Source organism: Crocodylus siamensis, chromosome 1, assembly GCF_052110815.1.
Source record: "Crocodylus siamensis isolate JL-2025a chromosome 1, ASM5211081v1, whole genome shotgun sequence".
NCBI classification, from domain to species: Eukaryota; Metazoa; Chordata; order Crocodylia; family Crocodylidae; genus Crocodylus; species Crocodylus siamensis.
In genome coordinates, this window is record NC_143395.1 from 308,905,848 (window position 1) to 310,059,280 (window position 1,153,433).

General features: G+C 43.1%; 4 protein-coding genes and 1 pseudogene across 9 annotated transcripts; 2 read left to right on the plus strand and 3 right to left on the minus strand.

The window, feature by feature from the left end:
• Positions 1-234,936: 234,936 nt before the first annotated feature.
• Positions 234,937-780,514, minus strand: MYO16 (myosin XVI). Its single transcript, XM_090022346.1, has 35 exons — positions 780,217-780,514; positions 734,202-734,465; positions 700,347-700,417; positions 696,966-697,109; positions 639,362-639,470; positions 615,570-615,694; positions 610,058-610,183; positions 584,080-584,155; positions 579,999-580,152; positions 568,610-568,760; positions 554,568-554,678; positions 548,599-548,664; positions 543,506-543,633; positions 517,914-518,019; positions 504,187-504,304; positions 486,324-486,471; positions 442,274-442,385; positions 437,477-437,594; positions 433,177-433,248; positions 431,984-432,125; positions 420,172-420,244; positions 411,719-411,871; positions 407,165-407,365; positions 390,056-390,131; positions 385,428-385,603; positions 382,945-383,025; positions 382,510-382,715; positions 355,426-355,528; positions 336,488-336,584; positions 324,939-325,185; positions 322,065-322,372; positions 319,253-320,452; positions 275,380-275,538; positions 264,998-265,089; positions 234,937-241,706 (listed from the first exon to the last, which is right to left on the minus strand). Exons 1-35 carry the CDS (start codon positions 780,242-780,244, stop codon positions 241,473-241,475), a joined length of 5,775 nt encoding a protein of 1,924 aa, XP_089878472.1. The 5' UTR covers positions 780,245-780,514; the 3' UTR covers positions 234,937-241,472.
• A 195,517-nt stretch (positions 780,515-976,031) lies between these two features.
• On the plus strand, positions 976,032-976,161 carry LOC149874760 (U2 spliceosomal RNA; annotated as a pseudogene).
• A 27,659-nt stretch (positions 976,162-1,003,820) lies between these two features.
• On the minus strand, positions 1,003,821-1,037,885 carry TNFSF13B (TNF superfamily member 13b). 4 transcript variants are annotated; one of them, XM_090031693.1, is made up of 7 exons: positions 1,037,800-1,037,885; positions 1,032,353-1,032,824; positions 1,032,143-1,032,248; positions 1,020,671-1,020,727; positions 1,019,256-1,019,368; positions 1,019,019-1,019,169; positions 1,003,821-1,004,202 (listed from the first exon to the last, which is right to left on the minus strand). In XM_090031693.1, exons 2-7 carry the CDS (start codon positions 1,032,806-1,032,808, stop codon positions 1,004,174-1,004,176), a joined length of 912 nt encoding a protein of 303 aa, XP_089887819.1. In that variant the 5' UTR covers positions 1,032,809-1,032,824; positions 1,037,800-1,037,885; the 3' UTR covers positions 1,003,821-1,004,173. The 4 variants fall into 4 exon arrangements, with proteins under 4 accessions (XP_089887819.1, XP_089887820.1, XP_089887817.1 ...); XM_090031694.1 differs by lacking the exon at positions 1,003,821-1,004,202 and adding an exon at positions 1,013,473-1,013,799; XM_090031691.1 differs by lacking the exon at positions 1,003,821-1,004,202 and adding an exon at positions 1,017,460-1,017,657.
• A 4,045-nt stretch (positions 1,037,886-1,041,930) lies between these two features.
• ABHD13 (abhydrolase domain containing 13) lies at positions 1,041,931-1,054,992 on the minus strand. The gene is made up of 2 exons (XM_090022388.1): positions 1,054,853-1,054,992; positions 1,041,931-1,047,662 (listed from the first exon to the last, which is right to left on the minus strand). The coding sequence occupies exon 2, from the start codon at positions 1,047,625-1,047,627 to the stop codon at positions 1,046,614-1,046,616; it is 1,014 nt and encodes a 337-aa protein (XP_089878514.1). The 5' UTR covers positions 1,047,628-1,047,662; positions 1,054,853-1,054,992; the 3' UTR covers positions 1,041,931-1,046,613.
• Positions 1,054,993-1,055,032: 40 nt separating this feature from the next.
• Positions 1,055,033-1,060,388, plus strand: LIG4 (DNA ligase 4). Of its 3 annotated transcripts, none has more exons than XM_090022360.1 (2): positions 1,055,033-1,055,108; positions 1,056,645-1,060,388. In XM_090022360.1, exons 1-2 carry the CDS (start codon positions 1,055,048-1,055,050, stop codon positions 1,059,407-1,059,409), a joined length of 2,826 nt encoding a protein of 941 aa, XP_089878486.1. In that variant the 5' UTR covers positions 1,055,033-1,055,047; the 3' UTR covers positions 1,059,410-1,060,388. The 3 variants fall into 3 exon arrangements, with proteins under 3 accessions (XP_089878486.1, XP_089878494.1, XP_089878502.1); XM_090022368.1 differs by lacking the exon at positions 1,055,033-1,055,108 and adding an exon at positions 1,055,303-1,055,370; XM_090022376.1 differs by lacking the exon at positions 1,055,033-1,055,108 and adding an exon at positions 1,055,388-1,055,409.
• Positions 1,060,389-1,153,433: the final 93,045 nt, after the last annotated feature.

Sequence of the window (1,153,433 nt, forward strand, 5' to 3'; positions counted from 1 at the left end):
TCTCCTCCATTACCATACATGTGCCTTTGCTGACAGCTCCTGGATCAAGCCAACCCCATTCCCATTGCCTCCTTAGTTTCTCTTGTCTTCCCTTTTATAGCTTTGATGCAAAAAGCGGTTCGTTTCTTTGGAGGCTCGCAAACAAATCTCAGGCACACACTATTAGCAGCACAAAAGATATATTTGCAAATAGGGTCGGAGCAGAGTCAGAGGACATCAACTCACTCCGCCCCTGAGGAAATTCTTAGCTGGCTTTTTATCTCTTCCCTCCTGGGCATGTGTGCAGAAACAGGAACTCTCACAACTCATTTCCGGTTCATACAAACATATATGTGATCACATCACTTCATCCGTCGCATGTATATTATAATTAACTACTTAAGTATGCGGGGCGGATAGGCAAATATGCATCAGCTAATTGCGCACACTCAGAAAGCTCTCTAGGTCACCAACAGTTGAAATCCCCCCCCCCCCTTTCAAGGACACAGTCAGTTGAATTCCAGCTTCTGTAATCTGCGTGTGAAAGTCAGGGGGAGGCCGAGAGAGTGTGGGAGGGGGTGTGATTTAGCATAAGAAAGAACTAACGAGGCTAGCTAAGAAAGAAAGGTCCTTGGCAGTGTTCTTTTTCTTATCAGGTACGAGATGCAAACTGTGCAGTTCTAACAACACTCCATTTCTAATCATATTCTAACAATACTCCATTTACTGTGCATTTCTAACAGCTTCTTGGTCTTTTTTCTTGACCCCCCCCCTTCCCCATATTTTCCCTTTTCTTGCCTCCAGTTTCTCAGTTGCTGAGATACCCTCTCCACCCTAAACATCTCCTCTTCTGTACTCTCCCCCTTAAACTCTTAAATCCACCATTGTAACCTCAGTGGATAATGCTAGTAAGTGTAAATTGCAGGTGCTGACTTTGGAAGGCAAGAAAAGTATCAAAGTTTTAGTGTTCCTGGCAGCTATTTTTACCCCACTGATTTAGGATACCTCCAGAGCCTCTTCCCAGGAGGGTTACAAGATGGATTGCTGTTCTGCTGCATTTCACTTAACATTAGGGAAACTGTATGAAGCTTTAAGACCAGATATCTAATTGACTGCATATTTGGTATACAGGAGGAAAAAGGTGCATGTGCATGTGCGAGAGACAGAGAGAGAGAGAGAGAGAGAGAAAGAGTGTACAAGCTTTTTGGTGATGAGACTGGGACAGTGGTTGTATTCATACTTCTGCAGGCAGTCCTATTATTGGAGGATGTTTTCAGGATCTATGTGGCAAAACAAAAAACTACTCATTTATGAAGGCCAAGGGGAATCCAGCAAGATATGCATTGCTGTTATTCCCCTGATGTTTTGTATGCCTGGAGGGCATGGCCATTTTATTCAGGAACCAGGGGAAAGACAGTTCTGTCTTGAAATGTTAGAGACCTGCTATAGCACTTTTATATCTAAAATTCCATTTTGTATTGCCTGGGGATGTGCTTTAGGTTCTCTGTAGCACTGATGCTGTTTTAGCATTAAGTGGCATTTGAAGGGTGGGGTAATTTCGTTTGTATCTTGCAAACTGCACTGTGCGACCTGGTACCAACTTATGCTTTGCATGTTCCTGCAATACAGTTTATAGGAAATTTGCAAATTGTATTGGTAAGGTTCTTTTATCAGTAAAATCTTTAGTCAGTAAAATGACTCATTACGATTTGCACTAATAAAGCTTGAATTGCTTGAATTGCAACAATAAGCTTGAGTTGATTTAAAGAAATTGCCTATTTGATCAAAATGCAGCATGCAATAGAATGATACATTTCTATGGTAAGGTAGTCTCTCTCTCTCGCGCTCTCTTTTTTTGATTGGGTGTAGTCAGAAGATGAACACATGCGATATTGGGCCAAACAAGTAAGAAGCCAAATATTGAGACAAGAAAGGCAATAGGCTAAGAATCTGACTGCAGTGTGGTCAGAGCATTCAGCATGTAGTAGGTAAAGAAGCTGACACTCTCATGTAGATGGAAGAGGGTACTGAGAAAGATGGGTGAAAAGCTATGGCAGGCAGGCAAGCAAGTCCAAGTAAAGCAAGCAAGATAATTGTTTTAGTCTCACCAACCTCAAATAACCATTTTGAGCATGTGGAAAGAGGTTGCAACTTGGAGGTTTGGAGAGCAGACTCCTGGAAACTAGCTCATATCTGCCTAAGAAGATGGCATTCAGGAGTGGGAATAAAATCAATGCTAATTTACCTCTCAACATGAAATGCAAATTGATTTAAAAAAAGGCAAAAGAAATAACACTTACCTCTCTCTTCTGAGGTTGCTGATAACACAGCAGTGTTTTCAAGCACCAGATGATGGCTGATGGTGCAGCTTTGGTCTAGCGTATCCCTGAGGGGTTGTCAGATTCCTTGCCCTCTCATACATCCCTCTGATCCCTCTCTCCTGAGGTCCTTAGGCTTTTGGCCCACATTTACTTAATGGCACAGTGGTGTCTCTTCCCCAGTCCCAGCAATTGCACCTCCTGCCAAGCCTCACATTCATGATAGGAGGTGCGATTTTGGGGTTTGGGAACTGGATCCAAATCATGTCATTATTGCTTGCTAGTATTCTCCAACAAGTAGAAAGCTGGTTGCCCAGGGAACAAGTGTGATGCTGGGTCTGGGACTAGTAATTAGCTGATTCAGCCCTGGGACTTTATGAGAGTCAGTTGAAGACTCCAGTATGGTCCTGGGACCACAACCAACAATCACCCAATTGTCAGTCCCAGCCCTGGACCATAACTGGGGCTTGCTGCAGAGCTCCGCCATGCAGTCGGCATCAGGCTACATGGTAAGGATCCTGACACAGAATTTCAGGTGCAATGAAAACCAACCACAAAATTATTACACACATCTTGTGGAATCATTTTGTGGCTAATTTCCTATTTTATTATGCCATTAATTGCCTGAATTTGTGGCAGGGTTACTATTTCAGACACTATTAACTGGTTAATCATGTCTTAAGCATAAGGTCTGCCAGGGGCCTTAGTTTAGCTGACATAGAATGTGAAGAATAGAATACCAGAAACCTGTGCCAAAAACCTGGAGGATTTCTAATTATATTTTAACCCTTTCCCAGACTGTCTTTAAATCATTTAGTCTTTATGCAATACTATATGCCATGTTGCTTATCCAACTGTGTGGCCATTGCTGAGACAATGCCCTCAAGTGTTATAATTTCTGTGCATGGACATGGGGGCTTCCTGCACTTTTTCCTCTCCCCAGAGAAAAACGAAATTTCCAGGACCTCCACAGTAGTCCAAATGGAAGTGTGGTGAGAAGACATTTTACAAGCTAGCTGCAAAATACGTAGGTGCATTTGTTAAGTATATTCACTCCTCAAGTGCGAGAGAATTAAAGACAGAATGTGGCTGGATGCCAGCTTTTGAATAGGGTGGTGATGGATATTGTCTGTTGTCTGCCCCATGGCCCCACAGCAGTAGATCCACAGAGAGAAGCAGAAGGTATGTCTGTACCACTTTCTCTGCTCACCAGAGACTGCTGGTGAGATGCATGGCTCTGCACACACTCCTGCACTGCACAGTGACAAACTTAGATGTAAGCCAATAGCAGCATGCCGACAGTGCTTTCTGTCTCTCAAGCAGCCTGTCCCTTGTATGGTTGAATGGTGGCAGGGGAAACTTTGCCACTTCATTTCTGGGTTTGGGATTGGGAGCAGGTGGGCTGTGCATGCATTGCTGAGAGTGGCTGGCTGTGACAGGGCCCATACTTTTGGAGCACAGACATACCTGCACAAGCATTACTACATTGCTACTTGTCCTGATGTAGAATCACTCTTGTTCCCAGCAGAATTAAAATCTCTAGATTTGACTAGATCACTGTAAGGAATTAAATTGTGGGGTGAAGTACACGCTCTGGACGGTAGGGAATGATTGCAGGCAGACCTGGACAGGTTAGAAAAGTGGGCAGTACACAATAGGATGCGGTACAAGGACAAGTGCAGAGTGCTGCACCTAGAGTGCAAAAATATCCAGCACACCTACTGGCTGGGAAATGACCCTCTTGGCAGCACGGAAGTAGAAAGGGATCTCAGAGTTGTAGTGGACTCCAAGATGAACGTGAGTCGTCCATGTGACGAAATCATCAGTAAAGCTAACAGCACTTTATCATGAGTCAGCAGATGCATGACAAATAGATCCAAGGAGGTGATACTTCTCCTCTATGCAGCACTGGCCAGACCACAGTTGGAGTACTGCGTCCAGTTTTGGGCACTGTACTTCAAGAAGGATGTTGATAGACTCAAGAGGGTCCAGAGGAGGGCCACTGGTGTGGTTAGGGGCTTACAGGAGAGAGTGAGGGACCTGGACCTCTTCAGCCTCGACAAGAGAAGGCTGAGAGATGATCTTGTGGCTGCCTACGAATTCATTAGGGGGATGCAGCAAGGGATCAGAGAAGCTCCGCTCACCAGGGCGCCTCTTGGGGTAATAAGGAATAATGATCACAAACTGACAGAGAGCAGATTTAGGCTAGGTATCAGGAAAAACTTCTTCATGGTAAGAGTGGCCAAAATTTGGAACGGGCTTCCAAGGGAGGTGGTGCTCTCCCCTACCTTGGGGGGCTTGAAAAGAAGGCTGAATAGGCATCTGGCTGAGGTCATCTGACCCCAGTGCTCTTTCCTGCTCAGGGGAGGGGTTGGACTCGATGATCTGTTGAGGTCCCTTCCAACCCTAGCACCTATGTATCTATGAATTGCATCATCAACATCATGCAGTGCAGATCTCCTTACATTGGCACACCTGAGCTCATACTTAAGAAAACTACACACATCATCAAGCCCTCAGTTAAACCTGTGCCCTGAAATTGGTCCGATATGCTCGAGGAACACCACCCTGTTAGCACACTATCTATTATTTCCTGGGCTTGTATGACTGTATAGTTTGTAGGACCATGACTAAAAACAAACCAGCAGATGGAGAAAAGCTGCAGTTGGTTATTTGGTTTGTATATTATTTATATTTCAACAGTGTCTAGGATGGACTACAAACCTATTATTCTAGGCACTAGGCGAGCAGAGCACAAAGAATTTTGTACTTTTGCTATTTAATTTTCCTTCCACTCAGAGGGCAGCACACACAGAGTAATACTGAAATATTACAAATAGGCAGCTATGGTCATTATGCTTGCAGCATGATTTACTTTTGGAAAAGCAGAACAAATCTCAATGGACTTCACAAGAAAGAATAGCTATTAGACTTACATCCACATAGAAAAGAACCCATATATATCCTCTCTTATATCAAATGACAAAGTGTAGTGAAGTTTGAACTGTTAAACTGATAAAGTGTGGGAGCAGACTACCACCAGGGATAATGAATATGCCTAAAATGATTTGAGGAACATCTTCATAAATGGAATAAAGTACATACAAGAAAGGGGAAAAATAGGATGAAAGGGACAAAGAATATAAGTAAAAGCTGGGTAACGGAGTCAAATGATTTGCAAAATACTCCCAGCATTCATCCCTAAACTTGATAAATGTTGTGTTGCTTGATCTGTTCTTGTCAGGTGGAGTGAAAGAAGTTAATAATGGCATAATCTGATGCAGTTTGGTTTGCTCACACCACTGTTCTCTTTAAATTTATAGTCATATTTATTATTCCTGAATATGCCACTTGTAGGTTTAGTCTATTGTGAGAGGTTGTGGCCACTAAGATCATTTAAAATAAGAATAAGCACGTAGAAGTTTTGAGAGCTCCTATGTTGCTCTTATCATACCATAAGAAAGGTGAACATCCAGACTTGAGATGGCATTCACTGATGCTACTTCTAGAAATGACATACACCTACAGGCACATTCGTATTTAAAGGTTGACAGCAGGTATACTCAAGCATCTTGTATTATCCTAATTCCAGCTCAAGCGTTTCCACTGGATTCACCTAAAAGTAAGAAGAGGTTGTCCATCAAAAAATGCTAAGCCTAATTCTTTGTTGCCTGCATTTTGTGTTTAGCTCCTATTCAGATGTATCTGCATGTGTACAAAAAGCTGACATGATTAGGCTCAATTAAAGTAAGGTGCATGCGCAAACTCGGTGAGTCCTGGGGTTTTGCAGTTCCATAGTAGTTTCATAGCAGCTAGGATCAGGCGGGACCTGAACAGATCATCTAGCCTGACCCCCTGCCAGAGGCAGGAATGAATGCTGGGTTCACAAGACCCCAGACAGGTGATCATCTAACCTCTTTTTGAATTTGCCCTAGGTAGGGGCGAGGGCCCTTCCCTAGGAAGTTGGTTCCAGATTCTGGCCACCCTAACTATAAAATATTGCCTCCTGATCTAATCTAAACCTTTTCTCTGTCAGCTTATTACCATTGTTCCTTGTCACCCCAGGTGGTGCTGGGGAGAAAAGGGCTCTACCTATTTGCTGTTGATCTCCCCTGATGAGTTTGTAGACAGCCACCAGGTTCCCCCTTAGTCTCCTCTTGCCGAGGCTGAACAGGTTCAGGTCCCTCAGTCTTTCCTCGTAGGGCCTCTCCCGCTGCCCTCTCACCAAGCGGGTGGCCCTCCTCTGAACCCTCTCCAGGCTGGCCACATCCTTTTTAAAGTGTGGCACCCAGTACTGGATGCAGTACTCCAATTGCAGCCTGACCAAAGTCACATAGAGGGGGAGTATCACCTCTCTGGACCGGCTTGAGATGCATCTTTGGATGCATGACAAGGTATGGCTGGCCTTGCGCGCTGCGGTCTGGCATTGGTGGCTCATATTCATCTTGGAGTCAATAATGACTCGAAGATCCCTTTCTGCCTCTGTGCTTTCAAGAGGAGAACTCCCCAGCCTGTATGTATGCTGTGGATTCCTTCTCCCAAGGTGTAGCACCCTGCATTTATTTACATTGAACCCTGTCCTATTCTCATTTGCCCACTTTTGTAGTCTGTCTAAATCTAATTGCAGCCTCTCTCTCCTTTCAAGTGTGTCTGCCTCACCCCATATCTCTACTGTCATCAGCAAACTTGGACAGTGTACTTTCCACCCCCTTGTCCAAGTCGCTGATGAAGATCCCTATGCACTATAAATGTATGGGCGCACAAACAAGTTACCAGAATTAGCAACATCACACACCAATATGTGGAAGATGAATGGAGGGAGACATGTCTGGTATATGGGAGTCTGTGTGTCTGTGAGGACTTGGAAGGGAGCAAGAAGGGAAGCAATAGCTTACACCTCATGGTAGCTTATATCTCCATGAAACTAGGCTAAGCTGTATCTCATACCCTGGGACAAATGTGAAAAATGTCTATACAGGCAGTTACAGCAGAGCTGTGGATACACTGCAAATTCATGCTCTAGCTTACTTCACAGCAAGGGCAGATCTAGGATTTTGAAAAGGGGGGTGCGAATGATGTGGTGCATCATTTCATATAATACAATATATTTTTTTTTCAATAAAAAGAAACTAAAAGCCTGACTAATATACTAAGGGCCTAAGGCTCTATTATTCAGTTTAAGATCATAACAAAACAGATATGACTTTATGGAAATATGCCTTAATTTGCTATATCATACATTTTGTATTAAAAATAAAACAAACTAAGCAAACATAATAAAAAGTATTGTTTCATTAGTCCTGTAGCAATAGAATTAAATGTACATTTCTTTCAGATTCACTGAAAGTTATTTCCATACCTGAGTTAATGTTCACCTGAGATCATGTTTCTATGCCTGAATTTGTTTTCTAGCTAGGGTTAAAAGCAGTATACAGGGCTGTGAAATAGGAGGAACTAAGACAAAGCAGAATTGCTGGGGAAAGAACAGCTTGATTAGTGGAAGATTAATACCATTAAAAAAGAGAGAGGGTCATTAACACTTGTAGATTGAAGAGTTTTGAAGGAATCGGGGAAATTTTAATGAGCCAGTAAGGCAAGTGACAGGCCCTGCAACCTGAGTAGAAATGCTGCTGCCACTGGATGAAGCAGGAGCAATGTGGGGTGCAACTGCAGGTGTCTCCCTCCCCTCCCTGCCACCTTCCTCCACTGAGAAGAAATGCTGTTGCCACTGTCTCACAGTAACATATATTTTAAAACAGTGATTGGCAACATTTTCCAGCAGCAGATTGGAAGGACCTAGCTTAGGTCTGAGGTAAACCAACACTAGGACCTGGCAGCTTCTGCTACCACTTCTCCTTACTGCTCAGCAGCCTGACCATGGCATGGTGCAGTGCAGCACAGTGCTGATGAAGCCTCCTGTTGGTGAATGGCACCAAAATCCCAGTTCTCAGGTCAAATCCAATGGTTCTGTGCGCTGTAGGTTGATGGCCCCTGCCCTAAAACATCTAGCCTCCTCCCAATCTCTAACTAGCTCTATCGTACAACATCTACTGGAGTTAAGGGTCTGAATGTGGACCTCCTGATTAAGAATCTGCATAGTAGTTGTTGGCACTGGATTACCCAGTCCTGATGCCCTGCTCTGGGCTTCAGATTGACCACAACTCCCCTGCCTGATAATAGGCAAATTTTATTGATACACAGTGGATGCATCTACACGTGCACCATTATTGCAGAATAACTTAGATTACTGCACAGTAACCCAAAATTACTACACAGTATGGGTGCACGTCTATGCGTCTATGGGTGCACACTATGGGTGCACTGTTACTGCACTGTAATGCCTGCATGTGTAGATGCCAACGTAAAAGCTGTTTACTGTGCAGTAAATGCACATGTAGACACGATCAGTGAAAGGAAATGCGAGTAATACAGGCCAAGCAAGCAAGATGATTACAAAATACATTACCCAAAATCCCCAGTGCCCAGAACACACACAAGGTGAATGGTGTGGCTGGCCAGAACATAAATGCCACCTTGAGGTTCTTTGTTTGAATATCCCACTTCAGCAGCCTTGGAGGTTGGGAGCCAAAGCCAACTCCTTCTTTTGCATTCTTTCTCTTCTGGTGACTCTTTATTTCTGGGTACAGTTGATTGGTTTTCTTGTGGCCATCATGCTGTCCACATTCTGTTTTGTCAGCCAAAATCCTATCTTCATAAACCCACCACATGCACATCTTAATTTCATGTCTTTCCAAATGAGAAATCCTAAAGGTTTTTGCTTAACTGTCCATTGTAACCCTGGAGCCTCTATTAAGAAAATAAAAGTTTGGATGTTTTTAGTTTCCCAGGATGTGTATGCCCATTGGCCTCAGATACCCTGTCTGCCTTGAAGGCTGTGAAACTGTGAAAAACATGCTTTAGAAATCAATTAACCCTGCCATTCCGCTGGACCATTGTTCTAATGCAATATTTACTTTACCTATAAGCCAATTCCTAAAAGCAATCTCTAAATATCATTTTCTAGCCATGTATTTTGGGGATATGGTTCTCCAATATTTGGAGCTAAAAAGCAGAAATTTATCTCAGTATATGATTGTTGTGTATGTGGCTATGAACTTCCAACTTATTTAGATATAAAATTGAAATTCAGCCAGGGATTCAGCAACTGGACTCTCAAATTTGGTAGATCTGTTATAAAACTCTTTAAAAGGAAAAAAAATCACATATACCAAGAAGTTAATTGCTATGTAGTAAATAGCAACTCAGAGTGACAGCTCAGGTGATAGTTGCACTGTGGACATGTGTTCACTGGGAAGCTGGCTGAGCATCCTGACCTGTTTCATGAAACACGCTTGAACAACATTGCATTCACACTCCATTCACCTGGGCTAGATATGACCAGGCATCCAGAAGGAAAAAGACTTTGACTTGTTCCTAATATTATAAGCCATCCAGTCTGCTAAGGGCCTGAAGAGAGTTGTCGCTTTAGTGCCAAGCACAACCTGTTTACCATTTTACAAGGAGCCAGATTTTCTCATGCACACACTTTGACTTACAGCTGCTGTGTAACCCTTCTAAATGAATCTGCTTTCAGACTAATGAGCAGGGGGATAACTCTGGAGAGCACTCAAAAGGATCAGTGCCTGGGATAAAATGGGAAAACGTGCATGCCTGCAAGATCAGCCACATAGGAACAGGTACACTTTATGCAAAACAAGCTGGCGAGCAACAATAGTGGGAACAGAAACCAGTGGGCAAAAAAATCCCCTTAAACTGGAGCATGCTACAGCACAGCACAGTCTGTTATAATTGGCAAATCTAAAACTTTTGTAGTTCTAGTCGTTCAGTTCCTTCTTCACCATGAGCCCCCCGACTATTCATGAGTAATCCTTTTCTTCCTAGTAGTCAATGCCTTTTCACGCTCCTTGTGGTGGGTACTGGTGACTCAGTGCCTGCTTTGGAACACTGATTCCCTTCTTGTTCCCTTCCAACTCCTCACAAACACACAGACTCCCACACACCAGCCATGTCTCGCTTCATTCATTTTGCACAGATTGGACTGTGATGCTGCTAGGCTTTTTCTTTTGAATATTGAGAAGGCAAAAAAACTCTATGGACCAGAAGATATGTAACCCACCTTCCCTCTCAGTCATCTGCTGCCTGAAACCCTTTAGTTTCCATCTGACTTGTTTTCTTTTTCATCAAAATCTTGTCTGGCCTTACCTAACTGTACAAAAGCATATACTTTACTGAGCCCCTAACTCTCTTTCTGAGGGGCATTTGCCCCTGCTTCTCTTTTCTGTACCAAATGCTTGATCTCCATCAATTTTTCCTCGTAATGCTCAAAATGCTGCTAATATTCTCAAGGAATATAAACCCTACACATATACCCCCTGTCCTTATTTGTTCTAGATATGGATGTGATGAAACTTATACTGCTGAACTCTTGGTTTTGACCTGAATTCTAAACCCTTTTTATAGCATCTTCTAAAACAACAGGGGCTGACCTTTTTGACAGGCGTGCCACAAATTAAGTCCCATGGTCTTCCCAAGTACCACTCCAGTCCTCTTCCCAAGGTCAATCTGCAGCTCTGCATTCTACATCCTAACCTATCTGCTACTGTACTGCCTGCCCATCCCCTGTTTTCCATGGGCCGCACACAGAGGCTGCCTATGCCACTTGTGGGAGTTATGCCACAGGTTGGGCACCCCTGTTCTACGAAAACAGGAAGTGTGATTGTGGGATCAAGCATCAGATACCAGCATACCTTATGACTGGTGCAGGGGGAACCTGGGATCAGATGACAGGGCTCCCAGCCATGGGGTTGCATCTGGCCATATGTTCAATTAATGGTGTGATAGTAACCAGCCACAAAATGATTCTACAAAAAGTGTGTAATAATTTTGGCATTAATTGCTTTAATGTGTGGCTGGGTTACAACTTAAAATGCGATTAACCAGTTAATCACGTCTTAAGTGTAACATGTGGCAGAAGCCTCAGAATAGGACCTAAAATAATAATCAAAGGGAGCACACAGAAGTGCAACTGCTTAGTCCAGCTCATGGCGATTCATAGAAATTGCCATGAGTTAGATGGATCCCTTGGATTCAAAAGACATGAACTATTGGATCAGGAGGGTGGAGGATATTGGAACTGATCCAGGGAGAGGCTGCATTCTCCTGGCTCTATCCCCCTCTGTCTCTGGATGCGGGGCGGGGGGAAGAGGAGACCTTCCTGGGGTTTTATCAGCCCTGCTGGAATAGGAGGGGGGAAACAGTAGATTGGAACTGCCCCAAGGTAAAGGGCTCCAATATATCACCCCCCACTCCAATGGGGCTGAGAACCCCAGAAGGGACCACCCTCTCCTGCCTTTTCCCCTTCCCACCCAGAGGCAGCAGCTGCAGCTCACTGTGCTGAAGCTGGAGCAGACAGAAAGTAAGTTGCTCTACTTAAAAGTTGCTTCATTTGAACCGTCATACACTGAGAATTAACTTGTCTCACAATCAGACAGCACTACAGCTATGATTTTCTGTTTGGGCATGGCTTTAGAGTGATTTCAAGGGGCCAGTGGACCCACAAACTTCCTTTCTGTCTGTGCTCAAACAGAGCAAGGAGCCACTTAATGCTACCATGTTCCCTGGACAGTCACCCAGAGCTATATAATGAGGAAACACTGAGGGGGGGTGGGTACATTCTAAACTAGTGGTTCTCAAACTTTTTAAACTTAAGACACCCCTCAGAAAATGCCAGCTCTTAGATTTCACTTATTTTTTGATTACAGAAAAATAATAGATCATTTCTTCTATTGAAAAGAACTCAGGTCTCAAAAGGTCAGAATGTTTTTGACACTATGGATTCATATTTGAAATCTCTGGGTTTGTCTTGTGAATCATAAGTAGGTATTTGCACACCTAACCGTGCTAATATTGAGTAACACCCTGCAGCACCCTTAAATGGATATCATAGTGGTAGAGCAGGGGTGGGTGAAATCTGGCTTGCCAGGTAATTTCATCTGGCCTGTGAGTGCCCACCATCTAATTGTATCTCACCCAGCCCACGTACCTTGCTTCCACCCTCGTGTGCAGAAGGGTCTGGCCCAGCCAGCATGCCGCTTCCTGGCGGGGCTGCTGCTGCCACTGCTGCAGTTGCTGGGGGACCTACTTGGCTTTCCTGGTGTCCAGTGTTTCCTCCTCATTGCCCTGCTGCAGCGCTTGCTCTGGACAGCAGGTAGGGAAGTAGCGGGGATGGTGGGAGGGGGGGCTGCAGTTGGGTGGGAGTTTGGAGCTCAGGTGGGCAGGGTGTGGGTGTGAGGGAGGGTGGGGGGGGTGTGGGGACCCCCCCACATCCCTGCCTATGGAGCACAGCAGGAGGTAGATGCTTGGGGCTCTCATGGCCCATTCAGGTTCTGCTGCCCAGCGGCATATGCCAAGGAGTTCATCTAGGCTGGCCCATCTCTATTGCATATAGTTCCCTGCAGTGCTCATGCAGCTCTTGGCACTTGTGTGCCATGAGGGGAAGCCCTGTGCAATGGAGCCGGCTGTTTTACCCACCTCCTGCCGTGCAGATCCTGGGACTCCACATCCCCACAACCCCCGTCACATATACACCCCCCCACACACAACCCCCCTCACATACATACTCCCCATACATACACCTCCCCCCCCACACTCAATATATGAGAGTAAGACTTTATTTTTGGTTATCATCAGGGATCTTGGTTTTTCCTGATTAAAAAAAAATCTCCAATTGTTGGATTAAAAAAGTAACCCAAAATCCACATTTTTCCATGATTAAAATAAAACATTTTGATCACAGGAAAATGTAGATTTTGGGTTACTTTTTAAAATAAAAATATTACCAGAGAAAACCAGGAGCCCTGCTTATCATGCAGTCACCTCTATATACAGTACACAAATGCAAATCATGACAAAATATATTTGTAATAAAATTTGAATATGTTACAGTAGGTGTTTGACTTTTAGTATCTGATTCATTTTTTTCTGGCTCTAAGATGGCAGGCCTCTCCTCCCAAAAGGAGTATATATGAGGGCAAGGGGAGGGACTTCTGGCAGCAAAGGTCAGGTGTTATGGATGGGACTTCTGGTCCCAAGATGGTGGCCAGGGGCAGGGCACCTGTCAAGGGATGGGACCACCCTTGTGGCCCTTGACAGCTCACCAAAGCTCATTAAGCTGCCTTCCAGTCAAAATTATTACCCCCCACCCCCTCTGTTTCAGGGTGCCCCTGGCAACCTTCATTTTGAATCCTGCCTCTCTCAAGAGCTGAGATTCAGTCCAAAGCCCAGAATCTGCTCCTGAAAATGAGCACCTATGACCTTTATTTTCTAAAACTGAGCTGAGGTCACTTTTTTAAAATGAGGACAGTGCCACTGCTCTCCTGCTATTTATTAATCTCTGATTGGGTTTTATTAACCAGCCATTGGATAAACAGCCTTTGAAGCAAAGATCCACAACCAGATCTCACTGCCCTGCCTCAGCTGACCAGCCTTACATTTATTTTGATGCTCCCGCATCAAATTCAAACTCACAAGTCTTTGAAAACTGGGTTTTGTTCATTCACAATCTGTGCAATATACTTTTAACACTTTGGCCAATATTTGGAGCTATAGTTTATGATGAGTGAATTTGAGGCAATTTCCTCAAAAGTCCTCTTGGACCTAGCCCTTCCTTTAAAAGAACCCATGTTTTCTAGTTCGTTTTTGGAATAAGGTAACCTTAAAAAAAGTTTTGTTTTCCAGGCTTCTAATTCATTGTTTCATCTCCTGGCATATCTATTACAAATCTTGCTGCTATGCTACTGCTAATAACAAAAAGAAACATGTCATAGCTTTGAGACTGTATTGTTAAATGGATTTTTAAGTGTGGCTCAGTTTGTGTGTGAATTCTTTTACCAAAGATTAATACTAACTTGAGTTTGGTCACTTTAAGGTTTTGAACCATAAGAAAGATTGTTGTTACCTTTCAGTATCAGACAGAAAAGGATCAGAAAGTTGTCTCAGATGATCAAGTTGACCTCCCAACAAATGCTGGGTTTAGTGAAACTGGGAAGCAATTAGTTACTGATGTGGTCCAACCACTTTGATCAATGTTTTTTGTAAAAGTAGTGACTGTTCTAGAAGAGCTTCAAAAGGAACTGCTTCAATCCCCTGAAATCACTGTGAGCTCTTTTACATTTTAAGAATTATCACCTAACTAAATATTTCCCTAAGAGATTGGCCACCTACTGTGTTTCATGTAAATCTGTGTTTTGATTATAGCACATCTAGGAGAATTTGCCATCATTGAACTAGGTAATAAAATGCTCTTCAACATTTTCTTCTCTCCCATAGCGATTTGTAAATACCTTCTACAGTACTTGTGTAGAACAGAAAAGTTTCTAAGCAATGCCCCTCCCAGGGATTGTACACATCCAGCAAGTCAGGTTGTTCTTCCTGTGATTGGATTATGTAGTTATTCATTATAAATTGGCTTGATTAAGCATGTGTAGACTGATTGTCAGAGGACTGTTTCAGGTTTACCCCAGTATTCAGCTGCCTGGAGATTAATAATGTTCTTGATAAGCTAGTAAAAACTCCCAATGAATGAATAATTAGCTGGTCTAATAAAAGGTATCACATCTACCCAAAGAACCTTATGTGCTTATGTCCTTAGACCAACATGGCTACAACCAACAACCCTAATGTGTGAAAATATGTATCCTGTTTTAGGATAATGAACAGAGGTAAAGCATACTTTTCATTTTCCTCACACAGAATATCTGTCCTTGTACTCAAAAGCAGAAAAATCTAATTAATTTTCTTTGTCTAGCCAATGGATCTTACAGGCTTGTGTCATGAATGATGTTAGTATAGCTCACATAAGCCAATGGGTTTTGTTATTAGCAGTAGCATAGCAGCAAGATTTGTAATAGATATGCCAGGAGGTGAAACAATGAATTAGAAGGCCAGGGTAGGAGAAGAATTTTAGAGATGGACAAAATAAAGTTTTAGGGGTTTGAAAGTTTGGTTCATAAGGTGCATGTAGATGTGTGAGGATGCTGCTCTGATGCAAGGTAGTTACATCACATTGGTGCAGACTCGATTAACTGAGTCTGCTGGAGCAAGTTAATTAGCACACTCCAGCAGCCTCTGTGTTTTGTGTATTCAGTGTTCCCACACTTCAAAATGGCAGTGGGGGTGTTTCAACTAAAAGACATCAAACGAGCTGGAGTTAAAGTGCCTGCATCGCCATTTTGAAGTGCAGAATGCTGAATATACAGATGCTATGGGTACTTTAATTACAGCAACTCTCATGGCTGCTCTAATTAAAGCACCCCCCCCCACACACACACACATGCTCCTGGAACACCTGTAGAGACATCGATAGTGCCTAACATTGTGCTGAGGTACTGTGATACCTAACCTTTAAGACCCTGGCTGTTGGAGTGGATTTCATAACTTATACTAGAGTCACAGACTCCCTCCAATATGCTTGGTGACTTTAGAATAGGATCCAAAAGACCAATGTACTGAGCAGGGCTTTGCCTAAAGTCGGCATCCTTTGTAACTCAGTCTGGAGTTAGCTGACAAAGTATAAGGACAGGGGTGAGTCCTAAATCCTGCTCCTCATGCACCTCTGGCCAATCAGTATACAAGTCCTATATGTTCTCCTGCCCTTTCTTCAAAGAACTGAAGCAACATTCATTCTTTTCTATTGGCACACTTGGAGGAAGAGATGGTGTTACCACATTTTGTGTGCCAACAGACATGACTGTTTGTCAGGCAGTTAGCCACTGGAAGCGCTCTACAGGCATGAACTGACAGAAATGCATGGCTGTAGAGCACTTCAAAATGCCCAATCGTGTGACAATCTGAACCCTCATTGCATGTAATGATACCAGGAGCAGCCCAGCTCTGCTCCAGGTGCTGTCTTCAGAATGAGAGGGGGAGAAGGGAGGGGAGTGAGTTTGGTCTGGGGGTTGCCCAGCCAGTGCTTGAGGGTGGGGTGAGGGACTCCAAGCCATCCACTCAAGAGCAGGCTGATCAAACCCCAGAATGGATCTCCTTCCACTGCCTTCCCCACTTCCACCCTGAGAGAGCATGGGAGCTTGGAGGGGGGCAGGGCTAGAGGATGGATGCTGCAGACACACAGCCTCTCTCCCCAGATCAGCTCCAAAGTGGAGCTTAATTATCCACTCACCCTCCTGATTCAACAGCAAATGTCTGTTGGATCAGGAGGGTCAGTCTAACTCATGGCACTTTCTTTAAAGCATCATGAATTAGACAGGGGAGCTGCACATCTGTCAGTGCCTGTGAAGCCTAGGACAATTCACATGAACAGACACATATCTAAGCAGGTGAGGAAATTTAATGCAAGTAGAAACTTATGGGGGTTTTCAGGATCACAATTTTGGCTATAAGTTTCTGAATTCTACCTAAGTCCAATGAAGACTGGATATATACTGCATAGATGGAAGGCAAGTAAATTTGAACCTGACAGACTATTTGTTGTGTGTGTGTGTGTGTGTGTGTGTGCGTGTGTAGGTGTGTAGCACAAGTTTTCATAGGCTTCATTAGATGCTGTATACTGAAGAGACACCTGAGTAAGTTTGGAAGTTGGAAACATGCAGCATGTCTACAAAAGCTAATTTACCCTACTTTTTGGCTGTTTGGCATGCTACAGTAACCAGTGCTGAGCCCAGTGCTTCTGTGGCTGTAGTGATACCAGCATCCAAATTTGCTAATTTAAAATTAGCTTAATATCTCTACACTGTGCTTTAATCTGTGCTGTACACATACACTTAGGTGTCACTTATAATGATACCAGACAACAAGTGATCAGACAAGTGTGTAAATACAGGACTTGAAATTACAATGCCTTTTAAGATATAATACTCAAAGGAAGCGTGAAATTTTCATATGTGTCCTTAGCTTCTTCATTTCTAATTTTTGAACACTTAGCCAGGCAATTTGAATGTTCCTTTAATATAGAGTTTTCTTGCACTACCAGGTGGCTTGTTATGCTACTCTCGAAACATTTAAGCAAATTGATTGTGCTTGAACTGTTGTATTATTTTATGTTTATACTAATTTTTAGCTTTGTATGTATTTTTTTTACACAGCAGGTATAAGAAAGTTAGTGTTTAGTCCTCTACTTGGACGTTGTACAATTGTATGGAAAAAGTAATAGCCCCTATTTCCAGAATTAACTAGAAAAGACTCAGACTCACAGTTATGGCCTGAATACAGAATTTCCTCAAATTTGGCAATATTTCAACTCTGGGGGTTTTATTTTGTATTTTGAGGGAAGGTGGAGGTTGGTGTTCAGTTTTTATTTAAAAGATATAAACTAGTTGCAATTTTAAAATTTGGAGCCAAATTATACAAACATTCTGGAAAGTTCAGATGTAGGAGTTCAGTCTGGCTTCATCTCTAGATTTAATGGGGTTTTTTTCTTAGTTCACGCATGTTGTTTATATGTAGTGGGATATCATTTTAGCACAGTGGACCTGACTTACCTATTCTCCTATCCACGTGCATACAGTAAATGGAAGAAAATATTTAATCAGGCAACAGGAAATACTGCAGGGAGTATATGCCCCTTTCTGCAGTATTTCCTGTTGCCTAATTAATTATTTTAATTCTTCTTTCTCTCTATAGTTTAGCTATCCTACAGGGACCTGTACTTATATTTAACAGTGCTGACCCCTTTCAAAAAGAGTGGTCCCGTCATCTTCACATTTTAGCTAATAGAATGGTAGTTTGAGCACTCAAAATTTGGGAGACCTGGGTTTGATTTTCTTCTTTTCCTGAAGGAATTTAAATCTTCATTCCCCACTTGCCCAGAGGGTGCTTTACTGACTAGGCTATAGGCTGTTATGGAGTAAGGATACACTCAATCTCTTGTGTTGAAGCCATTTCACCTTTTCATGCTGTACAGATTAACTGGATCAAAGAGAATAAAGACAGTATTATTCTGTAGCCTAGAGTTAGGGCATTTAACTGGAAGAGGGGGGATCTGGGTTCCAGTTCCTGGATAAAATACTGAAACAGCCATTAGAACAGGAGCTACAACACAGCTCTTCCTCGTCCCAGGAAACAGTCATCTTCATTCCTGTTCTCTCTTTCTGAAACCAAAACTTTTTAATTATACAGTGCAAAGTAGAACAGCTTTAAGAGATGGGATTGAGAGAGCACCAGCCCAGAATACTGTCAGGTTGGTGACTAGAGCATTCACATAAAAGATTCAACTTCAGATCTCAGACAAAGGAGGAAATTTCATTCAGATTTTCCATATTTTAGATGCGTGCTAACTACTGAACAACTGTATAAACAAAGGGGAAGTAGCTTCTTCTCCAGCTGTGTTCTGTGTGAAACTTAATTTCTGACAGCCTAATGGATCTGATTGGCATGGTCTGAGAACATATAAATAGGCATTCCTTCACCTAAATTTGTGGATCCCAGTGGGGCTTAGGCACGTAGCTGCTCAGTCCTGTTTGTAGTTGAGATGCCTAAAATAAGATCTTTAGGAACCTGGGAAACTGGTGAAAATCTGATGGTGACTATTTAGGTACCTAGAGATGTTAGGCATCCTTATGGTCAGGTAGCAGGGGTTTTGAGGCTCTAAATTTAGATCTAAAGTGACCGGTGGTAGTAGACACAATGTCTTGTTGTGGATCAAATCTAAGGAAACTATTTGTTAAAGATTAGAAAAGGGGGATTACAGTATCTGTCTAACCACAGATAAGTTACTTATCTCATCACGGAACTATATTTAACCACTGACAAGTTAGCAGCAATTTATCAGTGGCTAGATTTAGTTTTGTGATGAAACACTTGTAAGGATTAGTTTCAGACTAGCTTCCCAATATTGTGAGGTTGGACAAGAATTCAGGAATTTAATGAGGTCATAATTTCTCCTTTTGAACATTCTGCACCCTCAGTACATAAGTGTTTCAGCTCCTGTTCTAAGCTCCTTTTGCTCCATGTACAAACAGGCTTTCTTTAGTTACACAAATACTATATCATTATTACATTTGTCAGATCAATTATTTGGCGCATGAAAATAAAATTCACGAAAATGCTAAACCTGGCCAGAAAGGACATTTGGGGAAAGAGGAAGCCATTTAGAGGTTGAACGAAAAGGTAAGCATAAGTGTGAGACTCTTTCCGGGTTGTAATCACTTAACAAATAGAATAGTAAACTGCCAAAGGAGCAAAGGAATTACCTTTGGAAACTATGATATATATCCATTTTGGTGGATTTAGAAAGAGATTCAGCTCTTATATGTGGTTTATACCTGCAGACTCCCTCAATAGCATTATCGTCTTAATTCCTAGCTACTTGTCATTGACATATATTGATTGCAGGGGATTATCCACATCGGATTTTATCAGCATGTTCTTCAGTTAAAATTTGATTCCGAATCATAGGCTTTTTTCTCGCTTCCTTCACATCAAATGAGCTGTATGCTCTCACTCTTCTTTCCCCTCTTCAAATTTTACAACATTCCCATAGTAGATGTTGCAAAGAATTGCTTACAATAATGACCTGCTATGACATGACTGTGTTTCCCCGGCTGCGGCTCACTGGCAACATGTTATCTGTGAGACTCTTCATTGCTGCTGGTGGCTATGACCCTTTTTAAAAAGTAAGACTAAGTTTACTATGGACCGCATAATGTAATACTACCTATAGTTCATTATTTGTTCTGTATGAGTCTAAAACAGTTTGGGGACCATACACTGGGTGTTGATAACCTTCCCAGAAGATCCTTGTATCCTTGAGAGAAAAAAAAATCCAAAACTTGAATTTTTCTGTGGTATTACAGTGGTTTTAATTCCATGGAAAGGAGCTGATTTTGGTCATGATGTCAGGGATGACTGTGTAGATAACTGTATTGGTTACCTAGTAAAAAAAGACATCCCCTATTATTTTAAATAATGAAATGGAGTCATTTGACAACTTCTGCTTATTTGCTCAGACCCTTGCAAAGGTTTGAAACATGGAAACAAATAGACATCTACTCTGTGTGGTTTCCAAAAATCCTGGAAATAGCACAAAAAGCTGTTACCCACAACATTCACATTTCAGATATGCCTATGTTCATCAATTCACAGAACAGTGGAGCAAATATAATCAATACTTGTTATTTTAAAGAAGCCGTTTTTGATCCCCACTATTTATTGTCATGATCATGAACTTGAAGATATTGCAAAATTGTGCAAACGGCTGTTACACACTGGTGTGTTATAGGTGTTGTTTGTTTTGAACATCTACCTTCTGTAGCCTGTAGGTATCTCTTTACCTCAGTGCAAGAATGTGAAATAAATACCCAGAAGGACTTTAATAATTAAAGCAGGAGCAGTGTTATTGAGGTTGACTTTTGTAGTACCACAGACACCATGGAAACCTGTCTTACAGGAATTGCTTAAAAAATCTTGTTTGATTTTATGTTCCTTTTATCTTCATAAAGGAAAGTTACTGTGGGCATGAAGTGTAATGTAATCGGTGCCCATGGAATCCTCTTAAAAATCCAAATAATCTTAAAATAAGAATACATAAACAAGAAGCCAACATTTCTGATAAAATTAGTTACAGCTATACTGAATATGGGTCAGATCTTAAGATGAGACAAATTAGTTTGGACTATCATGCTAAGCCAATTTACATTAGTTGGTGATACTAATTTCCAACACTTTCAGAAAACCATGATAGCCTCAAAAGGATCTGATTTTTCAGTGTGCTACAGCCTGGCTCCTTAGAACAAATCACTGGGAGCCAAGTCCCTTGAAAAAATAGGTCCTGAATGTTTTTTCTTCCCAGTGGCATCAAGCATACCCAGTACCGTGAAAAACTGCATAATTATAAGCTAATATTAGAAAGATTTCTCTATTAGAAATTAGAAACATTTCTTTTCTTCATCAGAAGATTCACCTGGGCAATACAAAGGACTTAATTAAAGCTGATTTTTAGGTCAGTTTAAGAATATGATAGCAGAGAAGTGAAGGTCACTTGGGGTTGTTTGGACTGGGGAGGCCAAGATGGTTGAATGTGATGTGAGCTCACCTGTGCTTTCGGCTCTTGAAATTAATGTGCTTTAATCACACCTTTAAATGGGTCTCAGGGCTCCTAGTGCCCCTTTGATATCATCTGTTCAGACTGTGAAGGAGGGAGCTGTGCGGAGAGTTATGAAGTGGAGCAACAATGTTGAAATAACCCGACAATGCATTTGCTGGTATTTTCATAGCTTATGGACTGTAGTATACTTCCAGCACTTTGGGCAATGTTTGGAGCTATAGCTTAAGACAAGTGAATTTGTGGCAATTTCTTCAACAGTCTTCTTGGATCCCTGATAAACCCTCTCTTTAAAAGAACCCATGCTTTCTGTGTATTTTTGGAATAAAGATAATCTTTAAAAAAGTTTTATTTTCCAGGCTTCTAATTCATTATTTAGCCTCCTGGCATAGCTATTACAAACCCTGCTCCTATGCTACTGCTGATGACAAAAAAGAAATATGTCATAGTTTGAAACTGCATTGTCAAATGGGGTTTCAAACATGGCTTATCTTGGGTATGAATTCTTTTACCAAAGATGAATTCTTAATTTAGTAGCTTTCAGGTCTTTCACCAAAAGAGAGATTGTTTTTACCTTTTAGTATCAGACAGGACAGGGCCAGAAAGATATCTCAGATAATCAAGTTTACCTCTTAACAAATGCTGGATTTAGTGGAAGCTAGAAAGCTATTAGTTGTGGTCTAATCACTTTGATAAATAGCTTTTGTAAATCAAGTTTACCTCCCAACAAATGCCAAGCTATCTTTGCTCTTAATACTAGAATATGTTCCAGAAATATACAGCTAAGGCCACTACTTCATCTCTCTCATTTTACTAAGATGCTTTAAAAAACTGGCCAACTCAAATGGCTGAGGAGCACCAGGGTAAAACTGATGTGTATTAACAACAAAAATAAGATACCTGAAAAATATTGTATAAAAATATAGACAAGATTAAGTTTCCTTCCTTTCCTCCACTTTTATTTTTTATTATTATTTGTTAATTTTTGATTCACTTTTTTTTTGTTAAAAGCCCTCTTTTAGTTGTTAATTTTTGGGTCAGGATTGGTGTGTTCTTGTGTATGCATGTACACTTGTGTATGATGTGTGTAGGTAGGGTTGTTACTATGCAGTGACTGCTCCTGGGATTCAAATTATAATGGGCCCCTCTAAAACAGTGCAATTCTTTTGACTTGGACTGGCAACAACAATTTACCTCAGCTGAAGAGCTGACCTGACATTTTTATGTGCAAAAATCCCAGCTCTGTATTCCATTCTTTATATTCAAGCTTTGTACAAACTAGTAGCTGGCATCAACTAGAGTTCTGCTTGGATTGATTGAATAATATGCAGTAGATATTTAGTGCAGATCTCAAAGGCAACATTTTTCTATTAGTCTAATTGCATCTGTCCTTAAAATTACATGGTTTTGATTTTGCAAACTGCACAGACATCCCTAGTGTATTGCAAACACTGGTAATAAGGACTAGATCTTCAAAGGTAGTTGGTGCTGAATTGCTCAGGGTTGCAACACCTAATTCTATTGTCCCCTCTACTAGAAACCTCAGTACTACTTTACGTGCTTAGGATACCTGTATAATGCATGGGGGGGAGGGTTAATCTCTTAAGGAAGGAAACCTCAGAAACTAGCTGAGTGAGCATCCAATTAAGCTAGTTAGAAGTGAAATTTAGAGGCGAGTAGCAGGGCTTAGGGGCCAAAGAAACAAAGTTGGTTATGCCTAGAACTCTCTTGTGGAAGTTCCTTAAGACTAGTTTTACTTTCTCTGAAAGTAAAAAAAAGGAGGTTTTCTAAAATAGCACCCCCCAAAAATATATATCTAGAATGTTGGAGGCATTAGTTGAAATTTATGCTCTGCCTGATTCAAGAGTGGGGGCTTGAGCCGTTTGGGTATTCTGGAGTCCTGCATGCACTTTCTCTCTCTCTCTCTCTCTCTCTCTCTCTCTCTCTCTCTCTCTCTCTCTCTCTCTCTCTCTCTCTCCTGTTCACTCTGTAAATAGAATTAAATATTCACTGGATAACAGATGGACAGATTCTACAGCCCTATTGTCAGAGCCTCTGCCTGGTAAGCAGGAGTCTGAAGTTTAACTCCCTGCTTCTGCACAGAAAGAGCACGGACTTGAACCAGGTTCTGACATTCCCTGTAAGAGCACTCCTGTAGCGTGAGGGTTGCAACTGTCTTAGGAGGTCTCAGAGCACTGTCGGGCCCTGCTGGTGAGATTCTTTCCCCTGCTTGATTTCAGAAGCCTGCTTTGGGGCTTCTGGGGCTTGGGCTTGCTCTATAGGGATCTGAGTAATTAAGATAAGGTGGCATCAGTGATTAGTAAACTTTGTAAAAGCCAATCAGCAAAAATGTAGATGCCTATAGGTGGGTGCGCAGCAGTAGTATTGAAGATAAAAGTGGCACCTATTTGTTGGAGATAAATTTCTGAAGAGTCAGTGAGATCCCTTTGAGGATCTGGTCTATCTCCTTCTCTTGTTGAGTTCATTTTCACAATTGAAAGAATATGGCATTTTTCCATGAATTTTTATTGGCCAGCTCTTTGTTGAAAATTCATCACTGATTAATTTATTGCGATTATAAATAATTTTGTCTGCAAACACCACGCAGGTAGAAGGACATCATAAAAATCACATATATCCTAATAAATATACAGGGCCAGTGCCGGTTTCTGTTCGTGGATTTGGATTGTCCATTGGTCATGTAACTGAAATGCAGTCAATCCTTCAAAACACAGCAAAACAACTTCAGTAAAATTCAGATTGACGGCATGAAAAGAAAGTTGGCAGAACACAAGATCCTGTTGCTAAGCAATACTTGGCAATACAATGTATTCACATTATGGTACTTGTGATGACACTGTGATGAGAGATGTTTTCAATTTAATGAAAGTCCATACTTTTAAGGAAGAAAAATAAAGGTCATGGAGAGAAGCAGTAACAAACAGAGGGAGGATGAATGGGATGTGTATGTGGGGCCAAATTCCATTATTGGCAACACCAACATTAATCTAGAGCAGTGGTCTCCAATCTTTTTAAGTAGGAGATCATCTTTGGCATTTACAAGCAACCCATGATCTACCGTGCACCGCTGCTCCCCCTGCCTGCCCCAGCAGGTAAGTCTTTGGGGAGGGAGCGGAGGACAGATCGAGGCAGAAGGAGAAAAATTTTGCGGGGGGGGAACGTACTTTCCCAGCAGGTAAGTCCCACCTGACCGGGATCCCATTCAACTTGTCCCTTCTCCTGCCTATGCCTCTGTGGCACTGTCCCTCACCGCAGGGGCCTCAGTCTAGCCTCCGCCCCTTCCCTGTCCCATGAACTGACCTGCTGGGCTGGGGTGTGTGCATGCATGCACATGGACACTCAACCCCCAACCACAGCCTCAGATCAATTCCAAGAGGCTCCGAGATCTACCAGTGGTTCAAGATCCACTGGTTGGTGATGACTGATCTGGAATAACTCTATCTGTTTAGCTGCAGTGATTCCAGACTCATGGTGGTGTGATGCATGCTCAAATCTTCCAGCTGCTTCTGGGAAATCTCTGTGAAGATTTGGTGGGGGACAGAATCTTACACGACTTCCATCAGGTTTTTAACCCACTTCTTTACTATTTCCATTCCACTGGAAAGGCAAAGGGATAAGACTGGCCCTAACAGAAGAAATTACCCCTGGGTAATAAGTCTATTCAGCTTGTAGACCTGCTCTCTTTTTCTTTAAGTGTCTAGAAAGGACTGATTTTTAGTTTTAATGAAGACCACTCTGGCCATGATCAACTAAGTTTGTAAGTGATGTACTTTGTAGCTGTGTTGGTCTGAGACAAGAAGACATACAAAAAACTAGAACTTTTGGTTTGAAAATGATACCTTTTATTAGACCAACAGGAAATCACAAGAAAATTGTCCTTTTCTGCAAGCTTTTGGGATCAAAGTCCCTTCGTCAGGCTCTGGGAAAAATACAGATGGTGCAGGATGGTAAAAAGTCCCCATAGGTAGGAAATAAACTTTATTTTTGCACAGAGGGAACTGAAGATGGAAGGCTGTCCCTCTGGGAACATGATAGTGTATGTGCTGTGTTGAGTAGCTCTTTGATGTGTATATCAGGTAGAATTCCTTCCCTGGAGGTGTCAGATGGCAGGCAGGGAGGTAAAAGATCTTTCTTGTTGTTCTGCAATGAAGTTTAAAATCCCAAATCGGCTAAAATTTGGAATCTTCCATATTTCAGAGGTGTGGTTGGTAGCCATGTTTCATAGATTTCATAGATTTCATAGACATCAGGGCTGGAAGGGACCTCGGGAGATCATCAAGTCCAGCCCCCTGCCCAAAGGGCAGGAAGTCAGCTGGTGTCATAGGATCCCAGCAAGATAAGCATCCAATTTACTCTTGAAGGTGTTCAATGTAGGTGCTTGAACCACCTCCGATGGCAGACTGTTCCAGACATATGTTGGTCTAAGACAAGAAAACATACACAAAACTAGAACTCTTGGTTTCAAAATGATAACTTCATTTTGCAAAAGACACTGTCATGGTGGTTAAAGATGTCTCTCTATATAAGGCATAGTATATAGCTCACTCCTTCTCAGTTTCTTTCTCTCACAATTTATTATCAACAGCAGAATAATCAAATGAACTTTATAGCCAATGAGCCTACCAGGTACACCTCTAAATGTTACTGATACAGATCAGCTCAGACCCTAGAGAGCCATTCTTCTACCATGAAATAGATTTTAAAAGTAGGTTGAATCAAATTTTTCGCTGATCAGCTTGAATAGATACAAAGTCTGAAAATAATGTATATATTTTATATTTGCTTGAGAGTCATGGTAGTGATTCTTGAGTCAAGAGTCAAGTTAGAAAAAGTACTTTACTTCTTTTACAGACAGTGCCAGGCAAAGAAACTTTTATTTGTGTGTGCCATTTCTCAAGAATATCACCAAAAAAACCCAAACCCCAGAGCAACCTTCCTCCCCAGACATTGTGCCCCTTGTATAGAGAGAAATGAAGAAGTTAAGCATTATCCAGTCCCCTCTCCATCTCTGCTTTTGAAGCTGAGCTAATGCATCTTGCACTTAACAGGCATTGGATAAAAGGATGGTGAACAGTGCAGTGGGGAAGTTTCTATCCCATGAGGAGCAAGGAGGTAGAACCAGCACGTGCTCAGCCATGCATCCTCCAATTCGTTACCTGCCACTGCTTCCCACACATCTCCCTCTCTTCGTTACCAAGGGGAGCAACTTCAAAAGGATTACCGGAGCAGGCTCTGAGTAATGCCTGACCTGCACTATGTCCTAGGCAAGTGTCCCACCTCTCAGCTATTAGTGCCAGAATGTAGGAGAGTTGTCCTCCAATGTCTAATTTCTATTACTTATGCTTTTTTTGCAGGGAAGGGTCGGGGTCTGGCTATTTTTTCCCTAACTTACATGCACATATGCAGCCAATATAGCAGCACACGCTCAGTCTATGTGAAAGTGATTCTGAGTCCACTGTGCAGAGGAAATAGAATCACAGCCTTTTGGCAACTGCCACAGACACCATTTATTCAGCCAGAAAACTGCCATTTAGACACAGAGAAGGTAACATAATTTTGCCTTATGTTTCTTTAGCATCCAGGATAGAATGATTAAAACAAATTATAACTTCATGCTGGTTACCGTAAGGCCTAGGTTAGTAGTTAATGTTCACAGGTAGTGAGTTCAAGTTTGGTTAGATTCACTTTGTATTTTGTTCTTTCAGAGGCAAATATGCTATTTTCCTGTAGCCACTTTCCTCCTCTCTCTCTTGCCACTATATCACTCTTTTTACTCCCTTCTGCTACAACCGTCATACTGACTTCTTCCATGTTTCTTGCTATCTCTGTAACTCTTTTCTCATTCTACTAAACCAGGTGCTTTCTTTTCACATCATTCCCTTCCGAATTTTTTTTTCATTTGCTGGAATGAAAATGTTAGGTGTTGTTTAAAACAAAACCAAAATGAGGAAAGAGAGATTCACCCTCTAACAACAGGTCTCCCAGGTTGATTTGTGTGTATAGTCCAGTTGTAAACAGTTTGAGGTTGTCTCTGCCGCCTTTTTTTCTTTTTTTTTCCTGTACAGTGCTGAACATATTGTCAGGACTAACCAAATAATAAGTAAAAAATGCTTATGCTCTGGTCTGAGACAAATTACCTGGAAAAAAAGGTTTTAAGGTTTTGTAGTTTCTTTCCATTTCCTTTATCTTTCTGGAGAGCAGATTCATGAGAGACTTAAAGTGAAATGTATTCCCCAAAAGTCCAAGTTTCATGAAAAATCTTGTTTGTAAGATGTATGCTACATACTGAAGTGGCTCTGTTATTTCTGGAAGCTAGTTTTTGATATGGAAGGAAAATACTAGTTTAAGGCAGTGAAAATTCCTGTGCTGGGTTTAAACTGGGGAAGGCATAAGGTGGTGCAATAAGTAGAATAGTATCCTATAGTATTGTGAGAGCTATTGGGAATATAGTTTTGTCCATGTGGTAAGTACATGCTGTATATTTTAGGGTCTGACATAACAGAGGTGGTTTATTTTTTGCTGAATGACTCGATTTACTGTTTCTGTCTATATTACACTTACTGATAAATGTGTTACCCATCTGACTCATCCCTCAGGCTGTCCAAATACTTGTCCTCATTCGCTGCCTTTGTAGGAAAAGGCTTTTTAGTGGGGATTCACTGTTGTATCATTTCTGGCTCTTTGTCCATTTTCTAAGGCACAGGTTCTCAGCTGTGTAGAGATGCCTTCTCAAGATGCTTAAGTTTACCCACTTCTGTATTTCCCATCTATCTGAATTTTTCTTGCATATTCTGTTGTTTTTTCCCCCTCTTTCAGATCATCACTACTATTTAAGAATTCATAATATTTTCTTATCTTACCCTGGATGGCACTCAGATGTCACAGCTATGGACACAATATATGAACGTGAACCAAATAGCATGGCTGATATGGTGATAGCACCGCATGCCCTAGTCAGGAGCTGAGCTTCATTGTGTTAAGCTCAGTGCACACATGTAGGAAAAAGCCCCCCAAAGATTTAACAGTTTTGGGGCGGCGTTTAACACCTGCCTTCTTAAGCTAAGTACAGCCATTCAAAAAGCCTGAGGTAGAATTGATCTAAATTACACAGTTTTCTTTAAACAGCGTAGTTTAGATCGGTAGTGATTTGTGGTTTTCCATAAGCACTGTAGTTTAGATTGGTAGCGAACAGAACATAAGTTTGCCTTTTGGTGGAGGTGCAAATCTTAGACAAGGTTCTGCCATTTTTAAACCAGTCTGTGTGCTGAATTTCCGTTCTATTATAGACCAGTTTCTGATCACTTATACTGGTAAAAATGTAATGTCTATACCTGGCCTTAGTTTTACATTTTGCATTTGGATAATATGGTGATTAGCATATTACAATTATGCCAAATGAGAGAGAAAGTGTGAGCAAACAGGAGAGAGATCTTTTGAGCTATATCAGAATATACTGAGGAGTTCTCAGTGCTCCATCTTTTTTTTAACAGATGCAGCAAGAGCAGTAGCTCCAGGTGTGGAGGTGCTAGGACTTACTAAGAAATCAGCAACAACTGAGGTAAAGGAACAATATACATTTTAATTAATTTTTTTGCTCATTAAGATCATCTCAGTTACCTGCAGTGGTTCTCAGTCTTTCAGGTGGGTATCCATGTATGTATCTTTCATCTATATCTGCCCCTTCAAAGTGTATGTAGGAGGTTCACCTTCTCAGTATTTATTTATGCTCAAGCTCCTTTTCTTTCTAGTCTTCCCTCCTCTGTATCCTTTTCTCCCTCTCTATTTTCTTTTGCATTTTAAAGGTAGTTTTTCAATGCTGATTTCTGTTGATTCTTTTCTTACCTCCCCATTATTTTCCTTGCCTATTTATCTCAGCCACTGTGATGCCTTTCACTTCTAAACAGCTCCCTTTGTCTGCTTTCTGTCTCTCTCTGTAATAGGTCCTTCTCTAGACTCCTAAGCCTGATCTCTGCCGATGTCACCAGCTATTGCACCTGCCCCCCTCACTCTCGCTCTCTTTTTCTGGATCCTGCCCCATATTTTCTTCCTCTGTCCCCTTCCTTGTCTCTTACTTTGCCTTGTGTGCATAGCTAGCAATATGCAGAAGTTTGCCTAGGGCAAGTCTTAAAATAACTGGTAGGTCTGAGGCCACTAGATGATGACAAGTTATGTGGGTGAATGTTAGATTATTTCCTTAGAAGACAAAAAGAAGGAAAGCGGGGGGAGGGGGAAAATCCACAATTCACTAGAAAATCCTTAACATCTGTAACCTTTCCTGACTTGGGAAGAATACTGTACAAATAGTTTTGTATATTACAGTAGAAATGCTGCTGTTCCCCTTTTAACTCTCATAACTCTCCTTATTATATTTGCCCTACAGAATGTTTGCAGTATTTACAGACTTAAAATCATAGACTCACAGAAAATTAGGGTTGGAAGGGGACTCAGGAGGTCATCTAATCCAACTTTCTGCTCAAAGCAGGACCATCCCCAAGTACATCATCCCAGCCAAGGCAGGACTTAAAAACATCCAAGGATGGAGATTCCACAGTAGATTCTGGGTAACCTGTTCCAGTGCCTTATTACCATCCTAGCGAGAGAGTTCTTTCCTAATATCTAACTTAAACATGCCTCACTGCAACTTGAGAACATTGCTCCTTGTTCTGTCATCTGCTACCACTGAGACCAATTGCTCCAAGAGCTCCATCCTCTTTGGAACCACCCTTCAGGTGGCTGAAGGTTGCTACTAAATCCCTACTCAGTCTTCTCTTTTCCATGCTAAATAAGCCCAGTTCCCTCAGCCTTTCCTCAGAAGTCATGTGCCCCAGCCCCCTAAGCATCTTTATTGCCCTCCACTGAACACTCCAATTTGTCCACATCCTTTCCCTCCTACTCCAGATGTGGACTCACCAGTGGTAAATTGGGGCGGGGGGGATAATTACTTCTCTTGATCTGCTGGCAACACTCCTACTAATGCAGCCCAGTATGTCATTAGCCTTCAAAACAAAGACACACTATTGGCTCATATTTAGCTTTGTGTCCACTGTAACCTCCAGGTCCTTTTCTGCACAGCTGCTGCTTATCCAGTCAGTCCCTAGGCTGTACCAGTGCATCCACAGAGCCAGTCATCTCATCATAGGAAGCAATCAGGTTGGTCAGGTATGACTTGCCCTTGGTAAATCCATGCGGACTATTCCCGATTACTTTTTTCTCCTCCATGTGCTTAGAAATGGATTCCTTAAGAACCTGCTCCATGATTTTTCCAGTGACTGAAGTGAGGATGACTGCTCTGTAGCTTCCTGAATCCTCCTTTTTCCCTTTCTTAAAGATGGGTAATATATTTGCCCTTTTTCAATCATCCAGGACCTCTCCCAGCTCACTTTCCTAAACAGTCCCTAACCTGTTCCTTCACCACTGTTGGCTGCTCACCTCCCCAAACTGTGCTGCCTGGTGCTGTAGTCTGGGAGTTAACCTTGCCTGTGAGGACTAAGCATCTTATCCCATGATTTGCCATCTCCTGTGCTGACTGATTCATTAGACATTTGGCAGTTGTAGACACTGCCAGGAAGCTGTCAAAGGAGGTGTCAGAGGCAGTTAGGTCAAAACTGTTTTGGTGCAGCATGTTCTGTTGCTCATTCAGGATTTGTGGGGAGAAAAAACAGACCTCCAAAAGCTGTGTACAGAGGCACAGAGATGCAGTTCCTAGCTGGTTTAGGGTGGGGAGAAATAATACTGGAGGTGGTCTTAAAAAAATCAGCCCCCCGACAACTTCTGTGGTCTGTATGTCATGATGGCTCTGGTCTGGCCTATTTTAATTCATGTAAAGTGTAACGTTACCTCTCTTTGTTGCTCATTATCTCTTTCCCTTACTTCCTGTTGCTGCATCTTTTTAATTCCTCCCTTTGATTCTCAGATCTTTTCCAGCTGTAGCTGGAGCACAACTTTAATAGATGGCTACTAGTTGGCAGAAACAGAACCAGCTGTCCTGCAGCTGGATAAAGGTGCTGGCAATAAGTAGAGGGGAGGGTCCTTGTGCAATTGTCTGCCACAATCCAGGGGCATTGACTAGGGCATCAGCTCCTTGGGATGTGTTCAAAATCTTGACCAGTCCCAGCTAAACAGGAACTATCAACAGAAATTTGGTGACTTCACTTTGTTGCCTTCATACTTATTAGGTGTATTAATGCAAAAGGAGCAGATTGTTATAGAAGAATATTTTGGTGACTCTTCCATAACCTTTGTTCTCCTGTGACACAAAGAACAGGCAACTTCTTGAAGAAAAGCTTGGCTAATGTCACCAGTTGCCCTAAGCTCTCTAGCTTTAAGCTCCATCTTGTCTTTTGCTCCTCTCTTCCAATCCCTCTTGGCCTCTCCATTTTGCACTTTCTCCTCCAGCCTAATAGGAATCAGTCAGAGATGACCATAAAGACCAGGCAGACCTTGGATCACAGACTTAAGATTTTTTTCAATCATAGCACTGTAAGCTGAATGTTGTTATGTACAAATTGAAATACCATGTGCAGACTTGAGAGATTATGTGCCCTTCTGGGAACCACTACTGAACTGTGTGTAGAGCTGTGGAAAATAAACCAAGGCCCCCAATAGCTTATTGGACTATCTGACTGCGTGGTTTATTTGTACAAGTTATGTATTTGTGTAGCTTGTTTGCTGCCTATAGCCAACTAAGAGTCATCAGTATTTAACAACAAATAACAAATGGATTTACAACATAAGTGGTTTCAGGGGTGGATCCATACAAACAATACTTAATAGTTCAGAACTATAGTAAAAACAATCACAATCATGGCTGTGACCTTGGATGAAAAGGGAACAGAAACAAGCTGTAATGAAGTGTGAAAGCAAACATACCCAATGAAAGACAGACAGGCAGTCAATAAAACTGCAAAACTCAGAAGCCAATTGTCAATTAAAACCTCTCTGAATCACTTATGAATTTTAGATCAATTTTAAATGGAGTCCTATTTCCAAGATCATGGTTAGGGAAAGCTGTAAACTTCTCTAGGCCAGCAGTCTTCAGAAATCTTGTATGCCATCCACTGAGAAATTGGGATATAGGCTCTCTAGTCAACTGATTTAGATGGCTAATGAGTTTAGCCTGAGGCATGTGGGCTGTAAATCAGGACTCTGTCAAAATAAGAAAACTGAGCCTTTCAAATGCATATAACACCAGAAATGTTCTGGACCCAAAAGAGCACCTGCACTAAGAAGGTATGATTTTTTAGACAAGACTACCACATGGGGTACAAATGCCATAGCTTTGGTAGGATTCTTTAGGGCAAACTGAATTAATTTATTCTTTAACATTAAACGTGAAAATGACAATGGAGCCAGCAGTGTAAGTGTAAGCACTATTAGCTCTTCTCCACAACTTACCCCTACCATTTACTGTGGGTCTTTATCCTCTTACACTTAATTGGATGAAAAGTCTAATAATGCCTGTTTAGGTCCATTTCCCATCAGAGTAACTAGCCAGCAGAAATTACACATATTTCAGATCCTTAATAAGGGAAAACTTTCTCAGTCTTGTTTAAGGAAAACAAGCTCTGCCTGTTTATGGAAAGTTAAAATACTGTGTTGCATGTTGCAGGAGAGTGTTCAGTTCCAAACTAAAAGTTCTCAGGAGGTCAAGGTGACAGAGTCTTCTCTCCTTGAACAGATAATGAATGTAAAAAATGCCACACTCCATCCACTTCTTATAGTATTTATCAGTTTAAAAGAAGTGATTGAGGCTTGGTTTTATCTGGGAGAAAAGGGCCTAGATTCCCTTCTGGATCAACAAATGAAGGTGATGTGAGAACACTTTAGCACAGAGCAATATAGTTGAAGGGAAAGACAGAAATATTGCTCATTAATAATAGTGAGATCACACTCAAAATCTTAACCAACTTCTAGCTAAGTGAGCAAATCACAAGGCCATCTTGAAGAAACTGGTAAATTGAACCGCAGCATCAATTTCTGTAGTTTTCCAGAGTGACAGCATATTCAGTGTAGCTCAGAGTTGAGGCAGGTGAAATTCTCCAAGAGGTTCCCATTTCTGCTTCTAGTATAATACCAGAAACAATATAGAGCTGCCAAAAGAATGTACAAGAGGTTATTAATTGTGTTTATGTGACAGCATACAGTCGAGATGTGCAGCAATCTAATCTTCGGAATAATGATCATATTTTTCATTTCTAATCTTGGTTCCTTTTAATTCCACAATTATTTACAGGTGCAGTATGTCTGTTCACCAGATGTGGCCATGCAGTCATGCAACTAAATATCTGAAACTTCACTTTAAAACCTCTGATTCTGAAACAGGGGATAGATAAATCCAGGCTAAAAATCAGACCCAAATATAATTTGATTTTATGAAGGGGAAAGGTAAAAACTAAATGAAAGTTCTAACTTGCTCATCATGCAACACCTTGTCTCGTAAGAACATTAGGTTGTATAAAAACTCACAGCAGAGGTCCGCTCCTTTCACTAGCTTCTGGTGACCATTCAAATTCATTTCAGCATGTTGGTTCGTAACCTTATTGTGTTTTTACTGTATCACCCCCCATAAGGCAGCTGTGATTAACAAGGATTTTGGTGATGATGAAGTTGTGACAACACGCTCTCTGGGACCAAGGGCAGAACACTCTTAACCATGGACCTCCCTAAAGGCATGAACAGATGAGCAATTATACTGATTTAAAAAGGAGGGGTATGTTCCACTTGTGAGCATGAATCAGCTGTTCTGTTGTAACTCTTTTGGTCTGTTCCTGTCCTGCAATAGATGAAGCTAAGCCACAGTTATTTATCTCTGAGTGAAATAGGTATAAATGATTTCAGTTTATCTTGTATTATAAATACCTTCCTGAATTAGATTAGCTAGGCGGATGGTCTTTGGTTGCAGCGAGTCCAAAACTTTCTACCCATGTCCCACTTTAACCAGAAAAGTTTGTATTGAAAAGCTTGAGTTCTTTTCTGTCTTCCTTAACTGAACAACATTCAAGAAGAGAGGATAAATATAGTGTTTTGCTATGTCTGGATTTGTACAGATGCTTCATGGGAGGGATGTGCACCATCAGGTTAGTCAGTTTGGAATGAATCATGAAGGTAGTATCTCTACAAATTACCGGAGTGTGAGGAGAACTCAGAAGGCAGACTGAGAAAAATCCTTTAATATATATTTCCTGTGCTCTAACAAAACCCTTTGTTGCTAGCAGGGAAGGATTAAAATTCTGGGTTAGTGAAAGTGGAGTGGAATTTGGAAGGAATAAACAAAAATAATCCTGGGCATGTTTCCAAGAGAGTTCATAAGGAGACTGCCACAGAAATAAGCACCTGTCAGAAGATAAGAGCCTAAAAACAAATTGATTCAGCTGTAGGTGCCAGAAGGGCTTGAATATAAAGTCTCTGTCTCCCTGAACAAAGCTACTGCCAAAGGTCAAGAACAGTGACTGAAGCCTTCAAAGAAGCTAACTCCTTGGTAGCCACAAAGGGGAGAACATACTTCTAGTTAGAAAGTGTTTTCTACCTCAGGATAAGTAAAAATATGTATATTGAATTCCCTTTCCAATAAGAAACTGAAGTCAGGCAGAGGTGAAAGCTTGCTTATAGAAATTAAAAAAAAATCCCAAGTATGCAAATTTAATATATAATTTAAGTCTAAAAAGGGAACATTAAAAAAATGTAAAATGATGACCCAAGGGAAAATGATTCTGTAGAACTGACAAGAAACTGGAAGGGAGGTCCTTATGCATTTAAAATAGCTACCCCTTGCTTTCAGGATTTGAAGTAGCACTAAGGACCTTACTGACCCAGCCTCGGGAAAATCTCATGTTCCTTTTGCACAGAGATGAGTTTCCTGTTAGCCCAAACAGCATGCAAGTCATTAGAACTGGACAAAAGTAAATACAGTATGAACTTACCTTTACTGGAGATTCAACAACCATTGAAATAAAAAGTGAAGCCTGGCAGATATGCTAGCAATTAGCAGACATTTCAGTATCTGAGATCTGATCCAAAGCTCACAGCGAAAAGACTGTCCTGACTTCAGTAGACATTTGATCAGGCCCCAAATATTGGCAGGGCACATAAGATTTTTTTTTTCCTCAGCATCTCCAAGGCATACTGATACCCAACACCTCAACAAAGGGGTGTTTGTTAAGCTGACATGTTTCTTATTCCATGTAATAATGGTACCCGTAAAAATGGCAGAAAAACAACAAAACCAGACATTTAAAAAAAGCCTGTAAGGTAAGCTTAAACTACAAAGGATCTCTGAAATGGCCTGTCACCCTTCTTATGATTCTGAACAATGACATGTGTACAACCTGAAGGACTTAAGAATCAATATGCGGTGAAGTAAAAGGAAGAAAAACTAAATTCTTCAGTAGATTTTGTATAACATGATTTCTATTGAAGTTATTTGACATGATGGTGTAAACTACTCTCTGTCTCAGCTTATCCAGTTTTAATCTGAGGAAAGTAACAATTTCCTACCTCATAGCGGTTTCAGGAAGCTTAACACCTACATGTCCTGAGATGGAAAGAGTTGTCTCTAAGGAGGGCCAGTGCACCAGCCTCACACCTGGGTTCAATGTATCATTTCAACCTAGACTTCCCCTGTAACCTTGGGCAAGTCACTTACTCAGTCTGTGATCCAGTTGACCATATATGAAGTGGGGGTGATAATACTTTTCAGAGCAGTGGCGTAGGGACAAAATACATTAGGTTTATGAGGCACCCTAATTCTGTGGTCATGGGGAACAGATGAAGTTATTAAATACCTTGGTAATTGGGTTAGTCTGTTGGAAGGTGTGAGTTTGAGTCCTTCAAGCATAGGAGAGTCTAGAACTGAGGCCTCTTGCTTCTTGAACATGTTAGCTGAACTAACATGTTCGGCTATTCTGTAAAAAGGCAAGCATTTCTCTCATTTGCAGTTTTGGGTAGTGGACTTTATCTTGCTCTCAGTGTTGTCAGTGTGAATGCCTAACAGGTTGGGTATGCTGTGTGAATGCCTAACAGTTTAGGGACCTAGGTGGATTTTAGTTGCCTTCCGGCACTGACCTGGACTGCAGCGGAGCTTTGGTGGGACCTTGCTGCTTTTGTTCTTGATCTGTCTTTTTTCCCCCTAAGCAGGCTCAGAAGCCTGATTCAGGCTGAAGTGTGGAGGCATCCAATCATTCTAGGTTTCTAAGGGGACTTGCCACTGCTGGAGTGGGGCTGATTTGGATACCTTTCTATGTTGCAGGTGCCTAAATGCTGCCTAGCTTTCACTTAGGTACCTATGAGAAAGATATGGATGTAGCTCTGAAGTATTATAAACTGAAGAAACAAATAGCAACACATCTTGTTTAACGACAACTAATGTTCAAAGGAAAGAAGCGTGAGTACCCTAATGCAAGCAGCTGGTTAGATGTGACAGAGGTGATGGAAAAATCAATACACTTACAAATTCCCTTCCAATTTAATGGGATCTCCTCTTTACTAATAATTGTTCTTGCATAGTGGCAAAAGAATAAGATGTAGAACGTACAGAATTTAAAAATGTTATGAAAGCAGAAGATCAATTCATTGCCAATATGAGATCTGAAAACCTTTCTTGAAAGAGTTCAAGCTTAACTTTGTATATCAGAGAAAGCAGGAACAGCTCTAGGATTTTACAAATGGGGTGTGGGACCAGTGGCTTCACCTTCCCCCCTCCCAGCCTCCTTTCCCTCCTTACTGTGGAGGGAGGAGGGCAGGCAGACCATGCCACAGAAGTGGCAGCCACAGACTTTTTAAATACCAAAGGTAAGAATTCCTCCCCACTTCCCTACATTTCCTCTTTGCTCAGAGGCACATCCCCTCCCCTCCCATTTTCCACTGAGCCACCTCCTGCTGTTGCTATCTCTGCTGTCCCGTGGGTGAGGGAAGCTTATGTCCTGTGCAGCAGTTGGGCTTAGGGCAGTGTTAGCAGGAGTGGGCCGGTTCCTTCTCTGCTTGTTCCCCTCAGGTGTTTCTAGCTCCTGGAGGGAGAACTCATCTTTCTTCAGCCACCCGCACTGTCCTAGATGGATCTCAGCCACCACATGGCCTGGCTGGAGCAGGATGTGAGCTCTTCTCATCCACAGGACAGTGGGGACACTGGCAGGAGCAGGTGGGGGAGAGGTGATGGGAGTTCTGCTGCCACTGCTCCTACCACATGATCAGAAAGGGGGGTGCATTTATACCACTGCACCTACTCTTGATCTGCCTTTGAAAAAAAGCATCAAGTGTAATCCATGCCCACCAGTCCAGTCCTGGTGGTAGCTAGACCATCTAGGAACTGATGGACCTTCTAGTTTTGCCTGGGAAAACTTGATTTTTTAACTGAGGAAGAACTGGTTTATACATTTATATTCAGGGTCCCAGGTGTGATCCCTGCTGCTGACAACCCAAACTGGTGTTTCTTATGTATACATGTCAGAGTAAAAGAGCATTATAGTGTTGTCTTATAAATAATGTCCATATGCCTAAAAGCAAACTTACTGTAGAATATTACTTGCACCAGAGTTGAGCTTTATCACCAACGCATGTGATTTGTCATCTGTATCTAGAGAGTGGGTTGCTGCAGCTCAGTAAGCCTAATCTTTTTTTGTTTGTATTTTGTCAAAAATTTTGTAAGAGCCAAAATGCAAAGAACTCCTTTTCATTAGTTTCTTCCATTGCTTCCCTGGGGTTAACAGTGATCTGTACATAGTACCTGTTTCTTCAATTTTCCTTTTTCTTGGTTTTGAAAGAATAATATCCTCCACTACTATCTCTAACTATAGACTTCATTGGAATCCATCCTATCAAACCTTTTTGCTATTCTGTCAGCACTTCACGTGTGTAATCCTCTTCATCACCAGTAAGCAGAGCCTGTCAACTTAAGGGTTAAAAAACAGGCCTTGATTTGTTCTGTTCCCATATTTGTAGCACCTGTGCTCCCTTCAGTAAGTGTACTGAACTTTACAGTTTGGGATTTCTTAAAAGTGCCTATGTGAGATTCCGGGTACCTTGTTTAGTGATTTTGATCAAAACATGTTTTGGACCATTAAGTGCTGTGAAAAGTGATTGTGAGTGAACTCTCAGTAACTGTAATAAAAATAGCATTAATAGGCACCAGTGGCATTAATGAACCAGTACTTTTTAAAAAACAGCCCCTTACACATTTCACATTTTTAATCATTTCCCTATGACTTTCTCTCCTGCCTGATCACAATTTCTGAGACGATAGTATGAACCAATACAAATATTATTTTATAAGAAGCTGTTTCCAAAGACAACCATAAACATTTTTAGTGGCATTATGATTGCTCCATGGGTAAAAATTTGGAATGCTATCAAGCCAGTATGTCTGTCTGGGTGAAGTCCATTCCTGTAGCAGACTAGTGAGAAACTAAGCTTATTCTTTCCTCTCTCTTCCTCTCCCCCTCTTTCTCTCATATATACTAACACATACCAGCCTAAGCTGGGGTAGGAGACTTTATAAATAAGGGGAGGCTAGGGGGGGTGGGGAAATGTAGTATTTAACTCCGCAAAACATCTTGTGATTCAATTTATATGAGGACGCTGTACAAAGTATTGTACCATATCATATCTAACTCCATTTGCCAATTACTCTATGCAATGGAACTCTTTTTACAATAAGCCTATAAATTGTGTGTGAGAGGGAGGGGGAGAGAGATATAACTACTCTGAATCTATTCATAGCTGGAAAATGAAATGTATGTTTAATAGGATAGCTCAGTGATTCTTAACAATGGTGCTACAGCACCCTCAGGTCCCTTGAAATCCTTTTAAGGGTGATGTACACTGTTAGCACTATTAGGTGTGAAAACACCTGCACACAATTCCCAAAGATTATTTTGAAACACATAGTGTCAAAAACATTTTGACCTGTTATGGTATTTCTGCATTCTTTGCAAAGAGGTATTGCTCTATTATTTTCTGTAGACAAGAAATGGTTAAACCTAAGAGCTGGCATTTTCTGAAGAGTACATTGAGCTTAAAAAGGGGTGCTTTGAATTCAAAAAAGTTTGAGAACCACTAGTATAGCCTGTCCATAATGGTTTTGATAACCGTTTCAGTTTAAGTCTAGAGATCTAAATGATAAACAGTACTGAAGGCTTCAACATACTGTGTAATAATCCTGTAAATTAAATAGTCATTTGTAAAGATGCATAAGGAAATTATTATGTTAAATAGACTGAATTTATGCTTAAATAAAACCAGCAATATTAAGAGCAACCACCTACTGTTTCAGAGTCAAGGCACATAAAAGCATCCTGTCAGCTTACTAAGGCAGATTCATCCCAGACATGAAATATAAATATCAAAGGGCCAGACTGTGAACTTCTTACTCATGCTGGCAAGCAATACTCACTGAAAATGATTCACTGAAGTTAGTTATATTACTTTGTTGAATAACTGCTCATCAATAAAAATAAAGTGTTCACAACTAGCCCAAAGGTGTTGATTAGCAAACTCTTCCTATAATTAAAGAAGGACTGAAGCTTTTTTTGGGACAGATTTCAATACAGTTGCTTAATTTATGCCATGACACATTCTGTGTTTTTTGGAAATTAATACATCCGTCTTCAATAAAAAATGTTTGTTTATATAATAAGTTTTACACAGTTAAAGATTTCTGCTCTGAGATTATTGCCTTATTAAAGGTACACAAAGAGTATTTTTGTATGACTAGACCCAAATACAATAGAGACTATCAGTGTTGACTGCCTGAGATGTAAAGAAGGTGTGACTGCTTGTTGCACTGCAGCTCCTCTGATACATTTTGGAAGACCTAGGAATGCCAATCTTATTGCTCAAATCAAACTCCACATTGGAATTATCTGTGTGGATTCAGTTCAAATTCTCTGTGCTTTCCTGTCCTAAACTGCTGTGTTGAGTTGTTGTGTACAGATTTATAACTTCCAAACTCACCTCAATGGGTATGGAACTTTAGTACTGGATGAACTTATTTTTTTATGTACACAGATTCAGCTGAATCCTGAGGCTTTCTTTCAGGGTCAAATCATAACCCCAATATCCCATGTCTGTGTATGGGAAGGTTCCCCCCCATGAAGATACCATCTCACCTGCAGAGAAAGAGAGGCCAATAATACCATGTCCCTTTCCCCATATTCCACATAGAGTCCTCACTTGTGGACGGACTGTTATAAAGGAGAAATTACGGATGCCTGATGGGCTATAGAAAGAAAGTATGAGCCCTCCAGTAGGGGCTTTGGGTAGAACCAAATAGTTTTCATAGACACTGCTACTTAGGCATTGCAACACTTACAAATTAGAAACATTAGAACATTACAAATTCCACCTGAGCTAAGTACAGTCAGTCAAAAAACCGGTTTATCAAAGATGCAGAGATTGAACTGAGAAACAACTGAACAGACACTCACTTTTGATTCAAGAAATGCAGCCACAGTGGATCAGGGCAGAAGCCAGGGGGCACTAAAACATGGCTGTTTGGCATGTAGCCAGCATGAACTGTGTGTCCACTTCCTCTTCCTGTTTCTCCCAAGGTCTCTGGGATTTGCAGTCCAGAAGCACAGTAGCAGTACTCTGCAGGGTTGCTCATCACTTTCTCTTCCTGCTTTCATAGACTAGATTTTTAGCCCATAGTTGTAGCCAGCTTTTAGCAAGGCCGAACAGATCTGGAAGGGAAGTTTAACTACACTTCCAGCCCAGCCCAACCCAGGGCTGGAAAGCAAGCTGGGATGCTGGGGTACTGTTGTTTAATCTGAAATAGGAAGGGGTCTGGGATGGAAGTTTCATAAACCAATTTGACCCAAATCAGTTAAGTCTGATACTATATTCAATCAGGGTTATTTTAAACCAGTTTCAGCCATTTTGAAATTGGTTTACATGCACTGAGCTTCTGTTCTGTTACAGGTTTGAACAAGTTTCCGATGACTTAAACCAGTTTATGCATAACTTCCATCCCTAGCCCTGGGGAATAAATGTCTTGCATCCTTATACAGGCAATGGCAAGGAAAAATTGCCTCCTAAGTGTAACAAAATGCCATCACAGTATCTCCCCAAACTCTGCTATCAGGTTTATCACTTTTCTGTCAATTTGACTGCCATTGTCACTGCGGGGTGTCAGAGCAAAATTTTTGATTAAATGCTGACAACACAGAAGAGCTGAAACTGACATGTGCATTTGACTCTGTGAGTGGAAAGTTCCAAGGCTCACCCAGCCCTTGCTCCCTGGGTGACCTGCGGACCTGTCAATCATTGCTGACCTACTTTCCCCACAGATGCATGCTCAGACTGTGTCAGCTTCTGACTGAGAGCATGCTCAGTCAGAACCTGACATGAGGTAATGTGACTAGAAATTTCTCTGCGGAGAGCGTTCTGATTGGCCACTAAATTCAGATAAAAGTTCAGTGAGCCCCACCCTCAGGAGGAGAAAGACAAGGGGGAGACAGGGAGAGACCAGACCCAGTGTGAGTACAGAGACTGCTCTCAGCAGAGACTCTCTCACAACTGGGGGAGATCGCGCTAGCTGGAAACAGAGGCTGGTATTCCAGGGACTGTCTCTCAGTCAGGCTTTGGGGCCTATTGATCTCCTCCCTCGCTCGGTGTTTCATGTCACTTGTTGCTGGTGTATTGTGGCTTCTGCTTACCTGGCTTTGAACTGACCTCAGCATTCCATATCGACTACGATCCGGCTCATTCCTACATACCTGATCTCTGCTGCATCACGTTCCGGCTCTCGACCTCAGCTTCATATACGACTACTGGTGTCACGACACGTTACAGTCATCTTTTGTATATTAATCCCTTACATGAGCTGTTGACCACCCCTGGGACTAGCAGTGGGCAGCCGCACCTATCCCTCAGGGGTAGAAAGCAAGGGCTCACTGTGAACCCCGTGGGCCAACAGACTTCTCTGTTGTTGATTGTTTTCTGGTTCTGTAAATGTAACTGAAGAAAGAACTGTGCCTCCACTTCAAAGTGTGAGTAAATAAACCTATCTAATTTTGAAACCAATATGCTTCCCGTGCTGCTCAGACTCCACCACCGCTGATCCCACCTGTTCTGTGATCCAATCGCCACCCCGGCCTACCGTGACCTTGGGGCCCAATTCATTCGGTTCGGCTTGCCCCGACAAGGGGGAGCAGGCAGCCCTCCCCCCATCTGTCTTGTATAACCTTGAATTATAATCTGAGTTGGAAACATTTGTGAGGGAGGGGGATCCTGCTCCTGGGGACATGAGAAGCTACAGATAGCCAAGGAGAAACTCCACCTCAATGACTTCATGGCATAGAGTAGGGGCTTGACTCCTATAGGTGACCAGTGTTGCTTTTTTAAACGGATTGGTTGACATCAGAAAACATCTGCCTGATTGGACCTGGAAGATGAGGTCACTTAAAAGCACCAGGCATTAGCCAATGGTACCTTTTCCCTGGAAAGGGCAGAGCTATGATGGAGAGAGCCATGCTGGAAAGCAGGGAGAGAGCTTCCGTGCTGGAACCCTAGAGCTCCTGAGGAGAGAGGAAGAGCATCTGAAAGCTGCAGCCCTCTCCCTCTCTCTGTTTTGAAACTGGAAACATAAGAAACTGCCTGCTTCCAGAGGATAGCAATCAGCCTCTGGATGATACTTGTGAGTAAGTTACTTGAGATCTATAGCTTGCAGTACAGCAGTTGCATAATCAATGGCTACCAGGCCACACTGTTTGCTCTAGGGTTATTCTTTGATATTGCTCTATCTTGTAGCCTAACCCAAGCCTCCCTTCTGTACCAATAAAGTTCTCCTCTAAGCATAGTGTGGGAAACTTATTGGGGCAGGGTCTGGATTATGCCTTGGTGCTCCCTTGGTCTGGATAACTAAGGGAGGCTCCTATTTGGGCTTCAGGCTAGGAGATGCACCCCAAGTTCTTGCAGTGGTTTGAGCACCCTCAAGATTTACAAGGCCTGTGTATCCCAGGAGGGAACAAGACCACAGACAAATAAAGACTCCTGGGTGGTGGCAGCAGTGACCCCAGGCTTGTGGGTGTGCTTTGGGAAGGGGGGTGGCCATATGTGAGGCACCCCAGGGAGACACTCAGAGCCTGGTAGGTGGTTGGGCACAATGAAGTGGGTGGCTTACTGCAGGAGCACCCCCTGCTGGCCTGCCACACAAAAAACAACCCAGAGTACTTAGGCACTCAGCAGGGGGAGGGGGATGGAGGAGGGTCCTAAGATAAGCCAATAACAAATGCTGGACAGAGGGATGTTCTGAACTCCCACCCATCCTTGAAGGTTAGTCATTTATCTCAGGGGTGCATGCAAGCCACCTCCACCATCTGGGGGTTAAGAGGATCCAGAAGGCAGGCATCTAACTGATACAGACAGCTGCGGTCAGATGACTGCAAAATGTGGTCTCCACCATGACTTTCAGCCTCAGACTGTGGTGGTAGTAGTGCTCTACTTTTAAACAATAATCTAGCAGTTGTAATGCTTACCTAGAAAGTGGGAAGCTTGGGTTCTGGGTCCTACTCAGTTTGAAGGAAATCAAATACATATTTCCTACTGTCTAAAAAAGTGCCATACCACAAGACTAAAGAATACTTTCAATACTTTGATGATGTGGATTGTGATGAAACAGAAGTAAGAGTTAGGTACCTAAAATGCTTGATTGGGTTCATTTCTAAGCACGCTCAGAAACACAAGTCTAGCAGTCTAGAGAACTTTTTAGGCCCAAATGGAGATATCTAATGAGTCTAGATGCCTTAGTCATTTTGCATGTTTGATCTGGATCTGCTTTTGCTTCTAAGTTCTGCCTAAATTCTGTTCAGGTGCTGATGATAATGGCTAGCATCTAGCAATTTGCTCTTTACTGGCACCATGACAATAAGAGCAAAAAGAAAATATAGTCCAGGGTAAAACTTCACAGGAGGGTTACCAAGGTTGTCTGCAGTGTGAGGTAGTTTATTCCAGTGTCAGTGAGACACAAGCCCAGTTTGTGTCTTGTTTACCAGGGGAGACACCAAACCAAAGGACCTCCTGGTCAATCTCCTCATGGCTCTGGCCAATCTGGTCATTTATAACACTGGGAAAGAGGATTTGGCCAGGGGAACCCAGGTGGGTGTGGGGCTGTTTTTCTGTCACTCCTCTGGTCACATCTCCAAGCCATTTCACTGGCTGGTATGCACAGGCTCCCTCAGCTGATTCAGGGAGCAGTAAGCACTGGCCAATGTGCTCTGCTTAATGTCCCCTTCCAGAGCCCTTATTTTGAAACTGTGACCTTACTCCCTTCCCAGTTTTCTGGGCCTTTGGTTCTTTGGGCCTCAGGAAGATGTGATTCTTTCTCTGACAGTTCTGGGAGAGTGTCATGAGGAGAGAGAGCTGGCGATGGCCCGAACTGAAAACGGGCAAGAACCAGCAAAGGAATAGAGGGAGCTGTGTTTCTAGAGCAGCTGCTCAATGAAGCTAGAGTGGCCCCAGAAGGAGAGTGAGTAGGGGAGAGACCCGGATAAAAACAGGGAGAGGTGTGGTACGTCAGAATGAGAGGAGACCTGATTGGGATGTCGGGAGTGAAGAGAAGTTGGATGTCAGCTGGCTGGAGAAGATAGAGAACATTGCAAGCCAGGAGATATCGACTGAAGAATCATTGCCAGGAATGCCATCCAGGAACTGGCACAACTTCGGGAAACAGAGGGTAAGCAGGAAAGAGACAGCTAAGCCTTACAGTGACAAGTAAAACTTTTCTTTTTTTTATTATTACAAGGTCGAGCCAGGCTGGAGCACCAGGGTAAAGAACAAACATAAATACAGTAAGCCCAACGCTATTTAGCGTGCTTAAATGGAAAGGCACCCTTTTTGTTGGGCTTATACCCTTGGAAAAAAAACAAAAAAAAGAAACAGGAAATCAGACTTGTCAAGCCCAAACTCATCTTTGTTTATTATACCTGAGTTTATTTTGGGATGCTTAGAGAGGGCTCTTGGATGTAATACTTGCCTCCACTAGAGAAAACGTTGAACAATAGCTTGGGGAACAGGCGTCTGTTATTTCTATTAGCCCAGGATGTGGTGATACTTAAGGTTCTTTTATTAGGTATCTCTCTAACTTTTTTCCATCGTTTTCTTTTGCTTCTTATCATAAAGAACGCACTGTGAGTTTTCATTTTTTATGGTCAAATATTGTTTTATGAGAAAGTTCAAAACCTCAGGGGAATTGATCAGTACCTCAATTAGCCAGTGGTGTTTAAGTTGCACCCTCCCAGTATAAACCCTTTAACATCACAGCGTGGTAGATGAGATACAAGGTCACCGCTGAGAAAAAGAAACAGGTGTAACCCTGGCGGTACTCCAAGAGGTACCCGCTCTCCAGTTGAAGGGATCAAAGCAGGTGCACAAGCGCTGTGGGAAGTGTAGGGACTCTCCTCCCCCTACAGAGCAGAGCTAGACCACCAATGGGGACTTAACCATATACCTTTTAATACTGGGAACATAACAGGCATAAATCAGAGGGTATAGTGGATGCCACAATGCCGCAAGGGGGCAGGATTCAACAAAGGTTAGACACTTACTATCACTGACAAAAAACAGGGTTAACAAGATATAAAACTCAAACAGCAGAACAAACAATTTGGGTTGGTGAAATATACAAAGGCCGTCAAATGACAAGGAAACATAGGGACTTGGTACCTGGAGGAAGAGAAAGGGGGGAAAACACAATGGCCCCTTTTCACTGCAAGAAGATTTGCTCCTTATTATCTCACTCACCCCAAGTCACCTCAGCTGGGACTTGAATTTAGGTCTCCCATGGGATGGGCAGAAACACTGCCACACAACCACCACTGGTCACACTGCTCTAGCCTGCTAGGGGTCTTAACCTTCCCAGAGCCCGGCCTCACATTGAGCTGCCTGGCCTCCGACTGGAGGAGCTGGAAGCAGAGCTGAGAACCTCTCAGGTCGCTGCTCAGATCCTTCCTGGAGCAGGGGGAGCCTCTCCTGCTGGCTGCAGCCTCTCGTAGGGGATCCTGGAGCCCAGCGGGGATCCTCTTCTGCCGGCTGCACACTGCGCTGCTGAGGGTCCCACTGCTGCCTGCAGGTCCTGCTCTTTCAGGCTTTTCCAGGGCACTGCTCCTACCCCTCTGGCTCAGCTCTTGCCAGCTCTTTGAAGCTCCTTCCTTGTTGTCCCTTGCTGGTCTCTCCCCTGAGTCAGCCCACGCTGCCCCTTTCATCCCCCTTCAGGTGACCCAAGGGGCCAATTGGGACATGGGGTGGGGGTGAGTCTCTGGGGCCTGATTGGTGCGGAAAGGGAATCCCAAGTCCTCCAATCATCTTTTACCCCTTCAAAAGCCCTAGGCCAGGTCACTGCCAGCCAGCCTGTCACACAGGAAATAATCTGGTAATTTGAGACCTAATCTGGGTGACTATGATTTACATACACCAATAGACTAGACAGAATACATCACTGAGAGCTTTCTAAAAATAGAAGCAAAATGTAGGAAGGAATTGGAGGACAATAGAGGCTTGAATGAGTTAGCTTACACCCTCACTACAAAGTGGATAGTTTTCTATCCTAGGTGAAAGTAGCACCTGAACTCTATACCCAAGAAACTTGTGTTTAAAATACCATCAGACTCAGGTGAGAGGTTTGGGACAACACCTGAGGAGGAGCCTGAATTAATCTGGTAGAAAAGATATATGTGCCTTGGTGAGTGTTCAGTTTCTCTTTCTTTTTTCAAAATCTAGTTAATCAGAAAATAGATTTCTTTGAGCAGCTAGAGCCGATAAGCATACGTGTATCCTTTTTGGGGGGTAAAGGATGAATTGGTTTGCTTGTCTTTGCAGAAGCCTCCAAATTTTGACAGTGACTTGGCCTGAGGGATGTCGCATGAATCTTTATATCGCAGTTGTCCCATCTGTTAACCCTAAATATGATATATTTACCTATTTTACAAGGCTGATAATGTAGGAACAACTGCAGCTAGAAGCTACAATATCAATGGCCCTCCTCTTCTAGAGTTTGCAATCAATAGTCAGTGTGTTCAGTGTTACAATTTATGCTTGCCCAGGGGAGGCATGTATGGAGCTCAGTCATAGTGCAGCTTACTCTGCATGCTCAGTGCCATATCAATGTTTACTAATCCATACTGCACATGGAGTAGGATCACAAACTGTGTATAAGTGCCAAAAAAGGCAGCTGTACAGATGAATAACTGCCATTTAGATGTGTAAACTGAAACAGTGGACTACCCTTAGTTGCTTAAATCTTTTGCTTTTGAAAGTTTGTGCATTTCCAATTCACTTAGCCTAGAAGGTGCAACTCTACCCTGCCTCAGACTAACACAGCTAACTGTCTTTCTTTGCTTAGTTTTAGTCTCTTAAATGGAAAATGTAGCTGCTATTGTTGAATACTGACAACTAGCTTTTGTTGGGTTAATGTGTCACATCTCTTCTTTTCCTCACTGAAAAAGTCAAGTACATAGAACTACATATTCATGTTAATAACCAATAAAAGTGGATAATATTTAATTTTATTAGTAACTAACTTAGCATAAGTTACATCCAGCATGTAAGAAAAAGCTTAGAAGTTGCAATTCTTGTATCTTTTTAAGCATAAGGAACTGTGAGTTGATTACACAGATCACTGTCACATCACTATTGTATATTTTACCCTAGGCACAAACTAAGTTAATATTTTATTAGGTGTTCATCAGTATGCAGAAAAGTAATGGCTTAGGCAAAGTGAGGGAACTGTCATTTGTGCTCCTTTGAGAATCTTAAAAGTAAATAAAGTTGCTTTAAAAAGGTAAGAGTGGGGCTCTATGTTCCTGGAATTATTCCCAAGCTGCTCTATCCACCGAAGCACATGCTGTTATTAGTTAACTGTAATAGATGTGTACCTCTTGTACAGCAACTGGTAGATCCTTTCATAGAATAGAAAAGTGTACCTTTCATCTGGTCATAAAGAGAGGAATTTAGGAGAAAGCTGTTAAAATCATTGCCTCTGAACACATTTAAAGTGAAATTTATGTAATTAGTGAGCTGAAGTAGATACTATAATTGAAAGAAGTTTCCTTATGTTGAAGGTACTTAAAATGCACATTAAAAATATTCGGAGTTCTAAGCATTTGAGGAAGATATAAGACCTTACATGGCAGATTTCCTTAAATTAATATTAGATAAAAAACGACATCCAATTCCTGTTGCAGGGTAGTTGAAAAAGAAGCATCTTGGCAATGTTACCTGTCCTTAACTTTGAATATTGGGAGTAAGTCAATTTAAATCTTGATTTAAACGCATTCTATTTGAAATTCGTGTGATTTCTGGTCGTACCTTACTTAGCTTGAAAGACACATTTTGCTTTCACAGTTTCTGTTTTAATTTCTCATCTATCCCGCATGTTTCATTGCCTTCAATATACAACGCTTAATTTTCCATTATAGCTACTCTGATGTTAATATGCCTTGGAGGCAAGAAACATGCATGTTGTTGCAACTGTGGTACAGGATCTAGACTGACTGCTGCATAGTGACACAGAACCTGAACTAAGCATTTGTTTTAGCTAAACAGCCTTGGCAACTTCAAATTAATCTTTTTTAAAATCAAAAATAGCAACAGCAGTTTTGAATTTACTGGATAAGGCAAATGACAAAAAATGCAGGCAAATGGGCTAGACAGGAAGAAGACAGGAACCTGACATTTGCTAATGAAGAAAGAATATCAGATTAAACTGAGCTGTAAGAAGCTGCCTGACTAATTGTACAATGTAACAAACACATTCTGGCTGTAGCACTTTGTGAAGAATTTATACAATGTGTAGATGCTTTAAAGAACTGGGGAGTTCCTGGTGAGTTTAGCACCAGAGTGATACTTTCACCCTAAAACATCAATTGCATAACTGCTATGCCTCTGCATTTGAAGGTGAAAGAAAAGAAATTCAAAGGAAAAATAAAATAAAGGATTTTTGTTGCGATTTGCCAGCTGAAGCAATATCAGTTTTCATGTTAAATAGCAAGGCAAGTTTTAGATTTAAAACAATTCAGGTGCCAGCTACAAATTAGCTGGGTGGTAGAAACTGACCCCCACCTTTGTATCTTTTGGCCCCACTGTTACTTCCACAAGCAGTCTGATTCAGAGCAAGCAGTTTGATTTCTAATGCTAAGACAACAAGAGAAGTCTGTTGCTCAATGACTAGGTTTCTGTTTGTTTATTTTCCTCTGCATCCTGTGATGACACTGGCATCAATTATCTTGACACCCTTCATGGCCTTGGCCTGGATTTGGTATGTGAAGTGGAATTGCTGGAAGGATTGTGTTGATAATTATGATTCATTCATGACCTAAATTGCCACCATTTTATCCTTCCATTTCAGGCACCGTATGCTTTAGAGAATAGCAACTATCCTCTGATGCCAATTTTTACTGTAAAACTGCTTTCTGACTATAAAATTCCAGTAACTGGTTCTAAATAGACAAAAGAAAGGACCAAGCCTAATTTATTCATTGCACAACCTAGCTCTCCATTGAACCTTAAACGCATCTCAAAAACTCATACACAATTTAGATGTGAACCAACATGAAGACAGAAAGGGGATGAGTAGATTTAACATCTTGTTTTTCTCTGTCTTCACAAGTTTAGATGCTCTGTAATTTCAGCTTTGAATTTATCTCACAAGGCCTTACTGGAATCTAAACCAAACCCTAATACCATTATAAATTAGAAGTGCAGGCCATATTTATGGTTATTGTGAGCTCTTCAGTTAAGGCTGTGTCAACAGTTCATTTAAAAAACTAACACATTACAAGTTTATAAATTTGCCATAAAGCTTTACTCCAGACTCAAAGTTGGTAGCAGAGTGCAGCCTTGGTGAGTGTTCAGTTTCTCTTTCTTTTTTCAAAATACAGACTAATTGATGTGGCTATTTTTAAAAGATACAACAAAATACATAGTGGTTTCTGGTTCCTCTCTTATACAATCTTGATCAAGAGTTTTTACTAGATTTAAAATTTGCAGGCAGTTAACGCATAACATGATTGTGTGATTTCAAATGATTTACAGAGACCAAATTATTTCATTTGCAAAAGACAAGGGTTTGTATGATAGATATTTTTATTGGACCAACAGCATGGTAGAGATAAAGTCAGAGATACTTTCAAATGGAAGACATTCTTCATCTGGTCATTTGCAAAAGGAATTTCTGCCTTCATGGAGTACCTGCCTTGGAGAAAGGCTTTATGAGGATTGTTAAGATTCTTTGGGGGTGTGTCTACATAAGACATTTATTGCACAGTTGCCTAATTAACTGCAGTAAACATCTCACCATCTACACATTAGGGCACACAAAACTAATAAATTCCATGGCAGGATAAGACTTCTAAATACAAATCCTACTTGCTGCAGAGTATTTTTGTGCACAGTAGCACATTGGTAGATGCTGACTGGCTGGCTGGGGCACAAGGGTGCTTCAGTGCTGTGGCTGCCTGAGAGCTAGTTCAGCTCTGAATTTCCCTTGTGCCCCAGCCAGCCCCTCCATAGCACATTGAGCTTGGTCACAGCAGCCCACTAGGCTCTGTGCCAGCCAGGGCTGCTGCAACATGGCTCAACATGCTTCAGTTCGGGTGCACATTCAGACATAGGACCAGGAGCTTCCCCAGGAGCAAAAATCTGCAGAGCAAAAAGCTGCGCAGTTTATTGCTGCCCCCAATGGCACATGTAGATGTGCCCCGTTGTGGACAAACTTTTCCTCTTTAGTCTGCATTGTATACATCTTTGTTGAATTTACATATCCTCTCTCCTTTCGGCATTAAATCTTCCACCCATCTGAAAAAAAAATTCCAAGTTAAACATGGTTAGACTATGCAACAGATGTTTTCAGTCTGGATTGGATAGGAGCATTTTGACCTAAGTTCATCAGGTGCTTGGTTAATTTGACAGTGGCTCAGTTTAATAATTTAAGTTGGGTTTTTAGGATATATACACTTTGTTCACTTGTATTATTGCGAACTTTGTACATTGTAATAATTGGGCATGTTTATTTTTCTTTTAGATATTCTTTGTGAAATGTTTATTCTTTTTTTCTTTTCTTTTTTTGGCAAGTCTTTTTCCATGGTGGCCTTTCTTCAAGTGAGAGCTTCCTTTCAAGTCTACTCCTGTAGACTGCCTTCTGCTTCCAAAGACTTGTATCTGCCAACTCCAGAAAACTTTAAAGCATATTTGAGAGGAAAAAAAATGTCTTTTTATGTTGTTGGAAAAACTCTGGACTGTAACAATTTTTGGAGAAGCAGATTACAAATGTAATTTGTACTAGTTTTGTCTTTTACCAGAATCTGTTGTCATTGCAATATACTGTCTGTATTCTGAATGTTTACAGGAGACATTAAAAAAAGCTTTTTGGCCTCTTAAATGGACAGATTGGTTGTGGAAGGCATAGTAGGTGACCACTCAAACTGCCCAGAGGTGTAGTCAGGGAGACCACTAATCATGGTCAGAGCATCCTCATGTTTCTTGATTTGAGTTAATGCTGGGCCTGTTCTCTATTATCCTACACCTTGTACAATCATTCACACCAGAGCAATATAAGTACAAAGGTATGTGAAGCAGTATTAATTTATATTTGCCTTGTGTGGTGGTAGATGGTTATATACTATGTATGGCAAGAAGAATAACGTTTCCAGCATCTGTTTAATTTTGTGTATGTGACAGTAGCTTGTAACGTACATTAGCATGTCAAGGCAGAAACTGTGCTAATGTTCAGAAGAATTCATCTACTGCACATTGTCACAAAAAAAATTTGCCTTTGCTACTGCACATGCTTTTATGTAGTACCTCATATTGCAGGTACTAAATTTTATGTGCAGTAGCAATGGTCCATTAGTGGACATGTAGATGGTCCATTAATGGATATGTAGATGTGCCCATTATGTATCAAGCCAGAGGGAAAGCTTCTGCTTCAAATGTTATCTAACAGAGCATTGTTTAGGAATAATTAGTGTCTTTATGTTGTATAAAGATACAGAAGAGCAGTGCCACAGAAAGGGTATTGAGAGTTATTCTGCCTCAGAGGCATGGGGTCTCAGAATTTCTCAGCTGCATGAGGATGCCAGTAACTTGTTACAGTCCTTTAACGGATGCTGTATACTACTTGTATGCATGCTGCATATGGCTCTACCTACCAACTACATCTCTTCATCTCTTTTCTAGTGGGTTCCTCCACAAGAAAAGCAACTCTTTAGTCACCTTTGTGTTCTCTTGAACATATTCGCTCTCTAGTCTTGTCCTCTTTTATGCTGGCTATGCATGTAAGGCAGAGAGAGAGCTCTTCAGAATTGTGACCTCATAGGGTTGGAAGGGACCTCAAGAGTCATGTAGTCTGTACAAATTCACTCCAAATTTATGGCTCCTAAACAACTCCAGACAGGTGATTTACCACCCTTCACTTGAAAAACTGAAAAGATGCTAAGGAGCTGGACATGTATAAATCAGCAGGCCCGGATGCTCTTCATCCGAGGGTACTGAGAGAATTGGCAGAGGTCATAACATCTTTATTAGTGACTTAGAGGTCGGTGTGGAAAGCATGCTGTCCAAATTCACTGATGACACAAAGATGTGGGGAGAAGTGGGCACACTGGAGGGGAGGGACAGAATTCAGCTAGATCTAGACAGGTTACAGAGCTGGGCGGATAAGACTAGAATGGACTTCAATGCAGACAAGTGCAAGGTGCTGCATCCAGGGAGAAGGAACCTGCAACATACCTATAGGCTGGGGAACACCCTTCTCAACAACACAGTGGCTGAAAGGGATCTTGGAGTCATTGTTGGCTTTAGGATGGACATGAGTTGCCAATGCGAAGAAGTGGTCAGTAAGGCGAACAGTACCTTGTTGTGCATCTGCAGATGCATCACAAGCAGGTCCAGGGAGGTGATCCTTCCCCTCTATGGGCGCTGCACTTCAAGAGGGATGTGGCTAACCTTGAGAGGGTCCAGAGGAGGGACACTCACATGGTCAGGGGCAGCAGGGCAGGCCCTACAAGGGTACACTAAAGGGCCTGAAACTATTCAGCCTCTACAAGAGAAGATTGAGAGGGGATCTGGTGGCCATCTATAAACTCCCCAGGAGGGACCACCAGAAAATAGGTGAGGCTCTGTTCCCTCGAGCACCACCTGGGATAACAAGGAATAACGGCCACAAATTGATTGAGAGCAGGTTCAGACTAGATATCAGGAGGCATTACTTTATGGTTAGGGCTGCCAGGCTCTGGAATGGGCTCCCAAGGGAGGTGGTGCTCTCCCCTACCTTGGGAGTCTTCAAGAGGAGGTTGGATATCTGGCTAGGGTATTATGATCCCAGTACTCGTTCCTGCCTGGGGCAGGGGGTGGGACTTGATGATCTGTTCAGGTCCCTTCCGACCCTAGAAACTATGAAACTATGCTACTTCTGTATTTAATTAGGGTAGCCACTTCAGTGAGGCACTGTAGGCAAGCTAATTACTTCTCCTGGGAAGCCATGCTAACTTATCCATGCATGGTTATGCTGCTTTTAGTGCAGGTTGCATCTACCTCCTAAATTGGCAGCAGCATAGTCATAGTCATATAGCAGCTGGCATTGTTGTGCTTTGTCCTCTCAGCAGCAGGACATTACCTGGTACTGCAGGAATGATTGTGGGGAGGGGCAAAGGGTCAGGTGAGCTGGAGTTCAAATTCAGGACAAAAGTCCTCCTTCAGTGACTCTTTGAGGAAATTGGAACTGGCCCTCAACTTAGGTACTATCCTGAAAGATTTGGGACAGTTACTTCAATGGTAAGGGAAAACTATTATTCCTCTGTCTTCTTTATGGCAACGTTCATATATTTTTATAATTAATATCATATATCCTTTAATCTCTCTTTCATTAAACTACACATACCTATGTACTTTAGCCTTTCCTCATACAGCTTGATTTCCATGTCCTTTATTTTTTGTCACTCTGTTCTGGACCCTCTCCTATTTATCTACATCCTTCTGAAAATGCAGTGCTTTAAATGCGGTGAACTGAGGACTAAGCATTACCAAGGTGAATGGTATTATCATCTTCCATCTCTTCTGGACAAGGCTTTTGTTAATGCAATTCATATTGGGAATTTTTTACATGGCAGGCAGCATTCTATTACTGGCTCTGAGTTTGTGATCCACCATCACCTACAGATCCTTCTTAGCAATGGTTCAACTTAGGCAGTTATTCACGATTCTATATCTGTGCATTTGGTTTTGCTTCTCTATCAGACTTGCATTTGTCTTCACTGAGACTTACATTTGCCTTCTATACCAAATTCTTTCATTTATCAAGGCCTCATTGAATTTTAATCCTATTCTCAACAGTGTTTGTAACCCCTTCCTGTGTTCTGTCATCTGCAGATTTGACCAGTATACTCTCTATTATGCACTGAAGTCGTTATACTAAAAATGTTAAAAAGCTCAAAAGCTCTTACCCCTCCACTATCCAGCCACATACAGCATGGACAGACACTAGTGCTCAGTGTATTTCTGCAAAAAGATATTTCCATTTAAACTGAAGCATAGTTGATCATCATCTAAACGCAAGGCAGACTTGCTCAAGGCCATGAGAGGTCAAATTTTTCCTGGCAACTAAAACCAAAACAATAGTAAAAACTCAACCAGCATTGAAGCTCTGGTCACTAAAAATACCTGTGGGAAAGTACACTAACTGCAGAAAGATTGTGTTTCAAAAAAATGCAATGCAACTTATACCGTCTAAGAACTGCTTTTGATTTTATCCATGTATTTACATAAAGTTGGTGGCACTGGATGAGCATAAAGAGAAGGTGAGAATATGGAATATCCTTGCCAAACATCCAGAGCATTGAGCAGGAAGTGAAATTTTCCTCTGACTGTGTCTAAGAGTGTTTTTTATTGGCAACACATTCCTGTGCATTGACTCATGATTTTTTACTTTCAAAGGGCTCATAATTTACACATCTTATTTTTCTCACTTTTTATGACACCAAGCTCAGTCCATTTTTTGCTTTATATGAGCTGAAGATTGTTTCACTGAAAGTCTTGGATTGGGAGGACCTCCCGAATTCATTTAGTCCAGAGATTCCCAACCACTGGGCGATGGCCTGGTTGGTTGCTGAGTTGTGGCACGAGCCCCTGCTTGGACCCCATCTGTCCACCCCAGCGAGCAGCTTCCACTGCCAGAAGTTGTATGTGGGGTTAAAGCTGGGCGGCGGGGCAGTCCCAGGAAGGAGGTAGTCAGTTCCTTGCACCCTGTCCTGTTTCCGTGCTGGCCTGCAGTATAGAAAAGGTTGGGAACCACTGATTTAGTCCAACCACCTGCCTGATGCAGGAGAATCACTATCCAAATAATTCCAAGCAAACCCTTGCCTACCCTGTTACTAAAACTACACAGGCAACCTTGTCACACAGCCACAAAGCATAGCACCCAAACCTGCTATAGCTAAAGCAGGCATCCAATGTCTTGCTGCTGCAAAGGTTGTTAAAATATTTCTAAGAGATTCAAGGAAGAGGACCATCCTGGCAATACCCTTGAGCCAGGAACCTCCCAAGTTAAGTCCCAGCAGGAGTGCTGGTATACCTCAAAATCCCCAGCCTTAGCTACAGCCAACACTCAGTGCTTCTGAGAAAGAAGAACCCTCCACTCCTGACATGTCTGACAGGGTGGGGGGTGGGGGACAAAATCCTTCCTGGCCCTGTGTGGTAACCACCAAAGCCCAGAGGCACAGGAAATATCCATAGTAGAACATAGGCATTACTACTCCTGGATCTTCCTTGACCAATAGTTGTCCAAACTTTTCTTAAAATATTTCAAATGGAGATGCTACAACTTCCCCAGGCAGTCTATTCTACTCTTTTAACAGTGAAGAAGCCTTTCCAAACCTACTTTGTTGCAAGTTCAAGCTGTTGGTCCATGTCCTGCTCTCTGCAGCAAGAGAGAAAACAAGTTTTCCCTCATCCTTATGGCAACCCTTCAGATATTTGAAGACTGCTTGTAATTTTCTTTCTTCAGAACCTTTTCTGCAAGCTGAACATGTCTATTTCCTTCACCCTCTCCTCATAAGTCTTGCTGCCCAAACCCTTTATTATATTTGTCACCCACCTTTGACTCTCTCTCACTTGTCCATTCTGAAATGTGAGCCCAAAATGGCGCACACTACTCTAGATGAAGCCTAACCAGTGCTGAGTAGGGAACCGCTATTCTCTCTAGCGTCTTTCACCTAAAGCTTCTGTTGATTCATCCTAAAACTGTATTTGCCTTCTGTACAGCTGCCTCACGCGGCAGACTCCACTGAGTCTGTGATCTCCCAAGATTCCAAGACCCTTCTCCATAGTGCTGCCATCCAGGTAGGTGGCACCTATTTTGTAATTGTATTGTTGGTTATTCTTCCTTGGGTATAGCACCGTGCATTTGTCAGCATTGACTTTCATCCTCTTTAGCATCAGCTAAGATTTCAAATCTGCCAAATTCCTTCTGAATTACACTGCTGTCTTCCAGCATGTTCACAGTCCTTCCCAGTTTCATGTCATCTGCAAATTTGCTCAAGAGGCTCTCAATTACAGCATCCAAATCATTAAAAAACATGTTGAACAGCACTGAGCCCAGGATTAGACCTCTGTTTTATTTCTGACATTTAAAATAAAATGATGAATGCTGTCATTACTTTTACAGACAAAAAATTGAGTGAAGAGTTCTCCGTTAGCTATCTAGCCTTTGTGTTCCTGGACCTTTTTTTACCATTTGATTAAAATTTACCATTATGAGTACAAATACCATTATTTCTTTCTAAAAAGATTATTGTTGTACCTATTCTTCATCTACGTTGACCTTGTCCTTTAAATGTGAGAGTGACTTCATTCATATATAATAACACCAAGATATGGAAGTGGCCAGTTAAATTAGGACCCTGACAAAGAGAAATGCTTGTGACTTAATTTAATATATATATATATAGCAGCTTAATTTGAAGTTGTTTTTCCTTCCCTAATTAATACAACATAATGAGGTGACAGGCTGACTAACTGCTGACTCCCTGCTGGAAATCTGGAGAAAAAAAACGTCTGGTGGGAAAGCTAGTATTTGTAGCAGTGGGTCTGAGTTTCCCACTGTTAATATTTGTTTCTGGTCTACAAGCAGTAGAAAGTTATTTGCTCCACATAAAAGTTAATTTTGTGCTAATTGAGAGTTCTCATTTCTGCAGAAAGAGACACCCCCATGTATGAATTAAGGCTCTTTCTTATCAGATAAATAAGCAAGTCTAAATACCTCCTCTTCAGTGAACTGTTTTGCTTTTCCCTTCTCCATTTCTCCATGGCTTGAAACAATACAAGAGCACAGCAGAATGAAATGATGTAATGAAACTGGAATCTTACCTGCTGAAACTTTACAACAGTTTATAGCACAGTTTTATTGAGAAAGCTGCTGCTGCAGCTTTGACTTTCCACGTTCAGTGTCAGTTTATCAATGGAAAAGTTTCTCAGCTGTTCTCATTATTGTTGAAAAGTGCATACATACTTCTCCTGCTAACTTATAACCTAGGTTTCATAGCTATGCAAAGTATGAATCACACATACTGAAATGTTAAGAAGCAAAGATCTTCTCCAGATATTTTCATTTTAAAATGGACTTTTTTTTACTAGAGATCTGCAAGAGTCTAAACCATTTAGACTCCATTTTCAATAGAAATTCAATACTTCTTTTTTCTTTCAAAATAGATTTAAAAAAAGAAGACATTTGAAATTAATACGCACACTAATTACTGTTTTTGACCAGTGGAAAAGCCACAGGAGGCAGTGGTACATTCCCTACCTCCTAGTCTGAAAAATGCAGGGAGGCTCAGAGGCCTCCCCCACCAAACATTTCACTTCTGTCATGTTTAAGAGTCCCATGACTTTATAATGCTATAAAAAGTGCTCTAAATTACAGTGTTGTAAAACATGCATGGAGCACTTCTGTACATACATTTAGGCTTCCACATAAAAATGGAACATTATAAAGACTGTCCAACTTTGCTAGATGCTTGTATAATGATAAATAGTTGACTTTCAATGGGTATCTTTGGCATAGGAATCATATATAGACTTCCTAAAATGATGTTTTTTATCTATTGCCTTTTGTTGTTTAAATGTTATCTTTAGAATTTTGTTCTAAAGAAAATGAGGTATGGAGAAGAGAAGAGGTCAGGTCCTGGTTTCTGGCCCCTGTTCCTGCTCCAGTGGTATGTCTGCATTTTATATTTAATGGCCACTAGATCAAATGGATAAACAGTGATGAGATAGTTTCTAGGGCAAAAGCCAGAACCTAGGGTCCTGTCCCTTGCCTTTCAGAGTTTTGCCCACAGGGTCAGGTTACCTATGCCTAGCTCTACTTCTGGCTCCACATATCTTCTCCTCTTGGCTTCCCAGTGGACTGGTTTCAACACAAGGGAACTTTTGGTCCTCCATAAGGTTACCATGGCACTGTGCAATGTAGGATTTGCGCCAAGAACCCAACCCAAATAGAGAAAAGCTTTAAAATATTTGTTGTATTAAAAAAAACCCCAAACCTCTTGCTGATAAAAAGTGTCAAGTGCATCAGATGTGTTAGCATATGAAAACAAATATGTATCCAGCTCAATTCTGATATCTCACACCAGAACTGCACTTTTCTAATTTCATTGATACAATAGAGTTAGTCTTACTAAAAGGTCAAAATCATCCATCACAGAATCCACCCCATGCATAAAGAGAACTGTTTTAGCCATCAAGAAACATGCAGTGAAGTTATACTCCATGGTTTCCCTCAATGGGTGCATCTACATGAAATGTTTACCGTGGAGTTGCCTAATTAGCTCTACAGTAAATGTCTTGACGTCTACAAATGTGGCCCTCTTAGACCACAGGAAATGAACAAACTCCACAGCAGGGTAATATTTGTAAGTACAAGTACTACCCTGCTGCAGAACTTTTTACAGCAATGCACGTATGTCTAAATGCTGATGGGACTGGTTGGGGCACAAGGTGCTTCAGTGCAACGGGTGCCTGCCAGCTTCCGGGCAGGGGCCCCAGCCAGCCCTTCTGCAGCACATTGAGCTCAGAGCAGCCCCAAGCTGTCAGGCTGACCCCCCAGGCCCACTGCCAGCCCGGGCTGCTCTGATCTAGCTCTGCATGCTCCAATCCTGTGTGTACATTCAAATGGTATGCCCAGGAACAATAAACTCAAGTGCGATAAGCACTGCAGTTTATTGCTGTGAATCAGCTGCACACATAGACATACCCAATAACTAGAATAACATCATGGTATAATGTCCAGTTAAACCAGTACAACATACACTAGTTTAACCAAGAGTAGAATGACCTTTTTTGTATAAAATATATCAAAATGTTGTTAAATAATGCATAAATATCAACTAGACTTCATCTGGAATTCAAATTTTCAATCTACAATATGAGGCCTGTGCTTGTTTCTTTTCCCCTTTACACAAATGTGAATGAAGAACATTTCTTTATAAGCAATGACATTACACAAATGCGAAACTAGGATATCAGAATTTGGGAAATCCCTCTATGCACAATTTATAATTCAGTTAATTTTGTGAAATTGTGAAATTTCATTATTCTGAGTCACCGACAGCCACAGTGGATATGAAATAAGCCATATTCAGTCAAGGCTGTGTTCTGTATGTCCCAGGCCAGGGACAATGGAGGGCTGTTAAAACTCAATGGCTCCAGTTCAAAAGATAGCACTTTAGGGGAATATAGTAGTCACATCTCAACTGGAGACAGCATTCTTCAGTTTCTCTGCAGGGGGCTATGGTTCGGAAAGGAGAAAATATTTAAAAACAGGAGAACAAAAGAAGCCAGAAATTAACATGGAGGTCTTAAAAACTGTAGAGTCTGAAATGAAATAAGGAAAAAGCTCAGGGCAAAGACTTACAGATACTATGGAAACTTGGGCTGGGGGGACACAGAGAGCATATGTTCATAGCCAAAGGTTCTTTTTGCATGTAGAAACAGCTCAGAGAAAAAATAGTTTAGAAAGTGTGAGAGACTCCAAAATTTAGAAGGGAATTAATTTCCTAAGAGGACTTTTGAACCCAAAGCTCAAGAACGGTGAGAAAATGGAATGAGGGAAATTAATATAGGTCGGTGATTCTTAACCAGGGTTTCACAGCACCTGAAGTGCCTGGAGAACCTTTCAGGGTGCCACATAACGTTACCATTGGTAGGGGTGCAAACATGATTCACAAGATACGCTCAGATTTCAAGTAGGAATTTATATTATTAAAAATTCTGACTTGTTATTTTAGGAATTCTTTGCAACAAAAAAATGTATCTATTATTTTTCTGTAGTAAAAAAAACAAGTGAAAACTGGAAGCTGGGGTTTTCTTAGGGGTGCTTTGAGTCTAAAATGGTTGAGAACCACAGATATAGGCATTCATTATTTAGTCTAGATTTGTATGTCTTGTATTAGTAAAAGAAATTGTGATTACCCCTAATAAAGCCTGTGTATCTATTTGCTTCAACTGTCCCTGAAGAGATTAACTGGAAACCTAGAATGGCCACCAGGTTGTTACTCTACGAAAGGAAATGTGTTTAAACTACTAAAGAGTCTGGGGCCTCAGTACTCCTCCTGGAGACCTTAGGCAGTTTGACCACAAGTTCTCCTGTCTGAAAAAACTTTCAAGAAGTATTCCAGACATCCAAGGAAAAAGACAGTATCACAGCCTATTCAGACTGAAGGAAGCTTCAAAGCACATGTTTTTAGCATGGCAGTACCTAAGCACAGCAGCCTGGTGAGAATATAGCTGGAGGGGAAGCTTTACTAGTGCTAAATAAATAATACTCGTATTAATATTCAGTGCTTCCTAAACAGATCTCTCTTTCAATCAGATATTTGAATGCTTACCTTGTATGTACAAATGTAAACCTGGGTATCCTCATTTTATCTGTGGGGAGAATTAAGTCACTGAGGTGAAGTGGAAGGAGCACTAGCCTTTCAGTCATATGAAAGATAATGCTGTGAAGTTGATTTTTTCACTGCTTTGCAGCTTGTATAATAAGTTATTACACTGATTAGTGCAAACACAGTATCACGTTAATGCTACCAACTCTGAATAATAACATTTCTCACTTAGTTTACCGGTATTAATGATGGGCACCTCTAAAAAAAAGGTTTGAATTTTCAGAGGTCCAAGATCAAAGAGTTTTGTATTGGTGTTGCTAGAGTTACTGAAATGTGGCAACCCCAGTACAAGCTTGCACCCTGCCTCTTTACTCTTTGCTCAAAAAGCATTAGAGTTATCACAGCGAAGCACAATATTTCTCACGGATTATTTCTAGTTATACTGAGAGAGTGAATGACTTGAATAGTTTGGTACTTTCCATAGACCTATTTATTCTAGCTCTAACTCTGATGGCCTTGGGCTAAATTACAGTCCCCTTACTCACTCTGCACAGTATCTTGTATCATGAGTAACCTCATTGCCTTCCCTTTGAGCAAGGCATTCACAATCTATCCATTATCATTTAACTATAGATAGTGTTATGAACAGTGATATGGAAATATTTGCTTTATTATTTAAGCCCAAAGTTTATGGTTCTTCTACTTCAGACCAAGTTTTCTTCCTTTCATTGGCCCTCCTAAAGACTGTAAACTATTACATTAATTTTAATGTATTAAATAAACCATTATTAGAAAAAGAAGCAGCAGCTGAAGTGAGGAATTACCTCATTCTTGGAAGAATCCAGAAGTTAATTCAAATGGCTGATTTACAATGTCTGTGTTGGAAATTAAATATAGTACATTGTTTATGAATATTAGCAGTAAAGTGTTTAGCAATTGCATCCTGTCATTTTACAGTAAAACATTTTAACCTGTATTACAATAGCTCTCATTATGTTAGCTGAATGCCCTCCATAACACAAAGAATGCTGCCCGGGCTATTCTCTTTACAAACATTATATGGCAAAACATTAATCTACAAAAAGCAGCTATTATCTGGTGAAGGCTAGGAAGAGGTGGTTTATTCCCATCCCTCCCCACCCCCACTTTGAAGCTTTTGGTACTGTGCACTGGCGTCCACAGGAAACAAGACTAGAAGGACCTTTGGAACCAGAAGAACCAGTCTCCTAATTCTCTGTTCCTCTTTGATATTTTAAATTTCACTTGTCCCTTCAACCTTATGTGATTTTTACAAGTCAGTTCCTTGTGAATCTCATTCCATTTGTTTTGTGGCAAGGGCTATTTCTGCTATACTGTTAATGCGTTTGTGCATGATATATAGCAGCAGCAGATAACATAAAACCGGATAATAAAAACACATACTCTTCCCACATATTTTCCTCTCTGTAAAAGCTATTTTCAGCTTTAGCACATTACTCTTACTCACATTGCTCTTCACAGTAATAGCAAATTACTAGCTATTGCTGTGGTCCTCAAACTGTTTCTGGTTGTAGCCCCACTTCCAGTCGCAAACCCCACTCCTGTGAGGCTCACAAACTCAAATACAAGTGTAACACCCCACCACAGGGTGCTAACTGCTGCCGGTGGCAATTTGTGGAACTCTTGGGCATCAGCTAGACCTGTCCTTTTGGTTCCTTTGGGTTAACGAGAAACCACAGGATCCCAGTACAGAGATACCTCCTGTAACAGCACTCTGACAGAACAGGTAACTATTTACAATATTTATTATTTACAGTATATATATAGATACATGTTAATTTATATTTAGATATTTACATACATTTATATTTGTATATATACATTGCTATCTATTCTAAAGTTTAATTCATAACACAATTAACTTATAGAATAGTACTAACAAACTCAATGCTTACAAATATATATAACTTTGTAATAACATATGTACACATATAGGTAGATGATCACATCCCTTGTAGAGCAACGGTGGGTCTATTTCTCATACAGTAAGGCAACCTTATATGCATCCAAAATCTGATAGAAACAGAACAGGGACATCCCCTCTTTTGTAAAACTGATACAGTCCCAGTAGGTCAGTTGTAGACACTCAGAATAATGGTCTTTCTTTGATTTACTGTTGTCTTGAAGTCACCTTAATTCAGGCAAATGTAATCAGTCAGGTGTGGGTACAATGGGAGCTCCCTCGATGGCCCCAGGGCTCTACTCCTGATGGTGGCTGGTGCCCTTGCTCAGCCTCCTGTAATACATAAGCAACTTCCTCCCCACGAAACCCCTTTCTGCCTCTCAGACAGGGCTGGCAGGTCTACTTTCCTACTATGGGCCTCTGATACTCAGAGTTAGGGCTTCTGTAGCGGGGCCTCTCCTCCTGTTGTCCTCAGTTGTACTCTTGCTAGCTGAGGCTGGTCTCCTCTTAAAGCCCTCCCCCGTACAAGGGTCCATTGCAAGGGGAGAGGGTTATGCCCACTCACCAACTCCCAGACCCAGATGCTTCCCCTTTAATCAGACCCTGGACTCACCTCTGGGCTCTGATCACTTCCCTCACTCACGTGACAGAAAATGATTCTGGCACACATCCAGGAGGGGCCAGCAGGGGACTGCATACTTAGGGGCAACCAGCACGGGTTCATCAGTGGCAGGTCCTGTCAGACCAACCTGGTGGCCTTTTACGATCAGATCATCAGATCATTAGACGCAGGTGTAGCAGTGGATATAGTCTTCCTGGACTTCCGGAAGGCTTCTGACACTGTCTCTCACCCTGTTCTCATTAAGAAACTGGAGGGCTATCTGACTGTGTAGACACCCACACAGTCAGATGGGTCGCCAACTGGCTGGAGGGCCGCACCCAGAGGGTGGTAGCGGATGGGTCCTTCTCAACCTGGAAGGACGTGGGCAGTGGGGTTCCGCAGGGCTCGGTCCTCGGGCCCGCACTGTTCAACATCTTCATCAGCGATTTGGATGAGGGGGTAAAAAGCACCCTGTTCAAATTTGCTGATGACACTAAGATGTGGGGGGACGTGGGCACACTGGAAGGATGCAGCAGGCTACAATCAGACCTAGACAGGTTACAAGGGTGGGCGGATGAGAATAGGATGGGATTCAACACAGACAAGTGTTGCTTAATTAGCTCTACATTATAGTCTTGGTGTCTACACATGCCTTAATAGGGCACAGTAAACTAATAACTGCTGCCACAGGTTAGTACTCGTAAATTTAAGTAGTATCCTGTGGTGGTGTTAGTTACTGAACCACAGCAAATGTATAGATGCTGACAGGGCTGGCTAGAGCATGAGGATCCTTCAGTGCAGGGGCTGCCTGCTGACTAGTCCCTCACTGAAGTATCCTCATCCCCCAGCCAGCCCCTCCACAGGACATTGAGCCAAGTCAGAGCAGCCCTGGGCTGACAGGCTGAACCCCTGGATCCCCTGCCAGCCAGGGCTGTTCCAGCTCAGCTCAATGTGCTGAGGTCCCTGGCCTAGAGCAATTATTGCTGTGCATTAATAGCATGTGTAGATGTTCCCAGTGACAATAAAATGATAGTGTTCAAGATCCTAAGGGGAAGAAGGAAGAACAACAGCAGAATAAGGACACTGGACTTCAGAAAAGCAGACTTGACCAAACTCAAGGGCAGGATCCCCTGGGAGACTGAAGGAAAAGAAGTCAAGGAGAGCTGGTTGTACCTGAAGAAGCCCCTTTTAAGAGCCCAAGAGCAAACTATGCAATGGAAGAATGGGAAATACAATAGGACATCAGCCTGGCTAGACAGCAATCTCTTCAATGAATTGAAATTCAAAAATAAATGCTATGAAAAGCCTACACTTGGTCACATTTCTGTGGAAGAGTATAAGAGTACTTCATGGGGTAAGAAGACTAAGGATAGGCAACAGGATCTTCCAGCATCTTTTAGGCCAATCTAAAGGCACCTAATGATTTGAAGTACTTAAGAGTTTTTGCAGATGCTACAGTCAATTTGGACTGCTTTTGTAATTTGGGCATAGGATTGTTGTCTAAATCCTGTTTAGGTGCCCACAGGAATAATTTGGATATAGCCCTTAGTGACTTGCTGGGTGGTCAAATGGGAAGCCTATGACACAGCAATTAAACTTTGTTTCCCTCCTTTTGTGCATTAGAACCAGGACTTTGAATTCTCTTCTGACTATGAGTTTCCTAGTAGTCATACCAGGCTTACTCACTTCTGCAGCGGCATAGGAAGCTTAGCTCATAAATGCTCTTTTAAATCATCAGGCAGCAGAAGAGCTTGAAGAGTATAATGGAAATTACTTGTTTTCTAATAATAGTCAATTAGATCTACTCCTTTGCAATTCTATTTGGAAATCTAATGTAAGAGACTGCCCGTGCTGGGAAAAGTTAATTTGTCTTCATTTTCATATGATTTCTAAAAATAGAGTTAAATGTCATGTACCTTTGGAATGTGTATGTTTGGTAACTAACAAACTCACTTTGTCACTGTTTATAATCTCAGAATTCTTTCCATGGAAACTATTATAAGGTCACTATTATCATCAAGCAGCAGTGAAGTCCAGTTCCGGAGAGTCATTATCTTAATATTGTTGCACTGTGATAATTAAATCATTTTAGAGAGTCACTGGGAAGGACAATTCTACTTGCCCTTCTGGAAAGGAGCATATACTATTACATATATGTGTATTGCAGTATATATTATATAACATTATTATTATGTGCTGTGTATACACAACTATGCAGAGAACTTACAGAAACTACGTTGCTTTCAGTGCAATTTATCATACACTGATATAGGACAGGTAAGATTGCTTTAAAACTCCTGCACTGTAAATTCATTGATGGTACTTAGTACCTGATGATATTTAAACCAACAATGACAACCCTGCAAACTCTCCATTAAAGCTAATGGATGCTCTTTATCTTGCAGGTTTGGACCTTTTGGGTAATTAAATCTGAAGATGAATTATCATTTTTTCCAAGGCCTCTTTACATCTTTCTGGAAATTTAAAGGCAACTTAAAGCAAGAGTAATTGTAATTTACTCTAATATTACTCTTTTTACTACCATGGTGGTTTGAAGACAAATCAAGCTTCAATTATCAATATAAAATTCTGTTCAAAGCTCTGATATTTACTTCTATGCAAATGGGAGAATATAGTGATGTTCTATTTTTTTCAGTGTATTGGATTCCATTCCTTATCTCTGTATGTGTCATAGTATTTGGTACTACTTTAACGTATTTGCTGCATAATATATCATTGCTATATGTGGAGCCCCAAGGTTGCAAAAGCTGGTAATTTAAAAATTAAAAAAAAAAACTTTATCACATAGACATGATTGTGTGTCTGGTTATATGGCTTTGACATAGAATGCTGCTGGAGACTTGCATAGACTGATTGATTGGGAAGCAAAGGAAAAAAGATAGCCTATAGAGTCTGTTATGATGTCATACTTAGCACCAAAGGGAAGAACTTTCCAATCTCAAGGAGTTTGTTCACATTTTACCACAATGGGCTTAGAGTTTTAGGGGTTTAGGATCAATGGGATTAGGATCAAAACTTTGTGGTCTGTTGCTAATGAAAATTAGTGAAATTCTTGTTGGAGAAATGTGGCCAGCTGATGATGGGAAAAGGCTTTCCTTGCTACTCATCTGAGGAGTTGTCTAGACCGCTAATGATGGACTGTTTGGCCATGTGCACAGAAGTGTGGACATTTGGTTCCCTGGGGACAACTAGTGGCAGTGCATCTTTTGCTGCTGCTAGCTGTCCCTGTGGAACACCTATGCCACGCACCCTTTGGCGTGTAGCAAGTTACCCTGGGTAGGGTGGGGGAGGCTGGGCCCAGCACTGGGCTGGCCTAAACACCTTACCTGAGATTGTGGGGATAGCAGTGGAGAACCTGCCACTTGGAGCCTGGCCAGCAGCTGAAGTGTGGCTCCGGCTGGCCTGGGTCCGATTTTGAGTGGCACATGTTGTCCCCATGTGCGCCACTCTGCTTTTTTTTCCCATGGGTTTTTATGACCCCTGGATATCCTGCTCCCTTGCAGTGTGGAGAACACCTGAACATGTGGTATGTGGCTGGCACCACATACCACATGGCCACGCTCATCGGGATGTGGCTAATGAAAAATCTGGCAGGATTCTGAGACTTTACACTATTTTGATGATTTTTTAGTGAAAAGTCACTAAAGAGATTATTTAATTGAAAGCTTCTCCAAAATATTTTCCTTTGCCTACCAGCATTGCACTTCTTTTGTCAGGGCAAAGCATGAACCAATTGCTTTTTAAGCTCTTTATCCTTTTATTATTTTTTCCCCAAGCTCTAGAACTTCTTGGGGATAGAAGGAAGTATATCTATTAAGGAGGTAGAGATGGCACATCAGCAGAACTTCTTCACAGAAGTCAAAAGTTTAAGAAATAAAATGGTATTGTGCCTTCCTGGACAATGTGTGACCATGGGAAAGGAGGATCAGGGGCTTCTCACTCCTGTGTGAGACCTGCCTGTTGGGAATAAATAATACACTTGGCTGCTGCCTTATTCACTCCAGCAATAACTGGTCATCATTGAAGCAGTACCTATAGAGTTGATCATAAATGTTTTAGCAATATTGACATTGAAGTTTGTTTTATGTGTAAGAAAATAAAAATATTGCCCATCATTACCAGCAGAGTGGTGTTAGGGCCTGGAATTTTACTGGGAAAGATGCAGTTTGTTTTTTGGAGATAGACACTGAGCTTTTTTAGAAAGAAACATTGGAAATGGGGCAGAAAGTGATTAGGTCTTTTATATTAAGTGAGGTGTTCCTTCACATTGTTTGGACTACTGCAATCTTTAGAAAATTTGTTATTTAGTGCCTCTTTTATAAAGAGAATTATTTATTATATTAAAAGATAAATATTCTTTAGGAAGCAGAAAAAGAAAGTGTCCATTTCACAGGTAGCATGCTAATTATTCCTTTGAATCCCATACTTCAATGTATTACATAGTACTAGGAGAGAAATCATGGGGGCCATAGAGAGAAAACACCTAACTAGAGCTGTTCAGAATTTTTTCCATTTGAATGGTCACCTAAGAAATACAGTTTTGCTAAGATGAAAACACGTTATTGTCAGAGCAACATTTTGTATGTGTGCTGATAACACAGAGAGTTAGATCTGAACATGCGCAGACAAACCTAGCAAGCGGAAAATTCCACTGCATGCCCAGCATGTGCCCCCTGCTCGACCCCAAGGCTTGTCAATCAAGACTGCCATAATGCGCATACTCAGTTTACTCAGAGTATGAGGTAATCTGATCTAACACACATGCTCAGTTCACTGACTGGATGATGTAATTGGACTAGAAATTTCTATGAAGCGAGCAGCCTGATTGGCCACTAAATTCATATAAAAGGCTTGTGAACACCCCCCCGGGAGGTGAGGTGGTGTGTGTGTGTTTTTGGAGGAGAGACTGTGCTTGATCCTGTGAGCAGAAGCTAGGGACTGTTTCACAGAGAGAGAACGATCCTTAGAGTAGGGGCTGCGGCTGCAGGGGCTACTCCTAAGGAGGGCTTCTAGCCCACTGGTCTCTTCCTCACTGCGATTTTGGCTATTCGATTCCTCTTTGTTTCCTGTCTTGATCTTTTGGCTACCGGACTGATTCTGGCACCGACCCTGACCACGATTTCAATCAACCCGACTTACTGAGATCACGGCTTTACCTCATCGTACCCGGCACTGACCTCAGCATCGTTCTCCATCAACTCCGGCATTGATTCCACTTTGGACTGGCGTCACAACGTGTTACAGTTTTGTTGTTCGTATCCCTTTAATGAGCTGTTGACCAGCCCTGGGACTAGCGAGTGGGCAGCCGCACCTATCCTTCGGGGTAGAAAGCAAGGGCTCACTCGGGAACCCCGTGGGCCAACAGACCCCTCTGTTGTTTGTTTTGGTAGCACTGTAACTGAAGCAAACTTCCTACCTACGCTACAGAAGTGTAAGTAAATAAAATTCAACTATTTTTGAAACTGCGCGATTCCATGTACCGTTCAGACTCCTCGCCGCTAATCCCGCCTGTTCCGTATACGAACCCTCGGCCCACCGTGACCTTGGGGCCTTTATTCCCCGACAGTTATGTGAAAAATTGGTTCTGAAGTTATTTTCAATAAGATAGTGTCAAAATGAATTTTTTCACTTTTCTCTTTTAGGTTTGATGGTGTCGCAATGTTTCATTTTGCTGAAGTAAAATACGTTTTATTTTGGCTTTACTATTTTCTGTCGTATTTCCTTTGATTGTTATGTTATAATAATGCTATACATTATATATACTATCAGTTATACTGTCTTATAGGCTGGACACAGGGCAAGTACATAGTAAACAAAACCACATGACCAAAGTATGCTCTCCCTGTGCATCTACTTTCAGTTTCCTTATCACTCTAAAGTATTCTTTGGGCCTTAGGCGATGAGTGGGGGGGCATGTGCCCCCCTAAAATTGGCCCTTGATGCCCTTCCCCATCAGCAATCAGCCACTGGGGGACCCTCCTCCCCAGTTGGCAATTGGCCGCAAGCATCGCTGGCACTTCTGGTTTGCTGCCAGCACTTCCACCGGTGGTGGCAATTGGCATCTGGGGGACCACCCTCACCCATCAGCAATCGGCAGCTGGTGCGCCCTCAGAGCCAGAAGGCACTAGTTGCTCAAGCTTGGGCTTAAGCCAGAGTCTTCTGGCTTATCCAGATCTTGTTCTTGCCTATAACTGAGACTTTCTTAACTTCTCTGTTTTGTACAGGTCAGCTTCCTTTAACTTTGGCTGCCCCAGACAGGTCTAGTCTATTTAACAATGTCCTGCCAGCAGAACTCAAATTCTACTGGCAAAACTTTGAGTTACACCATCTTTAGTGAAGACAAGAAGGCTTCTGGTGCTGCCTGGAAGCTGGCAGAAGATATATTTGCCTCTGCCTCCCCCCACCCCACTCCCACCTGTTGTTGGCTTTAAGGATTCCTTCAACAGCTGGTGCTTTCCCAGAAAGTGTTTTGTACTCTGCCAGTAGAACAGCTGCAGTGGAGCCATGCAAGGTCCCCAGAGGTATACAGATGTGGTCAATTGGTAATGGCAGCTGCTGTGTGAGACAGAGTGTCCACCAACAGATTCAGGTAAGTGTAAATGAGGCCCCAGAAACAGCTCCTCTGCTACAAAAGCACCTCCTTTTTATTCCTCCTTCTTGCCCACTGTCTTATATAAGACCCTCAGGATCCCCCACTGAGTCTTCCAGGATCTTTGGTTTTTAAGACCCACTTAGGGTCATGTTTTTAATATCTGATATTTATTGTTTGACTGTTTAGGCATTTTTCAGTCTCCAAATTCTTGCCATTTCAGATTACCTTGTTTGGACTAAGGTACTTAGGCTTCAACCATCCAGACCCTCTCCAGAGATAGGGATGTTGGAAATGGTGGTACAAGGGGAACTTTCCATTTATATTCACTACTTTATTTTCAGGTTTGACACGTGCACAGCAGGAATGGGTGGGGATGTGCTCCCCTGGTGAACAGAGCCAGAAGCACCAGAGAAGCAATGGAATCACCTCCTTAAAGCCAGTCTTGTAGATAGCAGAAGGTGCTTTAGGCAGGACAGCATTAAAAGGCACATGAAATAAGAGCATAGATAATTCAAACATCAAACTGAAATTCATAGTTTGTACTTAGGCAGATTCCTCAAATTGGCCCAACTACCATTATTTCTTTATTAAGTAAGGCTATCAATGTCTACCTGAAAGAGAATAAGATACTGATTGCCTACAAATGAGCAGGCAGATCATCAAATCATAGAAAATAGGGCTGGGAGGGACCTTGAAAAATCATCCAAGTTCTCTATCTCAAGGCAGGATCAACTATACCATTCTTGATAAACATTTATCTAATCACTTATTAAAAACCTTCAGTGAAAGAGATTCCATAACCTCCCTAGGTAATCCATTCCAGTGCTTAATTATTTTTACAGCTTAAAAGTTTTTTTCCAAATGTCTAGCATAAATCTCCCTTGCTACAATTTGAGCCCATTACTTCTTGTGCTGTCACCAATGGATAGGATGAACAACTTACTGCATTCATTTTTGTAACCTTTTATGTATTTGAAGGTTATTTTCATGTCTTTTTTTAGTCTTCTCTTTTCTAAATGAAGCAAATACAATTATTTCTATCTTTCTGTTTTGGTTATGATTTTTTTTGACCTCTGATCATTCTGTTGCTGTCCTCTGGGTTCTTTCCAATTGGTCCACATTGTTCTTGAAGTACGCTGACCAAAACTAAATACAGCCTTACTAAGGTTGGGTATGTTTCCAAGCTAACTTTAGCAGCAAAAATTGTATCTACCACCTGTGGTAATGTCTTTTCTGTGATACAGACTTCTTTCTCCATGTCTTCATCATTGCTCATGGTTTTCAGAAATTGTTACAGTATTCTAAATCCTATAGAAACCTGAGAGGCTTACCCTCAAAAAATATGAATGCCAATATATATTCATGAGTCATGGACAAATATAGCACCAAGGCTTTCATTACTGATGGATTGAAGAGAACAAAAGAAGACCAATTGAAAGAGACAAATATAGATTTCAAAATGTCTTATGATCTGTACCAGTGGTAGTCAACCTTTTTGAATGGCAGGCTGGATGGACAGTTCTTGATCTCTCCACAGCTGGATCTGGCATGGCCCTATCCCCCACCATCGTGGGGGCAGCTGTAAGGGAGTGAAGAGGGGCTCCAGCCCAGATGGCCCCGACAGCGGTGCAACCCGGCTCGACTTCCAGGTTGCGGCTGGTGGCAGAGGACAGGAACTTCCTCTTTACAGGAACCCTGACGTAGCCGGCATGGGAGCAACCCAGGGCAGTATAAGAAGCATGCCGGAGACGCAGAGGAGGGGGGATCCAGAAGTGGCAGCAGCGGCAGCTGACAGCAGCAGGAGCATGCTCCGGTGGGTCCCAGCTGAGCAGAGGGGGGATCCAGAAGCGGTGGCAGCGGCGGTTGATGGCGGCAGGAGCATGGTCCGGCGGGTCCTAGCTGAGCAGAAGGGGGATCCAGAAGCAGTGGCAGCGGCAGCTGACAGGTGGCAGGAGCATGCTCCGGCAGATCCCTGCCGGGCAGAGAAGCAGACGGACCTTTTGGAGTCGGCCGTACCCCAGCAAGGCACGTCGCCAAGGGGAGCCAGCTTGACAGGGCCACAGAGACCCACACCGGGTGGAATAAGTGGGATCCAGCCCAGACCATGCCGGAGGTAGACAACGGCAGGAAGGACCTCCGGGGAGCAAAGGAGTTGACGGTACCCATTTTGGTTTGTAGAGTTTCTTTTCTTAGTTAACCGAGAGAGACGAGGGTGGAGCAGCCCCGTCGGACGGTGCTAGACTGAGGGTGGGAGGAATACCACACCTCGCGGCAGGGGAGGAGTCCAGGGATTGAACACCAAGTGTTAAGGCCGACGACCACCCAAGGGACTTCAGCCGCAACGTTCTTTACGTTTTGATACTGTACTTTATTTCGGGTGCACCTTGAGCTGTACAATTGGAGAACTGATCCAGAGGAGCGGGCACTCCGGTGGCTTGGGCGAAGGTGTAGGGGCGGAGGAGCCCTCAGGACCCTGGGATGCGGAAGAAGACTAGAGTCTCACTTTTGGACTGCACGCGTCATACCATCTGAACCAATAAAGAGTGACAACAAAGTCGTGGCAGGATAGATGACGCGAGGGTCCGTCGAGACTGGTGAGTCTACCCATTCATATTCCCCGAAGGGTCCCGGGAAGAGGAGGCAGCCCAGTGATAGCTGGAACTGGACTGAAGGTCTTCTTCACAGCAGCCCAACCGTGATCCATCTACGTAGTGGAAAGGGGCTTGGTCCAGTCCCAACCTGGCCCCATCAAGGGGAGAGGGCATGTCTTCCCCCCTTCCAGCCAGACAGAGGTAAGGGGGCATGGGCTGATAATTATTGGGTGGGGGGGAAGGGGCATGGCTCAGCCAGGCCCTGAACCAGCTGCTCAGGGGGAGACAGCTTGGTCTGGACCCATGGGAGGAATGAGGCATGCCCTTTTCCAGCCTGGCCAGACAGAGGGAAGGGAGTGTGGTCCAGCCTTGCCCCAAACCTAGCCACACAGAGGGAAGGGGGGGGAACTTGACCTGGCTCTGATCTGGCTGTGTGGGGGGAGGGTCCTGGCTGAGCTCCATCCCAACCCTTTGAGGCTTGGAATTTTGGCAGCATGGAGGGGTGGCAGACAGGATTGCCACTGCTTTGCAACATTTCCTGACACATCAGGAATCTTGCAGGCCAGATTTAAAGGCTATGTTAGCACTGGATTTATGACCCAAATATATTATTCTGGGTGAACCAAAGCCCTCAGACTGACCACGACTTCTTCCATTCAATAATAGGCAAATGTTATTGATACACAGTAATAGCAGATACAAATAATGCAAACAAAATATGCCCCCCCACCAGTTATACTTATCTACCAGCCCTAAGGCTGTCATAGGGAGAACAGTACACCTGGCCAGTATGTGAACACTACCTTGTGGTTTTTGCATGTTTGAGCCACTTTGGGATCTGTGTCACATACAATGCAGGTCCCAAATCAGGTACAGCAGCTGCTGGATCAGGGATGCTGGGAGAGGGGAAGGGAGAACATTAAATGGGAGAGGATCTGTGGGCAATCTGGCCCATGGACCAGCTCCATGCTGTGCTGCATATTGGTCTGATTAAACCCAGGGGCAGCACTGGAGTCCAGGTGGCAGGGCTCCACCAGCTGGATTCAGCCTAAAAGTGATTGTATTTGACACCCCTGATCTAGAGGGCAGCAAGCCTGCTGACTTTTGTGAATTCTGTGAATCCTGTTGGGGTTTAGGAATTAAATAGTGTCAAGCAGCTTGGCATCTATCAGGATTTGGGTGGTTGTGCTCAAGTGTGGTAAGGTAATTAACAGCATAAATTTAGGCACCTGGGGATTTTAGAAATCTATTAGATTAGGTGGAACTTAGGCAGGGATTTTGGAATGTCACTGGAACCAAAAGTTCATATTTACATGTCATGTGGCCAATGACACATTTGGGCACCTACATTTCCTTTCCCGATTGTCTCCATTGTTGCTAGTTTTAGTGGGGAGGAAACTATCCAAGAGGAATAGACAAAAACACCAACTGACTTTCATATTCATTAATAAAAACAGTTTTGCCATTGTTGCCAACTTATTTTCTTTTTCTCTTAAAAAGATACAAAGCAATTGAAAAGGTCAAGCCTTCTGATCTTGCCATTTTTTTCTGAAAGGTAGGATCCTTTAATGACCTTGATTGGCATATTTAGGATATACACAGCTTTGAAACTCTTTCCTAATTGCCACACTCATTAACTGTGGAAACACTGAAGACCTGCTCTTACCTTTATTTATTTATTACTTTGTTGTTTTCTCTCCTGTAAAGCTGAGAGAACATTCATGAAATTATCTCATGGGATTATCTACTGAGAATTGCTTTCCTCACTCAGGAAAGAAAATGCTGTACCAGACACTGGATTTACTAACTTCATTAGGAAATGCATCACATGTTTGGGTGTTTTTGTTTTAAGGGGTACCTGTAAGGGGTACCTTGAGTGAAACTAATAAAAAAATAACTACCAACCTTTGAAAATGTTTTGTTTTAAATATTTTATTTGAGTTCAGTGTGGTTAGTTCAATACATAATAATAGGCTGTCCTGACAACAAAAGGCTGAATCGACATAGAACATGACTGGAATTATGCATGTCAATTATAATGAAACTCATTATGCAACAAGGAAGTCTAATTCTATTGTGAAGGCCTGTAGTTTGCAATCTCAGTACTATTCAGTACTGATGTCAGTGCTGAACAATAACCCCCCTCCTTCACGTCATAGTCATAAATAACAAATATAAAACTCATTTTTGTAGCTTCTAAATATGCAAATGTCCTAGGGGCAAGGGGCAAAAAGAGGGGGTTTTTTTAATTAAAAATAGACAACTACTCTGGTCTTTCAATAGTCCATCATATCTGTGGCTTCTTTAGCCTTAATATTTTGCCTCCCTTAAGAGAACCAAGTAAGGTTAATAAATCATTTCCATATATCCAAAGAAAAGCATGGATGGCAACTCTCTGTAACTCACCATGTGTTGTATTTATCAACAGAAAGCATACTTAATTGTACCTATTAGGCTGTAATTTTCATCAAGGAGGCTCTGGTAACCCCTTGATGGATTTAAATTGTAGTTGGCATATATTATTCTGTATATCACAAGAGTATGGCTGTTTTTACTACTATTATTGCAAGTATTTTAACACTTCCAGTTGAAAAGGCTAGTTGTAGAAGCTTATTATACAACCATAAATGTAAAGGGAACTTTCCTTTTATAAAAACACATTCTGAATGCTGTTTGAGCTATTAAATACTATTTCATAATTCAGCATTTAAAGAGTTGGTATCTGGCTGGGAGCAGCTTTTTTATTTGCAAAAATAAAGCACTGGTGTGTCAATGTTTTATAGATATTTTATGCTAGATTGGCGGGTATACCAGTGAATAGGAATCACAGATGATTCAAGATTTAAGGAGATTCAGACAGGCATATAGCTGAGATGGTGAGCACATGAAGGTGAGGAAACAATGTCTCTAGACAAAGAAACTAAGCACATGACCATCAACCAAGATTTATTCCAGTTCTTTGTGAAATACAAAAGTAGCAGTTAGCTACTTGCACCATCGGGTACCTTCAATAGCCCCCAAAAATTTCAAGAGCTGACCCCAGGATTTTTAGGTATTCATAAATTCCATTGAAGTAAATGGCATTTTTGCATGCAAAAGAACTGCAGAACCTGATTTATGATACTGAATGGAAATCCAAGGCTTGGTCAACATGAACTTATATTGACATGATTGTTTCTATTTAGCAGGCCCATAACTATTAGCATATACAGGCATTCATTCTCCCAGGAGGAACTCTCTTGGAAATGATTTAATCCTGGTTGTTCCCAACTTATTTTTCTCCTGGAGTGGCCATTTTTACTCTGGGAGAAAAAAACCTTGAGATCTGTACACTTGTGGCTTCTCCTGAGAGGGCAGCAACTCCCCCAAGAGAAGCTGAATGTCTGTGTGAGGCCTATGACATTGATACATAAGGGCAGACTGCATGACAAGATGGGAAGTTGTTCTTACCTTTAGGAGTTCATCTATTGAGTGCCAAATGCAGTCTGTGTCAGTTTACCATGTTAGGACCCTAGGGGCATCTGTGATGCCCCACAGTGGCTCTGCAACTGTACATCACTCTGCCTCTAAGGCACCTTCCTGCTTCGCTGCCACACCTTGATGGCATTTATAATATATAGGGAGGCTGCCCACAGGCCTTCGCTAGGCTTCAATCTCACTGGTCCCAGGCCCTTGGCTAGGCCTCTGTAATCAACTGTGTTTCGCAGGTCGTCCAAAGCTTTGAGGGCTAATTGCATAGCTCCAAATCCTCCCTTTTATCATGCCCCATGCCTCATGGGTGTGACAGGTATGTTGTCCCTCTGTTGGCGCTTTGGCCTCCTTTACCTCTGCCCCTTTGATCTCGCTAGACCTTCTAACCTAGGCCTACTGAAAATTGGGCTTGGCTTTGAGACACTAGCTTCATTTGTCCTTTCTGTCACTGGGCCTATGGCCCCTGTGTGGCTGCACCCTCTCTGGCACCACTCTTAGTTCAATAAGGGCTCAATCCCTGAGCCTGACCCTGGCAAAGCTCAAGACAGTTGAGTACCCCCTCGGCACTAACGAGGCCTCTGCCTCCCGTTATAGCCTCATTCCAATCCACTGGTAGAAACAGTAACATAACATAAGCCCCTGGGCTATATAACATAAACCAAACAATAAAAGCCCTCTGCCCCTTTAAGAAGGCAAACCTTTTTTCATTCTTGGGCCAGCACACCTCTCAGCCTGGGTCCTTGTGAGATCCTTGGGCCTAAATGTCCCTGTGAGCAGCAAAGCAGTCTGAACACTGTCCTTGGTGCTTCTTCTGGGCAGGAGCTCCTAACCCTGCAGCAAGCAGAATGTCATGGAATGGGGTCCCCAAGGATGGCCATGATACCCCTAGGGCTCCTTGACTGTGTCAATCCTGCCCAATGGGCACCCTCTTTCTCTCCTGCCATGTCTTGCTGTAACTGTAATAGATAGGGAGGCTGCCCATGAGTATATATTTTGGACACGGTCCTGATGGACCCCACTGAACCCTGTGGGTTCTCGGACCCCTTTTGGGTCCTGCTTCAAAATGGATGCCTCATGGGACACCTTCAGCCTTATGGGCTAAATGTGTGGCTCCAAAACTGCCCCTTTATCATGCCCCAAGCTTCACAAATTGTATTCACACATTGTCTCTCTGAGGCCCTAGACTAGTTAGGCCTCTGGTCATTGCTGGGCTCTCCGCAGCCCTGTCTCCGTGCCCACATTGGCACTGGCCTCCCCGCAGCTCTTCTCTGGCACTGGGGTCTGCTCACCCTCTTGTCGCTGCACCCTTCTCTGGTGCTGGGGTTCCCACATCATAGTAGGTCCCCAATGAAGCCTCTTCCTTCCCCCATAGCCTCAGCCTGATCCACCAGTGTTTATAAACAGCAAGTAAAATATGAGCCCCTGGGCTATAACATAATATAAGTGGTCCAGGGTGTGCTCTGTCCCTTTAAAAAGTCAAACTTTCCCCAGCACTAAGTGCCTTGTAGGCTAGGGTACCTGTTGAGCTCCTGGAGCCCCATTAGCTCTGTATGCAGCATATGAGGAAGCCCCTGTATCCCTGGGCAATTCTTCCCTGGAGGTTCCTTCCCCTTGGCTGCTGCCAGAGAACTAATCCCTACTAGTCCCTGGGGCTTATATGTGCCTAAGGCCCTGCCGCCTTCTGGTCAGGTGCAGGTGCAGGTTAATTCCCTCATTCGCCTGCTGCCATAGTAACCTGCGCCTGTGGGGCTTCTGTTTGGCTCCTAGGGCCCTTTCCCTAGGCAGTTTCTGCTCTTAAAGGAGCAGGCACCTTAGTGCCCTGTGACACAGAGCTCCACTGCTTACCATCTCAAGCCCCAGGTTTATATGCACCCAGGGCCCTGCCTACCTCTGGTCAGCTGACTGTTTGCAGGTGCTTACTAATTAGCCAGTAGCCTGTTGCCCTGGCAACCTGAGGCCGGCGCCCTGGCTAGGCTGCTTCTCCTCTTAAAGTAAAAGAGCTTTGAGAAAAGGAAGTTATAATAACATAACTATCAAATTAAAAAAATCCAGTAGTATTATTGAACAAATAAGAAACTGAAATGATAAAACTAGATGTATGGAGGAATTATTCTTCACATAACCTCCCTATGTTCTGTATTACCTTCTGAAGCAAATGACTAATGGAATAAATGACTTGGTTGAATTTCTTTATAAAATGGACAACTATTTTGAAAACTATCTGCAATGCTATTCACACAAGTACAAGTCACTGTCTGTTTTCTTCTTATAAAAACCTATTTCTTCTATTTGAAATGATGGAAAAAAGCATTCTGATCTTGTAAAGGAAAATAGAGTTGACAATAGTGCTGTATTCCAAAGAAAGAGCAGGCATCCTAACCAGTGCCAGCCTAAGCTAAGGATCCCATATTCTGTAAAGAAGAGGTGTTTTGGATAACTAAAGCATTTAGTGAATTCGTCAATAGGTGCTGGATAATTAGCAATCTGAACTTCTTGTTTATCACTTTATCTAACTGAAACTTTTCTGTTGAGTGTAGAATCAGAGAAAATAGGGTAGAAATAGACCTCAGGAGGTCATCTAGTCCAATCTGCCACCATTATCCATATCTAAACCATTCAAGACAAGATCTTAAAGACCTGTTCTTGAAAGCTTCCAAGGCTAGAGATTTTTCCTAAATTATCTGTTCCAATTAACCACCATCATAGTGAGGAAATTCTTTCTAATATCCTACTTAAATTCCCCTTGTGGCAATTTAGAATCATTACTTCTTGTCCTGTCCTCTGATACCAAAAAGAATAATTTATCACCATTCTCTATAACCACCCTTCCTGTATTTGAAAACTGTTATCAAATTTCCCAACAATCTTCTTTCTCTAGATTAAATAATCCCAATTCTTCTAAGCTTTCCCTAACCTCTATTCATTGTTATTTCTCTCTGATGGATTCTTTCCAATTTGTCCATATCTTTCTTAAAGTGCTATGCCAAAAACTGGACACAGTGTTCCAAGCAAGGACTCATCAGTGCTGAATAAGGTGAAAGAATCACTTTCAAAGACCTAGTGATGACACCATGTATACAGCCATGCGTTGATTTCTGTGATGCATCTGCTTTTTCCTCTGCTTTCACCCTTGATCAGAAAAAGTTATAATACAACCTAAATCCCTTGTACCCAGAACTCTGTAGTCACTTTTGATCTGCTCAGGGTCATCTGTGGAAAGGCCATTAGTGCCCACATAGTTGAGCAGGATGGGGCAGTAACCTGGGGGATGGATTAAGTTTAGCAACCCTTCTGTAATGTCTCAGATTCCTGGCAAGTAGCAGATCACCTGAGATAACTGGTCTGGTCAGCAAATGGATGTCTCCATCCCCATAGAAGGGAGTTGCCAAACACTAAATCTCTCACTTGCTTTTGGTGGCTGAGCTTTCAAGCCTCCCAGCCTTTAGCATGGCCTATTTTGTCAGTGGCGTAGGCTTCTTCTCTAATATTAGAGCTTTATATCTGTTCTTCACGTCAGTGGTCAGGGTTCAGAGGTGACTAGCAGCCAGCTTCCATCTGCCTGAGTGGCCATGATTTCCTTAATTCAAAGAAGACCAGTTGTTTTTCCCTGGATGGCTCTCTTCCAGAATCCTGGAGGTCTTTTTTGTGCATCAGGTCAATGAAGTCCTTAAATTCAGGCTTTTTCTCTTAGGTACTGCTTCTTGCAGCTTCATCACTTGGTTTCTAAGGGAATCTACCAGGAGGTATTTTGAACACTGGAAGTACTCCCCACCCGAATGACTTTGGCAAGGACATGTAGGCCACATTCCCCACAAAATCAGAACATAATCTAATTTGTTCCCCCAGCCTTGGAAGTCAAAGGCACTCTTCACTCCCCAGCCAGAGTCCACATAGGCAGGGGAAGAACTAAGACTGGTGATGGCTTTGAGATTATCACATCTTTTATCAGTTTTACTGATTCTTCTTTCAGTAATCCTAGAAATTCTTTTTTCCTCTCTTACCCAGCCAGTGCTTAGCAACCTTACAGGAAAAAAGTGATAAAGTGCAGATTAGAAAACTTCTACTCAAAAGTCCCCATTAGTTGGCCCTCTGTCTGGGTATTTGTGTCACTGAGACTCTGGCTAGTTTAGCTTTTCTCTCTAGGAAAACCCTTCCTCTTCATTTACACCTGCTATCAACCGTTAGCCCCAGCAGCTGAGATCTGCTTACTGTCTTAAACAATCCTACAAAATGGCAACAGAACTGAACCCTGACCATAAAGCCTAAACCCAGCTAATATAGGTATTCATGAGTACTCACAAACACTCCTTCAAAGCAACCAAAGCTTCCTTCTTCAGTTTTAATGTGCCTCTCTGTTTAGTGTAAGTATACCTCTGTATTAGGTTCATCTCTGTGTTTAGATAAGCTAGATTCATTCAGCAGGTTGTATGCATTTTCTTCCTTTACACCTCCAAATAATGTTTATAGGCAATCATTGTTTGTTATTCACAAATAAGCAGGGAAAAAATCTGGCCACCACTAATATTTGAGGTTGCATGGAGAATATAAACTTCCAACTCCTTGAGCATTGAGTTATTAGATCTTGCGATCAGCATGGTGCACAACAGCTGGGGATTAGGATCCTGTTGGTCACGTCAGGAATTATGCCTATGGTGTTCCTGCTTCAGTTTATTATTGTGGTTTTTAAGTATCGTTATAAACCTCAGAGAGACTGCCCACATGCAGTTCAGAGGTCATAAGAATCAGTAATAGTTTGGGTTTACTGTAGGTTTATGGTGGGAAAGAGGCCATTATGTCCCTGCTGGAGCTACAGCAGTGATGCCTCTGTAGATGTCATTTACATGGGCATTTTTGTACATACTTTCTCCTCTAAACTCTACCTAATCTTTCAACTCTTTTCCTGTGGAGGACATTTTATCCCTGTGTCCTGCCTGCCTGATCTAAATTTTACTGTACCTGCTCAGTGTCCCGCTTGCCAAGTTGAAAAACGTAGAGCCACTCAATTTCCTGGTAATCTGATTAGTAGATATGTGGAGCGGAGTGGGCAAGGCATTTCACCTTCCAACTGACACAATGTGTGAATCAATCAGATCTCTGACAATACATGAGTGAGTTCACAGAGGGTCAGTTTCAGAGGAGAAAAAGTAAAGAGAGGAGGTCAATACCAATGTCAATCATTTCTCTCTCTTTCACTCCATATCTACAATACACAAAAGAAAAATTATGAAGATGGTTGCCAAACTATTCTCACTCATAGGACCAAGGTTATTTCTTTTTTTTTTTTCACACTGCAAAGCTGTTGAATTAACTGAAATAAACCTTGATATTATGTGACAGCTTGAGTTGTAATAATTAGCTTTGAAATATGAAAGGTTACTATCTTTTATAGTAATACTTTCTTTGAGACACTGGAACATGCACTTGATGACATATGTGCTCTTCTCAAAGATAAAGTTCTGATACACTATCACAATTGGCAATTATTACAATTGCTACTCAGTTTTCATTGAATCAGAGTGTAGTTAAGCAGGTTAACATGATTCAACTGTGTATGTTGGCTGTCAGTTACTGTACACTTACGGTGCAGACAAAAGTGTCACTTTTTGCCCCATCTGGCCACAGAAAGCAGTTTATAGACATGACCAAACACAAGTGCATGGCTGCAGACAGATTAAAAAGTGACTGATTGGGTGAAAATAAGACCCCACATTGCATGAGGGGTCAAATGAAGGCACTTCAAAACAGAGTGTCTTCTGTGACTTCTGTCTGCGTTGCCTGCCAACCTCATTTTCAGAATGGAGGGAATTCCATCTGGGAGTTTTTCAGCCCCTGCTGAAGGGTGGGGTGGGTGAATTGGAGCCCCCCTAAAGTCAGGGTAGGGGCTCCAATTCACCCACCCCACTTTCCAGAACTGGCTGGGGAGCCCATAGAACAAGCTCCCTCTGCTTCCTTTTGACTCTCCCATTCTGTAATAGGGATGGGCTGGGAGAGAGGAGGGGCCATTTCTAGGGGAAACTTGCTGGAGGCTCCAGCCAGCAGCTAGATACATGCCCCTCCCTCTCCCCTACCCCCACACCTGCAGAATCAACAGTGAACTTCTGTTTATTCCAGGAAATCATTGTAACTCAGAACACTTCCTGCAAAGCATTCTCAATTACTGCAGGGAGCTACACTGCTGTCTGCATGCTTAGATCATGGTAGTCTCCCTATACCTTTATTCAGCCTTCTACATTTTTATACCTATACTCACATGCACAGATGTGCACATACTGTCTCTTACTTACTCCAAAGCATGAAACTAAACCAGCAGGTCTCCTTCCCAGCTAACCCTCCCTTCTCTAGTTCAGTAAGGTCTCAGTTTCTAATAAACTGTCAATTAATTGCAGTTAACGTGCGTGATTAATGCATTTCTTGTTTTTGTGTTAATTTTTTTAATGCGTGTTAATCACTGCAGGTGCTTGAGGAAAAGTGGCCCCTCCCCCTCTCTGCTGCATGCCTGCCTGTGCTGCTAGGGGAAAAGTGGCCCCTCTCCCCTTGGTGCTGTGTGCTTGCCTGTACTGCTGGAAGTAAAGCAGCCTCTCCCCCCTCGGAGCTGCTCTCACACACACACACACACACACACACACACATCCTGAGAGCAGCTGGATGCAGGTAAGTGTATGGGGGGAGGGGAGGCAGGGGTTGGAGGACCTGGTCTTGGGAACTGTCTAGGGTTTATGTACATGTGTGTACATCCAAAATATGTATACTGAATTGGGATTCTATTATTGTTTAACTTTACAATAAAAAATGTGATTAATCTCAACTATTTTGTTTATCATTGAAATTCATTTTTTTTAACTCATTCAACAGCCCTAGTTGCTAGTCCTTCCTGAAAGGTGACCAGGCTTGGTTGGACTCCCAAAAATACAGTAAGTAGGAAGTTTCAAGGCCCTTGCAGATTGGATCTAAGAATTATTAAACTAAATACTGCATCTTCCCAAAAAAATTAAGGGAGGGGTTAAAAAAAGGTTCAACCATAAGACAACAGCTAATTTGTATGCATGCCACAGTAATAAAATGGGGTATACCTGCATGGGTATCTGGTATCTGTGTGGTAGCAAATGACTGCTTTTCCTATACATTAATTAAACTTAATTATTTTCTATATTTATTCAATATGTAACAAAGGTATAAAAATGCAACTGTTCTATCACACTGTAAATTTATCAACCCCAGTGTACTTCCCCTCTTCCTGCTGGTCTAATTAGCCAGTTAACAATTTTTAAAGGCTTTCTCATTATACTCGCCATGTCCTTTCTTTAAGCTTAATAAATACTATGTGCAGCTAACTAAAAACAAAGCCAAGCAGTGCAAGGTTGCAGTCCAGCCAACCCAGCCACTCACAAGGAAAAAGGATTCAGGGGATGCTTTATGTGTTTAAAGGGAGGGTAGCTGTCAAAGAGTAGTGAGGCTCCATGAATCGGACCCCTGGTCTGAATGCAGGTGGCTGAGGAGTGGGTTTATTTACCGGAGTGGGGCCCAGCTAGAAAAGCTTTCTACAGGCAAGAGTGGGGCAGAGAGGGAAAAATTCTGTTGTGGTTGATAACTAAGAGCAGACCAGTCTAGGATGTCCCAACAGCCTCATTTTGGAGTTATAAATGGTAAGGGGGTTGGACTGTGCTTTATTTATGTTTGAGAGTAAACTTGGCTAAGAGCCTGAAATGAGAATAGACTACCACTGACCCTCATTGCCAAACTGGTAGATTAGAGGCCCCCTGCTCTCCACTCCAGACAAGCAGCCCTGCCTGCACTGGTGTAAGAGCCTTTATATTGGTGGTGTAAATTAAAGCAGATATCCTCACAGGAAGAATGATTTCCTACTGCTAGGTCACACCTGGCATTTGGGTCCCAAAGTCATAAGGCTTCAGACAACCTCAGCAATTCAGTGCTAAGCCAGCTTGATTCTTTGCTTTATAGGTCATTTTCTATATGACTTGGGCCAATCACGTAGACCTAGACAGATCCTTAAATATATTTAGACCAAGGTAAAAGATCCTTGAGAGCCTAGCAGCCTATGTACCTAGCATGCATAAGGCACACCAATTTCTGCAGCCAGTGGCACTAAAGAGACTGATATGGTTAGAATCATGTTCCACTACCTTTTTGACTTACATATGGGGGCTCACACTCATGTCTAGAGGCACAGCAAATAAAAATGTAAAAAAACCAAACATAAGCAGCCTATTACTGAACCCCCTTTTATGGGCTTAGCTCCCTTGGAAATCAAGCCCTGGTTTGCTTGCTAGGCTGCCTGCCCAGAGCTGGGACCCTAGGAGTCCTGGCTTCCCAGCAGTTGCAGGTAGAAAAGCCAGGGCCAGGCAGCTGAGAGGCAGGGAACTCTCACTACCTGAAGGAACAGAGTTTTAACAGGCTTTAAAAAATGTGTTCACATGCAAAAATGAGGATAAGAAAAATATTTGTTTTTATGACTTCTCCCTTTGTTTATAGTGAGCAAACTAGGTTTATCAGTCATTTTTTTCTTTTAGGCACATGTGGTGCACTGCCTTGCATCTCAGAAATGCTTATTACTGTTATTACAGTATATACACATACACACTAGGAGATACTTCTGCATGCAGTGATCTTTTTCATTTTAATAAATAGCAACACAAGAATTATTTGGTCTTTGGTTTTTAATCTGTAAGATGCAGTTGTCAGAAGTGCTTATCACAGGATTTTATTTTTAGTTTTAGGGAGATTTGATTATAAGCAAATAAAGAATGGCACATTACTTCAAATATATATGTTTGGTATTTATGGGGATGAAGGACTTTAATTCAAGGAAATAATCTTCTTTGCTAACAACAAATAAGTTTATCATTCTGATTTAAGTGAAGCATCAGTGTTCCTAAAAATGGAGCTTAAACTAAAGCATTAGACCTTGTCTTATATAGGAGGAAATGCTTAAAAAATAATGAGCAATGAAATACTTATGTAGTGTTGGGGTTAGCACTACAGATGAAAGGGACTTGGGGGTCATGGTTGACCACAAGATGAACATAAGCCTTCAGTGTGATGCTGTGGCTAGTAAAGCAAACAAAACGCTGGCTTGCATCCATAGATGCTTCTCAAGCAGAACCCGGGACATCATTCTCCCCTTGTACTCGGCCTTGGTGAGGCCGCCGCTGGAGTACTGCATCCAGTTTTGGGCTCCACAATTCAAAAAGGATGTGGAGAAGTTTGAGAGGGTGGGGAGGAGAGCCACACGCATGACCAGAGGTCAGGAAAACAGACTTTATGATGAAAGGCCGAGAGCAATGGAGCTATTTAGTCTGGAAAAGTGTAGGCTCAGGGGTGATCTGATGGCCACCTATAAGTTTATCGAGGTGCTTATCAGGATCTGGGGGAACGACCAGATCCCCCCAAGGAATGACAAAATCGAACGGTGACAAACTCCACTGTGACCGGTTCAGGCTGGACATAAGAAAGGACTTCTTCACTGTCTGAGCCCCCAAGGTTTGGAACAGACTGCCACCTGAGGTGGTTCAAGCACCCACTTTGAACACCTTTAAAACACATTTGGATGCTTATCTTGCTGGGTTCCTATGATTCCTGCTGACTTCCTGCCCCTGGGGCAGGGGGCTGGACTCGATGATCCTCTGGGGGGTCCCTTCCAGCCCAAATGTCTATGAAATCTATTAAATGTCTATAAAATCTATGAAATCACTTAACCTCAGGTTCTGTATCATGCCTATCATGAGACAGAACCAAGCCCCCATTTCTGAACTGCTTTGAGATCCAAATTTCCAGAATTTGGGGAAAGTTTGGATCCTGGTTTCATATCTACAAACTACATCTGATGCTTATTTTTTATAAATAAACTTCTTGATAAATAAACATCTTTCTTGTAAACACATTAACTCATAAAACAAGGACCAAAAATTGAATGGGAGAACCATTATAAAACTGTACAGAAGAATGCCCTTGACCGAACAGAAAGCAGATGAATAAGCTGGTGGCTTGCATGGTTAAAAGAATAATGCGCACATCCAATATATGAATAATTAGAGTTTCTGACAGCTGTGCTGCAAATAGTTTCGTGAAGCCACCGTCTAAACTAGCAGTGATTTTAAATAAAGCAGTTACTGATTTTTTCTGCCTACAATTGATAGCTTAAGTTACAATTTGCAGGCAAACAGCCCCTTCTTTTAAGATAACTGATGTGGCCTGAGGAAGAACATTTATTTTCAGACTGCAGTACAATATATGAAGAGAAAAATCCCCACAGAACTGGTGAGTGAACATGAAGCTATTGAATGATGATTTACCCCTAGAATAATCACTGCCACGAGCCCTTTTGGAGTATGCAGCTGGAATTAGAATTCTTGAGGAGGAATGCTAAGTGAAGGGCTTCAGCAAGGTCTTTTTTCTTTCCTTTTCTTTTTTTTTTCCTAGAGAACAAAACCCCCCAGTCTCTCCCTGTCTGGACAGAATGGTACTGTCCCAGACAGAAAGGTCCCCATAGGCCAACCTATTCATGTAGCACTACACTGCTGAGAGTTCCAAGCTATGACAGTGATAGGGAGCAAAACAAGGAAACAACTGCAGTGCCCGCATGACAATTAGCACAATACGGATTGGCTTTGCTTGCCGGTACTGCAGAAAGAGAGAAAGGAAATAAGAATTAGAGCTGCACCACACAGTATCTGAAGAGTTTTAAATGAAACACAGACACATAAAGCAAGACAGAAAATAATTCTCACACCAAGTTTTTTCTTAAAGTGAAAGAAATAGCAGTGTGCATTATTTTGCCTTAGAGGATTTTGAGGACCATTTACTCAGTAAATCTGGGAATAAATTCATTGACTATATGCAAAGTTCTCTGACTAGTTGTCCCTTTACTTCTCTCTCCCCTTTTAGGCCTTGTGTCTTTTTGTCAAGATTATTTATGAAGACTACAATGCTCTATTCAAAATTGCAGTGCTTTGCACTAAATGTGCAAAATGTATTAATTTTAATGGGATGGTTCTTATCTAAAAATCTCTTGCAGTAAGGATTATACCAAATGATAACAGATACTGGTGAATTCAGCATGTTCTCTGATTCACCAGTATTAGGAACATTTTTCAGGGCATCATCTCAATGTGATATAGGAAGGTTTATCTGCCTCGTTGATAGTAAAATTAGCAGGAATAATCTGTACATACACACACACACCCCTCTGTGCACTGGGATGAGAATAGTACACTTCAGTATTCAACCTGATATACAGAGGTCCATTTTTTTCACTGAAGGGAAGATTGTTTTTTATTATAATGAAAAATATTTATTTTGGGAGCGAAATATTTAGTTTGCAGTGATGACTTAATTCTAATTGGGGTTTCAGTTTGGTGAATTTCAGAGTCTGGAAAACAAAATATAATAGTTTTTCCTTAGCTGTTTATGAATTTTCTGACATGCGGCCATTTAAACATGAACTATGTTTTGTGTTTTCCTATCCATCTTTCTTTTTAAATATGTAACCCTTGGTATAATAGATATATAATGTAACAATTTAAGAAAAAAATTGGTTTCTGTGATCAACAACAGTTGAAAACAGCTCTCAAACATGGATTTCTCATTCTCTAAAAACTCTGTCTTCAGTATGCAAAAGACTCATTGAGTATTGTGGCACACATTAGATAGCTCATCTATACACAGAAAGCAATCCTGCTATATGTGTGGTGCTGTAAGCAGCTCGGTGAAGTTGCTGAATGAATCATTTCAAGTAATAAGCACCCCAATATACCATTGGCTTCACTGGGACTTGAGGGCATTCTACAGTTTTCATGACCCAGATGCCAAATTATATCTCTGACAGCTCACTTATCCTATTGCTCCATCCACAAAGAGGATGTACTGGTACTGTAGATTTATCTAAGACGACAGTATAAGGGCATGAATAGTTGAAGTTTTAAAAAATGTAGTACTTTTTAGATGATCTACTATAACTGTTTCATTGGTCCCCTCCATTCTGCTCTCATTGAAAGCTAAACTACTGGACCTTTAAGCTTGTTTCATTCAGGTTTGAAGTTATTGCAGTTGAGCTTCACTATCATAGTATAGGATTACATAGATTAAATAGTTATTTTGGTTTAGCTGAGGTATGCTCCTGAAAAGTACATTTCTCTCTCCCACTTAGATCCTTTTAGAATGGTTTAGTGATACATCTGCCTACAGCCTAAGCATAGTATATCATTTGCATACAGCTTTCCTTTAACTGATTTTGATACTTCCGTAAAACTTTTCAGATCAGAAGATCTGAGGGCTGAGAAGACAAATAAACCCACACTTAAGTATCTCCAGGAGTTGTGTGTTTTCAATGATGCTACACCTTATTTCAGTCTGAACTGATCTAACTGTAATTTCCAGCAGCTGATTCTTGTTTTGGACCTTCATAAGACCTCAAATCTAGTGGAGTACAAGTTTCTTTGCAGTTCAGGTAAGGAACCCCTTCCTGTTTAAAGGTTCTAAAATATTCTCACTTACATGGATGGCTCTTAAATTTGGTGCATTTGGGAAAAACAGGTACTTTTAAATTAATTTTCCTTTTGTGAATCTGAATGGCGGTTTTCTAGCTGTCTATTTCTGGCTCTCACTTTAAAGGCTTTCTGGCTACAGCTAAGTGCTTACCTACCTGGGCATAAGCCCCAGAGAAATGACTGAGGGACAGGAAAGAGGAGGATACTCCTCTGTTTTATGCTCAGTACTTGAACACTGGAGACCTCAGGTTCTAGGCCTCCCATACCTAGGGAGGTTTTAAACTCATAGCTCTCTGATTCCTCAGCGTAACATGCTAATCCCTATGCCACTTTAGCCAGGATAGGCTTATAGCACTTCTTTTGAACCTGAGCTACTGTTTTTTGCATTTAGTAATCACTGGATAAAATGAATGGAGGGCTGTGAGCGAAATTCTACTCCATTGGAAATAAGAGTTTTAGCCAGAAGTGTCCAAAGTACTGAACATTTCACTGAGTCATGTGCGTCCAACTTAGTCTCTTCCTCCTGGCTCCACATCTCCCTCTCTTGATGGGCTGGGAGCAATTTTGAAAGGGATCACCTAAAAGGGGTCTGAGTAATGCTTAAACTGTGGTGTAGTGTGATATTTAAACCAGTATGCTCAACAGTCAAACAGATATAGAGCCTCTAGGGAATAAGGCCTAGAATCAGGTCTCCAGCTTCCTGGACACATGGCTCAGCTGTTGGATGGTACTCCTCCTCTAGAGTTGGATTTATGGGAACCTGCACTGTTGGGTCTTTGATACAGGTACACATTCCAGAATGGGCTCACATATGTAGCTGTGTGTGGGCCTAGTCTGTGTGCAGCCTACTGTGAGTGCTCAGATTATGTGCCACATTTACATGTTACAGTGCAGGGGAAGTAGAACCTTTGCATAATTGCCAAAATGTCACTTACATGGCTAGAAAGTTGCCATTATGACATGCAAAAAAAATAGAACTTCACCATTAGTATTCCAAATCTGGGAATATTTGGCCAAGGTATTCCCAACATCCACTCCTCCTCCCCAGAAATGTATTTCTTAAGGTTGACAGACTCTACCAATATTTTTTCCTGACATATGGGGATCAAACTGTAGGTCTGATGGTACCCTAAATGTCCTGATTCATTCAACCTTTATCTCTGGTGCCCTTAACCCATGTAAGTAGGCAATATTTTTCAAAAACAAGTTTTGTGCTAATAGTGGCAGGAGCCTAATGCCCATGGGCCAAAAGGCACATATGCAGAGGGAGGAGTTGACAGAGATTCTAACCTGCCATTTTTCACATGATCTGGGGAAGCTCCAGTTAACATTCAGTAACGGTTCACCCTGCTCTAGGTTCAGCTGGTGTCAGGCTGAAGCCAACCTTTGAAAGAAGTGTGTAAAGGCCTCTTGTTACAGTCTCCCTCAGTCAAAGAGTTTATTTTATTTTGGGAACTGACATCTAAAAAGAGCTGATAATCTGGAATGCACTAAAACTATTTTTGCAAAGAAAAGAAATTGCATGTGTGATGATGAGCTGGGAAAGGAAGGAGTTTTGGAGAGGGAGAGAGAGGTGTAGGACTATGGCAAGGAGACAGAAATTGAGAGAGATAAATGGGAATCGATGGTAAGGGAGTAAAGAGGCCTTGGGGTTTCAGGTCAGAGGGAAACAGTGAAACTAGAGAGAGTAGGAAGGGTGACATAGAACTGGGTGCAGAGCACAGATTTTGGGCAGATCCTCTTGTCAGCCCCACATTCTCCTCTGCCATATATATGCCAGGACCTATTTGGTGAGATTGGCCATGGGGGATCCCTTCCCTGGTCGCTGACTGGTCACTGGGGGCACCAGTCACCCGTGCTTCACTCCTTCTCCCCACTGTGCAAACTGGGATCTGGGAAGCTGCGTCTGATTCCCTTTCTTAATTTCCATCATGTTTGCCAGAATCTAGGGGATACCTGCTGTTCTGGGAGTGCATGTCTCCTCTCCATGCTCCCCTATAGCAGCTGAAATCTGGGAGGGAGCAGGGCTTGCCTTTCTAGGGGATAGGAGTCCCTAACCTTGACACATATCAGAGAGCCAAGATTGTAGGAGAGGTTGCCATTCTGCCAGGTCTGAGCTATTCATCTACCTCCTGTACATGTGCTGGGGTCTCAGGAACTCTCTGTGGGTGTCTGAACCCCTTTTTCTGCATCCATAGAAGCTGACATCTGGGGATTCACTATTCTTTTATGAGGGGAGCTGAAATTAGGCATGTTAGAAATGCATACAAACCATGTAGTGTTGAGAATGAGATGAGGGGTGGAGAATCAGTGTGCTTAACTCAGTTGCTGGTTCTTAAGCACTAGAAGAAGAAAGAGAGGGTGAAAACATGACACTGTAAACGTCTCAATCCTATAGTTGCAGTCTGTATTAACCTTCTTTATATTTCCAATCAGCCAAAACACATCATGATATTTCTCTGACTGCCCCTCTCTGTTTAAAGGTGCAGTGCTCGCAATACCTGCTCAGATGACCCTTGAATGAAAGGTTCCCACAAAATAAAACATATTTCTTCAGGTTAAAGATTACATCAATGTTTTAGAGCATTTCTGGGCAAACACAACTTGACTCCCCAAAGTATCTTAGCCCCTCAAAATTTATCCCAGATAGTTCACAGCACCCACCATCCCTCTGAAAAAAATTATTGACCTGTACAAATAGGCATAAGCCTAGTGCTCAGTGCGTCCCTGAACTCCCAGGTGTATCTGAACCCCGCCACCTGTTCTCATATGTTGACTGGACTGTGGGGGCCCTTTCCCTCTACAGAGGTCCAAGCCACACTCCCTGCCTCCCTCATGTAGCAGTCAGCCCTGAATTTCTTGGGGCATCTTAGTCCCTCTCCCTGCCTGTTATGTATGTATAGGAATTCAGAAAGGCCTCATCTATGTGAATATGAGGATACTCTTTTTCCTAGGTAAGTCAGAACTGGGGGAAGAGCTACTGAAGATAAACCAAATAGGAATTAGTGAAAAACAGGGAATACAAAATTAAAGTACACACGACCCTTATATGTTGTAAAAGAACTGTCTGGAAGTAGGAGGATAGTATGGCATGTGAGACAACTAGGTGAAGCAATATCAAAGCTGGGAAGGCTGGACTGAAGTATGTATGAGGAGCCGAGCTGCATGAGAGGCATAGTATACTTGCAAGGCATTGTTCAGTGGACTGCTGGGGTTAACATAATCATGGAAGTATGATACCCTCTATGAGGACACTGAAGCAAGTACCAAATGGTAAGGCACAACCATTTATGTGCTAATGACTAAAGATACTCATGGCTTAATAGAGATGATAGAAATAGGTGACCTAGAAATGGGTGCAGGCAACTAGATGTTAAGGATAACAGTGAAGCAGAGGTTGGGGAGGAAATTAAACATCACACTCCTTTCTCACTTGCTTACAATTGCTGTACCCACCATATAGTAAAACAATCAAGATCCTGGGACATGTCTGTGATTTCTTTCATTGTTTCTGTCAGACCACACACACCCAGTTTTTCAGTGCATGAACTTATTCCACTGCAACAAATTGTACCTGAGTAAGAAGGAGGAATAAAAGAACATCTTTTCCTTTATATAACCCTAGGTGCTTACAGACCTTAAAAAACTGCCAAAAGGGTTGCTTTACCTTAAACTCAACACATTCCCATGCCAAGCCCTGCAAATACCCAGAAGAGGCAGAGTGTTACTTCGACATGGCTAGACCAAGGTCTATAAAAATCAAGTGCTTTAGTGGGTTTTTTTTAGTGCTTTTATTTAATAGCTGATTGAATCAGCTTTAGCTACAAGTAACAAAAAGCCCACAGAAGCACCCAATCTTTACAGACGTTGCACCAATCAAACCTGTATGATAACTATGACTTCCTAAAAATGATCATTTAAAAAAAAATAAAGTTAGGACATACAATGAAATGACATTTAGTTAAAACCAAGGTTGCGGGGTGATATTGCAAACCTTTTCAGAATTTTAAATCTAGCAAAACTTTAACTTCTGGAAACCAGGAAATGAAGAGTTAACTTCTATGCCCACACACCTTGACCCTTTCCTCCTCAGTGATGAGTGTGCAGTGCTCATGACACACATACTTTCAACCAGCCTTAGAACTATATGGAACAGCAGCTATTTATACCTGCCAAAAAATATCCTACTCCACAGAAAGAACATCACACCTGCTGTATCTTACAACTCCTTCACCCCCTTTACAAGTCTTTTACCTTTAGGCACATGATACTATCTATACTACACTTTCCATCAGTGGCCATTAAGCTCACCAAACACGCATTTCTCACTTAAATACTTAAATGCTGACTCCCCCTATGGCAGAAAGATCCATATGTCTGCTATAGCCATCAGACTGCTATCCTAATCTCACCTTCTCTGCTCACAATCATTATTTCTGTACCATATCGTTTTTCCCCTTTCTTAACCCTTTAAGAAGCAGGCAGACCAGAACAGTACAAAGAAAGAGGCTAGTTTTAAAGGTTATGGGAAAAATATTCTGACGTGGTTCTCCTCTTTCAAATGACCTCTTTTCATTTTTTTATGAGCAATACAATATACAGGGTACAGCTACATGAGATGCTTTAAGATGCATTAGGTTAAATTTAAATTTGTATTAAGGGCATGCATGTGCAGATGCATGCCCTTAATGCAATTTAAAAACGGCAAATTTAGGCTATTTGTGCCTAAATGTAATACCTGCAAATGCAGCTATCAAATTTGGGCATGAATAATTAAAGCACATTAACAAATGTGCAGTCATGTTAAAGCACATTAATGCACTTTAATGCCTGCATGTGTAGATGCCTGCCTAAAGCGACTTAATACGCCTAAAGCAAATGCACATTAAATTTAAGTGCACATGTAGACATGACACAATAGATGAAACAGTTGAGTAGGCTTTTTATTACTCAAAATATCCCTAAGAGAAATGAAAAATGACTGTTTTGATTTGCTGTGGGAATAGAGTAAATCAGCACAACCTTATGCCACAACCTTATGCCACAACCTGGCATAGCAAACTTGCCTGAACTTGCTACCTAAGGACCTCCTCCTGTGGAGATGAGGTCAGAAGAAATTTGAACAGCTGCAGTCCCCCAGCCTTCTGTTGCAGAGGCTCTGCACCAAAGTTTATACTAATGGAAGTGAATCTGGCTCTGTGTCCATACTCTCCTGTTCTCTAACCTTTATGTATTATTTGTAAAGTGCAGTCAAAGGAATCTGAAAGACCAGAAGGCAATTTGTTGTGTACAGTAGTTGATTAAACTTATACACTTTCAATGCAATTTCATGGATGCTTGCTGAGTCGTGGTCATAAAACTGGCAAGCATCTACAAGTAAAGCTTTTACATAAAGGACAAGAATATCCAGAGTGCTGAAAGCAGAAAAGGAGCTTGACACTTTCATCTATATATATCTACCAGGTGACAGCCCTGCTTCAAAGCTACACGCCTAGAAATACCTCCTTTGAATTATGGCACAGGTCTCAAGTTCAGATTTGAGTCAGTATGTGGAATGCCATTCCTAGAGGCAGCATTGGTTGTAGCTGTGTTGGTCTAAGAACATAGGCAGACAGGGCTCTTTGAGTAAATGTGATATCTTTTATTAGAACAACTAAATAGTTGGAAAAATTCCTGGAGGCATCATTTACTAAAGAGACAAATTCTGAAAGGCGCATATGCATACTGGCAAATGATACAAATTGCCCCTGGAAAAATCCCTTTGGGAATAACATCACCTTGGTGAGGTCACATTTTTTATGGGGTTTCTCTGCTAGTTGGTCAAATAAGAGAAAAACTATTCCTGATGATTCCACCTGTCCCACATGTAACGTGGCAGAGTGGTAAAAAGCCCACAAGATGGGCTTTTGGCCTGTGATTCTAGACCGGAGCCCCAATTGCCTTGTATTGGGAGAGTACTGAATCATATTCTCTACCTTCCCTCAGCCTTTGTAGAAGATACTACAGCTGACTGGTCTAAAAATGCTTTTCCTTAGTGTTGCGGAAGTAGAGTACCTATTCCTGCCATCCTAGTTTAGCAATATCTAACTGACAGTCTGCAACCCGATTGCAGCCTATGAGGGGTTAAGCTGTGACTCCCAGGCTCCCACCTGGCTACAATGCTCCCTTTCACTTCTGCTGCACTCCGGGCTCCCTCTCCAACATCCAGCTCCCATATTCTGTGCCTGCTTCAGGAGGTGGTGTGGCACAGCACAGCATGGCTCAGATGCTCCAAGTGAGGCCAGGACTGCGTGGTGTACAGTGTGGCATTGAGGGGGAGTGTCCACATGAGGTTATTTCAATGGGTGTGCAGTGCTGGAATGCTGTGCAAATGGGGGTATGGCCATCTCTGTTGCAGCCCATAACATGTGAGGGCCCTGGCCACTTAGAAGTTGGACAACCCTGTCCTAGTCCATTCAAGTTGTATGCTTTTTCCAAAAATTTAACCTCTAGACTTTGTCAGACTGAGAACAAACTGATACCTGAAACATGCCAGGTCTGACTTCTCTTGGAAATTGAGAAGAGCATCTATTTAGTTTGATATTTTTTGCTTATTCCTAAAGGCCTGATCCTGCTTACCTTCCATTAACTTTAGAAGCAGAAAGCTCAGCCACTTAGTTTACAGTCTCCACAAAGTAAATATTTTAACACTTCTTATGTGAGACATTTAAAAAGCTAATACAAAAGTGCATGGAAAAATGGCTTTTGTTTATCTAAACTGTCAAAAATGACTTTCAAATAGGACAAAATATAAGACAAAAACATTTTGGAAACTGAATAACCATAAATAAAAATATTTTTTCCCATTTATACAGAATAGGCTCCCTTACAGTGTTATAGAAATGTATGGTTGCAGATGTTCAAAACAAAGGAAACATAATTATTGTGATCATAAACTACCAAACAATGAGTTAAAAAAATCTGAAATGCTTCTAATAAAAAATATCTATTTAATAACAAGGTAAACTGACAAACTGCTCTGCTGGAGTCCTCTTTCTACATCAACCATCTCAGCCCCATTGCAAATGTACTATTTATTCATTAAAGAATGTTACTATAGTTACAATAGCCATTACAAAAATATTCTAGTAACATGATAAAGTAGCTAAACAATACAAAAATAAATGGGACTTTTATGTTTCTAATGAAAACTTGGATCTTTAAGCATTTGTAGGAAAGTTAAAGAGTTAAAGTAATAGCTAATCCTCCCCTCCCCACCACCACAAAAAAAAAGTCCTTAATAGTCCTGGTCTGAAAAAAGAGCTCTGTAGGAACAGCAAATTCTTATTCAGCACATCTTTTCCTGTGCATATCCAGGGTCATATCTACTGACTTCAGTGACTGAAATAAGGGCTAGATTTTGCCCTGAATTTAACTTGTGAAATCCAGTGACTTCATGGTTCAAGGAGTTGCCCTACACTTTTATTATTTTTTATTTCTGTTTGTACTTTACACCTAGAACAGCTAGGAGTCAGCTAGATTCCATTTTTTTTTGTATATGAACAAGTTATTTACCATCATTTGTATCTATGCACTATGTCTGTACGTGTGTGTGTATATTTGTGTGCATGCGTGTATGTATCTGTGTGTGTGTGTGTGTATATATATTCTAATATAAGAGTCTTTGTCTGTTTGTATGCTTTATAGACACTCTGACTGGTTGTCTGACAATGACAGCGGGGATGGAGGCGATGGAGTGGGGGGATGAGGCTAGCGGTGCTGGCCTCGTCTCCCTGGCCCTGCTCCCTGGAGGTGGCGGTGAGGGAGCAGACAGAACAGGGGGTCGAGGCCCCAGACCCGAAGGGGGTGGGGGGAGCAGGCCCCAGCTCCGCCCCAGCCCTGAAGCAGCAAGGGACAGATTGGGGGGGCTGGGTCCAGCCCCTGCCAACGAAGCGGTGAGGGGAGAGGGGAGTAGGCCTGGCCCTGAAGCAGCAGGGGGAAGGGTGGGGGGGCCAGATACAGGCCCCTGTCCTTGCCCCATCATCATTCTTGACAGGCAATTTGCTAGTATGTGTGTGGATACATACATACATACATATACACACACACAGAGAAATATATATATACACTTCCATTACAGGTGCTTGAGATGAGGTGTTATGCAGGACCTGGATAAGAAAGAAAAAATCTAGTTTAGAGTTTCTAAACCCAGACTAAATCTGCCCAGTTATAAACAAAATCTTTTTACTTACAGACTGAGCGCAAATGGTGCAAAATCAGCAAACACCATTCAAATTGTAATTTCACACTGCCATTTTTGCAAAGGTATCTTTTAGCACTAAGCCACAATTACAGACAGACAGAGATAAATAGGCTGCCCACAGGACCACCTCTCTGTGTAGCTTCCTGTTCAGGAGGTTGTCCACATGAAGCAATGTGGCACATTTCAGGATGCTGCTGTCTGGTACCTTTGTATCATGTAGACCTGGCCTGCTTATTGTTTGAAATTCTATTCTAAAAAGATTATATGCAGTCTGGCTCAGAGACATGGTGATATCACACTATAATGCCATATGATAGGTTAAGTTTTAAAGCAACTGATGATATCACAAAGTCCCTGCCAACCCTAAACTTCTGTGAATCTGTGAACTGAGGTGCCTAATTCAAAGGCCAGAGCTGGGTAAATATGGTGAAGTGATGGACTTAGTCTTGGGAAAAGCAAGGACCTGAGAGATGAAAAGTGTCAGTCCTAATCCATACCTGATTGAATGATAAATGGACCATCACCAGTGGAAACCTTGAAGAAAGTCATATGTTTGACCCAAGAGTAAGTCCTAGGAGCACTATTCTTAGAAAGAGCAATTAGGAGAGGCATATTTATAGTAGGGGAGTAGGTTGTAGCTGTGTTGATCTAAGGACTAGGCAAACACGGTTCTTTGGGTGAATCTGATATCTTTTATTAGACCAGCTTAAATCGTTGGGAAAAAAATCCATCATAACTATAGCAGAGAATAAGCACTGATCAAAATGAAGGCTTGACCCTGAAATCAAGGTGACCTCTATACATTCTTTTGCCCTCCATTTCTCTAGGAGGAGGGGGTTTTCCAGCTTATAACCTAAATCACTTAGGCTTCCACTTGACACTACTGTTTTCATGTGGAAGATCAATGGCTAGTCATGTAAGCAGGGTAAAGAATACATTGATTGGACACTGGCCTTCTTATAGCTTTATATATAACACTGTCTTCAGACAAATGGGTATACTATAGCCCTTAAAATATACATCCTCCTTAGTCCATTGGAATTTAGAATTTCTTACATTTTTTGAAGCTTTATTAAGCATGCTGCTCTGAGTACATTACTCCTTGGAAACACAAGGAATCATCTTGGCTAGGCATAAATTAGATATTCTGTTTTCTATCTTATATAACCAGCTAGGCTTCACTGATGTTCCCTGATTATAAATAGCCCCTCCATAGGGGCAAAGACAGCTAGGGAACTTTTGAGCTATATCTGTGTTTGGTAGTGGTCAGTGAAGGAGTTGTAAATTCTTTGCAAAGGCTGTGCTAGACCTTAGATGCTCAGTTTCTGCCTCAGCCGCAGAAGTAAGTCCTGCTTAAGTGTTAATTAAATTTCAGTTATATCTAAGACACTTCAAGCTGCAACATTATTACTCTTCTTTATAGTCAGGGGCTGTGAGCTGAATTCTATAGTGCACTGCATTTCATTAACAAATACTGTATAGAGACCTGTGTCGTTATCGTCATGCCTCTGATTCAGACAAAAGATAAAAGGAGCTTTTCCTGGCATTCCCTCAGCTGTATGTGCTTTTCACATAGGTTCATTGTTATACAACTCTCCTTGATTCCTTTAGCAAATGTTTTTGATAGACTTAAAATGACCACAGATTCTTAAGTCCTGAAGGCAGCATTGCAGCTTTAAGACTACTTTGTTATTGTGATGAAAGTGCTGTACGTTCTCTGGAACACTGAGAAGATCAGAACTAAGACAGATTTAGAACAGACCAAAGATGTAAAAATCTATTAAAGTCTTTCTCTTTCTCTTTTTTCCTCAGAGTGAAAAATCAATAAAGTGGTAGAAGCCAGATAGCATGGAATATACAACTCCTAGACCTCCATTTATGCACAATGTGACCTTGACCTGTATACATCTATTCTGCAATTTCCTATCATTAATTTATTATGTACCTCTCCTGACCATATCACTACAAGCCACACAGAAAAACAACTCTCAATTGCTAGATTTTTTAAAGGGGCAGACTTACTAGAGAACAGAAAATCATATTGTTTACAACAAACTGAGAAAATATTTTTTTCCTTATTCATAATTGGAGTTACCCTGATTTCAGTCCCTAAAAGCTAGTCGTAGCATACACTTAAAATTGCTATGGCATTCCTTTCAGCAAGAATTTGTCATGATAGCATATTTCTGCCCTAGCCTTGTGATGTTTTTTCTTCTATTTTTATGAAAGCATGAGCATAGGGAAAGTATGAAAACCGATGAAGAAAAATATTTTTCCATCCCATTTAAAAAAAAACAACACCCTCATTACATAAATTTCATTAAAAGAACTGCCATCAGAAGTAGGTGGTATCACCCTTTTACAAATGAAATGAGAAAGAAAAATTAGCGACTTGACCGAGACCACACAGCAAGCCAACAGCGGAGTTGGAAACAAGAGCTAGCAGGTATTTTAGGTACTTTAGTGATGATGAGCAAAGTAGAAATACATATGGCATGTATAAACATTCATTCTCCCATGAGAAACTCCTGGGAGTTTATGCTACTACAACTACATTAAATCTCCTGAGAGTGAATGAACCCTGGTTGTTCCAGGTTACTTTTTCCTGGAGCAGCCATTTTTCCTTTAGGAGATAAAACTTAAATATCTGTATACTCATCATGAGTGACTAGAGAACAGTGACTCTCCAGGAGAAACTGACCATCTATATGAAGCTATTGGTAGAGAAACCTACTCCCAAAGCCTTGCTATCAGACAATGTTGTTTACCATTATCTCACAACATTCCCATTTTTTAAATGTTCTGATGATACATTTGTTACATGGATTCAACAATGTTAAAATTCAGGCCAGGTGAGCCACAAAAGTTCCTGAGAAATGGTTGGCTATTATAAAAGCAAGTCTAGGGTTGGCATTATTTGTATTTTTAATAAGTGCTAAATGTTTCATGATCTTAAGAGATATATAGTTCTTTTTAACACCAAAAGGTTTGGAGAAAGTCTGGATAAGATTCAAAATAGCACCCAAAGTTTTTAAATACTTTATTGAAATAAACTTCATAGGTTCACTCATGATTACTAAATCTATAGCATTAATTAGAATAGATGGCATCACCATCTACTGGGCTACTTTGCATCTCAGATTTCTAGGACTTCCTTACGATTCCCACAAACCCTGGGTAATGATATGCAGCTTGGTATCTGTACTACTTGAGCAAGCACTACTGACAAAACTCTGCTAACCCTGTTTTAAGACTCATTCCTGAACCATTAAAATCAACTGGCCTTTTGCCACTGACTTCTACAGGAGCAGAATCAAGCCCTTTTGGGGTCCTCTTGACAACTGCTCTGGACTGTGTGATGCCAAGTAAGTGCCTCCTGACCTGGTGCCATATCCCATCTATTTGACCCATCCACTGGCTTGTAGAGTAAACCTGGGATTTTTGCTTACAGGGTCAGTCTCTAATTCTTTATAAAAACCTGGTTAGGAACCTGGAGGGGGCACAACCCAAAATGTTACATCTTAATTTACAGATTTGCAGTTAAGATTCCACGGGTCTTTTTGTTCTTGATTTAATCTTGAGGGATTTATTCTTTTCCCAAGCTTTACTTTCTGGTATTGCTGCTACTCCCAGGGGCATGTCAGGATCTATTATGCATGCCTGCCTTTCACTTTTGATAGTAAAATGTAAACACGGTGTAAAAAGAAACTGCTTTCCTTGTTTGTCCTTAATAAGCACTTTCCTTGCCAGCTACATCTTCCGGCTAAAAAGACTGAAAGTTACAAGCTCGATCTCTTCGTGCAATGGCAGTGGTGCTAGGCTGAGAGTGGAAACAACAGGTATAAATATCCTCCTCTGCCCTGGAAAGTAAAGAGGGTGGAAAGGCAACATTTGCTTGGGCTGTTTTCTCCCCACCAGCCTATGAGCGCTGGGTATTTGCCTGCTCTGTTTATGCCGAAGAGCCAATAGAAGCAGAGGCAGATCACCCCGAGAAGGAGGTAAACAAGTTGTTTACAACTCCGCGGGGCCGTCGCGGATCCTCCTTGCGGGGCTGAAAGGCAATCTGAGCCTCGGTCAGGGGGTTGCTGATGGGAAAGCAACCCCGGAGCTGCCAAACTCTGGCTCCAGAAACGTCTGCGGGGCTTCAATAACAGGAAATCACGTGTGCTGTCATTATCAGCTGTGGAGAGAGACAGATGCACCCAGATCAATATCAGTGTCCAATATCAAAGCCCTATTGTGATGGCACCGAGCGTTTTGAACTAGGGAGAACAACACAACTATTTTAAATGATTAGGGCTGGCACAACCCCCCCCAACAAAACCCACAAGCCTTCCCCCCCCCACAAAACCCACAAGCCTTTTTTTTTCTTTTCTTTCTTCTTTTCTGTTTTTATTTTAATTTCCTGTTTATTTTCCTCCCCTTTTGAAAAGCGAGTGGATTCAGGCTCCGTAGTTATTGCAAGCGCTGAAGGTCCTTTCTGCCCCACGTTCCTTTGATCGTTATTGATCTTATTAAACTATGTTTGTTCAGGCTTGCAGAGGGAAAGGGCTGTAAATCAGAGCACGACAGCAGTAACCAGCCTGACCTTTCCGAACTGTAAAGGGATAGCTATTAGCACAGTTTGGGAAGGATCGTGTTTTCCAGTGTAATTGAACCCTCCCTCCCCGTCCCTTTCTGTGGTCTGCAGCAGTTTATGCGGCTTTTAAAAAGAGGAAGACACGGAAACAAAAGAACCCCATGTGGGTTGTGTTAACACAAGACCAGAGGGAAAGGGGCGGGGGGGGGGGTCATACAGCTGAATGTGCCCCCTGCTCTACGATCGCAGCTCGGAGAACCATTCCCAACCCCATCCGCCGAGGCGCCGGGAGCACTTCGGTAATGGGTGTTACCAGTTGTTCCGCCACCTCCCACTGGAGCCCAGCCCGTGTGCGTGCAACTCCAGTGCTGCTGCAGGACTGGCACAACCAGAATGTGCATTTGGTGTTTTTAATGGGCTCTTTTCTCCTACGACTTAGAGGGCGCGCGGCGGGGGGGGACCCAAATAAAACAACAGGATAAGTCATGGCAGGGTTTTGCAGAGAGCGCTGAAGGATGCAGCCCCGGGTTGCTTCTCTCTCGCTCCCTCTGTAGCGTACAGCTCAGCGCTGTAGTGAATTAGCAGAGAAGACGTCCTCGCCTTGCGCATGGGGCGGGGGGGGGGCAGAGAGACCCGCCCGCCGGGGACAGCGGGGCAGGGGGTGCCCGAGGTGCTCCCCACCCTGCCCCTCCTCTTCCCTTTCACCCCGTCAGAAGGGAGGGAGCGTGTTAGCTTTGCACACTACATTGTGGTGGACAGGCTGAGTGTGGCGGGTTAATGTGGGGGGGTGTCTGTGCGCCTGGGGATGAATGTGAGGGTGTTGGTGTGTGTGTGGGGGGGGGGAAGTGCGGGTGTGCGGGCGTGAGGGCGGTGTGTGTGGGTGGGCGGGGGGCTGTTCTCAGCACACGCACTCTGAATTCATTTTTCAAAGCTACTCAACCTGCAAATTATTTCGACAAACGCATTTAAAATAGAAATATAGTCAAGCCCATGATCCATCACAGTAGGAGTGTGTGTGTGTGTGGGGGGGGGGTTGTCGGTAGGTAGGGCGTGTGTGCGCGTGTGTTTTTATGTAGCCCTGTGTGAGTAGGCAGGGCTGCGTGGGTGTGAGTAGGTGAAGTGTGGGGGGTAGGTAGAGTTGTGTACGTAGTAGGGGGTGAGTGTAGGTGTGGTGCTTGGGTGTGTATAGGTAGGTGGGGGGTAGGTGTAGTCCTCAGCATGGGTAGGGTGTGTGTGTGTGGTTGGGGGGGAGCGGAGCCCTGCAGCTCCCCGCCGGTCCCCGGGGCCGAGCTGGCACCCGCCTCCTGTGCCGGCACCGCCGGGCGGGCTGGAGAGCCGCCCTGGGCTGATCCCCGCCGGCTCTCGGTCGTGACGACAGGTTTAAATCCTGCTTTGTGCAAAACCCTCCCCGCTTTCAAGCCGAGCGGATACTTCAGTGCTTGGATCATGGGCAAGCTCCCTCCCTCCCGCATGGAAAGCCGCGAGCGGGGAGAGTTCACGCGAGCTGCCCCCGGTGCCTGCGCCCGGCTGCCTGCCCGCTTCCCCGCGTCTCCCCGCTGCCTGGTTCAGGTGCCCGCCGGAGGAGCCCCTGGAGCATCAGCCTCGTCTCGCAGAGAAGACAGACGAGCCATTAACGTGACTCTCCAGGGCCCCAGAGGGAGCTCCCGCAAATGCTGAGGAATAAACAAGCCGAGGAAATAATGAATGGGAGCAAATCAGAAAGGCAACAAAGCATGGCAGTGCCTGCAAGCTGCTGTAAACAAGTGCACATGTGGCTCCTGCACCGCCCCTTTCACAGCCAGAGGAAAGCAGCAGCAGATCCTTCCCTTAGAAGAGAGGACAGCCTTGCCTGCCTTCCTGCCTTGCTCTTGCTCCAGTCCTGGAGGCCAAGGGGGCCACCCCACTGCTTGCATCTGCCTAACAGCCCTAGTTTCCTCTGGCTGATCCACTCTTAATGCTATTACCTAGCAGAGGAGAAAGGAACCAGAGCTGCTAAAATGACTGGGGCACAGAAGCGATGGAAGTTAGGCCATGCCATCTGTGCCCTACCAGTGAAGGGCTCCATCTCTATACCTCAGTTTTATATGTATTTATTAGACTTCCTACCCCACATGGACCTTGTCCAGTGTGACCTGGTTGTTTAGATCATCAATTATATCTGACTCAAGGTGCATGTATGTAACTGTCATACACATACACCTTCACCTTGAGTCAGATTCTCTGCCAGTATCAACTGACAACTTGATTAAGGATGCGTGTGAGATGACACCGGCTATATGTTTTTAACCCATTTTTCTTTCTTTGTCCATGTTTACAGCCCCAAACCTCTACAGATTATAGGAGGTGCGTCTACACAAGATGCTGACTACTCCGTAGCCAAATATTGCTGTGCAGTACTGCGTCACAACACTAACAGTGCTGATATGCTACTGCACAGTAGTATTAGGCTAGTGCGCAGTAGTATCACTTAAAAGATGATCGCCAGTGCTACTATACAGTAACTCTGGTTACTACACAGTTATTTTGTAGTTGCTTACAAAGTGTGAAATAACTGTGTAGTAACCACTGCACAGTAGCGCCTTGTGTAGACCTGGTCAGAGAGGGGTAGTAAGTTGGGCAGCAGGTAGAGGAAGATGGCACCTCAGAGAGTTATTCGAAAATACAAAGCATCTGATGAAGTAGGCTGCTGCCTATGAAAGTTTGTGCCTTTCTGAATGAGTTAAGCTCTAAAATGAGGCCCTGACCTGTTTTCTCTCTTTAGATTATAGAAATGGGCAGCAAGCTAATTTGTCCAAAATTGAATGAAACCACCTAAGTTATTTTCTCCTTCTCAAAAAATAAAATGAATATGTTTGAATTTTTTCCCCCCATCTGTAATAAATTAGGTAGGAATATTATAGCAGTCACTCTGATTCACAGGCTATGCAAGTGATGTACTTGGACTTTGCTCCTTCAAGGGCTTGATTCTTCACCACTGTAGTAGGGAATTTTATTATTGACTCCAGTGGGAGCAGAGTAGGCTTCAAAGACACAGGGTCTGTCATCTGAGATAAAGAGAATATCTTTTATTATTTGTATATTCACAATGCAAGATACACAGCTAAACAGTTCTGATGTACTTCAGCAGAGGGCACTAGTTCATATACATATTATATATCTGGTTTGTTATAACAGTTTATTCTTGAAACTATAATAGTTTTCAAACCTAGACAAAACCAATTTTGATCTGTTGGGCAAATGTAACAGACATTATCACCAACTAAATAATTTCATACACCGACCCTCGTGATTAAATAGAAAAGAAGTCTGATCAACACCAATAGCTAGCAAACATACAGCTTATGCTTATCAGTAATTATTTATAGATTACACTTGCAAGGTCAAGTTTCTCTGGCATACTCAGAAAAGGGAGGGAAGAGGTGAAATGGCCAGAGACACAGTAGTGATTTGGGAAAAGACAATAAAATGAAAACTTGGGGATGGCACTGTATAGATGGTGATGCTTACTGCGCAGTATTTTGCCATAACCTTGAGGTAAGCATCTCGTGTAGACACTCCCTATGAGTCCTACCTAACACCTTGGTCTCAGAAATCTGTAACTACCAAGGGACAGAAAGAAAAACTTTTCCATCTTTTAGCCCAATAACCTAGAAATTGGGGTACTTTAGCTGGAGATCCAGGCTCTCGGTCCAGACTCATTGATGATTTGAATGTATATCTCCTTCTTCTCAGAAATGTGCTCTAAAAACCAGGAACACTACCCAGAGTGTTCTTTAACCCCCTCCTGGAGATAGCCTTTAGTGGGTTTTGTGCATTAAGCATTCATTGGGTAAAATAGATGAACAGCAGTGGGACAGGCCCTGAGGGGAGCTAGCTATACCCTACCCCATTTAGAGTAGTGTCCCTACACTGAGTCACTTTCCCTTTAGCTTGAATGCTTCTTCCCATTTACTTGTGACAGATACAGAATTGTATTGAAATAGCATGGAAACAATCTGGCATTGAAAAAGAATCTAAAAGCCACATAAGTGCCAGCAATTACCAGGCTATATGCAGGTGCTACTTAGGCACATAAAGATGCAAGAGGATTTAGTGTATAGAATCTAACATTTGTAACCATCCAGTTGCTGGACTATATGGTGGGTGAAGGAAATGGTTTTATGTCTAAAGTAGACACATGGGAATAGAGGCACCCAAAATCACCAGCCACATTTAAAATGTTTGAACAATTTTTAAACAGTATTTTCAGTTTTCCATACCTACACAGTATAGGTACTCTGAACATATAAATTCAGAGTATCTTACCATGTTTAAACATCTATGTTTATTTAAATTACTGGGCTCTTCCAAGTTCTGCCTAATTAATCGCCATCATATTGCTCCACTTTGCTCATTAAAATATTTCATGTATACTGTAAATACACTTTATGGCAAGGCCCAAAACTTGGTTCCAATTTTATTTTTAAACATTTTCTGACTATAAATATAGTTGGGCACCTGAGTACAACCAGCAGATTAGAGAATAAGTCACAATTCTCATTCACAATGTTTTTCCCCCCACATTTTTCCCACTGGGTGATTTCATCTCCATTTCTATTTCTTATACATTTACCTGGTAATTTTTCACCACCTGTAAAGTGGAGATCACTATACTTTTTTCAAAAACAGTTTGTGAAAATGGCTTAGCATTAAGTAATGTTAAGTACCAAATCAATTTACTAACCAATTTAACCAAGTAATTTCTTAAACAATCCATACCAGTTTGCTAAGTACTACCAAATTTCTACTACTTAGAACTGGTACTGTTCTGGTTAAATGCACTTTCTTGGATACCTCACATAGCATTATTCTTCCAGAGCCCAGCGAGGTATCATCAGTGATGCCTCTGGACAATCCTCCACATCAAATAGGAAGGTCACTGCATCACTGCACAAATTCCAGTATCTTTGCTGAAGCCAGTGTAACCAGCAATGAGTTCGTGATCCTTAAGTACCAGCTTCACTGGGCTGGATATTGTGTGCAGGACTTCTGACTCCCAAGACGAGTGCTCTACTCCCAGCTTAAGTGTGGCCTGAGATCTTATGGCAGCCAGATGAAATGCCACAAGGACACATTGAAAACATAACTCAAGAAAACAGATGCTGACATCAAGAGCTGATAGGAGCTGGCTACTGACTGACTATAATGGCACTGCAATCTCAATCAAGCAGCTGCCTGCTACAAGGTAAAGGGTCTTGTCCTCAAAGCAGAGAAGACAGCACAGCAGAAGGAAAAGAGGAGAAATTCCAGCCTATGGCCTACTCTCCCCTGCTTAAAGACCTGCAATGTCTGCAGATAGATCTCTGGCTCAAGGACTGGACTCCTGAGTCACCTCAAGACCCATCATGAGTTGTGGTAAAGATCATTATCGAACTGAGGGATTGCTGCTGCTGATGACAACAACATGGTATAACATAGGACATAATCAAGGAGAGGGGCTGAAGTTCCAAGCAGCCCCATCCAGGACCAACAAACTAGAAGCATTAATTCTTATATGTGCACATCTTACTTTAGTATAAGAAAGAACTAAGTTGAAGTCATTCATATTCAGACCCGAACAGGATTAGCTCTGGATTTTAGTCCTTTAAAAAGCAGGGTTATAGAAAATGTCTTGATATAACCATAACTGTGGGAATACAGACAATTTTAAAATTAAAACACTCTGTGCTATGGAATACAGGCAGTCCTCAGACTTGACACAATCGGTTCCTGAAAACCGCATCTTAAGTTGAAACATTGTAATTCAGAACCAATTTTCTCATAAAAAACAATGTTATAAATAGGGGATTATAGATGAGTAATATAGATACATTAATGTATTTCTATTGTAAATAGCAATCATATTGATTTGGAAGGAGTTCTTTGAGGTGACTTTGCTGGATTTTTGAAAGGCTCTTGGTTGGACTTTTTGAAGGGTTCTTGGCTGGAGGTTTTTCTGGGGTCTTGTCTGCTTTCTTAAAGAAAGTGTCCAAGGAAGTTTGGACAGATGTTCTCTAGGGAGATGAGCAACGCAGGAAACTTGTTTGCTTGCATGGCATTGCACCGGATCAAGCATTGTAAAGTCGAAAATGAAGTCATAAAGTTGAAACAGGGTGTCAGTTTATAAATGTTGTAAGTGCAAAACGTTGTAACTCAAAATGTTGTAAGTCGAGGACTGCCTGTAGTATTCTCTTGGGCAGAATTTCTTGCTAATGGTTTATTTCTTTCTGGCACACATTTATTCATTCAGGGGGATTTGTGAGAAGCCACACTTGGGCTCATGGTCAGGTCAGGGCTGAAAAATTTTGCTGAGAAGGAAAAGATTTGAAGCTCTGTGTCATGCCCCCACATCTCCTGAGCTCACAGACTTCCCTCAGTGTAAACACCACAGGATTGGAACTCCATAGGAAAGAGATGGGAACTAGCTGGAAAGGGTAAGGAAAAAAGAAGCTGCTTCCTCCTGCTGTCATGCTGTCACCCAAACCTTATCTCTTTTGAAGCCCAGGTATCTTCTGTGGCTGGGGTGAAACTCCCAGCAACACTCTAAGACAGGACTTGAGAAGACTTTCTGCTAAGCTTTTCCTCAGGCTTATGGGTGCCTGTGGATTCCAGACTCACATATAATATATTAAGATGACATATGTGTTAACCCCTGTATGTACAGTGAGGAATGCAAACTCAAAACTCATATACAAAATCTCTAATTCCTACATTTTCAGGAGTTAGAGGTTCAAATGCATTACTAAATAAATAAAAATCTTCTTTAAAGTATATTATTAAAATTCATTTTAAAAGCATTATGGCTGAAATCCTCTCCCAGGTGAAGTCAGTTAGAGTTTTGCCCCTGGCTACAATGACACAAGGGATTCTCCTAGAGTTGAATATAAAAATTCATGTCTAAGTCATATATCATGATAGAAATGGATTGCAGTGACACTTCCTTGCTCAGTACATGTTAATACTAGAGCTGTTCATAGTTGTGTACTTTTTATGCTGGTGTTTACTAACAGATATGAATTTAAAATAATCTTTCAGGATTCGTGTCCATGAGGAAGATCTGGACAGTCATTCCATAAATCTAGTTAATAATTTCATCCTTATAGCCAATTTACCCCATTTAAAGATGTGCGTATTGTACAGTCACTTCCTTATACCAATCTGTAAAAAATGTCACCGTCTATTGAGATAAGATTAAGTTTTTGGCGGCTGCTTCACTGGGACTTTCTGCTGACTTACAGAAATGCAATCTTTATCCTGAATTTTTAAAAATTCTATCACATGTTGTTCTTTATTTAAACATTTTTAAAAGATAATATACATTCCAAATGCCAGAAAATTTAGCTTGGCATTAATTAAGTATTGTTTCCTGGGAGAATAATAAAAATGAGGCTACTAGACATACAGAATAATCTAAGAGAAGGAGATTTGGCTTAACTGCACCAGACTTCCACCTTTTTGTTACCAAACTTAATTTTTTGGTATCTGGAAATGCACCTAATTTCTAAGACTCCTGAACAATACAGAGTAACTGTCTTTAAATAACCACCCATCTTCATATCATTAGTTTCCTGTTCTGAAAACTGAAATGCCCTTTAATTATCCAGCTGTAAGAACACACAAGATGGTACTAAATTTTGCTTAAGTACAGACTATTGCCAAAAAGGAAGCCAAAATATATAATTATGTTGGCATTAACATTCTATAGCTGTGTGGTATCAAAGCTGAACAATGGCTGGAACATTCTGTGAAGGGCAACGCTGTCTGGGTAATGTAGCAGAAACAGTTATCTAATAGCATGCCCTCCTGTGCCCTCTGTCAGACTGCCAGCATATTAGCCCTATTATCAGCCCACAAATACTGTAGGCTTCCACATTACAAATGCTGCCAAGAGAAACAGTCTTCCCTGTTACAGGAGCAAAAGTCTGTACACATAAATGAAACTGAAGAGTAATGAGATTACAGTGTTTCAGACTGACCCCTGTGCAAGAAAATATTCAGGCTTACTAATATGCATTAATAAAGATCCCACTATTTTTACTGAATGCTGCATTTGGTTCATAGGTCATGCATTTTCCATAATACATTCTAAACAGGCTATTTCAGACAAACAAGGAAGAAATGCTGAGGTGACCTCTTCTAATATTATCTCTAAAACCAATACTTGATTTTTACTCTCACATTTTCCACTTTTCCACTTTATGTTATTATTTTAAAAAATCAGCTCACTGCTTTTCTGGGTACTTTCAACCAAATAGGTCAAACAGTAAAGTAAAAAAACATTCCCCCGTAAGTTACGGTTTTGTCCTTTTATTAGAAGCATGCTGAGATAGCTTGTTACTGTGTGACATACATGTAATGCATTTCCATCAATTAAAACAGAGGAGTTAGGTATTTGCATTGGATCTTTAAAACAATTCCAAAGCACTATTATTGAAGTAAATAATCAAATATAATTTTTCAGCAATGGATTTATCATTTGATTTATCAGTATTCCCACATACGTTATGCAATGAAAAGCAACTGTTTAATGGCGTCCATGGAGCTGAATTCATATTAGCTCATATAAGCAATCTATTTCTTATTAAAGCCCATTACATTTAAAATAAATCAACGGTCAGAAGAGACTGGAGCTGAGGAGTCTGAATTTTTTTGTGGATTTGTTTTAGATTTTGCATTTCTGGAATTCCATAATATTGTACTACAAACCAAAATAAAACTCTCGCTGTCATTTTTATAATCCTCAGGATTGCGCTGAAAAGTATTACAAAAGCTAAGATAAAGCATTAATTTTTTAATTCTTCTTTGTAATAAAGATGAAGAACATTTGTGTAATACATTTTTTCCAGTTCTTCAAACCTGCACTTACTGCTACATGGAATTGCTACTGGACTTATCTTAGCAATAAATAATTGCTCAAGTCAGTTTGTTCACTTTGTTGGGAAGTGGATGACATGGATGACATTAGTTTTACACATTGCTCAGCAGTACCAAATGACATGTACTTAGGCGAAAGGAAGCTTTTTAGATCTCTTGGTTGTTCCATTACAAGAGAACATATAGTAGGAGAGTTGGGCTCTAGTCCGTCCTCATACTAAAGCAGTTTGAACCCACATCACTTATAACCCAGTGAAGTGATCTAACTACCAGATCATGGAGTAGGCAAAGGTGAGGCTGCCCTCCATTCCTCCTGTTGGAGCTGACCAATTGGGTGCAAAGGCAAGCAGGAGTCATGAGATCAAGAGAATAAGCATAACTAGTCCAGTGAGGAGGATATTCTCCTAGGTGAAGGTGCTGGGTCCTGGCCCAATGCTGGTTACAAATTTTATCTAATACACAAATTGTATTGGGAGCAAGGGTCAGATCTCAGAGAACTCGCAGGAAAGTGTCATACTCAAGGTCCTTCAAGCATGTTTTGCCTTTGGCTCCAGGACCCTTATACTAAGTGACCCATCTACAATTGAATGGATAGAGGATATCATCAGTCCTGTGTGGCCCATAGCAAGGTGGTTAGGAATTAGAGATGTGGATTCAAATCCTCTCAGGTTGAGGCAAGTCTGGAACCAAAACTACCTACTTCCTGCTCAAATGCTTTGACTGATGGGGAAGAAGTAGTCTCTTAGCTCCACAGGATTTGGACTAATGATTTGGACATGACTGGAGCCCTTAATGTATGTATTAAGAACAAGTTGTGAATGCTGGAGAAATATTCATTTTCTTTCATTTTGAAACATATTGCTATTCAGCTCACAGGTAAGACTTAATAGGGTGTAGGGAAAGAAACAGAGACCAACATAGTGGGCACAATTCAATTTCAGCTAATGGATGGCTGAGATTGTCAACTAAAGTGTAGAAACAATTCTATTACCCATTTTTGGTGTGTAAGTGCCGCTACTTTAGGAATATGCACAGACTTTTCCCTATTGCTATAATGGAGCACTTACATGCCCAAATGAGATAACAGAATCATTTTTATACTTTAGGGTTGGGTCCATATGAGCAGGTGTGTGGCTTTAAAGCAGCATAAATAGTAGTGGCACAAATCTGTGCCTGAGTGCACACCCCTGCCCATGTGCTTTGCAATGGGACACATTTTCCTGCTACTCCATGTGCTGCAGGGAGGGTGGCTGGCTGGGGCACAGGGTGTCTCAGCAGGGGCTAGTCATCCCCTCCACTGAGGCACCCGGTGCCCTGGCCACCCAGGGAGCAGCACATGGAGGCAGCACACAGATGCCTGTTCCTCCATCGCCATACACTGCGGAGTCCCCCGTGCTGAGGCACCCTGCACCTCAACAAGCTGCTCCCTGCCTCGGTGCGCCACAGTGTGCCTTGAGATGGGGGAGCAGGCAGTCTGTGCCCCAGGCGGCCTCAAGGCACCCTGTGCCTCAACAAAGAGATGACATCAGTGATAAATGGCCCTGTGCTGCCTGCTACCCAGTCTCTGTGTTTGTCCCAGCGCTTGCAACTTTGGTGTAGTTTGTGCCACTTTTGTTCCAGGTTTTTTTGTTTTTTGCTACCGGGAAATCCCAGTAGCAAATTTGCCCAGGCTGAGCAGTGATTAATGTGGAACTCATGTGGTTTGTGGCACTGCAAGGAGGTTTGCAGCACCATAAAACACACATGCCTGCATGTCTGAATCCAGCCTAGTTGTGTAATTCAGAGTCATTTGCAACCTTTGTGTTGGTCATTCATGAGGTGAAATAGAAATTTTCCTCGTATGTTTACAACGAACCAGTAGTCTACAATCTGATGTACTGAAGAAAACTTTTCTTATGTGAACAATACATTTGACAAAGACATACATTCATTTACATTCAAATGCGGATGCACAGTTAGGTGTTCTGTGTGTTCTTCGTATTGATATTTTTAATGCCTGAGCATGTTATAAGTCCTTGTGACTGGGGTAAGTTAATCAGTGTCGGACACCTTAAAGTAAGGTCAGGCACCTAATTTTTAAAAGGTACCTAATTTTGCTTCCCTTGCAGAACAAAATGCCCCGAGGAATGTTGGATGAATTATCAGTTAAAACATTCCATCAGATTAGATCAGAGATTAGGGGAGAGAGGCACTGCACATGGGACTGCAATGGTACTGGTCAGGGTCTCAATTCAGCTCCCTTTTTGATACAGGCTTTCTGAGGAACATTTATTAAATCATTCCATCTCTCCATTTCTCATTTGAGGGCAAGGATACTTCCATTCATCCCTGGGAATAAACAAACACATTCATTGTCTTAAAATGCTCAAATATACGGTGATATATGACATAACAAGAGATATGGTGCTCACTATGTCTATATATGAGAGACGTAAGTGCAGAGAGAATAGGAACGATATAATAAGCAGAACTCTAGAACACAAGGCAGAAAACCTACGGGTACTAGCAATGATTTTATTATCAGCATCTTAAGTCGAATTGGGTTTAATAACTGGATAAGTCACACATATGTAATTAATGCAGACTGACTTATGCTTTTTCTTTTCTGAGACTATTGTGTAACCAGTTTTTATGCACACAACTGGAGAGGAGTTGTTATCCGTACAGATACAGGCATCCATCTATGAACACGAGCATTTATGCAAAACAGCTGCTGTCATACTTAGAGGTTTTTTCTGAATAACCTGTGCCTGCTGTTTTTATGCATTAAATAGTAGGAGATTTAGTGACAGGAGGAGAACTAGGGGAATGGATATGCTAGTAATTTTTAGACAAAGTTAAATATACCTGTGTGATCAGACCACATGATCAATAGTGATTAGGAGAGGTAGAGCGATATGAAGGGGAATGCTGAAAATTGAAAAAAATTCCCTCTCCCAGTGACACATTTTATGTATTCCAGCCCCTGAACCAAGTGCCAGATGTCTACTGTGTGGGAATAGACAGTAAGGCTGAGGATCAGCCTCTGAGTGTAACTCTATATACTGCTATCAGCACATTGTCTTACAGTAACACAGGGACTACTAGAACAAAGTCCAAGATTGCTCACCTATCACCAAGAATGAAGAGGTTTGGGGCCACAGCAGTATCTGGTTGAATGTGATGAAAAAAATTAAATTTAAATTGGTAAATTTGGCTTATATTTTTTTTCTGCTTCTCAGGCCATGGAAGGAATATTTACCTCTAGAATCCAAAGATACTGATGAAGATGGGGCTTCATTCTCATATTAGTTACAGTGATTTTCACCATTGTAATTCCTTTGGTATTAGTGAAATTATTCCCAAATTACACTGATGCAGAAAGTCAAAATACAATGGATTCCTGATGATCAATGCCAGCTGATGTGTTGATTCTCTATATGACCTTTATTCACAGCCTCACCATCTGCTCTGACAAAGGTAATAGGTTTGATGACCATTTTCTACACTTCTCCCATCATAATCTTTGTGTTTTTTTCCTGTATCACTCCAATGCATAAACCACCTACCCCTCAGCTGGCCCTGAAAGCCACTCTCATTTACTTATCTGCCAGAAAATTTTGGATGATAATACCTTGTATTTGGAATCAGATAAAAATGATATTCCCTTTATTTCATACTTAAAAAAAAATTTCTTTGTCATGCCGTGCAGTAATATTTGCTAAATTTTATTGCTGTTGCCCTTGTTCTTCATCCTCCTATTTCTAGTCCATTGTTTTGCATCTCCTTATTTGCATCCTGTCTGAAATTCATTCATAAGCTCCTGAGACTGGGAATTGTGTTTTACCCATGTGAAGAGTGGTATCCCCCATTTTGGTAAAATAAATATTCACAAATCTAATTTGTCAAACAATTACTAAAAGAGTCAATAATAATCATGAATAATGATAATTTTTAAGCAAAAAAAGGAGACAACTAGATAGTTTTTCCAGCTTTAATCTGTTTTGACTGGACTGGAAAACAAAGTTATTATTAGAGTCATAATATATCTATATATCTCATAAGGACTTGGAAATTGTATTCAAAAGATGTAACTAGACAAATTCAGACCAAAATTAAAGTACAAGTTTCTAATAGTATGGGTAACTAACCTCTGGAACTACTTACATCTTAACAACTAACCTGTGGAAAACTTAAAAGATTCTCCATCATTTGAAGTTTGGAATCAAGACTAGATCACTTTTTTGAAACATACTATAGCTCAAACAGAAGTTATGAACTCAATGAAGAAATTCCACAGGTGAGATTCTCTAATTAGTTTTATACTGACCCTTCTGGCCTTACAAATCTATGTATTTGATATTTATTCTTATTTTTGTGCAAGAGGCAGTGGGCTCTTGTCAAGCCTAACAGGAGTCAGCAGAGGTGTAGATGAAATTAAAGAATATTATCATCCTGTCACTAATCGGGGTCATGCTCCGTTACAAAAATATATTCTATGCCTGCTTCATTAATAAAAAGATGTTTCCAGCAAATGCTTTTGACAGCTCAATACTTAAAACATACTAAATAAATAGGTTGTATTTTTCCCCCATCGTTTCTGAAATATCATTGCCTGCTGGTCTGTGACTAAAAGCAATATCCTTCACTTTGTTGCACTGTGCTGATTGAGTCTTTTAAATGCACAATGCTCCCTCCCTAGCATTTGCCTAGACTGACTTTATCTTTAAGGTCATAATAACTGATTAGTGATAACCTTTTGATTTATATTTAATATAGGGTTTTATAAGACTTCATATACAAAGCACAGTGACGGGAATAAAGAAATTACATTCCACATTTCTATCAATTCATTTATAACACAGTAGCCATATTTGTATGAAGATTATATTGGAGTGAGCTAGCATAAGCTTTAAATACTCAAAAGAAAAAACAAAACTCAAATAATTCTTGTCTCAAATCTTTCAAAATTATTCAAGTTAACCACATAGATAAAACTGAGAAAGGTTGAAGAGTATCACCTCCAAGTCTGAAACATGCTGCATTTCTCCAAGAATTGTAGGCACTTATTTCTTCACATACATATGGTATGTAACATTTGTTTCTAAAAGAATTATATCTTCTGTAAATATTATTCTGCTCTAGTTGCATAGATTTGGAAGGGATATATTTATATAAATATGAAATGTGGGATATATAGAAGACATGTGGAATGTAATTTATTTTTATATAGCTATAGATATATCCCTTCCTACGGACACACACACACACACATACCCTGATATATAGATTCATGTACACACACATATACACACACACACAATCTCAGTCACTCTGTGTGTCATTATTAGAAGAGAGCGAAATAAACATGAGAAAACTGACAAGATTTGAAAATTTGGCAATTTTCAAGTTGGTGAAACTTATGGAATGGCAGCATTTTATTAAAAAAAATTAGTTACAAGAAAAAATAACTTGAATTTATATGAATTTATAAGATTCAGAACATCTTCCATGCAAGCAAAAAGCACCAGCATAGGCCTTCTTGATGATCTGAGCTTAAAACTTCTACCTATGTGTGGCAGGCTTGCCAGGCTTCACCCAGCTCTCCAGGCTTAGGAGACTGTGAATGTAATTTGTGGGACAAAACCCACTAATCAGAGACATGCAGGGGAAGAGCTAGGAGGAGAATCCACTCCCCCTCTACTCCAAAGTGGGGGAGGGGACAGGAGCAGACTTAATTGGGAACTGCAGTTTCATAGATTTTCATAGATTTCATAGACATTAGGGTTGGAAGGGACCTCAGAAGATCATCAAGTCCAGCCCCCCACCCAAAGGGCATGAGGTCAGCTGGGGTCACAGGATCCCACCAAGATAAGCATCCAAATTTCTCTTGAAGGTGTTCAATGTAGGTACTTGAACCACCTCCATTGGCAAGCTGTTTCAGACCTTGGGGGCTTGGACAGTAAGGAAATTCTTCCTTATGTCCAGCCTGAAATGGTCTTGTAGTAGTTTATGACCAGTCTATACCTCATCATCCCTTGGGGTGCTCTGGTGAACAAACGTTGCCCCAGATACTGGTGGTCACCCCTCATAAACTTATAGGTGGTCATCAGATCACCCCTGAGCCTGCGCTTTTCCAGGATAAAGAGCCTCATGGCTCTCAGCTTGTCATCGTGAGGTCTGTTTTCCTGACCTCTGATCATGCGTGTGGCTCTTCTCTGGACTCTCTCAAGCTTCTCCACATCCTTTTTGAATTGTGGAGCCCAAAACTGGATGCAATACTCTAGCTGTGGCCTCACCAAGGCCAAGTACAGGGGGAGAAGGACATGTTGGGATTTGCTTGAGAAGCATCTATGGGTGAAAGCCAGAATTTTGGTCACTTTACTAGCTGCAGCATCACATTGCAGGCTCATGTTCATCTTGTGGTCAATGATGACCCCCAAGTCTCTTCTTCTGTAGTGCTAACCAGAGTAGTACTGTTGAGCCAATAAGGATGCTGCAGGGTTTTTTTCCCAAGGTGGAGAACCTTGCATTTTTCGGTGTTAAACACCATTAGGTTCTTGTCTGCCCATTTTCTGAGCCTGTCCAGGTCAGCCTGGATCACTCGCCTGTCTTCTGGCGTGGATGCTTTGCCCCAAAGTTTGGTGTCATCGGCGAACTTGGCCAGTCCACTTCTGACTCCAATGTCCACATCATTAATGAAGATGTTGAACAGTATGGGTCCCAGGACAGAGCCTTGAGGGACCCCACTGGTCACAGGGCACCACGATGAGTGACTGCCATCAATTTCTACCCTCTGGGTCCGACCACAGAGCCAATTCCCCAGCCAGCGGATTATGGTGGACCCAAGGCCACAACTGGCCAGTTTCACCAAGAGGTGATCATGGGATAGCAGGTCGAAGGCTTTTTTGAAGTCAAGATATATGACTTCAATCTCTTCTCCCTTGTCCAGGTGATAGGTCACCTGGTCATAGAAGGAAATGAGATTGGTCAAGCAAGACCTACCCACAACAAACCCATGCTGGCTATCCCTTAGGATGTTGGCATCAGGCAGTCCATTAAGGATGGCCTCTTTAATACACTTTTCTAAGATCTTCCCCAGGATAGAAGTCAGGCTGATGGGCCTATAGTTAGCCGGATCCACTTTCCTTCCTTTCTTGAAGATCGGCACCACATTGGCCTTCTTCCAGTCTTCAGGCACTACACCAGAGCGCCAGGAGTTTTCAAAGATCCGTGCCAGGGGCTGGGCTATGATGTTCGTCAGCTCCCCTAATTGGTTCATTTGCAATCTGGGGGCGGAGCCCCAGAAGGGAATATAATCAGCTGCGTGTCAAGCACATGGACCAGTCAGCAAGGGATGATGAAGAAGGAAGAGGTTCCGGGGACAAGAATAGCTGGGAGAGCTGCCCAGAAGAGCACAAAAGGTTCCACAACTCCACCTAAGAAGGATTGAGCCACTGGGACACGTGAGCAAGTCATGCCACTCCTCTGAAGCCTGGACTGAGCCCTTCTTTGGAGAAACATTAGCCAGGCCAGAGACCTTATGAACACTACCCCACCCAGCTCCTTGGGACACATGGGTCAATGGGGCAACGGGTCTGCCACCGGGGAGTGACACTCAGAGAAGGTAGTCTCAGTGATAAAGCAGGAGGAAGGGATCCCCTAGAGGAGGGGAAACGCCAGAGAACTCTTGCATCTCATATTTTGGAGTGTTTATTGATTGTTTGATACACACTGTGCATTTTCAGAGTGTTTATTAACTGTTAACTGTATCCTTGTATTTTAGAGTGCCATTTATTGTTGTACTTACCTACTTATATCATTTGGGACCATTATGCTTACTTGTTTGTATTTGGGCGTGTATATAGTTATAGTTATATGTATTTATAACCTGTAAATACCCACTCTAGTTCACTACCTTTGTTATATATAGCTATATTAAATGTGTACCTGGTTAAGACATCGCTTTCTGTCCTTCCTCTATTGAGATATGATAGGCGATAGGAAACTGTGAGTGACTCCAGTTTTCACCCCAGCCTGTGTGCCCTGCTGGCTTTCCCCTTCTGTTGATGAGGGGTGACACTCATTTTGGGGATACCCATGTTACCTATGTTTTGTAAAAAGAGCATTTTCTGCTTAAGATGCTATTGCTCAATGAGATTTTTCACTGTTTTATCTTTGCTGTTTGCCCTACACATTTCAAGTGTATGGACAAAATAGCCACTTGTGTATTTGGTAAAGGAGTTTAAAGCTTTGCATTTCATTCTGAAAGGCCAAATCTATACAGTTTTGTAAACTCCTTAACCTGCATTTCTATAAATTAGGTTCTACTAATAGGACTACAACATTTATAACAGGGAAAGGGAGCATTTATTAAGCAAGTGAATTCCTACACTCACTGTAAGCACTAGGCCTTGTAGCAGATTTTTGTAGGATCAGTCCCTAATGTCCTATATCTACTGTCCTTATTAGTCCCACTGAAGACAGTAGGTTAAATCCTGAAGTCTTAACTAGGTGCTTACTCAGTCAATCAAATCCCTTGGGAAGTCAATGGGCATTTGCCTGAGAAATGACAGAGCACACATTTCTTAAAGATCTCAAAATTCAGTGCAAAAGGGCTTGCTGGATCTGGCCCCTAATTTAGAATGAACTGAAAATGCTGATGGAGAGTTGATCATTTAAAAAATATAGAAAGACTGAGCTGTGACTGGACACAACTCCAGGCCGTATCTGTCATGTCTCAGCATGTTATGCGAGTCATGTAACAAGAAGTGACTGATGTAGCTTGACAGAACACTTTAAAAATGACACATTGAGCTAGATTCAGTGAAGGGATAATGGACAGATGGTTTTCATTTTCAGAATTTTAATGGCTATTTGACATTCCTAGTCATTAGTTATCTTGTTTAAAACTGTATTGAATAAGGATAATTTTTGTTTTCTGTGTTTCAACAACATAATACTGTCATTACACTCCACAAGGCACTTCTATTATGCACCTCTGTTTTTCAGGGAGTTATAACCTTCTGCAAGAATGACTCCTGGGTTTGAATATTTTAATTTTTAGTCACAGTAAAAGAAGGTTTTATTTTATTTTACTTGATTTTATCTTAACCAGAAAATTGGGTTAAAATATATCGTACAGGCTATTTTTCAGACATGCATAAGAAAAATGGAATTCTCTTACTTATTAGATGTGGAGATTGAATAACTTAAAAATAGTCTCTTAAAATATACCATTGTATTGCCAACCACCAGGATCCCTTATTTAAAGAAAATGCTTTTGACATAGTAGAAGAAATGTTGTTTATAGACTTCTAGAAATGAGATAAAGTAGCATTAAAATATATTTAATACATAGAATATATTTAATAGCTCATTAAATAATAAATATAGTTATATTTAATTTCTTCTGCAGAAGAGGTTTTTTCTAAGCTGAAAAGGCTACTCAAAATTATGTAATTTGCTGTCTCTAATTTTAACATTACAATAAAATTCAGAGCTGCAGACAGAAGATATAGCGATAGATACAAAATTATAAAACTATGAAAGATGTGTATATCTGCATATTTGATTAAATGTTTATACTATATACTTCATGTATATGTATTTCTGGTAGTCTCTTACTTCTATATCATGCCATGCTATGTCATGCCTCTGATGTCTTCTGGAAGTATCAAAATATCAAAAAAAACCAAGCGATTGTGTAGAGAATTACTTACAACAACTAAAGTGCTGCTCATTTCACTTTCTTAGTGTCATAACATAATTTATATAAGGAGTAATGAGCTATTGTAGAGTCATAAGTTTGGATTTTGGTTTTTAACATCAGCACTAAGGAACTTGCATTTTAAAAATAATTAAATATAGCATAATGGCACGGGTTTATTCTGGTGTCATAATGTATACATGACTTTTATAGAGAATGTGTTACTTGAGAATGATGGCACATAATAAAATATTTGGAAAATCACTAGCTATCACAGCACAATTTGCTAATTAAGCAGTGTTGTTTTTCTATAAAACAGTCTAAGCACTTGAGTGGGCCCATCCCTGTAGTAGCTCATTGCTAGATAAAAGTAAAAATATATCTCCAGAACTATCAGATTCGAAATGAGACAACTAACAAATTGCCTTTTTTCATTAAAAAAGCAAAAGCCTATTATTCCTTTGATGAGCTGGGTACATCCACAGACATGAATTAAAATACAAAATTGCATCTGCTGGAAATAAGATGAAGTTATTTTTCATAACTTGATAAGTAATTTTATCCTCTTGGAAACCTGAACTGGAATTGCTTTCCATAATATTGTCACACTCTGCTTTGAAACTGCAGGACAGCTCATGAGCTCAGGATTTCTAGTACTAACTTATCTTTTATTAGGAAAAAGAAGTGTAGAATTTGTTCCAGAGGCTTAATCTAAGATTATAAAACAATCTTAATTATTCTTAGGTTTATAAGATTTACTGTTACCTGCAAATAGATACAAGAAATAAAAGGTAGGTCAAATGTATAGCCTACTAGTTTTCACAGTGTCCCCTTAAAGCATTGTTGTCTACAGATGAATTCCAGTTATGTCCATTTACATAACTACAGATAGCATACATTTTCTATCTTTCCTTCCTCCTTGAAATCCCAGATTTTCTCTGGGTTTCTGAATATTCAGAAAACTATAAGCTTTCACATTAATGTTCACATTCTCAGCTCCACTAAATATACTGAGGTGGAACAAAGACAGTGGAGAAACCCTCTCATGTCCTGTGGGGTGTATTTGGGCGACGTGGAAGAGCTCTAGTCAGTGTAAACCTAGCAGAGTTTGTTCTTAACCTTCCCTCCCTACCTTGCGGCAGAAGGACAGTGAGAGAGGATACAGGGAGATGGTTAGCGTTCCCTTGTAGAACTGGAAGGATTAAAGCCAGCTGGTGCAACTTTGAGCAATTCTGAGACTAATCTGCACCCAGGAGAGAGCCAGGGATCTAATACTGGCTCCCTGACTGCTCCTACTTTCTGCTGCATTCAAAACCATAAGATGAACATAGCAGAAAATCTGGTCCTGACAACAGAATGAAATGTATTTCATTGTGCAACCAATTCTGGCAAATTAACTATGCATTTTGGGGAAAGAGCAAGTTCCTCCTTAACAAGATACTCAAGTTGAATCCAGATTGTTTATAGTTATCTCAGTACGATATAATTTACACACAGGACAACTTGAACTGGTGTGGCAGCCTGAACATATTGTGTTGGCAGCTGTGAGAACCAGGTGCAGGACTGGACTCAGATCAACAGAGGCTTAGCATATTGTGGCAAGGATGTACTCATTCCCCTCAGAGGGATGGGGGTGGGTGGCAAGTGCCAGCTGTCCCTTTACTCTGTGCTGTCTCAATCATGGTGTGACATTGGTGTCACCTTTACTGAGAAGTTGGCATTGTCTCCTTCTCTTCTAGCAGTAAGTGTCAGTGGCAACACTGCAGACAGGCAGAAAGTTAAAAAAATGAAGAGAAAAATAATCCCTCCAGTTTTAGTTAGAAATATAAAAGTAATACTTGTTACCTAGGACTAGTGCTGGGTTTAAATTTGCCTTAGGCAAGCTGGAGAATATAGAAAAAGTGTTTTACCCTCACAAATAAAAATCAGTCACAACAGAGCCATTAGGCATTTTGCCACTTTAGGTAATCATCTGTCCTGCCTGTGTTGTTGAGGTAAGTTTGGAGGACCACCGTACCAAAGGTAACACTCTCATACCTTCAAGTAAGGAGGAAAACCAGAAAAAAAACCAACTGTTATCTTTTAGACTGTTTAAAAATTGTCCTATTTCCATTTGCTGGGTTAATTACCTGCAATTACAAAACAGAGCTGATGATTTGCTAATATTAGCTGTACTGATTTTGAGGGGAAAATGGAAATGTGCATACTGTGCTACTACTATCATATAGTCTGAATCTTTTAAATTAATACTGAATGGTATTAATTTACTTTTAAATAGATCTTGCATTAAATAATCACAAATCTTAATCCTGACCTGGATGGGCCACTACTACATCAGTCCGCTTACGTATTCACCATTGTCTCTGATGAGGCTAGTAAGTTGGGTGTCAAAGGAGTTGGTCATGTGTTGTTGACACATAACTATATTTCTGGTGAAGATATTTTGCTGTGACCACCAGCTCATCTCATATATACCACAGAAAGACCCTTTGAATTACTGAGGTGATGTGTATTAGAATAGTCAGTGACAGAATTTAAACACGCAACATGTATTAATCTAGTGGGGGACCGACTTTTTTGCCAGATAATTGCCACAAATTATCCCCCCCTCCCTCCCTGAGTGCTACCCCTACCACATCAGCTGCTCTGCTTCCTGCCCTGTGCTCCCTGCTCAATCTGCTGCTCTGTTTTCTGTTCCCTTCCTTATCTGCCACTGTGCTGTCTGTCCCCTTCCGTGAACATTTGAAGCGACAAGAGGCTGGGGTCTTACTTTGGTAGAAAATCATACTAACAGAATAAAACTTGCCAAAGGAACCTTATAAGCAATTTTTTTTGCACACAGATACACACATACACACTACTAGCTTGTATATTAAGGTTAAAGTTGAAGACCATGCCTCTGGCAATACATGTAATAAAAACTGTAATGAACCTTTACTACAGTAGCATCACCAGAGTTGCTGTTGTAGCATGGATATTCCCTTTTTTTGTTAGACTCACGATCGCTGATTATAGCAATGTCAAAAATATCAAGTTACGCATCAGATTAAAGCAGCAGGGATCATTTAAAAAAAAAGAATTAGGATAACAGAACCTAGATGCGTAGTGCAGGATTCTCCATCTTTTTTTAAAATAAGACACAGGCACGCATTTACATAAATTAGCAAATATTCATTGTAATCCTAAACCAAAAATAATTTCTTAAACTAGTTGATCCATAGAAAGTTGGCATTAATTCCTTTCTTCATAACATTTAAACAACAAAAAAACCCAACAAACTGTAAAATTATCCCATGCTTTTGAATAGGCAAATAGACATAGTAGATGAAAAACCCCACCTTAGTTTCCCATCTGCCTGTTTGCATAGCAGTCTCTAGAGCATGCTGCAGAATGGCTACACTACCATCAGTTGTTCAAATAGTCTGCTTCTGAAAAGCCTAGGGTAGTAGAAGCTTAAGAATGTCTATTTAACCCATGTCTAGCATCTCCAGTATATTTCTCACAGCAATGGACTTGAGACGACTGTCCAAGTTTTTTAGAGAAGGGAGAACATTCTCCTCTTGAACTCTGGTACATGAACTACAAAAAATGATTATTTACTTCAATTGAACCTGAATTCAAAACATCATGCCGTAATCTACTTATTTATAACATAGGCAACACGCAAGTGCTTTTCTAAATGAATTCTGTCAAGTCTTTAGCATAAATGTGAAAAACAATAAGATTACTTAGAGACAAAGCATTTTTTAAATAGCATCATACAGTCAGGAAGTAAAACAGATTATGAAATAAAGCAACTGATATTGATTTTATTCCTTCAGCATGGTCCAAATGCCCCAAATTAGATGAACCTTATAATAAAATCTTGTTTTACCTTTACATAGGTTTTGATTACCTATAGAGAGAAGGACATATCTGAATTTTCAAAGACTGAAACACTAAGAACAAAAATTAGCAGGGGCAGTAAGTGATACTCTGGAATCCAGTGATGGGACTCTGTCATCTTCAAATTGTACATTATGGGTGCATCCACACATGCAAGCACATGGTCCAGCTCCCTGAGGCTGGCACATTGCCAGCCCTGCATGGGCAGGCAGCACCAGGGCAAGGGCCAGCCATAGAGATGCTCTGGTAGCCAGCCCCCCCCAATGGCAGCCCTGCCCAGCCCCAGCCCCTGCCAGCCCCCTGATCCATAGAGGCAGGCAACATGCTGACTGGCTACCAAAGCATCTCTGTGGAGGACAGAGCCTCTGGTTGCATCAACTTTTGACCCAACTTTTTTCCCCTGAGATTTTTTTGATTCCTGGATATCCAGGGGTTTAATTTTGCCCCCATGCTGCAAATTTGCAGCACAGGAAACTTTTTTTCCCCTGCACATGCCTCTTGCAGTGTCTCAAAGGGCTTTGAGATGCTTCAAGACGCACATGCGTGCTCGTGTGGACGTGCCCTATGTGTTCATAGAAATACTGTATAAAACTGCTGTAAGTGGTTGATGTTGACACAGCCCAACTGGAAGCTGACTAGCAAGACATTATGTGAAGGAATCCAGATTCTGTAGGTGTTTGGCAAGCAGTCTCCAAGCAGCTTCCTTTGTATTTCTCCATCTGTAGTTTTTTGCACAATTTTGGAACATGCCCAGTAAGAAACAGCATTATTCTATGTTGCTTTTAGTAAGAGTAGCCATTTAATTTAAATCACTGGGGCTACTGCTTCTTGTTCTCTTTGGTAAACCTTTGGTTACAGCCACAGCATTGATGTGATTGATCTGTGTTGCCAATACTGCTGAATTAATGTGTTTGGCTCAGAATTAAAAAGATCTGAGTGATGACCATAAAAGTGTCAAAGCTACTTGTCTGCAGTATAATGTTACTACATGCGTTCTCTACACAGAAAGCATGAGTTCTCCTGCACAAGAACTCATTGCTTAAGATTTGGATGAATAAATGGCATAGTAGTTGTGATTTTCTTCCCCTGGAGCCTTGGTTATATTAGAGGAAACCACTGAACTTGAAAACATTAACCAACATTTTTAATAAGAACAAAGTTAAAATATATTTTACCCTTAGGTCAGGTACAGACATTATACTTTTATCGGGGTAAGTGCTTGGAAACCAGTCTAAACCTATAACAGTACAGAAGTTTGGTGCATATAGATTGATTTAAAAATGTCACAACCTAGTCTAACATAAACTTGGATCCGTGTACACTCAGACTTAAATTGATTTAGGTTAGATCGGGGAATCAAATTTCTGTAACAGATCCCATATTGATTCATGTTAGGTTGATGCCTGCCAGCATCCCAGGTACCTTTGTGATATCTCACCAGCCCTTCTGACAGGGAGGTGTGCTACCAAGTTGCCCTGTACTTGGCTGCTTTGGCCAGGGGGAGAAGCGTTAAAAGGGTGCTTGGCTATGCTCTAAAGCCCAGTCAGATTCCCTGGGGCTGTGCCTGCTCATAAGGGGTGTGGGGGTCCCAGGGTGGGTGTGCAGGGCCCACCCAGAGACCTCAATGCCCTCTACAAGTGGGTGCAGCCTCAGGGAGCACAACCAGGCTGCATGGGATGAGCAAGCAGGGGTGCCTCCAGTGCTTGACTGCAGCTGACCTGCCTATGACTAGTGATGACGGGGGAAGGAGGAGAGGCATGTTTCTCCATTCCCGGCCACCAATCAGGGCCACAGCTGCACTCAGGAGTCTCTGGCAGACTGTAGAGCCTGCTGGGAAATGTTCAGGAGTGTCCCCAACTTGCTGGCCTCTGCCAATGCAGGCAGCCTGCATACCTTCTATACCCCCTACCCCTCCCCACCCAATGGAAAACATATATTTTACAAAAAAACATGTATTTTGTTTGCTCCCGAACTAACGTATGCCACTTACAGAAACCTGCGTATGTTTGCTCGGTTCTGCCTTGGGCTTTTTGAACATCGGTATTTAGGTTTAATGGAAACTGTTCCTAAACCAGGATCTGTTGATACATTTTAAACACAGCTGTCCTCAGGTGTTAAAGCATATTCAACATCATATTAAGATGTGCTAAGTAATATTTGAACAACTATGGTGCTTTTCCCTACTGTGTTTATAAGCACAGTGGGTTTTTTTCTTCATTCATATAACAGAGCACATATTATCATCAGCAAGGAATTTCTGGGGCTAGGACAAAACAAGATGGAGAAAACAAGCCAAGGCACAAGACTGTCTGAAAAATATAAATCTCTCTTAAATTGTGCATATATACATTGGCCCATTGACAAGTACTGAAGGGATTTTAGTGCATGTTAGGTTTGTTAAATTCTAACCTATTTTATAACTTTAAACCTCTCCTTGCAACTAAAATTCCTTGCCAACTCTTTAACCATTTCCCACCTAATGATACCCATCCCCTTCTGCACTAATTTCATATTATTATGCTAAGTCAGTGATTCTCAGCTAGGGTACTTGGGCACATTGGGGTGCTGGGAGATCTTTTGTGAGGAGATAACCGGGATGAGGAGATAAGTGCAGGCTAAGGCTCCTTCCTGCCCTTGCCCTTGCCCTTGCCCTTGCCCTTGCCCTTGCCCTTGCCCTTGCCCTACCCTGTTGCTTCTTTGCCAGGAGGCAAGCATTGTCATAAATTTGTTTTGAGATGAGGTGGTGCTCAGTTCACAAGTGATGGAGAGATGGAGGGATGCATGGAGTCCAATGTCTCAGCTCACAATAAGTCAAATAAGGGTTGGACCGAGTCTAAAAAGGTTAAGAACTACTATGTTAAGGGTTGAGCAATATCACTGAAGCCACTAGGTTTCAGATTTGCCTTGCCTACAGGCCTAATGTGGGAATAATTAAATGTTCCTTTGTGTCACTGCCTTGGGATTACACCACACAATCCAAATATGATTATGAGGGTTTGATAAACCTGGAGACAGGGTTTTGATTGGACTGCAGCTATAGATCTGCATGTGGGTGAAAGAAGCATCAGTAATGTTTCAGAAGCTGAAGTAGTGAAAAGGTAAAGGGACAAACATAACAAGCATTGTAACAATGACTCAGAAAAAGCCTAGAAAGAATTATTTTGGGGTTGAATGCTAGTTCAAAAAAGAGACTTGCAACTGTGAACAGTTCCCCCAATTGATTTATACTGAATTCATAGTTTCATAGTTTCATAGTTTGTAGGGTCGGAAGGGACCTGAGCATCAAGTCCGACCCCCTGCCATGGCAGGAAAGAGTACTGCAGTCAAACAACCCCAGCAAGGTATTCATCTAACCTCCTCTTAAAGGCTCCCAGGGTAGGAGCCTGCACCACTTCTCTTGGAAGTAGGTTCCAGATCCTAGTTGCCCTGACCGTGCAGTAGTGCCTCCTGATGTCTAATCTGAATTTACCCGCTGCCAGCTTGTGACCATTATTTCTAGTCACTCCTGGCAGTGCTCGGGGGAACAGGGACTCCCCCAGTGCCTGCTGGTCCCCTCTGACTAGTTTGTAACAGGCCACTAGATCCCCCCTCAGCCTTCTCTTGTGGAAGCTGAACAGGTTCAGGTCCCGTAGTCTCTGTTTGTAGGCCTGCCCTGCTGCCCCCGATCATGTGAGTGGCCCTCCTCTGGGCCCTCCTCATGCTGTCCACATCCCTCCTAAAGTGTGGCACCTAGAACTGGATGCAGTACTCCAGCTGTGGCCTGACCAGTGCTGCATAGAGGGGGAGGATCACCTCCTTGGACTTGCTCCAGATGCATCTGTGGATGCATGACAAGACACGGCTGGCCTTCCTGACCGCATCCCCACGCTGCCGGCCTATGTTCATCTTGGCATCAATGATGACTCCAAGTTCCTTTTCTGCCTCTGCCCTGACAAGGGAGTTCCCCAGCCTGTAGGTATGGTGCTGGTTCTTCCTCCCCAGGTGCAGCACCATGCACTTGCCAGTGTTGAATCCCACCCTATTCTCATCCACTCACCCCTGTAGCCTGTCTAGGTCCAGTTGCAGCCTATTTCTCCCTTCTAGCATTCCCATATGTGTCATCAGCAAATTTGAACAGTGAGGTTTTACTGCGAGTTTTCTTTTTTAAGGGCCATCCAGCTTGCTTGTAATATCCATTTATTAAAGGTTTTTCTGGACAGGGGCCCTAATATTGTATCTAGTGCCCTTAAATCTGTGGCTGTCAAAGAGATGATAGTAATGGTGGCTTGGGAACCAGTGACTGGCCTCTCATCCTGTTCGTTAGGCACATGTCCTCTAGTTTCAGTGGTGGAACAGCTTTTCAATGCAGCTGCCACGGGCTGGTAGTTATCCCATGCATTGGCACTCTAATTGTATTCGATAGTCCTGGTTCCAAATCCGAGGTGTCTGTTGGGATGTCCCCAGTGGTAACAGCAGCAACCTGCCTGTTTGCAAATCCCAGTTTAAGTCTTGGATACTTCATTATGGCCTTGCACTGAGTGTGATTTGCCAGTCCTGTCCTTGCTTTATTTTTAATTTCTTTACCTTTCCTTGTAGGAATTGGACCTTGTGTTCTAGTTTTGCCTTTCTTAAGATTTTTATTTTCCAGCACAGTTTGATTTAAAACATTACGAAGCGTTTGCAGTTGTGAGTGTGTGCATCCTGCTGCTATTTTTAAAGTATTCAATTCGCGTGTAATCTGTGTGAGCTATTTCTCTCTCTGCTCGAGTGCCTCCTCACAGTTAGTCAGATAGAGGAAAAGATTTTTAGTAGCTTCTTATAAAAGCCACATAGCAGCAGCTTCCTAGTTCAGAACAGAAGTTTATGAAAGTTCTTTGTGAACAAACAAGATTGCACATAGTGGCGTTTCATTTTGATCAAGGAAAAAGGTGAGTTTTGGGTTACTTTGTTTAATCTGAAAATTGGGGATTTTTTTTTTAATCAGAGAAAACCAGGATCTTTGGTCATCTCCAACTACTGCACAAGTTTTAGCACAGTCTTTCTTGCCTTTTGCCAGTAATGTCAATCAAAATGTGTCTTTTAATTTTCAGCACAAATTCCCTGCATTTTCTCTGTGCTACTCTATTTGCCTCCTCCAGAACTAATGCAACATGTCATCATACTTTCTTTATTCAAATGCCTTTTAAAAATGCACTTTTCTCAGAAAGGTATAATGAGATGAACCAATTCTGTGTTAATTTTTAGGGGAAAAATTGAAGGAAGAAACACCACTGCTGCAGTATGCCATTCAGACATCCATTATAACTGTTGATGTGAATCGCCAAGCCAAGAATCAGACTTTTGGTTTAGAAAAGAGCAAGTTCTTTTTTTTCTGGATGTAATTAACCTCTAAAAGGTATATCTAACTTCGACCTGAGAGAGCTCGGGCACACAATTGAGAAAAAAGTCTCATGCATTCACACATAATCTGCCCGTATTCAGTCTCAACTCAGAATGAACAGGAGAGCCTAACTGTGATAATAGCAACCATCATTCTCCTGTCAGCAAATTTCTGGATCCATGGGGAGCCCAATAGGCCAGAAGACATAGGACGGCAGCTGGATATGGCCTGTGGACTGAGGGCTGAGCATCCCTGGTTTAGACATACCCTAAAGGCCATATATTTATTATGGATTTTAGGGCTTTTCTTTAATGGCATAAGGGACAAACAAGTTAATGCCAATTACATGGTTTGATGCTATATTTAAGAGTCACCTCATTACTGAGAGACCCCTCCATCATGCTATACCAGTTCAGCAATCTCCAGAAAAAAAAAATTCTGACTAGCAGGCATTTTAATGAATACATTAATAAGCTTGGTTTTAATTAGAAATGACCTTGTGCTGTCTATTTACTATGTGACACTTGATTTTAGCTCCAAGATTGTTTCATTTTAGTGCTGCCTATTCCTCTCCTGCCTCTCCTCCCATCTAAATTTTCTGCCAAAATGTCAGTTCTGAGATTCATTCGTGTGGCAAGTTATCTGAGTCACTGATCAAGAACTGCATTTCTTGCAGAGAGCAGTCGAGCATGCAAGGGTACGATAAGGGTTCTCTCTCCTACTTTATCAGTTTAGCTCATTCACAGACCAATGGCCGCATTGGAGTTTTCCAGTGCTACTTTTTTGTTAACATTTGGAAAGACCTAGGGCCAGGTCCTCCAACAGTATGAATTATGATTGCTCCATTGACTTCAGAAGAGTTGTGACATTTCACAGATTTCCTCTTTAAGACTTTTTAACATTAGAATTTTGACTCTATTTTCACAGAAGCTTTTGTGCATTGCTCACTCAGCTTTAAAACCAGCTTCAACCACTGTCAGAGGAAGCAATCAGAAGGAAAAGAATACTAAATAAGCCACTGAGATTATTCTATTTTCTGATTCCTTCTTATTAGAATGAATTATTTCACAGTTTAATCTATGCTATGATCATGGCAGCCACATCTTTAAACCTGTGACTGACTCCTCTCCCTAGACCCCTTTCCAGCTGTCTATAGTGTAGATCTTTAGTTTTGTCTTTAACTTTCACCAGACTTTCACTTCAAGACAAATATCCTCCTGCTTGAAGAGAAGCACATTCATCTGTCTCCACCTTACTTAGCTCCCATCTATGCCATCTTCAGCCTTAAGCCCTGCTTTATAAGAGATGGCAGACTCTGCAAACCCAACTAATGTTACTTCTCAAACATAGCCCACATCCATGACTATCTCTGGGCTGATTGCCGAGCCACTTATTCATGCCTGTCACACCATTTCTTGATTACTGAAACTATCATCCCAGGGCCCTGGCAGATGTTACATTTGTTCTGCTTTATATGCCATCAGTGCGACAAGATGTGAAAGGCCACACATTCACACTGTTTGCTGTGCTATAAAAATGGCCAGTCCACTACAGATCCACAACAGAGATCTGTCATATCAGGACAAATTTAATGTGTGGCCAGGTTTTAGATCCCCACTATACCACCCTGTCCTGCAGTCCCTGCCTCTTCCAACAGGGAGGGAAGGAGAGAGATCAGCTTTCTCCCTGATAGCTCTCTCACAAAGCTGCCATGTCCCTGTTGCTGCTGTGTAGTGTCACGGATACAGTAGTGGCAGGGGCTGACCATCTTTTCTCCTGCCCAATTAGCTCTTACCGTCCCAGCATACCTTGTAGGCAGTTCAACCAGCTCCTAAACATCAGGGGCACTTTAAAGCTCCCAGCTGCCCGACTGCTGCAGTGGCCTCAGCTGAGTAGCAGGCTCCCCGGGGAGGGCGGGGGGGATGTGTGGTGGGAGGGAAGGGAGCTAAGGAGCAATCCGTACAGGCCCATGATTGGAGAGTGTAACTTTGGGGCAACTTTGTCATGTCCCAGTTTGTAAACTAGCACTACAACAGTCTGCCAAGGCTGGCAATGACCTCTCGAATTGGCTAATATCTGGTCATATATCCTAGAAAGACCACAGTGGTCCTCATCAGCTTATGTATTCATGCTCTCCTTGTTCTTAAACCTGTCAAGGCCGCATTTTGTGTTTGCCCTTTCTCACTATATATCTTTGTACTCCCAGTCTGTCTGTTGATTTAGCCTGTTTTGGCCTCCCCTCCTTGCTTTCTTGGAAAAAAATACGGATGTGCGAATGGATTTACTCACATCGGTACAATCATTTGCTATGGTACAAGCAACAATTACCTAGCTCTAAACAACACCAGGAACCTTCCTCTTTCTGATCATGCTCTTGCACATGCATGTTTGCATATGCACGAAAGGAGTCACTGGCATGTCAGAGGCAAGGGGTGCAGCCACAGGGGAGATACAGTGGCATAGCTGCACCTCCTTTTTGGACTGAACCATGATGTAGAGGCTTGGCAACTTTTTTTCAGTCCTCAGAGCACTTCCCACTCTTCCCCTCCATACTCAAAAGCACACCGCCTCCTCTCCTTTCCCCCTCTCTAACTTGCTACTGCTGCTTTCCCCACTGGCCCAGCATTCGGGGAAGTTTCAAAGTCACTCCTGGCACACCCAGCAAGGCGGCTCTGTGGTGGGGTTCAGCTGGGAATAGCCAGTAGCAGCAGTGGGAATGGGTGGGCGGGTGGGTCCCCCTAACTTGCTCAGTCCCCCAGGAGCAGGTGGGGAAAGGGGGGACGCACCCACCTGTCCAAACCCAGTATTGCCGCTGTGGTTGTTCCCAACCCAACTGCTGCATGGCCTGACTGGAGCAGGCAGGAGTGCCTTTGAAGCTTCCTCTGCCCCTGTGACAGTGGGGAAAGTACCAGCAGCAGGCACAGAAGAGGGCAAGGATGAGCATGGAGGGAAGGGGAGATTCTTATATGTTTTGGGGTCTTTAAAAGTGTCCCCAGAGGTTTCTGCAACAGTCTGACTGCACCAGTGAGTGATGGGGTAGCAGAAAGGAGTGGAGGCTGGGAGTGGAGGTGCAGTCATCCTCTGAACATGGGTAGCTGCTCCGTCACCCCACTTTGCCAAATCTTTGATCTGTTTGACTGGGCACAGATTTGTTAGTTTGTGTCTGCTAAGAACTACTAAACAGATCCTGTTCCTTGAGTGGACGTCAACCCTTTGATTTTGCCTAGCTTTATGCATCAATCTTCTCACCTATTGCTACCTCAGTGGTCTTCCATCACTTCATATCTTGGTCAAAACTCTTCTGTGCTGCTCACAAACAGTAATTTTAAAGTTCATTCCATCCAGCATGGTCATAACTCAAAAGAAAAAAAAAGCAAGCAAAGCATAAAAACTTGTATCCCATGATGCTGTATGTAAAGATTTTCATATGGGAATAAGTAAGCTCAGAAATTAAAAACGTGCAAACGGCTATGATGCTACCTTTTAACCCTTGTATTACAAAAGAAGCTATTATACTCTAAGAATATACAAGACAATTCAAGACTTACGTTAATGTAAAACAATACTAGAAGCAGAAACATACCATTTCAAAAGCTTCTAAGTGCTTTGACGATACAAATCATGACAGTTTTTCCTGTAAACTCTGCAGGAAGAGGCTGGTACTGTTTTTGCTGATCAGGCACAGCAGAGCACTCTGCAGCAGTATATAGCGGCACATGATGTTCTAGGCTGTGGCTGTTTCTTGTCAAACATGTAAAGGTCAAATATATACTCCCAATAACTGCATTGAGATTACAGCGGTTTGAATCCTGCAGTTATGTTTCTAAGTGGTTAATTGTGCACATGCTCAGATAGCACAATGATGGGCAAAAGAGTATTCTGAAAGTGATTAGATTGGTATCATCCTATCCCATTAAATATTATATGCTGTATATTCACTAACAGAATAAGTCCACAACAAAGTAGTTTAGTTAGACACTACGTTTCCAATATTATTGTTTTATATTAGTGATTATGTATAAAACATAAGTATATTACTTTCATGCCCTTTTAATCTTGTCAGGTATACCACTAAATATTCTGGTTTCTGCTATTAGAACAAAAGGAATGATTCATTCTCTTGACAGTTTGCTGAAACAGAGTTTTACAGTATATGAAATCACCCATAGTTTGATTTAATTTACGACAGAGCAGATAATACATTACAGTATAGATATGAACAGCAAATACACCAGTTGGAACTTGAGTATATTAGCAGAGAAATGTAGTTAGCCATGTTATTCTGAAATCAGGCAGAAGGCAGGGTAGATTTCCACCCTATTTGCATTCTTTCCATTCTATACACTACTTTTGTGCACATACTGTCATAGCATCTACGTGATCTCCTGCTTACAAAAACCTATCCTACATATATCTCTTATTTAGTTAGTATATAATGTGCAAATCTACCATGCCTTCTACTTGAGAATATCAAAAATCTTGATATACGTTATGAAGAAGTCTGATGTTAAGTGCCCTAATGTCAACTATGCCATGAAAACTTTCTTCAGAGTGACTCGACTCTTGTATTCCTCTAGGTATTCTGTGAGATCTACCATCTTCTCGGGCATTAATCACCATCGTATCTAGACAAGAACAGAATTTGATAAAATCGCATAAAACTCATAGCTCTATATCCTTGACTCTTTTTGATGGACTAATTGGAAAAATTTAGTTTTCCTCAGGTTTTTATGTTGGGTCCTTCTTTAGGACAAAGATTTTACTAAAAAGTGAATCTTAAATTTCACTGCAAGATAGGTAATTCAGATACAGTATTTCCTGTGCATGTATGTTCAAAAAAAATCTGGAGAAAAAATAACTCTTACAACAAGTCATTTGATTTGCCTCTTTTCCACCATCCTCCTGAATAAACAACATGCAACAATAAAGGATGTATATTGTTGAATTAAAAAATGACATTACCACTACAACAGGGTTTTATTTAAAATATTTTGGGTTATTCAGGAATATTTGTTGAAATATTTTTCTAAAACATAAAAGCATCACAATTAAAATCACTCCCTTGCAGGGTTCTTAGTGTGTCTGTGGACCTGTAGTGTTATGTTAAAAAATGTAGAGGGAGAAAGGTTAAACTGTGGCCCCCTGGGCCATGGCTCAGCCATGATTCTCCCTATTGCTCTGGTTGCAGCAGGCTCTGGAGTCTGGACTTTCCTTCCCTTCTGTAACTTCCGCATTCTGCACTTACCCCCGGGAGAAGTGTGGCACAGTGCAGCATGGCACAGCATGGCATGAAGTGCTCAGGGTGAGGCTCAGGCTGTGCAGCACGTAGTGGAACCATGTGGAAGGTGCCCATGGGGACACACAGTGTAACCGGGGAAGAGGGGAGTATCCCTGTTTGGTCATTGCAGTGGGGTGGAGGCCATCACGTATGACAATGCAGGGGGGGCACCCGTACAGCATGTGGCCTAGCAGGTCTGTGACCCCCCACTGCAGTGCATGGGATATGTAGTCCCTGGCCACTTAAAACTTGGACAGTTTTAAGCTATGGGATTTAATCATATCAGTCATACAAAAGATATTCACATTTTTGTGGTAACTGAGGATGTTTATACACATGCTCCGGGAGGTGGAGTTAGGGGCATGCTTTAATTAGCACCTCTTTGAGAGCCATGCTAATTAAAAGCACCTGGAGCATCATGCGTATCAGCATTCCTGAGCTGAAAAATGGTGATGGGGCACTTTGAACTAAAGCTTATTCAACAAGCCCAGCCACCATTTTTCAGTGCAGGGACACTGATCCACGTGCAGTCTGCTGGAGCACGGTAACTAATTATCACACTCCAGCAGATTTGATTAATGGGGTCTGCTCTGATTTGCTGTGATTACAGTTACAATTACAATTACAGAGCAGCATCCCTGCACATGTATAGGAGCCCTGAAGGCCAAGTTTGGTTCCACCTATTAAGTGTCTAAGTAGAGTTAGGTGCCTAAGTGTGGTTCTGTTCCATCCTGCTCAATTTCCTGAAAATACATCAGTGCAGGTACTTTTGTAACATACAGTCATCTTACCCTTAGGGTTGAGTCACAGAAGAGCAGCAAGGCTTTTATATTAACTGTTTTTCAGGGACTGAGCAGGGTAAAGAGGAGCATACTTAGGCCCCTGATGAGTGAAATAAGATTTTAGGCACCAGTGCTTAAATCACCAGGCTCTGGGTTAGAAATTACTCAGTCCCTTCTCCAGTCTACCTCTTGAAGTTGAGGTTCTTCACCCTGCATGTAATAGTCACTGGATAAAGTAATACAGCAGGGAAGTTTGTGTCTCAGTGAAAATAACAGCTCAGGCTAGAACCTGGGGCCATTTCCCTTCAAGCAAGGCAACCATCTTGCTAAGTCACACCCTCTAGCTTGCTCTCTTCCTCCCATACTTGTCTGACCAGGGCCCCAGCTTCAAAAGGAGTTCTGGCAATAGCAGGGAGGTCAGAGCATGGTTGCTGCCTATATTTGTGACCTGGTAGTTTGTGAGCACTATGTTGAAAAGTAGTGACAGGTTCAAATCCTATTTATGTGAAAGGGGCCTAGAACATGCATTAATGTATTTCCAGAGACTTGAGCAGGGTGGAATAGAACCACACTTGGGTACCTAAATCCACTGACACCTAATGGGTATCAAGGCAAGTGCCCTAACCACTTAGGCCACTTACAGACATAGATAAAAACTTCCCCAAAACCAGCACTTTACTTTCAGTTTGGTGCACCCCCCGTGTCGAGTGCAGCGCATGCACAGAAGAAGCAGCGCATTAGTTTGACCCAGTTTGCTTAATGTCTGTATAGATCACACACTTCAGTGGGGCTTTTTGGTGCTATTATCTAATCAAATCAGCTCTAGATAAAAGCACCAAAAAGCCCCACTGAAGCATCTGATCTATTTGAAACACCACTAATATATAGATACAACTACAGAGTGGAATTTTATTTTAAATGTGGATTTTTGGGTTACTTTTTTCAATATGAAAATTGGGGATATTTTTAATCAGAGAAAACCAGGATCCCTGCTTATCATAGGTAAAAAAAGGGAGGGTCATCATTTTCCTCTAGAGTCTACCACTTGTTATGCATAGGTTTCTGCCCAGCTCCATTTCCATTTACACATATATAGCTGCATACCTGCTCAGCTAGTGCCTAGCTTACTGCTCATGTTCAGTCTCTGTTCATATGCGTATCCATCCACAGAACAAGAATAATAGAATTCTAGCCTGTGTACAAATGCCCAGAACACCATCCTGGGGCTAGAAAGCTGCCATTTGTACTGTCAGAAGAAAATCAAATTCTGCTCATGCTTACCTTAAGTACCAAATTAATTACCAAAGTAAATTAAGCATATGCTTACCAGTAAGCATATTAAACTGGGCCTAAGTCTTGCATTTTTGGGGCTTTAGGGTTCATAGATTTAATAGATTTTTAGGGTCAGAAGAGACCTTAGCAGATCATCAAGTCCCACCCCCTGCCCCGGGCAGGAAAGAACACTGGGATCAGAAGCCACCTTTGGAAGCCCATTCCAGATTTTGGCAACCCTCACCATAGAGAAATTTTTCCTAATGTCTAATCTAAGTAGGCGCTCTCTCAGTTTATGGCTGTTGTTTCTAGTAACCTCAAGGGGTACCCTGGTAAACAGAGTATTCCATATTCCTTGGGGTGGGGGGGATGAATTTGTAGATGGCCACAAGATCCCCTCTGAGCCTTCTTTTGTGGGGTCTGAAGAGATTCAGATCCCTCAGTCTCTCTCTGTAGGATCTTACCTGCAGGACCTTAACCATATGAGTAGCCATCCTCTGGACCCTCTCAAGGTTATCCACATCCCTCTGGAAGTGCGCTGCCCAGAACTGGATGCAGTACTCTAGCTGCTGTCTTACCAATGCCGCATAAAGTTTGGTTTAACATATAAAATCAAAAGACTTGCTCATGTGCCTGAGGACTACTTATGATATTCAGGTTGTGGGGAAAAGTTCTTTTGTAGATTTCATAGACATTAGGGCTGGAAGGGACCTTGGAAGATTATTGAGTCCAGCCCCCTGCCCCAGGGGTAGGAAATTAGCTAGGGTCAAAGGATCCCAGCAAGATAAGGGTCCAAATGTTTCTTAAGAGTCCAGAGTAGGTGCTTGCATCATCTTTGGAGGGAGTCTATTCCAGGCCTTGGGGGCTCAGACAGTAAAGACGTTTTTCCTTATGTCCAGCCTTAAACGGTCTTGGAGGAGTTTGTGACCATTTGACCTTGTCTTCTCTTGGGGTGTTCTGGTAAACAGGCATTCCCCCAGATCCTGATGTGCACCTCTTATATACTTACAGGCAGCCACCAGATCACCCCTGAGCCTGCACTTTTCTGGCTGAAGAGTCCCATGGCTCTCAGCCTGTCATCATAAGGCCTGTTTTCCTGCTCTCTGATCATGCGTGTGGCTCTCCTCTGGACTCTCTCAAGCTTTTCCACATCCTTTTTGAATTGTGGAGCCCAGAATTTGATGCAGTACTCCAGTTGTGGCCTCACCAAGGCCGAGTACAGGGGGAGGATGACATCCTGAGATTTGTTGAGAAGCACCTATGGATGCAAGCCAGCGTTTTGTTCACTTTACCAGATGCTACATCTCATTGGTGGCTTATGTTCATCTTATGATTAATCATGACCACCAAGTCCCTTTTGGCCATGGTGCTAGCAAGTGTACCACTGCCAAGCCTATAAGCATGATGTGGGGTGTTTTTTCCAAGGTGGAGTACCTTGCCTTTTTCCATATTGAATGTCATCATGTTTTTATCTGCCAACTTTCTAAGCATATCAAGGTCAGCCTGGATTATCAGCCTAGCCTCAGGTGTGGATGCTTTACCCCAAAGTTTGGTGTCAAGTTTGGTGTTAGCCAGTCCACTTCTGACACCGATGTCCATATCGTTAAAAAGAGTACAGGTCCAAGGATGGAGCCTTGGAGGAGACCACTGATCACAGAGCAGCATGATCATAGAATCATAGAATCACAGAAGTAGGATCGGAAGGGTCCTTATAGATCTTCAAATCCGACCCCCTGCCAGGGCAGGAGAAAAAACTGGACTCAAATGATCCCATCTAGGTAGGCATCAAGCCTCCTCTTTAAGGCTCCCAGGGTAGGAGCCAGCACCACTTCCCTTGGAAGTTGGTTCCAGATCCTAGCTGCCCTGACTGTGAAATAGTGTCTTCTAATATCCAATAACAACTGCTAGCTCCCTCAACACCCTGGAGTGGAGAGCATCTGGATCAGCTGATTTGAACATGTCCAGCCTCTCCAGAAGCTCTCTAACCTGGTCCTTCCCAACCTGAGGTCTGGAGGCGTTCCCCTCGAGTCCGTCTTGCATCACGGTGGGGAAGTCCTGGTCCCTGCCCAAGAAAACGGAGGTGAAGAATTGGTTAAAGAGGTCTGCTTTCTCCTCTGGCGCAACCACCAGATTGCCCAGAGGATCTTGCAGGGACCCCACATTACCCGGTGCTTTCTTCATCCTTCCCATATATTTGAAAAAGGACTTTTTGTTATCTTTGATTTTGGACACAAGTCCTAACTGTATGTCCGCCTTAGCTTTCCTGACAGCCCCCCTACAGGCCCGAGCAGAGGGAGTATACCCCTCTTTGGAAATAGCACCCCCCTTCCACCGGGTATACGCCACCTTTTTGGCAATCAGGCATTCCCAGACACCCTTGGTGAGCCAGGGGGGCTTTTGGGCACACCTGCCCCCCTTGCTTTTTGTTGGGATGGTCACCCCTTGGGTCCTGAGTATCGTCTCCTTAAGGAATGACCACTCATCTTGGGCACTGAGTTCCCCTGCCCTTGAGAACCCCAGCGCCTCTCCCTCTAATCTTCTCAACTCATTGAAGTTGGCCCTCCTGAAGTCTAGGGCTACTGCCTTGCTGCTGGCCCTTGATACCCTGTGCTGGATGGTAAACTCCAGCAAGCGATGATTGCTATCACGCAGGTGGTCAAGGACCCGGAGGCCCCTTACCAGGTCATTGCCTGTGGCCAGGAGCAGGCCCAACAGGGTATTTCCCTGGGTGGGATTGTGTATCTCCTGAATTAAGTGGAGGTCCTGTATCTCAGCCAGGAACCTTCTGGAATGGTCTGACCTGGCTGACTGTTCCTCCCAGCAGATGTCCAGGTAATTTAAGTCACCCCTGACAACTACATCCCTTGCCTTATGTGTCTCTGCGAAGCACTTAAGTGCCTCTGTGAAGCACTTAAGTGAATCTGATGATTCACTTCCATCAACTACCACTCTCTGGGTCCAACCTTAAAGCCAATTCCCCAGCCATCAGACTGTGATGTAGCCTAGGTCACAGCTGGCCAATTTTTCCATGAGATACCAGATCAAAGACATTTTGAAAGTCCAGATATATGATGTCAGTCTCCTCTCCCTTGTCCAGGTGATATGTCACCTGGTCACAGAAGGAAATGAGATTGGTCAGGCAAGACCTACCTAAAACAAACCCATGCCGGCTGTCCCTCAGGATGTTGCCATCAGCCAGTTTGTCAAAAATGGTTTCTTTGATCATTTTTTCCAAAATCTTTCCAGGGATTGAAGTCAAGCTGATTGGCCTGTAGTACCCCAGATCTACTTTCCTCCCTTTCTTGAAGATAGGCATCACATTGGCCTTCTTGCAATCTTTGGGTACTTCACCTGAGAGCCACGAGTTCTCAAAGATCCTTGCCAGTGGCTGGGCTATGATGCCTGCCAGCTCTTTAAGTACCTGGGTGCAAACTGTCAGGACCAGCTGACTTGAAGGTGTCCAGGCTCTCAAGGTGTTCCTTTACAAGATCTATAAATTCATCCTCACCCTGGCCATCCTGCATCATGTTAGGTAAGGCGATCCTTTTGGGCTGGTGAAAAACTGACACAAAATACTCATTAAGCAGGTTGGCTATTTCCTGGGTGTCAGTTGTCCCATTTAGTTTAGCAGGGGTCCAATGTTATCTTTGCTTATCTTCTGACTCCCCACATATCTGAAAAGGGCTTTTTATTGTCCTTGATACGTGTAGCCACTTGGAGTTTGGTTGCAGCCTTAGCTTTCCTGGTTCGATCCCTACAGGTCCAGACCAGTGCAGAATACTCCTCTGCAGTGGTGATTCCAGTCTTCCATCCTTTATAAGTCTCTCTTTTTAGACACAGGAGGTCCATGAGTTCCCTGCTGAGCCAAGGAAGTTGCTGTACCTTTTTGCTGCCTTTCCTCCAAGACGGGTTAGACATCCCTTGTGCTTTCAGGATCATTGCCTTAAGGAGCAACCTCTCATCCTGAAATCCCCTCACTGTTGAGTCATGGTCCCTTAGGGTCTCAACAACAAGCCTCCTGAGTTTATTAAAGTTAGCTTTTCTGAAGTCAAGGACTTCTGCATTGCTGACTGACTTGACAGCTTTGCAATAGATAGTAAAAGTGATTAGCTCTGGTCACTGTCTCCCAGCTTTCCTTCAATTCTTAGGTCACTAACTAAATCATCCCCTTGGGCCAGTACCAGGTCCAGCAGAGCTTTACCTCTTGTCCATTCATAGACTTCTTGAGTCAGATAGAGCTTATCCACATGTGTGAGGAAGCCTTGTGACCATTCAGATTTGGCCACATGCTTTTCCCATGAGATGTCCAGGTAGTTGCAGTCTTCCATGACAACTATGCACTGAGTGTGTGCAGCCTCAGCCAGGTCCCTAGCAAACTCCTGGTCAAGCTCTTGTTCCTGATTAGGAGGTCTGTAGTAGACTCTTACCATTGTGTCCCCTGTACCATATTCCCCACGCATTTCAATCCAGAGGGTCTCCAGTCATCCTCTTGGGGTGCCAATGTCAGCTTGCAGGGATGTGTAGCTTTCCTTGACATAGAGAGCTACACCCCACCCCTTCTTTTCTGTACAATCTCTCCTGTACAGGGTATAGCCGTCTATACCTGTGGCCCAGTCATAGGTGGAGTCTCACCAGGTCTCCATTATCCCTATGAGATTGTAGTCATTCTTGTTTAGCAGGAGGACCAGTTCCTCCAGTTTGTTCCCCAAACTCCTGGCATTGGTATACTGGCACGTAAGTGTCTCATTGGAGGCCTTATGCTTCCTTGCACTCCCAGGAGGACATGGTTCCAGGGCTGGGGTAGGAATAGATTCCCTTGAATGCCCTAACCTGCTGGTTTTGCAGAAGTTGCCTAGTGGGCTTCCTTTGGTTACCCATCCCCTTGCAGGCTTAGTTTAAAGCCTGGTCAAGCAGGTTAGCCATTCTGGCTGAAAAGAGCCTCCCCAGTGAAGTGAGGTAGAGGCCATCTCTTCCCTCTTGCTCTATAATAAGTCATTGCAACTGATTGTATTCCTTTCTTACACAATTAATCTTTTGCTCCCTTTTAAATATAACAATCAGTATTATTGCAGTAATTTATTTTTAATAGCAACTAAAATGATGGCACATTCTTTACTAAAAATTTTTATAAATACTTACTACAAACCTAACAGACCATGTCTTATATTTTGATTGGTAAAAAAAAAAGAAAGAAAAGAAAGAAAAAGAAAAAAAAAGAAAAGAAAATAAATTAGTCATTAACTCAGCAAAATTACTAATTTTCCAGCACAGCTGTTCAGACATGCTGGTGCTCTTATCATTTAAAAAAAAGGGAAAGAAAGAAAAAGATTGTTGCCATTATAAACCATTGATTATGCTTTATTACAAAAATAATTACTTTTAATCAATTATCATAGTTAACAAGTGATTTCTTGGGGAATATTATTACCTAATTATTATTAAAGATCTGAGTACAGATGGCATATGCAGTTCATTGTTTATTATTACTTTTACAAGCACAGATGGTATAGTACAATCACTAAAACTAACAGACAGTGATCTTTTGCTTAATATAATTATCAAATGAATGTGTCAAGTGATTTTTTCTAGCTTTGCTAAAGTGCTGCAGTACAAGTAATGGGGTTGGTCCTTCAGATCATATACACTCAAGTTCAATATCTGGAGATTGGCTGAAAAGGTCTGTTTTTAAAAATTCCTGTGCAATTTTGCAGACTTGAAGTATTTGGGCTCTAATGCTCATTTCAACATAGCCTAACCTGAACATACTCTCTCTGTATAAGCCAGTTTAACTTGAGCCCTGTAAACTCTGCTGGCAAAATTTCTGGAGACATAAAAAAAAATTAATTCCATGAACAAAACCAGGAAAAAAATAGCGTTCAATAGTTTTTTAAGACAGAGTGTTTAAGAGCAGTACTGTGCACTGCTTAAAATCCACAAGATACAAAAAGCCTACTTTAAAAAAAAGCCAAACATTTATATACTATGTAATCTACTAAGAGATGAATTCACCACAGTGAAAAGATCAAAGGTTTAGAGGCATAAAGAACATGCCACATTTGCTTTCCTGTCTTTTTTCCTCCCACTTTTGAACCTCATTTAACAGGTGGGACAATAACTGTATATTTTCACTCTTAGTTTAGTTAGATTAAACTGATCCATAGGATCATTATAAGCAAATGAAGATCCTTCTATTGGTAAGTAAGTGGAGTTTAATTCTATTGCCCAGGTTATACTTCAGGGTACCACGCATTTCTTCTTGCACTTACATTCCTTCTTACTTTTCTCTAGAGCACCCAGATGAATCACTCTTACATCTTTTACTACTGACCCTCCCAGTTCTTTTAAAAGGACAATATCTTACATTATCATTCAGTTGTATCTATGCATGATACATACTTAGGATTTTTAAGGGCAATAGTGCCGTAATCTACAGACAATACTCCTGATACTACTTCTATGGATTAGCTCCTATTGTCATTAGGATTCCCTTTAACAATTAGATGTAATTAGAATGTATCTTAGTCACTCATCTTTAAGTCACTGTTTTTACCAGCAATTGTCATCTACATCAATTAATAATAGCTTAATCATATCTCTCAAAAATTTTTACTATTCTAAGTATCATTTTGAAAGAAATGTTATTGGAAATCTTTTATTCCAAACATAACGTGGGAAAAAGATACAATACAGGCAACTCCCTTATAATGCTGTTTCGCTTAGTGCTATTTTGCGATAATGCTCATTTTAAATTGATACTTGATTTCACTTAGCGCTCAGCGAGTTTCATTATAACACTTATGGTCACCATTTTGGGTTATTAAAACACTTGCGGTCACCATCTTGGGTTGTCAAATACTTTTGGTTTTACTTAATACTCGTTTTGCTTAAAGCTCAGTTTTTCAGGAACCAATTAAGAGCACTAAGCAGGGTTCCCTCTAATTATATTCCACAAGATGAACATCCAATATCAGGTGATAGGGTCCATCTTGTGCAAAAATATAATCTTGGAATAGTGCTTTCAAGTAATTTAGCAATAAGTGGTAATTGTATTACTCATTGTCAGATATTATTTTCCATTGTACCCAAAGTAGAGTTTGCCATGGTGAAATGATCAACCTATATTTCCATGGATAAAATAAAAAAAAGGAATATAAATAACAAGATAAAAGGTAAATAGATAAATATAATACATTCCGAGAGAGAGCAGATGGTATTTTTTACAGAAGACAAATATAATTTAGAATGTCAAAACAAAAGAGAGGAAAGAAACATAATCCAGTAGCAAAACATCACTGTCTCATTTTGTCTTAAAAATATGTAGTGCATTGCCTTAAAATATGCAGTGACTGAATCTGTAATGCAAAGTTGAAAAACCCATTATATTCACTTAAATTCGTTACTAAATCCCTTGACAGGTGGATCCTCTACTGCCGGATGCTTCTGAAGCCTGATTCAGTACTTAATACAGTCATTTCAATACCTGGTTGGACCCCTGGTAAATACAATTGTATACGGCTAGCAGGATTGTCCAGCTTCTGGGAAGTCACTGGCCACATGCCAGGTGTAGTCCCCGGAGATGCATGAAGGTGGGCAATCCCCTTCCCTAGGATCCCTCCCCTCCTAGCCACACAACCACCTGCCATGAAGGCAGCTCAGCTCCTGAGCCTTTCTTGAACAGTGTGAGCAGCCCAGCCCCCTCTCACACTATAGGTACAGCACATGCAACCTGGTTCCCCACAGCTGTATGTACAATGTGGACACCCTAACCCCCTTCTATTGTAGTGCCCCTCTCCCAGGGACAAGGGCAGGAAGAAAGTGGAGCCTGAAGAACACAGCTGCCATAAAGAGTGGCATGGGGGCAGTGGCCATGGTTCCAACTGTCTGTAAATGTACAGATGGTCCTCAAAAAAACAGCTTAAAAGCTCCTCTCTATGGTGTCTGAGAGACAAATTAGGCTGTCCATAAAAAGCAAAGAAACCCTGAGCTCATGTCAAGATCTCTATCAGAATGAAGCTAAATGCAAGTGTTGATACTGGACTGTGCAGTACAACCTGGCATCTAAGCAGACATACTACACAGAGCCCTGCATTGAACTGTCAGTCAGAGCTTTCTGAACCACTGAAGAACTGGAGCTTCTTGTCCTCTCTCACCCTAGCAAATACTGCTGCTGAGTGTCCCAGATGTTACCTGTCTGTTCAGTGCTCACTGCAAAGGTAGGGTGAGGTGGGCAGGACAGGGACAGAGCTGTGGAGCTGGGAGGTGGTGGGTAGGTGTCCATGCCAGAATGGGGGAAGCAGGGCTGGTGGACTGGGTGGGACAGCATGTTGGTGGGTGCAGTCAGGGGTGTCAGGGTGTGGGGATGAGTAAGGAACTGTTCTGGTGGGGAAGGCAGGGTGCAAAATCATTGCTGTAGTCACACAGGGCTGCCAACCCAGGCATTTTTCTTTTCCTGACAGTAAAAACATTTGTGAGTAAAAAAAAGTTTGGCTGTCGTAAAACTTTGCAGATTGTTAATTAAAAAAAATATTCTTGGGTTGGCAAATTTGCCAGTGGCTGCTATGCTGGAGCCTGTGGAGCACAGCAACAGAATTGGGACCCTATATAATCGGTATACAACAGGAAGTTGCCTAATGAGCAGTAAAACTTCAGCATCTACACATGCAGTGCTATTAGGATGGCGTAAACTAATTAAGTCTACCGTAGGATATTACTGTGTGACACAGATACAATGGTACTGTGGAGTTATTTATTCCACCACAATGCATGTATAGATGCTCATGGGGCTAGCTGGGGCACAAGGATGCTTCACAAGGCTGCCTTCTGGCTAGCCCCACTGAAACACCCTCATACCCCAGCTAGCCCCTCCACAACATGTTGAGCTGAATTGGAGCAGCCCCAAGCTGGCAGGCTGACCTCTGGGGTCCCCTGCCAATTGGGGATGCTCTGCCTTGGCTCAACATGCTGCAGTCCTGGGTGCATGTGCAAATGGTGTGCCCAGGAGCAATAAACTCCAGTACAAACTGCACCGGAGTTTATTCAGGCATGTTAATTTCATGTGTAGATGCACCCAGTGGGCACATCTACACATTCATCAATGCACCTTAGATACTGCACATTTAGTTTAGTACTTGCTTAATAAAGTACTAACTAAATGCATAGCAACTAGAGTTACTGAGCAGTAGCACCAGCACATGATTATTTCGTGATACTTATTGTGCATTAGCCAAATAACACCGCATAGTAGGTTATTAGCACAGTTTTTAACTTCCACACTACTGTGCAGTGTTATTAGGCTAATATGCAGTAAGTGTCTCATGTAGATGTGCCCAGTGTGTCCCATTCTAATGTAGTTTTACTGTGCTGGACTGATTAATGAATCAAGGTTAATTATACAAACTGGTACGGTAGCTATACAACCAGGTATTATATATGCTCATATATTTACAAATTAAAAATGGAAAAAGTAGCCACATTATTTAGACTATTAAATATTTATATCTTAAAACTATAAATCCAAGAGGATTTCCTTCTCTACAATTGATTATTTGCCTTTATCCTCTAACCTTCTTGACTCAGAAGATTTTCAGTTCTCACATGTCAGAGAAAAGGCAGGCTTAATTTTTCATCCCAAATTCATATATCAGACATACAGAGATCAATGATTTTATAATCCTTATTTTAAATTTTCTTGTACCTTCCTCACTTAATCTTGTGTCAGACATCTTCCCTTGCCTTCTGGTCCTCTTTGTCATGTTTTGGAGTGAAGAGTAAGTTGTTCATTTTCAAAATCCTACTACACTTTCTGAGTAAAAAGTGAATACTTCTGAAGGCAAAACTCTTAAAAGGTGTGACTAGCTAGACTGCCCATCTCAGTTATTTTAAATCTATGCATGCTAGTTTAAGGGAGATTGTAAAGTGGACAGAAATAAATTTTCATTGTACATATTGCCTCTGTTTGGAAAAGTGCCTTATTTTTAGCTGCTTATAGTCTCAATCATTTAACACAAGGAGCACTGCATGGTGCTTTATAAACATAGCTTGGAGGTGGGGGGTGTGGAAACACTGTAGGGGTCACTACTATGCAGTCACCCACCTCACTGTACCAACCTCATGTCAGGAGTCTCCCCTGGGGTGCCTACCACTAGCTGTCCCACTTCCTGGAGAACACCCACAAGCCTGGGGTAGCCACCACCCGGGCACTAGTCTCTGTTAAGGCTCTGTGCAGCCTGGGGCACACAGACCCTGCAAGCCTTGGGGGTACTTTGACCATTAGTAATATTTTTGGGAGCCTCTTTTAGCCTGAAGCCTCCCAGGATAACCTCAGGTAGGACTGAGGGAACATAAACAGACAAGCTCTGCTAGCTAGGCCAGGAGCAAAAAGGCTTTCCTCTCCCCTCCACAGTGAAACAGCCAGGCATGCTGTAACCGTATATCTTTATTGATTAGGGGGAGAGAGGGAGATAGGAGAGAACAGGGAAATCAGAATACACTTTTAGCAAACATAATCAATCAGACTCTTACACAGTCCTGGACGTAGTAGTCCTTTTAAAACGTGTCTGCCTAGGCATAATTCCTAACTCCTGGATAATTTCCAGATTTTTACTTACAGAGCATCATCCAAGCTTCAGCCTGGAGGTACGTGCTTGTTGCTTTCAAAATGCCTGCTGGAGGAAGAGAGAGCACTCCCCCGCACTAGGAATTTTACCTGGCCCGGTCACTTGATTGACCAGCCAAAAGGAAATCCAGGAGATACAGGGGTCGTCTGATTTGTCTCAAATGAGTGGCAGAGAGAGGGTGATTTCTTCACAGGTGACTATTCGGGTTCCATGGCCTTTCCTTTACTTCTCTCCTCTTGTTATGCAGAGGCACAAGGTGGGATCATATGCTCTGTTAGGAGGACATAACTGTGCCTCACTGCTGTGTGAGAGATAAGGTTTCTTAGCATCCTTCCATTTACAGTACTACAAAATTTTATTTAGATCCTTGTGAATTATTTCTCACCATAGCTTTTGGCTAATCAGTTTAATCATGGGTCCAGTATCTCTACCTAAAGCCTCCTTACAGTCCATCCTGTTTGGACCGAGTATGCAAATATCTCCCCCAGTATGCAAAAGTTGTTAAATCTCTCCTTGTAGGTCCATGGCTTCTCTGATGAAAAATGTCTTGCATTTAAAAGCTTGTTTAACTGTATCCCAAATATAAAGTTGGTCCAATAAAAGTTATCACCCTAAGAAATCCTTGCCTCTCACATAATTTCTGGACCATCATGGCTACAATATCACTCTTATGCTACCATGTTTTCTCAAGCATTGTGAGTTCTAGTTTGGTACAAAACACCTTATCCCAGCCCTCTACATTTAAGACTAATTCTGCCTGTTAAGCCTAGAACATGACTAGGAGGTTCTGGAGGATTCTAGGCATTAGAATACAGAATATAAGTCCTATGGATATTTCTGTAGTGATTCCTTTATCTTTTTATCTATTATAAACTCCCATAGAAATGACTGCATTACATTTATGGTCACAACTATGCAGCCTTTATCAGTCCTTTTAGGGATAATATTTTCATCTTAGGTCAAATTTTGCAAAATATATTTTTTTCATGCCAGAAGGAATTTTACAGATGCTGTGACTCAGGGATAAACTCACCTTTATAATAATAATAAAGAAAAGACTATTGTCTGAAGAAAAATAATTGAAATTGTTTTGGATTTAGCTGAAGCTGGTCTTTATTGGAAAGCCAGAACTTCTTATCAGAGCTAAGATTTAAAGACTTCAATATTCAGATGTGATTAGATAAATAAGTTAACCATTTCCAATGGTGCAGGATTTCTGGAAAGGCCTCTCTGTCTCTCTGTGTGTTATAGCAACTTTCATTAATTGAAAATGAAACATCTAGCTACAAGTTTTTGGAACCTGAAGCCTAGCAAGCATTTAGAGCAATTAAATCTTCAAGAAAGTCCAACCATGGAAATTACAGAAGGATTGCCTTGCTGTCCCCCACAGGAAAGGTCGTTGTGAGAGTCCTCCTGAACCGTCTCCTTCTACTTGCTGAAAATCTCCTGCCAGAGTTTAGGGCATCAAGAGGCAAAACTGATATGATCTCCACAGCCCATCAGCTTCAGGGAAAATTCTGGGAACAAAATAAACCCCTCCACATGGCCTTCCTTGACCTCATGAAGGCCTCTGACTCTGTCAGCCAAGAAGTGATGTGGAGGATCCTTCTAAGGTACAGGTGCCCACTGAAATACATCACCATTCTTTGCCTGCTTCATGATGGTATGTGAGTAGTGGTTCTTAATAATGGATTTATCACAGACCTGCTTGAGGTTAAGATGGGAATTAGGCAAGGCTGCATCATCACTCCAACACATTTCTTGATATTCCTTACTGTGATGTTACCTATGACTACCAATGAGTTTCAAGTCAGAGTGGAGCTAAACTACCAAATGGATGGAAAGCTGTTTAATCTCAACCGACTCCAAGCCAAAACCAAGACCACCCTGACCTCAATCAGCAAGCTCCAGTATGCCGATGATGTTGCAGTTTGTGCTCACTTGGAATCAGACCTTCAGGCAATTGTCAACATCTTTAGACATACAAGATAATGGAATTCATGCTTAATATTCAGAAGACTAAGTTCCTCCATCAACAAACTCTTAATGAGCTGACCCCAGCTCCAGTAATTCAGATTCACAATGAGACTCAGGAAAACATTGAGTATTTTCCATACCTCAAAAGCCATCTGTCACAGAAGGTTCCTATTGACAAAGAAATCCAACATCACCTCAAATGTACAAGTTCAGCCTTTAGATGCCTGAAGAAATGGATGTTTGAAGATTGTGCTATCAGATCTGAACATGCTTTATCAAGTAGTTGTGATCCCCACCTTATTGTATGGAGCTGAGATGTGGACAACATGCAAGAGATGTTGTCAAGTCACTCGAGAGGTACCACCAACACTGCGTGCTGAAGATCCTTTGAACCCAGTGTGTAAACAGTCACGCCAACATTAATGTCCTCTCACAAGCAAACACCACAAGCATTAGGGTGATGATCAGCTGACATCAACTTCATTGAACTCGCCAAGTCATCTGACTCCAGACTCCCAAAGCAAGTTTTATTCTCCCAGCTCTGTCAAGGCATGCACTCAAGAGGGCACAGAAACTGCTTCAAGGATATCCTGAAGGCATAGGCAGATTAACGCAGAGGCCAGTTGGGCCCAGGCCCAAGAGCCTCTGCTAAACAGGGGCCCCTGGATTCCTGGAGGGCAAGCGTGGCAGGGAGGGGGAGGCAGCTCAGTGTGGATGAAACCAATGGCCAGACCGGGCCAGGCATGCATGACACACAGCAGGCTGTGGTTGCTGGGTACCAGGTGGGAAACAGGGCATGACCACACCAGAGCCCTGGAAGTGGCTAGAGCTGCCGGTAGCAGGAATTGGAGCCTGGCACCATGCACAGCCAGGATCTGATGTCTGTGGGGCAGCCCCAGTGCAGCGAGGTCCCAGCCGCTGAGTGATGTATGAGGTCCTATGTGACTGGCCCTGGGGTCCAGCTTTAGCATGGACCTGAGGGCGAGGGCAGCTGTGGCTCCTGCCCCAGGCCTGGTGGCAGCATGTCCTGCTCTGGCTGCTGCTCCCACTGCACAAGCCAGGGACAGAGCTAGGATGTAGGTCGAAGGGGTTGAAAGCCGGGGGGGGGGGGCAGGGGGGAGGAGGGACACAGGCCCAGGGCCCCAATGAATCTTAATCTGCCTCTGCCTAAAGTTCAATTTGAAAAAATGCAACATCAATATCAACTCATGGGAGACTGTCTCCTAAGATTTCCCCAAACAGAGGGAGAGTCTGTTGCAAGGATTTCAGTACTTTGAAACCTTACAACAGGAGATGGAAAAACAGGCACGACAGAAACAACATCGTAGACTGAACCAAGAAGTCAGGGCCATCCACTCCACACAGAAACATGTGCTCGAGCTGCAACAAAATCTGTTGATCCTGGATAAGCCTCATTGGCCATATTTGGACCCACAGATAAGACAATCATGGAAAACAATGATACTTGACTGTGAGGGATTGCTGTTGCTGCTGCTACAGATAATTAACGCCTCCCCCCCAAAACAAAAAAACAAACTCTTTCATGAGTAAAAGATATTTAATAGAATTCCTGTGACATGTATAAGTTTAACCAGCAATGTTAGAATGCATGCACATATATGTAAAGAGTAAAATACTACAAACAGTTTTATACGGATATTTGCTCAGCTTTTCTGCAATGAATTTGTGTCATCTGAGCTTATTCTCTTTTTGTGTTCACTTTCAAACAACGATCAATTGCACTCAAACATTCAGGGTGTAGTGATGCCAGATTAAGTATTAACAACAACAGCTTCACAGAAAGGAGTATTTGTTCACTCATCTTATCTGAAAACCGAAACAACACCATATGACTTGTCTGATCAGTTGCAATTAATCAACAAAATTGTATACACAAAGACATGAGCAATCACAAAAGCACTTACAATGGAACCATGATTTTTAATGGACAGTCCATGAGCAAAGGAAAAACAAAAAGAGATTTATGTCCATCACAAACATTATCCAGCACATTTGTAAAGATTAAATATTTCCCTCTATCTAAGGATCTGTTGCTGACTGAAATAAAATAAAAGATGCATGCATCCTAGGGATATTTGAACCAGAAAATATCTTATTTTTGCAGGTGCTGACATTCAGGTTTCAGCACACGATAAAAGAGGAAGCTAGCCTGAGGACAGTAGCTTTCAGATTATTCAGTGGGCAAGCTTCAAGAGTAGCTTTAGGCGTACTTGGCAATCAAAGCCCATAGCCTGATGTTGGAGGATGGGAGGTAGGAGATGTAGCTTAAAACTCCTTCCAAGTTAGTTGAGCCTAGAACCCAGGTCTCTTGCTGCCTGGGCAATTGGCCCACTCACAAAGACTACTGGGGCTAAGAGTGGAAGGGGTCTCTTCCCAGTGCTGAACACTTGCCAGTCATAGTTGTTGTGTAACTAAAGTTTTGAAACTTCCCTAATATTACACTGGGTGATTCTTTCTGCCTGGGAAGCTAGGCGGCCTACTGAGTGTTGTGTCTTATTGTATTCTCCTTGTACAGTCCCTTTATGGCCAAAGCCCTCATTTTCATCACTGCCATGTTCAGATTGCTTTGTGACAGTTTTGCAGCACTGATGACTCCTTGTTTGCTGCCATGAGGAGCCAGTGAGCATTTTGTTGGTTCTTCTCACTCACCAGGACTGAGCTGGGCCAAGGTCAGAGGCAGAGCGAGTAAAGGTTTTGCATATATATACAGAGGGCAGTTGTTTAAGATTCACCCTGGATATGATTCCAGAGAGTTATAATAATAAATAGCTGTTAGTTCAACACAGCAGTGTCCAGAGTGTTGTTGCTGAACTCACGACATATCACTGAGCATGCTCAGGAGGGAACATGCAGCTACTCAGAATCTAAACTGCGGGAGTGCCAAATTGTAATTACATGGCTAGGTAAGTGCCATTTTGATGCATGTAAGAGTGAAATAGGATTTAGCCCTGAGTACCTAATTCAGGCCTGCACATCAGACATTTCCATTCATTCAGGATCCAAAGCATCCAGAGAATAGACTCACAGAAGCATAAAAAATTACAGTTGGAAGGGACCTCAGGAAGTCATCTCATCCAACACCTTGCTCAAAGCATGGCCATCCCCAACTAGAGCATCCTAGCCAAGGCTTTGTCTACCCAAGTAGACCTTAAAAACCTTCAAGGATGAAGAGTCCACAACCTTTCTGGGTAAGCTGTTCCAGTGCTTTACTACCCTTGTGAGAAAGTTTTTTCCTAATATGTAACCTAAACCTCCTTTGCTGCAACTTAGATCATTGCTCCTTGTTCTGTCACCTGCCACCACTGAGAAGAGTCTAGCTCCATTCTTTTTTGAACCCTGCTTCAGGTGGTTGACTGCACAATCATCACTGTGTCATCATTTAGTACTTGTATATACAGTGTAGTGTAACCAGAGTTACTGCACAATCAAATCAAATCATGCCAGGAAACATCTTTTTCTAACTGCACAGTAGCTCATGACTATTTCACAGTAGCATTGTGTCATGCTGCCTGCCACACAACAGTACTGCACAGTAGTCACAGGCTACTACACAGTCACCATCTCATGTAGACAGTTATTAGAACTAGCTAATGCTTACTTTCTGTAAACCAGCTGATTTACCTGGCTGGCAGATGAGAAATGCACAGAGGTTCCATATTTAAAGTCATAGAAGGAGATGAGTTTGGTCAGGCAGGACCTGCCAGTCACAAAGCCATGTTGGTTGGCATTCAGAAGCTTGTCTTTCATTAGTCTGGCATTGATGCATCCCTTGACAATTTTTTCCAGGATTTTTCCAGGGACAGATGTCAGACTGATTGGTCTATAGTTCCCTGGGTCATCCCTCCTCCCTTTCTTGTAGATAGGGACCATGTTGGCTCTTTTCCAGTCATCTGGGACCTTGCCCAAGTGCCACGATTTTTCAAATATCCCTGCCAAGGGGGATGTGATGATATCTGCCAGCTCTTTCAAGACCCTCGGGTGCATTCTGTCTGGGCCTGCAGACTTGTGAGTATCCAGTTTCTCAAGGTGTTCCCTCACCTGATCCACATCGATTTTCGGCCTGTCATCTGCTCCCAAATTGATTTGTGCCCTTCCTGGCAGTGTGATCCTCCTGGAAGGGTGAAAAACCAATGCAAAAAAAAGTGCTCAGTTCTTGAGAAATGCTATATGTGTTGAGAACTTGAAGTCATGTAAAACAGAATTTATGAAGTGTCTGGAGAAAGAAAGACTTAAAAATATAGATGAGATTTACGTTTGGCTGCCTTTACATTTGTGTGAAGGTGTGCTGTATTTAACTCTTAACAGCTTATCAGTGATATTTTAACCAATTAATTTTGTTATGTAACTAGGTTCATCAGGAAATGGGGATGCAGATGACAGAGAGAATTTAGGATCAACAGACCATGAGCCATGCCCTGGAACAGCCTGCATAAGTACTAAGGGGCCCAATGGGCATCAGGACAGGGGGGTGCCAAGGCCACCCATCAGGGGGGCTCAAGGGTCTCTATACTAATGCTAGGAGCATGGGGAACAAGCAGGAGGAACTCACACTCCTGCTTGCAAACAAGAACTTCGACTTAGTTGGTCTAACTGAAACTTGGTGGGCCCTTACCCACAATTGGGCAGCAAGCATTAAGGGCTACAGGCTGCACAGATGTGATAGAGTAGGGAGAAAAGGAGGAGGAGGCGTTGCTCTCTATGTTAAGGAGCAATATACATCTTTCATAATCAAGATGGGACCAGAGGAGGGGCAAATTGAGATATTGTGGGTCAAAATGCAATGGGGTCGGGGGGGAAAGGGATTTGGTCATGGGGGGGTTTACTACAAGCCACCACATCAGGAGAGTGAGTTGGACCTGGAATTCTCCAGACAGCTCTCAGAGGCCATACGGTCAAGGGACATGATTGTCATAGGTGACATAAACTACCCTTACATCTGCTGGGAGAACCAACCATTCACATAGGTTCGTAATCTGCATACAGGACCTTCACCTAACACAGGAGGTATACAGTCCCACTAGGGGAAACATCTTACTGGACTTGGTCCTGGCTACAAGGGATGACTTGGTAAGGGATCTACTGACACAAGGTAACCTAGAGCACAGTGACCATCACTTGAATGAATTCACTATCTACTGTAGAGTGCAAAAGATAACTGGTAGGCTTATCTGCTAGACTTCAGAAAGGACAATTTCAGTGTGCTTAGGAGATTAGTTAGTGAGGCACTGAAGAACAAGAACATTGGTGAGATGGAAGGGTGGTCACTCCTAAAGGGAGCAACCCTACATTCGCAGAAGGAGACAATCCCATTGCACAGGAAAGGGGCCAAGAAACCCTCTTGGCTGAACAGGGAAATCCAGGCAAGCCTAGGGGCACAAAAAGAGGCATATAGGCTGCGGAAGCAGAGGCTAGCTACCAAGGTGGAGTGTACCTACTTGGCCTGCACTTGCAGGGAGGCAGTCAGAAAGGTCAAAGCAGAAATGGAACTTAGCCTGACAACAAAAATTTAAGACAACAAAAAGTCCTTCAGGTATATAGAGAGTAAAAAAAAAAGGTGCAGGGTAGCATAGGACCCCTACAGGATAAACTAGGGCAATTAGTGACAGATAAGGGGGGACAAGGCTGAGCTCTTCAATGAGTTTTTCGCCTCTGTATTCCTGAAAATGGATCAGGACAAATCTCCCAATTGGATCATAAACAGGCACAAAAGGGAAGCCAGCCCACCAACTCTTAGAGCCGACTTAGTGAAGGAACACTTGGAGGGGCTGGATTTGTTTAAATTGGCAGGCCTGGATGATCTTTATCCAAGGGTACTGAGGGAATTGGCCAGTGTCATAGCAGAGCCACTGGCATGGCTGTTTGAGCACTCTTGGTGCTCAGGTTAGATCCCAAAGGACTGGAGAAGGGCCAATGTAGTCCCTATTTTCATGCGGGGGAGAAAGGAGAATATAGGTAACTGTAGACTGTTTAGTCTCACCTCTATCCTTGGGAAAAACTTTGAAAAAATTATTAAGGATCACATCTGTCGGAGTCCAGTGGGGAAAACAATGCTGAAGGGCAACCAGCATGGATTCACAGCAGATAGATCCTGCCTGACTAATCTTGTTTCTTTTTATGAACAGGTCACAAAACGCTTTAACACAGGAATTGGGGTACATATTATCTACTTGGATTTCTAGAAGACCTTCAATACGGTATCTCATCCTATTCTCACAGATAAACTGAGAAGCTGTGACATAGATGATTAAATGGTCAGGTGGGTGGCAAATTAACTTAGAGATCGCACCCAGAGAATGGTGGTGGATGGGTCAGCATTGACCTGGAAAGATGTGGGCAGTGGAGTCCCACAAGGCTTGGTCTTTGGACCTGTGCTGTTCAATGTCTTCATCAGTGACTTGGATGAGGGCGTGGAAAGCAGTCTGTCCAAATTTGCAGATGATACCAAATTATGGGGTAAAGTTAACACACTAAAGGGTAGGGCATGAATCCAGGAAGATATGGGCAAGTTGGAAAAGTGGGTGGAACAGAATACGATGCAGTTCAAGAAGGATAAATGCAAGGTGCTGCAACTAGGGAGAAAGAATCACCAGAACACTTACAGGCTGGGGGAGGACCTCAGCAACACAGAAGTGTAAAGGGATCTCAGAGTCATTGTCAACACCAAGATGAACATAAGTCATCAATGTGACAAACCAATCAGTAAAGCTAACTGCACTTTATCATGCATTAGCAGGTGCATGACAAACAGATCCAGGGCAGTGATACTTCCCCTTTGTGCGGTATTGGTCAGGCCAGTTGGAATACTGCATCCAGTTTTGGTGCCACACTTCAAGAGGGATGTGGACAACCTCAAGAGGGTTCAGAGGAGGGACACTCATATGGTTAGGGGCCTGCAGGCAAAGCCCTACGAGGAGAGATTGAGGGCCCTGGATCTCTTCAGCCTCTTCAAGAGAAGGCTGAGAGGTGACCTTGTGGCCTCTTACAAATTAATCGGGGGGGGGGGGGGCGGGAAGCAGCAAGGAATAGGAGATGCTCTATTTGCCAGGGCACCCCTTGGACCCCTTGGAGTAATTAGGAACAACGGCCACAAACTGACAGAGAGCAGGTTTAAATTAGACATCAGGAAGAACTTCTTCATGGTAAGGGTTGCCAAAATCTGGAATGGACTTTCAAGGGAGGTGGTGCTCTCCCCCCCCCCCCCACCTTGGGGGTCTTTAAGAGGAGGCTAGACATGCACCTGGCTGGGGTCATCTGACCCCAGCGCTCTTTCCTGCCCAGAGCAGAGGGTTGGACTCAATGATCTGCTAAGGTCCTTTCTGACCCAAACATCTAGGAATCTAGGAATCTACTTTAATATGGATTGCCTTCATTGTTGGCTTTCCGAAAGTAATCCAGGCACTCATATTATAAATTTGGGTTGGATTCAGAAAGAAAGGCTGTTGGTGTAGAGTCCAGTAACCAAGGACTCTTGTTTGTCTTTAATAGGTAAAAAATGCTGAGTCAGTGGGATTTTGCTGTGTAGATCCGTTAGTAGTCCTGTCTCTTAGGTAGTACACTGTTATTTTACCTGTAGCCCTGTAAAATAAACTTACTGGCTACATTTATTCCTCAGTAAATTTATAAGAGTATTTAACTGGATTGTGATCAATATTTCTTTTTAATCCTTTTTTCAAAGATATCTGGGTAACATTTCTGTTCCTAAAGCATGCCATTGAAATTCTTGTGCATTGTTATAAGAGACTTCATTCAATCTCATTCTGTCTATACTTAATGAAGGTCTGACATGTTACTCTAGCCTCAGTAAGTTCAGAGAGCTTTCCAGTTCAGTGCACTTTATCCACAAAAGTGCTTCACATTATTATGTTGCAAAACCTGTCTTTACTCTACCAGCCTGCTTACTTATATGCTAACTAATTCCTTCTAGCATCAACACATTCAAAAGATTTGCCAGGTACAGCTTTTTTACATAAAGGCATTTAAAAAATCTACTCAGTTTCCCAGATCTTGGAAAGCATAAATAGACATGTTTCTTTCTTTCTTCCTTCCTGCCTTCCTTCCTGCCTTTTTTGAATAATGTTGATTGCTTCTTTCTTTTCCTTCAGTTTTCTATACAAGATAAATTTCAAGTATGTGTGCTAATCAGTGACGCATGTAAAAGCACTATTTTCTATGAGACGTATTGTCCTGATAGTGTATGTAAACCGTGTTCATTTTTCAGGATTGATCTGGATACATTGGTCTACATTGACATAAATAATATGAATTCTGGTGTCCTAGTGACACATATATATGCTTTACACACACATTAATTCTGAGAGTCATGACATTGCTATATTATTCTGCAGTAATGACTTAAAATGCCTCAGTGCTGCTGTGGTTTAGACCATTACCACAATACTTTTGGGAAGGAGTGAGGGTGTTCTTCACTGCAAGCAGCTAGAGGGCCATCTCATTTCAAATAAAATAACATGCTCAGGATAAAATGTCACATGCTCCACTTGTGTCTGCTGTATTAAATAAAAGGCCATGAAAAAGTAAAGACACCAGAAACCCCAACATAATCCACCCACAGATCCTTCCATTGGGACCTAGCAATTCAAAACTCTAGCTTTATTTTTGCCCAGGGCCTACTATCATTTTCATGTGTGTGTGGAAGGGACATGTACTAGCTATACAAACAAATCAGTAAAACTTACAAGTTTTGGTGTGCTGAGAACACTATTGAACATGATTTCTAATATTCTAGCAGTGCATCCCCATGGCTATAGTTCAGATTGCTAATTAATTTTTACGCACTATAAAAACCACATGCTTGCTCATATTAACCTGAAATAGTAGTTTACTTCCATCGTACCCTCATTCTTTCAGAGTTTATATTCATATACAATATGCTCTTTGCTTGGGAGCCTTTTACAATCATAGGATGATAGGTAAGTAGGGATAGAAGGACCCTCACATGGTCATTTAGTGCAGCACCATGTTCAAGGCAGGATTGTCCCTGACTAAACGATCCAGGCCAAGTGTCTGTTCAACCTGCATTTGGAAATTTCCAAAGATGGAGATTCTACAATTTGTCTAGGTAGCTCGTTCCAATGCTTGACCACCCTCATACTCAGAAAGAACCTCCTAATCTCCTCCTCTGCTGAAGTTTGAGGCCATTACTCCTAGTTACTAAGTGTGCACACAAACCCATCATCCAATTCAGTAATGAAGATGTTAACCAATACTGGGACCTGGACACACCCTGAGGGAACCCCACTTAATACCTCCTCCCAACTACACATTGAGCCATTGAAGACTACTTGTTGCACATAATCATCCAACCAGTTATGTATCCACCTTCCAGTACTTTTTTCAAATCTGTATTTCCTTAGCTTATTGATAAGAATGTTGTGGGAGACAGTGTCAAAAGTCTTGCTAAAGTTAAAGTTTATCATATCCACTGCTCTCCCTTCATCCACAAAGCTGTCACCTTTTCATAAAAGGAAACTGGGTTGCTCAAGCATGACCTGCTCTTGCTGAATCCATGCTGGCTGATCACCAGGGATCTTGTTTTTTTCTGCAATTTCCCATGTCCTCCTTCTTCTCTTTTTTAATGATGGGCACTACATTTTTCCTTTTCTAGTCATCTAGGACCTCACCCAATCTCCACAAGTTCTCTGAAGACAGCTAATGGCTCTGAAATTACTTTAGCTAGTTCCTTAGTACCCTAAGGTGTATCTCATCTGGCCCTGATAACTTGAAAGCATCTAGCTTCTCTAAGTGATCCATAATCTGTTCTTCCAAATTTGAGGCTATTTCTATCCTTTCCTATCTTTGGTGCCAACTGCACTTGTCATCTAATAGCTGCCCCGTTTGTGAAGACTGAAGTAAAAAAGGCATTAAATACTCCAGCCTTCTCTGCATCATCAGTAACTAGATTGCCTTCTGCATTCCTTAAGGCAGAGGTGTCAAACATACAGGCCAGATATGGTCTATGGAGTCCCTTATCCAGCCTTCAGTGCAGTCCCTGGGTCTGAATTGACCAAGACTGGCCCTGTGAGCAGGGCCTGGCTTACTTGCCACAAACAGCACTTGTTCTAAGAATGACACCACCCACAGCACCAGCCCCAGGTACTCCCAGGTTCAGTCTGATCAGCTGTGAGGAGCACCATGTGTGGCTTATAAGCCAGAGCAGCAAGAACAGGCACCACAGGTGGTGCAGTATGGCCAGGTTGGGCACCACTCTAGGGCTCCAGCCAGTTCTGACTCTGTGCTATATGGGATGCTTGACCATGATGAGATGCCACTGCACAGTAGTATTAGGCTACTGTGCAGTAGCATCACGGAAAAGATGCTCATTGGTGCTACTGCAGAGTAACGCAAGTTACTGTGCTGTAGCACCAATGAACATGCTTTTCATGATGCTACCACACCATAGCCTAATACTACTGTGCAGTGGTGTCGCATCAGGGTTGCTGCCACATGATGTTACTGAGCAGTAGAATCGGGGTACTGCACAGTCAGTGTCTCATATAGACTCACCCAGTATGCGCTGTTGAGCAGAAAGAATCATTTCTGTCCTCACTCTCTCTCATGGACAATAATATTATGGCACTCTTGCTTCTTGCTAAGACAGGAAGCAAAATATCAAGACCAGAAAGTATAATGGCTGATTCAAAAGTATTTGCAGTCAAAGGTTCCGTCAGTGGCACGTACTCATTAGATACATTTAAGGTGATTTGTCAGTGGCAGGATGTAGTGTTTCACCTTCAGCAGCACATCTGAAATCCCACATTTTAACACACAAAGAATCCAGCTAAACAATGTGTCATTTGACATTTACTGTGAGAAACTGGTATAACCTGGCTGCAGGTAAATTAGTATTCTACATGCCTTGACAACTAAAGCAATTTGAGGCCTTGTTGCTAATAATGTGTGATATCAAAATTGACTTTATAAAAAGCTAAACAGAAAAAAAAAATGTTTTACCTTGACTATAACTGTATTACTTAATTGCCTTAACAATGATGATTTATCTAAGTACCTTGAACTTTTCCTTAGAACTACGCAAAACATGCTTCTGTTAACATGGATTCTGTAAACAAAATACAGAGGGTCAGGTCCCTAGCAGTATAGTCCATTCTCATGCTTATGGATCTTTGTGTTCATACACAATCAACATTTTCAAGTGAACTATAAATGATCTAGGATTTTATGGTACTCACGGGGGTTGAATCCTATGGGTAGCCTGATGTGGACATTAGTACATTATTTTTGCAATTAGTAAAACAGCCTTTGTGAAAGACAGTTCTGATGTTACTGGAGGACATCAGAACGTATTGCTATGGATCACACTAAGCAGTTTGATTTTAAAGGAATGATTTTTTACTGGTGGTGGTGCAATTCTATTACTACTTAAGAAAGTAATCTTGGTATTATTCTGCCTAGTTCTCTGCAAACATCACCACAGTCCTCAATAGGAGTAAAAAAGGCAATTAGATGTTAGCAATTATTTAGAAAGTAATTGAAAATAAAACAGAAAATGTCATTATGCCACAATATAAATTAGGATGCTCAATCTCTGGCCCATGGGCCAAATCCAGCCTGAAAAGCCTTGAAATCTGGCCTGCAGGGCTCCCCACAGGTCAGGAAATGTAGTAGTGGGAGAGCTGTGGCAGTACTGCCACCCGTCCCTGCTGCCAAAATGTCTAGACCCATGGTGAAGGTGGAGCTTGGCCAGATCTCTTTCCCTCACACAGCCAGGTCACAGCCAGACTCCATCTCTTTTTCCCCATGAGGCTGGGCCACACCCTCTACCCCCTCCCTTTGGGGCTGGGCCATGCCCCCTTCCCTCTGTCTGGCCAGGCTGGAGCTGGGCCATGCCCCCTTCCATCCATGGCGCCGGACCACACCCGCTCCCCCTCCACAGCCAGTTTGGGGCTGGGCTGGGCTGAGCCATGCCCCCTCCCATGGTACTGGTCCACGACCCCTTTCTGCTACCCAGCCAGGTAGGATCAGGGCCAGACTATGGCCCCTCCCCTCCATGGGGCCAGGTTGGAACCAGACTAAGCCTTCTTTTACCATGTGGCTCGATTGGAGCTGGGATGTCCCCCCTGTCCCCTCTGTACAGTGGGATCTGGCTGGTGGAGGGATCAGGTACTGCCCATCTGGCCCACTGACCAAAAAGTTTGAGCACTATTGGTATAAATCAGTGGTATGTCCTCATGTTGTGCATGCAGTGCTTGTCCAAAAGGGTATGATAGACATGGAAAAAGTATGGCAAAAATCTACAATGATGGACAGGCTTCTGTATGAGGAGATACAAAATAGGCTAAGTTTCTTCTAATTTAGAGAAAAGATGACTGAGGCAGGAGTATAATGGATGTCTATAAAATAATGAGTTACGTAGGGAAACTAAATAAGAAGTTACTGTTTCCTATCTCATGTTATGAGAACTAAGGGGCAAACAATGAAATTATTACAAAGCAGATTTAAATAAGAAGTTCTTTTTCACAAAGAGTGTAGTTGTGGAACTCATTGCCACAACAGGCTGTTGAGGCTGACTATTTAATCAAGTTCAGAAGAAGATTGGCCAGATTCATGCAGGATAGATCTATTAGTTGGTATTAAATTTGATATGGCTCCAACCTCCAAATTTAGACTTCCTAAGCCTCTAATCTTTCCTGACCTGAGTTTTATTAAAATATTTGTATAAATCAAATCAATATATAAACAATCCTGTGTCTTTCCCTTGGTTTCTCCATGTTTCTAGTCTTGGATATGGCTTTGCTCAAAGAGTTTGAAGTCTCAGATGACTTTGAAATTTTTCTGAGTGGAGCAGAAGTTTTATAGCCTTAGGCCTAAATCCTGTGAACGCTTATTCATTTCAATTTCAAACACAGGCATGTAAAGATATAAAATATTATCGTTAGTGAGAGATGGGCAAGTCTATCAATTTTGATGGATTTACACATATGAGTCTGGATGAAACTCAATGAACAAATCCAGATAAAATACCTGTAGATGATATGTAAGAAAATAATAAAATTCATCTCATTTTTGCTGACTTAATTGGCTCTACAAGACTAACATGAATAAGATGCAGTAAAAACTTGTCAAAATATGATCCTAAGTAAACAGTGTGCACATCTGTCATTAGAAAAGGTGCTGTTCTAATGTTCATGGTAGAATTGAAATATCTTTAAATAATCCATTTAATATGCTTTGGAAAATTAAGTTAGACGTCATAGAATACACTGTACATTTTACCATATTTATCTAAGGAATAACTAGTAGGAATTTTATATTTGTAAAATATGAACAAATAGGTGGCACTCTATTCATTATACATCTTACTTGCAAAATATAACAAATAGTTCTAGGAATAATTACAAAATGTCTGTTTAGAGAGAAATCAATTAACTTAATATATTTCAAAATGTATTATTACCTCCACTACCTATGTGCCACATATAGAAATTTGGTAATCATCACTGTTCTCATTTGTCAAATTGAAAGCAAATTAAAAGAAAATAAAATGTCAAAAGCAAAAATATCTGCCCGTTACTCCTTCTAATGAATTTGGTCCCTTATTTGAGAGAGTGAAGTGCTGAATACAGGAACATCAATGGATAATGACAATCTGCTGTTTCTATGCAATTGCATGAAATAATGGTATTGAAAAGTTTCATATACCTACAAGCATGGAAATTTCTAGTACCCTTTTCTGCAGCAATAAAATGGATTTCCTCCATTTTCCTAGTACATGCATACTTAAATATATATATATATTCTAAGGTACAGACATTACTCTTTTACCCTTATAAGTGATCCGAAATTGGTCTATACCCATAACAGAACAGAAGTTCAGCATACAGAAACTGGTCTTTATCCATAACAGAATAGGTGTCCCTAAAAAATTGCTAATATAAAAAGTGGTTAGGTCCTCCTGTACCTTGCTGCTTTTTATCATTCAGTGTTAGTGACAAAACTTGAACCTGAGTTTTCTAGAATCCTGTGTACTTTTAACACTGGGCTCCTAACACTGTTCTACATAGTCTGTTTCTCTTTGTTTAATCATAAGCTCCACCTTGGAGCTGAGAAATTTTGCCAAATAATAATTAAGTGAAAGGAATACATTCTTCTGAAGCATTTCAGTTTGCACTAATTGGAATATTTCCACCAAGAAAACCCCAAAACAAACAAAAATATGTAATAGAAATTTCCTCAACCACCACAACCATCTAGTTAAAAAATGTAATGGAGGGGAGGGTTGCCATCTTGGAACCAGAAAAAAATCAAGTCATATACTGAAATTCAAACACCTGTGTCCCGGGAAGCAAAGCAGTAAACGGGACTTACCTGCAGCTGCAGACAAGACGCGCAGGAGGCAAAGGGGGGAGCCAGCATGGCTTGGTAGCCACCTTTTTATTCAATTACAACCAGCTGGTGACATCACGGATGGACGCCAGCTGGCAGTGATAAAAATGGCAGCTGCAACTGCAGAGGGGGCGGATAGCACAGGCAAGGAGCAGCAACTGGTACCAACAGCAAGAGGAGCAGTGACTGCAAGCAACACACAGCCAGGAGAGCCAGTGGAGGTGCGGATGGAGTGGGACCAGACCTCCCGGCTGGAGACTGCCCCAGACAACTTCGGAGCTAGAGACATGGCACCTGAGGATGTGGCGGGAAGGATACCAGCAAGTGAAGTGACCCACAGGTGGGGTGCCAGAAAGATGGGGTGTGGAGACAGCCTCGCCAGGGAGAAGAGACCCCGGGAGAGCCCCAAGGGGGTATAGTCGGGGCGGGCATTGCCGCCAGGCAAATAGAGTATTGAGCAGGAGGCGGGACCGTTGAAAGTGATTGGTCTGGGATGGGCCAGAAGGGAGCCAGGGAGGGCTCAGAGCAGACTGCTTAGCAGATAGGGTGATGCTGGGTGTGCCTGCAGATTGAGGCTGAAGGGAAGCCTCTGTGAGGCCTGAGTTTTCTTTGATTTTCTGTTCCCTGAAGGGAGAGGAGCAGATGAGGAGGGCTGTGGGGCTGCACTGGCCGGTGATCACCATGACCGGGAGTCATGGTCGCTTAGGGGCAGGCCAGGCGGTGTCACCCCACGGCTGGGGAACAAGACCAGCAGATGAGGGACGCACCAAAGGTGGCATGAGGCCAGGGTGTAGGGGTGGCAGAGCCCCGTGAAGTGACTGCCAAAGGATCCTGGGCCACAGAGAATCCTGCAAACCAACTCCTTGCACTGAGGAATATCAAGTCGTGGCGGGCGAGAATGGGGCTGGGGACAGGGAGAGAAGATAGCTACTCCGACACCAACAAGATCCCAACAGGTGTTTGATATCTACCTGCAAAGCAAAGACCACTCAGGAATGGTTAATTGAAGCCTGGTGGTCACAACCTGCTTTAACATACTTTAATTTTATTACAAAAAATATTTGTCATGATTTGTATTTGCATATTGTATATAGAGAGGGTTGCATAATAATTCAAAAAATAAAGTCTTATTTTTGTATATTGTTTGTGGGGGCTGTGGGGTGTGGGATCCTTTGACCCTAGCTGACTTCCTGCCCTTGGGGCAGGGAGCTGGACATGATCTTCAAGGTCCCTTCCAGCCCTAATGTCTAAGAAATATATATATATATATATATATATATACATATATATATACACACACACACACACTTGATGTCTAAACATCCTGTAATGAGGTTAGGTCTTTGCTGTTGTGCCATGCTCCTATGAAAAAAGAAGGGCAAACTTTTATTAACACTGAATACAATCATGAATGATGGTTTCTTTCTGGTATTATTTAGAAATGGAAGGAGAAAAATGAAAAACCTACATAGAAGTGCTTAGTTTGAATAGCTATCATATGCTATTCCTAATGGCCTTAAGTAGTCATTTGATGATAACATGCACCACACAATTAAAAGCTTAATTTCTATAAAGGAAAACAAACTTTTTAAAACTGTGGAAACTCAACTTGACAAACTCTTAAAGGTGTGCATAATTTGTTATTTTTCTTAGATTGACAATTCAATTAGGTAGGCAAAGTGCATACAGCTGTCCCATAAATATTTTGCTATGTCAAAATATTTGTCCTTTGGCTTTGGGACAAAATCTTGACCTTTTGAATTTTGGGACAAAATAAAACTCCTGCAAGCCCCAGTATAACCAGTAGTTTGTTGGAACAGACAAGCAGGATATGAATACCTGGTTGAATACCCATAGAAGTACTCTAACAATTAAAATATGTGTCTCTCTTTTTTTCACCCTCTCCACCCAACTTTCCTTCTTCCTAGAAATTCCACCTTCCATCTTAGAAACCTTTCTGATGAGCTGACTAAGTTTTATGAATACTGAAACATTCCCATGACAAATTCTGTTTGAAAAGAAATGGTCAAAAGGTCCTTGACAACCTCAAATAATGAGCTCCCTAATAGGCTTTCTGCCTGGGCTCCTCTAATCTGCATAGCAGGTCTCTTTAGTTCTATGGGATTCTGAAGGAATTAATTTGGTTCTGTGTACCCATTGGCTGCATCTATGCTAGCATGTACAAGTGCTCATTTTTCAATACCAATACATCACTATTATAGCAAGCATCACTACAAACTGTGGTATAAATAAGACCCAGATATCTGTTTGGCCTGATACAATCTGGCTCTGCTTTTATGGCACTGTGATAAAGATCCTGAACCCTGATTACACTAGCACAGTACCTTGAGCAGCTGCCTTTATGCATTAACACCGACGAAGCATTTACTTGTAAGGAGTCAAAAGAATGTATTAGTTACACAGATTTAGTGTTTGATCCAACACTGATTAAAATCCATGTTAACTTTACACCGGTCTCAATGGGCCTTTGTACACACCACACAATTGGCCTTAAAAGTGGCTTAAATGCCCTTTTGCACCACTTTCATGGCATTGCTATTTGCATGTTCATCGGCATATTCCACTTCAATGGCGTTGCTGTTAAAGTCCGCTTCAAATGACTTTGGTATGTAGAAAGATAAAACATGTCCGACGTGTTTTAGTTTGTTACCTAACAAAGTGCAACAGTGCATGGGATGCTGGAAGCCGATGTGCTTAGGGCATGGTGGGTCCCACACAGCTCAGGGGCTGTGGGACCTGGCAGCAGCCCATGCAGGCAGGCTCCACTGAAAAAAAAATGCGGTAAGCCTGATCTTTTTTTTTTCCTCCCTGGAGCCTGCCTGTCTGCCTGAGCTCTGTGGGGGTCTGGTGCTTCCCTCTGCATCTGTGGGGGGGCTGGTGCTTCTCTCCATGGCTGCAGCACCCCCCCGGGACTGCCCAGGTCAGATACTAGCAGACAAGTGCTTCCTGGGGAGCTCCACACAGCTCTGGGACCACTCAGCTTACCAGCAGCTTGAGTTCCCCTCCCTGCCGGCCACCAAAGAGGCAGGTAAGGATTGAGCCTCTACCCTTGTGTACATAGCATGGAGGTTAGTTTGGTTTAATTCTCCCTTAATTGAAGCAGTGTTTTTAAAAACCCACTGTTTCAATTTAGGGAGAACTAAACTGAATTAAACTCCCACGGCATGTAAAAACAGCCAATATTCATAGATTCATAGATGTTAAGGTCGGAAGGGACCTCAATAGATCATCAAGTCTGACCCCCTGCATAGGCAGGAAAGAGTGCTGGGTTCAGATGACCCCAGCCAGATGCCCATCCAACCTCCCCTTGAAGACACCTAGGGTAAGGGACAGTACCACCTCCCTTGGGAGCCCATTCCAGACCTTGGCCACTCTAACCATGAAGAAGTTCTTTCTAATGTCCTGTCGAAATCTGCTCTCGGCTATCTTATGGCCATTATTTCTTGTGACCCCCAGGGGTGCCTTGGTGAGTAGAGCCTCACCAATGCCCTTCTGCACCCCCATGATGAATTTATAGGCAGCCACAAGGTCGCTTCTCAACCTTCTCTTGCGGAGGCTGAAGAGGTCCAGGTGCCCTAGTTTTTCCTTGCAGGCCTGCAAGCCCTTAACCATACAACTGGCCCTCCTCTGGACCCTCTCCAGGTTATCCACATCCCTCTTGAATATGTTCTGGATTAGATCTTAAGCCACATATTGGCTCTTTTTAGGCAGTTTCTTCACTAGGGAAAAAGCTGTGGTCTTAATTTGAGTTACTGAACTAAAATCTAGCTAACTCCAGTTGAAGAGAGTCTGCAGTTTTCACACATATTTACAGATCCAGTTAAAGACCTAACTTGGTGAAACTAAAGACTCAGTGACTAAGGAGGATGTGGTCCAAAATCATTCATTCCAATATGCCCTGCAATTTGGATACTATAAGTATAGAATTATTAGCAGTACTAAAAAGTAACTCCTTGAGGCAATGATGAAGGCAAGAGCCCCATTAGGTAAGAGCTAATGCTAGCTGTTGTATATACATAGCACCTCGCTCTGAAATATTGACAATATAAAGGCTCAAACATACTCTCACTTAAAACAATACCAGAACTCCCACTGATGTCACAGGTAGAGGATCAGTCCTTTAATAGACAAGACTAGCAGACAAAATAGGCATACAGAAGTGAAAGTGATTTGCCCAGAGTCACAAAGCATGTCAGTGGCAGAGCTGAGAATGCATCCAAGTTCTCCTGATTTCCAGTCCATTAGGGAATTCTACCATTAAATAATCATTACAAGCTTTGTAGGAAACTATTTTAACCATGTGTTATTTTTTTACTGCAAAAAATAAGCTTATGGTAGGAACAAACTTGGTCCAAATATTATTTCACCTCCAAAGCACTGAAGTGTGATACTATCCCACCATGAAATTGGTTAGCACAGGGGGGCCCAACCTCTGGCCTACAGGCCAAATGCAGTCCAAAGAACCTTGGAATCTGGCCTGTGGGGTTTCCCATGGGTCAGGAAATGTGGAGGTGGTGGAGCAGTGACAATACTGCCACCCTTCCCAGCTGACATAATTCCAAGGCCTGTGGGGCAAGATGGAGCTTGGCCAGGACCCTCCCCCACCATGGCCAGAGTGGGGGCAGCCCATGCACCCCCTTCCCTCCACATGGCTGGATTTGGGCTGATCTGTGTCCCTTAATTCCCACAAGACTGGCCATGCCCCCTTCCTCTACCCTGTGAGGCCTGGCTGAGCCCCTTAATTCTGTCCAGCCGGGCTGGGGCTGGGCCATGCCCCCTTCTTCCCATGGGCCTGGTCCACAACCCCTCCCCCTGCATTGCTGGTTCAGGACTAGGCCAGGCAAGACCCCATCCTACCCTGTGTTACCAGCATATGCCCCCTTCCCTCTACCCAGCCAGGCTGGGGCTGGGCCATGACACTTGCCCTTTATGGGACCAGGTTGGGACCAATCTAAACCTCCTTCAGCCATGTGATGGGATCAGGGCTAGGCTGCCCCCTCTTCCTGTTCTGCATGGTGGGAGGGGGCCCTGCCAGATCCAGCCAATGGATGTATTGGGCAGTGCCTGTGTGGCCAGCTGGCCAAAAAGTTTGAGTATCCTGAGTTAACACAAAAGGTGCATACCTTCTTCTCCTCACTGCTTTTTGCGACACACTTAAGTTCTAAGGCTAGGAGGAAGACATTTTTCAAAAATTGATACACTACTGATTGTCAAGGGTTCAAGGAGGATGGACTAGGACTGCAGTTATGTGCCTCAGTATTTCTTGAGTGCTGTAGGTAAAATAGGATTTGGGCCTAAGCTTTTGACTTATCTCTCAGTTTAGCCCTTCGTCTCTTTGCAGCAATTCACTCATACCATATCTTTTCTCATCTTATGATATTCTCACTCTTTCCCAATAGCATAATAATCTGTGGGCAGGCACAAGCCCCAGGCATAAAGGGGTTACTGAAATGAAGCTAGGGGAACATTTGATCCTCCTGCCTCCTGCCCCTCTCTCCTCCAACATCCTGTACCTTTCTTGCTGGAAGTGGTTCTGGATCCAGCTCTGGCAGCATGGAGGGCAGAGAAGTGGCATGCAGTGAAGCAGTGGAGGTCAATAGTTCACTGCTGTAGGAGGGACTTTCCTTTTATCATCAGAAAATGGTGGGTTTTGGCTATTCACCACACATGTGGCAGCAAAACAAAGAAGACAATTTTTCCCTCAGCATCAGAGAACCTCTGACCTCCACTCCTTTGGTGTGTGCCACCACTATCCAGGGCACAGTACTGGCCAGTTATACCTCTTCTTTCCCCCTGCTATTTTGTAATTATTTGGTATAATGTTTGGGGATATGTTTTATTAAAGTTTCTGTACAAAACACAATTACATTGCATTTATTTAAATATACAAGAAAACACCTCTCATTAATGGTAACAGTGGTTAAGCATTTAATTCCCTCATGCATCAATATGAGAAAATCATATCACAAAGTATTCATCCCCCAAAATAGGTTGTAAGGAAAAAAGGATTATAGATTATTGTTTTGCTTTTATTTATTATTTTAATCTAGCTGGCTTGAAGCCCACAATGAAGCAAACTCTCTCCCAAAGGAATTTCTTAGAATGAGCAAACTGTTAATATTAAAACTCTATCTCATAACATCAGGTTTCAAGGTAATGAAATGACCATATTTTTTTCCTTCTGAAAACATTGTACTTATTGCTTCATAAACAATCAGCTAATGAACCGGCTGGCATTAAACAAAGACTAAATGCTGAAATACCAGAATTTAGCCAATTTGGGTATAACAGAGAGGGTTTTGGTTTTTTCTTGAAGAAACATAATTAAATTAAGAGATTAAGTATTGTAATTTTTAAAAGAGATAAAGGTATTAAAACACTTTTATGGGGATATAAATAAATAAATAAAGTTCTGAAACCAAATATGTCTCACTTTCATAGTTTCATAGTATCTAGGGTCGGAAGGGACCTGAGCAGATCATCTAGTCCGACCCCCTGCCATGGCAGGAAAGAATACTGGGGTCAAATGTCCCCAGCAAGATGTTCATCTAACCTCCTCTTAAACACCCCCAGGGTAGAAGCCTGCACCACTTCTCTTGGAAGCTGGTTCCAGACCCTAGCTGCCCTGACCGTGAAGTAGCGCCTCCTGATATCTAACCTAAACCTACCCTCTGCCAGCTTGTGACCGTTATTCCTGGTCACTCCTGGCGGTGCTCGGGGGAACAGTGACTCCCCCAATGCCTGCTGATCCCCCCGACTAGTTTATAACAGGCCACAAGATCCCCCCTCCATTTTGTCCACATCCCTCTTGAAGTGTGGCGCCCAGAACTGGACACAGTACTCCAACTGCGGCCTGACCAGTGCCGCATAGAGGGGGAGGATCACCTCTTTGGACCTGCTCGAGATGCATCTGTGGATGCATGTCAAGGTGCGGTTGGCCTTCCTGACTGCCTCTCCACACTGCCGGCCCATGTTCATCTTGGAGTCAATGATGACCCCAAGGTCCTTTTCCGCCTCCGTGCTGACAAGAGGGGAGTTCCCTAACCTATAGGTATGGTGCCCGTTGTTCCCCCCAAGGTGCATCACCTTGCACTTGTCTGTGTTGAAACCCATCCTGTTCTCGTCCGCCCACCCTTGTAACCTGTCTAGGTCTGATTGTAGCCTGTTGCATCCTTCCAGTGTGCCCATGCCCCCCACATCTTAGTGCCATCAGCAAATTTGAACAGGGTGCTTTTAACCCTCTCATCCAAATCACTGATGAAGATGTTGAACAGTGCGGGCCCGAGGACCGAGCCCTGTGGAACCCCACTGCCCACGTCCTTGTGTCAGTGAACCTCCTTTATTGGTCATCAGCTAACTAATAGGGTATTGGACATGTCAATCCTACACACTGGGTATGTCTACATGCACATTTACTCTGTCTTAAATTTTACTTAGTACATGTTCAGTAAATTACTGTGTGGTAGGCAGGAATAGGCTGGCGTCTACACCTGGAAAAACCTGGGACTAAATTTAGTCCCAGGTCAGAGCTGCCTGCTATGTGCTCCTATGGCCACAGGGAGAAGCTTCAGCCTCTGGTCACATAGCTGGGAAGAGCCAGAGCCAGCTGCCAGCCCTTAAGATTAACTTTAGTCCCAAATTGAAGCCAAAGCCAGCTGCCAGCACTTGGGACTAACTTTAGTCTTAAATTCAAGCCAGGAGAGGTGGCCAGCCAGGAGCCCTGGGGCTGGGCTACGGCTGGCCCTGTAGTGGCTGGGCAGACCCATCAAGGAGGCCCCCTGGGTTACTGCACACTACTGTGTTTACATGTGCGTTACTGCACAGTAACTAATCAGGCATAAATTTAATGCCTGCATGATGTAGATATTAAATTTATGCTCAAGTTGGCATAAGTTGCCATATTTACTGCACAATAAATGTGCATGTGTAGACATGTGCTCCTACTGCACAGTAATTTTAGTTGCTGTGCAGTAAATGCACACATGTAGACATGCCCACTGCAGTGTAGGTTGGAGATCATAAGATCATAGGAAAGTAGGACTAGAAGGAACTTAATGAGGGACCTTATGAGCAGGGATCCTGCTTTTTTCTGATTAAAATAAAATCTCAAATTTTCTGGCTTAAAAAAATAACCCCAAATCCACATTTTTCTGTGATTAAAATGAAACACTACTAGTGTGTGTGTGTGCATGCTTAGTGGTGTTTCATTTTAATCACAGAAAAATGTGGATTTGGGTTATTTTTTAAAGTCAGAAAATTTGGGATTTTTTTTGTCAGAGAAAACCAGAATCCCTGCTTGTGAGATCCTGTTCAAGGCAGGATTGTCCCTCACTACCCCATCCCAGCCAGGTATCTGTCCAACCTACTCTTGAAAATTTCCAGTGATAATAATTCCACAATTTCTCTAGGTAGCCTGTTCCAAAATTTGTCTAGGTAGCCTGTTCCAACAAAGCTAACTCTAAATGAGATAGCTGGATACTAAGAACAGTCTAGTGAATCCAACAACATTACCATGGTGCCCTAAGTAGATTAATCTCAGGGGAAAACTATCCCTCTCTAAGTATATGTCACTGGAACTAGTATTTAGAGGTACTTTATTTTTTGTTTATGTCTACCCTATGCTGTACATTGTAGTGTACACATAATTCATGAAAAAAATAGCATATTTACATGTACTTGAAGCTAGCTGTTTCCATCACACAGGACCTCTCCTCCACTGCCAAGCCCAGCTGGCTATATTTCTTTAGTTTAAGATTTGGAAAGGCCTGATACAGTAAACAGAATGTCATTCTCTTTATTCCCTGCTCTCAATAGGAAAAAAAAGGACCACTCCCTCTCTCGTGGGTATGATATCCATGAAGACATAGGTTACAATACTGTGACCTTTCTTTCCCAGTTCTTGTTCATTTCATGTAGTCCTCCCATTTTTTTACCACTCTGGATTGACATTTTGCCTTCTCTGTTCCTTTTACCCAACACAGCAAGAACACCGTGTTCAGCAAATGTCAAACAAATTTCCCAAACTATCTGGTTATCCCTCCTGTCTTCATTAACAATTTGCTTTAATAAAATTATTTAAAGGCATTGAATAATATTGCTGCTTTAAATTTCTGGTACTTCCTAGATTATCTGTGGCATTAGTTGGGCTGACTACACCCTTGCATTCAAAAGTGAAAAATCATTGTACATATATGCAGCCCATTGATTAAGGCATGGCAGTTTCTGTAGGCAACCGCACACAGAATAATGTGGTTACTAGCATTATGTCTAGTCACCTTTGACTCCCTAACCCAAAGGAACACATACTTATATAGAGCTGGGTCAATTGGGAGTGGCCTTCCATATGTGTCTGAAGTAAGGCTTAAACTCATATCTCTGGATCTGTAATGAGATACTTTCCTTTGTATTCCTCAGGACAACTCATAACAGGAATACGAATGGAAGAAACATGTTGGTGCCTAGAAACAAAAAAGTTCATGGTGTATACAGATCCAAAAAGATTTAAGCAGTAATCTGTGAGAAGAGTCAAGGAAGTACGGTCCAGATTTAAAAATACAAGAACATTTTCACTTTTGGATTCAAACCAAGACCTTTATGGCTAGGGACAGACATTCAAAAAGCTTGAGCCTGAATTGATTCAATCTTTGCAGGTTAGTTTAACTTGGCTAAGGTAAATCCATTTTGTAACCAGACAGACATCCCAGAAAGGCAGGTACATGCCTGCAGTCCCTCAGACTAGAAGCCCGGGGGGGGAGCTAGAGTAACCTCCCTTCCTTCCACAGCATGGAGCTGAGGGGGATGTGGCCAGGCTCTGACAAGAGCTCTAATTATCCCAGCAGGGAATTGATAACAGTGTTTATGACCCAATTAAGAAAACAACAGAGAGACATTACCAGCTACTTGTTGTTTCTGCCTGTTGATTCTATCTGTTGATTCAGCAGGAACCATAGCCAGCATGTGGTCTTCTAGCTAATACAAAGACACCTCCTCAGCAAGGCAGAGGTGCGTGGGGAATTCCTACTTAGCAGGGAGAGGTGAAGGGGTAGCGGGGAGCAGCCCACAGTCTCTGGAGCTCCAGACAGGGATTAGAGGGAAGGGGCCAGCCCTGATGTGGATCAGAGAGCCCCACCCAACTCAGAGAGCATGCCTGGATGCTGGGGGTGTCTGGTTTATCTTAAACCAGCAAGGGGTCTGGGGCAGACATTGCATAAACCGGTTGGAGCCAAATCAGCTCAGTCTGATACTACATTCAACCAGGTTTATCTCCAACTGGTTTTAGCCATTCTCAAACTGTTTTTTGTGCACTGAACATCTGTTTTGTTACAGGTTTAAACCAGTTTCTGATCACTTAAAATGATTTATGTGTAATGTCTGTCCATAGCCTAAGATATAAAACTGAATACAGAAATTGCTAAATGCTGCATCATCACTCCATTCTAATGAATATAGTTTCCAAAAGGATTGTTTCAAGGCTTGATGTCTTCCAGAAACATTCTATTTAATTTACTGAGCATCTGGATGAAGTGAAGTTAACTAGTGATAATCTTTTTATTGAGAGAAAAACTGATAATGATAAATACTTCAGCAAAAGAATGTATAATATCCTGTAGCATGTTAAAGAAAAGGATCTTACAATGAATAGAAATAAATGCCAAATGGGTCAAAAGGATACCTATTTAGTTACAAAGTAGTTTGACCAAAAATGTGTCAAACCCACAAGCAATGTGAAACTATGAACAGATTCATGAAGGTAGTAATACACTTCACAGAAAAGCTGTACTTAGTGGTCTACCTGCAGCACTGCAGTAACATGACTACACTATGTTCAGTTTTGAAACCAGCCTATACAGAGCTAGTACACTGTGCCTCAATCCAGTGTTGCCTTGCCCTGTGTCAGCATCCCTAAGTCAATGTAGGTGCTTTTTAAAAATTTTACAGTGTCTCACCCAGGGAAAAATTTGCTTAACTCCTTTGAATTGAAATTCCCTATTTAGCATGCTTCTTGACATAGGACGACAGTAAAGAATGGTTCTAACTGAATTCTTCCTGAAGCAACCTTGTATAACCCCTTAAATAAATGATTTGTAAAATAGAGAAGAGATTTGATAGCTGTTCTCCATGGTGCAATATGAAGCAAACCTCAATGTCTCATGCATATAGATATAAACGGTAGTTGGTAGAGGTGAAGCTACAGTATGGTTTCAGGGAAATAACATTTATTTATGAAATATTTTTTGACTAGGAGAACACGCAGTGAAATTCAGCTGCAATATGGAACACCTTACAAAATCTGGTGCATTTAACAGCTCTGATCCAGTATAAAATGTCTGGAGTTCTGTAGGTGTCTCTCTTTAGTTAAGTTGCAAATTCTGTTTTTCTGGTGTCATTTCATTTGAAGTTATATTTGAATCTTTACATATTTATGAGCAGACGTATGAGCAGGTTGTTTTTTTTCATTGCCAGTATTTTGATTAATACCCTTTACTATCTCTGTAATACCCACATATTACTCAGGAAGCTGTATGGTTTTGTATGGAATAAGAACTTAGCGTTCATGTATAGATTGGCTCCCTTCGAATAAGAATTTTAAATTAAGGAGAAAGTATTACAATAGGATTGTGAGAGTAAAATCATAGGGGGGACATTGACATTTCAAGAAGAGTGCACTTATGTAAAACGATTTGGATTCTCTCCATCTACCAAATCTTCCCATTCTTTGCCTTCATATAAGCACCGTCAAAGTGCTGTGTGCAAAGTGAAATCATTAATTAAACAGAAAGGCACCCTTGTCCATTTTTAATGCCAGGTATACTGCACCTTCTTTAATTGTCATAGGATGACAACCAAGCAATTTGGAATGCCTATGGCTTAGACACCACTTTCCATAAGACTTATTTTTAATTTTTTCTAGTAATTATTTATTGGTATTGGCCACTGTTTATTTGGCCAGTACTGTTTGTCCTAGGTATATACAAGTTGCATTTTGTTTATGTGAGAGCTGATAAAACAGGAAACCCAAGTAATTTTCTCTTTCTGTGTACAGAATGACTTTATATACTTGCATTTGTGGAATCAATCCTAATAATTGACAGTGAAAAGTCAAACTGATTTGCTATGTGTATTTTTTTCTACGACCTTTTGCTAACATGGTTAAAAATGTAAGACGGAACTCAAGGAATAATTCTTAAGAAAAAGAAATCTCAGATAATCAAACGTATTAAGAAGAATTCATCATGTACAAGCATGGCCTTTGTCATTAATAATTGTAGGAACTGAGGAAAAAATCCATGATAAAATACCTATTATATTAACAAAATATAGTGTCTACTGTAATCCTGTTCCCAAAACAGTCATTTTGCATTATGCAATTCAAGCAATTGCTTGTCTAAGTTCTGCTTAGTAATCATGAGAAAATAGAGGTCTGAATATTTGGTAACACTGGAACATTAAGTCTTAGACAGATAATGAAAATAATTAATCAAAGAATTATTAAATATGTGGTAAATTCATCAGGCAAATGACTCAAATATGATTGCACATAACACCATATGACAGTACATAGTCTGAAGGACAATAGCTTAATTTTCCATGTTCCATCATTTTTTTTGTCACATTTTTTCTGGAAGTAGATTATAATACCCAGAGCAGACAGACTATCATAAAAACACAACATCCACAATGTGTTATTATTCATGTTATTTATAAAAAGTGTATTAGATGGAAAATCTACTGAAGTAAATTGAAGTTTTTTCTATTGACTTTAATGGGATTTTGGATCAGGCCCCTAAAGTTCTTATTTTTAAGAATAGAGTTATGGGGCTCTCTTACATTGCATTTAAGAGGGTGTGTCTATATGAGATGCTTTATTGAGCAGTAGACTAATCTATTGTGCAGTACAGTCAGCCTCTACAGATGCACACCATTTACTGTCTAGCAAATTAGTCTACTGCGCAGTTAGCTACTATATGTAAATACAGGCAGTAAACTAACTGTGCAGTAGATACTGTTCAGAAGTGTATGTATAGACACCAACCAGGAGCAAATTTGCTCCCAGTCAGCCCCAACACTAGTGGGCTACAGGAGACAGGGAACTTCCCCAGTCCCCGCGCTACTCAGCTCCAGGATGCTGGGAGCCAAGCAGCACCCAGACAGGGTAGGTCTACTCACTCCCCCTTCCCTCACCCCATCATGGCGCTGCTTAGCTCCCCATAGTATTTTAGTGCGCAGTAAGCCTTTATAGTGTTGGTAGCATGTATAGACATACCCACAATATAGCTGTTGAAGACATTATGAAATGGTGTAAATGCATAAATAAATATCAACAGAGTTAATACTATATTCAGAAGTCAAATTTAGGTTGGTATTTTCAAAACACACTCAGGAATGTCAAGAATTCTTTACTTTTGACCTCAGTGGCACTATTAAAGGTAACACCAATACATTCCAACATAGACTTTTCCTTTCTTAAAAATATATGTACACTGATTTTGTCAAACATAGCACTCCTTTGTAGCATAGTGCAGAGTAATACATGGAGATCATATAATCTTACACATATATGTATATACCAGTATGTACATACACACACACACACGCGCACACACACACACACACACACACATCACACACATGCTTGCTACTTTCCCACTGAATATAGGGGAAAAAAAATTCCCGGAAGAATTATGTTTGCACATTAAAATCCTTCAGCAAAATTCAACTATTTTTGTGATGTTATGCTTTAATTTTGTTTTCTTTCTTGCATAATAATGTGTCTGTTCCCCTGACACAGTTTGCGGCACATATAAGGGAAAGCTTAATCTGGGATTTTTGCCTATTAAATGAATACTGCATTACATTTTACCTTTGAATGCCAAGTGATCCTTTGTTTTAGAGACTATTTCAGCAAGGAACAAAGATGCTCAAATTGTGATCTCCATGCTCTTTATCTGTGGTGATGAGATACATTTTACATCTATTCTAAGCCAAACGCACCACACAAGCATCCATCTGGTTACGTTGTATATACCTTTGGGTTTAAATTGCCAAAGGCTTTCACCTTCATTTCATACACTGGCAAAGTGAAAGGAAATTGCTACCTTATCAAATAGAAGTGTTTTTGCACATGGTGCACAAATGTAAAGGACTACTCAAGGTTCAAAAAAGTAGAAAATTAGACCCAAAATTATTTAAATTTATCCACTCCTCTAGCATTTTACTTGAAATTCATACTGCTTTTCCACATATGATTTAGCTGGGTGATCTTTTTATTAGGTGATCTTTCCATTAAACTAACTTCATTGGGATATATTTAACAGATATTGTAAATAGATCCATTTTTGAAAGAGTCTCCATTAAAGTATGTTCTGTTTCACTGTTCTTTTCAAAAGTCCTTTCAGCTGCCTTAGGTGAACTGAATCTTGACATGCTTTCTAGTTGGGTACTCTAAACAAAACTACTCATCAGTTACAGACCCAGTGTAGAAATTACATAGCAATCTCTGGGTGTGTGCAGACAAGTGTGGACATGTGGTATATGGTGCTGCAGACCCATCTGTGGTGGCACATACTGCTCATGAAAGTGTGCCCCATGCTGCTACTTTCCAGGGTGGTGTATATGGTGCATGTGGTGGCAAAAAAAAAAGTGGGGCAGAACACACGGCAGCAGTGAGCACTGCCCAAACCCAAAGCCTGGCTGGCTGGAGTCACACTACAGCTCAGGGGCAGATGATTATTTTGGGTGGAGAGCCACTTACTTAGTTCTGGCAAGCAGTCAAGGGCCACCTGGATAGCCCTGCCCCTTGAGAGGTATCCCAACCCTGGTTGCCATCTTGTGACTGGAAGTCCTGCCCCTTAACCCCTGACCTTTACCACCAAAAGTCCCTCTCCTTGCCCCCAGAAGTACTCCTTTCAGCAAGGGGTTTTGCCATTTTGAAACCAGAAAAATCCCAAATTATATTCTAAAAAGCAAACATGTACATCATTCATTAATTTGATTTCAATTTTTTTTTGTTTTGGTTTATATGTGTTTGTGTATTGTACATAGTGGTGATTGTATATAATAGCTTAAATGAAGTCTTACTCTTGTATATTGTGGCGGGAATGGGTATAGGTTTGTGGGGAGCTGTGGGTATATGGGTATGTGGGGTGTGGGTATGTCTGTGGGGGGTGGATAGGCGTGGGGTTGTGGGGTGAGGGAGCATGTGTGTGTTGGTATGTGGGGTGTGGGTGGGTATGAGTATTGAGGGGGCTTTGTGTGGGGGAGGTGGCTGAGGTGTTTGAGGGGGTGTGGGTGTGGGGGTCTGCATGTATGGCAATGGGATCGGGGGTATGGGTGTATGTGTATGGTGGGGTGTGCATGTACTCTGTGAACACACACACACACACACACACACACACACACACACACAGTAGTGGTGTCATGGTACTGGTGTGGACCCCATACTCCCCAGTCTGGTGATACAGCTGGGAGCCACATGGTGCTGGAGTACAGGGGCAGGAAGGCAGGGAAATGGCTGGGGATGGGGTAGGGTGGGGTGAGGCTGGGCTGCTGCATTCTGCTGCCAGCTCCCCCTGGGTCCTACTGCCCCTGGCTCCTCTCATCTTTGACAGGCAGGCAGGAGAAGATAAATATTATTTTTTAAAAAGTTTTTAGGAGTCTTGTGGGTTGGATAGAATGGCTGGCAGGCTGGATACAGCTCACAGACTGTATTTTTCCTGTCCCTGCTCCAGCTGCTGGCCAGGCTTCCTGCTGTAGAAGTGATACAGTTGCAATTCTCAATGGCCTCCAGGATCCCAGGTAAGGCTTCTGGGGCCAGCACAGTTGCTGGCCTCAGCCTCCCCTACCTCACCTGAGGTAATCTGCTACACTCCAGAGTGTGCATGGCGCAGGCATTCCCTGGGGACAAGTAGCAGTAGAACAAGGTGTGCCACTGCCACTTGTCCCCAGGGAAGCACACATTCCAGCTTGTCTGGATGCACCCCCCTGGGGTTTTTATTTGTTAGTGTTGGAGTATTCACTGTTCAAGTTCTGAAGTACCTCAGACCTTTGCAGTTTCACCTCTTTGTTTTAGTTTTGCCCGGGAAGGTAATTATTCATTCTTTCTGTGCTTTATCAACATTAATTTTGTGCACATGTGCAGTACTGTCAGGAGGATAGGATTATGGGATGTGCAAATTTATTTAGTCAGACGTGGGCCTAGGGATTCCTTTGTTCAGATTCCAAAACCCATAACAAAGCATTGCTCCTTGAGCAAAGAGCAGATGTGATTCCCTCTTCATAACCTTTTCATAAGGTTCTCTGGCACAGAGCATCAAATCCATACTTAAGTAACCCTACAGTATGTTCATGATTCCTCTGATACATGATACTTCAAATAACATGTCAAAAAATTACTTATCACCCCCATCTCTCCACTACATAGCTCTGATTACAAGTCTCTCTATTTTTTCTCTTAAAAAGAACCACTGAAACCACACTAGACTTATCTGTGGGCTCAACCTATAAGGGTCTCCTACACCCTTCATTTTGTGCTTGAAGCATATTTATACATGCAGTAAAATTACCAACTCAGAAATGGTTCCAGTGCAGTTTTCATTTTTGTATTTTTAATGCATTTAACTCATTGGGTCCTTTCTTGACTTATTTGATTCTTCTGTGGGGTTTAGTAAGGGCAAAAGCAGTTCAAGATCTTTATCTGTAGTTATTATTTTCTATTCCATTTTTCTTAAAGATGAACCTGAAAATGTGGGATTTACTTATAGTCAGTGTCAACTTATAATCTGTACAATATGGTATTCTCTTCCCCTCGTATCTTCAACTTGTTTATACTGCCATCAAAATTATTTACTATTATTATTTAGTCAGCATCAATCAACTCAGTTCTGCAAAAAAAAGTAGATTTAACTTACACTAGCACAAAGCTGACCATGCAATTGCATTTTGCAAATGCAGAGGCATTAGCTCATATAGAAAATTCAGACTAATTTTCAGTCCTGTACTTTTCTAGCCATTTATCAGAACTGAATTTCACTTGTTCGTGTTTAGTCCAGTCACTTAATATGTTTAAATCTGTGTGGAGATCCTCTCCATCTTTCATGAAACTAACACAATGCAATGGCGTCTGCTCCACAGGTGTTGTAAGGTACCATGGGAATGTCTACACATACAATTAATAAGCATTAATAAACTCCAGAGATTATTGCTCTGGAGTTTATTCACGTGCAGCACATTGAATTGGATAAGAGTAGTCCCAGTTGGCAGGGGTCTGGGGGTGGGATGTTCAGCTATCCTGGGGAGAGTTGGTGGAGATCCTTTGTCTTGGCAACGTTCAAGGACAGGCCAAGTGTCTTATGCAAAGCGTTGAAGAGATCCAAGGTCTCTTGCACATCCTGTGCAGAATGAGCCATCATGCAGCAATCATCCACAAGCTGAAGGTTGTGGATGAGTAGCTAGTCACCTGAGTAGCTAGTCAACTGCACATTGAATATCTTGTGTAGACACACCCCATACTACGATTGAGTTGCTAGTTTATGTGTGATGTTGCTATATTTCTTAAACTCAGTGTCCTTTCCCTCCAGTATAACATTAATATAGCAAATAACAATTTCTTCTAGAATTCCTTTTACCATCACATTGTTAACTTTTTCAATTACAGACAACCAGCTGTAAGAGCTACTACAGCAGAGTTTTGAAATTCATCACAGTTTTGAATCGGTTGCCTTGTTTCCAGTCTGGTTTTAAACTTCTGCATGGTACAGAGATATTTGGCTAATGGTGTCTTTTGAGTGAAGGATAAAGGTTGATGATTCATGGTGATTAACACAGGCCTATTTATTAACTTTGATGCATTTAATCAAGTCCTGTTAACTTGTCCATAGAAGATGAATATGTACATGGAATCATCTTTAATTTGATGTTTATTTTGAAGAAGAAGATCAGGCTTTGTTTCAGTCAGCTAAATAAAGCTTAAAAAGTATTTATTTTTCCATATAAGCAGGTTTCCTTAGGTCAGGGTTAAAAAACAGTTGTTAGCTAACCCCAATCTAACCTGCATTCTTTTTCTTACGTTGTCATACCTAGAAGAGATCTCAGTTAGGCAGATAAACCTCTGCTGGAGATGCTTTATATGGTTTTAAAATTTATATTAGAAGCATTATTAACTTGTAAGTTAAACTGCAAGAAATGCTGAAAAAGGACTTTTCTTCCAGCTTTTTACAAACAGACTGGATTAAATAGGTGTAAAAACAAAACCTTAGGGCCTTATTACACATTGATTTAGGCAGTTACTAGAGGTCTTAACCCCTAACTTGTCCACACATTAACACCTGAAACTAGTTTTAAGCATGCATTTGGCAGCTTAAAGTTATGCCACTCTAGGGCAGGTTTATCTCTGAACTGTGTTACCCAGCTTGTGTTCCATGAAAGTGTAGCCACTCTCCACAGATGAGCCAGATGTTAGTTCTCCATCATCCCAGGATGCAGTGTCCTCTCCCCCATCCTTCCATTCTGTGTGGACAAACTTTCCACCCCCTGAACTCTACTGCCCAGGGGGCAGTTCTGGCACTAATCCAACTTACCCTTCCACACTAGAATGCAATCCCAAGCAAACAGCCTGCAGAGCATGTGCCAGATAGTCAGGTCACAAGGCATGGACAAGTCTAGGAGTTGGGTCTATTAGGGAGGAGGTGAGAACAAAGTAGGGGGCCAAATGGGTCCCCATGAGCTGCAGGTTCCTTCCTGGGGCAGGGGCAGTAGCTCCCCAAAAAGCGCCTTCCCTCACTGCTTCCCTCCCTCAGGAAGCATGACCAGCACCCTCTCTACCCCAATCCCAAGGCACAATTTATTAAAACATGAGACCTGCTTTAATTTACTTTCTCTTTGTTTGTTTTTAATGTTTTTTACTTCTTTTTATTTTTTCCTTCAGTGGCTGACTTTTTTCATTTCACCACCCACCCTTCCATCCCCATTTCTTTTCCACCTCTCATTTCATTATCCACCTCCATCCCATTAACTCAATATCTCCCAGCTTCATGTTCCTCTCCTGCCCCACCACAATTTTTTCAACACCCCTTGCCCTGACTTAGAGCAGGGATAAATGCCTGTCCTAGTTCATCAATCCTATAGTGGCAAGCTGTAGCTCCTTGTCCACTGCTTATTAGCCTCCTAGTAGCAAGTCACAGCTGTGCAGCCCAGCAACAGTCAGAAAAGGTGTGTTTTAAGGTGTCTGTAACAAGGTGTATGGCTCAGGGGCTGAAGCCCAGCTTCACAGGGTTAGAGGGTAATAGCCTGCCTGCCTAGATGTGCTAGGCCAGCTGAAAGGTTTGACTGGCTGGCTGTGGACATACAAGATCATAGAATCAATGAGTCAGAAGGGACCTAGACAGATCATCTAGTCCGACCCCCTACCATAGGCAGGAAGGAGCACACCCCCAGTTCTGTCCAAGTTTGCTGATGACACTAAGATGTGGGGCGAGGCGGACATACTTGAAGGGAGAGAGAAGCTATAAATAGATTTAGACAGACTACAAAAGTGGGCAGGTAAGAATAGGATGGGGTTCAACACAGACAAATGCAAGGTGCTGCACCTTGGGAGAAGGAATCCACAGCATACATACAGGCTGGGAAGTTCCCCTTGTGAAAGCACAGAGGTGGAAAGGGATCTTGGAGTCATTATTGACTCCAAGATGAACATGAGTTGACAATGCCAGACTGCAGCCAGCAAGGGCAGCCATACCTTGTCATGCATCCAAAGGTGCATCTCAAGCCAGTCCAGAGAGGTGATCCTCCCCCTTTATGTGACTTTGGTCAGGCCACAATTGGAGTACTGCATCCAGTACTGGGTGCCACACTTTAAAAAGGATGTGGCCAGCCTGGAGAGGGTTCAGAGGAGGGCCACCTGCTTGGTGAGAGGACAGCAGGACACGCCCTATGAGAAGAGACTGAGGGACCTGAACCTGTTCAGCCTCAGCAAGAGGAGGCTGAGTGGGGACCTGGTGGCTGCCTCATCAGAGGAGATCAACGGCAAATAGGTAGAGCCCTTTTCTCCCCAGCACCACCTGGGGTGACGAGGAACAATGGTAATAAGCTGATGGAGAATAGGCTTAGGTTAGAGATCAGAAGGCAATATTTTACAGTTAGGGTGGCCAAAATCTGGAACTGAGTTCCCAGGGAAGTGGTTCTCGCCCCTACCTTGGGCAAATTCAAGAGGGGTTGGATAATCACCTGTCTGGGGTCTTGTAAACCCAGCATTCATTCCTGCCTGTGACAGAGGGTCAGGGTAGATGATGTGTTCAGTTCCCTCCTGACCCTAGCTACTATGAAACCACCACTGCCTCCAAGGAGCAAGGCGGGGTGGGGCAAGGCCAGCTCCATCATCATCATCTGCAGGGAGCAGGGCAGGGGGATCATGGCCAGTGCTGCTGGACTGACCCTCCCCCTGGTCCGTCATCTCTGTAGCTGCCACTTGCAGCGAGGAAGGTGGGGGGGCGGGGCCTGAGGCTTGAACAGCTGGCCTTGCTCTGCCTATCCAATGTGTCCCTGCCACCATGTCAGTGCTCCACCGCACCACCCCCTTCTGTCCCAACGCTGTATTCACACTCTGATTGGTTGTTTCAGTCAGCCAGTCAGAGTGTAAATAAAGCATTATGGACAGACAGACAGACAGAAAGTCAGATTAAGGCTTTTATAATTTAATAAAATAACTTCTAAATGACTATATACTTTGGTTTTGATTTTTTTTTTATCATGGAAAATCAGAGCTCCCCCTACCCCTTTTACTCACCAGGAAGTGGGTCCAGCTGCAGCTGTGCCCCCCCCCCCACTGCTTTGTTGTGCTGAACAAGCATGATATACCAGTGTTCTAGCCCCTGTTCTTGCCATGCCATTGCCTCCCACTCCTAACCCACAACTCCCTCTGCTCATCTTCACTCCTGGCCCACAGCCCCCACCCCTGAGGTGTCCCTCACTGCCAACCTGCATCCTCCCTGTCCCTGTTGGTGCAACTCATTCCCAACCCACAGCCCCTGCCACCCCAGCACTCCTGGAGTGAGGGAGGGGCACCTGGCAGGGCTATGGGACCAGGGCCAGGACCTGCAGTCCCCTACCTCCTCTCAGCAGTGCCTGGCTGCCACACATGGGAGGCAATACCTGATGCAGCCAAATCTAAGCACAGTTCCCAGCTCCCCCTTACCGCCCCTCCAAGCAGGAAGCAGAGCAAAGCAGGGACCATGGAAAATGGGGAGGATGTGGGCTACCCACTGTGGGGCTCAGGGCTCCCCACCCCACTGCCCTCCACCTGGGGGAGCCTGCAGCCCAGTGGGCAGGACACAGGGGTGGGGGACAGGGAGACTTAGTGCTGCCACCACTGGGACTGGCAGCAACAGTAGTGGTGGCACAGAGTTGTTTCCCCTGTTGCTGCCAAATGGGCAAGGGGTGGCTCACCATGACAGCATGGCTTATGCAGGGGTCCCACCAGCAGCAGCACTAAGCCTCCCCACCCTCCTACCCCAGGTCCTGCTTGCTGGGCTGTGGAGGCCCCTAGGGGGAGGACAGCAGGGCAGGGAGCCCCAAACCCACAGTGGGCATCCTGTATCTGCCCCCCATGGCTCCCTTTCTGGGAGTGCATGCAGCACTGGAGAGCCAGCGTCCCCACTGCAGATGATCTGGTCGGCCCAGTGGCGGCAAATTTCCACCTAGCCTGGGCCCTATGCACCACCCTGGTTGGGCAGCACCCCCAGCCCCAGCCACCAAGCCTACCCACTCCTTTCACCATGGGGGCCTTATTCTGCTGTCTCACACCCAAGTCTTTTCATGGTGAACAGATACCCAGACCACTGCTTATCATAAGCTTACCAGTTCCTAAAGGTTCAGAATACTTGTCTTAAAAAAAACAAACAAAAAACACAATTTTGGTTATTTTTAATTAAAAACAAAGGCCCAGATCCAGTCATTCCCCATTCATTTAAATTACTGGAACCAATAAATATACATATACCATCCAAATAGATTCTGTACAACATTAAGGACCTTTATTACCCAATAGATTAAGTGTTCCAACTCATCAGAGCCTGCAGGCTGGATGAGTAGTAGTGGGGTGGTCCTTAGGCTGGATCAGATCTACAGATTAGCCCTGTGATCTAGATCCAATTCATGGGGCCAGTTCAGTGCAGGCATTGTAGGCAATATGCACCAGACCATACTATAGTTCAGCAGCAGCATGGTGCTGCCAGCAGCATGAACTCCAAACTGGCCCCAAGAGCACTTATCAGCACGTGCCCTGGAGCAGCCAGCTGCAACATTCACTAGACCAGCCTTATGCTTCCTATGTGGTGTAGGTGAAAGCCAGGTGCCTACTCCTCAGCATGAACTAGTGCCATCCCACGGATGTGACGGACAATTAGCCAGTTTTTGGTCCTAGCCTCAGTACTGCATTGGAGTCAGCTTGAGACTCTTGGGTGGTCCCAGGGTTAGGACCACACTAGGCTTGTCCCAGAGCCCTTTGTAGCCAGAATCCAGTTATGGTTTAACCTCTCCCTGGATCCCCATGACTGTATGTGCCAAGCACCTTGCTCTGCAGTTCCTTGGGAGCTGTGGGGCAAGGCAAACAGCATGCTGGGTTACAGGGAGCTCCCCTTGATGTGGCATACTGAAAACAATAGGATGCAGTCCTATGCCCAATAGACAGTGGGACCACAGGCTGTCAGCCAGATGACATCAAGGAGCTGTCAACTAAGCCCTGCCATGCAGCTGATATTAGTCTGTATGGTGGGGCTCTCCTGCTACACATTAAAGTTAAGCACTGATTGAAACCAGCCACAAAAATGTTACATGCATTTTAAGGAAAAGTTTTTTGGCTCATTTCCCATTTTGTTGTAGGGCTTTGTGACAGTGTTACTCCTTAGAGCAAAGTTAACATGTTAATCATGTCTGCCAGAAGTCATAGATATAATCTGTCTTTAGCTCCCACGGCCTTTGAAAACTGACAGAATTGAGGACATGCATTATTTAGTCATCATAACTGGAGTGAATGCCTCTACAACTGAAGTATCACCCTCTTTTTCTAGGACTGTTTGGGGAAACACCATTTAAAAGAAGGGGATCACATTCTTCTAATCTCCATCCACTGTGATCTTGGCTGCCACACTGAAGAAATCTGGACATCCATTTCTCTATCAGAAGCCCCTAGAATATAATAAAAATAATGCATTAAGACACTAAGCGTGCCTATACGTGAGCACAGAGGCTGCTCCAATGCGCTGGAATTCCAGCACGTTGGAGCAGACTCAATTAATCGAGCGTGGCAATTACTACACTCCTGCAGTCTTCTGCATCTTGTGTATCTGCATCCCCATCCTTAAAAATGGTGGTGGGAGCACTTGAACTAAAGCTCATTGACCAGCTTTAGGTCAAGTGCCCCCACCTCCATTTTTAAGTGTGGGGACACTGATATGTGAGACATGGTGGTGCATTAAATGCTGTCCCTCCTCCCCCACCACCTCCCCAGGAGCATGTGTAAATGTGCCCTAAGAGCTTTGAGTCACTCCTCTCACGTAAATTCATATTCTACTTGGCATCCTGAAAAGATAAATATTTATCTTTCCTGACTGAACACTTTGCCTTCATTTCTCTTCCGCAACTCCATCCAGGGTTCTGATTTACTATACTGGGTAAATGCTTTCCTGCAAGTTTCTTTTGCCCTGACTCATAAGGCTTACTATAGATTCCCAAAACCAGCATTGGAGGTAGATGTTGCTTTTCCTCTTGCAAGATCCAGAACATAGTAGGCAATGAGATGCATTTTTGTTCTTTACCTACTTCTGTTAATTGGCTCTGAGTGTACGCTATGTCAGCTGGCCTATATGCTTTCAACAGCAACAACAGATGTTTCTAAGGTCACCAGGTACTTGGTGGTGTTTGTAGTGGAGAGCTGTATGTTGGGATAGGCATAAATGTTTTGTGCTTTAATCGATTTTTCTCCTATCTCTATGTTTGCTTTCCCCTAGAAGTGATTGCGTCTTTTTAGCAAGTGCAAGGGTGGGGTTTTTTTGGCTAATGTTAAGTGCTTTGATGCTTTCATTTTTTTTCAGTAGGCATGAATTGGAGAGAGTGGACTTTCCATTTCTTTTGTTCTCTGGTGGTTAGATTTTGCAGTGGAGGGAAATAGTTCAGTATTTAGGTAGCTAGATAGAGGGAAAATGAGATCTGGTTTGCCTTTCTGTGTTTTTTTCTCTGTGACTTTTAGATTTAAGTACATTTGCTATACAAGTGGAAAAAAAACATTTCATTGAGTATAAAGAAAATTGTATAAAAATTCAGATTAGAGTTTTCAGTTTTAATTAGACAAATTTAGAGCAGTTCTTATTTCTATTACCTCTTATAATTCCTTCATCAATTATTGTCCTGCATAACAGCTAGATGGATGCAGATACTGACCCAGCTCTGGCACATCTGGTTCCAGCCAGGTACATTGTGACCCTTTAACTTCACATAGAATGATATGTGGTGGTGAGAGTAACGTGTTTTTGTCATGCTTACAGAGCACAAGATGGTTTGGCAGGGAGATTAATTTATTCAGATATGTTGCGTTTCTTATAAGCAGAGGCAATACAACTGGTCCCGCTGTCATCAGATTACATAAAAAAAAATTCACAGCTGAGTTCTTTGATTTGCTCTGCTCATGAACTTTAACACAATGTGGCTTGCAAATCTGAATCAGCCTGAGATGCTGAAGGAGGACATAAGAAGGCTGTTATCAACTTGGAGGATGTGCTCCAGAGCAAGTGTGTGAAGATGAAATGTGTGTGTGTGTGATGTGTATACATATATTACACATACACATAATTCATCTGCATGCATTTGCTCTTCACTGCATCCTTCAAGTTGATAGCAGTCTTCTTATGTCTCCTTTCAACATCTTACATTGATTAATACATATATTCCTTAAGATGAGGATCTATCTAGGTCTATCAAGGGGTTGAGGGAATTTCCATGTGTTATATATATAATTTACATATTTGTAGAGTCTGATCTGAAAGTTTGGATTACCATTGTTGGGTGCCATCATCATTTTCTAAACTAGGAAAGTTAATAAAAAATGAAACCCCAAACAATATTCCAAAGCACCAATAAATATTAGCCTTTGGTGGACCTTTCCTCAAGGGTAGGTAAGCTTTGCAGTATCTCTTAAAGAACCTTTCAATTTAAAACCTAAGGTACTGGAGGAGAAAGAATGTCAAAGCCAAAAGTTCCTGTAAAGAATGCCTTGTCTATGCTTCAGACCAACAGGAATTCTACTTTGCACCCCTTTTTGCATGTGCAAAGGACTAGCTAATGATATCTCTTCAATTACATTTTTCACAAAAATTGGCCTGAGTTGACCAAGGTTCATCATCATCTTTTTTCACTTCACTTTGCTACAGGTACTAACTTGTGTACATCATCTACATGCATTTCAAGTGTTCCTCCAAATTGATACCAACATTATGTCCTCTTTCAGCATCTCAGACTCATTTTTCCATGTTGGACTTCCTCATAATCTTTGACTATGAGATTTTGCACTTTCCAGATGACATACCCACCTTTCATTGTCTCATAGATTCTCTTGCCAGCCTCATTATCTCATTTAATAATCCCTCAGCTTTTCTGTGATAGGAGCTACAAGCATAATGATTTGTATTGTTTAATTGCATAGTTTACCAACTCTTTTCTCACTCAGCATTCTGACCTTAGCACTCTCCTTTCAGCAGTACCAGACGTAGTTATTCTCTCTTCCTCATTGGTCAGTAGTCAGACACAGATGTCATAGCTGGCCCACTCATAGTCTTGCACACTTGATTCTTTTAATTTACTTAGCACATTGAAGACAGTTCTCATCTACTTGCACTGTGAGCTCTGTAAAAAACTCTTAACATCCATATCCATTTTTCCCTGAGGCCTCAATACTGAACCAAGGTATATGAATTACTGCACACACTTTAATTCTATGCCAGCCCATCTAACTGTCCTTCTCAGTGAAGCACTGCATGCATTCTGTCTTTTGTCAACTGATTGTAAATTATGCAGCCAGAAAGAACTAGATATACTCTGCTGCTCTTTCCTCCTCTAATCCTTTTTGTTTTCCCTCCTTTCTCCCTCCCTCCCCCAACCTTTTTTTATTAGAAGAGCATGGTTAAATAGCTTATTCATTGTTTTGGAACTTACAGGGTTCTGCTGTTCCCTAACTGTGCTTAAAAAATCAGTGCGATTGCTCACAACCCTTGTACAGCTGGAAAATTAGGGCTGCTGCAATGTGGCATACAAAAAGAGATCTAGGCTCAGTCTTATGAAGAAAAACATCTAAACATTATGTGATTACTAGGAACAGCATATTCCCCTGTACCCATGTGCTTCTGGATGCATTCCAAGATATTAATAGTAGGAGTGACAGAACTGTACATTATATTGTTATTTCCTACTTTGAGAGAACAGAATGTTAGACTGTGAGAATATGACATGGAAACTATGTGAGTTGGCTGCACTGTTCTATTTTATTTACTCCTTAGATCTTTCTGCTTTTGTGCTTTTACAATCAATTTAAAAGAGATTTGTTTTTAACTCAGCAAGAGAAACAGAGGAATTTCTACTCTGGATCAGATTGTGACCTATCTAATCCATGATGCTGCTTCTTTTCAGTGCTGGTGGCTAATAATGCATAGGAGGAAAGTTTTAATTTGGAATTATACAACCTTTTGTGTCTAGGTCCCATTCACATTTGCTTTTAATTAATAATTTATGCATTAAATTATTAGAGAAAGGATGTCAAAGGTTTTGAAGGACCTGATCTAAATATATGGGGGGCAGGGCAGTGGTGGGATGGAGTGTGGGGGATAGGGATGCCTTCTTTTCTTCTTGTTACAACCTGCCCAGTTTGTTGCAAGTGGGCCAAAACAACTAATCTCACATGTGTCCAAACCATCTAAATCTGGGGTGAGTCTTTACGGCTCCTAGCTCTGGATTTTAGGGCAAACTTCCAGGTGGAACTCTTCTAATATTTCCTTAGGATGTAGGACTGTAGACAGCATACTCCAGATGCTGGAATGAGTGCCTCATATTCTACTCTCATCAAACTGGTGCCTTCTTCTCTGAGCCAGAGTTAAAGGGTCTCTTGGCTACTTTTCTTGTGGCTTCATGGATTTTTCTTGGTTGTTCCTGGGTCAGCTTCAAGAGGAAGGAGTGGAAGGTCAAGTTTGCTCCATAGCTCCATAGCTTCGTGGATTCATAGCACTCTGCTAGAATACAGAATGGATGTCTTCAACTTTCTATGGCTGAGAGAGACCTAGAATCCATTTCTCCCACGTCCTGAGCAAGTGCTACATGTTCAGCACTATCCTCTGTAACATGCACAGCCCTGAGTTTCCAACAGAGGGCTCATGAGTAGAGGCATGACCAGGAGCTGAAAGTCTGCTCCATGCCTGCCTTGTTTTTCAGGTCTCTAGCAGCAATACCTCTCTCCCCCAGCATAGCACAAACATACCCTTAGCATGCATGCATACACACAGAGGCATGCACGCACACACACACACGAACACGTGCATGCATGCGCACATGCCGCACATGTGCGCACACCCCCCACACATGCACAGAGTAAGTGCATACCCACGCACACAGACAGCACATACAACCCCATCCCCCCAGACTTGCCCTTGGGGCAAACTTCCCTCCCCACTTACCGGTGGCTGCTTTGCTGTCCAGAAGAAGGGGGACAGGGCGGGGGAAATGGGTAGGAGGGGGACCTCAGAGTCCAGGAGGGCAGCTAGTCCACTTGAGAGTGGTGACTCCTGGGATATTGGAAGACTGAGAATTGACGGTTTGATTTCCCATTAACAATTAGAAGTTAGGGCTTTATTACAATTAATTTTAGGCGGCTCAGGGAGCTTTTAATCACTGGATTGTCCAGACATTAACACCTGGAACTAGTTTTAAGCACCCATTAGGCATCTTAAATTTACACTACTCTAGGGCAGGTTTATCTCTAATCTTTATTATGCAGCTCATGTTCTGCAAATGTATTGTCATTTCCCAGAGATAAACTGCATAAGTTTAAGTCCTCCAGTATCCAGGATGCAGTGTCCCCCATCCCACTTTTCTGTGTGGACAACTCACTTCTGTAACTCTTAGTCAGATCCCTGCTCAGCAGCCTTTTAGTCTTAAGTCACAGTTGTGCAGGTTGGCAGACAGTTGGAGGAAGGTTTTAGCTTATACCGTAACTAGTCTAAACTGAAACTAACACTAACACTAATCGACATTTAAGAATCTTAAAGTACAAGGTTATAACAATGCCCTTAGGCTAAATTGAGCTGGTTAGCACAGCTCAAAAATAACCTTACTTCAAACAGCATAACTTTAAGAGGCCTAATGAGCTACTGTGCAGCATCAATGCCACATGGTTAGTTCCCAGGAACACTATTGCATGGTAGCAATAAGCTACTGCGCAGTAGCATCTCACTTAGATGCAACCACTGGTGCTTATGCCGGTGAAAAATGTTGATGTATAAATGATGAATAGCATTGGGTATACTCCACATGTAAAGAAATCCTCACAAAGTGCCAAAAACCAATTTTTTTTTCCCAAGTGGCTATGGCAATGCCACCAGAAATCCTCACAATAGGTTAATAATATCACAAGGACAGATCAATACAAAAATCAATAAACTCCCTTTAACCAATTGTTTTTAATAGTCTTCTCTTCTTCCAAGAGAAATAGAAAGAAGTTTGGTCAAAATCCCTGTTTTCAAGACAACATGATCTAGCATATGTGTCCTATCTACTGAAAACAGATTGTTAAAGTCTAGACCAAGCAATAATAACTACTGCAAACAGGGGAAAAGAACCACAGAATATTGACAAATTACTGCTGTATAGTGCTGGGTGCTAAGTCAATGTTTCTATCCCAAACCAGATGATACCTCCTCTCATTTTTCAGATATAGGAAGATAGAGCAACATAAAAATCAATGCAGTCTGTGAATGTTAAGATTAGGTTGCATATGTAATTTTCTTATTGTCCCATATACCTATAAATTACAATATCATCTTAAATTACATGACCATTCAGGGCCAGATTCTACATAACCATAAACGGAAATAATGAGGATGCAAAAGGAATCTCCTCATCCATGTGCAGCCTGAGAAAGGCCAATCAAAACTGTAATACCTGAACAATATAGAATACTCATAGAATCATAGAATCAAGGGGTCGGAAGGGACTTAGACAGATCATCTAGTCCAACCCCCTGCCATGGGCAGGAAGGAGCACTGGGGGTGGCAGGAGTCATAAGACCCCAGCCAGGTGCCTATCCAGTCTCCTCTTGGAAGATTTCCAGGGAAGGTGAGAGCACCACCTCTCTGGAGCCTATTCCAGGCTCTGGCCACCCTTACAGTGAAGTAGTTCTTCCTAATATCTAGCCTAAACCTATCCTCCCTCAGCTTGTGGCCATTGCTCCTGGTGACTCCAAGGGGGGCCCTGGTGAACAGACTTTCCCCGAGTCCCTGCTGGTGGCCCCTGATAAGGTTGTAGGCAGCCACAAGATCCCCCCTCAGTCTGCTCTTGCGGAGACTGAAGAGATTCAGTTCCCTCAGCCTCTCCTCACAGGGCTGGCCATGGAGGCCCAGAAATGGACACAGTACTCCAGCTGCGGCCTGACCTGTTAGTGATGCCCCTGTTGATGCATGACAGGGTGCGGTTGGCTCTGCCTATTGCTTCATCACATTGGCGACTCATATTCATCCTGGAGTCAATCCTGACTCCAAGAACCCTCTCTGCCTCTGTGCTGCTGAGAGGGTCAGCCCCTAACCTATAACCATAATGCTGTTTCCCTCTCCCCAGGTGCAGCACCCTGCACTTGTCCTTCTCGAACCGCATCCTGTTCAGATCTGACCACTTCTCTAACCTATCCAGGTCTACCTGGATGCAGTCCCTGCCTGCTGGTATATTCACTTTACCCCACAGCTTGGTGTCATCAGTGAACTTGAACATGGTGCTCTCCACACCCTCGTCCAGGTTGCTAATGAACATATTGAACAGCACTGGCCCAAGGACCGAGCCCTGGGGGACTCCACTGCCCACACTCTCCCAGGTTGACATCAACCCATACACCACCACCCTCTGGGTGCTCCCCTGGAGCCAGTTTGCCACCCATGTGATTGTGCATTCATCAATGCCGCAGTCTCTCAGCTTGCCCACCAGAACTGGGTGGGACACTGTGTCGAAGGCCTTCTGGAAGTCCAAGAAGATGACATCAACTTCCTCCCTCCCATCTAAGCTCTTTGTTACCTGGTCATAGACCAGGTTAGTCAGGCAGGATCGGCCTTGCATGAACCCATATTGGTTACCTCTCAACATCACTTCCCCTGCAGGGCTCTCACAAATGTGGCCCTTGATAATTTTTTCAAAGACCTTCCCCAGGATAGAAGTGAGGCTGACTGGCCTGTAGTTGCCAGGCTCTTCCTTCCTCCCCTTCTTGAAAATAGGGACCACATTGGCCCTTTTCCAGTGCTTAGGGACTTGACCTGAGTACGAGGAGTCCTCGAACAGCCATGCCAATGGCTCTGCAATGACACCAGCCAATTCCCTCAGCACCTGTGAATGAAGGTCATCCGGGCCCGCTGACTTGGACACATCTAAGCCCTCCAGGTAATCCTTAACTAGGTCTGAACTAACAGTCAGGGGACTCACATCCTTCCTGGGCCTCTCTACACTATCACCCGAGGGCACCCTATTGTCAGCGGACAGGAACATGGAGGTAAAGAACTTGTTGAAGCGTTCTGCCTTCTCTCACGCGTCCATCACCAGCTGCCCTGCCCTGCCTTGTAGGGTCCAATGTTACCCCAAGACTTCTTCTTGCTACCTATATACTTGAAAATGGATTTTTTGTTATCCTTAATCCCAGAAGCTAATCTAAGCTCCAGTGCTGCTTTAGCCTTCCTTACCAAATCCCTACAAGCTCGGGTCAGGGAGGTGTACTCCTGCTTTGTCCCTGCCCCCTGCTTCCACCGCCAGTACGCTTTTTTCTTTGCCCTCAGGCCAGCCCGAATATCTGTAGTCAGCCATGAAGATTTCTTGGACCCTTTTCCCACCTTCCTGTGCAGAGGAATTGCGTCCTGCTTTGCTCCAAGGATAGCCTCCTTGAGGAAGGACCACCTTTCCTGGACCCCCATACTAGCTACACCCTGGGCTCCGAGTGCCTCCCTGACTACTGCCCTGAGCACATAGAAGTTGGCTTTCCTAAAGTCAAGCATTTGCCCTGTGCTAGTTACCCTCCCTACCTTTCTCTGAACAGCAAACTGGATCATTTCATGATCACTGTCCCCTAGCTTCCCTTGTACTAGCACCTCCCCCACCAGGTCATCTCCAGAGGCTGACACCAGATCCAGTATGGCATTTTCCCTAGTCGGGACAAGTACCTCCTGCATGAGGTGTAGGTCCTGTCTGCACGTCAGAAACCTTCGTGAGTGGCTAGACCTGGCTGACTGCTCCTCCCAGTTGATGTCAGGGTAATGCATATCCCCCATGACCACAACATCCTTTGCACGAACGGCCTCCTCCAGCTGCCTGGAGAATTCCAGATCCAGCTCTTCCTCCTGATGTGGTGGCCTGTAGTAAACCGCTACCACCAGATCCCTCTCCCCCCACCCTCCTTGAAGTTTGACCCACAGGGTCTCAGTTAAGCCTTCCTTTGGTCCCATTTGGAAGGTAGAACTGCTATACTGTTCCCTAATATAAAGCATAACCCCCCCACCTTTTTCCCCTTTCTATCTCTTCTAAACAACCTATAGCCCTCTATGTCTACTGCCCAGTCAAAAGTTTCATCCCACCATGACTCCACTAGGCCAACTAGGTCAATTTTACTACTTGCAAGCAGGAGAGCAAGCTCCTCCTGCTTATTCCCCATGCTTCTTGCATTAGTGAAGAGACACTTTAATCCCTCCAAGAGAGCCCTGGGCACCCCACTTCCTGAGAGACAACTGGTCCCTTGGTAGATACCTGAGCTCTTATCTCTTACTCTTATCTTTGCTTTCCATAGAATAAATAGCACAGGGTTCCTCACCCACCATATTTTATCAATGTTATAGCCCAGGGATGGCCTACCTGTGGAATACATGCCACAGGTGGTGTGGGGAATCTCTGTGTAGTACATGGCAGATTGGGCAGGAAGCTCAGGGCAGAGAGCAGAAAGTAAAGGAAGGGAATCAGAGTGATAATCAGGGGGTGAATCCCCACATGCAGGCACGTGCGCTTGCAGCAGCTCAAATAGGAGCAGCACAAATATAAACTGGGGATTTTTGCCTCTGTGCATATAACCACACAAGCACTTTGGTGTGGGGCAAGTTGTGCCACTTGGGGCAAAATTACCCTGCCCAGCTCCTCCCGGACCTGCAGCCAGAGGGGGCTAGAGGCTGGGGCTGCACCTGCATGATGTGGCAGAGGCAGTGCAGGTGCCAGGCAGCTGGTGCTGAGTTGTGCTGCCCTCCGCTGCCCCGCACTGCATGGGGAAGGCTGTGCCATGAGGTCCCGAGCACCCCAATCACTGCTGCTGCTGCCAGTGAGCTGCAGGGGGGCTGGGGCTGAGGCCATGTGGGAGGGGGAGATAGGGCCATGCAGGGGGTGAGTGGGAGACTCATCCCTCTTAAGCTGCCTCCCCCTGCATGGGCAGACAATGTGCTGTAGCATTGGGGCAACAGGCAGCCATAGAGATGCTCTGGCTGGCTTCCAAAGCATCTCAGTGGAGGACCTGAGCCTCTGGTTGCCTCAAGGCATGGTCTAGAATTGTGCCCTGCCCTGTCCTGCTTTTTTCCCTCAAGTTATTTTTTAATACTTGCATCTCCAGGTATCAAACTGGTTTGCTTATTGGATAAACCCGAGTCTAGGTAGTAACCTTTTATGATAATTTTTAACACCTTTCAATCCCATAGGGTAACAGCTATAGGGCAAGATTGTGAGTGGCTCTAAAGCCAACAGATTAGCATACGACTAGGTATAAAAAGTGCGTGTGTCAGGTAACCAGCAGGAAGGAGGGAACAGAAGGGTCATTGCTTTTCCAAGCCTGGACTCCAGACTCCCAGTGTGAGTGAGGATCAGATCCTGTTCAGGGGACCTTCCCCGGTAATCCCTCTGACAGCATCGATCGGGGATGCCTGATTTCCCTGAACCTGAATTACTTGGTGCGCACCTGGCATTGAGGGACTATTTATAAGTTGCTAACCCATACCTGTCTATCTGTTGTTTTGAACAGCCCAGTGGCTGATACCCTCACAGTGCCCATTTGGCCTGCACCAGATTAGTCCATCTATCTATTGTTATTCTCTGTTGTTATTATTTACTATTAGATCTTTAATACTGCATTATCTGCAGGCAAAAGCATTCACATGCCACAAAGAAGTATCTCCTGAGATGCCCGTTTTGAATAGAAAAAGAAGTGGAGGGAAGCTGTGAGATTAGCTTACTTTTGTACAGTGCAAAATGAAGCTCATCAAGTGTTTTGCAATGAAGTAATGGCTGTAGGACCTTAACAAGACTCTTCTCTAACTCTGTTAACTATGTCCTCAGAGAGTGTGCTATCTGCAGCAAAACCTAGAAGGAATTTGTCTGGTGATGTGTTCAATGCTGATAGTTTTGTTCCCACATTGCTGGTGACATCACATCCTGTGAGAATGTGAGCCTTAATAAGAACACTGCACAAAGTTGGTCCTAGCTTCTTTCCAAGCATGTGAAGAAGAATGAATTTACTTTAATCCAAAGTCTACTTTAATCCAAAATTCCAAAAGTCATTTTTCAGACTGTTGAAATAGATATTGAAGAAGCACAAAAGTATCTGTATCATTACTCATTAGACAGCACTATGACGTGTGAAACCAGATGAAACTGCATCAAATAAATGGATGACCAGCTGAGTATCTGCTTCTTCTAGAGCAGCAGGCAAATGATTGCATACCTGAATTCCATCATCTGTGATCATTATGGCCTCTCTTCTGTCACTTTCTCCTGTCATAGTTCTATTTAACACTGTAGTATGTATTCTACTCTCTTTTTCTTTTTCACAAGAGTATTTTTGGCTGACAGTTGTAATAACTCTTTGTTTGCTGAAGAAGGCCAAACCTTCTCCATCTGAACAGGTAAAGGAGTGTCAGGATCCAGTTTTACAAACTCTATTGATGTAACAGTCTTTCTTCTCTCTCATTCACCTTCTTTCAAAAACTTCTCCACATAACTGTCAAACATGATATCTTCCCTCTGAACCAGCTGGAATTGGATAGCTTTCCACCATATAATAAAGCTAAGGTAGACACAGAACTAGGGCTAAGCATCAAGGACAACAAAAAGCTCCTTTTTTAAATACATAGGGAGTATGAAGAAAGCACCGGGTAACGTGGGGCCCCTGTGGAATATGCTTGGCAATCTGGTGGTTGCACCAAAGGAAAAGGCAGACCTTTTTAACAATTTCTTTGCCTCCATTTTTTTGTGCAGGGACTGGGACCCCCCCAGTGAGATTCAGGATGGACGCAGGAGAGACTCTGCCAGGCCTAGGGTCAGGGAAGACTGAGTTAGGGAACTTCTGGAGGGGCTGGACATGTTCAAATCAGCAGGTCCAGAGGCTCTCCACCCCAGGGTTCTGAGGGAACTAGCAGGAGTTAGAGGGGCCCTGGCACGGCTTTACAAGCACTCATGGTACTCTGGCCAGGTGCCAGACGAATGGAGGGAAGTCAATGTGGTCCCCATTTTCAAAAAAGGGAGGAGGGAGGACCCGGGCAATTATAGGCCCATTAGTCTTACTTCGATCCTGGGGAAGCTCTTTGAGAAGGTTATCCAGGAGCACATCTGGGAAGGACCAGCAGGGGGGACAATGCTCAGGGGCAACCAGCATGGGTTCATTAGGGGCAGGTCCTGTCAGACCAACCTGATTGCCTTCTACAATCAGGTCACAAAATCATTGGATGCAGGTGTTGCAGTGGATGTAGTCTTTCTGGACTTCAGGAAGGCCTTTGACACCGTCTCCCACCCCATTCTCATTAAAAAGCTAGGTGACTGTGGCATTGATACCTACACAGTCAGATGGGTCAGGGGCACCCAGAGAGTGGTGGTGGAGGGGTCATATTCACCCTGGAGGGAGGGCAGTGGTGGATCGGGCTCGGTCCTCAGGCCCACTGTTTAATCTCTTTATTAGCAACTTGGACGAGGGGGTGAAAAGCACCCTGTTCAAATTTGCTGACGACACCAAGATTTGGGGTGAGGTGGGCACGCTAGAAGGGAGGGACAGGATACAGCTGGACCTGGACAGGTTACAGGGGTGGGAAAATGAGAATAGAATGGGATTCAATACTGACAAGTGCAGGGTACTGCACTTGGGCAGTAAGAATACCTATAGGCTGGGGAACTCCCTTCTCAAAAGCACAGTGGCAGAAAGAGATCTTGGAGTCATTATCGATTCCAAAATGAACATGGGCTGCCAATGTGAGGATGCAGTCAGTAAGGCCAACTGCACCTTGTCATGCATCCATAGATGCATCACAAGCAGGGCCAAGGAGGTGATCCTCCCCCTCTATGTGACACTGGTCAGGCCACAGTTGGAGTACTGCATCCAGTTCTGGGTGCCGCACTTTAGGAGGGATGTGACAAGCATCGAGAGGGTCCAGAGGAGGGCCACTCACATGATCTGGGGACAGCAGGGCAGACCCTATGAGGAGAGGCTACAGGACCTGAACCTGTTCAGCCTTCACAAGAGAAGGCTGAGAGGGAACCTGGTGGCCATCTACAAACTTACCAGAGGGGGACCAGCAGGGAATGGGAGAGACCCTGTTCACCCAAGCACCTCCCAGAGTAACAAGGAATAACAGCCATAAGTTGTTTGAGAGTAGGTTCAGGCTGGACATTAGAAGATACTATTTCACAGTCAGGGCAGCTAGGATCTGGAACCAACTTCCAAGGGAAGTGGTGCTGGCTCCTACCTTCTTGGGGGTCTTTAAGAGGAGGCTTGAGAATTACCTAGCTGGGGTCATATGAGCCCAGTATTCTCTCCTGCCCAGGGCAGGGGGTTGGACTTGATGATCTACTTAGGTCCCTTCCATGACCCTACATCTATGAATCTATGAATTTTATAGAGATCATTAATTATCAGTAAAAGGTTTTCATAGATGTAATGAAATGTCTTTGCATTCTTATCTGTGAGATATATCTTCAGTTTTTGTGCATTTTTGAGTACTGCAGAATATTTGTCAGCAGGAGAGATTTTCCAGAAGGTAACCCATTTCAGTTTCTGTATGACTTCTGGCAAGACGAGAAATCTCTTAAATGAACTCATGTACTGACTACCTTTCATAAAACAGTCTACAGCTTTAACACCAAATACACTGTGTTCCACCAAAGCATCTTGAGCACCACTCCCATGCAGGTACTTCCTAATGACAACTTTAGTGCAAAGATTTCATAGATTTCATAGACATTAGGGCTGGAAGGGACCTCGGGAGATCATCGAGTCCAGCTCCCTGCCCAAAGGGCAGGAAGTCAGCTGGGGTCATAGGATCCCAGCAAGATAAGCATCCAATTTACTCTTGAAGGTGTTCAATGTAGGTGCTTGAACCACCTCTGCTGGCAGACTGTTCCAGACCTTGGGGGCTCGGACAGTAAAGAAATTCTTCCTTATGTCCAGCCTGAAACGGTCTTGCAGGAGCTCGTGACCATTCGACCTCGTCATCCCTTGGGGCGCTCTGGTGAACAAACGTTCCCCCAGATCCTGGTGGTAACCCCTGATAAACTTAGAGGTGGCCATCAGATCACCCCTGAGCCTACACTTTTCCAGGCTAAAGAGTCCCATGTCTCTCAGCCTGTCATCATAAGATCTGTTTTCCTGACCTCTGATCATGCGCGTGGCTCTCCTCTGGACTCTCTCAAGCTTCTCCACATCCTTTTTGAATTGTGGAGCCCAAAACTGGATGCAGTACTCCAGCTGCAGCCTCACCAAGGCTGAGTACAAGGGGAGAATGACGTCCCGGGATTTGCTCGAGAAGCATCTATGGATGCAAGCCAGCGTTTTGGTCGCTTTACTAGCCGCAGCATCGCACTGCAGGCTCATGTTCATCCTGTGGTCAATGATGACCCACAAGTCTCTTTCTTCTGTAGTGCTATCCAACGTAGCACTGCCGAGCCTATAAAGAAGCTGCAGGTTTTTCCTCCCAAGGTAGAGAACCTTGCATTTTTCGGTGTTAAACACCATGAGGTTCTCGTCTGCCCATTTGCTGAGCTTGTCCAGGTCAGCCTGGATCACCCGCCTATCTTCTGGCGTGGATGCTTTGCCCCAAAGTTTGATGTCATCGGCGAACTTGGCCAGTCCACTCCTGACTCCAATGTCCACATCATTAATGAAGATGTTGAACAGTATGGGTCCCAGGACAGAGCCTTGAGGGACCCCACTGGTCACAGGGCACCACGATGAGTGACTGCCATCAATTACAACCCTCTGGGTCCAACCACGGAGCCAGTTTCCCAGCCAGCGGATCGTGGTGGAGCCAAAGCCACAACTGGCCAGTTTGGCCAAGAGGTGATCATGGGATACCAGATCAAAAGCTTTTTTGAAGTCAAGATATATGACATCAATCTCTTCTCCCTTGTCCAGGTGATAGGTCACCTGGTCATAGAAGGAAATGAGATTGGTACAACAAGACCTACCTGCAACAAACCCGTGCTGGCTATCCCTTAGAATGTTATCCTGGGCCAGTCCCTCAAGGATGGCCTCCTTAATAAACTTTTCTAAGATCTTCCCCGGGATAGAAGTCAGGCTAATGGGCCTGAAGTTAGCCGGATCCACTCTCCTCCCTTTCTTGAAGATCGGCACCACATTGGCCTTCTTCCAGTCTTCGGGCACTACACCAGAGTGCCAGGAGTTTTCAAAGATCCATGCCAGGGGCTAGGTTATGACGCTCGCCAGCTCCTTGAGTACCCTGGGGTGCAGATTGTCAGGGCCGGCTGACTTGAAGGTATCCAGCTTCTCAAGGTGTTCCTTCACGAGGTCAGCATTTATGGAGGGTCGGGGATCCCCATCACCCGGATCTCCCTGTCCCATAGCAGGCATGGGCGTCCCATGGGACTGATGAAGGACTGACTCAAAGTACCTATTTAATAGGTTGGCCTTTCCTGGGCGTCAGTTGTCAGTTACCCCATCTGGTTTAGCAGGGGTCCAACGTTGACCTTGCTTTTCCTCTGGCTCCACACATATCTGAAAAAGGACTTTTTGTTGTCCTTGATGCTTGAAGCTAGTTGGAGTTGAGTTCCAGCCTTGGCTTTCCTGGTTTTCTCCCTGCAGGACCGGACCAGTGCAGAATAATCCTCCTTGGAGGTGAATCCCGTCCTCCATCCTTTGTAGGCTTTCCTTTTTAGCCGCAGGAGGTCCGCTAGGTCCCTGGAGAGCCGGGGGGCTGCTGTGCCTTCTTGCTCCCTTTCCTCCATGGTGGAATAGATTTAGCTTGTGCATTGAGGATCGCTTCCTTGAGAAGCAACCACTCTTCTTGAACTCCCATCTCCCTGGGGTCATGGTCCCTGAGGGCCTGACCGACAAGCCTCTTGAGCTTGTCAAAGTCGGCTTTTCTGAAGTAAAGGACTTCTGTGCTGCTGACTGACTTGCCAGCTTTATGGCGGATGGTGAAGGTGATCAGCTCGTGGTCGCTGTCACCCAGCTTCCCATCGATCACTAGGTCACCGATTAGGTCATCCCCCATAGCCAGTACCAGGTCGAGCAGCGCTTTGCCTCTCATTGGCCCATAGACTTCTTGAGTCAGGTAGAGGTCATCCACGCACAAGAGAAAGCTTTGCAACCACTCGTATTTTGCTGAGTGATCTTCCCACGAGATGTCCGGGTAATTGAAGTCACCCATGACAACCAAGGTCCTGGAGCAAGCGGCCTCAGTCAGTTCCCGCGTGAAGTCCTGGTCAAGCTCAGGACTTTGAGTGGGAGGTCTGTAGTAGACTCCCACCGTTGTGTCCCCTGTGCCGTATTCCCCATGAATTTTTACCCAGAGGGTCTCTAGCTGTCCATGCTGGTTGCCAACATCAGCTTGCAGGGACATGTAGCTTTCCTTCACATAGAGAGCTACACCCCCGCCCCTTTTGTCAACAAGATCCCTCCTGTACAAGGTATAGCCCTCTATACCTGTGGTCCAGTCATGGGTGGAGTCCCATCAGGTCTCCGTTATCCCAATGATGTCATAATTCTTTGCACTGAGCAGGAGGACGAGCTCCTCCTGCTTGTTGCCCAGGCTCCTGGCATTAGTGTACAGGCAGGCAAGTGTCCCCTTGGGGGCTCTTGCCTTGCCCACAGATTGTGCCAGGGCTGAGGCAGGGGTGGGCTCCCTTGAGTGCCTTGGTCTGCTGGCTTTGTAAAGGTTGCTCAGCAGGCCAGTATTCCCCCCATCCCCCAGCGGGCTTAGTTTAAAGCCCGGTGGAACAGGTCAGCCAGCCTGGCTGAGAAGAGCCTCCTCCCCAGGGGAGAGAGGTGGAAGCCATCTCTTCCCAGCAGCTCGCTGCCTCTCTCGCCAAAGAGCGGGCTGTGGTCATGGAAGCCAAAGCCTTCCCAATGACACCAACTCCGCAGTCTTTGGTTCACTGCGTGGATCCTCCTCTCCCTCCTCAGCCCATAGCCCGAGACTGGGAGGATCGACAAAAACACCACCTGAGCTCCCAGACCCCTAAGCCCTGCTCCCAACTCCCTGTAGCATCTCATGACCTGGCTGGGGGTGCTCTGAGCCATGTCATTGGTGCCCACATGAATAAGGAGCATGGGGTAATGGTCTGTGGGCCGGAGGAGCTGCGGGATCCTCTCCGCAAAGTCTCGGATGTGGGCCCCCGGGAAGCAGCAGACTTCCCGGGCTAAGGGGTCGGGGCGGCAGATTGCCCCCTCAGTGCCCCACAGGATGGAGTCTCCCACAACAAACACCTTTCGCTTTGTCTTGGGGAGAGCGGGGGCAGTAGCTGTGGTTGAGCCTGGGTTGCCTGCGGGAGCTGGCAACTGAGCAGGCTCTGCTGGGGCTGCAAGAGGTGCGAACCTGTTGCTAAGCTCCGGCGAGGGAGGGGCCTTGGTGCGGCGGGCCTTAGGGCCCCTGACCACCTTGGTCCATGCCCCTGACTGGGCAGAGCGGGAGGTCCCAGAGTCCTCCTTAGTCGTGGAGGGAGACGGTGCTCTACCTGCGGCTCCCGGGGGAGAAGGGCCTGGTAGTAGGAGTCTATCTCCTGCTCACAGTCCCTGATGGCACGCAATCTCTGGACTGTGGCCTGGAGCTCCTCCAGCTGGTGCGTCAGAGACCCCAGTAGGAAGCAGACCCCACAAGGGGAGGTGGCCATGCTCCCGGGCCCCAGAGCCTGAAAAAGGGAGAGGCAGCCCCCGCAGCCAAGAGCCAGGGGCTCTGTCTGCGTGGAGCCCGGAACCATGGGCTCCGTCTGGGTGGCCGTCTTTGAGGTGCCCGATGGGGGAGCTGCAGAGCCCGAGGGGACCCTCAGGGTATGGCGCGTGCCCATCTGTGTCATGCCTCTGGTAGGCTGGCTACGGCTGGGGCTGACTACTCTGGGGGGGGGGGTCGTAGGCAGGGTCTTGAGCCTTCCCGTGCCCTCTCGTGTGTGAACTCCGTGCTAACTCAAGTGCCTGCTTATGCAGCCTGTTCGCGCAGCTCCGGTCACATGGCTCCCTGGGGGGCTGGGCCAAGTAGGGTGCTGGGTGGGGCCTTGACCCGGCCTGGCTGCAGGCAGCGGCCTCCTCCCAGGGATCGAGGAGTTAACCCCTTCCCACCACAAGCCGGCTTACCTCCGGCTGTGCTGGGGGTCAGCAGGGGGCTCTGCGGCTGTTGAGGGGGTGTCTGGGGGGCTTCGGGGCAGCGGGGGTGCAGCGGGCTTCACCCACGCGTCTCTCACCGCTCCGGAGCCTAACTGAGCTTTTTTTCCCTGTTTGGCGGACCCTTTTAAACTGTGCACATGCGCAATGGGCCTGCTGTCAGGGAACGCTGATTTCTCAGGCCAGGGGGGCCCTGCCCAGGATTTGGGGGGCCCTGCCCTACAGGAGGGGGACTGGTGAGTACCCCACTCCTTCTCTTCCCTCTCCCTTGGGGGCTGGCCAAGTACGGGCCTGGGCAGGGGCTTGACCCAGCCCAGCTCCAGGCAGCGGCCTCCTCCCAGGGAGCGAGGAGTTAACCCCTTCCCACCATGAGCCCGCTTACCTCCGGCTGTGCTGGGGGTCGGCAGGGGGCTCTGCGGCTGCTAAGGGGGTGTCTCGGGGGCTTCAGGGGAGCAGGGGCCGGCCCTGACAATCTGCACCCCAGGGTACTCAAGGAGCTGGTGAGCGTCATAGCCTAGCCCCTGGCATGGATCTTTGAAAACTCCTGGTGCTCTGGTGTAGTGCCCAAAGACTGGAAGAAGGCCAATTTGGTGCCGATCTTCAAGAAAGGGAGGAGAGTGGAAAAACCTGCAGCTTCTTTATAGGCTCGGCAGTGCTACGTTGGATAACACTACAGAAGAAAGAGACTTGTGGGTCATCATTGACCACAGGATGAACATGAGGCTGCAATGCGATGTTGCGGCTAGTAAAGCGACCAAAACGCTGGCTTGCATCCATAGATGCTTCTCGAGCAAATCCCAGGACGTCATTCTCCCCTTGTACTCCGCCTTGGTGAGGCTGCAGCTGGAGTACTGCATCCAGTTTTTTGGGCTCCACAATTCAAAAAGGATGTGGAGAAGCTTGAGAGAGTCCAGAGGAGAGCCACGCGCATGATCAGAGGTCAGGAAAACAGATCTTATGATGACAGGCTGAGAGACATGGGACTCTTTAGCCTGGAAAAGTGTAGGCTCAGGGGTGATCTGATGGCCACCTATAAGTTTATCAGGGGTGACCACCAGGATCTGGGGGAACGTTTGTTCACCAGAGCGCCCCAAGGGATGACTAGGTCGAATGGTCACAAACTCCTGCAAAACCGTTTCAGGCTGGACATAAGGAAGAATTTCTTTACTGTCCGAGCCCCCAAGGTCTGGAACAGTCTGCCAGCGGAGGTGGTTCAAGCACCTACATTGAACACCTTCAAGAGTAAATTGGATGCTTATCTTGCTGGGATCCTATGACCCCAGCTGACTTCCTGCCCTTTGGGCAGGGGGCTGGACTCGATGATCTCCCAAGGTCCCTTCCAGCCCTAATGTCTATGAAATCTATGAAACCCCCTGCCATGGCAGGAAAGAATACTGGGGTCAAACGACCCCAGCAAGATGTTCATCTAACCTCCTGTTAAAAACCCCCAGGGAAGCACCCCCCCGCTTTTGTGGAGGATATGATGGTGGCACAAGGAGGGGAACAGGGTCAGAGCCACCGTGGTGAGCAGGGGGAAAGGTGGAGGAGCCCAAACTGCAGGGGGGGAATGGGGTCAGGCCCAAAGTGAGGGGTAGGGCACAGGAACAGGGTCAGGACTGAACTGGGGGGGCAGGGCTTGACACAGGGCTGGAAACAGCTCTGTCCCCACCGGCTCCCCGGGTGGGGGTGGGAGGAGTGGCACCAAAGTGGTGGGGATGAGGGTGAGGGGAGCAAGCCTGACCCTGGGTCTCTGTCCCAAGCCCCCCTGTGGCAGGCCATGGAGTGGATGGGCCAGTGCCACTGGCCCTCGGCCCCTGGCCCTGCAGGTGGCGGCAATGGAGCAGATGGCAGGGTGGAGCCAGTAGATGGAAGCGGGGGGCGGACTGGCCCCAGCCCCGAAGCGATGGGAGGGAGAGAGAGGTTGGTGGCTGGCCCCAGCCCCAAAGCTCACAGCCCATTGTCCCTGGCCATCGCCCCCGTGCCATTTTTGACGGGCAATTGGCTAGTAGCTTTGATAAGCCTAAAGGACAAATGCACATTCAAGTCTGGCCTAATTCATAATCAGTTTTTTGGATTAGTACTTGTTGCAGCTGTTACTCCACTAGTATCTTTGCAATGAGCTCACTGGCAAGACTGAACCATTATGTCTTTGTTTATTTGCTGGAAAGTATAGTATAATGCTTATTCACTAAGTGCAATTAGATGTCCAAATCTCCAGCAAAATATCAAAAGATGTCTTAATGGAAACATTTTGCTGTAGTGTTTGGGTTTCTTTCTCTATTTAAATGTCTAAATATGTAGCAAAGAATAGTTTAAGTTCATTTTTAAATGGCAAGAGACTCACTAAGCCAATTCAATGCCATGTGGTGAAGACTTCTTTATTCATCACACTGCATACCAAGCCACGTGGGAATCTGCAAAAACTGAACCAAAAGCCACTGTGATTTTGTCCAAGTTGTAGCAGAAGAAATTATACCTGCATTTAGCAATCTTATTGATGTATGGATGCCTGTTTTATGATACAAAGGAGTTGAATAGCTGTCCTAGAGTGAACTCTCACTTTGAGCTCTATTAAGAAAATATGCTTCCCTGTGAGATTCAGTCTTCTAAATAGACACCAAAAATGACCAAATCTTTGAGCGCTTCAGTGTCTGAAAGACCACTTTAGGTTTGCTGCATTCATGCTAGACATAGGCTGAATTAGAACATTGTGTTTTCATCCTCTGACATTTTAGGATGGTTTCTAACTATATTTAAATCTTCAATTAATATTTTGCAAATTGCTTAATGGGAACAGGGCATCCAGATCACTTAGGCAGCTTTGCAAAACCACAGCCTTTGAATATCTCTGGCCAGTCTCTTTATACAAAACACCAGATATAAATCCTTTCACATGCTGGGAGAGTCCAATCTAACTTCATAGGCTGGCCCAGGTCTAAATCAAAGTACCAAATTATGTGTTTTATAATGTGTAAGGAACAGCCTTACAGAGAACATAAAAGTGCTGTTTTATCAAGTGAATCATGGGTAGAGACCCTTGGGGAGAATTCACAGTGGTAGTAAGTGTAGTTACAATAAAAGACTCAAATGAATGTTTCAGGAATAAGAATGGTCAAAATCTGTAATCTTATCCCATGCTTAAAAATGAGAATCTTTGGTTTTAAAGAGGAACTATAAAAGATTTGAATATTTAAAAGTTAATATCTGTAAACTCTCAGATCAAAGGCTCAGCTTTCTAAGGCTAGAGGGGGAAGCTCAACTGGGCATTTGCAAAAGTGAACATATGCCCACAGAAATATGTTCTATGCATAAACCTAGGTGTTTGCTCCCAAAGGCAGGTTCCTACAGTTGTAAGGGGTTTTTGTGAATCCCCTCACTTTAATGCTCCTTTCAAATTTTAATTCTAGTTGTTCTGACATAAAAGGCATTGCTTAAGTTTAAAAGAAAGTAATTTGTTCCTACTTTCCCTTTCTTATAATCAGATTGTTCTTTCAATAGTAACCTTTCTTAATGCTAGCACTTTTTGGTTCAACAGCCATCATCATTGTATTCTTTTCTTAAATTCGGCTAATTCTAATGCCATTTGTAAACATTTTTCCCCTATGGAATTTAGAGTTTTACCATACACTATTCATCAGAATTACTCACTAAGAGAAATAGATCCAAGGTTTTTTTCAGAGAGTGCGGTGTATATTGCATATTTAACATGCTGCAACAGTGTACGAAAAATGGTGACTGTTCTGCAGTGAGTGGTTTACTACATACATTTCTAGGAAAGACATTCATTATAACTGCATACCCCAATCATAAGAGCACAAAGACAGTAATTATTAAAAGCTCCTGTAACTTCTGCTTTAACTGAGTATTAGTGTTTATCCAGATGCCACTACTATTTCTGAGGGTTGACAACTGAAACTCTTTGCACCAGTTCTGCTTAGTGGTTCAGTCCCTGGCATAGATCCCCACAGAAAAATCAAAACTGGCTGTACTTAAGAAAACACATGTTAAAGGATAAAAAAAGCATTGTTAGACTTCACCATTCAGTGCATGGAACATGGGATGGCACCATCTTTGAACATTGGCAACAATTGCTTTTTGGTGACTGCTATCTCCTCTTCTACACATGGTACAAAGATAATCTTGATGTCTAATCCAGTGTTTTCAAGCAATTCAATAAAGATGTTTGCAATATCATAGTAACAAAAGAAAGTTGGTTCCCAAGCCTCACATCCATGTAATTGAAAAAAAAGGTACTATATATTAAAATAATTATTGAGTTTGTCATATGTGTGCATTTGCTACTGTCTTATTTTATTAAATAAACAAATAAATAAATAAGGTATTGAATTGCTCAATGTATTGTTTACTCTTTTATATACTTTGTATTATTTTAATGACTAGTTACTGTTACTGTATTAACTGTAGTTTAATGGGTTTAAAGTTTTTTGTTGAGTCATTATGTTTGCAGCCAAACTCACAAGTAATTATTTTTGTTTTCTGTTTTTCATATTGAAGTCTGATTGAAATACAATGTGACCATGGCAGATCATATCAGGAGCAGAACTGCAATGGGAAGTCACGAGGAGAATGTCATGTTCATTTAAGCAAGTGTCAGGCTGAAAATGCTCAGAAAACTACCACAACTTCAAATGGAAGAAAATGAATCATGGAAGCAACAGAGATTAAAAATGATATTGTCACAAAAAGACTGAGACAAGTGCCGACCAATACTGAATTTGTGTACCATGTAACTAACCAGTGTTATAAGCAATGTACATTGAAAAAAAGACTGGACTGAGCTTGGAAGAAGGAGGTGACTGTCAACCTACCAGTAGCTGTTCCTCTGAACAGGTGACACAATAAAGAGCTCATTCTTACATGGAACCAAGAGCACCTCTGTCCTCATAAATCATTGGCAAATCTTTGTTGTGTTATATGCAGCCAGCAAAGCCATGACAAAATAAGAGATACGTTCTGTATCTGTGAAACACAAAGGGCTTCCAAATTTGTGGCAGCTGTTCTACATCTCCAGGATGATGTCTTCTCTTGAGTTGCAGACCTGGAATCAGTATGTCTGGAAATGTGAAGGAATATGACAACATTTTTAAATGGTCTGTTACCCAGAAAACACCTTCTCTTAAGGACACAGTTTTTGAGAAAGCAAATCCAATTGTGGGACCTATGTTGAAAGATGGTTATGTTTTCACACTTTCTGAAGTAAGAGATCTTGTAAATGATTTGGCCGGTGGTGACATAATAAGGAATAATGAAGTGAAAATGCATTTACAAAAGGGCCATGGAGATGGGATATGTTTCAGGTATTTGGACTGCAAAAATAAGCCTATAATGGTGCTTTCTGCTGATCTAACACCAGATGAAATTGTTACGCACATCAGAAAATTAGATACCACTAAAACACCATCAAAGGACATATGGGAATCCCTTAAGAATGCAGATTTTGGACTAGAAGATAGATTCTGTGATTCTGAAGAACTAAGTAGACAACTCAATTGCCAAATAAACTTGTCACATTTTTCTCGGCACTACTTAATGCAAGTAAGGAAGTGTTAATATCCAATATGGTGTCAGAGGAACACTAGCATGATCATCTGTCAGAGAATAGTAATGATGAAAGTGAAGGTGAAGAGTCTGAGAAGGGGACATCTAAAAACTTTCATATCAAAGCAAATCAACCCTAAATGCTAGAGTATTGTTTCAGATCCTATATTATTCAGTTCATAATGGTTGGAACTCTCTCCCCCTCACTTTAGATCATGACTGGCTATGCAATACACAATAAATGCAAAAGCAAAGAATTGATTACTGCCACGATTAAGTCATTAGTGTCTATAAGTGCAGCATTTCAGAAGAAAACTGGTAGCATACACTGTTTCATATATTTCATAGATTTCATAGACATTAGGGCTGGAAGGGACCTCAAAAGATCATCGAGTCCAGCCCCCTGCCCAAAGCAGGAAGTCAGCTGGGGTCATAGGATCCCAGCAAGATAAGCATCCAATTTACTCTTGAAGGTGTTCAAGGTAGGTGCTTGAACCACCTCCGCTGGCAGACTGTTCCAGACCTTGGGGGCTCGGACAGTAAAGAAATTCTTCCTTATGTCCAGCCTGAAACGGTCTTGCAGGAGTTTGTGACCGTTCGACCTAGTCATCCCTTGGGGCGCTCTGGTGAACAAACGTTCCCCCAGATCCTGGTGGTCACCCTTGATAAACTTATAGGTGGCCATCAGATCACCCCTGAGCCTGCACTTTTCCAGGCTAAAGAGTCCAATGCCTCTCAGCCTGTCATCATAAGATCTGTTTTCCTGACCTCTGATCATGCGCGTGGCTCTCCTCTGGACTCTCTCAAGCTTCTCCACATCCTTTTTGAATTGTGGAGCCCAAAACTGGATGCAGTACTCCAGCTGCGGCCTCACCAAGGCTGAGTACAAGGGGAGAATGACATCCCGGGATTTGCTCGAGAAGCATCTATGGATGCAAGCCAGCATTTTGGTCGCTTTACTAGCCGCAGCATCGCATTGCAGGCTCATGTTCATCTTGTGGTCAATGATGACCCCCAAGTCTTTTTCTTCTGTAGTGCTATCCAACATAGCACTGCCGAGCCTATAAAGAAGCTGCAGGTTTTTCCTCCCAAGGTGGAGAACCTTGCATTTTTCGGTGTTAAACACCATGAGGTTCTCGTCTGCCCATTTGCTGAGCTTGTCCAGGTCAGCCTGGATCACCCGCCTATCTTCTGGCGTGGATGCTTTGCCCCAAAGTTTGGTGTCATCAGCGAACTTGGCCAGTCCACTCCTGACTCCAATGTCCACATCATTAATGAAGATGTTGAACAGTATGGGTCCCAGGACAGAACCTTGAGGGACCCCACTGGTCACAGGGCACCATGATGAGTGACTGCCATCAATCACAACCCTCTGGGTCCGACCACGAAGCCAATTTCCCAGCCAGTGGATCGTGGTGGAGCCAAAGCCACAACTGGCCAGTTTGGCCAAGAGGTGATCATGGGATACCAGATCAAAAGCTTTTTTGAAGTCAAGATATATGACATCAATCTCTTCTCCCTTGTCCAGGTGATAGGTCACCTGGTCATAGAAGGAAATGAGACTAGAGGGTTGGACTAGATGATCTGCTCAGGTCCCTTCCGACCCTAGAAACTATGGAACTATGGTGACAGACAGGGAGCACGGCAGTGGTGGCAGAGGCTGCAGTCACATGAGCCCCCGCAGACAGTGGTTGCCAGGCTCCAGGTCCACTGGCATCTCTAAGCTAGCCTAGGCAGCCGCAGGCATAATGAACTCATCCCGCACCTCCAGTCCAGTTGCCAAGGTCCCTGCCTGCAGTTGCAGTGGTGTAGCCTCCATGCCACTGCATAGCCAGCTGCCCCCCATGTGCACCAGGTTGAGCTGTCATGGAGCCATGGCCAGCTGGGCAGAGTCCTGCTCCCATAGCCCAACCCAAGCCAGCCTTTCCATGACCAATCTCAGCAGCACCTGCGGGCTGGCCTGCTCAACCCTCCAGGCCCAGCTTTAGCCACTAGCAGGGTGGGCAGATGGTGGGGCCATCCTGACTGGTTCTGGCCATTCCCCCTGTCATGTGAGTGGCCAGTGGGGAGGAAAGCCAGGCAGACCCTGGCTTGAAATAAGATCTATAATATTATCCCATGCTTAAAAATGGAAACATTTTGTTGTAGTGTGTGGGCTTCTTTCCCTATTTAACAGTTCAAAATGTGTAGCAAATAATGTTTTAAGTTCAAGGGGGGTGGAATGCTGGCCAGATCCTGGCTGGGGTTCCTGTGCTGGTGGGACAGAAGGGAGACAGGGGAATTTAATCCCCTCCCTAACCCTCTTTCACCTGAGATGCTGCCCAGACTGGCGTCTGGCCAGCCCCCCTCCTCTGCTTGGGAACAAACCTGGCAGGGGCTTCCCCCTCCCCCTCCAGGCACAACCCAGTTGGGGTCCTTGCAGGCCAGGGTTAGGGTTTAAACCCCTCCCCAATCATACTTAGTAGCCTGCTGGAGCTTGGTTATACACCCTTCCCCACCAGCTCATCGTCCCTCCAGCCTTGCAACTGTTGTGAAAGAGAAGAAAGAGCTTACTCTAGCACCTCCTGGCTTCTAGCCTGAGCCACTCAGGCATGTGGCTGCATTTCTAGAATTAAAAGTGAAAGTCTATTCACTTGCAAGTCAGTTCAATCTAGACAGGTTAGACTAACCTGAAAAAATTGAATCAATTCAGGCTCAAGCTTTTGAATGTCTGCACTTAGCCATAATGTGCAGGTCATGGTGACCAGAAACTGTCATAGGGGGTGGGTGCAGAAGGCTTAGTTTGTGTAACAGCAGGAAGAGGTAATCCTGTTACATTTTTTCCTCTTCTTGTCTTCCCCTTTCCTCATGTAAATTCTGGACTACTAAAAAAGGCAGCAGGCAAGTCTATCAGTAGGAGGAAAGCAGCACATTATGAAACTTAACAGTCAATGTAGCTGTTACAGTTTTTTACTTAACTAAGTCTGTAAGGAAAACAAACAAACAAAAATGGGTAGCACAGATGCTCAGCTGGTGCGTATTGGCATAACTCTGTCAAACTCACTGAAGAGAATCTTACCATATGCATTTAGAAAGAATAGTCAACATTAACTGAGAACTATTTTTCCTCCTGGTTCTTTTTTATATTAATGTAGTGTTCATAAGGCCTAGAATGGAAGGCCTGGAAACTGAAGTATCCTCTATCCATAAAACAGTGGCATAGACCTCATCAGGAGCAGAATCTAAGACTAGGTACAGACATTGCACTTTTACTAGTATAAGTGATTGGAAACTGGTCTATACCCATAACAGAAGAGAAGTTCAGCACATATAGAGTAGTTTAAAAATGGCAGAACCCTGTCTAAGATTTTCTACCTCCCCTTCCCCCACCAAAGGGTGAATGATAGGTGGTCATTACCTATCTAAACTACAGTGTTTATAGAAAACTGTGTAACTTAGATCAATTACACCTTGGGCTTTTTGAATGTCTGTACCTAGCCTAAGACTCCATTCCTCCCAGGGCACCTCCCTGGGCTACAAAGTTAAACTATATCTTGCATATTCTTTAGGCTCCATGACTCTTGTGTTCCTCTCTGAAGAGTGGCCCAGCTGCAACAGAAGGGATGAAAATGCACTTGTGGCAGGGCACCTTTGATGCCTGCCATTTTAAGGACAGAAAACAGGCAGCAGCCAGGTGCCTGATGAAGGGAGTCATTTTGGACCCAGGGATGTAAGCTATGCTGCAGTTTGCTGCAGGAGGAAGGAGGTAAGATCAAACTTAGAGGCTGCTGTGGCCATAGTCAGGAGGTAAGGCCACAGGCTATGGGGCAGAGGTGACTCCTTGTCCTGGGTAAGATGTAAAACTGTACCCTGCCAGGGACGAGTGGTCTCATGGGGCTCCTAGTGGCATGGGAGCTCCCAGGAAATGCCAACCCAGTTACTTCACCAATAAAAGGCAGGTTGGGGCACCTTATAACCCAAGCACCACCATCCCTAGTGGTGTTCTAACAAGCAAGGGGAAGCCCAGGGCTCATTAAGAAGCCCTGAGGCAGAGCTCTGGCTGGAGGAGGGACCTGGGACCATGCCCAGGTGGCAGGGGAAAGCCTGGGGGTGCGAGAGAGACCCTGAGAGAGGGGAAATGAGCAGAGCGGCCCCATGAGTTTGGGTGAGTGAGGAGGCCCAGTGGAGGCATAGTGGCTCAGCAAGGGGCCAGGAGCAAAATGAGCCTATAGTTGTAGAATCATTCAGTCAATGCTCAGGTGAAGGTAGAGGGAGACACCCAACAGACTGTGCCAGGGCTGAGGAGAGCTAAGCTTGAAGCTGGGGGAGGCTGGGCAGGATGTGTATGGCCTTGAGAGAGGGCAGTATGAAAGAAGCTGGGTGAGAGCAAGCCGAGTGGGACCCTACTGAGAGAGGGGCGGCATGTTAGTGTCCTTCCAGGGCTGTAGAGAAGAGCTACAACTGTGTGCCCAGTTTACTCCAGCCATAGGCAAGAGAAGTAACACACACAAAGTAATATCTGTGAGGCATGGGACCCATGGAGAAAAGGTTGGAGAGGGTATTAGGCCCTTGTCAGCAGGGCGAGTAATGGGTAGCTTCCCACCTTAGTAACAACTCTCATATTTTTCCATCAAGGCATGGCAGGCTAGTGAAGTAGGTGGTTACCTCAGGAGCAGGGCAGCCAGTGAAGACAATGAGGCCACCCTGTTACAGCCTTCAATGTGAACTTCATCACATAACACCGCTTAACCCTAGAGAGGTTACATCTACAAGGGGAAGGAAATATTAAAACTTCCTGTCCAGTCACCCCTATCTTTTCACAAAGACTATCACTGCCTATTGTTTTGGAGTTGGATTTCAAAGTGGAACATAGAAATAAATTCCCATGGAAGTGAGTTATTATAAAAGATTGTTGTTTGGTACATAAAATCAGAAAAATATTGCTGTCTGTGTTTACCTTGGCATGATTAAAAAAACCTGAGTGGACATGAACTGGGTGGGAGATTCCAAAAGTATGCAGGGAAAAAAGGGAAAACCTTAAGATTTAACATACACCAGGAGAAAAGAACTTTTCTAAACAAGGCTGAGAAATAAAACAGATACTGAGTCTGTTCAAATTTGCATTTCTTACTGCAGAGGGGGTAGCAAAGAAAATGTAGGCCTGACTTGGTAACATTTAGTTCCTATAACAATAATGTGACTGAAGACATTTCATATTTAGTTTTTGCCAAAGGCACATGACCATATATATGCATTATTTTTATATTGATCCAAAAGAAGTTATATAGTTTGATATAGGTATGTGTGTGTGCTCATGCACCTGTGTGTATAGTCATAAATATATAATTATAAACATTACTGAAATAATTGTGAAAATTCCTAACAGCAATACACAGAAAACCAAAGACATCAATGGAAAATAGATAAATTCTACTCTTCAAAGGGAAGTTTACCTGAGTAAGAAGGGCGGAGTCAGGCCTCAAATCTGCTCAGCTCTCTCATGCTCCGAACTCCCCACTTCAGGAGGACACTCAGGAGGTCTAGATAAGCAGCTTCTTATGGAGAATTCCTTTATCCTCAATCTCTACCTACCTACCACCTGTGAACTTTATTCTCTTTCTCACTCTCAGGAGTGAAACTACTTTTCCTCTTCCAAATCCATTTCAATGCATAAAATAAAAGATATTTCTATATTCCAGGCAGTATGCACATAGGGCCAGAGTCTCTATCCTGGTTATCTGAAATTTTCTGCTGACAGTTGTGAATCCTTGAGTAACACATTCAGCATGGCCTATCTGAATCTACACTACTGTTCCCTTGTCTCCTTTTGAATTGGCAAAGAGGAGGCACAATGAAGAGAATACAGCTTGCTAGCATTCCGCTCATGTAGCAAGGATTTCTGACAGGTCAGACCAAAGACGAGGGCATGGGGGACAGGAAAGTCAAAACCATCTACCCTCTCTTCCCAGCAGTGTAATGTAAACTCAGCATATGATAAATCATCTGTCCAGTGACTTTAGCTTATTCATTACATATCTTAATGATGACTAATTTAAAATATTTTGTCCTTTCTCTTTAATATTAACATTATAAGTGGTCAGAAATCTCCTTCCCATTCCATCAAGTATTGTGGCTTTTCAGGGAAAAGTCAAAACCTGTACTATGTGTCCAGATGAGTGAGTACATGCCTGTTGCCCTGCCTCAAACCCCTTTGAGGTGGGGCAACAGGCATGTGCAGAAACAAAAAAATGTTCCTCACACTACAAGTTTGCAGTGCGGGGAGAAAACTAGACCCCTGGATATCCAGGTGTCTAAAAAAACCAAAGTTTAAAAAAGCAGAGCAGGTCACAGTCCCAGGCTGTGCCCTGAGGCAATCGGAGGCTGGGTCATAGTTTCATAGTAGGTAGGGTCAAAAGGGACCTGAGCAGATCATCAAGTCCAACCCCCTGCCATGGCAGGAAAGAGGACTCGGGTCAAATCACCCCAGCAAGGTGATTTTCAAGCCATGTCTTAAAGACCCACAGGGTAGAAGCTAGCACAGCTTCACTTGGAAGTTGGTTCCAGATCCTAGCCACCCTGACAGTGAAGTAGCACCTCCTGATGTCTAATCTGAATTTACCCTCTGCCAGCTTGTGACCGTTATTTCTAGTCACTCCTGGTAGTGCTTGGGGAAACGGGGACTCCCCCAATGCCTGCTGGTCCCCTCTGACTAGTTTGTAACAGGCCACTAGATCCCCCGTCAGCCTTCTCTTAGGGAGGTTGAACAGGTTCAGGTCCCGTAGCCTCTCCTCATAGACCCTGCCCTGCTGCCTCCTGATCATGCGAGTGGCCCTCCTCTGGACCCCTCTCCATGTTGTCCACATCCCTCTTGAAGTGCGGTGCCCAGAACTGGATGCAGTACTCCAGCTGTGGCCTGACCAGTGCTGCATAGAGGGGGGAGGATCCCCCGCTGCTTGAGATGCATGACAAGGGGCAGCTGGCCTTCGTGACTGCATCCCCACACTGTCGGCCCATGTTCATTTTGGCATCAATGATGACTCCATGATCCTGTTCTGCCCCTACACTGACAAGAAGGGAGTTCCCCAGCCTGTAGGTCTGGTGCTGGTTCTTCTTCCCCAGGTGCATCACCTTGCACTTGTCAGTGTTGAAACCCATCCTATTCTTGTCCACCCACCCCTGTAACCTTTCTAGGTCTGATTGTAGCCTATTCCTTTCTTCTAATGTGCCCATATTGCCCCACATCTTACTGTCATCAGCAAATTTGAACAGGGTGCTTTTACCCCCTCGTCCAAGTCACTGATGAAGATGTTGAACAGTGCAGGCCCAAGGACTGAGCCCTGGGGGACCCCACTGCCCAAATCCCTCCAGGTCGAAAATGATTCATCCACTACCACTCTCTGGGTGCAGCCCTCCAGCCAGATGGTAACCCATTTGACTGTGTAGGTGTCGACACCACAGTCACCCAGTTTCTTAATGAGAACAGGGTGAGAGACAGTGTCGAAGGCCTTCCAAAAGTCCAAAAAGGCTATGTCTGCTGCTACCCCTGCATCTAAGGATTTGGTGACTTGGTCGTAGAAGACCACCAGGTGGATCTGACATTATCTGCCTCTAATGAACCCATGTTGGTTGCCCCTAAGCACTCTTCCCTGCTGGGCCCTCGTGGACATGTGCCAGGATAATTCTCTCAAAAAGCTTACCCAGAATCGAGGTAAGACTAACTGGCCTATAGTTCCCTGGGTCTTCCTTCCTCCCTTTTTTGAAGATGGGAACCACATTGGCCCTCTTCCAGTCCTCTGGCACCACACCAGAGCATCACGAGTGCAGTTGTGCCAGGGGTCCTGCAATGACCTCAGCTAATTCCCTCAGCACTCTGGGATGGAGATCATCCAGACCAGCTGATTTAAATACATCCAGTCTCTCCAGAAGTTCCATGACTAGATCCTCCCTGACCCAGGGCCTAGGTGCGCCTCCATGGAGACGCTCTGGCTGCAAAAGCATCTCTATGGTTGACCTCTCATCCTGGTGCTGAAATGGAGTTGGCTAGGCCATATGTTTCAGCACCAGGGCTCTGGTTCTGGTGAGTAAGGGGTCAGGGGGCTTGAGAATGGGGTAGGGGACTATGGGGGGACCCCTGACAGCCCCTCCCACTCCCCCAGCCCCCCAACCCCTGCCCTGGCTGGACCCTGCCTCCGCCAGTCTACCCCAAAGTCCCCTGACCCCTGCTGCAGCCAGCCTCTCCCACTGCCAGCCCCCTCTGAAGCCCCTGACCCCCGTCATGGCTGGCCCTTCCCCTTGCCATCCCCCCCGAGGCCCCCTCCCCCTGCCCTGGCTGGCCCCTCCCCCTACCAGCCTCTCCAAGGCCCCCAACCCCTGACATAGCCGTCCTTTCCTCCCCGCAAGCTTCCCTGAGGCCCCTGACCCCTGACATGGCCGCCCCCCCAAGCACCCCATCCCTGCCCCCCCACCCCATAGTTTAAGAAAACAAACAAAAAAAACCCTGGCACTTACCGGCAGCTCTAACTACCACCTGGCTGACTGGGGCCCCATCCGCACAGTGCAGGGCAGGGTGACAGCCCCAGCAGCCCCAGCCCAGGCCTTGCTGCCCCTCCACTGTCCTGTGCTGCCTGGGGGGCTCTGCCACTTGGACCTAGAGCCCCCCCCACCCCTGCTTCTAAGGTAAGCAGAGGTTTTTTCTTCCATTTTTTTTTCTTTTTCTGGGCAGGTAGCAAATTAACTGTCAGGTAGTTACTGAGCAGTAAGGCATGTGTCAATGGCTGACTAGGAGCAAATCTGCTCCTGGTCAGCCAGGCAGCAGGGGGTGGAAGATTTCTCCCTGCCCCTAGGAGCTGCTGACTGCCAGGGTGGGCTCCAGTGGCAGAGCAGAGCTGGGACAATGTCCCCCCTGCCCTGGCTCCACAGTTGCCAGCCCAGTGATTGCTAATTGCCTCACTGGCAGATTGGGTCAGGGGGCTAGGACCTATCCCTCCCGCAGAGCTCTTGTCAAGCCCCTTGCCCCTGATTGGGGAGCTGGCAGGACAGGTCATTGTCCTAGCCCAGACTTCACCACCGGAGCCTGTCCAGGCAGCAGGCAAGTCTTGAGAGCAGGGATCTATCTCCCAGCCTTCACCAAGAGACAGCTGTCTCTTGGCCTCATGCTTCCTGCCAGCCCCTGGGCTAGCACCCAGGGAGAGCCTGGAGCTCCCCCTCTGCTGCAGCAGGGTAGAGTAGAGTGGGAGCAGCCCTCTCCTGATTGCTCCTATTGGGAGTAAATCTGCTCCTATTGGGAGTAAATCTGTTCCCAAATACCTGCACATGGAGATGACTGTCCAGGGTGGATTTACTCTGCAGTAAATTACTGTGGAGTAAACCTAATCGTGAGCATTTGAACATGTAGACACACTCAATGTTTCCTAAAGGAAAGTGAATGTACATGCAACAATCCAAATACTCTTTTATTCTAATATGGCATAAATTTCTCCTTTATTTCTAATTTACATCTAGTTTAAGCACCTCTATGCTATAGGCTGTATAAGGAGAATCAGGCCTTATAAATTTAAGGCATTTTTGAAGTTGTACCAAACTTCACATAAAAACTCTACCCTGATATTGCATAGAACCATGTAGGAAGGCTGTGTTTCTACCTGTAGAACCTGGACACAGGTTTAAAAATATCAGGTACATGCTGGGGCTGCAATTTCAACTTTGACTATGGAGTTGCAATTGCCATTTCTTAGAAGAAATTAAAAGTGGGACATATTTACACATCAGCATGTCTGCACCATGCAATAATTCTGTGTTCTTACTATTTGGAATGTACATTACACATTTCAGAAATACCTGAATTATAAATGGCTAGTTATAAAAAGTAAAACTTCCACCTGCACTGAAATTAGGGGTTCTTCAAGAGGATACTTCAACATCAGAAAGAAATGGGAACAAGTGTTGTTAATCTTTCCCACAGCTTGTTGGGGTCAAGTGACTAGCTCTGGGAACTCATTATTGCTTCTAATGAAAGATCTTCTCTTGCTTCTAATGAACAGCTAACACATCACAGATTCCTCATTTACACTCATGTAAATGTAAAGCATCAAATCAAATCTATGACCTTATAGCTTATGGATATTTACAACTAGAATGTGTCACTTAGAAATGTGGAAGTTACTGCTTTTACCTAAATTATTGAGACTGACTAGGGTAAAGTATAGCCTGCATTTTGGTTATCTGTAGACATTTTTTTCCTTCTAAGTCTCTCCCCCACCCTCTACATTTTCTAGTCCTTTGGGAAAAAATGAGAAAAATCAGTGAAGACAAATCTTGCAAATCCAAATCTAGAGACTAAAACATAGTGAAAAATGAACTGCAAAAAGTTCAGAGTTCAGGTTCAGCACAGACAAAGCTCCACATTTGTACACTAATCAGGAACCACAAGCCTTTTCAAGAACTTGAGACAGATTGGATTTCCTAATGTAGCTCTGGAAATGTAATTAAATGTTCACGTTCAGTTTAGTTCTGATATATACAAAGCACATCCTTAGCAGCTGTTATCTTTATATAGTCATATTTGTTGATTTTAATGATGAAAATACACTGTGGCTTCTTTCTATCCCATTTGTCTTGTACAGCCTCAAAAACATGATGTGAATTCAGTTTTCTGATGTTTGTTATTCAGAATTGTTCCAATTCAATTAATGTACAGTCAATTCCATAATACCTTCTACAGTTGTAGACAATGACTGGATTATGTTCACTTGCAAAAGAACATAGGATGTGGAAAATCTCTCTCTCCTGAACTGGCTTTACTTTCACTAATTTTAACTGCATTTCAGGAAATAATTGACACAGGTGCTTAACTTTAAGCATCAGAGTACTCCAGGCCTGAACAGCATTAAAGCCTTATGTGTGTGCTCCTGAATTTTAAATCAGGGCCTAGTTCTAATTTAGCCTATATAAGGTCTAAATTCATTTTCTGTGGAAAGAAAATACTTAGCTACTGATTTGAGGTTTTCATGTAATAAATTAACTTCTAAAAGTGTTAGATTAGGTGGGTCCAGCTAGTTCAGGACCTCTGGAGAATATTAATTTCTTCTTTTGTTCCTTAAGCTAATAAATAAGCCCAATACATCCTGTCCCTTTCACTTTGTTGCTATCCCCAAAATACAACAGCCAGAAGAAAATTTCCAGACTTGTACTTCCCTTGTGCTGTTCATAATGATAAGGCAGATGATATTTTGAGCACAGTGGGAGGTTCAAGACCTTCCTGACAACAGTAGAAACAGCTGCAGTAGCAGTGGTTATTAGTCATTTAACAATCTGAGTGAACAGAGATGCAGTAAAATGTTAGAATGCATTATAGCCTGTTATAAAGCAATCTCCCTCAGGGCTATATTGACCATCCCGTGCTTCACCCAAATCATGGTTAGAAAGTGAGTATTTTCAGCACACCATTGTAACTATACCAGCACCCTTGTTTTGCTCTTTGGGTAAACAAAAGCAACAGAACAAACAGAAAAATAACACTGTGGTGTGTCAAAGGGAATTGAACACCATTGAACATAATGGAACAAAGGTAAAATATAATTAACCGAAACCAGTACTGACGTTTGTAAAAACTCACTGCTTTCCTCATTTCTTTTCTTTTTTTTCTTTTCTTTTCGTTTCTTGCTTCCTTCTGCCCTCTTAAAGAATTGTAAGCTCTTGGTATCATTAAAAAAATAAGGTAAAAGGCCTGTCTTGATCTCATTATTTGTGGCAAAGAAGAACCACACAATAAAGAACTATTTTCCATCTCTCATTTGAATTTGGTAGTTATTTACTGGAGGCTGTTTTGAAACACAGTGACCATCTGTCAGTGAGCACTGGAAACACTTAATCATGAGGGCTGTTATTGTTAAAATGCCACAATCAGAGACTGCTGCAAGGGATTCATTTTTTTTTTTCACTTAGAACAATTACATATGTAGAAGGCCAAATAACCTGTTATTGGCACTGGTATAAATCCAGAGTAACTCTACTGAAATCAAAGTATTATCCCTAGATTTATAGCAGCGTATCTAACACCGGACCATGCCCCAGATATTTTATGGTGTAAGAAGGCTGGGAAAGATTTTTTTTTTTAATAAATTATTTCCTTTATAATATCTAGGGGTCCAGATAGAAAATGTTATTTACATTGAATAAAAACAATTACAATAGACAATACAAAATATGTTTCTGTCTTACAAAGGAGTGGCTGCAAGGTGTCTCTGGTCCTAGGAGATGGAGTGGTAAATATTCTAATTACTACGCACTTGGTAGAAGTCCCCTTTATAGTTGCAGCTACTGATTTTTTTCTTCACACTATTGTCTCATGTTTCAGTGCATTTATTCGTGCTTCAGAAAAAGTACCCGTGTAACAAACCAAGTCACATGACTAAGCCCCAGAATTACATCTGGGTGTAATTCAAGTACAAACCTTCATAATTACACCCTCAAGGGTAAGTCTTGGATGAGATTAGTTTAATGCAGCCATGTGATTACAACTGCATACATTAACATTATTATTATTATTTTTTATAAAGGGAAGTGGTACCCTGGGGGTGGCAGAATAAGCAAGGAATGCTGCCTATACATTGAAGGTCATTTTCTATACTGGGTTGGGAAAACATTTCTAATTCAAAAAATCCCCTCTCCATATAATTTATTATGACCATGGGCAACAATTACATTGCCCATCAAATGCTGCAGTCAGTTAATGATTTAGTTAGTAAGTTCCAGACTTTGCAAGGGGGAGGGGATATGAAAGACAGAAAGAGAAAGTGACTGGGGGATCATGTCTCCAGAGAAGCTAAATGTCTCTGGTGAACAGCAGAGCACCCCAAAATCCCATTGGTTTGGCTGATATCAGAGAAGTTTGAGGATACTCAGCTTCTTACAAGAAGGCACAATGCAAATTATAGAGTGAGGGCAGGAAAAATTAAGTATAATAGGTCTGTTAATTTGAACAAGATTACACGCATGTGTGGTAATTTTATGTATGCACAGAAGCTAAGCCATTATTTTCTTCTTTGTGGCAGAATGCCGGGCTAGCGATTCCGGCACCGCTTGGGGAGCCGCGGGCTTTACGGAGCGGGTGAGTGTGCGGCTTGTGGGGCAGGATTGGAGGTAGCTTTATGACCGCCTTTGAGGTTCGCCGAGTTGGTGCAAGTAGACGACTTAGAGTAAGCTGTTAGTTTTCTATAATAAGTTTGTGGGATGATTGTTGGTTCATGGGGTTCCGGAGTAAGCCCTTGCATTCTAACCCGATGGGCTAGGTGCAGCTGCCGACTCCTTAAGTCCCAGAACTGGTCAACAGCTCATTGAGATAGGGTGTTAGTGGTAGAAGTTATTACGGAGTAGATATAAGGTAAAGTAAAAATTTGTTTTATTCACTCACCTGGCCTCACCGTCTTACGAATAAGAGGGGAGACCAGCTGGAACAAAGTTGCAGTAAATATAAGTATAAGAAGCGTAGATATGCTGTCTAAACTACAAAGAGAGGCAGTCAAGAGGTGAAGTCTCTGATCTTTCTTCAGTTACAGTATGCCGGATACAAAGGGGGTGTGTTGGCCCACAGGGTTCATTAGCGAGCCCTTGCTTTCCACCCCTTGCGGGATGGGTGCGGCTGCTCACTAGTTAGTCCTAGGGCTGGTCAACAGCTCATAAACAGGATGTTGGATACAAAACTGTAACACGGTGAATCGTTGTTGATTGTCGGATTTTCAAGGCCTTGGTTTTCACTGGGATACGCCCAGGCGGAGAGCTGAAGACTGGCTACAGGGTGATCAAGCCTGAAGGGTCGTCCAGTCGTCGTCTCTGCTACTTCCTGCCTCTTTACCTCTTTTATAGATGTTGGTTGGACTCCCTCTGTGACACTAACTATGATATAAGCTAAGCATACAGGGATAGGATCGTTTCTTTTACATAATAGTTACTAGGTAGATTTTCTACATAAGTTTCGTTTCTGCAGGAATGACACTTACAGATAAGAAATTAAACTTACAGAATACGCATGTGTAGCTTAATACAAGCGTGGAAAAGTACAAAGCTTTCATTTTGATTAGAAGCCAAAACTACAATGTCACATAAATGTGAGAGTGCCGCGTGGCAGTTATACAGAAATACAATAAGACATTTACATGCCCTCGGGCCATGGGGCAGTAGAACATTTTATGTAGTGGTTTCTTTTAGAAATGGGTTGATAGTGAACGGATCTTTTTCTTCGTTGAGTTCATTGGGAAGTTTGGTGTAGATGAAGGTACTTACAGAGTTTATACAATTTTGGATATACTTTACGATACAAGAACAAACACATAAAAAGATAATGATAGGTACGAATAATAAGAGGAGTGCTGAAAGTAAGTTAGATAGCCAAGATGAGATATTAAAGCCTAGCGCATTAAAGACTTGAGAAAGTAAACTGTTGCCAATGCCAGCAATGCCATTGACACAGGTGGCTATTTTGCGAATGCTATCGACTTGTTGGTTAAGTGGAATGGAAACTTTGGGAACTGCAATACAACATAGATCATTAGATAGGTTGAGGTATTGACATAGGCCACCATGTTGAAGTAATAAGGCATCTAACGCAAGGCGGTTTTGAATAGTCATTTGGGAGGTAGCCTGTAACTGTTGGTTAAAGAAAGAAAGGCTGTCAGCTGTGTGGTTCGCTAATAATTCTATCTCTTCAGCTAATTGGGCTAGGGCAATGTGGGTTTTTGTCATACCGACTCCCCAAACAAATAGGCCTTCGGTGGCCCAACTAAGAGCTTGGGTTACCTTCTCTCCATGAGTTACGGAACTCCATACTGGTGCATGTGATCTAGTTTGCCTAAGTTTTGTATGAAAACTCGGTGGGTAAACAGTAGATGCTTTTAAAGGTGGGCAGAATAAAAGTGATGCTAGAAAACATTGTACGGCACTGAGGGTGGCAGGTAAGGCTGTATATACTTTTCCATTAGAACAGGCCCAGGCTAGGCCTACTGGTGCTGGGGTGGATAATTCTGAGCACCGTCCAGGAAAAGGAAAAGCGTGTCTCGTTCGCTCTGGGGGACTGGGCTTCCTTATCGGAAGTGTGATGCCATGGCAGGCAGCGTTTAACAATATTGCTTGTAATGTGGGATAATAAAATCTAAACCAGGAATCATTTCCGAAGGGACCTGGTTGAGTTAAATTTACAGCTAGAGAATTATTTCATTTTACTAAGGGTGTCGGCTGAATAAGAGGGGATAAAGTGACTACAGATACAGTAGCTTGACCATGTGGCGTAAGGTCGAGGTACCATGGTGGAGTAACTAAGTGAGGGTTCCATGAGACAGACTGGTCTGGTCGGGACCAATCATTACCATTATGGTGTATTCCCCAGGGGATAGCTGAACAAGCATATGGGGTTCCGTTAAAAGAGCACTTTGTTTCAGTGGGTTCAGAGGACAGGCTAACAAGTGTAAAATTTTGTGGCCAAGAATAGTTAATAGAACCGAAAGTTTCACTTAAGAATACATCTGTGGAAGGGAAGTTTTTGGGCTTAGTGAGATTTGGGAGAACCAATCGGATAGATTAAATGGTTCAGGGTAAAGAGTGAGGACTGGGTCTTGGAGAGACATGGGAATTTTTAAACAGGTGGTTAATCCTTGTCCTTTTTCTTCTTCTCCAGTTGCATTGGCCCATAGGGATAAAAGTTGAAGTACAGTGTTAGGTGAAGAAAAGGGGATAGGGACAGGTATGGTAACTGGGAAAAGGATAACGAGGACTGTCGGCAATGATAGATATAACATGACGGGTGTTAGTTCGTACTTGTGGTTCGTTGTAGGTGTTCTTTAGGTGGTAGATGGTTTAGTGCAGCAGTCATGATGGTTACACATGGGGACAGTGCTGGTAGAGCGATGAACAGGCTCGCCGAAGTATCGCGTTGCCAGAGAATACAGCCACTTTTTCGGATAGGTTGACCTTGTGGATTCAAGGCGCGTATACAAGGTGGGCCAGGTGCTTTTCCCGAACGGCTGTCCCATGTAACACAACTGTAGCAGAAATGAGTTAGTTAAAAAAAATATAAAGGCTATATACAGTAAAATGGCTAGTCTCTTGTCTCAGAGCGATGACTCAGCCAATTGTGATGGGCTAGTAATGTCTTGTTGGGTACGTCAGTTTTAACTTGGTAGGTGTTCGGATATGTTCCTGCAGATTGTCCTTGGTATAGTTGTTTCTTTTCAACAGGTCCTGGTATGGCTACCCAGACGAGTTCTCCCGGCTAGAATCAGGGCTTCCATGGTTCTGGTGTTTCTTGCTTTCTGTAATGACTTGTTGAGTGTTAGCTTTGGTGCGTAGTTGCTGATGTAGACATGCAATGACTTCTAGACAACTTGTTGGAACATGAGCTCTATGCCGGTTTAGTTGGCCCAGAAGTTGTTGAATTTCTTTTCTCGTTGGGGTAGTACCTTTGACCCAGGGGATGGTTGGAGTTGTGTGCGTTGTCGCTTTGCGAGTTTCATGATCGAATACTTCACCAAGGAAGGAGATGTGTGGCTTTGCTGTGAGTTGAGATTTTTGCATGTTTACAGTCCATCCGTGGGCTTGTAAGTGATGTATTAGTTTTTCTGTAGTTTGGGTTACTGTTTCTGGAGTCCTGCCCATGATGGCGATGTCGTCTACATAACTCCAGATTTGGACGTCACCAGGTGTAGTGAAGGCCTCAAGGGTGCTGTTGATGGCTGCTGTGGCTACCGCTGGTGAATTGCAGTAACCTTGGGGGCAGACATTCCATTTGAACATTTGTCCATTTACACACATGTTGAGTATTCCGACGTCATCAATGATGGGGATGAAAAAGAACATGTTTTTGAGATCTAGGGTACTTCCAAACCAGGGAGTCGCCTGATAGGCTATCATTTCATTTAGAGTCTGTGGTAGTGTCTTGGGGCTAGGCTGCGATAGAGGTTCTACTTGCTTGTTGGCGCGGCAGTAGTCGACTACGAGTCGGGCTTGATTTGGGTCTCCAGGTTTTGCAATACCCCACGCGGGTGACAAAAACTTAGCATGTGAAATTTTAGAAATGCGGCCTGCTGCTTGTAATTCATCGAGAAGTTTTTGAAGTGGATTTTGGAGATGCGGTTTCATAGGGATAGGTGTGTAACACCACGACAGGTGATTGATGATCTTATGCTTGTGAGGTGCAATGCTTGGTGCTTTGCTAATTGGAAATGCTTGTAAGAGCGTGAGTTTGAGGTCGAATTTGAGAATTTCAGGAACACCAAGTAAATTAACATCTCCCATTGTGGCGGTGAACGATTTTCCTGTTAAATGATGTACACAACGGGCTGTGGAGACGTTGGTGGTGGAGTTTAGGCCTTGTACGTGAATTTTGCCGTTGAGTAGAATATGGGGTGTAGACGGTCGAATGACAGAAATTTGTGCACCTGTATCTAGTAAGAACTTGATTTCTTTTGCTTCAGTGGGTGAAGACGGGTCTCTGATAGGTAAGGTGACGTAGGGACGCGGGTCCCGGAATTGCTGAGGGTCACCACCGAAGCTTAGTGCCTCGGCGGCTGCTACTCATTTTTTGGCTTCGGTTGGCGGTTGGGGTCCCATCCAAGCTTGATGGCAAGGGTTAACTGTTCCTCTTCTGAGAGTTTCCATAGGGTGGCCTTGTCGAGTCCAGATCGTCCTAATAAAAATCCAAATCTTGCTCGCTCTAGAGGCGTTCGGGTGGGTGGCCCTTGGGCCTGTAGTGGCTGTTGTGCGTCAGGTGGTGTCCATTGTTTTTGGGTCATAAAGACTTGAGAGTTTGCATTTGTGGGAGGAACTTTGACTGGGAACATTTGACAATTGGACTCCTGATATGATGGGGATCCAAATTGCCTTTGTAGGCTTAACACGGTACTACATGGTTTTCCCACTGAGGCAAGCATGACGAGGCGTGCTGCTTGTCCGAATACCATTCCATTCATTTGGTATGCTTCTTCTACTCCCCTAAGAGTGATGGGTACTTTGCCAGGATCTAGTAAATGTTTATGTGGCCAGTTATCATCTTCTTTTTTGAGTTTGACTCCATCTATGGGATTCTTCTTTGGAGTCCATTGTAAGAATGAGCACCCAACCATTGCATAAACGAGCTGTAGTGCTCGTGGCCTTCTAAGGTTGCTTGCATCTCCTTCATGTGCTCTATAAGCACAATGTAAAATTCCTCCTGCAGCTAGTGAGGCAGGGGACAACAGGGTAGTTCATCTTGATTGTCGATTAGAGTTGTGTCGACGCATGTTCCCCCACTCCATGTTGACTGTCGTATTAGGTAGTGCGCTTCCGCTTTATCAAGAGTCTCTGCCCCATGATCTAGGACTAAACGGCCAAGCCAAGTAATGGGTGTCTCGCCTGATCGTATACGAGTGTCAACATAAAGTTCTCTAAGCTCACTGCGGTTTCGTGTCCGGAAGACGACAACAGTTTTCTCAATTTTTTCAATTGTTTTCTCATCGTTTTGTCCTTCCCCCTCTTGCTCTTCTGTAGTGATTTTGTGGGTGGTGACAGGTAAAACATTTGGCGGCGGAGTTGCTGGTGGCAATAATGGATAAACTGCTGATGGCGGTGTGGTGACGACAGCTGGAGGGTTGGGCTCTGAATAAGGGGGTGGTTCTTTTTCTTTGCACTTGGTGGGTGAGTATTCCGGAGCAGTTGGGAGGCAGCATGAATGTGGCTCCGCCTCCTTTAAGTACTCAGGGCTCTCTTCCGGGTTGGTTCGTATGCCAGATGCCTTCGCTGCTGCTAGTTCTGTGGCATTGTGGCATGCTGTGTGGAGCTGCGACTCTAAGTTTCCTATAGCTCCTACAGTACTTGTGAAATGCTGCAACAAAACTTCTACCGCTTTACCGGGTGTAAGTTCTGCTTTACTAAAGGGTCTTTTCTTAGTTCCCATCTCGGCCTCTAGTTCGCGGCAGCAGCAGACTAGACTATCATAAGCTTTCCCAGTTTCAGATATTTGTTGGGGATTGATTTGGCCGGAGGGGTGTCTTCCTATGGCATTATGAAGGATCCCTAAGATGGAGGCCTGTTCATCACTGGCCGGCGACGCGTCTCCTTTAGAAGGAAGAATGCCTGCAAGGGCTCCGTTTCCCCCTGTGTTTACTGGGGAGAACATGACTTTGGGGGCGGCCATTACACACCCCAGGGCAGCAGCAGCTAGTGAGCATGTCCAGATTTTACTCTCTGGCCCGTTCACCCAAATGTGACCAGAGATGTGTGTTTCAGGGTCGCTACTGCCTGCTGCATGGTAGGCGAGATGATTCCAGAGATCATCAGAGGTCTGTGGGGGCAAACGGTGTCCCAGTCACCAGGGACACATGCAGAGTAGCATGGCCTGGTCGTCTACTTGTGATCCTGTTCGTGACGCCATGTGGTGGAATGCCGGGCTAGCGATTCCAGCACCGGTTCACCGATTTGGCGCAAGTAGACAACTTAGAGTAAGCTGTTAGTTTTCTATAATAAGTTTGTAGGATGTCTGTTGGTTCATGGGGTTCTGGAGTAAGCCCTTGCATTCTAACCCGATGGGCTAGGTGCGGTCGCCGACTCCTTAAGTCCCAGAACTGGTCAACAGCTCATTGAGATAGGGTGTTAGTGGTAGAAGTTATTACGGAGTAGATATAAGGTAAAGTAAAAATTTGTTTTATTCACTCACCTGGTCTCCCCTCTTATTCGTAAAGCACAAAAGAGTTTTGGGCCACCGGATGATGGCTGCCAGGGAACAACTGAGGTTATGGAAGGAAACGTTATGTGCAATCAGGTGCTCTGAAATAGACCTGGAACCTCAGAAGGACCTTCCCAGAGGGGCCGATCTAGACTGGCCAACATGGCAATGTCTAAATCGCTGGCACATGCAAACTAGAAGATCAAAAATGTGATCAAGTGGAGCTACTCTAATGACACAAATACATGCAAGTGCAGTGAAGTGCAGACTATGGAGCACCTGATTATCTGCCAACTCCTTGGTGAGACCTGTACAAAGGAGGACCTCACTGAAGCAATGGAAAGAGCCATTACTTGTGCACAATTCTGGAAAAAACATCTAGTTTATGACAAGGACAGGAGAAGAAGTTCTTCACCTGCATGACCTATGCTTAATATACAGAAGCATGCTGGACTGAGTCACTAGTCTTTGAAACTCATGAGTTACAGGGGTACAGGGAATGTGTTGGAGTGAGTAATAGCCAAGTCATATAGAAGGCTGAGATAGTTGTATGGGGGATCTATTACAAATGCTTTTTGCTTTCACCTCATAACATCAGGGGTTAGTAAGTCCTTGGTGTGTATGTATTTCTGATGACTGAAGATGATGGAATTATAATTTTAATCACCAATCACAGCCAAATGAAAATAGTGCTTTGGAAATATATCCCTATTTAACTACTAATAAGCTAATTTGCATACATTTTTTAAACTGTTTCTATTCTCAAAAATTATGTAGACAAGATAGTTGCTGAGGATATTGTTACATGATACCTCATCTGCAAGCTGAGGCACTGAATAAGGCATCTCTGTAGTTTAACTGTACACTGTATGACATTTCACTTTTGTCACATGGTGATGTAATGTAACATGACCTGAGCATATGCCATGAAACAAAGGTCAAAAAAACTTTAAAAGAAATGCTTCCTTTTGGCTTGGCTACTCACTACCAGCAGGTATCTAATCTGTTGCAGTTTTTTGATCAAGAAGATTGCAGACCATTGCTAGCAATTACATTAACATACTCACAATGTCTTAAGTGTTAAAATGAAAAAAAGTCTTTATTTTTAATTTAACTGATTAAACATAGATTCATATCCTCAGAAAGAACATAGGAATTGCGACTGAGTTAGCTCCAAAATTCATCTAGCCTGCTATCCAATCTCCAACAGTGGCACGTAGCAGAGTCATTAAAGTAGTGGTTCTCAGCTTTCTTAGATTCAAGGCACAGCTTCCTGTGTTGTGATCTCTTGCCTTGTATGTTTCCTCATGTGCCACCTCGTTTCTCGCATTATGAGTCATAACAAACAAGAGTTCTCTATTCACCTTTTTCACAACATTAATATTTTTTAGATATTTCTATTAAACTCAGTTGTCTCTTTTCTAAACGGAAGAGTCCCAGGCTTTCCAGGTCTTCTTCATATAGATTGTGTTCCATACTTCTGATTAGAGCTGTGCAAAACAGCACTGTTCCATTATGACTTCAGTTTCAAGGTCTGGTCGGAACAGTGTTTTGTATCAAATATAATTTCGAGTCAAAACAATCTCACTGTTTCTCTTTGCCAAAATAGTGAGGCTGTTTTGACTCTGTTTTGACAGTTTCATTGGATCATAAGGCTGGGGAAAGGAACACAGCTCAGCTGGGCTGAGTTCTTAACCCCAGACAGGGGCGGGAAGTCTGCCCAGCTGGGTTTCTCCGCCATCCCCACACTAGATAGCTGGGGGAGGGGCGGGAAAGCAGCCCAGCTGAGCTGCCTCACCATCTCCCACACTATATCTAGTGCAGGGGATGGAGAGGCAGCCCAACTGGGCTGTTTCCCTGCCCCCCCACAATCTAGCGTGGGGGATGAAGCGGCAGAGTGTATTAGTTACTTTGGCTGAATATCCCTGCATGTGTAGACAATGATACATTACTGCAGAGATAATTCATCTACTGTGCATTAAACATCTTATGTAGACATGCCCAGTGTGAGCAGGGTTCAGCTGAAAGGATATTTGCGCCTGCAGTCAGAAGAGGGCTCTAATGAAGGCTGAAAGACAGCATTTAAGTCTCACACCTGTCTTTAGTGTATTCCTATTGGCTAGCTCTATATAGAGTGGAACATGCTGATTTTGCGTACCTATTTGGTCAGTGTACTGGCTGCTGTCAATTCAATTTGGGGTTCATATCTCTTCTTTTGCCCTGAAGGGAGGCCAAAATGGCTAACGTGAGGTCCATGCACCTAGACTACTTCACTTCAGACTCAGGTATGTAGCTTTTAGGTTTTATTGGCTTTGCTTATTTTTCCTTTCATACAGGGTGAAGCATAACTGGTTGCTAAAACAAGACCTAGATATGTGCATAGAACTGAGTTTTTCATTGGAACTTTCAGCTGGAGCCAGATACTGATATAAATTGAAGCTTTGCTAGAACAAGATCTTAAGAGCTTTAAGCCTCATGTTTTCCAGCTGTGAACCAATGAATACATACATTTATAGGGAGTCATAATTTCTTAGTATGCTATGGTAAGCACACCTACATTAGACACCTGGTGTAAGTAGTGACCTCAGAATTCTCATGCCTCAGCTGACCTAAATGGAAATGGTTTTCATACTCCTCAGCAGCTGTTCACAAGGTGATGTTGTAATCTCAAGCAGAAGGAGATTGCTTGTTTTTCTAGGTGCCTGGTGAGTGACCATGGCAACTGCTGAGACCTGGAAAAGGAGATGGAATCATGCAGAAAGGAAAGAGAGGCAATAAAAAGAGCCATTGGACCTTATTTTAAAAGCAAATACTTGGGTCCCTGTCAAATGGCTATGTTTTTGGTGACATTGGTCCTTATTAATAATTGATTACATGTGGGAGAAGCAGCTCGCATGAAGCTTTAAATATATGGATTCTCTGATTTTAATGGTTTGCTGTAAAAAAAAGTTTGAAGCCTCTATTAGGGGCAAAAAGGACCATTTCTGAAAACCGTTCTACATAAGTAAGTTTATTCTCTGATTATGTCAACTGTGCGCATGTTTTTTGGTTGACTTTTTTTCCTCAATTGACAGCATAATCAATGAAAAATATAGTTCTGGGAGAACCAGAATGATTGTGACTTCAGCAGATAGTTTCAGCTACAAAATGGTAGAAAAAATGGTTGACATTTTCCTCATGGTGAACTTTTTTATATAAACTGTTTCATAAACTGTTACCACAGCATTTCATTTTGACATATCTGAAAAGGTAGGGTTCTTTCCATTTAAAAATGACCTAAATTAAGAAAAAAGGAACAAAAAGTTAAAGGGCAAGGGGGGAGGGAGTAAATAACCACATACGCCACATCCAGACGAGCAAGCATGTTCCTGTTGCAGCAACTCAAATCAGTTTGAAATGCCTTATGAGGCATGCTGGGATGAAAAAATGTTTCTGTGCAGACTCTAAATTTATTACTAGGAAATCCTGGTATAAAAAAAAATGCACTGAAAAAAGGTAGTGCCAGACACACTCCTGGAGCAGCCGGAGACTGGATCCTTGATAGGGACACTGTAGCACCTGCCAGAGTGTCTGTATGGCTGCCTTACACCCCTGCTACTCCAGCATGCTGCCACAGTGTGCTAGAGCATATATGAGTGGGGCAAGGCTTCAGAGCTGTATTGTCCCAGGTGAGTAGGGAAATGGGGATGGAGGGCCTGTTTGGTTTCTGGGGTGGGGGGGCTGTGGGTATGGGGTGCACGGGGGGATGTGGAGTGTTGAGGATATGGGAGGTTTGTGGGGGGCTTGTGGGTGTGGGTTTTGTGGGTGGGGCTTGAGGGGGTAACAACATGTCCACCCCCTCTTCACTCACTCCCTGTGGTGCACAGGCCCTGGCACTGGCAGCAGCAGCCAGCCAGGCCATTGGGGTGCTCATGGCCCACTGCAGGCACAACCCCATGGAGGTGTGGCACTGCCTGCCCTAGCATCTGCACATGATGAACAGAGTCAGCCTGACCTGACGCACCCTGCTTGTGTATGCCTTTGAACAGGAGCTGCAGGTGGTGGCAGGAGCTGTCTTGGTCCTGTTCAAAGGCATGCCCTGGTGGGGTGGGCCAGGCTGGATTGGGCCAGCTCCATTCTCCATGAGCAGTCCCCAGGTTGGGTGGTGCCATGCCTCTGTTTGGCTGTGCTTTCAGTGGGCCATGAGTGCCTTGACAGGCCACATGTCTACTGCTGCCAGCACTGGGGGATGTGTGCTATGAGGGGGCAGCTGGCATATGGTAGACCCCCCTAAGTCCTCCCACAACCCCCAACCCAACTTCCCCCACAAACCCCATACACCCACCCCCAAACCCCACACCCTCATCCACCCATACCCATACCTCCACACACCCATCTTTGTACCCCCACCCCCACACACAAACACTACATCTCCTCATACCCATCCCCACACTTATCTACAAACCCCCCATGCCCCTGAAGAACCCTAACTCTGCCTACACCCCTTCTCAGTCTGCTGTTGCAAAACCCATCCCCCCCACATCTCACACCCTGCTTGCCCAGCTGCCAGAGAGGATGGGATCTGCTGGTGGGAACTGTAGTTGCAGGGGAAGATGTCCTCACATCCTGGTTAGCAAACAGGTCAGGGGGATTTCTGATTTTTCTACCAAAAGCAAACACCAAAGCACATAGATATTTAGAAGTTATTTTATTATGATGATAGAGGCACTGGTAAGCTTCTAAATCACTTTAAAATTGTAAATATATAATAAAACATTGTCCAACTGATCTCTCTCTCTCTCTCTCTCTAATTATATATATATATATATAGAGAGAGAGAGAGAGAGGTGTTTCATTTTAATTGTGGAAGAACACAGATTTTTAGGTATTTTAAATAATGAATTTGGGGTTTTTTATCAGAGAATTTGCAATTTTTAAACAGGGAACACCAAGATCTCTGCTGACTAGGCAAATGGTGAGACCCAGGCTAGGTGAGGAGCCTGCCTAGGGCTGGCACCAGGGACTGAGCTGGAGGGCAAACAAGGTAGCTGATTTCCTGGCCATTTGGGGCCAGGAGGACACAGTTTGACAGCTCAAAGCAGGCCACCACAATGAACACATCTTCCAGGTGATTGCTGACCAGATGGCAGGGCGGGGCACATATAGCAGCAGTGCTGCAGAAAGGCCAACTATGCAGCCATGGCCCACTGGCAGCTGGCCCAGAGATGCAGACAGCTCTGCTATAGTACCCATGCCACAGCCTAGGTGGCCATACAGTCCCTGTCCGGGTCTGGCAGGTGTGCAGACATTGGGCTGCAGGTCCAAAGGGGCAGATGCTATTGCAGGTGGCAGCAGGTCACGGCCAGGCAGCAGCCTCTGCTGCAGTGGGTAGAGGGTGCAGGGGCCACTCTAGGTCAGGGCTGTTGCAGCAGACCAACTGGCACAGGGGGCTAGTTTCTCCATCTATCAACCGTCCAGGCCTCAGAAGCTTCTGAGAGCAAGTAGCCTGAGCTGCTCACGAGGGCAGCTTTTTATACTGCAGCAGTCCCAGCCCCAGCCTTCAGCTCACTCTGGCTGCACATCCAGGAGAAACTGGGTAGGGTCAGTTTGCCCCACACCAAAATGTATGTGTGCTGAGGCACTAATTTGTACTGCTGCTATTTGAGCTGCTACAAGTGTACATGCCTGCACGTATAGAAGCACCTGTAATGCATTTTCCACTTAGCACTAACAATTCATTAAACTACTAATGTCTATAAAAGACTGAACAACATATGGAATGAAAGACAAATGCTAATGACCTAATCTTCACAATCACAATATATACCAGCATAAGGATTTTTTTTATTTCTTCTGAAGAACAGCAAAAATGAAAGGAAAGCATTTTTTCAAACATCCTTGTGTTTTGTTCAGATATTGAAAAATATTTAAATTCAGGTGATGTTTGCCTTTAAAAATTATATATAATACAAAGCAATGAATGTAATACTGTTCTGGAAAACTGATGGGTAGGTACAGAGTGTCATTACAGGGCATTAAGAGCTAACAAGCAAATGGCAAACCTTATTTTAGGTTTCTCAGAGCATTTCAGATATTAGCAAGCTTTCTGGAAATAAGAATAAGATGATTATTGAGAACCACATACTGTATAAAGTAGAATTAAAACTACAATGAATCTGGCTATTACTAGGACTTCAGTATTACACAACACTCTGGTACTCTTTTTTAGAAAGTTGATTGAATTATTTTTCCTATACACAGAAGACCTGCAATATAATAATAAACTTAGTCAACCTCTTAGAAGGAATGAAAGTTGTTGACAAAGAAGGGAAAATTTAATTCACTTATTCAACAATCATGTTATTAATTTTGAAACAACACAAAGTTTTAAAAGGCTTATCACACCACCCTATCCACAGCTTCTTTGTAAAATATTGGTGCATGTATGTCTCTGAACATCTAAGTCCAATTTCAAAAAGTGGAAACAAGGTATTGCTTTTAATCTTCACTAGGACTGTAGCTACAGCAACTAAACAAACACTAAATGCTATTTCAGGAAAAAAGAGGAAAGGCTTATAAGCTTTAAAAATCTCTCATGCCAATAGGTTTTTTTTTTTAATTAGTTTTATTTTTTGGAATTTATTAGCATTGACTTAAGACCAGTGATGTGAACTTCATAAGCTGCAAAATGTGTTATTCTCAGCTTTATATACTGTAATAATGATCAATTTGCAAAGTATTTGTTTCACAAGTGAAACATTTGAGCAATAAGGCACAATATGGAAATGTGGTTATCAGATGATAACCCCAGCTTCCTGAAATTGCTTTATTGCAATATAAAATGGATTTCAAATAGTTCATTGGATACAAAGGGCCTCAGAATGATCATACAGTTCAATCTATCCCATTAGAATTTTGAACTCACAATGTGTCTTTTGTCTAAACTATTTTATAATATACAAGAGAGAACTTCATACACTTAAGAACCGTTCTAATTGGCTGGTGCGTATTCCACTGGGGAGATTAATTTACAAGCACTATCCAGTTCTGCCAAAACTGCCTCTCAACATTTCAAAATGTTAATAGTATATTTTCCCAGCCCTGTAAACACATTTTGATCCACGATATAAACTTTAATAGTATTTTTATGACACCTCTGGGGGTGTGGTTATTCAAGCAATAAGACACGGTAGGGTGTGAATTATGGTATAATAATTCCCCACCAACTGCATTGTTAGGCACTGGGCCAAAGGCCAAAGGATCACTGAACACACTAGGTGTGAATTATTACATCATAACTCATACTCTGGAGAGTCTTAATGCAATAAGAGAAATGTTTTATACATGTTTTTAAAATGCAAATACATTTTATAAATGATTATATTTTAACTACATATCCTCATAGTCGTCCAACATGATAAGTTGTTTATTGCAGATATCTGGTCTATATCCCTATATTTTTTTATGTTTATCTTGCAGTTTTGGTCTGTGATTAAATACTTTAAAAGAGGAGTCCACAAACTTATATTTGTTACTCAGATTCATGAAAAAAAAATCAAAAGCACTCTGTGCCCAGAGATATATAGCAACATGCTATTGTTTCTCTGTACAGTTTCAGAATGCCTTACATCAAATTTGTATCCATGTTTCCAGTGTAACTATATCAGTGAAACACCTTATAAAGCTTTGCTAGCTTGTTTTTTCATATTTCACTTCATTAAGCTATATTAGCACGTAACATAACTTTTGAAGGCTTTGTAAAGACAGTTGTTTAAAACCCATCTCTTTCCCACAGCAGATGTTAAAATTTTAGGCAAAGTGGTATAGTATAGGCATGAACTTTGGATCTTCACTTTAAACTGCCTTCAATAAGTGTTTACAAGTCTCTTGGTAGGTATACACTGTGATCATAGCAATGGCTGCAGTATAGTCTTAAGGTACCTAAGCTAGTTTTAAATAAATTAGTTTTAAACGAGTAGCAGTCTGGCTATTGCAGCATGGAACTCAGTGTAACCTAAGGACGTGTCTGGAAGTCTAAGCACATACTCCCACAGTGCTCCTGAAAGTCACAGACACAGAGCTCAAAAGCAGCAATGACGGGCTTTCCTTAGGATGGTTTCACTGCCTCATTTCCAAATCGGGTGCATGTGGGGTAGGAGTGGGTGACCACGGTGTACTTCTCAACAAGACTCTCAAGAGCACCACATAACTAGTATACACACCTTGTACGCCACGCTGCCCCCCAAATCTGTTTTTTTTAGCTTTTTCAGACCTTCATGCTATTACAGCTAGACTGAACCCACCAATTTAAAACTACTACTGGTACTTGGGTTTGCTACTGAGACTGTTTTGGCACTGAAGGTTATGAGACACAGCTTTTGTCAGGCCTAGTAGACAGCAAATGAGTGTCCGTTATCTGGCTGGAAGCCACAAATTCCTGAGTTCTCATCATAGCTTGTGGTTACAAGCCAATTTTATTTACTTTGTCAGTCGACTACATCCTCAGCTGGTGAAGTGGAACTAGTAGTTTAAGTCAATGGGTGGCCCCATTTACACCTGCTGAAGATATAACCCAATATCTCAGATTCCTGTGTGGAAATGAGAGTGATGGCTATACACATGGCTTTGTGAGCTAATTCCTCCTCCCCCAGCACTTCATTAATATAAAGAGCTCTGGCTGTAGTAAGTAGAGTGGCAGTCTAATCAGCACACAGTTAGTTTTAAAGATAATCAGAATGAAGGCAACCAGCTATGCTGAATTTTCCTGGATGGTTCCTAATTTTGTAGGGGGTTGAGGGCACAGGTATACTGTGTATGGTTTAGGAAGGGACCACTGGCTACCTTCTGAGGTGAAAGCAGTATAGAGATGTTTCTGAGGCTGCATACCTGAACTAAGTGGCTGTATCTCCCAGCCTGGCTAATTTCTACAGATTCAGCACTGTGTAGATATTAGCCCACCCCCAGCACCGTGCCAAGTCATTAACCAGAGCCAGAAGTGGTTGGGGCAGATCCAGGGGGAGTGCAGCGCTGCAGTCATACCCCCATTCGATTTCTGGTCTACCAAAGTTTAAAACAAACTGTCTGTCAGTGCAACAGCATTTCTAGTCAGGCAACAGTGAGGGAGTCACTTGACCTCATGGCTCATTATAATCTACCTGATTCCTTTAAAAATTTAAAGGAGGGTGTTAAAATTACCCTCTCTCCTTTTAAACAGTATTAATATTCCACTAATCAAGCTATTCTTTCCTCTGAAATTCTGCTGTCTCTTAGTTCCTCCTAGTAATGTATCTCCCATTTCACAGCCCTGCAGGTTATTTTTTTACTCTAGCTAAAAACACAACTATCAGTGACATTTTGGATGTACTGTCAAGATGCTCAAGAAGGCTTGATTTTATGAATCTGAAAGAGATGTACATTTTATAAGGACTACATGATTAAATAAACACTTCTTTCATTATTTTTGCCTAGTTTGTTCTGTTTTCTAATACAAAATGCATGATATAGAAAATGCATATTCCAAATTAAATTATGTATTTTTTGCTTTGATCTTAAGGTGGATAATGCAGCTTTAGGCCCCTAGCATATTAGTGAAGCTTCTAGTATATTTTTCCAGGAGAAAAATATGTATTGTGTTATATACAATGATGCACCACACTATCTGCACCCCCGCTTTTCAAAATCCTAGATCTACCCATAGAAGATGTATTCTTGTTCCAGAGGTTTGTGGGGAATCTGGGACTGTCTGTTGAATGGACTGTATCCTAGATTTTGTTCCCTAAAAGGTGGTTGCTTTAACCATAGTCTCTACCTTTCTTTGTTTATCTTGAATGTTTGAATCCCTAGTAATAGAGCAGATTTAATTCTGCAGAGTGAACAAGGCAGTTTGACCACTGTCTGAGGCCCAAGTTTGAGAGAGCTTTTTTCTTAAACAAACACAACTGAAATGGTATTTTGCTTCTCAGCTGGTTTGAAACTTCCTTCAAGTTGAAAGAAAACATTTTTCTTTCTTCAGCTAAATCTAAAGAGTTTTTCAAACAACTTCCAGCTAGAAATGAGTTTTATAACAGCATATGTTTTTAACTGCTAGCTAAAAATACATTGTAAAAAATACAATGTACTGGTTCCCTGATGGAATGAAAGGCAGACTAGCAGGCAGAGTGCCTCAACTAGCGCTAGATGCCACAAAGTCTTAAAAACGAGCAGCCCCTGACAAAATATCTTTATATATATGTGTGTGTATATAAATTATACCTTTTTATTGGCAAAGTAATATTTCAGAGACTGCTGTACAGTCACTAACACATTTCTAGCAGCATGCTATTCACATACATTAATATCATTGCTCAGAACTTATGGCCTCCAACCAGAATGCTCCACTTTCTGAAACCATTTCATTACATGAAATCTAAGGTATAAATGAATCATGCACTGTATTAGTATAGGGACATAATCCTTTGATATACCCATCTCCATGAGGCCTTGTGGCTTATATTAGTAAATCACAGTAGTACTTTCATACCTCGTTACTATTATGTATCTTTCCACTGACACCAGACCTTATGAATAATCAGCCATGAATTTTAAATTGGTCTTACCATCTAAATGAATACCTCATTATTTCACACAATCCTGAATGAAATAAGATTTGATATGAAATTAAAAGAATTCACAGGACTCTCATTCGGAAAGAGAGCTGTAGTCAAAAAATGGTCTTCTCTACTTCTTAAACATGAACAGCATTAAGCAGCACCTGCAAATGCAAGTTTTATACGGATTTCAAAATCTGACTTTAAGATCAACATCGCCAGCTGTAGAATTGCAATACTAAATTGACAGCGTTGGGTACATTATTAAAGATAAACTGTGAAAAAATACCAGTACTGTATTTATTACCTGTATTCTGAAGAAAGAACAACAGCACCAATTGCATAAAGTTATAAAATACCAGTAATAAACATGTAAATAATAATTGTGTTTGCAATTCCAATAAAACACAGACATCTACAAAGAAATATCATATATGTATACATGTAATATAATAAAACCAATCATTGAGATACAAGAAACATCATATTATTATACTATATAAAACAGCTGTACAGTTACACAGAAATGCACTTGATCTCTCCAAAACTCTCTCCCAGTCCTCACTTACCTAACATAGAATTTGTTCATTGTTCATGGGAGAGCAGTAACAATCACGTATTTTAAGCTATGTGCTTATAGTGCAGTTTGTCTCCATATATATATATTTATATCTATATATATATAAAGAAAAGAAGGAGCACACATATACACACCCAACCACCCACCCACACACACACACACACACACACACACACACAACAGATTTATGTAGCTCTTGCTTCCTGTGTTCCCAAATACACACTTGTAGAAAACCCTGCACACACTGCAGAAAGGGAAACTTGCTGATTCAAATTGTTGGATAGTTTTATTTTTTACAGTCCACAGACAAATGCATCTGAATTACATTGTGGTATCCCATATCCCCGAAGACAGTCTATTGCAGGAGGTATCTTCTGTCTTCTTCAGCAGGGTTGGTTTTTTACAAGGGGGTGGGGGAGGGGCTGTGATTCTTTGCTCTGTGTTGTGCAGAATATTTTGCCAGTCCCCTTTCTCTTCACATAGTTTTCGCCTCCAGTCCAGGAGTTCCTGCAGAGCAGCACTCTCATTGTTTGAAAGCCTGAGATGCTGGATAACCTGTAAGTGAGAAGGAAAAAAAAAAGGAAGACTATATATAAAGTTAACTTTCTCAAAGATGTAAAACTAATGCTTATATAGCAAAATTTTAAGTGCAGGAAACTCCATCTTCTTCTGCCCACATTAGGTTTACACATAGATTGTCAAAATCACCCATCCCCCCTGGGCCAAATCTAGACCATGGAGGCTCCTCATGGGTCAGATCCAGGCCCACCTCAGACAGTGGGGTGTGATGGCAGAAATAGAGCAAGTGTAGACTGGGCAAGTGGTGTCAGGGAACTGTGGGGGTTAATTCAGCCTTTGCTCACTCTCCTACCACTGACATGTATCCCCAATGGCCTCTCTAGGAGCCACTCTCGCTGGATCAGGCCATCTGTTTGACACCTTTGGTTTACACGAATGTGGCTACTGATTTTATTTTAGTTCCTCCCCATCACGTAGATCTGAGACAAATGGAAACACACACCCCAGGTTTTTCCTTAAAGCACTCATGCATATATCATATTGTACATATAATAGTAACTTCACAAAAATACTCACATATTGAACTCCTGATTGTATTTTAATACCGAATGATCGCTCCTCCAATGCAAGTGTTCCCTACTTAACCAAGTCCATCTATTTTTTGTACCATAAACTGGTGAAGATTGAAATCTTACAAACTACTACAGCTTCTGGGTTTTGCTGGTTGCCCTTTCACATATATTTCTGCTATGTGTGTTAGGGTGTTTTTAAGTCTTCCTCAGAGGTATTAGGTGTTGGCTTCAGGCAAGGCTGGGGACTTTGACAGGGGTGTACCAATACTCCTGGAACTTAAAGCCAGAGGTTCCTGCCTAGAGGGTCTCGCCCCTCCACTTAGGGTCACCCTGATTGCCGTACTTGGGGTAAGGAAGAAGATTCACCCTATGATCAGATTCATGTAGATGCTGGAGGTTTTTGCCATCCTCCGTAGCAGGGGCATGGCCTTCTAGTTGGGATCTCTTGAGTGTTTGCTACAACCTTTTATAGAAGCAGAACATTGACTGCCATGGTTCCCCTGGCTTACCTGTGGCAGGTTAGAGTGCTGTGTATTGTGTTATGTTAGGGTTGATGGTTGTTTTATGAAGAATTTAGTTTATGGATTTATACAGGATGGTTTGGATAGGGATGATCCAGGCAGGGGGCTTGACTAGATGGCCTCTGAAGGGCATTCCAGCCCTACTTTGTACGATTCTGTGATTCTACTAGCCAATCGCCCTTCAAGAATGACAGGGGTGGAGGGAGGGGCTGGGATGGAGTGCTGCCACCTAACACCCCATGCTGCTGCCGTTCTGCCTCTTGCATGGAGTGGAGTGGGGGAGCCGACACCAGCAATGGTACCTTCAATGGTGAATAGTTGGTGACTGCTCTTATTTCATTATATCCAACCAACCAGACAGACGATATGGGGAATCTGAGGTATCTAAGGCCAACAGCCTTCAGGGGTCTTGATGGAAGGACAACAAGAGAGTCCCTTGTCAACAGTGTTAAACAAAGTATTACTTCAAATGTATAGCTTTTTTTAAGCTTGTAGAACCTAGATGAAACCATTCCCAATGATACATTTTGGTTAGTAGCATTCTTCTCATCAGCTATTTTACACCTTTGAGATGTTGTTTATCAGCCCTGTTAAAATGAATTAATCCTACATTATTTGACTTAGATTCAAGTAATAATCTAGGTAAGTGACTAGCATCTCATATTATCATGAAGCTATAGATAGATAATTATGAGAGACAATTAGTGGCTCTCCCTTTTAGAAATTAGAAAGTATATCATCTTGTGAAATAATTTAGGTGATGGTATACCTATTCTCTACTATATTTGAAATAGCAAACAACATTAGAGTCGCTATTATCTGTGATGAGCAAATGCTGGTCCCAAGAATACCCCTCCTACTCAGAAATTTACGGAAAATTTTAGGAAACAAGAATTTATGGAAAATAACAAATTTATATTTGAAATAAATAGAAGAAAATCAAATGCGATTTAATATAGGCACAGATATCTTCCTTTCAACGGTATCAAATCTGAGAGTTATGGACCTCAAGACTTGCAACAGCAAAACACTTAACTTACAAGGAATACTGTTATACAGCCAAAAGCAAGTGCACGGAATGAGTTGTAGTCTTTAGACCTCATCTTTAGGACGTTATCAGGGAATGCAGCTGTGCTTTCAGCAGTACTGTCTTAGGCATGGTACTCTGCAGCTGCAAGGGAGCAGGATTTGCCCCTAAACATACATACCTCAATAGCTATATATAATTGCCTTAGTTAGCTATCATTAGAGATATGCTAGAGATAAGTACTAAACATATAATAAGAGCCAAGTGATTTCTTCCCCCCTCCCTCCCCACCATGAATACATGATTTTCAGAAGTATAGTTTTGGTAATTCATGTTGAATTGCCTAAATAGTTTTAGTGCTAGATTCACAAAACCACCAAGGAAGAGATGATCTTTTACCTGTTCCATTCTTTTAAAAGTGCCTAAATAATCCTTATGGTGTGTACATTGATGGTAGGCTTGGGAGTCATTCTCACTGGCTAAATGGATATTTAAACATTTTATATAAAGTAGAACAGCATTGGCAGGAGGGGCTCAACGCATTTCACCCTGCAGCATGGTGATTAGGGCATTATTCTGTGCAATGAGTGATATGGAGTTAAATCTCTTTGGGCAAAGGGGACCCAGCATCTTACACATGCTGGGTGAGTAGTTTCCATGCAAAAAACTAAAGTGGCCCTTGTAGCTCCATCTTTTCTCTAGAGAAGTGACTAAAACAGGATTTCTGCCATCGGCATCACCTTTTATTTTTACTGGAGGGGCACTAAGATTATGGATGTAGGGAAAGTTTTACACACTTCAGATGACAGCACTCTTCCTGATGGGGGCCAGGGCCCTTGGACCCCCGTGTACTATGCTCTTCTGAAGACTGTGCACAAGTTTTACAACTCTGCCCAGAAGCCTTGTGTGTTAGCACCCTGAATCACTGCTACTGGGACAGAAAGGATTTGCCTTTAAATCAGCTGCTTGGAGATCTATGGGCAATCTGCTTCATTCCTGCATGACTGATAACTTGTCATTCTCATGCATTAGTGCTATAACACAGGTACAACACCAACTACAACTCAGTTCTTGTTCATAGCATCATTAATTCAACACTTCTTTTACAAATTTACTAGAGGAATTTTTGGTTTCTTTGCAAACAGAATATGCCAATAAACATGTCTCAATTTTTTTCCCATAAAATTTTTCCTCTCTCCCTCTCATGTAAGGTGCAGGAAACTAGCAAAATTCTGAGTTCAGATGACTTACTGGAAAACAAAATGCTCATCATACATTGTTAAAGGGATACTGCCAAACTTTTGGGCTATCCAAATTTACCTTTTCTAATTCAGCAGGGGTGGAAAAAAACAGATTTGGAATTGAAGCAAGTACTACAAATAGAGGCAGGAATTGGCATCCCTCTGTATCACAGGTGTTGAGTTTGGGAGCAATATGCACATATGGGTTGATTCCAATTGATTCCAATGGACTTTGGATCAGGGCCATAACTCTATTGCCAATACAGGATTTCTTTTATTTTATTCATTGTTCACATCTCTGGAAACAATAGCCAGCAGTTATACTGCACCCAGGGATCCTAGTTTTCTCTGATAAAAAAATCCCTAATTATAAAATACCACTATATATACATCTATGTATTAGAGGTGGTTCATTTTAACCATGGAAAAATGTGGATTTTGGGTTACTTTTTTAACCACAAAATTGGGGATTTTTTAAATCAGAGAAAACCAGGATCCCTGTGCAGCATCACATTAAGGCCTCCTTAAGGAGTGAAGAAGACAGGGTAAACTAGGGCTTTAGGGGTAAGTATAGAGAAAGATGGTGCACACTGAATGTCAGCTCAAAAGATTTCAGAAAAAAGCTTAACAAATAAATAAGTAAATATGTACCTAAATGAGTGAGCGGTAAATGTATTTAATATCAAAATGGATGGCTTACCACTTCTAAGGTCGTGTTAGGTCTGTTAAAATGATGGAAGTTTGATGGCATTGTTGGAATGAAGCACTAAGGAATTTCAGTCTTTGAAAGATACATGAAAATGGCTGAATCGAAATGGCTTTGCTGCTATTCTGAGAATCATAAAGGCACCCAGGTGCAGGGTGAAAAGTGAATACAATTTGACTGCACAAGGAAATTGACAAATGTGTCCTATTTATAGCATATAGACACTTAGGAAGCTTTATTATACCGACACAGTTTTTGCGTGCTGTAGTTAACGTTGTGTCAGCACTTCCATTATACTGCCTATTTTTCAGTTTGTAATGGATAAAATTTTGGTCCAAACTGCAAACAGACATAAATCTTTTTTATTTTATTTTAAATAAAGTTTAGGTAAAAAAACACTGTCTGTTTGACCACATAAAAATCATACAAGTATATACCTCACATCTTTAACCATTAGGAGACTGAAAATATATATGCATGCACTTCTAAGCAGCAATTTGGCTAGTAGGTTGGAAAATACTAGTATTTTAACTTGTATGAACAAACATGAAATGAAACAAGAACTGAAGAATACATAAAAGAGACTTTAAGGCCCAAAGCCAAATCCCCTCTAGGTAGATAATTAGAACATATGTGGTTAGTTGTTTAAGTAGCATTTTGGGATGCTTATGCAGATTTTAAATCTTTGCAACTTGCCCTGAAAGTACATATATTCCATGCAAATCCCTGGAAAGTTAATCACAAAAAACTGTCAAATATTTGACAGAGGAGAAGGCACTCCTTATAACTCAACGGCCTAGTGGCTAGGCACCTCTCAGGAAGGTAGGAGGTCCAGTTTCTATACCTTTCCCCACACGCAGAGAAGGCTTGAATGTACATCTCCCACTTCCCAACAAAAATTCCCTAACTACCAAGTTATGGACTAGGCATTGAAAAGGGCACCCTTCAGCCAAGGCATCACTGGCTTTATGTCATAGAAGACATAAAGTTCAGTGAGCTGGAAAGAAAGGGGCCTGATTCCTTACTGCCACTCAGAATCAATCCCACTGATGTCTATCCATTTTAGTCAATGACTGTTACATACAGAAACATCATTACTGGCAGGAGTAGGGACCAGTGATGCCTCCTCCTTTCCAAGGCAATGTTCATTTTACAGTCATATACCCTCTTTTTTTTTTCTTCTGTCCCACATCTCTTCATCTGCTTGGCTGCCTTGTGGGCCAGCTTTAACAGGTTGGTCTGGGAGGGAGTCTTTTAGTTCTGTCTACTCCATGACCGAGAAGATAAAGAATTTTGCTAGGAAGTGGGAAATATAGGTTCAATCCTCCTCTGAGTGAGCAGGGCTTAGCAATTTCTAACGGTTGAACAAATGTTTTAAAGATTGGATTATTTGGATAAAAGACACGAGGATCCTTCTCCTCAATCTTTTGTGACTTACATGGAATTACATGTCTTCCTGAAAGGAATAGAATCCAAAATCCACAGAGCTGGCCAAAAATGCTGCTTATGCAGCCTAAATCTTATCAATGGGTTAATTAGTATAATTAGAACTGAGTAGACATAACAAAGAAAAGAAAGCTAAAGGATGACTTTTTTCTCTTTTATGCTCATGATTTGGTTTATAGACAGGTTATGGTTTTCTTATGTTTATTCATTATATGACAGTGTGTTGAAGAAGTTCTGTCCATGTGCACTTTTACACATGCTCCAAGGTTAAAGGGGAGATGGGTGGCACTTTAATTAGAGTGACTCTGAGAGTCTCTCTAATTAAAGTGCAACAGCATCTTTTGCACCAGTATCCCCTAGCTTGAAAATGTCAGTGGGATTGTTTAAACTAAAGCTCGTCCATCAACCTTGAGTTCAAGCACCCCTGCCAACATTTTTAAGTGCTGGGACGCTGATACACAACACGCAGCAGGTTACTGGAGTGCAGAAATTGCCATGCTCCAGCACACTCGATTAATCAAGTCTGCTCCAATGCGCTATAATTATAGCGTGTCGGAGCAACCTCCATGCTCGTGTACATGCATCCCATGATTCTTTATCTCTAACACAATATGGAAATGACATGTTACATCTCCTAATTATAACTGAATACAGACAAATCCAGAAGATTGTGAGAGCACAGGCTTAGGAGAAGACCTTATTATTATACAAATGTAGGTCTTCTAATAGAAATTAAACCAACAAAGTTTGGCCTATCTACTAGACAGGGATGACAGTAAGGGTAGACTGGTATTTTAAAAGGTTCTAAGGAGTTAGGACAGGCTCAGTATGTACCTAAACTTGTACATTGCAATGGTTAAGGATTAGGGCCCAGATTCAAAAAAGGATTTATATGTACTAGTTATTTTTCAGTCAAAATTTGCATCTCTTCTCAACATGCAATTCAGGAAAGTCCTGCCTAAATGTTTAGAACCATGTGAAGTCCTAGAGGCTTCAGCACAGATGTATGCATCCTGTGCTTAGCTAAGAACAGAGCTAGGCACTGGAAAATATATGCTCAGTATAGCCACCATTTTGAATCAGATATGTATGTTATTATGTGAATCTTGCCTTAGGAATTAATTATTCATTCCAGCACCTAAGTACCCTAAGGGGAACCTTATCTATTGTGCATAATTAGAGGATTCTCATGGGGGATACAATCTAGTTTGGCTAGTGGTTAGGGCATTTAAGAAGTAAAAGACAAGGGCTCTAGGCCCACCTCACATAGTGAAGTTTTGAAACTACATGTATGTTTCCCACTATTTCAAAAAGTCCCCTAGTTGTGAAGGCTGGGCAAGGTTGACTACATTCTTAAACCTTCCTGTTGACCTGGAGGACCTGGCAGCCAAAAATTCAAGATTCATAAGGACAGAAGGAGAGGAAACAAGGGAATGCATGTCCCTCTAGCTCAGGGAAACAAGTGCTACCTTTGGAGGAGGGGAGCCCTGGGTTTTATCTTATGCAGTGACTATATCATTTCAATTCTAAGTAATTTATAGATTTGCTTGCAAATTCTCAGAAAATTCATTCCGCATTCAAAAATCAAGTAGTATAATTTGAGAGAGGATATTATCAAAGTACAGTGTTTTCGCCTGATCATTCTCTCTTTTGGAAGAATTTAGTTTTAATTACATAACTAATACAGTATGCAAAGTAGTTTGCTGGTCATTTGTCATTGTATTGATTTTTCTGTTGAGTATTCACCCAAAGGTGAAAAGAAGCATTTAATGAAATTTATAGAAGGTAAAACAGACAAATAATCCTACATGCCCAAATAATAGTTCAGTACCCTTAAATTCAAGCTTTAAGTTTTTTTTTTGGATGGAAATTCAAGTTTTAAGTTGTTTTTTTGGATAGAGTTAGTAAAATCCAATTAATAAACATACATAACCAATGTAGAAACTGGCCATCTATCACAGAACAGTTCCTAGGGTAATAATAGGATGTTCTGCAGACTTTTGCACAGACTATATTCTGCTTTTGGAAAAATATTACCAATTGTATTCTTTGAATGGATTTAACAGCAAAAGTAACCATCAGCAGATTCTGACAATTACCATACTATTATTCTTCCTTCATCAAGATTTTACATGATTAATAACATCTAAATTACATTACAGAAGCTGCAAGGGAGATTTAGTTGTGGAAATATGTAAGAGTTTTCCCCCCGCCTCCTCAAAATTCTATTAATTTTTACATTTTTTCACAAAACATATTTAAAATGTTTTCTAATTATAATTTATTTTTACAAAAGAGAACTATCCTGATATTCTTTTGCTGAGACAGAGGCATAACCAAGCAGCTCTATGCCCTGGGCAGAAACAATGCATGGGGCAGTGGCAGCTGCCATGCTGCTGACAATGGCAGCCTGGCCAGCTGCAGCAGCAACTATATTTAGGGCCTTCCATTCCTTTCCCTCAAAAGGCAGTGCCCAATGCTGCTCCCCCAATTTCCCTCCCCACCCCCATTACACTACTGTTCAGAGTTTTAATGTCAAATGTTTCATGATTTTAAAGCCAGAAGAAATTCCTATGATGAATGATGATGTAATGTCCCGTCCTGTGTAAAATATAGGCCACAGAATTCCAACTAGAAATCCCTGATTGAATTATTTTTCCTATGATGCAAAAATTACTAGTGAGTCAATAAGTATTGGTTTAATCTTGCACGTCATGTCACTATTTAACAAGTATCTAATTTCATTTCTTTCTCTGTACCTTAACCCTTCTCTGATTCTTCTCCTTCTTCACCATTAAAACTGCTGGCAAACCTCTATGTGTGTCCTGATCTGCCTATACCTGTACTGTAGAACCTCTTTTCAATTGCTTGTAGCTCTTGGTTTTGATTTTCTTTCTTCTTATTCAAGAACTGCCTCAGAACACTGCATAAGAGGTGTTCTGATTTCTTTCTCAGAAACATTTCTTTAAGCCTTTTCATATGGACAAATCTCTCTAAATTCTTCTTTTCTAACTGACGACAACTCTCAAAAATATTTACTCCCAGTCACACAGTTTTGCACCTTTTCCCTTGCTACTAAAACAAGACTAAGTCTTGCACTCCTTGGTATGGCTAACCTGGGAAAATAGATAGCCATCTGTAGATTAAATTATTCATTTAAAAGTACAGAAGAGAGAATCTCTCTCTTTCTCTCCCTCTCTCTCTCACTCACTCAGTCACATTGAAACAAGGATATTTAAAAAACCCAGTTAAGCATTCAGTGTTAATCAAATCAATGTTAATTTGTATTTGATTGGGAAACTCACATTGGTCACTTAAGACCCCAGCTGGAAGCAGAGATCAGCTATGATAAATGAGTTTACATGCTTCAAAATTTCAATTTAAAATTTTCTAATACAAAAAGCACCACTGGGACGCAAGTTGATTCATCCAATTCTCTTGTGAATTTTGCAACATGCATTTTTGGAAACAGTCCCATTGGACAACATAATTCGATATTTGCTTTGTAATGGGGAAACTATCTTAGTTAATATGATTCATATACATGTGATGGCCAAAACCAAAGAAATTAATAAGCAATAAATATGTGCTTCTTGGAGACATTTGGAACTTTTGTCTAATATGAAGCTTGTATTTTTGTAACCTGCAAATGTAACTTGTAACTGTTTATGGAACTGACTAGGCTTCAAAGTTTAATTTGAACCACAATATTGTAGGAATGATTATTCAGTGCATATTCTTCAGTGAGGCTGCTCCATAAAATGAATATCCCTTCTTACCACAGCCCCTGTACTTTGGTCAACTGAAAGAAAACATTGCTATTGCCAATGCTGTGTTCCTAAATGACTGAAATGTGGGCATCCCCCTCTCTAGCTTGCTGAATGCAGCAATACTTGTCTTTTTGTCTGTAGCTGAGGTTTTATGGGGCCGTTTTCTATAGTCTATTGCTATACAATGGGTGGGACCAAAACCCTTGATTCAAACACAACATTTTGTTGGTGTTTGTCTTCCAGGTCTTGACTGAATTTTAAAGTTGTGCCTGTGTCTGGATATAGAATGAGATTTTGGTTAGCACAATATGAATGTCAAGGAGAGGGGACAAGGAGTCCTCAATCTCTTCATCACAGCAAAAACACAATTTCCACTCTTTTATTTAGTGAATATGAGGATCAAAAGAGTTTGCCACTGAGAACTGCAAGAAAAATAGGGCTGTGATTTCTCTCTCTCTCTCTCTCTTTCTCGCTCTCTCCAGCAATTCAAGTTGCTTGCTCTGTGGTTATTTTGGCCCATAGGCTCACACTTTCTTTGTAAAGGATGTTGCACTAGTTGCTTCTAGGAACTCCTGCTAGTGAGAATTTCTTTGACATTCTGTCCTCTCAAAAACCCAACTCTTTCTGTGGGTTAGCTGTCATGATATTGGCCCATGACATGTGTACTCAGTTGATGAATTTATACAGAGTCATACATTATCTTCTATTATTTACTTACTTTTAGCCAAATTTTAAAGTTGTATTATGTATGTGTTATACCTCGTCATTTTTGTCTGTGTATGAGATTACAAAAAAAATGATACTATTGACAAAACAAACAAAAAGAAAACAGAAACAAAAACCCTTGAAAGCAATTTACTGGCATTTCTGTATTCAGAACAACGATATAGATAGACTAATAATATTTCATATCTTGGATGTTACATGTCTATGAAAGAGTTAATGTTTTTATTGTTGTAGACTAAGCTTGCTTGATTGCCAGATTTTTCTGCAAGGATGATCAAAAATTTCTTCTGGCTAATAGTTGAACATGGCAGACATTAATAATTTTTAGAGGCCTCTATTTAAATAGTAATAGCAGGATTACAGTAACAACTCACAGCAGTATCCAGGATTAATATTTTTTAACTTCTGAACATTCAACAGAAAAGTGATTGGTAACACATATTAAATCAAGTGGGAACAAACAGGGCCCTTGAAACTATAATTAATATGAAGTTCTTTCTGAGGAGATAGACTGCTGAAAACAGTAAGATTTCACAAAAGAAGACCTATGGCTTAAGCTATAATGAAACAATAAATATATTCTTCACAAATTTGAAAAGACATTTCTCATTTTTCATTGTCAAATACTTGCTGCTACATTACCGTAATATGCCAAACAGTACTATGAGATTTGAACAAAATAGCAGAGGGAAGAGTTCAGATTCTCTAATGAAACTCTGTGAAAAAATAAGTATTATCTTTGGCTTTACTACCTTCAGTGCCTGTGACAGAAGAACATGACATTTCAGAAATGTGTAACCAAAAACTCATATGCCAGGGTGTATGAGTGTTACTCTGTTTAGCAGAATGGTAATTTGCCAATGGTTGGTTTGTCCAGTGTCTTGTTATAGAACACGCATGTAAGGCATTAAGTACTGAACACACACTGATATCACTGGTCACAAAATGCTTAGATGCAGGAGCAGAGGTGGATGTTGTTTTCTTAGATTTTAGCAAGGCCTTCGATACAGTATCTCATCCCATTCTCATAGATAAATTAAGAGGCTGTGACATAGACCGTCCGGTGGGTGGCAAATTGGCTTAGCAGTCGCACTTAGAGAGTGGTAGCAGATGGGTCGATACTGACCTGGAAGGATGTGGGTAGTGGGGTCCTGCAGAGTTTGGTCCTTGGACTTGTACTTTTCAATAATTTCATCAGTAACTTGGATGTCGGTGTGAAGTGTACTCTGTCCAAGTTTGTGGATGATACTAAATTGTGCGGAGAAGTGCACACTCCAGAGGGTAGGGAACAACTGAAGGCAGACCTGGACAAGTTAGAAAAGTGGGCAGAACACAATAGGATGCAATACAAGGAAAGTGCAGAGTGCTGCACCTAGGGTGCAAAAATATCCAGCACGCCTACTGGCTGGGAAGTGACCATCTCAGCTACACGGAAGTGGAAAGGGATATCAGAGTCATAGCGGACTCCAAGATGAACATGAGTCATCAGTGTGATGAAATCATCAGCAAAACTAACTGCACTTTATCATGTATCAGCAGATGCATGACAAATAGATCCAAGGAGGTGATACTTCCCCTCTATGTGGGATTGGTCAGACCGCAGTTGGAGTACCGCATCCGGTTTTGGGCGCCGTACTTCAAGAAGGATGTTGATAGACTCAAGAGGGTCCAGAGGAGGGCCACTCTTATGGTTAGGGGCTCGCAGGACAAGCCCTGTGAGGAGAGACTGAGGAACCTGGACCTCTTTGGCCTTTACAAGAGAAGGCTGACAGATGATCTTGTGGCTGCCTACAAATGCATTAGCAGGATGGAGCAAGGGATCGGAGAGGCTCTGTTCACCAGGGCACCTCTTGGGGTCAAGGAACAATGACCACAAACTGACAGAGAGTAGATTTAGGCTAGATAGCAGGAAAAACTTCTTCATGGTAAGGGTGCCCAAAATTTGGAATGGGCTTCCAAGGGAGGTGGTGCTCTCCCCTACCTTGGAGGTCTTTAAGAGTAGGCTGGATAGGCATCTTGCTGGGGTCATCTGACCCCAGCGCTCTTTCCTGCCAAAGCAGAGGGTCAGACTCGATGATCTGTTGAGGTCCCTTCTGACCCTGGCATCAATGAATCTATGAATCAAATGAATTAAGCCTTTGGGCTTAAAAATAAATCCCCAGGAAGATGTTTCACAGCTCCCGTCAAGATTTTTTCTTTTCCCTCCCATGATAGCAGAGTACCCAGACTTGCATGCAAATTTCTAGCAGCCCAAGGGTTGCAACCCAATTTGCATTTTAAGTTAGAAGGCTAATGTGTGCATACTGGGCACATTACAAACTTATTGTGACTCCCACTTTTCTTCTAGGGAAATGTAACAAAAATAAAAGGATGTAAATGAATACAATGCTGCTTGCATGTGTTAGAGGTGGAATACCATGCTTGTTTTCAATTTTATTATTCCTTCATCTGTCTCTCTCAGTTTCCTTTATTCTTTATCTCTATTTTTCTCTTTTTGGTTAGTTTTTCTCCCCACCATTTATTTACCTTCTCTGCTCTCTATTTTCTTTATTTTCTCTTTCTTTTCCCTTCTTTCCTAACACCCCATGGCTCCCTCCCAATGGCATTTTCCTTCATGCTCAGTTTTTTGGCCCTTATACCAAAGATATTTCTAAATCATCTGGGCTCCCATTTTAGTCTTGTCATTTATCTCCCATTTGCGTTTAAACTTTCTACCTTACCCATTGCCTTCTCCATCTTCATTACTAACCTCATCCATTTTATATATTGTCAAAGCTGCTTTTGGCTGCTCACACAAGTCATGTTATGGCCAGCTTGCTCCTTCCTCTGCACAATCTCTCCCCTGCCTTTCTCTCTCTTCATCTCCCAAGTCAGAGACTAAGAAAGCAAACAGTAAAATAACAACTGTGACTATTTTTTACAGAAAAATTAAGTGCTGGTTAACAGTTTAATAACTGTGCTGGAGAAATCAGGAAGGCAAGGCTCCTGTAATTCAATCCTCTTGCTGACTCCACTTTGTCTTGCTGCTGTTCCTGGCAGACAGCTTATTATTTCCCAGCTGTGTTTATGCTCATATATATTAAACATATGGAATGCAAAGAAAGGCAAAGGAGCTAGCAAGTGAGGAGGTCATAAAGTCCCTTTGAAGCTTCAGTGCTTGCATTGCTGGCAGTAAACAACAGATATTGGGTCCAGTGCACAGAGGTGGGATGGAAAAATCCCTGGGAGAAAGGAAAGGGAAACATAAAAATAATATTTCCTGAAGTGCTTTGCTTCTATGGTGTCTATTTCTTCAATCAAGATGCTAATATTCAAGTAGTCCCACCTATGCATTGGGACCACTTCCTGGAGCACTGACTAAACTGAAAAGAATGCAGGTCAAGAGTGTGCAGAAGTAGCTTAATGCTTACCTTGGCAGATGGATCATGCTGCTGCTCTGCAGCCGCATCTACACAAGATGCTGACTGTGCAGCTGTTACTGCGCAGTCATTTAGTACTTGCATACACAAGTACTAAATGACTGCACAGTAACCAGAGTTACTCTGCAGCAGTGTCCTTGAACTACTTTTTGGTGACAATGACTGCAGTAGCTTGTTACTGCTGCACAGTAGCGTCGCATCATGCTTCGTCCATGCCACATTACTGCACAGTAGTAACGAGCTACTGCGCAGTCAGCATCTTGTGTAGATGCAGCCTGTGTGAGGCTGATCCCATATGTAAGGTTAAAGCAGAATAAGCAAAATGTCCCACCTACGCAAAACTGTAGGTAAGCAAGCAGAAGAGGCATCCTCCTGATTTCTCCTCCATTTTGGAAGGAGCCTGCCAGCTTGAAAAGCAGTTTAAGATGAGAGTTATATACTGTGAAACCAGGTATACCTGGAAGGTGCCAAACCTTTAATAAAAATTCTTTTAAGATGAGGAAAGTGTAAGATGAAGAAATGTTGAGTTGAATCTCATATGAAGAGGAGCTTCTAATGCTCTTTGTATCACAATGGTAGGGGTCTGGAGTTTGTATGATGAAGGTGCCAAAAATCAGAACAAATTAGGATTTTTTGCCAGAAGGGTGTAACAGACCTTCTTTCAGGAACTGATAGGCATGTGCCTGCTTCTTGAAGGGGCTAGATAGAAGAAAAGTTTTTGGCATTTCAGCCATGGATATTAGGGGGGAATTTTTTTTTTGTCTTAAACTTTATTTACTGTCATTTTTTCTGAAGGTTGTCTTTGCTAAGAAAATGGACTGGATTTTTTTTTTGGTTAAACCTTAAAATACTGGGACTCTGGAATCCTCTCAAGAAAAGAACTCACATTGTGCGTTCCTCTCAAGAAATGAACCCCAGGTCCTCTCAATCCTTTCAAGAAATGAACTCCCATTCATTAATAAATTATTTGTTTAAGTTCTGGAGCCCAAGCAGATTCAGCTACATGGAACCTGTCTCAACCACTGATCCAGAGACCCATGACCCTCAGATCCAGCCAGTTGTTTATCTTTTAAAATACTGGCTGGGGTGGAAGGCATGGGGTTAATGCTACCACATCACATCTAGTACACACTGATGTGACAGAGGTCACCTACTTGGTATGTATATAGTGTGTTGAACTTGGAAACCTATGCCCACACAGCAACAGAAGAGTAATAATGGAAGAAAGAGTTTGTATTGGCTGAAAAAGGTAAAAATGTTTTGTGATTCTTTTCAAATGGCAGAGCTTTCATTTCTTTTGATTAAAATTCTTGACAAAAATACTCAATATAAAAATTGTCTTTGAAATTAGTTTTAATTTGGTGAAAAAAGTGCCATACCATTATTTTTAAATTGCCTCCCCCTGTGAGAGAAGACAGTATTTTAAAATAAGTATTTTATGGAAACTTTCACTTGGAAATTTCAACACAAATCACAATGAGATGAAAAGAAAATGGTCTGAAAAATATCATTGTTGTCAAAGTCCCATTTGAGTGAATATCTTTAATTAAAATTGACAATCAGATTTCAATCTTTAATTGAAATTGACAATTGAATCAGACAATGTTAACAAGCTTGGGGTAATCAGTAGAGTATCTAATATCATGGCTGCAGAATATTTTGTGCTAAGTTAGAATTATCTGAAGACTTCACTTAGAAGAAAGAGAGATACTGCTGCTACTACTCAAGATGTGCTCCACTGAATGCACTTAAAGACACTTGCTTGTTAATGTGTGCATGTATTTCAGTGTACGGTGTAGGATTTAACATTCAGTGGTGCATCCCATGATGGGAAAGAAGGTGGTACCAGGAAGCACATTACCTTAACTTCATTTGGATATATATGAGCCATACGATTTTGTGACAAAAATTAAATTAACTCTTGTCACCTCAGTAATGAGTTCTCAGTGAGATATGAAAAAGCCATTAATATTAAAAGTCTCTGCAGGTTAATGAACTGGTGTCCTTTTGCTTAGGTGACAGAGCATCTCCTAAAGAATCCAAAGATTCAGTTTCAGTCCCATTTATGCCAATCCATATACAGTAATTAGTCAACAAGTATCTTCACAGATCTGTGAAACAGTCAATGTCTCATTACATTTATTTGTAAAAATTTTTTCCACATGAGATTACAAGAGTGAAGCATGATAAAGAGTTTTACAGGAGGCTTGTATCACCAGCAGTATGCCAAGAAATGCCAGTTATAATTAAAACAACTTATTTTCAAATACTCTCCATAGTTTACATATAGTGAAGAATGATTTTCATTATGTGAATTTTCACACCTGTGAGCACAGATTTCAAGAGTTTTTTTTCATGGTAGCAAAAACCATAGCAACATTATTAGATGCATGTTCATTAAAACAGACAGTATTGGGAAAGCTTAAATGCAAGCCGACTTTCTAAAGTATGCATAAGCTTTTCTCCTGGGCAACAGACCGACACAGGTTTTTTGATAGGATGCTCCCCTGTGGGGAGGAACTTACTGAATTGAATTTAAGGTTGTGGCTGTTACTACGATTCTGAGGACAGAAATTGTTTTTGGGCAAGGCTTCTGTAAGTACAGCTGGGTGGTACATTTCTTTCTGAAGAATAAAGAATATTATTATAATATATATGAAGAATAAATTATTTGCCAAAATTGCAGTTCCAGCTTAGCTAAATCTCTTTTGGAAATTTGGAACAACTACCAACTAGCTCAGTAGACAGGACACTCAAAAGAAACTGAAAGATCTCATAGATTTCATAGACATTAGGGCTGGAAGGGACCTCGGGAGATCATCGAGTCCAGCCCCCTGCCCAAAGGGCAGGAAGTCAGCTGGGGTCATAGGATCCCAGCAAGATAAGCATCCAATTTACTCTTGAAGGTGTTCAAGGTAGGTGCTTGAACCACCTCCAGTGGCAGGCTATTCCAGACCTTGGGGGCTCGGACAGTAAAGAAATTCTTCCTTATGTCCAGCCTGAAACGGTCTTGCAGGAGTTTGTGACCGTTCAACCTCGTCATCCCTTGGGGCGCTCTGGTGAACAAACGTTCCCCCAGATCCTGGTGGTCACCCCAATAAACTTATAGGTGGCCATCAGATCACCCCTGAGCCTACGCTTTTCCAGGCTAAAGAGTCCCATGGCTCTCAGCCTGTCATCGTAAGATCTGTTTTCCTGACCTCTGATCATGCACGTGGTTCTCCCCTGGACTCTCTCAAGCTTCTCCACATCCTTTTTGAATTGTGGAGCCCAAAACTGGACACAGTACTCCAGCTGCGGCCTCATCAAGGCCGAGTACAAGGGGAGAATGACGTCCCGGGATTTGCTCGAGAAGCATCTATGGATGCAAGCCAGCGTTTTGGTCACTTTACTAGCTGCAGCATCGCACTGCAGGCTCATGTTCATCCTGTGGTCAATGATGACCCACAAGTCTCTTTCTTCTGTAGTGCTATCCAACGTAGCACTGCCGAGCCTATAAGGAAGCTGCAGGTTTTTCCTCCTAAGGTGGAGAACCTTGCATTTTTCGGTGTTAAACACCATCAGGTTCTCGTCTGCCCATTTGCTGAGCTTGTCCAGGTCAGCCTGGATCACCCGCCTATCTTCTGGCGTGGATGCTTTGCCCCAAGGTTTGATGTCATCGGCAAACTTGGCCAGTCTACTCCTGACTCCAATGTCCACATCATAAATGAAGATGTTGAACAGTATGGGTCCCAGGACAGAGCCCTGAGGGACCCCACTGGTCACAGGGCACCACGATGAGTGACTGCCATCAGTTACAACCCTCTGGGTCCGACCACGAAGCCAATTTCCCAGCCAGTGGATCATGGTGGAGCCAAGGCTGCAACTGGGCAGTTTGGCCAAGAGGTGATCATGGGATACCAGATCAAAAGCTTTTTTGAAGTCAAGATATATGACATCAATCTCTTCTCCCTTGTCCAGGTGATAGGTCACCTGGTCATAGAAGGAAATGAGATTGGTCAAACAAGACCTACCCACAACAAACCCGTGCTGGCTATCCCTTAGGATGTTAGCCTGGGCCAGTCCCTCAAGGATGGCCTCCTTAATAAACTTTTCTAAGATCTTCCCCGGGATAGAAGTCAGGCTAATGGGCCTGTAGTTAGCTGGATCCCCTCTCCTCCCTTTCTTGAAGATCGGCACCACATTGGCCTTCTTCCAGTCTTCGGGCACTACACCAGAGCGCCAGGAGTTTTCAAAGATCCGTGCCAGGGGCTGGGCTATGACGCTTGCCAGCTCCTTGAGTACCCTGGGGTGCAGATTGTCAGGGCTGGCTGACTTGAAGGTATCCAGCTTCTCAAGGTGTTCCTTCAGAAGGTCAGCATTTATGGAGGTTAGGGGATTCTCATCACCTGGATCTCCCTGTCCCATAGCAGGCATGGGCATCCTATGGGACTGATGAAAGACTGACGCAAAGTACCTATTTAATAGTTTGGCTTTTTCCTGGGCGTCAGTTGTCAGTTGCCAATTCTGGTTTAGCAGGGGTCCAACATTGCCCTTACTTTTCCTCTGGCTCCCCACATATCTGAAAAAGGACTTTATGTTGTCCTTGATGCTTGAAGCTAGTTGGAGTTCAGTTGCAGCCTTGGCTTTCCTGGTTTGCTCCCTGCAGGACCGGACCAGTGCAGAATAATCCTCCTTGGGTTCATACTCTCTCTTCTGACTAGTTTGAGGCAGAAATTTGAATGCAAGCTTCTTGCGTCTCCAGTAAGTCATCTACCCCCTGGCTTTAGGAAATTTTGGGACATGTTGAAACATTATAAAAACAATGAATATTTTGTTCATTGGAGCAGTGAATACCCGAGTGCTTGCTCTAAAACAAATAGAGAGGGGGTTTTAATGCAAATATTTCATACCACAAACACATATCCTAAACCAGAGGGCTGCAGGATGGATATTTTCTACACTTCCAGCTTGTGAATGGATTGAAGTCCTTTGGTGAATCTGCCCCATTTTCAAATGCTCTTTATTTATATAAAATTGCTTAAAAAAAGGGCTAAAAATTTCCAAAATCAAAACAAAACACATGGTAGAAAATAGAATATTTAGTCTACCTGAACTGAAATTTCATAAACATCTAGAAAAAAAAGCCTGAAAAGTTTTGCTTTTGAGTTGTCCCTAGCTTCATTTTTGGGGTTTTTTTTTTTTTTTTTTAAGAATGCAATAGAACTGAGCTGAAAAATCAGCAATTTCTGCAGATTCAACTGTCATTGTTTGGGTGGCAAAGTATTTGAATTGTCATACATTATATATTGACTTCATATGAAGTAGTGTAAATTGAAGAACAATTTCAAAGTAGTAAAGTGTAACAGGTCTGGAGTTCCAGGGGTGGCCATGACACCTCCTGGTGGCTCCATAACTGTGCCCACTAAGCCCCTAGGGCACCTTCCCACCTTTCCTGCCATGTCTTGATAGAAACATAGTGATAAATAGGAAGGCTGCCCACGGGCCTTTGCATGACCCCAGTTCCACTGAACTCCTGCTAGGGTTTCCTGGTCCCCTCCTGGTCCCCTGGCCTCTCGCTGGGCCTCGCTAGTCCTCAGACTCCTCACTGGGACTCAGTCTGTAGTCAGCTATACCTGGGAGGGCATGGCTCCAAATCTTTCCATACATTATGCCCCATGCCTCGCAGGTGTACAATAACACTGTTCCCTCTGTTGGGGCTTCGGCCTCCTTGGCCCCTTTACTATAGGGCCTTCTAGCCTAGGACTACTGTATCAGACCTGGCTTTGAGACCCTAGCTCTCATTTGTCCCTGCCATTCACCGGGCCCCAGGCCCCTGTTTGCCAGGCCCTAGGGCCTTGTGTGGCTAAACCCCTTTCTGGCACCAGGACCCTGGCCCCTGTCTCTATGCCTTGCACTACACCCACTCGGGGCTCAATATTCATAACAGCCTTGAGCCTTGTGTGCCCTTGGGCACTAATGGGATCTACGTAACTGCTCCCCTACAGTCTCAACCCAAACCACCGATGTAGACACAGCATAAATACAAGCTCCCGGGTTATAACATAAATAATAACAGTGGAAGCAGGCCTTTGCCCCTTTAAGAGGGCACACCTTCCTTCACCCCTTGTGCTGGTGTACCTCCCAGCATGGGCTCCTTTTGAGCTTCCAAAGTCACAGTGTTCATGCAGGCAGCAGAGCAATCTATCTAGCATCCATGGGTTGCTGGGGCTCCTGGGCAGGAGGTCCTAACCCTGTGGCTGGCAGGGCTAGACTGGCTTGCCAGCCCAAACCCCAGGTGTATATGTACCCAGGGCCCTCTTCTGGTCAGCTGACTGCCTGCAAGTATCTGCTAGTTGCCCAATATCCTGTTGTCCCAACACCCTGCAGCTACTGTGCTCTGCCTATCCTGCAGAGCCCCCTGGGTAGGCTGCTTTTATCTTAAAGTAACAGGGAGCCCCAGGCTTTCTGTTACATAAGGTTACTCATTCACTCTCATTTACTGCTTACAGCGACTTCAGAACTTCTACTTGAACTAATATAGCAATGGTTTTACTGGGGTTTTCATTAAGTTCTCCCAGTCTTCATGATACCCTATCAATCTTTGCTACAAATGGGAGAGAGATTAATACAATCTGGAGTAGCCAATCAAGAATTTCCCTCCTGTGCCAGCTCTGTGCATATGATCTACTCTCCTGTAGCAAGAAAGATCACTCCTTATTTTTTAAAGAAAAAACCCCCACTGTTATCTCTCTTTGGGCTGGCTGATGCCTGTATGGCATGGCTTTGGGTCATGGGCCACATGAAGAAATCACCATATTCAGGAGGCTTTCTGAAAGATCTTCATCCCTCAAGCAGATACAAAGCAGAGAGTAATTCTGTGGACTGGGAATGCTGACTATTAGAGGTGCAAGGTTTATAGTCACCCATACCAAGGCTATTTGGCTGGTAAGAGCTGAGGATGATATGATTGCAACAATATTTTTGGACAGACTGCTGTTGCTGTGTGTTGACCTTTACACTTTAAAAAAAGGCCTTGTAATTGTGTAGGCCTTTTCACAGGAGAATGGAAAAGAAAAGAGCAAGATCTTTGTCCCTCTCCTGCTTGTGTGGGGCCAAGTGTAGCTGATTGCTTTGCAAGATTAGATTAAGGCTGAACGTGATGGTTAAGTTCCTGTCCCACTGAAGTCAATGGCAGAATTCCTATTTACCTTACCGATGCCAGGATTTTACCTTAATTGTTTTGAATTGTCAAAAACAAAACAAAACAAAACAAAATGAATCAACAAACAAATAGACAAAATCCCTTTGGCTATCTTATACATGTTAATAAAGCACACTCCTTACTTTCTGATAAAATATTTCGAAAACTGTAATATTGATTAATCAGACTTTCCTGTCAAGTAAATTCCTTTCAGCTCTAACATATTTTCCCATTGGACTTCCCTTGGCAGTTACTGTAAGACTTTTACATTCTCAAATAAAATCATGGCTCATGACTCTATTTTCTTTAAAAAGAAGATGAAAGATATCAAGACTACAGAAGAAAATACTATTTCTATCCAATAAGTGAAGGAAAAAAACAGTTACCTGGAGTGTGGAAAGAAGTAACTTTTGGAGTGGAATGCACTTGGAAATTTTTCAAAAAGGGAACTGTGTCAGCCAGGGGACATACGTACAGCCCCTGTGGCATTCCCCAAAACATTGCAGCCTCCTCTAGCACTTGCCAGAAAGAGCAAGAAAAAGCCGTGATAACCAGGAATACTGGTTTTCTCTGATAAAAAAATACAACCCAATTTTTGGTTTTAAAAAAGTAACCCAAAATCCACATTTTTCTGTGATTAAAATGAAACACCACTTAGTGTTTCCAGTTAATCTTGAAAAAATGTGGATTTGGGGTTACTTTTTTAAAACCAAAAGCTAGGGATTTTTTTAAAATCAGAGACAACCAGGATCCCTGGTGATAACTGAGGCTCTACTCCTGCCTTCCACGCTTCCAGACAGGAAGGGTGCATACAGGGGAAAGGTAGAGGACAGTGGGGAGCACTGGACTGGAGAGGTAAGCAGAAGGAATGGGAGCCAGTGGGGGCTTCACAATACAGGGATCCTATTTCCCCAGTCCCAAGTTCCCTGCACCTTTCCTTTTCCCTTCTCATCAAAGCAGAGAGGGGATTGAATCTGGAAGGCCTAGCTCCAGTGGCAACTCCAGGAGATAACAGCAAGGAGTAAGCTAGTTTTGGCTCCTGCAGTGGGGTAGGCGAGATGCAGGGGTCCCATTGGATAGGTGGCAGCACCCTGGGACTCCTAAGTGGGACCTAGTGGTTGGACAGCTGGCAGGCTATCCCCCTGTGAATAAGTAATAAAAAGCGAAGCACTCAAACACAGTACTTAATTTCAAAATGTACTCTTTTGGAGCACTCACTTCAAGACTTCTGGTGCATTTCAAAGGGCATGTATGTACCTTTGTACAGCTGGCCCTTTGAGACATTTCAGTTGTTGCTTCCATCTACACTTTTGGACTGCTGTCAGACCTTCACTTAAGGGTATGATGGGATCTGATCAGCAGTTCCAATGATCATGCCTCCTGCCATGCCACATGAGTATGGCAAGACATTTGATTTTGAGATTGGGGATTAGATCCCTATCATGCCTTACTTGCCAGTGCAGAGAAAGCCTAGGACGTCTCTCCCTGCACCTGCAAGTTGAAAGTAGGTGTCCACAATCAGTTGATAGTCACCTAGGGCAGGGGACTGAACAAAGGTCTGGAACTGGCACCAGTGTGATCCCCCATCCCCAGCTAACAATCAGCTGATTGTCCAAGCCCAGCTGGGGACTAGAGAGAGACTCTTTGATCCCGGGGTCCCTGGGCACCAGGGATGTCAGAAAACCATCTGTACAGCCCAGCTACAGATGGTTTTGAAATATCTGGGGAACAGTGAGCCTGAGATTGGGGAGATGCTCCCTGAACGGGCTCACTACCCACCCCCCATCTGCCTCTGGGGGTAGGTGAGGGCAAAAGGCTCAGGCTCTAGTTCTGCCCCCAGTCCAGTTAGGTAAGGCACAACGTGTCCTGAACCCTGGAGTGTCAGGGTCTGTCATAGGGCATCCCCAACTGACCGCACATTCACTTTAACGTGTGTTAAACTCAAGCCACAGAGTTGTTAAACATTGCATGTGGAATAACTTTGTGGCCCATTTACTTAATTAGCCTACCTTAATTTTGCTTGAATATGTGACTAGGATACCATTTAAGGATGATTAGCAGGTTAATCATGTTTTAAATGTATTGTGTATCAAGGGCCTTGGATTCTTACCATTTGAATTAAGTATCTGAAATGCAAAATGTTGCAGGTTGCATAAAAAAATTAAAGAAAAAAATGAAGAAAATTAATTCTTTCCAGTTCTATTTCACCACTTTTGTTTTATTTAATGGATTTCAGAGTTACTCTCAGGTCTGGTAATACTTTGCATGTAGTGAAATTTATCCACAATTTCAAAGTAATCAAGGTGCAAAATTTACTCTCATGTACCTGTACTTATTTTTAGTGAATTCAGAAATTTTTATGAAGGTACTATTTTTGGCTTAACAGTACAGAACATCTTGAGGAATATTGGGGTCTTATTTCCATGAGGTTAAGGAGTCAAAGTTCCTGCCTGAAGATTAGGTCCTCATAACCTGCCATTTTAAATGTTATAAACTTTGAATTGTAACATTAAATACCATCATAATGAAAGTTTCCCAGTGACAAAACTGAAAAGAAAAAAAATGTCTTTGACTTAATACAAATAGAATAAACTTAAGGCAAGTCATATTTTTTAAATCAATGCACAAATGTGAATAGGGAATAATGTCAATAAGCATGCTGTAAGCATTCTTACTTATTCAGCAGATTATATTAGACCATCTGTGAAATATTCACCTGACTAGTGTGGGTCTCTCTATGCCTTTGAATTGATGAACTTGCTGTATTGCTGGCTGACAGTCTTGAATATTCATTTTCCTCTGGTAAACCTAAAAGAGAATAATATTAATTTATAATCTGAAATGTATATGGTACAGTACATTAAAGAGTGCCCGATACCTTTTACTAAATAAGGAAAACATTATAAATTTGGTTATATATTGCTATCCTCAAGACTTATTGAAATTTTCTCAAGGATATTATTGCTATTACTCTTCAACTATAAATAGATGCATAGGCATATCAACCGCTTACCAGGAAGAACAAAGACACAGGAAGAATTTGACATATACTATATATATACTTTGCACCAGTCTGGGATTCCTCCTTTAGCAGAGGTATCCCTACTTCCTCTTTCAGAATGACTCCCAATACTTTTTTTGCCATGGAAGTATTTCCACAGGTATAGAGAAAAGGGCCATGATTTTGACATAAATAACTTTCTAAATCACACAGGATGTCCATTATTGATTGAGGAAATGTACATTGATCTCATGAGTCTGGTTTTCTTTGTACAACTTACACTATTTTTGCATTGTATATATTGTTCAAAAAGTCTTTAGAAAAATAATAAAAGGTTCAAAGCTTAATCTGAAAAAAAGGAACCTGTATTGCATTGAGAGGTTTGTCTATGAAACTGGTATGGGAGCAGGCGCTAATAAATACTGCAGACTAACAAACTTCTCCTTACTAGCAGTGATTGCTAGGGGTGATTTTGTGAAAGAGTAACAGCTATTTTATATCTGAATATTCATTTTTGTGATAAAATATCTGGATAATAAAAAAAATAGAACTAATTGTCTGTCTGGTTTGATCTCAAGGTAATTTTATACTGGTAGGTCTTCACTGATTTAAATGACTCCTAATTAGGAGTGAGCCATTTTTTTTCAATTTTTTTGTCCTTGATCCAAAACAATTCAATGATTTGGGGCAGTATTGTCTGATGGCAGGAAATTTGGCACTGAGACACCACTAGCAGAATCAGTGAAGGAGGCTCTCTGTGGCAGAGCATCTTCAGTGCCTGCTACTTTAAGGGCTTAGAGCAGGCAGGAGTACAGTCAGCAGGTGTGGACCAGCCCTGATGATGTGGTCACATGACTGCAGAAGGGCACTGTGATAGGAGGAAGGGGCTGAGCAGCCTCCATTTTAACTCAGGCCCTCAGGGAAGAGTTTTCTGGCTACAGCTGTAGAAAGAATGTCTCCCAGCTGGAGCCGCTGCTCACAACATCTTGAAGGTAAGGGCAGGAGCTATGGGGATAGCAGGAGGCTCTTGGTCCTGGGGAATGACCAAAAACTACACCCTGCTGGGGTAGGATGGTCTGGTGGGTCCACCTGTAGTGGGTTGGTCCCCAGGAAATGCCAACCCAGTTGCCTTCCCAGTGAAAGGTAAGGGGTGTCTTAAAGCCCCAGCCTCCATTATCTGGTGGGATAGGGACAGTAATAGGGACAAGCACAGGGGCCAGGCATGTCTACAGACCTGAGCCCAATGGGGCGTAAGACTCCAGAGGCCTCAAAGTGAGGGCAGAGAGAGAGAGAGCAATCCCAGTAAGGGGGCAAAAGTATGTGGGAAGGCCTAAACAGAGTAGGGTGCATGATGGCAGCCTGAAGGGCTGTGCATGATGGGGTGTAGAGAAGGGTCTACTCGGGTTGGTCTGGCTGCACCAGGGGTGTGCTGAGTAGGGTTGCTGGGACAGCCTGAAGATAGCACATGGCCAACCGCCACAAGAGTGCTGACATAAGACAGTGTCCTGGAGTGGCCATGTAGAACAGGATCTGTGTGAGGGCAGTCTGAAGGGCTATGTGTGGACTGGCCAAAGTATGAGTAGGAAAGCCTGAAGGGCTGTGTAGAGTAGGGCCCAAGGGGGACCTGAAAGGGCTGTGTGGAGTAGGGTGGGTTGAGAGTGGCTCAGTGAGGGGCAGTATGAATGAGACCCAGAGTGGGCAGTGTGTTTGAGGCCCTGTAAAGGGCAGAGTGCTATAGGACCAGCAAGGGGCAGAGTTTGGCCCAGCCATGGGCTGGAGCTATTATCAGTTTATGATGCCATCTGCAAGGCATGGGGCATGGTATAGGGGAGGTCAGAACCGTGCATAATGGTCTTGGCATCAGGGCATGTAATGTGTAGCTTCCTGCATTTTACACCAGTTATTTATTCACCAAGTTGTGGTAGGGGAGATAGGGTAGCCCACCCCTAGACAGGTGGGCAGGCAGAAGGTGAGACTTGTCTTGGGATGTCACACTCTCCATATAGCTTAGTGATTTACAGGGATCTGGGTTTTCCATTTTCCAAGGGAAAATGGAGAAAAATGTAAATTTCCCTGTTTACCCTAGAAAAATGTGGATTTCTCATTTTAACAGAAAAACATACAGATTTTGCCCTTTTGCAAAAAAACTCTTTGCAGGCTGGCAGAGTTCCAGCCTGCAAGGGACTAGGGGGAGTGGGAGGAGGGCAGTCAGGCAGGGGCTGCCATATGCAGGTATATTCACATGGCTGCCAGGCAACCTGGAGAGCAGGTCCTGCAGATAATTCTGGTGTGTGTGTGTGTTGGGGGGGGGGGGGTTGAGGCACCCGTCAGGAGAGAGGAAGGGAGGGAGTTGAGCAGGGCTGGTGCTTGGGCTACTGTTCAGCTGGGCAGTGAATGAGGCTTGGGGCTGAAACTTTTAGCTGCAAGGCCATGGCGGAGAGTGAAATAGGGATGCATCCAGGGTGCGGAGGTGGGGGGGTCAGCTTTCCAGAGCTGCATGCACTCATGGGGAGGGAGGACCTGTGCCCCCCACTCCTAATTTGTGCATGAAGAAGAGGCAGGCTGCCTGCTGTGGACTTGGGCTCCCCACCCTGCTTCCCTCCCCTGGGATGTCTATATTCCAGGAGGTGGGACCCAGTGCAGCAGGACAGAACTGGGCTGGCCAAGGAAGCTCCTTATTCATAGATTTATCGACTGTAAGACTTGAAGGGACCTTGGAAGATCATCGTGTCCAGACCCCTACACCAGGCAGGAAAAATGATAGGTGGGGTCAGGTGATCCCAGCAAGACAACTATCCATTCTCCTCTTGAAGATTTCCAGGGTAGGTGATTGTATCACCTCTGAAGGGAGGTTATTCCACAGTCCGGACACCCGAACTGTGAAGAAGTTTTTCCTAATGTTGAGCCCAAAACAGTCTTCCTGGAGTTTGTGGCCATTACTACTGGTTTTCCCCAAGTGCACCCTGGTGAACAGTTGTTCACCAAGCCCTTGATGTACACCCCTGATGTAGCAGTAAGCCACTATCAAGTCTCCTCTCAGCCTTCTCTTTTTCAGGCTGAAGAGTCTCAAGTCCCTCAGCCTTTCCTCATATGGCTTGCCGTGCAAGTCTTTGATCATGCAAGTTGCCCGTCTCTGGACTCTCTTAAGCTTTACCACGTACTTGTTGAAGTGAGGCGCCCAGTACTGAACGCAGTACTCCAACTGGTCTCACCAATGCTGAGTAGAGTGGAAGAATTACTTCCCTGATTTTGCTTAACATGCGTTGATTGATGCATGCCAGAGTATTATTTGCCCTGCTGGCAACAGAGTCATGCTCCCAGCTCATATTCATGTTCTGGTCTATTAGTACCCCCAGGTCTCTTTCATTAGTAATGCTGGTCAGGTTGCCATTGTCAAACCTGTAGTTGTGTAGGGGATTGTTTATCCCCAGGTGAAGCACTCCATGCCCTTGCAAGCCCTACACCACCCTGGTGAGGCATCAGCTGTACATGCAGCAGTAGTGGGGTCAGCTGCACGGGGTTGTGCCTTTTGGTACTCTGGGGTGGGCCGGGGGCATGTCACCAGGGCAGTGCAGGGCAGCCCTGCTCTGCCTTGCTGCACTGGGTCCCACCCACTGTGCTGCGAAGACCCTGGGGGAGGGCAGCAGGGCAGGGAGCCCAAGCCCATAGTTGGCAATCAGCACTCACTCCCAACCCTACACACTGATCAGGAGGGCATGGGTCCCCCCAGACCTCCTGGGAGTGTGCACAGCAGCAGGGAGCCTGCCCCACCCTGCCTGAGCCCAGAGTAGGCCACCTGTACCACCCTGACACAGGGGCTACTCTGGCCATGCTGCCTATAGGGGAGGGGGAGCCAGGCTCTGTGCTCTGCTATGCTGCTCTGCTATGCAGCAGGACTGAGGGGCTGTGGATGGGGAGTGAGAAGCACCAGTAAGGCCAGGGGGTTGGTCTTTCATTTTAATCACAGATTTTGCGGGTTTTATCAGAGAACTAACAATATTTATCAGAGCATTTGTGATTTTGTTTTTATCAGAGTAAATCAGAATCCCTGGTGATTTAGACACGCTCTCCTTAGAGGGCGCATCTACACGTGCACCTGACTCATGTACTTAACTGCGCAGCTGCTGCACAATATAGCATGTAGTATATGACTGCACAGTAACTGCCGTTACTGCACAGTCCTGGCAGTGCATGTGTCGTTTCCAGCTCTACTGTACAGCAGAACTACTGCACAGTAGCTCATTGCTACTGCACAGCAGCATTGGTGTGACAGTTTGTGCCTACTGATGCTATGTCCCCATAGTGACAAGTTGTATGTCACTGTAGCTGATCGCTATGATGATGGAGCATGATGTGTAGACGCGCACTGTAAGTAGCATAAACACTAGGCTTGCTTGGTAGGGCTAGCACTGTGCCTCATAATCTGTGTTTGTTTCCTGAGTCGATCTCTTACCTTTGATTAAAAATGCCCCCAAATAAAACCATTCATTCTAGGTTGAATGTAATCATAAAGGAGATGTTGCTGCTTTTTCAATATGAAATGAATATTTTTGAATAATGCAAAAATATCAGTTTTGTCACTATGAAACCATTTTTTCTATTAATTTTGTTGATTCAACCACTGAACTGAAAAATCAATTATTTGTACGGCCCTATTCCTGACTAATGTAACATAATAATGAATACAAGTGATAAAAGGGTCATCCACATTCTCTTAATTTATAATGATATTTTAAGTGGATGTTATTCATGTGTTTGATACAGATAAAACAGAACATTAATGTGAATCAAGAGTACCACAAAATGAACTAAAAGTATTTTCTTAGGCCACTAATGTTTTGTTTTGGTGTTTTTCTTTTTTAAAAAAGATACCACCTTTGCAAGACAGCCATACACTTTAGGACACACATTGAAGGATAGCCTTTATCTGAGCCCAGGGCATCAGTGCTTCATTTGTTTATTTCTTTAGATAAGATGCCTTATCAAATATGTAAAGTTTCCATGTACACTTAAGTTCAAAAAGTGCGTCAGCATAGCAACAGCAGTCAGTGAGCTGATGGAGTTTGGAAAGACAAATGGAGATGTTGATTATATTCTGAAAAGTTTCCTTTGCATACACTTGAGTAAATATTAGAGCACCACAGCTGTGCACTGAATAAGATCATTGATTAATCCAGCACTAAGTTAGAAACATTAATTTAGCAGAGACAGTGGCAGAACCACCAGAGTGAAAGTTCAGTAGAGGCTTTAGCTTGAACAGAAATCATTCTTTGGCTTAGGTTTTATTGAAGGGCTTCTGGTTTATCCTAAATTGTCATTAATGTGGAAAAGCATCTAATCACAAAACAACACCTAACACTCTATTACTAAATCAGGATCCTAAGTACCAAAATAACCATGGGCCCCAAAATATCAACAATGTGCCATAGGAAGAGAGAAGAGTGAAGACATCAGTAATTTACCAGTTTTTCCCCACTTCTTTTTCCATTGGTTCTCCCCCCGCCCCCCCCCCCCCCTTAAATTTCTAATCTGGAACTTTTGCTTTAAGCCATAAAACAATAGAAAGAATTTTTGCACATTATGGGAGTATTGGATAAGAAATGGTGAAGTGTCTCTGAAGAACTCAGCACTGGAGGGGGTGTTTTAAGGAATATCACAAACATTGTACAGTGCTGTAGAAAAGCTGTTTCTGCTAACAATGGAGACCAACAAAATGAAACTTTGGAATGATATGAAAATATTAATTCCAAACAAACAGCAGTGCCAGAAAGTAAACTTAGCTTCTGAATGCAACCTAGCATTAAACTGTCTGGAAGCTGTGCCAACCAGCTTTTTAGCTGCTTAGTAAAGGTTTTCTAAAAAAATCATCAGATTCCTTTATAAGTAAGATTAAAATCTTGGTAAAAATGGTTGTGAGTATTGTGAGTACAATAACTTTACAATTTTTTCAAGTATATTATATATTTTGGAGGGGTGGTACTTCTCTTTGTGACAGCAAAAAACAACTCTTCTTTAAGAAATTATTCTGTATTTTCTATTTACTTCTAATGGTAAAAAATCGTGTGACAATCTTAGTACTTTCTTGTGTTGTAATCTAAATAGCTCATATTTAATATGGTATTTCATGCTTCATATTCCAGCAAGAAAGTAGAGTTTGAGGAGCAGTAAAAGGGTTATATTTTAAATAGAAAAAAAATCTTACAGCCATGTTCTCAAGAGTCATAATTGTCGAGCTGTATCCCAGAAAAAAAAGTTTTCATATCATTAGGTTTTCTTTCTGATTTTTCCTTCCTATAACATCTTTGGAATCATGGATTCTTTTAATCAAAACACTCCAAAGATTCTCGGGGGGGGGGGGGTTGGAGTTCTTTTTTTTGGGTGGGGGGGAGCATTTATCCAAGTTAAAAATAATTCAATTTAGCAAAAATTGCTGCTACTTTTGCATTTTGGGTTTTCTTATTTATCACAACAAAAACATAATCCCATTTCCAACAGCATGGTGATCAGAGCACTCAAGTGGAAAATGGATATTCCTGACTCAAAGCAGGGGTAAAAGCTAAAAGAACAAGGATTTAAACAACCTGGGACTGGCACATCCCAACTAAGCATCTTAACCCTGGGGCAGCTGTCTACCCTAAATATAAAATGCTCAGTCTCAAAACTCTCTCCTATACCTATGTGATGAAAGTTTAATCAAAATTTTCCTTGAGGGGGAAAAAATGCTTTGTTCAGAAGTTCCTGAATATCTCCCTTTTGATCACACTTTCCAACAATGGTCTGTTTACAGATAGTTTAAAAACATTTTGTTAATGAGTAACAGATGATATAAGCAGGTTACAAACAGGAAGAGGATGGGTTACCAAAGGTTAAAGCATATCAGGAGAAAATACTTTATGCAAATAATCATAAACAGCCTATTTACCCACTGATTGACAACTCATGTAAAAAAAAAAAACCCCCCCCCACAAAAACATAATAATATATTAACCCTGTAGAGATAATGTATAAATGGAAGCTTAATACAAAGTGTATGTTCATTTCTAAGTGACTACATTAAGCAGAGGTGTAGCTGGTTATTTTTATTAGGCCTGTGCGAAGTGGCTAGTTATTCACTTCAGATTAGGATTTGGCCGATTTGGAGGAAAATGATTCGATTCAGCTTATCCCCAAGTCCTTCTCTGTAGTACTGCAACCAAGACAGTCATTCCCAGTGTGCATCTGTGCATGAAGTATTCCATCCCAAGTATAGGACTTTGCACTTGTCCTTGATGAATCTTATCTGACTGATTGCGGACCATTTTTTCTAGTCTATCTAAATCATTCTGGATCCTAGCCCTGTTCTGAAGAGTCTGCAACTCTGCCCAGTCTGGTGTCATCTGCAATTTAGCTAAGCATGCACTCAGTCTCATCTTCCAAATCATTAATGAAGTTATTGAACAATATTGGGCCCAGGATGACCCTTGGGGAACCCCACTTGATAGCTCCTCCCAACTAGACATTGAACTGTTGATTACTATGATTATCCAACTACTTATCTATCCACCTTATAGTACTTTGATCTAGTCTGTATTTCCTTAGCTTGTTAATGAGGATGTCATAGGGGACAGCATCAAAAAAGTTTTGCTAAATTAAGGATATATCACATACACTGCTCTCCCCCTATCCACAGAGCCTGTCACTTTATCATAGAAGGAAACCAGATTGCCCAGGCAGTGGCGATGAGTAGAGGGTGCTGAGAGTGCTGGTGTACTCCCTGACAGGCTGCGCTCCCTGCTTACGCAAGGGGCAGAGGTGGGCAGGCAGGAGCACTGGTGTCCCCCTTGGGAGCGCCAGCCAGGGAGTGGTGGCACCAGGTAAAGTGCCACTGGCATTTCCAGGAGTGTCGTGGCCACTTCCAAGAGTGCTGCAGCCACTTCTCAGTCGGCACAATCAGCCACAGGGGAACCCTCTCCCCCCACAGCACAGTTGGTGACTGGTCACTGTGGGGTCATGTGCCCCCCTGACTCAGGTGGCACTAATCGTCCATGTGGCCAGGCATGACTTGCTCTTAGTGAATCCATGCTGACTGTTCCTAATAACCTTCTTCTCCTCTAGGAGATTCACAATTGATTCCTTGAGGACTTGCTTCATGTTCTTTCTGAGTATAGAGGTGAGGTTCACTGGTCCTCAGACTTTCCTTCTTTCCTTTCTTAAAGATGGGCAGGGCAGTGTATGTTCCCTTTTCCAGTCACCTAGGACTTTGCCGGACCTCTAAGTTCTCAAATATGACAGTCAATGGCCCCCAAAATTACTGCAACCAATTCCTTCAGTACCCTTGGATACATCCTGTCTGGCCCTTAAGATAAGATAGGAGCTTAAGACATGGTTTACCCACAGATTTGGGGCCAATTTACCCATTTTGGTTAGAATTATGTTTTATCTACTAAAACAGTGATACTGGCATGGGTACCATTATGACTGCTATTGGTAGCGGGCATTCTCTATTTTCAGTATGAGAATGAGCTGTATTCAATATAAGCAGCTACATGCTAGTATAACAGTGTCCACAGTCACTGGAGTTAACTGTTAGATAGAGCTGAGTAAATATTTCTATTTTTTGGCAAGTAATAAGCAGATGTTGAAGAATAATTTCAGTTTTAAAAATGGGGTTATGGGAGAGAGAATTGAGCATTTTCAAAATGAAGTAGTTTAACTTTTTATTTCAACATGAAACCAGGATTCCCTAATCCCAGTGCTGTGCCATAATCATCGGGCTACCAAGCTGTATTGTGCCTTGCTTGCTCCTCCCATCTTTCCTTTTTTCCTATATAATGGCCCAGCTTCAGCAGAAGTAGTATAAAGTGCCCCTTTCCTAGCTTATAATCTGGTAATCGTTCTACTCTGTGATGTCAATTAAGGAGACTCAAATGACCAAACCTACCTCTTCTCAAGCTAGTACTCTAACCTCTTGACAATTATGTAGAAGGTAAGACTCAGGATCAGCACTACCAGCTATGTATTGAAAGAAAAGGGTAAACTGGGTTGCCATAGTGTTATCCACACTAGGGGCTATACCAGTATAACTGTTTCAGTAGATATAATTCAAAACCAAATGGTTAAACTAGCCCAAAATCTGTGAGTAAACCAAACTTTAAACTCTTATCTATCTAGGATTTTAATAATTTGTCCTACTGCACTAATAGATGCTGTGGGATATCACCATTTTGTAGGACTGACCATTTTCAAATCTCTAAGTAGGACCTAAGTCTAGGAATTGCTTTCAGATTGGGAATTCCAGGTTGGTTAAGTATGCAACTCAAAGTTGCAGGCAAGTGACTCATCTCCTCTTTCTTACTAGCTAATTTAAAGCATTGCTGCCTTTTGTTATTCCCATTTCCAGGCACCTCACTCTCTCTGTGCACCATATAAGAAGTTCAGGGTTTGGCCACTCTGGTCACATCTATACAAGACACTGACTGTGTGCAGAAGTTCATTCCTACTGTGTAGTCAGTGTCACTAAAAAGATGTTCCAGGACACTGCTGCACAGAAATGCTGGTTACTGCACAGTCATTTAGTACTTGTGTATGCAAGTACTAAATGACCGTGCAGGAACAACTGTGCAATCAGTGTCTTGTATAGATGTGGCCTCTGTAGATATGGCTCCTGTATCTTGTAGAACCTAGTCTTCATGGCCCATGATCCTATGAATTTGGATTGTTTCATCAGTGCCACTTGCAATAATAAATTATGCAGCTTTTGACACCAGGAAAAACAACCCTGTAGCAAGACCAGGATTTGTTTTATTTTCTATCCAGCTTATATTGATTTTAGGATCAGAAATCTCAGCTCTCAGTCACCTGAACCCCAGGCTACTTGTGTATTTAATGCTGAGCTAATTACAAATTCCTCACAAAAGGCAATTCTATTGCCTTCAAACTCAGCTGTTATTGGAGAAAAACTTGCCATCTCATAAATACCAAGTTAAGCCAGTTTATGAGTAAGATTAATATTTCACAACTTAAAAGATTCTAGTTTGACGAAGTCTTAAAAATCTCATTAAAAAAACCCACTTTAGCCATTTTACATTAGAACCACTTAGGGATTAAGAGCTGCTTACCATTTGAGACTGAATTTCCATTTTCAGCAGTTACAGAACAGGACAGTGGATTAGATGGTTGAGTTCCATGGTTGTTTGCATTTTTATCTTGGGCTTCCAACCCAGTTTCTGATGCAAGGGGATCTTCCCTGCTTGCTAAGTTCAGATTTGTTTCAACACCTGAGACAAGAGAGAAAACAAATTGTCAGATTTTTGGTTAGTGGTCTATTTTATGTGTCCTTCTAAGTCCAGACTGGTCCCTAGTAGAAAAATATCCTCTTACTTTGAATGTAAGTGTTAATTAAATACTTAGTCCAATAGACAACTGATAAATGAGATGCATTCAATGTACTGATAAGCCAGGGAGGACCAATAATTAATTTCTTTTAATATGATGCTTTGCTAATGCTGAGGCTGCATTACTCTATGATGCATTCTTCTGCATTCCTCTGTGATGGAGATCTATAACCTGGTTTTCGGTTGCATTATTTCTTTTCATAAAAATATCAGTTTACAAAATGAAAAAGAAACTATGCTCTTCAAAAATTGCACCGCTTGCATATGCAGATGTGATAACTATATGCAGGAGTAGATCCAGGGAGATACGGCAGTGCAGGTACAGTCTCTTCCACCACTGTCCCTGACTTATCCAAATGCAGGAGGAACACCAGAGCAGCTTCTGCCTCAGTCTAGCTGCAGGCTATGGCTACGTGGGGAGGTCGGCTAAACAGGAGACAGTGGTGGTGGCAGTGCACAGGTTTCTCCTTCCACTACCTGCTCCCTGCCCACCTCTCCCCTGCAGCTGTTCCCCACCAGCTGGGCACAGGGGCTGGAAGGGGAAAACTCTGTGCCTCTGCAACTGACCCTGGCCAAGCCTAGCTCCTCACACAGCTGCTCCCCACAGCCCCTTGCTGAAGCAAGGCAGGAGCAGCTCTGCTTCTCCTATGCACCCAGGTCATACAGGGACTGTAGCAGTGGTGTTGGTTGGGGGGGGACAAGAAGCTCCCTGCCCTTCATGTGCCTGCTCCCTGCCCTTTGTACGCCCACTTTCTGCCCAACTCCCTGTCAACTTGGGAGCCCCAGCCACACCTCATGCCTATCCCCCAGAGTCTGAGGGGCAGTGTGCTGCACTACCTTTAGTAAATCCTGCATCCACTCATGACTATATTATGTAGATTTTAGATTGTATTCTTATGTGCATATAGTAACCTCATCGCTGTAGGCTACGCTAAGGGCATAAGTTACATGAGTGATGGCCGCAGTATAGAAAAAAACAATGAACATCATCTCCAAGGCAGAGAAATTAAATCATCTTTCCTATAAAACCAGATCTGCCAGGATGTGTGTCTGTAGTGACCCGTGGTGGCCATGATGTGGCACTGCTTTCCTTGCCTTTCCATAGTCTTTTATGGGTTACTTGCCATTTCTTATGTGGTCCAGGGTTTGGTGCCTTAGCATTCTAGTTCTATTCCTTCCAGGACATTGATATCCCCAAACAAGGATCTCTTACTTCTATGTCCCTGGAAGGAAGCTCAGTTAGTCAGTAGGCTGTTTCATAGTCCTTTCTGTTCAAAGAAAGAAGCAAAGCTCCTCTTTCTTGCTCAGACTTGACCACACTAAGCACTCTCTTTTTACCTTCCATATCTATGCCTCTTGGATGTTCATGCCTGACACTTACACTAAGTGAGTGAGTCAGGGTTGATTTGGCTCAGTGGCCCTCATTAACTCCATCCTAGCAAATATGCCAGGTTTGCACATCCCAACACACGCTTTCCTGGGCAGGATTGTGTTGAGGATTTTAGCATTCCCTGTCTCCCATCATGACAGAAAAAATGGGATTAGAGTAAAAGCACTCATGGGGACAGGAACCACAGACTGAACTGGGGGCTGGTGTTACTTATTGTACTCAGCCACTAGTGAAGGCTCTGATCTCTGGGTACAGGATATTCCTGAGAAGGTAAATTCAAAGCCCTTTCATTGACCATTTCAATATCAAGCCTTCTTTTTCCATAACTCTGTCACGGAGAAATAATTTCCAGGTGTGGTAGAGGGTGGTGTGTTCTTATTTATTGTAGTCCTGATTCAAGACAAGATTCAAACTGGTTATTCACTAATGTATACCATAGGTACATTACTTTTTTCATCTGTTGCATTTTGCAAGGCATGCTGTAAATTTGGCTTCTTCAAGGGACTCAGGGTCAGCAGCCAACTGATGAAGTGTTCATTTCTGGTTATGAATAGCTGCATCATTCATGTAAATCAGAGCATATTGGCCGTAAGAGTAGAACACCATTAGCCATGAAAATCTGCAGGGTCCCCAGGGAGGTCAAATGGTGGTTTGAAACTGAATTGTCATATAGTGCAACAAAAACTATTTCTTTCTGGGACTCCTAAGTGAGAGGGATGTGTCAGGACCTGTTTTTTAGATGTAACGACACAACATGGTAGAGATGGCCCAACAGAACCAGTAATTCATCCACTAAAGGCATGGGAAATGATTTAAATTTTGTGATGCCACTGATCTTTGTGAAGTCATTACAGAATAGGGAGGGGGAGAAACCATCCTACTCGGTTACTAATATGATAGGGCTTCTCAGGTTACAATGCAATCCTTTAATAACACCAAGATCCAGCAAGAAGTAGAGTTCCTGCTTTACAATCTACCTCATCATATTAGGAAGAGGTTCAAACAGTCCCCTGCTTCACTCTCCTACAGATTTTTGACAAATGTTACTATTCACCAGACTTTGCTCTTAGCCCACCACTTGCTATCGCTGATTTGGCTGAGTAGTCATGGCTTAAAAGAGTCTGGCTTGAAAAATACATAAAATACAACACTGAGAGTGTGGAGCAAATGTTTAACTTAGTCTTTATAATATCAGGTTGACTGCAAAGTATGAAACATATGATACGTGATATTAATTTGCCTTAAATAGAATTGTCACAGATATTTAGATGTTAACATTCAATGTTCTTGCCCAAATATTATGATTCACCTACATAATTGCTGTGCCATCTTTTATATAAAAATAATCTTGGAGAAAAAGTCTGTGGATCCCTTTTTTTGATATCCTGAAAATTTAGATTGCCCCAGAGGCTCCTGTTTACTTTAAAGGAGAAGCAGCAGCAGGGATCTCCACAGGTTGGGGAAGACTATGGGCTAGCTACAAGGGAGTAGGCAGAGACCGAAGTGCCCACTGGCAGCTACCTAGCTAGCAGTAGAAGAGTAGGGCAGGTCCCTGGTTAGGCAGCAAGAGTGTTAGCAGTTAAGCTGCCCTGGAGGCTCAGGGGCATACCTATGGCTAGTTAGGGGAGAACATGACCAGAAGGGGAGGAGCCAGGAGATATAAGCATGGGCTCCTGAGGCAGCAGGCCAGTGCAGCCCTGAACTCAGCTGGGACAGGATATCCTGCCACCTCAGGCAGGTGGGAAATGAGAGCTATAAGCTATGTCAGATACTCATCAGGCTGAGAATAGGCAAAGGGCTTGACAGTAGTATGATGACCGAGAAAGGGAGTGTTTGAGTTTGAACTGGTTGCTTGGATGTTTTTGGGTTTTTTTTCCTAGTTTATACCAGAGTATGAAAATTGGCTGATAGGAGTAGATTGGAGGCCACAGGGGTGCTGCAGGGGCAACCGGAATACAGCCCTTCCATGCTCAGGGTTGCCAGGGGAGCTGAGCCAAACCAAGAGCAGCCTTGCTCTGTGTTGGGGAGGCCAGAGGGCTAAGCTGAACTGAGAGTAGTCTTTCCCTTAGTCACATACCCCAGAGGACTGAGCCAAACTGAAAACAGCCTAGCCCTGGATCAGGGATGCTAGAGGGGTTGAGCTGAAAGGGAGAGCAGCCTCACCCTAGGTCAGGGACACCAGGGAAGCTGAGACAAGGCAGAAGACTGGGCCAAGGGGCACAGAGATCAGAGACACAATGAGGGCTGAGGCCAAGAGAGCTGGGCTTGAATCAGTGGGCCAGGAATGGAAGCCTGCAGCCAGAGTCAAAGGGGGCTAAAGCCAAGAGGGCTGAGGCCTGTACAACAGAACTAAACCGTGGACACAGCAACATCTGTAAATCATGGCCATGAAGACACTTTAAGAAGACTGGTGCCCTGAAGTGCTCATGGGTCCAAGAGTGACTGAAGGCTTGAAAAACAGGACTGGGGGGTCAGCCAGGTGCAGGAGAGACCCACTGACTTAAAGCAGGCTAGGGCTCACTCAGGGACCATGGGGCAGCCTCTCAAAGTAAAATAATTCCATCAAGGTGTGGCAGGTGAGAGAAAAAGGGAGGGCACACCAGGGAGCCAGAGGAGGGCAGGAGCTGTGTGGCCACCAGGCGGCATCACAGTTGCCCCTGTGGCCTGTTTCTGTTACACCCCAACATCACAAGCAAATGGAAAAATATTTTTTGTGTACCCATTTTGAACTTTTTTTTTTTCAGTTACAGAAACCCTCCTTAGCAATAATGGAGTGCACCTGGAAAAGGGAAATTTTTTTGTTGTCTATTTGAAATGCCACAAAATATTATGTATAGTTACTCTCCAGCTAAGATATCATTAGTAACTAAGAAAAATAAGCAATGGATAGATATGTAGTTTGTCGTTTGGGACAAGCACCCTTATGCAGATTATTAACTGTCTCATTTTTCTCCATTCTATTACTGTGGCAATAAATATCTTAGATGCTAACTGCTGTACTAATAAAGGGAAAAGTAGGGTTACAAACCACAACCCCATAGGTGTCCCTATACATTTGTTACATACCCTAAAAATGAGGGGTTTGCCCCGAAGGAGCAATTCAGTACAACAAGGTTAGCCCTCTACAATTCACAAACAATTTGTGGAGAAAGTTAAGGGTCTCTCAAGGGCAATTCAGAGCTCCTAAGCACTTGAAGATCTACAAGGTCCCTTCCGACCCTACTTCTATGATTCTATGATAACAGGGAAATACCTAGAGGTCACCAATAGTATGTTTGAACTCCTCACTCCTTTGGAGCTCAGACACTTAATTTAGGACTGCATATGAGGCACTGTTTCTTCAAAATCTAGCTCTCCAAAAGGGAGACACCTGGCAGCTGCATACTGACAGCTTCAATGAGTTCAGGGGCATCTCATTCAGTAACACAGCCAGAAGCAGGATCTATGTTTGCTTAACTGGCTAGAGAACTTGCCCATGAAGTAGGAGGCTGTAAGTCTAGAACTCTTCAACTCCCTATCTCTCTGCTATTAGGAGAGTGCTCTAATCACCAAGCTTATAAAATGGGTTGGGTAAGGTGTTGTTGAACTGGGGCCATGGAGACTTCAGGAATGCAAGTTTCAAGGCACAAGGAGGCACAACAAGGAGGACAAGGATTCTGTAGCCCAGGGAGAAGGACACTTGTATGGGACGGTGGAGTCTTGGTTTTTGGTCACTGACCCCAGCTCTGTTTCTGTATTTAACATTAGATAGCTATTGGGTGAGTGAGCACCCTTGCCACTGACCTGCTATGTTTGGTACTGAATTCAGCACTACAAGTGTCAGTTAGGCATTTTACATGCTCTTTTGAGGCTTTATGGATGAAGATCTTGAGTGCCAATTCAGCTTGCAGAAGAACTCAGGAAGGCCTTATGTGCTGGATCTGGATCCATTCTGGGCATGCTCAGAGATCTATGTCTAGGCATTTAGCTATCTCTTCAGGGTAGCAGTACTCAACTTTTTGGCCACATAGGCCAGATGAGTGGTATGAGGTCCTACATATCAGGATAGGGCTCCATGAGGCCTCAGTTGGTCCCCATATGCTGGAATTGAGGCCTGGCGTCCACACTGTCCCTGTCCAGCCCCACACACAAGGACTGGGTCCCTCAATGTCTCCAGTGGTAATGCGTGCCAGGATTGGGTCTTATGTGCTGGGATCAGGCCCTAGGGCTCCATGCTATCTCCACTCAGCCCCACATGCAGAAATGGAGCCCTGCACCCTGGGATGGCGCCCTGGGGCCCAACTCTGTATGTCAAGATCAGGCACTGCAGCTCCATCCAAAAGCAACCCTGCCCAGCCTCACATGCCAGAATTGGGCCCTCCCCCTAACAGACCCCATGTGTCGCCATCAGGTTCTACATGCCAGGATCAGGCTCTGGGCCTACACACCACTCCTGCCCGGCGCCACACGCTGTCTCGCTGCCTCCCTCCCTCACTCTCATATGCTTACATCTAGTTTGGGGGCCTTGTCCCACTCCTGCCCAGACCCTTGCATTGGAAACAGGCCCCATGCCATCCTGACTGCCTAACCTAGGATTCAGGGCCACATCATCTGGCTAATACATTTTAGGGGTCCAGAAACTTGGCAACAGGGGAGCAGCGGATTTGGCCATTGTCAAATTTTTGGACCCCAGGGGAGCTCCATGGTCTAGACAGCATGACACTGGTAGCCCAATCTGGCCTACATGCTGGGAGTTGAGCACTATTGTCCCAGCAACATATAGATGAGTAAATTTAGGCATATAAGGGATTTTGTGATTGCTGCCATGGAGTTGATCTGAATTTATTTTTGTTATTAAATGGGACACCTTAAGTCCCATTTAAGTGCCTATAAGAACAATTGGGATCTGACCTACAATTCGTAGTGTAAGTCAAATTGCTATTTGAAATAATTCTTTCTTCCCTACTATATGCAGAGAAATAGGCTATAGCTCAGACAGAGTTGAGTTACTATTGTTATAGGTAGGGATATGGTTTTCTCTGATTAAAAAAAAAAATCCTAAATTTTTGGATTTAAAAAAAGTAACCCAAAATCCACATTTTTTCATGATTAAAATGAATGTGGATATATATATAGAGAGAGAGAGTGGAATTTCATTTTAATTATGGAAAAATGTGGATTTTGGGTTACTTTTTTTAATCCAGAAATTGGGGATAATATTTTATCAAAGAAAACCAGGACCCCTGGTTATAACTAACATTTTTGTGCTAATTTTATGTATTTAGGGCATTTCCATTTCCCAGTAGAACTAGAGTCTAGTAATCTAACAGGAAACTCCAGAACAAACATTAGCTAATTGTTAATAACTCTAGAGTACATTGTATCAAACATATGTTGTTAAACCTTAAACTTTGTAAATTTTCAATGACGTCAATGAGATTGAATGAGCTGTAACTTAGGGCACACTTTTCCCCTTTACTACAGTATAGCTGAAAGCCAGAAGCAATATTATGGACCAATTTAATACTCTATCCAGTGTGTGGCAGTTTTCACAGTTCCTCAAAACTGAATTGTTTTTTCCCTTCACAGAACTTGGTTAGACTTTCTACATGGATAAACCCTTGACTACATCAAAAATACTCTAAAAAATGCAATGATATGGTATATAATGGAGTTCTGACTTCCTTGTTATTTTCAAAGTTCACAGAAGAGATGGATGTTATCACTTATGGCAAAATCTCAAGGCAGTGTGTATAATAAAGAAAATCTCTTATACTGGAAAGAAAAGTTAGAATATGCCAATCATAGACATGATTATGTCCTGTTGCTTTTTTTTATGTAACTGTCAATACTCCACAAGAGTCAAAGAAGAATTTTTCCTATTTTAGTCAAACTGTGAATTTCAAATATTTTATTATAAATGCAGAATCTTTGTCTGCATATTGATATGAATTTTCAAACACTATATGAATAGGAATGCAGCTAAGTTAATATGACTACTAGCAAATTAGAAAAAAAAAAAAAAAGGAATAAATGGATCCATAGACCTAAGGGCCCAATTCTATTTACAAATACCAGTTCAAGATTGACACATATTGGGCAAATAGTGGAAAAAAAGAAGCGTATAGCTACTTTCCTATGTAAAATCAAAGACTATAGATTCATGGTTGATGTCTGTACTTAAAGGGATCTTCACAGAATGAACATGAAGCAATATAACAAGATTCACTTAACTCTTTCAGCCAACCAGACTGTTTTTCTTTTGTAAAATCCTCCTCCCTAAATGTCTGTCTATTCTCTCTACTTCTCATGGTTTAAAATCATACCAGCCCTTTTTCTCGTAAGTGAATAATACTCTTTCATGTTTTTTCTTTCCATGGTGGTGGCGCTTTTGGTTGGAGCCCATTTACAACCTGATCTAAAGCCTGCTGAAAACAACAGAAGGCTCCCACTTGCTTCAATGGTTTTTGAGCCAGGTTTATACTTTCCCTAGATGTACTGCCAAAGCACAGTGGGAACTATAATATGGGCCATGGAGACCATTTAACTCTTATCAGCACCTACTGCCAAAACTCAGAAAGGAAAAAAAAATCTGCCTCTAAGTGGCAAAAGTCAATGTCAAACTTGTTTAAGAAAAAAGAGAAAAATGAAACTGAAATCAGTAACAAAGAGTTTCTCTTTCCTCTATTTTTAACAGTCTTCATAAACTGGAATTATGTTGAAAACAGTTTCTCTTTACATGGAATCAATTACATCCAAGGCTAACAATACTTTCAGTCTGTGGTCTTTGTTACTATAGCCCAAAGTTATTCTTCTTTAGCAATCTGTCAAGTGAAACCTTGCAACTCAGTCCACAAGTGTGTGTATGTTCTGGTATATATAGTAACCTGATGCTTGGGGAACATTATTGCATTTTGTTTCAAGGTCATCACAGTTTACTGACTCAGTTGTAAAGGAATGAATGATCTTGTTATTTTTATCAGAATATCAATATATTAACAAAGTAATCTGGAAGAAAAGCTGAAGGATAAGCATGGCTAATGTTGAGCTACAGAAAACTCACGGAGAATATAAAACATATAATCACAGAAATCAGAAATATAATCACTTAATTATTCTCCTATTGGGTGCATGTAGACGAAACAGAGGCCCTAAATTGAAGTGGCGGGTTTTAAAAAAAGACTTTCAATTTAGGGCTGATTAAACCCCTGTGTCATGCACACACCCCGCTGACTTACCTGCCTCTCCAGCATGGAGGGGAGGGAGAGCTGCCAAGGTGGTTGCTGGGGAGGAGCTGGTGTTTCCCTCTGCAGCAGTGGTGGCCCCTGCAGGCACCTGGCTTGGGTGGTCCAGGGGGGGCACCGCAGCCATGGAGGGAAGCACCAGGCCCCCACACAGCTCAGGCAGGCAGTTTCCAGGGGGCAAAAGAAAAAAAAAGATCAGAGGCTCTTTGCTTTTCTTGGGCAGAGCTGCTTTCCCAGGCTGCCGTCGGGCTGTCTGCAGGGCTTCCTGCAGAGCTGTGGAGCTGCATGCAGCCCAGTGCTTTGCTCTGCAGCTGTAGGGGCAGCAAACTAAAACTCCTCAAAGGAGTTTGCTGTGCCCAAGACATTTAAGGCACATTACACCACTGAATTTCCTATAGCAGCTGAAATGAATGTGCAATATGCCACTGAGGCTCGCAAACACCGACACCATTAAAGCGGTGCAAAAGCATTTAGCCCACTTTAAAGTGCTGTGCACACATGTCTCTCGTTTCATCTACACACAGCCATTGTGGCTGACTCGCCTTCCTGCTCTACACTGAAGTAAAATTTGAATGGTGTCCCCAGGTTCATAAGAGAGAATGGCTGGAAGGGACCTGGTAAGTTGAAACCCTTGATCAAGGCAGGATCACCCCTGGTTAAACCATCTCAATAAGGTGTTGGTCTATTCTGCCTTAAAAAGTTCCAAGGATAGATCCCACAACATCTCTGGGTAGCCTTTTCCAATGCTTAACTTCCCATGTAGTGAGGAAGTTCTTTCTAATATACAGCCTAAATTTCCAGTGCTGCAATTTAATACCTTTTCTCCTTGTCCTGTTCCCGCAGATGTAGAACATTGTTTCTCTCTCTCGGATTTACCCCTTGAACTGAGTTGCCTTTGGGGCTCTCCATGTGGCATGCATGGATATTCTCCCAAATCAGATTTACTTCTATGGTGTTTAGTCTCTATTTGTAGCTAGGATGAACCTGGGTCCAGTTTTGTCATTTTTTATATTTGATATACATGTATTTTTATAATTCCATTATGTAAGTGGAAGATAATTAAATGAGGTACTTTTCACACACCCAAGGCATTGTTTCTCTGAAATGGGGGCAACAAACCCCTCTACAGAAAAAGCATCTGAGAGAAATGGCCCTCTAGCCAAGGAAATTACAGGTAACCCAAGGTGACCAGAACTTTTTCAAGGATTTGATGACTCATGAACAATTAGAATAAAGTTGAGGTAGGGGGGAGGAAGTGCTGACCTTGGAGGCTTTTAAAGACTAGCTGGGATATAATGAATGTTTTTTGGATCCTAGGCTTTGGGGGTTCAATGACCCCAGCAGCCAAAACCATCAGAATCAGCAGGAAAGCTGAATTCTGCAGATACTGGAAGGAGTTTCAGGAGAATTAAGGTGTAGCTATAGGAAAGAGTAAGAAATTTTTCTTGTGTTTTTATTTATGTCTCCAAACCTATAGTCAGTTTTGCTCATCTAATTCTTATCATCTATTGAATAAGTTCCTTTGCTGTTTTTTCTCCTTACCTGTGGAAAAAGTGATTATTGTGTGATTCACATTCCAGGCTAGCCCTTTCTACAGAAGGGTGGCTATAACATTTCTTTTACAACCAGATATAGTGGCCACCTGAGGCTGGAAGAGATTCCCTTACTGCAGCTTCATGGTCTAGTATAAAGGTAGTGGAGCTGAGGCTTGCTGGGGTAAGGAGTCATCCCAGGGCAACCTTGGCCTGTTCTTTATGGCACATGGCAGGACCGTGGGGAGAAACCTGGAGTGTAAGGGTCCCTTGTGGAAGAGTTCATGATAATCCTCTTCCTCTTTCAGGTAACAATTCCCCACTCAGTCTTCCCTTTTTCAGATTCAGTAATCCCAGTTCTTTCAGTTTTTGTTGACTTACCCTGTACTTTTTCTAGCCTGTGCACACCTTTCTTGATGTGTGGTACCCAAAACTGGACACAGTACTCCAGACTAGTCCTCACCAATGCTGAATAGAGTAGGAGCAGCACTTCCCTTGATTTACAAGTCATGCTTCTATTAAAACAACACAGATGCTGAGATTCAAGAACAGATCAGAAGTTTTGGAGATGAAGAAAGACTTTTGTTTCCTCTGGGTAATATTTAAATGGAAGTTCAGTTTAGAGAGAGAGCCTAACCTTCAGCACATTCACCCTCTCTTTCTTGCTCAGGCAAAAGATATAGCTTGTACCTTTTACAACTGTATTGTCTCTTTTTATCTGAGCAGGAAATGGAAGGTGTGTGAACTAAAGATTAAGCTATGTTCCTAGTCAGCTGTGAAAGGGTTAAACATGTGTAGTTGCTGCTACTGCACTCTGCTCCTCCTCCCATTCCACCATTCCTCCAAAAGTAAGTAATTCCACACCTTCCATTTTGCCAGAAGAAAGCTCATGAGGTTCAACAAGGACGAGTGCAAAGTCCCGCACTTAGGACGGAACAATCCCATGCACCAGTACAGGCTGGGGACTGACTAGCTAGGCAGCAGCTCTGCAGAAAAGGGCCTGGGGGTTATATAGTGAACAGTAAGCTGAGTATGAGCCAGCAGTGTGCTCTTGTTGCCAAGAAGGCTAATGGCATACTGGGCTGTATTGGTAGGTATACTGCCAGTAGATCAAGGGAAGTGATTATTCCCCTCTCTTCAGCACTGATGAGGCCACATCTGGAGTACTGTGTTCAGTTCTGGACCACCCACTACAGAACAGATGTGGACAAATTGGAGACAGTCCAGCAGAGGGCAACAAAAATGGTGAGGGGACTGGGGGACGTGTCTTCTGGGGAAAGGCAGAGGGAACTGGTCTTATTTAGTCTACAGAAGAGAAGACTGAGGTGGGATTTAAAGCAGCCTTCAACTATCTGAAGGGGGGTTCAACAGAGGATGGAGCTAGACTGTTCTCAGTGGTGTCAGATGATAGAACATGGGGCAACAGTCTCAACTTGCAGCAAGGGAAGTTTAGGTTAGATATTAGGAACAGTTTTCTCGCTAGAAGGATAGTAAAACACTAGAACAGGTTACCCAGAGAGGTGGTGAAAGCTCCATTTTCAGAGGCTTTCAAAACGCAGCTAGGCAAAACTTTGGCTGGGATGATCTTGTTGGGGATGGTCCTACTTTGACCAGGGGGTTAGACTAGATGACCTCCTGAGGTCCCTTGCAACCCTAACTTTCTATGATTCTATAATTCACTGTGGGTAGGGGCATGGTGGAGAGAACAAAAAAGAAGCAGCAACCATCTTACAATGTCTCTATACTTCGATTCCAGGCAGTAAATCAGCTTCCTTGCTTAACACACCTCTCCTCCCCCAATTTTGGAGGACTCATTTGGGGGGAAATGGTATGTAGGTATGCAAGTAAATGCAGTAATGAGGAGGATGGGCAGGCAACTAAAACGTATAAGTCCATAAGTGAAGCTCATGCTTCACTGCAACCTGTAGTCAGTATTCAATGTGCTGAGAAACTTAAAAAAAGCCAGCTCCAAAAGATGTACAAGAGTAAGGAATCCAGGAGATGTTACTGTCTTGTCTATAAGCAGGAAGACCTTGAGGTTTTCGCTTCATGTTCATGGACTGAAACCAGCTATAGAGTTGTGACACATTTTCAAGCACTAATTTTTACAGCAGGTTAGTTTTTTTATAGCTGGTCTGGCATGGGCATCTAGGTGCATGGTTAATACCACAAAAGATACAAGTTTGAGGCAGAAGCACTGTCAGATTCCAATGAATCTGCAAATTTTGCTAATTACCTTGTTACATATGGACATGTAAAAAGGAAAAAGTGATTTTTATCTTGTGAGAATTACTTTGCACCTGTGCCTGGTCTAAATAAATGGTGTAATTAACCAGTTAACTGTGTAGTATATGTAATGTGTAATGAAGACTAAGGGGCCTTAATCTTCATAAAATGAGGTAACTTCTAATGGGTATCCCTGTTCTTCCTTACTGAAGAAGTGACACCAGAAATTACCTGAATTCTAAGGATTAGTGGGGATAGACCCTGAATATTTGGTATGTTTAGAAAAAAAACCCAACAATTTTTATTTGGACTTTGCTGATTATTCAAAATGGAAATGTTCCATGAAGACCGATTTTGACCAAAGTTGTTGAAGGAAATCTGGAGAGAAGAAAGTAAGAATGTCTTGCATCAAAAGCTTGTCTAACTCCATCCCAGATACATAGCTACATAGTTGGTTCAATAAAAGATATCACCCTAAGAAATCCTTGCCTCTCAGATAAAATATAACCCCATTTTTTTTCCTTTAATCTTTTTGTTCCAGCTTTAGCACATCATTCTGAGATTCCCATTTTGTCTGGACCTGGAGTTAAAAAAATTCCATTTCAGCAATAGAGCATCACTCTTGTCATCCTTCCTTGTCTGGCTTTGCATGGGATGAGTGTCCATTGTGCTTCAGTTTATCCACATGAAGTCATAGTGTGACCTGCTGCATCATTGACTGAGTGTTTACTTTGCTTGCTTGATGCAAGAGATAGACTGAGGCATTTTATTCTTGGCTGAACAATATGTAGTAGGCTGAAGTCTGTCAAGGCAGGATTCCCCTCACCTATTATCATGTACTGCCTGTCTCACCTCATAGCTGAGCTGCTGGCTTGACACTGCTGTGTGAGGCACAGTAATTATTTATTGATTTATTTCACCTCACAAAGCCTGCCTTTACAGCAGCAGTTGTCTGAGGGGACAAAAAACAGTGTTCTGATGCTGCTCCTAGGACAAGCAGCGATGAACTTGCATCATTGCCCCCAGAGCCCCCCTTGCAGAGCTGTGAAAGTGGAACTACTAAATGTAATGTGAAGCTGATTGGAAAGCAATCTTCCACTGAGCAATTTAGCACGTAGAAAAAGGAAGACTATTTCTGGTTTGTTGGGGGAAGAGCTTGTTGTGAAAGCTCTGTAGCATCAATACCAGAGAAAGAAGGGAGGGCAGCCAGGCCACAAGGAACAGGAGTCAACAGAATCCCAGCAGGGGAAAAAAAAGATCAGGTTCATTACTTTTTTTTTTTTCGATGAAGTCTGCCTTCCCGGGGCTGCCTGTGTGGGTTTCCTGCACAACTTCTGAGCCATGCAGAGCCCAGTGCTTCTCTCTGTGGCCGTAGGGCAGCAAACTAAAACTCCTCCGAGGGGTTTTAGTTTGTTGAGCCCCAAAGTCATTTAAGGCACATTACGCTGCCGAATGTCCTACAGCAGCTGGAATTAATGTACAATATGCCACGGACGTGTGCAAACACCAACGTCACTGAAGTGGTGCAAAAGCATTTAACCCACTTCAAAGTGTCATGCACACATGCCTCTCACTTCATCTACACACACCCTGTGTTTACAAGTACTAACCTATAGCAAAGTTAATTAGTTTACTGTGGCCTAATTGGGCTGCTCATGTAGATGCTGAGACTTTACTGTGGAGCTAATTAGGCAGCTCTGCAGTAAATGTCTCATGTAGATGCATCCCATGATGGCTAACATACACCACCTACTACTACTAAAAGGTTATCCTATGACATAACATTACAGGTAAAACAGTCTATTATTTTGATTAAGAGTAATTGCTACTTCGTACTGATTGAAACATCTTTTCTTTGTCAGTGTCCTGTATCTGTATTGTAATGAAATGATTTGAACTCCTGCACAAAGTGTCAGGAAGCCCTTCAATCACTATAGCTGGTTCTGTGTGGCACACTGCCTGTTTAGAGACCTGCAGGAGTTGCAGAAAAGGCCAGGCTATTAGACAAGTGATTCTTGAACTTTTTAGACACCTCTCTGTAACATTTCTGAATTTAGTGGTACCGCATTCAAAAATTAATTAACTTTGTTTTTGAGTACAGAAAAATAATAGAGCAATTTTTCTGTTGCAAAGAATTCAGGAAGACGACAGCAGGCCAGAATGTTTTTAGGCACTCTGACTGAGAATCCCTCTGTAAGATGAAGGTGGTGGCACTGTAGTTTGCACAGGTCTGTATCTCAGTGGATATCTGAAAAGCAGAACATCTTAGCTTAGGCAAAGTGCTGCATTAACATTGTTATATTGAAAACCTTTCTCTGCATCCTTCTTCAGCTTGTAATGTGGACTTACCCTGTATGATCAGAGAAGCAGTGGTAGGAAAACAAGGATAGGCACAGACAGACAAAAAACCCAGGATAGGCAAAGACAGCAGTCTCAAAATTATACCTGTTCCATCTCTCCTCATGAATATACTAACTGATACCATACAGAACTTTGATCAGTTCACAAAGCTGGTAAATGCAGTGGTTATGGGAATCAGCCAAGTAATTTCCTTGATGTGCTTCCTGGGGCTAAAACTCACACTGAAACAAGTGAATCTTTTCTTTCAGGAACCAAGGGTAGAAACAGAAGCCATGGATATATCCTGCCATAGCAGACCTGCTTTGTTGGGCAACACACATTGCCCCATATCTCACATCAGGCTCTTTGACCAATGCAGGACAAGGGGCAATATGTTCCTCTTATCCAGGTATTCCCTAGGTCCTTTGCTGCCCTGCGCTGTGTTCTTGATCTACACCTCATGTGGAAGTATGGGTTAGCATGGGTCCCAGCAAGGAGGTGCAGGTCTACACAGGATCCAGGGAATTCCTGGTGCCCTATGCCAAAGGCATGCATCAGTGTGAATCCTGCCATGGAGGCATGTAGTTCTTGGAACTCCCCAGTCCTCTGCTGCCCCATACCTTGCCAAGGCCTGCACTGATGTGTGTTTCACATGGCAGCATGGGGAGCACAGATTCTAGCATGGGGCATAAGGAGCTGTGTGGAAGCCAAGGAATCTCCAGCACTCCCTGCCTTCATGGTGGTCAGAATGGGTCCTGGCCAGAAAAGAAGGACCAAGAAAGCTGTGAGTCCTCTGTTAACAAGCCAGGGGGAACTCCTAACTGAAGATACAAAAAAGACAGAGGTACTCAGCAACTACAAAAAATTAAGCTGACAGACACCAGGTATCTGTTCAATTATCTAGATAAAGGAGGGAGGAGATAACAGAAAAGATGGTCAAAGAGCTTTTGTTGGGTCCGAATGGATTCAGGCTAGCAGGGCCTGATGAGCTTCAACCCAAGGTTCTGAAGGAACTGGCAGAGGAGATCTTTGAGCTCTTGGCAATGATCTTCATGAAGTCATGGGAGAAAGGCCAGGTACCAGAGGACTGGAAAAGGGCCAGTGTTGTGCCCCTCTTTAAAAAGGCAAGAAGGAGGACCTGGAGAACTACAGACCAATTAGCCTGACCTCAATACCTGGGAAGTTAGTACAGCATACCCTAAAGAAGGCCATTTGCAAGCATCTGGAGGAAGAAAGGCTAATCATGAGCAGCCAGCATAGATTTATGAAAAACAAATAATGTCAAACAAGTTTAATCTTCTTCTTTGACAAAGTAAGTATTTGGTTGGGTGAAGGGAAAGCTGTGGTATAGCTTTGGACCTCAGCAAGGGTTTTAACAAGGTCCTGCATGACCTTCTCATAAACCAATTGGAGAAATGTGGGCTGGATAAAACTACTACGAGGTGGATAGATAACTGGCTCAATAGTTATAAGTAAAGGGTCCATGTCAGACTAGCATGAGGTTTTATATAGGGATCTGTCCAGGGCCTGGTCCTGTTCAACATGTTTATTAAAGACTTAGATGCTAGAACAGAAAGTTTCTTGAGCAAGTTTGCAGATGACATGAAACTGGGGAGTTTGTGAACACATTGGACTATGCAAGCACAATTTAGAAGGACCTTGATAGACTGGAAAGTTGGACTAGAGCTAACAGGATGAAGTTTAATGCAGACAAATGCAACGTATTGCACCTCGGGAGGAATAAACAAAAACACAAATACAAAATGGGGGATACCTGGCTGGATGGCAGCTCTGTGGAAAAGGACTTGGGAGTCTTGGTAGACCACAGACTCAATATGAGTGTGTAGTGTGATGTATACACATAAAACACAAATGCAATTTTGGACTGCATTAACAGAAGCATTAGGTACAAAACACAGGAAATGATAGTGCCTCTCTACTTGGTACTCATTAGGCAGTGTGTGCAGTTCTGGACTCCGCATATTAAAAAGAATGTAGAGAAGTTAGAGATGGTCCAGAGGCAATAAAAGTGATCAAGGGCTTAGAAGGCAAGTCATATGAGGAGAGGCTGAGGGAGCTAGGCATGTTCAGTTTGTGGGAAAGGTGCTTAAGCGGGGACATGATAGCAGTCTTCAAATATCTGAAAGGCTGCCATAAAGAAGAGGCAAAGCACCTTTTCTCTCTTGCTACAGAAAGAGACATGGAACAATGGCTTGAATTTGCAGCAAAGTAAATTTAGATTGGAAGAACTTTACAATTAGAATAGTGAGGCAGTGGAAAAGACTGCCTAGGGAAGTTGTGGACTCTTCATCAATACAGGTGTTCAAGAAGAGTCTGTCACTGGATGGGGATGATCTAGGCATAGCTATGGATATTTCCAATGCTTCTGGGCTCTGTTGGTTACTCCTGCTGCCACCCCCGCCCCCCGGGATTTTCCTGCTATATATGTCAGGGTATTTTTAAGCCTCCCCAGAGGCACTGGGTGTTGGCTATAGCTAAGGCTAGGGACTTCAACTGGGGTGTGTCGATTTTCCTGCTAGGAGTGAAGTTGGAGGTTCTTGGCTAGAAGTTCTTGCCCTTCTACTCAGGGTCAGACCAATCACCCTATTTGGGGTCAGGAAGGAATTTTACCCCTTAGTCCGACTGGTATGGACTATGGGGGGGGACACTGCCTTCCTTTGTAGCAGGGGGTGTGGCCCTCTATCACCTTTCGAACATATATTGACAACATTTTATAAATACAGATTTGCTGCCCTGGTTCCCTGGCTTTACCTATGGCAGGTTAGGGTGTTATGTTGCATCAGGGTTGAGGGTAGTCTTATGTAGAGTTTAAATTATGGTCATATGTCATGTTTTGGATAGGGGTGATCCTGCCTCAAACAGGGGGTTGGACTAGATGACATCCAGAGATCCCTTCCAGCCGTACTTTTCTATGACTATGACTCCTTTAACCTGCCTCCCCCCCCCCACTGCCTACAACCCTGTGCTGGGATGCATGCTGACTTGTGCAAGGATCTTGTGTGGGAATTCCCGGGGTATTCAGGACTGAGCCCCTCAAGCCATGGGAGAACATATTGCCCAATGTCTGACAGCATCAATGGCTGGGATGATGTGTGTTTTGCCCAATGAAGCAGATCAGCTGTGCTAAGACACATCCTAACACAGCGGGCTTTCTTCTTTTGGCAATATTTGTTTATAACCTGAGAGACGCTGTGGTTGAAGTAATTGCTTCAGTAGTTGCTCTCACTCCTGGGAGGCAACATTACTGCAGATGCTCCAAGCAACAGCAAGATGCTGTCACAGTTCAGAGGGAAAACTGTCTTTTGACGTAGTGTAGAAGACTTTGGATTGGCTTGTGTTGACTCTTCTCACCTTCAAGGGATGTGCATTCCTGCTGCTGCACGCAGGATGATGGACAGATGCTTAGAAGATACAAGTTATAAGCTACTTGCAAATGCAAATGCTTTTCATTCCTAACATCTGAAGATGATTATGTAGCCACCACTACATTTGCTGACTGTCACCCACTTTTCATACCCACCATCAAGACCATACTTAGAGCTTCTGTTTAGTTAAGAGAGAGTGCTATATAGACTCTAGTAGACAAAGACGCCTTTCAGAAAGAACTAGAGATTGTCTGTTTACTTGGATAAACCAAGTATTCCCTCCTTCTAAACAGAGGAGAAAGGCAAAATTGCTGAAGGGAATTTCATGAATCAGGGCCTCTTTGTGAGAGTGAATAGAGTTCTGAAAGAAAACACACTTCCACTCCTGTTCCTACTTTAATGATGTTTGATTTAAAAAAATGGAAACTGCAACTTTCATTTTTTCCCTCTTTAACAGTTTTGTTTGCTGTCCTGTTCTGCTCTATTTTGTGCTGTTTGCTGCTCACAGAACATACAGTCCTGGTGTTGTTGTTAATAAAGGATTAATAAATGGCTCATGTATTGAGGGAGGAGGGAGTGCCTTGCTGGGAACCATGTCTTTCTGCTCACAGAATTGTTTTCTTTTAACTAATGTGGAAAGTGTGACTGACTTTTAAACATTGATACACTTAGGCTTGTTTGCTTTATTCTGTTGTATAACAGATTTAAAATTACTCCTTGATGTTGGAAAGAACTGTGTGAGGTTACATATGTTCTCTACTCTCCCTGTAGCTTAGCTCCAAACAAAGAAATCACAATGACCATTGCCAACAAAAAATAACCAGGAGTTTGTTAAATCCAATTTAGTATCACTGACTTTTCTTTTTGTGAGTGCATCTACATGTGCTATTAGTGTGATGCTATAAACTCCGGTATTGTCTGTGATGGATTTTATTGCTCCTGGGTACTATATTTACATGTGTGCCAGGGACCACAGCACATTGAGCCAGGTTGGAGCATCCCGGTCTGGCAGGGGACTTCAGAGGTCAGCCTGCCAGTCCAGGACTGCTCTGATCCAGCTCAGCTTGATGTGGAAGGGCTAGCTGGTTCATGAGGGTGCTTCAGTGCTGCCCATCACTGAAGCATCCATGTGCCCCAGCCAGCCCCAATAGCATCTACACATGCATTGTGGTGCACTATATAACACCACCAGAAGAATAGTACTTGTTTACTTGTATTAACCTATGGTGGTGTTTATTAGTTTAGTGTGCCCTAATAGGGGTGCACATGTAGATGTTGAGACTTTACTGAGGAGCTAAGTAGTCAATTCTGCAGTAAACATCTAATGTAGACAACTGAGTCTTTCGTTCTAATCGATTTTATAGAGATTTTTCAGAATGTTTCCTCTACATGTTGTGGCACTGGTCTCAGTGTAGAAGTCATAGAATACATGGCTGGAATAAATGGATGAGGGATTTGGATAGAGTACTGGGAAGAATGTCAAGTATCTTTACTGCAACTATAACCTATACAGGCATGAGCCATTGTTATGGATAAAGATTTCCCATTAAGTTTGGAGAACAATTTAATAAATCAATGATTATTGAAAAGGAATACTTGATTCTAGAACACTTGCTTTAGATTACCTTTAGGTGTCTACTAACAGATTTGATGAAATCCAGGCAGGTGGAGATGGAGATCCTGAGCAAACCACAGTTGTAGTGCTCTGGGTGTTTATACTATATACTGCATGTAAGTGCATAGCATATATAGATTCATTCTGTATTCACATTAATGTTGGTGTCAGAGAAATTGCAGGCTACAGCCAAACTGGTGGAATCCACCATGAGCGTATTTCCTCCATGGGTCCCACAAAAAGAGACTACATGACTTGCTCAGGATGTCAGCAGCAAGGCAGAGAATGGAACCTGGGTCTTCCAAGTTGCAGACCAACATCCAGAGGGTAACGGGTGAGTTCTGTGCCCTGGGCAGTGGCAGCACATGCTGGAGGTTGATGCTGCCTCCTTTTTTTCCTGCCAACCAGTACATTGGTCATTTTAGCACCAATTTTTGGTGGCAAAAGTAGCAATAGGGTTAATTTTTTTTTTTAAACACTTCCATGCTTCCCCACACAGCTTCTGGCAGCCACTGCACCATCACTGCTCCTCACTGCTGGAGCTGCAGCTGCAGCACAGCATAGAAGGTGCATAGCACAAGGGTTGGGGGTGGCAATGGTGGAAGGGAAGATGGGAGGAGCCCCTCTGTTTCCCTTCCAGTGTCTCCCCCTAGGCAATGCTCAGGTCATGTGCCCCACTCTCCCACTTACTGTTATACTACTGCTAGCTCCTTTACTGGTGAGCCAACATTCTCCCCATACACTCATAAAAGTGTAGTAGGTGTTACGTAGGCCATAGTCCTCAAGTACCCACAGAAATAGAATTAGGAGGAACAACAAATAATGAGATTTATCTGTTGTGGAAACTTTTCTTTTTGGGTTATGTTTTTATCCTTCAGGATATACCACACCAACCTGAAACATAAGCAGAAAGCCCTGGAAGAGAATAAAGTCCCTTTAAGGCAGGAGCAGGCAAAGACCAGACCATGGGCCGGATCCAGTTGGCAGTAAACTCTATTTCCCAGCAGCCCCTGTCCAGGTGGCTGGGGCTGGTTTCCATGGCAGCAGCCACACTGTGATAACGCAGGGCAAGGGTTTCTGTGGAGACCGGCCCCAGCAGCAGCAGCAGCAGGCAGCAGCAGTGCCAGCCTCTTCCTGGTGGGGGCCTGAGCAGGGAGTGGGCTGTGCTGCATGTGGGAGTGAGGTGGGCTCAGCTGCTGCCATGTGTGGTGGGCAGCAGTGGAGGTGGTGCTGCTGGAAGCAGTGACTATGGGGGCCCACAGGGAATTTTGGGGTGGCTATATCCCCCCCCAATTCCCCATCTCCAGTGCCACCCCTGATGGCAGGGTGTGTGGTAGGGTGCAGAGCTACTCTGGAGCCCACCTGGGAACTTGTGGCGGTGACCATGTGATCCAGAGCTAGGGCAGAGCCATGATCTGCAGCCTGCATTTCCCAGGCAGGGGTGTGCAGGTAGAAGATCGTGGCTCTGGACCACACTGTCACCGCTGCAAGGAGTTGGGGCAGAGCTGCCTGGGGCATGCGGGTTATAGATCGTGGCTCTGCCCTAGCTCTGGATCATGCTGTCACTGTCACAGTATCCCAGCCCAGCTGTGAAGCCAGTCTCCACAGAAACTCTGACCTTGCACTATCACAGCTGTTGCTGGGGTCTCCATGGAAATCAGCCCCAGCCACACAAGTAGGGGCTGCTGGGAAATGGAGTCCAGCCACCAGCTGGATCTTCCCTTTTGCCCACCCCTGCTTTAAAGATTATTCTTTCTTGGTTGGGAAGGTGGGGGATTGGGATTAAAGGATACAGCCTATCCAAATGATTGGTTTGCAGTCTAAGCCCTAAGTTTCATGAGCTTCTTCCACTTATCTATTGAAATGCAATCTTCAGCCACCATCACTGGGTTTTCATATGCTCCCTCTTCTGCATCACTTTTTCCCAAGTCTCAGCTCCTGCCTCTGGTGCCCCACAATGAACAACCCCCAAATGGCTTGCTTCTTTGTATTCTCAGCATAGTTATGACCAGTCCCAGCAGGCTAGGTGTTGCAGACTGCCCCTTGAGGTGTAAATGTATAAAGACTGGGTTCTGGCAATGTGGTAGCCTGGACTGTAAACTCCAGAATGGGGGTCTTGGGGCATTTAGGGAGGCTTCTGCTCTTTAGGAGGGAGTAGAGGACACTGGTCCCCAACTTACTTCCTCTAAGGAAGTGTCAGAGAGGGGGAGAAGGAAGAAGTGAAATGTGTCTTCACAGTGGTGGCAGGCAGAAACAGTTGGCAGCAAATACCATACTAACAATGACACCTGTAGCAGCTTTCTCTTCCTCCTCCATTCCAGTGATTTTTTTAAAATATATTTTTGAAATCAGTGTCCTATTCCTACCTCTACACTGAAACCCAAGCATATGATAGCAGCTCATAATAGGCATACTTGAACTATAGGCAATAGCACAGATGTCAGCTTGGGCTTCACAAGGACTCTTGGTTGGTATTTAGTGCCTGATGTTCATGGTGTTGCACCTACACTGGTAGTATTATCTAACCCAGTTCATTCAAACTGACCTCAGGTAGGACTACTTGAGCTGTCAGCACGGCTTTGGGCTGGTGTCCAAACATACCTTAAACTAGGAGTGGACAATTATTTTGGCTGAAGGGACACTAGGAATTTTGGCAAGCTGTTATGGGGGTGAAGGGGAGTGCTGAACCTGCCCTGGCTTGCTAAGCAGGAGGATACTGACCTGGCTCAGTGTGGGAGGGCAGCGGGGCTGTAGTTACTGCGCATTGTTTAGTACTTCTATAACCAAGTATTATATAAATGCACAGTAACTGGTGCTACCGCATATTACTGCACAGTAGTGTATTAGCAGTTTTTGCCCTGCATACTACTACACAGTAGAATTAAGCTACTGTGTAGTTAGTGTCTCATGTAGATGAGCCCATCATGTAGCATGAGACCATTTAACAGTGTCTGGAATCCAATTCAGTCCTCAGTACTTCCTGGGATAGGCCGCTTACTTTCCCTATCCCTAAAACATATAAAAGTTTTGGCCTTACACTTTAAATCTATTTAAATCTAAAACATGCACTCATGTAAAATGATTCAGCAAGCAGGGATTGTGTGTAAACTGCAGAAATAAGGTTGCATCATTTCTGTTGCTAAATAACTGCAACTTGCACACACCTGTGACAGAACTTTCTGTTGCAGGAAATGACTGTTCATGTCAGTTCACTTTTCTTGTTCTCGCCTCGCTTGTTTTGCTGGGAGTTTATTTCAGTGCTGCCATTATAATTAGTAAAGTACATGACCTCCGAACAATGCCTTCACTAGCCCTGCACCCCCACTGTTTACATGTTAAAAATTACAATCTGGACCAGACTGTTCAGTTACCAGGTGACTCTCAGGACCCTTCAACATGTGCAGGTAGTGTGATGGGATCTAACACACGATTCATACAATTGTGCTCCTGCCCTGCCACACATACAAGGCAGGATGTGTGGTTGTGAGTTTCAGCATCAGATCCTATCACACTTTATTGCTGGTACAAGGGGGAGCCCAATATTAGGGGTGTGCAAATCTTCATTCGCTGATTTGATTTGGCAAAGATTCAGCCTGATTCAGTGGTCGAATCTCCAAATCTGAATTTAATCATGAGACCCTTTAATCTCTTCAAATTGAACTGGAACCCTCCGAAGCAATTCAAAGAGATTCGGAAAGATTTGATGATTCGGACATAGACACAACTTTAAATGTTTTTTCTAGATACCTCAAGGTACCCGGTGGCTCATGAATGTTGAGATGGTGGGGCGCATGGAGCATCCCACAGAAGCATGTGGGGGTCCCCAGTGTGCTTGGCAGCAGACCCAGAACTGGACTGGAAGCACTTTGGGTCCACTTCCAGGTCCATCAGGGAGTGCACTGGGGGGCCCTCCTGCACCTCTCTGGCTTGGCGACTGGTGCCTCCTGGGTCTGAGGGAGCATCTGAGATCCCCCTGCAGCCAACTGCCAAGCCAAAGAGGTGCAGGGGGGCCCCCAATGTTCTCAGTATTGGAACTGGAAGTGGACCGGAAGTAATTCTGGGTTTTCCACCAAGCACACAAGGGAGCATCCCTGCACTCCTGTGGGACAGTCCATCTGCCCCAGTGTTGCAGCATTCACGAGCTGCACCTGGTACCTTGAGGTATGTAGAAAAAACATTTAAAATTGTGTCTATAGCTGAATTGCTGATTCTCTAAATCAGCACTGAATCTTCAGATTTGGATTTAGCTGAATTGAAGCGGGGACAGTGATCTGAATCAACAAATTGAATCAATGTCCCCAATTTGGGCTGAATGTGAATCCAAATCAAATATGGCCTGTTCTGCACACCCCTACCCAACAGTGCCATCCCAGGCTTCCCCTGCACTAGCAAACAGCAAGCTCCTACATCCACACATGCTGCAGCTGGTAGATTTGTGGTCCTGACGGTGCCCCACAGCTGCCTAGGCTAAGAGTCCTGCAGCTGGCAGGATTATCAGCCCTGGCTGCACCCCAGGGCTGCCAGGGCTAAGAGTCCCATCAGCTGATAGGACTCTCAGGCCCAGCAGCAGTGGTGTGCCCCTGTGGCTCGGAGATCACAGCAGCTGCTGTCTCTCAGCTGTGGGGGCACAGGTTACACATGCAATTTAAAGCTGGATAGCAACCAGCTATAAGGTTATTACCAGGGATCCTGGTTTTCTCTGATAAGAAAGATCCCCAATGTTTGGATTAAAAAAAGGAACCCATAATCCACATTTTCCCATGATTAAAATAAACTGCCATTTATATATATTTGTGTTGATTTCCCATGCCACACGTTTGTCACTCCTGGAACAAAGGATTTAATGAGTAGAAAAGTCTGTGCTTAACTTCTATAGTAATTATGTGAAATACCTATAGCCCCAATCCTGCAGGAAGTTATTCCTATGCTCACCTTTAGTCACTACGGTTTAAGGGGAATATTCATATTGGCCAACTTCATGAATCTCTCCTTGAATGAATAAGGAGAGATAACATTGAAGTATTTCTGGAAATGTAAAAAATAAACCAATTGGTGCATTTTTAATAAACATGTGATAAAAAGATGCTTCTATTCATGGGCGACTGGTGCCTCCTGAGTCGGGGGGGGGGGGGAGGGCACAATTTGTGGGTGGGCCAAAAGCCTCATTTCCACTCCTATACTTCTGTGACAATAAACTGAGTAACAACAAAAAAAGCTCTCTCAGGGACCAGACAGGCCTGGCTCTACATGCCACGGCTTAGTGCCCCTCCTGTTGGTGTCACTGGGCATAACCCTGAGTAACTCAGAGGGATGGAAGACCATGAGTGTTGAGGAAGTCCTTCTGCTCCAGGCTCAGAAGAGCCAAAAAACCCCCTTGCCCAACCTTTGTAACCCTTTCTTTGGCGCCTGCAATCTCCTGTCCTTCTGAAAAGCAGGCGAGCTAAAACTGTTATCTGTGGAATGCAAGGGCACCACTCAGAGAGAGCAAGGAGGAGGGAAAGGGGAGAAAAAGGGGGGCCAGCTGGTGGGAAATCACTGACAGTGAAACTGACCGGGGTATAAAGATCCCTCTGTTGCAGGGTTAGGTGTGCAGGATTTGAGACCATACAGTCTCCCTGTGCCTTTTACTTGAGCTCAAAAAAACTCTGTCTGCTTCTCCCCCAGTATGTTTATTTTGTGCAATGCACACTGCGCAATGAACCCAATTGTTGCCTCCCTCAGGCACCTTGTGCCGGCAACAGTTTTGGTGCCCAACATGGGGCTCGAGGCTAACATTTTGCCTTGCCCGGATCCCTCCTGTGGTTGACAACTTGTGGCAACAACCGACGCCCAGCGCGCACCGGTGGTTTCATTGGGGGCCTTGGCAGAGACGTGGTTTGATCGACCCCGGAGGGCACAACGGTGCAAAGCGCTCTAATAGTGGAGAAGCGATCATGGGCGACGGTGTGAAACCGGTCCCTCGGATAAGGTAGGATAAGCTCAGAGCATTGTCTGTTAAGACCTGGGGATGCCCAGTTTCTCCCTGTAGGACCTGGGGACGCCCAGTGTCTCCCTGGAGTATGGGGCAGGGACAGAGTACGGTTGGCAGGGCATGGTGTACACCCTTAGAATGCATTCTGACTAATTGGAAACTGTTTAAGTCAGATGTAATGACTAAAAATGATCTTAAAAGGTTCTGTACAGTGGAATGGCCTCAATATCAACTGAAGGATCAGGAAAGGTGGCCTCCGGAAGGGTCAATTAACTACAATACAATTCTCCAATTAGTCCTGTTTTGTCAGTGGACGGGTAAGTGGAATGAACATTTGTATGCACAATTGTTTATGGCTTTATGGAACAAGACAGATATTTTGCAGAAGTGTAATTTGACTCCGACAGGATCAGTAGTTGTTAGTGTTGAGTCTCAGCATTCCCCCACCATTACTGTAATGCCAGAGTCGGCGTCCCCTTCGGCTTTAACACCTCCACCATATAAAGGTCAGATGCCCCCAGTCCCAGAGATCCCTCCCTCAGTGGGATTTTATCCTTTACTTACTGAAACTGTAATAGCCCGGCCTGGGGCAGATGGCTGTGCAGCCCAGACCATGCAAGTATACACCCATGTACCTTTTAACCCGGTGGACCTGGCGGCTTTTAAAGCACAGGCTGGAGAATTTTCAACTAGCCCGAGTAAGTTTATCTCTGTCTTTGAGGGATGTTTAGCTAGTCACAAGCCTGATTGGGACGATTGTAATATCCTTATGCGAACCTTATTATCTGAAGTAGAGTGGAACCAAGTTATTTCCAAAGCCAGGGAGGAAGCACAGCGGAGGCATGAAAGGGATCCTGTCAATGTTCCTGTTCCGGCAGATGTGGTTACCCTAGCAGACCCTAGATGGGACCCTAACAATCCTGTGGATCATACCCGTCTTACCTCTTACAAAGAACTACTTATGCATGGGCTCAGGCACTCGGCTGTCCGACATAATAACTGGGCAAAGCCGTATGAAATAGTACAGGAGCCGAAGGAAAGTCCCATTGCATTCCTACAGCGCATCCGGGACGCCATTCGGCAAAATACCAATGCAGACCCTGATGATCAGGTGATGGAGACAATTATAAAGGATATTTTTACCAGCCGTGCAGCCCCTGATATAAAGAGGAAGTTACAAAAGAAGGAAGACTTAATGGGTATGTCTGTAGCACAAATCCTGGAAACTGCAAACAGGGCGTATACTCTCAGAGAAGGAGAAAAGGACAAGAGACAAGTTAGAATGCTAGTAGCAGCAGTACAGGCTGGAGTCAGAGAAAGGCCACAAGAAGAGGCAGAGGTATAAGGGGTCATGGGCGCGGGCACCTTGGCCCACAAGAAAGATGCCTGGGACAGAACCAGTGTGCCTTATGCTGGCAAGGGGGACACTGGAAGAATGAATGCCCAGAGAAAGGGAGAGACTGCACTCCTGTAATGGCAGCGGAAGGACAGGAGTAGGGATGTCAGGGGAAACGGACCACACCACCCCCGGAACCCCGAGTAAAAATGTGGGTAGGGAATTCAGAAATTGATTTTTTGATAGACTCCGGGGCAGCACGGACCGCTGTAAATCAACCTCTTCAACTTCCCGTAGCAGACTCTCTCACCATGGTGAGTGCCACGGGAAAAAAGACTCGGTGCCCAGTGTATGCTCCTGCAGAATGTGCTCTGGGAGACCGGGCTCTCTCTCACAAATTGGTCTACCTTCCAGATTGCCCAACACCCCTGCTAAGACGAGACCTGTTTTGTCGATTAGGTGCATCACTGCATTTTACCCAGGATGAAATAACCCTCACATTGCCCCCTGAAAATGCATGGATAATGACCCTCGCGGTTGAACCCTGGGCTATGAATGCTCCCCCGGAGTGGAACCAGTGGGAAGACCAGGTATACCCTTTGGTATGGGCAGAGGGGGTCCCTGGAAAGGCTGCACATCAAACCCCCATTAATATCCAACTACTGCCAGGAAAAGGTCCAGTACAAATCAAGCAGTACCCAATCAAAAGGGAAGCCAGAGAGGGACTGCAGGAGACTATAGACCGTTTCCTAAAGTATGGCATACTGCGAGAGTGTCAGTCGGCCTGGAACACTCCTATCTTGCCTGTACTAAAGCCTGATGGCACATATCGACTGGTGCAGGACCTAAGGGTGGTTAATGAATGGATTAAAACTATTCATCCCCTCATCCCAAACCCGTATACCTTGCTGGCCTCCGTAGGGGGGCAGTATAGTCATTTCTCAGTTCTTGATTTGAAAGACGCTTTCTTTACAATTCCAGTTGACCCCCCCCTCTCAGGAGATATTCTCTTTTGAATGGGAGGACAAAAAAAGGGTTAAGAAACAACTTTGTTGGACAGTATTAGCCCAGGGATTTAAGAACTCTCCTACCCTTTTCGGCCAGTCCTTAGCTAAAGACTTGGAGGAGTGGAATAATGAGCATGAAGTTCTCTTGTTACAATATGTGGATGATTTATTAATTGCTGCCATAGATTTAAACTCTTGCCTTAACGCCACGGTAAGCCTCCTAAACTTTATTGGACTTCGAGGATATCGGGTGACTCGAAATAAAGCTCAAAGTGCTCCCTGAAGTACGATACCTGGGATTTCACGTAAGACAGGGGGAGCGCCAGCTTTCAAACGAGCGAAAGGAGGCTATATGCCAGGTTCCCATCCCAAGCAACCATAAGCGGCTCAGGGCATTTCTTGGCATGGCAGGTTTTTGCAGAATATGGATCCCTGAATTTGGACTATGGGCAAAACCACTATATGACTATGTGAAAGGGGCAGACCATGACCACTTTTATTGGACTCCAGAAGCCAACAAGGCATTTAAGATACTAAAAAGGAAACTAATGGAAGCCCCCGCCCTGGGGTTACTGGACCTTTCTAAACCTTTCCAATTGTATGTGCATGAACGAAAAGGGATGGCTCTGGAAGTGCTTACTCAATTGCTGGGGGCGTGGAAACATCCCGTTGCTTATTTCTCCAGCTTGATCCAGTTGCCAAGGGAAGACCAGCGTGTTTACGAGCAGTTGCGGCAACTGCTCTAATACTGGAGGAAGCTGAAAAGTTAACGCTGGGAGGAGTCATGCAGGTGTATACCTCTCATATGGTCCAGGCTCTGCTAGACGCGAAGGGGGGTCTCTGGCTCACCCAGGCTCGGGCGGCTCGGTACCAAGCTAAGTTGTTGGAGAACCCTGAAGTGATTCTGCAGCCCTGTCCCTCCCTCAACCCGGCTACTCTCTTACCTGAAACGGAAGAACAAGAGCATGATTGTTTAGACATCATAGATGCACAGTACTCCAGCCGTGCAGACCTACAGGATCAGCCACTTCTGAATGCTGATTTTGAGTGGTACACTGATGGCAGTAGCATTGTTGTAGAAGGGCAAAGGAGGGCAGGTTATGCTGTTGTGACCCTCTATGATGTTGTTGAGGCCAAGGGTTTGCCCACCGGAACATCTGCTCAACTTGCTGAACTGGTGGCCCTGACCTGGGTGCTAGAACTGTCAAAAGGGAAATGGGTCAACATCTATACCGACTCTAGGTATGCTTTTGGAGTACTGCATGCCCATGCTGGCTTATGGAAACAAAGGGGACTGCTGACAGCTCAAGGCTCCCCAGTGAAATATGGACCCCAAATTTTCCGACTCCTGGAAGCTGTTCAACTTCCCTCGGCAGTGGCAGTAATGCACTGTAAGGCGCATCAGAAAGAGGATCAAGATGTAGCCAGGGGTAATGCCCGGGCAGACAGAGAAGCTAAAATTGCTGCCACCCTGAGGACGCCGAGACCTGCTGACATCCCTATGCATGCTCTCATTCCATCAGTGGGGGATCTCCCGGATCCCCAGTACTCATATGAAGAAAAAGAACTAGCCGACAAGCTTGGTCTCCAAGAAAAGAAGGGATGGCTCTGCTCCACGGACGGGAGGATCCTCCTACCAAAGAGCCTGACCCAGCCGGTGTTGCAACGGCTACATCAAACTACTCACGCTGGAAGAGAAGCTCTCACTCAGTTGGTGAACAAATATTTTCTAACCTCTGGACTTCGACCTCTGGCCTCCCAGATACAGGCCAGCTGTTCAATTTGTCAAAAGAATAACCCTCGACCCGGTCTCTCAGCACCTCCAGCCACTTTGGAACCTACTCCAGGCCCAGGACTGGTTTGGCAAATAGACTTTACTGAGTTCCCCCGAACTCAAGGATTTAAGTACTTCCTTGTTATAGTAGATAGATTTAGCGGATGGCCTGAAGCCTTTCCATGTCGCAATTGTACAGCCAAGACTGTAGCTCTAAAATTCGTCCGGGAAGTTATTCCCCGCTTCGGACTTCCCCAGTGGATGGAATCTGAAAATGGAACACATTTCACTTCAAAGATCATCCAAAACATCTCAGATGCCTTACAGATCCCCTGGAAACTCCATACTCCATGGCGACCACAAGCTAGTGGTGTAGTAGAATGTACAAATCAGACCCTCAAGCGTCATCTATCAAAGATCTGCCAGGAGGCCCCTCTGCGATGGCCCGATGCTTTGCCCCTTGCTCTGCTTCGTATCCGTGCCCTCCCCAAGGGAAGATTAGGGCTCAGCCCCTTTGAGATTATGTTTGGAAGGGCATGGCCTATGAACAGGATGCTGGTTCTAGCAGGGGAGTGGGAAATAGGATGTAGTATTTTGACACGGTATATGTGCTCTCTGTCTGCTGTTCTTTCTTCTCTCCATAGGTATACTAAAGACTTGCAGCCTCTTCCGCTGGATGCTCCAGTCCACTCATTACAACCAGGAGATTCTGTGCTCATTCGTACCTGGAAGAATGAGCCCCTCCAAGAGAAGTGGAAAGGACCTCACGCTGTTCTACTAGTTTCCCACACAGCAGCAAAGGTCGGCAGACACAAGAACTGGATTCATCACTCTCGTCTGAAACCGGTGCCTACTCCACCCGAGGAACAGTGGACCATCCAGCCCACTGACGACCTGGGACTAAAGTTGCTATTTAAAAGGGAAAAAGTTTAGAATTGACGGTATGAATTCTAGTTTAAGTTTCAAGACTACTGTAGCATTTTCCCTTTCCATTGTAAGCTTTCTTTTCCTGCTACCTTCTGCTGCATTCTCTTTACATGCAGGATGGGGAGGGGACCCAGCAGACTTCATTACAAACACCTACGAAGCATTGAAGGTTACTTTTGCCAGTGAGTTTAACCTATCTAACTGTTGGATATGTTCCCACATCCCTTATCACGCTGCAGGACTCCCATGGCGAGCCATTCCTAGTAACTGGTCAGATATCTCCCAGGAAGAAATAGCCATTAATATTACAAAATATCATGACTCTATCTTTAACCCCTCAGTGTACCCCTCCATACCTGGACTCGCTCCTGGGCGACCACACTTAGCTAGCAACTGTACCAAAGAGGCTCCTTTCAGTCTCTCTAATTCCTCATGGAAGCCAGAGTGGAATGACTCCTATATCCCCCAGCCTATCCACTTACGTTTAGTTCCCCCTGGGCTGCTTTGTTATACTCAAAATGAAACCACGAACCATACTTGATTCGCCGGCAATAGTTCATGCCAATATTATCTCTCTCCTGATCAAAACATATCCATGCCTTTGTATAATAGCTCTGTTTGTGACACCAGCAAAGGCTTGTTTTTCTTTACTCCAGATCAATCCAGTCGAATGCAAGAAGGGCTTAATGGAATGGTGGGAAATGGGGAAACTTTCTGGATTTGCGGTACCTCGGCCTACAAATGGCTACCTGATGGCTGGTATGGAAGTTGCTACATAGGGTTTCTTGCCCCTCCTCTTTGAGTTTTAACCCATCCCCCCCCCGGCCGCCCAAGACACCAGAGATCCCTCTATGCAACTCCGCCACCTCTTAGTGAGGGAGACCGATTTGGCATGATCCTTCTCCCGGCATATGGAGTAGGCCGGTTAGCCAAGCTGTATCGTCAATTTTCTGCGTTCCTTACAAAATTTGCTAATGACACTTTAGCTATTGAAAAGAGCCTTAACTCTGAGATTTATCAACTTCATTTATTATCTCTTCAAAACCGTCAGGCTCTAGATTATGTTTTAGCATCTCAGGGTGGAGTATGTGCTCTAATTGGGAACGAATGTTGTACTTATGTCCCAGAAAATTCCCAAGGTATTAACAAACACATTTTGTCAGCTGAACAGGCTTTTGAGCTGTGGAAAAGTCAGGAACGTGAACCCCCTGTCTTTGATTCTCTCTGGAGCTGGTTGCCCAACCTCAGAGGCCTAGGAGCGGGCATCCTTCACCTCCTGATCACCAGTGTTGTGTTGTGTTTAATTATTCTCCTCTTATTTGCGTGCTGTAACGCCCTCCTGCACAAAGTCTGTGCATCCCCCTCCCCGAGCGCTTCACTATACCCCTGCATTGAAGATCCCAATCCTCAAACACTCAATCAGTTTTTATCTTCAGAATATGAGAAAACTCAGCCAAAACTTTGTTGAGTATTCTCAAAGGGGGGAGCTGTTGGTGTCACTGGGCATAACCCTGGGTAACTCAGAGGGATGGAAGACCACGAGTGTTGAGGAAGTCCTTCTGCTCCAGGCTCAGAAGAGCCAAACCCCCCCCTTGCCCAACCTTTGTAACCCTTTCTTTGGCGCCTGCAATCTCCTGTCCTTCTGAAAAGCAGGCGAGCTAAAACTGTTATCTGTGGAATGCAAGGGCACCGCTCGGAGAGAGCAAGGAGGAGGGAAAAGGGAGAAAGAGGGGGGCCAGCTGGTGGGAAATCACTGACAGTGAAACTGACCGGGGTATAAAGATCCCTCTGTTGCAGGGTTAGGTGTGCAGGATTTGAGACCATACAGTCTCCCTGTGCCTTTTACTTGAGCTCAAATAAACTCTGTCTGCTTCTCCCCCAGTGTGTTTATTTTGCGCGACGCACACCGTGCAATGAACCCAATTGTTGCCTCCCTCGGGCACCTTGTGCCGGCAACACTCCCCACCACACAACATGCCATCAGCCCACGTGGCAAAAAACTGCTTCAGGGTTGGGCAGGGGGAAGAGAGGGGCACAGCACACCACTAACCCCCACCCCTCCCTGGGCTGCCCCCACCCCCCTGGGCTTATCTTTCTCCCAGAATCAGGGGGATTGGAGCATGCTCTTTACAGGTAGAGAGATGGAGAGAGAGGTTGCATGGGGGAGGGAGGTGGGACAGCTCTCTGGTTGGCCAGAGCACACTCTGATGATCTGGGCTCCAGAGCAGTCAGGGAAGACGGGGCTGGGTAGAGAAGCTGAGTGTGGTACCCAGCCATACAGTTGGGGTGGCGAGGATCTGCTCCGTGTCTGAACCCATCCTGTGCAGTGCCGAATTGGGGGTGCATCAATGGGCCTCCCAGTACTTTTGGGGGCCAATCTCAGAGGGGGCATGTGCCCCCCCATGCCCTCCCTACCAGTCACCTGTGTTTTTATTATGTTAAGTCATTTTGTTTAAAGTTTATTTACCATGTCACAACACAAAGCAAACCTCGATTTTGGATTACTTGCTTTTAATCCTGAAGAACAAACACTGAAAGCAACTGTATGAGGTACTTTTGCTTTGCAATTAATCAGGTGGGTCAGTATTACACTTGAGTAATGGGAGTGAAACAGAAATCAAATGTTGCAGATCTAAATAATTCCACCCTTCTACTAAGAGCAAAGTGTGAGCTGATCACCATATTTCTCTTCTCCAGTAGTTTCACAAATCATGGAGCTGGCCTTGGAAAACATAGGTAGTTTTTTCAATGACAAATAGGTTAGTGAAATTACACATCATGAAAGCAGGTGATAAACAGAGCTCTAAGATTTTCAGTAGTTTTGAATTAAATAGTATTGGATACAAACTGGTTACCTAAAATAACAAGTATTCTTCACAGGAAATTATGCTACTTTGCAGAGATTGTGAAACAGAAAGTTAGGGCATTCCAGATCTCTTATTTCAGGAGACCTGCAGGCCATTTCCACAGTAATTTTCCAGATGAGGAAGGACTTACACACACCAAGAAACCAAATAGAATGAAATGGACAAAACTTAAGTTCAGCCAAGATCTATGTACACACTTCTACGCACTTATTTCTTTTTAAGCAATGATCTCAGAAATTAACTATTTTATCTTTGATGGACATTTCTTGACCTATCAGATATTCAAATTGTTCACTCTAAATGCATTGCCAGAATAGGCCCTGGCAGAGAGAGAATTAAGTCTGTTGAAGAGTGTGCATGGCTCCAAAAAGAAAAAAAAGAAAAAAAAAACCCAGTTTCTAAATTTCCCAAATCACAGTTTTCTGCTACTTTTCTCTAGTTGCTTCTCAAAGTTGTCCTGGAGAATAAAACTGATATACAGAAAGGTCAGGTAACAACACAATACTGTGGATCTCAAGGCTCAAGACATTACACATAAACCAGTTTAAGTGATCAGAAACCAGTTGAAACCTGTAACAGAACAGGTGTTCAGTGTACATAAACCAGTTTGAAAATGGCTTTAAACCAGTTTGAGATAAACTTGGTTGAATGTAGTATCAGACTGACCTGATTTGGCTCTAACTGGTTTATACAATCTCTGTCCCAGACCCCTTGCTGGTTTAAGATAAACCAGACACCCCCAACATCCTGGCATGCTCTTGGGCTGGGCAAGACTCTCTGCTCCACAGCAGGGCTGGCCCCTGCCCGCTGCTCCTCGGCTACAGCTCCTGCAGTCTCTGCAGGCATCTGCCTGGATTCTGCTCCCCTCCCTTCCCCATTCTCTGTAAGCAGGCATTCCGGGTCCCTCACAGACACCTTATCATTAGGTAGCAGACCACATGCTGGATACCTCCAAGCTGTGGCCTATGGAACAAAGGCAGAATCAACAGATAGCTGGTAATGTCCCTCTGTTGTTTTCTTAATGGGCCAATAAACACCAAGTTAGGCATGATAGACATTCCCTGCTGGGATGGTCAGGAGCAGGGGAACCCCTTCCTAATCATAGCGTCCTGCTGGAGCCTGGTCATGCCCCCCCAGCCATATGGAAGCGAAGGGAGGGCTGCTCTAGTACCCCCATCTTCTAGCCTGAGCCACTGCAGGCATGTGCCTGCATTTCTGGAATGAAAAGGGAATGTCTATCCATCTCCAAATCAGTTCAAGCTTTGCAGGTTAGATTAACCTGTAAAAATTGAATCAATTCAGGCTTAGGCTTTTTGAATATCTGCCCTAGCCTATCTGATTGTTACAGCCATCCACAGCTCCTATTTTAAGTGAGTGTAAAATACTTAGAGCAAGCTACTCATGATAAAGCTATGGAAAATAAATGCCTGAAAATTAAATGAGCAAATTGGGCAAGTGTTTGGGCTATTCCTCAGGCTCAATCAAAAAAAAAACAAAACATCATGATGCCTATTCTTCATTATAGTCTTAGGTTTGTATGTTGTATTCCTGTCTCACAGATCTATCTATGGTCTGTAACCTTTGAATGCAAGACTGTCTTGTATGTGTTTTTTTCTGACTTGTTTGTTTAGTACATAGTACAATGCAGTGTCACTGCCATAGGCAGCCTTTAGCCTAGGACAATATAATTGTTTACTGTCACTAATAAAAATTAAATTAAACAACATTTCTGAAATGATAAAAATGTTCATAGATATTCAGTGAGCAGAAAACCTGGCACCTCACTGCTCACTCCTCTTTATTCCCTCTGTGCTGCTATGGTAACATAAAGGCATGACTGCTTCCTAGCAAAGGAAGTCCCCTTGCAGTTGGAGATCTCCAGCAAAGGCCCTCTGATGCTAGAACATGCTGTTTCTCTATTTTCCTTTGCATAGGGTTTCCATAGATGGCCTGTGTTGTTCTAGCATCACAGAATTACTGGCAGTCCTCTGGGTTTTCCTCACTCTGCTATGCCTGGAGGAAACACAGCAAATCAGACACCATACTAAATTTGTAAATTATCCAGTGTAAATTACCTTTTTTCTATTTACGCACCTAATCTGAAAATTAGTCATAGAAAATGTTTGAGGCAACTGAAATGTTCCCAGGTAATTAAGCAGGCTGTAATGTTTTGAGTGCTTTGAGATCTGCAAATGAAAGGTACCACAAAAGTGCAACACATATTATCGTTCTTTCAGCATGCCCTGGTAAAAGAGATTCAGTATAGCTTTCTATATTACTCACATTTTTTAAGTTCTTGCCTTTTGCCACAGTGGAATTAAAGCTATTATATTACATTATATTATATTATTATAATGTAAGAATAATGAGATGCAGATATGAATATTATCTTTATTAAGTTGCTTAAGAGGAAAGGCTTAGAGGATAAAGGACTGGGATTTCATCTTGGAAACTCTGGTGGGAATTTAATTTGCAGTTCAATAGCAAGATATGTTAGCTACACAATAGTAGCTTACATTAATCTGCTGGTAGAAGGGAATTATTTACTAGCTATCAAAGAAATGCCCTCCTCTTACAGGACAGAGTTCCTTTTCAGAGACAAGTTTAAACCTGTTATTATTCAAAGGTTTTCTAACACCGTAAATATAAATACCATTTGTTTGCCAAGCTTTGGCTGAAACTAAGGATGCCATAATACCTCTACCACCTGTGTGGTATTAGTGGCTGTTTGACTGCCACTACTTAAATTGAATTGTTGGGAACAGCTCGCTTACTTAAGAAATTACTTAATTGGGAAACATCTGTCTCACCGAGTGGGTGTTGCCTATATCCAGAATAGTTAATAGATGTCAAAGATGAGGCAATGCCTGTGACATGTTATGAATTTTGCATATTTGCATGTTTGTTAGATTGTCATTGTGTTAATTGGTATAAGGGATTATTTCAGGCATGTCCTGATCTACACACACAGAGGAAATCACACTCACACTTCTGATAGCCCCCATTGACCTCATTTATTGATAATTAAAGGACAGTGAGCAGAACCAATTACTTGGAAATGCATCCTCTATCCCTTCCTGATGGGCTGTATAAATTAGTTTAATCAGGTTTGAGAGGCGGGGGAGACAAAGGGCAATATTCAGATTGGTCCCTGAAGGCCACTCTTGGGAAATAGGACACATAGATTCATTTCTTCTCAGGCTGAGCAGGACCTAGGAACCAAGTCCCCTAATTCCTGAGCTAGGACTCGTACCACTTGCCCACTGTGCAAAAGATATGCACTACCAACACTGTGCTCATTACGAAAAGATTAGTCCCCTCTAATGAGGTTGACAGAGTTTAGGAAATTCCCTGCCTTGTTTCTGGATTGTAGTGGAATTTAGGTAGGAGTTAGGTGTCAGATTAAAAAAAGTAACCACCGATCTTTCCGCCATTAAATCCACCGTTCTTCCATGATTAAAATGAATCACCACTATATGTACATCTCTATATATTAATGGTGTTTCAGTCTGGGATGCTTCTGAGCATGTAAAGACCTGTGTTTAGCTCTGTATGAACCTTTAGGCTAGGGATAGACATTCAAAAAGCCTGAGCCTGAATTAATTCAATCTTTGCAAGTTAGTCTAACCTGCAAAGCTTGAACTGATTTGGATGTGGATAGACATTCCCTTTTCATTCCAGAAATACAGGCACATGTCTGCAGTGGTTTCGGCTAGAAGCCAAGGGGGCACTAGAGCTTGCTTCACAGTGGTGCTCTGAGGGGCGCATAGCCAGCCCCCTGCAGAACGCTTTGATTATTTCCCCTCCTTCCAAGCTGCCCAGCAGGGAAGGTTTATCAACCCTAACTCAGTGTTTATCAACCCATTAAGAAAACAAAGTCCCCCTCCAAGCTCTTCTTAAACAGCTTTTCCAAAGGACATTACCAGCTACCTATTGATTAGCTCCAAAAAAGCCTGTCTGCCTCTGTAGTATCCCACAGTATGGGCTGTAGCCAGCATGTGGTCTGCTAGCTAATACTGTGTGTCTGTGTAAGGCAGAGGGATGTAGAAAACAATGCCTGTTTAGCAGAGAGAAGCCAGGCAAACTCTTTGTATCTGCAAGTCTCTGCCAGAGCTGCAGCCAAGGAGCAGAGGGGAAGGGCCAGCCCTGCTGTGGAACAGAGAGCCCCGCCCAGCCGAGGCCAGAGTGCATGCTGAGATCCTAGGAGAGTCTAGTTTATCTTAAACCAGCAAGGGGTCTGGGCAGATATTCCATAAACTGGTTTGAGTCAAATCAGTTCAGTCTGATACTACATTTAACCACATTTATCTCAAACTGGTTTTAGCCATTTTCGAACTGGTTTATCTGCACTGAAAACCTGTTCTATTATAGGTTTAAACCAGTTTCTGATCAAAAACTGGTTTATGTGTAATGTCTGTCTCTAGCCCTACAGTCCAAAATGAAGATGCCAAAAAACAAACAAACAAAATTATCATGGTGCTTTGGATTTTTTTCCCCCAGAGATCTAGAATCTAATTAGGAACTGTATTAAACAACTAACCTTTTACTCCCTCTTAATCTCTCTATGCTCCATCTTCCCACCATTTGTTTTGTCTCTGAAATTATTTAGGTGAGGAGCTTTTTTATGTACAGCATTTAAGGAAATAATTACTGCAATAGGAACCTGATCATAGTTACGAGCTCTGCATATTACCATTAAAGAAATAAATAAAATATTAACACAAGTCCATACCAGGCCAATAGGTACTGAAAGATGTTATCATTAGATTGGGGTTTAGTGGTCTGTCTGAAAGGAACCATAGTGATTTCAATTTGGTTAATTCTAGACAAGTGTTCAGATCATAAAGGACATGTCTGCATGTGCAGTTAATGTGACTGAATACACTCTGATGTAATTTGAGCCAAAGTAAACTAATCTGGACGTCACCATCTACATGTGCATTTATTTAAGCACAGTAATTTACTCTGCCATTGGATAGTACTTGCATCTGATAGCACTATCTGACAATACAGTAAATTAGTGTACACTGACCTAATTTTCATGCATGTGTAGAGAGTGACACTTTACTGTGCAGTAAATTAGTCTACTGCACAGTAAAGTACAAGTGTAGACAAGCCCAGAATGATTAATTTACATTCTAGTTTAATCCAAGAGGTCAAGAAGTAAATGAGCATGAGAAACCTTCCGTCTCCTTGTAATTATTCTTCCAGGTTAATACTAACTTGGTCTTAACCTGCCCGTCAGATCTGCTTACACCGTTTATATTTGCATTTTTCTGATAAGCAGATGACGTTGGTCTCTCAGGCTGCTAATCTGGTTCCCCTCACAAGCATTCAGTTATTTTTGTAAATTTTTTGTTTGTTTTTTTACAAAATTACTGCTAAAAAGAACCTGATTGAAGTCAATAGCAAAATTTGCTTTTGACTTCAGGAGGACTTACATTTTCACCTATTTTGAAGTAAGGGCATTGCATAATTCTGGAAGTGAACAGAATTTCACAGTAGTCAACTAAAGAGCATTGTTTTGAGCAGAACCTTTTGATTTTTAAAGCTGTGCCCATGCAGAAAATAGGCAATAAATCAAAAGATAAGCAAGCATACGTCTAATTCTTTTTTTTAATCTAGGAAATCAGACAGATAAACTGCTACAAATTATTTGGGGGAAGAGAGGAAAGGCAGGAACCCTCCAAAATCTTAATGTAAAGTATGCAGAATGAGAAAAAAATAATAGAGAAGCTATAATTTAGGCATTCTTCAATATGATGCCTCTAGTTTTGCAAAAGCAGTCTACTTCTATATGTTGCTATCTTATTAAAATGTACCAGAGATTAAATGAAATTGAATGTTTATACCAACTGTTACAAGAGAAATGAATTGAAGGTATGCAGTAAACAAAGATGAGAAGTACAAACACATCCTGTATATTTGTCTGTATTTCCTTGACTCTACAGATGGCTCTTCTCCTGCTTGAACGATTTATATGTAACTGCATTTCATTTCATACAGTAGCTTTTTCTCTTATAAAATATTGATTTAAAATGTTATCACATACCTTTCTTGAACTTTGATCTTTCATACTTAGTGTTGCCTTGTTAAAATATTTAGAAGTACAATATTTTCCATGTGAACAGTAAATTTAGAACTGCCCTATGGTAAGCTTGGTTAATATACTATCCTCAGATCACAGGAGACATAGATTATACTTCATCTTTCTAGTGAAACGAATTTGTAGCAATTCCCAAACTCTAGGCAACATTTTGTGTGTACGGTAAAAACTACTTTGCTGTCTCTGCTGCCTCTACCATCCTTACATGTGCTTAGGTGAACTAACAAAAGCCTCAAAAGAGACCTCTAATGACTGGAAATGCTTTAAAATATGGCATCTTCTTCTAAGCAGTGTAATTAAAGGAGTGATTAATCAATTCAATTTGTTGTCCTTGTAGGGGAAGAAAATATTTTCTATTTACTTTGCCAAACATACAGAATGCCTCTTCACAATATTAATATAGAACTGACCTGTCATCATTAATATGAACGTACAAAATTTTAAAAAATGACAAATAATGTACAATATTAAGTAAATATAGACAAATAATGACAAATCATGTAAAATATTAAGTAAATATTAATATTAATTAAATATACGTGCTTAAGTCTGTCCTATTATACTTGCACAAATTGGGATTAATCTCAGTGGGGTCAATGGAGTTGTGCCTATTAGAAAATATACTTTAAATGGAAGAATCATGAAATTGTGGTATGCTGCTTTTCATTCATTAGGTTTTAAAAAGGAAATCCACTCCAATTGGAATATGTTTCAAATATTGTACATATGAGGCTAATTGTTGGAGCAGATACACATCCAGAGGTGAAGAAAGCAGTTGATATAGTTAATCATCCAGCAGAATTTAATTTACACTTCATAGCACAAATAATCTACTAACTAATATTGACCTGGACGTTAACTTAACCATGCTAGCTTTTCACAGGGAGAGATTGCTATATACACTGTCTAGTTTTTTTTTCCTGTGGTTTTTTCCCCTGTATTAAAAATGTAACTCAGATTCAAATTACTGTTGAATTAGTCATTTTGGACACCTATACATGTGATGAATCTCTGCTAAGCAGCACATGTTGGATCAGACTCCATTAATCAAGTTGGCTGCGAGTCTGCTGGAGGGTGCTAATTATTGCACTCCAGCAGCCTCCATGTCACTCAGTGTCCCTACACTTCAAAGTGGTGGCCAGGGTGCTTTAACTAAAGCTTGTGAAACGAGCTTTAGTTAAAGCACCCCCACCACCATTTTGAAGCATGAGATACGTATAGACAGAAGTTACATATAAACCACTACAAGTGATCAGAAACCAGTTGAAATCTGTAACACAACAGAAGTTTGGCACACATAAACTGCTTTCAGAATGACTAAAACCAGTTTGAGATGAACCTGGATGGATGTAGTATTAGACTGAACTGATTTAGTTTAAATCAGTTTAAACATTTGCCCCAGATCCCCTTCAAATTCAAGTTAACTCACAGGCCTCCAGCAACCCAGCATGCTTTGCACTGCAAACTCCCCCTCGAAGGGTGGACAAGCTAACCTTGGCTCAAGCTGTCTGCTCCAGTCAAGCAGGGAGGTGTGCTTACCTTACTGCAGGCATGTGGCTGCATTTCCAGAATTGAAAGAGAATGTCTGTTCACTTGCTTAATGATTCAATCTACACAGTTTAGACTAACCGGCAAAAATTGAATTGATTCAGCTTCAGCTACATTTGAGTGACTATACTTAGCCAAGCAGACTAGCAATGGCATTATTAATTATAACTTAAGTGATCTGCTGACATTAGGATCATAGAATCATAGAAATGTAGAGCTGGAAGGGATAGAAGATCATCTAGTCCAAAGTTCTACTCAAGGCAGGATCATCTCTATCCAAACCATCACTTACAATATTTGTCTAAAATATTCCTAAAGTTACACAAACAACCCTATTGTTCAACCACAAGACATATTACCTGAAAACACAAAAACTATCTTGACTTGCCACAGGTAAAAGACTGTCCTCCTGCTACAAGGTTCATTGATATATACTTTAGAGATCTAAGGACTCTTAAGAATTCATAGTGTCCACATATGCCAATATAGGAATGCACCATTTTGTACGATTATAAGAAACTGAAGAACAAACAAGACATTTTTTTGTTCCTTGCACAAGGTAAATGATTAACAACCTGAATAAGTTTCAAATCTCAAAAATCTGTATGCAAAGTGGCAAGGTTCAGATTCAGCTGAACAAGATGAATAAGACTTTATTCTGCAATCAGAAAGTTTAGATGTCAAGTAACCATTTTATATTGTGAAATAAAAGACTCAAGAAGAACAGCTGGGAAACTTGTTGCAATGCCTCCTATATCAAGTACATCCAAAATAAGAAACATGTTTTCATTATCGTGAATGCATGAAAATACAATAATGAAACACTGAAGTATAATCCTCAGATTAAAGTACACGCTATGTACCACAGAGCTAACCAATTGACAGCTTTTAAGTGAAGATATGCCATTCTGGTAATACTGTAATTCATTTTCCATTACACAACAGCTATGCTAATTTTAGGAAGATTATTGGGATATGAACAAACAAAAAATAAATTTCTATTGTGCAGATTTGCTGATAGAGAAGCTGACATGTATAATCTATTTCTATTTATTTTACATATTTTTATTTCCTCATTCCTTACAACTACATGAGTATTTTAGTAAGAGCAGGGCATCTGTTTCTAACGTATCAGCTTCTGGCAGGGAATATCTTTTATAGGCCAGATTTTCTGTGACACTAGTGTGGTAAGTCAATGCACATAAAAATAAAACTTTTTGTCATCTCAAGTTAAGATTCAGTACTAAGAAGCGTTAACTCTAGAGTATGTTGCTGAAGAACAGGGAACACATATCCACACTGCCACACCTACACAACTGTAGGTTAAGATTCAGTACTAAGAAGCATCAACTCTAGAGTATGTTGCTGAAGAACAGGGAACACATATCCACACTGCCACACCTACACAACTGTAGAAGTTTCCATTCTGTACATGCATGTTAGTCTGGCTGTTAGCTAAACATCTGACAAGTACATGCTAGAATTCCAAAAACATACTGAAGTACAGGCAGCACCACTACGTAAGTAATTGATTGTTCTATGATTTTTACTTTAAATGCAATCATAATTTAAATTTATATATATGTGTGTATAATATACATATATATATCTTTATATAATAGGGTCCCCCGTTTATAATGGCTATCAACACCGTGGTAATATAGGCTTTTAATAACACTACATTTAAAAGAACCCTTTATGTTCAGTAGTGGAATACACACACACACACACACACACACACACACACACACAGAGACGTGTGTGTGTGTGTGTATTCCACTACTGAACATAAAGAGTTCTTTTAAATTTAGTATTATTAAAAGCCTATATTACCACGGTGTCGATAGCCATTATAAACAGGGGACCCTATTATATAAAGAGCTACAAAAACTGTACCTGAAAGAGTTTTGCAGTTGAAAAGGAAAAGGCATATTAACAGTGGGGGAGAGAGAAACACAAAATGAAACACAATGTCAATGGCTCTGTGAATGAATGAAAAAGGATCAGACATCCCAGACTGTCCCAAAGTCAGAATTAATTGCCTATCTCACTGAGCTTAGCCACCGCTGGATGCCTGACGTCATATAAGTGGCAACAGAGGTTCCTGCACAGGGATCTGACAGAAGAAAGAATGTGCTCTTTGTACAGTTTATTGTGACAGTTTGAGAGGTATGTATTGCAAGTGGACACTGGAGGCTGGCATTACACGTAAAACTAGGGTGAAGGATAATGTGATAAAAGACATGTATTTATAGAAGTTTTTCAGATCAGAACCAAATTTAACACCACAACCAAAATAAATGACCACTGAAGACTAGACAGAAAGATCAAGCATTCCAGTAAGCTTACCTTCAGGCTCTCTAATCTTTCTTCCCACTGCAGACTTTCGAAGCACGCTCCGTCCTGAGCTGAACAAGCTAGTTAACTCGTCAAGAGGACTGGTTAAAGGTCTTGAGCTTGTAGGACTGTATGGAAGTGGAGATGATGAATTGGAGTTTGATTTCCTGTGGTCAGCTCTTGCTACCTTCACTGGGGAGTACGGCAGCTTAGAGAACGGGGAAGTTGAACCTCCAGCTTGAACAGGATTTGGTCTCTGAGGTACTTTCGACAGATCTGAGTTTGTTCCTGTCTTCCCTGTATTAACCAGAAATGTAGCACAAGTCTCTGGGGGGAAAGCAAAATGTGTGGAAGCCCGATAAGAAACAGATGGAGGCATAGGAGGAGGTGGTGGAGGGAGAGGAGGAGGAGGAGTTGAAGGAGGAGACACCTTGCTGGAAACATTAAATACAGCCAAACCAGGGGATGCTGGCCTTTCATTCTCCCCTTTCTGGTTTTTGGAATATTGTGGGGATAGCGGACTTGAGCCCTCTGATTGTACAGGGTATTTTAGATTAGTTTCTAGGACGGGAAGCTTTTTCACTTCTAGAGGAGTTAGAGGTGATTCATCAGAAGCAGGAGAACATGTTACAGGGGTTGGAGGGAAAACAAGTAGTGGTGGCCTATGTGGAAGCAAATTTGGGAAGGGGGCTGGAATGTCACAAGGGTCTTTATAGCTTGAGGCAGCTTGGCTGTTTGCATCAAGTTCTTCAGTTGTTCCAGGTTTTTTGCTCTCAAACAACAGTGGAGGAGATCCAGTTACTATGGGAATGGTTCCGTTACCATTGCTACTTTCTTCTGGTAAAAAATATTTCATTTCTTCATAAACAGATTCGCCTTGGTCTGGGCTTTCTGCTTCAGTGGAATTATTTTTCATAGCATTTCCTACCATTTCAATATATACTGGCTCATTTTCCTCCTCTTCCTGTGACATATATAAGCTCAACATGCTGTGACGGGGCCCATCAGCAGAGGCTGCTCTTTGTATTGTCACAATGTCATGACCACCTGTTTTAGTTACTGGGCTGGATTGTTTCATATCCCCAGGCTTTTGGCCAGATATCTCTTCATAAGAGCCACTCAGTTTTGTATTGGGACTTCTTTTTGGTTTCCTGGGAGGAATCTTTTTCATAGTGCTATAGTCATCACTGTGTGGTCTTGGTCTCATCAATACTAGGAGAGGGGGGGAAAAAGCATGCATTAGTAACAAGCCAAGGTCCATTACTTCTGCAAAATGAGGTCTTACACATGCTTGTATTTAAATCTTACAAGGCCACATCTAGGGAATTCTCAGTGGGGATGGGGGGAGTATTCACCAGATGAATACTGAATTGGCATAACTAGGTTTGAGCTACTTGCCTGAATACAGGTGTAGGTGTCGGAGAAAGGAGCAGATAACTCACCCCACTTGGTGACTGGTCTCTTTGGACCATGGTTATCTGGTAAACATTACAGCAGTCTCAAAGCTCAAGGTTGGAACACGCTATCAGAGAGCTATATGTTGTTTCTGACAGTCCCCTAATCTGTCATGCACATCGGACACAAACAAGTGCAGAGAATCTGATCAAGTAACTTCACATTTATTTAGCACTGAGCACCTGGAAGGACCCAAAGTGCTTTAGAAATGAGTGTGTGTATATTAGTATAATATGTATTAGCATTTATATATAAAGACATGTATATCTATAACTATATCTATAGCTATATATATAAACATTATGCATATATGGTATATGTAAAAATTGTCAGTATTCAAATATCTACCCTCTCTCTATGCTGGGCAGATTCAGTGGAACCAGCTACAATTTCACTGGGTGGGGATGATGGCTTCAAATGAGCCATATTGGACTCAAGACTCCCATATCTCTCCATCTCATATACACTTTTCTCTCTTCAGGGGAGCACAAAAGGTGGCCTTTGGGGCGGGGGGGGGGGGAGGGCTGGGGGAAGAGAAGAGGGATAAGAAAGATGAAGTTCTCTCTGAAGATGTGACAATATCAGTCATCATACAAAGGTGATCTTCTGAAGCCTCCAGCCACTGTCTGAGTGGCTGCAGAATCATCGTACATGATTTTACATCCTGCCTGCAGTGAAGGGATAATAATTCCCAATAACTTTAGCGGATATTCTGTGCAAAACCTGATTATTCAGGGTTAGCAGAACATATGAAAAGCTTTCCACCACTGTTCCTTGTAATATGAAGGGTGGAAAGGACGTAGGATTTTTTTTTAATCAAAACTGCAGTGCACTGAAACATATTTGAGACTTTCATTCTACTTCAGCCTGAGTGGAGGAGAACTCACTATAAGTGAGTTCTAACATTATATATAAATCCTGGCTCTAATATAGCTACCTCCAGAATATTCATTTCTGTATATTCATATTTATGTGGAGAGAAATAGTGGGTAATTTAAAGCTAGCCTGGTAAAATTCAACATTCAAAATTTTCTACTTGAGATGCCAAGGGAATTATACTACACTGTTTAAAAGGTGAAATAAAACAGTTAGTAAGGCAGATTGGTAAAGCTGATGGAGCTTATTTATCTCCAGAGGGAATTCTGTAAATAGGTTTTTGTTGTTGACAAACTAGGAAATTAGGACAAATGAGCAGTTATTTACTGATTTAGGACCTACGGATAAATCAACCGATTTTCTTTACTACTACTGAAAGTATTCTAAGGAAACAAGACTTTTTCAAGGCACCTGAAAATGTTTTAAAGGATCAAAGTAAAGAAATCAATATCCTAAGGCAATATATGTATGGGTTTCTCCCATTATGCCTAACCTTCATTAGCAGTTTCCTTAGAAGCTGCCGACAAGCAAGCACTAACAGCCTCATACGAAGCACTCAGTCGTGTGTTGGGGTCCCTCTTTGGTTTGGGAGGAGGCTGTTTCCTTGGTGATGGCAGGCTATTACTATCATCCATGCTGAACACAGAGTGCAGGGAGGGGGATCTGATGGATGATCCAGCCACAGAATGTACCAAGCCATCCACTGCCATGGGGATAGGCACGGAGCTGGAATGAAAATGCTTAGGCGTTCGACAGCCAACAAATTTGTCCTCAGAGACCTTCCCACCCCTGTCTTCAACTCTGAAAACATAGAAAAGATGCTCAGATGCATTACTCAAATGACAACAAGGAACCTGGTCATGCAAACATAACAACAGCTTTTCGGTAAACAATCTCCCAACATCCCTTCTGTGCCTAGGGGATATGTGTAGTAATCTTCTGACAAACAAATCCAGATCAAGCTGCTAGCATTTCCCATTTCATGATAAATCAGGACACTGAACTTACTTTACACAAATGTAGCTTTTTCTTAAGCAGTTTCATATTGTTGATTAGGCATTCACTGAATGAACTGTTCACACTTTGATTGTTAAGCACAATCAAAAGCTAGGTTTTCAATCTGAATGATAATTTCTGGGAAATCCATTTTAATAGAAAGTTACTGAGGCAGCAAATACTGAGCCTTTATCACCCTTTTCTAAAAAGACAACTATAAATTCTACTTATGAAATCCAAATCTCTAAAATATTAGGTTACCTTTCAACTGATGAATTTGGCTTCCTATTCTATTATACCAATATACTTATGAATGTGTTCCTGTTTAACTCCTGTTTGTCATTTCAGTCACAGTAGCAAAATTATGACTGTGCGCTTGTTGCAGTGATTGCACTTAATATTTTTAGTGTTTCCAATGCACACTAGAAAATAACGTTGCTAATTCCATCTTATTAAAGTAGTGAAAACTTAAAAATCAAGAATTCCTTAAAAGAAAATCACAACACCTTCTAGACATTTAAGAACAGTCTTATAATTTAGAGTAGCAATGCACTGTCTAGGAGATGTCAGAACAATTATTTACAAAAAATACCTCAGAATTTGTTTTGGTTTTTTAATTGTATTTCTGCCTGGCAGATCACCAGCAGAGCTGGAATTCAAATACAGGATCTAGCCAGCTGCCCAAGTAGTCAATGAAAGAAGCTAAAGATGAAAGCTTGGTGTTCGGTGGATAATTTGTTTTCACTGTAATGTTTAATTACAGTCTTTCCTACAAAGGCTTTTCCTTCAATATGTAATCAAGGGGATATTTGAAGTTAATTAAACAGACACATTGTCATTTTTACTTTAATAAAAATCACTGAAACTGGCAACGAAGACGTAGGAGAGCTGTTTTTGAGACGATGCTGTGAGCTGCAATTACATTCCTATGGAAGAATAAACATCCCTAGGACCAGTGACTTACAGGCACAGATAATAAAGTTTTTGTTATCACTGCATATTGGTGCTTGTATTGAACCTATAGAGAAAGAGGCTATAATATTTACTGGAACTCGTAGAAATTATAGAGAAGTAGGGCTGGAAGGGACATCCACAGGTCATCTAGTTCAACCGCCTGCTTGAGGCAGGATCATCCCTTTCCAAACCATCCTATATAAATCCATAATCTAAACTCTTTTGTGACCCTACAGTCAACCCCAATGCAGCACAAGACATAACACAGTAACTAACCTGCCACAGATAAAGCAGGGAACCCATGGCAGCCAATGTCCTGCTTCTGTAAAAGGTTGTTAATATACATTCACGAGATCCCAGGTATAGGGCCACAACCCTTGCCATACAGGAAGGCAAGCTCCTACCCTCCCCCCACTCCCCTCCCGCCACCTTGCACGCATACACAGTCCATATCAGTCTGATAAAGGCATAAAATTCCTTCCTGACCCAAAATATGGCAACCAGTCTGACCCTGTGTGGAGGGGCAAGACCCTCTAGTCAGGAATATCCAGCTTTAAATCTCAGCAGAAGCACTGGCACACCCAGTCAAAATCCCCACCCAACCTTGGCTGCAGCCAGCATCCAGTGCGTCTGTGGAAAGCTTAAAAAGACCCCCCTGACACATGTTGTAGCAACTAGCTCTGAAAATGCCAAGCAAGGCTAAATTTTCATCCATTTTAAAGTAAGAAGAAAGGATCATCTTTGTAATCTGCCTTTTCCAATATAAGGTGCTTTTATGACTCTGGACTTTTTATTAATTTCTAGCTTGTCTCTATTAGCTTGGCATATGTATCTAGAAATTTAAGTTAGAAGTTTCTTTTAGATTAAAGCTCTATGTAAGATCTATTTCTTTTAAGATTAAAAACTATTTATTCATAGATAATAAATGCTTTAGAGACTTAATTGTGCAAGCAACTACATATGAGAGTATTGATTGAATCAGATATATCATGAATGTTGTTGTTTTACATACCTAAAATGAATTACCTGATATGGCTTCACAAATTAGGAGGAGTGCCTAACGCAAACTGGCAAGTCAGTAAAACAGACATTTAAAGAAGATACAGTCAAATTTACATAGGCAGAATGCAGGGTCGATTTGTGCCTTATAGATTAACTAAACCAGAGATGCTTTTATAAAAAGCAGCTTACTTCATCAGATGCTATAAGCTGCATCTCTGATTTAGTTAGTCTATAAGTGCAAACTGACCCTGCCTTCTTCATAGCTCTAGACTCACATGACTAATTACCTCTCCCTGCTTAAGTTTCCTGAGAATTATCATTATTGCCATGACTACCTCAGTGTAGAATGGACTGCACCAATAACTATAGGAGCACTTGGATTCCTGAAGTTAGAGAAACTACTTTCTCCCCTTACCTTTTGGGGGCTTCCTCCTGCCTTTTACTAGTCTCTAACTTTTCCCTATTGTAAGCAGAATTCATTTCATTACGAAGCCGGTCATTTTCCCGAGCAATATCAGAAGCGTTCTGAATGACCAAAGCATCGTACACTTTCAGTCCCATATCCTCTGCATTTTGCAGGAAGCTTTTGACTGAGGTGACCTCTTGCTGTTTGACGCTCATCTTCTGCACCAAGCGCTGGCGGGCTAGAAATCCTCTTACAACTGCCATAATGGAACAAAAAATATGGACCAATAAGACATATAATTTAACAGTAAATAATGTAACATTATTGTGCATTCAGCTGTAAATTGCATAGTTCAATCAATACTCTCTACAAAAAGGAAAAGAAACACTATTCCCTCTCTACTAAAATAGATGATAAACATTTTTTTGCTCCCTGTTTCACAGTTCTCCCCCTACATATGTTACTACTTTGGCATATCCTAGGAAGTGTAAAGGTTAAGATTATTACGAGGATTTAAAAGATCATTTGTCTCATGAGTAAATCTATGGACATAACTCATTTTTTGGATTGACTGTAAATATAAAAACTAAAGAATGTCAACTTGAAACAATTTTTTTGTTCAGTGAGAAAAAAATAAAAGAAAAAATTTCAGGTAAGATGAAACATTTCCTAATGAAAAAAGATTTTACACCATTTTAAAAGTTTTTAAAACACTTTTGAATGAAAATGAACTACAATATAATACGAAAAATGTAAATGTTTCATTTAAGAAATGTAAGGATATAACATTTAAAATTTTTCAGGTTTTTTGTTTCTTTTCAGGTAAAACAATTACATAGATTTGACACAAACCTGTAAAACGTTTCTGACAACTTCACACTTCATTTTTTAGGAAAAAAAATTGACCAAAATATTCTTTCAGGTCTACTCTCTGTCAAAGAAAGAATTATAGTATATTTTCCTCTTTCTATACTGAGAAAGAATTATGGTATATTTTCCACTGTAACCATGGTGATAGCCAGTGTTTATATTTTGCCTATGCATCTCTTCTTGTTATAATAAAAATATATTATTTGTCTATCTGTGGATAGCAGTCTAGTTAAGGACAATCTAGAGAAGGATGAAGTATTTAATGCATTTTTTTACTTCAGTCTTTAGAAACAGTGGCAACTACCAAGTGAGGAATACAGTTGGCAGCAAAGATAGGGAAAGAGACAAACAGCAGTGAGTAGTGGAAGAACAGGTTACTGAAGCTAGATGCTTTCAAGTCAGCAAGTTAGACATGATGCACCCTAGAGTACTACAGGAATTGGCTGAGGTAATTTTAGTAATTTGAATCCTGTCTGAGAACTCCCAGAGGTCAAGCTGGTCCCAGCTGATTGGAAAAGGGCAAATGTAGTGTGCATCTTTGTGAAAGGGAAGAAGAAGGATCTAGGAAATTACAGATCAGTCAGTCTGACCTCAATACCTGGCAAGATCATGGATCAGGTCCTCAAGGAATCTACTGTGAAGCACCTAGAGGAGAACAAGGTGATGAGGAACAGCTAGCATGGATTTACCAAGACTAAGTCATGCCTGGCCAGCCTGATTTCTTTCTATAATATCATAGAAAGACTGGCTCTGTGAATAGTGGGAGATCAGTGGATGTGAAATACCTGAACTTTAGCAAGCATGTTGACACTCTCTCTCACAACATTCTCATCAACAAGCTAAGAAAATATAGACAAGATGAAAGTACTTTAAGGTGGATATCTAACTGTTTGGATCATAGTGATTAAGGAATAGTCATGAACAATGGATGAACCAGGGATCCTGGTTTTCTCTGGCAAAAAAATCCCTTTTTTTCAGATATAAAAAGTAACCCAAAATCCACTTTTTTCCATGATTAAAATGAAATACATATGGCATTTCATTTTAAGCACGGAAAAATGTCAATTTGGGGTTACTTTTTATATCTGAAAAATGGGGATTTTGTGGAAAAAAAATCTTATGAAGAAAGACTGAAAGAACCAGGTTTATTTAGTCTAAAAAAGAAAAGACTGAGAGGGGATTTGATAACAGTCTATAAATACTTGAAGGGTGATTACAGAAAGGATAGAGATGGGCATTTTTCTGTGGCTGCCAGGGACAGGACTAGGAGCAATGGTTTCAAACTGCAGCAGGGGAAATTCAGGTTGGAGATTAGGAGGAACTTTCTGACTATGCGCACTGGAACAGGTGAGAGATGTAAGAATCTCCATCCATGGAAATTTCCAAAAACTGGCTGGGCAGAAAGTTTGCTGAAATGGGTTAATCAGGAGAATCCTACCTTGAACAGGGGCAGGGGGTTGGACTAGAGGACCTTGAGAGGATCTAACCTTACTCTCCTATGATCCTAAAAAAGATTACTGAAAACTTCAAAGTAGTTCCCAATTCAGGTTGTACTGTATCTTTCTTTATTTAATAATATCAATAATATAATTTTTTGATTTCTGATATATTTAAGCCTGCACAGATTTATTTTATGTTTAACATGAGTATATAAGAGTGTGTGTGGTTTCCTTTTGGGAGAAGAGTGTATGGATACACATACATTTGAAGCTCTTTCAAAAGGAGACTATTTCTAATAGGATAAAGGCTATAACATCCTAATTGTTGCATATGGAAAAGTCAGAAATAATACATATGTAGCAAAACTACTCCTTCATACAGTGTTAAAATTGGAACAATTTTGCTACATTTGTATCGTTCCCAGTTTGTCCGAAGTAGCAATTAGAATGTTATAGCCTGTGCCGTTTTTGAAATATTGCCTTTCTGGCTCCAAATGTATGTGTGTTCATACCTTTTAATGCAAACAAACACACTGTACAGGCAACAGATAGTCTAGTATGGTATAAAGATTTTATCAGCATATGGTTGGAATGGTCACATTTCTTATAAGCAGGGATCCTCGTTTTGTCTGATTTTAAAAAATCCCCAATTTTCAATTAAAAAAGTGAACCCAAATCCACAGTTTTCCATGATTAAAATGAAACACACATACACACACACACACATATAAGCACACACAAATGTTAAAGCGTTAAAACATTGTCATGTATATTTTCTACATGTATTATCATTTTCATTCTCCTCCAAAACCCCCCCATACAAACTGATTTTTAAAATGTTTCAGAAAATTATTCTTAAGACCATTTCTTCCATCCATCTACAAAAACAGTTGCTGCACAACTGTACATAACTCAGAGAGAAACTAAAATTGATGCATCTAAATGTCATGTCCCCCAAACTTTAAAAAAAGTCATTTTCTTTGCATAAAAAATCCCAGTTTTAATATTATATATATTATTGCCATCCATTGTGCTTCCCACTGGATATCCAGGGTTTTAGGATTATTTAAGTGCCAAAAATATTTCTGTGATTTTAGTACTTTGACTTCCATCTAGTAAAAACAAATATAAAAAAGTTTTCATCTCATTCCTATGCTTCAAACCGGTAAAACCACTGACAAGGGTGCCAACCTTTTTACAGATAACCACACTTTTTTTACTGACACATGTTTTTATTGACATATATTTTACATAATGTAAATGCAACCCTTCTGTCAGTCCCTGGATGGCAGTGATATGGCAGCCCTGGATGGCAGTGATATGGCAGGATTCAAATGAAGAGGTTTAACACAAACCACGGTAAAAAGTTACTGTCAGTAAAAAGTTTCTGAGTAAAACACATTTTCTTGGATTAGCAACCCTGTTTGATTGCAGCAATGGTTTAGAAGCATGCTGCTCTCCCCCTGGAGTCTCCTTCTCAGCCCCACATGCTGACATCCCTAACCTACCACAATGCTGCCCGCACCATACCTGACCACTTAGTCTTACCCTTGTTGGCCCTATTTTTCCTATCCCAACATGGAACTCTACACACCACCTTTTCTCCTCCTGTCTTGCAGCTCTGTCCCCCTCCCTGCAACTTTGAGATGGCAGCTGCTAGAGCCAGGGGGCTGTTAAAGGGACAGAGTGGCAGTACATGGCTGGGCAAGGGAAAGTGGCTGGGCAAGGGGCAGTACATGGCTCTGTCAGGCTCCCAAGAGCCTCACAGAGCTCCCTGCAGGGTGCTGCACTCCCTATTAGACACCAGGTGGCTCTACTGTGCTCTGTCCATCAGTCTTATTGTTTCTGAGTTCTATATGAATGGCTCCAGGTTTTTACAGACTTTATGGACAGGATTTTTGTGGGGTTTTTTTGCATTTTTATAGGCTGCACATAAATTTATGGACAGTTGGCAACCCTGCCCCTTGACTAGCGGGAAATAATCTCATGTGTAAAGGAAGCAGGCTGGCCTATATTTGGGGTTGTTTTCATTTTAGGGTGAAGGAAAAAAATAACAAAAATGTTGACAAAATACTTTGAAGTGAGGATAAATCAAAATCTACAATGCATAAGACTATATTTTTAATAACATAATTGAATGTTTAGCTCTTATGAGTGCAGTAGTATAAAATTAAACAAACTGTCATGCTGAACTAATCTGAAGGAAAAATGTAAACAAAGGCAGAATTAGCCTTCTATGAATACTAAATGTTCCTGAATAAAATAAGAACATTGAAGCAAAGAGCAACATAAGATATTTGCTTTACCTTCTTTTTCTTTATACATTTTAAATGACATTTTCTAGGGGTATAAGGTTTGGTTTTTTGAAACACAGGAAAGGATATTATATTATACCATTATTGTTCATGTCCAAAAAGTGCTGGGTTTGGTTACTTTTTTTAAACCAAAAATGAGGATTTTTTTAAATCAGAGAAACCAGGGTCCCTGCTCATAAAGCTGTCAAAAGAAATATGCACTATTATTTTCCTTTTGAATGGAATTAGATTAGTGCATTTATGTTTTGATATTAAAGAGATCAACCTGTATACTAAAATGGAACTAGACAGCTTGTATGTCTCACAATTGGCTATAATAATGGAAATGTAAACTGTCAAAGTCTGCCATTATAAACAAGCTCAAAATAGATGGGCCTTGTGAATCCAAACCCATCATTAACAATATTGGTATACTATCCTTTCCTGTGTTTCAAAAAATCAAACGCTGGTACCCCCTAGAAAATGTCATTTAAAATATATAAAGAAAAAGAAGTTTACTCATGGAAAACTGTGGATTTTGGGTTACTTTTTTATACTGAAAATTGGGGATTTTTTTTAATCAAAGAAAACCAGGATCCATATTTATGCGAGACTTCTTACTGATGTACACTTTACTGGGTTTGAACCCGTAACATTTTCTTGGGAAGGTAATAAATACATATTTAGAGCATGCTCTCTCAAAATCCACTGCTCATAAATATAAAAAATGGAAGAGTTTAATGACATACAGTTGTTTCTCCCCATGTTCCATTTTATTTAAAAATATTTTCAATTAAGACATTTGCTTAACCATAACCTATTTTTAGTCAATAAGTCTTTGAAGGAAATAGTGTAAATTAGAAAACATTAAGGTATTTTTATTATATATCAAATGCACAAATACTGAATGGGAGATAACTGGCTCTGAAGTAGCACTGCTGAGAAGGATCTGGAGGTTATGTTGGTTCATAGACTCAACAAGTCAGCAATGTTCCTAGAAACAACGGCTACAAATTGATGGAGAGATTTAGGCTAGACATTAGGAAGAACTTCTTCACAGTAAGGGTTGCCAGAATCTGGAATGGGCTTCAAGGGAGGTGGTGCTCTCCCACCCTGGGGGTCTTCAAAAGGAGACTGGACAAGCACCTGGCTGGGATCATCTGACCCTAGCACTCTTTCCTGCCCAGGGCAGGGGGTTGGACTCGATGACCTACTGAGGTCCCTTCCAACCCTAATATCTATGAATCTATGAATGTGACACAGTTTCAAAGAAAGCAAATACAATTCGGAGCTCCATCCACAGGAATATTAGGTATAAGTGTATGCATCTACACGAGATGTTTACTGTGCAGTTGACTAATGAGCTCTGCAGTAAAGAATCACCATCTACACATGCAGTGCTGTTAGGACAGAGTAAACTAATTAACTCCACTGTAGGATAGTACTGCCAGACAAAAGTACTATCCTAAGACAGAGTTATGTACTCCTCTGCAATGCCTATGTAGACATTAACAGAGCTGGCTGGGGCACAAGGTTGCCTCAGTGGAGGGGCTACTTGCTGGCTAGCCCTGCACTGAAGCACCCTCGTGCCCAAGCTAAGCCCTCTGCAGCATGCTGACCCGGGGAAACAGCTCCAGGATGGCAGGCTGATCCCCAGGGTCCTGTGCCATCCAGGGCTATTCCACTCTGGCTCAGTGTGCTGTGGTTCTGATCACACATACAGAAGTGGCATCAAGAAGCAATAAATGTTGGTGCAAATTGTGCCAAAGTTTAGTCAGCCACATTAATTTCATGTGCAGATCCACTCAGTATTGCTTTACTTTGTACTAGTTAAACTTCATCTAGATTTAAAACATAAGAAAGAGGTGGAGAAGTTGGAGACAGTTCAGAGATGGGCAACAGAAATGATAAAGGGGTCGGAAGGCAAGCTGTACAAGGAAGAGTTAAGAGAGTTATGTATATTTAGCTTGGAAAAAGGTGATCAAAGGTACATAATAGCAGTTGAAAGGCTGCCACAAAGAAAAGAGAGAACAACTGCTCTCCTTTTCTGCAGTGAGTAGGACACATAGGAATGGTTTTACATTACAGGCAAAGTCGTTTTAGATTAGTCTTAAGAAGAAACACTCTTACAGTTAGAAGGGTAAGGCAGTTTGATAGGCTGCCCAGGGAAGTTATGGAATCTTCTGTATTGGAGCTTGCAAGACGAAGCTAGATAAACATTTTGACAGGAATAATTTCAGAGTAGCATTTCTGCATTCATGCACCAGATGACCCTTAAAGTCCCTTCAAATTCTGTGTTTTGGAGGGGGTTTGTGTTAGAAAGGGAAAAGTGACAACCACACCAATAGATCTATCGCGGGGGTTAAGAAAAGAACTAGTGCTGGCTATATCTCCAAAAAGACCATTAAGAGAATAGGCCCAGAATAGGTATTGGAATGATCAATTTAGATGTTATTTATTAGATCTGGGCATAACATTTTGACAAAATGAAATGCCATGAAAATAGGCTGTTTCTGAAGTTAAAATATTTTGTAGACATCTTTGTCAATTTTTTTGCCAAAGAGAAATTTGGAGAGAGAAATTTTCTCACCCTGTCACACATACTTCTTAACGTGTAAAGCTCAGATTTTAAATAGAAAACGACCCTTTTCATATGATTTAATTTTTATGGTATTTGAAAAGTTTTTCAACCCAGTGCAAAAGGAAAACAACTTTTTAAACCTCAAGACCTGCTGTGCAACATGATCACCAACCTATAGCCAATTTTACTGTTCATAATGCTATGCCTTGCTGCACTATCTCCCCACTTATATTGCTCCCTAAAATATCTGAGCCCTTGCACCCCTTGCAGCTTGCACTGGACTGGGATCCGTTTGGAATCAGACTTGAAGAAATTATGGCAGATTGTGCAGAACAATGATGGAAGACCTTCAATTAAGTGAATACTTCCAATGTTACTAACAGTTTTCTAGATGATTTAGGGCAATCAAATCGTCTAGAGGTAGTTTTTGTACCCATGCATGCATAGACTACTTTTGAAGTTTTGATCATCTGAAATGCACATGATTACAGCTCTCCTGTTTAAATAGGAAAGGTTTGGTAGGCCATTTTTAGGGATTTCTTTAATTTAATTTCCTTCTTTCCCTAGGCTTGTCCTTTCAAATGTGAGCAAAGACTTGAAGGGAGAAAACACTGAGAGGACAACTGGAAAGATTTAGATATGCAACAATGTCTGGGGTTGATATCGTTTTGGATGAGGTCTGTTTTTTTGTTTTATAGATGTTTGAGGTTAGTACTTGTACGTGTGCCCTGTATTAATATTTTTTAATTATGTTCATTTTACATGTATTATATATAATATATAGTGGGGAACTTGAGACATACACATTGTATTAATTTGACCAAAAATATTACATTTCACTTTTATTCGTTTCAAGACTAGATTATCTATTCAAGAATGTTCTGCTGTACAGATGTGGGTTGTCCTTAGTGACCTAAATTGCTTTGTAGTCATGATGTAGTATTTGACACATTGCATTTTGTCTGTAACAAATCAAGAAAAAGACATATATTCAGCACCAAAGGGTCTTTGGCATGGAGGGAACACAGGACTAATACCCATCAGTCTCAGCATATGCTCTTGTGTGTGTTGATGTCAGTAGACTCTGTGTTTTGGCCACAGAACTAAGTAATGACGTAGAGATGCCTCATGGTGAATCATGGCCAGGTCTCTCACAGCTTTTGGGCATGCTGATGCTGCATGGTCACTCCCACACCTATTCGTGAAATGCAGCTTGTTCTGCAGAGTGAAGCAGGGATTCAGTCTGTTTGGCTCTTAATCAGGCCATAGACTGTTGGGAAGGATTCTTACTCCCTCAGTTTTTCCTAGAGTGCACTCTTATGTAAAGACATGCAAAATTTGCCCTATAATTGATGAGAGCTTTATATACAGTTCCTGGGAAAGCACATTTTTAATGTTCATCAAACTTGGGGACTGGAAGCAGAAGCCAAAAAGCTGAGATCAATGGTGAGATAAAAGTTTTCCCCCTTAAGAGTGGGTTTTGCAAAGGTATGTTCTCTCAGCTTTGCACACATTTTCCTTATCCACCTGAGGAAACTTTATTTTGCAGGGAAGTGGTACATTAATGCTTATTGTGCGTAAATTAGGTTCAGTAAAGTGTAGGTTTTAAACTTTCCTGGTAGTCAGCATGTGAGGGAAAGCAGGATGAATCAATATTGCTTCTCTAATGCAAATAAATATGTGCAGTCAGTGGGGCTGCTTGCTCAAGTACCTTGCTGAATTGGGTTCTGCATTAGGTACCACCCTCTAAAAGCTACTTATTCCTGAATTGCTATGATTTCCACAGAGATGACTCTGCTCCCTTTGTTTCAGCTGTTCTCTTCATTCCCCTTTTCAACCCAAAAATCTTGCTTAAGCAAAAGAGTAAAACATTAAAATGACAAAGAGTTTATTTCTTGAACATCTAGGATATTTTGTAGGCAATTATGTGACAATTGTAAAAAGCAAGGAAAAGTTCTGTATATCAGTTTTACTTTAAAAGTGCTAATAGGAAGAGTTGCTGCTATAGTCACACAAATAAACAAATAAATAAATAAAGCCTGGTGTGAAAGAAGCTCTTCATACAAAGCAATATTTGTATTGCTTTGTGGTCATTTGAGATTTTGATGGGAAATAGAACATTAACTATAGGAAATCAAGACAGAGTGGATAGTATCTCTTTTAGCAAGCGTGCAAAATAATGTCAGAATGATGTAAGTAAAGAAACCAATATAAAGTCAAAGAAAAAAAATAAAAATAAGTCTCTGCAAAATATGAAAGGCATAGTAAGTGGGAACAAAACAAAGACTAACTGGGCACATCTACACAAGATGATTTACTGCACGGTAGCCTAGTTTACTGCATAGTAAGCACGTGTGTCTACACATGTGCATACTTACCGCATGTTAAAATTCTTAATCGTGTTTAAATTTTAGTTACTGAACAGTAACGAATATGTAGACATGATCTGGGAGCAAGTTTGCAAATTGGGTCAGCCCAACCACTAGGGCCAACCTGAGGCTAGCCACAGGGCTCTGCGCTGGGATATTGTCTTGCCCCAGGGCTGAGATGCTTCTAGGGCAGCCCCTGTCTTAGGCTTTAAAAATCTGAAGACATTTTAGTCCTGCAGCACACAGACAGGGAGTCTGAGGGCACTCCAGGCTCTGTGTCCCCCTGGACAGGCCACAGCTTACCTGTTCAGCCTGCCTGTACCCCAGCACAGCTACTGTGCATCTGGCAGAAACACCCTCTCCTGTGGCTCAGGGTGCTGTAGGGTGCAGCAGGCTACTCCAGTCTCTGATCAGGGCTGTCAGCCCCCAGAGCCAGCTGCAGGCATCTTCTGGCTGGCAGAGCGAGCTCCACATGGCCCACTGATAGGGCCAGCTCCATCATACGTACCTCCAGCAGCCTGCCCAAACCCTAGGAGTGCTGTGGGACATTGCCTCCTCCCCATCCACGGATATGCCCATGGCCATACCCACCACCTTGGGCTCCAAATGGACCAAGGAGAAGACCGGCGACCTCGTGGTGCTGCAGGGGGAGGCAGACGTGCAGCATCAGTTTGAGTGGGGCAGATGGCCTCTCCAGCAGTGGCCTTGCCCACACCAAACAGGTGTCCAACATACTGGTGGCTGGCAGGTGTGGCCATTTTCAGCAGGATGAGGGCCAGCTGGGTGTCTGCAGGGAGGACTGGGTGCATGCCATTGTGCAGCCACTCCAGATGGGGCTGGAGCTCCTGGAGGAGGTCCTGGAAAGTGACCCAGGTCAGTTGGAACGTGGCCAGCCACTGCTTGTTTTTCCAGGTGTGTTGGGCAACATGCAGCCACCAGTCCTGACTGGCATGGCATGCCCATAAGTGGCAGTCCTGGAGGCCCAAGAGGGTGATGACAGTCCTGGTGGTGGTGTCCAGATGCCCTTTGTCAGTGTCCCTGCTGGTGGCACCTGCACAGCAGTGTTGGTGGCCCTGGGACACAATGGGCAGGCAGGCAGTTGCTGGGAGTGGAGGAGTCAGGCAGGGCAAGACAACTGTGGGTCAGGCACGGTCAGCCTAGCAGGCCAGCAAGGCAAGCACGGCGGGCAACAGGAGCCCAGGGCACTGGTCACTGCTGCCAGGGCCAGGGGCTGGAGCAGCCATAGCACGGGGTGGCAGAGTGGGCAAGGAGAGAGCTGCCCCTGCGCTGGGCACAGTGCTCTTTGGCAGGGAAGTGGCTGGCCAAGGAGCAGAGAGTGGGGCTAGCTTCTGAAGAGGATTTCCAGCTGGTGGCAGCTAAGCCCATAACAGCTTTCTGTCAAACTGGGTTTGAGAAAGGAAAAAATGCAATTGTAAATCATCTTAGGCCATGTACCAACATTCCCAGGATCCAATTTACATGTACATGTGCTCTCCAGTGCTGGGAGTCATGCCAGGAACTCTATTGACATATGTTAGGTTGCGTGGGGAAGTGGGGGGAGGTTAGTGGGTCCATGGGGGGGTTAATGGGTCTTCGGTGGGGCTGATGTGTCCATGGGGGGGAGGGGTTGTCCATCTGGGGCTGCATTCGTACACATGTTCAGATTTGATTGGGCATCAGGTTAGCCTGATCTACACAGTGCACCTCCTAGGTGAACTAAAATTAAATCAGGCAACCATTTCTTGCTGGATTTAACCTTCTGAACTAAGTTCAGCACATAGGTCGGTTTAACACTAGTTAGACTGATTTAAGTGTAATGTCTATACATAGCTTTAGTTTGGTCTTCTAAAATCTGCATAATCAGCCACTTGGGATTGGAACTGTATATAAATATGTAAAATATAATAACTACTCAAGGAGGAGAGAATCCCCTTATCATAAGATGTTTTTTTCACTCAAGTGTACACAAATTATAGTTCGGAAATATTTGTTTAGTAATAGTTACCTTTTTGGCAGGTTATAATTTTCCTCTGCAGCTGAAGGCACAAATCATTGAGATGGTCAGCTTGCCAATATTTTAGAAACACTTTTCGGACTCCTATCTATAAAAAAAAAACAGCAGGGAAACTTTCACTGTCCACAGAAGGGGCTAAAATGAAGTTGGGTAAATAACAATAGTACATAAATCATTTAGCAAAGACTCAATACTAGTTCAGCAACCTAAAGTATGGTAGAATACCAATAATACATATTCTGTCTTGTGGTATTCCCTCCTTTCATTGAACAATATTGCTAACAAGGTTATAAGAAAACACCTTAGTTTTGGCACTTTCTGAACACATACAAATAATCAGATATCCTTAAAAGTTTGCTTATGTACAACTTTCAAAGTTTCCTTTCTAGCAGCCTTTACAAAATGCCTTCTTAAAAGCAGCGGATAATTTGAAAATGCAGGTAATAAGTACGGTCCATGCAACACATGCAAGTAAAGACGCTATTGGATCTAAAGTATGATCCACACAATTATGTCTCTTGCTACACCACACACTCACAGCAGGAAGCATGATTGTGTATTAGATCCAACTGCACCTTATTGCTGGTGTAGAGGGAGCCTGATCCTGGGCTCCTACTGCATTGGCAAGAAGCATGCACCCATGGCTGGTAGCCCCCTTTTTCTGAGAGGGCTCCCAGACACAGGTGCCATGCACAGCCATGACCAAGAGTCCCACAGCTGATAGGGCACTGGGTCCCAGCCGTGCCTCATGAGATGGGCCCCAGAGCTCCATGTGGGCCGGGGGATTCACATACCCCTGAGCCTTGGGAAACACAGCAGCCACAATCCCCATGGCTCAGGGGTTGCACCTTTTGGCTGGGAACCCTGTTAGCTGATGGGGGACTCAGCTGCAGGGGAGACCTTATTACACCTGCAAATTAAAGATCAGTAGCAACCAGCTATAAAGTTAGTACACATTTTTGTGGTCTAACTTTATAGCTGGTTAGTTTTTTTATGATAGTTACTTTGTATGTGTAGCTGGTCTCAAGATAATTGTGCAATTAACCAGTTAATTACACAATACCTGTAATGTGTAGAGGAGGCCTAAGTAACAGTTATCCTTATCAAGCTTTTCTTCTTAGGATCTTTATAGAAAAAAATATTCTATTGTTCCTTAGCAACGTAAAAGGCAAGCACCAAATGAGCTAACATATAGTGAAGAATATAGTTCCTTTTACTCCTGGACCTGCTATTCATCTTCTATGCTTAATAGCTGGTGCACATGCAGCTAAAATTGCACAGAACTCTTCCAAACCTTGTATTCTTATAATCTACAGGCCAGCTCCTGTTCTCAGATATATTAGCCCAACTCACTGAAAACACTTATTGTGGAGTTTCACCCATATAACTGGCAGATAAAATAGAAATTATAACATTTGTACAAATAATAAAAATTATCTCCAAAACCTATACACGGAGAAAATTCACAAGATATTGCAATTTATGTCGCATGTTCTTTAATCTACCCCAGATACACAGGTGAGAATATAGGACTAATATAGGTCTGTAGGGTAGTTTCAGAATTGTCTTTAAAATGTATGTTTTATCCTTATTTCAGCCAAGTCTATAGCCAGTTCATATACGCATATGTAAAACTGACTACATAGTTGAAACTATAACGTTGTTCTAGTCATAGCTATAACAATGGTATGAAATGGTACAAAAATGATTAAACAAATCTACAATTTCAGAGCTTCCATTTACTATACACCTCTTTAACAATGGATATAAGAAAAACAGTACTATAAACTTACATTTATATTGCATTTCACATCCTCAAGCACTTTCCAAAAACAAAGAATTTTAGCTATGCATGTCAAATTAATGGACTAGCAAAATCTGTCACACAAAGCTCTTTTGAACATGGTATCAGGCTGTCTTCTCTTTAGGCCTTCCTAGGATGTGACAGTACAAATGACAGCTCTCTCTGCAAGAAGCTTCCGTTATTGCTGGACTGATGGTAAATTAGGCCAAGATTGCTAATATAGGTGCAGTTGAAGGGGCTGGATTCAAAATCTATTAAAGTAAACTGAAGAACCCTATTTTCCTTGAATGAGATTGGGATTACATCTTCAGTGTCTGCCTACCTAAAAGATGCATATATTGCTTATACTTTTATCTTATCTTTGCATTTTTGGAAAAAATGGTAAAGGCTTCTGCTACTTAAATATATAGGGTCATTCATATCATCCTGTCTGATATTCTAATTCTCCTCTGGATTGAAGATGCAGCCTCAACTTTTGTCATCAGCAGGAATCCTGGTTTTCTCTGGTAAAATGCCCTCCCTACCCTTCAATTTCCATGATTAAAATGAAACACTGCTATAGATAGATAGATATCAGAAAAAACCATGATCCCTGGTCATCAGTGATTTTCACTAGCACCACTTATTTTTATGTCATTAGCTTTCATTAGTAAGGGCAAGAAGTTTTCACCTTCTTCCTGTCTTCCCAGAATCCCAATACTTCCAACAAGGTGCAATTTCAAGAGTTGTATGACTTCCATCTAGACATCCAACACTATAGTTGGACATAAAATGTAGACATGAAGGTTTACTAGTAGGATCTAGTATGGCAGGTCCCATTACAATTTTTTTGTAATTGACAATGCGTGTAATTCATGAAAAATCCAAAACTGGCAAGCTTTGCACTATACGTGCCAGTGGAGATTTGTTGCATCCATATAATGAATCAGTGAGTGGCTTCCCAGCTTCTATTTCACTTAATTTATTATCTTTCTCTTTTGAAACTGCTGACTTCTTTTGGCACAAAATTAGGACAGTTTGTACAATATCCACTCACTGTAATATAAATCTGAGAGGCAGTTACTAGCAAGGAAACTTGCATACTTTTGTCAATTAACTATTTTTTGTTTGACTACTCCTGTTAGACATGTAATGAACTATGTTAGATTTGGGAATATAAACCAAGCCTGGATTCCAAGACTTAAATCCAGAAATGGTTTGGGCTACTCTTCTGTTCCTCTTCATGACAATTGATATTTTTGAACTAACAGTTGACCCAGGGCCTCAACTAATTTGAGACCTAAAGTTTGTCCTTGAAAATGAAATTTAATTTGTCTAAACTATGATTTGAAGATGCAACTGTCAATCTGTTGTTTAATTTCACCAGTGGCGAATATAAACTACTCATCAATTTTAGAACGTTTCCTAAAAATCCTCTCTTTTCTCTTATCCAATCAGCATAGTAAATTAAAACTTTTAAGTGTTATTATAAACTATATGAAAAAAGCATAATAGGGCATGAGAGAGACATTTTACCATCCATGTGCTTATAAAACCTAAATATTGAGAAATGTAGGTTATCTCTAGATATGAAAATTAACTGACTTCCTTATTCTAGGATAACTACTCTGCTGTAGCTCATACGATCTAGATAGTCCAAATATTTCACACAAACACTTTATTCTGGATAAAAAGTATTTTTTCCCAGCAATAATTGCTCTTTTTGCAAAATGGGGCTAATTATTCCTTCGGAGTTAATTACTTTAAATTAGTAATGGAGGAATTAGTAATTAGTAGCTGATAATGGGCAAACAGAGGGGCTTCCCTATTGGGGATTGGCAGGGTGTCACCTACAACTGGTCAATAGGAAATGCTAGGCACACACCTGTTTAAACTACCATCCCTATCTGGAGCTAGCTGAGAACTGTATATTAGGTAACTCCACCAACTTGGCATCCAGACTAGCCAGAAAAGAGACACCTGCCTAACTCAAGCTCCTTAAACAAGTCCTTTAAACATATTTCTTCAATACATCTTGAAAAGGCCATTCACCATTCATCTTTTAAAATATGTATAATTAAAATTAAGCTAACACTGTTTTATTAAACTAAAGAAGAAATATGTTGAACAACCACCATAATGACCTATTCTATGTGAGCAAAATATGCTTCCCTAGAAAGTAAGATTATTATGGCACTCTGATCCTAATACTTCCCTAAAAAGCATCCTTTTGTATAATAATTCTTCCCAATGACTTTTCAAATTAAGTTAATTTTTTTTTGCTCTCACCCTTCCATACTTTCTAACTACAGTCCTGTATTTATTTTAATGCAACTGAAAGCTAAGCAGAGAAGATGCATTTTAATGATCCCTAAGGACACCTATACAAGAACAGGGAGGCTGCTCTGACACACTGGAATTTGTATGTTGGAGCAGACTCAATTAATTGAGCCTGCTGGAGTGTGACAATTGCTGCACTCCAGCAGCCTCCTGCGTCTTGTGTATCAGTGTCCCCATCAGTGCTTAAAAATGGTGGCAGGGGCGCTTGAACTAGAGCTCATTGAACAAGTTTTTTTTCAAGCATCCCTACAGTCATTTTTAAGTGTTGGGATGCTGATACAGGAGCTGTTGTGATTAAAGTGCTGCCCCCCTAACCCCAGAGCATGTGTAAAAGTATCCAACAGTTCCAATAACAGGATGGATAGATATCTGGCTGGGGTATCATAATCCCAGCACTCATTCCTGCCCAGGGCAGGGGGGCAGACTTGATGATCTGTTCAGGTCCCTTCCAACTCTAGAAACGATGAAACACTTACAGGACTCTTATTAACAAAAGAATAAAAATGATAAAGTAGAAAACAGATCCCTTTTGTGTTTAGTAATTTAACTTCAGCATATATATTCTTGTTTAAATTATGACTATTTCTAACAGCTTGTGCTAAATGGATTACTCAATGAATTTATCCTTTTTTCTCAGGCAAATGTATGACTGAATGGGCAGAGGGGCTCCATGTAGTGTATTTATTACTTGAGTTTATTCAGTACATTTTTGCAGTTTTTCCTTTACCTTAGAATTGAAGATAGAAAAATACCATGAGAATTCACTCTTTACCTGATGATTAAATGTATTAGCTGTACATTATTGTAATGTCATTGCATCTATTTCAAACTGGATGAGTTTATTATCAGGAGACACAATCAAAGAAGCTTATGGAGGTCTGTATATGAACAAAAAAATGGACATAAGCTTGATCCAGGTATATCCACTTTCATATTTAGAAAAACACACTTGCAATTTTTGCAATGTGATACATCTACTGACTGTAGGCATTTAAATGGCATTAACTGTTAGAGAAGTTGGCCTGAGAGATTTCATTAGTTTAGTACCGCTGAAGCTTTTCATAGGTCTATCTTTGAACTTATCTTCTACTTTTGAAAAGAGTCTTCTGCAGCTGACCTAGAATATCTTGTTCACTATGTTTCATACAGTGTCAATTCTCACTAACGGTACTCATACTGAAAATGTTAGCATTTTGTTCGTCATCTGGCAAGTGTATGGCAGTGTGCTGTCTGATATCAAAACAATTTTTGACATTGCAGCTTTTCTTCATTGTGGCCCTCGCTGTAATCACAGAATGTTTCCTCCTTGTCAAGGGAAAAAATGGTTAAAATGTTCTCCTGCTAAACCATTCACACTTCAGTACTTTCTGGACTAGAAAGTACTCTCATCTGAGACTGAAATGATAATGTCATTCAGACTCCTGTAAAAGTAAACCATCTGTGGAGTACAGTCAGAGTTATTTTAATTAGAAAAGCATTAGGTTTTTATATGTTTTTTTTTTCTCCCAAATGACAGATTTTTAAAGATTAAGTAAAATTGTCATTGATGACTACCAAACCTTCAATTCCTGGCACAGGCTTTTTTTTCCTTTATGAAGTGGAGAGAGGTTTGTTCCTCCTTTCTTTTTTTTAAATGGAAAAGATGTAGGATGTCAAAGTACAGACATTCATAACTATGCAATGGATGCTGAGATGGAATGTAGGTGGCATGGAGGCAGTATTAACTCATACTTAATAGGTGTCAAGGGAATCTGTGAAGCTGTTCTTTAGTTTTAAAAAGGCAATTTGTGGGAGTGCTGTGTATTTCTGGCAGTACTTTCAAAATAGCTACCTACAAAAGACAGAGAACTATAATCTAATGGTATTTTATACAATGACACACATTTTCACAGTGCATTAATGAAACGTGAAAAAACCCTTAGACTATTGTAAAATTTGTCTTTTTGTGGTATGCATATCTATAAAAACATCATAATGACAAACAAAGTTACAGGGCACAGCTATTTTATAAGATCTGCAATATCATTTATAAAAGCATTAACCTCCTGTTTTATTTGTGAGCTTTTTCTGGAACATTTTTAAGGTGAGGTTTTGGCTGTGGCATACCACTGACCTCTGAATCTGGCCTGAATTGAATAAAACTTTATACATGTGCTGAATTTGAGGAGAGAGAGTAGTTCTTTTGAGTAGACAGTACTCTTGTGAGAAACATTAAGCTTGTGAAAGTGGTTCTCAGGACTAGGGCTTTAGTGAGCATGATCATGTGGTTCTCTCTTAAAGGACTTGAGAATGGTATTCACCTTACCACAAAACAGTGTGGCTCTTAAAGATCTTTTCAAGCAGAGTTGAATAAATACTGGGGTGAGGAAAGGTAATTTACATGAGATATAGAATTAGCCACTTTCCTATCTCAAAAGAATTGGGGCTATACTTCCCCGGTGTGAGTTAAATTGATGAACGTGTTATCTATCCATAACTTATCCTAAGACAGGGCTATCGAACTGGCAGCCTGAGGGCAGCATGCAGCCCACGAAGTGTCAGTTTGTGGCCCCCAGGCTTCCTCCCAGCTGCCATTCCCCACAGTGCTCTGTGTGCAACCACAGTGAATGTCTCTGGCTTTCCATCTCTCTTTCCATTTCTTATCCCAAAACCAAGGGGTAGGGCAGTACAACACAGCACTGCCCACTGTGCTAGAGGAGCGCACAGCCTGGGGTCACTTGGGAGCCAAGAGTAAAGCTGGCTCCCTGTGTGGTATACAGCACAGGTCACTTCAGCAGAGGCAGAATATAAACACGTTCAAACACTGAGGTTGAAGTGAAAGACACACTCTATGGAGATATCTCAATTGAAAGAGTCTATAACAAGCATTTTTGGTTTACATTTATTTAGTTCACAAAATGCATTTAATTTTTCAGTCAGGAATACAAGGCTACAGTTCACTCCTTGGGTTCTCTGTCTAGGACTTGGAAGTCTACTGGGAAAGAAGGGATGCCTCCTTCAGGATTCCTGGAGTTGGTTTGCACAGGCAAGACTATCCATAGTGATGGTTAGGTACTAGGGCTGTCAGTTAATCAGAGTTAACTTACGTAATTAAAGCAAAAACATAACAATGTGTTGATTTTTTTAATTGCATTAATTGTACACATCATTTTGACAGGTAGAATAGATCAGCTCTGGACCAGCCAAAACCTGTGTGCACAGCCCTGACCCCACACCTGCTTCAGACTGACCTGCCCACACTGAGCAGTGGCAGTGACAGCAGCAGCTGGACAGAAGCTGCTACTTGTTATGGGGGAAAAACGTCCCATCACCTTCACCGCTGCCAGGCTTATTCTTGCTGCAGCTGCCCAGAGCTTGTGCCTGGGCTACCCTGCAACTCCTCTCCGGTGCTGTCACCACTACTTCTGGGCTGCTAAGTGAGGCAGCAGTGGCAGTGTAGAGAAGCCACAGGGCAGGCCAGTCATGGGCTCTGGGCAGAGGCAGCAAGAAGTGCCCAGCAGCAGTGAGGGGGAGGGCCACTTTTCCTCTGCGCTGAGTAGCAGCTTCTGCCTGGCCACTTCCACTGCTCAGTGTGGGCAGGTCAGTTTGGAGGAGGTGCAGGGTGGACCTGGGTTGAGGCTGCTTATATAGGTTCTGGCTGGTCTGCTCTGACTGGGGTGAGTCCAGAGTGGACACAGGGCAGGCCGGGGTCAGGGCTGGGGCTTGTGTACTGTTGGTAGTGGCAGGGAGGAGCCTCAGGGTACATGGAGTTGAGGCTGTTGGGTGGGGCAGTGTTGACTATTGTTTAAATGTGAGATTAAAATTGCAATTAATTGTGACTTTTTTTTAATCTCACAATTAATTGTGATTTTTTAAATAATTTCTCAGCTCTATTAGGTGCAAAGACGGCTTCTATTGCCGACACGTTTTTTCCAATAGAGAGACCTCCTGCTTACAGGATAAATTTTTGCTGATATACTCTTCACACAAGGAATTCAAATCTACAAGGGAATATAAATGCTGGTGTTTATCCCTATTAACTCCTTTAATTTTATTGTCCATAAGCACGTCCCTCCCATTTATATATTCTTCTAAAAAGATATCCTAATTTCAAACTGCCTAAAATAAAATGGACAATGTTTAAAAATAAGGCATTAGAAAACCCATTGGCTGGATCCAGATGTGCAGGCATGTGCAGTTTGTGGTGTCACAAACAGTGTGCATTTCACATTAAATCATGTGTAGAACCATTAATTTGCAATGGTGGGACAAAATATGATTTTCCACCAGGATTTCCTAGTAGAAAAAAACCCACCCGTGAATAAAAAAGCAGTGCTCCCTGGCTGGCTGTGCACAGTGTGCCATGAGACAGGGGAGTAGGGAGCCCTGGGCTGCTGGGGCAGCCATCACCACAGGCAGCCCCTTCCCACCACATTACCGCATGATGCTTTCTGGTCGGCTGGAGCACAGGATGCCTCAGTGTGGGCACTGCCTGCCAACTAGCCACACACTGGGGCAACCTGTGCCCCAGCCACACCCCCCTGCAGCACATTGAGCAGTGGGATAATGGGTTCCACTGCAAAGCATATGGGCAGGGGTGTACACTGTGACACAAAGTAGCAAGAAAAATCTGTACTGCTGCAAATGCACATTCCTGCTCATGTGGACACAGCTACTGGATGCATCTACACAAGCTATTAAGGTGAAAAAATAAACTTTGGTGCAAACTGTGCTGGAGTCAGGTGCTCTTGGGTGCAACATCTACACATGTGCCTGGGACCATAGTGGTTTAAGCAGGGATGGAAAAGCCCTAGGCTGGCAGGGGGCACTGAGGGTCAGCCCTGGGCTCTGGGTGGCAGCATTGGGCAGCATAGGAACTGGCTGGGGCACAAGGGTGCTAAAGTTCAGGGCTGGCCAGCAGGCAGCCCCTGCATTTTAGTACCCTTGTACCCCAGGCAGCCCCTGACACAACCTACATGTTTCACTGCACTTAATTACTTAAATATTACAGTACTATTTTACAGCAAAGTTAATTAATTTCCTGCAACTAAATACCACTGCACATGTAGACAGGGATGGTTTACTGTGAAGATAATTAGTTAACATTAGAAATGATTTAAATATTGATATCATAACCAAGATAAAATATTAAACATTCATGGGTTGTTCTGCTGAAACAATCTATTTTTTTTGCATTTATTAAGAATCGGTGAACAGATACCACATCATCCTAAATTCTCCTTTTATCACTTTTGTCACTTAATGTTGCTAGAAAAGGACAATGGGGGATTCATCTTATATGATAAGTTGTTTACTTGTCCTTGGACCACAACCTTGTCATGGTGGAGAGGCTTGTGTGTTCCTGCAAACCCCAAGGGCTGTATTGTTTGGAGTCTTGTATTCCTGGTAGGGTGTCTTCTGGTGAACAGATCTGAGATAAGGTCCTAGACTAAGCATGATCCAAACTCCTGAAGACCCCAGTAACAGAACAGGAATGCTTAAGGATCTGCTGGTTCTCTGTGACTGTCAAGGTGGATGAGGGCTGCAGCAGGATGGAGGTCTCCAGGTGTCTTGGATATTCTTGCCACTGGGTTCAAGGCTCCTTCCTGTCAAGGTCATGTCGTTGTTACTTGCATACTGGCTTCCCCATGTTAAAAGATGTTATACGCAGGCTCCTGCCAGGAATGTTAGCATCTCCCATAAATCAAGTCCCATGGCGATGGACAATTGGTGGTACGGATAGGAACAGTGATTTCTGGGAGTCCCTAGTCACAAATCTATATTTAGGTGTGGTCGTGTGATGGTCATTTTCAGGGGTCCTGGTTTTTTTCTGATTTTAAAAAAATCTTCAATTTTGAGTTAAAAAAAAAAGTAACCCAAAATACACATTTTTCCATGATTAAACGGAAACACCACTAATATGTATAGATAGATACAAAGTGGTGTTTCATTTTAATCATAGAGAAATGTGGATTTGGATTTATTTTTTTTTAAACAAAAATTGGGGATTTGTTTTATCACAGAAAACTAGGATGCCTGGTTTTGCACTTACTGAGACAGAAGTGCAATTCAGCAGCTGCAGCTATGACTGAGCCATCCTCTTTGGGATCCCCTTTGCTCACCCTGAATGGGGAAGGGGTAGAAAAGGCGTCCTAAATATTGACTGTACCAATGCTCCCCTGCCCCCTGGCTTGATTGCTGCATCCAGTGGGATCACTGTACTTGCAGCTAAAACCAACAAAATAAAGTACTGAAGTTAACCACAACGGATGTCCGCACTCTCATGGACTCCCCAAACAGCAAGCATTCTGAAAGAAGAACAGCCACAGTAGCTAGAGAACTTGTGTGATATGATATAGATATTGCTGCCCCAAGTGAGGCCGGCTGGGCAGATGAAGACCAGCTGAAAGAAGGAGGTGGCTACATGTTTTTTGGAAAGAAAAGTCACCTGAAGAGAAGCACATTCACAGGGTTGGCAGTGCCATCAAGAACAAGATTGTCAACCAGCTTTCAGAACTCCCTGTGGGCATTAACAAACACCTTATAACTCTCCACCTCGATCTCAGTAACAACCAGTGTGATAAAGTCATCAGTGCGTACATCCCCACTTGATGATAAAGAAGTCAACAAGGAACAGATCTACTGTGCTGTTGACACAGTCCTGACTTCCACTGCCAAGGAAGACAAGTTCATCCTCATGGGTGACTTCAGGGAAAGAGTTGTGCAACACTCTAAACTCTGGAGTGGCACCACTGGGAAAAAGGAGGTCAGGAAAGTCAACTCCAATGGTATCCTCCTCCTCAGCAAATGTGCAGAGCATGACTTGCTCATCACAAATACCATCTTCAAACAGAGTGACAAATATAAGACCACTTGAAAACATCCACGATCCAAACACCGGCACCTTCTTGACTATTATTGTCAGGGCTCATGATCATACTGATGTCTGTATCATCCGAGTCCTGAGAAATGCAGATGACTGCTGGATGGATCACCATTTCATCAGCTTAATCAAGGACATGCAGCTTTCACCACAACATTGTAAACAGCCAAAAGGAATGCGGAAGGTACTCCAAGACCAAGCTAGATTGGAGGCTCTTCAACAATGCCTTAGTGAGAGACTCTTTGATCTACGTGATGATATTAAGGACATTACGGCACACTGGGAGGAGCTTAACAATGTTATTCACAAGGCAAGCACTGAACCACTTGAATACTCCACTTACTGTCACCAAGACTGGCTTGATGAGAACAATGAGGGAAATCCTAGCATTTATTCATCAGAAGAGAATCATGTTCTGCCATTGGCAAAATGTATACTCCAACTAGAAAAACTAAGAGGCTTACCACCAGCCCAAAACTGTGGTTCAGAGGAGGCTACAGGACATCAAGAACCAGTGGTGGTAAGCAAAGGCTTTGGAGATCTAGAGTTGTGCTGACCAACATAACATGAAAAGCTTCTTTCAAACAATAAAAGCCATCCATGGGCCATGTTCCAATGGCCCAAACCTTGTGCAATCCCAGGATGGTTCCACACTTCTCACATACAACCTATCCATCAAGCAATGCTGGAAGGAGTACTTCAAGACTCTATGCAACCATGAATCTGAGGTGCCACGATCAAGTCCATCCCTCACCACCCACTAATAGAACCTCTTGCTGATCCCACATCCTTCAAGGAAGTCTGGCATGCCATCACTCAGACCAAGAACAATAAGGCACCAGACCCAGATGGCATCCTCACACCCACCCAGATGGTCTTCAAAGCTGGTGGAACAGCACTAGTACAAAAATTTCACCAACTTCTCATCAAAATATGGGTTAATGAGGAAGTTCCACCTGACTTACAGAATGCCAACATTGTGACCATCTTCAAGAAAGGGGACACAAGTTAGTGTGTGGGGACTACCAAGGAGTTTCCTTCCTCTCTGTTTCTGGGAAGATTCTTACTTGCATCCTTTTGAATTGCCTCCTCCCTCTTGCCAAAGATGTCCTTCCAGAATTCCAGTGTCACTTTAGACCATCTTGGGGTACCACTGACATAATATTTGTTGCACAACAGATCCAGGAGAAGTGTAACATCAGGAGCTGCTTATGTAATTAATTGACCTAACCAAAACCTTTGACTCCATCAGTCATGAAGTCTTATGGAAGGTGCTGGGTAGGTTTGGTTGTTCATTAGTGTCTTCAAGCTACTCCATGATGGAATGACTGCCACTCCATGATGGAATGAATACCACAGTCCTCTGCAGTGGATCAGAGACAGACCCATTTACCAACTGTACTAGTGTCAAGCAGGCCAGCATCATCACCCCAACCTTTTTCTCCATCTATCTTACTGTGAGTTTGATTCTCATCCATGACTGCTTTCCTCCTGGAATTGGGGTATCAAATGGATAGTAAGCTTTTCAACCTGTGGCATCTTCACAGCAAAATGAAAGTTACCAAGTCTGGCATTGCTGACCTTAAGTACACTGATGAAAGTGTTATCCTTGTGCACACCGAGACTGATCTGCAGTCCACTACTGACCTTTTCTCAGGTGCCTATTATAGCCTGGGTTTCTCCCTTAACACTAGGAAAACCAAGGTGCTCCATCAGCCTGCTCCAGCACAAGCACAACTCCTTCTCCCACAAATTACCATTGATTGAGAACCTCCGGAAAACGCTTAGCATTTCCTTTATGTTGGCAGTCACCTCTCCAAGTTACTCAGTCTTGATGTAGTAATCAAACATAGGATTCGCTCTGCCAGCATATCCTCTGGAAAGCTGCTTCACCATGTCTTTGCCAGCTGAAATCTGCAGATGGAAACTGAGATCCTGGTCTACAATGCAGTGGTTATCCCCATGCTTCTCTACAGGTGTGAAACATGGGTGACATATCAAAGCCATCTTAAGCAGCTGGAATGGTTCCATCAGCATTGCCTCAGAAAGATCCTTCACATTAGATGGGAAGACCACTGCACCAATGCCAGAATCCTCTCTGCAGCTAACATAACCAGCACTGAGGCAAAGATCATGAAACACTAACTCCAATGGGCTGGCCACTGTGTGCGGATGCCTGACACTCATCTCCCAAAGCAAGTTCTCTTCTCTCAACTTAGGCATGGTAAGAGAACCCATGGAGGGCAGAGGAAGTGCTACAAGGATACCATAAAAGCATATTTTATGAAGGGTATCAACTCTATAAACTGGGAAGTGCTGGCTGGTAACAGGTCTCAGTGGTGCTGAATCATACATCAAGCTACAGCCCACTTTGAAGACAACTGTCTTGCTCATTAACCTGAGAAATGGCAGAGGAGGAAGGAAAGCACACAACATCCTGGCCAACCGTTGTACCCCCTCCAAGACACCACTTATCATATTTGTGAAAAATCTTGCTGCAGAGCATGGACTGGACTCCTCAACCACCTTAAAACTCGCCAGTAATTCCCCCACTGGCAGACATTATCCTCATATTGGACAGCCAATCATGAAATTGTTTTTAAAAATCCATATTTTTTAATATCTTAATATTTGAAGGTTTTCCATTCTGAAGACCAGAGCTGTCCAATGGGTGGCCCATAGGTTGCAAGGAGTTTACATGAGGCCTCTGGACTCCTCCCTGTCTCCTGTACCCCTTATTACTCCTACTGCTTCAGTGGCCAATGTCTCTGAGGCAGGGTAGCATGGCAGGAGAGGCCCTGTGAGCCCGCTGCCCATGTGGTAGGGAAGTGTATGCTTGGCTGCCTGTGATGGAAGTGAGGGCTAGAGCTGCTTGTGTGACAGGGATGGGGGTGTGAATTGAAGGGGCTCATGATGCCCAAAAAGGGGCAGGGGGACAGGGGAGTGTTTTCAGAGGGACAGATGGCAGTGGAGAGACTTATACTGCCTGCATGGTGGTGACAGTAGTGGGGGGTTCATGCTGCCAGCATGGTGAGTTTTGAGAAGGGACATAGGGCATGTAGCCCCTGTGGCATGCAGTCCACATGGTGGTCAGCCTGGGGTCCATGACTGGTATTTTGTGTGGCCCCCAGGAACTCTGAAATTGGACAGCTCTGCTGGAAAGGATTGAACTAGGAACATTATGAGCTATAACCTCATTACTAGTCATTTTTGTGAGTGTACTAGCATAATCTTCAGCCACACAGACTATCAGAGAACATGGTTGGGCAGTATTAACTCTCAGAGAACTAGTGAATTATCAGTACTATTTCCCTCAGAACGTATTGTTCTTTTGAGCCTTCTCACTCAACTAAAAACCTTGTCCCACTCTTCTCTGTTTGTAAGATCTGACTAATTCAGGTGTTATGATCAGCCCAGATCACTGAGGGCTCAGTAGATGAGCTAGAAGTCACTCCAAAAGTTAAAGTAAATATTAAAACAAGACTTTTAAATATCTATAAAATATTTGAGATTCCTGTTTCTAACTCAATGTAGCATTTCTAGTATTCAAAAATTGAAAGAGCCACTCTAATTAAGTCTTAACGCATTTCAAGCTAACTTTCGATAGCTGCATAAACAGCCAAGAGTTTTTTTTTTCCTTCTGGGATAATTTTAAAACAAAAAATTCACAAATAATGCTTTCAATGTGAGAAGAAGGCTAACTTTACACTGTTGACTTTCCCAGTCATAATTTAAAGTTTTAACAAGGAAGCTCAATGAACTATTGTGCTAATTCTATCCTCATTGAATTCATATTTGCAAGTTCAACAGTGTGAGGAATGACAGTCCAAAAGATGAAAGATTCCTTCTGTCAGTATGAATAGCCAAGGACTGTTTGTGCCACGTATTTGTCCCAAACTATGTTAATATTTGCAAAGCTGGACTTCTTAGGAAGAGTTCACTTTGCTTAGTGAACACATTATTGCACGGTAAAAAAATGAAAATGGCAATGACTTGGCGAGTTTCTTACCACAAAGTGATTATATAACATGCAGAGACTAGTAGATACTTCTCCAGTAAATTGATAGCTTAATAGTCATTTAATACATGTGCTGAATTTGACCCACAAGTTAGGATCCTGATTTTGCTCATATCAATGGCAAAACTTCTATTAAATTCAGATTAAAAAAATCTATTGGATCAGGCTGATTTTATTTTCAAAATTGATGGACTATGACTTCTGTACTTGGATTTAGAGATTTGATTTTCTATTTTACATAGCAGTATGCTAATAGTTTTCTTTGTAGCAAGCAGCTACAGCTGGTTATATGGCTGTACACCAGTTGAATCAATATTTAATTGAAAAGAAAGCTCTATTTAGCAACAGAAATGATTAAAGCATGTCTTTCATTAATAAGACTATGATTTTTTACAACTCACACTGCAGTAGTTAAACTAAGTGCATCTGTAGAAGCTCTGTTACATGCCAGCTTCAATAATAGCTCCTTTTTGTCTTGTGAGAGTCATCTTTGGTTCAGCTAATAACAAACTTTCATAAAACTACTAATGCTTTTCTAATAGTTTCTTTTCAACACGGAAGCTATGAAGCCAGCACTGTCATGGTCAGCTGAGGGTGTTTCCTCTTTCATTCTATAAACCACTAGAAAATAATGCATGAATAGAGTCGGTCTCTGGATTTTGCTTACTATCCTCTATATTTTTTCTCATCATCTCTCTAGTATTTGAAGGCAGGGGCAGATAAGGGAACTTGTTCAGTAAGTAAGCTATGGGGATATTGTTATTGATGGTCGGTAATTAAAAGCTCTTCAGACTAATTAGTTAAGTTAAAAAGCTGGAGAAAAAAATGCCAAGTTAAACCAAATGTGAAAATGTGCATTTTTTTTCATTTCTTGGAGCTGACCTGGGCACAAAGGTTCTTTTTTTTTTTTTTGGCAGTATCACACAACATGTGAGAAGCACCAAAATTCTAGTGACAAGGTTAAACAACTTAGCACCCAGTCTCATTCTGCTATAGAAAAAGTAGTCCAGAATGTGCTTATTTCTCCTCCATCTCTGAATTTACTGGCAACCAGGAGCACAACGAGGGTCAACTGAGAGGGGCACCTGCCCAAAGTGCCTTATCAAGAGGTGTGCTTCCCCAATCCACGCAGATTTTGCACTCCATCAGCACTGCAAAGTGGGGACTCCAAAATAGTTCCCAGGAAACTTTAAGACTAATGGCTGGGGCAGGCAGAGCACGCATGGCGGCAGCAGCCAGAACTGTTTTGAAATTCTTGCATGGCAGTGCTGCTAGGGCACACACTCTGTGGGGATTGGGGGTGATGGTGGCACTGCTCTACAGTAGCCTACTCTAGCATTTGAGATTGCTGCTCATTGGCATTGGTAAGGCCGTTGTCCTCTGCCCTCAGAACCCATGCGTCTCCAGCTCCCCCAGAACTTGTGCCCTACTGCCACCCGAAAGCTTCCACCCCCCTCTCCAACTTCTGGCAGGGTTTGTCCCAGGCACCAACTCAGCTTTTTACACCATGGCTGGCAGTCACTTCCTTTGATGTCACAGAAAGAGGGGGACTTATTTTAGAGTTCCATCACTTTCTCCTAAACTTCAGACTTCGTTGAGATTTTATATGCATCAGTCAGCCAGCTATTGTTCTTTGGGGAGTAACAAGTGAAAGTGCCAAGGAAGACACTGCCTTGACTTATTCACGATCCCCTACATCAGGTAAATTTCCTATGCTAACAGTGATTCATTTGAAATAATTACTGGTGGCACCAGGGCTGACTAAACTGGTTATACACACCCCTACATCCTATGTAATTCTTAGTGATGCAGTACACGATGACTCCTTTTCTCTAGCTTTGTTAGCTGACATCATCCTGTGTTACTAACTCCTCTTCTCCTTTTCTTTCTCTCCCTCCTTTTAATAATGCCTCTGCTGTTGCAGCATAGAGGAGGGCATCCATGACAACTAGTGATTGTGTAAGTTTCCTTATTTAGACTCTTGTTTAAAGTTCAACTTTCATGATTAGTCAAACAAGTCAAAAAAGATAATGAAAAAGAAGGATTGTGTGACAAACATTACTCACTGATGTTGGAAATCTGGATGCTTTTTTTTGGCACGTAATGTGCTGATGTCAGTCTTGTATTCACTGGACATCTATCTACAGTGAACCCTTAAAATTCAAACCCTTAAAATGCTTCTATTTTCTTCTCATCATCTTAGTTCTGTTCTTAAGTCATGATCACTTTTTTTCCCACTCCTCATAGAACTCCATTGTTTGGGGCATGTGTGTGGGGAGAAAGGTCAGTCACTTGTCAGGTAATTTTCCTTTCATGTTCTTCTTAATCCTTGATCCTTTATTCAAAACTTTTCATTTCTATTTAATTTACTGCATGAATCTCTCAGGTGTTTTCTGATTTTAAGGACTCTGTATTATATCAAAACAAATAAATAGGATCTAGGTATGCCTGAGCTGGGGTGCTCCAACAGTCTTATTTGGTTAAGACAGCACATTCTGTAACCAACAACACCTAAGGGAGTGATGTGGTTAGCATCATATATAGCCATCTTGACTCCTTAGCCTGAATGAGCAGGTACAAGTTTAACCACTCTGACACCCTCTTCCTCACTGGATTAGGGAATAAACAAATATATTACAATGAGTTAGGGATTGCTGAGTTACAGAACATCAGCCGCTCGATGGTATTTGTCCACGTACATGCTCTCACCCTGGTTTTACTTGGAAGTTAACCAATCATAGCTTAGCCCTCAAAACATGGATAAGTTACTGTAATTTAGCTTTCACTTATTGTGGGGCAAAAACCACCACATAGACAATTTCTGTAGAGCAGCTGAAATTCAGTAAATCCCCACTTCCCCTATTAAGATATTGTAATTTATTTCTTTGTTCATATCTGCTGTATTTACTTTTACTTTTGACTGATTACATTACCTTGCACTTGGAGCCTACAAAATAATTTGAGATGGTAAACTTCAATCTTTGTGCAGCAGGGATGCTATTTTATCATGCCCATTTTACATTCATATCTTTCAAGGTTTCAGGTTTGTTATCAAATACAAGTCTTGAATTGAAGATATTTACTGCTGGCCAAAAGCTTTTATATTCTTCGGCTGTAGCATTATTTCTGACTCCTGTAGAGCTGAACTTGACAGGCATCATGCAGAGCACTTCCCATTTGGATCACAATATATAATTACAGTTCCTTAGCATTTTCCCACCTTGATGTTTGTAGCCCTAAATGAAGTTCTGAGATTAGTGACATTTTCAATTTTGCCTACTTGGAAGCTAAAATATCATATCTTTATATCAGAATGTGTTTTAACAGGAATATTTTTGTACGGAGTACAGAATATAGCCCTGGAATTCAGGCTGAAGCTGAGTTAAGAAATCTGCATGGAGAGTATGACACTATTTTATTATTTTTATCTTTTGTCATGCTTATAAGTTTTGGCCTGAGTTACAGGAGAAGTCAGACTAGAAGATCATAATGATCCATCCCCACCTGCCTTAAATCTATGACTCTAGAGCACATGCTTTCCTTCATTAGCTGGCCTGATGGGAAAACGTAGATGTTGTTATGCATTTGGAAAATCTGTAAGACATAGACTTAGGGACTTCAATGCATTTAAAAATATGGGCCTAAATCAAAATATGTATGTATGTATGTATAATTAATTGCACTTCCTTGCTCCCAACAAGAATGCTTCTTGATTTTGCTGTATATATTAATGAACCTAGCTAGGGATGAGCTACTAAGCTCAATATATTGGATTGACTCTATTCCAAAGGATACACTTAAAGTCTTAACTACACCAAGAAATCAAGCAATATGCAAAGAATGTGGTGGCTTCCCATAATGGACCTGATTCAGCTTGCTTGTTTAAAGATCTAAGATGATATTTAGTTGTTTTGTAGGTCACAAACCTGCCAGCCTTGTAATTTGCACTGCTGAAGAACAAGACGACATTTCTCCTTGGCAGGCAGCTTTTTCTTCTCTCCCACTGCTGTATCAGCCAAGTCCTTATACCTGAAAAATATCAGAAGAGGAATATTTGTTCAACTGGGTAATACAAAAGCATATCCCAAACCTGGAGGGTATATCTGTCAAAGCTGTTAGTTGCCATCTCAGTTCTACATGATTTAATAGTCTAAACACCACAGTTCTAGTGCTGGCACAGTCACTGTCTCAAATCTTCGTAAATTCCTCTGTGGATTTGTACCATATCTCTGCAAAGATACCTACCTTGAAAACTCAGCAGTTATTCTAAGTGTGGTGACAACAGACAGACATTATGTGTATGAAGTTTATGCTGTTAGGATGCTTCCCAACATCCTGTAATGAAATGTATTAAGAGTATGACATACACCCTGAAAATTATTTTGCAATCCATCTACATCAAAGGGGTTAACAATTTTGGCAGAAGTCCAACAGATTAGTCCTGCATCCTCCCTGAGTGCCACTTTGTTACCTTTCCTTACCCTATCTGTGTTCAGCCTTCTGCTCCCTGTCCTGGGCTCCATAACCACCTGTTTTCTCCTCCCTGCCCTATCTGCTGTTTGTGGTCTGTCCCCTCCCCAGTCTGGCAGGTGCAGAGCCAGATTAACCCTTTAGTGGGTCCTAGACAAACAAGCTCGTGAGTCTCAGACTGGTTGAGACCCCCCTCCCTATCCCAGTGCTGTCTCCTGCAGGGAGCAGGGCTCAGAGCCACCCCTAGCAAGCAGCCACTGAAGCAGCAAGGCTGGCAGAGGGGAAGGAAAGGGAGGGGGGCAGAGCCATTCACACCACCACCACAAGAGGGAAGGACCGGGACCCACCGTAGCTCAGGGACCTAGGCATGTGCCTAGTCTGCCTATGTATTAATCTGGGCCTGGGCATGTATAATACCCAGAGGCTGCCCCTGCCACTGTGTAACTGTGCTGCAAGCTGGCTGTGTCTGGTCTACACTGTGGCAAGAGCGTGGGTTGGCAAGGGTCCAATCCCAACCACCCAAATCCTAAAAACACAGAAAAATGCCACTGAAATTACTCTGAAGGGAGTGGCAGGGGGTGTTACTCCCAGTAACAGCCACTCTCACATACACTAGAGACTGAAGCTATATCCTATTCCACTCTGCATGCATAAAAGGCATGTATGTAGCTGTGTAATTGCATTTTTTGGCACTTATACATAGTTTTTGTTCAGCATAGCCCATGCTGGCCTATGGGAATAAAACTGGCCAGCTACGTGAGGCCAGCTATGTGAGCAAGGCTGGAGACATCTTAAAATTTTTGTTGGTGGGAGCGAAGAGAGCCCACCCATCTTACCAGGCCAATAACTTAATGCTTAGGGCATTTGTACAGGGATCAGGAGGCCCAGATTATATGCTCCCTTTAACCAGAAGGGGCTTGAACCTGCATTTCCTGCTTCCTAGCAAAGTGCTCTGACCCCAAAGACTAGGCACACTCCTGAGCTCTCCTTCTGAAGGTGGCATCCTGAATATTAAGGAGGAATTCATTTGTAAGTGATGTGGTTAGACTGTGTTGAGAAAGGTTTCTACCAATTTAAAATTAGTATTTTTTCAACCGTTTGAGGGCTTTAAAATGCCTTACAGTAAGAGATTTATGAAACTTAATCTGTTTAGTTTATCAAAAGGAAGATCAAGACAATGCTTGTTTATAATGTAATGCGCAAGTACTTCACAGAAGGAAAATACTGTGTCATAATGAGATCTTTGATGTACCAGAAAAAAAGATTTTGCAAGGAACAATGACTGGAAATTTAAGGCACCAAAATCAAAACAAGAATAAGGTACACATTTTAAGAGTGAGGATGACTAAAAAAAAACTACTGAAAAAAGTGGTAGATTCTTTGTTTTGTAATCTTTAAAGCAAGACTTGATGCAATTCTCCATTAGAGTATTAATTTCAATTACCTGAAAGGAAAGCATTTTGGAGACATGTCACATTTGATGATTCTTCCAATGGAGCACAGACAGGTTTTGAAATTTGCCTACAATACTTGTTTTATCCTGGGCAGCCAGCTATGAACCATATTCCATGGCAGTCCCAGCATGTGGAACTAGGGACCATAGGACTTCTGTGTTAGCAGTTGGATAGATGCATAATAGAACTGCCACAGAGCCTCCAGAGTCTGTACTTCTGGAGTAGATCCATCCTGCAGACTGTTTGGTGATGGAGGACCACATTGCTGCCAGACAATCAAGCTAGCTGGCTTCCTGAACAATCCAACTCTTGCAGCTGGGAAGCCAGCTGGCCCAGGACTCTAGCAGTTCCAGCAGCTGCTGACTAAAATTGACATGAATATTGTCAGTTTCACTGGTGCTCATCACTTAATAGCAGCACTGAAACTGACCCAACTAAAATTGACCCTTTGCCCAGGTCCCAGTAAGCATATTTAATCTCAGAAAAATATTTTAGAAACAGCCCATATTTGCCCCACAAACCTGAAATTTTGAGTTTTGATCAGACCTACTTTAGACACCCACAAGTTACTGAACTGCATATGAGCATAAATGGATAAAATTCTACTGCCTATCTGATACAGGAAGTCAGACTAGATGCTCTGCTGGTCCTTTCTGTTCTCAAAAGTCTATGATAGTATGAAAATGTATTTACTCATTGATTAGAGTTTAGGACCCCTTTCTATTAATTAAAATGAACTCTTAGATGAAAAGGGAGGACTTTAAGCTACGGCACTACTGGAGGAGAAGGAACACTCCAAAATCTAGATTCATTTCCTGGGTCTGCCACAGACTTTCTTTTACATTGGACAAAGGGGTTAGTTTCTCTGTGCCTCAACTGCTTATCTGTAAAATGTAAATAAAAGTATTTCATTATCTCACTGTTACATTACAAGGTTAAGTATATCAAAGACTTGGAGTTTTCAAAAGTTATAGTAATGGATATGTAAGTATTTAAAATACACAAATACTTTTGTTCCTGATACTGTCATATCACTTATCTCCAAAATGAATGTCATGTCTTTTGAATTTTTTAACTATTTTTCAGACTTTAATTCTATCAAATTTTTATTTAGGGAGAAGCCAGCTGTGTGGCTTGGACTTATTAGCTTTATTTCACATATGCCATGGCATTTTGAAAGCTCCAAATACCCCTAAGGCCAAATATATCAACTTAAATAAGGACTATGCACATTACTAATAAAATATCATTATTATAGCAGATGCTGTAATTCCCATTGTCTAACACATATTGTAGTAACCTTGGTGTCCTCTACAAATTAGTCATTTGAATTGAATAGCAAAAAATAATACCTTTATCTGTTGCCAGTCATTACATAATAGCAGATAATACTGCACACATTCTGAATTTGTAGCACAGATTTGTATAATTCAATTTCAATTTACATGCAATCTTCCAGATGCATCAATTTTTAACTCTATGTAAATGTAATCTTGGTAGTGCTGGCAGCTTGAGACATCCACCCCTTCTAAAAGGAGAGTCTTTCCCTTCAAAATTGTGGCCTAATGCAGCCTTGTACGGACACAGAAATCTGGCCTCTTCCCAAGGGCAGAGTTGTATATTCTGCCCAACATGATTAATGTACAGTATAGCTTGCAGACTTGTGAGCCTGCCCAGTGCTCCTGTGACATCCTAACTTGTGGGGAGGAATACGAGATAAAATCACGAAAAAGTGCTGTATGGAATAAAGAGAGTAAATCTCCGATTAACAGCTCCAAAACAAAAGCTTTAAGTCTGACAAACATAAGAGATCCGTTGGACCAAAGCCGCAAGCCTATGGCAAGACCTCCTTCAGCTGCAATCACCTTTCCTGCTACTGCTAGTGGTTATGCCAATGGGCAGTAAGTAGGTTAGATAATTGGTAGCAGGGTCACTTTCTTTATTCCCTCTGTCCTCCCCACATTGAAAAATAGCGGTGAGAGAAGGCCATTTTCCCTAACTAAATACTTTGTTGCTCAGCAGGTATATCAGCAATCTACCCAGCCTGACCTTCACATTGCACAGACAATTTGGGGCAGTGTATTTTGTGCCTTGTGAAGCAGGCTGACATACAGATTGGACAGTTTGGCTTAGTTATATACCATTTGTGGTCAATTGTGGATAGTGCCCCCCTCAACCTAAGGCTACCATATTTCCAGAATCAAATAAGAGGACACCTTTTTTGGTGGAGGGAAGGGGGTTGGGGGGGGGAGCATTGATATAGCTGTACCCTGCCTCTACCCCTCACTCCTAAACTCCCTTCCCTGCCCAGCCCTGCCAGTGCCCTTTACTCCCAACCCTCATCCCCCTGCTCTGCAGCCCTGTTGCCCATGCAGCTCCTGTATGAACACACACACACACACACACACACACACATACATACATACATACATACATACATACATACATACATACATAGTCTCTTACCCGGGAGCAGCTTGCTGGGGCCTGTGCGCAGAGCATGATACCCCCAACAACCAATCACCTTGCCTGCTTCTCTCAGCCCCAAACAGCCAAGCTGTTAACCCCCAGGAAAGCAGAGGCAGAGCAAAAAACTGGACATTTGCTCGCATTTTAAAAACCTGCCCAGACACAAGGATGGGGGCCAAAAAAAGGGACATCTTCGGAAAAACCCAACATGTTGTGGTAACCCTGATTAAAGAAAACCTCCAATTTTCAGATTAAAGTAGTAACCCAAAATCCACATTTTTCCATGATTAAAATGAAATTCCACTAATATATAGATATATAATATAGTGGTGTTTCATTTTAATCATGGAAAAATGTGAATTTTGGGTTACTTTTTTAAATCCAAAAATTGGGGATTTTTTTTTTATTGGAGAAAACCAGGATCCCTGTTTATGATGAGTGTTTTTTTCTTTAGGGAGCTTGGGCCTGGGGGTGGTAGAGGAAGTGCGGGGAATCATTTTGGTTTTTTGAGTTTTGTTCTTTTGGTGGAGGGGGTAGCTTGACACTAATATAACCACTTCATATAGCTTGTAAATACGGAATACTGAATCCGTCACTTCCTTAAACCCACAGATGACAAGAACAGGTCAGCTGCTTTTTGCTGAGATGGAATATTCCTAGGTTCAGGTAATAGCACATAACCTTAAGTAATATTCTCAAGATCAACAAAATTCTATTTATGTATATGAATTTGCATATATGGGCTGTGTCTGTACTTGCAGTTCTGTACACACACAAAATCTTTAGTCATTAGAACAAACACTGCAGGCTTGATTCCAGTGAGACTACTTGCAATGTAAAGTACCATTTGATTATGAGCAAAAAAGGCAGAATCTGACCCATGACACTGAAACAGGAAAAACACACAAAACAGAGTACAAGCAGCACAAAAGAGAGGGTTTAGCAGCTCAAACACATCAATTTGGCTTGAACTAAATCCACAAAGATTTAATATTCTTCATAGCGGGACTATTGTTTGTGCAACTTTTCTCAACACTTCCACACTTTTATAGATAAGAAAGGAGGGATTGAAGTCTGATTCAACTATCAGAAATGACCCTTTTGTTTCAGTGATAACACTCCATGTAATACCAACACACAAATCTTGTTACAAAATAACTTGGTATCTGTCTGGCTTTTTTTCTTTTTGCTATTTAAATAATGAAACTTTAGCATGGCAAGTAGTTGCCATTGGCATGGAAATGGTATTTAAAGGTCTGTTTTTGCGGGAATTGGCTTATAGGTATAGATATATGCATTATAAGGGTTCAAGATGGGCAGCAGGGTTTAACTGATTTCTAAGAGCTTGGGTCTAACACACACAAAGTATCTCAGGCCTGAAAGCAGACAGGCTTTCTAGCATGACAAGGCCAATGGATGGACACAGCCTGAGAACTGAGGGGGGCATGCCATAACACAAGATCACAGCCTTCAAGGCAAACAGGTTGTCTAACACAACAAGGACACAAAGCCTGGGAACCAAGGAAGTATGCACCATACTGTCCCATAAAATGAGATAAGTGACACCAGCTACAAGGCCCCAGAGCAGCAGGGGGGCCTGAGACTGGTTTTGGGGGAACAGACGAAATTAGGAGAAAGCCCAGAAGGCTATGTGAATGTGTGACCACAGAGAGACGGCCAACCAGAGACAGCCACAGATGAAGAGACATCAGGAGTCATCAAGGGGGAAAGAGAATACAAAAGCAGAGACTTGAGATTAACAAAGGGTCCCTCCCAGTTCCTTCTCATCCCTCTTTCTCTTCCTCCCTGTCCCTTCCCATCTTGTTCCCTAAGAGGGGTCCCCATCCCCATCCCTGTTTCCTGGGAAGGGTCCATAAAGCCACCATGGATCGAGGGCATTCCAGCAGCCTGTCTCATGCACCCTGCTGGAGGGGGCCTGTGGGCCTCAGCATCCCACCTCCAGACTGCTGACACCTACGAGAGAGAGCCTCAGAGTGGAAAGGTTGTGGCTGGTCTGAGGGTTGGAGTCCAAATCCAGTGTCAACAGTTGCTTCCTGGTAGCAATGTTAAGTAATGTATTTCTAAATAACCAATGATGGCTGAAGGGATGGGGAATAACTCAATCCTGCTACTGCAGTTTTATAAGCTGCAGATTCATTTTCTCTTTTTTTAAATCATATTATTTTTTCCAACTAAAAATGACATTATTCTAACCATAGTAGTCAAAAGATAAGGCATTAAGAAAAATAAAAAATAATCAATTTTTTTTCTGTTTTTAGTTCCATTAAATGAAAATTAGCATCACAAAGAATTATAAACAGGTACTCTAAAATTGCTGAACTCTAAAATTCCTGTTCCAGAGCAAATCTCTTTTTTTTCCACAGCCAGGAAGATTGATGTATCACATGCTTAGATTACTTTTTTAGTTTGTTCATTTAACTGGCACTTTTTTCACAGACAACAAACTGCCTGTCTATCAAATATGAGAGAGAGACAGACTTTATTTGTAAAACCTGTCAATGTGCATTCATATCTCAGGCCTTTGTGGTTTGGATTTTGGTAGAGGGTGGGGGGCAGGGATAAGACAAGGTTTGTATTAGAAAAGGTATGGTATGAAAGCCAGAAGATATCAATGACCTCTCTACAAAGAAAAATTCTTTGCCTTTTAAGGAAATCATAGATGTTTGAAAAAATGAGAGGTAAAAGAAACCTTGTGAGAACAGCTACCAAAACAGTAGAAAATGTTGGTGAAATATTACAGATATGTGCTCACACATGCGCATGTCTGCACACATACAAACTCAACACTAGTTATCTTTTAACATTCAAGAATTATTCTTGGGGGTTAAAGGAATTAGCTGATTACTTTTTGAAAACTTATGGAGAACTGGGGAAGGTCCAGAAAGTCAGGGGATAAAGCAAATGCAGTATACAAGTTTCCAATTATTGCATTGTAAATCTAACATGAACCCCTAACTAATGGGACAAATCTTAAAATAAATGTAATCAAAATCTTGGGCGTACCATCTAATGTAAAAGCATAATGAACTCATAAAAAATGAATACTAGGCAAATCTGATTGCATGTGGGTTTTTTAGATAGGATTAAATAATTATTAGATGAAAGGAATACAAATGTTGAAATACATTTCATTTTAGGACTAATTCATGAAAGCTTTCAGGAATAATTCAGGTTTGTTTGGAGGTACACATACATACATTTTAATCTCCCTCATGGCTGGAAACAAAGAAAAATACAAATGACAGTGTATCAAAGCTCTGAAGCAGGTGCCTCAGCACTGCTTCAAGATTTTTAATATCCTAATTATTACCTTAGATCTGCATGGAATAGTACAGCATTAAAGGACAAATTTATGAAAAAATTAAAATTAAGCACAAAAATTAAAATTAAGTTCAGCCTGGAAAAAAAGTAGATTATTTACTTTCTCTGTGTTAATCTGACAGAGAATATAATGGGCAGAAGAAATTTAGAAAACAGTAATTCCTGAAATATACTTTTAGGCAAATTAACCAGCTCTCCAAGTTTTGCCATGATAAAATTTCTTATGATGTCACAGTGTCCCAGAAGCTTATTTTACAATGTTCACTTTTTCCACATTATCAATCAATATATTTTTAACTACAAAATGGTGAGAAGATATTTCATCATACTGAGCCAATGTTCAAAGACCTCCAATGATAGACAACAAATAGGCATTAACAGAGTATAGCTGAGATAAGGCAACAAAAGTGTAGACAATATTAAAAATAAAAATAAACACATAAATTACCAGGCGAAACATCTTGACTGTTAATGTGATTTCACAATAACCTTCACATGGCCACTTCCTAAAGCAATATGGAACCCATAATGTGACTGTGCAATTTGTAAGACTGGAATAGTTTAAAAAATGTAGTCAATTAGCACACTTTAACCCAGAATGCCTAGAAAAGTAAGGAAATATTGAATTGCTGGTGAGGATAGAATAATGTCCTAAGATTTTTCCATGTCTAATATTCATTATTTTATGTTAGGCCACACAATCCTCAACTTTCTCAAGACATCTGCATTTCAAACTCTGGCAACAAAAAATAACTAAAATATGTGTGTCTTAATCCTAGAATATTTATTCATGCACTTCATGCAATTAAGCAGGGGTTTCCTCATCTCAGATAATGTGGCAGCAGAATAAGAAATAGAATACTAAATTATAGTTCAGCTCTTGGGATTACTTGATTCAGCTATGCAAATAAAAATGAATTCACAACATCTGCTAAAAATTTGCATTACAATACTTTCACGTTTCCTTACTTAAAGCTGATATTCCCAGTTCATCTTGCTAATGCAATATAAAAATACATTTATTTTAAGAAACTGACAAAAATGAGACATCACGACCAGCTAGTTCTACAACACAAATATGTACCTGGAACTCTCCAAATGTTTATATTAACCTCAGATGAACAGGTGTTTCCTCTACCAACCCCTCTCCCTTCCAGATATGCATCAACAAAGCAATAGTATAATGCTTCACTATTACAAAAAAATATGGATTACAGAATGTATTTTGTCTTCTTTGTCAATCTACCAGACTTAATACCATTCCAGTATCAGCTGTCTTGCCACTGGGACCCATGAGTGAGCTTCTGAGGGGGAGTAACCTATCTTACAGATTATGTGCACTGAAGACTTATTTATCCCATTCTACAAGGTCACATCAATGGATCACTGGCACTGCTGACTGGAATGGAAGGAGAGGCACACTACAGGAAGCAAGGAAATGGATTATGAGAGCCAATGTTTGGATCTGTTGGCACAATATTGTACCCTAGGTTCACAGGAAGTTCAGAAGTAGACTTCACCAGTGAGGTGAGCCTGAGATGACAGTGTACCACCTTGGACCACCTAATGTCCTTCTTTCATTCTGTGGCAGCCAAGAAACAGGTACATCTTACTGAAAATGATTTGGGATTTTAGGAATTAATTTAGTCCTCACCAGGGATCCTGGTTTTCTCTGATAAAAAAATTCTCAACTTTTGAAGTTAAAAAAAGTAACCCAAAATCCACATTTTTATATATATATATATATAGAGAGAGAGAGAGAGAGAGAGAGAGAGAGAAATCTATATTAGTGGTGTGTATATTATCTAGCTATCTATATTTCTATATTAGTCGAGTTTCAGTTTAATCATGGAAAAATGTGGTCATCACTCATCAAGTACAGGGAAATGAAGAGAGATTGGAGACTTTTTCTGAGGATAACTGCAAACTGGTCTAAAATGCTGCAGGAGAAGCTACTAGCAGGAAGCCTCATATGTTGGTAAAGCAAGAAGAAGCACACATTCTTCAGAACAGGAAGTGTCAATAACTTCCCACCAAACATGTTGTAGCTGGTACCTGGGATATTCAGGAACAATTGGGTATACTTCTCTTCCAGGATAGAGGATACATTTTGCTGAAGTTAGGGAGAGAATTATTAACTCTCTCAGAACCTGTACAGGGAGGAAGTTGAGCTAACTGTTGGTGACTCTTCCTGGCAGGGCTCCAGTGCATGTACAGCAAAAGCTGTGTTATCTGACATCCAGGGGGAATGGGGAGTGCCAGTTAATCAAATATGCCGGTTATATGAGAGGCGTCTGTTCGGGGCACCGCCCGTTCGGGGCACCGGCCCTTCCACCATGTCCAGTGTGCTAGGGCTTTCACTCCCTGGCATCAGTGTGCCAGGAGACAGGGAGAGGGGCCCCACACAGGCTGCTCTGCCCTGGGCAGTGGGACTTGGCGAAATTGGAAGTGCCACGGTGGGACTTCTGGTTCTGGTTTTGCTTTTGCCGCGTTGATTGGCATGCTGGTTAATAGAGTGTGCCGGTTAATAAAGTGCCAGATAGCACAGCTGTACTCTGCAACGCAGTGGGGCTGTAGTCATTTTATGGTTCTGGTTTAACACAGAACTGGAAGTGGACTTAAAAGAAATTTATTTCTTAAATAATGTGTGGGAAGAGATTGGTGTTGTACTGCAGGGCTACTGCGAGGAAGTAATATCCTGACCCTATTCCCAAGAGTTTCTCAGATTTTGGTCCTCTCTGCAGGTTGCCTATGAAAGCAGTTTACCAAAATTATAGGAAGCTAGGACATGTTAATTAACTTCTCAGTAGAGTTCATTAGCTTGCTTGCAACACTACACTAAAGCAGCTATTTCTGATTCTGGATACACAGCTTCTGGTTCCAGACATCTGTTGAGCAAGCCTCAGATTTGTGGAACATCACATAATTCAGAAGCTGTTCACCCTACATATAGCATAAAATGTGAATCACTGAAGGAAAGTAAGTAACACTACACGTGAGGCTATGATATACAATATGCATTTTCCTGGACATGTGGAAAAAAAGATAAGATAAATAAAATAAAAATACATATTTAAATAGGCTGCATGTTTATTAAGTCAACTCAACTTGGATATAACTAACTATAACTAGTAGGACTCAACTCACAGATTTCATAGATGTTAGGGGCTGGAATCATCAAGTCCAGCCTCCCTGCCAGAAGTAGGAAGTCTGCAGGGATAAACAAGATAAACATCCAAATGCCTTTTGAATGAGTCCAGAGTAGATGCTTGCACCACCTCTGGGGGAGTCTGTTCCAGGCCTTGGACACTCGGATTATAAAGAAGTTTTTCCTTATATCAAGTGTGAATTGGCCTTCTAGAAGTTTGTGGCCATTAGACCTAGTTATCCCTTGGGGAGCCCTGGTGAACAGCTGTTCTCCCAGATCTTGATGCACCCCTCTTATATACTTATAGGCAACCACCAAGTCCCCCCAAGCCTTCTCTTCGCCAGGCTGAAGAGTCCCATGGTCCTCAGCCTCTCCTCATGAGGCTTGCTCTCTTGGGTAGCTCATGTGGGTAGCTCTCCTCTGGACTCTCTCAATCTTATCCATATCCCTCCCGAAGTGGGGGGCCCAAAACTGGACACAGTACTCCAGCTGCGGCCTCACTAAGGCTGAATAAAGCGGGAGGATGACGTCCCTGGTTTTGCTTGAGATGCATCGGTGGATGCATGCCAGAGTTTGGTTTGTTCTGCTGACCACGGCATTGCACTGGTGGCTTATGTTCATCTTGTGGTCAGCCAAGGCCCCCAAGTCTCTTTCGGTCACGATGCTAGTGAACGTAGGACCACCAAGCCTCTAGGTATGATGCTGTTTTTTTCTCCCAAGGTGTAGTATCCTGCACTTCTCTACATTGAATGCCATCAGGTTTTGGTCCACCCACTTTGCAAGAAATCTAGGTAAGCCTGTATCCCCAGCCAGTCCTCCAGCATTACTGCCTTCCCCCATAGTTTAGTATCATCCATGAACTTTGCCAGTCCACATCTGACACCTGAATCCACATCATTAATGAAGGTATTGAGGAGTACCAGCCTGAGCACTGAGCCCTGGGGGACTCCACTGGTAGCCTTGTGCCTTGTTGATTTGTTCCCATCGACTAGTGCACTTTGGGTCTGACCCTGGAGAGAGTTCCCCAGCTATTGGACCATGAGATGGTCAAGGCCACAGTTCCCCAGTTTGGTCATGAGGACACCATGGGAGACCAAGTCAAAGGCCTTCTTGAAATCCAGATAAATAACATCAACCTCATCTCCCTTGTCCAGGCAATGTGTCACTTGGTCATAGAAGGAGATGAGGTTGGTTAGCCAGGACCTTCCAGTAATAAAAACATGTTGTCTGGCATTCAGTAGGTTGCCTTCTGTCAGCCTGTTGCAGATGGATCCCTTGATAATTTTCTCCAAGATCTTTCCAGGGATGGACATCAGATTGATAGGTCTGTAGATCCCTGGATCGTCCTTCCTCCCTTTCTTGAAGATTGGGACCACATTGGCTCTTTTCCAGTCTTCCAGTACATCACCCAAGCACCCCAAGCTTTCAAATATCTTGGTCATAGGGCACGCTATGATGTCCGCCAGCTCTTTTAAGACTCATAGGTGCAATCCATCTGGGACCACAGACTTATGGATATCAAACCTCTCGAGGTGTTTTCACCTGATCTATGTCAATTGTGGGCCCATCTCCTGACCCCTGGATGCTGTGCATCCTCTCTGACAATGTGATTCTCTTGGGAGGGTGAAAAATTGATGCAAAGTAATTGTTTAGGGGATTGGCCTTTTCTTGGGTGTCCAACGTCAACTGCCCCATTTGATCTTGCAGGGAGCCAATGTTGCTTTTGATCTTTCTCCAATTTCCCACATATCTGAAGAATGACTTTTTGTTATGCTTGATTCTGGAGGCTAACCTGAGTTTGGTTATTCCCTTGGCTTTTCTGGACTGCTCCCTACAGGTACGGGCTAGTTCTGAGTAGTCCTCCTTGGTGATGATTCCAGTTTTCTATCTGGTATAGGTTTCTCTTTTTTGTTTCAGGAGATCCAGGAGTTCCCTGTTGACACTCCATGTGCTTTGAGAACCGAGTTCTTTAGGAACAACCATTCCTCATGGACTACCCTTCCTAGGAGGCCATGGTCCCTTAGTGTCTGACTCACCAGTCTGCTGAGTTTGTGGAAGTCAGCCTTCCCATAGTTGAGGATTTCTGTTTTCCTGAGGGATTTGCCCACCCTGCATTTGACAGAGAAAGTAATCAGATCATGGTCACTGTGACCAAGCTTGCCTTCAATCCTCAGATCACTTACCAGATAATCCCCTTTGGCCAGAACTAGATCAAACAGTGCGTCTCCCCTAGTTGGTCCATAGACCTCTTGCATCAGGCATAGGTCATCAGTGCAAGTGAGAAAGTTATGTGACTTGTCAGACATGGCCATGTGCTCTTCCTGTAAGATGTCAGGGAGGTTGAAGTCTCCCATGACAATCATACATCGGGAACATGCGGCCTCGGCCACTTACCTATTGAATTCAAGATCCAGTTCTTCTTCTTGGTTTGAAGGTCACTAATAGACTCCTATGAGTATATCCCCTTCCCCATGATCCCCCCATATTTTAACCCAGAGGGTCTCAAGATACTCTCCATGGTTAATGAACTCAGTTTGAAGGGAAGCGTATTGCACCTTGACATAGAGAGCTGCACTCCCACCCCTCTTCCTAACACAATCACTCCTATAGAGGGTATAGCCTTCTACACCTACTGACCAGTCATAGCAGGAGTCCTACCAGGTCTCTATTATCCCTACAAGGTCATAATCATTATTAGTCAAGAGAAGGGCCAGCTCCTCATCCTTGTTACCCAAACTCCTGGCATTTGTGTACAGGCAGTTGAGTCTGTCATGGGAAGCCCTAGGATTCCTTATGTGATGGGACATGATCTTTCCTTGGGCTGTTGTCAGAATAGTTTCCCTTGGGCTACCCAAGCTGTTGATCTTAGTTTAAAGCCCTGTCAAGGAAAGCTCTGGAAAGAAGAGCTTCTTACCTTATCAGGTCAGGTGGAGGCCATCCCTTCCCAGCAGTCCTCTACCTCTCTCACTGAAGTGCAGAGTGTGGTCGAAGAAGCCAAACCCCTCACAATGCTGGAGTCTTCTGTTCACCTCACTGATGCACCTATCCCTCCAGAGCATGTGACTCATGACTGGGAGGATAGAGGAAAAAACTACATGAGCCCCCAGACCCCTGAGCCAGCACCCAGAGCCCTGGGGATTGCTCCAAGCCATGTCATCATGACCCGACTGGGATTGCTCTAAGCCACATCATTTGTGCCCTCATGGATGAGTAGCATGGGATAGTGGTCCAAAAGCCAGATGAGTGTGGGGATCCTCTCAGTCACATCACGGACACAAGCCCCAGGGAGGCAGAAAACCTCATGAGCTATAGGGTCAGGGCAACAGATTGCACCCTCTATCCCCCTCAAGAGGAAATCGCCCACCACAGTTACTCTGCATCTGCATCTGCTTCTGGGCACTGTTGCTGGTGGCTGTCCTTCCTCACATGTTGGGGCTGGGAGTTCAACTGGCTCAGCTGGTGTGAGGGGTTCGAAATGGTTGTGCAGCTCTAGGGGAATGGTCTCCTTGGTGCAGTGCCTCCTAGGGCCAGAGACTACCTCCGTCCAGGCAACCCTTGGCTCCACCTCATGGCAGCTCTTTATTCCCACCAAGGCTTTGTCAGCCATCAGGTAAAGCATCTGGAAGTAGGTGTCCAGTTCCTGCTCTGCATCTGTAATGACTCACAGCCATTGCACCATTGCCTGGAGTTCCCTTATCTGGAACTCCAGGGCCTCCACTGTTGATCACATCACACAGGGGGAGGTGTTAGTGCTTTCAGACCCAGCTGCCTGCCTCTGTGGCAGGAAGCCTCCACAGGAAGCCAGGGGCTCTGTCTGAACGGAGGCTGGGCTGTGGGTCCTGCCCAGGTGGGGGCAGGGACTGCAGGCTCTGTTTCGGTAGAGGCTGGAACCATGGGCTCCATTTGGGTAGAGACCCCAGTGGTACCAGGGCAGGGGGGTCCAGGTGCAAGGGAGAGCTTTAGGGTGCAACACGTCCCTCCACCATGGTTCTCGTAGTAGTCTGGGCTACTACTGTACATACCCTTCCCTTCAAGCTCCCTGCCTAGGGCCTCACGCCCCTCATGCATGCCCTCCTGCGCAAACTCCTACACTAACTCATTCGCTGGGCTTAGAAGCATGCCTCTTTGAGCTCTTTGTTCATGAGACCCTGATTGCATGACCCCTGAGGGGCTGGGCCAAGTAGGGAGCTAGGGTGGGGGGCATGACCCTCCTCGGCTCCTCTCAGCTGCCCCGCAACTGTGCTACTTCCCTCCCACCATAGGCCCCACCTACCTCTCAGCTGCATTGGGGGTTGGGGTCCTCTGGGGTCCTCTTGGGGTTCTGGGGGTCCTGGGGCTACAAAGGGCTTCTGCCCATGCATCTTGGACCAGAGCTGGGGACAAATTGCAGCTTCTGCCATTGGCAGGCCATTTTAAAGTCTGTTCATGCACAGTAGGGCCCACCAACAGCGCAACACTGGTGTCGGGGCTTGTGGGGGGTGTCTCTGCCCCACCAGAAAAGGAGAAAGGTAAATGCCAGGTGGCACCAGTCGTGTGGCTCCCTGGTGGGCTGGGCCAAGTAGGAGATGGGGGAGGGCGTGACCCTCCTTGGCTCCTCTCAGACACCCCACAGCTGTGCTACTTCCCTCCCACCATGGGCCCCACCTACCTCCTGGCTGCACTGGGGGTCAGGGTCTTCTAGGGAATCTTGGGAGTCTGGGGGCCCTGGGGCTCATAGGAATGCAACGGGCTTCTGCCTGTGCATCTCATGCCAGAACCAGGGACAAATGGTGGCTTCTGCTGTTGATTGACCCTTTTAAAGTCTGTGCATGTGCAGTAGGGCCCGCTGACAGTGCTGCATCGTTCTCAGGGCTTGGGAGGTCCCTCCAGGATGTGCTGCGAGTTGGGGTTGGGGTCAGGGTCTTCTTGGGGTTCTGGGGGTCCCAGGGCTTCATGATTGCTTCCTTCATTGTTCCTGTTAGCTCCTCACTGTGTGCATATACATGTGCAATTAATGCACCTGAATTATCTGCACAGAAAATTCAGGTGGATTAAACTGAGGTCCCATATACTTCTGAATGTTTGTCCATTGGGACCGAATTTGCTGATAGCAGCAGTCCAATTTAAGGCTGCTCCTGTCCTGCTTCTCTCCTGTTATAGCAGACAAGAGGAGCTCCAGCCCTGGGCTGGCAGGGGTCACAGGGGCTGATCCCAATCTCTGTGGGGCAGAGGAGAGCTGTCCCAGCTGCCTCCCTGCCACATGAAGATTGGGACCCATCCCAATCTCCACATGGTTGGGAGAGTTATCCTGGCAGCAAAGTGTCCTGCTGAGCCAGGACAGCTCTCCCTGTCCCTTGTGGCCCCCTGCTGCCAAGGCTGACTGGGTGCAATTTGCTCCTAGTCAGAGTCTACACGTGTATTTACAGATACTAGAAAATGGTGCATTAGACTAATTTACTCTCTACAGGTAAACAGAGAACTGAGCGTTGCAGTGTTTCCCAAATATATCATGCTGTTTTTGGCTGATCAAGAACAGGAAACTGTCTTCTTTGAACATACATGCTCTTTTGCTATTGTAATTATAGAGATGACCAGGGATCTAGGTTTTGTCTGATTAAAAAAAAAAATCCCCAATTTCTGGATTTAAAAAAGTAACCCAAAATCCACATTTTTCTGTGATTAATATGAAAAGTCACTAATATACAGATAAATATATAGAGGTGTTTCATTTTAATCACAGAAAAAATGTGGATTTTGGGTTACTTTTTTTAATCCAAAAATTGGGGATTTTTTTTTAATCAGAGAAAACCAGGATCCATGGAGATGACAAGCCAGAGGCAGATCTTGGTACAGACATTCAAAAAGCCTGTGGTGGAATCAATCTAAATTACATGGCTTTTATAAGCAGCATAATTTAGATCAGTAGCGCACAGAACACATATTTGCCTGAGGGGGGAGATGGGGACGGGGAGCATGCAGGCTGTCTATCTTAGACTGAGGTCTGCCATTTTTAAGCCAGTCTGTATGTGCTGAGCTTCCGTTCTGTTACAGGTTTAGACTGTTTTTTTGAGCACTTACACTGGTAAAAGTGTAATATCTGTACCTGGCCTTTATCTGCAGGAATCACAGTAAGTTCCTGACGCCTGCATACCTCTGTAGCCAGAAGTAATATAGCTTGGACCAGAGGCAACACTGTATAACTGCCTCAGTGAGGGTTTGAGGGTACGGGGGGGAGGGGGTACTAATTAGCTCTGATGAAAGACATGTCTGCACAACAGTGAGAGAATACAGGTTTCTTGCCTATATCCACCAATGGACCTTTTTGTTCCTGCCTCTTATCTATAAACCCTAATTCTCCTACTAGCACCCACTTTATAGGAAGTGCTCACTGCCTTGGGGCTGGAGCAGGAGGCTAGAAGAGTGGCAATTTCTTCTTTAAAAAAAAGGCAGATATTTAAGCCACTGGAAAATAAGTTTAGTTATTATAGAGAAGCTGAGATGGTAATTGTTTATGGGTCCAAAATTAACAGAATAGGGGTTACCATAACCCAGCTGTGCCCCTCTGTAAAGGACAGCTAAACTGGAGAAACTTTGCCTGTTTTTACCTAGGAGCAAGCTGCCTTCTATAGGGTAAGAACGATTACATGGATCAGTACCATGGAACAACTTGCGCAGTAAATTCCCACCACCCATGTACTCATTACTGGTACATGAGTCAAAAGTTCTTGATCCATCAAAGTTACTGCTGTCTTCAGTGTGGGATTAACTGAGATTTAAATCATTGCTAAAGATACTAGTATTAAAAAAAAGAGTGGTTCCATACAGAAAGGGTATCACTGTCTTATATTCTTCCACAGAAGAACCTAGGGTTTGAACTGAGTTATCATACCCTCTTGACATTTTTCTGTTCACCTAATTAGCTCTTTTTTGTCCAACACAGCAAAATTCCCCAGCTCCTGGAGCACATGCTACCACAAACCATAGGTAGCTTTGATCTAACTAGTAGCAGGACTATCTACTAGGGAAGCACTTCACCTAACAGTTAATTGCTTGTCATAGATTACTTGCCAGGCAATTTGGAAGGCCAAGGGAAGCAACACCTAAAGGAAGACCTAGATTGGGAATTCATTAGGGAACTGGTTGAAGCCGCACGCTCCTGATGCTTGATCATCATGGGAGACTTCAACTTCCCTGACATCTCTTGGGATGACTGCATGGCCAAATCTGACAGGTCATGCCATTTTCTCATGTGCATCGATGACCTGTACCTAACCCAGGACATCTATGGGCCAACTAAAGGAGAGGCATTGCTGGATCTAGTTCTGACAAAAGGGGAGGACCTGGTGAGCAATCTGCAGATCGAGAAGAATCTTGGTGACAGTGACCATGAATTGGTCACCTTCTTAGTTCACCAAAGACCATGCAAACCCCTCAGTAAAATAGAAGTTCTTAACTCTGGCCAACTTCTGCAAAATGAGAGAACTGGTCAGTCAGGCAATCAGAAGCCATACCCTCCTCAGAAAAGGGAGTACATGAGGAATGGTCATCACTCAAAACCATAATCCTTGATGCCATCCCTTCTCACAAAAAATGCAGTCAATGGGCAAGGAAGCCCCTATGGATGAATAAGGAATTGTTGGACCTCATTAAGCTAAAAAAGAGTAGCCTACACCAGCTGAAAAACAGGAAGCATTACCAAAGGAGATTACTCTGCACTTGCCTGCACCTTCAGAAAGCAGTCGAGAAAAGCCAAGGCACAAACTGAACTTAGGCTTGCTACAGAGATCAAGGACAACAAAAAGTCCTTTTTTATAGTTTCATAGTTTCTAGGGTCGGAAGGGACCTGAGTAGATCATCTAGTCCAACCCTTGCCATGGCAGGAAAGAGTACTGGGGTCAAACGACCCCAGCAAGGTGTTCATCTAACCTCCTCTTAAAAACCCCCAGGGTAGAAGCCTGCACCACTTCTCTTTTTAGATATGTGGGAAGTAGGAAAAAGAACAAGGACTGTATTGGGTCCCTGAGAGATCCAACGGGGCAACTGACATCAGATGCCCAAGGAAGGGCCAATCTCCTAAATGACTTCTCCACATCAGGTTTTCATCCTCCCATGATGATCACACTGCCAGGAAAAGCACAAACCAATTTGGGAGTGGATGATGGGCCACCCACCCCCAAATTAGATGGTGGATTAGATGAGGGAAGACCTTGAGAAACTGGACATTCAGAAGTCCGCAGGCCAGGTGAAATGCATCCAAAGGTCTTGAAAGAGCTGGCAGACATCACTGCATCCCCGTTATCAGGGATATTTGAAAAATTGTGGTGCTCAGGTGAAGTCCCAGATGACTGGAAAAGAGCCAATGTGTCCCCTATCTACAAGAAAGGGAGCAGGGGTGAGCCAGGGAACTATAGATCAATCAGTCTGACGTCCATCCCTGGAAAAATTCTGGAGAAAATTGTCAAGGGATCCATTAACACCAGACTAATGGAAGGCAAGTTTATGAATGCCAGCCAACATGGCTTTGTGACTGGCAGGTCTTGCCTGACCAACCTCATCTCCTTCTATGACCAGGTAACATATGCCCTGGACAAAGGAGATGATGTGGACATCATTTATCTGGACTTCAAGAAGGCCTTTGACCTAGTTGCCCATGATTTCCTCATGGTTAAGCTGGGGAACTGTGGCCTAGATCATCATATGGTCCGATGGCTAGGCAACTGGTTACGGGGTCGGACCCAAAGAATACTAGTTGAAGGGAGCAAATCAACATGGTACAGTGTTACCAGTGGAATCCCTCAGGGCTCAGTACTCGGGCCAGCACTCTTTAACATTTTTATCAACAATCTAGGTTCAGGAGTCAGATGTGACCTGGCCAAGTTCACAGACAATACCAAATTATGGGGTAGGGCCATCACACCGCAGGACAGGTTGGGGATACAGGCTGACTTAGACACACTCTCAAGGTGGACCAACCAAAACCGGATGGCCTTTAATACAGAGAAGTGCAAGGTGCTGCACCTCAGAAGGAAGAATCCTCAGCATACTTACAGGCTCAGCAGTGCTACACTTGCTAGCACCATGACCGAAAGGGACTTGGGGGGGCTTGATTGATCACAAGATGAAGATGAGCCACCAATGTGATGCGGTGGTGGGCAAAGCTAACCAAATGCTGGCATTCATCCACCAATGCATCTCAAGCAAAAACAGAGAAGTCATCCTCTCGCTTTACTCGGTCCTGCTGAGACCACAGCTGGAGTACTGCATCCAGTATTGGGCCCCTCACTTCAGGAAGGATATGGAGAAGCTTGAGAGAGTCCAGAGGAGAGCCACTCATATGATCCAAGGCCTAGAGGGAAGGATGTAGGAGGAGAGGCTGAGGGACTTGGGACTTTTCAGTCTGGAGAAGAGAAGGCTCAGGGGAGACTTGGTGGCAGCCTACAACTTCATAAGAGAGGTACATCAGGATCTGGGAGAACACCTGTTCACCAGTAAAACCAGAGAGAAAGGGAGACCTCGACCTCATAATATGGTATCAAATGAAATAAATAGTTGTCTCCCCCCCTCAAATCCCAAACCTCACAATCTGTTTCACAGAAAAAGGCACTGCATTTAATCTGGTTTAAATCCCCCTTTCCTGTTTTATTCTCCACTGTTCAACCCAATCCTTCCCCCACCATCGCTGCCTCAATCTAAATGGTTCTTATTGCAGGCCTTCTTACCAACAGTCTATGAGAATAAAAACACTTAAACTTCCTCTAAAGCAATAAGTGGCTTAGGTAGCAAGGCATTTACAGTAATGGGGGAATCCTTTTTAGGCCATTCTTTGGTCTCACAAACAGAAAATCTCTGACTGTAGTCTGCCTATATCTTCTCAGTATATAACAGTCTGTATCATCTCAGGGCTCCTCAGAAGCCCTAGTCTGAGGGATATAAGGGTTGCTAGCATTCCAGCCCTTCCCTATCTGGAAAGCCAAAATAATTAGGTATGGTCAAATTTCCCTCCTCTCCTAGGTATAAACCAAGGTCTTGATACAGCCAAGAGCCACAGAACACATTTTTTGAGCTGTGCATGCCCCAGGATCAATGATCTGTGTACAGTGCCCCAAGTCAATAATCATCTGTTGTCAAATAACTTTCTTGAGGAGAATAACTCAAATGTTTACCTGCCTCTCTTACAATTACAGATAATTACTTGTGCATTATTTTTGTCTTTATATGCTGGCAGAAAATTATGTGATACTAAAGAACCATATTATCTTGATAGAAACCACAGTATTTTAAAATCATTTGAGTGTATTAGTTTTTTGGTTTTGATACATAGATCTGAGATAAGTTTTTAGGATATGGATCAAAAACTTTTGATTAATCTTTTGTCTGACTATTTGATGAGCTTTAGAAACTGAGCCAACACTGCAGGCAGGTGCAACTGAACCACTGCAGCTACTGTTGGCAAATCCTACTGTATTCACATTTATCATTTGACATTTATATCTGTGTTGTCTCTTTTTACAGCATTTAATAGCATCAGACCTTATTAATTCACATTTTTATTATATATCCACTGACAGTAACTGGCACTGATTTTACTTAGGAACCATAACTTCCAGAAGAATTCAGACCAGATCCATGATCCTCAATGACTGACTGATTCACCAGGTAGCTGATGGTAATTTAATTCTATAAGCCAGGAGCTGAAGCAATTAAGTGAAAAAGTAAAAGTATTAATGCTAATGATTAAAGTTTCATTGCTTAGGAAGCAGTGGATTTGTGCAGTATGGCCTCTCTTTCACTATTGTATTTTTTCAGTCAATGTTAATACAAAATGACTAAAACCCATGTCCTGAAGACCATTTATGTTCATTTCTAATTAGTTATTAAAAGAAACTAATCTAGACACAAGCTGCAAAAACATTTTCCTGCTAAGATGATATTCAGACTGCTCTGTTCCACCACCCCTTTTCTATACAAGCTACTATTTCAAATGAACAATCAGCCACTTCATCTGTTCTTGGAAGAAGCATTTAATTTTAAATTATTTATCCTGCCTATCACCTATATTAACGGGGAGTAAAAACATACTCCTCCCACTTCCCTCCCCAAAAAGGGAATGAAGCACTGACCTAACGGTTTAATAGTGACATGATTCAATATCACTTGGGACTCCATGTTGGAATCTTGGCGTCGAATTATTTCTCCTGTCATTACTTCTCTCCTAATCTTCAAATTATTTCTCCTTGGAATATTCCACTATTATACTTTACTACACCATTTGATAAAACCCGAGAAATGTGTAAACATAATGCATTCACCTCCTGGAAAGGAGATTCCCTTGCAATACTAACACAATATCTACTGCAGCTGAACATAGTGCTACATCTGTTGCATTTCTGCCAATCAAAGGAAAACTGGAAAGGGCTTTTTGCAAGTGTCATTGTCAACCCTTCAATTCCTAGTCTAGTATACCAATTTTTATCCTGTTGGTATTCTTTATGACTGTCTGTTTACGTTTGTTACCTGATAGCCTCCTTTTATTTGAGTCTTTAAAGTCAAAATCTAATTTCGACTGTAATGTCAAACAAGTAAATAGATTCATATATTCACAAAACAAATGAAGTATAACTATTTTCTCTCTCCACATAATTAATCTTCAGACACATTAATTACTCATTTCTCGAGTCTCTGGGTTTCATGGGCAAAACTGACAATCATAGTAGTTTTGAGACTGTGATTCTGTGAAGTGGCCACAACAACTCTTCAATGTTTCTCAAGCTTTTTTCTAGCCTATTATCTTTCTCCAGCACACATATGTTCACTAACCATCTGCCTGATTCAGTCCTCATCTAGAAGTGAAGAAGACTGGTTCCTGTATTTGCTAATACACAGGAACCAAAGTCACTGCATCGGTCACATTTCAGTTGTTTTAGTGTAACTCTGTATATGGATACTTATTTTTGATTGAGTACTCTAGTTAGAGGAGCACAAGAATCTCAGGATATGAATCGATGCCTCTCATTTCATATATATAGAATTAAAGGTCTAACTCAGGCTTTGTGTAAACAGCATCACCCCACAGACCAAAACAAATATTGACTTGCATGTCCCATAGTAAGTAGTAGAAGAGCCAGGACTAAGATGGAGAAGGAATTATTTTTCCTTGGACAGTGAAGATCTTATAACAGAGATTGGGCACAAATTCAAATCTAAGTTAGAGATATAAAATATCAGCTACATCAACATCATTTGACTGCTAATACAACTGACATTATTGTGCTTGATTGTAAACAGGTAAATTAGAGAAAGCTGTCATGGGGGAAACAAACAGGAAACAGCAATGATGAAGCAGTGATAAAGTTATTACAGTCCTAAAGAATGCCTTTGATCTTCTAGGGAAGAATGTGGGAGGTATAAAGTGGGGAATGCTCTTTCCAGGATCTAATCATATGATAGATGTCACCTTTGTATCTATTAAAATTCATGACGACATTTCCCATAATCATTTTTGTAGATATGTACCCCTAAAAATGTCCAGACTCGGGCAGAAGAGTCAGCAGTCAGTCACTTACCAACTCCAAATCAGATAATCCAACATCAGCATTTTATAGATTTAAAATATCTCCTCAAAACAATCAGTAAGACCACATTGAAGCAGACCAGTGGAAGATCTAGTAAGACTGTGAAGACAACTAATTATCTCTAGGTTCAATGAGTCATCTTGTCTTTCTTGCCTCTATCCTATTGGCTGAGAAATAAAAATAAAACTTAAGAGTTGGCATCATATCATTTCTGCAGTTCACAGCAATCCCTTAAACTTAGATATTTCAGTTGTTTTGACAGAACTCATCAGAACAAATCTATTGCTATTTGCCTGACATTATGCTGGACTCTTATCCTAAACAAGCTGCTTTACCACAATAAATTATAGGGAAATATAAAGATTTCTTGGTCATGGTAGGTATTAAGAAGGTTCACTTTCTGTCAGTCAAAATAATACAAGATTCAGCCTTGGTGACAGGAGGAGCTGTACGGAGTACAGTCATCAAATGGTGATAATATTTTTCACATATGATAGCCCAGGGACTTTAGCTGAACTGAACAGTTTAATGGGGCAAGATATAAATTAATCCCAAACTCAACCTTACAATACTACTAAGATCAGATTTCTACAAACACTTCTATAAGTAAATGGTCCTAGTTTGAATACCAGTCTCTTAGCAAACAGGCGTGGTAACCATGGGTCTGGCAACTGTTCATTACAGCAGGTTGGAAGGATTCACGCAAAGGTATAAAATAGAGAAGGTAGGGCTGGAGGTCCTGAAGGATCATAAGAAATTGATGAAAGCAGTAAGGGAGAGTACAGTGTGCTTGTGTGAAACTTCACAGATGGACAAGTGAAGAAGGTGTGGGGAAGAGTGATGCGTAAACAACTAAAAGGTAAATATGCTGACCTAGCGTGGATGGTCGTAAGAAATTATTTGCCAGTGACAGAAGTGCAATACAGACAAGCTCATCAAGGTGCACAAGGGAGAAGCGTGGGGAAGAAAAAGCAGTGGGATGTGTTTTGGGAACGGACATAGGCAAAGTGGGTGTGGGAAAGGGTCTGCCACTTTCCATGTCACCAAAAAAAATCTGCTGTCAGTGTTGGAGATGGTACTATGTCGACTTATGCCAAGGGGCCAAAGGAAACATTATTAAGGACTTCATTAATAGGTGTTAAAACTAATTTATAGAAAGTAAAAAGCCTCTGGGTGTTTCAGGGGTTGGCTTTCACTAAAAAAGAGTGCCTGAAGGTGGGGCTGCATGAACTGAAATAATACCTTGACTGGGACAAGGAAGAGATTGGAGAGTAAGAGACTGAGAAGAAATGGAGGAAAAAGGACTGAACATACTCGTTTCACTAAATGAACAGGGAGGACTGATGGGAGGGGCAGGGAGTTTCAGGTGGTAGCCTTTCTCATTGAGTTTTGTATGAAGAAAAAGATTTCTGTAAGGGTTTGTTTTGTGGGAAGTTGATGCATGTTATTTAAGGGTTTAATATATGTAGCAGTATGTTTTTGATATGTAGTTGTTTCTGTACTATGAAGTCTCAGTAAAACAAGGATGCTCAGTATGTGTATGCTTTGTGAGTGTAGGGTGCTAAGTGTGTTTTTAATAACATTTGTTTATTTTTTTAAAAAAAAGTTCCCATCAGCATTTTTGGCCCCAAGGGAGAGTGGTGGAACTTGCTCTGGCCTCTCTGAGTGCCAGCCTGGTGTTGTGGCTTTGTTCTCATTCCCTCATGGAGGAACAACTGCCTGTTTTTTTAAGAGCCTTATGCACAAAAATAAAGGTTCCCATCAGTATGTTTGCCCCATACGAGCCATGTACTTTATAGTCATGCTCAGTGCTGGCTGCATTTAATCAGGTTCATAGCTTGCTTCCATTATTGAGATCAGGGATGTAGGTTGTAGCTGCGTTGGTCTAAGGGCATAGGCAGATGAGGTTCTTTCAGATTTACAAGGGTGAATCTGATATCTTTCACAAGGGCAAATCTGATATCTTTTATTAGACCAACTTAAATAGCTGGAAAATTTTTCTTAGCAAGCTTTCAGGTTTAAAAACACTTTGTCAGGCTGAGGAAGCTCATGCTACTTTTAGCAGCAGCAGCAGTTCAAAGATAAGCAATGTATTTAACACAGTTTTCTTATATGCTTTTCTCCCATGCTCTTATATTCAAATAAATATGGCAGTTATTGCTATTATAATAGTCATTACAATTATTTTTCTAAATTCTTTTCTCTAATAAGAAATAGTATGCCTGTGCTTTCCTTGTATTTCTTCTAATTAGACAACGTACCTGTGGCGTTAAAACAAGCCCATGAAATGAATACACATGAACTTACTGGAGACTGGAAAGAGAAAAGGATGGTTTGCTCATAACAGTAGTGACAAATTTCTCCTCCCACCTCCCCTTTGTCACACCCAAAGGTGTAATGAGCAGGGTTTGTACCCAGGAAAACCCTGCAGGAGAGTAAAGGGTGGAGGTAGGGAGATGCCACTGAATGTTAGAGAGGTAGGGCTTCTCAGAGTGGAGGGGTGGGGGCAGTATACACAAGTCTTACCTATGCCAGCGACTCAGAAACAGCCCCTGGCTGCTGCTGCAGCAGCATGGTGTGCCTGCCCTGGTCTTGCTTTTACAGCAGCAACAAGGTGACTGTGAAGCAACTTGGCTGCTAGGGCTGCCAACCCTCCAGGTTTGCCCTGGAGTCACCAGGAATTAGATATAAATCTCCAGGAGACTATGAGACTCACCCAGCAGATAAATGAGAGGGCATTCGTTAAAATAAATATTAAATATTCAAATTTGATTTATATAGTAGTCCAATAGGTTTTGAAAATGTAATAGTAATGTGCATTTGCCTTCTTGACAAAGTCTATGCACCATAATCCATAACTGATATATATAAGCATGCAGGCACATTTGTGTTGTGTACTGTAGGCACACTGGCATTCTGGAAACCTCCCAGAATAGATTCAAACAGAGTTGGTAACCCTACTGGCTGCTGCTTCAAGAGCAATCCCATAGGGCTCCTTTTGTTGCTGGGAAATGGACTTCATGGGGGTGGGAGGTGATTCTGGTGCTCCTCGTTAAATTAGTGCCCAGAGCTAGTGCCCCTCTCACCTATCCTTAGTTATGCTACTGGCCAACACCTTTTCAGATGTTCCTTTTTTCTGACTACAGCAGTAAAAAGTGGAATTATAGCATACATTCTTAAAACCATTCACCACACACAACACAATATAAATCCCAGCAGTTGAAATAAAACACCAGACATCATGAGCACTTAATAATAAGCTAGAAAAATATCAATGGAAGAGATATGACCATTTCCTGTTCTATTTTTTTAATCACATGGCAGTAGTATACTAGCACTTTATATATCTGTGCCTCTAAGGTCTATCACTTATACTTGACCTATCAGGAAATATTTCATGATGTTCACAGTTCCTTCAGTTTAAAAACTGTGCTTTTTCCCAGCTCAAGTACTTTTTCTCTATAGAAAATCTGAAAGACTCATCAACAGAACAACTCTGCAAACACTTATGCAACTAGACAAAAGGCACTGCAGTACAGATAATAAAATGCTTTTATCAAGATCAGAAGGATTTACCTTGACAGGAAGTCAGTGAAAGAGAGTCGTACTGGATATCCATGGCGTATGATTTTCACCATCTCTAGGACACCAATATACTGCAGTTGAGCCGACACATAAAAATTATCAAAAGTATCTGGCAGCTTAGAATTATTGGGTTTGATACAATGAACAGAATGCGGCGTACAGTTCTGAAGCTTCCCAATAATATCTGCTAGTGATTTCTGTGGAGAGAAATAAAACCCAACAAGTTCTCAAATGGCCATTAGTTCCATAACATAACACAAATACATTTTTGCAAACTTCTTAACATAATTTTTTAAAAGGCTTGACCTGAAGGCACAAATTGCTTATTCAAGCAAATCATGCTTCTGCTGGCCTTTGTAAACAGTAGAGCCTCATTCTGTGCTTAAAACTCTCCTATAAAATTTTGTCCAGTAAATGTTCACTAACCCTGAGCTGTGTTGCCACAGTGATTGGGTCCCCTCGTTCCAGTCTCTGAAGAAATGTAGAAGTACCTTTCTTTTTCAACAACTGCGGGAAGAAAAGTATCAACATAGGCAAATATATATTTCCTTATTAAAGAAGGTCATTGATAAAGGAATTAAACACCTGAGTCAGCATCACACGACACAGGGACAAATGACATAAGTTTAGATTTTCAAAAATTGCCAGGGGAATGGCAAAATAACCAAAGAAATCTGCATAGGAATGGCTGGCAACAAAGTTTTGATTTTGGAAGCAGACGTACTATCGTATACACACATTTCATTTGAGTATGGCACATAAACGTAATCTTTGGTCAAATATGAGTAAAGTGTGCATATATACTCATTTTCATTTAGAGATAAGAAAAGTAACATGAACCTGGGGATATTACGCTATCAAGGACAAGATATTAAGCATAATATATCATTTCCATATTAATAGAATAAGATTACTTCCTTATGTAAGAAGGGCTGGGGTGTGAATGGTCATGCGTATCATTGATAATCCTCATAAATTATAACATTTTTAAATGTGATGCCCAGAGTTCATTCACTACTTCTTTGTCCTGTATAGATGAATATAATTTTTTACTCTAATATATATAATTAGCATGAGCAGTTATTTCTTATATAAGAACCAGTGCTAACTTCTCTCTCAATAAACATGGAAAAGCAAACATAGAAAACATTTTAACTTTTTTACTTTGTGTATTTGACAGACATCTTGTAAAGATTAGTTTTAGGAATAGCCTGAAGAAACTGGCTTCTTGTTGAGCTTTCTAAATTGAGGCTAGCAGAACCAATATATTTTAAAGTTTGGTCATGACCATAGAAGATTAAACAACTATTGGTTGAAGTAATCTAGAATTGTTGAGTCTCTTCAGTTGTGACACTCTTTCATTCGCTTTCTTCTTCTGTCCACTTGGCCGTAATTTATAAACCTCTATTCCACTCAGACTCAGTATGTTTTGGCCTAATTGTATCCTTTCAATTCACACCAAAAGATATGGGTATCTTCTCATCTGATCTCAACCAGACCCAACCTATTTAAAAGAAAAGAAATGCATTTCCCAGCAATTCCCTACTTGTGCTGGATGTGGGACCTGTTCTGCTTTCAAATTTCACTAGCCAGAACTGAACAAAACTTAAAAGGAAAACTCATTTCCATCCTAAAAAAGACTGGAAGTCTACTGGGTTTCACATTTCTTCATAATAACACTTCGTATTTACATAATGCTGGTCAACAACAGATCTCAAAAAAACCTTTAAAAGGTGGGTAGAACACTTGGAGCACGTACGCAAATCAAGGCCAATCAGTGGTAGAACCAGGAGCAGGACAGTAACCCAGTCAGTTGTAATATGCTGCAGATTGTACTTCTTCCCATGGAGAAAGGAATGGGTGGGACAGGGACAGTAAAGAGGAAAGAAACTAAGGAGATGGAAACAGAAGGTGAATTTAATTAAAACAACCACAAAAAAAGGAAGATTCTGGCTTTGATTCAGGAAGAAGGCTGCATCAAATCATGTCTTAATTCTCCACCTAACACTCTAAATCTCCTTTAAGCTCCTCACAGAAATCAAATATATCTTTGCCAAGGAAGTTTTATGCTTGAAAATCACATACCTCTACTAGATTTAAAGAGAAAGTATGCACATCTAGTTCTATCACTCCAGTATGAGAAGACCATCAATCTTTCTCTACTTCCACAACAAGTAGACCCCTATATTGAATACTTTCCAAAAGCCTTGCAATGGCTGCATTCATAGCCCACTAATCAAGAGAAACAGAAATTATTAGGAAAAGCAACAAGAAGAGTCAGAGGGAAAAGCTTTTACTGATAATTTGTGTTCACTTTTCTGATTTTTTCTGCAGAAACAGGCTTAGCCACACAAGGGGAAAGTTTATATCCTGAACAAGGCTAAAAAGTCTGGGAAGGGAAGATAATTAAGCTACAGGAGAGAGTGTAAGTCCATTTTTGAATTATGTGTCTCTTCCATTTTAGAGATCATACTGCCAGTAAATTATAATCTGCAATGTAATTTACATGCAGCTCTAATAGAAGGCTAGCATTCCACAAGTTGAGTTTATCCCTCTAGTTTTTTCTGTCCCTTAAATTTTCTTTTAATTTCAAAGGCAGTTAAACAGTTGAAGCAGAAAGTATTCCCCATGCAGCTAATAAAATTAGTAATATTGTATGCACTACTATATAGGATTGAGAAGAGTGGATTTCAGAGATCCTTTAATCAATAGTGCTATTGTATAGTTCCTTTAGCTGTGCTGCAATTAAAATAGTGTGATTGATTATTTCAACGTGCAAGTCAAAATTAAAGTACTGTACATGCTATAGAATATAAGAAGCATTCTGAAATGTTCAGATGTCTTTAACATTTTGGTAATTGAGAAAAGACTAATTCTTTAAGGGGAAAAAAAGAGTTCCAAATTCTTACCTTACTCAGCTCTGTGTATTTCTTTGCTTCTCCAGTTGTGTAGGTTATTGAAGGTTTCTTACTGAGCAAGGCTGCTTTGGACCCTCTAATTTTAAGTGAATGATATGGAGGGACAAGGGAGCCTGTCTGTGTCAGTTTGGACTGGAACAACTGATTGATGACTACATTTTCACTAGCTAGGAGAAAAAGAAAATGCATAGAGATAAAATACAGGTGGGAAAATTATACACACAGTGCTTGAAAGGAACAAGGCACACAGTGGGAGACAGCATTAAACAAGAGGCTTAAACTATTTCAGATGAACAGCCTATTACATTTTTCTTTTATGCATTGTTAGCTATTCTGTTGCAAGTCCAGTAGCATTCAATTATCCAACAATGGCAGCCATCAGCAACTTTTTAAAAAATTATTTACTCAAGTTAAAATGTACTTAAATTGCCCAGAATGGGGCAGTAAGCAATATAAATCAGATCCAGTGTTACAGGTCTGTGTAAACCTCAGAGCTTAGGTTATGATTACTTGTGCATATATATATTGATTCCAATATAGGGTGGAATAGAATTACCCAGGGCATGTCTACATGTGCTATTACCAAGCAGCAATAAACTCTTATGCTTATTATGTCAGAATTTATTGCTCCTAACACACCATGTGAATGTGCACCCGGGACTGCAGCATGTTGAGCTGGGTCAAACTAGCCCCAGCTGGCAGGGAGTCAGGAGGTCCATCTGCCAGCCTGAGGCTGCTCCTACCTGGCTCAGCGTGCTGTGAAGGGGCTGGCTGGGGTATAAGTTTGCTCCAGTGTGGGGCTAGCTGGCAGTCAACCCCCACACTAAAGCATCCTTGAGCCCCAGCCAGCCTCATCAGCGTCTACACATACTGTGGTGCCGAGTAAAAAATTGCTGCAGAATATATTAGTTTACTCCAGCCTTATAGCTGGGCACGTGTAGCCACCAAGACATTTACTGCAGAGCTAATTAGGTAGCTGCAGTAAATGTCTCATACAGATGCACCCCCAGGTACGTAAATAACTGCCTGAAGCAAAATGGAGGCCCTTCCAGAAGTTGCGACAGTTGCCCAGACTGTCCCAAGCTCCCTCATCCAGCAAGGGTTTGAACCTGCATCCCACCTTTCCAAGAAGGCGTGAAGACTACAAGGTCATGGGCTAAGCACTGCCCAGAGCATTTTATAGCCCTCTTCCAGCAGCTGACCCATGGGGTAGCCAAGAGACAAAGATATGAGGGGGAAAGAAGAGGCACTTAAGGCAGAGGGAGTACATGTCTGAGAGAGCCACTGCTTTAGAAGGGAAGCGGGCACTGGGATCTGTCCCTTGCCCCTAAGGCCTTTTCTGCATCTTGCATTTAAAATTCATTGCATAAAACAAACAGCAGTGGGGTAGTTTCTGCCACACTGCAGCCAGAATGCATGGCCCTTTCCCTTCAAAAAGGGCTATGCGGGTTGAAATCCCTGAGGCTGAGGAGGACCTAGAACTCAGGTGAACTGGGTGAATGTTCAGGCAGATCTAATATGAGAAAACAGAAAATGACTTTGTAACCAAATATTAAGGTAGTGTACGTGTTTCTGTAAGAGATACCTAGTTCAAGATTTTAGCATTACGAGCAAATACTTTACATTAACTTACGTTGTAGCTTGGAATTTCTCTACATACTCGCATACTAACGGGTACTGAGACTCCACATGAGACTCTTTACTACACAGTAGAGCTAATTACTGAACAGTAATTGTCTGCATCTACACGTGCAGACACTTACGGAGCAATCATTGGCTATCAATGCGAGTAAATTTGCTACGTTCAAATGCAAATAGCAAATTTACTGGAGACTACTTACTGTGGAGTAGCACATGTGTAGATGCCTGAGCAAATCGGCTCCCAGTCAGCTCGGCAGCAGGGGGTGGTAGACTGCTCCCTGCCCCAGGAGCTGCTTGCTGCCATGGCAGTCTTTGCCATTGGAGCCCAGACAGGCACAATGTCCCTCTGCCCCAGAAACATCCTTATCTCCCTGCCTGACTCCCATGGTCCTTCTCTCTCAGTACTGGTCCTGTAACCACAGAGCTGGCGCTGGAGGAGAAGGATCTCTTGGCCCAGGCCCCACGAACACAGAGCAGGGGCTGGGAGCTCCCTGCTGTTGGGGTAGAGGGTTGTTGGCCCCACTCAGGCTCTGGTGGCAGACCCCACCTCAGCAGCAGGGAGCTTCTACCATGCAGGGGAAGCCTAGAGCTCACCCTGGCTGCTGCAGGATCCTGTTGCAGGGCCACAGGGAATGGGACTAGTCTGCTGCTAGAAGCAGAAAATCTGTTCCCATGCCCCTGCACATCTAGACATATGCCCATTAGCATTTACTCTCAAGTACTTTACTCAAAAGTAAACTACTCCCACATTATTTGCACGTGTCGATGTGCCCACCAATTCCCTTCTTTGCTGTTTTTTATTTAAATGTATTTAAAATCTCCTTTTCAGATAGTATGGGAATAGTGATATATTTCCTATTATTATTATTGTTAGTGTTAATAACTACTACTACTACTTGTACTGAAGTAACACATTGGAAGTGTCAATGAAGATCAAGGGCCTACTGCAGTAAACACTATATAAACATATTTTAAACAAACAAATAATAAATTATCCAGGGCTTCACCTGGAATACTGTTTCCAGTTCTGAGCACTGCACTTAAAGATGTAGACATATTAGAAGGAGTCCAGAAAAGAGCAAAGGTAATGATCAGAAGTCTAGAAAACATGACATATGAGCAAAGGCTAGAAGTATAAGAATTACTTTGTTTGAAGAAAAGAAGGTTGATAGAGAATTTAATAACAGTCTTCAAATACAAAAGGATACCAGCCAGTTGTCCTCTGTGTCTCCTGGAGACAGAATAGCAGCCTTAACTTACAACAAGAAAGGTTTAGGTTAGATATAAGGCAGACTATTCTGAGCGTGGTAAAATTGGACAAATTACCTAGAGAGATTATAGAATTCCAAGAATTATATGTTTTTAACTACTGGTAAACAAACATTTGTTTGGGATGATTTAGATAGAAATGCTCCTATCTTGAGTAGGGGATTGGACTACATGACCTCCTGAGGTCCCTTCTATCCCTCACTTTCTAAGATTCTACAAAGATACATGTTTGAATCCTCTCAGTCTTAGGAAGACTAGCTTTAGATTTCACAACTAGAACATTCAGTCCAAGGTACTGCAGTTAATATTGAATTTAAGGCCGCTGTCTGTAAGGTAGGTACCTCCACTCTGGGAGCTCTGTATCCCAAGATGATGGAGTGTATGTATGTCCTCAGTCATTTTCCTAATCTGCTAACCCTGCTGAACTGTATCACTTCCTTAGGGCAAGGGGCTGAGGCACGGCAATGCCTAAAGAAGATGTCTACAATATTGATTTTAATTTCTCTCATAGGCTCCTAAGTCATATAAATGTTTTAGATTACACTTGGTCTTATTCAATTAATTATGTCTATTGCTATTTGACTTTTTAATTATACAAACAGTATTAGCATTCACATTCAACATTATGAAAGACCTTATATCATATTTCAAATCCCATTTTCCCTTTATAATGACTATGTACTTAATTCTGTAACACAGAAATGAAAAGCCAAGATGACAACATATAAAAAAGAAATAATACTTTTGGGAAAATACAGGATTGATATGACTGACACTGTGTAATAGATTATCATAAATAACTGGAAAGAATAGAAACATTATAATACACAAATAAGTTCAGACAAGTGAGAGCTAAACTATTTCTAAAACTATAATCAATAGGAATATATTCAAGATCTTTTTTTTATTTCATTCTTTATCCATAGTATTATAGTGTTTGCTTTTAAAATGCATCGATGATTTTACTGGGTAGTTTGGCTAATTTCACAGTAAAATTGCTAGAACGCCAATAAAATTGTAACAGCACTGCTGATTCTGAAGACAAATATGACCTCTGAAAGACCTCTATTTCTGTGGAAAGAAATATAAATATATAATATATATGATATATAAGTTAGAATAGTCTGCAGTGTTCAGGGGTGGGGGGAAACCTCTGTGGGAAGACAAACTATAATTTCCCTGAGGAAAGTATTTTTTTTGCTAAAAAGAGTAAATATAAGATCATATATTTTTTATTACCTGATTATGAATAATTAATAAACAAACAAGGATGAATACATAGTTATTTTTAGACATACAGCTGTAAGAAAGTACACTGAATCAAATTTATATGTTCCTTTACGTGCCCAGGATATTTGCAGCTATTTACAAAAGCACCCCCATAAAACTCCCATTTTTAGTAGCTGCACCTAAGTAATGAAATATATTCTGCTTTGAAACCCTTATTTTCATTAGTCTTTACAAAAGTGTAAGTATTTAATGTAAAAAATCTTAGTCAACAGCATTTAGAGGTATTTTATATTTATACACGTTAAACATTTTTTAGAATATGTTAATAAGATGGCAATGAGGGTTCTGGTGATGATGATTTCAGGCATTTAAAATAAATGCAGATTTCAGTTATTTCCATGAGTATGGTAATGATTACAAAATATAAGGCATAATGTGTTCTCCCCACAAAATATCCAAAAAACAAAACCACCACTTACTTTTCATTACAAATAGGAGATTTTGTGAAAGGGAATCTTTGTTTTTCACAATTGCTCCAGCAATTTCGTAAGTCACCTGCAATAAATAATAATAATAATATTAGTAAAAATTAAGACCTCTACATCAAGTATTTTAGCTACAAAATAAATGTTAAAGAGATTCTTTGTACACAAACCAAATTCCAACTGAATATATCCTTTGTCTAGCATTTTCCTAATACAATATTGACTAGGAAAGTATGCAGAAATGTAGTCAAACTGACTTCGAAAGTTAACATTTATTACTATTTCAAATTTTGGCATCAACCATTTCCTTGCTTCTCATTTGAGAAAACCAGATCAGTACTAGGGATGGCTGGAAAACTAGTTTTGTTTTTTAAAAAAATGCAGTGTCAATATTTGTCTCCATTAGGATATAGAATGAAAGTTAGACAAAAAAATGCCAACAAGCAATGCATTAAACCCCTTCTCCCAACACATGTAATGGCTTGGTGAGTAGGGTGTCAACTGTAGTGGGGGAAGACCAAATTCAAGCTCTTAGTCTGACTGATTTGCCTCATGAATCAAGTGAGTAGTCTGACCTCCAGACTAATGGGCCTTCTTGAGTGAAGTACTCTCAGTCCCTCCCATTGAAATTGGTCCATTGTGCACTAAATATTCAGCTGGCTAGTAAGTGTGTGGACTTGACTTTCTAACCCAGTAGTTAAGTAGTTGCCCACCTAAAATGTAGAAGATGTAGGTCTTCTATTCTGCGTCAAGATTTTTTTTTCATTTTTAATCAAAACAGCTTTGATAAATAGGCATGTTCTAAGCTTTAAAATCTTATAGAGAGATACAGAGTTATTCTGCAGACTCACCAGTTAGCCAGAGTAAGTTAGACTCACAGAACTAGTCTTAGTAGCCACATCAACTACTTTTAATATCTACTGAAGCTAGTGGGACAGACAAGAAGTTATTTAGGGAAAAACAATGGGCATTTTTACACATGCATGCACTGCATACAGCTGTATAAGCAGTGAAATGCACGTCAGCATGCAGAAAATGGCAGTGGTCCACTTTTGAACTAAAACACATTGACGGTATTTTAGTTCAAAAGCACATTGTTGCCATTTTCTCCACACTGACATGCATTTCACCACTTATACAACTGTACACATTGCAGTGTGGTGTGTGTCAGCTCATCTGTGGAGCAGACACGATTAATCGAGTCTGCTTTGACGCATCACATCCTTAGTGTGTCGCAGCGCGAAAAAGTTTGTGCATAAATGCCCAACGAGAATGCATAGGATGTGAGGAGAAACTTAGCCCAATATATACAAATAATTAATTGAAAAGTAAATTTTGTTTGTTGTGTTCTTCTTTACTTGTCAAAGAAAAAAACCTATGCTGCAAAATAAAAATGCTCACCAGAAAAAAAAAGAAATATTTTATCATGTCTGAACACTGCATGATGCGGAAGCATGACAGATCTCTAGTAGCATAGACATTTGTTACCTTCTAGCAGGACTACAGCAATGTATTCTACCCAGGCATGAAACTGTAATTCTTTAGAAAACTAGTTAGCATAAGAGTATTTTTCCTATACAACAGAAGTTACCGCAAACACTTTTCTTCTGCTCACAATATTGGCTCTCCATAGAACATCACATTTAAGAGCTTGGTTCTAAACTTCAAGGACCCTAATGGCTTAAGTCAAAGATCTTAAAAAACTCCACCTAAAACACTAAGATGGGGACTCCATTCAGCTCCATGCATTTGTCTGTTTTGAGGAGAAAAGTTTGTCTGTGCAAGAGACAAAGCCTTATTAGGACTTGTCCACAATGACAGGAAGAAATCCTGCAGGATCCATTCTGTCAGCAAAATGCACTTATTTGATGGAGACTTCAACAACTAATAATATCCAACACTTCCTCTTCCTCCCCCCTAAAGAAAAACAAAATACAAACTCAAAACACAGCAACATACAATTAAAAGCATAAGAAGTGCCATATTGGGTGAGACCAATGGCTTGTCTAGCCCAGTAATCTGTCCCTGACAGTGGCAGGGGTGGATGCTATAAAGGGAATTTATCCCCTGTTTAATACCCTTCTTGGCATCCACCATTTTAGTTTAGAGATGCCAGAGGAAACATCTCCTACTGTTCTGTTCAATAGCCATCAATAGATAGATCTATCGTCCATAAATGTATTTGTTCCCTTTTGGCGCGTCTACATGAGGTGTGTTCATGTGCATTAGCGTAGTTTAATGCTCATTAAAGGTGTGCATCTGCACAGTCACATCCTTCACGAGCATTAAAATGGGAAATATAGGCTAATTGTGCCAAAATGTATTACCTGCAAATGTATGATTTAAGTATGATTAGTTAAAGCACATTAGTGCACATGTAGATGTGACCCAGCACTAACTCCTTGCTAGCCACCTCTAATCCCCCAGGGTTGGGCAGTTCTCTGGCACCCCCCAGCTACAGCCTATAAAAGCCAGAAGACATTTTGTGCCTTGGGACACACATACCAAGAACCTGGACAAGGCTTACTCATCTGTGCAGGAGCCCAGCAGGCCCTGTGTGCCCTCCTGGAGAGGCAAGCTGTCTCTGCCTGGCCTGTCCCCTTCCAGAGCTGCTGCTTGGCCACAGGTAAGTGTTGTAAAGGGCTACAGCTTGCTGCACCCCTTGCCCAGCCCAGAGATCCCCGCAGCGCTGCTGCCTGGCTGTCTCTGACAATAAAGCCAGCACCTGCTCCCTGTTGCTGCTCACTCCCAGCTGTCTCCTGTGCTTGCAGGAATTGTGGTGAAGTGCCTCCATAGCATGGCTTCTAGTCCTTGGCCATGCCTCTGCTCTGGGCACTGCTGGCAGGGATAGCCATGCAGAGGCCCGGAGAGCTGGTGCAGGACAACCATGTTGTCGTCCTCCTCCCTGTCAAGCTCCGGCCCCACTCGCATGTGCATGCCCATGCCAACTACCAGAGCCCCCAACTGGACACAGGAGAAGGTGGGTGATTTTGTGGTGCTCTGGGTCCATGCCAATGTGCAGAAGCAGTTCACAGGGTGGAAGCTCAAAGGCCCACATTTATGAGGCCCTGTCAGGCAAGATGCAGGAGCGAGGGCACTCTCAGTCAGCACGGCATATAAACGTCAAAGTCTTGTGGGCACAGTGGATGGCTGTGACCAGTTTCAATCGTCGGTCTGGTCATGCCCAAAAGTCCATGCTCTTTATGTGGGAGCTGACCAGAATTTTGGTGCCCTGGGAGCCAGGCCACACCCCTGCAAGTGCCACCAGCAGGAGTTGCCTGCCCAAGCCCCTGCCCTGCCCTGACGCCTCCGGTGACACATGACCGGAGGAGGTGACCTCAGGCCTTCAACACCCTGCCCTATCCTCCTGCCTTGCTGCTGCATCCACTGACAATTGGAGAGACTGACTCAGTGACTGCCCCACCCTTGGCGCAGCCCCAGACACCAGCATGAGGAGTGGCCAGCCAGTACCAGCTCCTCCCTGGAGGGCACCCTGGCCAGGTGCCAGCCTGCTGCACACTGTGGGCCATAGATAATATGTTACATTAATTACACTGTGGGCCATATAATATCTTACATTAATTACATTTGACAATTACTGGACGTAGCCAGACACTGTCACCGATGCAGAGGCCCATGCCAAGCTGCCAGCCCTGCCAGCCCTGGACACATGGTAAGTCCTGCACTGGGGAAGGGGAAGGGCCCTCCCAGTTCTGCCCCTGCCCCCACTCCCTGTCTGGCCCACCTGCAGTCCCCTGGCCCTCGGTTTCCCCTCCCACAGCACGCAAACAGGAAAGACACACTTCAGAATTTTATTGAGCAACCCGTGTCCCCACAGCTGGGTGGACACAGGCCTCTCACATGCCAAGGAAGGCATCAATGCCAGCAGTGATGTCCTCCTTGGCAACTGGTGACAGCGACGTGTAACACTGTGACAGGTAGCCCTCCAGGTGGCAGTGGAGGTTATGGGGTATCTCAAGCTTGCCGCCCACACTGTTGTAGTACAGGGTCCCAAACCAGATATGCAAGTATGCCTGGGGCACCAGGAGGATCAGCCACAGCAGGGGATAGTGGCTTGGGCACCCCTCAACCTGCACAAACAGCTCATCGTGCATCTTGCAGGCCACGCATGGGAGGGGCATGCTTGGGATGCAGCAGTGGTTCAGAGAGGGTCCTGGCTCCAGGGTGCTTGTCTGGAGAGGCTCCCTGTGTGTAGGGTGGGGGTATTGGCAGCCCCTTGCCTCAATTGTCTGGGAGCCCCATGTGCCCCAAACCTGGGTGCCATGCCATGGGCTGCAGAGCTTTTGGTCTACAAAAGAGAGGAGCAAAAGAGTGGGGTTTGGAGCCATGGAAGACATTACAAGTGTGCAGGTGTTGCCAGCAGCCTGGTCTGTCCTGCCCTGAGAAGAGGGTGGGGGAGGCAGGCTGCCCTGATGGAAAATGTCCTGGTGGAAAATATGTAGGAGGAACCAAATAACAACTGTGTACCAGAGAGAAAGGACACTAAAAATCCATCAAAAACAAAAATATCCAACTGCCTGTGGCTGCCCACTTCTCACAAGACAATCACTCCCTCTCGGATCTTTCAGTTCTAATTCTCAAAGGAACTTACAAAACACCTCTCAAAGATGAGCCTATGAGCTTCACTTCATAAATCTACTGGATACAAAAAATCATGGACTTAATATAGACATTAAATTTATGACACATTACAACCTGCCTGACATCTGACACAACAGGTCACCTGCCCCAAGCTGACCACTTGCATTTCCCTCCCTCCACCCTCCCCTCCGATCTCTACCCATTGTCTTCCAAACTTCCACTTATTTGCATTTACCTTCTTTTCTACCTTGGTGAACTCATAACAGCAGCAGAGTCTCTCAGTGCCTGAAAAAGGGTGATTGTTCCTGACAGCTTGCAAAAATTATTTTTCAACTATTTAGTTGGTCTGATAAAAGATATCACATGTACCCAAGAACCTTGCATGCTAGCACATCATAGTGCAGGAGACAGTAATGCAAACACTAACTTCCCTTATTTATGAGTGAGTCTATCCTGAAGCCTCTCTCTCTTTGCCGGTGAGTAAATTGAGTCCAAAGTGGTAGTATTAGCATTGGTAGTAAATTCTTAACATATATATGTGTATTAAAATTTCCAGACATAATTCTGCATTGCTGTAAGACATTACAAGTGTATAGGAATGTTAAAAAAGATTATGATTAGATGCTACATCATGAATAAGGCTGGAACCAAGGCCCATATAAAAATATATATTCAGTACAAACAAGCAAAAAAATCTTGTGTAAATCACTCAAGACCTAAAATCTCAGTTTCAAACATGACCTTAATACTTACAACTCTAAAGATGATGGCAAATAAACAATGCCAACAAATGAAGCACAGATGTGCCTAGCTCTTAGGCACCCTACTCATGGAGCAGAATGCCTGTAGAACCTCATTGGGAGCCTACACTCCCTATCTAATGCCTGGAGAATTAGGTGGTTCAGAAAGATCCAAAACAGCTAGTACATGAGCAAGGAGCTGCCACTTAAACTTTGCTGAACCCAAGGTTGTGTCTTTGTGCCAAGGTACCAGATTCATGCCCTTTACTTGAAATTCATAGAACCTGAAATCAAGTGCTTACAACCATTCCTTCAGCCACTAAAGGAGGGTCACACTTAGCAGCTGGCAATGAGCAAACTTCAGTGTAGTGAAGGGACAGCCAAGATGGCTCAGATACCAGAAGTGATCTGGCTGCAGCAGCTGGCAGTGGTATGTTAGCTAATTTACTCTGTCATATAGACAGCTCTGTCATATAAAGTGCTGCTATCGCTATATTGCTACCAGTACTCTGACATAGAGTAAGTCCCCCTGGATACACAGAGTGTCCTTGAAGTGTGACTTCCCAGAAGACAGTCTGATGAGGCCAGCAGGCACTTCAGGTGGCAAAACAGGAACAGATTACGCACTGTTACCTCTTACTGTACATAGTTGCATGTAAGTTTATGTATGTAATAAAGAGTTGCTCCACACCACAAGCCTCCAGATATTACAGGTACAGAAGCTAACTTGGATTTCTGTACATTGGAATGTGCAGAGCAGAGACAGCAGCTAGATTCTAGACTCCCCCAGGAAGTGGGAGACCTAGGTGTATTTTTCTTCTTTAGCTGAAGTGAGGCTGATGAGGGTGCACATCTCCTACCTGTCAAAAGTGTTCTATCTGCCATGATATAAAGGTTGGAGAAACTCTCAATTCCTCCTGATGAAGCTGTGCCACTGTGTAGAAAAATATTTAAGATTCTTATATGTCATGGAATGGCTGTTTAATGCCACTGACAAAAACAGTCCTAGCAGGAAAGATAAGGACCTGGGACTCCCCTCTTACAGATGAGTGCTCTAGCTAGATTATTTCAAAGCAATGCTCTTTCTACACTCGTTCTCCAGCCACATTGAAATTTTAATTCATTGCTGCATAATGGCATAGCTTCAAAGGGAAGAATGGAAAATGTACCCTACCCACCTTCAAGCTAGAATAACTCAGTGGTTAATGTAGTCTTCTGTGAAAAGGCAGGAAATGTTTGACTTCTGTGGGGCTGAGAAGATAACTGAAACCAGACCTTTCAGCTCCTGGGCAAATACCTAACCACTAGATTATTATATCTGAGATTATAATATCCAACAATTGAAATCTTCCACTGCATTAAGGGAGCCTGACCTTGACAGTGTGTATTGGGTCCGCTCTAAAAATGACTATTGAATCTGATCCATTAGGGGACTTGGGCAGAGAAAAGCCTGCTCTTGGATGCTGATTGGCCTGAGGCATGACATAAGTGCTGAGCTATTCAGGTGGGGGCAGCTGTGGTCAAGTGCAGAAGTAGAACTCTAGGCACATAAATTTAAAGCCAAACAGAGGCGATTTTTAGCCTTCTCAAGAGTTAGGGAGCAGCTAAGCAGGGGCCTTCATAGGTTGGTACTTTGGACTCTGGCACCTGGATTCTGTATAAGTCCTGCTCTAGGCCTTTATTGAATCTACTCCCTATCTCCTTTAGGCACTTTTGAAAATTTTAGCCTTTGCCTAAGCACTTTTAATAATGCATTATGGCTGTAAACATATAATTAAGATTAGTAATACTAATCAGCATTAAACTGTTTCAGTAAGGCCATTTGACAATTACACAGGAAAAAAGATTAAATTACTTGAATCCATATAATATGTTACATTAATTACATCATTTGACAATTACTGCATATGACATCTGTCAGAAAAAAGTATGACAATTGAATAGATTTTTTTTTCCATGACAGATGCAATACTACGCAATTTTCTAATGGCATCTATTATGAACATGCAACATAGTAAACTCTTAGGATAATTTAAGTACACTATTAAGTACTTTAGTGCACTTAAAGTAAATGTTCTACCTTACTTTCCATAAAAGATAATTAACAGAACTTATTCTACAAAATCCATAACACCGATTCTTGATTGAGTGTCTTAGGCTTTAACTATTTTAGCTAAAAAAGAGCTACTATCAGTGGTTACAGTAGGTAAATATAGCATAAGGAGGGAATAAATTGTGAATAAGTGTCTACACTGAAGTAAAAAGACACAGGGAACCTGAGGTATGCTATAACTATTTTTATACATCTCAAATATCTGATAGAAAACACAAAATAGCTAATATAAAACCTGTTATGAAGGAATTATTTTTCTCCCTTATACCTCTCCTGTAGAATTGGTCAGTTAAGACATTGCTTGAAGACACCTGAAACATTATTGAGCAGAGATGAAATTTACTGTCTCAATCCACAAGTAACAAAAAGATGCTCTTCAGGTTGCCAGCCTTGTAAATTCAACCTTTCACACTGTCACTAATGCCACTCCTGAATGTTAATTTCTCCACTTCTCTCACACTTCTTGTGCACTTTCTTCCATGCCACACTCTACGCATGAGAAAGCAACCCTAATTTAAGCTCATTCCCATCTCTTCTTCTCTCTTTCTTCCTCAACCTCTGCTGCAATGCTTACAAGAAAATATTAAGCAGCAGCTAGGTGGGCTGATATTTAAGGATCATTGATATTTATTTTTAAAAATAACTGTAAATGATTCATAATGAAAACGTACACATAGTTAGCTTCTGTAATTGTATGGCCCTGTTATCTTAACATCTGCCTAACTTTCACATTTCCCTCTTATTAATTAAATTAATTTAGTGCATATTGGCTTAAATTCTTGTTCCTTGAAGAAAGGATTATTTATTACTACATAATTGTATGACACATATTCCAATGAGAATGAGATTGTAGTTGAAACCTTTAGGATTTACACAATATACTGTAAAATTAGCAATGAAATATGTACAGTACTGTATTATATATTACTTCAATAACAACAAAACAGACAACAAAAGTGGAATTTAATTTTGGTTTGAAAAATGCATTATATACAGAGGGGAGGATTTTTTCTTATTTTCTATAAACAGGTTAAACGTAAAAGTTTTCCTTACTTTAGTGCAACAGAATTAGTGATTGGTGCAAAAATGAATATGAAATCTAACTCGCTCACTAAAATTTTAGGGAATATATATTTCTGTACCCATGATTTTGGCCTCTAATGAATCTAACCATGAAACTCTTGAAACAGGATGAGAAGTATCACAATCTGAACTTAGATCTCGCTCATTTTTTTTTCAAAAATAATGCCTAATACTAAAATGGTATCAATAAATATATATTTGTGTTGTGTTATATTATGTTGTAATGGAATGTATGGTCTATTGATCTGATAGCATTATACTATTGTGACATGTTACCTATAGTTCATATAATTATTTCATATTATTTAATATTCAGTGTTTGTAGAATTTTCAGCAGCCATACATACAAGGTGATTGAGATTTAGACACATACCTTAATTCATTGTAAAAACAAACATTTTAATTAAATTATTGGTAAGAACATTTTTTTCAGTATATTTAATTAAAAAAATAATAATGAATCTACTCAGTGAAGATACTGGCACACTGGACCAGCAGCCATAGTTTATTACTTTTCTGCTAGGGGACAAAGGTATGTAGATTAACAGAAGCTATTCAGCTTTTGATGAACCAGCAATATCACTTAAAAGCTTGAACCTATTAATCAGTTTAGTTTTATTTTAAGAACAAAACCTTGTTATGTGACCATTACTCATATATTCTCATGAAGATTTATTCTAAGACTCTGGTAGAAGTAATAGACCATCAAAAAGTAAATGCAACTGGAAATAATATTTATTTAAGGAGGTTTGAACCCCCCTCTCTTCCATTTTACAGGAAGACCAGTAAATGAACCTCCAAAATCTGGTCTGATAAAAATCACACAACTAACTTTTGTATGTGAAAGAGAACATTATGGTCAAATAACCTTTAGTGGCTTGGCACAGCCTAGACTACACTGATTTGATTGTTATGTCTGGGGATTCAGCCTGGGGATAAAATAAAGAAAATGAAAGCTTCCCTATTGATTAATTCAACTCCTTTGTCTTTATATTTAAAGGTTCATTTTCAGAGTCTGCCAAACTGTAAGTTCTCTCACAGAAAGCTCCCATTGGTGAAGGTGAGTTGACAATTGAGATTGGTATTTTTGACACATGCATAGCTGGGAAATTGAACAGACATTGATCTGCACTTAAAAGGCATTATGTGCATAGCTTTAAAGCGTAAAGAAGTTGGTCATCCAGTCTGATTGGTTTATTATAGCACCATTGGTCAAAACAGTAGCGATGCATACAGTATTAAGGGTTCTATCTGATTTGTTAATGTGCTACCACATTTAGGCAGTATGGAACTTAATTTATGGTAACAAGTTTTTTAAGTAACAGGAACAACATGCAAAAAGAATTGCTCAAGAATTAGGAGAATGCTGACTGCCTTTGCTGGTTAAAGTTTTGACTATTCGGATAATATAAAAATGATACATTGAAAAAACTAGTAATCATCCCAACCACAACAAAAATACAATCTAAAGTCACCACATCTGCTCTGAAGAGAATACATAGGACACCCACATTTCTGACCTGAAATGTGCTTTTACAACGTATGGACACTGCAGCAGAAAAATAGATCATGTCTTTGAAGGAGACACCCAAATACTCTGCAGTAATTTGCTACAATAACAAAGAACCCTCACTTATGACCATTCAAAAGAACCATCAAACAATTACAGACTATACTTGATAAATATCAGACCTTGAAAGAATATTCACAGCCCTTTTGCTCCTGGGTTTTAAACAACCCCCTAACCTTGCCCAGCTCAACATCAGAAGAAAACTTTACACTGTTCAAGAGACATCAAATGGGACAAAGCCTTGCTTCAACAATAGATACAAAACCTGACAGTGTATCTCCACTGCTACAACAATCAACACACCCCAACAATGAGCCTATACACGCTCAAGCCAAAATGTAGTATATCTTATTCAGGGGACCAAATGCCCTCATGGAAGCTACATGGGTGAAACTAGACTAATGCTACACACCAACCTGAATGATCACAGGAAAAATTTTAAAAAGAAAGACACACAAACATGTGTAAGGGAACACTTTTCACAGAACAACTAATCACTTTCTGACCTCACTAGCCTTGTGTTTAAGGATAATTTAAATAATATATTCAAAAGGTAAGTCTGGAAACAAAAGATGGTTGAATACTTAGAACCAAAGATTGAACACTAATATTAACTTTGTGGCGTATTGTAATCTAAGTGACTCCAGATAACCTTTATTCATGCTACAGATAATAATGACCCCCTTTCTTTTCTAAAGGGTTTGATCCTCCACTAAGCAAGCTATTCTTTCTTCTATGATTTGCTTGTCTGCTACTCCCGAAAATTTCTCTCTTCTCTAGCTTCACAGACCTGAGAGATGTTTTTAAATCTTCCATTTTGCCTGCTTTTCCCTCAGACCTGAAGAAGAATGCATTGCATTTGAAAGCTTGTCTATGTCTATCACAACGATGCAGTTGATCTAATAAATGATATAACCCACAGCAATCTATAAGCATGATATGTTATATTACCTTATTGGTACTTTAAAAACCACAGTTAGGATAAAAGAGGTATTTTGAGCCCTGGAAAAGGTACACTGGTGGAATACCATTCTTCCTGCTCAAAAACTACTTTCATCAGTGAACTGACAGTTCAGAAATCTAATTCATGTAAAGTCCTGTGGTATATGGGTGCCAGTGCAGTGACAAGGGGAGGGAAGCAAGACGCCGTCCAAGGGTCTCATCCTTTCCTGGTGGAGCAGAGGGGGTGTGGCCAGGCACCAGCCATGGCTAGCAGACAGAATATGCCAGTGTGGGGAAAAAGTCCTCTCTCTGAAGCAAGGTATTGAACACAGCAATTTTCAAAGCATACAACAGGGAACTACCAAGAATCATACCTAAGCTAAGATACATCCCAGTAAAACAGCATACACAGCTTAGCCTAATTTAAAATGTAAACCAGAAAGACAAGAGTTAGTTTTACTAGTCCTAAGGGCAGAGTGTCTTCTTACAGTCAGATATGCAGAAAGGCTTTGTTTATATGTTTTGTTTTATAATGTAAATGTAGCTGTCTGCATTCTTTGGTGAGACTGTCTTCACCTTCCCTTTACATCTCCAGCATGTGTGATCACTGATGATTGTCAGGTCTTTACCAAAACTTCCCACCTCTCAGTCTGGTCCTGCAAATCTTAGCTCTGAAAATGCAGGGCTTGGATCTGCACACTGATCTGCTTGCCTCTTTCCCCAGCTCTGGGACATGCAGACAAACCAAACCACAGAGACTGCAGCCAGAGCCCTGGCAGTTCCAGGGGAGAGAGGGGTCCAGGGACAGAGGAAGCGATTAACTCTGTCCCTGCCTGTTTACAGGTAAGCTATGGAGGTATGGCTGGGGCTGGCAAACAGCAGCTGTGGTCCCCAGGGTTTGCCAGCAGAGGGCAGGATGGAGGTGGGGGAGAAGAGGGGACGGAGGGAGAAATTTACCTCAGGGGCTATGGCTGGCCAGTGTCTGCCCACACCCTGCCCCTGCTCTGGCTAGAGAGCAGAGGGGAAGGGCCAGCCCTGCTGTGAAGCAGTGAGTCCCACCCAGTCCAAGAGCATGCTGGATTAATTTTAAACCAGCAAGGGGTCTGGGAAAGACATTGCATAAATCGGTTTGGGCCATATCAAACATGGTCTCTCCACTAAGACTACCTCATAGTCTCACTAAAGCACCACATCTGGCTCTAGATCCCCTCATCAACACAGAGACACGTAATCACTAGACCAAACAATATGGATTATAATACCGGGGGTTCATTCATCTGCTTCTCTACAAATGCCATACATGCCATTACCTGCTTAGTGTGCTTCTACTCTCTACACTGGACAGACAGAACGATGCCTATGTGAAAGAATGAATGGATATTGATCTGACGTCAATTTGAGGAAGACACAAAAGTCTGTGACAGACCACTTGAATCCCATCACTGACCTCAGAGAAGCTGTTCTTAAACAACAAAACTTTAAAAACCAACTTGAACATGAAACTGCAAAACAAGAAATCATTTACACCTGAACTGTGATAAGCAGGGATCCTGGTTTTCTCTGATAAAAAAAAAATCCCCAATTTTCAGATAACAAAAAGTAACCCCAAATCCACATTTTTCCATGATTAAAATGAAAATGAAATGCCATTTCATTTGAATCATGGAAAAATGTGAATTTTAGATTACTTTCTCTGAAAATTGGGGATTTTTTTAATTAGAGAAAACCAGGATCCTTGGAGATACGTATTGTCTCAACAGAGACTCTGGATTCTTACCAGGCTATCACCAAGTCCTCATTTTTTAAATTTGGGATCTCCAAACTAATGTCAGTGATAGTTTTCTTTACATGTTACATACTTCAGGCTAATTGAAATAAGACAATAAAATGACTATGAAATTATACTGTTACTTTTCATAAGAAATTATTATTTTCAATTGCCAAAACACCTGATGTATTAAAAATATGATTTGCTAAAAGTTTACATAATGGAAATATCATAAATAATTTTAATAAAATCACTACCAAAATGTAAAATCACTACATCTAATATCTAGGTGCTAATGATATTGCAAAACTCCTATTCAGATTCCTAATACCTGTAAGAACCTAAGTTTCCAGTAGTCAAGTCCACTTAGTGGCTAAATTTCCATGACTGGGCATGACAGAAGTGCCTAAATGTAAATACTGGGCCAATTTCACGCCTAAATGTAAAGCTTAGCTGAATTCACAAATAAGGCACTTCTCTCCTTGTCTTGCCTGTAGAGACCAGTCTGGTAGATGGATTTTGAGTATACTTAATCCTGCAGAGAAGTCAGGAAGAATAAAGATATGGTGTTTCCCTTTTCCCAAGACTTCCTAGGGGTTAGACCAAGTTCAAGTTTCTTTTCCTCCTGTTTTAGAGCCAGGTCTAAAATCCAACTCTCCTAACTCTCAAGGGCTACTACTTACTACAAGGCTGCCAAGTATTTTGAACTCTCCTGTCCAAGCTTTCCACTTTATATGAAATGCTTGAATATTGTGTGGATGAGGGACTGAAGCTTGGGTCTCCTAGGTGAGTGTCCTTATCATTAGAATCAGTGTCAGTCTCTGCTGTTTCAGAGTAAATATTTAAGTAAAATTCTGGTGAATCTAAATCTCTATTTCTACAATACAACTCTCCAAGCCTAAGAGTGTTGTTACACTGAATATCATGGTGAAAGAATGTTGCTGTAACTACTTAGCATGGAGAAGAGCAGAGAGGCTATCATATTTCTTTTTAAAGGGCTGTGTTATAGACTGTAGATGAAAAGCTTCATTTCTTTTAGAATGTGTACAATATAATGTAACGTGACAAAATTTTCCCATTAGCCAAAATTTAATAATCCAATATTCCAATAATCTAAGACAAAGTCCAATGAGACAATTGTCCAAATATTCTGACCAGTGAGGCTCTGACCTGTTTTCATCCAACAGGCATCATCACTGGTCAAACTGTTTTTATCAATGTCACATTTCCTTTCTATCTAAAGAGGAATATAAAACCACCTGTTACTTTCACTAGTCCCATTACAAAAGTTGCAAACAGGAAGGTATACATCACATTCTGAAATTAAGATGGAAAAAGCAGATTAGATGTTGTATAAAATCATTTACTATTAATACAGATATACATTATACACTCTCTCACTCTCCCTGTGTATATGTGTTTGTGTATATGTACGTAAACACACACACACTATATATGTACACTCACTATATTTCCACATACATCCCACACATGCAATAGCAATAGTACAGGTGCACAGCTATCTTTAAACAGAGAGCCTTAACTTGTTGCATACTACAAAGTTGTTATGGGGGTTCTGTAAATAGATGATTTGCAGGATTAGTGGGCATAAAATGTTCATGTAGATATATATTATTTTGCTTTAAATAAAACAATTTAATCAAATTTGTGCATAAAATCGTGCACTAATTATTCCGTTTTTACATAATTTCAGCAGACTTTTGACTAAGTAATGACTGTAGAACTTAGTCTACCAACTGTAATTGTAATTTACTACATTTAGAGCACTAAGAAATACAAGCACACTAAAATAAATCCAGAGACATCTATTTCCCAGATTAACCGAAAGGGATTAATAAAGTGACCGTTTCACTCTTCAACAGGCATCTTTAAAAATATATATTTTTGTTTTGGAGAAAGACACAGAGTACCTTAATGGGAAAAGCAGGATGCAGGAAGCATTACCTGTCAGCTCTGTGTTCCTGAGGGAACCCTGGCACCCAGCTTGCTGGACTTACAAAGGACTTTTTTCCCTCCCACCCCATACCTCACCTAACCAGAACTAAGCAGAAGAAAAGTTTAATAGGCATCTCAGGCTGTACATTCCCCAGTCCCACTATGGGAGGCCTATTTAAACCTGTTTGACTAAAACTCAGTTGGCGGGTTAAGGAATGCTGAGGCAGGAGACCAAGTTAGAGGGGGCATGGACAACATTTGAACAATGGTTAAGGGTTCATCACAACGTCCAGCCCGTTGGAGCCTTGACCACAAACGCTCATACTTTTCCTGGGATGACTAGTGGAAATCCTCCCCACAAAGTTTATGAACACTCCAAGTAATCAATCCCCTTAAGTATGTTAAAAGATTACAGTAAGATCTGAAAGTCATGCTAAGCTGAGGCTTATTCACAACAGGTAAAATACAAAACACTGATGCTGACGTCACAGTGCAAGCACAGCTACACTATCTGAGAAGAAACAATGTGGTATCCCTTCCAGTTTATCTTCTATATTCATAAAAATTTCAAGCTGGTTCCTAGATGTCTGGTTATTCCTTAAACCTTTATGTTTTTCCTGGTTGTTAATCAGTTTCTTGAGATGTTCCAAACCAGATAACCCCTTGTCACTGAAAAAGGTAATTCATTTAAATTGAAACTATTATAACAGAATTTCCCCTTGCAATTATGGCTTGGGACCCTCTTGATTTACACAATTAAAAGAATGCTTTGAAGAGGCTGGACTAAGGGTATAAGAAAGCTGTAAAGCAGCAAACAGTATACTTCAAGAGGGAGAAATCTCTGTGACACCATCAGCTGTTGTTCTCAGGAAGTTGGGAGAAACAGATTGTCTCTTTCCATCGCCTGTTTAACCTTCAACCATCGTGCTAGGAACTTTTCCTGTCAACAAACCACTCAAGTGCCTTGGAACGGTGAGATACCAGCTGTCTCTCTCTCTCCTTCTTCCTAGGCATAGCTTTCTGAACCTGAATTTTATTAGTTAAGCTTGAGCTAGGTTTCCTCAAATACTCAATTAAACCAGGGTAATATTGTAATTGTTTTTGTTTGTTTTTCCTTGCATGTCTGTTATTACTAGTATCATCATAAATTTCATATACTTAACAATAATAACTTTTATAGTCAAACTGGTGGTAACTGCGTGGATTTTTTCTTCTTTGCTTCCCCTTCCCCACTTGATCTGCAGCAACACTTCTTTTACCCAAGTCAAAGATCCCTGCGAAGCCCCAAAATACTGTGGGATCCACTCATCAAGAGGCTACCATTACTAGGACAATTAGGGCAAAGATTAGGATGTGCTGAGTTTGAGATACATAAGTGGATTAACTTGTATAGGCTGATTGACCCAGTTTGGCTCAGACATGCCCTAATAAATTGAATGCTGGCCCATGAGGGTGTCAGCTGGACACCCAGCTGGATTAAGACATATTCTGTTCACCTGTGTGCTTGTGTCTGACTGCATTTTATTCTTACTTTAATGAACTGATTTCTAGCATATGAGGGTGTCAGCCTGTATATGCTGATCAACCCCGCTGGATCAGGCGTGTTGCGTTAATCTGTGTATGTATGTATTTGACTGATTTGGTGACAGGAAGAACGCAGCCCCATTGAAACTGAGTCCTACAAGATAGCTTCATTGGAGGTGAGGACTTTTAGAAGGGAGAGATACAGCTCCATATAGAAACACAAGTAACACAAGCAACACATTAATAGAATTACAAAGAGCCTAGAAACATGCCCCTAATAAATGAGTACGCCCCAAGGTGATAGGCAAATCTGGTAACAGAATGGAATGGCAAAAAATAGCAAAGTAGTAAGGGAGAAAGATATTTGATGAGGCAAATTACAGTTAGCCATTAATTTCTTAAATTTTCCTAATAATTTTATTCTAAGTAAAAAAAATAGGAAAACTTTTTAATGAAAATTTTCTCAAAAAGTCCTATTTTTCAACCATCTCTATGCAACACAGAAGAGTACAAATATTCCCAAGCCAAGAAATTCTCATCCTGATCCTGCTCATCATCACCCTGTTTTGTGGTTTACTAATATTCAATAAAAAAATAAAAGGTATAATCTATGTCATTTATATGGAAGCTATTGCTTTATAGACATGGCATTTTTACCTAGAAATATATTATTGGAACTTCAGTTGTTTAGAATGAACTCAGCTCTTCACATTAGCAGCTGAAGTTGCTAATGAGGAACCATTATTGTTCTTAATGTCTTTTTCGTTTAATCAACTAATCACTCATCCACTCTCACCTAACTTACCCTGCCAGCATAATGCATAATGGTGAAGTTGGAGCCTTGATCCTTTGGTGCAAGATTGCCATTTCCATCTTTTGTGGAGGAATATACAGCATTGGTGTCTGAAGTTTCCAAGTAAGACTGAAGGCGTTTAGAAAGACTCTGTTCCATGGACCAAATGGATTGGCTTTCTTCATCCAGCATTGACAGAAAACCAGATGGCTTCTAAAATGAAACATGTTTAGTCATTAGTGGCAGAATATCAGTTCTTCCCTGTACAGGTACCTATCTTCCTTTTGGTTATAAGTATGGATCCAAATTTAGAACAGAATATCAGCTTCTAGAGGAAATGCAAAGACCGACATTTGATATCCCCCCCCAAAATGGGATTTTTGCTAATTTGTAAGAAAAATGAAAAGGACTGCACTCAAGAAACAAGACCAGACAAAAGAAACCCCTATGCCACAACAGAAGGTTGGTGGACCAATATAAGCAGAGAACCCCTGATACACCCTCTCCTGTGCTGAACTGCTATGGATACTGCTGGTCTACAGGATGATTAGGGAAATCTCTCTCTTTGGGTCTATTTACAACCACTACCTTTCCTATAAATACTTAAACCAGAAAATAATGCCCTGCATTTTTATTAGCCTAACATCATCTGGGTCATATCCAGAAGAGGACTTATACATCCAAAACAGAACTAGATAGAATTTAGATGCCTAAATCCAATATAGGAGTCCAGAATCCCTACTAAACCCCTAGGTAGATATCTAAAATTTATTCCTGTTCAATCTGAATGTTTTCTGCACTTCTGCAGTTGCCTAGAACTTCTCCAGCCTAAGAACATAGGGGCCCCTGCCTAAGCTACCATGAGATCCAGATATGAAGGGTGAATACCCTTTAAGCCATGTGAATGTAGATCAGGAGAGATGCATACCGCTATTTGTTAGTGACAGGAGCCATGCAAGGAAATTGGTGTAAGTAACTCTGGTGCGGGATTGGGCAGGATCATAGCCAGGATTGTGTGGGGTTGACAGGACCGCAGGGATTGGTGGGTCTGTAGGGGGAAGGTAGCTTAGTCAGGGGAGGAGGTCTGGGGGCCTAAAAATAGCCAATCAGAGTTAAGGGGTGGGAACAGTGCAGCCCTGGGACTGGTGCCAGTGGCTGGGCTTTCCCAGCCCCACTGCTGCACTGTGAATGCATAAAGGTGTGTACAAGGTTGAGTTAATTTGGGCTCAATTTGAGTTAGTTCACATCTTCAGGTGAACTAACTGAGATTGGGTACACCATTTTTTGGATGATTTAAACCCACTGCACATCTGTATAATTGAAAATTTATTAGGACAGTGTGAAAATTTCGCCTGGTGTTTCATTTCAAAGCTGTTTCAGTATGGGTTGCGATCAAAACAGTGAAATTGAAATGAAACAAAAGGCTTCAAAACACCTTTGAAACAGAACAAAGGCACTTGAAATGGGCTTACTTGGCTTCAGCGCCAGTCTCAGGTGGCAGTGGCAGCCTCCTCTCATCCGGCATGCAAATCTGGGGGTTTGCACCCCTGGGGGAGTCTGGCACAGCCCAGCAGCCCTCCCGGGGGTACAGACCTCCAGATCTACATGCCAGATGAGAGGAGGCTGCCGCTGCCACCTGGGACCAGCAGCAGCATAAATCTTCCCTGGCATTCGGTGCGGGCTGTGTCCAGGGCTGGTCCCAGGTGGCAGCGGCAGCGTCCTCTCATCCGGCACACAGATCTGGGGTTTCACATACCCAGAAGGAGTCCAGCACAGATCAGCAGCTCTTCTGGGGGTACAGACCCCCAGATCTGCGTGCCGGATGAGAGGAGGCTGCTGCTGCTGGCAAGTGTCAGGAGTTTTGCTTTGAACAGTTTGAGGTGCAGCTTCCCAGAAGCCTGGATGCCTATCTCCTTGAAACTTGGCAGGCATCATGCCCTCAGAAGGGTCTATCATCCTTGCAATTTTCATCCAAATCAGGCAAGGTAAGACAAAGTTTTAGGCACTGTCATTGTTCCCCATTATAACCTATGGGCAAAACATCGAAACACATCGAAACAGGGAAGCAGTTTCGACAAAATGAAACAGAACAGTGATTTGAAACAAAATGAAATGATGAAATGAAGCACTGTCCCTTTGAAATGGTGAAATGGAAGTTGAAATGAATGGTGCTGTTTCACACAGCCCTAGCATTTATACATAAATGTGACTTCTGAATGTACCTTCAGTGGGGCAGGTCCTATATCTCCCGACAGACTCAGGCAAGTAGTTGTGCTCAGAGTATACCTATCATGTAATGAGACTGGGCATCTCATAAACTGCAGTTGCAGCAATTTCATTTTTAGAGTTTGGATGGAGGAGAAGTCCATCTTTTATGTAGTGTCTAATGGTTAAAGCACTCACCCAGAAATAAGAGACCATAGCTCTAAGTCTCTTCAGTCTGAGGGGGATATCTTAGTCCTCTGAAGACTGCCCTTTCAGAAGAGGGCTTCAAAACAGTCTAGATGAGGGCAATCTCCAACTTTTCTGCTGAAACTGTACCATGGTATAGTAAACAATACAAAATGCATAGGGCCAGGAAAAGGAAGAGAGAGCATAACTGTAGGCCAACAGTTAGGACGCTCAGTTGGAAGGGATGTCTCTGCTTCCAACACTGAATATGCATTTAAAGTAATTGATCATGACATAAAAAGCATAAGTAATCCTGGAACCTAAGACCTGAGGTTCCTCCATTCCAGTCAAGTGATTTGTTCATCAGGGATACTGTTTTTCTCTGATTAAAAAGAAAATCCCCAATTTTTGGATTAAAAAAAAGTAACCCCAAATCTACATTTTTCCATGATTAAAATTAAATGCCACTAATATATGGGTGTGTGTGCATCTATATATATATATATGTGTCTGCGTGAGTGCATAAGTGTGTGTGTGTGTGTGTGTGTGTGTGTGTGTGTGTGTGTGTGTGTGTGTATAGTGGTGTTTCATTTTAATCATGGAAAAATGTGGATTTGGGGTTACTTTATTTAATCTTAAAATTGGGGATTTTATTTTTATCAGAGAAAACTAGGATCCCAGCTGATCATAAGGGTCAATTTTCCTCTCTGTTTTCTCTTTCTTGCCTTATGAATCTTAGTTTGCTATCTGTAAAATGTCTTAGCTTCAACAAAAGAGTAGGAAGAGCCTCTACAACTGATGGCTAGAGCACTCTCCTGGTAGAAGTGAAATGGGGATTTGACACAGTCCCACAAGAAAGAGCAAGACCTAGAATCCAGGTTGCCTAATATCTGGGTAAGTGCTCTTACCACTAAGTTATATAACAGGTAGACATTAACATCTTAAAGCAAACCAGTGAGTTCTGCTCACTCACTCACATCATGTTTGGACCCTACATGCTGAGTAGACAGAGGTGCTTGTCTACAAGCTCTGATTCCTGGACCTAATCTCTGGGCATGAGTTCAGACTCCTATTGTACTTAGTGCTATTTACTAGGGCTGTGTGAAATTTCACCAGCTGTTTCATTTTGATGATGTTTTAACACATTTTTGAGCTCAAAACAGTGAAGTTGAAATGAAACGAAGGTCTTTGAAACGAAGGTCTTCAAAACAGCCTTGAAATGAAACAAGAGAAGTCGAAATGTTTCCAAAGTTTCAAAACATTTTGAGTTTCGAAGCTGAAGCTGGGCTTCCCTGCAGGGAAACAGAAATTAAGGAGAGGGATGGGGAAGAGGGTGGAAGGACACAGTGAGGGTGTACCTTAACACACATGCTGGAGAAGAAGCTCCTGCAGGAGAGGAAAGAAGAGCTCTGTCACACTTTGGCTGCCTAAGATGCTGCTGGTGCTACTGTACTGCTGCTCACTAAGTTTTTAGTTTACCTGCTGTTATTTAAAGTAGTGGACCATACTGAGGCTATAGGGGAAGAGGAGGCCTCATTGGGGCACACTACCATGTCATGTAGAGGCCCCAACACCAGTGAGGGCACACCTTAACACACACACACAGTCACACATCCTGATTTTTGCTTGTCAGCAGCTTGAGGTGCAGTTTCCCAGAAATGCCTACACCTATCTCCTTGAAATCTACCACGCTTCATGGCCTCAACAGGGGCTACAATGCCTGCTGTTTTCACCCCCGTGTGCCTTCACACTTACAACTGACATGAGTTTTGCTTTCAGGACTTTGAGGTGCAGTTTCCCAGAAATCCCTGCATCTATCTCCTTGAAAGTTTTTTTCCCAAGTTTTCATGGTCGCTGGTAAAAATGAGAAAGTTTTAGGCAGTTTTGTGCTTCCCCATTATAGCCTATGGGCGAAATGTCGAAACAGCATCAACACAGCAAAACAGTTTCAACAAAATGAAATGGAACAGTGCTTCAAAATTAAACGAAACTTGAAATGAAATACTGTCCTGGCAAAATGGAAGTAGAAATGAAATAGTGCTGTTTTGCACAGCCCTACTATTTACAGACTAGTTATAGGTAGCTCCCCACTCAACATGGAAATGCCAAAGTCTCTTCCTGGATTTTGTAAAATGTTATAAATTTCCATGGTATATAAATGGACTTGAAAACTACCTGAAAGAAAAAATCCAAGGCTGCTGTGTGGTTAGCAGGAGAGTACGTGGTTTCCATAGTAACTCCCTCTTGTACACATTCTGCTTGCTCTTGTAGAAAAAGTACATCATTGATATACTGGTGTATCTTCTCATTGGTCATGTTGACACACAGCTATTGTAAAATGGAGAAAAAATGAGTAGCAGAAATTTGCAGGATAATTCATCAGTACAACACTCTATGACAAATATCAATTTTATGAAATGTTTCTCTACAACATGTGATCTTTCAGTAAATCAGAGAAAGGCCTTGGGAAAATTTATACTGTAACAAATATTAGTTCTAAATTGAGGTGAAGGCATAATTTATACTGATCCTTGTGAGTTCTACCTAATACTACCAGTGCTCTAAGATATACCTGTGTAGATTTGGAATAATCCCATTGATTGAAGTGGCTCTGGTGCTTATCATAGCCTATTGCTGTTTACTTTTTACAAAACTAGACAAGCTCAAGTCTTTAAAAAAAATCTTATTGTTGGATTAGTGTCCTAAACTTGCTACAAATTCATAGATTTCATAGACACTAGGGCTGGAAGGGACCTTGGAAGATGGAGTCCAGCCCTCCACCCAAAGGGCAGGAAGTCAACTGGGGTCATAGGATCCCAGCAAGATAAGCATCCAGTTTGCTCTTGTAGGTGCTTGAACCACCTCCGATGGCAGGCTATTCCAGACCTTGGGGGCTTGGACAATAAAGAAAATCTTCCTTATGTCCAGCCTGAAATGGTCTTGCAGTAGTTCATAACCATTCGACCTCGTTATCTTTTGGGGCGCTCTGGTGAACAAATGTTCCCCCAGGTACCAGTGGTCACCCCTGATAAACTTATAGGTGGCCATCAGATCACTCCTGAGCCTGCACTTTTCCAGGCTAAAGAGCCCCATGGCCTGTCGTTGTAAGGTCTGTTTTCCTGACCTCTGATCATGCATGTGGCTCTTCTCTGGACTCTCTCAAGCTTCTCCACACCATTTTTGAATTGTGGAGCCCAAAACTGGATGCAGTACTCCAGCTACAGCTTCACCAAGGCTGAGTACAAGGGGAGAATGATGTCCTGGGATTTGCCTGAGAAGCATCTATGGATGCAAGCCAGCATTTTGGTCGCTTTATTAGCTGCAGCATCACATTGAAGGATCATATTCATCTTGTGGTCAATAATGAACTATTTTTCACACACTGACATGTGAACACTTCCATATTAAGAGTTCTTAATATAGTCCAAGGGTAATGTACAACAATAACCTATGGTGATACCCTCCCCTGCTTTCTGCCTGACCAGTCTAACATGGCTAACTACCTCTCTCTATTTGTGAATTCTACTGATCAATGAAGCATTCCATAGCAACAGGTCTCTTCCGAGTGATAAATATTAAAAGTAAACATGTGCCATTCAGATCTTTAGACCTGACTAGAACCAACAGGTTCTGCTTTAAAAATCAAAAAAGAAACAAGTTAAATTGGGTACATATCAAAAAAGCAAATGTAAATGACTAGAGATGCATTCAAGTGATAGAGATCAGAAGAGCAGAAAAAGTAAATATTGAATTGTTAGCTGATTCTGCTCAGAGGCTGCTTTAAACAAAACTGGCTTCTAATATCTCCTTTGGGGCCAAGAGGCTGTGACCTGTCCCATCCTAATATGCCAGTTAAAAAGGGGACAGGAAAGAAGATAATCTACAAGTTTAAAAATAAAAACTCAAGGCTAAAATTCAATTATACTAAACAAATTCTGCTAACCCAATATTTTTAAATGTGTTACATCAATACAGAATAAAATAAAATATTTCTACAAGCATATCTAAATAAACAGTACCACTCCACAAGTGCCACCCATATCCAGACTAATGTAGTAGGTAGAAAATGGATACACAGACCTCCAAGGACAATTAAGTAAGTATTAGTAATTATAGCTTCCTAAATTCTTGTTTTTCACATTGTACAGAACAACACAGTGCCAGAAACCTGGGAGAGTGCAAGAAGAAAACTTAATGACTGTCAATTAACCTTGGTAATACAGATGTAACACCCCCTGACAATCTCTTTCACATGTTTGGACATGCAATGAGATCAATCTTCTCTGCAAATGTAAGCATAGCAGGCTGAATACATTTTATGGCTGTCATGTCACCCGATCTATCAAGCTGTGTGCTAAAGGCCTAAATGATAAAGCTCTACTGCCAAGTCTGATTTGGAAAGAAGTGGTTAAGTAAACCTGAGATTGTGGAAGAGATGATCATCTTCTACTTATTCCAAAGGGATTAAGAAGCTATTTCCAACTATGATCCAGATAATCACCCTTTCCACTGAAATATCTTGGCTCCTTCCCCTCTTGTCCTGGCCACCCTCTTTCCTACATCACATTGTACTTACCAGTTACTATGGGGTAACTCATATTTTAAGTTATGTGCCTAAGGGTCATGCACACAACTCCAGGTTAGGCATGCTGAGTATGTGCTGGCTGGACAGCTATGGTGAAACAGAATTGATTAAGTATTCCCATAAACTTGGATAAGTCCATAAATTTTATTTGCCAAAAAACCATAACCTATAGGTCTTGAACAATGGAGGAAGACCCAGATGCTCCCACTTGTAGCCCAATAGTAAAGGCACTTGCTCAAGGAGTGTGAGATCCAAGTTAAGGTCCCTCTGTTCACCCAGAGGGGATTTCAACCTGCAACTCCCACTTCCCACTCCTTTGCACCCTGAAGCTTAGAGATATGGTCCAAGAGCAACCATCCATTATTGTTATTCTAATCTACTCCTTGGATTCATATATTCCAGAGAAAGACTGCACTGTAGTCCATTTCTCTTAGTCTCATAGTATACATTAGCATCTCACCCTCCCCAACCTCTGCATAAATCCTATTTATCTGCTTTCATGCAGGTGACATTTTGGAGCATACCACCTGATCCTCCTGATACTCCTCAGACTTCTTAGGAGCATTGTAAAAACCAAAAACTGGGAAAAAAATCTTTAGAATAAATGAATGAGTAAACCTTATTGACTACCTTTCTATTGTTTGTAACCTTCATTTTCTGTGCCTTCGCTTCAATTGCATCATGTGCTCTTCTGCTCAAGGAATCTGTCTGCTTAAGTATTTGTGAAGCTCCTAACACAAAGAAGCCTTGACCTGGACTGGAACATTTGGTGTTGCATAATAAAAGTCATACTTCACAAATTCACTAATATTAAACACTGCCAAAGCCAAAGGGAATTCCACAAATATTTAAAGGAGGACAAATGAAAATGTAATGGAACTTAAAAGGACAGAAGCTATAACAACTGAGAGAAAGATTCAATTCTCTTTAACCCCAAATCCAAGATTATTATTGCCAGATCATCACTACAGGCAAAGAGGCTGACATAACCATAAGCTAAAAGGGCATTAACACGGTTTTATAGAGGAAACTACTCCATGATTTTATTAGTTTTGAATTGGAACTGTAATCTTTATTTGGTGTGTCAACACGAGACACTTTACTGTGCAGTTGACTAATCGACCGGTCAGTAAAGTATCACCATCTAAACATGCAGATACTTTCCACACAGTCAATTAATCAACTGTGAGGTTAATTTGCTAGGTAGTGACTGCACAATAGCCCATGTGTAGATGGCTGGCTGGAAGCAAATTTGCTTCTGGTCAGCCAAGGCAGCAGGGGGCGGGAGAACTCCCTCCCTTGGGAACTGCCTGCTGCTGGGGTGGGATCTGAGTGTGGAGCCCAGGCTGGTACAACATCCTTCTGCCCTGGCAGCAGGCAGCTCCCAACCCCAGGTCCACAATCTTTGCTAGGGTTAGAAGCTGCCTGCTGGCAGGGCAGGGGGACATTGTCCCAGCCAGGCTCCAAGCTCAAAGAGTGCACTGGCAGCAGGCAGCTCCCAGGGGAAGAAAGCATTTTTACTGTACATTTTTACAAGTATTTACAAGTTTTTTTACTGTGCAGTAAGCTTACTTTGAATTAATAGCACATGTAGATGCACCTACTGAGCAGTAATGCTGTTAAGCCTGTGTCTTCTGGCAGTATTATATCACATGACATCGAATCTTGAAACTATGGTGCATTAGTTTTCTGCTAGAAACTCTGGACATTATTATTCCAGTTTATAAACTTTTGGGCTACTTTCACGCCAGAAAAAAAAAGACTTGGCTTGTTATTAAAAGATACTTAATTAAATTTTACATAGTGTAAAATGAAGGCCCATTGAAGCTAAATAAGTAATGCAGCATACCCAACCCTGATCTTAATTCTGATACCTTTTACTTTAATTGTAAACCTCATCTCCTAGTAAGTAGCAGTCACAATGGTCCTGCTTTCAGAAGTTATCAGGCTTTTGGTGTGAAGATAATTAACTCCAGCTTCCTGGCATCCATTATTCTGTTCACTGTTCATTAACTATCACTAGACTAATTCATTGCTTAGCTTTGGCATTTCAGCACTCTGAGCCTTATCACTCTTATGCACTCTGTGGAGTGAACATGTTATGTGACCTAAATTGTTAGGCACCCTTTTCCAGGGACATACAATGCTTCTTCAAACAGAATCCCTCTTTTAAATAATTGCATACATTTTGTATATTTCTTGTAGTAATATGTTGTTGCTTTCAGCTACTAGATTAAAAGGTCTAGCCTACTAACCTGATTTTAAGGATGAGAGAAAGTCAAAAGAATATATTTTGAATGTTCCCAATATTATAGATTTATACAAGGCTTTAATTTTTCATGAAAAAAAATGTACACATTTTCACAGACAGCTAGCAAGTACCTAACAAGGAGGTTGGATTTTCTTGATGTAATCTGAAGTAAAAGGTTACATTTTCCAAACTATATTTTGTACTGTTTTCAACTTAATGAAAATGCAAATTAAAGAGTGCTTATTTTTTATGACTGCTCAGTGGTTTGGCTGTAAGATCCATTTTGCCTCAATAGTTTGCAATCATAAGTCTGATGACCAGGGATCCTGGTTTTCTCTGATAAAAAAAATCCCCAATTTTGGATTTAAAAAAGGAGCCAAAATCCACATTTTTCCATGATTAAAATGAGACACCACTATTAGGCCTGTGCAAAGCAACTAGTATTTGCTTCAGATTCAGCTGATTTGGGGGGCAGTGATTCGATTCGGTGATTTGAATCACCGTCCCAAAGCAATTCGGCAGAATCTGATTCGGAGATTTGGCCGCTACCGAACTGGCTGAATCTCCGAATCAAACAGGTCTCTTCCCCTACTCGCTCTCCCAGCCCCATCAATGGCAGCCCTGCCTGGCCCCAGTCCCGACTCTTAAAAAAAAGGAAAAAAAAGAAAAGAAAAGCCCTGCACTCACTGGCTCCTGCCGGGTGGTGGGGGGCGATCCCCGCTGCCCCCCACTGCCCCAGGCTGTGTGGGGAGGTTCCACCACGAGCTCTCAGAAGTTCCAATGGCTGCTGCAGCATCTGATGAGTGCAGGGCTTTTTTTTTAAAATATAATAAAGAACAGGGAGCTGGGGCCAGGCAGGGCAGCCATTGACAAAGCTGGGAGAGTAGGCGGGGGATGGGGGCTCATGGCAGAGCCCCCCACACAGTGCAGGGCAGTGGGGGGCAGTGGGGATCACCACCCCCTTCTTCCCCCCGGCCTGGCAGGAGCCGTGAGTGTAGCGCTTTTCTTTTCTTTTTTTAAGACTGAATCAATAATCACGGAAAAATGTGGATTTTGTGGCATCTCATTTTAATCATGGAAAAATGTGGATTTTGGTTTTCTTTTTTTAATCTGAAAATTGGGGATTTTTTTTTTATCAGAGAAAACCAGGATCCCTGCTGATGACAGTGAAGGAGTGAGATGACATTGTCTTTTGGGGGTCAGATCAAAACACATTTTTGGAATGAGATCAAAATTTACTAAGCATGAGCATCCCACTCAGTCATTCAAGTATTTTATAATTCTACTGCAATACCTCAAACAAAGATAACCTGTGTAATTCCACATGTTCATCACTGTAACTCTCCTATTCTCTTTTTTAGGTATTCATAGTAGTTATTAACCCAAGACTAATTGTAGTCATTTTAGTAAACTATTCTCCTAACTTGTATGAGGTAAGTTACTGAAACTGATTTTGAATAATGGCAAAATAAAATAACAGTTAGAACCCTACCCTCACAGACCCTGCTACTAGGATATATTTAAAGTTTAAACTCAGAACTGCACTTAAAGAATTAAAACTACCTTGCCCTTATTAATTGGTAGATGGTTTTCTTTTTAAGTGTTTTAAGCCTGCAAGAAATATTTTATTTTTTAACATCCATTTGATTCCAGTATAAGTACTAGCTTTATGTTCTTCTTTGTGGGTATGTCTGCACAAGGCACTTTACCATGGAGCTAACTAATTAGCTTTGCACTAAAAGGTCACTGTCAATACAAGCAGTGCTATTAGGTCAGAGTAAAGTAATTAGTTCCACTGTAGGATAGTATTTCCCAACCTAAGTACTATCCTACGGCGGATATGGGTGTAGATGGTGGTGGGGCTGGAAGGACACGAGGGTGCTACAATGAAGAAGCTGCCTGCTGGCCTTGCATTGTAGCAACTTTGTGCTCCAATCATCCCCTCCACAGCACACTGAGCCAGGGCAGAGGAGCTCTGTGCTGGCAAGCTGACCACCTGGGCTCCCTGCTAACCAGGGCGATGCCGCCCCAGCTTAATGTGCTGTGGTCTCAGGTGCACATGTAAATACTGCACCTGGGAGTAACAGGCTCCTGTGTGAACTGCACCAGAGTTTATTATGTCGCATTAATTTCATGTGTAGACATGCCCTGTAGGTCCCAATTCAGCAAAATGCTTGTTTATAATGTTAACAAGTTGGGCAATTCTGTGGCACTCAGTGGGTGAGATGCTGTGTTTCTTAGACGTGCAGCATGGAGTTTGCAGCTCAGCAAATAGAAGGGTGAAACTTTGAGACACCTCCTCATTCTGAGCTTCACAGCAAGGGCCTGTTTTAAGTTTCAGCAGTCCTCTCTCGCTGCCACTGGGCTGCAGCACTGTATGTAATCTTCTTCTTGTTACAGGATGTGGCCCTATCCATATATCAGGGTCTAGAAGATAGTCCTCAAATGGCAAATCTGCTATTTTTCTATATTGCCTACATCAGCAGAATTAATCACCAGCCTGGCCTGAGAGCATTTTGGAGCATCTTTATGCTGCTTTAGCCCTTAGGAACTGTGTTAAGGGGCTGTTGTTCAGGTGAGCATTTAACCTACTGTGACTACCCACATGCAGAGAGTTGCCAGCATACATAAAGTGGTTTGTTGGATAGAATTAGATTTTATGAAGGATTGAAATAGGAGTGAGAGTATGAGGGAGGTAGAGAGAAGGGAGTAAATAGGCCTCCTCTCCTGCTCACTATATGGTACATCAAGGATCATTGGGTATTAGAGTCTAAACTAAGGAATAATCAGGAACTGCTCTTAAATAGCTCCTCAGAGCAGATGAAGGCTCAAAGATGTAGGAGGGAGAGATGGGAAGAGAACTGGGCCTCCCCATTCTAATCAGTAGAAAATGCTAGCTCTGTAGGGAGAAAAGCATAAGCTGCCCAAAAATCTGAACAAAAGAAATCAACGACACATGTGAAAAAAGGAAGCTGAGCCACCCATAAATTAAATAATTTACTAAGGAAAAGGAGCAACTTCTAGCTCTCCCGTGATTTCCAGCCATAACACATCCTCAAGCTCTTGTTGCTACTGATGCCATTTCCCTTCCTCCCACTGTTTTAATATTCCATTTGTACTGCATTACACAATGAACAATTGGACAGTAGCAGAGTCCCTTCTGCTTTGTAAAACACTTCATTTTGAAGATCTTTGTATTCCAAAATAATACAAAAAGGAGGGGGCAAAAGTTTGATTTTTAAATGGACTTTTAAGTATTCAGTGTGCTAAAGGTTAATTTATTTTTCTATGGTTGCAATTCAGCTTTTTTTAAAGTCACATGTTGTAATGTCACAGAGGTGAATCTGCCAATAACAGCACTTAGCATAATGTAGTATTTTCATCCTATTCTTTATCCAAGGCATATGAAGACCTTTTGATCTTATTTCTAATCCAGTTTATTGTCTTCCCACTCACTGACCTAGATGAAGTATCCCTTCCATAAGCATGAAGCCAGAAAACATTAAGCGCATTTCTCAGAATATCATTCAAAGTGCATACTACTGTTCTCTCAAGTGATTATGTTAGATGTTTACTAGATTTCTTTAAAATGATGAATAACTCTACAAAGCCTGGATTATAATTCAGAGCTATGCTGGCAGAATGTGAGGAATTTATTTTAAGAGTAACATTTCTTCCTTCCGTGTGAATTTGTTTTCATGAGGGTTAGATGCCTGCTTTGGCTCAGAAGAAAAATAAAAGCTTTAAAGAACATTTATACTGTAGTCAATCCAGCAAAATAAAGCAACCTACCTCTTCAAAAGTATTCTTTTGAAATTCCTCAAATCCAAAAATGTCCAATATTCCAATTTCAAGAACTTGATCACTGAAACAATAAGATATTGAAGTTAAAGATATTCATGCAGGTTAATTTATCCGCTGTCTTTGTCAATATTTTTTTTCTGTTCCAAGAGGAAAGCAGTCAGAATGCCCCAAAATACAGTATGAAATACACAAGTGTGCAACATACACAATACAGCTGGGTGATTAAACTGAAGACATATGTGACATACTGCTCTGACCTTGACTGGCTTACCCTCACCCTGCCTACTAATTTATTTTCTCCAGAGCCTACTAATGCTCAGGAATTCTAAGCTATTTAAGGAGCCACCATTTAAAATTTTAAGTAAAAATACAAGTAATAAAAATGCTCAGTTTCCTTCAGGTAAGACCAATTATCCAAAGCTCAGGTATTCCTCTAGTTAGTTAGATGAGAGATGGGTATGCCTCTCCATGAAAAATGGGGAGTGTCAAAATACGTGTCACATCCACATGGCTAGCATCTTTTTTTCAGAGAGATTTTCCATAACATTCATAACATTTTATAAGTGCTCAGAGCCAAGAGAAAACACAAAATACATATCAACACTCATAGCTCTTATGGCATTTGCATAAAGTAGGACCTGAGTGGCAAAATGCCAGACAAAAAGGTAGCAAAAGTAGGAACATGGGTACATACAACCATAGGCATTTGGACTACTGTGGGACATCTCTTCTGTCTGCATACTCTTATATAAAGCTAGTTGTCAGCAGTATACATCTTCACATTTCAGTAGATACATTTATCAGGTAATGGCCAAAAATTAAGGAATGAAGGGCTAATCCCTCAGTTGATTTAGTATTATTCCTTGGAAGTCAATGTAGTTTCATCAATTTACAATAAGTACATTTGGAAACATTACAACCAAAACAAAAACCTAATCCCTTAAATTCAATTAAAAGAAGAAGAAGAAAACAAAAATAGCAACAACATCCTGTTGACATTTGGCTGCTTGTGAACTTAGAAACAATCAAAAATACTTCCTCAAATAATCTGTTCTTCTTTTCTGAAATGCAGAAGTCAAGCATAAATGTTATGAGTGCTAAACCTAATCACTGCAAGACTGCATACATGTTCAAAGCACAGGGGCAGAAAGATGCATAATAAATCTAGATCCAATTCTAATCTAAATCTATTATATTAGAACTGGAAGCAGTGATGCATCTCTATGCTTCTTGGTGAAGAAATTCTTTTAACGTGTTAATAAATCCTCTCTAGAGCAACAAAGTTCTAGAGAAGATTTATTAACCTGTTAAGAGAATTTCTTCACCAAAAAGCATAGAGAAGCAGCACTGCTTCCAGTTCTAACAAGATATCAAATTTTAAATGTGAGTTAAAAATATGTTTCAGACTTTCACAATGCTGATTAGAACTCATTCATGATAATATTTTTAATGAAAATAAATGTTGCCATCAACACTGAAATATTTTGAAAACAAAGCCATTTTAACAAAAAATTAAAATTTATTTTGAAACACTTTGGAATTTTGTTTTGTAATGTGGGGATTTATTTTACAATATAAGCTTGCATCATTTTTATCTTTTTATAACATGTCTGTTATGCTATTATATAATGTGACACAATGGTTATTATTTTTAAATTTACTAAAGTAATACTTGATCTGAAAAAGAAAACTGTTTCCCCATTAGTTATGAAATAGTATGAATTTAGTATGAATAGTATGAACTTTTTGTTTCAATCTTAAATTGAATAATATAGCCCAAGGCCTCTAGTATATTAGTAAAGTTTCTAGTGTCCTTTTAATGAAAGAAAAATGTATGTTGTATTATATGTGATGATGCACCACACCATCTCCACCCACGTTTTCAAAATCCTAGGTTCACCCGTTACCATATGCTACTATAAAGGACCCTGAATTCTGTCATCACCCTGTAGAATCCATATAACAGTTTATAAATTCAGTAATTTCCTACATTAACCTTTTGTCCACGTTTTGGCAAGCTTAATTCTGATAGACAATGGAATTCCCAAGTAACACATTGATTTGGCTACAAGTCATGCTTAAGTCTCCATAGCGATTTCAACTTAGACACTCTCCTACAAAGTGGATGCATATCTTTCTTGCCCTGCTTACAATCATACTAATTCCAGGAAAATTACTTTTATTAATCACAGCAGAGATTTCCAAGGCCAAATAGAAGAATGTGCCACTAGAGATCTCAAGGAATCTGTAATAAAAAAGTGGATTTTTCTTCTTTGAGTCTTCATTTTACTTCATTAAAAATATATATATATATATCACGGATAGTTTAGTCTATAAAAAGGGTGTTTCTGATATATACTAAAGAAGGTAAAACTAGAACAAGACCATTGAAGACAGAGATGTCTTTTTTCCTGTACTACCATGACTAGTTTAATTAAGGTAAGAGGAACTGATGTTTGCATTTGGATTCTGGAGGGTGCAGAATCAATTAAAAGTGCTAACAATGCTTTTACACTACAGAAGTTAAATATTTACCACTCTTAAGACGAAAATGTTTTAGTACTTCCCAGTTTTTTCTTTTATGTTCTCTGACCACTAGAGAGCCTGTGGATTTGTTTCATTTTGGGATTGACAAAGTAATACCATAACTGATATTAATTTATAACATCTTTTTTTTTCCCTTTTTTAAAGAAGGAGGTATATGTGATTTTTTTAACAGCTAGAGAAACAACGTATTTTGTCCATGCAGATTACACAACTACAGTTAACTTTTTGCCAAACTCTAAGAGCAGCACATATATACCAGTCATCATGGCTGAGGATTTTATTTAAACTGACAATTTAGGGCCTTGTTACACCGTATGCTGTAAACTGAACAAATACAAATTGGCTTAGTGTTGTTTAGCTTAGTGGAGCAGTGACACCTTAAGGCAAAAAAACGTTTATGAGCGTCCTTCACCCATACAGCTGTGACTTGCCACTTGAGGCTTGGTGATCAGGGCAGCCAACTCGTCTGCTAGGATCTAGGGGCAGGACTAGCTTGCTGCTACCACTGGCCAGAGCAAACGCTGTAGACTTGGAGCTCCTGGCAGCTGTGGTGCCTCCCATAGCCGCCCATACTGGTTCTTTGCTTGAACTCTGAGGGGCCCAATCTTCTTTTTCCTCTGGAGCCTGACCCCCGCATTGGCCATGCCTGGGCTGCAGCCAGCTGGGTGCCATCTGAGCTCTGAAAAGTGTAGGATGCCTTGGAGCTCAGGCAGTGCCCAGCTGTCCAGCAGCCCAGCTGGCAGCAGTGCAGCAGAGTGAGCTCTGCAGAAAAAAAAATATTGGTTCCCTGGGACCCAGACACATACCCCAGCAGGCCCAGGCAGCTGGAGTAAGGCAGAGCTTGGCAGCTGTGGCACAGCAGCTTGAGGCCAGTTCCTGCTGACCCATCCAGTCTGGGGCTTCACACAGACGAGCTGGCTGTGCTGCTCCCAAGCTTGGCGGGGGTGGGAAGTCCCATCCCTGTTCCCTCCCTCCCGCCCCCCCATATATCCCCTGCTCTGTGGAGCCCCAGCTGGATGGCCAGTGACAAGCCCCAAGCTCCGTGCCTGGAGCTCCCTGGATGGTACAAGGGGTCAAGGGACCTCAGGCTCCTGACAACCATCCCTGCTGCTGCACGAGCCAGGTGTGGGGAAGTGGTGGCTGGACTGTGCATAGCCCAGCAAAGTGTGGGGTCAGGAGGAGTCAGCCTCAGGCTGCCATGCTTCAGCTGTTGAGCTCTACCTTGCTCCAGATGTCTGGCCCCACCAGGTCATGTGTCCTGGTCCTGGGGTCACAGGCACCAGGTGGTGGATGTGCTGTAGTGTGGTGCAAGGCTTGGCACAGGTTCAACCGTGAGTCAGCAGGAGGGGTAAACACCAGGCTACCGCCCCACTGAAGGCACCATGGCCTTGTCTGGTCAGAGCAGCAAGTTGGTCTGGGAGGCACTACAGCCACTCCTGCCTGGCAGGAGAAGCAGGACCAACACAGTGACTGGCCCTGCTGTGCCCCAGCATACCTGCCCTGACTCAGGAGGGACTACTGTATCTGGGGATGCTGGAAGACTTCATCTTGGGCAGAAAACTGGAACAGAAGCAAAATTAGGTCAACTAGAGAATCCTGCCCTACAGCAGAGTAACTTTAAGCCAAATAAGCTATTAAAAGGTGTTAACATGCAGTCAATCCAGGGTTAAGAGCTCCAGAAGTTTCCTAAAATTACTATGTAACAAGGCCCTTACATTTGATCATGAGGTATCACTGACCTATTTAAAGTTTCTGGCAGATCATACATATCTTTTTTTACAATGTCAATTCTTAGTGGGATATCTTTTACAGGACCAACTGCATAACTGGGATAGAGTTAGACAACCTTTTGAATGACAGACATTTTCTTTCACAACAAGGTTCTGCCCACTTATTTCAGAGGAAATAATAGGATAATATGAGGCTAATATACAATATAATATGACAACATGATAACAACAGTCAACTTTCCTTCTTTTTTTTTCATCTGGTCCATCTAATCCTTTCCCTAGTGTTCCAGCTTTGATAGTTAACATGATGGTCAAAATTTGATAAAGGTGTTTTGATTAATAGGGGCAAGTATTATGAGTTTGTGATAAAATCTGTACTTTCTTCTTCAAACAAAATTATCTGTTCTCAACTGTAAGATCTTCACAGACTCTTCACTGTTCCAAGACCCAGAGACGATACCTATTCCCAGAAAAAGAATTCTGTAAGGTGAAGGTCATGGGAAGCAGGCAGAGCACTCTTTCAGCAGATCTTTACCTTGGCTTATGACAGGCAGAAGGCAGGGTAAAAGTGCACTTAATAGACTAAATGAATCAGAAATGCACAAGTTTTCATGATCCACAGCCTACTTTATCAGATGGAACACATGAGTAAAATTTCCTGGGGATAACTTTGCTGTATTTCCGATTCTCGTACATATCCTGTTGAAATGCTGGTAAAGTCCTGACATCTCTGTTCTAATGCCCACCTTGTCTAGAACATATTTATCTAACATGGACCAACTTACTTCTTTGTTTAAAGCTATATGCCTTCTGTATTTTAAAATTCTATAGAATAATAGAAAATTAGGCTTGGAAGGAACCCCAGGAGGTCATGTAGTTCAACCCCAGGCTAAAATCAGAACCATCCCCAACTAGATCATTTCAGCCAGGGTTTTGGTAACCAAGGCCTTAAAAACATCCAAAGATGAAGATTCCACCACCTGTCTAGGGAACTTGTTCCAGTATTTCACCACCCCCTCAATGAGAAAGTTTTTATATCCAACCTAAAATTCCCTTGCTGCAACTTGAGACCATTGCTCCTTGTTCTGTTATCTGCCACCACTGAGAAAAGTCTAGCTCCATCCTTTTTGGAACCATCCTTCAGGTAGTTAAAGACTGCTATCAAATCCCCGTCACATCTCCCCAAGTCAAAAAGGCTGCTATCAAATCCCCTGTCATCCCAGTCTTTTCTTCTGCAGAATAAATAAGCCCAGTTCCCTCAGCCTCTCCACAGAACTTATGTGTTCCAGCCCCATAGCTACTTTCATTGCCCTCCACTGGACTCTTTCCAGCTTATCCACATCCTTTCTGTAATGGGGGGCCTAAAACTGAACACAGTACACAATGACCTCACCAGTACAGAACACAGGGGAATAATGACTTCCCTTGATCTGCTGGCAACTCTTTTACTAATGCAGCCCAATATGCTTCTTGGCAACAAGGGCACATTTTTGACTCATAGCTAGCTTATTGTCCACTGTAATCCCGAGGTCATTTTCTGCAGAGCTGCTGCTTAACCAGTTGCTCCCAAGCCTGTAGCAGTGCATGGGATTGTTCCATCCTAAGTGTAGGATGTTCTACTTGTCCTTGTTGAACCTTATGCTATTTCTTTTGGCCCAATCCTCTAACATGTCTAGGTCACTTTGAACCCTAGCCCTACCCCCAAGCCTATCTACTACACTCCCCAGCTTGGTGTCATGTACAAACTTGCTGAGGGTGTAATCCATCCCATCTCCTAGATCATTAATGAAGATATTGAACAAAACGGGCCCTAGGACCAACCTCTGGGACACTCCACTTGATATCGGCTGCCAACTAGATCTTGAGCCATTGATCACTACATGTTGAGTCCAACAATCCATCCACCTTTCTATCCACCTTACAGTCCATTCATCCAACCCATACTTCATCAGCTTGCTTACACTTGTGGTAGAAGTGATATCTTTTATTAGACCAACTGTTTTTTTGCAAAAAAATGAACTGTTCCAAACAGATTTTACCACACCTTCAACTGTCCTAAGAAACAGGAACTTCCATTTCTACCCAAGCGAACTATTATTCTTATACTTTTATTCTTACTAATAATTTATTCTTCTTTGCCTGATGAAGGGTGTTTGTGCCTGAAAGCTTGCAATTAAAGACTTTTTTTTTCAAAAATAGTTGGTCTAATAAAAGATATCACCTCTACCATGAGTCCTGATTTCTTTTGCTAAAGTCAAGGTAGTTTACATCCACTGCTTTCCCTACATCCACAGAGCCAGTTATTTAATCATAGAAGGTTAATCAGGTTGATTAGACATAATTTGCCCTTGGTGAATCCATGCTGACTGTTCCTTATCACTAGGGATCTTGGTTTTCTCTGATTTAAAAAAAATCCCCATTTTTTAGATTTAAAAAAGTAACCTGAAATCCACATTTTTCCCTGATTAAAATGAAACACCACTAATATATTAGTGAAAACCAGGATCCCTGCTAACCACCTTCTTCTCTTCCTCTAAGTGCTTAGAAATGAATTCCTTGAGGACCTGCTTCATGATTTTTCTAGGGACTCAGGTGAGGCTGACTGCTCTGTAGTTCCCCAGATCCTCCTTCTTCCCTCTCTTATAGATGGGCACTATATTTGCCCTTTTCCAATCATCCAGGACCTTCCCCAATCACCACAGGTTTTCAAAGATAATGGCTCTGCCATCACATCAATCAACTCCCTCAGCACCGTTGGATGCATGGCATCCAGTCCCATGGACTTGTACATGTCCAGCTTTTCTAAATAGTCCCTAACCTGTTCTCTTTCACCACAGTTGGCTGTTTACCACCTCCCAAACTGTGCTGCCTGGTGCAGTAGTCTGGGAGCTGATCTTGCCTGTGAAGACCAAAGCTAAAAAAGCATTGAGTACTTCAGCCTTTCCTCATCATCTGTTTCTAGGTTGCCTCCCCCATTCAGTAAGGATCAACACTTCCCCTGACCATCTTTTTGTTGCCAACATACTTCTAGAAACCTTTTTTGTTACTCTTCACATCCCTGGCTAGCTGCAACTCCAGTTGTGCTTTGGTTTTCCTGATTTTATACCTGCATGTCCAAGCAATATTCTTATACTCCTCCCTAATCATCTGTCCAACCTTCCACTTCCTGTAAACTTCCTTTTTGTGTTTAAGCTCACTGAAGAGTTCTCTGCTATGCCAAGCTGGTTGCCTGCTATACTGCAATTTTTCCTGCACATTGGGATAGTTTCTTCCTGTGGCCTCAGTAAGGTTTATTTAAAATACCACCAGTTTTCCTGGACTCTTTTCCCCTCAGACTGGCCTCACAGAGGATTCCCTGAGGGAGTCAAATTATTCTTTTCTGAAGTCCAGGGTCCATACCCTGCTGCTCGCCCTTTCTTCCTTTTGTCAGGATCCTGAACTCAATCATAGCATGGGCACTGCTGCCCATGTTATCATTTACATTCATTTACTACATTCCCCCCCAGTTCTTCCATGTTTGTGAGCAGCAGGTCAAGAAGAGCACGGCTCCTAGCTGGTCTCTCCAACACTTGCACCAGGAACTTGTCTCCAGCACTCTCCAAAATCTTCTTGGATTGCCTACGAACTGCTGTGTTGCCCTCCCAGCAGTTGTCAGGGTGACTGAAGTCCCCCATGAGAACCAGGGCCTGTGATTGGGAAACTTCCACTAGTTGTCTGAAGAAAGCTCCATGTACCTCATCCTCCTGATCTGGTAGTCTGCAGCAGACAGCCACCACGACATCTCTCTTGTTGCTCTATGTTTTCTCTTATTATGATTAAGTACGAAAGTATTAAAGTACTAAAACCAATTCAGACTGGGGAAGAACTCAGAATATGATACCATGCCCCACATTTCACTGGATGCTCCTCTTCCCCAGAAATAGAGGAGGGAGAAGCTGTTTTAAAGTTGTGGGTTTGTGTTTTGAATTGGAAGATTTGCCTGTCTGCCTCTAGTACCTGTTGCTGAACTTAGTGATAATGAATATACATTTTATTCAAGAATGAATCTAACTTCTTCTCATATGCTAATAACTGTATGCCTCAAAAATATCTTGCGTATGATCTTGCTGGAACACAAGTAATGCATAATACATGAAAATAAATTGTGAATGAGATACTTAACATTTTTTTTGCCAAAATAAATCTTGCCTCATCTAGATTCTGTCAATATTTGAAAATGCTCAACTACAAATAAGATTACACAGGAGGAAGACACACCTTCCTAAAATATATAGCTTTAGTAGTATGCTATATTTGAAAAGAAAATTTCCTATTGACTTGATGACATGGATAAAAAGCCTTAATAAAAAACTAACTTGATTTCTGTGTCTGCAATGCAGCATAAACTGGATTGACATGAGCCCCATCTTCAGGCTAGGAGACACCGAGACTTTTTCCTTTGCTAACAACTTAATATAAACATAATACACTCTACTTTGTAATAGACATACACAGCAAGGGAAGACAAAATATGTTTTCTAAAGCAAAAATACTCCATTTAATATACTTTTACTAGCTAGACAAGAAGAGTGTTGCATGAGCATTTATAGACATTGTTAAATCTTGTGAACATCTAGTCCTCCTACACTATGAGTCAGGGCTTCCTTGTGTCACTATAATAGTTTTTTATACATTGGTACTATTATCCGATTCTCAAGGCCTGTCACTACTATTTGAAATCAAATAACTTAAAATAGAGGTAACAATGACAACTATTCAAAATCCTATTGTTCACATCACTTTATTTGATGGAAATAAAATACTTTTAAAAAGATTATAAGAATGCAAACATTTTAGAAATAAAATGTCCTGAAAAAATCCTCATTATGATTTGTTAACTAGAGAAGTACAAAGAATGATAAAAATGTAGCACAGTTGAGGCTGAGTTAAAATATTATTTTTAATAATGATGAATAGTTAAGAATAGTTTTTCCCTAGCCCTATTACAAAACCCTAACCATTATAATTTTGGTTTCCTATCCCAGTGTTATTGAAAAACAATATCAGACAGAACCCACAAAGACATGTACAAGGAAATAGCTTGTAAACAATCTATATTAATGGCTATAATTATGTTAGTTAATATAAAAAAAATCCTGAAGATTTAATTAGACAAAATTGGGAATCACTCCTAGTGAAGAAGTCCAATTTTTCTGAAGATGAATTATATCCCTCTCCCTACATTATCATTAATACTGTTGTTGTATATTGATTTCGCTGCTATTATACTCTAATGTGTTTGTTGGATTTGGGCAATGCTTTTATCCACTTTACACCTAGATCATTAGATCTTTGAATATACCTCCTGATTTTTTCTTCCTTTAGCTCTAATGGCAATCTTCAGTGTTGTTTCACCTGCAAACCAGCATTTAGATGTTTCAGAGTAAGTGAAATGTTAATATTAATAACAAACAACTAGCAATTTCACAAAGTTAAACCTATATTGAGTAAAATGTAATTTGATTTAAATATATTGAGCCAAATGTTCCCAGCAACTGTACTATTATAAACTTTACTATTTATTAAGTACTACTAAAAAACATGAAATAGGCTTTGAGCCAATCTTGCTGCAGATTATATTGATTCAATGCCACTGATTCAAGGTTGTTGTGTTAGGACAGGTGAGGAAAAACTGGCCTATTAACTTCGGAAACATACGATAAATTGCATATTTCACATATCTTTGATAGTCGCTCTTCCCAGTTACTACAACCACTTCTAAATGTACATTTACCTGACACTGACTTAAAAAGAATGTGTACTCTTAAGTCAGACATTAGCTAACTCAAGTTAAAATAGTAATAAGGACTTTTTAACTCAGGTTATCAGGTCATATTCCAGACCACAGGGGACACTGGCAACCTTAAGAATGGAATGAGCCACTGCTAAAATACGGGAGCTGTTTGAGGATGCTCAGAAATTGGGACTCTTATGATTTATCTATGCTGCATAAAGCTGTGTACTTAATTCTAGTTGGCTAGCTGAAGTTATTTTAGTCAAGTTAGAATAGCAGTGAAGACAAGATTGTATAAATCATGTCCTTTTTCTTTGACAAAAGCCATTACAGTTGGATTCATGGCAACAAACTCTTCACGGGCTGAATTGATTCCTGTGCTGACTTGAGTTCAGCACAGGTTCAAAGAGGCAATGAGTTGGGGAAGAGTTAAATTGCTACATTGTGCCTTCCTGACAATGAACCTCTTCTAGGGAAGACGGAAATAGCTTGAGGTTCACTCTAATCTTTGCTCAGCTGCCTACAGCTCTAAGCAGGCACATCCGAGGCTAAGCCACCTTCCCTTTTGAAATGACTCCATTACATTCCCTGCACTGGGGGTTCTGCAGGAAGTAGTACTGACTCTACATTAGTCAGGAAAACTTTTTATATAGGGGAAATTTCTAGAGGCTCTGCTACAGCAGTTTTAAAATTACTTTGTCATAAGTCAGCATTTAGAGACATGAATTTGGCACATGGATATGACAAAAGGAAACCAAATTTTAAAAGAAAAAATAATAAATATATGGCTAATGCAGCCCATGCAATTGTGTGGTACAAAAAAAACCATTGATTCCTGTTATTTATGAGTCACTTACACCTTACCACTTGTGAATAATACCAAACGATCACATATGGTATATATAAAGAAGTCACAGTGTGCATGTGATGTTTTGAAACTCAGTTAATAAACACATATATTATAATCTAATTAGATCTTGGTTTTAGTTTTCTCCTCTGAATTCGGTGGAAATGTCTTTCTTTTTTTTTTAATTTCTAAACTTCCCTATTAATGTATATTAATTAACATCCAGGCTTTCTATGAAACCATATTGAACAGAAGTTTGTTTGAATTAGGAGATGATTACCCATGGAAAATTAGATTTTTTCCCCTAGAAGTGTCATTAATACACAAATGAAATTTAATAATGTATTTGAAGACTTCTGAACTGATTTTTTTAAATAGTCCATAATTATTGTGAATAATAACAGGTAAATTCTTCATCTAGTAAATAGCAAACTTTTACCTGGTGAGATCATGATTCACCCTGGAATATCAGCTTTTAAAATGTACTGGTCTTAACCATATATAGAGACTCCATTAAATTCTTATGACTTACATGAAATGTATGACATACTTTCTAACATGAAACACAGTCATATCAAAGCTGACTAACTTAGGTTAGCTTGATTTTGAACATAAATCATTTTCTAGCTACATAAATAGTAGATAGTAACTGGCCAGAAATAACCACAACCCTCTTCAGATTAAAATCTTTTTGCATATAAGCACACAACATACACTTTCCCAACAGTCTCCCAAGGATTTAATGTATTCCATGCAGGGTCATTAACATCACTCAGTAAAACTGGTATGCTATAATTAAATGCTTTAATTGTAGCAGTATTCGATTCTATATCTTTCAGAGGCTATATTTTAATAGGGCAGTGTGAGACAAGTGGTGGGATTAGCTAACAACTGAGCTCCTACCTGCTGGTCTCATCTTGATTCTGGAGGTAGTAGTTGATAGCATTCACTAAAAAACTAAATAAGCGACTGTACAGTGACTTTGCTAAAAGATCCCGGTAAAATTCTGCTATCTCTACAGTATATCGCCTCATGATCATATCTCCTAAGAAAGTAAGTAGGAAAAGGAGAGGAAAGTATAATTAGAAAACACATTAGTAACATTTTCACATAATATTTAACATAATATTTTAGATTTAACATAGCAACTTAATCCAGCCTTTTCACTTCCTCTTTTTGCCAATATCCATGTTGCAGGCTACTGGTATTTATGCAGGAAGAGCACAAGGCTTTTTCAACAACACACAAAAAAGACCTTAACCTCAGGAAAAGGGGTAAAAACACACATACACAGAGGGCCAGATTAATGCACAGACAAACTAGGCACATGCCTAGGGTCCTGAGCTGTGGGTGGCCCTGGTCCTTCCCCCTGCAGTGGCGGTGCAAATGGCCCCATCCCCTTCCTTTTGTCAGTCTCGTTGCTGTGGCGACTGCTTCCTAGTGGTGGCTCCAAACCCAGCTCCCTGTGGGCGGCAGCACTGGGGTGGGGAGGGTGGTTTTGACTGGCTGGAGGCCCATGAGTTTTTTTGCCTTGGGCCCACTAAAGTGTTAATCCAGCCCTGCACACACACGTGTGGCATGCTGGACTCCATCTTTTGCTAAAAAGAACCCATCTGAACAGAGGCACAACTTAAATTGTGGTGTCTTGGGTGACGTGGGGGTTGGAGAGAAGCACTTACTTCCTGACACAGGTTGTAGAGGCATGGCAAGCTGCTGTCTTGGCACAAACTCCCCCAACATGGGCTGTGATAGTGGCACAGGTTATCTTGCTATTCTTGACAACCGCCCCCCCTCCGTTCTTAGCACTACAGCCTAGTTTCTGATCTTGCTACACTTGTGTAAGGTTCAACACATTTCAGGTGTACTAACATTAGCCTCTCATCTTTGCTCAGGTTCACGTTACAGAGTTTACTAGACTTCTGTGGTCCAGCCTGCCATATTTAAGGGTAACAGCCCTAAGTATTCTTGACAGAGATTTTTTACTGGCTCATAATAACATGAAACAAAACATCAGCTATTTTGCCTTTGAAACTAAAACGATTAATAAATAGCTACCAAAATCTCACGTATATGAATGTGAACTTGGAACACAGTACCTTTGAAATACTGAACATCAGTTGTTAAGGCAGAAGCGAGTTCATCTGGTGAAACCTGCAACATTCCTGCCACTGAAATGAAAAGAATTGTTCTGAATATTTGTGTGCATTTATTTACTTAATTTTATTATATAAACAGACCTTCTTATTTAGATGCTATTTTTTTAACAACAACTTGAAGAAGAGATTCAGAAAACTCACACAAATGAGACCAATATAATACTTGGCAACTTCAGTGCAAGAGTTGGATTAAGAATTGGCCTGATACTCTGGGCAAACATGGAATTGGTCATAGCCAGCAAGTATTAGAACTTTGTGCAAGTCAAAATCTATGCATTACCAACACCTACTTCACTGGCAAAAGTCCCAAGGAAAACATTGTGGAAACATCCAAGATCAGGGCACTAGCACCAATTAGATCTAGTACTGACCTTGCATAACCACCTGAAAGAAATCTTGCAGAGATGCTATCACAGTGCTAACTTTAAGTCATTAATAGGCAAGTGAAGACACAGACAATGCTTCAGTTGGCTGTAAAGTCAAAATCAACGTCAAAAAGATCCACCATAGCAAAAACTACAATCCATTCTCAGAGAGACATCAGCCAAATTAAAAACATAGAAACTAAGGGTGTGTTAAGTGGGCAGTATTCAATTTGGATTTGGATTCTCCCTGATTCGAGGGACAGTGATTCAGTTTGCTGATTCAGATCACTGTCACAGTTTGATTCGGCTGAATCTGAAGATTTAATTCTGATTCAGAGAATCACTGATTCAGCCGTAAACACAGCTTTATATGTTTTTTCTAAATACCTTGAGGTACTAGGCGTGGCTTATGAATGCTGAAATGGTGGGGCAGATGGAGCATCCCACAGAAGCATGGTGGGGGGGGTCCCCCACACACTTGACAGCGGACCTGGAAGTCCACTTCTGGGTCCGCTGCCAAGCACACAGCGGACCCCCATCCCACACACTCCCAGCTCAGTGATCAGCTGCAAGGGGTCCCTAAGTGCCCCCCCCAGACCCAGGAAGCACCAGTCACCGAGCTGGGGGATGGGGAGGGGTCCCCCTCACACTCCGCAATGGACCCAGAAGTGGACCAGAACTACTTCTGGTCCATTTCAGGGTCCACCGCCAAGTGCACGGGGGAACCCCCTGCACTCCTGTGGGATGCTCCATTTGCCCCACCATCTCGGCATTCACAAGCCACGCCTGGTACCTCAAGGGACGTACAAAAAACATATAAAGCTCTGTCTATGTCCAAATTGGCAAATCTCTCTGAATCAATTTGGAGTCTTCCAACTTAATTTAGAGAGATTAATGGGTCTCCTGGTTCAATTTGGTTTTGGAGATTAGCCTGCCAAATCAAGCATCAAGTCAGTTATGAAAGCAAGTTTACCTAACAACACAGCCACTGAGGCTTGGGAACGATTAAAAACTAACATGTACAAAGCTGCTGTAACAGCACCACAGTCTTTGGCAAAAAAGTCAAGAAAGATGCAGACAGGTTTGAAGAGCACTCTGAAACCCTTCTACCACCACTGAGAACAGAAGGACAGTGCTAATCAACTATAAGAAATCTCCCAATGCCATAACCCTGGAACTTCTGAGAAAAGCTTGAAGAGAAATGCAAAAGAAGGCTAAGAGATATACCCAAGATTTTTGACTGAAACACTGTAATGATATTCCAAAAACATCTGACACACATGGTAGCGATGCAATACACAAAAGGATCAGATGAGCAGTTAGTTCAGTCAAAAAAAAAAACGGAGAAAGACTTAAACTGAAATGTCATTACTAATCAACAAAAACAACTCGAGTGTTGGATTGAACATATGGAATTCTATACTCCACTGAGACTGAAATCAAACACAAAGAGCTTGGAGGGTTACCACAGTTTGAAATTAGGATGGATTTGGACAAGAAGCTTACATCAGAAGATTTGCAGAAAGCCATTAAATTGATTTCTGGGAACAAGGCATCTGGTAACGACTTTTTGCCTGCTGAAATCTACAAATGTGCTGATGACAAATTAATTAAAAAACTATATGATGTTATACTGCTCTGTTGGAAAGAGGAAGCAGTATTGCAAAATTTCAAAGATGCTCAATTTCTACAATTATACAAAAACAAAGAGGATAGAAGCAACTGTGATATTTATAGAGGTATCTTCCTGTTGAACATCATCAGAAAAAGTGACACTCAGATCATGGTTTCTAGCCTGCAATCTCTTGGTGAAACAATATATCCTGAAAGTCAATCAGATTTTCATTCAGGATGAATACCACTGTATATAGTCTTCATCAATGTAATGACAGCTTTCAATACAGTGAACAGACGGGCCTTTTTACTTTTCTGAAGAAACCGGGTTGTCCCCACAAACTGAGGAACATCATTCACTCATTACAACAAGGTATGAAGGCAACTGTAGTGTATGAAAACAAAGAATCAAATGCCTTTGACATCAACAAAAGGGTGAAACAGGAATGTGTCTTAGCCATCCGTGCTTTTTAACATCTACTTTTCATTCCTGCTTGTTCATGCATTCAAGGACAGCAATGATGGCATTATCTTTAAAACAGACTAGATGGAGGCTTGTTCAACATTGCAAGGTTTAGAAGAAAACCAAGGTGAAAGAACTAGTACTGAGAGACTTCCTGTTGTGGATGATGCGGCTTTGGTTCCCCACAGTGGTTCTTCCCTCAAAAATCTCTCGGGCAGATTTTCTGAGTCATGCAAGAGTTCTGGGATGGCAATTAGTCTTAAGAGGACTGTGATCACGTACTAAGGAGTAGAAGAACCAATACCTGACATCACTCTGGAAGATAAATCTCTTTGTGTTGTTTATGGTTTTTGCTGCTTGGATTCTATAATCTACAGGAATCTTGACCTTCAGACTTAATTGACTAACAGAATTGGAAAATCAGCTAAGAATTTTGTGCTATTGCAGAAATATGCATGGAATAACAGCAAACGATCAACTAAGGTGAAAATTCAAATCTACAAGACTATTTACAGTCGTCCTTGCTTTGTGGTTCAGAAACATGGACTACATATGCCAGGCATATTAAGAGACTGAACAGCTTCCGCATGAGATGTCACCATGATCCTGAAAATAAAGTAGGAAGACAGAATATCGAAGATAGAGGTACTGAAGTGCACAGGACTGACACATTTAGAAACCACTATCAAGAATAGGAGTTTGCAATGGATTCATCATGTCATGAGAATGGGAGGAAACTGTATCCCCAAGAATATTTTGTACAGTGAGATTCAAAATGGCTTTAGAAAGCGGGGTCACCCTCTATGGCAGTACCATGATGTGTACAAAACTGATATGAAGTCTTTCAACATCAACATAGAAAGCTAGGAGGAGCAGGCAGAATCCTGTCTGATTTGGAGGGAACATCTGGCACTAGGTGCAGCTCAACATGAAGTGGCTCTGAGCCAGAGGACAGAAACAAAGCAAGAAAGAACAAAGCAGCATGCTGTAAATTTTGACTCCAACTTAGCCAACATATGGGTCTGTGAAACTTGTAACAAGCTGTGTTGCTCTCAAATTGGGCTCGTCACCACAAATGCATTCATCAGGCATCTGACTATACACTTCTTATGTATACACCACAATCCAGAGCATCAATGATTACCTACCATTTTTTTTAACGGGTGAAAGAACCTAAACATAAGAGGGAGCTGTCACAGTAGTAATCAAAATTAATGAACATGTAAAATCAGCTTACAATAATCAGGACTTTGTAAAGTTTGAATGCATCTGCGTACTTGATTACAGCTTTCTCCCTTCTTATGGATTATACAGGACTTTTCACAGGACTTGGCAAGTTCTTGCTAGTATTAGAGTTAAGGTATGCTATGTATTGGCAATCTGTATTCATAAGTCATTCTGAAGAGATTTGTAAGTGACCAAGAGGGCAACTTCAAAGCAATATAAGCTTTTAACGCAAAGATTTTTTAATGTAAGGAATAATGTTCAACGTAAATTGCTTGGCTGTTGATCAGCAACATAGGTATATTTAAAAAGAGTAAAGAGTACCCAAAGTACGCTGTATAACCTTTTGTACACTGTATAAGCAAATGTCAGGGTTAATAGAATTGTATTTATTCACTTAAAAATCTGTAATTTAGAAAATATCAAAGTCAATGAGATATTGTGTTTCCACACTAACTGAGGCTTCAGAGCAGATCTTTGTCAGCCTAGACAGTGTTTCCACCTATTGGTGAATCAGTGAAATTGCTCTGCTACAAGACAAAGGAGGCAACACTAGAAGCCATGTTCTACTAACCTTGTTCCAGTAGCTGCAGGTCTGACACAAATGCTGTCTCAGCGTCTGTCAGAGCAGTAAACCGAATGTCTCCAAGATGCAGAATTGCTGAGAGAATTACAAACAGGTTCTCCACCTCCTGCGCATATTTTATACACAATTAAAGATAAAGAAGAGTTCTGCTGGGCATACCAACGAAAAAAAGATGCTTTACAAAAATATATGCATTATTAATATATAGTAGTGGCATTTGCTAGACTAAAAGCTATTCATTTATAATGTATTAATAGGTAAGTACTTTAGGGTTTAGAAATCATACTGTGACCTATACAGTATATAAAACAATAAAAATTACCATTTTTACTATTTTATTCATGTAAATCAAATTAACTCATGTTCTGAGAAATGTATTTAGAATGTGGTGCAATAATAAAATACCTGTAATAGATATATTATTTCTGCAATAAATAAAAATGTCTTGCCTACTGACAATTACAAAGTGAGAAATTCTATACCTATGAATAGCAATATTTTTTCCCAGCTTATCACAATCAAAAGCAAATGGTATAGCTATAAATTCAGCAAGATCCCAGTGGCAAAAGCTATAATTAAAATTTTTAAAGTACATTATGATTTTTATATGCTTATAACTTTTTGAAACAATGTTTTTAGACTAATTTTATAGGCCTAATTTCTGCCCAAAAGCTTTTTTTCTTTTTCTTAATATAAAAATTAAGCAAAAATTGCTCCAGAAAAAATGAGTGAGAAAGGTAAGAATTAACTTGTGATTTATTTTGTGAAAAATTATTCTGAATCTTTGAAAAGAGGAGTTAAAAAAGAAAGAAAACTAAACAGCTGGGGTTTTTTGCATTTAAATTACATAGCAAGAAAATCCTCTCTCTATAAAGTGTTATTATGTATTATGGAACAGTGTCAACTGATAGTGAAGTTATCTGATACCTTGCATTTGAAAAGTACTGAAATCATTCTTACAGCCTGATTTATGACACATTTGTTTTGGTCCATGCAGGTCAAGTGGCTTAATTTATTAACTATTTGTTGCAGTATCGGATCTAAAATACTACAACTTGAAAAATACTATGTTACAAAATGAAATATTTAATCAAAGACTCTTTTCTTGTTTGCACTGCAAGAGACACAACCATAGCTTCTAAAGAAACTGTGGAGAACCTCGACCCTCTAAGGGTGTCCCAACACACCCTGCTCCAAAGCATGGAAATGCTCTAGTTAAGATGCTCCACGGGCATTCATTCGGGGCTGCTCTTGAGACCATGGTTTCTGGCTTTCTTGACAGCAGCCTCCAAAGATGTCCCTGAAGTGGCCCCATCAGCACATTTCCAGAACTGGAGTGTACAAGTTTGAGTGGGTAACTAGGAAATGCTTTGGAGCCATTCTAGCAGGTGCAAGGTGCTGAAAGAGGCCTTGCAAGAGATATAACATGAGAACAAAATGCTCTCACAAACTCTTATCCCCTAAATCAGATTATTTCTCAAGTGACTTTTCAACCTCTTGGAACTTAATAGGGAGTGTAAAAGGAGTAATAATACTTTCTTTTTTATCTTTCCTGTAGCCCTGACTCCTGCCTCTACAGCCCTGCATCCTACTTCTGCCCTGCAAAAATCCCATCACAAAGCAGCCAATGTTGCAAGAAGGCTAGCAGCATACTAGGCTGCATTAGTAAGAGCATTTGCAGCAGATCAAGGGAAGTGATTATTCCTCTCTATTCTGCACTGGTGAGGACACATCTGGAGTACTGTGTCCAGTTTTGGGCCCTCCCCACAATAACAACAAGTTGCAGAGAGTTCAGTGGATACCAATGAAACTGGTGAGGGGGCTGGGGCACATGACTTCTGAGGAGAGGCTGAGAGAACTGGGCTTATTTAATTTGGAGAAGAGAAGACTGAGATGGGATTTAATAGCAGACTTTAGCTATCAGAAATGTGTTTAGAAAGAGGATGGAGCTAGACTGTTTTCAGTGGTGGCAGAGGACAGAACAATGGGCAAAGGTCTCCAGTTGCAACAGGGGAGGTTTAGGTTGGATATTACAAAAAAAACCCTCTCTCACTAGAAGGGTGGTGATGCACTGGAACAGGTTACCTAGAGAGGTGGTACAATCTTTATCCTTGGAGGTTTTAGAGGCCCAGTTCGACAAAGTCCTGGCAAAGATCTAGTTGGGGATGGTCCTGCATTGAGCAGGAATTTGGACAGATGACCTCCTGAGGTCCCTTCCAACCCTCATTTTCTATGATTCTATACACACAGACCTGACACTGAGCCCAGGAGAACCCCTGTGAGCAGGCATAGCACCTCCTCTCCCTCTTCCCCTTTCCCTCCCATGTCACTGTCAGGTGCAGGCAAGCAGCGGAGGGTGGGAAGGAGGGGTGGGAAAGCTTGCCCGTGCCCAGCAGTCCAATCAGTCTCCATGGTGCTGCACATGCTCACGGGGGTTCTCCTGGGCTCAGTGTCAGGTCTGTGTGTGCAGCATGGGGTGCTTTGTGATGGGGTTTGTACAGAGTCACAGATGCCTCCTTTCTCTCCTGTACTGCGTGCCAGCAGCTAACAGATACCAGTAACTGACAGACAATGGAGCAGGGGGAGGAGAGCATCCCTGGCAGCCAATCATGGCTGGCCCAGGTGCTCAGCTGTTCTTATAGTTTCTGGCAGCCTGGGAAGATGTGGAGTCTGCTGAGAGGTGTGCAGGAGCACTCCCAACCTGCTGGCCTCGGCCAAAGCAGGCAGACTGCATGACCCCCTGCAAAAGACCAACGTGTGGTCCATTCATTCCTGATCTAACCTACGCTGCTTACAGAAAACCATGTAACTTTGATTGATTCCGCCTCGGGCTTTTTGAATGTCTGTACTTAGCCTCACTCTGATGAATGAACAGAATGCCTGTTATCTCAGCAGTGCTAATTACCCTGGGGGGAGCACTGTGCTAATGCACCTTTTGGCTAAGAACAAGATCCTTTACACTGAGCACATCATTGGCCATCGTCAGTATGAAGTGAGCCAGATAAGACCATGTATAGGCATTACATTTTTGCTAGAGCCTTTCTTCCAGCACAAAAGAATGTGTACAACTGTTCAAAATGTTCCTACAGAAGAACAGCTCTTCCACAAGAAACTTCTGCCTCATCAAACCAGGTCTCTCTCCTCACTCCTGCACTAACCTGAATAGCTGTACATTTCTCTCAGGTGTTGAGGGCCCTCAGTATCCCACAGTTATCGGTTCTTCCTTGCTCTCTCCAAAGGAGAGGAGGGCCATTTTTCTGATGCTTCTCACCATTTGAGAAGTAGACCCCACCTGGTGCACTCCTCCAGTTCAACCCAGAGGAGTGCAGTAGGAGCCAAGCAGGGGTAGACCAGAGAAGTCACATCCCCCATTTCCAACCACACTGCAGAACCAGCAGCCAGCGACTTTTTAAAGTCTCCAAAACATAAGAATCCACCCCCCTCCATCCTCCAGCTGATCTCAATTTTTTTGAGAATGGAAATCAAAAGATCAGGTTCTAGCCCAGGATCAGAGACTTACTTACTGTCTCCATATCCATACAATACTACTTAGCTATACCTAAATAGGGATATTAGTAAATATTAGCCTGCAGCAGTGAAGCATCAGTGAGGATTGGTTATGTATTGCTTACGTAGCTCTTCAAAAAGGTAAAGAACTTCAGTTAGGTAAATTACCTTCAGTTAGAAGAAAAGTAAATTTGGATCCCTCCACAGATCGCATAGTTCATTTAGGGGGCATGACCTACCCTATACTAACTCCCATATGTCCAGCACAGAAAACACATCAAGAGCTCTGAACTGATTTGCAGTTTGCTCAATGACTCTTTGGGGATTACTGCAGTCCAGTGAATATAGGGAAACCCTGAGATCACTCTAAGTTATTCCAAAGATTATTCTTTTCTTCTCTTCAACCTCTCAGCTGTTCCAAGCAAAAATAAAATGAAGCAAAGGATGTAGTAAAATTCTGAGACAAAACTCTATCAAAATTAATGTTGTCAAATTGTCTCTGCAGTTAAATTTAGGGGTTTAAACCCCTCTCCTTAAACAAAGGAAAAAGTTAATGAAAGAATTAGTGAAACATAATGTGTCTAGAATATGAGATGTTTCAGTAAACCCAATGCACTACTGGTCTGAAAAGGATTATATGACTTCTAGGAGTAATCACCTAGTGCCCAAACTCAAATACCTTGCATCTCTGCCATTCCCCTCAAGTGCTTTTTCAGCCTTCTTCCTTGATTCTTTCCTAAATCAGCTCCATCACGTACTTTATAGGGTTAAAATGGACTTCAAACCCTATTTTTCTTTTTTGTATTTGTGGGTTTAAGTCAGATATTTCATGTTTCTTGACTATAATTTTGTTTGCCTAATTATGCATATGCTTCTTTTCAGGTGCTGCCAGCAATCAGAAAGCATTTGGAATATGTTTCACAAAATTAAAGGGACGTGGAGATAATCAGAAAGAGGAAAGAGTCCCATGGGATTTATGAGATTTCTGTCATATGGGATTTGATTGTTTCTTGTTATCTGTGATTTAATTGTTCAGAGTATTATACCTTGCAGCTGTTTTGGAATCTTTAAGAATGAAATAGGTTGACATTGTTGATGCAGTATCTAATTAAAAGTGATTACACTCATTTCCCCGGAGTGAACTAGCACTTTGTTTCATTGGTATTTTTAAGAAAAACAAAAACAAACAAACAAAAAAACCCCAGGTCCTTTCTTCCTTACTTTTCATATAGGAGTTTCTTATGACCTGATTTAAGGAGACACACTTGCATAACTTACCAGGTTATTGAATCCCAAAGCACTCAGAGCTTGTTTTAGGATAGATAATTTGTCTCTGTTCTGAGTGCTCACTGTTACTGATGTCTCCTCAGATCCAGCTTGATTTAGATACCTGCACAAAGAAAAATGGCACACATTCTTTATACAGCAGGTTTATGAAGGTTGTGAAGTTAAAATTTATCCCTTTGCCTACAAATACCTGAAACACTTCTAAAGTATTTTGAGAAGACTGACCACAGTTCCTTGAGCTCAGTGAGGGAAAGGTAGCTGTGACAGAATGTGTTTACATTCCACATGTCCTTGGACTCTTGCTTCTTATCGCACGCAGATACTTCCTTGTGACACCTCTATATATTTGAAAGAACATGTGGAGTACATTTCTGCCATTCCTGAGGAGGCAGGTAAGATTGCTTAATTTTTGTCTGGCGGCTATTTTGAGCTCATAATCAGTATCTTCCAAATAAATATGCAAGGGGATTGATTCCCATCTATGGCAAACTACAGCTCAGGCACTCTGGGAAAAAAGAGCTTGACAAGGAGCTGATTGTGGTTCCTTCATTCTTAGCTTCACTGTAAGTTAAAACTGAAAGGTCGCTTTAACTTTAATCTGTGCCACTGAAACCTTTTGTCAGTTGGGAGTAGCAGTCTTGTTCCATCTTTCTCCTCTCCTCCCACGACAGATCTTCTTTCCCTGCCATTTTACCTGTCCGTCCTGCCCCTCTTGCACTCCCCTAATACCAAGGTCTTTAATTTCTACCTCTGCTAAGTTTGCAGTGCTGGTGATTCTCTGTACGAATATGTGTATTTGGGGGTGGGTGCCCTGAAAGATAAATCTCTGGCTACTTAAATTTCACTCTGTTGTACCCAGGAGCTGGAAGAAGTCAGGTCTCTTCAGCTTTATCCTAAGATAATTCAACTGAATAGCATAGTAAAAGGGAGACAACCAGGGAAGTAGCCCCAGGTAACAAACTGGGGTGTTGAGCTGCTGTGCTGGCAGTCTGGTTTCTGCTGCTAGCAGCACAGCCACTGATTCTACTGAGGGTGCAGAAATGCCCAGGTATGCCTCTAATTCAATTCACAAGCACATGAGTAGAAGAAGTATATACTCAGCACTTCTCAGGATCTGTCTTTATGCAGTAAGCATGGTTAATATACTGCCCTAAGATCCACAGTAAAAGACAATATGACCTGCAACAGGGATATCCTAACATATTATAAATATTCTTGAAAAAGTGTTCCGTCAAAAGAAACCCAAAACCTTCAGAAATGTAAAAAAGATTACAAAAAAATGAAAAAAAGCCAACATAAGGACACATCAAATGCATGAAAATATAGCATGTACATTAAGAACTGCAACCTAATTCATGTTCTTAGCTGTAACATATTGTGGGCTACTTATAACACCTGTGGTTAAAATAGTTAAGTGCCTAACATCCATTAAAATAAATAGGTGTTAAAGACTTAAACACTTAAAAAAATCCAGCCTTAATGACACCTAACTGGAAAAGGCAAAAAGGGGCAGCGTGTTTGCATCTTAGTGGTAGGTTCTCTCATAACCATAAAAAAAGCAGAACCAGGGTGGCTTGTACTATTGCAGTTCCTGATCATATTTACATTCCAGTTGGAGTGGACATGAACTTCACATAGTCCTCTTACTACTGCTAGGAGACTGATAATCCTGGTAGCTCAGAGTGGTGCTTCGTATGACCATATGCAGATTTTAGAAAGATTTACAAATTATTTGCTTTTTATGGTATTTTAGCAGTTATTGCCAGGGATTATGAGAGATAATGTTTAGGAAAGATCATGATACCATCAAACTTATTGCTGTAATACCTTTATTGCTTGGACAGAAACAGGTAACTTGCCTTAATGAGAGATCAAAAAAAAAGTAATGGGAGAAAATGTGTGCATGGATGTGTGGCACTTCCCACCAAAAGGGCAAACTTCTGAGGATATTCCTAATTAACACAATGCCATTTACTAGGACAGACAATCATTTCCAGCTGCAGGCCCAAATGATCCATCATGAGTCAGAGAAGGGTGGACAGATGGGTGCTGGGACCTAGCCACTGCCATCACTTTTCTCTATGAAGGCATGGAGAGAGTGTCCACAACCAGGGTTTGGTTCCCGGGACAACAGCTGAGGACCATGCTGCTGAATGTCACTGATTCAAGTTTGTGGGCCAGATCCAATTATTCTGTGGTCCAAATCCAGGCTATGAATTGTAGCTTGCCACCCCCTGACCTACAACATGAAGACTGGACTGCATTCTTATTGCCTACAATGTGGTTAAATCCCCAAATTGAAGGCAATAAGGGGATTAAACACCTATGAGGCACTCAATGTCTTGTAGATTTGGGCCCTTATGGCTAGATTTGAAAGTGTTTATCAGCTCCCACTGAGAGCTCAGTGAATGTTTTTTCTCTATTTTAGGCACAGTCTTTTTATGCCTATAACTTTAATATTTTGGAAGCTCAGTTAAAGCATATTCTATTTTAATGCTCTTAATGCATGAGTTTTCAAAAATATGTATTAAAACTGCCAACTCATAATAACTCAGGGTCCAGATTTAGAAGATGCAGAGTTTTTTTCCCCCCACTGACTTGTGTTCAGCACTTTCTGGAATCCCACTGGGTGCTTCTACACATGCAATTAATGCAAAGCAATAAACTCTGGAGCAGTCTGACCCAAAGTAAACTATTCCTGAGCACAGCATCTACATGTGCATCCAGGACAGCAGCAATTTGAGCTGGGGCATAGCAGACTTGAGCTGGAAAATGGATGCGGGGGGTGTCAGGCAGCAGAGGGGCTGGCTGGGGTATAAGGGTGCTGAAAGTGTGGAACTGTGTGGATAGGCAGAATGCAGGAGTCCGGCCCCCAGCTGGCTGGACTGACCATTTACAATTTATGCCCATGGGCTAGGAACAGACATTCAAAAAGCCTGAGCCTGAATTGATTCAATCTTTGCAAGTTAGTTTAACTTGCCTATGCTGAACCGATTTATAACCAGACAGACATTGTCTCTGGACTGAGGAAATTCAGGCACATGACTGCAGTGGCTCAGGCTAGAAGCTGGGGCATGCTAGAGCAGCCCTCCTTTCCATTATATAGTACTGAGCTGAAGGGGTGTGGCCAGGACTTGGCAGGACGTTCTGATTAGCTGACCTGTTGATTACCTCAAAAATGCCCTAAGCTGACACTGTTCTGTCTGCCTTTGTCCTGTCCCAGTGAAATTGAAGACATGCACACACAGACACCTCTCGACATTAGCTAGCATACCACATGCAAAGGGTCCATGGGGCTGGGGTCTGTGCTGTGGGGATGGGAGGGAGGGGGTGATTCCTGCTTAAGCAGTGAGAGCAGGTAGGCCAGAGGGAAGCCAGGCAGAACTAGTTGTACCTGCAGGGTCTCTGCTGGAGCTCCAGCCAGGAAGCAGAAGGGAGTGGCCAGCTCTGCTATAGAGCAGAGAGCCCCACCCAGCCCAGCCCAGCCCAGCCCAGCCCAGAGACCATACTGGGGGCTAAGAACAAGGAAGCTGGGGGTGTCTGGTTTATCTTAAACCATCAAAGGGTCTGGGACAGACATTACATAAACCTGTTTGACCCAAATCAGTTAAGTCTGATACTACCTTCAACAAGGTTTATCTCAAACTGGTTTCAGCCATTTTCAAATTGACTTATGTGCAGTGAACATCTGTTCTGTTACAGGTTTAAACCAGTTTCTGATCACTTAAACTGGTTTATGTGTAATGTCTGTCCCTAACCATGGTCAATATCTACACATATATTTAATCACAGTTAATTATTCTGCCATAAGGTAGTACTATTTTACAGTGGAGTTGATTAGTTTACTGTGGCCAATACCGCCTAATATGTGTAGACAGTGACACTTTACTGCACAGCAAATTAGTTTACTCTGCAGTAAAGTGTGCGTATAGATGCACCCACTTTGTGCAAAGAGTAAATGAAATTTTGAATTAGATTTCTCCAGAGTGAATAAAGTGTAGAAGTTTACTGAAGTCAAAACCAAAACTCATGGTAACTATGATGGGAGCAAAGTTAAGTCAATGATAAATGCTTTAAAATAGTATCATAAGCACTTGCTGGTTTAGTGGATTGTTCCTCTTAGTAAGGTTCACCCATCAGAAGAGGTATTTCATCCATCAATGCTGACCTCATGAAGGAACACCTTAAGAGGCTGCATACCTTCAAGTCAGCTGGCCCTGACAATCTGCACCCCAGGGTACGCAAGAAGCTGGTGAGCATCATAGCCCAGCCTCTGGCACAGATCTTTGAAAACTCCTGGCGCTCTGGTGTAGTGCCCGAAGACTGGAAGAAGGCCAATGTGGTGCCGAACTTCAAGAAAGGGTGGAAAGTGGGTCTGGCTAACTATAGACCCATCAGCCTGACTTCTATCCTGGGGAAAGTCTTAGAACAGTTTATTAAAAGAGGCCATCCTTAATGGACTGGCCGACACTAACATCCTGAGGGATAGTCAGCACGGGTTTGTTGCAGGTAGGCCTTGCTTGACCAATCTCATTTCCTTCTACGACCAGGTGACCTATCACCTGGACAAGGGAGAAGAGATTAATGTCATATATCCTGACTTCAAAAAAGCCTTCAGTCTGGTATCCCACAGCCACCTCTTGGCGAAACTGGCCGATTGTGGCCTTGGGTCCACCATGATCTGCTGGCTGGGAAATTGGCTCCGTGGTTGGACCCAGAGGGTGGTAATTGATGAAAGTCAATCATCATGGTGTCCTGTGACCAGTGGGGTCCCCCAAGGCTCTGTCATTAGATTCATATTGTTCAGCATCTTCATTAATGATGTGGACATTGGAGTCAGAAGCGGACTGGCCAAGTTTGCTGATAACACCAAACTCTGGGGCAAAGCATCCACACCAGAAGACAGGAGCATGATCCAGGCTGACCTGGACAGGCTCAGCAAATGGATGCATGAGAACCTGATGGTGTTTAACACTGAAAAATGCAAGGTTCTCCACCTTGGGAAGAAAAACCTGCAGCATCCTTATAGACTCGGCAGTGCTACGCTAGCTAGCACTACAGAAGAAAGAGACTTGGGGGTTATCATTGACCACAGGATGAACATGATCCTTCAATATGATGCCGCGGCTAGTAAAGCAACAAAAACACTGGCTTGCATCCATAGATGGTTCTCAAGCAAATCCCAGGACGTCATTCACCCGTTGTACTTGGCCTTGGTGAGGCTGCAGCTGGAACACTGCATCCAGTTTTGGGCCCCACAATTCAAAAAAGATGTGGAGAAGCTTGAGAGAGTCCAGAGAAGAGCCACGCACATGATCAGAGGTCAGAAAAACAGACCTTGCGATGACAGGCTGAGAGCCATGGGGCTCTTTAATCTGGAAAAGAGCAGGCTCAGGGGTGATCTGATGGCCACCTAGAAGTTTATCAGGGGTGACCACCAGGATCTGAGGGAACTTTTGTTCACCACAGTGCCCCAAGCGATGATGAGGTCCAACGGTCACGAACTCCTGCAAGACCGTTTCAGGCTGGACATAAGGAAGAATTTCTTTACTGTCCGAGCCCCCAAGGTCTGGAACAGTCTGCTATTGGAGGTGGTTCAAGCACCTACATTGAACACCTTCAAGAGTAAATTGGATGCTTATCTTATTGGGATCCTATGACCCCAACTGACTTCCTGCCCTTTGGGCAGGGGGCTGGACTCGATGATCTTCTGAGGTCCCTTCCAGCTCTAATGTCTATGAAATCTATGAAATCTTGGGCCCTGGAGTTGCAGACAGGGTATTTTCTAAGGTATACTTGATTTGGAACTGATTTCTCCAGCTTCATTGTGTGAAGTAGCTAAAATTTTCTTTCAGAACATGGTTTAAGGCACACCAATTTTCCAGAACATTGAAGAAATACTGAAGGAAGAGAATCACTGATAATTTGTTTTTTAACTATAAAAAAAATAGATTATTTACTTTTCAAATATCTAAAATGTTACTTTTATATAGCATTTATCATTTAGAGCAGTAAGCCTGATCATTTTTATTTGCCTAAACAGTCATATATCGTATTTTTTCTAATTCAACCTTTTCTACCTCAGAAACATAGCAGCAGGTTGAAAAACAGACATCTGCCCTGAATGACTATGTACCCCCATAGAAAAATGGAGCCGCAGAGATTACACTGAAGATACAAATGTTCTGAGACACTTTTCACACATTTCTAGGACATGATTAGACCTAGAAACAAATGCACCATTTCATTATACTAATTTAAGTGAATGTGAAATTCTAGCAAATAACTGGAGTGGAGAAAGAAGAAACCTCTTGTTTATTCACATCAGTCCACTGAGGAAGGAAGATTCATCTTAGTCCTTCTTGTTGAAGTTGTTTTACTCTGTGCAATTATTTATTTGGCCAGGGAAAGAAAACTGTCTGCCTCTATTATCCAGTAGTTCTGACAGTCCCCAGGGATGTAAAAAATGCAACTACAAATCTTGGTCTGAATCAGGCATTAAAATGACTTGAGCTTGGATCCAAGGAACAGCTTTAACCACTGGCTAATCCAGTTTTAGTTATATATCAAATGAAACTCTTTGAAAGAAATCTATTTCAATTTGGAACAGAAAAACATTTTGAAATCTCAAGCATTTCTATTAATAAGAAAACATGGAATGCCTGGCTAACTGGAATAGTTTTCTTTTTTTTCTTTTTTTTAAATAAGCCAGTTAAATTATAATATCCAGGAAAAACCTGGTTTGGCTTGCATTTTCAGAATTCTATGGGAAAATCTAATGTTGAATTTGTATTCTTGCTTGAAATAATTCTCGGGAAATATAACTATTATACACATGTGTCTGTATCTAGACAAGGCCCCAAACAATGTCAAGGCCAATATGACTAGAAACTCCTGATCTCTCTGTTGAGAAACTTCCTCCCCTTTTTGTTATTAAGAAGTTGTGCGAGGTTTAGGTAGAGGGAAATGTCAGAAAGGATGCTAGGTCAAAAATCATGTTCCATTATATTGTTTGATTTATGCTATAGTGAGCAAGTGCAAGGTGGAACTACTAACCAGAATTTCACTAGGCCTTAAGTCAAGTTTGTCGCATTCATCTTATATTGGTATAACAAACAGATGTAAATTTAAAGAGAGTCTTAATTTTGGCAGATTTGAACCTTTTAGCTTAAGGTGTCTGCTCAGACAAGTAATGTTTACATCTGTGATGAACCTGCGTGTGCAGTTCTAATAATTTCTTTCCACTGAATGTCTGACCATCTGTTTAAATGATAGCATGTCAGCATTTGTGCTGGACAAGCATTCACAGCAGGCAGCTTATCAGTGCACAAAACAAAATTTAACTATTACAAAAAGAAGAAATTCACTGATCCGCAAAATTGGGTTTATTTAAGAAGATACAATGATCAATAATTATAACATAGTAAAGACACTTTGAGCAAAATATGATGTTGCTTTAGATGGAGACTTGCTTGAAAACAAGAAACAACAAAAATATGTGAAGCTTTTTGTTGCTGCTCTTTCTTGTAGTACAATAGCTGTGCTTTGTAACAGTTTCAAATCTTTTTCCAGATTCCCAAAACAAAAGTTAAAATGTGCTCAAAACATTATACTATTTCAGAAATATTCAATGTTTCTACTTTACAAATGTTTCATAGTATCTTTCTAAAGTTATTTGAAGGAACTCAGATTCCTAAACCTTTATAAGTGGGTATGCTCCAGATACCCTCCCAAGAAGGAGCCAGGTGTTAATTAGCTCCCAACTCATGGAACTGGTTGTCTTTGTCATGATGAGGCCTGGGATGCTCCAAAAATATACATGCAGATGGGGTACAGAACAGCCTGGTCCAGCTTCACCTCTCATGGGTGGAGCTACACAAATCATATGCAACAGGTTGAGTGAGGGAGCAACAGTGGGTTTCTGGCTGAACATCTTCTTGGCCCTGTTTGGTGATGTTTGTCAGATATTTAAGGCTGATGAAGAAACAGGAATTATTGGGAATGGGTGGGAAAGGCACAGCTCAGCTGTGGAAGTGAAGAGAAAATCTAAATGTATGCAATGTAGTGGCTCACCATGACTTGAAAAAGAGTGGGCACTGAGAGAAACTGTGTTTAATGGATATAACATACATTTTATTCAGATGCACAAATCTATCCTGGTGGTAGGCTCCCATCACCATCTGAACTCCAAGGCCTCTGGGCTTGGGGCTGCCTGCCATGGATTTGGGGGGGCGGGGGTGTATCTGAAGCTTCAGACTGACGAGTCTGGGAGGTAGGATATGTATCAGTAGTAATGCTACACAGACTCAAATGATTGAGTTCTACTTAGTTGAAATTTGGAACTTAATTGAGAACTGATTTAGCCCTGGAAATTAAATTATATTAAAAACAAAAAAAACAGTATGCTTGCCCAGTGTAGGCCATACATGACCGTATGTTTTATAGTCATACTTAGCATTGGCTGCATTTAACCAGTTTCATGGTTTGTTTCCATCACTGACCACACTGCTTTTGGCAGCAGTTTAATGATAGCCATTGTATTTAATGAGGTTTCCTTTTATGCAAGGGGCTCCCTCCCATGCTAACTGGAGAAAAAAAATCTCATCTTGTATTCGACTAAATATGGTAATACATTTCTTATAGGAGAAGAGAGTTCTTGTACCTTGCATTCAGAAAATAATATTTGGTAAGCAGCTCAAAGATATTCCTTTTCACAGTACTTAGGTTAATAATTTATTAAAAACCAGGTTCAGGGAACATTTCTCTTTGGTTGTGAAATGGAAGAGTGGAAAATTGTTTTCACTTTTATAGAAAAGGATTTTTTTTTTCCTCTTTGAGTAATAGAATACCCAGAAGACACAGGATCTTCAGCATTTTCTTGATTAAATATATACTATTCTTCAGGCTACCACCAAAAGGGTAGGCATGCCTACCTACTCCCAGTTTTCACACTCCAAACCCAGAACTGACATGGTGAGCATACTCCGCAGTGTCATGCACTACTGATCTTAAGAGCAGAGGTGGGAAGTGGGTGCTCCTGTAATCTCATCACCACTGTATTTGTGGAGTGGAACATATAAGGTGGGAATTAATGACTGAGGCTTATTTTATGGTGGCATTGTTGCGACACTCTACACAGGACCAATGTAGATGTACCGTCAACAACTCATGCTTTTCATTAAACTCCTCAGTCTAACTCCAAATAAGATTAAAAAACAGATACACATTCTGCCTCAAAAATCTCAGAGGAAATATGCTTGAATATGTTTTTATTGGAAATGTCTGCCAGGTTTCCTTTTCCTGGAGCTCTTACTGACCTAGAAGCCTATTGATCTTTTGTTATTTAGATTTCTATAACTGGGTTCACTGCATTATGGAACTTGGGACTGAGATGGTGACTTGACATCTCCCGATTCAAAAGGAATAGGAAGGAGCAGTCATCACTGAGTGCATGAGAAGAGCCCATGAGAGTTTTCCGAAACACACCAGCAATTAAAGTAGCCAACAGAGATTTTCTCTGTGTGTGCGTGTGCGTGTGCAGGCCAGAGATCTTTAGTAATCCTACCTATCTAATGGGGACAGTCTACAACAGCAGTTCTCAATGAGGTGTCACAACACAGTGGGGTGCCATCTTGGGGTGTTGTAGGATGTCACACAAGATCAGCATGGTTATGTATGCAAACCATGGATAACTTTGAGAGGGTCCAGAGGAGAGCCACTCGTATGATTAGGGGCCTCCAGAATAGGTCCTATGAGGAGAGGTTGAGGGACCTGGATCTCTTCAGCCTCCATAAGAGAAGGCCGAGAGGGGATTTGGTGGCTGTCTACAAATTTGTTGGAGGGAGGGCAGCAAGGAATATGAGGTATTCAGTTTACCAGGGTGCCCCTTGGAGTAACTAGAAACAATGGCCACAAATTGACAGAAAGCAGATTTAGACTAGACATTAGGAAGAACTTATTTACAGTAAGGGTTACCAGAATCTGAAATGGGCTTCCAAGGGAGATGATGCTCTCCCCTATCTTGGGGTCTTTAAGAAGAGATTGGAACACATCTGGCTGGGTTCGTCCGACCCCAGCATTCTTTCCTACTCAGAGCAGGGAGTTGGACTCTATGATCTGCTGAGGTCCCTTCCAATCCTGAAAATCTATGAAATCTTTGAGTAGCTAGGTTTTGTGCCCAAGTAGCCCACTGCTAATTTTGCTGAGTAAAGTAAGTTATCTAAATGCAGCTACCCCTATTTACAAAGGGCCACTGTTACATGGGTAAAGCATTAGTTATGTCTTTTAATCATGCAGTGAGACAGTTTTGTTTGGTTTTGTTTTTATACTGAACAAATTTGACAATTCATTCTAAAAATCCCTGTCAGAATCTTTCTTGTAGGTCTCTAAATTCGCATATACAGAAATGAATTATGATAAATAAAGGTCATCATGCTCCTTCAATAATGTACATAGCTGTAAAATCTGAAACCCTGCTTTTTGTCATGTATTTATTCAAACTAGTAGATTTTCATTTGTTTTTTTCCATATCATGCTGTGATTACATGCAAGCTTCTATCACATGATAATTTTCCAAAAGTTCTTTGCACTCTCCTGTCAAAGCAATTCAGAAAACAAAATGAAGTAATGTTTTTTCAAAAGATCTTTATTATCCTAGATAAGGGTTCCTGTCCCAACTCAAAGAGTTGCCCAAATTCTTTTAAATTCCACTGACACAGAGTAAATAGAAAAATTGGTTCATTGCTTGTTTTTCATGACCTAGTTCATGAGCCCCTCAGTTTTGTAGGCCAATGGCAGGAAAGTATACCTGTAGTTCACAAAATCATCTTATTTCTATCCTAGAAAAGAGCATATCATTTTGACTGAATGGGTTCAGATAAATCTATATAAATTCTTTCAGACACTTGTGGGCTTGAAAAGGTTTTTATTATGACTTCACCTTAATTAAAATGGGTCAGTAACAAACATAAAGTTATCCTGCCTGCACTAATTTCTATGAAATTTTGTACCTAATTGCACTGAATGCTCTAAAAGTAAACACAATGTATGAGCAGTGGCATAACATAATACCCAGTGATTTCCATCACTGGGATAGCAATAGCCAAGACAATTTTTTGTATCAGATTTATAGTCAGTGTTAAGTAAGATAACATCTTTATGTGATTCAGGCCCTAGTTCAGCAAAACACATGGTATTGCCTTTAACCCATGCTTGACTGATTTTAGTTTCCCACTGGAATCAACAGAACCTAAACACAAGCTTAAGCTTATGTATGTTTGAGACCAATGTCAATAAAACAGGACTTCTGTTCCACAGTAATGACAGGACATTTACTTTGAAGCAGTATAAAGGTCTTGGAATTTAGGGTAGGAACAGATGTCACATTTGTGCTGCTATAACAGTTTTTATGGCAGCACAAATGGTGAAAAAATATATGTCTCTACTTTTTGCCATCCCACATCAGTGATGCAACAAAAGTTACTAATAAACTGTGCTGTTAGTCTGGAGCTGCCCACACTTGTGTGCCATCCTGGATCGGTGTGTCAAGGACTTGAAGGCCCGAATCCTGAACCACTGGGAGAGGATCAGGCGCCTGAAGCCCTTGGAGCAGCAGGCATCTGGTTTTTTCTGATTATAGAGATGCCTGGGTTGCATCTCTGTAAATGGGGAAAGTCAGGGTTCCCTACTTATGGAGACCAGCCCCAGGACCCCTAGGGGCACATCTCTGTAAGCAAGGAAAGCCTGCATAGGTCCTAGCATGGAGTAACAGGACTCAGAGAATCCCAGGCACCCTGTGCCTCTACACTAGGTCCCATGTCACCCTGGGCCTCTGTGCTGGGTCCACATTGGCCTGTGTCTCATGCAGAGGCACAGGTCAGCTCATGTCCTGGCACAGGGAAGTGTACAAGCTGGGTAATCCCCAGTTCCTCATGTCTCCATGCTGGGACACACTGACCCATGCCTCTGTGTGAAGCATGTGTCAGCCTGGGTCCAAGAGTGGTAGGCACTGGGCATTTCCCATCTCCCATGCCCCCTTGTGCCAGGACATGTGCTGACCTGTGCCTCCACTTGAAGCATGTGGGTTGATGCTGGTCCCAGCAAGTCATCACAGTTAATTTCTATTTCAATTGAAGGGAAAATGTCAATATCTCAGATATTGTTATGAGACAATTCTTGGCAACTTTTAATGGAGACCCTGTACAACCAGTATTTCCTCAAAGGAGGAAAATAAGGAAATAAAAGTATTCTTATTGTTTTAGACTATATTACTAACACTGCTGTATACCATTAAACACATGTCGAGTCTCTCTCTAAAACTGACCACATTTTAGCTACAAGTAAAATCATGCCTATGTATGCTTTTTGAAATCCTAATGACTTTAGTTAGTGAAAATGACCATGGATTCAAGAGTATTTTTGCCTGAGTAATGACAATGGAGAGACTTTTTTTAAGTGTTTTCAAAGATGTTGGGATTTAAGGTACATAAAAATGTATGATATTTAAAAAAAACAAACCACAATGCACAGGTCATCAATCCATACCACATTCACAGTCACAGCATAAGAGATTACAACAAATACTTTTATTTCTTCAGACCTATCATGTGAATCTGAGGGGACAATGTACTCTGTTTTGTGGGGGAAAGCTGCCTGCACTTAGTACTGTTTGATATGCAAACAGAAATGAGATAAGGGCAAAACAAAACAGTTAACATCAATAAAGGCAACGACATTTACAGAACATGATAATGAACAGCTTCTGGCTTCTTTCTTTCAGAGAAGGGGCCATATTTTTACTGTCTCTTTTCCTTTGTGCTGTCCTTTTCAACTCAACCTATGAACTAATTTTACATTCTTTAAATCTTGTAAACAGTGAGATGAAATTACTGCAAACTGTTCCGTAATACAAATCTCTACTAATGACCAGAATAATGTCACAAAAAGCTTATCTTAAAATATATATAGCCTTTTTAATGACAATCAGCAAAACACTAGCATAAAATTCATAAATTAAACACTGAAGACAGTGTCTGTGATGTCCATGGAATGGCTCTTGCTTTTATTATTCTAAACTGACAATGTTGCATGCAAAAAAAATCTGTTTTCTGTTCACATTAGTCACTACACTGTTCAGTCAATATGGCCCTGCCTTAATATGTTCACCAAATAGAATCCCCGATATCTCATTAAAAGAAGTGTTCCATGACTATGAATGTTACAATAAAAGATTACTGATTGGTGCTTAACTACACTTGTGCTTCTCATGTACTGTAACCAGATGTACCCGCACAGACTGAAGGAATTTAGTTTGATTTTTATTTTTCTATAAGATATCAAATATATGTTGTGGGTGAGGCCAAGTATGAGAGCTGTTTAACATTTATTTATTTACTCCTTTCAGAATGATTCAGAATCTGAAGCACCCTTTCTATCCCTAAATGTGACATTTTAAACATGATATCTCTAATTATATCTCTGGTGTCCATTTCAAGTAATTCTGTTACAAAATAAGTTTATAGCCATGTAAAAAAACGTAAGGAAAGGTAAAATCAACTATATCCACTGAGGCTCATAGGAATAATAATCATGGTATATCATATAGTTTTTCTTTCTGATTCACATATTTTTTCACCAAAATAGTTACATTTTAGCAGTGAAATGTATGAAACAATGTGTTGTGAAATGTTTTTAATATGAATATTGTATTTGTTCCAGTGGTATTGCTGGCTGCTTAAATAAAAGCCTGATATATCCTAAGAAATAAACAACAGTTTTCAATGAGTGCTGCCAAGCAGGTGCAGAAAACAGGTTAGAGCCTGTAAGGGCAAACAGGACCAATCCATGTTCAGCACAGTTTCAGAAACTGCTTGAACTTTGCTCCTTCGGCATGGAGTCATTTTGTAGTTTTTGTTTAGACTTGTTTTGACGTCAGGTTGCCAAGTAGGGATCATTAAGTTTAGTAGCCTCAAGGAGTTTTGCCACAAGAGCCCACTGCTTATTCAATATTTAGGATAGCAATTCTCAGATTAAGACCTACAAAACCACATCTAAGAATCAAAAAGTACTTGGGGTGCCCCCATTATACCTTTCATCAGTGCATAGTTATAACGGACTCTTTAAATCAAACTATTATTACAGCTAATTATGGTCCACATACCACAGTTTGAAATCAGTCAATTTACGAGAAATCCTCTTTTTTTTTGTTCATGTACAAGCACAAACACACTGAAAACAGGTACTCTGTAAAACATCAGACCTTTTCTAAGGTCATCCAAAAGTCATTTTAAACATCTTGGTCAAACTGTACATACTTGCACAAGAATGAGAGAATATGATGGACTTATTTAATAAAGAGCATTTGTAACAATAATCACATTCTTATAGGGCTCATAAATTACATTTCACACAAAATATATTTCCTTATTTTTGCTGTAAATGAATTACTTCAAGCACCAGTGCTAAATCAGTACTGAATCGAGGTCCCACCCTCTTTTCTATGCAACAAGGAAACGAATAATTAAGGTTATGTACCTTTTCTTACTACTTCAGGTGCTGGGAAGTTTTTTAACACATTTATCTTAACCTTCTATAATAATTTCTTTTAATGGAGAAAGGATGTGTGGCACTAACTCCCTCCCTCCAATTTACTTTTTTTCTTCCCCTTACTCCTTTTTTAAAGGGGAAAATATTGGAATTAATGAACTATTACAGAAGTAAGCCACCACAGGCAATGCAGTAGGATCTTGATACAGGAAAGCATTTACATGAATGCTTAATTTTAAACGTCTATATAACAGTGATTCACTTCAACTGATTTACATAGCAAAAAAACCGGGATTTCCTGAATCAAGGCCTGGTAATTTAACAGAATCCTCCTATGGTTTATGGACCTGAGTGGCACCAAAAGACTCTTTAAGGCATACCTTGTTGTGTCTAACTGCTATAATCTACACTGTGTTTATATACAAGGATTTGGATTTTGTGCAATTTAGTTTAGAACTGACTGCATTGTTTTCTTTTAAAAAAATAAATAAATAAAGGCTGCCAGAAAACGAAAGATGAGGGCAAAATAAATTATGCCTCAAAGCAGCCCTTTTTCTTTCAAATGTATGTGGGAAACTGAAGTGGAAAGAGGAGGGGGAATATTATAATTACATGTTTAGAAAATTGGCTTCACAATGAACTACACAGCAATGTAATTTGATAATGTGTTTCTTATTATTCCACCTTTTTCCTCATCACTGGCTTAAAGCTCAAGCTAATCCCATAATGTACTCTTTCAAATAAAAGTTCACTAGGGTACATTCTTTTGTTATACAAGTTCTCAGAGGTTTGCATTTATGTTACTATTCTTTCTGAATCTGGAAGACTGCTAAAATGGGATATTCAGAACTGGAAGTATGGCAAGTAGCTGGAAGTGAAAAAAGAGAAGTTGAAATCATGCTGTAAAGACAATCACAGAAGTGCAAACTGCATGAAGGCACACAGGCTAGTTGCACTGGAAGAGTATCAAAGAAATACTGAATTTTATTTATCCATTTGGCCTGAAACAATAGACAGCTGACATGAAAAACCAAACCAAACCAGCCTAAAATTATAAGAAGAGTGTGGTGTATTTTTTCTAGTAACAGAAGCTCTAAAGCAGCCCTTATGTCAAAGTGCAGGTAAAGGGATCAGAAACTGAAGCCCAAGATAATCATGAGTAAGATCCTCAAAGAACAAAATAGCTAAACATATGAAATATTGCTATAGAGATCCCTATGTGCTCATTTAGCATTAGAGAATTTTAAAGTCCATTCTCAAATTATTTACCAGTGTATTATTCTACTGTCTAGATAAATATTCCTATCAAAGGTATATTTTATCATTTGTTATTAATATGACAAGGCAAAACATATTTTTCAAGGCAAGTGGCACTATTTTCAGTCTTGAGAGTGCTTATCTTGCCCAAGCAAAACAAATCCCAAAACTGGCGTTGGTGTACTGGTGTCCAAGTAAACACTGCAATTACTCTGGAAGTTTGCTGCTAAGCTGTAACACCATGCTGGTATACTAGCATATATTCATTTAATTATTTGGTTATTTTAAAAAAATCCCCAAAGCTTTTAAAGCAGGCATTAAAAGGTGCCAGCACTTGCGATAAGCCATATATTATGTTTCTTTGTAATTGCTGTTGTAAATATTGTTTTCAAATCAAATTATATTTGAACAGTGTTTTAGTTCCTAGTTTTCTCCTTTTATTCAGTATAGGATATCCATTACATGTGGTGCCAGTAAATTTTGATTTTATGAAAATAACCTTAATTTACATAGTTCTTCAGGGAAATTAAAATATTTTTTCATCTTAGTTTCTTTCTCCATTACTTTTATATTTCATGTCCACATTGCCTGGTTTCAAGAAAAATTGAATCTTTAAATTGGGTGGGATGTTAATAGGCACAGATTGCACCAGATTTGCATTTTCCAAGACAGTCTGATGCCTTTCCACCTGATTCTCCCTCACTATACAGATCCCCAAGTAACCCATACCTACCTAGTAAAAGCCCTGGCTAGGTGATGGAAGGGAAGGAGAGACAGGGCCAACATATTTTAAGAATCTCAAGTCATTCTGCCTCTTCTTGCAAGTTGAAAGCAAGACTGTTCACTGTTGTTATCTACTACTGAGGGCCTTATTTTATGTGATTTACATTGCACTGAAATATGCTAAATTATTAAGTATGTAACCATCATATTGTGCTACACTCCTGTTAAGTTTCACAAGCTAAGGAAAGATGGCCAGGGTCTATTTTTATGATGGGGAGATCCAACAGACACCTAGTTGGTTGTGATTTAATACAAGACACTCTGGCCAGGTACAGATATTACACTTTTACCACTATAAGTGATTGGAAACTATACCCATAACAGAACAGAAGTTTGTCTGGTACACACAGACTGGTTAAAAATGGCGGAACCCAATATAAGATTTGCTTCCCCTACCAAAGGGTGAATGTGTGTTTTGTTCACTACCAATCTAAACTACACCACTTACAGAACTGCATATCTTAGACCAATTCTGCCTTTGGGTTTTTGAATGTCTGTACTTAGTTCCTGAGTCTTTATTGAACTGATGTCACAAAATAGTGTTAGAAAGCAAGATGGACAGAATTGCCATCTTTTAGAAGGTGTAGAAAACTGAGGTCATTTGTATTCCTTGACAAAATCCAAGTAGGGATGTGAACAAGCATTTGCCTCACCCAGGTGCATCTACATGAGACATTAACTTTGGATTTGACTAATTAGCTCTGCAAAAAATGTCATGCATCTCCATGTGTGCCTCTATTAGGGTGGAATAAACTAATTAACTTTGCAGTAGGATAGTACTTGTAAATGTAAGTCCTATCCTGCTGCAGAGTTTTTACGTCACAGCAGCACACATGTAGACCCTGTCCTGGCTGACTGGCACACAAGAATGCTTCAGTGCAGGGGCTGCCTGCTGGCTAGCCGCACACTGAAGTATGCTTGTGCCCTAGCCAGCCCCTCGGCAGCACACTGAGGCAGAGGGAGCAGCTCAAGGCTGGCAGCCTGCCCTCTGGAGCCTCCTGCCAGCTGGAGTTGTTCCGACTTGGTTCAACATGCTCCGGTACCAGGTGCACATGCAAACAGTGCACCTGAGACCAATAAACTCCAGAGTAATAAACTCCAGAGTTTATTGCTTCACATTAATTGTACATGTAGGCACACCCCCATTCTAGGTTTAGGCAGCTTACTTTCAGCCACCTAAGCCTAAGCCAGGAGCTGTGCATATAGCCATTCACTGCTGCCGCTGGGAGTGGCACAATCAGCCCCAGCTAAGTAACTCAGGATGTGGGGAGGAGCTGGTGGTAACAGCAGGGGCTGACAGGTGCGTGGGGAAGGCTGGCATGTCCAAGGGGGGTTGGTGGGTCCAGGGTGGGGTTGGCCTGGCTGTTTGGGGAGAATCGGGAGGGGCTAAAAGTAGCCCAGTCAGAGTCAGGAGGTAGGAGCTGCACAATCCTGGGGCTTGGGTAAGTGGCTGGGCTTTTCCAGCCCCAGGGCTATGCAAACCTGCAGATATTCAGTAGATTGGTTTAACCTATTCCTAGATCAGGTTAACCATTTCTCAATTTCAGTTAGTTCATCTCAGGAGGTGAGCTAACTTAGAATCGACTTGCCATTTATTGGCCAATTTAAACTCTCTGAATGCCTGCACAAGTGGGCATTTAAATTGACCTAACCCTGGTTAGGTCAAATCCAGATATAACCCTCATATGCATCTTTAGGTAATTATATTCTGGTGCTGTGATCAGGTGATTGACTTTACCAGCAGTGTAGGTTATAGCAATCTGAACAGTACTTTTATTATATAATCAAAAGGCCAAACTGTTCCCTGCAGTCCCAAGGATATGTTGAATACAAAGTAGGAGAGAGCTCCTCTCCTTCTGGGATATAACATTAAGTGGAGCTCAGCTCATCTCAACAGTTGGGGCCATGGTATGCTGATAAAAATGTTTTAAACCACCCATTCCTGATTGTAGGTTGAACTACAATAAATATATCATGACTATTTTAAGAGCACTATTCATAATATATATTGCAGAAATATATTGATGCTTCATATTTATATGATATAAAAATGTAAGTAGTTTAAGATGCTGAATCTGCACTTGAATCTACCTCACATGTGAGACAATTACCATTCTAGAATGAGTGTTGAAACAGATTTTGTATTTACACAAAGAACAGAATGAGCTCTTTAACCGTTTTTATAAATGAGCTAGCACATTCACTTTTACGTGAGGCTTTTGCAGAAATATTTGTCCTAGATGAAAAATAAATCTTACCATCTCTCTCACCTCAAATAATGCCTTTGGAACTGCATTAATTCTAAATTTGACTGATGACAAGAAATATCATTGTTGCATACCTCTCAGGGCATGTCCAGAAGAATGTGATTGTGTGGTATGTGGCACTACAAACACATTTCCAGTTCCACATACCCAACATTCTGCTGTTCTCCACACGGCAAGGGCGCACCGCCCAAGTGTGCACCGTGCTGGGTTGTTGGTTTTTTCGCATGGGTTTTTTTTTGACTCCTGGGGGAAAAAAATGGACCAATGCATGTCTGTGCTGCTGCTGAAAAGTGGAGTTGTCCTGCCCATAGCTGCACTCCGCTGCCAGCCAGGCTCTGCACAGCTTAATTGCCATAGCTGCAGCCTTGGGAGGACCCCAGGTAAGGCTGCTGGGGCCAGCACAGTGTTGGTCCTAGCCTCCCCTACCCCACGTGGGGTAACTTACCATGCACCAAGGCGCACGTGACATGGGCATTCCCTGGGGACAAGAAGCGGCAGTGCAAGGTGCACCGTTGTTACTTGTCCCCAGGGAACTAAACGTTCATGCATGTCTGGACGTGCCCTCTGTGTTTAAAGTCTTCAGCATCTAGGCCAAATTCGGTCCCATGGAGAAGTGGATATATATCCTATTCAGCTCAATGGACTACTTACTCTCTGATAAAGGAATCTGGCTTAAAGGCTTTAAGTTATAAGATACTGGGCACATCTCCATGTTCATTAATGCACCTTAGATACTGCACAATTAGTACTTTATTAAGGAAGTACATACTAAACTAACTAAATGTGCAGTACCTAGAGTTACTGCACAGTAGCACCAGTGAACAGTTATTTAGTGATGCTTACTGTGCATTACTGTGTTATTAGCCTAATAACACCATGAAGTCAGCTATTAGCATGGTTTTTGGCATGACACAATACTGCACAGTGGTATTAGGCTAATGCGCAGTAATGTAGACATGCCCATTGAAACACTCTTCAAACCAAATTCTAAAAGCATTTGGTTCATGTTATATTAATTTATTTTTCTGTTTTAATCAAACAGTTCCAAATTATACTTCATTATATGTTTAGTTTTCTGTTAAATCCATGTTCTGCCCTTGCTATCCATGCATCTACGTAAAACAGATTTTCTTTTTTTTTTTTTGCTTTCTAACTTAATCACCAAATTTCCATTCTCTTGGTTTAAATAGATTTCTTTCTTTTTAACATCCTTTTATTTATCATTTATGCCACTGCAAGATTATCCTTCTTTTATTTTCTGCACGTGTTTCTCATATCATGTTCATCCCAAGAGAGAAAGGAGAGAAACAAAGCCTCCCTCAATCAAAGAAACTGCAAATGATATCATGCCAAGTCAAATGAAGCAGCTGGCATGTGTGTGGACTGAAACTAAGCATGCTCAAGTAAAGGGAACAAACCTACAAAGTGACAGGAAAGCAATGTTAGCAGCAAATCTCATCATAAAAGCAAAATTTTGTATATGATTTAACACAGTTTTCCGGTTTCAAAGAGCAAAAAGTCACTAACAGAAGAGAAATCACAAGAGATTAATGGATATCCAAATTCTTTTTATACAGCATAAAAGTATAGAAGGGAAGAGAACATGCAGAGCTACACTGGTTTTGTGCTTCTGTGCCCTGCTTAACTGCATGGCTATATAAATACATTTTATTCCACAGAAAACAGTTCTCTTGTTCATTACATATAGTTCTACACTTTACATATATCAGAAATCTGAGACTGAGAAAAACACAATTGAAAGAGATAATAGAAAAAAATTATTTTCTGTGCATCTAAGAGTCCACCAGGGGAGTTTCATATGCACCACTGTCTCTTTTCTATCAATATGTATGAAGAATAATACAATGAAGAAAAGACTGTTAACCTAAGATGAAGGACCCTACCCAGGGAAATAAAAGTTTCAGATTTAGACTTTCAAATGTAATGGAATTTCTATCTACAGCATTTATTCTGAAAGCCAGACAAATAACAAGTCCAGTTGGGACCTAGTACAAAGACACCAAGCTGAGTCCCAGACTTATTTTCCTACCTTGACTTTGTTTAATAAAGATTGATCCCCAGCTTCAAATAAATTAATGATTGCCACCCAGCCTGCAGGTTATTATTTTGTTAAAGACTCCCTTCAAGCATAACATACTAATGATATACCATAATATAGTATCACAATGAGAATGTCTTTTTTTTTTAAGTGACCAAGAACCTAAGATATCTTAGCCTTAAACTGGTACAGAGCCATTCTGATCTTTTGACATATAGCATATATCAAGAAGAACCAGTGAATTAATATTTTCAGGGACACATTTTTAAGCTGTGTGAGTGCTTGCATGAACGTCCATGTGTACCAATGTAAATAACCTTAGAATCATAGACTAGTAGACATGGAAGGGACCCTCTACCTGAGGCAGGGCCATCCCTATTCAAGCTATCCTATACAAATCTATTGTCTAACCTCTTAGCAAAAGTACACAGTCAAAACTGACACAAGTAAAGCGGGGAAACAATGGCAGCCAATGTCCTGTTGCTGAAAAAGTTGTTAAAATATGCTTAAGAAATCCTAGGAAGGGGCCCATGTCTTCTCCCCACTCCACTTTAGGGGAAGGCAAAACCCCCATGTTTGGTACTAATCTGAAGATGGGGGAAAATTCCTTCCTGATCCAATTGGTCTGATCATAAGCAAAGGGGCAAGAACCTCTAGCCAGGAACCTATGGATTTAAGTGGGAGCATTGTCTCCCCTTCCTTCCTCCGCCCCAAGTCAAAATACCCAGTCTTGGCTGTAATCAACATTCAACATTCAATGCTTTTCAGAAAGGCTTTAAAAACACCCTGACATGTAGGATCAAGAGCATATAAATATCCCTCCTGGCCCCATGTGGCAACCAGGAAAGAATGGGAAATAGCCATAATAGAACATGGGAACAGCTACTCTTAAATAGTCCCTGATCAATGCCTGTCCAACTTCTTCTTGACCACCTCCAATGACCAAGAATCTATAACTTCTCCAGGCAGTTTATTTCACTGCCTTAGATTCTAACAGTGAAAAAAGTTTTTGCTGATATCCAATCTAAACCTACTTTACTACAACTTCAAACCATTGATCTATGCCTTAGTCTCTGCAGCAAGAGAGAAAAGGTGTTTTCTATGTTCTTGATGGCACCCATTCAGGACTTGAAAATTGCCATCATGTCCCCTCTTACATGCCTTTTCCACAAGCCAAACATGTCTATTTCCTCCATGCTGTCCCTGTATGACTTGCTTTCCAAATCCTTAATCATTTTTGTCACTGACCTCTGGACCCTCTCTGACTTCTCCACATCCTTTTTAAAGTGTGGAGTATTTTTTAAATTGCCCAGAATACTTTACATGGCCACGTCCAGATGAGCAAGCACATGCCTGTTGTGGCATCTCAAAGCAGTTTGAGATGCTGCAAGAGACATGCTAGGAATGAAAAAAATTCCTTGCACTGCATATTTGCAGCACAGACTCTAAATTTGATGCTGGGAAATCCAGGTATTAAAAAAAAAACACTTTGGAAAAAAGCAGCACAGGGCATGCTCCTGGTGCATACACAAAGGCAACGGGAGGCTGGGTCCTCCAAGGAGATGCTCTAGCATCTGGCCAGGATATTTCTACAACTGCCCCATGGCCCTGTTGCTCCAGCACACTGCCTCAGCATACTGGGGCAAATAACAGTGGGGTAGGGCTGCAGCGGTGGCTCGGGAAGGGTGGGTCCTCTGCCTGCCCCCCTGCACGGCACAAAGCCCCACTCCAACAACAGCAGTGGTCATCAGGGTGCTCATGGCTGCTGTTGGCAGAGACCCCCAGAGGTGGCACTGGCCTGGCTGCTGGTGTACACACTCAGGTAGGACCAGGCCACTCTTGCTTTCATTCATGGCTCCCAGCACCACAGGCAGAAGCTGTGAAAGAACCCTATCCCAGCCTCCTCACTTTTTGGGTTGTCTGTTCCCTTCTCTCTCAACCTGGTTGCCCCACATTACTGCACACATGACTGGCCTCAGGTAAGAGGGTGTGGATTTAACCTCTCCATTGTTTGGAGCTCTGACCTCACAACTTGGGGGCAGGGGCTTAAGCCCATGTCATTCCATTAGGTAACTGTGATTTTTTCAAATTGGCCGGTATCATATGACACTTGTCCCTGACTGGGTACAGGTGGTGAGGTCAGGAGGGCTATTTAAGCAGGTCCCTACAGAAAGAAAAGAGGTGAACATTTTAAAACACACAGAGAAACCTGGACCTCCACAGCTCTCTCTCATTTCCCAGATGTGGAAGTGAGTAACTTACTAGGAATTTAATTTAATGTACTCTGGTTGTGTATCAAAAGGCTACCAACCTGCTTCTGTTTGCTCAGGTTTATTCTTTTGCTACTTCTATGACTTGTACCCCTCCGCACACCTACCCTCTCAACCCAATGAAGCTATCCACTATAGCCAAGCTTGTTGAGAGGGATTGGGCAGGCCTTCTTGCTCCTTTTACTCAGCTGGCTAAGGGAGGCTACTTTCTATGCTTCAGGCTACAACAAGCACCCAGATATATCCTGATGGGGTTAAGCAACACCTACGTCTACAGGGTCTTTGTATCCCAGGTGGCAAAGGGCCCAGACAAAGACCTGAGTCCAAGTGGTGGCAGTGGTACCCCAGGCTTGCGAGTGTACTCCAAGAAGAGGGTTGGCCATAAGTGGGCATCCCTGGAGAGGCATCTGAAGCTTGGTCTTTGGCCAGATGCAGTGAAGTGGGTGGCTCAGTACAGGAGTGCCCCCTACTGGCCCACCATAGAAGCCACACATACTCAGGCTGGGCCAGGTCCTGCCTCCATGAAGCTGGCTGTGACAGGGGCAAGCTTTCATGCCCGGTGAAAGCACCAGCCTGCCCCCCTGTCTACGGGTCAGCCACCTGCCTCATCCTCCTGCCATGCCTTGATGTAATAACATTGATGTTATTATTAGGCAGGAGGCTGCCCATTATATACCCCAATATTGTGGGAGCTATCCATGGTTCTGTTCCACCCCTACACCGCAGCCCAAGCCTCACAGACAGTATCTCATGCAGCCAATTCAACCATCCCCTTCACCCATTCTCTCTGGTCCCTTCCCCAGGACCTTTGGTTTCCCTTCAAGCCCTGGCCCCATCTCAGGCCAGTCGGGACCCTGAGCTTCTCTACCCTGTATAGGTGTCCCTCATGGTGGCCCTGGCCCTTTGACACCTATCTGGGTCCTGGCCCCAGTACTGTCCAGTTGGGTTCCTTGGTCTAAGTTGCCCGCCTGCACTGGGGGATCAGGGTCCCCCATTCCTGGATCAGGTGCTTGACAAAGCATGCCTGGCCCTGCAGAATCACTCACCCCAGCAGGCTCAGACACTTCAAGAAGCTTACCTGGCCTTCCCTGGATTAGAAGGATCACATAACGCACCCGAAGGTGAGGGCTGGGGTTAAGGCGCCCCTACCCACCTTTCACCAGGGTGATAACTGGCCTGCCATTTTCCTGGGGTTCCCACACCACTGGGAGCCCCACCAGACTACCCATTCCCGGCAGGGTGCAGTTTTAAGTCATGCCCAGGACCAGAGTCTCCTGCTCCTACCTGTAAGATGTTTCCATTCAGGCAGGCAATGCTTCTTGCCTGCCTCCCAGCAGCTAACTGCTCTTGTTTATATAGGCAGCCAGAGTTAAAAAATGGCTGCAATAATCAAATACCTGCTGACTGCTTAATCTAGCCCTTAAAGTGGCAGGCACCACTGGTGCCCTGCCACACTGGCCTGGCCTTATGATGTGTGGAGCACATGGAGGCAGGACCCGGCCCGGCCTGAGGACACACAGCTTCTGTGTGTGGTGCCAGGAGCCACAGGTGACAGCAAGAACACTGTCACCTCCTATGTCTTGCAATTAGTCAATTCTGTAGTAAAGTGCATGTGTAGATACACTCTCTGTTGCAAAAGGGTTTTGTTCACCACCCCCTGTGGAACCTGGTTTAAAATTTCTTAATTCTTCATATGTGAACAAATACAGGTCACTTGCTTGTGCAAGTGGGTAGGTAAGGGCCTAACTGCTTACTGCATGGAGGCTTCTTTAAGAAAATTGAGCGTCTCTCCTCCCAAATTCATCCTTTTCATCAGAACAAACAACATGGAGCACCGTTTTGTACACTGGTCTTAGATGGAAATGGAAGTACTGAATTTCAGGTCCTACTTCCTATAGTGTTTATTCATTTTACATTAGGCAGCTTTTGAATAAAAAGCACAGTATGCACTGGAAACCAGGGCCCCCATCTTCCTAGGTGAGAGTGTTAACAACTGAGCTATGGGCATATATCCCTGCTTGTTTCCTTTTCTTCTGTACCAATGAATCTTGCATTTTTGCTAAACAAAGCTCTGCTTCAACTAAAGGGATAGAGAGCCTGCTTCCCCCTTCACCAGCCTAGCCAATGGATTATGGCTTCCTCAAGGTTGGTAACAGATGTAGGTTTGAACCGTTCAGACTGCTAAGGGTGCACAACCCAGCTTTTTAACTGTCTGGGAAAATCCCCCAATTACTATACTATTGTACAAATGGTGGGTTCCTTCTTCAGCTATGTTTTAAAAAGTCAGTCTTTAAAATAGAGCTGTCCAACCTGCAACACATGGCCCACAGGTGGCACATGCACCTGCTTTGTTTGGCTTATGGCAGATGTGGCACAAAAAGTAGAGCAGATAAATCAGTGTGGAGAGTACAGCAATGGAAGGAGAGAACAGAGCAACAGATAAGAAAGGGAAAAGAGAACAGAACAAAGGATCAAGTAGAGATTCAGGGAGAGATTGAAGCTTAACTTATGGCTCTGGCCAAAAAAGATTGGCACCCACTGCTTTAAAAGAATGCTTCTAGATACCTATACTCTAGGTCCATTCTGGGCTCTAGATACTAAACTGAGGGAGGCATTTTCCAAGCAGCCCTGTTTCAGGAACCTAAACTTCAGAGAGGGGCAAGAGCTCAAATACTGGGCTTACTGTTTCCTGTTGGTTGGTTCAGGGCATCTCCCTGCTGAGCACCCAGTTATTTGACATCACCATTCTGAGAGTCCTAAATGGCCCTGTTCCATCTCTAGAGGCTCTAAGCATGTCACTATGGACCTTGGATTCCACTCTAAGGCCAAATGCTTAATGGTTAGATAGTGTGGGGCCTAACTTAGAAGCTCCTAAGTTCTTTTTTTAGACCTAGCCCTATAATGGTCATTTGGATAATTGGGGTCTGAAAGAAATTGTTTTCAAAAGCATTAATATTAAGCGCAAAAAATCCCAGACTTTGTTAAAATTAAGTTATATTTTTAGATGTCAATGCATATCTAAAAATACTTCCTCTAAAATGTTCAGATTTCTGCCAAATGCAGATACAATTAGTATGGATCAATCAATAGTACTTTACCACATGAAGATATTTATTAATACAAAATACAATAGATTTTCAGTCGTACATCCTGAACAATGCCAAGTGAGTTACTAATGATTACTGCAATGCTGAATAACAAATAAATCATGTATAATAGCTATTTATTGCAATGAGGCATTGCTTTGTAATCTATACTTCTCTGAGGTTGATAGAGTTAGGAGAAACATGAACACCATCTTAGTTCCAGTGCCTTTTTCTACATATTGATTTTTCTGAAATTTTTTTTAATGCCTTTCCCCTTGTTTAAACAAGGTTAGATATAGTATTCACAAAGGCTAAGATCTTTTCTCAACAAGCATTTGAGGTGACTACTTTACAAAACTATAGTATAGCAAAGTTAGCTAAGGTATGCCAGTACAGGATCAATGAAGTAAGGGCAACTATTATGTACCAAAGACAGGAAATAAAAAGAAAAGGAAAGATGACAGAAAAGCCAGATACTTATTTTGAAATTAAATGGATTCCAGATTGCACTGATTTATTAATAAATGAAAGAAGAAGGAAGTTTGAGCTACCCAGTTTAGTCTGATACAGAACTTAGTGCAAAATGTATCTGCTTGTTTTCACCTCATTAGCTTACTTACAAGCACTTGCCATCTATTATTGGACCTCAGTGGAATCTATGCAAGCAGGACTTACTCCAAACAGTTTACAACAAATAGAAGAGTCTTAAATATTTGACATTATTTGGGATAGTACAGTATCAGTATGGCTTAATACTAAAGCTTTACAGTGAAGGTTTCCAAAAGACATCAGTAATATAGACCAGGTGTGTAATGGGGTCATAAACTGAGGATGACAAATTTAAAAACAAGAAAATAAAAAGACGTTTTTAAAAGCCACGTACTTTAAAAACACAACACTTAATTTTTACCTTTTATTTGGGGTCTAATCCCAGATATTTTTACTTGTCCAGGATCATTCATTGCCACTGAAATCAATTAATTTTTCTGAAGACATGAGAGGTTTAAGTTTAGCTATCTCAGGATTAGGTCATTTTTTGCATGTTACACAGCAGGAATAAAAGGTTGTTCAGCTCCACGGTAAATGTGAGTGGTTGTTAATCATCAAAAAAGGAGCTAGGTTAATCAATGAATACTTACAATTACAACTACAACCAGTGATTTTGTGTGCTTGACCTGAAATTCCTTATAGACACTATTTAAAATTAAAGTATCCATCCTTGCTGAAAATCAGAGCCCTTCAGGGTCCTTCAAGAGTCACACGGAAAAGTCAGGCATACAGAAATGACCAGTTTCATTTGAAAATTTAGGGCTACAAATTAAGTAACTTTATGTTGATGGTAGCACTAAGGTTGAAGCCATAGCTACCCCTGTGTAGAGAGTTCTGGAGAAAGAAACTGAATACATAAACTAAATTAGCAAATAAATTAACAATGTTTAATTCTCTTATATTCAATGGAAATGGAAGGTAATGTATATCTTCAGCGTAATTGAATAGCTCTAAGGAGGGACCTTATATAAAGAAAATCTCTAGCACTTCTCATATCAACAGAATGCCAAAAGTCAAGTTACCAAGTTACATCTGAATCACTATGATTACCTGCCAGGTATTTGGGAAATAGACCTGTCTAGTGTTTCCCAAATTGTTGATACCTGGGGCATGATTTTTTTTTGGTTTAAAAAAGCATTTCACTCACTGGTCCATATGCCAGATCTGGTCTGTGGGCCTGATTCTGCATGTGGTATTGGCCCAGGCAGAGCCTGGTTTCTCCATGTGTAGCCAGCACACCTGCACAGGGCCAGCAAGGGTAGAGCCCCTTCAGCCACGTGCAGCTAGCCTGGCCAGAGCCTAATTTCTCTGCTGAGGCCAGTGAGGCTGGCACTTCATCCAGGCTCATGGGACTGGCACAGCCAGGGCTCAATCCAGCCAATTCATAATTGACCATAAAATGAATATGTTCCACCACTGTGATGCTACAGTTAACAGAGCAAACAATATGCTGGCATACATCAACCGATGCATCTCAAGCAAAACTAAGGAAGTTATTCTTCTGCTCTACTCAGCATTGGTGAGGCCACAGCTAAAGTACTGCATCCACTTTTGGGTGCCTTACTTTAAGAAGGATGTGGAGAGGCTTGAGAGAGTCTAGAGAAGAGCCAATCATATGATTAGAGGCCTGAAGAGCAAGCCATATGAGGAAAGGCTGACAGATATGGGACTGTTCAGCCTAGATAGAGAAGACTTCAAGGGGATTTGGTAACAGCTTACATGTATCTAAGGGGAGAGCATCAGGGGCTAGGTGAACAACTATTCACTACAGCACCCCAGGGGAAAACCAAGAGCAACAGTAAAACTCCTAGAAGAAAGTTTTAGATTGGATATAAGGAAAAACTTCACAGTTTGTGTGACCAGACTCTGGAACAGACTCCCAGAGTGGGTGGTGCAGGCACCTTCCCTGGGGATCTTCAGAAGGAGACTAGATGCACACCTTGCTGTGTTTATTTCACCCCAGAAGTCTTTCCTGCTCAAAGCAGGAGGGGATGGACATTTCCAGCCATAAACTTCTGAGAATCTGTAAACAGTTAATAAAAGCATATCTTTAAGTCATGACTGATTTATACGAGACATGCACATGACAGCCAACATTTTCACAAGTGACAAGTGAATTCTGGACAGCCAATTTCAGAGCTTTTGGGTCTTATTTTTCCATGATGTTTACTCAATAATTTCTGAAAATGAGGAACTGAAAAACAAGCAACTAAAACAGCTAATCTTCATGGACAATTTAGGCCCAAAGTACTTCTTTCCTCCATCCCCCAAAACAGTCAGACTTGGAAAAACATTTATAGTTTCAGGCTGTATGTTGTGGGTAGCTTAATGCTGAGTGATAATGAATTCTGCTTGAAACACTGACTTTTGGGCAATTAGTGAACACCAAAATACCATTTAGAATGTTTACTTATCTGTCTAGAGAGAACACACTACTTAGCTGACTTAGCTTGAATACATGTAATTTACACATGCTAAAGTAGGGCATAATGTACTGCAAATATTAAAGATGATGTGAATGATATAAACAACTGAAATGAATTCAGTGTTCCTGCTTTTTTATTTCTTTAGTCAAATATACTGATTTCTTACTTTGGCTTCTGTGCACTCTCCATCTCTCCCCTTCTCCTCCTCCATTTAAACTTTCCTCAAGAAACTTTTACCTAGACCTATATCCCTTTCCTATATCATTCTGAATATAGATTCTTCTTTTTAAGGTTTCATATTAGTTATGGCTCTTCCTCATTTGGTCACATTTCTCTGACCAAAACATCAACTTTCATTCCAAACACAGAGGCAGACACCCTCCTCTTTGGGATTCTTGGTCATCTCTTCCAAGATGTCTCTCCTGTTTGAAGAAATTCTGTAACAAGTCTGCTACTAAGAAGATAGAAGCTACATTTTTCATGATTAGCCACTTGAAAGCACTCTACAGAAGTGCATGGCTGCAGAGTGCTTTAAAATTCCCCAATTGCACAACAAAGTAGCCCTTAGTATATGAGGGCTCAAATGAAGCTGTTCCAAACCAGACCACCTCCATTAACTTCTGCTTGCTAGGGCAAATGTAGCCCAGACCCACCCTCCATGCTGTTTGTGTTATGGGAGGGAGAGACAAGTGGGGGGAGGGAGGGAGGATTGGTGTTTGCCCAGCCTGTGCTACAGTGGGGACAGGTGGATTGGAGACCCCGCACTTACCCGTACTCCAGGGCAGGCTGGGCAAACCCCAGCATGAGCTCCCTCTCCTCCTTCTCCCCTTCTTCCATTGTGTAGCCAGCATCAGAGTTGGGGGCAAAGTGGAAGGTGGGGGAAGTGGCTAGGGGAGAGAAACTGCAGACATGCAGCTCCTTGGTTGCAAAGAACAACTTGATCCCCCACCCACCTGATCCAACAACAAATGTTGGGTCAAAAGGGTCAGTCTAATTCATGGCACTTTCTGTCAAGTGCCATGAGTTAGATGGGGAGTGGCATGTCTGTCAGCATCTTAAGTTTTCCAAATAGTGCAGTCTGGGCATCTATTTCAGCCCCAAACAAGTAAATAAATAATGGAAAACCTTAATTACTTTAGAACTACACCAATGATGCAGTATTTGTTAACATTATATTTGAGCCTCAGACACGTGTAGCATTAAGTAAATGCATTTAGATCAGAATTCTATTTCACTTCTAAGAGGTATAAGTATCATGCTCTGAAACTATTATTTAGGAGGGAATATTAAGCAGATGGACATTAAAGAAGTCTGCTCTGTGGCCCCCGGTACTGTTTATGCAATTTTTCCAATGACTCTCCATCAGACACCTTAACTACTAGGTTACTGAGCAAAAGGAGGCACCACTTCCTCCTCAGTTCAGTATCAAGCATTCACTAGTCATGGCTATTGGTCATCTAAAAAAGCAGAAGTTTAAACTGTACCATTGTGTATCCATTGCAAAGTAAGATCACAAAAGAGAATATACGGGCTTCGTTGCCTCTGGGCCATTATTAAATGCTTCTGAGCACGTGCAGTAGTAATAAACTTAGCCATATATGGCATTGAGCTGTGGAGAATAGTTACAGACCATTAGCCAGGATGAAACGGAATGCTGTTTGGTGATTTAGACATCTAAAACCTGCATGACACTTGCATGTCTTAACAGTGGAATACAATTCTGCCCTAAATGCATTATCTGAATGCTATATGTATCTAAGACTTATATATAAGTTTCATGAACACTGTATCATTGGTAAAGTTCTAAAGTGATTTAAAATGGCTAATTACATAAGAGATCAGATAAGAAGGAAGTGATAAATGGTGCTGGGATCAGAATTGTATATTATTACTTACAGCAAGCCATACAAAATGGAAGATGACATAAAACCAAGAGGACTGGTCAATAAAAAAAGAGTAAGAAAACATTTAAAAGAAAGATTTTGATAAAATGGAGGGCATTTTGATAAAAGGTGATAATTTGTGATGTATGTGATTTACGTAATTTAATTAAGGATGAAAATGTTTTTGCTTGCTTGTTTACTATATAAAAAGACACAGTTATAAAAAAGGTCTTCAGGGTGACAGACAAATTTAGAATTGTAACTCAGTAATTGGTACAGGAAGCGAAGACTTCATTAACAGTATTAATTAGGCATTTGTTTATAGAAAAAGTGAAGACATAATAATTATGCAAAAGAGGGTGATTAAGAAAACAAAAGGGAGTTGAAGTTTCTAGTCATAGTTTAATACAAAGAGAAACAAAGTATGTATTCATTAGCACAGCGTGAAATATCTGTAAGACTGTTTTAAGTTTCATGGAATTTTCCTTATTGTGGAAAATTCAAAATGCAACCTAAGCTTGCCGAAAATTCTTCCAGGTTTTGAGAACCACTTGGGTCTGATCCATTGAAATCACACTGGATATGACTGAGGACAAGGGAACGTACAGAAGTGCTGATAGCCAGAAGGGAAGGAAATTAAGATGATGTTAAGAGGACACAAAAACAGACTTAGACCAAATAAGTAGGAGAATACAAAAGCCAAACTCAGTCAAGACACAATCTACATCTTTGCCTTAGAGAGGTGAATTAGGGATGGGTAGGAAAAAGGATCCGAAAATACAGTGCCTTTTAGAAGACAGCATTAGTATGTCAGAGATGCAGTTATCCAAAATGTGGTAAAGTCTAAAATAATCACCACCGTTTCAGAGTGCTTTAGTACTCATTAGAAAAGAAGAGTGCTGGATGCATAAAAAAATTGAGCTGTGAAGCTGAGCACTTAAGGCCTTTGAAAAATGTCTATGATGCTCTTTTCCAAACCACTCACTTTCCTTCACTGCATTTTCTCTGTCCTTTTTGACAACTGAAGTTTATCATTTAAATTGGAGAAATGATATCTTCAGTGATCAAGCAGGGAGGTTCTAATCAATTCACATTTTAATGACTAATCCAATCACTTCAATGCAATAGCTGCTTTACCCTTGAAGTTAAAGGGGAGTTTTTATTCTTAGCAGCCAAAAAGAGTTCCTGCAGTAAAATACTGGTTAGACACATTCTGCACAGTGATATCCCCCTGCCCTGGCAGAAATGAACTTCATAGCTACTCATGTAAGTATATGTATAATTTTTCCCTCTTAGACCGTGTTTATTATTGCATATATAGTTCACACATAAGCAGAATAGCTAACTGTAAAAGATAAAGGGTGAGGAATGCTAACAGCAGAGGGGAGGACTATTCTAATAGGCACTCTAAAATCTTTCTAATAGGCACTCTAATAAGACTACCAGCTCACCTCACACAGGCTACCAAATTGGCATAAAACTATAATTAATTTGGACATTTCTGGCCTCCTTTTAGATAGAAGCTGGTGACCTAGTTTTGAAATGTTCCAAACTCATCATCAGTCAATTTTCTGTCCCTCAAACTATAGGTCTAACATACATCAATTTAATACAGTATTCTGTGAATCCAAATACATTTGATCATATAAAGGCTATTAGTTATAATATAGCAACTATACAGAATGAAGATAATACAGTTTTTACTCCAATAATGTTTAATGATGCCAGTTCATGCTGATACTTAATGCACAAGACTAGAGCCAGCTCTGACCCTGACCAAATTTCTGTGCATTTCCCATTACATCAATCTACAGCCCCTGGGTCACTTAACTGACTGCCATTTCTTCTCTTTCCACATGACCCACAGATCTCTCTTTAGTTTTCCAGAACATTCTTTCATTAGCAACCATCTATAAAATCCTTCTTCATCTTTTTGTATCTCTCGCCTAGCCTATGAAAATCTCCTCAAACCTAATCTCCTATCTCTCACATGATTACCCCAGTTTGTTCAGAACGTAAATGCAAAAAACATCTTCCTTGCTGACTGAGCTACCACCTTTATCAATCGATTCATTTCCATTTATCTATGCATTATTTCCACCATCAGAACCAATACATTTAAGGTGATAACACACAATTCCATTCCTAGCTAGAGGCAGCTCTGCTTCTTCTGACTTGTGTCTAATCCTATCTAGCAAAGCCTGGCTTCCTGCTTAACTTATCCCTTTCTTCCCATATCAGCTTTCATAGATTGTGAGGCTGGAAGGGACCTCAGAAGATCATCGGGTCAAGCCCCCTGCCCCAGGAAGGAAAGACAATTGGTGTCAGCTGACCCCAGCAAGATGACCGTTCAATCTTCTCTTGAAGATTTCCAGGGTAGGCGATTGCACCACCTCTGGAGGGAGCTTATTCCAGAGTCTGGACACCCTGGCTGTGAAGAAGGTTTTCCTAATGCTGAGCCTGAAACAGTCTTCCAGGAGTTTATGGCCATTACTCCTGGCTTTCCCCAAGGATACCCTGGTACACAGTTGTTCGCTGAGCCCTTGATATAAGCTCCCGATGTAGCAGTAAGCTGCTATCAAGTCCCTTCTTAGCCTTCTTTTTCAGGCTGAAGAGTCCCAGGTACCTCAGCCTTTCCTTCTATGGTTTGCCATGTAAGTCTCTGATTATAGGGGTGGCCCTTCTCTGGACTCTCTTGAGCTTTACTACGTCCTTGTTGAAATGTGATGCCCAGAACTGGATGCAGTACTCCAGCTGCAGTCTCACCAATGCCGAGTAGAGTGAAAGAATCACTTCCTTAGTTTTGCGGGAGATGCGTCGATTGATGCACGCTCATATTCATACTATGGTCTATTATTACCCCCAGGTCCTTTAATTCATGGTGCTGGTCAGTTTGGCATTGCCAAGCCTGTAGCTGTGTAGCAGGATTTTTGCCCCCAGATGGAGTACTTTACATTTCTTGATGTTGAATTTCATTTGATTCCAGCGCGCCTAACTTGCTAGCCTGTCTAGGTCTGCCTGTATCTTCAAACATGACCACACTTCCCCATAACTAGATGTCATCTGCGAACTTGGTCAGTGAGCTCTTCACCCCCACATCCAAGTCACTGATAAAGAACTTGAAAAGCACTGGACCAAGCACCGACCGCTGAGGGATACCACTGGCCACTTCTTGCCAAGCCGACACAGATCCATTCATTAGAATTCTCTAGGCCCTACCCCGCAACCAGCTCCCTACCCACCTGTCTCACCTAACCCACCTAACTCTGTGCCTTCTGACCTATAGACAGTTCAATGATCAATGTTCAAAGCTAGCCTCAAATATAGATCTTCCACAAAAACTTTCAGCCTTACCTGAAACAGTAAAAAGTATTTTTAAAGTATTTTGAAAAGATGGCACTCTGCATTTAGGTAAATTCTGGGCCATACCCAATGCCTTCCCAAGTGACTAGGGTGAAACCCTGGTTCCAGTGGGCACATCTACATGAGACATTTACTGCACAATTGATGAACTAATTTACTCTGCAGAAGGATAGTATTTGTAAATACAAGTATTGACCTGCTGTGGAGTAAGAAACTCTGTATCAGCACAAGTGTATTTGCTGCCTGGCTGGCTGGGACATAAGGGGGTTTCAGTGTGGGGGATGCCTGCCAGGTAGCCCCACACTGAAGCACCCTCATGCCCCATCTAGCCCCTCCACAGCATGCTGAACCAGGTGGGGGGGAACCCCAGACTGGAAGGCTGACCCCTGGGGCTGCCCGTCATCTGGGGTTGCTTCACCCCAGGCCCCATGTCCAGTGCCTGAATAAACTGTGGAGCTTATTGCTGCAAAGTTAATTGCTTCCGGGTGCTTATTCAAATGACACACCTGGGAGCAATTTACTCGGGAGCAATAAGCTCCACAATTTATTCAAGCAGAGTAACTGTACATGTAGATGCACTCAGTGAAGTCACCAGTAATTTTTCTTCCCCCATGTTCTATAGTCTGTTTGATTTATATTATAATTAATATTAGATTGTAAAGTCTTTGGACCAGTGTGTCATCTTTATGGACTACATAGCATCAGACTTTATCATTGTAATTTTTTTTTTGTTTCTTAAAGATGCTGATTTTCCTACTGAAAACCAGGCACATGTAAGAGTTATATCTTAGTCTGTTGTACACTATAACACTGTAAAACAAAATGCAAAAAAAAAGATGCAGCATTAATAACCTTGAGACCATTCAACCTTCAGTATAATGGCATAATATTAACCAACTTAGAGCATGGGTAGATGAAGAATTATACCGTTTTAAGGAAGATGGAATTTATCATGGTTCAGCTGAATCCATTGCAGTTGTTTTGTCTTTATGCTCCTATCTAGCAATAAGTGGAAGTTAGACCACTTAATGAAACAGGGGTTAAGTTACTGTGATTTCACTTCACTTCTTGTGGGATAAAAGACTGATGAACCAGTTATAATGGATTACCCAGCATGCATTTGTCAGCAGCAAGTACTTCCTCTCTCCCTTCCCATTGTAAAATGGTACAATTATTCATCCTTATAAAGAGGGACAGAAAAAAAATATCATTTTGGCCTTATGTATATACCAGCTGATCATGAAGCAAATACAGTATTGTTTCTTATTACATTTGTTATATTTGTGATTGTACCCCCATAAAGAAAACATTATGGAGTGAATTGTTGTTCTTACCAGAATGCTATTGTCTTATTAAAGCTTGACCAAGTCAGAAAGTAGGCCACATCCTATTTTGTTTACTCACATGCAAACTGTTTCACCCCCCATTGACCAATCCATTAACCAGCCTGAATCTGGCTAACTACTTTTGGTGAGCATAAAGAAAGCAAAGTTTGGGCTCCTTCTTAACAATGCTAGACATAATCAAGTGTATTATAACTAAAGCATTGCTTTAGTTATGAAGTAAGTTCATGTAAATTTTCAGATATAAAATGTTCCTTAACCTGGTGATATGGTATACAGACATTTATTTTTAAATATTTGGTTCTTCTTGGATACTTATCAGATAGTTCATGAGATGATAGCATTGTTTGTCTAAATTTAGTTATATAGGCTTTTGCCAAGTTCTTCCTGTTAGAATTCCTTGGAAAGTAACTTTAAATTGTTTCATTTTTCTGAACAAACTGAATAATTCCAAACAATTTTTGCTAAAGACTGAATGAATGAATGGTGTAGAGCTCAGTAACACAATCTTTTTGGTCTTCAAAATCTTCAAAGGCTTTGACATACAAAAATTTGGAGAAAAAAATAACTTTTTTTCTTTTGAAGTCACCTTTTTTGTGAAGCAAAGGAGTCTTAGGTTCGACTAAAAATGGATGCAGTAAGCCAATTCCATCTGAAACGGTGGCAATATATTGAAATATCAAGGATGAAGAATTTAAAATATTACAAACCATTCCTTTAAATATATGAGCTTCAAAAATATAAGAAGTGAAGATAAATGTTTTCTATCAGAAATGAAAATTATATCAGACTCTTTATACACCTGAAAACCAGGGACAGCTGTTTTATTTATATGCCAGTCACCATGGCCGATAGAACAAGCTAACTGAAGAATCCTTAAGGAAACATTTAAATACTGAAACAAAGTACCCATTTCTGATCATTTTAATTATCATTGTTTCAACTATCTAGCATAGTTTAAATACTAAATTAGAATATAAAATTGAATACTTTAATTATATATCATTAAACTTTAAGCACTTAAATAGCCAATTTAAGACAGAAAAATAACAATTACTTTAGAGTAACTGTAGTTCTTCAAGATCTGTTCTCCACATTAATTCCATTCACAGTGTGTATATGTGCTATGCAGGCAAGATACAATTTTTTGGGTCAGCATTGACTGCTGGAGCTGCATCTATACCATGTGTGTTCTCAGCCCCCTATACCAAATGGCATAAAAAGTGGGTCCACAACTCTTTCAATAATTTAGAACCCCAGAACAGCAGGCAAAGAGGGTACATAATGGAATGAGTAACAATCTCAAAGAACAGGTGCTGGAGCTAAGTAACCATCCTTTCTTCTTTGTGTGACTGTTTACCTGGATGAAATGGCAGACCATCATCTTTGTAAACCCATGGCAATCAGGAGAGGTCCCATATGATTGGAAAAGGGAAAACACAGTGTCGATGTTTAAGAAAGGGGAAAAGGAGGATACAGGGATCTATAGACCAGGCAGCCACACCTCAGTACCTGGAAAAATCATGGAGCAGATCTTCAAGGAATCCATTTCTAAGCACTTGAAAGAGAAGATGGTTATTAGGAAGAGTCAGCATGGATGCAGCATAGGCAAGTCATGCCTAACTGACCTGATTGCCTTCTAGGGCAAGATGACTGGCTCTGTAGACACAGGAAGACCAGTAGATGTGGTGTACCTTGATTTTAGCAAGGCTTTTGGTACAGTCTCCCACAACATTCTCACAGGTAAGCTTAGGAAGTACAGGCTGGATGAATGGACTGTAATGTGGCTAGAAAACTGGCTGGCACATCATGCTCAAGACGGTAGTAAACAATGGCTTCATGTCTAGTTGGCAGCTGGTATCAGGTGGAGTGCCTTAGGAGTCCTGTCCAAGGGCCTGTTTTGTTCAATGCCTTCATCTATGACCTGGAAGATGGCACAGAGTGCACCCTCAGCAAGTCCACAGATGACACCAAACTGGGGGGAAGAGGGGGTAGATAACGCTTGAGGGTAGGACTTGGATTCAAAGTGAATCGGAGGATTGGGCCAAAATGAATTTCATGAGGTTCAACAAGGACGAGTGCGAAGTCCTGCTCTTAGGACGGAACAATCCCATGCACCAGTACAGGCTGGGGCTGACTGGCTGGGCTGCAGCTCTGCAGAAAAGGACCTGAGGGTTACAGTGGACAAGGAGATGAATATGAGCCAACAGTGTGCCTTTGTTGCAAAGAAGGCTAATGGCATACTGGGATGCATTGGTAGGAGTGTTGCCACCAGGTCAAGGGAAGTAATTAATCCCCTCTTTTCAGCATTTGTGAGGCCACATCTAGAGTACTGTGTACAGTTTTGGGCTCCCCACTACAGAAAGGATGTGGACAAATTGGAGATAGTCCAGTCAAAGGCAACAAAAATGGTTTGGGGGCTGAGGCACATGACTTCTGAGGACAGGCTGAGGGAACTGGGCTTGTTTAATCTACAGCACAGAAGACTGGGAAGGGATTGAATAGCAGCTTTCAAATACTTGAAGGCAGGGTTCAAAAGAGGATGGAGCTAGACTGTTGTCAGTGGTGGCAGATAACAGATCAAGGAGCAACAGTCTCAAGTTGCTCAAGTTGCAGCAAGGGAAGTTTAGGTTAGATATTGGAAGGTTTTTTTTCACTAAGAGTGTAGTAAAGCACTGGAACCGGCTATCCAAAGAGGTTGTGGACTTTCCATCCTTGGAGGTTATAAAGACCTGGCTAGACAAAGCCTTGGATGGGATGATCTAGTTGGGGATGGTGCTGCTTTGAGCAGGGGTTTGAATTAGATGACCTTCTGAGGTCCCTTCCAACCTTTTCTATGATTCTACTCTCAGTCACTAACAATCAGTCATTTGTCCGCTTGCTGAAGGATACTAGTAGAGATTGAATTAGGGGGATGTGCCACTATGGTTGCACCCACTTCCACTGCTGCCACTGCTGTCCCCAGGTGATCTAGCTATGTGGAGAACCCCAGAAGTACCCCTGCCCTGCTCCAGTAATGGGCTGTGAGGAGCACCTGCATGGAGTGCCAGGCTCACCAGGAGCCAGCAGCAGCAATATATGGGTTTTCTCTTCCTGGACCTGCTCTTGCCAGCCCCAATTTCAATGTCCCCTGTTGGATGGGAGCAAGGCCTAGTAGGAGGAACCTGCTTCTTACCACCAACATTGCCCAGTTGATGCAGGCACTGGAGAACCCCCAGAGCTGCTCCTGCCTTGCTGTGGTCCAGGGCTGTGAGAAAAGGACACATGGAAACAGGCTTGGCCAGGGACAGTAGCAGAGGTGTCTGGGTTCCTCCTTCAAGCACCTGTTCCCAACTAGTGGGAAACGCTGGGTGGGGGGAAGGGAGTGGAAGGAGAAGCAGGGGTCACTTGCTAGAAGGAACTCACCCACTGCCACAACTGTCTTCTGCTAAGCCCAGCTCTCTGTACAGCACTCGGGCACACCAAGCCCCATCCCCCATAGTCTGAGGGGCAGTGTGTCACACCACCCTTTAGTAAATCCTAGGTCTGCTCATGGATACTAGAAATTCTATTCAACAACTCCCTACAGTGCAGTACTATCAAAATGTGAATCCAGTCAGGCCAACCAAAGAATAGTGACTCATAAATGCATGATCTGAGCTCTATGAGTTGCCTACATAATTGAAAAATAGGGATATTTGTGGTATGAGACACTTTAGTAGAGGCTGCTTAAACTTTAGTAGAACGATTTCTGTATAAGTAGGTAGATCTAATTTGACTAACTCACAATATGTTTTTAAATAGCTGGTGACCCATTTAAATAACCTCTGTGAGGGTATAGGCCAAACTGTGATCTTATTAGCAAAGACCATAAACAGTGTGGTGCTTTAGTAAATGATTTGGTCCTGTTTAGGTAATATGACAATGTCCTTTGTATGCCAAGTTTCATCGTTGAGTGAGATGAGGGAAAGAAAAGTACAGCATGAAGAAACTGGTTCACATGGACTTCTGAAAAACTGGCCAAAAGCTGGCAACGAGATATGACAGTCAACCTCTCACAGGGGATGCTGTTTAAAAGATGCCTGCCTTGAGTGCCTGAACACCCCAACCCCAAACTCTTTGAGGTGATGCAATGGCAGTTTTTATTAACAGGCAGTAGAAGGAGCAGGTTTGTTAACACCTGTTCTAAAGGCAGCATGCTATAGTTCTTTATAAAACTAATATGACATCCAGACTCTTTCAGAACTAATAAACAGTCCAATACTGCTTTGAGTCAATACAAATGTTGAGGTGGGTAGCTGGTGCTGCAATGCCCAAACACAAAATATCTTCAATTTAAAGTTATATATCATTATCATCACACAACAGTCTGGTCCACAGTTTCCTCTTTTGGTTTAGAATTTCAGTTGAATGCTTTCTCTCAGTGGATATCTGAAGGAAAACTGTTGGTATTTCTTGTTCTGATACTGAAAGGTATGCCTATTTGTGAAAGATGCTATGAAAGATAGAAGCTTTGATCATATATTTATAATTGTCTGAAACCTAGCTGCTGAGGTGATCTGCTAGTGAATTCTGAATGCGTGGAAGGTGCAGAGCCAGTAGTGTGATCTGGTGCCAGTATGGAGTTGACCTGTCTCTTGTCATCATACACAGCTGCCATATCGTCTAGCAGAACTTTGTGGATTCCTAAAGAGACAAAACACATGCCAGGACAGATTTCTATGAAGGGGACCATAACTTTGATGGTGACCTAGATAAGTCCTGAGTCAAGGCTTCTGTTACCAGAGTGTTGTAGGGTGAGGTGAAGAGGAGGGTAATTTCCATCAGAGGGTCTTCCCATGGGTTTAACAATTTAATGAACTCTTGCGGATGGCCTCTGGGTAAATGCTCCATATAGCTGTGGTTAGAATTAGTGTATGGTAGGTGTAGTCTGGCACTCCATCACAGAAATACATGAGGCTGGATGACCCCAAAGTCTAAGGCATATTGTTTAGGATGTTATGAGTGACCCTGGAGATTGTTAATGAACTCTAGCAGAGTTTGAAATCTTTCCTGTAGAAGACCAGCTGTCACTAACCTGGAATCTAATATGGCTCTAATAAGAAGAATTTTGATTTACGCTTTAAATTAATTTAAGAGTAGATCTTTCTTGCTGCCCTTGAGGCTTCTGTGGCAAAAAGCTCTATGGTTATTTGAGCTGCTATAACTAACAAGTATTTAATGAGCACCCTTACTGCTCTAGAAGACTGAAGGACAGGATTGCATTGGTAGCAAGATATTTCTGTAAGGAATATGAAGTATTTCCTGTGAGGTGCATGAAAAAAGACAACTTGGGTTAAGAGATGTGATCCTGAGGATCTGCAAGAAAAATGGAGCCCAGCAGCCATAGTTCCAGATCACAAAGAAAGACTTAAGAACCTAAAAGAGGACTTGGGTATGTATTAGGCAAATGAGTCCAAAACTCATTCCAAATCACACCCACTGCCTAGCCCTGAAGATCCCTAAAACTCACCAGCCACACCACTCTCTCTAATGCAAAAACTCCCTACATGCCTATAGCCGGATTTCTACTTCATGTCCAGAACTCTCTCAGCCTCAGCAGTTACGATTAGCTTAGACATGAGCTATGTTGGGATCCAGAAACGAAGTGGAGTGAGCTTTAGTTTTCTGAAGTGCCTGATAAGCAAGCACATTCTGGCCAAGTCTCTCACAAGTAGACAGGATTAGGTCTTGTACGAAATGCAGTTGCAACTGCTTTCCTTCTAAATCAAAACTACTGGAAGATTGTAGTAGTACCAACAACCATCTTTTCTATAATAGCCCAATGACTTAGGCACCCATGCAAGTTGTGGGAAACCTGAGTCCCCAGCCCTCCTCAGCCTGAGAGGGTTCAAAGACATATCTGCTGCTTTTCAGGAGAGTGACTTAAATCACCAGGGTATGGATTCAGCTGAGTATATGAATCTGTATGGGGGGTGGGGGAAGAGGAGCAGAGGGAGAAGGACTACTGAAGCTAGTACCATGAAGACTGTAAGATGCATGGGAACCAGAAAGAGAGATCATAAGAGGGAGCATTACTCTGTATTCTCGTAATTAGAGCACTTGCCTAGGATGGGAATGTCCTGGGTTCTGATCCAATCATCATTTTTATACCATATTTACTCAATTAGAAGATGATTTTTTTTTCCCCCTGCCCTTTAACATGGGGAAAGCCCCTTGCCTTACATTGAATATGAGGCAGTGAGGGGAAGGCAGCTGCTGCAGCTCCGGACCCAACCCAGGGCTGGGGCCAGAGCCAGAACCACAGCTGTAGCTGCAGCTCCAACCAGCTCCCCACTCCATCTGCATGCTCTGCCACTCCTCTGCTGCAACACTCAGTCTCTCCTCATTCCCCTTCAGCCTCTCCCCTCCCTCCCCCATAACACACTCCTCCTTACCTTTGGTCCATGATGGCAGGCTCTGTGCTTGCTGTAGTCTGGAGTATGAAGCATGGCATATGTGCTGCAGCCAAGCCCTGTAGAAACAGTGCCAGCTCCATGCTGCTGTTGCAGGGCTAGGCTGTAACCATGCTCCATGTCCCAGGCTATAGCACAGATGAAGCCTACCATCAGAGACCAAAGGTAAGTGGGTGAAGGGGTAGGTGGGATGGAGAGACTTTGTGGGGGAGATAAGAGAGAGAGTGGCGGGTGAAAACTGAAGCTGCATGGGGCACAAGAAGCATGGAAGGGGGAGGGCAGGCAGGGGAAGGGGGATTGGGGCAGGCTGAAGCTATGGGGAGGCAGGCACAATAGGAGTAAGTGGGGAGGGCAGGCAGCAGGTGGCAAGCTGTCTGTCTCTCACTGCCTTCTACAGCCTTCCCACTGCTTGCCCCCTAACTGCCTGTCCCGCACCACCCCTTACTGCTTGCCTCAATACTGTTCCCCAATGCCTGCCCTACCATGTTGCCCCCTGCTGCCTTCCCCACTAACTGACCCTTTACTGCCCCACCTCATTACCTCTACCCTACCACCTGCGGTAGTGGGGTGGGGGTGGGGGGGCAAACTTAAGATGATCCTCCAATGATTAGATTTCATAAATGGAAAATTATAATTAATTTTAAAACATTCCATGTATAGAATCTAGTGATTGTGGGGTTGTCTTAAAGTCAAGGTTGGCTTGTATTCGGGTAAATACAGTATTTTACATTAAACAACCTTGACAGAAGCAGCTGCACTCCAGAGAGGTGGTGAGCTTTTGAACACATTGATGCTCTTAGCTTTCCTATCAATTGGCTTCACATGGCTCTTTATTTAGTACACAGGTTTTTTAGATTGCCTTTCCAAAGCACCAAATTATTCTCAGGCACTGAGTATGGAGCCTAGCTGTGAATTCTGGATTCTATGCTGGTCATAAGGGAAAGGGGAGGAAGTGGCAAAAAGTTATGTGCTTCTAGTCTTTTACTGGGTCTAGCTCAGTTTCACCACCTTGAACTTGAAACCACAGTGAAGCTTTAGACACATGGATTGCCCAGGATGGAATTTTTTGGAACTGAGAAATATTAACTTCAGTGGTTGACCTCCCCAAGCTCAAAAAAGGATTCCATCTCTTGCTGTAACAATACTGCATGTGAAAGGTCCTTCAAGGTAGATGAAGAGGTTGTATGAAAAGTAGAAAGGCACACTCTCCAATTTGGATTTTTTTTTTCATTCCAAATCAGTGTTAAATTTTGAATTGTCTCAGGAAATAAATTTTTTGTTAAAACAAATTTTCAATAGACCCAAAATCTTGTTTCAGTAAAATTCAAGCATTCCATTTAATCTTCAACTATTCCATGTCATTTTTATAAGATGGAATAAAATAAATGTCAAAGTAGAATAACAGGAAGAGCAAGTAAAATCTATTTCAAAATGAAATTTCATCGGCATCAACAAATTCCTGCAGAAAGTTTCAAGTTCAGTGAAGCTGCAGTTGGACAGAAAGAACATTCCACTGGATTTTTTTTTTTAATCAGTTCTGTTGTAGATTAAAAGAAAAAAAAAGAAAAGAAAAGAAAAAATCTTCCTCCAGCCAGTGTTTCCAACAGGCAAAAGAATCTGTACACACATAAAGTGGAATCCATATGAACAAGTACTTGAAAAGAAACAAGAACTTTAGGCACCATTTCAAGAACAGGAAACCAAATTCATATCAATAAAAAGTTTCTTCTCCTCAGAGTCAGGCCCTTAAATAAATATATATGTACCGCTCCCTTACCTGTATGCAGACAAATTACTGAGGTGCAGGGTGTACTTTTCTTCAGCAGACAATCCATCCATCATCAGGTAGAAAACAAGAAAATTACTCTGGTTGACAGGTTGCGTAATGATACGGGACTTCTCCAGCATATATGTATAAATTCTAGCTGATTTAAAAAAAACAGAACAAATGAATCACTACAAATACTGTTTTAATTAGGCATGCAGTATCATTAGCCATCACAAAATTGAAATACAGACCATTTACTTCTTATAAAACAAACCGATAATGAAAGTTAAAAATAAATATAAATCTGATAAAAGAACACTATAAACACTTCTGCTAAAATCAGAGTGGTTATATACCCTATTACTCAAATAGAAGACGACCATGATTATGTTGCAAGATTAATGCCCCAATAATTAGATTCCATATATGGAAAATGTATCAATTAGTTATAGTTTTTCAGGTATAGAATCTAATTATTGGAAGTTTGCCTTGAATTTGTCCCACTCTCACTGCTACAGTAGGGAAAATAAACCTGGGGGGGACAGGTAGGCCCTTTGCCCTCTGCTTTCCCTTAACTTCTTTGCTTTATAGCCCCTTTCCCCCTCCTTATTGCTTTCCCTGAGCACACAGAAGTGAGAAGCAAATTTGAAAACAGTCTTGAAATTAAACATAGTTGTCACATTCTGCATACACTACCGATGCGCTTAGTTTATCTAGAATTGATGCATGTTACCTTTTCTTGAAACTGCTCCCTGTTTTAGCACAGATTCTCCATAAACACTTTTGACCAGCCCTTTGGCACTTACTTATATTTAGTATAAACTATGCATGATATTAAGCCAAAGGCTCGTGATGTACCACATAGTTGATGGTGCTGAGCCCCATGAGCGTCACCATTTCAAGCCACGGTGACCTCACAGCTCAGCTCAGCACTATTCCGTATGTGTGCGCTGCTGCTCAACACTGCTCAGATATCGCCCACAAAGGATGTGTGCTAATTAGCCCCCACTCAGGACTGTCACAAATCCTGAGATGCTCTGAAAATTTATATGTAGATGAGGCTCACAGCAACCTGGTCTGGCTCCACATCATGAAGGGTAGGGCTGCACTATGTGCCAGGCTGAGAGAGGGGCTGACATAGGGATTCTTGGTGAACTGTATGCAATGTCATAGAAAACCATCACTTGAAAAAGAGTCATCAATGAGGAGGAAAACACTTAATGATAGCTACACTATCTGCTACATGACTGTCATCATATAACTGGTCACTTTTTCGTCTTGCCAAATACAACAGCTGATTCCCCTAGCAGACAAATCCATTATGATCTTAACAACAGAGAGGTTTGCCATTGACTCAGAATTTATATCTCAAAATTGTCTTCTAAAGGTAAGCACCTATAATCTTTCAAAACCAGAGCAGTGGTCACTATTAAGGCACAACTGGAGGAGGAATCCTTTTAGACTATGATCTAATGGTTATAATGCTTACATATTACATCCAAAAAATGGTTATTTTTCCTTCTTTGCCTGTGGAAATTCGAATTCAGGCTTCCCACTGACTAAGAAAATACCCTAAGCACAAGTTATAGGTTCTTTTGAGTGGAGCCATTTTCCACACATTTCTGAAGCTGTGACAATATGTAGGAAAGAATTCAAGATTCACTAGGCCCTACAGCAAGTGAGAGGCTTAAAATGCTAACTTTTACCAGAACCAAAGCAATTTGGGCATAGAGGGTGTGTCTACATGTACTATTAATGCACTGTAAGCTTCCTGAGCAGTGAAATAAAGAGCAGCAAGCTTTCCTTGGAAGTGTGTTTGCATGTGCACCTGTTGGAAGTATTTCAGCGAGGGCTACTCCTGTCTTGCTCTGACCCCCTACAGCATCCAGGGGGAGCTCCAGGTTCCCTCAGGTGCCAGGCCCGGGTTGTCAGAGGGCACCAGGGTAAAGCCTGGGCTCCAGAGGGCAAGAGGAGATGTCCTACCTTCAGGGCAGCTGCCTCCCAGCTCCTCCCTCAAGCAGCTGCTTCCCAACCCCATGTCTTGATGGCCAGTCAGTGTCCCCTCCCTTGAGCAACTGCTTCACAGCCTGCACCCCAATCAGCCAATTGGGGCATGGGGCTGAAAAACTGTCTCCTTCCCAAGCAGCTGGTTCCCAGCCCATGTCCTGAATGGGGCACTAGGCAGGGAAACTGTTTTCTCCGTCGAGCAGGTGCTTCCCAGGCCATACCCTGACTGGTAAATTAGAGAGAAGGACAGGGAAACAGATGCCCATGGGCGAGGACAGTTTGCCCACCTCTTGTTGCCTGGGCTAATAAGGAGCAAATCGCTCTGAGTCAGCTGGCTACATATGTGCTACTGTGCAGTAGGTACTGCATAGTTAATCTGCTACCTGTATCTACAGTACACTAATTTACTGGGCAGCAAACGATGCACATAAGTACTATATTTCATGGTATATAGGTTGACACAGTGTATAGGTCAACCACCAGCTTTCCGATTTGAAAAGTAAGGACTTCCATAGGCATGGTATATAAGTCAGGGCCAGGCCCAATGCTTGGCTGGTGCAGCCCCATCCCCCAGTGCCGCTTACAGGGGATGAGGCTGTGCCAGCTGAGTGCCGAGCCTGGTCTCATCTCTGTCCCCTGTAAGCGGTGCATCCCCAGCTGAGCCAACCCTGTCCCCATTCCCTGTGAGCAGCACTGAGCCTAGCACTGCTTGCAGGGAACAGGGACGGTGACGGGGCTGGGCTCAGTGCTTGGCTAGCATGGCCCCATCCCCTGTGAGTGGTGCTGCCTGGGCTGCAGCAGCTCCACTCACAGGGAATGGAGCCTCACCAGCTGAGCACCAAGCCTGGCCCTGTCCTCATCCCTTGTAAGTGGCACCAGGCTCGCAGGGGGTGAGGGCGTGCCACTCGAGTCCTGAGCCTGGCCCTGTCTGCTGTGAGCAGTGATGCTGAATGTTAAGCCCAGGGCCACTTGCAAGAGATGGGGCTGGGCTTGGCACTCAGGTGATGCGGACCCATCCCCTGCAAGCCCGGCACCGCTCGCAGGGCATGGGGATGGGGATTGGAATAGGCTTGGTTCGGCTCAGCACTCAGCTGGTGCTGCCTCATCCCCAGCATGCAGTGCTGGTGCAGTCCAGGCACTGTCACTCAGGGGATGGGACTGCACCAGCCGAGTGCCAAGCCCAGCCCTGTGCCTGATTTTTTGATGTTGCATGGTGTATGAGTCAAGTTTGATTTTTAAAACCCCAAAATTGAGCTTCAAAATTCAACTTTTACACTGTGAAATATGGTAGATGGCGATGCTTTAGTGTAGATTAGTTTACTGCACAGTAAAGAGTTTCATGGAGAAACACCAAGACAGAAGTAGAACTTTTAAAAAACATTTTGTTACAAAAAACCCATTATTAGGGCTTTGTTTTCTAAGTAGAGATATCAGGACAGGTAGTATAGGGCTGTATGGTTCTTTTGTGGCACAGGACTAGTAATTTAGTCCTCAAGCCCTTTTAATCATCCCAGGAGAACTTCATCCAATAATTCTCAATTCACTAAAGAAAAGGTGATCTTCTAATGTCCAAGAACCGATAAAAAAACTCATATTGTTCATCTACCTTGCTGTCATTGTAGTAAAAGAAAGTGGACCCGTGTGGAAGAAAGGGGCTGTGCTTTTATGTTGCTTCTATGACTGTTGCTTCAAAATGGGCCCATCTACATGTACTAATTGTCATTAGTATTTTAGTGCAAAGTAAGACTTCCCTGGGGAGCACATCTACATGTGATCCCTGATGGGAGCAGATTTGCTCCCACCCTGCTCTATTCCCCCTGCAGCAGCCAGAGGCAGCTCTGCCCCCCTGCAGCAGCTGGTCCCTATGAACACAGGGTCAGAAGAGCTCTTCTGGCTGCAGCAACAGCTGTCTCCTGGCCCCATGCACATCAGGAGGGGGATCTGATATGCACTAGGCAGAGCTCTCCTGGTCATGGGCCCATTAAGACACACAGCTGCCAGTGAGCCCCCTGCTGAGTGGGGTTCCTCTGCACAGCAAGGGGTTCACTGGGAGCTGTCCTGGGTTTGGAGCAGATGCTGGCAAGCCATCTGCCAGGTGGATGAGGCATAGGGTTCACTGGCAGCTACCCTGTTTGGGATGGAGTTGGCCACTTCAGAGGGCAGTGGGGGATGGCAACCTAGCCCCCACAAGCAACCAGCTATAGGCCACACACAGCTGCTTTGGGGGTGGATGGAGACTGGGTTCTCAGACCCTGCCTGTCCCCCAGAAGAGTCAGCTCTGCACTGAGAGTTGGGAGCTGAGATAGGGGTTCCCCTTTCCCTGCACTGATTGGCTCCCAGTTCCTTGGAAGAGCTGGGAGGTAAGCAGTGCCCAGACTAGGGACAGAGGGCTCCCTATCCCTGTGGCCCCCTGCTGTCTAGGCTGACCAGGAGCAAATTTGATTCTGGTCAGTATCTACATGGGTTCTACTGCACAGTAACTACTGCTTAGTTAATCTAGTACCTAGCGGTATTAGCTAACTGCACAGTAGTCTAATTTACTGAGCATTAAATGCCCTGCATATGTAGACAGTGATGCTTCACTACACAGTAGATTAGTAAATTGTCTTGTGTGGATGTGCCCAACGTAACTTTCAGAAATTATACATTAATACAGTGCGGGGCAGGGGGGAAGGTAGAAGCTGCACCAGAATCAGAATCCTTTCATTATGTTTGTCCCATTACATCACATGTTAGTCCTCCATTGTGGTCTTTATTTCTCAACAAATCTAATCCTCCTGATAATTCACACAGAGGAACTATTTCTTTAGCCTTGTTTGTATCCAATGAAGTTCCCAAAATATAAGAAAATGCAATAGTCGTTATTTTTAAACATCACCTAAATACCCTAAGAACGAACAAGTGTGTTGGGGTAATCTTGATTAACAGATTTAACCTTAATGATGCACAACATATGTACATGCCAACACTATCAGTTAGTTCATCTCCAAAAATAGGAAGAATCATTAAGAGCTATCAAGCTCCTGATTAGCGTGAATAAAAAATATCAAGATCTTAATGGAGCTTAATGGAATTCAGAAACAAAACTAATACTGTCATGCTATTGTTCTAAACAGAGGACTGATACACTCTATAAATCTATGGAAAATAATACTGATACAGGTAAGGAGAGATAATAGAGTTCTAAAGCAAAGATTTGCTATGTTTATGTAAAAGATATAGGGGCTAAAGATGTGAGAAAATTTCTATTTAGATACTTGACCTAGGGAACAGCTACAACATTTGCAAGCAGATTTTGTATTGTAAGTGTGGATAGCAGCTCCTTCTTCAACAATACATCTTTGAAACTACATTTCCCTGTCTTTCAAAGACCTTGATGTTTTACATGGAACAGTTGCAAAAGAAAAAATTATGTTTGATAGCTTAGTGCTTTAGCACTGTATAAAAAACATCAGAGGGCTGTGTTGGCTCTAGCTTCTTTGTATAACAAAAAATTAGAAACATGGAGAATTGAAAGGGGTTTTTTTTTACTTTAATAACAATGTTTTTGACATTGCTTCCTGTGCTGTGCATTCAGGAGTAACTCAATTCTGCTTCATGGGATGGATCAAGTTGTATCCTTACATTTTATTACTATAGAGCCCACTCTCAGACAGTAGGGCTTTGTTTCTAAAAGAGAGGACTGGGAACAGGGTGGTATGAAACTCAGAGGAGAATAAGTCTGTTAAGACTTGATTTCCTCTGGGCTTAACTTAGACATTTTTTCAGATTCTGAAGGAGCTGAATGACATTCTTCTACTGCCTTACAACTAACAGGTCAGCTGTCAAAAGACCCAGGAACTTATATCCTTTTCCCACAAAATACTTTCATACCCATGATGCTTCTAAAATTTACATCATTATCTGGTGCCTCCATGTGACATAGATCTCTTATACAATATGAGTGCATGAAGCTTCATCCGCAAGGTTTGGAGATTTTGTTTTTTTGATGGACACTGAAGGTCAGACTGTTAGTTTCATGAGGCTACCAGGGAACTTTGGGACCTCACGACCCACAGGTTATGTGTTCTCCTGGATTCTTGCTGATGCTCAGTTCTTGCGCAGCATCTGTCAGTAGCATCTTTTTTACTGTCTCCAGCTGACAAAGAGACTGCCTGACATCCTGTTGGACAGGGACTTGGCTCTGGTTATACATACTCTCTTCACCTCCTGACTGCACTATAACAGTAAAATCTATATGGGCATGAAGCTCTTAAGTCCTTTAGGAAACTCCAGCTACCTCCAGCTAACTCTAGCTCCAGCATGTCTCTTCAGCAATACAACTATTAAAAATACATAAAACCCATCCTCTGGGGTTTTTTTGCTGGGTTTCTACTGAACCAAGTTCACGATCCTAGTCTTGACCTTTAGAGCTCTCTGGGTGCATCTACACATGTAATTAAGGTACAGTAATAAACTCCAGGGCAGTTTGCACTGGAGTCAGCTGCTCCTGGGTGTAATGTCTACATACATGCCCGGGACCACAGCATGTTGAGCTGGGGCAGAGCAGCCCTGGGCAGCAAGCTCCCACAGATAGCCCCGGGCGCTGGCACTGGACCGGTGGGGGGGCTGCCTGGGGCACGAGGGTGCCTAAGTGTGGAGCTGGGCAGCAGGCAGCCCCTGCACTTTAGCATCTTTGTGCCACAACCAGTCTCTGTCACCATCTACACATGCGTTTTGATGGAGAAAGTAACTGCACCAGCAGAATTAATTAATTTATTGTAATACTAGCACATGTGTAAAAAGTGATGCTTTACTGTGGAGCTAATTAGTCAACTCCATACTAAGATGCACATTTAAATGCACCCTTTATTGCCCAAAGCTCCCAGATGAAAACTGTGTTCAACCATTCTGCTCCTAGGTATAACAGGATTTTTTTTACTAAAAGAAGCACTTTGCCTGTATAAGGCATCAGAGATTTTTTTAGGGGTGGACCAATCAGAGATTGTAGAGCCATCTCGCATGGCAAAAAAGGATTGTTGCAAAATTTACTGACTTGTTTCAAATACAAGACACTGTTCTATGACCTTATTTTCTCCAACATAAATGCAGAAACGCTTAAGTGTGTACTATCTATGCTGACTTGTTTTGGCTTAGCTCTCATATATTGCTTTCATTAGTTTTTAAAACGTTATTTATTTTTTTTGCTGAAGGTGGTATCATGCCATTTGCAGTTATGTTTACAAACCAGGTGTATTTGGTCCTGTTTGCATAAATGATAGGTATAAAGTCACATCTCAACAGAATTTTATGCCTTTGATATTTACACTGTTCATTCATGTTTAAAATATACAAGACCAAGTAAATATTCCCGCCAATGATCTTCCATACAGACAAACAAACTCAGTGGGGTTTAAACTGTGAAGTTAAAAAATAACAATTCTGATTCTTGTCTTAGTTCCAGTGGTGTCAACTAGGCAAAATTTCACTTGAAGAAAATAGTGAAGGTAGCTTAATGAAGTGGGACTTCATTAATAATGGAATTACAGTAGGCTATGTATTTCAATTTGTGCATGCATACAACATGTTAACAATTTCTACTGCTACCCTCTGTCTTATAGATTTCATAGATTTTATAGACATTAGGGCTGGAAGGGACCTCGGGAGATCATCGAGTCCAGCCCCCTGCCCAAAGGGCAGGAAGTCAGCTGGGGTCCTAGGATCCCAACAAGATAAGCATCCAATTTACTCTTGAAGGTGTTCAATGTAGGTGCTTGAACCACCTCCGCTGGCAGACTGTTCCAGACCTTGGGGGCTCGGACAGTAAAGAAATTCTTCCTTATGTCCAGCCTGAAACGGTCTTCCAGGAGTTTGTGACCGTTCGACCTAGTCATCCCTTGGGTCGCTCTGGTGAAGAAACGTTCCCCCAGATTCTGGTGGTCACCCTTGATAAACTTATAGGTGGCCATCAGATCACCCCTGAGCCTACGCTTTTCCAGGATAAGAGTCCCATGGCTCTCAGCTTATCATCGTAAGATCTGTTTTCCTGACCTCTGATCATGCGCGTGGCTCTCCTCTGGACTCTCTCAAGCTTCTCCACATCCTTTTTGAATTGTGGAGTCCAAAACTGGATGCAGTACTCCAGCTGCAGCCTCACCAAGGCCGAGTACAAGGGGAGAATGACGTCCCAGGATTTGCTCGAGAAGCATCTATGGATGCAAACCAGCATTTTGGTCGCTTTACTAGCCGCAGCATCGCATTGCAGGCTCATGTTCATCTTGTGGTCAATGATGACCCCCAAGTATCTTTCTTCTGTAGTGCTATCCAACATAGCACTGCTGAGCCTATAAGGAAGCTGCAGGTTTTTCCTCCCAAGGTGGAGAACCTTGCATTTTTCGGTGTTAAACACCATCAGGTTCTCGTCTTCCCATTTGCTGAGCTTGTTCAGGTCAGCCTGGATCACCCTCCTATCTTATGGCGTGGATGTTTTGCCCCAAAGTTTGGTGTCATCGGCGAACTTGGCCAGTCCACTCCTGACTCCAATGTCCACATCATTAATGAAGATGTTGAACAGTATGGGTCCCAGGACAGAGCCTTGAGGGACCCCACTGGTCACAGGGCACCACGATGAGTGACTGCCATTGATTACAACACTCTGGGTCTGACCACGGAGCCAGTTTCCCAGCCAGCGGATCGTGGTGAAGCCAAGGCCACAACTGGCCAGTTTGGCCAAGAGGTGATCATGGGATACCAGATCAAAAGCTTTTATGAAGTCAAGATATATGACATCAATCTCTTCTCCCTTGTCCAGGTGATAGGTCACCTGGTCATAGAAGGAAATGAGATTGGTCAAACAAGACCTACCCGCAACAAACCCGTGCTGGCTGTCTCTTAGAATGTTAGCCTGGGCCAGTCCATCAAGGATGGCCTCCTTAATAAACTTTTCTAAGATCTTCCCCAGAATAGAAGTCAGGCTAATGGGCCTGAAGTTAGCCGGATCCACTCTCCTCCCTTTCTTGAAGATCGGCACCACATTGGCCTTCTTCCAGTCTTCGGGTACTACACCAGAGCGCCAGGAGTTTTCAAAGATCCGTGCCAGGGGCTAGGTTATGACACTCGCCAGCTCCTTGAGTACCCTGGGGTGCAGATTGTCAGGGCCGGCTGACTTGAAGGTATCCAGCTTCTCAAGGTGTTCCTTCAGAAGGTCAGCATTTATGGAGGGTAGGGGATCCCCATCACCCAGATCTCCCTGTCCCATAGCAGGCATGGGCGTCCCATAGGACTGATGAAAGACTGACGCAAAATACCTATTTAATAGGTTGGCTTTTTCCTGGGCGTCAGTTGTCAGTTGCCCCATCTGGTTTAGCAGGGGTCCAACATTGCCCTTGCTTTTCCTCCGGCTCCCCACATATCTGAAAAAGGACTTCACGTTGTCCTTGATGCTTGAAGCTAGTTGGAGTTCAGTTGCAGCCTTGGCTTTCCTGGTTTGCTCCCTGCAGGACCGGACCAGTGCAGAATAATCCTGCTTGGAGGTGAGTCCCGTCCTCCATCCTTTGTAGGCCTTTCTTTTTAGCCTTAGGAGGTCTGCTAGGTCCCTAGAGAGCCAGGAGGGCTGCTGTGCCTTCTTGCTGCCTTTCCTCCATGTTGGAATAGATTTAGCTTGTGCATTGAGGATCGCTTCTTTGAGAAGCAACCACTCTTCTTGAACTCCCATCTCCCTGGGGTCAGGGTCCCTGAGGGCCTGACCGAGAAGCCTCTTGAGCTTATCAAAGTCGGCTTTTCTGAAGTCAAGGACTTCTGTGTTGCTGACTGACTTGCCAGCTTTACGGCAGATGGTGAAGGTGATCAGCTCGTGGTCACTGTCACCCAGCTTCCCATTGATCACTAGGTCACCAATTAGGTCGTCCCCCATAGCCAGTACCAGGTCGAGCAGCGCTTTGCCTCTCGTTGGCCCATAGACTTCTTGAGTCAGGTAGAGGTCATCCATGCATGAGAGAAAGCTTTGCGACCACTCGGATTTTGCTGAGTGATCTTCCCAGGAGAAGTCCGGGTAATTGAAGTCCCCCATGACAACCAAGGTCCTGGAGGAAGCGGCCTCAGTCAGTTCCTGGGCGAACTCCTGGTCAAGCTCAGGACTTTGAGTGGGAGGTCTGTAATAGACTCCCACCGTTGTGTCCCCTGTGCCGTATTCCCACAAATTTTTATCCAGAGGGTCTCTAGTTGTCCATGCTGGTCACCAACATCAGCTCGCAGGGACATGTAGCTTTCCTTCACATAGAGAGCTACACCCCCACCCCTTTTGTCAACACGATCCCTCCTGTACAGGGTATAGCCCTCTATCCCCGTGGTCCAGTCATGGGTGGAGTCCCACCAGGTCTCCGTTACCCCAATGACGTCATAATTCTTTGCACTGAGCAGGAGGACGAGCTCATCCTGCTTGTTATGCAGGCTCCTGGCATTAGTGTACAGGCAGGCAAGTGTGCCCTTGGGGGCTCTTGCCTTGCCCACAGATTGTGCCAGGGCTGGGGCAGGGGTGGGCTCCCTTAAGTGCCTTGGTCTGCTGGCTTTGCAAAGGCTGCTCAGCAGGCCAGCAGTCCCCCCATCCCCCAGTGGGCTTAGTTTAAAGCCCGGTGGAGCAGGTCAGCCAGCCTGGCTTAGAAGAGCCTCCTCCCCAGTGGAGAGAGGTGGAAGCCATCTCTTCCCTCTTCTCTCCTTGACATGTAAATGATAGCCTGTTAGGCTGCATACACACATCCAAATGATCTGGGAGAGCTGCCCCAGGTTTGTTCTCCTGGTAGAAAAAAAACTTACCCAGAGATGCTGGAACAGATGTCTGAATGTTGACTCATGGAAAAACAGAGAAATTACAGTGCTGGCACTGCATAGCCAGGAGGCTCCTGTGCATACATCTCAGCCTGCTCTGCAGGCTCCCTCAGTCTGCCCAAAAACAGATGGCACCAATGCACAGGGCACCCCTGATTGACTGACACAGACTGGTTAGAGTCAGCCTGTGTCTTCCTGCAACACCATGTGGGATTGTGAAAGGGGCAAGTTCTCCTGGAACAGCAGGGTCCAGGAAGTGATTTTCTGCCTCCTTAGAGGAGGGCATTGGGGAGCAAAGCACCCTAGGATACTAGAGAATTTTGCTGGAGGACTGTGGTGTGGCTTAAAAGACTGCATGTTTTCAGACATTTGCCCCCCTAGAAGAAACTCTCCTGGGAGTGATTTAACTCTGGTTGTTCCTGAGTTATTTTTCTCCTGGATTGGCCCTTTTTGGACTGTGAGAAAAATCCTGAACATCTGTACACTTCAGGCTTCTCTTTCGGAGAGCTGAGACTCTCCTATGAGAAAATGCATGTCTCTTTGTGGCCTTAGACTACTTCATATTCAATGAAGAGTCACTGACACAAATTTAGAAATGATGTGCAAAGAAAGTGTTCATATTTATGCATTCAGCCTACGATACTCCAATTATACAACAGAACACCACTGAAATCAGTAGAATTACAAAGATGTGAAGCCTATGTAAAGGCGTGGTGAGGAAGAGCCTAGGACACTAGTTGATTCTTGGTTCACATGAGTATGGAAAAGTATATGATGTTAAATTAAAGCAAGTAAGAATGTTTTTAAAAATCTCTTTGAAAAAAATTAATTCAAATTAATTCCAGGCATCTCAAACCAGGGACCCAAAATTAGTGGAATTATTTAATCACAATCTCTCTTTGTCTCAGTACCCTATCTGCAAGAGAAAAACAACACTACTACCTTACAGAGATAGTATGAAAATAAAATCATTAGTATCTGTGAAGCAATACAAAAAGCCCACTGGGAAATTAGTAATTCTGCATTCAGAGCAGGGTATGTAATAAATAAGGCATTGAGCCACCCACTGAACAATGAAAATAAAATGAAGTATTGAATGGCTGCTCATTAAGTGAGCATAGTGAATTCTGTGCACTGAGTGAAACACAGGCCCTGCTTAAAAGAACAATATGCTGCCATGTAAGTAATAACGGTATCATAATACATATGTAAAAGATAGCTACATTAAGACTATACACACAATTTTTTATAATTTTGTAATTTTTGGCTGCCAGATTTGCATTATTAATATTTTTAATCTGTGTGTACATGTGCAAGAAGGAATTCTAGTGTAGTACTACTGACTTCTATTAAAGTTATATAAAACATTAAAAAAATCTTATAAAACCAAGTCTAAATGAGGTTCCAGATTGATATTTACATCATCTTCCTTCCTTATCCTTCAATAATTTATAAATAAAAATATCTTCCTCACACTTCATATTTTAAATTTAATTCATAGGGATCACATTTTTCTTTTAAAAGCCATTGGTTGCAGAAGCCATATTTTTCATAATGGTGGCCAAAGGAGAAACTTTCTAATTTTACTAGAGTGCACTGAAATTCCACAGAGAAAATGAACTGACACCTAATTCTGTGATATTATTCCAGAGAACATACTTAGATTTCTCTAAAACAATGGGCCAATTTAGAATTTTAACAATGAATTAGAAATGTTTTAGACATGTTAGGACAATTCAATCCAACATGCTCGAGGCAAATTTGTAGCTTTGCTACATAACTGTGCTACACTAGGAGCAGTACAGGGATGGAGTGTTGCCTTCAGGAGGCAGAGTTCTCCCCAAGCGTCCTCCTTTCTTTGAGTACGTAGTAATTTAGTGATGGTATATACTTACAACCCGGTTTTTCAAACCTTCCTCAGAGGCACTGGGTATTGGCTGAAGACAACGCTGCAGATTTTGCTGAGGTGTGCAATTGCTCCTTCTGGGACGTAAACCTGGAGGTTTCTTTTCTCAGGGTCAGACTGATCATCATGTTTGGGGTCAAGAAGGAACTTTACCCCATGGTCAGATTGGTGTGGACTAGAGGTGGGGGGTGGGGGGGAGTTGTTTTCCTGTTCGCAGAGGGCATGGCCCTTTTCCTGGGATTTCTTAAGTGGATATTAACAACCTTTACACCAGCAGGCCATTGGCCACCATGAACCCTCTGCTCTACCTGTAGCAGGTTGTGTTGTTCCTTATGGTGTGTTAGAGTTGAGTCTGTAGTTTTGCTAAGAGGTTATACAGTTCCTATGGAAGTCCCTTTCAGCCCTACTTCTCAATGATTCTATGAATAACTAGAAAGCCCCTATGACAGTCTGGCTGGTCTGTGCAATGTGTTCCAGGTGAGATAGAAGTAACTTCACACCCCATCATCCACACCAATGAGCTCTTGCTGGGGATTAGTAGGTTGCCATTTACTCCCAGACATCCAGATACAAAGTCCAGATACCCAATGGGAAGAGGTGAGGAAGCTTTTGCTTAAGACCGTTTTGTAGCCACACACTACAAGTCAAAAATCCAGTCCTTAATATTTGGTTTGCCATTTTTTCTTAAATCATTTTCAAGGTGGAAAATAAAGCGAATGTTTTCAAGTAACTTACTGGGATAACTTTGCCTGCAAAGCATGAATGCAGTTTCAAGCATCATCAGAAGCAGCTCTTTTATGTATTTGACACATGACCTTTTAAATTATATTGCAAACATTTAGCATTTTTCTGGTCTAAAAATAAGTCTTTAAGTTTTTAAAATGCTTTTAAAAGCATTTTGCTTTTTTCTGTATAAAAAGAAGCATTTAAGGATAAGTACCATTGTGACAATCTAGGTAAGGTATTTTTACCTTCAATTCTGTAGGTCAGTGGCACACAAGTGACTGCTTTGAGGCATACAAAAACATATAGGCTAGGTCTAGTGGTATAAACGTACTTGGTGCATCTATATATGCACCTTTCTGCACAGTAGACTCATTTGCTGCTCAGTAAAGTGTCACCATCTACATGTGCATGGAAATTAGGCTGTAGACTAATTTACTGCACAATCAGATAGCCCTGTCAGACACAAGTGTTATCTAATGGTGGAGTAAATTACTGCACTTCATAGTTTCATAGTTTCTTAGTTAGTAGAGTCGGAAGGGACCTGAGCAGATCATCAAGTCTGACCCCCTGCCATGGCAGGAAAGAGTACTGGGGTCAAACAACCCCAGCAAGGTGATTGTCTAGCCTTGTCTTAAAGACCCCCAGGGTAGGAGCCAGCACCGCTTCTCTTGGAAGTTGGTTCCAGATCCCAGCCACCCTGACAGTGAAGTAGCGCCTCCTGATGTCTAATCTGAATTTACTCTCTGCCAGCTTGTGACCGTTATTTCTAGTCTCTCCTGGTAGTGTTCAGGGAAACAGGGACCCCCCCAATGCCTGCTGGTCTCCTCTGACTAGTTTGTAACAGGCCACTAGATCCCCCCTCAGACTTCTCTTGTGGAGGCTGAACAGGTTCAGGTCCCCTAGCGTCTCCTCATAGGGCCTGCCCTGCTCCCCCCTGATCATGCAAGTGGCCCTCCTCTGGACCCGCTCCATGTTGTCCACATCCCTCTTGAAGTGCAACACTCAGAACTGGACGCAATACTCCAGTTGCAGCCTTTCCAGTGCCGCATAGAGGGGGTATCACCTCCCCGGACCTGCTTGAGAGGCAACTCTGGATGTATGACAAGGTGCAGCTGGCCTTCCTGACTGCATCCCCACACTGCCGGCCCATATTCATCTTGACATCAATGATGACTCCAAGATCCTTTTCTGCCTCTGCACTGACGAGAAGGGAGTTCCCCAGCTTGTAGGTATGGTGCTTGTTCTTCCTCCCCAGGAGTATCACCTTACACTTGCTGGTGTTGAATCGCATCCTATTCTCATCCGTCCACCCCTGTAACCTGTCTAGGTCTGATTGTAGCCTATTCCATCCTTCTAAGGTGCCCACATCCCCCCACACCTTAGTGTCATCAGCAAATTTGAATGGGTGCTTTTTACCCCCTCGTCCAAGTCACTGATGAAGATGCTCTCCCCTTCTTGAGAGCACGGAGGCAGAAAGGGATCTTGGAGTCATTATTGACTCAAAGATGAACATGGGCTGTCAATGAGGGGTCACGGTTGGAAGGGCTAACCGCACCTTGTCGTGCATCCATAGATGCATCTCTAGCAGGGACAAGGAGGTGATCCTCCCCCTCTATGCAACACTGGTCAGGCCACAGCTGGAGTACTGCGTCCAGTTCTGTGCACCCCACTTCAGGAGAGATGTGGATAACATTGAGAGGGTCCAGAGGAGGGGCACCCGCATGATCCAGGGACTACAGGGCAGACCCTACAATGAGAGACTGCGAGACCTGAACCGGTTCAGCCTTCACAAGAGAAGGCTGAGGGGGGACCTGGTGACAGTCTATAAACTCACTAGGGGGGACCAGAAGGGTTTGGGAGAGACCTTGTTTCCCCTAGTGCCCCCTGGCATAACAAGGAATAACGACTACAAGTTGTTGGAGAGGAGGTTTAGATTAGACATCCATAAGAATTACTTCACAGTTAGGGCGGCTAGGATCTGGAACCAACTTCCAAGGGAAGTGGTGCTGGGTCCTGCGCTGGGGGTCTTTAAGAGGAGGTTAGATGCCTACCTAGCTGGGATCATTTGAGCCCAGTTTTTTCTCCTGCCCTGGCAGGGGTTCACACTTGAAGATCAATAAGGTCCCTTCCAACACTTCTTCTATGATTCTGTGATTCTATGATGTTGAACAGTGCGGGCCTGAGGACCGAGCCCTGGGGGACCCTACTGCCCACATCCCTCCAGGTCGAAAATGACCCATCCACCACCACTCTCTGGGTGTGGCCCTCCAGCCAGCTGGTGACCCATTTGATTGTATAGGTGTTGACACCATGGTCCCCCAGTTTCTTAATGAGAACAGAGTGAGAGACAGTGTTGAAGGCCTTCCAAAAGTCCAGAAAGACTATGTCCCTGCATCTAAGGATTTGGTGACTTGGTCGCAGAAGGCCACCAGGGTGGTCTGACAGGACCTGCCTCTAATGAACCCGTGTTGGTTGCCCCTAAGCATAATCTCCCCTGCTGGCCCCTCACGGACATGTGCCAGCATAATTCTCTCAAAAAGCTTGCCCAGGATTGAGGTAAGACTAACTGGCCTATAGTTCCCTGGGTCTTCCTTCCTCCCTTTTTTGAAGATGGGAACCACACCGGCCCTCTTCCAGTCCTCTGGCACCACACCAGAGCACCATGAGTGCTCGTAAAGCCATGCCAGGGGTCCCTCAATGACCTCAGCTAATTTCCTCAGCACTCTGGGGTGGAGATTGTCCGGACCAGCTGATTTATATACATCCAGTCCCTCCAGAAGTTCCCTGACTAGATCCTCCCTGACCCTTGGCCTAGGTGTGCCTCCCCTGGGACCTGGGGGGGGGGCCCAGTGTGGGGGCTGATCCAGTCCCTGCTCAGGAAAATGGAGGCAAAGAAGTCATTAAATAAGTTAGCTTTGTCATCTGGTGTGACAACCAAATTTCCTAGCATGTCTTGCAGGGACTCTACGTTACCCAGTACCTTCCTTTTGCCCCCTTTGTATTTAAAAAAGGACTTCTTGTTATCCTTGATCCAGGAAGCTAGTCCCAGTTCCATCTCTGCCTTGGCCTCCCTGACTGCCCCCCTGCATCCCCAAGCAACCACAGTAAAATCCTCCCTGTTGATGGCCCCTCCCTTCCACTGGGTGTATGCCTCCCTTTTAGCTAGAAGACATTCCCGCATGCTTTTGGTGAGCCATGGGGGCTTTTGTGCCCTCCTGCTCCCTTTGATCCTTGTTGGGATTACCTCCTTTTGGCCTTGGAGGATCATCTCCATAAGGAGCAACCACTCTTCTTGGACACCTGGCTCCCCTCCCCTCTGGGACCTCTGTGCTTCCCCAACTATTCTCCTTAGCTCATTGAAGTCTGCCCTCCTGAAATCTAGGGCTGCTGCCTTGCTGCAGGCCTTTGCCACCTTATGCTGGATGGTGAATTCCAACAGGCAATGATCAATGTCACCCAGGTGGTCAAGCACCCGCAGCCCCCTCACCAGGTCCAACAAGGAGTCTTCCCTACTGGGGCTGTGCACCTCCTGGGTGAGATGGAGGTCCTGCATTTGAGCTAGGAACCTACATGAGCAGTCAGACCTGGATGACTGCTCTTCCAAGCAGATGTCTGGGAAGTTCAGGTCACCCATGATGACCATGTCCTTTGATCTAACTACCTCCGTGAGCTGACTTAAGAATTCCTGGTCTAGCTCTTCCCCTTGGTTGGGTGGTCTATAGTAGACCCCCACCATTAAGTCTCTTTCCCCTTGACTGCCTTGTATTCTAACCCAGAGCACTTCTGTGTGCCCCTCCTCCTACTCTGTGCTACCTGCACTTACACGCACGTGTAGATGGTAAAGTCCAGGTTAGTTTACTTTAGCTCAAATTGTGCTGGAGTTAATTCAGTTGCATTAATCACACATGTAGACGCACCCACTATGTCCACCAGTGGTTCCTTCAAAGATGCCATGTTGTTCTGTGGTTGCTGCCCCCACCTGGAAATATTTCAGCTCTGTTCAGGCAGCAGGGTCAGGCTCACTGGTGCAGACAGTACAGCACAGTTTGAAGGTTCTGCTGTTAAACACAGTAAGTCCTTGGTGTATATCTTAACTTTAGGTTCTTATGTAATGTAGAGGATACTTCAGCCAACATATTTAAGTTTTCCTTGTGTTTCTCTGCCACCTAGTGGTTAAATAGTATCCACCGCAGATTTTTAATTCCAGGCTTTTGATTGGCTAAATATATGCTGTTATTTTTGATACTGTATCTTTCCTGAACCTCCAGAACCCCTCAATTCTTTCCTTCACTTATTGCTTTTGACCTTCTGGAGTGTCAGTATAAAGGTCATCACTCCCTGTGTGCTGCCTTACACAATGTGGGTGCAGATCTGCTTGGTCTATAGACTCTAATGCAACAGAAGCAATCTTGCAATGTAAATGACACTTACCTCCAGCTAGTGTTTTTTTCTTCTCACAGAACTGCAGCTCAAAATATTTTATAAAACAGCTAGACAAATTATTCAGGGAAGTTTTAGCATGTCCAAAGCATTCCAAGATACAGTTTACCTGTAATTAAATAAAAAGGTGATATCAGTGATTCCCAAAGGATGTGAGGCAGCAAACCAGTGTGCCACAAGAGTGAGGGAAGTGTGCCATGCAATTCCTCTGTGTGAGGAGGTAATGCTCTGCTCCCCTGTCCGGCACCCTGCCCTGGGTACTGTAGCATCATCTGCAACTGGTCTGCGAGGGACTAATACCATTACTGTTTCCTTCCCCTGCCCTTCCCTGTCCTCAGCTATCCCCTGTGCTGGGAGTCCGTGGGAGTTCCCAGTAGCACTTTTGTTGTAAGCAGGTAGGTGGGCATGCACAGAGACAGAGCTGGGCTTTGCAGTCTGGTTTCCTCTATTCACTCCTCCCATGATCCCGGGCTGGCAGGAGTACCCATGGGAATGACTGGCAGTGCATGAAAGTCCTCAAGGGAAGCCTCAACATCAGGGGCTGCCCTTGATCCCTGAGGTACAGACCAGGGGTTGGCAAGGGGCAGACAGTAGAGCACAGCACAGCAGGGTGAGGTCCTATCCTGACAACCCTTAAGTGGCACCAGCTAGATCAGTGATTCTCAATTTTTTTTAACTTCAAGACTTCCCCCTCTCTCCTATCTTTTCTGAATTGAGATCTATAACAGTGGTTTTCAACTGAAGTGCTGTGAAATCCAGAAAAATTACAGAGGGGAGCCTTGAAGCTAAAAAGGCTGAGAACCATTGGTATAGGCTCATCATTGGTTTGCATCTCAGCATTAGTATACTTTCTTCTGGCAGGGAAATGAAATATATATTTGAAAAAAACAGAAAGATATATGTATGTGCATGTGCATACATCTTTTTGATTGAAGAGTAAAGTGTGCTGCCAATTTTAATTCAGAAAAAAGTGTGCCCCAGGTATCAAGTGTTTGGTAAACATTGGGCTGTAGGTACTAAAGAGACAATAAGCCAGGACATGAACAAGGTACAGCTTCAATAAGCTCAGTGGGAAATGTTGGGTGAACAAATACTTGAAAATCAGGCCCTCTCTTCAGGCACCCTAATATGAATTTAAGTTGTTACTATCACTTAAATTATTTGTTAATGTTGATAATGAAATGAAGATGGTGTCATAGGCCACTAAGATGCCCTGCTCCTTTAAAGAGCTGAAACTGCTAGGGGAAGAGCCCTAGCAGTGAGTTGGAAGCCCCACCTGCTGGTTACCAGGGCAGCCAGAATGAGCTAGTGGCCCACACCTGCCAGAGGTCAGCTGACTGGAAGGGGCAGGGCCTGGCTCATATATAAACCCCAGGGCTGGGACCAGGCAAGTCAGTTCCCTGTTGGCAGCCAGAGGTGAAGGACCTGCCAGTGCACATAATATGCTGCATCCAGGGTTAATGGGTCTCCGTAAACTCCACAGGTACCCTTGCTCACTAGAGACTTAGTGCTGGGATGAAGTTAGATGCTTTTAAAAGGGGCAGAGCACACCCTTGTCTTTTGTATTATGTTATAGCCCAGGGACTTGTGTTTTGTTTTTTGTTCCACAACACCGGTGGTTTGGATGGGCTATTAGGGGAAGGAGGAGGCCTCATAGGAGACCCACAGCAGTGTTGGGACCCCAGTGCCAGAGAGGGCACAGCATTTGGGGTGAGACGCTGAGCGATACAGGGCTGCGGAGAGCCCAGGGAGGACAAGGGGGGCAAATTGCAACAAGACCCAGACAGAACAATGTTGGTATCATCTGTGAGGCTTGGCGTGTGGTAAAGGGGTGTTTGGAGCCACACGTATAGCCCATAAGGCTAGAGTGCCCCGAAACACCTATCATAAAATGGGATCTATAAGGGGTCGAGAGCCCATGGGATCAGAGAGTCCAGCAAACTGTGTCCAAGAGGACTTAAAGGCAGCCTTCCTACTTTATATTTTCCATCAAAGACATGGTGGGCGAGAATTGAGAGTGCCCATTGGGCCAACTTGGCATGGTAAGGGGGTCTTGGGAAGATCATAGCCATCCTGCAGGACCCCGCCCCATGACCGATGGTTCAAAAGATAATGTCTTTTTTGACAGACTAGCAGAGTTAGGGAGACAAGGCACACCCTAGAAAGATGAAGTCAGAGATCTTGATTCTCTTCTACCTTAACCTATTTTACCACACCTACAATGCCTTTGGATAAGATTATTTGATAATATATAGTATTTCTGGGAGGCATCTTATTAATCCTTTAGTTAGTTTTATGCCAATTATGCATTAATTTAGACCTGCTGTATTAGTGTCACAAGGGGCATGGACAGCCTGTGTGTGGCACATAGGAGACTGGGAAGAGATCAGGCAGCACAGTGGTATATAGGTCAGGGAGCAGAAAACAGAGCATGAGAGCAGAGCAGCAGCCTGGTCAGAAAGCACAAAGCAGGGAACAGAAAGGAAAGGGGAAAGGGATCTGAATGGCTATGAGAGAGTGCAGGGATAATTTTTCAGATATCCAGGTTCTACGTGTATTGGTTTAGAGGAAAAAGCAGTTAGAACTTGTGGAAAGAGGTGATATCTTTTATTAGGACAACAAGATTTTTGGGGGCAAATGTCTTTAATTGCATGCTTCTGTACACAAAAAGTGTTGGAATAATTTGTGACATGCCTGCCAAAAAGTTTGTCCCCCACTAATTTAGCGCATCCCCACAGCTTCTCTAAAGAACAAGAGCAGGCCCATTCACCAAGGGGGGCTTGTGGAACATGCTATTTATGTCACCTCCTACCCCATATACGATCTCAACATTTGGACCTCAAGTAGTACCAAAACAGACCAGGTAGGCTAGCTATGGGATAGTTGGGACTGTCTTAGGCATAGGAATCTAGCAACTTTTTGGTCCTTTAGTATCAGTGTTGCAAAATGAAGGAGGGAGATGATTTTGATTACCAACTTCAGAGTTACTCATCATTTATACCATTTTAAGAGAGGAAAACCAAGTTCCTCATCTTTTTGGAATGTTTCTATATAAATGCACTTCTGTGATTCAACTTACCTGTCATCTTTTAAAAAATATATATTTGGAGATGAAAAACAAATTTCCAATTTCTCGTGTTCAAACAATCATTTCAGGAAATAATGGGAAAGGCAGCAAACTATCCATGTGCCCCTTCCAACACAGGAAAAAAAAAATCACACACCAAAAGCACATTTTCTCATTTGATTAAACGCAAATTTGTTGGACTTTTCATGAACTGGGATGACAACACACCATATAGTTTTCTTTTAAAGTAACCTCTTCGGTTCTAACTTGTGTAATCATTTATACCGTGGAAAACTCAGTGCCAAGTGCTATTCTGATAGGGAGCATTACACATCCATGTTTGAGACCTACAAATTACACTAGAGTATAAAGGGTTTATACACAACATGAATGTTTAATTCTACCTAAATTGAAGCAGTGTTTTTTTTTTTAGAGTGAAGCAAACCTCTGTGTCATGTACACCTGTGTCAAAGCCCGATCCTTAACTGCCTCTCCAGTGACAGGGAGGGGACAGCGAGCTGCTGGCAGGCAGAGTGGTCCCTGAGCTGCGGGTGGGGCTGGTGCTTCCCTCCACAGCAGTGGTGGTGCCACCCCTAGGTGGCACCTGCAGACACCCAGCTTGGGCAGTCCCAGGGGGCACTGCAGCTGCAGAGAGAAACACCGGGCCCCACACAGCTCAGGCAGGCAGGCAGGCAAGCAGGCTCCGGTGTGGAGGGGTTGGAGATCAGGCTCGGGGCTTTTTTTTTTCTTCCCTTCTGTGGAGCCTGCCTTCCTGGGCTGCTTGCACAGTCTGCCTGCACACCCCCTGAGCTGCACAGAGCCCAGTACTTCCCTCCATGGCTGTAAGGCAGAAAACTAAAATTCCTGAGAGGTGTTTTACTTTGCAGCATGTCATAGTCATTTAAGGCACATTACACCACCGAATGTGCTACAGCAGTTGGAATTAACGCGCAATACACCACCGTATGTGCAAACAGCAATGCCATTAAAGTGGTGCAAAAGGCATTTAACCTGCTTTAAACCAGCTCTAAAGTGTTGTTTACAAACACTCTAAGGCTATAGAAAAAATCAGGCTTCCAAAAATTAGAGTTTTAATTAGCTATTTCTCCAGCAGATGGCAGCACTAAATTGACTAATTCAGATCTGGCTTAACTTCAGTAGAAATGAAATAAAAATGCCTTAGATATGAGTGGTTGTGTTAACCAATTGTCTTGGTTTTAATAAAACTACACATGGTTGCAACAAGAATGGAGTTGGCCTACTGTGTTAGTAATATTTCCTAAAATGTAAACAATATAAATACTTCAGTTTATCCTTCTCTCACCATGTGCACTGAACTATTTGTTAAGAGCTTCCTAATTAATCTATAGTGGCTTCATGATGAACATGTACAGCAGTTTACCAAAGGTCAGCAAGCAAGTCAGTGGCTGAGTCAGGAATAGAACCTGAGTCTCCTCACTCCTCCTTTAGTTCCCTACCCATTGGATTATATTGTCTCACTATTACTCATAATTTATTAAAATATTTTCTTTTATTTATTCTTCAATTAATTTAGTTCTCCTTCCTCATTTTTTAATCTGAACTTTAGAAAAAGGCAGAAGTTAGAGAGGATTTGATCTGGAGTTTAAGATAATTACTGAATTCAAATGTGGATGTCAGATTTGTGGTAAAGCTATCCATCTATGTAGTAGCAGCACAAAGAGATACCATCTTTAGAACTGGTCTACTGCATTTAACATCACAGAATCAAAGAAAATTAGGGTTGGAAGGGACCTAAGCAGTAGCTCCATGCAAAGGAGCAAGTATTTGATTCAGATTTGGATTCGACTGATTCAGAGGATCAGTGATTTGATTCAGTGATTTAAGTCACTGTCCTTATTCGATTCAGCCAAATCAGATTCAGAGATCTGGTGCCGATTTGGTGATTAGGCCATAGATTATAATGGGGAATCACTAAAATACCTACAACTTTGTCATTTTCCTACCGGTTCAGATGAAAAGAGCAGGGATGGTAGCCCCTTCTGAGGGCATGAAGCCTGCCATATTTCAAGGAGATAGGTGCAGGGGTTTCTGTGGAAGTGCCCCTCAAACCGTTGAAAGCAAAACTCATATCACTTGTATGCGTTAAAAGGTGTAGCTTGTAGCATCATTGGTCTAAGGACATAGGTAGACAAGGTTCTTTGGGTAAATTTGATGTCTTTTATGAGACCAACTAAATAGTTGGAGAAATATATCTTAGCAAGGTTTTGAGTTTAAAAACCTTTCATCAGGCTGAGGAAGCATTGCAGTTGGTGTGTGTGCTTTTCCTGGATGGAATGAATAGTGAAGAAGCCAGAGGCTGGTATGCATGCAAGCCAGCCAGTCAGTGAAAATGTAAATTGAGGTGTCAGGGGTTGAGAATTAGTCTGGAAGTGGGGAGGATGGAGGGGGATCAGGTAAAAGTGGAGAAGTACCTGGGGAGTCAGATGTCTGGCAGGTTGTAGTGTGTCATATATCCAATATCTATATTGAGTCCATGAGTTTTTGTATCTAGGAGGTTGATGCAGTGCAGTTCATAGGCTTATCTGTGAAAAGTATTTTGTAAATTCAAACAAGCCTACTAACCTCATCACCAGAAGCAAACTTCCTACAGCCCAAAACACACCAAATGGATCCAGACCATGCAATAACAAGAAATGCAAAACTTGCCAACATATCTCCAATAATGGTGTGTAAAACGGGTTGCATTCCATTTGGATTTGGATTCAGCCTGAATCAGGGACAGTGATTCGATTAACTGATTCAGATCACTGTCCCCAGTCAATTCGGACAAATCCAAAGATTTGATGCTGATTCAGAGAATCAGCGATTCCGCCATAGACACAGCTTTCAATGTTTTTTTCTACATACCTCAAGGTACCAGGCATGGCTTGTGAATGTTATGATGCTGGGGCAGATAGAGCATCCCACAGAAGTGGGGGTGGGGAGGAAGGCATGTGCTCAGCAGTGAACCCGGAAGTGGATCAGAAGTACTTCTGGTCCACTTCTGGATCTACCGGGGAGTGTGCTGGGGGGCCACCTGGCTTGGCAATAGGCCATGGAGGGACCCCAGGTGCCCCCTCAGACCCAGGAGGCACCAGTTGCCAAGCCAGGAGGGCATAGGGGGGGCACGTATCCCTGCCCTTCTCAGCAGACTCAGAATTGGACTGGAAGTGCTTCTGGTCCACTTCCAGGTCTGCTGCTGAGTGCACTGGGGAGCCCCACACACTCCTGTGGGACACTGCATCTGCCCCACCATCACAGCATTCACAATCTGCCTTGTACCTTGAGGTATGTAGAAAAAACATTGAAAGCTGTGTCTATGTCTCAATCATTGAATCTTCCCAAAACAATTCGGAGGGTTCTAATTGGATTTGCAGAGATTAAAGGGTCTCCTGGTTTGATTTGGAATCAAAGATTCAGCCACCGAATCAGGCCAAATCTCTGAGGAATCCAATCGGGGAGCGAATCTTTGCACAGCCCTAATCTCCAGTACCCCCACAATTACTACATCCCACAACAGAACCATTACCATTCCTGGACCTTGCAGCTGCACCTCCATAAACATTATATATCTCATCCAGTGCACCAAATGCCCTGATAGGTAGGAGAGACCAAACAACAACTGAGCCAGAATTAATGCACACTGGAAATCTATTAAAGACAAGAATACCCAATTACCAGTGGGGGCACATTACTCACAAGAAAGCCACTCTCTCTCCAATCTCTCAGTCCTGATCCTGAAAGGGAATTTGCAAAACACTTTTCACAGACAAGCCTCTGAACGTCACTTCATCAACCTCCTAGATGCAAAATCTCATGGACTTCATATAGACATTGGATTTATGATGTACTATAACCTGCCTGACATCTGACTCCCCAGGTACCTCTCCACTTTTACCTGCTACATCCCCCTCCCCAGCCTCTCTCTCACTCCCTAATGCCTCAATTTACATTTTTACTGTCTGGCTTTCTTGCATGCATACCACCTTCTGGCTTCTTTACTATTCATTCCATCCAGGAAGAGCACACATAACAACTGCAGATGCTTCCTCAGCCTGAAGAAGGGGTTTTAAACCTGAAAGCTTGCTAAGATATATTTCTCCAATTATTCAGTTGGTCTAATAAAAGATATCAGATTGACCCAAAGAACCTTGTCTGCCTTGCATGTTAAGGCACAGCGGGATGAACGCAGCAGAGATGGTAGCCTGTAACAGGGGGCCCTCCCAGTGCCGGTTAGATCTTGGCCCGCCCACCTGTTTCTGGGCCAATTGCCCACCCCTCTTTCTTGTGCTATGCCTTGATGGAAAACTGATTCAGATGTTACTCAGGCAGGAGGTTACCCATTTAGGCCTCTGATGTCTAGGGGTGACATCCATTCCACAGCTCTGTACCCCCTCCATGCTGCAGCCCGTGCCTCTCAGTTTGCATCCTTCAGTTTGCATCTTTTACCCTGAGAATCCTGACCCTCCAACTCCCTCCTCTGAGTCCTGGCCCCAGCACAGACCAGTCGAGGGTAGCTCAGGTCAGATCTGAGCTGCCTGCCTGTTCTCACCCTCACAACTCCACTGCAACCAGGAAGCCTCAGGCCTCCCAAAGATGTTACAGATCTGGTCTTTCCCCAGCCAGGACTGTGCATGCATGTGGTGGCTGAAAGTTATTAGGTGCCCCCTACCTGCCTTTGATGAGGGAGGTTAGCAGTCCTGGCATTTCCTGAGGCTGCTGTACCACCAGCTGTCCCACCAGGCCTCCCTACCTTGGCAGGGTGCAGTTATAGGTCATGCCCAGGACCTGGGACCTCCTCCTTCCCCATAGCCCCAGCTCATACCTCCAAGTTCATCCTGTCATGGGAGCTCAGCAGTTGGATGTTCTTCCCCTGCTGGCTGGTGATGCAGTGAGTGCCACCTCCAGCTCTGAGAGCAGGGCATTAACTTGTTTTAAAACAAAAAGGAAATAGGTGCAGACAGAGTGAGGAGGCTAGCACTCACTCTGTCTACAGATGGAGATTGAGGAACCCCAGCAGTGGGAGATTCACCTTCAGGAACACCAGCTGCTCCACCAAACCAGGATCCAAGGAGGTATGGTGGGGTGTTACAACATCACCAGCAATACTGAAAACCCTCTCACTTGGAACACTGGTTGGTGGACAGGACAGGTGATTCCCAGACAACTGTGGCCAGATCGTGCCACACCTGGCTGTGGGTTGCCCAATAGGCCAAGGGGTTGCCATGCAGCGGCTCCATATCATCACTGAACTAGGTAGCCACTGAGGCCTCCATGCTACCTGCCTGATGGTGGGATCTGGTGCCTCTGTGTCCCAACATGGAAGCCATGCCCTTGGCCCACACTGGTAGCAGCTCTGGTGGAGGAGATTGGCTGGTGCTTGGAGTGCTGGCACAGAAAAATAGATCCCACTCTTCCATGTCCCCCTGACTCTGCCCTTCTGCCTCCCTGACTCTGTTCACCAGCACCTCCTTCCAGTGATTGAGGGTTTTGCTGCTGCAGATGCTCCCCTTCACCCTCGGGTCACACATGCCAGCCAGCATATGAGCTGTACTGGACCACAATGGATCCAGCTGTTTTTTGATACACTCCTTCAGCTGCTTCACCAGTGCCTGAACTTCTGGTGAAAGCGGCTTGCCCCAGCCAGGAACATTGATCCCCTGGAACTTCTCCATTTGATTCTCAAGCTCCTTCACTATGGGGTCACTTGGCTAAGGAGAGCATCAGCAGCACTGAGGCTCTCAGAAGGCTCAAGGCAAGGCTTGAGGACCATCAAGATCTGGGAGATGGTATCTCACTCTGTTTTGTTAAGGGGGCCACTGGTCCCAATTTCCCCGACCAAGGCCATCTCATAGATGGCCTTCTGTTGCTCAGCCAGACTTTTCCAACATCAGGTATGTGGAGTTCCACTGAGTCTCCACAACCTGTATGATTTTGTGCTGTGGGATGCTCAGCTCTGCCTGTTTGTACCGCAGCACCTTGCCTCCCTTGATGCTCCCGTGAAAGTAGCCTGCCACCTTCCTGCATTTTTAAATGAGCTGGCTGGTAGTGGTAGCGACGATGCCATCACTGGGAGTCCTGTCCCCCTCCAAGGCATCCCTAACTATGAGGTGGAACTTGTGTGCCACCCAGTGGATGCCAACACACCACCTTTACCGTATTGGCCCTGTTGTTGGTGACCATAACCCCATGGACCATAACCCCATCATCCTGCCCAACAAGCTACCCCTGCACCACGTGGTTCATGGCCACCATGATCTCCTTTGCCATGTGGGACTCATCCATCACCTCAGCTTGAAGAAGAGCCCACTGACACCCTGACTGATCACACCAGTGCCCTGTGAGGGAGTGGTAAGCATGATCTCCACCCTGGCTGCTCCAGATTTCCGAGGTGAAGTCTAAAGCTACCTGCGGCCCCACCTTGTGCAGCTCCTCCCTCAAGTATTCCCTGCCTGCCTCATATAGGGAGGATACCACTGTCCTGCTAAAGGTAGTGCATGCGGGCACTTGGTATGATGGGGCCATGAGCCACCTGAACCTTGAACACTCAACAAAAGAGAAGGGCTGGCCATTGAGAGCAAGCATCTCCCCAATGTCCTGGGTGACCTTGCTCACCTTGGGAGTAAACGCCACTTTGTCTCCACCTTTTTCCCACTGGTTCAGGGTGGCCTGCCTCTGCTTCCTGTGGACGGAGGCTTTGGAGCGAGAGGGGAATTTTGGGGGGGGCATACTCCTACTGATGCCAGGCTGAGGAGGAACAAGGGCAAGGGGGTGTTGCCTCCCGAGATGCAGCAGCATTGCTGTGGCGGTGAAATGTTTCATCCTTGCCCCAGCTGATCTGCTTTCAGCAGGTAGCATACCTGGGATCATCTGCCAACCCTAATGATCCCATACTACACTACCCATCTGCTTCTGGGTTCTGGGTGGGGTTCTTGCCTTATCGCCCTGCTCACCAGGCAGACAATAGGAGGAGCTGAGTCACCTGCCCCCACAACCTCCTCTGAAGTGCCTTCCAGAAGAGACCTGCCTCTAGGGGAATTTTGAGGGGTGTGCAACACAAACTCAGATTCCCCCTCCTTCCCCAGAATTTCCTTTGCTATGGCACTCAGCTCTGCTGCTTCCAGATCCAGCTCCTCTTCCGGCACTGAAAAACTCACACTGGAAACTGAAATTGGGGTGGAGACTGTCATGCTGCTGCTAGTGGTTATTGTTGGTGTTTTTGACGGCGGTGCAAGTGCAGATACTGCTCCCACCTCCTTGCTCCCACTAGCAGCAGACTTTTCTTTTGCTGCCAGGATAGATTTGTCTGGCGGGGGGGAGGGAAGGGAAGGGACTTGCAGCTCTCCCTCTGTCCCCTGTCCCTCCCCTGCCTGAAGATCTGGCACCTGCCTTTCCAGCACACTTCATAATGCTTAGTGTGCTGCAAAATGTATATGTGTCTGTAATATATGTTGTTCTTCCCTGCAGTGCACAGTGATGACACACTTTCAGGGAAAACACAGAAGGAGAGAGAGTAGCTAGCTAGGAGCTACCAAGATACTAGATAGCAAGCCAGAACCTTTCAGACACTGCTAGTCCAAGAGAGACAGCTCACAAGAGGCACAGATCACTTCACACACAGCCTTATATGTTGTTTCTACATCCTTCCTCCAGAACACTATGACTGGAAGAGAACTCAGGTAAAGATCATGGTCACTGGCCAGCTACAGATGTCAATATCAGAGCAGTCTTCCTCCCCCTCCCTCTTCTAGGTTTCTGTTTTCTGCATGTCTGCCTTCTGACAGAATATTTTCTGAATAAATTTGGAGGTTTCTGAATCAATTTGGACCTTTTAATAGGTCTCCTGATTTCATTCAGATTCGGGGATTCAGTTAGCGAATTGGGCTGAATCTCTTCTAAAGCTAATTGGCTACTGAAGCTTTTCACAGCCCTACTAACCAAGTCATCTAGTCCATCCCCCTGCTCAAAGCAGGACCATCTCCAACTAGATCATCCCAGCCAAGGCTTTATCTATCCAAGTCTTAGAATCCTTCAAGGAAGGAGATTCAATAAGCCCTCTGGGTAACCTGTTCCAATGCTTTATCATCCTTCCAGTGAGGAACCTTTTCTTAATATCTAACCTGAACTTCCCTTGCTGCAACTTGAAATAATTGCTCCTTATTCTGTCATCTGCCACTACTGAAATCAGTCTTGCTCCATCCTCTTTGTAACTGCCCTTCAAGTAGTTTAAGGCTGCTATTAAATCCCTCCTCAGTTTTCTCCCCTCCAGACTAAATAAACCCAGTTCCCTCAGCCTCTCCTCATAAATCAGGTGCCCCAGTCCTCTAACCATTTTTGTTACCCTCCACTGGACACTCTCCAATTTGTCCACATCCTTTCTGTAGTGGGGATGACATAATAATGAAATGAAGATGTGCTACTTGTAGACAAAAGTGTCAATACTTCATCAACTTAGAGAGCTTAAACCAAAATTGAAGTTCCCATGGTAAGCTTAACACACTTTCATTGCACTTGTATTAAAGTACATATTTTAAAAAAGTAGCATCAGTGATTCAGATTGCTTTGTACAATAATGTAAAGTAAGCATTGCTTTGGGAACTCTCCTATTTCAATTTTCATATTCTGACTAAAGTGAAGTGAAGCAAAGGCTTATTTCAATGTAATCAGACTTACTTTAAATAAAATGTAAATAGGAATACAGCTGTGTTTTCCAATATTCAAGCAGACGTCAGTCAGACTCTCAGTTCACTGTCAACATGTGCATACAAGATGCGCACTAACACATCTGGAGCCTTTCAACTCTCAATAATCACTGATTCATGCACTGTCTATTTAAATCAGCTGTACTTTGACAGCACTACTTTATCTAGAATGGAGAAACCTTTTATTTCAGGAAGAAAATAGAATGTTTTGAATAATGTCTTTTTCAAGTATTGGGGAAAAAAATCTTAAAAATTAACAGATCTCATTGTTCAATGGAAGGACAAGGGAAGCATCCCATGCACAAGGGAAGCTTGAGCTCTAAAACAAAGACAGTTTAAGCTTAGTTTAGAAGGGACTAAAGAGTTGGGGTTTTTTTAAAGCAGAAAATTCAGAATTCAAAAATGGCTATATTAAGTATTCCAACATTCTGCTCCACCCATGCGTGGAGATCAAGCATTAGATAGTTTAGTGCAAAAGGTGATTTTGAATGGGATTTAGAATGGTTATTATTGTTTGGGAATGTCATTCTGAACTACACTGCTAGTATGATTGCTATGGCAATTTAATGCATCAGTGAGTTGCAGTGTCCAGTCAAATGAGAACCTCCCCCCAATCCCTGAGTGTACTGTCATGGAGATAAATTCTGTATCCTAGACACACCGTCAGCTTCCTGACACACACTAGGAAGAATTTGGTTCAGATATGGAAAGGAGGTATGAAGCAAAGTTAAATTAATAAATTTTTGTCTGCATTATAAATGTGTTCCTTATTTTCAAAGAATGGGCCCTTATTTATCCTTATTTATTTTTTAGCAATTCCCTTTGGTATAATGGCAAAAACAAATTGGCTTAGAACATTTAATGATAATTGAGTTACACTGGTGTCTAAAAATAAAAAAATATGAATTTTTAAAAAGAAAATTCATGAGAAGTTTCTATTGGATGAGTAAAGCTATATTGATTTAGTTTAGTGGAGTTCTGACATATTGTCAAGATAATAACACTTAAATCATACTTTTGTAAATTAACACTTCAGTTAAAGCATGGTAATGATACTGCATATATCATCAATTTGCATCAAGTACCCTTAAACATCTTCCCACCTTCTCCCATATAATACTTTTCCTGATACTGTAGTAGTTGCTATACTTCGTTTCAATTGCCACACTGGACACCACCACAAAATAAAGAGTTACTTTAGTTACTGAAGGCAATTAGAATGGAGTAGAGTGGCAAGTATCTGACCTAATTCATAAAATCCAATTGTTTTGTTAATGAAATGTGCATTAAGTGAACATTCTCCACTGTACTAAAGCAAGTTGAGTAACAGATTCACCACCTTTGGTTAGCTTGTTGATTACTTTGTTTTCTTTTTAGTGGCTGAAACCTGTAGCATAACTGAGAGAAGGGGGTATCACCTGGGCACAACACGGCCACAACCACACCAGCAGCTGATTGTGTCACAGCAATAGGCAGTGCTGCCCTGGGCATCATGCAGCTACCCCACATGCAGAGCTCCCTGGCTATACCTTTGGTTGAAGCAGCTCTCTTTCTTCTAAGTTGCCAGTGCTTTAATTTGTACCACTCAGGTTGGCAACATGTCCTGCATTCAGATGCCTGGGTAAATGGTTTTGATAAATGGTTTTCAGATAATTGACACTCGACTGTATTTAATGAGAAGCATTGTGATGTTATGAAAGTCTTTCCATGAGTAGAGCAAGAAGGAAAATTAAAAGGACTAAAAAGCATGTCAGTTTAGTGTAGGTTTGATATACTTTCAATCCAGCCAGTCCCACAGTGACTTAAATAGCTTGGCGAAAAGTCCTATCTGAGCATCCCTAAAGAAAAATGTAAAATTAAAAAATGCCCCTGCTCATTCAAAGCATGTGTATGTGTCACATTCTAAGGCTGCTCAAAACACAACTTACATGTTTTATCTTTGAATCAAAGGTACACCTGCTGGAGCTGGATCTGCACGTTAGGTGCTTCACAATTTGTTTGCAGGCTTCAGTTTTCCCAGAACCACTTTCTCCACTGCAGGAAGATCAGGGGGGTTGGAGAGAGAGAGAGAGAGAGAGAGAAAATCCCACTGTTTAAACATCATGTCTGATATTTTATTCACAACCTCTGGTACCCCTAATTCCAGAAAAAGATCTGTTCATAATAATGGATGCTAATATGGATATTAAATAAGGATAATTATGCATGTTAAATCAAAATAAGCCAATATAAAAAGTGGCTTTTTACCAGCACCGACAGATAGAAACATGGCTTTCTCCTTGTCCCTCAGAACAGCACAATGCCAATCAAAAGCAAATGCTCTCAGCCCTTCTTTCGTGTCTCAATACCTTTATATTTTAGTAAGTCCAACAAAGTGGTCAAACCTACTCCAAGCTGTCTGAAACTAAATACAGATCATAATCTGTATCTGTTGCCTTTTAGTAAGCACTTCATAAGGTTTTCCACCAACCAGTGGGAATGGGGATAATGGGGACTACAGGTGATGTGTCTAAACCTGTTGAGATTTATTGAGATTTGAATAAAACTTCAACTGTTTGTGAAAACTGAAGTAAAAAAGGCATTAAACACTTCAGCTTTCTCTGAATCATTTGTAATACTTCAGTCTTATCTGAATTGTCTGTCAAATTTTTAAAAGGATACATGAAGGCCACTTAGAAGACTGAGACAATCTAAATCCCAACATTGCCATTTTTAGAAGAACCTGGCAGTCCCAAGCTTGCCATTTTGCAAAAAATACATACATACATTTGTTACTAGTTCAAAATACAGATCCTCTTTTTCACAGAGAAAAGCAATTAGGTTCAATGTTATGACCATACAGGTTATCAATCAGACTATGAACATTGGCTCTCCAGTCTTTTTAAATGGTGGAGGAAACTAGTGATTAGAAAGGTCTTCAGATGTTCTTTGAAGCCAAAGTCCAAGTCAAGTGAAGAAGAGTGGCATGTATTGACACTTCTGAGAATCAGACCCAGGTATCTTCCAAACTTTTCCCAAATCCTGTTTTAGGGTTTAATATCTGACAGCCAAATTTTCCCATGATAAAACAGATGTTTGAAAAAGCCCTAACATTAGAATGTGATAGTCTAATGGTTTTTATTTAGTTTTTTTTATTTAGTTTGCTTAACCCCACAGTTCATTTCCTTGTAGTGGTAAAGAATAACTTTCCAGCATCGTTGTTTTTTCTTTTTTTCCATCAAATCTTTGCTACAAATTGGAGAATTAGAACAAATGTTTGAGTGTAGCTAATACAAATTCTGGTTGTAACTTTCACTTTTTACAAAAGATCTATTAAAAGTCTCTAGGCCCATCTCAGAATTAACATAATGAAGACTTTCAAAGTATATAGATGTTTTACTTTTTGGGTCAAAACCTGATCAAAGAGTTACATCCTAAACTGTGTCCCAAAAGATGAACAAACCGAGGCTTCGATGAATTAACCAGCTGTTTCACTTCCATAAATGTATGAACAACAGGAAGCAGTGAGGGTAAGAAGGAATATTGGTCCTGGATTCTTTCTTGTCATGCAATAATCATGCCAGATATCAGTAAAGTAAAAGAAAGGAGTCTCTGTATTTCATTCTTTTTAGAAAATCATCCTTGGAAGGAGAGTAAGAGCGAGGACATGTAGATAGAGTAATGGAATATGGAAAAATTTACCCATATTTTACTCTGTAGCAAAGAGTAGACATATGACTAGCTCTCTTCAGCTTGTTGTCTATAATAGACACTACTATAGTGACTAACCACTACATAAGAATCATAAAAACATAAGAATTACCATTTACTGGGTCAGACCATTGGTCCATCTTGCCTAGTATCCTGTATCACATAGTGCCAGAGAGCAGATGCTGAAAAGGAGAGTAAACTGGGTATAACCAGGTTTTTTCCCCACTGTTCTTTTCTCACTTGTAGCCTCCAGCATTTAAGGTCTAGGAAGTTTTGATTCAGAGGCTGTATCCTTAACCCCCATGCTAACTAGCAACTGATGCCCTTTTCCTCTAAGAATCTGTCCAATCCATTTTTTAATGTGGCTAAACTCTCAGCTTCCACAACATCTGGTATCAACCAGTTTCACAGTTTAATCATACACTGTATGAAAAATAAATTCCTTTTGTTAGTTTTAAACTTACTCGTTGAATTTTGTGACCCCTAGTTCTTGTACTGTAAGAGACTGAAAATAATAGATCCCTACTTATTTTGCCCTTGCTGTTTAGTATTTTGTAAACCCTTATCATGTTCCCCCTCAATCATCTCTTTTTTAAACTGAATAGGCTTAGCCTCTTTAGTCTCTCTTCATATGGAAGCCCCTCCATACCACTAATCATCCTAGTTGCCCTTCTCTGTACCTTCTCTAGTTCCTCTATATCTTTTCTGAGGTGTGGGGGCCAGAGCTGGGCACAGTGTTCAATGTGTAGACACAGCATGGATTAATAAAGGAGCATAATGATACTTTCCAGTTTGTTTACATTTCTCCTCTTAATAATCCTTACCATTTGCTTTGCCTTTTGATGGCTGCTGAGGCCCCCACAGTAAGTGATGATACTTATATTCTTATGGTCGTATTGCTTTACTAATATCTGGTATGATTCTTGCATGAAAAGAAAGAATTCAGAACCAATATTCCTCACTTCTTCCTGCTGATTTATGGAAGTGAACGTACAATCGTATGAATGCTGACTTCTTTAGTGAACTGTTCACAATGACTCCCAGATCTTTTTCCTACATAGTGACAGCTGATGTAGAGCCCATCTTAGTGTAGGTATAATTTGGGTTATTTTGCCAATCTGCTTTGTGGTTACACATTACACTTAGACCATACTAAGGGCACTTAAAATGTGAGTGACCATTGCATTAACTTGTGCTAAGTGCCCACTAAGCATCTCAAAGATAAGCCCTTCAAATGAGCGTTAACTTTTGGCCATGCTACCTAGTCCATATTAGGGTAACTTTAGCAAATGAGTTATTATGTTAGTGTAACTTCAGTCCTTCAGCATCTGTGGATACACTGCTTACAATCCCCCCTTCCCACATCCCTTGCAAGCAGGGGTAGAGTCTAGGTGTCCTGGCTCCTGCTTGCTAGCCTTCTAGTGGGAAATCAGAGCTACACAGGCAAGAAATGGCATCAACTCTTAACGTGTAACTGCTCACAGCACCTTCTAACTTTAACATTGCTTAACTTTCTACAGATTTAGTATGGTCCAAGTGTAATGTGTATAACTTCATCCTTAATGTATGTAACGTCACACTTAAGTGGGAGGGTAGCCAACCTGCATTGGAGCAAATGGATAGACCGGAATGAAGGCAACTAGGATAGCAGACACAAAACCATCATCAGTTTGTGAGGAAGAGGAGTGGGATTTTTTTTTAATTAGGGAAAACCAGAATCCCTCCTAATCATCACCCCTCCATCAGACTATTTCTTGAATACTCCAGCACACATTATAACCTGCCTAACACCTGACTCTCCAGGTATCGCTCTACTATTTACAAGCTACATTCATTCCCCTGTTCCCCCACTCTTTCCCGTCTCTCACCCATTGACTACCACAATTTACATTTTCACTGGCTTTCTCACATGCATACCAGCCTCTGTTGTCTTTATTATTGCATCTAGGAAGAGCACAGATCAACTGCAGATGCTTCTTTAGCCTGACAAAGGGTACTTATACCTGAAAGCTCACAAAAAAGAATTTTTCCAAGTATCAGAGTTGGTCTAATAAAAGATATCGGATTTACCCAAATAACCAGTGGGTCCTTCTGTGCATGCACACAGTTTAAAAAGGGCCTGGCAATAGCAGAAGCCGCACTGTGGTCCTGGCTCCGGTACATGATGCACAGGTGAAAGCCCGTTGTACCCCCATGAGCCCAGGGACCCCTCAAGTGACCCCAGGACCCCTGACGAGCCCTGGCCTGCCTGCAGGTAAGCAGGGGCCTGTGGTGGGAGGGACATAGGCCAGCTGTGGGGAGGCAGCTGAGTGGAGCTGAGGAGGGGCAGGCCTCCCCCAGCTCCTACTTTGCCCAGCCCCCAAGGGAGCCACGTGACCAGAGCCTTGCAAACAGGACACACAAATTGGTACACTTCTGGGCCCAGCACATGAGTTTAGTGTGAGAGTTTGCACAGAAGAGTTTGCACAGAAGGGCCCAAGGCCCTGCCAGCGAGCCCCAAGGAAGGCAGTCCCATCAGTAGCTGGATTACCAGTGGCACGATGCAGATGGGCACATGCTGTACCCTGAGGGTCCCCTTTTAGTCTGTGGCCTCCCCCTCTGGCACCTCAGAGGCCTCCACCCAGATGGAACCCATGGTTCTAGGCTCCATGCAGACGGAGACTCTGGCTTTCAGCTGTGGGGGCTGCCTGGCACATTTCCAGGCTCATGGGACTGGGAGCATAGCCACCTCCCCTTGAGAGATTTTCTCCACTTTGGAGTCTCAGATAGAGGAGTTCCAAGCTGCAGTCCAGAAACTGTGTGCCATCAGGGATGGCGAGCAGGAGACAGACTCCTACTGCCAGTCCCTTCGCCCCCTGGAGGCAGAGAGTAGACCGAGGTCACCTTCCAGGATGAAGGAGGACAAGGGGAATCTCCCATACCGTCCAACCAGGGTGTTGGACCAAGGTGGTCAAGGGCCCTAAGGCCTGCCCACCACACCAAGGTCCCCTCCCCTCTGGGGCTTTGCAACAGGTATAAACCCCTTGCAGCCCCAGTAGAGTCTGCAGAGATACCAGCTCCTGCAGGCAAGAGAGGATCACCCATCCCTACTCTCCCTAAGACAAAATGCAGAGTGGTCATCATGGAAGACTCCCTCCTGAGGGGGCAATCTGCCGCCCCAACCCCTTAGTCTGGGAGGTCTCTTACTTCCTGGGGGCCTGCATTTGGGACATAGCAGAGAAGATCCCAAGGATTACCTGGCCTTCTGACCACTACCCTCTATGCTCCTTATCCATGTGGGCATGAACAACACGGCTCAGAGCAATCCCAGCCAGGTCACGAAAGACTGCAGGAATTAGGGGGTGGGGGGCACAGGTGGCCTTTTCCTTGCTCCTCCTGGTTGTGGGTCATGGGCTGAGGAGGGAGAGATGAATCAAGGTAGTCAACCAAAGACTGTGGTGCTGGTGTCACTGTGAAGGCTTCGGCTTCTATGATCACAGTCTGCTCCTTGGTGAGAGAGGCACTGGGCTGCTGGGAAGAGACAGCTTCCACCTCATTCCTCTGGGGAGGAGGCTTTTCTCAGCCAGACTATCTGACCTGCTCTACCAGGCTTTAAACTGAGCCTGCAAGGGGAAGGGGTGACTACCACCACTGCAAGCCCACTGGACAGCTTCTGTAAACCTAGCAGGCTAAGGCACTCAAAGGAACCCACCCCTACCCCAGCCCCAGAGTGACCTATAGGGAAGGCAAGGGTCCCCAATGAGACACTTACATGCCTGTACACCAGTGCCAGGAGCTTGGGGAACAAATAGGAGGAATTGGTCCTCCTGCTAAACAAAAAGGATTATGATCTCATAGGGGTAATGGAGACCTGGTGGGACTCTACCTACGACTGCTGGGTATACCTTGTACAGGAGAGATCATGCACACAAAAGGGGTGGGGGGTAGCTTTCTATATTAAGTAAAGCTATGTGTCCCTGCAAGCTGACATTGGCACCCAGGGTGGATGATTGGAGACTCTCTGGGTCAAAATCTGTGGCGAACAAGGCACAGAGGACACAATGGAGGGGGTCTACTACAGACCTTCTAGCTAGGATCACGAGCATGACCAGGAATTCACCAGGGAACTGACTGAGGCTGTGCACTCCCCATGGTTGTCATGGGAGATTTCAACTGCCTTGACACCTTGTGGGAAGAGCACTTGCCCACATCCAAACATCACAAAGCTTCCTCATGTGTGTGGATTTGCTCTTTCTGACTCAAGAACTCTACGGGCCAATGAGAGGCAAAGAGCTGCTTGACCTGGTACTGGCAATGTTGGATAACTTAATCAGTGACCTAACAATTGAAGGGAAGCTGGGAGACAGCAACCATGAGCTGATCACCTTCACCATCCACTATAAAGCTGGCAAGTCAGTCAGCAAAGCAGAAGTTCTCAACTTCAGGAAAAATTACTTTGACAAGCTCAGGAGGCCTGTTGGCGAGGCCCTAAGGGACCATGACCCAAAGGGGAGGGGAGTTCAGGAAGAGTGGTTGCTCCTCAAGGGAGTGATCCTGGAAGCTCAAGCAAGTCTATCCCCTTTCAGAGGAAAGGCAGCAAAAGGGCACAACAACCCCCTTGGCTATGCAGGGAACTAGTGGACCTCCTCCATCTAAAAGGAAAGACCTATAAAGCATGGAAGGCTGGATCCACCCCAAAGGAGGAGTACTCTGGACTGGTCCAGACCTGCAGGGAGCGAACCAGGAAAGCCAAGGCTGCGACTGAACTCCAACTGGCTACAAGTATCAAGGATAATAAAAAGTCCTTTTTTTAGATATGTGGGGAGCCAGAGGAAAAGCAAGGGTAATAATCAACCCCTGCTAAACCATATGGGTCAACTGACAATCAATGCCCAGGAAAAAGCCAACCTGCTTAACGGGTATTTTGCATCTGTTTTTCATCAGCCCCAAGGGACGGCCCTGGTCAATACAGTACGGGATGGCCAGGGTAAGGGAGAACTGTTACCCTTCAACAATGTTGACCAGGTGAAGGAACACCTTGAGAAACCAGACACCTTCAAGTCAGTTTCCCCAGACAGCTTACACCCTAGGGTACTTAAAGGAGCTGACAAGCATCATAGCTTAGCCACTGGCACGAATCTTTGAGAACTCGTGGTGCTCAGGTGAAGTGCCGAAAGATTGGAAGAAGGCCAATGTAGTGCCTATCTTCAAGAAAGGGAGGAAAGTAGATCCGGGGAAATACAGGCCCATCAGCTTGACCTCTATCCCAGGGAAGATCTTGGAAAAAATCATCAAAGAGACTATTCTTGATAAACTGGCTGAAGGCAACATCCTGAGGGATAGCCAGCATGAGTTTGTTGTGGGTGGGTCCTGCCTGACTAATCTCATCTCCTTCTATGACCAGGTGACCTATCACCTGGACAAGGGAGAAGAAATTGACATCATATATCTTGATTTTAAAAAAAGCTTTTGCTCTAGTATCCCATGATTATCTCATAGAAAAACTGGCCAGCTACAGCCTCAGCTACATCACAGTCCACTGGCTGGGGAAATGGCTCTGAGATCAGACCCAGAGAGTGGTAGTTAACGGAAGTCAATCATGGTGATATGCCATGACCAGTGGGGTCCCCCAAGACTCCCTCCTTGGGCCTATTCTTTTCAACATCTTCATTAATGATGTGGACATTGGTATCAGAAGTGGACCAGCCAAGTTTGCTGATGACACCAAACTTTGGGGTACAGCGTCCATACCTGAGGACAGGATAGTGATCGAGGCCTACCCTGACAGGCTCGGAAAATGGGCAGATGAAAATCTGATGGCTTTCAACACCAAAAAGTGCAAGGTACTCCACCTTGGAAAGAAAAACCTGCAGCATGCTTATAGGCTTGGCAGTGCTACGCTTGCTAGCACCATAGCCAAAAGGTATTTAGGGGTCATGATTGACCACAAGATGAATATGAGCCACCAATGTTATGTTGCACCTGCAAAGCAAGCAAAACTCTGGCTTGCATCCATAGATGCTTTTCTAGCAATTCAAAAAGGATGTGGAGAAGCTTAAAAGGGTGCAGAGGAGAGCCACACACATGATCAGAGGGCAGGAAAACAGGCCTTATGATGAGAGGCTGAGAGCTATGGGGCCCTTCAGCCTGGAAAAAACTCAGGCTCAGGGGGGACCTGGTGGCTGCCTATAAGTCTATAAGGGATGTACATCAGGATCTGGGGGAAAACCTGTTCACCAGAGTGTCTCGGGTGATGACAAGGTCAAACAGTCACAAACCATTTCAGGCTGGACATAAGGAAGAACTTTACTTTCCAAGCCCCCAAGGCCTCGAACAAACTGCCCCCAAAGGTGCTGCAAGCACCTACTCTGGACTCCTTTGAGAGTCAATTAGATGTGTATATTGCTGAGATCCTGTGACCCCAGCTGACTTCCTGCCCCTCGGGCGGGGGGGCTGGACTCGATGATCTTCCGAGGTCCCTTCCATCCCTAATGTCTATGAAATCTATGAAACCCTGGCTGCCATAACAATGGCACATTAATGTTCGTGTAGACATACCCAATGTCACATTAATGTAAATTCCTGGTGTCACATACTTGAAACTTTTCACAGAAGTGCTATGTTGCATCATAGGAGTCATAATTTAAATACTTTACGTGCTCTAACAATACTTCATCTCTCGGGCTGCACCATCCCCAGGAATTCTGGTAGAACCTATGGAAGTACTAGTTGGACCAGAATTTAGTCCAGAGAATTGAATAGGAATATAAGTGACCAACTCTAAGTTCCACCAAGCAATATATTTAACAGAACAATGCATCATAGGGCTATTTGAATAGAAATATTTATCTGTTGGAATAGTTTGTTTTTCAATATTAATTTAAAACTTAGTAAGAAGCCTTTTTTTTTCTTTTAACAAAACTTCACTTCTGTAAAAAAAAAAAAAAAATCTCTATGGACCCTCTCTCCTATTTCAAAACAGGCTCAATATAGGTAAAAAAAAAAAAAAAAAAAAAAGGGAAAGAAAATTTGTTGCACAATCAGTGTGTCAAATTCTAATATGTGAAATCACCGAGAGATAAAGTTATGAGGACTATATTCATGTACACTTGGTTTCTGTTCAATTATATGTCCACCATCTGCAAATAGAATAGCCCTTGTAACCAGAGCTACTTTTTTGGGAAACTTAACATGCAGAGAGAACGTCTCAAATTAGCTTGGCTTTTCCTTGTAAACTGACATAAATTTTACCCGATGTTCCTTTAACAGAACCTAAATATTTTGATATAGAGACAGCATGTGAAATATGTTGTGTATGTCAACTGCTGCTTTTAAAGGGCTTAAGAATTCTTACCTCCCACATTAAGGATCCTGTTCTGACTGTTTCTGAACTAACAAATAGCTACTTTTATTTATCAAAGCTCCTCTTCCAACTAGAGGTTTCATGAACATTGCCAAGTCCTTACAGACAAAGAATACCATTTTCACTGGCATTTTGCAAGTGCTTAAAATGGACAAAAACAAAGGAAGTCAATGAGCAGTGACAGCCATATAATTCAGTATCCAACTGTTTGTCAACATGTCAGGATGAAAAATGCTACACTCCCTGGAGTCTCTCTGGATATTTAAATGCATGAGATCTGCAAAGCACAATATAATTTTGAATTTTAATAGAACAATGACACCTCAAAGAAATTCCATATTATGTCTCGGTACAGTGAAGGAGCGTTTGAATTTCACTTTTGTCTAACTACTAAAATAAACTGGATATTTTTTTAAAATATGCTTTTAGATAAATTTTACTTTTTGGTTGTAGAAAGTACAATAGCCTGAACTGCAAACATATAATACAAAAAGATTATTTTTTCAATACTTGCAGAAGGGCTAGAAATCTAATAATAAAGCTTATTCATCTAAGACTTTCAAGCAACTTTGAAAGCTAAAGAGAATCAGATAAACCCAGAATACCGAGTAAATTTTTGGATACACACCTGAACTCAAAATGTTTCCAGATTTGACAGTTAGTAATCCAAATACTTATTTGGATATGCCTTAGAATCGAGGATTAAACAATGATACCGACTTTATGACATACAATAATCTACCTGATTTCTGAAAACCATTTTTCACATTACAAGTGATCATGACCCTCTTCCTTTCTGAAAGGTCTTGATCTCCCTGCAATCAAGCTATCTTTTCTTTTGTTTATTGTTTGTCTGCTACCCATGGGAATGTCCCTCTTTTCCAATTTCATGGCCCTCCAAACTTTTTCATCCTCCCTGTGCCTGCTTCTTCCTTCAGATACGATTAAAAATTATTTTCATTTGGAAGCTTATCTAGGTTTATCCCAACCATACAGCTGGTCCAATAAAAGATATCATCCACAAAAATCCTTGCCTCTTGGTTTATGTCAACAAAGTGATGTTTATACAAAATAGACAATAGAACAGGGGTGAGCAATTATTTGGGTCTTCGGGCCACATAGGGAGTTTTGGGGAGCTGTTGCAGCACAGGTCTGCACCTCCCCTCCCCATCTATAGAACAGCTCACCAAAACTTCCTAAGTAGCTCTGCTCTGAACTCAGCTGGGAAGTTGGGATGGGGCCATGAGTGGGTGGGGAACAGCATCTGGGAGCTGGACAGGTGTGTGGAGCCAGGGCTGGGAGTACAGGGTGATGACAGCATGGGGCCAAGACCTGGGGCACAGACATAATCTGCTGTCCTCACACTCTTGCAAAAAAGCACTGGTTCTGCAAGCAGGGGCACGTGGGGAGAGGTTTGTAGCTCTTCTCTGGGCCTCGGCCTGTGCTGTCACATCCCAAGGGATCCTGGGGTCTGCATGGAGACCAGCCGGGACCCAGGTGGGCAGAGTGTGTGGCCAGATGGGTGGGATGGGGCTGCAGGTGGGCAAGGAGCTGTGTCCAGTGGCAGGTCTGGGATCTTGGGGAGGTGACAGCACAGGGTCCTGGGGTCTGGGGCAGAACTGCAATCTGCTCCCCGCATGCCTCTGCCCGCAGAACCCAGACCCATCACAGAGGCATGTGGGCAGTGGATTGTGGCTTTGCCATGATCCCAAGCTGTCACTGCCCTGTTATCCCGTCCTGTGATCCTGGCCTTGCCCTCCTGTGCCACTCCCAAACTCTGTTCCCCCACTAGCCTAAGGCCCCAGCTGTGTGCCTTGTCTGCATGAGTCCTGCCCCTGCTGGTGCTTGCTGGGTGGATGAGTCAGGGTGCTTAGGCAGCAGGGCTGGGGCTGGGGCTGGCAGTGGAACTGCTGCCAATAGAACTGCCAGAAAGCTAGTCTGGCTGCCAATATTGCTGTGCACCTAGGGGCAGTTGTATCAGTCACATGCATGATGGCCTGGGCTGTCCCCTGCACCTGGGCAGGGTGGAACTGAAGGACTTGCTTTGGGCCGGGCAACATCCCTCAGCCAGCCAGATATGGCTTGTATGCTGTATTTTGCTCACCCCTGCACCTGAAGATAGGTTAATCAACTTTGCAACTAAAAACACCATATTTTTTAACCAGAGATTCTATATTAAATACCATGTCTATAATAATCAAGGATCCTGTTTTTTCTGATAAAAAGATCCCCATTTTTCAGATTAAAAAAACCCGCAAAATCCTAATTTTTCTGTGATTAAAATGAAACACCACTAATATATTAGTGGTGTTTTAGACATATATAGCAATATGTCAATATATATCAATATATTAGCGGTGTTTCATTTTAATCAAGGAAAGATGTGGATTTGGGGCTACTTTTCAGAAAAAACAGGTTCCCTGATAATAATAATGCAATACATGTTTTCCTTTTATTAGTTTATTAATTCAAGTAACTCAGATAGATGAGCTGATGATACAGTAATAAAGGGCTGTCAAGTCCTTATCACTACTAAAAGAAGAGATTTTTAATTTTTTTAAAAACTATGAATAGAAAGCCACTTGCCATTAAGATTGTGGTTCCTAAAATGCAAAATGGTTTAAAACAATTAATTTGATGCTTGCATTTTGATTTCTTTTATTTTTTAAATTGCCAAATAAGTAATCCCATAAACCATTAGCTAAATAGATCAGGATTGAGAGGTCTATGAAGTGTTCTATAGTTAGTTTTCAGGATAATTCTAGCACTTATCAGTACTTATTGCATTTCTCAGTCTGCATGCCTTGAGGGGAGGAAGACAATAACTGTAATAAGAAAATAATAGTGTTAGACAATAAACTAGAATGGTAAGACTAGAACCTGGTAGCTTTGCTGTCCAGGTATATAGTATACCACTATATTTCATTCAATATTTTTTTCATATGTATTTCATTCATATGGGCTAGGTTTTGGTAGGATGGGAGGGTATCATTTTTTATATGACATGATCGCTGATGGCATGGAATTAACAGAAAAAATACACTGAATGACAAATATAAAATAAGAAAAATGTTTTGACCAGGTGCCCCAAAGCATCATTGTCTTCTGAGTAGTTAAATCAAGGGGCATGTGGCCAATGGCACAGCTGAAGAGAGCATTTGATCTCACAATACCTATAACCAGAGTGGAGAAAATTAAGCGGCACTTGTGCATGAGAAGAGAGACATACTAACATAAAATATGACGTATAGAGGTTGATATACGTCACAGAGATATAAGCCATATCCTCTCAGGAGCTGTAAAAGGGTCACCTCTTTTGCTAAGTGTAGGGAAACTGTGTTAAAAGAGAGAAGGTAGCTGAGCAGTGGGATTAGCAACAGAGGAACACCACGTTCAGGTGATAAAGTATATCAATTATATTTTACAGATTAAGAATGTCACACTCAGAATCATAGAAACTTGGGGTTGGAAAGGACCTCTGACCCCTACCCAGAGCAGGACCATCCCCAGCTATAGCATCCCAGTCAAGGCTTTGTCTACCGAGGTCTTAAAAACCTTCAAGGATGGAGATCCCTCAACTTCTCTGGGTAACCTGTTTCCGCGCTTTACTACCCTCCTAGTAAGAAAGTTTTTCCTAATATTTAAGGTGAACTTCCCTTAATACAATTTGAGACTATTGGTCCTTGTTCTGTCATCTGCCACTTCTGAGAACAGTCTAGCTCCATCCTCTTTGGAACCCCACTTCAGGTGGTTGAAGGCTGCTATTAAATCTGCCCTCAGTTTTCTCTTTTACAGACTAAATAAGGCCAGTTCCCTCAGCCTACCCAGTATTCTATCTACCTTACAGCCCATTCAGTTCAAGCCACACTTCCTTAGCTTGCTTCCAAGAATGCTGTGGGAGACCATATCAAAGGCCTTGCTAAAGTCAAGGTATATTACGTCCATTGCTCTCCCCATATCCACAGAGCCAGTCAGCTCATAATAAGAGACAATCAAGTTGGCTAGGCATGACTTGCCCTTGGTGAATCCATGCTGACTTTTCCTAATCACCACCTTTTCCACCAAGTGCTTAACAATGGATTCCCTGAAGACCTGCTCCATGATTTTTCTGGGGACTGAGGTGAGGCTGACTGGTCTGTAGATCCCTATAGCCTCCTCCTTCCCTTTCTTAAAGATGGACTCGATATTTGCCCTTTTCAAATTGTCCAGGATGTCTCTCAGTTGCCAAGAGTGTTCAAAGATAATGGCGAGTGACTCTGCCATCACATTGGCCAATGCCCTTGGCAGCCTCAGGCGCATCACATCTGGCCCCATAGACTTACACACATCCAGCTTTTCTAAACAGTCCCTAAACTTTTCTTTTTACCACTGTTGGCTGCTTACCTCCTCCCCTAGCTGTGTTGCCTGGTACAATAGTCTGGGAGCTGACCTTGACTCTGAAGACTGAAGTGAAAAAGGCACTGAGTACTTCAGCCTTTTTTGCATCCTCTGTCACTAGGTTGCCCCTCGCATTCAGTAAGGGACCCACACTTTCCCTGATCCTCCTCTTGTTGCTGACATACTTATAGTAACTCTTCTTGTTACCCATCATGTATTTTGCTAGCAACTCCAGCTGCACTTTGGCCTTCCTGATTTCACTCCTGCATGCCCAAGCAATACTCTTACACTCCTCCCTAGTCCTTTGTTCAAGTTTCCACTTCTTAAAAGCTTCTTTCTTGTGGTTTAGCTCACTGAAGAGTTCCCTGCTAAGCCAAGTTGTTCTTCTGCCATACTTGCTAGTATTCCTACATATCAGGATGGTCCTTCCTGCCCCCTCAGTTTCTGTAAAATACAACCAGCTCTCCCGGACTCCTTTCACCCTCAGAAAGGCCTCCTAGGGGATCCTGTCCATAAGTTGCCTGAAAGAGTCACAGTCTTTTCTGAAGTCCAGGGTCCTTATTCTGTTACTGTCCTTCCCTCTTTTCCTCGGGATCCTGAACTCAATCATCTTGTGGTCACTGCTGCCCAAGCTGCTATCCACTACTACATTCCCACCAATTCTTCCCTGTTTGTGAGCAGCAGGTCAAGAAGAGCACGACCCCTATTCAGCCTCCCCAACACCTGCACCAGGAAGTTGTCCCCAACACTCTCCAAAAACTTCCTTGACTGCCTGTGCACTGCTGTATTGCTCTCCCAGCAGACGTCAGGGTGACTGAAGTCTTCCATGAGAACTAGGACTTGAAATTAGGAAACTTCTGCTAGCTGTGTGAAGAAAGCTTCATCCACCTCATCCTCCTGGTTTGGTGGTGTATAGCAGACCCCCACTGTGACATCACCCTTGTTGCTCCCCTCTGACCCTAACCCAGAGACTTTCAGTATCATACTGGAGCTCTGAGCAATTGTACAGTTCTTTTACATAAAGAGAAACTTCAACTCCTCTTCTCCCCTGTCCTTCCTGAATAGTTTATACCCATCCATAACAGTGCTCTAGTTATACAATCTATCCCACCAAGTTTCTGTTATTCCTCTCACATAAAAGTTTCTGTGACTGTGCAAGGACTTCCAATCCTTCCTGCTTGTTTCCCGGGCTTTGGTCATTCATGTCCAGCAAACCTAGTTTAAATCCTTCCTTCTGATTTTGAAACAATTCCAAAACTCATCATTAGAAGCAAACTCCATTGATCATCAAACATCAAATGGCTCACACATTGTGAAAACCACCAGTACAAAAACAGCCTGTGCATCTCTACCACCATCACAATCAACACCATCAAACAAAACTAGCAGGGTGTGGACACAAACTTGTGGAGTCCTTTCAGTTTCAAAAGAGAGCAGCTGGTATTTCTAATTGTTATGTTTGAGGGAGCTGAGTAATATTCAAATGTAGTAAAACAGCTCCATTTTTAACCCTGGATGAAGAAGCACATTATTAATGGGTACCTTAAACTCCTGAGGAAGATGACACTATTCTAAACTCACAGAGGTACTGGTGTAAATTGAAACCTCATTTGTTATTGTGTTTCATCTCCCATGATCCTAATGCTGGGGGGAAATAAAAATAATACGCAGTGAGTAGAAATTAGAATTTCCCTCTGATCCCAGCTGGGGACAGAGAGTGAAGCTTTAACTGTAAAATCTTCCTTGCCTCCTACACTTCAATGGTCTAGAGAATAAACGTATGTGACTTCATGGTCCTATAAAGTACAATACAGCCATTTTCCAACATATACAGTATTACTGAGTAAGTGGCTTCAGCCCCATCAGTGTGCTACAAATATATAATACAGAGGTTTTTCACAATCTCTTCTGAAAAACTTGCAGTGTAAGCATGGGACTAGAGATAACAAGTGGATACAGGGACAGGAGGAAGGAGGTAAAAATAAAGTGATTAAGGGCACATGTGATATGCAGTGATCACAGCTGCCTTTACTGTTGTTAAAATATATTAGCACTAATCTATACCTTTTTAGCTGTCAAAAGAAGTAGAATCTGCTTTTTCAGCTATAGCTTTCACAGCATTTTGGAGAAAGCCAGATCTAAAAGGAGTGTTTTAAACAGGTTCTGAGAACTTGATCAAATCCCCCAAGGTATGTAGGTGGAGAAACGTCTCATTCTGCAATTCTGGTCAGATTTAGGTAACTCTACTGAGCCCTGTCAATGCGGAGGCACTTGTGGGCCTGCACAGAATTAGAATTTCAGGCACCTAAAACACTTTAAGGGCAAAACCAGCAGTGCTTCTGGAGTTCAGGAGTTTCTAGAGTTAGGTCTCAGTTAAACTGGATTTTTCAGGAATGGACCTTTGGGTTTCAGTTGCTCAATTCCACTGACATCCTTATTTGGATTTGGTGCTTGGTCTTTATTATTATTTGGGTAAATATGGAAGAAAAAAAAAGTTCTATAAAACAGATAAGAATGGTACCATTAATAGTTATAGTGTATGCAGAATTCATTAGGTATGGTATGTATCCAAGAAGAGAGTAACTAATGACTCATTAGTAACGGCCAGTAAACCCATGGGAAATGCCTTATTGCAATTAAGCTTTGGGCAGCAAAAAAGTTGAAACTCAAGAACATTGTTAATAGAAAATAAACATTAACTTTACAAATTAAACAGGCTGACATGCTTGATGAGGATGATGAGAATCAACATGAAAGAGCATATTCTTGTGAGAGCATTTCCAGATTGCCTTAGTCTCTTCTAAAATGTAATAGGTTGCTTGATGTACTGAAAATGAAATAATTTCTATGGGGCTTTATTATTATTACTACAACTGTACAAGAGAGTCAGACTTTGTAGAAGAAACTTAAAATGACAGCTAACTTTGTGTCTTGTAAGCCTAATATGCTTAGGAAGCAAAACATAACTGCTAAATATTATTACATTTGGAAGCACGGATATTTACTTTATCTGTCTGTATATAACTTATAGACCAACATGGCAGCCTCTACACATTTCTTAGTAAAATTTATGCTAGTAAGACCTGTTAATAAACATAATTACTTTTATGAGCCGCATTACAAAATCCTGTGCTATTACTATAAAGAAGTGATTCTGGGGTGTTGCGAGATCCTCTGAAAGGTGTGCTGTGGTATGAGAAGATAAACAGTGAGGAGAAAAGGAGATAAGTGCAGCTTCAGGCTTGTCCTTTGCCTTCACTGCCTGGCCTCTATGCAAGGAGGTAAGCATTGTAATAAATACGTTAATTTTTGAATGGGGTACCACTCAATTCAGACAAGTTATGCAGGAGAGGTTTGCATCTAACAAAGGGTGCCTGGAGTCTAAAAAGGTTGAGAACCACTTTAATTATTTTCATACATAATTAAAAACTTGTCAAAACAAACAGACTGGCTCTTTTTCTTAATTATATTTTGTTTCACTTCCTTATTACTCTTCTGATTATGGAGCAGTGATTACATATGGAGACCTGCATGGAATGCCATTAAGGCCCTATCTACACATTACACTTACGATGTGAGTAACTAGATAATTACATCTGAAGTTGTAACACAGCCACACACTCAATTAATGGCATGATAAAACAAGGAATAAGCCCCCATATTACTCCATGGAAATCTGTACTAACTTTGTGGCTTGTTCTTATCATGACATTAACTGAACATGTGGCCAGGCACTCCCCTATGGCTGGGAGCCCCTTCAGCTGATGGGGCTCATACCCATGAGGATGCCTCATGCGCTTCAGCAGCTGGGAGTACCATTAGCTGATGGGGCTCACAGCTGCTGTAGAACATATGGCACTCCAACGGCTGCAAGGCCTATTAGCTGAGTGACTTGCAGCCATGGTAGTGCATTGGGTACTCCCCTGGCTGTGAGCCCCATCAGCTTTGCTCCCAGCCATAGGAATTAGCTACTTGCAGGTACAGGGCGAAACCAGGATTATGATCCTAGGCTCATCCTGCACCGGCAATGCAGCATGATTGAATCTGATCCTGGATCCCACTATAATGCCTCATGCTATCCATGTGTGGATTGGCAGGAGGCATAATTGTGTGGATTGTGCATCAGATCCTATCACACCTCTACCCGAGTGTCTGGAAGGGGCCTTCCAGGCATCATTGTGGCTACACATGGGGATAAGCATCTGCCCAGATGCATCACTTTGCAAGAGAATATAATGGAACTCTCCAGTTCGTACGTAACAGCAAGATTCTATTAACATGGCAATAAAAGCCAGACTAACTTATTCATTAAAACATTCATTAAAACACCAAAACAAACAGTGCCCTTCTCATTCTGAGATAACTACTTGAACCAATTCATTTGGGATAACTAGCCATTTATTATGTTCTTAGAAGAAACAGAACATTTTTCTGATCATAAATTATCCTCTAAGGAGAACCCACACACTCCAGATTTTCTCACCACTGCCGCCATCATTATCTCTGTTGCTTAGGATTATATATTAGAGATGGGTTTTTTTGTTTTGTTTTGTTTTGAATTTGGTTTTTAAGTAGAGAATAAGGCCATCCTCATTCCAGGACATGGATGTAAAAAGACTTACACCTCACCTTTCTCCTTAAAGACATTAAAACAAAATCCAGATGACTGTAAGTTTTTTTAACTCTTAAACAAGAACTACTCATTGGTATTGCATGATGATGTGATGTGGAATGAAACTAACACACTTCATGCACCTCTTCCTTCTGCTCCTTAGAAAAAAAATATGGGAAACTGCCCCAAATCCCTCCTCTGAGGTCAGTCTACCCCGAATCAGCAGCATCACAACCACACCATAACCCACTGGAGGAATAGCAAGAAAGTGCCATAGCATCTTTACAGGATGTAGTAGGAGGAAATAGAGAATCAGGTTCCTAGCACATGACCCTGGCAGTCTATTTACTGCCCTCCTTCCTCTGGAGGCTTTGTGTTGGGGGAAAAGAGTAGGATCTGCCCATATTCCAATCAGGGACAAACAGAGATGGATTAGAGGTGGATCCTCACTCATTCTTTGGATCAAAAGTATGAAACCAGGGGTCAGCTTTTTCTGGGAACAATACATGATTCAGGATCGTTCACAAATCCAACAGCAGAGAGATAGGGAGGTGGGCTTGACCCTCCACTAAGCATCATTTAGACCCAATCACTCAACCCTCATTCTAGTAAAGTAGACTTTTTCTGCTGCTAAATAACGCCAGTAGTCCACAGGCTACAAGCACCAACTTTTATTTCTGCTCGGGGGGTGCGGGGAATAAGATGATGGATATGTGAAAAGTTTTATACATTTCAGATGACAGCTTGAGGGGGTCCACACACTCAGCTCTTCTGCCTGAGGTTCAAGCCCATGCAGGAGCTGGCACTGATCAGAAAATGCAAATCCATTTCTGTAAAAATGGGTTCCAGAATTTTTTTCCAGCCAAAATCAGGCCAAGGGATCAAAAATGTAGTTTCCATGGTATGAGATTTCTAAAAAAATGCTATGTTGAGAAAGCCAAAATGGATTTTTTTTTTCAGTTGGCTGCCTGCTCAGCTGCCTGCTTTCTCATTACACTTTCTCCCTACAGACAGAGGCCTTCCAGGCAGTCTGCCAGAGTCTGAATGCTCCATCTGAGGCCTCCCCAACTCCCCACCTCCAACCTGGCTGCTGGAAGGCAACAAAACTGCAAAGCAAGCAGAGAGCTGAAGTATTCAGCTTCCTCTAAGCAAGTCACAGTGAAATTCAGTAGTGTAATTATATGTGGGCAACTTGAGCACCAGCACTAGGTGCTGACCTTAAGGGGACCCCCTAGATTCCCTTCACCTGCTGCAGCACAGCACATCCCTGCTTTATGCTCTCTCACTCTTGTGCAGCAGCAATAGATGGCAACAGGAACTGGCAATAATGGTAAACATACAAGTCACCTGTGGCTGCCCCTTCCCTCCCTGCTTTCTTTTGCTGTCTTGCACCCAGTCGTGCTTATTTTACATATATAACGATAGAGTGAAAAAAGTAGGGGCCCATGAGTTTGGTTGTGTAGGGCCCACTAGAGGGTTAATTCAGGCCTGCTTCCACTCTTATAGTATACCTGATGCTCCTCCAGCTGCCAAATTCATCAATTGCAGTGGTCAGTGGTGATGTATATTGGCAGTGAGAGCAAGGGCCAGCAGCTGTAGTAACAGGCCACCAGCAAGAGCAGACCAGCCTGGGATGCCAGGGGATTACAACTTAACTTGAGTCAGGAGGGGATCTGGTACAGAATTTCGATAAACCAGTCTGTGGCAGGGCACTGTTGGTGCCTGCCACTTTAAGGGCTGGAGCAGGCAGCAGCCAGGTGTTTGAGCATGGCAGCCATTTTGAGACCCAGGATATATATAGGGTGAAGCAGCGGTTTGCTGCTGGCAGTAGTGAGAGAGACATCAGCTGGCGGAGCTGAGACTCAGGAACAGCCTGGAGGTTTATGAGCTGGGGCTATGTGGATGGAGAAGGCTCCTGGTCCTGGGCATGACCTAAAACTGCGCCTTGCTGGGGATGGGTGGTGTGGTGGGGCTCCTGGTGGCACAGGAGCCCCCAGGAAATACCAGACCAGTTAACACACCAGTGAAAGGCAGGTCGGGGTAACTTAATAACCCTATAGTAGGGCCCGAGAAAGCGGACCCATGTAAGAGAGTGTGGGCTACTTGCTCAGAAGCCTGACTTGAGGCTCCCTCAACCGGTCAATGCTGGGGCCAGGAAAGGTCAAAAGGGCCAGGGGCCCACCACGAGGGATGCCCAGGGGTTCTGACTGGCCTCAAAGGTGAGGCCAGGGCCTGTGTGGCCAAAGGCCCTGGGGGGGCTACCACACCCAAAAAGGGGAAGAGTGCAGGGAGCTTGGCAACCCAGAATGAGGGCAGAGTAGGCTGCCTGATTAGGACGGATCTAGTTGGGGTCCAGACTGGAGGGTTATGGGGCCCAGTGTGGGGCCAGAGATGTTAAGAACTGAGATGCCATCTGTGAGGCATGGGCTGTGGTATAGGGAAGGTTCAGAGCCATAGATAATGCCCCCTGGCATCAGAGAAGGAAATGGGCAACATCCCACCTGGGTAATATCTTAATCACTGTCCATCAAGGTGTGGCAGGTGAGAGAGGCAGGTGGTTAGCCCAGAAACAGGTGGGCAGGCCAACTTCTAACCGGCCCCAGGGAGGCCCCCTCACCATTACACAGCCTAACCTAAGTCACTTAAGTCTGATAATACCGCCATCCAGGTCTATCTTAAACCAAGTCCCACCATTTTTAAACAGGTCTATGTGCAATGAACCTGTATACTGTTCTGGGTTGGTTTCAGTCACTTATACCAGTTTAATACCTGTACCTGGCCTATGTGGATAGCTAAGGAACTAACACCTGCAGTGGATTTTCTATTTTCTAGATAAAACTATGAAAACCTTTCAGTCAAACAGATATTATCCCAGAAAAAAAACAGTTCTGCAAAAAGGGCAAAGAACCCTGCTTTCCCTGCACTGTTCCAGGGGCAGCGATTAGAAAGTTATTCTGATTCCTAGTAAGCTAAAACTGCCACCCGGAATTAGCTGCAATAGTGAGGATTTAATCTTTAAATGTCATTCATTGTTAAGAAAGGGAATACATTTGTCTCATATAACAGAATCAAGATTATTTTCACACAGAAGTTAACTCCAGAATATCTCTTCAGGCCCTTCAGAGAATTCCCAGTTCCCTTCTGGCCTTTCAGTTATTACCAGAGGAAAAATAAAAGAGAATTTGACAAAGGAATGTAACTTTATCAGATTATCTAAACCTTACTTCTTTTACAGAGATAACAAATGCCTTCACTTGAGCATCTAGTCCCAGGCTGAACTGTGGATCCAATGATAATCCAGCTAAAAAATGCCAGAAATGTTCATATTTGTCAATGGCCTTGCTATAAAACACACTTACTATCCCTAATTTCTAATACCCTCAACAAAATATTCTATCATGTATACTACTAGAAAGAGGCAGGTTGGGCCTAAATACTCATCAACACTATACTCCCTTGCTACCTCGTTATCTAAACGCTATACTCCCTTGCTACCACCAACATCCACCTGCTCCCAATATTTGCTGTTTCTTCACACAAATCACTTAATGCATTAGTATATTAATTCTGAATTTTTTTTGAAGGGTAAGTACATTTTATTGAATGTTTCACACCACACACCCTTATTGTTAGCCTCACAAAAATATTAATCAACCAGTTATATTCCCAGTGGATAACAAGGGAGACTGCAGTTTCCATTGAGCAATTTGCTGAAAATGCTGACTGTATTGCCTTAGGAAATGTCTTATTTTTATCAAAAAGAATTATTTCAACTAAACAGAAGTCAATATCAATGGAAGATAATGTAAGCACAGGATGATTATCTGCTCTTACTTAAATGTCACTGCTCAACATACAATTAAATAATATCTCCATTCAAATTAGGTTATACAAAAGGTTTTTGGTTTGTTTCAGTCAACTGTAGTCTGTTTTACCAGAAGAGTACACCTTTATTTTAAAACTCACAAAGCATTTTTTCAAAAAACAGTAACTGCTAAATGGACAAAACATCTACTTATGAGATTCAGAGGATCTTAGAAAATATATAGTGCTTCTAGTGCTCAGAGAAATTGTTATCCATATTAGGGCACTCTAATCAATTGTTACATTATTTATGTCTATCCATTTATTTCAAATATTATAATCATACAGCAGCATGAATACCCAGATCTGTCTATATAACTTGTGCACTGGTAGGGTCATAGTAACTAAACATCTCACAAGTAGATTTAGCTGAAAAAATCCAAGGTTTTTGGCTGGAGGATAATTTCACTTTTAGGTTTCTGTTCAAATCAATCAAAAAATAGCCAATATTTTCTTTAAAACAGGGTATCAGCCTTGCAAGCAATAAAGCAGTGAAATTTATGGGAAATCTAAGTTTTATTGAGCAGCTGCAGTAGATTTCCAGTATCCACTGCTCTAGGACAGAGCAGCCAATGGACTGCCCTAGAAGCCCAGAACCCAGCACTTTCAGTGTAATGAAGCATATCAGGCTTGGCAAACCATCATTTTCCAATGAAACATGTCATCAGCTTCACTCACAATGTTTAAGAAATGTCTCATCACCAGGGATCTGAGTTTTCTATTTGCTGCATAAAAATGCAGATTTTCTCCTTTAAAAAAGAAAAAAAGCATGATTTTTTTCCTTTAGAGGAGAAAAATGTGGGAAACTGTGGGTTTCCCTTTGCATACTGGCAGAATTCCAGCCTGCAAGGGGCTGGGGGCAGCAGGAGGAAAGGGAACCTGTGCAGCATGTGCAAGGGCAGGAGGGGGTGCCATGTGGATGTGCATTGCACACACATGCATATGGCAGCTAGGCAGCATAATGGAGGGCAGCTCTTGCAGCTCCCCACAAGTAAGTCTATGGGGAAGCATAGGCTATGTTCCCCCGCCCCCCCCAATTTCTGCATCCACAGCAGAGCATCGTCAGACTGCTGGAGCAGTATGGGCAGGAGCCACCTCCACGGCCCAGTGGTCAGGACCCAACACAGGAGAAAAGAGCAGGGTGGCAAGACTTGTAGCTGCTGTCACTGCCATCACCACTGCCAACACCAGGACCCCTATGCCAGCCATACTGCCAGCAGTGTGAGGTGTAATGGACTGGGGGGAAGGAGGGGCAGGCTACCTTCATACTTCTACCAACAGCCACTCAAGCACTAGGCTATGGCTCTACCCTGGAGGGGAAGTCTGGTGGGGGGCAGTACAGGTGGCCTGAGCGGAACAGCAGCTGAAGTGGCATCCGGGCCATGGCAGCAGGGTAGAACTGTGACTTGGCATGCAAGAGGCTGCTGGTGGGAGAAGGTGAAGACAGCATGGCCCCCCTGGTTTGTTAGTGCTTGTGCTGTTGGCTGTGTGGTTGGTGTCAGGGTCCTGGTGGTGGCAACAAGTCTCGCCACCCCATTCCACCCTCCCAAGCTAGGTCCCACCCACTGAGCCATGGAGGGGGCTGAAGCCCCATGCTCTTCTGTGGACACACAAATCTGGGGGGCCCATGTTCTCCCAGCTCCCCAGACATTTTGCCTATGACAGAAGCAGGCAATTACTTTGGGCGGAACACCATTTATTGAGTTTTGACAAGTTATGGAGGGCTACATGGGTAGCCCCACCCCCTGACAGGTACCCCGTCCCCTCGTTGCCATCTTGTGACTGGAAGTCCTGCCCCCTGAACTTTGTCACCTGAAATCCGTTCCCTTGTCTCCAGAAGTACTCCTTTCAGCAAGGGGTTTTGCCATCTCAGAAGCAGAAAAATACCAAATTATAGTCTAAAAAGCACGCATCTACAACATTCATTAATCCAATTTCTAAAATATTTTTGTTCTGATTTACGTGTGTTTGTGTAGTGTACACAGATGTCAAAATGAAGTCTTACTCTTGTATATTGTGACGGGTGCATATAGTTTTGTGAAGGGCCTGTGGGATGTGGGGGGGAGGGTAGCTGGAATGTGTGAGTGGTGGAGGGGTCCACGTATATGGCAATGCGAGGGGCTGTGGGTGCATATTAATGCGGGGGGTGTGGGACTCACCCTATGAACACACACACAGGCCCTGCCTCTACACACACACACACACACACACTGCCGCTGCTTGCGCTGCCCCGCCTACAGACATGCACACATAGCCTCTGTTTACACACACACATAGACACATTGCCCCTGCCTACAGACATATGCACTGCCCCTGCCTACAGACACATGCACTGCCCCTGCCTGCATGCGTGCATGTCCATGCACGCACGCACACACATACCAGCGCAGCCCCGTGCTCCTCAGTCTGATGATGCAGCTGGCAGCCACATGGTCCTGGAGGAGGGTGGAGGCAGGAAGAGAGTGAAATGGCTGGGGGTGGGGCAGAACTGGGCTTCTCAGTCCCTCTGAGGGATCCCCCTGGGTCCTACTGCCCCTGGCTCCTGTCAGCTTTGACAAGCAGCCAGGAGCAAATAAATGTTAATTTACTAATTTTTTTTAAGGGGCCCCGTGGGCTGGATAGAATGGCCTGGTAGGCCAGATCCTGCCCGTGGGCCATATTTTGCCCACCCTGGCCTATGGCATCATTTATGTTTGGGCAACCCCCTGCCCCATACAACCTCAACCTGCCCCCCACACATGTCCCCTTGTCCTGCACACACATCCCACACTGAGGGGCTTGGGCCTCAGGGTGGTTGGGAGTGAGGGGCACCAGCAGGGCAGGGGGTGTGGGAAACAGTGGGTTGTAGGTCGAGAGTGAAGGACACCAGCATATCAGGGCTGCTCAGTGCCACAAAGCAGCTGGGTGGGTGGGGCAGTTGTAGCTACTTGTAAATATGGCAATAAAACTTTGTGTTCAACTGATACCACAAATGAGAGAGAGGTGTTTCATTTTAATAATGGAAAAATGCATATTTTGGGGTTTTTAATCAGAGAATTTGCCGTTTTTAAACAGAGAAAACCAGGATCCCTGATCATCGCAGTCTGTGAATTAAATGAAGTATTATTATGTTAATTTTACAGTTGAAGAGTTGAGTCAGAAACATTATCTTGGGGTTCAACAGTGAGCTTAGAGAAGTTCAGAAATTCTAAATGTGTTCCTAAGCCCTAAGCCTGAACTATTGGATTATCCTTCCTCTCTAGTTTATATTTTAGTTCAGATTCAGTTTAGATTTAATTCATTTCTGATGCAGTCTCTCTGAACCTTCCCAATAAGGCAGAATATAGATCTAATACATAACAAGCAAACAACGGAAGCAAACCAAACAGTCAGTTGTATATATTGGGCTAGCTTAGCTACTAAAGATGAAGTTGGATGAAGCTGTTATTTCCCCACCATAACTTCTAAATCGTAGATTTAATTCAATCTTTTTTTTCTTCTGATGCTGTTTGCTGCAATGCAGTGGACACAGCAAGAAAAAAAATAAGAAATCAGCTGAGAGGGGAAATAAAAATGAAACCTTAACACATGAATCACTGGGGACACATTTCAAATGCAAGAGTTATAAATCATTTAAACAAAAAATAAAACATCACCTCAGGATAAAGCATTGAGGACGTCGCTCCTGAAACACCATGTGGTATGCTCTTTCAGCACATGAAAATATATGTGGAGGAAGTGATGAACACAGTTTGCCAGAGTTGCTTAGGTAAAGTTGTGTGACCTGAAAAATAATTGGATTTTAACAGATGGAGAAAATTCTAAACCAAACTGCTTTGTGTGTTCAATAAATGTTTAACAGGTTGACTAGTCATTATAAACTGAACATTTGTGATTACAAAGCACTCTTTAAAGAAAATAGAAGTTTTATGACAAATATTGTAGTGGAGGCACAACTTTAATCTTCAACACTTAATTATAACCATGGTACATAATATTACAGATTGTTTTTAAGTTGACATATTAGGTTACATTATTTATATTTGTAATGGATAATCCTTCAATGTACAGTTTTAAGTTTTAAAAAACAAAAATATAACTATTCTTTGAATAATTAAAAAAGAATCAATGAATGCTGGTCACAAGTTGAGTAATTTGTTATATGACACAGCAGACACAAGTAATCTATTTACAGCATGGAAAAAAATCTCTGTAATACACAGAATTAATAGCATGCTCTGTACATGTTATTTACACGTTGCTAAAAATGTTATCCATTGTGAGCTTATGTTCTGAATGAATCTTGACATTTAAATTGTTTACTAATTAGAACTGTGGCCTTCGGTGAAATAATCTGCTATTTCTGTGGTCCAGCTCATTTCATAGTTTCATAGTTGTTAGGGGCTGGAAGGGACCAAATAATGCTGAACCTAAGTCAAATGATTTAATTATTCAGTTGCTGTTGATCTGTGGGCTAAAGCAACATTGTGGTATACAACTACCAGTGTAAAAATCTCAGAGATGGTTCTGATCTTCTATTCTGGTCTGAGAAACTCCAAATATCCCTCAACTTCTGCCCTGTATACAGTCTCTTCACCATAGTGAAATCCATACCTACCTGTCCTACTGTCTTCTCTCCTGCCTTGTCCCCTCAGCCCCTTTTCTTTCCATTAAGAAAATCCATTAAACAATTATAGGACTAACATAGCAATTGCTGCCAGGTTTATCACTTTTTTGTAACATATGTCTGTCTTGCCTGTTTAGATTTTAAACTCTTTGCCACAGGGACAAACTATTATACTATTTTTGACTAGCATAAGAAGGCTTCACTCCTTAGGCACAAGTGAATATTTCCATAGCTACCATACTTTGCCAATGAATACTTCAATGTAGTACAGAACACTGATAACAATCTTGCAAGAATTTATTTTTGTGTGTGCATGTATTCCCTGTGTATTAAATAAATGCTGCATATAAGTAACAAACTGGGATTCTATTCTGCCTCCAAAAAGGATTACTTATTTCCCAAATGACAGTGGGAAATAAGTAATCCTTAACAACTGGTAATGGACATCTGTGTTCTGATATACTACACACTGACAGTGGCACCAAAACAAAGCTTTGTAATGTGCTTTATATGAGTTCAGAGTAACAAGTTTCTCATAAAGTAATTTATTCATGTTTGAAAATTTATTAGTTATAGCTGTGGCAGCTACTTTACAGTCTGTTTTTAAAAGAGAAAGCTGTAAATAATGAGAAGAAATTAAAAAAGAAGCAATTTTTAAATGCTGCATTTATTAGATGAAGTGTGTGTTTAATCATTTCATTATGTTTCAATGATTTTAAGAAATACTATCATGCCCATCATTTCTTTCTATTCCTTCATTGAAAGTTAGCAAACTGGAAACCTGGAAAAAAGAAAAACCCCTGGTTCATCATCTTGCACATAATGCTGGCCTACGCAGTGATCTACAAATGTATGCAATTTATTTTCATTATGTTAATACGCAGCTTATCTACTACTGATGAGTTTTGTCAGAATAGAAGATAAGGAGCTGAAATACATAAAAACATTTTTGTAAACCATCAAGCCATCAGAATTTGCCATTAAAAATTTAACAGTAATATTAATGGGAAAATATTTACTTGACATTCTAGTTAAAAAGACACCCACATTTCTTGAATACTTTGACCATGCAAACTTTAAATTAATTACTTCATTATGGCTTCTTGCAGACAGTAAAAAACGTGCTTTACCAGAAGAAGTAGCGTGTTACTCCAACCCAGTTCTGCAGCATCACTATAGATTGGGCACTTCCACAGGGATTTTTGCTGTTTTTACCTAAAACTGAGTCAATGAATTTTCAGAAAAAAGTGCCAAAAGACCCCACTAAAGCACCCAATATATACAGTCATTGGGCGATCCATGTCCAACTAGCATGATGCCTCTTCTGGGCATGTGCTGGGCTCAGTGCGGGACTGCATCAAGTTTAAAGTATAGCACCTTTTCTTGTTAATGTCTGCAAGGAGTCTATACTATTATTGTGGTAATACTTAAAAGACCCCAGTTAGAGATTAAGGCCTCATCCTACTACAGGGAAGTACAAACCTGGACAAAAAAGGAAGTCACAACCTAAGTTGTTACTCACCTCAAGCTCACATATCATTTCAAACAGCTGCAATCTACAGTTTCCTAACTATGATTCTGAGCACAACAGAGTTTCAAGAAACATTATAAGCAAATTATTATGGGTTTGTACAATGTCTATACAATGGGACATTGATCTCAGTATAAAAATAATAATAGCAGGAGCAACAGCAAAATTCAATGCTTCAGACTAACCGCTGTTTCTAAGGCTAGGCACAGACATTCAAAAAGCCGTAGCCTGAACTGATTCAATCTTTACAGGTTAGTCTAACCTGCCTAGGTTGAACCAATTTGGACTGAGGAACTGTGGACTGAAGAAATGCAGGCACATGCCTGTAGCTGCTCAGGCCAGGAGCTGCGGGAAACTAGTGCATGTCCTCGACTACAAGGAAGTTGTGTTGGGGGTCGTGGCCAGCCCAGCCAGTAGCTTTGGCTGAACTGGCTAGAGAGGGGATTAATTCCCCTCTCCCTATCCTACCAGGACAGACCTGAAACAGGTCTGCTGGGGACTCCCCCATCTCTGTTGCAGTGGCAGGCCAGCACGGTCTCCTAAGGCAGATGGGTCAGGGAGGAGGGGTTATTCCCTCCTCTTCCCCTACTGTCCCTGGAGGACTGCAGCTAGGTAAGCCCACCTCAACCGCCACTGCTGCTGCTCATTTCCTGCATGGGGCAAGTGATGGAATAAGTCCCCTCTGCCGGATGCTGGAGGGAGACGAGTAACCTCTGTCCTTCCCTCTGCCTAAGGGGCCCTTCTGGCCAGCATCTGCCCACACTCCCGCCCAGCTGCTGCAGCAACAAGGGGGCAGGGCCCTCGATAAGGACAGCAGCCCCTGTCATAGTGTCTGGGAGCGTAAGCCCCTTCCTGGTGAGGGGGACCCTGCTGCAGTGTGGACAGAGCTGTGGCAGACTGTACATGGCAGCACTGGGTCTTGGAGACAGAGCCCCATACAGTGCTGCCACCATCATGATGGTACGCAGCAGCTTTCCTCACCCTGCAGCATGGCCCTGCTTCCAGGAAGGGGCTTGCGCCTGGGGAAACAGTGACAGTTATGGTCACTCCCCACTTGCTACTCCAGCAGCCAGGCAGAGACAGGGCCAGAGGCTGGCTGGCAGGGCCTCTTAGGCAGGGGGCAGAGGGCAGCAGGCAGGGAGTGAGATTATTCCCCCTTCTACCCCCAAGGCACTGCAGCGGGGTCTGCCTACCCCAGCTGCTACCACCACCACCACCATTCAGTCTGTGCCCGGGGCAGGCAGCAGAATAAGCTGCCTCCACCAGATGCCAGAGGGAGAGGCGCAGGAGGGGTCTTATTCTGCCACTTGCCTCAGGCACAGAGTGAGTGGTAGTGGCGACAACCAGGGTGGGCAGACCATATCACATTGCTCTGGGTCCGAGGGGGAATAACTCTGCTCCCTGCCCCCCACCTTTGGAAGGGGGGCAGGGATGGGGGTTATTCCCTCTCCCTCCAGCATCTGGCAGAGGGGACTTATTCCACCACTTACTCCAAGCAGGGAGTGAGTGGTGGTGGCAGTAGCAGTCCAGGTAGGCAGACCCGGCTGTGGTCCAGCTTAGGTAGGGTAGATGGGGGAATGCCAGCCTACCACTGCAGCAGCGGGGTGGGGGGGAGGAAATGCCTGGCAAACCCGGCTCAGATCCCTGCCGGTAGGATAGGGTGGCGGGGAATTAAACCCCCTTTGGCCAGACTCCTGTCCCTGATCCAGCTGGGGAGCAGAGGGGCGGGGCTAGCCTTGCTCTGCTAAAGCTAAGAACCAAGTCCAGGGAGCATGCCGGGATCCTAGTTAACTTAAACCAGGAAGGGTCTGGGACAGACGTTGTATAAACTGGTTTGAGCTCAATCAGTTAAATCTGATAACTACATTCAACCAAGTTTATCTCAACTTGGTTTTGGCCGTTTTGAAACTGGTTTGTGTGTACTGAATGTCTGTTCTGTTACAGGTTTAAACCAGTTTCCGATCACTTAAATTGGTTGATATGTACTGTCTATCCCTAGCCTAAATGTCTGGGCCAGGCTGAAACAAATCCCAGATAATGCGAGTTTATCTTATCCGCACACAGCAACAAAGTGTATTTAATTAGTACCTGTGTTTAGATACTGAAGTAATAGAAACCTTGAAAATAAGTAATTTGAAGCTGATAAAATAAGATTAGTGAGAAATAGACTGCCCAGTCCCAATCAAACTGTCACTTTTAGTTATCTTTTTTTTGTTACACAAATAATCTGCAGTGTTCTCTTGTTGTTTTCCCTAGGCTGACTGATATATATATATTTTTTACCAGCAGTGCTTAACAAGAACAAAATATATTATGGGAAGCACTTTAGAACAAAACAAAAAAGCCTGGAGGAGCCGTTCAGAAGGATGGCTGCTGCACGGTGATTGAGACACAGTGACAAGAACAGTGATGCCTTGGGCCATATTAACATATTGCTGCTAACGTATTCAATTCAGATGCTGCCACTATGAAAAGAGCATAGGTGCTATTTCTTATTTATTTAGCTGTAATGAACTGAGTGAACGTGCTGTAGCGATAAAAATGTACTGGTGTAGATCTAGATAAAAACAGTTTTGCAAGAGAATGCTTACCATAGTAGAATAAATTGGGAGTTCTTTAAAAGGGTTAACAAGCAGCAGTATATCCCCAATGTATGTCTGGAAAAAAAGATACAATTGATTTATTATGTGATAAATGAGTTCCTTCAGGAAGTTAATGATTTTCTTTCAGAAAAGACTTTTAGCCAAAGCATCTAAAATCAAACAAGCAACATACTAAATATAAATCTGTAACTCCACAATTTAGAAGCTTTTAAATTCCTGCCTTTAAGAACCAAGAGTATTACCAGGTGCGTCTACACATCACCCTATGTCGCTATAGTGATGTGCTACATCACAGAACGATGCACTATGGTGACATAGTGATCATGTAAGTTTACATGCGACTGGCAGTTACTTTGCTGTAGTGGCATGCTCCCCTGTTTTAACATACTGCTACAGCAAAGTAGTGGTTAAACCTAACAGTGCACCAGTTCACAGCACAGTAACAATGTCACCATAGGGTGATGGGTAGATACACCCACTAAGTCTGATGGTATTAACTGAATCTGTTGTAATAAAATTGAATGCTTGCTTCATAATTAAAATTGTTTAATAATCACAGGATCATAGAAAAGTAGGGCAGAAGGAACCTCTGTAGGTTGTCTGGTCTAACCCTCTGCCTGAGGCAGGATTGGCCCTACCCAAACTACTCCAAGCAAATCCTGTCAAACCTATTACTAAAACTACACAAGCAACCCTGTCACAAAGCCACAAAGTATAGCGACCTAACCTGCCACGGGTAAAGTGAGGGAACAATGATGGCCCATGCACCGCTACTGCAAGCGTTCTTAAAATACATTTGAGAGACCCAAGCAAAAGGGCCAAGATACTACTAAAGAGGAAGGCAAAAACCTTCACAGTCTTTTAGTCCAGTCATGTGCACTGGCACACCCCAGTCAAAATCCCTACTCTTGGCTGCAGAGAACAGCTAATACTTCTGAGGAAGGCAAAAAAATCCATAAAAAGAAAACTAAACAAAAAAAAAAAACTAAATAAAACAACTCTCCTCCCCACCCAAATACATAGCAACAGGAGGGGAACAAATCCTTCCTGTGACAACCAGCAAAGCCAAGAGGCAAAGAAATACTAATAGTATAGCACAGACATTGCTACTCCTAGATCAACCCTAATCAATGCTTATCCAAACTCTTCTTGAACATCTCCAGTGTTGGAGATTCCACACCTTCCCTAGGTGACCTGTTTCACTGCCTTACTGTTTTAACAGTGAAGTTTTTTTACCTGATATCCAACTAAACTTTCTTTGTTGTAACTTCAACCATTGGTCTGCATCCTGTTCTTTGCAGCTAGAAATAAAAAGCAACTCTCCCTCATCTTTACGCAGCCCTTCATATATTTAGACTGCTATCAAGTCTCTTCCATCAGCTGAACTTTCCTACTTCCTTCAACCTCTCCTACTATGGCTTGCCTTTTAACAACTTTATCATTTCTGTCACCTGTCTCTGGACCCTCTCTGACTTCTCCATGTCCTGTTAAAAATGTGAAGCCCCCAAAAATGTATACTCAGCCTAACCAGTGATGAGTAGAGAGACATTATCACCTCTTACACCTTGTGTCTAATGCTCCTACTCATGCGGCCCAAAACAGCATTAACTTTTTTGTGCCTGCATCACTCCGAAGACTCTTATTGAGTGAGTTTGTGATGGACCAAGACTCTTCAGGCATTTTTACATGTGCTCCCAACATGGCACCAGGCACTTCTAATCAGCGAGCAGTGCTAATTAAAAGCACCGCGTTGGAAACACATGCATCAGCAGCACAGCATGCCTCTGAAGTGAAAAAATGGTGGCAGTGCACTTTGAACTGAAGGACATTGACTGTGTTTTAGTACAAAGCACACTTCTGCCATTTTCTCATTGCAGAGGTGTGCTGCACCACTGATACATGTGACATGGCAGGCTGCCAGAGCACATCAATTTACATGCTGGATTTCCAGCGCATCTGAGCAGGCTCGTCACATGTGTGTAAATTCCCTGTGATTCTTTTCCTAGCGCTTCCATCCACTTAGGTGCCACCTATCTTACATGTGTGTTTTTGATTATTCTTCCCAAGGTGAAGCACCTTGCTTTTGCTAGTATTGAACTTCATCCTACTGACTCTAGCCCAACTTTCCAAACTGTCAGGGTCCTTCTTAATTGCACTCCTGTCCACCCGTGTGTTTACAATTCTTTCTTTTTCCATGTCAACTGCAAGAAGCAATCTATTTCAACATTGCATCCAAATAATTTAAAAAACGTTGAACAGCACAGAGCCCAGGACAGATCCTTTTGAGACTCCACTTGAAACCCCCTGCCATTTGTACATGGATACATTTATAATTACCTTTTGCTTGTAACTTTTGAGCCAATTGTCTATCCACCTTATAGAAGTTTTATCTAGCCCACATGTCTCCAATTTGCTTTTGAGACAGTCATGTGGGACTTTGTCAAAAGCCTTGCTAAAATCCAGATACAGTATAAATGCAGCATTCCTTTCATCCACCCAATTAGTTTTCTTGTCAAAGGAGATTAAGTTTGTTTGGCACAATTTGTTCATAGTAAATGAACATGAGCTTGCTGCTCATGATCGGCCTTCCCTTCTCTAGATGCTGGCCAATGGACCTCATTAGGATATTTTCCAGTAAATTCCTGTGTATAATTCCAGTGTGCAAGTCCCCAGGTCCCCCTTTTTGGCTTTTTAAAAGAGGGACACTATGTTGGCCATTTTCTAGTCCTCTGGTACCTTGCCCATCTCCCATGACTTATTAAATATTATTGGGAAGGGTTCTGAGATCTCCTCCGACACTCCCTTCAGTACCCTGGGATGAAGTTCATCAGGCCCTGCTGACTTGAATTAATTCAGACCCATCAAAAGCTCTCTGACTGTTTCTTTCATCTCATCCATTAGCTTGCCCCCTTCCTTATCCAAATGATCTGTATTAGTGGTCTCATTGCAGCCTAAGTTTTTTGTGAAGCTAAGCAAAGTAGTTATTGCCTTCTCTGCCTTCTTTGCATCTTCTGCTTTGCTATGCCTATTTACTAGTGCAACAGTGCATGTACAGCTTCCTTTGTCTTTCTTTTCTGGCCTTTATCGAACTCCCTCTTGTCAGTGGCATTAACAAATTAAGCAACTGTCCAGGGCAAACCCTGCAGAAGAGCAGGGGATGGGGCACATGGTTCAAGAATGGGAGGTACAGGGGGCACAGAGCACAGGATCAGAGAGCAGGGGGAGGGTGGGTCCAGGCAGGCATGGCTCTGAAAGCAAAGATGAATGGGAAGTTCTCAAGAATCTGGAAGATACAGGTGATGTTAGGCCACCTTTCCCATCAGTCCGGAAACCAGTCTTTCACCTAGCAAAGATAGGCCACAACAGAGAATACAGACTGCTGATTTCTCCCAGTTCCTATAATGGTAACTGATTTTCAGCCTTAATCATAACTGGGGACCCCTAAATAGTAGTTTCTAAAAATGATAACAAAAACAACTACCAGTAAGACAACTGACACATACAATACTCCACCTTCAGCTAATTTTAAAACTGTGTAGTACAGAAACATAAAAGAAAGAATTAAGCAACTGTTTGGTGGCAACTATTACTCTAAAACTAGAATAGATGATAACAGGCCTCATACTGAAATCAAAGTTCTATAAAACTAATCCCATATGGTGCTTTGCCAAACAAGTTATTATTGAACTAAAAGAAATACTTGATGAAGAAAAAGTAATGGCTCGTATTACTTTCAAATACTAAAAGTCACAAAATGGGAACTTTTGTTACTGTCTTTGCATTGTAACAGAACCACATATTGGGCTTTTCTAATATGTTCTTTCTTAACTATTTCAGGTATATTTCAGTTCTATTTTAAAATATTCTGGTCAGACACTGACCTCTTTAAAAAGTTTCACAAAACAACACAAAAAACCAACAAAAGTCCACAATACAGAATAGAAACTTAATGAACAGAAAAAAGAAATGAACAAACAATTCTATAGAAGAATTTTCCTGTACTGTCATTTTGTGTTCTCTATTTGTGGGTTGAAAGGAGCAGTTAAAATGTGTTAAGTATTTTGTAAAAACATTCACATATAATAGTTTCAGTTAACTGCCCTATTTAGGAATATATTTCCACAGTTTTATTCTTTGAGGGGGTGGGGATTCTGTTTGTTCAGTTTTCATAATATTTAGATCTCCCCAAATCAAAAAATTATCAACAATTTGTTAAATCTTGGTCCCATTTTTCTAGTGCGTAAGTGAACTGCCATGCAATAACCCTAATAGTAAGTGTTGCCTAAGGCTAACTTATACCAAGTCCACTGATCTTCCCACATGCACACAGACAGTCATCTTATCATAAAAGGCAATCAAGTTGGTCAGGCACGACTTGCTTTGGTGAATCCATGCTGACTGTTCCTAATTATCTTCTTTTTCTCCAAGTGCTTAGGAATGGATTCCTTGAGGACCGTGATTTTTCTGGTGACTGAGATGAGGCTGACTGGTCTGTAATTTCCCTGATCCTCCTTCCACTCTTTCTTAAAGATGGGCCTATATTTGCCCTTTTCCAATTGTCCAGCACCTCTCCCAGTTGCCAAGAGTGTTCAAAGATAATCGCCAGCATCTCTGCAATCACATAGGCTAACTCCCTTACCCTCAGATGCACTGCATCTAGCCTCATAGACTTACACACATCCTGCTTTTCTAAATAGGAACTATGCCAGCCCACAAGGGGAAATGTGCTGTTTCCTGCATTTTTATCCTTAAAAAGAGAACATCCATGTTTTTCTGCATTTCCATAGCAAACAGAAAACCTGGATCCCTGTTGATCAGGATACTACTGCCTTTAAGTTCATCAGTGTATTCTTATACAAGAGACAAATTTAAATATTCAAGAAGATAACAAATAGGACCCTAAGATTTTCTTTAGGTTCAGTCTTTGATAGCCATATTTCAAGAGAAAAATCAAATGCTTGTCCCTGATTTTCACTGCTGCTTAACACCTATAGCTTCCACTGATATGAGAGTTATATGTGCCTGGGACCTCTGAACATGAGAGAAAAGGAAATACACCAGAAAAGGATGAGAGTAGTCATAGTCTTACCATCCTGCATTTTTTTATCAGTAAAGGAGTTCTCAGCACCTATGACTAACTTCTGTATTAATTTCCAATGCATTTACAACAAGATGTGGTGTGTGACATTCCAGATCCCTGTATTTTTCTGGCTTGAGAACATTTTTGATTTATTAGATTAAAAACAGAATTACATGTTTCACATTTACATGCAAATCACCCAATCAGCTGTTCAATAAGCTAGAAAAGGGAAAGTAGCTACAAAGAGGGATGCCAAAAATGTGCATATGCAGATTTTACTATCTAGACCTGATTGGATTCTCCTTTTTAATATGCCAAGATCCTCAAAAATCTGCAGCATATAAATATTCTTGTAATTACTTTACTCAATATATAAGTCATTAACATAATCACATCAAGGTAATGATTTGTGTGATAGGAAAAGATAATGGGGAATCAAGTCCTTCATACTGGTTCCTGAGGGGTTTTTTAAACTCAAACCTTTTTTAAATCCCCAGGAATAATAGGCTTGCATAAAAAATATGTAAAAACTATATAAATAATAACTGTATCTTGAAAGATTAAGAGAAAAGGGTACAAATGTTTCATTGCATTTTGCCAACACACCTTCTTGAGTAAATGAACATGCAGACTCACCGAGGCACACACATTATATCCTTTATTCATTTCATACTTTAGACTTTTCCAGATGCATGTAAATAGCTGAAGATTTTTACATACCCATTCCTCATCTATTTTACTTGCAAATGTACATGTCTGGTAATTATGTTCGGATTACTAATAGACCAATCCTATTTTCATTAATTGCTCTTCACAGAAAGTTGGCTGTAGGTAAGTGAATAAAAATGCTATCATGAGTAGTTTCAAAGCCACTCACATATATTTGGTTGTTACTGAAACGCTTCTGAATCTCATAGAGCAGGCTGCTGTCTGTTAGCTCACTCAGAGTCGCCAGGTCATCATTTGGTGCTGGAGGCATTAACTTGACCTGCAAAATACAAATACTATGTTCAAATAATCTGACTTCATATCCACTTACTCTACATTATAACGTCCTTCTTACATTACACATCCTAATGAATAAATACATAGCAATTACAGAAATTGCTACAGTGCAGTAGGAAACCAGGAAGTTTTTTGCCCCCCACCCACACCATAAATAATTACCAATTCATAATTAACAGAAAAAAGTAAAATAGAAATTAAGTGGTACATTTTGCATACACAGAACTGTATACGAGTGCCATTTGCAAGTTCAAATCCTGCCAAGATTCCCAGTTCAAGTGGAGCACTCCTGCTCTCCTCATTAACCTCTTCTGATGATGACAATCAAGAGTTCAATAGTTAAAGCAAACCACACATAGCTGCCAGAAGCATACCTAGCCAGTACTGTGGCTGGAGGTTCACTACTGCTAAGGTGGAGGAAGAGAGGGAGGGAAAAATATGTCACTTTTCTTTGTCAACAAATTTCAGCAGCAAAAAAGAGATGACATCTTCCTTCCCCCAGCCAAAACAGCAGGAAACCTCTGGCCTCTGACCCTACTTCATGCAACATTGCTGCTAGAGTCAGAGTCAGCACCACAGCAGGGAAGGTGCAGGGTGTCCAGTGGTGATAAGTCACCCCTCAACTCCATTCCATCCCCCTTTAGCCAGCTCCTGAGGCTTGTGCCCTGATCACTCATCCACTCCTGTTGGCTGCCATTAAACTGAGCTCTTATGACTGCAGTTTCATTCTCGTCAGTATATAAGTTAATATGTGATTGCATTTCACTGCTAAATAAGACAGGATTTCAGGGAAGGTAAGAATTAAGTTGTCAGTGGGCACAGAAGATGCTCAATTTCTGAGTCAAACCAGCATCCTGTATTTAGTACCTTGCAAATATAGGAGAGGATAAAATACAAGTCCTGAAGTGCTCACATTCTAAATAGCATAAAACCAAAAGCTGTCAAAACAAGGAGGAAATGACTTAAATATAGCAGAGGTCAGCTGTAAGAAATGATTTAAAAATAAGATAAATATTAATACTCTGTGCAGTGAAGCTTATGAAACTCATGCTTCATGCAGAGGCTGCAGCCTTGTCTGTCAGTTACCTGGATTAGTCTTTGTGTATGCAAACAGGAAGGATAAAAGTCACTTGAAAGAAGTATGGTTAAAAAAAGGACATGAAAAAATTTGCATTTTAAATTACGTATAAAATGGCATTCACAATGTTATTTCATTAATATCTACCAATGGGATTAGTGGAGGATATTGGTGTGCTGACCTCCTACTGTTGAAGTCAATAGTTGTTTTTTCCATTGACTTACAAAGGTTCAGGATTTCCTTGTTACACCATACACCGAGAGCCACACAAACGTTCAGTATTAGTGTTAGCTCGAGTTTAGTGCAGTCACACTTCAGGCCAGCAGGGGCCAGGAGAACGGAAAGATAAGAATCACACCACCTTCCCATTTTGGGTTTCCCCCTGCCCACACCTCAGGGTCCCCCTGCCCCTCCTTCCCCCTCTTACTTGTGCCTGTCTGTGCTGTTGTCCCAGAGCAGGCAGCGAAGGGTTAAACTGCTCTACCACTGCCACACTACTGCTCTTCTCCAGGCTGTGCCCACCCAGAGACCAGCAGCAGCAGCTAGACAGCTGCAATAGGCAAGGGCAACAGCAACTTCCAGCTGCCTCCATGCTGTCAGCACAATGGGACAGCTGTGGCAGCAATGTATTTTTTTTCCATCACACTCCTCAAGCTTGTGCTCGGGGCAGCTGCCTTGGTTACCCTACCTTCGTTATGCTCTGCCTCTCTCAATCCCATTCTGCTGATACAGACACTGATGTACAAATATTAGTTATCTGTCTCTGTATGCAAAGGGTTTTGAGATTTTTTTCAGTGAAAAACACACTGAATTATATATACAGAAACACAAAAATATCAGAGTTTTAATTTTAGGCAAGGATAACTAGTTACCTCTTAAACAATAGGATGAATAGAATATGGTTTTATAAAATTTCTCAGTTTTGAATCTTTCTGACAAACAAAATTCTTACCAAAACCTTCCCCCCAGGCAACAAGAAAAAAGAATGTTTCTTAACATGTGTGTTGGTCTGTGTGTCTTAACCTTCACTTTTGTGCTAAGCAAAATGAAACAAAAAATAAGAAAACAAAACCCACCGTTCCATTGTAAAATGAGAAACCATCAAATCCTGTTGATCTTCATTGTATAAATATTTCATCAGCCTTCTCAAAAAATCTCTCTTGGTGCAAAACAATGGAAGTTGCAAAGTTTTAGCTATCCTCAGTCTACAGAGAATCAAACCATTTAAGGATTGTATCACTTTTTTTTTTTAGCATTTTACACTTCATTTCTCCCTAAAGGTTCTCATAGATGTAAGATTCTTGCTAAAGATGACAGCTTTCAGCATCAGCACAATAAAAGGAGCGAGAGTTCTTTTTAATACTGGATTCATCAACAAAAGCTTTTCCCATTTTTTTCTTTATGCCAAGTCTTTTTACCTGATTGATTCAGAGCGTGCCACTTAAAAGCATTTTCCTTATTCTTTCTACTTCGGCTATCATACTACACAATCATATAGAGTATATGCGAGTTATCCAGAATGAATTACTTTATTTAGTTCTTGGTCAATTCCACAACCAACCAATAAAGTCCAGCTCCCTTCCTAATGAATAATGAACCCCTAGTTTAATCATGCACTTCACAGAAACCATAAGGGAGAGAAAAAAATAATTCTGATAAATGTTAATTAGGAAGTATTAAAGGTCAAAAGGAAATAGGTACTGGGGATAATTTCATTCCAAATGAATTTTTTTCATTTCTTAAGATGAAATGCCTAACATAAAAGTACAAACAAATTAAAAGTATTGATATGCAGCGGGCTGCCATTGTACTATACAAAGGCAGTCATGATTCTTCTAGAATGAGCCTGTATTAATTTACAGTGGAAAAATCTCATGTTTTCAAGGTTACTTTTGAGCAGAATTCATAATAAAAAGAAATTCCCATGACGGACAAATTTAATTTAGGCTAGACTTCTGTGTGCAAAGAGATGTACCATCACAGAATAGCTATGGAAAGAGCTTTTCTGTGGCTCCTGCTCCAGTGTGAGTGTTTAAACCATTTTATGGCAGATATCACAATTACAACCTGACCAGAAGACTTCATTACTGTAGTTACAGTGGTCAACAACTCTCTAGAGAATGATTAGGACCAAACTAACCTTTATCTCTTAATAATTTTCTCTTTCTTCTGCTGAAGTCAACTGTATGTAGACAATAACTTTTCAAAAAGAAATATTGTATGAATGACAAAAGAGTGTTTTCTCTACCCTCTTGTTTTCTCCACAGAATTGTGCCTCTTTTTTAAACAGATCTAGAAACAAGCAATACGTTTGGTTTTTTTAATATTTTAAAATCCATGTAAAAACATGGCCATTTTTCCAGCAATTCTCTCAGGATCCCCTGGAGGAGTGGTTCACAATCTTTTTAGATTCCAGACACCCCTCACTGCACCCAAAACACCCTTCAGAAAATGCCAGCACTTAGTTTTCACTCCTTTTTTGCTTTTTAAATTGCAGGAAAAATAATAGAGCAATCCTTCTGTTGCAAAGAACTCAAAAAGAGTGTAACAAGTCAGAATGTTTTTAGACTGTGGATTTCTGTTTCAAGCCTCTGGATTTATATTTTGAATCATGCATTTGCACACATAACTGGATGGCACCCTGAAACACTCTTAAAGGATCTCACTGCACCCCAGATGTTTGTTTCTTGGTGGTGATCCAAGGCTCAGCCCTGAGGCCAGATAGACAACATATTGTACGAATATAATGGCTCAAATTCTATCAACAATATTTCAACAGTTTTCCTTCTAACTTAAAAGAGCAAGTACAGAGTAATCTAACTGAAGACAATTATTAGCTAGTATTCTTTTGGCTCTTCATCTGTTACAAAGCTGTCAAACTAAAAGAAAGCAAAGAGAAGGTAAGGCTCGCTCATATTACAATAATTGTCCATTAAATATATAATTTGAACACATCAAATGAAGACAGTTTCCACGATTTTTTGTCATTATTTCGATTTTAATGGTTTGTTTGGATTTTCAGTACAAAGTTAGATACAGGGGCTAGGGACAAACATTACACGTAAACCAGTTAAAATGAAATTTGTTTAAACCTGTAACAGAACAGACATTCAGTGCACATAAACCAGTTTCAAAATGGCTGAAACTGGTTTGAGATAAACCTGGTTGAATGTGGTAGCAGACTTAACTGATTTAGCTCAAATTGGTTTATGCAATGTCTGTCCGAGACCCCTTCCTGGTTTAACTTAAACCTAATCCCCCGGCATCCTGGCTCAGGTCCCTGCCAGTGGGACAGGGAATTAAACCCCTCTCTGGCCAGTTCAGCCCTGACTGGCCATACTTACCCAGCGCAGCTTCCCTGAAGCTAAGGATGTGCTCTAGTGCCCCTGGCTGCTGGACTGAGCAACTGCAGGTATGTGCCCAGATTGCCTCAATCCACCGGGAATGTCTGTACTGTTACAAACCAGTTTAATCTAGACAGGTTGGACTAACCTGCAAAGGTTGAATCAATTCAGGCTCTGGCATTTTAAATGTCTGTCCCTAGCCAGGTAGACCATCAACATCATGAGATTTTTCTTTGAATTAGAAAGGGACACAAAACAGGAACCAAGGCAAATTATTAATATACTCATTCACTTTTTGCAGTCTACCAAATAATTATATGCAAGTATTTTTAAGCAAAATGATTAATCAAGAAGTTTTCATTTATATATGGTCCCAGACTGTAGTGAAGTCATTCTTTTCACTTATAACTGTGGGAGTTAGCTTCCAGAATGAGCGTCTAAAGTACACTTTCAAGCTCTGATGTTTGATCAGGATTTTGAGGTCTGTGTTGGTCTGATACGCTTTTTCACTGAGATAGGAACATAGCAATCCCCAAATTATTTTTAATGATGTTTCCTCTTCCCTGCTGCACAGTATAACTTTTGAATAGATTCCTCTCATCTTATCTGTAATGATCTGGAATATATCTTGGAAAAAAATTGAAATAAGAATAACCTTACCCAATTTGGCTTACATAGGGAGCTTCAAAATATTTATGAGTCCACAGCTACATATCTAAACAAAGATACAGTACTAAACTGCAGACGCTATATTTCTCATTCATCTTGGAACACTCACCTCACCTATTCTCACTCAACAATCTCTCCAAGGTTTATTCTAACACTTCAAAACTCTGAGAAGCATTAAGCTTCTATCATTACAATTTCTCCTCTCCCATTTTCTCAAATGTGGAAGTTTCTTTTGAAAAGTGTAGGACCTACAGGCACAGAAGAGAGGATATCTAGTTATAAACAAATGATAGGCACTATTCTTCAAGTCAAGAAACACAATCTTTCCACCCAGGGAGAGGAAAAAAGAAGAAATCCCCCAGTGGGATGAACTGTAGTCACTTCTCTTCCTGGAATGTCCTGGAAAAAAAACAACCAAAAACTACTCATACTGATTCCTGATATCCAGTACAAGTAGCAGGAAGATATTAGGCTATTTTAAAAGTTTCTAAACCTAATTATAACTATTTTCTCCCAATTAGAGAAGTGGTAGGTACCCTGGCTTTGTAAGTAGAAACATATACATCTTACATTCAAATTTCTACAAAAAATATATATAAGATAAAAAATATTAAAAATGTCCAAATAGTGGTGTTAAGTCTGTAGCATTCTATATCTCACTGAAGTTGCAGCTATAATGAATAAAATTAGGTAATTGTATTTGTATTCACTTGAGATAGCACTCATTAGTAAAGCAAGCAGAAGAGCGCATATTCTTTCCCCCGCCCAAATATATGAAGTGTTGAAGGTGGGGAGCAGACTACCGGAGACCTTTCAGCATTCTTCACGAAACTCCAAAACCAGCCACCAGAAGTGTGACCCCCCACCTTAGAATACTTATGTGGTTTGGGCACTCAGCTGGGATATAGAAGACTCAAATTAAAGTCCGTAGTCTTTCCGATTCTCCCATACGCCAGGGGAATTTCCTAACCATTGAGCTATAAAAATCAATCTGTTAATTGAGCCTGTTAGAGCTATACCACTTTGTATCGATACATATTAATTCGTCAGAAACAGAGGGGTAACTCTCTACTCTAGTGGTGGTTACATTCATCTGAGAACTGGGGTACCCAGACTTGTTTCTGCTTTGAATTAGGCAGAGCAGGGAATTGAACATGGGTTTTTCACAAACCCAAGTCACCTTCCTATAGATGTTGTTTTGATGAATCGGCATTTTCCAAGAAAATTATTTTACTGAAAAATTCCCTACCAATTCCTCTTATAAGTTATGCAACCTTCCCAAGCTTATGGTGAAAAAGTGCATGTTACATTACACCATTATGTATGGTACTTTCTCTACAGTCAGCTCATTTAACACTGTTTACATAAGTAATCAAATTCACCCGGAAAAATAAGTACACAGATCCCCATACTAATGCACTACCCACCCAAGTTCAAGGAGACAAACATGACGATATTGTCCCACTAAGCAAATAAATGCACTAGAAGCTAGATTCAAACTCTAGAAGACAGGCATATGGAATGGCTCAACCAAGTACAAAGACTATTTGATTGTTTTGTGGTTCTGTTTGTAAAATAAGAATACACAGATCAATTGTGTGCCAGTGATCTCAACAAGAAAAAAAATATAATTCAGTCCTGTACCAGAAAATAATATAACTCTCAACTGACAAGAACACAATTTGTCAATTCTGCCAAAATTCTAAGATGTCTCACACTGTCCTCATTCTCTGATATTTTGGGTACCTAAAATCAGAAGAGATCAAAGAATACACTTTACTATGAGAAAAGAAAAGCATCCAATAACAAACCAAAAAAGCCCTTCATTGCTTTTTTAAATGGAATCACTTGATGCATTACTTAGATTTTATTAATAAGAATTTTATTGCATAGAAATATTATTTTGCTAAGTCTTTTTTTAATTAACATGTTGTAGCTATGGATAATTCTGAACTACTATTACTTTTTGTTTTTAAAACAAGAAAATAGTTTTATAGCTCTAATATTAAAAATGTCCTTTCCAAACCTAATAAACTGAAAATCTCCTCTCAGTTCACTTGAGAAAGTCAGAATCCACCCACAGTGTTGCCTATGAATATATGATAAACTTGCACACACCATGTGAAATATGCTGATCCATGCTTTAATAATATGTGAAAATAAAACCTGAATAATGACCCTTCATATCTTAATGAACAAATAAACAGAGCATGATTATTTCCAATGTAGTCTGTAATGCAACCACTAAAGATAAATTAGAGTGAAGCCTTGTTAGAAGTAGCATGCATGAAGAGGTCTAGGTTCAAAGCTTTTTTATGTTTAATGCTAAACATTCTCTCCATTATGAAAACATTTTGCCCTGATACTTTCAAAGAATCAATTCTGAACAAAATTTCAAAAGAATCACCTCTCAACTCTTGGTGAAGTTCAAGAATGCAGAACTACTCAATGAATTTATTTAATGTTGGTTGTGAGAATCTATATTAAGGAGAGTTTGTCAAGTCAAACAGACTGGAATGTACACCAGTTTCACTTATTATAATGTTATTGTAATAAGTAAAATAAAGCTAGCTTCTGCCATATAAGCAATAATGTTCAGAATAACACAAAAATTAGATTACACAAAATTTTGCAATATATCAATATGTTTTTCTTTGGTCAACTACAGCCGTTTCAAATTCCTGTAGCTAAACAGGGACAGATTCTAACACACTGATACATGATAAGCACTATGCTGAGGTAGGTTTATACCATTGCCCTCCTGAGCACCTAACCACTATTCTTAAGGATGTATGAAATCTAGGACTTGAGCAGAGTGCAAGGACACCATCAGAATGTCCTTACAGGTTCGCTTCAAGGGCTGACACCTCTTCAACCCCTGGGTGAGAGCACCTATCACCTCAATGATGAGACTGAGCTCTGTGCCACCTCAATACAGGCATCCCCTTAACTAAGGGTGAAGTTACACGTTACACTTAGAGCATATTAAATCTATGGAATGTTAAGTAGTGTTCAAGTTATAACATGATGTAAGTAGTCACATGTTAATTAATACAGTTTATTCCCTGACGGTGAGCAGGGCCATAGGTAGGAGCTAAGACCCCTGAACTCTACCCCAGCTTAGGGAGAAGGGGGCAGGCGAGCTGGGAGCAGTACATTCCCGGATGCTGGAGGACTACAAATTGCTCATGTTAATCCCTTTAGAGCAGGCTGAAGTTATCTAACACAAGTTAGGTACCATGGCCCATAGTTACCCCTAACCTGAAGTGGTGCAACTTTGAGATGCTCAGAGGGCACACAGCACAAGTTATAGAGCTTTAACATGCAGATATTCATGTTTTTAGCAACCTTTGTATTCTCCAAATGCAATATGTAACTTCACCCAAACACAAGTGAAAACAATGGAATTAGTTTTTGGAACTAAGCACTACCCAGAGGGCACGTCTACATGAGACTTTTACTGTGGAATAGGCTAATTAGTTCTGCAAACTTCTCACGTCTACAAATGCAGCCTCATTAGGCTACAGGAAACTAATTAACTCCACAGCAGCTCGTGTAGATGCTGATGCAACTGTCTGGGGCATGAAGGTGCTCCAGTGCTAGCCTCCTGGCTAGCCCCTTTCTGGAGCACCTTTGTGCTACCGCCAGCCACTCCACAGCACACTGAGCCAGGTCGGAGCAGCCCCATGCTGGCAGGCTGACCCCTCCCAAACCTCCTGCCAGCTGGGGCTGCTCCAACCCAGCTCAACATACTATGGTCCCAGGCACACATTTAAACGTCGTGCCCAGGACCAATAAACTCCAGTGTGATACGTGGCAGAGTTTACTGCTGCATGCTAATAACACGTGTAGACACACCCACAGCGAGAAAGAATGTCAGTATATGGTTTCATATGAGTAACTATATTAGATTAATATTATGCATATAAAAATATAGTAGACAATGCATGCACACAAAAAGAGAGAGAGAAAAGCTACCCCAAGACATTTCAATGAATGTAATGGCAATTCTGCTGGCCACCAGCTATACCAAATGGGGAAAACAAAATGTGTTTGTAGTTTCATTTGGACAAAACATGGAAAATGACCATATACTTTGCAACCAGAACTCACAAAAAGATATTTTTAATGGAAGAAATATTTAACTTTTCTCCAATAATGTCCCCAATCCCTGTTATTTTATGCTTAGAACATACAATTCATGTAACCATATTGTTTGTTCTGAAGACCTAAATCAGACCTATATCATGTTTTCAATATTAACGTTACTATATTCTTGGTTTTCTGCATGTCAGAGGGAGCTGAAGGTTAGTCAAGCTTCTGCCATATTCAAACTTTTATTACGCCATGCATTTTAACTCAGCAGCTTGCACAGTCTAAATAGTTAAATTACTGTGCGTGCATGCCTAATAATATTAGCTGGGCCCAGCAGAAATCTGTTTTCCCAGATGGCAGATAGATTGCTGATTGCATGTGTTAGTCCACAGGGGGGTAAAGGGAAGAAATTCAACTTGGTCTGGATCTTTTTGTCTTCAGCAGCCCACACTGGAGAGATCCAGTCCTAAATGTTGCTGATGCAAATCAGAAGGCAAACAGGCCACTGTGCTGTGTGCTAGAGAGCTGGGGCTTTAGGGCAAGTGAAGCTCAACCTGCGTCCTCCACTATAAGCTCCTTGGTGTTCCTGTGTGTGCTGCTACTGCCTTCACTACTACAGAGGCAACCCAGAAATCAGCACCTAACCCAATCAGGCCTCAGAAGATAGGGAAGCTGTACGGTTCAGCAAGCAATCGTAGGTTCAGATTGTGGAGTGGCTCTGGAACTACTTTGAAGTAACTACTGCAGCCAAAAGGCAAAAACAGAATGTTAGGAGTGCTATAAATGGGTACAAGCGGAAAAGGAAAAGCAGCACTGAGCTTTCTGGCATCTCCCCATGGCCTTGCAAAAGGCCTTCAAGAAGCAGTTCTGCATCACAAAACTTTCAAAGCATTCCCTAGATCTCTGAATTTCTTACCCTTTCTAGCCATTTTTAATAGTTATATGATAAGAGTTTGAGCTTCTGCACATAAAACAAAATTCAACAGAAGGACATCTGTTAGGACCCAGGGATTTAAACTTGGGGCAGCCAAGCAAGCAACTCAACACCACCATGCAGCTGATCAAACACCAGTTCTAGCTCAGCCTGGTCCTTCCTATGAAAATACTTATGAGGAGTCAGGTGACCAGGGGGAACCTATAGGAAGTACACCCCCTGACAGGGGGACTATAAAATCCCTCCTACTTTCTGTGGGACTTGTCCCACCATTGTCATTTGTATGTGTGCTTCTTGGATCTGTGTCTTTCTCCTGTCTCATCCCAGGCTCATCACCAGGGATCCAGGTTTTCTTGGATTAAAAAATTGCAAATTCTCATGATAAAAACACCAAAATCCATGATTAAAATGAAAGGTGCCCCACAATCTCCTGCCCCTGGCCCTGCTAGCACCCCTCACTCCCTGCCCCCAGCCCCCTGGCCCTGCTCATGTCTCTCACTTCCCCTGACAGCACCCACAGCCCTTCTGGTGCCCCTCACTCCCCACCCATAGCCCCTGCTCCCCCAGCTCTGCAGAAGAGGCCCCCAGCTTCCAAGGCTATGGGGCCAGGGACCAGGATCTGCAGCCCCCTGCCCCTGACACACATCACATAAATGTGCCTGCTTCCCCCCTGCTGCTTGCTGTGGGCTTGGGTGGGGGGGTGGGGGAGGCAGCTCCCTTCCACTGCATGCACTCCAGGGAGGCCGGGGGGACCCATGCCCCCCAGATCTACTTGTGGGGCTTGGGCTCCTGCCCTACTTCCTGCCCCCAGAGCCTTCTGCAGGCTGGCAGGTGTGACTTGTAGCCTGCAGGGCAGAGCAGGGCCATGCAGGAAAGCTGCTTGCTGCTGTGAGCTCCATGCTGTGCTGGCGAGGTGAATGGTGGCAGCAAGTGACACAACCCCATGCCGCCACCCCTGCCTGTGAGGGGATGTGTCACAAAAGCAGTGTGGAGCTTGCAGCAGCAAGGAGATCCCTGTGCAGCTCCACTCTGCCTTGTCGTGCTGGGTCACACCCACCTGGCTGCGTAGGCCCTGGTGAGGGCAAAAGGGTGGGAAATCCAACTGGGCATCAGGGAGTGCATGCCCACCCTGTCCCATGTACAGATCTGGGGGACACGGGACCCCCTGCCCCCTTGGAAGTGCGCACAGTGATATGGAGCCAGCCCCACTCCCTGCCCCCAGAAAAGCCACCCACGGCTCTGTCCCCCTCCCCACCAAGGCCCTGCAGACATGCATTGCAGCCCCAATCCCCAAGTCCCACACACTGCCGGACTGGGCAGCAGCCCCAGCCCTGCCCAACTCCCTCCATCTCTCCCTATGGGGGCTTCAATCCCTTTTCCCCCAACTTACCTGCAGGAGCTGCTCTCCAGGCTGCCTAGGGCCATATGCATATACACATGGCACCACCTCCCTGACTGCTGTCCTTCCTCTCCCTCACAGTCCCCTGTAGGCTGGAACTCTGCCAGCCTCCAGAGGGCTCACTGAAAACTGCAAAATATGTGGGTTTCTCTGCTAAAATAAAAAATCCATGTTTTATTCCAGTAAGGGGAGAAATCCGCATTTTACTGCATTTTTCCATGGGAAATGGAAAACCTGGATCCCTGCTCATCACAGTCCCTGTCCCTGCCTCGTTTCAACCTTCCAACTCTGATCTACCATCCTCTCTAACCATGGTACCACCTCAGTCCTTGGCCTGATGACTCAGACTGCAACAGATACCTGGTGTGACCTCAGCCTGCCTATAGTAACTTGATAAGTGACTGTGCACAGCCCAGTCGATCCTGGCATCAGCCTCATGTAAAGCCATCAAAATAAGATTTGTGTGGAAGTTATTTGGCAACTAGGTCTTGTGTTTTCGTCAGCACAGGGCTGAATTCACATACACAGAAGAGGAGGCAGGATTTGGACTGCGCTATGTAAACAAGCAATCACATTTGTGTGACTTTCTGGGAAGTCTGTAGAGGTGCTGGGAGATATTGGGAAATATTTACAAGCACTAAATAATAATAATATTAGCATTTCTCCCAGCAAAAATAGTTCAGCTATACAAATGAATCCTGTTATCCAATACAACCATATCACAAAAGAAGTTCCTTCTTTAAAAAAAGAATGGCTAGTCACACTTGATTGCTAAAATACAGGTTTATTCTCTGCAAATACCAAATGCGGCTCTTCAAAGTTCTTTACTGGCATTTCACTACATTAGATTCAAGCTCTACCATCTTATTGCTTAAAAAGTATGTACAAGAATTACATCTGACAAGGTTAGATTGATCTAAATGCCTGGCCCTGCAAAAGACGTTTGCAGGGCTTAAATTATCCAAAAATCATGCACTAACTTTAGATCAACCTGGGTTAGCACAATCTAAAATGGATTATCCAGATCTAGTGAATGCCTACGTGCATTCAGGTACAGATTAGGGCTGGAAAAGCCCAGCCACTCACCCCAGCCCCAATGCTGTGATATCCCTACACTCCCACCTTGACGTAACTGAATTTTAGCCCCATGACAGCAACTCTTGGACTAGGCAACCCCCCACTTTATGAAGCCAGCAACCCCGAACCCTGGACCCACAATGTCTCCTGGGCCCAGCCCCGCCAGCCCCTCTCCCCCATGTACTGCTAGCACCCCCAGCCTTCCTGTCAGCCCATCTCCCACAGCCTAAGTTACTAACCTCAGGCTGTGCACACCACTCCCAGCATCAGCACATGCTGCTTAAACCTTAACCAGGTTCCATAAATGTTTGCTCACACCCTAAAGCTCTTCATAGATTTGCTTTCCTAACTATTTTTAACTGCTGCTTTTGTTCTCTTGCTTTCTGATTCCTGCCTTCTTCATGAAACATTCCCTCAATTTGGGATGGCCTTCTATATGTGTTTGAAATCATCTTCTGCATGTATCACAAGAGAGTCCTCATCACTCAGTTCCTATGTAGGCCAACCCTTCATTTACAGTCACAGTGATGTCAATGTGACTTCACAAATGATATAGCCCAGCTAGAAGGCTCCCTTTTTGGGATCAGTGTAGAACTATAAGCTTATCAGCAGAGAAGCCTCATTTGTTTGTTGGATTGTGTGAACAATGTTATTTCAAGGACATTATTGTGCACATTATTCTTTTCTGTTACTATATATACTATGGGAGCATATGGGTCTCAGTTATAAAGAGGCTCCTGGCATCCTACCAATTATTTAAAACTACATATCAAATAACAGTCCAGACAGTTTGCTAGCTCTACAACGTATTTGTTTATAATAACAAATTAATACTCCCTATGTGGTTAGCCAGTACCTTAGTTTTGCTGTCTCTTATAAAAGAAAATGGGCCCTCAAGTACACCTCAAAAGTAAGATCTGTTTTGAGCTCTGTGAACAAAAAAAATACCAGAATCCTGAGACCCTTAATGAGAATATTCTACTAGCTCACTATTCTCTCATTTTGAGTACCATTTAGCATCAGCCAATCTCTCAAGCACAACTGCATATCAGTATACTGCAGAGAAGGAGGTGGTATCCCACATGGCCTGGTTCCAAGACATTTAGTTATAAAGAAAAAAAACCCCAAAAACAGACCCGTAAGTCTTGTAACTGCAATGTTATTTTAGGAATTAGCATTGGAAAATGACTGTACCTTGAATTATTAAATGGACTCAATTATATTCTTATGTAGAAGATTATTCTGTTTTCGTACTCATCAGATTTACAATTTACAGTCTAAGGTATTTACACAGGTTGTAAAAAAAATAACATGTTACCTGTTCAAGTTTGGTCGTACCATTTACTAGGACACTGTCTGATGCATTGTCTTGAGACTGCTGCTTGCATAAACCTTTTGTTGCATCTTTGAACATGGTGTCTTTCTCCAGCAAACTGTCTTGTTTGGCAATCGGTATAGCCAGAGGATTGCTATGGAGAGAATCAATAAAGCAATCAGACTCTTTTTGAAGATGCCTGACAAACAGAAGATTGCCAAGGCTGGGTGGCATGAATGTGGAATTCAAATATAATTTGAGTTTAAGACAGTTTTTCCTTATCCAAATACATAAATTGGATGAGAGCAGAAGATTGTTTGCTTGGCTTGTTCTGTGCTAAGGATACATTAGTCTTGACAAAGCTCTTTGATTTAACATTCACTTTTATGCAAGCCTTTTCAAATGAAAGCTTAGCAAGTCAAGCAGAATATGCGTGGATGTGTATTTGCTAGGATAACAAATCAATAAGTAATTAGAAAGCTGAATTTAAGATATGATTGACCTCCACAATAGTATTTTGAAAAGTAATATAGTTAAATCAATTCAGTATACAGATATTGTCACTGCAGCTAATAAAATTAAAATCCATAGTTTTTAAGGTTACCCAATAAAGAAGCTATATTTTATCTGCATACAAAGCTATATATAACTGATCAATTATCTACAATACAAGACTATCTAAAATGAAATAGCAAAGATGCAAAACTTTATTCATAAAGGCTTCACTTACGAATTTGCCCATACTTTCAGTCTGCAGTACACCACACTTGCAAAAATGCATTATGACAGATCCTGCAAGCATTCTCTAGATTTCAGGTAGATTATAGGCCCAGGAAAGCAAACTATGGCAAAAGCCTCAGAACAGAAGTGAGCTTGAGAGGAGCCATGACAGCAAGATCCAATGGAAGAGTAAGTAAATCCAGCTTTCCCATTTTCCTTTCAGTGGGCATGTCTACATGTACAATACATGTGACTGAATATACTTTAGCTCAGTTTGTGCCAGAGTGAACGAATCCTGACATCACCACCTACAGGTGCATTTAAGCACAGTAATTTATCGCACTGCTGAATACCACTTGTATGACTATCTGGCAGCACAATAAATTAGTCTACTCTGCCTTGACTGCTCCACACATATAGCCGGTAATGTTTACTGTGCAGCAAATTAGCCTACTATGCAGTAAAACGTCTCATGTAGACGTGCCCAGCATGTGTAATGGAGAGCAGATAATGCGTAGGAAAGAAGTGTCAAGAGTCACTGAAGACATGTAAAGTAAAATTCTGGTCCCTCTGAATTCATTTGGAGTTCTATAATGAATCACTGTAGAAGAAGAATTTCACAAAGAAACTGCTCTACTTCCCTGAAACATAAGGAGCAGGAACAACACTTATCCCTAATATGGGCCCCAAATAAGGACAGGAGTTGCTACTGAAGATTGAATATAAGAACCTGTTTAATTTTAAGAAAGTACTTATATGCTACCCTAAGGAAACCCACAGCAAGCAAAAATACATTTTCAGAAGAAATTAAATGATTTTTAAATGGAAATTCTTTTTCAACAAAACTGCCTTGTTTGAGACCACATCAGCTGTGATTAAGTTGAATATTAGAACTAACTGGGAACGCCTCCAAATATATTCATTTTTAATATTTTTAGAATTTTTTTTCTTTTCAAAACGACTTTTATTTTAACTAAAGCATATAAAGAATTGAAATTGAAAATAAAATGAAACACGATGAACTTAATAAAATTCAATATTTAATTGACTTTTTAAAAAAGTTGTTTTGGCTTTTTGTCCTAGTTAGGGGTGAACGTATTGCAGAATTCTTGAAATTTTCACAGAATAGAAAATCTGTATTTCACACAGGTTTAGTACTTCCCTAAATAAGGGCCATTTTAGCATCATGAAAAATGTAAACATTCATAAATAATGTAAGTGCTTCTGCTGACCCTTTATATAATAAATAACTAACAGATTTTATTCCCAGGCACCTATACCTCAAAGGAGAAGAATGTCTGTGTCCTATATATATCTGAAATAGCTTCTGTTTTTCAGAAAGTGATGCTTCCAGTGCTGATGGCTTCAAGTAGCTTTCTTTAAAAATGAATAGTGTTCTTTGAAGCATTAAAATTCAATTTAAAATTGATATATTTTGTTCCAACTACGCTTTCAACTGTTCTTTTTTTTAATCGCTCAAAGTTTTTTGCAATTTCCTTCTAGACTGGATTTTTGTCACATTGATTTTAAAAAGACAGGTTTTTTTTAAGTTAGGTGTTTTTGGCTTATTTGGTTTTGTTTATCTAAAAATTGCCAAACAGACAAGCAAAAAACCCCAAAATAAACAAAAGGCTACCTTATTTTCATCATATTAGATGCTTCCAAGCTTTTTTATAAATGTTCCCCAAATTTTCTGTTTGGAAGTTGTGTTCAGATGATACAGCAATCAAAATCTATTTGATACAATAATCAAGATCTTTTAAAAGTTTTGGAGCTGCTATTTGTAAGTAATAGTAAGATGATGTTTCCTTTTAAGATCCATGAGATCTCATTGGTGTTACCTTCATCGTTCCTCATCCCATCCCAACTGCTTGACATGCAACACACATTTGTAGCACAACACTTAGATTAGTCAGTAAACTCTTCAGGACAGATAGATGAAAAGAAACTATTTTGCAGGCTGCAGAATGGGAGAAAAGCAGAAACCTTCAGGCAGAATATTGTAAAAAAAAAAAATCCCTCTACTACCTTTTTATAACAATCTGAGTTCAAAAAGTCAGCACCTTACAAAAAAGAGAATTAATTAAAATGCATTTCATTTAATAACATTTATTATATTCATAATATCAAAACATATTAATAGTGAATAAAGCAGTTTCTTGAAAAGAAGTGACAGTGTACTGATTTATAGACAGATGTATGCCATACAAACTATTTTCATTTAAGAGATTTATTTTTACATAGAGTTAGAATATAATTCTATAGTTCTATTTTACCAGAAATATGACATGATTCCAAAATAGAACAGACAGCACATAAACTATTTTCTTTGATTTAGTTTCAGAAAGATGCTAAGAACAATACAAGACTGGCACCTAAATAGAAAAAAAATGTTTCCAGAAAAGAAAATGACATTTAAAAAGGTATTTCATAAGTATTTGATGCAGATTAGTCACAAGGTGAACTCCTAAATTAAAAGTGCTGTTGAAAAGATCAACTGTAATTCAGTGCAACAGAAGATTTTATGTTAATACAGGTAAGTGGTTTAGCATGAGCAGTCATCTCTTGGATGCTGTATTCTACTACCAGATAATTAACCACAAAGGGAGTCACAAAGCTTGAGCCAGAATTGAAGATGCATAAAGGAGAAGGAGGTCAGATATCAAGGGTAATCTACTCGAGCAAGGTAGGACTACTCTTACTGGCACACATTACTCAGAAAAGTCTAATGTGCTAAACTACTGCATAATATAATTTTCATTTTATAAGCCATAATGTATTATATATATTTATTTTTAAAAAAAACATAAAATTCTGTATCTTCTTAATTGTTGGTTGTCAATTAGCATTTTAAGACAGAAAAGATGAAGTATATGGAAACATTTTGAAGGCTCAAATTCCAGAAATAAAAATACTTTTATAATGTATTTTCCAGTTAGTATTGGAGTATCAATAGTATTGGAGTAACAATAATTAGGTTAAAAGATGTTATACGAAACTTTAAATAAAGGCAGATTTCAATGCAGAAACAGATTCTATACTCATTTTTTTCATGGATGTTCTTAGTAGGTATAAACTCTGTTAGGAAAAAAACTTTTGTCAGAAATAGTTTACATCATCATGTTATAACTTCAGCTCAGAATTTAAAAAGTTTAAAAGCAAAGGTTCTCAACCTCAAATCTTTACTTCTTTCTTTTCCTTGTAAAACACCAGAGTAATCAACTACAAAAGTGCATATAAATAGAACTTGTTTAAATAACACTTTTAAATGCTCAGTCAGGAAATTAAAAATGTAAACTTCTTATTATAATGTTGATTCAAGATACATTGTGCATGTTATATTTTGTATTCTTGTGTTGACATATAAATGTGTTAATTATTGCAATTAATATTTACTTTATGATAAAGGTACAGCAAGTGAATTGTGACAGTGTTACGCTGTGAACAATTCCATAACTTTTAATTTTTTATCTACCACTTAAGTCAACAGGATTTGTGATAGTAAGGCTTGGTATATACTAAAGAAGTTATATCAGTAAAACTAATGCCACTTATGAGTGTGATACTATGATTTGTTTACTGTCATGGTTATAGTGGCATAACCAAGATAAGGCACCTTTTCCCACTGCTGCTTATTAGATTCCCCAAACCTGAATAAGCTATTAGAGTAAAAATTGGATAATTTTTAGGGGAGTAAAAAACCTAACCTGTGAATTATCAAAGCTGCACTTTATGGTCATGTCCAGATGAGCAGGGGCATGTGCATTCAACAGCACAAATAGTAGCAGCACAAATCTCTGCTACAGTGCATGCCGCTGCATGTGCCTTTTGTTGTGGGCTGTGCCCAGCTCATGCCAGCTCCCATCCAGGCTCCATGTGCTTGGGGGCAGGGAGGGGGAGCTGGCTGGGGCACAGGGTGCCTCGGCGTGGGGCTAGTTGGCAGGAAGCCCTATGCTGAAGCACCCTGCACCCTAGCCAGCTGGAGAGCAGCGTGTGGAGACAGGGAGCAGGCAGCCCAGGGCAAATTTTGTCTCCGTTCTGAAAATTAGCAGCACTGTCCATGGTTCAACTTTCAACTTGTGTGGTTTGTGGCGCTGTCAGAAAATGAATGGTTTTGGGCATTTGAACCATCTACTATGAGATATAAGAGGATAAGTGTCTACTGCACATCCATTGTTCCACACTACCTGCCCATCTGCATGCACCTATATCACAGTAAGCAGAAGCTAAATTATGGTAGTTTAATGACGTGGGGTAAGTTACAACAATGCCACAATAGCGCGCACAAGGGTTACTTCTCACTGGCTGATGTGCACCAAAGCTCGACCTCGTACCATCTTTTTCTATAGTAGATTGATTGTATCTTTATACCCTTGATTTACATCCTTTTATAGTGGGATAACTGTATCCACACTAAAAGGAAGGACTCTTTTTTAACTATACCTTTATAACGGAAGCAGTGAAAGGTTAACAGAAAACATTAACAGAACCTCACACAATCACCAAGAATTTTGGAAGTACTTTAAAACACTATAGTTTCTTTTTAGTTAACAATAAAATAAAAAATATATAAATTATGCTACTGGTCATGTAAGCCTAACCTAGCTTTTTTATTGGGTTATACTTCACAGTCCTGTGCATGATTATTTATGAGTGGTAAAATTTCATCAAACCATAAGGAAAACTCAGATAAAATGACAATGCAAACAGGAAGCATTATGTAAATGTGTTCTACAAACACATATACAAAATCAGGGACCAAAATGAAGTGCTATTAACATCTGCATTTTCTGAGAAGGAGAAGCACTTCATATGTAATCATTATTGACATTTCCTGTAATTTACCGTCCTTGTACATTGCTGGGAAGTCAGATATACTAAAACAACTTAGTAGAAGAACTAGGAAAGAAACATATTCCAATACAGGAATTATCTTTTCACAGTCCCAGGAGTTTATCCAGCTAAACCTAATAATGATTGCTCAATGAAGCTATGTCTGCTTTGTAACCCAGCATAACACAAAATACAAAGACAGCTAAACTTTTTTCTTTAACTGAGTAGTATATATTGACTATCAATTCATCTGTTCAAGCTGTTCTGCCAGAAATCAATAATGTAATTGCAAACCAATTTGGTCAAATTAAGTTCTGTTGATAGACCAGGAATCATTTACCATTGGTTTCTCTCTCTCTCTTTTAACACATTTCCTTTATAACGCATTTGAATGAAAATTAATTTGTCAGCTATATTCAAAAATTGCCAGAAAGTACATTTTCAGTTAACTCTTGCAGATCTATTACCCAAATACATTACTCTTCTTCCTATCAGGACATGAAAAAAAGATCAATAGGTATAAACTAAAGTGTACAACAAAAACTGGAAGGGTAGCATAAAATTCACCTTATAGTTTCTGTGGATATAGTCTGGTCTAAAGGAACAATGGGCCAGACTTGTTATTATAATAATGATGACATTTTACCTGAACTAAACCAAAACACCTCAGTCAAGATTAGAATTGTTTGGCACTGTACAAAGAGATCTCACTTGAGCTCAGCAGAGAAGACAAATGGGAAGCCTTACAAAACTGGTTATGCTTCTCTGATTTTCATAGGATATACCATATTTTCTTGCATACAACACACACTTAAAAAAAACCCAGGTGTTTGAAATTGGAGCGTGCATTATATGCAAGACATATGGTAAGAGACATTTCTACTGCTTACCAAGCAAAAGCCAAAGTAAAGACTGCATGTGATCCATAGAGACCAGACAAATAAGCAGGCTCAGGTCCCTACCTGTTGTTACTTTGTAATATATTACAAGGAAAGATATTTTATTCTTCATTCACCCTTTCAAAAACAAAATGTACATCTTTTTCTGGGGTGTACTGCATGCAAGAAAACATAGCATATGTTGGGCTTGGCCTATTCATACATTAGAACAATCTATCTGTTATGAACTGGTAAAACATAGACCTCTCTAGAAGACTGTAATGTACACTGTATGCATAGTGTAGTCAAGTTATTTTCCCACCTACTCAATCCAGTGCAAAATGGTATGGGAGTCAGCTACACTAATTCTGTGCCTGCTGAGAACTCTCCTATCCCGGAAGGCTAATATGCTCTATTATAACCTTTGTGCCATAATAGAAAGTATGACATAATCTCTATCTATAATGTCCAATTTATTCCTACACATTTCTCTAGTATGGATCAACCCATGGTATCTTGGCACTGGATCTGCTCTCTTCTTTCTGGTATCAGGTTGTCAGTACTTTTGTTTAAAAATACTGAAGTTTGGGACTTGCAAAAAGCTCTGGAAGATCATAATCAACAGCAACATCTGAACTTTGATTAACAGATTCACAATTTAGACCCAATACCAAATATAATCTGCCTCTTTAGGAGGCTAAAAATACCCCAGTCGGGGTTGGGGCCAGTGGCTGAGCTGTCCCAGACCTTGGCTATGCTGTAAAAGCATACAGACTTTTGGGAGATTAGGTTAACCCTTTCCTAGATTGGGTTAACCTGATCTTGATCTAAAATTAGTGCACCTACTCAGGTGAACTAACTGAGACTGAGCGCATATTTTTTTGGCTGAATTTAACCTCCTGGATACTTGCACAGTTGAGCATGTGGTTGACCTAACTCTGGTTAGGCAAATATGCAATACAGTACAATCCACAGACATGACTGCACTTTGTGTAGCTATATCTTGGAACTATCAGACTCAGATACTAATGACAGTGTAATCTGTGGTGGTGTAGAGTTCAGCATAGGCTGCAAAACTCTGCTGGACCCTAGATAGTACTTGAATGCATAGCCCAAGCTCAGCTCAGTGCTGTTGCAGCTACATTGGTATTACTAGCCAGGCACGCCAGTTTTAAAACTAGACTGGCTGTGTCCATATAGACTGCAATCATACTTTTGGACTGTAGTGTAGACATGTCCTGAGAGTTTCAGGACAATCATAAATTCAGGAAAAAGGAAAAAAAAAATATGGTCGGGCAGTTTCGTTTTCCACAGATGGTTCATTTTCAGAGTCAATTATCTTCATTTTTCTACTCCATGAGCTTTTCTAGGAGTTCTCAATGAAGGTCACTGCCCACAACAGTTTAGTTTTATTACCATATAAAGGGCAACCATTTGGAAATGTCTGAAAGAATCACTCTCCTTTCCTTAATTTCAGGGAGCAAGGGGTGAGGAGAGCAGATTGCACAGTCTCCCTGCCATGCCTCAGCCATTTCTTCAGAACACTGAAAGCTTTGGAGGTCAGAAGCCAATCTGTGCCACAAATTCACAGCACAAAGGAAGTCCAAAATTAATCCAGTGGTCATGTATAAAATATGCTATTAGAAAGAATAATGACATGGACTAAGCGGAAAGAATTCAGGTTAGTGTTAAATAGCTGCTTCTCATAATATATTTATAAATGTAAACATTGACATAAAAACTCATTTCCCCTATATAGGTATGCACTTATACAGAAGAGATGCCTTTAAAAAAACAAAACAAAACAAAAACCCTTTTCATTCTTTGCCATTGTTTTTGTTCGTTAACCATCTCCACTTTAGCAATTAATTTATCAACCATGCATGTACTAGGTCCCCAATTTTTGGATGGTGTCCAGTTTCTGAGAGCTAATTGCATTTGGAAATTCTTTGGAGACAGAGGAATTATATGGAAAATGAACCAACAAATAAAATGTCTTTTTAAAAAAGAAAAGAAATTGAACTTACAATGAAATACATCATTGCTTAATGGCAACCCCTTTTCACTGTTTGGCAGAGTATCTCATTATATGTCATTTCAGGATCCAGGTTGGAAATTAACAGAAATAAATGCCTTCGTAGCTTTCATTCCAAGTATGTGACAGGAAATAATGTCAATGGATATAACATTAGTGTTATTAGTCTTTTACCGATAAAGAAAAATAAAATTTACCTTAATTGGTACATTTGATTTAAAGCCCTGCAAGTTTGAACTATTTAATATGATATTTAACATTACTCATGTAATGAGGTTAACATATTTTAATGTGACATAATCCATGTTTTCAAGCTACTATATTTTCATTCATAATGCATACCCCTAAATAAGACACGCACCTTGTTTTAACAAAGACAGAATGAAGAAAAAAAATGATTTATCCAGAGATATAGCTGAATAGAGGAAGAACACTGCCTAATTTTCAGTTTACTCACCCTCCCCTTCCAACTCAGAAAAAAATATGCAGATTCACAGCTAAAATGTCAGCAGCTCTTAACTTCTCAGCCAAAGGCTGAATTTCTAGCTCCTGACTGGACTCCCTTGGCAGAACTAGGATTTTGAAAAGAGATAAAAATAGTCTTCAGGGCTGTGAAATAGGAAGAGAGAGACCAGGGGTAGCTAACAGACAGTAAAACTGCCAAGGAAAGTCTAGCTTGATTCATGAAACACTGGGCTCCTAAAGACATGTGGGAAGCCTCCTCCAATGCACTTCCAGTGTGTTGGAACAGACTCAATGAATTGAGTCTGACAGAACACGGAAATTGACATGCTCTGGCAGCCTTCCGCATCACATGTATCAGCATCCCCGTGCGCCCTTGCACTGAAAAAATGGCAGCAGAGTGCTTTGAAATAAAATATGTTCAATGAGCTTTAGTTCCTTAGCACCATTTTATCAGCACAGGGACGTATGGGGACTCTGATACAGGTTCCCCCCGATTTATGCTGTACATGCGTTCCCAGAGAACAGTGCATAAATCAAATCCGCATAAAGTAAACCCACTTTACAATGTAACAAATAGGGATAGGTTCCCCTGGTGGTGAGGGACGGATAGAGTGAGGCTGGAACTAGGGAATGGGCAGTGGGAGGGATACCACTCCCAGGGCTGCACAAGGCAGCAAAGCAGAAGAAACAGAGAGGCACTCACCCCAGCACCAGCTACAGTAGCCCTGGGAGCAGCTGGCAACAGCTGCCTGCAGCCGCTGGGCTGCACCGTGCTCCACCTGTCCCCACTCACATCTAGTCCTGGGCTGCACCGTGCTCTGGTGCAGGCAGCTGGTGTTGGGGTGAGTGCTGCGCCCCATGCCGCCCAGGGCTCCACTTGTCTGCACTCACCCTAGCCCATGCTGGAACAGCCAACACTGGCTGCCTGCACCACGCAGCCCAGGAGCTGGGGTGAGGCTAGGCATGAGGGGACAGGCAGAGCATGGTGTATCCCAGCGGCTGTAGGCAGCTGGCACCGGACAGTCCTGGGGCCACTGCAGCCAGGGCTGGGGTGAGTGGGGCCATGGTCCTTTCCCCTTCCCCCACAGACTAACCTGCTTGGGCAGGGGGGCATCTATGCTGATCACAAGAGAGAATTTTCCTTGCATATAACACATTATGGGTCTGAATATAGTCATTGCATAAGAGCGAATTCTCATATAAAGAACCCACATGAATCAAGGGAAACCTGTACATATGAAGTGCAGATCCTTTTTATTAGCATGGGTTGCTGATTAAAGCGCCTGGCACTGAGTTCCAGAGCATGTGTAAAAATGCTCATCAAGACCATTCAAAAGGAAAGAGAGTAATTAATAGTGATCCACTTAACCCTTGGTGTGATAAAGCAATTTTTGCAGCTTGCCTGCAACATGAAAAGCCAATTTTGTGGGCATTTCCCAGTGACCCCGCCCCTTGCTATTGATTGGCAGAGAGGCATATACAGTAAATTTAATAGCAGATTCCATGGAAAGTAAATTCTTTTTCACTAGGCATGTGTACACATGCTACTAGTGCAACACAATAAACTCCTGTGTAGTTCACATCAGTTTACTGCTCTTAGGCACCACATTTACACATGCACCTGGGACCACAGCACATTAAGCTGGGTCAGAGCAGCCTCAGCTGCCTGGTGGTCAAAAGGGTGAGCCTGCCAGCCTGGTGCTGCTCTGACCCGGCTTAATGTGCTGCAGAGGAGCTGCCTGGGATACGAGGGTGCTTCAATATCAAGGCTAGGCAACAGGCAGCTCTGAGCTCAGGATTTCCAGCCCATTTATTTTACATGCATCAACCTTCTCCCCACAGTAAACAAAACAAACATTAAAACAAGCAGGCATACAAACAACAACCAAACAAACCTAAAATCATCTGTCTCCCTTCAGACCTTGAGAGGGGCAACCCAGGCTCTGTGCTTCTTACTCCTCCTCTGTTTTCTAAACTTGCACTCTGCTCCTGGAGCTTTTAACCCTTTCTGTGGGTCTACCCTCATTTATTAATCATTGGTTCCAGCCAATGCAGAAATAACCTTATACTTGTATTTACAAGTGGTCTGTACCCATTAAATTTCTGCAATGTTAGGACAGATAAAAATGAAAACATAGGTACTCAGGCTACCTCCTATCACCATATAACCCCCAAGACAAAATCCAACATTGTCATTATTCCCCTATTTTTGCTAGATACTTGAATTCTGAAGTCATATGTTAAATCTTATTTATCCTTCTTCTCTCACCTTCTGATAACTGTACATGGTGAACTTTTGACTACAAATCTGTTAATATCTAAATCAGAAGAAACTGGGGCAGGAAATAGAGAAAGATATAACAGCCTTTCAAACTGAAGAACCCACTTTGCCCATCTGTTGTGTGTACAATATACAGGATAACACAGCTCTACTATTTTGCCCTTAACTATAAATACTTACAGCTTATTAGAAAATGCAGGCAGGTCATGGATGATCTCTTCATATGGCTCCTCTTGTGATAAAGTAGAAACAGTTGAAGGATCTTTCATTTTTAACTCCCAAATAGTTTCAGCTTTCAGAAGGATTTCCTCAATAAATTCAGAAGCTGCAAGATCTAGATATTGGAATAAAAATATTAAGCATGAAAAAGCAAAAATAGCAAAACCCTATTTGGATCAAAACTCTAGATTTAACAATAGCTTAGATAAACATTTTGACAAAAGAAAAATTTAAGAAGAAATTTATCACAGGAGTATTGGAGAAAAGGAAATGTAAGGTGGCCTTGGTATGAAATTATATCATCTTTGTTTGGCAAAAGTCAAACCAGTCTTATTCTAGAAGGAACTAAACAATTCAATAGTAAATGGGATATAAAAACTAAATGATATTTAATGGCATGATTGAACACTTTATTCAATGACAGCGAACACTGAAATACCTCACTGTTCTTTTATTTCTACATGCTAGTCTTACACTTAAAATTACATATTGATTTGAAGAAATCAAAGTGCTGAAAACAACTATGTTTGCACAAAGGACATATTGTTATATAACTAGCAATATAGACGGATAGTCTCAGCTCAGCTCTGTTGTTTTCAAATGAATGGCTGACATATTCACTCAAGTAACCTTCTGAGAAGATAAGGTACTGCACAAAATTCTATAGATTATTTTTAACAATGGCACATATTTCTTTGATGGACTATGCAGTACAAATTTCCTTACGTAATCTGCAGGTAAAGTTGTTCAGTTTTCCACATTGCTAGTCTTACATTTTTACTTTTTATAATTTAAATTCAGGATAGTTTAAGTACAATTCATTTTCTTGCTTTTAGTATAAGGATATTCTCTTCTAAGCCATTGATACCAATACCCTATCTTAGTCCACCACGAAAGGGAAGAATCCTTAAAAGAGCACTTATGTAGTGACTGTATGTGTGTCTACACAAAACTCTTTACTGTGTAATAGATTAAGCTTCTTGCTACTGTGCCATAGGGACTTGTATAGATGGGCCCACTGCATGGTAGATCTATTGCCTATATAGGTAGTAACCAACCACACAGAAAACTAATTTATTGCATAGTAAATGCTGTGCATGTAGACAGTGACACTTTACAGCACAGTAGATTACTATATAGCTATATCTATATCTATATATATAGTGGTGTTTCATTTCAATCACAGAAAAATGTGGATTTTGGTTACTTTTTTAATCCAAAAATTTGGGATTTATTTTTATTAGAGAAAATCAGGATCCTTGCTCATAAGTCATGTCCATTAGCCCACTTAGCATTTTTTTTGCCCTCCACTGGACCCTCCCCAATTTGTCCACATCTTTTCCGTAGTGGCAGGGGGCAAACTTAACATAGTATTCCAGATGTTTCCTCACTAGTGCTGAACAGAGGGGAATAATCACTTCCCTTGACCTGCTGACAACACTCTTACCAATGTAGCCCAGTATGCCATTAGCTGTTTTTGCAACAAGGGCATACTGTTGGATCATATTCTGCTTACTGTCCACTATAACCCCCTGGTCTTTTTCTGCAAAGCTGATGCCCAGCCAGTCAGCCCCCAGCCTGTACTGGTGCATGGAATTATTCTGCCTAAGTGCAGGACTTTGCACTTGTCCTTGTTGACCCTCATGAGATTTGTTTTGGCCCAATCTTCCAATTTGTCAAGGTCTCACTGAATCCTAGTCCTACCCTCCAATGTATCTATACTTCTCTCCAGCTTGGTGCCATCTGCAAACTTGCTGAGAGTGCACTCTATGCCATCTTCCAGGTTGGTGATGAAGACATTGAACAAAACGGGTCCCAGGGCTGACCTCTGGGGCACTCCACTTGATACCGGCTGCCAGCTAAACATCAAGCCATTTATTATTACTCTCTGAGCCTGATTCTCCAGACAGTTTTCTATTCGCCTTACAGTCCATTCATCCAGCCCATACTTTCCTAGCTTTCCTGCAAGAATGCTGTGGGAGACCATATCAAAAGCCTTGCTAAAATCAATGTACTCCACATCCATCAGTCTCCCTACATCCACTGAGCCAGTCACCTTGTCATAGAAGACAGTCAGGTTGGTCAGGCATGGCTCTGCAATCTCATCAGCCAACTCCCTCATCACTCTCAGGTGCATCCCATCCAGCCTCATGGACTTGTATATGTCCAGCTTTTCTAAATAGTTCCTAAACTATTCTTTCATCTCTGTTGGCTGCTCAGCTCCTCCCACAACTGTGCTGCCAGGTGTAATAGTCTGGGAGGTGACCTTGCCTGTGAAGACTGAGGTGAAGAAGGCATTGAGCACTTCAGTCTTTTCTGCCTCCTCTGTCACAAGGCTGCCTCCACCATTCAGTAAGAGACACACACTTTCCCTGATCCTCCTCTTGCTACCAACATACTTGCAGAAACCATTCTTGTTACTGTTCATGTTCCTTGCTAGCTGCAACTCCAGTTGTGCCTTGGCCTTCCTCACTTCATCTCTGGATGCCTGAGGAATGCTCTTATATACCTCCCTATTTATTTGTCCAAGTTTCTACTTTTTATAAGCTTCCTCTTTGTGACTTAGTCTACTGAAGAGTTCCCTGCTAAGCCAAGCTGGTCTTCTGCCATACTTACTAGTCTTCCAGCACATCAGGATGGTTTGTTCCTGCACTCTCAGTAAGCCTTTCATGAACAGCCAGCTCTCCTGGACTCCTTTCCCACTCAGACTGGCTTCCTAGGGGATCCTGCCCATAAGTTCTCGGAGTCAAAGTCTGCTTTTCTGAAGTCAAGGGTCCTTAATCTGCTGCTTTCCATCCTTCTTTTCCTCAGGATCCTGAACTCAATCACTTCATGGACACTGCTGCCCAAGCTGCCATCCACTACAACATTCCCCACCAATTCTTCCCAGAACAATTCTTGTTCACCAGAGTGCCCCAGGGAAGACAAGGATCAATGGTCACAAACTCATGCAAGACCATTTTAGGCTGGACATATGGAAAAACTTCTTCACTATCCTAGACCCCAAGGCTTGGAATAGACTCCCCCTAGATACAGCACTAGCACCTACTCTGGACACTTTCAAGAAGCATTTGGATGCCTATCTTGCTGGGATCCTTCGACCCTAGCTGAGTTCCTGCCCCTTGGGCAGGGGGCTGGATCCAAAGATCTTACGAGGTCCCTTCCAGCCCTAATGTCTATGAATCCATGAGTCACCAGCTGCAGCTGTGCTACCTTATGGGAAAAGCCACTTATGCTAAAGAAATAATATGCTGATCACTGGGTAGAGATTGAGGAAGTGTAAAGGCAAGCCTCCATAGCAACAATAGAGCCAGTCAGTGTTACAAAGGTGCACAGCTGACCAAAGCAGTTAACTATGGAGAAAGAAAGGGTTGCAGCATTTTGGGAAAAAATACTCTTTGATAACTGAGTGATCATGAAGTTCCCATCAGGTGTAAAGGGATGAATTCCTGGTCCTTTGCACCTCAGAAATCAGGGAGATAGACGCACAAGAATTTTTGCACCTCATTCTAGATGTTACTAAAACTAAAACAAAGCCAAACACAGCAATCTTCAAAAAAAAAAAAAATCAAATATATGCTAAAAACACCAATGCTAAATGTTACATTAATAATCCTAATGCAAGGATCTTTTCATATAATATTCTCTTACTTTGTAGATGGTTTTCCATAACAGAAGGTGCTATCATTTAAAAATACATATTCTTGAATAAATTATCCTACTCTATAATATTCAAAAAAGCTCTTTTAAGTACTTGCATGAAGTCATGCTTCCAGGAATCAAAGGCATGGCTCAATATGTACAATGACAACATGCTATGGACATATAACTTATTGTATCCTATTGGTTAAATATTCTTCAAATTAAATAATGCAATTCCTGTGGTTGAATTGTGCAGTAAAATTTCTAAGATAGGTACACTCTACCAGAAAAGCAAGCAAACAAACAAAAGCAATTTCCTCTTTGCACAAGTGGCTAGGTCAATAACATACATGAGTTAAGGACAGAAGCATTTTGGAGGGAAGAGGGATAATGGTCATACCTGAAGGCCTTTCATTACTGCAGTTGAGAAGATGGGGGTTGGCCCAATGTGTCAAAAGCAATTTCACGAGGTTTGTCTAGAAAGAACAAAAGCAGATTTTTGAAAGGACAGAAGCATGACACAAATATCAGTTACAATTCAGTTTAAAAGGAAAAGTCTTCTTAATACAATACTTCCTAACTAGAGGAAAAACTGTGTCTCACTCCTATATTTCACCTATTCCAGTCACCCCCATACTTGCTGCAAGTTGCACCATGCTCTGTGGTTTTGCGGGGAATTGGCTTATAGGTATAGATATATGCATTATAAGGGTTCAAGATCAGCAGCAAGGGTTAAATGGCTTTCTAAAGAGCTTGGGAGACACACAAACAGCTTCTCATGGCCCTGAAAACAGATGGGCTGTCTAGCACAGCAAGGCCAACAGATGGACACAGTTTGAGAATTGAGGGGGGCATGCCATAACACAAGATCACCACCTGAAAGCAGACAGGTTGTCTAACACAACAAAGACACACAGCCTGGACCCAAGGAAGTATATTCCACACTGTCCCATAACACAAGATAAGTGACACCAGCTACAAGGCCCCAGAGCAGGGGTGGGGCCTGTGTCCCAGTCTGGGGGGAACAGACCAAATTAGGAGAAGGCCCAGAAGGCTACACAGAGACAACCAATTGGAGATAGCTATGGATGAAGAGTCATCAGGAGTCATCAAGTGAGGGAAGGAGAATACAAAAGCAGAGACTTGAGATTAACAAAGGGTCCCTCCCTGTTCCTTCTTGTCCCTCCTCCTTCTGCTCCCTGAGAGGGGTCTCCATCCCCATCCGTGTCTCCGGGAAGGGTCCACAAGGCCACGATGGACCAAGGGCATACCAGTAGCCTGTCTCATCCACCCCACTGAAGGGGGCCTGTGGGCCTCAGCATCCCACCTCCAGACTGCTGACACCTAAGAGAAAGAGCCTCAGAGTGGAGCCTGCAGCCTGACCAACTGTACTTTGACTTTGATGACAGCCCTAGATATAGATTGGTAGATATAGAATTGCTTGATTGTTTGTATTGTTACTCTTTTGTTATCACTCTGTATCAATAAACTCACCCGTTATCAACTAGCAGGTATTGTGTTTGGTCTGAGGAGTGTGCTCGCCTGGAACAAAGGTATAGGGGCAGGGTCCACATCCAGTGCCAACAATGTCCAGCTGATTGTGAGCACATTTGCTCCTGGTTGGCTGTCTACACATGCTGTACTGCATAGTAATTACTCTTGAGTAAATTTGTTATTTGTATTTACCGGTAGCAAATTTACTTTCGATTAGAGCAAATTACTGTGCAGTAAGCATCTGCACATGTAGACAGTGATGCTTATTGCACAGTAATTTGCTCTAATCCTGAGCAAAGTATCTCATGTAGATGTGTCCACTGACAAGGTAAAAACAACCAACCTAGCAATAGCACAAAGGAAGTGAGCAAGGTGAAAAGTAGGCTGAGTAGAAAAGTTTCTTTAGTCCAAAGTAGGACATCAAAAGGGAAATGAGATGTGGCCAGGATGTCAATAGTAGGCTAACAGCAGAGCTGCAACTTGGCCTAAAAGGAAAATATTTTTTTTAAAAAGGAGTGCAGGGGAAAGGGAATAATTTCAAAAGAATAATAAAATACACAGAGGACAATACTGATTAAAGTATGACAGCAAAGAAGAGCAGTGACTAGTAACTACTACAAAAATACAAAGGTCAATAGTTGCCTGTTCATACAAATTGGGCAAATGTTCTTTGCAGAATTATGTTGAAGAATTATGCTTGAAGTTTAAAACTACTTCAAGCCCCTCAGCTTTATGGTTCTGGCTTCCTTTTCTGGCCAGAACAGTAGGCCAAATAAATAATTGTGACTAAGGCATTCAGATCACTGCTAATTCCACTTACTTAATAGTTCCTCCTCTTGGATAGTAGATGCATTGATGTTACATTGGTTTAAAATTCATTAGGTTAACATGTTTTAGAAACAGGAGGTTAATTTTCAGCTGGCATATCTCTTCACGGTATTCAGAGCTCTATACACCAATGCAAAGATTTCTATACTAGTTTTACTAGTATATACTAGTATCCTAGTGCTACAAAACATGGATGACTGAGAAAATGCACAACATTTACAGTATAAAAACATTACAATGATAGAGCAAAGGGAATGAGCAAAGAGGGAATTAGGTAGGTATTTCTCTTCTGTTAAGAGATATAAACAAAATACAACAGGTTAAGGTGACAAGACTTCTAATGCTTAATCTGCAGGATCTGGGGGAACGTCTGTTCACCAGAGCGCCCCAAGGGATGACAAGGTCAAATGGTCACTAACTCCTCCATGACTGTTTTAGGTTGGACATAAGGAAGAACTTCTTTACTGTCCAACCCCCAAGGTTTGGAATAGACTGCTGCTGGAGGTGGTTCAAGCACCTACTATGAATGCCTTCAAGAGACACTTGGATGTTTGTCTTGCTGGGATCCTATGATCCCTGCTGACTTCCTGCCCCTGGGGTAGTGGGGCTGGACTCAATGATCTTCTGGGGTCCCTTCCAGCCCTAATGTCTATGAAATCTTAATGATATTATTAGATTTTATGAATCTATACACTTGAAAGCTACAAATATGTCAAATGATGCATTTTAACCCTTGTGGTCTACACAAATACTTATACATTAAAAGCATACAAATAGAAGGTGGCTGAATGCTAATTAGTATTAGTACTAGCTTTCTACTTTTAAAAAAGAAGTTACCGAGGGAGTTAACCTTTTTTGTAGGTATAATAAGGGGAAGAGATACTGACAGAAAGAGGGGATTGTTTATCTACATAGGTTAACAAATCTGGTCAGTCTTTCTCATTTGCCTAGAATATATCAGTGATGCCTTGAAGATTGCTGATATAAATTCTTCTCTTACAGAATAATTGAAATATTGTACAGATAAAACACACACATACTGTAAGCAGAGCACAGAGACAAGTCAATAATGAATTATGTTGAATTATATTGGGTTGTGGCTCCTGGAGTTTGGTTCCTTGCAGCCCACACTGAGTTCCATATTATCAGGGATACAGTGACAACACTACCTGACCTAGCTAGCTTAAAGCTAGTTTGGGGTACATCTATATGAGACACAATCAGTGAGCAAAATGGGTGGAAAAAATGCTTCTCAAAGGCTGTGTCTAGATATGTATTTATGCCATCTTAAATTTACGGCACAGTAAGTTACTGGCCCTCGGGACTAACTTTAGTCCTAAATTGAAGCCAGAGCCAGCTGCCAGTACTTGGGACTAACGTTAGTCCCAAGCTGAAGCAGGGAGAGGTGGTCAGTCAGGATCCCTGGGGTTGGGCTTAGACCAGCCCCATTATGGCTGGGCTGGTCCAGCAGGCCTGGGTTACTGGGCAGTACAGTGTCTACTTATGGGTTACTGTACAGTAACTAATCAGGCATAAATTTGGTACCTGCATGATGCAGGTATCAAATTTACACTTAAGTCAGTGTTAGTCACCATATTTACTGGTCAATATGGGCATGCACAGGTAGATATGTGCCCATACTGCATAGTATTTTCAGTTGCTGCGCAGTAAATATGCATGTGTAGATGCACCCAGTGCATGCATCTACACATGCAATAAATGTAAAGCAATAAACTCTGCAGCAGTCTGAGTCAGAGTAAACTACTCCCAGGTGCAGCATCCAAATATGAGCCTGGGATGGCAGTAATTTGAGCCAGTGTGGAACCCTACTCTATGTTAAGTGCATATATAGATGCAGGCAGTGTTATTTGACATAGAGAAATGGCATCTAAGATCAGAATCAACTTTTTATTGGAAAGACAACAAATCAATTTACTGTTTCTACTAAATTTCCAGTGCTTTGTTAATGGCCTTTTGTGGTTAAATGGAAATATCAGTGAAAGAAAAGTAATCCTCTCAGATATCCACAGCCTGCATTAATTGAATTAGTGATTATGACATTTTTACCAATGTCATAGCTTCCTTGTTATTATTAAGATGCAATTTCTGAATGTCAAAGGGAATTTGCATAAACTCTATTCCAGTTTCTGACTACATGCCTTAATGTATCTGAGGTCACTGCTACACCAAGATGATCTTTTGATGAGAGAGGGGTTTTTTTCCCCTCTATCACTGGAATCTACTGATAATACTATGAAATCAGACTTTTCTTCATGGAAATAATTTCAGGAAATACATAAAAAAAACTCTATGATCAAACAGAAGTTGCAAGATTGAAAATGATTTGCCTCTCAAAAAGATATTAGCAAGGAAAGCCATCTCTCATTACATCTGGAAACTACTGCTTGAGCTGTAAACAGACTCACTCAGTTTTAGTAGCAGAGAAAATATGCATGAAGATCCAGTAAAAGCACCTCTCTTTTAAAATTTCTATTCATACAATTTAATAAAAATATATAGAGTTTTCTCTCAAGTCCATCTTCAGACAGAGGCATAACTGGATGACTGAGTACCCTAGGTGGCAGTGTCTTATGGTGCTGCACCATTGGCTCTGTTCCTAGTGGTGTCGTGGTAAACAAACCAGCTGTTTTTTTGTACCCCCAGCAATGTCAGTGCACCAGTGTGTTGTCCTGGTCATCTCCCTTTGATACCTACTGCTTCAGATATGGTAGCTGGGAACACTGCTGTCCTGGGTTTGGCTTCAACAAGTGGTGGAAACCTGTCAAGTTTTCTTTGAGATGCTTGCAATACTTACAAACAGCAACAAGGGGAGATGAAGAATCCACTTTCTGAGATACAAGTAAGGATGCTTGGTGTCATTCCCTCCCCACTCCAGGCAGACCCAACTATCTGTCCTTTCCTCTTGTTGACTTGGGGAAGGGAAGGGATACAATTAGTGCTGCATAACCTGATCTGGGTTCTGGACACCATCATCACCTGCAGTACTGAGAAATGTTTACCTGATAATGATGTTAAAGGAAGCTAGAGAAGGATAGAGATTATCAAGGTTGGATCCAGGTGGAATTTTTATTCAGGCAGCATGGAGGGAGTCAATTGACTTCATAGCTCATTATGATCTTCTTGTTTCCTGTTAATCTCTCTTCATTCCACAGGTGTTAGCAATCCTCTCTCATTTTAATGGTCTTGATGTTACACTATTAAAGCTATTCTTTTTTCTATGATTTTGTCATCTGTTGGCCATTCCTGGCTATGTCTGTCTCCTATTGTACAGCCCTGCTGACTGTTTTCAGCTCTAATGAAAAGCATCAATTTAGGTGTAGTAATATAAACTCAGAAATGACTGACAGTGAAGTATTGGGGGCAGTGTCAAGACTCTCAAGAAGGCCAGATTGTGTGTTATGAATATGAATAAGAGAATTACATTCAACTATAATGACTACAGGACTAATGAAACAAAATCTTTTGACTATTTTTTGCCTGGTGTGTTACATTTTTTAAGCTCAATATACAATCTAGCCAATTAGTGCACATCCCAATAAGTTATATTTGTTTTTGCTTTGATCTTACACTGAATAATATAATGGTAGTCCTCTAACATGTTAGGAAAGCTTCTAGTTTCTCTGAAACTAGAGAAAAATGTGCGTTGCATTATGTATAATGATGCACCGCACCACCTTCACCACCCTTTCTAAAATCCTGGATCTGCCCAACAAAACTATGTACACAGAGTAAACTCTACTCTGTCTTTGCAAAGCTAGTCCATATGAAAAAAGATGCAGAACCTCTACCCAGAAAAATCAGGTTGCATATTATGACAGCAGGCTGCACATTATTATTGCATTCCCAGGAAACCTTTAAGGAAACCAACAGTGAATTGCATTAATGGAAACACTGTGCTCAATCTAAGATGCCAAGAAAATACACACATATAAGCAGCAAAAACACAGAAGGTGGGCAATGGAGCTGAACAAGCTAATGCAAAACTAATGAAACAAGGGGTGAGACACTGATGATTAGGTATAGAAAAAAGCCTGAATAAACTAGATAGTTTAATATTATAAAAGCTACACATACAATTCCTCTTGCCAAAAAAGACTAAGTTGTGTCAGTTAAATATGCCACTGGCTTAGGCACACAAATGCTGGCCAGCTTGCAGGCAGTGAGGCCTGTTGCTAGAGATAAGAAATTCTGTTGGTAGGGCAAGAAATAAGAGACATGAAGCAGTGGATAGCTGAAGATTCCTTGGGAACCACTGAGTCTCTGTATGTAGCCATGGCTATGCTGTCCACTCTAAACTGTTCTCAAATCTTGTTTTGCTTTTCCTGCTTCTTACTGGGATTTTTATTAGGGTTGGTTGAACTGTCTTTTGCTGTCTAGTCTGATTTATTCTCCCTAAGTGGTATACAGGTTTTCATGTCTCTAAGTTAGCAACTTGCAAAGGATGAAATAAAGCTCTCTGAATCCCTTGCCTCAAAGCTCGTTGAATGACTTCCCTAAGCTTTGGTGCTCCTCTCTCACAGCTTTCCTCTCCCTCTACCTTGGGGTCACTCCCATTAAACCTGCAAATTCATAGATCTTAAGATGTAATGTGCTAGCTTCCATATTCAGTGAATATGTATTCCCTAATTTATATATTCGTGCAGTTGTCCAATGCTTCAGTTTTCTCTATTAGAATCCATCAATAAACTTTGCTAAATCTAATATTCCTTCCACAACCCATGTCTTTCCCAGGGTCTACACTTAGCATTTCCTGCCCTTCTTCCCTGAATTCTGTCCATTCCTACATCCTCTGGCTTTTTTAGTTTCTTAAACTCCATTCTTCTCATCCCTATACTAAGGCTTAATGTGCACCCTCTGTTCCCCTTGTCTACAACATTCCCTCTACTTTGTGTGTCCATTCTCACTTTAGTTTCCCAGTTGTATGGTTCAATAATCCCCTGCAACTGTTTTTATCCTGTCAAAAACAGTCTCCTCAATCTGGCTCCTCCATGCCTCCAGTCCCCACTCAGAGGGCACATCCACATGACACATTTACTGCAGAGTAGATTCTACTCAGTAGACTAATTAACTTTGTCGTAAATGTCTGGCATCTGCATGTGTGGCCCTATTAGGAAACTAACACTGTAGCAGATTAGTACTTGTAAATACAAATACTATCTTGCTGCAGATTTTTTTTTTTACTTTACAGCACTGCACTTGTAGATGCTGATTCAGCTGGCTGGGGTAAGAGGGTGCTTCAGTGTGGGGGCTGCCTGCCACCTAGCCCCACACTGGAGCACACTTATGCCCCAGCTAGCTCCTCCGCAGCACACTGAACTGGGTCAGAGCAGACCCAGGCTCACAGGCTGACCCCACCAGGGCCCACAAGCAATAAACTCTGGTGCCGGAGTTTATTGCTTCACTTTTTTAGCATCCGTAGATGTTCCCAGTGTCTGCTTCCCCATATTTCTTCCACTATGGGTTTCATTCATTGCCTCCTCCTCACCCCATGCTTTCCAGCCTCAGATTTCCTTCATACATCATTCTCTAAACAATCCCACATCCATGACTACAAAAAACCCTAGACAAAAAAGCACGGGGAGGGGCAAGAAAAGTGAGATTTATAGCATCAGATCAATGCATTATTTTGAAGAACCTGTTCAGCAATCTCATAATACTTCTTTACATAGAAACAATGTGTGAAATCATCAGTGATTACGTTTATGTGAAAGGGTATTCATGATGACACTTAATTCAAACATGGACATTTAATGTACCAGCACTGATCATGACAATATTAAAGGCAATCTAGAATCATGACGTATTATTTAGGTTGCACAACCCTTCTCACTGTATTCAGAATATATAATCAGTATATATCTTGTTTTCATTAGCAAACATATTTGTCAAAGTATAATTATTTTGGTCACAACCTTTTATTCTATGCATCTTCCACAGAACGGATTTTTTAATTCAAACAAAATAATTCATCTATTTCTTAAAACAAGTCTACCGAAAGGAGGGAAAACCCATATTATTCTGGTGATCTCTTATTTGAGAAACTATGGTCCCTCCATGATTCAGAGCATGGATGTTAAAATCTGATGGGGAGGGAGAAGAGAAAGTAAACTTTGTGTCAGAAATAAACTTTTTGCTGTTCCTGTGAAAATATACCAAGAATTGGCTCAGACTTTAAAAAAGAATCATAATTTGCACATTCTCACTAGTGAATTCTTAAATTTTGGCAGCCAAATTCCACAAAGAGTCTGAAGAGACAGATAACACTGGGGAGGCACGTGGAGGTCATGGCTGGAGGGAGAGGGGCTGAGTGGAAGTGAAGACAGCAGAGGGGACTCAGTGAGGCGACTGGAACTTACTGAGTGAGTAGACTGGAACAAGGATGGGAAGTCCAAAAAGGTAAGACTAAGGCTTGGCTGAGCGAGAAGACATAAATAGGGCTGAGACATCTGAAGAGTAGAGACAGGGACTGATTAGTAGGGCTGTGTGAAGTGTTGGTCCCCGATTTGATTTGGTGGAGATCTGGCCTGATTCGGTGGCTGAATCTCTGAATCTGAATCCAATCAGAGGGCCCTTTAATCTCTCCAAATTGAATTGGAACCCTCTGAATCGATTTGGAGAGATACGGAAAGATTCAGGGATTTGGACGTAGACAGATTTAAATGTTTTTTCTACATACCTCTAGGTAGCAGGTGGCTCATGAATGCTGTGATGCTGGGGCTCATGGAGTATCCCACAGGAGTGCACTAAAAAATGTAGCAATATGCATCACAGAAAAGCCCATAAGGATATTCTGTATTCAGAGGTGGATTTAAACAGCATAGAGTAAATAAGGTCTGAGGCCAGACATTGAACAAATAGAAGAAAACTAAACATTGAATAGTGGATGTGCCAGTTTGGAGAACCTGTCCATGTATAGCTTGGGGATCTTAGGAGTAGGGACAAAAGTTGCACATAAACTGGCTTAAGTGATCAAAAACAGTTTAAACCCATAACTGATTCAGTCCCCCAGATTCCCAGGATGCTTTGCAGTCCTGGGCTGTGCTGTCTGCTTTAGGGGAGTAAGACTGGTCTCACCACCTATTTTCACAGAGCTGAGGCAGTAAAACCTCTGCTTCATACTTCTGCCTATGCCTGCGAGTCTGATGGGATGGGAGGGCAGAGGAATGGACCCCAGGCTCTCCTAGCCTGGGTCTGCACAGCACAAGGCACCCTCTGTGGAGGTTATCACTGCCCCCTCCACAGCCCTTCAAGACAGGCTGGTTTTGCTGTAGCCCCACCACCTGCCAGCAATCCTTGCCTCCAAGAGGTGAGGGAGGGCAGGGAACACATCCACCCAGCCCAGCACTGGACACCCAGATGGGGTCTGCAAAGCACAAAGAAAGGAAAGCCGCCACTGCTGGACTCTTCCCCTCCTCCAACCCCTGCAGCCTAGAGAGCTGGGCTTGGATCCATTAGCCCTACCCCCTCAGCAGCTGACTTTGTCTCCAATGGGCTGGGAAGGTGGAAAGAATACCACCCCACCACCCAGCACTAGCCCCCCAGGTAGGGTCTGCAAGGCCCAGGGGGAAGCCTCCTCTACTGGGCTTTTCACCCTCCCTGCTGCCTAGACAGTGAGGGTGGGATCCCTTACCCTACCCCCTCACCAGCTGATTTTGCCTCTTAGGGACTGGGGGAACAGGGAGAACACCCACCCAGCCTGCCAGTGGATCCCTATTGTTGTCTGCATGACCCAGGAGGGAAATCCCCCTCCACCAGGCCTTGTGCCCCTCCGCCCAACCCTGCAGTGCTGAGAACAGGACTCAGATCACTTAGCCCCAGCTTCTCACTAGCTGCCCTTGCTTCTGAGGGGCTGGGGGAATAAAGGAGAGGAGGCAGGAGAACGCACCCACCCAGGCTGGCACTGGACCCCCAGATGAGGTCTGCAGGGCAGGGAGGGAAGACTTTTCACCTGCCTGCAGCACAGACAGCCAGGCTGGGATGCCTTAGCCCTTCCCCTTTGCCAGCTGCCCTTGCCTCTGAGAGGCTGGGGGGAGGAAGGAGGCAGGATGCATCCTTGCCAGGGGTGGGGAGCCCCCACTGAGGCTGGGGGATCACCAGCTCCAAGCTGGAGGGACTGTTTCTTCTCCCACTTCTGGGGTGGGGTCAAGCCCTGCAGGACTATACTGAGCAATGGAAGGGGTAGATCCCCACTCTACACCAGCCAAAGGGCTCTGGGACCAGTGGGGAGTGCCCACTGAGGCTTGGGGATCTGGCCTGCTCAGGACTGAAGGGACCATTCCCCACTTGGCGGGAACAGTAAGGGGTTCGGGTGTGTGTGCTGGGCAGCCATTCAAGGATGACCCCTGCTCAGCTGCATTCAGGTGCCTTCAGCAGTGGCTGGCAAGGAAGCTCCAGTGCTCCCCACCCCCCCCCCCCCAGCTATTGGTATGGGCCACTATAAGGGCCTGGCTGCCTTTCCAGTTTCAAAAATGATCATCAGTTTACTTTATTATCCATTCATTCTACACAGTTTAGAGAAACTTGCAAACACTGAATCAATTCAGTCTTGCACTTTTTGACTGTCTATACTTAGCTTAGATCAGACTGCAAATTGAATGCGGGGCTTCTCTGATTTCCTATATTGTCTCTTTACCTCCGTTCTGGTCTTCAAGTGGTAGAAAAATAATGCTCAAAGTAGGTTATTGATGAGAATCCCTTCTATTAATTCAGTAGTCCTTTAGGAAAAAAGGCCCAGAACAAAATATATTTGTGAATGTGAACCAACTAAACAGTGGATCACTTGCTGCAGGGAACGAGGGGAACTTCAATCAAATCATAGAATCATCATAGAATCATAGAACTCCGGTCAGAAGGGACCTTGTAGATCTTTCATAGATTTCATAGACATTAGGGCTGGAAGGGACCTCAGGAGATCAGAGTCCAGCCCCCTGCCCAAAGGGCAGGAAGTCAGCTGGGGTCATAGGACCCCAGCAAGATAAGCATCCAATTTACTCTTGAAGGTGTTCAATGTAGGTGCTTGAACCACCTCCGCTGGCAGACTGTTCCAGACCTTGGGGGCTCGGACAGTAAAGAAATTCTTCCTTATGTCCAGCCTGAAACGGTCTTGCAGGAGTTTGTGACCGTTCGACCTCGTAATCCCTTGGGGCGCTCTGGTGAACAAACGTTCCCCCAGATCCTGGTGGTCACCCTTGATAAACTTATAGGTGGCCATCAGATCACCCCTGAGCCTACGCTTTTCCAGGCTACAGTCCCATGGCTCTCAGACTGTCATCGTAAGATCTGTTTTCCTGACCTCTGATCATGCGCGTGGCTCTCCTCTGGACTCTCTCAAGCTTCTCCACAGCATTTTTGAATTGTGGAGCCCAAAACTGGACGCAGTACTCCAGCTGCAGCCTCACCAAGGCCGAGTACAAGGGGAGAATGATGTCCCAGGATTTGCTCGAGAAGCATCTATGGATGCAAGCCAGCGTTTTGGTCGCTTTACTAGCCGCAGCATCGCATTGCAGGCTCATGTTCATCTTGTGGTCAATGATGACCCCCAAGTCTCATTCTTCTGTAGTGGTATCCAACTTAGCACTGCCGAGCCTATAAGAATGCTGCAGGTTTTTCCTCCCGAGGTGGAGAACCTTGCATTTTTCGGTGTTAAACACCATCAGGTTCTCGTCCGCCCATTTGCTGAGCTTGTCCAGATCAGCCTGGATCACCCGCCTATCTTCTGGCATGGATGCTTTGCCCCAAAGTTTGGTGTCATCGGTGAACTTGGCCAGGCCACTCCTGACTCCAATGTCCACATCGTTAATGAAGATGTAGAACAGTATGGGTCCAAGGACAGAGAGCCTTGAGGGACCCCACTGGTCACAGGACACCACAATGAGTGACTGCCATCGATTACAACCCTCTGGGTCCAACCACGGAGCCAATTTCCCAGCCAGCGAATCATGGTGGAGCCAAGGTCACAACTGGCCAGTTTGGCCAAGAGGTGATCATGGGATACCAGATCAAAAGCTTTTTTGAAGTCAAGATATATGACATCAATCTCTTCTCCCTCGTCCAGGTGATAGGTCACCTGGTCATAGAAGGAAATGAGATTGGTCAAACAAGACCTACCCGCAACAAACCCGTGCTGGATGTCCCTTAGGATGTTAGTCTGGGCCAGTCCATCAAGGATGGCCTCCTTAATAAACTTTTCTAAAATCTTCTCCGGGATAGAAGTACGGTAATGGGCCTGTAGCTGGCCAGATCCACTCTCCTCCCTTTCTTGAAGATCGGCACCACACTGGCCTTCTTCCAGTCTTTTGGCACTACACCAGAGCGCCAGGAGTTTTCAAAGATCCGTGCCAGGGGCTGGGCTATGACGCTCGCCAGCTCCTTGAGTACCCTGGGGTGCAGGTTGTCAGGGCCGGCTGACTTGAAGGTATCCAGCTTCTCAAGGTGTTCCTTCACGAGGTCAGCATTTATGGAGGGTAGGGGATCCCCATCACCCGGATCTCCCTGTCCCATAGCAGGCATGGGCGTCCCATGGGACTGATGAAAGACTGACGCAAAGTACCTATTTAATAGGTTGCCTTTTCCTGGGTGTCAGTTGTCGGTTGCCCCATCTGGTTTAGCAGAGGTCCAACATTGCCCTTGCTTTTCCTCCGGCTCCACACATATCTGAAAAAGGACTTTTTGTTGTCCTTGATGCTTAAAGCTAGTTGGAGTTCAGTTGCAGCCTTGGCTTTCCTGGTTTGCTCCCTGCAGGACCGGACCAGTGCAGAATAATCCTCCTTGGAGGTGAATCCCGTCCTCCATCCTTTGTAGGCTTTCCTTTTTAGCCGCAGGAGGTCCGCTAGGTCCCTAGAGAGCCAGGAGGGCTGCTGTGCCTTCTTGCTGCCTTTTCTTTTGTGTTGGAATAGATTTACTTGTGCCTTGAGGATCGCTTCCTTGAGAAGCAACCACTCTTCTTGAACTCCCATCTCCCTGGGGTCACGGTCCCTGAGGGCCTGACCGAGAAGCCTCTTGAGCTTGTCAAAGTTGGCTTCTCTGAAGTCAAGGACTTCTGTGTTGCTGACTGACTTGCCAGCTTTACGGCAGATGGTGAAGGTGATCAGCTCGTGGTCGCTGTCACCCAGCTTCTCATCGATCACTAAGTCGCCGATTAGGTCGTCCCCCGTAGCCAGTACCAGGTCGAGCAGCGCTTTGCCTCTCGTTGGCCCATAGACTTCTTGAGTCAGGTAGAGGTCATCCACGCACGAGAGAAAGCTTTGCAACTGCTCGGATTTTGCTGAGTGATCTTCCCAAGAGATGTCCGGGTAACTGAAGTCCCCCATGACAACCAAGGTCCTGGAGGAAGCGGCCTCAGTCAGTTCCCGAGCGAACTCCTGGTCAAGCTCAGGATTTTGAGTGGGAGGTCTGTAATAGACTCCCACCGTTGTGTCCCCTGTGCCATTTTTCCCATGAATTTTTCCCAGAGGGTCTCTAGCTGTCCATGCCAGTCGCCAACATCAGCTTGCAGGGACATGTAGCTTTCCTTCACATAGAGAGCTACACCCCCGCCCCTTTTGTCAACATGATCCCTCCTGTACAGGGTATAGCCCTCTATACCCATGGTCCATCTTCAAGTCCGACCCTCTGCCTGAGCAGGAGAAAAAACTGGGCTCAAATGACTCCAGCCAGGTAGGCATCTAGCCTCCTCTTAAAGACCCCCAGGGCAGGAGCCAGCACCACTTCCCTTGGAAGTTGGTTCCAGATCCTAGCTGCCCTGACTGTAAAGTAGTTGTTACGGATGCCTCGTCTAAACCTACTCTCCAACAACTTATGGCCGTTATTCCTTGTTATGCCAGGGGGCACTAGGGGAAACAAAGTATCTCCCAAACCCTTCTCGTCCCCCCTAGTGACTTTACAGACAGTCACCAGGTCCCCCCTCAGCCTTCTCTTGTCGTGGCTGAACAGGTTCAGGTCCTGTAGCCTTTCCTCGTAGGGCCTGCCCTGCTGACCCCTGATCACGCGGGTGGCCCTCCTCTGGACCCTCTCAATGTTGTCCACATCCCTTCTGAAATGGGGTGCACAGAACTGGACACAGTACTCCAGCTGTGGCCTGACCAGTGTTGCACAGAGGCGAAGGATCACCTCCTTGGCCCTGCTTGAGATGCATCTGTGGATGCATGACAAGGTCCAGTTAGCCCTGCCAACCGTGACCTTGCATTGTCGGCCCATGTTCATCTTGGAGTCAATAATGACTCCAAGATCCCTTTCTGCCTCCATGCTCTCAAGAAGGGACTTTCCCATCTTATAAGTGTGCTGCTGGTTACTACTGCCCAAGTGCAGCACCCTGCACTTGTCAGTATTGAAGCATATCCTGTTTTTGGTAGCCTACTCTCGTAACCCATCCAGGTCTTGCTGCAGTCTTTCCCCGCCTACTAGCGTGCTCACCTCACCCCAAATTTTGGTATCATCAGTGAATTTAAACAGGTTGCTTTTGACTCCATTGTCCAAATCGCTGATAACGAAATTCAACAGCGCGGGCCCAAGGACCGAGCCCTGGGGGACTCCGCTGCCCACTTCTCCCCAGGTCGAATATGACCCGTCCACCACCACCCTCTGAGTACGACCCTTCAGCCAGTCACCTCATGAGACTTATCAACTGCTCAACAAAGGAAAATATATTTCTTGAGCATATTCAAAACAATTGTTCAAATCCTTTTGAAATAATTAGGGCTTAGTTCAGTGAAAAAAAACCTTGGTATGGGTTTGTGGGAATCTGCAATTGTTTTGGGGGGAAACACTATCAAAAAATGCAAGCTCGTGATAGTGTGAGATTAAATACATATTTTTTGACTGAGAGAGGTTTGCTATTATAATATTGAGATATGATTATTTAATGAGCCATGAGCATTCATTTCAATGTAGGGGGGCATTAAGGAAAATGAAACAATAATTCATAGTAGGGTCAGATGACAGTGTATTAATATCAAAAGCAAAGCAAAATAGGATTACCACTGCCTGTACTTTCAGAGGCAAGTAACATAGATGTAATTCTTACTGTGAATGACATGCTTGAACTGAGGAGACTGTCTAGCACTATTCTATCCTGCTGGATTGACAAAGTAAACTCACTAAAGAATCACAGAAAATTACGGTTGGAAGGGACCTCAGGAGGTCATCTAGTCCAACCCCCTGCTCAAAAGAGAATCATCCCTAATTAGATCATCTCAGACTATGCTTTGTATAGGTTGGTCTTAAAAATCTCCAAGTATTAAGATCCCACAATGTCTCTGGATAGCCTGGTCCAGCACCTTACTATCTTCTTAGTGAGAAAGTTTTTACTAGTATCTAACCTAAACCTCCCTTGCTGCAACTTGAGACCATTGCTCCTTGTTCTGTTATCTGTCACCATTGAGAACAGTTTAGCTCCACCCAGGTAGCTGAAGATTGTTATTAAATCCCCCATCCATTTTCTCTTCTCCAGACTAAATCAGCCCAGTAACCCCAGATTCCTCAGCCTTACCTCAGATGCCATGTTCCCAAAACCTCAAACATTTTCATTGGTCTATGCTGGACTCTCAAATTTGTCCACATTATTTCTGTAGTGGGAAGCCCAAAACTGGACACAGTACTGCACATGTGGCCTCACCAGTGTCAAACAGAAGGGAAAAATCACTTCTTCGATCTGCTGCCAACACTCCTATTAATACAGCACAGTATTAATTAGCCTTTTTAGCAACAAGGGCATGCTGCTGGCTCATATCCAGCTCCTTGTCCACTGTAACCCCCAGATCCTTTTCCGCAGTGTAACCCCCAGCCTGTACCAGTGCATAGGATTCTTCCATCCTACGTACAGGACTTTGCACTTGTTCTTATTGAACCTCATGAGATTTCTTTTGGTCCAATCCTCCAATTTGTCTACGTCTCTCTGAATCTTATTGTTTGATCTCTGAAAGTTTGATAATAGAACTTGATTACCCTAGATTTTACACACTCCGATACACTTGGTTTAATACATCAGCACTTCTATGTGCACATTTTAATGGATAGTTTAGATATGATGCTGTAAAGATAAGACACTCACTTCAAAGCTTTTCTTTGTAACTTAGCAGCAGCTAAGTTGATGCTGCATACCCATTTAGACCCCAACATTTTTAACAATCTAAATCTTTAAGCATCGTTAACTTCCTCCTTTGTAAAAATTCATTGAATTTTTTCATTCCACATGTTAAACCATGTACTGTCTTCTTGTTCTATACAGGTGAAGAATGATAGTGTCATCTTTTTTGCAGTTAAGTCTGTTGAAGCAGTAAAGACTGATCTTCATTCTTATTTGGTATTTTATAGGATATGCATAAAAGTAAAACTTTATTTACAAAAAAGAGTTATGGTTGAAAGTGTACTTTATCAGTGATCACCTTGAAACAATATTAAGTGTTCTTGACAATAATACTACTTCTTAAAATGTCTAAGAAGTCTGGAATATTAAGAGTATCCACCACTTCACTCTATCATAGAACTCCATCACTTGCTTTCATGTTATTCAGTTTACACAGCACCCAATAATATTTGCCCCATAAACTTTGCAAAAATATATATCAAAGACAAAATAAATAAGAACACAGCTTTTGTTTAGAGGTGCCCATTCCTTCTTTCATTCTTTCTTTTTTTTTTTTTTTTGAGCAAAGACCAAGAATGTCATCAAAGTTGGCATATGCAGTGGATAGAAGCATGCCAGTCTAGTACATCTTAAGAAAAGTCCTGGTTAAAATTCAGAATTTGAGTTCCATGTGAAATGTACAATTTTGAAAACATTTTCATTCTGAACCCATAAAGAAGCTAAATTAGAAAAAAAATGTCAGAAAGAAAATACTATATTTTTTTATTTTGGAAAGAATTGAACTCTTGCAATCTGTATTTCTCAGAATGAAAAATCAGGGCCAGCTGCCCAGGGATGCTTGGGCTTCCTTGGTTGTGCCAGAGTCATGGGCATCCTGAGAATCTTCCAGTGAAGAACAAGGAGTCTAGAAACCTTGAAACCCCTGATCCAGCCAGGACTTCCAGGGTACCCCCTGCACAAAAGTATCCCACAAAACTTCGGAGCAGTACTTTGGTGCAAGTGGTATTTTCCAAATAAACAATATTTGCTGGGAAACTCCTAATCAGATGAATCTCACAAAAGCAAAACTTTTCTTCTACAGGCAGAGGATTGATGGATACAACATGCGTGAGAAAATCCTGGACTCCTATGAGAACTCTGACCTAAACACAAAAATGACCAAAGATAATTGATTAGCCACCAGGGGACTCCTCGCTTCTCAACCAACTGCTGAGGGTACCCTGACCAAAAAAAGTTGAAAACAGCTGTTGTAGTGGGTGTGTGATATAGACCACTAGGGCAGGAGGAAGTAGTGGATAGGCTTTCTTCAAACAACTTGCGGAAATTTCCCAACAACAAGCCCTAGTTCTCATGGGGGACTTCAATCACCCTGACATCTGCTGGGGCAATACAGCAGTGCACAGACAATCCAAGAAGTTTTTGGAGACTGTAGGGTACAACTTCCTGGTGCAAGTGCTGGAGCAGCCAACTAGGGGTCATGTGCTTCTTGACCTGCTGCTCACAAACAGAGAAGAATTGGTGGGGAATGTAGCAGGGGTTAGCAAGTTGGGCAGCAGTGACCACGAGATGATTGAGTTCAGGATCCTGAGGAAAGGAAGGATGGAGAGCAGCAGAGCAAGGTCCCTGAACTTCAGAAAAGCAGACTTCGACTCACTCGAGGAACTCATGGGTGGGATACCCTGGGAAGCTAGTGTGAGGGGAAGAGGAGACCAGGAGAGCTGGCTGTACTTGAAAAAAGCCTGAGAGTGCAGGAACAAACCATCCAATGCACAGGTGTAGTACTGCAGTGATTATAATTGCTTTGATTGCTTGTCTTGTTATTGACTATAATTGTTTATTTTGTTATTTCTCTTTTTATATAAGGAAAAGATTTAACCATTAAAAAAAGTTAATCTTGTTATGATTTACTAACCATTAAGATTAACTTTATCTTGTTATAATTTAATCAGTCATTATTAGTGTTTGGAATTAACCATCTATTTCAAATTTCTTATTGCTTAGCATAAAATATATTTGACATTGGTCTCATGATTTTAGACATGTTTGACTCATGACTTCAGAATTTAAATTTAGTATAAGGAGAATGCTTGTGTAAGGGTTTGCAGAATGTCTGAAAAGAGATAACGAAAGAATGAATGATAGACATATGTGGCAGCGAGGGAAGAAGACTGGCCTCTTACAGCAGGTGAAAATAACTTTCTGTGGTTTAACGGTTAAGGGCTTCAGTGAACTCGAGTCAGCAGTGAAGGATTACCAAATACTAAATCATGCTCCATCCTGATGGCTGAAGACTGCAAGTGACGGCCCCTGAAGATTACAAACCACAAAGCCAGAAGGTCACAACCTACAAATCCCAGCCTGCCAACAGGACAAGTTGTGTCTGACTCAGAGGAATCCAGAAGCTCAATGAACAGCTATTACTATAAAAAATGAACACAAAGACAAGGCTTTGGGGTTTTTTCCACCTGCAAGAAGGAGTTTTGTGCGCTTTCAACAAGACCTGACTCCAACTCTCTTGGTCAGCCTGGCTGGCCACCAGACCGACCTTGAGTAACTTTGCAACTTGGTAACACCTTAACCCTTATAGGACTGTCTAACTTCTGTGTGTGTATGCTTGTTTCTTTGGATGAATGAATAAATGAATAAATATGCAGGCAAATGAGTGAAGCAAATAACTTTATTATTCTTTATTCTTTTCACGTTGCATGTTTTATGTTGCAATAAATGTGGCATTTTGCCTTATCCCCTGATAAGATTCTGGCTTGTTTTTAATTCACATTGTATGCCCTGTGCACACAACACAGGAAAACTAACAAGTGTGGCAACAGACCAGCTTGGATTAGCAGAAAACTCTTCAGTAAACTAAGTCACAAGAAGTAAGCTTTATAAGTGAAAACTCATAGAAATAAATAGGAAGCAGCATAAGAGCATTGGCTCAGGCATGCAGAGATGAAGACAAGAAAGCCAAAGCTCAATTGGAGTTGCAGCTAGCAAGTGATACAAAGGGTAACAAGAAGGGTTTCTACAGGTATGTCAGTAGCAAGAGCAGGATCAGGAAAAGTGTGGGAAAAGATTAGATTTTGATGTTTTGTGAAAATTTCAGGATTTCTTCTGAACCATCTGTTCCCTGTCAAAGGTAAGGCTAGGGGACAATTTGTTCATTCAGATATACTTGCCAGGAAGGCATAATTCAAACACCTAAGAAGCCAGAGTTGACACAGGTGGGTATGGAGTGGAGTAAGGGAAAAATACTGCTGTGAGGAGATTGTCTCTTACTGCCAAAAGCCAGATTAACCCTTCCTAAACCAATAAATGAGATAGTGAGCAATAATATATGATGAGCAATAATGCAAACCCCTTAATTAGGCAGCAATTGCAGGGCCAAGACAGAGTTAACTTGGCTGTTGGCAGAAGCAATTTCCCTCCCAGCAGCACCATCTCCCATGGGAAGGCAGTGTGAGGCTGAGGAGGGTACTCCTTTACCTCTCTACTGTGCAATCAGAGCCTCAAGCCCCCCTGCTTCCATTCTGGTTCCATGCATCCATTTTGGCACCCCACTTTATTGAGCACTTGGGGCTCATGCCTTGGTTGCCCACCCTTAGTTATCCTACTGATGTAAACAGAGAACAGTGTGAGTTTTTATGTACACAGCAAAGATGATAAAGGGTTCACTTTTGTACCTTTCACATACAAATGTAAAGGAGTTGCTTCTCTTGTCTCTATTTGATCTGACTCATCCATTCAGAGTCTAGGTTTCTAAAATATTAGTTTATCTTTCTCTGGAATTGCCATTCTCATTGTAAACATTAATGCATATCAAGCTAGAACCAAATGTATTTTGTTAGGTGTCCTGCTATTGTATAGATTTATCACTCTCATGAAGTTTCCATGTGAGACTCCTAAATAAAAAAACAGCTGCAAACATACAATACAGAACCCTTTCCAAGAAAATGAAATTATAAATAGCGTAAAATGTATACAGTTAATTTTAAGAAATGCCATTAATAAATGTTATTGCTCATGATAATTTAATTCTCCTCAAAATTCATCACCTATTCATCTTCAAATGTATCTCAACTGTAATTATACCAATGGTGATATATTACTTTTCTCAAAATGTTACTGATGCCCATAAAACACTGCATAAAAGAAAACTTGCAGTTGTTTAAAATAAATCATTGCATATGCACATAAATTTATATTCAGGGGAAAAGATATTTTTTAAAAAAACCATTATAAGAATTGCAATTAAAACTGCCCTGGTGGGTTATCAGCTGGGTGAAATATTTTCCCTCACATCTAATCTGGCTTTACTGACAAAAAGTTAAATATGATTTACTTGCAATGTCTTATGAACACCCAGGGTCATATGCATCTTTTAAGAAATTGTAAATGATCTATGGCATTAATAAGAAAATATATCCAACATTGTGCCTTTCAGTAACAATACACACAAAAAAGTATATTTGGGGTTTTTTGCACTGAATATTACTGTAGTATTGCCTCCTTTGTCCTTCATCAAAGATATTGGTAGGTAGGGCATAATCTTATGTTTTTATTTTGCACCCCAAAGTCTTTTGCGTGCTATCACAACACAACTACAGCTACTACTAATCATCCTCAACTTCTGAGACCTTTTATAACATCCAATATTTGCAGTTATAAAATTAGTACCTACAAGTTATCTGCATGCAGAAAACTACCTTATTACATACCTACAAAAAGGTAATAAGATGTGTCTGTAACCACAAACATTTTCTACCCTTGGACCTTTGTGCATTTTTATTGTGTGTGGTTTTTTTTTCAGGAACAACAGTGACGTACTAAAGCAAAAACTTAACTATAAATATATAACTAACATAATTTAGCAAAATTCTTCACTTAAACGTGCTTAATATTAAAACTGAGTTTTAAGTTCCATTCTTAAGTGTCATCTTAATTTGTCCTTCCCTGATATAGACCATCTGATGCCTGAAAGCTTGTTAAACAGCTCTCCCAACCACACAGGTGTTCCAATAAAATATATCACAAAAAACTTTGCTTCTTAACATTAAGCATATTCTTATTCATTGTAGGGACATAGACATGTACTTAAAGTTATGGAAAAAATGTAAATGAAGTGCTTTAGTCATGAATAGATAGAGGATTATTAATTTGCTAATACCAGTGGCCCACCAGCTGGATCCAGGCCCCAAAGTAACTACATCCAACCCCCAATACAGGGGATCAGCAGCACGTAGTTCAGCTTTGTATGTCCCCTTCTCTGCTGTGCACAGTGCTGATGATCCCCTTTACACCCCAAAAGTAAGCCCTCTTTCTCTCTCCCTCCCTCATCTCTGACATTGGCAGGCATCTCCCTCCACTCTCCCCTCTTACTGGAGGATAGTGTGACCTGCAGTACAGCCCAGTCACAAGCATTTGGCCCACTGCTCTAAAAGGATGAACTCCACTGGCTTATGTTCTTTCCTGAAACAGGGCTATAAACACTTATTTCAGAGACATCATTTGTAGTGTCATTAGATCAAATGAATAAATGCTTGGAACTAATTTTAAAAAGGATGCTACTCAGTTTTCTGTGCAAAGCTGAAACTTATGTGAGTAATTTCATGTATACGATCAGAGTCTTGCACTAAACACTCTAGACAGCAATACCTTAGCTATTTTTGTATCAAAATGCAAAAGTATTTGGGAAAACTGGGGGTCTTTTCACAATGTAAAGTTGCACACACTGATTCATTTCCTAACTTTTCTTCAGGCAGGTAAGCACTACTGAAGCCTGGGCCTCACCTGGGCAGAAGCTACTCACTGCTACCTATTTTATTCAAAACCTATTAAATTCAAAATGCAGAAACACCATTAGGAACAGGGGCCAAAATGAGGATTCCCTGCCTTCTGTGGCAGTGACCATTTGACTGAGCCACATGCCATCTAGCTTTCTCTCCCCTTGGTCCTAGTTATCTTTTCCTCTTGACCGTCTAGTGAGCCAGCAGGGAGGGGTGGAGGATACACTTGGTTGAGCACTTTGCCAGGAAGTGGGAGATGAAAGATTCAAACCTTCTGTAGGAAAACTGGGCCTAGAACCTGGGTCTTTATGTCCTTCAGAAAGTGCCCTGACTACTGGGCTACTAAACCAAAAGAATCCCTCCGCCTCCTTGCCATTTGACTTTCATACTTTCCTGGGGAGTTGAGTCTAATATCTATGTAAGTGACCCACAATTCCACATATGCAGCTGTTAGCCACTTAAATGCCATGTAACTGTTGAAAAACAAAGCTGGATTTGGACCTATCTTGTGAAAGTTAGGAAATCTGTTCTCCAGTTAAGGAATGAGGGGGGGAGCTTTGTGTTTGTGATTCTCTCTTTAATGTCTGTAAAGATAATTTCTGTGTATTGTATTTAACTGAGTATATGTTTGGAGTCAAATGTTTGCCATTGAACACAGTCCAAGCAGATGGGCTATATCAGCTCCAGTGATCCATATAAGCGTCTGGAAAGATGAAACAATTATATTGATTTAAAAGGGTGGGAAGGAACTTACCATATGTCCAGCTGATCCTTTGGAACTGTTTTTTTTTTTGTGTGTGTGTGACCGCTCTCTCCTCCAGTGTGTGGAAACTAAATGTCTGTAAATTAGGCCCCTGGCAGATGTTCAATTAAATGTGCAATATGATCTGATTCATAAGCCCAACAATCACTCCTCCTACCATGCTACACACGCATGGCAGGAGTCGTGGGGTTGCGGATCAGATCTCAATCAAGCCCTTATTGTTGGTGTAACAAGTAGCAAACCAGCACACCTGACTTGGAGTGCCAGTCAGCCGATAAACAGCCCCTACCTTGTGAGCCCATCAGAGCCTTTGACCCCAGTGCAGCCCTGTGGTTGGAACTGCCAGTCAGCTGACTGGACCTCCCAGTCTCAGGTGGGCATCAGAGCCCTGGACTCCAGTTTGGTCCTAGGGCTGGGAGCCCCAATCAGGTGACTGGCCTGGCTACACATTCAATTTAAGCACAATGGGAACTTGTCACACAGTTATTACACACATTTTGTGTAATAACTTTGTGGCTTATTCCCTATTTTATCACACCATGAATCATGTGAATGCATGGCTGGGTTACTACTTGAGACATGCTTAACTAGTCAATCATGTCTTAAGTGTAATTTCTGCCAGGAACCTTAGGAACTACTTCATTCAAAAGTAACCTACCTCCATCTAGTTTTTACTTGGCACAAAATAAAGAAAAAGTGTTAAGTATCTGCCCCTTTTCTAATTCTGTATACTTGTTTAATCAGTCCATATCTTAGGATAATATTTTATATCTCTGGTGTGGAACAGAAGTAAAGTTCTTTGGACACAGCAACAAAGAGGTAATAACCACAGCAGCTGCTGTGAAATATCAGCATTGGATATGCCAGTATGAAGACCCAATGGATATGCCCACCAAGTCCCTCTGCACACTGGGTTGTAACATGCCTCTGCTCTGTTGAAAACATGGGCTCTCCACAAGCAACTGCATTCCCTTTCCTTCTATAGCAGACTCCCAGCTATTACACTGCAGAAAGGATCATTGCAATCCTTACTTTGTTATCCATAGAAATATTTTTAAAGGTTCTCTTCCCTTCTTCAATGATTGTAAAACCCAGCCATTTTAACAAAATTCACATAGGCAAAAATGTTACCAGAAAATAAAGAATGGCACACAATAAAATAGAATGAAATCAATAAATGTTAGCAAACACAATACACATAATTCATGCCCCATTTATTCAGAAATAATCAAGTGATAAATTTCTCTTTGAAAAAAAGAAAGAAAAATTCTCTTTGAATTTATCTTTTTAAAAACATGCAATTACACTGGAAACCTATTCATGTAGATTCCAGGGTTTACATTTTCTTTGAACCCTGGTATCAAACAAAATTATTCAGATAGAATTATACAGAGCTTTTGAAATATTCATTTTTAGAATTGCAGATACAGTGTACTTTAGAAGTAAAAATTTATATTTAAATTTTAAAACAATTTGTCTCAAGTTCATTATTTTTTCCTGGCTACCATTTTCCTACAAAAGAACGTTATTTGTTTCCCTGAGTAGTAGAAAGCAGATGTTAGAATCCATTTATATAATAAAAATGAAAACACAAACCATAAGGAGACATGGTTAGTATACTAATTAATGTGTAATTTAAGCAACATAGCTTCTTAAATATTTTTATAAAAGTGAAAATAAATTATGTAAGCAGACACACTAATTAAGTTTTGTAACTTGGTAATTCAAAACTTTTACACATTTATGATAATGATTTGAACTGTATTGTTACAAGTTATCCTATTTGCATTTTGTGAATATGAAAGGGTACTTAAAATGTGGTCCTGATATCTAGTCCTGGATGCATAGACTTAAATAGGAGAACCTCTAAAAATAATTTTTAAAAGCCTCATATCTTCTCAGCCTACTCTCTCTAGCTTTCCCAGCCTAAAAACTAGTAGACTATTTCAAATAAATTAAGCCCATCATAAAGAACAAATTCTTTATGTCTCTAATATCAACATCTACACCTCATAAGTCATAGATTTAGTTATATAAGTAGTAGAATTAGTTGCATAAATTGTTCTATCAAACTGAATAGAGATGGCCCCAGAATTGATGTACTGAACCATTGATTCTCTGTGGTTATAGGGGACAAAACTAGGAGATTGGGCTCAAGATGTAGCATAGGAAATTTAGGTTGAAGTTTAGGAGGAGCTTTCTTACTATGAGGCTGGTCAAGCATTGGAACAGGCTACCTAGAGAATATGTGGTATTTCTACCCCTAGAAATTTTCAAGAGCAGGTTAGACAGACACCTGGTTGGCATGGTTTAATCAAGGATAATCCTACCTTGATAAAGGGGCTGAACTAAATGAACTTGTAGGGTCTCTTCCAGCCCTACTTCCCTATGGTGATCTTTAGTAATACCAATCTTGTGGTTTCTTTTTCAAATACTTCCACATCTTTTCTTTCTTACAGAATTTAATTTCTCCAATATCCTCTATAAATGTAAACTATTTATTCCTCACAGCATTACCTTGAAACAGGTTAATAGCATTACCCTCATTTTACAGATTGGGTACCTTAGCCCTAAAGTTTTAGAAGCATCTACTAACCGAAACTACAAAAACTAAGAGGCACCAGAACATGACTACATTGACTCCATGCCACCATGAAGCATGATTTGTCCAAATGCTGGAAAAGACAAATATTAAAGTGGTGCTAACAGTTCCCCAGCTCCATGATACTTTGCACTTCCCCAGCAAAACCAACCATCCTCCCCATCTCCCTCCTACAGGGTACACAGGCTAGCCTGGCCCAAAGCTATCTGTTCCAGCTGAGCAGGGACATATGCTCAGCAACACCCCCCACCACACACACACCACCCCAAATTCTGGCCAGAACCACTGCAGGTATCTGGCTGCATTCCTGGAATCAAAAGCTTCAATCTATGCAACTTATACTTACCTACGAAGACTGAATCAATTCAGCTTCAGGCTTTTTGACTATGTGTGCTTAACCTTAGAGGGCAACAGTAGAGTATTTTGGGCCCCCTCCTGGACAGTCCTTGTCCTGTACCTTTATGTGGATGAACTGGCTAAATCTGGCCTCTGTCAAAGTAAGATATTTCCAAAAGAATATAAAACAATAATGTTTGCTTTGTCTCTTTCAAAATCTCAACACAAGTCATATTTTTAGTGAAGCTAAAGTGTATATGGATAGCAGTAGATTGTTATTTAATGAGCTCTATCAGGTTGGCAATCTTGTGATGCTTATCTTCCAGTGGTTTCTATTATTTTACGCCTCTTTACAATACAAAAATATTCAGTATGGTTTTTTTATATTTAAAATACAACAAAGCCTTTAACTGGAACATGTTTACTATTGCATCATCCACTGAAAACCATGGAAAAATCATACCCTACCTGCCCATATTTTGCAGCTAAATGCAGAGGGGTCCAGTACCAATTATCCACTACATTGAGATCAGCTCCATGATCGAGTATCAAGGATACCACATCCTTATATCCATTTGCACAGGCCATGTGTAGCTGCAAGTAATAAAAAGGCAGTTTATTATTTTAGAGCATTAATCTAGGACATAAATGATTAATACATGTTTTAACATCCTCAAACACTTAAGGGGGAGGCAGGGAGCATAGTTCTTTCAAAACAGAGAAATTATGAAAATGGGAAATGCAAAACATGTTTCAGAACAATATTCTCCAAACTGTGCAGGAAATCAGATAACATGTTTTCAACATTTATAATTTAGAGCAGAAAGATACAGAACAACATGAATCCTAGTCAATCATCACTGATTCCAGTCTATTCTCACCCAGACTTTTCTCTTTTCCCAGTTTTCTCCCCACTCCACCTTCCCTTCCCCAAAACACCTTCTTTTTTTTAACTTTATCAGTCCTAATCCCGTCCAGAGTCTCAGAAATCTCCACAAGTTTCACAAGCAAGGCAAATTCACAAATTTCAACAGACCATGTCTATGGCCTAATTTTCTTTTGTCACAGTTTTTAAAGTCCCACATGAGAGCTGCTGCTGTTTTACCATTGTAAATTTAATGCATTAGCACAGAATGAAAGTAAGTTCACTGGGTTGGAACGAGGGATGCAGGGGAAATCCTCATCAGAGAAGAAAACCATTTATAGTTTTGAACTACTGTTATGTTTTCCTTTTCACTGGTATGGCCTCATTACATAAAAGATTTGATCGATTTGAAGAGGACCCCTTGACCACTTAACTCCTCACTTTCTTAAAGAATTAAAAGTACAACTGGTCTAAGAAAGGAGGATGGTAGAGATGTTATCCTTATTGGGAGCAGAAAGGGCAGTATGAGAGCTGAGATAAAAAGGAAAATGGTGAGAAAGGGGAAAAACAAAACTCAGAAAAAAATATTTTTTGTTCCTGAATGATTTTGGAAACTGAAAGTTAAACTGTGAAATTTATTGCATCAGTGCCTGGCTCCCCATATATCTTCATTTACATTTGTAAATTATTTTCATTACAGATGGAAAACAATAATTAAAATACATTTAATACAAAAACAGACAGAATATGTATATAAAAACGGGAAAGATATCCTAGAATAAATCAAATGCTACAAACTAAATGAAATATTAGATGAAAGTACAACATAAAATATACTGTATTGGGGATAATTTGGCAGTAGGGATTCCCAGTATGAACTCCAGTTTTTAGGCATGGAAAATAAGGGCATCTATTATCATATACTTTGAATGTCCCAAATGATTTAAGTTAGGAAATGATTTAGTTTATAGCTTAGAGGTATTTATTTTCTACTGGTTTTCTTCTGTGGATTCAGGCTTCTACCTCTGTTTATATTAGCAAAGGACATTGTAATTATGCTGCTTTAACCAGGAAGCTCAGTAGGGAAATGATTACAAAATAACTGCCTTTCCATAGCCAAAAGAGATAATCTCTGGCTAAATAAGCTCCCACAGTAACCCTACTATTAGGGTTTTGCAGTTCCAGAGTAGCTGCATGAACAGACAAACCTGAGGAGGGTTTGGGATTGGGTACTTTTTAGGATGTCTACATTGTTATTTAAAGTTGACCTGGAGGTCAGTTAGCTGAAACAACAGGAGTTCTCTCCCTTTTCACTTGCTACTGGTAGCTACTGCACATTGTGTTTCCTTTTCCTTAAACAGAGACCTTCTAGGAATCTATTTGTTGCTCTTATTGTGTTTGGCTCTACAGGTAGCAGAGACAGGAAAAGGGGGAATTAGGAGTGAAACTTGTGTAACTGCTCCTGGCAGTCTTCATGTGTTTGCAGCTTGCAGTGCCAGGGTGAGTTCTTAACATGTCAAGAACTGGTGAGCCAGAGAAAGGTTTGACCTCAGGTCCCTGAAGTCTAGTAGAGCTTCTGTGGATGGGCTGGACTGAAGATATTGGTTGAATTTAGGAGCTTACATTAAGCTGGTCAGACTGCATAGGTTTGAAGGTGGCAATGCCAGTAACACTAAATAGCAATGTAGATATATATTTTCCCTGTATTTCTTCAACCATGTTAACAATTTAGGCAGCTTGCTTTTGGCTAACTTTTGTCTTTATTATGCATGTAGCATCTCCATAGAGCAACAGAGTGGCTCAAAGATGCATAAGAATGGTTCAACTGTACACATCAGGGTTTAAACTGCTACTGAGCAGTGTGTGCTGAATACCTGAAAGAAAGTTATATTGCTCCTGAGATGCTGTTTTACTAAGCTGCTCTGATATACTGGTGATGGGTCCAATGCAGCTTGCAATCATGGTGATAGGTTTACCTTCTTGGTATGTTTGATGTTATAGAACAGGAATTTATTTGTCTCCAGCTTCTACCTATGACTAGCAAAAGCTCCAGGCATGAAAAACTTTCAGAGAACATAAAATATATTAATTTACTTATATTCTGTAAGAGTGAGCACACAGGAAACAGCAGTATTTACAAAAACAGACTTGCTATAATCCTATTAATTCACATGATGCTACAGCTTTTCAAGATTACCTTATATTTCAGCACCAGTTACTTCTGAACCATGAAATAAAGACTTTGAATAATATCACCATAAAAAAAGTTTAATTTCTTACACAGGGGGTGCATCTACAAGTACAATTAGCAAGTAGCCCCGTCACCGTTTACACGTGAGTTTCAAGACACATAAGTACTCTGCCATAAGATACTACTTGTCCTAGACAGTACTAGCCTACAGTGGAGTTAATTAGTTTACTGCACTCTAATAGGGATGTATGCATATATGATGATGCTTTACAGCACAGTTAATTAGTCAGCTCTGCAATAAAGCACATGTGTACATATACCCAGGAGTGAGATTTTTGCTATTGTCACTATAAACAAATGTATTAGTTATAGCAGAAATACCTTTGCCAGATTCCATTGATACATATATAGCTACCATAGACTGGGTGACTTTTTATCAAAAAACAGGAAGAAGAAATGCATTTACAAGACAAGACTTTAACATAACAGAAATCACCAACAAAAAGGAGGAAGAGCAGATCAATTTGTTGCAAGACAAAGGAGGCAGTTCAGAAACCAAACGTCCAAAATAAAAGGTGTCCAAACAAAAATACCCCTTTTCTCCAGGATCTGAAAGTAAGTGATAGAGTCTCTAAAGCTTGATTTGCTTGTTACACATATGCAATATACATAATAAAATACTGTATGCTACCTGACTCCAACCAAATGCTACTATAGATATGCCTATACTATATAGAGAGACTTTTTTATTTTTTTTTTTACTTAGATTGACTTAGTAGATGTAAGGCATGATATGGTAGCATCTTATAGACTGACACATTCAGAGAGGCATATGTTTTCATAGAGTACAGACTACTTTGTCACTTGCTATGAATAGACTTGCAGAGATCAGTTATACTATATAAAAAGGAATAAGATAATTTAAATAAAAAGTGTCAGAAAAGGGGGAAGAAAGGAGGAGGCACTGCTGAAAGAGGTGAAGGTGGGTTGAAGAGATCAAATGGGAGAAACAAAGCAGTTAACTTATTGAGGAACATAAGGTTAAAAAAAAGCTAGTCTAAGTAATGGAATAAGAAATCCAGAATCTCTGCTCAGATCATAATACAATCCAGCCTATGGATGATACCCTGTCTACATTTTACAATCAAACCAGTTTTTAAAAAGTGTTGTTTAAGAACAGCAACTCTGAGGTCAGTGATGACATGTAGAGGGAAATTAAAGTGTGCTGCCATGGGCTTTTGTGTCCTCCTGGAATTGATGTCAGATCAGTGTCCATTCATTTTTTTCACACAGGGATTGCTTAATCTATCCAATGTAGACATCCAAGGGCCATATATATGGCATAATACAACATCAGTAGAGGAGCAGGTGAATGAATTTCAGATGTTACACATGTTTTTTGATCCAGTGGCGATGTGGTTTGTGTTGATGTGGCACATACAGTTGGCATCTGGGTCTGTTGCAAGGCCTTGGTAAGAAGAGAAGTTAGGTAGCCTGTTGCTGGAGAGACACTGCTTGAGGTTGGGGGGCTTCCTGTAGGCCAGGACAAGCTTGTTTCCCATCGCTACCTTAAGATAGTCCAGGAGGGTTGGAGGTCATTGATGTATCCAAGATGTTCAAGCTGGGGGCTGGTATTGTAGCAGATCAGAGCAGGGTCAGAGTCTGGCTATGTTTACTTGAGTAGCTATGAGTTTGCAATTGCACACTAAGTGTAGGATTCCCTGCTACAGATTCTTAAGGTGTATATTACTTAGTGAGTGGGATCAAAGCAGATGTAACTGCAATGTGGAGTAGACAACAGATTTAGTGGTGTGATGAAAACTGGTGGCATGGAGGTACTGTACCTGTTGGTTAATTTCCAATACAATGTGATAGTGATGTGACCAGTGGAAAATGTTACCATGGTGGCCAAGAATGAGTACTGTGGGTGGCATATTCAAGAGCCAGTTTCATGGAAGGGTTGAAGTGGTTAAAGTCCCAATAGAATTTCTCTATTTCTAATTCCTTCCCGTTCGTTCATATAATGAAGATGTCATTGGTATGCTAGGGAGGAGAGGCCACCTGTTAAGGAAGAGGCCTTCAAGGTCTGTCACAAATATACTGGCTTATGCCCCCTGGGGGAGGGAGTATGTGTGTGCCCATAGCACTGCCATTCATTTCTAGGCATGAGGAGTCTGCAAAAATGAAATATTTTTTGGAAGACAAAGCAAGAAAGTGAAAAAGAAAAAGAAACAGCATTATTGTCAGGGATAATGTTTCTTATGGCTTATAATCTGTCCTTAGAGGGAATGCTGGTGTAAAAGAGACGTAACATACATAGCAGCTAATATGGGGTTTGCTGGAAGCTTGTCATGAATCCTAGATTCTTTAGAAAATCTGTGGTACCCTTCAAATACCTGGCAGCTCCAATGACAAGAGAATTAAGTTTCTATATAAGTGATGGCAAAGAAAACAGGTTTTAATTCAACAAAGGCACTCACTTTCAAGTCAGTTAGGATCATGGGGATCAAATGGTTTAACTCAGTAGCTAATCTGAGTTAAGCTCTAAGATTCCATGTCTTTAAAGAAACATAATTTAATAACATAACTGATTCACTGTGTATTTCTACACTGCTGAAGGTTATTTCATAGCTGTACCCATGCTGCTGCTCACTTGTTCAATTATAGTCTTAACTAATGGTTATTTAAAGATATCAAATATATTTAAAAATCTGAAATTAAATGTGATGATTCAGAGATACTGGGTTTTTTGTGAACAAATACAGGCCTGCACAGAGCTTTTCTGAAGCAAAGAACATACAGTAGAATCAAAGCTTTGGACCTGAACCTTGTAAACATTTTTGTACTTTCAGTTTGATTTTATCACATTTATACACTTTATTCACAGGCCTCAGACCTTAATTAATAAGTGAGACCCAACTTACCAGTGTTACTCCTTCATCATTCTTTTGATTCACACTCCCACCATTTCCTATGAGTTGTCTAATGTCTCTGAGCATTGTCATAGGCCTCTGACTTTTCATCTGCCGCAGGGAGTTCAGATCAACACCTGTGCATAAAAAACAAAATGATTAAGGAGAAAAAGCTAAAACCTTCCCCCCCATGTCATTTACTGCTTTGGTTTGATTTTTGGATTAGCAGGTGCCAAAAGATCAGAAGGAGGTACAAGTCCAATCTGTACTTAAAAATGTCTGGCTTGCGTGCTGTCAGCAAACATTATTCTCTTTAGCTTGGTACACTGCTAACCTATATTAGTGTAAATCAGAAGAATCTTGTCTGGAGTATCATTAAAAATACAAATAACAAAGGTACTCTGTAATCAACAGAAGACACAAATCTCTTTTTTGAAGGTCATCTCAGTCAACAAAAAAGGCAAAACTGGGATGGTGGCAAAAGGTACAATAAAACTATTCAGTGGTGAAGTTGGCAACTAGCAAGACTTAATAGTTGCTTGATCAAGATACTGGGTTTGATTCTCCACAGCCGTGCACCAGATATAGTCATTTACACCTACACATAAATATGCCAAACAAGTTTATATAGTACTGCCATTTGGACCTGGCCATTATTTCACTAGGGTTCTTTTCCTGCCCCCCATCCCCGCCCCAACCCCGCCAAACACTCACTGTTTTTTGCAGTACTGGAAACCACAGAGAGTGGAAAGGGTTATTAGAATGTAACTAAATGCTTTTTTAGACCGGAGATGAAATGCTTTGTTTTGTCCGTTTTTAATAGAATTGAAGTAACATTCAACCTGATAAGTAATTTCAACTTTTGGAAATGCTGATATTTATTTTTCCTGAAATAATTTGGGAAATTTAACAACAATGTATGAAATGGTTAGCGGGGTAGGTTGTAGGCATGTTGGTCTAAGGACACAGGCAGACAAGGCTCTTTGGGTGAATCTGATGCCTTTTATTAGACCAACCTAAATAACTGGAAAACAAATTTTAAGCAAGCTTTTGGGTTCAAAAAGCCTTCGTCAGGCTGAAGAAATGCTGAAACTTCCTTAGCCTAACGAAGGGTTTTTGAACCCGAAAGCTTGCTTAAAAATTGTTTTCCAACTAATTAGGTTGGTCTAAGACATCTGATTCACCCAAAGAACCTTGTCTGAAGTGGTTAGAGTAACCCAAAATTATATTGATAAACCATCCACCCTTCTTTCTGTACCAACAGAGTTAGCTCCGTTTTGCTCAGTAGGCCTTCAGTTTTGCTCTCATGAGGAGCTGTTCAACAAGAATTTCCTGAATCCAGGTGTTGATCTGCACAGGAAATCAAGTCAGATTTAGTGCAGCAGAAGCAATGGTACAAAAGAATCCAGGACATGAAATATTTTGAGCAGTATTTGTAACCTATGCACTTAAGTAGAGATCTTTTACTCTATTCCTTTCATAACTGTGTGTGTGTAAAATTTTATGCTGCTGCTGCTTTATTTCAAATTGGCCTGAAGCTTGCAATGCCAAATGTCAGCATGATTTCAACAATTTCCTCCAGTTAAATTGATATCATTGCAAAAGCTATAGAAAGATTCATAGTTACCATAAATTCATAAGTATTTGCAATAAGTCATAATTATTGGTAGTAAAGAAATGGCTTATGAAGTAATTGAAATAAAAAATCATAGGAAAAGGCAAGTTTTGACATAGTGGTACACTTCTGGAGTCAAATCACTGCAAACTTATTTATGCAGCTCATTCCATGGAAGTCAAGGCTTTTTGTATAAAAAAAAAAGCCAGAATCCCTAACATGCTAATAAAAAGCCATCATTTGCTATTGACTGACAGTTGTTTGACAAGAATGCAATCCTGATTTCATCTGGAATTGTGAGCATCTCTTAAGAATAGCTGCATTCTTTCTGTCAGAACTGGGGATTTTCTGTTGCTGTATCAGCATCTCACAATCATGGATTAAAACACTACCACATTTGCACATATTATCTGTAGAAGTCAACTGCACCTTCTTTTCTCTCCCAGATTTTTTTTTCACTTCAGTGAAATGGGAGATTACTTGTGAAGACTACATACAAGTATTGTCTCACCCAATAGGCTTGGAAATATCACAAGTTTAAAAGTGATATTTGAATTTATGTCATTCATTGTCTCCTCTTAAGTTCTCCAACAAATGGCAAAAAAAAAAAAATAATGGTGATTCTCCCAGTAGAAATGTAATGTTTGTACACAGACACAATACACATTTCTTTGGAAAGTATATTATACCCCTTATGCTTTCCCTAACAAGAGTAATGCTGAATGTGTTTTAGAGAATAATCTGAAATAAAAGTACCTAAGTATCTATTATGTTTAGGTCTTGCTTTATGCATTTTTATTTACATAAAGTTCAGGTATGATGAGGAGTTTTGCAAAAGCCTGTCAAATAGTTTTATACTGAATGATAAAATTGCAAAGGTAAATTCTTAAGTGGCTCCTGAATCCATTACATTTGCATTATATTTCCATAATTTCCCAAATTCAGTAAAGGATATAATGCATTTATTTTTATCCCTTTAAAAGTGGCTATGAAATTTCTATAAAGATTTCCATTATGTGTAAATTAAATTATAAATGCAAAATTACAAAGTCTTGTGGCTTTAATGCTATATTTATCTGGGCAACGAAGCAGCCAAAGATTATTTTAGATTTTAAAAATAATAATTACGTATGTCGTTAAAGGCTTAATTAGGTTATCTATTGATTTGGATTGTTTATGTTGTGTTTCTTTGTTTTGTTTCATTTTCATCTGAAATAGATGGCTCTAAAATTGAAAATCAATTATTTCCTCCCCTTCTGAACAGAAAAAAAATATCAGAAATGAAATTCTTGATGCATCTCCAGCTCTTATTTTTTTTCACTGCTTTCTATAATCCAAGTTATAGTTTCCTCTTCTTACAGGTACACACCAATCATTTATTTTCTCTTTAGGAATAAAGTATATGTTGACCTGACTTCCAGTTAAGTATTATTTAAATGAATTCTGGATATAAAACAGGCATAGAATCTGGGTGGAAAGACTCAAATGAAGGCTAGAAGTAGAAGAGGGAGACTAGTGAGAATAGAGAGGAAAGGGTTAGAGTCAAGGACGAAGAGCCTGTAACCAGCTGAGCACACACTACTCCAGAACCTGAAAAGAAATCTTTGAGATTATTCTTCTGCTTCCCATAAACATCTGTGAAACTCACTGGAAAACTGTGCATACACACATTCGCAATATAAATAACAAATATGTGATAGGGTAATGCTGTAGCTGTGATAGTCCAAAAAAAAAAATCACAAAAGAAGCAGATTTTTGTCAGAGAGATCTTTTATTGAACCAACAGTGTCGTTTGGGAGGGATTGTGATGAAGGAGCCTACCTGTAGCCGGTCACCACACTAGCTGCCCATCCACCTAGGGCAGTTCTCATCTGTCATGACTTGTTGGGATTAACCTGATGTAATAAGTGGGAGGCTGCACTTTTTAATGCCCCAATGCAAAGGGGTTTACATATAACTCCAACCTTCCCTTACTGTGTCCCATACCTCACAGATCGCCTCCATTGGCACAGTGCCTCACAATGAGCCATGATCCAGGGTCTTACTGGAATTGTCACTCCCCCCTAGAGCTTGTCATCACAGTGCCGCTACACTGCGCAAAACTACCCACTATGATTTCCCTGGCACCCTCGGATTTGGCTCTGCTTGCCCAGGTATCCTCAGCTGTGCACTGCATGACCTCTCACTAAGGATCAGCTCTGCCTCTGGCCTAACTTCTTCTTTGACCCCTCTCTAGGGCAACAACTTACTCCCCTCCCTGGGGCTCACTCACTAACTCACTTTAGTGCAGCTCTTCCTTGCAACCCTACTCTGCACACACCAGGACTGCATACCCTTCAGGCCTCCATCGCAGCCCTGCTCTATGCAGCCAGTTCTTTTCCTCCACTCCCTAACTGGGACCAGTGCTCTGGCCCGATGTTGGGGCCTCAGGGTCTTACACCCCTTTGGCTCAAGTGCCACTCCCTGGGTTTGCCTGGCCCCAACTCAGCCCCCTATACTGGGGGCCCCAAGGTCTTACATCCCCCTAGGCTCAGATGCCTCTCAACAGGTGTGCCTGACCCCACTATCTGGTCTGTGACCCACTGGGTAGTGGGGGCTGGGGTTATAAGATACCCCTACCTGCTTTTCACTGGGGAGGCAATTGGTCAGGCATTTCTGGGGAACTACCCCACCGCAGGCAGTCCCACCAGCCCATTCTTCCCCAGTTGGGTGCAATTTTCAGTTATACCCAGTACCAGGAGCCTCCTGCCATTCCCATAGCTCATGCCCTTACCACCAAGGTGTTCCTGAGCAGCCACTGAGCTGGGGAGTGTCTCTCCGCTGCCTTAGCCCTGAGACCCTGGGAGGCTGCTCAGGCCCCTCCACCAGTCCCAGAGCCCTCCTGTGGTCATGTGACTGGCTTGTTACTCTGGCTCCCACCGGCCAGCTGCCCTGATGCCCACTCTGGCTCTTACAGTGACAGGCACACAAATATGCTCTGTCACAGGTTTAAACAAGCTTCTTGGTGCCAGTTATGTGACTCTCTCCCAACTCTACAGATAGTTCAAAAAAGTCATTGTCTCTCATATTAAAAGATAAAATGTAAAGAGTAAAGCACTCAGAAGTTAAGAAATGCCAGAATTAAGAATAATCAGGCACATACCTAATAGATGCATAAAAGTGGGCCAATTTAAGGTAGGTGGGCAACCTAAATTAAGACACTATCCTTTGAATGCTTGTTTGGGAACCTTACCATTCTTTAGGAACATAGCTCTTTAAAAACTTTGGATAGAGCATGCTAAGAAAATATTCTCATTAAATGATGAATTGTTCAACAAAGCAAATTCTGTCCTTGAACACAATTGTGAGAAAATTTACTGTTTACTTTTTATCTGTAATGAATTATAAATCCAGGCCTTACACATCCATGTTAGACCACATCAGCGCCTGCATATATTGTTTTATGGCAAACATTTTCAATTAAAACATTGATACACATTTTTAATTTTGTATGCTTTCTTTTCTTTCAAAGGGTTTTTTGGGGCTTTCAGAGCAGACTTTTTCTAGATTTTATGAATAATTTCCAATGCTTTCATTTTCTGTGAGGTCCTTGTGAGACGCAGTTGTAAATTAACACTACTCCAATTTCCTACCTTATCATTAATCAGGTTATGGTCTATTTTAGCAAAAGACCTGGACCCTATTTATTTCAATTACTTAAATGGAGTCAAACTCATATGTGAGTTTGGCCTCTTAAAGGTCAGTGCAAGAACTGAAGTCATTTAGAGAGTTTAGGCAGATTAACTTAATATTCAAAGTACAAGATACATACATGTATTATTCAAGCATACAAAGTGCTAATACAAGTTTTTACATCTATTAAATTGCTAACATCATAAAAGGTCAGAAAACCTTAAACAATTTCTTTGATCTTTTTTATTACATTGAAAACTAGTGTTAGAAAAACTAGGAAGTGATTATAATATGAGATTAAATATTTAATTTGAAAATGTGATGTGCAGACTATTAAAAATTATGCTATGCAAAGTAGTAGCTCTCTATGTAAATAAAACTAATAATTAAAATATAGGCATATACTTAGTAGGTAATGACACATACTTTTCCTTTTTTGTTATAACAGCTTTATTATGTATAATCAAAAGATCCTTCCTTATTTCCAAATGTGGAAGATAGAGTTCAAATTTTGTCTTGTCAATTCTACCAAACCAGATCATTATTTTATAAGATTAAATAAAGATGTATATGTAGTTTGTATGTAACAATTATCTTCCCAAAAGCTCAAGCACAGAACACAGACATATAAAAAGAACTTCTGCATTCTTTTTCAGAAACAAATTATACAGTGGCTATATTCTGTCAAAATGTGCCAAAAATGGAACTAGCAAATTTCTAGTTTTCTAGTTTCACCATTTTGTATTTGAGTCTTTTAAACCGAAGTGCAACTTAATACTATGAAAGGCAATAAGAAATGCAACATTTTCCAAGGTATTTATATTTGATATAGTGTAAGGGAAGAAATGAAACATAAGGACAGTATGTCATGTCAGAGTTTACCATAACAAAACATTCTGTCTAAGTAGTCAGACGGACTCTGATTTAAAACAAGTCACAATAATACATGACTTTCAAATAAAGGTGTTATCAATTAACTTTAAACTAGGTGCTTAATAAAGATTGATAAACACAGGGCTTTATTTTAAACATCAAATGTTAACTTTTTCACTTGCATTAATATGAGGTATCATATAGGCATTCCCAGTCTTTGAAATCCTCTGTCTATAAAATGAAATGGCACAAGGAATGCCAAGTTTATCAATACTATTTCAGAGTAAACAGCTAGTTCTTTCTCTTCATCAGGTGTTTCTGGGAATCAGGTGTCAGAGGACATCATACTTTCAGAAGACTTTTCTGTCATCAGTCTGTTACTAAACACATGTAGCACCTCAATTTGTTATGTACCATTAGGGCATCAGCCTCTGTCTCAGTCCTGAAAGACTGACTTGCTTTGCCTAAACCTCTCCACCCTGTGATCCCAGCTACTCTAACAGCTTACCAAAACTCTTGAGAGGCCCCATCTTTGATTCCTGCTCCACTCAAAGTTTGAAACTAACTGGCTGGCAGTTGCACAGGATTTCTATTCAGGCAGCAGTAAGGGAATCAATAGACTTCATAGTTCATTGTATAAGTTTGATTTCTTTTAAACTCTTCATTCCAGAAATGTTAACAACCCTTACTTCTTTTTTTAGTAGTCTTGATGTTCTACTAATCAAGCTAAGCTTTCTTCTTCAATTCAGCTGTCTGTTAGTTGTTCCTGGTAATATAACTCCTAGTTCACAGCCCTGCAGACTATTTTTAACTCTAGTTAAAAATATTAACTCAGGTGTGGAAATAACTATCAGTGAAGCACTGGATGAACAGTTAAGGTGCTCAAGTCTAGATTTTATGAATCTTTAAAGAGATGTACATTTAATTCTAATGACTACAGGACTAAAGAAACAACTGGTGATGTTTGTCAGATATTTAAAGCTAGTAAAGAAATGAGAATCATTGGAAATGAGAGAGAAAGGCACAGCTCAGCTGTGGGAGTGAAAAGGAAGTCAAAATGTATGCAATGTAGTGGCTCACCAATAACTTGAAAAAGTCAGAGCTGAAGGGGACTATGCTTAATAGACACTACCATATATCTTATTCAGATGACTGCTCTAATCTATCCTTGCAGTAAGCTCCTATTAGCATGTTTGCCCAATATCGGCCATGTGTTTTATAGTCATGCCCTGTGTTGGCTGAATTTAGTCAGCTTCATACTTGGTTTCCATTACTGAGCACATGCTATTTTTGACAACAGCTTAATGATAGACAATGTGTTTAATGCATTTAACTTAAACAAGCTTGTAAATACAAGACTCTTCATCCGGTCCTGAGCTGAATTCATCAGGTCAGGACATGATGAAGAGTGTCTTGCATTCAAAAACTTGCCTAAGGTTTACTTTTATACAAATGTAAGATGAAGGTCCATCCCCCTACCATACTGACTAGAGAAAAAAAATTCTCATCTTGTATTTGAGTCAATATGGTAACCAGTAATAGGCATAACCGTGGCTCTCTCTACCACTATATTCTAACCAATAAAGCTTCTTAGTCACAGAAGACAGTATATCCACAAGATCTTCTTCAAGGATGGCACAGAGTACATGCTCTTTTCAGGCTCCACAAAATATAGTGCTTACTCAAGGCAAAATGTTTTTTAAAAGATCCCATTAGGCACTCCACCTGCAGTTCAGAGTGGTGCTGTGGCAGGACGAGACCTAGGGGTGCCGTGAACTCCCCTAGTGCCCCTACCTACCATGCCAAATTGGGTCCAAATACACCCTCTGTATCTCGCCCGCCACGTCTTTGCTGGTAAATACTGTTAAAGGGAGGTTGCCTTCTTGCCCTCCTTGGCACGGTGTCTTCATGTATCGGGGCTCTGTCTAGTTGCCCGCCTGCGCCCTCGCGGGCGCCTCCTGGCTTCTGCCACATTCTCACAGCCCACACCGGGGCCTTGCCTCGCGATCTCCGCCCACACTGGGGCTTTGCCTATATACCAATTGCCCTCCCTGGGCTTGCCTTTATACCAAGTGCTCGCACTGGGGCCTTGCCTCGCGCTCCCCTGCCCACACTGGTGCCTTGCCTTTTGATTCCCCGCAATCGAGGTTCAGGTGGCCGTAGCTGTGCCTGGCCCCCAGACCCCTTTCCCGGGTCTCACACCCACTGGGCTCCTTACCATTGAGGCTCAGGTGGCCGCAGCCGTGCCTGGCCTCAAGACCCCCTTTCCGGGTCTTGCACCCCACTGGGGCTTCTCTCCTGCACCCACACTAGGCTCCTCCCAATACTGCCCACACTGGGGCCAGGGTCAGGACACCCCAAAATGCAGCACCCTCGCCGGTGCCAGGAACCCCCACACTACTGGGGAGCTCCTATGAGGCCTCCTCCAACCCCTACAGCCTCACCTGGTTCTCCGGTGTAATAACAAAACAACCAAAACAGAAAACTACCACTCCTGTGTTCCAACACAAATTCCAAGCTGCCTGACTAACATTCATATATATCCCTGCTAGGGTTTCCTCCTCCCAGTACCATCAAGCAGATGCCCAGACCATCAGGCTTCTCTGCCCTGCTTGCTCCAGCAGAGCTCCAGCTTCTTTGGCTGCCAAAGGGGAACTGACTCTGGTCTCAGCCTAGGCCATTTATATAAGCCAGGCCCTGCCCCCTTCTGCTCAGCTGACCAGACTGGTTGTCTTGGCAAACCCACACCTGTGCTGCCCTAGTGACTGGCAGCTGAGCCTATATTACTGCTTGTCAGTAGCAGGCACCTTAGTGCCCTGCTACAGGTGCCTTAAATGGAACTTCTAGTATATTAGAAATGTTTCTTTTCCAAGAATGATGAGTGTGTCCAAGAGATGAGCAAATAATATTCTGTACTTAGGTAAGCAGCAGCTCATAACTGCTTTAAGCAGTGATTAATTTCGGGACACTGCAATGCCAACACAGTCTCATAAATTGTAATAAAACTGACTTGTCTACAGGAAAACCGAATATTTCAATGAAACACGGGTTTTTATACAAATGTTATCATTAGGATTTGTGTATGAAATCCAAAGTGAACAATAACTGATAAAAATAACAAAACATATGCCTACATGTTCAAAGCAGTTGCTTAAGATGCAACTATCTAATTCCTACTTTTAATATGAGTTGCATTTTTGCTGAGCTCCTCCCACCCAACATATAACTTCATTTCAGTTAGGGGATTCTCAGGCAGGGTGCAACAGCTTCCTGGGGCACCTTGAAATCCTTTTAAGGGTGCCATGGGGTGTTGCATGATAGTTGTACCTATATGCTCTGTTGCAGTTTTTCTGAGTTCCTTGTAACTCAGAAGAATTGCTGGGTTTTTTGTTGTGAAAAAAACAAACAAACAAGTGAAACCTAAGGACTGGCATTTTCCAAGAGGTGCCTTGAGTCTAAAAATGTTAAGAACTATTAAATCAGATGCATCTAAATTAGCCTTAAATTAGGCTAGTACTGAGTACTTCTAGCAGTGTAACCATAACAGCACAAGCATGCAGCATGACTGCAAAGCATGCCTAATAAGCTGGGTAAATTTTGTCCAATTACTTCCTAGTTGTGGAAGATATTCTGCTATCAGTATTAGAAATGTCCCATTTAAGTCAAGTTCAGGTTTATGTATCACACTGTGACAAGAGATACATATCATATTTATGTATCTTCAGGATGAGAGACATGCTTGGGTGGGTTGGGCTCCACCTCTCCCTCAAAGGTAAGCATGTGTTCTCTTTCAGGCTGGCTGATCTCCTCTGGCGGGCTTTAAACTAGGCTCATTAGGGGAAGGGGAAGTTGAGGACGGAGGGAGCCACAGAACACTTAACAAAGAGCCACCCACAAGAACAGCCCAGCCAAGACAGGCAACGAGCACAAGAAATACCCAGGTAAGAGACAGGGGCCCAAATAGTCCTGGGATTAGGGGGCAGTGCATGCACCTTCAGGAGGCCTTAAATGCCTCTGCACTAATGCTCATAGTATGGGGAACAAGGAGGACAAGTTCCTCCTGCTTGTTCCCCATACTATGAGCTAACACTAACCTGGACATAGTGGGGCTCACTGAAACTTGGTGGGATCTGACACATAACTGGGTGGTAAACATCAGGGACTATAGGCTGTACAGGAGGGATAGAACAGGGAGGAAGCGTGGAGGTGTGGCGCTCTAGGTCAAAGAGCAATACACATCCTCAATGAACAGCACTGGGTCAGAGGAGAGGCAGACTGAAGTGCTCTGGGTCCATATACAAGGGGATCAGGGGAAAGGGATTTAACTAGGGGTTTAAGTAGGGGTTTACTACAGGCCACCCAACCAGAGGGAAGAGCTAGACCAGGTCAGTTCATGGAGGCAGTTAAGTCAAGGGATGTGGTCATCACGGTGACCTAAACTATCTGGAAATCTGCTGGGAAGAGCAGTCAGCCAGGTCTGATCGCTCATGTAGGTTCCTAGCTGAGTTACAGGACCTCCATTTAACTCAGGAGGTGCACAGTCCCACCGGGGAAAATGCCTTGTTGGACCTGGTCCTGGCCACGGGCGAAGACCTGGTGAGTGGACTACGGGTTCTCGACTACCTGGGCGACAGCGATCATTGCCTGCTGGAATTCACCATCCAGTTCAGGGTGTCAAAGGCCTGCAGCAAGGCAACAACCCTAGACTTCAGGAGGATGGATTTCAATGATGTAAGAAGACTAGTCAGGGAGGCACTATGGTTCCAGAGGGGAGGGGAGTTGGGAGTCCAGGAAGAGTGGTCATTCCTTAAGGAGACAATCCTACAAGCCCAAAGGGTGACAATCCCCATGTGGATCAAAGCGGGCAGGAGAGCTCAAAAGCCCCCATGGCTCACCAAAAGCATCCACGAACATCTCAAAGCTAAAAAGCAGATGTGCATCCAATGGCAGGGAGGGGCCATCACCAAGGAGGATTATATTTCTGTTGCTCAAGACTGTAGGGGGGCTGTTAGTAAGGCTAAGGTGGAGATGGAACTGGAACTAGGGACCCAGATCAAGGATAACAAGAAGTCCTTTTTTTAAATACATGGGGGTAAAAAGAAGGTACCAGGTAACTTAGGGACTCTGCAGGATAAGTTAGGAAATCTGGTGGTCACACCAGAAAACAAAGCTAATCTCTTTAACAATTTCTTTGCCTCCATCCTTTTGAGCAGGGACTGGGGAATTCCCCCCTCCCCCCGCCTCCACTGGGATCTCTGATGGACCCAGGGGAGGTGGTGCCAGGCCCAGGGTCAGCGAGGACCTAGTCAGGGAACTTATGGTGGGTCTAGGTGTGTTCAAATCAGCAGGTCTTGAAGATCTCCACCCCAAAGTGCTGAGGGAATTAGCAGAAGTCATTGCTGGACCCCTGACATGGCTTTACGAGCACTCATGGTGCTCTGGTGAGATGCCAGAGGACTGGAAAAGGGCCAATATGGTCTCCATTTTCAAAAAAGGGAGGAAGGAGGACCCAGGAAACTACAGGCCCGTTAGTCTTACCTCGGTCCTGGGGAAGCTCTTTGAGAAAATCATCCAGGATCACATCTGCAAGGGATCAGGGGCAGATCATGCTTAGGGGCAACCAACATAGGTTCATTCAAGGCAGATCCTGTAAGACCAATCTGGTGGCCTTCTACAACCAGGTCACAAAATCCTTGGATGCAGGTGTTGTGGTGGATGTAGTCTTTCTGGACTATAGGAAGGCCTTCAACACTGTCTCTCACCCCATTCTCATTAAGAAATTAGGCAACTGTGGCGTCAATGCCTACACAGTCAGATGGGTCACAAATTGACTAGAGAGCCGCACCAAGAGAATGGTGGTAGATGGGTCTTTTTAGACATGGAGGGATGTAGGCAGTGGGGTCCCCAGGACTCGGTCCTCGGGTCCACACTGTTCAACATCTTCATCGGCAACTTGGATGAGGAAAACACCTTGTTCAAATTCACAGATGACACTAAGATGTGGGGAGAAGTGGACACGCTGGAGTAGAGGAACAGGCTGCAAGTAGATCTGGACAGGTTACAGGGGTGGATGGATGAGAACAGGATGGAATTTAATACTTTCAAGTGCAAGGTACTGCACCTAGGGAGGAAGAACCAGCAGCATACCTACAGGCTGGGGAACTCCCTTCTAGTCAGCACAGAGGCAGAAAAAGATCTTTGTGTCATTATTGATTCCAAAATGAACATGGGTGCCCCTGCTCCCCTGAAGCCCCCCAGACACCCCCTCAGCAGCCGCAGAGCCCCCTGCTGACCCCCAGCACAGCCGGAGGTAAGCGGGCTTGTGGTGGGAAGGGGTTAACTCCTTGCTCCCTGGGAGGGGGCTGCTGCCTGGTGCCGGGCCAGGTCAAACCCCTGCCCAGGCCCCTACTTGGCCTAGTGCCCCAGGGAGCCGCGTGACTCGAGCAGCGCGAACAGGCTGCGTAAACAGGTGCTCGAGTTAGCGTGGAGTTCATGCAGGGGAGGGCAGGGGAGGGCACGAGACCCTGCCTGCGACCCCCCCAGAGTAGTCAGTCCCAGCCATAGCCAGCCTACCAGAGGCATGACAGAGATGGGCATGCGCCGCACCCTGAGGGTCCCCTCGGGCTCTGCGGCCCCCCCATCGGGCACCACAGAGACGGCCACCCAGATGCAGCCCATGGTTCCGGGCTCCACGCAGACAGAGCCCCTGACTCTTGGCTGCGGGGGCTGCCTGTACCTTTTTCAGGCTCTGGGGCCCAGGAGCATAGCCACCTCCCTACTGGGTCCCTACTGGAGGAGCACCAGGCCACAGTCCAGAGACTGCGTGCCATCAGGGACTGCGAGCAGGAGATAGACTCCTACTGCCAGGCCCTTCTCCCCTGGAAGCCGCAGGGTAGAGCACTGACTCCCTCCACAATTAAGGAGGACTCTGGGACCTCCCACTCTGCCCAGTCAGAGGTATGGACCAAGGTGGTCAAGGGCCCGAAGGCCCGCCGCACCAAGGCCCCTCCCTCGCTGGAGCTTAGCAACAGGTTCACATCTCTTGCAGCCCCAGCAGAGCCTGCTCAGTTGCCAGCTCCCACAGGCAACCCAGGCTCAACCACAGCTACTGCTGCCGCTCTCCCCAAGTCAAAGCGAAAGGTGCAGGGCACTGAGGGGGCAATCTGCCGCGCTGACCCCTTAGCCCGGGAAGTCTGCTGCTTCCTGGGGGCCCGCATCCGAGACATTGCGGAGAGGATCCCACAGCTCCTCCAGCCCACAGACCACTACCCCATGCTCCTTATTCACGTGGGCACCAATGACATGGCTCAGAGCACCCCCAGCCAGGTCATGAGGCGCAACACGGAGTTGGGAGCAGGACTTAGGGGTCTGGGAGCTCAGGTGATGTTTTTGTCGATCCTCCCAGTCTCGGGCTACGGGCTGAGGAGGGAGAGGAGGATCCACGCAGTGAACCAAAGACTGTGGAGCTGGTGTCATCGGGAAGGCTTTGGCTTCCATGACCACAGCCCGCTCTTTGGCGAGAGAGGCAGCGAGCTGCTGGGAAGAGATGGCCTCCCCCTCTCTCCCCTGAGGAGGAGGCTCTTCTCAGCCAGGCTGGCTGACCTGCTCCACCGGGCTTTAAACTAAGCCCGCTGGGGGATGGGGGGACTACTGCCACTGCTGGCCCGCTAAGCGACCCTTGCAAAGCCAGCAGACCAAGGCACTTAAGGGAGTCCACCCCTGCCCCAGACCTGGCACAATCTGTGGGCAAGGCAAGAGCCCCGAAGGGCACACTTGCCTGCCTGTACACTAATGCTAGGAGCCTGGGCAACAAGCAGGACGAGCTCGTCCTCCTGCTCAGTGCAAAGAATTATGACATCATTGGGAAATGGAGACCTGCTGGGACTCCATCCATGACTGGACCACAGGTATAGAGGGCTATACCCTGTACAGGAGGGATCGTGTTGACAAAAGGGGCGGGGGTGTAGCTCTCTATGTGAAGGAAAGCTACATGTCCCTGCAAGCTGATGTTGGCGACTAGCATGGACAGCTAGAGACCCTCTGGGTAAAAATTCATGGGGAATACAGCACAGGGGACACAACGGTGGGAGTCTATTACAGACCTCCCACTCAAAGTCCTGAGCTTGACCAGGAGTTCGCCCGGGAACTGACTGAGGCCGCTTCCTCCAGGACCTTGGTTGTCATGGGGGACTTCAATTACCTGGACATCTCGTGGGAAGATCACTCAGCAAAATCCGAGTGGTCGCAAAGCTTTCTCTCATGCATGGATGACCTCTACCTGACTCAAGAAGTCTATGGGCCAATGAGAGGCAAAGCGCTGCTCGACCTGGTACTGGCTACAAGGGACAACCTAATCGGCGACCTAGTGATCGATGGGAAGCTGGGTGACAGCGACCACGAGCTGATCACCTTCACCATCCACCGTAAAGCTGGCAAGTCAGTCAGAAACACAGAAGTCCTTGACTTCAGAGAAGCCAACTTTGACAAGCTCAAGAGGCTTGTCGGTCAGGCCCTTAGGGAGCATGACCCCAGGGAGATGGGAGTTCAAGAAGAGTGGTTGCTTCTCAAGGAAGCGATCCTCAAGGCACAAGCTAAATCTATTCCAATACAAAGGAAAGGCAGCAAGAAGGCACAGCAGCCCTCCTGGCTCTCCAGGGACCTAGCGGACCTTCTGCGGCTAAAAAGGAAAGCCTACAAAGGATGGAGGATGGGATTCACCTCCAAGGAGGATTATTCTGCACTGGTCCGGTCCTGCAGGGAGCAAACCAGGAAAGCCAAGGCTGCAACTGAACTCCAACTAGCTTTAAGCATCAAGGACAACAAAAAGTCCTTTTTCAGATATGTGGGGAGCCAGAGGAAAAGCAAGGGCAATGTTGGACCCCTGCTAAACCAGATGGGACAACTGACAACTGACGCCCAGGAAAAAGCCAAACTATTAAATAGGTACTTTGCGTCAGTCTTTCATCAGTCCCATGGGACGCCCATGCCTGCTATGGGACAGGGAGATCCGGGTGATGGGGATCCCCTACCCTCCATAAATGCTGACCTCATGAAGGAACACCTTGAGAAGCTGGATACCTTCAAGTCAGCTGGCCCTGACAATCTGCATCCCAGGGTACTCAAGGAGCTGGCGAGCGTCATAGCCCAGCCCCTGGCACAGACCTTTGAAAACTCCTGGCACTCTGGTGTAGTGCCCAAAAACTGGAAGAAGGCCAATGTGGTGCCGATCTTCAAGAAAGGGAGGAGAGTGGATCCGGCTAACTACAGGCCCATTAGCCTGACTTCTATCCTGGGGAAGATCTTAGAAAAGTTTATTAAGAAGGCCATCCTTGATGGACTGGCCCAGGCTAACATTCTAAGGGACAGCCAGCACGGGTTTGTTGTGGGTAGGTCTTGTTTGACCAATCTCATTTCCTTCTATGACCAGGTGACCTATCACCTGGACGAGGGAGAAGAGATTGATGTCATATATCTTGACTTCAAAAAAGCTTTTGATCTGGTATCCCATGATCACCTCTTGGCCAAACTGGCCAGTTGTGGCCTTGGCTCCACCACAATCCGCTGGCTGGGAAACTGGCTCCGTGGTCGGACCCAGAGGGTTGTAATTGATGGCAGTCACTCATCGTGATGCCCTGTGACCAGTGGGGTCCCTCAAGGTTCTGTCCTTGGACCCATACTGTTCAACATCTTCATTAATGATGTGGACATTGGAGTCAGGAGTGAACTGGCCAAGTTCACCGATGACACCAAACTTTGGGGCAAAGCATCCATGCCAGAAGATAGGCAGGTGATCCAGGCTGACCTGGACAAGCTCAGCAAATGGGCAGATGAGAACCTGATAGTGTTTAACACCGAAAAATGCAAGGTTCTCCACCTTGGGAGGAAAAACCTACAGCTTCCTTATAGGCTTGGCAGTGCTACGTTGGATAGCACTACAGAAGAAAGAGACTTGGGGGTCATCATTGACCACAAGATGAACATGAGCCTGCAATGTGATGCTGCAGCTAGTAAAGCGATCAAAACGCTGGCTTGCATCCATAGATGCTTCTCGAGCAAATCCCGGGACATCATTCTCCCCTTGTACTCGGCCTTGGTGAGGCCGCAGCTGGAGTACTGCGTCCAGTTTTGGGCTCCACAATTCAAAAAGGATGTGGAGAAGCTTGAGAGAGTCCAGAGGAGAGCCACGCGCATGATTAGAGGTCAGGAAAACAGATATTACGATGACAGGACTCTTTAGCCTGGAAAAGCGTAGGCTCAGGGGTGATCTGATGGCCACCTATAAGTTTATCAAGGGTGACCACCAGGATCTGGGGGAACTTTTGTTCAGCAGAGCGCCCCAAGGGATGACGAGGTCGAATGGTCACAAACTCCTGCAAGACCATTTCAGGCTGGACATAAGGAAGAATTTCTTTACTGTCTGAGCCCCCAAGGTCTGGAACAGTCTGCCAGCAGAGGTGGTTCAAGCACCTACATTGAACACCTTCAAGAGTAAATTGGATGCTTATCTTGCTGGGATCCTATGACCCCAGCTGACTTCCTGCCCTTTGGGCAGGGGGCTGGACTCGATGATGTCCCGAGGTCCCTTCCAGCCCTAATGTCTATGAAATCTAGAAATCTATGAAATCTATGTCGGGACGCGGTCAGGAAGGCTAACTGCACCTTGTCATGCATCGACAGATATATCACGAGCAGGTCCAAGGAGGCGATGCGCCCCCTTTGTGACATTGGTCAGGCCATAGTTGGAGTAGTGTGTCTAGTTCTGGCCACCGCACTTCAGGAAGGATGTTGACCACATTGAGAGGGTCCAGAGGAAAGCCACTTGCGTGATCAGGGGGCAGGAGGGCAGGCCCTACAAGCGGAGGCTACAGGACCTGAAACTGTTCAGCCTCCACAAGAGAAGGCTGAGAGGAGATCTGGTGGCCATCTACAAAGTGGCCAAAGGAGACCAGCAGGCAATGGGAGAGTCCCTGTTCCCCCGAGCACTACCGGAAGTAATGAGGAATAACGGCCATAAGCTGACTGAGAGTAGATTCAGGCTAGATATCAGGAGGCACTACTTCACAGTTAGGGCAGCTAGGATCTGGAACCAACTTCTAAGGGAAGCGGTGCTGGCTCCTACGCTGGGGTCTTCAAAAGGAGGCTAGATAATCACCTCACGAGAGTCCTTTGACCCCATCATTCTTTCCTGCTCAGGGCAGAGGGTATTACTTGATGATCTGCTCAGGTCCTTCCAACCCTACATACTATGAAACTGTAGAGTGTGGGCAGGTCAGCAGAAATGGATTTTTCAGAGACGTGTAATATTTAAAATACATGTAGAAGCTAAAAAACTTCACAGGACATGCTCTAGATATTGCAGATCAAAAATATTTACAAAAAAAAATCATGTCAAAAGTTAGTTTTTGAAACACTGTTTATAAATAAATGCTGCTATTTCCATGCATGTCCACAGAAGCACTGAACGATTTAATGATGAATGAATTCAGATATTCCTTTATAAAGTATGAGAAAAGTACGTTTAAAAAAAAAAAACCCACTAGTTATTTAAAAACCAAAACAAAGCATGGCTTGATTGATGGAAGATTGACCCACAACTGCAGTGTTTAGATACCACAGTGATAAAAATCTAAAAAAAATTACAAATACATAAAAATTGCTTTACAGTAATATTAAAACTCATGAATTAATTGTGTTTTCTATAGCTTCAAAGCTATTTGTTCCAGTCCTACTTTCATTCACCTGACTGGAAAGACAGTAACTTCCTGTTCCCTCGTTAACTGAGTTTTTAATTGTACCTAATATACCTATTTTTTCCATCTGTGATTTGGTTTTCTTTACAATTAGAGTCAGTGATTAGAACATATTCTATATTACACTATCATTTTCCTTCAGTGAAAATGAACTATGGGATTCAATGGGGACCATCATGAGAACATCTTAGGAATTCATTAGAAGAACAACAAACAAGTGTAAAGCTTCTAGTATTGCATGGGGGTGACTGTGTGTGTGTGCTTCACAAACCACAAATGGAAGGTTGTCTGAACTTATTGCAGGTGCAGTAGACCAGGTTTTTATGAGCATGTATGGCACTAATTAGAACAACAGCAGGTAGATCAATTTATGTATGTAATTAACTGCAGAGGTCTTCATAGCAAGTGACTGAGCACAGATTAATTGGGAAAATTAATTTCTTGCAAGAATTTTGGATGTAAGTCTACTTTCTTAGTTTTGCTTTACCGATTGAAAGCCACTCGCTAACTTCATGATTTGGTCCACTGTGAATAATTTTTAAATCAGAAAATTGAAATTAACCCTGTTAAGTCAACAAGTTTTGAATATACAAGGTTTCCCTGCATGGGGAAGATAAAAAGACTGCAAATGTGCTATGTGTTTTCATTTACTGACAATGAAAGAGCATCCTCTGTTACAGAGAGGATGAAGATCGGCTTTTCTCTGTAGCTATAGGGCAAAGACTAGGAGCAATGGCTTCAAGATGTAACAGAGGAAATTTAGATTGGAGATTAGGAAGAGCTTTCTTACTATGAGGGAGGTAAGCATTTGAAAAGGCTCTCTAGAGAAGTTATAGAATCTCCATTTCTGGGTATTTTCAAAAGCAGGTTAGGCAGATGCTTGCCTGGGATGGTTTAATCGGGGATGATCGTGCCTTGGACAGGCAGCTTGACTAGATAACTTTGTGAGGGCCCTTCCAGACCTACTTTCATATCATCTTAAATTATCAAGATTTAGTCTTTGCTTACAACAGGGTACCTGGGAAGACTAAATACAAAGCCATGGCCTTTAGACAGGCTTAAATACCTTTGCCAGTCTGGCTATTAACATCTGTCACACCTTCTTTTCTGGGGGAAGCTCACACTATACCAGTAACTACCAGTAACTTCCTGAGCTTGAAGTAACATCTTCATTTTTTTTAGACATGCAGATTCATTAATTTGATATGCTACCTTTCCTGTATAATAGTTTGACCAGTGAGGTGCTAGGCTTTTAAAAAAATGTAAATATATACTTGTCTGGACAGACCCAGGCTTTCCCTACCTTTTATACAAGTACTAAACTTAATGCGCTTTAACTGTAATGCAGTCTTGTGGGGTTTGGTTTTTAATTATAGCTATTGGAAAGCTAGTAAGGTAGTGACTAACTTGAATAATCCACAACTGTTCACACAGAGCTGAGATAATTAGCGTTCAAATAATTAAACACCGAACCCCACAAAACTAAGCCTAATTTAGGAAACTATCCATGCATGCCACATGGTGCACCTCCAAAATAACTTTTTCTTGGGGTACCACTGTGGCAACAGCTGCATCCTTAAAGTTTAACAGTGTTATATAGAAATTCTGTAAAGACTGAATTGGTTCTCAGAAGTTGGTAAGTCACAGTAGGCACGTCTGCACATTCATTAATACACCGTAATTATGGAGCATTTAGTACTTGTATTAAAGTCCTAAATCAGTAACTGGTGCTACTGCACAGTAGAGCCAGCATACAGCTTTTTAGTGATGCTAACTGCACAGTAGGCTTACTGCACAGTACCTAATACATATTAGCGTATTAGTATGGTTACTGCCCTGCACACGAATGTTCAGTAGAATGAGGCTACTGCGCAGTTAGCATCTCATGTAGATACTCCCAGTGTTCTCAGGGTAGGTTCATCCACTGAAATATTATGATGTGTATTATTTTTATTACATTTCATTTCTCAATGCACTGTCACTCAGTAACAGGGCTGAACACAGACATGGATGAACTAGACGGCCACTCAGGGCCTGGACAGAAAGGAGGCCTGAAAATGGTCATTTTTCCCCTCGTTGCCCGATTATCATCATCATTGTCTCTGGCAAAGGAGGACTGGATAATAAAAGTTCACCCAGGGCTGCCAGAAGTTTAGGTACAGTGCTGCTCAATAACACACTACAAACTTTGAAAACCATCTAAATTTGTTTCTCTAATGTAGTGGCTTCTCTAACCTCCTTATTCATTTAGTGGGGTTTCTTATTAGTTACTTGCTTCCTGTTCTGAAAACTGCTACTCCAAAAGTAGACTTTTTTGGCCAGGACATAAAAAAAAAATCCAAACACAGACACACGTGCAACAGAACAAAAAGCCCTATACTTTCTTTTTATAAACCTCTTGCCATTTCACAAGAACGTGGGATTTTTATTCCTACTGATTCATAAACTGATACTGTTTATCCAAATATGTGATACCATCTATCACTTTATTGCTTTTTCAACTCTCGCTTTATTAAAGAAATTGGGCTGCCCAGCAGTTCAAAAAATATTATTAAAAATAAATAAATAAATGTTTTTGTGCAGAATAAGTGTGCCTTGGGATGAATTTTCAGAGAGAGAACAAGCAGCAGCTCTGGCCATATTGAAATATACATTTTAACACTGACATCAACAGGACCAGGATTTCACCCAGAATTTGAAACACAGTCAGATGTGGTATGCTAATTCTTCTTTTCTACTTTGACCTTTCTCCACTTATTCATAGCTACAACTAATATGATGAACAAACCCAGCAGCACATCTTAAAATAAAGACAATACCACAATTCCTAAAATCAAAGACTTTCTTTCAGAAGTTTTATTTGAATCAAGAAAAAAAAATGTTTAAACTCATTTTTAATGTATCCCAAAATATTTTGTCAGTTATACTCCGTGTATCCTTTCTGCAAACATAGACACACTAACCACAAGACAGGAGGACATTTTAATGAAGACATATGAGAAATGGTAATAAAGTAAGTAGAAATCTGTTTGGTGGAGGAATGTTATATCTAAAATGCTAAATGCAACCTTAGCCATCTTTCCAGCAACTCCAAAGGTTTGTATTTGCAGTGCAGCAAGGGTCAGGAGGGAACTGAACAGATCATCTAGCCTGACCCCCTGCCACAGGCAGGAATGAATGCTGCATTCACAAGATCCCAGACTGGTGATCATTCAACCTCCTCTTGAATTTGCCCAAGGTAAGGGTGACGACCACTTCCCTGGGAAGTTGTTTCCATATTTTGGCCACCCTAACTGTAAAATTTTGCCTTCTGATCTCTAACCTAAACTATTCTCTATCAGCTTATTACCATTGTTCCTTGTCACCCCAGGTGGTGCTGGGGAAAAAAGGGCTCTACCTATTTGCTGTTGATCTCCCCTGATGAGTTTGTAGGCAGCCACCAGGTCTCCCTCAGCCTCCTCTTGCTGAGGCTGAACAGGTTTAGGTCCCTCAGTTTTTCCTCATAGGGCCTGTCCTGCCCAAGCGGGTGGCCCTCCTCTGAACCCTCTCCAGGCTGGCCACATCCCTCTTGAAGTGCGGCGCCCAGTACTGAATGCAGTACTCCAACTGTGGTTCTGGCAGTTTGTTAAACGTGAGTGTCAAACCCATCTGTTGCAGAGCACTCAAGTGCTCTGAGCCTGAGAGCAGAAAACAGCTTGGGAGATACCTCTAGTGGCAAGAAGGGGGAGGCTTAGCTGCCAGTCACCAGGGCAGCCAGAGTCACAGGTGCTGGTTGCTAGTTTTACAGGTTTTAGTTTTACAGGTAAGAAACCGGTGGAGCCAGCTGACAGGAAGGGGCAGGGCTTGGCCCTTCTTAAGCCCCAGGTATGAGGCCAGGAGGGCAGTTCCCCTCTGGCAGCCAAGGGAGGGGGAGCTCGGCCACTCCAGACAGAGGGAGAAGCCTGACTGCATGAGCATCCCCTGATCACTGCTATGGGTTGCAGTATTTCTCGGTAGGGATTAAATGTTGTTTGACTGAACGGTTTAGTTTTTTTATGTTATAGCCCAGGGGCTTTGTGTTTTTGTGTTCTCTGTTTTTGACCAGAGGACCAGGTGAGGCTATTAGGCATTGGAGGAGGCCTCATAGGGACTCCACGGTAATGTGGAGATCCTGGCACCAGAGAGGGTGCAGCATTTGGGGTGCATTGGCCCCAGCCCCAGAGCAAGGGGGCAGTGAGGACCCCAGATAGAGGGCCACGAGGAGTGAGAAGCCCCAGAGCGAGGGGGGCAGTGAGAAGCCCAGAGAGAGGGCCGCGAGGAGCGAGAAGCCCCAGAGCAAGGGGGCAGTGAGAAGCCCCGGAGCAAGGGAGGGGGGCAGCGAGAAGCCCCAAGGAGGTAAAGGAGAGGGCCAAGTCACAACAGGGCCCAGGTCAAAAACTACAAGTCCATCTCTGCGAGGCTTGGGCTGCAGTGTAGGGGTGGAAAAGGAGCTGCAGATAGTGCCCCTGGCACCGGGGCGCATAAAGTGGGCAGCCTCCCGCTAATTAACCAATGATCAGTCAATTAATGAATTAAAATCAAGGCATGGCAGGTGAATAAGCAGGCGATTGGCCCATAACAGGAGGGCAGAGTCACCAATAGAAAGGCTCCAGTAGAGATGCTCCTGTCATACCATCCTAATGTGATCTTCCTATAAGAGACTTCCTGAAGGTCTTTGCTTTGCAAACAGACAGAATAATAAAAATATCAGTGTATGTGAGCCACTGGACCCATTTCTGCTTACATGTATAGAACTGATAGTTGGATGCCATTTTAACCAGGCTTTTCACCACTATGATTATTAACAGGATACTTTGACTTGATTTAAGATAAAATGGATTCCTTGGTTTAAGATAAAATGTGTTCAAGTGATATTGTAGCCATGATAGTCCTAAAGTTATGCAAAAGGCAAGGATTTTTTAGGATCATATCTTTTATTCGACCAACTGCACAGTTGGGATAGAGATAGATGAGTTAGACTCCAACCTGATGAAGAGCATCTTGCATTTGTAGGCTTGTCCAACTCTATCCCAATTGTGTAGTTGGTCCAATAAAATATGTTACCCTAATATATTTGACTCTTAGATTATGAAGAAATCCTTTCCTCTTAGATTACAAGGAAATGTATGTAATGTTTTTGAATGTTATACCCTTTTTAAAATTTCTGTTCAATAAATATTCCTTACATTTATGGCATATTTACATATAACAAATTGTTACATGCCTTTTCACACTAAGAACGAATGTAAGTGTTGCAGAAGTGACATATGACATCCAAAATGTAATGCTACAGATAAGATTACAGATGTGATACCCAAGTATTGGAATGAATTGGGAACACAGTAACCTTGATATATGAATTCTGGGATTTAGCATTAAATAAAACATATCAATGGATAATGTTAACAATGCAGGAAAGTTTTACAGGTAAGTAATAAAATGTCATACACCTTTCCAGTGACAAGTAACAGATCAACATTTTACAACCTGTAAAAGGAGATAAATTCACGATACCTTAAAGCTGTTCTCTCCATATCTAAAACAGATGAATACTAAATATATGTTTCTGCCACCCCAAAACTGTTTACTTAAACATTTTCTCCCCTAATACATCCTTTTCTTTTTCTCTGAACTGAATTATCATTCTGATGTCTCACATGAATGGCCAAAAGTCTCTCAAGTTTTTCAATTTCAAAGTACATCTATGGAGATTCAAATGTAGACAGGATTATTTTTGTTTTCTCCAAAAGTGACATAGTTCAAATGGTTTATCAGTGATGACTTATGGCAGTTGAAGATCAGGCCTTATGTTTCTTTCCCCCCATAAAGATACAAATCACTGAAAAAAAAATCCAAAATTATATGTGTAGACCTACCATTTTCTTCCAGGTAGGTCAGAAGTATGCAGCTGGATTCTGTCCCTTCCATGGCATAATCAAGTGCAATGTTTCCATTGACATCCTGTAGCAGTACATTTGCCCCAGCCTAAATGAAAAACAAGAAAGATGAACAATTTATGTTTCTGTAATAATATCTCAAGAACTGTGACTGAAAGGTTGAAACCAATTTATTACTCCCACAGGGCAGTTTCAAGACAGATTTAAGTAAAGCTTATTGATCCGGATTCCATTTCATTTCAAATTTGGAGTTAATATGAACTAATACTCAAGAGGACAACTAAAAGACGAGCATAAAAGACCTCCTCCTGTGTGAAATACAATGGCCATTTGTCACAAACGCTTTCACTGTCTGCAGAAGTCAACTGCCAGGTCTGTAATTCCGAAGGTCAGGATCTGAGTTCTCAAAATGAACCTAAACTTATTTGTTGGACCATCTACCTTCTAAATATTTGCCACAGAAAGGAGATATTTAAATAATCTAGTTAGGCATCCCTGCAGAGCTAGCAGAGTTTAAAGATGTTAGAGACATATTTGGGCGCATCCAGATGAGCACGCACATGCCTCTTGCCCTGCCTCAAACCCCTTTGAGGCAGGGCAAGAGGCATGTGCAGGAACAAAAACTGTTCCCTGCACTAAAAAAAAATGAAACAAAAAAAAGCAGCAGGCAATCGGTGGTTGGGTCCTCCAGGGAGATGCTCTGGCTGCCAGACTATCTCTATGGTTGGCCCCTTGCCCTGGTGCTGAAACACGCAACCAACAAGGCTGCCCATTTCAGCTCCAGGGCTCCAGTGCTGGTAAGTAAGGGGTGGCGGGGGGCTTGAGGAGGGGGGAGGGGACCATGCAAGGGACCCCTGTTGGCTCCACCCGCTCCCCCAGCCCCCCGATTCCTGTGCTGCCCCTCCCCCCATCAGCCCCCTGCCCAGCAGGACCTTGCCACCCTCAGGGCCCCTGTGCTACCCAACTGGGCCAGGCCTAGGGAGGCAGTCTCCATCTGGGCGCAGCATGCAGTCCCCATGCACTGCACTGGGTGCTGGTGCCCTGGGCCCAGCCCAGCCCAGCGGCACACCAGCCCCGAGGACAGCAGGGCCCATCTGGGCCCAGCATGCGGTCCCCACATGCCACGCCAGGTCCTGCCACCAAAGGCCTTGCTCCAGCAGGCGGCAGAGGGACCCCAGGGCCAGCAGAACTACTGAAAGCACAATAAAAGTCTTGAAAGTACATCATTTTTTATGTATGAAAATAACCAACAAATAATGTCAGGGGAGATTCAGGGGGACAAAAATGTATGTACATTTTCTCCCTCACTGGAGATAAGAATCCAATAGCCCTATGACACATCAGAATTCAGGAAATGGAGGGTATTTAAGTTAGCCTGCAGCATGCATTTCATTCTTTCTATAAGGTACAATTACTTCGAGAAAGGGATAAAACATGGGACTGCTCAAGTATTAGTAATTTTTTATGGAATGGCATTGCATTAATACACATATTTGGGAAATGTTTATAATGAGCCAGTCACAGGCAGGAGGTCAATTTTGGTCAATCCTGCAGCTAGAGAGATAACAGATGCTTCAGAAATTGGGTAATGAAGTATTTCTGGACAGCAGCATACATTCTTATAGTCAACATTTCATATAGACATACTTAACAAAACAACCATGTTGATAACTTTCAAATAATAAACACTTAATACATCAAGATTCATAATCTTGTATTATCCCACTGATTAGAAATCATTCTTATTCCAATGTAATAGCACGTTTTACAATACTGCAGCTCCAAAGCAGGTAGAGAGACCAAGAGAGGCATCAATTATTGTTGCCATGGTAACTATGATGATTGCAGGCCAATAAAGAAGTAACTGCCAAAATCAGATTTGAGGGTAGCGGTTTTTTGCAAGACATTTTCAAGCTAAAGAACAGAAAATTTCATGTTGTTGTGATTTTCTACATTATACTCATTTTTCTTTTGATAATGACATTCTAAATATTTCCTTCCTGATTTAGGCCCCCAATCCTGCAACTAAATTATATAGCAGGGCTCCTCATATCTTTGTACAGCTCCATTAGCCAGCAGACCTGATCAAGAGATCAACTTCAGAGGGCTGTGCATAGGTCAGAGATCTTTTCTAACAGAGCCAATTGGAGACCTAGAGCATAAGATAGAAAGCTTTTCATGACAGATACAGATATTTAATTGGCTTTGATGCTGCCATCCCCAATGGTCAAAGAATTTTAAAAATTATGAGTTAGGTCACTGGGAATTGTTAGATTTTTTTTTTCAATAACCTTCTGCTGTTTGATTTTTTTTTTTTTTACTTCATATTTGAAAACATTTTCAAAAGAACGAGAGCTAGAAATTGTCTTAAAAATAATAAAGCCAAGATTTTGACATGTTCACTTGACTCCAGGAACTGGACTCACAAAAAACCCCCAAAGATGTGAGACTATCAAAAAATCTGTTTTTGAAAAGTCACATGCATTATACATAAAAAAAAAAAAATCTCTCACAATTAGAGCAGACAGAAGGAAGTTATCCCCTTCATCCTGTGAAAAGAGCCATCTACCTGAACACGTGTCTTTGCGGATTAGGTATGTAACTGAAATCAGATGCTGGAAACGCTTGTGAAACTCTTTTGCCTTGATACATGCTGGACCTAGTGGTTGGCTTTGTTTAAATATTAATTCATGTTATTTACAAAAGGATTGAGAGAAGCAGGTTGATCTGAAAGAAACTCCTCATGAAAGCCACCTGTAAAGGACTACTGCCTAATGAGAGGTTTTCATCAAATAATTAAAACAAAACCCTAGGCAAATTGATATATTTGGTTTCAATTGTGCTTACTCAGCTGTCTCTATGAAAAAAAGAAATCAGGTGAAAAAACGGTAAAACACATCCACTTTTTTGGAGAATGTAATCTTTTTGTCACTTTGCTCCTGTTTGCATGCTGTTCTTGAGGATAAATCACTCATGATAGGCACTGGAAAATAACACCTGCTTAATGAATAGTTTTCTTCAAGGAATTCAAATCAGTCAATACTGTAGGTTCTGAATCAGATTCAGCTCATCAGCCAGATCCCACAGCTGATGAATAAATATCTGTTACCATCCATTAGCATTTTTCTTTACTATTAGAACCTTTAAACTATCCCACTGCAAAGCAAATCCATGTAAACAAGCCCACGTGAAGGGCTGCAAATGGGTCACATTTTATAATTACTGTTTGCAATATATACATCCATTTAGAGTTACTGAGACCACTGGATACTACATAGAAAGGTACGATTTGGCAGATATCCAGCCATTGATCCATCCAGCATTCTTCCAACAATGGTTGATATGGGATTGCTCCAAAGTAGAATTATGTCCTTTATGAACCTTCCCAAAAGAAAAAAAAAAAAAGACAAAAAATAAAATTGACAAAATATGACACTCTCTCTACCTCTTCACTCCACCACATAAAGCTGATGCATGGTTGTTGCTGTAGCCTTGGAGTTGTTATAACTTTAATATACCAGGCAAGAAAGATGTTTGAGAAATGGCTTGAGGGAGGGCTTGAAGTTAATTTGAATGAATAATCTAGACACTTGTATGAAACCAGACTAGACCTGCCCACCTTCAGGATTGGTCAACCCATTCTGTGTATATAACGGAGAAGTCACATGAAGAGTTTGAGGTTAGGTGAACTACTGTAAGCTAGTAATAACCCTACACTTGACAAGATACCAATGTAGCAGAAGCTGCAAACAGAAAACCTCCTTATAAGCCTCTACATATTGTGGCCTTTGGTTTAGCAACAGTCTGGGAACCATCCATGCCTAATGACTGTATAATCCTGACTCAGCATTGGCCATAATAAGTATCACAATAAGATACCTGATATATGCAGTATAGCTGTGCGTTTGTGATTCCAAACCATCATTAATCATACTGTTTAAACAGAGTTCAACTGAGTCCAAACTGTTAAAAGTTTACTTTGAATGTGTAGATTTTTTTCCTGAAAATTCTAAGAAATGAAAAAAAATCTGAATGATAAATTATTAACATTTTTACGCTTATATGAAAAATTGACAAACATATTAACATTTTTGGGCACTGATAGATTGGGGTGGGGGAGAGAAGGTGCTTTAGCAGGAGCAGCAACACGTTAGTTTGATTCAGCTCCCCAACATCTGTATAGACCGGGCACTTCACCTGGGTTTTTTGGCACTTTTATCTAAAGCTGATTGAATAACCTATTAGATAAAAGCACCAAAAAAGCACCACTGAAATGCCCAATCTATACAGATGTTGGAAAAGCTGGGTGCAACTAAAGCGCTTCCTTTTCTGGACATGTGCTGGGCCCAGGACAGCAGCACACCGAGTTTAAAGTAAAACCTTGTTTTGTTTTGTTTTCCCTGTCTGCAAACAGCCTTTGCATCCTTGCATTTTAACAGAAATTTTTTTCCATCACTGAAAATCCAGTATAGTTATATTCATATTATCATTAGGGCATAATAAAACAGAATATGGCAGAATATGCCATGCTCCAGCCTTAACCCCTCACCACCACAATCTCAATCTGTCTTTGATCCACATCTCACACATTCAGGAGCATTTAAACAGCCCAGTAGTTCTTGCTTTTCAGACTCAGAGCACTCACCCCTCTTGAGACCCAAGGCACCCCTTAGAAAATGTCACCTCTTAGTTTTCACTCATTTTCTATGGAAAAATAATTGAACAAATTTTCTGTTGCAAAGAACTCAGAAACACCACAGCAGGTCAGAATGTTTTTAACACTCCAGATTCCTATTTGAAATCTCTGAGTTTATCTTATGAATCATGTTTGTGTACCTAATAGGGCTAACGTTACATAGCACCCTGCAGAAGACTTGAAAGTGTTTTGCAGCACCCTGGCTGAGAATCCCAGGCCTATACCAATAGACTGAACTAGCATTTCATTGTTTTTGTTTGATAGGCAAGGATTTTTGTGGGAGATATCTTTTATTGAACCAACTGCATGGTTGGGATAAAATTAGATAAGCTTTTAAATGCAAGATTGTCTTTATCATGTCTTTTGTGTTTTGGTTTTATTCCTTATTTCAGGAATTTTGCAGCACAAAAGTACCAGAAAGAAACCTTACCACCAGCTAAAGGCTATTAGAATTTAACTAATGAAAAGGGCAAAGCCTCAACCCCCTGCCCCCCATGATATAATTATGATATAGTTATCATATCCCTTAAAGTCCACATGCCCACAAGTCATCTTGTGTACCCTATATGGCTAACCTGATGCTTCTATAAGGTTCACCATGAGAAAGGATAATTTGAGGGCAATTTAAAAAGGCACACTGCCTCCCAAGTTTCTTATGGCTAGAGAAGTAAAGAACATATCAATTTCTAAAATACTGCAGGACATGGAGAGAAGAGGGGCTCTGTGAATGCCATGTGCAGTCCTGAGAGCAGAATTCTGATAGCAGTCGAGCATATAGATACATACACACGTATAGAAGTAAGGGATGAGGTTTTATGTTAACAAATATAAGCCTTATGAAAGGGGGAGTTTGGGCTCTCTAGTGTGTAAAAACAGTGTTCAGAAAGGCACTTAGGACTAGATGTCCAAAGTATTTAAGTACTAAAAGATGTAGTTAAAACCCTAATGGGATTTTAAGCAACACCTAACCTGCTTATGCAATTTTGCAAATCCCACAATATGCCTATTTGTTTCTCTACGTGCTCAAATATTTTTATAATATATTCCCTAGTAAATATGGGCAAAATTCATGCCTGTACAGATGATCAGCATGAAGTCAGTTCCTATCTAAGACTTACTAGAAGAATAGTGCTGGTTAGGATTATTTTTTTGTATTAAACAGAGTTTGGTCAGAAAATGCCTGGTATTAAAACTAAAAGATGTTTCATGAAATGTCTTGAGTTTAGCAGACTTAATTAAACAAATTTCTAATCAGAAGCCTAAATTTTCAAGGTTGATAGGTCTGGGTGAACCAGACATGCAGGTGACCCCAGAGCTTCCTGGATCTGCAGTTCAAGAACTCACCTGCCAGATTTGCAGCAAAGAATATAGAAACCCTGAGAACTCTACCTTTGTTTATGGCAGCACAAAGGTCAAGCAAATAGAAACTCCTTGTCACACCACAAAGGCCCCAAATCGTAATAGTTTCTGCTGCTTTATCGCAGCAGAGGTCTGTTTGCTTTATCGTGTGTGAGAGCTGGCAGCCTGGAGCTGCTTGCACTCTGCATCCACCCTGGGCAGGTGCTCCCATGGCTTGAGTGGCTCAATCCTGCATGTCCCAGGAGTTCCTGAGCAGACTCAGGCCCCTCAAGCCCCCGGGGTGCTTGCCTGGCTTTCCCCACCTACAGAAACTCCAAGGTGCATCTCTGTAAGTGGGAGACCCCAATTTTCCCTGCTTACAGAGATGTGCTTTGGAGATTCCCCGGGTTCCTTATTTAGAGTTGCATCCTGGGCAATTTCCAAGGTACATCTCTATAAATGGGGAAAGGTGGGCTTCTCTGCTTACAGAGGTATGGCCCTGGAGATTGCCCAGGGCTTATTTCTGCAGGTGGGAAACGTCAGCTTTCCACTTTTACAGAAACATCTCCTAGGGAATCTGAGGTATGACTCTGTAAGCAGGGGACACATTTTCCACTGTCCCACAGGTTTGGGCCCCTTTCCAATGCAGGACGATCATGACTGGTTCACCCAATGAAGTGGATCAGCTTATCTGCTTCATTTAGTGACATCTGTTTATACCCTAATTTGAATCATAGCTCTCAGGCTTCCAAGTTCCTGTCATGGAATTAGAGACTGGAAAACTTGGATCCTCTCAGGGGATTGAAGCTTTAAATCTTTAAGCCAAGAGCTCCTTGAGTCAAAGCAGCCCAGATGGTGGGTCTGTCCTAGAGATGCAAACTTTGAGAGTTCTGGAATGTGCCAGCTGAAATTGACAGTATTTTCAGTTTCATTGATGATTAATAGAATGCCAGCTTCAATCAGCAGGTGATGAGGAATATATTTTACTTCAAGAACAGTGTGTGTTTTTGTTTCCAGAAAATGAAGCTTTTTGGTCATTTCTTGTCCATCCCCAGAAAATTGAAAAAGAAAGATTTTGTTTCAGGTACAACCATTCTTCCTTACATTCACCTAATTTAGCCTAATAGATCTGTACTTGGCCCATCCTTGAATAATAGACCATCATGGAATCCCAGTGCCTGTAGATATAAGCCAAACGGTTGCAGCTGAACATCTGGGGCATATTAGACCATAACATTTTAAAAAGTGAAAACTCACATTCAGCTTCACTGTTGTTAAAGCCCGTATACAGAAATTAAAGGAGGGAGGCTTTATTTTGAATTGGACTAAAACAAAATGTTGATGTATCAAATTACCCGTGCACTGAAAATCCCAAGTTTCAGCCAGCTGTGGTTATAGTAATTTATGCTGTGACTTTCACCCTATTGACCCTTTGAAATATTTTCTACAGGACCTACTCAAAATATTTCCTAGAATTATTTACTATGGTACAATTTTAAAAAATCTACATGGAACAGTTGATTGTGGAAAATAATTTTGGATTGAGTGATCAAAGGCAAATTCTGTTCAGTCTGAATGACGTGACAGACAAAAATAGATCTACAACTAGGGTTTTAGACTCAGAAGATAAAACTTCAAGGAGCTAAGTTATGGAACTAGATTTAGAAGTTAAAGGATTCAAAAAACAGAAGAATGAGTACTATCAGAAGTCCCATCCAAGTAAGAGTCAAAAATGGTTGGGAAAGGATCCAGACCTATTTGGATGGACAAGAGAGTGGGAGAGAGAGAGAGAGAGAGAGAGAGAGAGAGAGAGAGAGAGAGAGAGATTTTATTGGCCCAACTGTGTAGTCAGGCGAGATGTTAGCCCACCTTTTGGGTACAAAATGCCCTTCCCTCATGCCTGGAAAAGAAGCAGACACAGCTTCAAATAAATAATATATACAACAATGAAATGTATATACAAGACAATGGAATAATATACAAGACAAAAGTTTATCTTTAAATGGAAACAGCCTGCTTACATTAATAGAGGAGCAAAGAAACAGTAACAGGAGTCACTTCAAAATATCACCAAAATATGACCAAAAAATCCCTTGCTACTCATATATTTCATGGGCCATCATGACTAAAAATAACACTCTAACCCTAATGCAACATATGTGGATAATACAATGAAAATAATGCAAATCTTAATTGTGTGGGATCTTCTGAGGAAACTGTAAACAAACAAACAGCAAAAGGAACTTTGGTTCTATAAATAAAAAAAAAGGATGAGAAGTAGGACCATTTTAATCTAAAGAAGGGATATAAAATTAGAGACAATGGAAGTGAAGATAATGGTAGGGGATCCAAAATGAGAATGAGGATACAGTAATGGAAAGCTGCATCTACAGAGGAAGCAAAACTCAGATTGCTTACTGTGATTAAATCACTGGGCCTGGATAAGCTCCAAACTAGACTATTGAAAGAACTGATACATGAAATATAAACTCCTGTAACATCAATCTTGAATTTGTGGATAATTTGTGATTGGAGAATTGCAAACATAATGCCTACATGGAAGGGGGCGGAAGGGAGTGAAAGGAGTAACTCCATGTTAGTTCAGCAGTTTGACTTCAGTATTTTGCAAGAAGGAGAGAATTGTTAATGATATGTAAACAGAAAATAGAACAATATACCTCATGGAATCATCCACAAAAGGAACAAATGGCTTTCTGATATAACTGACTCCTCAGATAAGTCCAATATAGTAGGTCTTGTTTATCTATCTAGATTAAATCAAAACAACTGATATTGTTCCACACAAGAAATTATATGACGATTATTAGAGAAAACGGAGATAAATGCTATCGTTGTAAAATGGATAAGGAATTGGCTAAAGGGGAAACTACAATGTGTTCTGTCTAAAGGTGACTTAGACTGGAAATAGGTTGCTCCTTGTGGGCACTTTTACACGTGCTCTGAACCATTTGGATTAGAACGTGTTGCAGCAGACTTGTTAAACTTTGATTAATCGAGTCTGTTGGAGCATGGTCTGGCATGCTGCAGTATCTCATGTATTCAGCATCCCTGTGCTTCAAAATGGCCATGGGGACACTAACTACAGCTTGTTAAACAAGTTTTTGTTAAAGCATCCCCACCGCCATTTTGAAATACGGGACACTGAATACACAAGATGCTGTGGGCTTTTTAATAAGACTGGCTCCCGAGAGCAACTCTAATTAAAAAGTCCCTGCCCCAGGGGACACAAGCGGAGGCCCTGGAGCACCCCCCACAGCAGGACCTGAGGCAGGGCTGACCTGCCCAAAGAAAGAAATGAAAAGCACACTTACCATTTCTAGGGGAAGCGGAGCCATGCTGACAAGAGCCACCAGTGCGGTTCATCAGCCACTTTTATTACTGTCTGAGAATGGTGCCAGCAGATGACATCATCAGAAACCACCTCCCAGCTGATTTAAAGCATGCAGTGGGTAAATGGAAGCAGGGCAGCAACGCTGGAGCCAGAAAGTGAAGCTGCTCCCCGGGCTGCCCGTAGGCAGTGTGGGCAGCTCGGCAGAGGGTCAGACAGGGATCCACAGGAAGAGTCCCGGATCCATTAAAACAAGTACCCACTCAGCTTGGCAGGGCAGCCAGGCCAAGAAGGAAGGTGTTGAGGGATCCCAAGGACCACAGATGCCAGATCTGTGAGTAGGGTGGGCCGAGGCCCATACCCTGACTATTCCTTTCTTCTCTTTTCTTTTATTTGTTATTTCAGAGGGCACACAGCTCCCGGACCAGAGAAGGAATCTCCAAGTGACCCCAGGTCAAGAGGGAGAGCCAAGGCAGCGCAGCAAACCGTGACACCTCAGAAGGAGAGCAGACACAGAGACAATAATGGTTCCAGATCCCGCAGTAAACCGGGGTAAAGGGGCATCAAGGGATGGGCAAGGAGAGAAGGCAGGAGGTGAAAACATCAAAGGGACAGGCCAGCAACCCATCAGCTGGCTGTCCTGAGGGCTGAAGAATGGCTGCAGTGTAGGGGAGGTGGAGCCCCAAGAGCACCCGTAAAGGGCAGCACTCGATCTACAGGAATCCACAAGGAGGAGCCCTACCACTGCAGAAAAGAAGATCAAGTTGTGACAGGAGAGTGTTGGGACCTCCCTCAGGAGTGAACGCAAACCAACACACAGGTCCCGGGGACACAGTCTACAGCTGCCCCACATTCCCAGCCCACTATCCTCCACCCTCCCTGGTTTTCCTCACTCCCAAGACACAGCCCTTCCAGCCCAATGGATGCCCCTCACTCCTGACCCACAGTCCCCAGCTGTCCCTACCCCAGCCAGTCCTGCACAGACTCACAGGATGGTTATCTGTAGAGAAACAGCAGGGACAGCCTCCAGCATGATGTACATGCAGCTCACCTCATGCAGAACCACAGGCAGTGGCTGGAGCACCACACACTACCCCGTGTTGTTAGCTGGGGCTTGGGGGCTGGGGCTATGGCATGGTGGGGATGGCCGGTGCCATGCTTCACAGCAGCAGCATGAAGCAGAGTGCAACTCTGGCCTAGTCATTATGTGGGCAGCAGGATAAGGGTGAGGGGTTCCAGGCCCAAACCAGAGTACAGTGCAGTGGTTGCGGCAGCTCTGGCTCATATGGGCAGCAGCAGAGTGAGTTCAGCCCTGGTGTGGACTGGAGGGAGAAGGAGCCTGGCCACAGATTCCCCCCAGGCAGCATCTGTAGGCTGCCCCACCTCTGACAGCATGAGCATCCTCTGGATTAGTAGTGCAGGAGCAGGGGCACTTTCTGGATTAGTAGTGGGTAGAAGATATACATATATATAGTAGGCCGCAGTATGATATCCTTGTCTGCTTATATGTATATAAGCAGACAAGGATATTACACTGCAGCCAGTTATGACATCGGACATTTGACATCTCTGATGAAGCCTTCATTGTATGTGTTTATAGTTACTGGGACACAGGAACCTAAGGCTAGAGAGGGCCTCTCATTCCAACTCCAGTCCCCTAGTTTGGCAAGAAATATTTATTCAAAACATACTAAGAGTAATTTATACTCACTATGACCATAAAACAGTTTATGAAAACAAAGCCAAAAATGTGTCACTGGGAAACAATGACTTCTACTGCAGTGGTATAGAGAGTCGTATTACCAACTAGGATTAAGATAACACTCCCAATATATAAATATTTTGCCCTGTTTCCCTCTGCACTCACCCAGGAAACACTGTTCCATTCAAGTCTGCTAAAACCTTTACTGTCTAAAACAGCATACACATGTCAGGATCTGGCAAAGACTGACAAACTGACAAAGAGCAGATTTAGGTAGGTTGGAAACCAGGAAGAACTTTATGGTAAGGGTTGCCAGGATCTGCAATAGGCTTCCAAGGGAGATGGTGCTCTCCCCTACCTTGGGGGTCTTTAAGAAGACATTGGACAAGCACCTGGCTGGGGTCATATGATGCTGGGACGCTGATACACATAATGCTGGGGCCTGCTGGAGCACAGTAATTAGTACCACATGGTAGCAGACTCTGATGTGCTGTAATTACAATGTGTCAGAGCAGCCTTGATGCACATGTATTGGCGCCCCAAGTTTCCAGGAGAACTTACTGTATTTCACACAGTCCACCATGACTCTAGATTTTTTTTTAAAAGACATTCTGCTTTCCAAAAATTAGGCACGTGTCTTGTTTGGGAGCATGTGGTCTATCAAATGACGTATGTTCCTTATGACTGAAAGAACATTGTGCCTGATAACTTCCTTCACTGGCAGGTGCTTAAGTAAGTGACCTAAAGAGTAAAACCTGTAAGTGCTGTACTTACTGTGCCATTTCAGTGTAGGCCAAGATTACTGCAGCATATCAACCATGATGCATAGAAATCCCCAGATCAAATAAACACAGCATGATAAAAAAACACATCTGTAAACACTGTTCACAGCTGCATTTTCACTTGGCTTATAGTTTCATAGTTTCATAGTAGCTAGAGTCGGAAGGGACCTAGGTAGATCATCTAGTCCGACCCCCTGCCTTGGCAGGAAAGAGCACCGGGGTCAGATGACCCCGGCAAGGTGCTCATCTAACTTCCTTTTAAAAATCCCCAGGCTAGGAGCCTGCACCACTTCCCCTGGAAGCCGGTTCCAGGCCCTAGCCGCCCTGACTGTGAAGTAGCACCTCCTAATATCTAATCTAAACTTACCCTCCGCCAGCTTGTGACCGTTATTCCTGGTCACTCCTGGCAGCGCACGGGGGAACAGGGACTCCCCCAATACCTGCTGATCCCCCCTGACCAGTTTGTAGCAGGCCACAAGGTCCCCCCTTAACCTTCTCTTGTGGAGGCTAAACAGGTTCAGGTCCCGTAGCCTCTCCTCATAAGGCCTGCCCTGCTGACCCTTGATCATACGAGTGGCCCTCCTCTGAACTCTTTCCATATCGTCCACGTCCCTCTTGAAGTGTGGCACCCAGAACTGGATGCAGTACTCCAGCTGCGGCCTGACCAGTGCCGCATAGAGGGGGAGGATCACCTCCCTGGACCTGCTCGAGATGCATCTGTGGATGCATGACAGGGTACGGTTGGCCTTCTTGACTGCCTCCCCACACTGCCGGCCCATGTTCATCGTGGAGTCAATGACAACTCCAAGATCCTTTTCCGTCTCCGTGCTAGCAAGAGGGGAGTTCCCCAACCTGTAAGTGTGGTGCCAGTTCTTCCTCCCCATGTGCAACACCTTGCACTTATCAGTGTTAAACCCCATCCTATTCTCATCCGCCCACCGTTGCAACCTGTCAAGGTCAGCTTGTAGCCTATTGCACCCTTCTAGTGCACCCACATCCCCCCACATCTTAGTGTCATCAGCAAACTTGAACAGGGTGCTTTCTACCCCCTCATCCAAGTCACTGATGAAGATATTGAACAGTGCGGGCCCGAGGACCGGACCAGCGGACTTGAACACGTCCAGCCTCTCCAGAAGTACCCTAACTAACTCCTCGCTAACCCCTGGCCCAGGCGTGTCTCTCCCGGGGCCCGAGGGGGGCCCAGCAGGGAGGTGGCTGAACTGGTCCCTACTTAGGAAGACAGAGGCAAAGAAATCGTTAAATATGTTAGCTTTATCATCTGGCGTGATGACTAAGTTGCCCATCGTGTCCTGCAGGGGCCCCACATTACCCGGGACCCTCTTTTTACCCCCTATGTATTTGAAGAAGGACTTCTTATTGTCCTTAATCCGGGAAGCTAGTCCTATCTCCATCTCTGCCTTGGCCCTCCTGACTGCCCCCCTACATCCTCGGGCGACTGTAACATAGTCCTTCTTGGTGATGACCCCATCTCTCCATTGGGTATATGCCTCCCTTTTAGCAAGGAGACATTCCCGGATGCTCTTAGTGAGCCATGGGGGTTTATGTGCCCTCCTGCTCCCTTTGACCCTTGTTGGGATTACCTCCCTTTGGGCATGGAGGATCGTCTCCTTAAGGAGCAACCACTCACCTTCGACATCTGATTCCCTTCCCCTCTGGGTCCTCAGCGCTTCCCCAATGATCCTCCTTAGCTTGTTGAAGTCAGCCCTCCTAAAGTCTAGGGCTGTTGCCTTGCTGCAGCCCTTTGCCACCTTACGCTGGATGGTGAATTCCAGCAAGCGATGATCACTGTCTCCCAGGTGGCCCATCACCCGCAGCCCCCTCACCAGGTCATCACCCATGGCCAGCACCAGGTCCAACAAGGCGTCTCCCCTGGTGGGACTGTGCACCTCCTGGGTTAGATGGAGGTCCTGCACTCTGGCTAAGAACCGATGTGAGCGATCAGACTTGGCTGACTGCTCCTCCCAGCAGATGTCTGGGAAGTTCAGGTCCCCCATGATGACCACATCCTTAGCCCTCACTGCCTCTGTGAGCTGACCTAAGAATTCCTGGTCGAGCTCTTCTCCCTGGTTGGGAGGTCTATAGTAGACTCCCACCGTTAAGTCTCTCTCCCCTGGACTGCCTTTTACTCTAACCCAGAGCACCTCAGAGTGCCCCCCCTCTACCCCCTTGCTAATTAATGAGGAAGTATATTCCTCCTTGATGTAGAGTGCTACTCCTCCACCTTTCATTTGCATTGTGCAAATCATATATTGACACTCACTACATAGTAAGTGCAAAAACAGGAGATTAATTCCACTGAGATGCTTCTAAAACTGCTACAGTAACTGCTCTAAGGACTATAGCCTCATGACTTCATAGCCCAGTGTTTTGCACTACCACTAGCCATCCTGTTCCCTGAATTAAGACATGTATTATAGAGTATATAAGGCAAGAGAAGTCTTTGGGTAGAGGCAATAGCTTTATTAGATCAACTGAACAGTTATAAAAAAGTTGTTATTGCAAGCTTTCAGACACACACATCCTTCCTCAGGCAAAAAAAAATGGTGAGAGATATGAAAGATGGTCAGAAATCCCTTGGGTATAAAAAACAAACAAACCCTGCCTTTAGAAAGCTGTTCTACAGGAATGCAAATTTAGGAGGGTTGCAGAGGAAAAAATCAGGTTGTTTACCTGTAGGTATCAGATGTCAGCCAGGCTGGATGGGGGGAGAAGGGGGCGGGCATAAAAATCAATGTTAAAAATTAGACCTGGTTGTTGAAATTAGCTTTTTTCTTCTTTGCTTTTCTTCTAATAAAATATATTGACTGTACCCAAAGACTTCACCTGCCTTTTGTGCTCAGACCAACATGGCTCTTGCCTAGATCGTTGTAGAGTATATACCATTCTAGATAGCATATGCATATATACAAGTCTGTCTGTGTGCTTACATGTGTGCATGTGTGTGTTACATACACTAGCAACATAAATCATTTAGTGTAGTACTTCCAGAAAGAAACCTTTTAACCAGGGATCACGTTTAATAATAAATCTTGGAAAAATGTATTCAATTTTGGGATTCATTGGTCAGGACGAAAACAAGCAAAAACGTTAAAACTGAACAATTTCCCCATTTTAACACCATTGAATTATTATTTAATCACACATCAAAATATCTCTGTTTTGCATTCCCCATTGCATAATAACCATTGTGTGATGCAATGAGATATTTCTATTATTCAAGTGATCAAAGGTATATCTGATTATGTGCAATTAAAAACAAAATAAAAAACTTTGCTCATTTTATGATATGCACAAATGTAGACAGGTTGAGAAAAAACAGTTATTTTCTTCTATCCTAATTGAACGCTGGTTTTTTAAACAGAAAAAGTGTTACATACTTAGTAACCCTCTGGAGAGTTTTACCAACTGTTTCCTTGTAGAACTTTTTTAGAGCCATACGTTACTAAACCAAAAAAAAAGAAAAAACAAAACTTGTTTATACTTCAAAGTTGTGAGTGATTTGTTTTGTTTTCCTTGCTCACCTCTTTTTTCAGAATCATTCAGTAAAAAGCCTTCTGGAGTAGGTGTATAACTTTTACACATAAAATACAGAAGATCTCAAGAGATAAGCAATGGCCATCTGACCTGCACAGATATGTTGAAGCAGCAACTCTGAGCAATATTTAACACCCTGTCCGGTCTCCCAGACAGATAATTTTCAAGATACGATGACAAATTATGGATTTAAATATATTCCTCTCTACTCTCTAAACCTTGCAGAAGCCTGTGCAAAATACATTAAGCTAAGGAAGCATAGATAGTGCCATCTTTTATGGTTAATATTGGACTTCATTAATTTGATTCTAAACCATTTGCAAAAGTAAAAGTAATAATGTTGCTGCATATATTCTTATTTTACAGGCCAATGGTAATAGGTTTTCACCTTTACAATACCATAATGCAAAGCAGATTGGGAAGAGCTTTCAAAGTTAAGTTCAGAAATTGCAAGGATTTCTTCATATTGACAGATCACCCACAAAAGAATAAATAAAAAATTAAGTAAGATATTAAATAGAAATCTGAGCAGATGGCCTCCCTTCAGGTACATGCTTTACTTGCTTAACATGCTAGCCAGTTTGGCAGTGCTACTCTGGCTAGCACTACGGAAGAAAGACTTGGGGGTCATCATTGACCACAAGATGAACACAAGTCTTCAATGCAATGCTGTGGCTAGTAAAGCAACCAAAATGCTGGGTTGCATTCATAGATGCTTCTCGAGCAAATCCCGGGACATCATTCTCCCCTTGTACTCGGCTTTGGTGAGGCCGCAGCTGGAGTGCTGCGTCCAGTTTTGGGCTCCACAATTCAAAAAGGATGTGGAGAAGCTTGAGAGAGTCCAGAGGAGAGCCATGCGCATGATTAGAGGTCAGGAAAACAGACCTTATGATGATAGGTTGAGAGCTATGGGGCTCTTTAGCCTGGAAAAGCACAGGTTCAGGGGTCATCTGATTGGCACCTATAAGTTTATCAAGGGTGGCCACCAGGATCTGGGGGAACATTTGCTCACCAGAGCACCCCAAGGGATGATGAAGTTGAATGGTTATAAACTACTACAAGTCCGTTTCACGCTGGACATAAGGAAGAATTTCTTTACTATCCCAGCCCCCAAGATCTGGAATAGCCTGCCATCGGAGGTGGTTCAAGCACCCACACTGAACGCCTTCAAGAGAAATTTGGATGCTTATCTTGCTGGGATGCTATAACCACAGGTGACTTTCTGCCCTTTGGGTGTGGGGCTGCACTTGATGATCTTCCAAGGTCCCTTCCAGCCCTAATGTCTATGAAATCTATGAAATCTATTTCCAATACACTTCAACAACAGACTTTATGGAGGTAGAATATTTCACAATTAATAAGGTTTTGTTACTATAGGATCTAATAAAACCTGCATCCTGGTGCTTATCAACTATAGATTAAGCTGGTATATTATCCTGACTGCATTCTGGTTTATTCCATATATATCTTCTATTTACTGGAAGTTAAAATCTGCACATATGCTTTGGTAACTGCTGCCACCATACTCTTCATTTTCCGTTTTCGTCAATAAAATAATATATACCTATTTTCATGGTAGATGAATATTTTCTTTCTACATTTATACTTTGATAATTGTGGGTAGGCTTTTCACAGTCTCTTTTTTGTGCATATATTTAATATTCATAGGAGAAGCAACTTGAACCTGGCTTTCTCAGATCTCAGATGATTACCCAGATTTCTCAAATGAACTCTGTCTTTGGAGCAACAAGTATTTAATTACAATATAGAAAGTGAAAAAGCTCCAATGGAAGCTGAAAAACACTGATCACAGAATAGCTAATGACCTGGTAATTAGGACACTCATTTCAGATATAGGTTTCCCACAATTTATGCAGTACATGTGTTCCCAGAGAACGGCACATAAATTGCATTCGCATAAAGCGAACCCACTTTACAATGTAACAGATAGGGATACGTTCCCATGGCAGTGAGGGAGCAAGGAAGGGAGTGAGGCTGGGACTAGGGAAGGGATGGGGGGAGGGGTGCCACACAAGGCAGCAAAGCAGAGGGAACAGAGAAGCACTCATCCAAGCCCCAGCTGCAGCAGCCCTGGGAGCAGCTGGTGCCAGCTGCCTGCAGCAACTGGGCTGTACCATACTTCACCTATCCCTCACATGCCTGGGCTCTGCCTGTACCCACTCACCGCTGCTCCTGAGCTGCGCTGTGCCCTGGTGCAGCCAGCTGATTTCAGCTGCTACTGAGGCCGCTACAGCTTGGGCTCACTGAGTGCAGAGAAGTGGCACCCAGGGCGGTATGGGGGACACCACTCACCCCAGTCCGTGCTAGAGTGGCCCTGGGAGCAGCTGAAACCAGCTGCCTACACCAGGGCATGACAAAGCCCAGGAGCAGAGGTGAGTGGGGACAGGCAGAGCATGGTACAGCCATGCCTGGGGTTACTGCAGCAGGGCCTAGAGTAAGTGCTGTGCCCTGCACCACCCAGGGCTCCACTTGTCTGCATTCACGTCAGCCCATGCTGGAGCAGTGCCAGGAGCAGCCAACACCAGCTGCCTACATAGAATCATAGAATCGTAGAAGTAGGGTTGGCAGGGACCTTGTAGATCTTCAAGTCTAAACCCCCGCCTGGGGAGGAGAAAGACTGGACTCAAATGAGTCCAGCCAGGTAGTCATCAAGCCTCTTCTTAAAGATCCCCAGGGTAGGAGCCAGGGGAATGGCAATGGCAATGTTGGACCCCTGCTAAACCAGATGGGACAACTGACAACTGATGCCCAGGAAAAAGCCAACCTATTAAATAGGTACTTTGCGTCAGTCTTTCATCAGTCCCATGGGACGCCCATGCCTGCTATGGGACAGGGAGATCCGGGTGATGGGGATCCCCTACCCTCCATAAATGCTGACCTCGTGAAGGAACATCTTGAGAAGCTGGATACCTTCAAGTCAGCCGGCCCTGACAATCTGCACCCCAGGGTACTCAAGGAGCTGGCGAGCGTCATAGCCCGACCTCTGGCATGGATCTTTGAAAACTCCTGGTGCTCTGGTGTAGTGCCCGAAGACTGGAAGAAGGCCAATGTGGTGCTGATCTTCAAGAAAGGGAAGAGAGTGGATCCGACTAACTACAGGCCCATTAGCCTGACTTCTATCCTGGGGAAGATCTTAGAAAAGTTTATTAAGCAGGCCATCCTTGATGGACTGGCCCAGGCTAACATTCTAAGGGATAGCAAGCACGGGTTTGTTGCAGGTAGGTCTTGTTTGACCAATCTCAATTCCTTCTATGACCAGGTGACCTATCACCTGGACAAGGGAGAAGAGATTGATGTCATATATCTTGACTTCAAAAAAGCTTTTGATCTGGTATCCCATGATCACCTCTTGGCCAAACTGGCCTGTTGCGGCCTTGGCTCCACCACGATCCACTGGCTGGGAAATTGGCTCCGTGGTCAACCCAGAGGGTTGTAATTGATGGCAGTCACTCATCATGGTGCCCTGTGACCAGTGGGGTCCCTCAAGGTTCTGTCCTGGGACCCATACTGTTCAACATCTTCATTAATTATGTGGACATTGGAGTCAGGAGTGGACTGGCCAAGTTCGCCGATGACACCAAACTTTGGGGCAAAGCATCCACGCCAGAAGATAGGAGGGTGATCCAGGATGACTTGGACAAGCTCAGCAAATGGGCAGACGAGAACCTGATGGTGTTTAACACCGACAAATGCAAAGTTCTCCACCTTGGGAGGAAAAACCTGCAGCATCCTTATAGGCTTGGCAGTGCTATGTTGGATAGCACTACAGAAGAAAGAGACTTGGGGGTCATCATTGACCACAAGATGAACATGAGCCTGCAATGCGAGGCTGTGGCTAATAAAGTGACCAAAACACTGGCTTAAATCCATAGATGCTTCTCGAGCAAATCCCGGGACGTCATTCTCCCCTTGTACTCGGCCTTGGTGAGGCTGTAGCTGGAGTGCTGCATCCAGTTTTGGGCTCCACAATTCAAAAAGGATGTGGAGAAGCTTGAGAGAGTCCAGAGGAGAGCCATGCGCATGATCAGAGGTTAGGAAAACAGGTCTTACGATGATAGGCTGAGAGACATGGGACTCTTTAGCCTGGAAAAGCATAGGCTCAGGGGTGATCTGATGGCCACCTATAAGTTTATCAAGGGTGGCCACCAGGATCTGGGGGAACATTTGTTCACCAGAGCGCCCCAAGGCATGACTAGGTCAAACGGTCACAAACTCCTGCAAGACCGTTTCAGGCTGGACATAAGGAAGAATTTCTTTACTGTCCGAGCCCCCAAGGTCTGGAACAGTCTGCCAGCAGAGGTGGTTCAAGCACCTACATTGAGCACCTTCAAGAGTAAATTGAATGCTTATCTTGCTGGGATCCTATGACCCCAGCTGACGTCCTGCCCTTTGGGCAGGGGGCTGGACTCAATGATCTCCCGAGGTCCCTTCCAGCCCTGATGTCTATGAAATCTATGAAATCTATGAAGTGCAGCACCCTGCACTTGTCAGTATTGAAACGCATCCTGTTTATGTCAGCCCACTCCTGTAACCTATCCAGGTCTTGTTGCAGTCTTTCCCTCCCTACTAGCGTGCTCACCTCCCCCCAGATTTTGGTATCATCAGCGAATTTTAACAGGTTGCAATTCACCCCATCGTCCAAATCGCTGATGAAGAAATTGAACATCGCAGGCCCCAGGACTGAGCCCTGTGGGACTCCGTTGCCCACTTCCCCCCAGGTTGAATATGACCCATCCACCACCACCCTCTCAGTATGACCCTTGAGCCAATCTGCAATCCATCTGACTGTGTAGGCATCAACGCCATAGTTGAATAGTTTTTTAATGAGGATGGGGTGGGAGACGGTATGAAAGGCCTTGCTGAAGTCTAGACTATGTCCATGGCAACACCTGCATCCATTGCCTTTGTGACCTGATCATAAAAGGCAATCAGGTTGGTCTGACATGACCTGCCCATAATGAAACCATGCTGGTTGCCCTTGAGTATCATCCCTGAAGCCGGCCCATCACAGATGTCCTTCTTGAGGATCTTCTCAAAGAGTTTCCCAAGGATAGAGGTAAGACTGATGGGCCTATAGTTGCCCGGGTCCTCTCTCTTCCCTTTTTTGAAGATGGGGACCACGTTAGCTATCTTCGTCATCCGGCACCTGGCCGGAGCACCACGAGCGCTCGTAAAGCCATGCCAAGGGCCCTGCAATAACCCCAGCTAGCTTCCTCAACACCCTGAGGTGGAGAGCATCTGGACCCGCTGATTTGAACACGTCCAGCCCCTCCAGAAACTCTCTAACCCGGTCCTCCCCAACCTGAGGTCTGGAGGCATTCCCCTTGAGTCCATCTGGCATCACAGTGGGGAAGTCCTGGTCCCTGAACAAGAAAACGGAGGTGAAGAATTGGTTAAAGAGTTCCACTTTCTCCTCTGGCGCAACCACCAGATTGCCCAGCGTACTTTGCAGGGGCCCCACATTACCCGGTGCCTTCTTCATCCTCCCTATGTATTTGAAAAAGGACTTTTTATTATCCTTGCATGGTGCAGCCCAGGAGCTGGGGTGAGCCTAGGTGCAGGGGGACAGGTGCAGCACAGTACAGCCCAGAGGCTGCAGGCTGCAGACTGCTGGTGCCGGCCATTCCGGGGGCCACTGGAGCTGGGGCTAGGGTGAGTGGAGCCATGGCCCTTTCCCCTCTCCCCACAGAGCAAATTTACCTCACATATAACAAAGTATGAGTCTAAATATGCTCATTGGTTAGAGCAAATTTGCATATAAAGAACCCACATAAAATTGAGGGAAACCTGTACCTTGATTTACATTAATTTGCATAATGTAAAGGAACTTTCTGGTAGCCTACATAGTTGTCTCTGGTAGGTGTTATAAGGCTTTGGCCCCTTTCTGGTTGGTGCCTTGTTCCCTAGCAACATCAGGGTGAGACCAGGCTCTGGTACCACCGAGATGGTTCACACGCTGCTCCTACTCACCTGCCATGTCTTTGATGTTGGTTGATGGGGAGGCAGTTTCCTGTCAGTGGCCCCAAAGGGGTCTTGACCCTGGTCTTTTCTTTAGGAGGCTCCAAACCTCCCCTTTACCTCACCCTTACCACATCCATGGCCTGGGAAAACACGGCTCCCTGTAGTCTTCCCTGAGATGATCTCACCTCATCCACGTTACCTGGCTTGACCTAGGTCGGGTCTTTCTGGCCATCAGTCCCTCCGGAGTCAATCCCTCATCTTCAGACCAGCTTTCGGGCAACTAAACCTGCCCCAGTCTGGGCTGATTGTAACTTCAGACAACTTTAACTGAAAAGGTGTTCAGTGTTTGCCGATGGACACCTAGGATCCCAGGACCCCCTTGGCCCCCTGGAGGTGGGGGAGAGAATTCATCCATCTCTTCCTTCCTAGTAGGCATGGAGGCAGGCTGCCTCTCCATGTAACTTTGCTGGGGCCCAGCTGACTTGGAGTTAATCACTCCTGGTCCCACCACCTGGTGGTACTTGCCAGGTGGTACATGTGGGGCTCCGACACAGCTGCCTCCTGCTCCTCCCTCTTCACCGTGCTGCCCGAGGGGGTTAGTTGTCCCTCATTGCCCCTCCCTGCTGTGGTACCTGAGCTCTCTGATGCAGCTATGACTCTGCTCTTGACTGTGGTGGGGAATTGCTTTTCCACGCTGAGGCTCCCCAGCAACCCTCTGCTCCCAGGGCTCACGCTCCTTCCATCAGACGCTCCGCTTCCCCTCCCCATGCTCAGAGCTGCTGCTGCCTTGCTCTGCGGCCAGCATCTGCTGGCCGGCATTCTGTTCTTCTCTCCCCAGCCAGCTGACTGCCCCTCCAGCTACTCTTTGAGCAGCCCGTGCTTCTCCAAAGCCCCACCCTGGGGCTCGCAGATTTGCAGGCTCAGGCAGCTCTGAAACTGCCAAGCCTGAGCTGGTGCTTCTCTGCAGCTGTCACTCATCTTCGTCGCTGTGATGAGTATCGGGGCTCATCAGGTGGGGTCTTGGGACGTGTTGGGGGAGCTTTTGGCTCCCCTCTCATACTAGTGCTATCCAATGTTTCTTCACTGTTCCTTTTTCTTGGTATGGGAAGGTATGTCAAAGATGGGATGGACCATATATTAACCAATATGCCATAGGGATGGTGGGCCCTTTTTCAGTGGTGAAATATAGAGCTAGATGACAGAAATTCTAAGTCATATCCAGATTTCTGATAATCCCTTTCCTGTAATGAGTAATATCAAATGCAGGAGAAAATCTAAAGTGCTAAATAAGAGAAAAAGTAGCAACACTATGAACTGCTTCTATAGGAATTTGGGATCACAGGGTGTACAAAATTAGAAATTGTGGGAGAGCAAGAAAAGGCCAGGAGAGCCAGGGCCCTAGGGAGCTCATCAACTTCTCAGAGCAGCATTAGGAGGGAAAGAGGGGCAGATCCAGAGCCCAGCAGTGCTAATGATTTAATCTGATCTTAAAAAAAGCCTTTTGTAGGTCTGGTCTACATACAGCTTTTGTACCAATGGCTATAGTATAGATACATGAGTATGATTCTTAGAGAAGACAGTTAGGTCATATAAATTATATAAAACACATGTAATTACTCATTTTCCTACATGAGGAAAGCAAAGAAGTTATTTCAGTCTGGGAACCTTAATACAAGTAGAATTACATTCATCACTAACATTAACCACCTTGATATAGTAAAATTGGGACTTGTGTATAGATAAGACCACTAATTTAAAAGAGCCTCTTGGGTCTATACTTCAACAAGAGGCATTCATACAAATAGCCAGCAGATTTTTAAAAATGTCAAGGACATTAACACGCTGAAACATTGTTGTCTTTAGGTTAAAAACAACATGCATATCTATTTATATGTAGCAAGAATACTTGGTTCAAAACAACCATGTATTTAAACTGATGAAAAGGAACAATTAAGAGAAGACAGACAAAATATAAAAAATATTAACTGTTCATAAAATCCCTCATATAGATAATTATGCATGAGACATCACATCTATCTACAAAAATGTTTAAATTTATTGGAACGTTGTATTACAAACTAAAATATGAACTTGCTATTGTATTACTTGCAACATAGCTTATAACATTGATTTAAAAATAATAATTTAAAAGTTTTCCTTTTCTCTTTAATTTATGGAAAATATGGTATTTTAAATTAATTAATGGGAAGATATTTCAGGCCACAGAAAGTACTTTCAATAAAGTAAAACAAAAATAGACTGTCACGGCACATCTTACAGCTCTCTTGACAAGCAAGGTCTGTTCCACTAATGCAGTCAAAAGATAAAGGTTTTAGCACTGATGACTGCAAACTGAACACCAACATTTTCCCATCTGTTCATGTACCATCGAGACTTCAACTCTTCCAATCAGCTCCAAAGTTCGTTTAAAAAAAAAAAATTCAACCAATCCTAGCACTGCACTCTTCTGATAACAGTGCTGAAGCTCTCATTTACTTTTTTTGTAACATGCTTTATAGTAAAATAACCATAGAACGCAACTAATCCCAGAATTAAGGAATTAAAAGTTAGTATTTACAATCTAGGAAAGTAGAGAAACCATCAATTCACATATAACATAACCTTAAAAAATAACAGGTTTGCCAAGTAATTGAAATTTTGCTGTTCTGAAATTACTACATGCTTTGGAACTCATGAATACTTATGAAATTTACTCTGTTAGTACATATGTGTATGGATCGTGAGCGGTACTAAGTTGGCTTTAATAACTACTAATACTTAGGCATCTAAGAAAAAAGTATAAGAATTCATTTGTTGGTTATCAGTTAAAATAAATTATTCGCTACTTCTGAAACTAAGACACTGATTTCCTTGATTTAGCTTTTCAGTCATATTTTGCATGCATGCATACACACCTTTCACACATGCAAACACAATTCTAAAAAACTATAAACTAATCAGGTTACTTTGTTTATAGGTTGGGAAAAAATACACTGTTTTATTAGATATGCTGTTTTTGTTTTTGGTTCTTGTCTTGCTTCTTGATTTCTCCTTGCAATTGTCTTCTAACAACCACAAATACCTAGAGGGAGTCTGACTCTGTAGCTCAGTGAAGAAGGCATTTCTAGGCGGGAGGTGGGGTTAGGGGCCAGAGGCAGGATCTTAGGTTCTGATCCCAGGATTGTTTATGGATTTTACAGTAAACAACCACTGGTAAAAAACAGAAATAACTATAACTGCAAAAATAGGGACCAGAGGTCAGGACATACCCTTCTAAGAGTGCCCTCAATGGTTACCTGGAAAGTCACTTTCTTACTTGCTTCCTTTCTTATTCTTGGCTGCTCAGTGGCCTAAGTTTAAAAGGTGGGGTGGAATACCTACCTTCTCAGATTACTCTATAACCCAGGAAGAGGGAAATGTGGGTTTTGTTGTCCTTAGGCTGACAAGGGCCTGCAACCCTGGTCTCTTAATTCCCGGGTGTAGGCAGACAAGGTTCTTACAGTAAAATATCTTTTATTAGACTAACTAAAACCGTTGGAAAAATTCTTCTTTACAAGCTTTCAGGTACAAGCACCCTTTGTCAAGCTGAGGAAGTCTGCAGTTGTTCTGTGATCTTCTTGGATGGAACAGAATAGAAGCCAGAGGACAATATGTAAGAATGCCAGTCAGTGAAAATGCAAATTGAGGCAGTCAACGGATGAGAAACAGGTTGGGGGTGGGGAGGAAGGGGAATGTAGACCTGGTGATAAGATATAGCTGGTAAATAGCAAAGGTGACCTAGGGTATCAGATGTTAGTCAGGTTATAATGTGACATAAATGCGATGTATATATTTAGCACATGATTTTTTGTATCCGGTAGCCTAAAGTAGTAAAGTTCGTAGACTCATCTGCAAAGGTGTTCTGTAAGTTCCCTTTGAAGATTAGAACTGAGAAACTGGAGAGAGTGTGGCTTTCTTGTGAGAAATGTGGCCACACAGATAATTGGGTATTCTAGCCTTTTATAGGTTTTCAGTGTCCATTCATTCTGGTACACAGTTTTTGTTTGGTTTCTACTACATATTTCCTAACTACTTCCAGCTGATATCAACTACCTGCATGGACAGGGCTACTTGCTTAAAAGCAGCAACCTTTTAGAGCCAAACAGGCTACTCAACAAATGCCTCTTTGTCTAGTTTTGGGCTTTCCTGGTTCCTTCCCATTGGATTCCTGTTCTTGACTTGAGTGTAGATCCATGCTCCCTGACTGCTGGATCCCAACTCCTTGTTCCTAACTCTTTTCAGATGCTGGTTTCCTGACCTACCAGCCACTGACTCCCTAGTTCATGGTTCCAGTCTGGACCCCTAATTTTAGCTCCTGACCTTGTCTCCTCCTGATCCCCTGGCTCATGACTCTCTAGGGTCAAGCCCTGACCACCCATGTTCTGATCCCTGACCTTTTCCACTGTGACTCCACCGAAACAGAAGGACCTTAACTGCCTTGATACAAGACTACATTTTACTACCTATCTTTAATACTCCTTAAGAAAATACACACAGCCTTTACAAAAAGAACAGATCTTACATAATTAACTAAGAATAATTTCATATAACAATCCATATATTTTCAACCCACATTCGCATTTGACAAGAAGAAAACTTTGAAATTTTTATGAGCTACATCTCATTCCAGCGTACAACTTTATTGGTAATTTGGAGGAAAATAAAGAAGGCATTCAAAGATATGGTGCTTCCAAAATTTCTGTCATTCATTTTCTGTCATTGAACTTCATCATACCTCCCAAAGGACTCCCCATGGGAAATTTTGATAGTGATGTTATTTTTTTTTTTAATCTGTTGAGGAAACTTAAAGTTCAATTGCTGAAGCCATTTAAAGGGTGTGGCCACCTCACAAAGTCAACGAATTCCATCCTTCCCTGTAGTTATATATATATAGGGTTATAGTCAAGTGTCTAGCTTTAACCTTCTATCAATTACAAAACCATACACAAGCATTCTAGGGTTTCCAAACAGTATTCATAGAATCATAGAATCAATGAGTTGGAAGGGACCTAGACAGATCATCTAGTCCAACTCCTTCCCATGGGCAGGAAGGAGCACTGGGGGTGGGAGAGGTCATAAGACCCCAGCCAGGTGCCTATCCAGTCTCCTCTTGAAGATTTCCAGGGAAGGTGAGAGCACCACCTCTCTGGAGCCTATTCCAGGCTCTGGCCACACTTACAGTGAAGTAGTTCTTCCTAATATCTAACCTAAACCTATCCTCCCTCAGCTTGTGGCCACTGTTCCTGGTGACTCCAAGGGGAGTTCTGGTGAACAGACTTTCCCTAAGTCCCTGCTGCTGGCCCCTGATAAGGTTGTAGGCAGCCACAAGATCCCCCCTCAGTCTCCTCTTGTGGAGACTGAAGAGATTCAGGTCCCTCAGCCTCTCCTCACAGGGCTGGCCATGGGGGCCCTCAACCATACGAGTGGCCCTCCTCTGGACCCTCTCCAGGTTCTCCACGTCCTTCTTGAAGTGCGGCACCCAGAACTGAACACAGTACTCCAGCTGCGGCCTGACCAGTACCGCAGAGAGGGGGAGCAAGACCTCTCTGGACCTGTTAGTGATGCCCCTGTTGATGCAGGACAGGGTGCGGTTGGCTCTGCCTATAGCTTCGTCGCATTGGCGACTCATATTCATCCTGGAGTCAATCCTGACTCCAAGATCCCTTTGGGCTGCTGAGAGGGTCAGCCCCTAACCTATAGCCATAATGCTGGTTCCCTCTCCCCAGGTGCAGCACCCTGCACTTGTCCTTCTTGAACCGCATCCTGTTCAGATCCACCCACTTCTCTAACCTATCCAGGTCTGCCTGGATGCAGTCCCTGCCTGCCGGTGTATTCACTTTACCCCAGAGCTTGGTGTCATCAGTGAACATGAACAGGGTGCTCTCCACCCCCTCGTCCAGGTCGCTAATGAAGGTATTAAAACAAACACTCAAGGTAATGGAGAAGCCTCTCTTCCTTCAACTTTTCTGCATAGCCATGTTACACAATCTAGGCCTAAGAGGTGAAAAGGGTCAATTGTAAAGGAAATTAGGAAAACTGTCTTTTAACACACCAGAAGTGTCATTCAGAATTTCTGCTGAAGATTTCTAATATGGTCCGATTAGACAAGGTATATAAAGAGGTGGTAATAGGTAACTCTGTGTCATAAGGGTTACATAAAGGTTCTGTGCCTTGGCTTTAATTCTATTTTGAAACTGGGCAAAAAAGCAAAATTTAAGTGAGCAGGTGATATAAATAAATTATAAATAAATATAAATAAATTGAAATCTTTGGTTTGAAAATAAGAAAATCTTGTAGTAACTCAAAAAAATATATTTGCCTGCTGTTACACAATGCTGGATAGTATTGAAAAAGAGACAAAGACAATACATAACATTTGATCGTGTACTATCCTTATATCAGGAAATGTGTTCAGTTTTATTCTAATGCATTACAGCAAAATGTTAAAATACCTGGAGAAAAGAAAGAAAGATAGCTGAGGTATAGCAAAAGATATAGAACAAGCAATTGCAAACCCTCAAATTATTTGGCAAGGAAAGGAGAAGAATAATAAGACCTTCAAACAGCATTGGTGACTGAAGACTAAATAATGACATATCCCCATCTGCTCATGCACATGGGACCTATACCCTCCCCATCAGCAGCAAAGCTTATAGAAAAATTAAATGATTTCAGCACTGTACTCCTCTGATAACAGTGTAAAAGTGCACTTTCTTTGCAAATTTAAATTAATTTTAATTAATTGAAATTATGACAGATGCACAGAAAAAGTGATCAGTCCCCATCTCATAATGTAAGAACAAAAGGTCATTTGATGAAACAAATGCCTGCTAATTTTAGAGCCAATATAAGGAAACTGTCCTTTGCCTAGGTAGCATTGTACTTCACACAATACAGAGTCAATTTATGGAATTCATTTTATACAGAAAGTCAGTGAGTCAGATACTGTAGTTGGATTTAAAAAGAACAGGGTGAGTATTTTATAAGCATTATTAATGCTTGTAATTTTTTAATATAAAGGTCAATCAAATTAATATTCAGGTGTACAAAATCACTTTCCAGGAACAAAAAGGAAGGCTGTTCTGGTATAATACTGCATAACTTTTAAGAATTATTTTTACAGGCAAGGTGGGAAAGGAAAGCATTCTCCAGTGATCTAGCCCTAGGCAGAGATAAGAACCCAAAGGAGAACAGAGAGAACTAATATGATAAATTCTAGGTTCTTGACTGCACATTTTTTCCACAGCATCCATGAGTCGAGTCTGACACAAAATATGGGAGTATAAGCGAGTCATACCAACAGAAGCAGACATGGGACAGAGTTGGCCTCTGCTTTCCTACGGTGGACCGTGTGACCTCAAACTCTGAAGAGGGTAATCAGTTTCTGAGTAGTTTCTAGATCATGGGCCTAGGTCACTAATCATGGTTGATGAACTTAGCTGAGACAAAACTAGAGTGCCTGTTTTGCAAGGTGAATTTCCCCTTCTTCCTCTCATGTTGTTGAATTTAGTGTAGCTAGGAAGTGTAGCATAGACAGGAAGAACAGGAAACCATACTCCTGCCTTACAGTTGAGATAAGGAGCTAGGATGCATTAGTATTACATCTCCAGTGCATATCTTACTTTTTATAGAATCTGCCTGGATTTCAATTTTTAATACATGAGGAGCTAAACAATACATGGGAATATAAAACTTTGGTTCATGAATAATATTGGATACGGGTACAAAGGTGCCAAATCTAGATGTATACACACAAGTGGTAAAGAAAAACAGAAGGCTGTGCTCTATGTCTATATCTGTGGAAAACAGAAGAAGATTAAAAGGTGCACTAGAGGTGATTCCCCCATACAGTATCTAGTAGCTTTGAACATAAATGCACTGTCCTGCTGCAAGCATCAAGTTTGAAAATATTAATGTAACTCAACCAATTTGCATTTGTGCAATGTGGCAGATACACAGTGGTGATTAATAACTCTGACCTATTCAAAGAGGGCAGAGTATGCACTGTACAGCAGGTTAATCTGCAACCAGAGTAACACTCTCCTTCTGGATGGTAATGAAATCCTTACACTCTACAGACAAATCATTGTGTGAAATATCAGCTGTACTTAGGAAGTTTAAAATAACAGTCATCTTAACGCTGCATTCCCAGAACAGCATAGTAACTAGAGAAGTAGCTGTGTAGCTAGAGAAGTAGCCATCCAAGCAGTCTCCACATGATGAAATTACTTTGCTGCAAAATGAAGTAGATCATGTGCAGAAGGTTTTCTTCTCCCAGCCACAACCTTCAATAGCATTTTCCTGTAACCAGTGTCCTACTGCTACCACCAGAGAAAATTTCTCTTTCTTTTTTTTTCCATTTTGATCGTGTTCAATAGAAAATACCCTCCTACAATGAATAGTACTCAACTACAACCACATATCACAAGCTGAATAAAATATGAGATTAAACATGTATTTACACTGAAAATGCTTTGTCAATCAACAAGTATATAGACATGTAAAATTGGCACTTATTTTAATATTTTGAAGTACCGGTGTATTCCACGTAAGGGACAAAAGAATGTCATCAAGGCCTTTATTTCTACGTATTTATCTGAATAGCTATATTTAATGTTTTCATGTGTTTTATCAAATCTGCTCAGACACTGCCATTTTAGCATCAAATGGTTGGTTGGTGGATATATATCAGTTAATTTCCATCTTCTCCTGTGTATGTTCAGTTCTTCTGTTCACAGTAGACTCTTTCCTATGCTCAGCCTAGCACTTTACTACTCATTTATTCAAACAGTTCTGTCTTTTAATTTTTTTCTGAAAATAAAGCCATATTGAATTGTGAATTATCTAGTACTTCCTTTTTATTATGAATCTCACTGCAACAGAATTCCTTTTCAATTATGAATTGCATCAGTGCTGCCTGCTTACAAACATAATGATCCTATAGCAAACACCCCCCCCACACAAACCTTCATGCCTTAAAGCTGTCTCCCTAAGAAGTCAGAGAAGCAAAAATGCAAATATGCATTAGGGAAAGGGTAAAGGTCATAGTTTTTGAGTAAAATCAATTCCCTTCCAAATTAAGACATTCTTCTTCAGAGCTGATCACAAGGAACCAAGCACAACAGAATAAAAAACTGCAGTGGGAGAGGATAACAGAAATTCCCAGAGGCAGCAGACTCACAAGTAGCTGAATAAAAGAAGCTAATTACTTGGAGATCAAGGCCTATCAAAAAAGAGGTGGGTCATTCGCACCTTTCCTCTGTGGAAAGCATTCAGAAGCAGAGAGAGGTAGTGGTTATTCTGTGAAAAATGTGCTCCTAATGGTCCTAATTTATAAATGCATCTGGCCTTTATAAATGTCTTGTGCCATAAAACTGATATCAATGTTTATCCCTTGGTTCTTAGCATGCAGCCACCTTAAGAATTTCTGGACCTGGCTAGGCTCACCTCCTGACATCATGAATCGCTGACTTGGTTTCTCAGATGGATTTCCTGGTTTCTGGCTTCCTGGCTCCACTAGGACCTGGTATACTCCCCCCAGACCAGGATGCCTGTTACTTGGCATGACATACCAGTCACAAACTGCATGACATACCATTGCCACAAACTGCATCTAATTCAAATACATGATCTAAAAATTCCCTAAGTCTATGTTGATCTTTAAGTTTTGGGTTTTTTTTTTATCTTTGTACTGCTTTTACTACTCCAGTTGCTTATTTTACATTGTTCTTCACTGAACTGAATTAGCTATTTTTTCTCAGAGATGAAGTCGAAACCATTATTCTATAAATTTGGAACTTCTGTATTTGATTCTCCTCCTACTATCATAATTGAAGATATTTCATATGGTACAAGCAAACATGAGTTTTCTACTGACCTTTGTATTACATCATTTATTATCTCCATTAACCCAGACCTGTTACCATTTACCAAAAGCTTGTAAATGCTTCTGAACCAACTGAATAATCCTGGGGAGTATTATTTTCAATATTTTTTGCACAAATAACTTTAGGTTAGCACATCATGACAAGCTACCCTTGATTTTTGATAAATTATATCATTTCTGTACTTTCTTCTCCCTAAATTACTCAGGAATTCTAGAATTCACGAAGATGAATTTGACATCTCTCTTTCATGAATCCACTTTCAATCCCTACTAGATTATGCATTTCAAAATATATTGTGTGACATTCAAACCACACGTTCTAAAATAACACTACAAAAATCTCTTGATACGTTACTTATTTGGACATTGTACGACAGCTTTATAAAAAATTAATGGCCTGGGATGTACTTATCTGAAAGACCACCTCTCCCTACATTTCACATAATAGAAAAGGACATTTTCCATAATAGTCCTTAAACTCTGGGCAATGCTTCTCCACTGCTCTTCATAGCTCCAGTTTACTTTCCTAATGGGCACATCATTGCAAGTCTCATTGACCCTCTTCCTTAGCCATGTGGGCCTGGTGAAATATTTAGGTGGCGATTGCTCTGGACCTCACCAGACAGACCGCCACTGAACTGCTTAAACCCCCCTCTGCACCTGACGGACTCTGTAAGCTATTTCTCAAACCATGGACCATTCCACTCTACCTGACAAGGACCCCTGCGATAGGCCTCTATGGACTGAGTAACTTCCTTGGTTCAACCTACCTCCTTCACCATTGCACACTTGTGTTATGGGTTTGTTTGAACCTTTCTTCTTTCTCTCTCAGCATCGCAACCCACTCCATCTCCTTCCCCGCTCCACATCTGCTGGGCTCAGATGACTAACACTGTAGTTATGTACCCTAGTTGTGTTCGTCTCCTCACCCCCATCCCCCTTATGTTAGTCCCTCGCTCGGGCACTGTTTCCCTTATGGCTTTGTCATTTTTGTTCTATGATTCTTAACATTTTCTAATAAATTAAATCTGTTCATGTTTTAGTGTTCTGAGCTTAATGGGACAAAATGTCAATGCTTTAGAAAATTCAATGGGGACAGGTTTAGAAATCTTCAAATATGTCCCTCAACAAGATAAATATATGGCCCCATTACTTGAGTATCTCCCTCATCTCAGAGTCTGCAGAGTATGTGTTCTTATAGAACTGCTTTGAAGTAGGGAAATACTTTTATGCTCACTTTATAGGTAGGAAACTGAGGGCTCAAAGAAACTAAAGTGCATTATAGAAAGCCTGTGATAGAACAGTGAACTGATCCATAAGATATTTGAACATGCTTAAATAACTGTAGCTAGCTACACTGAATACTGGTAGGAGCCTCACACTGACAACACAAATCTCAGTGATGTGTCAAACAAACTAATTTACCAATTGCCTATATTTTACTCCCCTATGACTTTATTCACTATATAATGCATGAATAGTGAGGATTCTTAATGCCTTCGGTATATTACTGTATAGTTATAAGCACATATTCCAAATAATTACATCCACATAGACTTAAATCACTATATAGAAATATGTGAAATAATATTGTAAGGGACTTCCTCCTATGTCATCAAGTCCAGACCTCAACTATCGGGGCAATCATAGCCACATACGTCACAGGGCACTAAGGTGCCTGCTCCTTTAAGAGCAGAAATGCCTAGGGAGAGGACCCTAGGGGCCAGACAGAAGCCCACAGGTGCAGGTTACTATGACAACAGGATAACAAGTAAATTAGCCTCCACCTGCACCCGGTCAGCTGACTGAAAGAGGCAGGGACCCGGGGCATATATAAACGCCAGGGCTGGGACTAGGGGTTAGTTCTCTGTTAGCAGCCAAGGGGGAAGGAGCTCCCAGAGAAGAAGCTCACCAGAGAGTCTTGACTGCCTGTTCTACTCCCAGTAGGATTAAGAGGCTCCAGGAGCTCATCAGATACCCTGGCCTACAAGGCACTCAGTGCCAGGAGGAAGTTTGATTGTTTTAAACAGACAGGGCGTACCCCGATCCCTTGTATTACATTATAGCCCAGGGGCTTATATTGTAGTTGCTGTTTATACCTATGGATCGGACTGAGGCTATCAGGTAAGGAGAAGGCCTCGCTGGGGGCCCACTACAGTGTGGAAACCCCAGCGCCAGTGTGGGGCGCAGCGACAAGGGGCTGCAGAGACCCCAGTGAGGACAAGAGGCCAAACTATAGCAAGGCCTCAGAAAAGACAATGTTTAAATACCATCTGCAAAGCTTGGAGTGTGGTAAAGGGGTGGTTTTGGAGCCACACACCTAGCCCATATGGCTGAAGGTGTCCCGTGGGGCATCCAGTTTGAAGCAGGATCCAAAATGGGTCTATCAAGTCTATCAAATGGTTCTATCAAATGGGTCTACCTGTGGGGTCCATCAAGACTGTGTCCAGAATACAAACTCCAGAGCAGCCTCCCGATTAATTAGAATTACCAGGAAGATGTGGCAGGCAAGAGAGGGTGCCTGTAGGGCACGACTGACATAGTCAAGGAGCCCTAGGGTATCACAGCCTTCCCTGGAGACTCCTTCCCATGATACACATTAATAAATGTATTGAGCTCAATCTTAAACCTAATAATTTTTTTGCCCGTACCTCCACCTCCTATTAGAAAACTGTTTCAAAATCTCTCTCCTTTGATGATTAGCAAATGATTACCAGTCAGACCCTGGTAAAGTCACATACAAAAATCTGTGATATTAAGCAGAGTTGCTGATAATCAAAGCTGCACAGCAGATGGCATTTACTTATGTTCTGAGCACTTTATAAAGATGCACCCAGTCTCTCCCAATTTAGATCTGTGGTGCCATCTACACAAGACACTTTACTATATAGTAGCATAGCTTATTGCATAGTAAGCATGTGTACATGCTTAATGAGCAGTAAACCTCACAAATCATGAGTAAATTTGCTACCTGCAAGTGCAAATAGCAAATTTATTGCAATTGGTAACTGCTGTAGCACTCATGCAGATGCCTCACTGGGAGCAAATCTGCTCCGGATCAGCTGGCCACCATGGAGACTGCTCCCTGTCCCGGGGAGCTGCCTGCTGCCAGGGTGGGCTCTGCCACTGGAGCCTGGGTGGGGCTCCAAACCCCCTACTCCAAGATCACAATGGGGGACTGGGGATCCTCATCTCCTAGCTCCTGCTTCACCTTCGCAATTGGGGAACTGGGAGCTGGGAGATCCTCCCCAGTCTGTTCCCCACCCAGCTCTGTCCTCACAGCAGAGCAGGGAACAAACTCCCCAGCCTCTGCCCCACAATCATGTAGCAGGGGCTGGAAACTGTCCCAGCCAGGGGCAGGTCCCAGCCTCATACCCTGATTGGGTAATAAAGGCACAGGGTGGAAACAGTTGCAGGGGTGAGGTAGGTCCAAGCCCCTTGCTCCAATCTGCTGGTGGGGTAGCTAGCAGCGAGCTAGCTGCTAGCTGACCCACTGGCAGATCAGGGCAGGGGGCTAGGACCCACCCCTCCTCTTCAGCTCTTTCCAAGTTCCCTGCCCCCAATCAGGGAGGCAGGGTCAGGAACTCTCTTAATATCAGCCCCATCCCCCTCTCTCAAACAAACATTAAGCTGTCAAGGACCAGGGCTGACAATCATTTGATTGCTGAGCCTGGCCTCAAATAGCACCTCTTGTGGGGCTATCTCCTGCCAGGATGGTGATCAGGGGGCAGACCCATTGTGTTACTATGATCTGAGAAATGTTATGGCCCATCCCAAACGTTAAACTTCGTATCACACATCTTGCATGGCAGGATATGTAATGCTTAGCATGGGACATAAAATTCCACAGATCCCTATTGTGTCGTTCTTTTAACATAGACCAGGAGCCTAAACAAAACAAATATTTTAGTCTCTTCTCATAACACATGCTTGACATTCTGCTTTCCATTCAAGAAACTCTTTTCTAGTTCTGTTCAATCTGAATACATGACTTTTGAGCATGAGGAATGTACACAATATTTAACATAAGGTTTTCCTAGTGCCTTTTTACAATTACTATCTGGACACTGCATTTGCCTTTTTCTTTAATGACTTCTTGACATTGATGAACAAAAAGAACACACCCACATATTTCTACTTTCTTTTTCATTTCCAACTGATGATCCCCTAACTTATAAACACTTGAGTCCTTATAAACACTTATAAACATTGAGTGCTCGGCATCACACTTTTTACCAGGGTAGGCAATCTTTCCTAGCTGAAGGGTGGAATGACCCAGCCAGGTCAGAAACACACAGGCACTCAGGAGCTAGGATCGTATGCTGCTGCCACTTCTCTCCCTGGCTGTTATTCATCCTTCATATTTGAAGATGACCATGGCATCATTGGTTGGCTTGATTTCTGTGAACATGTGAATGGCTGAATCAGGCTAATTTTTGTTTTGAACTGTCTATGGCACACTGAGCAAGAGATGCTAATTTGAGTTGTTTGATCAACAACAGACATGCTGCTGTTGCGAGATTTATGTTGTCTGCACTTCTGCTCTGCCTCAGCAGTTCTTCTCCATGCATAAATGGTAGTTCTGACTTCTCCATCCATAAATAGTATGGATGAGGCTTCAACAGGTGGAACAATCGTGAGCAAGATTTTCCCAAGACTTTGGGTCAACATTGAAAGGTTTCGAGGAATACTTGAAAGAGACTTGATGCATTTCTTTTGGCCTTCCTAAGAGTGCTTTTCTTCCTTTAGCTCACTATAAAATACCATCTTTGGTGGTCGCTGATCTGACATTCTAGTGATATAGCCTGTCCATCTCATTTGGGATTTCATCAACAGAGAATGCGGATGCTTGGAATGCCTGCCTGAATAAGAACCTGTGTCTGGGACCTTGTCTTACCATCTTACCTCATCAGTTTCTTCAAACAGTCAATGAGAAAGTGCAGTATTGCCAACTCTCATGATTTTTGGCATTGTTCTTAAAGTCTATGCTTTGGGAATGTGAAAAACCTAGCTTTTTCTTTTATATATATTTATATTTAATTTAAGTTTATATAGATATATGAAAGAAAGCTACGTTTTTCACATTCCCAAAGCACAGTCTTTAAGAACAATGCCAAAAATCATGATTCAGCTTCATATCATGGTGTCTCTACACCATCCATGTTTCACATGCATACATCAGGACTGGCAACACAATGGCTTTGTAGACCTTCAATTTTGTTTTTTAACTGATGCCTCTCCATTCCCATGTATTTGTATGTAGTTGGCCGAAGGCCATGTTTGCTTGAGCAATTCTAGCATTGGTTTCATCATTAATGTGAACTACATGTGACAGTGTACTGCCAAGATAGGTTAATTTGTCCACTGCCTAGAGTGTTTGGGCATTCACTGTGATGGTAGGCTCTACGTAAGGCTTTCCTGGTGCAGGCTGGTGCATCACTTCTGTCTTCTTAGCGTTAATTGTGAGACCAAAGTTGTCACAACCTGAAGAGAAATAGTCCATACTCTGCTGCATGTTAGACTCAGATTTGGCATTGAGGGAACAGTCATCGGCAAACAGAAGATCATGGCCAGTCACTTTCTATAACTTCACCTTCAACTGTAGTCTCCTCAAATTGAAGTTTGCCATCAGCCTGGTAACCAATGTCAATCCCAGTGTCACAGTTACAAAAGGCATCTGCAAGCTTGGCAGAGAACATCATACTGAATAGAGTTGGGGCCAACATACAGTCCTGCTTAACTCCATTGGTGATAGGGAATGGTTCTAATGACTTAATGTCATCCACAACATGAGAGAGCATGCCATCATAGAATGGCCAGACCACTGCAATGAATTTATCTGGACCACCAAATTTTGTCGTGATCTTCTAAAGGCCCTCCCAACTGACTGTATCAAATGCTTTTGTAGGTCAATGAAAGTCATGTACAGGTTGGAGTTCTGTTCCTGGCATTTCTCCTGAAATTGACCAGTTGCAAACACCATGTCTGTGGTCCTGCATCCTTTTCTGAAACCACACTGACTGTCAGACAAGTTCAATGTGTTGTACAAGGTGATTCAAAAGAAGACTGGTGAGGATTTTACCAGCTATTGACAGCAAGGAGATGCCCTGATGGTTGTTATAGGATTGTCTATTGCCCTTCTGCTTGTGTAAGTGGTTGATGGATGCATCCTTGTACTCCTGGGATCTGGTACCTGAGTCCATATTGACTGGAAGAGTTCAGTAAGTTTCAAAGCCATGTGTGAACCTCTGGCCTGGAAAACCTCTGCTGGTATAGCTTCTGCTCCAGGTGCTTTACCATTTGACAGCAGGTTAATTGTTTTCACAGTCTCAGACAGCACTGGGGGATCAGCAAGAGATATGGTAACATCTACCTGAGGCAGTCGAACAATTGCCAACTCATTTATAGATGATTGTTGATTGAGGGTGTTGTTCAAGTGTTCTGTCCGTCTCTGCAGTATTTTTCCTTTATTGATGAGTAGTGTAGTGCCATAGGTACCCAGTATCAGAGATGTTTCATAGATTTCATAGACATTAGGGCTGGAAGGGACCTCAGAAAATCGAGTCCAGCTCCCCGCCCAAAGGGCAGGAAGTCAGCTGGGGTCATAGGATCCCAGAAAGATAAGCATCCAATTTACTCTTAAAGGTGTTCAGTGAAGGTGCTTGAACCACCTCCGATGGCAGGTTGTTCCAGACCTTGGAGGCTCGGACAGTAAAGAAATTCTTCCTTATGTCCAGCTTGAAACAGTCTCGCAGTAGTTTATGACCGTTCGACCTCGTCATCCCTTGGGGTGCTCTGGTGAACAAACACTCCCCCAGATCCTGGTGGTCACCCCTCATAAACATATAGGTGGCCATCAGATCACCCCTGAGCCTGAGGTTTTCCAGGCTAAAGAGCCTCATGGCTCTCAGCCTGTCATTGTAAGGTCTGTATTCCTGACCTCTGATCACGTGCATGGCTCTTCTCTGGGCTCTCTCAAGCTTCTCCACATTCTTTTTGAATTGTGCGGCCCAAAACTGGACACAGTATTCCAGCTGCAGCCTCACCAAGACCAAGTACAAAGGGAGAATGATGTCCCGGGATTTGCTCGAGAAGCATCTGTGGATGCAAGCCAGCATTTTGGTCGCTTTAGTAGCCGCAGCATTGCATTGCAGGCTCATGTTCATCTTGTGGTCAATGATGACTCCCAAATCTCCTTCTTCTGTAGTGCTAGCCAGCGTAGCACTGCCGAGCCTATAAGGATGCTGCAGGTTTTTTCCTCCCAAGGTGGAGAACCTTGCAATTTTCAGTGTTAAACACCATCAGGTTCTCGTCTGCCCATTTGCTGAGCCTGTCCAGGTCAGCCTGGATCACCCGCCTGACTTCTGGCGTGGATACTTTGCCCCAAAGTTTGGTGTCATCGGCGAACTTGGCTAGTCCACTTCTGACTCCAATGTCCACATCATTGATGAAGATGTTGAACAATATGGGTCCAAGGACAGAGTCTTGGGGGACCCCACTGGTCACAGGACACCATGATGAGTGACTGCCATCAATTACAACCCTCTGGGTTGACCACGGAGCCAATTTCCCAGCCAGCGGATCATGGTGTACCTAAGGCCACAGTTGGCTAGTTTTGCCAAGAGGTGATCATGGGATACCAAATCGAAGGCTTTTTTGAAGTCAAGATATATGACATCAATCTCTTCTCCCTTGTCCAGGTGATAGGTCACCTGGTTGTAGAAGGAAAGAAGATTGGTCAAGCAAGACCTACCCACAACAAACCCATGCTGGCTATCCCTTAGGATGTTGGCCTCAGCCAGTCCATTAAGGATGGCCTCCTTAATAAACTTTTCTAAGTTCTTCCCCAGGATAGAAGTCAGGCTAATGGGCCTATAGTTACCCAGATCCACTTTCCTCCCCTTCTTGAAGATAGGCACCACATTGGCCTTCTTCCACTCTTCAGGTACTACACCAGAGCGCCACGAGTTTTCAAAGATCCATGCCAGGGGCTGGGCTATGACACTCACCAGCTACTTGAGTACCCTGGGGTGCAGATTGTCAGGGCCGGCTGACTTGAAGGTATCCAGCTTCTCAAGGTGTTCCTTCAAGAGGTCAGCATTTATGGAGGGCAGGGGATCTCCCCCACCCAGAACTCCCTGTCCCGTAGTGGGCATGGGTGTCCCATGGGACTGATGAAAGACTGATGCAAAGTACCCATTTAATAGGTTGGCTTTTTCCTGGGTGTCAGCTGCCCCATCTGGTTCAGCAGGGGTCCAATGTTGCCCTTGCTTTTCCTCCAGCTCCCCACATATCTGAAAAAGGACTTTTTGTTGTCCTTGATGCTTGAAGCTAGTTGGAGTTCAGTTGCAGCCTTGGCTTTCCTGGTTTGCTCCCTGCAGGACCAGACCAGTGCAGAATAATCCTCCTTGGAGATTAATCCCATCCTCCATCCTTTGTAGGCCTTTCTTTTTAGCCTTAGGAGATCTGCTAGGTCCCTGGAGAGCCGGGGTGGCTGCTGTGCCTCTTGCTGCCTTTCCTTCAAGATGGAATAGACTTAACTTGTGCATTGAAGATCACTCCCTTGAGGAGCAATCACTCTTCTTGAGCTCCCATCTCCCTGGGGTCATGTCCCTTAGGGCCTGACTGACAAGCCTCCTGAGCTTGTCAAAGTCAGCTTTTCTGAAGTCAAGGACTTCAGTGTTGCTGACTGACTTGCCAGCTTTACGGTGGATGGTGAAGGTGATCAACTCATGGTCGCTGTCACCCAACTTCCTATCGATCATTAGGTGGCCGATTAGGTCATCCCCTGTAGCCAGTACCAGGTCGAGCTGTGCTTTGCCTCTCGTTGGGCCATAGACTTTTTGAGTCAGGTAGAGGTCATCCACACATGAGAGGAAGCTTTGTGAGCGCTCAGATTTAGCTGAGTGATCTTCCCATGAGATGTCCAGGTAATTGAAGTCACCCATGACAACCATGGTCCTGGAGCATGCGACTTCAGCCAGTTCCCAGGTGAACTCCTGGTCAAGCTCAGGACTTTGGGTGGGAGGTCTGTAGTAGACTCCCACCATTGTGTCTCCTGTGCCGTGTTCCCCATGAATTTTAACCCAGAGGGTCTCTAGCCGTCCACCCTGGTTGCCCATATCAGCTTGCAGGGATGTGTAGCTTTCCTTAACATAGAGAGCTACACCCCCACCCCTTTTATCTACACAATCCCTCCTGTGCAGGGTATAGCCATCTATACCTGTGGTCCAGTCATGGGTGGAGTCCCACCAAGTCTTCGTTATCCCAATGACATCATAATTATTTGCATTAAGCAGGAGGACAAGCTCCTCCTGCTTGTTCCCCAAGCTCCTGGCATTAGTGTACCGGCAGGCAAGTGTCCCCTTGGGGGCTCTTGCCTTGCCCACAGATTGACCAGATGACCATGGTCCGTAGACTGTCCTCAGACCATCATAGAAGTTCTTCATATAGTTCCTGTTTGTGTAGGACTGAATTTCATCTGCCTTGTTGCTCAACCATGAGTTTTCCATCTGTGTATTTGCACTGGACAATCCCCTTGAAGTTACTGAAGGCTGCCTTCTTAGATGTCAAAGTGCTGTCTTCTAAACAGGCCTTGTGGAGCCGATGTCTCCCATTCAGTAGTCTCCCTATATCTGTATTGTTTTCATCAAACCAATCTCGATATTTGTGTGTGGTGGGACTGAAGGTGTTGGCTGCAGCAGACTAGATGGAATCTCTGATGGATGCCCAATTTTCTTCAACGTTATTGGAGTTTACATCAATTGTTACTAGCTGGCTACACAGTTCTTCAATGAATGCCTGTTTCATATTCTCCTGTTTCAATGTGAAGACACTGAGCATTTTGGGTGCTTTTTTTGCCTTGTAGTCATCTACTAGGATGTATCCAGGTATTCAGCTTGGAAACTATGGGCCTGTGGTCAGTCCAGCATTCTGCACTTCTCATGGCCTTTGTCACTCTGACATCCTGTCTCTTTTTCTAATGATGATGTAATCAACAAGACACCAGTGCTTGGAGCATGGGTGCATCCAAGATGTATTGTTGTGGCTTGGCAGATGGAAGACTGTGTTGGTGATGAGGAGGTTGTTTGGTGCATTTCCTCAGCAGGAGGAGCCCATTGCTGCCGCAATTCCCAAGACCATTTTTTTCTAATGATACCTGGCCATACCTAGTGATCTAAGCCAACTCTAGCATTAAAGTCACCAAGGATGATGAGCTTCTCTGCATTTGGCACTTCTGTGATAAAAGACTTCAGATCTTCATAACAATTTTCTTTAATCATATCTGGGTTGGTCATAGTGGGTGCACAGGCACTAATGACAGTTGCACATCTTTGCCTAGACAGTGGGAATCTCATTAGCATCAGTCTGTCATTCTCTGCATTTGGGAAATTTGTAAGCTTGCTGACTAGCTGTTTTGATGGCAAACCCAACACCAGCTTCACATCACCTTTCTTTACTATGGCCACTTCAGAAGAAGGCTCATTTTTCAATTAGTTGTTCCTCTTCAGAGTTTCACTCAGGGCCACTATCTGAATCTTGAATGTGACCAGTTCTCTACCAGCTAGAGCTGTTCTTTTCTCTGGTCTATCTGCTGTTGTACAGTCTGTTAGCATGAGCACATTCCAAGTATCAGTGGTAAGTAGTGTCACCTTTGTTTTATTTGTCTTTTTGTGTGGTTTTTGACCACTATGGTGGGATCCCCATCTGCTGCAGTACATTGATCAGCATTAAGGTGAAGCAGACAATGTTTAGGGCACCTTTTCTTTCTCATGTTAGAGGTGATCAGTGTGATCCTAAATAGGGCTGCTCAGCCACCCATGAGACTGCCAAATTTCACTGCTGCTTTAATCCAGTGAAAAGAGGCTGTATGTCCTGAGCCACTTGCGTGAAGATCCGCAGTGCATTTACACCTGTTGCTTACGCAGGGAAAATATACACAGCTGGCACTCATTGCTGCAATAGCACAGGAAGGCACGCCCCACCATCAAATGTTGCCAAAGTGTATGTCCACTAGTCAGATCCCAGGGTTCCACGGGTAAGATCAAGCCTGTGGGATCTAACCCTATAGGTTGCTGGCCCCGACTTTATAGTTTTAATATTAATCCGACTGTAAAGTCATCCAGTTCTTCCTATATGATTTTTCAAATATCCTCTGTCTTGACAATATAGCCCATCTTTCACCAGCAGATTTCACGAGCACACTCCTACTTTTTGTTCCAAGATTTTAATTATTTAATAAAATTGCTATCAAGACCCATTCTCAAGGAACTCTACTGATAAATTCCAAGCACCATGTTAGCACAACAACTTTTTATCTATCCTTTAATATTCTCCTTACCAGACAGTGTACCAACACCCATCTTCTCCTGTTTAACTAAAAAGTTCCTATGGAATATTATATCAACTGCTTTATTAAACTTGAAACAGATTAGGTCTATCACATTTTCTTGACCAAAAATCACTTATTCTGTCTGGTACAATCCACCTTTGAAAAATTTACATTGCATTTTATGTCACTTTCAATCTACCTCCGTATATGTAACTATTTTAACTCTTTCTTTCTTTTTACATTAGTTCTAAAGCCTTCCATATTACTGAAGTCAAATTAAGGATCACTTAATGTCTGAATCATTTTTCCCCTCTCATTAAAGATAACACTATGTGTGCTATTCTCCAGGCATATGTGCTACCCCTAATTTAACAGTCTTATTATTAACTTACAGTTCTAGGATGGAGATCATCTATAATTCTGTGCAAACTGGGAAGCATTCAATTCAGATTTGGCCAGTTCAGAGGACAGCGATTCGATTTGGATCACTGTCCCAAATCAATTCAGCCGAATTGGCTTCATAAGATTCAGCGCGGATTCAGAGAAATGTGGTGATTCGGCCATAGACTACAATGGGAAATCAGTGAAATACCTATAATTTTGTCATTTTTGGCAGATTTGGATGAAAACAGCTGGGTGGTATCCCCTTCTGGGGTATGAACCCTGCCAATCTTCAAGGAGATAGGTACAAAGGTTTCTGGGAAACTACACTTCAAGCTTTTGAAAGCAAAACCTACGACATTTGACTGTGTGTGTGTGTTAAGGCAGAGTGGGATGAAAACAGCAGGGGTGGTAGCCTGTAACAGGGGGCCTTTCCAATGCCAGTTAGAGCTCCTCCTGCCCACCTGTTTCTGGGCCAGCCACCCACCCCTCTTTTGCTCAGGCAGAAACAGCTCATAAAAGGGACAGAAAGGCTGCAGACAGGCTTACATGCTATTTCTACATCCCTCTCCCAGAGCACTGGTTGGAAGGGGACTCAGGGAAAGATCCCACTCACCAGTCAACTAGAGATGTCAGTCTTTCTCCCCCTGCTCTCCCTCCCACTTCTCAGTTTCTGTTCCCTTGAAAGACTGCCTTCCAATCTCCAGATCTTGTTCTGAATCTTTTCTGAATCAATTCGTAGTCTCTACATCAATTCAGAAGCCTTTTTTATTTTTTTAATTTTTATTTTTTTGACAGTGATCCAAATCAAATCACTGTCCTCCGAATTGGCCAAATCTGAACAGAATGCTTCCTGATTTGATTCGGATTTGGTGATTCAGCCTCCAAATCAGGCCATATCTTTTCCAAATCAAATTGATGATTGAAGCTTCACACACCCCTAATTATCTAATCCCCTGACTTGCCTTCTCTTTAGATGTGAAAGAAAGACACTCATCCTTCTTTGCTATTCTGCCTTTGTCATCCTTACTAAAAAAAAAAAATTTCTTAATTTGGGGGTTATGCCCAGGTTTTTGTTATTCTCAGTTCCATCCATACTGCACATCACTTTTACTTTCCTACTTCTCTTTATGCTTGATATGGGTAAACAAATGGTTTGTGAATTATATCTAATATTCTTTACAAATCAGCTTGACTTACAGCAATTCTCACTTTATCTCTAAGCTTCTTGACCTAATCAGCTCTCCTTCCATTCCTTGTAGGTTGCCTGCTTATTCCTAATACTATATTTTCTCACATATCACATATCCCTAAATAAGATATGCTTGAGACAGAAGTAACAGCTTTTGCCCAATCTGGTCACAAAAAGCAGTTTATAGCCATGACCAAACACAAGTGCAGGGCTACGGACAGCTTAAAACATGGCTGATTTGCTGAAAGTCTGACCCCGCATAGCGTGAGGGGTCAGATGAAGACATTTCAAACCAAAGCATCTTCTGTAACTTGTGTCTGCCTGCCTGCCAGCCTGTCTCTGTTCTCAGAATGGGAGGGGGGAAAGGGAGCAGAGGAAGCTTAGTCTGAGGGGTTTTCAGCCCCTGCTGGAGGGTGGGACAAGTATTGGATCTCCCTCCCCCGCAAGATGGAGCCCATATCCCCAAGTAGAATCCACCCCACCCTCCAGTGCTGGGTGGGGACCCCCTAGAATGAACTCCCTCATTCCCTTTCACCCCTCCCATTCTGAAAGCTTTGTAGCCTTGTAGGGAGGAGGGGCTGTTGCTAGAGGAAACCAGCAGCCAGCAGCTAGATACCCCTCCCTCCAAGCCAACAGTGAACTTCTGTTTGTTCCAGGAGATCACTGGAATTCAGAACACCAAAGAGACTGAGCAAGCATTAAGGCATATATACTTAGAACGCATATATACTTAGAACACATATATATAATAGCCAATAACAATGACTGAAAGATAAAATCCTTCAGGGACAGATAGCAAGACAACAAATAGGGAACATTAAAAACATGATGAAATGCACTGAAGAATCCTTAAGCCTCTCTGAACTCTGGCAGGCTCTCAAACCAGTCTTCAGTCTCACAGAACAGTCATTTACTGTCTGCCTCAGCTCCCCACCTGAGCCCCACTGCTGTGGTTTATGGAGTCAACCCTGCTGCAGTTCCTGGGTCTCAGCAGGCATCTTGCCAGCTGCTGCTGCTGCTCTCTCTCTCCCCACTGAGACTTTTCTTCACAGGCAATCCCAGTTCCCTTGCCATTTCCCTTCTCTTTCCCCAGCAGCCTGCTGGGAACAGTAGTCCATTACAACAGGAGTAATTATTCTATGAGAATACTTCAAACTTCTGCCTCCATTTCATAGTTTAAATAGAGTATGATATTCTTGTAAACAGTCACATCTGCCTTGATTTCAGAAGGTGGATACTCAGATGGAGTTCCTCCACTGAGAAGTTCCCCGCCCCCCCCCCCCCATGAATTCCTACTCTTGTGGTCAAATTGGGGAACATCCCCAAATTTTCCTCACAGCACCACTCCTGAGCTATTTGTTAATCTCTATTATCTTGTTACACTTTTCACCCTCTATTCCTAGGAAACATAAGAATTTCACTGAAAATAATCCGAGCTTCTACTTCTTTTACCATCTTCACTTGCCTGGCATTTGTCATCCTTGATACGTTGCAGGAGAAATCTGGCAGTCTCACTTGTTCAAATATAAGACAATCAGATGACTTCTTTCCTACTTCAACCAGAATCCTTTTCATCTTCAGGTACACATCTAGTCTTCCTACAAAAAGATACCCTTCTGTTCTCTGCATCTGCCCTTTTGATTCTTCTGTTATCAGTCTGTGTCACAATCCCAGAATTTCCTGTAATACCAGACCCAAATGCTGCCACCAAGTTTATCACTTTGAATTTTTATACAAGGCAACTTCCTTATTCTGCTTCTTGTGGACCAGACTCATACAATGCCTAATAAAGTAATGTGTCATAGTGACAGTCCTTTTCTACTACCTTCTGCCAGGTCCTGAAATGATACTAAGTCCAGGAAGCCTCTTTCTCCTTGATTTTGTCATCTGCTGGAATCTGAGCAACACTTCATAGTGACACCTTATAGTCAACCAGGCCTCTGCAGAATCTCCAAATATTATTACAGCTGCATGTCCAACCATAGTTTTGCTTCCCACAGTACCATCAGTTGTGGTGATATTATCTAATATTCTCCATAACCTATGCTTCAGGCTCTTTCCCTTCTATCTACAGAAGGGGGGTGTCAAATTCATCAGGCTCTGTGGGCTGGATAAGTGATGTGGAGCCAGCCTGCAGGCTGGATTGGACCCATAGACATGTCCTGCAAGCCAGATACACTTTGTGACATGGGTCTTGTGTAGGTACTGCAAGCAGCACACACCCCAGATTGGCCCCAAGTACTGAACAAAATGCATGCTGGCCCTTGCTCATTGTGTCATATACAGTGTGTATGCTGTCCCTGGCTCTGGCCCCAAGTGCTGCATTCAGTGAGTGTGCCATATCCAGCCCTGCATATCACGTGCAGCAGGTGCCAGACCACTGACCCCATGCACTACATGAAGCATGCACCGTAAACTATCCCCACACCCCACATGCAGTGTGTGACAGCTTCAGCCCCAGGCTTACATGCTGCATGCAGTGCACACTCCATATCTGGCCCTACACATTACATGCATCGTATGCCATATCTTTGACATCCCCTGCTATAGAAGAGCTGGCTTTCTACTTTCACTTGCAAAAACTTATGTATCATTCCATTTCTTCCTTGGCTTCCAAAGCTTTGGCTGTTTCATCTTCTCCTCTTCTGCTCTGCTGGCTCCAGCTTTCTCTTTTTATTCTTTGCTAGCCCCATCTTTTGCTTGCTTCTCTTCCCCATACTCAAGTGCAGCAAACCTGTTCTTCACATGTATTTCTTCCCTAACAGTATTTCTCCCTCTGCTGTGTCCCCATGGTCAACTCCATTCTCTGGGTTGCTTCTGCAGCCTTCAAACACAGAGCTTAGACCAATGTGCTTCTGTAGGCCCTGCCCTTTAAATCATGGCCATCCAAAATCTTATAGTATATTTTTATAATATTAGGGACTATTAAACTCAAAGCACTGGACAATTTTTTTACTTGAATAACCACATTCTCATGAACTAAATTTCCATGGAAGACTTTTCTATGCTCATTACTTTTGCTACTCTTTAAGCTGTTTTGTAATTTTTCTACTGTAAAGTTGCTAAGTTCTACTCCATATGTAGTTGCATAAGACTAAACCAGGGCTGTCCAAGTTTTAAGAGGCCAAGAGCTGTACCAGCTTGGTCCATATGCACCCGAGGCCACACACTGCCTGCCCCAAGCGATGCAAGTGGGTACACTACTCCTTACTGTGTCCATCCATGTTGGGTCTGGATGCTCCCTCTCCCTCCTCCCCGCAACACTTTACTCTACCATGCTGCATATGCAGAAACTCTTCCTGCCCTATCCCATACCTGTGCTCTACTGTACTGTAAGCAAAAGATGCTTCCTCTCCCCTCTCCCATCCCCATTATGCTCCACTGTGCCACACATGTGAAAGCTGCCTCTTCCCTCCCCACTGTAGCATATCACATTGTGCATGGGGTGCCTCCCATTTCTGCACTACATCACTCAGCATTGTGTGTGGGCACCCCACCAGCCTCCTCCCTAGTGCTCCAAGCTGTGGGACACGATACAAAAACTGGATGAGGGGAAAGGGGTCTGAAGACTCTGGCTGCTAGGGCAGCTGGAATGATGGGTGGCATGGTCACCAGGTGGGACCTCTAGGGCTGCAAACTGACCACTCATAGGCCGCATGCAGTCTGAGGATCACCAGTTGGACAGCCCTGGACTAAATGATTCCTGTATTCATAGTCTATGGGCCTGATCTGCAATTAAAATGATGGCTCCTTTACACTACTCCATCAGTTAGGTGGGGCTGAACAAAGGTATAAATGTAATCTTCAAATTACCCATTTAAAATCCCTCTACTATTGAAATAGAGACAAAAGAGAAGACATATTTAATAGGTGATCTACACTTAGATGTTTTATCAGTAACACCACTATTGTGAAAATATATGTGTAATTTTTTTCTTCCTTAATTATACTGTCATTGCTAATATGACAAAACTTGTTAGCACAGTCAAGCCCTTAGTGAGAATCTGGCCCTGTACAATTGCTTGAGACTTTGTAACGCATTTTTAATCTATTTAGAAATCATTCTTGATGTGATGAATGAAAACTACACTCATTTATGCCTGGGATGAATTTGGCCTAATATCTACAGAGCTATTTAAAAAATATTTCTACAGATAAAGGCATATAGAAAATGAAAACTTAACTAAAGGGAAAGCTTTTCAGTCTTACCCAAAAATCCATGCCAAGCTTTGAGGTTCATTCCTACAGTTCTTTCATATCACAGTATCTACTTCGAGGAAAAAATCTTCAGAACTGAGGGACTGAACAGCAAGTAATAATAAATTAGTCTTCTGAGGACAAATCATGGTCCCAGCCTATCGAAGCCTAAAATATACTTAGTATTCCCTCTTCCACTTGCTTTTGAATGCTGCATTACTTATAAGTCGTACGTTCAGTTCTCATACCATAAACAAGAAAACTGCAGAGCAGAGGGTTAACAGAGCTGGAAGTTCTCCTATCCATTCAGGCAACACTTTAAAATACTGAAATGCACTGCAGTGTTGTTTGGCATAATGCTGCTCAGATAGCTTGTCTAGCACTGCTGATCTGATGTTGGCGGATTCAAGCAGAACTCTTGCTCTTAAAATACTTGAAAGCAGTTCAGTTTTCCTAAGTTCTTTTTAAAAAAAAAAAAAAAAAAAGAATACTGGGCCAAACTCAGTCCCATTGTAAATACTTTACAACAAATACAATTTCTATCGCCTACTATAGGCATGAATGTCTTCCATTAATTTTAAGTAATATAACCCATCTGTACCAGCAGAACATTTAGTAAGCTGACAGATGGTAATTAAATCCCTGATTTTTTTCCTAGTAGGGTCAGGAAAATAAACTACTAGGAACAGGTTTATGGTATACACAGTTATTTTGAGTATCTAGAAGCACAAATTCCTGGGGACCTATTGTGGACCAACAGCATTCCAATGCATGAATTAATTGCATTTATTATTATAGTACCTAGGGTCGAATCAAGAATAGATCCACATTTCAAACAGACTACTACATGCAGTTTGGGAGGTACAACACATGGAGCAGAGAGGTGTGCTTAAGCATATGTTTGCTATCGGGTGATGCATAGGGGGTGCACGTGGGTGCACATGGACCTCTTGCAAAAAGGCACTACAGACACTGTCGGAAGCATGAGTGGAAAGCTGCAGCTCACCACACCACCGCCAGCACTGCCAGCAGCATCTGTGGGAAAATCACCCCTAGCTGCTGCCAACGCTGCCAGTGGCACCTGCAGGTGGTCACTGACACCTGGTCGGCACTTGTCACCCCACTGCCAACAGTGCCAGCAGAGTCTGCGGGAGCTCCCTGCTCACCACTGCCAGGCTCCCACCACTGCCGATGCAGCGTGCCCTCCCAGCCTCTGGGTGCACATGCCATTCATGTTTGCTATGGTCAGTGAGACATAGATATGTCCTCAGGAAAAAGGCACAAACATACAAGAATATACAATGGACCTTTCTCAATCTGACAAAGCAGAGGCAGGATTAAAAAACAGTGTATAGCACATTGTCCTTTTTTTTTGGAAGGTAGCTAACAACATTTGGAGAAATTCAATAATCAATGTTAATTATTTTGCACAGTAAATTACTTATCTTAGCATGCATTTTTTTATCATTTGAATAAATAAAAGAAGAAATCCAAGCTAAATTAAAATATAGTACGTGTTGTACATAATAAGCTTTAGAGGTGTTGGGAAAGAGACACAGCCTAGAGTAGCAAAATGGCTATGAATGGGTATGTTTACACATGCAATTAATGTGCAGCAATAAACTCTGGTGAATAACATGCAATAAACTCTGGTGAATAACATGCCAGAGTTTATTGCTCCTGGGCACCACATTTGAACATGCGCCCAGGACTGCAGCATGTTGAGCTAGATCAGAGCAGTCTGGCAGGAGGCACAGGAAATCAGCCTGTCAGCTCAGAGATGCTCCAACTTGGCTCAACATGCCTGGGAGGGGCTAGTTGGGACACTAAGGTGTTCCAGTGTGTGGCTAGCTGGCAGGTAGCCCCCACGCTGAAGCACCCTCTGCCCCAGTCAGTGCCTTCAGCATGTACACATGCATTGCTGCAGAGTAAAAAACTCCACCATAGGATAGTACTTGTATTTACAAGTACTAACCTGCAGCATAGTTGATTAGTATACTCGGTCCTAACAGCACTACATCTGTAGACGCTGGGACGTTTACTGCAGAGCTAATTAGGCAACTCTGAAGTAAACATCTCATATGGATGTGCTCAATGACATATAGTTATGGAGCTTGCAAAAAGGGGAAGGCAAAACAGAATCAGAATTTTTTTATGACATCTGGGTGCCCTTTACATCTATTGGATGTCCTTAGTGACTAACCTTTAGAATAAAGATTTCAGTGAACATAGTAATCTATGAGGCTTCACTCTTAAGTGAGAGAAGGCTGAGATGGAAAAGTTTATTTTCAGCTGGATACTCCATGAAGGTGTATAAGCCTCCTTCATATAATATCTACAGCACCCCAAGGGAAAATCTCAAACTATGAAGCTCCCCTATCCGATCCCACTTATGTGCATAATAGTCAGACTCAGGGATGACACTGATCTGTGTGGCTACTAGCAGATGTCAAATTCTTCCTGGTTGATTATTTCATAGCTAAGGAAGATTAGGGGGTGGGAGAATTTAAATTTTTAAAAAGCAAAATGATGATAATTATTCATTCTCTATTGTTCTACTTTATTTTTAGGACCTATTTTGAAATTTTTGCTTAGGCAAATCTTACCTCTAACATGAGAGTTTTGCCTGTGTATGAATTTCAGGATTTTGCCCACACTGGGATGAGATTGAGTTGCTGCCTCTGAATTTACATCTTGTAGGCTTTCAGTATAGTCAGACTTTAAAACAGAAAAGGGTTGGAATTCTTTTGTTACAAGGGAAATGAAAAGGAAGGTAAAAAAACTGAAATACATTTAATTAATTCACAAGGGTTTATGAAGTGTTAAGCATGATAAAAAATTGTGCCATAACAGAAGTTGCCTGTAGCTCATATTAATTTTATCCATTCCCACACTGCACATTAGACACAGCCCATGAAATGCTCTAACCTCAAGGCAAAGTAATTACTAATATCAGATGTTCATATGAAGACAGTTCAGTATTGGAAAAAAGATTTCCCTCCAATTTCTATGTCCATTTTCACCTAGATTAAATGTTGCTAAAGATATTAAGTCACAGTTCAGAAACTATTGCTTATCTAACAATATTTCTGCCTATCTATAAGATTAAATTTACTATTTCCAACCATGGGCTGTGCAGGTATAATAGGGTCAAACCTGTCCTGAAGAGTGCTGAGTGTATAGAATGAGAACAAATCTAGCTACTGCATGTTAAAACCATTAATGAAAAAAACACGGAATTGTTACAAATGTATACGAGTGAAGACCATGCGACTTTTGTAAAACTATAATGTATATAGGACAGTTCCACTAACGCAAAGGCTTGGAAGACATTCCAAACCTTCAAAAAAACCAGTTTATAATCAATAAGGATAAAAGTATGCAACACATGAACTGCACAGGATGCAAATGAACTCTATATTATTTCAAATCTTGCTTATATCTATATGTACCCTAATACAATTCTAGAAAAATCATAGAAGGCAAGTGAGGTGTTTCCTAGAAGTGCTCAGCATTGCCCTAACCGTGCTTCCACTGAGCATTTCTGAGAAACCTCCAAGAAGAAACATGAGAGGTGAATAAGACAAATGTTACCTGCCCTCAAAGAGGTATATTTTCTCAAATGTAACAGATAAAAATAGGATGTTTTAGGATCTTTTTACTTATTAAATAACTAAGAGACAATAGTTTGTTACACTTTCAATATGATGTAAATTAATCATAAAAAGAATGCAATATATATAAAATACAAAATTCTATTTGAATTATAACCAGGGATTAACATTTTCCATTCACTGCAGGAAAATGTGGATTTTCTCCTTCAAAGGAGAAAAACATGAGATGCTTACGATGTGGAAGATTTCCAACCTGCAAGGGGCTACTTGGGGCTGGGCGGGGGAGCAGGACACCAGGAGTGCCATGTGCATGCGTGCGCATGCACACATGAACATGACTGGGAATACAGCAAGGTATCAGTGGACAGCAGCTCCCCCAGCTGCCTGCAGGTAAGTCTATGGGGGGAAGAGGACAAAGGGGACGTGGGGTAGGTGCAGACTGAGGTGGCCACAGTGATGGAGGGAGTGGGGCAGCATTGGCAGCTGGAACTGGGACTGGGGGTGTTGCCTAGCTGGGGCAGTGTCTGGAACCAGAGCAGGAATACACAGCCACAGGGCCTGGATGGGGAATGGGATGGAGCCACAGGTGGCTCATCCAAGGGGCTGGGGAGGGTGGAGCTGGTTCCCTGCTGCTGCATGCACTCCCAGGGAAGGGGCATTGGAGGGCACATGCCCCTCCAGATTTGTATGTGGGGTGGAGGAGGATGTGAGCTACCCACTGCAGGCTTGGGGCTCCCAACCGTGCTACCCTCCCCACTAAGGGTCTCCGTGGCTCAGCGGGCAGGACCCAGCACGGGAGGCCAGAGTGGGGCAGTGAGACTTGGTGCCACCACCACCACTACCAGGAGCCCCATGACAGCTGTGCCACCACAGCAAGGTACCTCCTCCCTGCCTGGCAGCTGTAGGGGTGAGGGTAGTGGTAGCAGTATGGAGTTGTGCCCCACCACTGCTGCCACACAGGCAGAAGGCACCTCACCATGGCAATGCAGTTGGCACAGAGTTCCTGGTGATATGGGCAGCACTGAATCTCTCTGCCTGGTTCCACCCTCCTATGCCAGGTCCTGCCCACTGGGCCATGGTGACCCTGGGGGAAGGACAGCAGGGCAGGGTGCCTCAAGCCCCACAGCTGGCAACCTGCATCCTCTCCCCCAACATGGGCTCTACTCTGGCTGTGCTCTGGTAACTGGGGATCCCCTCCGGCAGGGCAGGAAGGGAGCAAGGAAGTGTGGGTCAGGAGTAAGGGGCACCAGCAGGGATTGGGAGCTGGAGGTCAGGAGTAAGGGGCACTGGAAGGGCTAGGGAGTGAGGGGCACTAGCAGAGCTGGAGGTGGCATGGCTTGGGAGTGAGGGGCAATGGCATGGGGAGGACACCAGAATATCAGGGCTGCTCAGCACCACAAAGCAGCGGGGTGGCATGGGGAGGGGGAGAGCCATAAATGGGCCCATGTCCTGGTGAGCAGAGAGGGCACAGGGAGCTTTGACTTTTTTCCTTGATAAAAAAACAAAATGAAATGTCATAATATACAGATAGTTAAAATTTATTTTATTATAAATGATTGAGGCACTAGTAGGCTTCCAAATTGTTTTAAAACTGTAAATATATTAATAAAGCATTGTGTTCAATCAAAAACCTATATATATAGTGGTGTTTCATTTTAATCACAGAACAGAACCCAATTTGGGTTTTTTTTAAATCAGAGAATTTGAGATTTTTAAACAGAGAAAACCAGAATCCCTGATAACACAGTACTCTAGGGACTGTTTATTCATACATGAAACTCTTTCGTAAAAACCCCCATAGACCCAGATAATAGGCTATAAAAAGCATGAGGGCTTGTTATAACCACAACTGGTTTTATTTTAAATAATAAGAGCTATGGATCATGAAATAGTAACACATTCAATGCTTCTATGGTTTTTACCAATATTCTGGTCATCTCAGACCCTAAAGGATGCTCGGTTCTCAAGAAACATATATACAGTATTTTTATATGGTGGTTAAGATGGCAGGAATTTGGGCCAAAACTAACAGAAACCATCTGATAGAAATTTTGCCTTGTATTTTGGCAACAGTAATGACAATGTTTATAATGGATTAGTCCTACACTCCATCATGCCTGAGAGCTGTGGTTTTAGATACCAGTACTATTGTAAGCACACCAAACCAGAAAATAAAAGTACACATTTTGCATTTACACTAAGTGGGACCAATCATGGATGTCAATGATAACTTTAGAATTATAAATGGAGTCAGAAATGGCAAAATGCTAAGGAAAGATTGTACTGAGAAGCTCAGATAGCATAAGATAACTTTGATGTTTTGATATAAGCAAATGGAAGAACTAGCAAATAGCATTTCTACTCTTTAATTAAGCTCAATCATGTGTTGCTGGACCCTGTGCTGGTTCTGGATGCTTTGGAAGCTAGTAGCAGGAAGACAAAATATTTTATTCTATTGGAGTCTAGAAGCAATATTATCACCATTTCTTTCAGCTTTAGACCTCAGACTATACTTATTCATATCTTTGTTATTCATAGTTTACACTAAAATAGCATAGTATACCAAGAGTATAAGACGACCAATTCAGCCACAGAAAATACAGAAATATGTTTGTTTAATTATAATATTGTGATAGAATGTTTTAAGCTTAAATATTAAAAGGTGCATTATTTCTGGACTGGACTGGACTTACAAAGTTATGAATGGACTTAATTATTATCAAGGATCTTAGTTTTCTCTGATAAAAAAAATCCCCAACTTTTGGACTTAAAAAAGTAACCCCAAAACCACATTTTTCCATGATATATTAATGGCATTTCATTTTAATCATGGAAAAATGTGGATTTGGTGTTACTTTTATATCCAAAAATTGCTTTGTCTTTAATCAGAGAAAACCAGGACCTCTGATTATTATTCTCAGTAAAATTGATCAACTGAACTTCTTAACATGGCTTAATCAGGCAGGGACTGATGGTAGTTTGGTTTCACTAAGAACCTTTCTTAGTGAACTCCTGAACTGCTAACACATTAAGCATATGGGTACATACTCTCCTTTAAGAAAACACTAAAAAGATTATTTGTCCTGGAGTCCCGGAAAAAGAGTTGCTTAAAAACAGGAGATGCTCTAACATGACGGGGTTAATTATTAACCCAATTTAAATCCATGGGAAAACATGTACGCTGTTGGTTTATTTCCCACACATTCATATAAGGAAATTCTTTACAGTGTTTCTTAGAAATATGTGCTACGTTGTCACCAAAAATCATGGATTCACTGAGGTTTGCAGACAATTCTCTTAATTCCTCTTCAGAATACTTCCTTTTAACTGAAAGCTGAGGATTCTCCCACCACTGTTTGCTGTGAATTTTTTAAAAATATGCTCAATAGTATCTGACAGAGACTTGCCTACCGGAAACAATAGCTCTGACATGTAAGTAATCCCTCCATCACACCTAAGTGGCATCCCAGATATCAATGGTGATATTTTAACAGCCTATACTAATATCTTACTAATCATTAGCGCAGGACAGAACTATAACCCACATTTGCTACCTGCCAGGAGATAATACTAACCTGCAGGCTGTGAAGCAGAGCTGTCCAACTTCTGAGTGCCCAGGGAACATGTGCCTCCAGGAATACTTGATGTGTCAAACCACACGACATTCAGGCCCAGACCTCCTGTAATGTGCGAATGCCCTTGGACCCTGCATGTAATGCTGCACCAGGTAGGCTTCCCCCCACTCTTCCATTCATGTGTCCCCATGCCATGTAGGATCCCTCAGTCCCCACAGGCTTCCCAGCCACAGGCTACCTTGGCCCTATATGTTGCCCTGCACACAGCAGTGGGGGCAGGAGGTAGAATTCATAGGACGGACAGTAAAGCCAGAAATTCCATTGGCAGCAGCAGCTGGAATGGTGCATGGACTGGGAGCCCAGGGGCCACAGGTTAACCCCTCAAGGCTGGATATGGCCTGCAGGCCACCAACTGGATAGCCCTGCTGCAGACTATTCAGGAACACGGGAGTTCTCTCAAACTCTAATTTTGAAACTGTTCTACATTGTATAAAGTGCTTTATTAGTCATTGGAGGAGTGACTGGAACATAGAATTTCCCTCCAAGTTGAGTACTATAACCACTGAGCCCCAGAATCATTCTCCATGCTCTCTGGCCAGTGAGTATTTAAGTATTCCACATAAAGCATCAACAGGAGAGACTAACCTCAGCAGCAACCTGTAGGGTATTTTCATATGGAGGTATGGATTTGAAACTCCTCTAGCAGAAGAGAGCTGAAACTCAGGTAAGTACTCTAGAACAGGTGACTAGATAAAAGGGAAGGCAATACTACCCTCCCTCATTCCTCCAGCTGTTTTTAAAAGACTGATGCTGGTTATATGTCTAGCTGCAAGTTGGGAACCCAACATGACGAGGTAGGTAAATCTTGGTGCCTAACTTGGGGTGGTTACTTTCCCTAGGTTGCAAGGTACCTTCTCTTGCTACATTTCCTTACCTTTCATTCACTGCTTATAAACCCTGGGGCACTATTCAGGCAATACCAGTGAATGCTGGCCCACTTGAAATGGTATGCTATCAAACAGTACGAACAGGTATAGGCATTAAAAATAGACATAAGTAATTGTAAAGCTAGGTCAAATACTCAGCAATTTCAACTGTTGCTTTAAAGTGTGCTGTAAAATAAATACAGACCAGCAGATGCAACAGCAACACAAATCATGTTTCAGGATTAAAGCTTGAACCCTTAGAAATCCAAGATATTTAAAAAGGATAAAAGTCCTTCATCTGTGATAGGCTGTATGCTGTACGTAGTAGGCAATGATTGATCATCAACCACTAGATCATGGTACTATATATATACATATCTATATATCTATATCTATATCTATCTATATCTATATATATATATATAGAGAGAGAGAGATATATATAGAGATATATATATATATCTTATGCTGCATGCATATTATATTGTAATTATAATATGATGTAATTACATGCATCATAAGCTATACATATTATTAACCATACTAGTCTTTGTTTCACCAAATTAGCTATGTCAATATTTAATTGTTCTTAGTTTAAACATGTTCACACCTTTCTTTATGACTAGTGAGTATAATTGAATGAAGGAATACATGCTTTTGAGAAGCAGTTGTGATAAGATTCTCTGCCAGCTCAGCCTCCAACATCAGGTGACAGGGAGAAGAGAAAAGAAATGATATGATTATTCCATTTGGTAAACAGTTAACAGAGCTATTACTGGATATATTGACCTCTGGGGAAAAAAGGACATGGCAATTAAACTGAATTCACTTGACAAACCTGAAAAATTTCCTTCCATAAACTCTAAGTACCTACAAAGGTAAAGAAAACCACAATATACAAATATATCAAATATATACTTTTTCACTAACCTGAATTGTTACATCAAACATTTAATTTAAATGGCCATTTCAGATCTCATGGCTTTTTCATACACGTTTCCTTTTCAAGCACATAATCCATGAATTGTTTTACTTACTAGCAGAAGTAGTAGGACAATATCAGGATTATCACATGCGCAGGCTACATGCATTGATGTCCAAAAATCCTCATCCTGATGATTTATATTTACTCCTCTCTCAATTAGAATTTCAGCAGCAAAGACATTATCATAACGGGCACACTGAAAGAGAGAAGAGATTAGTGACAGGTTTCAGCTCATGGTACTATTGAATTTATCAATGTATTGTTTTTTCAGTTTATGGGGGCTTTTTTCCACATAACATCAAATGGGCCAGATAATCTATTGGATGATAAACGTACAATTCAGCAAGGGGAGATGGTTGACAGATCCATGGAAATGAGCTGCGTAGAATGCATGAGGCACATTCTGCTTGTGCAGGATTCACAAAGCCCACTTAATCTGTATAAACCAGAGCTATGTCAAATTGACTAAGGAAAGGATCTTGAATAGCTACAGAGAGATACACATTTTCTTTTCATTAAATTAAATAATTCCAAATAAGAATTCTGATATCAAGTTACCAATATTTAACACATGGCCATGCTTTTTTTCTTTTGGCATGTTTCCAAGCAACAGTGGCATAATACATTGGTCTCTTTATTCCTGGTCTCATGTCCAATGTACAGCACAATATCTTTCCGTATATCTTATACAAAAAACACACACACAAATAAATACATGAATACACACACATGTATATTTATATACAAATATTCATAGGTCACTTTTGATGATAAAGATTATTTTTGCTAGAGCATAAAAATAGGAGGACAAGAAATCTGGGTTCACTGCCCAACCTTGCCTCAGACTTTTATGTGAACACACAAAATAATTTAATTTCTCTGTATTTTCATTCTCTATTTGTAAAACAGGAATTTAAAAACCTCTCCATTCCATTAGGATGCTATGAGAAGAAATAGATATAACGTTATGAACCTTCAGATATAATGGTACTAGGGTCATGTAAATATCTGAGCTAAACAGAGACACAGGAAGATAACTAACTGGAAATTACCTCTTAGAAGACTAAAAATGTACTTTTCTAATATCTTGACATATTGGCCAGAACAGTAATGAAATACTTATCAATAAGTACCACCTATCTTTTTCCTTATTTGGAAACTCATAAATAGAAGGTACGCATTATTCTTGATACTGTAGTATAAATATAACATTTTTTACAAAGTTATTTTTAAATATTACTATAAGTTTGTTAGCTTTTCAAATGTTAATTGCTTGAGTTAAATGTATCTTGGAATGTAAATCAACACTTGTTGAATATTTAGTAGCAAGTTCATTTCTAAACTATGATAAACTGAAGTGTACTTTTCAAATAACTTTCCTAATAGTTTCCATATATAACAAATTGAAAAAGAAACTTAATGGTTCTAGGCAAAAAAAATGGGTTATGAAGCCCTTCACTTCTCCTTTAACAGTCTGAAAAGCATCCAGATGAAAACAGAGCCAGCGGGCTCTGCCCATTCCCAAAATCAGTCAAAACGCCACACCCCATTGTTGTTCACTTATGCAGACAATCTGAGTCCACTTCTCACAACAAAGTCATCAGTCTCATTATTAGTTGCATTGTTAGCAAGAAGGGTTGACTATCTGGTATGCCACAGCAGCAATATTATGAATCCAAAAGACTAAGGAGTCAAAGGAAATAAGCATTTCTCCAGTTTAGCTCTCATTAAAGTCAACTCGATTTAGGTTAAACTCGAGTACTTTTAGAAGTTTCAACATCTATTCAATGATAAAAGAATACTGGAGTGGTACATCTGGAAAAATTGAATAATAGTTTTTTTTCAACATTTCCACATTTCAACATTTTATACTATATACAAATTAACTTCAGATTTCTCATCAGCTCATCGCTTCAAAAATTGGCTGCTAGAATCAAAGAATCATAGAAATTAGGGTTGAAAGGTCATCTCAGGTGGTCATCTATGCCAACCCCCTACTCAAAACAGGACCATTTCCAACTATATCATCTCAGCCAAAGCTTTGTCTAGCTGGGTCTTAAAAACCTCCAAGGATGGAGATTCCAGCACTTCTCTAGGTAACTTGTACCAGTGTTTTATCACCCTCCTAGTGAGGAAGTTTTTCCTAATAAATAAATCAAACTTTCCTTGCTTCAACTTGAGACTATTGTTCCTTGTTCTGACATCTGCCACCACTGAGAACAGCCTACCTCCATCCTCTTTGGAACCCCACTTCAGGTGGTTGAAGGCTACTATTAAATTCCACCTCAGTCTTCTCTTCTCTAGACTAAGTCCAGTTCCCTCAGCCTCTCCTCATAAATCATGTCCTCCAGCCCCTCACCATTTTGTTGCCTCTCTCCAATTTGTAAATTTTCCATATACAGAGTCTAATTATTGTGTGAAGGTGTCTTATAATCAGGGTTGTCTTCTATTTGATTAAATGTGATATTTACCAGGCCAGTGTGCAGCCTACTGAGCACGCCTATTAGTTGTGTGGAACATTCATACTGCACATGCAGTTGGATCTCAAAATGTGAATAAGTGATAAAAATGGCATTTGTGCAGCTAGATGAGTGCCATTTTGGGCATGTAAAGTGAAACAGGATTCTGTCTACACTGTCCTTATTAAATAAGTCAGTGTCATAATGTTGCTGTATTAAAAAAAATTGAATATAAACTAAAATGAAATATTGATGGGCTTTGATCAGACAGATTCTGCCATCTGATTGCACGAGAGTTGCTTATTTCTAAGAAACTTAGATACAGTTATCTAAAAATTAGATAATTCCAAAAATACCTGCCAGCATTTGTGGCAGACCAACTCACACCCTGAAAATAAATAGAACATGAAGCTTAGAAACCTGTAGTAAAATCATTGGCCTCTTAAAGTCACTGCAAGATTTGACATTGAATTTTACTTACATTGTACACTGAAGCCTGCTCTCTTTCCTCTTACAATCATTCGGTTTGAATGGTTATATATCTAAACTATAACTTAAGTGTTGTGTTTTAGAAGATCAATATCAAATTGAAAGGAAAGGGATATCGAAAGTTAAACAGAAGGTTACATTGCCTTTTTTGTATTACCTTAGAATCTTTGGATCACCAGTTTTTCCATCTTTGGAAACAGATTTTTTTAATCTGTTCTTACTTAGTGTGCAGATAATTTATAAATAAACCATCTTACTCTATTTTCTTAATAACAATCCTTATTACATGATGCATCCCCACAAGCCAGTAGAATACTACCATTTATTTCACATACACAGCTGGATGCAATCATAATCACTATAAAGCACAGTCTAGATAAAAAATTATTGCTAAGCCTTTCTTGTTGTTAATATGCCCAATCTGTTACTTGGTATCTTACCATATTTATCTACAGTTGCTAATACTAATCTTCAATCACTCTTACCAGATGGAGCAAGGAGCCTCCTGAGGAAATGTGTGTGTTAGGGTCGGCACCATCCTTTAGTAACCGTAGCACTGAAATATCAAAAAAAAAGGGGTGGGGGAGAGAAGAATTAATGCAACAATAAACCCAATCCTGTACTGTTAACAGCCTGATTTTTCATGAACTTCATTAACAGATTTAATAAATATGTAAGCCTCTGAGATAACATTTGTAGAACTATGGTGTCAGCATTTTCTCTCTCATCTATTTTAATGTCTAGATCTGGAAGCACAGGACCTTTGATAATGATATGAACTGTGAGCAATATTAAGGACTTCTCAAGAGAACAGATTAATTCTTAGTTCTGAACATGGGGTGTTATAAAGCACGGTCAAAGTCAGCTGAGTAGGCCATGTTCACCTGAGAACAGAATCACAGTCAACTTGTTTTATTTTATTTTGCAGAGTTCCCAAGAGAACTATTGGCTTTTTCAGTAAAAGATTGAGATTGGTGTTCATTATTTATATTGCTTGAAATTAATCTTTATGCCAACCACTAAGCAAATTGCACTCCATTCAACCTTTGCAGTACCCTGTCAGATCACTGACATAGTATAATTCTTAAAATGATATTTGCAGCCAAATTTTACTCATAGTTCCATGCATCAAACCACTTTGAAATGAACTCAAGCATTTGAGATCAATAAATAACCTTGCATATTAGTGATTATTCATATAACATTTTTTCTCCCTCATTTCTACTGCTTTTATAACCATTTTTTACTTGGCAATAAAGAATGGCCTAACTCATGATATCAGTGTTAATTTCTGAGCAAGACTGCAAAGTGAAAAGGCCAGACATAATCAGCAGAATTCACCCTTTTGCTAAACCATTTTATACTGGCTCAACTAGCACACAGAAGGCTAAGTTTATTTAGTTTAGAAAAGAGAAGACTGAGGGGGGTTTTAATAGTGTCCTTCAACTACCAGAAGGGAGATTCAAAGCAGGACGGAGCTAGACTGGTCTCAGTGGTAGCAGATGACAGAACAAAAAGCAATGGTCTCAAGTTGCAGCAAGGGAAGCTTAGGTTAGATAGTAGGAAGACCTTTCTCACTAAGAGGGTAGTAAAACACTGGAACAGGTTACCCAGAGAAGTTGTGGAATCTCCATCCTTGGAGGTTTTTAAGACCCGGCTAGACAAAGCCTTGGCTGGGATGAACTAGTTGGGGATGGTCCTGCCTTGAGCAGGGGGTTCGACTAAATAAGCTCCTGAAGTCCCTTCCAACCCTATTTTTCTATGATAGACTCTTAAAATGCATCTGCCAAAGAGAATTACTACCAGTAGAAAGGCCATCTGTTGGACTACTCCCTGTCCTCATAAGGAAGCCCTAACATAGAAGATTTCAGCTGTGGGCAGTAGCACATGCAGGAATAGGATTAGGAGGGTGTAGCCCCTCAACTTTGGCTTTGACACACATGCACAGTGAACTCACTGCCCGATCAGCATGGGCTCTTCTGCATTTAGGGGGGTCATAAGTTATCTAGAGCTGGGTGGATTTTCATGAGATAAAGTGACTCTTTAAATCTTGGATGTCCCACTCTACAATTTGAAATTCCTGGTACAAACCACAGATGCAACACATCTATCAAAAATAGTTTTATTTTCAAGTTCCTCCTCTGAATTATAGAAGTGATGTACATTTTTCAAGAAAAAGACTGTTAAAAAATGAATATGGGTAAAACAACACTTTCCCCCTAATCTGATTATTGGAAATTGCCAAATCATTTAAACAGGGGCTGGGCATGAATTTGGGAGGGGGGAGGGAGAGGGAGCAGGAAGAAACACAGTCTACAACAGATACCTATAATTAAAAATCTATTTTAACTTTAATTATTAAAGTTTGAAAAGATTTAAGGAAGTAAAAAAAAGGATTATATAAAGGAAAATATTAAGCAACTTTTACTAAACACAGCTCTTCCATAACAGGCCACCACTATATACAAAATTATAACACAAACGTATTATCTTTTAAACCAGTGGTCTCCAAACTTTTCCTAGTGAAGATTATTTTTTGGAATTAAAGGGCTACCCAGGATCTACTGCACACCACCCCCCCACCCTGACCTGACCCCTACCCTGCCCTGCCCCGCCCCACTCACCCCACCCCACGCACCCCTGAACCATGGAGTGCCCCAGAACCAGCCAGGCCAGGGCTTGAGTCCAACTCTGTGCCGCAGCTATGCCAAGTTGTGCCCACCTGGCAGTGGGAGTCGCCCCCCACACACCCCTGGACGACCAGACCAGACTGAGCCGGGGCTCCTACCACACAAGTCCCCACTGCTGAGCTGAGCCATGGCCACACATGTCCAGCTGCAGTGGGACTCAAGGCGCAGCAGCAGCCACCTTTGCTGCCTTGGCCCCTGCAGAAATGGGGAGGGAGCCCCCGCCATGCCCCTGGAGGAGCCCCTCGGGCTCCAATCCTCCGACCACCCAGCCAGGCTGGGGCCCTACTTACCTTCCCCTGCTCCTGGCTGGGTCACACTGTCAGGTGGTCACTGCAGGTGCCTTAATCTGGCCCCTGCCCCTTCCCTCCCCCACAGATTGACCAGCTGGGGGCAGCAGGTGGGCACATGTGCATGTTCCCCTATGCCAGGATTGACCCAAAGAGGCTCCAGGATCTACCTGTCAATCAGTATCCCCAGGCTGGTGACCACTGATTAAAACATATACTTAAACTGCTATGCCCATGCCTCACAGATGTTACTCTGTTAACAACTTTTGCCTTCCTGTAGAGGCATCAGCCCTCTTGGCTTTAGTTCACCGTTGTTCTGGCTGCAGGTGTCTAGCCCTGACCCACTTGTTCTGGCCTGGCTTTCTCAACCTCATCCCCTTGCCATTGATCACAGTAGACTTAGGATAGGCAACACCCAGCATCAGTGCCAGAGTGTGACACACAAAGGTATTTTGCTTGGCATGCATGCCTCTGGGAAGATGGCAGAGGGGTCAGATCTGTACTACCACAACAGGGACTGGACCCCACAGTTCCTATGTCAGCTGCCCCTCGCACACCAACTCTGCCCAAAAATGTTGCCTACCCCTGCACTAGGCTCAAGGTTCTCAGCCCTCTTGGCCTCAGCTTGCCTGGGTCTCATTCTCAAGGCCCCTGGTCCTGTCTCATGTGTTTTCCCATCCCTCTTTAGACCCTGAACCTCTGAACCTGGCAAGGCTGCTCACAGTTGAACCCAGACCTGCCCTCTCCCCACCCACCCCGACCCAGGGCAAGGCTGTCAAACCCAGACCTCCAGTGTTCAGCCTACCCTCAAGCGTCAAAGCTTATATTAGTACATGATAGCCCCTGCCCTCCCAACTGCAGCACTTTTAATTCCCTGTAGTTCTCCCTGGCTGCTTGTGGCTCTGCAGCTGGCCCTTGCCCAGCTTCCTACCTAATTGCAGCCCTGCAAATACTGTTTTCCTGTTCACTAAGTAGTAGGGGTCAGGGGTCCCTGCTGCATCACTAGATAAAAATACAACATTTTTGAGAAACGTTTAAGTTATGTAGGGGTCTCCTGAACAATTCAACATGTCCATTGCCCTCTCTAGGGAGACAATCAATGATACTGATTTCCTCTGACTGCAGTAAAAACTTTTCCATGGCATCTCAACATTGAGAATCTCACATTCTCTTTCTAGGTATCTGACTCAAAGGTCAACGGGAAGGGCCAGTTGGTTTTTTCCCCTATCTTTTGAAGTAACCTGTTGAGAATGTGTTAAAGTAATCAATAACAAGACTTACAATAAGCCTTTTCCTTCAAGAAATCATTCATTTTATACATCTAAGCCAACTCATCTAAGCCAACTTGTATACCTCAGGGTTTATTGGCCATTGAACTTTATTAATAATATTACTCTATGTTTCTTCCCTTAGCTGATGCACTTTAGAACTCACTGGAAAATGTAATAGGTTCCCCTTTGCTGTCTATAATAATCATAATCCACATGTATTCATTATATGCAAAATTCAGCTCTGTGCACAAGCTCAGCACAAAACCTATGCACTCTTTACATCCTCACCACAGAGACACAGCCTACTGACTTACTTCAATATTTTCTTTTGATTTACTTTAAAAGTCATTTAGAAATACTGTAAAACAGTCTTATTTTCCTGAGTGAGTATACTGACATTTTTGAAAGGCAGATTTTTGTTAAACATGATTTGTCCTCAAAACTTTCCAAATGTCATCCTCAAGATCAAAAGCAATCTGTTATTTTCTCCTCTAGTGACTTGTTTTCCCACATGTACATGCGTGTTTCCTTGCAATTTCTGCTCCATAATTTAACATTATTTAATACATATGCAACATCATCCAAATTAGCTTTAGGAACACCTGAAACAAAGAGTCACCAGAGACACCATGCTGGAAAAGGGGACGTAAAGATGCAAGAATTTTGTGCTCTCATATTTTCCACAAAAAGATACTATTTACTTTTAAAATAGCTGATAGATGTTAAGAATTCTTAATCAATCTTTTATTGGATTGATTTTTTTAATTTGATTTGATTTACGCTCTCTGGAGAATGGAAACCATATCCCTTGAAAATTTCACAGATTCAGTTATAGACAAAAATGTAATTTTTTTCCAAAAATTGTAAATTTTAGCTGAACTAAAAAAGGATTCTTTCAGTTTGCTGACTGTCTGTCAGGAAATTGTCTTAATTTGAAAGTAAAATAGACAAGATACTTCCAAGAAATCTAGTGTCCCTATATCTCCAAATCCTTTTATGATATTCCTCTCCTACCTGTTTCTAATCTTGCTGCCAGCAGACTTTCAGCATCAGTCGTTCCAGGAGAAGAAACCCTCTTAACAGTTTAGTTCCTCTGGACAGGAGAAGGATACCGGGGGTGGGGGGAGAAAAATGGAAATCCCCCTGAAGATTTCATTTAGAGATGGGAGAGAAGCTATACCCAGTTCCCAAAAAGGGGCAATTAACAAGGTCAAGGCCAGGAGGCCTAGGACCCACATAGCAAGAAATGTGAATAAGTTCACTGGAGTGATTATTGATTTAATGATTCTAGTTATAGAGCAGCCAGAACAACATAGGAGAAAAATCTTGATGCTGCATCTTACAAACCAGAGACAGGCTGAGATATTCACCACTTTTTATATCACTGGGGAATAGTGATCATCAACCTGGGAGAAAGGGCTCAGGATGTAGGGGAGGTGGAGCCCAGAGGAAGATCAGCAACCAGGGCAGACTAGCCTACACGTCAAGAACATCCATCCTAACAAACATCAATTTTCCATCAAAACGTGACAGGCAAGTGGGAGAGAGAGCCAAAGGTCAGTATAGCCCAACAAGGTGGAAGGACATGGCCTGCTCACAGCCGCTCTGTCCTTTATGTTTACAGAGGATAGGGCAATATGTAAGGGCCTTAAATTCTAAATTAATTGAATTCTAACAAGAGAAGAACTAAGCAAAGCCATTGATTCATTATCAAATGGAAAGGATCCTGAAAATATGGCATCTCGGTGGAAATTCTCAAGTGCGGGAAAGAAAGTCTACTACTGTATCTTCATCAGCTGCTACTAAAAATGCTTGAAATAGGGTGTGGCACCACAAACATCATCACTCTATAAAAATAAGGGAGATAAGGGTGACTGCAACAACTACAGAGGCATTCAGTTACTAAGCACAGCAGGAAAAGCTTTCACATGGGTCAACTTGGTGCTCCTGGAACAGCTGGTGAGTTGTGTCTACCCTGGATCTCAGTGCAGATTCAGGGCTGGAAGATCAAACTATAGACAAGATATTCTCCCTGCATCAACTTCAAGAAAAATGCAAAGAGCAAAACTGACCATTGTACATCACCTTCGTGGATGTAACCAAAGCATTTGACACTGTCAGTAGAGCAGGCCTATTTGCAGTGCTAGAAAAGATAGGATGCCCACCTGTTACCTGTCAGCTCTGCGTTCTTGGGGAACCCTGGCATAGTACCCAGCCTGTCTGACTCACAAAGAACTCACCCCTCGCCCCCCACAGACCCACATACTTCTGCCTAAACTAGAACTGATCAGACAAAGGACTTAGAAAACGCATTGAAGATGCAGTGGGAGACGCTCGTAAACCCCTCCGGGCAAGGGTGATAGGAGTATGGCAACTCCCCTACCCTTATTTAAATTGAAGATGGAACAGGGAGGCACCTCTATTAGCATTCAGAGTTCAGAACAGAGATTCCAAGGCAAGGACTGCACTGAATTCTGGGACCAGAGAAGCAGGGGAGCACTGAATGATGGGGGATCTCCGCTCCTAATGCTAATCAACCCATGTCTGCACACACCCAGCTCAGCATTTATCAAACCAATTCTAGTGAGGATTCCTCTACTGGTACCCAAAATACTGAATCTGCCTGTTTGCATTGTGAACTTCCTCAGAGTAACAGCCACCCATAGCCAGGAACAATCAGCTCCTATTGTCCAGCATAACAAAACAATTCTGGTATACTCCCTTGAGCCATCATTTACCCATAAACAAACTCTCCCTAGAACCATTGTCATTTCCCTACAAAAAACCCTGCCCAAGCTCATGTTTCTGTTCTGGTGCTTGGATCCACTCTACTAGGACTTCACCTTCTCCTTTTCTGCCTGAAATACCTTCAATAATCATGCTGGGGGCTCTGCCTGTCTCAAGCACTCTGGACCTGAAACTGAACAGCTTGTCTGCAAGCTCCAACAAACGCCTAGAACCTCAACTGGTTCAAGATTCACGGACTGGTGAGACTCCAACTCACTCTTGCTTTCTCTCGCACTCTCTCTCTCTCATGCTCTCCTTTCTAAACCTCAGAAAGGATTTAATCTCACCTTCTCTCTTACTCCAGGCATTACTTTATAAACCTGACTTTTGTTGATCAGACTTGAGCTAGATTTCCCAAAATACCCAAATGAAGTCATGTAATACTGTAACTGTTTTGTTTGTTTTTCCTTGTATGGCTGTTACTACTAGTATCATCATAAGTTTCATATACCTGGCAATAAAATAACTTTTATGGTCAAGCTGGTTGTCATATTCTCTCTCCAAACCTTGTTTACTCTTTCTTCTCCTCAACCCCCTCCCCCCATTTGTTCTCCAGCAAAGCTTCTTTTACCTAAGGCAAAGATCCCTGTAAAGCCAAAAAATCCTGTGGAGTCTGCTCATCAAGGGAGTTACTATCAGGACAATTGAGACAAGAGATTGGAAGTGCTGAGCCATGGCATGTGAAGGTGTCAGTCTGTAAATGCTGATTGACCCAGCCAGCTCAGATGTGCTCTGTTCCTGGGCTGAGGCTGAGGCACATAAGGTATCAGCCTGGAAATGCTGAGTAACCCTGCCTGCTCAGATGTGCTCTGTTAGTATGTGTGTGTGTTCAGTTGACTCAGTAGCTGGAGGAACTCAGCGCCATTGAACCAGAGCCCTGCAAGGTAGCTCCACTGGGTGTGAGGACTTGCAGAAGGGAGAGATAGAGCTCTGTACAGAAACACAAGTGACACAAGCAGCACACTGACAGAATTGCAGAGACCCTAGAAACATAACTCTAACAAATGAGCACACCCCAAAGGGACAGGCAAATCAAGTAATACACCATTCATGATAAGACTTATATATTGCTTCCATGACAACATAAAAGCAACTGTTCAGTTTGATTGGGTCCACTTCGGACAGCTTCAAAGTGAAGAGCGAAGTGAAGCAAGGATGTGTTCTTGCCCCAACACTCTGGAATCTCCTTCTTGGTACTCCTGAATTGCACGTTTAAAGACATGGAAGGTGGAGTGTACCTCCACACAGGATCAAATGGAAAACTCTTCAAACTGTCATGACTTAAGGCAAAGTCTAAAGTTTAGAAAGGTACTTATCAGGGAGTTTCTATCTACAGATGACACTGCCCTTATAGCTCATGACAAAGACCTACCTACAAGAACTCATGGATCACTTCTCAAGAGCTTGCCAGGCATTTGCTGTCATGATTACCATAAAGAAAATAGTTGTACTAGGACAGGGAGTTCCACAAGATCCATCAATCATCCATAATGAGAACCAGCTAGCAGTAATCCAAAAGTTCAGCTACCTAGGTTCTACAGTCACTACCAACCTCTTGCTAGATGAAGAACTTAATGTTCACATTGGAAAGGCTGCCACCACCTTCAGCAGACTAACTAAAAGAGCATGAAACACCTCAAAGCTTACCATCAAGATGAAAATGCTAGTGTACAAAGACTGCATACTCAGCGCTATCATGTATGGAGGGAAACACGGACAGCTTATGCACATCGAGAGAAAAGGTTAAACAGCTTCCGCCTGAGCTGTTTACACCACATAATCAAGATCAAATGACAAGATAAAATTACCAACACGGAGGTGCTTCAAAGGGAAAATTTACCAAGTGCAAGAGCCCTCTTCAAACACAGATGACTGGGCTAGGTAGGCCATCTGAGCAGATAGGAAGATGGACGCATACCCAAGGACATGCTATACAGGAAACTAGTGGAGGGAACAAGAACAGGACATCTCAAGCTTTGCTACAAAGACACATGCAAGTGAGATACGAAGGCATTTGGAATCGATCCTGACCAATGGGAAATCTTGGCAAGTGATCATAACAAGTAGTATCATTGTCTCCACCACAGCATCAAAGTCCATGATAGAAATTGGCTCGAACAGCTTGAAGAGAAAAAGGCATGCAGGAAAAAAGCAGCTCCCAAACCATCCAACCATGACAAACACATTTGTAACCACTACCACAGATCATGTAAGTCTTGGACTGGACTAGTCAGTTACATGAGCTACTGCATACCATCTACATCTGCAACATGCACTGTCTCTCATAGACAAAAGGATGCCAAAAAGACTCCTGATTTACACTTTGTGAGTTCAGAACTGATCTATCTTTCCATTCCCATACCATGCATTTCAGACCTAATCTGAGGTTTATGGCAGTTGTTATACAAGCAGTATAAGTAATCCATTGGCATTTGTATTAAAATTAACTGGCTATTACATAACTAAACAGCTACTAAATGGTGTTAATTGGCAGCTATGGACCACTGGCTGTGTGGATGTTGTACATATGAATAGAATCCACAGTGTGTATTCAAATAATAAATTTAATAGTTAGATGGTAAGGAATAAATTAGGAACTTATTTATTTAAACTTAATATTAAAGTATTAGTCCAACAACAGTCACAGCGTCTTGTTACACAGTAATTCTGGGCAGCTCCTGGAGCTCTTAACTCCTGGATTGTCTGCACATTAACACCTGAATGTAGTTTTAAGCACTTGTTGTTCCTCAGAGTTACACCACTGCAGGTCAGGTTTATCTCTGATTCACATTACTCAGCTCAAGTTACACTAAGGTGTAGCCGCTCTAGACTACACCTTCATGTAGACATCCCATTCACTCACCTTCCCACTGGCCTAGATAGGGTACACAGCCCCACCTTCCAACCTCCCAGCACTCCAGACCCCATTCATTACCCCCCACTCTCCCCTCCCACTTATTGTGGCTGCCCCATGCTCTGTGTTCTAGGGAGCAGGCAGGGAAGGGTTAACCTGCCTGCTCAGCAGCCACTGCTATCACTTCTGCTGTCTGGGTGGACCTCAGACCAGAGAAGAGCAGGAGTCCAGTAGCAGGTAGGTGGGTAAACCCTTCCCTGCCTGCTCCCCTAATATAGACAATGCAGGCAGCCATAAGTAATCTGTAGACAGGGGGCAGAGGGAGATCCTCACAGGTGGGGGGAGGGGAAGGGGGAGGGAAACTAGGGGAGCACCAGGGAGGCAGGGTGCAAGGAGGAAACCCAGATTGAGAGGGGGGAGATTTTTACCTTTCAGTCCTCCAGGTCCCTGCTGACTTGAAGTGTGGCTAATCCAAACTGGAGCTAGTACTAACACCCATCAGTATTTATGTGGCTCACAGTATAAACTGTAACAAGGCCCATTGTCTCAAACCCATGGGTCACCAGTGCTGGGAACATTTGGGATCTAAACCAGTCAACACATCTAGCTCAGACACAAGCTATCTCAGTCATTACCAATTTAAAATTCTATTACTGTTGGTTTCTTTTTAAAAAGAAAAACTAAAATCAGAAAACAGCTTTATGTAATACTGGAAATATTCTGTCTCTGTGTGAGCCTTAGGGAAATTCAGGAAATGTACTGTGATAATCCAAGTTTTGGTGAGTTTTACAAAAGATTTAGTACTAAGAGAGCCATATGGTTAAAGGTGTTATTTTTAAGAAAAAAATGGTTGTGCTAGTATAGCCCCTAGCGTGGACATAATTATACTGGTATAAAAATGCATATTCCCTTAAACAACCTATGGTGGTATAAGCATTCTTATGCTGGTATAACTAAATCCACACTTGGAATTTTATAATTTCAAAGTGGGTAGCAGTAGGATTTTGCCTTGTTATTAAACCCATACACATACAGCATACTCAAGTAATCCATTTAGTTTGAAAAACATTGCTATTTTTTAGGGGCAGAATTCTATTTCACCTAACAGACAACCGAAGTGCAGCTCTGAACCCTGTCAGAGCCCCGCAGAAATGGCAGCTAGCGGCTGCACCCAAATGGTACAGTATCTGTTTTTCCTCCATTCCCCCTTGGAGCCCTGCCTGGGAAGGCATGAGAGGACCTGCCTGTCCTCCTAGGACCTACCTGGGAAGACCCTCCTACAAGCCCCTGTGTGGCTGGGTGAGTACAAGAGGGGAGGGGGACACAGGACCAGAGAGAAACTGACCTGGTTTGCTCCATGAGTGAGAAGGCACTCAGGGGAGGGGTAGGCTCAGTGTGCCAGGGGGAGCACTGGGCTAAATGGGGCAGGGGACCAGTGACTGTAACTTGACAAAGGGAGGGACCTACACACTCACAACTAGCTACATGATTATAACCAGAAACCTCCTCAGAATTTGGCCTGATCTGTCTCTGTAAAGTGCTATTTGGCTTATGAAGCAAAAATACACTGTAGTGTGATGAACACACCAGATGTACCCTCTTTTAGGTTGCTTGATTAGTGGATTCAGGCACAAAGCAGCAGCTCATGCTTCCAACAGATGCAATTTTCCTGAAAACCAGAAGCAAGTGATATTTTTCTAACCTCTAAGGACAAATGTGGGGATCTAAAAATCCAGCACACCAGCAATCACTGTGATAACAGAAATTTGGAACAGACCTTAGTTGCAACATTAAGTCACTGATCTGTCACGCTTTCCTTGTGAGCCTGAATTTAATCAAAATGCTAAAAAATGTGCAGCATGAGAAATTATGTCCTGCAACCATGTCATTGTTTCTTGTGTAAAAATCACACTGTGTACTGCTTCAAGGTCACGTATGCTTCACTGTAGTATTATAGTCATTGGAAGGAAATAGTGTAAGAAAGTGATATTCAGCCTAAGGCTGATTGAATCCTGCTTTGAACTATGTGCATCAGGCTTATAATCCTTGTTTAAAGCAGGACATTTAAAATAATAGTCACTGTCATCTTAACTACTGACTTTCCCACTTCCCGGCCCAAATTCAATTCACTTTAAAAAATAAGCTATTTTATCTTTTCAGTTAGATTCATTGATTGTATTTTTACAAGCTCCCCCTCCCTCACTGTAATAGCTTTTTACCTGTAATGACTGCAAATATCAATAATCGAGAAAACAGTTATCTATTCATTATGTCATATAACCTTTGTATTCAGTCTTTACTTATAGAGTAGACATTGTATGTTGTCAGCTGGATGAGCAAAAGACTAACAGCTAAACCTTTGCACACAGAGCTAAAGATGTACTTCAAATGTGGGAATTTGGCTTCTTTTTCTTAACACCTTGAAGTGACAGGAAAGAAGAGGAGTGAAATAATAAATGGTGTATATGCTACCTTGTATTTTTTGTGTTTCGAATTTTTATTAGGAAAGGAAATGTAAAAGACAAGAGAAAAAAGGAAAATCCTAAAGGAACACAAGCAAAACACTGTCCAGAGTTTAGGTTTTTTCCCCTCGTATATAGCAAATATTAGAGGAAGAGCAGAGCAGCAACAAAAGTACAGAGACAAAAGAGTTAACAATTTAAAAATGAATTTATCATATTCATCTAATTCTACTTTGTATTCATGTGGTTTGAACCTCACAGTTCCCAGGGGGCGCTTCCCCCACAGCTTCCTCTCTATAAATAAATTTAGATGCTCATCCTACAATGAACTCCAGGACCGCGTCCAGACGAGCATGGATGTTTGGTTCCCTGGGGACAAGCAGCAGTGGTGCACCTTGCCTGGGATTCTGGGGGCTTCCAAGGCCTGCAGCAGTGTCAATTCTGCTGCATGGAGCCTGACCAGCAGCCAGAACATGGCTCTGGGTGGCCAGGCTCCACTTTTGAGTGGCATGCGCTGCCTGTGTGCACGTTACTTTGCTTTTTTTTCCATGGCTTTTTCAGACCCATGGATATGCGGGGGTCAAAAAAACCTTTGAAAAAAAAAAGTGGAGCAGCGCACACATGGGCAGCGCACCCTTGCACAACAGGGAACATTTAAATGTGAGGTATGTGTCACTGCAGATGTGTTTGCAGCAGTACATGCCACACAGCTATGTTCATCTGGATGTGGCCCACAATACTAATGGATCCCATGAACCACTGCAGTATGAAGGTCTTATGTTCAAACACAAAGAAGTGGTGCTTACTTAGATAAACATGAGCAATTTTAGTATTTGGATTCTATTTCTATCTGTGCTCCTATGCTTATCCTGCTCTACCCTTCCACATGCCCAGAAGACTCCACTCTGGCCACTTTAGCTCCAGGGAAGAATTGAATCACCTGGAATTTTAGCTAAAGAAAGAACATAACTACTAACATTTTTGGCAGAGGAGGATTTCCCCACCATTTACCCAATAGCTTGGTGATTATAGCACTTTCCCAGAGAGTGGGAGACCTGGATTTTCGGCATCCTTATCACCTAGCCAGGGTTGCCCCTGCATGTTCTAGCCACCAGACCATGCTTTTGGCATAAACTGGAATACCTCTTCTTGAACCATACCTACTGGACACCTAAAGGGGAAGAAGATATGTGGGGCCCTGAGTTCAAACCAGAGGAGGGTGGCTCAAGAAGTGGAAACTGTCCTAAGAAGGAAGGGCCCCTGGATTTTGTCCCTCATCTCACCCCTCAACTGGGCAGAAACTTTCCCACTGTTGTGTATGCCTTTTATGCAATGAATATTATATGCAAAGTACGAAAAAGCCATTCTGTATTTTGTATACTTTTGAAAATAACTTTCCCAAAATCTAATTCTAAATGTACAGTGTGTTTAGCTCCAGTGCACATCTGTAGCAATGTTATCATCCTACCTCTGAACCTTGTACATAAGAAGTTTATAGCTAAATAAATTGTGTATAGCTAAATGTCTCTGAATAAAAGCCTTCGCTTTTTCTTCTTCCTAACTTGTGAACAGATACAGTTAGACTAAACAACAGCTGACTTTGGCCATGTATAGACCTTCAGTTTCTGTTGGTAGAATTGCCATTCTCCTTGTAGAAATGACTAGTGTACACATACTCACACTCTTTCTCCCCAACCAAAAATGGTGTTTCCAGGAGAAAAATAAGCCAACTCCAATCATTAAAAGTCAGTTCCAGGGAATTTCTCTGCCGGCTTAACTCCTTCTGGGAGTGGAACCAGAGGAAAAGCTCCTGTGTCTTCCTGAAACAAGGGTCACCCTGGTTTGGAGGCATGTGTGAGGGTGGGGGGGAGATGCAGACCAGAAGTGGAGGAGACAGCATGAGAGGTGCAGCTACCAGCTGCTCCCCACTGGATTAGCACACAGGGCTTTGCCCTACAGCTCCCTCCTCTCACTTCCCAAGCATCAAGAGTTGAGCACAAGGAAGTGGCACTGTCCCCTCCGAGGATGATTTTGGGGACTCTACCACAAGTTGGGCAGCGGGGGCTTTGATTTAAAAGCCAGCATGGCTGGGAAACAGGCTTGAGAACCTCCCAAAGCCTGATTTCTGCACTCTTCAGCTTTCCCTTGCCACTTGCACCACCCAGCTGGGCAGCATGGGTGGCAAAGAGAAGCTGGCATCAAATAGAAGAGGACTTGAGGAGGCTTTCCTGGCCCTGTGGACTTTAAATGCCACACATGCTGTCCACCTGGGAGATTTAAAACACATAGGGTTCGAAAAGCTCCCAGTATAGTGAGTCAAAGAAACCACCTGCTTCTCCCACCATGGTCCCAGGGGTGTGCAGAGGGTGGGAGATCATCACAGAAGCAGGGCAAACCCATGTCTGGCTCTCTCTCAAGTCCCCAGAGTGAGAAGGCAGCAGGTGATTTTGCCCCATAGCTCCATCCACTCGGCTTCTGGACACCAGGAGCCAAGCAAAGGGAGAAGCACTGCAAGTCCTCTGACTGCTTCTCCCCTGATGTGAGAAGTAGGTAGAAGGGTTTTCCCCACTGCATCAATCCCCTGGGAATGAGGGGGACTGGAGCAATCCAGGATTTCCCCAAAGCCAGGATCATCCAAGTCTCATGAAGGTGCAAGTAGCAGGGAGGGAGGGCAGGGTTGCAGATTAAATGTCTGTAGTGTTCATCTCCCAGAATCATTTCTAGTGGGGGTATCACCGATCTCTATTTTTACATGGCCCCTATTTTGGCCATACGGTGAGGAATGTCTTCTAAAAGCATTTTGTTTGATTGAAATACCATGATTATAGAAACAGCTAATTCTGGATCTTCAGAAAGTTCCACAGGTGAATCCAGAAGATATCCTAATTAAATGCAGTGTTTCATACACTTTTAACTACTTTAACATTTTAAGTCAGCACTGTCTCTTGAAGATCATCTTTTTAAATAAAATTCTGAATAATATCATCCTCATTTCCATACCTTGTTTTACTACAAATTTACCTTATTTTTGTTACCGTTTTATTTTTACTATGCTTTTCTTTTTGCTTCCTCTTAAAGACTGCAAGGCACAGTATTAGTAGTTTTCACGCATTGTTTTTAACTTTCTCTGCTCTTTTATAAATCTCAGCCGTGCCCAACTTAAAATCACCTAAGAAACAGGTTTAGTCCACGTGCAGCACATCTCCATATAGAAATATGTAATTATGATGCCTCATACTGCTTGCATACTACTGACATTGCCAGAGTGAGTACTTTTTTTGCTGTACTTACAGTTCTTCATAGTACTTCACCGATTTTACTACTATTCTCTCCTGTTTCAAAGCTGTTGTAAAAGCTGAGATACTGAGATGATGTTATCACAAAGTTTGAGTACTTCGCTGTGTAACTCTGTCCATCCATGTGTAAGTACTTCCAGACAAAACCCATCAATGATTTTTTATTCTTGCAAACTTGCATTGGATATTTGTGTCCTGATTATAAAAGAGATCTGTTCAAAAAAGGGGGTTGGTAACCGGTGTAATGGTCTCAGTAGTTTAAATAGTGCATTTAATATTATTTTCAGCAAGGAGAACCATGTCAATTTTTTATTGCTCTTCAGGTGTCATCTTGTAAAAAATAAAATCAGTTAGGAGTCTTTTACATTGGTTGGTTAAAACTTGCTACTTTCCTAATAACTGATTTTATTCCTGTTGGTCTCTGGGTCAGGACTCAGAAGCAAGATCCCTTCCGGCCTCTCCAAGGTCTTCCAGGGACAGGACTCTACCATTAGCATCAAGGTAGAAAATATTTTGTTCCTGTGAAGGAACTGAACAGATGGTGTCAACCTCACTTCTAAGACAGAAGTCATCAGATGTAAGAAGGAAGCAATCCACAAGCAGGGTCCCTTTACTCACCTCTGTTCTCTCGTAAAGATGGCAGTATCATCTATTGATTGGGCATTAAAATAACCAGGGATCCTGGTTGTCTCTGATAAGAAAAAAAATCTCGATTTTCAAATTTAAAAAAGTAACCCAAGAGGCTACAAAGGTTACATAGGGATTACAGTGGTCCAATACTATTGTAACCTGCCAGGCACCAGTCAGCAGCAACTAGAGCCGGGTTATTTGGGGGTCCAAATATATTTTACTTTGGCTTGAGCCCCCACCCACACCACCTGGGAAATACTAAATAAATTCTTAGGGTGTCCCACATAAACAAAACCCCCTTCTCACAAGCAGAGTAAACACAGAGGATAAATGCATTACAGAAACAAAGGCAAAGAAAACAAAGAAAACATGAAAGGCAATTTAAAACACTGCCAACTACAAGGCATAATTTACAGACTGCACCCTCTTGGGGAGGCTTCACCCATGGCCAGGCAATCTGGAATTATACTTTCACTGGAGAGTCCTTTGAGCTGCCCCTTGGTTTTGCTGGGCTGCAGGAAGCTGCTAGAGAGTGTGGGTCCTTCTGTATTGCAAGAGGCCCCTTGCTGCTCCCTGCAACATTGTAGGGTGATCCTCACTTCCATGTGGTGGCCTTGAGAGGTTAACTACAGCTCCAGAAAGCATGCCGCACTTCTAAATTTCTAGACCCAATCCCAGCTCTGTTGGGCAGAAATTGCAAAAAAAAAAAAAAAAGAAAAAGAAAAAAACTCTGAAGGAGAGATCACGCCTACCTTCACTGGGCCTCACCTGGGCATCAAAAGCTGGCCGGGGCTATAAAGCACTGAGACCTGGGTATATCGCTGGAGTTCAGCCACACAGCCTGGCTGAAACACCACAGCTGTAGAAACAGCAGGAAAAAAGGGCCAGGACTATGGTTTCAGCCTGGACATTCAGTCTTGGCTATACCCTATGCTGAGATAATACAATTACAAAACAGAGAGGCCCTGTAGCTAGTAACTGCCAGGATCCATTCCTGGGAAGTTTGCTTCTCTAAGTAATACTCCCATGGTGTTAATCCCACATAATGAGAGAAAGTCTGTTTTGAAATCTGAGACTCCTATTTCCTCCCTCTTTCTTTTCTTTTCTTTTTTAAAGTGGGTTAATGCCATGGGGGTATTAATCCCTGAAACTGCCCAGGAATTGGGCACAATGGCTCTACCTGAGGCTCTCTCTTGAAATGCGTTTGCTTGCCTCTCCAGCAAAAAGCAGGTTTTTTGGCTTCCAAGATATCTGTGCAGCTCTCAGCAGCCCCAGAAAAAAGAGAGAGAGAGAACCTTAGTTAGTTGCTCTTATATACCTGACGTGATATCTCCCAAGCCTTGTCCAATCAGGGAAGACCACATTTTAGTCTCTCCCCACCAATCTGCCTGAAGAATCCCATTTTCCTCTGCCCAGTGAGGACAGAGGGTTTTACATATTTTGCCCAGATACAGGCCAGTTTGCCATGTGCTGTGCACATGGCCAAAACAACAGGAGCTATCTTGCCCATTATCAACACACACACACACCCCTGCAATGTGTGGGTGGGTGTTACACTATACATTTTGAAACAAAATCAACTCATTTGAAATATGTGTTAGAAGCCATTTTATAGGATGAGCGTACCAGTAGTAAAATCATCTTAACAATGACTATAAAAAAACTTTCACTTTTTACTTGGAAAGAAAACATTTCATGTAAGAACTTCCTTGCTTCCTAAATTGCAATTTCTCCCATACCAGTCATCAGAGAAAAAATAAAACCAAAAAATAATGCTTAGGACCCACCCATCCCTCCTCTCCACACCCCATTCCCCAGTTTATTCCTGCTAAAGAAGAATAGGAAGGTTGAAAATAATCATTAAGTGTAAGAATAAACAACCTAGGATAAAAAAAATGAAAAACTGAAGACAGGCATCTCTGTCCATACCTCTGATCCCCACAAAAAATACAAGCTATTGCAGAGAAAAACTCTAGCATGAAGAGGAAGGGACTGATAGGCTGAAGCTAAGAGAAATGGAGACAGTAGGCTATGAAGCTAGATTTAATAAGTTTAGTTATTAGCTCAGGCCAGCTTTGACCTCTAACAGAACTGAAACCAATAATAAACTGCATGAATTTTATCTTAAGGTTATAAATGTGTGTTATAGACTCCCAGTTTAAAATAGGATCCTCTGAATGCTTACTCATATTATTAATGTTATATATCATGACTAATCCCACTAAAGTAAAACACTGTATTACAGTCCATCTACAGAAAAAATCTTAGATTTTAAACAAACACATTTAAAGTTATATAGGCACTAATCCTAAAGATTTCAGAAAAATACCTGAAAACTTCCTTGAAGTTATTTCTATCTTTTGTCCTACATCTTCTTATAAATAAGAAGTGCTAGATTTAATTCCTGAGGATAATGATGAACACTTAAAAAACTGAAACTTATTTGTGGTTAATGAGTAATGTAATTAACCACCGTTTTGTAAATCAGGCTCACTATTTCTAGCTATTTTCTAAAATAATTAGGGCATTGATCAGATACGTTATAATTTTCAAATATAAATTTTAGTTATTTAAATTACGGTAACTTTTAAATTTGATATTTTAGGAATTATGTGCATTTTTCCTTAAAAATGCCTTATGTAGTTTGCACTGAGAGTGAATATTTAAATTTATTTATAAAACAAAAAAAATGCATAAAAGACAAAAGTGCACATATGGAATCCTGTAGGAATTCAAATGTATTCAGATTTCATCTCCCTCTGATTTTATGATTGCTTTTGAAATGGTCTGCTTTAATTACTTAACATCTGTTACCCAATAACTAAAAGGCATCATGTGCTCATGTGTTGTAAAAAAAAAAAAAAAGATGTCCTGGGCTGCTGAGTTCAGCATGCACTATGCCAAACAAGGTTGACATTCATGCTGAACTAGAGGATTGAAGGATTGCTCAGGCTTAAAATGTGTCTCAACCTTCTGGGCCTTCAAAACAGCTCCTTTGTCCATGGGTTGTCCATCAACATTTTTCCATATGTGGAGCTGATTAAATCACAGTTTGTCTGACAGTCAGCTGTTTTAGTCTAATCCAAAAATTATACTCATGTGAGTTACTAATGTTATGTGTGTTGGTTTCCACAGCCTGCAACATTTATTCAGATATAAAATAGCTTTTTTTTTTCTTTTCAGATGTACCAAGTTTGCAAATATTTATTCATGACATGAATTTTACATGCAATGAGTAGTCCAGTTGACTTTATAATGCACTGCAATATGTAGCTGCAAGCCTCTTCAGACTTGGGCACATACACATTATACCATGTGCACATATGAATATGGGTACATACATTATTTTTGGTTTCATAGTGGTTCCAGTTAAAATCATCATTTGCCAATGGTCAGTTGTAAGGAGTCGCTTACCCTGCAGGGGAGCTTGAACACGTTGACAGGGGGTTTAGTCCCCTAAATGGAAACGGTGAGTTTTTAATTGTGACGATTAAAAACTGGGAACCACTGTGGAGGGAAGGACCAGGGCTCCCTGTGGTTCATTGCCCACTGGCAATTCACTCCCCAGCCATGGGAGAGGTGGGCAGGCTCCATTTAAAAAAAAAAAAGCAAGAAAGGATTAGGCCCCATGACACTTCCCCTCACCACCCCAGTGGAGTCTGCCTGTACAAGCTGCCGATAGACCAAGCAGCCCCTGCACTTCAGGGGGCCCTATTCCTTGCCACAGCAGTAGCAGCCCCCTTGGGCTACCCAGGTGAGGTGCTACTGGACTAGGGGCTGCCCCAGCTTGGAGGCAGCACACCACAAGATCCAACTCACCGAGCCTGCCCACTCGAAACCTACCGGGAGCTGCTCCCTGGGTGGGCTTGGGGAAGAGCTGGATCCAGTGGGGTGCTGCCTGTGACCTGGGGCAGCCTCTGGCCCACTAGCAGCCCATGCAGGTTGTTCCAGTGGGCACTGCTTCAGGGGGAAGTATTGGGGCCCCCTGTAGCTCCGAGGCCACTCAGACCACTGGCAGCTCGTGCCCTGGCTGTGGAAGATGAGGGCAGGCTCCACAGAAAAAAAAAAAAAAGGATTGGGTCCTGTACCCATCTCTGCTCTACTATATGCTCCCGTGCCGTTTTCACCCAGGTAGTAGATCTTGTTTGCCAGGGTCCCATGTGTGGCCCCCAGAGGATGCCTCTGTTGTCTTCCAGGAGACCCTTGAACTCGCCTGCCATGACAGCGGAGGGGGTCCCCTATGGAGCTGCCTCCAGGGCCGTCACGCATTTCAGCGGGCACTCACAGGGCTCCAACCTCCCCTACACCCCGGCCAAGCGCCACCCTTGTGAGACAGGCCTTCAAGTTTAGTTTGCGGTTAGCCCCCACAGGTGTCTTCCCCGGCCTCCACATTGCCTCATGATGGCAGCCAACCTGGGCTCTGGCCAAACTCCGGTGGGTGGGCCTAGAGACCTTCAGCTTTTCAACCTGTCTTCTCTGGTGCCCTTAGCACCTGCTCCCAGTGGGATCCTTTGCCACCTCTCTTTCTCCTCTCTTCCATGAGGTCCTGACCACCCTCACCTAGTGCTGAGGACTTCACCCACTTACCCTTACAAATGGATATGGAAATAAACAGGCCCTAAAGAGGACCACTACCACTGCCTGGACCCTAAACCCCTCTTCCCTGAAACACCTGTCATGACACCAAATGAGCAAACCCACCACTGTGGCTACTGATGAGGTGAAGCCAAAAGGAAAAAAAGAGAGGAAGGACCCTGAAGGAAATAGAGCACCCACCGTGGGCTCCATACACCCTTAGCACCCTCGACACCCTAAGCCCTGGGCACTCTATGGGTCAGGACCCGTGCCTTTACCACAGCTGGGGTCCTTCTCTTCCCCTCTCTGGGCCTTGCCTCCACTCAGGTCTATGTCCCCCATTGCCTGTAGTTAGGCTTGTCTTCTGGTTCTCCCCAGGGTTACCACGGGCCCTTCCGCCAGCTCCTTCGGGTCTTGTCAGGCTTCTCTGGCTTGGGGTTCCCCGCTGCTCCAGCCACTGCAGCTACCACAGCCGGCTTTCCTGCCGGCTTCCTTGCCGGCATCTTCAATCCCCACCGATCCTCAGCTTGGGGATCTCCTGCCACTCCTGCTGTCCTAAAGTGGCAGCCACTGCTGCCTCTGCCGGCCTCTCCGTTGGCATCCTTAGTCCCTGCTGGTCTCCCCCAGGTCAGGGATCCCCTGCCGCTTCCATAGCAACCGCAGTCGTGGCTGCCGTTGCTGCTCTCGCCGCTGCTGCTGGTGCCAGTGCCGCTTCTGCTGCCATCTGCCATCCACCACAGCTGGTCCCCTCCTGGCCGGTGGGTTCCTGCCAGTTCCCCAGCTGTTGGCAGCCTTCCCGTGCTTTCATGGTCCCCTTTAATCTCCACTGGGTGGTGTCTCCTCATGAAGTCACCCAGTCCCAGCTGTATATGGGCACGGCTTACAAACCGTGTGGGCGGTTTCTTGACCCAAGCTTCCTCACTTCTCCCAGCCCCTGGAACACGCAAGTCATTATTTTTTTCTTTCTTTTCTCCGGTTGGGGTTTTGCCTCCGGGCAAGGCTTCCCCTCTTCCCAGTCCTGTACCCCTGACACAGGTCCCTCACTGCTTCTGCTTCTCCCACAACTGGCCGGGGGGGTGGGGGCAGGGGCAAGCTGTCAAAAGGCTGCAATGTTACAAATAGCTAATACAAATTGCAAACTAAACCACATTCCCATGCTAAGTAACAAACACTTTTAAATCACTAAAAAACCCTGTATGTGTACAGTGCGATGCAATTAAACTGCAAAAAATGGGCAATTTTCATCACATGTACAAGTGCCCCAGAGGGCGGAAATCCAGCTGCAGGTAGTCAGGAGTTAAGAGTGTCTGTCCACAAGCCTAGGGACCAGCTGTAACTCATAACTAGTAGATGAGGGTGGAGGTACATAAGGAGTTAAGAGCTCCAGAAGGTAGCAGGAAGAGGGGAAAGGGAATACAATTAATTCTGGAAACACTCTCAGGCAAAAATAAGTTCAGATTTCTTAAAGTTGAGAACATACAACAGTAATTTAGGGGGAGATGTATTACACAAGGTATTATAATTATAAAAAATAAGAAATCCATAACATTCAAATAAAGGTTTAAATTTTAAAAATGCCAATAGATGCACAGTTAATCCAGACAACTTTAACCTTGTGGAGAGAAACAGGGCAACAGGACATTATTCTGACTAAGACACTTGAGAGCCTATAATCCTGTATTAAATTAAATTGATTTTTAAATACACATTCAACTATTTTGCCTCCCCCCTCCACCCATGGTGTCACTACAGAGTAAACTGCTGATCTATACTCCCAGTCTTATCTTGATTTTAAAAAGCTTTCATAGTTTCATAGTTTCTAGGGTAGGAAGGGACCTAAGTAGATCATCTAGTCCGACCCCCTGCCATGGCAGGAAAGAGTACTGGGGACAAACGACCCCAGCAAAGTGTTCATCCAACCTCCTCTTAAAGACCCCCAGGGTAGGGGCCAGCGCCACTTCTCTTGGAAGTTGGTTCCAGGCCCTAGCTGCCCTGACCGTCAAGTAGCGCCTCCTGATATCTAGCCTAAATCTACCCTCTACCAGCTTGTAACCATTATTCCTGCTCACTCCTGGCAGGCCTCGGGGGAACAGGGACTTCCCCAGTGCCTGCTGATCCCCCCTGACTAGTTTGTAACAGGCCACTAGGTCCCCCCTCAGCCTTCTCTTCTGGAGGCTGAACAGGTTCAGGTCCTGTAGCCTCTCCACATAAGGCCTGCCCTGCTGCCCCCTGATCATACGAGTGGCTCACCTCTGGACCCTCTCCATGTTGTCCACATCCCTCTTGAAGTGCAGCCCCAGAACTGGATGCAGTACTCCAGCTGCGGCCTGATCAGTGCCGCATAGAGGGGGAGGATCACCTCCTTGGACCTGCTCAAGATGCATCCATGGATGCATGACTAGGTACAGTTGGCCTTCCTGACTGCTTCCCCATGTTCATCTTGAGGTCAATGACGACTCCAAGATCCTTTTCTGCCTCTGTAGGCAGAAGGGAGTCCCCCAACCTGTAGGTACGGTGCCAGTTGTTCCTCCCCAGGTGCATCACTTTACACTTGTCAGTGTTGAATCCCATCCTGTTCTCATCCGCCCACCCGTGTAACCTGTCTAGGTCCTACTGTAGCCTGTTGCTCCCTTCTAGAGTGCCCACATCCCCCTACATCTTAGTGTCATCAGCAAATTTGAACAGGGTGCTTTTTACCCCCTTGTCCACGTCGCTGATGAAGATGTTGAACAGTGCAGGCCCAAGGACGGAGCCCTGCAGAACCCCACTGCCCACATCCCTCCAGGATGAAAATGACCCATCCACCACCAGTCTCTGGGTGAGGCCCTCCAGCCAGTTGGCAACCCAATTGACTGTGTGGGTGTCAACACCACAGTCCCACAGTTTCTTAATGAGAACAGGGTGAGAGACAGTGTCAGAAGCCTTCCGAAAGTCGAGGAAGACTATGTCCACTGCTACCCCTGCATCTAATGATTTGATTATCTGGTCATAAAAGGCCACCAGGTTGGTCTGACAGGACCTGCCACTGATGAACCCATGTTGGTTGCCCCTAAGCATGAAATCCCCGCTGGTCCCTCGTGGATGTGTGCCAGCATAATTTTATCGAACAGCTTGCCTAGGATCGAAGTAACACTAACTGGCCTATAGTTTCCCGGGTCCTCCTTCTTCCCCTGTTTGAAGATGGGAACCACGTTGGCCCTCTTCCAGTCCTCTGGTACTACACCAGAGTACCACGAGTGCTCGTAAAGCCGCCCCAGGGGTCCTGCAATGACCTCAGCCAATTCCTTTAGTAGTCTAAGGTGGAGATCATCTGGACTGGCTGACTTGAATATGTCCAATCCCTCCAGAAGCTCCCTAACTAGTTCCTCACTAACCCTTGGCCTAGGTGCACCTCCCCTGGGGCCTGAGGGGGAACCAGCAGGGGGGTGGCTGTTCTGGTCCCTACTTAGGAAGATGGAGGCAAAGAAATTGTTTAATATGTTGGCTTTATCATCTGGTGTAACGACCAAGTTTTCTAGTGTGTCCACATTACCCGGAACCTTCTTTTTACCCCCTATGTATTTAAAGAATGACTTCTTATTGTTCTTAATCCGGGAAGCTAGTTCCAGTTCCATCTCTGCCTTGGCCTTCCTGACTGCCCCCCTACATTTCCGAGCAACTGCAGTATAGTCATCCCTCGTGATGTCCCCTCTTTTCCATTGGGTGTACACCTCCCTTTTAACTAGGAGACATTCCCGGATGCTTTTGGTGAGCCATGGGGGCTTGTGTGCTCTCCTGCTCCCTTTGATCCTCGTTGGGATTACCTGTCTTTGGGCTTGGAGGATCGTCTCCTTGAGGAGCGACCACTCTCCTTGGACACCTGGCTCCCCCCTGGTATGCCAAGACAAAAAACTTATATTGGAAATTTATATGTGACCTTTAAAGAGGTAACTCAAAAGCCCTATGTTAACTTTATTCGGAAGGAGCACAATGCATCCAGATCATATTAGCCAGTTAAATGAGGTGTATTGATCGTATTAGCCAGTTAAATGAGGTCTCACTATGGCAGCACAAAAGTGGCCAGACTCTACAATCCAGGAAACCTAGTTTCTTATTGCGCCTTGTTCTCCCAGTTTCTCTGATAACTTCCACCTCTCTATATGCCCTGAACAAAAATCCCATATTACTTTCTTCTCTCATGCGCACATACCTCTGCACATACATATCAAGCAAATATTTCAAAAATTACGTGGTCTCCAACAGTTTATAAAACATATAAAAACTTCCAGGTATATTACTATTTGACATACTCAAATATCTAACAAAGATTTTTTCTTTAGGTATCACTTCTTGTCCCATTTAGTCTTCAGTTAATCAAGTGACAGTAAAATGTACTGATCATGATCACCTTCTTTCTAGTTGTCATGCATTTTCAGAAAATGTTTCTATCACATTTCAGAAAGTGCAGAATACACTTCATGATTAGAAGAATATTATTTATATTAAAGGATCAGTTCTGCTCCTCTTACTCATATCACACCAACATTGAAAAAGTACTTAATATCTAGCAATTCTCATTGGGAAGCACTTTTGAAAAGCTGGCCATTTCCTCTGCCTATCTAAGTAGAAACAAAATAATATATAATGTTCAAATATACATTTCATGTATTTCAATTAGGATAACTGTTAAATTTGATATTTTAGTAATTATATGCATTTTTAATAAAAATGCCTTTGTGTTACGCTCATCTGGCTAAGGCTTATATCTTGTAGCTGAACCTGCATAGACACACCTTTTGTAGGGCAATCAAGATAATCAGGGGTATGACAACTGCCATACCAACAGAGACTTCAGTTTGGAAAGGAGAAGAATGGCAGAGATGGGTTATAAGAGAAGTCTAGAAAATTCTGACAGGTCTGGTCACAGTGAAAAGGGAATTGCTATTCATCAAGTCCCTGAATATTAGAACTAGTGAGCACCCACTGAAATTAGTAGGAGACAGGTTTAAACTAACAAGAGGGTACATGTTTTTATGCAGCATGTAGTCAACTTGTGGAGCTCATTACCACAGGAAGCTGTAAAGACAGATAGCATAGGCAGGTTCAAAAGTGACTACATTTGTGGATGTTGATCTGTTAATAGCTACTAAGCAGGGGATGTATCCTCTGGCACCTCTAAACCAATGATGGATGCCAAAAGAGACATGATAGTACCATGGAATGGGGTCCCCCAGGATGGCCATGATACCCCTAGGGCTCCTTGACCGTGCCAATCCTGCCCCATGGGAACCCTCTTTCTTACCTGCCATGTCTTGCTGTAACTATAATAGATAGGGAGGCTGCCCTCAAGTTTGTATTGTCGGACACGGTCCTGATGGACCCCACTGAACCCTATAGGTTCTTGGACCCCTTTTGGGTCTCACTCCAAAATGGATGCCTCTCGGAACACCCTCAGCCTTATGGGCTAGATGCATGGCTCCAAACCGATCTGATGCCCCAAGCCTTGCAGATGGCATTCACACAGTGTCCCTCCAAGGCCTTAGTTTCACTTGCCCTCTGGTCATCACTGGGCTCTCCACAGCCCTGTCTCTCTCTCTCTGCACCCACATTGGCGCTGGGGTCTGTGCACCCCCAATACTATGCCCACACTGGCACTGTATGCACCACTATGCCCACACTGTAGTGGGCCCCCAGTGAGGCCTCCTCCTTCCCCAATAACCTCAACCAGATCCTCCGGTTTACAAACAGAAATCAAAATACAGGCTCCTGGGCTATAACATAATGCAAGAAGCTCAGGGTGTGCTTTGTCCCTTTAAATGAATCTTCTTTCCCCCAGCACAACATGCCTTGCAGGCCAGGGTCTGGTGAGCTCCTGAAGTCCCTTAATCTTACCAGAAGCAGGAGATGGGCCATAAAGCCTCTTCACTTAGCTTCCACTAGGAGAGCTCCTTCCCCCGTGGCTGATGGCAGAGAACTCACTCTCTGGTCCCAGCCCTGGGGTTTATATATGCCCCAGGCCCTGCCTCTTCCTGTCAGCTGGCCACCTACAGGTGTGGGCTAATTCCCTCATTCCTGCTGCCATGGTTGCAGCTGAGGGGTTCCCGAGTGAGTGCTAGGGCTCTCTCCCTAGGCAGTTTCAGCCCTTAAAGGAGCAGGCACCTTAGTGCCCTGTGACAGATAAGGATAGATCACTCTAGATAAACCCTGTTCATATGCTCTTCTTCTAACCTAAAGCATCCACTCTTGCCGCTATCAGAGACAGGTTTTCTGCAGAGAAAATTTTGTGTCTGGACCCATACAGAAACTATAAGCATCCCTCTGTTGCTGGAGGGAGGCAGCTCCACAGTTGCCCAGGTTCCCCTGGTCAGAGCCTCCTTCCTAGTCTGATATATGGTGAGTCTGTCTAAAGCCAGGAGGAGGTCCCGGGATTTAGTGGGAACACAGACAGGGACTGCATAAAAGGAAAATTGTGGGGAGAGGTGAAGCCAGAAGTACAGAAGAAAATTTCTAAAGTGGGGGTTGGAGGCACTGCAGCCTAGCACATGCAAGGTGATCATGTGCCAGGATCTCCCACCTGCCTTTTTGACAGGAAAGACAGGTATCACGGTGTCCATGAAGCATGCCAGATGCTAGAGACAGGCCTATTTGATGTGTTGTAGTGTCATAGGCTCAGGGCCATCATGAAAACCTATAAGCCTCCTTTAACTGGGGACACAAAACTCACGTCTTGGGACAAATAAAAAGAAAACAGTAAGGAGAGTAAGATCATACATTAATAACAAAGGATCTGGAAGGGCACACCAAGCAGAGCATTCCAGCCAGCGTCCAACACCCCAAAACAAGTGGAAGGAGCCTGCAGACACCAAACCATGAAACTGCCCAGAAATGTGACCAGAGGAGTGACAAAAAGATATCGACACACTTGCCCAGGTTCCTCCCACCCAGAGCCTCCTTCCTGGTCTTTGATGGCTAGAAAATTATATTTAGAGGTTCACTTTTAGGAAATTGTAGATAAGGTAGATATTTCATTAGGACAATGGTCCAGGGCAATGGTGAGGGTTAACTGGTTTCTAAAATCCTGTTTGTGACAAAGTTTCCTTCAAGGCCCACTGTCTGATGCCAGCACACACACAAGCTGGGAAATTGAAGATATGTACCACACTGTTCCATAACATAAGGAAGGGACTCTGCCGTATTGCCTAGGTCATAGTGAACAGCTGCAGAACCCTTACAATTTCTGGTTCTGGTGGACAGGCCAAATTAAGATACTGGTAAATGACCAAATTAAGATGTGTGCATGTGATGGGTTTGATGGAACAAAGGATTACAATGACAGGACAGAGTGTGGACAGTATGATGGCCACAGGGAAACTAATTAATGGTACCTGGAAATGAAGAGTCATCAAAGGAGGAAAAGGATATAAAATGAGGGATTTCAGGGCAGCGAAGGGTCCCCAGGGTGGGAACCCAAGGCCACCATAGAAAGACGGTACACCACAAGTCTCTCACCCACCCCACTGTGGGGGGAGGTGGGCCTTGGCCCCCGACCTCCAAGCTGCTGATATCTGACATTCAAGAAAGAACCAGGTACTTTGCGTCAGTCTTTCATCAGTCACACGGGATGCCCATGCCTGCTATGGGACAGGGAAATCTGGGTGAGGGGGATCCCCTACCCTCCATCAATGCTGACTTCGTGAAGGAACACCTTGAGAAGCTGGATACCTTCAAGTCAGCTGGCCCTGACAACTTGCACCCCAGGGTACTCAAGGAGCTGGTGAGCGTCATAGCCCAGCCCCTGGCACGGGTCTTGGAAAACTCCCGGCGCTCTGGTGTAGTGCCCGAAGACTGGAAGAAGGCCAATGTGGTGCCGATCTTCAAGAAAGGGAGGAGAGTGGATCCGGCTAACTACAGGCCCATTAGCCTGACTTCTATCCTGCGGAAGATCTTAGAAAAGTTTATTAAGGAGGCCATCCTTGAGGGACTGGCCCAGGCTAACATTCTAAGGGACAGCCAGCACGGGTTTGTTGCGGGTAGGTCTTGTTTGACCAATCTCATTTCCTTCTATGACCAGGTGACCTATCACCTGGACAAGGGAGAAGAGATTGATGTCATATATCTTGACTTCAAAAAAGCTTTTGATCTGGTATCCCATGATCACCTCTTGGCCAAACTGCCCAGTTGTGGCCTTGGCTCCACCACGATCCGCTGGCTGGGAAATTGGCTTCGTGGTCGGACCCAGAGGGTTGTGATTGATGGCAGTCAATCTTCATGGTGCCCTGTAACCAGTGGGGTCCCTCAAGGCTCTGTCCTGGGACCCATACTGTTCAACATCTTCATTAATGATGTGGACATTGGAGTCAGGAGTGGACTGGCCAAGTTCGCCGATGACACCAAACTTTGGGGCAAAGCATCCACGCCAGAAGATAGGCGGGTGATCCAGGCTGACCTGGACAAGCTCAGCAAATGGGCAGACGAGAACCTCATGGTGTTTAACACCGAAAAATGCAAGGTTCTCCACCTTGGGAGGAAAAACCTGCAGCACCCTTATAGGCTCGGCAGTGCTACGTTGGTTAGCACTACAGAAGAAAAAGACTTGGGGGTCATCATTGACCACAAGATGAACATGAGCCTGCAATGTGATGCTGCAGCTAGTAAAGCGACCAAAATGCTGGCTTGCATCCATAGATGCTTCTCGAGCAAATCCCGGGACGTCATTCTCCCCTTGTACTCGGCCTTGGTGAGGCTGCAGCTGGAGTACTGTGTCCAGTTTTGGGCTCCACAATTCAAAAAGGATGTGGAGAAGCTTGAGAGAGTCCAGAGGAGAGCCATGCGCATGATCAGAGGTCAGGAAAACAGATATTACGATGACAGGCTGAGAGCCATGGGACTCTTTAGCCTGGAAAAGTGCAGGCTCAGGGGTGATCTGATGGCCACCTATAAGTTTATCAGGGGTGACCACCAGGATCTGGGGGAACATCTGTTCACCAGAGCGCCCCAAGGGATGACTAGGTCGAACGGTCACAAACTCCTGCAAAACCGTTTCAGGCTGGACATAAGGAAGAATTTCTTTACTGTCCGAGCCCCCGAGGTCTGAACAGTCTGCCATTGGAGGTGGTTCAAGCACCTACATTGAACACCTTCAAGAGTAAATTGGATGCTTATCTTGCTGGGATCCTATGACCCCAGCTGACTTCCTGCCCTTTGGGCAGGGGACTGGACTCGATGATCTCCCGAGGTCCCTTCCAGCCCTAATGTCTATGAAATCTATGAAATCTATGAAACCACAGGGTGAAACTTGCGTACTGGCTGGACATACCTTCCCTATATGGCAGCCCTAGTACTGGTAGATACAGAATTGGGAGGGAAGGTTATTGTGTTTTCCTTGCCTGAATTATTCTTTTCTGCTGTTACTGTGTATCAATAAAATTAACTTATTATCAACTAGAATCATAGAATCAATGAGTCGGAAGTGACTTAGACAGATCATCTAGTCAGACCCCCTGCCATGGGCAGGAAGGAGCACTGGTGGTGGCAGGGGTCATAAGACCCCAGCCAGGTGCCTATCCAGTCTCCTCTTGAAGATTTCCAGGGAAGGTGAGAGCACCACTTCTCTGGGAAGCCTATTCCAGGCTCTGGTCACCCTTACAGTGAAGTAGTTCTTCCTAATATCTAACCTAAACCTATCCTTCCTCAGCTTGTGGCCATTGTTCCTGGTGACTCCAAGGGGGGCCCTGGTGAACAGACTTTCCCCGAGTCCCTGCTGCTGGCCCCTGATAAGGTTGTAGGCAGCCACAAGATCCCCCCTCAGTCTCCTCTTGTGGAGACTGAAGAGATTCAGGTCCCTCAGCCTCTTCTCATAGGGCTGGCCATGGAGGCCCCCAACCATACGAGTGGCCCTCCTCTGGACCCTCTCCAGGTTCTCCAAGTCCTTCTTGAAGTGTGGCGTCCAGAACTGGACATGGTACTCCAGCTGTGGCCTGACCAGCACCGCACAGAGGGTGAGCAAGACCTCTCTGGACCTGTTAGTGATGCCCCGTTGACGCATGACAGGGTTCAGTTGGCTCTGCCTATTGCTTCATCGCATTGGTGATTCATATTCATCCTGGAGTCAATCGTGACTCCAAGATCCCTCTCTGTCTCTGTGCTGCCCAGAGGGTCAGCCCCTAACCTATACCCATAATGCTGGTTCCCTCTCCCCAGGTGCAGCACTCTGCACTTGTCCGTGTTAACATCCTGTTCAGATCCTGTTGCCTGTGGGCAAAGGGGCAGGTGTTGGGGGTGTCTGTAAAATGTGCCAGATATACACCCGCTGCTGGGGATGGGACTTTTAATACATCAGGGCAAAACACAGACCTAGTTCCCCCCCAAGGAAGGTATAAGCCCCTTTTAATACTGGCAGCCACTAGTGATGTGTTACTGATTACTTGGGACAAATAATAATGAAAATGGGGACATGAGTGGAGGTTAAAAGGTAATAACTAGTGTGCCAAGAGGGGGAAAACACCAAACAGAGCACACCAGGTAATGTCCACTGGCCCTCAAATGAGTCCAAGGAACCAGTGGACACTGCTTCAGAAACAGAAACAAGCAAGGGCAAGGAAAGTGGTTCCACAGTACCTTGGGATCCTCTGAGCCAGAGCCTCATTCCTGGTCAGATACCCGTCCAGCTTGGCCAGGGCCAGGAGGAGGTTGACCAGGAGGTCTCGGGACTTTGTGCGGCCACAGACAGAGAGTGCATAAATGAAGAGGGGAAAAGCGCAGCCAGAACCTTCAGCAAGTGGTTGTAGAGGAGGTGCAGGGGCAAGAGGTTCTAGAGGCAATGCAGGGGCTGCAACCTGGCACATTCGAAGTAGGCATGCACCAGGGTCTCCCTCTGTGTTTGAAAAGGGCAGGTGTCAGGGGTGTTCATAAAGTGTGCCAGATACACACCCACTGCTGGAGACAGGATACTGGGAAAGATCCTGTAATGTAACCCAGTAAGGAAGTTGCTGTGTTCTTAGTCTGATTTGACTTTTGCAACTCGTGAAGTCATATTCTTATACTGCCAGAGAGGGGAAAGTAGATAATAGAAGAAGCCATGCGGTAAGTTCCAGACCTCTACAAGGAAAAAAAGCCTGCACTTCTCGCAGACAAACACTGGATGGATCAAAGTGACTGCAGAAAACACACACTGCGATATACTTTACTGTTTCTGTGGAAAGAAACATCATTCCCTTCCCCCAGTCATGCCCCTGAAATGTTAGAACACACGCTCAGCATAGAGTGCAAATAGATATGTTGGCTAGCCCCCAGACTTTGCATAAGTGGGCCACTAGTCTGCAAACCAGCAGTGCTCTTTTGAAAATGTGCTAATAGAGGAAGAACCATTCCTTTCATCCTGTCTGATATATTCAGAAAACAGGACAGGATGGATCTTTTTTTTTTTCTATTGGATATATGTTCACCGTGTTAGGTACATATACCATCAAGGAAATGCTCTGGGTCTTATTTAACACCAGAAACACGAGGAGATTTACCGCTAATTCATTCATACACCAGCTTTGAGAAAGTGTCTTTGTTTTTTTCTCCCTCTCCACCCCAACATATTTCAGGAATAAATGATTTATTGAAACAAGCACTGTGCGTTAAAATGGCAAGATAGTGACTATAAAATAGAATTTACTACCTGAACACAATTATAAAGCATAACAGTCAACAATTAGCCTTACCCTGAAGTAAGAATGTTTATACCCTCACAGCTTTATTAAATTTAGGCAGACCTTCAGTATTGCTCTCTGAAACACAGGCAAGGCACCCAACAAACAGTCTTCATTTGACATGCTCTCATGACCAGGGATCCTGGTTTTCTCTGATTTAAGAAACCCCAATTTTCAACCAAAAAAAAGTAACCCCAAATTCACATTTTTCCATTATTCAAATGAAACACCACTAAAAAAAAAATATATATATATATGATGTTTCTCTCTCAATCAGCCAATATCCTAAGGTTGTTTATGCCTAGTGAATCCAGGCAAATGTTTCCACTGCTCTCCAGCTCCCATCCTTATACCTGAATCACTGGTTATCAGGAGGGAAGAATGGCATTTTTCCATAGCAGGTTATGAGCAGGGATCCTGGTTTTCTCTGATTTAAAGAAATCCCCAATTTTTGGTTAAAAAAGAGTAAGCCCAAATCCACATTTTTCCTTCATTAAAATGAAATACTACTATATAAGGAAAAATGTGGATTTGGGGTTACTTTTTTTTTTTAAACCAAAAATTGGGGATTTCAGTAGCTGCTGATTTTCTGTTCTGCCCTATTCATCCAGTACTCTTTTTAGAGGGCTAGGAGACAGAGTATTTTTTTTTCCACTGAGTGCACTGAAGATGCTCATACATTCAGTATAAATGTTAAAACTATTCTGAAGCATCTGACCTTTAGGGCAAGCTGCAAAGCACATCTACTATTCTGCCTGGCTTTTGGAAAATGGTTAGTGAGGAGGATTCTCATTTTAAACTACAAAGTTTTATGGTTTGGGAGAGCAAAGGTAAATATACATTATAGTAATTGTATTTTTAAGTGTTGTCAAAGGCACACAGAACTAGGGGAAGTGCTTTTTGATCAATTTATATACATTAAAATAAGTTATATATTTAAAAAGCAACAACAAATTATAACCTGCAGGATTGAGTGAAATATTCTGCAAGGACTAGGGAACCACAAGTTAAGCCTTATCAATCAGGCTTGAATGAAACATGAGGCAAAAGTCCAAGCTAAAGTTGAAGAATGATACACTAAAAAGCCATTGATCCAGACTATTCCTTCTTAGTGTTGCTTTGTGTTTGTTTGCTAACCCAGATTTTATAGACAATAAAATATTCCCCCAGCATGGAATCCTCCATTATACTCACTTTCAAAAAACAATTTAGGGGCTATCTTAAACCTGAAACTGCCACAAAGGGCATCTTTTTGGACAATGATTTTCAGTACAATTTAGAGCAGACATTGGTATGCTGGCAGTTGCACTGAAGGCTGGACCTGGTCTAGAAAGTCTCAGGAATAGGCAAATGAAATAATAATTTTATGGCCCCAGCCAGGGCCACTTTTTGGAAGGATGTTATTTACTTTAGAGCTTTGTCTAACTAAAGGGAACCCATTTTGCAAAAGCATCACCAAACACCTGAGTGTTATTCTATGGCCCATGTTACATAGGACATTCAATTAGATTATCATAATCGCCCCTTCTCGCTTAAAATCTATAACTCGTTAAGCACATTTATTTTATAGTAATTATCTAAGGCCTCCAGAGAGCTATCTGCTGTTGTTCAAGGACATAAATTATATGCCATAATGTATTTTATATTCTATATTATATAGTTATATACTCAATTGTGTGTTAACTGGAACATACACTTTAAACTTACTAAGATTTGGTGTGCTAAGTCTACAAAAACATAGGATTGATGCTGCTGTAAAACTTAGACACATTTAGAAATAAATCAAGAAAAGGCTACTAAGCATCTTTGGTACCTTCTTTGTCATCGTGACGTATGATTGCATCCTGTATCATGTCAGCAAGGTTGAAATGGACTCGGTGATTTTTTCCATGTTTCAGCTTTTTTCCATATCCATCCTGCTTTTGCAAAGCTTTTTCTCGTTCATAATATGCCTTTATTTGATCACAGCGCATCCGCTTCACCAGCCGCTGACGTTGGCCCAAAGGGAGGGACTCCAGCAAGCACTGGTCAATTTCCATGTCATGTGATCGAAAAACATTACATAGCTGGAAACAGCCTAAACAAAATGAAATATAAACAAACAAATTTAGGCTATGTAACAATATGCTTTCAAATGTTCTATGAAATGCCTGCCAAACTTCTTGTATCTCGTATTTAAATATGTCAAAGTACTTATTATGTTTGTTTAACTTAGGTGGTGAATGCCAGTTGGAAAGTGAATATATTATTATCATGTGGTTTACACAAACAACATGGAATTAATGCCATGAAAGCACCAATTATTTTTTTAAAATACTAACTTCAATTCATATATACAAAAGAGAGCATAAAGAGGTCAGAGTTTAAACATATGAAATGGATAAGGCACATAAATAATTCAATGTAATACAAGTAGTTAACTTTTGCCTAGAAACTAGACAATATGTACAGTACAGACCAACTCTGCTGTTTGTGCCTCCATTGTATTCTTTTACATTTTGCTTCGGATAAGCAAATTCCTGTTACTCAGTGAGAAGAAAAATCTTCATATCATAGTTGTAATGAGTTCATTAGCACACTATGGGTACTCAGGCAACTATCTTTACAAATTCACAACCACACAATTTTTTTTTCATGTTTATTTAGCAGGCCAAGTTGAATCTTTTAATGAAAAAGTCAGATGTCAAGAACTTAAGACAACACAAACTATAAACTCTATCTCAATTATTCTTAGCCTTATTTAACATCATTCATAGCATGTACCCTGAAGTCAGACTCCTTCCTCTAGTCTATGCTAAATTTTGCTTTTTTGCCTATATTGGTGTGGTGGCAAATTATTTTTCAAAATGTATTTGTGACTTGCTGGTTGGATCTCATAGAGATTCATGGGTTGTGGAAACTGTTAGCTGGTAAAGCTAAGTAGTTTAGCTCTACAAGTAAAGGCTCTTGGTTCTGTCCTTTAAGCCCAAATTCAGTTACCACTGGGGCTAACCAACTCAGGGATTTTATGTTATTGTACCATCTGCAGAGGCATAGCAAGCTCAATAACTGCCTGAAGTGGGTTGGTAGGTGGGTGGGGGGCCACAATAATGCTAACCACAGTAGACTGGGCAGGGGGCATGTGTGGGTGAGGTAAAGGGAAGTGAATGATTTAGAAGTGAATAGAACAGGCCAGCAAACAATGGCATTTGAATGGGAGTTTGAGTGGAGTTTGTTGAAGAGTTTACCCAGATAATTTCCTTCTTACCCTTCCTTCACTGAAATCTTACTTGAAAGGAGGTGAAGAAAGAAAAGGATTCCCACCCCACCCGGAAAAAAAATACAGTAGCAGAAAAAAAGGAGCTAGCACTATAATCAACATGACGGATGGAATATGCCAAAGCCCCTGCCACTGCAAGCCTTTCCTCTGCTTGCACCTGTGGGAGCTCTGTCCAGAAATGGCATATGTGAGAAGGCAAAACTCAAGCCCATGAGCAGAGTGGGTCAGATATCTGGAGTCCGTCAGGAAGACAGTAACAGCACAAGCCAAGACTGCAGCAGCCTAAATACAGGATTGAACCTTGCTACCCAGACACTTCCTCTTCTGAGTCAGGGATTTATACTGGAAGGGTAAGGGGGCAGGGGGTTTAGCTGATCCTGACAGGCTACTACAGTGGCAGGCAATGGACATGTGGCTAGGCCCAGGTGAAGATTCTGGCCACCTGTGTCCACCCTAATGCTCTACTGAGGAGATAGGAGACCAGGATGAGTGGTTATGCCAGGTAGGCTGAGACCTCAGGTTCAAAACCACAGCTTGACATCACTACTATCTATTGCTTTCTTTTTGAGCAGTAGTGTCATCTCCCCACTGAGGCTTCCACACAGGTTCTTACCTAGCTTTGCAGGGACTGTGTCTTTGTTATGGACTGCCAGGTGGGGAATACTTATGATATGAGAGGTGCCTCCTGGTGGATTCTCTCAAGAATCAGATATGGGAGATGCAGCAGGAGGTGGATAGGTTCAGAAGCTTCTGAGAGCATGAGGCTTCCACTAACTGTCCTGCCCACAAAGATACACCCAGCATTATGGAAAAGAGACAGTCAGAGAAGACACCAGAAGCTGCAAAAGATGCAGGTTCTCAGACAGGGGGAAACTGGCATCTTGTCACCTCTGGCAACAGACAGTGCTCTTCTTCTGGACCTGTGCCTGTCCAACTGGAACAGGTATGGAGGCCTTGCATCAGAGGAGAAGGAGCCCACTACAGTGGCAGGGAAAACCAAGCCATGCATCCCCAGGGGACATGAGACCACTGCTACAAAAAGGAAGCAACAGATAGTGGTGGTATCAAGTTGTGGTCTTGAACCTGGGGCCTTGGCTTACCCGGCATAACCACTTATCCTGGTCTCCTGTCTCCTCAGTAGAGCATTGGGGTGGACACAGGTGGCCAGAACTTTCACCTGGGCCTAGTCACATGTCCACTCCCTGCCACTGTAGTGGCCAGTCAGGGTCAGCTGACCCCCCACCGCCACTCCCACTTCCACACCCCTGACCCAGAAGATGAAGCATCTAGGCAGCAAGATTCAATCCTGTATCTAGGCCCAGCTTGTAGCAGATGCATTCTGGAGATAAACATGAGGTTGGGTAGATGGTATTGCCAGTGGGGCTTTGGCTTCTTTGATCATTGGGTGGTTTTCTAGGAAGATGAATGCTGGGAAGAGATTAGGTCCATGTCACGGAGTCACAGAGGTGCCCCGTGATTGTGAGGCTGATTGGCAGAGCTGCCAATCACCCAGGGAGCTCAGGTGCCTGGTTGCCAGGGCAACCAGGCGGTCACATGGCCGGAAGAGGGCAGGGCCAGGCCTTTATAACCAGCTCAGGCCAGAGCCTGAGAGACAGTTCCCTTCTGGCTGCCGCAGGAGCAGGAGCTCTGCGGCTCGAGCTGAGTGGCCTGAGTGAGTGCTTGCTGCTTTACCCCACTAACAGGCCGCGATGATGCAGGGAACAAGATCGCCCTGACTGGAGGTAGGATGGAAAGCCCTGGTGGGGCTTGGAGTTGTTAGGCGTGTGGAGCCTCTGTATTTATGTTATAGCCAGATGGCTGGAGTATTACGTTGCAGTTTACACCGGAGGACCGGGTGAGGCTGTAGGGGAGCGAGGAGGCCTCAGGGGAGCTCCCCAACCGCTTGGGGGTTCCCAGTGCCCAGTTGAGGCACAGTGCCAGGGGCACTAGTGTCGGTGCTGCTGGGCCTTATAGTGCGCCAGGGAGGCGCGGTGTGCGGGGTTACAGACCCCGGCCCATAAGGGCAGTGTTTAGCCCTGGAGCGGGGCAGCGACAGAGCGCAAGAGGCGCGGAGTCAGCCCTAGAGAGGGCAAGGCCCCGGAGCGGGGCAAAGACAGGGCGCGTGGCGTGTTGGCCCTAGAGTGGGAAGCCCACAGGGGCGAAGCGCAGGGAGCGCTGTAGAGGCCCCTGGCGGGGCGAGGCCCCAGAGAGGGGCTGAATAGCCAGGCCTAGCTAGCCACCCAAGGGCGCCGAGACTAGGGCGGTGATAGCGCCAGCCCAAGGGCGCCGAGACTAGGGTGGCGATAGAGCTAAGGCTGGCGCAGTGAGAGCAGCCGAGCTAACCACCCGAGGGCGCCGAGACTAGGACGGCGATAGAGCCGGCCCGAGGGCGCCGAGACTAAGGCGGTGATAGAGCTCAGGCTAGAACGCGGCCCGAGGGCGCCGAGACGAGGGCGGCGGGAGTGAGCCGGCCCGAGGGCGCCGAGACGAGGGCGGCGATAGAGCCAAGCTCCGGACAGAGGGAGCGTGCCGGCCCAAGGGCGCCGAGGCGAGGGCGGCGAGAGCGTACCGGCCCAAGGGCGCCGAGGCGAGGGCAGCGAAAGCGCTCCAGACTTAAGACAGAGCCGGCGATTAGCCAGGCGCCGGCTAGGACCCGGCCCAGGGGGCGCCGGTAGTGAGCGGCGCTGGCGAGCCGACCCAGGAGGCGCCAGCAAGTAGCTGGGCGCCAGTGTGACAGGCCCAGGGCGCGGGAACGGGCGAGAGATTGGGGCCTGACCCAAGGAGGCGCCAGGTGGGCGAAGAGCCCCGGTGCCCGGGAGTGAGAACAAGGGCACCCGAGGGGCGAGGGACCATACAAGCGTCCCCCGGAACAGCTGCGAGGCTTGGGGCGTGCTGAGGGGGAGGCTTGGAGGCACACATTGCCCTTAAGGCAGGACGCTTATTGAATCCCCGTCTGGAATAGGGACGAACAACTAGACCGTCCATTAGGGAAACTGGCAGCCTCCACATTATATCTTTTACCATCAAAGTCGTGGCGGGCGAGGTTCTGAGGGTGCTACGTCACCCTAACGTGACGGTAGGCGGCGCTAGGGAGCTCACGGCCGCCCCTAGTCGCCACTCCCTCACAGTCCACCTGACAAAGAGGGACAAATGTCTTCTCACACAGGCACTCTGAAGTGCTTTGGGTTAGAGTACAAGGCAGTTGAGGGGAAAGGGACTTAACGGTGGGAGTCTACTACAGACCTCCCAAACAGGGAAAGGAGCTTGACCAGAAATTCTTGGGTCAGCTCACAGAGGTAGTGAAGGCTAAGGATGTGGTAGTCGTGGGGGACCTGAATTTCCCGGACATCTGCTGGGAAGAACAGTCAGCCACGTCTAAACACTCACGTAGGTTCTTGGCCAGAGTGCAGGACCTCCATCTAACCCAAGAGGTGCACAGCCCCACCGGGGGGACGCCTTGTTGGACCTAGTGCCGGCCTTGGGTGATGACTTGGTGAAGGGACTGCGGGTGCTGGACCACCTGGACGACAGCGATCATCGCCTGCTGCAATTCACCACCCAGCGTAAGGTGGCAAAGGCATGCAGTAAGGCAGCGGCCCTAGATTTTAGGAGGGCAGACTTCAATGAGCTAAAGAGGATAGTTGGAGAAGTGCTGAGGTCCTGGGGGGGAGGGGAGCCAGGTGTCCAAGGAGAGTGGTCGCTCCTTAAGGAGACGATCCTCCACGCCCAAACGAAGGTAATCTCAACGAAGATCAAAGGAAGCAGGAGAGCCCACAAGCCTCCGTGGCTCACTAAAAGCATCCAGGAATGTCTCCTTGCTAAAAAGGAGGCTTACACCCAATGGAAAGAAGGGGTCATCACCAGGGAGGACTATTCTGTAGTTGCTCGGGGATATAGGGGGGTAGTTAGGAAGGCCAAGGCAGAGATGGAACTGGGACTAGCTTCCCAGATTAAGGACAATAAGAAGTCCTTTTTTAAATACGTAGGGGGTAAAAAGAAGGTCCTGGGTAATGCGGGGCCCTTGCAGGATGCCATGGGAAACTTGGTCGTCACATCAGATGGCAAAGCTAACATGTTTAACGATTTCTTTGCCTCCGTCTTCCTAAGGAGGGATCAGAACAGCCACCTCCCTGCTGGGCCCCCCTCGGGCCCCGGGGGAGGCACACCTGGGCCATGGGTTAGTGAGGATTTAGTTAGGGAGCTTCTGGAGGGGTTGGACGTATTCAAGTCAGCCAGCCCGGATGATCTCCACCCTAGAGTTCTAAAGGAACTGGCCAAGGTCATTGCAAGTCCCCTGGCACAACTTTACGAGCACTCGTGGTGCTCTGGTGAGGTACCAGAGGACTGGAAGAGGGCCAACGTGGTCCCCATCTTCAAAAAAGGCAGGAAGGAGGACCCGGGAAACTATAGGCCAGTTAGTCTTACCTCAATCCTAAGCAAGCTGTTCAAGAAAATTATGCTGGCACACATCCAGGAGGGGCCAGCAGGGGACTGCATGCTTAGGGGCAACCAACATGGATTCATCAGTGGCAGGTCCTGTCAGACCAACCTGGTGGCCTTTTATGATCAGATCACCAGATCATTAGATGCAGGGGTAGCAGTGGATATAGTCTTGCTGGACTTCCGGAAGGCTTTTGACACTGTCTCTCACCCCGTTCTCATTAAGAATCTGGGGGGCTGTGGTGTAGACACCCCCACAGTCAAATGGGTCACCAACTGGCTGGAGGGCCGCACCCAGACGGTGGTAGTGGATGGGTCCTTCTCAACCTGGAAGGACGTGGGCAGTGGGGTTCCGCAGGGCTCAGTCCTTGGGCCCGCGCTGTTCAACATCTTCATCAGTGATTTGGACGAGGGGGTAAAAAGCACCCTGTTCAAATTTGCTGATGACACTAAGATGTGGGGGGATGTGGGCATACTGGAAGGATGCAACAGGCTACAATCAGACCTAGACAGGTTACGAGGGTGGGCGGACGAGACTAGGATGGGTTTCAACACAGACAAGTGCAAGGTGATGCACCTCGGGAGGAACAACTGGCACCATACCTACAGGTTAGGGAACTCCCCTCTTGTCAGCACGGAGGCGGAAAGGGATCTGGGGGTCACCATTGACTCCAAGATGAACATGGGCCGGCAGTGTGGAGAGGCAGTTAGAAAGGCCAACCGCACCTTGGCATGCATCCACAGATGCATCTCGAGCAGCTCCAAAGAGGTGATCCTCCCCCTCTATGTGGCACTGGTCAGGCCGCAGCTGGAGTACTGCGTCCAGTTCTGGGCACCACACTTCAAGAGGGATGTTGACGGGATCGAGAGGGTCCAGAGGAGGGCCACTCGTATGATCAGGGGACAACAGGGCAGGCCCTATGAAGACAGGCTATGGGACCTGAACCCGTTCAGCCTCCAAAAGAGAAGGCTGAGGGGGGATCTTGTGTCCTGTTATAAACTAGTCAGGGGGGATCAGCAGGCATTGGGGGAGTCACTGTTCTCCCGAGCACCACCAGGAGTGACCAGGAATAACGGTCACAAGCTGGCAGAGGGTAGGTTTAGGTTAGATATCAGGAGGCGCTACTTCACAGTCAGGGCGGCTAGGGTCTGGAACCAGCTTCCAAGAGAAGTGGTGCAGGCTCCTACCCTGAGGGTCTTTAAGAGGAGGTTAGATGAACATCTTGCTGGGGTCGTTTGACCCCAGTATTCTTTCCTGCCATGGCAGGGGGTTGGACTAGATGATCTGCTCAGGTCCCTTCCGACCCTAGAAACTAGGAAACTATGCAAACCAACTGAGGGATGCAGGCTTTAAACTAGTTTCACTGGGGAAAGGAGAAAAAAGTCCAAAGGTAAGTAAAGTGCCTGTGGACCTGGATAAAAAAAAATTAGTAAAGGGAAGCAATAATGGAAGACTTAGCAATGTTCTCAGTGAGAATACAGGACTGTAGCAAGGACTCAGATGCAGCCCCTGCTATATACACCCCTGTAGGGCCAGCAGCACCAGTGTGAAATGTACCTGGCTGGGTCTGGGCAAACAGTACTTCCTTGACACACCACAGAAGAGGTCTAGGGGGAAAACTGGAGTGACACGCAAGTATCTGGAACAGGAGAACATGTGCCCTGGAGAGCTGGCACCAATTGGCCTGGGAGGAAGCCTGAGCTGGTACAGCATTTAGCATCTCCAGGAACAACAACTGTGCAGCTGGACCTCGAGGACTATCAGCAAAGCTAGCAACCCAGCCAGCCAAACCAACGAGCAAAGGACATCCCTCCAACATGTCCAGAGAGATAAGTAACAATGATGGTGGGGTAGCGGTGTGTGATCCCCACAAGCAAGAGGGCAAGGAACAAGCTGGGTAATTCCCCAGGAGATGGGCAGTCAAGCCAGCCCAGGAAGAGGAAAAGAGCACACTCACTGAGCTGAGGGTAGCCTTGAGAGAAGCAGAGGCAGCCCAGACAAAGGAGGGATTTATCCAGTCTGACCAAGAGAATACCAGCAAGATTCAAACCAGTTGGTGCGAGCTTAGCTGGACACTCGAACCTGAGGAAAGCCAGTGGGATCAGACTAAGAATGCTAGATTTCAGAAAGGCAAAGTTTAATAAACTTGGGAAACTGGTGGGCAGGATCCCATGGGAGGCAAGTCTGAGGAGGAAAAGCAGTCCAGGAAAGACAGTGGTACTCTTTTAGAGGCACAGAAACAAGCTGTCCAGATGGGATGGAAGAATGGAAAATGCAACAAGAGACAAGCCTGGCCAGACAGAAATCTTTTCAATGAGCTGTAACTCAAAACTATATCTATCTATCCATCTCTCTTTCTATATATATAAGTGGAAAATTGGTCATGGTACTAGGGAAAAATGTAAGAGTAGTACACAGGCACGCAGACAGAAAATTAGGAAGGCCAAAGCATAATTTGAGATGCATCTGTCATGGGATATAAAAGGCAATAAAAGGGATTCTACAACTATGTCAAAAGTAAGGGGAACAACAGTATTTAGTACCTTTTTCTACTTTGATTTTCATAAATAAGAGCAGCTACCAGTTGATAAGGACAGTTATCAAAGATTACTGATAGCAAAGATAGGGAAAGAGACAAACAGCCTAGAATAATGGAAGAACAGGTTACGGATTACTTAGAGAAGCTAGATCCTTACAAGTTAACAGGGCTAGATGGGATGTACCCTACAGTACTGAAGGAAGTGTCTGTGGTAATTTTTGAGCCATTGGCTATCCTCTTTGAGAACTCACAGCTGTCAGATGAGGTCCCAGATGACTGGAAAAGGGTAAATATAGTGCCCATCTTTAAGAAAGGGAAGAAGAAGGAATGGGGAACAACAGACTAGCCAGCCTGTCCTCTATAATGGCAAAGATCACTGAGAAGGTCCTCAAGGAATCCATTGTGAAACACCAAAAGATGAACAAGGCAATAAGGAACAGCTAGCATGGATTCGACAAGAGCACATTATGCCTAGCTAACCTGATCTTCTCCTATGATATGACAGGATCTATGGTATATCATATCCACTGCTCTCCCCACATCCATGGTCCCAAGCTTCAGGGAAATTTAGGGTGGAGATATGAAGGAATTTACTGACTATGAGAGTGATAAAGCATTAGAACAGGCTACCCTGAGGAACTGTGGTATCTCCATTTTTAGAAGTTTTCAAGAGCAGTTTAAATGGATGCTTGCCTGGAAGTCAGGGATGTTCCTGTCATGAACAGAATCTAGGGACTGTACTAGATGACCTTGTGAGATCCCTTCCAGCTCTAATGTCCTATGATGCTATGATCATCTTAGGTTCCTTCAGCTGCTGCGCTGGGCAATAGCCCTGTAGTTGGGCTCTCTGGGAGCTGCTTCTGGTGCCCTATTTGCTGCAGATACATGCATATTGGATGCAGAGTTATGACTCCTCTGGCAAAGGCTCCTGGAAGTGAGGTTGGGGGGTAGCATCATTCAATTTGTGCCACTCATCCCTCTTCCCCTAGATACACTGCTTGGTATAGTGCTGCCCTGCCTCACTTCTATGACAGGGAGCAGCAGTATAGTACTGCTCTTGCTGTGGCACATACTCCAATAATACTCACAGTGGGAAGGTTTTGGAACCACCTCATAGGCAGTACCCAGGGCCAGTGCCCCAGTCACTCTGCCCTAATTATATTACTGCTACCATGAAGCATGAAAACAAGACATCACATGTTTAACATTAAGTTTTTGCTGACTAATATTTATAACCATTTCATTCCACAAAAAGCAATTCAACACATTTGCCATGAATACATTTTGGGATGGCCAAAACTACAGTTTTTTCAGATAAATATTTTTGGCTTAAATAAACTCACGGTCTTGTTGCATGTAATTTTAGGCAGCTCCTGGAGATGTTAGCACCTGGACTTTCCACACATTAACACTTGAAACTAGTTATAAGCAGTCATTAGGTGGCTCAAAGTTACACCACTCCAGGACAGGATTAACTCTGGTCCATGCTACACAGCACCACCAGGGGAGCAGATAGGGAAGGGTTAAATTGCCTTCCTGGCTGCCACTGCCATGGCTTTTGCTGCTGCACTCCAGGCCAGAAAAGCTGTGGCCAGGCAGCTCCCTTGGGACAAACAGCACAAGTACTGTATGCCCCAGGGGCAGGGAGGAACCCCACAGGTGCAGCAGTGGAGGACCCAGGGACAGGCCCAGGGGTGGAGAGGAAACCTGGAATGAAAGGGTCCTCCAGGCCCCTGTTAACCTGAACATGTGACTGCTCCAAACTCCAGCTAGCACTAACACCCATCAACATTTCTGTGGCTCACAGCAAAAGTTGTAACAAGGCCCCAGGGTTGGTTTATCTTTGATCAGCTAGGGGGCTCATGTTACACTAACATGTAGCCACTCTGGGCTAAACACTCCACCTGCCCTCCCCCTGACTGCAAGGAAGTCACAAGTAAGTTGGAGAGAGAGTGTGGGGAGAACCCAGGGGGCAGTCTGTAAAATAAAAGACTAAAAATGCCTATATGTAAAGTCCATTTAAAAAAAATGAAGCCATCTGTTTAAAAAAAAACCCAAACAACGCTAAGAAAACAGGAGTTTGACTGAAAATCCCTTTTGGAATGAGACTGGAGGCAACTACTGATGTTCAGGCAGAGCACAGAAATGCCTCTTATTTAAGCCTCTTTCAAGTACAGCCAACTCTCCTGGACTCCTTTTCCTCCTCAGACTTACCTTGCTTGTTCGAAGGAGGAGAACAGCACCCTCCAGGCAGAAGTCTCTAGGTGTAGCACACAGGAGCCTCCTTCCCCTACAAACCATGTGCTGCTTCTGCTGAATCCCACCCTGTCAAATTGTTGGTCTGGTAGGCAGACAGTAGTCAGGGGCCTGTGCCAGGAGTTGGGGGAAGGGTGCAGCATGACTCAGGGTGCATTTGAGGATATGTGGAGGTAAGTAGGAAGCTTCTGGGATAGGGGGAGCATAGTGTAAAACCATTGCTGCAGTAAAGCAGGGTTGCCAATCTAAGAAAAAAAAATACTGATAATTTGCAAGCTTTTTACTGACAACCAACTTTTTAAATATGGTTTTAAACCCCTAAATTTGAACCTGGTTCTTGTCCAGGGCCTAGCAGAAGGATTACATTTACATTATGTAAAACATACGTCAGTACAAAAGTTTGGTTTTCAGTAAAAGGTTTGCAGATTGTCAGTAAATCAAAAAAAAAATGTCTTGGGTCAGTAGCCCTGAATTGAGGGAAAGTCTTGTTAAGCTTCTTAATTCTATGCTGGGGCACATTGCAGACAAAATCTTCAGTAAATATAGTTGCTAAAAAATCTTTACTGACCATGTGCACACTTTGATTGTTTAAAGGCTTATAACTTGTCCACATTGGAGCAGACATTCAGAGGAATTACAAAGGCTCAGTCCAGGTATAAGTGTCAATGCCTCTGCAAAATTTCAAACCTGAAGCAGAAAACAGAAAACATCCAGGGTGAAACAAATTCAGCTGAAAGAGCTGAAGTTTATTTTCAGCTGCTTATCACACTGCAAATGTCCTGTTATGTGAAGTGTCAGGGAATCCTAATAATAGGCAATGCTATCCGCTCTACCTATTTTCATTGTGGCCCAAAAAAAACCTAATGTCTAGAGGTCTACCTACACTGAGTTGAGAGGCAGCCAATTCTGCAGGCAGATCACAGGGCCAACCACCATTTTCACAGGCTTACCACAGAAGAGGCCCACCATACCTCTGATTGTTCGAGGGGCCCTGGTTTCCCCACCCCTTGTGGCAGATTGGCTGAAAGGGCTGTCCATCATGTGGCCCTGCCCCTTGCCACTGACTGGAGAGGAGCACATGACAGGCAACCCTCTCAGCCAATCAGCAGCAAGAGGCAGGGTGGCATCCATTTTGCCTGTTGGCAGCCCCACTCTATCCCTGGCAGGCTGTACAGCCAGGCCACAGCAGACATGCTCCCACAAGGGGTCCAGCATTTTATTTTTTAGCATTTTTTTTTGTTTTGTTTGTTTTTCCACAGATTTCATGGCCATTGCCCAATTTTGTGATTTCTGTGATAGCTGCAAAATCCCAGTTTTGTAGATCTCTATTAATGTCCAAAGCAGTGGTTCTTAAACTTTTTGCCCCGTGCATGGGATGGGTGGTGCCCAGTCTGTCCATGGACTGGATTCTACTGGTGACCTGATTCAGCTCTGTGGTGGACTGAGGGAGGGGTGGCAGGCGGGATGGGAGCACAGCTCAGCCCTGCTCTGATCATATGGAGGAGAGGGCATGGTCTAGCTTCAAACTAGCCCTGTAGGGAGAAGGGGGTGTCTCAGCCCCAGCCTGGCTACATGCAGGGAGGGGATATGGCTTGTCTTAATCTGGCATGTTGGGGAGGGCAGGTGGCCTGGCACAAACCTGCCTTATCGGCCTTGGGAATTTGGCAGCAGGGGAGGAGTGATAGGCAGATAAAGAAGCTATTTTTTTTTCCTATTTTCAAATGGGGATGGAAGCATAAGCATTATATATGACTTGCTCAAGGTTTATATGGGTAGTCTTTGGCAGAGCCTGAAACTGAACCTAAATATAGGACTATTGTCTTATATTACAAGATCAGTTTTCTTCAAGAACCAGAAGACAAAATACATCCATATAAAAAATGTTTGCTTAAATTAAGTGCAAAATTATAAAAATGCAATCTATACAATAATGTGATAGCCCAGGCATGAACATCTGATACGCTGAAAAGAGAAAGACTATAAATACAGAACTGGGTTGAGGTGTCAAATTGAATTCAGTAATCTGGTCTGCCTATCACAATCTCTTTTACATTCTTAGGTACTTAATTGCCTTGCATGCAACTGTGATGAATTTTTCAGCTGTCCCTTTATCACCTCCTGCTGTGACCACTATGATAGATATCTCTATAAACAAAGAGGTAGTTAGCCATATTAGTCAGAAGTCAGGCTAAAGACAAGGTAGAGAAACACCTTCTAGATTAACTGAAACAGAGATGCATAAACTACCATGAGCATCTGATGAAGTGGGCTCTTACTCACAAAACCTTATCCATCTCTGAGTCAGGTATCTCTATAGTTTCCCATATTTCCAGTTCTCTGGATCTGAGAGAGATAGCCAATGCTGACAAGAAAAAAGAGTGGAAAGCCATACATAAGGACTAGGAAGAAGGATTCAACAGCGACAGATTTGAGCCGGACTCAGAAATGAATGGGAAACTAGTGAATTTGTTGAAAATTAGAGTAATGCATATGTGTTCCTTTTTACACACCAATCAGTAATGCCCTGCATGTTCTGGTGGAGGAATCATAGGAAAGTAGGTCTGGAAGGGATCTCACAAGGTCAGCTAATTCAGGCCCCTACTCAAGGCAGGATCATCCCAGCCAGGTGCTTGTCTAACTTGCACTTGAAAACTTCCAAGGATGGAGTATTCATAATTTCTCAAGGTAACTTATTCCAAAGCTTGATCACCCACATGATCAGAAAGTTCCTCCTAATCTCCAACCTAAATTTTCCATGCTGCAACTAGAGGATCCTAGTTCTGTTGTCTATAGTCATAGTGAAACAGCCATTTCCATCCTCTTTGGAACTGCCTTTTAGGTACTTGAAGGCTGTTATCAACCCTCCACCCTCAGTCTTCTCTACTCCATGCTAAATAAACCTATTTTTTCAGCCTTTCCTCATAATTCTTGCCTCCTAGGACCCCAATCATTTTTGTGAATGTATATTTAAATATTCCTTTCCTACAACTTTCATACAAGTAGGCAGAAGTGCCAGCAAGAACATCTCAATCAAAAATTGTTAGTATGACAAACAAAGCAAGTAGTTTAAATTTTGTTTCTTGCTTCTAAGACAAAAGAATGAAAAGAGGTGAGAAATGTAGCTATTCTTTTAACAAGAGGGAATCACATTAGATGGACTTCATGTCTCCCTAATGCTTCAGGCTTCCCCATATCCAAGATACCAGAGCATCACTAGCAAGAGGTATCTTTTATTTTAAACCTGGGTATACAGTTATTTTTCCCCACATTCCAATATGAACTGTACAAATGGGAAGTATAACAGGGAGTCTGGGGCTCCTGTTATTTTAAGACAGAAACTGCAGCAAGTACGTCCCCAAGGCAGGTTAAGACAGCTAATTCTGGGCTAGCTGCAGAGGAGTAGGCAGCCAGTGCTGCAAGTGCCTATTGTGTGGCTAACTGCTTAGCAATAGGATAGTAGAGCAGAGTCCTGGGTCGACAGCAAAGGAACTACTTCATCTTGGCTAGAGGAACAGCTATAGGCTGCCCTGGAGGCTGAGAGGATACATGTACAACCAGTTAGGAGAACACCTGACCAGAAGGAAAGGAGCCCAGGGGATACAAGCCTGGGTCCCTGAGGCGGAGGGGCCAGTGTAGCCCTGAACTCTGTGAGAAGAAGAGCCCCCAGGAGCACCAAGTGGAAGCTGCAGGCCTGGTCAGATACTGCCAGGAGCTAGGCAAGTCAGTGCGTAGGGAGCAGGTTCCAGCAACTGTATGGTGATCCCAAGGAGAGCTTTGAGTCTTTTAGTTTGAAGTGCTTGTTTGTATTTCTGTTTTAGTATATACTGGAAGACCAGATAGTGGCTCTAGGCATGCAAAAGAGGCTGCACAAGGATGCCTGAGGGACATGCCAGGTTTCAAGCCCAGCCAAGGGCAGGGACACAAGACAGAGGCAGGCTGAGGCTTGAGCCTGAACCTAGAGGCCAGAGCCTGAACCTAGAGGAGACAGCCCGAGGCCAAGAGGGCCAGAACCTGAGCCCAAAGAGGGTGACACAAGCATCCAGAGGCAGACGAGAAGCTGAGACTGAAAGGCCACACCAGAGCAAGTGAGCCAAGGCTACAAGTTTACAGCCAGAATAACCTGTAAGCTAAGGTGGCCAAAGCCAATACAAAAAATGTAAATGGTGACAGAGACATGGGCATGGCTATGGAAGAGGCTGGAAGCCATAATTAAGAGCCCTAAGGCTTAATTAGGCCAATAAGGTCATGGATGGTGACCACTGGCTCAGAGTAGTGCCAGCTGGGCACCAGTAGACCCACCAGGGCATGAGGGACACCCACGGAGAACTCTGAAATTTTGCGTTAGTAAGTAGAGAGCCCAGGTGCCTTTTCAGGTTAGTTAGATGCCAGTGAGAGCACTCTGGGACTCAGGGGCTGCCTCCCAATCAATATCAAAAGAACTTCAAGGTATGGCAGGAAAAATAAACACGGGAGATTATATAGAGGACAGAGAGTGCAGGAAGGACAAGGGTGGCCTCTAGGGGGCACCACGGCTGGCTCAGGAAGGCATATATGAGCTTGTGAAACTATTCATTAAGCACAAGGATAGGAGTCAGGAAGATGCAACTTCTCCTGGCTCTGCCACTGGCCCCACTGTCATTTCAGGCAAGATCCAAATATTTCTTGTAGGGGCCTGAACTTAGCCACAGCAATCCCTAAAACGTAGACCCAGGTCATCATGGTTAGTACCTGATATCCCCAGATGCCTCCCAGGGGATATCCAGAGTAGCTGGATACTGAGCACAAAAATCCCTAAAATGAGCCAATATAAAATGAGAATCCCAGCAGTGTACTTCCAGTGTTTCCTAGGACCTACGTATATGACTTTGGTCACCACATTAGGCACCACCAGCATCCCAGAAGGAAGGTGCCTAACAAACACAGCAGCTCTAAATTCAGTGTTTTGGAACCTGGCCAGCTCTGGGGTAGCTCTAGGAGTGCCTCAGCTGAAAGGCATGGCTTCTGGCTCCCAGTCTCAGGGTTATTTCTTTCTTTTAAATTCACGAATGTCCCCAAATGCAAAAACAGTCCTGGGAGTAAAGCCCAGGAGCAAAATTTTCAAAAGCTTTTGAAGTCCAAAATGGTTTTAAGTACCTAAAGATGAATCTAGTTGCCTACTAGGAATTCCCAAAACTCCCGGCTTTTGGTCCCTGCTGCCAGGATTGTCATCAGCACTGACATTTTTAGTCAAATTCAGTGCTATCATTGTCACTGAGGTATGCTTAGACTATATGTTGTTAATTAGGTATCTCCAAGGATTCTCACTACTCCCAGCACCATAACAAATTCCAACAGCACCTGAGAAGCCTATATGGTACCTATATGATTAATATATATAATTTCTCAGCTTACCCAGAAGCCCTAGTATATGTGCCATGTAATCCAAAATGAGGGCACTGCTGAAGTTAGGTACCTAATCAGTTTGCGGCTTGAGTAGAAGGACCAATATGAACTGTACTACTGAACTACTCGTTAAGATTTAGGAACTTAAATTCTGCTTAAGCCCCATTCAGGCACCTCTGAAACCAAACTGGATTGGGCTTTAATGGCTATAGTTAACCTGCAGTCCTGCTTCCTGCTGAGCTCTGGACATAAAACGATGGCCCTTTCAGGTTCTTCTGACACAAGGGCAGATACATGGAAAGAGCCATCCCAAGCCTTCTACCTTATCTGATTGCTAGAGTTCAGCATGCCCAGAAAGATAGAGTGAGTGTGCTGATTTCCCAAGAGGCAGTACTGTGTTCAACAGGGAGGCAAGACATGGTATATGTTGCTTAAGCTCCAAAGTCTTATTTTCAAGAGTGATTTAGGTACTCAGAAGTTCCAAAGCACCAACGTTCATTCAAACTAAATAGAACTTGGCTTTTCAAACACCAAAGAGACTTTTAGAAAAGGGCCATAGGATAAATCAGTAAGATGCTTTTGCAATGTTTACTTATGGGCCTGTACTGTACTGAACTTACAAACTAGGAAAATAAAATGGCATATGGAGGACAGTGGAGAGAAGTATAGGTCCAAGTATACACAATATTCAGATATTAAATAAATGACAATAAAATATATACATAAGTAAGATGGCTGATTGGAACCATCTTAATAAGCAAGATGTCATTTATTTAATAAGAGGGCAAGTTATTTCTGCTACGTAGCCATCCTTGAACAGATAATTTAATTTAGGTGCCACGGTCTTGAGAATCAATTCACATATGACTTTAGATCTGATTATGTGAAGTGCTGTGTATAAAAATACATGCAGACAAAAAGAATATCTTAAATAATGACAAATTACAGTCTGGTGTACCAGTTTGATAAGGTCATCATGACCGTTGCTGGCAGATAGTTCAGGAAATCTTATTCATAATGCACTGACAATATTGCCTCCATCAAATCCCATTAGAAAAGCTTATTAGGTATGATTTATTTACTGAGATGCACTGTAGCAAACTCATTAAGTGCAGCATGGATTTTAACATACTGTATATTCATCACAAGTACTCTGTACCATTTAATTCTGGTGTGAAAAAAAATTGGGAAATAATGAAAAGCCACAAAAAAAGATCAAAATAATATTACACTATGTCTTATGAACTAGAAGAGACAAAGAAAACCACAATTATTCTAATAAAGATTAATAATATCAGTGATGTCCCTATTATAGGCTTCAACTATTGATCTGGGATCAAGTAAAACTATCATGAGGAATAGAATTATTGCTCTAAAACAACTGTTGACATAATTGTGGCAATGTTATTACAAGAACCTGAGTGCCAACTGAACTGTAACACAAATTATAGACTTCAAACTCTACAAACAAGAAAATTACTGAGTAAATGGCTAATGTTAGTCTTAAATTTGGCTCCAACATCCACTGTAAGACTAAGGGGAAATATTTATTCCAAAAAGTATTTCAAGGCTAACAGCATCTTACAGATGAACAACAAGGTTTGGGAGGAGCAACAAGAGAGAGAGAGAGTATATTTGGTACTGACTAGATTCCTACATCTCTTTTATGGGACTTGAATCAAGTGCTTCTAAGTTCTGTATAAAACTATTTATCAAGCCTCTCTGTCAATTATATGTACACATTTCTGCTATGTTTCTTTAGGTTCTTATTCCTCCCAATGCTGGGAATCAATGGCTTTGGGCCACTGCAAGTGGAAGCTGCTGTGAAGCAGGGCCTAAGTGGCTTCAAGATGGAGAGGGTCAATGAGGACACAGAAAAGAGGTGTCAATTACCCTCTTAACTGGTTAATAATTAAGGAAGATTCCCGACCTCTCCAGAGTAGGGAATATAATAAACAGTTGAGGGCCTCAGTTGCCACCACTGACAACTGAGGCCACCATCCTACATCTCTCTGTGGACTCGAGGGATTCTCTAGATCCTAAGGAGAAGTAAATTGCCACTCCCTTAGATGAGACTGATCTTTTGTTCTGGATATGGCTGGGTTGTCAAACAAATTATCTGACCTATTTTGAAGAATTATTTATCAATTTTTGTAATTTTATGAGAGGTATACTTCTTTATGGCAAGGGCTGCCAGAACGTGGCTTAAAGGGGAGGCTTCCAAGGGAGGCGGTGCTCTTCCCTACCTTGGGGGTTTTGAAGAGGAGGCTAGACATGCACCTGGCTGGGGTCATCTGACCCCAGTGCTCTTTCCTGCCCATGGCAGGGGGTTGGACTCGATGATCTACTAAGGTCCCTTCCAACCCAAACATCTATGAATCTATGATATGATATGAGAAAATAGTTTTCATTCCTGGATTTTATAAAAATGGGTGGAAAGACAGAGATAAAAGGTTGCTACAGCAAGGCTTGATTACACTCATCTCAATAAGAAGTCTGGCTGAGGGATTAGAAATTGAAATACACTAACCATCTAATAGCACTCCTCATTAAATTTTGAGGGAGACGTCCTTTGATTCTTGTTAATGTTTATTTCCTACCATTCATATCAAGATCTTATGCACTCTTGAAATGGGACTTCATATATAATGCTCTTAAGACTAATCTGAAATAAATTTCCAGAATTAGAGATAATAATGGTTGGTGAATTTAACACTAGAAAAAGTGGCACAGATATTCATGATAATAAAGATGGCATAAACAATAAATAGGCAATCCCCTTAACAATGTGGTAATAAGCAGGAGTCCGGGTTTTCTCTGATAATCGTCCCCCCCCAGTTTTCAGATTTAAAAAAGTAACCCAAAATCCACATTTTTCTGTGATTAAAATGAAATACTACTAGTATACAGATATAGATAGATAGCGGTGTTTCATTTTAAATAGCTGAAAAATGTAAATTTTGGGTTACTTTTTAAATCCAAAAATTGGGGATTTTTTTTTAAAACAGAGAAAACTAGGATCCCTGGTGATAAGAAATTAAATGAAGGAAGGCAATAGCTCTTGAAATTCATTGCAGAAGATAATTATAGACTGTTTAATGGACAAACTAGTAAATATATTCCTGAGATATTCACATGTGTTACCATTAAAAGGATAAAGTGTGATAAGTTATATATCAATAGAACCACATACATGCTAACTCATTTGAAGTTTTACCAAACGTGGAAAGTGACTACTTCACCCTCTCTAAAAATTCTATCAGAATCTTATGCAGAACCTTTGCAAAAACAACACATCTAGCCCCCAAGGTAGAAATTAGTCAAGATGTACTCAAGAGATTTCAGTGGAATGAGTTATGAAATACATGTGTTGCTCTATTCAATGATAGTCTCTTAGGCCACTTATTTTGTATTCTCAAAGTACAAGAATCCCCAAGAAACAATTACGCAATAGGAAACAGTCATCTGACAGTTGGAAAACATGTTCACAAGAGAGAGCACGTTTATTGGGAATAGGTGGTGTCAGTGGCACAAACTACGGTTTGATGAGGACTGCTCTAAAGATGCTTTAATACTGGAGGAATACATGTCTAAAAGTGACTGTGCTAGCTTTCAAAAGTTTAAGAAGATTTTAAAAAGGCTATAAAAATTATACACAGAAAGAAGAAATAATATCAAATAAGGCTATGGGAGAAACTAGTAGCCACAGGTAAAAACAATGATAACTGATGTTTTTGGCAAATTATAGTTAAAGGGACCAACAAACAAACAAAAAAAAAATACAAAAACAAAAAAAGCTTAATTACTGATGCATACATTCATGAAGATATATGGATCTTGTTTTTTGAAAAATAAATTTAACAACTTACTCAGAGATGGTGAAGGAAATGAAGGCTTCTTGATGGAGGAAACTTTATCTTTTAAGCTATAAGCAGATCATTATTTCAGGTTCAAATTTCAAATATGATTATATATACATTATTGGGAAATGGAAAGGCCCTTGGCCTTGATTTTGTTTCCCCAAAAATCTTCATGGAATTTATTGACTGATTGTGTCTAATTTTGAACGAAAATTTTAATATAATGATTTTAGAAGGTATATATTCAAAGCACTGATATGAAAATACAATAGTTACAATTTTCTGAAATGATAATAAGAGAAAACCTGCATTATGTCACCCCATTACCCTTATGTGTATTCCAAATATAAAAATATTTGGGAGACATTTAATTTTTCATTTTCAGAAATGCATTTCTGAAAAAAATATTTTAGGAGAAAAGCAGGCTAGTTTTAGAGAAAGCTACTCCTCCATGGGCCTTTGCTTGGTGTTGCACTCTTTAGCATCTATATATGTAAATAGAAAGATGCGTTTTTATGTCGCCTTAATAGATCAAAGGAGCTTTTGACTTTTGATTAAAATTATGGAAGAAACTGGCAACAACATCAATAGATAAAGACCTTGTAAAATTAATCATTACTTGCTTGTTCAGCACACCATGGCCAGCCCTGGCTCTGGGTACTGATGGAGCCTGCTGGGAGCAGCCCTCTGTGGCTGGCAGCAGCTACCCAGAGCCGGGGCTGGCTGCAGTCGGGAGGCTCCAAACAGCTGTGCTAGGCTCTAGAGCCCAGGCATCAGCTCTGTACCAGCACACGCACCCACACGTCATAGTGGGTGGTGGGGGAGGGGCCCAAGGCAGTTCAGCCCCTGTCTCTCTCCCACTCCCAGCACAGAGCTAGTGACTGGGCTCTGGAGCCCAGCACAGCTGTTTGTAGCCAGCCTGGGCTCTAGGCAGCTGCAGCAAGCAGCAGGCAGGCTGCAAACAGCTGCGCCAGGCTCCACAGCTCCAGCATCAGCTCCCTGCTGGTGGTGACTGCACACGCACCTCGGGGCAGACAGCAGGGCAGCGCAGCCCACCCTGAAGTGGCCATGCAGTCGCTGCCAGCACAGAGCTGATACCAGAGCTGTGGAGCCCAGCGCAGCTGTTTGGAGCCTCCCGGCTGCAGCCGGCCCCAGCTCTGGGTACCTGCTGCCAGCCACAGAGCCTAGGCTGGGGGAGGGACAGCAGGGCTGTAGGGCACAGGGCAGCAGGGCTGGGGGGCAAGGGGAAGCAGGGCTGGGGGGGGAGCAACGGGTACATGCAGGGCATCCTGCCATGTACCTCCACCCTCATTTTGTTTTTCTAGCATGCTGGTACTCTGGCACCTTCCAAGATAGCCATTGTGGGGGTGTTTCAGCATTCTGACCAAAAAGTATTGCCTACCCCTGATCTAGTATGTGCTATGGGATTGACAGTATCCTCTCCAGTAGTTTCTCAACCAGAACAGGGGTAAGACAAGGCTGTTTGATTACTCCACTACTTTTAATTTATCCTTGAATGATCCAAAAGAGATGATATCAGGGAAGCAATTCCATGCACCCATGATTTTGAATGACTCTATCCCTCTCTTGCTTCATGCAAATGACATGTTAATAATGTCTCAATTCCAAACGCATCTCCAAAGGTTAATAGATGATTTTCAACAGTACTACACATCAAACAGCTTGGCAATCAACACAGCTAAAACCAATGTATTGTTTTTTGGGGAATGAAAGGACAAAACAGACAAAAAACTAGAGCTGGTATCTTCTTTTAAATACCTTGGAATCTATTTTGGCAAAAATGAACTTGAATAAGCACATTGAAAAATGTGAAACAAGCTTTGGGTGAAGTTTTCTGTTTTTACAATAAGAGGGACTGCTTGGGAATAGGCATGCTTGCCCCTGGGGCAGTGGAGGAAGGCAGCTGGAGGGTGGCCAAAGAAGGCGGCGGGGATGGGGCACTAGAATCCCAGGTGGGCTCATAGAAGCTCGGGCTTGGCAGGCTTCCAGTGCCCCATGCACTGTGTCTGCTATCTTGTCCAGATACCAGCACACCCAGCCGTTCTCCTGCTGTCTGCCCGTGCTGCCCCGGGGGCGAGCCAGCCCATTCCCAGGAGGTCCCAGGCACTGGGATCAGCGCACAAGGAGCTGGGGCTAGGGACAGACATTACACATAAACCTGTGATCAGAAACTGGTTTAAACCTATAACAGAACAGATGTTCAGTGCACATAAACCAGTTTGAAAATGGCTTGAACTGGTTTGAAATAAACCTGGTTGAATGCAGTATCAGACTTAACTGATTTGGTTCAAATGGGTTTATGCAATGTCTGTCCCAGATGCCTTGTTGGTTTAAGATAAACCAGACACCTCCAGCATCCCAGCATGATCTCTGGGCTGGGTGAGGCTCTCTGCTCCACAGCAGGGCTGGCCCCTCCCCTCTGCTCCATGGCTGTAGGTCCAGAGACTGTGGCCTGCTTCCCTGCTCCCCTCAACTCCCTGCTAAGCAGGAATTGCCCCCTCCCCTCTGCTCTGCTGAGGAGGTGTCTGTGTATTAGCTAGCAGACCACACGCTGCCTAGGTCAGTGCTGAATGAACGGGTAGCTGGTAATGTCCCTCTGTTGTTTTCATAACTGGGTGATAAACACTGAGCTGGGGGTGATAAACACAGTTATCAATTTCCTGCTGGGCTAATCAGAGCATACTGCAAGGCCTGGCCATCTCTCCCTCAGCTCAGTACTGTAGAAGGAAGGGAGGGCTGCTCTAGTGCCCCCTGGCTTCTAGCCTCAGCCACTGCAGGCATGTGCCTGAATTTCTGTGATGTCTGTCTGGTTACAAAACTGGTTTAGCCAAGCCAGGTCAGACTAACCTGCAAAGATTGAATCAATTCAGTCTCAGTCTTGTTGAATGTCTGTCCCTCACCTGGAAACCCACCAGGCCCAAGCTTCTCTGAGCATGCCCAGGCTTCCAGTGCCCTGTGCACCACTGGATCAGGCTGGGTGCTGTCCGAGAGCTGGGGCAACATCTGCACAGCTAGCACCCCACTTGAGTGGCCCCAGAGGCACCGCTGCCATGAACCAGCTCAGGGACTGCATGACCTGGCAACAGATCACACAGACAGGCTCTGCCAAGAAAATAAATAAATACATATAAATAAATAAATAAGAAAAGCAGCAAAGGGTCTGCTTTTTTTTTTTCTGGCAGAGCCTGCCCACTTCTCCCACAGCCAGGGACCAAGCTGCCAGCAGCATCTGACCTGCAGGGGGTCTGGTCCTTCCCTCCATGGTGGCGGCACCCCTGGGCTAGTCGACCAGGGGCTGCCCCTGTGTGGAGCTTGCACCCGGCTCACTAGCCCTCCACCCAGACAGTTTAGGGGTTGCTACCACCATGGAAGGAAGGACCAGGCCCCCCACAGCTCATGGGCCACCTGGCTCACTGGTAGCTCACCCCCTGGCTGTAGGCAGGCTGGGAAAAAGAAAACAAAAGCAGCAAGGGGCCTGGTCTATATTTTTTTCCTGGCGGAGCCTGCCCACAACTGGGGGGCAAGCTGCTGATGGCATCTGAGCCGCAGGGGGGCCAGTCCGTCCCTCTGCGGTGGCGGTGCCCCCTGGGGTTGCCCAGGCATGGTGCTGGCTTCAAGCAGCTCAGGACCTTCTGGCAGCTTACCCCCCCGCCATGGGCAGACTTCATCAGGAAAAAAGGATTGGGCCCACACTGTAACAGTGATGGAGCCCCTAACTTGAAACAGTGGGTTTTTAATCATCACAATTAAAAACCAACCAATTAGATACTCACCATTTCAGTTTAGGGGAGACTAAATCCCTTCATATGTACAAGTGGCCTATAGTTCCAAGTTAGAGTTCATTTTATCCAATGGAGCAGAAATTAAGGGTACTGAGCCAATAGTCTAATCTCAAAACTGGACTAATAAATGTGAGCAACTTAGTTGTATTAAGAACATTAAGCTACTGACTGAAAATTAAAATATTTACGCCTATCAGATACCCTAAATGCATTCTAGAAAGCTGTACTTTGCCAAATAAACCCTTGTTTGGATTGTAAAATAAGATTTCATAGATTTCATAGACATTAGGGCTGGAAGGGACCCCGGGAGATCATCGAGTCCAGCCCCCCGCCCAAAAGGCAGGAAGTCAGCTGGGGTCATAGGATCTACATTTCTCCTGACAAATGGTCTGGGAAATGCACTAAGAGTCACTGACTCAATTTTTCCCCTATATCTGAGACATACATTTAAAATTAAAGAGTACAGCATGTAACTGGAAATTCTGGCAGTGAGACTGTTTTCAACTTCCCCCTTTTTAAAGAACAATAAAGCACTCCTTTAGAAACCAACCTGTCTGTGGTGCAAAACTGCAAACAATAAGAGGCAATTACTAAATAGAGATTTACTTTAATGAGATCTGCAGTTGTCATGGGCAGGTGGTATCAGACACTATATTTGGATAAAATATGCTTGAGACAGAGGACTTAAATCGCTGTGTGTGGTCTTGCTTGTTCTTTGAAGAAATAGGAGGAAAATGGATCTCTCAATATATGGGTAACTTTAAATACTGGGCTAATGAAGAAAATGCAATCTGGTTTCTTTCTAACACTTCAGAGACTGTCCTATACTCCTTAGACATATTTACATTACTTCCTCAAAGAATAAGGGCCAAATCAATTTAGGCAAAGAACTCTCCTGTTGTGTTTTATTGTTTACTGCTTTATTTTATCTTTTATATCATCATATACTAAGTTCTGTTTTAATTTTGTGTAAACTGATAGAATGGAAAATCTTGTTGCATGTTTTAGAAAGCAAATTATGTAAATGGTATTGTGTTATATTTAACTTTTATTGTTCATTTTACAAAATTGTTTTGGCAAAAGCTGTAAACAAACAACCATTACTACGGTAAATTAATGCATTTTATTTTAAAGTATAACCACAAGATGTACTAATATAGTTTTTTTCTTATTAAAATAAGAAGATTATGATGGTAATGACATATAATAGCCAATTTAATAAAAGTTAAGCAGAAAGAAGAAAATAATATAAAAAATTGTATTAAAGTACACCGAGGCAGTCAGTGGGAGTCTACTCTCATCACTGCTTCAACTGCTTGAATAACTGTATTTTATTAAACTCATACGAAATCCTGCTTGTTCAATTTGTTGTTCTCTGATAATGCCATAACTATGAAGAAACTCTAAGCTAAAGACTTCCTGAAAATTCTTTATATATTAGCATTTTTTTCTTTGGGATCTTACAGGGTCCTCAAAATGAAAAAATAAAATGTTTTCCTATGACCCAATTCTGACTAAACCCTCTAAGATAAAACAGAATGAGAAAAAAAATAACTGAACCGGCAACATGGGAGAAAAGTTAAGCATATGGGTAAATGTTTGTAGGACTGTGGCCTCAAGTTACTAACCTGATGCATCTATACATTCACTTATGCACCTTAGTTACTGCACATTAAGTTTAGTACTTGGTTAACCAAGAACTAATTCAATATGCAGTAACTGGTGCTATTGCACAATAGCACCTGCACACAAGTATTTTTTTTATGCTTACTGCACAGTAGCCTAATAACACTACGCAGTAGCATATTAGCACAGTTTTTGACTGGCACGCTACTGTGCAGTTTTATTAGCAGGGATGCTGGTTTTCTCTGATAAAAATTAAAAAATCCCTAATTTTCGTATTTAAAAAAGTAACCCTGAGTACAAGGAAGTAAGAGTCAAAATTTGCATAAAGGCAAATGATTACAGGGAATCATAAACTAAATTCAGGTAGAATTGATGCAGTTTACTTTTTTTTTTTTTGAGACTGATATAAGTTTTAGCACAGATACTCCATAAACATACCTCTAAGCAGCACTTTTATATCTACATATATATAATACATATATATAATATAGGTAGATAACAAACTATACATGATATCAGTCCAAAGTCAAAAGGCTCATGATATACCATATAGTTCATTGGGCTGGGTCCAAATGGAGTCAACAGCATCTGACGCCTTGGTAACCCCATGTGTGTATACTCCAAATACCCTCCACAGAGGATCCGTATGCTAATTAGCCCCACACTCATGCCTGGAATTGGGTGTTCTTGCCATAAGTCGTGGGATCCTCTAAAATTTATATGCAGATTAGGTGCAGGGCAGTATGGTACAACTCCACCTCACGGAGAGCAGGGCCATACTAATGATACTCAAGAGATGGGGCAGAGGCAACAGAGGGATTGTGGGTGAACTGTTTGGGACCCTGTTTGGTGATGTTCGCCAGCAATTTAATGCTGGTGAAGGAACAAGAATCATTGAAAATAGGAAAGAAAGACACAGCTCAGCTGTGGGAGTGAAGAAGAAGTTGAAATGTATGTATGTTGTGGCACACCATGACTTCAAACAGTTAGCACCGAGAGGGACTAGCATATATCTTAGCCTTGTGGTACATTCCTATCAGTATGTTATCTGATATAGAGAAAGTCAGAAGGGTGTGGAAAGGGCTGGTGGGGAAGGAATGGAAAGGGGAGCACGAGGAGCTGGTGTGGAGGGCCGTGCGAAACGCATTGCCAGTGCGACAGGTGCTGCATCGATGGAGACTCTCACGGTCCCCCAAGTGCCCAAGAGAAATCTGTGCTGAGCCCGAGTCAGTGGCACATGCCTTGTGGGACTGTTTTTATGCACAAAAGGTGTGGGAGAAGGTAGCCACCTATTTGAAGGAGACAGGAAAGGGAACGGGGATCACTATTGAAAATGTACTCTATGGGTTAACAGAGGGGACGAATGGGTCATGGGGTGTGAGAGTCCTTATCACATGCACCAAAGTAGCGCTATGGAAAGTGCGTTCCCTGTTGGCACTAAAGGGCTCATGCTTTTCAATGTCAGAGTGTTTGCAGTTAGCAATGCACGAGCTCCACTTCTATAGAGGCAGAGAAAAGCATGGGACGGAAGGAGGGGATACAGCGCTCTGGCAAGGACTGGACTTCAGGGGGTTGCTTCAGCCCCATATGGGTACAGGATAGACTAAGGGACAGCTTTTGTTGTCAGAAAGAGTGGGTGAGGGCTTTGTCAGTACCTTTCTGTTAAGTATCGATGCATGAACCTGTAGTTATATAAGAAGAAAGGGTAAGATGTTCACTGAATAACACTGGAGTTTTAAGCAAAGTGAATGAGACGTTGTTTATCATGTGAGTATTATGTAATTTCTTGAAATTGTATTCGTATTCCCTTTGTGAGACCTTAGGTGGGGTCCTTTTTAAAGCTGTTTGATATTGCCTGTTTTGTAATAAAATGTTACAAAAAAAATGTTATCTGATATAGGTCATGTGTTTTATAGTTATGCTCAGTGTTGGCTGCCTTTAATCATTTCCCTAGTTTCCATTACTGAGCACATGTTGTTTTGGTAGTGTTTTAATGATATACAAGGTATTTAATGAGATTTACTTGTATGTAATCAGACAAGGGGCTTTTATCCCCATGCTGATTGAGGGAAAAACCTCATATTGTATTCAAATAAATACGGTAGTTATAGAGCTTCTAAATTAGTTTCCATGACTGACGCAACACAGATCAGTAGTCTGATCAGTAGTCTACAATTTCTAAAGCTCTGCCTTATTTATTTGTGGTTGAAAATTCCACTACTAAAAATCTTCCTGGGGAGGAAGTATATAGGCATTCAACCTGCAGCCACCCCATCTCCCTTGTTTTCTGAGCCTTCCCCAAATTGGGGCATCCCCAGTCTGGCAAAGGCATAAGAAGCAGAGGCTGCTCCACTCCTCCTGATCCTAGGAGGGTGTGGTAGGGAAAGACACCCTGCACTTTTCCCAGCTGAGTTAACCCTGGTGTGGAGAAGTGCAGGAAACATTGCCCCACTACTCCCTTCCCTTGTGATCTCTGGGGATAGAGTGGAGGGAGCAGCAAGGCAAAGTTCCACTCCCGTTCCCCAAACATCCAGTCCTCAGTCTGAGGGAGTTTGAGGAACTTTGCCCAGCTGCTCCACTCTCCTCCTGGATCAGAATGCTTTTTCCTGTTATTTTAGCAGGTTGCCACTTTTTCCTGAGACGTGCAAACAAGAGGAGTAAAACTGTGATATTTTTACAGCTTATACATCAAAATGAAATGACATTGGTTAAAGAAAAGGCACTTAGTCAGGCTTAAGGCTCTCTCTTTCTCTCAAATTCCCAAGCATGCTTCATGTGAGAGCCTCTACAAAATAAGTGAAAAAAATAAAAAACATTATAATAAAAAACATTAACCAGCCTAAAAATATGGGTCACTAATGTAGTCTTCCATAATACTATGGTAAAAAACTATTAAATTTGGGTGTCTAAAATTAGGTACATAATCCCTTACGTGGATACCTAAATAAAAACAGCCTCATTCTTAGAGGGCCCAAGCACCTGGAATTCCTACCAATTCCTGACAGTTTTAGACACACTATCAATAATAGCATGTAAAAACACCGAAACTTACATACTGTCACAAATTTTGTTATATACATCATTCTATTATGAACTACACTTCAAGCATATTGGTTTGGCCAAACATATTGATAGTACTCAAGGTGGAGAGGATAAAAACATGAAGTAAGCAATAAGCAACATAGTAAGGATTGAACTAAGTCTTCTGATAGTATAAGGTCAGCCCAAATGAATTAAGTAGAGCTCTGCTAAGGGACATCACCTGAGGTGCTGGCTAGTATGAAAGACAGATTTGTAGTGACCTTGTGAGATCAAAGATTTTCATCAGAAGATTAACAAATACATCTTTTCAGTAATGCACATTGTTACAATTGTTGTACTACATACATTTGCTTCAGGGATGATCTGCTGTTACCAAAAAATAATAAGTTAATGTATCATTGTTTATGCTGCTGAAATTAATTTAGCTGCTGCCTGTGAAATCTGCAACATGTATTCAACAGCCAGCTGAAGTTATGGTGCATTGTAAAGCAATCCATTCAATTACAGGTGCCCTCTTTATAAATCAAAAGTTATTATTCATCATCTCCATGCCCTTCCAGTCCAAAGAGTAGTACTTCTTAACAAAATAAAGGGGGTAGATTAGTTTTAATCCAACTCAAAAATGCATATTAAGGTCAATATCAAAATACAGTACTTGTCTTTGAAAATCCTTTGTTCGGTCTAGGAAAACTACTTACAATTTTACAAAAAAATCTGTTACACCTATTAAGGTGCTGCTGAAGCACAGTGCTGTTAATCACTCAGTCTGGATTCAAGAGCCTAAATATTTTGGTTAAGTCAGCAAGCATCATTGTGGTCTCAGAGAGTTATTTCCTCCCCTGCCCCCACCTTTTCCAAAGCAGAAAACATGAGGATAGAAATGTAAATGATTTACCTTCATATAAAAAATTATATTAGCACCAAGTCTTCAAAGCTGTAAATGGCAAATCAGCAAAGGAGTTGATCTGCCTCTCCTGTCCTGGGTTCTACAAAGCTCTTGTACATGCAATTATGAAGTTAGGCCCCTTAAATGACTCAGTATACAAAGCTTCCTGATTTTCTGCCGAACATATTTCTCTGTCTTTGCTGAAGAGGAATACTAAGCATGTTCAAGCGACTATCCTCTTATAAAACCTTATTCCTGTATGCTGTTCTTCAAAAGCCCTTTGATGTGACTAGACTGGTAAGCAGGAACTGCAATCAATTTTCAGCCTGATACCAGGGAAAACAGTTACTTATCGGACACTATTAATCAACTCTACAGGCTCTCTAATAGACTCCATTATCTATCTATCAGCGATTTAGTGATGCTACTGCAACATTTTATAAAAATGTGTTATATTCAAACCGGTGAATCAACCATTTTGGAACTCTGCCTTTGTAGTAATATAAGGAATCCTGAATAATAGAGTCAAATATAATGAAGGGCTCTATCCTGTCACTTATGATTTATGTCTTGTAACACAGTGTAACATATGGATCTTGTGTTTGTTAGGTATGAGGCATTAACTACATGCTAACCTCCCCAATAAAAACAACTGAGCTACATGAACACGCACTGGCTTCAGATGTGAAGAAATATCAATATTAAACATGTACACAGGGATTCTCCTTTTTTCTCATATTTTGCCTATATAAAAACAGAAGGAAGTCTCAGTTTAACTTGCTTGTTTCACACAGTGTCTATCCTAAAATAGGAAACCCCATCAGTGGGTAGTGACCAGAAACTGCATGAAAGCATGGGAAATGAATGGGCACAATCTGCTCATGCTGATGCTATGCCATCTGATGATTAGAAATCTGCTGTCTACACATCCTCTGTACTGCTGTTGTCCTTGTATGGACTCTTGAAACAGGAGTTGTGGGCAAACTCCGGGTTCTCAGAGGCCAGAATTAGTATAGTCTATCACAAATGCTCCTACCCCCTACCAAAAAAACCATAGTACTGGAAAACTACTTCATAGTTTCCTAGAGGCAGTGTAAAAAAATACTTAACCCACTGTTTTCTCTCCCTGTATCTAACATATGCAACCAAGCCTTATGCTGGGGACAAAGCAGGATGGAATTAAGCCCCCCAGTTAACAGGCAGGCTGCAGGGCTGCAATGTAGTACCCTGCAATGTAGCCTATGGGTTGGAATAGCATCTACTTTCCCTTCTGTCCCTCTTTCCAGTGATCTGGGATTACTGAATCTATGAAGTTTAGGATCCAGTAATTCCTTTTCAAACAGATCCAAAAATCCAAATCCGAACATTCTATTTGGCAGCAGCATATTGCAATGGTCTTCCTCCCTGCTTCTCCCAGCATGAAGTGTAGAGGATCCTACCCTTCAAGTTTGTAAATCTTACCCAGAGAGGAAGGAATTTTCTTGTAATCTATTTAAAACTCCATGATATCTCACATGAAGAGAATTTACTGGGTATTAATCTAAATCGTAAATATCCAGATGATGAAATACAACCCTGTCTGCTATTTCTGTGCCTAAACAAATTAATAGCAGATTTTTATTATATTTTTTTATAAAAACATGATTAAACATGAATCCAGTTACCATGGCAAGGATATAAAGACTCTGGATACCTGATCACAAAATAATGCTCACTGCCATATAGTAGAGTGCTAGCAAGTAGGGTTTAAATTTCTTTTCATAATTTTTACAGACTTCATGTTAAAATACGTTAGAAGAAAGACCACAAGGTAGCTCTTGAAGCTAAATTCTTCATCCTTCATCCTCATCTTCACTAAGGCTAGGTACAAACATTGCACATCATTTGGACTAAGTTATTGCAAATTGAAACCCATAAACATACAGAAGTTTGGTGCACACAGAACTAAAAATGGTGGAACCCGCTCCAAGACAGTCCTGGATCAACATACACTCAAACTTAATGCAAATTAGCTCAATTCGGTGCACTAAACTTTTGTATGAGATCCCCTATCAAATCAAATTAGGTTGCTCTCCACCTGCATGCCAGGCTTCTTTGATGGTCCGTGCTGCCTCTCCTCACAGGGTGGCGTGCTAGAACTCAGTCCCTGCTTAGCTGCTGCAGCCAAATGCCCAGTGGGCTCTGCCCCTGGGCTGTCACATACCCAAGTCAACAAAGCATATATCCCAGGCCCCACCTCCTGCATCTCTGACCAGCTGTCATCCCCAGGCAGAATTGAGGCAGGGGGGAGTGGGGCTCACAAGTTGCCAGGCAGAGGTGGTGCTAGCAGTGTGCCCCACGTAAGTCACAGTCCTGGCCCAGGGCACAGGGCAAGGAGTATCTCTCCCATGTCCTGGTTCCTTCTGAGCCCCAAGACCCATGCACTGGAGCAGCTCTGGGAAGGGCTCCAAAGATATCCTCCCTGCAATTAGCCCCTGAGCCAGTGCTGCCAGCTCAGCCTGGTGTAGTGCACTGTTGAACAAGGACCCCACTGCCCCCCTGATCTTGGTGCTAGATTTTCCCCCACCCAGCACTGCATTCACAAGTGCATAGCTGCTCCCTTCCCTGCCCTCCCCAGGGACCAAAGCCTGGCAGTTGCAGGGGAAGGGGCTTCAGCTGGAAACTCAGCACTGGCTCTGACAGGAGCAGAGAAATTCTCTAAGCCCTTCCTGAAGCTGCTTTGGTGCATGGGTCCTGAGGCTCAGACAGAACAAAGATGGGGAAGGAGCACTTTGTGGCCTGCTGACCTGGACTGGGAATGCAGGGTGCTTCACTGACACTGCCCCAGCAGCTTGCAAGATCCACTGCCCTGCCCCCATGTCTTCCCTGCCTTGGGCAGACCCCCACATCCCCACTCCAAAGACAGCCCAGGGACCCCCATGCCACCATGAGTGGGAGCACGCCTCCTTCTGCTGGCTGCCTGCAGCTAACAAATGCCTGTGGCTGACAGATGATGCAGCAGCAAAGAGAGGCATGCTCACCAGGCAGCCAGTTGGGGGTGGCCTGGCCTCTCGACTATGCTCAGCTGTGCTTGAAAGTGTCTGGCAGCCCAGGAAGACCGTTGAGCAGTGTGCAGGAGCACGCCCAACACTGACCAGTGCAGACAGCCTGCACTTCCCCCTCACCCCCCCACCATCATCCCCCCGACTATAGGGTGAACGTGTGTGCTGTTCAAACCTTATCTAACCTAGGATGCTTAGACTGAACCATGTAACTTAGATTCCACCTCAGGCTTTCTGAATGCCTGTACGTAGCCTAACTCTTAGGCTCATGCACTCTGTCAAAAGACAAAACTGCATTCCAAGAGGTAATTAGTGGCTGTTTTTTAGCTTGGCACACTCTGCTAAATAAAGTTTTCTGCTACTTGCTAAGCAGACCTTGAATTATGATACCCAAGTTCTGTTTATATCTTAGTATTTTAAGGGAGGATTCAAAGCACTAGGCCAACAGCCTGAAAAGCCAGCTGGTTGGCTAAGAGAAACACTGTTGACATGTATAGCCTATTGACTGGGATCTGACAGTTGTCTGATTAGGTCCACTGGTAGCATCATTAGTTTCATAGATGCTTACACTACTTGCAAGAGGCTTCTTAAATGGTCAGGCTCTCAAATTCAAAACCCATCCATTTCATTTTCACCAGATTTTAATGTATAAATCACATCTCCAGAAAACCACTTTAAAAAGCAAAACAAGGAATAACCTACTTGCCAAACTTGAAGGCTCCATTTGGGATACCAATACCTCCATGCTGCAATCATCTGTTCTCGCACTGTGTTATTCAGTTGCAGAACACTGCGCACCTGTGTGGGCTAATTCATTGTACAGCAAACTAGTGGACACCCAACTGCATGCTACAGTGTATCTTATGTCAGGCACACTGCGCTCCACTCCACTCTCATGGTTACCAGTCCTTAGTAACATTGCTCCCCCTCATCTCCACTGCATAAATGCTAAAGCAAACTTACTAGCCAGACTCTGGGATAATCCTACACAGCCACTGTACTGAGAAATATTCCACCTACCAATAGGTTGGCTCCCCTCAAGCTGCCCAGTGTGGTCCACTCTTTCAAAACCCTTTGCCTTTTCCTTACTTACTCAATGGCATGAAGAATGGCCAGCACAAGCACCAATCAATCATCACATCATATCTGACCCTACAGTCAGTCAACCGGGATTTAACTGGCAGTTCTTCACACTGGTGATGACGTCGCCTTGAGATGGTTGAAACAATATGGCAAAACCACATCTGCTAAATAAAATATTTTAAACCAATTAAATAAGCCAAGAGCAACTCAATATCAAGACGTTTCAAGCCTGAATAGCTCATGAAGGCAAAAAGAACCTGGGCTTATAGGAAGAAAAGTCAATAGATAAAGGAGGGGAAGGCCTGCTTGGCATTTTCTATGCTTATTCTGTGAATAGATCTGCCCATGTTTACATGTTCAGTTATTTTGCATCTTTGTTACAGTGTGAAAACAATTAAACTGCAACTAAACTGGAAAGGTAGGATTATTCCCTTACTTCAAAAATTGAAAAAGAAATAAATTCATCTGAAACTCATGCTTTCCAATACAAAAAATAATGGATCACAGATTCACTGAAGAAATATTCCCAGCCATCTCAGAATGTTATATATGAATTATTTGTTAGACAGAAGAAGGACAGATCAGAGGCAGTTGGCTGCCACTTGTACAGTTTGAACTTTGAAGGTTGTGTGTGTGGTGCTGGTGATGAAAGCCAAAAAAGAAGTTGCCAGGGTAAGAGGCTAAAAGTAAAGAGCATGAGTTAAGAAATGGTAGAAGCTGAGCTGACAAGGGAAAGCACTAGCCACTCAGAGGCTAACAGCAAATTGTTTTATGGCAAAGAAACAGTTGAACAAAGAAATAAAAATACACACACAGTTCAAAACAAACACAGAGGCATTTCATCACTCAGACCCTCAGATGCCACTATTACTGCAGCAAGCATGCTATGGATCAAGAGGAGCATCAAGCATTTCTCTTGGGCAGTTACAGAATAGTTACAGGGTCGGGGGGGAGGTAATAAAATTTTTTACAAAAGATTTCAAGCAGAAAATGAAGCAAAATAAAGTACATATGGTAGAAGACAAAGAGGATATTCAGGATCATACATCATAGACGAGTGGTGAAAACCAAAAGGAAAGAGTGGTTCATAATGCTGAACATGAGGACTGGCAACCATCCAAGAAAGAAAATCCCTTACCAAATGGATGGTGGTGCTACATGCAATTTAATCATCTACAGAGATTACTGCAAAGTAAAACCAGATGGAAAACTGGTTTACAGAACAGTGGAGCCAGGCAACATTTCTACAACAGTACCAATATGCAGGCTTTTGGCTACTGCCCAGCATAAATAGAAGGGACTACCACCTCAGCTTTCAAGAAGTAAATGGGGATGGCAGAAGGCCCTCCTCCTTTCTCCAAAACTATAATTTATCTGCAATACTGTGTCTGTTCTAGGCAGCAGGTTACCAAATTGGAGGCAGTTCAGAAAGAACAGCACAAATGGTTACAGAGCCTGAGGGACTAAATTTGTAAGGAAAGATGAAAAGAATTAAATATGTACACCTAACTAAGCACTGACTAAGGAGGGACAAGATAAGAGGTATTTGGAAGGTGTGAGGAAGGGAAAGAAGTTCTTTAGCCTAACAAAAAGGAAATAAACTGGGAGCAGTTGAATGAATTTAACAAAGGGGAAATTTGCTGAAGCTGAATGAAAGAAAAACACTTCTACAGAGTGACAGTTAATAGCTTATTGAATAATTTCATGAAGGGGGGGGGTGAAGACATCTTTGCTTAGCAGACCACACAAAAACAGTACTGAATGTACAACAGGAAATTATACAGCATCAGTGCACTGCTACACAAGATGACCTCATTTGCAACCTCTAGCTTTTCTAGATCTAGTGCTATCATCTTCTGTGTTTTTATGCTACTATCCAGCAGGTAGAACAGGCTTCTGGTTAATACCCCTGTCATAAATTGGCAGAATAGCTCAGAATTCTCCTCAATCCCAACTTACACCCCAAAGATAATAAACTAGTTATAAAGAAAGATATACTAGGGAGTATGCCTGAAATGCAAAATACTGTAGTTAGTCTTTGATGCTCTGATAATAGATGTTACAAAATAGTTTAAAATTACTCTCCCTCCTCTCCATCTTTTCTGCCTATGACAGCGGGCACATGGTGCTACAACTTAAGAGAATATGAGTCTCTCTGCGCTGGACATGGAGACAGTTCATAGGAATGTGTGATAATGCACATGGCATTCAGCAGTGCCATAGCAAAGTGGGGGCAAGCAGGGCAACCACCCCAGGCACTGAAGTTAAGGTGCACCCAACAGGTGCTGCCCAGCCAGGGTGGGACATGGGATGGAGTCATGAGCAGCTCGTTTGGGGAGTGGGCCCGGGGATGGCAGAAGGGCAGGTCCCTCTGCTGCGTGCACTCCTGGGCAAGCATGGGGGGTGCGTGCCCCGAGATCTGTACATGGGCTGAGGGTGGGCTGCTGCTGAAGGCTTTGCGCTGGGTGCCAAACTTTGTTGCTACAGCACTGGTATTCAGAGGTATATTACCCCTAAGTTAAATCAGAAGTGCCACAACCAGGTGAATGATCAGACCTCTGAGAAAAAAACAGAGGAAGTGGAAATTGAACAGTCTCACTGAATAAAATTTATTTAAAAAAACAACAGAGCCAGCTGTCTGGATCAGCAGAGCACTGATCTACAAGGAACTCCCAAGTTATTTCAGGGTCAAAGTAAACAGACAACCAAACAAAACATCCTTCAAAGCTACCAACAAAACAGAAACAAAAAAAAATCATAGCAGCCATAATTGATCCAGCTTTCAACACTGCTGTGCAAAAGCTTTCAAAAAATAAGAAATAACACATGGATAACATCAGGACACATAATCTGTATATGCACTGGTGATTGAAAGTGTCAAAAATCTAAGGAATATGGACCAGATCCACAACAGGGACTTAGGCATGGCAACAACTAGTATTTGCACATCTAAATTTGTAGACCCCAAGCTCAAGAATGGAATTTACGAACGTAACTTAGGCACCTAGGTGCTTCAAGCAGTGAAAAAAAATTAAAAGAAACTGGCACCTAAGAATGGGATTGATGACAGGGAGCACCCAAAGTTGGAGGATTCCTAAGCCAACCAAAGGAAATGATGAAGAGAGTGTCTAAAATCCCACTTTTTTCCCACATCTATGCAATTAACAGCTGCCCTGAAGCTAGAATTCATATCCTAAAGGCTCTTTCTGCACTTAGGCATCCAAGTCATTCCTTTAGGAATAGGGAATTGGCTAACTTTCTTTAAAACTATAGTGACCACTTCTTTCATAAAAGCTAATGAGTACAGCACTCACCCAGGAAATGGGACTGCAGAATTCTGGGCCCTTCTCACCCTAAAGGGGTCTAAAAAATCACAATCCTTACTTCCTTAGAGAGTGCCCTAACTACCAGGCCTCTAGCCTACTAGGCTGAGTAGGGTAGAGGGCACTCCTCATGTCACCTGTTGAAGTTGTGCCATTCTATAGACAGATATGCAGGACTAGAAAAAGAGAGCGTAAGCATGACTGCAACCCAATGATAAGGACACTCCTCTGGATTGAAGAAATCCTGGATTAGTCCCAGATCCAAGGATTGCATTTTGTGTTAAAGAATTATTGGATAAAATCCAAAAACAGTATTGGAGCAGCGACCACCAAACTGCTCCCACTTCCTCCTCCTCTAAGTGTGTTATTGATTTAAATCCTGGCTGTTGTGCTTTGTACTGAACTCCATGTGCTATTGCAGAGGTTTTCAACTTTTTTAAAGGACTGTATCCCTTCTGGTGGGTACTCCTTCTGCAGTGTACCCCTTTCCAGATGGGGGTGGGGGGGAACAGAGGGAGGTGCTGACGCCAGCAGGAAGTGAAGCCAGGGGTGCACAGTGGCACGGGGAAGCGACATGTGGTGGTGGCATGGAGTGGTGAATGGCAGTGGTAGGTAGTGGGTAAGTGGCAGCAGTGTGCATTGGTGGCAGAGGTGGGAAGCAGCAGCAGCGTGGAGTGGTGCATGGTGGCAGTGGGGGTTGGGGAGCTCGCATGTGGCAGTGGTTGCTGCCATTCACCACTCCGCACCACCATCATGCACTGCTTCCCCGCATTGCCATGCATATTCCCTGTGGCCATCCCAAGTTCTCCCAGGGGTGCTTATACCCCTGGTTGACAACCCCTCTGCTAGTGCATGTTAGACCTCCCAGATCAAGCCTCTCAGCAAATTTGGATGCAGGAACACCTAGAGCCTGGACAGCTCGTTCAAGTGCTGCAACACCATGGGTTCATGCAGCCACTAATCTGTCCATTCCAACCTGTTGCATTGAGTATCCCCTTTGGTCCGCATGTCACCAGTACTGTCCACATATGTCTCCAGCACTCTGCAGGTACTTGGGTGACCATCCTGGATCCACCATCTCAGGCTCCATGACTGCCTGGTCACAAATGTGGAGCCTGAAGACAAGGGAGACATGAAGGGACCTCTGGCAAGTCCTGTGTCTGGACCCCTTCTCCCACCTGGGGTCAAAAGCAGTGCAGCTCCTTACAGCCCAGTGCTCACAGCATAGAACATACATGCTCTGCCTCCCACCTAGGAAAACCCAGATGCCTGGGACCCAGGAGGGCTGGAAAACCCAAGATCAGGGCCCAGAGACATGAGCCTTCTGGGGGAGGAGGGTTGCTAGGTAGAATTCCCATTTCCTCTACATTCCAGGCAGTGGTGTGGGGATTGCGTGGGAGAGAATTTGAGAGGTATGAGGTAAGTGAGGAGCATCAATCAGTATCATCAATCTACCATCTGGACCATTGTTGAGCCAAGACCACACTAAATGTCTAAGTAGGCAACCAACAGCATTCCCCATGAGCATATCTCAATTTGCCAAGGAATCACATTAGACCATCCCCTCACCTATAAACATCACATTTGGATGGTCAGCAGTAAAGTCTCTGCTTTAAGATGTTTAGCTAGTACAACATGGTGTGCCAACTTCAAAGTGCTCAGAACCACTGCACTTGGAACGATAAATGCCCCAACAGATTACTGTGCTCCTGTACAGTCCATAAATCAACACACCAAAAAGCTCAATGCTGTACTTAACAATGTGCAGAAACTTATAACAGGCTGCACGAGTTACACACACTTCTGTTTTCCCTGCACTCTCAGGCATTAGACCAACTAACAGGCTGGATACTGCAGCCTTATGGGTTGCACTAAATTTAGATAAGGGGTGGGGTGAAAAGAAATAAAATGATCATTTAGAGTCATCAGGTTATAAATCTATTCCTACAACGTTTTATACCAACACCAAATGAGCCCTACATCGGACATGACTTTGACACAGAAGCACAGGTCAAGCTGAACAGACTCAGATCTGGACACAGACACCTCACAACTATACTAGATGAACATCTTAGCCCCCTGTATGAATGAAGTGCCCAGCAGACAGCACAGCACTTGATCAAAAGATGCAATCTTTACAAATGCCCAGACAGGAGAGATGGAATCAGCACACTGGCTGAGAATACCAGACAGTAGCGCATAGCTGGCCAAGGTTGGGGAGGGTTGGAAACAAGGCCTTCACTGAGTCTTGTCAGTGACAGCCCAGGGGAAGAACTGGCCCAGTGCTTAGGCAGCGGAGTCAAGCTCTGCCCTAAGCTAGAGTGTTGCCATGTAAAAGGTGGTGGTGGTGGTGAGTGGGGTACAGCAAAGCTCAATGGGTTGCTGGCAGAATGTGACCTACTGTAAGTTGTAATGGGATCTGGTATAGACATTCATAATGACACTCTTACCTACAGCACTGAAGTCTGATACCACATCCATCCAGGGTTATCTTAGAGCAGGATCTGCCATTTTTACTACACTCTGTGTACCCTGACCACCAATTCACTTATGGCTGGAGAGTGCTTTCTGCACACCTGCTAAGCAGTAAGTGTAACTTCTTTACCCGGCCCTGGGCTCTAGACTCCCCCTGATCCACACAAAATCTGACTGTAACAGGGCACCATCCTTTGGGGTGACCCTAAGCCCCTGGAGGCCCACAACATTCCCTCTTTGCCCTGCTCACTCTAGGAACAGTGTCTCAATCACTCGTGTGCCACAACTTGATGTCCCTTATAGTTATAAAAAGGAGGCTGTCCCAGGGCTTACCAGACCTGGTCTTGCTCCAAGAAACACCTGGTGGTTGTGGTCCTTTGTCTTAAGGGCTAATTGCATGGCTCCATACTTTCCCAACTCCCTGTCCCATGCCTTCCAGACTTTGAGTCACCAATCAGGTGAGACACTTGTCCCTTCATTTCCAGGCCACTCCTTTGCTGGGGTTTTAGCCTTCCTAGCTTCAGGCCCTCTACTCTGGCTGGTCCTGCAGCCCAGGCCCACTGCTCTAAGCCTGGCTTCTGGGCCCCAGCCCCCATTCTGCTTGAATCTGCCCCCAGCAGGACCAAAGATAAGCACATGACTTAGGACACTAATGGGACCTCTAAACCACCCCTCTAGTCCCAAAATGAAGGTCTCTCTCTTTCTCCTGAGCCCTCGTCTGGTCACATAAGCCCCTCTCCCCGCCCCAGTCAGCAGACCTGATTACAGGGCTGTTCTTTAAACCGGGACCTGCTGGCTGCCCATGCTATAAAGACCCTGCCCTACCCTTAGAGGGGCCACACCACTCTCCAGTAACAGGACCAAGGTTCCCTGTTACACTGACCCTGCTTTCCATCAAAACGCTCTAACCATCTGACCATGGGTTAATCCTTACCCAGATCACTCTCTCACCTCTTCTTTGGAAACTGGAAGAGAATTGGAAAGAGTACCCTGGGCAATGCCCCACCCAGAGGCTGATTCAGGTTCAACCCCCTTCTGGGGAGGGCTGATTAGTTCAATGGACTCTTCTGTCACCCTGAGATGGTTTGTCAGATCCATTACATGGCTTTACAGTTGGAATGTGACCTGTATCTCAGATGTTTTTGAGAACAACACTGAACAGAAACACATTCATTATAGGATCCACAGTAAGATTATGAGGCCCCAAATCTGGCTGCTTCCTAATGCAATGTTGTGGAAAATCATGCCTTTCCAAAGCAGAATTGCAAAAATCTTCCCAACCCCTGGATAAAGAACTGACAATACATGCAGCACTTCCATGCAGTGTGCGTTTCAGAATCCTATATACATTTCCTGCCGGTTCCATTTTAGGCCAGCACAATTAAAAAGGATAAATTCTTTGCTCTCTGAATCACTGCAGAGTAGGAATTTTGTCAGATCTAGTCACCTGCAAGGGTATGAAAATGGAACTGGCAAGGAAAGTGGACCTGATGGCACAGCCTGCATGTATAGATCTGTAAATCTCACTTGACCAACCCTTCTGGCTTTTTCACTTCAACTGTCAATCCAAGCAGGTTCAATTTTGAGACAGTTACAGATTATTCTTTGAAAGGTTTGCTTTGTTGGTAATTTGGACCATCAGTGGTTAAAAAAAAGAGAAAAAAAAACAAAGAACAAAAAAACCAAAACACACTTTTATATGATGATCAAATACAGAAACCTCTTAACTTTAACAGAGGTACTTTAAAGGTATTTTTATAATTGCAAATTGTTAAATGAAGCAACTATCCACTTTATTTTATATCACACAATTCCTGAAAAATTCCATGCAGGAACAAACATTATTACCTGTGTAATCAAAACTAGACCATCATTTTCACTTGCCTAACAAAGCTGGGGTCATTCAGTGGCAACTTGTTTTGAACACTTGTATTTACCTTCTAAATCCACAGCAAATTCTTCCTGGGTTTTAAGACAGAGCTCTAGTTCAAAGGCAATTCCAGGTTATAGATTTCAGCTGATGGAATGGAGAAGGACAAGGGATTATGGCTCTTTTAAACAATGCCTTATTTTAGGCAGAAAACATTTTCCCACCTTAAACAAACTTTGAACTATGTTCATACAATTTCACATTTAAAAGTACCGTACAAAATATTTTATGCCATTTTCTCTTCTTGCAGCAATCTTTGTCTCAAAAATGTGCCATCAGAATTTTAATGCTTCATGCATGCTGTGCAAGATGGTGAGAAAGTATGTTGCTTTGACCTTTCCAATCGTCTTTCATTTTATCTTCTGGGTAGTCATATTTCTTTGCTGTCTGCAGAACCACTACACTGCAAGGAGAATGCAAGTGGCCTGAATATCAAATATATGTGTATATATATATGCATTTTATGGTGTGGGGGGGGAAGAGTTAAGATTTTTAAAGTTCATAGTTCAATCTCTCAGAAAATGATGAAACCTCTCATTCATTATGCATTTTACAACAAGAGTACAAAATGGCAGAATAGGAACCCATTTTTGGAATGGCTATAATTTGAATGATAAATATCATAAACAGAGCCTATTATTATAATAGAAAGTTTGAAAACCCGTGGTCCACAAATATCTCACTGATTTTGTTCCCTTGCTATTTATTATGTGCTGTATTTTTCCTAAAAAAAAATTTAACATACTGGTATTATGTTAAATACTATGTTTGCTAATGTACAAAAAAAAGCACTGAACAGCATGCACACACAAATCCTGAGATAAAGAGCATTACAGGGGTACAAGCATTATAAATGCAATATTGCACTGCAACATTACTTCAGTAATGCTCCTCTAAAATACTGAATTTGTGGTTATTTTTATTGCTTTTCAAGTGGCCAGGATTATTTCCAACTTCTCTATAAGCTTTCCATGAAACTAGAAATGTACTTAAAAACATGAAAACTAAGATTCTTTATTAACGACACTAATCCAGGAACTAGTGGTTGAACAAAATCACCTAATGTCATGAGTTGTAATAAAATGGAATGATTTCAGTTGTGGAATTCCTGGGCAAAGAAGATGAGACTAGAGCTAAAACTGAGGTATAAAGGTCCCAATCAGATCCCAAGGGCAGAGCTACATGAAACTTGGCTTTTTAAAGAGCCTTTCCCCATGGTCCTGCAAGGGTGCTTGCTACCTGCCAGGTAAGAAAGGTAACAAACCTGCCAGGTTACAGAGAGACTCACGCCAACCCACCCAGTTCCTCTTTCTTGTCCCCATTTTGACAATCAGCTGACTATCAGCATCTGGATGGGGCAGTCCTAAGTTCAAGGAATGCCACACATGCCATACAAACCATCCCTAAATATGTTACACATCTTATGTAGAAATCTCTGTAACTGGTTTGTCATTTTATGACACCATAACTTGGCTTAATGAGTGTCATGCTGCATATTTATGGCACGATTAACATATCAAACATGCTATAAATGTAACATCTTCCAGGTCCCTTACAGTTTTTCTCAACTGATGATTCTTTAAATATTTTCAGATAGTATATGTTAATGGGTGTCACAGGCAGTTTCTCCATTAACTTTTCACCTTTGGAGAGCGGGGTTCAAATCCTGAATTAAGCCCTCAGAATTTTTCTTTTCAATTTTATCCTAATCTCCAATGAACACTGGTTTACATCACATCAACACAACATGATTTAGCATAAATGAAAGTCTTTCTCCCTCTACTTCCTTTTTCTGCAATCCATGCTTAAGTGAGTTTAACGATTAAAAAAACAGAGGTAGCAGGACATTCTGATATCCATAGCTGATGCTTCTGATATCTGGATATATTGATTTGGTACCGATCTTTAGCTGGTGAAAGGCAGCATAACTGTATGGTGTTATCTTGATTTATGCTAGTTTGCCCTTTGGATTTAGAAAACAAACATTAAATGTAAATGATAATATTTATGTCAACTGTGAAATACAAGAGAGTAAGCATAGCATCAAGGTCCTGAATAATTTGCAGAATTACATTAATTTGTGCAGTCTGTCTCACCAGTCATCATATGATAAAATGGCACCCAGCAGAGGGCAGGTGACATATAGCATTCTCCCATGTACCAGTGTTTGCCCCCTCGGGATGGAATGTGGCTTACATTAGCTGATAGCAGAGGGGACAAGGCTAAAGTAACTGTCAGCAGAAACAGTGACAGCTCTAAGCTATAAAGTTATTTGGCTGCAAAATGAAAAGGGCACCAGCAGCGGGAGCATAAGCTGTGCAAGGAAGCAGAAAGCAATAATAGGGCTGGAACTCATAGTGCACTTATTCCACTTTTTACTTTTGCCCTTGGTTGTATGAATAAATTCTATATCAATACAGATGTGCTTCCAAGCCTGCAGAAGGGGCAGGAGGGTGATTTATTATAATTTAGCTAAAAATACCATGGTGGCAAAGAGTGAGCAGAAAGGCATATGTAACTGCGGTAGCCAGCACTGGCACTGGTAGTCCTGGCCAGAATGCAGGGATAAGATGGTGGAATAGATGATAAATGTTATGTTAATTAGAATTAAACTGTGTACATCATGACTCCTTCATTTTTCCTAAGCTCCCGCTCATCCAGTCTGCAGAGAGTAGTGGCATATAGGTAATAAATATAAATGCTAAAACCAGATGAGTAGGACAAACAATTGCTGATGAATTGTTGGTCTAAGTGTAATATTAGTATTTGAATTGAATTTATCTGCATTTTTAAAATTTTTCCTTCTCCCCCCATTTCCCACTGAAACTTAAAAGCACTCTATGCAAACATATTATCTCTAAGTCAGCTTCTTCCCTCTGACATAGAAACCAGCAGAAAAATGGATAAATCATGTAAACCACAGGATACAGAGTCATCTTCTAGTCACTGATTGGTTAGGATGCCATCATAAGAGCTGAGCGACTGTGTCACTAGTACTCCTACTCCTGTCCTCCCTCTGACCCCAAGCTCTTACCTATGCTCTGATTCCAAATGTCTTCCATCCACAAAAATCAGCAGTTCTGTTTGGAATATTAGGCCAAACAGTGACATTCAGTTTAAGCATCATATTTGTCTCTCTCTAGAGAGAAAAGCCATTATGACTGTCTTCAGCCAACACCCATCATTTTCTTAACCACAATATTTGGAAGGAAAATTAAAAACATACTACACAGTAAAATGCTGGTTTAGCAAAAACAAATTTACTGATGTCTAGGCATTCAGTAAAGTACTTTGAAAACTGCACTTTTGGGCATTCTCCCCCCACCCTTCTGCATCTATTAGTCCTCGTCTCCTGTCCTCTAGCCAATGGTTTCAACCTTCCAAATAGTTGTTCTCTGCCTTGTCAAGGTACATAATCTTGTAGTCATTCTTGCCTCTTTCTGGTTAAAACAACCCCCCTTCTTTACAACTTTTCTATATGTAACCCATAATGAAATGTTCGAAGATTCATACAATATGTGTTTTTAACTTGATATAAAGCTTAACACTACCAAGGAAGAAACACTACAGTCAAAAAACAGAACAATTCTCTTCTTTGTGGCTCCTTCAGAGTGGTTTGTTGTGTTGTACATTCCTTGTTTTCATTTATCAAGTCTCATGTCAAAACCAAGAGACTGAGAATGCTTTATTAGAATTACCCAGAAAGTGTTATTAACCTATATGCTTCCATAGATAACCAGGGAATTTAAGCTTCTTATCTTCATTAGTATTAATAACGGGTATACATACAAACCCCAGATGAATTCACATGAGAGGAGACCCTAACATTTTATTTAACTTTGAATTATAAGGGTACTTTCAAGGCACCTTAATGTCATACCAAAGCACCAATGAACACCCTTTATTTCCTAACATAATATCCTATTTTTAAAATACTTCTAGCAATGGCCTTCACTGCACTTGTGTCCGCAAAGACTATAATCCAAGAAGAAAACCTCTTTCAGCAATGTGCCATTTGTCATTTTAAGACAGTGACAAACACAAGAAGTCCAAAGTTTTCAAAGTCTGAAAGCAGAAAATATTCCTTGCAAGCAAAACATTACTGATTCTTTGTAACAAAAAAATAAAATCTTCCTGGTAGTGTGCTGTGAAATTTCCTATTTCCCGTTCTATTTAAGACTTTAAAAATGAACAAATTACATTGCTCTTAAATGCCATAAGAACATGCAGCTACAAAGAAAAGCACACCCTCGATAAGCATACCAAAAAAAAGCTGACAGGAATTTACTCTGCTTTGAATCAATATGCTTAATATAAATCCTAATCTGACTCTTTGAGAGTTCAATGTGTTATTCAAGGGTAAAGTTTAATTTTCAAGCCTGCCCCACAGAATGTCTGAATTTTGCAGATTTGCATTCTGGTGGGGGCCAGGGAGGATTAATATGTAGTTGGTGATGTGATGAAATATTGATTTAAATAATTTTTATTGTTCTGGTAAAATACAAGAGACATGACATGTGTTGTCCTTGTAGGCATCCTTAACCCAATCTTATGAAGAAGAGGTTCCCCTCTTTGGATATTATTATGTTCAAGGATTGTTTAACCTTTTTTATTTTTTTTAAGACTTAAAAAAGTTTTAACAGCTAACAATATGGGCTTGGGAATCAGGGCCGAGTCAAACAATGAAGTTATTTCAGAACACAAGAGAAAGGAGAAACCTTGTGCTCTGTCTGCATATTCACATGCAAAGTAACTACTCCCTTCCATGACATTCAATTGACATCATGCACTATCTGTCTCGCCACTTTTTGCACATGCAGTAAAAACAAACAGCTGAGAAAATAAAACAAAAGGACATTTTGATAATAATTTTGTTACTTACAGCATTTGATAAAATGGTAATGAGACATTCTTTCATCTCAGACTGTAGTCTGGCTACAGGTTTCAGTATTCTCTTCTGCTACAACTGTCGTGCCCAGAAAATGCATTATTTAGAGCCTTTCCTCAGGTATCCAGTTTACCTCAGAATACATTATTTAATGTAGTTTCTCTTCCAAGATCTTGCAGATGCTTCCAAGTTATTCTTACATGGCTGCTGGAGTTATGATAAACCTCTATGTGTCTTGAACCATAACCATTGCACGTGCTATTGTAGTACAATTGATTGACACCGCTCCTAATCCCACATCCCCAGGAATAGTAAGATTTAATTGGTGTGCACTTGCAGCCACATTCTTCCAGCACTGAGGTGTGCTGCTGCACTGCGGCTCTCACAGTCCTGCCAGTTAATGGCTTTTCAATAGCTTTCAAATGGCAGCAAACTAAGCTTGATGAGTGGGCTCATTTGAAACAGCAGAACAAGAAACCTTAAATCTTTTTTGTGCATGTTGTCTATGAGCCAAATGTGACCGGATTCTTAGCTAGTGTTAAAATTGGATTATTTTTAGTTGCCACCAGTTGCTGTGTGAATAGGAAATTGATATAGGTTGCCAAAAATAACCATCTTTTAGCATCACAGATCGTTTTCTCAGTTTGTGGTAAGGTGAAAATTAGGCTATAGCTCACAGCTATCTTCAGCCTCTCCCGACTTCTGCATGTGCTCATTTTTAAAAGCTAACAAAATGTGTGTGTGCGCGTGTGTGTTCTTTAAAATGCTCTTATTTTGGCATTTCTTGTAGTGAATTGCATTCTACCCATTTCTTGTGGGTCGAATATTTATGACAGAGGATAGGAACTGCTATGTTTGCACAGTTTATATAATAAATGCATAGTAAACATATTTCATAATGCTGTGATAAGTAAAATTCTATTTATATGAAAAAATCTGTGATTAAGAGCACATAACTAGAAATAAACTGCAGTAATTGCAAGTTAATGTATGTATAATTATATAATTAGTTATCTGCCCCTCTGAATAACAGGCTGATGTATATTGATGCAGTACCCTTCATGTTCCCGATTGTTTAAGGGCATACAAAAGGCAGACCTGCATTGTATTTTAAACACTCAGACTCCACCATTTGAGAAACACAGCTTTAGCAATACTTTTGCAAGCACCCCACAACAGATATCTGTCTAGTACTTCTCTGAGAATAGGATATCATCACAACATATATAAAATGTCTAATACTTGAATAGCAATTTAAGAAAGGCATGTTAAAGAGAATTCAGTTTTGCTTCCTGTGTGTGAGATACATAATAACTATTATTTCACTGAGTAAGCCATTCTTACGTAGTGAATCTGACTGGCTAATCATTAAAAAAATGCTATTTTTTTCCCGAAATATTGTTACCTGCTCACATGCACACAGACCCTTTTAAACCAGCAAGAAATGTAGGGAGTGGGGTCTACTTCATCAGTGATGATTACTAATTCAGATTTTATTAACTGTTCTGTAAAGTTCCTACAGGAATGGAATGACTTGCATACATAGACATCCAATGATCAATTAGCAATCTCTTTAGGTGAAACCTCTAGGCTCCTAATGGTCAGATATTTCACATCTGCTTTTAGGTGTGATTAATGTAATGATCACTTTCAATGAGCTATACTGTTATTTCTATTCTTCCCAAAATTTGTGATTCTTCCCAAAGTAAAGAAAAAATACTACAGGAATCGTTAAAGGAAATGAATCACACCAGAACAATGCAATACTGAAATCAGCATACAACCTTGCCTTTAAAAACTCAACAGACCAAGGCAATGAAATTCATCCAGTTTCTCACACATCTATTCAATACCTGGACAGCTTGATCCATATAAATATCTACATGATCTTATTTAAGAGTATATGTTAATCAGAAACCATGAACAAGTGGCAACAAGAGTGACACAAACCCTTTGAGCAACATTTTTGTAGACACATTTTGACAGAGGTTCAATCATGGTGGTTGTGTCATGTAAAGTCCGCTTCTTCTAATAACATCATGTCTCTCCCAATTTACACTGACCAAAAGCAGTAAGATTTTGTGTAAATCCTTCAACATGGTGAATGGGGGCATTGCCAAAAGTCATTGTCTTGAGAGAAATTTGAAATATTAAAATTTTTTTTGTGATTTTCTCTGGATTTTCTTTGTAATTAAATGCAGCAAATATTATTTGGATCTGTTTATTTGAAAATTCACTGAATTTACATAACTTGCATTTTCTGAGACCGAAAACTAGGTTGGTGAAACTCAGAGTTATTTGCCTGTGTGTTGTAACAAAAAGAGGGAAGGACAGCATCTGCCTCAAAAAATGTACAGAACAGATTCTTAAAATGTTAAAAAAAAATTAAATGACTCCACATTTACATCAGTGCAACCAGCAGTGACATCTTGCCTTTTTTAAACAGATGCAATATGCACTGACCACCCCCAAATGATGTTTCTATTTGACAACATTTGTCTGTAGGTGTGCGGTGGCAGAGTTTCACCTACCTTTGGCTGAGTGCTGCATACACAGTGAGATCTCTGATCTCACAAACATGTTAGCTCAAGCTTCTGCTAGAATTCCAATGGTGCTGTGAGCTCTGAGTTCATGAGCTGGTTAGCATGGGGTCTGGCCACATCCCCTGCTTTCCCACAACTACAGAGCCCAGGGGGTGCATGCTGCTGCTCTTTGCACCCCAGACCTCTGAATTTAGCATCAAAAGTAAAAAGAGGATGAGTGGTGGCGAGCCCTGGAAACTAAGACACCAGCACTTGTTCCCATCTTTTACCATGCTGCTCCTAAATTCTGTGGGGGGAGGGAAAGCAAATTGTGGTGGCACTCATCCTCTAAATCCATATGAAAACTGGAGCTCCATCCAGAACCTGCACTGATCAGTGTGTGAGCTCAGAGATCTCCGAGATCACTTTCATCCAGTATCATGGCCATATGACTTTTTCCACTGCACAGGTGCCACACAGCCAAAATGGGTGTGGGTGCACTCCCCTTGCTGTGTTTCTGGATCTATCCACATATATTTATATGCATGTGTGTACTTTGCTGTATTAAGTGAATTTCAATTATGTACTTAGTGAGTTGTTATCATTGGTGGGTCTTGTAAAAGATGTGAGTTCTAAAAAATAATTTAAATAGAGAAGTATATGCCTTCTGCACTGATGGCAAGAGGGACTTTGGACATGGATATGATGACATCATAGAAGAACTCACATAAATGAAGATAGAAGAAAGTCATGAGCATACTGAAGGAAAGGAAGCAGGAAGGAAAAAAAGCGAGAACGAGGACATAGGCAGACTGTAAGGTATCACAGGGCGTGTCTACACATGATGCTTACAGTGCAGTAGCCTAATAATACTGCACAGTAGCGTGTCACAGTACAAACAGTGAAATATGCTACTGTGTATATTATTAGGCAACTGTACAGTAGTGTCACTTATAAGGTGCTACTGCACAGTAACTCTTGTCTAGCTAGAAGGCTTGGGGCCAGCTGGAAAGGACAAGTGGCTATTCAGGGTGGAGACACAAAAACAGCTCAAATTTCAGGTGGAGTTTGGGGTGGGAGGTAACGGTGACAGTGACTAAGCTGTCATGCTGGGAAAAAGCTCAAAATTAGAAGTACTCTCCTTTAATGTGTAGAAAGGACAAAGGGTTTGGATTTGTTTGATTTGTTGAGGATTCAAGGTTGTTTTATGGAAAAAATGGCCTGAGAACGAAGAATAGAGCCAACTTGCTTCTTGCTTGCTTAAGGGAGCAGGGTAAGCAACCTGCATATACGTAACCAGCACAAGTATTTTCAAAAGTGGGGGGGTGACATGGTCCAGTTGATGGATAAGACGCATAATTTCAGTTGCAGCATTTTGGAAAGATCCAAGAGATGCAGGAAGTAGGCCAGAAATAGATTGATATACTACTCATTGTGGAAGATTAAGAAAAGGATTTAAGCTATAAAAAACAAACAAAAAGAATTGTGATTTTAAGATGTAGGAAAAAAAGAACCCATTGAATTTTTGCTGTCAGTTCAAACTCAGCATATTTCAAATGATAACTCCATTAAATTCCCCAAATTTTGATTAAACAACACAGGAAGTGGACTATTGGCTACCATATTTCTTTTCTTTTCTACATTCAAATTAGGCAGTGAAAAAAACAGTTCTGGTAACCAAGAACAATATGAATAACAGTTTTCAGGGTGGAATACTAACTATCTCAGCAGATATAAATTCACTTTTCTAGGCTAGGGACAGACATTCAAAAGCCTGAGCCTGAACTGATTCAATCTTTGCAGGTTAGTCTAACCTGGTTAGGTTGAACCAGTTTGCAAGCATGCAGACATTCCCTCTAGACTGAGGAAATGCAGGCACATGCCTACAGTGGCTAAGGTTAGAAGCCGGAGGGCACTAAAGCAGCCCTCCCCTCCCTTTCACAGAGCTGAGCTGAGGGGGGGCATGGTCAGGCCCAAGCAGGATGCTGTGATTAAAGAGGGTTCCCCCACTCCTGCCCAGCCCAGCCTAGCCCAGCCCAGCCCAGCAGGGAACGTTTATCACCTCTAACTCAGTTTATATCACCCCATTAAGAAAACAGACAGACATTACCAGCTATCTGTTGATTCTGCCTTTATCCCATGTGCCACAGCTCAGAGTTAGCCAGCATGTGGTCTGGCTACCTAATAATGAGGTGTCTGTGAGGAACAAGGAATACCTGCTTAGCAGCAGGGCAGGGGGGTGTCAGGAGGAAAAGCCAGGCAGATGCCTGCAGAGACCACTGAAGCTGCAGCCAGGGAACAGAGGGGAGGGGCCAATCTTGCTGTAGAGCAGGGAGCCCCGCCCCGCCCAGCCCAGATACCATGCCAGGATCCTGGCAGTATCTGGTTTATCTTAAAGTGGAAGGGGTCTGGGACAGACATTGCATAAACCAGTTTGAGCCAAATCAGTTCATTCTGATGCAACGTTCAACCAGGTTCATCTCAAGCCGGTTCTAGCCATTCTCAAACTGATTTATGTGCACGGAACATCTGTTATTTACAGTTTAAACCAGTTTCTGATCACTTAAACCAGTTTGTGTGTAACAGTTTCATAGTTTGTAGGGTCGGAAGGGACCTGAGCAAATCATCTAGTCCGACCCCCTGCCATGGCAAGAAAGAGTACTGGGGTCAAATGACCCCAGCTAGATGTTCATCTAACCTCCTCTTAAACACCCCCAGGGTAGGAGCCTGCACCACTTCTCTTGGAAGCTGGTTCCAGACCCTAGCCGCCCTGACTGTGAAGTAGCGCCTTCTGATATCTAACCTAAACCTACCCTCTGCCAGCTTGTGACCGTTATTCCTGGTCACTCCTGGTGGTGCTCAGGGAAACAGTGACTCCCCCAATGCCTGCTGATCCCCCCTGACTAGTTTATAACAGGCCACAAGATCCCCCCTCAGCCTTCTCTTTTGGAGGCTGAATGGGTTCAGGTCCCATAGCCTGTCTTCATAGGGCCTGCCCTGTTGTCCCCTGATCATACGATTGGCCCTCCTCTGGACCCTCTCGATCCCGTCAACATCCCTCTTGAAGTGCGGCGCCCAGAACTGGACGCAGTACTCCAGCTGCGGCCTGACCAATGCTGCATAGAGGGGAAGGATCACCTCCTTGGACCTGCTCGAGATGCATCTGTGGATGCATGCCAAGGTGCGGTTGGCCTTCCTTACTGCCGGCCCATGTTCATCTTGGAGTCAATGTCTGTCCCTAGCTCTAAACACACTGGCACACTGTGGTTTTTTAGTATTCAAGGACATTGACACATTTCTAAACACAAGCTCATTGATTCCAACAAGACAATTAAAATTCTCAAAGTTGAGCACAGGCTTAACTGCTCTGCTGAATTCAGAGCCACACACTCAACTGATACCATACCTGGCTTCAAAAGTTCAAGTGTAGTTTTGTATATTTTAATGAAAATGTTGTGCAAAGTCATAAATTTGAAAAAGCATTTTTTTTTAAATGAACACACTTCCTTGGTTTCTGGTTAAAAAATAGACCTCTGCTGGGTGTGTCTATATATGTGCAATTAATGCAACTGAATAAATTCCAGTGCAATTTGAGATGGAGTAAGCTAAGCCTGATGTCACTGCCTACATGTGTACCTATGTAATTTACTCCACCATCAGATAGTACCTGGGTGCATCTACACGTTCATTAATGCACCTTTAATACTGCCCATATAGTTTAGAACTTCCTTAATGAAGTACTAACTAAATGCACAGTACCTCAAGTTACTGCGCAGCAGCACTGGCTCACAGTTATTTAGTGATGCTTATTGTGCTTTAGCCTAATAGCAGAGTTTTTGCCATGACATGTAGTATTAACAGCCTACTGTGGAGTGTTATTAGGCTAAAGTGCAGCATCTCATGTAGACACATCCCCTGCATCTGATGGGACTATCCTATGCCAGAATAAATTGACTGCATCCTAATTGTCATGGGCAACTGCTGCCTCTTGAATCTGGGGCAGCACCCACAGAAGCTGGTGGCAGCAGCAGGGATAGAGCTGGTGAGCACCCACAGAAGCCGACAGCAGCAGCAGTGGCGACAGGGATGGGGCCAGCAAGCACCCGCAGAAGGTGGCAGCAGCAGCAGGGATGGCCCTGTCAGGGGGGGCACATGTGCCCCTGTGCCCTCCCCCCCACCATTTTCCTATGCTAATTGTGGCACATGTGTAGACGGTGACACTTTACTGCACAGTAAAGTAGTCTACTGTGCAGTAAAATGCACGTGCAGGCATGTCCACTGTGTCATAAACAGTGGTTAGAGGAATGGTGAATTTCATACCTTGTACAAATTAAGAAGCCTTATCACTTTACGGGAGTCGTTTTTGTTTATTTGGGGGTATTTTTCCCTCTTTAATTTTAGAAGTGGGCTGCCATAACATATTATTAAGACTCATAATTCCTTTTACAACAAAATGAGATGCATCAATTTAAAAAAAGAAACAGAAGAATAGTTTAAGGTCAGGAATAGTATAGTCACAGCTGTCTTGTCTTAGAAAATGTACCCTTTTTAATATTTCTTACAAAAAACATTGCTTAATATAATGTTTTATTACCTTTTGTTCTGCTAAAGCACTGGAAGACTACATTAATTCAGTATAAATATTTTGTTAACCTATTAGTGTAAGCTGGTGTCCTTAAAACTGAACAATATACAACACTTGTAGCATTTTATACTCCATGTTATGTTTGTAAAATCTGATAGATGCACACAAACCTATTTAAAAGCAATTTGAATAATGAGAAAACACTAACTGCTGTTTTAGAAACATGACAGATGCTTGCCATTTACACCATTTCCAGCCAATATAACAAAGCCTGATTTTCCTTCATGTTGTAATTTCACTGCATTACATATTTGTGTAAGACCCCATTGCTTCACCAGACAACAAAATGAAATGTAGAACAAAATTAACATAACTCACATGTTTTATAGATGCCACTACTTAGTAATCAGTCCTCGGCCACACAATCCATCTGCTAGCAGTTGCAAATAATCTTTTACAGCACTTAGATTCCTCAGAACAAAACGAAATAATGGCAAGGATGAGCTATAATACCGATAAGACAGTTGCAGAAGTCACTGCATTGATACATTTTCTTTAATAATACTAGATTCCTGATGAAGAAACAGAACGCATACTCTGTTTTCCAAATGGTTTACTTCAAACATTTCATATAAAACTGACTCTACAATAGTGGTAACAAGCCAGTCACTGATTGCCCAACTGAAGTTTGGCTCCTATGGTGTTTAAAATTCAAGGAGTGAGCTCCTTCTCTATCACACTTCACTCGCTCATGTTCTTTACTGTTTTACATATCATGCTGCTTTTATTTAGGGAATAAGCACTCTCCCTTCCATTCCTCTATCATAGCACCCAGTTCCCAAAGGGAAACAAGAATGGGAAAATGCTTTTGCTTTTATAATAATACAAAGTACAAAAGCAAATATGATCAGCTAAGTAAAAGAAATAAAAGGACTGGTATTGAAAATATTGATAGCATAGAGAATAAGGATGGGAACTGACAGAACACTGGAATAGTTTAGGATAAGCTGCTGTTTAGATTCAACATGATTCACTTTAGTAGAAGATGTTTGAACCCCTGGATTAAAAACCAACAGGGTTTGTTCAGCTTGTGTTAAATTGAGCAAGAAAGGGAAAGAAAGAGAATTTTTGTTCAACTGAGATAATCTAGTTAGTTCCAATACACAAAGTAAGGAAGGAGAAAAGCTATACTGAAACAAACAACAAAAAAAGCATGGAAAAATGTGTGGAAAGGTCATTTAGTGCTTACAGCTCTGTACAGAAGCAAATATTTATCTAATCCAGTGATTCTCAACCTTTAGGATAGGTACAGACAGCCAAAACCCAAGGCTGAATCAATTCAGTCTTCACAGGTTAGTTTAAACTGCAGAGATTAAATTGAAACAGAAGTGAACAGACATTTACCTTTGATTCAGAAAATGCAGCCACATGCCTGCAATGCCTCAGGCCAGAAGCAGGCTCTCTAGCTGTGTATTCATTTGCCCTTCCTACTGCCCCTGAGGTTTCTGGGATTTGTAGTACAGGAATTACAGCAGCAAGACTCTGCAGGGCTGTTTATCAGTTCCTCTTCCTGCTTTTTGGTGCCTCTGGAATTTGTAATCCACAGTTGCAGCCAGCAGTAAGTTTGAGTGAGGGAAGGGGTGTTTAACCCCCAGTGTTTAACCCCCTTCCCTAGCCCCAGACTCCAGCCAGGGTTTGTCTGGGAGGAGGGTAGCCCTGCCCCCCAATAGACTGGGCTGCATTCCCAGCCAGGCTTGCCCCTCTCCCCTCCCCCCTCTTGTCAGCCAGCCCTCACTGCTTCAGCTAGAGAGCAGAGGGGCAAGGCCAGTCCTGCTCTCTGGAAAAGACAGCCCAGCCCAGGGCTGGAAAGCATGCTGGGATGCTGTGGGGACTGCAGTTTAACTTGAACTAGGAAAGGGTCTGGGACACAAATTTCATAAACCAGTTTGACCCAAATCATTTAAGTCTGATACTATATTCAACCAGGTTGACCTTAAACCAGTTTTAACCATTGTGAAGCTGGCCACCACCTGCAGTTTCCACCATATTGCCAACCAGTTTAATGTAAGCAACTCCATGGCTGGAGAGACTATCTAGGAGGTATACCTGGTCATCCAGAATGTCTTGGTCAGCTGCGTATCTACCTCACCAACTCTCAGGAGATGGTTGCTGGCTTCCATTGCACAGGCTTTCCCAACTGCATTAGGACCATGGATGGTACCCATATCACCATCCTCTGTCTGCCCTAAGGTGCCTGGGTGTTCATCAGCCTCAAGGATTACTTGTCCATCATGCTGCAGGGCAGCATCAACCATCAGGGCTGCTTTACCCACATCTTCACTGGCTAGGTGGGCAGCACCCACAGTCCCCATGTCTTTTGCAAGTCCCTGCTATTTTAGACAATGGAGAATGAGTGCTATGCTCCTGGAGGTCCCAGTTGCATCATTGGCACCACTGACATCCCTCCCCTCATCATTGGGGACCCATCTTAACCCCTCATGTCATGGTGGATGCAGCTGTACATGCAGCAACTGTAATGTTGAAAGGAGTACTTCAACTGAGTGCTGGTTGAAGTGCTTCTTTCATCAGGTGCCTGAGCAGGTGCCACATGACTTTAGAGTGTGCCTTTGGTCACCTTGAGGCACACTGTTGGATTCTCAGCAGTTCCTAGGCTTCAGTTCTGGGTTTGGTAATTAGTGCCCCAGGGATTCCCAGGGATTGGATCAGACTGGGGACAGGGAAAGGTGCTGGAGTGTTGCTTGCAAGCCTCTGAAGATGCACAACTCAGGAGTCACCATGACAGTGGGACTGGATTGGCTGAGACAACGATTCCCATGCAGGACTCCTGCCACTACATCTGTGCCTTTCTTGGACTGGGAGGGAGGGAGAGGGGTTGTTTAGCGAAGAGAATTTGTTCTCATTCCCACTGTGCTGCAATTCCAGTGGTTCTCATAGATAACTATGCGTTATCGCCTGTCCCTGTCCTCAGGGTTCTTTCCACCACCTAGCCCAGGACAGGGCACAGAGGACTGGCACTTGTACCTGTTTTAACACTTTTCTTGCATAGCTCAATAAACTTTTTTAGTGCCTTCTGTGAGTGCAAGGGGGTGGGGAGCACTGTTTCAGCACCAATACTCTGGGAAACTGGGGGCAGTCTCCATAGCTGAGGATGGCCCTGAGAGATAAGGCAGAGAGGTGTGAATGAGGCAGATTTACACTCCCACAGAATGGAAGATGAGCTACTAACCACCCAAGATCAAGGTGGAGATTGGGGGCAGCACCTTGGCTGATTCAGGAAAAGAGGGAGGGGACAGGAGGGGTTGACTGATCTGCTGAAGGACAGAAACCTCTTGAGCAATTAGCAGCATGGGGCCCTGCAATTTGACCAGTCAGGGCAGGGCACTTCACCATCCCCCCACACTCCTCTATCTCTGTACCTGCCCCACCACTTCTGGGCTTCTTAGCTATGATGGCTTGGGAGAGCTCTGTGACCATGGGAATAGCCTGTAGCAGTCACTGGTCCCCCAGGGGCTAGGGAGAGCAGACGGGAAAAAGGCCAGAGGGTTGTGTCCAGTGACCACATTATGGAAATTGGCTTGCACATAGGGATTAGGGCTGGTGAGGAATCATAATGCTACTATCTGCCCACCCACCTGGCTGTTGCATGTCTTGTCAGCTCTTCTTCTTCCTGTCAAAGATCAAAGTCTTTGATTTCAGATGCCGATGGCAAAAGGTCAGATGGCAAAAGGTCAGAAGCTAACACAACAAGCTCTATAATTGTAATTTATCCCTCTGTATTAACAGTGCTGCATATACACACCCCTGTCTGTGCCTCATTTCAAATCACTTGAGTTACCACACAAGAGAAAGACACTAACCTTGAACAAATTGCAGCTTGGTACCGTGACGTCAAAAAAAGATATCGGTACCCATGGTGACCAGATAAAAATGAAACTACTTTAGTAAAGTTGTAAAATTAAATAATATACTATGCGCACCATCCTATGACCAAACAGGACCAGTACCACCCAAGTAAAAATAACCCCCCTTTTTCTGAAACCTGAGCAAAGAAAGAAAGCACAAGTGCCAACTCATTAATTATTCATGCCTGGCATATAGTAATTGGTCACCTTTGGCAAGTATAACTTTGAAAGAACTTCCGCCCAAGACAGAGAACTGTGTATACACTCAAGAAGAACAGATCGTGAACAAATATTATCTCTCCGCCTACGTATCTTTCTGGCGTATCTCCATCTTGCCGGCCCGTCTCTCTCTCTATCTCTGTCATTATCTTTCTTATCAAGAGCTCTCAGTAATCTGCAGACTGCAACGGCTTGTGTGAATCGCTCAGAAGCAACTCTCTTACCCACCCTGTAAATGCTGGATAACATGATATCTGCATGCTGTAACTGAATAAATCAACTCCTCTGCCTACGCTGCATCACATCAGTAGCGTAAGTAAAATAAACTTTCTGTGTAACCAATACGCTGTGTTTAAATCCTCTGACTCCTGCTCACCATTATCACCCACCTGTCCAGTTATAAATCCCCCTCCTCGCGTCAAGCTGGTCGTGCCGATCCAGGCTCGCAGGTCAAGGGTGCACTGGCATTAGGGACGCGACACTTCCCCCTTCCCCTTTGGAACTTCACATTTGTCCCTTCACTTTGGAACCACGTAGCTGCAAGCCAAAAAACTCTGGCAGTGGCTGAGCCACAAAGGTTATAGTTTTGCTTCTGTACAGGTCCAGCCCCAATGTTCTGCCCCCCAACATCCCAAAGGGGAGTGCTTCATAATAGGGGTTGCACAGGCTTGGCCCAGGAACTTAGGTGGCCTCGTCCCCAGGCTCACGTAGGAGACATAGATGTCTCCCTTCCTCCTGCTGCTTGCCTGTGGCTGGAGGCTGAAGTCAGAGCTAGGGAGAGGGGCTATGCTTGCTCAGTATTGGGATACTGCAGGAGCAGGGCCTGCTGGATACTCAGAGCAGCCAAGTACAGGCTGAGTGCTAGCATGTTTGACTGAGAGGAAGGGCCACAAAGCAGGCTGGGATGCCAGAGGACAACAATCTAACTTGAATTGATAGGGAAACAGTACAGAAATTTCATGCATTGATTTAACCTACATTAATATGAATTAACTGTTCCTCATACCAGATCTATCATAGACCAACTATGCCATTTTTAGACTAGTCTTGTACAATAGACATCCATACAGTTATGGATTTAAATCAGTCTACATTCACTTTTGCCTGTCTAAGTGTAATGTCTGTGTCCCATTCAAACATACACAGTTAGAAAATTTTGAAAAAACACTTCTCACAGGATCTTACCGAGCATGGAGATTAGAGCTGAGACTATAATATGGCTGAAGCATATAGAAGTAAAGACTTTTCCAAAATGGACTGAAAGTAGTTTTTTTGAATGTGATACACAAAGCATGATTAAATCAGTGTTTGGTACTAGGTTAGGTATGGAAAGACAAACATAGGAAGGCTGGATAGTCAGCTCATTTGAAGAGCAATAAGTGAAATATTCAGGACAGTTTTCTGTGTTTTGTACAAACATAGAAATATCACATAATCTTAACTCAGCAAGATGCTGATTTACACAGGAGCAAGGAAAGAGAAAAGTTATTTTGTACTGCTGCAGCACACACCATTAGAACAGCAATAAACCACAACAACCTATGGAAATTCAGTAAAAATGAAGCCAAAATCTTGGAACAAGGCAAAAGCATAGTCAGAAACTAGGAAAGCCAGAGACTTTGCTGGGACACGAACTGCTCAGAGACTGGAGACCAGTATGCTATGCTGCAAGGCCCAGGTGCTGGAGGAGCTCTTTAAATGGAGCACCAGAGCCAATCAGAGAGAAGGGGCTGAGGTCAGCTGGCCTTGATTATCTGTAATGGGTCAGCCGCATTTAACAAGGGTTGCAGGGTAGAAGCCTTATACTCAGTCCAGGGCCTGATCTGGGTGTGGTGGGCTCAGCAAAAGCAGTGTGGGAACTGATCCTGGTATGTGGGGCCAGAAGTGGCCCATGAGCCAGCCCCACACCACACATCTGGTCCACAGGGTTGAAAGATTGAACATCACTGCCCTACATCAGTGATTTCCAAAGTGGGGTGTGCAGGGGTGTGCAAGACAATCCATTGGGGTGCGGGAAGAAAATACTAGAACTTCTATTTATATTTATATAAGTATACATATATTGGGGGTGCATGCTCAACATTTTTTTACTGATAGGGGTGCGCGAATATAAATATACATATATTGGGGGGGGTGCTCAAAAATCTTTTACTGATAGGGGTGCACGATCAAAAAAATCTGGAGACCACTACGCTAGATGATTGGCTTAAAAAGTGAGATTAAAATAATAAATAACTTGTTTTTAATAAGCCTTTCAGTGTATACTCTCATCATATTTTCAGGCTTCGTTTTTTCTATAATTAAGGCTAGAGACTTGTTAACTTCTTCTTGCTCCCTGAAGTATACCATCCAACATAGAAGAGGGGAAGAGAGAGATACAGAGAGGACAGCTGCCCATTACAGTAGACTCAGAAGTGCAGCTGTCTGGCCTATTCCAGTTGCTACTACCCAGCTGGCAAACTCCCTGTTGTTCACAAGCTGGGTCGGCTGCAAGGAGAGCAGGGGAAAACTTATGCTCCTGAGAGTATTCAGCCATCACTTGTGCCTCTGATTGGCTCCAGAACATACCAGGAACATAGAGAAAGGAGAGGCATCTGGCAAAGCAAAGAGCTATAGTGCTGTCAGCCCTAAACCCTCTTCTGCCTGTATCCAATTCATCACAACCGCTCCCTCAACTATGGCAGTGGTTAGATTAGATTATCATAACAGTCCCTTCTAGTTTCTAAAGCTGTGAGTAACCATATTTTGGTACTTGATCATATAAGAATAATAATAAAATCTCCCATAGGTGATGCACGGGGGCGGCATGTGCCTCCCCTGAGATTGGGCCTGGCTGGTGGAGGAGTGGGGGTGATGAGAGAAGCACTTCTGGGGTCAGCATTCAGCTGCTGGGGGATACCAGACTCAAGGAGCACCATGAAATCTGTACACTGAAAAGCTATAGATGGTGATCTCATTAGGCCACATTATCAGTGAAAAGCACAACTGGAAGCTTTATGTACAGTGGACCAGAATTTGCATAATATTACATTCAATAAGTCAAAGCAATGAACATAAGGGAAGAATACTGGATCCATTCAAAAGAAGATCAGGTGGACCAAATGTTCATCTTTCAAATATTTAAAAAACCACACTTAAAAAAAATCTAACTCCTTTTAAAAGCGAAGTGTTATAACAAAATGTACATTCAAAATACAGTTATTTAGTGAGGTATTTCAAGTGCAAATCTCTTTGGCATCAACAGAATGGTGTGCATATAAAAATAGTAAGGCTATGTCCTGAGATGGCAATGTCTTTATTCCTATTCCTTAAAAGTCCTGACCTGAATCCCCCTGAAATTAATACCACAACAATGTTTCCATTGAATCCTAAGCTAGGGACAGAAATTACACATAAAGTAGTATAAATGATTGGAACCGAGTTCAAATCTGTAACACAACAGAGGTTCAGTGCACATAAACCACTTTCAAATGGGCCAAAACTGGTTTAAAATAAACCTAGATGGAAGTAGTATTAGACTTAACTAATTTAGGTTAAATCAGTTTATTGAACTTCTGTCCCAGATCCCCTCCAGATTCAAGTTAACTCAGTCCCCCAGCATCCAACAATTTTTTGCACCTCTCCTGCAACCCCCACTTCGCAGGGTGAGAAAGCTAACCTTGGCCCGAGCTGTCTGCTCTAGCTGAGCAGGAAGGTGTGTGCTAACACCATCTAGCTTCTAACCTGGGCCACTGCAGGCATGCGCCTGCATTTCTGGAACCAAAAATGAATGTCTGTTCACTTGCTTATTGGCTCTATCTACATAACTTAGACTAACTTGCAAAGATTGCACAGATTCAGCCTCAGGCCTTTTGGCTAGGGACAGACATTCAAAAAGCTTAAACCTGAATTGGATTCAATCCTTGCAGGTTAGTCTAACCTGGCTAGGCTAAATCAGTTTTGTAATCAGACAGATATCCCAGAAATGCAGGCATATGCCTGCAGTGGCTCAAGCTAGAAGCTAGGGGGAGCACTAGAGCAGCCCTCTCTTCCTTCCAAAGCACTGAGCGGGGGCGGGGGGAGGGAGATACAACCAGGCTTTGGCAGGACAGTGATTAGCCCAGCAGGGAATTGATAACAGTATTTACTACCCAATTAAGAAAACAACAGAGGGACATTACCAGCTACTCATTGATTCTACCTGTTGATTCAACACAGACTATAGCCAGTAGAGCTGTGCAAAATGTCGACAGGTGTTTCATTTTGAAGCTGTTTTGATGCATTTCAAGCTCAAAACAACGAAAGCAAAATAAACAAAAGGCTTCGAACCAGCTTCAAAACGAAATGAGGGCACTTGAAACGTTTAAAAAATGTTTCGAAGCCAAGCTTGCTTGCAGCTAAACAGAAACTAAGGAGAGGGAGGGGGAAGTGGGGGGGGAAGAACTGCTCTGATATTGACATGTGTAGCTGGCCAGTGACTGTTATCCTTCCCTGAGGTCCCTTCCAATCCCAGTGCTCTGGGGGAGGGACAGTAAAATAACATAAAAAGCATTGTTTGAACTGAACTTTCTCTGTGCCTTGGGGTCAGTTACTGAGCTGCGTCTTCCAGCAGATCAGCAGCATCAGAAAAGCTATCACTTCCTACTTGCTAGTCTGTTCCTAGCAAGTGGGATCCAGTACCTTTTCCTTTCCTAATACCCTTTATTATTATATTAATTCCTTTCAATTTATCCTGCCCCCAAAATCCTCTTTTTGTTTTTGTTAGTCTATTTTGATCCTTTTCCCCCAGAGATCATGGAGATCATGCCTACCTCTCACTCAAAGGACACTGATGTGACCAGTCAGGCCATCGGTGGCCTCTCCTTCGATTCAAACTGATGGATGAGTCCCACATAGCAACCAAGATCATGGGGGTCATGAACTATTTGGTGCAAGGTTGGCTTAATGGGCAGAGCAAGCTCAGCCACGGGTTCACGGTCACCAACAATGGAGCGAATATGGTCAAGGCAGTCCGTGATGCTAACTTTGTTGCCATCTGCTGTGTGGCACACAAGTTCCATCTCATTGTTAGGGACACCTTGGAGGGGGATGGCTGCATCACCACCAGCAAGCTCATTTCCAAATGCAGAAAGGTGGCAGGCTACTTCTACTGGAGCATCAAGGGGAGCAAGATGCTGCAGGACAAAACAGGCAGATCTGACCATCCCACAGCACAAAATCATGCAGGATGTGGAGACTCGGTTAAACGCCACATACCTGATGCTCAAGAGACTGGTGGAGCAACAGAACACCATCCATGAGATGGCCTTGCTTGGGGAGATTGGGATCAGTGGCCCCCTTAACAGACCTGAGTGGGATACCATCTCCCAGATCTTGGTGGTCCTCAAGCCCTTCCTTGAGGCCACCAAGACCCTCAGTGCTGTCAATGCCCTCTTAGCCTGGTAATACCTTTCGTGAGGGAACTTCAGAATCAAATGGAGAATTTCCAGGGATCAATGTTCCTGACTGGGGCAAGCCACTGTCAGCAGACATTCAGGCATTGGTGAGGTGGCTGAAGGAGGGCACTAAGAAATGGCTTGATCCTTTGCGGTCCAGTGCAATCCGCATGCTGGCCGCCACGTGCAACCTGAGTGTGAAGGGGAGTGTATGCGGCAACAAAACTCTAGATCACTGGATGGAAATCCTAGTGAACACAGTCAGGGAGATAGAAGAGGGAAGGCGGGGGGATGTGGAAGAGATGAGAAGGGAAGGTATATGCAGGGCAGAGCTGGCACAGTCACAGGGCCCTACGGGTATTACAGTCATTTCTAGGGAACCCACTCAGTGACAAAGTGCAGTTTTCCCAAACCCCCTGGACCTATCTCCTTGAAACCTGACAGGATTCAAGGCCTTAGCAGGGGCTACCATGCCTACTTTTTTCACCCCCCTCCACCTTAACACACACATGTGACATGAGCTTGCTTGTCAGCACTTTGACGTGCAGTTTCCCAGAAACCCCTGCACCTATTCACTTTGAAACTTTCAGGCTTCATGGACTCAGCAGGGGCTACCATCACTGCTGTTGTCATATCTTTCCTGATTAAAATGAAAAAGTTATAGGTATTTTTGTGATTCCCCATTATAGCCTATGGGTGAAATGTCAAAAAAGCATCAAAACAGTTTTAATTACATGAAATGGAACAGTACTTCAAAACAGCAAAACAAAACACTGTCCTTTCAAAATGCCAAAATGGACGTCGAAATGAAATGGTACTGTTTCGCACAGCCCTAGTAGCTAGCATGTGGTCTGCTAGCTAATACACAGACACCTCTCAGCAAGGCAGAAGGGGAAGGGGGAATTTCTGCTTAGCAGGGAGTGGTGAGGAGAGTGGGGAGTAGCCCACAGTCTCTGGAGCTCCAGACAAGGAGCAGAGGGGTGGGGTCAGCTCTGCTGTGGAGCAGAGCACCCAGCCCAGCACAAAGAGCATGTCAAGATGCTGGGGGAGTCTGGTTTATCTTAAACCAGCAAGGGGTCTGAGAGACATTACATAAGCCAGTTTGAGCCAGATTAGTTAAGACTGATCCTATATTCAACCAGGTTTATCTCAAACCAGTTTCAGCCATTCTCAAACTGGTTATATGCATTGAACATCCGTTATGTTACAGGTTTAAACCAATTTCTGATCACTTAAACCAATTTATGTATAATGTCTGTCCCTAGCCTTTGACTGTCTACTTAGCCCTAAGGATGTTTGGATCAGTCCCAATATTAAGTTACTTATTACAGACATTGGGCCTGACCCTGCAGATCCTTACTCATTTGAACTACTGTTACTCATGTTTTGCTTCAGGGATTCAAAATATATATATATATATATATCCATGAATTGTGAAGAAGCTAAGGATCTTGGAAATCCCAGTGAAAAGTTTTGAGGAGGAGGAGCAGCTGTGAAGAAGAATGAGATTGGAACTGGGGTGTGTGGGAGTGCACCTGTAGGTGCCTGCCACTTTAACGGCTGGAGGCAAGCAGCCATCAGGTGCTTGATTAAGGTGGCCATTTTCAAACTTAGGCAAGATGGTCAGAGACAGCAGTTGTCTGCCAGCCGCTGAGGCAGTAATATCAGCTGGCCGAGCTACTGCTCCTGGAACATCTTGGAGGTAAGGGCAGGAGCTATGAAGATAGTTGGAGGCTCCTGCTTCTGGGCATGACCTAAAACTACACCCTGATAGGGAAGGGGGTTCTGGAGGGACTGTCTGTAGTGGGACAGCCCCTACAAAATGCCAAACCTACTACTCCCCACAGTGAAAGGCGGGTAGAGGTGCCTTAACCCCAGCTCCCACCATCTGGTGGTTGAGTGTTGTGAGTGAAAAGGGCCAGGCATGCCTGGAGAGGTACCTGAGCCCCACATGGGTGTGAGGGCCCACAGGGGGCAGTGGTGTTATGGGGACCCATTTAGAATAGGGTGCAATGAGAGGCTCCTGAGCATGTAGGGTGCAGAGTAGGGCTGCTGAGGGTGGCCTGAAGGGCTACACCACAGGTGTACTGAGTAGAGCTGCAGGAGCAGTTTGAAGTGCAGTACATGGTCCAACACCAAATGTGAGAACAGGAACAAGTTGCTTGGTGAAGGGCTAGGGGGCAGAATCAGCCCAGTGTTTGGCACAAGGTGACGTAAAGTAGGGGAGCACAAACGAACCAAGGGTGATGCATGGGTTGTGACATAGAGTTAGTAAGCAAGCCTGATGGCTAGAAGGCTGCTCAAGGGTGCAGGGCAGTTTGTATGTAGCCCCAGCAAGGACAGTGTGTAAGAGACCCCTGTGAGAGGGAGCGGAGTGCAAGAGGCCACTGTGAGAGCAGGGCAGAGTGAGTGTGAGTGTGGAAGAGGCCCAGCAATGGATTGAGTCTGGCTCACCCTGAATCCAGGAAGCAATAATAGTATCCTGGATGCCATCTGCGAGACATGGGCCATGGTGTAGGGAAGGGTTAGAGCTGTGAATAGCAACCCCTGACATCGGGGCAATGAACAGGCAGCCTCCAACTTATATTATCAATTAGGACATCATAGTATCATAGAAGTAGGGTCGGAAGGGACCTTGTAGATCTTCAAGTCCGACCCCCCGCCTGGGCGGAAGAAAAGACTGGACTCAAATGAGTCCAGCCAGGTAGTCATCAAGCCTCTTCTTAAAGATCCTCAGGGTAGGAGCCAGCACCACTTCCCTTGGAAGTTGGTTCCAGCTCCTAGCCACCCTAACTGTGAAGTAGTTCTTGAGGATGTCTAATCTAAATCTACTCTCTAATAACTTGTGTCCGTTGTTCCTTGTCATGCCAGGGGGCGCTAGGGGAAACAGTGTCTCCCCTAAACCCTTCTGGTCCCCCCTAGTGAGTTTATACACAGTCACCAGGTCCCCCCTCAGCCTTCTGTTGTGAAGGCTGAACAGGCTTAGGTCCCGCAGTCTTTCATTGTAGGGTCTGCCCTGTAGTCCCTGGATCATGCGGGTGGCCCTCCTCTGGACCCTTTCAATGTTGTCCACATCCCTCCTGAAATGGGGCGCACAGAACTGGGTGCAGTACTCCAGCTGTGGCCTGACCAGCGTCGCATGACATCAAGTCATGGCAGGCAAGATGGGGCAGACTGACCTAGGTGGGTGGGTGGGCTGACATGAGAGCTGGCCCTGAGATATTCCCCTGTCACAGGGTGTTGGCTAAAGGAGAAAGAAGAGGTTGTTCTTGGCTGGGAAAGTAGCAGAGTTTATAGCGAGTTTAGAAGTGGGGTTTGAGAGAAGAAACACTATATGGGGAAGAGGAGGGGACAGTCACTGAGTTAGAGGTTTACCTGATCCTCTGGACAAGGGTTTAGTCAAGGAAGATGGAGGAGTCCCTTTGTCCCAAACACACTAGAAACCACAGCAAGGAATTCACAAAAATGCTACTATCTACTTAAATAAGTTATCCTTCCAACGGTTGCCAGAATCCAATTCACTGTCTCAGGAATCAGTAAGGCATGTGCTTCTTTGGCTTGACAGGCAAGCTGGAGTATGAGGCTTTTATGCTGCTGTGCCACTCTAATAATGCAAAACAATAATAAAAAAGAAGAGAAATGGCCTCTATTTAGCTTTGGCTTAACTAGCTTTGCACACTGATTTCAGAATTCTGAAACACAGCAAAATAAACCAGTGAAGAAAGATTCAGCAAAAGAGATGGAATGATTAAAATTTATCTACTGAGGTGCATGGATTTCAAAATAGTTTATAAACCTTCACAAGTGAAGAGCATGTAAAATGAAACTACACATCCAAAATTATTGCTGGCTGTGCTGGCAGAAAAGTGATCCTTGCTCTTGATAAGATTTTTATGTGGTTCAAAGAACAGTAAGAAGTGAGTTCACAGAAATATAGAAGCTCTCAATTAAGAAACAAGTTCTGTGTTTATATATCTTGTATATCTTCTCACAACCTTTAAACATGATGACCAAAAATAAAACCCATGGCACCTAAAATGTTTAATATTTCATTACAGGCAAACGGTATATGTACTAAAGACTGAGAGGGAAAAAAAAACACTCAATAATAGTAGCTGCTATAAAATATGGGAACTAAAATAGTTAATCTTTTAATGCAAGTCAGGACAGTTAGCAAAAGTGCCATTGTGCCTGATGCCCCATGCATTTGTGTGCCTTTGTCACATATTTATCATTATTATTATGGTCATCATTTGACCGTGGAGAAATTTGTTTTTAAAATGTTTTCAGTTCAATTCATATGTTTCAGCCTTGACATTTCAGCCTTGAAGCATTTTTTCTTCCCTCCCATAAAATAAAATCCCATAATATTCACTCTTTGGACATAAACATGCCTCAAAAATGCATAGTGTGCAAATTTCATAATAATAAAGATCTACTACATCCAATTTAACCATGCTACTTTGGTGCAAAGCCAATGAAGGTAGCTCATTATACTATTTTATGCCTGGATGGGGGCTGGTACAGGATATAGGTATCTGCATTCTATCACTACATTGCTACCACCGGGCCAGCATTAAACAGTCCAGGTATGATTCTCAGGCCCCAAGTATGTCCTGAAAGACAGACACAGTGATCTAAATTCATGCTTCTTCAAGACAAATCTTGCAGAGTTAATGTCAAAAAGGACTTTAATAGTGGCTCAAAACAGCCAGCATATATCAGAAACAGTAATTTTGATGTAAATATATATATATTACTTACACACACACACAAATCAGTAACCTGTTTTCTCAGCTGTTTGATAGCAAATGGGGGTGAAACAGCCTAGCACAGAAAAAAAAATTGTATAAAGGAGAGAGAGAGCAAAAAAAATCTACCATGGACTGTGTTTGACATGACTATATTATTTTTAAGGAAATCCAGGACACTGCCCACCCCCACTAAAGTCTGCAGCGCTGCCACAGGCAGAGGCAATGGCAAGGAGTGCAGTCTGGTGGGGAGGCAGAGCCTGCCTGGCATACTGTGCTGCTTCACCTCCCTGCTGGACTGTGCCCCATGCCCCTTCAATTTCAGGACTTTTGTTTCAATTTTTGCCAACCAGCTGGGACCGGTCTATGAAATTCAGAACTGTCCCAGCCAAACTGGGACATAGAGTCACTCTAACTATATAAGATGCACTCAGTGAACTAGGGGAACCTGAATCAAAAACATGGACTTATCTGACCAATGATAATCAACTTAGGGAGTATTCAATATAGGGGGAAAAACCTCATTTTGAATTTGGGTACGGAGACTTGTGGGGCTGAGGTTGCTGTTGCCTCCACTGCTACCTAGCCTGGCCACTGTGGCTGTTGTAGTGGGAGAAGGAGTGTGCAGCAAGTGAGAGTGGAGGAGACGACACAGTGCTGGATGAAGGAGTGGAAAGAAGACCATACAGTGGCAGGGGAGCTACTGCAGCTCCGGTTCTGGCCTTTCTTCAGACCGAGGGCCAGAACTGCTGTCACCACCACTGCTGTCAGGCCAGGCCTGGGGCAAAGCCATTGTGTGCCCCATGCCTCAAGCTGGAATAGGAGCTAGAGCTGCCACACAGGTAAGTGGAAGTGGGAAGAGGGGGAGGGGTGGATAGATGGTATGGGTGGCAGGTATTGGAGGCAACCAGGCACAGGGTGGAGGGCAAGTGGCAACGGGGGACAGGCAGCAGAGGGAAAGGTGCCAGGAGATTCAGGCACTGGAGAGGTGGGTAAGGGGCAGGGATCAAAATGCCCCCACCTCCTTCTCTGTCACTTGCCCCCCTTGCCATTACTTTCCCCATCATACTGGGGGAATTAATTTAAGACAGCCCTCCAATAATTTGAATCTATCCATGGAAAATCATAACAAATTTATTATGTTCCATGGACAGAATCTAGTTATTCGGGGACTCCTTAAATTCAAAATTGTCTCGGATTTAGGTAAATACAAAATACAGGTGTTCATGTATTTATATACACATAGGGCACGTCTATGAAATGTTACATCACCATACCAACAAGCTATGGTGACTGTGGCTGGGTAGGAGTGAATAATTCAGTCTCTCTCCCTGGGGCTCACCTGTCACGCCTTGAAGTGATGAAAGAATAAGAAGCTAATTCCCCAATGAGAGAGGGTATAGTAAATCACCCCAGAAACAGGATGAAAGTAAATCAGCTTATTAGTGAATTCCCCAAAGGTTGTGGATAGCCCAGCCTGTTCTCAAAGTGTGTGGTCTTCCTTTGCCCTCCACTGCTGTGCAACCCACTCCCCTGAGCCCCTCAGCCTTTTGGCTTAGAAATGGTTTTTAAAGGCCTGTTTTTGGGGAATTTGCTTATAGGTATAGATATATGCATTATAAAGGGTCAAGGTGGGCAGCAGGGATTAAATGGATTTCTAAAGAGCTTGGAAGATGCACACACAGCTTCTCATGGCCCTCGAAGTAGATGGGCTATTTAGCACAAGGCCAATAAATGGACACAGCCTGAGAATTGAAGGGGGGCATTCCATAATACGAGATCACAGCCTTCGAGACAGATGAGCTGTCTAACACAACAAGGCCAACAAGGACACAGTTTAGAAAACAGCCCGGGAACCAAAGGAAGTATGTACCATATTGTCCCATGACGCAAGGTAAGTGACACCACCAACAAGGCCTCAGAGAGCAGGGGGGCTTAAATCCTGGTTTTGGGGGAACAGACCAAATTAGGAAAAGGCCCAGAAGGCTATGTGGATGTGTGACCACAGAGAGTCCCTCCCATCTCTCCCCATTTTGCTTCCTGAGAGGGGTCCCCATCCCTGTCCCCTAGAAACAGTCCCTGAAGCCACCATGGACCACAGGCATACCAGCAGCCTGTCTCATGCACCCCACTGGAGGGGGTCTGTGGGCCTCAGCATCCTACCTCCAGACTGCTGATACCTAAGAGAGAGCACCTCCTGACCAGATGTACCTTGACTCTGATGACAGCCCCAAGATTGGTAGATATAGAATTGTTTTATTGTTTGTATTGTTGCTTTTTTGTTCTTACTTTATTTCACTAAATTTGCCTATTATCATCTGGTAGGTTTTGTGGTCGGCCTCAGGGTTGTGCCCACTTAGAAAAAAGGTACAGATGCTGTGTCCAAATTCAGTGTCAACAAGCTCTCTGCCTGAGGATCAATTTGGTAAGTATCTCCTCTCTCTCCCTCACCTTTTTGCTTAGCCAGTTGCCGTAGTTACCTTCACCCAGTCAGCTGGTCTTATCAGCAATCTGTTCCAGCACTCAGTCTGCTGTTCCTGGTTTTCCCACTGTCTCTCCTTATGCTGTGCCCCAGAGGGCAAAGAAAAGCCCCATGCCATGGACTTTAGTAGCTGCTGGCTCTTAATCAGGCAGCATTCACCCCAAGTGCAATCTCCCTCCCCAACTGTACCTACCAAGTAATTATCCTTGCCCTGTCCCTGACGGCTATCCCCCACACTTGCAACTTTGTAGCACTAAAGGATCAGGGCTGTTCCTTGCCTTATTACAGTGACCTAACTCATCAATATGGTGACTAGCATCAGCAGGCACAAATCATGACACCAACACTACCGTGCAGTAGCAACAACCTGCTGCACAGTAGCTCATTGCTACTGCTCAGTAGGGTTGGAAACAACCCATGTGGCACAGGGAGCTATACAATTGGGTGCACACATAGATGCACCCATAGATATATAATATTAAGGAACTTCCAGGGAAGTAACTGTTCTGTTTCAGTTTAAACACACATAAACATGCACAGCATTTACTTCCAGTTTCTTAATTAAGGAAGACCCCACAAATTGTGTCCAAATATCCATTTTGTCTACATGATTGTAGACTGGAGGAGGAGCCCTGGCTCCTTCTCAGTCTGAGAACTCATTGGTCCCACACCCCACCTAGTTCTCTATGGCCCTGACTCAAGAAGCAAGCTTATCTGAGAAAGCAGGACTTCATCTCCTGTTGGGGAGAACAATTGCAATTTGAAGTTCCAAAGCAACAAACAGGTGGCTCCATTTTAATAAAGGCATGTTAAGGCAGAGGTTCTCTGTCCCTTCCAAAGCAGCTCCTCTGTCCCCAGTCCAGTCCACAAAACCCAAGCTACCCCCAAACTTTTCTCTGTTGTTCTTCATTTCTTGGATGAGAACAATAAGGCTACTGAACTGGACCTGAAAAGTTACTGGCAGGACAAGGAATTCCGCGTCCTATATTTTTTCCTTATCTGTCTTTTGTATGTTCCCAGTGACTCTCAGAAAAGTTACTATTTTCAGTCTTCTACTGAACAAAAAAATCAGCTGGTGACAACCTGAGCCTCACTGGCACTTTTCTTTAATTTAATATAATTCTGTCATTTTCTGCTATGACATCCTTTCAGGAGTGCCACACAATATAGCTCTGCTAGGTGTGCAAACACATACAAAAGACAGAACCAGGGATTTCAGATAGGATTCCATAGTGTCAAAACCATTCTGACCTGTCATGGTCTTTCTAAATTCTCGGCAACAGAAAAATTGCATTATTTTTCCATAGTAAAACATGAATGAAAATTAAGAGCTAGAAATGTATAAGAGATGCCTTGAGTTTAGCAAGGGTGCCTTGAGCCTAAAAAGGTTGAGAATGACTAACACATTCCTTTGAATAATAGGGCTAGCTAGGGACTCACCTAGGACAACTGAGGGGTTGGAGCAGGCTCACTGGAAACTGGAAGCAGGCTCTTTCAGCTCCTTATGAGTCCTTCAGCAGCTATTTTACCAAACCAAATAAAACTTTCATCTGCTGAAGGTATTGCCACCTGGTCCTGAAAATGATGAAAATGAAGGAAGAACAGTTGCAACAGCAGTGATATCCAGGGATCCTGGTTTTCTCTGATAAAAAAGATCCCCAATTTTCAGTTTATAAAAAGTAAGCTAAAATCCACATTTTTCCATGATTAAAATGAAACACCACTAATATATATCACCAGGATCCCTGGTGATGTCACAAGAGGTAGCCTGACAGTCATATGAGGCTGGATGATGCAAGCTGTGGAAGAAGAGATGGCATCTTCTGCACATCCCAGAAGCATACAGTCAGACAACTACAGCACATTAAGATAAACGAGTCCTGAGAAACAGCACAAGCAGATTTAATATATTTGCTGCCATCTGACAACAGTGATGCTGATGCCTCAGGAGAGACTTCTGCAGGTCTATGTGCTAGTTCAGGGCATACTTGAGAGCAACTGAACACTGCTACTTAGCTGTAGTTAATAAATTGATTTTCAGCAGTAAACACCATGAGCATCGAGGTGATAATCATTTGACATAAACTTCACTGCTAGGCATGTCGTCAAGATGTCGGACTCCAGACTTCTGAAGCAAGTTTTATTCTCCCAGCTCAGTCATGGCGTATGCTCAAGAGGAAAGCAAAGAGAGTACTTCAAGGAGATCCTCAAGGCCAACCTGAAAAAATGCAACATTGACTTCAACTCATGGGAAGCTGTCATCCAGAACTGCCCAAAATGGTGGAAGAGTTTGCTGCAAGGATCTCAGTACTTTGAAACCTCACAACAATAGCAGGAGATAGAAAAGCTGGACCAGCAGAAACAGCATGTCACGGACCAGATCTGAAATCCAGCACCATCCACACATGAGGAAACATGTGCCCAGTTGCAACAGAACCTGTAGACAGAATGGGCCTTTTCAGTCATCTTCAGACCCACAGATAAGACAATCATGGAAGATAATCATCCTTGACTGGGAGGGATTGTTCCCTAAGCTGCTCTGCCACATGCACAGTGTGGCTGCAGCTGGTCTTCATGGAAACTGAATGCTTATCTTGCTGGGATCCTATGATCCCAGCTGACTTCCTGCCCTTTGGGCAGGGGGCTGGACTCGATGATCTTCCGAGGTCCCTTCCAGCCCTAATGTCTATGAAATCTATGAAACCCCAGGCTGAGCTTTCCTGTGCAGGTGCAGCTGGGGTCTCCATGGAGACTGGCCCAAGCCAGGTAGGGAGGCGCTGCTGGGAAATGGAGTCCAGCTGCTGGTTGGATCAGCCATTTTGCCCACCCCTATTCTAAAACTACAAAGAGTGAAGGGATGAGGTTCCTGCTGTGGTCATTCCCTGGCAGATAGCTGCTCCCCACTTTACAGAGGCTTCCAGCTGAACTGAGAATATCATACTCATAGAAGCTGGTTGCAAGGGCTGTATTTTTTCTACTGGGCATGTGTGGTACATGCAACATGGCTGCCAGCTATCAGCATTTCCCCACTGAGCATAATCAAGAGGATCTCACTGACTTTCCTAAAATGGATGCAGTATCTGCCCATCACTTTGACTATACTCAGGTTGCATTTTGAAAAGTTCCCTGCAATGGTAAGAGGCAGGGGTTACATGTACTCCTATGGAATAGACTGGAGAAAGGAATCAGCAGAGTGGTTTTGGGGTTCAAAATCTGGACAGATCAGAAAGAAAATGTCAGCAGCAGTAATCCCTCAATTCAAGGATGATCTCTACTATGGCTGATTGATGGGGTGTAGCAGGGCACTAGGTTGCCTGCTACTGAATAGCAGTAGATGGGTTTAGCTGCCATTCATTAGGGCAGCAGGTGCCAGTTACTATGGATATTAATTGGGTCAGCTGACCACCAGGGAGCAGGGCCTGGCCTTCATAAACAGAGAAGGCTGAAGCCAGAGCCAGTTCCCCTCTGGCCGCTGGAAGAGCAGCAACTCTGCTGCGGAGCAGAACACGGCACAGCCGTCTGACTGACTGAGAGTCTACATGATGAGACGGGGGTGCAGGGGGAAGAGAACCCTGACTGGAGTGTACGTTCTAGCCGGTAGGCTTATGGTTATGTTACAGCCGTGTAGCTTGTGGTTCTGTTCAGTTATAGTTACACCGGAGGACCAGGCGAGGCTGTAGAGGTGGAGGAGGCCTCATCAGGAGCTCCCCAATAAGGTGGGGGAGTTCCTAGCACCACAGAGGGTGCTGCGTAGTGGGGTGTCCGGACCCCAGCCCAGCGGGGGCAATATCGGGACGAGCCCCAATTGGAAACCCCAATTGGGAAGAGCCCCAGTGGGGCATAGGCCCGAGAAGGGGGGTCTGGGGGCCAGGTGGGGCTAAGGCCACCTGAGCCCCAACCTTGGGAAGCCTGAGTTGGGCATAGAAGGCCCGAGGGCGGGCAGGCGCAAATATAGGCCCAAGGGTGGGCAGACGCACGAGGAGTGCAAGCATAGGCCCGAGTGCGGGCAAGGAGCGCAAGCATAGGAAGCCCGAGTCGGGCATAGAAGGCCCCGGTGGGGGCAGGGGAGTGCGAGAGGCGCGAGCAAGGGCCCCGGTGGGGGCAGGGGAGTGCGAGAGGCGCGAGCAAGGGCCCCGGTGGGGGCAGAGGAGTGCGAGAGGCGCGAGCATCTTGGAGCAGCCCCGGAAGGGGGCAAGCCCAGGGATAGGCCCCAGAGAGAAGGGCGAGTCTACTCGGGAGCCCTAAGAGAGAGAGCGAGCTACTTAGAACAGTCCCAGAGACAGGCCGGCATGGAGAGTAGCCTCGGAATCGTGGTATCAAGACCGGCCCCATGCCAAAGGGTCGAGAAGGCAGCCTCCCATTGATAATAATAAGATCAAAAACGTGGCGGACGAGATAGAGGGTGCGTTCAGGACCCAGACTTGGCACGGTAGGCAAGGGCGCTAGGGGAGGTCACGGCACCCCTAGGGACAGTCCTGCCACATGGGTCTTAAGGTGACTTGAGTCCAATTCTTAATTCCCAGTCATAGCTCTGTTCACAGGAGTCACAGGTCCTTCTGCAGGGGGTAGTAGGCTGCAGACTGGGATTCCCCTCCTTTTCTTTCCTGCACCCTCTCTTCTTTGCTTTGAGGACAAGATGCTTTATCTTGAAACAGGCTGCTGCCTGGTTGAGGATGTGGTGCCATTTGAGTCAGTTGGCAGTCAGCTCCTCCCAGCTCTTGATGTTGACATCCGTTTTATTGAGATATACCTTCAATGTGTCCTTGCAGTGTTTTCTATGGTGGTCACATAGATCGGCCATTACTAAGCTGGCTGTAAAGTGGTTGTTTCGTGGGTCACATATCCACACACAATGTGTGGTCCAGTGAAGATGTTTTTTGAGGATAGCCAACTCAATGCTGGTAGCACTGGCTTCAGCAAAGATGCTGGTGTCTGTGTAGTATTCTTCCCATTTGAGGTACAGGATTTTCCAGAGGCATCACTGGTGATACCTCTCCAGGCTCTTGAGAAATATGGGTGACCTACCACTGTTATCTCATCTCTAGAGGAGAGTGGGGATGACAACTACATTTTACACCTGGTTCTTAGTATCTTTCCAGAGATTGTAATGAATAAAGACATACCAAAGCAATTTCCCAAAGGAGGCACTTGTGCACCATATCCTGTTCTGGATCTCCTCATCAATATTCACTCTGAGAGAAGTGGCTACTAAGGTATGGGAAGTGCTTAATTACCCCCTGGAGTTTTTTCCTTAATAATAATTTGGGGAGGGGTGTCACATTCATGGCCTGAAGCAGGTTGATAAAGTACTTTAGTCTTCTCAATGTTGAGAGAGAGAGGCCCAAATTTCAATAGGCTGCCAAGAGATCCAGTACAGTCTGGAGGTTTTCCTTAGTGTACACAAGGATGACACGATCATTGGCACACTGAAGGTCAGCAATGATTGTTTTGAGTACTTTGGCTTTGAAGCAAAAATGTCTTAGAATGAAGAATCCTCCATCCTGTCAATTGCAGAAGGAAGGAGATCCTTAATGAGAACCAGGATGACTTAAAAACAATGGAGAACAGAGTTGAGATGCATCCTAGGGACTGTAGTTCAGATGAGAAATGGATCTGTCTTTGATTTGATACATAGAACAGTGGCTGTCATCTGGTCATAGAGAAGCCTCAGGACCTTGATATTCTTTTCAGGACATCCAAATCTGGCCAGTACTTTCCCCAAGGCTTTGCGACTGTTGGAATCAAAGGCCTTAGTGAGTTAAAGGCTATATGCATGTCTTGAAGTCATTCCCAACACTTTTCTTGGACCCAGCAGGCAACAAAGATCATGTCAATTGTCCCACAGGATGGTCTGAAACCACACTGAAATTCTGGTAGGACTTGCTCAGCAAAAAGTGGAAGATGGTTCAGGATGATGTGGGCAAGGATTTTCCCTGCTGTGGAAATATGGATGATACCTTGATAGTTCCCACATGCAGACTTATCTCCTTTCTTGCAGATATTCATGATGTGGGCATTCCTTAGGTCTCTAGGGATCTCTTCATTATTCAAATTCAAATAATAAATTAATGGAGTTTCAGAACCAGTTCTTAGTTGTCAGTCTCTCAGACTTCACACACACACATTGCATGCCTCCAATATAATTTCTGTACAAATAGGTAGTGACAATTATTATCTTACAAATAAGATTATCTTGGGTCTTTACATAAGTAAAGAGTTCTGCCTCTTTTTCCTACAAAGACCACAGAATACATCCATTCTGTTGATTCTCCTACTCACTCTCAAGATTTCCAGAGGAACAAGCCTATGCAGCAATTCTTCCTCTTTAGGGAAGAGCAACACGAGTATGCACATCACAATACAGATAGTCTTCAACTTACGACTTTTCAAGTTACAACGAATGACATTTACAACATTCAACATTTATGACACCCTGTTTTGATTCCAATGTGGAATTCACCATAATGATGTTCAACACAGCTGCGTCTAGCTGATAAGCCTGTTGTCGGGGGAGGGAAGGGGCATGGGGGGGGCAAATCAATGCCTCCACGGCAAGGGAGGGATGGGGCTGGGGAAAGATGCCCAGCTGGGGTAGGGGCATGAAGAGGGAAGGGGGCTCCCATCACTGTGCACCACTGGTCCAGGAGGGTATGGGGGGCCTGGATCTGGGTGGGGCCGGGGCTGTGCTCCAAGCAAGAGATGCTGGGAGCGGGGCCTCTTCCCTCCCGCTGCTTGCCCAGATGGGGCTGGGGATGCAGGATGAAGCTGCTGTGCTGCCTTGGACAAGCAGTGCACAGAGGCAGGAGCCACCCAGGCCTCCCTGCACCTCCTGAATGAGCCATGGCTTCACCCTGCCCCAGCTGGGTGAGCAGTGATAGGGCATGGCAGAAGCGTGTGACCCCAGATATATGCAGGGCAGGCGATGAAATGGGGTCTTTGGGGGGGCTGCAACCATCCTAAAATTCCCTATAGGCCCTGCCACCTGCTCAGAGTGCAGCCTGGTTCAGCCCCAGCCCTAGCTGCCCCATGCAGCTCCAGGGGCAGATGCTCCCACCATTCCCTGCCACTGCCACTGCTCACCCAGTCAGGGCAGGGCAGGGAAAAGCCACAGTTCATTCTGGAGGCACAGGGGGGCCCAGCTCCTGCTGGTGTGTGCTGGTTGTCTGAGGCAGCACAGCAGCTCTGTCCCATGCTCCCCCACCCCAGCTGGACAAGCAATTGGAGGGCATAGCCCCTGCTCCCAGTGCCACTGTACTGACTCGAAGCAAGCTGCACCTACATCCTGTACCCTTCTCATCCCAGCCAGATGAGCGGCAGCTATAGCCACCACTCCCAGCACCTCTGTGGCCACCTGGAACACAGCACCCTGCTTATCCTGTGCATATCTGGGGGCATACACCCCGTGCCCTCCCAGATCAGCGGCGTGCAGTGCTGGAAGACACCCCACCCCCTCCCCGAGTCCCATACCCTCCTCCAACTCGGCTCAGCAGCTTGCCCGTGCCCCTGTCCCAGCCCCAGCCACAACACCAATCTCTTCCTCACTGCAGGGTGTTGATCTTCCTCCCTATACCCCTTCCCTCCCCCTTCCCCCCACCACAACAGACTTACCAGCTGCACACAGCTGTGTTGAGCATGGTAAAGGAACCAATCCTGCACTGTAACATTGTTCTTATGGGAAAATTGGTCCTGAGGGCTGACGTTTTGACTTACAACATGTTTTTTCAGTAACTAATCATGTCATAAGTCTGAGGACTGCCTGTATTACATGAAAAATGAGTAGAGGCAGAAAAGCATGCAGGCACCATTAGCCCAGGGAAGCCTTCATAGAAGCAAAGGACAATATTTGGCTGAGAATGAAAACAAACAACATGTATTAAATATGTGGTTTGACATCAGTTCATTTGTCAATGCTTGTCCAGTATCAATGATATGAGCACTTACTTCCAGTAATTTGATTCCCACTTTTGGAACAAATAATGCACTTGTCCAATGAGGACTGAACACGTAGACCCCATACAATGCATTAAGAGCAGCATTTATCCATAAATATTTAGATATGGTAGGCATGTCTTTGGTACCTGCCAGAGACCTACCAGTGTCCAACATGGTATAGACATGACTATGTGACAAACATCACTGTGATAACATGCCCCATTCCCTTATACCTACTTTTCAATGTGAGGCACATTCAAAGTTGTCATGTAGCTGCTATTAGAACTTCCAGCACCATTCTAATGAGTGTACCAAAACCAAGAACTTGAGAGTGGCATTGACCATCCTCCAAAATGCACTAGATGGCATTTTTCTTATATGTGGTAAATGTGGAGTGCAAGCAAGTAGGCAGTGGTAATATAGAAGCAATGTAGACATGTCCTGCATATTTAGACCACAATTGACATCATTCTTCTCATTTAGTTAACAAAGTCAAGTAAATGTTCCTACTCATGGAAGTAAAATTAGCAAGATTTGGCTCATTGTACAAATGCCTTCTTCAACAGTCCAGGTGATTACTGCTGAGTTTTACATAGTACCACGGGTACAGTCCAGATACTTCCAGGTTTTAGTTTAACTTAAAGAAATAAGGGTGATTAGAATTTGCCTCATGAAATCTCCCTATTTCTAACTAGATTTCAGTATTTCCTGACTCCTTCCATTTTCCCCAACCAAAGGAAGAGGGAGAATTGCTTAATGGTTTTCTCTCAAAAGGATACAAGAGTTGACACAGTCATATTTAAAACAAGAAAATGACAGGTTTATCTCCCTATTTAAACCTTTGCCAGATACTTTCAAAGTGAAACTCCTGTCAACATTGAGGCTGATTTTCCTGCTAAACCTATATTTATCCGAGAGTTTTTCAACAAAAAAAGGAGTTATTTAGTTCCAAAGAAAACTATACTTTATTAATATTGTTGTAAATTATTGATTGCGAGAGAACATTTTATTTACAGAAACACAAAAAACAACACTAATATGCAAAAATATGTTATACTATTGTCAAATCTGAGGCTTATCATTATCATCATTATTATTATTATCATTAATACTACTGTTAATAATAATAATGTTGATTCCACTAGTTCCTAGCAGCGCTACATAGTATTACATAGGTGTGCTTTTATATTGAAATATTACATAGAAGTGTTAAATACATGTTGTAAATACCTAGAATGAAAGAGTGTTTGCCCTGAAGATCTTGCAAGTGAAGCATGTGATGAAAGACAATGGAGTGTATATAACAAACTGGGGAAGAGAGGAGTGGGAAGTAATAGTGAAAGAAAAATCATATTTAATATAGTAAGTATATTATATATTTGTCTGTAGTCCAAACCCATTTAAGTTTGGGCTTTGGGCCACCTCTTGAATCTAAATCACTTTTCAACATTATTCAGATAATTACAGCACAATGCCAAATGCTAACTACCCTCCAGCCATGTGGTTAGAGTATGTGCGATCTCCAGATTCTAATACAACTGTCTTTGTTCTTAAGTGTTTGGTTTATGTAGCTGGACCGGCTGCCAACCTGTCAGAGATCTGCTGTTTCATCCCTATGATACAGCTGGTTTCCAAACAGCTGTCCCAGCATAATGTTCAGAACTCTAATGCCAGAAAGTAACAATTAGAAGTATTTTCAAAATGTGCGTGGGAAGATTAAAGTATGTGTAATGCACCCGGACATAGACACACACTTGAAGGTTTCTGTTAGCATTGTGATTATCATGCTTCTCGGATACTCGCATACACTCATTAGGTCAGCATCTATATCAAGTCATGTTATTCGCTTTCCCTATTTTAATTCCCATGTGATGATAGATCTAGGTTGCCAGGTGGTTTACTGACTACTTTCCACCTTGTTTTATGCTAAATTGCAATGTAATCCCCATTGCATTAATTCTATACCATGACTAATGACAAATGACTTAATCAGGATGCAACCTTTACTGCTGCTCCTGTGGATTACTTGCTGTGCTATCAGTATTGCATTAACATTTTACGCAAATCAAAGGAATACTAAGGCATACCTAGAATATGCAGCTTCAAAGCAAGTTCTGTGCAACACATTTAGAACATTAATCAGCAATATACGGGGTGTGAAGGCCACACACAAGGATGACAGATCCAAAAATTCATCTCCTAAAGAAAAATCTACCTTGCTTCTCTTATGAATGTCTCTAATATTATAAAGACTACCAGCTCCAGCTCCTAAAGGAAATAATCATTTTGCCATTCAAGTTGTGCTTCCAGGTATACCATTGTAAGTCTAAAATAATACCAATAATTTCACTTGTTCCATAATTGTGCTGTTGTAAATGCAGACATTTGACTAGCTGCTTTCATTCTACACATTTTAAATACAAACAACCCCGTTCTCTCACCTACTTAAGTTGTATTGGGGGCAGAAAAAGGAGTGGCAAGCAAAAATGGATTAACATTTGGATTTGTCTAGAGAACTACTCAGACCTCAAATTTAAGTTGTTCAGTGTTACTTTTGCTTAAAAACAAAACCAAAGAAGAACAAACAAGGGTGCTGCAATATTTTGGCATGCCTTTTTTCATAGTCACCAACCTCAAATAGGTACAGCAGTTGATAGGGTGGTAGAAAGCCAGTACTTTAATCCTATCCCACCTGGATAATAATCTTATATCATTAGAATTCACTGGGAATCAGGTCACTAAGATGATTGCCATATTGCAGTGGGCAGCAAAGCCCAATATGTTTGGTATTATTACATTCTTCTTGCTATGTCTCCCATGCTGGGAAAGTGAGGGATGAACAGAATACACATTTGCCCTTGGGAGGGCAGCGGGGCCGACTGTAGCCTGGGTTCTGCCATTTGTAAACTAGTCTATGGTGCTGAACTTCTGTTCTATTATGGATATAGACCAGTTTTGCGTGTTAAGCTTCTGTCCTGTTACAGGTATAGACCAGTTTCTGGTCACTTACACATACCTAGCCAGAATATTTTTCCTTCCACTTTAGACATTAACTTGTTTGACATGTAATTTTACATATATCATATTTCAACTCATCTTGATTATAAAGCCAGACTTGAAGGGAGAAAATGTAGTAGAAAAGCACCCAGGTATTGGATCAATTTCTTCTTTAACATATATTTAGCATCAAATAAGATTCTAATCAGAATCAAGCTGTTTAGAGGTAGCAGACCTTGACAGTTCCTCCCCGTTCCCCTCCCCAAAAAAGTTTTTAAAAACACATTTAATGTTTTCAGGCAAAGTGGCATAACTTCAGCGAGGATATTGCAATCTTGTCTGTACACTGAAGGAAAGACTGGACTGCAGGCGACCCACTTAACATGTTCTGGATGAGTAAGTTTAAACAGAACACAAGCACACCCTTTAGGGACTACTTTTCTGGCTTGGCTTGAAAGAGTTTTGTGTCTAGACCTTGTTAAAAATGATGGAGCCAATGTCAAAGGAAAGTAGGATTAAAAAAGAAAAAGAGGAGCCCAGCTTGACTAAAAGTCTGCCAAAGTGGTAGTTTCATAGCAGTCTAATGCTATTCTGGCATTCTTCTATCAATACTTGTTTCATAAACAAAACATTACCATTGCTATACTATCATGCCAAGGGAAAAGAGAGAGAGAAAAAATACAAAATAAGGTACTTCTGGCTTCAAGATGTGTTGCTATGATTCTTAGACCTAATATTTTTAGACTAAATCACAGCACAAAGAATAGTGCTAATACATTGCAAGTGTTCAAAGAAATCTCAGTGAAATAGCAAAGAAAGTAATACTAGGCTGCAGACAAGCTGACATCTTGGGAACAGAGACATTACAAACAGAAGCATAAACAAAGAGAATTGGTCATACAGTTCCAATATTTTGATTTAAAGAAAAATGTTCTCCACCCACAAAAATAATTTCTGACTAATTTGAAACAATTATTACGTTTTTATACTGACAATATCATATTTATTGTTTGTTACGCTTTACCATGCCATTGGTTTGCAAGGTGTTTTATAAACATTTAGGATACCAATTGATGAGCACAAGCACAAAACAGAAATCAAAGTAGGAATACAAATAATTATCAATACATAACATATCTTATCAGACAAAACTGTTGCCATCATTCCTCATCCCACCAAAAAAAAAGAAAATATTGGTTTGCTGTGTGTGAAGCAGAGTTGCCAACTGTCCATGCACTTACAGAGACTCTGTAAATAACCAGGCTGAAAATGCCTGTCCATAAATTCCATAAAAAATTGTGCTAACTTTTAATAAGGAAGCAAAAACAGCTCCACAGAATCAGTTCAATAAAAGCACAGAGCTTATGAAACTCCATGGTCATAAAATAAACTGGTCCCATTTAAAGCAGACAGAGCACATCAGCACTACCTGGTATTTGAGCTAGAGTGCAGCACCCCAAAGGTAGCTCTTCTCAGGGCTTCTTGGTAATGGTGCTGCTACTGGTGCTGCCTCCCATCTGCCTATAACATTTCTGGGTGGCAGGTAGACAGACTGTGGTCTTTCTCTGCAGGGTCCCTGCTGGGACAGAGGGAGTGGGACTGGAGGGGTAAGGCTGAGAAGCAGGGGAAGAGAGCAACATGGTGCAAGGTACAGTTAGGGATATCAGGGTGTGGGATGAGTAGGGGAATACTAGGGTTCATAATGGTGCAGGGTGCAGCAAGGGATACCCAGGTGTCAGGGGGTAAGTAGAGGAAGAGAAGGGGGGTAGCACAGTATAAAATTTTGCTACAGTCACGTAGTGCTAACAAACCAAGAACATTTTTTTTAACCAATAATTTCCACACTTTTTAATTATGATTTGAACCTGTCCCTTGTCCAGGATCTGGCATAAATGTTACCTTTACATTATGTAAAACATACATAAGTAAAAAATGTTTGGCCACCAGTAAAAACTTTGCAGATCATCAGTAAAAAAAAAATTGTCTTATGTTGGCAACCCTGGTAGGAAGAAAAGTAAGTATCTTGTCTTTTCAGTTAACAAAGGGGTGTCAAAGATACAGAGAGTAAAATTCAAAACACAAATCTTCTTGAAATGTCATACAGAGTGCGTTCAAATGAGCGTGTTCATGCAGTATGCGGCACCACAAACATGTCTGCAGCATCACATAGTGCACAGTCAAGTGTTCTCTGCACTGCAAGGGCACACTGCCCATGAGTGCAGTGCTCCAGGTTTTTTTCGTGGATTTTTTCTGACCCTGGGATATCCTCCATGGGGAAAAAAAATGGAGCAGTGTATCCATGGGCAGCACATGCCACTGGAAAGCGGAGGTGGGCCACCCAGAGCCATACTGCAGCTGCCAGCCCGGTAGAATCTTCACAGCTGCACCCCTGGGAAGCTCCCAGGACCCCAGGGAAGGCTGCTGGGGCCATCCCAGCAGTGGTCCCAACCTCCCCTCCTGCCCCCAGGGTAACTTGCCACGCACCAAACATGCATGGCACAGATGTTTCCTGTGGACAAGTAGCTGCTACTTGCTCCTGGGGAATCAAACGTCCACACTTGTCTGGACGTGGCCATAGTGTTCATTTAGGAAAACCCTGAATTGTGTAAAGAGCAAGTGAAATGATGTGGAAAGAAACAATAGACAAGCTAACAGGAAGCAACTTTAAATTTGATTTTCCCTGTTATTGTGAGACCTATTACTATATCCAGTAGCTTAACATATTAAGTTAGCCTGTTTCAAACTTTTTGTTTCTGTTAACAAAACCTAAATGGGGAGGAATGGAAGAATCCCCATGCATCATTCAAAAAAAATTCCACATATATGATAGTGTTCTGTTAGTGTAGGATGAGAAGAAGACAGGAAATGTTGACAAACAACAACATAACATACACAGCATGTGACAGACTTCATCTGTATTAAACCATTATTCATGGTGACAGCAATGAGAAGGAAGAATTGTTTAATTAGAAAGCTGCACTAGGATACAGAAAATCTTAGTGCATTCCTGACCTTTCTAGAAACACCCACCAAAAATAAAAACTTCAGCATAAACCTTAGAACTAGTATAACACTATCCCTCTGCTCTCCCACTCCCCCGACTTCAATCAATGATTGAATCACATTCACACACTTAACAAAAAACCCTAATATCAAGTGATAGTCTTTTTATCAACATTTTGAAAAAAAGATGATAATTGCAATCATTAGAAATAAAACTATATTGCTTAGGTCATATATTGTACCTCATTTACTGACATACTACATGCAAATTACTTCGCCTCACAGCCCCAGTCAGCCTTCCAAAATTGAGCTGTGTATCTTAAATGGGAGAAGCTGATTTTCTCTGCCAGAATTTCACTGCATGGAAGCACAAAAGGACAAAGACACTGTACAACAAGAAAATACAGGAGTGTAGGAGGATATATAATTCTGTTCTGGCTACCAGCTCAGTATTACATATCTCCTATACTAGGGGTTGTCAACCAAGGGTACGTGTACTCCTGGGGGTACTCGGAAAGGTCCCAGGGGGTATGTAGGGGCTGGCGAGAATGGAGCACTGCCACCCCGTGCCACTTCCTCATAGGAGCAGGGCTGGGGTGGGGCAAGAGCAGGGCTGCACAGATGCTATGCCACTGCTCTGCCACTCGCCACAACCCTGCTCCACGTCTGGCTGCTCTACACCCTGCCACCCCCCCTCAGCATCTGGCCACTTGCCACCCCCCACAGGGTTACACTTATTAAAAAGGGGGCTGCCAGGGGTACACATATTAAAAAAGGTTGAAAACCCCTGTCCTATATCTTTGTTATGGGATAAAACTTGCCAAACACTGGTGAGAGAGGCTGTAAAAGGACACTGGATTGCACCCCACCCTGATCCTGCAAGGGACAGGAACGCTGGTAGCCATCTAATAATACAGTGTCTTCATGAAAAAAACAGGTCTTTTTCCTGTTTTTCCAAAACAAGATGTAAATCTTATTTTAGAGAATGTGCTGTGCAAAAAAAAATGGTATTTGAAGGAGGCTCTTATTATTAACTGATGAGTATCTCACAATAATTTCTTATTGTTCTTTCTAAAGCTGTTCACAGGTACACAAATCTTTGAATTATTAGAAATGGGGTGCCAGATAGACAAAGTCAAGCCTCCATAGTTTCATAGTTGGTAGGGTCAGAAAGGACCTGAGCAGATCATCAAGTCCGACCCCCCTGCCATGGCAGGAAAGAGTACTGGGGTCAAATGATCCCATCAAAGTGTTCATCCAGCCTCCTCTTAAACACCCCCAGAGTAGGGGCCAGCACTACTTCTCTTGGAAGTTGGTTCCACATCCTAGCTGCCCTGACAGTGAAGTAGCGCCTCCTGATGTCTAGTATGAATCTACCCTCTGCCAACTTGTGACCGTTATTTCTAGTCAGTCCTGGTAGTGCTCAGGAGAACAGGGACTCCCCCAGTGCCTGCTGGTCCCCTCTGACTAGTTTGTAACAGGCCACTAGATCCCCCCTCAGCCTTCTCTTGTGGAAGATGAACAGGTTCAGGTCCCTTAGCCTGTCCTCGTAGGGCCTGCCCTGCTGCCCCCTGATCATTCGAGTGGCCCTCCTCTGGGCCCTCTCCATGTTGTCCGCGTCCCTCTTGAAGTGCAGTGCCCAGAACTGGACTCAGTACTCCAACTGCTGCCTGACCAGTGCCGCATAGAAGGGGAGGATCACCTCCTTGAACTTGCTTGAAATGCATCTGTGGATGCATGACAAGGTACGGTTGGTCTTCCTAACTGCATCCCTACACTGTCGGCCCATGTTCATTTTGGCATCAGTAATGATTCCAAGATCCTTTTCTGCCTCTGCACTGACAAGAAGGGAGTTCCCCAGCCTGTAGGTATGCTGCTGGTTCTTCCTCCTCAAGGTGCAGCACCTTGCACTTGTCAGTGTTGAAACTCATCCTGTTCTCATCCACCCACCCCTGTAACCTGCCTAGGTCTGATTGCAGCCTATTCCTCCCTTCTAGCATGCCCACTTCCCCTCACATCTTAGTGTCATCTGAGAATTTGAACAGGGTGCTTTTTAACCCCTTGTCCAAGTTGCTGATGAAGATGTTGAAGAGTGTGGGCCTGAGGACCGAGCCCTGCGGAACCCCACTGCCCACATCCGTCCAAGTCGAATAAGACCTGTTCACCACCATTCTCTGGATGCGGCCCTCTAGCCAGTTAGTGACCCATTTGACTGTGTAGGTGTTGACACCACAGTCCCCTAGTTTTTTAATGAGAATGGGGTGAGAGACAGTGTCAAAGGCCTTCCTAAAGTCCAGGAAGACTATATCCACTGCTACCCCTGTGTCTAAGGATTTTGTGACCTGGTCATAGAAGGCCACCAGGTTGGTCTGACCGGACCTGCCTCTAATGAACCTGTGTTGGTTGCCCCTAAGCATAATCTCCCCTGCTGGCCCCTCATGGACATGCACCAAGATAATTCTCTCTCTCCAGTTTCATAGAACAAATGCTTGAACACCAAGATGCTATATTTAAATATGTAACTGAAGGTTAGAGTCACCTTTACCTAAGGCCAGTGGTTTAGTAGAGGCCAATCATATTTTGCTACAACAGTATACATTATTCAAATATCATGAATTCCTTTCTTCTTACCTGGGGAGTTACTGGATTCTTACTGGAACTCCAGAAGCCTTAAGAAAGGAATTAACACCAAATATTGCATCTATATTGTCAGTTTGATGCATGAGCTCCCTTTTCCAACTTGAGAGTGATTTATGAATATGTTCAGTAAAATAGTCACTATATGACATCTTGGCCACATCTACATGAAACGTTGACCATACAGGCATTACTACTCAGTCATTCACTATTTGTTTATAGCACTTGTATAAACAAGTACCAACTGACAGTTCAGTAGCACCAAGAAACATCTTATTTTATGATGTTACTGTACAGTAGTAGCCTAATACTACTGCACAGTAGTGTTACGTCACAGCTATAGTCACGTGATGATGCTATGCAGTAGTATCAAGCTACTCTGCAGTTAGCATCTTATGTAAACATAGCCCTTGAATATATTTTTGGATCTGGTATCTAAGAAAAGTGTGCAAGCTTCATTTATATGAAACTGAATCTTACAAAAATATTAGGATAAACAAAGCCTTTTCTTCAGTTCAACGCAAAATTTATGAATCATAATCTAAAAGAAAAAAATTATAACATTTTATTACTGCATTAAATTCAGCCTTAATTTACTATTCGTCACTATTTAGCCAAATCACATCTTTACTTGTCAGCTAAAATGATGAATTCTGGAGATCCCAGATTCAATGTATTCAGCTACCAGAAAGATTGAAATACAAAATGAAACATTCAGGCTCATGGTCTGAAAAGAGTGCATGGAAAATAAATGCTTCTGAAAGAAAAAATGGCACGTGAAGACAAGGTAGTGGGCATAATACTCAGGTAGGCTCTGGAGTGGTGAGAGACGTGCGGGTGAAGCCCGCTGTGCCCCCACTCCCCTGAAGCCCCCCAGACACCCCCTCAGCAGCCGCCGAGCCCCCAGGCGACCCCCAGCACAGCCGGAGGTGAGCGAGCTCGTGGTGGGAAGGGGTTAACTCCTTGCTTGCTGGGAGGAGGCCGCTGCCTGGTGCCGGGCCAGGTCAAGCCCCCGCCCAGGCCCCTACTTGGCCCAGCCCCCCCAGGGAGAGAGGAGTGGAGGAGGGGGTATTCACCAGTCCCCCTCCTGTAGGGCAGGGCCCCCCAAATCCTGGGCAGGGCCCCCCTGGCCTGAGAAGCCAGCGTTCCCCGACGGCAGACCCACTGCGCATCCGCGTAGTTTAAAAGGGCCCGCCAAACAGGGGGAAAAAAAACCAAAAACACACTCAGGTAGGCTCTGGAGTGGTGAGAGATGCGCGGGTGAAGCCTGCTTCGCCCCACTCCCCCAAAGCCCCCCAGACACCCCCTCAGCAGCTGCTGAGCCCCCTGCCGACCCCCAGCACAGCTGGAGGTAAGCTGGCTCATGGTGGGAAGGGGTTAACTCCTCGCTTGCTGGGAGGAGGCCGCTGCCTGGTGCCGGGCCGGGTCAAGCCCCCGCCCAGGCCCCTACTTGGCCCAGCCCCCCAGGGAGCCACGCGACCGGAGCAGCGCGAACAGGCTGCGCAAACAGGTGCTCCAGTTAGCGCAGAGTTTGCATGGGAGAGGGCCCGGGAGGGCACGAGACCCTGCCTGCAACCCCCCCCAGCCATAGCCAGCCCCAGCCGTAGCCAGCCTACCAGAGGCATGACACAGATGGGCACGTGCCGCAGCCTGTGGGTCCCCTCGGGCTCTACGGCCCCTCCACTGGGCACCTCAGAGACGGCCACCCAGACGGAGCCCATGGTTCTGGGCTCCAAGCAGACGGAGCCCCTGGCTCTTGGCTGCGGGGCCTGCCTGTCCCTTTTTCAGGCTCTGGGGCCCAGGAGCATGGCCACCTCCCCTTGCAGGGTCTGCTCCCTACTGAGGTCTCTGGCGCGCCAGCTGGAGGAGCTCCAGGCCACAGTCCAGAGACTGTGTGACATCAGGGACTGCGAGCAGGAGATAGACTCCTACTGCCAGGCCCTTCTCCCCAAGGAGCCGCAGGGGAGAGCTCCGTCTCCCTCCGCGACTAAGGAGGACTCTGGGACCTCCCGCTCTGCCCAGTCAGGGGCATGGACCAAGGTGGTCAAGGGCCCCAAGGCCCGCCGCATCAAGGCCCCTGCCCCGCCGGAGCTTAGCAACAGGTTCGCACCTCTTGCAGCCCCAGCAGAGCCCACGCAGTTGCCAGCACCCGCAGGCAACCAAGGCTCGACTGCAGCTACTGGCCCCGCTCTCCCCAAGACAAAGCGTAAGGTGTTTGTTGTGGGAGACTCCATCCTGCGGGGCACTGAGGGGGCAATCTGCCACCCCAACCCCTTACCCCGGGAAGTTTGCTGCTTCCCGGGGGCCCGCATCCGAGACATTGTGGAGAGGATCCCACAGCTCCTCCGGCCCACAGACCATTACCCCATGCTCCTTATTCATGTGGGCACCAATGACACGGCTTGGAGCACCACCAGCCAGGTCATGAGGCACTACAGGGAGTTCAGAGTGGGGCTTAGGGGTCTGGGAGCTCAGGTGGTGTTTTCGTTGATCCTCCCAGTCTCGGGCTATGGGCTGAGGAGGGAGAGGAGAATCCACGCGGTGAACCAAAGACTGCGGCGCTGGTGTTATGGGGAAGGCTTTGGCTTCCATGACCACAGCCTGCTCTTTGGAGAGAGAGGCAGCGAGCTGCTGGGAAGAGATGGCCTCCACCTCTCTCCCCTGGGGAGGAGGGTCTTCTCAGCCAGGCTGGCTGACCTGCTCCACCGGGCTTTAAACTAAGCCTGCTGGGGGATGGGGGGACTACTGCCCCTGCTGGCCCACTGAACAGCCCTTGCAAAGCCAGCGGACCACGGCACTTAAGGGGGCACTTAAGGGAGCCCACCCCTGCCCCAGCCCTGGCACAATCTGTGGGCAAGGCAAGAGCCCCCAAGGGCACACTTGCCTGCGTGTACACTAATGCCAGGAGCCTGGGCAACAAGCAGGACGAGCTCGTCCTCCTGCTCAGTGCAAAGAAATATGATGTCATTGGGATAACAGAGACCTGGTGGGACTCCACCCATGACTGGACCACGGGTATAGAGGGCTATACCCTATACAGGAGGAATCGTGTTGACAAAAGGGGCGGGGGTGTAGCTCTCTATGTGAAGGAAAGCTACGTGTCCCTGCAAGCTGATGTTGGCGACCGGCATGGACAGCTAGAGACCCTCTGGGTAAAAATTCGTGGGGAATTCAGCACAGGGGACACAACGGTGGGAGTCTACTACAGACCTCCCACTCAAAGTCCCGAGCTTCACCAGGCGTTCGCCCAGGAACTGACTGAGGCCGCTTGCTCCAGGACCTTGGTTGTCATGGGCGACTTCAATTACCCGGACATCTCGTGGGAAGATCACTCAGCTAAATCTGAGCGGGCGCAAAGCTTTCTCTTGTGCGTGGATGACCTCTACCTGACTCAAGAAGTCTATGGGCCAATGAGAGGCAAAGTGCTGCTTGACCTGGTACTGGCTACGGGGGACGACCTAATCGGCGACCTAGTGATTGATGGGAAGTTGGGTGACAGCGACCACGAGCTGATCACCTTCACCATCCGCCGTAAAGCTGGCAAGTCAGTCAGCAAAACAGAAGTCCTTGACTTCAGAAAAGCCAACTTTGACAAGCTCAAGAGGCTAGTTGGTCAGGCCCTTAGGGACCATGACCCCAGGGAGATGGGAGTTCAAGAAGAGTGGTTGCTTCTCAAGGAAGCGATCCTCAGTGCACAAGCTAAATCTATTCCACCATGGAGGAAAGGCAGCAAGAAGGCACAGCAGCCCCCCCTGGCTCTCCAGAGACCTAGCAGACCTACTGTGGCTAAAAAGGAAAGCCTACAAAGGATGGAGGATGGGATTCACCTCCAAGGAGGATTACTCCACGCTGGTCCGGTCCTGCAGGGAGCAAACCAGGAAAGCCAAGGCTGCAACTGAACTCCAACTAGCTTCAGGCATCAAGGACAACAAAAAGTCCTTTTTCAGATATGTGGGGAGCCGGAGGAAAAGCAAGGGCAATGTTGGACCCCTGCTAAACCAGATGGGGCAACCGACAACTGATGCCCAGGAAAAAGCCAACCTATTAAATAGGTACTTTGCATCAGTCTTTCATCAGTCACACGGGAGGCCCATGCTTGCTATGGGACAGGGAGATCTCAGTGATGGGGATCCCCTACCCTCCATAAATGCTGACCTCGTGAAGGAACACCTTGAGAAGCTGGATACCTTCAAGTCAGCTGGCCCTGACAATCTGCACCCCAGGGTACTCAAGGAGCTGGCGAGCGTCATAGCCCAGCCCCTGGCACGGATCTTTGAAAACTCCTGGAGTTCTGGTGTAGTGCCAGAAGACTGGAAGAAGGCCAATGTGGTGCCGATCTTCAAGAAAGGGAGGAGAGTGGATCCGGCTAACTACAGGCCCATTAGCCTGACTTCTATCCTGGGGAAAATCTTAGAAAAGTTTATTAAGGAGGCCATCCTTGAGGGACTGGCCCAGACTAACATTCTAAGGGACAGCCAGCACGGGTTTCTTGCGGGTAGGTCTTGTTTGACCAATCTCATTTCCTTCTATGACCAGGTGACCTATCACCTGGACAAGGGAGAAGAGATTGATGTCATATATCTTGACTTCAAAAAAGCTTTTGATCTGGTATCCCATGATCACCTCTTGGCCAAACTGGCCAGTTGTGGCCTTGGCTCCACCATGATCTGCTCGCTGGGAAATTGGCTTCATGGTCAGACCCAGAGGGTTGTGATTGATGGCAGTCACTCATCACGGTGCCCTGTGACCAGTGGGGTCCCTCAAGGCTCTGTCCTGGGACCCATACTGTTCAACATCTTCATTAACGATGTGGACATTGGAGTCAGGAGTGGACTGGCCAAGTTCGCCGATGACACCAAACTTTGGGGCAAAGCATCCACACCAGAAGATAGGCGGGTGATCCAGGCTGACCTGGACAAGCTCAGCAAATGGGCAGACGAGAACCTCATGGTGTTTAACACCGAAAAATGCACGGTTCTCCACCTTGGGAGGAAAAACCTGCAGCATCCTTATAGGCTCGGCAGTGCTACGTTGGTTAGCACTACAGAAGAAAAAGACTTGGGGGTCATCATTGACCACAAGATGAACATGAGCCTCCAATGCGATGCTGCGGCTAGTAAAGCGACCAAAATGCTGGCATGCATCCATAGATGCTTCTCGAGCAAATCCCGGGACGTCATTCTCCCCTTGTACTCGGCCTTGGCGAGGCCGCAGCTGGAGTACTGCGTCCAGTTTTGGGCTCCACAATTCAAAAAGGATGTGGAGAAGCTTGAGAGAGTCCAGAGGAGAGCCACATGCATGATCAGAGGTCAGGAAAACAGATCTTACGATGACAGGACTCTTTAGTCTGGAAAAGCGTAGGCTCAGGGGTGATCTGATGGCCACCTATAAGTTTATCAGGGGTGACCACCAGGATCTGGGGGAACGTCTGTTCACCAGAGCGTCCCATGGGATGACGAGGTCGAATGGTCACAAACTCCTGCAAGACCGTTTCAGGCTGGACATAAGGAAGAATTTCTTTACTGTCCGAGCCCCCAAGGTCTGGAACAGTCTGCCAGCAGAGGTGGTTCAAGCACCTACATTGAACACCTTCAAGAGTAGATTGGATGCCTATCTTGCTGGGATCCCATGACCCCAGCTGACTTCCTGCCCTTTGGGCAGGGGGCTGGACTCGATGATCTCCCGAGGTCCCTTCCAGCCCTAATGTCTATGAAATCTATGAAATCTATGAATAATATGCAAGATGGGCAAAAACCTACCAGGACACTGGATAAAATATAACAGATAAGAGTTTCCCAGAATCTTTTTCCAGTGGAATTCATAAATTTTCACTGAAAACTCAACCAGAAAATACAATTTTGAAATGTTGCCTCCATACTTTTTGGAAATGATAGTTCTGATGCTTTCTATCTCTGTTCTTCTCTATGTGCTGGGCTGTCTGACCAGATAGCTATCCATGGTGATCCACTGAAGTGCATGATGAGGGCTCATGGCTCCAGTGTATCAGGGAAATGTATTCTTAGTCTGGGTACAGACATTCAAAGAGCCTAAGACAAAAACAACCTAAGTTGCACAGTTTTCTGTAGGTGGTGTGGTTTAGATTGCTAGTGAACAGAACACACATTTGCCCTTCAGTGGCAGGTAGGAGAGAGGGGGAGGGAAGCAGCAAATTTTAGATGGGTTCCACCATTTTTAAACCAGTCTGTGTGTACCAAAATATTGTTCTGTTGGTATAGACAATATTGTCTATGGGTATAGACAGGTTTCTGATCACTTATGCTGGTAAAAATGTAGTGTCTGTACTTGGCCTGAAAGACAAGCAGGGCCCATGGAAAAGAATGCAACAGAAGACCACAAGACAGGGACATCCTACATCATCCAATCTATTCCAGTTTTATTACACACAATCACAGCACATTTCATAGATTTCATAGACATTAGGGCTGGAAGGGACCTCGGGAGATCATCAAGTCCAGCCCCCTGCCCAAAGGGCAGGAAGTCAGCTGGGGTCACAGGATCCCAGCAAGATAAGCATCCAATTTACACATAATCTAATTCATACTGTATCAAGTTCTATTTTAAAACTAGTTAGAATTTTTGCTATCACCACTCCTATAGAAAGGCTTTCCAGAACTCCACTCATGTGCTGTGTAGAAATAAAGCTAGTCTGAAATTTTCTGACAGAACAAGTACCAGTTTTGTGAACCCAGAATGGTTCAAGAAAATATCTCAGGTTGAGCAGACTGTAGGCAGCATTCCCAAGAAACCATGCCTGTTTGTTTAGAAGCTTCTTGTCAATAGCTCTAGAACAGCCAACTCTACAGACCGTTCCAGGGTCAGGGCTTTCTAGAGCATTCAGGATCTATCCGTCTATCTCAGGGGTGGGCAAAATGTGGCCCGGAGGCCAGGTGGGGCCTGCCAAGCCATTCTATCTGGCCTGCAGGGCCCCTAAAAAATTTAGAAAATTAATATTAATCTGTCCTGGGCTGCCTGTCATGCAATCCTCAATGGCTTGCTGAAACTCAGTAAAAAGAATTGCCCGCCCCGATCTATCTATTAGCTGGGGGGGGGGGGGAGAAGGGGTGCGCAGCTCTGCCGAAACAGGGCTTCCAAGAACCAAAAAGGCCTTAGAAGCCAGCATCTAACCATGAAAATCCCTGGCTCCATTGTCGGAATTCTGAAAGTACCATGATCCCCTGCAGTTGGAGATAGGGAAGCTGCATGGCAGGAATGTCCTAGAGCCACAGATCCTGATATTAGCAAGGTTAAAATGAGAAGGATGTTAGTTTCAGGTAGAACAGGGCTGTCTAACTTCTGAGTAGCCAAGGGCCACACAGAAGGCAATCCCATCTCCTCCCAACTGCTCTGTGCCATGTACCTAGTCCCACCTCTCACATCCCTTCCCTGCCACACTGCACTGGTGCCCCATGTAAAATGTGGGGTTTCCAGTTCCCCCCTTAATGAACTGGCCAAGTGTTCCCTCAGCCCCATAGCCCATGCCACCCTGTCCTGTCTGCACAGGTGGGGAGAGAAAGCAGAAGCCCAAAGATTCAAGCTTCACCATCAAGAGAGTGATGGAGGAGTGGTGCCCAGACCAGGAGCCCAGAGTATCCACCAGTGTTGCATGCAGCTCACAGGTTACCAGCCCTGATATAGAATATGACAGGGTCAAAGGGAATATATTTTATTTAGGAAGCACCATAAGTCAGTGATGGAAAATGCAGTATTGGAGGGAAGGGGGGTTGTTTGTTTGTTTATAAGAAATTTGAAAATACGATTTGGATCCACTTCATACCCATTTCTTTTTGTGCCAATATGGTCCTATGTCTTAAACAGTTTTTCTTCATCTCTACCATGTGCTCAAAGCAAGAGCAACAGGGACACAAGTAACTGCTTAGTTAATTGCAGAAGGTTCTATGGCAGCTTTTCAGAGCTGTTTTGAATAAACTATCTTTTTTGTTTCAGGCATTCATTTTAATGGAAAAAAAAGAAATGTTCTATGGAAAGAAAACTGCAATAAAACTCAATTTAGTACAGTAGCAGGACTGGGATCATGCTAAACCTACAGTATTCATGTAGTACCCTGTATCTACTTCAGTATTTTCTGCTAACTATAGGTATTTATCATTCAGTGTTAAACTACTTCATTAATTAGAATTTTACCTAAAATGTGTATATGTATACACATATAAAACCACTGCTCTTATTTCTATCTGAAAATATATGTAGATGTAGATTAAATTAAAGATATGTCCAATTTTCAGACTCATTATAAAACCAGAATTAACTTAGACTACTTAAAAAAATCTCAGTAAATTTATAGCACAGCAGAAAGCCAAGCAAGGAATTATATAGCCACTCACCTTATTTGAACAACTTCTCACTTCTAGAATAACCTGATGACATTTTATGGTACATCTATTTCAAAAAGATTTTATGAGTACCCAGAAGAACAGTTAACCATAGAGATATGGAGATTCTTATCTCAATAAAGATTATAAAACTCAGGGACAGGCTGAACAGATTTTTACCCTTTGGTTTTCAACCAAAATTGCTTAGTGTTTTTCTAATTTTTCAATATTTGCATACTGTGCTTTTTATAATCTGAATATTTACTTGAGTTCAGTACTTCAGCTTGTCTGAATGATGACTGAAAATGTTCTCTCTGTGCTGTTTCAGGCATATTCCAGTTCAAAAATTGATTTGAATTCTAGAGCAATGAAATGCCAGAAATCAGGCTGAATCTCATTTATGACTCATTCCCACACAGCTGTATTAGAGAAGGAAGTACTCTTATGAGTCATCAGCAACTACTAAATATTAATCCTATCTTTATCAGTGAATCAGTATCTCGTTGTATTCAGTATTCTCCTCCAGTGAATCACCTCTTGTGGATCATGACCTTCATATGAATTTATACCCCATTTTCAAAAATGAGTTTAAAATTCCCTTCCTCGCAGACCTGCAATGAGGACACTTACTGTTTATAGAATAAAAAGTATCATTTGCAGTTGGGCCCAGGAGAGTTAAAGCACTGAGCTCACATCAACTTTCAGTTGTATTTGGCTCCCTAACTACCGTCAGCTCCAAACTGATGCCAAAAGTAGGAATTTTAAAGGTGAATATTTCAGCGTTAGTCATGCTACTTTCAATTTAAAGATATGCATGCACTGAAATCAATAGTAAGCTCCCATTACCTTCAATGAGTGAAGACTCAAACTTTAAAAAACAAACACTAAGAAATAATAAGACTATTAAAATTTAAGGCCATGTTCAAAGGCGATAAATTGATCATAGGTAGATAAAGAATACTTGATCTTCATACTAAAATGGCTTACTTTTAAAGCAATTGAAAAATCCTAAATCTTCACTAGGCATTTTAAGAGATCACCAGGAAGCAAGATGTTATGTTATGTTTTTCAAAAGATATAAGTGATCAAAAATACGTACATGGCATTCAAAGCATATTTTCAAGAGAATTAATATGAATCAGCACAGCTCATCTAGAAGTCCTGTGGCAAGTTGGTTATAACTTTTATTTATTATTTGTAAAATACTGTAGACAGTCACAAGACTGTCCAAAAGGAATTGTTGGCTTTTTACTGCCTTAGAAATATCAGCATTGAGAATAGTAGCAATAACGCATTCCAAGGTTGAAAAAAAAGCCTTATTCCCTATAAACACAGGATCCAATGTGTTTGGAAATTTTCAATTTGAATAGTCATTATTTTGTACCTGTAGGTTATTTCTCAAAGGTAAAATTCACCTGCCCAGGTTCCACTTGGGAAAATGGCCTCCATGTAGCCTATACATAGATTATACCTCAGCCTATAAACTGAATACTTGCCTCTCACTTTCTGGCTGTACTATGTACATTTAATTGTACATTCTCTAGCACAGGAGCGGGCAATTATTTCGGAGGGTCAGAGGGCTGCTTACCGAGTTTTGGCAAGCTATCAAAGGCTGCATGGGTAGCTCTGCCCTTTTACAGGTGCCCCACCTCAGTCATCATCTTGTGACCAGAAGTCCCACCCCCTAACCCCTGACCTTGCCACCAGAAGTCCCTCCCCTTACCCCCAGTACTCCTTTCAGCAAGGGGTTTTGCCATCTCAGAACCAAAAAAATAATAAATTATATTCTAAAAAGTGATCATCTACAACATTCATTAATTTGGAGGTGACTGCACAATAGGTTAAAATGAAGTCTTATTCTTGTATATTGTGGGGGCTGTGGGTATGTGGGTATGTGGTGTGGGTGGATATGTGGGAAGGGTGGCTGGGGTTTGTGTGTGGCACTGTGAGGGGAGGTGTAGGTGCATGTGTATGGAAGGGTGTGTGTGAGGGACTAACCCTATGAACACACACACACACACACACACACACTGCCCCATGCCAGCAGACAGGCACATACTGTGCCGCTGTGCCTGCTGACATGCACGCACACACACACATACACAGTCCTACTTGCTGAGGGCTCCCTCTGGGTCCTACTGCCCCTGGCTCCAGTCAGCTTTGACAGGGAGCCGGTGCAAATAAATACTAATTTATTAAATTTTTTAGGGGCTCTGTGAGACGGATAGAATGGACTGGCGGGCTGGATCCGGCCTGCAGGCTGTATTTTTCCCATCCCTGCTCTAGGACCTATGTTGGACCTTTTACAGTGCAACCCTTTCCATCCCCTCAGTATCAGAATGGAAGACTAACCAAATACTAGAAGTGCAATTAGCACTGAGTAGAAAAGTTGGTGCTAGTAGATTCTGTCATAGGCTACATTCTTTTTTCTTTAAAGGTATGTTTAGGATGTTAAGAATCTAAGGCTAGAGATGGACATTATGTAGCAAGAAACCTTTTTTGCCTGCCCCCCACTCCAATCTAGAGCTCCTCCATATGGCAAAAAGCCCCTTTTGCAGTATTTGTCCCCTTTTAGGGATGCTTTCTCTTTTCTACCTTTTCTTCCTTCCTCTTTCTTTCTCTTTTATTATATTATTATTATTTTTATAGACTATACGGTGTACTTGTAATAAAATATAGCTTGTAAATACTTTTACGGGTTTAAAATAGTATTCTGCATCAGTATGTCCGTCTCCCACCCATTGTATTTGGTTTTTTTGTTTTATGTGCCATGGCATTTCACCCTTTTATATTTTATATTCTATGCTTTTTAACTTTATAACAAATGTACTTTAAGTTTAAAAGTAAGCTGTACTATGTAACAATGTTAGCAAGGGCGGAAATCAAACCGCGGCTTCTCTGTATGGAGCGGGTCCCTGAATGAATCTTGATTGATTACGTAAGGCAGTAGCTAGACAGGATAACAAGTTAATGAATAGCAATTAACACCTAGGAAACCACAGACTAAGGAGAAGAAAGGATCAATACAGAGCCAGGAACGCCCTGAAACTTCACTGTTAAAGCTACAGAAGCCCCAGTTTGAACTAATCAATGCTGAAGACCAACTCTTGGGACTGAATACCCTCTGATCAACTTTCCCCAGAGTCCTATTCATCATAGCAGTGAATTAATCAAACTTCATCAATGGACTCCCAAGACTGCACGTACCTGTGGACATGAACCCTGCAGCTGACAGCTGCCATCCAGCAACCACCAAGGGGGATGTCCCACAAGGTAAATGACCCCTGGATTGGGTAAGCCCGAAAATTGGGGAGTCACCAAAGTCTGCCAGAGAGGGATAAATGGCAGCAAAGAATGACCCCCATTGGTGCCCTCTCTGACCTGACCAGCCAGAAGGACCAGCTAGTGACCCTTCTGAAGCAACATCACACTGAAAGAAGCCTTGACTGGCCATCAACGGTGGACTCCAGCACTTGGGGACAGGTATATCTTGACATTGGTGCTTAGCGTTCATAGCGAGTTACTGTGAGTGTGTGTGTGTGTGTGTGTGCGCGTGTGACTGTGTGTGTGTTTGAGGGGATCAGCCCCAAGGTTTATGATCTGACTTTTGCTTCTGTCTAATAAACTAGAATTTTATGATGATCCTGTGAGTTGGTCCTTTGTAGCCAACAATTACACAAACTGGTTTAAGTGATCAGAAACTGGTTTATACTTGTAACAGACTATAAGTTCAGTGCACATAAACCAGTTTTAAAATGGCTGAAATTGGTTTCAGATAAACCTGGTTGAATGTAGTACCAGACTTAACAGATTTGGGTCAACTCCGGTTTATGCAATGTCTATCCCAGACCTCTTCCTGATTTAAGTTAAACCAAAGTCCCCCAGCATCCCACATGCTGTCTGGCTTCCCCCTGCCCCAACCCCTGCTTGCTACTTGCTGCTCAAGCAGAGATGCCTCCTCCCTCCCACCTCCCACAACATGGACCCCAGCCCACGGACCCAGGATGTGAAAGATCAGAGTTCAAGTACAGTTTTATCTTCATTTCTTCAGCTGACAGTTTGGTTTTGTTGCCACACTCTTTCCTGACCTGGTTATTTTGTGTTTGCTGTTTTTCCTAGCATAATGCAAACCATACATTTATCATGCTCTCTTTATATATATACCATTTAAACCATAAAAAAATTAAACAGATACAGAAAAGAAGAAAAGCTCTGTTTTTCAACTATAAGAAATTTTCCCAATGTAATCAGAAATTAGTGTTTCATTTTCTATAGAAGCCTAATATTAATGGTTGGCCAATTCCACCAGAAAAAATATGAGAAGGTCTGATAGTTATCATGCTGCACAGGTATTCACCAAAAACACACAAACACTTAAATATTCTAAGTTCTTTTGTAAAGGAATGCACTGGCTAGATAGGTAACATGGTATATGGCTGCTACTGTAGTCAAATTAACATTGTTTTATGAGGTGCTTAACGTAGGAAGACTGAGCTGTAATATTATTAAAGGCAAGAATACCAAGTAGTTGAAGATTATATACCGAGTACAAGAGGTTTTTTCCCTGTGCATGCAGTCCAGGAGAATTGTTAATACTCTATCCACAAATGTATCCCAAAAGAGCATGCACAACTTAAATTGTAAAGGATAGTATTATACGTCCCATACATGAAATTGGTATTTAATTTTTAAAAAATGTAATTTATTGTTTTGATAAAGCTTGAAAGGAGAAGCCAACTCTCTATAGACTTAAAATGGTCACATTGGGCAAATATGTAGATATTACATACCAACCTAATGTAAAAATGCAGAAACATGCCCTAAGTGAAAGAATATAAAAGGGAAGACGCAATAAAAAAAAGGGGAAGGCAACCTCCGCGGCCTCCCTGCACTACTGTAGCCCCAGCCTCACAAACCAGATTTACCTATTTGTTGCTCCCTGCCTAGCATCGCCCCTCCCCCTGCTCCCACCAGTAGAACAAAGCAAAAACTCAGACATTTCCTCAGATTGAAAAACCTGCCTGGACAGAGATAGGAGGACTCAAGAAGAAAACATGTCTGTTTTCTTGAGGAGGACTCATAAGGAATACCCAGACCTATGGTAATGCTAGCCAGGCTGTGATCCTTGCTGCATGTGTGCAGGCTGCAGCTGGGCGGTTGTGTCTGTGCACATCCCCTGCTGCAGCTCCCTGAAGCCCATGCCTGGGCTGCACTACAGCCCTCTGCACTGCCACCAGTGCCCCACATTTGTGGGGGGTTTCTGCCACCTACGGCTGGGTTTTTCAAGTGAAAGAGACTGTCATGTTTCAAGCAGGCTTAGTGAATCAGGCCTCTCCAAGCACTGAGCGCCACCAGAGCACCCCAAGGGATGACAAGGTCAAACAGTAACAAACCTACCCAAGACTGTTTCAGGCTAGGCATAAGAAAGAACTTCTTCACTGTCCAAGCCCCTAAGGCCTGGAACAGACTGCCTCCAGAGGTGGTACAAGCACCTACTTTGGACTCCTTTAAGAGACATTTGGATGCTTATCTTGTGGGGATCCTTTGACCCCAGCTGACTTCCTGCCCCTGGGGGAGGGGGCTGGACTCGATGATCTTCTGGTGTCCCTTCCAACCCTAATGTCTATGAAAATTATGAAATCTATGACTTAGATCAATTTAGGAGCAGCCCAGCCTGCTTGCAGAAGAGCTCAGGTGAGAGTAAAGTGACTAGCTACTCAATCTAAGATGCTCTATATAGGGTCAGAAGCCTATGATTTAAACACATTGCTATACAAATGAATGAATTCAGGTGCCACAGGGTTTTGTGGAATTAGCCTGAATCCATCCTTCCTTCCTTCTATCAGGTGCCTCAATTTTGCCTAATTTTCACTTAGGCACCTGGATCTAATCCTGAGCACCCTTCAGGAGTTCAGTGAACTACTCATCTGTCTCATGTTATTTGTGATCTTTTCCCTAAAGGAAGAAATGTGCAATGGAGTAGACCCTGATAGGGTTTTAGCATTTTGTTTTTGTTTAAACATGCATGTTACTATAAAGAAAAATTAAAGAAATGACACCTTGCACTTGGAGAAGACAGAGGTTTATGACCAGAGGACAGATACCAGGGTGAAAGGAAGAGTTGAAAGAATACATTTTAATAGGTTTTATATCAAAAAACAGTATTGTTTCTCAGCGTCAAAAATCAGAGCATAACTTCATCCCCTCATAACTCCAGCTAACTGCAGACCTCAACGGTTAACAGACCACAGTTGGTAGTCGACCTCTTCAGCTACACTGCTGCTGTCTTTGCCACCCAAGCTTCCTGCCCCAATGCCAAACATTCAGTGGGGACATATGCAATGACTCATATACTTGGGCATGCCAGCTGTCTGAATCACTGGGCTGCCAACCCAAATGTCCAAAATTTCTTTCACACCATTTGTTGTTATAGAGTCACTCTTCTACCCTTATTCTAAACTAAGGCATGGGGCAGGGCAACCAAGGTTACACAGTTTTAAAAATAATAGCAGTGCTAGTTCCCATTGAACAATTTCCATGAAATTAAGTAAGGGTCCAAAAACTTCTTTTACATGTACAAGGAAAGCAGGATCATGCCTGAAGGAGGATGTTACAACACAGAAATCATGTTTGCACTCAAAGTTGCCGTCAAGATTCCATTACAACGGACAAGTGAATGTGACAGTACACTTCTATAGATATCCAAGGCAACCTAAGATTTAATTATAGTAGCAGGCACTGTAGTGAAACTTGTGCCACTGCTTTTATTGTAAAGCTTTATTTTCCAAAGATTTATAGCTCAGTTAAAACATTCCCTTTTTTTTAGCTAAAACTTTGAACATAATTCCTAAGCCCAGATGTTACTTATGTAAAAAAACAGCTAGAACTGTTGGGGATTTTTTTTTTTTTTTGTTAGAAGAGTTCAATATTAAAAACTCAATGCTAGCAAAAAAGCTATTTTTAAGCAAATATATTACACACATAAACACACACACTGTGTGTATATATATATATATATTAATTTACAGAGAGAAAGAGTTGTGTGTGTATACACACACACACACACATACTGTATATATAAAAAACAATTCCGTGAATGTGTGTGTGTATATATATATACACACACAAAAGTGTTTAATATATAGATATATATTTCTGTGAATGTGTATGTGTTTATGTTTATATTTATTTATTTAACCACTGCCATTGTGCTTTGCTGAGACAGAACTGTAAATGTAAATCTTTTCCTATCTGAAATAATTTGTTTTCAATCAACACAGCAAAGCTCAGAAACAACTGCCATGTATACCTAGCCTCTGTAAGTAATAAGACCTATTTGGAGGATTGGACTAAAAGAAATCTCATGAGGTTCAATAAGGACAATTGAAAAGTCCTACATTTAGGATGGAACAATCCCATGCACTAGTGCAGGCTGGGAACAAACTGGATAAGTAGCTCTGCAGAAAAGGACCTGGGGGTTACAGTGGACACTAAGCTGAATATGAGCCAACAGTGTGCCCTTGTTGTTAAGAAGAGATTAATCTAAGAAGGAATACTGGGCTGCATTAGTTGGAACGTTGCCACCAGATCAAGTGAAGTGATTATTTCCCTCTCTTTGGCACTGGTGAAGCCACATGTGGAGTACTGTGTCCAATTTTGGGCTCACTACTACAGAAAGGATGTCCACAAGTTGGAGAGAGTCCAGCAGAAGGTAAAGAAAATGGTTAGAGGATGGGGCACATGACTTCTTCAGAGAGGCTGAGGGAACTGGGCTTATTTAGATGAGAAGACTGAGGGGCCGGGGGGGATTTAATAGCAGCCTTCAACTACCTGAAGGCTGATTCCAAAGAAGACGGAACTGGACTGTTCTCAGTGGTGGCAGATGACAGAACAAGGAGCAATGGTCTCAAGTTCCAACGAGGGGATTTTAGATTAGATATTAGGAAAAACTTCCTCACTTGGAGGGTAGTAAAGCACTGAGACAGGTTACCCAGATAGATTGTGGAATCTCCATCCTTGGAGGTTTTAAAGACTCAGCTAGGGATGATCTAGTTGGGGATTGTCCTGCTTTGAGCAGTGGGTTGGACTAGATGACCTCCTATGATCCCTCCCAACCCCAATTTACTATGATTCTATGATTTCTGCAACACTCCTAATGGCAATTTTGGTGAAAATAAGGACAACATTTTGATCCAAGTGGTGAAACTTGTAACTCTTGTATGAGTTCAACCAACTTCAATCAAGTGATATGTTGTAATAGGTTTTATTAAGATAAGAGAACAGTGTAAGAGAGGCAGTGAAGTACGTTGTATCCAGTGAAAATTAAAAGGGGGGAATTTAATGAGGGAGAATGTAATAATATGGGGTATTCAAGATTGTTTAAAGAATAGCAGCTTTAGAGAGAGACGTAAAGGATAAGATTCTGCATTGTGTTAACAATCCATGGCAGCCCCCTCAAGCTGCAGGGAGCAGCATACCAGGTGACACCCCTAGCAGCAGTACATGGAGGGAAGCATGAAGCCAGCTTCAGAGACAGTTCTCTCCTGGCTCAGTTAGAGCTCCTCTGTGCCCTGAAATACTCCTCTTCCCTGCAAGGGATTTACCCAAGACAGTAGGTTTAAGACTCCTATACTCAGAAAAAGTGCATGGGATTTTTAACTACAAAAACAGTCAAACTCTCTCTCTCTTTTACACCTAATTTGTAACACCAGACTGGGGTACATATTTACCTCAAAGGTTGGTGGGCAACCTACAAAAAGATCTTTCTCCCTAGCTGTTAGAGCAGCGTGAATTTTTTTACAAGTAGATCATAGGAGGAAAAAAAAATCATGGCTCAGATAGTATACCTGCTTTGAACTGGAAAGACTGAGAAAAGACTAACTTCAAAACAAAGCAAAACCAAACAAAAAACCACAAAACATTCTGAAATGCAGTGACAACTACATCTGATTTCATATGCTCAGCACAGCTGCAGCTATTGCTACATTTGCTCTGTGACTGTCAAATACTTTCTAAGGGAGGTGGCATACTCCCCCTCAGCCCCTGTAAAGTCCCTCTTTCCACCCACCCTCATGGAACGAATTTGCTACTTCCTAGATGAAGGGTTTAAGGCCAGGCAGGGATCAGCTGATGGCCTGCAGGTCACTTGCTTGTCAGATAACAAGCCAGCAAGCATCTGATTTAGAGAAAATGTCTGAAGGAAAGGCTAAGGTTCAAACAGGTAACTCTGGGTTAGTGGAAAGGATCTGGTTTGTCTGTTTCTCTTATGTTGGACTGTGTGGACTTTAAGTACTTATATTATCACCAAGGATCCTGGTTTTCTCCGCTATAAAAAATTCCCAATTTTTGGATTAATAAAGTAACCCCAAATCCAATTTTTTCCATGGTTTAAAAGAAACACCACTAATACATATAGTAGTTTCATTTTAATTGTGGAAAAATGTGCATCTGAGGGTTGTTTTTTTTTAACTGAAAATTGGGGATTTTTTAATCAGAGAAAACCAGGATCCCTGATTATCACAGAGCCTAGGAGCCTTTAGCTTGGTCCAGGATCCCACTGTGCCACACATTATCTAAACAAAGAACAAAATGACCATTTCCCCAAAAGTTTACAACCTACATTATAAGTAATAAACCAACCTAGAATAAAGACAATGAAATTCTACAAGCTACTGCAAACCTTTATTTGATGAACTGATTCACTAATTTGTCTACTGGGACTTTAAGACAAACCACCAAATACTGACAGACTTGTGATACTATCGTGAGATCTAGGACAGTGTGGTTGTACTCACTTTTTTTAGCATTGAATATGTAAAAAAAAATCCTTCTCCATCATGATTTTGTTTTCCTTTCACACTCAGCAGTTGCTAGGCAACACATACAGATGCTGCTTGAGTGATCAACTGCCTAGTTCTGTCAGTCAAGTAGCCATAGTCTGATCCACAGCTAATTACCCAACCAAGTGCTGACCCCCTTCCACCTTTATCTGGCTGGTCTATTTAATTTATAAGCTCTTGGAATCAGGAACTCCATAATAAAGTGTATACATACAGTTCTCAGTACAAGCGAGCTCCAACCTTGGTGGGTACTGATGGGATCTACACTAATACAAATAATGAAGAAAAACATTTTCATAAAAATACAATAACTATCAAGTGATGTGCCTGTGTGGCTACTTCAGAGAAACAGCACCAAAAGTGCAAATGTTTCCTAATCATCACAACTGGATGCTGTTGACTCTGAAGCACAACAACACTATTTCGATGGACTTAGTTTTACCTAAACTACTGCCAGTTCCTCAGAGGAAACATTAAGCTATTTTCTTTATTAATCTTATTTCATTAATCACAAATACCTGAAAATCAAAAAGTAATCATCACAAAGTAGAAATTAGGGTATATGACTAACATTGACCATAAAGGAACAGCACAGGTCCTGCCAGAGTAAATATTAGAAGGGCAAACACACAAAATGAATTCCAGCTACCAGGGAATATTGAAGGAATAAGGTCACTTTTCAGATTTTATATAAATGATTATATATACATATATGATCTCAAAAATATTCACTTCTAACGCATGCACACACACGCACATAGTAGTGAACGGCAGACACTGGTAGAGGATGCTAGGGAGCAGATGGTTTTTGGATGTACTAGAGCAGTGGTTCTCAACCTTTTTTGTACAGGGACCCATTTGCCAAGATCAATGGCTTGTTCCAACCCACACCCCTCTGGTTCTGCCAGTGCCCAATCCATACTCCCTGCCCCTCCTCCCCCCCCAGGGCCCTGCTCGTACCCCTCACCCCCAAGCCACAGCTCTCTGCCCACCTCCCAGCCCTGCTGGAGTGGCCTCCCAGCTGCCTCCACCCCTCTTGGGCCACAGCATGGGCCCCTGCATGTATGGGCTCCAGCCCCATGCCACTGGCACAGGCACACAGCTCCCCACTGCAAAGGTCTGGCCCCACCTCCTTCCCCCACTAAAGGGCCAGGTGTCTTATCCCCCACTCCCCCTGCCCTGCCACAGCCCAGTGCCTGGTCACTGTCCCCTGTGCCAGCAGGCACACACACACACACACACACACCCTCCACCCCCTGGACCTCCATCCCCAGCTCCCCATACTTACCTTTGTCCAGCAGCTGGGGCTGTTCCCACAACCTGGCTTCACTCTATGCTGGTCATGTTCATCTGTGCACACAGACACACGTGCACCCCCTGCCTCCAATCATCCCAAGCAGCTCTTTGGAGGCTGGAAAGCTGCCAGCCTGCAACAGGAAACCCATGCTTTCACATTTTTTTTTTCTGGGGACCTGCTTGCAACCCTTCCAAATGTTCTTGCAACCCACTTTTGGGTCGCAATCCACCAGTTGAGAAATGCTGTACTAGAGATACAACTACATCAATACCCACCTACTTGTCCAAGATGAGGAAGGAAGAAAAAAATACTTCTCCCTTGTCCAGTCCCAAAACCTTCCAATGCTTTCTTTGTGCCACAAACACAATATGTTGTAAGGGACATATCATTTTTTGCATCATAAGTGAATGAAGGCACATGGATAGGGAAATAAAGGATGCTGGGAAACCAAGGGAGTTGCCAGCTGAGTTCACCTGCAGAAGAAGGCACGTTTCCCCTCTCTATTACATGTACTCCAGAGGAAATAACCCCAAATAGATGGGAAATGCTGCATCACCTACTCCTGCTGGCAACCCTGCAGAGGCCTTGCTTACATAGGAAACTTCACTCACAAGGTCTCCACCAGATCTTGGTATTGACTTGCTGGCAATGCAGCCAAATGTCTCTGACAAAGACAGCCATTAGGTGGTACCACCCAAAGTAAGAGGTGCCCGATGATGGTGTTCCTTGGGAAGCAGGTAAATGAGCAACAGGAGGAAGGTGGGATCAACTGAGGTGCATACAGGAACATAAGGACTTTATCAGAAACTGGGGTTCCCAAAGTTTTGCCCTGACAAGCCATTTCAAAGGTAATACTGGTGGTAAGCTGTATCAGAGGGGTTTGCCAGTAACATCTGTCCCACAAGCCACACTTTGGGAACCCTGATCTAAAGGCTGCAGTACATAAATTAAATATGGAGGAATACAGAAAATGGACTTAAAAAAAACCAGGTTTCAACACATTCAGGAACTGGTAGGAAGGATCTCTTGAAAATAACATCTAGAGGATAAGTCAATGCAGCAGGATTGGCAGTACCTGAAAGAGACTATATTTAATGCACCACAATAAACTTTGCAAATGCAAAGGAAAGCTAGGAAGCTAAGTGAGAAACCATAATGGTAGAATCAGGACATCTTCAATGACCTGAAAACTAAAAAGGAATCATCCAAAAGTAGAAACAAGGGTACATAACTAAGGATGACTATTAAAGGAACAACTCACTCCTATAGGGATACAATCAACAAGGCACAAAATGAATTTCAATTAGCAAGAGACGTAAAAGGTATAAGGATATTAATGAACGCATTAAAAGGAAAAGGAAACCACAAAGAGATATATACTAGTGGAGAGCAAATAATAGAGGTTGCAAAGAAGGCTAAAATGTTCAAAGCAACATTTGCTTCAGTCAACAAAAAAGGTTAATTTTGAGCAGATAATAAAGCCATTGTAACAGAAGTAGTACAAGCCAGAGTACAGAAAAACGTAATAGGTTAAAAAAATTACATAAAATAAAATTGCTTCAAAAAGGAGGGCCTAATGGAAATTCACCCTAGATGAACTAGCTGAAGTAAAATCTGAAGCACTTGCACGTACCTTTGGAATTCATGGAACATGGGGAAAGTTTCTAAGGATTGGAGAAGGGCAAACATAGTACTTTTCTTTAAAAAGGGAAAAGGGAAGAAGAGTCAGAATTCTAGACCACTCAGCCAAACTGCAAAGATTCTGGAACAAATTATTAATCAGTTTGCAAGTACCTAGAAGATAACAAAGCGACAAAAATGGGTGTAATGGATTAAGAACATAAAAAAAAAATCTTAATTCCTTCTTTGACAGAGTGTTTGGGCTAAGTGGGCAGAGTAGAAATGACAAGTTATACAGCTTGACTTCAGTAAGGCTTTTGACACTGGCCTGAGTGATAATCTCATTAGTGAGTCAAGAAAGCATGATTTATATGGACTCACAAGCAAAGAGTAGTTATCAAATGGGGTAGCATCTTTAAAGATGATCTCATGTGGATCCATGTTGGGTCCAGTTCTATTTTTTTATTAACAACTATGGAATATAGAGTATGCTTTAAAAAAAGTGTGGTTGACACTAAGCTGCAGAAGGTGGCAAACAATTTGAAAGACAGCAACAGAATTTGCAATGATCTTGACAAAATAAAGAGTTGAAATTCAATAAAGACAAGTGCAAATGCTACATTTAGAAGAAAGCAAACGCATAAAAATGGGAAAAGCAGCTAGGAAGTAAAGGACCTGCGTCTTATAATTAAACATAAACTTAGTTGTATGTCAAAATATTGTTGCAAAAAAGCTAAATTTCATTCTGGAATAAGTATTTGTATGCAAGACGTGGAGGGGAGGGGTGTACATCTATACATGCAGAGCTAATTTGCTCCACCATAAAGTGTCATTGTCTACGTGTGCACCCATACTATGGTGCAGCAGATTAATTAATTCCACTGTAAGACAGTACTGTTCAGGACAAATACTATCCTACAGCGGAGTAATTTGGTGTGCTGAAATATGTACAGTCGATGACCAGGGCTGGCTGGGGCACAAGGATGCTGCAAAAGAGGGGCTGTCTTCCAGCTAGCCCCACACTGTAGCACTCTCATGCCCCAGCCAACCCGCCGCAGCATTATGAGTCAGGGGGAAGAGTTCTGACCTGGCTGCTCTGCTTGGCTCAAAGTGCTGTGGTCTCAGGCAAATGTGTAAACTGCACCAGAGTTTATTGCTACATACTAATTGCATGTGTAGATGCACCCAGGAGGTAATAGTTTCATTAAACTAAACACTGGCATGAACTCAACTGGAGCACTGAGTTTAGTTGTTGGCACTGCACTTTAAGAAAGGTGTAAACAAAATTAGAGAGACAAGAAAAGCAACAGAATGATAAGAGGTTTGGATAATGTAACCTATAAGAAGAGGATGAAGGAAAAGGTTTTGTTAAGCCTAAAAAAAAAGTAGGCTATGGCTAGAAATAGACTTCACCAAATAAAGCGGATTAGCCATGTCACGACGTGTCGCAGCACAGCTGATTCACTGGATGGAGGACACATCACCTGTTGTCCTGCCAGTTGATGCTGAAGGACAAAGAGCAATGTGTTCTCCCAGGGCTTGAGGGGCCTGGTCCTGCTCTCCCTGGGAATTCTCAGGCAGGATCAGGCCCCTCAGAGCCTGGGAGTGCCTGCTCAGCTTCCCCCACTTACACAGATGTGCCCCCAGGATCTCTGAGGACCCATTTTGGTAAGTGGGGAAAGTCAGGGTTTACCCATGTACACAAACACATCCTGGGGACTCTGATTTTCCCTGCTTACCCAAATGGGTTCCTAGAGATCCTGGGGGCAGGACTGGATAAGTGGGTCTCACCATGGAGGCACAGGGTTCTGGGGATTCCCTGGGTCCCATACCTCCATACTGAGACTTGCACAGGCTTTTCCCATTTACAGAGATGCACACTTGGAGATGCTTCTCTGTAAGCAGGGAAAACAAGCAGGTGCTCTGGTAGCTTGAGGGGCCTGATCCTGTGTATAGGAATTCCTGGGGTGCTCAGGTGTTGGCCCTCAAGTATCTGCCCAATGTGGAAGAAATGCAGACATCTCAGGCTGCTCACAGTCTCCCACCACAGAGTAAATAAATGTCCCCTGCAAAAAAACCCCACACAAGTTATTGTGCCTTTTGCTGTGCCACAGATTTGCCTTTGATGTGGCACAACAAAAAGTACGGATGTCTATTTGCTCACCATGACAAATATGTGCTGCTGCTATTTGTCCTGTGAGAAACATGTGTCCTTCCATGGGTGCACTTGTGTGGACATGTCCCATTTGTCCCTCTATAAAAATACATTGTCTGAGGCAGAGACACAGAAGCAGACTTCCAACATGGAAAAGAAAGGTGATTGTGTGATCACTAAGGGACAAGCAGAAATCATCTTAAGTTGCAACAAGGAAGATGTAAATTGGATATTATGATATGCTTCCTAGGATGAAATGCTAGAACAGACTACCTTGAGAGGCTGGGAAATCTCCTTCATTGGAGCCTTAAAAAAAGAAAAATTCATAGTAGATGGGCTTTGTGTGCTTGATCCTGTCTTGGAGCACCAGGTTGGACTAGATCTTCTCTTGGGTCCCTTCCAACCCTACATGATTATGATTCTTTGTTTCTAATGGGATGGAACATAAGACTATGTAAGACAACACTAGTGCTAACCACAGATGACCTATTTTGAAAGGTGGCTCCATAGGAAGCACAAAACTTTAACTCTTGGTGTAAGTTATTTTACACCACGCTTGCACATTTTACAGGAAAGATTTTCTCCTACTACTTGTAAAGATAGCTGTATGAATTTCCTCTGAAATCTGACTTGTTCCTGGCTTGTGCAAATTCAGTATCAAAAGTTCACAAAGTTTATGTGGACAGATGAGGTAAAAGTGTGTGAGGGGGGAGACATTTCACACTGGCTTTTACATTAGCTGTTTTGTGTGCCCATTCCTATTCTGCTACAAGCAGAAACCAAATTTTTAAATAAACCCCCTGAGTGCCCTGGTTTAGATTCTCGGTTTTTGGTTGTAACCATGCTGATCTAAGGCCATAGGCAGGCAAGGTTCTTTGAGTAGATAAGATATCTTTTATTAGATTGAGTAGCTGGAAAAAAATTCTTGGCAAGCTTCTTCAGGCATGAAGAGTCTCTTCCGTTCTGAGACTCCAAAAAATGAAAGAAGCTAAGTGTGGCAGGATGTCAATGAGCATGTAAGTAAGTAGAATTAGAAAGACAAAAGATGAGGCAGAGGTGAAGCAGGGAGGAGGGCAAAGACAACAGAGAAAAAAAGGCTGAAGGGAGACAATTCAATGACAGAGTACAAGGTAGAAAAGGGGCTGTCAGACAGGTACCTGGTGAATCAGATGTCAGGCAGGTTGTAATGTGTCATAAGAACTGGGTCTAAAGTTTCAACCATGAAGTTGTGTGTGAGGATGAAGTACATGAGTTCCGTAAAGTCCTGAGTTCTGTACTCTGGGTTATAATCTTGTTCTTGTAGATATTTGAGGCAGGCTTGTATGCCATCCTGGTATGGGATGCTAATGTATAGGTTAGTGATAATCATGGTGGCTAGGAGGGTATTGCTGTGAAGGTGGTCTATGTTTTTAAGTTTTTGCAGGAAATCAGCTGTATCTTGGATGAAACTCAGTCTTTGGGTGACCAGCAGTTTTAAGACAGATTCAATGAAGCCTGATATTTCTTCAGCCAGGGTTTCATGGTTTGAAATAATACGTCTTCTGGGGTTTCCTTGTTTGTGGATTTTAGGGAGAAGGTAAAAAGTGCCTGGATTGGGTAGCGGAGGGCTCATGGTCTGAAGTTTTTCTTGTAGTTCTGATGGAAATGATGTGATCTTGGTTTTGAGGAGAAAAGGCGAGTAGGATCTTCCTCTAGTTTTTTATAGTAGGTAGTGTTGGAGAGTTGTCTGTTGGCTTGTTTTATGTAGACTTCATGGTTAGCTCCTCCTTTATCTGCTGGTTTTGTTACCATATGGTGGTTCGATCTGAGAGATTCTATGGCCCTTCTTTCTGAGAGGGAGAGGTTGTTCTGGTGGTGTTTGTTGCTGAGTATTTCATTCGTTCATTCGGTCTCTGAAGCAGTCAATGTAGAAATAGAGGTCTGAATTTTGTTCAGTGTTAGGAGTTCTTTTTTGGAATGTCTAGCATTGATTTTTTTCATCCATGTTGTCACTAGCTAAATTATTTTTGTTGTGAAAATGTTCCTTCAGACGTAGGAGTTGAAAACATTCTTCTAGCTCTCCACACTGTAGTATCTTATTAGGGTGTTTTTCTGGACAGAAATTAAGGCCTTTGGAGAAGACAGATTTTTCAGCTTTGGAGAGACTGATAATATTAGAGGGTTGATTGATTCCTTCTGTTTTGTCAGGTATGAAGTTGGAGTGTTGTACTGTATTGGTGGTGTTCTTCTGAGGATTGTTTTGTGGCTGGGAAAGTTGCTCCTGTAGTAATTGGTTGCATTTCTTCTTTTTGTATTGGATGGATTCTGTAACAAATCTTTTGTAGTCTTGCTGTATATGTTGTATAATGTTTGGGGAGCTATCTAGATTCATCTCTTGTGGGTGCTTGTAGCATTTGTTGATTTCCTTTTTGAGGTAATTTCTTTTGAAGGAGTAGAGTATGTGAAGGAGATGATTTCTAAGTTTTTCTGAAGTTCTCCTGCAGAGCTGTGCAGCGTATCTGGAGTTGTGTGTGGTGGTTAGAGGATTGTAGATGTTCAGTCCTTTGGGAATGAGGTTCTGTTTCTTGCAGAGGCTTAGGAAATATATGTCGCTGTTGAGGTTAGCATCTTTTTTCTTCTTGTTGTGAAGTTTCAATTTCAGATGCCAAAATTCAATATCTTCCAGGCTGCTGAGTTTTTGGTTATAGCTGTGTTGGTCTAAGGACATAGGAAGGTAAGGTTCTTTGATCTGATATCTTTTATTAGACCAACTGAGATGGACCCAAAGAGATGCCCCCAGTGATGGAGACCAAGCTGAGAATGGGGCCACCTGCCTGTGCAGTCACACTCCTCCCACCCCTCTCCCTACACCCCACCTGGCTGGTCCACGTAGGCACCCGGAGAGTTGTCAGCCAGGCTTACCATTGCTGAATGGCTGTGGTTGCGGTGGATGGGAGTACTCCCCCACCCTTCCCCCACCTCAGACAGCACCATTAACTTGGAGGGGGGGCCATGCTACAAGGGGCCACCGGAGGAGGGAGGGATGCCAAAATACAAATTTGCCCAGGGCACCATTTTCCATAAGGCCAACTCTGGCTTCACCAATATGAACCCTTTGAAAGAATTTACACAGTATTACAGAAGGAGTTCACTCCTTCTTAGAGTCAAGAATCTTTTCAGTGAAAATCCTTTATAAGTTGTCAGTATGAAATTCTTAGAAGAAAATGTTATCTATACAGTGGGTGCTTCCAGACTCCATTTTGGGGTGCATGCATGGCCAATACATTTACATTTTTCACTGAAACTCTTGACAACAGCCAGTGGCAGGGGGAGAAATGCAGCTCACAATCCATAGCTCAGAATGCCTTATCACTTTCAAATAAGCATTATTAAACTCATTCTAGAGATGTTGAAACTGAAAAAAAGAAAGTGAAATGTTTTTTCTAGAGGTATTTCTGCTAGTAGAACCCCAGTTGTCTTATTCCCAGGCCTGGCTCCATCACCTGAAAACATGGCTGGTCCCTCTCTGCCCTGAAAGGTTAATTTTCAGCCATATCTATCTTGCTGAAAGCTTTAAACTTGGCTGTCATTGAACTCCCAAATGATACCAAGCATGTGGGCAGTTGTACTTAATGATCTCAAGTTTCTACTAGTTTAAAGACTGAAAGTTATTTTTAAGGGCCCACCAGTAACAAGTCAGCATGGTTATCATGTCCACCAGTAAAGAAAGGAATGGAAATTTGGTTTAAAAAAGACACACACACACACACACACACACACACACACACACACACACACACACACACACACACACACACACACACACAATCACCTAACATGTACAATTTGATAAAAAATACCAGAAATGAATAAAGTGCAACTGATATGTGGAAATCTTCCTCTTTTCTAAATGCGACTTGTTCATTTTGTTTATTTTAATAAAATGATCAGGCTCATTGAAGCCTTGGCAATAACTCTTCAAATGAGTAAGGGGCAAAGACTTTAAAGCAGGGATTCTGTTTGGAAGGAGGTGGGTTTTTTTAATATTTACCACTTGCTTCTGTATGTCCTTTCTTACCTTATTGCAGTGGCTCTCTACCTTTTTAGATTTAGGACAACCCTCATAAGTTTTTTTTATTCTTATTATTTGACAGCTGTCCATTTGAGAACCACTGGTATGCTGCACTACCTTACATCAATGGTTCTCAACCAGGGCACTCACACTATTACTAACCCAGATGGAACTGTATTAGGGTTATGTCTGATAAGGCAAAATGTTACCTGTCAGCTCCATGTTTTTGGGGAACCCTGACACAGAATACAGACTGTCTGACTCACAAAGAATCGCCCCCCCACCTAAACAGAAACTGATTAAGATGCAGTGAGAGACACACCTAAAACCCTCCAGATAAGGGTGACAAAAGTGAAACAACTGCCCTAGGTCTCATTTGCATCTGAGATGGGAACAGATGACCATTCATTTACATGAGAGATGGAGAACAGAAAACCTGAAGCAGAGACTGCAGTGAATTCTGGGATCAGCAAGCCAGGGAAGCACTACATGATGGGGAAGCTGTGCTCCAAATGCTAATCAACCCCCACACCCAGCTCAGCATTTATCAGACCAGTTCTAATCTGGATTTACAAAGGACTTTTCTTTCCCCCCCGCTTCCCCCCCCCCCCCACACACACCTCTAAGCAAAAGTAAGTTTATTGGGCATCTTGGGCCATACATTCCCCGGTCCCACTATGGGAGGCCTATGTAAACTTAATTGGCTACAACTCGGTTGCCGGGTTAGAGAATGCTGAGGCAATAACCGAGTCAGAGGGGGTATGGGCAACATTTGAACAATGGTACAGGGTTCATCACAGTGTCCAGCCTGTTGGAGCCCTGTCCACAAGTGTTGTCATACTTTTCCCGAGACGACTGGTGGAAATCCTCTCCACAACAGGTTATGAACACTCCAATAATTGCCTTAAGTCTGTTAAAAGACTATAATAAGATCTGGAAAAGTCATGCTAAGCTGAGGCTTGTTCACAGCAAGTAAAAATCCAAAAACCCTGATGCTGCAATCTATTGTTTCTGAAGACACCAAGAGAGATCCCATCAAGTATATAATGTCAAGCTGGCTCCCAAATAGGTGTTTCCTGAGTATCAATCAAGTTCCTGAGATGTTTCACCCAGATAACCCCCTGTCAATAGAAAAGACAATTTGATTTACAATATTGAGAATGCTTGAAAGAAACTGAACTGGGGGTATAAAAATCTGTAAAAGAAGCAGCAGTGTGTGTGCTGACACCACTCGCTTTCTTCTGGAGAGGCTGCAGGGGGAAGATCATCTCCCTTCAAGGATCATGCTGAGAACTTTGACCTGTCAGTTTTGCAACCCAAGTGCCTTGGACTGGTGAGATCCCAGCTCTCTCTTTCTTTTCTCTTCTCTCCCTCTAAGCATAGATTTCTAAACATGAACTGTATTAGTTAAGCTTGAGCTAAGTTTCCCCAAATACTTAGTGAAACCAGGGTATACTGTGATTGTTTGTGTTTGTTTTTCCTTTGCATGTCTATCACTACTAGTGTCAATATATAATTCATCTACTTAGCAATAAATAACTTTTATAGTCAAACTGGTGGTAACTGGGTATATTTTGCCTTCTTTACTTCTCTTTCCCCACTTGCTCTGCAGCAACGCCCCTCTTACCTAAGCTAAAGATCCCTGTGTAGCCCAGAAATACTGTGGGGTCTGCTCATCAAGAGGCTAAAAGATTGGGACATGCTGAGTTTGAAACACATAAAGGGATCAGCTTGTATAGGCTGATTGACCCAGTTTGACGTGCCCTAATGAACTGAATGCTGGCCCATGAGCCAGATTCAGAGGTATTCTGTTTAACTGTGTGCTTGTGTCTGACTGTAGTTTATTATTGCTCTGATGAACTGATTCTTGGCATATGAGGGTGTCAGCCTGTCCATGCTGATCAACCCGGCCAGGTCAGGGATGTCACGTTAACCTGTGTGTGTTTGTGTGTATGACTGATTTGGGGACTGGAGGAACCCAGCCCCACTGAACTGAGCCCTGCAAGATAGCTCCACTGGGGGTGGGGGCTTGCAGAAGGGAGAGATACAGCTGCATAACAGAAACACAAGTAACACAAGCAGCACATTAATAGAATTACCAAGACCCTAGCCCTAATAAATGAGCACACCCCAAAGTAGCGGGCAAATCTGGTAACAAAAAGCAAGCAGGACAGCCTGCCCATCCTGATCCAGCCCCACAGGCTCCTGCCAGAAGCACATAGGACAGTTGAACTTCCTCTGTGCACCTCTGCTTTCAGAAGCATGCAGGATCAGACCAGGAAGGGCTCCTCCTGAACTAGCTCTGGACAAGGCACACAGTGTGCATCTACACAAGATGTGTTAATGGACATTAGCCTAAGTTATGTGCACGTGTCTACACATAAAAACATTTAATGCACGTTAGCATAGACTAATTGTGTCTAAACTTGATACCTGCAAATGAGGATATCAAGTTTAGGCATGATTAGTTAATGTGCATTAACGCACATGTAGACACAACCTGGCATTAACTTTACTGCCAGGTCCGTCCTGCCACTAAGGTACCAGCCTGAGCCCAGCCTCAGGGAACACTGAGGGGCTAGGGTGCTAGGCACCTTCCCTGGGCCCCTGCCTCCTAGAACCCATGGAAGAGCCCCCCACTCTGGGCTTGAAGACCCAAAATATTGTAAATTGTTTTCTCCTTATATATAATTTCCCCTTACATATAGTTTCTCACATGTAAGCCATTTTTTTATTATTGCTAGATGGGAAGGGTAGGGAGGGTGGTAGAGGGACTCTGTTGGTTGAGGGGGGAAAGGGGTTCTGTTTGTTAAGGAGAGAGAGGGTAGGGATGGGGGTGGGTGTTATGAAGGTAATAAAGTTCATTTGTTTCACTCATAAGCGTGTCCTGAGAGTGGTGCTGGGGGTGGGCTGGAGAGGGGAGTGCAAGTGGAGGGGGCTAGCCAGAGCCTCCCACAGCCAGTGCCCTGGCCCCCACTGGTGGATTCATGATTGTCCTGGGGCCCAGCAGGGCCATCAAGAGAGCAAGGTGCTGGATGTCAATGGCAGGAGCAGGGCTGGAGTATCAGGGCACTGGGCAGAGACTTGGCACTAAATCTAGTGGCCTTGCACCAACTCCTGGTCCCAGCATTGACCAGTCATGGTTACTCCAGTTAGCTTAGAGCTGCTCACCCTCACTTTCGCCTATGGGTCCACCTCAGTCTGCCAGCGGAGGTGGTTCAAGCACCTACACTGAACACCTTCAAGAGTAAATTGGATGCTTATTTTGCTGGGATCCTATGACCCCAGCTGACTTCCTGCCCTTTAGGCAGGGGGCTGGACTTGATGATCTCCCAAGGTCCCTTCCAGCCGTAATGTCTATGAAATCTATGAAATCCTTGGACCCCTACACATACTGCCCTCACTCTGTGTGCCTTGGTCCTGTGCTTTTCTGTCAGGGTGTGCTCCTCTAGCCTTTTCCCTTCACAGGGTGATCCACAAGGCAGAGGGGGCTGAGGCTTTCTGGAACCCCATACTCACCTTTCACTGGGCAGGCACTGGTGTGGCATTTCCTGGAGACTGCCCTGCCACAGGTAGCCCCACCACACCATCCTACCCTAGCAGGGTATAGTTTTAGGTCATTCCTCAGGATCAGTCTTCAAACCTCCTGGTCTCTCAGGAAGCCATGTGCACATAGCTCCTCTCTGGGCTTGCCCTGAGCATTCCTCTCAGCAAGCCACAGGCACTCAGCCCCCTTCTCCAGGCACTGGACCCCACACTGGGTCCCCAGGAACCTCCTCCACCCCCATAGCTCCTACCCTTAACCGCCAGATGTTCTGGGAGGAGCAGTACTCTAGCCAGTACATATTCACCCTTCAGATCCCCAGGTGTAACTGCTGGCCTGGCTCCTCAGGGCCTGCTTTTATACTGAGATGACTCAGCCCTGCTCCAATCAGGTGGCCTCCTGATGGTCATGTGACCACCTGATTGGGTCTGCTCCCACCTGCAAGCTGCCTCACAGCCTACTTAAGCCCTTAAATGGCAGGCACCCAAAGGTGCACTGTCACAGTAAGGAAGGAAGAGTTACTATGTAGGTTCTCTTCCTTCTTTATGTAGAATATGGTGAAATTTGCTAGCCATAGTAGGCATAGGCATAAGGAGTACTAAGTATTACCTTACCTTAAAACAACAATAGTGAAAAATAAAGAGAACCAAATTTTCATGTTTGATTTGTAGAGTATAACAAACACTATTTTCTTGCCTAGGTTGTTTCTTATCACACCTGTTTAACCTTGATTTCTCAAGGATAATTAATTAATGTGTGGATTCTGTTAAAAATTCAAAGCAATCAATCTCTAGACACACATGCTTTTCATCACAAACCAAGTTTGGAAACATTGCAATATAATCAGAACTTGACTCTTGCAGGGAGTTTTAGGAACATTTAACTGGAGATATTAGAGTTGTTTTTACAAATATTATAGAAAGGTTTTTTCTACCCACAAAAACTCCAAAATCACAGAAAAGCCCTCAGTTAAAATCATAGTACCAATAAAATATATATTCTGTTCTTTTTAGATAGTCTTATCTTATCATCCCACTGTGAAATGTGTTCGGTCAACAAGTTATTGGCAAATGTTGCTGTCTGGAAACTACACAAGGGAGTAAAAACAGCTAAATATTGAGTTTTGTTCTGTAAACAAATTGTGCTATTAGGTCTCACAATTTGAACTAAGAAATAGACCAGTATCACAGCTGGCTTGCTATAACCTTACTAGTAAAACCAATTAATTCCTCATTTTACTGTTTATATTTCATAACAAGGTTCTCATTCATCTCTTAGTACATTCTACAAATGTATTCTCTTCTCCCTGTTTCAATGAAAATATCTTACAACTAAATACAAACTGATGATGGAATTTAGTTGAGAAATATAGCAACACACTGCATGGTATCACCTGTTTATTTCCATAAGCAAATAGAAAATAAACAATTTATCAAGAACTATAGCACTGAATCAGTTATAAATATGCTTCCCCACTCACAACTAGCACTGGCAGCCTAATAAATACATTCTAAAAATGGATCCCACTCTCCTTTGCACAAGCAAATAATATATAACTTAGAAACAATAGGGTCCTTTTGAGACAAAATATAGTGCTTTTTGCAGTCCATTTGCAACAGGACTTTTCCTAACACTAACAATTTTATTTATTTGATGTTCCAGTTGAATTAAGATGAATTAGAAAAAGAAAAAGAAATCTGAATAAGAATATGCATGTCTGATCTTTATTTCCTTTTCTATATCCTAAAGAAATGTGTTGCTGATGGCAGCAATCCATTGGTAATATTTAAAATGGTCCTTTTACAGAATATGCTAAAATAATTAAAAAGAAGAGCTCATGTCCTGAAATATACTAAATATTATCACTCACACAAAGGTAACAGAAGAGTGCTCCGAAGTACATTCTGTCTCAGGATGACCACTTCATAAACAGAGAGATTTACCTTTTGTTACATCAGTGTGCTAAATATAAACTCATTTTTAAAACACATCCAGCGTTTGAGAAATCTTTCTGGGTGATGCCACCACTAATTCACATTTAGTATTAATTGTAAGTTTGTGATAAGGATATAAAAACATTTTCAAATGCAACTTTTGCAAATATTAGTTTGCGGCTTAAGGAAGAACTCATTATTTAGTTTCTTTACTCCATCTATATTTTATGTTACTAACAAAGCATAATAATTTTGACCTGTATGAGAAATCAACTTACAAATAATTGCCTTTAACATAAGTAATTTATTTGTGTTCATTATTGTTCACATGTATTTCTTAAATGTCTCGTACATGCTGAAATATACATATTATGAGTTGAAGATGCATAGAGTTTATGGTGGGGAAAAAATACCTGCAGTGATATTTAACTCAGATGTATTTCATTTTTTTAAAGTCTTCCTAATGAAATCTTGACAGTAAAACAAAAAAGAGCATAGAAAGAAATACAGTTTCCTACCAGAAATTTTATCTCAGCAAATTTGGCTCCCACATATTCCTGTGTTCAACTGAATCAATTTCACACTTACTCACCTCGCTGTCTCTGTGATGTGGTTTATTCATTGGTTTTATATTGCCATAGCAACTCTGCAACATGGTAACATGTTACCCAAGCTATGCTATTCACCTCCTAGTGTATGGTGAACAGCTGTCTGGTGTACTACAGCACAATATTTTTTTATGTATATTGATTTCCGTTTCCTGCTGTTAACCTACCATTTTAGCATCAGCATTCATATCTCTATAGTTAAGAGTCTTTCATCATAACTGTTGTAGCTGTCAATTTTCCAGTGGTATTAGCTCAATTATAAATATAAGCTATTACCACAGGAAATTTAGAGCCAGGGAATATTTTAGACATTAATCTGAAAGTAACTTGTTTAGCAATTTTCAAATACACAATCATTCCCACCCTGAAATTTCATGGCTACTCCAGCAGTGTTTTAGTTGCCAACCAATGAAAGCAAACAAGTAAGGACCATAAGGACCAGATTATGGCTAACACTTGAAGATATACAAAGTACACTTGTTAGTATAAACACTCTTTGTATGGCCTAAAGAAATGCAGAGTACATTCAGTCTTTGCTTCCTTATGGACTGGCCAGTAAACTGTGTATAAAGTGCCCAGCTTGTCATGAGAAAGAGATTGCTTTCTTCAGCATTCTCTGAAGGGATATAGCAATGGTTAAACTATTATACAGTAAAGGATTCAGGGTTCCTTCATCCAGCAGCCCAAGGGCAACAACATTTGTCATCACTCCACATTATAAAATACTGGTAGTTTGAACAAACTCCTCCCAAACAAAATACCGGTTGTGATCAAATATACATCTTTCAGGCAGTAGACAGTAGAGACTCCTAAAGCTGAAGTCTATCACATCACTAATATGCAAATCAGGGCATCCCTAAATGCAGATCTGGATTATGGTAAAAAGACTAGGCAATCATCCAGGACACCAGCATGAGTGGGTGATGAAAGGCTCAGTCAGTGAGACATTTTATCTACGCAAGCCAAGCAGCATTTCACAACTGTGTGTACACACAGTTTAAATGTGGTTGAGCTTGAACAAAGTTATAACTAAGTTTGGCCAGTCACATTGTTTCTAAAAAGAGTTTCACCTAAAGGTCAGTTCTGCCCTTAGCTACACCTCTACAGCTCCCATTGAAATGAAAGGAAGCTTACCCAGATATAAAAATATGTGCAGTTTGTCTCATGAGCTAAAGATATGTTTTTAAATACAGCAACAAAGTCTGACCATTTCCGTTTAAGCTATGTGAGCCAAATTACAACTGTTTCAGTCCTTGTCATGTTTAAAACAGGTGCGAGTATAATGGTTAATCACTACCGTTCACCTTAGGTTAAGTGTACAACTGTTATCAATAATCCAGACTCTCCCCACTGCCCAACAACCTGCATCCCTCCTATCCCAACACTTCCTACTGAAATTCAAGTTAGTGTTACTTTGCTCTGAAGTGGTGAGTTTCCCGTGTTCCAGGATGGACTATCAAAACATCCCTAGACTGATTGGAAACAGAAATACTTAATGTGCTTTTCCAGCAGAGTAGAAAGCAGTATTTTACTTTGGAGTTTATCCAGCCTACAGTGGAAAGAAAAAGAGAGCACTCTTTGAGTAAAAATCAGTTTCAGCTGCTGAATCTACTCCCTACCAGTCAAACACAAACAAGGGTATTAGAGCAACGTCCACCCTGTCTTATTTTGAGGGAATCTGTTTCACTTCAGTGCAATACCACCAGAGAGAGCAGCAACAAAAATGCTTGTGTAGAAAGAGCAGTGGATTCTACCACCATTTCATTTAATCATGCTTTGATCAGCTCTAATCACAAATTGTCAAAGGCAACAGAGAATGCAAGTCCCCTGTTTACCTTACAAGTGATCCCACCAGTAGTTGCTCCCATTAAAAAATTTGTACGATGAAAGAATAGAGTAATGCCTTTGTGTGAACTGCACTTGGCAATCAGTTCAGGCTCTCTCTTTGGCTTTGGGAAATCTCTTCATCATCTGCTCATATGTAAATGACCAGATCTTCCGCACCTCTACCCTTCTTCATATTTCAATAGCATCTTTACTTTGGGCACATCTACACATGCATTAACATGCTTTAGTTAATGCACATTAAATCTAGTTCCTCCATTGTGAAATGTGGATTAACTAAAGAACATGGGGTGCCTGTATACAACTGCAGAGGTTGCTCCAATGTGTTGTAATTGCAGCACATCAGAGAAGGCTCAATTATTCAAGTCTGCTGGAGCATGATAATTACTGTGCTCCAGCCAGCCTCCGTGTCTCATGTATCAGCCTCCGCACACTTCAAGAAGGTGGTGGGGGTACTTGAATTAAAGCTTGTTGAATGAGCTTGAGATAAAGTGCCCTCAGAGCTGCTCTAATTAAAGCATTGGCCCCTTCCCCTACCCCTGGAGCACTTGCAAAAGTGCCTGTGGTTTTTAGATAGCATTTAAAGCTTATTGGCCTATTTTAATGTGCATTAAATAAATAGCACGTTTTTTTCAGTGATGCTTTACTGTGCAGTAAATTAGGCTAATGCACATTAAAGCACACTGTTAGGGTGACAATAATTTGGATTAGTAGGGAGCACTGGATTTGCAGCTGAATAAAAGGCATGACCTGTGGCCTAGCAGAGCTGCTAACCACAAGGCAGAACGATATATTATTATTGCATATGAATATTATACATTGCAATGTATATTATACATTGCAAGATGCTTAGGCAACCAGATTTTGCTTATGAATGCTTATGCTAAGCCAGCCCTTTGCTTATGCTAAGTAACCATTTTAACTGTGTCAACCAGGGAAAAGCAGCAAGTGAATCTGTGCAAGTCTGTGTGCTGTGAACCAGCTACAGTAAGGAACAAGATAAGTTACAGGGGCCCAAAAAGGGTGGAAGATAGTACAAACTGAGACTGGAAAACAGACTGGAAAACAACATGTAATTGGTAACAAAATCTGAGATGAACATACGCAAAAAGGTGAATGGTAATTGGTGAAGAAGCCTCCAGAAGCTTCCAGGTTTTGGTCAAAGTCCGCCCATTGACTGAAGAAGAGAAGTCAAGGTCTTAGACATAGCAAGAAGTCATATAAATGAATGAAATGCATAGGCAATTCCATGCTAATGAAGCAAACAGTAAACAGAGGCAGAGCTTGAGATGGGAGGAGAAATAGGTGGAGCATAGGAGAGGCAAGGGTAGAATAAATGTTAATAAGTATAAACCAAAGCATATAAATATGGGAGAAAACTATTGTTCATTGTGGCTCCCCATATTCTATCGGTGTGGGAGCTAGTTTGAAGCTGTCTCCATTTTGAATAAAGCTGTTGCTAGCAATGTGTGCTGGTGTTTGCTCCCTGCTCTGCTCTGGCTAACGAGTAACAGGATCCACAGGTAATTGAACCATCATCTCCCTAGTTGTTGGGTGCCACGTGGAATCAGGGTCTAACACACACATGTAAATACACTCTTTGAGTAGCATTTTGAAGCCAGAAGTAGATTAACAGGTGTTTTTATGAGGGACAGTCAATCATCAATCTTTCTTTACTCAAAAACTGCTGCTATTCTTCTCCATGGACTAAATGTTGTCATTATATGTGAGGAAATATGCAGGGAATCTGTGACTGCTTCATCTGACTTCCATTTTTTTACCACAGTCTTCCCTTCCAGCCATGACCTCAAACCTCATATCTAATTGATCCACAAGCTAACTCAAATTCTTTAACAACCCCCCACCAAAAATGAATCAGCACTCAAAGTGTAACAACACTTAGGGCAGCAGTGCAAGTGCTTAAGTGATTGTAATTTCCTTTCAGCAAAAGTTACTATGCATCCAAACTCCCTGATAAATCTGCAGTCTATTACATCTATCACAAAAGCAGATTTTACTTTTAGTTTATGCCATATTTCTTTTCTCTTTCAAAATTAAGCTTTTTAAAAAGTTGTAAAAATGGTCATTTTTTTAAAATCTGACAGCCAGGCCTTGACTGATGATGACTAATAACAGTGGCATATTTCATTTACAATGAACTTGTGGGAACTATTCTAGATCTTCTAATGTAAACCTCAACATATTGAGCAAACTGTTCAATACGAAAACCTATCACAAAGGCATTCAAGCAATATTATAAACAGATAAGTGACATTAGGAAATAGTCAGAGACTGCACATCTCATCCTTAACGTGGAAGTGAGGTATATGAAGAGCCAGGCTCCAACACGCACCCCCCTACCTAAATCAAACAGCGTCAGGCAACTATCAGATGATGGCTCTCTGTATGCTACATTATGTCTATGGACAATTAGGAGTCAGTAACGATTTTACACATAATCTTCAGAAATCAGGAGCTGACTTGGAGGAAGTTGATATTTAACATTACCTTCATGGAAATTCACCAAAGACTAATTCATTTCGTATACAAACATTAAATAATCAGGTGACAGAGATAATAAACATGAAAAACCTACCAAGAAGTAGTTTTGCCATTGCAGGAAATAAGCCAAGTTTTAGAGTCATTTATCAATCTACACCGTTGAGTTAGTTTTCAATCTATATCATCAATCTATATCTTAAATGCCAAAAAAAAAAAAGATTTTTTGGCAATAGAGCATGACTTCAGCTTTAGTTTAATTATTTTGATTATTTTACCGCTAGGATGGCATAACAATTCTGACTTGATATAAAGCAGGTAGTAAATCATGTCACCTTCAAAACACAACAGGTAAGTTTCTCAGGCTGGTATCCTCACAGCAGAAGTGCAGCTCTACCTACAGTGTCATTTTCTCAAGAGAAAGTGCCGAGTTCCAGATTTTATTTGTACATGCTGAACTTTGACTCACTGTTAGTACTTAACAACTACTTGCTGATCTGAGCCTTTTGAAACACGTGGTAAAGTTGACAAGAATACGTTTGCCAAAAATCAGCCCTTGTTTTATGAGCCTTTTTATCACTAGCAGATGTTTTTGCAACAACAGGAAATAAACACAAGAAGGATGGGTAATTCAACAAGACAAAATGGGTTGACACAAAATAAATTGATGGCAATATAAGTAATCATCAGATCGTATTAGGAAACCTCTGCAAGCAGAAGAAGGAACTCCAAGCAGTTATTAGCCAACAAAAATAATCAGTAAGGTTCTTATTTCCACTAGAAGAGATTATTATTAGAGATGCTATTTTTGGCCTGGAATACATTAACATGATATAGCTGTTATTTTGATTGATTGCACTTTTTGCCATTCTCCGTTCATTGAGCTAAACAGATATAGATAAGCTAATCCAACTGTTCCCAATGACAAACAGACATTGTTGTGATTGTGTGTCCAGAATTCTAGTCACTATGGTGGCTAGTCCTTTTTTGTGCCTAATGAAAATGGGTAACTGAGAGGTGAGGTTTTTATTTTGGCGTTTGTTTGGAGTTTTTCTGAGAAAGGCAATCACTCAGGGAAAACATAAAACTTTATTAATATTTTAAAAACTAGATGGTAATCATTTCAAAGAAAATAATAAGCAAGATAAACTGAACAAGGTTCTCTCAATTGAAGCATGTGCATTATAGAAAACAACTACTAAGAAGTATAGTGTAAAGATTTTGGGGCAGTTTCATTTCAAGAAATACTTATTTTGGAGTCATTCCTACAAACAGTGGAACTCCCATGTAACTTCATTTGTGTTAGCCAAGTCACTAGTTTAGATACTGGTGCACAATTTCTATTTCCAATTTGTTTTTTCAGGACATGAAGGTGCTTTTATCAAAACAACAAAAACAAAAAAGAAAAAGAACCGGAGCCTTTTAAGGGATGTTTAAATTTACTGGCTGTAAATGTGAAATGTAATTTTCAGAAAAGAAATTATTTTATCATCCAAAAAGAATTTCATCTTTGTCAAAATAATAATGAATGCAAAATTATTCTAAAAAGTTTATTTCCCAGACTATTTAAATTTAACATGAATGACTAGCTGAATATACTTAGCATTTTCTGCTGACTAAATAAATGTGGAAAATGATCAGTTTCTGCAACAGCTATGAAAACATCCATTAAAAGTAGCAACCATTACAATCAGGAATAATTTTCTGTAAAAGCATTAATACAGAAGATGAAAAAGATAATGAAACATAAGAGAAATAGGATCTTTACCATATATTATTATTGGTTTCCCTACAGCTTCATTCTTTGTATTTCTAGCAAAGAGGCCTATTTAGGAGGGCCATTATTAAATATAAAAATACTCACTTCAATTTGTGCTTCAATTTGACAGAACTATTATCTTGTTTAATTAAAAAAATATTAATTTTGTAACAGCATGGCTTGCTGGTTTGAAAACCAGGTGATAATGGGTCCAATTCCAATGACTGGATTTTGACTATTTCTTGAGATGTGATGAGTAGGGTAAGCTGTCAAAAGTAGGATTCTCAGAACCTCAGAGTATCCATTCAACTGATTTCAAAATCAAAAGCTACAAAAATTGCATCAGACAATTTTTTTTTCTCCGTAATCCACAGTACAATGATTTGTATTTTTCTATAACTAAAAGATTACTAATTGGTAAAATTTTATCTGAGATCAGCTGTCTCTAAGTAATATTATGGACAACATGGAAAAACCAACACATCTGCCCACCTCCTCCACCTTGAGTAGCAAACTAGCCTGGGAATAGTGCCATTGAAGAAGATAACTTTACTTGTGGAAAGGGTATCCAATGTAATTATAATTTTTTTTCACTTCAAGAAACATTTACTCACTCATGAAAAAAGACTCAACTACTTAGTAGCCGCATCTACATGAGACACCAACTGCACAGTTGTTACTGAGTAGTAATTTAGTACTTGCATACTCAAGTACTAAATGACTATGCAGTAACCAGTATTTCTGGGTAATATGCAAATGTACCTTATATTCAAAACCTACTTAAATCTTATAAGGCAGAAATCTAAAGCTGATAAACCAAGGAACCAAACTTACATAGAAAACTATACAACATGAATAATGTATACTGCCTAGAAAGTAATTACAAAGCATGTAGGAGCAATGGAGTGATCTCGGGTGCTGATAAAAAACTCAAGCAGTATAATTCACTAACTCAGAAGTTATTTTCCTCAACACAAAGTGGAGAGACATAAATACTTTTAAAAAATGAGATCAAGACAATTTAATGTTTTAATTAACACCTTGTTCACCTAGTTTATAGTAGAAGTAAATTAACATGTCCTCTCATTTATCCTCTGCCATACCTTATTTTTTTATTCATTTCCATGTTAAAAAATGACCCGCTGGATATATCTCTGAGTACTATTATGGTAACAACACAATTTCCATTAGAGAGCACGTTTCTATTTTGATAGTAATGTCCACCGGAATCTAGCAAAGTGGTTCATTCCTTTTCTTCTTGCAAAACATAGCAAACGTTTACGCCAACATCTTATATGGGTCTTTATTTACAATATGCATTTTTGCTTTAATGTTTGTCTAATTAAACATGTCTGGTCCAAAAGAGCATTCCAAGAACTACTTTACAGAACACAGAGACCAAGCATAAAAAAATCAGAGTTGCTGAACCTGTTTCTCTACAGCCATAGAAAACATGGATTCTAATTGATCCAGGCCTTGGCTACTACATATAAACACCTAAAACTGTTTGGATGGATAGACTCAATTTCTTCATGCAGAGCAGCTACTGAATCAGACTGTTCACTTTGCCCAATGTCAGGCTGTCATGTAACCAAAAAACTCAATACATCTACCTTCATGCAATGATTTGGACCAAATAAACAGATGCTGTCTCCTATTCCTATGGCGTTAATCCATAAGGATATTTTTTATTTCCCTTTCCTGTACTTTCTTGTGAGGGGAAGATTTTATCAATCTATTGTTAACCTTAGGATACATGCAGATGCTTTCAGGACCTGAACTATGATTGTGCAGTGTACTTTAAGCTACATGATCAGAGATTGGTTCTATTTTTGCAGACATTCACCAGTGCTGGGAGCTGCACCAGGAACATGATCCAAGTAAACTGGAGTTAGAGGAGAGGCAGGAGGGATCCCAGGGGGAGTGAGCTAGCAGGTCCACAGGGGGTTTCAGAAGATTGTTCATCCAGGGGTGGAGAGGTCAGAGGCTAGAAATAGCATAGTCAGGGTGGGGGATAGAAAAAGCGCAGGCCTTCTTTAGACTGGGCTAACCTGCGCCCTATCTAACTTAGTGCATCTCCTCAGTGCACCTCCTTAGTACATTTTCTGTACCTATCCCTTGACTGTCTCTATTAAATCTTATCTAATTCACAGGTTACAGGAGTCCAAAGAATGATTTAGACCCTTTCTGGGGAGTCAAATGACCTGTTACTTTTTCCTCATTGGGCTAAATATAATATCTACTGAAGTGAACGGCAAAGCTCTCTTCGACTTTATTTACTGGAAGAAGAGATAAAGCATTGAATTAACTGCTGCTTACTGTCTTTTCAATGCACTGAAAGAATATTTGCTGGAACTGATGGGACAAGAACTGATTTCTCTGTAATTTCTGTTCTATCATTAAGTAGGACTGTTAATTTATACATTCATTATATATTTGTTTCTTCTTATGACTATTTTTAGGGCAATCCTCAAGATTTCTTGAGGTATAGGTTCCACTTCACAAGTCATAATATGTATTGTCAATGAGTTTAACTTGTTCAATTTCTCTGTTCTGTCAGAAATATGTTCATAGAGAACACTGTAGTTTCTCCTTCCCTGTAGTTGTTAAGAATAGGTTAGAGATGGTCTGTTGGAGACAGTCTTGGTATACTTGAGAAGGCCATTCATTAGGTGATAGGGAACTGTGCGAGATCAAGATGTTCTGACAAATGTGATCTTATCTAGGGATTACCCCAAAGGGTTTGGAAAAGAAAGTTGAAGGGATTAATATGTTGCAAAAGGTTGCTTTGGTTCAGGATCCATCAATGTATCATTTTAGTCCATAAAGTTTCATGTTTACCTTTGAACTGAAGGTCAAACTAGATGGTGTCTTGACATCCCTTCCAGATCTACTTTTCTATCATTTAGTCCATACTCTGATGTCATGGATGACACCCTTTCAGGGGAAGGTATGCCTCAGGACACACTAAGAAGAAGCCTTATTCAGTCTTCCTTTTTCAGGATCCCTTGAAACCACCTTGGTGTGCCTTCTTGAGGCTCAAGCCTATGGCTTGTGACCCAAGACCCTCTTTGTCTCTGGCATCCCCAGTGATCCATAGTACCTCTGTACTCAAAGGCCATGTCTATGTAAGATGCTGCCTTCGTCCCGTCTGCCTCACATAGACACCTCTCAGCATTAGCTAGCATACCATATGCTGACTACGGTCTGTGCTGTGGGAGAGGGGAGGTGGATATCCCTGTGTCACGGGGCGGAGCGCAGGGGCAGCTGTGATCCCTCTAGTGCCCCCCCCCACTGTGCCAAGTAGGCGATCTAGCACCCTCTTATCTCGCCCGCCACGTCTTTGATGATATCTGGTTCTATGTGGGAGGCTGCCTTTGATCCCCTAGTACACGGTGTTATGCTGGCACTACTCCCCGTTCCGTATGGGGTGACTCGGTGCACCCCAGCCTTAAGGGCTATGCATGCCTCAAACCTCCCCTTTAGCATGCCCCAAGCCTCACAGCTGTACCAGACGTTCTTGTGTCGTATACTCGCCCCTCCTGGGCTTCTGTTCACCCTCTCACCCTTTTCTGGGCTTTTAGTCCGGCGCTTGGTCCTTCCTGACCTCTAAGCGCGCACCTGGCTCTGTCGAGCTGCCATCGGTCCGGCCCCTATCCACACATCCGCCCCTCTCCAGGCCTATTCTCGCGTGCCTGCCCTCTCTGGGACTTCCACCACACGCTCGCCCTTCTCCAGGGCTTAGTGTTAGTAGGGTACCAGTCGCTCACCCTGGAGCCTCTTATTTTAACCTGCTGTCCGGGCTTGTCCTCACGTGCCAGCCCCTCTCCACGATTTTTACCACACACTCCCCCTGGCGTCCTGTTCCTGTGTGTCTGCCCTCTCTGGGGCCTATGCCGCGCTGCCCGCGCTCCTCGCCCTCTCTGGGGCCTATACCGTGCTGCCCGCGCTCCTTGCCCTCTCTGGGGCCTATACCGCGCTGCCCGTGCTCCTTGGCCACACTCGGGGCTTCCTGCGGTTGGGGCTCAGGCAGCCTTAGCCTTACCTGGCTCCAGACCCCTTTCCTGGGTCATACGCCTTACTGGGCAAAATACCACCCCCTTACGGGGCCGGGGTCACAACACCCCACAACGTCACACCTCTCTTTGGCGGTCACCCGTGGTGCCAGCTCCGGCACCAATTACTGTGCCGCCCTGGCACCACTCGCTGTGCCCTTACTGGGCACCAGGAACCCCCAAATTATTGGGGCACTCCCATGAGGCCTTCTCATACCCCTACCGCCTCACCCGGTCCTCCGGTTTTCACACAAACAGCCCTACTGCAAAGCAAACTACTAGCCAACCAGCTCTAACTCAAAATAAGCCTACCAGCTATAACATAAGGGTCCAGACCCAAACTGGCCCTCTTGCAGACGCATCTGCGTCAGGATTCTCTCTGCCCTCACCATGCTGCGGCCCCTTACATGCTCAGGTGGCACAGCACAGCTCTTCTGCAGAGCTCCTGCTCCTGCTGCTGCCAGAAAGGAACAAGCTCTGGCCTCAGCCTGGCCGCTTATAAAGGCCAGGCCCTGCCCCCTTCTAGCCAGCTGACCAACATTAGTTGCCCCGGCAACCCTCACCTGTGCTGCCCTGTTGATTGGCCGCTGTCCTTACTACTATTACTAGTAGCGAGCACCCTAGTGCTCTGCTACACCCTGTTTGAGCAGTGACTGGTGGTGAGGGGGAGGAGCGCCAGGAGGAAGCCAGGCAGACACTGTTGTGCCTGCAAGTCTTTGCCAGAGCTCTGGCCAGGGAGCAAAAGGTCAGGGCCAGCCCTGCTAGGCTGGACCCAGCCCAAAGAGCATGCCAAGATGCTGGGGGACTCTGGTTTAAGTTAAACCAGGAAGGGGTCTGGGACAGACATTGCATCAACCGATTTGACCCAAATCAGTTAAGTCTGATACTACTTTCAGGCAGGTTTATTTCAAACCAGTTTCAGCCATTTTCAAACTGGTTTATGTGTATTAACATCTGTTCTGTTACAGGTTTAAACCAGTTTCTGATCACTTATACCAGTTTATGTGTAATGTCTGTCCCTAGTCCCAGTGGGGTGAAAATATACTATATTTAGAATATAATATTCTTGATAATACAATGAGGCAATCTCCAGGGTAACTTAACACACACAAAGGCAGCCTGTGTATATGATAACAAATGTCTTTAAATATTTATGCTGATATTAAAGCACAAATCAGAGATGACATCTTAATAGGTTGTCTAATATTCAGTTACATGTGTTCAGGTAGAGTAGCTGCTTTGTACCATAGTGACAGTAGGTTCTGGTAACTGGCCCAAGATGTTTGGGCCAGGCTGGTCACTCCAGTGGAAAGGGGCTCCTTTGTCTTAAGACTCCTGTGCCCAACTCCTCCCACTGACTAAGGATTATGCCAGAGAGAAGAGAAGCAAAGCTGAGATTCTCCATACTGTGTTCCTTTTTGGCCCAGTTTTAAGGCCTTAATGCTACTCATATTTCTGCAGAAAAGCTCTAATTTTAGGACAGTCCTAAGATGAACATTATAGCATCTCCTACAACTTCCTCCACATTTGTTCTGTGTACTTCTTGGCTGCAGCCAAGGATTTTCCTGAAATGTAAATCTACAAGTCCCAGTACAAGGCACCAAACTACAGCTTGATCTTTCTAGATCAGAGGAACTCAACATTTTTAGATGCAAGACTCCTCTTGTTAGAGTCAAGATGCCACTCAGAAAATGCCAACTCTTTGTTTTCACTTGTTTTTTGAGGAATAGAGCAATTTTCTGTTGCAAAGAACTTAGAAAGACCACAACAAGGCAGAATGTTCTTAACACTATGAATTTTTATTGAAATATCTGGGTTTATTTGGTGCATTTTGTTTTTACATCTAAGATTGTTAACATTGCATGGGACCCCACGGCACTCTTGAAATGATCTCAAGATACCCCAGGGTGCCATGGCACCCTGGTTGGTAATCACTGATCTATATCTGCTATACAATCACTTTGGCTGTTTACAGAAATTTATAAAACGTGTGGTTTATCAGAGGAAGCAGCATGTTACTTTGATCCAGTTCTGCAGTATCTGTATAGATCAGACACTTCAGCTGCGCTTTTTGGCACTTTTATCCAAAGCTGATTCAATCAGCTACTAGAGAAAAATGCCAAAAAAGCCTGACTAAAGCACCCAATCTATAGACACTGGGTGAGCTGGATCCAACTATTGTAATGCCTCTTCTGGGCATGCACTGGGCTCAGCACAGGAGCATGGAGAGTTTTAAGTTAAGCAGTGTTTTATTTTGTTTTGTTTTGTTTTGTTTTCGGTTTTTTTTTTTTTAATCTGTAAGCAGACTTTATGTTCACTTTACATCTACTATTGGTATAGTCCTTAAATTTTACCAATTATGCCTAAACTTTACCAATTATGCCTAAGAATAGAGGATCCTAATGTCTAGAGCTTCTTGAGCACTATAGCATTTTGCCTGTTCTGCAGGTCTTCTGTTTACTTCTTCCTGTATGACTGTGACAGCAATTTTTCACTAAATCACCACCATGTACATTAACATTAGGATCTCATCCATAAAAAAATTAAAGCAGTGTATTGATGTGCAAAATCACCACACACCCCAAAAACCCTTTCCATACTTCATTAACATTTTGCACTGTTGAACCATTTTGTGAATCCAAAGTGGGCATTTACTGTTCAATTTCCTCAGTATACCATTAATGACAAAACAAAAGAGAGACAATCAAAGATAAATCATTCAAACTTCCCATCAGGTTTCACTTCTGTATTTCTGCCATCTGTGCTGGCTGCAGTGTTACTACATATGTCTGAATACAATACTATACAGGTCACAGCACACTCCAGCCACTTGTGCCTTTTATTGTGATTGTTACAGTCCACTACTTCTGCTGTCTGCTTTCAAAATATAGGTCTGCAGGGACAGCTTTCATTCACATAAATAGGAGGCAGACAGCTGATCTCACAACACTACATATGCCCTTCTCCTCGGGAAAACTTGCTAACCAGCACCTGTTTTTATTGTTATGTACCCATGTACAGAACTCATGATTTCTGAGTCAACATGTTCTCTTTTGAACTGTTTCCTTTGAGAAACTTATTCTGTTAAAGTTATTCTAAATTGATAATCTGATGGACTGTTTTCCTAGAAAAGAAATATATTTTTTTTTAATAATAAACAAGGAAGGAATTTAAATCAAAACCAAGGCTAAGAAAATGAGAACATTTCTCTCTCTCAAATAAGCAATAACAAAAGATAGAATGAAATATTGATCTATGTTTTTGAATTAGCTTTCTGAGGTTTGCAACCACCTTTTCATAGCAGTGAACACAGCACAACAAAAAAATTGATCATCACTCACTTTCAGAGCTGAACTGCTTGGATCGTTAATGATTGACTTGTTAATTAAATATGGTAAAAGAATCTCAGATTACTGCTTTCTTCATAAGCACACCATTAATAAACCTATTTTTCAATTTAAGAAATCTTCAAGAATACACATCATCAATTTACAAATGCTTGCTCTGGTTTCATGAAGTAGCCACAAATGCACAGTGTCTGCTTTAAATACTCCATCTGTCATGTCCATAAAGAAATGGGTATAAGAGAAAGCAAGGCAATAAACATAGGTTCTCTAATTCACTATTATATGAGTGGCACTGTATATAGTGCCTGAAAGCTAAGGAAGAGAGGGCTGCTTCTTTAGCTATTCTCATCTTCTTCTTTTCCAATGATCTCTTTGGTTCTTTATGGAATCCTGAGTATATGGAATATAAAAAAGAATGTTTCTTTAAGTAGTTTCATGAAAAATATATAACAAATCCAACAGTGTACCATGTAATCTTTTCATGTCCCACATTAGCTTTAATTTTTTACTATGCCTATTGGTGTCCAATTTGATACATCACATGATACATCAGTAATGTTGACACAGTGTAGCCCTGTTTTCTCTCAAGTATCATATCCAAGGTCAACACCTGTTCTTTCAAAAGGCAGAGTAGTCCTGCTGAGGTGGGAAAAATGTCCCCCTAAGAGAAGCCTCAGACCATATTTGGAAGCTAGAGAGCACATTTCTTCTTGGAAGACTTCCAACAACACATGCCATGCAAACAAATTAACATCTATCTATTTTAAATAAGCACATCCCAATGAAACAAATCCATTGTTTCCAGAACATGGCTATGAAAATGAAGCCACTGGTCTTCAGAATTAGACAGGTATCAATTCTATTAAGATACACTGGGTGAGTCTACCCATGCAATTAATGGGACTGAATAAACTCCAGTGCAATTTGAGCCAGAGTAATCTAATCCAGGTGTAACTGTCTACATGTGTGTTTAATCAGAATAATATACTCCACTGTTGGATAGTACAGGTAGTCCTCAACTTACGACTTTTTGAGTTATGACAAATGGCATTTATGACATTTGTAAATTGACACCCTGTTTCAATATTCCCATACTGGTTTCACCTTTATGATGGCTGACACAGTTGCATCCAGCTGGTAAGTCTGTTGTGGTGAAGGGCATGGGGGAGCAGATCAATGCCTCCTCAGTGAAGGAGGGATTGGAGGCTGGGGCTGGGACCAGGGCTAGGGCAAGCGATGCCCAAGGAAGGGGTGGGGTGGCTTGCACTGCTGTGCACCATCAGTCTGGGAGCTGGTTGTGTGGCGGCTTGTCTGGTGGGTCTCACTGCTTTTCCCACCACTGGTCCGAGAGGGCATAGGATGGGTCTGTGTGTCCCAGGATCTGCGCAAGGTGGGTGGGGCTAGGGCTACACCAGGCTGCATCCTGGGTGGAAGGTGGAAGGCGGAAGACACTGGGAGTGGGGGCTATGCCTCTCACCTCTTGCCTAGATGGAGTGAGACTGAGCCACTGCACTGCCTCTGGGCAAGCAACATGCAGCGGTGGGAGCCAGCCTGGCCTCCCCATGTCTCCTGGACAAGCAGCAGCTTCACCATGGCTGGGCAAGCAGTAGCAGGGCTGGCGGGGTGGGATGTGTGTGACCCAAAACTTGCTGTAGCCCCCCTATAGCCCCCTCTTCCCGCCCCAATCCAGAGGAATACGCCCCCACCATACCTTGCCGCTGCATGCCCAGCCAGAGTAAAGTCGCTGCTTGTCTGGGAGGCACAGGGAAGCTGGGTTGGCACCCGCTGCTGCATGTCACTTGTCCAGAGGCAGTGCAGTAGCTCAGTCTTCTGCCAGCCCCACATCGGCTGGGCAAGCAGCAGGGAGGCGTAGCCCCCACTCACAGCGTTTTCCACCCGGAGCGCAGTCTGGCACAGCCCCAGCCCTGCCCACCCCCCACAGATCCTGGGGCACATGCCCGCACCCCATGCCCTCCCGGACCAGCAGCGGGAGCAGACATGAGCAGCTCCTGGATTGGTGTCATGCAGCAGCATGAGCCAGACTATCCCCTCCCTGGACAGCGCTTGCCTCACCTCCGGCCCCAATCCCTCCCTCGCTACAGGGGCATTGATCTGGCCCCACATGCCCATTCCCTCTCCCCCACCACAATAGACTTATCAGCTGGATGCAGCTGTGTTGACCATCATAAAGGAACCAATCACCCAACTTATAACATTGTTCCTATGGGAAAATTGGTTCTGAGTTACATTTCAACTTAAGATGCAGTTTTCAGGAACCAGTTGTGTTATAAGTCTGAGGACACCTTGTACGTGTGTCTGAACAGAACTAATACAATGGTGCAGTAAATTAGTCTATATCAGCCTAATTGCCACACACATGCAAACGGTAATGCTTTACTGTGCAACAAATTAGTCTACTGAAAAGTAAAGCGCACATCCACTCACTGTGGATGAAAACGAGGTTCAAACCTGCTCTCAGTATATAAAGAAAACCACCTTTAACTTCCATGCCAGTTTTGTCTTCCAGAAATCTTATTCAAAGAATTTCTGCTAAAAACATATTACTACTATATTGTTTCACAGACATATGCACCTTTTCCCCAAACACTACCTTGCAGAATTGGAGTGTGCAATGTATGCAAGGAAATATGTTAAGAACGGTTTCTGTAAATTAAGCTTTGGCCAGGCAAAAGCAAAAGTAAAGTATGCAAGCAATCCATAGGGAGTAAACAATGAACAGCTTCAGCCCCTGATTGCTGCTACTTACATACTATAAGGAATGATCTTTTTTCCTTCATTCTGCCTTTCAAAAACAAAGGTACATATCTTATTCCAGGTTATGTGTTGAAAAAATGTTTGACACATTAAAAGATGCTGAGCCACATAAACATGGTAAATTTATCAAGTCTTTTTCAGAAGTGAAAATGCCTAAACACTTTCCTTCAGTATATGTATTGGAACAATGAATATTTCATGAGAACTTACCATTTCAAATTTAAAAATATGTATAAGGGGAAAACTAACAAATGATGAACTTTTAACATGGTAAAGGCTAAATGAGGAGCTGGATTGATTCTGATCTTCTTATTCCAGTTTTGGATAAGTGTGGCTCAGTTGGCTTCATTGGACCTACTCCTTAATTAAACTCATATAAATGAGAAGAATGTCAGAGTAATGTTTATAGTAAGGCACTGATAAGAAGGTACTTCATTTTTTAGCATTGCTTAGCAAGTATAGAACTGTAAGCACAAATGGTGCATCTCAGTCTGTATATGATTTCCTTATGCAGTCAGATAAATCAGCTGCAGTTTTCCTTATTATCTGCTTCTTTTTCAAGAATATTTTTTCCTTTGCCAATCTATTTCCATAAAGCATTAAAGTACTTGTCTTGTTTGTCCATTTTTCTATAGCTTTTGGAACCTATCTTCACCAAGACATCTTTCGGTAAACACAGCAGTATTAATTTCCAGGTGCTTCCAAATCTCTTGCACTAACAAGTTAGTGGCAATCAACTACAATTCACTATTAACCAAGTTTATCTTTGGAGTAACTTCAAGGAAGTCAACAGAGTTACACTAGGAATAGGTGTTCAGCATCCCAATTCCACGTCATCCTAACAATCAGGAACACATGCAGTAACTTTGTAATGTTAGCTGAGTTGCACTGAACGAGGACTTAAACTTACTTAGCCATGTTTAGATTATCTGATGTCACTACAGCCAATACACATGAATGTGGCCATACTATTGTATAATATATAATAGAAATACTATTAGCAATTAACCAAACAAAATATAGAGAAAAATGTAGAAATGGGTTAAATTCACTAAGGAGTGCTTAACAGTTTCAATGCATGAATTCATTAGACAAGTAATAAGTGTACTGTATAAATTAAATAGATTGTGGGTACTCTCATTAAATGCTATTTAATGCGTTAATAAGCTTGAAAAGCAAAGACATTGTTTAAATCTATGCATGAGAAGATTTTGCAGCAGTTTCTTGAAAGTTGTGTGCTTGACAAAATTCTTTGGGTTCATAAATGGGCTAATAAATTGTACCCAATGTTCTCCTTTACATGTCTGGAGTACCTTAACAAGTAGATAAAATTCTGTGGGGAAAAACATTAATTAAATAAGCACCATGGTCTCCAATTTGTCAAGAGTGTTTTGCAATCAAGATGCAAGCAATAAATGCTACCCAGAACCAAGATGAAACTAGGAATTTTATTATATAATTGAACAATACAGGGGGAGCTTGCAACTTCCTTGCAAACATCTGGCATTCACCACTCAGAAAAAAGGCTAACAGATTTAGTGACCACTTTGGGGTCTCCTGTGGCTTCTTCTAGGGCTTTAATTCTATCTGGGGTTGATGGCTATGTAATGATTCAATAATTTAAAAACGTGTTGCCAAACATATCTGCGTTGGGATAGTGATCCCATTTGTCAATGTCATTTGGAAGCCTCTAGCTGGCCTTCCACTTTGGAGCACAAAGATTGACATTACTGTTGATCTCTGTATAGGACATGTGGTGGCAGGGCACATTAGCTTTTACCTGCTCCCCTCTCATACCACAAACTATCCCTAGCCCTTCGGTGGAGAGAAGCTGGGGCTGCACATGAGAACGTAGGCCTTTTTTCTTCAGAGCCATTAGCTATCTTCTTTGAGAATACATGGAGTTGGATGAGGTCCCAGATAACTGAAAAAGGGCAAATATGGTGCTCATCTTCAAGAAAGGAAAGAAGGAGGATCTGAGGAATTACAGACCAGTCAGTCTGACCTCTATATCCAGAAAGATCATGGAGCAGGTCCTCAACGAATCTGTTACAAAACACCTAGAGGACAACAAGGTGATCAGGAAGAGCCAGCATAGATTCACCAAGAGCATGGATTCACCAAGAATTATGTCTGACCAACCTGATTTCTATGATAAACTAACAGGCTTTGTGGATAGAGGGAGAATAGTGGATATGATATACCTTGACTTTAGCAAGGCTTTTGACACAGTATCCCACAATATTCTCATTAACAAGCTAATAACATACTGACTAAAGGAAAGGCCTGTAAAATGGATACAAAACTGGTTGGATCATTATGCTCAACAACTGGTCATCGGTGGTTCAATGTCCAGTTTCGAGGAGGTATTAAGTAGGATTCCCCAGGAGTTTGTCCCGAATCTGGTATTGTTTAACATTTTCATTAATGATTTGGATGATTCAGTGCATGTTTAGCAAATCTGTGGAAAACATCAAGTTGGATGAGTTTGATAACAATCTTCAAATACATGATGAGCAATTATGAAGAGGATGGAAATAGACTACTCTTTGTAGTCATAGGGACAAGATTAGGAACAATGGCCACAAACTGCAGTCAAGGAAATTAAAATTGGGGATTAGGAAGAATTCTTGGGATGGTCAAGCACTGAAACAGGCTACCTAAAGAGGCTGTAGAATCTCCAACCTTGGAAGTTTTCAAAAGCAGGTTAGACAGACACTTGGCCGGGACAGTTTAGTTGGGGATTATCGTCCCTTGAGCAAAGGGCTGGATTAGATGACTAGATAACCTAATGAGATCTCTTCATTCCTATGATCCTAGATTCTTCATATAAATATTCTTCATGTAAATGTAAATACTACTGAATTGTAAAGTCTTGGACTATTGTCTGAACTCATTTTTAAGTATACTGCAGATTCAGTGCATTAAACCTTAGCATAGATCAGTGAATTTAAGAGTATACAGTAATCACAGACTTTCAAGCATGTAGCTAGCTGATCTACACTTCACAAATAAATAACCATCCATTATTTAAAATGCTTTATTCAAACTCGATCGTATGCTTAAAACTATTTTAGATAAGTTGAACATACTCTTTCAATTTTACCTGTTAATCTTGTTTTTTAAATCCTCTGAAACTCCATTCTAGGAAAAGAAAATGTTTTCCTTAGAAGTAGGCATAAAATACTTAGAGGAAAAACTTAATTTGATAGTTTATTACAACTACTTTTAACTATTCTATTATTTTGCAATGCACCAGAAAAAACAAACATAACAAGAAAACCCCAAGAAACATAGTCTAACTATAAGAACAGTGGAACCATGTCATAACTGATGCCTTGAGAACCATGTGAAATTCCTGTGTGGGCAAAATTTAATTATCACATAGGGAAAAAAAATGCACTTCAACATGCTCCAGTATGTTCCAGCCTAAAGAAGTAAGATCTCAAAATCAGCTGTCAGCTTCATAAAATATATATTGATAAACTGTTTTGAAAGAAAAGCCTGAAGAACTCCATGAGGAAAGTAACATCTAAGAATGCTATCAATCTCACAGCACTTAAAAGCTCAAATACACATGTAACTCCCCTATGACAGCAATATTAACTCCAAAGGCAAAAATGAAGTACATTTCACAAGATCTCCAAGAAGAGAGGATACGTATAAAATCAGATTTCCTAAATAAGTTTTTCTTTCAGCAGTAATCAAGCCACACAGCCAAACATCTTGCGAATCCCAGAGGCCCTGAGCTGAGCCAACACTATCTCATCTTTTCATTGATTCAGTTTTTGTAATCTGAATTTCTCAAAGTACATTCAAGACTAGCCACACTACAGGTACAGATGTCTCTCTGAAACAGAAACAATACTTTAAATCAATTTTGGTCACTGGCTTTCATAAATTGTGTAGCTATGACTACAACAATTTGGTCTCCTTTACATTTCCATATCAAAATATATTTTAGCCAGTTCAAAGTAAGATGATGTTGCAAAAAGTTATTGAAATAGGTTTATTTATGGGACAAATAGATGATTAATGAGGAAAGGCTATCTATGCTTAGTGCTATTAAGGATTATACTACAAATAGTCTAAAGCTTTCATGGCTAAGGTGAAAGAAGTAAATCATATGAAAAACAGATCCCAGACTGTCCATATAAGAAAATCTTATGTCACAATCACTTACTGGGCAGAATTAGACCATACTAGATAGCACATTTAGTAAATAATAGATGTAATAATTATAAATTTAACCATTTATATTTACAATTGTTATTTATAATCACAGATGTTTTATTTTAGCATATGTCAGTTTTAATTTATTGCATAGAATTCACTGATTATTACAGCAGTCACCTGAAAACTGCTTGAGTGAAAACATTGCAATTTGAAGTGCTATTTGTAGTGAAGGTTTATGTTTCCATTTCCAAGGAAATTCTTGCAGAAACATAAAAACTAAGGTTAGAGGGGTTTTTTTTTCTTGAATGGATCATTTAATACATCTTATGTTCACTTGGAAGCCCTTATTTCTGTATAAGTGGAGAAGGAAAGGTCACCAATAGCCCAAAGGCAATGGCACAGTAGCAGCTGGGCCTTAGAACTGGTACTTGTTAAATTTCAGCCAATAACTAGCAGATTAAATTAACGAATGCCAGTTTAAAAGAAAAATCTGCAGCATTTTTAGACTACATAAGATAAATTCATTAAAGTATAGATGCATCACATTTCTGAAGCAAATTTCTGTTCTTTACCATAGAAGGGTTTTTTTTAATGCTTTTATCTTTTTAATGTAGAAAGATACACGTTTACTCATTTCAAGTGAGGTGATTTAATCTGAGTTTGGTGGAGCACACAAAAGCAGTACTTGGAATAATCATTTCCTGTGATTAGTTATTGAAAATGTAATGCAGAATTATATTAGCTATTTGATCAACAATTTTGTAGACTCACTTTCTACATGGTAGTTGCATTTCTCTAAAAGTGAAGAGGATAGAAACATCTCCCAATTAACTGTGTTCAATTTTTAAATTTCGTATTGCTTGTACCTGTTCTTGTGATTGGCATAACTGAAAAATAAAGATGGCATAACTGAAAGTAAAGATAGCATAACAGAAAGTAAAAATGAAGAATACAAAACTACCTCAAAGCAGATACAAAAAGGAGTATAATTGCCCCAGTGTTTTCTAACATCCACAGTGCCTCCAATCCTGCTGCACTTTTCCATTTCAGAACTAAACAACTGACTTTTTATGGATTAAACCTCCTTTCCCACACAAAACATTCTTTGAAATCCTCAAACAATTGCAACCCATACTAGAAGAAGACCCATTTATTACAGAGATCTTTCCAGAAACCCCATCCTAGCCTTCAAACAAGTATCGAACCTCACTAACCTCATCACCAGAAGCAAACTCCCTATGACCCAAACTACACCAAACGAATCCAGATCATGCCAGGACAAGAAATGCAAACCTGCCAACACATCAGCACCACCCCCACTATAACTACACCCCATAACAGAACTATCACCATTCCTGGATCTTACAACTACGCCTCCAGAAATGTTATACGTCTCATCCAGTGTACCAAATGCCCCAAGGGAAAATATGTTGAAGAAACCAAAAAACAACCACGTGCCAGAATGAATGCATACCGAGAAGCTACCAAAGACAAGAATACCCAACTCCCTGTGGGTGCACACTTCTCACAGGACAATCACAACCTCTTCGATCTCCCAGGTCTAATCCTCAATGGGAATTTACAAAACACCTTCCATAGACGAGCCTATGAACTTCACTTCATAAATCTACTGGATATAAAACAAAATCACAGACTCAATATAGACTTTGGTTTTATGACACATTACAACCTGCCTGAGATCTGATTCACCAGGTACCTGACTCACCTGACCTCTTACATTTTTCTTTTCCCCACCTTTTCTCTTCTCTCCTCCCATCCCACACTTCTCTTCCCTTTGTCTCTCTGATTTCCTACTATTTCCTTCTTCATTGAGAGCCTCTTTCTTACCCTGTATTATTTCCTCTATAATATTTCCCTTTGGCCTTTCTTTTCCCCTGCTTTCTTCCTCCTCTCTCCCATGTTTCACTTTTTGTTTCTCCTTTTTACCTATTTATATTTTCACTACATCCTCTCACACTTTGAACTTCTCTCAGTCCTGTTTTCCTGATCTCCTACTATTTTCCTTTTCACTGACAGCCTTTTTTCTACCTTGTAGTCTATCACTGTTATGCCTCCCTTCGGCCTTTTTTTTCTTTTCCCTTGCTCTCTTCCCCTTCCCCTCCCCCTTTACTTTAGTTCCCTGCTTTACCTTTTGTCTTTCTAATTTCTACCTATTTACATCTTTACTGACATCCTGCCATACTTTTAGCTCGTCTCACTTCTTAGAACAGCAGAGACTCCCTATGCCTGAAGAAGGGTGACTGAATCCAAAAGCTTGCCAAGAATGATTCCCCAACTACTCAATTGGTCTAAGAAAAGATATCACATCTACTCTAAGAACCTTGCATGCCAATGCGAACTGCAGGCATTTGAACAGGGCACAAAATTCACACATGAACAGCAAATCCACCAAAAGAAATGAATGAAAAAAGACAGCCTTCCCATGCCCACTGTTTCAACATATGGACTAAAACAGCAGCCACAACCTTTTCCAGTCTTTCTTTATGCAGTGACCAGCCAATGCTAAAGAACTGATTTTGTAATCCTTCTGGGCCATCTCTCACTCAATCTATTTGGAATCAAAACATGCAGTTCCTTCAAATTATGCAGGGTTCTCTATCAGTATCTCCATAAACCTATCATATTCCATAAACTCAGTAAAGGGATTGGTGTAATTAATGTGCACTTGGATTAATTTCACACTGTATTCCTAAACTATCATATTGAGCAAGGCTATAAAGTCTAAGGTTGGAGAGGGTACATCCTGCAGTCTCTGCTCAGGAAAGAATGCTTAAAATCTATCCTACTTATTTATATGGACTTTATTTGTGAAGTTGGCTTAGGCTTGATTTTAGTTTTTGATTTGGTTTGTTTTATTCATGACTAAATTAAGTGTTAGTATTTTTCTAGCATTGATTTTTTAAAAAAATACTACTTCCTGCATGTTTTATATATATTATGGGCTTTAAAATATTAAAATTTAGCTGGTATGGTAACAGCTAGTTTATTCAGTGATAAAATAGAATAGGACCTAGGAAATGGAATGCCCTTCATTAATGAAATTTCTCTGACATTAGCTACACTTGCTGTTTTATTGGTCTCAGTGACAGTCCAACCTGTAGGCTGTGGCCTATTAGTACTGCTGCAATATTATATAATACATATATTTAGTCTATTCCCAAACTTTTTCTTATTGCATACCCCCTTCCAGATTTATCAGCCGCCAGCATGCCCCTACCAGCATACACTTTATATTTTAACCCTTTAAATGCCAATTATTAAAATTAAATCCATCATTTCATAATTTCTCCCACATGCCACCCAGATATGTCTTGCATACCCACAAGGATATGCATACCACAGTTTGGGAACTCCTGATCTATTATATCTAGAAGACAAACTAACTAAACTTTAAAAATATTAGAAAATTCTGTTCTCAATACCTAGGGCCATTTAATGAAAACAATTATAATATTCATTTTTACTTTCTTTGCAGACAAAACAATAACATTTGTTTTCTGAAACAGTCATAGATCTGAAAAGCACTTAGGACATATCCCTGACAGAGCACTGCTGTCCATGAGCTCCTGGGGCTCCAGCCCCACCACATGTGGACCCTCCTGGCAAATAGGAACTGGTGGCTGCACATCATCCAGGGCATCTGGGATGATGATCAATGGCTGAACTCATTACAGATGATCCACCTTCCAGGAGCTCATCGACCAGCTCTGCCTGCATCTGGAGTGGCAGACCACCAGCATGCAGCTGGCCCTCCCTCAGGAGACCTGGCTGGCCATCACCATGCTCAAGCTGGCCACACCTACCAGCCTGTGTTATGTCAGCCATGCCTTCAGCATGGGCAAGGCCCATAGGAGGCCATCCTGGAGGTCTGAAGTGCCCTCCAGGATATGCTGGGGCACACATTGCTCCGGTTCCATGACCAGCTAGAGATGGTGGCAGGTTTCCACTCCCTGAGCTGTCCCCAGTGCATCAGGGCCCTGGACAGGACTCACATCCCTATTACCTCCCCACCATGCAGTGACCACCTGTACTACAGCTGGTGGGGCTTTCATTCCATTGTGCTGCAGGGTGTCATTGACCACTGGGGTGCCTTCACCACTGTCAACACCAGCTGGACTGGCAGCACCAATGATGCCTGCATCTGCTAGAACTCTGCCCTACAAGACAAGACAGTAGGAGCTTTGTGCTGGGGTACCAGACCTCTAGCTGGGTGAGGTGACAGTCCTGCCCCTCATCAAGAAACACACCTACTTGCTCCTTCCCAGCTCATGTGGTCCTACACTGGTCAGCTGGACTCCCACCAAGCACCTTTCAACTAGTGCCTGGGCCAGTCTCACAGGCTAGTGGAGTGCAACTCTGGCCACCTGAAGAGACGCTGATACACCTTCATGCCCACCTCAAGGTTGTGGAGGCCAATACCCCCCAGGTCATCATCATAGCCTATGTGCTGTATAACATCTGCAAGGCCCAGGAGGATCTCTTCTGTGAGACCTGGGCACAGGAGGTGCAGCAGGAAAAGAATACCTGACACTGGCAGTGCCAGCTGTGGTGGCAGCAACAGTAACAGCACCCCCTCACCCCAACCAAAGTCACGTGCGAGCTACACACCCAAGAGTGGGGGCCAGGGAAATGGCTACAAGAGGTACTAGCAGACAACCTCCTCCTGAACCCCATGCTGTAGGCCACAAACCCCAGCCACACTGTGCACCCCAGCACTAAGCTCACTGTGGACAGTTTTCTGCAAAGCACTTTATTCCCCTCCACAAAACACAGACCCCAACCCACCCACCCTACCAAACAGCAAAGACCCTCCTCCCTGAACAACAGCCCCCATCCCATCCTCCCTCCCAAACAACAGAACCAACCACCCCATCCATCACCAATAAAGCACTCTCTTCCCTGTGCACAATGTACATTGTGCACTGTGTGCCCTCCCAAGGTGAGGGACAGTGGGGTAGGGTTCCTACAGGGCAGAGCCCAGGGACAGACACCCAGCACCTTGGCCTCTGGCTACAGTGCTCTGGGTGTGAGTGTCACAGCGAAGCCAGTGGGAGAGGCCTCACCTGGGGGTGAGGGCGGCCACTGTTTTGCCAGCATAGCTGGTTCCCCCTCCTGCAGCCTGGGGCAAGGGCCAGCACGGCCTGCATACAGTGCTGGCCCCACTGTGGGCCACTGTGTTCAGGGGCTGCATGGAGCCGGGGCACGTGTTCCCAGGTGTGAAGGCCAGCTGGCAGGGGACCTGGGGCAGATGCCAGAGCAGGGGGACCTAACTGCTGTGGGCTTGCAGATGGGCAGTAGGCCAGGGAGCAGGAGGGGCTAGGGCCCAGGGTTGGGCAACGTGTGGGATAAAGGAGACCACCAAGGCCACAATGCTGTCCAACGCTTAGCAGTCCTCTTCCATGGCTGCCACTCCTGGGCCTCCAGCATCCTCTCAAGAAGGTCAATGTGCCTCTCCTTGAGGGCAAGAAGCCTCTCCCAAAATGCCTGGTTCTCCCAGGCCCTCTCTTGGGCTCTCTCCAGCTTGTGCACAACCCTCTCTCACTCATTCACAAGGTCCTCTGTGCACCAAACCCATCAGCTGCTCCTCCGCCACAGTGATGAGCTGGTCTAGCAGCCAGGTCCAGACCCAGGTCCACCACTGCAATAGCCAGCACATGCAGAGGGCCCTGGCTGAGGCTGGCAGTGACCCTGAAGACACATCCCTATGCACAGCTGGTGAAAACTCTTCTGAATCATCTCCTTCCACTTGCTGTTCATCTCCTACCAGAATTTCAGGGTGGGTTTAGGAATTAAAAGGCACAACTGACATGATCTTCACTGCTCACTAGCTGCACAAAAAATGCTGGAAACAACATAAATGTCTCTACATGGCCTTTCTTGACCTCATGAAAGCCTTCAACTCTGTCAGCTGAGAAGCACAGTGGAAGAACCTTCTGAAATACAGCTGCCCACCAACATTTGTCACCATTTTCTTCCTGCTTCATGACAGTATGAAAGCAGTGGTTCTCAGTAATGGATCTATCACAGATCCCTTTGGGGTTAAGGTGGGAGTTAAGCAAGGCTGTCTCATCACTCCAACACACTTCTCAAAATTCCTTACAGTGATGCTACATCTGACCACCAACAAGCTTCCAGTCAGAGTGGTACTAAACTACTGAATGGATGGTAAGCTGTTTAACCTCAGCTAACTCCAAGCCAAAATTGAGGCCACCCTGACCTCAATCATGAAGCTCCAGTTTGCTAATTATGCTGTACTGTGCGCTCACTTAGAAACAGACATTCGGGCAATCATCAATGTCTTTACCTAGACATACAAGAATTTTGGACTGATGCTTAATGTTAAGAGGACTAAGGTCTTTCATCAACAAGTTCTTAATGAGCAGTTCCCAGCTCTGTTAATTCAGATTCACAGTGAGACTCTGGAGAATGTTGAGTATTTCCCATACCTCAGAAGCCATCTATTACAGAAGGCTGATAGCAACAAAGAAATCAATCACCTCAAAAGTGCAAATATAATTTTTGGATGTGTGAGAAAACTGGTGTTTGAAGATTGTGACATTGGATCTGAAACTAAACTCTTAGTTTATCAAGCAGCTGTGATCCCTACCTTACTGTATGGAGCTGAAACATGGACAACGTGCAGGAGACACCTCAAATCACTAGAGAAATACCATCAACACTGCCTGTGGAAGATCCTTTGAATCCAGTGGGTAAACTTAGATGCACTAACAGTTAGCATCCTCTCACAAGAAAACACTATGAGCATCAAAGCAGTAATCATCCAACATCAACTTTGCTAGGCTGGTCATGTCATCTGGATGTCCAACTCCAGACTCCTGAAGCAAATGTTATTCTCTCAGGTCAGTCAAGGTGTACACTCAAGAGGAAAGCAGAGAAAGCACTTCAAGGACATCTTCAAGGCCAACGTGAAAAAATGCAATATCAATATTAACTCATGGGAGACTATCACCCAGGACCACCTGGAATACAGGAAGAGTCTGCTGCAAGAATCTCAGTACTTTGAAACCTTACAATGACAAAAGGAAACGGAAAAATGGGAGTGGCAGAACCTAGAACCACCCACCCAACATGGAGACATGCCGAAGCTGCAACAGTCTGTCAATCCCATATAGGCCTTGGCAGTCATCTCTGGACCCACAGATAAGACAATCATAGAGCACAATCACCCTTGCTTGTGTGTGATTGCCAATGATGATGAGTAATGGGCAATTCAGCATGGGACTTTTGACTAAGGAGCCAGGACAGTGCTGAGAACGTTGGAGGGGGGAGAGAGAAGGTCTAGCAATGAAAGAAGCAGGGAAAGTTTGCATAGAGAAATGTTAGGCCACTTCAGAATGGGGAAAAAAATGCCTGCAGTAGGGAGTGAAGCCAGGGAGGAAGTTTAATATTTGTCATCCTTGAATTAGAGAAGTCCAAGTCAACACTCTGAAATAATTCCTGAATTACCATTCTTATCTTCAATTAAAACAAGTCAATGCCATGACCCACAATGTGCAAAACGTATCTCTAAAAATTAAGTGGTACTGACTTAAGGAAAGGGGATGGGGGAACATACTCCTCCTTATACACACACACACACACACACACACACACACACACACACACACAATACTTCGCAGCCACTCATCACATAAAAAACTTTTTTTTAACTCTGTAAAACTTAAAACTAAAACTACATTCCTGAACTAAAACTGCCTGCCAAATCCAAATTGATTTAATTCACACAACTTAACATCACATTACAAATCTCTGAAAGTAGTATTTCTGCTCACAAAAATTAAGGAAACCCTGAGAGACTTTTTATGGGCTAGAGGCATCATTATTATCAAACTTCAGTTATTACAGCTCAACTAATGGTAAGAATTCCTCAGAGGAATGTTATGCTCACCTACTTAATGATGAGCATCCTGGCCCAGATTCTCTTTTCCAGCTAAGCTGCACTTCAGTCAGGACTGGGAGAGAGATGCAGAAATAGATTTATGACATTACGGCCCCTGTTACAATTTAGAACTCTCTCACTTTGGTCTGTTTTGGCAGCATATTACAGAGGTAATATGACCACACTTCTTTGTCCCTTTGCCACACCATTTAGATTGGAATTAGAGCTGAGAAGAAGGTGGCATAAAGGGAATGTTGGGAATGCCCCTCCACTGGTTAATCAAAAGAGAAGTTTGGCCTGACATTTGCATCTTTTGAAAAGCACATGCACAACTTTGTCAGAACTTCCTGGATTTGGAAATTGATTATAATTGGTATCGGCACAATATGTATGCAAAAGGTATCTATCTTCATGATCGCATAAATATAGGACAAAAATTAACAGATTTAATTGGACTAATCATTTCTTATTTCTAGTATATATCGTCAGAGAAGTGTTCATTTTCTGTAAAATGTCTTGCTCCAGTGTTAATCAGAAGCTTAGGAATAATTGGATTGGTATATTAAATCAATAATGCTCTTTAAATAAATCTCCTAATTAGCACACATTGCACATTTATCTACAAACTTCCATGTGACACACTTCCCAAATTTGCTGTTTCTAGATAACGTCTAGGACTACTTCTTATAGCACAAAGCAGGTGAGAAGCCAACATCTCCAGGTCTCTAAGAGGGAAGTTCTTGTAGTATATGCTTGGAACAGCAGTTCCAATGCACCCTCCATTCTGACCCTAACCCAAGAGCCAAGAAAAATGGGACATGGTTGGCAAGCAGCCTCTGCATCCGTCTGATCTGCACCAGCCAAGAGCTCGTTAGAGCCACAACATACCTACATAAAAGGCAGGAGGCGGGTGGAAAGGACCAGAATCTTCATTTACAGCACTTTGAAAATATTATGAAATTATAAATTTTTATAAAGGAAAAAATAAAGGAACTAAGGGGAGGGAGTAAAAGGAGGAGAAAGAAAGCAGGAGAGAAAGAGTGAGAGATACAAAAGAGCTAAAAGCCTGTTGGTCAAGACATTTGACTCAGATGTTGGCGATACAAATGCAAGTCAGTGATGTTCCCGATTTGAAGCATCTGCATGACCAGACAAATATGTTATCTGCAACTCTCTCCCTCCCTTGTTTTGATTAGAAATTCCATCATGAACCTGAGAAATCCGTCCTAACAAAAAGTCAATCAAAACTAGTATGTTTGCATGAAAAGTTTTGGCTTAGATAAATACACATTGTCTTACCAAAAATAATTGTTGAAACTGTCTCAAAGCTCTCATCCTGACAAGTTTGTTTGTTTCTTAGCACACCATTGGAATATATATGCCATATTGTGTAAGTATTTCTATTTTACCTTCAAACTTTGTTTCAATGTGTTAAAAAATTTACAAGAACACTTCATGTTGCTTTGAAATTATGATACTATTTTGAGGAACATTATGCTAGACTGAAATAGAACAGTGATTTCTAACTAGCACAGTGAGACATCACCATGTGTTGGTCAAGCAGTTGCTTCATACAAATATACAATATTCAGATAACAAGAAACCTCAAGCTATATTTGATTTATACAGTACTGCTTAATTTGATATTACACAGAAGACACATTGTACAATCATATTTGAGTTGGTCCCCCAGTTGGCCCAAAGGGTGTCTGTACTCATTCGTATTCAGCATGATACATAAATCCAATGTGTTGTTTTCAAACATATTGCTAGAATTTTCAAACCTCTTTCCTCAGTTACTGTATAATCACTCTAACCAGACAAAGTTCACTTTTATACCAAGAGTGACTACAGTGGGGAGGACCTGGATATTACAATCATGAAAGCCATGGTCTACACCCCAGTTCTAGCTGTAACCTGGTCTGTCACTTTACTTCCTTCTGTGTCTGCTTACCCTCCAACCCCCTATCTCTTTGACCCTTATACTGTGAACTCTTTGGGGCAGTGACTCTCTTTTATTATTTTTGAAATACTTAATACTCCAGTCTAAGGTGGGATTACTGGGTACTTTTGTAACACAAATAAAACCACACCACAGCCCAGAGGTAAAAGCTCAGCCTTACATACCACGCAAATCCTATTCTGTGAGATGGTTTCTCACTCTCTCTGCCAGAGTGGATAGGACTGTAATCTGGATACTTAGTTTGTGAGGAAAAAAACTCCTCAGCAAGCATCCGTTCACCCCTGGGGAAGCTATAGACAGCAGTAATGGGAGAAAGTTCCCATGGATCCAGACCCATCAGAAGGGGTAAGCAAACCAAGAGTAAATGTTGGCTCATTCCCCAGATCAAATCAAATACAGGCATACCTCGTTTTATTGCGCTTAGCTTTATTGCGCTTCGCAGATATTGCGTTTTTTACAAATTGAAGGTTGGTGGCAACCCTGCGTCGAGCAAGTCTATCGGCGCCATTTTTCTATCCATTAGCATTTTTTTAGCAATAAAGTATTTTTTAATTAAGGTATGTACATTGTTTTTTTACACATAATGCTATTGCACACTTAATAGACTACAGTATAGTGTAAACATAACTTTTATATGCACTGGGAAACCAAAAAATTCGTGTGACTCGCTTTATTGCGATATTCGCTTTATTGCGGTGGTCTAGAACCGAACCCGCAATATCTCTGAGGTATGCCTGTAACTATTAATCAAAGCTAGGGCTCCTAGCTAGACTAGAACCCAGGAGTCCCTAAATTGGGAGTGCCATGTTCAGGGAATGCTGGATGCTCCCCTATCTTGGAAAGGATGCATATAATAGTAGCAGCAGCAGCAGCAACAACCTGTTTTCTCATAGAATGGCTTGAAAGTTATACCCTACTCAGAATTCTTCTATAGCCAGGAATTCTGATGTCTTCCAAAAGTTTTCCCTCTGAACTGGAACAAAGCTAGACATCTCAGAATTGGCCTTGGATGTAACATGACAACAACCTGACATTCTGGAGGGGGGAAAGGGAATCTAAAAATTTCCATTTGAAATTAAATTAAATGAGGCAACTGGCTGCTTCCAGTGTCATTCGCAGGGTACTCTGACTCCAGGGAACTCCTCAAGGCTGTTCCCAAGAAGCAGAGGCAGCGAAGGAGTTTCCCTGGCATAAAGCCTTGAGATTTACAGAAGAGACCAGGTTCCTGGGTGTGTGGCAGGAAGCTCCATGAAGACTTTCTTAAGCTGGGGCTCCAAGGACTTCTAGGCTTCCTGCTGTGGAGCTGGGACTCTAGACCCTTTTGGGTCTAGTCCTTGCTACACCCAGGTTTTTCTGACATTAGCAACAGAGTGTGTGAACACCCTGGAGTCCTCAGCTCTGAAACAGTTAGCACTGTGAGGCTGTCCAGCAACCCCAGCCTGGGAAAGACAGGTCAACCTCGCTTGCAAGCTGGTTCCTCTCAGAAAATCATCTGATTGATAGGGCTCCCCTGGGAGCCTGCCTGCATGTTACTGGAAGTAAACATACAATGTAACTAAGGGCCTTATTACACAGTAATTTTCTGTGGGTCCTGGAGCTCTTAACCCCTCAACTGTCCCCACATTAACACTATCAAGAGGTTTGAAGCACTCATTATGAGGCTCAAAGTTATACCACTCCAGGGCAGGATTATCTCTGATCCGCACTACCCAGCTTCTCACAGATGTGCCACCCATGCTGAAATCCTCCAGTATCCCAGGATCTTTCACACCTCTGCTTGTAAAGCAGGGATACAAGCCTGTCCTGGTTCACCATCCCTATAGTAGCAATTTGCCGCTACAGCTCCTCTCCCTGCTGCTGTTCCCCAGACCTTTAGAGCAATGGCTTTCAACTTTTTTTTCATTTGTAGACCCCTTTGAAATTTTCAAATGGAGGTGCAGGCCCCTCTGAATTGTAAGCGTGGGTATTCACATACTTTTGATTGATCACAGTCATCTTTTGTGGACCCTACAGACCCCCAGGCATCCGTAGACCACAGGCTGAAAAACACTGCTGTAGTGGCAAGTCACAGCCATGCACGTGGGGGGCACCCAGAGAAGATTTCTAAACTAAGAGCCTGACTGCTCCAAATTCCAAGCTAGCCCTAACCTGGATCAACACACATGTGGCTCACAGCACAAGGGATCACAAGGCACTTCCTGGGAGTAAAGGAACATACACTTTAATGCACATTAGTCTATTTTAATGTGCATTAAAACATCACCAAAAAAACCACATTCTTTCGCTAATGCACATTTTTGTAGTGCTTCACAATGGAGAGTGCCTATACATGTGCAGCAAGGCTGCTCTGATGTGCTGTAATTACTGTGGTAATTACTGTGGGGCATTTATACATGTTTGCCTAGCAGCACCGGGCAGTTCTGAATTCACCTGGAGCTGTGACGTATCCATTCATATACGTAAATGGTGAAATGTGCGTTAGCGCTGAGGAAATGGCGGTGATGTGTGTTTGAACTAAAACACTTTGAAGGTGTTTTAGTTCAAAAGTGCGCCACCGCCATTTTCTCACTGCTCGTGTGCATTTTGCCATTTGTGCAAACACACGCGACGCATCGCCGGGCACCTCAGCTCATGCGGGATCTCAGAACAGACAAATGCATGTGTATAAATAACCATTGGTGCCAGTGCTGTAGCAATGAAGTTTGGCGCCTGGGGCAAAGTCCGCAGCAGCAGCCTGCCCTTGTCCGGTGGACACACACCCCATCATGCTTGCCTGGGAGTGCACACCTCCCCCTGTCCCTGTGCCCCCTCAAAGAAACAGCTTGCAGCTCCATCCCCCAAGGGGCCGTTGGTGCCCCTTCACTTCGGCAGTCGCCCTGCTCTTGCTACAGCACCGACTGGCACTAGATCTTATCTGCACGAACAAATGTGTAGGTGTGCCCCGAAAGGCCGCACATCTGAGACCCGTGCCTGGCCAGGCAAGTCAGCAAGGGTGCTGGCATGGGTCTGCCAGCCTCTCCTGGCACCACTCCACTACTGCCACCCAGGCGCTCCGTGCTCCGGCTGGCCAGGGCACGGCCACACAAAGGGACCGGCTGTGTCAGCCCATTTTGCTGCCATCCCCATCCCCTCCGAGCCCCGTGCCACAGCCGCTCCCGCGCCCTCCCCTGGTTAGTCTCCCCCATCCCAGCCGGGTCTCCCCATCGCAACCTGAGCGCAAGGCAGGAGAAGGTGTCCCGGGCCCCCTCCCAGCTTACCTCAGGGCTGGAGAAGAGGCACTCGGCGGCGCGAGGGGTCCTGCCGGCGCCCCCGGAGCGAGCCCGCGGCGCGGGGGCGGCACAGCTGCTCGCGCCCCTCCCCGGCCCCTGCCTCGCCCTCCTCGCCGGGCTGCTCCGAGTTGCCTCCCGTGGCTGCCAGGGGAGGCAAAAAGCAGCGGTGGGAAGGGCGGGGAGGGAGGAGCTGTGGATGGAGACAGATTGCCGGCAGTTTAATCACTCTGCCTGCTCCGCCCGAGCTGCAGGACGCGGGCCCTGAAACGCCCGCCGGGCTGCTCCGTGGGCGCGGGGCCTGGCAGCGCCAGGCGGGCGCGGGGTGGGGCACTCACTCCCTCGCCCCGCGCCGGGGGGCTAGGTAGCAGGCGTGAGTGCTGCACATAGACGGCAGCGCTGGGGTGGACGTATCGATTTCAGTCCCTCGCTCTTTCTCTGTGTCTCTCTCTCACACGCACGCACGCACACACACACACACACACACAGCCCCAGACAGACACCTCCCCACGCGCACAGACACACGCGCACTCTCTCTCACACCCTCCCCCCCAGAAACAGAGACCTCCCCCCACACACACACCCCCATAGACGGGCCCTGTCTCTTTCTCACCCCCCCCCCAGACACAGACACTCACACCCCGTCTCTCTCTCTCACACACACACACCCAACCCCTAGACTGGCACAGCCACACACACCCAGAAACACAAACACACCCATAGATGGATGCACACACCGTGTCTCTCTCTCTCACACACACACACCACCCCGAGACACAGCCACACACACCCAGAAACAAACACCCCACACCCCCCAACACAGACATCAACACCCCAATAAACAAATGCACACACCTTTTCTCTCTCTCACCCCCCAGACACAACCCCACACAAACACACCTACCCCATACACAGACACACGCACCCATAGACAGATGCACACACCTGTCTCTCTCTCGCACATACACTCCCTAGACTGACACAGCCACACACTCCCAGAAACACAAATACCCCCCACTCCCTCCCAAACACAGACACCCCCCATAGATGGATGCACACACCCTGTCTCTCTCTCACATGCACACACACCCCCAGATACAAACACACCCAGACACACCTACCCCATACACAGACACACCCCCCATACACAGATGCACGTACCCCCTCTGTCTCTCACATACACACTCAGACACAAACACAGAGACACACACCCCCTTAGACAGATGCACACACTGTCTCTCTCTCATACACACACCCCCATACAGAAACATACACAGACACACCCACCCACCCACCCACACATAGAGACACCCCCACCCCCAGACAGATGAACAAACCCATGCGCACGCACTTGCTCTGCTTTCCCTTTATCCAAACTTGCAAGGCAAGTCAGTAAGGTTTTTTTCCCCCAAACTTCCTTCTCTGGTATTTTCCTCTCCCATAAACTGCTTGAAGGGGCGAAAAGGAGAGGGAGAGATGAAAAAATGTTCAGATTAGAGTTGTCTGGTTGCTATTCCGTACAACAAAGAGCTGGCTGAATCCCTGCTGGTAGATAATGCCAAACAATAGAGAAGCACCGGGAATGTCACATTTGTCACCCAGTGAGATGGAGTAAAAAATAAAATCACTTCTTAAAAGATACACAGTTACGAAAAAATAGCAGAGTGGGTACATCTCTTTCCACCCACATACTACAAGTAGCATGCTGATGCCTACTGCCTTACTGGCACATTTGCTGGCAGACTACGCAGAAATCTTGGGGGGGAAAAGCCGTCAACAAAAAACTCTGTTTACAAGCATGACAAGTGGCTAAGGTGGTTTTGGCAGATAGTGACCATCTCTTTGTAGTTCACTTGACTTTTCGAAGGCATTTCTTGATTCTTACTGTACCTTGGCTAGACTGCCTTATTGGTCAGAGTCAGTTGAAATCATGGATTTATCTTAATTGCTCATGTTACTTAGATTTTCTAGGAGGAGCTTGCATTCTAAGCATAGACCTCATGGGTTCTCCAGGCCAGTGACTTCATAAACTTTGGCATATTACCATTTAATATATTAGTAGCAACCCCGGCTCAGATAGAAAACATGACAGCTATTAATGTGATCCTTAACATATGTGACAGCCCACTTCACTTTATTCACAGGAGCACTGTTAAAAGTCCATGAGACAAATGCGTGCAAATTTAAGGAAAGAGGAATGTCTGTGGAAGTTCAAAGACTTTATAAAAGTCTAAAATAAGCATTAATTAATTTAATGGATGTTTCTACTTTTTTGTAAGCAGAAGAGCAATACAGTCCTAGCCTCATTACATTTTTTCATATGCATGTAGAACTGTTTTGCTTCACCTCTTGTTTTGGAAACTACACATTATTGTGAGGATGTACAGTTCGATTGTGTTGAATTTGATATCAGTACTCATGGATACTGGTATTTTATTATAGTTCTATTAGAAATTCAAAGTATTACATAACCTCTGCATGGGTCTCAAAGTGGTCTACAGGTGTTTATATCATTTAAACTTCTGTGGCATATATCCATTCTAGTCAAAGGGAAACTGCTGTTCATCAAGACATAACCAATTAACTTTAAACTAGCTAACATGAGTAACAATATCAGTCAATGTAAGCTTTCATAGAATGAAGTTCAGCACAGGCTGCAAAACTTAAAAAGTGGAGATGGTTGTTTCCTCCTGAGCTCCATGCTGCTGTAGATGCACTACAATGAGTATCCAGTTTAGAGCTAGCTTGAAGATGCTTCCTGAAGCTCCAGTCACATCTTTGACTTCCATACAGACCTATCACATGAATTCAGTGTTAATATTATACCCATTTTATAAATGAGCAAAATGGTGGAACAAAAGAAATTGAATCATAGGTCCACAAAGGACTCAGGTGCCATGACACTCGCAAAGCTAAACTTTTAGGCACCCAGCTACCACAGCAGATTCTGCAGCTCCCATACGCATGGACAAGATTTATTTCTCTTAGCAGTGGGACTCAGTCTACTGCCACTATGATGTAAACATACCCTAAGATAGGTGCCTAAGATCCCAATGCAATGCATGTGCAGAGGTAATTGCATCCAGATGGGAGACAGGAAAGTCAGCATGCTGAACAGGCCTAAGCTAGAAGTATGAAATACTGAGGAGAGAAGTGTTTTATAAATTCTGTCCCTCTCCAGGGTTTTGGTGCTTTATGCTAGAGGGAGATGTCACCCTCTGTGCAAGATTCTCAGTGCAGAATGCTCTCCCGTGTCTAATCTCTTTCTTTCAAGTCCATGCAGTCATTTCTTTCCAGTAGTGTAACCAAAGATGGACAGCCAGGGTTCCAATCCCAGACACCAGTTTGAAGGGTGTGCAAGAACTGGTGGTTGCTACTGCTGCTGTATCCCAGTTGCCACTGGACACAGAAATTTCTTGCTACACCTCTGCTCCCTTTTTTCCAAAACACAAGTGATAAGCATGGGCTGCTGCCATTGCTCGCCTTATGAAACAGATCAGTGGTAATCTTGAGACAGCAGCAGTAATCAGTGTGTCACCCTTTTCTGTGCCCAGAGACCTGAGGGGGAGGGTAACATGGGAAGAAAGGAGAGTGCCACTGAGCACAGGGGGGGAAAGGAGGGGGCTGCTGAGACCAAAACAATTTTGACCTGCTTTAGGGACTTTAAAGAAATCCCCAGCTACTTCTACCATGGTACTTGGACTCTGTAGGGAACCCAGGTGTCCAGATCTGTGGGGACTTAGAACCACCAAGCTACGCTGTGAAAAGGGCAGTGGATAGTGCCACTGTACCCTGTCTAGATCTGCCCTTAAGCATGCATGCTGCAGATTGGCCAACCCTGCTATAAACACTAAGTTAGACAACAATTATTTCCTTCTCACTGGCTGAATAACTATTCATGTAATACAAAATGAGATATATCTTTGTATGTAATGTGAATTTTTACTTCACTTCCAGCAAGCAGGTGAAAATGAAATAAAGTCCTAACACAGATAAGAACTTAAATAGAATTATACTCAGTAGGTGGACAATATTCCATTATAGTGGCAATATTATTCCTGTTCCTAAAGCTGATACTTTCAACTCATAATACAAATGGCCAATTTGTCAGTGGCCATAACATCTAGAATTTTTGCAGATATCAAATTGTGCATCATTGAACATTTTCTAAAATCAGAACACGCTTTGTCTTTTGCAACCCCACCAGATAGCAGACAATGAAAGAAGATAACCTAAACCTAAAATATAACTCTGAGATTGGCAATGTCAAGTGTAGAAATACATTTCTTCAATATGATTGCTAAATAGTTATCAATTTGGGATAAAACATTTGTAACAGTGAACTGGGATTATTCAGTCTTTTTAACTTCATGCATTCTCATTGGACTCCAGTATAAACACAGTTCAGAGTTAGTATTCCTAATTAATGTGCAAAATACAATGGATGCTACTGCAAATGTATACCTACTATATTATTAACAGTTATGAATCTAAACTATTATCTTGCTTAGGACCTTCCTATACAGAGACACACAGGAATTCTCCTGGCTTGTCACCTGGAGTATGCCAATTACACACAAGCTCAGAAGATAGAACTGTGAAATTTAAGGAAGTCAACAGTGATGGAAAATAACATTTTTCAGTAACATATGTTCTGCAGGAGGAATGAAGTTTCAGTTGCATACAGTTGGTATAAACGGCATTATATTGCTGCCGAGGCTCAGAGACTGCTACTTTGATAGTAAGATGATTTCCTTTTCCCCTTCAACCTTCGTGGTTATTTCCAGTCCCTACTTATATGTCCAAATGAGTGAACATTTTAAAGAAAAGTGGCATTTGGTATCATCTCTTGATATTTTTTATTACCAAGTGAGTGGTTCTCATTATAAAGACTCTCCTCACTGGGAGTCACTGGGTATGTCTACATGTTCATTGATGTGCCATAGTTACTGTGCATTAAGTTTAGTACTTGGATAACCAATGCACTAAACCAACTGATACTAAATCAATGCACAGTAACACGTACTACTGAGCAGTAGCACCAGCACACAGGTTGTTAGTGATGTTTGCTGTGCAGCAGCCAAATGCTACTGCACAGTAGCATATTAGCATAGTTTTTGCCCAGCATGTTACTGCACAGCGTTATAAGCAGGGATCCTGGTTTTTTTTATTAAAAAAAATCCCCAATTTTCAGATTAAAAAAAAGTAACCCAAAATCCACATTTTTCTGTGATTAAAACAGAACACCACTATATATATGTATCCACTATATATATGTAATCATGGAAAAATGTGGATTTGGGGTTCATAGATTTCATAGACACTAGGGCTGGAAGGGACCTTGGAAGATCACTGAGTCCAGCACCCTGCCCCAGGAGCAGGAATTCAGCAGGGGTCATAGGATCCCTGCAAGATAAACATCCAAATTTCTCTTAAAGGCTTTCAAAGTAGGTGCTTGAACCACCTCCAGCAGCAGTCTATTCCAAACCTTGGGGGCTCGTACAGTAAAGAAGTTCTTCCTTATGTCCAGCCTTAAATGGTCATGAAGGAGTTTCTGACCATTTGACCTTGTCATCCCCTGGGGCACTCTGGTGAACAGACGTTTCCCCAGATCCTGGTGAACATCCCTGATAAACTTATAGGTGGCCATCGGATCACCCTGAGCCTGTGTTTTCCAGGCTGAAGAGTCCCATAGCTCTCAGCCTCTTATCATAAGGTCTGCTTTCCTGACCTCTGATCATGCATGTGGCTCTCCTCTGAACTCTCTCAAGCTTCTCCACATCCTTTTTGAATTGTGGAGCCCAAAACTGGATGCAGTACTCCAGTTGCAGGCTGACCAAGGCCAAATACAACAGAAGAATGAGGTCCTGGGATTTGCTTGAGAAGTATCTATGGATACAAGCTAGTGTTCTGCTTGCTTTCCTTGCTGCAGCATCATATTGAAGGCTCATGTTCATCTTGTGGTCAATCATTACCCCCAAGTCCTTTTCATCCATAGTGCTAGCCAGCGTAACACTGCCAAGCCTGTAAGCACGCTGCGGGTTTTTCTTCCCGAGGTGGAGAACCTATGGATTTTTCAGTGTTAAAGATCATCAGGTTCTTGTCTGCTCATTTGCTGAGCCTGTCAAGGTCAGCCTGGATCACCCTCCTGTCGTCAGGTGTGGTTGCTTTACCCCCAAGTTTGGTGCCATTGGCGAACTTGGCCAGTCTGCTTCTGATACCAATGTCCACATCATTACTGAAGATGTTGAATAGTGTTGGCCTGCAGAGACAGAGCCTTGAGGGACCCCACTGGTCACAGCACACCATGATGATTGACTTCCATCAACCACCACACTCAGGGTCTAATCATGGAGCCAATTCCCCAGCCAGAGGACTGTGGTGAGGCCGCAGTTGGCCAGTTTTGCTAAGAGGTGATCATGGGATACCAGATCAAAGGCTTTTTTTAAATCAAGATATATGACATCAATCTCTTCCCCCTAGCCCAGGTGATAGGTCACCTGGTCATAAAAGGAAATAAGATTGGTCAAGCAAGACTTACCTGCAACTAACACATGCTGGCTATCCCTCAGGATGCTGCCATCAGCCAGTCTGTTAAGAATGACCTCTTTGATAATCTTTTCTAAGACCTTCCCCGGGACAGAGGTCAGGCTGATGGACCTGTAGTTAGCCAGATCCACTTTCCTCCCTTTCTTGAAGATAGGCACCACATTGGCCTTCTTCCAGTCTTCAGGCACTTCTCCAAAGCACCAAGAGTTCTCAAAGATCTGTGCTAGGGGCTGAGCTATGATGCTTGCCAGCTCCTTGAGTACTCTGGGATATAAACTGTCAGGGCCGGCTGACTTGAAGGTGTCCAGCCTCTCAAGGTGTTCCTTCACAAGGTGAGCATTAATGGAGGGTAAGGAATCACCCTCACCCAGGTGTTTCAGTCCTGTAATGGGAAGGGGAGCCCCTTGGGACTGGTGAAAAACTGATGCAAAGTACCCATTTAGCAAGTTGGCTTTTTCCTGGGCATCGGTTGTCAGTTGTCCCATCTGGTTTAGCAGAGGTTCGATGTTGCCCTTGATTTTCCTCCAGCTTCCCACATATCTAAAAAAGGACTTTTTATTGTCCTTGATACCTGTAGCTAATTGGAGTTCAGCCTTAGTTTTTCTGGTTCACTCCCTACAGGTCTGGACCAGTGCAGAATATTCCTCCTTGGAGGTGGATCCCATCCTCCATCCTTTGTAGGTCTTTCTTTTTAGATGCAGGAAGTCCATTAGTTACTTTTTTAATCCAAAAATTGCGAAATTTTTATCATAGAAAACCAAGATCCTTGGTTATAAGGCTACTGCACAGTTAGTGTCCTGTGTAGATGCTAACACTTTGTCCGCTGATCGTGTAACATACGTGAATACCAGAAACCAATTTCGAGATCTCTCACAAAAGGTAGTTTTCCAATGAAACAGCTATCAGGGCCTCAGTACTTTGATCCTTTACTTTTATCTAGCTTTTCATGTGTGAAACTGGCTTCTGGGCCTGATGTGATTATAGAATGACTGGATGGTCACTTTACTTCTCTATTTCTCTCTCTCGTTTGTGACCATCCCTTTTCACATAGAGGATAAGCTGTTAGTTTCTCTGATTTGGGAAATACCACCATGCTGATTTTTTATGGGCTCCTCTATACATGCAGGTAAAGATGAATGAGATCTGATGTGTGATCCACAGGAGGTGTAATTGTGGGATCCAGCATTAGATCCCATTGTGCCTTATTGCTGGTATAAGAAGAGCCTGATCCTGGGTTCTCCTTATACTGGCAAGAAGCAAGCTCTCATAGCTGGGAGTCCCCTCAGCTGAGAGGCTCCTAGCCACAGAAGCACCCCACACACCTCCATGGCTGAGAGATGCAGCTACTGTGACCTCCTAGCCCTGGGAGTGCACAAACCTTCCAGGCCTAGGATGCTGCAGCTGCCATGGTCTACCCACCCTGGGGATGCCACACACCCCCAGAATTTGGAGACTGCAGTAGCTGTGTTCCCAAAGCCTCTTGGGTTCCATATACTCCTGGGGCTTGGAGATCGCAGCTGCACCTCATGGCTTCTGGGATGCAGTTGGGTCCTGGCATTTGGAGGTGCACTGGTGGAACCCAGTGTCCACATCTTTGAGACTCTGGGTCCAGCAGCTATGGGGCACTGCCAGGACCTAGTGACAGCAAACTGCTGGGACTGAAAGTTCCCTCAGCTGTGGGACTCTCAGCCCTAACTGGGAATGGTGCACCCCTGTAGCTGGGAGCCTGGTCAAAAGCAGAAAAGGAGCCAACCCAGAACACTAAGCATCTCTCCATCAGGGCAGTTACTTACGATGTGGAAGACCCAGTGTCAAGTTCCTGCTCTGCCTGATCTATATGATATGGCTCTGATCTCAGTTGGTAAATCTAAATGCTGCTTCATTACAATAGTAAGTATACTGTACATTATTTGGATTAAATAATATTGCATAATACCATTGGAGTTCTCCCCCACTGTGTTGATTACAAGATCAGAACCATAGCAAGCCTGATACAATATGATTTATGTAGGTCTGGAAAGAGATATTTTGTCAAAGCTGCCATTTTGACAGGAAAAATAATAATTTCACATGATTTTTCGCAAGGAGGGCAGAATTCTTCTTCATGTGTTGGATGACTAAAATGTAGCTTAATAAAAACTCTGAGTTAACAAAATATAAGAGCAAAATATAAGAGCAAAATATAAGAGCAATTTTATTATCCCTTCTGGGTGCAGAAGTGCCCCTATTTTAGGACTAGACAGTAGCTGTAGTCTAACTATGGTGGTGGTAACCACCCCAGGAACTGATGTTTGGTAGAGAGGTGAACAAAAACATCAGCAGCTGCATTTCTATACTGGTGGCTGCCATACTGCCAACAGAGAGCCAGTGACACTGCTCTGTGTGCCACTACCACCCAGGATGATCAGGCCTCCCATTATGCCTCTGAGAATAGGATTGCTCTCTGGGAGATGCACAGGTGTCTCCTTCTTTCTGTAAGTGAAAAGGGATTCTGCCTAGAGTATTTGCTTTCTGTGGAAGATTTCAGTTTTCCCTAAAAAAAATAAAAATAAAAAAAGGAGTAAAAGGTTGTCTTCATTTCCTAGAACCTTTTCATTGAAAGTGTTTTATAGAAAAAAGGCAATTTTGACCAGCTTTAAATGTAATATGTCTAAAAAACATACTGCTCTTGTATATTGTACATATGATTGCAAATTTTAATTCCTGGGAATTTAGTAAACTTTGTATTTTGGCTATCATTAATAGTACCAGTATTTTAGACATTGTGCCAATGCTATGGCTTTCCATTCTACCTTAAAAAATGGAAACAATACGAACAGTGTTTTTCCACTGTAGTGAAAATAGCACATGCTCTAAGTTAAATGAACCTTTACGAAAAGGGACATTTAAACATATGCAGCTGACAAATTTTCAGTCAATTTAACCAAGTAGTTAAGTGTAATAAAACATGACCATTCCATTAGCTGTACTAGATCACTTGCTCTGCAACAGCAAAATAATCCCTGTTAAAATGTCTTAGTGGTAGAATGAAAAGGACAATGTCTAAGTTGATAGGTCTTTTTCTTTTATCTAAGGTGAAAAATCCAAAAATGCATATTTAAAACAATTATTTTTATCATTAAAACATATCCTGTGACATTCTGAAGAATCCCAAATCAACCAATTATTGTCCATGATGTTGGATAATTCAAAGTGAAATAATTTTGAATAATTTTAGAAGTGACTATTGTAATCAGCAGATAAAAAAATTAAGTAAAAAATAACGAGTGTTCTTTTACTTTTTATAGACCAATCATCATTGCTCTAAGGAAATGGAGAGAAACTATTTTAAAGTTTATTCCCCATCTGTTGCCTTCAGTTCTGCTCCTCTTATTTTTTCTTTGCTGATTATGTCTCCATCCTGCAAACGCCCTTTACTAGCAGGAAGAAAAACTAAGGTTCAAATGCAGCTAACATACTGGTATTTCTACCCTGTTGTCTTCTTGTGCACCAGAATTCCAGTTTCACTTAATCAAAATAGGAAGTTTTGTAGGTATTGTGGCTTTGGAAAATGGACTGCAGAAGTGCCCCTATTTTACAAATAATGCAAATTATGCGTATTATGAGAGTGCCTAGAGATTAATCAAGATATAATTGAACTGCACAACTGCAGAGACATAATGATCAGAGTTTGCAGGGAGGGACCACTGAGCACTGGAGGGGAGGAAGTGCTGGGGCCCAGAAAAAGTCCTCGACTACTGCAGCAGCATGGCCTGCCTACCTTGGTTATTGCTACTATTCTGATGCCCTGACTAGTTTGGCAGATGGGACTGGTGCTCTGCTTTCCCTCCCCCCTCGTCTTCCAAGTTATAAACTGAACATCTTCACAAATGTACTGACAAATCTTCACAAATCAAATGAATGGCATTTCATTTTCATAATACATGTCTCCAGAGTTTGAAAGACTATTAATGACTTCCTTCCTCTTTTCTCCAACTTCCATTAGCCTCTGGGGCAATCTTCATGCTCTTTCTTAGAGCGGAGTATCTTCTTTTCCTGACATCACTTCAAAACAGAGATATCAGATTCTGTGAAAGGACATTATTCAGCTGCTATTCTAAATAATCCACATCTGCAGCTTCTCTGTATGAGGCACAAGGTGGGTCCTGAGAACTGGTGAATATGAAGTAAACAAGGAAAGCAGGTTAAGAGAAAGAGGAATGTGTCAGCAGAGGATAAGCAAGACAGATTAGGAATAGTTTCTACTCTGGAGTCCAAGCCCAAGTCACTCCTGCAAACACAAATTTACTTCCTGCCCAGTATCCCAGGACTGACAGGTTTTTTAAGGATTAAACATTATATTTTGAAAGCCAGTTGCAGAATGTTGGAGTACAAATTGTACTGAAGTTAATTAGAAGCTTTTGAAATCCTGATATAACACATGCACATGTGAACACACAAACACACACCCCAGTTGTATAGAAAGGGCTTCACCAAGATGAAAGCATTGAAGTACCACATGGGGATTCCTTTCCCCTATTACCTTCAATATACACCATAGGAAGATATGGCTGGTTTGTGTGTTTGGAGGAAAAAAAAAATCAAGTTAGACTTTTCAGCAAAAAATATGCCAAAAATTTCTGACTGAAAACTGGAAATGTGACATAGAAATGCTGGTACTTCAGGCTTATACAAAAGCTTTATACAGTTGTTCCAATAAAAGGCATCACTAAAAATCCTTGCCTCTTATATAAGGACTAATATACACAGGTATCCCTCACTTCATGCTGTACGCGCGATTCTGGAAAATGGCACATAACTTGAATTTGCATAAAGGGAACTCACTTTACAAAGTAACTAATAGGGATATGTTCCAAGACCTCAACTGTACTGAACCTCAGACCCATTTCTACCACTTTTACAAGACAATTCTGGTGCTCACCAACAGCAGACAGTACACACAAGCACAGGGCACTATCATAATGGCAACTCCAGAAATGCGTGTCACAGACGATGAGTGAGGAGCACAGATCTACACAGGAGACTATATTTTGATGCGCATTGCTCCCACAGTACACCACACAAAGCAACTGAGTGTAGGCTTCCACCACACCAATTCCATAAGAGCGAATTTACCTCGCAACTAATGAATTTTTGGTATAAAAAGGGTCATCGCATAGAAGCGAATCTGCACATACAGAACCCATACAGAGAGAGGGAAACTTGTAAAAGATTGAGTCTTTCAGATTTGAGTGAGGTTTAATATTAGTGAGTCAATTTGACAGATGCTATAAAGAAAATGTTATACAGACCTAAGAAAGAGACAGGATTAACACACATTTTTAATATAATTTTGGATAGTATATATGACGCATACATTTCTTGCACATAAGGAAATTGCAGAAAGTGCAAGGGGACTTGCATTATAAATACTTTGTAGCAAGATTTGTCTCCTTCCATGGATCTGATCATGTTTCCTTTGTCATCAAAGGCAAATTGTCCATTCATTTGAATGATGCAGGATCAAGTGCCTAATAATCATGTAATCATAGAAGTAGGGTCGGAAGGGACCTTGTAGATCTTCAAGTCCAACCCCCCCACCTGGGTGGGAGAAAAGACTGGACTCAAATGAGTCCAGCCAGGTAGTCATCAAGCCTCTTCTTAAAGATCCTCAGGGTAGGAGCCAGCACCACTTCCCTAGGAAGTTGGTTCCAGCTCCTAGCCGCCCTACCTGTGAAGTAGTTCTTGTGGATGTCTAATCTAAATCTACTCTCTAATAATTTGTGTCCATTGTTCCTTGTCATGCCAGGGGGTGCTAGGGGATACAGTGTCTCCCCTAAACCCTTCTGGTCCCCCTTAGTGAGTTTATAGACAGTCACCAGGTCCCCCCTCAGCCTTCTCTTGTGAAGGCTGAACAGGTTTAGGTCCCCCAGTCTTTCAATGTAGGGTCTGCCCCGTAGTCCCTTGATCAGGCGGGTGGCCCTCCTCTGGACCCTTTCAATGTTGTCCACATCCGTCCTGAAATGGGGCGCACAGAACTGGACATAGTACTCCAGCTGTGGCCTGACCAGCGTCACATAGAGGGGGAGGATCACCTCCTTGGCCCTACTTGAGATGCACCTGTGGATGCACGACAAGGTCCGGTTAGCCCTGCCAACTGTGACCTCACATTGTCGACCCATGTTCATCTTGGAGTCAATAATGACTCCAAGATCCCTTTCTGCCTCTGTGCTCTCAAGAAGGGAGTTTCTCATTCTATAAGTGTGCTGCTGGTTTCTACTGCCCAAGTGCAGCACCCTGTACTTGTCAGTATTGAAATGCATCCTGTTTATGTCAGCCCACTCCTGTAACCTATCAGGTCTTGTTGCAGTCTTTCCCTCCCTACTAGCATGCTCACCTCCCCCCAAATTTTGGTATCATCAGCGAATTTAAACAGGTTACATTTCACCCCCTCGTCCGAATCGCTGATGAAGAAATTGAACAGCGCAGGCCCCAAGACCGAGCCCTGGGGGACTCCGCTGCCCACTTCCCCCCAGGTCGAATATGACCCGTCCACCACCACCCTCTCAGTATGACCCTTGAACCAATCTGCAATCCATCTGACTGTGTAGGCATCAGTGCCACAGTCGCCTAGGTTTTTAATTAGGAAGGGGTGGGAGACGGTGTCAAAGGCCTTGCTGAAGTCTAGAAAGACTACATCCACGGCAACACCTGCATCCATTGCCTTTGTGACCTGATCATAAAAGGCAATCAGGTTGGTCTGACATGACCTGCCCCTAATGAAACCATGCTGGTTGCCCTTGAACATCATCCCTGAAGCTGGCCCATCACCGATGTGCTCCTTGAGGATCTTCTCAAAGAGTTTCCCAAGGATAGAGGTAAGACTGATGGGCCTATAGTTGCCCAGGTCCTCTCTCTTCCCTTTTTTGAAGATGGGGACCACGTTAGCTATCTTCGTCATCCGGCACCTGGCCGGAGCACCACGAGCGCTCGTAAAGCCATGCCAAGGGCCTTGCAATAACCCCAGCTAGCTTCCTCAACACCCTGGGGGGGAGAGCATCTGGACCTGCTGATTTGAACATATCCAGCCCCTCCAGAAACTCTCTAACCCGGTTCTCCCCAACCTGAGGTCTGGAGGCATTCCACTTGAGTTCATCTGGCATCACAGTGGGGAAGTCCTGGTCCCTGCACAAGAAAATGGACATGAAGAATTGGTTACAGAGTTCCGCTTTCTCCTCTGGCGCAACCACCAGATTGTCCAGCGTACCTTGCAGGGGCCCCACATTACCCGCATTGTCAATAGTAGAGATAAGACATTTTCATAGAAGATATTCAGAAAGAAGATAGAAAAATAAATCAGAATGGATATCCATCTAAGAGTGGTTATAAGGGGACTTCAAAGTGAAAAATAGGTATGCATGTGGTTAACTACCTAAGCCTTACTTAACTTAACTATAGAAAGACATTGCTTTATTTGGGCGGATAAAAAGAAACATTAAAGTTAGTTTTCCTTTGAAAAACAGAAGTTTAACGACCACGCTTAGTAATCAGCAGGGATCCTGGTGTTCTTTGATAAAAAAATCCCCAATTTTAGGAATAAAACAAGTAACCCAAAATTCACATTTTTCCATTATTAAAATGAAACACCACACTATATACAGATAGATAGATATACAGACAGATAGATAGATAAATAGTGGTGAAACGCCACATTATATATGTGTGTATATATGTATATGTGTATGTGTGTGTGTATATATATATGTGTGGTGTTTCAACAGTATATATATACACACTCTGTGTGTGTGTGTGTGTGTGGTGTGGTGTTTCATTTTTATCATAGAAAAAATGTGGATTTTGGGTTAATTTTTTTTATCTGAAAGTTGGGGATTTGTTTTTATCAGAGAAAACCAAAAACCAGGATCCCTGGTAATCAGTGACCAAAAATAAGAAATGACAGGGGAGTCTTGACTTAAAATGCTCTTTACAATAAAACCATGCTAAATAAATATGACTTTCTAACCTTTTCCTTAGTAATACTACAGAAACGAAAAAAAACCTATGTGTGTGTGTATATATGTGTGTGCATGTGTGTGTGTATCGAAGGACCTTATGAGGTGAAAGGGTTAAGTCATGTTTAACCAGAATGTATACTCAGTCCTCTTTATCTCCCTGGGACTTGTTAGCACTTGGAGGACCAATTCACTTGGAATGAATAATACCATGAATGACATCAGCTTCCGCCAACATGCAAGAGGTTACTATGGTAATGGAGAAAGTTTTTCACAGTACAAAACAAGTACCATACTTGATATATTAGTCAGCCAAAGAAAGCAGTCACATATAAACTACAGCATCTTTCTAATGAATAGTCATTTATGCAGCATGCATGTTAGCAATTCCGCTGTGTTCTTCAGAACATCAAACCTTGGCAGTTACATTGAAAAACTTGGCAGATTTACAAAAGTGTTAACATTTTGTTTTCAGAGCCTGTTTTGTTTTGTTTTTTTTTCTCTTGGAGCCCATATCGTCAGCATATTCACAGAGTATGTAGCCTAATGCCAGCAAGAGAGGTCTGACGTGAGCTCGAATACACTATGTATATAGAGAAAGCTATCAGCTTGACCATGCAAGCGTCTCAAAAAAAACATTATTTCATTAGTTGCAGAAGAACATATCATTTCTCTACTATCTTTCTCATAATAGTTTAATTTATAAATGAAAACGAATATATTATACTTATTACAGTGCCATTGTGGGGAGTTAGAGCATTGAAATTCCACTAGTATCACAGAGCAACTCATTTGTTAACATGTTTGACATTAGTTAGTCTATCAGAAATAATGATATTCAGAATGCATCACTACTCACCAAAAGTAGAGGAGCAGAACAAAAAAAAAAAAATAAAATCAGAAAACAGGTAAGTTATAGTAAGGGACCTACCAAAATCACAACTTCAGGATTTTTGCAGAAACCATTATTTTGGGTGGGATCCACGCTTTTGGCGGGCACACTGAAAAAAAAAATCTTACCAAAATAAAATGCTGACTCCCTCTGGGGAGCCAGCAGTCCTTATGGCCACCTCAAACCAGTCACATAACCCACCAAGATGGGGGCATAGCAAGATGGCTGCCACCTCTACCCCTCAATGGTGACTGGCTGCAAGAGCTGTCCATTATGTGGCCCTGCCCCTCATCAGATGGAGCTGCATGGCAGACAGTTCTTGCAGCCAATCAGCAGCAAGGGGTGGGGGGTCACTGGGGCCTTTTAGACAATCAGAGGTACAGGGATGCCCTATTACACTCCACCCACAAAAAAAAATAAAAATAAAAATAAATCGCTGCCAGCCCCATGATCTGGATAGAAACCTGACCAGCAGCTGCCTTAAGTTCAGTAGAACCTTAGTTATAATCAGGGATCCTGTTTTTCTCTGTTAAAAAAATCCCCAATTTTAAGATTAAAAGAAATAAACCAACATCCAATTTTTTCCATGATTAAAATAAAATACCACTATATATATATATATATCGATATATATATATACAAAAGTGTCATTTTAATCAGAGAAAAATGTAGATTTTGGGTTACTTTTTTAAATCTAAAAACTGGAGATTTTTTTAATCAGAAAAAACCAGGATCCCTGATTATAATGTTCCTATTTTCATTATTGCCAATGCATGATATTGCTGAAATCACAAGAACGGTTTCTTACCCTTGGATACATATAGCCCAACTGAGTTTACCTTATCAGCTCAAGAATTTGCTAAAGCACCTATCATCACACTAACTTGCTGTTCTCATACAATATTCTCTTCTGTGCCAGTAAGCTGTTTGCTGAGGAAGAGGTTGACAGGTGCAGGGTGAAGGGACAGCCACAGATCCCAGATGCTAACATTCTGACCCCAACAAAACTTATTTGCAAGCAGCTGTAAGTCTTGCTACTGATGTGGCTTGTATAAACAGTTAAGCAGAGCTCCAGCAAACCTCTTTTATAGCCATTAAATGCTTCCCCCTGCGTAATACTTGTCTATGCTGGGTATGAGGGACTGAGGAAGAGGCAAGGCATAGACCTAGAATTGACCCTTTTTTCTGGCAGAGAGTTTCTGTACCCCAGGAGAATTGTGAACCAGCAGCTGCATTGTGACTCCTCTATGGTACCTAAACCATTAAATCTAGTAAGAAAGTTTATCACATATTCTTTGCCAACTCTGAAGTGCAACTCATACTGGAGCTCCTGGTTTTTAGTCCTTTCCAAAGTTTTACTCCAACCCACCATCCTGCTCTATTCCCATGCAGATACTACTACCAAATCTGATATTTTCCATCTCAGGAAAAAGTCTAAAGTTGATATGAAAGGTAAAACACTTCTGAGATGATGATATTTTAAAATCATGCCTTCCCTATTTTATAGGAAGAATGAAAGAATTACAATAATATTTTCTGGGTGTCTACACATGCATATTTATGTGATGCAATAAACTCTGGTACTTATCGAAGAGCCCCCCACAAACAGCTCCTGCTATTCCTACCTTTTCCAGTGAGATGGTGGGGAGGAAAGGGGGGCAGGGGGAGGCTGTGGGCTTTTCAGCAGCCATCAGAGCAAGGCCTCTGATGCTGCAATTAAACATGACCCTAAACTGGCCCCCTCAACCAATCAGGGGCAGTGGGGGATAGGGAGTACCACAATCTAGGAGTGAAAATGGTGCCCCTACCATGTTCAGGCCATGATATTAATGAGCTGGGCCTGCAATTTAAACCAGGGCCTAATGATGATGCATCCTGGCTTGACCCCAGTTCAGATGGCAAATGGATCTGTCTCCGGTCTACTACAAAGAACAGTTACAGTCATCTGATCATGGAGAAGCCTCAGCACTTTGATGTACTTTTCAAGGCATCTAACTCTGCTCAGTACTTTCTACAAGGCCTTATGATTTATGGAATCAAAGGCCTTGGTGAGGTCAATGAGGGCCATATACAGGTCCTCATGTTGTTTCTGACATTTTCCTTGGATCTGATGGGCAACAAAGATCATGTCTGCTGCCCCATGGGATGGTCTGAAACTACACTGAGACTCTGGCAGTATTTCCTCAGCAAGTGGTAGAAGACAGTTGAAGAGGATGAGGGAGAGGCTTTTCCCTAATGTGGAAAAGAGAGTGATACCTCCAAAGTTCCCATGCACAGATTTGTTTCCTTTCTTGAAGACAGTCATGTTGTTGGCATTCCTCAGGTTCCCAGTTATCTCTTCATTATTCCAAATTCAAAGGACAAACTTGTAGAGTCTCAGCACCAGTTCCTGGCCCCCAACCTTGTAGATTTTAACAGGTATGCCATCCAATCCAGTAGCTTTGTTGTTCCTGGTTTCCTTGATAGCAAGCCAGACTTCTCCTCAGACAGGTCGGATAGGAGGGATCTCTTTCAGGGTATTGGGGGATGGACTACATAGCAGAATCTGTCACAATTGGCATACAATTCAAGAGTGCCTCAAAGTGTTTTTTTCCATCTAGCATGGATATATTAATTGTCTTTGATGTACCTTGAGCCATCCTGAGATCTCAGGAAAGTAGGACTGCCAGTGCCATGGCAAGAAAGTTTGGTGTCCAAATCAAAGCCAGCAGCAACAGCCTGCCCTCGCCCCATGCACAGATCCACGGGGTCTATGCCACCCTATGCTTGCCTGGGAGTGCATGCAGAGGTGGAAGCTACCCTCCTCCCATTCCCATGTCCCCCCAAAGAGCCGCTTGTGGCTCCATCCTGCATCCTGCCCTGGTTGTGCAGTGCCTATTGGTGCCTTTCACTTTGACAGCTGGGGAAGTAGCCCTGCTCACGCCCTGCTTGCTAAGGCACTGAGGACTGTGGGAAGTTGGGCCATAAATGGCCTTCATTTCCTGGAAGAAAGCTATGCATGTCATGTTTGTCAACAGAGCTGGATCTCTTTGGCTTTATCCTGCTACCCCTGATTTTTGATTTCCTGGATCCTCCTTTGAGCTTCAGCTTTGAGGAGATGATATGTCTCCTTTTTCTGCTGAGATAAGGTGTCACCTTGCCAACCAGAATAAGCTCTTCTCTTCTGGCCAAGAAGCACTTGGATCTCATTGTCACTCTCATCAAACCAGTTCTGGTGTTGATGGATAGTATAGCCAATGGATTCAGACCATGTGGACAGTAGTTTTAAATCGCTTCCAGAGTTCCTCAATGTTGCCTTCATTTGTGGGCAGTACAGAGAGCTTTCCATGGAGACACTGTTAGAGAATCTTACAGACCTTCAGGTCTTGAAGAGATTTGGTGTTGAGTCCTTCACATTGCTTTCAGTTGTGTTCAGTGTTTCAGAGAAAGCTGGATGTTCATAATAGATCTGACAAGATAGTGATCTGTTGAGCAGTCATCAATTCTTCATATGGTGCATGTGACACAGACATTCATTCAGTCATGGGCCTGTACAATAACATCATTGAGGAGGTGCCAATGCTTACAGTGAGAGTGTTTCCAGGTGGTCTTATACTTGTCACTCTGTCTGAAGATGGCATTTGTGATGACAAGATAGTAATGTTATGGTTAAAAGCACATATGCAGGTGTTGGTTTTTAGCTGAAAGTGAAATCTGACATTTTTCTATTCTTTTTTAAAAAGGCTAAAATGTAGGAAATATCGGAAATCAAGTCTAATATAGACTACTTACCTGTAACTGTAATCAGAGCTATGCGTACTACTACAGAATTTGTAGTCTTCAAGGGAAGTTTAAAACAGAATGGTCCCATTTCTAATGCAGCAACATAAAAATTCATGACAAGCATAGGCTCTAATAACATGAGTAATATAGCACCAAATATATTTACTTATATCTAAATTTGTTCTCGCGCAATTTTATGGCATGTTATATTTATGCTAGCATGATAGAATTGGTCCAGTTCACATTTAAGAACACTTGAAAACAAAAGTTTCAGTGATGCCTGCTTTGTTTTCACTTCACCCAAGGCATTTTTCTTCCACTGCCTGTTCTCAGTCATGGGCTCAATTTTTGAGTCTGCTCCAGCTGATGTGCATCAGACCTATAGCACAAAGCAACTAGAAAGCTGCTTTAACTAATTCTCCTTGATTTCTTTTGCGTGACAGGAATCCCATGGTGGGGTGGAATGTAGCATATCTATCTGATCATAACTCTCTTAGCCCAGGAGTAAGAGAGATTCCTTACAGAACAGGGGCAAAGCAGGGTTTCTTCATGCCTCAATGATCCACAACCACAACAGTACCTTGGTACAAAGGAAGCTGGACATGATTTACAGTAGTTTGGGGAATGCTGTATGCTCATCAGAGGACCAGACTTGTCCCAGGATTGGGATACTTCAGCAGGTTACTTTCTCTGACCTCTTGGTCTTGCTCATCATAACTGAGCGTTTTTCCAATTTTGCCAATAAGAGGTTTACAAGTGCTGTCTAGGAACACATGACCCTTCCCACTATGCTGAGGTCCTCACAAACTTTACTTCAATCTCATGGCACTTCTTTATTACAGTAGGTGCCAACCTTTTTGGTAGGCATGGCATTAATTAGCCTCACACCCTCCTCAAGAGCCACCCCTTCCCAATCTGTTGCTCTGTTTTCTGTTCCTTCCCAACTAGCTGCTCTGGTTTCAGCTCCCTGCTTTATCTGTGCTACCCCCTCCCTAATCTGCCACACACAAAGGCAGCTCATACCACCCATGATTGTGCGGGTTGGCCACCCCTGATTTAGTAGATTTATATCCTACCTCATCCAAAAGACTCAGAGCAGCTTGCAGCAAACAAACAAACAACAGAAAGGATTCCCTCAACAACACTGGTACTGTTTTGTCACTCACGTATTCAGGACTTTTTGATCCCAGTCCCCCTATTTCCATTTAACCTGTGAGATGCAGACAGTTCTTAAACACACACACAGGCTCAAATGAAATTATCTAATTTCTGAAAACTACTAACCAAAAGACACCTTTCAACCCAAAGGGCCTGATAACTTAGATATAGTGTTACCCTACTGGACGGAGGGTGGCAAACAGCCAGTGCAACACAAAATTTTACAATACTTGGAGAACAACTGATATCTAAGTGTTGTGAGAAATGTTATATCTATGCAGATCATATGAAGCTAGCACAAGACAAATCATGTATTAGAGCACCAGAAAAAGTGCTACATTTAAGAGGGCTGCATGGACACAGACTGTTTCCAACAATAGTGCTATCTGAATTTATCACAGAGGAAATATAAAATGGCTTAGAGGAATACACCCAGTAGTGGAGACAAAGCAAGTAGAGACTAGAATACACTTTGGACTGGGAATGACTGGAAAGTGAAAACAGGACAGAACAGAGCTTAAAGGAGAAGTTAAGAGGAAGTTTGGAGAGAAGAAAATAATTAGTGAGGCTAGAACTTGACTTAAGAAGTGAGATACAAAGAGGAAAGCAAGGGACAAGGAAAATAACAATCTTCATAAGAAAATCAGTCATATTTTATATAAAGCTTTATTATACTTCATAGTTCAGTACACATAAGGTTGAAGCTGTAACGTTCTTGATGAAAATTTTCCTTTTATGTGTCTTTTCCCCCTGAATTTTGAAATGCTTTGACCAGTCATAGTGCTCTGTCTGGCTTGTGGCATATTACAGTTCAACAGATGAACAGTGCAGTGTTGATATTTTTAAGCATGATTAGTTACTGTGAATCTTAAAGAAGGGCGGATTTTTTCTTTTAGGAATAAGAAGCAAGTTTGTAAGCAAGTAACAGAGAACTCGCAAGCTATGTTTCACATGCCTGTCTGTGTGCCAGACTTCAGAGCTCTGGCAAGGAGTTCACTGTAGCACTATTCTGCAACTTTGTCCTAGTTTGAGTTCTGAATAGGGATCATCTGCCAACTTCCACATTATAAAGAAGCTGCAAGGAAAAATACACATGCCTTAAAAGCTAGGATTTAACCTCTACTAACAAAATCTACCTTTGATTGTAGGGAGAAAGTTATGTTAGTTTGATTTTTATTAACTTGTCTGCCTTACAGATAATACAGGTTTCATTATAGGAACACAGTGACTAAGTTAGTAGTGACCTTCCATTAGCACAGCCTACAGAAAAAAAGTTTACTAAAAGATTGCTTGCCTTCCATGCAAATTTCAGGGAAGGAAACTAAAAGATCTCCTAGTTCTACTAGAAATAATAATGATGATGATAATAATAATAATACTATGATAATCTATTCTGACCTCAAACTCAGACTAGTTAGTCCAGTCAAAAATGTGGGGGGAAAAATTGAGGGGAGGGAAGGGGAATGGTATGGATTACACAATTCTGTTCACTGAAAAATGAACCACCTCCCTTCCCACCAAAACCGCAAAAAACAAACACTTCCATTCAACCCAAAAGGAAATTATGACACTAATCCACTGTCATAATTGAATGGAGACTCAGAATCTCTCTCTTCTCTGCCAAAGGTGGCTCAAATCCACCTAAGCATCCTAACCAGAAGACTAGAGAGACATATATACATGGTCTAGGTTCAGAAAGCTGTCTTTTGCCCCACTTCGCAGAATGAATGTAACCTATTTCAATACCCAAAATCTTCACACTGTGGTTTCCAACCGTTGACGATTGTACCCAGGCATGTTATTTATTTATTTGCTATCTATGCTATTCTCCCCACAAAAGCTCAGGCCAGCTTACAATAACAAAATCATAAAAGCAAATAAAATAATAACAAAAAATAAAAACCATACTCCAAGGAATACCCAAGCTTAACCCCACCTGCTAAACTGCCCAAAAGAAAAGGCATTGTTTCAAAAAGCCAAGCTCAGACTTGTATGGGCTTCAGGTAAACATCAGGTATGAAGGGGCTAAGATGTCTTTTCATTATGTATCACATACTCCTCCTTAAAGCCTGTAATGTAATTAACCACATAACTAACTGCTTCCAAATCTGTTCCAGTTGAAATAGTACACTATGTACATTCAAGCTAAAAAGCATCTTTGAATTATCCAGTAAGAACAGAGTCTCAATGTATTTGTATCATGTGATCCTCAGAAATGATGTGGGGTGAGGTTTTTTTCTACATTTTTCAAAATCTTCCAAGTGATTTAGGATCTCTTTTCTCTGGATATGTATTTATTTTTACTTTTGTATCAAAACCATCCTAAAATCTAAGTATGCAGATTTAAAAAAACCCATATATTCTAAGCTATCCATATTTATGTTCATGCCATGGTTTTTCTAAGCCAGTGGTTATCAAACTTTTCAGACTCCAGGCAACTCTCAGAAAATGCCAGCTCTTACTTTTCACTTGCTTTTTGACAACAGAAAACCAATAAAAAAATGAGGTCTTTGCTGCAAAGAACTCAGAAAACCCAACATAGCTCAGAAAGGTTTTAAACATTATGAATTTCTATTTGAAATCTCTGGGTTTGTCTCATGAACCCTGTTTTCACATTTAACATTGTGCAGCACACTTAAAAGGATAACAAGGCACACCAGGGTAATACAACAGCCTGGTTGAGAATCACTGGTCTACACTATGGTATCATAAACAACTAGCAAGAATGAGCTGGGTATAGTTGATCTTTATTTGGAGTGGGAGAATGCTCTAAATGACCTTTCAAGGTCTCCTCCATACCTTTTTCCTATGATTCTTTAAGTATATAATCCTTTTATAACAATGATTCACCAAATCGATTCCACATAGCGATAATCTTGAAATTGAGGCACTAGACTTCAGTTCAAGCTCTGATACAAACTTCCTCCATAATACTGGGCAAGAGAGATGATTTAGGTGTGCCTAAATTTAATGCACATTAGCTTAATGTGCATTAAGGCAATTTAGGCTTGCATCTACACATGCACATGTTAAAGCACACTACTGCCATGTGCGCAGACTGACATGGGACTAAAGTTAGTCCCAGGGTCAGCCCATATACAGCGTTAATGTGCCTTAACATGTCTACATATGTATTAGTGTGCTTTAGCTAGTTGCACCTAAATTTGATACCTGCTTTGGCAGGTATCAAATTTAGGCATGAATAGCCTAAAATCACCATTTAACGTGCATTAAGGGCATACATATATAGATGCATACATTTAATGTGGCTTAAATCAGGCTAAAGTACCTTAAATCAGTATATGTAGACGCACCCTAAGATGAAGATAGTTGCATTTCCCTTTTTCAGTCATGTCTGTTTAAGTTTAATTTAGAACCCTAAACAGATCATTCATATTTGTGTAGTTCACAATCTTCTTAATTTGTATTAGATTGTTGAATTAAGGATGAGCTGCTCAGCTATAGCTTTTACTTCAAAAGTCATCACCTCTCCTGTCAGCCGGAGAACATAAAGAGGTCTCACACATGTATTTACTGTTGCTGCTTTGCCAGTTACAGGCTAGTTAGCAAATGCCCATCTTTTCAAGGAGGCTAGGAGCCTAAATCTGTAAAGCATGCCAGCTTTGTGACCATTTTATTAAATGTATTTACAGTATCTAGCAGAATGGAGCTCCAAGCTTGACTACAGTCTTTAGGTGTTACCATCATCTATTCAATGAACAACATGCACAATCTCCAAATTGTCCAGGAAGGCAATAAAAATAGGATTTCTGGCCTGCAAGTAAGATGGACATGAACTTAGGAGACCTGTCAGCAGTACTCCAATTAACAAGGATTTCACCATTAATTATTTCTTGTCAATACAAGACAAAGACAAGCAATAGAGTGCCACTGACAAAGACTAGCGAATGTATTATATAAAGGTATGTGAACAATTTTCCTTCATACTATAGTTGAATTTATTTTGTATTATTAAAAAAATTAGGAGGGATCAGTCACGGTTATAAAAAAGCAGGAACTTGTGAAAAAATATTTTCATTTGGTATACATAGATTTTTTTTTACATAGCAATGGAGATTTAAGGCACTGACGTTCCATATTAACGTGTCTTCATGGCGTTAACATTTCTAAAATGAACAGCTATGCTATTTACAGTGGCTTTAACTAAGAAGAATGATCATGTTAGCTCAGGTTTTATGAATAATGTATGAGGGTGAATTCAACTCATTCACCTCATCCTGCAGTGGTTAAAAAAACCCAACAAAACCCACAAAACAAAGAACTGTGTTTGACGTTCAGCAACAATTTCTTGTTTTATCTGCTGTATCATTACTCCAGAGCATTTGGAGGTCTGTTAAACACTAACAAATGCAAAACTACCCCATATACAAGAATTTTTTAAGATTTCCTCAATCTCAGATAAAAGCCAGCCTGGGAATTTTTCCTGTTTTTTATTTTAATCTTTTAGGCTTTTGATGCATTTTTAATGGGGCATAGAAGAATCAATTAAATCTTGTTATTTGGATGCTATTACATAGTTATGTTCTTGTGGACAGCTACCTAGTGCTAATTAACCAACAATAAGTGTTTTGTATTTTAAACTGCTATAAAAAATTCTAATGTTGCACTCAAGAGCTAGCATATTTTAGAAAAGAAGACAATTTTTAATGGCAACAGTGCATTGGTGACATGTCTTGATTCTGAAAAAAGTTATTCAGAAAATAAGAAGCTATTTCCCTCTATTTAAATAAATCTAAGCTAACCATTTTTTTGTAAACTGAACTATACCTCATAATCATATTTTGGAACATTGCTAATGAAAAATCCATTCACCTGGGAAGATTTTTGGAGGAAAGTGCCATCATTCACTAAGAAAGCTCTGCTTTTTATAAAAAATTGCTAAATGCTACACTCTGCTAAAGTTCGGGAAATTAACTTGTGCAGGCTTGCTAAACGGGTTGACACAACTGAGCTGTATAAGCGTGGAAAAAGACTCCCATAGGCAGCAATAAGACAGAAAACAATCAGCTCAGTTTCATTCTGCTCTTGACTGACAAAGCTATGAGCAGCAAAGGAAGACACTGGAATTATTAAATGGTAAGGAGAGCCCATAATGAAGGCTAAGAGTCCAGCAGAGACTTTCACTGCACCTTGCAATCAAAAGATTGACAGAAAGATAAAAGGATAGAGACCCACCAGCTACTTTCCTAGCAGCCAGGAAGATACAAGCGGGCAGGAAAAGGGAAAATGCTCTTTTTTCATTTCATTCCACAGCAGCAATGGCTCAGTCAATGCCTCTCCTGTGAAATCTGAAATAGCATTCCATATCATTTTAGCAAGAATTTTAACCCCCCCTTCCCCACATGCACTCCCAACAATTGGAGAATAGTGGGTACATCTACATGAGATGCTATGTGAAGTGGTTACTGCATACTTATTTAGTACTTGTATAAGCAAGTACTAAATAAATGTGCAGAACAAATACTAAATAATTGTGCAGAGTTACTGCACAGTAGTGCTGGCAAATGCCTTTTTAGTGATGCTACTGCACAGTAGCCTAATAATACTGTGCAGTAGCATACTAGCACTGTTGGTGCTGGGATGCACTACTGTGCAGGATTATTTGGCTACTGCACAGTTAGCATCTTGTGTAGACATGCCCACTGACTTCTTACCTGGCCATTTCTTCTGGACAGGGCATGGTACATCAAACATAGAGAGAACCCATTTTTCTGAAGATGAACTTCCAGGGCTGGCTTGAGAGCTAGAGTTTATTTTGTGCCCTGAAATGAGATTCCTGTGTGAACTTATATAACTCTCTCAGGTCCTTCATGCCTCAGATCCTTGTCTATATATACTAAAATATACTATATACAAATGTGTTAATATATATACATATAAATTACAGATTATACAGCACTCTGATGTTTTGTTAATGCCGACATATAAGCACTATGGAATGGTAGGAAGCACGGCTGAATGGGCTAGAAAGAAAGAGTTACTGAAAATTACATTAAAAAAGATATTACACAATATTTGAAATCTCTAGGTTTATCTTCTGAATCTAATAGAAATCCATATTTGTGGTGTATCTGAGTTTTTTTAAACAGAAAAATTGCTCTATTATTTTTCTGTAGTTAAAATAAGAATGAAAATGAAGAGCTTGCATTTTACAAGGAGTGTCACAAGTCTAAAAAGGTTGAGAACCACTGCTTTGTAGGATAACAATCTTAATGATGCTGAGGATAAAGGGTGATATGACACAAGCCAGAGATATATTAAGGTTGAGTTTTTAAATATATTTCAATAATTGCCAAAATTATAATTAAATAGTATTCAATGCAACGTGTCCTCTCGTTCACTCAGCCTCTGTGGCACTGGCAGCATTAGCTCTATAAATACTTTCCCCTTCAGATCTTTAAGAATCAGAACACATCGTGTTTCAATAAAGAGTTGGCTATGTAGCATAAATAAATGCTTACCAATCTTCTAATGAAAAAGGTGTTTGTAAAGGTTCCCATTCATGAATATTCATTAATACATTTTATCCAATGATCATCTCATGTAAATTGTATGGAACAGTCCTTAGAACAGAGGACTAAAACCAAGGACACTCCTTTTCTAGACATGTGCCCTAATCACTAAAGAGAGATGGTGGGAGGGAGCATGACTTCTTGGAAAGGGAATAAAAAGCAATTCTGGGTGTAAGACAGTACTTTCCTAACTATAAGGTGCATCTACATGAAATGCTTTACTGTGTATTAGACTAATATTGTGCTTTAAAAAGTGTAACAATCTACATGTGCATGGCAATTACTGTGCATTGGATTAGTCTAATGAGCCATTTGCTGTAGCAATACATACAGGTACTAGAAAAATGGTGCATTAACTAGTGTTCAGTAGGACACATATAGATGCTCATCAGGAGCAAATTGCTCCCAGTCAGCAGATTATTCCTGGTCAGCTCAGGCAACAGGGGGCTACAACACCTGTCTGGATAACCCTAAGCTCTGGGGTGGGGAGGCGGGGAGCTGTTCTGGTTCTGGTGGCAGCTCCCTCCCAGTCACACGGGGCTTCAGGTTCCTGCACGGGTGACTCCCACTTGCCAAAGTTGTCCTTTTAAAAGCAGACAAGTGCCTGGAAGCTCCCTTCTCCCTGCTCCCCTCTGGGCTCACCTTACTTGCCAGTGCTGCCACAGGACTCCTCCAGGAGACATGATCTCCTGCTTGATCATCTCCCCTCCCTAGGGGAAGCCACAGAGTGCACAGACTGTCCTGGCCTGCATTTGCAAATGAAAAAACCTCTTTGCAGAAACATGGCCTAGGGTGGCAGCATTCGAGTGCTGACAGTAGCGAGGTACTTGGAGGGTGGTTAGGTTTCAACAGCTGCACAGCTGGCAGGTGTTGGGGGAAGGGGATCTCAGATTGGTACTACCTGCCCTTCACCCACCAGCTGCAGAACAGATCAGTGCCAGAGGTAAGTGCATGCCCCAACAGGCCTGAGTGCCACTCTGCTGTCCAGCTTACCACCATGTGGGGAGGAGGAGGGGATTCCCTTTCCCCAGCACCTCCTGGCCATGTAGCTACTGAAACCCTATCACCCTTTGAGCACCTCATCACTGTCAATGCTTGGATAGTGCCATGCTCCAGGCTAAGTTTATTTTTTTCATGAGCATAGGCCAGGGAGGGTCATATGGCATCCCCTATGGAGGGGAGTTTATCAAGCAGGAGAACATATCACCCAGAGCAGTCCTGCTGTTGCACTGGTGAGACTGGAGGGAAGCAGGAAGGGAACTTCCCAATACTCATCTGCTTTTAAAAGGGTGGCTTTGGCATGTGGGATTTGCCTGTGTGGGAGCAGCTGCCCTTAAACCTCAGAGCCCAAGCCTGACCCCTGTGGCCCCTGCCAGCCCAGAGCTGGTACCTCAGGGAGCTTGGAGCTCCCCCTAGCTGCTGTAGGGGGGCAGAGTAGGGCAGGAGCAGCCCTAGACTGGGCTGCTCCTAACAGGCACAATTTGCTCCTGATGTGGGTGTATGTGTAGACATGTACCCAGAAGCACTTTAAAGAGCCTGAATTTTCTGTGCTGAAAATTCAGGCACACCTACCTCCCACAGGTAGGTCCATCATCAGGGTTTAAGACGATTTTAAACACATTGATACTCAGCATTTCCATACAGGATAGCTAAGGTAGTTTCTTACTCTTGTTGGGAAGATCCAGCATAACCTAAAATTTCAAGTAGCACAGCTACTTAAAATTTCAAGTAACACATATCTTCAATAAACACATTTTTTGGGACAAACACTGCCCAGCCAGAGCTTCTCTGCTTCTACCTGTGAAGGACTGATGTAGTCCTTCTGGGCATTTTACACATGGCACTGGGTGCTTTAATTAGCGAGCTGTTCTAATTAGAAGTGCCTGTGCATCCTCATGTTGAAAAAAATGTCAGCAGGCCACCTTGAACTAAAGCTCATTGAATGTATTTTATTTCAAAGCGCCTCACCACCATTTTTTCAGTGTGGAGACTCACAGGGATGCTGATACACATGATGTGAAAGGCAATTGGAGCGCATCGATTTCTGTGTTCCAGCAGACTCAATCTTGTCTGCTCTGACACGCTGGATTTCAAGCGCATCAGAGTAGGCTCTGGGCATGTCTACAGGAGCCCTCTGTTCCCAGTTCAGCCCTCACATCTCTGAGTACCCCCAGAGCTACTTGGCCATTTCATTTTCAGTCATTCTAGGCCCCTGAGATCACAAAGCTCCTCTCCTAAACTCTCTCCAGAATCTGTTCTCTCCAGCAGACACTCTCCTTCTCCAGCCTCCTCTTTCTATTGTTACGTTTATCACAATTCACTCCCTTAATGCAGACAATCTTGCCTTTGTTGATGGGCCAACAGAGCTATTTTAGGTTCTGTGTGGTTGCTAGAGGTCTATCTTGTGTCCATAGATAGGTCTCTTGCTTCACTGTCTCTTTAAACCATTCCTTCCCCATGTATTAGCTTTATGGGGAGGCATGCAACACTATAAAAACATGAACACAGTTCACACAGAAATATTACAATAAATCTATATTCCATCACAGCTGCGTGTGCACGTGTGTTTATGTACACACAACCCATTGTTAGGTAATCAATTTGTCCTAGGCAGACAAGGTTCTATGCATCTGCCTATGTCCTTGGATCAACATAGCTACAACCTATACCCCTGAAACATGGAAGGTATCACAACTTGTCCTATGCAGTGTAGGAGAAGTAGGCACTTAATTCAGGCCTGTGCCACCAAGACCAGGTTTCTATAAACTAGGCACCACACTTTTCAACATCATAATATATAATAATCCTTTTGTGAATTTGGGCCTAGTCTCTGACCTGACAAAATACTTTCCCCAACTTAAAGCATATGAACAGTTCATGTGTTCAAGTATTTTGCTGGATCAAGGTTTTATGTTCCACATCATCTTACAAATTAATTTTAAAGAATCTTGTAAGTTCCTTTTCTGTATCTCCTATAACAAGGTCCATCAGGCATTTGGAGTAATACTATTCAGTATTCTGGAAGGAAATTAGACAAATAACTTAAAAAAGCTTGCTGAAATGCAAAAGCAGAGGGTCATTGAGTTGTTATATAACAAACTCCATAGAATGATGTTAGTAATGATGACAAACTCAGATCTCAAGGACAAGATGACAATTTACATAGGTTTATTTCTGAAGACAGGAGTAACAGCAGTACTTATGGTGAAGAAATGAGTTTGCTATGTTTACTAATACAGATTAAAAATAGCTCCTCTGTGATTTGCCATCATTTTAGAAAGATGCCTATGGAAGGTATTTCTTTTAGTAGTTGCATAATTGTATTTGTTCAGTTAATGGCAGAATGATTAAATATAAATAAAGATTATATTTTTAATCAGTCTAAAATAATTATTTTCTTTTCATACACCTGGGTAAAGCCTGATCTTAACATTTTTATATATATTTTATATAAAGCTCTCATTAAACAAGGCAAATGAATTAGTTGGCTAAAATTAATGCAACCGTATTTCATTTTGCCAAAAGCAAAAACACAAAATATTGAAAAGGAATTTCCCAGTATTCTCCTAGAAGATGACTCCTGGGGTCATTGCCTCCTTTAGGCAAAGAGGAGGTGGTAGGAAAGGAGACTATTTACTTCCTAAACCCCTTTGACAAACTGGACATGGAAAGAAGCACTTTCTAAGAATCCCTATGTTAACCTTTTTACCAGAAATAGAAGTAGACACCTCACATGTCCTATGTGGAGAATTGTGATATTAAAAACTGCAATATACAACTTAAATTTTAATCTAAACTTCTAACCTATCTGAACAGCTAACTTGACAGAGAGCTGACATAAGCAGCCCCCACGATATTTCCTTTATTTGCCCTTAGCAGCACCTCAAGAAATTAAGAGACCTTAAAATACAGTCTAGAGGCAAAATTTCCCCATTAAAAGGGTTAAAACCCCCATCATGTACTATATATTCATTTATCTTACTAGAAACTCTGGCTTCATTTCTTCTCTTATCCAGTTAATTCGAAGACTGATCCATACACACTTAGCATAATACCAGAATTCTGACAGATTTTTTATTGTATAGGAAAAAGAAAATGCACAAACTCACATTTTCTCATACAGTCAGTGTACTATTTATGCTTCTTTAATCTAAAAAAATGAAATTCTTATGTTCAAATAGAAGGCAGAAATCCTCCATATAAAAAAATCCCCAACAGCTATATTAATATGCATTTTGGCATATTACATTTTACATTAAGAGCATTTAGAACCATTCAAACAATCTCTGTAGCATCAAGCTTTCAGCTGTCAAAGAAAAAGATCCTGCATAAAGCAGATAAGCTCCACTAGGGCCCTTATTTGTAAACATAGTACAGCTGCCAAGTGCCTCAGCCTTCTCTTAAGTTACCTGATCACGTAGTTAGAAGCAGAATGTAGAACAGACTTTGTCTGCTTACAAACAGAACTCATGTCTTTCAATCTACAACAAATCTTTCAAGTACTGAAAATGGTTAAAGATAAGGTGCTATTCTAATCCTAGAAACACTACAGAGAGGACCTAATGTTGTACAATTTGTAAAACCAATCTTTTTAAAGAGAAGGCCTTTTCCCATTTTCATTCTTTCATCCTTGATTATACATATACATTATTAATTTGGTAGAATACCTTGTTATTCCTTTTGAAAGGTTTTTTTTTTTTTATCTTTGCCAACCTAGAATATTAAAGCAGCACTTTTTTGCTATTCATATCTTCATCCTATATTCAAAGTAAAGAACCTGAACACAGGCAGATGTTATCAAACAGCTCTAAAGGCAGATATTATAAAATGTTATAAAAGTTTGATATTTTTGCCCCAAAAAGAAAAAGTATTTATGAAATTCTTGAAATGAGGATTAACGGCCAATCCACTGAATAAAGATAGATGGATGAGATATTTGTTAATAACAACTTACGTACATTTTCATATGGTGGATGGTTAGCTCAGTTGGCTAGAGTGTGGTGCTAATAACACCAAGGTCACTGGTTTAATCCCTGTATGGGCTTCAGAACTGTGCCCTTTTGAAGGAGAATAGGTTTAGGTTAGATATTAGGAAGAACTACTTCACAGTAAGGGTGGCCAAAGCCTGGAATAGGCTTCCCAGAGAGGTGGTGCTCTCACCTTCCCTGGAAATCTTCAAGAGGAGAATGGATAGGCACCCGGCTGGGGTCTTATGACCCTGCCCACCCCCAGTGCTCCTTCCTGCCCATGGCAGGGGGTCGGACTAGATGATCTGTCTAGGTCCCTTCTGACTCATTGATTCTATGATTCCTCTAATAGCTGTTATCATTAGGAAACACCATGGAACAGTAGATTGGAATAGAAATGCAATGGAATAGAAGACTTAAGACAAAATCCTAACCCCAGTCTGCAGAATAGCAGAACTTTCCTTTACTTTAGTGGCCCAAGATTTCACATTTGGGATCTACTCTTCACATGTCTATCACTGATCTGACATTTTAGTTCTATCAAGCCAATTTTCCTCTCTATCTCAGCTTCTTGACTTAGTGAGGTAGACCCTAGCAATCTTATTCTTATATACTGATTTGTTTTAGGATTTTGGTTTTCACAGTATGTCATAAGTAAGATATGAATGATATAGAAGCTTTGTATACTGTTTAGGACTGTTCAGCTTGGGGAAGAGAAGACTGAGAGAGAACTTGGTAGCCATTTATAAGTATGTCAGGTGTGAATATCGGGAGCCGGGTGAAAAACAATGTTCACTAGGGTATCCCTGGGAAGGACAAGGAACAAAGGACAAAAACTGTTAGAGGAGGGGTTTTCAACCTTTTTTAGTCTAAGTATTCCTGGCGGCTGGATGCTGAGCAAGGGGCAGGGTGGGAAGGGTAGCACACAAGCAAATGCTGAGTGGGGGGGATTTAGCACATACCCAAAGGTTGAATAGGAGTGGGGTTAGTGTGTGGCCGGATACCAAGCGGGGGGAGCGGGGAAGATGCATGGCCAGACACGGAGCAGGGAGGTGGGGATGGTGCATTGGGTGGGGGGCAGGGACAGAGTGCTACCACCAGTCAGGAGCAGACCCAGGGCAGGAAAGGTCACTGGGCTGGGATGAGAGCGGCAGTGCCCCTCTGTGGGGCAGGGAAGCTCACCAGGCCGGTGTGTGGTGGTGGTGGCCGCCTTGTGTGAGTTTCCCCATCCCACAGAGGGGTACCACTGCCCTCACCCTGTTATACAGATTGCCAATTGCTCAAATTATGAGTGAGACCTTATAAGGGGGCATAAAGCAAAGTGCTGTGTTTATTGATTACATAAAACAAAAACATACAAAGGCTTACAATGCACATACCATTCATGCAAACACACACAGACCAACACACGCTAAACAAACACACTCTATGGAGATGTTATAGTTACCAGCTTGCTTGCTCAATGTTGGCACTGGGTGGCCAGCCCAGGCTCACTGAGGATGATGGGAGTGGGGGTGAACAGACACGTTTGTGCTCCAGTGAAGGTTGCAGAGTGTGAATTCCCCCACTCTAGCATTGTTGAATCCCACTTTTATAAGAATTTCAAGTCTTTGTCTGAAGTCAAGGTACTTTTCCATCTCCATGTTCGCAACCAGCTGTTGTTTTTCATCATTCTTTTCGTTATCTTAACTCGAGGTCATTCCTGTCATGAAAGTCAGTCTCTCAGCCTTGAAAGTTGTTTAGGCTAAATTTCAGGACAAGCAGAATTCCTCCTTTATCCTGTTGCTTAGCCTATTTCATCTGGACCTGGTCACAAACTGGTTCTTCAGCCATCCATCTAACAGTTCATTGTATGATAACTTGCATATTCAGTGCTTTAGCAGGCCTCCTCCTGCTTACACAGGCACAATAAACACTCCATACACTCTTCATTTTTTCACTCAATCATACAACTAAATTTATAACTTGATTACATACATAAATAGTTATGCATAATATATATACTAAACATATTACTGTCAATATAATGCTATCAATATATAATCTAAAGATAAGCTTATTTTAGTATCAAGCCTTCTAAGCTGACACGTTCTATCCTTGAGCTACATATTACTAGAATTAATCATAAAAATAGAGAAAACTTTATTCAATCACACACAGCAATCCCATCCCGGTGAGCTTCCCTGCCCTGCCGTGGCCCTGCTCCTGGAAGGCAGTTGTGCTCCATCTCCGTCCACCTGTGCGTACCCACTAGGACCGGTCCAAGTACTCCCGAGGCATGCGTACCCCCGGTTGACAACCCCTGTATTAGAGGATAGTTTTAGGTTGGATGTAAGAAAGAACTTATTTATAGTAAGGATGACCAGAACCTGGAATAGACTTCCCAAGGAGGTGGTGCAGTCTGCAACCTTGGAAGTCTTCAAGAGGAGACTGGACAGACATCTTGCTTGGATCATTTGATCTCAGCAGTATTTCTGCCCAGAGCAGGGGGTTGGACTTGATCTTTCAAGGTTCCTTTCAGCCCTTAATTTCTATGATTCTATGAAAAACAAATGAAGCAAAGAGAATGGGACTACAAGTAAACTTGGATAAAACACAGTATCTGCTGGTAAGTACAAAATCAGGTAAATAGGAAACCAGGGACCTCACGTAATAATAAGTGACACACATTTTAAGTGAGTGACCCACTTCAAATATTTATGCTGTATCACAGCACAGGATGCTAATGTAAAGGAAGAAATTGAAGGAAGAATAGAAGCAGGAAATAATGTCTATTTTGCATTGCACAAGCTCCTGTGATACAAGCTTATCTTAAACAAAAATAAGGTTCAAGTCTATAAAAGAGAAAATCTTTCCTGCACCACATGATCCCATTGCATAAGGTCGGCCAATAAAAACCGATAATGAGCTATATTGATTGTACAGAGACCCATCCCTGACAGGCAATCAGAGTACAACAGCTACAGTGGCTGGGCATGTCAAAAGAATAGAAGAAATCCAGACACCCAAGTAAGTGCTCCTCTGCATTTGAGGGGATCTGGTATCAGAACTGCATTCAGGAGCTGTAGCCAAGGTTTGAATAAGCTGGCATCAGAAGCCAAAGCTGGAGACAAGGTAAGCCAAGGGTTAACCAGGATCAGAAGTCAAAAGCCAAAGCTGTCACAAACTGTAGTCACAAGCAGGGAACCAGAATCAGGGAAAATCAAGGGTCTTTCTGGAGTCTAAATTAGGAGTCAAAACCAGAAGATCAACATGGAAGCACACAAATTGTCAGGTGCAAAAACTTTCACCTTTTCCCAGACACCATGTGAGATGATCCTAGCTGCAGCAGGTGGATTCACTTCTCTTATTCTCTCTTCAGCCCAGCAGGACCCAGGCCACTGCTCTAAGCTTGCTGCAGGTGATGCTTGTTTCAGAGATGAGTTGCTCTGATCCCTCAAATTGGGACCAGCTGGGTCCAGGGTTGTGGCTTGGTCTCATTAGAGGGACTGGAAAACCCAGGCCTCGTATTTTTTCATTAACACATTCTCCAGTAATGATGTAACAGGACTCATACAAAATATTGGCAGTAGGCAAAGGCAAGCCTGAACATACAGAATGATATTTTCCTTACTATTTCTGAAGCACTGTTTGAATGCTGGACTGCTAGACTACTTGGAGTGGGGGAGGGTTTCTCTCCAATTCATCTATCAGGAAAGCAGATACACTGTTCATTTGTGAAACAGGCCTCATGAAACACAGCTGATTACATGCTGTAATGTAAAATCTCACACCATTTGCATCCCAACTTCAAAAGAGACTAATGACTAATGTTAAGTATTAGCTTTATTTTTAACATAGCACATTATGTCTTCAACACTCTATACTGATATCAACTCTGTATACATTTCCAAACCTCTAGAAGGTAAAGAAGCATCATCATCCTCATTTTACAGCTGGAGAAAGAGAGAGAAAGGAAGTTGCTTCTAGCAATACTACTAAGCAAGTCAATGGCAGGATTAGGATGAGATCCACCATCCTTCTGATACATTGATCCGGGAATATAGTGAGCTGTGCAGACAGCTTCTATTGCTCATCATCTCATGTTCTTGACAGTTTCTAGGTCTGCAGAAAAGTTCTTTCGATAAATTTCATTAAAGAATCAGCACAGGAATATGAAAGGTTATGTTCTGCCATCAGGATGACAAATGTCTGCTCTTCCTCCTTAACCTTTGAATCAATCTCTGCAGCACAAAACAAGTGTGTCAACTTCTCAATGTGCTAGTGTTTCATAGCTGATGCAAGTCATAGCCAGCCACCACACCTAATTCTGAAATCAGGTTCAAAAGTAGTTCTGTTTTTCCAGCTTACAAGAGGAAATCAGCTTTCAGATCAGAGGCATTGTGATAGATAGTTTCTCTATAGCATTGCATAAAGTCCATTGCAATGGAAACCTTTCCTTTCCATTGCTTTCAATGGACTCTGAATCAGCCCCCTAAAAATGAATGGCCAACTGTACTGGGAGTGAGGAGATCAAAATCACCTGAATTAAACAACTTTGATTATAAGGCATTAAATATTCAGGAATATCATAGATGTCAATACTTAGTTCAGTATTCCAGACAGAAGCCAAAACCTGGCCTTGTAATATACACAGCACCCAAGATGGAAAATAGTTTACCATATAAAATTTACCTAGGGATCCCCCTGTTCTTCTGAATCCTTCTGCAATACTTGGTGGAGTACTGCTTCTGCTTTGAGAAAGTATGTCTAATTCTTCTATTTTCGATATTTTCCTTTTCCCGTATGTATAATCTGGTATATTCAACTGATACATTTTAATGGAGTTCTGCTGTTTTTACTGAAAGAATGCAATTAGCAGTTGTATACTTGGTGTGTGGCTCCCTTCAGTCTTTCCTTCTCCTTGTGTTCTCCCCCTCTGAATTCTCCTTTTCTTCCTCCTCCTCTTCCAGTTGTGGTTAAAAAGAAAGAAATGGCCCACAAAAAGGAGCATTAAGCTTGAAGATAGCTTCCTCAAGGCAACTGCCCCAAAGCAAACAGTTGTCCTAGGATGAAACTGGCTCTTCTCAGGAAGAAATTACCCTGCATTGGAGCTGAGATATAATTTCTCATGTTAGGACAGACTGACTTCTGTACAAGGGATTACATAAAGTATCAGAAACTTTATTTTTTTCTCCCCTTCAGGAAGGAGTTTCCTACATTGTCCCGTTTATGTCTCTGTGGCCCAGATCTTTAAAATGAAGTGTCACTTTAAATATTTCCTTGGGAAAGGAAACTGGATGGTGAGTTGATTTAGTTAAATATAAAAATGAACAGAAAAAAAGATGTACTAAGCCCAAGAAAAGGAATAAATAATCCCTAGGTTAAAATGTAACCAGGTTCATGGTAGAGATATCTTTTATTAGACCAACAAGATTTTTGCAAAAAATGTTCTTTAATTGCAAGCTTTTGAGCACAAACACCCTTCATCAGGCATTGGAAAAAAGATTGTAAAAGTTCTTTTGGGTAGAAATGAAAGTTCATACTTCATAGGATTTCACAGAGGAGGCAATAGATGGAAAACTCCTCTGGGCAGGCAGTTCTTAGCTGGTAAGGAGTCTCTTGGCTCTCTTGTGAGGCTCTGTTATGATGTAAATTACCTTGAACCAAGGTATTGTTTTTCCCTCTAAACAAATACAGCTACACCCTGGATACCTGACACATGGACGATATCAAATTTTAGCTGATTTCTTACATGAAATCTTCATAATTTCTCAAGCAGGAAGCAACTGTGACCACCTGAAACCTGAGATACTGCTCCTGCTTGGTTCAGGGCAATTTGCATCATAAGAGAGCCTCACATGATAGACTCCTTACCAGCTAACTGCCTGCCCAAAGGAGTTTTCCACCTTTTGCCTCCTCTGTGAAATCCTATGAAATATGAACTTTCATTTCTACCCAGGAGAACTTTTACAATCTTTTCTCCGAGGCCTCAGTGTGTTTGTGCCTGAAAGCTTTCAATTAAAGAATTTTTTTTTCAAAAATCTTGTTGATCTAATAGAAGAGATCACCTCTACCATGAGCCCTGGTTGCTTTTTCCTCTAGACCAATTCAGTTACAACCTGAATAATTTAAAATATTTAATTCTGACTTGCCCAAACACAGTTGCACAGGCATTCTTTTTCACTTTCCTCTATGCAAAGTGGGTTTATAAAATATTTTCAGAGACATTGTGTGGATTAGCTAATGTTGATAAATTGCTTTGATGATATAGTATACAGTGCTGATGATACGTGCAGAGTATTTTAATAAAAGGGCATGGTGTTTGCACGCATATGGACCAGCCAGGACCAAGCAGGTCCTTCCTTTTTTCTTTTTCTTTTCTTTTCTCTCTCTCTCTCTTTTTGGCCTCTTTTCTTTTTTTTAATCTAAGGATCAGAGGTAGCAGTTTATCAATTTGATATTTTAAGTTGATTTCAGTGAGTTTTCACTCCTCACCATCTTCTTTCCCTTTTTTCAGAGAAAAGCCATTCTTCTGCTTTCGATATAACTTCCTATTTCATTATCAGGTATCAGGAGCATTGCCCCAGGATGCTATCTGTCCCAACAACAGTCCCAGAAACAGGCATGGTCTGCTTAATGTAAACTACTGTTCCCTGGAAGAGCAAGAGCAGCCTGATGTTTAAAGCAGTAGGTTGTCAATGGATAAAAAGTCACAGGTCCTTTTTCCCAAGGAACAGGGAATGTGGGGAGAGAAAAACTACCTGCATGACTCCCAACCAACCTCATTAGAGTTGAGGGGCGGGACAGGAGCGGGACTTATTTATGGCAAACAATATTGAATATTTGATTGGTCTTGTAAATTTTACTCATCATTTGATTCCAACTCAGTATCTGCCTGGGGAGAACTTGAAAGACATTTCGGTTCATGTTCTCTAAAGTACATAGAGCTGAAGAGAAGCCATAGATTCTTGGCTTCAGGAGATGGTGACTCACAAGTGGAGAGTGGACTAAGGTGCTTGGGCCTCTGAGTCAGTTAAAATTTAGGGCCAATCTTCAGCATTTCCTGCTGGATAGCTCTGGAGGCTTTTCATTCTCTGTCCTGGCTATATCTAGTTATGACATACATTGCATAGGAAGCACAGGCACTTCCTAGCAAAAGGTGTGTAAATCAAGGCCAGCTATTTAATTAGAAGTCAGATCCCACAATACCCAAGTGAATAATGCAGTACACAAGTCCTTTAATGGGTTTAGACCAAGGTCCCAATTTTTTCTAGTTTCTTGATGATTGGGTAAATGGAGAATGGACAGATTATTCACTATCTGTCCCTCTCACAGGTGCTATGCATATACATCCACACAAAGTGTAATAAATATATTTAACTGTACATTGGTTGTCATGGAGACAGTTCATTATTAGAAAGCATTTATTCAGTGTACAACCCAAAATGAAGTGTGATGTAAGTGCATTTAAAATACAACAGACATCAGTTACAGTAGTATCCAGTTATCCAGCATTGACTCTGAATGTGTGGGTTTCCAGAATGAACAAAAACTCAGCCTACGTTCCCTAAAAATACAATGACCAAGAATTAGATAAAAGAAAATACACCTGAAAGCTTAGGATAACCAAGGTAAACCCTACCGTTATAGTAGGAAGCAAGGCTTTTCTATAATCTCTTTTATGACAAATTATGTTGTAGTCATGTGTCCTAGCCCCATTTAAAAGGTGTAAAGTAATATAAATCTAACCTCCTTGCAGATCATACTTGCCCTCTTAGGGAAACCTAGATGCTACATGCTAAGAGGATCTACATACTGGTCTTCAGAAGAAAAAGGTAGGAACATTTAGAATAAGGACAAAAAAATGAAGCAATCCCGCTCTGAGCAGAGCAGCCCCACGAGCTGCCACTGCCTGGGGTGGGGGCTGGAGCGAGGCAGCTGCTGCACCACAGCCCCTCACCCGCCTGCACAGCCCTGCTCACCATGGTGCTCAGCCGCTCACACGCAGCCCTGGCAGCCTCAGTAGTGTGAGCATGGGGCCCGGCAGACACCAGCTCCCACCACCTCACCCTGCAGAGGTCACGCCAGGACCCTGTCTGCTAAGACCCCCCCTGGGGCTACCCTGCTGACTGCCTGAACTGGGCGCCACTCCCCATTCCCGTCCCACGGCCATTGAGCCCAGCGGGTCCCAGGAGGTGGGTGGGATGCCAGTGGCAAGGGGTCGAGCCAGAGACAAGTAAAAGCAGGCATTGTCCCCAGCTCATCCTGCCAGGTGCAGCTGGGGCAGCCCTGTGTTGTGCAGCCCTTGGGGCGGTGATGGGACCCAACTCAGTGGGAGGGCACACAAGCTCGGCCCCGTGGGAGTGAGCAGCTCCACTCCCCCACCCGCCTGTCCCGAGCGAGGGACCTCAGGCCTCAGAAAATGGCTTGGCGAGGCCTCATGGCGGCCTGCAGTCCGTATGTTGGACAAGCCTGATACATGTGATCAAGGAAAGCCCTGAGGCACTCAGCACTAACCCCATCTTAATAGGCAAAAGGTAGCAATACAGCAAATAGTACTTGCTGAAAAGTGGTAAAAAAGACGGAAAAACAGTTTATTTTATATTAATTATAAAAATGGCATGGATGAGGACAGATGGGTTCTCCAGGGAATGAATCTACATTAAACAAACATGGTTTAGCTTTACTCATTTGAATTATCATCATTATAAAACAGCACTTTGGTTAGCTGATATATGACATTTATACAAATATGCAGGGATCTTGTTAAATATATATGGGAAATTGCTGTACATATATGCATCTATCCATAGAGAGTTCCATATTGTGGTATAGTAGGGTTGGAGTGCTGTTGTAGCTGTGAATGGTCCAGGAAGCATACAGGAGGCAAGGTCCAATATCTTTTAAAGGACCAACTATATGGCTGGGAAACTTGTTGCACAAGCTTTCAGGCAGTGAGTGTCTGAAAACAACAACTTTATCAACTATACATTTGAACTAATATAAGATATCACATAAAAAAGTCTTGTCTATCATATTGTGATGTACAATTGATAGTGAGTAAAGCTGAAGAATGGACAAAGCTTTTCCCATCAGAAGATGGATTTATCAATCTGAAATTCTTCTTTTTTAGAAGATTCATGACTGACCAGCGTCAGTTAAAGTTCACTGATCAGCAGGGATTATGGTTTTCTCTGACAAAAAAATTGCAAATTCTCTGACAAGAACCCCGGATTCAAGTTATTAAAATTAAAAGCCCCCTGCAGCACCCCCAACCCTGCTGGTTCCCCTCACTGTCCCCAAAGCCCCCCCAATCCTGCTGGTGCCCCTCACTTCCCCCAAAGCCTCCCCCAATACTGCTAGTACCCCTCACAGCCCCCACAGCAGCCCCACCGCCCTACTTGTGCCTCTTGCCCCCCACCCACAGCCCTGCTGGAGGGGCCCCCAGCTGCCAGGGCTGTGGGGCCAGGGATTCAAGTCTGCAGCTCCCTGCCCCCAACAGCAGGCAGCTGCAGCAGAAGCAACATGGAACTGGCTTCCCCACTGCTCAGCCTGCTCAGGTGGGGGCAGAGCCAGCTCCTGGCTCCTCCCAGCCCTGCTGGTGCCCACAGTCATGACCCGCAACCCCCCAGCCCTGCCAGAGGGGCCCCCAGTCCTTTGCAAGCCCCACTTACCTCACAGGCTCCAGGAGCAAAGAGTTAGGTTGAGCTGGGCCCTGAGCTGTAGCTGACTGAGAGTCTCAGGCCTCATCCTTCCCCTCTCCCTCCCCCTCCAGGCAGGGCTGAGGTTTCCCACCCTGTTTGCAAACAGCTTTTGTAGGCAGGAGCTCAACCTGCAAATTTACAGGGAGTGTATAGCAAATTTACAGGGAGTGAATTCACTCCCTGTAAATTTGCTATAATCTTTGACTGGTTAAAAATATTCAATAAATATGTGCAATATGTGACGGGTCAATTGACTGGCTTACCAACACAACTCATTATAGTACCGTGATAAGCTCTCATATCTCACATCTCTTGCATCTCCATGTAATTTGGGGGTGTAGAATAGTTCTGACCCTTACAACCCAACTCTCCTTACTATCCCTTGATGTGGGTGACTGAAAATGTCCATTACCATGTCATCCTGGTAAAGAAATAGTTTGACAGTCAACTTATTTTCAACAAATATTTGCCAAATTAAAGAAAATAATGAATAGGGATTTTCTTTAGCAATTTTCTTAACAGAAATATGATTTGTTATTTTTTTTGACATATGCAAAATGTATGCTTTTTCTCTGTATTATTAGAATGTATTGGCAATTTTTTCACAATTTTTCAACTCATATTTGACCTATCATTTGGCCAAACTTTATTTGACTGGTTAAATACCCAACCCTACTTTTAACACTTTGGTATGCCTCCCCAAGGTGAGGATACAGCTCGGACTTTAAACCCTGCGTATGTCAGATCTCCCTTCAGAGCAATCTAGCTGCCCTGCCATCATTGCCAAGTGATCTCAGTGTTCCCTGCAGCTGTGAGAGGTTCCTTTCTCCATAACTCATTTTCTTCTACCCCTGCCACACTCACCCAAATTCTTGCCTCACCTAAGAGCTGTCAAGCCCCTACCCACACTACTGAAATAACCCTCTTGTTGCCTGTCCTCTGACTAGCCAATGCAAACTATAATTCCTGTTCTAGTAAAAAAAAAAGTCAGACTGATTCAAAGTGGAATTTAAGTCCAAGAGGGGAAAAGAGGGAGGGGATTGTTTTGAAATGAAACAAATGTTTTTGAAATTTCATGAGAAAAATTCTGGGTCTCAGCCAGCCTCACTACTTGGCGTGGTCTGCTGATTATATGGAGCGTAACAATTTATGGGGAAAGCTAAACCAACCACAACAAAATCTCAACCACTCTTACCTGGGACTGTTCCACACACACGGCAAATAATCTTGCTGTTCACAACTGAATCATCCATTGGTATGTTGACTCTACACCAAGACTGAGTTGATGCTGAAAGCATTAGCTTATGCAGCAATTAGCAGTGTAAATTAAACCCTATCCCCATGAGAGCATACCATGCAGAACCATTTTCCAACTCAGATTTAAATGTTGAGAGCTATACTGGTAGCTATGCTGTCAAATGAGCTGCCTTTCCCTGCTGTGCAGGTTCAATGACCAGAATTATGTGCAATTAACGCTTTTGCTCCTCTCCAATTCACAGGAAACAGGAGAAGTAAAGTCAGGCTTCAATAGCTTGGTAAAGGTGTCTAACTTTGTTATGAAAACTGGTACACTGTTAAAGTGATAAAGCAGGTATCCCAGCTTTATCTAATCTATATATAAGTGGTGTTTCATTTTAATCATGGAGAAATGTGGATTTGGGGTTACTTGTTTTAATCTGAACATTGGGGATTTTTTTTAAGCAGAGAAAACCAGGATCCCTGATGATGAGACTAAGGGTCTCCTTTTCTTAGATTTATTCTTAGCCTCTAACACATCTTTTGTTATGTTCTAGGTAGATATAGAGCATAAAGGAACCAATTCTAGGCTGAAGGTGTCCTGAACTGATTCAGATACAACATTTTTGAAGAACAATAGATAATCCTACAGAACAGATAACTGCTTGCAATGGTTGTAGGTATTTCTTCCCTACAATTTAAAAAGGGAATATTAGGGGGGAGTGGGAGGGTTAGGGTGCAGACAGAAGTACAGCTCCCCACTGTAACTGAGAACGCTTTGCAGGAAGTGTACTGAGTTACAACAATCCCCCAGCTGAAACAGGAATTCACTGTTGGTTCCTTCCAGTGGGGAGGGGAATCTAGCTGCTGGCTGCCAAGCCTGCAGCTGGTTGCCTCTAGTAATGGCCCCCTCCTCTCTCCCAGCCTGTCCCTGTTTCAGAATGGGAGAGGGGAAGGGGAGTAGAGGCGGCTCTTTATAGGGGTTCCCCAGCCAGCGCCGGAGAGTGGCAAATGGGGGAATGGGGTAAATTGGAGCCTCCCCATTGCGGGGCATGGGGGGGCTTCAGACTGAACTCCTTCAGACTGAACTCCCTCCACTTCCTTTCCCCCCTCCCATTCTGAAAATGGTTTGAGTCTGGGAGGCAGTGCAGGCACAAGTTACAGAAGACACTCTTGTTTTCAAATGTCTTCATCTGACCCCTCATGCAATAAAGATTCAGATTTTCACCTGATAGGCCATTTTTGAAGCAGTCTGCAGCCATGCATTTCAGTTTGGTCATGGCTATAGACTGCTTTCTATAGCCAGATTGGGCAAAAATTGTCACTTCTGTCTGCACCTTAAATCCTAGTGCTACCTTAGAATGCTTGGAATTACTAACAGGCAAACTAAAACATAGTTGATATAGGAATCAGTTACATCACCTTATCTGGTAGAATGCTTTTAGGAACATATTGCTAATCTACATCAGCAACTGGAAGACTCTCATCTAGCATATAAATTATTCTTGGTATGCACATCTGTATTATTATGGCATTTGTGTGTCATCCTATGACATTTGGGCTAATTATCTAATACAGGGTATCTAACATGTTGACATCTGAAGTCATTGGAAACTATTATGACAAATGCTTTGCATTTAGACTTTTTCCTCTTCTAATTCTATAAACAAATTGCCAATGTATTTTATCACTTTGTTTTTGCATACAAGGTTACCAAGATATGCCTTACTGATTTCTAATAACATCTTCTCCCTCCTTTTCAGAATCCAGCTTGATGTAGACAGATAGTAAGAGTTACAAACCTCTGTGGTACAGTTTCATTGTGGTATGAAAGTTATTATACAAGAGTTAATAATTTGCTAAATATATCCAGTGCCCTGTACTTACATGACTGTACAAAACTGAGTTCCACATCTCAAGGAGATCAGGACATCCATTACCTGCAGTGTGCAATGTAGTACATTACTCCATGGACCAATTGCTTCATGAATTTAATATTAGAGGTGGTAAACTTTTTGAAGTTTTGATAGAAGTTAAAGTCCTCAAGAGCCTTTTTTCCCCACAAAGAAATTGTTACTATTTTCTAACCAACAGTATTGTATCTAGTTCTACAAACTGTTAGGCAGCATGATTTTTTTTACAGTAAAACCAAAGTTGTATCTAAAAGATGGGTGCAATAATCCTCCCCCCTATGCTAAGGGAATTTGATAGACTCCTTCGTGCATCTCACACCTTCTCTGGAATCTTTTCTGTATTTCATGTTTGTATGTTTTGCTTCTTGATTTCCTCTTAGCAATGTCACCTTTATCAGATGCCAAGACTGTTTGCAAAAAAGCACTCTACAAACTTTACAATTCTTTCAATGCATCTTAGCCCTTAACTGAAATAGCCCTTTTTACTTCAGTACAAGCATTATCAAAGTTTGTGACCAGTCTAAAGCCATGTCCTACAGTTTACTGAGTAGACTTGCATTTCCTCTTCAGAAATGAAGATGTAAACCTAGTGATGTTATTTTGGATAGTAATTATTAAAGCACTGGTACCCAACCTCTGGCCCACAGGGGCATGTCATCAGGCCTGTGGGGCTCCCCATTGGTTCAGAAGTTTTGAGACAGGGAAGTTGTGGCAATATTAATTGCTGCTGCTTCTGGACCCATAGCAAATAATGCTAACGCTGCCACTGCTCTCCCACTGTCACATTTCCATACGCGGGGGAAAGTCTACAGGCCGATTGACATGGTCCCACATTCCAGGCTGTGGCCAGATATGGTGCATGGAGCTGAGACAGCACACTGGGCCATACCTCATAGCTAACCCCACTTGCAAAATTCAGCTGCAGACCAGCCTCCTGGCCCTCATCTAGCTTATAGGGCCAGAAGGTTGAGCGCCACTGCTTATCATTTAGAGAGGAGTGTCACACCTACAAGCTATTCTTTACTTATGAATTACAGAATTATCCACATTGCTTATTGTATGTACAGGGCCTTCTTGCTTCAGGATGTGAAACTCTTCAGATGTTACGAAACACTAGAAGTACAAAGTACGGCGATGTAGAACTGCAAATTTGATCTGAGATTTGAACAAAAATTCTTGTGCCGCACCGTTTCCCCTTCCCAATGTTATTTTTTATTCCTTTAAATGAGCCAAATTTATTTCAAATACATTTCCTTCCACTTGTTAACATTCTGCAACTCATAATTACATTTATCTTACAGTATCCCAGCTTGCCTCCAGCTATTAGCTTTTCCATTTGAAAAGGTGACATCTGTGCTAACACGTTAAAGAAGAATGCATATTTGATGCAAATGCATATACATTATGTGTCAGGATATCAAATGATTTTCTCCAGCTCCAACCCCTCTTCAAAGAGGTGTATTTCTACTATTTTATGCCTTGTCCTCTTTCAAAAGGACTAATTTAAAAGATAATATTGTATCTGAAGTTTCTTAACCACCTGGTTCATTAAACAGCTTAAAGATATGATAATAAATTACAATAACTGTGTAGCTCAATTTAGAAAGAACACAGCTTCAATGCAGAACCATATGAATAAACTAGCACCCACTGCTTTATGGCTTTTAGCAAAAAGTGTCTAGCTTAATATAAGTTCGTGAGTAACTTTCCTCAAAAACAAGAACACAAGCTCTCTTTAAGAGATATTTCCAAAGGTATAAAAAAAGGTTTCAGATGTTAAGATAAATTAAGGTTTCTTGAGATCTGAATTTGAAGTAAAAATCTACCATCAGTTCATTTAAAAAAATTAGAATTTTCTGGTGGTCAGCTACTTGGTTTGAAAAGGTTGATTACACAGTGTAACCAATATCATGAGAAAGTGAATCATTTCAGTAAGTCTTTTGAGGCAACACTCTTATGTTTGGACATATTGTGTCTAGATGTATTGATTTATGTCATTTAAATATTTCTAATTTAAAGTCATGGGAAGCCTCCACACATGCAGGCATGCGCGCTTGCAGCAGCTCAAATACGAGTGGCACAAGTTTGTACCAGGGATTTTTGCCTCGTGTGGGGCAAGTTGTGCCACCTGCAGCAAAATGATGCTGCCCAGCTTCTCCTGGATCTGAAGCCAGGGTGAGCTACAGCCTGGTCCCAGCAGTATAAAAATGCTCTGTGCTGGCCCTGGCAGTATAAAAAGTTGCCCTGGCAAGCAGCTCAGGGCTACTTGCTCTCAGGAGCTTCTGTGGAGGGACTGTGGGGCCACTTTCCTCTCACTGGTCCACACAAGCCTCTGAGCAGAATGCCCCTCTGGCTCCCTGGATACCTTTGAGGACTGGTGGGTGTGGCCCAGAGGACTGCTTGGTGTCCTCCTCAGGTGCACTTATTTTCACATTTTGAACCTTTGACCCACACAACACTCCTATCCTGTTTTTGCTTTAGTTGTCCCAAGAATTTAGTTGTACCACTCATTCATTAGCTCCACAAGGGTCTACTAGTTAGCCAGGTGGATCTTAAGGCCCACTGTAATTGGGTGTACAAATAGACAGGAGCTTCTGTGGGGGGACTGCAGAGCCACTTTCCTCTCACTGGTCTGCACACACCACCAAGCAGAGCACCACTGCGCTGTGTCTACTGGCTCCTTGGATGCCTTTGAGGACTGGTGGGCATGGCCTGAGTGTGGCCCTGCTTAGTGTTATCCTCAGCAGCACTCATTTTCATGTTTCGACCCCTTGGCCCACACAACACTCTCATCCTGTTTTTTTGCCTCAGTTGTCCCAAGAATTTTGTTGTTTCATTCATCTATTAGTCCCCATATAGTAGGGGCTACTAGTTAACTGGGTGGGCCTTAGGGCCTATATTAGTTGAATGAAACAAATAGACAGGAGCTTCTGGGGCCTGGCCAACTGGTATCTGGGGACACTAGCCCCTGGTGCCAGCTGGACTGCTGAAGCAGCCCTAGCCTAGGGTTCCCTGCACCCTTTACCCACTGCAGCAGTCTGGCAGTGGGGGCTACTGCCTGGAGATGACCTGCTGCCACCTGCACCAGCATGTGGCCCCCAAGGCTGTGTACCTGACAGACCTTGATGGGGACTGCATGGCCACAGCAGAGGTGTCTGTACCTCTGGGCCAGCTGCCAGTGGACCATGGCTGCACAGTTGGCTTTTATGAGGCGCTGCTGCCGTGTGTGCCCCCGCCCTACCATCTGGACAGGCATCACCCAGAAGATGTTCTCAGCATGGTGGCCTGCTTTGAACTGTCAAAGCATGCCCTCCTGGCTCAACTGGCCAGGAGGTCAGCTGCCTCATTTGCCCTTCAGCTGGGTCCTAGATGCCAGCCCTGAGTAGGCTCCTCTATCTGGGTCCTGCCACTTGCCTTATTGGCAGGAATCCTGGTGTCTCCTATTTAATAAATGCAAGTTCTCTCATAAAAAAATCCCAAATTCATTCTTTAAAATACCCCCAAATCCGTGTCCTTGCACAATTAAAACAAAAAAACACTATATACATATAATTCTAAATATCTATATGCTTTGATTTTTGCTTTTGGCTTTCTTATCAAAGAAAAATTAGAACTCTCCCTGACCCCTTCACTAACCAGGATGCACCTGCAGGCACAGCTCCTGCCACTAGGTCTCATCTTGTCTGGAAGCTGCACGTGCTGGGCTGGGTGTGTGATAGGGGGATGTAAGGTTTGCAGGAGGGGGATGGGAAGATGTGTGGATGGGTGTGAAGGGATGTGGGTAGGGGTGGTGTGGGGTGTGTGGTTGGGTGTGAGGGTGTTGTGGGGTTTGCAGGAGGGTGGTGTGGGGATGTGGGGTGATGTGGGGGTGAATGTTGGGTTTGTGGGGGGGAGGGGCGCTGCCCCCCTTCCCTGTGGTGCCAGCCAGGCCGTCCCAGTGGCAGCACTGTCAGACCTGTCATCTGTGCAGGGATAATGTGCCTGATGGGACCCGACCCAGCCTGGCACAGCCCTGCTAGCACACCTTTGCACAGGACTGGAAGGCGCAGCTTTGACATGCATGGTTTGTGTGCAAAGGTGCACACTAACTGTGTGGGCGGGGCTGGGTTGTATTGGGCCAGCTGGGCACATTCTCCATGAGGCTCAGGCAGCGATGCACCATGGGCCATTGTAGGCACAGCACTGCAGCTGTGCACTGCTGCCTGAACCTCATGGAGAACGTGCCCAGCTGGCCTGGCCCATGAAGCTAGTGCAAGCCTTTGTACAGGAGCCACACCTCCCGGTCTCATGCAAAGGCATGTTAGCAGGCCATGCCAGGCCATGCTGAGTTGAGCTGAGTCCTGCCAGATGCATTCTCCCTGCACAGACTACAAGTCCAGCAGCACTGCAGCTGGCATGGGCTGGCAGGCTGCTAGCTCCGGATGTGCACTTGGTAGGTGGGTTTGTGGAGGGGCTTGAGTGGGGGCTGCCACATGCCTGGCCCCCCGCCCCCAGCCTGGCTGCAGGCACAGCTCCGCAGTGGTGCAGCACTGCATGATATGGGCTTTGTGCTGAATGGACTCGACCTGGCCAGCCACCTGCTAATTCATGGCTTTCCTAGTCCTGTCCAAAGCCATGTGCCAGCAGGCCAGGCCAGGCATGAACAGCATGTACAGAACTTACGTCAGGCAGCATCATGCCACTGCCAGCTGCAGGGGGTGGGTGGGAGAATGGGTGTGTGACAGCCCCCACTCAAGCCCCTCCACAAAACCACACACAGGCCACACATTCTCTCACACCTCTCACTACTCCCTATACTCACCCACACCTCCCACACCCATAAACCCCGCCACTCCCACCTCCCTAACTTATCTGGGACAGAGTCTGGGTCCTGGTCATGCCGCACCCTTGCTCTGCTCTTCTGTTTGCCCAGCAGGCTAAGGGTGCATGCCCTGTGTGCTGGAGCAGCAGAAGCACCATAAAGACGCTCTCTCTGGAGGACTGGCTTCTGGGTTACCTCAAGGCACAGTCCAGAACCTTGCCCTGCCCCACATTTTTCCCACTTTTTTTTTTTTTTTTTTGATACTTGGATTTCCGGGTATCAAATCTTGAGCCCATGCAGCAAATATGCAGCGTGGGGAACATTTTTTCATTCGCAGTATTCCTCTTGCAGCATCTCAAATTGGTTTGGGAAGCTGCAAGAGGCACATGCGCACTCATCTGGACATGCCCTTGGAGTCAAGTTATTTATATTTATTCAGCCTCTTTAAAAACAAAGCTGTCACTGACTTCTGGTTGTATAATTGTGATGGGCTGGCTGGCAGTGACATAGCCCAGGGGTTTTGAAAGGGCAAAAGATGATTGGAGGACTTGGGATTCCCTTTCCGCACCAATCTGGTAATGATTTGGCCCAGGGGTTTTGAAGGGGTAAAAGATGATTGGAGGACTTGGGATTCCCTTTCTGCACCAATCAGGCCTCAGGGACTCACCCCCCTCCCTCCCCCATGTCCCCTGATTGGCCCCTTGGGTCACCTGGAGGGGGATAAAAGGGGCAGCATGGGCTGACTCAGGAGAGACCAGTGAGGGATAACAAGAAAGGAGTTTCACAGAGCTGAGCCAGTGGGGCAGGAGCAGTTGCCCCAGAAGAGGCTGAAAGAGCAGGACTTGCAGGCAGCAATGGGACTCTCAGCAGTGTGGCGTGCAGCCAGCAGGAGAGGCTCCCCGCTGGGCTCCGGGATCCCCTATGAGAGGCTCCAGCCAGCAGGAGAGGCTCCTCCACTCCAGCCAGGACCTGAGCAGTGACCTGAGAGGTTCCTAGCTCTGCTTCCAGCTCCTCCAATCAAGAGGCCAGGCAGCTCAATGTGAGGCTGGTCTCTGGGAAGGTCAAGACCCCTAGCAGGCTGGAGCAGTGTGACCAGTGGTGGCTGTGTTCCTGCTAACCATGTAGGAGACCTGGGTTTAAGTCCTAGCTGAGATGACTTGGCATGAGTGAGCTAACAAGAAGTAAACCTTCTTGCAGTGGAAAGGGGCCATTGTGTTTTTCCCCCTTTCTCCTCCTCCAGGTACCAAGGCCCTATATTTCCTTGTCACTTGACATTTTGCATTTTGTGCCTGTTTATATTTCACCAACCCGTATCATTTGTTCTGCTGTTTGTGTTTTATATTTTGCTAACCCTGTCTTTTGTCAGTGATTGTAAGTGTTTAACCTTTGTTGAATCCTGCCCCCTTGGGGCATTGTAGTGTCCACTATACCCTCTGATTTATGCCTGTTATGTTCCCAGTATTAAAAGGTATATGGTTAACTCCCCATTGGTGGTCTGGCTGTGCTATATAGGGGGAGGAGAGTTCCTACACCTCCCACAGTGCTTGTGCACCTGCTTTGATCCCTTCAATTAGAGAGGGGGTACCTCTTGGAGTACTGCCCAGGTTACATTTTGTATCAGATAGTCACCAGTGACTGTTCTTGTTCAGATATATTCAGAATCCCCTACTGTCAGCAAGAAATCCTTTAGAAAATGACTTTACAATATGGAACTATTCCATATCACTGTTTCTTTCTGAACACTACCATTAAATTACCTGGGAAATGCTTGTGGGTTAAGTTTAATGAATAAAAGTATACATCAAGATATTTATTCTTGTTAAACAGCTCTAGGTGTGCATTCACACTCACCAACTTTAAGTTAAGTAGTATGCTTATTATCGCCATTCTCTTTTCCCTCTTGATTTACTTCTGCTTTTGAGTATTTCAGGATGTTGCTTCAGACTATTGTGTATAGGAAAAGTCAATATAAAACAAGGGAGGAAAACATTTAAAAAATCTGACTTGAAGAATACTGTGCTTGGCCATTTTTGTTACAGATTCTTAAAATGTATGAAAACCCAATATATGAAATATAAAGGTTGGTAAATAATTTCTCATCTGTGCAAGCCTGAAATTCTAATGAGAAAGACAGACATAAGATCACAAATCAAAACGTCTCTGATATATGCAAAGTAGATTTGTGTATCTTTGGGAGATGTTTGCTACAGGATTTAAGGGTCATATTTCCCAAATGTATCCTTACCTCCTATCGCATGAACTTATCTCTGCTACATGCAATTACCAGGATATCCAGATACTATCATAATTCAGGATACCATCTTTTATATTGTTTTTCTATTCCTCATAAGCCACTCCTTTCTCTTCATATCTGTGGGAGAGGGTGAGTGGAGACCAGATCCCTTATATTCAACCTGTTGCAGATTATCCCTTAGAAATTTGCTTGTAAAATCAGTGAAGTTTCATTTTGACTGCCTTTTTTTTTTTTTTTTTCTTTTTTAAAAACTTTCTGACAGTACACACAGGCAGTAGAGAAAGGTAATACTGTTAGGACTACATGTAGAATTTTTATTATTAGCTTTTACTTAGAATCTCTAGAGTAATAAAATGTGTAACACTTGTTATCTATTAATTGAGCTGTAGAGGTCAGTCATCTTCTTTTTAAAAGCCCATCTCCTCAGAGTTCCAGCTCTGCAGAAGCTTCTGGATTCTTTGCAGATGGTAATGTGTCAGCTTCCCATTCCATTGTTAAGAGTTCATTTCATAAAATAAAGTTTAGGAAAGCTTTCAATAAATGTTTTGGAGATAGTACCATAATCTTACATCTAACAGATCTAAAGATTTAAGAATAGTTCTTGTTTATAATGTGAAGCACTTAAGTAAGCCACATAAAATGGTTATTTCCTTTCTTCCTTATTTACCATTATTGTGAAGCATTAGATAGAAAGCACCAACAGGGGACTTATTTATCAACACTATTTATTACCTTCTCAGGGAGAGGAAGGGAAGGAAGATCATTTGATGGTGATGTGGAATAGGATGGAGACATTCAACTTTTATTATATTTTCTGGTCGGTTGTTTAAAAGACCAAGAAGCCTGCTGTTGTAGATTTGATTGTCTGGATGAAAGACTAATATTTTCTGAAATATACTAGTAAAAAAAAGAAGAAAGTCTACTGTACAACAGAAGTTATATGAAATAAATTATTGTTTGCAACTTACATTTCAGAATGCTACTCAGTATTTTTTATTTGCTTCTTTCTATGCACAGAGAATTTGCAAGTCCTCCCAGGTATGTTGTGTGGGAAGAGCCACATAAGTATTTTCGTTATTTCTACATTAAGGGTATATTGGAAAAAATGCTCCAAAAATGTAATTCTCATATATGAAGATAGAAACTAGAGATGTGTGAAGCTTTGGGTACTGATTCTATTTGGACAAGATTCGGCCTGATTCAGCAGCCAAATTTCCAAATCGAAATCAAATCAGGAAACCGATAAAAAGGTCTGAATTTCTTTGAAGCTTTCCAAATCAATTTGGAGAGCTTCAAAGAAATTCGGACCTTTTATTGGTTTCCTGATTTGATTTGGATGAGTCGGAGAGCTTCAGAGACTTGGGCAGTCCCTGCTCAATGCAGCAGGGAGCTGGACTTGGACTCTGTGCTGGTAAGAGGGGGGTCAGGGGGAGGGGGACTTCTGTCAGGCCCCATCTCCTGCCAAGCTCCCCCATGCCCTCGAGCACCCGCTATTACTCTCCCAGTGCTCCCTCATGGCTGCCCCTTACGGCCCCAGCTCCCAGTTTTTTCAGAAAAAAAGAAAAAGCCCTGCACTCACTGGCTGCTGCAGCAGCCTCAGGGCTTCTGGGGGCTCATGACAGACCCCCCATGCAATGCAGGGATTGCCTCTCCTGCCTGGCAGGAGCCAGTGAGGTGGGAGCTTTTTTTTTTTTTAAAAGAGTGAGGAGCTGGACCAGGCAGGGCAGCAATTGATGTGGCTGCAAGAGTGGATGGGGGATGAGACCTGTCTGATTCGGAGATTTGGCCTATTCAGCGGTGGCTGAATCTTTGAATCAGATTCAGTTGAATTGATTTGGGACAGTGATTTGAATCACTGAATCAAATCACTTTCCCTGAATCAGCTGAATCTGAATCCTAAGTGAAGACTAGCCACTTTGCACAGGCCTAATAGAAGCATATACCATACAGAGTTACATCTTTACAGGAGCACTTTAAACTCATTATATTATGGATATATAATGCAGTTAACCAGAAAAAAAATTAGATATATAGCCATTCCTTGGATAACCAAGTCTTCCTTTTCTAAAAGATATATGCTATAGTTTGGATTAACTGAAGCTTTTATACATGTTAATGTATAGTTTGCAGTCATTCACACTGTTTGTTATTCCAGCCTGGAGATACTGTTCTACTGGGAAAAAAAACCCTTTCATTTTCTTGTACTGACATGAATTTTTTGAAATTAGGACAGATATTTTTTAACATTTTACCCTTGATCAAAAAAACTTCTTGCTTTTGAGAAGTGAACTAGTTCTTTCTTGAACTTCTGCACATTTCATGTGTTGCATTTAAATATGTTGTTAGGAGAAAACTTATTGATTCATCAGTGAAAACTTAGTAATTTTCAAAAAAGCCTTGCCAAAAAGAAATGTGTTTTGTCCATTACTTAGTGTAAGATCCTTGTAAGGACAAGGGATGTGGTTGTTATAGGTAACCTAAACTACCCAGACATCTGCTGGGAGGATCAGTCAGCCAGGTCTGAACGCTCACATGGGTTTTTAGCCTGCATACAGGACCTCCACCTAACCCAGGAGGTACACAATCCCACCAGAGGAAATGCCTTGCTGGACTTGGTCCTTGCCACATCCCCTAGTGAGGGATCTGCGGGTGCTCATTTACCATGCTTTCACCACCCTGTGCTGGAATTTACTATCTGGCACAGTGTAGTGAAAGCAAGTGGTAAGGCAAAGTCCTTGACTTCAGGAGGGCTGACATCAATGAGCTAAGGAGATTAGTAAGGGAGGCACTGGGGATTCGGAATGTCAATGAGTGCTAAAAAACCCGCTTGGCTCAGTAAAGGCATCCAAGAGGGCCTGAGGGCAAAAAAGGTGCCATACAATCAGTGGAAGCAAGGGGCAATCGTCAGGGAGGATTACACCTCTGCTGCTCATGATTGCAGGGAGGCGGTTAGGAAGGCTAAGGCAGAGATGGAACTAGGGCTGGCAACCAGAATTAAGGATAACAAAAAGTCCTTTTTCAAATACATAGGGAGTAAGAAGAAGGCACTAGGTAATGTGGGGCCCCTACAGGACAGGCTTGGCAATCTGGTGATTGCAGCAAAGGGCTGATCTCTTCAGTGAGATCTTTGCCTCCGTATTTCTGATCAGGGACCGGGACACCTCCTCCACTAGGGTTATGGACAGGCTCAAGGAACATGATGCCATGCCTAGGGTCAGAGACGATCTAGTTAGGGAACTCTTAGAGGGGCTGGACATGTATAAATCAGCAGGTCCGGATGCTCTTCATCCAAGGGTACTGAGGGAATTGGTGGAGGTCATAGCAGGGCCCCTTGCACTGCTGTATGAGCGCTTGTGTTGTTCTGGCCAAGTCCCAGAGGACTGGAAAAGAGCCAATGTGGTCCCCATTTACAAGAAGGGGAGAAAGGAGGACCCAGGTAACTATAGGCCAGTTAGTCTCACCTCGGTCCTTGGGAAGACCCTTAAGAAAATTATCAAGGAACACATCTATAAGGGCCCAGCATGGGAGGTAATGCTCAGGGGCAACCAACACAGGTCCACTGCAGGCAGATCCTGCCTGACTAACCTTGTTTCCTTTTACAACCAGGTCACAAAGTCCTTGGATGTGGGCGTTGAGGTGAATGTTGTCTAGTTGGACTTCAAGAAGGCCTTTGACACTGTTTCTCACCCCATTCTCATAAAAAAAACTAAGTGACTGTGCACTGATGCCTACATAGTCGGCTGGGTGGCAAATTGACTCGATGGTCACACCCAGAGAGTGGTGGTGGACGGGTCGTTTTCATCTTGGAGGCATGTGGGCAGTGAAGTTTCCCAGGGCTTGGTCCTTGGGCCTCTGCTATTCAACATCTTTATCAGTGACTTGAAGGTGTACGTGGAAAGCTCGCTGTCCAAATTCACTGACGACACAAAAATGTGGAGAGAAGTGGGCATACTGGAGGGGAGGGACAGAATCCAACTAGATCTGGACAGGTTACAGAGGTGGGCGAATGAAAAAAGGATGGAATTCAATGCAGACAAGTGCAAGGTGCTGCATCTAGGGAGAAGGAATCTGCAACATACCTATAGGCTGGGGAACACCCTTCTCAACAACACAGTGACTGAAAGGGATCTTGGAGTCATTGCTGACTCCAGGATGAACATGAGCTGCCAACGCGAAAAGCAGTCAGTAAGGCTAACCACACCTTGTTGTGCACCTACAGATGGATCACAAGCAGGTCCAGGGAGGTAATCCTTCCCGTCTATGTAGCATTGGTCAGGCCACAGTTGGAGTATTGTGTCCAGTTCTGGGCACCGCACTTCAAGAGGGATGTGGCTAACCTTGAGAGGGTCCAGAGGAGGGCCAGTTGCATGGTCAGAGGGCAGCAGACCAAGTCCTACGAAGACAGACTAAAGGGCCTGAATCTATTCAGCCTCCACAAGTGAAGATTGAGAGGGGATCTGGTGGCTATCTATAAACTCACCAGGGTAAACCAGCAGAAAATAGGTGAGGCTTTGTTCCCCTGGGATAACAAGGAATAACGGCCACAAATTGATTGAGAGCAGGTTCAGGCTTGATATCAGGATATTGATATTACTTTACGGTAGGGCTGCCAGGCTCTGGAATGGGCTCCCAAGGAAGGTAGTGCTCTCCCTACCTTGGGGGTCTTCAAGTGGCGGTTGGATAGATATCTGGCTGGGGTATTATGATCCCAGCACTCATTCCTGCCTGATTAATCCAGTCTGCTTCTAAGCAGCATATCTCCTGGGTTTCACTGGGAAAAAGTGTGTACATAAATTACCTTTATTTCTTTTTTCTCATGCTTTTGTTTCCTTTTTAAATAAACCTTGCTGTAATGTTTATTTAGGCCCAATCTTCCATTCCTTACAGTATCATGATTTGGAACATGCCATTAGATTGCACTGCATGGGATACTAATGGCACAAGACATAAATAACTGCCAATTGACAGCTACAATGATTCCAATTCCTATTTCTGATTTTTTTTTTAACGTGAAATTTCCCATATAGATTTCCAACCTAAAATTAAAGTTTCATTCTTCACTATATTTATGCTGCATACACACTCTATGAATATTGGTACTATAACTAATGAACCATGGCAATGAGAGAAACAAAGTCAGAGTTGAAATTGCTTTTCTTGATTACTTTAATTTACTATGAAATTGTATTGAAAGTAAAATGACATACAGTTCAACTGGTGAGTTTTAATTGCACAAGTGAAAAAAAAAGTCAGCAGCCTCTTGCTGACTCTACAAAAACAAATAGGTACATTTAAATATTTTTGAAGGCCTTGAGGATTAAGTAGCTGAATTAGTTGTGAGCTCTTGAGATTTTTGTAGAACAAAGGATATTAAAAGCTAGTTTAGTAAAAAAAGAAAAAAAACAGCAGCTCCTGTTCATACTTTAGGAAAACTTATTATAACGTTAGTTATATTGAACTTCTTTAATTAAAGGTCATAGATGTTTGTGTTGTATACATCAAACAGTATATTCAATTTAGATAAAACATTATTCTGTGAAATAAAGAGGAAAAATATGTCTAAAAATACTATTTTTCTGTCTCAAATTTAAAAAAAATAACAAATAGAGGAAGTTCTCACATTATCTAGGAACTGCTTTAAGTGCCTATTGAAGTCAACAAAAGGACTACAACAGATTTCACTGTCCTTCCTTCTCCATCGGCAAGTCTTAATTTATCCCCCTAACCAGAGCCAACTTATTCTCTCCAGTGTGTTCTCTAGTTTTGTTTTGGTTTTAAAAGTCTTAGACAGGAAATTCATAGATTGTGAGGCTGGAAGGGACCTCGGGTCATTGGGTCCAGCCCCCTGTACCAGAGAGAAAAGACAGCTGACTGTCCAGTCTCCTCTTAAAGATCTCCAGGGTAAGCGATTGCACCACCTCTGGAGGGAGCTTATTCCACAGTCTGGACACCCTGACTGTGAAGAAGTTTTTCCTAGTTTTGAATCTGAAACAGTCTTCCAGGAGTTTGTGGCCATTACTTCTGGTTTTCCCCAAGGGTGCCGTGTTGAACAGTTGTTCACAGAGCCCTTGATGTACTCCCCTGATGTAGTGGTAAAATGCTACTGGGTCCCCTTTTCAGCCTTTTCCTTTTCAGTTTGAGGAGCATCAAGTCCCTCAGACTTTCCCCATATGGCTAGCTGTGCAAGTCTCGGATCATACTGGACTCTCTCAAGCTTTACCACATCTTTGTGAAGTGCGGGGCCAAGAACTGGACACAGTACTCCAGCTGCAGTCTCACCAATGCTGAGTACAGCAGGAGAATCACTTCTTTGGTTTTGCTGGAGATACATCAATTGATGCATGCCAGAGTATTGTTTGCCCTGCTGGCTACAGCATCACACTGCCAGCTCATATTCATACTCTGGTTTATTACTACTGCAAGGTCCCTTTAATTCATGATGCCGGTCAGTTTGGCGCTGTCAAGCCTGTATGTGTGTAGGGGGGTGTTTGTCCCCAGATGGAGCACTTGACATTTCTCGATGTTGAACTTTATGTGGTTCTGACTTGCCCAGTTTGCTAGCTTGTTCAGATCTGCCTGTATTTGTAGCCTATCTTTAAGTGTGACCACGCTTCCCCATAACTTGGTGTCATCCGTGAACTTGGCCAGTGAGCTCTTTACCCCCATATCCAAATCATTGATAAAGATATTGAAAAGTACTGGATAAACCACTGACCCCTGTGAGACACCACTGGCCACTTCTCGCCAGGATGACATAGATCCACTCGTTAGGACTCTCTGGGTCTTACCCTGCAGCCAGCTTCATACCCACCTATCTCACAGTTAAGCCCACTCTCCTCCAATTTTCTTGTGAGAACATCTGGGAAGAAAATTCAGGCTCACTAACTGCATGTGTAGACACAACCTAAGTAGACAGCCTAAGTACAATTCTATTCCACCCTGCTCAAGCCCTAGAAAACCTATTAATTCATCTTTTTTTGTAACTATCTCTTCCCTCCACCTGTGTCACAAAATGCTGTGAGGAGACATATGACTTATGCATCTAATTTTTGCTCCTGGTCAGCCCAGGCACCAGAGGACCTGCTGCTGCCTAGATAAACTCTGATGTGGGCAGGGACCCATCTCGATCCCCACATAGCTGGGACCCAGCAGTCCTGGCTGCAGGGACAGGTCTACCAACCACATGGGGATTGAGATGGGTCATTCCCAGCCCTGCCCTCCCTTCAACATCAGAGCTTAGCCAGGCAGCAGCAGGCCCCCTAATGCCTGGGCAGATGAGGACCAAATAGCTCCCTGTTGGCATCTACACATGTGCTACTGTTCAGTAGCAAATGCATCATTAATTTATATGTCCCATCATTAATTTATAAAAACACAAATTCTCTGATTAAAAAGCCCCAAATCCACATTTTTCCATGACTAAAATGAAACACCACTAGTACTAGCAAATGGTACATTAACTAAATTTACTGTGCAGTAAGGCCTGTGCCATGCATGTGTAGATTAGTTTAAAGCAAAGTAAAGTGTCTCTCATAGAACACCCTTAGATGTCTAATGAGCAGGGATCCTGGTTTTCTCTGATAAAAAAAAATTCCCAATTTTTGGATTAAAACAAGTGACTGAAAATCCACTTTTTTCTATGATTAAAATGAAGCACCTAAACGAAAAGATCCATAGACTAGCGGCATTTAATTTTAATCTCAAAAACATGAATTTTGGGTTACTTCTTTCAAACTGAAAATTGGGTTTGTTTTTGTTGTATTTTTTAAAATCAGAATAAACCAGGATCCCTGCTAATGGGTGGGGTAGAATCTAGTCTTTAGTCTCCGCAAACTATGATTATATTAGAGCTGCAAGAAAGATTACTGGGTTTGATTCTACAGTATTGCATGGAGTCATAGAAGGCTGTCATAAGATTTGCTGGATTATTCAAATGCATCTGATTATTTCCTGTAGCATACATTGCCCAATTTAGTTGTGTGTTTTTCTTCCTGTGGGAGTACTTTCCTTATACTAATGGTTCATAGTATCAAAGCAGTTCTTTCCCTTGTGTTATATGAATCATTTACCACAGAGTAAATAAGGCAGGGTTTACCAGGCATCAGCAACTCTACAGCAGCTGTCCATATGCGTGCTCTTACCACATAGTAAGTGGAAGCCAAACTATGGCAACTTACCCTTCAAAGACAATTGAAACTGTGCACACAGGCAGTTACCTCAAAGTACCTGACGTGTATCCTTCCCAATCAAACATTTCTATGTCAATAGCCTAATTTTTTTCCTTTGCATCTTTCTGTTACTTCTAGTTGTAAATCCCACTATCAGGCTAGTTTCTAGGTTTTGAACAAATGATTGTCCAATTATATGACATAAACAAGTAATCATGGAAAGAGGAAGTAGAACCCAGGCTTCCCTTTTCTCAGCTGAGTGACCTGATCACTGGGCTAATGTTAGACTTACTTTTCCCTCTTCTCTAGCCCCACTGACTCTTACGTTTTTGAAAATGGGTCACTGGGAAGCCATCATAGCCTTTTAAATCAGGAGCATAGTGCCTAGGGCACTTTCTCAAAAAATGAGAGATGCAAGTTTGAATCCCTTTGGTTTGAGGAACTACTACCAGGTCCCCCACTTCCTGGATAAATGGTATTATCATAAACTGGGATCCTGGTTTTCTCTGTTTAAAAATCACAAATTCCCTGATAAAAACACAAATTCTCTGATTAAAAATCCCCAAATCCTCATTTTTCCATGACTAAGATGAAACACCACTACACAGACACACACACACATACATATACACAGTGTGTCATTTTAGCTTCAGTTGAACACAATATTTTATTGATATATTTACCATTTTAAAGCAATGTGGACAGGTACCTGTGCCTCAAATACTATTCTAATAGAACAAAGGGCTTAGTCTGTCTGTCTGTCTGTTTGTGCATAGTGCTTTTGGGCAATTGTGCATGCTCAGTTTTAAGCTTGAAACATTTCTGTCTCCCAACAGGGAGACAAAAATGGCATCAAGTTTTAAACCCTAGATTTTGCAGCTGCTTCACACCTGTGTGTCTGTGTATGTTTGGCCACAGCAGGATGGGGCGGGGAGCAGGGAGAAGAGTCGGGAATATGCCTCCCCACCCCCAGCCCAGCAGGGTCCCTCCAGCCTCCCCCACCAGCACAAGGCGAGGAAGGGACCCTGCCCCTTCCCCCCCTGCCCCTTCCCCCCCCTGCAGCCCAGCCCCCACAGGGGCCTCCATTTTTGTGTTTGCCCAAGGCCACAGTACACATTAATCTGCCTCTGGGCATGGGGCTGGACACAGAGTGGTGAAGGGGGTTGGCACAGGGCCAGATATGGAGTGGCAGGGTGTGGGGGCAGTGCACAGGACCGGACATGGGGGTGGGGCATGTTGTGTGCAGCCAGATATGGAGCAGCAGCAGTGTGGGACAGTGGGTGGTGGTAGCTGTGTGCAAGCTTCCTCCCCTCTCCTTCTCTCCCCCGTTCATGGGAGGCAGTGATGGTGCAATCTTGATGGGCAATTGGCTAGTAATTAAAAGAAATTCTAAATACCTATACATTTTGGCATTTGATCTTGGGTTTTTATCAAGGAAAAATCAGAGCTTCCCCTGCCCCCTTCACTCACCAGGATGTGGGTCCCAACTGCAACTGATCCTGATGTGGAAATTCAGACAGGATTACTGTTTGGCTATCAGAAGCACTTTATTTTGCATGGCCACAGGAGAAAAAGCAAGGGGCAGCTAATTCTCAACAAAAGCAAAGCACAGATTTCTTTATATACTGATAAGTCACATACAGATCTGCCCACCCTGTAACATATTCTTGGCAGTCTGACAGCGACTCATTCTGGTGTCTTGCTGAAACAGGCACGTTTTCTCAAGCTGTTTCCTGATAAGCTTATCCTGAAGGCCGCCATGTTGTTCCCGCTTGGCCTTCACTCACATCTCCCATCCTGTCTCCACACGTATACACTCCTTTCAATACTTTTCCATTCCTCATCAATCCCCACCATACCTCCACTGCTTTGTGGAATTGAGTAGCCCTGATATCCCAATGCCCTGCCCATGCCATTGCCCCTTACTTAAGACCCACAGCCCCCTCTCCCTGCCGGTACCCTTCACCCTCCACCCACAGCTGCCTGCAGCCCAACCCTGCTGGAGGGGGCCCCCAGCTGCCAGGGCTATGGGGCCAAGAACCTGGGTTTACAGCCCCTTTCTCTCCATGGCAGCACCTGAACCCTGGCTGCTGCTGTATAGTGGAGCATGGAGCCCAGCTCCTCCTCCCCCATGGGTGGCATGGCCAGAGCAGAGCCTATTAGGTGGGTGCGTGAATGTGGGCTCCCTGCCCTACTGCCTCTGCCTGGAGCCTCCACTGCCCAGCAGGCAGGACTGGGATAGCAGAAAAGAACAGGGTCAGGCAGGGAAGCTTGGTGCTGTCACTGGGAGCTCTGTACCACCATGGTGAGGTACCTCCTGCCTGCCCAGCAGTCATGAAGGGCACAACCCCATGCTGCCACCATGCTGCTGCCAGGCAGGCATGGAGTATATTGCCATGTGGCACAGAGCTCCTAGCAGCAGCAATGAGTTTCCCTGTCTGGCCCTGCTCTGCTCTGCCACACTGGGTCCTGTCTACTGGGTTGCAGGGAGCCCTGAGCCTGCAAAGGGCAGCCCACCTCTGCCTTGCACACAAATATGGGGGCCACATACCTCCCATGCCCCACCCAGGAGTGCACGCAGCAGCAGAGAGTCAGCTTCCTTGCTGCCCCCCCAGATGAGCCACCTTTTGGCCCTGTCCAGTAATCACCTGGGCTTGCAGCCATGCATTTCAGCCCCAGGCCCCAGGCCCCAAGCCCCATGCACTGCCCAACTCACTCCCCTTCCTCGCTATGGGGGCCTCAATTCCCATCCCCCAGACTTACCTGCGAGGAGATGCTTTCCTGGCTGTGTGGTGGCTATGTGCATGTGTACGTGTCTGGTGCCACCTGCTGATTGCCTTTCTCCTGCTCTCCCCAGCCCCTCTCAGGCTGGAACTCTGCCAGCCTGCAAGGAGAAACCCACCATTTACTGTGTTTTTCTCCTTTAAAGGAGAAAATCCAGGTTTTTTCGTGGCAAATGGAAAACCCAGATCCCTGATCATAAAGCTACTGCACAAAAGTCAGTGCAACCACTGGTCACCTGCATGCCTACCTTCAAAAGAGGATGAGGCATTCTGGATTTTGAACAAATGAAGGTGACCATACATTGGTAATTCAGGCACATCCCTGGTCTTATTGTTTTCTACTGGTTGGCATTATATTCCTCTAATTTCCCTGACTCACGTTTTGGATGCCCCCAATTATTTCCGTTGACCATCTAAGGATCCTAAGTATACCTAACTCTGCTAGGGATTACTCTCCAAGGGCCAAGTGTCTTAGTTTTAGGCATTACAATGCCTAAATAAGGATGCTTAGGTGGCCACTCTGGAACTTAGCCATGTTTCCCAGCATGAACTGATATACCAGTGAGGTGTCTCACTGAAGGTGAATATTGACGGTGTACGATTATGAGGGGATAGTACCATTTTTCCTTTATGAATTATGCTTCTGCATAAAATGTCATAATATAACCTAACATGTGTTAAGCTAATGTTAGACTGCATAAACTTTTATGCACAAATCTTGCTGTCTGCTATTCACTCTTACTGAGTCAGAAATCTGAAAAGCAATACCAGAAAATCCTATTGATACATCTGATTTAAGGAAAAGAAAAAAGGAACACATGTGTTGAATGCTATTTGTTGAATCTGACCATTCTTAGGATATTGCTAGCTTTAAATCAAAGGTTTTCAACCTCATTAGACTCAAGATGCCCATTGGAAATTGCCAGCACTTAGTTTTCACTCGTTTTTGACTAGAGAAAAATAACTGCAATTTTTCAATTATAAAGAACTCAATGTGTACAGTAGGTCAAAATGATTTTAACAGTATAGATTCTTATTTGAAATTTCTGGATTTATCTTGTGAATTATTATGTTTGCACACCTAAAAGTGCTAACATTGTGTGGGACCCTGTGGCTCCCTTGAAAGGTTCTCAAGACACAACAGACTGCCATGACACCCTGGTTAAGAAACCCTGCCCTAGAGTCCTCTGTACTATTTTTATCTATACTCAACGTATGTATAATACATACCAGTGTAGTAATATCCACTGGTCTTTTTAGCATGTTGCTTACGTTTTCCAGATAATTAATGAAGATATTAAGAGCAGGGCTAACAGCTTTTGTATTACCCTACAAGGTATTTTTTTCCTCCAACAAGATACATTGATGTTTACTATTAATCTGGGCTGACAATATTTTGGCCAGTTTTCAGTGCTCTCCAAACTTTTTTGATCACGCACCGCTATCTATATAAATAGAAGTTCTAATATTTTCTTCTCGCACCCCAATGGATTGTCTTGCACACCCCCTGGGGTGCGTGCACCCCACTTTGGAGACCACTGCCCTAGACAGTATTGCTAACATAGCCAATTTCTCAAATACTTAGCATAATACCTGACTTTTCTCAAATAAAAGTATAGTGCATTCATTATGCACTGAAAGAGAAGGTACTCTTCCACTAATTTTCTTATATGGCTGGGGGTTTTTTGTTTAGCTTTGTGGTTTTTTAACGTGCATGTTTAGTGAATCTCTTGGGACAATGGGATAAGTCAGGGTAAGAGAAATAGAGGAGCAGAAGCTTATTTTGAAGTAGGGAAATCAAATACATAATTTGCAGTTTGTATCAGGTTCTCAGGTGCAGTCAGGACAAGTTCAGCACAGGATGTGAAGAGGGGGAGCAGAGGACACAGTTATGTCACTTGCATGCAGTCCCAGGCTTGAGTTCAGTTTGAGGCTGGCCCAGCTCCTGATACACCCCAGAATAGGCATATTCCATGTATTAATAGATCATGTCAAGGTTAATCAACGGCAAGACAGTACAAGCCACTCAGGTATATTACAAAAGAAGGACTGTATGTAACCAGCAACATACCACCTTGAGTGTCCCTATGCTTATTTGTGGCCAGAGCAATTTTCAGGATCTGGCTTCAACCTTTGGCATGTACTCTAAAGTCAAGTATGTCAAGAGAGAAAGATTAATATCTTAATAGCTCTATGAGCATACAGCTAAGTATGGTGAGACAAGACACTAGGTATATTCAGGAGCTTAAACAAAAGCTTTTAAACAAACTCCCTAGAATATAACATTCATTTATTTGATACCATCTATTTGTTAGCTACTTCAAATTTCTGTAACTCAAAAGAAAATTGTTGTGAAATGTATCTTAAGGTCATTCCATTAGTCAATAGAAATTTCAATTCAATCCTTAATCCAGCTGGTTTTTTTATTGCATAGCTGCCAGATGGTAATCTAACCCATTCATGCAAATTATTTTCTAGTGGCAGTTAAACCTAGTAATCTTAGTACTGTAGTATGTTTGGAAAGTCTAGGTCCAATTTTGTCCATTATAACTGCTGCACTATTGCCTATTGCAGATTGTATACCAATAGAAATAATCCATTCCTTGTGATAGCTCTGCATTCTTCTTTCCTTCCTGGCCTTTGTCATATTCTCTCTGGCACTGTATGACCCTGACTTGCTATTTTGTTTTTTGTTATGTAAGACTGTGCTTGCTATGTAAGACTACAAACAAAAATCTTGCCTTTTGTACTTTTTGATACCATATGTATTTGAATATATCATATTTTCAGTTGTATCAAAGCAAGAGAGGAAAATAATAGCTTGTTTGTTTAGCTTGGTAGGATTTAAAGATTAGCAAAGTAGGTTAAATAGAGAATGGGTATCTGAATTCTTTTGAAAGAGACATCATCTGAAGTGACTTTACATTTGCTCAAGAGACCACTGAGACAGACAGTGGCTCATCATGAATTAAAAATTAGCTAAGATATAAGGAAAAAAATAGAGTAAAAATAGCCAGTTGTTTTAGAAGCTTCTTAAAGGCTTCTAGCAAATAGCACTTGGTCAGACCTTCTGCATATGTTAAACAAATAAGGTTGGCATACTTGTTGGCTTGTTAACTTTAAGAAAGTATTGTTAGAAATGCCAGCCAGGACTAGCAAATTTGGGTAATCGGGAAATACAACTTCAGATGGAATATAGTATGAACAAATGAAAAGCAATTGTTATTAACAGGAAAACTTAAAACTTATTTTATACAATCAATAGATTTATACTAAATTCTGGCTACTGATGATGAAGAGTGCAACATAACTGGGGAAATGCATCCTTAATACAAAATTGCACAGTAATATATATAGGCAGAGACAGAAGAGGGTTAAATTACCTCATTTATTTTTGCCTAGAAGGATAAGTTTAAGACATGGATTTCCAGTGAAGAAATATTTTACAGGCCCCAGGCTGCCTATATGCATGCAGCCAGGCTGCTCTGATGTACTACAATTACGCATTGCTCCAAGAGCTGCTGTCATTAAAGCGTCCTCCTCCCAACTCCCAGAGCACATGTATAAATGTTCTCAGACTCTCAGGAGTCAGGACAAAAACTGACTTAAATTGCAACAAGGGCAAATGAGCTAGATATTAGGAAGTACTTTGTAAATTCCCCTGTGCTTATGAGTCCAGCTGCCACTGCTCTCCCAGCCTTCCCCAAACCGGTGTGACCTTGGTCTGGGGAGCAGGTGGAAAAAATCTCCAAGCTGGGACATTTGTACCCTCCCTCTTTTAGAAAGATTTCTAGCACTGCAAATTTCCCAGAAATACATGGAAAGTAGGACCGTGTAAATATTTTGTGTATTAATTTAATGAAGATTAAAATGCAGACAAAAGTGGTCCAGAAATTATGAGACAGGCATGTATTCTTTGGATGATATACTTGGTCCAATAAATGAGATCACCTAAAGAAATCCTTGCTTCTTGGACAACAGTAGGGAAATATCAGTTGGTCACTATAAAGTCCTCTATGGACCTCTGCTAGTTTTAGACAACTTCTGAATAATCTGGAGTCTGAAACGCATGGTGTTATCCATAAGGACTGTAAACAGTCATAAGTAATATAAGAGACAGTAATTTATATATGATGCAACTTTTGTCTGCAATTGCCAGCTCTTCTAAAGTCTGTGTATAAAGATGGGCACTGCTGAAATAAAAAAATAAGGGACAGGACATGAGACAGATCATTAACTTTACCCAGAATGGAAGTTCCTTTTTTTTTTTTGCTTGTTACTTTTTAATATAAAAAAGAATAAATCAGCACCAACAAAAAAAAATCTAAATTGAATTAGCTGCTGATCACAAGAACATCAGTTCAACTTATCGGTACATGGTTCCTCATTAGACTTCATATTTAATCTGAAGATGATAATGTTTTAATGCCATTAAAAGAAATTAGTTGAAGGTAAAGGCATCTGAATCTCAAATAGTCATTCTATTCACTCATTTTTATTTAAAATGCACCAATGCTTTGTAATTAGTACTATTTGGGATTCAAAACTGTGTTAACATTAGTGCTATGAGCCAGAGGTGGCAGACTATGTTAGTCCAATACCCAAATCATGCTGTCTAGAGCAGTGGTCTCCAAACTTTTTTGATCGTGCACCCCATCAGTAAAAAATTTTTGAGTACACCCCCAATATACATGTATTTATATAATACACACCCCCATCAGTAAAAAATTTTTGAGCATGCATCCCCAATATGTGTATATTTATATAAATAGAAAAAGAAATAGAAGTTCTAGTATTTTCTTCCCGCACCCCAATGGATTGTCTTGCACGCACCCCACTTTGGATGCCACTGGTCTAGAGGATAGCAAGAAACGTGCTGCATACATTTGCCTTCCAGATCAAATTTTCACCCATGCCTGCACTACAGAATATGCAAAATTAACAAATTCATGTATAATTTGTACTTGCAAAACATCTGCAGTCATTTTGAAAGTATTAACACCTGTAGTATAAGCAATTAATATGGGCCTGAAAAACCTATTTGATTTGTAGTAATAGGCTTTACAAGTACATTTAGAGCTTTTCAAGTGTGTACACAAGTGCTTTTATTTGCTGAATGTGAATGTTTTACAAATGGATCCTGGGAGTTTTAAGATTTTATACCTTCATGTCAGTGTCCTTTGCCTCTAGCAAAACATCATGTCAAATAACAGTTGCCAACAGTTCTTCAAATTCTCTACGCTCACTAAATTATGGAGCTTTGTTATGACCATTTCATGCATAGGCCTCTACAATAAACCAAAAACATACATTTAATACAAATGTTAGCTTCACATCACCTTCAAAGGGAGTAAAGCAAATACTTTAATGACTAAATTTTTTGAATGGCAGAGTTAGTAGTGTAGTTAATTTTTCCTTACCATCACAAACTTAAATTTAACCAGTGACTAAACAGAAACTACCTTTTTACTATTCAAGGTTAGATCCTCCTGTCTAGTAGAGCCTACAAAACAAAACAATGGAAAACAACAACACCACAAACACAACAGCAACATAAAACAGAAGGCAGGGTAGAAATGTACTTTATAGACCAGAGGCTCATCAGCATCAGATGAAACAAGCTCTTGCTTACAGAAGCTAATCAGCACCTCTAATTCAGTTAATCTGTAAAGATGCACCTCTATCCTGCCTTTTGCCTGACTTCAGACTAACACAGTTAACTACTTCTTATCAACAAAATAAAATCACTGGAGAATAGTTGAATGGCAACCCTCATATCAACTATTCACCATCACGTATTTAATGATACACTTTTTCAAGGTATATAAGGAATACACGAAGCAGGACTACAGGTTTTGACAGTGACGGAAGAATGAATTTAAATCAGGCTAGGGGTTTGGCTGGGGATCAAGATAATATCTAAAACAATAAAGCAATAGAAAATTATCACTGTGTTTTGGTATAATGTTTGCACATTGAATTAATCTTTTGAAGTGTAATGATAGATACACTAATAATGGTAATAAAACCCTCTTTTCCAAGGCCTGTCAGTATAATAATTTCAGTTATGTTATACTAAGAATTTTGTTTTCCTAAAATATCTGTACTGAAATGGTGCCATTATTGGCAGCGACAGCACTGAAACATTCAGTTCTCAATGTAAGTTGTAGAAGGAGACTCCTGCTTAACAGAATGACAATGGGACTATGGGGATACAAGTATATTGATCATGTACAGAAATGATACTACAAGTAAATGAAGCAACACTATGGAATGTGTCCAAAATACAAAAGTTCTAATTCTGAAACATACTATATGAATAATACAGTACTGTAATATCATCCATTATGCATCCATTTACATTTACAGGAGGAAGAAAAGAATAAGGGCCATGTTATATGGTAATTTTGGGTGGCTCCTTGAGCTCTTAACCCTTCAGCTTTCTACACATTAACACCTTAAAGTGGTTTTAAGCACTCATTATGCAGCTCAAAATTATGCTACTCCAGGGCAGGATTATCTCTGATCCACATACCTAACTCTTGTTCCATTAAGGTGTAGACACTCCACACAGATATGCCACCAGATGTGCCACTCAAGTTGAAGTTCTCCACTACCCCAGGATCCCTCTCACTCCTGCAAGTAGAGCAGAGATAGAAGCCTGTCCTGGTTCAGCAGGTATCTAGCAGCAACTCACAGTTACAGCTCCTAGTCCTACTTCTGCTCACCAGGCCTCTAGTGGCATGTCACAGCTGGGCAGGTAGGGGAAAATCAGAGATGGTTTCTAGACTAAGGGCACGACTGCTTCAAACTCCAAGCTAGCACTAATATTGATCAACATTGTGCAGCTCATAGCATAAGGTGTAACAAAGCTCATAGTATAAGGTGCAACTGGTCAGTGTGAAAGCTATGTCGAGATAAATTAATTCAAGTGGAATGAGTTAATCCAGCAATATTGGCCAACAGTATCACCAACTATGTCACTAAATGGTCTCAAAATAAGAAAGTTGTTTTACATTATGAGTTCCTTCTCACAGGTGCATCATTTGTTTTCCATTTCAAAAGATACCTTGTGCATTTGCATGTCTACATCAGTGATTCTCAACTAGGGTGCCAAGGCACCCTGAGGTTCTATAAGATCCTCTGACTGGCACCACCAGAAGTGTGAGGAGGTAAGGGAGGTCTAAAGATAGAATCAGATAAGAGCAGGCTCAGGCTGTTCCCCCATCCTCACTGCCTTATACTCTGTAAGGCGGCAAGCACTGTAATAAATAAATTAGTTTTTGAAATGGGATCCAACTCAGTTCACAAGGTTATGGAGGGATGCCTTGAATCTAAAAAGGTTGAAAATCGCTGGTCTACATTAATGCTTTGAAACAGATTGATGCCACATGCTACCAAAATGCAATACAAAAGCTTACTTTTATGTTATAGCAGGGGAAGTATTACTTTGCATTCACATGGTGGAGCTAATGACATGCAATGAATTGGTAATGCCAGATATTTATGAATGCAAGTTTATTTTACCAGGCTAGTTACACTTCCTGATCTCATTAAAGTCTTTTAATTGGTAGATCCTGTTGAATATACCACTGTCATATTAAATTCTTAGAAAAATCATTTAAAAATAAGAACCTTAAGTGTTATTCACTAGTTTTTGTCTTTTTTAATTTTAATATAGAAATGCTAGAGACTGAATGTTCTGATTTTATATCCATTTAACATCTAATTGAATGCAACCACTTGGCCTCTTGTTAGGAGCTGGAAGCAGCTGTATTAAATAGACTTTCTATTAAATACTCCCCATTCACCAATAATCATTGGCATTCACTGTGCTTCTGATAATACTGTAATTAGGTCACAGTAACAGTTCCCCCAACAGTCTCCTTTAATGCCATGAAACTCTGTGAAAGTCCTATGGATACAACTGGGAGTGCTATACAAGTAAGGGGAAGAGGCCAGGGAAAGGGAAGAAGAAAAAGAAAGGAATGATACATAACTTTGTAGGACTCATCCTTCTTCCTCCAAGCCCTACAGAGGTTCATTTACAGAGTTTCTATGGCAATCCCATTTAGTGGGTGAAATACATGAACCTATTTAGTGGGTGGTTTTACCCTAAGGATGTGTGTTAGTATCTTGCAAGTCCATATAGACACACTATATCCATAGAAACAAGCCCTCTTGCCCCATCTCAAGCCCCTCCCCCCACCAGCCCCCCTAACCACCCAATAATTTCCCTAGCCGGCCCCGCCCCCTGCCAGCTTCCGCACCCCCCGATCACTTTCCTGCCTGCCCCTCCCCATGCCAGCTCACCTAGACCACCCAATGACTTCCCTGCCCGGCCCCTCCCCGCACCTGTCCCCCAACCCCCTTATCACTTCCCTGCCCAGCCCCTCCCCCCGCCAGCCCCCTCAACCCCTCCAATCACTTTCATGCCAGGCCCCTTCCCCAGCCAGCCCCCCAACCCACCAATCAGTTCCATACCTGACTCCTCCTTCTGCCTTCCCTGCCCAGCCCCCCCAAGCCCCCCAAGCCCTCAATCCCTGCCCCCCCCACCACATAGTTTAAAAATAATGAAAACAAAAAAACCCAGCACTTACTGGCAGTTCAGTTGCTGCCTGGGTCACTGGGTACCTGCCCAGAGAGACAGCCCCAGCAGCACCAGCCCGGGCCCTCCCGCCCCCTGCTACCAGGGGGACTCTGCCAGGAGGCCTTGGAGCCCCTCCATCCTGCTTCTATAGTAAGTTGAGGCTTTTTTCTATTTTTTTTTCTTTTTTTCCCTTTAAAGTGATGGTGCCTGATGTTGGGGAGGCAGCCATGGGAGTCTGGGGGTGCATGTGGGGGGGTGGGGCTGTTCGGGGACTATAGCCCTTGTGTGGGGGCCAAATCCCATGTTGGGGGGGGAATAGCCCCTGTATGGGGGCCATAGCCCCTGTTGGGAGGCCATAACCTTTGTGTGGGGGCCAAATCCCCTGTTAGGGGGCCATAACCCCTGTGGGAGGGCAGCAAAATATATATTCATGTATTCATGAAACATGTATTTATATTTCACTTATTATTATGATGAGACATGCTTTAATACTGTAGATATATCAATAAAACATTGCCCAACTGATTGCTATTGCTGTCTCTGTCTCTCTCTCTCTTTATAGTGGTCTTTTGTTTTACCTATGGAGGAACATGGATCCTGGGGTATTTTACAGAGTGTCTTTGGGATTTTTTTATCAGGGATTTTTCAGTTTTCCAATAGGGAACAACAGAATTCCTGCCAGGGAGGCCAGTTGCAGGACCCAGCCTGCTCAGAGCTGGTACCTTGGACCCAGATGGCTGTCACTGACCTCCTGGCCAACTGGGGCCATGAGGACATGCTTTGATAGTTCAAAGCAGGCCACCACACCTGGAACATCTTCCAGGCGATAGCTGTCCAGATGGCTGGGCAGGGGCCCACGTGGCAGTAGTGCCACACAAAGGCCAACCCTGCAGCCACAGCCCCCTGGCAGCTGGCTCAGAGGGGGAGATGCCTCTACTAGTTTTGCAGTCCCCATCTGGGTCTGGCAGGTGTGCAGCAGGTCACAGCCAGGCAGAAGCCCCCACTGCCAGACTGCTGCAGTGGGTAGAGGGGGTAGGGAACTCTCAGGGCAGCTTCAGCAGTCCAGCTGGCACAAGGGGTAGTGTCCCCAGGTACCAACTGGCTGGTCCCTAGAAGCTCCTGAGAGCGAGGAGCTGGGAAAAGCACAGGTGCTGGCCCTGGGCTCTAGCTCCCCCTGGCTGCAGATCCAGGAGAAGTCAGGCAGGGTTATTTTACCCCAATTGGCACAATTTGCTTCACAACAAAGGGCATCTCTAAGCACGTGCACTGAGGCAAAAATCCCTGGCTCAATTTTGCACCACTTCTATTTGAGCTGCTGCAAGTGCATGTGTTTGCATGTGTGGATGCAGCCAACAGCTTCACTGCAATATTTCTGGTTTAAATATGTTCATGGTATAATAATGCTGCATGCCTCGGTTTACCTGACAGGGAATAGGGGGAACAAAGGGGTTAAGAAACCTGAAGCCAGAGTTGCCTGCCTTACATCTATCAGCACATACCTGATTTCTACCAATAAAGAATTTAATAACTTTGTTGACACTTCAGCAAGATAGTATATGTAGAGTCTTTGGAGGTGACACCCAGGAGGTTCTGGGCTGTGTGGACTGAAAGAAAACAGCTGAGTTAACTTCGTGGTTCTCAAGGCTATGCCGGCTGGATTAGGAACAGAGGGACTGTTTACATTTTTGGAGGGGGTGAGAACTAAGTGGCGTTTGCCCCAGTAAATGCCACTATTGAAGATAACCTTTCTGTTGCTGCTTGGAGCACAGGGTAGACCCCTTACCCCTTTGAAGAGATAAAGTCCCTTTGTCAGGAGCTGAAATGGAAGTTGGTTTCTCAAGGCAGGGCCACAGGTAATCAGAGAAGATCAGGCACTGAACAGCTTGGTTCTCAGAACTGGAGGGAGACAACACTCCCCCACTTTAGAAGCCATGCCTAGTCTGATTTCTGGGGGGTGCTCAGAGACCAGTCAAGGCTGGAGGTTTGAAACTCCCCTGAGGGAATCTGTGGGCATATCTACACATTGCCATATGTTGTTGTAGCGATACACTATGTTGCCATATGGTGTGCTACGGCAATGTAGTGATCATGTGAGTCTACACGTGATCAGCAGCTATGTCACCATAGTGGCATGCTCCCCCATTTTAGCATGCCATTATAACAACATAGTGAAATCTAACTGTGTGCCATGCACACAGCACAGTACAGGCCATTACTGCATAGTGCTGTAACAACATTGCTGTACAGCAACATGTAGACATGCCATGTGACTCCATGACTTCAGCAGTCAATAGGAAGCCTAGGACACCTAATAACAGACCATAGAAAAAGAAACAGCCATACAGAAGTCCATACCTAATGTTCTAGCCCAGGGGTCATCAACCTTTTAGAACAGAGCTGACTTTGACAAGCTCAGAAGGCTTGTCAGTGAGGCCCTAAAGGGCCACAACCCAAAGGGGAGGGGAGTTCAGGATAAGTGTTTGCTCAAGGGAGTGATCCTGGATGCACAAGCAAAGTCCATCCCATCTCGAAGGAAAGGCAGCAAAAGGGCACAGAAGCCCCCTTGGCTTGCGGACCTCCTGCATCTTAAAAGGAAGACCTACAAAGGATGGAGGACTAGAACCACCACCAAGGAGGAATACTCTGCTCTGGTCTGGACCTACAGAGAGCAAACCAGGAAAGCCAAGGCTGCAATGGAACTCCAGCTACCTACAAATATCAAGGGCAATAAAAAGTTGTTTTTTAGATATGTGGGGAGCCGGAGGAAAAGCAAGGGCAACATTGGACCCCTGCTAAACCAGGTAGGACACCTGGTAACCAATGCCCAGGAAAAAGCAAACTTCCATCAGTTTTTCACCAGTCCGATGGGACAACCCTGCCCTTTGCAGGCCAGGGAGGCCCGGGTGAGGGAGATTCCTTACAATCCATCAAAGCTGACCTTGTAAAGGAACACCTTGACAGGCTGGATACCTTCAATTCAGCCAGCCCTGATGGTTTACACCCATAGGTACCCAAAGAGCTGGCAGGCATCATAGCTCAGCCCCTGGCACAGATCTTTGAGAACTCCTGGTGCTCTGGAGAAGTGCCTGATGATTGAAAGAAGGCCAATGTGGTGTTTATCTTCAAAGAAAAGGAAAGTGGATCTGGCAAACTACAGACCCATCAGCCTGACCTCTATCCTGGGGAAGGTCTTGGAAAAGATTATCAAAGAGGCCATCCTATACAGGCTAGCTAATGGCGATATCCTGAGGGATACCCAGCATGGGTTTGTTGCAGGTAGGTCTTGCTTGACCAATCTCATTTCCTTTTACGACCAAGTGACCTATCACCTGGACAAGGGGGAAGAGATTGATTTCATATATCTTGACTTTAAAAAAGCCTTCGATCTGGTATCCCACGATCACCTCTTGGTAAAACTGGCTAACTGCAGCCTCGACCTCACCACAATCCACTGGCTGGAGGAATTGGCTCTGTGGCAGGACCCAGAGGGTGGTGGTTGATGAAAGTCAATCCTTGTGGTGCCCTGTGACCAGTGGAGTCCCTCAGGGCTCTGTCCTAGGGTCCTTATTTTTTAATATCTTCATCAATGACGTAGACCATGGTGTCAGCAGTGGGCTGGCCAAGTTCACCGACAACACCAAATTCTGAGGTAAAGCATCCACACCTGAGGACAGGAGGGTGACCCAGGAAAATCTTGACAGGCTCATGAAATGGGTGGACGAGAACCTGATGGTGTTTAACACCAAAAAATGCAAAGTTCTGTACCTAGGGAGGAAAAACCTGAACCATGCTTATAGGCTTGGCAGTGCTAGTTAGCACTACAGATAAAAGGGACTTGGGGGTCATGATTGACCACAAGATGAATATGAGCTTTCAATGTTATGCTGCGGCTAGTAAAGCGAGCAAAACACTGGCTTGCATCCATAGATGCTCCTCACGCAAATCCTGGAACATCATTCTCCTGTTGTACTCGGTCTTGGTGAGGCTGCAGCTGGAGTACTGCATCCTGTTTTGGGCTCCACAATTCAAAAAGGATGTGGAGAAGCTTGAGAGGGTGCAGAGGAGAGCCACATGCATGATCAGAAGTCAGGATAACAAACCTTATGATGAGAGGCTGATAGCTATGGGACTCTTCAGCCTGGAAAAGCTCAGGCACAGAGGCTATCTGGTGGCCACCTATAAGTGGGTGTTCACCAGGATCTGGGGGAACATCTGTTCACCAGAGCGCCCTAAGGGATGACAAGGTCGAACGATCACAAACTCCTCTGCGACCGTTTCAGGCTGGACATAAGGAAGTACTTTTTTTACTGTCCGAGCTCCCAAGGTTTAGAATAGACTGCTGCCGGAGGTGGTTCAAGCACCCACTTTGAACGCCTTCAAGACACTTTTGGATGTTTATTTTGCTGGGATCTTATGATCCCTGCTGACTTCCTGCCCCTGGGCAGGGAGCTGGACTCGATGATCCTCCAAGGTCCCTTCCAGCCCAAATGTCTATGAAATCTATGAAATGTATGAAACAGCAGACCACTGTTTTTTAAAGCCTGCTATTGCTGCAGGCTGCCAATTCCCAACACTGCTGCAGGCAGCTGCTCTTCTCTGCAGCCCCCATCCATAGCATCCATACTCCCCACTGTTGCTTCCACTGTACACTCTGCACTGCTGATTCTCATTATCAACAGCACTAGGGAGAGATGAGAATGGCAGCAATGGTGCTCAGCACATGTTACAGGGGTGAGAAATGGTAGCAGGGTGGGCTGGCAGCACAATTTGGGCCAAACTGTATACTACCATTCCTCTGAATCCAAGCATTTTGGTGCCTGCAGGATGTAGATGGCTGACCCATGCTCTAGCTAGTTTTCTCCAGCTAAAAAAGAAAAAAAAAAGAAATGAAATTAAACTCATGAAATTCCTTTGCCCTTGCATCAGGTCTAATTCAAACAACCAAGGCCTAAATGTTTAATTAGAGTTCCCAAGGAAGGTACAAACTGTAGCTTGCAAGTTATTTTGTTTCTATTACCTTGAAACTCCTGGAGCCAAGAAATGAATACTGTTTATTTCATTAGCACTTGTAGGACTATCTAGAATCAGTTAAAAACAGGATTAGTGTCTATTTCCACTAACTACTCATGGGTTTATGCACACTGTAGAACATGCCAAATTCATGGAACAAAGAAGCATTAATAGCCATTGTTATAACTTTGTGACTCCACAGTGGTGTGGATCATACTAACAAGGGAAAATAGGCACCACACATGGCCCAGGAACCAAAACTGAAAGCAAATACAGTGCCTGAGGTGGTGCACAAAGTAACAGCATTTAAAGTTACAGTACCATATATAACAGCTAATGAACAATAAATCCTATAACCTATCTTAAAATAGTAACTTTAAGAATAACAACACACTAACATTTCAAAATAAAAAAAGAATGTAAATGTTAGGTGGCCAGACTTAAAATTTGCAGGTGACCAACTACATGCTCTAGAATTAAATGTGAATATGCAGCTGCTTTTGGCAACTTACTGGATGCCAGGGCCAGGGCACAATGGGTCAGCCCCAGGCTCCAGGCGATGGTGGTGGGACATGAGGCTTCTGAAAGTATGGAGCCATGTGGCTAGACAACAGGCAGGAGTCTGGTCCCTGGCTGACTAGGCTGACTGTGTACAATTTACACGTCCGGTCAGTGTCCACATGTGTGTTTAATCAAAGTTAATTACCCTGTGTTAATTAGTTTACTGCAGCCTAATAATGTTGCATGTATAGATGGTAATGCTTTATTCCTCAGCTTATTATTCTACTCAGCAGTTAAGCACACATGTAGATGCAGCCACTAACTAGAAAATTAAGAGGCCTGAGCATACCACAGGTTTTTGTACCCTTTTAGGATAAGGTGGTGAAGGTAAGATGGTGTTGCTCTGTACCACAGGGAGTTATTCCACAAAATAAGTGTAATAACTGTAACGGGCAAAGTGAGTTATGCTCAGGTTCTTAGCATAACTTTTGGCCTTCTCAGAATTTTAGCTTTGAGTAGCAAGGAATCCAAAAACTAATATCCCACACACCCAGCAGAGGATCTGAGGCTGGCACCACCGAAGGTCGCTGCTGTAACATCTAAGGAACCACTTGCCAGGTCGTATTGAAAAGATAATTATCTTGTAATAAGCCTAGGGGTTACTAATAAAGTTCTCTTGATACCAAATCAGATGAGGGGCTGTATCAATCCTTGGGGGTCTCTGGTAAAAGGAATCCTGGGGCAACAATAACCTTGCAGCTGCTTCCTATCATTCCATTAATTGAATGTTTAGCCAGGGAGGTACCCTGTGCCTGGGAGCCCCATCAGCTGATCGGAGCTTCCAGTGGGGGCTGCCTATGTATATCTCAAACCTAGGAGCTCCCAAATGATGCCACACACCTGTGGCTGGAAGACTGCTGCTTTTGTAGGCTTCCAGGTATGGGGATGCATAACACACTCCATGGCTGGAAGTCCACATCAGGTATGGTCTTCCAGCCATGGGGGTGCATGAAATACCCCACAGCTAGGAACCTGCATCAGGTGCAGTGTCCCAGCAGTCGGGCTGTGTGAAGTACCCCATAGCTGGAAGTCCATATTAGCTGTGGTTTCCCTGCCATGGGGACCCCTGAGGAACTCCCACTTCTGGGAGCCTAGGTCAGCTGATGGGGCTCCCACCCTCAGGAATGCATGGTGCTTCTCTGTGGCTTAGATCTCTGTCAGCTGAGAAGGCTCCCCAATGGATCACTGTGAGGACAGGAGAAAAAGGCTCCTTGTTTTCAGTTCCCCATACTATTCTGTAGCTGGACCTACCATTTGAGAGAATTTGGCCTTATCCCTGTGGCTCTGGACTAGAGCATGCTCAGTCATTTCATGGGAATGAAGCATATACTACTTTCATAGTTGGTAGGGTCAGAAGGGACCTGAGCAGATCATCAAGTCCAACCCCCTGCCATGGCAGGAAAGAATACTGGGATCAAACAACCCCAGCAAGGTTTTCATCCAGCCTCCTCTTAAAGACCCCCAGGGTAGGAGCCAGCACCACTTCTCTTGGAAGTTGGTTCCACATCCTAGCTGTCCTGACACTGAAATAGCACCTCCTGATATCTAGCCTAAATCTACCCTCTGCCAGCTTGTGATTGTTATTTCTAGTCACTCCTGGTAGTGCTCGGGGGGAGCAGGGACTCTCCCAATGCCTGCTGGTCCCCTCTGACTAGTTGGTAAATGGCCACTAGATCCTTCCTCAGCCTTCTCTTGTGGAGGCTGAACAGGTTCAGGTCCCTTAGCCTCTCCTCATAGGGCCTGCCCTGCTGCCCGTGATCATGTGAGTGGCCCTCCTCTGGACCCTTGCCATGTTGTCCACATCCCTCTTCAAGTGCAGCGCCCAGAACTGGACGCAGTACTCCAACTGCAGCCTGACCAGTGTCACACAGAGGGGGAAGATCATCTCCTTGGACCTGCTCGAGATGCATCTGTGGATGCATGACAAGGTGCAGTTGGCCTTCCTGACAGCGTCCCCACACTGTTGGCCCATGTTCATTTTGGAATCAATAATGACTCCAAGATCCTTTTCTGCCTCTGCACTAACGAGAAGGGAGTTCCCCAGCCTGTAGGTATGCTGTTGTTTCTTCCTCCCCGGGTGCATCACCTTGCACTTGTCAGTGTTGAAACCCATCCTGTTCTCATCCGCCCACCCCGTAACCTGTCTAGGTCCAATTGCAGCCTATTCCTCCCTTCTAGCATGCCCACATCCCCCCACATCTTTGGTTAGGATGTGCAAGGGAAGAGTACATGCACAGTGAGGTCAGCACTGGGAGCTGTAAGAGACTGTAGTATGCTTGACTAGAATGCAATATATAGAAATTTAACTGCTAAAACCAACATTTCTAATGATGTCCCTAAGGCATGAAGTTTTGCCAAATTTGGGCAGTTTTGCATAGAAATGACAACATGCCAAATACCCAATATAAACTCACAGCCCTGCCAAATTCAAAGCCTACACTGCAAAGCATGGACTTACTAAACCTGGTCACAGAAAAGGTTACAACATTCTTCTTTTTTTAACATGGGCTTTTCCTCTAGCATTATTGTTGGAAGTCTCTTGTAAGGAGCTGATGATTGCTACACTGATCACTGACTTATCAACAGGTGTATCACTTAAACTGGCTCCCAAATGATGGCTGCAGCAGAAGCAATGCCGATGGAAGATCAGTTTTGGACTGAGGGACCCAAACAATTGAGATCTCTTCCGCCCGTGCCTCAATGAAAAACTGGTGAATTCCAATCAACAACAATGGGAGAATGTCAGCAGCCCTCGAGGCCATCGTCATCAGCGCCTGTGAAGAGACACTTAGATTCTCTACAAGGAAACATCAAGACTGATAACAAGCTCAAGCCCTTTTTGTGCTTTACAAAATGACACCAGCTCCAAGAAAAATAAATTGAATTGCCAACAAGCCAAGGCAGAGGCTCCAAGGAGAACCTGTGATATGAAGAACAAATGGTGGTAAGACCATCTCTAAGGAGATTCAACATTTTGCTGGCATCAATGGTTTCTTCAGTACCACCCAGCCATCTATGGTCTGAACATTAAGGATCAACCCCCTTGAGACCTATGGATGAAGGAGATCTCATCAAGAAAAGAGTAGCTATCAATGACCACTGGAGCATTTTGCTGACATTCTTAATTGAGACTCTGCTGTTGATGAGTATTTTTCACTCCATCCTGCAAAACCCAGTCAGAGATGATCTTGGAATCCCTCCAACCCTTGATGAGATAAGGAAAGCCATCAAGAAGATGAAGAACAACAAGGCATCTGGGATGGAATCCCCATTGAAATTGTCTCATTTCAATGGGAAAGAAGAGGAGCTCACATCACAGCTTCATGCCCTCATCTTAAGGATCTGCAATGATGAAGAAATCCCAGACAACCTCAGGGATGCCATGAAGGTGACAATCTTCAAGAAAGGAGACAAGTCCAACTGTGGAAACCACAGAGGGATCGCCTTGCTTTCCACCACAGGAAAGATCATTACAAGAACCCTCCTTAACCATCTCCTTCCACTTGCTGAAGAGTTCCTCCCAGAATCTTAGTGTGGGTTTAGGGTATCAAGAGGAACAAATGACATGATCTTCACAACTCGCTAGCGGCAGAAGAAATTCTGGGAACAACATAAGCCTCTCTACATAGCCTTCTTTGACCTCATGAAAGCTTTTGACTCTGTTAGCTGAGAAAGTGTTGTAGAGGATCCTTCTGAAGTACAGATGCCCACCAAAATTTATCACCATTCTCTGCCTGCTCCATGACAGCATGCAAGTGGTGATTCTCAGTAACATATATATCACAACTCCTCTGAGGTTAGAATTGGAGTTAAGTAAGGCTGTGTCATCACTCCAAAACTCTTTTCAGTATTCCTTGCCGCAATGCTACATCTGACCACCAACAAGCTAACAGTCACAGTGGAACTACATTACCAAATGGATGGTAAGCTGTTTAATATCACCCAACTCTGAGCCAAAACTAAGACCACACCAACCTCAATCATTGAGCTCCAGTACACTGACAATACTGTAGTAGTGTGTACTCACTCGGAAGCAGACCTTCTGGCAATCACTGACATTTTTACTGAAGCATACAAGAAAATGGGACTAATGCTTAACATTCAAAAGACTAAGGTCCTCCACCAACAAGCTCCTAGTGAACAGTCCCCTGCTCTGGTAATCCAGATGCACAGTAAGTCTCTGGAGAATGTTATTTCCCATACCTCAAAATCTCTCTCTTGCAGAATCCTGACATCAGTGAAGAAATCCAGTAACACCCCAGATGTGCAAGTGCGGCCTTTGGATGCCTGAAGAAATCAGTTTTTAAAGATCATTTGCAACATCAGATCTGAAAATAAGCTCCTGGTTTATCAAGCAATCATGATCCCCACCTTGGTGTATGGAGTGGAGACACAGACAGTATACAGGAAACATCTAAAGCTGCTGGAAGAGTACCATCAATGCTGCCTGTGGAAGACCCTCTGAATCCAGTGGGTAGACAGATGCACCAACATTAGCATCCTCCTGCAAGCAAACACCACAAATACTGAGGCGATGATCATCCAACATTAACTTTGTTGGGCCAGCCATGTCATCTGGACTTCCGACTCCAAACTTCCGAACCAAGTGTTATTCTCTTGACTCAGGTGAAGGGCAGAGAAAGCACTTCAGGGACATCCTCAAGGCCAACTTAAAAAAAACGCAATGTCAATGTCAACTCATGGGAAACTATCACCCAGGACCACCCCAAATGGTGGAAGAGTCCATTGCTGTTGCAAGGAACTCAGTACCTTGAAACCTCATGACAACAACAGGAGATAGAAAAGCAGGAGCAACAGAAACAGCATGTCGCTGACCAAATTAAGAATCCAGCACCATCCACCCCACATGGAAACATGTGTCTGAGCTGCAATAGAGTCTGTTGATGGACAGGCCTTATCACCCATCTTCAGACACACAGATAAGACAATCATGGAAGACAATCATCCTCAACTGTGAGGGATTACTGAAGATTGTTGGAAGTAAATGAGACATTTTAGCTAAAATTAAACTCATGTTTAACAAATTTTAGCAGAGTTTGACAAAGTCATCAAAACTGAAAGCAGGGTCTTATAATAAGAAGCATCAGTTAACATTTTATGCTCAAGACAGAAAACACAAACCTTTTTCCAAGACACCGAGAAAGTTGTCAGATATAGTAATGTGGGCAGAGGCAACTCAAGCAGGGTGCGGGTCCCCACCTCTGCTCTGATCCTGGACCCGAAGAAGCTGCTGCTGCCATTGGTGGCAGCATCAGCAATGAGGGAGAGGTGGGAGATAGTGAGCGGCTGGACGCGGAGCCACTGCTCTGCCCAGCTTCATGCCACAACTGCTCTGCCCGGCTCTGCAGGACCCACCAAAGCTTGGGGCCTGGGACCATTGCCCCAATTTGCACCCCCTAGGGACAGCCCTAAATGTGGGTTTTGAGCCAAACCCATTCTCAAAAGCTGCTTCCTGCTGAATAAAAATGCAAGGCCTATTCATATTTTCTCCCAGGAGATACACATGAAATATGCTAATAATTTTACTGACTGCTCTGAACTGAGCACTGTTAATCCCACAAGCACTATTCTATTTTTTATTCCATATGTCCAATGCCTGGCTTAGTGGGATATTGATACAGGATCATAACAGATAGTACTTTACAAATGCAAAGTAACAGGATAACTTTTCCAGAGTTTTAATTGGAAAGCCTAGTTCTCCTCTTACTAAAGGCAATATGTCAGTCACTTTAGGAACATAAGAAAGCAGGGCTCAAAGGGACCTCACAAGGTAATATACTCCATCCCTCTGCTCAAGGCAGGATTATCCCTAACTAAACTATCCTAGCCAAGGGTCCATCCAACCTGTTCTTGAAAATTTCCAGGGATCAATATTTCACAACTTCTCTAGGTAGCCTGTTTCAATGCTTGATCAGCTTCAGAGTCAGAAAGTTCCTCCTAAATTTAAATTTAAATTTTCACTGTCGAAGCTTGTTGCCATTGCTGCTAGTCCTGTCCCTGACAGAGATAGGGAAAAACCTATTTCTATTCTTTTGAACAAAAGCACAATGTTCATAATCAGCTTATGGTCAACTGTAACCCTCAGGTGCTTCTCTGCACTACTGCAGCCTAACCAGTCATTACATAGTTTGCATTTCTGCATACAATTATTTCATTTCTAGTACAGGACTTCACATGTATCCTTTTGGAATTTCATTTGATTAACTATGGGCTATTTGCCCAAGCTATCCATGTCATTCTGATCCTAAAGCTACTGTCCAGAGGGTCTAAAACTCAACTTAGCCCAACTCAGTGCAAGCCACTAAATTGCTAAGTGTACACTTGATATCATCATCCAAATCATTAATGAAGATGTTGAACAATACCAGACAGATCTTTGGGGAATGAAACTCTATTTGATACTTCCCCATAAATAGATATTGAGCCACTGAGGACTACTTGTTGAGCTTCCGTGGAAGAAGGGAGAACTGCAGATTCCGAAGTGTCCAATCTGTCAATACCTCCAGTAGGAGATGGATCAGGCCCCATTTCACAGTTCCTCACATAGACTGAATTGTAATATAACAGACCACCTGTGCAATTTGGTGTGCTGGTTAGGCACCACTGAATTAATTTTATTTTAGAGTGCTTTAGCATCTTTTAATCTGACTCCTCTAAAATTCCTTGTTTAATACCAGCACAAGCTATTTTGAAATACACACATTTTTCTGCTTATCTGCTTGTACTCATACATTCCCTATCTAGTGTAAAAAGAAATTGCATTTAGTATTCTCTCTATGTTCTTTATGCTTATGTACATTTTTTGGAAATGTTGTTCTGCTATTTATATAATAGCTTGCTAGTTCTTAGGTGAAATTTGTTAAACTGGGAAAACAGAAGATGTTCACATCTCTGTAATGAAAAGGAGAGATGACATGACAGCAAGAGTATGTTTTGATCTTTCCAACTCATTTCACATCATTCTTCCCCCTCCCACTCCCTCATATGTCTTTCTTTAGTCTATGAAAGGAAGGGCAGCTTGTTTAACATGAGTTGGAATTCCATGGTTAACACCACAGGTGCTGACACCATGAATGCACAAACTCTGTTGCATCATTAGTATTGCTAAGTCTCCAGTGACAACAGATTTGCTGAAGTGTGTACTGGCTGTTGGCTATATAATCTTGTCTTGTTGGTTAATTATAAGATCACTGTTATTTAAAGCAAGCATGTCAGTCACAACTCAAAGATCTTCCCATAGTCATGCCATTGTATAGCCACATATTGAATTCACAATTTAAGTTCAGAGAGCTCCTTGAAGAATTCACAGAAAGTTCACCAATGACATGATTACTTCCATGAAAGTACTCTGGAATTGTTGTTAATTATGTGATCTATGTTCATGGAAAAGAATCACTCACTTTAATACAGACAGAACTACACTGATCATATAATTTATTATTATTATTTATCATTCCAGTTTCTTAAAATCATCTTCTGCACTGGAAATAGCAATATACAGTACTTATTGTTTTCTGCTAATTAGTGAAAATGCAGATGAAATAACAACATTCTGTAACATTTCCTGTCAACCTGGGCAGGGCCCATCGCCCTGGCCTCCACTCAGACAGAGCGCCTGGGTTTGGGGGCACTCATACCTTTCCTTGTGGGGTGTGCTGAATGCTAGAGGCCCTGGAATGCCAGATTAGTGAACTCCAGCGGCTGCGCTCCATTAGAGACATGGAGCAGGAACTGGGCTCCAGCATGTGAGGATGCAGGGCCACCAGCACCTGCGCCTAGAAGTAGATGCAGAGTTATCATGGTGGATGACTCCCTCCTTAGGGGAACTGAGGAAGCAATCTGTCGCCCTGACCCCCTAGCTCATGGGGTCTGCTGCCTGTCTGGAGCTCACGTCTGGGATGTGACAGAGAGGATCCCCAGACTCATTCAGCCCTCTGACCACCATCCCATACTACTCATCCATGTGGGCACCAATGATACGGTGCAGAGCAGTCTGGTCTGGGTAATGCGTGACTATAGGGCTCTGGGAGCTGGGCTCAAAGGTCTGGGGACACAGATAGTTTTTTCTTTGATCCTCCCAGTCACAGGACATGGGCTCTGGAGGGATAGGTGCATCGGTGAGGTGAATAAAAGATTACGGTGAAGATTACGGTGATGATGCCATCGTGAGGGGCTTGGCTTCCTATACCACAGTCCACACTTCAGAGAGAGTGGACTGTTGGGAAGGGATGGCCTCCACCTCACCTGGAAAAGGAAAAAGCTCTTCTCAGTCAGCATGGCTGACTTTCTTGACAGGGCTTTAAACTAAGACCACTTGGGGATGGGCGGTTCTATTAATAGTCCTAGCCTGGGTCATGTCAGCTGCACTACCAATAACTTGGGTAGTCCAAGGAAATGTTTCACTTCACCACTTAAGGAAGCATTGGGCTTCTCATGACAGACTTAACTGCCTGTACGCAAATGCCAGGAACTTGGGAAATAAGCATGAGGAACTGGCCCTTCTGCCATGTGAAAATGACTATAACCTTGTAGGGATAATGGAGACCTGGTAGGACCCCACCTATGATTGGTCAGTGGCTTTAGAGGGTTACACCTTATATAGGAGAGACCGTGTAGGGAAAAGGGGTGGGGGTGTTGTTTTCTACATCAAGGATTAGCTCACCTCCTTGCAGATTGAGTTTTCTAACCAGGAATGGCATCTTGAGACCCCCTGGGTCAAGATATAAGGAGAACATGGGGAGGGTGACATATTTGTAGGAGTCTACTATAGACCTGTCCACCAAGAGGAAGAACTAGATCAGGAATTCAGTAGGGAACTGGCTGAAGCCACATGATCCCGATGCATGATCTTCAGGGATCTCACACTCTTGGGATGAATGGAGAGCCAATCTGACAGGTCATGTATCTTTCTCATGTGCATTGATGACCTCTAACGCAGGAAGTCTATAGGCCAACTAGGAGAGATGCATTGCTTAATCTGGTCCTGGCATCGTTTTTTCACCCTGCCAGGAGGATCACACTGTCAGAAACAGCACAAATCTTTCTGAGAGCAGGCAACAGGCCCAAAATCGATGTGGATCAGATGAGGGAACACATCGAGGAACTGGACATTAACAAGTCAGTGGGCCCATACAGAATGCACCCAAGAGTCTTGAAGAAGCTGGCAGATATCATTGCATCCCCCTTGGCAAAGATATTTGAAAATTTATGGTGCTTGGGCAAGGTCCCAGACAACTGGAAAAGAGCCAATGTGATCTCTATCTTCAAGATAGGGGAACTATAGACCAATCAGTTTGATGTCCGTCCATGGAAAAATCCGGAAAAAATTGTCAAGGGATCCAACACTAGACTAATGGAAGGCAAACATTTGAATGCCAGCCAACATGGCTTTGTGACTGGCAGGTCTTGTCGGAACCAAACTCATCTTCTTTATGACCAGGTAACATGTGCCCTGGAGGAGGGAGATGACATGGACATCATATGATGGTTTCATGGTTAAGCTGGGAAACTGTGGCCTTGATCATCATATGGTCCAATGGCTCTGCAACTGGCTACGGGGTTGGACCCAAAGAGTACTAGTTGATGGGAGTAAATCAACGTGGTGCAGGGATGACCAGTGGAGTCCCTCAGGGCTCAGTACTTAGGCCGGTGCTCTTTAACAACTTCATTAATTATCTGGATTCGGGACTCAGATGTGAACTAGCCACGTTCACGGATGATACCAAATTATGGGGGAGGGTTGTCACACCACAGGACAGCCTAGGGATACAGACCAATTTGCACACACTCTCAAGGTGGGCTGACCAAAACCTGATGGCCTTCAATGTAGAGAAGTGTAAGGTGCTGTACCTCGGTAGGAGGAACCCTCAACATACTTACAGGCTCAGCAGTGCTATGCTGCTAGCACCACAACCAAAAGGGACTTAGGGGTCTTGACTGACCACAGAATTAATATAAGCCACCAATGCAATGCTGTGGATGGCAAAGCAAATCAAACACTGGCGTCCATCCACCAATGCATCTCAAGCAAAACCAGAGAAGTTATCCTCCTGCTTTACTCAGCCTTGGTGAGATCACACCTAGAGTACTGCATCCAGTATTGGGCCCCCACTTCAGGAAGGATGTGAAGAAGCTTGAGAGAGTCCAGAGGAGAGCCACTCATATGATCCAAGGCCTAGAGAGAAGGCCATATGAGGAAAGGCTGAGGGACTTGGGACTCTTCAGTCTGAAGAAGAGAAGGCTCAGAGGGTACTTGGTGGCAGCCTACTATTACATAAGAGGTATACATCAGGACCTGGGAGAACATCTGTCACCAGATCTCCCCAAGGGATAACAAGGTCTAATGGCCATAAACTCAAGGAAGGCCTGTTTAGACTAGATATAAGAAAAAAGTTCTTTATGGTGCGTGTGTCCAGGGTCAAACTCCCCTCAGAAAGCTTTCACCAGAGATGGTGTAAGCACCTACTCTGCACTCTTTCAAAATATATTTCTTGCTGGGGTCACTTAATCCCAGTCTATGTTGTGGGGGGGCTGGACCCAATGATCTTATCAGGTCCCTTCCAGCCCCTAATGTCTATGAAAACTATGAAAAGTACTTGAGAAAACACCTTCTAGGTATTTTACAAATTTTGGACCTAGGATCAAGCATCTTTTCACCACTTCATCAGTGTACTTTAACACTATCCAGGGAAGACCATATATGGGGAGAGAGTGTGGCTCCCTTTCCTAGTTCATTAAGTCCCTAGCCTCTCTTCATTAAGGTTGCCAATTAGTTATCAGTTGTGATGGGAAGATGTCCGTGTAAATATCTACTCTATAAAATGGACCCAAACTATTATTTTCCTCCCAGCTTTCCACTAAATAAACAGAAACTACTTTCTGTCTCTACTTATCTAAATTACATTTGAACTGGGTAAGAAATGAAAGGTCCCTTTAGGCTATGTTCAAGATTCTAAGATATATAAGACAACCTCCTAAATTAGGTTCTATATAAGGATATATAGAATATCCTAGAATATATATAGATATATATATACATTTGATATAATTTTCCAAGTATAGAATCTAATTATTGGAAGTTTTTCTTGAATTTGTCCCCTCCCCACTGCTACAGCAGAAAAAATATATCGGGGGGGGTGGGACCAGGTAGCCCTTCTGCCTCTCCAATTACCGTGTTTCCCCGAAAAGAAGACATACCCATAAAATAAGCCGTAGCAGGATTTCTACGTATTTGCGCAATATAAGCCATACCCCGAAAATAAGACATAGTGATAGGCGTGGCTAAGCGTACCGGCGCGAAGCGGTAAATAAGACGGGCAGCCCTTCTCATTTGCCCCATTGTGACAGCTGCTATCTCGGAGGTGACCGGAGAGGGAGAAATAGAAAGTGAAAGTAAAAGTCTCCTCAGTGAAGTGAGGAGCAGGAAGTTCTGCTTTAGGTATTGTGTGTCCTCAGGGGGAAGAATAAAGCTGTGGCTGCGGCTTTGGATTAACATCATACATAGTTTTGGTATTGGGTGGTGGAACCGGAGCGTGCTCCATCCACTTCATGCATTGACCTGGTATTGCAGTGCTTCCAGGACCGGTGCAAAAAAACAGGAAAAAAAAATAAAAAAATGCTGTTTTAAAAATAAGACATCCCCCGAAAATAAGCCATAGTGTGTCTTCTTGAGGAAAAATAAATATAAGACAGTGTCTTATTTTCGGGGAAACATGGTACTTCCCCCAGCAGCTCCTTTCATTTCTCATTACTGTCAGACCCTGTTCTTCCTGAGCACATGAAAGTGAGGAACAAATCTGAAAAAAATCACCTTGAAATAAGCATAGTTGTAGTAATTGTCATATAGTACCCATAGGCTTAGTTAATCTAAAATTGATGCATTCAAAACTTTTTTGAAACTGCTGCAAGTTTTAGCACAGGTAGTCCATAAACACACTTTTGCATCTACTTATATGCAAACTATGCATTTATTTGTATACTAAATATACACGATATTAGTCCAGGGGTCGGCAAAATATGGCCCAGAGGCCAGATTCAGAGGGGCTTTGTTCAGCCTGGGGCAGGTTCATAGATTCATAGATGTTAAGTGCTGGAAGGGACCTTACAAGATCATCTGGTCCAGCCCCCCTGCACTTGGGCAGGAAAGACTGCAGGGGTCAGCTGTCCCTAGCAAAGTGGGCATCAAGATGCTTTTTGAAGGTTGCCAGGGTAGGTGACTGTACCACCTCTGGAAGGAGTTTGTTCCAGATCCTTGGCACTCAAATTGTAAAGAAGTTTTTCCTTATATTCAATCTGAAGTGATCTTCAATCAGTTTGTGCCCATTGTTTCTTTTCTTCCCCTGGGGTGCCTTGGTGAACAGATGCTCCCCCAGGCCCTGATGTACACCCCAATATATTTATAGGCTGCAACAAAGTCCCCTCTAAGTCTTTTCTTCTCCAGACTGAACAGTCCCACCATGTCTTTTAGCCTCTCCTCATATGGTTTTCTCTCCAGACCTCTAGTTATGTGCGTGGCCCTCCTTTGGACTCTCTCAAGCTTCTCCACATCCTTCCTGAAGTGTGGTGCTGAGAACTGGATGAAGTACTCCAGCTGTGGTCTCACTAAGACCAAGCAGAGTGGGAGGATGACATCCTTAGCCTTGCTTGAGATACATCAGTACATGCATGCCAGTGCTTTATTTGCTCTGCCAGCTACGGCATTGTATTGGTGGCTCATGTTCATTCTGTAGTCTATCACGACCTGAACAGGTCTCTTTCAGTTGTGGTGCTGGCAAGCATAGCACTGCTGAGCCTGTAAGTGTGTCTTGGATTATTTATCCCCAGGTGGAGCACTTCACATTTCTCTATGTTAAACATCATCAGGTTATGATCTGCTCACCTTGCAAGCCTGTCCAGGTCGGCCTGTATTGCCAGCCTGTTCTCATATGTGACCACACTGCCCCATAATTTGGTGTTGTCTGCAAACTTTTCCAGTATGCTTTTAATACCCAAATCAAAATAATTGATGAACATGTTGAAAACATGGGTCTGAGTACTGAACCCGCTGGGTCCTCCTTTCTCCCTTTCTTTGGTTTCTTGGTCCCTCCTGGCCAAGGTTCCTCCTAGCTGTGGTGTGTCCTGCAGCCCCCTGGGCATGCAGAGGGGCTACCTCCACAGCTGGACTACCTTCTAGGCAGCCCAGGCAGTGGAAGCTCCTTCTGGCTGCTGCTGCTGCTGCCCCGAGCCCTGCAATAGCAGCGAGTACCAGTGGGCGCAGTCCTGACCCCGTGCACTCCGTGCCAGATCCAGGCTCACCCATCTGGTCTGAGTAGCAGCCGTGTGGGAGAGAAATTGCTGCTCGGTGCAGGGCAAAAGTGGTCCCTCCCCCACTCCACCGCCAGCGCTTCCAGGTGTAGCTGCCTGGAGCCCACACAGGCCTGCTCTGCGTCTATACTGCATCACCACTGCCTTTGGGCTGACCCATAAGGCAGTGGTGACAGCACAGATTAGATGCAGAGCAGCCCCACATGGGCTCTGGGAAGCTGCTCCAGGAAGCACTGGCAACAGGAGGAGGAGGGCTGATTTTACCCCATGTTGAGCAGCAGTTTCTCTCCTGTGCCACCACCGCTGAGTCTGGGCCCCTGCATCTGCTCTGGACTTGCCCATCTGGGCTGAGAGCAGCAGCAGTGACAGCACCAGGAAGACATAGTTGCTTGGCAAGGGGGGAAAGCGGTCCCCCTCCCTGGCTGCCACTGGGGACTTTTTGGTGCAGCCATGCAAAGCCTGTGCTGCGCCAGGCTGGTGTACGGCTCTATCACCACTGCTTCTGGGCTGCCCAATGCAATTAATTGGAAATGGGAAAGAAAGGTGAAGCTCAGCTGTGGGAATGAAGAAGTAAAAATGTATGCAATGTAGTAGTTCACTATGACTTGGAAAAAAGTCTGTACTGAGGGGGAAATGCACTCAGTGGGTATTACCATGTATCTTTTTCAGATGGGCTTCACTATCTTATCCTTGTGGTAGGTTCCCATTGGCATATTCGCCTGATATGGGCCTTATATTTTATAGTGCTCAGTATTGGCAGTTCATTTAATGAACTTCATAGTTGGTTTCCATTACCAAGTGCATGCTGCTTTTAGCAGCAGTTCAAAAATAGACAATATATTTAGTGGGTTGCCTGGATGAGAATGTAAGCCAAAGGACTTCTTTTCCCTATGCTGATTTAGGGGGGAAAAATCTCATCTTGCATTTGAGTAAATATTGTATATTGAATGCAAACACAATAGAACTCAGTGTTTATCATGTAGTAAGTAAAGGTTTTGCGAAGTCAAGAATTTTAATCTCTAAGGACCAATGTACATGTATCTACAATATGCACCATTTTCCACTTCCCCCCCAAAATATTGTCCGTATGTACCTTATACGGATAGAAGATGAGCCAAATGATAACAAATGTTGTTTTGCTCTAAGAATATGACTAACCTCTGCAGATTATGGTATCAAGCATATCAGAGAAACATGGTACCTCTGCTCTATATGCACTAAACTCTGAAATGGATGCAATATAGCTGCCTTAAAAGCAACAAGAACAACAGGAAAGAGAGTTTGCTGACATGAATCCAGCCCTAATCTAATAAGTCTGCATTTAATCCACCTGGGAGTTTAACATACAGAGCAGGCAAGCCATGCCTCAGAGCCATGCCTCAGAGCTGCTCCTTAGAATAGTATGGTAAACTAATTTTGTGGCTCACTTCAAGTGTTGTATATGGCTCATACAGCTGTGCTAACAACATGCTGGGCTTGATTCTGCAGTTCTGCTTAACTAGTCAAAACTCTTCACTTTTATTGATCTGCTTAAACAGTATTTTAAGTGAGTGGGAGATTAATGAACATTCACACATGGCTCAAGTGACTGTACACAACTATAGTTTGCAAAGGAAATCAAGGGAACAGAAAAGAACATCTGTGAGTTTAGGATAGTTCACTTGATAACAGCTAGATGAGAATAGGCCAAGCACAGTGATGCTTCCTTGTGTATATAGATTCATACATGTAGGGTCGGAAGGGACCTTGCTTATCTTCTAGTCAGACCCCCTGCCCTGAGCAGGAGAGAAAACTGGGCTCAAATGACCCCAGCTAGGTAATCATCAACCCTCCTCTTAAAGACCATCTTCCAAAGGCCGGCACTACTTCCTTTGGAAGTTGGTTACAGATCTTAGCTGCCCTGACTGTGGCCTTCTAATGTCTAGTCTGAACCTACTCTCTAAAAATTTATGGCAGTTATTCCTTGTTACTCTGGGAGGTGCTTGGGGGAACAAAGTCTCTCCCATTCCCTGCTGGTCCCCCCTAGTAAGTTTATGGATGGCCACCAGGTTCCCCCTCAGCCTTCTCTTGTGAAGGCTGAACAGGTTAAGGTCCTGTAGCCTCTCCTCGCAGGGTCTGCCCTGCTGTCACCGGATCATATAAGTGGCCCTCCTTTGGACCCTCTCAATGCTGTCCACACCCCTCCTGAAGTGCGGTGCCCAGAACTGGACACAGTACTGCAACTGCGGCCTGACCAGTGTCACATAGAAGGGGAAGATCACCTCCTTGGCCCTGCCTGTGATGCATCTGTGGATGCGCAAAAAGGTGCAGTTAGCCCTACTGACTGTGTCCTCGCATTGGCATCCCATGTTCATCTCAGAATCAATAATGACTCCAAGATCTTTTTCTGCCACCTTGCTTTCGAGAAGAGAGTTCCCCAGCCTATAGGTATGCTGCTGGTTCCTACTGCCCAAGTGCAGAATCCCATCCTATTCTCATTTGCCCACCCCTGTAACCTGTCCAGATCCAGCTGTATCCTGTCCCTCCTGTCTAGTATGCTCACCTCACCCCAAATCTTGGTGTCGTCCACGAATTTAAACAGGGTGCTTTTCACCCCCTTGTCCAAGTCACTAATAAAGGAATTGAACAGTGAGGGCCCGAGGACCAAGCCCTGGGGGACTTCACTGCTCACGTCCCTCCAGGTCAAATATGACCTGTCCACCACCACTCTCTGAGTGTGGCCCCTCAGCCAATTTGCAATCTGTCTGACTGTGTAAGCATCAATGCCACAGTCACCTAGTTTTTTAATGAGAATGGGGTGGCAGACAGTGTCAAAGGTCTTCCTGAAGTCCAGAAAGGACACATCCACCGCGATACCTGATCCATAAGATCCAATGATTTTGTGACCTGATCGCAGAAGGCAATCAGATTGGTCTGACAGGACCTCCCCTTAATGAAACCATGCCGGTTGCCCATAAGCAGTTGCAGCCACGTGGTTTATCATTTAATATATCATTTATATAATTAATATATAACTAATATATCATTAATATTTTGAGCATGTCCAAATTCCTCAGGCGATTTGAGGAGGAGGACCCTATTCTTCCCTTACTAGAGTCTTGAAAAGATTTCCAGAGAAGCACAATGGCATTACATTACAGTTGGACAGTATTCCCTTTCCAAAAAAGGGAGTTTCTAGTTAGAAGGTTAAACTGATTTTCTGTCTTCTTGGAACTATGGAACTACACAAAATGATATAGCTTTCAATAATAATATCACTTGAAAGTAATCTGAAATGCAAATATGAGACTAGGTAGCTCCAACTAAAAAAAAGAAGAAAAAATAACCCTGTCTTTTAAATTTAAATAATCCTGTTGGAATTATTTCCTAACATTATTGCAAAAGCACAGCTTCCTGGCGTCCCAGATGTTAAAGAAACCCTCCATGCCCTGTGCAGAAGACCTCACAATTACCACTCTGCTCTTACAAGACTTAAGCAGTGTAAGCCTCAACCCTCCAGTCTACCTCAAGTTCTCCACACAGTCCTACAGCTCACCTCCTCCCAGTACTGTAGCAAGGAAGTCTGGTGCCTGGAGCAAACTTGTAGCGGCAGACTGCCTTCACCCCGCACACAAATCTGGGGGGCACACGCCTCCCCCCAGGATTGCCCAAGAGTGCATGCAGCAGTGGGAGTCACCCTCCCTCGTCCCCACACCACCCCAAATGACTTGCTCGCAACTCTGTCTCATGCTCTGTCCCAGCTGGGCAGCACCTGTTGGCGACGCTTTGCTTTGGCGCCCGGCCAGTCACCCCGCTCACCCCCCCATGCTACGGTACTGCCTCCTCCTACCTTTCCATCCTACCCTCAGCTGTCTTTCCACAACCTACTTCTTTTCTGTGACAAAACCTTACCTTTGAGGCCAGCCATTGTGATCCTTAGCTGCCCCACTTCGCTTTCCAGCTGCCCCTGACCCCCAAACCTTCACCTGCAATGCCTTGGTGTTTATGTAATTATGTGGGAGGAGGCTTCCTCTACAGGCCAGAGTAGCTTCTTTAACACCCTCCCTTTTTTGGCTCAGGCCTCTAGACTCCTCTACCCCAAACATAGTCCTCAGGACTCCTCCCTGTACCTGCCTTCCCATCCCTCTAGCATGCTCTTTCCTTTTAACACAACTCTCAGGGCATGCCTGCCTTATCACACAACTGGGGTCCTACAGACCCTAATGTGGACCCCAGCCCTTAGTCATGCTTAAGGGGATATAATCATGGCCTTCAGCTGCCCCCATAGCTACACCCATGTCTTACAGGTGTTGCCCTGATTTAATTTACTGGGCTTTGGCCATGTCTTTAAAGCAGAGTACCCCAGCCCTTGGCCCTTGCAGGGCTGTTCTCTTACCCTCTCAACCCCTTTGCAGGGCCCAAAGCACTAGGTGCCTCCCAGAAACCCCCTTCTGGCCTCCAAACCACCCTCATAGCCACATTCCAGTCCTCCAATTGGAAAAAACCCACAAAGTATAAACCACCAGGTTGAAACTGAGACATAGACCCTGCCTTTGGTCTCAAATAGCTGCTGCACTCCTTCCCCAAGGGACTAGCTTGTTCTGCTCAAACTGCAAGGTACCTCCCTTATTTTCTGACAGCCTGTTCTGTCTATCACTCCTCACCCTGCAGCCTACAGGCATAGACTGACTATCCAAGCCCAAAGGCTGGATTATATTTACATAAGCCCCACCGCCCTTCCAATTACCTGACCATGGTCTTTGAAAATGGGTCTAGGAGTTTCTATTCAGCCTAATGGTTAGGTTGGTCCATCTGCCCTGAAGTGCTCCTTATCTCCCAAGGTGTCTCAGAGGTTCAGAGTTTGGGTTTCTGTTCCTGCTGTCTAATACAGAGATATGCCCCTATGGGACATGGAAGCCCTATACCCTTGGGGTCCCACTCTTCCCTCCTGCTCCCCTTCCCTCTGGAGTTAACATGGTTAGGGGTTCTCCGTTACACTGCTCAGCACTGACATTTATCTAATTTTCATAGATTACATTTTTATAAAAAAATCCAGTGAAAACCATTTTACAGCTTCACCTGTGTTTGTTTCAGTTCTTGATTTGCTCTGCCAGCTACAGCAGTCTCACTAAACCTTGTATTTAGAAAGTTTGCCTAATATGTTACCTACCTACATATTTTTTGTTGCAAATTAAACTGACTTCTTTTCCTCCTTGCCCCAGTGGACATAGTGAACAGTCTCATCATATTATAACAACCATGTATCTACCAGAAAGCTGTTTTATACTTCTCAGTAGGCATGTCTACACATGCAAAAGCTGCAGGGTGGGTTTACTTTAGAGTAAATTTATGTGACGGGGACAAACTCCCAGGCCTGGTCACAGTACCAGCCTGCCCACCTGTCTTGGGCAGTCTGCCTGGTCCCACCTGCCACACCTGTGATGTAATGTAAAATGGTGTTTCAATAAACAGGAGGCTGCCCATTCAAGACCCCGTTGCCTAGGGCATAACTCCGACCTTCCCTATCATGGCCCATGCCTTGCAGATGTCATCCTTGAATTGCTATTTGCTCTGGCTCAAGGCCAAGCCAAACTCAGCCCCTTGCTACGCCTCACACATTCATCCTATCATTCCTGCAACAGGCCTCATTCACACCATCTGCTCTCACCAGACCTCTAGCACTCTCCCCACTCTCACTGGGTCTCTATTTACTGTCTCACACAGGGTCACATTCAATCAGCCCTACTCCTTTGAGTGGCTCCTGTAGGCCATCAGGCTTGCCTACCACCACTCCTTGACTGGCCCTGGTGCAGCCTTTCAGCCCTGTCCTGTGACCCTCATCTGAGTGGTGACCAACCAATTCACCTTGTCCTGGGCAGAGTTCTGACCCAAGCCCCTTCCCAGCTAACTCCTCATTCACACCCTCTAATTAGGGCTAATTACTTGGCCCCCTTGCAGCCTTAGGCGTCCGAAGACTTACCTGGGCCTAACTGCCCCCTTCCTGGGGCCTCAACACTTGCCTCCTTCTCTGAAGCCTCAACACTCGATTACTTTGCCAGGATAAATATTCTGCCCCGCTCATTGGGGCCCACACTCCACCCCTAAGTTGGGGTTTCAGAGTCTTGCACCCCCATGGGCACGCCTGGCCCCTCTACCCTTTGGTTATAATGACCCACCGGATGGTGTGGGCTGCTGTTATCAGGCACCCCTACCTGCTTTTCACTGGGGAGGTAACTGGCCTGGCATTTCTGAGAGACTGTCCTGCCAAGGACAGACCCACCAGACCACCAGGTAGGGTGCAGTTTTAGGTCTTACCCAGGACCAAGCAGGCCTACCTGCCCTGGTCTAGCTCCCTCATTCAGGCTCCTGTACGCTGTCCTTGGGCTCTACCTCTCATTGGGCCCAGTTCTCACTCTGGCCCCATTCTGATCTTATAACAGCCTGCATGGTGGCTGACCCCTACCCTCTTTGGCTGTGATGTCCCCTGCATTGAAGACACCTTCAGTCCTTACAGACTCTGGCCCCACCTCTAGGCCCAGTCAGGGTGCCAGATAGCTCACAGAGGCTCTGGCTTGCCGCTGGTGTTGGGCTTATTTGCTCTTCAGCCCTGGCCCTTTTTCACTGACCAGTGCAAGGAATCACAGAATCAACCTAGCAGTTGCTGACCCCCATACTCCAAAGAGGGGTCCCTCATGGGTCCCATCAGAGCCCTCTTCTACTCCAGGGCTTGTCTGGACCCCTTGTAGGTTTGCCCAATGCCTAGGCTGGTTCTGGGTCTATAGGAACCTCCTGCCATCCACATAATTCCTCCCTTACCACCATGGTGTTCTGTGAGTAGCAGCTCAGCTGGGTATTGTTGCTCCTTCAGCTTCTTGTAGCAAACTGCTGCCTCAACCCTGAGAGCCCAAGATCTAAAATGGCCACTTTATCAGGGCTGGCCTGCACCTATCAGCTGCCTATGCCCAGCCCTTAAAGTGACACAGCACCAAAGGTACTCCATCACAACTTACTATTGAGTAAATTACTCTAGAGTAAACCAACCCTAGGTAAGCATCTACACATGCAGGGGTACAGAAGCAGATTTGCTGTACCCGGCAGCAGTCTTCTCTTGTCCTCTCCGGCTTTGAACCAATGCCCTGTAGCATCCAGGGGGAATTCTAGGCTCCCCCTAGGTGCTATCCCATGGTTTGGCAGGGAGCATGGGGCCAGGAGATGGCTGTCTCCTGGTGGGGGCTTGGAGATTGTTCCTTGCTTCCAAGAGCTGCCTGTTGCCAAGGTGGGCTCCGGTGGTGAAGCCTGGGTGGAGACAATGTCCGTCTGTCCCTATAGCAGGGAGCTCCCAGCCCCAGCTTCTCAATTGGGAGCAAGGGGCTTGGAAAGAGCAGCAGGGAAGGGGCAGGTCCTAGCTCCCTGGAACAATCTGTCAGTGGGGAAGCTAGCAGTGAGCCCAGGGCTGGACAGGGACTCCCCTCCTAGCTAGGGGCCAGGAAAAATCTCTCAACCCCTGCTCCATGATCATGGAGCAGGGGCTCAGAGCTCCCTGCTGCTAGGGCAGGGCAACATTGTCCCCACCTAGGCTTCATTGGCAGAGCCCACCCTGGCAGCAGGCAGCTCCCAGGGGCAGGGAGCAATTTCCTGCCCCTTGCTGCCTGGCTGACTGGAAGCAAATTTGCTCCCAGTCAGCCATCTAAATGTGATATACTGCAACATAATTACTTGGCAGTTGATTTGCTACTTGCATTTGCAAGTAGCAAATCAACTGCCAAGTAGAACAAATTATTGTTCAGTAAGGGTCAGCCTGTATAGTCGGTGATGCTTACTATGCAGTAATAAGTTCTTCTATGCAGTAAAGCATCTTGTGTAGATGCATCCAGTCTTTTTTTTAGATTAAACCCAGTTATTTTTAGCTCTTCCTCACTATTCATTTAAAAAAAAACATTTTATCATTCCTGTTGCTTTCTCATGGACTCTTTCTCTGATGTTTCTATGTACTTTTTAAATTAGACACGTACCCTACACTGACTGAGCCCTGATGCAAAGCAGAAGGTATACTCTGAAAATATGGATTGTCATCCTGTATTTCTTAGGTTGAGGTATGTGACTTTGAGCTGATGTTTGTAAATTTGTTTTTCCTTTTTTTTGCTTTGTACAACGCTTCTGTATAAACACTGATGTTTAAAAGTTTGGATGTGCTGGCTACATGATGACAAGTTTCCAAAGAAGAATTCATTGTTTTTTTCTAAGGAAGTGAAGAAAGGTAACAGATTTGTGTATAATGGCAGACACTGAAGACTGTTTAATTTTTTCCAGTCAACCAAGCTATTAGTTGGTGATAAAAACAGGATTGTTCATTCGGCTAATCCCATTGTTGCTGTGTAACATGTTTCACAATATCTAGTGCCAGAAGAAAGGAAAATCTTATTGTGAACAAATATAGAGTGCCTTGAGCTGACATATAGTATGTTAGATTTGCTGAGCAAGGGTTTCTGTTTGGAATTTCTGACCTCTGTATTTTAGCACTGACATAAAATAGGGCCAAATAAGAAATTGTGTTTGTTTTGAACACTTTACATTAGCTAGGGTTTGGAATCATATGGATTTCTTTGCTTGTAAAGGGTTATTGTAACCTCTCCAAAATGGCTTGTTTCTGCTGCTGACACTTAAGAGTTGGGCCCCTGCTTAGGTATTTTAGATCAATTGACTGCTTATCACATCCTTTCCTTTTCTAGAGCTATACATAACTACTGAGCTCCTCATTCCTCACCTTCTGTCACACATAGTCACATCCAGTCTGAAGTGTTGACAGACCTTGTTAATTGCAATAGTGTATAAAACCAAGAGGAATCCTCACTCCAAGGGTGGATCTGGTGGTACAGCTGTATCTCGCTTTGTTTCCTGCTCCACCCAAACTTTAAAACCAACTTCCCCATAAAGGCAGCAATATTTCTTTTTTAGTGGTGCTAAGGAAGTCAACTGATTTCATGGCTCATTGTAATCTACCCAGTTCCTGCTAATTTGTCTTCACTGACACACACGAGCGGCCAGCAGCCCCTGCCCTGCCCTGAGTGCCCTCGGTGCCTGGCTGGCCCGTTGGCCCTGTGTGCATACCAGCGGGTCCATGCCGCCAGCCCAGCCCCTTGCCCCCTGCTAATTTGTCTTCCCTCTACCCATGTTAACAACCCTCTCTCCTTTTTAATGGTGTTTATGTTCCATTAATCAAGCAACCTTTTCTTTTGCAATTTTGCTGTCTGTTAGCTATCCTTACTAATAACTCTCTATTATTTCACAGCCCTTCAGATTGTTTTTAGTTCTAGCTTAAAAAAAATAACTCAGGTGTGAAAATGATTTAGTGAGGTGGTATATGCACTGTCAAGATGCTCAAGATGGCTAGGTTCTGAATAAGAGATACACATTTACTATGATGACTACAGGACTAATGAAACAAGATTTTTGGACTATTTAGGTCTAGTTTTTAAATTCAATACATAATCTAGAAAATTAATGCACATTTAATTAAGTCATGTTTGTTTTGCTCTGATCTTAAACTGAATAATATAGCACTAGGCCCTTGGCATATTCGTATATCTGCTACAGAAAAAATGTGTTGTGTTATATATGATGAAGCAGCACACCACCTGCAAACCCTCCGCCCCCCTTTTTAAAATCCTAGATCCTCCCTTGATTCAATAGGGTTTGGAAAGAAGAATTTGTCTGTTGAGTGCTGAGCAATTATGCTCAGTCTCTTGCAGAACAGAACATCTGTTTTTCTCTTTAGAAACACACAGTATCTGTCCTGTCAATACAATACTAATGAAGATAAAAGCTGGGTTTGTCAGCTCATTGCGCACTATGTTCAGTTTAGATGTGCTTGAGTTATCTCTGCTTTGACAAGGTATGTTTATTATTGTTTTCCCTGGACATGACATTTCAAAGTATTGGCATATACTTGCCATTTGCTGTCACTCTGTCACTATGTTCAGTTTGGAGCACTTGTGTATATCAATTTAGATATAAGTACTCCTTCAAAACTTAGCGCTTTTCAAAAGATTATATAAGAGTGCTTCAACAGAGATTTTAAATTGCATCATTTTCAGTCTAAGCTATGAAGGGATGTATGTGATAATGAGCTCACGTAACATGTCAAAAACCTGGGTTCTGTTTCCTAAGCCCTGTATACATCCTGATTGATAGTGTATAAATAACTTATTATTAGATCCAAAAACAGGATACATGCCTAGAAGTTAGGCAGTGCAGCACCTGAGTGGCTGGGGATATAGACGTTAGATGAGTTAGATATTCATACTATCTACTTGAAATGGAGAGAGTTGGGAACAGCAGGTTGGGATCCCAAACAACTTGCATACTGAGTGGGGAGCTACTTAGAGCTATTCAATAGGAAATGCTAAAAACAAAGAAGTCCTGCCTCTTGCTCAGGGCTACAGGGAGTGGCCTCCATCCACTCAAGAGCCACAAAAGGAAACTTTCTCATGAAGGAAGGAGCCTTTCTTCCTCACTCTTGCTATCTGTTCCTTAATAGTTTTTTGGTGCACAGTTGTACAGCTTCAACTTAAGACATGGAGAGGACCCCCTCTTTGCCTACCTGTTGCCTGGTGATTAGAGCACACACCTTGAAGGCAGGTGATGTGGCTGCAAATCCCCTGACACAGAGGAATGATGAGTTTGGATTCCCCACAGTCTGCAGGAATCCTCTACCTACCAAGTTGTTAGATAAAAAAAAGCCAGCTGCCCCTCCATCCGTCATGTTTTGTAGGAAAACGATAGTTGTTCCTGAATTTTGTGGAGAGCTGCGTTCAGTAGGCACATGGTAGATGTTATCAAAAGACACCTGTATGACTAAATGTTGAGAGAGACAGAAAGAGGAAAACTCCTAGTTTGTCAATCCTGACAGAGCTGAACTGCAACATAGACACTAAACTACTCAGTCCTGCCGAGAGCAAGGCATTTCTGGGTATGGGACTGTTAATGTTAAGAGAATATCTTAAGGCTAAGCACCTAGGAAGAGACCAGGATTAAATCCGTTTTGAAGTAAGGACTCAGGTATTCCTTCCAGTACAGGGGAATTACTTTTTTTAATGGGCTAGACTCGCTCTTTCTTGTTCTCTTGGCCCCATACCTTTTGCATTCTGTTCTTCATGACAGCCCTTTTGAAACCTCAGAGCAACATTATGAAATTAAACACATAAAAGATAGTAGGATGCTTTTATGGATCCTAATAATTCCTTGCACTCTTCTATACACCATCACAGATTCATGTTTGTGAAAAATTACCAGGAAACATCAAAGGGCTTCAAATGGCAGAATTGGAATGACATCCAAATTGTCCTTAAGAGATTGTCTTTATCATGGAGTATTGACCTCCCTAGATAAGATTTTTTTAGACGCTTATATTGACAAATATCTAAACATTCCCCTCCCCCATTTTAAATGGAATTCCAATTAGGCTGGGTTTTTTTAGCCACAACCTCTCTAAGTTTACTTCAAACAAAATAAATCTTTGCAACCTATTTACCTAGAAATTTAGTTAACCTTCTTAAACACATTAAGCTGATGTGTTTTGCACTTTTCTGATATAGGATATATACATTTGGTATCCCTTGATATCATCTTCATGATGCCAAATCAAAAGGGAACAGGACTAGGCAGCTGAAAAGAACAAAAATCAGTGATGCAGCTGCTTCTGAGGACAAAGTATGAAGTTTTGTCTCTGTGGCTGCTACTCCATGGCCATGTCTACATGAGATGCTACTGCACAATGGTTGTACAAACAAGTTCTAAATAAATGCAAAGTAACCCAAGTTACTGCGTAGATGCACCAGTGAACACCTTTTTTCTGACGCTACTGAGTAGTAGCCTAATACTACTGCATAGTAGTGTCATGTCACTGTTTTTGTCATACAACATTACTGTGCAGTAGTATCAAGCTACTGTGCAGTCAGCATCTCATGTAGATGCGCCCCCCATGGGTATTAGTGGTGAGATAGAGCCATGGGAACAATTTTATTTTTTCAGGAGTTTTGTCATTTTAAATGGATGAGCACAGGAATAACTACTTAAAAATTATTAATAAAGAACCCTACTTTTCCCCATCAGTCACTCAAAAGCAAATACAGTATTTTTTTCTTAGCAGCCTACTATATGCCACGTCCTCTTGCAAAAGGGTGAGTAGCCATTCTTCTTATAATTAAAACACCAGCACAGCTGATTAGCCTAGGGCAGTCATGGGAATAGTGTTAACTACCTTAAAAACACACAAAGAAAGCAAAACACTGTTTACTTTCTCCTCTCCTTTCCACTCATGTCGTATCTTCCCAACTGTCTTTTTAAAAAAGATAATACACTCAGAAATTAAATGACAGACTTCCTAGTAAAAAAAAAAGCCAAAACCACCCCTCACCCCCCAAAAAACCTGTTGTTATAATGAGTGCAGTATAAAGGTTACAACTGGTTGGAATATTTTTCCTTTAGATGTTGACCTTTTTTGCCCCTAAAAAAAATCCAAAATGTTTTTGGCCAAAATCATTTCAGTTTTCAAACTGTTGTTTTTATCAAATTACTTGAAGCAAAGCCAACTTGGATCACAACTATCATAATTTTTAAAAATAAGCCTACAAGAGCATGATGTAAAACTAAATAAGAAAAATGGTAGCAAGTTATTTTAATATGTAAAGGAGAACCTTGTGTTCACTTCATCTTTTTTTGTAAAAATAAAGCCATTTAAAAATATGTTGCATATTCAATTTTTATAATGACTTTTTGGATTATTTGCAATAATCTGATTACACGTACTAATTTATCAGCAAGTGAAAGCCAGGAAAAACTAAAAGTAATAAGGTTTTATTAAGATATAATAGCAAGTGATTTCATGTACATGACTGCATGTACACACATACAAAATGCATTTACTTTGTTGTTATTATTAATACATATATAATTTCAAATAATAATTCTCTTTTCATATCAGCTTTCTTCATTGGCATACCTAATTTCTGCTATTTCATTACTTGCATGGTACAGTTAAATTGTGCCACCTAGTGGTCACCTAGGCCACAACCCCTTATCTTTTATTCAAATTAAAGGGCTTTTGGTTGAACAAACTTTGAAGCCCAGAGATAAACTTGTATGTTTTCACTATGAAAACTTTTTTTAAAAGTTTCTACATTCTCTATTTTTCCATAAACATATAGGCTGAAACACAGCCATGTTATTTGTTAAGAAACAAACAAACAAACAAAATCCCATGTTGCTAACTGGGTACTGTGAGCTGATACACTTTAGGAACCTAGTTTTCCATTACTGTGGAGTAAATGCAACCAACACTGTTTTGACATTTTATCCAATGACTAATGTAAATATATATAAACAATAATTGAGTTTAAGAAGCAAAAGCCAGAGCAGTCTGCCTCCCTGAGAACTGCCCTTCTCAAGGGCTAGTCAGGCTTCATTTTGTGTGCTTTCTGACTCTGTAAGTTCTACCAAGGGGATTAGTTTCGGCGTGGGAGGGAAGGGGGGACATCATCGTAGTGACACTTTCTTGGGAAGTAGGTATAGCTTTGAACCCTTCAGATGGAAGGGGGCCCAGATCTTTCACCTCCTGGGCAAGTGTCCTTAACACAAGTCAAAGAGATAAAAGTTCTTTTCCCTTCTGTGAGCATGAGGGAAATTACGTAATTGGGGTGGGGCAGTGAGGACAGCCACCCTGGGCACCGACATTGTGGGGGGACAAGGAGGAAAAAGCAGCTGATATTGCAGCCATGTAATTATAATCATAGTCTAAAGGCACAGCAGCAACCAGAAGCTGCCCTATGCATAGCAGTGGCCCCTGGCTGGTTCATTATGTATCATGTGGCACTAAATCTACACATAACCCAATGTCTAGCATTGCCTAAAGGCTGCCTATGGGCAACTTCCGCGTAGTGCCTACATCGGTTTCCTAGACTTTTGTTCTAGTTTAAAATTGGTGGCACATTTCACTCTTGTACCTGAAAAGATATGTGTCTATATGCATGCACACAGACACAAACATACATGCACACACTTCAAAATAAAATGCAACAATAAAATAAAATACAACCTTTTTGCTCTGCAGAAGACTGATCCAGCCACATAGGGCTGGCCCACCTGGGTCCTGATCCCATTGTGTGGGAGGACTCAGCCCATTTTTCACAGCACATTTCTGTTGCTCCCATGGCACACCAGTATGCCACAGCACACCCTTTGGAAATCACTAGCCTACATACTCTGCATGTGTATAAGGCTGTCCATTGAGAGAACGGAAGAGCTAGGTGCTTTCCCAGAGCAGAATAGGACTACTCTTCTATGGTAAGACACGTCCAAACAGCCACATAGGCTTAGATGTCTAATAAGACTTGGGCCCTAATGGCCTGGATTTCAAGCCAGGAACCAATCCCATATTATATTTCCAAATATATTTTAAAATATTGACTGCATTCTCACCACCAGCCCATGTGAACAGTCTGATAGCAATAGAAGGAAGTATATAAATACCCTGTAGCAAACTCAGAAGTGAAAGCTGCACTTGAAATTAAATGAAAGTGAATGTTACTTTCATTAAACTTGTATCAATTACTTGTTTGCAAGTCATACTCTGGGTAATTATATCCCTGTACAATGAAAGTTCTGAATAGATTTTGGTTGTTGCTGAAATTCCTATTGCAAACTTGGAGGAATATTTTTTATTTGTGTTTCTTTAAATAGCATTACTATGCAAAAACTAAGTATTATGGTAACTCTGGTATTCTATATTATGCCAGAGGAGAGGCAAATTGTTTTAATAACACACATGCTGTTTAAACATTTACAATATCACAACTTTCATTTTATCCATCATAACCTGAAGACCCTTTCAGGGAACTTTGGTCTAGAATAAGTGCCATATAAATAGATTCCAAGTGGTTCAGCATCAGACACAATCTCCATCCAAGCAGAAATCACTGAGGCCATGGACAAGCATTCGTTTTTAGTGCTAAAAATTTCTGTGAATTTCTATGTTCTATAAAAAAAATAGCCTGGGCATTGGAGCATACATAGGTTCTACCTTCTGGCTAGAGAGCTATGCAAACAAGCTCTTCAGGCAGGGGGCACTAGAAGGCTGCTCCTTGGGTTACCCCTTCCCTTAGGGGAGCCCTTTGATTGGCAGCCTGCCCTCTACGCTGCTGCAGGAAGGGGCAGGCTGTCAACTGTCACTTGGTATCTGCTGAAAAGCAGCAGTCACCACAAATATCCCTTAAGAATGCACTCTGCTACCCACCTTCTCGGTCCTGCCAATCAGCTGGGGTACATTGTCGCATGGCAGAAACCCTACCAAAGCCCTTGGGAGGTTCCCTCCGTGAGCTCCTGCCTACCTCCTTTTCCGGTGGATACAGATACCTCCTGCCCCCTGCATTCCTCTGAGTTGACTGGTGCAGGAGGATCCCCCCCAAAAATTAGGTGATTGGTAGTATAGGGGGAATTCCCCATGTCAGGGTCCCCCCAGAAGTCTCCCTGACTGGTTATCTCTGGGTGGATTATCAAGAAGGTAGTGCTCTCCCCCCTTCCCTCTCCCTTGCAGGGAGGAATGAGGGATACCAGAGGACTGGGTGTCCTTAACATGTGAGAAAAGCATACAGCCATTCAAGTTAGCATGGGAGGAGAAAGATCTTGCTGGTCAGAAGAGGAAGAATTTTCTTGTGAAAGAGTCAGTTCTCTATTACAAGAAACCCCTTGAAAGGATGTACTTTCTCTTTTTGTACCGGGAAAAAGGATTTTCTTTGAGCACTAATATAATGTTTATGCATGGTCTGAGAAATGCATGCCTTTATCATTAAGTACCTTTTAGTTCATTGTAAACTGTCTTCACATTGCCACTTCCTTTTTCCTAGAACAGTGATAGCATGAGGTTTATGGTGACCCCATTAACCTTGGGAACTGGAGCATTGAATAACAGGAAATATTGTTTACCTAACTAAAACTGCATCTCAGTTAATCAATATTTCTGCTATCTTTACTTGTCGAGTATGTAACAAGGGAAACTTAATTCCTATAAAACATACTGGAAATGTGAAAAGGGGAGGAGGCAAACTAAATAAGAATGAAAACCATTTTTAACTCGAGAATGAATTCAATTGATTGTAAGTAAAGTTTAGCGTAAATATAAAGAATGCATAAATGTATTCAGTTTAAAAGTGCATATTCACCTTAAATCTACTTAAGATCAAGCACCTACATTATGAGTTTAAGCCAGTTCTGCATGTTCTTATATGGTTTAATTCACACCTTGCATATTTACAGGATATTTTTAAACTCATGAAGAGCTATTGGCTAACTTTGTTCCCTTTATTGATTTTTTTCAGTCTTCTGAGTATTAATTAGGGTGCTTTATGATGCTCCAGCTTGCTTCTTCATTCAGGGCTTATTAAAAAAATATTTCCTTCCCACTCAAATACTCACCCCATATTTATCAAGGAGTAACTCACCAGCAGCCCCTGGCCTTTCATGGGAAATTGATGTAAATCTACAATACAAATGAGGAGTACAAATCTGGATCTGGCCTCAAAATAGCATAATGCTTCCCAGAACTTTGTGGAAGCTTGTCCTTTCAAATGCAGATTTGCCATCAGCTCCATTACATGGTGTGGGGACAAGTCAATGCACTTTTGGTATTGTTACATGAGCTACAGGTAAACTTGCAGGCTGGCTACCAATAAAAGGCAAGAAACAAGTCTACAGCCTGACACTTAATTGCTTGTACACAAACACTTATCCCAAAGCCTATCTGATTACCTGTGACCGCACAATGTAAATTATTACCTAAACTGTCAGGGGAGACTTGAGGAAGTGACATACACATTGTCAACAGTTCTTGAATTTGCTGAGTTCTCCAAATTTCCCACCAGCCTATACCCTAATTCACGGAGGCTGCCTCCATATTTGACGGTCCCAGCACTATGTCAGGTGCCATTGCTGCGGCAGAGCACAGTGTCCACCCCTCTCCTCCGCACATACCTCTGATTGGCTGAGGGGCCCTGGAAGTCCTACTCCTCCAGAGGCTGACTGGTTGGCATGTGTCAATCTCCAAGGAGGGACAGGATTTCTGAGGCTCCTCGGCCAGAAGCATGGAGGGGCCGTCCTGCCCTTTCCTAGAGATGAACAGATGGCCATTTGTCAATCTCTGGGGAGGGCCAAGACTTCTGGAGCCCCTTGGCCAATCACAGGCGTTGGGGGGGCCCTCTCGCCCATCCTTGGAGATTGATAGTTGGCTATCTGTCAATCTCCAGGGAGGGGAAGGACTTTCAGGGCCCCTTGGCCAATCCCCACTTCTGCAGGGATTTTGTGGAGGTGGTGCTGGTTGTTGTGGTGGTGGTGGCTGTGTGGTAGTTGTTAAAGTTTTCTTTATTGTCTTCCAAGAACTCTAAACTCCCCCACTTGGACTGCTGGCCATGTAAGCAGGATACCGCTTACTGAGTTGCCATAGTGAAAAGCTCTACTCTCAATTTAAAAAAAGGATATGAAAGGTAATCAACACTATGAATCAAGACTGTTCTTCACTTATAATAAAACTTGTGAATATGTTCTACCAAATGAACATGTACTGATTTTGTGAATATTTAAGAGACACTCTAATTTATTTTACTGAGGAAATACCTTCCTTGTGTCAAGGAACGATTGAAAAAGAGCATGGGTGACTTGATGTATAAGAGATGGAAATATTTTGTGGACTGTGGTGGCAAAGTTTTCTATCAGACATGAGTAGAGAAGTTGATACAAAACCACTGGAACGAAGGCAACCATTGATCCTCTGGATCGTGGTGTATGCATAAGAGGTCTATTCAGGTTCCTGCTAAATCCATTTGTAAGGAGTCCTGTGACCATCATACCAACACATTTGATGCATATACCTAGGCAAGAGTATGGAGGAGTAGAGGCTGCCCAAGACCTACTGTTCCCCCTTTAGTCCATTGAGATGGAATCCAAACACTAGACCGAATCCAGACATATCTGTATCTCAAAGGTTGTAGCTTTTTCCAGAAAGCAAGAGTTAAGTACTGCTGCTGACTGTTTAACACCCCAGTAAGCGTGCTTTTCTGTCAGGGAGATGTCCCTTAGCTTTTCTCAAACCAAGGAACACCCACAAGTCAGTGGCAACCCATAACAACTGATGACAAAACATGGTTCAGCATATTTTACCGTCTTACAAAGAACAACTCACGCCAGTTACAGGAATGGAAAGGCCCAGAACCAGCTGTAGGCTGTGAGAATAACTAAATTAGGTAGACTAGTGAAAACCCTCAAGATTGACAGGTAACTCAATTATTTCTCATTACAAGAAATGCTCCTCATTTTAACAGTCACACCTTCTTGTTTTAAACATCCAGAAAAGTTGAATTGTGCTACAAACTGACAAAGAAGGCATAGTGCAAACTGCATAATCCAGATCTCTGATTTAGACAATTAAATTTGACACAAGTGTCTCCCTTTCAAGGTCATTGTGCACTCTCAACAGGGGTCAACCGATTACGTGATGGATCTGACAATCAGACATTGTCATTTAAAAGAAATAATGCATGATTGTGTTGCTTCGGGGAAGCCTTTCCTGATTGATTACATTGCCATAAGCTTAGCAGCAGAAAGCTGGTGCAAAGCATTTTTTAAGTACTTGACTAGGATGATAAATTCTGTGATACCACCTATGGGATTGCTGAATTTATATAAGAGAGTGAGAAATGGATATATGGGGCCACAGGAACTTCAAACGCTCAAAATTTAGTACATTTTAACAAAGTTAATGTAAAGTATGTTAAAACAAAGTATAGAAAATAGTCACTGGAGCCATAACACAGCCAGTAATGACCACTTTACAAAATGTCACTGAAGTTATTAGAGTGGTAAAACTTTTATTGCTTTTATTATTTAGTAATAAATAACAAATTAAAAGACAATATGTTCTGTAGATACATCTAGTTAGTCTAGTTTACTAAAACAGAAGTTATGAGAGTACAGCTTGGAACTGCCGAATCAAACTAGCCAACGCCGTTATTTTCAAATGCCATCCAGTCCAAAAGGAAAAGGAAGTCACCTACAGTGAGGATGGATGTTGAAATACAAGTGGAACAGATTTTACAACATCCTTCTTCTTCCCCTTGTGATCTGCTGTTCGAAGAAATCACATTTAAGGGAAACAAAGTCAGACACAAGCCCAGACGGGCCCGACCACGGTAGATATGGGATGGGGGAGGGAGGGGCAGGGCATGGGCGAAGGGAAGTCTGCTGCCGCTCCAGTACCTAGGCTTCCCGGGAGCAGAACGAAGTACCCCGCTTGCTCCCCATCTCCCCCCATTCTAACGTCTGTCACTAACGCTCCAAACTGCGCATGTGCCACCCGGACTTAGGCCAGACAGGCAGGCAGGCGGAGGTGGGCGGGGCTGGCTGTGCTCCCCGCTGGGGGACGCGGGCGTGGCTTGCCACCGTGGGGGCGCCGCCGCAGGGTGCCACGAGAGGAGCACAACCCGCCCCGCCCCGCGGCCACGTGCTGCAGCCGGCGGCGCTGCCCTTGTACCCCCGCCTTCGCCCCGCGGGGCTACCTGTGGCCGCGGCCCGCAGCTGGCGAGCGCTCCCGGCGTGCGGCCGTAGAGTACTGCGACGGGAGCGGGCAGGGGGGCGAGGGCAGTGTCCGGCGGCTGCAGCACACGGTCACGGGATGGGGCGGGGCACGGCGCCCTGCCCGCTCTCCACGTGGCACCCTGTGGCCACATGCCACGCCCGGTCCTGCGCTGGGAGCACCCGCGGGTGGCGTGGCGCGCAGGGGGTCAGGGCGGGTCGTGGGGTGGCTAGATGTGTGTGGGCGTGTGGCTGACTGGATGCTGTGGGGGAGGGGCGTGTGGCTGACTGGATGCTGTGGGGGAGAGGTGGCGCCTGGCTGGGTGTGTGGGTATATGTGGGGGGGGGGGGGCACGGGGTGTGGCCAGACATTAGGCAGTGGCAGTGCAGGGTGGTGGCACTCTGTCCTTGATGGACACTTTGCTAGTAAAGACATATTGGGCACAGGGCCATGCCTGCTTTAGCAGGGGCATGGGATCACTCTTCCATTTGCCCCACTTACCCACTACCTCCCAGATACATTGTTTGGTGCTGTACTAAGATGCCCAGGAAGGGTGTAAGCAATAAAAACGTTGGGAACCCCTGCCCTAACCAATATAACATTCTGCTCACAATTTTTTATGAGATCCGTTCTAGACAAAATTTTATCTAAAAAATGTTTCACTAGCTAAGTAACTTCATCGAACAACTAAAATAAGTTGAATGTGCCACAACAATTAAGCTTGAGCTTTTTTTCACTAACTCCTTTGTTTCCTGACAAAAGCAGCTTTCCAAAGTTGTCACTGTAAGGGAATGACTTTAGTGTCTGGATGAAGAATCCAGATTGTTGCACTAGCTGTGCTATCTTAAAGAGTAGATGACAACAAAACACCTTATATTTCAGGACCTCACTACAATTTTTCTATGGAGAAACTTTCATCTGGTACCTAAATCTCATTGACTTTCAATGAGATTAATGCTTCTAAGTCTTATATGAACTCTGGAAAATTCTACCACAGGCTGTAATATTATTTTCTAGAGAGGAAAAGAGAGGAGGAGAGAAACTGTGTACCAAGACTGTAGCAGTGGGATTCCCTGGCCCAATGGGAGGGGCAGAGCCCTTTCACTTATGAAAATATCTTGAGAACCCGAAGTGTGATCTTACTGATCTGATCTCCATAAGGAGGACCATAGGCTTTCTACAGATAAGGTAACCATGTGGGACCATGGAAAATCTGGGATATTGTGCCCTCTCCCCCTCAAGTCTCCTAGGCAGGATGGAGCCATCTAGGACCACAGCAATTTCCCTCCTGCTTCCCCCCAGACTCCTTCGTGGAGTCCAGGCACACCCAGGTTTGAGCCCTGACACAACCCCAGCATCTCTTCCCACCTGGCATGTAATGTCACCTTCCCATCTCTCCTCCTTCCCTCCAACACTGTCCTCTGTCCTGTTTCCCAGTCATCTTCAGCACAGCCCTCAAAGCTCACAACAGAACTTAAACATGTGGCTGCAGGGAACTACTGCCACTCCAAGGACAGCCCTCCAAGGACACCACTGGGCAATGATAATCACACAGTCCAGTTATGGACACGTGTGGGGCTGGGGGCAGAACAGAGTGACTCCATGCACAGCCTACATCTATGCGTCCCCATGAAGATGGTATATATCCAAGTAGGGTGGGTAGGTGTTAGGTCTGCCCTGGAGAGTGGGAGGCTACCCGCAGGACACTTGGGAGAGTGAGTTGTCCAGGCAGGGGTGCAGCCTGGAGCTGTCCCACTGGATGGGGCAGGGCACACCACAGTTCTCACAGTGCCCTGCCCTACCTCAGCAAGCTGGTGGGGATACCGGCTGAAGCAGAGCCTGGAGTGACCACCACAAACACGGGTGCCCAGGAGATGGGTGGGCAGGAGATGGGGAGGGACCCCACCTGCCCTCAGGCTAGGTCTTCTGAGCCACCCTTGCACCCACCCACCTCAGGGAAGCCCTGTCCTCACCTGGGCTCCAGGCAGTGGCAGCTACTCATTGTTCTGGACTTTGCTGGGCTGTAAGCTGGGAGATGCTTGCACAGAGAGTTAGTCAGAGGCCAGGCACGTGCAGGCAGGTTCATGCCAATCTGGAACTTTTGTTTTAATTTTCTCCAGGGAGCCCAGCCAGTAGGCTGCTCCCTGGTCTGAACTCCACAGAGCTGCGACTGGAGTCGCTTTCACAGTTGAGTCAATCAGGAGCCAGCATGTGCCAGCAGGCTCCTGCCAGTCTGGACTTTTGCTTCAGTTTTTTGAGGGGCCTGCTGTTGTTCCCATGTCAGGCTTTGGACTTCTCAGCTTCTGCCCTTTTGCTCTCACTGAGTCCTCTAGCTTTAGTCTACTGACAGAACCGAGCTTCAGGGTTCCCAGATTTTTGTCTGGCCTTCCAATGTCTTTGTCTATGCCCTGTCTCAGACTGCTGAGCCTCCCTGGGCTCTCTTTGTGTCTCCCTGTATGTGAGCCACAGGATTTGTGTCTACCCTCCTCTTGGCTTCAGACCTTCTGGCCCCTAAATCCAAATCTTGCCCTTCTTGGGCTCTGGGCTCCCACGGCCTCAGCCCCCTTCCAGTCAGGGGACTCCCCTGAGTTGCTTGCAGGTACCTGCTAATTAATCTCTTTGGTTCATCTCTACAGCAACCCAGTCCCAGCTGCACCCTGCCTGTCCTGCAGGGCTCTCTCTGTGCTGCTTCTCTCTCCAAGTGGCTGAGTGCCTCAGGCTCTCTGTCATAGCTGCCCTGTCTATAGACCCATAGAATCCAGCTGCCTTAGAAAACACATCCTATCTGTCTTTCCAATGGGTATGGAAAGCACTGAACAGCAAGTAATGGTGCATGTGATAGTACTACCTTTTCCTGATACACCTAATGTAAATTAGAGGCATGGAGGGGAAATGGCCATACCAGAAACTGCCAGTGGACCTGGATTCTCACATTAGGTGTTTAGTCCTTCCCAGTTTCTGAAAAGCCCTAATCACTGGAGTAGAAGGGCATGGGAATCTTCATAGTCAGGGTAGAACAATGTTGTTTCTGGTCTTGTTTTAGGCTTCTCACTGAGCACTTACTATACCTGTCTGATTTAAGTGAGATTTGTAAAGCTTTTTTTCCTTTTATACCTAGGCAGAGAAGGACTACTGTTCAAAGAGTATAAACAAGAGAGAAAGGAAGGGGAAAAAAAGAATGATGAGCTATAGAGAAGAAAACTAGAACTGTAGAAAAGAGACTCCACTTTGCCTTTAAAGCTTGTCTGGTAATTTACAGTAACAGAGAACTACATAAATTGATTTTTCTTGTGTAAATTATTATGCCTGTAAATATCTCCTTCTCTCTGTTGTGAAAACAAGGTGCAACAACATTGCAAAGGATACTCCATTGTAGCAGAGGAGACTATTATTTTTCTATAGCTGACAGATTTGTTTTAAATCCAGCTACTGGCCCTACATGTCATATCTTATTGCTACTCCCACAATTAATTTACCCCAGGATGCACTGATATATCACAATCTAATGCAGCAGATATATCACATACCTTCTTGGGAGAAATAAATTGTTGGAGCCATAATAACATGTAGGCTAGGTACAGTGGCTAGATTTTAAGTAAATCATTAGTAAATCAATATATAAATTGCAGATCTGTTAAAATGTAGAAGGCAGGGGAGAGGTGCACCTTATAGACTAACTGAATCAGGATTGCAACAGCTCACTTCATCAGACATATGGCTAACTAGCTTTCTCTGCAAGGAAGTTTGCTGTGTTGCAAGAAAATGTTAATGGGATGGATCCTAAGGAAAAATCCTAAGTTCCCAAAAAGCAAAGGAATAACATTTAGTTGTGCACACTAGTTTCATTGTGCACACTACCCAAGAAAAGTTACTGTGCGACACTTCTCCCATTGACAATAGTTTGGGCTTCCTACTTTCCCATTTGAAGTCAGAACATCCCTGAAGCAACCAAAACAACTGCTTTGGCATTCTGATTACTGTAAGAAAAATATCACAGTTTCTACATTTGCTTTTTGATTTTGTTTACAGCTTGGGTGTCAAAGATCCTACCTACAGAGCTCTATTACCTGGCCCATGGACCCGTCCATGGGTCTTGGACTGGATCTGACAGGCTCCTGTGCTGTATGCAGCGTGTATCAGGCCTGACACCAGCCCAGGACCTAGCCCCATGTGCTGCAAGTGGTACATGGGGCTGGTCTGGCACATGCTATATATGACATATGGGGCTGGGGACAGGGCGCAGTGTGTGAGGCTGGGCTGAGGCATGTGCTGCAAGGGAAGCCCACACCAGAATGCATTTCCCCCCACCTCCACTGGATCTGATGTACAGGGCTGGTCTCTGGGCCTGATCCAGCCCATAGCCTGACCTGATGAGTTTGATACCCCTGGTCTACAGTTTCTATCTGCTGGTGTCATTCAGTAAGAACAGCCAGTACTATCCAACTAGCCATCTCTACAAACTACTAACAATTCAGCCAGAACCTGGATGCTGTCCTACCTCAGTCTTATACATCACACCTAGCTTTTTCCCTAGTTTATTTGTGTGATTGTCCTTTGTTTTCTATTCAGTGACACCATACTTCATAATTAATATGCATTCTCTCTCAATGCTACCCATAACAATTTCTTAGTCAATACTTGGCCACATAGAATCTCTAGGAGTATTCCTCTGGCCCTGTTTATCAGCACCGATATTTTCCATTATGCCTCTTCCTCAAAGATCACCTTATACTTGATTTGAAACTGAATAATCTTTACTGCATCTGTGAAAGCCTTTTCTTTTTTTCTTTGAGGGAGCATATTATATCAGATCCATATTATTCCCATTGCAAACTTTATATTGCCTTTCCCTGGTGTAGAGCCTTGCCTCTGCCCATTTAATTTCTCAAGGCCTTGATCTAACTATGGTAATTTATTCCAATGAAATCACACTTCTTCCCCCGTGTTTGTGTCTAATGCAATAATTTTGTTGCTCTCATGCCTGGTATTTATGTAGCTCACACTATTCTTTCATTTCCCTTTTTCTAGTACTCCTCTTTCCACTGTAGCGACTAGGAGTAATAAAACATTTGGCAGTTACAAAGCTTACTTCATGTCTGGAAAGATCCTCCAAAAAGAAAACCACTGTGCTCTCTGGTTTCTATTTATTTGTTGCTTTGGTCATTGGACACTGCTTGGGGTTAACATGATCGGCTACTTGCATTATCAGTGGTTAGAAGAACTGGGGCAGGAAGGCAATTGTCAGATACAATCATATCAAATGCTGCTCCTCTCTGTCACAAGCAGCAGTGTATCCCAGCGGACTGGTTTTAATCCAAGCCATGTATAAATAAGTGATGAAGATGTAGAGACAAGCATCTTCTCTGAAAAGGCAAATATTTGAGAAGATTAAAACAATGTGTGTTCAGTCGCAGTACCTGTGAATTGGATGATAGCTGTGCAGAGATGTGGATTGTATTGCTCTTGCTCTGACAGTATGGTTTGGAATGGTTTGCAACTCTAATATGAAAACCCATTACAGAAAGAAATTGATAGACCAGAAAAATCTGAAGAAATGTATTAGCTGTTGGAGAGGGAGTATTTCTTCCTTCCAAACTAATCTAAGATTCCTTGCACATGTTCAACTAGTTTTATTCGTGTTGCAAAAGAGAACGAAGACAAGGATAGCAAATAATTTATTCATGTGTAGGCAGCCCAAAATATTTGCAGCTTAGGGTCATATTCATCAAATATATTCAGGTACAAGAAGTGGAAAAAAATAGAGATTGAAATAGTACATTTTGACATTTTTAAAGGAAACGATTCAACATTTTTCCAGGCTGAATTTTAAGGGGATTAAGTGCTAGCCACAAAACCAAGGAGGCACTTGTGGTAAGGCCGTGCCCTCAGTTTACACGTGGTTACGTGCTTTTCTGGGGCTGCAGGAGTCCACTGCTATTTCAGGTCCTCCCCTATCCCCAATTACAGACAAGTACTTGAACTTTCAATCTCTCCTGGTAAAGTTTTTGCACTTTTGCCTACAGTAACTGGGCCAGAACAAGAAAAGGACTCTTGAACTCTGATGCTTAGGGTACTTGCCTAAGACAAAGACCACCAACATTAGACAAAGAGAGAATGTTAATCCACGCATCTCATCTCCTATGTGAGGGTTCCAATAACTGGGCCTTGTGACATGAGTGAAGGGAGGAAATGCACCCCCAAAACCATTTTGTGAACAGTGCCTAGGTTCACTTGGTTTCCAGAAATTGAAATAAAAATGTTTCATTTTAAGAAAACCCTGAAATTAATATTTTGTGTAAGATAGCCTCAGGGACAGGGAACTGATTTATTGTGGGGGAGGGGGGCTGGGGGGGTTTTGGGAGGGGGAGGGGTTGGGTTTTTTGTGGCTACTATCCAAAATAATTATTCACACAGCTCTGACTAGGACCTCTTTACACTAGGACATGTACAAAGTCAGGATAAAAAAAAAGACACATCCCCATCTTATGGAACTCACAATTTAAATACAAGACAAGGCAGGACAGGTGGACACAGGCAGTAATCAGGGAAGGAGGGGTAGCAAAATAGTTTTAATGAGAGGGCCCTGCTCAGCATAACAACTGCGGTCACCGCACAACAGCTTCCTTTGCACTGGTTTGGAAGCATGGATGAAATGTTCAGTTCTGTGAAACTTCAGTTTACCTAGGTCTTGGCTTGCAGCTATGCTGATCCTATGACTTTTTCTCTAACTGCACATGATCTATTGAACAAAATGAGATTAATTATGCAAGCAATTTTTTTCTTTTGCCTTAAAATGGAAAAAATATATAGAAAGTTCAATAAAGAGAGTGGAAAATGGGTCATGTTTGTCATAGAAGCAAATGCAACAAAGAATAGACAGGTTAGACTGCCTTCCAGAACCTAAGCATGAAGCAGTACTTCATTGTCCTCTGTGTTCCAGAAATGTGGGTTTCCTTATTCATGTTGGCTTTCAGAGTGGTGAGAGGTAAATTCAAATCAAAGGAGAGGTATTGGTTTTTTTTGTTTTGTTTTTTTAACTTTAATTTTGCAGGGAGTTAACATCAGTATACAAAGGATCAATTTCATGTTTGGCATGTGATAGAGCTGCCCTCTAGTGGCCACATGGCTATGTGTACTATAGAGCTAAAAACCAGAAATGTCAATGTTGATGGTGGTATAGCTGTAATAGCTGATCCTCAAATCCTCTCCCTGGAAGCTCCAAGAAAAACTGCACAAACTAATTATCAGTTTTCCTACCCTGAGAGGCTCTGCAAGATATATAAATGAAGGAATACTGGCAGACTCATCATATTCATCTGTGGTACTCAATGAAAAAATGTCATGGTTCATAGAAATCATCCAGCTATTTTCACTCAAAAAGTGAGTTTTCATACTTCCTCAATAAAATCCATAATGTAACCACCTCCCTGAGAATGACATCCATGCCACTATAAACTTCACCAACATATATACCAACATTCTCCACTATGCAAACATTACCAGATGCCAGAAATACCTACAAGACCACAGGTGACATTAGCAATTCTAATATATTGCTAAACTCACCCACTTAATCCTTAGGCACAGCAATTTTATTGGCAACTGTTATTTTCAGTAAACTATGGACTCTGCTGCTATCAGCACAAAGCACACCCATGTCAATATAGCAAGCTCACCCATGTCAATATAGGTCCCTGAAGAATTTTTAGAAAAATATATGATCAAACTTATTTTGGGCAGTTTACCAATAATGTCTGCCACATCAGTGAGCACAGTTATGACAAGTTAAAGTAGCTACAATTCTGTTTAAAAGTCCTGCTCTCATCCTCGTCCTTTTACTTGGATGGAGATTAGTGGACATGGTAAAGAAAGAGAATGGAAAAATGAGTGTGTAGGTGAAGGGAGGATGACAGTGAAAATAAGAGACTAAAAATTAAACAGAGAAAAAGAGTCAGTTGGCACTTCACTTCACAAGAGTAAGCCATACCAGTTGGGAGAGAGCAAAAAGTAATGGTAGAGAGTGATAACCTTGGAGAATGCTGTCAAAGAGTTGATAGGGAATGTGAGCAAGGGTTAATGACCAGCCTCTAGTATTGGGGTGGGGCAGGCCACTTTATGTGCCTCTGGCTTTGGTGATTCTTCTGTACAAGATTCAAGCTGTCTTTAGGTGCTACCTGTGATGGAAAACCTGCAGAGTAAACGTCCCTGGGGAGGTTCTAATGAAGAGCTTGGTAGGGAGCAGGGAGCATGTCTACATGTTCATGAATATGCAGTGGTTACTGCACAGTAGCACTGGCAAACACCTTTTTTAGTGACACTACTGTGCAGTAGCCTAATAATAGTATGCATTATAATATTAACACTGTTTGTGCTGTGATGCACTACTGTGCAATATTATTAGGTTACTGCACAGTTAGCATCTCATGTAGACATGCCCAGGGAGACATAATGTTGGTCTGTAGTTGAACAGAAGGCTCTACTCTGCCTTCTACTTGATTGGGAACCAGGCCGTTAGTGATACAAGCAAACATTCTTACCACCTTTTTACAGATAGGGAAACTAATCAGCAGAGAAATAACTTGGCTTGGCTAAGATCACAGGGTAACTCCAAGGCAGGGCTAAGAAATGAACATAGAACCCTTGGCGCTCAGCCCTCAGTCCTGAATGAATAACTTCCTCAAATACCAATGTTACTGATTCCAAGCACTGCCTGAATACTATCCTGTCTACAAAACCTGTCTTGTATACAGTTCACAAAATGTCCTTTGCAATACTTGAAGGTGATTGTCTGGGTGCTCCTTAGCTGTTTCTTAGCCAAGTTTTAAAAAGAATTTCCTTTTCACTATCTTTTGTTGACAAATTGGTCCCTCCATCTCCTTGATCATATTTACCACTTTTCTTTGAAAGTTTGTCTAACATCTCTCTAATAACAACCGTAGGAAAGCATGCGGCATGCTAAGTGAAGACTCAACAGAACAACTGTCATCTGCCTTTTTGCTCCATGAGTGGAAAGTAAAACTCAGAAAGTTACATTTTATAGATTTCATAGACATTAGGGCTGGAAAGGATCTCAGAAGATCATCAAATCCAGCCCCTGCCCCAGGGGCAGGAAGTCAGCTGGGGTCACAGGATCCCAGCAACATAAATGTCCAATTGACTCTTAAAGGAATCCAGAGTAGGTGCTTACACCACCTCTGATGGAATTCTGTTCCAGGTCTTGGGGGCTTCCAGGTCTCGCAGCATTATCATATTTCAGCATCAACTGGGTGTTTGATTTTGCTAGGCTTTCTAGGTATTTTGCTATTAGTGCTCACTTACCGTTCAGATAACGCCCACCCAGACAACAAGCATTGATTTTATTTCCAATAGTCAACCTCCTGAATTCTCTGTCAGCCCTGCCTAATGCTCATGCTTCACAGATCAGTGTCACGACTGTGTTTCCATAGCTTATATTGTCATCAAGATATGGTATGGCTCTATTCCACATAGGAGCTGTGAAAAGGATGCCCAGGACAACTTAACCTTTCCTGGATTTACCCATATGGACTAGGGACGACATTACACATAAATCAGTTTAAGTGATCAGAAATTCGTTTAAACCTGTAACAGAACAGACATTCAGTGCACATAAACCAGTCTGAAAATGGCTGAAACCAGTTTGAGATAAACTTAATTGAATGTAGTTCAGACTTAACTGGTTTGGGTCAAACCAGTTTATGCAATGTCTGTCCCAGACCCCTTGCTGGTTTCAGATAAACCAGACTCCCCCAGCATCCCGGCATGCTCTCTCGGCTGGGTGGGGCTCTCTGCTCCACAGCAAGTCTGGTTCTTGCCCTCTGATCCCTCGCTGGAGCTCTGGCAGAGACTCAAGGGTACAAAGCATCTACCTGGCTTCATCCTGCCTTCCCCCACCTTGCAGCATGTGGTATGCTAGCTAATGCCAAGAGGTGTCTCTGTAAGGCAGAGAGGACAGTGTCATTAGGGCTTTTTGGAGCTAATCAACAGGTATCTGGTAATGTCCCTCCTTGGAATGTTCCCTTCCTCCCTTCCTTGCAAAAAGTTGTTTAAGAAGAGCTTGAACTAAGGCGAGGGGCTTTGTTTTCTGTTAAATGCTGATAACAGAGCTGATAAATGCTCCGTTATGGAGGGTGGGGCTCCTAATCAGAGGATCCTCCCAGGGCCTGGCTACACCCCCTTCAGTTCACCACTGTGGAAGGAAAGGGAGGGCGGTGCTAGCGCCTCCTGGCTTCTAGTCTAAGCCACTGCAGGGATGTGCCTGACTTTCCTCAGTCCAGAGGGGATGTCTGTGCTGTTAGAAACTGGTTTAGCCTGTCCAGGTTAGACTAACCTGCAAAGATTGAAACAATTTCATAGTTTCTAGGGTCGGAAGGGACCTGAGCAGATCATCTAGTCCGACACCCTGCCATGGCAGGAAAGAATACTGGGGTCAAATGACCCCAGCATATAACCTCCTCTTAAAGACCCCCAGGGTAGGAGCCTGCACCACTTCTCTTGGAAGCTGGTTCCAGACCCTAGCCGCCCTGACTGTGAAGTAGCGCCTCCTGATATCTAACCTAAACCTACCCTCTGCCAGCTTGTGACCGTTATTCCTGGTCACTCCTGGTGGTGCTCGGGGGAACAGTGACTCCCCCAATGCCTGCTGATCCCCCCTGACTAGTTTATAACAGGCCACAAGATCCCCCCTCAGCCTTCTCTTTTGGAGGCTGAACAGGTTCACTTCCCGTAGCCTCTCCTCATAGGGCCTGCCCTGCTCTCCCCTGATCATACCAGTGGCCCTCCTCTGGACCCTCTCCATGCTGTCAACATCCCTCTTGAAGTGTGGTGCCCAGAACTGGACACAATACTCCAGCTGCGGCCTGACCAGTGCCGCATAAAGGGGGAGGATCACATCTTTGGACCTGCTCGAGATGCATCTGTGGATGCATGCCAAGGTGCGGTTGGCCTTTCTAACTGCCTCTCCACACTGCCGGCCCATGTTCATCTTGGAGTCAATGATGACCCCCAGGTCCCTTTCCACTTCCGTGCTGACAAGAGGGGAGTTCCCTTACCTGTAGGTATGGTGCCGGTTGTTCCTCCCAAGGTGCATCACCTTGCACTTGTCTGTGTTGAAACCCATCCTATTCTTGTCCGCCCACCCTTGTAACCTGTCTAGGTCTGATTGTAGCCTGTTGCATTCTTCCAGTGTGCCCACATCCCCCCACATCTTAGTGTCATCAGCAAATTCGAACAGGGTGTTTTTTACCCCCTCGTCCAAATCACTGATGAAGATGTTGAACAGTGTGGGCCTGAGGACCAAGCCCTGCGGAACCCCACTGCCCACATCCTTCCAGGTTAAGAAGGACCTATCAACTACCACCCTCTGGGTGTGGCCCACCAGCCAGTTGGTGACCTATTTGACTGTGTGGGTGTCTACACCACAGCCCCCCAGTTTCTTAATGAGAACGGGGTGAGAGACAGTGTCAAAAGCCTTCTGGAAATCCAGGAAGACTATATCCACTGCTACCCCTGCATCTAATGATCTGGTGATCTGATCGTAAAAGGCCACCAGGTTGGTCTGACAGGACCTGTCACTGATGAACCCATGTTGGTTGCCCCTAAGCATGCAGTCCCCTGGTGGCCCCTCCTGGATGTGTGCCAGCATAATTTTCTCGAACAGCTTGCCTAGGATCGAGGTAAGACTAACCGGCCTACAGTTTCCCGGGTCCTCCTTCCTGCCTTTTTTGAAGATGGGGACCACGTTGGCCCTCTTCTAGTCCTCCGGTACCTCACCAGAGCGCCACGAGTGCTCATAAAGTTGTGCCAGGGGACTTGCAATGACCTTGGCCAGTTCCTTTAGAACTCTAGGGTGGAGATCATCTGGCCCGGCTGACTTAAATACGTCCAACCCCTCCAGAAGCTCCCTAACTAAATCCTCGCTAACCCATGGCCCAGGTGTGCCTCCCCTGGGGCCCGAGGGGGGCCCAGCAGGGAGGTGGCTGTTCTGGTCCCTACTTAGGAAGACGGAGGCAAAGAAATCATTAAACATGTTAACTTTGCCGTCTGGTGTGACGACCAAGTTTCCCATGGCGTCCTGCAAGGGCTCCACATTACCCAGGACCTTCTTTTTACCCCCTACATATTTAAAAAAGGACTTCTTATTGTCCTTAATCTGGGAAGCTAGTCCCAGTTCCATCTCTGCCTTGGCCTTCCTAACTACCATCCTACATCCCCGAGCAACTACAGAATAGTCCTCCCTGGTGATGATCCCTTCTTTCCATTGGGTGTAAGCCTCCTTTTTAGCAAGGAGACATTCCCGGATGCTTTTGGTGAGCCATGGAGGCTTGTGTGCTCTCCTGCTCCCTTTGATCCTCATCAGGATTACCTTCCTTTGGGCTTGGAGGATCATCTCCTTAAGGAGCGACCACTCTCCTTGGACACCTGGGTCCCCTCCCCTCCAGGAGCTCAGCGCTTCTCCAACTATCCTCCTTAGCTCATTGAAGTCTGCCCTCCTAAAATCTAGGGCCGCTGCCTTACTGCATGCCTTTGCCACCTTGCGCTGGATGGTGAATTGCAGCAGGCGATGATCGCTGTCGCCCAGGTGGTCGAGCATCCGCAGCCCCTTCACCAGGTAATCACCCGTGGCCAGGACTAGGTCCAGCAAGGCGTCTCCCCTGGTGGGACTGTGCACCTCCTGGGTTAGATGGAGGTCCTGCACTCTGGCCAAGAACCTACGTAAGCGTTCAGTCCTGGCTGGCTGTTCTTCCCAGCAGATATCCGGGAAATTCAGGTCCCCCGTGACTACCACATCCTTAGCCTTCGCTACCTCGGTGAGCTGACCCAAGAATTTCTGGTCAAGCTCCTCTCCCTGTTTGGGAGGTCTGTAGTAGACTCCCACCGTTAAGTCCCTTTCCCCTCAACTGCCTTGTACTCTAACCCAAAGCACTTCAGAGTGCCCCTCCCCTGACTCCTTGCTAATTAACGAGGATGTGTATTCCTCCTTAATATAAAGCGCCATGCCCTCACCTCTCTTTCCTATCCCGTCCCTCCTGTACAGCCTATAGCCCTTGACATTCACCGCCCAATCATGCGTTGCATCCCACCACATTTCCGTAATCCCCACTATGTCCGGGCTGGTGTCAGCCAGCAGGAGGGTGAGTTCCTCCTGCTTGTTGCCCATACTACGAGCGTTTGTGTAGAGGCATTTGAGGCCTCCTGTGGGTGTATATACTGACCCCCTAGTCCCAGCGTTACCCTGGCCCCTATCTCTTACCTGTTTATTCGCTTCACTCATTGGTCTGGGCTGGGCTGTAGTTGTGGGTGCTGTTTGGTCTGGCAGTCTGATGTTTCCTCCGCCCTCATCTTCCCCTTCCCCCGACAAGCCTAGTTTAAATTTAGGCTCAGGCTTTTTGAATGTCTGTCCCTAGCCTAATAGAGTGGGGATGTAGCCTGAGAAAGTTGGAACTACAGCCCATTGAATCTGCAGTTACACAAATCTAGTGGTCACAAAGTCCTGTTTCTTTGGACTATGGAATTGCAGTACTAGAATCAGGGCTCTACATTCTACCTGAGATGGGAGAGAACAACAGATTTCAGGCCCTTCTACATTTACTAGAACAAGCAAAAATGGCTAAAAAGAGTGCCAGAATTTATGTTGCCAGAACAACTTGAGTGAATTAACTTTGTGTAATCCCATGTTATTTTTTCCCCATAGCATTCCTAATTGCATTAAATCCCCAGGATAGATAGTGTTCACTTAATGAGCAACATTTTTTTTCTATCCTTATTACTCAGTGGGAAGTCCAGTACCTTATTTACTACACACTATTAAACCTGGCTCTGATGGCAGAAGTAGTTATTTTTATGGCACACATTGCTACATTTATTTCATTCATTTTTACAACATCCCAGTGAAATGATAAGGTATTATTATTCCCTTTTACAGAGGGAACACTTAGGATCAGTGTTCACTAATTTTATATATATATCATTTGAGTTGCATAGGAACTACTTTTTCCACTTTAGTATTGTATAGCATCCCATATGTTTACAGTAGAGCTACCACAGACTTCAGTGGCAGCTGTGAAAGCTCAGCACTTCTGCAAATTAGACCACATAGCCTTAAGTTGGTCATATACAAAATGAGGAACACACAACAGATGAACACCTGTGAAGTTTTTTTTTAAGGAACTCAGTATCAGACAGTAGAGTTGGTCAGAAATTTTCCAACAGAACAAAATGTCATTTAAAAAATCCCCCAAAACACAAAAGTCTCAAATGCTTTGTTCATAATGTCCTAATTACCTTTTACTGAATGCAGGACAAGGTTATAAAGAACCACCACTGGATTTCTGAACAAACCTGTCCTGGGGCAGAGTTTTGAGGTGCTTGACCATGAAGCAATTGGGCTGGCAGGACCTAAAGAAGTGCAGGGTTCTGAGGCCTATGGCCCTTTGCTGGAGGTCTACCTCTCAACTGGGGACCATGTGAGCCACTGAGTGGCTACAGGGCCTGGGAGTTTCCAGTCCAGTTGAATTTTTGAGCAGCTTTGGTTCCATTCCAACTTGGACCAAAATCAGTTTTGAAGAACAGAAATGTCCCGATAACCAGAAACCCTACTTTTCAGCCAGCTGTAGTAGGCACAGGGATAGAATACATTCTCCAGGACAGCCATGAATAACTTTAGTCATAACAATTGTATGTCTTCCCACAGTCTCTTGCTTCATTCATTATACATCTTTTATTGTCTCAACTGGGGCTGGGAGTGCCAGTCAGCTGACTGGTACTCTCAGCCATAGGAGTGTCCTAGAGTGAAGGGATCTGATGTGCTCCTATGGCTAAGAGCACCAGTCAGCTGACTAGCATTCCAGACCATGGAGCGTACTGGAGCCCTTAAAAACTCCTGGAGCAGGGTGCACAAGGCTACTTGCTAGTGTAGGAGGACCCTGGAATCATGATCCTAGGCTATCCCTGTACTGGCAAGATGGCACAATTAGGGTCTGATCCCTGATCCCACAACCATGCCTCCTGCCACACGTGAGTGATATGGCAGGAGGCAAAATTGTTGGGATCCCAAATCAGATCCCATTGCATCTTAAACTGAACATGTGTCAACGGCCTCAGTTTCCATACCAACTAATTTCCCCTTGTCACCCTCTTACTCCATTTCATGTCCAGTTCTAGTTAATCACTTCCTTCCCTTTCTATTCCCTCAGACTCCTGGTTCAATTTATACTACCTACCTGATTATTAAGGCAGCTCAGGGTCATTGGGGCTGCCTCCGACCTATTGAAAAATGCTCCAGTACAACTTGGCATCAGAGAACCCTGCTGCACCCTTTAAAGGTCCAAACACAAGGAGATGGCCTGAGGGACTGGCTCCCTACACCAGCAGTTGCACAACTGGGATCTGAACATTTGTATGCCTGATCCCAACTCATGACATGGCAGGATTTGAGATTTGAAAGACTGGGGATAAAATTCCAAAATGCAAAATCATTTTAATGTCTGCCAAGGACCATAAAGATTGAAATACAAGATCTGAGATAGCCATTGGTCACTGTGGTGTTTAAAACAACAATTATATGTGCCACAGGTGAAAAAATATTAATAATAGTACCTTACATCCATACAGTGATTGACTTGAGGAACTAAAAAAGATTTACAGACATTAATTATTCCAAACAAAAATGCTTGTGTGGTGATGAAACGTATTTTCTTCTAATGGGTTCATACCAAAGGAGACAAGATATTAAATAACTTGTTTCACATCAATTTATTAAAATCAACTCTCATACTCTCCAGTCTGCTTTTTGTATGGTATATCACAGTGGTCCTCAACCTTGTGACCCCTTCTGGCTTCAGCAATCAACAATGGCAAATATTTGGACCCCTAGTTATCCCCTGAAAGCCAAATTCAGTCAACAGGCCAGAAGTTGAGCATCACTTTTATATCCAGTTTGAAAGAACTTATCAAATTAAATGTGCATTTTTCTCTAGGTAAAGGATATCACAAAAATGAAAAGACATGGTTGTAAGAAAAAGAGGTTATTTGGTACCTAAGAACCTTATCTTTGAGATCTCGTGGGGATCAGGAGAGGTCCCAGATGACTGGAAAAAGACAACTATAGTACCTTTATTTAAGCAAGCTAAGAAAGAGGATCTGGGGAACTACAGACCAGTCAGCTTCACTTCAGTCCCTGGAAAAATCATGGAGTAGGTCTTCGAGGAATCCATTTCTAAGCACTTGGAGAAGTTGATTAGGAACAGTCATCATGGATTCACCAAGGGCAAGTCATGCCTGACCAACCTGATTGCCTTCTATGATAACATGACTGGCTCTGTGGATGTGGGAAAAGCAAGGGATGTAATATACTTTGACTTCAGCAAAGCTTTTGATACAGTCTCCCAGAACATTCTCGCAAGCATTCTAAGGAAGTAAGGATTGGATGAACGGATTGTAAGGCAGATAGAAAACTGGCTAGATCATTGGGCTCAAAGGATAGTAATCAATGGCCTGATGTCTAATTGGCAGCTGGTATCAAGTGGAATGCCCCAGGGGTCGATCCTGGGACCAGTTTTGTTCAATATCTTTATCAATGATCTGGAAGATGGAATGGAGTACACCCTCAGCAAATTTGACACCAAGCTGAGGGGAATAGCAGATACACTGGAGGGTAGGGCTAGGATTCAGAGACCTAGTCAGATTGGAAAGCCTTTAGTTGAGAGAGATATTACACAAAGTTTGGGACACAAAATGCCTTACGCCAGTTCTAGGAAAACAGATACAGTCTTATCTAAATAAGTAGATAGAACAATGACTTTTGTTTAACACTGTTATGTAAATGAAAATAGTCACATAAAAAGGAAAGTCAGCAGTGAATCCATGGAATAAGTTATAAGAGGTGTTTATAGACCAAGTGAAAAAAGTGAAATAAAGAAACCTAATTAGGTGAAAGAATAAGACCATTGAAAAAAGTAAGAGAAGTACTATTAACTGTGGAGTACAGAAAAGTTAGGAGAGAGAACAGGTTAATGGTAATGTACAATTAGAACATTGTTCAAGTCTATGCTTTTGGGGTATGTGTTCCCAGAAAAGTTAAGTATTCTCAGGGTCATCTTCTAAAAGTATTGTGTAGGTTTCCCTTAAAGACAGGCCAGAGGTAGAATGGCTGTTCTGTTAAAAATGTTCTCCCACTTGCAGCTGGGTGGCCCAGTCCTCTATTTTGATGTGAGAGTTCATTAAATAATTACAGCCAATTATAAAAAGGGGTCAAAAGTATAGATACCTATTCCCAGCCTCTCAAATGCAAGCTTCCAAACAACCTTTGCAACAGCACTAATCTTTTCATCATCTTTAGACTCTTCCTAAAAAAACATAAAGCCCACCAACAGATTGCCACTATCTGCCCACAATGAAACCACTATAATCCATAGATCCTACTTGTTTCTACCACATGTGACATGGCTCATCCAGCGTACCAACTGCTATCATAGAAATAATGTAGGTGAAACTAAAGGTGCAGACAGAAGTGACAATTTCTGCCTGATCTGGCCCCTGAAAGCACTCTATAGCTGTGACCAAAGACAAGTGCAGAGTGCTTTAAAAGGGCCCAATTCCACCATAGTCTGAACCATCACTATGTGAGGGTTCAGATGAAGATGCTTCAGAGTGGAGTACCTTCATTAATTGCTGTCTCCATGCACCAGGAGCATGGCTTGGCTGATGCAGCCCAGCACTGCTCCTAGTGCTGTTTTCATTATGGGGGGGAGGGGAAATGGAGGAAGCTCGATCTGAGGAATGCCCAGCTGATGCTAGAGGTGGGGCGGGTGAATTAGAGTCCCCCAAGGTGCGTTCCAATCCACTCACTGCCCCCCATTCCAGCACAGTTGGGACTGGATTTTCCTCCCCTGCCTTCTCCCCCTTTCATCCTGAGACAGAATGGAAGCAGGGAGGGGGTGAGGGGCAAAGCTTGGGGAAGAGGTTACAGCAGGGGTGGGCAATTATTTCTGGCAGTGGGCTGCTTACTGAGTTTTGGCAGGCCATTGAGGGCCACATGACAGGTAGCCAGGGGCAGATAAATGTTAATTTTCTAAATTTTTTAGGGGTCCCACGGGCCAGACAGAATGGCCTGGCGGGCCACATCTGGCCCATGGGCCACATTTTGCCCACCCCTGGGCTATGGAAACACAGCCTCTCTCCCTGGTTCGGCTCCAAATTGAAGCTTGATCCCCTACCTCCTGACCCAACAGCTAATGCCTGTTAGGTCTGGAGGACCACGCTAACTCATGGCACTTTCTGTAAGTGCCATGAGCTAGACCCGGGAGATGCATTTCTGTTTTGACCTTAAGGGCATTTGTGCACATGCTTGCACTGCACCATTGTGTACCTTTAAAAGTGCCTGGGGCTGCGGCGCATGCATTTGTATAAACAGGGAAATGCACATCAGCACTGACAACGTGGCGGTGGCACGCTTTTGAACTAAAACACATTGAAGGTGTTTTAGTTCAAAAGTGCACCGGTATCATTTTCTCAGCACTGATGTGCATTTCACCGTTTATACAAATGCATGTGATACAGCACCAGGTATGTTAGCTCACGTGTGGAGCAGACTCGATTAACTGAGTCTGCTCTGATGTGCTAGATTTCTGGCGTGCTGAAGTAGACAAATGTATGTGTATAAATGCCCAATATCACTACTCCACTCTAGAATGAACTGTCATAGGAAAATTATAAAAGGACAGACATACCAGTGGGAGAACACTTCACAGAATAACAATTCCATCTCTGACCTCAAAGCCCTAGTCTTCAGGGAAAGTCTAAACAGTACCTTTAGGAGACAGGCCTGTGAACAAAAAACACATAACTTTTCTGGACACAAAAAACTGGTGGATTTAACACAAACAATGGCTTTATATCTCAATGTAACATTACAATACTAACTTCTCTACTTCATGAATAATAATAATACTCCTCTTCCCTTAGAACAGTCCAGTTCTTTTCAGGAATTAGGTATATCTATTTCCATTTGTTTTACTTGATCTGTAACTGTCCCTTATAACTGCTCCTTGTGTCACAGGGTTACTGCTCACTTTCCTTTTTAAGTGAGCATTTCCAAGATGAGGTTAAACAAAAAAATATTGTTCTATATGGTATACTAGTTAAATGAGGCTGTAACTTGAGCCTTTCTGCTCAAGCAAGGGCAATTTTGTGCCAAAAACCTTGTTTGACATCTCTCCCAACTATACAGCGAGTCCAAGAAAAAGCTATAACCAAACAAATCCAGCTTCTCAGATACTCTGGGGACCATGACAGCTACCACAACACTATTCTACTTTTGTCCCAGGTAAATTTATCTGTACTTCTTAATGTACTTTCATATATACAATGAGAATTCCACTCTTGATGATTTTTTTAAAATTCTTTGTTTTAACAATAAAACATTTCATGTTTAAGATGTTAGATTTATCCAATATATAAATATGATGTGATCATTTCACTTCAATATCACATGGATAATGAGTTAGTAATCAACAGGGATCCTGGTTTTCCTCTGGCAAAAAATGCCCGATATTCAGATTTTAAAAAGTAACCCCAAATCCACATTTTCCAGGATAAAAATGAAACACTGCTATATTATGACATTTCATTTTAAACATGGAAAAATGTGAATTTTGGGTTACTTTTTTAAATCAAAAAATTGGGGATTCTTTTTATCAGAGAAAATTAGGATCTCTAGTAATCATAATGGTCTATTTTGCACTTAAGATAGTTTGCAGTCAGGTTGTAGTGTTGGAGGACTCTTTACTTTGCATCTGAGACAAGAAGTAATTTCAAAACTGTAAGACATGCCCTCTTAGCTGTTATATATATTCTTTTATCGCCTAAAATAAGTTGTGTTTCTGGTCATTCATATTATGTACCACAAGCATGTCTTTTGGGTTTCCTGTTTTGGGCTGGCTCATTAAACCAAATGAAAGGGCTCAGAAAAAAGACTGAATTGGCAGCTTTATTGTATTTCAATTTGTTTTTCAATGACACAAAGAGAAGAAATGTTGATAAGCATGAAGTATAAATGCAGAGCATCACAAGAGTCTAACTGCACCAAAAAAAGTGCCATCTCCATCCAGTGATATTTTGGCTCTTTTCCGTGGTATTGTAAGTTGAAGCTCATCCCCTTCTTCTAGTTTTGCAATGCCTAGCAAGAGATTTGAAATATCTTTATATAAATATTTTACTTATAGATCTACCAGATGGTATCAAATACATTACTCTTTTTGTGTCAGAAATCCAAGTAAGCACTAATACTATGGCCCACCATACCTTTGAATCTCTCTCCTTGATTTTAATAAGCTGCTTTATTAAAAAAATATAGATATATAGTCACCTAGCTTTTTAGGCATCTTTAGAATGCTACTGTTGAGTCACCAGGATCAGTCTAACTCTGCTTCTCATAACAGATGATTGAAATTTACTATCAGCTTATATGGAAACATAGTTAATTTCCACCAGACATGTCTGTACATCAAGACCTGTACACGTATGCCAGATTAATACTTTTTATTAGCACTCTTCTGAGTGCTCTAAATATGTGTGCATTACCTTATCTCCCTATAGAGTTTAAGGAACCATTGTCATAGACTATGAAACTCCATTTCATCAAACCTCATTCAATAGGCCCTTAGTTCTCTACCTGCCTTTCCTCATTTTTGCTGCTTAGCAAGATGACTCTCTGAATAGAAGCTTTATTTTGCATTTTATCATGTACCAAGTACCTGATATATTCAGTGATGCCACAGTTCATTGTTACTAGCCTTTCAGTTCACAATACAACCAGTTCTGGAACTGTGAAATGGTGACCAGACTATACAATCACTGTGTGAATCACAAATTGGAGTGAATAAAAGAGGAAACATTTCACATATAAATGTCTAAGTAATCCACTAACCCCCCTCCCCCCATAAATGCAGAACTAATCTAAAGCAAAAAACCACACACATGGTTTGTGTGTGTGGTTTTTGAGAAAAAGTTAATGATTTTGTAAGGAATGGCAGAGCCAACACCATCTTAATGTGAGCCTTGCCTGAGTAAAGGTTTCAGATTTAGGTCAAATTAGATCCATAACTGATTTAATTTATTAATGAGGACCATGGTGCTAAAATAGTTATTGCGCTATCTAAATATATATAGATTTTCATAGTTTCATAGTTAGTAGGGGTGGAAGGGACCTGACCAGATCATCAAGTCTGACCCCCTGCCATGGCAGGAAAGAGCACTGGGGTCAAACAACCCCAGCAAGGTGTTCACCTAATATACACACATATACAGACACACATAAATATGATGTTAATGTGAAAACTGTACTCCTTATGGATTGTTTCAGTCATTTATACTCACACACACAAATTTTTTTTTTTAAATACTGTATGTTTATATATAGCGTGATTTCTAAATGTATTCCATTTTCTTTATAACTGTTAAAATATGAAATAAAGTATCACCATAGATTACATGAAGTACAGATCTATAATAAATAAAGCCAAAAACTCAGATATTTACCAGCAGTATAGCATGAATTGTTTGGATAAGACTGAGGCATGTTTTGGATACAACGAAATAATGTCACCAAGCTGAGATCATCACCAAATACATGGGCCTTTTTCCTCTGTATTAGATGTCCCATAGCAAATGTTGTATCAGTATATAAAACCTAAAGAATGAATAAAAGCAGATTTTAAATGCACAGTATGAAGATTTTAAAAAGTCAGCTATTACATTTCAAATAAATATTGTTACCTGGCCATAAATGAAAAAATAACCTGTTTCCTTGACCACGATTTTATTTCCTTGTTCTTCCAAAGCTGTTCCTCGTTTAAAGCTGAGAAGCCATGGGACGATGCTTGAATCATCTAAAAGAGAGAGAGAGAGAGAGAAAAAGAAGTGTTTCTGGTAAGAGGAACCTTCCTCCCTCCCCCCAAACAAACCCAAAAACAAACAACCACCCAAAACCAAACATAGCTATTTCATTCTGGTTTCCATTTCCGCAAAAATAACAATGTTGACTTCTGGAAAAATAGCATCATTTCTTGAAACAAGCAGGAAATCGGTGAGAATTATCCAGCTGAAAAACTTTCATTACTTTTAGTCTTTAAACAGCATATAGGCAATGTCTAATTCAAGATATACAAGGATGTAGCTAGGGTGACCACATTTCCCTTATTAGGCAGGACAGTCCTGCAATATATAGACACATGTCCTGGGTTGCATGACTCTGGGATAGCTTTTGTCCTGGATTTGCAGCATCTGCAGGGATTGGGAAATGGCAGGTTTCCCCTTAGAGGCAGTAGTGTTCCAGCTTTGCAAGGGGCTGTCGGAGGTGGGAAGCAGGGGATATTGCATGCATGTGCATGCCAAAACCAGGAAGCATGGAGAGCAGCTCCCTGCAGGGAAGTCTGTGGGGGACAGGAGGTAGAGGAGGGCTAGGAGGAAGATCAGATCGAGCCCCGCTCCCCACCATGGTGACGGAGGGAGTGAGGCAAAGGCTGTGTGTGCTGTCCAGGTAGGGCAGTGTGTGAGGCCTGCGTGTGGAGTGGAATGGACCAATGGGTGGCTTATCCAGGGGGTGGAGGGCACAGGGGACACATGCCCCCCAGATTTGTGTGCAGGGCAGACGTGGATGTGGGCTGCTCACTGCAAGCTCAGGGCTCCCAGCCCTGTTGCACTTCCATGGCAAGACATCCCTTGCCCACTCAGCAGCAGTGGAGGTGGTGACATGGAGTTGTGTTCTCTGCTGCTGCTGGGTGGACAGGAGGCACGCGGCCAGCACAGGGCTCCCAAGGGAAAGGCAGCAGGGTGGGGACCCCTAAGCCAGCAGCGAGCAGTCCGTATCTGCCCCCACTCTGCTTGGCTCTGGTTTGGCAGGGGTGGTTGGGGGAAGGTGGGCATGTGTCCCTCCTTCCCCTTTTGACAAGGTGGTCACCCTATGTGTAGCATGTACTCATACTTTTTTATGGAGCATGGTGTCAGATTAGTTAAGACATCTTTCTATGGATGCGGAGGCCTGGGTTCAAGCTTTGCTCTGGATTCATGCAAGAGGCTGTCCCATGTTCACCCAGGACATGCTCCCTTGTGCCTACAGAAACTAGTGTGCTTTAACCACAGTGGTCCAATATATTCTTAGTCCTGGGTGGATTTCTGAGCTTGACTCTTACCTTTTTGTTGGATATCACTTTTGCTATCAGCAATCAATTGCAAACAGGCCTGTAGCACTGCAAAGCAAACATATCCCTTTTTAAATCAAAGAAACACATATTATAAGAAAATCACTAAAAGAATAGTTTAAGATCTTGGTGGAAAAAATAGTGCAAGCAGAATCATCAGGCAGATATTCTTAGTCTCACTACCTGGAAATAGGTTCTTCTATTTCTTGTTGTGGCAGATACTTGTCAGTTATGCTAAGGTGAAGGAAAATTTTCACCATTTTCACCATTTTAACAGGTACTAGGTAAGTATGAGATTTCAGTTTATGCAGTCAAGCACTGGGACAGTATAAAGCACCAGTTTTTTATCTGCACTCCTAATACAATTTAATATTGTTTAATATTGTAATATTAAGCCAAGTGAATTAAAAGCTGCCAGCTTCATTTATTGAATTAGATTTCTAACTAAAAACCCAAAAAAGAGAACTATCAGTCACAATGGATGTCAAACTTCTTAAAGGTATTTTTGGAACATTAAAGAGTTGTTTAGCTTCACATAAAATATCAGTAGACGTCCACAAGATATACAGATTCATTTTATATTACATTAAAAAAATACGAAGAATTCCTACTGTTCAAAATCAATGCATCTTAATTCCCTGGTTAAGCAATCTTACTTAAGATGTTGAAAGAAATTAATGCAAGTAATGCTATGTATGTTTTAGTATCTGTCAAAACTAATGAACTGCTTTAAAATTTGGGCACTCTGCATGCTAGATGACAACACAGAAGATAAGAATTTAGGGACACATCTATCTTGGAAAACCAGGTACCTGAATAGAACTCATGTAGAACAACCATGAAAAAACCAAACACACCTACACTACTGGTCACAAAACAACTTGGGCACCTAAAATAACTTTGCACCTACAGGTATTTACATGTGTTGTGAGAAACGGTGCTGAACACTTTAATTAGGGAGCCATGCCAATTAAATATGTCCATGCATTGCTTGTATCAGCATCATCATGTGTTCCTGCACTGAAAAAATGGTGGCAGGATGCTTTGAACTAAAGCTCATCAAACATGTTTTATTTCAAAGTGCACTGCTGCTGTTTTTTTAGCACAGAGACGTGTGGTAATGCTGATACACGTGATGCGGAAGGCTGCTGGAGTGCATCAATCTTCATGCTCCAGCAGACTCGATTAATCAAGTCTGCTCCAATACACTAGATTTTCAGCTCCGTGTACATGTATAGGATCCGTATATGTTTTTCTCTAGGTGCCTAGCTGGGGAGCTTCTGCATGTGTCCAGAAACTCAATCAGAGCACCTTGGTGCCTAACTCCTGCCTAAGCTCCATTGCCACCCAGTAGCCCTTAAGGGCCTGATGCATTAGATATGTTCACAGAATGCCTAAAACAAGGATATCACTGCATTTGATATCAAATGAAGCAGCCTTGGTCATTTTCTCTTAAAATATGGTTAATGGAGGAGCTTCCACTGAATGGTTGGCGCACCCAGCCAAACAGCAGGAAAGCTGGGTTTTAGCTCCATCTTAAGCCTGAGGAGACTCAAAGCTACAGCTCTCACTTCAGAAAAAAATGCCTTATCCTCCAGGTGATAAAATAACTTGTGTTGTGGCATCTTCCACTCCAGCTGACACTGAGGTATTATGTAGCTAAGAGTCATGGGGCCAGAAGGAGAGCAAGCCAGAAAGAGCCTTAGGCTAATAATGTTGGATTTCTCTCCTGACAACATCTTTTATCCTGAGATCCTACAGATTTCCAAAGCTATTGTCCCTGTGAAGTATCTGAGATGACACTAGTCCCTGGGACAACTGTGGCTAATTCTATTTAATTGCCATTTGAGCTGTCCATGTAGATGATTGCCTTGCACCTGTTTTGATGCCCAAGACAATCAAAGCCAGGATAAAACCGGTTTCTGTTCTACTCTTAGATTACACTGGCAGTTCGGGCACCCTGCCAGGACAAGGAGAGCTGGACTAAAATTCAGAAATAACCCTGGAATCAAGGACCAGAGCTCCAGACTCCCCTCTACTCCTCCTCGGCTGAATACGCTAACACTTCCTGGATTATTCCATAGTCTGGTGGTAATAGTACTCCTCGAGGATGGTGAGTTTGAATCCCCTTAGGGTCAGGAAGATCCATAACCTCCTAGATGAGTGCTCTAATCAACAGGCTGATGTACAAAAGGGGGAAAAGGCATTGCTTTGCCAAGTAAGTGTCTACCCTCAAGACCAGACAAGGTTATTTGGGTAAATCTGGTATCTTTTCTTAGACCAACTAAAATAGTTGGAAAAATTCTTCTTTGCAAGCTTTTGGGTACAAACAACCATCTTCAGGCAGAGGGAGTGTTACCCTCAAGAGTGATCTTTTCACTTCGAATCCCAAGTAGATAGCTCTGAGTCAAACCTTTTAATCCAAAGAAGGGCAGGAGTACACCCTTTGTTTCCTATTAGCTAAAATTCTAATTAGTTTCCTGGTTCAACATTTGGGTTCTTTGACAGTGCCAGTATCTCCCCATCTCCTGTAAAGGAAACAGTACCTGTTTATTTGCATCACCCTCCTGACACTTTTAGGTATATCAAAGCCTAAATCAGGGACCAGTGTGAATTTTGTCTTTAGTCACACAATCTATGTAATTTTAAAATGGTGAATCACTTTAAAATTGTTTAAGTCACATTAAAAAAAAATAGGTCAGAGAAGTAAGTGTCAGGAATCATAAGAAAAGTCAAAACAGAACCTATAAAGTTATGTTATTTTCATTTCTACAGAAATCATAGACAAAGTTTAAGCCCCAGAATTCCTTTTGAGAGTGAAAGGCATTGAATAAAAGTATCTACAGTATTATCCAGAAAGTAGATGTGTCTGGCAATTTAATAATTTACTAGGTAGGATGAAAAGAAAATCTTGACTTTGATTGCTGAATCCTTTCAGAAACACTATGGGACAGAGTTTGCCACCCTAACTCACAGTGAAGACTGCCTCACTCTGTAAGTAATCCCATTCACGTCAATGGGCCACTGGCCGAGTGAGACATCATTCATTGTGACAAAATGGAGCCCTGAATCTGTCAATAATTCCTATGGCGTAAGAACCAGAAAACTTCTAAAGAAAGAATCTAAAGAACTCTAAATCTCTGATACAAGAAAACAGAAAAACAAAACACAAGCAATCTTCTATTCACTTCTTCCCTCACACTGGTATGGCGAGGAGCTTACCGAAAAGAGAAGCCTTTGGGTTAAGAGTGAAATAAAATTCCTGGAGTTGCACAGCTGCTAAACCAGGAAAAACAGGTAATATCTGCCTCTAAAAATGTTAATTCATTGTCATCAATAATAATGCTCCTTCTTATTTAACTATATTAAGTGTTTACTGGTTACCAAGGAGTAGGAACAGAAAGGAAGCCTCTACAATTTAATTAAAGGAACAAAGATGAGATCTGGAGTCCTATGCACAATTCTGCTTGTCACTGCTACTTCTGTGGTTTAATATTCTTAATATTCTTAAAAAGAAAGTAAAGAACAACAATATTTTATCTGAGGAATTCAGCCTGGCTCTTCTGCAATATTGATTCCTCTGCAACACTGAGTGACAGTTATTTATTTCAAGAAAAGAAAAACAGGCCTTAGTTAATACAACACCAAACATACAAACATATATTAGAATGAATACTATAAATAATAGATTTGAAAGAGTCAACATTTCTGGACTGAACATCCAAGATAGCTGAAAAATATTCAGATTTGAGTTTTAAATGTGCGATTCACATTAATAAATTATAAATAATATGGTTAATAGTGGTACAACATATATAACAATGATTTAAGATAATCTAAAAAAGAAAAAAGTCTAAATACCATTGGGGATGACTAGTTGTATAGTGCTAATTGTCCATGGGGCAGTAAAAATTAGCTATCCTTACATAAGAGAAAACTCCTCCTCTTGCAACGATAATGAAAGAACAGAAAGTCAAGCTGCTGAGTTTAACTTTGTCCCTGAGCTCAACAGCTAATTCTGAAGAAGTTAGTGACTCCAGATGCATGTGCAAACCACAAACAGAACTAAAGGGGTGTTGACCTTCACAATTGAGTAATGCAAGCTTATTTTCAAAGCATCTACTGAGGTCTCACCCCACAGGCTGTTGCTCTGGCTCTATAGTTCTACACATGGGATTTCTCTACACAGCCATAGTTAGTCAGAAATACAGGAAGGGTGTTTCAAGTGGTTCCCCAGGGATATGCTGTGGATCTGATGCTGCTTGGAATTGTAATGACTTGGCTGACGCAATAAAGAATATATTTATACAATGTAGAGATGATATTAAGCTGGAAGGAATTGCACACACTTTGGAGGACAAGACTACATTTCAAAATGACTTCAAGTTAAAGAAATGGTCTGAAATAAATAGAATACAATTCCATAAAGACAAACACAAAGCTAGTATTTTAACTAAATAGAATAGGAATAATCAACTGCAGAAATATCAAGGGGGAACAAATGGCTAGGTAGAAGGTGTGCAGAAAAGGATTGGAGGGTAATAGTAGATCATAAAAGAACTTGAATATGCTGCGTTTTTACCAAAAAGGAAAATATCAGACTGGAATGTAGAAACACAAATGTTGTGTGCAGGACACATGAAGTAGTCCTTCTATTCTATGCAACACTAATCAAGTCTCAACTGAAGTAGTATGTCCCATTTTGGGTAGCATACTTCAAGAAAGATGTAGTCCAATTACAGACAGTCCAAAGGAGAACAACAAAACAGGTCAGAGGTCTAGAAGGTAGACCTGTGCGAAGTGGCTAGTATTCACTTTGGATTTGGATTCAGCCGATTCAGAGATTTGGCTGCCCCTGAATTGGCCAAATCTCTGAATCAAACAGAGCCACCCTCAGCCCACTCTCCCAGCCCCATCAATGGCTGCCCTGCCCAGCCCCAGCATCCCAGCTCTTAAAAAAGCTCCACACTCACCGGCTCCTGCCAGGCAGGGGGCAACCCCTGCTGTCCCCCAATGCCCTGCGCTGTATGGGGAGCTCTGCCACAAGCCCCCAGAAGCTCCGATGGCTGCTGCAGCAGCCGGTGAGTGTGGGGCATTTTTTTTCTCTTTTTTTTTTTAAAGAGCCAGGATCCTGGGGCAGGGCAGGGCAGGGCAGCCATTGATGGGGCTGAGAGAGTGGGCAGGGCTGGGAGGGGTGCTCAGGGAGCCTGGGGAAGTAGGCAGGGGATGGGGCCTAAGGTGTCCCTCCCCACCACCCCCTACTTACTGGCACGGAGTCCAGGTCCAGCTCCCTGTGGTGGGGAGCGTGGACTGCACAAATTGCTGAATCTTTTCTGAATCAATTCAGAGGCTTCAAATCAATTTGGACCTTTTTATTGGTCTCCCAATTCAATTCGGATTCAGAGATTCGTCCACCGAATGGGGCTGAATCTCCTCTGAATTGAGCCAGCACCCGAAGCTTCATACAGCTCTACTAGAAAGACTGAACCACGAGGAAAGACTGAAAGAAATGGATTTGTTTTGTCTAGGGACAACATCGAGGACAGACATAGTAACAGTTCTCAAGTGTATAGAAAGTTTCTGCAAAGAGGAAGGTAATAAACTGTTCTCCATTTCCACTCAAGGGTAAGACAAAAAATTGTCAGCTTAAATTGCAACAAGGAAAATTTAGGTTAGAAACTGGAGGTGGGTGGTAGTGAGGATCAGGAATTTAATTTTAGGTTAGTTAAGCAGAAGAATAGATTGACAATAATGACTGAAATCTTCACTGGAAATTTTTGAGAACAGCTTAGACAACCCCCTGTCAGCAATGGTTTAGGTAAAAATGATTTCATCTTAGAACAGGGGGATGGATTGGATGATCTAGGCTATTGTGTCCTATATTCCTTCAATCCCTATTTCCTATGATTTTATAATTGTCAGGTCCTCTCTCTGTTAACTTTATATAACCCAGTTTGCATAACCACTCTAACAACTACTGACAGAACTTTACAGTCTATTATTATTTGTTTAAATAAATGTTTACAAATGCATGCATAAAGTCAAGTGCCCAAATATTGTTTGAGGGGCTGATTAAAGGTGGCCCAAGATGCCAAACACTCACAATTCTTGTTGAAATCAAAGAAGGCTGAAGTTTGTTGGAAAAAACCATCACTTATTTAGGTCCTAATTATAAATTTAGGAAATGCCTTCAGGCACTCAGGTTTGCAAATATCAGCTGTAGAACCCTTTATCTCTGGAGAAATGTTCCATTTAAAAGCTCCCTGAGCCCTTCTTTCCCTGTTTTTGTCTATTCTCCCTGGACTTCCTGAAACTTAGCAATCATACACATTTCTCTGTGTGCTCCCATGTATTTTTTATTGCATTAGCTTTTGTATTTTTCATTCACAGAGTAGTTGAAGTATCGTTTTTAGTCTTGGCTTTGCCTTTCTATGACTAGTTAAATAATCAGGCACTTAAGTGATTACCTATAAATCCTTAAGTTAAATAAACTAGTAAGGAAAGCCTAGCTTGTGTAAAAAAGATGGTGGTCACATTTGCTTAATGTCTCCAAAATATTTGCTGAATTGTTTTGATCTTAAACTGGCCCACATTGTGTGATGAACTACATACTAGAAGTTTTAGCATAATTCAGCCATTTAGTACCTATGGCAATTGTAGAGTATTAGTATTATTGTAATAAAAGAGGTTTTATTTTTGTGTAGGTGTTTTTGAGTGCTTGGTATTTCATATAATATGCAATAGTATTAATTCATTCATGCAGTAAATGGACTCTTTTATGCTAAACTGCATCTGCTTGATTAAGTCACTCCTTGTCCTTCTGTTTAGGATGGGCAGCTTCCTCTTTTGAGTTACTCTGCTGTCAGCAGAAACAATAACAACATCACTTTTCTTTTCCAGAAATGGATTTTTCTTTTTGAGAACTGCCATGTTCCCCTCTTCAAACATTAAAAGAAGTATTTTAAAAATATGTTGAGGGTATTTTATGCTGTAGATTTTACCTTAAACCAGCAGAAACACTAAGGGGCCTTTCCCTCTGATTCAAGGGGTTTTATTGTATACATTTCAGTCATAAGTTTGGGTTTTTTCCCCCAAATTACTACAAAGTGAAAAATGAATGATCTGTGTTGTTGTATTTAATATGCTACCAGTAATAGAAGGTGAGTAAATTGAAACACCTATCTAGAGCAGTGTTTGGTAACTTTTTCAGGCCACAGCCTAGAATGACCTAATGTAGGTAAGAGGCAGCTGGGTGCTAGGCAGACCCAGCACAGGCATGGGCAAATCAGACAGCCACCCAGGGCCCAGACAGAAAAGGGGCCTGAAAATGGTAATTTTTACCCGTTGTCTGATTATTATTATCATTATCTCTGGTGAAGGGGGACCTGATACTAAATTTCAGCTGGGGCTGCCAGGAGTCTAGGTATAGTGCTGGTGCTAGGACCCATCCACTGCTACTGCTGCTTTTCCCCACTGTGGCCTGGAAGAAGCCCGTGTTGAACATCAAAACCTTCTACTGCCAAAGCCCCATGTCTAGTGGCTTGGTGGGCCAATCTGGCTTAAAGGCCATGGGTTGTTAACTCCGGATCTAGGGAACTGAAGGGATGAACAGTTAGTTTCATATTTGTTTCCAGCTATGTTTCATGTTCGCATAATGCTCTCTATTTTGTCTGGACACAGGTATCTGCAGAAGTGTGGCTGAAGAGTTGCTAATGAAAAGCTGCTGTCTTGCACGACGAGTAAGTCTGTCATTCTGATCCACGAACTATTTAGAATTCTCTTTGTTTAAAGGAAAGCTAAGTCTTTGTCAAGGGAATTGGACTAAGTGCTGTGAGATTTCTTAGCACACCAAAGTAAATGTCCCCCATTTCACCTTTGGAACAACCACAAACAAAACTTCACCAAAGTTTAAAATTATAAGGGGGTAATGCTGATGTCCTTTAACTTGAAGCAAAGTTATTTTTGTTTTGTACCAATAACATCTGAATCAGGTCTATAATGAACCTGGGGATAAAACTTCAGCACACAAAACCATATTTGTCTTATGTGACATTTTTGGTTTTGGACATCAGAGTGCATAGCTCTCATGGAGGAAGCACACTGGCAACAAAAGGATCAAAAGCAACTCTGGTGTATATACAGGATTGGTTTTAGTTCTGCTATGGATCCTAAGTTTCCCTCTACCAAGAGAATTAAAAAAAGAATCCCTGCTCTTAGATCATCAAACGACTTATGACAAGTATATCTGCCTGGGCGTTAATTATATGTACCTTCTTTAGGTCTATTAAACTCCTACTCAGTGCAGAAAGAACTCTGGTTTTCACTGATAACCATACAATCACTTATATGTGGAACAGAAACTTCATCTTTTCAATTTTCTAAGATATTAACTTTCATAAAATACAGATTGTATTAGCTCTGATGTTTGATAGATTTATATATAATCATGTGGACATATGCACATCCTGAAGAAATACGTCTTAAAACAAAGAATGTAATCACAACAGTTATTTTTGCTCTAGTCTTCATTGAAACAAAGTTCTATTGTGAGGTCACTTCTACATGCAGGACTTAACAGCAAATGAAAAGAAACAGGAGCTGCATGCTGAATACACTGGATTGGGTCTATAGAGTCAAAAAATGCACATATGTTTGGGGATTTTTCTTCCATGTTTTAACTAGATAAAAAGAATCAAAAGAGGACTCTTCATATGTAAAGCAAAAAAGGACAAGCTCATGTATTCACTAGAAAAGCTAGATATAAATTAATAAATTGTATTAATGTATTAATGTTATTAAATATAAATTACTTCATTAAAATATATATATGCATGTGTGTACACACACTTTAAATATGAAATATTTTAACCCCATGACCTTTTCAGTGAAATACAATCAGTAATCTAACAGTATAATTTCAGATCATCAGCAATTAGTTTAAAATGTTGGTCTAGCAAGAAACTTAAGCTGATTATTTTAAAGTGAATGAAATAGAATAAGCTGGATGTTTCAGAGCCTGCAATGATTGTGATCGTGTGGTAATACTTGAGAAGTAGAAACAATTGAAACCACAATGATGGTTATTTCCATTTCCATAATTACATATGAGAAAGGATGCAGGACCATGAACACTACCAACCTTCCTGGCTACTCCAGTCTCTCTGTTATAAGACAGATAGATTAGCCAGGGCTCACAAAGATCAGTGTAGAAAGTCTAATCCTGGAAAATAGAGCTTTTAAGCAAACAGTGACACACTGATGTCACTTCATGTAGAGCATTCATGATATAAGAGGTCCTTCTGTGAATCAGATTCTAATCTTAAGGTTTTTAACCTCATTAACTAGGTCTTTGTAACCCAAATTGTTGGACCTTATAAAGGTCAGTTCATAGCAATCCACTGACTCACTGTGGTTTTAGTTTTAAATCATCTGTTATGTTGTGTGTTTCTCTCTATTTCTATGCCAAGCCAATTAAAATTTGTTTTAATTTAAACTACATGAATCATCATACAATAAACTGCAGATGTTTCCAAGTGGTCATCTGGATGAGAAACAACCTGATTTTGACTGCAGAGGGAGCTGAGTAAAAGGTATGCTTAATACAATGGTTTTGCCTAACTCATTCACATAAATTTTACAGATTCACAGAAGTTTAGGGCTGGAAGGGACCTCATGAGATCATTGGGTCCAGCCCCCCTGCTGTGGGTAGGAAAGACTGCCAGGGTCAAATAACCCCAGCTGGATATGTGTCCAGTCTGCTTTTGAAGATCTCCAGGGTAGGTGCCTGCACCCTCCCTACCCCCGGGAGTCTATTCCAGAGTCTACTCACACAAACCGTGAAGAAGTTTTCCCTTTCATCCAATCTGAAACCTTCTTCTAGGAGTTAATGCTAAAAGGAAACTGATAAATGTCCACATAGATCTGTGAGGAGCTGAATAACCTGCAGAGCATTAGGTTCCATAATGTGCATTAAAGATAATGTTTCCTCACTTTTACTAGCAGGCATAGAAGATTACTTGGAATTCCTTTTGATTTAAATAAAACACAAAACAAAAGGCTCGATAATGACCTTGGTACCATAACATAAAAAGCTGTTTGAGCTACCTGACTGGAATATCTGAAGACTTGTCATCTTCAATGCTGTATATACAGTTTGCTTTAAATTACCAGCCTTGTCCAAATTCAAGTAAGAATTCCACTTAATGCAATGGGGTTCTATAGCATGACCTTTGTGGGGTTCTTCTTTCTGAGGTCAGTTACTAACTAGACAGTACACTGGAGTTTAGCCTATTAAATAAGAGGTTTGTGTTGCTGGAAGGTGACTGCTTAAAAACGCGCTTGGTTGTTATAGTAAAATCTGATTTAGGATTGAAATACATAAATTGCTCCAATGTAACTAAATAATTTAATTAATTAAGCTAAGCCAAACAGATATAAGAGAATCCTTATGAGGTTTTCACCAATTTAGAGGCTCCTTTAATTGTGAAATGTAATTGCTTTCAGTATTTTAATTAAAAAAAACATTCACTCTCTGAGAACAATAGATCTATTCCACTTTATTCCATGGGCATCAATAGACTTTGAAGGATAATAAGGCTAATGTCTTAAATCCACAGAGAGAACAAATAAATAAAGAAATTTGGCATTTTATTGCAATACAATGAAAAAAGGTTTTTTTAGCTTTATTTTCAACTTTAAAAAAAATCAAAACCCAAGAGTTCAGTCAGGAGAGAGAATTCTTATATAATATAACTAAAGCAACTAATATAAGTCATCTTTTTCTTAACACAAAAAAGTATTTCTCTCTATGGTAAACATATTGCCATGAATGACTAATTTGCTGGAATCATTTTATTGTGTCTGTAGACAGATACAAATTCATGCTCTTTTTAAATGTCATGTTTCCCGAAACAAAGCTATGAAGCTCCTGGCAGTTCTCTTTTTCATAGGAAAGGGATTTTCCAGAAAAAGGACACTGATATTGTTTGGAAATAAAAATTCCCTTTCCCCACTTTGGACCAAAGAGACAGCATCTGTATGATAGCTTAAATTATGAACCATGAAGTTTGACTGCTATAAAACAGTTGAGAATTGCTGAAATTCACTGCTCTGGTTTATTTCATTCTAGACTGCCTCTTTTATGAGAACTAGATTGGGATGCAAATCCAAACTTGCATAACAGTCAAACATTCAGAAAGCACACATAGGTAAATACCATGCGCTGGGTGGAATTAGAGGAAGAGAAACCAATATTCCATTCAGGGAATACCTCTAATGCTAAAATTCTTTGCTATACTGGTATAAAGCAGAAGGGATTCAGGTGCCTTCAAAAGTCTGCTTACAGCAAAGAGTAAGAATTGAGCTGTGTGGCTTTCCTGGAATCCCATGCTAAATCCCCTACATTTCTGTACTACCCAGACCTCTTTTCTCCAGCAATACCCTCCCCCCCTGCTTGCTCCATACCTGTTTTTTCTGTGGGTTGAAGTGACCGTCTGTCCCTGGTTCTACCTCCATTCCAGCCTTTCTTTGGGTCACCTTCACCTGCCTCAGAAGCAGGCAGCCTGTTTTCCTAATGATGATAAGCAAAACTATAGCAATGGAAGCAGTCCAGGATGCTTACCCCCTCCTCTTCCTGGCAGTCAATAACAGGTCTGAGAGGCCACTGAAACTCACCTGCTTGGTACTTGCTGCTATCTGCAAGGAGGAAGAGAAAGTAGGGATATCCACTTTATGCTTGTCCAGAGACACCAGTGGCTGGGTTAGTGGTGATCTTGTCTGAACCTTGTAGATCAGCTCGCTGCGGAGAGTTGCTAATTCTGCTTTCAGTGTGATAACATGGTAAAGAGACACTGCTGCAAGACAAGAGGACAGGAGCATTGCAAGCCACAGGAATGCGACAGAGAAAAGTCCCTTGTTGCTCAACCCAACAGCATGAGGGGCAGGAGGAGAGGAGGTGGTATCCTTCTGTTGGACGGTGTGCGAATAGTCCACAGATTTCATCCTTGCACTTTCCTTACTAAAGTCAGAGAGAATATTCAGTTGCAGCTCCTTCTGAGGTATAATCCATTTTGTCAGTTGCACTGTGAAACTAAGGGCATCCAGCATAAGTGACCAAAACGGCCAGATCATTTCCTGTCATATGAAGCTGTTGATACAAACATTAAAGTTTAATGAACAGGGTGAGTGTCTGTCTAAGATCCAGTCTCCCCTGAGTTTTTTCCTTTATAATCTGCATCTTGGCAATTCATATTTGCTGTCAGACTGCTTGCTTAATCTACCTTCCTCATTTTTCTTTCAACTATTAATTTTTATGGCAACTTGCCACTGCCTTTATATTCAGACACAACTGATACCAGTTGTATCCTGAAACTTATCTAAAAGAGCAGAAGAAATTAAAGGCTTACTGGTAGGGTGGCATATTTTCTGATACTAACAGATATAGTATAATCTTTAAACAAAGAAATCTGTTATTTTTCTAAGAAGAGTGGAAATACATCTAGGCAAATGAGATAATTCTTATCATTAGGAGGGTAGGGAAGAAAGGCTACAAGACAAAAAGTTTCCCAAGTGAAGTGGCATCTCATCAATGGTAGAAAGTTGCAGGCTCACAGGAAGGTAGAAAGTTCAATAGTAGAAAGTTGCAGGTATTTCTAAGAACTTGAGAGAAAATAACTTATTACAATTTATTTAATGCATTTTTTGATTCTATGATAAGAGTTCAAGCATTTGGAGAAGAGGTTATGCCAATGACTGAGAAAAGAACATAGAGCAGCTAATTCCAAACATAGAAAAGAAATGTAAATTTACCTACTTAATTTTATAACAATTTTATATCAGTCATAATTTTCAAGGTCCTCAATTATCTAGCTGAAGGTCTAGGTGTAAGGTTCAGGGATGAGGATTGCAGTTAGCAATTTAGTAGAACTTTCTGTCACAAGGCTTTCTCTGGGGTGGATCCAAGACTATAATGAACACCTGTGAGTAGTAATCTCACTACCTTCCACCGGTATGTGAAGTGTGCTTTTTTTCTCCTCTGACCTTGACTTTGCCTTCTCCAACACTGCTGCATAAAAAAAATTCTAAGTGTACATGATAAGAAAAAGAACAAGCTATTCATAACTGATGTTAATCATATTAATATATTAGTACAAAGTGCTCAGATGCTATTATGTGGGTGCCAGAAGAAACTATGTAAAATTCGTTATATATAAAAACCTTAGTCTGTTTGTCTGTAAAACTTTATTTGTATTCTGATTGGTTGTCTTGGCAACCAATCACAATGCTTACTGAAACAACCAATCATAGTGCTCTGCACAGACAGACGCATGGTGGAGCGTGGTGGAGTGTCCCCATGACAGTGGGGACAGAGGCTCCTTGGAGGTGGTGGCAGCACAAGGTGGGGCGGGGAATGGGGTTGGGACCACGGCGGCAAGAGGGAGACTGGGGTCAGATCCGCTGTGGCAGGGGAACAGGGTGGAGGGGAGAATGAGCCTGGACCTGAACCACTGGAGGGAATGGAGTCGGGCCTGAAGCCTTGGGGGTGGGGGTTGTAAAGAGTAATCCAAAACTACTAACAACAACTAGCTAAAACCTTTCTGGGATGTTTAACTGAAAATTTCATTTCATGAAAAAAAAAGCTTGTCCACAGTCAACACAGCAAGGCTGTGGTCAAATAAGGAACTGAAACCATAATTTGCTGAGTTCCAGTACAGTGCCGTCACCACAAAAACATTCTTACTCTGTGGGAAATTTCATTATGAGATATACTTGTTTTAACATGAATCTTGATTAAGAGGGTGAGATGACTCATGTATTTGAAAGATGGCTCAGGGATAACGATCTAAGGGCGCATTCACACATGCAAGCATGTGCACTTGCAGCAGCTCAAATAGAAGTGGTGCAAATTTGAGCTAGGGATTTTTGCCTCAGCGCACATGCCTGGACATGCACTTTGGTGTGGGGTAAATTGTGCCACTTGGAGAAAAATAACCTGGCCTGGATCCTCCTTGATCTGCAGCCAGGGGGAGCTAGAGCCCAGGGCCAGCACCTGTACTGTTCCCATCAGTATAAAAATCTGCCCTGTCCTGGCCCCATCAGTACAAAAACCTGCCCTGTCAAATAGCTCAGGAGCTTCTAGGGCCCAGCCAGTTGGTACCTGGGGACACTACCCCTTGTGCCGGCTGGACTGCTGAAGCAGCCCTGAGAGTTCCCTGCACCCTTTACTCACTGCAGGGGTCTGGCAGTGGGGGCTGCTGCCTGGCTGTGACCTGCTATGCACCTGCCAGGCTTAGATGGAGACAGCACAGCCAGTCTGGGCCAGCTGCCAGTGGGCTGTGGCTGCAGGGTTGGCCTTTGTGTGGCACTACTGCCATGTGTGCCCCCTGCCTGGCCATCTGGTCAGCTATTGCCTGGAAGATGCTCCCAGTGTGGTGGCCTGCTTTGAACTGTCAAAGCATATCCTCCTGGCCCCAGTTGGCCAGGAGGTCAGCCACCTCCAGCTGGGTCCAAGGTGCCAGCCCTGAGCCGGCAGGGTCCTGCCACTGGCCTTGCAGGAATTCTGGTGTTCCCTATTGGCAAACTGAAAAATCCCTAATAGAAAAATCCCAAAGTCACTCTGTAAAATACCCCGAAATCTATGTTCCTCCACAATTAAAACAAAAGACAGCAATATAGAGATAGAGTGAGTGAGAGGCAGAGATTAGTTGGGCAATGTTTTATTGATATATCTACAGTGTTAAAGCAATTTGGAAGCCTACCAGTGTCTCTATCATCATAATAAAATGAATTCTAAATACCTATATGTTTTGCTGGCCCCTACAGGGGCCACAATCCCCCCAACAGGGCCAAATGACCCCTGCAGGAGCTACCCCCCCACAGGGCCCATATGTCCCACTCCCACTTGCTTCCCCAACCCCCCGGATTGCTGCCCTACCTGGCGCCATCCCCCCACCGGCTCCTGCAGCCCCCCTGATGGCTGCCCCCCCCCAGCCCCGCTCTCTCCCCCAAAGCCCCTGAATGGCTGCCCTGCCTGGCCCCATCCCCTATTTGCACCCCAGGCCCTGATGCTTGTCCCCCCACCCCAGCATGGGCAGGCAGCGTGCTTCAGCACCAGGGTGAGGGCCAGCCATAGAGATGTTCTGGCTACTACCAGAGCATCTCTGTGGAGGACCCAGCCTCCAGTTGCCTCAGGGTACAGCCTGGGACTGTGCCCTGCCCCACTTTTTTCTGCTGCATTTTTATTTGACCCCTGGATATCCCACAGGAAATGTTTTCTCGTTCCCACACATGCCTCTTTCAGCATCTCAAAGGGGTTTGAGATGCTACAAGATGCACATGTGCACTCCTCTGGATGCGCCCCAAGAGTTTAAAAACAAATTTGAAAAATATTTATTTAAAAAAGGGGGGGGGGGAATATGTGAATGCTATTATGTAGATTAGGTATTCACTGAAGTCCAAGCTAGGTTACAGTTGTACTCCATAAGCAGAAGGATTAATAGACATTAAGTAACACAATACAGCATGGGTTCCTCTATAAGGGTGTAAAGCTGGCTTACCTGGGTGCACAAAGATGGCACAAAGCAGCAGAGATACAAGGGGAAGGATTAGAAAAGTGAGTATTCATCTTACCAAATATGTTATTCTGAGTACTCTCTTGGGATGCCTCTATTTCCAAAGTGGTCTATCAGCTTCTGTCCGTACCTGATACATTCGTTTCCCATAAAGAAAAGAGGTTTGCTTTGCTCCCACTTAAGAGGCATATACAGAGTTTTCTGTGTCAAAGTGCACGTTTCTGCTAAGGTGATTCATAGCATCTTCAGTCATTAGCAACTGCCTGTATGATACACAATTCAGGAAGTCCCCAACTCCCACAGGACCCGACGTAACAATGAAACTGCAAATAGAGCTATCTTGGCTGTGCATTTTGCATATGTTCATTTTTTAAATCAATAACCTTAATGCTGGCAGGGAGTGGAGTGTTGCCCATATGATTTAGGCAAAAGCATGTAATACAGTATTTGTTTAAAATAAAAAATATATATATTTTAATTTTTTAATTTAAATTATCAGGTTAATACACACATACAACTTATATCTTTTTCACCCTGCCTCTTCAGTACTTTTGACACAGGACTAGGCACAGCACACTGTATATAACTGAAGAATAAGAAGTTTAAAGGAGCCACCCATTTTGGTAGCATTTAGAGAGATTAATATAGCAAAAAAGAACCCATAACATAGCCAGGTTCAAAAAGAGCACACACCTTCCTAATTCAAAAATGATATGAAATTTTGTACCAAATTCTGTAAAAATCAGGATCAATGCTCAATATGCATTTCTTTTTGGACAGTAAAATCTGGTTTCCTGGCTTCTCTGCTGTACTTTGTGTAATGCTATTTCATTCCCTTTTGTTTTTCCTTTTTTCCAACATAGATTCTAGTATCCCACTTACCTCCTTCATAGAAGACATAACACTTAGTTCTATTCAGGCTGATTGCAGTAGCAGTTTTCTCAGAACCTCTTCTCCTGCAAATGCAGGACTATATCTTTTTATTCACTCCAGTATACAAAGCAAATTGATGGACAACCTGCATCTACTAACCCATTGAATGCTTGGTAGATGTGGCTCTTAGAATGGATTGAAAGAGAAGGCAGAGAATAGAACAGAAAGAAGAGAGATTAGAAAAAGACTATAATATTGAAAACTGGGGAGGAAGGGGGATTGGCAGGAGGCAGGGGGTGGGGGCGGGCACAGGGGAAGCAGGTTACAAACATAAGGTAAAACAATCAGAGAAATTTGAGCAGATTTATATTTTGGAAGTTTCCATTTAAAGGAAACCCCTAGGGCCATTTGGCTTGAGCTGGACAACACAAAGCTTATTGTGGCCTGTAGCTTCATACTCAACAGCATAAAAAAATATGGTTGCATTTCTCTTAGACCTTCAGGACTGCTGAGCTAAAATGAGTTGATGAAGTGATATAAACAAGAAGCCCTCCTGTGTCTTCTGGAAGCAGATGGTCTCCCAATCTCATAGGCCAAAGTGCTCATACAAACCCATTAGCAGCAGGGAGCATAGGTCTCAAGTCTCAGTAGTGCCAAGGCATAACATTATATACTCACAGCCAGATCTTTCTATACACTGCTGCTGAGTCGATGTGGAGCAGAAGTTGACCGCCTCTGTGTTGCCTTTCACTTTCAAATTTTGTAAATGGTTGGCACAGTGAGCTGGAGGATAAAACAGTCTTTGCCTGTCCAAGACAGCAGGTGGAGTTAGTTCCTTTGCTGCTTCCTGAACTGAGAGGCAGTATTTATCCAGGACCTTGAACATAATGCAATGATGTCATTGCACAAATTACATATCTTCCTACTTTTGAAAGTTTGCACTTTCTTGGGCTGTAACACCAGGGTTTTTATTCAAAAGAAAGCCTGCAAATCCTAAACATGAATACACAAGTGCCAAAATGCCTAAGCACACACAAAAAAACCTCATGACATACACCCACGCACAGCCTGAGGCTAACAGAAAAGTAAACTTCTCCCATGTCAGTGTGTGCACACATTTTTATACTTCCATTTACTCATGACAAATAATCGTGTTGCCATATCACATGAAATTAGATTCAAAGAAAAAAAAGAAGCTATTTCCAAGTTTTTCTGATGCAACTAGTTATTTGGGATTCCTAACTTAAACATTTAAAAGGAGTCTTTTAGGAAGACTGGAGAGAAAAACAAAACCCTTCAAACAGTTCCTTACACTGAATAACTAATATCAGAGACTGATTAGTACCTCTTAAAAATCCTGGTCCCTATGACTAGGTACCAAATTTTGAGGTAATGGGATTTACATTTTTAACCATATTCAGCATAAAATGATAAAGATATTTTCAACGTTCATTTGCAATGAATTCCATGATCTAGAATTCCCTAAGTCCCAAAAGTGCTTCCTTCCCATGATTAAAAGCCACTCCTAGGGCCCTGGCAAATATTACAAGTGTTAATCCAGAATAGAGCTTCCCCCTGCTTGATCCCTGGAATCAGGCTGGACAGTGCCAATATGGCCCTGGCAGTTGCATGATTTGGATTAAGAATTTTTATACTTTATTCCAAGTATCAGATGTGCACAGCAGGACACGTGATATTTGGGATGGGGCATGAAATTCTTTAGATCCCAATTGTGCCCTTATTTTCACACCTGCTGGGGGCTTTAATGTAGTTATAAAAAACTTGGGACAGACAACATATTCATGACCTGTAAGTAACACTGTTTACACAATACTTCAAGTTCCAAATATTAAACATCCCAGTCTTACGCTGTTTAATCAATGCTGAGTTTCATTTTAGTTATAATTAAACTACCTGAAAAAGAAAACCAAATTACATGCCCAGATAGTTTGAATGCACAAGACAGACATAACCACAATTATTGATACTGTCAGCAAGTTTTTCTACTGAACAGAGAAAAGGTTTTGAGAAATACTGAAACTCATGGTTTCCAACTAGGCCTTATTCACAGACAGGCAGCTCCTCATCCTTGTTTTGACTTCTCAGTAGTGCAGCCTCCTCCGAATTCATGTAGTGCAAATATTATATTCCTTTTATCTAATGTTTCTGTTGTCTTAGTTTGTGCTGTAATAAGAACCTTTACATTCTTTCCCACTATTTTTATATTTTAAAAGTATTTAGTATTTCAAGTATTATGGTAAACGGCTTTTATGAGCTATGATGTATAGTTTCATTCTATCCAGGTTTCTTATGTCAAGCAATCCAAGTGCCTTTTATCCTGTACTTTTTAAAATCAATTGTCTAGTAATTAATTTATTTAACTACCTTTTAAAAATGAGACCTAGTTCTTCAGGGCAGTAGCCATTTACATTACCTGTGTGCATGAGGAACATTCACAGCAGTATTGGGCATTCAGGTACAATGTTTTATAAGTGACAGCTCTTCTTTGCATTTATCCTTTCATTTTACTTTTACAGTTGTTTACCTTAGAACTAAATGGGTGAGAGTTTTGGAAGCTCCAATAGCAGGTTTCAAATTTCTGTTCTCTGTGAGCACAAAGACACGAGACATTTACTGTGGAGCTGCCTGAACATCTCGACCTTTACATATGAGGTCCTATTAGGCAGCAGAAAACTAATGAACTCTGCCAAGGGTTAGTACTTGTAAATACAAGTATTGTCCTGCTGCAGCATTCTTTAGTACACAGCAATACATGTGAACACACTGATGGGGTTGGCTGGGGCATGAGTATGCTTCAGTGAGGGGCCGTCTGCCAGCTAGCCCTGCACTGGAGCACCCTCGTGCCTCAGCCAACCCCTCTGCAGCACGCTGAGCCAGGTTGGAGCAGCCCTTGGGCTGGCAGTCTGATCCCTAGGGCCCCCTGCCAGCCAGGGCTGCTCTGACCTGGCTTAACATGCTGTGGTTCCCAGATGCACGTGAAAACACGGTGCCCAGGAGCAATAAACTCCTGTGCAATATGCACCGGGGTTTATTGCTGTGTGCTAATAGTACATACATTTAGATGCATTCTCTAGGTATGAAGAGACATGGGTGAAAGTAATATTATGACCAGTTTTGTGAACCAGGAGAAAAACATCAAGTTTATTAAGCGTAGAGAAAAAAGCAAAAATCTCTATCACTAAATACTTACAATGAACAAAATTAACTGTTAATCACTTTTTCTGAACTTAGTGGCTTACCAATGGTAGTATAGCCAGCCAGGTGCAGATGTACCTTGAGGCTAGCCTGATACAAAGAAGACTGAGAGGTAAACTGCTAAGTAAAGACTAACTGAATAAGAAATGCATAAGCTTTTGTGGGCAAGATACTATGAAAGGATATATGCAGAGCAGGCTATAAAATAGTGATTTAAACACAAAAGATTAGAGCTCTTGTTCACAAAAGCGTATAGGTGAACTGGAACAGATATGCCTACAGTTCCTCTTTACCTTGCTTTCTCCCTGGCTTCAAACTAACATGGCTAACTACCACTTTCTGCTCTACAATATCATAGTTCTGAGAACACATTAAGAACAAGAAAAGCCTAGATAAGACCAGGTATATGACTAGCACATTTTTGACTGGTCTGACGATGCTTACTCCAAAGGTAACTTAAGAGATTTTTACATTGGCTTTGTATTTTCACCTCATTTTCAATCCAGTTCAAGTAGCAAAGTATTCCAACAGGTCTCAGTACTCTGGGTAAGATGGAGAAGGCCTATATCAGAGGTTCCATTTTGGCAGGAACACCAAACATGCCCCATGCCTTGATTTGGCATGCTGGGGCAGACTGGGGGGAGGGGGTCACAGCCTGATCCTCATTGCTGGCAGCAGCTGCACATGTGCCTCTGGGTGGACCATGAGGGAGGGGACCAGGGTTGTGCTGCCTTGGCCCCTTCTCTGCCCTGCGACTTAGATCACAAGCGCAGTTCCCACAAGCGTGGAGCCTGGGCGGCTATTTGCAGGCTGCCTGCTGCAGCTGCCTAGAGCCCAGGCTGACTGTGGCAGACAGCTGGGAGGCTGCAAACAGATGCATCAGGCTCCAGAGCCCCAGCACCAGCTCCAGGCTGATGGTGGGTGCATGCGTGGCTCTGGGTTGATGGTGAGGGAGGCGCCTGGAGCAGTGTAACACCAGCCCTTCCCTACTGTTTGCCATGATGTTTGTGTGCAGCTGCACTGCCCCAGAACCCAGCCAAGAGCCCTGGAGCCTGGTACAGCTGTTTGCAACCTCCCATTTTCCTGCCACTCAGGACTCTGGACAGCTGCTGTCAGCCATGGAGCCCAGTCTGCTTGCAGCAGGGCTTGGGGCCTCCCAGTTGTCCAACTGTGAGCAGCCTGAGCTCTATGGCTGGCAGCAGCTGCCCAGAGTGGGCTGGCTATGGCATGCTGAGCAAACTGGCCTCATCCCATGGTCTGGCATGTGTGCTGGGGGTTGAAGATGCCTGCACTGAATCTTTTTGCAAATGTAATAAGGTGCAATGGATGGCCAAGTCTAGATTCTATACCACAAGTTATGAGGTTCAGGAACCAACGTCAATAATTTAGTAACTGATTTACTATCTTCCTCTGAAGTAACAGAAGCTTTTCAAGAATCTGGCATCTAACATGGGCAGCCTCTATTCTAGGTACATTGACTTATTCTGTGAATCATTTCCAATGCTCTGCTTGTTAACCACACAGCAGTTACCACACAATCAGAAGACTACACTCATACTGAAGACAGGTCAAACAAATAGGAACAAGACATTAGTAGCATTTTTAATATATCAATTTATTGCATATGTCAGTACATAAAAATAGAAAATGTGTCTTGTAAAATCAATTGTATTGTAAAAACCAGAATAGAATGAAAGTGTTTGTAAAAACTGCCATGGTTAGCACATATACTGCAACATTTACGCTTAGTTTACAAAATATAGAATTAAAAGTTCTTTAAAAGAAACTCCTTTTTGAACTGAATAAAGAAAAAAAAAACAGAAGAAAAAGCATCACTTGAACATTCTGAGACTAATTCTGAATTTGAAATATCAGTTTTATTTAAATACTGAATGTGATTCTTGCATATACTTTACACTTCCGCATGGTTCTATTGTAAACTATATAGACTGGACAACATTATAAACTTGCTGTCAACAGGACATACTAATCCTTGTTTGAGCCTGCAATGTGCAGGAGGCACTGGTATTATTTTTGGCAAAAGTGCCTCTTACAAAAGTTGCACATTAAAAAAAAAAGTGATGAAGTGAAATATGAATGGAGATATAGGTACATCTCTGCTAATTTCAAATGCCACGTCTTGGGATTTGAGGGGTTCAAAAATTCAGCCTGGTTTGTCACCACAGAGCACCCAAGGTTGACATCACTGATTAGCCAGGAGACGCTGACATGCACATTATTTCATACTATATAGATTAATTTATTCCACTCAATATATATCTACCCTTACAACTGGGAGATTGTCCACAAATATCAAGTGTCAAATACATTTGTGCTATATTACTCATAAATTTTACCTGAGAACGGACATAAGGGCAGCTATATTAGTCGTTTTTTCCTTATTTAAAATTCCAGCTTATCTTTGCGTTTCACAGTTTCAAAATTTGGGGCTGGGAAAATGTAAACATAGATCAGTAGACAGTCCCAAGTGTTTCCACAGATTAGAGCAAAAAGGAAAAAGTGCTTGTGCACTGGGTAACCTCTCACAAAGACTCTATTAGCAGTTATACTACTTTGTCCAATTCATTAGAAATCTATCAAACTTTTTATAAGACTGACACCGTTCCTACTTTTAAACCCAAAGGTGACTGTGTAAATCCTGTAATCATAGTCCTCACTTCTCAAACATAAGAATAATTCATACTTTTCATAGTTAAACACATACGCTCATATTTTTCCTAAGATGGTGTATTCTATCTGATGGTGGCCACCCTGCGGCACAAGTGCCATAAATGGCATGAGGCAGCTTGTGTGTGTGGCATGTGGCATATCATAGAGGAAGAAACAAACACAGGGACAGATAGGGCAGGAAACAAAGCAGCACAACAGGCTAGGTAGGGGAAGGGGAGTGGCATGGCACTTGGGAGGAGTGTAGAGCTTACCTAGAGACATGCCAGCCAAAAAGGTTGGGTCCCACTTTTTTATACAAATGAAAGCTGGCACAGATTAAGTTGTCTAATTCCTATTGCATTTTTCAGTTAACATAGCTAACCATTCATCTGACTCTTGGCAGTTTTAACATATTATTCAGTCATCTAAACAACTATCCATAACAGCGGCTTCTTAAACTGTAAAGTCACTAGTAAATAACTTGTTACTATAAAGTTTGAAAGTGTGTATGTGCAGACAATACTCTTCACTTGTCACCGACTGATGTTCCAGCTGGAAAGGATTCCTGGCAACAACAAAAAAAAGAGACCAATTCTGCACTGTGCTACTAATAGAAATACAGTTTACAGCATTGCAACATTACAGAGACATTAATAACATTAGTTTATGTGCTCCCCATCTCTCTTCCCAGAAACTTCAAAATCTGTGGTTGCACTCTTACTAAAATTTAATTTCTCATCCATGCTGTTCAATGCAACCACTAATGCCACCTCCAAGACACAAGAAAGGAGGGAAAATTAGCGTGTGGTGCTGGTGAGTATCTTGCTCCTCAGTGTAATAACCCTATACATATTTAGGGATAAGAACATATCCTATATCCATGACATGCAGGCTTTCAGTTTTACTACTTGACATCCTACAGATACTAAGGTGAGAAGGTAGGGCTTGGGGACTAAGGATTGTAGAGAGAAAGTGTATGGCTTGAACAGGTCTAAATGGTCATAAACCTTGGTTTTCTTCCTCCCAACCATAAACTCCTATGCACAAAAACTGCCTTGACAATGAAGGGCCCATCTAGGTACTACTCATACAATGAAGGCATAAAGAGCCCTTTGCAGTGTCAGTTTATACCAAGGGGGAAGAAAACAAAAGCCAACCGCCTCACATTAGAATTCAGCTTCTGCCTTGGAAACCCAATTTATGCTGAGCATAATCATTTAACTGAAAATCACAACAGCTCTTGAAGCAACTATTTACTGAGCTGAGTTTATACCTTTTCATGAATAATAAACTGCATAGTCCATTCCCCGGCTAAAAAGCAAGATAGCAATGCTTGTTCCACTTAAGTGGCTACAATATATTCATTTTATTTTCTCTTGGGCTTTACTTCGGTTCAAATCTAGATGGTTCAGGGGAAGAGCAGCAACAAGGTGTAAGAACCATGCATTGTAACCATCAGAATACACCAGTAAAATGATTATGATGTATCAAAACCTTTTTTGTGTGCAATAGTTGCTATTTCTACATAATACAGGAGAAAGAGAAAAAAGGCATGCCACACAATACGGAAAGAACAGGATATCACAAGGAAGTCAGAAAATAGAGCCAAATCAAACTGAAGCAAAAGAAAATGTATAAATATTTTCATGTTTACTCAAGTAATTGTAAGGGCTCTTGGCTGCATCACTACAGAAAAAAATAAATACTTACCAGGTAGATGGCAACAGTATAAGACACCACACACCTTTGTTTAAAACCCAGGAAGGAATGCTTCTGAAAGTTACTCTCGAATAGAAGGGCAAGGATCTTTCTGGGTGTTATCCCTGCATGATGTACATTTCTTAGATCATCACTTCAACACTACCACTACTCTGTATTACAGAGATATTTTACTACTACAGTCAGTATTTTTCCCTCTGTTAATTATGTATCCAATCATGTGTGGTACTTGTACTTCTAGTCATAGAGCGCCTTTTCAGGAAAGCAGCTTTATTTATTGACATCAACAGAATTTAAGCACAGGCTTAAATAAGGACAAAATTAAACTTGTGATTAAGTGCTTTTCTGAATGAGGGCTTACCTGTAATAACAAAAAAGCTAAATTTAGAGAATTCACCCTTATGAGCCATTGTATTTTAGCGTGAAAAAAAAATCCTTTTTCCATACGTATTTTTCTTCCATTACATTATTTTTGCCTAAGCAAATAGATTTAATTACTTGCTGCAGCTGACAAATTAAGTAAGGGATTTATACATATGCACTAGTAAACGTTAACCAAACTGGAGAGACACCTTTGATGCATGTTTTGTAAGGATCCTCACTCTGGTCATAATCAGGCTCTCTCACTTCATGATTAAATAATGTCGACAATAAAAGTGGTCACTATTAACACTGACTCTTAATATAACTAAAGCAATTCACATTTATGTTGAGGATACAATCTGCATGCACACTGTCCGATGGCATTTAGATAATTTAGGAAAACAAGCGACTCAAGTGTTAAAAATAAAAGCTGTCTGTTTCCTAGACTTTAACAGGTGAGGGTTTGTTCAATGTTTATTTACACTGTTGCTATGGTATGGGTAATAATGGTAAAATAAAACTAAAAATGTACTTTATATAGCTTATTTTAGAGATGGAGGTGAAGGGCACAGATGTAATTTTTGAAGTTTACTTAATTTTAAAAAAAAGTCAACCAAAAGCATATTTCTACTTCTTCCATAGTTAGCATCGCTCTCCCCAGTGTTTTCCCTTCCACTTTAGGCACCCATATGAAATGATCTGATGCTTTATATAATGTCAGTCAGAAGCACATCCAACTAACAATGGTTAAGAAGTAGTGGGAACAGTCAGTTTAGCAAGTTATACCTGGATTTTACATTTTATCCCTTTTTTGCCATTTTCTTTTTCTGAATGCAAACTATTCTGAACAAAAACTATCTGCCTCTGTGTAATTGGTATAACTTTATAGATGCTACTAAAATAGAAATACTGAAATGAATATAGGAAAAGTAGCTTTTCTTCTTGACCTCTAATTTGTAATATACATCTCATCATAAAAATAGATTACACTTATGCATATATGATCCTGAATTATTTCTCTATCATGAATGCTATTTACATGACTTAGCACACTAAAAGTCTCCATCTTCAATAACAGCGCAAGGAATAAAACACTACCATGCATGGTATACTTAAGGTAAGTCTTAGAAATGTTACAGAACATATTTTGCTAACCATGATTGTCCAATTAGCCAATACACACACCAGAGAATACTGAAGAGCCTCCTGTTATCTCAACCTAATGTCATTTGTACTAATGTAGTAACAAAATTTTAATAGCTTCCATTGTCTATACTGAACAAATGGAAGATATGAACAAACATATAAAAAGGCATGGGAAAGACATGTAGAAATGTTCACTCAGTTACAATGTTGCAAAATATAAAAACTACCTGGAACGTCATAATAAAGTATTAGACCTTTCCAAGTTTAATTCTGCTCATTAGGCAAGTACAGACATAATATACATTTAAAAATGGACATTCTTTTACCACTTTTCACAAATCAAGGTACAGTGCAATTTAATCAGAAAAAGAATATCGATTATATTATTGTTACGTTAGATGATGTTTTTGCCATTTCTTCAGGGGAATGACTCTTTATAACTTCTTTGATGAACTGTTCAAGTGCAGTGAAATAACCCTGGCACTGCCAAGTGTCATTATGAGTTCCATCTGGAAAAATTGCCAATCTCTTAGTCCGAGCCGGGGATAATTCATAAAGCTGCTTCATCATAACTGGAGGAATTAACTGATCAGACAGCCCAGAGATGAAAAGAGAAGGCATTCTGCACTGAGAGATTTTTCTGTATGACAGGAATTTATTTTTGTAGCACCACAAAGGAAGATACCTCATTGGAAAGAAAGAAAACAAAGTGCTGGCCATGTGTGGGATGCTAAGGAATGTGTTCTCCACCATTATGGCAGAAATTCTATGGGAATTTTCAGAAGCTAAATGAACAGCCACTGCTCCCCCTAAGGAACGGCCAAAGAGAAAGATTTTTGTTTTATCAAGATCAGATCTAGTCATCACATAGTCTAGTACAGCCTCAGAATCTAAGTAGAGACCTTCTTCACTTGCTTCTCCTTCACTTTTCCCATAACCTCTATAATCAACCAGCAGTAAGTTTACTTTCAGGTTTACCAGCATCAGCAAAGCATTTGGTAACCTATGACCAATGTTGCCTGCATTTCCATGAAAATAAATGATAGTAGGAGAATATGCTGCATTGTCTCCAGTATATCTCAGCAGAATAAGATTGAGAAGAACTCCATCTTTGGTTTTGATGAAGATGTTTTCATGTGGTATACCAGTAGGCATAGGAACATAAAGACGTGAAGAAGAGGGCTGTTCAGGGAAGTAAAGTAGTACATCCTGGAATTTATATAGTATACCTGCTATTGATACAAATATTAACATAAGTAATGTAATGCCGCCATACAAATGAAAAGTTACTATCAAAGGTAAGAGAGAAATACGGCAGAGACCCCAAGACCACGAAGCCAAAGCTAGCAGCCACCTTTCAATAAAGGTCCAAAGCATCCATGACTTTTCCATTGTAATAGTCAGTGATCTTTCAGTCCATACGTATCCTGTGGGGGGAAAAAACCCAACGCGTTACAAGGATAAATTTATAAGCAGATAAACATACCAAGCATTCAGATTCCAACAAATTAATAGCAAGTCACTACATAAAGATAAGGTACACACATTTGGGATGAGGGGAAAAAAGGGTCAAAGAATTACTGTTGGTTTCCAATTTATTTACATAAAAAATTGCAGTACCTTACAGGAAAAATACTGGTAGTAATATTAAGTGCAAGAACAAAACAAGAGAGGCTTTTGGCATGTACTGACATTCACTCTCCAAGGAGAAACTCTCTTGGGTTAGCCCTGGTTGTTCCCAGGTTATTTTTCCCCTTGAGTGGCCCTTTTTACCCTGGGTGAAGAAGACTGACTAGCTGTACAGTCGTGGTTGAAACTGAATGTCTGTACATTGCTGGCCATGCACAGCCACATGTGGGATGTTTTGTTTACATTAATGCTATTAACTACTACTGTCCCAAACTGCCTCCCCTTAAGCATTAGGACTGCTAGTCACCTTAGCCTCCACTCCATATTGCATATTACAGTATTTGCCCAAATGCTTCCTTATAGCTAGCTGCAAGATCCAGAGACAAAGATTTGTATTCTACCCATGACAAACATTTTAACTTGATAATCTTAATATATGAAGGCTCAGAATAACTTTCTTCTCAACACTAACTTTGCAGCTGCATTATGCTGGGGACGGGGGAGAGGGGTGTTTAACTGAAATAACAGGACCAGATGAAAGGAAGACTACTGTGACAAGACTCAGGCATTTCGTCACACTATCTGGTATAATACCGAGGTTTACATTATGCTAAACTGATCATATTCAGTTCAAGATTTCTGCTATAAATGCCCTAGCCACATTCCTTCCTATCTGTTACTGGCCATCAATTAGTAAACATATTTACATGCGCCTGTCATCAGCTTTTGCTACAAAGGATAGTTATATTGTTGTACCAGGCCAATGATAAAAAACAGTCAATTGGCTATACCACACTCTGATCAACAGTTTCAAGCAAAGTTTGGACCAGCAAGAGATTCATGTCCTCCTAACAAAAGTACACTCAAAGAAAGTGTCATCAATAACAGTTCCCATCATTCATACCCCTAATTTTAGTCCATAAGCCAGATCTGAGTGAAGTTCACTATATGCACTGAAAGTCATTGCTACACTCGCTGCTGTGACTGAAGTGTAGCACAGAACTGAGCAGAGATTGAAAAACCTGCCTGAGCGTAAGAGTAGATACTCAAGCAAAAATCCCTTATTTGGTGCTATCAGGGCCAACTTGCTGTCTCAAGCTAGGCAGCCAACTTAAGGCCAGCTCGGGTTATTTCTACGCAGAACCTGCAACATGAACATCCCTATTTAAATTCCAAGCATCTGTATTTAAATAATTAAATTATACATAACACAATTAGTTTTAGAGATAAAGGAACACAAGACAAGAAAAAGCGTCTGAAATCATCAGGGCCAGTCCCCAGCTATCATAGGAAACCATGTCTGATTAAGTCTGGTGGTATATAACATAAGCTTGGAGAACATGCATGCATGCACACACAGACACATGTGCGACTTTCAGCACTGGCTATTCAATAGTCAAAGATACAGATGAGAAAAGGGAACTCCAATTTAGAGATCAGTTTCCTGCAAGGTGTTCTTCCCCACTGTCATATGAAACAGAACCAGATTTGTTCCAGGTTAAAAAAAATGACAAAACCCCCAAAACAAAACAAAACAAAACCCCACAATATCCATGATTCTGTGCTTTACAACTAGTTGAAAGGAAATGGGGGGTGGAATAATTTCAGACATTCCCTCAACACTAGCATCTGAAGAGTAATAGAAGAGCATTAGATTGGCAGCTAGCAACTTCGTATATAAAAGTCATTAAGATTTTTAAAAATACTTGTGCAAACTTTTTCAAAATGTGAGGGAAGGCACAAGTGATAGTTCAAATACTTTTTCTAGAGCTCAATGGAAATTAAGCCAGGGAAGAGATCCTATGAACTGAAGTGAACACAGAATTGTTTTAAAGTTATGACTAACATTTTCTTCGGGGATAAGTACTGTATCACTGTCCATCACACAGAGCTTTACTATGAGCATATCTAACAAATGCAACATCACAAACAGGTAAAATCTATTTTCTACCAAAAGAGGATAAAGGAATAGATGAACCTACAAATAACTATGCTACTAAGAATTAAATACCAACTGCATTGGAAGGACAGCCACAATTTGTAAAACCTATTATCAAAGCATTATAGCTCCTTATTATAAATACAACTAGTCATCATTTGTAAGCCATGGTTAACACACAGAAGCAGAAAATGGGAAGTCTTAACCACAGGTGCCTGTACTTGAATAAACAAATGTGAGTGTAAGTATATAAATATTAAATATTTAAAACTATATTTAGATAACAGTTTCCACCATGGCAATTAAAGTCAGCTAGGAATAAAATCTAAACTTTGCCTTTTTTTTTTTTTAGGTTAATATCTGAAAGTAGCATAAGAATTGAAAAGCATACAAAAACATGTCTAACACTGTGAGAAACAAGCATACCAAAAATTAAAAGAACTATCAACACAGCCCAAAACAAAAATCTACTGCTTAAAGAAAAAGCAATGAAGGCCCAAAGCTTCTTAATCTCCATAATACACATGGCCACTGAAGCCAGCCCCTCTCAACACATCAATAGTTTCTTCTAGACTACCAATAAGAAGTAGTGCTTAAGAGATCAGACATGCAAAAGAAAAACAAAAAAAAAGCACCTGCAAAATAGTCAAAACACCAAATTAACTTCATGTTTTTGGATTATTCTGGCCCTGAGGGGAGTATCAAGTTGGCACAGCACCGTATCACACCTATACCACCAAGAGTGAAGAGGAAAAGAAAGGACGGTCAGTGCATTTCTGTGATTCAGGATACCCCCTGTTGCCAGCACCTGTGATTCAGGATCCCCCCTGTTGCTATTCCAACCCTGTTCAGAGCTATGATACACTTTTGAGTTACTATGAGACTATTTCTGACTATTCCACAAAACTGGAAGAGAACCTGGCTGCCCTAGAGACAGACTCTACTTTTGGGGGGCGCAGGGGGTTGATTTTTTTGCTGGACAAAATTGTATAGTTGGAAGAGATGTTAGACAAACTTCTGTGGCTGAAAACTTGTCCAACATCTTTCCCATCTATGTATTTGGTCCATTTACAAATATCACTCCAAAAAACCTTGTTTCTATCGTATTTCCTGGACCATCATGGCTACAAAAACAATCCAACCAATAAAGGTAACATAGACTCATTACAACCACTTCCACAACCAACATTCTGACTCCATATCCTAAACTCAATACAAAGTTACGGGTCATATAACACTTCCAACAATTATAGAAGCATCAACCCTACATGTGGATCAGCCCATGGCCCAAAAATACTTATAATTTAATAACTTATAAAATATTTATTTGAATTCAAGATAAGGTCTGTCCCCCCCTTTAATACGAGGGGGGAAACCCCTAGTCTTTGATTCGAGTACAAGTTACCAGGGCAATATCTGCCACCTCTGACCCCAACTCCCGTCTATCCCTCACCATGTCTCCCTTCTATCACCAACTCTGCCCTACACCTTCTCCAACCCACCACCTGTATCCCACAGTCTTTCCTGGGCCCAGATGGAGCTGCTGCCACTACAGCTGCAATCATTGCAGCAGCTACTGTGTGGTTAGGCTGGGGCTGAAGCAACCATGAGCTCTGTGCCCTGGATTGGAAAGGAGCTGGATTGCTGCTGAAGGGTAAATGCAGGTGGGATGGGGACAGGTGTTGCAATGCACAGGCAGCATGAAGGCAAGTGGTAGTAGGGTGGTGACAGGTAGCAGGAGGTAAGAACCTAATTAAGCGCAATTAATTGAGTTTAAAAATTCAGCATAATTTTGGATTTTGGTAAATACAGCAGAACTAACAACAACCCCCTCCCCAACAAAATACTATGGAATAATTTCTAGGTGTGCACCAATAGCCAGAAGCCACTGGTCCAGCACACGGCCCACACCATGCCCTCCCGGATGAATGGGCAACTGGATGGGGCAGGCCAGAAAGAGCCCCAGCTTCATCCTGCCGCACCCTGGGCAGATCTGGGGTCACACGATCCCCCACTCTCCCATGACCTCCTAGACGAGTGGCAGAAGCAATGGTGGGAGCCACCGGACAAGCGGGCAAGGCCAGATGAACGGCTCCTGGACAAGCACAATGGTGGGAGCCACCCCCTCCCCTCCCCTCCCTGCACGAGCTACGGCTCCGTCCCATACCCACCCTACCCCGACTGGGCACTGCTTGCCCCAGTCCTAGCCCCAGCCCTCCCTCCCTCAGGGGCCTTGATCTGCCTCTCCATGTTCCTTCCCTCCCCCTTCCTCTTCTACCACAGACTTACCAGCTGCACACAGCTCTCCAAGATGCCAGGATGTGCTCCTTGCTGCCTACGTGCTATATAGCAGCTGCGCACATGCCCAGGCATTTATTGGCCAGATTATTGGTCACATCAGGCTGATTTCCAATACAATCAATTTTCTTTATATCAGTCCCAATCCAATATGGGATCAATGTATTAGTTCACCTCTAATAATTTCCTTAATTCTCACTGTTACTGGTAAAAGCAAAAAACTCTTTCACTTTTCCTTGCTCTGTTTATGAAACAGAGTTAAACTGTTCCAGCAAATTTTCAAAATCCTATTTCTTCTCACAAAGGATGGGAAAAACTGAGATATTTTAGAGAAGTAGAACAGAAAATACGCCCCAAAAAAAGGCATAGTGCACCCTTAGGTGATCTGAAATAATATGCTCCACAACACAAAAAAAATGAGCAATTAACTTTTCATTTAAGCATGTCCAGTACAACATAAATAATTCTTCATTAACACTGCAATTAAGTCCTGTGTGAGACATACTGTCAACTAAATTTTTCTACTCAAAAGAATGTTTAAAAATTATCTGTTTTAAAAAGAATGTTTAAAAATTATCTTTATTATCTGTTTGTTTGCTTATTTTTATTTGAGGTTTCTGCCCATATTTATACAGAAAGGTCAGTGTCATACGTGAAAAAGAGATTGGAGCGTGTGTATACACACACATACACACAAATGTACTGACCCAAGAAAAAAGCTTTAATAAATACAGAGGTGCATATAAGAATGGCACTTCCTAGGGGTACATCAGCATTGAAAAAAGGGAGAAATGATGTTATCTACCATCGGTCTTTTTTGGTTGCTATAGTCAATAATTATGGCTGTGTGCCCAGAGCAACCACAGTGAGCACAATCTGGTCTTCACGCCCCGCTGCTGGCCCAAGCCTGTGGCAGACTATGGTCCTGGCAATCAATGGGAGGGTGTGCCAAGGAGTGGTCACAGGGTGCGATGCTCAGCAAGAAAGGAACTGTTACAGGCTTCTGCTGCTGCTGCAATGACAATTTCGCATGCACATCAGAGGCTTGAGCACTGGGGCTGCCATGGAGATGGTGGGCTGCTCACAGGTAGGGTAAGGTGTTGCGCGAGGGGTATTCCACTCTGCCAGAAACCTTTGCAAAAGCAGGTTCTCCCTGGCAGATGTGGGAGCTCAGGAGCACAGGGCCCACCGGTGCTGAGGCAGTGGCATGCTCTGCGGCTCCAAACATGCCCAGCACTGCTCTTCACGCAAGAGTCTGCCTCACCCACCCCAGAGGGCAGCACAGCTTTCATGGGAAGCGGGGCTGCAGGTAGGAGCTGTGGATGAGGGGGCAATCAGAAAAGCAGTGACTGCCTTATTCCCACGAGGGCTGCAGCAGCCAGCCAAGAAAATCTTTGATTAGGATAGACAAAAGGAGAAAATCAGGCTGGAGCCATGCCACTATTTGTTTGCTTTTTCAAAACAAGTTTAATACTCCACTCACTTCAAACAACCTGAACAAACACTGGAAGTGCAGTTTAGAGGTGCTGAAGGGTGACTGTCTAAAGAAGGATCTCCAGAAGTTCTCTCCCGCTCCACTAACCTTTGGGCTAACAATACTGTCTCTTCACTCAGACCTGCCCCTCAACCATGTGTGAGCACCTGCCTGACAATGCTAAGGAGAACACCCCCCAACCCCCATTTTTAAATTTTAAATAGGGCAGAGAGATTCTTAACACAGAATCATAGAAAGCTAGGGTTGGAAGTGACCTCAGGAGGTCACATCTAGTCCAACCCCCAACTCAAAGCAGGACCATCCCCAACTAGATCATCCCAGCCAGGGCCTTTGTCAAGCTGGGCCTTAAAAATCTCCAAAAATGGAAAGTCTACAACCTCTCTAAGTAACCTGTTTCAGTGCTTCATCATCCTACTAGTGAGAAAGTTTGTCCTAATATCCAACTTAAACTTCCCTTGCTCCAACTTGAGACTATTGCTCCTTGTCCTGTCATCTGCCATCACTGAGAATAGCCTACCTCCATCCTCTTTTGAACCCCACTTCGGGTAGTTGAAGGCCATTATTAAATCCCCATGGTGGTGGCTTGCTCTACCCTCACATTTCTGGCTGCCACTGCCAGCATCTCCACTGCTGCTCTTGTACCTGGCCCCACAGCTTAGATACCCTGGCCCATCTATCCCACACCCACTGCCAAGAGTGCCAGACAGAGCAGGCAGGTGGAAGACCACCAGGCACCCTGTGGGCAGGGTACACCTGGCCAGGCAGATAGGATTGGGTGTAAGCGCGTGAGAAGCGGTGTCTGGGAACAGGACCAGTAGGCCAAGGCCAGGATCACAGGGTGGTGACAGTGCAGGGCCAGGGCCCAGAACAGAGCCATGATCTGCTCCCCATACAACCCCATGACAGGCACCAGTTCCACGGGCGCCACATGAGGCCCACTCCCTCCTGGTCCCATCTGCCAGGCTGAAGGTGCTAGGCCTGCGGGCATCCTGGGCTGGTCTCAAAGGAGACCCCACCCACCTGCTCCCTCCAGTGCCCCTGGCACTGGGTGCGGAACGAACAGGCCCATGGGCAGACAGGATCAACTAGCATTTTGCAGCCCAAGGGCAGTGGAAACAACTGCGCGGGGAAGCCAAGGCCAGGGCAGCCTCCTCTCCCCAAGAGAAGGTCACCAAACCGACCGTGCCGCCCAGCCCAAATCACTGCTCCCCACCACCCCGACCCTTTTTGGGGGTGCTTGGCCCCGCCGCACTCACCCGCTGCCTCAGGCGCACTGCGCGGCCGGGCCGCCCCCACGGCTGCACTCCGGCTCGCCGGAGCCCCTGCGCCTCATCCTCCCCCGACAGCGTAGCTACCGCTAAGGCCAAGCCGAGCGCCGATCACCGCTCCCCGGGGCCCCGCCGCTTCCGGGACCGCAGCTGTGCCCCCGCTTCCGCTTCCGGGGACAGGAGATGAGGCCACAGCCCCCAGAAACGGCCCGAACCACTTGCTCAGGACGCGGGGGGGAGGCAGGTAGGAACGCGGGGCTTGTTCAGCGAACCCCGGGTTGAAACCATCCTCTAGCGTCACTGGGGGGGGAGGGTAGGACTCCGCGCGATGTCCTGGGCGATAGCGTTCCAGTTGGGCTGTACCACCATGAGCGGGGGGGGGGGGAGTGGGTAGTTCCGGTGGCGCCGGAAGTTGTTCCCCTTAGTGTCCTCGGAGTGGGTGGGTCCGGAGAGACAGATTCCGGGGGGAGTGGGGACGGGACAAGACGGTACATTTGGCGCGGGCGGTGAGTCAGATCGGGCACTCCCATTGGGGTGTGGAGGAGGTTGGGTGTTGTCTTATTGTTCTTCTCCCCCCCACCCCCATTGTGGTACATCCGTAGGGGAGGGGAAGCTGCCTCTCGTCATGCTGTAGGACACAAGTGGCCCCCAGAAGCTAGTCCTGGCGGGTGGAGGGAGGGATGGTGCCAGCCCCTAATAGCCAGTCACGAAAGGTGGCGGGGGGGTGAGGCCCGGTTCACGGGAGCCAATCTTAGCAAGGGGTGGTGTTGGCTTCCTCCAGTCCCAGCAGATGGGGGCTGGCAGGGGCGGTGCCAGGCCCCCCCAGGGACCAATCCCAGCAGGTGGGTGGCCGTGCCAGGTCCCCCATGGACCAGTCCCAGCATGTGGCAGCTGATGGGGGCAGTGCCAAGCCCTCCAGAGGCAAGTCGCAGCAGGTGGTGACTGGTGGGGGTGGTGTGAGCCAGGGGGGAGGGGGTGCTGGGCCCTAGGGCTCCATGCAGGGAACCCAAGGGTGAGCCCTGCTGCTGTAGTGTGCTGCTGCCGCCAGGAAAGCAGTGGTAGGTGGGAGCCGGCACTGCCTCTGAGTGCTGTGGGTCAGGCAAAGCTGGGACTGTTTTTCGCACAAGGCCCAGCAACCACTGGCCCCTTCTCTATGTGCATTTTGCAAGGGGTTTCATGAGGCGACTGGTGCAAAGGCTGGGTCCAGAGGGCAGGGCAGAGGTTCAGAGTACTTCGGGCATCTAGAGGAGTGCTCTGGCTGGTGCCCACTGGCCCTTCAAAGAGTCAGTTGAGCCAGTGGCCACCACATAGTGACAGTTATGCCTTCTTCCCCCCCCTTCCCCCCCACTGTTGTTTAACAGATCCTGTTTGCTTTGGGCACTGGGTATGTGTGTTGTGACTTGTGTTAAGGGCCTGATGTGGTGGTGGGATTAGCATCACATAAGTAATGGTGGTTTAGTAGAGAGAAATATTTGGATAGCTTTAAGCCAGTGATTCTTAACAAGGGCGCCATGTCACCTTAGGGTGCCTCGAGAGCCTTGTGTTGTGGTGCCACAAGGTACCACCCAACGTCAGCACTAAGTAACATTTGCAAAAAAACCCCATGAAAATGGAGAATAGCATTTTTGCAAGGGATGCTTCGGGTCTGAAAAGATTAAGAACCACTGCTTTAAACAAAGAAAGCTTCTGGAAAGCCCATCTAAGGGTTTAGAAGTATGATAACTTAATAGCCCATTTTCTTCCATTTTAAAATATTTTAAATTTTTTTTTTCTTTTACAGTGAGGGAAAAAATAGAAATTATGATGTCATCCACACCTGCTGCACAGTCATCGTCTAAGCAAACTGTAGCATCCCAAGTACCTTTTGCAGATCTCTGCTCAACTTTAGAACGGATGCAGAAATGCAAATCCCGCCCAGAGAAAACCAAGTATTTCAAGGATTTTTTAGATTCATGGAGGAAGTTTCATGGTGCCCTCCATAAAAAGGAGAAGAATGTCACGGACTCTTTTTATCCGGCAATGCGACTTATTCTTCCACAACTGGAAAGAGAAAGAATGGCTTATGGAATAAAAGAAACCATGCTTGCTAAGCTGTATATTGAACTACTTAATTTACCCAAAGAAGGAAAAGATGCCCTAAAGCTTTTAAATTATAGAACACCAGCTGGTTCACGTGGAGATGCTGGGGACTTTGCAATGATTGCCTACTTTGTATTGAAACCCAGGTGCCCAGAGCAAGGCAAATTGACTATTAAACAAGTGAATGAACTTCTAGATTCAATTGCCAGTAATAATGCTGCTAAAAGAAAGGACCTGGTAAAGAAAAGTCTCCTTCAATTAATAACTCAGAGCTCAGCTCTTGAACAAAAGTGGTTGATCCGGATGATTATAAAGGATCTAAAACTTGGTGTGAGTCAGCAAACCATATTTTCCATTTTTCATCCTGATGCTGCCGAATTACACAATGTCACGACCGATCTGGAGAAAGTTTGCAGACAGCTGCATGACCCTTCTGTATCTCTCACTGACGTTTCCATTGCATTGTTTTCTGCCTTTAAACCAATGCTTGCTGCTATTGCTAATATCCAGCAAATTGAGAAGCAAATGAACAACCAGCATTTCTTCATAGAAACTAAGCTAGATGGTGAGCGTATGCAGATGCACAAAGATGGAGATGTATACAAGTATTTTTCCAGAAATGGATATGATTATACCCAGCAGTTTGGGCCGTCTCCCCTAGAAGGTTCATTAACTCCATTTATTCATAACGTGTTTAAAAGTAACATACAAAACTGCATTCTTGATGGTGAAATGATGGCTTACAATCCCAACACACAAACTTTCATGCAGAAGGGAAACAAATTTGACATAAAAAGAATGGTGGAGGAATCTGATCTGCAAACGTGCTTCTGTGTGTTTGATGTGTTAATGGTTAATGACCAGAAGTTGGGTCATGAGATACTAAGCAAAAGGTATGAGATTATGAATGAGCTATTTACCCCAGTCACAGGCAGAATGCATATTGTGCACAAAACACACGGTAGTACCAGGAAAGAAGTGGTCGATGCGCTGAATGAAGCAATAGACAACAGGGAAGAAGGAATCATGGTAAAAGATCCTATGTCCCTCTACAAGCCAGACAAACGTGGAGAGGGCTGGCTGAAAATCAAACCAGAGTATGTCACTGGCTTGATAGATGAATTAGATCTTTTAATTGTTGGTGGCTACTGGGGAAAAGGGTTGCGTGGTGGCATGATGTCTCATTTTCTGTGTGCTGTTGCAGAGACTCCCCCTTCTGGTGGAAAGCCATCTGTTTTTCACTCTATTTGTCGTGTTGGTTCTGGCTATACTATGAAGGAACTTTATGATCTTGGTCTGAAACTGGCTAAGCACTGGAAGCCTTACTGTAAAAGAGAGCCCCCTTGTAACATTTTATGTGGGACTGAGAAACCTGAAGTCTACATTGAACCTTGTAACTCGGTCATAGTTCAGATTAAAGCAGCAGAGATTGTTACCAGTGATATGTACAAAACCGACTGCACTTTACGATTTCCTCGAATTGAGAAAATAAGAGAGGACAAGGAGTGGCATGAATGCATGACTTTGAGTATGTTAGAAGAGCTCAGAGGCAAAGCATCAGGAAAGCTAGCATCAAAGCACCTTGATGTAGCTAATAATGAACCACAAGAAAAGAAACGGAAAACTGTGCCAAAGATTAAGAAAATAATTGGTATTGCTGAGCAGTTTAAAGCCCCTGATCTTTCTAACGTAAGCAAGGTGTCAAATGTTTTTGAAGATGTTGAGTTTTGCGTTCTGACTGGAACAGAAAACCATTCAAAATCCGACCTTGAAAGCAAAATTGCAGAATGCGGTGGCAATGTAGTACAGAATCCTGGACCGGACACTTATTGCATCATTGCAGGAATTGAGAATGTAAGAGTGAAGAACGTTATCTCTTCCAATAAGCATGATGTTGTGAGAGCAGAGTGGCTTTTACAGTGTTTTCAAACCAAAATGTTTGTACCATGGCAGCCTGCTTTTATGATTCACATGACTCCAGACACAAAACAACATTTTGCACGTGAATTTGACTGTTACGGTGACAGCTACTCGGTAGATATAGATGTGGCTCAACTAAAGGAAGTGTTCTCAAGAGTTAATAATAGTATTGATGCAAAGATGCCTCTGGAAGTAATTGGTGAATTGGAAGAACGGTACTCATGGGACAGTCATCCACTCAGTATGTTTAGGCGAAACACCGTATACCTGGACCTTTATGCTGTTGTTAATGATCCCAAAACCAAGATCTGTGGAACAAGGCTAACAATTAGAGCTTTGGACTTCCGTTTTTATGGAGCAAAAGTTGTCTCACAGCTAAAGGAAGGAGTGTCCCATGTAGTTATGGGAGAAGATCGTACCCGTGTGAAAGAGATAAAAATGCTTAGAAGAACATTTGAAAAAAAATTTAAAATTCTATCTGAACTGTGGGTAACAGATTCCATAAGGGAAGGAAAGCTGCAGAGTGAAAATCAGTACTTAATTTAGAGATGCTTTAGCTAGAAGTAGAAGCATTCTCACAACTTGCTGGACATAAAAGATTGTGACATCCTTCTCTGTATTTCTAGAGCCAGATCTAGATTGCAAACTCAGTGTGCCTTACAGGGGTGTCCTCCAAAACAGTGCTGCTCTGCACACACTAGTGCCCCCAACAAGAAGCAGTGTAGCAATGTCTAATTTTGTTGGCACTATCCTTGGGTGGTGAAGAGACTGCATAGCTTCAGGTCAAGGATTATGGATAGTATATACAGAATGGCATTTTTTAAACTTGCTGAGCATGCTAAGTTTTTGGTCTAAGCATGGCTGTGTAAGTTCAAAAATTAAAGAATAACCTTCATATACTTACTGGAATTGGAGGAGAGCTATCAGTTCTAGTGATGCAGAAAAAAGCTTCAAAGTACATTACACTGGGAAGAAAAGTAGCATGCAGTACTGTTCAGTAATTTTCTGAGCTATGGTTGACTTTTCTAAATGGTAGAATGGCCAATCATATTTTTAAAAAAATCAGAACTTGTACTCTCTCTGTAAATAAGAAATGTCAGTAACATGTTTTAATATTTTCCAGTTATTTAAAATCTAGATACTGCAACATTTTAATTGAAACTGCCACTACTGAATCATTGCATAATTATCATATGGTCATCCACATTTTTGTGAAGAAAATATTTTTTGCATAAACTCTGAAAGCTACATGCTGGCTAATTCAGAATCCTTCCTTCTATTGTGCTTACAATTATTTATATTATTTATACAGGATCCTAACTCATTCCTTACCACTAATGCAAAAAAAAAAAAAAGACTTTAAGAACTGAACCCCAAATTGTAGTGGATAAAAAATTTAAAATATTTAAGTTGCATATTGAGGCTGTATTTTAAATAATGTGTCCATTATTTTAATAATGAATAGCATTTTGTAGCCAAATAAATTTTTGTACCGAATAAGTGAAATAAAAACATTTATCTTTTAGCATTGTCTTGTATATTTTTCCTGTTAGTTAAGTGGATATGAATTGCTAGTGTCTGAATTTGCATCAGTAAAGAAATAATGTGTTGTCCACTGCTGTTTAAAATGTAAATGATCCATCCCTAATTACCATTTGAGTATGGGTTTTCTGTAAATAATTTGGAGTAATATAAGTGAATAAATGGAAAGGCCATTCCTTTCTCACTTACCTTTTCTAACCTTTTTAACTAATATGGATATGAAAAGCTAACTTTGCAAATTATCCTTTAATTTGCTTTCTTGGAAATAAATATAGATGTCCAGATTAATTTAGGTATCATATGCCATATTTGCTCAAATCCAAGATGAGGGGGTTTTTTTCCCTTAGTTTGGGAGTGATAAAAGCCTTATCTTTGATTCAAATATCGGCTCAGTTAGCAGCTCAGCTCCAGCATAGTTCATTTGAAGCTGGAACTGAGCCACTACCTGTCCCAGGCTAGGATGGTTCATGCTAGGTAGAGGATTGGGGAGGCAGTTTGTGGCTGTGGGGGTGGGATTTGCAGCCTGTTTTCCCAACCCTTGCTTCTCCCACCATTTACTACTCTCTGAAACCTACCGTGCCCCTACACTCCTTGCTTCCCCTCACCCAGTTGCTCCTTTTTCTGGCTCTGGTCCCTCTGGTCCTGATCTGGCTTAGCTAGGAGCTGCTGCTACTGCTGCTGTTACTACTACTGAGTATCCTGGAGGAGCAGAGCTACAGCAGAAGGTAAGCAGGGATGGGGGCAGGCTGCAGAAGTGAGCAGATGGAGTAGGTGTGGGAGCAAGGAGTAGGAGGGGCATGCAGGCATGGGAGGCAAAGGATGGGGACAAGCATAGGGCGGGGGGACAGGCAAGGCCATGGCGGGACAAGGGGTAGGGTGTGGCCCTTCACCTGCTGATTTCCATCCCACAGCAGCGCAGGATGATGGGGAGGGGGGGTGGGACGAATTTAAGATGATCTTCCACTAATTAGATTGGATATATGAAAAATAACATACATTTCCCACGCATAGAATCTAATTATTGGGTGGGTTGTCTTAAATTTGAAGTCATCTTTGAGTCCGGTACGTGCGATAAGTCCTTTAACAGAAGTATAGTGATTCATGTGGTATGTTTAAAGGTAGCAGATACTGAACAAGTAGATTTATTTAAATGGCAGAAAATGCATGCTAGCAGAACATCAGTTTATGGGGAAAGGTAGAAAGAACTAGGGTTATTTAGTTTGGAGAAGAGAAGACTGAGGAGGGGATATGATAAGCCACGGTTGTAGGGGACAGGACTGGGATCAATGTCTTCAAACTGCAGCAGAGGAAAGTTAGGTTGGAGATTAGGAGGAACTTTCTGACAATAAAGGTGGTAAAGCATTGGAACAGGATACCTAGGGAAGTTGTGGAACCTCCATCCCTAGAAATTTTCAAGAGCACGTTAGACACTGAAGTAAGCCCCTGCTTATGAAAGCTTATGCAATGCATCTCTGATTTGGGTGCAAATCTACCTACCCTGCCTACTACTTGATATGGTTTAAGTCGGGGATGACCCTACCTTGAGTAGAGGCTGAACTAGATGACTTTGTGAGGTCCTTTCCAGCCCTACTTTTCTATGTTCCCTGCCCCCAGAGGTGTATATGATTAGAGTTTGGGCTCTAGGGCACCAAAATGGAGGCAGTTGGGGTGGTGGGGAGGGACTTGAGCCTCTGACTGCATGGAGTGGAGCAAGGGCAGGATGATCTTGTGAGAGATGTGTTACCAAAGCCCTGAATTTGGCAGTGGCTGTAGGGCCAGGGAAAGGTTAACTTGGCTCTTGACAATGACGCCTGATACTTCTCTTGTAGCAGCATCTCTTCTGCTCTGCTCCATGAGGCCAAAGGCTCAAGCCCCTCTTGCCTCTGTTTTGGAGCCTCCCTTTACTGAGCCCCTGGGACTTGTTTGTCACACAGAAGCTGTGCACTTGTTTGCCACACAGACGCGGTGCACCATGGGCACCAGTGTTAAATAGTAAAACCGTTGGGGCATATGAATTTCTTTCCCCCACGAGAAAGTGTACTCTTAAAATCAAAATGTGTAAAGAAATATACGGGGTTCCTTGCTTTTCACGTTATCTATTGATTATTTTATTTATTTATTTATTTTTAATTGGGCTTTTCTATTGCTCTAAGTATAACATATTTCAAATTTTATGGGCTTGAGGATGAAAATACCAAAGTCTGTTGTCAACCATGGAGTCATTACTGGTAACTTCATATTACACATGTTACACATATGCCTGTGTGTATTTCTTCCTTTAATATTAATTTAATGAAAGTACTCCCAATTCATGTACATTGGTAATTACTAATTAACTACATTTAAAAAAAAAGACATAGGAAGATCTGGTAAAAATTGGACCAAATTCTTACTCGTTTAGAATTCTATTTAGGTTGTGACTAGTCTGTGTGCATAATCCTATCCTGCTAAGCAAACAAAAATATTTTACAAAAAGGTGCTTTTCTTTCATGTTGGTAGAAGTAGAAGGGGTCCTAAAGGAAGGATGTAAGAAGGGAAACACATAGTAGGAGTTAAAGTTTTTTGTTGAAATGTTGTAAAGGCTCTCTTACACTGAAAAATAGTTTAACTTACATATAACTAAAATGATGTAATTTATTTTTTGTGTCAACTATATGAACAGGTAAGGAAGAAGGAATTTAGAATGAATAATTTATTACCACTGCCACACTGAGGTTGATCATGTCCATCATATCTTTTTTTAACAGTCTTCTTTTCCAATATTTTAATAAAGTATCTGGTAGTCTTCTATAAGTGTGGTAGATTTAAGGAAAGGGGGGAAAAAAAAAAAAAGCAACCCATCCTCCCCTCCAGCCTTTTCCAATCTAGGGGTATGACCTGCTATTTCTTTTTTCCCCCCTCTATCCTGTCTTGTAGATTACCTTATTTTGACTGAGATTCTGTTTAAAATTCTGCAAATGGTGCCAACATTCCTCTACTTTAGTACAATCTATGTATTTGGATCTCTTAAGGGTATTTTAACAACCCTTTCAGTAACAGGACACTGTCCTTTTTCTCTTTCTTAACCAGTGGTATGTTAGGGAGTTCCTGGTGGTTTTGTGCAATGCCTTGTAATTGTGTGACAAAGTTGTTTATTAGACATAGATTAGTCGGGCACTTGTATGGGATACTTAGGATAGCAATGTCCCTGCTTTGAGCAGGGGTTTGGATGGGATGACCTCATGGGGCGCAACCAGACGAGCCTGCATGTGTCTCTTGCAGCATCTCAAACCCCTTTGAGACACTGAAAGAGGCATGTGCAGGAATGGGAAAAGGTTCACCCCGCTGCAAGTTTGCAGCTCAGGGGCAAAATTAGACCCCTGGACATCCAGAGGTCAAAAAAAAATGAAGCAAAGAAAAACAGGGTAAGGCACAGTACTGGACTGTGCTCTGGGGCAACTGGGTCTTGGATCCTCCACAGAGATGCTTTGGCTGCCAGGGTGGCCTTCGCCCTGGTGCTCCCTACCCATGCAGGGCAGGCAATGTGCCAACAGCAGGGCTGCAGTGCTGGTAAGTAAGGGGTTGGGGGGGGCTGTAGGAGGGGGAAGGGGACCACGGGGGGATCCCCACTGGCCCCACCCACTCCCCTAGCCCTGCTCTGCCTGCCTCCCAAGCCCTGCCAATCTCTTCCCACCCGGCTCCACCCCCTGCCTGCCCTGCCCAGCCACATCTCCCCCATCCCCCTGAAGCCCCCAGTCCCTGCCTCCCAACCCCATGCATCCCCACAATTTAAAAAAAAACAAACCAAAAAAACCTGACCCCCCCCAGCACTTACCAGCAGTTCTAGCTGCCCGTCTGAGTCACTGGGGCCCCGCCCCCACAGGGCGGGGCTAGGTGACCACTCCAGTGGCCCTAGCCTGGGCCCTGCTGCCCTATGACACCCAGGGGGGCTCTGCCAGGAGGCTTTGGATCCCCCCCCGGCCCTGCTTCTATTGTGAGTAGAGGTTTTTTTGTTTTGTTTTTTTTTTACAGAGTGACTTTGGGATTTTTTTTATCAGGGATTTTTCAGGTTGCCAATAGGGAACACCAGAATTCCTGCCAGGGAGGCCGAAGCAGGACCCTGCCTACTCAGAGCTGGCACTTTGGACCCAGCTGGAGATGACTGACCTCCTGACCAAATGGGACCAGGAGGATATGCTTTGACAGTTCAAAGCAGGCCACCACACCCAGAACATCTTCCCGGTAATAGCTGCCCAGATGGCTGGGCAGGGGCATACATGGCAGTAGTGCTGCACAAAGACTAACCCTGCAGTCACAGCCCACTGGCAGCTGGCCCAGAGAGGCAGATGCCTCTACTGGTTGTGCAGTCCCTATCTGGGTCTGGCAGGTGGGCAGCAGGTCACAGCCAGGCAGTAATCCCCACTGCCAGACCCCTGCAGTAGGTAGAGGGTGCAGGGAACTCTCAGGGCTGTTTCAGAAGTCCAGCTGGCACAAGGGGTAGTGTCTGCAGGTACCAATTGGCTGGGCCCCAGAAACTCCTGAGAGTGAACATTCCTAAGCAACTTGACAGGGCAGCATTTTATACTGCTTGGGACAGCACAGGTGCTGGCCCTGGGGTCTAGCTCCCCCTGGCTGCAGATCCAGGAGGAGCCAGGCAGGGTTATTTTGCCCCAAGTGGTACCATTTGTTCCACAACAAAGTGCATGTCTGAGCGTGTGCGCTGAGGCAAAAAGCCCAAGCTCAAATTTGTACCTCTTCTATTTGAGCTGCTTCAAGCACATGTGTTTGCATGTGTGGATATGCCCATGATGTCCTTTCTAGCTGTAGTTTTCTATGATTCTAGTGCAACAGACATCAAGAAATTTATGTTCCATGTTCTGTTACTTTTGTTTAGTGTTTCACAAATCTACTTTCACTTCCTTACCTAAAATGTAGATGTAAGAGGAGCTGCATTTCACTAGTTGGTGTAGAGAAGGGTATCTTTATATGCCAAGCATTGAAAAAAATACAGGCACTGAAATTACATTTTCATATATATCTGTGTATGTTCACTGAAATTATTGGGGTAGTCATTCCATATCTGGGAATAGAATTAGACCCTGTATATTGAAAGATGAGTAGGAAAGGTTATTGATGGTTACAAAATTCCTAAGTATGGTTTCTTGTTTATGCCAAATGGTATGTTTGAAAGGAAACCTGGAGGGAAGTACAGAACATTTCGATTCTGCTGAGGCCCAAATACAGTGCAGGAACAAAATGCAAAAATATGTCAATTCATTTATTAAAAAATGGCAAAAAGAGATGATAAAGAAAAATGCTTTTAGCTTTAAACTGATCTATTACCCATCAGTTTGGGGACCGAATATTGCATGTCAGCCCACTATAGGATTCTTGCACTTACCTCATGAGCATCTGGTATTATCTACTGTCAGAGATGGGATGCTGTGCTTGATAGGCTCAATTCAGTCCAATGTGTCAGTGTCTATGTTCCTAAATATGTTGCTGAAAGGAAACTCACTGAAGGTGTTATATTTGAGATCTAAGGAAACACGATGCATGCTTCCTCCCTAAAAGTACCTTTTAAAAATAGTATTTCTTCTGTAACAATGAATTGCCAAAGAAATGCTGATGCCATTCAATCTGATCTTCAGTTGTACAGATCAGCTTAGATGAAACAACTTCCTGTTTTTGTTCCTTAGCATTCTGCTGTTTGAATTGTCTATCTAGCATGCTGAGGCATATTTATGGTTCTTGTTTCTCAGTTCACCATTTTTCCCCTTCTGTTTTTATAACACCTTTTTTTCTCATTTGGGAGGCTGAGTTTGGCACTGGGTGGTGGATTTCCTTTATTTTCGTTCAATAGTTGAGTATTTTATGGCAACTTCAGTGCAGTCATGGCTGTGCTCCTCTTGAACAAGTCACTCCATCAGGGTCCCTGAAAGAGCATTTATGACAGTAAAACAACCATGGCCTGACCCCCCCGCCCCCCATCAGCACATAGGAAACAGAGCAGGGGGAAGAGGCAGGTGGCTGCTGTGAATCTGACTCTGGCCCCAATCCTGGCTCAAGGCCACAGCAGCCACCTGCCCCCACCCTGCTTCCTGTCTGCAGCTTCTGCTCCTTCCCTTCCCTCCCCCTCACATTTGGCACAGCTCAGCTCCAGTTCTCGCTGGGGTCTCTGCCGGGCACAGAGCACATGGAAACTCCTTCCCCTGCCAGTCAGAAGCACCAATCACTGCTGCATGGCCATGGCCAGGCAAGGGCAGAGCTTCCATGTGCTGTTCTCTGCAAAGGAGCAGCATAAGAGGGCGCAGGGGGAGAGGGAAGGACAGAGACAGGAGTAGCAGGTGGGGAAAGGCAGTGACTGGGGAGTGGGAGGAGGGGCAGAGACTGTGGGGAGGGTGCAGGTGGCAGGGGGTCAGGAAGACTGCAGGGGGAAGAAGTGGGCAGGGCAGAGGGCAAGGGAGCCCCTCCCCCCCCCGCCACACACACTGGTGTTTTAGTGGGTTTTTTGTTTAATTCTTGTTATGCCTTTTGCAGCATGGGGCATACTCTACTTCCTAAGATGATACCTAACAAATTCTTTGGCATTACAAGCACCAAAACCTTTGGAGCTGTCCTTATCTCTCTAGCTTTTTTTCCTTTGGTATGCTGTTCAGATTTTTCTGTTTTTATTTTGTTTTTAAGTTTTCTCTTTTCGATGTTTTTTGTAGTAAGGATCTGAGGTCCATTCTATGCTGCTAAGTAGTACTTTGTGGCTATGTCTTGTGGGAGAGGCCAAAGTAGACTTGTGGACATTCTGGCTGGGGACAGGCATTACACACAAACCAGTTTAAAGTGATCAGAAACTGGTTTAAACCTGTAACAGAACAGACATTCAGTGCGCATAAACCAGTGAAAATGGCTGAAACCAGTTTGAGATAAACCTGGTTGAATGTAGTATCAGACTTAACTGATTTAACTCAAACTGGTTTATGCAATATCTGTCCCAGACCCCTTGCTGGTTTAAGATAAACCAGACACCCCCAGCATCCCAGCATGCTCTCTGGACTGGGCAGGGCTCTCTGTTCCCTCCCAGCCAAGCTGGCTCCTCCCCTCTGCTCCACAGCCTGAGCAAGGGCAGGGGTCTGGGCAGGAAGGGGTTTAATTTTCCCCCTGACTAGCCCACCAGCAGGGACCCAAGCTCCCCTCCCCCTTCCTGCTGTGGCAGTGGGGCACCATGGCCCATGATGCATAGGGGGACAGAGAGGATGGTTAGTCTCCCCTCTATCCCCACTGGCAGCCAGGTCTGTCTGCTTTGCAACTGCATTCACTCCCTGCAGGGGAATAGGCCCCTGCTGTCCCTTCTGCAGGACACTGGAGGGAGGAGGATAACCCTCATCCCTGCCCTCCCCCAAGCACCCTGCTGGCCATCATCTGGCCGTGTCCCCTGGCCGTGTCCCCTCCTGGCTGCTTGCTGCAGCGGCAGGAGGCAGGGTGCTTGCTGTCATAATGTCAGGAAGTGTGGAGCGGGGGGGTGGTGTGGGCAGAGCTGTGAGGGGCTGGGCACTGCAGCGCCAGGGTCTGGCACTCCCCCCCCCCACCAGTGCTGACCCCATGGCAGGCAGCAGATTTCCTTGCCCTGCTCTGCCCCCCCTCCTCCAAGAGGCTTAGGGAAACTCCCTCCTTGCAGCTCCAGCAGCCAGGCAGAGCACAACCAGACTTCACAGGCTAGGGGCTGCTCTCCTGTTGGACTGCCTCTCTTGGCAGCCTGGTGGCAGCAAGCCCCAGCTCTGCAGTACAGGTGGGGACCAGCACCACAGGCCCCGCTTGGCTGCCAGAGCTGCAAAGGGGGAATTTCCCCAAGCTTCTTCCAACAGTGGTTGCGGGGAGAGGAAAGCTGTTGCTCACCACAGGATTGGTCTGGACCCCGGTGCTGCAGCAAGCGCTCTGCCCCCTCTGGCTGCAGTGCCTGGCCAAAAACGTGGCCAGATGCCAGTCAGCGGGGCCCTTGGGGGTCAAGGATGAGGATTATTCCTCTTCCCTCCAGTGTTCTACAGAGGGGACAGCAAGGGCCTATTTCCCTGCAGGGAGCGAGTGGGCACACCTGGCTGTCAGTGGGGATATAGGGGAGACAAACCCTCCTCTCTGCTCCCCTCTGCCTTACAGGCCATGGTGCTCCACTGCTGCAGCAGGAGCATGGGCAGCCCCCAGCAGACCTGGCTTGGATCCCTGCCAGTGGGATAAAGAGGGGGAATTAAACCTGTCTCTGCCCAGTGAAGCCAGACTGGCCACATTCCTCTCCCCCCCCAACTTCTAGCAATCAAGGGTGTGCTCTAGCACCCCTGGCACATGGTTGAGCAACTACAGGCATGTGCCCACATGTCTGCTCTGTTACAAACTGGTTCAACCTAGGCAGATTGAACTAACCTCCAAAAGTTGAATCAATTCAGGATCCGTCTTTTTGAATTTCTGTCTCTAGCCTCTTGGTCTGAAACATCTATTGAATCCTTTTTACATTCTCATGGGATTAGACAGGATGGCAAGTGAGTCCCTTCCAGTCCCCAGTTGCTATAAAGTGTATAAGGTAATCTATAACCAGGGCAAGGGAAATTGAAACCCTCTTAAAAAAAGAAGCTGTAATTGCATCCAGGTATATCAAAAAAGGGGGGAAAAAGCCAAAGTGTAATAGTGTTATCATAACTACTATGTCAAAATTAATAATGTCTAGTACAGAAACATCTTTATTACATTGTGCTTGTCATTAAAGAAAAGCCATTTTCTTGCTGATCGCTTTTTTACTTGTTTTTTGATTTATCTTACGGGGTCAAAGGAATTTTGTTGGGGGGAGAAGTTTGGTTTTATTTTCTTGGGCTTTTCCTTTTTGCATAGTTTATATCTGGGTTTTCAACAAATTTTTGAGGGAAAGCAAGCATGAACTGAACACTGGAATACACATCTATTCTCAGGTGACTTTAATGCTAGAAGATGCATAATGTTTTTTCAAGAAGCAAATGACTAACTAAATAAAAGGGCCTTAGAAGCTGTAGTTCACAGGAGTAAAGAGAAGTTTCTTTACTGTATTCTTGTTTCTCTTGGCTTACAGCAGGCATTTTCTAGATAGGACTTGCAGATAAGACAGAACAATTTATGCATAAAAGCAGTTTCATGGCCAGCTACCAAGATATTTCTGTTGCTCAACTAACTGACTTCACAATAAACCTTGTTTTTAACTGTTGCTCAATCAAAGGACATTTCCAAAACAGAAGGATTGTATTTTCTGCTGCTGTGCAACTAGCATACGTATGTATATGTGTAATATGAGTGTCAAAATAGCAGTTCAGTTCAAATGAATACTGTGGAGGAGGGAAAGTCGAGCCATGATGCAGTGGGGTGAGGAGAGGTGGAGTGGCTGGGAAGGAAGATGGTTCCCTGGTCCTAAAAGCCATTTGCCCATGATTATAAGCAGTTGATTGGCTTTTTAACTCTCCTTTTGCACCAACACAGAGCCAGCCAAGTGCATGGAGGTTCCAGAGCAAATAGCAAATTGGTGAGCTTCTCCTTGGTGCTCAGAGTGGTCAGGATGTGTTAGTGGTTTCAGCCCCTGGTGCCAGGAGACTGCTGTTAGCTTGGGACCAGCACCATTCTCCTGGGTAATAGAGTTCAAGAGGGTTGAAAGTTTGCCTATCAAGCAAAGGAATAGTAAGAATTGGGAATGGTGCATCCTGGGCTGCTGCAGGAGAGAAAATAGAGCCTTATATCTCCCATGAGTGGACTAACAATACCCTGGAACAGCTTGGGTTTACTGGATCAAAGATAAGTTAGATAACCCTAAGTTGAACTGACATACATTTAAAATGTTTAGAGAGTATTTAGCACAGGTTATCACCCTCTAATGGGTGAATACTCCTATTGTAAGTACCTCTATGATCGTTTAAAGAATCTATCATATCACTTAATTTTCTTCACCAGCTATGGTCATTACATTCACAAGACAACAGTTTTTATGTCAATAATGTATAATAGTGCAAATAACTGACTCAGTAGCTAATGGGGAAGTCTGCCCACATAAAATGTTCTCTTATAGAGCTATGCTTGTCTTGTCACCATTAAAGTATTGGGTTACTTTAGTCTAAGAATGGGTGCGTCCATACATGCAGGCATGTGTGCTTGTAGCAGCTCAAACAGGAGCTGCACAAATTTGAGCTGGGGATTTTTGCCTCAGTACACATGCCGGGACATGCACTTCGGTGTGGGGAAAATTGTGCCACTTGGAGCAAAATAACCCTGCCCAGCTCTTCCTGGATCTGCAGCCAGAGGGATCTAGAGCCCCAGCAGTATAAAAATCTGCCCTGGCAAGCAGCTTAAGGTTATTTGCCCTCAGGAACTTCTGAGGCCCATCCACTTGGTATCTGAGGACACTACCCCTTGTGCCAGCTGGACTGCTGAAGCATCCAGGAGAGTTTCCTGCACCCTCTACCCACTGCAGTAGTCTGGCAGTGGGGGCTGCTGCCTAGCTGAGACCTGCTGCCACCTGCGACAGCATCTGCCCCCTTAGACCTTCAGCCCCATGGCTGTGCCCCTGCCAGACCTGGATGGGTGCCCCACTCTAGGTAGCTATCACCCAGAAGATGTGCTTCTTGTGGTGTCCCACTTTGAATTGTGAAAGCATGTCTTCTTGGTCCCCACTGGCTAAGAGGTCAGGCTCCTTGTCTGCCTTCCAGCTGTGTTCCCCAGTGCTGGTTCTGGAAAAGCTCCTCTGCATGGGTCTCACCACTTGTCTCACCAGCAGAGATCCTGTTTATAAACTGCAAATACTCTGATAAGAAACCCAAAATAATGTTTTTCCACTATTAAAATGAAATGCCACTGTATAGAGAGAGATCAGTTGGGGAATGTTTTATTGATATATTTACAAGTGTAAAGCACTTTGGAGGGGAGAGGGATTGGGTGAGTTTGTGGGTGGGTGTAGGGTTTGTGGGGTGAGGTTTGTGGGTTATGGGGCTTGTGTGGAGCTTTGGGATTTGTGGCTGGGTATGTGGGTGAGGGGCTTGTGAGGGCGGCTTGGGGATGGGGGTATTGTGGGTGGATTCTGCAGGGACTGTGTGGGGGAGCTGCTTAGGAGGGGTGCATCCCCTGCCCCCCCCCCCAGGAAGCAGCCCCCCCATACGGTACACAGACTGCCTCCCCCACAGGGTCCACATCTTCTCCACCCCTACAGGGCCACAGTCCCCCTTACAGGGCTACAGCTTCCCTCCACAGGGCCCACAGTCCCTCCACCTGCACAGCACAAATGCTTCCCTACAGGGTCCACATCCCCGCCCCCGCAGCAGCAACAGCTGTGCGGCACTCAGGGTGCGCTGCAGCCAGAGCTCCCAGTGGTGCTGCATGGCCCTGATCACCTTAGAGCTGGCACCATCTGTCCCACACATCACTGGCTCAGCATGGGGCTGTGTACCTTCAGGGAGCACTGGGGCTGTTCAGGCTGTCACTCAGAGTCTAGCCCACCTCTTAGGGACTGCATGTCACACTGGGAGCAGCAGCAGCTGCCATCAGGGTGCTTGGGGCCTCCCAACACAGCCCTCCTACATGGCACAGGGCAGTGTGCCTGTGCAATATTGCACCAGCTTGACTTGGTGCAGCACCATGTGCCTTTGGGCAACTCTGGGCCACTCAGGCTGTCACCGGGGCCCCACACTGCTCACAGGAACCGTCTGTCATGTTGGGCCAAGTTCTGTGTGCATGGGCTTCACTTGCTGCCAGGCTGGGCCAGTTCCATGCATGCAGGACTCAGCCCAGCATGACAGGTGACAGCCTGGAGCTGCCTGAAGGCACACAGCGCCGCACCGAACTGGGCCGGGCCCACGTGATATAGTACAGGCAGTGCTGGGTGCCAGATGCTGAGCTGCACTTCCCCACGCTGCAAAGGGGGGCTGTGCTAGAAGGCCTCGAGTGCCCCAATGGCAGTGGCTGCTGTGGGTTAGCTGTGGGCCATGAGGGGGGCACATGGGCCCTGTGGAGGGGGTGGCCCCACCCCTCCCGAGCTGCCCTGCCATGGTCCTCCACACCCTCACAGCCCCACCCCCTCAGCTCCCCTACCCCCTACTTACCTGGAACAGAGTCTGGATCCAGGTCACTGCATCCTGCACCACTTCTTGCCCTGCACCTACTGCAGCATGCTGCAGCATTGGGGCAAGAGGCAGGCATAGAGATGCTCTGGCTGGTGTGTTTGGAGGACCCGAGCCCCTGGTTGCCTCACAGTCCTGGACTGTGCCCTGTCTTATTTTTTTCAAATTTTCCAGGAATCAGATTTTGAGCCTGCGCTGCAAATATGCAGCACAGGGAACACTGTTCACAGTATGCCTCTTGCCACTTCTCAAACTACTCACAGAGCTGAACACTGCAAATAGATGTTTAAAGATGGCTACAAGGATTTTAAATGAGTTGCTGTTATTCACTCTTGTCGTTCACTCTTACTGAATGTACTTCAAAGGACAAACTGGTGTGAGAGGAGTTAACAGCTGCTATTGTAAAATATGACTACATTCTTGACATTATTAAAAAGTGAAAATTGAATTGGTCTGGCCACCTTATTTGTTGGCCAAACTTAGATGTTGCATAATTCAAGGAGAATCAAGCAAAGAAATAAAAAGAGGCCTTCCAAAGAAATATGAGATACATGACACTACTGAATGAATAGGAAAGATCATAACAGACCTTCTTTGATTGGTCAAAGAACCTGGCTGATAGGGAAGGGTCATAAGTGCATTGCTATGATGGCACCTTATGACCTTAGAAGTTATTGTAAAACAAGTGACCTATTAAATATAAAAAATTAAAACAATTTGTGCATATATCCTGGCTGCCAGAGTAGTTTGTCTTGGTATTTAACATGCAGCCTTAAGGATAATTACTAGGGGTGTGCAAAGTGGCCTCTATTCGATTCGAATTCAGATTCAGCCAGAATCAGGGGAAGTGATTCTATTTATTGATTCAGATCACTGTCCCTGGACAGGGAGGAAAGGTTGGGGCATGGTGCTCTACATTAAGGAGGAATACATATCCTCATCAATTAGCAAAGAGTCAGAGGAAGGGCACTCTGAAGTGCTCTGGGTTAGAATACAAGGCAGTCGAGGGGAAAGAGATTTAATGGTGGGGGTCTACTACAGACCACCCAACCAAGGGGAAGAGCTAGACCAGGAATTCTTAAGTCAGCTCACGGAGGTAGTTAGGTCAAAGGACGTGGTCATCATGGGTGACCTGAACTTTCCAGACATCTGCTGGGGAGCAGTCAGCCAGATCTGACCACTCACGTAGGTTCTAGCCACAATACAGGACCTCCATCTAATCCAGGAGGTGCACAGCTCCACCAGTCTTTTTGGACCTGGTGCTGGCCACCAGTGATGACCTGGTGAGGGGGCTATGGGTGCTCGATCACCTGGGTGACAGTGATCATAGTCTGCTAGAATTCACCATCCAGTGCAAGGTGGCAAAGGCCTACAGCTAGGCAGCAGCCCTAGATTTCAGGAAGTGGACTTCAATGAGCTAAGAAGAATAGTTGGGGAAGCACTGAGGTCCTGGAGGGGAGGGGAGCCAGGTGTCCAAGAAGAGTGGTCGCTCCTTAAGGAGACGATCCTCCAAGCCCAAAGGGAAGTAATCCCAACACAGATCAAAGGGGGCAGGAGGGTAAAAAAGCCCCCGTGGCTCACCAAAAGCATCTGGGAATGTCTCCTAGCTAAAAGGGAGGTGCACACCCAATGGAAGGGAGGAGCCATCACCAGGGAGGACTATATTGCGGTTGCTCGAGGATGCAGGCGGGCAGTCAGGCAGGCCATGGCGGAGATGGAAATGGGACTAGCTTCCTAGATCAAGGACATCAAGAAGTCCTTTTTTAAATACATAGGGGGCAAAATGAAGGTTCCAGGTAACGTGAGGCCCCTGCAAGACACACTAGGAAATTTGGTCGTCACACCAGATGACAAACCTAACCTATTTAATGATTTATTTGCCTCCATTTTCCTAAGCAGGGACCAGAACAGCCATTCCCCCTCTGGGCCCCTCTCAGACCCCAGGGGAGGTGCACCTAGGCCAAGGGTTAGTGAGGAACTAGTTAGGGAACTTCTGAAGGGACTGGATGTATTCAAATCAGCTGGTCCAGACGATCTCCACCCTAGAGTACTGAGGGAATTAGCTGAGGTCATTGCAGGACCCCTGGCATGGCTTTACAAGCACTCGTGGTGCTCTGGTGTGGTGCCAGAGGACTGGAAGAGGGCCAATGTGGTTCCCATCTTCAAAAAGGGAAGGAAGGAGAACGCAGGAAGCTATAGGTCAGTTAGTCTTACGTCAATCCTGGGTAAGCTTTTTGAGATAATTATTCTGGCACTGTCCAGGAGGGGCCAGCAGGGGAGATTATGCTTAGGGGCAACCAACATGGGTTCATTAGAGGCAGGTCCGGTCAGACCAGCCTGGTGGCCTTCTATGACCAGGTCACCAAATCCTTAGATGCAGGGGTAACAGCGGACATAGTCTTCCTGGATTTTTGGAAGGCCTTTGACACTGTCTCTCACCCTGTTCTCATTAAGAAACTGGGGGACTGTGGTGTCGACACCTACATAGTCAAATGGGTTGCCAACTGGCTGGAGGGTCACACCCAGAGAGTGATGATGGATGGGTCATTTTCAACCTGGAGGGATGTGGGCAGTAGGGTTCCGCAGGTCTCTGTCCTTGGGTCCACACTGTTCAACATCTTCATCAGTGACTTGGATGAGGGGGTAAAAAAGCACCCTGTTCAAATTTGCTGATGACACTAAGATGTGGGGGGATGTGGACATGCTAGAAGGAAGGAAGAGGCTACAATCAGACCTAGGCAGGTTACAGGGGTGGGCAGATGAGAACAGGATGGAATTCAACACCGACAAGTACAAGGTTCTGCACCTGGGAAGGAAGAACCAGCAGCATACCTACAGGCTGGGGAACTCCCTTCTCATCAGTACAGAAGCAGAAAAGGATCTTGGAGTCATTATAGACTCCAAGGTGAATAAGGGCCACCAATGTGGAGACACAGTCAGGAAGGCTAATCGCACCTTGTCATGCATCCACAGATGCATCACGAACAGGTCCAAGGAGGTGATCCTCCCTCTCTATGTGGCACTGGTCAGGCCACAGCTGGAGTACTGCATCCAGTTGTGGGCGCCGCACTTCAGGAGGAATGTGGACAACATGGAGAGGGTCCAGAGGAGGGCCACTCGCATAATCAGGGGGCAGCAGGGCAGGCCCTAGGAGGAGAGGCTACGTGACTTGAACCTATCCAGCCTCCACAAGAGAAGGCTGAGGGGGGATCTAGTGGCCTGTTACAAACTAGTCAGAGGGGACCAGCAGGCATGGGGGAAGTCCCTGTTCCCCAAGCACTACCAGGAGTGACCAGGAATAAGAGTCACAAGCTGGCAGAGGGTAAATTTAGGCTAGATATCAGGAGGCGCTACTTCATGGTCAGGGCAGCTAGGATCTAGAACAAACTTCCAAGACAAGTGGTGCTGGCTCCTACCCTGGGGGTCTTTAAGAGGAGGCTAGATGAACACATTGCTGAGGTCATTTGAGCACAGTACTCTTTCCTACCATGGTAGGGGGTCGGACTCAATGATCTGCTCAGGTCCCTTCTGACCCTACCTACTATGAAACTATGATTCCAGTGAATCCAAATCTGAAGTTTCGATGCCGATTCAGAGAATCAGTGATTCAGATATAGACACGGCTTTAAAAGTTTTTTCCATATACCTTTAGATAGCAGGCATGGCTCATGATCACTGCAATGCTGGGGCACATGGAGCATTCCACAGGAGTCTACCCAGCACCAGCAGCAGCAGCCGCCACTGCCGCCACCACCTCCTGTCATCCAGCAGGCAGATCAGGGGCTGCACCCCCGGGAGGAGTCCGGCGCAGCCCCGCAGCCCTCCTGGGGGTGCAGGCCCCCTGATCTGCCTGCCAGATGACAGGAGGGTGCTGGCAAGCGACAGTTTTGCTTGTCAGCACCTCAAGGTGCAGTTTCCCAGAAACCTCTGCACCTGTTACCTTGAAACTTGGCAGGCTTCATGCCTTGAGAAGGGGCTACCATCAGAATCAGGCTAGAAAGGACAAAGTTATAGACGGTTTTGTGCTTCCCCGTTATAACCTATGGGTGAAACAGTGAAACAGTTAGGACTTGGAGCGAGGGGGTAGCAAAAGCACCAGTCACAGGGCTCAAGTGCCTATATACTAATGCTAGGAGCATGGGGAACAAGCAGGATGAACTAGCGCTCCTGGTTGCACTAAACGACTACGACTTAGTGGGGCTGACGGAAACCTGGTGGGATCCATCCCACGACTGGGCAGTACATATTGAGGGCTATAGATTGTACAGAAAGGACAGAGTGGGGAAAAGGGGGGGAGGGGTTGCGCTCTATGTTAAGGAGCAATATACATCAACCCTCATCAAGACAGAATCAAAGGATGAGGAAGTAGAAGGACTGTGGGTTAGGCTACATGGGGGGCAAGGAGAAAAGGATTTGGTGGTAGGGGTCTGCTACAGACCCCCACATCAAGGGGAAGAAATAGATTTGGGGCTCCTGAGGCAACTCTCAGAGACCATAAAAGCTAAAGAGGCGGTGGTCATGGGGGACCTAAACTACCCGGACATCTGCTGGGAGACACAGACAGCAAAGTCCCACCGCTCACGCAGGTTTCTAACCTGTGTACAGGACCTCCACCTGACGCAGGAGGTACATGGTCCCACTAGGGGGAATGCCTTACTGGATCTGGTATTGGCAACAGGGGATGACATAGTAGGGGACCTACAGATCGGTAGCCATCTGGGGGACAGTGATCACCTAAAAGTACAATTCAACATAAGGCGTCGAGTGGGTAAGGTAACCAGTAGGGTGAACGTGCTGGACTTTAGGAAACTCAGGCGATTAGTGAAGGATGCACTGCAGAGTAGTAGTTTTGAAACGATGGGAGCCCAAGAAGGGTGGCTGTGCCTTAAGGAAGCTATCCTTCTCGCACAAAGCGAGACGATCCCCGTGTGAGGTAAAAGAGGGAAAGGGGCCAGGAGGCTTCCCTGGCTGACCAGAGAAATCCTGGGGAGACTAAGGGCCAAAAGGGGAGCACATAAAAAGTGGAAACAGGGAGAGATCACCAAAGAGGAATATACCTCTTCTGCTCGTGCTTGTAGGGAGGCAGTTAGACAGGCCAAAGCTACCATGGAGCTGAGGATGGCAACCCAAGTAAAAGACAATAAGAAATTGTTTTTTAGATATATAGGGAGTAAAAGGAAGGCCCAGGGAGGAATAGGACCCCTGCTAAATGGGCAGAAACAATTGGTGACGGACAGAGGGGACAAGGCTGAACTCCTCAACGAGTTCTTCGCCTCAGTGTTCCTAAGTGAGAGGCATGACAAGTCTCTCACTGGGAGTGTAGGGAGGCAGCAGCAAGGCACCAGACTTCCATGCGTGGACCCTGAGGTGGTGCAGGGTCACTTGGAGGAACTGGATGCCTTTAAGTCGGCAGGCCCGGATGAGCTCCATCCGAGGGTACTGAAGGCACTGGCCGACATCATTGCAGAGCCACTGGCGGGAATATTTGAACGCTCGTGGTGCACGGGTCAAGTCCCGGAGGACTGGAAAAGGGCCAATGTGGTTCCCATTTTCAAGAAGGGGAGGAAGGAGGACCCGGGTAACTATAGGCCAGTCAGTCTCACCTCCATCCTTGGCAAAATCTTTGAGAAAATCATCAAGGCTCACATTTGTGAGAGCCCGGCAGGACAAATTATGCTGAGGGGAAACCAGCACGGGTTCGTGGCAGGTAGATCGTGCCTGACCAATCTAGTCTCTTTTTATGACCAGGTCACAAAACGCCTCGACGCAGGAGGAGGGGTGGATGTCGTATACTTGGACTTCAGGAAGGCCTTTGACACGGTATCCCACCCCATACTGGTGAACAAGTTAAGGGGCTGTGACTTGGATGACTGCACAGTCCGGTGGGTGGAGAATTGGCTGGAGGGTCGCACCCAGAGAGTTGTGGTGGATGGGTCGGTTTCGACCTGGAAGAGTGTGGGCAGTGGGGTCCCGCAGGGCTCGGTGCTTGGACCGATACTCTTTAATGTCTTCATCAGCGACTTGGACGAGGGGGTGAAATGTACTCTGTCCAAGTTTGCAGATGACACTAAGCTATGGGGCGAAGTGGACACGCCGGAGGGCAGGGAACAGCTGCAAGCAGACCTGGACAGGTTAGACAAGTGGGCAGAAAACAACAGAATGCAGTTCAACAAGGAGAAATGCAAAGTGCTGCATCTAGGGAGGAAAAATGTCCAGCACACCTACAGCCTAGGAAATGACCTGCTGGGTGGCACGGAAGTGGAAAGGGATCTTGGAGTCCTAGTAGACTCCAAGATGAACATGAGTCGGCAGTGTGACGAAACCATCAGAAAAGCCAATGGCACTTTATCGTGCATCAGCAGATGCATGACAAATAAGTCCAAGGAGGTGATACTTCCCCTCTATCGGGCGCTGGTCAGACCGCAGCTGGAGTACTGCGTGCAATTCTGGGCGCCGCACTTCAAGAAAGATGCGGATAACCTGGAGAGGGTCCAGAGAAGGGCCACTCGTATGGTTAAGGGCCTGCAGGCCAAGCCCTATGAGGAGAGATTAGAGAAACTGGACCTTTTCAGCCTCCGCAAGAGAAGGTTGAGAGGCGACCTGGTGGCTGCCTATAAGTTCGTCAGGGGGGCACAGAAGGGAATTGGTGAGTATTTATTCACCAAGGCGCCCCCGGGGGTTACAAGAAATAATGGCCACAAGCTGGAGGAGAGCAGATTTAGATTAGATATTAGGAGGAACTTCTTCACAGTTCGAGTGGCCAAGCTCTGGAACGGGCTCCCAAGGGAGGTGGTGCTCTCCCCTACCCTGGGGGTATTCAAGAGAAGGTTGGATGTGTATCTAGCTGGGGTAATGTAGGCCCAGCACTCTTTCCTGCTTATGCAGGGGGTCGGACTCGATGATCTATTGAGGTCCCTTCCGACCCTAGCATCTATGAATCTATGAATCTATGAAATGGAACAGTGCTTTCAAAATGAAATGAAACTCAAAATGAAACACTGTTCCATTGCAACGTCGAAATGGAAGTCGAAGCAGAACAGTGCTGTTTCGCACAGCCCTAATGGGAAATAACAGCACACAAATGAGGCTAGATTTTTTCTTGCTCTAGAATTCTGATTGGGGTAACCAAATTCCATGAGACTCAGAGACCTCCTCCACTGCAGTGTGAACATCAGCACAACCTACTCTTGGTGTCATCACAATTTTGTGACTCTACTATTTCAAATTATATTTTCATATGAAGCTTGAGTTATTTATTAGGTTACTTAGATACTTATGATTGAATCTTCATTCATTTGCTCCTATGTGTAGGACATATTATTAGGGATTATTAATTATTTAGGAATGAAGAAAATTGTTTAATAAAAAAATGTTATTTCTATCAGCCTTGATAAATGGTTTACATAAAGGCATACTGCTGCTATTTGTATATCACTTCAGCTGAACAAGAGGGCAGATTTTGAAGACCAGTTGGTCTGTTAATGGGTTTAAGGCACTGCCCATTGTGATGATCACATTAAAACTTGCTGTCAGGACTAGGCCATTTCTTACACTGCAAATTGCATGTGCAAATTCAGTTTAAAGTCTTTAAGAGAAAAAAGAATTTATAATAGTATTGGGAAGCAAAATAGCAGGAAATCCATGAAATCACTTTGAAGATATTCTGTTAGATGAACCAGACATAAAACATCTGTGCTACAGGTAAAAGCTGTTGTGCCAAAATTACTGAATAAGACCATAAGTTTCATCCTCATTTGCCTTTGCTAATGAATGAACATGAACGCGCTGTAGAAGTCTCTAATTATCAGCTATTACAGAAGCCTAATAATAGAGGTGAAGTTTGTACACATAATTAAAATTTCCATCAAATTATTTGAATATGTGGAAAAGAATAAACATAAACTGAGATAATTTTATTTTAGATAAATTTTATTTTGCAGCTAAGCAGAACACTTTTAAGTATAAGGCTGTGTGTAGACTAAACGATAAATGGTGTGGGGCTAAATGCTTTTGCATTGCTTTAATGGTGTCTGTGTTTGCATGCCTCAGTGGCCTATAGTGCATTGATTTCAGCTGCTGTAGGAAATTTGGTGGTGTAATGAGCCGCAAATGACTCCAAGGAGGAGTTTTAGTTTGCTGCTCCTACAGGCACAGAGTGAAGCACCAGGCTCTGTAGGAAGCCCTGCCGGCAGCCTGTCAGCTGCCTGGGGAATAGGCTCTGCTGAAGAAAAGCGGCAAGCCTGATCTTTTCCCCCCACCTCGCAGTCTGCCTGCTTGCCTGAACTGTGCGGGGGCCCAGTGCTTCCCTCCATGGCTGTGGTGCCCCCCAGGACTGCCTGAGCCGGGTGCCTGTGGACAGGTGCCACCTGGGAGGGAGCCACAGCTGCCACAGAGGGAAGCACCAGTGCCCCCACCATTTCAGGGACTGCTCTGCCTGCTAGCAGCTCACCCTCCCCTCCCCATCTGGAGAGGCAGGTAAGTCAGTGGGGTGTGTGCATGACACAGGAGTTTAATCAGCCCTAAATTGAAGTGGTGTTTTTTTAAAACCCACTGCTTCAAATTTAGGGCCCCCGTTTCATCTACACATGCCCTAATTTTCTAGTTCTGTAAATGTGTTTTTGTAAGAGGAATTTTAAGGTGTTTATGTGGAAGCAAGTTTATTTTAAGATTGAACTGCAATTAGTTTCTATTGGCTTAAAATAAGCTTTTGACCACATGCTTTTAGAAAAGCTTTAATCTTATCTTTCACTAATCAAAAAACCCTCCAACCGTTCCATATAAATAATGACAAAAAGACACAGCATGACTCAAAATGGTACCTTTCATATAAAGATTTTTTTCTTTGAAAAGTGATTCAACCACTCTGTTTCTCAATATAAACAATTATAGTGGCATCTAGTTAGTGAGAATACTTTATTTATTTTACTCCTATTAACACTTCAGTTATAGCTCTGTAAAAGAATGAGGCAAAGATTTAGATTCTGTTCTGGAATTAATGTATCAATATTAGCATCTTTAGCAAAGTTCCAGCAGCAAGGCCAAATTTATTCTTCTAATGAACAATCCACCTCTGAAACCTTACTGAAAAGGTAGGATTGCATTAGGGTAATTGAGAATAACATGTAAAGAAAATGGGTTTATATTAAGGTAAGTGATGGTATATCTGCAGAATTTTTATTACAGATAGCTATGTACAAAGAGGAAAAAATTATTTCAAAACTCAGGAAGAAATATCCAAGAACTTATTTAAAATGCCTTTTTTTATGAGTAAATACAGTAAAATTATTATTTGGGAAGCATTAGAACCCAAGAACAATCTCCATCATAATTTGTAATTACTTTTTCACCAGTTTAATTAGCTACTTTAGTCATATTCCCTTTAAAGTTTGCAATCTTGTTTATTAGCTTGTTATATAAAAGGAATTAATTGCACTTATATGACTGCTGTCTAAAAAATATCTGGGGTGATTTAGACAGGCAGGTTCCTGCCTTGAGCAGGGTGTCAGGCTAAATGACCCCATGGGGCGCGTCCAGATGAGTGCACACGTGCCTTTTGCACTGTCTCAAACCCCTTTGAAATGGGGCAAGAGGCACATGCAGGAAGGAAAAAAATGTTCCCTGTGCTGCAAACTTGCAGTGTGGGGAGAAAATTAGACCCCTGGAGATCCAAACAAAAACTTGGGGAAAAAACTGGGTTAAGGCATGGTCCCAGGCTGTGCCCTGAGGCAACTGGAGGCTCAGTCCTTCAGAGACACTCTGGCAGACTGCCAGAGCATCTCTATGATTGGCCCTTTCCACACTTCTGAAGCATGCTGTCTGCCTGTGCTGGGCAGGTACTGGTGCAAGCTGCAGGGACCTGGACCCAGCTTTTGCCAGGTAAGCAGGGGGTTGGGGAGCTGGAAGAAGGGGGAGGGGACCTTGGGAGACTGGAGACAGCAGGGGAATGAGCAGGGGGCTGGAGACCAGCAGCGGGGGGGGGGAGTGTGGGGCGGAGCTGTCATCTCTGGGGGGCCTGGGACCCTGTGGGCAGGGTAGACCATGTGCTGTGTGGGAGGGGCTCTGCCTTATGGTGGGCAGAGGACAATTGCCAATGCATAGGTGGTGCACTCCCTGAACATGGTGGTGCACCCCTTGGTGCACAAGGTGCTGCTGACACTGTCGGTAGTGCCTGGAGGTGATTGCCACTTGCCACCTCCTATTGCCAGTGGTGTCTGCAGGTAGTCAGTGATTACCAGTGGCCACTGCAGTCACTGCTGGTGGTATCTGTGGGTTCTTGCCACTCACCATGCCTCCCCCCTGCTGACAGTGCTGGTGGCATCTGCAGGAGCTCCCCACTTACCACTGCCACCACACTCCCATCGCTGCTAGTGCCGCCATGCCCCGCCAGCTGCCGGGGGCATGCAGCACTCATTCAGGGGACCCACCCCTCCTAAGAATTCCCCAACACCCACATCCCTCCACACCTACCCACATCCTGCCACCCCCCTTCCCATCCCTTTGTGCAAACCCCACATCTCCCCATCACACACCTTTTTGCCATGTGATAAGGAAACCCAAAGCAAACATTAAAACATATAGATATTTAGGATTTATTTTATTACGATGCTAGAGACACTGATAGGCTTTCAAATTTCTTTAACATTGTAAATATAACAGTAAAACATTACCCATATGATCAACCCCCCTTTCTCTTTCTTGTTCTAATTGTGGAAGAATGTGAATTTTGGGGTATTTTAAAAAGTGAATTTGGGATGCTCCCTCTGCAGTCTAGCTGACACAAGGGGCTAGTGTCCCCAGATACCAGTTGGCTGGGCCCCAGAAGCTCCTGAGATCAAATAACCCTGAGATGCTGGCCAGGGCAGGTTTTTGTACTTCTGGGGCCAGGACAGGGCAGCTTTTTATACTGCTAGGGACAGCACAAGTCCTGGCCCCAGGCTCTAGCTTTCCTTGGCTGCAGATTTGGGAGAAGCCAGGCAGGATTACTGTGCCCCAAGTGGCACAATTTGCTCCACAACAAAGTGCATGTTCAAGCACGTGCACTGAAGCAAAAAGCCCCAACTCAAATTTGCACCACTTCTATTTGAGCTGCTGCAAGCACATGTGCTTGCATGTGTGGATGCACCCACAAAGTTCTAGCACTATTTTTGAATTATTATACCTTTTGAGTTTCAAACACCCTGTTGATCTAAATCTGGGCCACTTGATAGAAACAGTAGTGATTGGGCCTCTCTGCATTTATATTTTGGAAAGCTCTGGCATTATGTGGCTGGATACAATGTAATAATTTTATTTTCAGGTATTTTGTTCCCAAATCTGATGTCTCTGAAATAGAAAGTTGACAAATGTACACGTTTCACCTAGAACAATGTAAATTAGCATGATTAAAGGGTACTGCCCATAAAGTTACTGTTTTCTTTTTAAAATAAAATGTAAAATGATATGGAACAAATTACCTAAGGCAGGGTGACCAATCTGGGGTGCACATGCCACAAGTGGCTTGGGAAGCTTATGCGTGTGACACGCAGAAGCCCAGACGGAGGACAGGCAATACAGTGGTAGATAGGGTAGGGAGCAGACAACAGAGCACCAGATCAGGCAAGGGAGATCAGAGTGGCATCAAGGGTGGGTGCAGGGCTAATTTGTGGCACACGTGCCAAAAAAGTTGCTGTCCACTGATCTATAGTTTTCTTTAGCTATGGGAAATATTTAAATTACAGCTAGACAAAGTTGTCTGGGCTGGTTTAGGCAGGAATTAACTTGCTTTGATCAGGGTGTTGAGCCAAATAATGTTTTGAGATCCTTCCCAGCCCAATTTTTTTTAATACCCCTATACAGACATTCCTCCTCAATAACATACATTTGATGGAAGTTTCCTTTTAAGTTAAGAAATATTTAAATAACCTTTATCATAAAAACCCACAAAGAACAAATCCCCAGCAAAAATAAAGCAAGGATAGTCTCTATCTGTACTTCAGAAACATGAATAGAAAATAAATTATAATGGCGATAAACTGGCATCATGTTTGTTCAACTAATTTTAAAACTGGCTAATATCAGATCAAGAATTCCTATAATTAATCCAGTAAACATTTATATGGTGGTTGTCTAAATTATCTGAAGAAATTAAAGAGCTTTCTTTGATTTGTCAGTGGTACACATCTCTGGGAAACCAAATTCAATCAGCTTGCTACTTTTGTCAGATTCCCTAGCCTTGATTTGAAATATGATCTAGTGACAGCATGCCTACCTCGCTCCTGAAGTTATTTTAAACAAGGCAAGCTTAGCATATTAGGAAAAATTATGGTACTTTCCTAAATTATCTTACATGGCAACCAGCAAAGTCAGGCCAAAAAAATTAAAAAAATTAAAAAAGGCTGCTTTTGGGAATCCCCGGGTAGCAGGAGAAGGGAACAATATTTACTGTTTCTTTGGATCAAATTTCATTCAAATCTGTGGTGTGTAGTTAATAAACTTCTGGCCTAAATAAGAAATTAAATATGTAGTCTTGGTTAAGGGTAACTGGAGTGTGTGTGTGTGGTTCTAATTTAAAAAAATGAACTAATAAAAGATTTGTCTAACAACCAGGAGCACTGTCCTTTGTACATGTTTATACCATATTCATCTGAATCCAAGATGAGGTTTTTTTTTCCTCTAATCAACCTGAGGAAAGTTCCTTTCATCTTGGACTCGCATACAAATCAGGAGGAAGGGGGGAACCAGGTTCAGGGCTAGAGCTAAAGTCAGACCTACGGCAGCCTCCTGGTCCACTGGCCATCTCCAGTTTTTGCCTCTTTCTCTGTGCCCTTCCCACTTCCCTTACTGTCAGGTGCAGCTTAGCTCTGGCTCAGGCTCAGGCTGGGTTCCCCTCCAGGCAGAGAGCACATGGAAACTTTGTCCCCCACCTGGGCAGTCAGCAGTACCATCACTGCTACATGGTCTGGAGAGGACTGAGCATCTATGTGCTGTGCTCTGGGAGCTAACAGAACCCCAGGAGCATCTAACAGTGAAGGTGAGGAAAGGAGGGGAAGAGAGAGAGACTGCAGTGAGCAGGGGAGGAAGGGAAGGGACTGTGGAGACCTGGGGATGGGGGTGGGATGCCACTGGCAGGGGGCAGGAAGCTTGCAGGGGAAAGAAGTGGCAGGGGAGAGAGCAAGGGGTGACCCCCTAGCCACTGCTTTTCTTGCTGTAGCAGTAGGAGGAGATGAATTCAAGACAACTCTCTGACAATTAGATTCTACACTTGGAATATTTATAATAAATTTATACATTTGCCATATATAGAATCTAATTATTGGAGGATTGTCTTAAATTCAGGGTCAACTAAGATTCAAGTACATATGGTATATCCCTTTTTTTTAAGCTTGTTTATTTTTTATTGCAAATAAGCCCATGCATCAACACAGAACTTAGCACCTAAACTGCTTCTGGCACCTGAGCTGGCTCATTTCAAGCTAATTTGGGTATCACTACACAACACTGCAATTTTCATTGTAGATATACCCTCATATAATTTTATGACAGTAAAATATGGCTGGTTTTTTTAATTAAAGTCTCTAGGCACTGCTGGAATAGTAATAAAGATTTAAACACTGATGATGGCTAACAGACTAAAGATAATGTAATGCAAAACTGATTGTGAATGTGAAAAGTCTGACTTGCAAAAGAAAGAACGAACATCTAATTTTTGTAGATTTGATCTCACTAACTGAAACGCAGCAGGAGCTATGATGTGCACAGCAGCATACCACCACGCAGGCCATAAAACAGGGATCAAATACATAGAAGGAAGGATGTTAGAAGGAGAAATTGGATCTAATCTTGCTACAGGATGTATTATAATTTTTGCAAAAAACCTTAATTGGTAACTCTAGAAGCTCCCAATTTTCCAAAATCCATATATATAAATATTTGTTGTAAAGTACTTTACTAACACAGAACTCATGTAGTCTGTGCCAGGATAAATTGTATAAGCATATGATAAACTTAATTTATTATATGCCTTGAGTGCTTCAGCATACCATAACAATATTCCCTTTTGTTTCTAAATGGGAAAATGTACACCCCTAAAATTAGGTTAGTCTCAAGTGTAGGACAGGCAATACTCAACTCTGAACTAGTGAAAGTCTGAAACTCTCATGGCCTTTTGGGGTAGGAAAAGAGACTTGTTTATACTGGAAAGGGTGATGTTTTTCTTAACCAGAGGTATACAAGAAATACTCCAATGTATCCATCTGGGATGACCTGCCTACCTCACTTGCATGTTTGTCACTCACAGATTACCCAGCCCTTCTAAAATCACGTAGAAAAAGCTTTATGCTGTATGACAGTATCACACACTCACTCACTCACTCTTAAATAATAATTATTTGTATATATATTGGGGTGGGCAAAATACAGCCCATGCAATGGGTCAAGCCCACCAGCCCATTCTATCCAGCGCACAGGGTCTCTACAAATTTAGAAAATTAATTTTTATCTACCCCTTACTGCCTGTCAAAGATGACAGGCAGCCAGCAGCAACAGGACCAGTGGGACACTGGCTGAGCAGTAAGGCTGGCCCGGCTCCACCCCACTCCACCCTCCCCTCCCACCCTCATCCCCCAACTGAAAACCTCTGTGACTTCTGTCCTCATGACCCTGAAGTGATTCACTCCCTTCCCTCCGTGAGCAGCCTAGCAGCTGGGAGCCCCCTGGTGCTTCCCAGGCCAGGCTAGAGCCAGAATGGGAAGCAGCAGGTGTGGGGGGAGGGGGGAGGGAAGTGGCTGCACTGGTGAGACATGAGGAGCAGTAGGGGCTGCAGGTAACAGTATGGCAGCAAGGGGCAGAGCTATGGGGAGCAGCGTGGGAAGTGGTGGTGGCTGCAGGGAGTGGCATAGGGAATGGCTGGGGCCGAGGGGAGCAGCGTGAGAAGTGGCAGCAACACAGTAAGTGGCAGGGGCCATGGGGAGCAGCAATGGAATTGGTGGAATTGGCTGAGGTAAGTGGTAGGGGCCATGGCAAGTGGATGGGGCTGCAGGGAGCAGTGCATGAAATGGCAGGGGCCACAGGGAGTGGTGTGGGAAGCAGCAGGGGCTGTAGGGAGTGCCAGGAGTCACAGAGAGTGGCACAGTAAGTGGTGGGGACCACGGGAGCCACAGAGAGCAGTGCAGTGAGTGGCAGGGGCTGCAGGGAATGGTGGGAACCATGGGGGATGGTGCAGTGAGTGGCAGGGGCCATGGGAAGCTGTGGAGCCACTGGGATTGATGCGGGAAGTGGCAGGGGCTACAGAGAGTGGTAGGGCGAGTGGCAGGGGCCATGGAAAGTTGTGTAGTGAATGGCAGGGTTGCGGGGAGTGGCAGGCAAGCATGCAGCAGGGAATGCAGGGAAACAGTGGTGGCAGGCAGGAGCATGGAGCCCATGCAGGTGCCCTGAGACCAGCAGGGACCAGCATTCTCTCTAAGCTGTGTGGTGTGTGTGGCTGCTCAGGCCTGCCTGGTAGCATGGTATGAGCATGCCTGTGCAACTGCACACACCACACAACTTAGAGGGAATGCTGGCAGGGACCCAGGGTGCAGCAGCAGGAGTGCAGAGCCTGGGTGTGGGGCCTGGCTGGCTTCATTGCATGAGGCTTGCATTCAGTCTGCTGCAGCTGCATGAGATGAAGCCAGCAACCCGGTCCTGTCTCTTTTTGTCCCATCCCAACTACCAGAACCCCCCACGCCAACCACATACCCCATACCCACCCACTATACCCACATCCCACCACACACACTTCCCAACCACACCCTACCACAAACACGCCCTTACTGCTCACACACAACATACAGTAGGACCGTATTTTGAGCTATTATGCAGTCACCTCTAGATACACTTCATAAATTGCATATATCAGTACTAAAATATTTTAAAATAAATTATAGTATATGTTTTATTTTTTGTATATAATTTGTTTGTTTTTTTCCCATTTCAATATTGCAGCACCCTTCCTCCCAAAAGGAGTACTTCCAGGGCAAGGAGAGGGACTTCTGGTGCCAAAGGTCAGGGGTTGGGAGCAGGACTTCCAGTCTCAATATGGAGGGTGGGGCAACTGTCAAGGGGCAGGGCTACCTATGCATCTTTTGACAGCGCCCCAAAACTCAGTAAGTGGCTCTCCACCCAAAATAATTGCCCACCCCGATTTAGATATACATAGATACATACGTATGTACATCTAGATGCATATGAGACTTACCTTGACCTCTGTGACAGCAGGTTCCAGAACTGGAAGATTTGCATACACTGGCATGCTCCAAACTGGACATGCATCAGTCAAACTCCTCAGGCTTGTCCCTGGTGCCCACTCTTAAAGCCTCAGTCTCTAGCTGGCCTGAAGGCTCTGCAGACAAGCTTGGAGCAGCCTTGCTCAGTCACTTCCAGGTTCATTGATATCATAATACTCTCATTCAGAACTAGGCCTTTGCTGCCTCTCCCTCTCCTTAAAAAGTGATGCAGGATGGTGCAATATAAAAGAAAAAGACAGCTGTAAGCAGAACAATGGTAGCTGAGGTGTAGGCAAAGCCAGTTTTTCCAGTCTAGTCTCCAGGTGGATAGTACCCAAACAACAGATCATGTTGTAAGAAGGAAATGCTTGAGGGTGAGCAGGGGAGTCCTGTGGCAGAGGGGGACTGTAGTCTCTAAGGCTAGGGACAGACGTTCAAAAAGCCTGAATTGATTCAGTCTTTGCAGGTTAGTCTAACCGGGCTAGGCTAAATCAGTTTTGTAACCAGGCAAACATCCCAGAAATGCAGGCACATGCCTGCAGTGGCTCAGGTTAGAAGCTGGGGGATGCTAAAGCAGCCCTCCCTTCCCTTTACAGGGCTGAGCTGAGGCGAGTGTGGGCAGACCCTGGCAGGACACTGTGAATAGTGACAGGGTCCCACCCCTCCTTAATAACAGAATATTTATCAGCTGTTTTCAGCATTTAACACCCCATCAGAAAACAAAGGCTTGCTTATTACAAGCTCTTAAATAGCTTTTTCCAAAGGAAAATGCATACCAGCTTCTGGCTGCTTTATTATTTATTCCATCCAGGAAGAGAACACACCAACTACAGATGCTTCTTCAGCCTAATGAAGGGTTTTTAAACCTAAAAGCTTGCTAAGAAATTATTTTCCAACTATTTAGTTGGTTGATATCAGATTTACCCAAAGAACCTCATCTGCCTTTTCCAAAGGAAGGAAAGCAGGGACATTACCATATTGAGCTGCTGATTACCTCCAAAAGCGGACACTGTCCTATATGCCTTACACAGTATTGGCTCACATTAGGGCTGTGTGAAATGACTATTTTTCATTTTGGTTTCGGATTCAGCTATTTCAGAGGAATAGTGATTTGTTTCGGTGTTTCAGGTCACAGTAAAATAGGCTATTGTACATTAAGGCACACATCTAGATGCACCCACTGATATTAAAGTTATATCTATACAGCTCAGTGTAGTTACCCACTAATGTACTAGACTCCAAACCAGAATCAGAATAGCACAGCTTTGCAAACAGGCTAATAATCTGAGCAGGGCTCATTTGTTACACTGCTTGCACAGGATATCTCATTCTTTTCCAGATTTAGTTTCAACTGATTCACCTGCTAGCATGGTTCTGCCTTGTGCTATGAAAATGTACTTTAAAGTTTTTGAAAATAGGATTTAGGAACCTCATGAAGTCATCTAGTCTAGTTCCTAGCTCAAGGCAGGATTATCCCTGGTCCAAGTCAAGTGGCTGTCCAACCTGCGTTTGAAAACTTCCAGGGATGGAGATTTCACAGCTTCTTCAGGTAGCCCATTCCAATGCTTGTTGATCTGCATAGTCAGAAAGTTCCTCCTAATCTTCAACCTAAATTCCTTCTGCTGCAGCTTGAAGGCACTGGTTCTAGTCCTATCCCCTACATTGATTTCATAGGCATTAGGGGCTGGAAGGGACCTTATGAGATCATCAAGTCCAGCCCTCCTGCCAGAGACAGGAAGTCTGCAGGGATTAGATGATCCCAGCAAGATAAATATTAGGAGTGCACGAAGCTTCAATCTGCAATTTGATTCAGAGAAGATTTGGCCCAATTCGGAGGCCGAATCCAAATTGAATCTGGAGAAGAAAAAAACCTCTGAATCAATTTGGAGGCTCTGAATCAATTTGGAAAAGATTCAGGAAAGATTTGGAGATTTGGAATTCAGGGGAGCAGAAACTGAGAAGAGGGTGGAGGAAAGGGGGTGGGGGAAGACTGACATTTCTAGCTGGCCAGTGACAGTGATCTTTCCCTGAATCTCCTTCTAATCACAGTGCTCTGGGGGAAGACCGTAGAAACATCATATAAGCCTCTGTTTGCAGGCTTTCTGTGCCTTTTGTAAGCTGTTTCTGCCTCAGCAACAGCATCTGAAAGGTACTGGACTGACTTGGCTTCCTACCTAGTCAGTATCCTGCTAGTTACTGTTCTTGGAAAGGATTGGATACAGCTTAGTAACTAGAATCCCTCTACTTATCCCTATCCAATCCATTTCTTTCAATTTATATTTGTTCTTGGTTTTTTCTTTCCAACACTTTTTAAAAAGAAAGCTGTGTTTTCCCTGGCAGTGTGATCCATCACACACTCATACACATACATCATAGAAGAAGTCAGATATTATTACAACACAGAAGAAGTTAGACAGTCATAGAAGAAGAAGAAGAGATATTATTTTAGTTGCACACAAAACAGAAGAAGAAGTCAGACACAGTCATACATCAGAGAAGAAGAAGAAGAAGAAGATGTATATTATTAGTTAGTTACACACACGCATTTTCCAGCACAGGAAAGATTAATAGGAAGCGTGCTGGAAAGACAGGTGCCAGGTCTACTGGCAGGGAAGGGAGAGGAGCTAGAAGGGGTAGAGGGAGAGCTAAAGCTGCAAGTTCCCCCCACCCCAAACAAAGATGCATCCTCTTTCCTGGCAGCCATGAGTCTTCTCCTGCCAGTGGAAGTGAGGAGGTAGGAGCAGTACCTGTACCTGCACAACCTCCAGAAATAGGCAACAGCAGCAGAATGACAGTCTCCTCCACCCCAATTTTATCTCCCAGCCCGAGCCTCCCATTGCCAGAGGAGGATCTGGGTCTGGAACCAGAGGGCCTGAGCACCCTAGCTAAAGAAATTCTGGGGACCAAGGGGGAATATGAGTTTGTGCTCCACATCCCTCAAAGTTCCCCTAGACCCAGGTGTCCTTCTCAGGAAGGAACCTCAGAGGAGGTTGTAGAGGCAAGTGGCTCAGCTGAGTCAGTTCCTCCTGTTTTGTGTCTCTACCTGCTGAGGAGGGAGATAAGGCAGGATCTAGAAGTGGGGGAGTAGTGTAGTGTGGGATCATTTTGAGGTGGCAGATGATCCCAAGCATGTTATCTGTCTGCACTGACGAAAGCAGATCAGCCGGTGCAAGGAGGTGAAACACTTCACCACCATGGTGATGCTGCTGCAGCACCCCTTTGCCCTTCCTCCTCAGCCCGGCACCAGTGGGAGCTGCTCAAAGGGAAGTCCTCTGCTTGTTGCAAAGCCCTCTTCCCCCTACTGCTCCAGTGTGGCCTGCCTCTGCTTTTAGGGGATGCCACAGACAAAGTGGGGGGGTACGTTCTGAAGGTGAGCACGGTCACCCAGAGCACTGGGGAGATGTTTGCTCTGGATGGCCAGCCCTTCTCCTTAATTGAGCGGCCAGGGTTCAGGCAGCTCGTGGTGCTTGTGGCCCCATCCTACCAAGTGCCCACATGTACCGCCTCTAGTCTCCTCTACATCAGCCACTGCCAATGTGGGCCAAGGGCATGGCTTCAGTGTTGGGGTCCAGATGCACCAGACCCCGGCCTCAGGCAGATAGGTAGCCACCGAAGCCTCGGCACTATCTCGCTGAAGACATGGAGCCACTGAACTGTGACCCTTTGGCCTATTGGGCAACTGAAGCTGATTCAGCTGAATTGATTTGGGACAGAGATCTGAATCTCCAAATTGAATCATTGTCCTCCAAATCAGCTTAATCCGAATCTGAGTTGAATACTTCCCTATTTGCACAAGCCTAATAAACATCCAAATGCTTTTTGAATGAATCCAGAGTAGGTGCTTTCACCACATCTGCAGGGAGTCTGTTCCAGACCTTAGACAGTCAGAGGTGGTGCAAGCACCTACTCTGGACTCACAGAAAAACACAGTCACAAAGAAAACCCCACCTCCATCCTCTCTTTAGTCACCCTTCAGGTATTTGAAGACATCAAATTTTCCTCAGTTCTTTCTTCTCTAGACTAAATAACCATAGATTTTTCAGTCTTTCCTCATAAGTCATGCTTTCCAAGTCTCTACTCATTTTTGCCACTCTCCACAAGATTCTTTCCAATCTATCCATATCCTTCTTGAAGTTTGAAGCCCCAGACTGGACACTGTTCCAGGTAAGACCTCACCAAAGCTAAATAGAGCAGAAGAATCACTTCTTTTGATTTGCAAGTGACACTCCTGTTAATAAAACACAGTATGCTGTGCACACTGTTGGCTCTTGTTCTGCTTATGATCTATTGTAACCCCCAAGTCCTTCTCTTCAGTACTCCAGCCTAGCCAGTCATTCTCCAATCTGTATTTGGACATGCAGTTATTTTGTCCCAAGTTTAGGACTTTGCACTCGTCCTTGCTGAATCCCGCCTTATTGATTGTGGACCATTTTTTCCAGTCTATCCAGGTCATTCTGAATCCTAGCCCTATCCTCCAGAATGTCTGCATATCCACCCAATTTGGTGTCATCTGCAAATTTGCTATCTTCAATAGCGTCCTAATACCTCACTTCCTTTGAAATCAATGACAGTATGGTGTCTAAATTGTTTTTGACAATCTAAAAACAGTTGTTCTTGAACATTTTACCAATATGTGTAGTCAAGAAGCAAAACTATCCTTGATGGCAATGGAAGTGGTGCATGCTCTTGACCTGATATGGGTGCGAATCCATTACCAAGTGAAAATTTTGAAATAGGCCATATAGTGAGCCAGTGCGGGATAAAGTCCTTTGTCATTAGAAAATGTTGGTCACTGACAATCGCCTCTCCATTATTTTTACTTGTGGAATATCAATACGTATAGTATTTGGCAGTATTATGGAAAGCAGATGCACAGTAAGTTTTTAAGGCTGCACACAGATGTCACTTTCTTACTACCATAAAAATGTTTATAGCAGTACAACACCTAAGTGAATAGAAGTTCCTCCTGCTTGTCACACCACAAAAATTGTGGTGCAACAATTATATTAATAATACTTGTGCCATATTTTCATGGTGGATGTCTATGTTTATGGCTCAAGAGTTCAGGCAGCCCAGGGCTAACTATGCTCTCCAGCCACCCCAGGCCAGTGCTCTCAGTGCTTCAGAATCCAGATCCCGCAGGGCAATGGCCCTGGGTGCCTGGCCTTAATCCAGGGGAGCTCCAAGGAACTGCATGCATTCCCCCATTTGCATCTGTGGATGAACACCCTGGAAGATCCCTTCAGGCATGTGTCTGTAAGTGTGGAGTGGGGAACCCACGGGGTTACCTCTGGTTACCTAGGGTGCCCCCAGGTTGGGATCAGGCACCTGAGGCTGTTGCTTTACACTTATCTGGCTCCTAAAGCCCCAGAACAGCAGGGTATGATCCTGCAGAATAACAGCCCCAAGCAATGTTTGTCTCTGCAAATCAGTCAGATCAGTTGTGCAAGGACACATTCAGATATAGCTGATTGTGTCACAAAAATGATGTCTGTTTGTAGCCTAAATGTTTGTTTTATGTGAAGGTGTTTCAGCTTCATCATATCTTTTAAGTAGTTACCTCATGACATGTGCTGTAGGCAAAAGTCTTCTGCAAACTATTTAGCCACATTTTTTTAAAACTATTATGTGTCAAGTACAAAAACACTGTTTCTTCAGTGAAATGCACAGTCACTCTGCCCAATGCAGTATTTTCTCTGTCTTTGAAGGAACATGAAAGGCAACTGCTGCAGCTGTGTATCTTGGAATAAATTGCAGAGAAGAGCTACAAAGGTTAATCACTATGAGTGGAACAAATCAACTTTGCAGAAGAGGGCTTTTTCAGTCAGCAAATTTGACATTAAGTAAAAGTTTAAGTAAAAATCTGATATGCAAATAAGTCTGAGTGGCTTTGTCAAACTTTGCAAAGAATATCTAGATTCCCTTCCCCCACCCCCATTTTACCAACAATACTACATAGCTCTGCCCTTGTTGCATGCTGATGTATATGCACTTACACATAACAGGATGAGTATCAGCAAAAATGGCAGAGTTCTCCCTCTTTGCCTGCTCTGTGGAGCCGGCACTGCCCTGTGTGCCCAGTTCTAGCTCAAGGTACCCGAACTGGGCCACAGATCATGTTGCACAGCCCCCACATACTGGGATCCAGCAATCATGTCCCCACCAGACAAATGGATTGGGCCATGATGTCCCCAAGTGCCAGAATCCAGTCCATATACCCCTGATGGACCCTGTAGCTGCTGCTCACCCCTACTCCCCTGCCCAAAGTCCAGTAACAAGCCAAAAGCAGGGTTAGGCCTATTTGTCACCCTATAAAACACATGACCCCAGCCCACCAAGTCTCTCATTGGCCTCCTTTAGGTGGGGAGGCTACAGGAAAAGGGGACAACAGAATTCTTGGGACAAATAATGAAAAAATGGGCGGGGGGAAGAGTGCTGGTCAGAGGTTCAAAACAAGTGTGCTGAGTGGGGACAGTAAGCAGAGCACACCAGACAGCACCCACTGGCCCTCAAGTGAGTCCAAGGACCCAGAAGACACTGCCTAGTGATATCCTCTTTGGAGATGAGAGCAAAGTAGGGTGAGGAAAAAGTGGCCCCACAGTCCCTGGGGAACTTCCCAGCCAGAGTCTCCTTCCTGGTCAAGTACATGTCCAGCTTGGCCAGGGTGAGAAGGAGGTTGACTGGGAGTTCCTGTGACTTGATGGAACCACAGATGGGGAGTGCATAAATAAAAAGATGCAGGGACTAGTGCAGCCAGAACCTCAATAGAAGGTTCAGGAGGAGGAGGTGCAGGGGCTGCAACCTGGGGCACTCCAGGTAGGTGTGTGCCAGGGTCTCTTTCTGCCACAAAAAGGGCAGGTGTCAAGGGCATCTGTAAACCATGAAAGATACATGCCTGCAGCAATGGCTCCATGGAGAAGCTACCAGCTGAGGTCCCCAGTGCCGCGTAGGTCAGGGTGGAATACAGACTCCTCCACCAGGGACCTTCAGCCTCATCCTTGCCTAGGGTGGCCCACCACTTGTTGTCCAGGCAGGATGTAAGGACAGAATGGTGGCTGGCATGGAACATGAGCACATAGAGCTGGCAGTAGTGGGCAGTACAGAAGTGGACTGGCTCGGTGTCCTCCAGCGTGCTCAGGTAGTGAAGTGGGGACTGCCATGGGCCTGCTGAGGCAAGGGCCCCACAATGAGCTCTGGAAGGCTGGGAAACTGGGGTGGAGGGGGACTTCCCTCACGCAGAACCTGATTAATGTAGGTGAGGGCAGTGAGGGCCAGGGTGGCCTTGACCTCCTGGGGTAGATAGGCTCACACAGCATGGACAGCTCCATGCACTGCACCAGTGCAGCAGGATCTGGCCACCCCTGCTTGGCATATGTACAGGTGATGTGGGCCAGGACCATCCTCTGGTGCACCCAAGGCATCTCTGTCACCAGCACCACCAGCAGGTGCTTGGTGAGGAGGTCAGCAGCTTAGGCGACTGTCCCTGGGGACCTGGAGGCAGATACCAGCCTCCAGGCCTTGAGAAGGTCCTGGTAGAAACCCAGAATCTCTCCCAGGTCCTGCTTGGGAAGTCCTTTCAGGTAGAAGAGCTTCTGGTCATATTGGAAACCTCAGAGGTGGCGGAGCAAGGTGTGTTCCAAGTGGCTTCATGCTGTATGACTACCATCACCATAGAGCAGCCTCTGCAGGGCCTGAAGGTGGAAGGTGAGGACCTGGCTACAGAGGCAGACAAGGCCCTGCCCATCCTCCCACAAGGGAAGGCTCAGGACACCTGCAGACACCCAGTGCTGTCCTGGCCAGAAGAACCCTTGCTTCCATCTCTGGAGCCTGGCCAGCACCTTTTGGGGCATGCCAGACCATGGACAGGACCATCTGGTTGATCACCAGTGTCCTTCTGTGTAGGGAGAGGCACCACATCAGGCCCGCCTGTGTCTGCAGCTGCTCTGACACCCCGACCTCTAGCTGTTTCCAGTTCTCTGCTGGGGACAGGTGGACCCACAAGTAGAGCAGTGAGCCCACACGCCAGTGGATGCCCTGGAGAGCAGGTGAGAATGAGCCCACTTGCCACCTGTCATCCACTCTCAGGCCACAGCTCTTGATCCAGTTGACCCGAGCAAAGGAAACCACTAGGTATACAGACTGGTAGGCCTCTACCTGCACCAGGTGGCCTGGGTCCTGAATAATGAGGAGATTGTTGTTGGCATATGTTGTCAGGACTAGCCTCACAGCCAGCTCTCAAACCACCAGTCCCACCACCCACTTGCACAGGAGGCAGAGAAAGGGCTTGAGAGCCACAGCGTAGAGCTGGCCCAACAGTGGACAGCCTTGATGCATTTACTGCCTGAATGGGATTGACTCTGTCAAAATCCAGCTGAGCTTGACCCTGCACCCTGAAGAGGTTTATAGCACCTGGAGAAAGTGCACAAAGTGGGGACTGAAGCCAAAAGCCCTCAGCATGCTTGTGAGGTACCAGTTACACCCTGCCAAATGCCTTCTCCTGGTCAAGGGACAGGACAACAAATGACAGGCCCTTGCAGTGTGCAAGATTTGGGAAGTCACAGACCAGGTAGGGGTGGGTTATTGAAGATGGATCTCCCTGGCACTGTGTATGACTGGTTGGAGTGGATCATGTCCACTAGCATGGAGTTCAGGTGCAGCCAGATGGCCTTCACTGACACTTCGTAGTCTGTGCAGAAGATGGAGATAGGATGCTAGTTCCTCAGGTCACAGGGGTCCCCATTCTTGGGCAGAAGGGTCAGCACAGCCCTTACACATGACAGGGGGAGTTTCACATCCCCTTTGGACTTGGTCCAGACTGCCACAAGATCTTGGATGAGGACATCCCAGAGGGCCTGGTAGAACTCTTCAGTGAGCCCATCAATGCCCAGTGCCTTGTTGCCGAGCATCAGGCAGACGGTATCCGAGAGCTCGGCCATGATGAGAGGAGCCTCCAGCCAGTCCTGGTTGCTCACAGGGTCCTGAGGCAATCTCTCCCACAGGACTTGGTGGGCATCAGCATTGGCTGGATCCAAGGAGAAGAGCTGTCTGTAGAAAACTCTTGCATGGTCTCTCATCTCACCTGGATCCAGGAGGGGGATGCTGCTCCTCACGAAGAGGCAGGTGATGTATTTCTTTTTGCTGCTTTTCTTCTCCAGGGCATAGAAGAAGTGGGAGCTGTGGTCCATCTCCCGAAGAAGCTGGATGCACACGTGGACAAATGAATTGTGGACATAGTGGTCATCCAGAGCCCAAAGCTCCTCCTGTTTTTCCTGACATTCTCTGCAGATGGATGAGATGTTTCTGTCAGTGGCCAGGCACCTCTCCAGATCCAGCATCTCCCATTCAAGCTGCTTTTTGGCTGCCTCCTGCCAGATGTACCCCTTGGTGTAGCTGCAGAAAAAGTGCTGGACACACACCCTGCCTGTGCCAGGTCAGCCAGAATGCCTGGAAGGTCACCCCAAAGCCCATGTCCTCCCACAGGTAGTTGTTCAAGTGCTAGTAGGCTGGCCCCAGATGCTCAGGCCACAGCATGGCCTGAGCATAGACAAGATGGTGGTCACTGAGGGGGGCCAACCTAAAGCTAGAGGGGTGGACTTGGGCAGTATGGAGCAGCGAGATGTAAATATGGTCCAACTGGGAGTTGCACCTGCTCCTCCTCCACCCTCATGAAGGTGAAGGTGGTTGTGTTGTTAGGGTGACAGGCATGCCAGACATCCACCAGGGATTGGTCCAAAAGAATAACCCTGAGGATGTCAGCAGCAGCCTGGCTCCACTCCTTGCCTTTGTGGTTCTGTGCTTCAAGGGTGACATTAAAGTCCCTGCCAAGGACCAGGCACTCATGAGGGTTGAGGGTGCCAAGGTAGGCAGCTGCTTGCTGATAGAAGCAGGCCATCTCTAAGTTGTGCACAGAGGCATAAAGGTTCATCAGGTTCAGAAGTAGCCCCTGCACCTTGACCAGAAGATGGAGCAGGTGGCTCGGCACCACCTCAATGTCCTGGAGGGTCTCCGGCTGCAGGACCAGGAAAAACAGGGTAGCCACCCCACAGGAGGTCTCCATGAGGTGGCTGAAGAGCACCCTGTCCCCCCACAAAGGCAGGGTTAGGAAATAGGGAAGCCAGAGATGTTGCCAGGGCCAGAACTGCTCAGAGATGTTGCTGCCCCGCCTAGTCTGCCAGGTAGCTCCTTATGGGGGGGAGGGGAAGATGAAGGGGGGCCAGTTGCCAGGAAGCCTCAGGGCCTAAAAAGAGCAGCACATGCTCAATCTAGGCATGCAGGGAGCTGACAGACCCATCTGGCCTTCTCCCACAGCTGCCCAGAAGCTCCCTGCCCTCACTGTACCTCACCCCTGTAAAGCTCCTACACTGCACCCTAGGTCAGCTCTTTAAAGCTCAGGTACGTTCCCATCCTGTAGCTCTTGTTAAGTGCAGCTGACCTAGTTACAATAATCAAGGCCAACTGACCCCCAGCCCCTTCCCTCCGACTGGTCCTAGAGCTGATTTCCACCAGCACCTAAGCCTTATTTCACAACACATTGGTCTTAAGTTTCTGAGCAGCTCTGGTCCTAGCAACATCTCTGGTTTCCTTGTTTTCTGACCCTGCTTTGGGCTTGTTAGTGGACTTTGGCTTTAGATTCTCTGCAGACCTGACTCCCAGCTCCTGACACTGATTTGGTTTGCCCTTGGAATTTGCTCTGCAGACTATCCTTCAGATTTGGTAACCAGGCTTCTGATTTCTGGCTTCTGACCCTGGTTTGGAATTTGGCTCTTAACTTGTGGCTTTTGACCCCTAGTTTCATGCCTACCCCTACCCACTAGGCTGGTGGACTAGGTGGACCATGACAGCCCCTACCCTTCCCTATGCCCTTAATATGGTCTAATACGTAACCTCACCCATAGAAAATGCTACAGTTCAAAAGAGAAAACATTGACACAGTAGGAGATTAAAGCAAGAAAATAAATTGGGAAAAAAGTCCAAAAAAAAAAAGCTCTACTGTACTTGATTTACACTTGAGACCTGTTAATGAAATAAGCCAATCAACCCATGTTACTCAGAACTGATGACTGCTAACAATTAAGACAGCATTAGACATGAATGTTTCATTTTAAAGACTCTCATAAAATAGATAAGATATATAGCAATAAAAGTTTAATTAGGAGTACTTACAATAAATAACAAACATATCAAGTAATAGTTTTCTCTTATTTCATTGACAGGTCTTATGCTCTGTAACACAGTATCACTGACAGTAGTCAGCTCTTAATTTAGACAAAAGATTTTTCATGAATACTAAGTTGACATTTAAATTCCTGCATGCAATAAATCAGCAAAGGGAACACATTTTCAGGTCAAACTTCTAATTACAGATAACACAAGCATTTAATCCTAAAACAACCCCCACTAGAAGAATATAGCTAACTTCACAAAAATACTGCAGTGGAAAACTATCGTCATTAGAGCAACTTTAATAATAATTTGGAACCCATTCATTTAAAGTGGGTAAGGACTGAATCCCAGTTCACAAGTCATTAATCAACAGCCCCAAGAGCTTAGGTGAACCTGACTAAAGCATGAATTAGTCGTACATAAATGATAATCTCTCCCCCACTTTAAAGAGAGACCAGCCTCCAGGCCTTGAGGAGGTCCTGGTAGAAACCCAGAAGCTCTCCCAGGTCCTGCTTGGGAAGCCTTACAGGTAGAAGAGGTTCTGGTCATATCGGAAACTTCAGAGGTGGTGGAACAAGGTGTGTCCCAAGTGGCTCCATGCTGTATGGCTACCATCACCATAGCGCAGCCTCTGCAGGGCCTGAAGGTGGAAGGTGAAGACCTGACTACAGAGGCAGACAAGGCCCTGCCCACCCTCCCACAGCATCATAATAATTTCTCTCCCACTTTAAATGTTTCAGTATTGAGATCTGACTAAAATCTATCTATTTTAATCTAGGTAGTGTAAGATCTCTGTGCTATAGCTGGGCAACTAGGTCAGCAACACTCATGGACAGCTGAGCCTCAGCTTGCTGATTAGTTTTAGGGCTGCTTCTAGGAAGCTCTTGCAGTACCCGGCTCCCGACGTGCAACAAACTGGTTTCAGCCTGTGAGTAGCACTTACCCGTGCATCTTCACGGGTGCCTGTTCCTGTATTCCTGTCCTCACATCCAGTCCCTGAACTTTGAAACCCCGGTTTCACTTCACCTTGCTTCCTGATACCTGCTTCTGGTAACCCCCTGGCTTGGCGCATAAACCCAGTTGACTTCAGTTTGGCCCCTGACTACAGATTCTGGTAACACCCCCAACTTGCTTAACAACTAGGCCAAATGCCTCTGTGTAACCTAACAGCTTGTGCAGCCCAATTAATAATCCAGTGAAGCTGTGGCAGGATGAACCAGTTGCTGGGCCAGATCTTAGGGACTGAACTGCCATTTGGGTTGCAAAGTTTGCAGGCCCAAATCATGGTTCTGCTGGCCCACAGCACCCCTTTCCTGGGCCCATATGTTCCATTGGTCCCCCTGGGAACCCTGAAGCTAAGATTCCCTTACAGGATAAATTTCAGCTCCATAGCTTCTGTGGGTCTGTTAATCAATGTCACCTAGCTTTCTGGATCTGCCACTGGATGTACACCATAGGCACCACCAGGGTAGGGCTAATAAGTCTTCTGGTTGGAGATTCCCTGGCCTGGGTCTCCCCACTCTTGAGTCCTCAGGCACCCCCCTCAACCAGCTTTATTGAGGCGATGGCTGAAATCTTTGGGTACCCACATCAGGCACACAGTGGAACAGGCCCATCAGACACTGAAATAGGACTGCTGCTCTGTGTCTAGTTATGCCACAGAATTAGGTGCAGATGCAGGAATGAAGCCACTCAGCACTTTTACTTTTGCCAGGGCTCCAGGGAGATACCAAAAATCATCTGGCCCAGTTTGAATGTCCAACAACCCTGGATGAGCTTCCTGACATTTGTGTTTGAATTGATGTTTACCTGTCGGAACATTGTCTGGAGAAGTGAGCCATATCCCAGGATCCAGGACCTTTCAGAAAGCCAGAAGGATCTATGCTCCCACCAATGGAGCTCATATAGGTAGAGACAATAAGAAAGAGACACCCTGGAGGAAAAGGTATGCTAGTGTGCAGGAGGTCTCTGCTTCTACTGTGGGGAGGGTGGGTACTTTGCTTGGGCCTGTCCCCAAAAGGGTATTCCAAGGTCATTGGTGGGAAACTGACTGGCCCAGCCTCAATAAAGGGCTGGAGTTTGAGCCAATTACCTATTCCTCAATCATCTCTTCTGACCTCTACCAGAATCTCTATAACTGCCAGAGACCAAGAATCCCCTTTACTAGTTCCCCTCTACCTGCAGCACCCAACCATGGCTGACATCTACCATTTGGCTTTCCTGGACATAGGGACTTCAGGACTTGGCCTTTGCCATATAGTATCAGATTCCAGTTTGTCTGAAACAGACTCCCAACGTAGTAGATGGAGTGGATGGATCCACCCTGTCCTTGGGCCCGGTCTCCCAGGAAATGGTCCTTCTGGAAGTATGGATAGGTGGACATGGGGACCTCCTTTGCTTTGATTTAATTAATTCCCCCATCTTTTCAGTCTTCCTACGGGCACTCTGGATGTCCTGTTTGAACCCAGACATCCTGTGGGAGCAGAGGGAACTCCAATTTTATTATGTGTACTAAGGACAGACATGGTTTCTTGGAAGCCCTCTGGCCAGGGACAAGATCAGGTGTAGGGCCAAACCTGCTAGGCTTCTCATGCCCTTGGCAGAGGGATCACAGCTCACACCACCAAACAGCATTGATCTGATAGCCTGTGACCCATGTCTCCCAGCAAAATACCAGGACCTGGCTGATGTGTTTACTAAGAAGGAGGTAGATAAACTTCCCTTACATTGCCCATATGATTGCTTCATTGACATGCTGGGAGAACAAATCCCATATACTCCTAATTACATATACTCCCTCTCTGGACCAGATCTTAAGACCCCCGAGAAGTATATTAAGGATAACCTTCAAAAAGAGTTTGTTAGGCCCTCCACATCCCCAGTTGGGGCCCCAGTTTTCTTTGTAACTAAGACAGACAACTCTCTCCAACCCTGTATGATCTATAGAGCTGTAAATAAAGTCAGTATTCAAAACCTCAATCTGCTCTCATTGATTCAAGAATTGCTGGACCAGCTCTACCTTTCCAAGCTATTCACCAAATTGGACCTTCAGTGGGGCAAACAACCTCATTTGAATTTGTGAAGGTGACAAATGGAAAACTGCCTTCAGGTTACAATACAGTCATTTTGAATATTTGATGATGCCTTTTGAGCTTTCTAACACTCCTGAGACTTTTCCTGACTTTAATGTCACCCTTGAAGCACAGAACCACAAAGGCAGGGAGTGGAGCCAGGCCACTGCCGACATCCTCAGGGGGATCCTCTTGGACCACTCCTTGGTGGATGTCTGGCATGCTTGTCACCCTAACGACACAACCACCTTCATCTTCATGAGGGTGGAGGAGGAGCAGGTGCACCACTCCCAGTTGGACCATATTTACATCTCGCTGCTCCACACTGCTCAGGTTGACCCCTCTAGTTTTAGGTTGGCCCCCCTCAGTGACCACCATCTTGTCTATACTTCTGAACACTTCATAAATGACATTTTTCAGGACATGCTGAACCAGTTCATGATGATCTATCTAGATATTTTAATATTTTCCAAGGACCCTGACTAGCATGAACATCATGTTTGCATAGTGTTGCAATGGTTTAGGAGCCACTGCTAATATGCCAAGTTGGAAAAATGTAAATTTGATGTTTTAGTTCTTAAAGTATGTGATCATGCTTGAAGGGTTGTTTATGGACCTGAGGAAGGTCTCTGCCATCTTAGACTGGCAACCACCAAAGGATGTCTGAGGGGTGCAGCACTTCCTTGGTTTCATCCATTTCTTAGGCAATTCATCAAGGGGTTCTGCAAACAGGTGGCCCCAATCATTGCTTTTCTTAAGAAAAGGGCAGCTTCACATGGATCCTAGAAGCCCAGGCTGCCTTCAAGGCTTAAGAAAGCTTTCACTTCAGCCCCCATTTTGATATACCCAGACACTGCCCAGCCTTTCCTGGTAGAGACTGATACCTCTGTGCTATTGGGGCTATACTGGCCCAACTGGTGGGGACACATGGACTTCCCTATCCATGTATCTATTTTTCTAGGAAGCTGACTCCTGCCAAGTGCAATTCTAATATCCTGGATTGGGAACTTTGAGCAATCAAAGTAGCATTTGAAGAATGGTGGCATCATTTAGAAGGGTCTTGGTTCCCAGTGCATGTACCAGCCAACCATAAAAATCTGGAATACTTGCAGACCACCCAGAATCTCAACCAGAGATAGATAACATGGTCTCTGTTTTTTAGCTGGTTTAATTTCAAAGTCATCTACCACCCTAGCACCAAGAACAATAAGGTGGATGCCCTGTATTGGAAAGGGAACCTTTTTGGAACCTCTTCCTGCAACTCACTCCATGGTCCAGAGTCCAAGGAATCTTATCAGAGCCACTAGAAACCAGGACCACGTAACATGGCTCTGTTCTCTAATTACCCAGTATCTGTTAGCTTCTCAACTCTGACAGGACTCAGAAGGGACAGAACCATTCCCCACACCAGATTTCCAGTTTCATGATGGCCTCCTCTGGTACAAGTGGTACCTGTCCATATGAGAGGGAGAACTATAGGTTTAAGTTCTATGGCAATGCCATTATGCTCCACTTGTGGGGCACTTTGGACTTGCGAAAACCTCTCACCTAGCCCTCCAAAATTTCTGTTGGCCCTGATTTCAGCAGAGCATGCAGAGCTATATCTACTTCTGTGAGGTTTGCACTCACACCAAGACCCTACATACAAAGCCACTGCACCTCCTTCAGCCACAACCAACACCAGGGCAAACTTGGCACACGGTATCTGTTGGTTTTTACCACAGACCTGCTCCTCACTCTTTGTCAACCAAGCATACTGGTGGTAGGGGATTTTCTTACCAAAATGGCTCATATTTCAGGCCTTGCCCTCAGAACACCACAGCTCATGAAACTGCATGGCTATTTTACTGATCAATTTTCCAGCTGCAGGGTTTTTTCACAAGCACTGTTTCAGACTGTGGACCACAATTCATCAAATTTCTGGAGGGACCTTCTGAAGCTATTAGACATCCAGCCACTCATCTCATCAGCCACAAACCAATGGATAGACGAAATGGGTCACTCATACTCAAATCTCCTGTGCTTTCTAAATTACCACCAAGATAGTTAGATATCCCTACTTCCCTCACAGAATTCACATACAATAATACTGAACACACCTCCACTTGCCAGTCTTGTTTTTTTCTCTAATTATGGTTTCCACCCGTGTTTTCATCTCCTACCTCTCCAGCCCTCCCACACACCAGCCGTGGATGATCTAGTTATGCCTTTACACCAGGTCCAAAGGGAATTAAAGCAGCACTTGGAAGCTACCAAGGAGTCCTACAAGAAATTTGAAAACTAAAGTCACCAGGAATCACAAGTTTTCTCAGGATAATAAGGTTTGGTTGTCTACACTATCTGAGGTCCAAACAGCCTCCCAGTCAGTAACCAGACTCAACTACCAATGCCTAGGTCCCTTTTCCATCACCACACAGATTAATCCAGTTACCTAAGGCTCCACAGAACAATGAGAACACATCCAGTCTTTCATATTTCATTGCTAAAACTTCATAAAGAAAACCCATTTCCAGACTGTATGCCTGAAACTCTTTTACCTACTCTGTAGGTCCAGGGACAGAAAGAATTCCTGGTCCATCAGATCATGGATTCAAAGAAGATCAGGGGGAAACTACATTATCTGGTAGACTGGAAGGGGTATGGTCTGGAGGAATGCTTCGGGAACTAGCTGGTCATGCACTAGATCTAATCAGGGAGTTTTATCAGCAGGGATCCTGGTTTACTCTGTTTAAAAACTGCAAATTCTCTGATAAAAATGTAAATTCTCTGATTAAAAAACCTAAAATTCATGTTTTTCTACAATTAAAATTAAACACTATTATATATTTAGAATTTATTTTAAATAATATTTATTTTAAATAATAAAATAATATTCTGCCTCAGTAATTATAATAAAGTAAATTCTAAATACAGATACAATTTGGCATTTGATTTGGGGGTTTTTATCATGGGAAATCAGAGCTCGTCCTGCCCCTTTCACTCACCAAGACACAGGCCTAGCTGGTGTAATATGCCCCCCCACTTTGTGGCACTGAGCAGCCTTGATATGCCAATGCCTTGCCTCTGCCCATGTAGTTGCAACTCACTCCCCACCCTCCTAGATTTCTGCACCCACAGCAGGGTGCGGGGCTGCAGTGGGACTGAACTAGTTCTGGGAAGGAGCTGCCTCAACATCCCAGTGGGTGCAACCCAGCACTGGAGGGAATGCTGCACCACCATCGTGGTGCATGGCAGTGGCATACAGTTGTGCTCAGGCAAATCAGTTTGGTGGTGATGGCTGCATGCCCTCCCATGCTGGGTTCCCATGCTAGACCATGGAGGTGTCTCCTTCACAGAGGTGGTCAAGTCCACTGAAGCCCTATATTCTGCTATGGGAACAGAAATCTTGTGGGGCCTTTGCCTCCCCTGTGGCCTGTGCCAATTCTACCCCCCATAGACTTACCTGGAGGGAGCTGCAGGAGCTGCAATCCACTACTGCCTGGTTGCTACATGCATGTGTGCATGAACATTCATGTAGAGTCCCCCATCTAATTGCTCCTCTACCCCAAACAAGAGGAACCTGTGATTTCTCACAATTTTCTCCTTTAAAAGAGAAAATCCATGTTTTTCCACAGCAAACAGAATACCTGGATTCCTATTTATTAGCCTCATCTACTTCCCCTTGTTGGGTCTGCTCCTTTTTGGGGTCTCCAGTGTGCCAGCTGGAGGAGCTCCAGGTCACAATCCAGGGACTGCATGCCATCAGGGACTGCAAGCAGGAGATCGACTCCTATTGCCAGGCCCTTCTCTCCCAGAAGCCAGAGGGTAAACTGCGGTCTCCCTCCAGGACAAGGAAGGACACCTCCCATTCTGTCCAGTCAGGGGGATGGACCAAGGTGGTCAAGGGCCCTAAGACCCGTCGCACTAAGGCCCCTGCCCTGCTGGAGCTCAGCAACAGGTACAAACCTCTTACAGCCCCACCAGAGCCTGCTAAGTTGCCAGCTCCCGCAGACAACACAGGCTCAACTGTAGCTACCGCCCCCACTCTCCCCAAGACAAAATGCAAAGTGTTTGTCATGTGAGACTCCATCCTGAGGGGGACTGAGGGAGTAATCTGCTGCCCCAACCCCTTAGCCCAGGAAGTCTGCTGCTTCCCAGAGGCTTGCATCCGAGACATTACAGAGAAGATCCCTAAGCTACTCCAGGCCACAGAACATTATCCCATGCTGCTTATTTGTGTAGGTGCCAATGACATGGCTCGGAGCACTCCCAGCTGGGTCATGAGGCACTACTGGGATTTGGGAGCGAGGCTAAAGGGTCTGGGGGCACAGGTGGTGTTTTCTTTGATCCTCCCAGTCTTGGGGTATGGGATGAGGAGGGAGAGGAGGATCCAGGTAGTTAACCAAAGACTGTGGCACTGGTGTCATCAGGAAGGCTTTGGCTTTCATGACCACAGCCTGCTCTTTGGTGAGAGAGGCAGGGAGCTGCTGGGAAGAGATGGCCTTCACCTCTCTCCACTGGGGAGGAGGCTTTTCTCAGCCAGACTGGCTGGCCTGCTCCACTGGGCTTAAAACTAAGCCCGCTGGAGGACGGGGGGACTACTGCCACCACTGGCCCGCTGAGCAACCCTTGCAAAGCCAGCAGGCTAAGGCACTTAAGGGAGCCCACCCCTGCCTCAGCCCTGTTACAATTTGTGGGCAAAGCAAGGGTCCCCAAGAGGACACTTGCCTGCCTGTACACAAATGCCAGGAGCTTGGGGAATAAGCAGGAGGAACTCGTCTTCCTGCTTAACACAAATAATTACAGGGCTCAGTCCTTGGGCCTGCACTGTTTAACATCTTCATCAGTGACTTGGACGAGGGCGTGAAAAACACCCTGTTCAAATTTGTGGATGACACTAAGATGTGGGGAGAAGTGGGCACGCTAGAAGGGAGGGACAAGCTGCAATTGGATCTGGACAGGTTACAGGGGTGGGCAGACGAGAATAGGATGGGATTCAATACTGACAAGTGCAGGGTACTGCACCTAGGGAGGAAGAACCAGCAGCATACCTACAGGCTGGGGAACTCCCTTCTTGTCAGCACAGAGGCAGAAAAGGATCTTGGAGTTATTATAGACTCCAAGGTGAATAAGGGCCGCCAATGTGGGGACACAGTCAGGAAGGCTAATCGCACCTTGTCATGCATCCACAGATGCATCACGAGCAGGTCCAAGAAGGTGATCCTCCCCCTCTATGTGATACTGGTCAGACCACAGTTGGAGTGCTGCATCCAGTTCTGGGTGCCACACTTCAGGAGGAATGTGGACAACATTGAGAGGGTCCAGAGGAGGGTCACTAGCATGATCAGGGGTCAGCAGGGCAGGCCCTATAAGCAGGGGCTATGAGACCTGAACCTGTTCAGTCTCCACAAGTGAAGGCTGAGAGGGGATCTGGTGGCCATCTATAAACTGGCCAAGGGAGACCAGCAGGCAATGGGAGAGTCCCTGTTCCCCCGAACACTACTGGGAGTAACAAGGAATAATGGCCATAAGTTGACTGAGAGTAGATTCAGGCTAGATATCAGGAGGCACTACTTCACAGTCAGGGTGGCTAGAATGTGGAACCAACTTCCAAGGGAAGTGGTGATCGCTTCTACCCAAGAGGTTTTCAAAAAGAGGCTAGACAGACACCTTGCTGAGGTCATTTGACCCCAGCATTCTTTCTTGCCCATGGCAGGGGGTCAGACTTGATGATCTGCTCAGGTCACTTCCGTCCCTGCAACTATGAAACTATAAAACTATGACATCATAGGGATAACAGAGACCTGGTGGGACTCCACCCATGACTGGACCACAGATATAGATGGCTATATCCTGTACAGGAGGGATTGAGTAGATAAAAGGAGTGGGGGTGTAGCTCTCTGTGTTAAGGAAAGCTACACATCCCTGCAAGCTGATCTTGGCAACCAGGGTGGACGACTGGAGACCCTCCGCATTAAAATCCGTGGGGAACATGGCACAGGGGACACAGTGGTGGGAGTCTACTACAGACCTCCCACCCAAAGCCAAGAGCTTGACCACAAGTTTGCCCTGGAACTGTCTGAGGCCACATGCTCCAAGACCATGTCATGGGTGAATTCAACTACCCAGACATCTTGTGGGAGGATCACTCAGCTAAATCCAAGCGGTTGCAAAGCTTCCTATCTTGTGTGGATGACGTCTACCTGACCCAAGAAGTCTATGGGCCAATGAGAGGTAAAGTGCTGCTTGACCTGGTACTGGCAACTGGGGACAACCTAACTGGTGACCTAGTAATTGATGGGAAGGTGCGTGACAGTGACCACGAGCTGATCACCTTCACCATCCACCATAAAGCTGTCAGGTCAGTCAGCAATCCAACTTTGACAAGCTCAGGAGGCTTGTCAGTAAGGCCCTAAGGGACCAGGAACCCAGGGGGAGGGGAGTTCAGGAAGAGTGGTTTCTCCTCAAAGGAGCGATCCTCATTGCACAAGCTAATTCTATTCCATCTCAGAGGAAAGGCAGCAAGACCGCACATCAGCCCCCTGGCTCTCCAGAGATCTAGCAGACTTCCTGTGTCTAACAAGAAAGGCCTACAAAGGATGAAGGATGGAATTCACCTCCAAGGAGGAATATTCTGCACTGGTCCGGTCCTGCAGGGAGCAAACCAGGAAAGCCAAGGCTGCAACTGAACTCCAACTAGCTTCGAGCATCAAGGACATAAAAAGTCCTTTTTCAGATATGTGGGGAGCTGGAGGAAAAGCAAGGGCAACATTGGACCCCTGCTAAACCAGATTGGGACAACTGACACCCAAGAAAAAGCCAACCTATTAAATGGGTACTTTGTGTCAGTCTTTCATCAGTCCCATGGGATGCCCGTGCCAACCACGGGACAGGGAGGTCCGGTTGAGGAAGATCCCCTGACCTCCACCAGTGCTGACCTCATGAAGGAATACCTTGAGAAGCTGGATACATTCAAGCCAGCTGCTCATGACAATCTACACCCCAGGATACTCAAGGAGCTGGTGAGCATCATAGCCCAGACACTGGCACGGATCTTTGAGAATTCCTGTTGCTCTGGTGTAGCACCTGAAGACTGGAAGAAGGCCAATGTGGTATCTATCTTCAAGAAAGGGAGGAAAGTGGATCTGGCAAACTACAACCCCATCAGCCTGACCTTTTTCCCGGGGAAGGTCTTAGAAAAGCCCATTCAAGAGGCTCTTCTTAATGGACTGGCCAAAGCCAACATCCTGAGGGATAGCCAGCATGGGTTTGTTGCGGGTAGGTCTTGCTTGACCAATTTCATTTCTTTTTATGATCAGGTGACCTATCACCTGGACAAGGGAGAAGAGATTGATGTCATATATATCTTGACTTCAAAAAAGCCTTTGATCTGGTATTCCCCTCTTGGCAAAACTGGCTAACTGTGGCCTTGGGTCCACCACTATCCACTGGCTGGGAAATTGGCTCCGTGATCGGACCCAGTGGGTGGTAATAGATGGAAGGGCGTCATGGTGCACTGTGATCAGTGGAGTCCCCCAAGGCTCTGTCCTTGGACCCAGTTTGTTCAACATTTTCATTAAGGATGTGGACATTGGAGTCAGAAGCTGACTGGCCAAGTTCGCCGATGACACCAAACCCTGGGGCAATGCATCCACATCCGAAGACAGGAGGGTGATCCAGGCTGAGCTGGACAGGCTCAGAAAATGGGCGGATGAGAACCTGATGGTGTTTAACACCGAAAAATGCAAGGTTCTCCACCTTGGGAGGAAAAACCTGCAGCATCCTTATAGGCTCGGCAGTGCTATGCTGGCTAGTACTATGGAAGAAAGAGATTTGGGGGTCATCATTGACCACAAGATGAACATGAGCTTTCAATGTGATGCTGCAGCTAGTAAAGCGACCAAAACGCTGGCTTGCATCCATAGATGCTTCTCGAGCAAATCCTGGGACGTCATTCTCCCCTTGAACTCGGTCTTGGTGAGGCCACAGCTGGAGTACTGCATCCAGTTTTGGGCCCCACAATTCAAAAAGTATGTGTAGAAGCTTGAGGGAGTCCAGTGAAGAGTCATGCGCATGATCAGAGGTCAGGAAAACAGACCTTATGATGACAGACTCAGAGCCATGGGGCTCTTTAGCCTGGAAAAGTGTAGGCTCAGGGGTGATCTGATGGCCACCTATAAGTTTATTAGGAGTGACCACCAGTATCTGGGGGGAACGTTTGTTCATCAGAGTGTCCCAAGGGATGATGAGGTCAAACAGTTATAAACTACTACAAGACCATTTCAGGCTGGATATAAAGAAGAATTTATTTAATGTCCAAGCCCCAAGGTGTGGAATATCCTGCCATCGGGGTAGTTTAAGCACCTACACTGAACACCTTCAAGAGAAATTTGGATGCTTATCTTGCTGGGATCCTGTGACCCCACCTGACCTTATGCCCCTGGGCCAGGGGGCTGGACTTGATGATCTTCTGAGTTTCTTTCCAGCCCTAATGTCTATGAAATCTAAACAAACCTGGCTCTAGGTTATCTGGAAGCTTCTCTTGAGGAGGGTGGGGTAGCTGTAAGGCCTCTGCACTGCAGCTGAGCAACTAGGTCCATTAAACAGGGCCAGCTGAGCCTCAGTTTGACGACTAGTTAAAAGACCTCTTGTAGCACATGACCCCTGTTGCACAACAAACTGGCTTCAGTCTGTGCATTTTTCTTGCCTGTGTAACTTTCCTGGTGCCTGCTCCTGCATTCCTGACCATGTCCTCAGCTGCTGGAGTTCAGAACTCTGGTTTCACTTTGCATTGCTTCCTGACATCTGCTTCTAGTAACCCATCTGGCTCAGCAAGTGAACCCTGGTTTGGCTTCAGCATCTCTGACTTCAGATGCTGGTATGCCAGTAATCAAGCTTTTTTCTTCTGCTTATTGTTTGTCTACTACCCCTGGGAATTCCTCCTCCCTCCTCCTGTTCACTCTATTTTCTGTTCTTAACTGTCAACTGTTTGCTTCCCTCCAAGAGTTGCGTGCTTCCTTCAACCTGTTGTTGTTGTCTAAAATAGCATCAGACCTGATGGAAAATGCTTTGCATTTACAAGCTCAAACTTGATTTAACTTTATTCCAACCATAGTTGTTTCAATAAAATACACCACCCAAACAAATCCTTGCCTTTCACATCATTCCTATACCATCAGGGCTACAACATCACTCTAACATTACTATGACTAGGATGTAGGCAGTTCAGAGCAACAGATAAATCAGGATTACTTCTAGGCAACTGAGCCAGAATCCGTGTCCAAAACACAAATTAAAGATACATACTGAAGTCAGCATACTGGATTTATTGAAATTATTTGAGCATGGTGTAATAGGGGACCCCTAACCCCTGTTACTTTAGTGGTGCAAGGAGGGGGGCATGGAGGGAGAATAGCTGTCAGTCCAGGACACCTGTTGGTAGAGGAAGAGTCAGCAGATCAAGTGCAGCTTTCAGGAAGGCTAGCTAGAAAAAGGCAGCTGGTGCAAGATCCTGTTACACATGGTTGAGCAAGAGTTGGAGCAGATAATATAAACAAGGTTAGGCTCACAGCAAAGTTCAAGAAAAATACATTGAGCAGATGACTGAAAGTCCTCTCAATCTTTTGGATGATTGATTCTTGTTGTGGTCTGAGTTCTCTTCTCAGCTACCATCTCCCCCCAGACTTCCTATGCTTGTCAGCGATACATGCAGTGAGCCTGGTGCTCAACATTGGATACATAATGCAACAAGAGCATGATGTTGGACATAAGGTCCACAACCTATTCAATGAAATGAAAATTATAATAAACAGCCATTCAGAGAGCAGGCATAAGGGCCTACTGGCATGTCCAAACTGTTCAACCTGTTTGGTTACTAAGGGGTGGAAAAAGCAACTGGATGTAAGTCAAGAAAAACACATAACTGATACAAAGTATTGTCCTGGAGCCCCCTCCTCCCTTCCCCCACCACACAGTCTGCCTTTTTTTAGGCTTAAGAGCCTCTATGGTGAGATTTGCTGGGGGCCCTTCAGGCTCCTTATAACCCCCTCCTCTTGTCTTTCTGTAGGAACTCCCACGGGGCCAAGTGAACGTCAGGCCTATACCTGTTTGTCTGTACTGAGGGAAGTATCCCAGACATGACTTCTTTCTCCTTATTCGATGAAGGCTATTTTCAATGCAAGCCTTACCTGTAATTTACTAATTCTGGCATATGAGTGTTTTGTCCAGAGGCATATTCCACTCATAACTAAAACCAGCAACAGTCGCAGAACAATTAATAACACCATGGGGTGCAACATCAATTTTAAAAGCCCAATTGCCATGGGTGACCACTTAAACAAGGATTACCACCAACTGATTTTTCAGTCACCCTTGAGCAAAACTTTAGTGTTTATGTTCAATCCATTCTCAGTGCCAAAACCAATTCAGTCCCTGTGGCTTTTTTTTGTAAGTCCTTTTAACAGCTGGTGTTTGCTTTTAAAGGTCTGCAGCATTTCCCAAATATGTTGGCCTATGCCTAAGTTAATGTGCACTAAATCTACAATACTATCAGTCCAATCAATATTGACAATTGTGGTTTCTAATCCTAAGACTACAGAATACTGCTGCTTCAACTGGAGACTGCTTGTAAGCTTAGCAGTAAGCAGACAGCAGTCACTCTGGGGTAAGTAGCTCAGGTGTGGGACTGCCTTGAAGAGGCTTTATCCTGTGCTAGTGACTTAGGGTGTCTGACTGCTGCTAGAGTGTTAGCTTAATACCTGGTGTGTATGTTTGGGTTATTTCTTCCTTTCCCCCCCTCCTCCATGGTGTGTGTTTGCTTCTCTCTCTTTTTCTTCTTTTCTCTGTAGTGAGTAAGTACCAAGGCTTGTTCTTGGTGAGGCTGATTTAGGTAATTGACGGGTGGAGCTAGGATAGGCAGCCTTATAAAAAGGCAATATCCAGCAAACCCTGGGAGCAGTGAATAGAGTGTAGCAAACAAGGGTAGTTTTCTTAGCAAGTTTGCCTGAGCAGGGTGTTATGGAATAAACATCAGTAAACTAAATCACAAAAAGGAAGCTTATAAATGGAAACTTGGATAAATAATAATAAAAGCATTGCTGGGCATGCAGGGATGATGCTAGGAAGGCCAAAGTGCAAATGGAGCTGTAGCTAGCAATGGATGTGAATGATAACAAGAAGGGTTTCTATAAGTATAGGCAGTCTTCAACTTACGACTGTTTGAGTTATGACAAGTGCCATTTATGACCTTTGTAAATTACAACAGTGTTTTAATGTTCTGTTGGGGTTTTGACTTTATGATATTAGACACAGCTGCCTCCAGCTGGTAAGTCTGTTGGGGAGGCAGATCAATGCCCACACAGTGAGGGAGGGATTGGGACTGGGACAGTGGCTGCCTAGTAGACAGTGGGGCATGGGGAAAGGGTGGGACAGCTCCTGCCAGTGTTTGCTGCCAGTCTGGGAGGACATGGGGTTGGGGGCATGTGCCCCTAGAAATTTGTGGGGTAGGTGGGGCCAGGGCTGCATTGGGCTGTGCTTTGGGCCAGCAGCGAAAGGCCCTGGGAGGGGGGCTATGCCGTCCCACCAATCACCCACCTGGGGTGGGGCAGAGCCACTATGCTGCCTCTGGACAAGCGGCATGCAGCAGCCAGAGCTGCCCCAGCCTGCCCTGGCTGGGTGAGTGATGGCAGGGCGTGGGGGGGCATGTGCCCCTGGATCTGCAAGGGGTAGGCAGGGCCAGGGCTGCACCACACTGCACTCTGGGTGGGTGGTGGGGGCTATGGCAAATTTTAGGGTGGCTGCAGCCCCCTATAGCCTCTGCTCCACCACCTGCCCTGCCCTGATCTGGGGGCACATACTCCCCCCAGGCCCTGCTGCTGCTTGCCCAGCTGGGGTGGGGAAGGGAAAAGTCACAGCTCATCCTGGAGGTGCGGGGAGGCTTGGGCAGCTCTGGCCACTGTGTGCCACTTGTCTGTAGGCAACACAGTGACTCTGCCCCACCCAGCTGGGCGAGCACAAAAGGGCATAGCCCCCACTCCCAGCACCTTCTGCTGTCCACCTGGAGTGTAGCCCTGACCCTGACCACCCCACACAGATCCGGGGACACCCTCCACCCCCCAGGCCCTCCCAGACTGGTGGTCCACAGTGGTGGGAGCTGTTCACCCCTTCCCTGTGCCACCCTGCACTGGCTGGGCAGCCCTTGCCCCAGCCCCTGTCCTACCCCAGCCGCTATCCCTCGCTCACTGCAGGGGCATTGATCTGCCCCCTGACCACCACCACAACAGACTTACCAGCTGGAGACAGCTGTGTTGAGCATGGTAAAGGAACCAATACCCTATTTATAGTATTGTTCCTATGGGAAAACTGGTTTCAAGTTAGAATGTTTTGACTTAAGATGTGGTTTTCAGGAACAAATTACATCGTAAGTCTGAGGACTGCCTGTATGTCGGTAGCAAGAGGAGGATCAGGGAAAGTGTGGATTCCTTTCTGAATGGGGGAAGCAACCTTGTGACAGAGGATGCAGAAAAGGCTGAAGTGCTCAATGCCTTCTTCACAGGCCAACTGTGGCCTATGATAAAAGCAAAGTGAAGGAGCATGTTTGTATAGAAGGAGAGAGATGTGGGGTGGGGGGAATTGGGAGAAGAGGGGAGGGAAAGTGCTGAAATGGGGAAATAAACTGTGAGGGTGGAGACTGAAGGTAGCAAGAACAGCGGGTAATGAAGAGGAAAGGTAGCAGTGAGAGAAGACCCTAAACCACCCAGGCTCCCTCATAATGAAGCAGGTGCCCCATTACACAACGGTCCAGACAGAGACCATCGTATCCTGGAAGGGAATGCATGGATAAGACAGTGGTATTCATGTAAAGCTTTGGTTTCTTTGACAATTGGTAGATATTCTTGGGAGGAAGACAGCTATCAAGAGATGCAATCCATCTCATGAGAATGGGGAAGACCATCTTTGGGTGTCATCTGGCCAATCTAGTAAGGAGTACCTTAAACTAGTTTCTGCAAAGGATAGAAATCAAAACCTTCCATCAATAGAGCACACAGTCCAGGGAGGAAAGGACTTGAAGAAGAAACTTAATTCTGGGAAAAGACCAGGGAGCTACAGGACTGCAACAAGTGGTGCAAAAGGGAAGCAAGTAGCTCAAAATGCAGAATACATCCAATGCATGTATATAAATACAAGAAGTATGGGGAAAGATAAAGATGAGTTGGAAGATGAAGCCTGTGAAAAGAGCTGTGATCTGATTGGCATTATAGAGACCCGATGGGACTGCTCTTATGTCAACATTGAGGGTTACACTCTGTTTTGGAAGGACAGGGTTGGGAGGAGAGGTGGTGGTCTTGCTTTCTATGTAAAAAACCACATACACTTGTTCCCTGATTCAGGAGGAAGAGGACAAGAGAACAGAATGCATTTGGATGAAGATGAAAGGTGAAAGATGCAGCATTAATATAATGATGTTGATTTATTACAGGCCACCTAATAAGGAAGAGGAAGCGAATAAGATTTTTCAAGCAGGTGACAAATCTGTCCAAAAGCTATGCAATGGTACTGAGATGATCGACTTCAATTTTCCAGACATCTGCTGGAAGAACAATGTATCCAAACATAAAATGTACAGCCAGTTCCTGACTTGTGTGGAGAACAACTTCCTGTTCCAGAAAGTGGAGGATACAACTACTGGATCATCTATCTTGGATTGTGCCCTGATCAACAGGGAAGAATTAGGGGAGGATATGAAGGTGATGGGTAACTTAGGAGGAAATGATCACATTATGATAGAATTCTATCATAGACAGGGAAAGCATGAGGTCAGCAACATTTGGATGCTAGATTTCAAAAAGGTGGATTTCATTCGAGTCAAGGAGTTAATATGCATGGTGTCGTGGAAGGATAGGTTGAAGGATAAAGAGACCCAACAGAGCTGGGAGCTTCTAAAAAGTACAATATTAGAAAGCAAACAAAAAACTGTCCCAACACAATGGAAGCACAAGAAGAATGGCAAAAGGCTGATGTAACTGTACAAGGTGCCTCAAATGCAAAAGGAAAGGATACAGGTTATGGAAGAATGGCTAGGTCATCAAGGATGCATACCATGAAATAATAAGAACCTGCAGGAGCAAAATCAGGAAGGAAAAGAAAGAATGAGCTGCACCTGCAAAAGCAGTTAAGGACAACAACAAGAGGTTCCATAAGTAAGTTGGCCAGAAAAGAAGGACCAAAGAAGCTGTGGGTCCTCTGTTAAGCCAGGGACAACTCGTAACTCAGGGGTGGACAAAATATGGGCTACAGGCTGGATCTGACCTCCCAATTGCTTGTATCCAGCCCACAGCTGCCCCTACAGCAGTCTGCATGGGGCCAAGTCCTGCCTGGGGCAGTCTATGCCATGCTTACATCTCACCCATTCTGTGCCTACCCAAGGCACCACCCTGGCCAGCGTGCTCAGTTTCCCAGTATGGCTAGTCCAGCTGCTGCTGCAGCTGCCTGGAAATGTGCTCCCCCTGCCTCTATTGGTACTGCTTGGCTTCTACCCACCTCGAGTGGCACCTCCTCTGCCTGCCCCTGCTGTGCCACTCTGTGCATCAGGTAGTGCAGGCTAGTGGCAGCATTTGTGGTGATGCACACTAGGTACCACACACATCCAGCCAGGCAGCAGGGAAGCTGCAGTTGGGTAGCTTTTGCTCCAGTGTATGGGGCTTTGTCTCCAGCTCCCAGCCACCTTCCATCCAATTGGCCATCTCATGTGATAATGAGTGGGCAGACAAGTGGGTGAAAGACAGCTAGAGCAGTGGAACAGGGGCAAGGGGAGGAGCTGCTGGAGGTGTGGGAGACCAAGAAGAACCCAGGCAGCACCTGGAGTAGCTCTGCTGGGAAGATGAGTACACTGGCTGGAGCCCTGGGTCAGGGCCAGGGTGAGGGGTGGGGCTGGGATGCTGCCGTCAGTGGTGTGGGCAGGAGCACGGTGTAGACTGCCCCAGGCAGGAATGGACAGGGCTTGGCCTCATGTAAAGTGCCATGGGAGCAGCTGTGGGCCAGATGCCGGTCGGGGGGAGGTCAGACCATAAGGCTATGTGAAGCTTTGGTCCCTGATTCGATTCAGTGGAGATTTGGCCTAATTCAGTGGCCAAATCTCCAAATCCAAGTCAAATTGGGAAACTCTTTAATTTCTCTGAATCAAATTGGAACCCTCTGAATTGATTTGGAGAGATTTGGAAAGATTCAATGGTTCAGACATAGACACAGCTTTAAATATTTTTTTCTACATACCTCAAAGTATCATCAGTGCTGCGATGCTGGGGTGGATGGAGTGTCCCACAGAAGTGCAGTGGGGGGGTGTCCCCAACGTACTCAGCAGCAACCTGGAAGCGGACCAGAAGTGCTTCCAGTTCACTTCTGGGTCCACTGGGGGCCCTCCCAGGCCTCCCTGACTCAGTGACTGGTGCCTCCTGGGTCTGGGGGGCACCTAGGGTCCCCCTGAAGCTGATAGTTGAGCCAGGGAGCCAAGCAGACCCCTGGCGCGCTCCCCAGTGGACCAGGAAGTGGACCAGAAGTACTTCTGGTTCACTTCTGGGTTTGCTGCTGAGGATGTGGGGGCCCTCACATTCCTGTGGGATGCTCCATCTGCCCCAGCATCACAACATTCACAAGCTGCACCTGGTACTTCAAGGTATATAGAGAAAACATTTAAAGTTGTGTCTATGACCAAATCGTTGATTCTTCGAATTGGCATCGAATCTTCAGATTTGGATTCGGCTGAATCAAATCAGGGACAGTGATCCGAATCAATGAATCAAATCACTCCTGAATATGGCCCATTTCGCACATCTTTAGAAGACTGCATCTGTGCCTGAACTTGCACTTGCATCTACTTTTTCACTGCCCAGGCAAGCTCTATTGCATGTGCCGTCTGCATCTCCACCCTCCCTCCCCCAACTCCCAGCCAGCTCCTGGGCCCTAGCATACTGGCAGCACCCCCATATACATGTACACACACACCCCCTCACACACCTCCCACCCCCATGCACTAAAATATTTTAACTGTCCCCCTGTAATACCATTTCAAATGTTTGGCTTTCCCAGATAGGAACACCTAGTATATGGTAGGACCCAGTTTCATAGTTTCATAGTTTCTAGGGTCGGAAGGGACCTGAGTAGATCATCTAGTCCGACCCCCTGCCATGGCAGGAAATAATATTGGGGTGAAACGACCCTAGCAAAATGTTCATCTAACCTCCTCTTAAAAATCCCCAGGGTAGGAGCTAGGACCACCTCTCTTGGAAGTTGGTTCCAGATCCTAGCCGCCCTGACTGTGAAGTAGCGCTTCCTGATATCTAACCTAAACCTACCCTCTGCCAGCTTGTGACCATTATTCCTGGTCACTCCTGGCAGTGCACGAGGGAATAGTGACTCTCCCAATGCCTGCTGATCCCCCCTGACTAGTTTATAACAGGCCACAAGATCCCCCCTCAGCCTTCTCTTTTGGAGGCTGAACAGGTTCAGGTTCTGTAGCCTCTCCTTATAGGTCCTGCCCTGCTGTCCCTGGATCATGCGAGTGGCCCTCCTTTGGACCCTCTCGATGCTGCCCACATCCCTCTTGAAGTGCGGTGCCCAGAACTGGACACAGTACTCCAACTGCAGCCTGACCAGTGCCACATACAGGGGGAGTATCACCTCTTTGGACCTGCTTGAGATGCATCTGTGGATGCATGACAAGGTATGGTTGGCCTTCCTGACTGCATCCCCATACTGCCTGCCCACGTTCATTCTGGAGTCAATTATGACTCCAAGATCCTTTTCCGACTCTGTGCTGACAAGAGGGGAGTTCCCCAGCCTGTAGGTATGGTGCCGGTTGTTCCTACCCAGGTGCATCACCTTGCACTTGTCCGTGTTGTTTGTCCATAATCATGTAGGGGCCTCCCATCAAGAGAAGGCACGACCCTTTTTCTTAAGTCTCTTTTACTGTGACCTGCCTCCCAATTTTCAGTGTATCTCCTTAACCATGTAATCTGTTTGCCCTAGTCACTGACAGCCTGTGTCTCCTGTAAGAAGTTACTTCTCAGGATTCCCATGTTCTCATCAAATTTTGCTTGCCAAATTTTCCTTTAATTTGGACTCCATTAATTACTATCATAATCTTTTTAGTGAAAGATACTAGGCAAGGTTGTCTGGTATAAACCAACAATTCACATCTCTCCCAGGTTTCAAATTCCCCACCAACTCTGGCATGAACAGACAGAAAATTATTTTATGCCCCAGTGTCTCCTAACATTTTGTACAGTCTATTCCCCACCTTGATTTTTCACAGTAGGATATTCTGGGATCCTGGGTAATTGGTACCCCCTTGGGTTTGTGGAACAAGCTGTTCTAATGTGATGAGAAGGAACTTGATAGACTCACTGGATTTCATTCACTGGTTCTGGGAAATTTTACCAATGTAATGTGATCCCTTTTAGCAAGCTTCAGAACTTATTTCCAACAAGAGGTAATACCCAGCATTTGGGGAAATGTGAGGATATACCCAGCTCAGAACTTAGCTTCAAAAACTCAAGGGCTTTCAGTTTCCCTTGTTTCATATTTGTCACACTATGGTAAAGACTACTTTCCCCTAGCAGTGCTCTACTAGGGCTCTATTTTTGACTGTCAGCTGTGGTTTACCCTTTACCAGTTACTAGTTTGTTTAAAAGTTCAGGAGAAAGAAGCTATTTTAAATCTGGCAGTGTTGCTGGAGATACAATCAGGCAAAAATCCTGGCCCTTCCACCTGTTTATGATGGCTTTTGGAGCCGAGTCCATATGGTGCCCACGGACAGAACAATGGCTCTAGTCAACTCAGGTGCCCAGTGAGTGGTGGTCCTCTCAGTTGTTACAACCTTTGCCTGATTTCCTTGCTGTCAATGCTGCTGAAGGTGAGTTACCAGGGCCATTAGCTCAAGATGGTTTGTACCTTTTGATGCAAGGTGTCTCCTCTGTAACAAATCCCCATTATCCTCACTACTTTCCTTGGTGTCATCCTGCAGAGGGGATGTATTCACTGCATACTCCCTGATGGCAACGATCTTTCCTTGACTAGCCTTGAGCTGGGTATGCAACTTTATGATCTCTTCCTAGCGATGACAATGGGAGGCTGCCTGTTCCCATCCTGATTCTCCTGCATACATAATATTGGATCTATACAATAAAATAAAACCTAATATAATGAGCAGCCAATCAGAGCAGGCACAAAGGTCTGCTAAACACACACCCACACACACTCACAATCTTTTCCTGGGCTCAGCAGTGTTTAGGATGTGGCCTGCCAGGGGACCCTCCATACCCTTTACACTACTCAATTTAAAGCAATTAGTTACTAGGATTTTTCTATGGTTATAAATTATGAAGTATAAAAAATCATTAAAATAAATCTTATTTAATTTAATGTCTAAAAGAAAGTTACTTCCTGACCTAGAAATTCAATCCAGTGAATAAAACTTCCCTAATAATCACACATAGTTAACTAATCGAGCTTTACAGAAACCGCCCCCCCCCACTTGGCTAAATAATAATTTTCTGATATCTATCTCTGACACTATCAGTATTGGAATGTCAAAAATATGATGGGTCATCCTGTGAAAGAAATTGTGAAATCAGTTTCTATCGCATACAGCAGGTGGTAGTATGTGACACTAAAATAAGACATTCACTCTCAAGAAAGACTATCACTTAGTTAAAGGGGCAGCCTGCCTGTACATTGGTTGAAAGATTCTATTTGAGTATCTTGTGATGTTATTGGAAGCTTATGGGTTAAACATATATATATATTTTCTGTATAGTCATTCATTTATCAAAAGGTTCCCCTTTCTATATTGTGTGACTGCAGTTCTAAAAGATATGGAATTATTTATGGACAAGCTATCGCTGTTTTACCAAGGTTAATCCTAATAATAGCTGAACTCTGTTGCAGAGGATTCTTCATCCCTGAGATCTCAAAGAGCTTTACAAAAGGCAGTAATGGTCAGATCCAGTAATGAGTATAGGTTGCTAAATTCTGCCTAAATCCAAACTTCTGATCTGGAAAACTTTTGCTCAGCTGCCACCTAAACTTGAGGGTGTCTAACTTCCAGATGTTGCAGTATTAACTTTAAAGTTCCCTTAGAGTTATAAGGTCTACTTAGCCACACATGCAGATAAGTCACAGTGTGGCAGAGTAGGTCAACACCTAGATTATGCTTAGATTGTTTGGGATGCATAAGCCAGGGGCTTGTCTATACTGCTTCTGTACTGAGAGAGGGAGTCCTCCAAGACTCACTCACTCACTACTGCTCTGAGTGCACCAAATCACAGAAGGGGAGCAGAGCCAATCACAGAGCAGAAGTGTATGTTGCTGTTATAGGGTCTGTCTTGGGTACACTTATTGGAACATGGCTCTCAGCCTGTCATCATAAGGTCTGTGAAAAGAGCCTAAATAGGCCTAGCATGCAATGATAGGATCAGGCTCTACACAAAATGTAGAGGCAGAATGTAGTGCTTTCAATCCTGAGCAAAGAGACAGCTGCCTGAATTCCTTAGTGAGGTATTCAGAATTGGGATTTAAGATTCACCCACTGTCCTCGGTGTTTCTTTATTGGCTTACTCTAGTTTAGGCAACTTTATGCTAGCTAACTTTTGGATTCTATGTGGGTAGGTCTTGCTTGACCAAACTCATTTTTTTCTATGACCAGGTGACCTGTCACCTGGACAAGGGAGAGAAGATTGATGTCATATATCTTGACTTCAAAAAAGCCTTCAATCTGGTATCCCCTGATCCACCTCTTGGTGACACTGGCCAAATGTGGCCTTGGGTCCACCACGATCTGCTGGCTGGGAAATTGGCTCCGTGGTCGGACCCTGGGGTAGTAATTGATGGAAGTCAATCATCATGGTGCCCTGTGACCAGTGGGGTCCCCCAAAGCTCTGTCCTTAGACCTATATTGTTCAACAGCTTCATTAATGATGTAGACGTTGGAGTCAGAAGTGGACTGGCCAAGTTCGCTGATGACACCAAACTTTGGGGCAAAGCATCCATGCCAGAAGACAGGCGGGTGATCCAGGCTGACCTAGAAAGGCTCAGCAAATGGGCGGATGAGAACCTGATGGTGTTTAACACTGAAAAATGCAAGGTTCTCCACCTTGGGAGGAAAAACCTGCAGCATGCTTATAGGTTCGGCAGTGATATACTGGCTAGCACTACGGAAGAAAGAGACTTGGGGATCATCATTGACCACAAGATGAACATGAGCTTTCAATGTGATGCTGCAGCTAGTAAAGCAACCAAAACACTGGCTTGCATCCATAGATGCTTCTCAAGCTAATCCCAGGACATCATTCTCCCGTTGTACTCGGCCTTGGTGAGGCTGAAGCTGGAGTACTGCGTCTAGTTTTGAGCTCCATAATTCAAAAAGTATATGGAGAAGCTTGAAAGTGTCCAGAGTAGAGCCACACACATGATCAGAGATCAGGAAAGCAGACCTTACCATGACAGGCTGAGAGCCATGGGGCTCTTTAGCCTGGAAAAGTGCAGGCTCAGGGGTGATCTGATGGCCACCTATAAGTTTATTGGGGTGACCACCAGTATCTGGGGGAATGTTTGTTCACCAGAGTGCCCCAAGGGATGATGAGGTTCAATGGTCATAAATTACTACAAGACCGTTTCAGGCTGGACATAAGGAAGAATTTCTTTACTGTCCAAGCCCCCAAGGTCTGGAACAGCCTGCCATCAGAGGTAGTTCAAGCACCTACATTGAACGCCTTCAAGAGCAAATTGGATGCTTATCTTGCTGGGAATCCATGACCCCAGCTGACTTCCTGCCCTTTGGGTGGGGGGCTGGACTCAATGATCTTCTGAGGTCCCTTCCAGTCCTAATGTCTATGAAATCTATGAAAGTTATCTAGTCTCCATGCATAGGGATTCTGATTCCACTGAGGGGCAGGCACCGGAAACCTATCTGACTTGTTATTGGACATGGCCCTAAGTATTCCTTCCCAATTTTATACCTGGGAAAATTAATCACAGAGAAGTTATGGGGCCTATCCAAGGTCTCCACCAAACCAATAGGAACAGGACTTCAGTTCCCCATGTCTTAGTCCCCTGGTTTAATATTAGACCCCTCTTGGCATATCTACACGAGATGTTTACTGTATAGTTTACTAATTAGCCGTGTAGTAAATCATAGTGCTATCATAGTGCTAGGGTTGTAAGGGACTTAAACAGATCATCAGGTACAACACCCTGCCCTGGGCAGGAATGGGTGCTGGGGTCATATCAGTCCAGCCAAATATCTGTCTGGCATCTACACATACACCCCTATTAGGCTGGAGTAAATTAATTTACTCTGCAGTATTATATACAAGTATTATCCTGCTGCCGGGTTAAAAACTCCACATCACTGTATATTTAGACACTGCCTGGCTGACTGAGGGACAAAGCTGCTTCAGTGTGAGGGCTGTCTGCCAGCTAACTGCATGCAGAAGCACCTTCATGCCCCATCCAGCCCATCCATAGCAGGTTGAGCCAGGGAGAGCAGCCACAGGCTGGCAAGCTGACCCCCATGTTCAAATGGCATGCCTGGGAAAAATTAACTCTGGTGCAAGAAGCTCCGGAGTTTATTCATGTGCCTAAATTGCTTGTGTAGATGCACCCACTGACAACGTGTGTGTATAAAAAGTAAAATGCTTGTTTTTGAGTCAAATTGGTGACTGTATCTCAACCAGTGTGGAAAGAAAGTAATGAGGCCATGGCCAGAGAGAAAGAGACAGACATCACCCAGAGAATGAGAGAGAACTGATAGAGAGAAGAAAAAGATTATAAAGCAGCGGTTGAATGAAGGAACTGATGATGTACTGGATAGTGAGAATGAAGAGTGAATGACTGCCCTGAAAAAGGATCCAAAGGCAAGAACACCTACAGAAACCAAGAAATTATCCAGGAATATCTATCCAAACCTATGGCTATGGAATATTAACTAAACAGTTTTTATTTTTTATATTGTTTCATTATGGTCATTTAGTCAGGAGCTAGTAAGATAGGTCTAGATTCACTGCATAATAAGTTGGGTCTATATCGACAGAAGGGTTTCAACACTACAAAGCACAGTATTTCAGGGTCTAACTTAAAGTTACTGAAGAAAGGTCCCAGTTCTCCTGTCTCTCAGACAAGTCCCCTAACTACTATCCTTCAACAGGAGATGCAGAAAACCTAATCCCAGAGCTACCCAATAGCCTTTTGGTACCCACACTCCCTACAGAGGTCAGAGATTAGAGTTTGTGTTTTCTAGGATGAGTATGGATTAGATTCTGTGTTCCCCAGGTCCTGAGTGAATTATACAATCCCTAGTCTTCTGGCAACAGAGGGTGTATGGGAAAATTTCACATTTGAATAGGAAAACTGTGGTTGAATAAGGCCTCCCAGATTGGGTGGCATGGTTATGTTGTAAATCTGAAGGTGTTTAGGTACAAACCAAGTCCCTCGCTGCTCTTTCTGGACTTAAGTGGTTCTGAGCACACCTGGCAGAAGGTGCCTTGAGGAACTTACTGATGATAATTTATGTTCCCAGGGATTTTAGATGCCTACGAGATTAGGTTGGCATTGAGTGGGAGTGGTGTATGGAGAAACCAAATGTTGGACTTTGCACCTAAAATGACAAATCTATTTGATTCCTTTTGTGGATTCAGCTACTGGTTCAGTAACCTGTACTCTTACCTTCTATATTAAATGCTGGAAAGCACCTACAGGAAGACATCGAGGGTATTTCCACTATGAAAAATCCCTGGATTATTATTTACTCTGTAACTGAACTGTTTGAGAAATATCATCATCAACACAAAGTAACAGCTGATATATTTCCAAACTAAGTTTGCTTCTGATAAAAACTTCAGATTAGGATTTTTGATTATTCTTAAGAATGTTTGTGGCTGCCAGCTGAAATATCCTTTAGCTGTAACCAGTGAGATCATTGAATGATTTAATGTCAGGCACCAAATGATCTGAGTTACAGGAGCACCCTGCAGTAAAACAATTCTACCCCTTAGAGGATTTCTTCATCTTTAAAATGTCATAGATTTAGATCATCTGAAGCTTTCCTTATACTAGGAAAATATTTGTTCTTTGCAGCTAATGTTTTCAAGGCCTGATTTCAACACACAGAAACATTTTTGTCTGCCACCACTTTGGGGGGTCTATTCTTCATTAAAATTACAGATGGCGATTGTAATATAAAAGTTTTCCTTCTCTCAACCCCTTGAAGATGTGTATAAATGTCATTCCTTGTGTTATTTGGAGCTGAAACCTTACAGTCACTGTGGTAAATTTTCCATTCTGCTCTTTCAATTGCATTTCAACCCTGACCTATAATAACCTTCCTATTTCAACAGTCTTCTAAGCAAATACTAACATTTTTGACAAGTAATATACTGATTTCCTGGTAATGAGTATTTACTAGCAGAAACCTATTCAATTTGTATCTTAAATAGAATTTCAACCCAGAAACCCAAATTAGAGAGCTAAACTAATGTGCTGCCTTAACCATTTTATATTTTCTATTTTTCAAACAAAAAATGCTTCACATGTTGGAAAGTGATAAGAGGTTTACAGTAAGACCCAACCACTGACAGCTGAAGCTAGATATATTCAGATTAGAAATAATCATGATTTTTTAAAACAGAGAGTTAATTAACCTTTGGTACAATTTACCTTGGTAGATGTAGATTTTTTTTCTTGAAGTTTTTAAACTGAGATAGGCAGTCTTTCTAAGAAATGGGCTCTAGTTCAAACTGAAAATATAGGTTTGAGAAAGGAATCACGTCCTAGAATCTATGTTGTATGGTAAGCCAGACCATTTTATTATAATGGTCCTTTCTAGCCTCAAAATCTATTAATGTGACTTATCTAACAAGGACATTCCATCAATAAAAACAAACTCTGGAAAGAAGATTTTGAGCATCAAGGAGACCTCCAGAGTCAGAGGCTTACAGTGTCCCAATCTTCATAAGAAAACATCTGATTTTCATATCTTGTGTCCAAATAGGTGTTCACCATGATGTTCACCATGAAGAAATCCAAGGGAAGTGGTGCTAGCTTCTACCCTGGGGGTCTTTAAGAGGAGGCTGGATTCCTACCTAGCTGGGATCATTTGAGCCCAGTTTTTTCTCCCGCCCTGGCAGGGGGTTGGACTTGAAGATCTATAAGGTCCCTTCTGAACCTACTTCTATGATTCTATGAAATAAGTAGGAGAAGGGGGTGGGGGCAGGGTTTCCACATGTCTTTTCACTTCAAGATACAACAGCATAAGAGAAAAGGTAGGTGGCAAAAAAAATGACCAATACTTTCCTGTATAATGATGTCTGTTACAGACTTATGCCATAGCAGCAAGCACCTTACAAAGAGCATGGAGGCTGAGACAAGTGCTAGAGAAACTGCAGCCAGTATAAGTAGAAAAGAGAAAGAAACTGTAGGGAGGCAGATGCTGCAGGATTTCAGAAAATGATGAAGACAATAACATGAACTGAGGTAGAAATTAACGTGAAGGAAAATATTGCAATTCTACTAAATTACACTAGACAGGATATTCCTTGGGGATTTCCTCAGTTGCCCTGGCCCTTATCCAGTCTTTAGCTTAGATGCAAGTGGAGCGCAAAATGGAGATAAATCATATTCTGATTTATTAGCATTTCATAGCTTTGCACACAAGTGCAAATGACCAGGGGCAGAGCAACTGAGTATCCATGGGCCATAGATCTAGGCATGTCAAAAATGTCTTTTATTTTTCATTTTGGTTCACTGGTGACTGGCATGGCTCACAGCTAAGACAGATTTCTTGAAGGAAGGCAGTTTACTTCATGCATTTTACCTTTGCATGGCTGAAAGTCATAGCTGACAGCAAGTGGCATTTAGTAAAGAGAGGAATCCCTCATTCAATTTCCTTCTGTTTGTGAAATAAAGACACAGTTCTATTTTCTCAAAGATACTATAATTAACAACAGCAATTGTCCTCAACAGCTGTTGATGCAGTGGAAAACTTCAATACGTGCACATGTATGCACATGTGCATATGCAGACTCACAGAGCTTCTCATTTATATTACTGCTCCTTTTCATAGTCTTGGTGCACATGTAACAGATTAAGCTCCTCTAGGGACCTAAGTGGAGTTTAGGCACCACTCTCCTTATATCTGGATTGAAATGGAATTTAGGCAACTAAGAAACTTTGCAGTCCAAAATTGAGGTGTCATATATTTTTATAGGGTCAGTTAGTAACAGTTTCATGGAGCACATTTTAGGACATATGGATGCTTTTACATGTGCTCTGGGGGAAGGAGGTTGGGGTGGAACTTTAATTAAAGCAGCTCTGAGAGCCACTTCAATTAAAGTGCCACCACGTCATGTGTATCAGCATCCCCATGCTTAAGAATGGTAGTGGGAACACTTGAACTAGAGCTCATTTGATTAGTTGAGTCTGCTCTGATGCACTGGAATTCCAGCACATTGGAGCAGCCTCCACGCTCATGTATAGGTACCTTTTGTACCAAGAATCTGCCTAAGTACCATCTCTGGACCTAAACTGCCTTTCTAGATTTTACCTTAAGGTTTGGTGGAATTACACGTAAACCAGCATAAGTGATTTAAAACTGGTATAAATCTGTAACACAACAGAAGTTCAGTGCACCTAAATCACTTTCAAAATGGACAAAACTGGTTTAAGATAAACCTGGATTGATGTAGTCCTAGACTTAACTGATTTAAATTACACTTTTTTATTGAACTTCAGCCCCAGATCCCTTCCAGATTCAAGTTAACTCACAGTCCCCCAGAATCCCAGAATGCTTTGCACCTCCCCCACAAATCTTCACAGGGTGGGTGGACTAGCCGTGGCCCAAGCCTACATGATCATTTGATATAGCACTAGTTTACTTGTGAGTAAATTACTCACCAGTAAATGGTGTTGGGCAAGTGTCTACACATTCAAGGAAGCAGGAGCAGATTTGTTGCCAATTTGCCCCTACTTCCTGAGGCCCTGCAACGGGCCTTGGCTGCCACTGGGGGGAACTCCATGCTCCAGCTGCAGCTGCCAGCAGCCAGCCCTTTTCAAAATGCAGCCCCACTTACTGCTCTCTGGTTAACCACTTCCTTGGCCAGGAGCAGTGTGTGCAGCGCAGGGACAGCATTTGGCAGTGCTCTTGTCCCTGTGTTATGGCTGCTCCAGTCCCTGCCCCTAGCAGTGATGACCAGTGCCCTGTGCTCCCACTGGCTCTGCTTGCCCACTATGCCAACTGCCACCTGGCCTATGGCTGTCTTAACCCTCCCAGCTCCCTCCCATGCAGTGACCACCTGCCAAACCACTGCACACTGTCCTAGGGCTGCTGCTGTGCACCTGCTATCTCCACACTTTCTGCCTGGCCAGACCCCAACAGGCATGCTGATGACAGGTTCCTGGAGCTACTACCAGAGCCACTGTTACCCTCCTCTGCCTCTATCCCTGCTGCCTCTGAGTCTGCTGGGCCAGCCAGGGCTGGTGACAGCACATTGTCCAGCATACCTGGGCCAAAGAGCTGTGGCTGGAAGCATTCCACATGACCCAGGCCCCTTTCCAGGATCTCCTGGAGCAGCTCCAGCCCCACCTGGAGTGACGGCACACTGGTGTGCGGCTGCTCCTCTCCACAGATGCCCACCTGGCCCTTGCCCTGCTCAAGCTGGCCACACCCACCAGCCTGAAGTTTGTCAGCCACCTGTTCAGCATGGGCAAGGCCACTGCTAGGGAGGCCATCCTGAAGGTGCGTGGCACCTTCCAGGACATGCTGACAGACACCATGCTGCACATGCATGACCACTGGTGGTCTGTGCCCTGGGATTCTCTCAATGCATCAGGGCCCTGGATGGGACCCACATCCCCATCATCTGCCCACCCCACAGAGACTGCTGCTAGTAGAGCTGGAGGGGCTTTCACTCTGTAGTGCTTCAGGGCACAGGGCCTTCATGCATGTGAGTGCTAGCTGGGTGGGCACTGCCCATGTTGCCCACATCTTCAGGAACTCTGGCTTGCCAGCTCTAGTGGACATTGGGTGCTTTGTGCTGGGGGTGTTGGACCTGCAGCTGAGCATCATGGCTATCCTGCTCCACCTCATTGGGGACCCCACTTACCTGCTTCTGCCCTGGCTCATGTGGCCCTACACTGACCACCTGGACTCCTGCCAGACCCACTTCAACCACTGCCTGGGCTGGACCTGTGCCCTGGTAGAGTGCACCATCAACCACCTCAGGAGCTGCTGGCACACCCTCACTGCTTGCCTCGAGTATGCTGAGGACAACCTTCCTTGGGTCATTGTCACAGCCTGTGTGCTGCATAACATCTGTGAGGCCTAGGGGGAGCTCTTTTATGAGGTCTGGGTGGAGGAGGCATGGCATGCAGAGGATGCCTGGCAGCAGGAGGACCACCTGCAGTAGCTGCTCCCCCTGTCTAGGCCCCAGGATAGCCGTGCACCTGCCAGTGAAGGCACGGGCACTGGGTGTGGGAGGTGCTGGCAGACCACCTCCTCCAGTACTCCCCACTCTAGCCTACCTGTACCACATCTCATGGGCTCTCCACCCTCCCTGCCAACCCCCAGCACCATGCTCATTGCAGACACATCTCAAAATACATTTTTATTCCCCTCATATCAACCAGAGCCCCCCTTCCCTTTTCAACAAGCAGAGCCCCACCCTTCTCAACAAACAGAGCCCCCCACCTGGACATAAGGAAGAACTTCTTTACAGTCCGAGCCCCCACGGCCTGGAACAGACTGCCACCAGAGGTGGTGCAAGCACCTACTCTGGACTTCTTTAAGAGTCAATTAGACCTTTATCTTGCTGGGATCCTGTGACCCCAGATGACTTCCTGCCCCTGGGGCAGGGGGCTGGACTCAATGAACTTCATCTATGAATCTATGAAAAAAAAATCCACTCCCCCAACAATAGGAGACCTTCTTTCCTATGAAAACTATGTACAATGTCCTTTGTGTGCTGTCCCAGGGTGGGGGAGTGATTAGGGGGCACATCCCAGAGACAGGCAGCCAGTACCCCAGCCTCTGGCTGCTCCCCCATGGACGTGCATGCTGCAGTGAGTGTGGCAGGTGGAGGGCTCATCTGGGGGTGATGGAAGCTGATGCTCTTCTGGCACAGGTGGCTCCCCCTCTGGCAGCTGGTGTTCAGGCTCAGCAGGACTGGGATGTGGTCCTGACCCCACTGCAGGCAGCTCTGGCTCCATGCCCACTTAAAGGAAAAGTGAGTGGTATGGCTTGGCCCAGGTTGGGGGGTCTGGACACTGCTGGGTGTGGGGTGGGAAACAGGCCAGGGGCTCCTGGCTGCTGAAGGCAGTAAAGGACCTCCTCCCAGGTCCAGGCTGAGGCCTGCTGCTTGGCAGCAGGTGGCTGCCAGGGGGCAGGAAGAGCTAAGATCAGGATCAGACTAGGCTAGGCAGCAGGTGGAATGAAAGTAACCGCCAGGGCCAGAACAGTGTCCAGCACCCAACAGCCATCATCAGTGGCTTGCACTGTCTGGGCAAGGATGGCACTCTGTTCCCACAGGGTCTTCATGTGCTTGCACTCCAGGGCCAGGAGCTGCACCCAGAACTACCAGTCTGCCTGGTCCTGCACCTCCTGGTGGGCAACCTCTTCCACTTGCCACCTGTCCTGATCGGCCATGTCCTCTGCCCACCACCTGAGCTGGTGGACCACATCCTCTACCCTTCAGGCTTGAGCATCCCCCATCTGGTCCTTTGACACTGTGGCCAGGCAATTCAGGAGGAAGATCCTGTCCAGGGTTCTCCTCTGGTGGAGCCAGTGCATCTTCAGGGCCTTGGGTGTGGGCAGCAGTGACCCTGTGGCTGCATCCCATCTGCCAAGGGTGGCCTCTCCCCTATGTGCAGCTGCAGGCCCTGTAGTGCCATGAGACAGAAGCTGTTTGTGAGAGTTTGCAATATTTCAGAGATAAGATATTCTGTACCAGGGGCTGTGCTCTGTCCAGCCTGAGAGCAGAGGCTGGGAGTGCACATGTAGCTAGGGGCCATGGTAAGTCAGCCTGGAAGACCTGGCCTCAGGAGGCTGCTGGCTAAGCCCCTCATCCCTGCTTGTTCCCCTGTGGCTGGCAGGCTGCTGGGTGGTGGCTGCAGGCAGCCTGCCTCCCCTGCTCCATTCCCAGGTCAGGATAGGCCAGAATCCTTGCAGCAACTGCTTCTGTGGCTTCAGACTCCCCTCTTCCCCTCCTCCTGCAGGCTAACCATTCTGCTGTACTGCCACCCAGCTCATGTCACCCAGGCTCAGGAGACATTGGGCTCCTGGATGACTGGGATGAGGAGCTGCCTGCACCCCAACTCTCCCTGTAGGGGTATTCTCTGGGGAGGCACCCTGGGGCCAGCCGCTGCCGCTGCACCCTGAGTGTTCCCCTGCTGCATGTGCCTCAGGTGGTGCACAAAGAGCTGGTTGCATGGACTGGGGGTGTCTGACCCACTATGCCCTGCTGCTGCTGCTGGCCATGGTGCCCCAGGTGCCATGTATGGGACCCTGAGCTACAATGGTGCAGGGGGCAAGCCTGGGCTGCCCTGCAACCTCTGGTGTTACCTGGAGGGATACCTGTGGCTGCATTACAAGTCTCTGCCCACTGTTTCTGAGGAGGATATCACCACTGGCATTGATGTGTTCTTCAGTGTGTGAGATCCATGCCCTCCCATAGCTGTGGAGGGACGGGCTGTTCAATAAAGGTTGAAAATGTCTCCCACTTCCCTGCATGCTGTGGGGGGGGGGACCTAGGGCCAGGGGAGTGTGGGTGGGTTGGGTGGGGGCTGGGGCAGGGAGAGCCCTCCCCACAGTGTGGGGCTTGCTACATGGCCAGGGCTGGCGTGGCTGGTGGATCCACATGGTCACTGTTGCTGGTAACGGTGTGCAGTTCTAAGCAGTGTCCTCAGATGATGGGGTGTGATGAGTGGGTGCCCAACTACCCCTGCCCACCTCTCCCCCTGGGGAGGAGCTGGTGCTGCTAGTGGCCAGCAGTGTCATGGCCTGCTGCACCTCATGGCCCAGATGTACACAACACAGCTGAGGCCTGGTTCCCAGGGTGTGATGATGTCCTTTAGTTGCTGCATAAAAGGCATGGACTTAGGGGTACTCCTTGATCAACAGTTGTGGTCAGTGATGGCAACCCACTGTGCCCGCAAAGTCTTCACCTTTATGTGGCATTGTCACACTGACCTGTCATGTCTGTGCTCCCACATCCAGGCTCATAGCCCCTCTTAGATATGTGAGTTGGAGTGACCAACCCACTCAAACTAGCGCTGCACCTCTGCCTCATCTCATAGAGCCATGAGGTTGCCAGTATCCTCCTGTGACCAGCTGGGGAGCCAGGTGGTGGACATGGACCTGGGCATGGCCATGGATGATGCGTTAGCCTCAGGCCTGCCTCCTTGTGGCAGGGCTGACCCAGGAGCATTTTCAGATAGCAAATTTATGTGCAAGGATGGGTTTTTATTGTGCAGGAAGTGTGCACATGTGTAGATGTGTGTGCTTATTGCACAATAAACTACATTACTGCATAGTTAATCGTCTCATGTAGACATGCCTGCTGTCTGCTCAAGTCAAGCAGGGAGGCAAGTTCTAGTGCTGGCCTGGACCACCGAAGGCATGTGGCTGCATTTCCAGAATCAAAAGTGAACATCTGTTCACTTGCTTATTGGTTCAATCTATGTAGCTTAGACTAATCTGCAAAGATTGAATTGATTCCGCCTCAGGCTTTTGACTATCTGTACTTAGTCTAAGAGTTTTTATTCAGAGGAAGTGAAGGAATGCCTTACCAAGCAGGCAACCCTTTCGGAATGATTAGCCTTTACACACCCTTTCTCCAAAGCTATGCAGTGTGAAAAGCCTGTGGACCCTTTGAACCTGACCAAATTTCACAATATCATGAAAATATTCCTCATTTCTTAAAACAGCGGACATACTTTAACATACTGTTTAAAAATTATCTCTATTTGTATTAGACTAGGTGATCTTTCAGATGCCTTCCAATACTATGATGTGAGTCTAGGACTCTGTACACTATAACAAGGTATGGGATTGCAGCATTGAGTTAGCTTTAACAGAGTAACTAGGTTGTTTTGAAAGCCATTCTTTATTGTCCCCATGCACTGTATTTTGAGACAAAGTGTGTCTATACATGTGCTCTTGGGTGGAGGTGGGGGCTTATTAATTAGAGCAACTTTTCAGGATCCACTCTAATTAAAATGCCTCAATGTCACACGCATTCAGCATCCTGTGTTTCAAAATGGCAGCATGGGTACTTTAACTAAATCTTGTTTGGCAAATTTTAGTTAAGGTATCTTTGCCACCATTTTGAATTGCAGGATGCTGAATACATGTAATGCTGCAGCATGCTGAAGCATTCCAATTAGAACTCTTCAGCAGACTCAGTTAATTAGACTGCACTGGAGCACATGTATAGGCATCCAAAGTGACTTGAAGTTTCAGGCATCTAAGTCATTTATTAGCTCTGGCCCTGAATGACTTTGCCACATATGAAACGTGTAATCTGGTAACAAATACAATTACTGCTTCTCTCCCTGATGTAAAAATAATGAGACGCACCAAATTTTCTATCAACTCTTCCAATGGCTGTCCTTATGAGGTATGCTTTGTTGCTGAAGCCTGGGTAAATGGATGCAAATTGCAGAAAATCCTGAGGTCTCCTTGTTCTTAATAAAGCAGGTCAGGGGATTGCCAAAGGTGAAATTTCTTCATAGGAAACACACTGTGGAATGACTCCCTTCCATATAAGCAGGGCAAACTCCAAATTTCAGTAAACCTCATTGCAGCAGCACGGTACACAGGGAATTGTTCTTTTAGTTAGGTTGTCCTAATACATATGGGGTTGTATAAATTATATTCAGATCTCCAAACTTTCTCTGGAGGGATCCTGCAGTGGTAGTACTTTTGGTGGGAAAAAGTAGTAAATAAGAGGCCTTCTCTATTGTGCACCATATTTATTTAGTTGTGGGACAGATTTAAAAAGCCAGATTTCCAACTCCCACTGTTTTGATGAGTAAAAATGCCCAAACTGTAGGTATAAACAGAAACATTGTGTTTTTTGGCATTAGCCAAACATTTGAATTTAGGAAAAAAATACTTCCTTTTCTGGTGAAAATCAGTCCTACTTATGAAAACACCTGGCTACTTCAGTTAAGTTAGGGTAGACATCAAATGAAGTGTCTCTGTGGTGAGTAAAATGTATGATGATGTGTATCATGTTATATACTGACACAGGTGGTGGGAAGTGTGGAGGACTTAAACTGCAGAGAGTCATCTTTACATGCAATGCTTTGTCTTTTTGAATAAATTCAGTTAGGAACTTGGCCTGAATATCAACTTGGCCTGAATATCAACTGTAACTGCTGTACAGTGAAGACAAACTTGGTTTGTAGAAATATTGTACTACTGGCACCACACACTTTATATGAATACTCTCTTCCAAACAGAAAAGTGCACACAGGTCAGTTCTTAGGAACTAGTATTTTTACACAACTCCCCTTATCAGGCACTACCCTGAATTATATCTTTTATAGATAGCTGCAGAAATGGAAAACAATGTGTAATGTCAACAGTATACAACTTACATTTAGGATGTAGCTTGGCTAAGATAGTATGCACCAAATTGTCAAAGTTTCAGGCATGTTATGATGTCCAAATGTAGGACATAGAAATTAACCACTGTTTTATTTAAAGGCTGTCTTGGGTCTCCTGTCTGAATGAGTTTCATTTGCTAATGCCCTATAGACAGGTTCATTGTCTATACAACCTTTGCCATAGACAAGAACTGCCAAAGTAACTGAGTCAGAGGAAGAGAATTGCCCTTTTTATCCTGCCTCCACCTTTTTAAGGGACATACAGAATTGCATTTTATCTTGACTGAGGATAAGGAATGACAGAGGCCAAAGGACCCACTGCTACTTCAGTATGTGCACTTTAAGAATGCTGGTTATAGGCAAGCATACTTAGTGCTTATCTATCCAGTGAAGCATTTTCTTTTGGTAAAGTGAAATCTTTCAGGTGATAGGCTTCAGGCACAAGGAAACCCTGAAGTTACAGGCAACAGCAAATGAGGGAGGGGAAGGAGGAAGCAAGAGATTCAAAATTGCTGCACTATATATTATCCTTACACATGGCACTTTACAATCACATAAAGGTCTTTTGCCCTGAGGAGCTTAGCTTGTAATTCAGAGCAACAGAACAGCTGGAATTAACAAGTGCACATAGCATACTCTTGACACAAGTTCTTTAATTTGTTCCTGAACCTACATGCTTCTCTGCTTCACCAGCTAATTCCTAACACACATTCTTCCATGCAGCATTTAGTCTATGTTTCCATCCCCTCTGATTATCTACCATACTTTACATTCAATTTTACCACATCACATTCACACAAAGTAATTGCCAATGCGGAAAGGGTTGCATAGATAACAAGTGCAGGTCTAAACCCAAATATAATAATATTACATACAATTTGAATAAATGAAGATAAAAAATGGATGTGTATATATGCATATATACATATAAAATAATATATAAACTCCATTAGCTAATATAGTGGTTTGATTGAAAGCAACTGAGTTTCATGTATGAATTCAGTTTCAGTTTTCATGTTTAGAACTTTATTTGAAGGAAAAGTGTTCTTTACCTCCAATGTTCAGTGTTTACCAGAAAGATACACTTGTCTTGATGGCTAATGTATTATAACTACATATTAACCTGATGTTAATGAAAAATACAAGGAAAATACAAAAAAACAAACAAAACAAGAACAAAAATCTGTCATCGTACATATGTGAGCTGACTTCTGCAATAATTACTGCAGGTATTCAGCATCTTATTTGTACACACAATCCCACTCAACTACCATTGTCCCTTGAATAATGCTAAATTGATTTATCTGATTATCTTCTCCGAAAACTGATCTAGTAAAATGCCTGTGCTAGTCAACCAGGTTCTGAATCTTTACTCGCACCTGGTGCATCTACATGAGATGTTTACTACTCAATAGAGTATTTAGGTGCTCATTGAAGTTGTATTTACTACTTGTAAATACAAGTAGTATCCTGTTTTTTACTCTGCAGCAGCACATGTGTAGATGCTGCCCCAGCCAGCTGGGTCTTCAGTGAAGACAAAGGATCTTCAATGCAGGAGATACCTGCCGCCTACCCCCACACTGAAGCACCCTTGTGCCCCAGACAGCCCCTCTGTAGCATGTTAAGCTAGGAGGGAGTGCCCCTGGGCTGGAAGACTGACCCTCAGATCCCCGTACCAGCTGGGGCTGCTCTGGCCTGGATCAACATGCTGTGATCCCAGATACATGTGTAAACAGCAATAAATTCCAGTTTATTTCATCATATTAATTGCATGTTTAGAAGTGCCCACTGAATCCTACTGTTTAATTTCATAAGAGGAAGTGTTGCAGAACATAGCCCTACAAGAGTAGGACAAGAGCTCACAATATTTTAATAACTCTGCCTTAAAGGCTGCTAATCAGATCAGTCTTTCAGGTACCCTTGATGACCTTATACATAGGGCCTCGTTTAAATAGCAATTTCAATTGAGTGATTTTCATGAAAACTGTGATTTGGAATGAAATGCCATGGTATGGTAGCTTGCTGGGGAGGTCCCAGGGGCAGGAGTGGAGAGGGTGGGCAAGGCTGAGGGGCAGGGACCCCCCACATAAGAGTGATGCTGCCCATGCTCCAGCCTCCCTGTCTACCTCACAACTCTTTATTCCTTCCCCCTCCCTGTGGGACATTCCTGATTCCTGCTCCTAGCCTGGCACTGGGGTCTGGGGTCCAGCTAGGCAGATGGCCCTAAACCTGCCCCTTCAATCAATCAGGGGCTGTGGAGGGGGAGCCACAAAAAATGGCAGCTCCTGCCCCAATTGGGCCATGGTATTTGCAAGCTGGGCCTGCAGTTTAAACCAGGCCCTACTTATGAGTAACTCTTCTTCATAATTGTTATTGTACTCAAAGGCAAAAGCTAAATTATTGTTTCTGGTAGAGAAGAAACAGGGCAGAAGTTTTAAAGCGATGTTCTGAACATTCTTCACTTGATTGCAAATGATTGAGGGGGTGTTTAGTTTATTTAAACTGACTTCCAATATTTCATTTTATGTGAAGGATAGTTCTGTGGCTGCAATATGATAATGTTGAAAGAATATTGACTGAAGATATACCAAGATAAAAACTAGTTACTATATTACATATGATTACTTCTTGCCAGAATTTTATTAGTGGACACTCTACCTTTCACACTATGAAACAGCAGAAACAGCAGAAAGTTGGGTAGCACCAAAGACAGTGAGAAGAGGGGATGGAAACATAGACTAAATGCTGCATGGAAGAATGTGTGTTAGGAATTAGCTGGTGAAGCAGAGAAGCATGTAGGTTCAGGAACAAATTAAAGAACTTGTGTCAAGAGTATGCTATGTGCACTTGTTAATTCCAGCTGTTCTGTTGCTCTGAATTACAAGCTAAGCTCCTTAGGACAAAAGACACACACACAAAATATATATATAAAGAAGAAAAATCAGATATTCATAAGAGAAGACAGACAGACAGACAGCACAGAATTTTTACATAGCTCTTAATACTGAAGCAAACAATCAAAGAAGAGGCCAGTGCATGCATGCAACACAGGGAATAAAACACACAACACAAAAAGAATGGCACACACAGAGACCTTTTGCAGCACAAGAAAGATCAATATGAAGTGTGCTGGAAAGGCAGGTGCCAGGTTTTCTGGCAGGGGAGGGAGACGAGGTAGGGGGAGAGCTAGAGCTGCAAGCCCCCTGCCCCCCCAACACAGATGCATTCTCTTCCCAAGCAGCCATGACATCAATGCTACTGGTGGGAGCAGTGTCTGCACCTGACGTCCCTGCACCTGCACCACCTCCGCTCAGTCCAGAAGTAGGCACCAGCAGTGAAATCAAAGTCTCCTCCACCCCAGTGTCATCTCTCACTGTGAACCTCCCACTGCCAGAGGAGCAGCTGGAGCTGGAACCAGGGATGCTGAACGTGCTGGTTCAAGCAATTCTGGGGACTGAGGGGGAATCAGAGTTTGTGCTCCACACCCCTCAAATTTCCACTAGACCCAGGTCTCCTTCGAAGCAGCACCTCGGAGGAGGCTAAGATTGTAGAGGCAAGTGGCTCAGCTGAAGCAACACCTCCTGCTGTTGAGCCTCAGCCTGCTGAGGAGTGGGATAAGGCAGGAACCTCACCCTCAGCCCAGAAGTGGGAGAGTAGTGTAGTGTGGGAGCATTTTGAGCAGGCAGATGATCCCAGGTTTGCCATCTGCCAGCACTTCCAAAGGCACATGAGCCGTGGCAAGGATGTGAGACACTTTTCCACCACGGCGATGCTGCTGCTTCTGAGGAGGCAGCACCTCCTTGCCCTTCTTTCTGCTCAGCCTCGCACCATTGCGAGCATGCCAAAAGGGAAGTCCCCCAAATGGGAAGTTCCCCGCTTGCTCCAAAGCCTCCTTCCCCCAAAAGCAGAGGCAGGCCACCCTGGACCAGTGGGGGAAAGGTGGACAAAAGGAGTGGTGCATTCCCAAGGCATGCGAGATCACCCAGAGCATTGGGGAGATGATTGTTCTGGATAGCCAGCCTTTCTCCCTAGTTGAGTCAGGGTTCAGGTGGTCCGTAGCACTTCTGGCCCATCTTACAAAGTGCCCACATGAACCACCTTTAGCAGGACAGTGGTGCCTTCCTTGTATGAGGCATACAGGGAGTACTTGAGGGAGGAGCTGTACAAGGCATTGTTGCAGGTAGCCTTGCACTTCACCTCCGAGTCCCACATGGCAAGGGAGATCATGGCGGCCATGAACCTCATGGTACAGGGGTAGCTTGTTGGGCAGGCCGAGCTCACCTGCAGGTTCATGGTCACCAACAATGGGGCCAATATGGTGAAGGCTGTCCTTGATGCCAACTTTGTTGGCATACGCTGTGTGGCACACAGGCTGCACCTAATAGTGAGGGATGCCTTGGAGGGGAACAGGGCTGCTGGTGATGGCGCTACAAGCCAGCTGATTTTGAAATGCAGGAAGGTGGCAGGCTACTTCCACCAGAGCATCAAGGGGGGCAAGATGCTGTGGGAGAAACAGGCAGAGCTGAGCATCCTGCAGCACAGAATCATGCAGGATATGGAGACTTGGTGGAACTCCACATACCTGATGCTCAAAAGGCTGGTGGAACAACAGAAGGCCATCCATGAGATGGCCCTGCTTGGGGAGATTGTGATCAATGGCCCCCTGAACAGAGCTGAGTGGGGTACCATCTCCCAGGTAATGGTGGTCCTCAAGCCCTTCCTCGAGGCCACCAAGTCCCTTAGCACTGGCGATGCCCTCCTCAGTCAGGTTATCCCCCTGGTGAGGGAACTGGAGAACCAAATGGAGAAGTTCGAGATTAATGTTCTTGGCTGGGGCTGGCCACTGTCACCAGATGTGCATGCACTGGTGAGGCGGCTGAAGGAGGGCATCAGGAGATGGCTGGAAACCTTGCAGTCCAGTACAGTCCACATGATGGTGGGCACGTGTAATCCAAGAGTGAAAGGGAGCACGTGTACTGGCAGCACCAAAACCCTCAATCACTGGACACAGGTGCTGGTCAACAAAGTCAGGGAGGCTGAAGTGCAGAGGTGAGGGGATGTGAAAGTCCCCCGAAAGGGAAGTTCCCCACTTGCTCCAAAGCCCCCTTCCCTCAAAAGCAGAGGCAGGCCACTCTGGACCAGTGGGGGAAAGGTGGACAAAAGGGGTGGTGCATTCCCAAGGCATGCAAGATCACCCATGCCGTGGGTGATCCACTTTCCTGTGCTAGCACTCCCAGTACCAGCACCGGTGCCAGCACCAGCACGAGCACCAGCCAGTCTCCTCCATGCCAGCCACTGCCAATGTGGGCCATGGGCATGGCTTCAATGCTGGGGTCCAAACCCACCAGACCACAGCCTTGAGGTGAGGGGTACGGGGAGAAGGGGGATGTAGCAGCACAAGTTAAAGTGCAGAGGTGCCTGGGCTGTCAGATGTCTGGCAGGTTGCAGTGTGCCAGAACTCCACTATCTATATTGAGTCCATCAGTTTCTCTACCTACTACCTTGGAGGCTGATGCAGTGCAGTTCATAGGCCCAGCTCTGAAAAGTGGTTTGCATTGTAATTTGTTCCCTTTCAGGATCAGGCCTGAGAGACTGGAGGTAGAGTGTTTTTTTTTTGTGAGCAATGTGCCTCCACAGGTGGTTGGGTTTTGTTGTGTTTGATAGATTCTGGTGTGCAGTTTGTGGGGGTACCAGAGACAGTTAGCAGGTTTTGTGTTTTGAGCTGTAGGAAGTTGGCTTCAGTTCTGGTGATGAGGTTAGGTGCCTGTTTGAATGTCCAAACCACTTTTCACAAGCTTTGCCTATCAGGAGCTTGAGGTGCCATTTCCCCCAAACCCTTGCACATATCTTGTTGAAACTTGGCATGCTTTGTGGCCTGAGCAGGGGCTACCACCCTTCCAATTTTGAGCCTGCTGCACCTTAACACACACAGGGTCATCTGTTTCACAAGTTTTGCCTGTCAGCAGCTTGAGGTGCAGTCCCCGCCAAACCCCTGCACCTATCTTCTAAATTGGCATGCGCTGTGGCCTCAGCAGGGGCCACCACCCCGTAGCATAACACGTAAATGTGACACGAGTTTTGCTTGCAGGAATTTGGGGTGCAGTTCCCCTCAAACCCCTGCATCTGTCTTCCCGAAACTTGGCAGGCTTAATGCTCACAGCCAGCAGAGGCTACCATCTTTTCAAGTTTCACTCAAATCAGATAAAAAACAACAAAGTTATGGATATTTCACTCATCCTCTATTATACCCTATGGCCGGATCTCCGAGGTGGCTCCGAAGCTTCAGAGCCACTTCAGCCGGATCGAAGTGGGAAGCTGATCCAGAGCTCTGAATCAGATCGTTGACATCTGAAGCAGCTGGATCCAAAGCCAGGTTGAATACCTGCTTACTCATACAGGCCTATTTTTTTGATGCTGGGATCTCCCAGTGTCAACCCCCACAGTACAAGAAATGCCTAGATGTGTTGTGTGTGAAGTGTATAGCACTGCACACAGGTCTGTGGAACCACATACTGTGCTTATCTGGACATGCCCCTTAAAGCTAAAGAAATGTATTTTTGCATGCATCATCCTCACAACCCCTCTTTTCTATTATTCAATTTTTAAATTTAGTTTTGATGTAAATCCATGCTAACAACACAATCCACAAGATCACTCCAGTTGAATGTTAATGTACATTTTACCAGTCTTCACACAAACAAGAGAGAGAGAGAGTGCATGAGCAGGTTGCGCTGCTCTAAGAGAGATTTCAAGCATTTACTTATTGTCAAGCCACATACATGCATGCATGCATGCGTGCGTGCGCGTGTGCGTGTACAAGAGAGAGAAAGAGAGAAAGGTCAGAATTGGCTGTTTTAATATTTGTAATGAACACAACTGGATTGAAATGTCACAGTAGCTGAATCTGGTAATTTTAAAGCTTTGGAGTGTTGGTCGCCTGTGGATTCTCCTGCCAAGCAAATAAAAATTGACTCCCTGACTGTACAAATTTAAATTATTACAGATAATATATTTTACATTGTGCTTGGAGGCTTTCTAAACACTGCTGGAGCAGAGACAGCATTTGGACTTGATTGGAGTTTAGCAGCTTGCTGTGCAGCTTCAAAACATGGAGCCAGGCGTTTAATAGAATACTAGTGAGGGCATCAGTGAGTCTAATCGTTTGTGTGTGGCTGACTGATGTTAACCTTTTTAGAGTCTGTAATGGCCTCCTCGGATAATACAAAGAACCTCTGCAGAAAAAAATATGGAGGCTGTCACACTGTAATGAAAAAAGCATGAAGAAAATTAATTCTGAATCAGTAATTGAAGAAAACGTGGCATAACTGCAAAAAAAGGACTGTCTTGAAAAAGATCAGAATTCCTTTATCAAATCCAAAAAGTCAGTTGTTTCAGAATTTTTCTTGCTCAGAAAGAGCATTCAGTAAAGAGTCAGAAGTGGGTGTTGGGGGCGAGGGGACTCTACAAGGACTCCATATGGATGGTCCTCTCTTCTTCTGGAGTTGCAGCTGGTTAACTGTTATAAGGCAGGTTGGGGAGTTGAAGTGGCCAACAAGGTGTGGGTGTCTGTTAATGAAATTAAGAAACTGTCTTCCCTGTCTTCTACAAAATTACAACTTTGATTTGAATCCTTCCCATAACAGCAAAGCAGAGACACTCGGGGTTACTTTATTCGGTACAGAGTGATGGCAAGTCACAAAGAAAATAATGTTTATGGATCATATTTGTGACTCCTAGGCCCCTGTCAAACATTAAATTGATGGCATGATGGAATCACAATATCAGGATCTATGTGCACCAGCAAGTGTGAAGCTGAGCACGGTGCAGCCTGACTGGTGAGAGCCAGTCAGCTTCTCCCACCGGGCACCGGCAGAGCTGAGCACCAAGTAGGCCTGAATGCAGGATTGCTGGGTGTCCATATTGGCAGTTAACAAACAAAAGAAGCCACTACCTTCCTCCTGTTACTGACATACTTGTAGAAACTCTTCTTGTTACCCTTCACATCCATTGCTATTAGCCCACCCTTTGGCAGACCTGGCCCAGTTTGGGCTGCCTTGGGAACATACCACATGTTCAATTTAAGGTGCTATAGAAACCAGTCAGAAAGATGTCCCACATTACATGTAGAATGTCTTTCTGGGTTGTTTGCCCTTTTCTGCTGGCATAAATTGACCAGACATTTGGCACGTATGGAGTAATTAGCAGATTAATCATGCTATGAATGTAACAGCTGACAAGGTCCTTTCTCTTACTTTTCTTGAACAATCTTCCAGAAATGATGAAACCATAAAGAAATTATAAAGAAATTAAATAGAAGTTACCTTTGAATAGATTGATTTTAATTACAAATGAGATTTTCTCTAAAATCTTAAAATTAATTGTAGGATTTTGAAGTACAGATACCCATCTATTTACCATTATAATGTAATTTTAAATGATAAAGATTCCGAAGAAAATAACCATAAGGAGATATTTGAACATGTTTGTATATTTTGCTTTTCCTATGTAGGCAGTTTATACAGAAGCAAATAACTATTAGTCATATTCAGGCTATTGATTATTTACCCAATACTAGCTTTCAGTAACACTAGCTGTACAGACTGCATGGCTTTTAAGTATACTGTGGCAAAAATTAATTTTTCAACATCCGTTGTTTGGCAGTATCTGTTGACAACATTTGTTGTTCAACAGCATCTGTTGATTGAAAGTGCATACCATCTTAGGTAAGTACATTTGAAAACCACACAAATTTCTGGCCAAGAACATGAGGCCTGTTTAGCACAAAGGCTATGTCTATACTGCAAGGTTACCCTAAAAGCCTGTGGCACACTCAAACACTGCTCTGGATATGCTACCTCCCAAAGAAGAAAAGTAACCATGACAATGTGAATGCAGGTACACTACTCCGGTTTGGAAGATAGCATGTACAACCTGTTTGAGTTTATTGCTGAGATGAATGGTATAGAATATACATGATGGGCACCTATACACATGCCAAACATCTCCTCTGATCAATTAATCATGCTAATTAGCATGCTTCAGCAGCACCTACATCACATGTATTCAGCATCCCCATGCTTCAAAATGGCATTAGGGGCACTTTAACTAAAACTCACTCTAGAGCTTTAGTTAAGTTACTCCTACTGCCATTTTCAAGTGCTGGATGTTGAATCCATGTGATGCTGTGGGTACTTTAATTAAAACAGCTCTTGGAGCTACTCTAATTAAAATGCTACCCCACCCTGAAGCACATGTAAAGATGCCCAGTACCTGTAGATGCTCACATTGGTTACTTACTACATTATATACCTTTAAAGAAGCCTTAATGACAGTGCAGGAACAAACCATTCCAATGTTCAGAAAGACTAGCAAATATGGCAGAAGACCAGCTTGGCTTAGCAGGGAACTCTTCAGTAAACTAAATTACAAAACAGAAGCTTTTAAGAAGTGGAAACTTGGACAAACAACTAGGGGGGAATATAGAAGGGTAACAAGAAGGGTTTCTACAAGTATGTCAGTAACAAGAGGAAGATCAGGGAAAGTGTGGGTCCCATACTGAATGGGGGAGGCAACCTTGTGACAGAGAATGCAGAAAAGGCTGAAGTAGTTGATGCCTTTTTTACCTTACTCTTCACAAGAAAGGTCAGCTCCCAAACTACTGCACCTGGAAGCAGTTTGGGGAGGAATGAGCAGCCAACCATGGTGACAGAACAGAGGAGGAACTATTTAGAAAAGCTGGGCATATACAACTCCATGGGATGCACCTGATGGGATGCACCTGATGGTGCTGAGGGAGTTGGCTGATATGATTGCAGAGCCACTGGCTGTCATTTTTGAGAACTCGTGGCAATTGGAAGAGGTCCCAGACAACTGGAGAAGGGCAAACATAGTGTCCATAGTTAAGAAAGGGAAAAAGGAGGACCCAGAGAACTATCAACTAGTCAGTCTTATCTCAGTCCCTGGAAAAATCACGGAGGAGATCCTCAAAGAATCCATTTCTAAGCACTTGGAGGAGAAGAGGGTTATTAGAAATAGCATGGAGTCACCAAAGGAAAGTAATGTCTGACCAAGCTGATTGCTTTCTAAGATGAGATGACTGGCTCTGTGGATGTGGGAAGACCAGTGGCTGCAGTATACTTTGATTTTAGCAAGACTTTTGATAAGGTCTCCTACAACATTTTTGCAGGCAAACTAAGGAATACAAGCTGGATGACTGGACTGTAAGGTGAATAGAAAACTGGCTGAAGAATCAGGCTCAGAAGGTAGTAATCAATGGCTTGATGTTTAGTTGGCAACTGGTATCAAGTAGAATGCCCCAGGGGTCAGTCCTGGGCTGTTTTTATTTAATATCTTCATCAACGACCTGGAAGATGGCATAGAGTTCACCCTCAGCAAGTTTGCCAATGACATCAAGCTGGGAAGGAGTAGTAGATATGTTGGAGGGTGGGCCTAGGATTCAGAGTGACTTAGACAGATTGGAAGATTGGGCCAAAAAGAATCTCATAAGGTTCAGAAGAACAAGTGCAAAGTACTGCACTTAGGCTGAAACAAACACATACACCAGTACAGGCTGGGGGCTAACTGCCTGGGTAGCAGCTCTGCAAACAAGGATCTGGGATTACTACAGTGGACAATAAACTGAATATAAGCTAGCAGTATGTCCTTGTTGCCAAGGAGGCTAGGGGCATACTGGGATACATTGGTAGGAGTGTTGCCAGTAGGTCAAGAGAAGTGATTATTTCCCTCTATTCAGTACTGCTGAGGCCACATCTGGAGTATTGTGTCCAGTTTTGGGCCCCCCACTACAGAAAGGATGTGGAAAAATTGGAGAGAGTCCAGCAGAGGGCAACAAAAATGGTGACTGGGCTGGAGCACCTGACTTTTGAGGAGAGGCTGAGGGAACTTTGCTTATTTAGTTTAGAGAATAGAAGACTGAGGGGGTATTTAATAGCAGCCTTCAACTACTTGAAGGTGGGTTCAAAAAGGATGGAGCGAAGCTTTAGTCACTCATTCACTTTGGAGAAGACATGGCCCAATTCAGAGGCTCAATCACTGAATCTGAGTTGAATCGGGAGAAAAAAAACCCTTCCACACACACAGTCACACAGTGAGGGCATACCTTTACACACATGCTGGAGAAGAAGCTCCTGCAGGAGAGAAAAGAAAGGCTCTGTCACAGTTCGGCTGCCTGAGATGCTGCTGGTGCTACTGTGGTGGTTGTCACTAAGTTATTTTATACCTGTTGCTATTTAAAATGGTGGACTTAATTGAGGTTGTAGGGGAGGAGGAGGCCTCATTGGGGCACACTACCATGTGGTTTAGAGCAGTGGTTCTCAACCTTTGGTACCTTACGTAACCCCTGCTGATCAATGCAACAAAAGCAAATCTTGAAGTCCCACCATGGCACTTCCAGTTTCGTTGCCATGAGCCAAGTCCCATTTTGTCCTGGTAGACCATGCCGCGGGGCAAAGCAACCTGTGTAGGGCCTCCCTCCCTGTCCCACAGCACACTGATGTGGCAGGAGGGTCAGCAGCTGGAACTTCCAGCCCACAGGCAAAGACACCTCCAACCCACTGGGTTGGGTGGGGGCAGGCCAAACTGAAAATGCGGCACCCGTGTACCCGCTGCCCATGTCTTGTGTACTCCCAGGGGTATGTGTACCACAGGTTGAGAAACACTGGTGTAGAGGCCCCAGCGCCAGTGAGGGTGCACTTAAATACACACATAGTCACCCATGTCATGAGTTTTGCTTATCAGCAGCCTGAGGTGCAATTCCCCAGAAACTCCTGCACCTATTTCCTTGAAACCTGACAGGCTTCATGGCCTCACCTTAACACACACACGATGCAAGTTTTGCTTGTCAGGAGCTTGAAGTAAAGATTCCCAGAAACCCCTGCACCTATCTCCTTGAAACTTGGCAGGACTTATGCTCTCAGAAGGGGCTACCATCTTTGTTGTTTTCATCTAAATCTGCTTTAAAAAACACACGTGACACAAGTTTAGCTTTCAGCAGTTTTAGGTGCAGTTTCCCAGAAACTCCTGCACCTATCACCTTGAAATACAACAGGCTTACTGCCCTCAGAAGTGGCTACCAGTCCCACAATTTGTATCTGAATAAGCCAAAAAATGACAAAGTTATAGGTATTTCAGTGATTCCCCATTATAGTTTATGGCTGAATCTCTGAATCTCTCTGAATCAGTGCCAAATCTTCTGAAGCCGATTCAGCCAAATCAATTTGGGACAGTAATCCAAATCACCAAATTACATAACTGTCCTCTGAATTGGCTGAATCTGAATCTAATACTTCCCCATTTACACAGGCCTACTAGACTACTTTTAGTGGTGGCAGATAACAGAACAAGGAACAATGGTCTCAAGTTGCAGCAAGGGAAGCTTAAGTTAGATATTAGGAAACTCTCTCACTAGGAGGGTGGTAAAGCACTGAAACAGGTTACCCAGAGGGGTGGTGGAAGCTCCATCCTTGGATGTTAAGGATTGACTTGACAAAGCACTGGCTGGAAAGATCTAGTTGGGGATGGTATTGCTTTGAGCAGGAGGTTGTAGGGGAGGAGGAAGCCTCATTGGGGCACACTACCATGGACTAGATGACTTCCTTGGGTCCCTTCCAACCCTAATTTTCTATTATTCTATATGTAACCTGGGCAGTACTCCAAGAGGTACCCCCTCTCCAATTGAAGTAATCAGAGCAGGTGCACAAGCACTGTGGGAGGTGTCAGGACTCTCCTCCCCCTATAGAGTAGAGCAAGACCACCAATGGGGACTTAACCATATACCTTTTAATACTGGGAACATAACAGGCATAAATCAGAGGGTATAGTGGACACTACAATGCCCCAAGGGGACAGGATTCAACAAAGGTTAGACATTTACAATCATTGACAAAAGACAGGTTAACAAAATATAAAACACAAACAGCAGAACAAACAATATGGGTTGGTGAAATATAAAAAGGCACAAAACAAAAAATGCCAGATGACAAGGAAATATAGGGCCTAGATACCTGAAGAGGGAGAAACACAATGGCCATCTTCCACTGCAAGAAGACTTGCTTCTTGTTAGCTCACTCACCCCAAGTCATCCCAGCTGGGACTTGAACTCTGATCTCCTACATGGTAGGTAGAAACATCACCACACAACCACCAGTGGTAGTACTGCTCTATTCTGCTAGGGGTCTTGACCTTCACGGACCCCAGCCTCACACCGAGCTGCCTAGCCTCTGATTGGAGGAGCTGGAAGCAAAGCTGGGAACCCCTCAGGTCACTGCTCAGGTCCTGGCTGGAGTGGAGGAGCCTCTCCTGCTGGCTGCAGCCTCTCATTGGGGATCCTGGAGCCCAGTGGGGAGCCTCTCCTGCTGGCCACATGCCCACTCCTGCAGGTCCTGCTCTTTCGGGGCACCGCTCCTGCCCCACTGGCTCAGCTCTGTGAAGCTCTTTATTTGTTGTCTCTCACTGGTCTCTCCTGAGTCAGCCCACCCTGCCCCTTTTATCCTCCTCCAGGTGACCCAAGGGGCCAATCAGAGGACACAGAGGGTGAGTCTCTGGGGCCTGATTGGTGCAGAAAGGGAATCCTAAGTCCTCCAATCATCTTTTAACCCTTCAAAACCCCTGGGGTGGGTCACTGCCAGCTAGCCCATCACACTAGGTCTTTGCTCAAATCTTTTGTCTTATCTATTTACATCACAAGCAGTTTAGGCCATGAACTGTCTTGATTTGTATACTGGCTAGCACAATGATCCCTGTTCCCAGGGGGCATGTGCAGCAGAGTTCAGGTGGTGCGGTGCAGTGCAGATCCAGGTGTGGTTCTCTCCCCCTGACCCCATCTGGTCTGCAGCTGCTCCTACAGTGCTCTGCATAGAGTTAAGCCCCAGCCACTCTCAGCTGGGGCAGACTGTACCATGCTCCCACCCATGCCTACCAATGGCCCTGACCCCAGCCAGTGTGCACAGCTTCCCAGCCAGGCTAATCTCAGTGTAGCTGCAGCTGCATGGGTGCTGCTTGGCTCCCCCTGCTTCCAGCAGCTCCTCCTCCTATTCTTGGGCCTCCAGCACAGGTCAGTGCTCATCATGCCAGGTGGCTGAGGGGGTAGAAGGCATCTGGGAACAGGACCTGAAGATCACATGCACAGGGCAGGAACCACCTGGCTGCACCTTCCTTGGCTGAGCGTGTGGTGCCTCTCCATGACTGCCATCACTTCCCCATGTTACCTGCTGCCTGGACTAGTGCAGCAGGGGCAGGAGGAGGAAGAGGTCAGGAGCAGGAGGTCTGCCCAGTGTGTGAGTGTGTGACGCTCAGCCCCATGTGGAATGCAGCAGGAGCATCCATGGACTGGATACAATCAATTGCTGGGTGCCTGTCTGTGGGCCAGATCCAATCAGTTGGTGGGCAGGATCCAGCCTGTGGGCTGTATTTAGCCCATCTCTGCGTTAGATCCTAATATTCTCAGGCAGCCACAAAATAACTGACTAGTCCACAGGCCAGTAAATGGAGTTAGAGTAACTTCTTATCTTCCCTTCTGTTTTATCCTCCTGAGTTACAGCAGCCATAGTTTATCTGAGGAAAATGCAGGCCCCATTATACTGGCCAATGAATCTTCCTGAGCAAGAGAGAGCAAAGCTCAGTGATAGAACTGGTTGATGTATTTCTTGGGAATAGTGCCAATTTAATTTATCTTTCAGTTTAATGACATACAAAACACTGATGTGAAGTGTCTGACTTGTTGAATAGACTAATTTAAAAGAAATAAATAATGATCAGCACAGAATCTGGATTACAAAAAAAAACCCTGCCTGATGTCAAGAATGTAGTCAGGCAAACTTCCAGTAGAAACTTGCTTTTTGTACCCAATGAGCCTTGTGCTCTTGGCCTGTATATACAGAATTTCTCTAATGAGCAGGGATCTTAGTTCTCTTTGATAAAAAATCCCCAATTTTTTATTTAAAAAAAGTAACCCCAAATCCACATTTTGCCATGATTAAAATGAAACACCACTAATATATAGGTTACTTTTTTAAATCTGAAAATTGGGGATTTTTTTTTAATCAGTGAAAACCAGGATCCCTGCTAGTGAGTTAAGTCTTGAATATGAAGAAACTGTTTGCACCAGAATTCCTTGATGAAGTTATCAAAAGCAATCTAAATCAGTCTATTTATGAATTTTTTTCTTTATTTAAAGGACTGTCCTGAAAATTGATTATAATGTATGATGCCATAGAATGATGCTGAAACTTCATCAACATGAATTTAGAATGGATACATTACCACACCGATTCACAGAGAGTTGGAAGGGACCTTGTGAAATCATTGGGGATTGTCCTGTGGGTGACTGGTGCCTCCTTAATTGGGGGGGGCACATGCCCCCCCAGCAACCAGTCAGCCACCGGGGTGGGTTCCCCTGCAGCCAATCACATAGACTGGGAGTGGGGGCCCACAACCAATCTCACCAACCGGGGTGGGGGTCACCCCATGGCAAAACTTACCAACCAGTGAGCAGCCGGGCTGCTCCTAAAAGTGGCCACATAGCTCCCAGAAGTGGCCATATGGCTTCTGGAAGCGGCTGTAACCTACGTCCGGAACTCGCACTCCTCAGCTGGCACTCACAGAGTGGGCACTGGCGCTCATAAGGGGTGAACGTGCACCCTCTACACATCGCAACTGGATTGTCCAAGCCCCCTGCTGTGGGCAGGAAAGACTGCTGGGATCACATAACCCCAGCAAGGTGCGTGTCCAGCAAAGGAGTGGCCAAGCCCATATAAGCGAGTTACATAGGTCAGTCTAAGGCCACATAGAGACATGCATGTCACCAGTGTGTCCTGCTTGTCACCTCTTGTAGGAGGCTTTGGGACATCATGCACAGCCATCTGGACATGATGCAGCCCTAGTTCCCCCCCAACCCTAGTACTCTAGGACCATGTAGCTACAAGCCAAAGAAACTGCAGCTTCCCAGGTGCACATGGCCTGGGTACCTGCCAGTAATGGCTGAACTGTGGTATCCACAGGGTCACCTCTGTGCAGACCCTGTCCTGATGTTCTGCTCCCCACCATCCCAACCCACCAGAGGCAAGCTGCCCACGGTGTCTCTTGCTTGGAAGCAGTGGGGTGTCTATGCAGGGATCCAGGTAGCATGAGGCCTGATTCTGGCCATAGATATAGATATAGATAGAGTGGCATTTCATTTTAATCATGGAAAAATATGCCTCCTAACTGCCTGCCTCACACCAGGGTGGCCTTCTCCATGCCCTGCTCAGCACTGGCTCTTTCAGCTCACTGGGGGCCCTATGTGGGGTTCAGGCCTTCTGATTTCACACTGGGTGGCTAACTTAAGCAGCCTTTCACTGCTCCTCGATCTTGCCCAGGTTCTGTACACAGTGGTTGCCAGCCACTTGCTGGGGTCTGCAAGCTCGAGCTGCCTTGCTGAGCTCCTAGAGCCTGGGCTCAATGTGTTGGACTATGCACCGTGATGAGTCTAAGCATCTCACACCCTCTCAGGGCTGCTCTATGCAGTGGGTCCCTGCACCGTGAGGAATCTGAGGATCTTGTACCCTCCCAAGAATCTTCAGGAGTTCGGGGCTATTCGCTACTGGAGCAGCTCATCCTAGCTTTTCTCACTCTGATCTTCCTTCTTCAACTTCCTTGTTGCATCTTCCTGCGTACTGGGCATCCTGCTTCTTTTATACACTTCAGGGGCTTCACCCCCAAAGTCCTGTGGTCTTGTCAGGGCGCAGTCTTGAACCAGGTCTACACTGCTTCTTGCCCCACTGTCTTCTGGGGAAAGGTCGTGGCCTTGCTAACCCTGGTTTGCTTCTGATTGGTGGATGGGCTTTACCATTCAAAATTGTAGAATCTCAAGCTCAGAACTCATCCAGAGCTCAAAAGGTAAGTCTGCTACATACTAATTAGATTAATGTCAGCCTACAACTAAACTGTCTATCAATATGTAATTAATATTGAGGACTATGCTTGAAAGCAATAATATATTCAGGGTATGTCATGGACATACATAAGCCCACACTGCTGCAGGGTCCAACAATTCAGGGCCAAAGCAATTGTCAACAGGGTTCTCAGTGCTACTTCAGACATTACGGATCAGCCACATCTCTGGGACCTCTCCCCTTGCTGTCAGTACTGAAAGGCAGGTAATTTGCTTTCCCCTCCTTGGGTTTTCAGTGTCCATAAGCAGAAAGATGTTGCTCCTCCTGAAGCCAGAGTGATAACACTGGATCATCTCCTCATCTGATTTAACTGATACAAGAATAAGGAAAACAGTGTCATGAAGTATAAGATAGAAAGAAAGAGGGAGGGATCCTGGTGAAGATATAGAGCATCTAAATCAAAAGAATATTTCTTACATCAGAGGAAAGTTAGAATCATTCATATTTTGCAATGTGGAGAAACATATGAATGGGAACCAGCTCTTAAATATATATTTTAATCATTAACAAATTACATTACAAAGGTTAAACGATCATTTTAAAAACACTTGTGCATTCCCCAAAAAATAAAGGTGCATTAATAACAGTCAAAATTATGGATTATTTAAACATCTCCAAAATATGTGCTTAAAGCCATTGAAAAGCAGGAGAAAATGAATAGTCCTCTGATGTTAACGTCAGATTCAACACTTCCAGCTATTAGAATATCTCGGGATTTGTTTGTGTTATGTAAAAATATCTATCATCTGTGAGATGCAGGCACATATGTGAATACAAGCTAGAGAGGGCAAGGCAAAAAACAAATTTAATTTCTCAATTTATGTAACAGAAGCTCAGAGCAGGGAGATGAGACAAGCTTTCCAAGAGAGCAGGCTTATTTAATCCTTCAA

What these genes read in the sequence shown, in the direction of transcription:
- MYO16 (XM_090022346.1), bottom strand. Translation starts at nt 780,244, where the DNA reads ATGTCTCATTACCATTTTATCAAATGCT. An exon ending in CCTGCAGCTACTGGAACAAG is followed by an intron (nt 433,249 to 437,476) that starts GTTAGTAGAACA and finishes TTTTCATTTCAG; the next exon opens with TGGCAGGAATGTTGCAGGTT. An exon ending in GCAAATTACAAGGCTGGCAG is followed by an intron (nt 336,585 to 355,425) that starts GTTTGTGACCTA and finishes TTTTTTTTATAG; the next exon opens with ATAGGAGTCCGAAAAGTGTT.
- TNFSF13B (XM_090031691.1), bottom strand. Translation starts at nt 1,032,808, where the DNA reads ATGATCTGGCCGTTTTGGTCACTTATGCTGGATGCCCTTAGTTTCACA. An exon ending in TCAACCCACAGAAAAAACAG is followed by an intron (nt 1,020,728 to 1,032,142) that starts GTATGGAGCAAG and finishes TTTGCTTTGCAG; the next exon opens with TGCTACAGGCCTGTTTGCAA. An exon ending in CAATTCATGCTATACTGCTG is followed by an intron (nt 1,017,658 to 1,019,018) that starts GTAAATATCTGA and finishes ATCTCTTGCTAG; the next exon opens with GCATTGCAAAACTAGAAGAA.
- ABHD13 (XM_090022388.1), bottom strand. Translation starts at nt 1,047,627, where the DNA reads ATGGAAAAGTCATGGATGCTTTGGACCTTTATTGAAAGGTGGCTGCTA.
- LIG4 (XM_090022360.1), top strand. Translation starts at nt 1,055,048, where the DNA reads ATGAGGCCACAGCCCCCAGAAACGGCCCGAACCACTTGCTCAGGACGC. An exon ending in AGGACGCGGGGGGGAGGCAG is followed by an intron (nt 1,055,109 to 1,056,644) that starts GTAGGAACGCGG and finishes TTTCTTTTACAG; the next exon opens with TGAGGGAAAAAATAGAAATT.